We start from the raw sequence: 1153433 nt of genomic DNA on the forward strand, positions 1-1153433 counted from the left end.
GGCACATAAATTTGTAAATTATGTCTATAGAATTATAACACATAATCAATTACAATGTTAACTTGGCATTGCTTTGTTATTGTACTTGTTAATTATTGCTAAATTTCAATGAGAATGTTAACAAGAAAATGCTGACTCCTTTCTTTCTTTCTTTCTTTCTTTTTAATTTTCAGGTTGGGGTTCCCCATGACAGTCATATCCTGTACCATTGGAATGTGTTATCTTCTTGTTGTTCATGTTGTACTGGGTTGGGCTTAAATTCTATGTGTTGATCATATACTATATGATCAAAAGATTCTGTCAATCTTTTTCAGCTTTTGTTAAATTTTTGGATCACTGAAAGAAAACCAGATTTCTTTTTAAAAAAAAACCTGGCTCAAAATTGTCTTTCCATCATGTGCAAAAAAATCTAGTTTTTAAATGAAATCAAGCATTGATTTTGATAGGAAAAATGTCTGTGCTTCCTGTTGTGACTGAGATAAATAGAACCACATGGAATGCAAGTCAGCATAATTTTACTTAATAGCTGATAGCTCTATGATTACCATGTCAAACTTCGAAGGGTTTGTACTATTTTATATTTCAATTGGAAAGATTGTGGTCTGAAGATGAAATGGAACATGAGAAAAGGAAGGAAGAGATGCTGCCTAGGAAACAACCAGACAAGAGAGGCAGGACATCCCTTTGCTTAATGGTCATAAAGACAAACTTATGAAGGACCCACCCTAATGGATCAAGCAGTTAAAAGTATTTGTGAGAAGTTGTGCTTTCAGATTTGCAAGATTCTGTTAATGTAGCATTATAATAAAGTAGCAATATTTTTTGTCTGATTTACCCAGAAGGGCTGATAGTACAGTAAAGAAACTGTTAAAACTAGCTTAAAATCCTTCCCTTTGACATGTCAATTTGGGGTCTCCAGTTTAAAAAGGCACAGATGAACAAACATCATGTATCCTTTTGAATAATGTGCTCAGGTCTAAATCAATGTTCTTATGATGTGTTCCAGATGGACTTCCTGATAGTAGTTACAGCTAGGTGAAATATATTCCAGGATAATTTTTCACACCTGTCCCCCCAAATAAGATAATCTGACTAACCAGACATTTAAATATTATCTTTTAAAAAATATGCTTGTGGGTAATGATGCTGATTAAATGCCAGGTCTATATTTTCTGTAAAGATCATTATGCAGTAAGGATAAACCTTTCTGCAATGGTTCCTCCAAAATGTTCTCAAAGGAGGGAGATTTATTAATTAACATTCAAATAAATATACATACTTTCATAATAATCTATATTAATTGAAGCATGAATGTATATGGGGTCATATTTTCTCCTGAAATTTTGGATTACTAAATCTTGTGTGTAGTTATGAGTCTTGCTATTATCTTGCTATTGCAGATATTTTCCATTTCTCATTTGGCCTTGGTGATATGTTTAGCAATTTGTATTGTAAGTTGCTGATATTCACCTTATGCTTACTGTGATAAATAAGTACAGTAAATAGGGACACTTTGCATAATAAAATTACTTCATTGTTTTAAAATAAACAATGATTTGAAATTGAACAATTATCCCTTTTACTTTGGCTCATAATTTTCTATCAGTTTCAGAAGAATTGTTATTCACTCAAATGCACATGTATAAATAAAATGAGTTATATTTTGGACAATTATCAGGGGTATTTACCTAAGGCTATGTGTAAACAGCTTAATTTTAATATATTTAGTGATCAAGGATTCATGCTTGCTTATTGTTCACTGGCTAAGCAGGACAGTTTAAGAATAGCAAACTAGTTAGAATATTTTTCCAAGGCATTTTTATAGATAGAGATTGTAAATATAGAAGTGGAGAATGACACCCATGATAGAAGCTGTGCATCCAGTATGCTTTCATATCATATTTCCAAATCTAGGAAGAGTTGCTATCTCTTTAACCCCCATGATCCAATGAATTGGCTTTTTCACTGCCTGTGCCATTTAAAATGTCACTTGGCTCTTAATAAGTACTAACATCTCCAGGATGTATTAAAACTGTATTGTATTGTAATAAGTACTTTTTCCCAATATGAATATTATTCTTTGGATTGTGTCTGCTGACTCTTATAAGCTATTATAGGTATCCATTCTGTAATGCTGGACATAGCATTACAATGCTGCAATGCATATTTCAACACTCTCTCTCTCACACACACACACACATAAACACACACCATACATCCTACTCAATGCACTGCAGTGTCAACTACATGGAAGGAAAAATCTGAAATATGTAGGATTTCCCATTTTTCTCATCACATAGATGAACTTCTTATCTATCATGTGTTATCAAATAATAGTTCTGCTCTTATTTCAGTTCTTAGTTCTTAACCCATTTAGAAAGATTCTGCCTCAGGAATTAAACAATTTGCCTCTGCCTTGAAATATTTCATAACCTTGTTATTTAATCATATTATATTAGCTGTTCTAGGAATTAAATAATTTGCTTTAAATTGGATCCTGATTTAACATTATTTAAAATAAACCAAATGAAAACAGTACATTTATTAGTTTTAGTCTTGCTAAATATGATAGGTGCTGTATAAGAATCCATTATAATATTATTCTTTTGTGACATTATCATGCAAATAATAGATTACATTTGTATTGTAAAGTTATATAATTTGATCATTTGTGCAATGATGTTATAGTATGTGATGACAACATTATGAAAGTGAAGTCCTTGTCTTCTCTCTCTGAAGATGCCAATGTCAATAGGATTATAGATATTTTATCTTATTCCTTAGTTGATAAACTAATTGATTATTTGAGACATCATGTTTTATACTGTTTGAGTTCCAGTACTAAGGACTTTCAAAATTACAATCTGCATTTTTAGAGTGACAAAGTACAGTTTTCCTTGAAATCAGTGCATTTGACATTTCGCTAATAGAAAATGGGAAGATATACAATTCTTTCATTCATTCTCAGTAGCTGTCTGAAAAAAATCCATATACTGTATGTGACTTACTCACAGAGAGTTTACAGTAAATATGATGAGCTTAAAAGATTAAATATACTGAATACAACAATAGGATTATTTTCTATTGTAATTTTTTATAGATTTAAGAAATCAAGAAGACTGTAATCTGTATTTTTCCAGTGATGTACCTCACAATGAGTAAAATGTCATTGTAAAAGAAATTTTGTAACAATATATATGATACCTGTCCACAAGTGTGTGGGTCTTTTTCTTTTCTTACCACTGGCTTGCCCCACCAGATTATATTCCTTAAATATAATTTTTAAAAACAACAATATAAAAATTCAAAGCTTGATTGATTCTATTCTGCTGGCTAAACAGTGCAGTTCTTTACTGAAGACTTACCTAATTGGATATTCTAGAAGCATTAGATTCTATTGGATTTCTGCTGTCCCATCAGGCATAATGACTTTTCGAGACATTATAAACAACTAGAGAACCTAGGATCATCCTTCTTTCCACATATAATATAGGCTGGTGCTATTCTCACTTCCCTAATGACCCTCAGCAAAGCCCCAGTGAAGCCTCCTCTTTCTCCTTCCGCTTGGCTGATTCATGGAACTGCCTGTCACTTTGCCAGGGAAAGCAGGAACAAAGGGCCTTGAAGAAAACTACACCCCCACTCCCCATCCAGCTTTTTCCCCAAGGGCCCCCTTCTTCCGGGGAGAAAGAGTGATTACCTAACAACAGCACATCCAAAACATCCCTATCTTGCAAATATGCATCTGAATCACTCCCTGTTGTTTCTCCCTGCCCCTGCCCACTGTCATTGAGAGATTTCAGATTTTGGCCTTGGTTCCAAAGCAGCCAATCACTGTTTGCCAGTCAGACCTTGTTACCAGCTGTTTGAATGCAGAGGCAAGAGGGAGGCAGGAAAGAGGACAGGGATATTCCTTTCCCATCTTTCCTAGTACCATGCAGCTCGTGGGGTTCTGGAAAATGTAGTTGGAAATCATGGTCATGTGACCATGGCTAACTATGACAGTGCTGCAGTGGCCACAATTTTGTGAATACATCTTATTTGAAGATCCTTGGTAATGGGTTCTGGATCTTGGATGCATTTTTTAACTCAGCCTATCTGAGACACCTTGATTAAAAAAATGCTGCCCTGTGATGTGCCATTTCACCCAATTAAAGGTGACAAACAAACAAAGGAGTTTTAGTAATATATAGATTAATTCTGGTAAACTGAATGGATTCTCCAAAATTGTTATAGGCAATTAATTTTACCTCCCAACTATGCATTTAATATATTTAAAATGATTATTTAAGTGATATTGAAGAGGTTAGGTGATATCTAAAAGCAATAATCAGGATAATTTATATGTAAGTTTATGTTGCATGCAAGTGTCAAGCCCCGTGGGCTTGACATCACGAGGGGAGCAGGGGAAACGCCGTGCAAACCGCCAGCCCGAACCTTCCTGCTGGAGCCACCCGGGAACAGCACATCCAGCAGTAAAACGGCTGCCAGCTACCACGGGCAGCTGCACAAGTCCCACGGCCATGCCACCGACGGGCAGCTGTTCCGGGGCTTTCTGGCGTGTCTGCGTGGACGGAGCTGCTGAAGGGACCCACAGGCAGTCAGACCGGCAGCCGCAGCTCGTCCTGGGATTATCCAGCCGCCTGTTCCTCGGCAGGGGCGTCGGGCAGCTCAGAGGGGGCGTCGGGCAGCTCAGAACGAAGTCCGGACAGCGGGGCATTGTGGGGAGCTGTTAGGGGGGCTGTAACACTGACATGCTGGACGGTGGAGGGGAGCACGGAGGAGGGGTGGGGGAGCACAAAAGGGGGGTTAGGGGCATACACTCACCTGGAGGCTGTGTGGAAGCTCAGGCACAAAGGGCGGGGTGACGTGCGGAGAGATGGGAAGGGGGCAGGTTTTGAGCAGACTCAGCCGGATGCTGGTTTGCATGGGGAGGGGTGGGCTAATCACCCCCAATGTATAAAAGATGCGTTGGGACGGCTAGCTCCCAACGCTGACTTTGTATCTGCTAGGCTTTTCTGAAGTAAAGAAAACCTCGTCGTCACCCGTACCACGTTGTCATCGTTCTTTCAGCGTGGACGGCTTTGACAGTAAGTCAGCGTTGCTTACAGCATTTCCTCGTTGCTGTGTTCTGCTCTGGACTTCGAGGCAACTGACATGGCTGAGGGAACCCAGGGTGCTGTGCTTACTGTGGAGGGAGAGGAGCTGGCTGGGGCTACAGCGCCTCTGGACATGGGGGAGTTGGCAGAGGCCCCACCGGTAGTTCGGCCCAAGGTCCGGGACCCTTGCCCAGTGGCTGAAGGCATTGGGACCCAGGGGACGACTGCTCAAGCAAAGACTGGGGAATGGTGGCTCAGTTCTGTACTGGGACAACTGGAGACTGGGCAGGAGTGGCCACCCAGGCAGAGGGGGCGTTGTTGGAGTGGAGGGAGCGTCGTGTTACCGACAAAGAAGGGGAGGAGTGGAGCTACTCCACGGCTCCAGGGAGTTATACTATGGATGTCCTGAGGGACAGGTTCGGGGAGCCTCGGCCATGGACCCCCATCAAACCCGAACTGGACACTGGCCATTGGTCTCAGGACAGGGCTGGCCCTGTGCAGCAGAGCCAGGCCCATTGCCGCCTGGCTAGCCCCCGTTTTCAGGCTCTGCAGGGTTCTGGCACCCCGCAGGGGACTGCACCTTTGTTGCTGGGCCCTGCGGCCGCACCAGGTCAAGGGCCCGTACGGGCAGGTGCTACGGGGGGCGGTGGTGCTGTGCTATGCCCGGGGCCACCGGCAGGAGTGCTAGGTTGGCCACAACCAGGGCCCATAGCACAAGGACTGGGTGCTCCGGCAGGACTCTGGGGAGCACCAGCAGCGTGGGGCCCGCCAACATTGCCCATGACTTTCAATGGCAACCCCGACCGCCTGGCCCTCTTCCTTGGTCACGTGATCCATCATCTGGATAAGTACGGCCCCGGTATGCCTCTCAGTGGGCAATGGTGATGGCGGTCACAACAGCGCTGCAGGGGGAGGCTGCGGCGTGGGTCGCTAACCTGTACAGCGACCGTGCTTGAGAACTGGGGGATGTCGGGTTGTTCCTCCAGGCATTGCGAGTCTGCTTTGAAGACGTTACCCGGGTACAGCGGGCTGAAGCCGAGATAGTTGGGCTCCGACAGCAAGCATATCCTATAGATTAATTAATTCTGGTGCATAATAATAGTGTTTTGTAATTTCCTCTTTGCGACAATCACAACTTCATACTGAGAAATTTATGCTGGAATTATATGGCTTCAGCTAACCTTGTGAGAGTTTAGCTAAGATGGATTGAACCTACTTAGTATTTAGATGGGAGACTATTAGGGCTGTAGGGTAGGACGGAAATTTGTAAAACATCCTGAAAAAAGGCAGTGACCAACCTCTTCTGTACTTTTGCTAATAAAACTGCATGGTTCTGTCCATGAAATTACATGGAGTCAAGCTTGACATGAACATGATTTTATCTTTACCAATATATAATCTAACAAACTTGGCTAGAATAATAATGATCAATGCAATCCTGAAAGATGGAGGCAAGTAAATGGATTGAATGTAAATTTTGTCCCCACTGCTTTGTTAGATAGTGACGATTAATGATCAGTTGTTTAATGAGTTTCACATATATAAATAATTTTATGCACAAATGTGACAAATCATATATAGTTTTGTAGTATTTGCAACTGGTTGTTGCTATATACCAAGGTGTGTACATTCTTCCTGCAGTCAGTGGCTATATCCTCATCCACTGTTTTGATTCCATTTCAAAACTTATAGCTCTGTAGTATAAAGTTACCACCTCAGTGTTACTATTGATCTGGCATGCATTTGCATGGTCTCCAAAGTAATTGAAAGGCAGGAAGCATACAAGTTTAATAAATTTTAAATTAAATTGTCAGTTAATCCTGCCTACCATATACTGAAGTATCCTCAAGCTTAATGGCATTTTTCTGATGTGAAGACATTAAGTTCTTACTCTTTCTGTAATTGCTGTAATGGATCTTAATAAAGTACCTACCTCCTATCCCACAGGTCGGCAACCTGCGGCTCCAGAGCCACATGCAGCTCTTTGAGCCATCCTGTGTGGCTCCCAGTCCTCCTCCGCCATGTTTACTCCTGAAAAAAAAGGCACTAAAAAAGTTTAATCAATTCAAACTTCTCACAAAAAAAACTTACAAAGTTTAAATTGATTGGTTCAACTTTGGTTTGTGGGACCGCCCACAAGCCATTTGTGGGACTGCCCAAAAACCTCTTTGTTTGTTCTGACTGCACTTGGCAGCAGTGGAGGAAGAGACGGGTGGACTAGAAAGGTGAGTGGGGGGTGGTGGCGGAGGCTTGCAGATCTGCTGCCTTCGTCACCTCTTCATTTGCGGGGGGGGGTTTAGGGTTAGGGTTGCCTCCCCCTTCTCTCTGCTGAGGCTTGAAGCAACCCTGCAAGCCCCCGCAGAGAGAACAGGCGGTTTGCCTCCCCCTTCTCTCTGCTGAGGCTTGAAGCAACCCTGCAAGCCCCCGCAGAGAGAACGGGCGGTTTGCCTCCCCCTTCTCTCTGCTGAGGCTTGAAGCAGCCCTGCAAGCTCCCGCAGAGAGAACGGGCGGTTTGCCTCCCCGTTTTCTCTGCCGAGGCTTGAAGCAGCTCTGCAAGCCCCCGCAGAGAGAAAGGGCGGTTTGCCTCCCCCTTCTCTCTGCTGAGGCTTGAAGCAGCCCTGCAAGCCCCCACAGAGAGAACAGGTGGTTTGCCTCCCCCTTCTCTCTGCCAAGGCTTTGGCAGAGAGAATGGGAGGTTTGCTTCCCCCTTCTATCTTCCGAGGCTTGAAACAGCCCTGCAAGACCCCGCAGAGAAAATGGGTGGTTTGCCTCCCCCTTCTCTCTGCCAAGGCTTGAAGCAGCCCTGCAAGCCTACGCAGAAAGGAGGGGGCGGTTTGCCTCCACCTTCTCTCTGCTGAGGCTTGAAGCAGCCCTGCAAGCCCCCACAGAGAGAACGGGTGGTTTGCCTCCCCTTCTCTCTCCCTCCCCATTTGGAGAGCTACTGCGTTCATCGCCTCCCCATTTGGAGAGCTGCTGTGTTCATCGCCTCCCCTTCTGCTTCCCTGTTTGGAGAGCTGCTGCGTTCGTCCGTGTTTCTTTCAAACGCGGACGAACGCAGCAGCTCCATGTTTCTTTCAAATGCAGACGAATGCAGCAGCTCTCCAAATGGGGAGGCGACAAACGCAGCAGCTCTCCAAACGGGGAGGTGGCCTCCCTGTTTGGAGAGCTGCTGCGTTCATCGGCTCCCCGTTTGGAGAGCTGCTGCATTCATCGCCTCCTCCTCTGCCTCCCCGTTTGGAGAGCTGCTGCATTCGTCCGTGTTTCTTTCAAATGCAGATGAATGCAGCAGCTCTGTGTTTCTTTCAAATGTGGACGAACGCAGCAGCTCTGTGTTTCTTTCAAATGTGGACAAACGCAGCAGCTCTCCAAACGGGGAGGCGGCCTCCCCGTTTGGAGAGCTGCTGCATTCATTGCCTCCCCCTCTGCCTCCCCATTTGGAGAGCTGCTGCATTCGTCCATGTTTCTTTCAAACGTGGATGAATGCAGCAGCTCTGTGTTTCTTTCAAACGTGGACAAACGCAGCAGCTTTCCAAACGGGGAGATGGAGGTTTGGAGAGCTGCTGACCCGTGGTCTAAGTCTCTGCTGAGAGAATCAGGGTGTAGAGCGCTCTGCTGAGAGAATCGGCAGTGGAGTCTTGCCGTGCATTCTCTCGGCGGAGACTTCTTTCAGCTGAGAGAAGGGGTGGCAGAGGCTGGATCCTCCAAAAGAAGTCTCCGCTGAGAGAATCGGCGGTGGAGGCTTGAGACGCATTGTCTCAGCAGAGACTTCTTTTGGGGATCCAGCCTCTCTGCCGAATCGGGTTGTGGAGCACTCTGCCGAGAGCATCGGCAGTGGAGGCTTGCCGCGCATTCTCTTGGCGGAGACTTCTTTTGGGGGATCCAGCCTCTGCCGCCCCTTCTCTCAGCTGAGAGAAGGGGCGGCAGAGGCTGGATCCCCCAAAAGAAGTCTCCGCCGAGAGAATCGGTGGTGGAGGCTTGCCGGAGACTTCTTGTGCACAGACTTAAACGGAGGCTTTCAAACCTGACAAGCATACATATGTGGATATCTGCAACTGGTTGTTGCAAAAAATAGGATAAAAGGGGGGAAAGTGGCTGTGACTATTTAAAGACCCCCCACACTTTTCCTTTCCTTCCTTCTCTTTGGCACTGTTGACTTCTGCTCCTCCAATCCTGGCTGCTCCTCGCGGTCGCTGCCTGACAGCCGCTACATTCAACTTTTATTTGCTTGGTAGACTGGGGAGAGAGGCGCTCCCCTGCTTCTTTCCACTCCTGCCATGGTGATTTCCTCAGAGCAGGGAACAGCTGCTTGCTGGGCAATTCCCGAAAGCTTTCTTCCTGTCCCTGATCTTGCCTCACTTGCTCATTCTCTGATGTAGGCTTCTGCTGGGTTTCCTCAACCTCCCCCCACCTGTTTTATTTTAACCCTACCACTGCCTCCCTCTTTCGCAAAGCCTCAGAAGATTCTTCTCCCCATCAGCCTGCTCCTCCGCTTCTTTGGAACCTTCACAATAGGCGGAAAGAAGTCCCAGAGAGAGAGAGAGAGTGCAGGACGGAGGGAGAGCAGTCTTTTCTGAGGAAGGAAAAGCCAGGACGGCAGAGCCGTCCATACCAGAGGTGGACGGGGGTCGGGCTGGTGCACGTTTTGCCTTGTTCTTCATTTTCTGTCACCTACCAGAGATAAATAATTATGCAGTATATTTTATGAATTGATAGAGAAAACAGACATTTTCCAATATTTCTCATAATAATACCATCAGTGGTGGAGTTCAAATATGTGAACAACTGGTTCTCTGTGTGGATGCCCCTTTTGGAAGTCCATTCTGGGCCTGGGCAACAAAACAATAGCTACAGGTTCTGCTGAACTGGTGCGAACTGGCTGAATCCCACCACTGGATGCTATTAAAAATTCATGATTCTTGCATAGAACTTGACTATACACAGCATAATAATGTATAGAATAATAACGTACAGAGGTTAACACTGCTTGGCTAAATGTGAATAGCTAAGTAGTTCTAAATAGGTTACATCAATTCACAAGCAATGCGTACTATCCATACTATATTATCCATACTATACTATTCTATACATTTCCAGATTGTATGTATGGGAATTATATGTGTATGTCCTTAATTTAAGGACAGTTGACAGGCTTCTTTGTTGCTTCAGTAAGGAGTGATATTTGGAGGTAATCTCTTGGAGAATCAATATATATAGCAATGGCACTTAGACTTATATACTGCTTCACAGTGTTTTACAGATTTCTCTAAGTGGTTTATAGAATCATCATATTGCCCCCAACAAACTGAGTCCTCATTTTACTGACCTTGGAGGGATGAAAGGCTGAGTCAACCTTGAGCTAGTGAGACTTGAACTGCCAAACAGCAAGCAGCTGGCAGGTAGCGAAATAGCCTGCAGTATTGCATGCTAACCACTGGCCACCAGGGCTCTCAATATAGTGTATATAATGGTTAAGGCCAAACCACAAGGCTCCTTTGATGATTTGAGTTCTGCTCTTCTCTCATCCTTACATCACAGGCAGGATATAACTGCAGTAAATAATAAATACAGCTTTTTCTATCTACTATTTTTTCTTCCTGATGTTTTTGTTAAATATATATATTTCCCTAAGCATCTTTGCAATGCATATGCGCAATTTGAAAGTCTCCTTACCAGTCTAGATGTCAAAATAAGGAATAATGCAAGATGAAGTTGTTTGTTTATGCATAACTCTCAATCTGCCTTTCATTATTGTAATCTAATGTTAACTGGAGGAAGTACAGAGATGATTAAATGTGCTCTTGCAATTCTCCCATCTGTGCTAACTTGCTTCTTGGAATATATGAAAATGAAGATATCACACACTCCAAGATAATGCAGTAAAATTCAATTGTAAAGTGAATAAAATTGCAATTCTAATGTAATTGTGATACTAATATGCAGTTAGATATAAATGAATTGAAATATGTCCTCCATAAATCACAGTTATAGGCAATATTATAATATAGAGAAAAAGATATTGTTTTCCTTTATATACTACATTAGTTTGGAAATCAATTCTATTATTTCACATAAAGAAGCACATGCTATACATAATTGTGGGTGGGGAAAATATATGTATGGCAGTAGAGAGGGAAACAGAGAAATAAATTTTTCCCACATATCACTTTCCAATATTGGCAAATGGATGACTAACAAAACAATGCCTTATTTTTTTTGTTTTCACTAATGTATAAACCCACCAAAACCCAGTGCCTTTAGTAAATTATGAATTGTTGTTGTTAGCTGTGAAGTCGTATCCAACACATTGCGACCCTATGGACAACGTTCCTCCAGGCCTTCCTGTCCTCTACCATCTGCTGGAGTCCATTTAAGCTCACACCTACTGCTTCAGTGACTCCATCCAGCCACCTCATTCTCTGTCGTCCCCTTCTTCTCTTGCCCTCAATCTTTCTCAGCGTTAGGCTCTTCTCCAGTGAGTCCTTCCTTCTCATTAAGTGGCCAAAGTATTTGAGTTTTAGCTTCAGGATCTGGCCTTCTAAAGAGCAGTCAGGGTTGATCTCCTCTAGGACTGACCGGTTTGCCACCTCTTCTTAATCTCTTCTGCCTGTGTTAGGTCCCTGCGATTTTGGTCCTTTATCATGCCCATTTTTGCATTAAACGTTCCCTTCATCTCTCCAATTTTCTTCAAAAGATCTCTGGTCCTCCCTATTCTATTGTTTTCTTCTATTTCTTTGCACTGTTCATTTAAGAAGGCATTATTATCTCTTCTAGCTATTCTCTGGAATTCTGCATTCAATTGGGTGTATCTTTCTTTTTCTCCCTTGCCTTTTGCTTCTCTCCTTTCCTCAGCTATTTGCAAAGCTTCCTCAGATAGCCATTTTGCTTTTGTGCATTTCTTTTTCTTTGGGATGGTTTTAGTTGCTACCTCTTGTACAATGTTGCGAACCTCTGTCCATAGTTCTTCAGGCACTCTGTCTATCAGATCTAATTCCTTAAATCTATTTGTCACCTCTACTGTATATTCAACAGGGATATGATTTAATTCATACCTGAGTGGCCTAGTGCTTTTCCCTACTTTCTTCAGTTTAAGCCTAAACTTTGCAATGGTCTGGGCCACAGTCAGCTCCTAGTCTTGTTTTTACTGACTGTATAGAGCTTCTCCATCTTTGGCTGCAGAGCATATAGTCAATCTGATTTCTGTGTTGATCGTCTGGTGATGTCCATGTGTAGAGCCGTCTCTTGGGTTGTTGGAAAAGAGTGTTTGCTATGACCATCGTATTCTCTTGACAAAATTCTATCAGCCTGTGCCCTGCTTCATTTTGTACTCCAAGGCCAAACTTGCCTGTTATTCCAGTTATCTTTTGGCTTCCTACTTTAGCATTCCAATCACCCATGATGATAAGGACATCATTTTTTGGTGTTAGTTCTATAAGGTGCTGTAGGGCTTCATAGAACCAGTCAATTTCTTCCTCTTCAGCACTGGTGGTTGGGGCATAGACTTGGACTACTGTGATATTGAATGGTTTGCCTTGGATTCGAACTGAGATCATTCTGTCATTTTGAGGATTGTATCCCAGTATTGCTTTTCCTACTCTTTTATTGACTATGAAGGCTACTCCATTTCTTCTGAGCGATTGTTGCCCGCAGTAGTATACCTGATGGTCATCTGAATTAAATTCACCCATTCCTGTCCATTTTAGTTCGCTGATACCTAAGATGTCGATGTTCAATCTTGTCATCTCTTGTTTGACCACGTCCAGCTTTCCTTGATTCATGGATCTTACATTCCAGGTTCCTATGGAGAAAAAATCTTTACAGCATCGGAGTTTCCTTTCACCACCAGACACATCCACATCGTCCTTTCGGCTTTGGCCCAGTCGCTTCATTCTTTCTGGTGCTATTAGTACTAGCCCTATGCTCTTCCCCAGTAGCATATTGGACGCCTTCCGACCTGAGGGGCTCATCTTCCAGCGTCATATCGTTTTGCCTTTTGGTACTGTCCATAGGGTTTTCATGGCAAAGATACTGGAGTGGGTTGCCATTTCCTTCTCCAGTGGATCACGTTTTGTCAGAACTCTCTGCTATGACCTTTCTGTCTTGGGTGGCCCTGCACAGCATAGCTCATAGCTTCATTGAATTACGCAAGCCCCTTCGCCACGACAAGGCAGTAATCCATGAAGGGGAAATTATGAATATTTTACAGTAAAATCCAATTTGCAAAACAGTCATAGAGTTCTGGAGTTCAAGAAGAATGGAAAGCTTAGAACATGTTTTCTGATCTGAAGAATTATTTGGATGGCTATTCAAAGCTCTGTCATTCCCTAAGAAAGAATGAATCCTAAAGCAAATGTATTAACTTCTCTTCTCTTCTCTTCTCTTCTCTTCTCTTCTCTTCTCTTCTCTTCTCTTCTCTTCTCTTCTCTTCTCTTCTCTTCTCTTCTCTTCTCTCTTTCCTGTTTCCCCTTTTCCCCTTTCCCTCTCCTCTCCTCTCCTCTCTTCATTTGGCCAGCCATCTCATCCTGATTACTCTGGGTGGATAACAGTGGTTAAATCCAGCATAGTAAGCAGCATAACAGTAAGTATAAAATAAGAAACAAAGGTAAAATCACAATCCCTCCTCAACATTACTATCTCATGGGCTCTGCCACACATTCTGACCTTCGTGCCCTGTGACAGAGCCACATCATCAAATCTTTATGAAAGGCAAACAGGGAAATGAATGTTCCATGAACAGGTGCCATGACCTATTTGATTCTTATTAGTTTCAAGCTATAATTCCTCCTCATTCCCTCTTTCTCTGCAAGATTGCCTTCAAAAAATATCTTGTTACAAATAGTAATACTCTGGGTATATCTCTTTGAGGGATTATATAATAATTTAGCATTGCCCAAAATTTTTCAGATCTCATACTTCTTTACAGATAATTCTTCATAGTTGTTATGAAGTAATCTTTCAGTCTTCAGCCAAAAGGAATAGTTACTGATGAAATAATTCTGCAAAGAAATCAGGACCTGGTCCTAGCCACTGATGGTGATGAATTGACTCCTTTGGTTAAAAAATGTCACAGTACCAAGTGTTAAAAAGTAGATAATAATATTTTTCCAATGTGTGCATACATGTATATGTATTAAAAATACATTGAAATGAATTTCTGTATTATTTTTATGTCATTTATATTACTTTTCTAAGTGAGGCTGGGGAAAAAAACATGAAAGTTTTAATTAAATTGAGCTGCCAATTCCCTTAAACAGGAGGGCTAATTTTTCTATTCTTTTTTTTTGGTAAATACATTTTTGTCTGGTTATTTACTGTACTGATATTCTGCTGCCTTTCTGAAATACTTAGCATAATTTTCAGAACCTTAAAGTACAATTTAAAATAATTGTAATCTTAGTGGTATAATACAAAGAAGAAAAGGAAAGTGGGACAGTAAACAAATTGAGATGCAAATTCTTCTGTAGTTCTATAGGAAAGTTAGCATGTTTGGTTACCATTCTTGATTGGATAAATATTTGGAGGAAGCATCACTGTCCCACACATCTATCTGATGCAACTTTAATTTCCCATCTCAAGAACATAAAAAATAAATACTAGTCTTATATCCTATCAGTATACAAGTTATATATTGGTATCAGGGTTGAAATAATACTGATCATCTGTTTAGAAAGTGAGTGGTACCTTATAACTTCCCTGATTAATACAGTGTAATATCAATATTGCTCTTTTGTTCCATATCTTTCTTTTCAGGCCAAGAATGTCATCACATCCTTTAAGTGAATAATGTCACCAGAACAGAGATATTCATATTGGACTTATTTGATCATTACTACATAAATAGCCAGATTGTCAGAATCCATTTATATCACATTCATAAATGTATGTTTAAAATATTGTGCCTCCCCCTGGATTCTGCCATCTTCCGAGGGGGAAGGAGAAGAGGTGTATTCAGCCTGCCTGTAGGCTATCTTCAAAGACCAAGGAAAACCTTTTGAACTGGGGACAACAAGGGGGAGAGTTAGGGAAGAAGGGATCTGGTCTGTATCTCCATTTGAAACTGAAAGGAAGAAAGCAATAACAATAAAAAGCATGAGAAGATTACCCTTTCCCACGGAAGGGCCTGACACCTAAGTTTAATTAATGTGAGTCTGACCAAATGGGGTTGAAGGGAGGGGGGTTGAAATGGGAAACCTTTATATAGTATCAAAATATAACACAATGCCAGATCCTGTCTTGTATTCCCACAATCGACTACATTATAGTAAAATCTCCTTTTTGGACAAGCCTGGTTCCAAGAGTTCTTTATTTCCTAAGATGTGAATTGGGGTGGGTCCTGACACAGAGTTCACAGGACAATTTTGTACCACTATGGTGCTTTCAGATACCAACTATGCTACAACATATAATATTGCCATGATTTACAGCAGCATTCAAAATTTGCCACATATTAATCTGTGTTTGGGACCCAAATTTATAAACTACATTTAATGAGCACCTTACATTAGAGTGCTTTGTCACTTGATATAGTCTTCCACATACTAACCTTATATGCTACCGCTTCTTTTAGATACTTTACTTTCTATGTATACTTTTACTTTATGTATTTTCTAGCTTTTATATTTTTTATAACTTTATTTTTACTGTTGATGAATTCTTTATTCTTTTTTAATGGCTGGACCCTCCCTCCTTATCCTGGTCTATGACTATAATAAAGATTTGATTTGAGTTGGGTCTCATACATATTTGCACTTTGGGTTGCAGATAAGGATAATACTGAAGGATTAAAGAGGCTAAAGGGTTAATTAACTGCATTAATCAGTTTGTAAAGGATAATTGAAATTATCATAAAAATTGGGGTATTCAAAAAACATCTTAGGAAAAAGCTAAGACAACTCCATTAGTCAACTCCATTAGTGTTGCCAAGAACAGCTGTATATGGGTAGTTATCTGGAACTGAGTTTTATTTGAAGATATATTTTATTTTTTTTAAGTTTTTACAACTAGTCTCTAAAGAAAAAAATGTTAAAATAAGAAACAAATATAATAATTTAGCCTTTCTAATTCTATTAGCTAAAGACTATACTATATTTATATCCTTGATGAAAAATTTTATAGGCTAGTAAAAATATTACTAGTAAAATGTTTTAAACATCTCCCTTAATTGTGAGTAAGCTGTGGAACAAAGATTAAATAAATGCTATAGATGGATTTCTGCAACATGAAATGCTAAAACTATGTATTCAGTATGAATTATCCACAGAATCGGAACTAAAAATTAAAGCTATATCCTGAAGAGAAATTTTGGATTAAATGAAAGTGTTAAATTAAATAGTAATTTTTGAAAAATATCACATTATCTTTTTTAGAAAGAGCCCTACTTCCAGGGGCAGAAGAATAAACAGAATGAGATGTTTTAATTTTAAAATGATGCATCATTTGCTTTATATTTTTCTATAAAATGTTATACTAATGGACTCTGTTACAACTACTGTATATAAAGGAAATAGGACAATAACAACAATAATGTTATGAATGTTCTAGTAACAATATCTGCTATTAGATATTTCTTTCTGCCCCATTTCCTGTTCTTAGTCAACAGTGTATCCAGAAGAGGACTTGTCTTCTTAACTCACAGCTCCAATGAGTGTTTGGCAAGGGTCATTGTAGAAAGCTTTTTCAAAGACCAAATGCACAATATGAACTGGATTACTTGTATGTACATCCCTGTTCACATTATCTGCTAATGACCATTCTCTCTCCCTTTCCAGTCATGATAGAAAGGGGAGGAAAATACATGACTTGCTGCTGTATTGCTGTTTTGCTAGTAGTAGCCCCTTTCTTTCAACAATGGGGGCAGAGGGTCCAGAGTGGCAAGGAAACAGAGGGGAGGGTCTATTCTAGAGCAGTAGGAACATGGAATAAATTAAACATTGGCAAACATGTATTGGTGGTCATTAAAGTACCTAATAAAGGAAGGCATGATGAAAGACAAAAGGACAGCAATGACTTATTTTTTTAATCACCAAGTGTATCCCCAACTAAAAGACTAATAATGTCAGAGCCCCTCAAATGTATTTGGCTTCATTCCCCTCATCCCCTGCTTTCTCCCTGTTGTGATTCAGCGTCAGCCTGTGATACCGGCAGCTGAGTCTGATGATTCTGAAGAGGAGGAGGAGGAGGGGTTTGGAGAGCCTTTGGTGTCAGAGGGAGGCTCTGATGCACTGCAGGACTCTCAGCCTGGCCCCTCCCCTCATGTTTCTCATCAGACTCAGCCATGTGAGCACGAGGTATTCGATGTAGATGATTCACAGCTGGATCTATTCAGGGACGCTAGGAGCAGGAGGCAATCTAGCAGAGTAGAACAGAGAAAGGCAATGAGGCAACTCGGTGAGAGGAAGAGAAACCAATGAGAATCCACGCCTTGGGACTGCTGATAAAAGGGGAAGGTGTGGGAGGTGCTGGTTGCTGAAGGCAAATGTTTGAAGATCTTCTGCCAGAGTCCTGGTCTGTTATTCCTGTTTAACTCTTGTTTGAACTTTTGGTTTAACTCTTGTTTGAACTTTTGATTTCTTTATAAATAAATTTGGTTGGGTTTTTTCCAGCCTGTTGACTATAAAAAGGGGTTGTCCCTGACATTCAAACAGGGCCAGTCGTAGGCTTGAACAAAACACTCCCTTTCTTGCTTTTGCCTATGTAGTTTTGGGGCTTGCCATACTGTTGGGGGAGGGTGCTTGCATGGGTAATAGTATTTGCTTTGCTCTGCTCTATACAAGGTGCCCTCCTTCTGGGAGAGAAGTTTGCGACCTGAAAACATCTGCCTTATCTCCAGACAACAGAGCCTTGGACCATTGGGAAATGAAACCGAGTGAGACCTTGAGAAGGGTGGTAAATCTCCAGCTTCTCATAACATTGTGGCACCTGTGGATTGACTGGATTTCAACCAGATGGTTGGACACTCGGGGGAGGAGTTCTGAATTGCCTTTTGATGTAATCCTTTATGCGCCAAATCTTTAGACCTTACTTTGCTCTCTTGCCATCACTAACTCTCAGTAAAATTTCCTTTTGAAAAGATGCACATTTCAAGAGTTCTGCTTTCTTGGGAGATCTAATTGAAGTAGGTCCTTACAAGTAATGACTAATGTCATTAGATCTGAAGAAAGTTGTTAACCATTTTCTAGTCTTCTGTTCCACCAATGCCCATTCAAGTCACAATCCTAATGTATGTTTGTGGCAAGAGCATAAGTTAGGGTTCTTCAGTTGGGGCCACAAGTCTCTTAGTGTGAAGCATAGCTATCTCTTCTCTAAAAACCAATTGTTGCTACACCAACATTCTACACAATTTCCCTACAATAACCAAGCTGGTGCACTGTTTTCACCACTATGATGGATATGCTCTCTCTTCAGTTCTAGAAATTGATGATGGCTGTGGCCTGTTATCCAAGTGCAAATGTTTGTGCATTTATATATATATAGCATATTGGGCCAGCAGTGTAATTACTTAATTATACACATGAGAGAATTGTAAGAGATTGTGCACTCACCACAGCTTCTTTTATAAAATCTAAACATGTAGAATAAACATAATAGGTACCCCTTCCTAGCACATTTACATATGGCTGAGTTCTTATTGTACTGTGAGAAAAACTTGTGCCAAGGGAAGAAGTTGGATAAAAAAGTTGTGAAAGTCAATGTTCATAAATAACAACAAACTGAAGAGATCACAGCTCCATTCAGATGCTACAAAGAAGTTTACTCCCAAACACACAAGAATAATGACAGGTTGAGTGGGGAGGTCGACAGAGCAATTCTGTGATATCAGTGGGGATAATGTGAGTTTGATTGATACATGGGAACAGTATCATTGAAGAAGTTTTTCATGTCCTATCATGTAATTTTCAGGTATATGTACTTTTCACCATCTTATATGATCTTTTCCACACTGGAACAGTGTGTACAGAAGATATAAGCACACTCTGTAAGAACTTGCATTTAATGCTTATCAATAAGCAAAATATAGTTTCTACCACATCCTAAGATAAGTGTTAGAATTTTCACTTTTTTATGAATTCAAAAAAACAGAAAAAGATTTTGACAAAATTATGTAGCAGTAGAAAAGGACACAGGCTTCTATTATACAATCCCAAAGTTGATTATAATGATTCTGCAGGCTGCTATTATGGCTTTGATAGGCTGCAGCAATTTAGTGGTAGACGTTTCAATCAACAGTTTCCCTGAGTACTTAATAACCTAAAGTGTTTTTTCCAGTGCTTTTTTTGTAAAAGAAAAAGGTGCCGGAACTCACACATGTCATACAACCTGCCTTGCTACCCTACAAGGTTCCATCCAAAAAAGGTGCCGGAACTCCATTCTGAGAGTTCGATGAGAAAAAAAGCCCTGGTTTTTTCTCCCCAACACTTGTCCCTGGTCATCTGGACTATTCTTACAGCAAGAACATTAAAGGCTGTGCTATTTTACAGCCATTTTACACCATACAAAGTAGAAAATAAAAGCATGACTGCAGGGACAAAGAAAAATGAAATGTCAGGCTTACATACTTTCACAAAAGCAAATACAAAAAAATATCCGTTCTTAAGAAAAGAGCTACATATTAGACAAATTTAACCATGATTTTACGATTTGAGATGTGGACTGGATTGTGGAGAGGGCAATGTAAAAAAAAAGGTTTTTTTTTCAATAGATCTCTCTTCTTCTCTTTCTATCCTCCTCATTGGCAGCTGCTTTAGTAATTTAATTTCATAAATTGGATGCACACATTTATTCTGGGCTTGTCTTGGCAATGCTAATATTCCACTTTGATATTCTTTTTTGGCTGTACTTTTGTACAAGTCACCAAATTGCATTTTCAATAGGATGTGAGATCTTCAAATGGATAGATTCAGGTGCAATTTTGCTTCCTTGGTTCTAGTTTCTTTTTTTCTTTTTGGTCTGCCACTAGTGATAAAATCTCATGTCCAAAAGTGTTTTGGCTCACAGCATCTAAATTTGCACAAGCTGGTTCTGCACACTTTTATTAATCAACCACTTCATTATATGAATATTTCACAGATGTATCATGTTGAATGCATTCAAAGATATCCTTGTAATCTAATCAGAGTACTCAGCGGCAGGCAAAAAAAGAAATAAAAGGCCCTCTTTTTGATGGTTATAAAATGAAAACATTTGTGATCTGATTACTAACTTTTTTGAGATGGCTGAATTTAAAGATTTGCAATGGTCTTGAACTGAGTAAGTAAGAAATGTTCAGAAGAGGTTCAGGGAAATATAAGAAAATATATATAATCTTGTCTTGAAATTGATCTCTATGTGAAATCTGAACTTCACTGTGTTGTTTCAAGTGTTTCAGATATAGGGCAGATCTACAGTGTGTATTCTTACTGAATTTTTGGCTCATGGCAAAAACTGATGGAGTACGAAACTGGATTTAACTTTGTTGCACAGATATGGAACTAAGGAAACTCAATATGCCTTTGGTACAGTCACTTCTAGCTCATTCCATTTCATGGGGTTGTGTTAAGAATAAAATGGAGACCCCCATGTTACAGTGCTGTCCTGCTTACACAAACACACTAACTGTGGTTTAGTGGATTTATTAATATCCCCCTGCAACTCCCTTCACCAAAAACCCATAACTGTCCCAATTAAGTCCAGCCACAAGCAGACCAATGCTAGTCCACAGAGCAATGACCAATGAGTCCACAAGGCACTTGAAAGTTTGTCAATCAAAATAAACCCACCAGGCAAAATTATATCTGCAATATAAGAGGATTCATGAGGCAAGAAAAGCTAGGAAGTCCCAAAGGTACTTTTTCAAGAGGCAACTGGACTTTCTTGCTTTTCTTTGAAGATGTTTTGCTTCTCATCCAAGAAGCTTCTTCAGCTCTGACTGGACAGTAGGGAATGGAAGGATTTATACTCCTTGCAGACAGCTGGTCATTTGCATACTTTTAGAGAGTTGTTGAAGCCACTTGGAGATTTATCTGTGTCCTCAGGGTCACCTGAGTGGTGCAAATGGATGTGGAGCCTTCTTGGAACTGCTGAGAGGACTGTATTGTAGATAGGAGAAATGTAGATGATGTCGTATCCCTCCTGCTCTGTTGAGAGAGAGCTGTTAAATTTTGACATAGATGGTTTCTTTGACTGCTCTTTCATACCAGTGGTCCTCTCTATCTGAAATGCAGACAACTCTCTAAAAGAATGCAAATGACCAACAGTCTGCAAGGAATACAAATCCTTCCATTCCCCTCCAGCCAGTCAGAGCTTCAAATTAAATACCAATACAATTTTAGAATGTTTCTATCACATAGAAATCTTGAGAAATATGAAATTAACTTTTAATGACTATAATGTATTTAATTGCATAATGTTTCTAATCCACTGCATGAGTTCAATAGGCTAAACGTGTTTTGCTGATGATTTTTGTTTGTACTCAGTATGTGATACATCTCACTGCATGTCCAACAATAGTCAGCCAGCATTGAAGGATTCTAGTTGCTTCAAGACCATTTTTCCATTGTGGCAATGTCCTGGTGAAGACTTTCATGATTTTCATCACTGACAGCACCTAGATTTGGGGGAAAGAAGTTCAAATGTGAATGCAAAAAATGAATCTTCATTGACATGTTGTATTTCATAATCTTAAATGCTGTAAGAAGTTTGTCAACCAGCTGAATGTAGTTTGGTGATCTGTAGTTGCCAAGAAAATTCTCAACTACATCCTTGACTGCTTTCCAGGTGATTTTCTCTGGCCTCACTAACAGATCTTTGAACTGCTGGTCATTGATGATATATCTGATCTGTGGATCAACAAAAATACTTTTCTTAGAATCAGTTATTCATGGAAACATCTATCACAGATAATAAAAACCTTCAACTTGTTCATCATTTTCATAAAATTTTTCATCAGTCCAAGTTTTATGTGAAGCAGCAGAAGCAAAAATATCTTTGTTGGGTCAAAAAATAGTTCATGTGGCATGTTTTTCTGCCCTAAAACCAAGTTCTTCAGAGTGACAATTTCTTTTTAATATAATGTGACTCTCTTGCATGGCTGTCCCATTTGCATATGTAACAACAATACTTGGTATTTCTGAGTTGCTTTTCAAGCAGCGGAACCACTACTTTTAGAACTCCATGTATATTTCATTTGTTCATTGTGTACTGGATGTGCTTCAACATCAGTTCCATGTTTTCATATGTTTCTATTCTGTGTGCAGCATTGCCAACATATATTAAAAAATGTACAGTTGCCATTGTGAAAAAAACAGATTTCTATAAAATGATATGTTATAGTTATGTTATAGGTTATTTTTGTGATTAGAAGGCAAAAAACTATAAGATAAAACACCCAGGAAACAAAATCTTTATTTCCCAGTGTTAGCTGCCTTGAGGTCCTAGAGAAAAGATGAAATTCAGTTAACCAAATGGTATGCTGCCCTTGATAGCACCTTGTTTTGAGATACACTTGCAGTAAGAGATAATGGAAACTTCCGCTATACTTCTGCGCTCATGGGACAGCTCATTCTTTTACAAATTGTAGCTTTAAGCGAGGAACATTCAGCTTTCAAAGGCTGATGGAGGCAGTAGCTTTTCAGCAGCATATTGGGGCTCACAATGCAAAACTTAATGGTCACATAAAAGAAAGTTAAGGGATGCCTGAGATGAAAGGAAAAAGAAGGTAGGGAGGCTGAAAAGAAGCCAAGAAAGGAAGCAAGCACATAACTAGGCATACAATCCTGTTAAAACTATTGTCACTCTGTAGTTGTCATATATTAATGTGTAGAAGTTTGGTTAAAAATGTACACTATTGGGAAAGATATTAGGGACTGCAACTGATCCCTGGAAGGATCTGTATGTGACTCAGGAACCATCTATGCTAATGGTTTAAAGCCAATTTATTCTAAACAAACAAATAAAACCACGGAGAAGGATTATCCTGTTCTAAAAACCAAATCTTCAGAAAATCAAGATAAAAGCACATATTCCAAGTATGTCAGTCCTTTCCATATAAGTCCTAGTTTGTGTGATGAAGGTTCTACTATATTGGCTTGTAAGATTAGAGTTCCTATCTTACATAAAACTGTGTGAGCATGCTTGGGATAAAACTGGGCTTTGGATATGCTTATGGCACACAGATTAAAATGTATCCATACTGATACATTATGTCCTTACAGTTAGTAGAGAATATTACATGTGGCGTGGGAACAGGCAGGTAACTTAGTCTATTCCTTAATCTTATTTAGCAAGTTTATATAAAAAAATTAATTGGCTGATGGTGGTAACGCCCAAAATTTGGAGGCCCATTTATTGATAATCATGTGGTATGGAAGGCTATAATTGGAATGTAGGATGAGTATATAGTAAAGAGCATGCATAGTATAGGCAGAAAGTTATGTGAATAGGTATGGGCATGTTATTGATATAAAATATGTATAATTACATTTTTAAATCTGATTTTAATTTCTTTGATTTAGTACTACTCATACTTTTTCTCAATATAACTTATGCTGAAAAGGGAAAAGCATGATGTTTATGTATGTATGGAGGTTGTAGCACAGTTAGATATATTTAGAAAAACTTTCATCCAAACTTTCATTCGTTACATGGACAACTTAGGAATTTGCCCCAAGAATAAATTTTGTTTAGAGTAGTTCTGCAGTATGAACTGTGGTACTTGAAGTGAACGTTTCTGATACTCTTACACACAATTCATTTAGGCAATGAAACAGATAATGAAACATTTTTATAGATTTAAGGGCAGATGGAACTTGATTATTTGTGGAATTTGACCTACAAAACTAATACAAGTTCTCTGGAAGTATAATTTATGGAACAGTGGAAACCAGCCAATGTTTCTCTCCCATTAAAACACAAAACATGGCACCTGTCTGTCTTTGTTTATTCATAAATTTGAAAATTAAATGAAAAATAAACAAGTGGTATGGCATTCCTGATTGGAAAACCCATAATAAAGAAGAAAGGATGGAAAGTGGAAGCAGTTAATGCCCTTATAGTTAATTCAGAAAACAAGCAAAAATGCAATTCAAGCAAAAGTACAACTGCCAGCCAGTACAAAATTTGAATGAAGCTTCACAGTACATGTCATAACCTAGCTTGAACTGAAACGTCTTAATAACATCAGAAATTCATTGGATCACTGTAACTGATTGCCTCTGACAATTAGTAGCCTTCTACATTCTTTGGGGTTTAATTCCAGTGTTTTTTCTTGAATTGTTTGTGGCTTTAGTGAAAACGTGTTTTACATTTCCCACAATCAATGTGCAGTTACAGAGGCCTGTTTACATTCTTTGCATTTCTGCCCCCAGAAACTTTTGTTTTTAACAGAACTGTAAAAGATAAAATAATGTCAGAAATTGTTTAAATTGATATATGAAAGTACAAATCCATCTATTTTAAAGATATACAGACAAAGGTAACACATTGACAGTATAATATGAAGACATTCAATAAGATCAGCTGAAATTTAAGGAGTAAGCTTAATAATGGCAAAATGGAGTAACTTTAGCTTTTAGAAGTAGGGCTTTGACATATGCAGGATAATTACTTTGAAATATGTAGGTTCTATAGGAAGCTAGATGTAACTGCAAGCAGGAAGAAATATAAAAATAAAGATAGGGTTAATGTCAGCAAAAGGTCATGGTTAACAGATATATGAAATATAAGGGCTTTTTCCTGGAAGGGGAAGAAAAGAAATCTTTTCTGTTTAGGCACTTCAGATTAGCTGATCGGGATGAGCAGGTGGGCTGCTGAATGTGATGGGGTAGGGAGGAACCAGCTTCGTAAGAGGCTATATAAATATGCGATTTTAAAAATTGTGTGTGTAGCTTAATCTACAATGTTATTTTAAGACTACTAGCCTTTGCAAAAGCTTTCTTTCAATAAAACTTTATTCTTAGAATCCCAAGTGAGTTTGTTTGTCTTTGAAAATCTGAACCAAGTTCCAGACAACTTGCCCTGGGATATCCAAATGGTCCAAATGGTCCCCAGATCCTGAGGGTTGCCATCCCCTAAGGGAACAGGTGCCACATCAATTTTATTTTATTGAAAAGTTTTATAAAAAGTTACAATATTATCCCATTCCCAACCCCCCAACCCCCCTCCCCCACTTCCCAAAGCTGATTACAGGGTTACAAATATATAGTAATCATAATCTAACTAACATTAATCAACTATATAAAAAACCAAATACATAACACACTTTAACCCACCTTTAACATAATTACCAACACTCTAAAATACCCAACTTCTAAAAACAAAATTTAAATTATAACAATAACAATCTAAAATTTACTCATAAGCTAAATGAAACTTTTTAGTCCCATATTTTTTCTGAATATAATCTATCCATCTTCTCCAAACCGAAATGTATCTCTCTTGTGAATGATCTTTCAAGTAAGCAGAAATCTTAGCCATTTCTGCTAGATTTGACACTTTAAGCGTCCACTCTTGTATAGTAGGCAGACAATCCTTCTTCCAATATTGCCCTACCAATAACCTCGCAGCTGTTATCAAATTCAACATCAAATTAATTTCTTTAGTGTCACAGTCTATAATAACACCCAATAAAAATAATTGTGGAGTAAACTTTATCTTTCTCTTAAAAATCTTTTGAATGTTCCACCAAATTTTAATCCAAAAAGCTTTTATATTTCTACAAGTCCACCAAATATGAAAATAGGTAGCATCCAAACTACCACATCTCCAACATTTGGGCAGTAAATTAGAATACATACAAGACAGCTTTTTAGGATCCAAATGCCATCTATAAAATATTTTATAAAAATTTTCTCTTAAGTTTTGGGCTTGAGTAAATTTTACATTTCTAACCCAAATTACCTCCCACACATCCAATGGAATCGGTTCTTAAATATTTTGAGCCCACTTTACCATGCAATCTTTCACCAATTCCATTTCCGAGTCCAATTCTATTAAAGCATTATAAATTCTCTTTATGTGCGCTCGAGTTTGATCTTTGATCTGTTTTACCAAATTTTCATCCATCAGCGTCAAACCAACCTTCTGGTCTAACTTCCACCTGGCTTGCAATTGACTATACTGAAACCAAGACTGTACAATATTTTCTTGTTTTAACTCGGCTAGCGACCTTAATTGCCAGTCACTCCCTTCCAATCTAAGTAATTGCTTATAAGGAATCATATCCAAATTCTCACCCATAGATACCCCCTCTATTGCGTGTCCAGGAATCCCCCAAATTGGTATTTTATAATTTAACTTATAATAATACTTTTTCCAAACACGCAATAAAGCACTTCTTAAAATGTGAGATTTAAAAGCCTTATCAACTTTTTTGTCATAAATCAAATATGCATGCCACCCATATAATAAATCCCATCCCCCAAGATAAAGTATACTTTTATTAGTTAAATTAAGCCAATCACTAACCAGTGTTAAAACCACTGCATCATAATATAATTTCAGATTAGGCACCTTAAGTCCTCCCCTTTCCCGAGCATCTTGTAAAATCTTAAGTTTAACTCTCGGTTTTTCCCCGCCCAGATAAATTTATTAATACCCTTCTGCCACTCATCCAAATTAGCATCTTTTTTCAAAATAGGTATCATTTGAAACAGAAAAAGAAACTTTGGTAAAACGTTCATTTTAACAGCTGCAATTTTTCCCAACAAAGATAATTGTAATTTTTTCCAATTATTTAAATCCTTTTATATTTTAACCATAACATCTCATAATTATTCTTATATAATTTCACATTAGAAGCTGTAATATATACCCCCAAATATTTAACCTTTTTCACAATTTCATAACCTGTCAATTTTACTAACGTATTCTTCTCATTCATAGTCATATTTTTAGATAATATTTTAGTCTTATTATTATTCACCTTAAAGCCCGAAACTTTCCCATATTGTATTATAATTTCCATCAAATCTATAACCGATTGAATCGGTTGAGATAGTGTAACAACCAAGTCATCTGCAAATGCTCTTAACCCATAATCATTCTGTTTTATTTTTATTCCCTGTATTTTAGTTGATTCCCGAATTTTAATCAATAAAATCTCCAATGTTAAAACAAACAATAATGGTGACAGGGGACACCCTTGTCTTGTACCTTTTTCAATTTTAAATGCATCTGTTAATCCCCCATTAATTATAATTTGCGCTGATTGTTGTTGATATATGGCCCTAATAGATTGCAGAAATTCATCCCCAAAGTTCATCTTTTCCACAACTTTCAATAAAAATTGCCAATTCAATTGATCAAAAGCTTTTTCAGCATCCAAAAATATCAATGCCACAGGGACTTGGTTATTCTTATCCAAATACTCAGTTAAGTTAACTAATTGTCTTACATTATATTTCATATATCTTTCAGTTATAAATCCAGACTGATCTGTATGAACCATCTGTTTCAAAACTAACATTAATCTATTTGCCAATATTTTTGCAAAAATCTTATAATCTGTATTTAAAAGCGATATAGGTCTGTAATTCTTAGGCTGAGTAAGATCTTGATCCTCCTTTGGGATCAACAATATAAAAGCCCTTGGAGGCACTTCCCCTCTGGCCTGGATATTATTAAATAGTTCCTTTAAAGGTTCTACCATCTCTGTAAGTAAAATTTTATAATAAATTGCTGTTAAGCCATCTGTACCTGGAGCCTTACCTACTTTTAACTGTTTAATTACTGATATAATTTCTTCAGAAGTGATTAAACAATTCATCCCTTCCCGTTGTTCATGTGAAAGCATAGGAATATGCGCTTCCTGTAAATATTTATCTATATCTAAAGTTTGTACATTCTCACTAGCATATAACTTTTGATAAAAATCCAAAAAACCCTTTTTAATCAAATTTTGTTGATATGTTTCTTTGCCCTTATATTCTATTTTCTCTATTGTACGTAACCTCTGTTTTTTCCTTAATTGATAAGCTAACCACCTACCAGGCTTATTTGCATTACAAAAAGTATTATGCTTCGCATATCTCAAATTAGTTGCAACCTGATCTGCCATTAACATATTAAATTGCTCTTTCAACAAATTTATTGAAATCATTAATCTCTTATCTAATGGCTTCAAAATAAAAGCTTTCTCCTTCAATTTAATCTCTTCTTCCAATTCTTTACGTTTTTGCATCTGCTTACGCCTATGACTATTGTTCATATAAATCAAAATCCCCCTCATATAAGCTTTACTGGCATCCCAAACCATTTCAATCGGTGTTCCTTTATGCATATTCAGAACAAAAAACTCTTTCAAATAATCTTTACATTTTTCTGAAAGTACATTATATCTAAATAAATTTTCATTCAACCTCCAAGATCTTCTTATTCCATCTTCCCTAAATAATTCCATCCATACAGGACTATGATCCGATAATTTTGATGGTTTCCAGAGGGCGACCACAACCGGCCCGGCACCTGTGAGGACCCAGTGGATTCCTGGACCAAAGTTGGTAGGTCATTCTAGAAATTAACACAGAGGTGAGTTGTATAACCAACACCAAGAAACTCTGTGCACAAACCCAGGTAAGAAAATAAGGAAGTGTTCACATTTACCTGGGCGGTTGGGTGGGTAAGTCAGTCTGAGTCTGAGATGTGTGAGAGTGTGAATGAGATGACCCGAGGGCCATTAGGGCTGGCAAGAGAGTGGATTCCTGAGTACGTGTTACTATACCTTTGTGAGGAGATTAGCTGGAAATGGAGAAAGTGACTTGGTGAAGTGAAATGTGGTCTCATTTGATTGGTCAGGACTTGACAGCTGAACGGTAACCATCCATGAATAATATTCTTTCCAAAAAGGATTGAGAGGAGGTGAAGGGGGCGATGGATAAAGTTTCCATACCCCTTAACAGTCCCCTTGGTAAGATCCTTTCTAAATGAAAGTATCCTCCATATCATAGAATGGTGAAAGATTTAGATAAAGATTTGATTATACAATACTGTTATTTTATTTGGGAACAAAAACAAATAGATGAGGGAACACAGTGGCCAAGGTTAGGTAGTTTTACTTTCTTTCTGTGTCAGTCTTTGTATAATTATGTGTTGAATAAGAAAGATAAAACACCTGAGGAGCTTAATTATGCCCTCATTTGGATGCCAGATAAATGGCCTCCAGAGACAGACTATCTGTTTCTAAGTAAGCAACCTGAACAGGTGGAGAATAAATCTGACAAAGAAAAAGAATGATTAAAGGAGCAGGAATTAATAACAGAAGAAAGAGTCAAAAGGGAGAGAGAAGACTTTAACAAATATTATTTGCCTCCTCCCCATAACCCCAAACAATTCCCTTAGGTTTTACCCCAGGCTTTACCCCAAGTCTTGCCCCAGGCTTTGCCTCAGGTTGTGCCTCAAGTTTGGTCCCTGGAACAACCTGAACAATTAAGAAGAGACAGAGAACAGTGTAGGAGAGATTTGGACAATTTCCCTCTTGCAAGTGGTCTAACTTGAAACCGAGTGTGATGTGACACAGGAAAGAAGAATCAAATTGAAGGAATTAGAAGATATGGAGGTAGAATTATTTCCACTGAGAGAGGGAGACCAATATGAAAGGGACTTGGAAAATTTGCCTTTTGCAAACTGTAAAATCAAAACTGACAATAGGCACCAACATCAGAGAAGGGAAAGACCAAGAGATCATAATGAACTAGAGGAAAATAAACTATTCCCCTTAAGGGAAGTGGCAAGTGGTGTACAAGGAGGACTTCCTCTGGTGGGTTATGTCCAAGATCCTCTAAGAAGCAGTGAAGTTAAGAAGCTTAAAAAGGAATTTAAAAAATTAAAAGAGGATCCCACAGGAGTACCAGAACAACTTGACTAGTTACTAGGACCCAGTATTTACACATGGGATGAACTTACTTTCATTGTGAAAACTTTATTCAACCAGAGGAAAGAGACCTAATTAGGAAAGCTGCCATAAGAGTATATAACAGGGAGAATGTAAATAATGCTGATGGAGAAGGAAAATACTCAATTGCTAGGCCAAATTGGAATAACAATGTACTAGCAGATAGACAAAATATGGAAAACCTTAGAAACATGATTATAAAGGGAATTAGGGAAGCAGTGCCAAAATTCCAAAATGTTTCTAAAGTGTCAGAAGTGTCAGAAGGATGAAACTCCTATGGAGTTTCTGGAAAGACCAAAAGATACTATAAGGAAGTACTTAGGAATGGATCCTGATGAAGAAACCACCCAGGCCCTTCTGGACATAAGCAGAAAGTTGCAAAAGATTGATGGGTGGTCAAAGAAGTCTATGAATGAGCTTCTGGAGGAAGCACAGAAGATGTACTTGTGGAAGAAGAAAAGAAAAAAGTTAGGCCAGAGTGGCAGAAGGGAAGTGAAGGAATAGATAATAGAAAGAAGAAGCAGGAAAGTTGCTTTTTAAATTGTTGGAAGCAGGGAGACTGCCATTAATGTGGTCAGCTCAAACGTATAGAAAAATGGAAAGTAGAAGAAAGTGAGAGATGGATGTTATCAGATGGGAAACGGAGGTTGAAAGCAATAGCTAGGACACAGAAGCAGCCACTGAAGGGGGGGGGGGTTCACAAGGAATGGTTAATACTTTTCTTAAACAGGATGATTGTATTTATACTTTAGTTAAACAAATCTGTGATAAATATATGATATGTAAGCAAGTAAATAAAAAGCTCTATCTAGTGGTGAGGTCATTTCAATGCTTTCAAGTTGATTTTAAATTACCTCAAGTGGGGGAAATTCCACAATATGAAACTCAGTGCTTTTTTTGTAAAAGAAAAAGGTGCCGGGACTCACACATGTCATACAACCTGCCTTGCCTACCCTACAAGGTTCCATCCAAAAAAGGTGCCGGAACTCCGTTCTGAGCGTTCTATGAGAAAAAAAGCCCTGATGAAACTAATGACATGTTTATAAAGAATTAGATACTGGAGCTTTCTTATGCTTTATCTGTTCTCAGGAACAAAGGACTGCTGGCACAGACACCCTCCACCTTGACTTTGTAGTGCATCATTTCCAATCAGGACAGTGGGTATTAATCAAAATGTCAATGCTGCAAACATTGACATGTTTTTGCACTGACAATATAAGAGACAGCCTTTTGTTTAAACTGTTTCACTTTGAATCTTGAAGGGAGGGAAATTTCAAATGGCTATTTTGAGAAGATAAGAGTAGCCATGAACAGAAGGGGAAGTGAAACTTTTTATGTAAAACTAATTAGTGAACATGATTCACGATGTGCAATTAAGGGAGGGAGATTATGCAGGATATGATGTATCAAGGGGAGGAGAGGTCATATTCTAGCATCTCTCCATGAGTGCCGATGTTTCATTTCATTATTAAGACTTTTTAGGCAAACAATGCTTGCATTTTTTTGAACTGTCTCATTTATTGGAACCATGACATCATGCCAGAATCTACATTTTTTCAAACAACCTGCCATTGTCTCTGACTTTGAGAGAAATTGGCAAAGATTCAGGGGAGAATCTTTATCATGGGCAAAGAGAATTGGGGTTGAGACGGATACTTGGCAGCTGCCAGCAGTGCAGAGCAGGATTTAACAGACAGTATGCTGTGGGAAGATGAATTTTTGCACAACTCCCCTTTGGGGGCAGAATCCGAGCAGTTAGCAGAGGCTAGCTGGTTGTCAGGCTGGAACCATTCCAGTGGAGACTACACATGTCATGAGACTGTACTGCTGAAGCCCCGAAAAGCAGAATGGTGGAGAGCTGCCAGACCATCTACAACTGAGAATTTGGGTGAGTGGAAAATCCTGTCTGCAGACCAGACTGCCTGCCAGCCCCAGGAGTCCCTTACCAAGCCCTCCAGACCCATAGAGACAGAGGACCCCAGCCTGGGGACTCTGCAGCAATGGGAGGTTGGGAAACCCCCACAAGTGAAAGGCCAACAACCTCTAAGCTTGTCCCAGCTAATAGAAGCCTTGCAACAGCTGGGAGTGGTGCAGAAGCCTGGAGATCAGGAGCTGGTGGGAGGACAACAGCAAGGGTGCCTTACGTATGGTCACTCATGCGCTCGTCACCTCCCGTATAGATTACTGCAATGCTCTCTACATGGGGCTGCCCTTGAAGACCACCCAGAGGCTTCAGCTGGTGCAGAATGCGGCCACGCGGGTTGTTATGGGAGCATCCCGATACTCCCATATTACACCACTCCTGCGTGGGCTGTATTGGTTGCCAGTTGCCCTTCTGGCGAGGTTTAAGGTGCTGGGTCTTACCTATAAAGCCCTATATGGCTTAGGCCCGGGATATTTACAGGACCGTCTGCTGCCAGGAACGACTTCCCATCGCCCTGTGCACTCACACAGAGAGGTCAGGGTGCCATCAGCCAGACAATGTCGGCTGGTGACCCCCAGGGGGAGGGCCTTCTCTGTTGGGGTGCCTGCCTTTGGAATCAGCTCCCCCGAGAACTTCGGATGGCCCCAGATCTCCGGTCCTTTCGTCACAACCTAAAGACATACCTTTTCCAACTGGCCAACCTGGACTGAAGATGGGGGTTTTAATTTTGTTTTAATTTTTATTGGTTTTTAATGGGGCTTTGTAAATTTAATCTCTTTTAATATTTGTATTTATTGTTTTATTGTTGTTTTATTGTTGCTAGCTGCCCTGAGTCCTTCGGGAGATAGGGCGGCATATAAGTCCCATAATTAAATTAAATTAAATTAAAGGGTGGCAGCAGCAGGACCTGAACATGCAACCCCTGAACATACAACAGGACCAGTGGGGCCAGCAGCAGTGGGGGCCCTGGCAGCCATTAAATCAGCAACCAGAGTGGGGCCAGAATCAACTGGAGACACAACAACAGTAGTGGGGGCCCCAGCAACCATTTAACCAACAACCAGGGTGGGGCCAGCAGCAATGGGGGCCCCAGCAACCAATGATGAGCCCACCCTTCAGAGCAACCTTCGATGGGGACCCAGAGAAACTGATTTTCTTCCTCAACCAAGTACACTCTCATTTGAATTGCTGGGGTCATCTCTTGTTGTTGTTGTTAGCTGCGAAGTCGTGTCCAACTCATCGTGACCCTATGGACAACGTTCCTCCAGGCCTTACTGTCCTCTACCATCTTCTGGAGTCCATTTAAGCCCACACCTACTGCTTCAGTGACTCCATCCAGCCACCTCATTCTCTGTCGTCCCCTTCTTCTATTGCCCTCAATCTTTCCCAGCATTAGACTCTTCTCCAGAGTCCTTCCTTCTCATTAGGTGGCCAAAGTATTTGAGTTTTAGCTTCAGGATCTGGCCTTCTAAAGAGCAGTCAGGGTTGATTTCCTCTAGGACTGACCGGTTTGATCGCCTTGCAGTCCAAGGGACTCGCAGGAGTCTTCTCCAGCACCATAGTTCAAAGGCCTCAATTCTTTGGCACTCAGCCTTTTTTATGGTCCAGCTTTTACAGCCATACATTGCAACTGGGAAGACCATAGCCTTGACTATACACACTTTTGTTGATGTCTCTGCTTTTTAGTGTGCTGTCTAGATTTGTCATGGCTTTCCTCCCCAGGAGCAAGCGTCTTTTAATTTCTTGGCTACAGTCCCCATCTGCAGTGATCTTGGAGCCCAGGAAAATAAAATCTGTCACTACCTCCATTTCTTCCCCATCTATTTGCCAGGAATTGAGAGGGCCAGATGCCATGATCTTGGTTTTCTTAATGTTAAGTTTCAACCCAAGTTTTGCACTCTCCTTCTTCACCCGCAACAAGAGGCTCTTTAGTTCTTCTTCATTTTCTGCCATTAGAGTGGTATCATCTGCATATCGTCTACCCAGACCCAAGTGCTATGGTAGATGTGATTGTATCCAGCCTAGAGGGAGAAGCATCCAAATGGTTGAACAATTTGTATAACGAGCAGGCCCCTGAGTTGGAGGACCCCCACCTTTTCCTCCTGGGGCTGAGGGAAGATTTGAGGACCCATCCATTGCCCTCAAAGTGGAAGAACAAATCCATAAGATAAAACGAGCTGGCCAGCCTGCCCTATAGTACATGTGGGAGTTTCGAAAGATGGCTGGTCAGATAGAATGATGGCCTGAGCAATCCATAATTCATCTTTTTAGAGAAGGGTTAGATGACCATCTTTCTAAGGCATGTATCTACCGAGCTGTGCCTGACCAGCTGCATGAATGGTATCAGGCAGTGGTAAAATTAGATGTTCAGCTCACCCACTATAAGAAGCCTCTCCTCCATGAAGCAGAACCGAGGTCAGAACAACCTGAATTCTACAGCCAAGATAATCTAATCAAGTTTGGTGAAATTCACATTCTGACAATTTGATATAAAGTTTGGCATTCAATAGTTTCTTTAACACTTGAATGGCAGCCCCCAAAAACTCGCAAACAGCTCCAGAGCTTCCTAGAATTTGCCAATTTCTACCATCAATTCATTCCCTCTTTTGCCGAGATTGCTTTATCCCTTACAGAACTATTCAAAACGGGTAAAGGAGGAGGAAAACCATGACCTGGTCAACCACTAGCATGGACTATGAGTTGTCAGAAATCTTTTGAGAATTTAAAAAGACTATTTGTGACTGAACCGGTCCTAAAGCACCCATGCCCCGGGGAGCCCTTTGTAATTCAAGCAGATGCCAGCAACGTGGCAGTTGGAGCTGCGTTACTACAAAAGAATAAGAGTGGTGTCCTACAACCTTGTGCCTACATCTCTAAGAAATTCACAGAAGGCGAAGGAGATGGACAGTCTGGGAGAAGGAGGCCTTTGCAATTAGGTGGGGGCTATTAAACTGGCGACACTATTTAGAAGGAAGCAAGATGCCTTTTGAAGTATGGACAGATCACAACAATTTAGAGACACTAAAAACTCCCCACAAATTGTCCCCAAAGCAAGTGAGATGGGCACAGTACTTTAACAGTTTTAACTTTACTTTAAAGTACATACCGGGAAGGCTGATGCACTATCCTGGCTGCCACAGTATAAGAGTCAACGTGAAGAGGTCTATGAGGCAATTATCCCCAGTTCACAACCTGCAGCACAACTCACACCTTGCAGAACCCCTAATCCTGATGTCCTGGAAGTGAAGAAGATAAAATGAGAGCTCCTTACTGATCAATGGTTCAAAGATAATCAAACCTCCCTAACATGCAGGGATGGTTTGGCATACATGGGGAGAAAATTGTATCTACCTGAAACCCTCTGTCTCAATGCTCTCAGACACAGCCATGATGTAAAACAGGCTGGATACTTCGGATATTTAAAAACTCTACACCTCATCCGCTGGCAATTTTGGTGTCTGGGGCTAAAATGAGATGTGGAAAACTATGTCAAGAGTTGTACCGTATGTGCCACCATGAAAAGAATTCCAGGGAAAACCCCTGGGCTACTGCGGTTGGTAGCCGACCCTTCTCAACCATGGGAAGAAATAGCTATGGACTTTATTGTAGACCTACCTAACAGTAGAGGAAATACTGTCATCTGGACTGTGATAGATCTGTTTTTGAAGCAGGCTCACTTTATCGCCTTTAAAGGTCTCCCATCTGCACGACTGATTAAATTGTTCTTGAAACATATCTACCAACTGATGGTGCCCCTAAGCGAATAATTTCAGATAGAGGAGTGCAGTTCACAGCGAAATTTTGGAGGAATTTCCTTAAATTGATTGGATCATCTCAAGGCTTATCGTCTGCTTTTCATCCAGCTACCAATGGGGCTGCAGAATCCGCTAACAAAATGGTGGAGCAATACCTCAGATGCTACGTTTCCTACCAACAGACAAACTGGACTGAGCTCCTCCCTTTCTCCAAGGTGGCCTACAATAATTCACTTCACAGCAGCACTAGCTACACACCTTTCAGAGTAGCCACAGGAAAAGAGTTCAGCCCAATGCCCTCTGCTTCCCAGACACTTGATCAATGGGTGAGGGGGTGGGAAGAGGTTTGGAGAAACACAAAAATGGTGTTAAAAAAGACTTCTGAGACTTATAAAAAACAGGCTGATAAAAAGAGGGCTCCCCAAAGAACATTCCAAGGGGGGGGGAAAGGTTTATCTGTCAACTAAATATTTACGTCTCAAATTACCCAGCAAGAAATTGGGACCAAAATTCTTAGGGCCTTTCCTCATTGTGAAAATCATCAACCCGGTCACAGTAAAATTGAAATTCCCCAGACTTTTGGGAAAAATTCACCCGGTGTTCCATTTTAGCTTACTGAAACCTTTTCGAACCTCCGCTTTAAGACCTCCCCCTAAGAAAGCACCAGGACCCCTCATAGTAGTGGGTCCGACCCATTATGAAGTGAAACGTATTCTTGACTCTAGAATCTTTAAGGGAAAATTGCAGTACCCAGTACAATGGAAGGAATACCCATTGTCTGAAGCCATTTGGGTGAAATCTAGTGATGTGAAAGCTGACAGACTTATCAAAAAGTTTTATGAGAAACACCCCAACAAACCAAAAGCCAGCTCCTAACTTGTGTTTGTTTACATTACGGGCGGATGTCAATGCTGCAAACATTGACAAGTTTTTGCACTGACAATATAAAAGACAGCCTTTTGTTTAAACTGCTTCGCTTTGAATCTTGAAGGGAGGGAAATTTCAAATGGCTATTTTGAGAAGATAAGAGTAGCTGCATACAGAAGGGGAAATGAAGCTTTATATGTAAAACTAATTGGTGAACGTGATTCACGACATGTAATTAAGGGAGGGAGATTATGCAGGATATGATGTATCAAAGGGAGGAGAGGTCTGATTCTGGCATCCCTCCATGAGTGCTGATGTTTTGTTTCATTATTAAGACTTTTTAGATAAACAATGCTTGCATTTTGTTTGAACTCTCATTTATCGGAACCATGACATAAAACCTGGAAAGAGGAAAAACTGTAACCGAAGTGGGAAGGACTATTCCAAGTACTCTTAACCACTGAGACAGCAGTCTGCACAAAAGAGAAGGGGTGGACTCACCTTACCAGAGTGAAAGCCAGCACTGAACCTGTTTGGACCATAGAACTCAGCAAGTATTGTCTGAAATTCAAAATTCGCCAGTGCTCTAAATGATCGGGATGAGCAGGTGGGCTTTTGAGCACGATAGGGGTGGGGAGGAACCAGCTTCGTGAGATGGTATAAATATGTAATTTTAAAAATTGTGTGTGTGGCTTGATTTCCTGCATGATTTTAAGACCACCAGCCTTTGCAAAAGCTTTCTTTCAATAAAACTTTGTTCCTGGGATCCCAAGTGAGTTTGTTTGGCTTTGGAAATCTGAGCCATGTTTCAGACATAACTATTGAAACTTTCTATTAAAGTTAAGTGAGAATGATTTAGTTTAAAAAAAAGAATTTTTATTTTTTTTAGAAAACAAAGCAAACCAAAAACCAGAGTGAAGTTTATATTAGATAATAATGTATTATAAAGTGATAATTATTTTAATTGTTTTAATGGTTTAATGATTTTTGCAAGAATTCATCATATGATTTCATACTTTATAAGAAATATTTTAATAAACTGCCTTTTATATGGTGATCCAGGTAAAAAAGGGGTGGGGCATTAGTCATAGGGTTGTGGTCACCACCCTGTATTTTTGGATCCTTCTATAGCAGGGGTCTTCAAACTTGGCCCTTTTATGACTTGTGGACTTCAACTCCCAGAATTCCTCAGCCAGGCATGCTGAGGATCCCTGTTCTATAATCACCTCTGACACCATTTTCTGTGTTCTTTTACCTTAACATCCTGCATATTGTAAGAGATAATTCTTATTCTTGCTTCAAATAAACATTTCTCTGCTGCATTAGCATTTTTTCTGGTTGTGTTCTGGTGGGTGTGGGGAAAAAAATTCTCCAGCAATATTATCTTTGTGTTGAATATTCTGATATTGTCATCCCACACAAGTGTAATTTTGGAATTGTCATGGAGCAGAAACAATGGAATTCACATGCAGCTGTGGAGAAGAACTAGAACCATATTTGAGGAGCTCCTGAGAAGCTCTCCTTACAAGAGTTTAAAGCCTGCCCTAATAAACCTGCCATCTAGTTACAGACAGAGCAAAGAGTTTCAGAAGTTCATTGATGCAATGGAGTTTATGGGTTACGGAATGATGAGAAAGCAATTCTCTGCAGGCACTGGGACAAAGCCAAACTTTAAGCAACTCCTTTTTAATGTGAGCAAAAAAGAGAGAATTTATTTGCAATAGTAATAAAGGCAGGTACAAAGTCGCGTGGTCGCACAGAGAGACGGACACTTGAGCTGGGTAGTATTTCTTTTATTCGGATCAGGAATGAATCTGGGACAAAGGGGTTTACCTGGTGTTTCTTATACCTGCCCAGGTGAATGATGGCCAATAGAATTGAACCTGGGCTTCCCGCCAGTGCATGTGGCCAATAGGTTTAAACCCTGGCTTCCCGCCAGAGCTGACCATGCCGGGGGCTGTCAAACTTGCTCCGTCCGGCTTTTCCCGCTTCAGCGGTTATCGCCTGGAGCTGACCAGCCCCCTGCTGCGCTGGCATTTCCTGTGTATGCTAGCAGCATACACTACACCCCTTCCCCCATAGTGAGGATTTTCCTCTGTCATACCATCTCCAACTATATACACATATTTACAAAACACGGTTACAATGGATACACTTGTTGATCTGTTGCCCCCTTATGAACGTACATAGTCAGCGAGGTAGCTTGGCGCTTTGTGTGGCCTACTTGACCTTCTTGGTACATGATCTTCCGGAGGTATGGTGGCGTGGCTATTCCTTCCTTCCTGAAGCTCCTGTTGAGGAAGGTTGCTGTGTGTCTGTTTGTGTGATTTGCTGATTCCTGGTGACTGCCTGGTTTCTCTATCAGACTCCTGCCTGTACAGGGGTTGCCATTGCTCCCCCCCAACCATCCTCCTTGGTGAATGTGTTTGTATTGGCTTTTGTGTTGGATCTTCCTCCTCACCCCCCAGTGTGTCCTCTGCCATCCTTTCAGGAGTCCTTTTCCTCAATTGATCTAGATGCCTTTTCCACAGGAGTCCCCCCTCCACCCTTACTCTGTAGGAAAGGGGCCCTGTTTGCTCTATAATTTCCCCTGGCACCCATGGATAACCCGTACTGTAGTTCCTGGCCCAAATGAGGTCCCCTGAGGTAAAATGTGTCTTGATGTTGGGGTTCCCCGTGTCTGCGGCTACTCTGTCTGGATGAAGCCTGTCTAAAGTTGTAATGAGGCGTCTCCCCCATCTGAGTTCCACTGGGCTTTTGCCTGTGGCAGTGCAAGGTGTTGCGTGTTGGTGAAGGAGGAATGTGGCTAGTCTTTGCTTCCAATCTCCCTGTACTATGCGCTTGAGTGCATCTTTTGTTGTTCTCACGAATCGTTCTGCCAATCCGTTACTGGCAGGGTGGAAGGGGGCCGAGGTGACGTGTCTAATCCCCAAGGTCCTCAGGAACACCTGGAAATCCGAGGAAGTAAATTGTGTTCCATTATCTGACACGATTACATCAGGCAACCCATGTGTAGCGAATATCCCCCTCAGTGCTTGGATGGTCCCTGCTGATGTCATGCTGCTTACAGGTACCACCTCAAGCCATTTTGAATGACTATCCACAACTACCAGAAATGTGTGACCTTGGAATGGGCCAGCGTAGTCTATGTGCACCCTGGACCAGGGTGAGTGTGTTTCCTCTCACTTATGGACTGGTGAATGTGGTTGTTCTGGTCGTGTCCTCTGGCATGTGTAACACCCCGCTACCTGTGCTTCTATCTCCTTGTCCAACCCTGGCCACCACAGGTAACTCCTTGCTAGAGCCTTCATTCTTACTATCGCTGGGTGTCCTTCATGTAGTGATTGGAGAACTCTTTCCCTGAGCCTTGTGGGAATTATGACTCTGTTTCCCCACAAAAGGCACCCTTTGTGTGTGGACAGTTCAAACCTTCTTGAGAAGTAAGCAGTGAACTCTTGCCCTGGTGATTTGTCTTGCCACCCACTACTCATCCACGAATGGACCCTGCTCAGAACCTTGTCTTTTGGTGTCTCTGTGGCTATGTCCTTCGCGTTGAGGGGGCATTCTGGCAGTTCTTGGATTGCCAGGATTTGGGCAGCTGGTGCTGGGTCCGGCTCCCTCTCCATTAGGGGCAGTCTGCTGAGACCATCAGCATGCCCCATCTCCTTCCCTGGTCTGTGTATCAATTTACAAGAATATGCAGAGAGAAATATTGACCATCTTAGCATTCTAGGTGACAAAATCTGTGGTGTTTGTTTCTCAGTTGTGAATAGTCCTAATAAAGGTTTATGGTCTGTGAAGATTATGAAATCTCTGCCATACAGGTAATCATGAAATTTCTTTACTCCAGCAACCACTGCCAGTGCCTCCTTGTCTATCTGGGCGTAGTTCCGCTCTGCAGCTGACAGGGTTCTGGAGTAGTAGGCGATGGGAGCCTGAGTTCCATCCTCCTTGAGATGGCTGAGCACTGCTCCAATCCCATAAGGGGATGCATCGCACGCAAGACAGATTGGCTGATCCTCCCTGAAATGGGTGACAGTGGCATCGCTTGCTAACATGTTTTTTAGTGTTTGGAATGCTTTTGCATGTTTGTCAGTCCATTCCCAAGGTGCTTGCTTGTCAAGTAGCCTATGTAGGGGTTCTGCAATTGAGGCTTTGTGAGGCAGGAATGTGTGGTAGGAATTGAGGAGCCCCAAGAACGCCTGCAATTCAGGCTTGTTTTTGGGAGCAGGGGCTTCTTTGATTGCCCTCACCTTTGATGCAGATGGGTGGATGCCTTGAGCATCTATCCTGAACCCCAGGAATTCTGTCTCTGGGACCCCAATCCTGCACTTCTCCCTTTTGAGTTTGAGACCTGCCCCCCTGAACCTCTCAAGGACCATCCTTAAACGGGTCGCGAGCACGTCCTGGGAGCTGGCTGCGATCAGGACGTCATCAAAATAAGGGCAAACCCCTGGTATTCCCTTAAGCGTCCTTTCCATCACCTCCTGAAATATCCCCGGCGCTACGCTAACCCCAAACTGCAACCGGTCTACCTGGAACGCTCCCTTGTGAGTGATGATCATTTGTGCTCTAGCAGCCCTGGGTCTACCGGCAATTGCTGATAAGCTTGGGCGAGGTCCAATTTAGCGAACACCGACCCGCCTTGTAGGGACGCTAAGATGCTGCTGACTGCAGGGACCGGATAGGAATGGGCACTTAAAGCTCGGTTTATCGTCCCTTTATAATCAGCGCAGATACGAATTTCCCCATTAGCTTTAATTGGCGTTACGATGGGAGTTTCCCAATCTGCTCCATCCACTGGTGTTAACACCCCCTGGTCTACCAGCTTATCCAATTCCCGCTCTATCTTTTGCTTTAACGCGAATGGAACACGCCTCGCCTTCATCCTTATGGGTTGTACCTGGGGATCTAGTCTAAATGAGATTGGGGGACCCGTGTACTTTCCCAACTGCCCATCGAACACGTCCGTGAATTCCTCGCAGACTGCTTCTAGGGACAAATGGCTCCGTGTTTGATTAATCCCTGTGATTTTGATGCCCAAGGCGTTAAACCACCCTAACCCCACAAGGCTAGTCCGCTGGCCCTCGACGACCAACACACTTAATTTACCCTTGAATCCCTTGTACTGCACCCACAGCAACGCCTCCCCCCGGATTTTGATCGGTGAATTTTGAAAGTCAGAGAGGGTCAGTCTGGATGTTCTCAAGGGAACCCGTTGGCTGCTCCGCTTGCAAATGTCTAAAAACGTTCTGGCGGAGATGATGGATACGGCTGACCCTGAGTCCAGCTCCATCAAGCAGGGGACCCCTTGCAGCTTCATCCTCAGTTTTATTTTTTGAGCTAGCGCCGCAGGAGCCCCTGTTTTGAAAACGCCCGGCCGTCCCAACGTGTGACTCACAGTCAGACCCAACGACCGCTTCCCAGTACCTGTGGCATACTGGAACTCAGCTTCCACCTCGTGTAGGCTGTCCCGCTGCTTGCCTCTGCAGACTGCCGCGATGTGCCCCGTTTTTCCGCACGACCGACACTTTGCTGACTTGAAACGGCAGGTAGACCGGGGATGCTGTCCTCCGCAGCTTGCACAGCGGGTAGACCGGGAGCCGCTCGCGCCACAGCCAGAGCACTGGGTAGACCGGGGCTGTCCGTAACCGCTGTTCTGGGTAGACCGGGAGTTGCAGCCGCAATGCTGGGTAGACCAAGGGCGATTCGCGCTGTGACCGTGAGGCTGGGTAGACCGGGGTCCGCTCGCTCCGCATCTGCACCCCTGGTCTCTCTCGCCTGCCGTGGTTGGTCTCGGTTCTTTTCTGTTGTCTCGGTCGGGGTTGAAGGATCGCTGAGGTCGGTTGATGGCATCCACCTCCAGCTCTGCCCTGTCTGTGTCGGTGCCTCTTCTCACCTGGTGGATGGATCTGCCTTCCCTCGTCTCGGGCTCCTCGGCTGCATCCCAGGCTAGGAGTTCGTCTTGGACATCCCTCAGGGTCAGTTTCTGCTTAGCAAAAAGTTTCTGGCGCAGCTTCCTGTCCCTCACCCCGCAAACGAGCCAATCCCACAGCCTAATTTCTAGATTTTCGAAATTGCAGAGGCGAGCTGCCAGCCTCAGAGCTGCCATATACTGTTTGGCAGACTCACCTGGTCGCTGATCCCGTTTTTCAAAACGATACCGCCAGGCGATCTCGGACGTCTCGGGCTTGAAATGTTCAGACAGCTTCGCCAGCAATTCGTTGTAGCCGACGGAGTGGATGTCATCGGGTGCGCAGAGGCCGACTGCCAGCTGGTAGGTTTCTGTGCCGCAGCTGCAGAGCAGTACCGCCGCTCTCTGCCGGTCCTCCTTCACCCCGTTCGCCCTCAGGTAGCATTCTATCTGCCCCACGAAGGCTTCCCACTCCTCAGGGCGGCCGCTATTGAAAAGGGGATACTGACCCAGTTGTGTCATCTTGTCGTCTCGGTTGTCCTGCGTCTGGATCCGGGGCTGCCGATTGGATTCTGTCCGTGGCTAGCGTTGTCCGATGCAGGATCCCACCTTCGTTGCCAGTGCAAAGTCGCGTGGTCGCACAGAGAGATGGACACTTGAGCTGGGTAGTATTTCTTTTATTCGGATCAGGAATGAATCTGGGACAAAGGGGTTTACCTGGTGTTTCTTATACCTGCCCAGGTGAATGATGGCCAATAGAATTGAACCTGGGCTTCCCGCCAGTGCATGTGGCCAATAGGTTTAAACCCTGGCTTCCCGGCAGAGCTGACCATGCCGGGGGCTGTCAAACTTGCTCCGTCCGGCTTTTCCCGCCTCAGCGGTTATCGCCTGGAGCTGGCCAGCCCCCTGCTGCGCTGGCATTTCCTGTGTATGCTAGCAGCATACACTACAGCAGGCATTCCTCATGGCCAGATAGGCTCATAACTCATTTTTGGTGAGCCTGTGATAGAGCTTCATGCAAATTTTCCTGTTTTCTAAAACTGGAGAGATTAAAAATGTAGAACATGTTTCTAAGGTATAGTAACTGTATGCAAATATTCAGTAATTGAGATGAAATAAAATTAACTCTCAGATTAGAATGATTTACATACTGAGTCATCTTAAATGGTTTTAAGAATGCAATCTAAAGAGATGGGAAGAGTGAGATGTTTATGAATATTCCTGATCTGATGAGATGTGTGTTTATCTTGTCAGCCTGGTTCATCTCAGTACAACAGCTTCAAAATAATCACTGCCTCTCTTGGAACTCATTTATAACTTGAGATTTGAATTTGCATCACAGTATTTTTTGGAGCAGTTGCCCTCTTGCCTCTTTGCATTCAAATAATCTGTAATACAAATTATACTTTCAGATTTTCTTTAAACCTTGCAGTTTTACAGGATTTCATGGTTATCACATACTTCTGTTTACCCTTTAATAGTTTACCCTTTAATACAGTATTTCCTCATAATTACTTATAGAAGGTTTAAAAGTATTAAGTGCTGCCTGATTAGCACCTCATTAACCCAATGGAAATATTTTCATTTTTACTCCTAGGCTCTTTTGTAATGCCACTGTATACATGCATTCAGAAATATGTAGTCAGGAGAGTCCAGAAACTATGGTCAAAGAAGTCAAGATGAGCATCTCCAATATGGAGCTGTGATGTTTCTACATTACTTATTTACTTTCAAATTATCACAGTCTTATAGGTTAAGAGGTTTGAGGTGTGCTTCATAGGTGACATGAACACAATACCACTTCTGAAGCCCAGAGACAGCTACATCTGCAAAATTTGGCACGACTACTTCAAAGTCTTTCCGAGGTCATCTGTGCATTCATATCAATTATATTTGGTGGTAGAATCAGCAGAAGTTTTGTTTGAGCATTTCACACAGACACAACAAAATCCTTTATTATGGTAATCACCAGATGTAGGTACAATTCAGCAATAATATTACAGTGGGACATCTTACACAGACAATGGGGAACAATCCTAAAAACAACTGCATCAAAATTTCTGAAGATTGCAGTAGCCTTCACAGTTTGTGAAAGTATGCTGCTTTGCACAGCTCAAGTCTTCAGCTTTTCTCAGATCCAAATGTGATCTGAAAAGAATTCATTTAGTTCATTCTTAATTTAATATAGAAAAAGAAATGTCTGGATTTTATTTATTTAAAAGGCTAACATGGATGTCCATCTTGTGAAACACTACTCTAGGTGACTTAAAACAAAATAAAAAACCAAAAATCTGGCACCTTAACCAACGGTCTCCAATCCATCAAGTGATACAATCCCTGGGCTTTAATCTTATCCAATAGCAAGATGTGTGGGAATTTTTACCTTAGATGCTCACAGAATAAAAGATTTTATCATGATGGAAATTCATGTTAACCTACTTAATTCAGCCCCTTCATGGATTACTGCCTTGTCGTGGCGAAGGGGCTTGCGTAATTCAATGAAGCTATGAGCTATGCTGTGCAGGGCCACCCAAGACAGAAAGGTCATAGCAGAGAGTTCTGACAAAACGTGATCCACTGGAGAAGGAAATGGCAACCCACTCCAGTATCTTTGGGGTGAAAACTCTATGGACAGTACTAAAAGGCAAAATGATATGACGTTGGAAGATGAGCCCCTCAGGTCGGAAGGTGTCCAATATGCTACTGGGGAAGAGCATAGGGCTAGTACCAGTAGCGCCAGAAAGAATGAAGCAACTGGGCCAAAGCCGAAAGGATGCTCAGCTGTGGATGTGTCTGGTGGTGAAAGGAAAGTCCGATGCTATAAAGATTTTTTCTCCACAGGAACCTGGAATGTAAGATCCATGAATCAAGGCAAGCTGGACGTGGTCAAACAAGAGATGACAAGACTGAACTTCGACATCTTAGGTATCAGTGAATTAAAATGGACAGGAATGGATGAATTTAATTCAGATGACCATCAGGTATACTACTGTGGGCAAGAATCCCTCAGAAGAAATGGAGTAGCCTTCATAGTCAATAAAAGAGTAGGAAAAGCAATACTGGGATACAATCCTCAAAATGAAAGAATGGACATCCCCAAACAATCAACACAGAAATCAGATTGACTATGTGCTCTGCAGCCAAAGATGGAGAAGCTCTATACAGTCAGTAAAAACAAGACCAGGAGCTGACTGTGGCTCAGACCATGAGCTTCTCATTGCAAAGTTTAGGCTTAAACTGAAGAAAGTAGGAAAAAGCACTAGGCCACTCAGGTATGAATTAAATCATATCCCTGATGAATATACAGTAGAGGTGACAAATAGATTTAAGGAATTAGATCTGATAGACAGAGTGCCTGAAGAACCATGGACAGAGGTTTGCAACATTGTACAAGAGGTAGCAACTAAAACCATCCCAAAGAAAAAGAAATGCAAGAAAGCAAAATGGCTATCTGAGGAAGCTTTGCAAAAAGCTGAGGAAAGGAGGGAAGTGAAAGGCAAGGGAGAAAAAGAAAGATACACCCAATTGATCTTTTCAAAAAAATTTGAGAGATGAAGGGAACGTTTAGTGCAAAAATGGGCATGATAAAGGACCAAAATCGCAGGGACCTAACAGAGGCAGAAGAGATTAAGAAGAGGTGGCAAAATTACACAGAAGAACTATACAAGAATGAGCTTAATGTCCCTGATAATCACAATGAGGTGGTCACTGACCTCGAGCCAGACATCCTAGAATGTGAAGTGAAGTGGGCCTTAGAAAATCTCAGCAACAACAAAGCTAGTGGAGGTGACAGTATTCCAGCTAAGCTATTCAAAATCTTAAAAGACGCAGTAAAAGTGCTACACTCAATTTGCCAGCAAATTTGGAAAACTCAACAGTGGCCACAGGATTGGAAAAGATCAGTTTACATTCCAATTCCAAAGAAAGGCAGTGCTAAAGAATGTTTAAACTATCGCACCATTGCACTCATTTCACATGCTAGTAAAGTTATGCTTGAAATCCTACAAGCTAGACTCCAGCAGTATGTGGATCGAGAACTACCAGAAGTACAGGCAGGATTTCGAAGAGGCAGAGAAACTAGAGATCAAATTGCCAACATACGCTGGATCATGGAGAAAGCTAGAGAGTTCCAAAAAAAAAAACATCTACGTCTGCTTCATTGACTATGCTAAAGCTTTTGATTGTGTGGATCATAACAAACTGTGGCAAGTTCTTAAAGAGATGGGCGTACCAGACCATCTTATTTGTCTCTTGAGAAACCTATATGTGGGCCAAGAAGCAACAGTGAGAACTGGACATGGAACTACTGATTGGTTCAAAATTGCGGAAGGAGTCTGGCAAGGCTGTATACTGTCACCATGCCTACCGTATTTTCTGGCGTATAAGATGACTTTTTAACCCATGAAAATCTTCTCAAAAGTCAGGGGTCGTCTTATATGCCAGGTGCTGAAACTTTAGGGACAGGGCTGGCTGGAAAACCTGGAGCGGATCTCCCATTTGGTCTGCGCAGGGAAAGCAGGACCAATTGGAGAAAAAGCTGCACTCTGTGATTTTTTACAGTCTGGGGTCTGGGCATCTTTCCTTCTAAAGTTGAAGAGCAGCTGCAGTCTATCCCAACTTGAAAGGCAGGTGGGGAATGCAGCAGTCAGAGCTGCTGCTTAGCTGTAAGGACACATTTGACTCAGGAACTGGGCGGGCTGGCTGGAAAACCTGGAGCGGATCTCACATTCGGTCTGTGCAGGGAAAGCTTTAGAGTGAGTTAGGAAAGGTTTAATCCACTTGCACTGTTTTATGTTTACATGTTTGATGACAATCAGCCTTATGTTTATAAGTGACAGTTTTCCTACTAAGTACCTGCATGTCATAAGCATTTGAATTAAAATTACCATATTAAAATCAAATCTGATGTTTTTTAATTTTTATTTGGTATGCGTTGGAAGAGGAGTAGTCTTATATGGCGAGTATAGCCCAAACCCTTTAATTTAATAGGAAATGTAGGGGGTCATCTTATACGCCCAGTCGTCTTATACGCCGGAAAATATGGTATTTAACTTATATGCAGAGCACATCATGAGAAAGGCAGGGCTAGATGAATCAAAAGTTGGAATTAAGATTGCCAGAAGAAATATCAACAACCTAAGATATGCAGATGATACCACTCTAATGGCAGAAAGTGAAGAAAAACTACAGAGCCTCGTGTTGCAGGTGAAGAAGGAGGGTGCAAAACTTGGGTTGAAACTTAACATTAAGAAAACCAAGATCATGGCATCCGGCCCTCTCAATTCCTGGCAAATAGATGGGGAAGAAATGGAGGTAGTGACAGATTTTATTTTCCTGGGCTCCAAGATCACTGCAGATGGGGACTGTAGCCAAGAAATTAAAAGACGCTTGCTCCTGGGGAGGAAAGCCATGGCAAATCTAGACAGCACACTAAAAAGCAGAGACATCACCCTGTCAACAAAAGTGCGTATAGTCAAGGCTATGGTCTTCTCAGTTGCAATGTATGGCAGTGAAAGAAATTCATAAGAAAGGCCGAGCGCCAAAGAATTGAGGCCTTTGAACTATGGTGCTGGAGAAGACTCCTGTGAGTCCCTTGGACTGCAAGGCAATCAAACCGGTAAGTCCTAGAGGAGATCAACCCTGACTGCTCTTTAGAAGGCCAGATCCTGAAACTAAAACTCAAATACTTTGGCCACCTAATGAGAAGGAAGGACTCACTGGAGAAGAGCCTAATGCTGGGAACGATTGAGGGCAATAGAAGAAGGGGACGACAGAGAATGAGGTGGCTGGATGGAGTCACTGAAGCAGTAGGCGTGAGCTTAAATGGACTCCAGCAGATGGTAGAGGACTGGAATGCCTGGAGGAACATTGTCCATAGGGTCGCGATGGGTTGGACATGACTTCGCAGCTATCAACAACAACAACTTCATTCAGAAATTATTCAGAAGTGAATAAGATTTGGAGTGTTAAGTGAAATCGAGTAAGGAAGATGATGAAACCATGGATACAAATTTGGGCTATAAAACTAAGAGGAATACAGGCTTTTGAGGGATATTATGTTGTATCTGAAAATATTCTTTAACTTTAGACATTGACCATTATTAATGGCAATGGGTGATTCAGTATGGATTAGATGACATGAAAATTAAGTAGATACATAGCTTGTTTGAAAATTTTACTCAGTTTGGGTGGTTTTATTTGGATTCTGTGCTCGTAGGATGGTCCAAATCTATGTTTCTATGTTTAGTAGACATTGGTATATTCACACAATATTCTGAATATATATTAATATATGTTTACAGTGAAGGGACGTTCATTAAGTAGTTGTAAGATTATTCTCTTCTCACTTATGGAAGTATGCATGGCCCATCCTCAGCTGTCTGAAATATATTCATGTTGGTGTGAATGTGTGAAGCTGTGCAAGATGATAGATGTTCATATTTGGTGTGAAACTCTACAAGAGAGCTAGATCATCCGCTCTAGAATTGGAAACAAAATTGTAGATACATTGTTGAATTTCATTACCTGTGTATCATTGAATTAATACTCCAGGATAAGACTTTGTAATGGAAAGGTTTCCATTGTAATGTAGTCATGGTTAAAATAAAACATGATACATGCTTGTAAGTAGCACAGGTACGCTAATAATAACTGAGATATGTAACTCATTATATATACACGCATAAGTTATTCTTTACAGTTGCTTCCATTAACACTGAGAAGTTCCTGTATTCTAAACTTGGCTGCAGATCTCTCTACACATAAAAATAAATTTAAATATGATGCATAAAACCAATCCTTTAAATTCAGGCTCAGGAATGCACAAAACAAATATTGTTAGATCATCACTGTTAGTTATATGGCAGGCATGTCAACCTTGCAACGTCACGTGAAGTTGCGCAACATATCAGGACTTTTTCCCCATTGTCAGCAATGGGGTGGGCATGGTTTCAGCATGAAGCATCTGCAGGCAAGCAGTTTGACATGCCTGTTATATGGCATTTAAAGATCCTGCTTTTTAAACATTTGTGAAAAGTAGGTAATAGTGTCATCTGTGTATGTGCCCATCTTTTCATACATCAGCTTTTTCTAGCATAATGTTCTCTGTATATGTTGAACTTCAGCTCCCATTATTCCCATCCAACATGGGAATGATAGGTAGTGTACCTTTCTATATTTACAACTTTATACCTTTTTGAAAGTTCTGAAGTTTATTTCTAGATAGCATTGACTTCTACCTTTCCTTAGTTGGATAAAGAAGTGTAAATACCAACAATTCTGCCAATTACTTTAGTTCAACTCTTACAATGTTGTTAATTTCATTAACTAGATTTCTGAGCAGAAGTGGATACTTTCAACATAAAGTAACATTTTCCCTCACTTTCTATTGATTGCATTTCTTCTGAACAAATTGTATTCTGTTGTACTACAATTATAGGACTTATCTTACTAAGTTTTGGTTAAACCTGTTAAATTATATTTCCTTTCTGTACTAACAGTTGTTTATTTCCCCTTGGTATTCAGACAAAAAAGGCCATAAAATGCATGACTCAATGTGCACAATTTATTTTTAAACAATACAAGTATTTAGTCCAAAGGCCAATAAAGGAAACCTCTCTTATATATCATCATTTATCTAGTTAGTCATTGACTTTTCATGTTCTTTGATGAGATAACATAAGCTCCAAGGTTTTGAGGTTTCTTCCTGAAATTCTAAATATACAGTATGATTATGTGACAACTGTTGTTCTTGGTAGTAGCATTTTGCAGTATCTGAGGAAGGAATCATTCATTGCTGTTGTTCTTGCTATCCAGCCTATTGGAAAAAGAGGCACACATTTTTTGAAATAATTGTTTTGTATTATAAATAATATTCACACTTGATACACAACAGTAATTGAAGTTATTTAGTAATGGCTTCTTAGCTTTTCTGTACTACTTATCTCAAGTTTCTGCATTCTTGTAAGCCTATATAATTGGTTCCTGTCTGATCTATCAGAGAGAAGCCTGATAGATAGTATGTTTTATGAACTGATGGTCTTACCACTGCATATTTATTTTCAATTATTTGTAGCAATGGGTTACCAACTTAGCACAACTGTATTTTTTATACCTTTTAAAGATGGAGTCAAGAATTTCATGCTTGCACTTGCTGCAAATATATGCCAGATTGCTGAGGGCCTTTAAAGTGTAAATTTCTATCTGGGCATGTTCACTTTCATCTTCTAGTAGTAAAGAGCCAGTATTTTTCCTTAGTTCTCTTAGACTTTCAGATTAGCCAAATGCAAACTCTTAAAGAAAAAGTTATTATGGATATATAGGCATCTGTTGAGAGAGACAGAGAGAGAGAGAGAGAGAGAGAGAGACAGAGACAGAGACAGAGACAGAGACAGAGACAGAGAGAGAGAGCGCAAATGATAAAATTATTTGTATTGCAATGTTATGACACAAACCACATGACTTATGTATCTGATGTCAGGACACCAGTAGGAATAGCTAGAGTTTATGCCATAAAGTTGCATCATGTTTCATCATACTTTTCCTTATCATGGGTGATACTGAGCACCACTGTATTTGGATCTCTCCACTAAATCCCAGAGGCAAGTTCCTATTAGAAAAGTTTGTTCACTTGCTCAGTAGTTTACTCTGGAACCTGGTTGTCTTAAATTTCTCTCACAGTCTCTGCTTACTGTTAATTAGTAACAAATCATTCATCCATGGTGGACAATCAGCAGCCCTGGCTGAGTAGTTTAATACTGACCTAAAATTCTGTGCACATTTCTAAAGTTATCAGAATCTCATTTGCAATTATATTTTCTTGGGTAGAAGAGCACATTTCCTCAGTTATTGTAGTCATGTTATTTGAAGTTTGTAACCATTATATTTCTCACCTAAACATAAAGTCATTGTATTTAGATAACTGTCTTCATGAGAAACCTATATACAGGTCTGGAAGCCGTAATAGAAACAGAACATGGCAAAACATGGCAATTTGGAGATTGCTCAAATTGGCAACTGTATACTATCTGTATACTATCTCCTTATTTATTCATCTCAGTAAAAAAATTGTGGTCTCACTTGGACAGATGGGAAAAAATGGACTAGCTATAGTTGTGAAGAATTTACCATGAACTTTAAAGAGACAAGTACAATCTGAGGAAGGAAGATTCATAATATTGATCTTTCAGGCTGAATCTGAAAAAAATAACAGTTATTTCAATTTATCCTTCAAATGATAACAAAATAAAGTCCCACAGAAATCTTTTTCCAGTAATTCTCAAAATAACAGTCCTTGTCAAGTTGAGACCATGCTAGGCATTGAGAGGAATATTATATAGCAGAACCCTCATACTGATCCCAAAAACCCAAGACAAGTTTTAGGCATTCTAGGTTAGTATAAAATGTGGATTTATATCTTGGAGGTTTGTTTTTGTTTTACTATAGAGCAATATTTTCTAAACAATTATGGGTGTGGTCTAGGGCTTCCTTAAATATTGAAATTTTCAAGAAAAGATTGGACAGCCATTTGTCCTGGGCAATATAAGGTCTTCTGCCTTGGATAGGTGGTTATGATTCTATGTTCTGTGAAATAGGCAGAATAAGAATCTTAGGTTCTTCCCTTTGAAATGCAAGTCAGCCTTCAAAATCAAATCACAAATATGGGAAGTCTTTGTATGGAGTTGCATCTCTCCATTGATAAATATTTTTAAAAGACATTGTGAAGAATCTCTTCCACTAATTATGTGTTTGTTTTCATTCAGTATCCTGAAAGAGATAGCTTATCCCTATGTAATAATATTGTTGCCAAGAAAACTAGAATCTAGTCATCAGGACTTGAGAAAATCTTTATATTTTAAATGAAAATGTCAAATTAAAAAAAAACGGTGGAGAAGAAAGGTGCCAAAACAAAGTGACTTATTCTTAAAATCTAATTTGGATAATTAAGATCAATGATGTGCATGTTAGATTTAGATCCAGAAATTCTGTGCAAGTAGAAGTGATTTATGTGTCTTGATTTCATTTCTCTCCTTTTTGTCTGTCCAAAAGGCCTTTCTGTTTTAGAAATCAAAGAATGCCTTAAGCCCACATTAAAAAGAAGCATTATCCTATATTATAGCTAGCACATTAAGCCAAAATGAAATTAGGAAATTTCTGCTTAACTTTGTCAGCTAGAAGTAAGGTGGAGCAACCCTATTTAGAGCCAAAGAACATCACTGTATTTCAATTGTAACAAATAATTGAGAAACACCATGCCTGTAGTATCATACTCTACTCTGTATTTTAAAGACAGTGTCTGCTTTATGCTTTAATTAATTTATTTATTTATTTTTGGGACTTATATGCCACCCTATCTCCCGAAGGATTCAGGGCGGCTAACAACAATAAAACACAATAATAGAAATGTTAAAAAAGATTAAACTAACAAGCCCCAATGATAAAATGATAAAATATTTAAAATATTCTATTTAAAAATCCCTATCGTCAGTCCAGGTCAGCCTGATGGAGGAGAAATGTTTTAAGGCTGCGATGAAAGGACCGGAGATCCGGGGCCATCTGGAGCTCAAGAGGAAGTTGATTCCACAGGGCCAGTGCTCCCACAGAGAAGGTCCTCCCCCTGGGGGTCACCAGCTGACATTGTCTAGCTGATGGCACCCTGAGGAGGCCCTCCCTGTGTGCGCGCACCGGGCGATGGGAGGTCGTTCCTGGCAGCAGACGGTCCTGCAAATATCCCGGGCCTAAGATAACATAGGAGTCATCCTTAAGTGAATTCTAAACTTTTCCATTAATTTCTAAGCCCCACCTGTTAATTCCTGTTCATACTGTAAAGCTCTGAATGGTCTGGGACAAAAATAACAGAATGGCAGCCACTTCTATAACATTTTTTTTAAAAAAACATAGATTCTATTATGGATTCCACCTACAGAAGTTATATGGAGCACTATGAAATCCAGGGAGACAAAACTGGCCTTGGCACTGTAATATTGTTTCTTCATAGCCCACATTTATTATTTTTATAAATAACTCAAAGCAACGAACATACTGTATCTAAAACTCTTTCTTCCTATTTTCCTCACAAGAGCAAATCTATGAGGTGGGTTGGGCTGATAGAAAGTGATTGGCCCAAAGTCACCCAACTGGCTTTCATGCCTAAGGCAGGACTAGAATCCAGAGTTTCCTGGTCAATCAATTCCAACTTCTCATGAAAGATCTCGAAGTTAGAATCGATTGATTGACCTTTCCCCCCAAAAAAACACTTTGTTTTCTTACACACGGTGGGGGCGGATCACAAAGGAGAAGTGACATGGGGCTGGGAGTCAAGTGAGGAAAGAAAGGCAGTTTTTGGGGGGAGCAAGGATTTCTTTCCTTACCTGCCCCACTTGTTCCGAGGCTGCTTTCTGCTCAGATGCATTGCTCTTTTGCCAATGGCCCGACTGCCCACTTCATTGCCCTCCCACCCCGAGCCTCCGAGCTCCACCTGCTGCTTTGGTTGGCCTGCTGGCCCCCACCTCAATGCCCTAACATGCAACCCTAACCCTAACCCTAAGTTTGGGAACCACTGATCTATATGAACAATGTTTTGTTCAAGAAAGTTTAGATAGTTTGATTGGGAGGAAGAGAGTTAAGGCAGTTCCTTTCTAGGAGTTCTCAGAATACATCTTTAATGTTGCAATTAGTTTGCTCTATTTTGGAAACATTTCTGTCTATAGGTGAGGAATAATAAAGGAAGCAGCTTAGAAGAACATCAACATGTCTTTCTTGGTTTTTGGAGCTTGACGGTGACCCTCTAGAACAGATATGTCAAACTCGTGACGTCACGTGACTTTGTGTGACGTATCGGAACTTTTTCCCTATTGCCAGCAATGGGGTGGGAGCAGTTTTGTTGTGACACGTCCAGCCCATGGGCCGGCAGTTTGACACCCCTGCTGTAGAATGATGTTGTTGAACTAGAGTTCTAGATAATTCTACCCAGCCAATCAAATGCTAAGGGATGGTGGAAGTTGTGCTTTGACAACATATAGAGAGCTAATAAAGAGCTATTCTGAAGAAATGGACATATGTCAGATACAAATGAGTAAATATCAATTTAAAAACTTTTGATATTTCTATTTCATATAAGTATTAGAGTGTGCATTGTAGTTTGTAATTATGCCAGTGTTACCATTCTCATTGTAAAATGAATACTTATTCTTCAACACTCATAACATTTAGCCTTAAAAGATAGATTTGAAAAAACATTACAAGTGAAGGAATGTAACCACAAATACTCAATTATTAACATATCATCTCATCCTACAGCTCTGGGAAGTGATCAAGTCACAAGAAACTCAATAAGCAGAATGTCATCTCATCTCATATCAATTGATAAATATAAAACTAGAAAAAGAAATAAAAAGGCCTCCTTCATGAAGCACAAGCGCACCAAAAGCTCATAAAATAAGCTTGACTTGGAAGTTTTCTAAAAGATGTGAGTGAAGAAGCTAACTCCTTGGAGCAGCATGTTTCATAGAATTTGGGGTATAATCTTAGAAGCTGCCTCCTGGGCCATGGTTTATTTTTATTTGCTATGGTGGTGGCATTCTTATTTTGATGAGATAACAGGGCAGTCAAACTCATTTTGAATATGACAATCCTGAAAGTACTGTGTCACATAGGCCCTTAAAGCTAATGTCTAACACTGAATTGGGCATTGAAGCCTGTGCAGTGAAAGTAAAATTGATGTTATTGTGCAATGTAGGGATCAATCTACCAGCTGTGGGGCTATTGTCTATTGCAGGGATCCCCAACCCCTGGTCCGCAGACTGGTACTGGGCCTTCGTCAGTTAGGAACTGGATCGCGCAGCTGCAGGGGTCTGGGAAGGGGAAAAGAGTGGCAGGGCAGAAGCCGTTGTGCTCAGTGCAAAGGTTCTTCAGTGTCTGTGCTTGCAATTGGCTTGCAACTTCTGGGCTCTGTGTCCTTCCTCCTCTTCCTCCTCTTGCTTCTTGTGCTATCTCTTCTTCTGTCTCCTCCTCCTCCTCTTACTGCTACATTTTCCTCCTGCTACTTTTTCTTCCTCCTCTTCTTCCTCACTTTCCTCTTCTCCCCCTCCCATCACCCCAGCTGGGCTCATGCTGCCCTTGCACAAGTCTCCAAGTTTGCAAGACAAGCACGCACCAGCCCAGCTTTCAACCAGGGGCTTCCCCAAAATCTCATTGGAGGGGGATCCCCCTCCAAGGTATGTGTTTGCTTTTTCAGGGTGCAAATAGGGGCAGGGAGAAGCTACATTTCACTTAAGCACTGCATCTTCAAGGGAATTTCTTTCTCGTTTGCACCTTTTCTAATACCACTGAGGTTTTTTTTTTGCTTTTGTTTTGATGCTGCTCTAGGTGCCTCATGTTTTGGCAATTTCCTACCTGCTTTTCATGGTTTAATTTGGTGTATTTGTGCATTTGTGAGTGTGTGTGTGTTCACACTCCATTCTTCATGCAGCTCTCAAGTTTGCAAGCCTACAGCGCTCCTACCAGGCTTGCAATGGGGGAGGGGGGAGGGGAGAAGCTACATTTCCCCTTAGCACTGTGTCTCCAAGGGAATCCCTCTCTCATCTGCACCTTTTCCAAGGCTGCTAGACTTGCTACAATGTGATAATAATAGAAATAAAGTGCATTATTTATTTACCGTATTTTCTGGTGTATAAGATGACTTTTTAACCCATGAAAATCTTCTCAAAAGTTGGGGGGTCGTCTTATATGCCCAGTCGTCTTATACGCCGGAAAATAGTACATAAATCAATCGAGTGTCCCCGTTCTTGCAAAGCAACTTCAAGCCTCCTTAGTCCAGTCCCCCCTCCAACGTGACTCTCCCTTCCCACCCCCAAGAGCCTCTAAGCCCCTTCCCCTCCCCCTTGCAAATACCAGACCCCGGGAGCGGCAGGAAGCCCCTCCCCCTCACCCAAGCGGCATCTGAGCATAAGCAGAGCGCGCCCTTCTACCCGCTATCTCTCCCGGAAGTTGTCTTCTACCCCTGCAGGAGGACCCTTGGTGGGGGGGTGGCATGTCAGGCCTGGCAGGCCCGACATTCAGTGGGGCCTCGAGACCACTCACTGGCGATCCAGCAGATGCCTGCATCCGGCCTCGCAACCAGCCGCAGAAGCCCGCGCCCGGCTTTCCTTCTCCCCACCCGCACCCGGCTACCGGTTCCTGGGCCCCGGCTCCAGCCGCGGGCCAGCTTGCCAGCGACCAGGCCAACGGGCTCCCGGCCGCCCGACGCTGCGCTTTGAGAGACACTCCCTGGTGGGTCGGGGAGGGAGCACCCACCCGCCACCAGGCCGTTCCAGGAACTTCTGGGGACTTCTGGCGGGCTTGGTGCCCCTCTCTCCTGCAGACCAAGCAGCGGTCCTCGCAAGCCAGCCTCAGCATGGCTGCCCCAAGCCCGGCTCTCCAGCGCGTCTTCCGGGCCCACCTGGCTGACCGCCTCCTGGGCGGGGCTTGGCTCCAGACACATGGCTGCTCCATCTGCAAATGTGCTCTCAAATGGGTGGGTGGAAGGAAAAGCCCCTTTGGGCTTCAAAAGGGAGGCTTTGCACCATCTGCATCAGAAGGGGCTGAATCGGGCTTGTGTCGGACACTTGGCAACTGGCATGTAAGTATTTTCCGGCGTATAAGACGAAAAATCTTGAAAATCTTCTCAAAAGTTGGGGGTCGTCTTATACGCCGGAAAATATGGTATTTAGAAACTTAAATCATCCTGAACACACACACACACACTGTCTATGGAAAAAATGTCTTCCATGAAACCGGTCCCTGGTACCAAAAAGGTTGCAGTAGTTTAGCTTCTAAGTTGTCTACAAAGTGAGAAGCTGCTTAATTAGCATTAGGTTTCATAAAGAAACCTTTACATTTTTCTGTATTCACATGTAGTTTTGAGTATATCTAGGTCAATTGTAGAAAAGAACATCCGTAAAGGAGAAAGAAAGCAGAGAGTGAGAATGTAGATCTGTTGGAAACAGTATACAAGAGATTAGAGATCCTGAATTGTTTGCATCTCAGAAAATAAGACATTCCCTTTGAGAAGGCACGGATGTTCAAATAAAAATATAAGCTATACTAATCTATCTATAAATGTACATTAAGTGTGCATTAGAGAAGAGATTTACTATATCCTCTTTGAACATTCCACTTAAAAAAAGAATTGGCAGGAATGTAAGTAACAGCATCTAAACTTGTGCACATATGGCAGTAGCAGAGTGTAACTAACACTTCATAATTGGTATTATAAAGCAGGGAGATGTATTGGAAAAGGACAATTGTATTTAGTCCCATGCTGTGGTTTGATTATTAATTAGTTTGGCTATATCTTGAAACTCATCCAATCTAGATCTGTAAATGAATTTTTAATGGAACTGTACAGTTATTGAGTTAAATATCTTATATGCTGATTCTAGGACTATGCAAATCCTATCAACTGAAATACTTGGATATGAGGGATATGGATGGAACCCCCCCATCCATGAAGTAACTGTCTTCATGCTTTCAGCTGTTTCAGGTACATGCTTCTGAATGCATGTATCTGCACAATCCCTTCATTTTGCTGAAAAAAATTGAAGTTCTGAAGGATTTGCACAGACCTTGCAGATTTCACAATGAATGGGCTTTTTGATTAAATTATGGACTGAGATATCTATCTATCTATCTATCTATCTATCTATCTATCTATCTATCTATCTATCTATCTATCTATCTGTCTATCACCTATCTCACCACTTTTAACCTTGTAAGACTCTGGGAGGCTTACAAGGTTAAAAGCAGTAAAACTATAGAAATATATATAAAGAAATAAATGTTCTCGTAGGAATATATCATACTCTTCTATCGTACTTTTAGCCTTATCTAGATGCCCCCCTACTCGAAGTAAGTTATGGTTATCAAGTAACAGGTTCAACTTCAGCAGTGAACTAGACCTCGGGATAAGCTTCTTAGCTTTCAGACACTCGAATACTACCGGGTATGCATCTTGCTGCACGTTTCATAGAATCCCTCTCTTGGCTTGGAGATAGCTGTCTGGAAAGCTTATCTTGCATTGCAGGAAACAAATGATCACTGCTATGCCCAATGCATGAGGTCTCCATCTGGAGAAGTGTTCGAAGTGAGCCAGTTCTAGGGGATGGTTAAAGAGTGGTTTTTCTGTCTCCTTGATCCTTGTCAACAAGCAGATGGCCTGGATGGTCATTTTCTTTTCCTGTCTGAGTGATTTGCTTGGTACCTGAGGTCGAATGTCAGTATTGTGATCTGGGTCTAGAAGCTCGTGATGTTCTGATCTCTGTGACATCTGACTGTCTGGAAAATGTTTATGAGATAGAACTAGAATGTGTTTATGTATCTGTTAGGTTTATTATAATTTGTGCACTGACATAATGGAAATTTGGTTTATAGATCCCACATTTGATGTTAAAAGACGTTTGGTTATTCTATTTAAGAATTAAGAATTAGCTAAAATTTAAAACAGAATCTGGTTGTGTATAAATAGTTGTAGATTGATAAACATAGGCTGTCTGCAAAATGATGCCCACACACAAACACAGCCGACAGCAGGAACGGGTGACAACCAAGGACTGCTTTATTCAGCTTCTGACATGGATAAAGTTAGCGTTGGTAGCACCATGCTCCCAACGCTCTTTATTGCCTGCATGTACAGTAACCACACACCCTCAATGCAAACCAACATCCGGCCCCGTGCCTATAAACCACACCTCCCCCTTCTGCACCTCGCGTGGCTGCTCCTCTGTCCATCCTCCCTGGCGTGCTGCCTCTCACAGGGTAAGTACTCCAAAACACCCCCCCATATCTCTGGGAGGTTCCCTTCACCCCACATGGCCACACCCGACACCCTTCAATCCAGGGCCACCCCCCTGCACCTCACCACCTGGCAGAACTGACAGAACCAGCAAGGACTCTGCAGCAGCTGCAGCGACTGAAGCCTTGACTCACGCATCTACGGCCACCAACCCGCCTAGGTCCAACTCACAGGTGGCAACAGGCCGCGTTCCCAACCAGGGAACACTCCATTCAGCCAGCAGCCCCGTCCAAGCGGGACCTTCTGTCGACGCGAAGGCAGCGGGGCTGGGCCCATCCAACCAACTGCTCTGGGTGGATCGCCTGGCAGTTGGTGTGCCGCTCGTGAGTGCTCCACAGCTTTCCTGGGTGTGGCACTGTGTGCCGGAGAGGTGGCTGGAACTATTTATGACACCAGAACTGAACACTCTGCTGCCCGGTGCCCTGGCTGGTCGCATCAGACGCATCGGATCGATGAATGGGAAACTGGACTTGGAGGTTTCGTGGTCATTGCTGGGGGTTTTCATTTCTCTTCCCTTGTGCTTTCAATGCCTCGGTGACCCCAGGACATGTTCTCAATTCATCCGCTGCTGTCCCGCAATCCCACGTCCAACTCCACGGCGACCCGAAACCATTCCTGCAGCAGGTGCAGGATCCCACAAACAATGCATGCCCATCGGAGGGCTCCGTCAAGACCCACCTTGAAGTGGTGTACAAGCATTTGTTCTGGCCACAAGCGCAGCCTACTGGCCACCCAGCAGAATTCATGGACATAATCCACCGCAGGCCCACCACCTTGGACTCAGCCTGTTGGACCCAGGCCATGTCTTCAAACTGTGCCTGCAATGCATCCAGGAACAGGCCAACATCCCCCAGCTCCCTGGCATGGTCACTGTAAAGGTCAGCAGCCCATGCCACGGCCTCGCCCTGCAATGCCGCAATGACAGCCATCACCATAGCCCATTGTGACAAATAGGCAGGGGCATACTTATCTAAATGGCCAATAGCATGGCTGAGAAACATAGCCAGCTGGTCAGGGTGCCCATCATATGACAAGTGCAGTGGTGGTGGACCCCAGATCATCCGCGGGCCCCAAGGCCCCGCCTGTGGCATCAGGCCTCTTATGGCAGTCCCGTGTTGGCATGGACCTGCTGCCTGCCAGCCTGGAGCACTTGCTGGCTGGGATGCCTGCCCGGTAACTCCCCCGTCTGCTGCCAGCCAGAAATGAGATGGTCCTGAGTGCACAGACCCAGTGCTGGCATGCAACCATCATCCCACACCACGTTCTGGATCAGTTGCTGACCAAGGCAAGGGCTCTTGACAGCCAAACTCCCCAAACCTGTCCCGCAGTACATCCATCGTTTGGCTGCCTGGCGCCGTCGAGTAGCTCCAGTCCTCCCCATCCTCATCTGTTAGGCGATGTTCCCTCCACTCCATCAGCAGGGCCCTTGCTCATGTTGAGTGTCCCTGTCTAGGGTCCACATGGGCCAGTGCAGGACTAAACCAACATTCCTCACCATGGGTCTGGTCTCCTGCGTCCAGGGATCTGCTTCCAGCAACTGTAGGAGGAGGGTCCCGAACCTTCGGCCTCACCAGAGGCTGAGTCTCCTCCAGTTCCACCAACTCTAGGGGTGCTGCAGCTCCAGCTGGCTCTCCCCCAGCAACCACTGGGGCAGCCTCTTGTGTTCCCTCCGCCATGTCCGATCCAAACGCAAACAGAAGGGAAAGGAGGGTACACGGTAAAAGGGAAGGGAAACAAAAGGGAATGCTAACTTACTGTCACAACCAATCCACAAAACGATGCCCACACAGAAACACAGCTGACAGCAGGAATGGGTGACAACCAAGGACCGCTTTATTCAGCTTCCGACACAGATAAAGTTAGCATTGGTAGCACCATGCTCCCAACGCTCTTTATTGCCTGCATGTACAGTAAACACCCCCCCCAAAGCAAACCAACCTCTGGCCACATGCCTATAAACCACACCTCCCCCTTCCGTGCCTCATGCGGCTGCTCCTCCGTCCGTACTCCTTGGCATGCTGCCTCTCACAGGGTAAGTACTCCAAAACAACCCCCCATATCTCTGGGAGGTTCCCTTCACCCCACATGGCCACACCCAACACCCCCCAACCCAGGGCCACCCCCCCTTGTCCAGGAAACCCCTGCACCTCACCACCCGGCAGAACCGACAGAACCGGCAAGGACTCCGCAGCAGCTGCAGCGACCGAAGCCTCGGCTTGTGCATCTACGGCCACCAACCCGCCTGGGTCCAACTCACAGGCGGCAACAGGCCACGTTCCCAACCAGGGAACAGTGCATTCAGCTGGCAGCCCCGTCCGAGCAGGACCTCCTGCCGATGAGAAGGCAGTGGCACTGGGCCTGTCCGACCAACTGCCTGTGGGGCCTGACGGAAGACCCGTATGCACAGGCATAGCCATCAGCTGAGAGGCGGAGGCAGGCAGCCAGGCCTGCTGCAGGCTAGTGAAGCCTGCTGCGGAGTCCGGGTGTGCAGGCGTGGACAGCAGGATGCCTGCAGAACTCTGTGGAGAACCTGGCAGCGGAGAAGCATTGGGAGGCAGTCCGGGCAGCTGAGTGTCAGCCGGGTTGTCGGAGAGGTCCATCCGCACAGACCCGGACATCGGATGAGGTGAGACCGCCCTCCCCTTGTAGTGTCGAGCCCGCGGGGCTTGACAGTGTGATGTATTAGGATGTGAAACAGACAATCTTTATTTGGTAGAACATAGCTACTCAGCCACTGTGTACAGGTTAGATGCTATAGTTTTTGCTGTAATGAAATAAGGGGAAACTTGGGTTGTGAATATTATTTGGGATGTTAAAGGCTAAATTTGAATAATATAATTAAAATTAAAATTAGGTAAACTTTAATAACAGGACATAGATATATTTCAATGAAATTGAATTGACAAATTTTTCAACTGACCATGCTATTTCTAGAAATTTATTAAACTGGTTGTATGAAATGTTAAGGTAAATTGAGAAGGACGTTTTGATAATGTAACCTGAATTATGTACTGAAAACTCTGATACTGAATCTCTGATTACCCAGTCATCATGATGCTTTCTAAATATATAGATTTTAACTGAAAAACCAATAAAACTTGTTTAAAAAAATAAAATGGCACAGGTAAAATTATAATATAAAATCAAGCAATGTTAACACATTAAAAAGGGATGACCTATAAAACCTTTGACACACTTCTAAATAGCCTGATTTATTTTTTAAAAAATCTTTTCCTGTTGCTGAATTAGGCCTCAACAATGGCTTTCACTACTTTTTGGCTGTCAGTAGATAAAATTACTAGTGGGGCACTGAGAAAGGCTAACATGTTATGCATGCTATTCATTAATTCTTGCATCATGGTATTTTGCAATCACCTATCCAATGGCTATTGTATATTTTCAGGAAAGCTGCAAAAATGCCACCAAACTGATTAAAACCTTGCAAGATGATGCTGTTATAGTGTTGCTTGTCCTCTGAAAGTAGTTTTGAAAAACATAGTGTAATGTATTGGGATTTTACTTCAACTGTTTCACATGTCTGTTTGAATGCTGCTTAAGGTTGCTCAGTTGGTGTGTCTGTGTAGCGGTCACTGACTAGCCAGACTTGCTGTCCTTCCCCATCTATTTGACAGGAATTGAGAGGGCCAGATGGCATGATCTTGGTTTTCTTAATGTTGAGTTTCAAGCCAACTTTTGCACTCTCCTTCACCTGCATTAAGAGGCTCTTTAATTCTTCTTCACTTTCTGCCATTAGAGTGGTATCATCTGCATATCTTACATAGTTGATATTTCTCCCAGCAATCTTAATTCCAACTTTTGATTCATCTAGTCCTGCCTTTCTCATGATATGCTCTGCATATAAGTTAAATAGGCAGGGTGACAGTATAGAGCCTTGCCAGACTCCTTTCCCAATTTTGAACCAATCGGTTGTTCTGTGTCCAGTTCTCACTATTGCTTCTTGACCTGCATATAGGTTTCTCAAGAGACAAATAAGATGGTCTGGTACTCCCAACTCTTTAAGAACTTGCCACAGTTTGTTGTGATCCACGCAATCAAAGGCTTTAGCATAGTCAATGAAGCAGAAGTAGATGTTTTTCTGGAACTCTCTAGCTTTTTCCATGATCCAGCGTATGTTGACAATTTGATCTCTAGTTCCTCTGCCTCTTCGAAATCCTTCCTGTACTTCTAGAAGTTCTCGATCCACATACTGCTGGAGTCTAGCTTGTAGGATTTTAAGCATAACTTTACTAGCATATGAAATGAGTGCAATGTCTCTTAATGTCACTTACAGATTATGGCAATACCTTCTCAAGTGATGAATTGGGCTCCTACTATTCTAGCAATTAAAAAGATGACAAGAAACATCTTTTCACCCAGATTTCAGTGGTTAATTATTTTTAGAGCTGATTTTAGTTTTGATTTTGATAGCATGGTTTTTTTTAGGAATAAAATAGAGCTGGAAGGGAGCTTGGAGGTCTACTAGTCCAGCCCCCTGCTCAAGCAGTCAGACAAGTGACTGTCCAGCCTCTTCTTAAAAATCTTCAGCTATGGAGCGTCCACGATTTCTGGAGGCACTGGTTCACTGGTTAATTGTCCTCACTGTCAGGAAGTTTCTCCTTAATTCCAGCTTGCTTCTCTCTTTGATCAGTTTCCAACCATTGTTCCTTGTCCTGCCCTCTCGTGCTTTGGTGAATAACATAATCCCCTCTTCTTGGTACAGCCCCTCAAATATTGAAATACTGCTATCATTTGTCCCCTATTTCTTCTTTTCTTTAGACTAGCCAAACCCAAGTCCTGCAGCCATTCTTCATATGTTTTAGTCTCCAGGCCTTTAATCATCTTAGTTGCTCTTGTCTGAATTTTCTCCAAATTCTCAACATCTTTTTTTTGTGATATGGTAACCAGAATTGGCTGCAATATTCCAGGTGTGGTCTTACTTGGTTTTATAAAGCGGTACTAATACTTTGCGTGATCTTGATTCTATGCCTCTGTTTATACAACCCAGGATTGTATTAGCTTTTATTGTAAACTGCCTTAAAGAAAATCTTCCTTTTATGACCTTGTAATCCCTTAATTCGGGGTACAATTGGGGCAATTGGATGGAGCTGAGCATTTACTTCCTGGATGCCATTCCTGATCCCATGTGGAGTTTGCAGCAGATACAGTATGTGCAAGTTGCCTTGAATGCTGAAATAAATATAAAAACAGTTGTAAATTCAATAAGAAATAAACATAAATAAGACCCAATCAAAAATAGAAAAAGTAAGGTTCAACCAGTTCTGAAAATAAATCTGTATTTCTAAGTTACTTACAAAGATAATGTCTAATTGGAAAACAATAACATAACAGCAATAAATTAAAAATTGCTAGTACCATTTTTGAATGAATACCTTAAGAACAGTCGTTATTTACTGGTTCTAGTATATTTTCTGCTCTGTCAGCTGAAGAAGCACGCGAGACAGCTGGCTAACAAAAACCTTTTATTATCAGAACTGGGCGAGGAACATACTTACATGCCTTCTATTTATACTCCAGCTGGCCGGTCGGCGACCAATCAGGGCTGTGCCGGTTTCCCGCTTGTCCAAGCAGGCCAATCGGCGAAGGAGAGCTTTGACAGCCTGGAGCTGTCAAGCTAACTTGCGTCTGCGCAGTAACCAGCGGTTCTTGACAGCCGAGAGCTGTCAAGCAGTTACGCTTGCGCAGTAGCTTCTGGCAGCTTTTGACAGCTGTCAAAAGCTGCCGAAGGTTTTACCTCATAACTAGGAACATGGTAACATAACATATAACGTGTGAATACACAACACCCCTTACCCCTCCCCCAAACTGGTGTGGTGATTCTTCCAGTTGTTTTTCCATGAGGTCCCCCATTCGAAGTCCTTTAAGTATGCGGGGGGGGGGGTTCTTGTTCTTTCTGAACGTCGGAGGGGCATTGCTCCTGGAGGTTCCGCTTCCACAGGTTCGGGGAGTGATAATTCTGGATTAGGGGTTGGTTCAAGAGCTTCCCGGGCCCCTTCGTTAGAAGTGTATGGTGGGGGGATTTGCTTGTTTCAGGGGGGATGTAACGCATTGGATTTTCCTCGCTACCCCTTCCCCCCAAGTTTTGAGGGCTGCGTTGTCGCAATTGATCGATGTGCCAGCGTAGGTGGCAGTCATTTCCGGCATCAATTATGTATGACGAGGGTCCCGTCTGGTCAATTACAACTCCCTGAATCCATTTGTTGCCTCCCCCATAGTTTCTAGCCCAGACGGCTTGACCGTTAGTCAGAGTTCTATGATGAATGGGTTGGTTTGGTTCTGCCGTGGTTCTCTCCGGGTGTAATCTGTCAAGTCTGGTCATGAGCCGTCTCCCCCAGCGTAGTTCTGCCGGCGACTTCTCGGTGGTTGTGCAATGGGTTGTGTGTTGTGCCAGTAAGAATTGCGCTAACCTGCGGTGCCAGTTTCCAGTGACGATTTTCCGCAGTGCCTCCTTGGTGGATTTAACCATAACATCAGCCAAGCCATACGACGAGGGGTGGAACGGAGCTGAAGTGGCATGTCTAATAGAGTTCCCCGTGCTGAAAGTCTGGAATTCATGGGAAGTAAATTGGGGGCCGTTATCGGAGACTAAGACATCAGGCAGTCCATGTGTGGCAAAAAGCCCCCTTAGTAGCTGTACTGTGGCAGCCGTAGTCATGCTACTGACTGGCACAACTTCCAACCACCTGGAGTAGCTATCCACTTCAATTAAAAACACCTGTCCCTGAAAGGGTCCTGCAAAGTCTAAGTGTATTCGGGACCAGGAGTTTTTTGTTGTCTCCCATTTGTGGACGGGTGCTTGCAGTTGTGCAGCTCTGACAACCTGGCAGGAGTAGCAGCCGGCTATGTATCCTTCAATTTGTTTATCTATGCCAGGCCACCATACGTAGCTTCTAGCTAACGCCTTCATTTTAACAGTCCCCGGGTGTCCCTCACGCAATGTTTCCAGAACCTTGGTTCTATGCTTTTCAGGAATTACTACTCTATTCCCCCACAGTATGCACCCCAGGTGGGATGACAATTCCGTTTTCCTCGAAAAGTATGGTTGGAAGTCGGGCCCAAGGGGTTTAGATTGCCACCCCGAGGTGATGCAGCTAAGGATTCTGCCCAGGGTTTTGTCAGAAGTTGTAGTGGCTGTGATGTCTTTGACAGATAAGGGGCATTCAGGTAGCTCTGAAATTGCTAGGATGTTGCCAGCAGGGGCAGGGTCTGGGTCTATTATGGGCAGGGGAAGTCTACTTAATCCATCAGCATGCCCCATTTCCTTCCCAGGCTTGTGTATCAGTTTGAAGGAATAAGCAGATAAAAAGGTAGACCATCTGATAATGCGGGGGGATAGAATTTCGGGTGTCTGCTTATCCCATGTAAAAATTCCAAGTAGTGGTTTGTGGTCAGTGAAAATAGTGAATTGCCGTCCATAGAGGTAGTCGTGAAATTTTTTCATGCTGGCAACTATCGCTAAAGCCTCCTTGTCAATTTGAGCGTAATTGCGCTCTGGCTTTGACAGCGTTCTGGAGTAAAACGCTATTGGCGTTTGGGTTCCATTCTGAGTTAAATGACTTAGGACCGCCCCGATCCCGTAAGTGGAAACATTGCATGCTAGGCATAGGAGCATTTCTTCTTTGTAAAGTGTAACAGTGGAATTACTGGTGAGCAGGTTTTTAAGGAGCTTGAAACTGGAGTCATGCTGAGGGGACCAGGACCAAGGGGTACCCTTGTCCAGTAGCCTGTGCAGGGGTTCCGCGATGGTTGCCTTGTGGGGCAGGAAGGCATGATAAAAATTTAGTAGCCGCAGAAAGGCTTGAAGTTCCTGCTTGTTTTTTGGAGTGGGTGCCGTTTTGATGGCATTGATTTTTGAGTCAGTGGGGTGAATTCCCCCCACATCAATTTTGTAACGTAGAAATTCTGTGGATGGGCTTCCGTATGGCAAGGCGACTCCGGAGGCAGCCATTTCTTGGCTGTCAGCCTCGTGGCTCCGTAGAGCCGCCGAAAACAGCGCTGATCATCTGTTTGGCGGCTCGGAAGACCCAACCTCGGGAGAAGAGGAGGGGGTGAGCGTCCAGGTAGGGGTAGAGCTCTCAGGGGCTGCCAGAGTTTTCGTGGTGGAAGGATTGAGCCCCCCCGAAGCCTGGGCATGCTCCGGACTGCGAGGCGTCTCTGCTCCGGGTTTTTTGGAGCAGAACAGGGCATTCGCAACCATCCCTGCTAGTAAGGAAGAGCTTTTGAGAATGAGGACGCAGGCAGAGCGATGCAGGAGATTTTGGTGAAGATGATGTTTTGATCTTTAACTCAATGGACTTTGCTGAATCTGCATGTGAAAGTGCGTAGTTAACAATAGAGGGTGAAATGGCGGCTATATCTTCTAAAGTTCCTGCCCTGAGGCAGCAGTCTTTGGTGAAAACTTCATTGTCCTCTGCATCTGAATCTGTATCAGCTTTTACAGTAAAAGATTTGCAGAGTTTGCTGCAAGAGACTATGGAAAAGCAAATGCAACAATTTGTTGAGATAATGGAGAAAAAGTTGGAGGAGACGTTTACAGAGAAATTAGCAGAAATGAGAGCAGACATCACATCTGTAATGTTAAATATGGCTAAAAGCATTGAGATTTTGGATGAAAAAGTGGAAGATCTTGTTCAAAATGATATTAGAATGGAAGCCAAAATGACAGAAACTGAAAATGTGATAGAGAAAATGGATTATGATTTGATTTCAACACAGTATTCTCAGATGGAGTTTGCTTTGAGAATCAGAGGCCTAAAAGAAAATCCTAAGGAAAATTTGACGAAAATGGTTTCTGAGGTTTTGGAAGGGGTGTTGGAGCGACCAGCAGATGAAATAATGGAAGATACAGTATAGATAAAATCTTCCGTGTTAATTCGTGGATTGCAAGACAAAGGAAATTACCCAGAGATGTGGTGGTTTATTTTACAAAGAGAAAGATTAGAAATGAAGTTATCCAGGCCTCCTATAATATTGATTTTGTAATGGATGAGCAAAAAGTTTTCATTTTAAAAGAGATTCCTGCAAGAATTTTAAGAAAAAGGAAGGAATTTGCTTTTTTGACACAAGAATTGAGATGACGTGATATTAAGTTTAGATGGCAAATACCAGAGGGTATGGTGGTGACTTATGAAGGTACGAGGCATTATTTTACTACGGTGATTCAGGCACGTGACTTTTACAGTAATGTTTTAAAAGCAGTCCCCATACCGTCTTTGGAGTCTACAAAGAAAAAAGGTGACAGAGAGCCTCAACGTTCCAGAGAGAATCCACAAGATGTTGAAGGGTTAACGCAGACAGATGTGAAAGCTACAGGAGTGGGTCAAATTTCATCACCACGGGAGAAGGCCAGAAATTGGAAGAGGTGTGCTGCTTCTGGAAGAATGAAGCAAACCTGAGGATTTAGTTGCATAATTGCAAGAGATAATAATGTAATAAGGATGCTAGAAGGATTAAGTATTTGGGGATTCATTTTTCACCCTTATAAAATAATTATATAATATTTTGTGTTGCTTTAGTTTTAAGATGATTATGAAAATTTAATTGGGAAGATTTGTAGTAGTGTTTATTGATATTCTGTAGGTTATGCTTTGTTATTTGGATGGAAAGTTTTAAGCCTGGAAGGTAATGTATGGTATTTTAAGTTGTATAATACATTAGGAGAAGGAAAGGTTGTATAAACTTGGTTTTAGTATGTTAAAGTTTAGTTGGATAGAAGAATAGTTTTATAAAAATGATATAAATTGTTTTATGTGTGATTGAAATTAATTTGTAATACTTTTATGGGCAATATTGGAGTAGGTAATAGAATATAAGAATATAAGAATGATGTGATTATATAAAAATTTTTAAGTTTGGAAGTAATCTATGGTATTTTAATTTGTATAATATATCAGGATAATATGAATTGAAAGCTTAGTTGGGAAGAAGAACAGCTTTAGACAATTGATATAATTTTTTTTATTTGTGATTGTTTTTATTGGGTAGATTGAAAAGTATTATCTTGTTTTTGAATAATTATTGATATGATGCATATATATATGTTTGGAGTTTATCTATATGAGTTAAAGTTCGATAGTCTATATAGTTCAGGATTGTTTGCGTAAGCTAGATTATGATTGTTTATATTTTTATACCCTGTATTCTGCTCTGGGAAGTGGGGGGGAGGGGAAAGGGAGGGTGGGGTTGGGGAGGGTGGGAGGTAAGGGGGCTGGTTTTTTTTCTCTTTTTCTCTTTTTTTTGTTGTTTGTTAAAGATAAAATGTATTTTAAAACTTTTTAGTAAAAAAAACAAATTCTGTGGATGGAACCCCAATGGAGCATTTATCTCTTTTTAATTTAAGTCCTGCTGCCCTGAACCTGCTAAGAACTTCCCGCAATTTGTTTGCCAAATCCCCTTCAGATTCCCCTGCAATAAGGACATCGTCGAAGTACGGGCAGACCCCAGGGATTCCTTTAAGTGTCTTTTCCATAATTTCTTGAAATATCCCTGGGGCTGCAGATATGCCAAATTGTAAGCGGTTTATTTTGAAGGCTCCGTGGTGTGTAACGATTGTCTGTGCCATGGCAGTGTCAGGAGTGACAGGTAGTTGTAAATATGCCTGCGCCAAATCTAATTTAGCAAAAATGGTGCTGGATCTAATGGCTGCGAGGACGTCTCTCACTGCTGGGACGGGGTAAGCGTGTGAATTCAACGCTCGGTTCAGGGTGGCCTTATAGTTGGCGCAAATCCTTATTTGGCCATTGGATTTAATTGGGGTTACAATTGGTGTTTCCCATTCGCCCCCTCGACTGGTTCTAAAACTCCTAGATTGACAAGTCAGTCCAGTTCATTCTCAATTTTATTTTTTAGCGCGAACGGGACTCTTCTAGCTTTAATTCGTATGGGCAGTACATCGGGGTTTAATTTTAGTGACACTGGGGGGCCAGTATACTTCCCTAACAAGCCATTGAAGACATCTGCAAACTGCTGGCAGACAGCTTCTAGGCTTGTGGACTGAGTTGAATTAATTCCTGTTAACGCAATTCCTAAAGCTTCAAACCAGTCAAGACCCAGTAGACTGGTTTGGTTTTCCTGCGTAACTAGAATTGTGAGGAGTCCCCTAAGCTGCCTAAATTCCACCGGAATTTTGGCTTTTCCCTTGAGTCGGATGGGTTTTTTTTGGAAGTCAGCAAGGCATAAACTGGTGGGTTGTAGGGAGGTTTGCTGCCGGCTATGGCTGCAAATGCTTTTATAAGTATTCCATGAAATGAGGGAGACTGAGGATCCCGAATCGACTTCCATCTCACAGGGAACCCCGTGGAGCAGGACGTTAACCTTAACCTTTGGCTTTAACACTAAATGGACTGCTCCAGCCCCCTTAATCCTTCTGACAGTTAGTACTAGGGACCTAGAGGGCTTTTCCCCGTTGGACATTGTCGGACTCGTACCTGCGGATGTCACCTCCAATTCGTGCAGGTTCTCCCAGCTCTGGCTACAGCATACGGCTCTGAGGTGTCCCGTTTTGCCACAGCCGTGGCATTTGGCACTGCGGAAACGGCACGATGCTCTTGGGTGGTTTCCCCCGCAGCTGCCACATTTGTCTCTGATGCCTTGCTGGTTAGTGCTTTTGTTGTTTGGGGGCCCCCCTCGGTTGTCGCGTTGGATCTTGAGCTTTTCAAACCTCCGTTGGACAGCGTCTATATTGGTGGAGATGTTGTTCTCCCCTATGACACTGGGGGAGATGTCCTCTTGGTGCACGGACCCGTATGGTCCACTGTCCGGAGGTCCGGGGTTTTCGCTGTGGCTGTCTTCATAAGCCATGACTTCCATGGAGACTTTGGCAAAGGTCAAGGTGGGTTTGGCGATTAGCTTCTTCCATAGGCGCTCGTCCTTCACCCTGATGACTTCCTGGTTGCGGATCCGGTCCTCCAGATCAGGGAACCGGCATCGGAGTGCGGCATGCCTGACTCGTGCTATGAAGTCAGTGGTGGATTCATCGGGGAGTTTGAAATGCCGCGTGAAGTTCACTCGCCAGAACAGTTCAGATTTGGTTGGCATGAAATGCTTACTCAGTCCTTCTGTGAGTTCAGCATACGGAATGGTGGCGATGGGCTCTGGGCTGAACAGTCCTATGGCCACATCGTACATGGCTGGTCCGCTTAGGCAAAGGAGTGCAGCTGCCATGGTCCGGTCGTCTGTGATCTTATTGACCAGCAGGAATCCTTCTGAGTGCGACTCCCAGCACTCAGGGTGGCGAATATTGAACTCGCAGATGTGGCCGAGGTTGGCCATACTGCCCTGGTTGTGGGTACTGCTTCGTGGGCATTGGGAAGTTGTACTTCCCGCCGGTGACTTCAGCTGTGACTTAGCTCTGAGCCGAGGAAAAAAACATCTCTTCTTTCCCTTGGCTAGTGACTTCAGCAGCGCGAAGCAGTAAATTCCATCCTCGTCGCCAGTGCTCTGTCAGCTGAAGAAACACACGAGACAGCTGGCTAACGAAAACCTTTTATTATCAGAACCGGGTGAGGAACAGACTTACATGCCTTCTATTTATACTCCAGCTGGCTGGTCGGCGACCACTCAGGGCTGTGCTGGTTTCCCGCTTGTCCAAGCAGGCCAATCAGCGAAGGAGAGGTTTGACAGCCCGGAGCTGTCAAGCTAACTCGCGTCTGCACAGTAACCGGCGGTTATTGACAGCCGAGAGCTGTCAAGCGGTTACGCTTTCGCAGTAGCTTCCGGCAGCTTTTGACAGCTGTCAAAATCTGCCGAAGGTTTTACCTCATAACTAGGAACATGGTAACATAACATATAACATGTGAATACACAACATTTTCTATCTTTTGTTCAATGAAGTAGAAAGAAATAGAAAGAAAAACAGAAGAGCAGCTCTGGTTGTAACTTAATATGTATTGTTTTCAGTAAGAGAGGAAAAAAAAAACAGATTTCCCCTGTGGATAATGATGTACTGTCTTCAGATCTTCAACTCTTATATTAGTAAGAGTTGTCCAGTTAAGCAATATCTACCTGATTTTTGCTAACCTTGAAATGTTAATCAGAAACAGATCTGGTAAATTGGGAGAGGAGGTTACCAACAAATTCCAAGATTGTATATTATACTGAGAAGTTGAAACAACATTTGGCAAGAAGTCAACAAATATTTCTGTAGTGTTGCATTACATGCCTATGAAATCACCAATGTTGAATGGTGATTGAAAAAGGAAAGGCTTAATAAATGCTCCATAACTCTGTAAAATTCATAGTTTAGTTGAGATCATGAAATGTTATCATGATAAAATATTAATCTCAAACAATCTCCCAAATTTATATTACATAGGTTTATAATATATTTTAATGTTTCTGTTCTGGATTAAATATGCAGTAGGCTAGCTAGCTATCCAGTATGTAAGCACATGAATATATTTGTGTATATTTATACTGTAGTAGCAGTATGGTTTTTTTTAAATGTTTTTAATTAAAAACTAAATGTGGAAAATTGGATAAGTTTTTGTATGTGAAGTGGGAAGGTTTTAATTCTTTGTCTCTGATGAGATCACAAGCCTGCAATTTGCACTACTAAATTGAAACAGAGATTTTTGGTATTGTATTGCAAATTGTATCCAGATTGAAGCCCCATCTAGAACTTTGATATTTCTTTACTCCAGCCTAGGTCAAACATATTTCAAGGCTCCACACAGTGACATATTTAAGTATTTACTTTGAACTAATCTTATTCTGCCTTACCTAAAAAAGCTGTTTAAGGTTGTTTTTTGTTTGTTTGTAAAAATCTTAAAGTAATAGAAATATACATAGAGAATAGTGAGTTAGTAGCCTTTTTTTACTACGATATTTAAAAAATTGAAAACTCCTGCTATAGAACTCAACATGTATACCTGGACTAGCTTTTATTGTATTAAATGGAATGTATTTCTGAGTAGACATGGATAAAATTATGATGATGATTTACATCCTACTTTTTATAGGTGGCTGATGTTAAGGAATTTAGTTGTGCAGAGGTCTCCTTGTGCTACCAAAGAGTTGCACAGACAAGGAAGGGTACTGAGAGCAGCAAGATTCACACAAGAATACACTGAGTTATAAAAACAAAAAGTAGTTTACTTTTGAGGTGGTGTAAGAACAAAAATGCACAATCAAAAATAAACAGTCCAGGTCATAAACAATAGCAACGGTCCAAACTACAAAGTCTTCTTACCGGTCCAGAGGTCAATACACAGTTCAGGTTACAACAGTAGTAAACCAACAGCAGAGCAAAAACAGTAACAGTAGAGATCAGTGAAATCAGAGAGAGAGAGAAGCTACGTTATTAGCTTCCTCTTATGGCCATGAGAACACTTACACACCCATTGGCCAATTAACTTCTTAAAGACATAGCATTGTGGTTAATATATTTTCAACCCAACATTGTAGGCTAACACCATATGCCTAACATTCTCCCCTTTGGGTAGAATAATATATAACTCTTACAATCTTATGCACATTCTTTCACAATTAGCATTGTGTTTCACAGCACTTTGTACCTTCGTAAAATGGTCTGCAATATTTACATCAGTTGAACAATACTCTAGCTGTATTAATTTATCTTTGACACATTGTCTGACATTTAAATAACGAAGATCAGTATATTTAGATCTTACTGCAGCATTATTAGCCATCTTTATCGCAGCTTGATTGTCCTCATATACAATGAATGGATCATTTACATTTAAACCCATATCTAACAATAATTGTTTGTACACTAGCAGTTCTGTACATAACACTGATAGACATGAAAATTCAGCCTCCATTGTAGATAAGCTTATGTGTTTTTGTCTAATAGACTTCCATCCAATCAAAGAATCTCCCAACATTATAGCCAACCCTGAAGTAGATTTACGAGTGTTTGAATCAGAGGCAAAACTCGCATCTGCATATGCTGTGAGGATTAACTCACGATTTGGCTCTAGATATAACGAGTAGTGAATAGTCTGCTTCAAATACCTTAATACTCATTTAGCTGATTGCCAGTGTCTAACAGTAGGTTCATTGTTGTATCTAGCCAATTGGTTTACACAGTAAGAAATATCAGGTCTAGTCCAATTACTAAGATACATAAGGCTTCCTATCAAAGATTGGTACATAGTCTTATCAAATACAGGACTCTCAACATTAGTGTCCTTAAAATCCATAGCCATCGGAGTTTTTGCTGGTTTACACATTTCCATATTGTATCTCTTTAATAACTGAGATATTTTACTAGCTTGTGAAATCTTAAAACCCCTATTTGTTTTCACAATATCTAACCCCAAATAGTGGCTTATTTTCCCAAGATTTCTAATTGTGAATTTATTTTGCAATCTTGAAATGATAGTTTGTGCTTCTAACTCAGTTTTTGTTATTATTGCAATATCATCTGTGAATAATAAAAGAAAAGATAATGCTCCGTTGTGTTCTCTTCTAAACAAACAAGGATCAGCATTACTGGCTACAAAACCTAATGCACTTAACTCTTTAACTATACATTTGTTCCACTCATAGCCTGATTGTTTCAATCCATAGAGGCTTTTCTTTAACTCCCAACAATCATGGTCTCTATCATTGGTCAATCCTGGTGGTATTCTTAAATAAATAGTATGTTGCAATGGAGCATGTAAATATGCACTTTCAACATCTACATGGTTAACCATATATTGGTGTTTAGCTGTCCATACTAAAGCTGCTCTTAAAGTAGTTGCCCTCAGACTGGGTGCAAACACTTCGTCATAATCCTCAGTAATTTGGGCAAAACCTTGTGCAACCAAACGTGCCTTATGGGTTATAGTTCCATCTACACCCTTCTTTATCTTATATATCCATTTACAACCTATAGCTTGCTCACCAGGTGGCAGTTTTGCTTTCACATAAACCTTAAGATCCTGCAAAGACTTCAACTCCCTGTTCATTGCAGCTTTCCATGATGCCTGTTCCTTTTCAGGATACATCCTGATCTCATCATAGTTAGAAGGTACTGAACTAACTTGACATATTACACTTGCTTCATAGCAATCAGGTGGACGTCTGATGCGCGTTGAATGCCAAGGAATTACAGGGCTTTGAATTTCTGACTTCTTTCCTTCCTCTGATTCCTCTTTAATCTCCCCTATCTCCTCTTCATCTTTTATATTTACAGGAGATGTATTATCATTACTAGTTACATTATCAGAGGAGTCCTTAAACACTAGAGGATCAGTATTAACAGTTACTTGCTCTAACCTATCCCAACCAACGTGCTCAAGGAATTTTGCACTAGTACTGTTATATACATTAGTTGTGCCTCGTTCCCAGAAACGATAGGATCTATGGTTAGCTTCATAACCTACGAAGTATAATTGCCTAGCCCTATGTTGGCCTTTACTCCTGAGTTGTGCAGGAATGTGGACCCAAGCTGGGGTGCCAAACGTGTGCAGGTAATCAAGGTTTGGTCTTCTACCATGCCATATAGTATATGGTATTTTACCAGTAGAAGTATTAACAACTATATTCAGAACATGGTTTGCACATTTTGCTGCCTCCCCCCACAGTCTATCTGTTAAGCCAGAATCTCTTAACATGGTTCTCATCATGGCTTGTAACGTTTGCCCACGTCTCTCAACAAATGCATTATGTTGTGGCCTATAAGGGGCTGAACGTTTATGCTCAATGCCAGCAGATTCTAGCATATCAACAAAGCGCTTGTTTGTAAATTCAGTACCATTATCAGTAATTATGCACTGAACCTTTCTCTTTGTTTTTCTCTCCACGAACTTCAGCCAGTTTGCAAATTGTTGGAAAGTGTCTGCCTTTGACTTAAGCAGATAACAAAAACCATATCTAGAGTAGTGGTCAAGGATACTTAAAATATAACATGATCCTCCTAAACTTGGCTTCATGGGTCCAATTAAATCAGCAAACACAACTTCCTGATTACAGGCATTGCAATTCAAATACTTACTACATGGCTTCAGTTTAATTCCCTCTACTAACTCAACTGTTTTATGTAGTGAGTTAAAGTTTACATGCCCTAACCGCCTATGCAATAAATGTATACATTCATCATGTGGCTTCTTGTTCTCACATATTGAGTTAGCTTTTACTGTACTAACCTGGTTACTTGTGAGAAAGAATAAACCATTTTTCAAATTAGCAGTTACACAGGTTCCATTCCTTTCAATAGTGCATTGCTCCCCTCTGAATGTTACCACAAACCCAACCTTAACCAATTCCTTTACAGATAACAGGTTGAATCTTAGTTTAGGTATATATAACATAGGTAACTGTTCATCAATGCATGGGCAATAGGAATTACCTTCACCAGAGGCCTTCATCCTCCAACCGTTTGCCAGTGAAACATGTTGGTTGCTGTTTTTCATAGTAACAAACCTCTTTTTCTCTTTAGTAATGCATTGTGAAGCCCCACTATCAACAACCCACAATTCATTGTTTCTGGATGTTGATTCACCAGAAATAGCCAAACCAATGCCCTTCTTAGCCTTCCCACTGCTATTCACATTCTGTTTTCTACCCTTTCTACAGAATTTGGCTATATGCCCTCTAGCCCCACAAGAATAACATTTCTTGACGTTGTAAGCAGTGGTAAATGGCTGCTCCTCTCGTGGTTGTGTCTCTCTCAGCTGGTCTCTGTAACGCCTTCTTCTGGACTCTTCCAGCAGTCTCCCAGTAATGTTAGTCAATGTCAGTTCCTCTCTGGTCAGGACTTCCAAAGAAGAAACATACCCATCAAAACTCTCATCCAAAGATGACAGAATAATGTAGACCTGATGCAACACTGAAAAAATCAGCTCCTTTTCATGAAGCTCTTGAAAAGCTGCCTTCATGTAATTTAAATGGGTCAGCATATCTCCATTCTTCTGCAGACGAGCCCTAAACAGCTTACGTGTAAGGTGTATATGTGCACCCACACTGTCTCGAACATAAAGCCTTTGCAAAACATCCCAACACCTTGCAGCAGACTCCTCACCACGAATATGGACAAGCTGCTGGTCATTCAGTGTGAGTCCAATAATGCAAAGAGCTTTCTCGTTGCTTCTTTTAAAGTCGTCTAACTTCTTTGCATCCTCTTCATTATCTGGATCCCAAGCAGTAGTATCTGGTGGGTTATTTACAACAGTCCATAGTCCTTCCTTGCGCAAAAGCAAGCAGCATTTCGTGGACCAGGAAACATAGTTTATCCCATCCAACCGGGTTATCCAGGAGATGCCTGACAACTGTTCTTGTGCCATTTTACACCAAAATAGCTAACACAAACTCAGCCAGGAACACTGTGTGTACTTACTCTCAGCACAGGCCTGGGCCCATAACCAGTGTTAAGGAATTTAGTTGTGCAGAGGTCTCCTTGTGCTACCAAAGAGTTGCACAGACAAGGAAGGGTACTGAGAGCAGCAAGATTCACACAAGAATACACTGAGTTATAAAAACAAAAAGTAGTTTACTTTTGAGGTGGTGTAAGAACAAAAATGCACAATCAAAAATAAACAGTCCAGGTCATAAACAATAGCAACAGTCCAAACTACAAAGTCTTCTTACCGGTCCAGAGGTCAATACACAGTTCAGGTTACAACAGTAGTAAACCAACAGCAGAGCAAAAACAGTAACAGTAGAGATCAGTGAAATCAGAGAGAGAGAGAAGCTACGTTATTAGCTTCCTCTTATGGCCATGAGAACACTTACACACCCATTGGCCAATTAACTTCTTAAAGACATAGCATTATGGTTAATATATTTTCAACCCAACATTGTAGGCTAACTCAACATGTATACCTGGACTAGCTTTTATTGTATTAAATGGAATGTATTTCTGAGTAGACATGGATAAAATTATGATGATGATTTACATCCTACTTTTTATAGGTGGCTGACATGAGGAAAATCCTCTATTTCATTCCTGCACACACACAAAAAAATAAAAAAAATAAAAAATAACCCCAGTGAGGAAGGTTAGGCTTCAGTCTGATGATATTTGAGTTCCAATGAACTCAAATATCATCAGATTGAACATTCATAACATTGCACTTAAAGATTTCTATACAATAGCTTCCGTACATTATAAATTTCTAGCACATGAAACAATTTTTGTTCCAAGAGTTAAAATGGACATATAAAATGAGGATATCTCTCAGTTGATGGAAAGAATAATGACTGTTAACATTCTTTTTAAATATTTTGGAGGCTCCAACTGGTACAGAATGCGGCCGCGAGAGTTGTCTTGGGAGTTTCCCGGTACTCCCATGTTACACCTTTGCTCCGTGAGCTGCATTGGTTACCAGTTGTCTTCCGGGTAAGGTTCAAGGTTTTGGTTATGATCTTTAAGTCCCTACATGGCATGGGTCCGCGATACCTCGAGGACCACCTGCTGCCGGCGTCGACTCCCCTCCACCCTGTGTGTGCCCACAGAGAGGGCCTCCTCAGGGTGCCTCTGGTCAAGGAATGTTGACTGGTGGCCCCCAGGGGGAGGGCCTTCTCTGTGGGTGCTCTGGCATTATGGAACCAACTGCCGGTTGAGCTCCGGACGGCATCAGACCTCCGATCCTTCCGTCGTGGGTTGAAGACCCATTTATTTGAACTAGCGGGTCTGGCCTGATGGGGGTATATGGGTTTTTATAGGCTTGTTATTATTTTATCATTCTTGTTTTAACTTGGGCATTGATTTAATTGTCTTTTAATTTTTGTATTGTTATCTATATATGCCCTGTGAACCGCCCTGAGTCCCTTAGGGAGAAGGGCGGTATAGAAATCTCAATAAATTAAATTAAATTAAATTAAATTTCCCACTTTAATTTGAAGTCTTCTACAATTCTACCTTCTCAAGCCTTTTTCCCCAAAGATGAAAACTTTCCAGTCCCTGCTTCTTCAAGTTTATTGCTTGGAGAATCCATAGAGAGAGGAGGCATATATGTGAGGCTGGTTTGACTGCAACATCTGCCAACATTGATAATGAGGGATGATTCAGATCTGACTAAGTGGGTGTCCCCTTCCTACCTTATCACTCCTTGTACATTCCTCCCAGAGCTGCAAGCTTGGTGGAAGAAGGCAGCCATCCCAGATACAAGGAACATAGCAATCTTTGGTCAAGAGTATATGATAGCTGTACTAGAACCACCAAATAAAGCTCAAGGGGAAGCAACAGAGCAATTCAGGAAAAATCCATCCAAATCCTTTCAAAGATGCAGCAAATGGCATCAAATCTGGAGGGGGACATTTACCATCCTTTTATTCATTGGATAAAAGCTGTTGCCGCAACCCTTTCAGCTAAGCTGTTTTTACACTCACAATATTTAGGGCAAAATAGTTTTCTTCCCTTTGGAAGTTTGATCCCTCACATTGTATAATTGCTCTACTTGTCACTTGAATTACTCAGCCCCAAATTATTTTATTCTACTATAAAATATTTGCAATATTAAGTATGTAAATTGATAGCCTCCTTCTAAGCACTTATTTGTTGGCACTGCTTCTGTCAATTAATCCATTTGTTATTTCAATGATCAATCTCTGGCCATAATACTAAAACTAATTCCGTTGCATTACAACCCCTTTTAAATGGCATTATCTACGTGTTCTCCATATGCCTGAAATGGCTGTTCATTACTTTGTTTTAGTGAGCATGAGAAGAGGAAAAAATATTTTGTCCATAACTCCAGTTGAATTCCAGCCCTTTCAATACAGCATTCTGCCATTATTTCTGAAGCCTCTCTGAATGCATAGTAATTATGAGCTAGGCAATACAGTTATGACAAGTGAAAAAATTAGCAAGAGGTGATACTGATTTTTCTATTGTGTCTTCCTCTCAAAATAAAAGATGACATCAATTTACTGGGATTGTTCTGATCATAAACTATAAAGTATAATATAAAATATAATTACATGATTAAAGTGTTTTTTTAAAAAACAGGGTTCTTTTTTATAAAAAATAATAATATGCATAACACACTAAGAAACATTTTGGTTCTTTAGATCAGGGGTCCCCAGTACTCGGGCCACATACTGGTATTGGTCTGTGGCCTGTTAGGAACTAGGCTACACAACTGGAGGTGAGTGGTGGGTGAGCGAGCAAAACTGCAAAACAATTTTCCCCAACCTATGGAAAAATTGTCTTTCATAAAACAGTCTCTAGTACCAAGAAGTTTAGGGATCACTGCTTTAGATAACAGACTAGTCCCAGACTCACTGATGCCTCGTCTGTTCCAATACACTGTCTGGCTTTTCCTTGTGATCTAAGAAATTTAGATGGATTTATAGCATGTTAACCAGTCCCTGGCTAGCTGGATTGGCTGACCAATGGGTGATTTCTGGAAACAGGATAGAGGGAGAGGTGTTTTCTCATCATTTGGTCTGAACTACTGGAAAACTGTGGATGGAAATAGACTGCAATCCATGCAAAGATGGATAACACTAAATTAAACAAACCCATCTGGAACCTCATGATCTGAATTAATAAATGGTTTTAGTAAATATTTCCCATCTTTAGAGTTTTATTTAATGGAAGAGGAAGAGAGAAAAAACTACAGTGTCTTCAGCTTTCCCTTTATTTTTACCTTTAGAATAACTGGGTTAAAATGTAAAATATAAATGTTCATTCTCTAATTAGAATTCATACCATGCATTATTACTGAAGACAACACAAATGGTTTTTCATTACTAGTGTATATGATGTCTAAGTGTAAAAAAATAGAGACTGATGGTGCTTCTAGTTTTTGTTTTAGAATAAATAATCCAATGACAATATTTAGAGAAGACAACACTCTTTTATCCCTGCAGTTTCCCAAATAAAACTATAAGCTATCTTGTGACAGAAGCATTATTCAAACATACTGCTAGCCTATTTTGACTTGATACTTGGTCATTTCTGAAGATGACAGGGAGGATAAAAAAAGCATTATTGGATTTATAGATTTCCTTCTTTCATGATTTTTAAAGCCATAATATATCATTCTGACACATTTTTGAACTGTTACTCCTTTACAGATGTGGAAAAAATGTTCTTCAATGCTTCTGGATTTTTCTAATGCATTTAGAGACAAAGTACCAGACATCAATGAATCATGTTACAGAGGGTGCCCTACTAAATAATACAAGAGACTGCCTTCCATCATTACATCTCCATATCAAAGGTTCATGAGACTTTGGATTATTTAAGCTTCATTTATGGTTGTAGCCAATATAAAGTTTGCTTTTTGAGGAGGCAGGAGTGTTATCTTGAAAATCAGGAAATTCACATGTGGTACAGTCATTATTGGCAAACACATTTGATACTTTTAGCATTCCTTTTCTCAGGTTCTGGAGTGCTGTTGCAATTCAGTTTCAGATGGTTGAAAAAATGAGTAAAGAAGATCAAATGACAAAGAGAAGAGTGTTCTTGTACTTCTAGCGACCAAACAGAACAGGATTTCAAGGAATGAAGTGTGCTTGGCAAAATCATCTGCAGATACAGTATGCTGTCCTCTACCCAGCTATTACATGTGCAGGAGATCTATCCTCTTTGCATCAGGTCATCCTAGCAATTGTCAGTCTGCTCAGTACTACTATACATTATTAACTTCAAGATAGACAATATTAATCATAGCATTGAGATGGCCTAATAAGACACTATCTGTCAAGTTTCCCACGTATGGGCTTTTCAAGTGACTCTGAGGCATTGTTTACCTTAAAAGTCCTTTATTAGCCTAATACACCTGCAAATGCTTGCTCGAAGGAATCCAGAATCTGAAATCTCCGCCCCTTGCACAATATATTAAAACACAATTCTCCACCTTTCTAATTTTGTCATTAATCATATTCTCCAATTAATTTAAAGAATCAGTTTCCCTTCCGTTAGAAAACCCACCAAGGTCTTATCTTCTTTAGTTAGAGATGGCCTTGAAAGGTGCAACCCTACCCGTCCCCCCTCCCATCCTTAAACTAAATCTCTTAAAACAATACACAAGTTTAACATATGAAATGGCTACTTCTTCATCTCTTGTCAATAACATTCGATGTTAGCAGTGTTGACATCCGCCCCACCCGTAAAAAAAAGGACAGATCCTGTAATGTTAGGAAGTGGCTTTTGGTTTGTTGGGGTGTTTCTCATAAAATCTTTTGATAAGTCTGTCAGCTTTCACATCAGTAAATTTCACCCAAATGGCTTCAGACAATGGGTATCCCTTCCATTGTACTAGGTATTGCAATTTTCCCTTAAAGATTCTAGAGTCAAGAATACGTTTCACTCCATAATGGGTCTGACCTGCTACCACAAGGGGTCCAGGTGCTTTCTTAGGGGGAGGTCTTAAAGTGGAGGTTCGAAAAGGTTTCAGCAAGCTACAATGGAACACCAGGTGAATTTTTCCCCCAAAGTCTGGGTAGTTTCAATTTTACTGTGACCGGGTTGATGATTTTCACAATGGGGAAAGGTCCCAAGAATTTCAGTCCCAATTTCTTATTGGGTAATGTAAGGCATAAGTATTTGGTCGACAAATAGACCTTTTCCCCAACTTGGAATGTTCTTTGGGGAGCTCTCTTTTTGTCAGCTTGCTTTTTATAGGTCTCAAAAGTCTTTTTTAAGGCCACCTTTGTATTTTCCCAAACTTCTTCCCAACTCCTCAACCGAGTATTCAATCTCAGCTGGCCTGGCTGCTCTGAGGCGCCTGGAGTCTCCGCTGGGCTTAATCCACTCTGACTACCAGACCAATTCTCCTGGTTGTTTGGGTCTAGCTCCCAGCTGGGAGGATTGCTGAAACTCTTTCCCTGCCGGCTTCTTCGCTGGCCCTTCCCCCACTGGGGTGGCTGCTGGTGCTGGGGAGCTGGTTTCAGGCAATTTTACTCCCTCCATTATGGGATCTTCCCCAACTCTTTGCCAGACTGCCTCCCAAACTTGGAGACAGCGATGGGAGGTAGGGACTCCCTAATTAGTTTAAAAAGTAGTGTGGATTCCAGCTTGATGTCAACTTTCTGACGTATGGGCTTTTCAAGTGACTCTGAGGCATTGTTTACCTTAAAAGTCCTTTATTAGCCTAATACACCGGAAAATGCTTGCTCAAAGGAAGCTGGAATCTGAAATCTCCGCCCCTTGCACAATATATTAAAACACAATTCTCCACCTTTCTAATTTTGTCATTAATCATATTCTCCAATTAATTTAAAGAATCAGTATCCCTTCCGTTAGAAAACCCGCCAAGGTCTTATCTTCTTTAGTTAGAGATGGCCTTGAAAGGTGCAATCCTACTCATCCCCCTCCCAACCTTAAACTTAATCTCTTAAAGCAATACACAAGTTTAACATATGAAATGGCTACTTCTTCATGTCTTGTCAAGCAATAACATTCGATGTTAGCAGCACTGACATCGTCTTCAAGTCACAAAAAGAAAATGTTCCTTCATTGTTCCAGTGTCTTATTGATTATACACCCCACACCAGCATCTTATTGCAGTAGCTGAAAAAAAAGAAGGGATACCAAAAATCCACTCTTCTCTGCTCTTTAGAACAGTATGGAGTACTGCTGCACTTTCCAGAATAGTCCAAAATTGTAACGGTTGTCCTCTCCAAAGATACTTCTGCTCCTTTGATGACTTTAATGTCAAGTTTACCTTCCTAGCCTTCTGAAAAGCATATAAGCTGTAGCTTTTCCAGTAAGCACAGGGATAGGGTGAGAGGATTTAACAAGGATGTTGGAAATTTAACATTGGTGCCTGATGGTAAATATTTATGTTAAATATTTACGGTTTTTATAGATTTATGCAGTATGCTTAACAAACTATTTTTAAAAACTAATGTTGCTTTAATTGTTGATTCTGAATTAGAAGATGGATGGCTATATAAATGTTATGTATATGTATATGTATATGTATATGTATATGTATATGTATATGTATATGTATATGTATATGTATATGTATATGTATATGTATATGTATATGTATATGTATAAAGGGACGCGGTGGCTCAGTGGGTTAGGACGCTGAGCTTGTCGATCAGAAGGTCGGCAGTTTGGCGGGTCGAATCCCGAGTGCTGCGTAACAGAGTGAGCGCCTGTTACTCATCCCAGCTTCTGCCAACCTAGCAGTTCGAAAGCACGTAAAAATGCAAGTAGAAAAATAGGGACCACTGTGGTGGGAAGGTAACAGCGTTCTGTGCACCTTTGGCGTCTAGTCATGCCGGCCACATGACCACGGAGACGTCCTTGGACAAGCGCTGGCTCTTCAACTTTGAAACGGAGATGAGCACTGGCTCCTAGAGTCGGAAACGACTAGCACGCATGTGCGGGGGAACCTTTACCTTTACCTTTATGTATATGTATATGTATATGTATATGTATATGTGTGTGTGTGTGTATCTCCCCTTCATGGATTACTGCCTTGTCGTGGCGAAGGGGCTTGCGTAATTCAATGAAGCTATGAGCTATGCTGTGCAGGGCCACCCAAGATGGACAGGTCATAGCAAAGAGTTCTGACAAAATGTGATCCACTGGAGAAGGAAATGGCAACCCACTTCAATATCTTTGCCATGAAAACCCCATGGACAGTACCAAAAGGAAAAAAGATATGACACCGGAAGATGAGCCCCTCAGGTTGGAAGGCATCCAATATGCTACTGGGGAAAAGCATAGGGCTAGTACTAGTAGCACCAAAAAGAATGAAGCGACTGGGCCAAAGCTGAAAGGACATTCAGTTCTGGATGTTTCTGGTGGTCAAAGGAAAGTCTGATGCTGTAAAGATTTTTTTTCCATAGGAACCTGGAAAGTAAGATCCATGAATCAAGGCAAGCTGGACGTGGTCAAGCAAGAGATGACAAGACTGAACATTGACAGCTTAGGAACCAGTGAACTAAAATGGACAGGAATGTGCGAATTTAATTCAGATGACCATCAGGTATACTACTGCAGGCAAGAATCTCTCAGAAGAAATGGAGTAGCCTTCATAGTCAATAAAAGAGTAGGAAAAGCAATACTGGGATACAATCCCCAAAATGACAGAATGATCTCAGTTCAAATCCAAGGCAAACCATTCAATATCAAAGTAGTCCAGGTCTATGCCCCAACCACCAGTGCTGAAGAGGATGAAATTGACTGGTTCTATGAAGCCCTACAGCACCTTATAGAACTAACACAAAAAATGATGTCCTTATCATCATGGGGGATTGGAATGCTAAAGTAGGAAGCCAAAAGATAACTGGAATAACAGGCAAGTTTGGCCTTGGAGTACAAAATGAAGCAGGGCACAGGCTGATAGAATTTTGTCAAGAGAATATGGTGGTCATAGCAAACACTCTTTTCCAACAACCCAAGAGACGGCTCTACACATGGACATCACCAAACAATCAACACAGAAATCAGATTGACTATGTGCTCTGCAGCCAAAGATGGAAAAGCTCTATACAGTCAGTAAAAACAAGACCAGGAGCTGACTGTGGCTCAGACCATGAGCTTCTCATTGCAAAGTTTAGGCTTAAACTGAAGAAAGTAGGGAAAAGCACTAGGCCACTCAGGTATGAATTAAATCATATCCCTGATGAATATACAGTAGAGGTGACAAATAGATTTAAGGAATTAGATCTGATAGACAGAGTGCCTGAGGAAGTATGGACAGAGGTTCGCAACATTGTACAAGAGGTAGCAACTAAAACCATCCCAAAGAAAAAGAAATGCACAAAAGCAAAATGGCTATCTGAGGAAGCTTTGCAAACAGCTGAGGAAAGGAGGGAAGCGAAAGGCAAGGGAGAAAAAGAAAGATACACCCAATTGAATGCAGAATTCCAGAGAATAGCTAGAAGAGATAAGAATGCCTTCTTAAATGAACAGTGCAAAGAAATAGAAGAAAACAATAGAATAGGGAGGACCGGAGACCTTTTCAAGAAAATTGGAGAGATGAAAGGAAGATTTATTGCAAAAATGGGCATGATAAAGGACCAAAATGGCAGGGACATAACAGAGGCAGAAGAGATTAAGAAGAGGTGGCAAAATTACACAGAAGAACTATACAAGAATGAGCTTAATGTCCCTGATAACCACGATGAGATGGTCACTGACCTTGAGCCAGACATTCTAGAATGTGAAGTGAAGTGGGCCTTAGAAAAGCTGAACAACAAAAAATCTGGTGGAGGTGACAATATTCCAGCTGAGCTATTCAAAATCTTAAAAGACGATGCAGTAAAAGTGCTACACACAATTTGCCAGCAAATTTGGAAAACTCAACAGTGGCCACAGAATTGGAAAAGATCAGTTTACATTCCAATTCCAAAGAAAGGCAGTGCCAAAGAATGTTCAAACTACCGCACCATTGCACTCATTTCTCATGCTAGTAAAGTTATGCTTAAAATCCTACAAGCTAGACTCCAGCAGTATGTGGACCGAGAACTACCAGAAGTACAGGCATGATTTTGAAGAGGCAGAGGAACTAGAGATCAAATTACCAACATACGCTGGATCATGGAGAAAGCTAGGGAGTTCCAGAAAAACATCTACTTCTTCTTCATTGACTATGCTAAAGCCTTTGACTTTGTGGATCACAACAAACTGTGGCAAGTACTTAAAGAGATGGGAGTACCAGACCATCTTATTTATCTCTTGAGAAACCTATATGTGGGTCAAGAATCAACAATAAGAACTGGACACGGAACCACTGATTGGTTCAAAATTGGGAAAGCAGTCCGGCAAGGCTATATACTGTTGCCCTGCCTATTTAACTTACAGTATATGCAGACCATATCATGAGAAAGGCAGGGCTGGATGAATCAAAAGTTGGAATTAAAATTGCTGGGAGAAATATCAACTATGTAAGATATGCAGAGGATACCACACTAATGGCAGAAAGTAAAGAAGAACTAAAGAGCCTCTTGTTGCGGGTGAAGGAGACTGCAAAAGTTGGGTTGAAACTTAACATTAAGAAAACCAAGGCCCTCTCAATTCCTGGCAAATAGATGGGGAAGAAATGTAGGTAGTGACAGATTTTATTTTCCTGGGCTCCAAGATAACTGCAGATGGGGACTGTAGCCAAGAAATTAAAACACACTTGCTCCTCATGAGGAAAGCCATGGCAAATCTAGACAGCACACTAAAAAGCAGAGACATCACCCTGTCAACAAAAGTGCGTATAGTCAAGGCTTTGGTCTTCCCAGTTGCAATGTATGGCTATGAATGTTGGACCATAAGAAAGGCTGAGCACCAAAGAATTGAGGCCTTTGAACTATGGTGCTAGAGAAGACTCCTGCAAGTCCCTTGGACTGCAAGGTGATCAAACCGGTCAGTCCTAGAGGAGATCAACCCTGACTGCTCTTTAGAAGGCCAGATCCTGAAGTTAAAACTCAAATACTTTGGCCACCAAATGAGAAGGAAGGACTCACTGGAGAAGAGCCTAATGCTGGGAAAGATTGAGGGCAGTAGAAGAATGAGATGGCTGGATGGAGTCAATGAAGCAGTAGGCGTGAGCTTAAATGGACTCCAAAAGATGGTAGAGGACAGGAAGGCAACAACAACAATATGTCTGTATGTCTGTATGTATGCGTGTGTGTGTGTGTGTATATATATATATATATATATATATATATATATATATATATATATATATATATATATATATATATATATATATATATATATATATATATATATATATATATATATAAGGGACGCGGTGGCTAAGTGGGTTAGGACGCTGAGCTTGTCGATCAGATGGTCGGTACTTTGGCGGGTCGAATCCCAAGTGCCGCGTAACAGAGTGAGCACCTGTTACTTGTCCCAGCTTCTGCCAACCTAGCAGTTCGAAAGCACGTAAAAATGCAAGTAGAAAAATAGGGACCATTACGGTGGGAAGGTAACAGCGTTCCGTGCGCCTTTGGCATCTAGTCATGCTGGCTACATGACCACAGAGACGTCCTCGGACAAGTGCTAGAGTTGGAAACGACTAGCACGCATGTGCGGGGGAAACTTTACCTTTACTTTACCTATATGTATATATATATGTATATAATAATAATAATAATAATAATAATAATAATAATAATAATAATAATAATAATAATAATAATAATAAGTTGGAAGGGACCTTGGAGGTCATCTAGTCCAACCTCCTGCTCAGGCAGGAAACCCTATACCATTTCAGACAAATAGCTGGCCAGTCTCTTCTTAAAAACCTCCAGTGTTGGAGCATTCACCACTTCTGGAGGCAGGTTGTTCCACTGGTTAATTGTTCTAACTGTCAGGAAGTTTCTCCGTAGTTCTAGGTTGCTTCTCTCCTTGTCTAGTTTCCATCCGTTGCTTCTTGTCCTTCTTTCAGGTGCTTTGGAGAATAGCTTGACTCCCTCTTCTTTGTGGCAGCCCCTGAGATATTGGAACACTGCTATCATGTCACCACTTACCCTTCTCTTTGTTAAACTATACATACCCAATTCCAGCAACCGTTCCCTGTATGTTTTAGCCTCCAGTCCCCCAATCATCTTTGTTGCTCTTCTCTGTACTCTTTCTCGAGCCTCAATATTTTTTTTACATCGTGGTGACCAAAACTGGATGCAGTACTCCAAATGTGGCCTTACTAAGGCATTGTAAAGTAGTATTAGTTCTTCACTTGATCTTGATTCTATCCGTCTGTTAATGCAGCCTAGCACTGTGTTGGCTTTTTTGGCAGCTGCAGCACACTGCTGGCTCATATTTAAGTGATTGTCCACTATGACTCTGAGATCCCTCTCACAGTTGCTACTATTGAGCAAGGTACCACCTATACTATACCTGTGGATTTGATTTTTCCTGCCTAAATGTAGAACCTTACTTTTTTCATCATTGAATTTCATTTTGTTAGATAGTGCCCAGTGTTCAAGTCTGTCCAGATCCTCCTGTATTTAAGCCTATCTTCTGGAATATTGGCTATTCCTGCCAGCTTGGTGTCGTCTGCAAATTTGATGAGTTCCCCATCTATCCCGTCATCCAAATTGTTGATGAAGATGTTGAAGAGCACTGTGTCCAGAACAGAGCCCTGGGGCACCCCGCTACACATTTCCTTCCATGTAGATGCAGTTCTATTGAAGACCACATGCTGAGTATGGCCTGTCAGCCACCTACGAATCCATCTGGTATATGTATACATATGTATACATACTCACACACAGACACACCCAAAGTGTTTCATTATTCTGTAGAATAAAGTGGGAAAGGACAATTCAAATTTTTCTGAGCCTTTTAATTTATCACTAATGTTTTAAATAATTGACTGCAATTATAACCATATTAGACAAATCTTAGGTTATTTGTAGATTTTAGAAATTCTAAAAAATACTTTATAAGCACCAAGAAAATACAGTTGGCATGGAACAATGCAGACCCATTAAGTAATTCTCTCTTTTTTGTTTAGATAGATAGATTAATGGAGAGTTGGTACAATACTCAAATGTATCACTAATCACAAGGAGGCAAGACTCATTCCTTAAATGATGTTGTCTCAGGGGCTGTGATCTTCCAGTTAATAGCTGGGCACTGGGGATTTATTAAGAGCTGTATGTTTTATTTTTGTTCATAGATTCAATAATAAATGTTCTGGAAGATGACACCAAAATTAGATAATAAAAGCTTATCCAATTAGTCCTTTTAAAAATGCCTTCTCATTCCATGGAATGGTTAGGGAGGCGACCTGATAATTCTACTAACTAATAAATGGATTTTTGTATACAATAGTTTTTAAAGACAGAGGCCTGCTGAAGTGTTGCTAAGCAACTCCACCTTGCATAGCCATAATGTGGAAATAAAATAGGCCCTGGGGAGTACAATGGAATTGAATTAAAGGGAAGTAGTGTCACATAGAGGATGCAGTGTCAAATCAAAGGCCAGCCACATTTGAATAAAGAATAACAGAGTTGGAAGGGATTTTTGAGGTCTTCTAGTCCAACCCCCTGCTCAGGCAGGAAACCCTATTCCATTTCAGACAAATGGTTGTCCAATTGCCACACACACACACACACACACACACACACACACACACTTACTGTTACATTTAACCTTTATAAGCAAATCAATGTTCAAATTTAACTACTAATATTTATACTTATAAGTTATAAATGACCAAAGTTTTCTTTATCTCATCTCATAACAATATCTAGTATTCAAAGTACACATCTTATCTATTTGAGTATATTCTATTTTAATTCTCACAAGTAAGTCAAACCCCCAATTTTCTTCAGTCTTAATCTGGCTTTCTTTCTTTGGCAAATCATCTTCCATGTCCATGCTTTTGAGTCATCAAACAAATCTCCCTGTGTTGTTATGTAGATTGCTTGATGTAGAAAGAACCATCAGGTCACCATTTCTTTGAGAGGACTAACAAATCATCTCTCTATTTTCCCATCTCAATGTAGTTGTCCTGAACTGTTTATCTTCTCTTCAATCTGTTCCTCTTCTTGATCCTCAGGTTCCTTCTGATTTAAGTAGAAAGTCTTTTCCTTTTTCCATATTGTCAGTCCTTTTTCTGGGTTTTCCATTGATTGTATTTGTTGATCAGTTGAATCTTCTGTCATAATCTTTAATTGTTCCACCTTTTCTGTTATATTCTGTGTAGTTGATTTTTTTAGTTGTAATCAAAGTTTGAGTTCATATATCTGGGCTGATATCTTGTTCTTTTCTGTAACCTCTTATTTCATCAGAATAGTTTGATGAATTGATTTCAAATAGAGAGAATCTGTTCCTGATCTTCATTCATATTCTCGTAGTAGTGTATTAGGTTAAAAGCTTTACAATCAGAGAATACAAAAAAGATTTTGTCACTGGATAGGGAACACAGCTGGGTTTCTCACAGCTGATGTCTCAAGGATACATAAGTCTTATCTATTGTCTGGGCTGCTGTTCAAATCTCTTTTAAGCAATAACAAATTGTAGTATCAGGTTTAGCCACAAGATGTCACCCCTACCATTTAAAGTTTTCTTTTAAATCCAAAGTTGTTATAATCTGTTCAGTTTTGTTTCTTTTTTATAAGCAAAAACCCCGATCTTCAGTAAGCATAGAAAATCTTTTAGTCCACAAACTTTAAAAAATTGAATTCCTAATTGGAAAGACAATAGTAAATATATATATAATTCTTTGTTAGCAATTTAAAATTTACACAAATATGAGCTGTCACCGGTGTGACTACTGCCTGTCGATGGCCTTCAGGTTAGGCTGACACAGGAAATAAAGATTTGTCCCATGTTTGGGGCCTAGCAAGGTAATCTAAAAATAGTTAACAAGCATTTGACATATATATATATATATATATATATATATATATATATATATATATATATATATATATATATATATATATATATATATATATATACATATATGGATATGGGATCTCTCCTTCACATATCCCATTTTTTTATCCATAACAAATCCATAAAGTGTTGTCAATTCAATCCTGATGTCAGCAAAGGTCCACTAAGATTCTCTAGAAATAACAATGTATCTATTTTAACCTTGATAAAATAAACCAGCTTTTACCCCTTTCTTTTACTTCTAATAATCTTTAGTCCCTTCAAATAATGTAGCAGAGCTGGAGTTATTTTCACTTGTTCTTATTTACAGAATGTCTCAGGAGATTCTTCAAAACTTTAACAAGTCTCCTTTGTAAGTCCAGTATAGAATAATTATCCAGGCCACTGTCTTGGTAAATTATTTGCAGCCCCTTTTAACTGATAAAACACCAGCAGGTTTCTATTGTAGTGTAGAGTAACACACTTTTATATGTCACTGTTGTAACCTATCCATTGTAAATCCGCTATCAATTCAGTTTATGTCTTGTCAAGTAAAGCTTGTTCCTCTTACATAAAAACTTAAACATAGTCTGTCTATAGAGGCAAATATTGCTGCTGACAGTTGAACGTTTGACTCTATTTTTCAAGTGTCCTTCAGTATTTTTAGTGTTAGAATATTTTGAACTGTTCTATACTGTTAGTCAAGCATATTTCTTTTCTTTTAATTGAAATCTTTAGTTCCTTCTAGTGTCTAGTGTTTAAAATTATATTTTATTATGCTTTATTTTTTAAAAAAATAAAAAACCAAATAATTTTCCTACAAGGATGATAATTAATTCCAAAAATCTTACTTCAAATTTATCTAGACAATTAGTTCATTTGTAGCTTTCTAAATTCAATGTTTTAACCAATATTTTACTGTTTATTAAAATGTTTTTTAAAGTTCTTAAGCTTGTAGTTAAATTTTTATTTCATTAAGTATTGAAAGCAAACTCACTTTTTTGCTTTCAAACTTGTTAATTCAAAGATAGTTAACAAGCAATTTCTAAAAGCAATTAGAAAAGTAAGTATGCAAACTTAATGTCCTTTCAAAGACATACACCATGGTTAGAGTAAGATGGTTCTTCCTTCATTTCCAACTAACCAAAACCTGCCAGGGACCACTGTCATGCAATGTTCCTGTGAAGGAATTCTCTGGAGCACTTATGGGTGATGTCAGGCCCTCTCATTTGTCTGAAGAGGTTCATACAGCTGGTCTGCTTACTGGCTTTCATTCTTTGCTGTGGTTGTCAGCTCCACTTTTTGGGAAGCCATCTTCAGTCCACCATTCCTCTTCCAGAAGTCACTTTATACTACTTTATGTTGTAAGTCATAAAAAACCCTCAACAACTAATTTTTAAAATTTTCATAGTATCTATTAAATTAGAATATATACCTTTTATTTCTAATATAATAGGGCCTAATCTAGAGCACGGGTGTCAAACTTGCCATGTCACGTGACATGTCATGATGTATTGTGACTTTTTTTCCTCATTGTCCAAGCTGGGTTGGGTACAGCCTCCGCATGATGCAACCAGCCCATGGTCTGGCAGTTTGGCACCCCTGATCTAGAGCATTGCTTTCTAGTTCAGAATCTCATTCACCAGAGTTAAAATGCAGTATTATGTTTTGCTGGCTACTGAATCCTTTTACAGTTTGTCTTAAAAATTATGAGTTCTTAACATTGGCTTTGTAGTATGCTGATATGTTTTTCCTCAGAGGTATGCTAGATTGTCCTAACCTGTCTATCAATATGATTTTTATTTATAGGTCAGCAAGTTAGCTGCAATTTGTTTCCTTAATACAAATATTGTAAAATCTTGACAAGTAAAAATACTTTTGTCCATTTATAATTAATGCCTCATGCAGAACTTTCCCACTCAGCCACTAATCTATTATTGATCAGGATTGGACAAACCCTGAGAAGGAGAACATCCATGCAGAGATAGCTAGGAGCAATCGATAAAACAACTACAGAAGCTTAGAGGAATATCTACTTGTTTTAATAATTTGAAGGTAAGTGCTTTTTGTGTGGTCCTACAGAAGGATCCACGCAACATGCTATTATCCCCATAATGTTTCAATTGTATTGTGGAAATCTATTTGAATAATCTATATTTAAATCCACATTTCCTATGGTCTTCAGCAGGGCTTTTTTTTCTCATAGAATGCTCAGAATGGTGTTCCAGCACCTTTTTTTTGCAAAAAAAAAAAGGCTCCCTCTATTGGCTTTAGGAGTAGGCAATCTTGGCTCTTTTTTATGACTTGTGGACTTCAACTCCCAGAAATCCTGAGCCAGCCATGCTGAGAGGAAAGAGAGAGGTTTCCAAGCTGAGCCATGCTGGCTCAGGAATTCTGGGCATTGAAGTCTTTGAGTCAGAAAAGAGCCAGGTTTGCCTACCCTGCACTAGAGGAGGACATTAAAATTATTTACAGAGTTACTTCTTTAGGAACTAAACTTTTAGAATCTAAAACAGCTAATTCAAAAAAGCCAACAGAAAAGAACCTCACATTTTTCATCTGCTTCTGTCTTTTGGACGGTAAAATTAGATAACAAAATAATCTATTTCCTATGTTAACATTGTCATTGCACGTGACAAGGTGATTTATACCTTGACAAACATCTCTGCAATGAAATCAATAAAGGTAACAGGAAAGAAATGAGAAACATTTTTCTCAATGTAATATGTCTAATTTAGCTGATGCTAGAAAAAATAGTATCTTTTGTACATACTCTTGAAAACTATTTTGAATCTATAACCATCTATTACAACTAAACCACTTTAAATTAAACAATTCTTAAGAATGAAATATTCTTAATTTGGACTTTACTTTTACTGTTTGGACTGTTGTGTGTTTTGAAAAATAGATTATTTAGAATCTAGTTATGTTGCACTTCAGTCTTTAAATAATTAACCTAGTATATACATAACAATATATGATGTTTTCCAAGGTGAGCTTAACATCAATAACAACATTTACTAAAAAGGCTAAAATAATTTCTGGTGGTATTATCTGTACATTAAAATTTTGTTTAGTCACAATCTTTCACTTTTCATATTCTGGACAAGCAGTGGTCATGTATTCTAGCAAATGATGTTACATATGTGCATAAGCATAGTCAGTAGCATATGCCTTTTAAAAAATATCAAACATGCAAAGAAACAAAAATAAGTCCAAAATATCTGTATTACATCCAGAAATGCCAACTTTGCAACCAATATTTCTCATCCATAACTATGGCACCCTAACCCATACATGCAAATGCTTCTCTGGGATCAGTAACGCAGCAGGGATTGCTTTTTCCTTCCAGTAACAGATTGCTGGGAAATACCAAACATGGCACTGAGAATTCCAATGTTTGTTACAAATTTTTTTGGATGTGGTTGGAAAGAGGCCTAGAAATGCCAGCACAAATACATCACACTTGCTGAACATGCTCACGGAACTAATTACAATCTTCAATTATATGTGATATATCTAAACTGAGATGGGCCGTCTCAACTGTAACTTGGAAACCGTTCTGTTTTGTGGCAAAACAATCTAGGACAAGCTGATCAGCAGAGCTTAGAGAGGACTCATTACACAATTTTTGGGAAGGAAAGAGTGCCGGTGCCGGAGGCCATCAGCTGTTTGGTGCCGGAGACCACTGCCACGAGGAACACAGCTCTGGGTTTGGAGCAGCTCCAGGTGGGAGCTCGGCACAGGCTGCAGCATGGCAACTGTGGGGAGGGGAATCCCCATGGTGGCTGTGGGGAGAGGAATCCCTGCGGCATGTGGTTCTGAGCCACAGGGGTGGGGGTGCAAAGGATGGGCAGTGATGCCGTAGCAAGACACTGGCATCGCTCCCAGTGACAGTCTGAGTTCCGGCACCTTTTTTTTTTTTAGAAAAAAAGCACTGGTCTTCAGTTATTAGGTTTTTATTTTGATACATGTTAGATTAACTACTGGAATTTTGTGTTAGCATGATCAGAGGATTGATTGGAATAAGCTTTCAGTTCCCTTCCTCAGCAATTGGGAGTATTTGCTAACCGTGTCTAAGTTGGAAGTTGGATCTAGTATTTCCAAACACCAAACAATATTATGACTGTAGGGTAGTCCTACTCAGACAATATCCTAGAAGTAGACAGTGGTGAACTAGTCTCATGGTGTTACTATAAACATTACATAGTTACTATGAACATTACATACATACCTCCCTTGCAGTATCCTACTTAGTTTCATATAAACATCTTTCCTTTGTACCTATTGTATTTGTAACAACTTTTCTGCCTGCCATTCCCAAAATTAGGTGACTGAATCTAAACAGCTACCAGTGTGAATATTCTGTCGTGCCCTGATACAATGCTAAATCATGCATTTCAAGGACATTGTAGGAAATGAAGCATGGTGTTCTCAGTTTCTTGCTACTTGGCCTCTATCAATGGGGGTTCCAAATGTAATCTCTTTTTCCCATCTCCCCCCAGAGAGGATTTTGCTAACAGCCTTTCAGGTTGAACCCATCCTACTTGCCATCCTGTTCTTCAACACCGAGGCTGATTTGAGAAGGAGATGCAATGAAATGCTATCTAATGTAGAGCTTAGTACTTCACCAAGCTGAGATTTTCTCTATATATGTTCATTAAGATAATGTCTAATGAATAAAACAAGTTTACATAGAGGAAAGAATGAAAGTTAACTAAATGTGACTGCAAGATCAGATGTGACTACCAAAACAAATATTTTTACAGGACTGGAAGAAATATTATACTTATCTGAAAAAAAAAACACCCCTTCCCTCAAATAATTACTTTTAAAATGGAGAAATAACTTTAGGTTTGTGAAAATATGTATGTTGATGTATATGTCAAAAGTTACAATTTTGGAGTTGGATCCATCTTAAATTCAGAACTATCTTCTTTTTGGGAAGATGTAAGTGTACTACTTTTAATCAGTGCTGACTGTTGGTAATAGCAGTATTCTTGGCAATATATCAGAAATGATTTTCCATTGCCTTCTTCCTAGGGCTGACAGAGAACAACTGATCCAAGGTCACCCAGCTGGCTTTGTGCCTAAGGCAGAACTCAGTCCCCCAGTTTCTACCCTGATGCCTTAAGCAAATTGGGTTGACATAAGGCTACAGAACATCTGATTCACATAAGAAGCTACAGGACATCTGATTCATGTAAGAAACTATCACATACACAACTTATTTCTAGGCACAAAATTATTTTCAGTTTTGCCCATCCTGGTTTTATTACAAGCTTGTGCCAGATTCTGAATATTTAGTAAACAGTACATAGCTATGGCTCTATTATGTCAGTCTTGCTGTGAGAAATATTAAAAGACGTATTTTTAAAATTAGTCTACATAGAGAAAATATAATACAACATGAACAATTGGCAAAAAAAATCAGTTTAGGACCATTTATTTTGTGTATTGGTGCCCAGGAGATATATCACTAAGCTGAGTCATAGGTGAGTCCTAGGTGAGGTTTGAATTGATTGGCTGGAAGCACACCTGGCCAGGTATAAAAGAGCACAGGTAAACCCTATCCAGCCAGTACAATCTACCTCCTAATAAAGACAGTTATGCTGTACTCCTGTGCCTGGCGTCATCCATGCATTCCAGAACCCACTACACAATAGTGGCGATGAGGATGGGATACTGCTTCGCCGAGAGCTGAAGTCACGAAGGGACGGCATTGCTTGCTGGAGGAAAGAGGCATCTTTCCCTCCCCTTCTACAACAACCAGCTAGCTACCACACTAGAGGTCAACCCGAAGCAGGATCCACAAGACCGGATACAGCATGGCACAGATTGGCCAGATCCAGGCATTTGACATCCGTCACCCTGAGCGATGGGAATCGCACTTGGGACAGATCGAATTTTACCTGTGGGTAAACCGGATCATGGAGGACAGCATGAAGGTGGCAGCCCTGCTCTGCCTCAGTGGGTCCACTGTTTATGATTTGGTCGTAGGCCTGTGTTTGCCAGACACAATCGGGAGCATCTCCTACAGAGACCTCACAGAGAAGTTTAATAAGCATTTCAACCCATGAATGTCAGAACTGGCCTGGTGGTTCCAGTTCAAATAAAGGGCTCAACCGCAGGGTGAGTCAGTGGCGGATTTCATCACGGGCATATGGCAGGCCACCCACCTCTGCAAATTCACAAAACTGGATGAGTGGCTACGCGACCGGATCATCTTCGGCCTGCGTGACAAGCAGCTGTGGCAAAAGTTGTTCGCGAGACCCAACCTGACACTCCAGGAGGTCCAAGATGAGGTTTTGGCCCATGACATGGCCAATGGTGCAGACCAGACCACCCCCGACCCAGCAGCCCTGGAGGATCCATCCATCAGGCGATCGCTGCGCACGGCAGGAGCAGCGGAGCGGACAAAGAGGCCGAGATCGATGCAGTGCAATGGAGGCTGAAACAACCCGAACTTCAGTGCAGAAAACAGGGAGCCCAGCAGAAACCAACAACATCTAACAAGTGTACCGCCTGTGGCTGTGGCGCGACAAACCCCAAGTGTGCTGGTTGCGGCGGAAACCATGCAAGGGCAGCCTGCAAATTCTGGATCGCCAAGTGTTGGGCCTACGGAAAAACAGGCCACATAACCTCCATCTGCCGGAACTGTTCCCGAGATGGCCTGCATGAACAACAAACCAAGGATGCATCGCCGAAAGGTACTAGGGCCCAACAACACACTACTACTAACTTCTTTGAAATTAAGTCAAAATTAATGGGGAGATCACCCTGTCGGTGGGGTTCAAGGGTTTCCATGAGCACTTGGATGTCCTCGTGGTTGAAGGCCAGAGAACTAGTCTAGTGGGGTTGGACTGGTTTGAGGCCCTGGACATAGGGATATCAGGTATCCACCACACCCAGGCCAAGAGCATCGAGTCCATGTGCAAAACGTTTGCAGACATATTTGATGGCCAGTTAGGCAGGTACACTGGGCCACCGATCACATTTAAACTAAACCCCAACATTCTGCCTATAAGAATTAAACCCCGGCGAGTTCCCTTCACTCTCAAACACAAGATTGAGAGCGAACTGGATAAGTTAGTTGAACAAGGGGTTTTAGAGCCAGTAGAAGGGGGAGAGTGGAAAACCCCCATAGTTACAATTTGCGCCGACTATAAGTGCTCAGTGAACTGGGCCCTCAATCCGCATGCTTACCCGATTCCAACGGTCAGCCACGTTCTTGCTGCTCTCCAGGGCGGTGCCATCTTTACGAAACTTAATCTTGTGCAGGCGTACCAGCAGCTCCCGGTTACCAGGGAGATGGAAGACGTGCAAACCACAGTAACACAGAGAGGAGCTTTCAGAGTAAACCGTTTACAGTTTGGTGTCTCTGTAGCTCCAGGGATCTTTCAGGAGGTGATGGAGAAGATGATGTCCTCATCGCAGGGGATTCGGAAGAGGTGCTGGCTGAGAGATTGCAGAGTGTTTTAAGCAGGTTCCACTCTGCGGGGCTCAAATTGAAACGGGACAAGTGTAGCATTGGAGTGGCATCAACTGAATTTCTGGGGTTCAGGATTGATGCCAAAGGAATTCATCCTGCTGACTCCAAGGTAAGGGCAATAAAAATGGCTCCAGCCCCCAAGAAAAAGGCTGAGCTGCAAGCTTTCCTTGGGTTGCTTAATTTTTATCATGCATTCCTGCCACACAAAGCATCAAGAAAGCTAGTTGGAATTGGACCAAGGTCCACGAACAAAGCTTTCAAACATTAAAGGATTTGTTGTCTAGTAATGCCACTGTCACACATTTCATAGAGAGTAAGCCCATCTGTATCACGTGTGACGCTTCCCCCTATGGAGTGGGCGCAGTATTGAGTCACTTAGAAGAGAATGGGAAACAAAACCCCATTGCTTATTACTCCAGGACACTGTCAGCAGCCGAAAGGAATTACGCCCAAATCGATAAGGAAGCCCTGGCAATTGTGGCTGGAGTCAAAAAATTTCATGACTACCTGTATGGCAGGGAGTTTACAATATTCACAGACCACAAGTCCCTGCTAGCTCTATTCACAACAGACAGGCAAACACCACAAATATTATCACCTAGGATGCTCAGGTGGTCAATATTCCTATCGGCATATAATTGCAGATTGGGTGCATAAGCCAGGGAAGGACATGGGCCATGCTGATGGGTTAAGCAGGCTACCCCTTAAACACCTGGAAACTGACCCGGCACCGGCAGATTCTGGCCATCCAGGATTTACCAGAATGTCCACTCCACGCAAAGGATATTGCTGCTGAAACAACAGCAGACAAGATCCTGAGCAGGGTCCAGGCATGGGTGGCAAGAAAATAGTCTGGGCCCAGAATTCCAGGCATATTTCACTAGGAGGCATGAGTTATCAGCCCATAAGGGATGCCTATTGTGGGGTAGCAGAGTCATCATTCCTGAGAAACTAAGGGACAGGGTCATTCAATCATTACACGAAGGGCACCTGGGGATAGTGAGGATGAAAGTGTTAGCCAGGAGCTACCTGTGGTGGCCCGGTTTAGACAAGGCTATTGTTCTGAACCAGCCAACTACCGGCCTTGTAATAAAGCAAACCCCTGTTCAAGCAGTAGAGACTGGAGAGCGACTGAGGTTGCAAAGCGTTTGCCAAGTTTAATTCACAAGCAAAACAACAGAACAAGAAACACAGGAACTTGAATCCTCAAGCGGAAGGGTTGCTTTCAGCAACCAGCCCCTCCCCAAACACTCCTTTTATTTAGAGTTCAGGGCGTGGTCTCCCTGTGCCTCCTCACGAGGAGTCCCACAGCCTTTCTTTGTTTGTTCCTGCTCGACTGCCTCCTGTGTCGGGCGTCCTTGAACAGGGCCAGCTGTGGGTCATCATCCTCCGCACTATCAGGCTCACGCAGCTGAGAAGAGGTCCCCGGCTGAGGGCTCTGCAAAGCCTCCAAGCCATCATCAGCCGGTTCGTCTTCCACACCCTCCTCCTCCCCCTCATCTGAGTCATCCGATACATCTGAACCGGCTGCCGGACCCACCGGCTGGCCCTGAGTCATAACAGCTATAGAGGAACAAGTAGCTGGTTGCTACACCTGCCACAGGTCCAGGCCAGAACAGCCTTACGCGCCTATACACAAATGGGAGTCAACCCACACTCCATGGTCCAGGGTCCACATCGACTATGCTGGTCCGTTCCAAGGACAGCTATTCCTAGTGGTGATGGACAGTCATTCTAAATGGCTAGAGGTAGTACCAGTTACTAGCATGACTATGGCCAAGACAATCCAAGTACTCAGGGGGCTCTTTGCCACACATGGCCTCCTTGACGTGTTGGTCTTGGATAATAGACCACAATTCACATCTGCTGATTTTCAGGCATTTATGAAGAACAACTTGATTAGGCACGTTACATCCATGCCCTTCCACCCATCGACCAACGGACAAGCTGAGTGCATGGTGCGCACAACAAAGGACGCATTGAGGTGCATCATCATCAGTGACTGGCATCAAAGGTTGGCTCGATTCCTACTAGCACAACACACCACACCTTGCACTGCCACTGGGAAGAGCCCAGCAGAACTGTGTTGGGGCAGATGGCTCATCACCAATTTGGACAGGCTTCACCCCAACAGAGTGGCTGCAGAGACAGAGCAACCCAACCCCGCTAGAGAACTACACATAGGCGACTTGGTTTGGGCCAGGAACTATGGACCGGGACATGTGTGGATTCCAGTAGTGGTGGTTGACACAATTGGGCCTTTGTCATTCATTGTAGAGGTGGAGGGGAACCGTCAGATCCATAGACACATGGATCAAGTCAGGAGGCGGGTCCCTGAAAAACCACAAAACAATAGACAACAGGTGGGCCACGAAGAATCAACTTCAAATCAGCACAACCAATCCGGAACGGAAGAGGACTTCATGGACTCAGAGCTACTTTCAGAGAGACCGGGCTGGCCTAGGCAGGCCACAGGAATAGACTCGAGGACGGGTCCGGCAGAAACACCCAGGCTGGGTCATCCCACTGATGCTGTGGCCCAGGACAGGGGGGAACCCCTTAGATGGTCAACATGGACTCATAGGCCACCAGCATATCTCTCAGACTATGTGCAGTCATGAGGGCAGCTAAGCATGTCACACTAAAGTGGATTTGTACAAAGTTACATGTATGGGGTCAATAGCGGAATGTATTGTTTATTCTTAAGGGGGAAGGGGTGTTATGTATGGAGTTTATAACACTATAAGCAACAGCTTAGCCAATACCACTAGGTGGCACTGTACCGAAACTACTGCTGAGGTAAGGGTTAGGTTTTCGGCAGGAAAACCAGGTTTGAATTGATTGGCTGGAAGCACACCTGGCCAGGTATAAAAGAGCACAGGTAAACCCTATCCAGCCAATACAATCTATCTCCTAATAAAGACAGTTATGCTGTACTCCTGTGCCTGGCGTCATCCATGCGTTCCAGAACCCACTATACAATAAAGCCAGTGATCAACTCACACTGGATCTTGCAACTTATCCTTGATCATACATATTTATTTACCTTCATTACTGAGGTTGTTATAGTTCAACATTAATTACTGATTCAAAAATTTGAAAAGTTTAGATGGCAATCATTTGTCTGATGTGGCTAAATTCAATATTATAAAATAGCGTAGAAAATAATTCAACAGCAATATGGTATGCAGCAGCAACTTTTAAAGATCTAAAAAATAAGTAGAAGAATTACAATAATAATAATAATAATAATAATAATAATAATAATAATAATAATAATAATAATAAAGTTGGAGGTCATCTAGCCAAAAACTAGTTATTTATGTACAAGAAGGAAGAAATTAAAAGACGCTTGCTCCTTGGGAGGAAGGCCATGGCAAATCTAGATAGCACACTAAAAAGCAGAGATATCACCCTGTGAACAAAAGTGCGTATAGTCAAGGCTATGGTCTTCCCAGTTGCAATGTATGGCAGTAAAAGTTGGACCATAAAAAAGGCTGAGCGCCAAAGAATTGAGGCCTTTGAACTGTGGTGCTGCAGAAGACTCCTGCGAGTCCCTTGGACTGCAAGGTGATCAAACTGGTCAGTCCTAGAGGAGATCAACCCTGACTGCTCTTTAGAAGGCCAGATCCTGAAGCTAAAACTCAAATACTTTGACCACCTAATGAGAAGGAAGGACTCACTGGAGAAGAGCCTAATGCTGGGAAAGATTGAGAGCAATAGAAGAATGGGACGACAGAGAATGAGGTAGCTGGATGGAGTCACTGAAGCAATAGACGTGAGCTTAAATGGACTCCAGAAGATGGGAAAGGACAGGAAGGCCTGAAGGAATGTTGTCCATAGGGTCGCAATGGGTCAGACACGACTTTGCAGCTAACAACAAAATGTACAAGAAGAGTCATAAGAATAGTAACTTCAAAATATGCGTCCCCCGAGCAATCTGTTCGTATTTTATTTTGCAAAAGACAGACAATGAAAAATCTAGGCAATAATATCTAAGGAAAGAGTAGGATAATAAAAAATGTATAAAGAAACCTTCATGTTATCACATTTGCCTCAGGGAGAGGAAAAGGACAAGCAACATTCAACAACATGGATCATAATTTAGTTTTCCTACAGATTATAAATCTCTTTGAATGTTGTCATACAGTGCTTGTTTCAGACTTGCATTAGAAATCTAATTTTAAAGGAATATTCTAGCACTAATGATGTCACATAGTTTGGATAATGAAACATCTGCAAGAAAACATCCAAACACCCCTCATTTCAATCCTTCTTTATATTTAAGCAGCAATGTGGCTACAAATGCATGCAATGTAATACATATAAATTGATGCTAATTTTATACATTAAAAAAGGGAGAGTTTAACAAATTTTTTTTAAAAAAATCCAGCATACTGGTAGGAAAGTTATCCAAATCACTCTCTTGGTTTGTTATTTGTATATCTCTTTTAATTATTAAGTTATAAGCCAGTTTCTTTCGTATGTCCTGTATGTATGTATGTATGTCCGTCCATCTTTTTCCATGTCATTCTTATAATCTGTCATTTTTAAATCACATTTTAAATCAGATCAGTGTCAGTTTTGTGTGGTAAAACTGGTTTCTTTTTGATAACAAATCTTAAACACAATCCATCTACACAATCCATCTATACCTTCAAAATCTCATCCTATCATATATTTGTAAAATAATTGAAAACAAGCATTTCCTATGGAAAAGATTCTTGTAATTGATTCCAAAATCTTATTTTAAATCCATAGGGACTCTTACTTTGTTTATAGCTTTCCAGAAGCAAAATTCTAATCATGCTTTGCTCCCTATTCAAAATAAATAAATAAGTCTTTAAACTTGTATTTAAAATATATTTTGCTAAGAACTGAAGAAAACTCATTTGGTGTTTTGAGACTTGTCAATTCAATGGTCGCTAATAGCTAATAAGCAATTTTTAAAAGTTAATAGAAAAAAAGTGTGAACAGTGTCCTTTCAAACATGTCAACCATAGTTTGAGCAAGATGATTTTCATCCCTCAGAACTCTAAACTCACCAGAGATCATTATCTTTTTGTTATAATATTTTATTAGTTTTCTAATTTTACAATTAAGTATTTAAGAAGCAATGTGGTGACTAGGTTAATCAATAGTTCAATAACATACAAAAATCTTTAGTATAAATCTGAAGTTACAACATCATATATTTCCTCTCTTTTTCCCTCAATATCTACTATCTCATATTAGGCTAATACAGTTCTTATTATTAACTAAGTAAAAATATCTTTGTTACACTTATCAATAATTTTTAGCTTATACATATCTTACTGGTGTTTGCATTCAGCCCTTATATACAATCAATGTCCTGTTATTGCTTTTTCCCCAAGCTTTAATTTCCCATCAATATTCAAATTAACATTTGGTATTTATAATTTCCAAGGTTTAGGTAACCAAAGTTTCCCTTCTCTCAACTTCTTCCTTTTTCCTTTTTCATAACAAAATCTAATATTCTAAATACACATCATATCTATTTGAATATAGTCTTTTTCTGTTTTCTAAAAGTTATCTATTTCCACCATATTAAACCATCTAATTAATAATACAGTATCCTCTCTAATAAATCAAAACCATATGTATCGTTAACCAATAAATCAGTAATATACATAAATTTTTCTTTTAGATCTAATTTTTAAAAGCTCAAATACTCCCTCTCTTTTTCTGGTAATATCTATTATCTCATAATGGGCAAACAGAGTTCTTATTTTCAACTGATTTCCAAATATTTTATATTAGTTGACCAAAATTAGTTCTCCCTCTATTATATATATATATATATATATATATATATATATATATATATATATATATATGCAAATTATTCAAATTGCTAATAAAGAATTTGGGAGGCTAAGATGATCATTTCGAACTATTTATGTTCTCATCAGTTAGTCATACCCTTTATCTGAGATTCGAACCCGGGCTGATTATATATCAGGCAGTGTTTTAACCTCCTGAGCCACGGGTTCCTTCTCTCTTATATTAGCTGGAAGGCAAAGCAAATGTATGTTTAAGTATTTGTCAAGGCTTTTTGAATGGACCTTGCTAATTAACTCTTTCATTCCTGTTTTGGCCCGGCTCAGGGCTTATCCACAGGAACTAGTCAACTTATGACAGCTCATTATTTGTGCAAATTATTCAAATTGCTAATAAAGAATTTGGGAGGCTAAGATGATCATTTCGAACTATTTATGTTCTCATCAGTTAGTCATACCCTTTATCTGAGATTCGAACCCGGGCTGATTATATATCAGGCAGTGTTTTAACCTCCTGAGCCACGGGTTCCTTCTCTCTTATATTAGCTGGAAGGCAAGGCAAATGTATGTTTAAGTATTTGTCAAGGCTTTTTGAATGGACCTTGCTAATTAACTCTTTCATTCCTGTTTTGGCCCGGCTCAGGGCTTATCCACAGGAACTAGTCAACTTATGACAGCTCATTATTTGTGCAAATTATTCAAATTGCTAATAAAGAATTTGGGAGGCTAAGATGATCATTTCGAACTATTTATGTTCTCATCAGTTAGTCATACCCTTTATCTGAGATTCGAACCCGGGCTGATTATATATCAGGCAGTGTTTTAACCTCCTGAGCCACGGGTTCCTTCTCTCTTATATTAGCTGGAAGGCAAGGCAAATGTATGTTTAAGTATTTGTCAAGGCTTTTTGAATGGACCTTGCTAATTAACTCTTTCATATACATATACATATACATATACATATACACATACATATACATATACATATTTATTTATTTATTTATTGAATTTATATACTGCCCTTTTCCAGAAGGACTCAGGGCAGTTCACAGGGCAAGTTAAAAACAATACAAAAAGAGAGAATAAAATTAAATTAAATTAATACAAGCCCACAAAATTAATATAACATTTAAATTTAAATTTAAATTTAAATTTAAATTTAAATTTAAATTTATTATTTAATTTAATTTAATATAATTTAAAATCCCTCAGTCCAGGCCAGACAATTCAAACAACCAGGTTTTTAAGTCCTGGCGAAACGAGCGAAGGTCGGGGGCAGTCCGAAGTTCCATCGTCAGTTCATTCCAAAGGGCGGGCGCACCCACAGAGAATGCCCTCCACCTGGGAATCACCGGCCAGCAATCTCTAACTGGCGGAACCCTAAGGAAACCCCCCTGTGGGCGCGCACAGGACGATGGGAAGCTGATGCTGGCAGAAGGTGCTCCCTAAGGTAATCTGGACCCATGCCATTTAGGGCTTTATAGGTCATCACCAACACCTTGAATCTCACCTGGAGGGCAACTGGAAGCCAATGCAGCTCGCAGAGAAGAGGTGTTACATGAGAGTATCGGGAAACTCTCATTACTACTCATTACTTCCCAGGGTCCCCCAGCAGGACAAAATCAGACACGAAAGATGGAGCTCATTTTCCAGCATCCGCAGCGCAGCAATGGCAAACTGGAAGTCACCAGAGATCATTATCTTGTGGTCTCCTTGAGAGGTGCTGCTATCCGGAGCAATTGAGAGTGATCTCAGAATCTTTCCTTGTCTGGAAAGGAATGAGAAAGAATAGGTTTATTTGCCAGTTCTAGATTCTGCTATGGTAAATGGCTCCACTTTTAGCAGAACACTCTTCAGTTTGCCATTTCTTGCACAGAAGTGAATAATTTTCTGGTAATTATTCACTCTCTGGCTTCTCAAAGTCTTTTTCAGTCCAGTTACCTTAGCTCAGGGCTTTTCAACCAGTGGTACGGGTACCACCTGTGGTATTTTGGCACCTGGCAGGTGGTACATGACCATCCTATAAAAGTGGTAGCGGGGGAGAGGAATGAGCTGAACCAGTGGCAGCACCGCACAAGCCTGAGCGAGAGACAGATGAAGCTGCAGGGCTGTCAGGGCTCAACGGAAGCATCAGGATCAGTGCTTTGGGGCTGTCAGGGCTCAGCGGAAGCACCAGGAACAGCGCCAGGCTCCAGCTGGAGCTCGGCACTGATCCCGGTCCTTCTGCTGAGCCCAGAAGAAGTGCCAATCTGCTGGAATGTTGCAGCATTTCCAGGGTCTTGTGATTTACATTCAGATGCTTGGCAACTGATTCATATTTATGACAGTCACAGTGTCCTAGGGTCATGTGAAGTGACCAAAACCTGCTGCAACCACCCAGCAGAGGAGGGAAAAAACAAACACCCCACCCCTCCCCCACTGCCAATCCTCAACAGAAATGCTCACAACAATAAAAACCTCGGACAGGAGGAAGAGGGCCATCGGGCGGGCAGGCAGGTGTCTTGCTCGACTATGGCTTGGGAAGGAATTTTTTCAGTGCCACTGTAACTTCAAACAGTCACTAAGCAAACTGTTGTAAGTCAAGGACTACCTGTACTTCATTTCTTTTTTCTTCTTTTTTTTGGCCATCAAGTGTTTGACACCTTGCTAGGTGACTGGTGGTACTCTGATGTTGCCATATCCTAAAAGTGGTACAATGGGTGAAAAAGGTGAAAAGCCCCGCCTTAGCTTGTTTCTCTTATTCAAAAACTAATGGAAAGTTCAATGAAAATATTCTGTAACTGGAGGCTTAAAGCAATGAAGACTCAATCAAAGTTAAACTATTGTACAATGCAACAAGCAACTGTCTTTTTCCCTTGGGAAAATGAAAATCTGTTCATCTAAGATAACTGGGCTATTCTGGTATATGGTAGTGATTGCTATTAGTTGTAGGGTGTCCTCCAGCAATCACTGTAGAAAATCACCTAGAGTAAGTCACATAGTTCAAACCTACATATACAGTGGTGGATTTGATTAATTAGCCAGTACCTTTTCAAGGATATTTACTGGCTTAGAAAAAAACAGAAGCAGTTACCCTGGGACTCTTCATTTATCCTCGTGTTTTCAAAAACCTTTACCTGCTTCCTGGTAGATTTCTCTTAATTTTGCCCATAACAATCATTCTCTGACTTGCCAGCTGATAGCAAAACTCATGTATTACCCTCTATTTATATTGGTAATTGTTGTATTTATTTTTCACTCTTCTCTAAGAGGTGTTTAGCCTGAAGATCTCTAGCAAGGGAGAAGACACTACCATATGAGAAATATTAATTGGACTTCCAGTTTGTTATTACGGCTGCTGCGGCTGCTGGAAGGCGAGCTCTGTCTTCTGCATTCAGTTTTGCTCCGCTGGGGAACCCTGGAAAGGATCAAAAGTTGCCCTGTAGGAGTGACCAGCAAGGAGCAGCCTTTCGCTCAATCTGGGGCAGCCCTCCAAACTGGCAGAGGAAAGAGCAGCTATAGTAATATGGCCTGTTACTAGGCTGCAGACACCCAAAGTCAAACTTACCACCAAGCACTTTGAAAGCAATGCAGATGAAACTGGGTGAGATCCGTTCTTCTCTTTACCCTAAGTACTTTCTTTTCCTGTAAAAGCTGCCTGAAGTATCTTTCTCTCTGTGAGGAGAGAGGGAAGGGAATTTCTATCCCACCCTTTAAGAATAGCGGCAAATGACTACCCAGGGGAATTAAAGCACTAAAAGAACAACTTTAATCTAATTGGATTTATATGTTCTTGAAACTTGGGGACCAAAATTTTTCCTATTTTACAAAAAAGAAATAACATTGGAAAAAGGATTATAAAAATTTTGGACTTAAAAAACCTTAAATGGCATCGGTGACATCTTGTGGTGAAGTTTGGTATTATAACTTGTTATTTCCTAAAAGAGACTTGGCTCGAAGCCCAGACCTTAGATAAGACTCTTCTGACCTTGGCACCATCTATGAGAAACTCAGCTGTAAGAGAACAGCTGGGCAGCATAACTGGCCTGCTTGAACTGTGAATTTTACTGACTTTCAGAGTTATATGTGGGGAATTGCCTATCTCTTTATTTGAGGAATATTGGTTACTATATGAGATGATGAAATACCTTGGATTGTAAAATCTTGCTTGACAAACAATTTCTACTATAAAGACTATTTATAAACACATGAAAGAGATGGATGAAGACCAGGAAAAGATCATTTCCATGTTAAAAGTAATACATGAAACCATTCTTTCAGCTTGTGATAAAATAAGACCTAACATAAAAGATCAAGACATCAGCTTAGTTACACAAACCCAGACTTTAACTACAACCAAAGAATTAACAATGCAGAAGATAACAGAAGAAGTGGAACCATCAAATATTAAGACAGAGGACTCAATTGACCAACAAATACAGTTAATGGAAAATCCAGAAAAGGAGTGACAACACTGAAAATGAAAAAGAAATATAGAGAGAGCTATTTGATGATCTAAAAGCACTGATATGGAAGCCTAGTTGGCAAAGGAAGAATAAGGTTGAAGAAAATTGGGGTTTTGACTTATTAGAGGGAATTTCATATTATTAATTAGAAGCTTAAAGGATGATGTTTAGATAAGGGGGAATTTTGGTCATTAGATTTAAAATACTTGGAAATTAGTTGAAAATAAGGATTTTATCTGTTAAATATTTAAATATTAGTCCTAAAAGGGAAAAGAAAATGAATTATTATGAATATGTTTGATTTATTGATTCAGCCAGGTAATACACATAATGATTTTGATTTATTAAAGGGGATATTGTATTATTAAGTAGATGATTTAATATGGTGGGAAATAGATAACTTTTAGGAAATAGAACAAGATTACATTGAAATAGATAAAATGTGTATTTTGAATATTAGGTTCTATTATAAATTGAGATAAGGGAAATCTTGGTTACCTAAAGCCTGAAAATTATAAATATCAAATAAATATTAAATTGGAATATTGATGGGAAACTAAATATTGGGAAAAAATTAATAACAGGATATGGATTGTTTATGAAGACCGAATGTAAAAAATAATTAAGATATGTGTAAGCTAAAAATGTAATGATTGTTTTTACTGAGTTGATATAATAAGAACTGTATTAGCTTAAATACGAGACAGTAAATGTTAAGGGAAAAAGAGAGAAAATATTTGACGTTGTAATTTGAGATTTGTACTAAAGATTTTGTTATCAAACTATTGATTAACCCAGCCACCACATTGCTTTTTAAATACTTAAATTTAAAATTGGAAAATTAATACAATATTATAAAAAGAAAGAAATATTAAATGTATTTAAAACAAGGAAATAATTGGGTCAGTTGTTTCATATAGAATTCACTATTGCTTCCATTTTCCATTTGCAGTATAAAGACAGTAGACTGAGATCTGCTTTATAGGATTGCTCTAGTAAGTGTTGCTGAGCTCATATGAATGACATGCTTTGAACTGTAATATTAGGTGCAAAGCTTGAGCATTCTTTATTATACCTTCAAATGAAAAACTGAATGCTACTGAATTATTCAGAATCTGCCCTGAATGTCTGAGCAAATTTTAAAGTTTTCCAGAACTTTCCTGGGCACACACCTATAGAATTTGGACAATTCCCCATATCTTTGTTTATAATTTATTATAATTTTTAAACTATGTAACAAGATCAATTTATATTGGAAGCATAAATAATTATTTTAAAACACTTTAAGAATTAAAGGGAAAACAGAAAAATCCCTGTTTGGTCAGCCATGCTGTAGAGTTTATTTTATAAGATTGTGTTTCCTCTCTCTTTCTTCCCCCATGAACAAAATTCCAGGTTCCTAAACCCCATGTTTCCAGGTAGTTTTTAAAATTTATTTTGTTTTAGAACATTTATTCAACTTCCCATCTTTCAGCCAACTCTGGGCAGCTGCCAATCAAACTAAATTTCCTGTCTAAAATCCAGGGAATTGTGTCAGTTTAGTCTTCACAATGCCTAGTTAGATGGAACATAAGTAGCAACTGATATTCATATAACAGCTGTCAACTTGGAGCTTTAAAAAGATGTTGCCAATTCATGAAGAATATGGTTTTGCCCCCAATATCAAAAGCTGTAAGCCTCATGACATTTATTCTGGAACATGAGGCTATTTTTCCCATTACGAAAAATATGGATAGGTTAGATAGGAGCCCCGGTGGCACAGTGGTTAGAATGTAGCATTGCAGGCAAATTCTGACCACAGTCTGGAGTTCCATCCTGACAAAGCTCAGGGTTGATTCAGCCTTTTGTCCCTTTGAGGTTGGTAAAATGAGGACCCAGATTGTTGGGGGGCAATATGTTGACTTTGTAATCTGCCCAGAGAGTGCTATAAAGCACTATGAGGTGATATGTAAGTCTTATTGCTATTGCTTTTTTGCTTTTTTAAAAAGAAAAATCTTAATTTCTTACTTCCCTGCATGCTACTCACTCTATTATGCCTTTGTTATAAGTGTAATAAAGCCATTTTTCTCATCTTATTTGATTTAACTGCTATTCTGGTAACAAAGATATATAAATTTCATGAACCCTAGTCCTATAATTCATTCATTGGGAAAACCTGAGATTTTTCTTCATTTTATCCTTCTTAACAGCCCCTGTCTGGCAGTTCTCTTAAAGCCTGCAGCTTGCAATAGATTTTTAGGTGGGGTTTATCCCAAGTTCCCCAAATAGGATTATCTGAATCTCATTAGAAATAGTCAACTATATATAAAATATGCACTAAGGGGAATTTTGCCTGTTTTAAATGTCTTCACAAATAAACTTTTGTGCAAAACTGAAAAAAGCAGAACTTTCAGCCCATCTTTTGCCTATCTTTTTTTTCTAATTGGTCCAATTAAATTAGTGCAACAGAAAGAGGGTTGATGAAATCCTTTCTGTGCTATGGGTAGATTACATGCACAACCTGGTGACAGGAATCAGACTTTAAAGAGAGAGGGATTATTGGGAGATCATAAGGTACCTCACAAAACAAGCTATATTGCAAAATGATATGAATAACTGCAGCACACAGTAGGATGACTTAATGTTTTAAAGCAATCTAAGCCTCTTTTGTAAAAACCATCACCATTATCTCAAACAGCAGGTGGGAGTAAGCCAAAGCCCTCCAAGCAACTGAATTATTTATGCTTCCAAATTAATATGTCTTTCCAATTCTTGTCTTGCATATACTTCACTGTGCATTGCAACAATTGCTAAAAATTTGCATCTTCCTTTAAAAGCCAAGATAAGCCTGGTATGCTCTCAGGAGTAGAGGCAATGAACCTTTTCTCCATCAGCTAATGAATAGCCTTCTGCAGCAGTAAGGTTATCAGGAAAAATGCTTTCCAGAATATCAGCCAGGGTGAAGGTATTCCTTGTTCCATTGAGGCCACCCAGATGACTTCCTAATGCAAACTGATTTGCTTTGAGAATAAATGTGATCTAGGGTTACCCAGGTCCAAATGAACAGCTTCCCAATAAGTCCCAAGATCTCATGTGATATACATGATTCTCCCCATCCCATATGATTCTTAAGCAATCTGTAAGTTGCTTAGACTGAGAATTAGTGATTGGAATAAAATTGTTCAATCAGTTTTATGATTGATTGAGGAACTGAGTATGGGTGTCCTTAGTCCTAGCTGGATACAATTAACTACTCTGCTATACTGACCCAGTTGCTCCTGATGGTCAGAAATCATCAAGGCAAAATTATCAAAGCAGAAAGATAAATATTGCTAGCAAATGAAAAAAGTTACTTTAAATGGCTGAAAGTTAAGAAAGAAAGAACTTACATAGCTAATCTAATAGCTTCAGAAGTACATCCAGATGTTCCCATGCAGCTTGATTTTAAGTTATCCAAATTCTGTATTACAAATACTTTTAAAACTCTTTGTAGCTTGATATTAATTTGCAACTTCAAATTTTCTTGCAACCTCTTTGTTCTGCCATGTTTCATGTTGCCTTTGTTTTGCTACCAGCTCACAAATGAAGCAGCTTCAACTTGCCCCTAGTTGTATTTCTGTTAAAATAAGGTTTCCATGCTTTTCTGAGTATCATCCAAAAGCAGTTTAAGCATATAATCTCTTGGACTTTGTCACTCATGACCTTGGAGGCAATACACATGATTTCAGTGACTTGAAACAGAGGCAATTGAGGACAGGAATTAGTGATGGGGACAAAAATTTTCATGATTCTAATTTTCTAATTCTAATTTTCTGATTTCTGTTTTATACAGTTTTCTGGGTAATCGTCAGTAACTATAATTACAGTTTTCTTCTGACTCAAGAGTCTGTAGAGTTTCACTGAAGCGATAGGTAAGGACCTTTTTCTTTATAGGTAGGTTCATAACATGCAGGATTCAGCAGTTTATGCTTTCCTGTTATCATTTTCAAGATCTATCTGTAGATATAAGGAAATTTAGACATGATACTGGGGATAGGGTGGGAATGTATGAGCCATTAAGGGAGGGATAGTACCAAAGGTTACACAGTTCTGAGGAAAGAAAGAAGAATCCACACCTTAATTTTGTTTAGAATAAGATGAGAGAAAGAAAACTTGGAGAGCATTTCAAAATTTTATTATCTACCTTACTAAATAGCATTCCTGGAATCCTGCTGTACCTGTTTCTTGGCCTGGCCTACCTTGAAGAGATGACAATATAGAAGGAAACATTTGAGTGAGGCAGGTATACATTTCTGATTCTTCCAAGAAGAACTGCTTTGCAAGACTTCTGGTTCTGCATGGTAACAAAATGGGTGCAGGAAAGTGGGACTCTGCCTCCCACGTCTGATTTCACCCTGCTGGGGGTCCAAAAAAGGGCCTAAAGTCACCCCGGACAGGTGATGAAGAAGAGGAGGACCCTCATCAATCATGGTGAGGCAGCCACTGCACAGCTTGATCCAAGGAAGCCCTCTGAACCAGCAGGCTAGTCAGAAGCTACCAATAGCCAGGGGAAAAAAGCACAACCAAGCAGAAAAGCATTGCGTCTGGAATTGGGTAAGATCAACCTTCCTGCTCTTTAATTGTAAAAACCTTTTTTAAAAAAAATCCAAAAAGCAAGGGTCCCAGAAAAAAGAAGGGGGGATTTCTTTTCTGGTACCCCTCCCACTAGAAGAATGTGGTAGCTCAAAACCTTCAGGAGGAAAGAAGATAGATCACAAAACTAACTTGGAAACAATTTAAAGTTGTAAGATTGAAAAATTTGGGTATTCTAAAAGACTTTGAAAATTTTATTATTTTCTTTTTTTCTTTTTTGGAAAAAGTATCAGAGTTTTCAAGAAATAAGTCCTGGTTGAAGATAGACCATTCATGATATCTAGTGGTGGAAAAAAGGAACAGCACCAAGATTTTGTTTTTTATTCAGCCTGGAATAAATGACCTTGACTTGAAGCCCAGACAGAGATAGCATACTAGACTCTTTGATGTGTCTGAACTTCTCATCCCTGCAGATTGCAGCTGGAAAAGGGAAAAAAAAACCATATTTGGGCTGTTTTTCCTGCATGATGGATTATAACTATAAACTATTTTAAAGCCATCCGGCTTTCCTGGATTACAAATACTATTTGTGCTGCAGTGTCAAGAATTACCTAGAGACAGAGGAAATTGGATTTTTGGCTATTTTCTTTGGAAGATGCTTGTAGATTACTAACTTGGAATAGCAAGACCTTGAGGAATACAAACTTTAGCTGTTTTGGATTCTTGGACCTTTGGGCAACTGTGTGGAGTTGGTGTTGAAAGACAAAGTCAAAAGTGGGTTTAGCCCACCTTGGACCCAGCCTCATTGAATAACTTTCGTCCAGTCTCCAACCTTCACTTCCTTGCGAAGGTTGTTGAGAGTGTGGTGGCGCATCAGCTTCCTCAGGTCCTGGATGAAGCAGATTATCTAGACCCGTGCCAATCGGGCTTCAGGCCGGGCTACAGCACGGAGACGGCATTGGTCGCTCTGATGAATGATCTCTGGAGGGCCCGGGACAGGGGCCATTCCTCTGTCCTAGTCTTATTAGACCTTTCGGCGGCTTTCGATACCATCAACCATGGTATCTTGCTGCGGCGCCTCAGGGGATTAGGAGTGGGAGGCACGGTTCTGCAGTGGTTCTCCTCCTTTCTCCTGGGACGCTCGCAGTCGGTGTTGGCAGGAGGACAGAGGTCGACCCCGAGGCCTCTCGTTTGTGGAGTCCCTCAGGGGTCGGTTCTCTCACCTCTCCTGTTCAACATCTACATGAAACCGCTAGGTGAGATCATTCGTGGTTTTGGAGTAGGGTACCATCAGTATGCTGATGACACCCAGCTTTTCATCTCAACCCCAAACAACATCAGTGATGCCCTCGACGTGATGTCCCAGTGCCTGGAAGCGGTTCGGGAATGGATAGGGAGAAACAGGCTTCAACTCAACCCGGACAAGACTGAATGGCTGTACATACCGGCATGCCAGGATACTCAGAGCATTCCATCCCTTAACATCGGGGGTGAGTTATTACCCCCTGTTGATAGGGCCCGCAACCTGGGTGTCCTCCTAGACTCACAGCTATCCTTGGAAGAGCACATAGGAGCTGTGACCAGGGGGGCCTTCACTCGGGTTCGACTGGTGCGCCAACTACGACCTTATCTGGACCTGGATGCCTTACGCACAGTCACCCATGCACTTGTGACCTCTCACCTTGACTACTGTAACGCTCTCTACATGGGGCTGCCCTTGAGAGCCACTCGGAAGCTTCAACTGGTGCAGAGTGCAGCTGCACGAACACTTTTGGGGGCCTCCCGATACTCCCATATCACACCTCTCCTCCGTGAGCTGCACTGGCTTCCGGTTGCCTTCCGAGTGAAATTCAAGGTGCTAATGATGACATACAAAGCCCTACATGGCATGGGTCCGGATTACCTACGGGAGCACCTTCTGCCAACGTCAACACCCCTCCGTCCTGTGCGCTCCCACAGAGAGGGTCTCCTCAGGGTGCCACCGGTCAAAGAATGCCGGCTGGTGGCCCCCAGGGGGAGGGCATTCTCAGTGGGTGCGCCAACCCTCTGGAACTGCCTGCCTACCGAAATCCAGATGGCCCCCGACCTTCGCAGCTTCCGGCGCGACTTAAAAACTTACTTGTTCCAGCAGTCCGGCCTGGCCTGATAGCTCTTGGGGTTTCATTTGTTTTTACTATTGTTTAATTGTATACCTACCTTCCTCTGTACACCGCCCTGAGTCCCTCGGGAGAAGGGCGGTATATAAAAACAAACAAACAAACAAACAAACAAACAAATAAATAAATAATAGATCCCTATATTTAAAAACTATTCTGAGACAGTGGAAATTTGACACTTGGTGACCCAGTTTGGTGGACTTTTATGGATTATTAACCCTATATTCAGGACATTTTGGATTACAAGTCTGGGCAGACTGACAACTTTGGACCTTTGGGCAATTGTTTGAAGCTGGGGCTGAAAGACAGAAGTGGACTAGAAGGTTTTATTCCTCCTACTTCCCCATATGTGGGGGAGTCTATTGCAAAGGTCTCCAACATTTTTGATTTGGCAGCCCAGAAAGGGAGGCAGGCACCGCTATGTGCATACATGCAAATGGGCCATGCACATGCATGTGCAAAAAAGAGCCCTGTGCACAAACACACAAATGGGCCATATGTGAGTGCATGCACACATGCAAATGGCCATGTGCGAGCACATGTGCACATGCAAACGGGGCTGCATGGGCACAAGTGCTGCAAATGGGGTGGCACTAGTGCTGGCGGGATGCTATGGGTGGTACTAGTGCCAGTGGGACATGCTGGGGCAGGGTGGCACTAGCACAGGTGGGATGCTTGGGGATGGGGCAGGACTAGTGCTAGCAGGATGCTTAGGGTGGTGCTAGTGCCGATGGAATGTTTGGGGTGGGGTGGTGCTAGTGCCGGTGGGATGCTCGTGGTGGTGCTAGTGCTGGTGGGACATTCAGGGTTGGGGCAGTGCGAGCACAAGTGTGGAGGGATGAGTGCATGCACACATGCATGCACTGGCCATCCCTTCATGCAGCCATCTATTGGATTATAAGAGGCTACAGACAAAGACTACAAGACAAACTTAAAGGTTAGATGGTAATATTGATTGTAAGATTGGAGGGTTTGTATAAAGTTGATAAAAGGGGTATATAATAGAACTGAGAAAGCTTTGGAGGGTGGGAACAAAAATGAGTGTTTCTAACTTAGCTAAAGCTAACAAAAAAACCATCCTTAGCTCCGTTTTCTACTACCCTCAGTCCTGTGTATTAGAGATCAATTGATGCAATGTTACAGCAAGAAAAACCAACACTTTTCAGAAGGAAATGCAAACCACATTACAATTAATTCAGGAGGTAATTACTTCACATAAAGAAGACACAAAGAGAAATCATGAAGAAACAAAAGATAACTGATAAAATGAAGGAAGAAATTCACTATTTGAAATCCCAACTGGAAAACTTTCAACAGAAGATTTCAAAGAATGAGCAAAGGATCCATACAATTAAAGACAAATCAGTAGAAACCGATCAAAAGATGGAAGAAATAAAAGATGAAAACCAAAGATTGATCCATGCAATGAGAGAATTAGAGGATTCAGTAGCGGTTTTAGAAATGGAAAAGGCATCTTATTTTTTAAGTTTTCAGAATATAATAGAAGACAAGGAAGACACACACACATCCCTAATAATCTTAAAAATTTGAATCCCAGTTATATTCATTAAAATACAATAGAGGAACTGAACTCCAGGATAGAAAAATCTTTTTAATAACTACAACTTACCTTTCATCAATCCTCTGTTGACATTGTCAGAGTGGTAATTGGTGGTTAGAGAAACCCGCTTATATAGCTAGATGGATGTTTAACAATCTAGCCATGGAGTGTGTGAGCAGTCCACATGCCCTCCGCTCTCCCACAGTTGGCTGTCCTATTCCTAATTGTGCTGTATTGGCCGGTGTTCATTTCAATTTTAACACAAACACACATATACAAGAACAACTGCTTTCCATTGCATATGGGGACCATCCTACTATTATCACTATCAGCTCTGTTGCTCTGAAATAGGCAAGGTGATACCCTTCATGGATTTTGATATACAGGTCCATTAAGTCCTATCTCCAACAGTTAAGGATAATTAGAGCTGAAGACCAACAATTGGGGAAAATTAGTCCAGATCTGCACTGAAGTACATAAATTGAGTGACATAGTCCAGATCTTTTAGACTACAGCCCCATCACCCTGGAGATTAGCTATTTGGCTGAGATTTGGGGAGTTATATTTGGAAAACATAAGTGTGGGAAGGCTGATCCATAATTCTTCCATTAAGTTGCATCAGTGCTTTTGTTTGATAGACTAAGCCTTTAATGTTCTACATTTCTACCTAAGCTGTTTGGAGACTTTCTGTTCTTTTGTCCTACCTTCTTACTGTGTTGTAGCCAAGTCAGCAAAGCCGTTTTAGTATGCTAACTGTGCTCATTAATGCATCCCTATCGCAACTATAGAAACTTCTCTGCTGGAATATAAATAGCCATTGAAATTGCCTGTAAATGCTCAGGGTATATGTTACATTAAATAAAATTTATCATGTAATCTCCCACAATTGATGTAATTTTATAACTAAGACATAGAAGTAAGAAAATTGACCTGTATTTTGAATCATGTTACAAAGTTGACAAGTATTGCCAAAGGAGAGCTACATCATCCTAGATACAAAGGGGACTAAAGAAACTAAAGGTGCATAGCTACACTTTTTAGGACTGTAATTATTTTAGATTGATTTTTTCTTTTTTTATTGAAAAGTTTTACAGTACATTTTTAAAAGGAAAAACTCCCTCCCTCCCCTTCCCCTCCCCCCAACCCTCCCCTCCCCCCCGACTTCCCAGAGCTGAATACGGGGGATAAACTTACAAACTTAAGCTAAAAATATGCTAACAAACAAAAATAAAACATTAAATTCTATCGCACTTTAACTCTCTTTAAACATAACTATATTACTCACGAATAACAAATAACTAATAATACATCATATAAAACCAATACTTATTCAAATGCTAAATGAAACTTTTTAGTCCCATATTTATTCTGAATAAATTCGATCCATCTTTTCCATTCCACAATATATCTCTGTTGCGATTGTTCTTTCAAATATGCTTAAATCTTTGCCATTTCCGCGAAGTTAGAAACTTTCAAAGTCCACTCTTCTATAGTAGGCAGTTCCTCCTTCTTCCAACATTGCGCTACTAAAAGTCTTGCTGCCGTAATTAAATTCAACATCAATTTAGTATCTATAACAGTAAAATCTGTAATAATACCCAAAAAAAATCTGTGGAGAAAACCTTATCTTTTTCTTAAATATCTTTGGCATGTTCCACCAAATTTTAATCCAAAAAGCTTTAACTTTTTTACAAGTCCACCATATATGATAATACGTTGCATCCTCACAGCCACACCTCCAACATTTAGGCTGACAATGTGGATACATACTTGCTAATTTTTTTGGGTCTAAGTGCCACCTATAAAACATTTTATAAAAATTCTCTCTTAAGTTTTGAGCCTGTGTAAATTTTACGTTTCTGACCCAAATCTTTTCCCAAGTATCCATTGTTATAACCTCCTGAAAATTCTAGGCCCATTTTATCATACAGTCTTTGACAAGTTCCATTTCTGAATCAGTTTCTATCAATGCATTATATATCCTTCTTATCTGTGCTTGACCTTGATCTCTAATTTGTTTTACCAAATTTCCATCAGTTATCGAAATACCAACTTTCTGATCTTCTTTCCATCTTGCTTGTAACTGCCCATACTGAAACCAAGTTTGCACAATCTTTTCTTCTTTTAAAATATTATATGGCTTTAATTGTCATACATTCCTTTCTATCCTTAAAATTTCTTTATATGTAATCTCATCATATTTAAATCCAACATTTATATTTTCTATTGCATGTTTAGGTATTGCCCAAATTGGTATTTTGTAATTTAACTTATGTCTATATTTTTTCCATACTCGTAACAGAGCATACCTTAATATATGTATCTTAAACACATTATCCACCTTCTTATCATACAATAAATATGCATGCCAACCAAATAACAAATCATAACCCTCAAGATGTAATAATCTCCCTTGTGTAAAATTGAACCAATCACTTATTGATGATAAAGCAGCAGCCTCATAATATAATTTAAGATTAGGCATTTTAAGACCACCTCTTTCACGTATATCTTGCATTATCTTAAATTTAACTCATGGTTTTTTTCCCTGCCCAAACAAATTTATTAATACCTTTCTGCCATTCCTCCAAATTTGAATACTTTTTAAGTATAGGTATCATTTGAAACAAAAATAAAAATTTTGGCAAAACATTCATTTTTACTGCTGCAATTCTTCCCAATAAGGATAATTGTAATTTTTTCCAACCATCTAGCTCTTTTTGTATTTTTAACCATAACAATTCATAATTATTTTTATATAATTTCACATTTGAAGCTGAAAGATATACCCCCAAATATTTAGTCTTTTTAACTATTTCAAATCCTGTTAACTCTTCTAAGTCAACCTTTTGTTCTATAGTCATATTTTTAGACAATATTTTAGTTTTTTGCGTATTTATCTTAAATCCAGAAACTTTCCCATATGACGTTATTATCTCCATCAACTCTACAACTGAGTAAGTCAGTTGACTTACTGTAATAACTATAATCTTGATCTCTTATTTTAATTCCCTTAATTTTATTTGAGTCTCGTATTTTAATCAATAATATTTCCAATGTTAAAACAAACAGCAAAGGTGACAACGGACACCCCTGTCTTGTACCCTTTTCAATATTACATATTTCTGTCAAACTACCATTAACTATTATTTGTGCTGTTTGCTTCTGGTATATTGCTCTAATAGATTGTAAAATTTTTTCCCCAAACTCCATTTTCTCCAATTCCTTAAATAAAAATTGCCAATCCAATTGATCAAAGGCTTTTTCAGCATCCAAAAGATCAGCGCTGCAGAGACCTGGTTATTTCTATCCAAAAATTCCAATAAGTCTACAATATGTCTCACATTATTCTTTATTTGTCTACCACTTATAAATCCAGTTTGGTCACTATGAATCATTTGCTGCATTACCTTCATTAATCTATTTGCTAAATTTTTTTGCAAATATCTTGTAATCAGTATTTAAAAGCGATATTGGCCTATAGTTTTTGGCTTGGGTAGCATCTTGATCTTCCTTCCGAATGAGCGTCATAAAGGCTGTTTTCCATGATGGAGGCACTTCTCCTCCCAATTGAATTGTCCTAAACAATTCTCTTAAAGGTTCCACCATTTCTGACTGTAAATCTTTATAATAGATGGCAGTCAAACCGTCTGTTCCTGGTGCTTTACCCACCTTTAATTGCTTAATTGCTAGAATAATTTCTTCATCATTTATCAATTGATTCATCCCTTCCCTTTGCTCTTGTGTAAGAACAGGGATATTAACTTCTTGTAGATATCTATCTATATCTACATCTTGAATCTTGTCTCTAACATACAACTTAGAATAAAAATCAACAAAGGCCATTTTAATAAGATTCTGCTGAAACACCACTTTACCCTTATAATCTATTCTATCTATATTACATGACCTTTGTTTCTTCCTTAACAAGTAAGTTAACCACCTACCTGGCTTATTAGCATTGCAAAAAGTATTATGTTTAGCATACCGTAAATTGGTAGCCACTTGATCTGCCATCAACATATCAAACTGGCCTCTTAGTAAAGTAATTACCTCTTTAATCTTCCCATCAGATGGATTCAAAATTAAAGCCTTCTCTTTCCTCTTAATTTCCTCCTCTAATTCTTTTCACCTATGTTCCAGTTTACGTCTGTATTTATTATTCAAGTATATTAACACTCCTCTCATATAAGCTTTACTTGCATCTCAAACCATCTCAATAGAAGTGCCCTTATGCATATTCATATTAAAAAATTCTTTCATCTGTTTTTTACACTCTTTCACATTTTCTTGATATCTAAACAAATTTTCATTTAGTCGCCAAGACCGTCTGTCTCCATTGTCTTTTTCTGTTTCCAACCATACTGGACTATGATCTGATATAGTTCTTGGACATATCTTAAACTTCTTAATCCTAGAAAAGAAATCATTAGTAATTAGTACAAAATCAATCCTGGAGAAAGATTGATGCCTATCAGAGAAAAAAGTAAAGTCTTTTTCTTGCAAATTTCTTTCTCTCCAAACATCTTTCAATTCCAAATCATCTTTCATCTCAAAAAATGATTTAGGCAATCTGGCATGACTTGGTGTACTTCTAAAAAGGCCTTTCTTGTCCATTTGTACATCCAAAACCCCATTCCAGTCTCCCATAAAAATACAAGATTTGTAATCCCATTGAATTATCTTGCTATGTAATAGTTTATAAAATTCTCCTTGCTGTTGATTAGGAGCATATAATCCAACCCAAAGTATTTTCTTGCCTTCCATTAATAGTTCCATTATAACATATCTTCCTTGTTTATCTGTTTCAATTAAATTAGCTGTTAATTTGTTCTTAATATAAATAACTACTCATTTTTCTTGTCAGGAGCAGACGCACTAGAGTGTGTGCCCAGCCTAAAATTTATCAAATACTTTTGATCAGCTGCTCGGATATGCATTTCCTGTAGACAAATAACATCATTTCTAAATTTTTTTAAATACTGAAATACTTTCTCTTGCACAGGGAATTTAATCCATTAACATTCCAAGTTAGAAACTTTGTCGCCATCTTTTGCGACCTGAAGTATTCAGAGCACCTCTTCCAAAACCACCTGCACTCTCTTCGGTTTCGCTCCTCCCACTGCTTCACTGTAAGTAGGTTTTTGAGATGAATTGTAGCTTTCTGTTGTTCTTGTTCTTGTCTCATTCGTCTGATTGCAGCCCGTGTCATTCTTTGTTCTTTAACCTCTTCCGTTGGTACCTGGGTCTGATCCACTCCTGTAGTTTGCTGGGGTTCTTTATCCTTCTGCAGAGTAACTCCTTCAGCTCCTTGTATACTCTCCATTTGTGACTGACGCTCTCCTTCACCATTCCTTCCTTTAAATTCTGAAGATGGCGGAGCGCCTGCCTTCAAAATATTAGCATAAAAATCTCGTGCCTGCAAAACTGTATTAAGACGATATCTCAAGCCTGCGTACATCACTGCCATGCCTGCTGGAATCTCCCATCTAAACTGAATCTGCCGTTTCCTTAATTCTTCTGCCAAAAAAGCAAGTTCTTTTCTTTTCCTTAAAATTCTTGGAGGAATCTCTTTCAGAATTAAAACTTCTTGCTCAGCAACTGTAAATCTATTGTTATAGAATTCTTGAATAACCAAATTTCTAATTGCTCTCTTTGTAAAGTAAACCACCACATCTCTAGGTAACTTTCTTTGTCTTGCAATCCAAGAGTTAACACAAAATATTTTATCTATATCCCCCATAATATCTTCTGCTGGATGCTCCAAAACCTGTTCAAGGCCCTGTGCCAGTAATTCTTTCAAATCTTCCTTAGGATCTTCTTTTAAACCTCTGATCCTCACAGCAAATTCCATGTCACGGTATTGTAACATTACTACATCATCATCAATCTTTTCCATCACATTTTCAGCATCCAGCATTTTAGCATCTAATCTCATATTATTTTGACTGAGCTCTTCCACATGCTCATCCAGACACTCAATACAAATTGCAAGCCCTTGAAATGCAGCCAAAATGTCTGCTCTGATTTCAGTATTATTCTCCTCAATAAGTCCAGCTATTTGTTGGGATTGCATTTTTAAAGCATCCTGGAAAGCATCCTGCAAATCCTTTATTGTTAAAGTTGGTGCGGGTGCAGGTGCCACAGGAGGAGGCATCAAAGCCTGTAATGAAGAATGCTGAACTGGTGAAGCACCAGCACTTCTAGGAACTTTGGTTGATTTAGAAGCCATCTTAACACCTGTTTATTTCTATTGCGCACTTTCACTTTCCACACCGCTTGCAACTTTTTCTCTCAAAATATTCAGAGTTAAAGTTCAAATACTTGCTATTACAGCATTCTCCTGCACAGCTCTGCCTGCATCCAAGTAATTCCAAAGTTAATTATCGATGGCAGGGATGGTTGCAGAGGTGTCCCGGAGTCCGGAGCAAACTCAGTATTCAGGGGGGCTCACACCCTTCAACCACCAGAGTTTAAACTCTGGTGACCTAATGGAGCTCTACGCCTACCTAAGCGCTCACCCCCCCTCTTCTCCCGAGGAGCGGGTTTCTGAGCCGCTAAACAGCTGATCGTCGCTGTTTTTAGCGGCTCTACGGAAAGCAACAGGGCTGACGGCCGAAATGGCCACCATCAACGGAGCCTTGCCACCCGGAAGTGATTGATTTTTTTTTCTTTGACTGTTTGTTCCAGAGAGCTGTTAATAATCCAAGTATAAAGTGATATACTGGTACTGTTGAGCTTCTGGTAGGGCATACACCAAAGGAGCACAAGTCTTCTCTTACAATCTTCCAAAGCATAATTCAATTTTATTGGCCAGCCTCACTCATTAAACATAATTTTACCTAGGCAGCTGCTGTTATTAAAAATAACCTTTCATTTTTCTTCTGGAAACTGATATGGAAAATTCATCCAAAAAGATTTCCAGAGGGATTCCCATATCAAATTGCTGCAGCAAAATTGATTGTTTATGTGCCATCAAGTCACTTTCAACCATTAGCAATCACATATGTAGATTTGTGATCTATCCCTAAACTTGTCTTTCAGGTCTTCAACAATGTACTCATTACCTTTCTGAATCTATCCACCTTGGGTTGATCATCCTCTTCTCTTTTCACCCTTCCCAGCATTACAGCCATTTACACAGAGCTAGGTCTTCACATTTCAGATCCAGACCCAGAGATCCAAGTGTTCATGGTGTGCTTTCAGGCTCCACTTAGAATGTGAGTGGTAAGGAGATGCCTGGTTTTGGTGTGCAAGACCTTTGGCAGGGACTGTAATATCCATTTCTCCATTGAGACAGTGAAAAGTGTGGATCAGAATAGAAACTGGTGGAGGCACAAGAAAGGGCTACTGCTGATTTGGATCTTTAAGTCTAGATCCTTAGATCTAGGACTGTCAGTTCATTTCAGCACTCAACAGTAGCCTAAGAGTCTACCTTCTGCTAAGTTACATGAGCAAGAGCAAATGAAAACCTGTGTCAGGATCACTCAATTATATTTGCTTACTTTTGCATTCTATTTACATATCTACCTAATCCATTTCCCTATCCTTCCCTGCTTTGCTTATATATCCATTCTGTTGGAAGGGAGATGGTTGCTTGGGGAACTATTATCTGCTTTGCTCTGCTCTGTGTGAGAGGCTTCCCTCTGTGTGAGAGGAATGTGACCTGAAAAACATCTGTCTTATCTCCAGTTAATGGAGCCTGGGACCATTGGGAAATGAAATCAAGAAAGACTTTGAGAAGCCCATGGAATCTCCAGCTTCTCATAGAATGGTGGCACCTGTGGATTGGATGAAATTCAACTGGTTGGTTGGACACTGGGGGAAGGAGCTGTAAAATGCCTTTTTTGTTTTATTTTTTATTTTATTCAAATACAAATAATACAAACATAACACATATAAATCTAAATAAAAACAATATAAAAATACAAATACTACAGTGCACCCACGCCCCTGGAGACTGTTTTTATTACCTATATTTCTTCTCATATAACAACTAACAATATACAATATATTTCAATTGTGCCCTTATCCCCTCCAAAACAGCATATATTTTTGAGCAGGTTTATTCCTTTTGCCTTCCACCTGCTTTGGGCCTTTGCCAAACACTTTCTGCATTTTGGCTGCATTTTGACATCCAACCGCCAAAAAGAGCTCTTAACTTTCTAAGAATTTTAAACTATATAGTCCATACATGTCACTTCCTCCCTTTGTCTTGTCCTTATCAACTTATCTCCGTGAAAGCAACATGATGGAAATAAAAAAATCCAAAGGCAGCAACTATCTTTATTACACATGCCTTATCAAGGCTCTGTCTTATAGGTGTTTAATATTTTCACTTTCTCCAGATCTCAACAGTTCGACTGGAAGAAGGGAGTAATGGGCCTTCACACTGTACACTTATAAATCAGCTATTATCTTTTCAGCTATACTCCTTTAAACTCTCTCCAAATTCTTTCTCCTATCAGTCTTCAATCATAGGGACCCTCCTCTCCCCATCATCCTTCAAAAGCCCCTCAAGTCTCTTAGTCAAACATTCAAATTCAAAGCTTCTCTGGGAGAATGTCCAAAACCGAATCAAATACAATCCAAACTTCAGGAGGGAAGCAAGGGAAGTAACTCACATTTCATAATCTCTTAAATTTTCATAGTCCTTAATTGGGTGTTATATTTCTTAATAAATTCTCTGCAATGGTCTGGAGGAGGCAGAAATTCAGCATCTGTCCATTCAAGCTAGCTCTACCCCCTGTAAAATGCCTTTTTGATGTAATCCTTTACATGCCAAATCTCAGACCTTGCTTTGATCTCCTGTTATCACTATCTCTCAAGTAAAAAGGCATTGAGAGGTCAGTAACAGCAAAAAATGGCCAAGGTCGGCAAGCTGTCAGAGTTCAATGTGAGAGAGATGGAGCTCGTATGTCTCACAAGTCGAGAACACCTAAGAGTGAACTAAGTCAGTGAAGATGGCTTAAAGGCTGCAACACTACTTTGTGTGTGTGGCCAGGCAATGTTTGATATAGCTGAAAACTTAGTTGCTCCAGAAACTCTAGAGTCAGTCATCTTCACTGAGCTCAAGAAAAAAACCTCAAAGAGTACTTCTAACCAGAGCTCTCCATCATTGCATGGAGACACGCATTCGAACAAAGGAAACAGCAACCTGGAGAGTCAGCTGCTGAATTTGTGGCCACACTATGACAGGCGTCCAGGCTCTGCAACTTCACAGACCTAGAAGAAAGGTTCAGGGACTGACTGGTATGCAGCTTGAGGAACAGGGACCTTCAGCTGAAGTTGTTTGCGAAGGAGACCTTGATGTTCCAGGATGCTTTAAAAGAGGTACTGGCAGAAGAGGCTGCCGGGGGAGCTGTCAAAGCCTTATGGCCCCCAAAGAATATCCCCAGTCCAATAACCATCCACCATGAAGACTCAGAAAGAACCGACAACCTAGATGTAGACAATGAGATCGACCGGCTGCAGAAGCTACCACAAAAGGGTGGCAGCCACTTGAGAAGGCAGTTCCCTTCACTAGCTGTGCGGGCTCTGGAGGCAGACATCAGCGCTCTGAGTGCAGATTCTGTATGGCAGTGTGCCAAGCATGTGGCAAAGAAGGCCACATCACCAGCATTTGTAAAGGTCGCCAGAGGGACTTTCTACAAGAATTCCCCAGGAAAGGTACAGAGGCACTGGGGTAAAACAGAATTGGTTATTGCTCCAGCAGAAGGAGCATTTGTAGAACAGGAGCCCATCGCCCCCTTAAAGAAAAGCTTAGGCTTAAAGTCAAGCTTCAAGGAATTCCATGTTCAATGGAACTGGACACCGGGTCAGCCCTATCCATAGTTTCTCAAAGCACTTTTAACTACATTTGCAGTCACAGCGGCAAAAGAGTTAAACTCAAGCTGTCAAATCTGGTGTTGACGGATTTTCAAAATTCCCATGTAGCGGTTAAAGGAGAAGCTATCTGAAAGTACAATTCAAAGAGTTTGAGGGATCCCTTGACGTAGTGGTAGTTAAGGGCCACCGCACAAGCCTCATCAGGTTAGACTGGCTTGATGCCCTGGGCATCCATGTGACTGGCATAAATAGAATGCAAGCAGTGGATCTGATGACTGTTTGCCAGGAATATGCTGATCTTTTCAGCTCTAGGCTAGGAAAGTACAAGAGAGTTCCAATTGCCCTCCACCTTGATCCAACCATAACCCCAATCAGGATCAAGCCTTGCAGAGTGCCTTTTGCCCTTAAACCTAAGATTGATGCAGAGCTAGTGTCATGGTTCCAATTAAAAAGACACATCAAAGAGTACTACATGATTATTTATTCTAAAAAAGTCTATAATGAGCAGAATGGCATCGGCATTCATGGATGGATGCCAGAATCTGGATTCTCCTCCCTTTGACACACCACATCATACAGAATTTCCCTCCCTTATTTACACATCGTGAATCACATTTACCAATTAATTTAACATATGAAGTTTCACTTCCCTTCTGAAGTGGCTATCTCTTATCTTGTCAAAACATCTGGGTTGCATTCCACCCGCACTTTAGTGATTCAAAACCAAACAGTTAAAGCAAAAATCTGCCTCTTATATTGTCAGTGCAAAAACATGTCAATGTTTGCAGCATTGACAGCTAGATAAGTTGGGGCAACAAGGTGTGTTGTAGCCAATAGATAGCAGTTTGTGGGAAACTCCCATAGTCATACCACTTAAACCCAATGGTGAGGTGTACATATGCATGGATTATAAGTGCACTATAAATAAAGCACTTCAGCAGCATGCATATCTGGTACCTGTAGTCAGCCATATCTTGGCATCACTACAGCGAGGTTGGGTATTTGCCAAATTGGTCTTGGCACAGGCGTACCAGCAACTGCCCATGGACAATGCCATGGCAGAAGCTCAAACTATAGTAACACACAAGGGAACATTCAAGGTACCTGGTACCTGTAGTCAGCCATATCTTGGCATCACTACAGTGAGGTTGCGTATTTGCCAAATTGGTCTTGGCATAGGCGTACCAGCAACTGCCCATGGACAATGCCATGGCATAAGCTCAAACTATAGTAACACACAAGGGAACATTCAAGGTTCGTCGCCTGCAGTTTGGGGTCAGTGTGGCCCCAGGTCTCTTCCAGAGCATGATGGAGCACATGCTCAAAAATATCCTAGGTGTGTGCCCTTATTTTGATGACATCCTCATCACTGGGGAGTCAGTAGAAATATTGGCTGAATGGCTCAAAGCTGTCCTTCAGTGTTTCTACGAAGTGGGGCTGAAGCTTAAGAGGGACAAATGCCAAATAAGGGTAGACTCCACAAAATTCCTTGGGTTTTGCATAGATGCCACAGGCATACACCCCACTGAATCCAAGCTCAAAGCTATTCAGCAGGTTCCCAGACCAAAGTGAAAAAGGGAGCTACAAGCATTTTTAGAGTTACTCAATTTCTACCATGCATTCCTTTCACATAAGACTGCATTAGCGGTTTTCCGAGCCGCTAAACAGCTGATCGTCGCTGTTTTTAGCGGCTCTACGGAAAGCAATGGGGCTGACAGCCGAAACGGCCACCATCAACGGAGCCTTGCCACCCGGAAGTCTAGAGAATGTTACCTGGAGTGAATTTGATCCTGTGACCCCAGATGAGGTGGACAGGATCATGAGGAGACTGAGTTCCGCCATGTGTTTATTGGACCCGTGCCCCTCCTGGCTGGTATATGCAGTCTGGGAGGAGATACGAGGCTGGTTCCAGGCAGTAATAACTGCTTCTTTGAGGGAGGGTACCTTCCCTGCCGCCTTGAAGGAGGCGGTGGTGAGGCCCCTCCTCAAGTAGCCTGCCCTGGACCTGGCTATTTTGAACAACTATCGTCCGGTCTCCAACCTTCGCTTTCTTGCGAAGGTGGTTGAGAGCATGGTGGCACTTCAGCTCCCTCTGTTCCTGGAGTAAACTGATTATCTGGACCCGTACCAATCGGGTTTCAGGCCCTGGTACAGCACGGAGACGGCATTGGTTGCACTGGTGAATGATCTCTGCCGGGCTCGGGACAGGGGTTGTTCCTCTGTCCTAGTCCTATTAGACCTCTCAGTGGCTTTTGATACCATCGACCATGGTATCCTACTGCGGCGTCTCAGGGGGTTGGGAGTGGGGGGCACTGTTTTACAGTGGTTCTCCTCCTACCTCCTGGGCTGCTCGCAGTCAGTGCTAACAGGAGGGCAGAGGTCTGCCCCGAGGCCTCTCGTTTGTGGAGTTCCTCAGGGGTCGGTCCTCTCTCCCCTCTTGTTCAACATCTATATGAAGCCGCTGGGTGAGCTCATTCGTGGTTTCGGGGTGGGGTATCATCAGTATGCTGATGATACCCAGCTTTTTCTTTCCACCCCAAACCAACCCAGTGATGCCCTCGATGTGATGTCCCATTGCCTGGAGGCGGTTCAGGTTTGGATGGAGAGAAACAGGCTTCGTCTCAATCCTGCCAAGACTGAGTGGCTGTGCATACCAGCATCTCAGACTAACCAATCTTTTCCATCGTTAACTATGGGGGGTGAGGTGTTACCCCCCATTGATAGGGCCTGCAACTTGGGCATCCTCCTGGATTCATGGCTCAGTTTGGAAGATCATATAGGAGCCGTGGCCAGGGGGGCTTTTGCCCAGGTTCACCTGGTGCACCAGTTACGGCCCTATCTGGACCGAGATGCCCTACGCACAGTCACCCATGTGCTCGTGACCTCCCGGCTAGACTACTGCAATGCTCTCTACATGGGGCTGCCCCTGAGGACCACTCGGAGGCTTCAGCTGGTGCAGAATGCAGCTGCGCAAGTTGTGATGGGAGTCTCCCGATACTCCCATGTAACACCTCTTCTCCGCGAGCTGCATTGGCTTCCAGTTGCCCTCCAGGTGAGATTCAAGGTGCTGGTGATGACCTATAAAGCCCTAAATGGCATGGGCCCGGATTATCTGAGGGAGCACCTGCTGCCAGCGTCAATTTCCCATCGTCCTGTGCGATCCCACAGGGAGGGCCTACTCAGGGTAATGCCAGTCAAGGATTGCTGACGGGCGATCCCCAGGGGGAGGGCGTTCTCTGTGGGCACACCTGCCCCTATGGAATCAACTGCCAACGGAACTCCAGACTGACCCCGACCTTCGTTCATTTCGCTGGGACCTGAAAACCTGGCTCTTTGAGCTATCTGGTCTGGACTGAGGGGTTTTAATGTTTTTAAATTGTGATTTTAATTTTTTGTGGCTAGACTTAATTTAATTTAATTTTAATTTTATATTGTATTGTTTTTAAATTTTGCCTTGTAAACTGCCCTGAGTCCTTTGGGAGTAGGGCGGTATATAAACCAAATTAATAAATAAATAATAAATAAATAAAACTCAGAACAGAAGCAGCCCTAGTGGCTGCTGCACAGCTATTTATATGGTTAGCCTCTAGGTGGTGACCAATAGGCTTAAAGTAACAGTTTCCCACCCAAAACCTAATTATCATCCTGGAGACAGCAAGTCTGGCTTTCAGTAACAGCAACCTTTACATAACACAGGAATCTAGGTCAGACATTAAGCAAGTGATCAGACATTAAGCAAGTGATTTAAAACAGTTATGGCCAATAAATTATAGTTCTTGGCCTAGCTTCCTAGAGCTTTTGATATTATCTTAATGTCTGATGAGGATTTATTAATGAACCCATACAAACACATACACACAAATTTATATAGAATGTATAAGTGTAGAATTAAAATATATGGACATGCATGTACAACAGTCAGTTTTAAAATAAGAATTCTTTTCTTAATGCTCTGTTCCAATGTCTTCTGAAGATATGGGTATTCTTGATTAGTGATCACAGTTGGCACTGGCAGCTCCATCGCTAAGCTCTGTGGCTGCTAAGCAGAAATGCATGTGACTATGATGGAGTTATGATATCACTTCCCATTTGTTCATTAAGAGCATCATCACAATTAAGCAGGGGCTCAGGTGACCAGATTTGCAATTTTACTGTGTTTCATCACCTCTGCTTATCACAACCATAGTTAGGAAGCATGCAAATGGTGATCATGTGACCATGTGATGCTGCAACTATCATAAATGTGCATTGGTTGCAACATAATCAAATACTGTTCACATTATTGTAATGGTTATAAGTGCAAAGGGCTGTTTTTTTTACGACATTGTAATTTCAAACTCTCTCTAAATGATGCAGTTGGCAAGAAAAGAATATCTCTATGTATGTATACTTTCTCTCTCTCATCATCTATCTGTCACCTATCTGTCACCTATCTCTCCTTTCTATCTTTTTATCTCTTATCTCTCATTTATGTACTATCATCTATCTATCATCTATTTTCTATCATCTATCTATCTATCTCTATCATCTATCTATCTATCATCATTGTACTTGTCTTGTGAATAGGTTTCTGGTTCAAAACTTGGCAAAAATGTATTTGTCTGTGGTTACTACTTTTTTCTCCAAGCTACTGTACCTACTTTTTAAAAATGTGTGTGCAATAAGTCCAGTGCTGCTTGATTTTATTGTCTTTATAGTCCCTTGAGATAGAAGGGTTGCAAACCTCCATTTCTAATATTATAGCCATCTTGGTAAAAATAGCTTGAGAAGACATTAGAGACCATGGTAACTATTGACTCAGCTAAGAGGATATAGTTTCTTCTCTAAAAGTGTCAATGATTCAGGTTAGTCTGCCAAAAAGCAAAACACTCTGATCAAAATGGACAGTTCAAAGTGATATATGAAGAAGAAAGTAAATTTCTCTGCAATAGGAGGAAAGGGCTATTTTTATTAACTAACTAATTAAACAATTTATTTAGTAAATGTATTATAGCCATCCAACTCCAACAGTCTCTAGATGGTGTACAAAAACCCTGCCCCCAAATCCTAAAATGAAAGATAAAACTTGAGATTTAAAAATGGCACAAATCAAACAGAACAAAACATCCTCCTAAAAAACAAGAATACACAAACCCCCTGTACAGAGTGATATATATATATATATATATATATATATATATATATATATATATATATATATATATATATATATATATATATATATATATATATATATATGTTTTCGTAGATTCTTGCGGGTGTCTGTATGTGTAGATCTAGAGTCTCGGGTTTCTTCCCGCGTTCCTTTCATCTTCAGAAAGTTGTGGCGACGTTTCGACGAAATCCCATCCGTCATCATCAGGCCGGAGTGTTCCTCCTGCTGCTTCCAGGAGCAATGCGTGGTCTGGCTGTTCCTTTCCTTCCAACCACCATAATGTAAAACCATCACTGATGTGTCTGATGCATGTATGACTGGGATTTTGGTGTGATGTTGCATTGCATGCTTCATCACGGTTTTCATCATTATAGTCTGAACCAGATGCTTATGGATGTGTGACTAGACTACATTCAATGTTGTCACCTAGTTTCTTGGAGTTTGGGGCTTTTTGAAAGGAAAATAAGCTGTGGTGGCACAGTGGTTAGAATGCAGTAATGCAGTCTAACTCTGCCCACTGCTAGCAGTTTGGTCGTCACTGGCTCAAGGTTGATTCAGCCTTCCATTCTTCCGAGGTTGGTAAAAATGAGGACCCAGATTGTTGGGGACAATATGTTAGCTGCGAAGTTGTGTCCGAACCATCGCGACGCTATGGACAACATTCCTCCAGGACTTCCTGTCCTCTACCATCTTCTGGAGTCCATTTAAGCTAATGCCTACTGCTTCAGTGACTCCATCCAGCCACCTCATTCTTTGTCGTTCCCTTCTTCTCTTGCCCGCCACCTTTCCCAGCATTAGGCTCTTCTCCAGTGAGTCCTTCCTTCTCATTAGGTGGTCAAAGTATTTGAGTTTTAACTTCAGGATCTGGCCTTCTAAAGAACAGTCAGGGTTGATTTCCTCTAGGACTGACTGGTTTGATCACCTTGCAGTCCAAGGGACTCACAGGAGTCTTCTCCAGCACCATAGTTCAAAGGCCTCAATTCTTGGGCGCTCAGCCTTTCTTATGGTCCAACTTTCACAGCCATACATTGCAACTGGGAAGACCATAGCCTTGACTATACGCACTTTTGTTGGGACGGTGATGTCTCTGCTTTTTAGTGTGCTGTCTAGATTTGCCATGGCTTTCCTCCCCAGGAAAAAGCGTGTTTTAATTTCTTGGCTACAGTCCCCATCTGCAGTGATCTTGGAGCCCAGGAAAATAAAATCTGTCACTACCTCCATTTCTTCCCCATCTATTTGCCAGGAATTGAGAGGCCAGATGCCATGATCTTGATTTCTTAATGTTAAGTTTCAGGCTAAATTTTGCACTCTCCTTCTTCACCCGCAACAAGAGGCTCTTTAGTTCTTCTTTACTTTGTGCCATTACAGTGGTAACATCTGCATATCTTAGGTTGTTGATATTTCTCCCAGCAATCTTAATTCTAACTTTTAATTCATCTAGCCCTGCCTTTCTCATGATGTGCTCTGCATATACATTAAATATTTTTCAAAGATCCTGGAGCACTCGGGAACTACCAGAGGATTGGAAAAGAGCTGATGTAGTTCCCATCTTCAAAAAAGGGAAAAAAATAGATCCAGGAGACTACAGACCTATCAGCCTGACCTCAATACCTGGGAAGATTCTGGAAAAGATAATCAAACAACAAATCAGTGAACACCTTGATGCAAACAAAGTCATTACTAAAAGTCAGCATGGGTTTGTCAAAAACAGATCATGCCAGACAAATCTTATTACATTCGTTGACCAAGTGACAAAATTAGTGGACCAGAGGAATGCTGTAGATATAATTTACTTGGACTTCAGTAAGGAATTTGATAAAGTACATCACAACCTACTACTTGATAAGATAGAAAAATGTGGGTTAGATAGCATCACCACCAGATGGATTTGTAGCTGGGTGACAGGCCGTACTCAGCATGTGGTCCTCAATGGAACTGCATCTACATGGAAGGTAGTGTGTAGTGGGGTGCCCCAGGGCTCTGTTCTGGGCCCAGTGCTCTTCAACATCTTCAACAACGATTTGGATGAGGGGATACAGTAGATGGGGAACTCATCAAATTTGCAGACGACACCAAGCTGACAGGAATAGCCAATACTCCAGAAGATAGGCTTAAAATACAGGAGGATCTGGACAGACTTGAACACTGGGCGCTATCTAACAAAATGAAATTCAATGGTGAAAAAAGTAAGGTTCTACATTTAGGCAGGAAAAATCAAATGCACAGGTATAGTATAGGGGGTACCTTGCTCAATAGTAGTAACTGTGAGAGGGATCTTGGAGTCCTAGTAGACAATCACTTAAATATGAGCCAGCAATGTGCTGCCGCTGCCAAAAAAGCCAACACAGTGCTAGGCTGCATTAACAGACGGATAGAATCAAGATCAAGTGAAGAACTTACAATGCTTTGGTAAGGCCATACCTGGAATACTGCATCTAGTTTTGGTCACCACGATGTAAAAAAGATGTCGAGACTCTAGAAAGGGTAAAGAGAAGAGCAACAAAGATGATTGGGGGACTGGAGGCTAAAACATATAGGGAACGGTTGCTGGAATTGGGTATGTGTAGTTTAACGAAGAGAAGGGTGAGGGGCAACATGATAGTAGTGTTCCTATATCTCAGGGGCTGCTACAAAGAAGAGGGAGTCAAGCTGTTCTCCACTGCACCTGAGGGCAGGACAAGAAGCAATGGATGGAAGTCAAGGAGTGAAGCAACCTAGAACTAAGGCGAAACTTCCTGACAGTTAGAACAATTAACCAGTGGAACAACCTGCCTCCAGAAGTGGTGAATGCTCCAACACTGGAAGTTTTTAAGAAAAGACTGGACAGCCATTTGTCTGAAATGGTATCGGGTTTCCTGCCTGAGCAGGGGGTTGGACTAGATGACCTCCAAGGTCGTTTCCAACTTATTATTACTGTTGTTGTTGTTGTTGTTGTTGTTGTTATTATTATTATTATTATTATTATTATTATTATTATTATTATTGTTGTTGTTGTTGTTGTTGTTGTTGTTATTATTATTATTATTATTATTATTATTATTATTATTATTATTATTATTATTATTATTATTATTATTAAATAGGCAGGGCGACAGTATACAGCCTTGCCGGACTCCTTCCCCAATTTTGAAACAATCAGTGGTTCTGTGTCCAGTTCTCACTGTTGCTTTTTGACCCGCATATAGGTTTCTCAAGAGGCAAATAAGATGGTCTTGTACTCCCATCTCTTTAAGAACTTGCCACAGTTTGCTGTGATCCACACAATCAAATGCTTTAGCATAGTCAATGAAGCAGAAGTAAATGTTTTTCTGGAACTCCCTAACTTTCTCTATGATCCAGTGTATGTTGGCAATTTGATCTCTAGTTCCTCTGCCTCTTCAAAATCCTGCCTATACTTCTGTTAGTTCTTGATCCACATACTGCTGGAGTCTAGCTTGTAGGATTTTAAGCATAAGCTTACTAGCATGTGAAATGAGTGCAATGGTGTGATAGTTTGAACATTCTTTGGCACTGCCTTTCTTTGGAATTGGAATGTAAACTGATCTTTTCCAATCATGTGGCCACTGTTGAATTTTCCAAATTTGCTGGCAAATTGAGTGTAGCACTTTTACTGCATCGTCTTTTAAGATTTTGAATAGCTCAGCTGGAATACTGTCACCTTCACTAGCTTTGTTGTTGCTGAGATTTTCTAAGGCCCACTTCACTTCACATTCTAAGATGTCTGGCTCGAGGTCAGTGACCACCTCATTGTGATTATCAGGGATGTTAAGCTCGTTCTTGTATAGTTCTTCTGTGTAATTTTGCCACCTCTTCTTAATCTATTCTGCCTCTGTTAGGTCCCTGCCATTTTGGTCCTTTATCATGCCCATTTTTGCATGAAATGTTCCCTCCATCTCTCCAATTTTCTTGAAGAGATCTCTGGTCCTCCCTATTCTATTGTTTTCTTCTATTTCTTTGCACTGTTCATTTAAGAAGGCATTCTTATCTCTTCTAGCTATTCTCTGGAATTCTGCATTCAATTGGGCATATCTTTCTTTTTCTCCCATGCCTTTCGCTTCCCTCCTTTCCTCAGCTATTTGCAAAGCTTCCTCAGACAGCCATTTTGCTTTCTTGCATTTCTTTTTCTTTGGGATGGTTTTAGTTGCTACCTCTTGTACAATGTTGCGAACTCTGTCCATAATTCTTCACGCACTCTGTTTATCAGATCTAATTCCTTAAATCTATTTGTCACCTCTACTGTATATTCAACAGGGATATGATTTAATTCATACCTGAATGGCCTAGTGCTTTCCCCTACTTTCTTCAGTTTAAGCCTAAACTTTGCAATGAGAAACTCATGGTCTGAGCCACAGTCATCTCCTGGTCTTGTTTTTACTGACTGTATAGAGCTTCTCCGTCTTTGGCTGCAGAGCACATAATCAATCTGATTTCTGTGTTGACTGTCTGGTGATGTCCATGTGTAGAGCCATCTCTTGGGTTGTTGGAAAAGAGTGTTTGCTATGACCATCGTATTCTCTTGACAAAATTCTATCAGCCTGTGCCCTGCTTCATTTTGTACTCCAAGGCCAAACTTGCCTATTATTCTGGTTATCTTTTGGCTTCCTACTTTAGCATTCCAATCCCCCATGATGATAAGGACATCATTCTTTAGTGTTAATTCTATAAGGTGCTGTAGGGCTTCATAAAACCAGTCAATTTCATCCTCTTCAGCACCAATGGTTGGGGCATAGACATGGACTACTGTGATATTGAATGGTTTGCCTTGGATTCAAACTGAGATCATTCTGTCATTTTGGTGATTGTATCCCAGTATTGCTTTTCCTACTCTTTTATTGACTATGAAGGCTACTCCATTTCTTCTGAGGGATTCTTGCCCACAGTAGTATACCTGATGGTCATCTGAATTAAATTCACTCATTCCTGTCCATTTTAGTTCACTGATTCCTAAGATGTTGATGTTCAGTCTTGTCATCTCTTTTTTTATCACATCCAGCTTGCCTTGATTCATGGATCTTACATTCCAGGTTCCTATGGAGAAAAAATCTTTACAGCATCATACTTTCCTTTCACCACCAGATACATCCACAGCTGAGCGTCCTTTCGGCTTTGGCCCTGTTGCTTCATTCTTTCTGGCGCTACTAGTACTAGCCCTCTGCTCTTCCCCAGTAGCGTATTGGATGCCTTCCGACCTGAGGGCCTTATCTTCCAGCGTCATATCATTTTGCCTTCTGGTACTGTCCATAGGGTTTTCATGGCAAAGATACTGGAGTGGGTTGCCATTTCCTTCTCCAGTGGATCATCTTTTTTCAGAACTCTCTGCAATGACCTTTCTGTCTTGGGTGGCCCTGCACGGCTTAGCTCATAGCTTCATTGAATTACATAAGCCCCTTTGCCACGACAAGGCAGTAATCCATGAAGGCGATACACACACACACACACACACATATAATTTTTTTTTAAAAAATAACAATCTTAGTGTTTAGTAAACAACATGTCGTCTGGTTCATATTTGACAACTATCAATAATAGTCAATTTGTATCATATCGTATTCTACATAACAGCTTTCCTAGATTTTCTCTTCTTCCTATATTGTTCTCTTTTGCAAACATTAAATTAATACAGCTTAATATTTTAGTAACAAAAAGGTTAAATATAAGCATTTTTCTAAAATTTATCCAATTGGTAATAGCATCAATATAAAACTTCTTTTCTAATTAGTCCTCTTGGTTGTGTTATATGTCCTGTTTTCAACATTCTCATTTAAACTTTTTCCCCTCAAAATTGAAATCATTTTTATCTGTTAAGATTTTCTCAAAATTGATATACAGTTAAATATCTAAGCTGTTTCCCTCACAATAATCCTCCCAACAATTACATTTCTCATATCATAAAAAAAAATACAATACTACTCAGAAGAAAGAAGAAAAAGAAAAACATATCTCTCTCAAACTAAAATTCATTTATATCCCCCATTTTTCATTTTTAACTGTATTCCATCTGATATTTACTAATTAAGTAATCCATGTTCTATTTTAACCATATTCAAACATACTTAATCTTTTAAAATTGCATCTGATAAGACAGTTACGTTTCTCATATCATAAAAAATATAAATTTTAACTCTATTCCATTCAATATTACTGGTTGAGTAGCCCATATTGTATTTTAACCATATTCAAACAAATGCTTAATCTTTAAAAATTACTTCTGATAGGTCCAATCTTGTGATCCCTTGAATCTGATTTTAGTCTTTTTCTTTCGCCAGATGGCTTTTATCATCCATCTATTCCACTTAGTTAAAAAGTCTTGCCATTTTCTTGTGGATGTTGTTAAGAATGGTAGAGGCAGATCAGGTAAGATGATTATTTCTTTTATCTTTTTTGTCTCTCAAGTTGTAGGTTTTTTAGTATCTCTGTGATCCATTTTGTCAGGCTTTTCTTCTTAACTTTGGCTTTATTTTGTGATTCATTGGGCTTCATTGGGCTCCACTGTTTTTCCCAGTTAGGTCAGGAGAGAGTCGGGTGAAATGGCAGTGGTGTTTGGAGGAGGGGAGCCTGAGGAAGGTGCAGCACGTGGGAAAATGCCCAAATGGTCCTGCTGCAAAAGAGTGGGGTGGAAAGAGAGTCAGGCGAGATGGCAGCAGTGTGTTTGGAAGAGGGGAGCCTGAGGAAGGCACAGCAGATGAAAAAATGCCCGAACGGCCATGCCACAAAAGAGTGGGGTGGAAAGAGAGTTGGGCGAGACGGCAGTGGTGTGTTTGGAAGAGGGGAGCCTGAGGAAGGCGCAACAGATGTAAAAATGGCCAAACGACCCTGCTGCAAAAGAGTGGGGTGGAAAGAGAGTCAGGTGAGACAGCACCAGTGTGTTTGGAAGAGGGGAGCCTGAGGAAGGCACAGCACATAAAAAAACACCCGAACAGCCCTGCCACAAAAGAGTGGGGTGGAAAGAGAGTTGGGCGAGATGGCAGCAGAGTGTTTGGAAGAGGGGAGCCTGAGGAAGGTGCAGCAGATGGAAAAATGGCCAAACGGTCTGCTCATCAGGCCGCCCGGCTTCCTGGCAACAAATCCCGCAAGGAAGGTCTGCTAGGGAGGCGGTGGTCCGGCATTGTTTCCCCCCTCGTGCATCCGTGTGTGTGTGTCAGACCTGTGGAAATGGCTGGTAGAGGCGGCAGCAGTCCGGCGTTTGCATTTCTATGTGTGTCGAACCCCGTGGGCCTGACACACAGGAGGGGGGGAAATGCCGGACCGCCACCTCCCTACAAGCTGTTTCATGCAGGTCTGACACACATACAAACATACGAGGGGAAAAAAAATGCCGGACCGCCGGCTGCCTCTTACAGCTGTTCCCACAGGTCTGACACACACACACACACACACGCACGAGGAGGGAAACAATGCCGACCGCGGCTGCCTCTTCCAGCCATTCCCACGGGTCTGACAGACACACACATGCATGAGGGGGGAAAACAATGCTGACTGTGGCTGCCTCTTCCAGCTGTTCCTGCGGGTCTGACAGACACACACACACACACACACACACACACACACACACACACACACAGAAGGGGGGAAAACAACACCGGACCTCCGCCTCCCTAGCAGACCTTCCTTGCAGGATTTGCTGCCAGGAAGTTGGGCAGCCTGATGAGCAGACCGTGTGGACCGCGGCCCATCGGCCAAGGCCGGGCCACCTCCGGGATGCCGCCAGAGTCAACAAGAGGCTCAGCGCGGTTCTGACATTGTTGGCACAGCTGGAGCACAGAGAAGCCAGCAGAGGCGGGCCAGTGACGCCACCAGGGTGAGGAATCCCCGCGGCTCGCAGCACCAACAGGGTGAGGGACAAACCAGCGTGGCAGCTGTGGGGAGAGGAATCCTTGCGGGCCGCAGTTCAGAGTGAAAGAAGGTGGTGCGGAGCTGCAGGAGGCAGTGGCTCGCTGGTAAAACAGACTTGGAGGTGCCACAGCTGGCCTTTCGAGGCGCTGCGGACCTCCATTGACTTTCATGGGGACGCTTGGCAGTTGGGGCCAATTGAAAGTGCTTCAGGATGGCTTTGAGTGGCCGAGAGAGACACGGAGAGACGCAAACGTGTCTCCACAGGAGAGGCAGCAAGGGCAGGAGATGAGGCAGTGGTAGCTCGCTGGTAAATCAACGGACTTGGTCCCTCTCTCTCACACACACACACACACAGAGAGAGAGAGAGAGAGAGAGAGAGAGAGAGAGAGAAAGAAAGAGAGAGAGAGAGAAAGAGAAAGAGAAAAGTGGGGAAAGAAGGAGGGGGTCTGGCAGCGCCTGAGACTCCATGTGCTGCTCAGAAACACCACCACCATCACCACCCCCACACGCCCCATCTGACCGACCCACTCACCTTTCCAGCAGTCCTCCCGTCTCTTCCTCCATTGCCACCATGTGCAGTCTGAAGAAGAAAAGAGGTTTGTGGGCAGTCCCACAAACCAAAGAACTTCAACCAATCAATTCAAACTTCACAAGTTTTTTTTTTCCACAAGAAGATTGAATTGATTGGTTGAACTATTTTAGTCCCACTTTATTTTTTCTGGACTGCACATGGCAGCAGAGGAGGACTGGGAGCCGCAGGAGACGGCTGAAAGAGCTGCATGTGGCTCCGGAGCCGCAGGTTGCCAACCCGTGGTCTAGTGAAAAGAAGGACTAGCGGTGATATGATAGCAACATTCCACTATTTGAGGGCTACCACAAAGATGAGAAGATCAAGCATCAGAAGGCAGGAGAAGAAACAATGGAGGGAAACTAATCAAGCAGAGAAGCAAACTAGAACTAAGGAGAAATTTCCTGACAGTTAGAACAATTAATCAGTGGAACAACCTGCCTCCAGAAGCTGTGAATGCTCCAACACTGGAGGATTTTAAGAAGAGACTGGACAGCCATTTGTCTGAAATGGTATAAGGTTTCCTGTCAGAGCAGGGCATTGGATCTCCAAGGTCCCTTCCAACTCTGTTATTCTGTTATATCAATATATATAGATAGATATTTTTAGCTGAAAAGGAAGCATGCTGTTCTAAAAGCATTTGTACAATAAATAATACAAGTAATGCAAACGCTAGATATTATGAAAGCTATTTTGTGAAGATTCCACCTTTATTCTCTACAGTTATCTAATCATTGTTTTCAAGATGAAGGAAAGGGCTATAGCTTAGTGCTACAATTTCTGCTTTGATCTCGCTCTTCAGCCTTTTCATTTGGTTTGTTCTGTGTTTGCCTTCTGTTTATTTTCTGATTCTGGCTTCTTCATTCCAGATAGCAGGATTGGAGACAGTTGTGTGTGGCACATCCCTGAAAACATTTCAAACATTATGATATTATGGCTAGAATGAGATTGATTTATGTGAATACTAATTCTGAATTGCTAAATTTAATGTGAAAGTAGATTTCCATAAATAATTCACTCACATGGATTGTGAAAGCTTGTTTTATTATTGTCCACGTGACTTTCTCTACAACACTCTTCAGTAGAAATGACATTTTTCATAAGGCAACCAAATTCTTGCACTAGCACTGATTTTATTATCTCATCAGCTAGTGAAATGTCTGCAAGCAAACAACTAAGCTCAGAGAGCACCAAGGGCTCCATAATTTTGGTGAGTTTGCAATCTTAAGTACTGGGACCATTTTGTGAAATGAACAGCTTCACTGGCACAATATATAACTTGCCAGCTTGAAAAAGCAATAGGAATATGTTGATCTGTAACACTGAGCTCTGCTCACCTGTATTATAATCCATGTCTGCAAAGCAGTGGTAATAGACTGTAAAATCTTAAACATTTTGGTGCTTCACTAAAAACAAGGCCTTTTCTATCCACCTATTCCTTCTGCTGCAGTGAAGCTGTCTCCCTCCAAGTTTCCAGTCATTTATTTTCTGATTGAACAGACTGTCAAGCCAGATCTCCTCCTCTCAGCAATTGTTTCTCCCAGTCTAATCTGGAAATAGGTCTTTGAATGATATGACACCAGAATGAGAGTCAAAGACATAAATACACCATAATCTCTTCTACCTATAATGGTCCCTCCTTTTCGCATCATTTATTCTTTCCTTTTTCTCACCATAGGGAACCAATCAAGGAAGGGAAAATGGACTCATTGTACATCAATTGTCAAAAGCTTAACTGGTGTTAATCTATGTGAAAAGCAAAAGAAAAGCAACAAAATTAAGAAACACACTGATAGCTGATTGCAATGAGCTGAGCTTGCTTTTCTTTTCTTTTTTCTTTTTTAGAAAAAATTGAATAAAGGATTGCTAAACTTTATATTTTATCGGGAACAAGGTCTGTAGAATTTATTTCAGCTTTCACTAACTTGGTGCCCTCCAGAATAATTGGCACTGAAACCCCAACTGGGTGAAAATTCTTGGATTCGCAGCCCCAAACACCAGAGGGTAACATATTGGGAATGGTAGATCAATAATCTGTCCTCCCTCCCTCCCTCCCTCCCTCTTTCTTTCTTTCTTTCTTTCTTTCTTTCTTTCTTTCTTTCTTTCTTTCTTTCTTTCTTTCTTTCTTTCTTTCTCTCTCTCTCTCTCTCTCTCTCTCTTTCTTTCTTTCTTTCTTTCTTTCTTTCTTTCTTTCTTTCTTTCTTCTTTTCTTCTTTTTAATGTATTGATATTCTACCTCTTCATACAGAGGATACTATAATAATGTAAAAAAACACTTCTTTTTTTGGGGGGGGGGTTTCAGATTTGATCCAGTTTGGTGGTAATCACCTAAAGGTGTTCTTAGAGAAAATAAAATGATAGATACATGACATAAAAAGAGAGAAAGGGATGGGTGAAGGGTGAAGAAGTCCCATATAATTCTGACAGCCACAGCTCAAATATTTTTATTGGCTTCAAGCAACTTGCTGTCAAAACAGCTACAATTCATATGTCTCTAATCCAAGAGATATTTGCTTGTCAGAGCTTTCTGCAAGAATACCCTGAAAGGTGAAAAGAAAAACAAACAAATCATGGTCACATCATTTCCTCTTCCTTGTTTATTTGCTTCATAAAATCCCTTTAAATCCCTTTTGCACAACTTTCCATTTAGATAACAAGACTTTTCAGTATTTTTTTCAGACAAAAGTCCCAATATTTCCAGTGACATTTCCTCTGTGCAAATAAAGCACTGCAATATAAATATTATAACTTTTTGTTCCATACAGTCCCTATGATTTAATGTATTTAATGCTAGCTTTTTGATGGAATAGCAGCTTAAATTTGGGAACTTTGATTATTTGTTCAGTCTTGGCATCTAACCTCCTTCTGGAAGAATTTCTTTTGTGACTCTGAGGACATACACTACTTGGTGTATAGCATCCTTTCCTTAGATCTTCCCAGATGTTTGGGCCATAATTTCTATTTTCTTGACCACTGGCCATTTTGGTTTTGGCTGCCAAAAGTGCCAGTCAACAATAGGTGGAGAGATCTGAGGAAGAGAAGAGATCACAGAAGGAATGGCAATGATCTGGTGACATCATTGGATGATTTTGGAAGAGTTTTCAAAGTCCAAAATAGATATGCAATGTCTGTATAAAGCTATAACCCTGTATCCATTGTATTTTGTTGTTTCCAAGGCATTAACAACTGTGCTGCCATAATTTAAATTTTGCCAATGAATTTTGGCAGTCTTTGGAGTGATGTTGAAGAAGAATGCGGTCTATAAATTGTTCTCTCCTAAGATAACAGAAACAGTACCATGCCCTCTCAGATGCACTTCTCAATATTTCTCAGATAATAATTTCTTTTTTTTGTAATTTCTGTCATTTGGAACTTGATATGTAGAAAGGCAAGATGGAGGCTCATTGGGAGGTGGAGGAATTTGTTTTTTCATTGGAGATATCATTTTAGGTTTCCCTTTTCCTCAACTATAGGGGAAAAAATCATTCTTGGTTATTGTTAACTGCCAAGAATTTTCTTTTAGTGCTGCTCCAAAGAGGACAGTGTTAGCATTTACTTTAAGGAAGAGTTTGGTGGGCTTACAGAAAGGACAACAGAGGATAGAGCAATCCGTTATCAAGATATGAATCAATGGTTTAATAGAAGGTAATAAGAAAACATCTCAGGAAGCTCTAATCAGACCATATCTTAAATGATGTAGAGAAGGGAACTGAATATTAGAAGGAAGAAATCAGGCAGTATTTGCACTGATATACCTAAGGGTATCCAAAGGAAGAGGGTTAAAAAAAGTCAAGATGGTGGCTTTAATCAAGTGATCAAAGCCCCAATTTTTAATGTTTGTTGAGACAATGGGCAGAAGTTTATGCTGATATTTTGACTTTTTGGACTGTTTCTTCATGCAAACAATGGAAAAAGAAAGGTTATTTTGATATTATGTGATAGAGTAGCAGTCTCAACTTGTAGATAAAACTCATCTACTAGAAATTGCAGTTTAAATTGTGGCTGACTTTCCAATAATGTATCAAAAGATGTTCCTTCTATAAAAAGGAATTCCCAGCCTACGATATTAAGCTCACATAAGATAAGGTAAAGGTAAAGGTTCCCCCGCACATGCGTGCTAGTCGTTTCCGACTCTAGGGGCCGGTGCTCATCTCCGTTTCATAGCCGAAGAGCCAGCGTTTGTCCGAGGACGTCTCCGTGGTCATGTGGCCGGCATGACTAGACGCCAAAGGCGCACGGAACGCTGTTACCTTCCCACCGTAGTGGTCCCTATTTTTCTACTTGCATTTTTACATGCTTTCGAACTGCTAGGTGGGCAGACGCTGGGACGAGTAACAGGCGCTCACTCTGTTACGCAGCACTCGGGATTCGACCCGCCAAACTGCCGACCTTCTGATCGACAAGCTCAGCGTCCTAACCCACTGAGCCACCGCGTCCCTGGGGTCACATAAGATACAAGCCCAATATTGATTCTCATGGAGTAGCTTCATAGCTTACAATCTATGGTAGCAAAGTGTATTTAATAAACTGCTCAAGAGACCCACTTTTTGGTGGTCTTGTAGCCAAAGTAGCTATTTGGAATATTGTATTTGAAGAATCCCTTAGTCAGGACAGAGATATTTTTTGTTGCAGATACAAATGTTGTTGGGCAGCAGAAAGTTTATTGAGAAGTTAAAACCCACACAGTGTGAATCATTATAGTTCCAGGATGTGTCACAGGAACTTGGAGAAAAGAGATTCAGAATGACATGGTGGAGACCATTTTTCTGAGTGAATCAATTATTGTGATACCAAAGTAAATGGAAGCTATCTGTCTTCATGTGTGATTAAGAGAACCAAAAAGGCAACAGTGGTCAATAGCCACCAACTAACTCACATAAAATAAATTGTTAAATAAAATAAATTGTTACTAAAACAAAGAGGCACATTATTCTCTGTCACTGGCCTTCAAGTCATTTATCATCAGTTTTTACCATAGAGGTTTAATGGATACCTCCTAGAATTCATCACATTCCCCTAGTTGTTTTGATTTAATTACCCCATATGGTTTTGCAGCGATCCTCATTTCCCTCTCTTTTAGATGTTAATTTATCTTCCCTTACGCATCAGTCATAATTTCAGTGCTATCTAGATGACTACCGTGCTTGAACAGAAGTTAGATCATGACAAATGCTTCAGACTGTTGTAAGGAACAAAAGGATAACAGTTGTGAAAAGTCATGTGTGTGTGTAAGGGGAGGAAAGACAGTTACACAGAATATTATAAGAAGGACTGAAAACTATTTCAACACATTACAGGGTAATTAAAGAAGCTACAAAATATAAAACTGTGTGAATACTACAGTGATATCGTAATTCTGATTTATCCCATCTTTTTTTAAACCAAATGATATATCTATAATTTGAAGAGCCATGGTGGTGCAATGGTTAAAATACATATTGTCGACTATCGATCCTGACTGTCTCAAGGTTGTCTCAGCCTTTCATCCTTCTGAGATCAGTAAAATGAAGACTCAGATTGTTGGGGGCAATATGCTGACTCTGTAAACTGCTTAGAGAGGGCTGTAAAGCACTATGAAGTGGTATATAAGTCTAAGTGTTATTGCTGTCTGAAATAGAATCTGCATTTATTCCATTATAAGACTGTAGCCTGGACATCAATACTGATTATTGTATACAATCAGTTCTGAGGCAGTGATGTGAATACCTGAACAGAGAGCATTTTGCTGATTAGATCTATAAATACAAACCAGAAGTTGTTTTGATCAGATTGGATAAATCTGCATTACAAAAAATCAACATGAAAAATAAAGATATTCCTAAGGTTCACTTCTTTTATTAACAAAGGAATCCTGCCTGTGGAGGTCATTTGTGCACTTTGAGCTTGGTTGCTTTCTTGGTGACATTTCATTACCCAACATCTTCAGTGCTAGAAGGGAGTTACTTTTATATGAATAATGTAATAAAGACTTTCTTTTAGCAATGTAGATGCTAGACATAAATGGCCTTTCAAAATTCTCCATCAAATATATTCTTGGCAGAGGATTTGGGTGGAAATTTTCTATTAATTTCTCCAGTAGAAGGAAGAATTCCCCAACAATTTTTCAAGGGTGATATTTAAAAATGACAGTGATAATTAGTGGAATATCTTCGTGCCTGATGTTTTTCTTTTTTATTGGCAAGGGGGCTACAATCTTCTGAAGAAATAATTTCACATTGAAAAAACTAGACATTCACATATCCCTCTGCTTGCCACACAAGCAAATATGTAAATGTAAAAATCTCTGATAACCCTTACTGGACATTTGCTGACATCAGGATAAATAAGGATTTATTTATACATAAGAGATGGGATATTGGAAGAAGAGACCATTTGTTGTATTTTAAAATTAGATGATAAATTATTATTTTTACTTCTGATGAAGGGAAAGTCATTTCTATATATATTTCTTTTCTTTACTATATTTTAATTTTTATTTTATTTTCTATTTTTCTTTTTTTCTACACAATCCATTTTTCTTTCTATTTTTTATTTTTCAGTTTGTATTTTTATTATTGTAATTCTAACTTTTAGTAAAATTACTATAAAAATGAAAGAGAAGAAAAAATATCTAAAGAAGCAACTTTCAATCTTCTTTAAAGCATTTTCAGATGTAATTATTACCATTTCCAGCCTCCAAAATTATATATATAATGCTTTCCTTCTTTCCATTAACAACCCATTTTCAACAAAAAGTCCATAAAGGGTTTCCAGTCTTGTATAAACGTAGTTATTGTTCCTTTCCTAATCAGACAAGTCAATTTGGCCTTTTCAACAAGTTCTGCCATCTTCACAATCCACAAAGCCGGGTCCCATATTTAGGCCTGCTGTGTATGTGACAAATATAAAAAATAATAATCACTTTGACTAAATGGTTGAAGCAACCATGCTGACTTTTTTGTCATCCCCCGCTGATGTCAAACTTATTTTCATCAAATAGAATTGAGTGGGGAGAAGCACAGGAGGATTTCTCTGCCCAAGTAGATACAGTAAACAGAGGAAACTATAAACAGAGAAAGAGAAAAGGATTTACTTTTTTCCTCCATACCATCACTCTGCAAATAACTAATTCCCACAAGACTGTCTTATGCCCTAGGATGTCAAATCTTGTAGTAGAGCTGTATTACTATAATTCTTCTCATCTTTCCTATTACCTATTCCTTTAACATCCTATAACTATCACTTTATAGTCTGTATCTTATGATTTATGTTGATTGATTTTATTTAGTATCCTATGACTATCACTGAGTGTTGTATCACACTTGGCCAATATATATTCTATTCTATTCTATTCTATTCTATTCTATTCTATTCTATTCTATTCTATTCTATTCTATTCTATTCTATTCTATTCTATTCTATTCTATTCTATTCTATTCTATTCTATTCTATTCTATTCTATTCTGAAAAATAATCAAACTGAAACTTTTATTCCTTCACTGTTGAAATAAAACTAGCAAGCTATTTCCCAGTTTTGAAACAATATAGACTTCCAGAAAAGCACATCTCTTATGGCTGAACAAATTACTGCCCAAAATATAAGTCCACATTCTAATGCTTAGAGCTATTCAAGGCTTTTCTGTTCAGTGCTGTTTGAGCATCATTTTTTAATGTTGCCTCATTCCTATTGTTCTATTGTTCATTTACAGACATTATTGATTTAATGCTTTGGGCTGTCATGACCTACTGCAAATTTTAAATGTATATTGTTATACCACCATACCAAATATACCACTGTGATGTTTTCCCAACATCAATTAGGATTTGGCACAGGCTTGGAGGAAAGGAACTGGAGGTTTCTGAAATCAAAAATGAAGAAGAGAAAAATCATATGAAGAATAAATGTCTATGGATATTTCAGTCATCATTTTGGTTGTCCCAAACGTGCTTTTTCAAAAATCCAGTTGCCTTTTGAAAAAGCACTTTTGGGATACAAAGAGTACTGTATTGAAACAGAAGGTATGCATTGCTTGTGGGAAATAGGAAGACTCTTTTCAATGTGAAGAAAAAAGCATTTATTTTGGTTTAAGACTTCATTGGAAGAACCCAACAACATTCCTAAAAGTGCTTCTGGAAATTATAAGTGCTCCTTTATAGCTGAAATGAATTATAATGTATTGAATGCTAGAGAAAATAATTAATACCTTTTTGTAGTAAGTTGACAATAAATATTTTGTGTATTTAGTAAAATTATTCCAATGTAAAAACACCTGCTCATTGCCCAATTTTGTTATTTTTTTAGCTTTGCACCTTTGATAATTTTAAAGTTTTCAGTAACAACATTAAAGCTTGTTTATGCAGTTCCGGCTTTGCGTCATGGCGAAACAGATGCAGGATGGCAGGGCTCTGCCTTCTGTGCCCAATTTTCCCTTGCTGGGGCTCCTAAAAAGGGCCTAAAGTCACCCTGAAGAGGCGATGAAGAGGAGGGGTGCCTTGTTGATCATAGAGAGATGGCAGTATTTCCATTTGATCCAAGGAAAGCCCTCCAAACCAGCAGAGAAAAGACTGGCTACATTCCTATGGCCAGCCATTAGCTCCTGACAACCGAAGAAGAAAAAGCACCAATTAACACATTGTAAACAGCATGTTTGGGACTGGGTGAGAATGTTGATCCTTTCTTTACTATTTTACAACTGAATTTCCTGGGGAAGGCTCCCAAGAAGCTAAAACCCTCTGAATGTGAATGGAAGCGGCATTTTAATTTTATGGGGGACAAAAACATACAATACTGAAGTGGAAGTAACATAAGGCTACAGTTTTGATAAATTTGAGAACTGAGATAAGAACTGAGGTGAAATATAAGAAATAAATCCTTTGCCTTATGAGTGCAAAATGGTCTTTGAATGACATCTAGTGGTGGACTTGTGTACAGCCCTATAACTTGTTTTCTGGCTGCTTGGTGACTCCTAGCTTTGGAGAACAGCTGGCAATAAAGGAAAATATTTTGGCATATTTATCACCCTGACCTTCTTGGATTATAAATACCTACTGAGCTTGGACTATTAATCTCAAGAACTAGTGGGAGAGAAAGAAAAAAATGACTTTGGACTAAGCCCGGCTGGGAGAGATTTTTGAGCTATTTTCAGGGACATTGAACATTTTGAACAATTGTTGTATACAAAGAAGACATCAAAAGAAACCATAATGAGACTAAAAAAATTTAGATAATATAAATGAGCATATCTCCAAATTAAATCTAGAACTAGAATGTTCTCAGACAACAACTACAAAGTATGAAAAAATAAACCAGAAATCAGAAGTCGAAGCAGAGGAAATGGATTTGGAGACTGAAGAGATAAAAGAAGGGAAATATAAATGACCATATACAAACAAAATGCTGCAACACTTAGCCATAACAATGGAAATACAAAAGACCCTCTACCCCTTATCCAAAATACATCTGATGGCAAGGAAGAATTTGTTTTAAAATGGAATATAGAGCTGTTAGGGGAAATGTCACAACTTGGGAGACAGGGAATGAAAAGAGAAATTGAGGGAGAAGGAAACTGGGAGTTGCTTAAGGAATATACAAATTTATACTGAAGAAGTTGTTGTTTACTAAGCACTAAAGATTGTAATTCTTAAAAATCATTAAAACATTTTTTTAAAAAATAAAGCTTGTTTATATACAGGTAGTCCTCGAGTCACAAATGTAATGGAGCCTGCCCATTCCATTTGTAACTTGAAAACTCACAGGAGTGAATCTCATACCTTGAATGAGATCACTCCCTGCTTGTTAAAATGCATGTGGCTCGTTAAGTGAACATGAGGTATCTCAGGGTGGGGAAGGCCATGGAGGGCCTAGTGATGGAACAGGCCCCCAAGGACTCCCCGATCCACTAAGCTACTTCATGCTTCTCCCTCCCTTCATGCTGTGCTGGACTCACCTTGAAAGGGTCTGTCTCCTCTCTGCCGCAGTTCCTGCTATCATCCAGATCTGAGGCTGGGGGGTGCTTCTGTGTGCCTCTGGAGGCTGGATCTGGGTGTCGAAGGCCTTTTCCAGAGGCCTAAATTACCATGAGATCACATGAGATCAGTAGCATGAGATCTCACGCCATTGATCTCACATGATCTTGCTTTACTTTAGGCCTCCATTCTCTGTGAATGCACCAAAGGCCTGGAGCAGCCAAGAAAGCAAAGGATCTCAATCTTTGCAGGGTGAGTATTGAAGGCCTAGTGCAGAACCGGTAGCTAATTTTTTGTTGCCCAGGCCCAGAATGAACTTCTGGAAGCAGCATCCACACAGAGAACTGGTTGTTCACATATTTGAATCCCACCACTAACTAGTTATTGCATAACTTCAAACGTTCGCTAAGGGAATGCTCGCAACTCAGGGATTATCTATACATTGTTTTTAGCTTTGTTGCTTGTATCCAGAGTCACTTGTCTGTAGATGGATATCCATATAAATATTACAAATAAAAATGAATCAAATATTTCTGTCCTTTGTCATTCTCCTATAATTTTGACTTTTTGTCTGTTTTTGACCTGATATCATGATTGTCCCAAATGTTAATTCTGCATGTGGAAATATTTCAAAGGTTGAATTTTTGGCATATTTCATCAAACTGGAACAACAGCGGTTTATCCAGAACCAAAATAAGGCTTACAAAAATGGAAACAATGTCTGCAAATACAAGAATAATCAAACACAGCAGTGAGCACCTTCAAAGAAATTCACTGGAATTATGACAAAAATGCATAAAGTATACAAAGTGTATTGAACAGGTTGAAATTCAAATGAAACCAAAGTTTTTGGGAAAGTGTTATTCTTTGCTAAAGCTTGTTCAGCTGGATTTATCTCCTTAATACTGATCATAAATAAATTACACATTGAGTGACTCTTCTAAAGAGCTACACATAAGAAAGGCTTTCTCCCTGTTATTTGTATTATCCACATAATAATAAAATCTAATCATTTTGTTTTTTGTAAAATGCTATTTAGTACACCATACCAATTGTGGTCTATGCTGAATTACTGTAGGGGAAAACTGTGTAGTGATATATACAGAGGAAATCTACACTTTGTGAATCATAGAAAAAATGTTGGATTTACAGGATTATAACTGTGCTGATTAGTCTGGAAATCTGCACAATGAACAGATGCATCAATGCATACATAGTTCAGGACAAATTAAAGATTTTAAAGTTCTTTTAGTTTTTAGTGGCAAAAAATAATGTTTGTTTCACTCTCTTATAGAAATCAATGTGCTAGAATGGAAATACCGGTAGATTAACCATCAAACCAGTGAATTCAACTGTGCAGTACCTTAGTAAGGTGGGTAACTTGAAATGGCTGAGTAAATACAAATGTACTTTTCAAGTGGACAGTTATTTGAAGTTACAACTCCCAAAACATCTTAGGGAGATATTTACAAGAGCGAGATTCGAACAGCTTGATACAATGGTCATATATGGGAGATTTCATGCTATACCGTACAATGAGCGTCTCTGCATTTGCGGAGCGGCAGAGGTAGAGGACCTGGCTCACATCCTATTTGACTGTTGTCTGTATAAGAGGGTGAGAGACAGGTATCTTGGTCTATATACCAAACAAATGACCCATTGGGATCCCCATATCAAAATAACTTACCTTATGTCCAGCCAGAACTTGAAAATAACATTCAACGTAGCACAGTATTTGAACAAAATGATCCAGTTAAGATCTGCATATGTGGGACTGATTGGGGTAGATTGTAAGGGTGACTCCGAAATATAATGTTACCATATTTTATCTATATCTTAAATTTGTATTTTATTACTATTTTAACTTAAATTGTATTTTAATTCCATTTTAAATTGTATTTTATCAAATTCCATTTTGGATTGCTTTTATCTAGTTTTGGTGATGGTTTGCTGCTGGAACTTTGTATTTTGATATGGCCCAAGGGCTAATCAATAAATTTGTTGTTGATTAAAAAAACTGTGCAGTAAGTAGTTGAGAGTGAAACCAAAATCAATGGGAGTTAAATCACACCAACTTATTCCAGTTACTTCAGTGAGAAGATACTCAGGCTTGATTTGAATGAATTAAATTTAGTTCCAATTGTGTCCTGTAGAGATGGAGGTCAAGGATATGAAGGGACCGTGTGCAGCAAACTGCCTGCCTTAGTATCTTGTTTACCACATGTCTATGAGCTCACTCCAATTAGCACCGCCAAGGACTGCCAGGAACCATCAAGATATGTGAGACTCTACCCTGGCTGGGATGTTCTTAAAGACTGACAAGGGAGTATACCAATAAACAATGCTTTTGCTGTGCACTCTTTCCTGCTTGTTAAAACTGTATAAATACAATAAACTCTGCATAGGCAGACAGACATTTTGGGACACCCTGCGATGACTGGTCTCTGAATCCCATATTTTGGCACCCAACATGGGGCAACAAATCAACAGGGACCTCCCTCCGGTGGAGCAACTCCCAACATACTTACCTTCATCTGGAATAGACCCCAAGGTGCACCTTCATCCTATGGGACCCCTCAGAGGTAATTATGGGTCGCAATCTATCTCACCAACAGCAGCAGCATGTAGAGAAACTTCAATTCCTGCTACAAAAGTCAGGGCTTACAGTGCCTGAGGCAGAGATAAGGAAGCTCATTGGAGAGATAGGGAAACATTGTCCTTGGTATCTGGAGTGTGGGACGCTCCGTTTACAGGACTGGGTAAAGATAGGGCATACTTTACATCTTGAACCCTGGGCTCCAGTTCAGATATTACATCTATGGTTTCAATGCCGTCAAGCAGTGGAAAAATTTGGCTCTGATGCTTTGGCAGGACAGCAGTTGACCACAAAACCTCCACCTGATTATGATAAAATAATTTTTTTTCTCCCTAAATCATTTTAATTGAACCTTCAGCTCCTCATGAAGAGGTTAATTCTTCTGCTTCTTCACGGCCATTGTATACCCCCATGAGGCAAATTTTAGAGGAACAATTAGCAAAAGGGGGGGTGATGTAGAAGAAATTGCTGACTGGTCTGGTCCCTTTGCTCCAGTTGATGCTCAGGTTGTATTACCAGCTGCCACTTTACAAGTTTCTTCTGAATGCGCCTATCGAGCAATTGGAAAAGTGCCTGTTTCTGGCAAACCTCATCAAGCCTTCTCTAACATCAGGCAGAAGGCTACTGAGCCATATCCTGATTTTGTTAACAGATTACAGGATATAGGAACAGCTTTTTATCAAACCAATTTATTGGCAGCCGCTTTATCGCAAGGCAGCAAGCCTCAAGGAAAGTGTTATAACTGTGGAAAACCCAGTCATTTTAAAAGGGAATGTCAAAATCCAGGGGGGGCATGTCTGCAGCATCTTGCAGCCCTTTCTATCAGAGGTTGAAACCAAAAGCAAGTTTTTTTCTGTCTTTTTCTTTTAATCTGGCTCTTTGGACTATTTGATTCTTTTTGTCGGAGGTGAGGACACCTCCCACATCACACCTACAAAAGACCCCAGGTTCAATATTCCTTTTAGTCTTTCCCCACTGTCTTTTGAAGTTGGTGGGATAAATTGTAAGTAACCATAAAAAATCCTCTCCTTTTAATTAAAGGAGGAGGTCTGTTTTGGCCTCAAACTCCAAATTGATGTGTGTTTCATTTTGTTATATACTTATATTTGTACATTTGGAACATTAAGCTTGGACTTGGAATGGTGAGAAAAATGGAAGATGGTTAAAGGGACCTATAAAACCATGTTTGGTTGGAATCACCTCCTGATTTTTCTCTCTTCTTGCAGGACAAGCTATATGTCTAAATGAATGTTGTTTTACTAGTATTTGTGTATATATGTCTGTCTATGTTGTTCTGTGTTATTCCAAGACTTGGAAGAGGGTTAAAACCCCCTCTTATAACAATAAACAAAAAAGCCTTATTTAAAAACAAACAAACAAACAAAAAGAGATTTGGAACAAGGAGCTCATTGGCTTGTGAACAGCTCCCTGAAATTATAATAATAGTGATTGGCTTGCCTGGAGAAAGTATGAAATGAAATTTTTGTATGTGAAATTGTTTATGCTGGCAGTTGGAATGGACGTGAATGAGTTAATTTGCTGATGTTTAAATGTGTGTGTGTTAGCCCTCAAAACCCTACCAACCCCACCTCCATCCCAGGCTGTGAAAGGAACAGTAAATTACTGATTTTATTGTTGTAAGTGTTTGCATGTGAAGAGTTTTATGGGGGATCTGTGAGTGAATTTATGGTAAATGCATGTGAAGGAGAGTAAGCTATTTTTTTAGTAGTGAGATTTTTGTAAAATTCCTTTTACCTTTTCTTTTCCCCCTCTAGTCTCTTTCTCCCCCCTCCCTGCTGTGTTACTTTAAGAATGAGAGAGAGAGAGACACAGAAGAAGGGGGGGCTGGTCGTTTTAACTGTTTTTCTCTCTCTGCTTAGAATTCTGGTCTGAGAAAGGGGGGGGGGTGGATGTGAAATTTAATACCCACTCTTGCAGTTTCAGCTTGCAGTTTTTGGTTTTTTTTTCTGGAAAGAGGAGACAGTACTTGTTGGACAATTCTTTTTGAAATCTTTGAGTTTTAAAAGAAATTACTCTGTGTTGTTTTGCTTAGATTTGTAAGTTTTAACCTACTTGATGGAAGTTTGTTTCCATCTGATTGGAATCTGGTTAAATTGGAATTTGACTAACTATATTGAAAGCAATACTAAAGTTTAATATAAAACTGTCAGTAACTCAGAATATCTCATTCAGTTTGTTTATTTTTTTGTGGAGTTGTTTTTTTCTTCTTTTTATGCTTTTGTGTCTGTGCAGGACACATTGATGGATGATGATACATGGAAGGTATCCTACACTGCAATACAGTCTACCCTGCAATGCTCAGAATTGTCTGTTAGATGTGTTGCATCCCGAGAGGTGGAGTTCATATGTTTTGCACATCAAGAATTATCTGTGGGCTAACCAAGTTAGCAAAGATGGCTTAAAGGCTGCAATGCTACTGTCCGTGTGTGGCCAGGCAATGTTCAATATAGCTGAAAACCTACTCACTACACTAGAGTCGGTCACCTACTCCGAGCTCAAGAAAAAGCTTAAGGAACATTTTGAGCTGAAGCTCTCCATAACTGTGTGGAGACACGCATTCAAGCAAAGGGAGCAGCAACCAGAAGAGTCTGCTGCCCAATTTATAGCCGTACTATGACAGGCATCCTGGCTCTGCAATTTCACAGAGCTCGAAGAAAGACTGAGAGACCATTTAGTATGCAGGTTGAGGAACAGGGACCTTTAGCAGAAGCTGTTTGTGAAGGAAACCCTGATGTTCCAGGATGCCCTGAAAGAGATAATGGCCAAAGAAGGTGCCAGGGGAGCCGTCAAAGCCTTATGGCTCTCCAAGAACACTCCCAGCCCAGAAACCATCCACCATGAGGAATCTAAACAAGCCAATGACCCTGACATGGACAGTGAGATTGACCGGCTGAGGAAGCTGCCAGAACAAGGGCAGCAGCCATCTAAGAAGGCAGTTCTCTTCACTTGACATGCGGGCTGTGGAGGCATTCACAGACGTTTGGAGTGCAGGTTCCATACAGCAATGAGCCGGGCATGTGGCAAACAAGGCCACATTGCCGCTGTCTGTAAAGGTTGCCAGAGGGATGTTCAACAAGAAGAATTCCCCAGGAAAGGTATAGGGCCCCCGGGGCAGAACAGAGTTGGCTATTGCTCCAGTAGAAGGAGCATTTTTAGAACAGGTGCCCATCGCCCCCTTAAAGAAAAGCTTAGGCTTAAAGTCAAGCTTCAACGAATTCCCTGACACATGGAACTGGACACAGGGTCACCCCTGTCCATAATTTATCAAAGAACTTTTAACAACATTTGCAACTGCAGCAGCCAAAGAGTTAAACTCAAGCCGTCAAATCTGCTGTTAATGGTGTTCCAAAATTCCCACATAGCAGTTAAGGGAGAAGCTATGCTCAAGGTTCAATTCAAAGAGTTTGAGGGTCCTCTCAACATTGTGGTAGTCGAAGGCCACTGCACAAGCCTCATCAGCTTAGACTGGTTCGATGCCCTGGGCATCCATGTGCCTGGCATTAACAGAATGGATGCAGAAGACTTGTCGGCAGTTTGCCAGGAATTTGCTGATGTTTTCAGCCCTATCTTGGGCAAGTACAAGGGACCTCCAATTGCCCTCCACCTTGATCCAACCATAAGCCCCATCAGGATCAAGACTTGCAGAGTGCCTTTTGCCCTAAAACCAAAAATAGATGCAGAGCTGGACACGCAGGTGCAACAAGGCATGTTGCAGCCAGTAGATAGCAGCGTGTGGAAGACAACCATAGTTACACCACTTAAAGCCAATGGTTAGGTGAACATATGCGCAGATTACAAGTGCACTATAAACAGAGCACTTCAACAGCATGCATATCCAGTGCCTATAGTCAGCCATATTGTGGCATCACTACAGGGAGGTCACATATTCACCAAATTGGATTTGGTCCTAGCTTACCAGAAATTGCCCGTGGAAGATGCCATGGCAGAAGCTCAGACCATAGTCACCCACAGGAGAGTTTTCAGGGTAAGACGCCTACAATTTGAGGTCAGTGTAGCCCCAGGGCTTTTCCAGAGTGTGATGGAGCACACGCTAAAAAACATTCCAGGGGTCCTTCAGCATTTCCACGAAGCTGAAACTGAAAAGGGAAAAATGCAAGATAGGGGTAGATTCAACCAAGTTCCTCAGTTTCCATATAGATGCTGCAGGCATTCACCTGGCGGAATCAAAGCTTAAAGCAATTCAGCAGGCTCCCAGTCCTAAGTTGAAGGGGGAGCTTCAGGCATTCTTAGGGCTACTCAACTTTTATCATGCCTTCCTTCCACACAAGGCCACAGTGGCAGAGCCATTACACAGGCTCTTGGACAAAAAGGCACAGTGGCAGTGGATGAGAATCCACGAGGAAAGCTTCTTGGCAGTCAAATCACTGCTGATGTCTAACCCAGTACTGATACATTTTAATAAAAGGCTGCCTAACAGCATTGCTTGTGATGCATCCCCATACAGGGTAGGGGGCGTGTTGAGCCATTGAATGGCTGATGGGAGGCAGGCTCCCATCGTTTATTATTCTAGGACTCTGTCTTTGGCGGAACACAACTACACCCAAATAGACAAGGAGGCATTGGCCATAGTGGCCGTTTGGACTACTGCAATGCTCTCTACATGGGGCTTCCCTTGAGGACCACTCGGAGGCTCCAACTGGTACAGAATGCAGCCGCGAGAGTTGTGTTGGGAGTCTCCCGATACTCCCATGTTACACCTCTGCTCTGCGAGCTGCATTGGCTACCAGTTGTCTTCCGGGTGAGATTCAAGGTTTTGGTAATGGTTTTTAAGGCCCTACATGGCATGGGTCCGGAGTACCTCGGGGATCACCTGCTGCCGGCGTCAACTTCCCTCCGCCCTGTGCGTTCCCACAGAGAGGGCCTCCTCAGGGTGCCACCGGTCATAGAATGTCGTCTGGTGGCCCCCAGGGGGAGGGCCTTCTCTGTGGGCGCCCCGGACTTATGGAATCAGTTGCCAGTTGAGCTCCGGACGGCGCATGACCTTCGCTCCTTCCAACGCGATCTGAAGACCTATTTATTTGAACAAGCTGGCCTGGCCTGATGGGGGATGTGTTGGGGTTTTTATTGTGGTTTTTTACATTATTATTTATTGTTTTAGCTCGGACTTTGTATTCTCTTTTAACTTTTGTACTTTGTATTTTATATGTGCCCTGTTCACTGCCCTGAGTCCTTCGGGAGAAGGGCGGTATACAAATATAATAAACTATAAACTATAAACTAAACTATCAAGAAATTTCATGACTACTTTTACAGCCGTCATTTCACGGACCACAAGCCACTTCTGGGTTTGTTCACCATGAACAAACACCTCAGATTCTATCTCCATGGATCCTGAGGTGGTCTATCTTTCTTTCAGCTTATAGTTACAGCCTGATTCACAAACCGGGCAAGGAAATGGGCCACGCAGGTGGCATTAGCAGACTGCCCCTGCCACACTCAGAGCCAGACCCCACTCTAGCTGCACGCAACCTGGCTATCCAGGATTTGCTGGAGTCTCCCCTTCATGCTGGGGATACGGCTGCTGAGACAGCCTCCAACAAAATGCTAAGCCGTATTTTGAACTGGGTGTACAACAGGATGGCCGGACATCAGTCCGGGACCAAACTTCCAAAGTTTTTATGGGAGGAAAGATGAGCTTTCAGCTCATAAAGGCTGCATTCTTTGGGGAAGTTGGGTCATAGTCACAAGCTCCTTAAGGCCCAGGGTTTTAGAGTCTCTGCACGAGGGACATCCGGGAATAGTCCTGATAAAGGCACTTGCGAGAAGCTACCTGTGGTGGCTGGGGTTGGATAAAGATATTGAGACCTAAGTACACAGTTGCTACACTTGCCAGAAGTCCAGGCCAGAAATGCCTCAAGCCCCAGTCCACCACTGAGAAACCATGCAAACCCCATGGTCAAGAATCCACATCGTTTTGACTTCTGGCAATAGCTGCCTCAGGGAAAGAGGAAGAGAGAAAGGAGCAGTAGCTACCTCAACATAGTCGCTGTGCCTGGTGGCTTCTTTGAAGCCTCTTTGAAGCTGCCGCTGAGTGGGAAAGCTCAGCGGAAAGGAGGGGAGTTTTCCAGCTTCGTGCCAAAAGTGCAATCTGCACGAAGACACTGAAGAACCTCCCGGTGTGGTGAGTGGATGCCTGCTATGGCCTCCAGAGGCTGCTGCTATACTGCATGAGGAAGCTTCATCCATCCCAGCTGAAACATAAAATTGTGCTGAGATTCGATGTCCTGACTCAAGCCACATCGACAAGGTAGTGGAATTTATAAATATCTCCCAACCCCGAAGCCCGCACAGAGTGAAGTGGCAGAGAGACTGTGTGGCAGTTTAAGAATAATACTAACTTTGGACTAAGAGGGTTTTTTGCGATTGGACTTCAATCCTACCTTAAGATTGGTGACTTTGATGATCTGGAACTTCTGCTGTTTGGGAAAGTGATTCTCCATGGACTTTATGTGCCTCCTTCCTTTTTGATTTGACTTTAATGTTTCCTGGTCTGTAGAACGCCATTGCATGAGCTGTCAATTTTGAGTTCGCATTGTGTGTAGGAAGAATTGGAGGAGCTGGTGTCTGCTGCCATCTAGCAACCAGAGTTGAGAACTTCGTCTAGTATATTATAGTTACAACTTCTCCTTTTCCTTTTTTTAATTTCTATCTTTCTTTTTCACTGTGTTTATTACTTTTCATTATACTCTTCTCCATTTTGGGTCTTTACACCCCTTTTAATTATTGTTTATATTATTATTTAGAATTAATTGTAATTGTTAAATACTTGATTTTTCAGATGTTTAGCGATTAAGGTTACGAGTTAATTGATGAGTGGATACTTAATTGTGATTAATTAATTAATTAATTAATTAATTAGACAAACAATTATTTATTTGGATTTAGATACTCAATAGGAGTTAATGAGTAGTAATAATTTCCAAATTAGATACTTTATAGAGAGAGTAATTTTTGCTAGAAGGTGGTAAGACTGTTTAAAATCACCTGGTGCTGTATGATTGACTGGAAAGATCTTTTAGGAATATCCAAAATGGCTACTACGACCACTACTTTGAAGAAGAAGGCACTCACGACTTCCTTAATTCCATCTCCAGCTACTACTTCCACGGCACCACGATTATCAGAGGATATGAGTACTCCTGGTAAACCTGCGACCTTGTCACAGAATACGCAGGATATGCTCCAAACTATACAAGAGACGCTGATTAAGAATCAAGAGTCAACATCAAAGTTTCTGGAAGAGCTAAATAAAAAGGTTGAAAAGCTAACTAATGAAACACAGCAGTTTCATGCAAAATTTGAGGAAGTCCAAAATACCTTATTTAATCATGAGGAATGGATCCAAGCTACTGAGACGAAGACTGAGAAGGTGACCTGCAAAATGGACCGACTTGAACTTCAATATGCTTTGGTCAATAAAAAAATCGAGGAAGAGATTATCTTCCTCGAAATGGACCATTCTGGTTATTTTTTACGGTTTCAGAATGTCCCCGAGGAGAAAGACGAGCATTTGGATGTATTGATGGGAGAGATTGTGGCAGGAATTACTGGAAAGGATCATGGAGACGTCTCAAGAGACATTGATGATGTCTTTCGAGTATATACTAGCTACGCTCGATGTAATAAGCTCCCAAGAGAGATTCATGTTCGATTTACCAGGACAACACTGAGGGACGAAGTATTTCGGAAAACGAGAGATCAAGCTTTTATCTATAAAGGCAATCGATTGACAGTTCTGCCTCAACTTCTGAAACAGGTACGAGATATTTGGAGGAAATATGATTTTCTCACAACATTGTTTAGGAAACATGGGATATGCTATCGTTGGCTCCTACTCGAATGCCTTTACTTGGCAAGAGCGGAGGTTATGACTGGAAACTATACAAGAAGCACAAGACTTTTCAGAGACCTATATCAATTCTAGTGACCAAGAGAGTGAGGGTGTTAACGAAAGTAAAAGCCAAGAGGAAGTAACCCAGGAAATAACAACCAAAGAGTATACTGGACAAGATAAGGAAATAGCCCATTCTGGAGAAGATAGAGGAATGAATTCCCAAATTGAGACCAGATCCCGGAAATTTAAGAACACAAATAAGTAGAGGTATGGATGAGGGGCTCCATCTGATTTCCGCCAACATTAATGGTCTGAATACTCCTATTAAGAGGAAAAGGGTTTGGGCTAACCTCCAGAAAGATACGTAACTATGACATTATATGTCTACAAGAGGTTCATATAAGGAAAGATCATCTTAAAAACCTAACCTATCCTAAACTGGGGAAGTTGCATGTATCCTTGGCCGATCAAAAAAAAAGGGGGAGTGGTTGTTTACAATCGGAAAGGTCTGGTGAAACGTCAAATATATGCTGATATAGAAGGTACGATATTGATGTTAGAGATTTTTATTGGTCAAAAGATAGTACTGTTGGTTAATATATATGCCCCCAATGTCAATCAATTAGGCTTTTTAAGAGACCTTTACAAGAAAATAAATGAATTAGACTATGAGCATATATGTATTGTAGGGGACTTTAATGTGATCGTAGACACAGTAATTGACTATGATTCAGGGGTGGGATCTCCAAAATACAAAAAAGGACACAGAAAGGTATTCCCTAAAACATGGGATAGAATAGAAATGGGGCTAAGAGATGTGTGGCAAGATCTCCATCCCATGCAAAAGCATTATACGTATTTCTCTCCCAGGCACAGGTTGTGGTCTAGGATTGATATGTTCTGTTCAACTTCGTATTTGAAAGAAGAGATAAAATTTGCCAAAATAGGTACAAACATATGGGCAGACCACCATCCTTTGATAGAAGAATGGAAGGGGTCCACCAGAAGAACGAGATGGTCTATGAGGGCTGAGATAATGAAAGATGAGGGATTTATAAACATGATTTAAAAAGAATTAGGCTTTTTTCCCCCAAAAATAAGAAAGAAGATACATCTCTCCAAAATATTTGGGACACGGCCAAAGCTGTTGTCAGGGGACTGGTAATAAAATATACAGCTGCAGAATGGATAAAGTTACTGGCCGAACTGGAGACAGTTGAGGAAGAGCTATGTTTAGATCCGTCTAATAATTTGACTAAAGAGAAAATAGAACTGATTAGATATGACTTATCTATTTTAGATCAAAAAGATTTGATGAATAAAATTTGGAAGTGTAGACAAACGCAATTCAAGTATGCCAATAAACCTGGCCAGTGGTTACCTTACAGATTAAGGAAAGAAACAGAATCTAGGAAGATTGAAATGCTTAGAGATTCCACAGGCAATTTGGTTGGTACGACAGAACAAAAAGCAAAGGTGGCGCAAGAGTTTTACTCCTCTCTCTATAGCCAGGAAACTTACCAGGGAGATAAGGTCAGGAGCTATCTCCAGAATTTGCAGATTGAGGCAATCCCTGATTCTTGTAAAGAAATTCTAAATGCAGAAATTACCAGCGGGGAAATTGCAGTAGCTGTTAGGAAACAGGCAGGTGATAAGACCCCAGGACTGGATGGAATCCCTGGTAAATTTTATAAAGAGATTTTTGACTCAATTAATTTACAAATGAAGGACCTATTCAATGAGGTCCTAATAGAATCCAAGATACCCCGGTCCTGGACAGAGGCCTATATTTCCCTAATCCCAAAACCTGATACCAATAGAACTTTGATTCAGAACTATAGACCAATCTCGCTCCTGAATGTGGACTATAAGATTTTTGTGACAATTTTAGCTGAGAGGCTTCAGGTGTTTTTGTCCCGTTTTATCCACCAAGACCAGAATGGTTTTTTACCCCATAGGCATCCGAGGGATAACCTAAGAGTAGTATTGAATGCCTTAGAATACTATGAGACCCATCCAAACAAATCTATGGTAATGATCTTTCTGGATGCTCCAAAGGCCTTTGATAGAGTCAACTGGAACTTTATAATACAACAATTGGAAGTGATGGGCTTTGGTTCTTAATTTACAAAGGCAGTTCAAGCTATCTATGCTAAGCAGTTGGCAAGGTTGCTGCTCAACGGATTAATATCAGAGGAGATACAGATTTGTAAGGGTACTAGACAAGGATGCCCTCTTTCACCACTGCTCTTTATCTTAACTCTGGAACCATTTCTTCAAATGATTAGACAGGATTTGGAAATTAAAGGCTTAAAAGTTAAAGGGGAGGAATATAAACTTCAAGCATTTGCTGACAATTTGGTTTTTATATTAGAAGATCCTCCGACTACAGGGCCAAAACTACTTGTAAAATTGGATTACTATGGAGAGGTAGCAGGATTAAAAATTAATAAGGATAAAACTAAAATGCTAACAAAAATTTTGTTGTATATTCAAAAGGAACAGATCCAAAATATTATGGGGATTAATTGTGTTAAAAAAATTAAATATTTGGGTGTTTGGTTGACAAACAAGTGCTCCACCATCAAAGAGCTTAATTATTCAAAACTGTTAGTGGATACAGCAAAAGACTTGGATAGATGGCGGCATATACAGATCTCGCTTTTGGGTAGAATTGCCGTGATAAAAGCTCATATCCTACCGAAATGGATCTTTTTATTCCAAATGGCCCCTGCAAGATTGGGGAATTTTTTTTTAGGAAATTAGATCAAATTTTGGGTAAATTTATCTGGCGAGGGAAAAAACCTCGTATAAAAAGTAAGATGTTGCAGGAGCATAAAACAAAAGGTGGCTTGGGGCTCCCTATGTGGGAACTTTATTACCAAGCCTCTTCCTTTGTTTGGATAAAAGATTGGGTGACCCTTTCAAGGAAATGTATTTTGACACTTGAAGGGTATGATTTGCAGTGAGGTTGGCATTCCTTTTTATGGCCACAGAAGGATAAGCAATCTAAGTATTTTACCACTCATTACATTAGAGGAAATTTGCAAAGGATTTGGGAGGTGGTTAAAAAACAAGTGTATACACAGGTCCCCAAATGGGTATCTCCGCTAGAAGTGGTGACCCTCCCGACTGTACACAGCATAAAGAGAAATTGGACCTATGGTGACTTGTTGGATGCAGGTGGGAAACTTAGATCCAGAGCTGATCTTCAAATTAGAGGATGCAACATAGATTGGTGGTCCTATGCCCAAATACAAACTAGAACCTCCAGAGACAAACAAGAGTATGGTATCACTCTTCAATTACAATCAATCGATAAACTCCTCTTGGGTAGTCAAAGGAAATTTATCTTTATACAAGCTTCTGCTGTCCAGTTTCATGGAGGAAGAGATTGTAAAAGACACGATGATTGCCTGGGGGAGAAATATTGGGAGGACAATACAGCTTGATATGTGGCAGAACTTATGGAATAAGACCATGAAACTGACTCTATCCTCCTTCTTTAAGGAAAATTTCTATAAAATGATCTACCGTTGGTATCTCCCCCCTGTTAGAATCGCTAAAATGTTTCCAGGATCTTCTGACAGATGCTGGAAATGTTGCTCGGCCAAGGGTACCTTCTTCCACCAATGGTGGACCTGCTTATATGCCAGATGATATTGGAGAAAAATTCAACAGTGGCTGTTGGAAGTAACCGGCGTGAGCTTCCCTATGCAGCCAGACTTCTAATTATTGGGTATAAGACCAGACAATATTGACAAAAGAGATTGGTATATATTTGTTCATGTCTCAGCAGCGGTGAGGATGGCCTTTGCCCAATTGTGGAAGGACCCAGATATACCCCCTGATCATTTGATAATAAACAAGATTCTCCGCTGTGCCGAGATGGACAGGTTAACGTACATTTTAAAAGATAAACGTGAATCACTATATAATGTAAGTTGGAACAAATGTTTTGTATGGCTTAAAAGAAGGCTCAATTTAGGAGACAAGTGATGAGATCGCCCACTCAATTGATTTGTGTAATTTATTAGGCCTACAAGGTTGATAAGATATGACCAATGGTAGTTTTGTTTTTTGGGTTTTTTTTTTCTTTTTCTAATGATAAGGATATTCTATGTATTGGAAAGTTTAGCTGGGATGATATATTTTTTTGTTAATAGAAGAGTAGATATAACTCTTGGTCTGTTTTATTTGTTTTTCACGATTTGTACTATGTGATTATATGGTTTGTGTCTTTAAACCCCTTGTCCCTTTCCCTATGTATTATTCTGTTGTCAATTTTACTGTAAATAATTAATAATGATTTTTTTTAAAAAAAAAAGAATCCACATCGATTTTGCGGGACCATTTCAGGGACAGCTGTTCCTCATTGTGGTGGATAGTCACTCTAAGTGTTTAGAGGTTACACCCATCCCGACTATGACTATTCCCAGGACCATCCAGGAACTGTGCAGGATCTTTGCCACGCACAGGTTACCTGACATGCTAGCCTCAGACAATAGGACTCAGTTTACCACTGCAGAATTCGTCTTTTCTGAGGGCTAACTTGATTAGGCACACCACTTCAGCCCCCTTTCACCTGGCCTCAAATGGCCAAGTGGAACACATGGTCTGAACAACCAAAGAATCATTATAGAGGATCATAACTGGCGACTGGCAGCACAGGCTAGCCAACGTTTTACTCTGCCAATGCATGACCCCCTGCACTTCCACGAGCAGAAGTCCAGCAGAACTTAGATGGGGATGGTGCTTGATCACTAAGTTAGATCAGTTGCATCCAGACCGAGTTGCATCAGACTCAGCATAACCAAAACTACCACAAACTTTGCAAGTCAGTGACCAGGTTTGTGCCCAGAATTATGGTCAAGGGGCACTGTGGGTGGTAACTGTGGTTGCTAAGGTGTCAGGGCCATTCTCTTATGAAGTGGCCCTGGAAGATGGTTGAGTGCTCCGATGGCACATTGACCAATTGTGCCAGAGGCTAGCAAACCAGTCTCTGGCCCAAGACTCTCATGAAAACCTGACCCAGGGGCAACATGACAGTGGCCTGTCAGCAGAGTCAACATACTCTGATGAGACCCCCAGCAGAAGAATCGGGGGGGTCAGTGGTTGGTGAATTACCCCGCTCACAGAGACTGTACCCACTGAGCAGAATCAGCAGACAGCTCCAATTTCCAGCCCAGTGGGAACTGTCCCACCAATGGACTTTGGGGTCTACCAGAAAAGACTTTGGGTCTACCAGAAAAGACCAGCCAAAAAGACTTGGGACAACCCAATGCAAACAGGTCTAAGAACACTGGTCTATCCAGCCTGGCAGGCGAGCTGGTAGACCGGGAACCTCCAGAGGTTCTGAGACATTTGGAGTGGTTGAAACGGCTGCCAAAGTATTTGGAGAACTATTTTCAATACTAGAGACTGTGAACCATCTAGGGGGAAGGGGTGTTATGTAAAATATTTGAAAACCATTATTGCTAGTTAACTACTGTGTCTGTTCAAACTCCAGACTGCTTGTCTCCAGAGTTGTTACTTGTGTTTTAAGTGGGAAGACTGCTTTAATTCTATTGGCTGCCACCTAGTGGTAATCCATATAAATAGAAGCTTAGCGGCAGTTCGTGCTTGTTTCTGTGTTAACCTAATAAAAATGTTGCTGTTTTCACCAAACGCCTCATCAATGTCTCACTGATCCTGAAACATAACAGTGGCAATGAGGATGAGATGTGCTGCTAAGGTCATTGATTTAGGGTCATTGATTTAGCCATTTCTTAGAATCTAGTCATGAGACAGCTAACCTACATGTGTGTGGCAGTTGATGGGTACTGAGTATCAGCCCTTCATCCCATATATGAGACTCTGGGCCTGCAACTGATCCATGGACGAAAGGATGGCTCTGCTGTGAACTGCAGATGAGATAAAGGCAATATGAGGTTGTGGCATGCAAAAATTGTTATAGGGGAACATTGATGTCATATGATAGGGATGTAAGGATAGGTGTATTTTGGAAACCTGAAATGAATAAGGGTCTCAGGAATAACTTTATATTTCAATGATATAAAAATTGTTTCTGTATAATTTCTGAACTATTTGGTTGTGGTGTACAGGGCTCACTTCTTCATTGTTTATATAATCCTATCCCATCCTCATACTTCTGTGGATATACAGTATTGGAGCTACAAGTTCCTGAATTCTCAGGTAGCATAGGCAGAGTATGAAATTTTGGAAGATTTGGAGATATCAGATTGGGAAAGGCCATGCCCACGAATTCCCACCACAAATCAGTTTCACATTAGAGGATTACAAATTAAAAATTACAAACCAAAGTTGCAATCCTCCAGGATGAAATATCAACTAGAATCCAATGAGACTTACCTTTAAACTGTAGCACAGTAGCATTTACTCCTTACTGGTAGTAGTTTTTTTTTTAACCTAGGATTGTACTGCTGTGTGTGATAAAAAGGTAAGACATGAGAAATAAAATGCTAGAATGAATTAATGAGAGTAACATACCAAGACAAAGGGCTAATTTCACAGAGATTATGAAATGATTTATATAGTCTAGAAAATAACCAGCTTACAATATACTATGTTCTGATAATATGCACTTTTATTTATACTCAGAAATACAAATGTCAGAATCAAAATTCAAATATAAATATTGGTCTAGACCAGGGGTCAGCAACCTGAAACAGTGAAAAAGCCACTCAGAACCGGTTCCCTCACAAAAGGAAAAACTGGGAGCTGCAAAAAATGTGTGCACGTGTGCGTACATGCACGCATGCGCAGAACAGGGTTTGACTGAAGAGTGGAGACAAGGTGAGATATGCACCTACCCTGCATATTTGAATTGATTGGTTGAACTTTTTTAGTCCCACTTTTTTTTGGGACTGCACATGGTAGAGGCCTGGGAGCCGCAGGAGACGGCTGAAAGAGCTGCATGCGGCTCCGGAGCCGCGGGTTGCAGACCTGTGGTCTAGACACACAGCCCCACCTTTTAACATAAAATTGCATGTGTATGCATCACCTAGGTGGAGTTTTCTGCTGGCAACACTAATGTAAGAAACAAAAGATGCTTGGTTGTAACTGGGAGTGACTGGGTCTTTCTTTGGAAAACCCTTTGGGTACTACTAAAATGACTACCTAAGCTAGAATGGAATATTGGCATACTAGTGCTACCTGTATTAATCAAGGCACATTGGGCACAGAATTTAGTTCTCATTTCACTAGAACATCACAAACAGCATTGTTAATAAAGATGAGAAACATAACATTGAAAGGGAATGAGCTAATTTTTCCCCCCAGTTGTCTCACTGGCAGTCCAAATCAAAACAGTTATAAAATAAAGCATAACATAAACTGCATAATACCAGTCATTGAGATTTGCTTTCTGATTAGATTGCTTATTTTAGTACTGTTGCTATACCTTTTGATTTATGGTAAAGACTTGGCAATGAATATCAAGTAAAAAAAATGAGGATTTGATTCTGTAAATAATAATAATAATAATAATAATAATAATAATAATAATAATAATAATAATAATAATAATAACAACAACAACAACAACAACAACAACATTTGAAAGGACCTTGGAGGTCATCTAGTTCAACCCGCTGCTCAGGCAGGAAACCTTATACCATATCAGACAAATGGCTGTCCAGTCTCTTCTTAAAGACTTCCAGTGTTGGAGCATTCACAGCTTCTGGAGGAAGATTGTTCCACTGATTAATTGTTCTGTCAGGAAGTTTCTCCTTAGTTCTAGGTTGCTTCTCTCCTTGGTTAGTTTCCATCCGTTGCTTCTTATTAAATTTGTATGCTGCTCATCTCACTTATAGATAAATTCTCTAACCAAGAATATTTTAAGCATGTTGTTTGGCCCTGTCTTAAAAATATATTTTGACTGCAAGTTTATGCTTATTGAACATGCTTTGGCTTTAAGTGGGTTTGAAATTATAGTTATATCATTAATTAATGAGGAGGATATACTAACTTCATTCTGGTAAATAAATTAAAATATAGGTAAGAGTACAGAAAACTTTAAATCTTGTTTTTAGATGCACCAGATATATTGTGAATCCTATTATCTCGAGTTACAATGCTTTTTTGAAATGAGCAGAGTTTTAAGCCAACATATTTGAAAAGTCCTACATTAGAGAAGTCAATCTATCTTTTTCAGTTACCCATCTACAGAGAAATAGAACTGTATCACCATTCTATGTGACAAACTTTACTAAATGCTCAGTGATCCAGACAGAAACATAAGAAAAGTGCTCTTTCTGAATTAAAGTGAGGTAATCTAGTTCAATATTTTGCTACAAACAGGCTCCAGTACAAGCTAGAGATTGATGTAAATGTTTAGATGCACATGATTATAATGGTTATTCGATAATCTATATTAACAATGCCTCTGACATGTGGATGTCTCAGGATCCAATCTGGGTCAGTCATTGGGACCAGAGGCTTAGTTTTCTGAGCTTTTGGTCTTGTGCTGGAGCCCATCTTCAGGAACTTCTTTCACAGTCTGGTCTGAAAGCTTGGAAGACTAAACTTCTTGTCCTGGTGATCGATCCAGATTGGATCCTGCAACATTATCCTGGGACACGTATATTTGCCTTCATTCATGTGGATGTCTCATTTAATTATTAAGATCTCATTGAAAGATCTTCAAGCATTCCTTGGCAATTCCTCTGATTCATCTTTGGTAGATCATCAAGCTTAGAAGGCAATGAAGGAGAAGAATTTTTTATATATGGATGCAATTTTATTCACTTGAATATTGTCCTTAACAATTTAAAAGCCTTTCTTCATAGTATGTGGGAGAAGGAAGGAAGGTACGTTGATCCAACTCATCTTTCCTAATCTGGGTACATTCTATGTGTTTGGAATTCAACTCCCAGAATTCTTGGTAATTGTCTTGACAATTAGAGAATCCTGAGCACTGAAATCCAGATTGTGCCCATGTGAATAATCAGTAAAATCCTCCAGGACATACAAGAATTATTATATAGCATAAGATGAACAAAGTTTTTCAGGAAAAAATGCTAGACAGTAGTGTTACATATAAGACTGAAGTTTGTTTTGTTTTTAACAACTGTAACTTTAAAAAAATATAGCTTGATTCTATTAGGCTCTATGGGAAGAGAATTTCTGATATGATCAGGTAAAGAAGTCACCCCCTCTACTAGTACTAGAGGGCTAGTACTAGTAGCGCCAGAAAGAATGAAGCGACTGGGCCAAAGCCGAAAGGACGCTCAGCTGTGGATATGTCTGGTGGTGAAAGGAAAGCCCGATGCTGTAAAGATTTTTTCTCCATAGGAACCTGGAATGTAAGATCCATGAATCAAGGAAAGCTGGACGTGGTCAAACAAGAGATGACAAGACTAAACATTGACATCTTAGGTATCAGCGAACTAAAATGGACAGGAATGGGTGAATTTAATTCAGATGACCATCAGGTATACTACTGCGGGCAAGAATCCCTCAGAAGAAATGGAGTAGCCTTCATAGTCAATAAAAAAATAGGAAAAGCAATACTGGGATACAATCCTCAAAATGACAGAATGATCTCAGTTCGAATCCAAGGCAAACCATTCAATATCACAGTAGTCCAAGTCTATGCCCCAACCACTGGTGCTGAAGAGGATGAAATTGACCGGTTTTATGAAGCCCTACAGCACCTTATAGAACTAACACCCAGAAATGATGTCCTTATCATCATGGGGGATTGGAATGCTAAAGTAGGAAGCCAAAAGATAACTGGAATAACAGGCAAGTATGGCCTTGGAGTACAAAATGAAGCAGGGCACAGGCTGATAGAATTTTGTCAAGAGAATACGATGGTCATAGCAAACACTCTTTTCCAACAACCCAAGAGACGGCTTTACACATGGACATCACCAGACGGTCAACACAGAAATTAGATTGACTATATGCTCTGCAGCCAAAGATGGAGAAGCTCTATACAGTCAGTAAAAACAAGACCAGGAGATGACTGTGGCTCAGACCATGAGCTTCTTGTTGCAAAGTTTAGGCTTAAATTAAAGAAAGTAGGGAAAAGTGCTAGGCCAGTCAGGTATGAATTAAATCATATCCCTGTTGAATATACAGTAGAGGTGACAAATAGATTTAAGGAATTAGATCTGATAGACAGAGTGCCTGAAGAACTATGGACAGAGGTTTGCAACATTGTACAACAGGTAGCAACCAAAACCATCCCAAAGAAAAAGAAATGCAAGAAAGCAAAATGGCTGTCTGAGGAAGCTTTGCAAATAGCTGAGGAAAGGAGGGAAGCGAAAGGCAAGGGAGAAAAAGAAAGATATGCCCAATTAAATGCAGAATTCCAAAGAATAGCTAGAAGAGATAAGAATGACTTCTTAAATGAACAATGCAAAGAAATAGAAGAAAACAATAGAATAGGGAGGACCAGAGATCTTTTCAAGAAAATTGGAGAGATGAAAGGAACGTTTCATGCAAAAATGGGCATGATAAAGGACCAAAATGGCAGGGACCTAACAGAGGCAGAAGAGATTAAGAAGAGGTGGCAAAATTACACAGAAGAACTATACAAGAATGAGCTTAACGTCCCTGATAATCACAATGAGGTGGTCACTGACCTCGAGCCAGACATCTTAGAATGTGAAGTGAAGTGGGCCTTAGAAAAGCTGAGCAACAACAAAGCTAGTGGAGGTGACAGTATTCCAGCTGAGCTATTCAAAATCTTAACAGACGATGCAGTAAAAGTGCTACACTCAATTTGCCGGCAAATTTGGAAAACTCAACAGTGGCCACAGGATTGGAAAAGATCAGTTTACATTCCAATTCCAAAGAAAGGCAGTGCCAAAGAATGTTCAAACTATCGCACCATTGCACTCATTTCTCATGCTAGTAAAGTTATGCTTAAAATTCTACAAGCTAGACTCCAGCAGTATGTGGATCGAGAACTACCAGAAGTACAGGCAGGATTTCGAAGAGGCAGAGGAACTAGAGATCAAATTGCTAACATACGCTGGATCATGGAGAAAGCTAGAGAGTTCCAGAAAAACATCTACTTCTGCTTCATTGACTATGCTAAAGCCTTTGATTGTGTGGATCATAACAAACTCTGGCAAGTCCTTAAAGAGATGGGCATACCAGGCCATCTTATTTGTCTCTTGAGAAATCTATATGCGGGCCAAGAAGCAACAGTGAGAACTGGACACGGAACCACTGATTGGTTCAAAATTGGGAAAGGAGTTCGGCAAGGCTGTATACTGTCGCCTTGCCTATTTAACTTATATGCAGAGCACATTATGAGAAAGGCAGGGCTAGATGAATCAAAAGTTGGAATTAAGATTGCCGGAAGAAACATCAACAACCTAAGATATGCAGATGATACCACTCTAATGGCAGAAAGTGAAGAAGAACTAAAGAGCCTCTTGTTGCGGGTGAAGAAGGAGAGTGCAAAACTTGGGTTGAAACTAAACATTAAGAAAACCAAGATCATGGCATCTGGCCCTCTCAATTCCTGGCAAATAGATGGGGAAGAAATGGAGGTAGTGACAGATTTTATTTTCCTGGGCTCCAAGATCACTGCAGATGGGGACTGTAGCCAAGAAATTAAAAGACGCTTGCTGCTTGGGAGGAAAGCCATGACAAATCTAGACAGCACACTAAAAAGGAGAGACATCACCCTGTCAACAAAAGTGCGTATAGTCAAGGCTATGGTCTTCCCAGTTGCAATGTATGGCAGTGAAAGCTGGACCATAAGAAAGGCTGAGCGCCAAAGAATTGAGGCCTTTGAACTATGGTGCTGGAGAAGACTCCTGCGAGTCCCTTGGACTGCAAGGCGATCAAACCGGTCAGTCCTAGAGGAGATCAACCCTGACTGCTCTTTAGAAGGCCAGATCCTGAAGCTAAAACTCAAATACTTTGGCCACCTAATGAGAAGGAAGGACTCACTGGAGAAGAGCCTAATGCTGGGAAGGATTGAGGGCAATAGAAGAAGGGGACGACAGAGAATACGGTGGCTGGATGGAGTCATTGAAGCAGTAGGCGTGAGCTTAGATGGACTCCAGAAGATGGTAGAGGACAGGAAGGCCTGTAGGAACATTGTCCACAGGGTCGCGATGGGTTGGACACGTCTTCGCAACTAACAACAAAGAAGTCACAGCATGGAAAGTGACATTGTGCTGCCACCATGTGGCTGTTCTTGGGAAATTATCAATATGCTAATTAGGTCTGCCAGTACCTTCCCCTTTGTGATGTTTTTCCTATCCTGCTCATGATGCTGTACTAGGATCCACCCCTTCTGGGTTGGACTTCCTCCTTATCCTTGCTCCCTTGTGTTCCATCCTCCATTGTAACATCTGAACACAAGCCATGCGGACAGTAATCCTGTTACTGTCTTTTGACTGTTTTGCTACAGCCATGGAGGCACTTGACCGAGTTGTACCCTTGCGGCCCCTGACCCGGCGCAGATCCCAATGGGCTCCATGGTTCTCCGCGGAGCTCCGGGAGATGAAGCGTCGGAGACGGGGCCTAGAGAGCGTTTGGAGGTCCAGCCGATCTGAATCCGACCGATTGCGACTAAGAACCCATATTAGGTCTTATCTCGCAGCGATGAGGGTAGCGAGATCTAACTACTTCGCTGCCCTCATCGCGTCCGCAGATAATCGCCCGGCCGCCCTGTTTAGGGTGACCCGCTCCCTCCTTAACCAGGAGGTTAGTGGGGAACCCTTGCAGGGGCGTGCCGAGGAATTTAGTCAACATCTGTCGGACAAAATCGCTCGGATTCGGACCGGTTTGGACTCCGACTGGGCAGTATCGGACGATCAGGACACGAGCGATCTTGTCAATGTCACCTGGGAGGAGTTCGATCCTGTAACTCCGGAGGAAGTGGACAGGATCATGGGGAGGCTGAGCTCCACCACATGTTTATTGGACCCGTGCCCTTCCTGGCTGGTTTATGCAGCCCGGGAGGGGACACGAGGCTGGTTCCAGGCGGTTATATCTGCCTCTTTGAGTGAGGGTAGTTTTCCCGCCGCCTTGAAAGAGGCGGTGGTGAGACCTCTCTGTTCTGAACCAGCCCTCTTCCGGCCTTGTAGTAAGGCAAACCCCTATTCTAACAGAAGAGACTGGAGAGCGTCCAAGGCTGAAAAGCGTCTGCCAAGATTTATTAGTCAATTAACAGAACAAGAAACAAAAACACAGGAACTTGAATCCTCAAGCGGAAGGGTTGCTTTCAGCAACCAGCCCCTCCCCAAACACTCCTTTTATTTAGAGTTCAGGGCGTGGTCTCCCTGTGCCTCCTCCCGAGGAGTCCCACAGCCTTTCTTTGTTTGTTCCTGCTCGACTGCCTCCTGCGTCGGGCGTCCTTGAACAGGAACGCCCGACGCCAGCTGTGGGTCATCATCCTCCGCACTATCGGGCTCACGCAGCTGAGAAGAGGTCCCCGGCTGAGGGCTCTGCAAAGCCTCCAAGCCATCATCAGCCGGTTCGTCTTCCACACCCTCCTCCTCCCCCTCATCTGAGTCATCCGATACATCTGAACCGGCTGCCGGACCCACCGGCTGGCCCTGAGTCATAACACTCTCCTCAAGAAGCCTGCCTTGGACCCGGCTGTTTTGAATAACTTTCGTCCGGTCTCCAACCTTCGCTTTCTTGCGAAGGTTGTTGAGAGTGTGGTGGCGCATCAGCTCCCTCTGGTCCTGGATGAAGCGGATTATCTAGACCCGTACCAATCGGGCTTCAGACCCGGGTACAGCACGGAGACGGCATTGGTCACGCTGGTGAATGATCTCTGGAGGGCTCGGGACAGGGGATACTCCTCTGTTCTAGTCCTATTAGACCTCTCAGCGGCTTTCGATACCATCGACCATGGTATCCTGCTGCGGCGTCTCATGGGATTGGGAGTGGGAGGCACGGTTCTTCAGTGGTTCTCCTCCTATCTCCTGGGGCGCTCGCAGTCAGTGTTGGCAGGGGGGCAGAGGTCGACCTCGAGGCCTCTCGCTTGTGGAGTTCCTCAGGGGTCGGTCCTCTCGCCCCTTCTGTTCAACATCTACATGAAACCGCTGGGTGAGATCATTCGTGGTTTTGGAGTTGGGTATCATCAGTATCATCAGCATCAGTATGCTGATGATACCCAACTTTTCATTTCGACCCCAAACCACCCCAGTGATGCCCTCAATGTGATGTCCCGGTGCCTGGAGGCGGTCCGGGTCTGGATGTGGAGGAACAGGCTTCGTCTCAACCCTGACAAGACGGAGTGGCTGTGCGTACCGGCATCTTGGGATTTTCAGGATATCCCACCCCTCATTATGGGGGGTGAGTCATTATCTCCTGTAGATAGGGCTCCTGTAGATAGGGCTCGCAACTTGGGAGTCCTCCTAGATTCACAACTCTCCTTAGAAGACCATATCGTAGCTGTGACTAGGGGGGCTTTCGCCCAGGTTCGCCTGGTGCGCCAGTTGCGGCCCTATCTAGACCGGGATGCCTTGCGCACGGTGACTCATGCGCTCGTGACCTCTCGTCTTGATTACTGCAACGCTCTCTACATGGGGCTACCCTTGAAGACCACTCGGAGGCTCCAACTGGTACAGAATGCAGCCGCGAGAGTTGTACTGGGGGTCTCCCGATACTCCCATGTCACACCTTTGCTCCGCGAGCTGCATTGGTTGCCAGTTGTCTTCCGGGTGAGGTTCAAGGTGTTGGTAATGACCTACAAAGCCCTCCATGGCATGGGTCCAGAATACCTTGGGGAGCACCTGCAGCCGGCGTCTACTTCCCTCCGCCCAGTACGCTCCCACAGAGAGGGCCTCCTCAGGGTGCCACCGGTCAAAGAATGCCGACTGGTGGCCCCCAGGGGGAGAGCGTTCTCTGTGGGTGCACCGGATTTATGGAACCATCTTCCGGTTGAGCTCCGGATGGCGCCCGATCTCCGCTCCTTCCGGCGCGATCTTAAAACCCATCTCTTTAAACAAGCGGGCCTGGCCTGATGGGACGGGGTGGGATTTTTATAAATGACTTCAATTTTAAATTTGTATTATTTATGGGCATTGTTTAATCATGTTTTAATAATTTTAATTTTTGTATCTAATTTTTATGTATTGCCCTGTTCACCGCCCTGAGTCTCTTGAGAGAAGGGCGGTATACAAATTAAATTAATAAATAAATAAATAAATAAATTTTAATTCCTTGTTGAGACACTTATTGGTCTGTTTAAGCAAATTTAGTCACATTTAATGGCCCTTTGCAGACAGTGAACTCATAAAGCCCCTGGTTCATCTGAAATACCTTTATTTTGCATGTAGAAGGTGGTTACAGCAGAGAAGGTGTGGTCAGTTGAACGTGGTCAGAACCTTAAGGTCAAAAGACAGTAACAGGATTACTGTCCGCATGGCTTGTGTTCAGATGTTATAATGGAGGATGGAACACAAGGGAGCAAGGAGAAGGAGGAAGTCCAACCCAGAAGGGGTGGATCCTAGTACAGCATCATGAGCAGGATAGGAAATACATCACAAAGGGGAAGGTACTGGCAGACCCAATTAGCATATTGGTAATTTCCCAAGAACAGCCACATGGTGGCAGCACAGACATCTTATTAGCACTGGAATCAAACACCAGGTCTGTTGGTTGCCTTCAGCTCTTCCTCCAACATAATGTGCCATGTTAAGATAAATTAGGAGATTACATCAATGCTAGAGTGAAGGCAGAAGAATGCACAATGCAGAGACTTGGAGACTGTAACAGAAAGGAACTGGGCTTCAATTCTGCCAAAGAGCATATTTCAAGTTATAACTTACTTGCATGTAACATGTTTAGTATACTTGCCTAGCCTCACATTTGTTTTAGCAATGGAATTTGTTCCATGTGCAAATATTGTAGTAAAAGTTATTTGATTCAATTTTTTTAAAAAATGTATTTGGAACTTCTTTGGAACTTTTTGTAAAACTTATGAATTTAAGAAGGATTTGAGTTTGATAGTTAGCTTTTGATTTTTTTTATTTTGTTTCTCTAAATAGTCTGAAATAAGAACAAAACAAAACTCAACTATTTAACTCATGCAGATGTAACATAAAGAAAAAGTTGGTGTGAAGGTGAATTGGCTGTGATATCTGTCACCCATCAAGATTGATCCAGCTGATTTGGCTGACTTGTCTCACCCTGCTCCATGTGTCCTTCCCAAAGTTGCATATCTGAAGAAAGAAGATACCCATCACAGGTAATACTCAAGGCTCTGTAACATAAGAATAATGCATTTTAGCTTTCAGAGCATGGTTGTAGCACCACCTAATTAGTATAATTTCCTTGGTAGTTCATTGAAATTAAGGAGGTAACTGTACTTTTACTCTAGAAAGTTATTTCCGAATTCCAGCCAGACTCCTAGATTTACAGGATATTGTGTAGTGCCATTAACTTTTAATACTCTGTATGAATCAACCCAGTTTTTTTTATTTACTGGGAGAGGGGGAAAGGGCATTAGATTAAGACCTAAGGTCAGGATAATTGAACAGGTGAATCCTGTAAAGATGTGAGTATTTCTATAAGGCAGTAAGTGCTCAACAAATGTTCAATTTGACTATAGACAGCATATTTGAAAATTCACAGTGGATCAAAGTTGTACAACTACAGCAGGGGTGTCAAACTCAGAATGTCACGTGATGTGTCGTGATGTATCATGACTTTTTTTGTCATTACCGGCAATGGGGTGGGCACGGTTTCGCTATGATACATCTGGCCTGTGGGCCAGCAGTTTGACAGCCCTGATCTATAGACTAAGTGTTCCTTCCTTTTTATATTTAATTCTGGGCAATTAGCTTGTTGATTTGGAACATATGGTATATAAACAGAATAAATGAATAAATAATCATTAACAGATAAACAAACAGAGGCTATCAATATTACTTGTAAAGCAATAATTGCATATAAAGTCAACTTCCTTAATTCCATTCTGAATGACAGACACAGTGCTGGTTGGGATGATGGGGAATATGCTTCAGTTCATTTCAGAGTTATCAGATTAGGGAAGAATGAAGTACATTAAGAACATTTATTTACAAGATACTCTGTAGATTAGAAAAGAAAGAAAGCCTGATTAAAAAAAATATTAATTGGATCCTTAACTTGCACCGATAATCAACAACTGTGTTGTATGAATGCAGCTTTCTGGATTATGTTAATTGGAAGAGGAAATATGAAGCCTTCAGTGTCAAGTTTAATGTGTAAAATTAAATTAAATTCATGAGAATAATCACACTATATTAAATTTGGTTTTTGTTCTGAGGTTATCCACTTTTTCTAATCATCTTTTGAACCATGGTATCTGGTATACCACTCAATGGCAAGTGCGATCAAGAAAGATTCTCCATGACTTTTAGAGAAAGGTATTCTAATCGTGACATCCTCTCCCTGTTTATTGGGGGCCAACACCAAGCTTTGAAAGCTTTCAGACCAGCTGAAGACTTATCAGTGTTAATTGCTCTTGCCATTGGGTTTTCATACCTGCTATTCTTTATTATGGTTTTAACCTGTAATAATATGTTTTTGTCTTGCACAAGATTGGGATTAATTATTAATGATGAAAATTAGATAATGCATTTTTAAGTAATGATTATAACTATGTATCATCAACTCAGTATTGATGCCTAGTAACCACATAAACAGATTTCTAAGTAAATAACATTAATAATAAAAAATATCCTCCACATTATGTGGAAAAAATACAAAAATAATAAACTCTAAAGCTATTACTCTATAAGGGGCCTTTATAATTAATTGAAAAGTTTCATAATTTGTTTCCATCTGCTCAATCTTGGCTGGTTGTACTCCTCAAGGAAAAGTGTTTCATAAGACAATAAAAATAAACAATACTGGCATCAGTTGTATTTTTGTGAAACAATTGCACTTTGCTCGCAGATCACTTTCCTAAAACTTGTTTTGTAGATACTAAAAAAGAATAATTCATGATGGCTATTGAAGACCACAAAAATGTTCATAGAACAGTGAACTGCCTCTAAAAATAAATAAAGGATAGGTCAGGGGTCGGCAACCTTGGCTCTTTTATGACTCGCGGACTTCAACTCCCAGCTATGCTGGCTCAGGAATTCTGGGAGTTGAAGTCCGCGAGTCATAAAAGAGCCAAGGTTGCCGACCACTGGGATAGGTATACAGGTTGAGCATAGTAATTCAAAAGATAAGCAAAGAAATCAGTAGCAGTAGATTCAGCTAGAATATAAATATTTTCAGTTGGAAAGAAAGTATATGAACTTTTTTATAGCTGTTATAATATTATAATATTCCACTTTAGGTTTTTAATTGAAACAGGAAAATTGAAATAATGGAATGCATTAATTGTATAATGTCAGATTTATCAGATCTGGACTGCAATCCTGGATGTCCACTGGATGACTGCAAAGTCATGCAGAAAACCCAAGCTTTTTAGTACCATCTAGTGGTTCACTGTTGTTGTTGTTTTGTCTCAGATCTAAGAGTATTCTTGGGAAGTAGGGAGAAAAAAACTATGATTCTGCTGAAGAAAAAGAGTTGATTGCTATGCAAATATAAATCACTTGCAATGTAACCAGTGGTATTGAAACATGTCTGGATTCCACCCATGAGTTAATCAGAAAATGAAGAATGTTAGGTCTGAAAATGAGGCATTTCACTGACTGTGTATGGCTACAAGTTTTGATTGGCACTGCTCAACAAATGACAGCTGCACTCATTCTGCCTCTGAAAGATAATAAAGAGGGAATTTGCTACTTTTCAACACTCCTTGGAAGAAAACTATTTTCAAAGTATTTTGAATTCCAAAATGTCTGATTAACTTGTGAATTAAGTACAACTTGTCTAAAACTGATATTAGAGATTATGAAAGAAAATCTTTATATCATTCACACTAACCAAGACATGTACAAAATATTTTGGCTAAATTAATATACTTTGATTCCAGAGGCTGGGGGGAGGGCACTAAGTTTGTGAATATTTTATTTTCTATTTGATTGGATCAAATGTCTTGTATAGATGATATACAATAGAAAGTGAGACAAATGTACAAGTCCTATCCTATAAAATATGTGTTCTGCTTATATATGTTATGAAATTGCACATAAAGTATGCCATTATGTCTACAATGTGACAATTCTCAGCAATTATTCTACTCTTTGTCATGTTTCCAGTTAATTTAAACAAATTAGGATTGCAGTATCCTAAAAACAAAGTCCAATCATGATAGCAACAAGCAGTAAGCTCAATTTAACTTTGCTAGCTGAGGGTTTACAGGTTCCTTTGCCAGAAAATTATTCTCATATTTACATAGCCCACCAGTTTAACACTGTAGTTCTTAGTTTTCGTAACAGTGACTTGTATGATTTTTACTATATATTCTTTAAATTAAATGCATATTCCTGAAAAAAATGCACTTTGGTTCTTGAAGTTTTGTAAAAATTGAGAAGAAATGAACTGGGAAAAAATTCAATATCAATATTTAAGTTGAAAGACTTCAATGTCTGCTAATAAATTGTCTGTTATTTTTTTCCATCTAAAATAAACAAGTATATTTTTGGAAAACTTTTGGTAAAATTTAGTACATTTTTTAATCCAGCAATCTTACTGAATTAGCATTTACAGTTCTGACACATTACCTAGTGAACCTGAATTTAGAATAAGTAATAGACAGTAAAACTTTATTTTAGATCAAATGATTGGTCTAGCTAACTGCCATGTTTTAATAACAACAGATCTCTGTTTGGTTCAGATAGTTCTTCTCAGCTCTATCTGAAAATGCCTGGAATTGAAACTTAAACCCTTTTCTTATAAAGTACATTTTACTATCAAACAATTGTACTTTCCGTTTCCTGCCAGTAATTTTGATATTAAATATTTATTTCTTGAATATTTGAATAAGTCCTTAATACTAAGTTCCAAGAGAAAAGGAGACAATATAGAATAATATGAAATGTGCCTGGTTTTAAAATATTTGGAGCAAGTAAAATGAGTCCTCAGGTTGACAGTGGGAAAAAAAGGCATTTGATAGTATCAGAGTTACACTTTTAAAAATACTGTTATGCTTAGAGATTGAGAGGTGGCAAGGAGAGCAAACTTTTTTTAAACAGTAGATATATGCTTTCAGTAGAAATACAAATAAGTAATAATCAAGTAAATAAATAACTATTGAGACATTTAATTAGCCTTCTAGAATTGGGCTTGGCTATGAATATTTTACAACAGAAGAATTTATTATTTTCAGGACTTTAATATCTGAAACATGTTCCAAAAGTACAAAATACATTTCCAGTTTAAAATCTAGTTAAAAAAGTCCTAGTGATTCTGCATCACTATTTTTTTAACTTTTAACTGAACTCCCAACATCTCATTTTCTTGCCAAGAAAATCCTGTCTGTATTCTTAAGGCTTCTACTTATCTGCTCAGAGCAAAAGTCACTGTTGTGCTAATCCAAAGATCACTTGCCAGGTGAGGATGCTAATAACAAGCAGTTCTGCAGTCATTTAAATGGAAAAATCCAGTTCACAAGTCAAATGATGCAACAATAGGATGTGCAGTTTAACCTACACAGAACAGTGATTGAGGCACATGGATTTTAATTAGCACAGATATAGTAGATCTTATTCAAGCTGGAACTAGAGGGCTTTTTCACCCTGAAAATATCAGTGAAAACAAATAGTAAAGTATGAAAGAAATTAACCTGTAGCTTGGAATGAAACATACCTTTCCACTACTATTACATAGAAAGTCATCTTACACAGTACCAAAAGCAAACGAAGCATTATTATATTGCAAGAGTGTTATTCCAGAAATCATTTAGTTTCCTGAAGTATTTGCTCAATATGTGGAATGTTAAACTCTGTATTAAAGAAAAGCTTAATTCAACAATTTTGTGAAAAACAAATGTAAACATTTTTTTTTTAAAAAAATATGCCTTTTCATCTCAAAGGAAGACCACCTGAAACCCATGAAGTGAACTGAAGTGACTTTTCATGGAACTCAGATTCTCCTCAAAACAAAGTTGTGGATAACCTGTACCAATAAAAACTTGCTTCCAGAACAAGTTTAAAGACAGAAGTAACATAAGAATGACCAATCAAAACATCCTTATCTTGCTTATCTGTATGCTACACAGTTAACTATAACCCAAAGAAAACAGCAACTTCTCCATTGTATGAGAACAATTAATATAAACATTGTTACATGATCATTTCAGGGTAGTTAGCAAAAAATCTCAGATGTGAAGTGAATTTTTTCCTTTTTGACAAAACAATAAATAAAAACTTCTTTTTCTTGGATGAGAAAAAGTGAGGTGACCTTCCAGGCTTTCCAATAAAACCATTCAGGATCTGTCTTTCCACATAATCCCCATCCCTAAGAAGTAGAAAAAGCACAGTTTTCTTCATTGTTTCTAGAGATAGAGGTATCCAACCCAGTAGACCAGGTTAAAAAGCAGGAACGATGTGGGGAAAAAGACTCTGGAATAAGAGTCTAGTTCTAAGATGTCTATGTGTATCCGGCCTTTCCTCCAGGAGCCCGATTTGCATTCTTCATAACAGCAGAAAAAACTCTGACAGTCTTTCCCATCCAGACACTCATAGATACAATTGTCTTCAAATTCTTGCCAGTACATGGCATTGTTCAGTGCAATGACTGTAGGGGGAGGTCTCATCTCTAACACAGAGTAATTCTGCAGAAAAAAAGAGACAAAGAGGCTGTACCATGGCAACAGAAGTTTGAAGTTTCCTGGGTCTAATACAGGCAATTCAAAGAAACCATATTGTCCAGCTTTCCTTTGACACTTTATTTGCCAAAGATACATACATTTGAATGGCACAAAGCAGCGAACTACAGAAGTATATTTTGGTGAGTGGAAGTAGGTGTTGGCAGTTGGAGTATCCAGCACAATTTTTTTCTGGATGGAACTCAGGTTCAGAGAGGCTTTCCCTATTTCCATACCACTATGAAAGAAATATAAAATTGACCTCTATTTTCTGCCATGTTCCTATGAGCTTTTCCTCACCTTGGTTTCAGTGTACAGGTAAGACAGACGTATGCCAGATTTTCTGTATCTGTGCTGGTCCTAAGGAAATATTTGTCCCTTATTTTACCTCCATGCAAGGGAAACCTCAAAGTGTATAAAGAGAATTAGGCTTTGCCATATATTCCCTTACACTGACATCAAGCAATGATTGGAAACAGACACAGAATAGGGATGGGCAAAGTCTGAAGCAAATGTTGTACTGGAATAATGTTTTTGATGAATCAGGGATTTATAGGTGAACTCAGCACTTGAACTCAATAGTGGGCAACAACCCAAATACAATTTTGTTGATCTCCCCATGTGAAATGGTTAGTGGGAATATAACAGATTTAAGATGTATTATGATGGCATGATTCTTTAAGACTGAGTAATAATAATAGTTGTTTAATTAAAATTATAATGAATTTTATAATATATAATGTTATAAATAAAAAACTAAGTTTTTAAATATTCATACTCACCATCATGTGACCAAAGCTGACATCAGGCAGCTCAAATAAATAAAAAAGTAAAGTATAAGAACACAAGTTATAAAACATTATAATGTTTTTTTGACATTTTAATTATTAATGAAATCATAAAAAATTCCATAAGTACTTAACAGCACAATTTTGTGTTTACTTTGAATAAACATGTTGAGTAAACATGAGTAGAGTTGTCTTATCCCATTTATTCCTGATAAGTGTTCACCTTATACAACAAGATCTAAGACACGGGTGTCAAACTTGCGATGTCATGTGACATGTCACGACATATTGTGACTTTTTTCCCATTGCTGGCAATGGGGTGAGCAAGGTTTTAGCGTGATGCATCCAGCCACGGGCTGGCAGTTTGGCACCCCTAATTTCTAAGACAACGTATATGCTTTTACCTTTTCATGGATATCATTGGGAAATGCTCAATTTAAACTGAGGTCTTCAACTCAGCAGAGCAAGCCATATGATTCACCTCTAGCTGCAATTACCCACCAATCTTTCTGTAAACCTAATCCCAATCCTAGTCCTAATCCTAACCATTGTGTTGATTTCAAGTAGAAGTGAATTTTCAAATACTAATTCCTTGCCTACAGAATACATATATTCTCTGGAATTTAAAACAAATTAACTATTTTCTTTCTAAAAAATTGAGATAACAGAAGTGATATATGGGAGTAAATTCTACTTGTTCAAACAAAGAAACAAAAAAGAGGTTTGTGTCATAGGTTCTAGTTAATTGAAAAATCATCACATTTGCAGTGTTGTATTATGGAGCTTTGATAGCCTAGTGCCCTAATCATTCCTATTTGTATTAAGGGTCTGCTAAACTTTATTTGGTTTCAGATGTGAGCAATCTCACAGATGCTTTATAGAGGTGGAAAGGTTGCAGTGAGCAGGAAAATAATGGAAATGTACTGGGCTATACATATATGAGCAAAGCCAGTTATTTTTTTTTTCTACTTTTAAAATATTTCTTTAACGTTATGTTATGGAGTGGAGAAAATGGATTGAGTATATCCAGAACAAATATGGGACTAAGAAGTTTCATGTAGCATTTGAATAAGTCTTCCTTTTTTTTCTCCTCTTTTTTTCTCTTTTCCTTTTTTTATATATCTTATATTAATAGTGTTTGTAATTACCCTATATGAGCTAGAGAGAGATGGATTTCAGAGTTTATGGTTGTTAGCATATGAATGTTTACGATTGGTTTTTTTTGTTCTTTATAGCTTGTACTTAGCTCTGGGAAGTCGGGGGGGGGTAGGGGTGAGGGGTAGGTAGGGAGGGATAGGGGAGGGTTAGGGGGGATTGTTAAAGATAAAATGTATGATAAAACTTTTCAATAAAAAATATTTCTTTGTTTTAAAACTATATTAATATTGATTGATTATGTGGCATCAAGTCATCGTTGATTCTCATGGTCGATATTAGTATTATTTACAGATTAACGTTTTGCAAGACACCAACGTCAAAATAATGCAATTGTTTCTAGCAGCTGGACTTTAGGTTGAGTAAAATCATAGTAGAATTTGAATGCATGGTTCTCAGTAGAGGCATGACTGCACTGAACAGTTACTAAGACCACATTCTTGTCACTGTGATGATCCATTGTCATTATTCTAATTGATGAATTTGTTATAATTAATACAATAATTTATTAGGCATGGTCATTTTACATTAGATATACAGATCCCAGAATTCCTGTATAGTGCACTAAAATTAGTATCAATCAATCATATTTATACAGCTGCACATCTCATGACCATTGCTTTCAGTTGGGATAAAATGAAAAAGAATAAAATAAGTGGTGAAAGCATTTCAATGCACTAATTCTGTGCATTTCTAGTACAGAGGACTCTTACAGCAAACTCCTCTTATTAGACAGCATTAACCAAAGTGTTTATTTAAGGTCTAAATGCACTTGATTATTAATTTCTGTGATAATGCAGAAGAATTGTGCTCCATTTTCAATAGGACTTTATCTTACCGACTTTTTCTTTTTTGTACAGTGTGGCTTCCTGCAACTTGAGTAGTAGTTCAGGGTTGCATACTCCATCAAAGCGGCAAAGACAAATAAGAAGCATACGGTCACAAAAAGGTCCATTGCAGTGACATAGGAAACACGTGGCAAGGAATTTCTTGCAATGGTGCTCAGAGTTGTCATGGTTAATACTGTGGTGATACCTGGACAACAGAACATAATTTTCTTGTAGTATTTCTAGAAGTGTAGCTGTCTTCAATTTTTAGAACAAAACCTTACTTATTAGAGCATGAGTTTTGTTAGACTGTATTCTGGATTCCTTAAGAAATTAGATTTTTTAAAAAAATTCTGTTCCTGATTATATCACCTGGAATAATGAGTGTTTTAGCATTATATTGTCTTTCATATTTTATATTCTTCAACTATTATGAAGAAAATCTTTAAATGTATCAAATCTCATTATAGGATATTTCATAAGATCATACTTGTTATAGAAAAATATTCATAAATGACTATCCAAATTCATTTTGATTTGAAGGATATCATTAGATTTTAAAATTGCAGCATAGAAAGGGAACAACATTATTGGTAAACTCACAAAAAATGACATGCTTCAATAATATGAACAGAAATCACCCACCTATATGCAATCCCATCCAAGCCAAAAGTGTTAGTTATATCCTTGCAACTTAATCCAAATGGATGGATTCAACCCATTTAACTGATTGTTGCAATAAAAAAAACCTGAAATGAATGAGGGGAAAAAATCTGGAAAGAAAAAATAGACATGTAGAATATAGTATATAGGTAGTCCTCAACTTATGACCACAACTGAGCCCAAAGTTTCCTTTGCTAAGCTAGACAGTTGTTAAGTTGTTAATTGTGCCTCTTTTTATGACTTTTTTGGCACATTTGTTAAGGGTTAGGTGAATTATGTGGTTGTTAACTGAATCTGGCTTCCCCCACTGACTTTGCTTGTCAGAAGCTAGCTGGGAGTATTGCAAATTGTGACTCCAGGCACTGCTACTATCATGAATACATGTTAGTTATCAAGTGCCCAAATTTTGATCATGTGACTATGGAGATGCTGCAATGGTCATGTGAAAAATGATCATAAGTCACTTTTTCCAGTGCTGTTGTAACTTTGAATGATCACTAAACAAATGGTTGTAAGTCGAGGACTATCTGTACTTTTCTGTTGCTGAACTCTAATATCTAAAAAACATATCAAGAAAGCAAATGCCAATAAAATATTGAAAGCTTCAAAAACTGCAGTATATATTTGAGTAAATTATTTGACATCTCTGTTCTCTACTCATTATTTTTTCCCCCTGTGCATTCTATACTGCAAATGAAGAGTTTACTAAGGCAGATTAAATCTTTAATTCGTACAGTTGGAGCACTCCCCAACAGCCCCAGCATTTTTAAAATTAATATCTTCACATGCGTTAAATTTTCCAGTGATGGATCATAATTGAGTTAAGGGTAACACCCAGAACATTTTTGGCCCAGTAAATTTCCCTATTCATTCTAGTTAAATAACATTAATGTCAGAACCTATTCCTATTTCACTTCTATCTATCCCCTTTGACCCAAAATCAAATCTCACCTTTCCCTGGGTTCTGCCATACTCCCAAGGGGGAGGGGTTATTGCCTTTGCTTCCTCTTTCCGCATCAAGAAAAGCAACTAACAACATGTATCATTGCATTCTGGACCAGTTAAAATTTTCACATGGTCTTCAATGATAGCCCATGTATAGTAAGTTACAGTAGCCTAATCAAAAGATGCTAAGGGTATGAATGGCTGCCTCCAGTGCATTGTGTTCCAGGTAAGACTGCAACTGATACAGAAGGTGCAACTATGTAAAAGCTTTCCTAGCTATGTTATTTAACTATACTTTGAGCAGGAGCCATGAGTACATGATTCCCAGATTGCGAGTCTGCTCTTTTGACTTCTTTCCCATGCAACCATTATGTGGATCCATTCATTCATGGAACTACCATAACAACATGCCACAAATCCAATTTTTGGAAGTGGTCCAGAAAATATTGTGGTTCATCACATCAAAAACTGTTGCAAGAGCTGGAAGGACAATGAGAGGTGCTTCCCTCCAAATTCTACCAAATGTCAACCAATGCTGGTCTATCCCATATAGATGTCATGACTAATCCTAGTATAGTAATTACTGTTTCTACTGAATGAGAACAAGTGAAGCCATACAATGATAGCTTATAAGAATTGCTATTTGCTGTTCAAATATATTAGGAATTTTGTTTTTGCAGCATCCATACATAATAACTCTTCTCTGAGCTGCCCAATAATGCAAGAGAAAGTTCGTGTACCAGAATCACTAAGAAAATAAGGCTTAACTTCTTTTTTTTTCAAACTGAAACTTGGTTTTCAGTAACAGTGACTAGGCATCTGCAGCAAACCAACTTTATGTCAAAATGATGATGCACATGCTAACATTCTAATGGAGATCCTGCCCATAGCTACTGGCATCCTAATGTCTGATGCAAATATATAAGGCATTGTTTTTGTATCATGCATCAAAATATATTTTACTCCACTGCAGTGAAAAGTGGCTACTATGCCCTACCCTATCTCTTCAAAACCTATTAAAATTCTGAATATAATTTTTATTAAGATTTTTAATTACAGTATTAAAAACTAATACAACTAAACTAAGAGAAGAGAACGGTCAAAAGTACAAGTAGAAGAAAAAAAGAAAAAGACTATAACAGAGAAAAAGAAAAGAAATATATATATATATAAAGAAGTGACTTCCAACTTTTGCCACAACAAATATAAACAAATTCAGCAAATTTTACCTCCTGTAAGGTAACAAACAGACATCTCTTTGTCCCATATCTCACCCCTTATCTATAACAAATCAATAAAACATCAATTTCTTGGTCCTGTTGTCTGCAAACAGTCCATAATGGGTTATCAGAACATTGTACAAAATCTCCTATTTTAACCTTAATTGAATAAGCCAATTTTATATTTCTTCCTTTTACTTCTAACAGTCTTAATCTTTAATTCCTTAAAAAAATATCATAAAATTTGTAAATGTTTGCTCTTATTCAATACCTTATTACTGCATGCTTTGAACCTTGTAAATTTCCCACAAGGCAGAAAGCATTCAGTTACTGAGATGAGAATACTATGGCAGGAAGTTTAAACTTCAGCCTATGCCTCCTTAGAGTCAAACTGGTAGTATAGGATATATTGAGAGATATAACAGGTTGCTACTAGAAAATTTAGAACCAGGACTTTTCATCAATTGTGTAAAACCACTTAATATTTTAAATTTCTTTTAGTTTTGGATTGAAGTAGCTTGTGGGACGCGGTGGCTCAGTGGGTTAGGACGCTGAGCTTGTCGATCAGAAGGTCGGCAGTTTGGTGGGTCGAATCCCGAGTGCCGCGTAACAGAGTGAGCACCTGTTACTCGTCCCAGCTTCTGCCAACCTAGCAGTTCGAAAGCACGTAAAAATGCAAGTAGAAAAATAGGGACCACTACGGTGGGAAGGTAACAGCGTTCCGTGCGCCTTTGGCGTCTAGTCATGCTGGCCACATGACCACGGAGACATCCTCGGACAAGCGCTGGCTCTTTGGCTTTGAAACAGAGATGAGCACCGGCCCCTAGAGTCGGGAACGACTAGCACGTATGTGCGGGGGAACCTTTACCTTTACCTTTAGCTTGTAATAAAAATGGAAGTTTGCTCTGTCATACCACACTTTTGATAAATGAAAGCTATTTAGAGCTGTGTCTAATTTTCCCTTCTCTGTAGCATTTTGCCTAATTTAAAGAGGGAAGTGATTTATATATCTCAGATTTTTATATGCCACCAATAGAAATGTTTGTTTCAGCCATATCAGACTCTGTAATCATAGAATAATAGTCAAAGACATGAACAAATTTTAACTCTGTGCTTCATGCAAATTGTACTAAAGCATAAAATCATTTCTAGAGAGGAATTGTTTTTTGGCTCACTTGTGAAACCTCTCTCACTGAAACTTCAAAGGATATCAGATATTGATTGTAAAGTTTGAATCTATTAATTATTGACAACTCCCTCCCCTAGTCTTTTGAGCAATTTATAAAGGCTTGGGCCCGAATATTTTATCCCCAAAAATGAATGCAAGTTATTTTTAGACATCCAGCAGAGCATTTATGTAGGCAAGTCTGTGACATTAAAAAAGTTCTACTGGAAAAATAGTATGTGAATTGCTTCTTGAATCAGTTTTGAGTTGCTCAGATCACAAAATATTGGTAATCGCAATGCTGCACAATGTACAGAGACAAAGTACACAGTTAGGATTCCTAGTTATCTCAAAGGGCAGAGCAAAACAAAATGTATGCAAAGTTTCCCGTGCCATCACCTTGTGGTTCTAGTTGCTCTTAGCTAAAGCAGTATCTCCATTCCAAGGCCAGTTATGAGTACAGACTCTGAATTCCACTTATTTCAGCCCTTTGTCATTAATACTGGCTTCTTGGACAAGTTCCAGAGAATCCCTCAAGCCAGCCTCTGGATTTCCCTCATGATTACTGATCATCTAAAACTGGTTCATGATGATTTCTTATCACTTGGTGACTCATGGTTGGTTAAAATCATTGCATTTAATAGTAGGGTACAATATTTGAAAGTTCTAATTGCAGTTGCTCATATATTCACATCTGTAGGTTAGATCTCTGAGAGCCCAGATGTGAAAGCTTTTCAATTATGAGATCTATTTTCTTTCAGCAGTCCAGGTGCCACTGGCAACCCTATATCAGTTAATGGTTGGTGGGTCCAAAACCAACATGGTAGAGAGTGGGTAGAATATGAAAATAACACAAAGGTTTGCATGAAACTGGGCAGAGGGTTGTGAGAAATTTCATATAAGAAGATTTTTCTCAGCTCTTGAGAATGTTGCTTTCACAGAAATTTATGCTTGTAGGCTTATACATGAAATATATAATATCATAAGGAGGAAACTGCTTTTACATAGTGGCATATTGTGAAGACTTTTCCACTTCACTGAGTCAGCCAGAGGAGGGCTATGCTTAGTTCATATAGAGAACTCTGAATTTCAAAAAAGGTATTTTTTTTTTGGGGGGGGAAATAAGTCAATGACCTCCAATTTAGTTGCAGTCAGTGAGAGACTTTAAGGCTTGAAACAGTAGGTGAGAGCTTTGAAGAGTATTACTGAGTAGGAAATGCAGGAAGAAGATAGTTTGAAGTCACTGTTCTGCTGTGAAACAACATGTGCACATTAGTAGTACACATATCCTTTTTTCACTTTTCTTTTAGAAAATGCTTTGCCTTCTCTTAGGAGATTGTGAAATTGTCAAGGGAAGTTTACATATGATGATAACACATTGGGTCTGGTTTATATTAGTGGGTAAGAAGTTTTGCTTTAGTGGAAAAAACCTATAAGTATTAGAATTACAGAAAAAGAGCATTAGCTAGCAGGAAGCAAATATTTGGAACACCAGGTAGCCACTTACTCTAGCTATCACCATCCTGTCATGCAATGCATGGAAGGTAATGATGCAGATTTATTCAGCTGCTAATAAATTTCGAAACTTTTTGCTAAGTTTCATGTCTATCCTATATAGTCCCTGCCCTGTTGACCAAACCATTTGATGCCAAACATGGAAATTCAAGGCAGATGAAGATGAATTTGTCCACAGCTGTCAAGAAACAAATTGCTTAAGAATATTGCTATTCAAAGAGTCACAACAAGAATCAAATTATTTAGGGCTTGGAAGAAGGGTCACAGATATTTTCATTGCATGCCCCAGTATGCCACATTTTTCTACACTGAAAAAATAGTCTCTACTTGATGAAAAAGACAATATCTAAGTATTGCTGAAAGTCCCTTTCTATCTAGATATATCTAGATAAGTTATTATTGAGAATTAACAGATCCTTGTGTAAATAAACATGTTTGATAAACTGATCTCTGATTGAACTGTAATCTCATAACAGAAAGAAAATGGAAAACTGCAAATTATTTTCTATCAGTCCACAAAATCCTGATCAATAGGAACAGAGAGAATTTACATATTATAAGTGAGGTATGCCAGGAACTAGAATCACAGTAGGAAGTTTCCCATGAGCTTGGAGAAGCCAAATTTGTTTTAGAAATTCCAAAACTTTTAAAGGGTTAAGGTCCTGCAGGAGTTGGGGAAAACACTATTTAATGAGCATGAAATATTGACTGTTAGAGAAAAGGATTAAGATCAGGATTAGGTTAGGATTCTTAAAAACAAGAAAAGGAGTAAAAGAAACTGGTTGTCTAGCTAAATTATTGATGAACAATGGTGTTCACACTCTTTGTAAGAACCTATGTATTTAAACTAATATTATGATTGTACAAATAATATATATTTTAAAACATTGTTCTCCCCCCATAATATTCTGTTCAGCATCCAATCTGAAGTAAAGTTCTGATGAACATTTTATGCCAATGCCATGTCTTCAAGCAAAAACAAAGTAAGTCCAGCTGCTTTTTGAAAAAGCACCTTTAGACAACCATGACTTGGATGACTAAGACATTTCATGCCAAATTTGGGGAGACAGAGCTAAGGAAGAGTTTAGCACACATCACTTTGGACATTGTAGAATGATCAACAACAGTGGAAGGGAAGCTAAGAAGATACAAAAACTGAGATATTAATAATAGAACACCAGGAAAATGATGTTATGAAAATTACTCTTTCAAATGCTTCTCCAACAAGGGGCTTGGAACCATGAATAGGGGACTTCTTGCAGAATATAAACATTTGCTAGCATGATTACCTATCAAGTGAAATAAAATAATTATTCATTGGAAATATGTAACAAAGGATCCTCATCAGGTTGAGGAATGAATAAAAAATATCCCCTGTTATCTTACCTAGGGCTGTTCTTGCTGGCGTGGCATCTTTTTTAATCCAAAATGATACCCAGGATAGGACAACAGTTAATATACAGGGAATGTATGTTTGAATAGTGAAGTATCCCATTCTTCTACTTAACTCAAAGTATATAGTCATGACTATATAATCACCTGCAATAATAAAAAAATGATAACATTGGATGACCAGTTTGCATTATTTCATTTACAATTTAATGAAAATGTAGTTAAGTGCAAATAAATAATATTTCCACAACCATCTGCAGTGTAAACAGTAAGACTCAGCATTGTCTGATTACCTTTATATATTGGATGGCAAGATCAAATAGGATGGAGGACAAGTGTCCTTCAAGTTAACATAGACATTTTGATATAATTTTCTTGGCAACAATGGGGAACTAGTTCATCAGCCCTGAGATTTCCCAAACAACCGTTAAACAAGTCTGCCCTGTTTAACTTTGTTAAGAGTTTTCAAATTCATTCTCAATGGACTATATGGTGGAATTAGTTTACTTCTCTATACAGCTGAAAAATAAGACAAGCTTGCCAAGTCTACTCTGTGATATGGTGGTACAGAGAAAATAGTACACATGGAGGACAGTGATGTAATTGATGATGGTAACCACCACACAACCACTGTTTTTGTATTAAATGCACCAGGGGTGATGCTGTTTGTCCAGCTGCCTGACTGATGGAACAATTAATCAATCAATTCAGGGCTATGAATTTTGTAGCAGTCTGGATGTAGCACTTTTGTTGACAGGGTGATGTCTCTGCTTTTTAGTGTGCTGTCTAGATTTGCCATGGCTTTCCTCCCAAGGAGCAAGCGTCTTTTAATTTCTTGGCTACAGTCCCCATCTGCAGTGATCTTGGAGCCCAGGAAAATAAAATCAGTCACTACCTCCATTTCTTCCCCATCTATTTGCCAGGAATTGAGAGGGCCGGATGCCATGATCTTGGTTTTCTTAATGTTAAGTTTCAACCCACATTTTGCACTCTCCTTCTTCACCCGCAACAAGAGGCTCTTTAGTTCTTCTTCACTTTCTGCCATTAGAGTGGTATCATCTGCATATCTTAGGTTGTTGATATTTCTCCCGGAAATCTTAATTCCAACTTTTGATTCATCTAGCCCTGCTTTTCTCATGATGTGCTCTGCATATACGTTAAATAGGCAGGGCGACAGTATACAGCCTTGCCAGACTCCTTTCCCAATTTTGAACCAATCAGTGGTTCCGTGTCCAGTTCTCACTGTTGCTTCTTGGCCCACATATAGGTTTCTCAAGAGACTAATAAGATGGAGCTTCTGGGTGGCAAGGCTCCGTTGCCGGCAGCCATTCAGGCTGTCAGCCCCGTCATTTTGTAGAACCACCGAAAACAGCGTCGATCAGCTGTTTTGGCAGCTCGGAAGTCTGCTCCTCAGGAGAAGAGGAGGGGGTGAGCACCCAGGCAGGGGTAGAGCTCTCCCAGACCGCCAGAGTTGAAACTCTGGTGATTGAAGGATTGAGCCCCCTCGAAGCCTGAGTTTGCTCCGGACCTTGGGATGCCTCTGCTCCAGGGCTTTGGAGCAGAGCAGGATGCAGCAACCATCCCTGCCAGTGAGAGTGAACTTTGGATTACTTGGATGCAGGCAGAGCTGTACAGGAGAATCATGTTAAAGCAAGTATATGATCTTTAACTCAGTGGACTTTGTGGAGATTTCTAAAAGTGAAAGTGCGCAACAGATTTAAGTGGGTGAAAATGGCTGCCAAATCATCTAAAGTTCCTAGAAGCATGGGGGCTTCCCCGGTGCAGCAATCTTCATTACAGGCTTTAATGCCCCCTCCCCCTGCACCTGCACCTGCACCAGCTTTGACAGTAAAAGATTTGCAAGATGTTTTGCAAGAGGCTATGAAAAAGCAATCCCAACAATTAGTTGAACTTATGGATGAGAAGCTTACAGATCTTATGGATGAGAAGCTAACAGAAATGAGAGCAGACATCTTACTTGCATTTCAAGACATGGCCGTTTGCATTGAGCGTTTGGACGAGAGAGTGGAAGAACAGTCAAAATAATATCAGATTAGTTGCTAAAATGATGGATGCTGAAACTGTGATGGATAAGATTGACGACGATTTAACCATGGTGCAGTACCATGAGATGGAGTTTGCTGTGATAATTAGGGGCTTAAAAGAGGATTCTAAGGAAAATTTGAAAAAAGTAGTTTCAGAAGCCCTGGAAGGCGTTTTGGGGCATTCAGTAGAAGATATTATGGTGGATATAGACAAAATATTTTGTGTTAATTCATGGATTGCAAGACAAAGGAAATTACCTAGAGATGTGGTGGTTTATTTTACAAAGAGAGCAATTAGAAATGAGGTCATTCAAGCTTTTTATAATAGTAAATTTGCAATTGCAGAGCAAGACGTTTTGATTTTAAAAGAGATCCCTCCAAAAATTTTAAGAAGAAGAAAGGAGTTTGCTTTTTTGGCAGAAGAATTAAGAAGACGGGATATACAGTTCAGATGGGAGATTCCAGTGGGTATGGTGGTGATGTATGCACGCACGAGACATTGTCTTCTTACAGTGTTACAGGCACGTGATTTCTATGCCAATGTTTTAAAGGCAGTCCCTATACCACTTTTGGAATCTAAAAAGAAGAATGGTGAGGGAGAGCATCAATCACAAAGTAAGAATGCACAAGGTGTTAAAGGAGTTACACAGCTGAAAGATGGAGAATTCCAGAAAGTTACAGGAGTGGATCAAATTTCAGTATCATCGGAAGAGGTTAGAGGTCAAAGAATGACACGTGCTGCTGCTAGACGAATGAGACAAGAGCAAGAGCAAGAACAGCAGAGAGTTATGATGGCACCTCAAAAACTCACTTATAGTGAAGCAGGGGGAGGAGAGAGGCCAAAGAGAGTGCAGGTGATTTTGGAAGAAGCGCTCCAAAAGCTTCAGGTCGTGAAAAATGGTGACAAAGCTTCTAACCTGGAATGTTAATGGTCTAAATTCACCACATAAGAAAAAGAAAGTATTTCAATATTTAAAGCAATTTAAGAACGATGTTATTTGTCTACAAGAAACACATATTAGAGCCACAGATCAAAAGTACTTGTTAAACTTGAGGTTGGGTACACAGTTTATTGCTTCTGTGACTGATAAGAAGAATGGAGTGGTGGCTTCCGGTGGCTCCGTGGCGCCGGAGACAGCCTTCCCGGGCTGCCCGCAGCTCAGCTGTGTGATTTTTCGCCCGAAACAGCGCCGATCAGCTGTTCGGGCGAATTTGAAGCCCCCTCCTCGGGAGAAGAGGAGGGGGTGAGCCCCCAGGTGGGGGTTGAGTTCTCCGGGGCCGCCTGAGCTTGGAGCTTGGGCGGCTGAAGGATTGAACTCCCCCGTAGCCTGGGCTGCTCCCAGCTGGCTAGCGTCTCTGCTCCGGATTTTATGGAGCAGAGCCAGGCGTCTGCGACCATCCCTGCTTGAAGGAGAGACTATGAAAGGAAAAGAGCAGGCAGAGCAGTACAAGAGGGAAAGATGAAGAGATGAAGAAGATTATTTTATTTTACTCTCAAGCTTGATGGACTTTGCTTAAAACTTAAAGTGAAAGTGCGTCACAATTGTAAGTAAAAGATGGCGGCTAAACCTCCCCCTAGAACTTTTCGGAGTGCTGGAAATTCTCCGGTGCAACAACAATCATTACTGCAGGCGTTGCATTCTCCTGATGTATTGACTTCGAAGGATCTTGAAAGACATACCCAGTTAATTCTGGAGTCAATGGGTGCTAAATTTGCACAGATGGAGGAGAAATTGGAGAAATTGGAGCAGAGAATGGAAGAAAGGATGGAACAGAAACTTAGAGAGATGAAGGCAGACATTTTGTCCTCAGTGCATAAAGTTGCTAAATGTGTGGAGGTGCTGGATGACCAAGTGCAAGACTTGACTCAAAAGAATGCTATATTAGAAGCAAAAGTTTTGGAAATTGAAGATTTAAAAGACAAAATGGACAGTGAACAGAGTCTGGCCCAATTTTACCAGATGCAGTTTGCTGTGAGAATTAGAGGCCTAAAAGAGAATATTAAGGAAGATTTAAAACAGTTGGTTTCTGAGGCTTTTGAGGGGGTATTGAATCATCCAGCATCTGAATTAAAACAAGGTATGGACAAAGTGTTTCGTGTGAATTCGTGGATTGCTAAACAGAGAAAGTTGCCTAGAGATGTGGTGGTTTATTTTGTAAAAAGGGAAGTTAGAGATGAAGTTATACAAGCTGCCTATGATACCAAAGTTGTGATTGCTGGTCAAGAAGTTTTGGTTCTAAAAGAAATTCCTCCAAAGATTTTAAAGAGAAGGAAGGATTTTATTTTTCTTGTGCAAGAGCTCAAGCAAAGGGATATAAGGTTCAGATGGGAGATCCCAGCTGGGCTGAGCTTCATGTATGATGGCAAAAGGTACTGTTTGGGTAATGTGAAGCAAGCGCATGACTTTTACAACAATGTTTTAAATGTAACCCCATCAACACTTCTGGAAGCTGCAGAGGGATCTGGAGAAGGAGAACATCAAGAGGATGAAGATGGATTGATAGACGAGAAGGGTACAGGAGGAGTTCAAGCTGCAACTCTTTTGGATGATATTAGAGAACAGAGGGTGACGCGTGCTGCCTTAAAACGCTCAAAAAAGACAAAAAAATAAGACCAGCAGAAATCTATGGAACTTCCACAATATACTTATAGACAAGTGGTAGTTGTGTTTTTAAAAGTTTTGGGATGATATGTATGGTAACAGAATCTTTAATTTGGAATTAATGGACAATTTATTACAGAGGAAGAGGAAGAAAGTTTTGTGGGTTAATGCGGGTTAATTTGTGTAAGAACTATCTATTATAGTCTATTTTGGCTAGAGAGGTTAATAGGGATAGGTGTTTGTGATGTGGAAATGAGAATATGTTTAGGTAATAGGGAAATGTGGAAGAACATAGATGGGAATGATGCTAGTTTTCTTTTATTTTAGTTTTTTATATATATTTAGTATTGTTAAGGATTGGCTTACTTTATATAAGCTAGAGAGTGATGGATTTTAGAGTTTATAATTGTTAGTATATGATTGTTTATGATTGCTTTTTAGATATATACCTTGTATTTTGCTCTGGGAAGTCGGAGGGGGGGGAGGGGGGAGGAGGGGAAGTGGAGGGGGGGAGGCAGGGGAGGGAGGAGGGAGAGGGGGAGGGGGGGAGATAGGGGGGAGGTAGGGAGGGGAGGAGGGAGGGGGAAGGGGGGTTTTTTAAAGGAAAATTGTATTTTTTAAAACTTTTCAATAAAAAAAAAAAGAAGAATGGAGTGGTGATTTATGTTAAGAATACTTTGACAGCGACTTTAATTGAAGCAGATAAACAAGGAAGATATGTTATGATTGAACTGTTAATAGAAGCCAAGAAAACGCTTTTGGTTGGATTATATGCTCCTAATCAACAACAAGGAGATTTTTATAGTTTATTACACAGCAAGATTATTCAGTGGGATTATAAATCTTGTATCTTTATGGGAGACTGGAATGGCGTTTTGAATGTACAAATGGACAAGGGAGGTCTCTTTAAAAGCATCCCAAGTCATGCTAAACTGCCTAAATCTTTTTTTGAGATGAAGGATGACCTGGAACTGAGAGACATTTGGAGAGAAAGGAATTTGCAAGAAAAAGACTTTACTTTTTTCTCCGACAGGCATCAATCTTTTTCTAGGATTGATTTTGTATTAATTACCAATGATTTCTTTTCTAAGATTAAGAAGATCAAGATTTGTCCAAGAACTATATCTGATCATAGTCCAGTATGGTTAGAGATAGAAAAAGATAATAGGGATAGACGGCCTTGGCGCTTAAATGAAAATGTGGAAGAGTGGAAAAAACAGATGAAGGAATTTTTTAAAATTAATATGCATAAAGGTACTTCTATTGAGATGGTTTGGGATGCAAGTAAAGCTTATATGAGAGGTGTATTAATATATTTGAATAATAAACATAGACGTAAATTGGAATTCAGGAGGAAAGAATTAGAGGAGGAAATTAAGGAAAAAGAAAAGGCTTTAATTTTGAATCCATCTGATGGGAAAATCAAAGAGGTAATTACTTTACTTAGGGGTCAGTTTGACAAGTTAATGGCAGATCAAGTGGCAACTAATTTGCGGTATGCTAGACATAATACTTTTTGTAATGCTAATAAACCAGGTAGATGGTTAGCTTATTTGTTAAGGAAGAAGCAAAGGGCTGCTAATATAGATAGAATAGAACATAAGGGTAAAATAGTGTATCAGCAGAGTCTTATTAAAAAGACTTTTGTTGATTTTTATTCTAAGTTGTATGCTAGAGATAAGATTAGAGATGTAGATATAGATGATTATTTGACAAGAGCTAATATTCCTGTTCTTACGCAAGAACAAAAGGAAGAGATGAATCAATTGATAACTGATGAAGAAATTTTTTTAGCAATTAACTGAAAGTGGGTAAAGCACCGGGTACCGACAGATTAACTGCTGTGTACTATAAAAATTTGCAGTTAGAAATGGTGAAGCCTTTAAGGGAATTGTTTAAGACAATTCAAATGGGAGCAGGGGTACCTCCATCTTGGAAGACTGCTTTTATTTCTTTGATTCCGAAGGAAGACCAGGATGTCACCCAAGCTAAAAATTATAGGCCAATATCACTTTTGAATACTGACTATAAGATATTTGCAAAAATTTTAGCCAACAGATTAATGAGGGTAATACAACAAGTAATTCATGGTGACCAAACTGGATTTATAAGTCATAGACAAATGAAGAATAACGTGAGACATATTGTAGATTTATTGGAATTTTTGGAAAGAAACAACCAGATCCCTGCAGCGTTGATCTTTTTGGATGCTGAAAAAGCCTTTGATCAATTGGATTGGCAATTTTTGATGAAAGTATTAGAGAAAATGGAATTTGGGGATAAATTTTTACAACCAATTAGGGCAATATATCAAAAGCAAACAGCCCGTATAATAGTTAACAATAGCTTGACTGAACCATGTAATATTGAAAAGGGCACAAGGCAGGGGTGCCTGTTGTCACCTCTATTATTTGTTCTAACATTGGAAATATTACTGATTAAAATACGTGATTTGGAAAAAAATAAGGGAGTTCAAATAAGAGACCAGGACTATAGATTGAGGGCGTTTGCAGATGATCTGGTTGTTACAGTAATCCAGCCGGATTATTCAGTTGTAGAATTGATGGAGATAATAATGCAATATGGGAAAGTTTCTGGATTTAAGTTCAATGTACAAAAAACTAAAATATTGTCTAAAAATATGACTGTATCACAAAAGGCTGTTTTAGAAGAGCTAACAGGATTTGAAATAGTTAAAAGGATTAAATATTTGGGGATATATCTGTCAGCCTCAAATGTGAAGTTATATAAAAATAATTATGAAATGTTATGGGGAAAAATACAAAAAGAATTAGATAGTTGGAAAAAATTACAACTATCTCTATTGGGAAGAATTGCGGCTATGAAAATGAATGTTTTGCCAAAATTTTTATTTTTATTTCAAATGATACCTATACTTAAAAAGGATTTAAATTTGGAGGAATGGCAAAGAGGAATTAATAAATTTGTTTGGGCAGGAAAAAAACCACGAGTTAAATTTAAGATAATGCAAGATACGCGTGAAAGAGGTGGTCTTAAAATGCCAAATTTTAAATTATATTATGAGGCTGCTGCTTTGTCAGCAATAAGTGACTGGTTTAATTTAACACAAGGGAGATTATTAAATCTTGAGGGTCATGATTTGTTATTCGTGTGGCATGCATATTTATTGTATGAGAAGAAGGTGGATAGTGTGTTTAAGACACATATTTTAAGGTGTGCTCTGTTGCGAGTTTGGAAAAAGTATAGACATAAGTTAAGCTACAAGTTACCCATTTGGACAATATGGGCAATTACTAGCTAGATGGAAAGAGGACCAGAAAACTGGTTTTTCAATGACTGATGAAAACTTGGTAAAGCAAATTAGAGATCAAGGACAAGCACATATAAAGAGGATATATAATGCATTGATAGAAATTGATTCAGAAACGGAACTCGTTAAAGACTGCATGGTAAAGTGGGCTCAAAATTTTCAAGAAGTTATAACAATGGATACTTGGGAAAAGATCTGGGTTAGAAATGTGAAATTCACACAGGCCCAAAATTTAAGAGAGAATTTTTATAAAATGTTATATAGATGGCATTTAGATCCTAAAAAAATTAGCAAGTATGTATCTGAATTGCCAGCCCAAATGTTGGAGGTGTGGTTGTGAGGATGCAATGTATTTTCATATATGGTGGACTTGTAAAAAGGTTAAAGCTTTTTGGATTAAAATTTGGTGGAATATGCAAAAGATATTTAAGAAAAGGATAAAGTTTTCTCCACAATTGTTTTTATTGGGTATTATTACAGAAACTGTTATAGATATTAAGTTGATGTTGAATTTAATTACGGCAGCGAGACTTTTAGTAGCGCAATATTGGAAGAAGGAAGAACTGCCGACTATAGAAGAGTGGACTTTAAAAGTTTCTGACTTGGCGGAGATGGCAAAGATTTCAGCGTATTTGAAAGACCAATTGCAACAGAGATACATTGTGGAATGGAGGAGATGGATTGATTATATCCAGAATAAATATGGGACTAAAAAGTTTCATTTAGCATTTGAATAAGTAGTGGATCTATATGATGTATAACTAGTTAGTAGTTTTTATTAATATTTTGACGATGGAGAGTTAAAGTGCGATAGAATTTAATGTTTTATTGTTGTTAGAATATTTTAGATTATGTTTGTTTGTATTTTTATACCCTGTATTCAGCTCTGGGAAGTCGGGGAGGGGGAAGGGTAGGGTAGGGAGGGGTTGGGGAGAGGGGAGAGGGGAGAGGGGAGGGGAGGAGGGGGGTTTTTTGTATTCAAAAATGTATTGTAAAACTTTTCAATTAAAAAAAAGAGACAAATAAGATGGTCTGGTACACCCATCTCTTTAAGAACTTGCCACAGTTTTTTATGATCCACACAATCAAAGGCTTTAGCATAGTCAATGAAGCAGAAGTAGATTTGTTTCTGGAACTCCCTAGCTTTCTCCATGATCCAGCGTATGTTGGCAATTTGATCTCTAGTTCCTCTGCCTCTTCAAAATCCTGCCTGTACTTCTGGTAGTTCTCGATCCACATACTGCTGGAGTCTAGCTTGTAGGATTTTAAGCATAACTTTACTAGCATGTGAAATGAGTGCAATGGTGTGATAGTTTGAACATTCTTTGGCACTGCCTTTCTTTGGAATTGGAATGTAAACTGATCTTTTCTAATTCTGTGGCCACTGTTGAGTTTTCCAAATTTGCTGGCAAATTGAGTGTAGCACTTTTACTGCATCATCTTTTAAGATTTTGAATAGCTCAGCTTGAATTCTGTCACTTCCACTAACTTTCTTTTTGCTCAGTTTTTCTAAGGCCCACTTCACTTCACATTCTAGGATGTCTGGCTCGAGGTCAGTGACCACCTCATTGTGATTATCAGGGACGTTAAGCTCCTTCTTGTATAGTTCTTCTGTGTAATTTGGTATGGAGGCGATGGGCTCTGGACTGAAAAGTCCTACGGCCACATCGTACACGGCTTGTCCGCTGAGGCAAAGGAGTGCCACTGCCTTGGCCCGGTCGTCCGTGATCTTGTTGACCAGCAGGAACCCTTCTACCTGGCCCCAATGCAACTCCCAGCACTCGGGATGGCGAATGTTGAATTTGCGGATGTGACCGAGGTTGGCCATGCTGTCCCGGTTGTGGGTACTGCTTCGCGGTGTGAGGAAGTTGAACTTCCCGCTGGTGACTTCAGCTGTGACTAGCTCTGAACCGTGGAAAAAAATCTCTTTTTTCCCTCAGCTAGTGACTTCAGCTATGCGAAGCAGTAAATCCCACCTTCGTCGCCAGTGCTTCGTCCGCAGAAGAAGTATGCAAGACAGCTGGCTAACGAAAACCTTTTATTGACAAGAACCGGGCGAGGAACAGTCTCACAATGCCTCTATTTATATTCCCAGCTGGCCGACTAGCGACCAATCAGGGTTGTGCGCGGACCAATCGGCGATGGTGAGCTTTGACAGCTCGGAGCTGTCAAGCTGTCTTGCGCCTGCGCAGTTACAGGCGGTTTTGACAGCAGAGAGCTGTCAAATGGTAGCGCTTGCGCAGTGGCTACTGGCAGCTTTTGACAGCTGTCAAAAGCTGCCGAAGGGTTTTACCTCATAACTCTTATGAATTGTATTTGGCCAATATTGGAAAATGAAAACCTACCAATGGAAGAAGAATTAATTAAGAAAATTTTAGATTGTGCAGAAATGGACAGATTGGCATAAAAGATACAGCTAGAGGGATTTAAATTATTTAAAAGAAACAGACCAAATAAAAGAGGAGGTGGAGTTGCTCTCTATATAAGAAATAACTAAATCTGTACAGAAATACAGCACAACAATAATGAAAACTGCCTTGAATGCATTTGGATCAACATAAAAGGGGGGGGATGACATTGCCATAGGTGTATACTATAGGCCACCCAACCAAACAGAGGTAATACATGAACTTTTCGCTAGTCAGTTAACTAAGGTGTCATGGTTCTGATAGATGAGACCGGAAGAAAATAATAACATTGAGGCAATTGCATTCCTCAAAGTATACTTTTAATGGCTACATAGTATCGGCACAGTCAAAGGTGAAACCAAGACTAAAAGTTCCCACCCCCTAAAGGTTACAAAGCAAAAGTTGAACTCCCCACCCCTGCAGTTGTCATAAATCACAATCCCCAAATTAACTACTTTGATGGGCTTTCTAACGGTATCTCCAGCCCTCCAAAACCTAGGCAGCTTGACTTTGGTTCCCACAAGAAAGTATTTCTTACAGCTGAACTAAAAGAACACATCTCCTCCCCCCTCCCATGGCTGTGGCAACCAAAAACAAAGTAATGATGGCTGCAGACAGATTCGTTTGAAGGGTTGACATAAGGTATGTAGGAAGCATATCACAATAGTACTTGGGGAATTTAATTACCCTGACATCAACTGGGAGACAAACTCTGCACCAAGTGGAAGATCAAACAGATTCCTGAGAAACCTAGCAGACAACTTTTTCTCCCAAAAAGTAGAGAAGGGAACTAGGGGATCAGCCATATTGGACTTAATTCTCACTAACAGAGATGAAACAATAGAAGATGTTGAAACCACAGGAACCTTGGGGGGGGGAGTGACCATGAAATATTGAAATTCAACATTATGCAAGCACAAGCAATAGAACACAGTCAAACTAAAGTCTTGGACTTCATGAGAGCTAATTTCAACAAACTTAGAGAGAGCTTAGGAAGGATTCCATGAATGAGAATCCTCAAGGGGAAAACAACTCAAGAAACTTGGGAAATTTTGAAAAGTGAAATTATAAAAGCCCAGTCTAGCACAATATCAACGAAGAAGAAAAATAACAGCTCTCAAAAGAAACCAGAATGGCTGCATAGAGAACTGTCTGATAAATTGAAAGACAAAAAGGACAAATACAAAAAGGGGAAAGATGGGCACATAACTAAGGCAGAATATCAGCAAATAGCCCAAGCCTGAAAAGAAGAAGTGAGGAAAGCTAAGGCTCAAAATGAACTAAGGCTTGTGACAAAAGTAAAAAAAAACACAAAAAAAGCTTCTTTCAACATCTAAAAGACAAGAAAAAAGTTAAGGAAATGATTGGTCCATTAGTGGGAGAAAGTGGCAAGAAGGTGACAAGCAATAGGGAGAAAGCAGAACTACTCAACTCATTTTTTGCATCTGTATTTACACAAAAGAATAAAACAGTTCAGCCTATCAAAAACAGTACCATAAAAAAATTAGAAACACAAGTTAAGATAGGCAAGAAAATGGTAAGTGAGCACCTGTCCACCCTTGATGAGTTCAAATCACCAGGCCCAGATGGATTACACCCTAAAGTTCTGAAGGAACTGGCAGATGTGATCTCAGAACCACTGAACTATAACTTTCAAAGATCCTGGAGCACTGGGGAACTACCAGAGGACTGGAAAAGAGCTGATGTAGTTCCCATCTTCAAAAAAGAAAAAAAAATGGATCCAGGAAACTACAGACCTATCAGCCTGACCTCAATACCTGGGAAAATCTTGGAAAAGATAATCAAGCAACAAATCAGTGAACACTTAGAGGCAAACAAAGTCGTTACTAAAACCCAACATGGGTTTGTCAAAAACAGATCAGGCCAGACAAAACTTATTGCATTCTTTGACCAAGTGACAAAATTAGTGGATCAGAGGAATGCTGTTGATATAGTTTACTTGGACTTCAGTAAGGCATTTGATAAAGTAGATTACAACCTACTACTTGATAAGATAGAAAAATGTCGGTTAGACAGCATCACCACCAGATGGATTCGTAGCTGGCTAACCAGCCGTACTCAGCATGTGGTCATCAATGGAACTACATCTATATGGAGGGAAGTGTGTAGTGGAGTGCCCCAGGGCTCTGTCCTGGGCCCAGTGCTCTTCAATATCTTCATGAATGGTTCTTCATTTAGGCACTTTACAATGCCTTGGTAAGACCACACTTGGAATACTGCATCAAGTTTTGTCACTATGATGTAAAAAAGATGTTGAGACTCTAGAAAGTGTACAGAGAAGAGCAACAAAGATGATCGGGGACAGTTGCTGGAATTGGGTATGCCTAATCTAAAGAAGAAAAGGATGAGGAGTGACATAGCAGTGTTCCAATATCTCAGGTACTGCCACAAGGAAATGGGAGTCAGGCTTTTCTCCAAAGCACCTGAAGGCAGGATAAGAAGCAATGGATGGAAACTAACCAAAGAGAGAAGCAACCTAGAACTAAGGAGAAATTTTCTGACAGTTAGAACAATTAACCAGAGGAACAATCTGCCTCCAGAAGCTGTGAAAGCTCCAACATTGGAAGTTTTCTGAAATGGTATTGAGATAGTGCAAACTAAGGTACCAACTCAGGTGTAACATTTTTACCCAAAGATTGGAGAGAAGGCCTGAAGGTATGAAACTTTGGTTCATGCTACAGCAGAGCTCTTAAGGCCTAAGCCTCTGACCCATGTCCTACTTCCCTCTCCTTGTGAGCCAACAACTGTGCTCAGCCGTTAGTATTTTTATCTTGACCCAGACATATGCATCCTGTTGTCTTCCTCTGAGGCAACCATATATCACATGTAAACTCTTTTTGCTGAAAACTCCTTTTTCTGTTGTTTATCCACACTAAGCATATTTCACTTCTCCATATGATGTTATCTACATTACCATATAATATTCCTCCCTATGTAACGCTTATACTATGACGTATGAATACCAGATGAATGTAACTGTATAAATGTATGCTGCTTTGGACCTTTCGGGGTTCAGACTCTTTCATGCTGAGTGCAGTTTGAACCTGCGCAAATAAACTTCCTACATTGAAGAGCTTGGCCTGGTCTCTGTCAATTTTTCCTACTTCAGTATAGGGTTTCCTGCCTGAGCAGGGGGTGGACTAGATGACCTCCAAGGTCCCTTCCAATACCATCATTAACAACAACAACAACAACAACAACAACAACAATAATATATGGAAGAGGGAAAATATGTCAAATTGCGCGTTATCCCTTTGGTTCAGTAGTGAAATGTTGTCTATTTCCTTTGTAATGTGCAAAGGAACACAATTAGGAACTCTCCCATTTTGAACTCCTTTGATAAGGTAATTCATATAGCAGAAAGAATGTTCAGAAATATTTTGATAGGAAAAACGTGTTATACATTGTAATTAAATTTGTTAGTCTTCAAAGGTTTGATGAGAATCTTGATTTTTTGACTACCCATAGACTAACATGGTTTCTCTCTTACAGTGTTTACATTGGAAAGTCAGGTGATCTTACCTTAAAAAGCCATTTGATCCCCAATCCTGACTGATCTTCAAGAAGCACTTACTAGTTGGCCTTATCTACTTGTTTAGATAAGGCTATCCTCCTCTGTTTCTGACAGCCAGCAAGAAAACACATTTTGCTTTACTGTAGCATATAAAAAGATGTAACTACATTCTAAATATGCAGCGAGGTGGCTGTGAGGATCTGACATTTTGCTCTTCTCCTGCCATCAAATGGGAAGGCTGCATGATGCCAGAAAATACCACGGTTCTTTTCAAATAGGTGGAATTGATCCCTACTTCAGGTACTATTTATTTCAATATCCTGAACATATAGGGATAATGAACCTTAAGCTTCCTAATTAGAACGAACTATGCTGGTGGGGAGCCAGCAATAAACTGGATTTCTGCTGCCAGAAGAATAAATGAAGAGGTGGTGATGGTCTATTTGTATTTGTGGTTGGAAGCTGAAGCAAATTCTTGTGGTATTCATAATAACTTCAATTTCTGATTACAGATTAATATACCATTATAAATGATAGCAGTGGGAATGAATGAACTGAGCTGAAATATGATTGGCAACAATTTAGGTAAAAGCATTTATGCAGATGACTGTAAATTGAAGGAAGTATTTATAATGGCTATAAAGGCTTGCATTTTCTTACATTCACAGGACAGCATGAAGATGTCACTGTTAAACCATTTGATGTTATTTTTAGAACTTTATCCCTTGGGTGATAGAAAAGGATAGCCTCCCCCCTGACATTTAGAAATATGGTTTTACTTTCAATTCTATGATGTTTATATGACATGAATCAGTATTGAGTAATTTGCATTAGAGGCACTCACTCTTCCTGAGGCACTAATCTTTCATTTCTCTTCGGCAGACTGTAGCATTTTCACCAGCTCAAGGAAAATGTCAAAGAAAATGTTTTCTTAAATGACACTGTCTAAAGTTTGAAAAGCTGGTGCCTGATATTTAGTACATAACCAATTTCATTTCATTTTTTAAGTTGCTAGCTTAGGAATGGGCACTCTCAAATGTCTTTAAAGGTCCCCATTGTTCTTTCTCTTTTATATTTGTATTTTTTGAAATATTTATTCACTAGTAATGAAGACGTACTCTAAAATGAAAGCCGCTTCAGATAGTAAAAGTACCATATTGTGCAGAATAGGTGCACAACCTGGCATAGAATTGAAACTTGCATTAAAAATGTATCACAGACCAGAGGCTTTACTAAGAACTATATTTCTGGCAATCATTACCTTCTCACCCATATAAATATTCTGAAAAAAATGGATGTGAATTTTTTTTAAAAAAAGTTTTAATATTCCAAAATAGTTTTTAAGGAGTTCTAAAAGGTTCCTGCTATTTGCTAAAAGAATTTACATTTCTTTTTTGCTTGATGTTTTTGTATTTCTTAACCAATGGCTTTTGAAGTGAATGAGTGAGTGAGAAATGGAATGAAAATTTGAGAAATTTATTTTTCAGCCCACTAACAGACCCTAGCAATTTTGACTGATCCCAAAGCTAAGGAGGGTTAAACTTGATGTGTATTTGTGTGGGGAAATCACCCAAGACATTTCAGTAGTGCAGGCTGACTGGCAAGGGACATATCTCAACATGGACATGCTTCCCCCCCACAAAAAAAAATTACTAGAAATCAAATTCATTTCAAGGGAACCTGCACTTTGCCCCCCAAAAATGTATTTTTAAAGTGTAAAATATGTCTTAATTCAGTGCTCTAGCTCAATGAATTTATCTATAGATCTCAAAATATATATAGTGAAAAAAATTGGAACAGAAATGTTAAAAGTGAAGTCTTAAATAAGATGGATTGGCCTGATCTATACATCTTTATTTATTTATATATTTATTTATTATTTAAAATTATATACCGCCCTTCTCCCGTAGGACCCAGGGCGGTACACAAGGCAATTAAAACAATATAACAATACAAAAGTTAATAACAAATTAAAATAAATTAAATTATCCTTAATTAAAATCTAAAACCCTTAACTCTAATTAAAAACCCAATTGCAATAGGTTAAAAATTAAAAGTTCTCAGTCCTGGCCGGAAAGCTCAAAGAGCCAGGTCTTCAGGTCCCGGCAGAATGAACGAAAATCTGGGGCAGTCCTGAGCTCTACGGGTAACTGGTTACAAAGGGCAGGCATGCCCACAGAGAAGGCCCTCCCCCTGGGTGTCACCTTCTGGCAATCCTTTGCCGGTGGCACCCTGAGAAGGCCCTCCCTGTGGGAGCGCACAGGATGAAGGGAACTTGATGCTGGCAGCAGGTGTTCCCTCAGATATCCTGGACCCAAGCCATTTAGGGCTTTATAGGTCATCACCAGCACCTTGAATCTCACCCGGAGGGCAAACAGAAGCCAATGCAGCTCGCAGAGCAGAGGTGTTACATGGGAGTATTGGGGAGCCACCATCACAACTCACGCAGCCACATTCTGCACCAGTTGAAGCCTCCGAGTGGTCCTCAAGGGCAGCCCCATGTAGAGACCGTTACAGTAGTCTAACCGGGAGGTCACGAGTGAATGAGTGACTGTGCGCAAGGCATCCCGGTCCAGATAGGACCGCAACTGGCACACCAGGCGAACCTGGGCAAAAGCCCCCCTGGTCACAGCTCCTATATGATCTTCAAAAATGAGCCGCGAATCCAGGAGGACACCCAAGTTGCAAGCCCTATCGACGGGGGGGTAACACCTCACCCCCCATCATTAAAGGTGGAATAGGATGATTCACTCAAGATGCCTGTACGCACAGCTACTCAGTCTTGGCAGGTTTGAGTTGGAGCCTGTTTCTCCCCATCCAAACCCGAACCACCTCCAGGCAACGGGACATCACGTCGAGGTTATCACTGAGTTGGTTTGGGGTGGAAAGAAAAAGTTGGGTATCATCGGCATACTGATGATACCCCACCCCAAAACCACGAATGATCTCACCCAGTGGCTTCATATAGATATTGAACAGGAGGGGAGAGAGGACTGACCCCTGAGGAACTCCACAAACAAGAGACCTCGGGGCGGACCTCTGCCCTCCCGTCAACACCGACTGCGAACGGCCCAAGAGGTAGGAGGAGAACCACCGTAGAACAGTGCCCCCCACTCCCAACCCCCTGAGACGCCGCAGCAGGATACCATGGTCGATGGTATCAAAAGCCGCTGAGAGATCTAATAGGACTAGGACAGAGGAACAATCCCTGTCCTGAGCCCGCCAGAGATCATTCATCAGCGCAACCAATGCCGTCTCTGTGCTGTACCCGGGCCTGAAACCCGATTGGTACGGGTCAAGATAATCGGTTTCCTCCAGGAACAGAGGAAGCTGATGCACCACCACACTCTCAACAACCTTTGCTAAAAAGCGAAGGTTGGAGACTGGACAATAGTTATTCAAAATAACTGGATCCAGGGCAGGCTTCTTGAGAAGGGGTCTCACCACCGCTTCCTTCAAGGTGGCGGGAAAGACACCCTCACTCAAAGAAGCAGATATCACTGCCTGGAACCAGCCTCATGTCTCCTCCTGAGCTGAATAAACCAGCCAGGAAGGGCACGGGTCCAATAAACAGGTGGTAGAGCTCAGCCTCCCCATAATCCTGTCCACCTCCTCGGGAGTCACAGGATCAAACTCAGTCCAGATAATACTCTCAAGACTGCTCGATTCCTCCCCATCAAACTCTGCCCAGTCAGAGTCCAAACCAGTCCAAATCTGAATGATTTTGTCCACCAGATGCTGGCTAAACTCCTCGGCCTGCCCCTGCAAGGGCTCCTCCCTCACCTCCTGGGAGAGGAGGGAGCGAGTTACCCTAAACAGGGCAGCCGGGCGATTATCTGCGGACGTGATGAGGGTGGCAAAGTAATTAGACTTCGCCGTCCTCATCGCGCGAGATAAGACCTAGTGAAAGATCTTATTCGCAATCGGTCAGATTCAGACCGGCTGGATCTCCAACAGCTCTCCAGACTCCATCTCTGACGCTTCATCTCCCGTAGCTCCACAGAAAACCATGGAGCCCATTGGGATCTGCGCCGGATCAGGGGTCGCAAGGGTACAACCCGGTCAAGCGCCTCGGTGGCGGCTCTCTCCCAAGCCTCCACCAAGGCATCAGCCGGGCTGTGAGTGAGGGAGATAGGTATAGACCCAAGCGCCGTCTGGAACCATTCAGGATCCATTAGGCACCTGGGGCGGAACCACCTGCTCGGTTCCGCAGCCCAGCGGCGAGGGGTAGCGTATTATTGGATGCTATTTCTATATCCTGGGAAGATCAAAGGACTCTTTACAACTAATACAGGCCACCAGGAATTGGAGAAATGGAGGCCATGAAGTCTTTCTGGTGATGCAGCATTGATAGCTATCTGTTACTCATAATCCCTTTTTTGGTGAATCCTGCTAAAAGTCCAACAGTCATTGCTGCCTGCCCTGAAGCCCCAGTGATTCCAGTCTTCAAAGTGAGAAGATTATTTTCCTTATTTCTTTTTGGCTCCTCCAAAGATTTTTGCTTGCTAAACCTTTCTAATATTGCCTTTAATATGGCACAAACAGATTCTTAATTCTGCTTTCAGGGATCTCTTTATTTCTTTATTAAACAAATTTATATGTTTGCCTGATCTACCTATTCCATCTACCAGAAGGAACTGTAGATGGTAAACAAAATGAAAACATAAAAACTAAAATGACCTTCTTGTAAATTAATGCTTTTAAAGGTTATAATTCTTTAGGCAAGGATTGCTAAAGTGAAATTCTATAAGCAACATATTCTAGGCATCATATCCTGTAGAAATGAATTGCATCCTTTTTTTCTTTTTGCTGTCCAATATTCACTCCTAAATATAGACTCTACTGAATGTTAGTAAAGTAATACAAAAAGCAACTCAGAGCACTTAACTTCATTCAATCTCTCTAGAGTGGAAGGGATATAGTAGTATAGATTTATTTATTTATTTAGTGTAAGGAAATGAATGTAGACAAATAAGTAAGGACAGAAAATAAGTAATGTATGCAACAAACCACAGTGATGTTGTCTGACACAAGCACATAACTAATGACATTTTCTGTGGTTGCTCATGCAAAAAGCTATATCAACAAACATTAAATAGCCATTAATTGTTCAGAAGAATCCTATTACCCAAAGTGACATGTTTCAGTTGATTATGCTGGGAGTTACAACCTAACAGATGCAGAAGGTCCAATATTGGAGACATACACAGTCTCATATGTGTTAAGAGCTTTGGAAAGGTAATATGGAAGAATTAAATGAATTCCCTATAGCAAGTTTGATCCATGCTTAACACCAAGACTTTTAGTTCATAGCTTGTGCAAAGTCAATGCCCTGAACTCAGACAAGACTAATATGTATGCTAATACATAACCAAAACTATTGTGTATATTTATGTGTATGTAATAAAGCTTATATGATTAAAAACACCTTCAGATCAGGTATCTGGTTAACTGGAAATAGTGGTAATCAAGAGCATAGGGAAAGATTAATGTGTAAAATGTACTAAAAATAAGGGAAGCTGTATACATTGAAGTTTCATATACTTCTCCTTGAATAGATGTAGTTCTTGTGGTGGAATCAACTTAACAGATGGTCTTAGGATGGCATCCGAGGACAGAGAACTAAGGACCAAAGCAGTGATAAAAAAGATGCTTGTGGGGGAGGGCTTGTCAACCAGTAATGATTAGTTTGTTCACTTTTATTTTCACAGCCTGATCTTCCTTGAAATGTACCAAAGATCATAATGACTTACTATCTTTTTGGTAATAAGTGTTTTTTTATGGTTATAATTCTTAGAAACTAAAATAGAATAAAATAGAATAGAATAAAATAGAAACTCTGTAAGTAGAATATTTTATGCCATGTATCCCATAAGAATGAATTGTACCCTTTTTCTTCTTTTTTGTTGTCTAAATTTATCATCCTAAATATATACTCTATTGAACATTGTAAAAATGTTATGCTAGCAATGTCAGCTCTTGCATACTCAATGGGATGTACTTCTGATGAATTCGTGAAATATGCTTACTATTAGAGCTGGTCCTTTTAAATCTTGAAGCAAATACCTACGTTTGGCCTCCCTTTGTCTCTTAAATGATGGCCAGATCTTGAAACTGATCTTCACAAAATGTAGATATGTACTGCAGAAACTCATGCAATATACACATTATTTACTCCAGAGGACTTTATTATTTAGCAATTAATTAAGGAAAAGTTAAGGAAAAAAAGTTAACTAATTTCTAATTTCTCTATGATCTAATTTCTCCTATGAAATTCTTTTTTTTCTAAAGGAATTTGACTGAAATGAAAGAAAAATGACATCCTATGTTTAGAAAAAAGAACCATAGCTCATATTTTACCATAGGCACCCATTCCTAACTACAACGACATCAAGTGATAAAATGACAAAACAATGCAAACTTTTTTTGGGGGTACATGTATGGGGGGACAAGTTTGGACTTTCATTGTATGATACATGTTTTTTTTAGCAAACATCCACCTTGTCCCTGCAGATGCCTATTATTTCACCAGTGATGTTTTTGTTTATATATGGTAGTAACCTCAGAACTATTTTACAATATTGGAATTTTAAAAGGGAATGCAGACCTGTGGTCATGCCCCCCAATTGCCCTAATTATTTATTTGTTTGCTTGCTTGAAAAAAAATTAGGCTCAATTCACAGGTTGATTTGTAATAGAAATATCCATTAAGCAATGCCTATCTAATGACTGCTGTCCACCCATCATATATTATTTAGGCCAATTGCTTCACAGTTCTTAAACTTTTGTAGAATCTTTGTTGTTGCTGTTGCTTTTGAAATAGTCTTGATTCTTGGTGACTGCTTGGACAAGTCCATGATTTTTTTTTGGGGGGGGGTAAGGTTTTTAGAAATTGTTTGCCATTACCTGCTTCCTAGCCTTCTTAGAACGTGACTGTCCCAAGTTCATCTAGTTGGCTTTGTCTTTAAGATGGGACTATAACTGTGGGTCTCCTGGTTTCTGGGCTGATGACTTAAGCACTATACCCAATTGGCTCTATATAGACCCTTTATAGAACCTGACAGGTTGGAAATTTCCTATGTCCTTTTTAGATCATTGGGAGAAGTAGCTTGCTTTTGACCTAAAGCCTGTAAAGTTATACAGTCATTTTGTCTATCTTTTTTCTGGTAAAAAATCTCTATCTTATAGACAGAGACATTACTTAGAGTAGAGCTTCTTAAAAGTTCTCTTGTTTGTATTATGGGGGCCAGGATCAATTTAGGGGGTTTGAATTGTATAAAGTTATATTGGGACTCAAGAAAAGTATTTCCCTTTCATCTTAAATCCACCTGTAATGTTAATCTAGAAGTGCGGAAGGAAGGAGACCCACTCCTAAAGTTCAAGATTGCATTGCCCCCCCCCCCAAATTCCTTAAAACATTCTACATAATGGAAACTATGGGGAATCCTTCAAATGGAGTTCCTTTTAGGCTGTGTGCAAACTAACTTCATACGCTCTTGCCCTACGTCAGCTGTTGAAATATTATTTTATTGAGAAAAGTGAGAGTAATATGGTAGACAATATTGTTTTCCTTTCTGGTCTGCCTCTCTTGACTGATCTTTTCAACAAAGGATGGGGCAATTCAAGAAAAAAAAATTGTTACATTAGTTCAAATAAATTGAAATGGGAAATCAAATAGAACATTGCACAATTACCTTCCTCTGGCCCTTGATGTTGTTCCATCAAAATTTCTATGGTACAACTGATTAATTCAGTGCATTCTACAAAGAACACCATGGTTCCAAATACCATATCACTAACTTCTGAAATTATCAGGTCACTACAGAATACCCCAAAGTACAAATGAATAGAAACTGCAGAGATCAGCTTCTGGAAAGCCTGGATTTATAAAATTATGTCACTGAAGAGTGACTTGTAATATAAATAACTATCAATATTTAAATGTACTGTTTTCTGTAGAGGTTTGAGTTGTTGTTGTTTTTCTTTTATACAAAAATGAGAACAACAATATTGATGCCTACCAAAAGGAGTTCTTTTGAACATGTTTTTGGGTGGTTTTTGGTTTGCTTTTATATATATTAAGTAAGGCATTCATACATATTTTGATTTAAACTCTATAATCTCTGTTTGTCAAGGGCAGATATTCAGTTTTAAATATTCAGGAAGAAGAAATGAGTTGGTAATAATCTTGTGTAATCTTTACTATAACTTCCAGCCACTGTTGATTAATACATATAAAATATAGAAACACACAAAATATAAGAATCTTTAGCAAAGAAAAAGTGTTTTTGTTTTAAACAGGAAATTTAGCAGTTAATGCAAATAATTAATTAACTGCATTTTACTATTTTTCCTGAAACTTGTAATCTTTCATTAATGTTTGGCTGTTTGTCATGAAGTTAATACAGTGTCATATTCATAGGTGAGGTAATGAAACATCATTGGGATCTATTTTGTACTGTATAACTGCTTACATCATTGTGACCACTGCTCTGCTGTATAATGGAATTGCTATAAAGATTTGCACTTCAGCTTGATTCTGACTTTTTCCTCACATAATTCTCTCATACAAAACATAATTTATGCTTCCATCAGTGATAGTAAAGTGTCCAGGTCCCAAAACAACAAAGCTTAAATAACAAACTTTGATTTTAATGCCACCACTGCTGTATTGAGTATTGTTTCAAAAAATTTTGGAATCAGCAGAATCAAAGCTCAATAGTGAAAACATAATTAAAGGAATTAATACCTGGACAGTCTCTGTTATTCAATATACAGCAGGAAAAGTTGGCTAGTCCCACATGAAACTTGATAACTTGGATCTGAAGACTAATGAAAATGTACCATTCTTTGCACACAGAAAGTGATATTGATCAGTTATATTGCCAAGAACTGAAGGGTGTAGAGGACTTCTATAGGTAGAAGAAAAGCATGGCCTGAATGACTACATCAAGAAAAGTCAAGTACCCTTGTTGAAGGAAATCAGTCAAGGAAAGGAAATGACAAAATCAGCCTAAACATTTTGTGATTCTGCAACCAACTGTAATAACTTTTCACATTAAGCAGGAAATTTTATAAATGTTTATAGAGATCTTTGAGTACAATATTACTTCAATATTACTTTTTAAAAATATTTTTATCCTGTCTTTTTTCCATACATAACTCAAGGCGGCACACGTACCAATTCTTTCTTCCTCCTATTTTCCCAGAACAACCTTGTGAGGTGAGTTGGGCTGAAAGAAAGTGACTGGCTTAAGATCACCCAGTTGTTTTTTCATGCTTAAAGTTGGTCTAGGTGAACATATTATTATTATTATTATTATTATTATTAATAATAATAATAATAATAATAATAATAATAATAATAATAATAATAATAATAATAATAATAATAATAATAATAATAATTTAATTTCTATACTGCCCTTCTCCCGAAGGACTCAGGGCGGTGTACAGGGCAATAAATACAATAAAAATACAATGTACAAAAGTTAAGAAAGAATTAAATAATGTAGCCCAATTACAATAAAAATTAATAAAATTAATATTAAAATACCCCAAACCCATCAGACCAGGCCGGCTTGTTCAAATAAGTAAGTTTTTAGGTCACGGCGGAAGGAGCGAAGGTCAGGAGCCATCCGGAGCTCAACCGGTAAACAGTTCCAAATGTCTGGCGCGCCCACAGAGAACGCTCTCCCCCTGGGGTTCGCCAGTCTACACTCTTTGACCGACAGCACCCTGAGGAGGCCCTCTCTGTGGGAGCGCACTGGATGAAGGGAAGTTGATGCTGGCAGCAGGTGCTCCCGTAAGTAATCTGGACCCATGCCATTTAGGGCTTCATAGGTCATTACCAGCACCTTGAATCTCACCCGGAGGGCGACCGGAAGCCAATGCAGCTCGCGGAGTAGAGGTGTTACATGGGAGTATCGGGAAACCCCCACCACCACTCGCGTGGCTGCATTCTGCACCAGCTGAAGCCTCCGAGTTGTCCTCAAGGGCAGCCCCATGTAGAGAGCATTGCAGTAGTCTAAATGAGGGGTCACGAGCACATGAGTGACTGTACGCAAGGCATCCCGGTCCAGATAGGGCCGCAACTGGTGCACCAGGCGAACCTGGGCGAAGGCCCCCCTAGTCACAGCTCCTATATGATCTTCCAAGGAGAGCTGTGAATCTAGGAGGACACCCAAGTTGCGAGCCCTATCTACGGGGGGTAATACCTCACCCCCATGATTAGAGGTGGAATAATCTGAATTTGCTGAGATGCCGGCACGCACAACCACTCAGTCTTGTTGGGATTGAGCCGAAGCCTGTTCCTCCCCATCCAGACCGGAACCGCCTCCAGGCAACGGGACATCACATTGAGGGCATCACTGGGGTGATTTGGGGTAGAGATGAAAAGCATATTGATGATACCCAACCCCAAAACTACGAATGATTTCACCCAGTGGCTTCATATAGATGTTGAACAGGAGAGGTGAGAGGACCGACCCCTGAGGAACTCCACAAATGAGAGGCCTTGAGGCCGACCTCTGCACTCCTGCCAACACCGACTGCGAACGTCCCAGGAGGTAGGAGGAGAACCACCATAAAATGGTGCCTCCCACTCCCAACCCCCTGAGATGCCGCAGTAAGATACCATGGTCGATGGTATCGAAAGCTGCTGAGAGGTCTAATAGGACTAGGACAGAGGAACAACCCCTGTCCCGAGCCTGCCAGAGATCATTCACCAGCGCGACCAATGCCATCTCCGTGCTGTGCCCGGGCCTGAAGCCCGATTGGTATGGGTCCAGATAATCAGCTTCCTCTAGGAACAAAGGGAGCTGATGCACCACCACGCTCTCAACAACCTTCGCAAGAAAGCGAAGGTTGGAGACTGGACGATAGTTGTTTAAAACAGCTGGGTCCAGGGCAGGCTTCTTGAGGAGGGGTCTCACCACCGCCTCCTTCAAGGCGGTGGGAAAACTGCCCTCACTCAAAGAAGCAGTTATCACTGCCTGAAGCCAGCCTCGTGTCCCCTCCCGAGCCGCATAAACCAGCCAGGAGGGGCACAGGTCCAATAAACACGTGGTGGAGCTCAGCTTCCCCATAATCCTGTCCACCTCTTCCAGAGTCACAGGATCGAACTCCTCCCAGATGATAACACCAAGACCGCCCATGTCCTCACCGTCAGAATCTGCCCAGTCGGAGTCCAAACCGGTCCAGATCCGAGCAATTTTGTCCAACAGATGTTGGCTAAACTCCTCGGCACGACCCTGAAAGGGCTCCTCCCTCACATCCTGATTAAGGAGGGAGCGGGTCACCCTAAACAGGGCGGCCGGGTGATTATCTGCAGATGCAATGAGGGTAACAAAGTAGTTAGACCTTGCCGTCCTCATCGCCGCGATATAAGACCTCATAGAGGACCTTAGTCGCAATCGGTCGGATTCAGACCGGCTGGACCTCCAACAGCTCTCTAGCCCCGTCTCCAATGCTTCATCTCCCGGAGCTCCGCAGAAAACCACGGAGCCCACTGGGATCTGCACTGGGTCAGGGGCTGCATGGGTACAACTCGGTCGAGTGCCTCCGTGGCTGCTTTTTCCCAGGCTTCCACTAAGGCATCGGCCGAGCTGTGAGCAAAGGCAGCAGGTGGGGACCTAAGCGCCTCCTGGAACCGCTCAGGGTCCATTAAGCACCTAGGGCGGAACCATCTTGTTGGTTCAACGACCCCATGACAGGGAGTGGCAAAATGGAAGACCAGCCGCAGGAGATGATGATCGGTCCATGACAGGGGCATAACAACTGGGGAACCCCCACCCAGATCATCTAACCACCGTCCAGATGGAAAAATCAAATTGAGCGTGTGACCCCCCCATGAGTCGGGCCCTGAATTACTTGCATCAGGTCCATGGCCATCATGGAAGCCATGAACTCCCGAGCTAACTCAGATGATCCCCCCAGGGATGGTAGATTGAAGTCACCCAAAATCATAAATTTGGGGAACTCAACCACCAACCCCAAGAGGATGTCGAGCTCAGGCAGGGCTGCTGCTATGCGACTAGGTGAAAAATACACCAGCAGCAAGCCCAACTGAGCCCTAGGGCCACATCTCAGGAGGAGAGACTCACACCCGGCTATTTGGACAATGGTGGCCTCCTGCGGACATAAGGTCTCCCTCACAACTACTGCCACACCCCCGCCCCTACCCTGAACCCAAGGCTGGTGAAGCACCTGGAAACTTGGTGGGCAGATATTGACCAGAGGGACACCTCCCTCTGGGCCCAACCAGGTCTCCGTAATGCAAGCCAGGTCCGCACGCTCCTCCTCAACCAAATGATGGATGAGAGGAGCCTTATTGACTATGGACCTGGCATTAAAATACACAAGCCTGAGCTCAGGTGGCTGCTCATCCTCATTCCTGGAACCGTGGGACGAAACCAGAGGGTCAGAGCACATCACCGCTTGAAGACAGCGGGGATGCACTCCCAGGTGTTGATACGGCCCTCTGTTCGAATGCCTGCTCCCTAATGTTGTGGGATAGATAATCCCACACCCCGCTCCGGGGCCCTGCAGGCAACCAGCCCAAGCCCCATCCCGCCGTGATCTGTCCCAGGCCTGGCCTGAATAATGGTTGCTGGATACCCCCCAGTTTCTGACCAAACCTGCAATCCCACCCCCCTCCCTAACCCTCTAAAAATTTTTGATAAAAAATAAACCAGGGGCCTCTTGTTGAATTTATGATAGAGGCTCCTGTCCCTGCCCAGTCATCTCTCAGGGTCCCAATAATTGGGCCCGTCATCAAGAGGAGAGGTAAAAACAGAGGCGAGAGGGATATATACACATACACACACACACACACACACACACACACACACACACACACACATGCCAACAAAATCAGATTCGAAGTTACCAACATCCTCTGCACCAGCAAACCACCCAAAAGCAACTTACCCAAAGAGGAACAGACAGCACTACTTAACCTAAAAAAAGACACCAGCATAATCATTCTTCCAGCAGACAAAGGCAACACCACAGTGGTAATGAACTCATCTGACTACCATACCAAATTATCCAACCTACTCCGAGACTGCACATACAAACTCCTCAAGACAGATCCCACCACCTTCCTGAAAAAAAAACACAAAATCCAAAATAAAAGCCACCCCCCATCAGTGAAGAGATCCAGCAAACAATCATTCCCAGAGAAAATTCATCCAGATGTCCCAAGCTCTATGGTCTCCCCAAGATACACAAAGAAGGAACCCCACTCAGACTCATAGTCAGCTCCATAGGCTCACCTCTACAAAATCTAGCCAAATTTCTTGCCAAACAACTACAGCCTTACGCAAATTCCATCACCTCACACATACAAAACTTATTCCAATTCATAGAGATCATAAGTAAACTAAACTTACAGCCCTGTGACCTACTTGTGAGCTTCGATGTCATATCCCTCTTCACCCAAGTGCCAATCAAAGAAGCCTTGACAGCTATCCTAAATAAATACAACCCCCAAAACACATCCTAGATCTGACCAACCACTGCCTATCAAACACATACTTCATCTACAATGGACAAAGATACAAACAAATGGAAGGAGCACCCATGGGATCACCCCTTTCACCTGTCATCACAAACCTCTACATGGAACACTTTGAAACCCTCGCTCTAGAAAAATCCAACCACAAACCCAAACTCTGGCTCAGATACGTAGATGACACCTTCGTAATCTGGCCACACGGCAAAGAAAAACTGGATGACTTCCTCACACACCTCAACAGCCTACACCCCAAAATACAATTCACCATGGAAACAGAAGCTAACAATCAACTTCCTTTCCTTGATGTCTTAGTCTACAAGAAATCCAACGACTCCCTAGGACACACTATCTACCATAAAAAAAAAACACAAACCACTACCTGAATGCACTCTCACACCACCACCCAGCACAGATCAAGACACTCATCTCTAGAACAAAACACCTAGCTGATGAACAACACCAAAAAACCGAACTACACACTCTCACTAATGTACTAACAGCTAACGGATTCCAAAGAAACATGATTACCAACTTAATCCAAAGAGAGACACCCACAAAAATCCAAGACAAAGAACAAGAAAATGGCAAAGCCCTCCTCCCATACTTAAAAGGGACCACAGACAGAATCAGCAAGATCCTCCAAAAACACAACATCAAAACAGCATTCTGCACAGACAGAAAAATATCCACCATCCTAAGAAACCCCAAAGACATAATTGGGTTAGAAAACCAAGGAGTATACAAAATCCCATGCACCACCTGCCCCACCACATACATCGGACAGACCAACAGAAGAATAAGTGCACGCAATGAAGAGCACAGGAACTCACTCAGAAAGGGAGAACAAACTTCATCCCTGTTCCAACACTTTAAAGCCACGGGACATGAAATTGATTTTAAAAAAAAACAGAACTATTGCCAAAATTGAACATTTTAACAACAGAATAATCAGAGAAGCCATCGAGATAGAAAAATGCCCCCACAGCATGAACAAACGAGATGATACCTCTTGCCTACCAGCCATTTGGAAACCCGCCTTGATTGACAGACGAGTCCCAACCACCAAGAATGATACCAGACCCAAACTCATGATAACATCACATGACATCACCACCACACAACCATTCAAAAAGCAAATCCGAACCCACAATGATAATGACACACAACCACAAAACAGAAACCTAACTACAGCTGCAACATTAGCCACTTTAAACCCCTCCAAACCACACAATAAGCAAACTGACACCCACTATAAAAATATGGCACCACCACAAACACGGAGCCGCAGAAAAGCAGCACAACTCACCAGTTCAGGTCTAAGGCTGGCAGCTGAGACCAGCCCATCCACTCAAAACACATTCAAAACACACTCCCACTCAATCAGAACACAGCTATGCCCCCACCCAATCAGAGCACACCTCCACCCCATCAGAACACAGCCAAGCCTCCACCCACAGAACACACCCCCTCTGGCAGTTTAAAAAAGAAGAAAAAAAGCCACTATCACACACTTCTCCCAGAAGAACAAAGCTGAAGTCACCAGCCTGAGGATGATGGATGAGACTTCGTCAAAACGTTGCCCTGATACCTCCAATTCTACGTGAGAAAAAACCCGAATGACCAAAGATCTATCTATCTATCTATCTATCTATCTATCTATCTATCTATCTATCTATCTATCTATCTATCTATCTATCTATCTATCTATCTATCTATCTATCTATCCACAGACACACATACTGTATATATGTTGATCTTTGTTCATTCAGGTTTTTCCCCACGTAGAATTGGAGGTATCAGGGCAACGTTTCGATGAAGTGTCATCCGTCATCCTCAGGCTGGTGACTTCAGCTTCATTCTTCTGGGAGAAGTGTGGCTGTTTTTTTCTTCCTTTTTAAACTGCCAGAGGGGGTGTGTTTTGTGGTTGGGGGCTTGGCTGTGTTCTGATGAGGTGGAGGTGTGCTCTGATTGGGTGGGGGCTTAGCTGTGTTCTGATTGGGTTCTGATTATATATATATATATATATATATATATATATATATATATATATATATATATATATATATATATATATATATAATATAGCAGATAAACCATCAACAGATGCAATCACACCACATGCTGAAGACACAGGCAGACATAGCAATAGAGGGAAAGATCCTGCAACGACTTTTAACAGCCATACTTTGCATGACAGCTTCACTTTGCAAGACAGAGAAGATCAGCAGATGGAGCAAATAGAGAGAGCGGTGGAACTAAAGCATCTCTCTCTCTCTCTCTCTCTCTCTCTCTCTCTCTCTCTCTCTCTCTCTCTCTGTCTCTTGGGCACATGTGGGAGGGGGGAATTAAGGCTGTGGACTTTCTGGATCTCCCTCTTCTTGCAGGTTCCAACCAACTGCTTTATATCTTGCTGAGGTCCCCGGACTGTAGCCAAAATAGCTGCAATCAAAATACACAGATAAAGCAGCATTACACTGGCATTGAAGGCAAGCGGAGCAGGCAGGGCTCACTCCCAATGTCTAGTCTGGGATCTGGGCCAGCTCCTTCATGTTAGTCAGACTGACTGCTAGCTAAGCACTCAGAGCTAGCAGCCTGGCGAGTGAGTCTGACTGCATGCCACGGCCAAGCTGCTGCTAAAAAGGCTACCCCCATTTCTCTTCTGCTGCTTGCCCTTCCTGGGACAGCCTCATGCGCTGTCGCGCTCACCTCCTGCAGATGAGGCAGTGGCATCCTGACTGTGGGAGATGGAGGATCCCCGCTGGGTGGAGGTGCTGCCGAAGAAGTGGGACATGGGCAAGGGGGAGCGAGGGAAAGGCAAGCAGGCTAGGGAGGGAGCAGCTTGCTTCTCTCTCTCTCTCTCTCTCTCTCTCTCTCTCTCTCTCTCTCTCTCCCTCCCTCCCTCCCTCCCTCCCTTGCTGCGTATCCATCACCAATGTAAGCCCTGCATGTGGGAAAACCCAGCACTGGGGACTAATTGTTTACCTCTTCCTGCCGATGGGAGAGGAGTGGGCTGACTGCCTTCATGGCAGCTGGGACTCCAGCAAACCTTCCTGTCCAGCAGACCCAATGGTAGTACTGGCTGGGGATCGCAGGGGCTGAGCTCCCTCAGGGCCATGGCTTGCGGGAGGGCTGGCCCACTCAGCGGAGACTCCGGTGGGCTGCTCCCAGGGGTAAACCTGGGGCTGCCATGTGAGGCTCCTAGGCCACGTGCACCTCGGACGGGGCCAGCCAGGGAAAAGGATTTTGTGGCTGTGCTTCTCCCAGGAGGCGGGGTGCTTGGGCGCAGGGCCAATCAGGAGGAGAGAGAGAGAGAGAGAGAGAGAGAGAGAGAGAGAGAGAGAGAGAGAGAGAGAGAGAGAGAGAGAGAGAGAAAGTGAAGTGCAAGTGCCTCTCTCTGTCACGCTCTCTCGCTCTCTGTGCAAATGGCAGAGGAGGAGTGGACCCGCAGTAGAAGCTGAAAGAGCCACATGTGGCTCCAGAGCCGCGGGCTACCGACCCGTGGTCTAGCTGATTAAACCCGACAATGGACCACCTTAATTTGACAGCACTGTTTCTGCAAGTCATAAAAGTGAATTAAGTGGAAGCTTTCAACAGTGCATCTGTCCAACCTTCAAATGATTCTGTCTGCAGCCATCTTTACTTTGTTTTTGGTTGCCATAGCTATGGGAAGGGGGAGATGTGTTCTTTAGTTTAGCCATAACTTTCTTGTGAGAACAAAAGTCAAGCTGCCCAGGTTTTGGAGGGCTGGAGATACCGTTAGAAAGCTGGCCAAGGCAGTTAAGTGGAGATTGTGATTTATGAGAACTGTAGGGGTGGGGAGTTCAGCTTTTACTTTGTAACCTTTGGGGGGTGGGAACTTTCAGCCTTGGTTTCACCTTTGACTGTGCTGATAATATGTAGCCATTAAAAGTATTCTTTGAGGAATGCAATTGCCTCAGAGTTATTATTTTCTTCTGGTCTCATCTATTGGAACCATCCTTATTAATATTCATCTGTTTTTTGGACTTCCGGTGGCGGCACGGCGCCGAAGATAGCCGTTTCGGGCTATCCGCTTCACAGCTGAGTTTTTCCGCCGAAAACAGCGCCAATCAGCTTTTTCGGTGGATTTGAAGCCCCCTCCTCGGGAGAAGAGGAGGGGGTGAGGCCCCAGGTAGGGGTTGAGTTCTCCGGGGCCGCCTGAGCTGAAAGCTTGGGCGGCTGAAGGATTGAACTCCCCCGTAGCCTGGGTTGCTCCCAGCTGCTTAGCGTCTCTGCTCCGGGATTTTTGGAGCAGAGCCAGGTGTTTGCGACCACCCCTGCCAGAAGGAAAGACTTTGGAGTAAAAAGAAGCAGGCAGAGCGGTACAGGAGGTCAAGGTGAAGAGGATTTTGATTCCTACTCTCTAGCTTAATGGACTTTTTAGACTTAAAGTGAAAGTGCACAACAAGTGAAAGTGAGGAAAGATGGCGGCTAAATCTTCCTCTAAAATTTTTCGGAGTGCGGGAAATTCCCCGGTACAACAGACATCGTTGCAAGCTTTGCTTCCTCCTACACCTCCTGTGGCATTGACGCTGAAGGACTTACAAGATGCCTTTGGAAAGCAATCCCAGGTAATATCAGAAATGCTGGGTGATAAGATGGCAAAGTTGGAGGAGAAACTGGAGAAATTGGAGGAGAGGATGGAAGAGAAGTTTAACGTAATGGAGGAGAGGATGGAAGAGAAGTTTAGTGCAATGAGGGTAGACATCTTGTCTACAGTGGAAAGCGTGGCTGAATGTGTGCAATGTTTGGACAAAAAAGTGGAGGATCTTAGTCAAAAGAACACTATATTAGAAGTAAAGGTATTGGAGAATGAAAATTTAAGGGAAAAAATGGACGGAGAATTGAGCCTTGTTCAGTATCATCAGATGCAGTATGCTATTAGAATCAGGGGCTTAAAAGAGAATCCTAAAGAAGACCTAAAGCAGCTGATCTCTGAGGCTTTGGAAGCAGTATTGGGCCAGCCAGCGTCTGAAATAGAGGGATGCATGGATAAAGTTTTTCGTGTAAATTCATGGATTGCAAGGCAGAGGAAGTTACCCAGAGATGTGGTGGTTTATTTTACAAAGAGAGCAACTAGAGATGAAGTTATTCAAGCTGCTTATGATACTAAGGTTGTGATTGCTGAGCAAGAAGTTCTGGTTTTAAAAGAAATCCCTCCAAAGATTTTAAGGAGAAGGAAGGATTTAGCATTTCTCGTGCAGGAACTTAAGCAACGTGATATTAAGTTTAGATGGGAGATTCCAGTCGGATTGGTGGTGATGCATGAAGGTAAAAGATATCGTCTGGTTACTGTGACTCAGGCACGTGATTTCTACAATAATGTTTTAAAAGCAACTCCTCTACCACTTCTGGAAGCTGCAAAGGAATCTGGAGAGGGAAAACCTCAAGAGGCCGAAGGTGGGCAGACAGAGGAGAATGGTGTTGGAGGGGATCAACTTATAGCTTCGTCGACTGCTGCTGGAGAGCAGAGGGTGACGCGTGCCGCTTCAAAATGAGCAAGACAAATACAAGAGCAAGACGAGCAGAAGCGTACTTATAGTGAAGCTGTGGGAGGAGCGCGGCCCAAAGAAGATAGAGGGGCTATTAAAGATGTGCTCCAAAAGCTTTGGGGTGCCGCGCATGGTGACTAAATTTCTAACTTGGAATGTTAATGGATTAAATTCACCACAGAAGAGAAAGAAAGTTTTTCAATATTTAAAACAATTTAAGACTGATGTTATATGTTTGCAAGAAACGCATATTAGGGTTATGGACCAAAAGTATTTATCGAACTTAAGGTTGGGCACGCAATTTGTTCCTTCTGCGATGAATAAGAAAAACGGAGTGGTTGTCTACGTTAAAAGTTCTCTAACAGCGGAATTAATTGAAGCAGATAAGTATGGAAGATATGTTATGATAGATTTGTTGTTAGAAGGTAAAAAAACGCTCTTAGTTGGACTGTATGCTCCTAATCAACAACAAGCTGATTTTTTTAGTTTACTTCATACAAAGCTTACTCAATTGGATTACAAATCGTTTATTCTTATGGGGGACTGGAATGGTGTTTTGGATGTACAGATGGACAAGGCTGGTTCTTTTAAGCGTGCTCCGAGTCATGCCAGATTGCCTAAATCTTTTTTTGAAATGAAGGACGATTTGGAACTGCGAGATATTTGGCGTGACACACACCTACATGAAAAGGATTATACTTTTTTTTCTGACAGACATCAATCTTTTTCTAGGATTGATTTTATTTTGTTGACTAATGATTTTTTTTCTAGGATTAAGAAGGTAAAGATCTGTGCAAGAACTATTTCGGACCATAGTCCAGTTTGGTTAGGGATCAATAAGGACAATAGGGATAGGCGCTCGTGGCGCGTAAATGAGAATTTGTTTAGAAATCAGAGGAATGTGGAAGAATGTAAACAGCGGATGAAGGATTTTTTTGAAATTAATATGAATAAGGATACCTCTATGGACATGGTTTGGGATGCTAGCAAGGCCTATATGAGAGGGGTGTTGATATATATGAATAATAAACATAGACGTACTTTGGAAGCCAGAAGGAAAGAATTGGAGAATGAAATTAGGGAAAAAGAAAAGGCCTTGATTTTGAACCCATTGGATGTGAAGACTAAGGAGGTTATTAAGCTATTAAGAGGACAATTTGATAAATTAATGGCTGATCAAGTGGCAACCAACTTGCGGTTTGCTAGGCATAATACTTTTTGCAATGCTAACAAGCCAGGTAGATGGCTAGCTTATAGACTAAGGAAAAAGCAAAGGGCTTCTAATATAGATAAAATTGAACATAAGGGAAAGGTTGTGTTTCGACAGGATCTTATTAAGGAAGCCTTTCTGGATTTTTATTCTAAATTATATGCTAAGGAGAAGATTAATGAAAAAGACATTGATATATATTTGGAGAATGCTAGCATCCCAGTTCTTATGCAAATACAAAAAGAGGAGATTAACCAATTGATAACAGAAGAAGAAATTTTTATAGCAATTAAGGAATTGAAGTTGGATAAAGCGCCAGGTACGGATGGTTTGACTGCGGTTTACTACAAAAATTTACAAATGGAGTTGATAAAGCCGTTAAAGGAACTGTTCCAGATAATTCAGAGAGGGGGAAAGGTGCCTCCGTCTTGGAGAGCTGCTTTTATTTCTTTGATTCCAAAGGAAGATCAAGAAGCTACTCAAGTAAAAAATTATAGACCGATATCACTTTTAAATACAGATTATAAGATATTTGCTAAGGTGTTGGCTAACAGATTGATGAGGGTTCTGCAACAGGTGATTCATGGGGATCAAACTGGGTTTATTAGTGGTAGGCAAATGAAAAATAATGTGAGGCATATAGTTGATGTGTTAGAGTTTTTGGAAAGGAACAACCAGATCCCTGCGGCGCTAATCTTTTTAGATGCTGAAAAAGCTTTTGATCAATTGAATTGGCAATTTTTGATGAAAGTTTTAGATAAAATGAATTTTGGGGATAAATTTTTGCAACCAATTAGGGCATTATATCAAAAACAAACTGCCCGAATAATAGTTTACAATAGTTTGACTGAAGCATGTAATATTGAAAAGGGCACAAGGCAAGGGTGTCCGTTATCGCCTTTGTTATTTGTGTTAACATTGGAGATATTATTGGTAAAAATATGGAACTCGGAAAGAATTAAGGGTATACAAATTAGAGATCAGGATTATAGGTTGAGAGCGTTCGCAGATGATCTGGTTGTTACGGTGACCCAGCCGGAGAACTCTGTTGTGGACCTGATGGAGATAATAATGCAATATGGGAAGGTTTCTGGATTTAAAGTTAATGCACAAAAAACTAAAATTCTGGCCAAAAATATGACAGTATCGCAAAAGGCTCTTTTAGAAGGATTAACTGGATTTGAGATTGCTAAAAGGGTCAAGTATTTGGGGGTGTTTTTGTCACCCTCTAATACAAAGTTATATAAAAATAACTATGAAAAATTATGGGGAAAAATTCAAAAAGAAATGGAGAGTTGGGAAAAATTGCAATTGTCTTTGTTGGGAAGAATCGCAGCAGTGAAAATGAATGTCCTGCCTAAATTTTTATTCTTATTTCAAATGATACCGGTTTTTAAGAAAGATTCTAATCTGGAAGAATGGCAGCGGGGTATCAATAAATTTGTCTGGGCAGGGAAAAGGCCACGAGTTAAACTTAAGATTATGCAGGATACTCGTGAAAGAGGTGGTCTTAAAATGCCTAATCTTAAATTATATTATGAAGCTGCTGCGTTAGCAGGAATAAGTGATTGGATTAATTTGACACAAGAGAGATTATTAAATCTTGAGGGCCACGACTTGTTATTTGGCTGGCATGCATATTTGTTGTATGATAAGAAGGTAGATAATGTGTTTAAAGTGCATATTTTAAGGCAGGCATTGTTGAGAGTTTGGAAGAAGTATAGACATAAGTTAGACTGTAAGATGCCATTGTGGGCAATTCCAAAACACGCAATAGAAAACATAAATGTTGGTTTCAAACATGATGTGACTACGTATAAGGAGATTTTAAGTCTGGAAAGAAATGTCTGGTGTTTGAAGCCGTATAACCTCTTGTGAGATGAGAAGATTGTTCAAACTTGGTTTCAATACACTCAGTTACGGGCCAGGTGGAAAGAAGATCAGAAAACTGGTTTTACAATGACTGATGAAAATTTGATAAAGCAAATTAGAAATCAGGGTCCAGCACATATTAAACGGATATATCTTGCATTGATAGAAATTGACTCAGAAACAGAACTTGTTAAAGATTGTATGATAAAATGGGCCCGAAACATCCAAGAAGTTATTACAATGGACACGTGGGAAAAGATTTGGGTGAGGAACGTAAAATTTACACAAGCTCAAAATTTAAGAGAGAACTTTTATAAAATGTTTTACAGATGGCATTTACATCCTAAAAAGCTTGCAAGTATGTATCCGAATTATCAGCCTAAATGCTGGAGGTGCGGTGACGAAGATGCAACATATTTTCACATATGGTGGACTTGTAAAAAGGTTAAGGCTTTTTGGATAAAAATTTGGTGGAATATGCAGAAGATTTTCAAGCAAAGGATAAAGTTTTGTCCGCAACTTTTTTTGTTGGGAATAATTACAGATGCTACGGTTGTGGACACTAACTTGATGTTGAATTTAATTACGGCAGCAAGACTCTTAATAGGTCAGTATTGGAAGAAGGAGGAACTGCCGACTATAGAAGAATGGACTTTAAAGGTTTCTGACCTGGCAGAGATGGCAAAGATTTCGGCTTATTTGAAAGATCACTCGCAAGAACGTTATATTATGGAGTGGAGAAAATGGATTGAGTATATCCAGAACAAATATGGGACTAAAAAGTTTCATGTAGCATTTGAATAAGTCTTCCTTTCTTTTCTCTTTTTTCTCTTTTTTTATATATTTTATATTAATAGTGTTTGTAGTTATCCTATATGAGCTAGAGAGTGATAGATTTTAGAGTTTATGGTTGTTAGCATATGGATGTTTATGATTGTTTTTTTGTTTTTTATACCTTGTACTTAGCTCTGGGAAGTCGGGGGGGAGGGGAGGGGTAGGGAGGGAGGGAGGGATAGGGGAGGGGGAGGGGGGGACTGTTAAAGATAAAATGTATGATAAAACTTTTCAATTAAAAAAAAGTTTCATTTAGCATTTGAATAAGTCTTCCTTTCTATTTTCTTTTCTTTTTTTTCTTTTCTTTTCTATATGAAATGTTAGTATTGCTTGTAGTTATCTTATTTGAGCTAGAGAGTGATAGATTTAAGAATTTATTGTTGGTAGCATATGGATGCTTATGATTGTTCTTTGTTTTTATACCCTGTACTTAGCTCTGGGAAGTCGGGGGGGGGGGGAGGGGGGAAAGGGGGGGAGGGGTAGGGAGGGATAGGTAGGGGAGGGGGAGGGGGGATTGTTAAAGATAAAATGTATTTTAAAACTTTTCAATAATATTCATCTGGTTTTTTAATATACTGGGATCATCTATTATAATGAATCAACAAATCGTATCACTGGATGATCCAACACATCCACAGAACCTGAGGTCAAGGGATGCTATAGTTGCATCTCTCATTTACAAACTCAGGTATGCATGTATATTTGTAAAAGCTGCTGTAATCAAATGATTTAGCAAATTTCTCTTCTGAAGAATGACATTTTGGGAGGATAGTCATGTTTGTAATAGATTAAAATGCTTCTATATTTACATTTTTATTACACATTCTTCTTACTTAGCACATAACAAGAACAGTAGTATATTATATTAAAGATAGCTACATTTTTAATAAGAATGAGAATGAAGGCAAGATTCAGAGACATTAAAATTAACAGGGATACTGATGCTAATTTACATTTTAATAGCACCCTCCTATGCTTATTTATGCAGAAGGGACTGTCACTGAATTCAAAGAGCTCAGGTGATGCACAGACCTGAACATGGACAGAAGGCAATTCAGGGTGTTCGCTGGGTCCATTTCACCAACTGTATATTTAAAAGAAGAGAAAGGAATAGAATAGATCATTGGGGAAGAAAACAGCTAGGAGAGTGAATGGAGGAATAGGAACTGAGAAGCATCTTGTTGATGGCATCTCAGTCTTGCAGAGACAATTCTTATTGTTTTAGTTATCATAAAAAAGAATCAGATCCTGGCTGCTGCTGTATATCTTACCCTGGAACTGCTATTCAGCTGTATTTGTTGATTTTAAATAGTTGCTATTCTTTTTTTTTTTTTTTTTTTATTGAAAAGTTTTATAAAATACAATTTTCCTTTAAAAAAACCCCCCTTCCCCCTCCCTCCTCCCCTCCCTACCTCCCCCCTATCTCCCCCCCTCCCCCTCCCCCTCCTCCCTCCCCTACCTCCCCCCCTCCACTTCCCCTCCTCCCCCCTCCCCCCCCCCCCGACTTCCCAGAGCAAAATACAAGGTATATATCTAAAAGGCAATCATAAACAATCATATACTAACAATTATAAACTCTAAAATCCATCACTCTCTAGCTTGTATATAGTAAACCAATCCTTAATAATACTAAATATATATAAAAAACTAAAATAAAAGAAAACTAGCATCATTCCCATCTATGTTCTTCCACAATTCACTATTACCTTAACATATTCTCATTTGCACATTAATAAATAGTTCTTACACAAATTAACCCACATTAACCCACAAAACTTTCTTCCTCTTCCTCTGTAGTAAGTTGTCCATTAATTCCAAATTAAAAAAAAAAAATCTATTACCATACATAGCATCCCAAAACTTTTTTTTTTTTTTTTTTTAAAAAACACAACTACCACTTAACTATAAATATTTTGTGGAAGTTCCATAGATTTCTACTGGTCTTATTTTTTTTCCTTTTTTGAGCGTTTTAAGGCAGCACGCGTCACCCTCTGTTCTCTAAGATCATCCAAAAGAGTTGCAGCTTGAACTCCTCCTGTACCCTTCTCGTCTATCTGTGCATCTTCATCCTCTTGATGTTCTCCTTCTCCAGATCCCTCTGCAGCTTCCAGAAGTGTTGATGGGGTTACTTTCAAGACATTATTATAAAAATCATGCGCTTGCTTCACATTACTCAAACAGTACCTTTTGCCATCATACATGAAGCTCAACCCAGCTGGGATCTCCCATCTGAACCTTATATCTCTTTGCTTGAGCTCTTGCACAAGAAATATAAAATCCTTCCTTCTCTTTAAAATCTTTGGAGGAATTTCTTTTAGAACCAAAACTTGTTGACCAGCAATCACAACTTTGGTATCGTAGGCAGCTTGTATAACTTCATCTCTAATTTCCCTTTTTACAAAATAAACCACCACATCTCTAGGCAACTTTCTCTGTTTAGCAATCCACGAATTCACACGAAACACTTTGTCCATACCTTGTTTTAATTCAGATGCTGGATGGTTCAATACTCCCTCAAAAGCCTCAGAAACCAGCTGCTTTAAATCTTCCTTAATATTCTCTTTTAGGCCTCTAATTCTCACAGCAAACTGCATCTGGTAAAATTGGGCCAAGCTCTGTTCACTGTCGATTTTGTCTTTTAAATCTTCAATTTCCAATACTTTTGCTTCTAATAAAGCATTCTTTTGAATCAAATCTTGCACTTGATCATCCAGCACCTCCACACATTTAGCAACTTTTTGCACTGAGGACAAAATGTCTACCTTCATTTCTCTAAGTTTCTGTTCCATCCTTTCTTCCATTCTCTGCTCCAATTTCTCCAATTTCTCCTCCATCTGTAGAAATTTAACACCCATTGACTCCAAAATTAACTGGGTATGTTTTTCAAGATCCTTCGATGTCAATACATCAGGAGAATGCAACGCCTGCAGCAATGATTGTTGTTGCACCGGAGAATTTCCAGCACTCCGAAAAGTTCTAGGGGGAGGTTTAGCCGCCATCTTTTACTTACAATTGTGACGCACTTTCACTTTAAGTTTTAAGCAAAGTCCATCAAGCTTGAGAGTAAAATAAAATCTTCTTCATCTCTTCATCTTTCCCTCTTGTACTGCTCTGCCTGCTCTTTCCCTTTCATAGTCTCTCCTTCAAGCAGGGATGGTCGCAGACGCCTGGCTCTGCTCCATGAAGTCCGGAGCAGAGACGCTAGCCAGCTGGGAGCAGCCCAGGCTACGGGGGAGTTCAATCCTTCAGCCGCCCAAGCTCCAAGCTCAGGCGGCCCCGGAGAACTCAACCCCCACCTGGGGGCTCACCCCCTCCTCTTCTCCCGAGGAGGGGGCTTCAGATTCGCCCGAACAGCTGATCGGCGCTGTTTCGGGCGAAAAAACACCAGCTGAGCCGCGGGCAGCCCGGGAAGGCTCCCTCCGTCGCCGCGGAGCCACCGGAAGCCCAAATAGTTGCTATTCTATGTCTGCTGTTGTAATTAGCTAATTCAACCGGGGTGGGGTGGAGGGAGAACCAGGAAGTCTTATGTCACTTGAAATTTCTTAAACAATTATACTGAATATAATCCCTGCCCAAATTTATTTTTAAAACCCATATTAATAAATAAAACAAAAGAAAGAGATATATTTAATTTGGTTCTATTATATGAAACATTTTCTCCCCATCTGATGTCCCCATCTGATATCTTGATAAGCCTGCAAGACCCAGGATTCCCAGCCAACATGGGACAGTAATCCAAGCATATCTGGATGATGCCAGGTGGGGAGGAGGACTCATATGCATTTAACAAAAAAATGCACCAGTTCAGATGCTAGAGCTGTAGTCTCCATGCTATGCCTAGTGCAAAGGACAATGCCCCAAGCCACGAGAAAGCCAAGGAAACACATTTGAGAGAGGAACGATATCTTATTTTCAACTCAGTTTCCCCAAGGAGAGGAAACCTATGAGTAAGGGTTTCAATGAAGAGAAATATTTTTTTAAATCAGATCGATTTCTTAGCAAGGGTTTTTACCACCTTTCTATCCAGTATGTTGATGCCTGAAATAAGATATTTATTGGGATAGAAAAAAATATTAACCCTGACAAGGCAAGACTGCAAGGTTTTAGAACCAGACATCCAGCTGGCCCTCAGTAATTGATCTTATGTGCGTCCAATGAGGTAAAAGTATGTTAATTTCTATTACAAAGCCACAGCTTTCCAAATTTGGCTGCAGCTGATATTTTTTAATAGAATGCCATGATTTAATATTGGTAAATTGGAAGTGGGGAATACTGTAAATCCCTTAGGGAGGCTGAAAGCTGTTGGCCCATTCCAGCTAAATTCTCTACTTCACATAGAAGAGATTGCAAATCAGGACCCCTTTCTCCACAACTAGATCCATCAAAGGGTTTGTCACAGAATTCATAAATAAGACTGTGCTCTGGGCCTGGACATATCCTTACAGATCTACTGATGCTTAATGATACAAAAGGAAGCATAATATTTGATATGAACATAAGTAATTATGCTACTCTTCATTGCAGAAGGGATGGATCCATATATATTTAGTTTCACCTGTAGTACAGGTAGTCCCTAACTTACAATCATTTTAATGATTATTAAAAGTTATGAACACTGAAAAAAAGTGACAACTGATCTTTGCACTTAGGACCATCAAGGCCTCCCCATGGTCATGTGGTCAAAAGTCAAGTGTTTGGCAACTGGCATGTATTTTTGATGGTTGCAGCAGCCTGGGATTATGTAATCACAATTTGCAAACTTTCCAGTTGGCTTCCCACAAGCAAGATCAATGGGAGAAGCTGGATTCACTTAACAAACATGTGATTCACTTAACAACTGCAGTGATTTGCTTGACAACAATGACAAAAAAGGTTGTAAAATAGGGTGCAACTCATTTAGCCTCTGCTTTGCTTTGCAATTAAATTCTGGTCCTAGTTATGGTAATATGTCAAGGACTAACTGTATACATTTCCAGTGTTCACAGTCATGCAAGACTGTTTACTTGGATTTAAAATTAATAATAAACTAGTACTAATCTGGATTAATCAGAGAGATATTTTTGAAGATCTTAATGTCACTGATGCATGGTGGTCCCGGTTTTCTTCAAATTGTGTCCTGATGAAAAGCTTAGTCTCCAGAGCATTTATCTAATTATGTTTATTCATATTACAAGCATTGTCTTACTGCACCATTAAGACTCAGTGGGAGCCAGTGGGGCTTTGAAAAATGTCAGTAACATTCTATAAACAGATAAGACCTATTAATATTCATAAAAAAATATCTTCAACATACAATTTAAGATTTGCAGTGAAAAGCCAGCACAGATGTTCATTTTAAAGAATTACATAATAATATATGCTTATGCACACACTAGTAGAGCATCTTTTTCTTCTATCATATAGTTTTTAGCGAAGCTGCTTGTTTGAACAATGAATAAAAATTATTGATACTGTATTCAAAAATAAGATCTCACCAAATTGAATGCTTTTTCTAGGTAAATTTGTCTAAAATTGCAGCTCAAGCTAGTTGGAACATGACAATTTTATTAATCATATTGCAAACTAAAAGACATAAATGCCCTTAGTAAATATGTAAGTAAATACTTTTGTCTCTTGGTGGGGTAGCACAATTTGAAATAAGACGTTTGCAGCTTGAGGTTCTCCTTGAGAAAACTTTTCAAGGCTTCTGTTAGAACAACGGAGACTGTCCATAGAATAAATTTTCCCCAGATTCATTTTGTGAGCCAGTGGTGGGAAGGTCTCATGAATGCAATTTGAAATGCTGATACTAACCTATAAAGCAAGGGTGTCAAACTGCTGGCCCATGGGCGGTTTCATCATACTGAAGCCTTGTTCATCCCATTGCCGGCAATGCAAAAAGAGTTAAGATACATCACGTGCCATGGAGAGTTTGACACCTGTGCTATAAACCACTATGTGACTTCGCACCTATTTATTTGCAGGATCACCTTCTCTCTTGGAATCAGCCCAGCAAGTTCACTCTATTCAGGAAAAAAAAAGCAATTAGGAGCCTCCCACATAGGAGAAGTGCTGCTTTTCACTGGTTGTTCTGATTCTTTGGAATTATTTCTGATAACTTCCACCCTAGTTGCCTTCCAGCAGCTGCTCAGAACAGTATTGTTCAGGAGGGCATTTGGCTCTGAACCTCATTGTGGTTTGGATAAATTAACTTTATTCATGTATTCATTATTTTGTGGGCATTTTAGTCACATTCTTTTATTTGTATTTTGTTTGTTATGAATCATCTGTAAAACACCAAGAGTCCTGAGGGATTTGGCAATCTTTACATAATAACAGCAACAATAATAATAAAGCCAAAAAAACCAGTGGACCACTTAGTAAGCTACTGCAAGAAGATCACACAAACTGACTACAAGCAGGGGCATGACAAAGTAGCAACAATTGTGTATTGGAAAATCTGCAAGAAATATCATTTCCTGCAAGCAGGAATTGGTGAGATACAAAATAAAGAAGTCAAATTGCTCCCGGACTTAACAACTGTCGAAAAGAAAGACAAAATACAAAGACCTACAAATAGAAATAGAATGACTGTGGCAAAGACAAGCAAGGGTAGTACCAATAGTAATAGGTGCCTTGGGTGCAATCCCAAAATAACTGGAGCGCCACTTAAACACCACTGGCATTGACAAATTCACCATTAGTCAATTGCAAAAGGCAGCCTTACTAGCAATTGCTTCCATCCTGTGACGATATCTGTAATACCCTCAAACATCCACATCTGCCTATCCCAGGTCCTTGGTAAGGACTCAATAAGTAGACAAAAATGCCAAATCCAGTCTGAACATCTGGGTGACTGTGCGATACATAATAATAATAATAATAATAATAATAATAATAATAATAATAATAATAATATCATCTGAAGGACAATCATGAAGATGCACTGAAATTAGTATATCAGGAAGACTTACTGACTACTGGAGAGACCAAACTGGCCTACAAGAAAGACCAAATGAAGAACAGAATAGAGACATGGGAAGACAAAGCACTACATGGCCAGTACATTAAAAAAATAGCTGGGAAAGCAGATAATAACAAGACCTGGCAATGGCTAAGAGCAGAAAAGTTGAAGAAAGAGACCGAGGAACTAATTCTGGCTGCACAAGACCAAGCCTTAAGGACAAATGCATACAAAGTCAAAATTGAGAAGACAGCAACAGACAGTAAGTGCTGCCTATGCAAATAAGCTGAAGAAACAGTGGACCACCTGGTAAGCTGCTGCAAGAAGATCGCACAGACTGACTACAAGCAGCGGCATGACAAAGTAGCAACAATGGTGCATTGGAAGATCTGCAAGAAATATCATTTGCCTGTAAGCAAGTACTGGTGGGATCATAAAATAGAGAAAGTCATAGAAAATGATAAAGTTAAACTGCTCTGGGACTTCAGAATTCAAACAGACAAGCATCTGCAACATAACACCCTGGACTTCATAATTGTCAATAAAAAAACAAAAAAAGTCTGGATAGTGGACGTGGCAGTGTTTGGAGAGAGCAGAATAGACGAGAAAGAACTGGAGAAGATAACAAAATACAAAGACCTACAAACAGAAATAGAATTACTGTGGCAAAGGCAAGCAAAGGTAGTAACAATACTAATAGACACCTATTGGTAGTACCAATAGTAATAGGGTGCAATCCCAAAACAACTGGAGCACCGCTTGAACACCATTGACACTGATAAATTCACCATTAGTCAATTGCAAAAGGTGGCCTTACTAGCAACTGCTTCCATCCTGCGACGATAGTATCTCTAATACCATAATACATCCACATCTCCCTATCCCAGGTCCTTGGTAAGGACTCGATAGGTAGACAAAAATTCCAAATCCAATCTGAACATCTGGCTGACTGTGCAATGATTAATAATAATAGGAAGGGTCCTTGGAGGTCATCTAGTCCAACTCCCTGCTTAGGTAGGAAACCCTATACCATTTCAGACAAATGGCTGTGTAGTCTTTTCTTAAAAACTTCCATTCACAGCTTCTGGAGGCAGGCTGTTCCACTGATTAATTGTTCTGTCAGGAAATTACTCATTAGTTCTAGGTTGCTTCTCTCTTTGATTAGTTTCCATCCATTGCTTCTCATCCTACATACTGTACAGGTGCTTTGAGAATAGCTCGACTCCCTCTTCTTTGTGGCAGCCCCTGAGATATTGGAACACTGCTATCATGTCACCCCCTAGTCCTTCTCTTCATTAAACTAGACATACCCAATTCCAGAAACCGTTTTTATGTTTTAGCCCCCAGTCCCCTAATCATCTTTGTTGCTCTTCTCTGTACTCTTTCTAGAGTCTCAACATCTTTTTTACATCATGGTGATCAAAACTGTATGCAGTATTCCAAGTGTGGCCTTACCAAGGCATTGTAAAGTGGTATTAACACTTATTTTTTTATTTTATTTTATTACATTTATATACCGCCCTTTCCCTGAGGACTCAGGGCGGTTTACAGGGAATTAAAAACCAACAATACAAAAGTTAAAACCAATTTTAAAAAAATTAAATTTAACCCTCTGCAATTAAAACCCCAATTAAAATAAATTACTCCTCAGCCTGGGCCAGAGAGCTCGAAGAGCCAGGTCTTCAGGCCCCGGCGGAATGAAGGGAGGTCGGGGGCAGTCCTCAGCTCCACTGGCAGCTGGTTCCAGAGGGCAGGCGCCCCCACTGAGAAGGCCCTATCCCTGGGTGTTACCTGCTGGCAATCTCTTACCGGTGGGACCCTGAGCAGACCCTCCCTGTGGGAGCGCACTGGACGAAGGGCATTTGATGCTGGCAGCAGGTGTTCCCTCAAATACCCCGGACCCAAGCCATGTAGGGCTTTATAGGTAATGACCAGCACCTTGAATTTCACCCGGAGGGCAACCGGAAGCCAATGCAGCTCGCGGAGTAGAGGTGTTACATGGGAGTATTGGGAGACCCCCATTACAACTCGCGCGGCCGCATTCTGCACCAGTTGAAGCCTCCGAGTGGTCCTCAAGGGAAGCCCCATGTAGAGAGCGTTACAGTAGTCCAAACAGAAGGTCACGAGCGCATGAGTAACTGTGCGTAGGGCATCTCGGTCCAGATAGGGACGCAACTGGCGCACCAGGCGAACCTGGGCAAAAGCCCCCCTGGTCACGGCTCCTATATGGTCTTCAAAATTGAGTCGCGAATCCAGGAGGATGCCCAAGTTGCGGGCCCTATCAACGGGGGGTAACACCTCACCCCCCATCGTTAGAGATGGAATAGTCTGGTTGACCCGAGATGCCGATATGCACAGCCACTCAGTGTTGGCAGGATTGAGACGAAGCCTGTTTCTCCCCATCCAGACCTGGACCGCCTCCAGGCATCGGGACATCACGGCGAGGGCATCACTGGGTTGGTTCGGGGTGGAAAGAAAAAGTTGGGTATCATCAGTGTACTGATGATACCCCACCCTGAAACTACGAATGATCTCGCCCAGCGGCTTCATATAGATGTTGAACAGGAGGGGCGAGAGAACCGACCCCTGAGGAACTCCACAAATGAGAGGCCTCGGGGCGGATCTCTGCCCTCCTGTCAACACCGACTGCAAGCGGCCCAGGAGATAGGAGGAGAACCACTGTAAAACAGTGCCTCCCACTCCCAACCCCCTGAGATGCCGCAGCAGGATACCATGGTCGATGGTATCGAAAGCCGCTGAGAGATCTAATAGGACCAGGACAGAGGAGCAACCCCTGTCCCTAGCCCTCCAGAGATCATTCACCAGTGCGACCAATGCCGTCTCCGTGCTGTGTCCGGGTCTGAAACCCGATTGGTACGGGTCCAGATAATCAGTTTCCTCCAGGAACAAAGGAAGCTGATGCGCCACCACATTCTCAACAACCTTCGCCAAAAAGCGAAGGTTGGAGACTGGACAATAGTTATTTAAAACAGCCGGGTCCAAAGCAGGCTTCTTGAGGAGGGGTCTCACCACCGCCTCCTTCAAGGTGGCAGGGAAGACACCCTCCTTCAAAGAAGCAGTTATTACTGCATGGAACCAGCCTCGTGTCCCCTCCCGGGCCACATAAGCTAGCCAGGAGGGGCACGGATCCAACAAACAGGTGGTGGTGCTCAGTCTCCCCATGATCCTGTCCACATCATCAGGGGAAACAGGGTCGAACTCAGTCCAGATAACATGCTCAAGACTGCCCGATTCCTCCACATCAGACTCTGCCCAGTCAGAGTCCAGACCGGTCCGGATCTGAGCGATTTTGTCTGCCAGATGATGACTAAACTCCTCGGCTCGTCCCCGCAAGGGATCCTCTCTCACCTCCTGGTTAAGGAGGGAGCGAGTTACCCTAAACAGGGTGGCCGGGCGATTATCTGCGGACGCGATAAGGGCAGCAAAGTAGTTAGACTTCGCCGTCCTTATCGCCGCAAGATAAGACCTTATAAAGGTTCTTAACTGCAATCGGTCAGATTCGGATCGGCTGGACCTCCAACCGCTCTCTAGACCTCATCTCCGACGCTTCATCTCCCGGAGCTCCACAGAGAACCATGGGGCCCAACGGGATCTGCGCCGGGTCAGATGTCGCAAGGGTACAACGCAGTCAAGTGCCCTGGCGGCCGCCGTTTCCCAGGCATCCACCAGAGCATCGACTGGGCTGTGGGTAAGGGTGATGGGTATAGGCCCAAGCGCCCTCTGGAACCGTTCCGGGTCCATTAGGTGCCTGGGGCGGAACCACCTGGTCGGTTCCGCCACCCAGCGGCGGGGGGTGGCATAACGGAAAACCAGCCTCAGGAGGTAATGATCTGACCATGACAGGGGGGTGATGGTCGGGGAACCCCCTCCCAGATCATCCAACCATTGTCCAGATAGAAACACCAGGTCGAGAGTATGATCCCCCACATGAGTCGGGCCCTCAATAACTTGGGTCAGGCCCATGGCCGTCATGGAGGCCATGAACTCCCGAGCTAACTCAGACGACCCTCCCAGTGACGGCAGGTTGAAGTCACCCAGGACTATAAGCCTGGGGAACTCCACCGCCAGCCCTGAGAGAGTGTCGAGCAGCTCGGGCAGGGCTGTTGCCACACAGCCGGGCGCCAGGTATGTGAGCAACAAGCCCAACTGAGCCCATGGACCACATCTCAAGAGGAGGGATTCACTCCCAGCCATCTGGACAATGGTGGCCTCCCGCGGACACAGAGTCTCCCGAATAACCACTGCCACCCCCCCACCCCTGCCCTGAGCCTGTGGCTGGTGTAGCACCCGGAAACCTGGAGGGCATAACTCGGTCAGAGGCACCCCTCCCTCCGAATCCAACCAAGTTTCCGTGATGCACACTAGATCCGCACATTCCTCCTCGATCAGATCATGAATGAGGGGAGCTTTGTTAACTACGGATCTAGCGTTAAAATAGACCAGCCTGAGCTCAGGGACCTGATCACCCTCATCCCCGGGTAAGAGGGTGCTAACCGGAGGGTCGGAGCGTGCCACCGCTCGGAGATAGCGGGGGCGCAATCCCGGGTGTTGATATGGCCCTCCGTGCAAGCACCTGCTGCCATTCCCTATTGTCGTGGGGATTTGAAGCCCCACCCCCACATTCCCAGAACCAGCAGCCGCCTCCCCCGACCCCGTCCCGTCAGGACCTCTAACAGGTCCAGGCTGAGTGCCAGTTAAAGATTCCCTCCCCACCCTCCTATCCCTCCCCCTCCCTAACCTTTTAAAATAACCGGCTAAAAATTTTATCAGGGGCCTCTTAGCACGTCTCAACTCAAGGCCCCTATCTAAGCCCAGCCACCTCTCGGAGTCCCAACACTTGGGCTCGTCATTAAGGGGAGTGTGGAAACAGGTGGTAGGTCGCGCCCAGGAGGCAGGAACCCCCCTGAGGGCATACAGATCAGCTTCGGAGTAACGGAGGCAAACCATGCAGCGCTAGAATAATCACATAGGGCAGGTGTTACAAATATGTCCAAAGGGTAGTTCGATGATGTTATAGATAGAAAAGGAAGTCCAGTAGGCATGTCTCTCAATCCACAGGACCATCTCAGCTCTCACCTGAGATGGCAATCAAAAGGGAAGCCTCAGCCGTCCTCTCACTCCGGCTGAGGGGTCCAATCTGGAGTGGAGAGAAAAGGGAGTCCTGGGCCAAGCCCACCCCAACTGGTCTCTCACACCAGTGAGGTGGTCAATGACCAGTCCAAAACCGTCCTCCCACCACGGTCAAGTCCCAGCCAAACTGGACTGTCAATAGGGGGGGTCTTGATTCCCGCCGGGCATGGAGATAGCCATGATGCCTGCCTGCCAGCACAGAAAGCAAAAAAGCAGGCAGGCCAGGCCTCTGTCGATCTTCGTGTCGCTGGCCAATGCCGCCAGTCTGGGGGGGAGGGCAAAAACATTCTCTCCCCCAAACGCCCGCCCGCCAGTCCAAACGGTCTTCCAGCGGCGGAGAAAGGCATTCCCGGCAGCTGTCTCGAGTCTGGGCATTCACCAGCACGTCTGCCGAGGCTGATGTCCAGGCCCACAGTCCACTGCCGCCATCTGGGAGGAGAGAGAGGCTCCGCGCCACCGAAGACGGCGCCTGCCAGCTGATAGTCCTAATCGAATCTCCAGCCGGTGGGATCGTCGCTGCTGCCCCTCCGAACGAGCAGAGGGTATCCACGACGAACGGGCAGGAGAGGAAAGGCAAGCAAGGACGTCCAGAGCTTCCACAGCATTGCAGCATTGCTCGGCAGGTCGGCAGGCCGGCGATTTCCAAACGCCGCTATTCGGAGGGGGGGCTCAGCGCCGCGGAGAACAGCGCCCAGCAGCTGTTTTTGCATCCCCCAGCCCCCGGAGTCGCCCCATTATACCGTGCCACGGGTGGGCCTCCCTGAACTGACCCATTTGGAGCCCTTGTGGAGCGCCCGAAGCTCAAACTGCGGCCGCCGCCATCTTGGGCAGAAAAAAATATCTTGATTCTATTCCTCTGTTAATGCAGCCTAGCACTATGTTGGCTTTTTTGGCAGCTGCAGCACACTGCTGGCTCATATTTAAGTGATTGTCCACTAGGACTCCGAGATCCCTCTCAAAATTACTACTATTGAGCAAGATACCACCTAAACTGTACCTGTGCATTTGGTTTTTCTTGCCTAAATGTAGAACCTTACTTTTTTCACCATTCAATTTCATTTTGTTAGATAGTGCCCAATGTTCAAGTCTGTCAAGATCCTTCTGTAGCTTAAGCCTATCTTCTGGAGTGTTGACTATTTCTGCCAGATTGGTGTCATCTGCAAATTTGATGAATTCCTCATCTATCCCCTCATCCAAATCATTGATGAAGATGTTGAAGAGCACTGGACCCAGAATAAGAGCCCTGGGGCATCCCACAACACACTTCCCTGCATGTAGATGTGGTTCCATTGAGGACCACATGCTGAGTACAGCCGGTCAGCCAGCTACGAATCCATCTGGTGGTGATGCTGTCTAACCCACATTTTCCTATCTTATCAAGTAGTAGGTTGTGGTCTACTTTATCAAATGCCTTACTGAAGTCCAAGTAAATTATATCAACAGCATTCCTCTGGTCCACTAATTTTGTCACCTGAACAAAATGCAATAGGATTTGTCTGGCATGATCTGTTTTTGACAAACCCATGTTGGCTTTTGGTTATGACTTTGTTTGCCTCTAGGTGTTTGCTGATTTATTGCTTGATTATCTTTTCCATAATCTTCCCAGGTTTTGAGATCAGGCTGATAGGTCTGTAGTTTCCTGGATCCATTATTTTTCCTTTTTTGAAGAAGGTCATTACAAAGAGATTTATACTGTACACATGTACACAAACATATGCACATGGGTCCTCATTTTACTGACCTTGGAATGATCGAAGACTGAGTCAATCTTGAGCTCTGTCAGGATCGAGCTCTAGCCTGTGGGCAGAATTTGCAGCAATCTGCATTATAACCACAGTACCACCAGGGCTCAATAACCTTAGATATAGACTCTTTTTAGTAAGTAAGCCCTCAACATTTTTCCCCTTCAAAAAATCCATATCTCCCCAGGAAAAGGAACAGCAGTATCAAAAACACAATCACTGAGATGCCTTAGTTAACTTTCTTAATATCATGTGCTCAAAAGGAGGAAAAGCTTTATAAAATCTGTCTTCCATATGGGCTCTTAATTACCTTCTTGTTTAGGACTCCAAAAGTTTCTAAGATCATCCCTGCACCTTAGAGTATTTCAAATGGGTGTAGAAGATAAAGGAGATTTGTAACTCTATGTAGCAATCAGACAAGAAAAAATAGCTTATGGAACAGGAGTACATCTGTTTGGAGTAGTCAATATGTAGAATTATCTTGCCTTAACGGCTTTCAGGATGGTTTATGTAGCCCATCTTTCCTTAAGTTCTCAAAACAGAGAGATATGGATGGAGCATTATAGCCTGTCCCTGTATTACAAGGTTTGTAGCTATGAGTTACACAAGAATTCCTGCAGAGCAATCAGAAAAGTGTGGCATTTTTCTTTTTCTCTTTTACTTTCCCAACCTGATTTTATTTACGATATACAGATATTATGTTGATATCAGGATACCACTATCTCTTCACCAAATTTAACCATTAGTAAGAATGGAACCCCTTCCCTGAGCAAAATTAGACAAATCTTAATTTCTAGAGTGGTTAATAATCCATAGTTCCCCATGCATACTTCTGCATTTATTATCACGCTGGACAATAGTTTGCGCTAGAACTAAAATGAGTTCCATTAAGTTTAAATTAAAGTCTGTTGATAAGGGCAATGGGGGGAAAACATTCATTACCTTGGCAATTTTCCAAGTCTTTAAAATGTTTTGGAGGGGAAGAAAAACACATCCTACCAAACCTTGTAGAAAATATTAAATAATAAGGGAAATGTCTTATTTAACTAATTCAGCTAATAAATAATAATATTGTTGTGTACAGTACAGTACACAACAATAATCAACTATTTCATTCATATGAATGAAAAATGACATCAAGAATAAATGACAAAATGTGAAAAATACCTACAATTAATATTTATTGGGGCATTTATTAAGCAATTAAGTTTGAAGAATGGAAGACAAGTGAAAAGACATATGGACGGAAATAAAAAAAATCCAATCAACTTGTTTGATTTCTTTGTGACAGTGGCAGATTTTTATAAGATTGAAATCCATATCTGACCTGAGAATACATCTGTCAAAGACTGCAGATTACCAATAAACTGGGCTATTCATTGCAACATTCAGAAATAACACAGTAAGTTGCTTTAATGCAGATATGTTCTCAAATAGCAATAGAACATATATTAAAATCCTAACTCATTTTATTTAATAGATGGTCAGGGCTGCCATAAGAGCAGCACCGAATCATCTTAATAGGTCAGACCAATGTCTATCTAATCCAAGATGTTGCTACAACACCAGCAAGCTATATTGTATACTGATAGAAAATAATATTTGTAGCTCAGTTGAACTGTCCTTGGTGTTATCTAGTTTGATAATGAAACCTCTGCAAGAAGACCACCAAGCTCCGAGAGCACCAATACCCCAAAGCTATGTACCACTAGATGATGGAACACTTCACCTGAAGCTGGTTACACCCAGATCTGATTGCCAAAAACATACTGCTCCTGCAAATGAACATTCATTTAGTTACCAAGGTGAGTTGTTTGTCAATTGTCCATTAATTTATAAATCACTGAGTTAGGAGTCACTGCTAATGAATCATTATAATTTGGAGAAATACCTCTACTTTTTATTTATTTAGGTGACACCTATATTGTAAATGTATTATTATGAAGGAAAGAAAAGAGATCTCTCTATTCACTGGTTCACACTAGAGCAGGCAAAACGCCTGTGAAGAAATCAAGCATTTTTCTGAACCTAGTGCTTGAAGCAGTGAGGCACTGGGTCTTTGGAAGTTTCTGCTTGGGATCTTTCAAGGGTCTTCCCTCATTTTCTCCATATAGATATGCATGTATAGGAGAGAAGTTTTCTGGAATTGGCATGTCAAGCAGTGGATTTATTTGGGCACTTTATTGTCATGAAAAAGTGCACCCTCTGAATGGTAACTTTATGTTTATGAAACCAAGAATATTAGGATATACAACTACCACTTATTATGCATTTGCAACAGTAATATATAATGATTTTTGTATTACATTGAATTGGTCATCACCTGTTCATTGTAGAAGGCAAGGATTATCTAAACTTGTTTTTTTAGTCAGTCCTTTATTAGCCCTTTATTAGAATAAATGATCAATACTACATTTAGAGAAAACATAAAAGTTAAGACATAATGAATAAACTAAACCAAAATATTATAGATTTTTTTGGTAAAAATAATAATAAACAGTCATGTACTTGTCAATATATGTCATGTACTTGTCAATGGAAATAAATTTTAGACAATAATACAAAATTTGACCACATTCAAAGAATGAATGATATTGGTCAGTTAACAACAATTGTACAGAAAATAAATTGATATGCTTGTCTATGGTTGTAATAAAGAATTCATTGGGTGATCTGGAAATTCAGTTAATAAAGGGGTAATAAAATGAACTGTGCATCTTTATAGAATAATCAGTAAAGTAATATATGTATTGCAGTAAGTGTTCCACCATCTCTTCATCACAAGATGAGTCTGAAAAAATAGGGGATTTTATTTAAGATTGGTAGATAGATGATAGATAGATAGATAGATAGATAGATAGATAGATAGATAGATAGATAGATAGACAGACAGATGATAGATAGATATAGAGATATAGCTAATGATGATAGACAGAGGACAGATGATAGATGACAGATCGATGAATTGATAGATCGATAGATTTTCCTTCAACTACACTCTTCACAGAGCACTAAAGCATGCTAAGGTTAATTCTTTTTTAGTTTTGGGAATAGTTATCTGATTTAGATAACTTGCTGGTCTAAAATGATGAGAACACTACTCAAAAAAATATATGTAAGAAGAACTGAAAAAAAATTAGTTGCATATCTATATTTGACCTACATTGTTTTAAATTATCCACCACCTTTTTGTAACCCATTTTCAGCAATATGTCCCATGAGAAGCTATAGCTCTGTAATTTTTATGAATTGGTCTTCAAACTGATTCAAAATTATCACAAGAATTAGGGGGTTGGCTTTCTCCTCTTGCCTCCTATCATTCATGCAGGTGTGTATATTTTTTATTGTGACCACAATATATACTAGACAGAAAAATGGATGCAGTGAATCTTTCAAGCTCCAAAACAGGAAATTCTTATTTATTACCTGCTGATGTTTGCACAATATCAGAAGTATTTCTGAGTCCCATGAAGTCAAACTGATACAGTCTCCAAGATTTCTGATCTGCAGCTTCTACTGAGTTTTTTCTCCATCTGTAAACCATTTCCTCTTGTGGATAGCCATCTGTAAATTAAAAGTCAGCATCAAAAATCTGGTAAATATTTTATAATGTGAACACTGTATACTTTTTAACTGAAAAAATAGATGATGTACTGTATGTAAGGATGCCAGGTTACCACTAAAGGATAAGAGGATATGAAGCATGCTGAACACTGGAAAGCACTACACAAATGACAGTTGCTGCTGCTGTCCTAAGGAGGCCTAATGGAGGTAAAGGACTTCTCCTTCCTCTTCCTCCTCCTCCTCCTCCTCCTTCTTCTTTCTTCCTCCTCCTCTTCTTCCTCCTCCTCCTCCTCCCCCCATATATGTGATTGTAGGTAGCTTACAGCAAAATATCACATTCATATAAATAAAGTTAAGCAATGAAAACTGATTAACCAAAGGCATAAAAAAATTGCAGGAGAGTGCCAACTAACAATTCACAAACAGTACAGCCACCTTGCAGTACCCCCACCTCTAAGGGATCCCCAGGCCTGATGGCACAGCCATATCTTCAGGAATTTCCTAAAGACCAGCAGATTGGGGCCAATATAACCTCAGGGAAGCGGATGTTCCAGAAGATGGGTGCCATGGCAGGTCCTGGTTCCTGTCAGATGAAACTCTTGGTGGATGGGACCCATAGCATAACCCATTTTCCAGGTCTGATGGGATGGATAACTATAACTGGAGAGAGATGGTCCCTCAAATAATCCAGTTTCATGTCTTATAGATCTTTATATGTCACAATTAGCACTTTAAATTGAGCAAACTGACAACCAATTAAGTTCATAGAACAGAGGTTTAACATGTACTAATTCTGGTATGCACATTACTCCTGCAGTACTTTTTGTACCAGCTTTAGTTTCCAGATGTTTTTCAAAGACAGTTCCTGTGCAACGCATTACAGGAATCCATCCAAGAGATGACCAAGACATGAATGGCAAAGAGTAGTCTCCTGATCCAAGAACGGGTGCAATAGGTGCATAGCTCAAATTTGCACGAAGGCATTCCTAGCCACAATTGCTACCTGGGGCAGGAGTCATGAGTCAAAAGACCCCTAGATTGTGACAGAGTCGGTTTGGGTCAGCGCCAACTGCTGAGGGGTAGACGGAGGCAGCCGTGGGGAGCCCAGCCGGTCGAACCCGCCCGGCTCCGGAGACAGCCCAGCCACGCCCATCAGCTGTTCGGTGGGCGAACGCTGGACCCGCGGCCCCGCCCACAGCTGGGGGCGGACGGAGGCGGCCATGAACGGCCACAGAGCACGCGTGCCGGCAGGGATGGCTGGGAGACGGCTGGAGACGGCTGCCGGTGGTCGTGCGGCCCCGTCAGCTGGGAGGCAGCAAGAAACAGCCGCCGGCGGTCGCATGGCCCGGGCAGCTGAGCAGCGGCCAGGAACAGCTGCTGGTGGATGCACAGGCATCGCGGGGCTTCACGGAGCTAGCGGCGGCTTGACAGCTGTGTTGGAGGCGCGCGTCACAATCCACGAGCCGGCAGCGACGCGGTGTGCTGTGCAGCTGCGTCTGGGCTTTGGGGACTGTCAGGGGGGCATGGTTATGGAGCAGGGTGTTGCGGCGGTGGGGGGCAGCACGCCTGGGAATGTAGAGGGGAAGCAGGGCTTACACGCTGGGGATCTCGGTGCTGGTGGGAGGAGCTGGGCGTGGGTTGCCGGAGTAGAGGGGTGGGGTATTTACGCAGGCCAGGCAGATGCTGGTTTGCGGGGGAGAGGGGTGGGGCTCATGGGTGGGGCTGCTGCCTGGTTACAGGCATGGGATAAAAGGCGCGTTGGGGCGAGTGGCTCCCAACACTGACTTTGTATTTGCATAGATATCCTGAGAGTAAAGGTTTTCTTGCAGTCAACCGTGCTACGTCGTCGTTCTTCAGGCTTGCATTCTTCGGCGTAGACGTTTTGTTTGACAGTAAGTCAGCGTTCCCTCATCACAGCGCTCCTTGTTGTTGTGCTCCTAACTCCAGCATGCCAACATGGCTGAGGGGACTCAAGCCGGTGTTCCTGTGGCAGGGGGGGAAGAGCCAGCTGGGGTTGCTGTGCCCCTTGAGGTGGGAGAATTGGGAGAGGCTCCACCGGTGGTCCGGCCCAAGGTCCGGGACCCTTGTCCAGCACCAAAGGTGGCCGAGGCCCCGGAAACAGCTGTCCAGGAGAAGCCTGGGGAGTGGTGGCTCAGCCCAGTCTTGAGCCAGATGGTGGCTGGACGGGACCAACCATCAAGGCAGAAGGGGTCTCTGTGGGAATGGAGGGAGTGTTGTGCCACTGACGAGGGAGGAGAAGAGTGGAGTTACACCATGGCACCTGGCAGCTATACTATGGATGTCTTGAGAGACCATTTTGGAGAGCCTCGGCCATGGACCCCCACTGACTCCGACTTGGAGACCGGCAGATGGACACAAGCCAGGACCGACCCAGAGCGCAGGAGCCAGACCCAGTTCTGTTTGGCAAGCCCCCGCTTTTGGGCTCCACAGGCCCCTGGTACCCCGCAGGTCCCTGGTCCTCCACCGCCGGGGCTGGCGGCTGCTCCTGACCTGGGGCTCGCAGGGCCTGGTGGCACACGGCCGGGTGGTGCTGTCCCGGCAGGGGCGCTGGGGTGGCCGCAACCAGGAATTGCACAGGGACCAGGAGGCCCGGCAGGGCCAAGGGGAGGACTCGCAGCCTGGGGGCCACCGCCGCTGCCCGTGACCTTCGACGGCAACCCTGATCGTCTGGCCCTGTTCCTCAGACAAGCCATCCACCATCTGGACAGGTATGGTCCTATGTACACATCCCAGTGGGGAATGGTGATGGCTGTCACTACGGCATTACAAGGGGAGGCAGCAGCATGGGTGGCGAACCTCTATGGCGACTGTGCCCGTGAGCTGGGCGACGTCGGCCTCTTCCTTGAGGCTTTGCGCGTACGGTTCGAGGACGTGACGCGCACACAATGGGCGGAGGCTGAGATCATAGGCCTGCGGCAGAACGGCCATCCGGCTACAGCGTACGTGCAGGACTTTAGGGGAGTGGCCGGTAGGCTCAGTTCATGGCCAGAGAGGATGCTAATCCACCATTTCCGGGCCGGGTTGGACGAATATCTCCTATGGGCCTGCATCGTCCGCGGAATCCCTCCCAGGCTCCAAGAGTGGCTGCGGATTGCGGTCGAGCTGGACGTGGGCTTGCAGGTTTGCCAACGCCGTGTGTGGGCCACAGGGGACCCCCGACAGGCCCCGCCGAGGCCACCAGGCCAGGCTCAGAAGCCGGCACCACCGTCGCCAGGGCCCACCATTCTACCATCACGGTCCGCTCCCCGCTGCTTTCAGTGCGATCAGCCAGGGCACCGCGTGGCCGCCTGCCCTATACCCGCATCCCGGGTGGTCGCAGCAGCAACCCCGGCAAGGAGCGCAACCCCCGGGCACTTTGCGGAGCGTTCTTGGGCTTCTCGTCAGGCTGTGGATGCAATGCCAGAGGGAAGCGGCCAGACAGAGGGAGACAGTGCAATCAACGTGGACGTGGAGGTCTACAACCGTGGCGATAGACCCGAGGAGGACCCCATGGTAAGTGCTCCGATTAGTCCATTCACAGTCCCGGTTACGTTGACAAACCCCACCACGGGGGAGGCGATGGGGTTCAGGGCTTTAATCGACTCTGGTAGCACGAGGTGTCTCATTAGCCGGAAGGTGGTAGCCAAACTGGGTGTTGGGGTGGTGCGGCTAAAGCATCCGATACGTTTCCAGCAGGTGGATGGGTCTCTTCTGGGGGGGGTGCCCATCACACACATCACAGAACTCACACGGCTGGACATGGGGGAGCACTGGGAACGGTTGCGGTTCATCGTGGTGCCCTCCATGACAGAGGAGGTGATCTTGGGACTGGCATGGCTGGACAGGTGGGGGCCGACCATCTGGTGGGAGGGGGGTTGTCGGCACCTACGCCTGGGGATTGGGCCCCAGCCCCCTGACCATGAACACCCGGGGACACCCGGCCTGCCAGGGAGGGCAGAGGAGAGCTGCAGAGCCGGGGCAGAGGTACAAGTGCCGCCAGAATACGCCGAATTCCTTGAAGTGTTCAGTGAGCAGGAATGTGATCTCCTGCCTCCCCATTGGGCTACGGACTGCGCGATCGAGTTGGAGCTGGGGGTCAAGCTTCCCAAGCCCCGGATGTATGCTATGGCACCGCGGGAGATGTCAGAACTCCGGAGCTACATTGACAAAAACCTTGCACGGGGGTTCATACAACCCACTCGTTCGTGGATGGCAGCACCTGTACTCTTTCGGGAGAAGAAGGATGGGGGACTGCGTCTCTGTGTGGACTATCGGGGGGTCAACGCAGTGTGTGTTGAGCATTTGTACCCACTGCCCTTGATGAAGGATATGTTGTCCCACCTGGCCAAAGGGAACGTGTTCACCCGTTTGGACTTACATGAAGCTTATTATCGGGTGCGTATCAAGAGGGGAGATGAGTGCAAAACGGCGTTTAACTGCCCTCTTGGCAGTTACCAGTTTCATGTAATGACGTTCGGACTCCAGGGCCCCCCCCCGTGTTCATGCAATTGATTAACCAGGTGCTGCATGAACACCTGTACAGGGGGGTGCTCGTGTACCTGGATGACATCCTGATTTACACGGAGACGATGGACCAACACGTTACCCTCGTACGGCAAGTTTTATGGAAGCTTCTTTACGCATGGCTTTACGTGAAACTGTCGAAATGCGAGTTCCACGCTTCCCGTCTAGATTACCTGGGCTATTGGGTCTCGGCGGCTGGGATCGCGATGGACCCAAAGAAGGTGGAGGCCATACTGCAGTGGCAAGCCCCGGGAACCAGACGACAGTTACAGAGCTTCCTGGGGTTTGCCAACTTCTATCATCAATTTATACCATCATTCGCTGCAGTAGCTCTTCCGCTGACAGACCTACTTAAAACCAAGAAGTTGGCGGTGAAACCACGACCGGGGTTGCATGTAGCGTGGACCACGGATTGTCAGCGGGCGTTTGAGACCCTGAAGGAGCTGTTCACCCGAGAACCCATACTTTTACATCCCGATCCAGCAGCGCTGTACGTCGTGCAAGCGGATGCCAGTGACGTGGTGGTTGGGGCTGTTCTTTTACAACGCAACAGTAAAGGTGCGTTGCAACCTTGTGCCTACGCGTCAAGAAAGCTATCGACCACCGAACGTGCCTGGGCTATCTGGGAAAAAGAGGCCTACGCTGTTCGGTGGGCGTTGGAGACGTGGCGGCACCTCCTGGAGAGGGCAGAGAAGCCCTTCGAGGTGTGGACGGACCACAGAAACTTGGAAGCCCTACAGTCACCACAGAAATTGGCCCCTAAACATGTGCGGTGGGCCCTGTATTTTAAGCGGTTCAGGTTTACCCTAAAATATGTTCCAGGGGGGAAAAATTTCCTGGCAGATACCCTCTCACGCCTTCCGCAATATGACATCCAGCGGAAGGAGGTGGTACAGGCCCTTATTCCTCCTCACGGGCCAGAGGCGATACGGGCTGTACAGGGCAAGTTTGTTGATGACCTCGAACAGCGTCTGAAGGCGGCTCTTGTGGGGGACAGCTGGTTACAGCAGCATCCGCGGCTCCTGACTCGACGGGATGACCTGGCATGGTACAGAGGTAGGCTGTACGTGCCGCAGGCCCTGCGTGAGGCTGTACTTTATAGGTGTCATGACGCCAAGCAGGCCGGACACCTCGGGTTCTTAAAGACCCTGCACCTCACCTGGCGCCAGTTCTGGTGGCCCGGCATGAGGCGGCAGGTCGAGGATTATGTCCGGCGGTGCCACACATGTGCTATGGCCAAACCCCAACCCGTGAAACCAGCAGGCCTTTTGCAGGCAGTGGCAGACCCCAGCCGGCCGTGGCAGGACATAGGGATGGACTTCATCGTGGACCTACCAGAGAGCCAGGGGTACACTGTCATCTGGACCGTGGTTGACCTTTTTTCTAAACAGGCTCATTTCGTTCTGCTGAAAGGCCTGCCTTTGGCCCGGCGCCTGGCCTGGCTGTTTATAACACACGTGTATCACTTACACGGGTCGCCTAGGCACATTATCTCAGACCGGGAGGTGCACTTCACCGCCCGGTTTTGGCCTGAGTTCCTCCGGTTTATAGGATCGTCCCAGGGGTTGAGCTTGGGGTACCATCCCTGCACTAACGGTGCCGCCGAACGGGCCAACGCCGCAGTGGAACAATATTTGCGCAGCTACATGTCGTACCAGCAGTCGGATTGGGCGGACCTGCTGGCGTTCGCGGAGGTCGCCCACAACAATGCTGTACACAGCAGCACCGGCCTCCCACCATACACAGTGGTGTCGGACTACACCTTTCCTCCCATCCCCGAGTGCGACCAGGGAGCGACCTCCCCTTGCCAACCCCAGGAGTGGATGTTGCAAATCAGGAAGGCGTGGGCAGCAACCAAGGAGGCACTGGACAAACAGGCCAGCATTGCAAAGGCCCAAGTCGATAAGAAGCGCCAGCTGTTCTACACCCCAGGAGTTGGGGATTGGGTGTACCTGTCGACGAAATACCTGCGGCTGCAAATACCCAGCAAGAAACTGGGCCCTAAATACATAGGCCCCTTTCAGGTTACTCGCATCATCAACCCGGTCACAGTGCGTGTTAGAGATTAAACTTGATTTGGGTGACAATATTATATAATGGAGTAAAAGCACCTTTAAGGAGTTAAACGGCCTAAGGGTGTGGCTGTAATTATTCCACATAAAAGAGAGTTAGATGTTACACATAGTTGCTCTTGTATATGTGTTTGATGTTAGTGTTTGGATACCTCTTGTTCTCTTGTTTGCTAACTTGATATTTATTCTCTCAAGAATCAACTGCTTGCTACAGTGTATATTGTTTTTGATATTGGTAAGCAGCTTTTGTATTTTGATACTATGTTTTTATGGACTGACTTTTATGTGCATGATACTGGATTGATACTTGGACTATTTCTTACTGTGTTTCTTTTTGTTGTCTGAGTAAAAATAAGTTATAAAACTCGTGTTAGTGCATTACTGTTTGCCTAAAAGTCCCAGTACAACTTCCACTGTGTATTAATAATACTCTGTTAAACAAACCATTTTTTCAACAACATATTCTAACAATGGTTATGGGCCCAGATCCAGTGTGGTGCTGAGGACAGGCACAGTATTGTATTTATATTTCCTAACTGAGTTTTCAAATTCAGACAATGGCACTAGGACTATTCAATCCATTCTGCATTACCCGGCTTAATGGGTCAAACTACGTATCCTGGTCTACACAATGTAGTTTGCTATTACAAAATCAAGGTCTTTGGAAAATAGTCCATAATCCTCCTGATGTAACTGCCTGGGATCCAACTAATGAAGAAGATAACAAGAAGATTGTAGACTTCAATAAAGACAATGATAAGGCTTTATCTATCATTGGGCTAACATTAGGAGACCAACAGCTAGTCCATGTGCGTGGAGAAGAATCTGCTGCTAAATGTTGGGCTAAGTTGAAAAAGATTTTTGTTCGGGACAGTGTTGGTGCTCATATAAATCTTACCAGAAAGCTATTTAGAGCTAGACTGGAAAAGAATGGCGATATGTTAGCTCACCTTAACTTTATAAAAGCAACTTTGTTGGAACTGCAAGAAAAAGAACTTATTTTCTCAGAGCTTCACCAGGTTTACATCATTTTATCATCATTGGATGAGAGCTACGATGCCTTTGTATCGTCCTTAGAGGTTTTGTCCAAAGAAGACCTAACTGTTTCTTCAATAACTGGAAGGTTGTTGGAAGAATCAAGATGTCGTATGGAGAGAAAACAGTTGAGAGAGCCATTGCAACAAGAAATAAAGAAGACTGAATCTGCTTATATTTTAAGGAAATGCTTTAATTGTGGGTTAAAGGGACATATTGCTAAGTTTTGTCAGAATAGTAATTGTCAGAGAAAGGAAAGCCATAGAAAGAATAAAAAGCTGATTAATGTAGCTGTAGCTAATAGAACTACTAATAACCACAATTGGTGGGTGGTAGATAGTGGAGCTACACACTGTATTTCAAAAATAAAAAGGGATTTTGAGAATATAAGGTCTAGTAAAAAATATATTTCTATGGCTAATGGCTGGAGAGTCAAGGTCTCTGGAGAGGGTAAGGTTTACTGTTCATTTTTAAAACAAAATTTGGAAATGCTATATGTTCCCAGATGTGATTATAATCTATTATCAGTTAAGGCATTATTGGAAGCAGGTTTTAAAGTTACTTTCCAAGGGGAGGAATGTCTTATTCAAAAGAATGAAGTGAACTTAATAGCTAATATGAAAGACGGTTTGTTTGTAATTAGCAATGATCCTATAATAATGGCTACTACTTGTACAAATCAAAAACCACATGATGAATGTATTCATTTATTACATAGAAGATTGGGTCATGTGAATTTTAATACACTAAAAAGAACTGTAGCTTTGTCTAATGGGTTTAAGTTAAAGGCTTGTAAGAAATATCTACAGTGTAACGTATGTGGTAGAGAAAAGAGCAGGGCAGCACCAGCTAATAGGTTAGATGGATTTAAAACCACAACTCCATTAGAACTGGTATTTATGGATTTGATAGGTCCTATGAAACCCAGTTTAGGGGGTGCTTGCTACATATTAAATGTTCTAGACCATTATAGCAGATATGGGTTCTGTTATCTCCTTACGTCAAAAACTGAAACTATACAAAATATATCTAATTGGCTCAAGTTTGTACAAAGGAAAACTCAGTTAAATGTAAAAACCATAATAACAGACAATGGAACTGAGTTTGTTAATAAACAGTTCAATGAGCTGTTAGTTTCAGAGGGAATAGAGCATAGACGTACAGCTCCTTATAGACCTCAGCATAATGCATTTGTTGAACGGAGGGGCCAAACATTGCAAGCTATGATTAGATCTATGATTGAAGATTCTGGTTTACCTGATAGCTTATGGGGAGAAGCAGCAAAATGTGCTAATCATATTTTAAACAATGTGGTTAGTTCAGCTACAGGTAAAATTCCTTATACCTTATGGTATAAGAGAAAACCAAATCTTAGTTATATTCACACATTTGGGACACCTGCTTGGGTACATATTCCAAGTTCAATAAGAAATAAAGGAGAACATAGAGCTAAACAATTATTTTTTGTTGGCTATGAGTTAAACCATAAGTCTTATCGGTTCTGGGAGAAAGGTACTAAAAACATTTATTGTAGTTCTAGCGCTGTTTTTCAAGAACAGTCAGGCTGGGAAAGGGTAGAAGATATTGTATATATTCCTCAACAAGATTTAACTAACTCCTCAAATGAAAGTGATAAAGAAGAGGAGGAACCTGCTAGAGAGATCAAACAAGAACCACTGATAGTGGAGACAGGAGAGGAAGAAGATAATAATGTAAATGTACCTATAAGTCCAATAATTCTCAGAAGGTCTAACAGGGAAAGACGACAGCCTGATCGTTTCGAGGCAGGTTTAATTTGTCAAATAGACATTGAACCTTCTAATGTTGAAGAAATAAAAATGTATCCTGAGAATGAAAGAAAGAATTGGAAAGTAGCTATGGATAAAGAAATAAAGTCTTTGCAAGATCTTAATGTTTATCAAGAGGTTAAAATACCTAAAACAGAAAAGTTAATTGGATGTAAATGGGTTTTTAAACTGAAAGAAAGTGTTACAGGAGAGGTAATACATAAAGCAAGATTAGTTGCTCAAGGATTTGCACAGAATAATAGTGATTATGATGTAGTATTTTCCCCAACGTTAAGAGCTTCCACTCTTAGGGCTGCTTTAGTTTGGGCAGCAAATAAGAATTATAGTATAAAACATGTAGATATTGAAACTGCTTATTTGCATGCAACATTAAACCATGATATATATATGAAAGTTCCATCAGGAATAGAAAGTAAGGTAGGGTACTGTTGGAAATTGAATAAGAGTTTGTATGGTTTAAAACAGTCAGGTTATGAGTGGAATAAACAAGGATCTGCAATACTAGCTTTAAATCCCAAACTATTTAACTCTTTTACTAAAGAGTTAAATAGTTTGGGATTTAAAGCTAGTATTGCAGATCCTTGTTTATTTATAAAACAGCAAAATAGTGAATTATCATTGTTATTATTATTCACTGATGATATTGCTATTATAGCAAAAGATGAAACAGAAATTGAAAGAATAATTTCAGGGTTAAAAAGAAAATTTAGAGTAAAAGATCTAGGAGCTATTAGTCATTATCTAGGGCTGGATATTGTCAGGACTAGTAAAGGATTTAAACTGTCTCAAGCTAAGAAAATTAATGGTTTGCTGAAACGTTATAATATGGAAAACTGTAAACCAGTAAAAACACCTATGGTTCAAGGTTTTGAGAGTTCAGCAGATAACAGCAATGTCTTTGATAAAAAGATATATCAATCATTAATAGGCAGCTTGATGTATTTATGTAATTGGTCAAGACCTGACATAGCATTTACAGTTAATCATTTAGCTAGATATTGTGAGAATCCTACAACCAGATGTTGGCAAGGTGCGAAAAGAGTTTTAAGATATTTGAAACACACCATACATTATTCTCTATATCTAGAGCCAACAAAGGAATTGGAACTAAAAGCATTTGCAGATGCTAGTTTTGCATCTGATACTGTAACCAGGAAATCCACTTCAGGATTGGTTGTATTATTGGGAAACGCTTTAGTAGGATGGAGGTCTAACAGACAGAAGCATATAAGCTTATCAACAACTGAATCCGAATTTTCTTGTCTATCTTTATTATGTACTGAGCTATTGGTATGGAAACAATTATTGTTTGATATGGGTTTAAATTGTAATGAACCAATAAAAGTGTATGAAGACAATCAAGCAGCTATAAAATTAGCAACTAATGCTGCAGTGAAAACTAGATCAAAACATACGGATCTATGGTATCTAAATGTCAGACAATGTGTTAAAGATAATTTGATTAAACTGGAATATTGTGCAACTGAAGATAATATTGCTGACCAGTTTACTAAAGCTCAGGGTGCTATAAAGCATAAATCTGTTTGTGATATGTGTAATTTGAGATTGTAAAAATATATGTATAATATGCCACCCAAAAGGGGAGATTGTTAGAGATTAAACTTGATTTGGGTGACAATATTATATAATGGAGTAAAAGCACCTTTAAGGAGTTAAACGGCCTAAGGGTGTGGCTGTAATTATTCCACATAAAAGAGAGTTAGATGTTACACATAGTTGCTCTTGTATATGTGTTTGATGTTAGTGTTTGGATACCTCTTGTTCTCTTGTTTGCTAACTTGATATTTATTCTCTCAAGAATCAACTGCTTGCTACAGTGTATATTGTTTTTGATATTGGTAAGCAGCTTTTGTATTTTGATACTATGTTTTTATGGACTGACTTTTATGTGCATGATACTGGATTGATACTTGGACTATTTCTTACTGTGTTTCTTTTTGTTGTCTGAGTAAAAATAAGTTATAAAACTCGTGTTAGTGCATTACTGTTTGCCTAAAAGTCCCAGTACAACTTCCACTGTGTATTAATAATACTCTGTTAAACAAACCATTTTTTCAACAACATATTCTAACAGTGCGCCTCAGACTGCCCAAGTTCCTTGGCAGAGTGCACCCCATATTCCATGGGAGCCTATTGAAACCAGCCCCCGTTCCTGTCAGGGGAGGGACAGTGGGCCCGGGGCCTGTGAGAGATAGGCAGTACGAAGTACAGGAGATTCTGGATGCCAGGGTGCGGAGGGGGCGGCTGCAGTACCTGGTGCTATGGAAGGGGTATCCGGCTACAGAGGCGTCCTGGGTGGCGGGGTCGAATGTCCAGGCCCCTCGGTTGATTAGGGCTTTTCACCAAAAGCACCCTAATAAACCCTCGGGTGGGGGTCGGGGGGAAACGACCACTCTCCTTGGTGCATGTATAACCCCTGTGTCTTGCCTTCCAGGAGGATCCTTGGTAGGAGGGGCCGACTGTCAAGCCCTACGGGCTCGACAACACAGCGGGGACCGGGGGAGCACAACCGGCGGCACCTACCCAGCACCAGAGAAGGCCCATCCGCGCCCGCACCCATCAGCTGTTCGGCGGGCGAACGCCGGACCCGCGGCCATGCCAACTTCCGAGGGGTGGACGGAGGCAGCCGTGGGGAGCCCAGCCGGTGGAACCCACCCGGCTCCGGAGACAGCCCAGCCACGCCCGCACCCATCAGCTGTTCGGCGGGCGAACACCGGACCCGCGGCCACGCCCATAGCCGGGGGCGGACGGAGGCGGCCATGAATGACCACAGAGCACACGTGCCGGCAGGGATGGCTGGGAGATGGCTGGAGACGGCTGCCGGTGGTCGCGCGGCCCCATCAGCTGGGAGGCGGCAAGAAACAGCCGCCGGTGGTCGCACGGCCCAGGCAGCTGAGCAGCGGCCAGGAACAGCTGCCGGTGGATGCACAGGCGTCGCGGGGCCTCACGGAGCTAGCGGCGGCTTGACAGCTGTGTTGGAGGCACGTGTCACAATCCACAAGCCGGCGGCAACGCGGGGTGCTGTGCAGCTGCGTCCGGGCTTTGGGGACTGTCAGGGGGGCATGGTTATGGTAGGCCAGGCGGATGCTGGTTTGCGGGGGAGAGGGGTGGGGCTCATGGGTGGGGCTGCTGCCTTGTTACAGGCATGGATTAAAAGGCGTGTTGGGGCGAGTGGCTCCCAACACTGACTTTGTATTTGCATAGATATCCTGAGAGTAAAGGTTTTCTTGCAGTCAACCATGCTACGTCGTTGTTCTTCAGGCTTGCATTCTTTGGCGTAGACGTTTTGTTTGACAGTTGCGTGAAGTATCCGAGCTTTTTCCCCATTGCCGGCAATGGGGTGAGTGTGGTTTCTTTGTGACGTGTCCAGACCACGGGCTGGCAGTTTGACACCCCTACTCTAATAGATCAAAACCATTACATGTATTGTCTGGGTTAACCAATAAATCAGTCATATACATATTTTTTTTGTTTAGGTCTAATTTTTAAAAGCTCAAATACTCCCTCTCTTTTTCTGGTAATATCTATTATCTCATATTTGGCAAACAGAATTCTTATTTTCAAGTGATTTCCAAATATTTTATATTAGGTGACCAAAATTTCCCTTATCTCAACTTCTCCCTTTTCCCCTTTTCATACCAAAGTCTATTAGTCTTGTTATACATCTTACCTATTCAATTATAATGTTACTTTATTTTCTAAATAAATATCTATTTTTCACCACATTCAACCCTCTAGTTAGTAATATGAAATCCCCTCTAATAAATCAAAACCCATATTTTCTTCAGCCTTACTCTGGCTTTCTTCCTTTGCCAACTAACCTTCCATGTCAATGCTTTTGAATCATCAAATAGTTCTCCCTCTATATATGCATTATATGAAATAAGAATTTTTTTCTTTGAATTTAAATGTAAGTATTGCCTTCCTCAATTATATCAGGCTATTACATCTAAATAATAATACCTGGGCTGTAGAAACACATCTGGAATTTCCAAGTTTATACTCTTTGCTCTAAGTATCTTTATCTTCTTACAGTATATACCTAATTCACATACTATTTTATAAACTCTTGGTATATTTAATTAATCCATTTCTCAAGTTGCTCTATGAGAGATGCCCACAAGACATTAATCTGTTATTTCTTAAAATTATTCATAAGTGTCTTTTCAATCAATGTTAAAGAGTCACAGTTATACTGTAGATACTTTTCAATTATGAATCAAAACTATTTATAGTTCATGATGTTGACTGGTAAAAAGGCCAAGAAGACAATTTACTGTATTGCCAGAAAGATTTTATTTACATATTTAGGGCTAAGAAGTTGGCTTTAAGATATCTGTTATAGCATTTATATCTCCCTGAAGAATGAGTGATTTAGGATTAAAATTCACTCCATTTTCAATGTGTTGATTTATATATATATTATAAAAGATAATCTGTAAGACTGTATTGAATCATCAGGGATTTGGAAGAGTAATTAAATGGAAATACAAAAGTTATGAGCCAAAATATCTATTTGTGGTTTATTTGAGGAATGCAATATTACAGACTAATTCTGCCCACTGCCAAGAGTTCTATTATGACCAACTCAAGGTTGACTCAGGTTTCCATCCTTCTGAGGTTGGTAAAATGAGGATCCAGTTGTTGGAGGCAATATGCTGACTCTGTAAACCATTTAACTGTAAAACACTACCAAACAGTATATAAGTCTAAGTGCTATTGCTTTTGCTATAAGACTGTGATGATGCAAAATGGGAGATCACCATCTTTTAAACAGCATAGACAACATGCACCAAATCACAAGACCAACACTTCCATAAGGTGTATAACGAGTCATGAGACTGTATTCACATGGGTTTTTGGATCAAAAGCACTAAAACTATCATCTGAATTCTTAACATAATATGATGTAATTGTCACTTCATCCAGTTAGACTTCATCCAGTACAACTTGTTACCACCGCAGAATAACAGACTGTTATAGTGTTTATAATAAATTGTGATGCAATGCTTTCTGAGGCTCTTCTGACTTTGTCTGACTGTCAAAACTAATTTTCCATGTAGTAGTTCTCCCAATGTTTATTTTCATGTTCTTTCTTTTAGTTTGAAGTCATTATTTTGAATTTTGCTCTCTAAAGCAACATAGAACTAATCTGTTCTATCATCTCCTAATATTTTAAAATGATTAGAATTATTTCCTCTTCTAATCTCTTTTTAGGTGAAATGTACCTGATTCGCTTTAACCTTTTTTGTACATCTTTTATCTTAGCCCTTTGCCTCATTATATATTGTGATGTCATCTTGCAGCAAACAAAACTTTCTATTATTCTATCAAGCTAAGCCAAGCCTTTATTTCTATTTTGCATTTATAAATTGTTTTTTTACTACAAATTTAGTTATCTAAATGTTATGTTTGTTCCTCTATTGACAATAATGGAGAGGTGTGGGGACAGAATTAATCACTCATAAAGAATAATTAAATGGTGGTTAAATCTGTTGATGTTCATCCTGTTCAGTATTTCACTTTCCCAATTGTTATGCATTACTTCATAAATTGAGGTAAAGGGGAGATTTACATATAATTTGCATATATTTATATAGAACAATTTTTCTGCTTTGTGTTATATGCACTTTTAGAATGTGTAGTTTTTGCAACTTTTCATCAATATAATATTATGCATTGTTTGTCTTAAGGTGCATATTTTTGTACACATTTGTGACTCACAGATTGTCACAAAATTCTAAAAAGTATCACTTTGGTGCTCATGTAGGCTTGTGAAGTGTGAACTGGATAAATAAACATAAAAATTAAATATCTTCCCTGTTCCTGGAACAAAATGATTAATTACAGTTTACTTCAATATTCCTAGGGACGTGGTGGCTCAGTGGGTTAGGACGCTGAGGTTGTCGATCAGAAGATCGGCAGTTTGGTGGGTTGAATCCCGGGTGCCGCGTAACAGAGTGAGCACCTGTTACTCGTCCCAGCTTCTGCCAACCTAGCAGTTCGAAAGCACACAAAAATGCAAGTAGAAAAATAGGGACCACTATGGTGGGAAGGTAACAGCGTTCTGTGCGCCTTCGGCGTCTAGTCATGCTGGCCACATGACCATGGAGGCGTCCTCGGACAAGTGCTGGCTCTTCAGCTTTGAAACGGAGATGAGCACCGGCCCCTAGAGTTGGAAACGACTAGCACGCATGTGCGGGGGAACCTTTACCTTTACCTTTACCTCAATATTCCTGGGTTTTCATGCATACTTTTCTTCCACAGCCACAGTTCATCTTTTAAGTGGGGTGGAACAACTGAAGAACAAAAATGTGGGAATAATCACTGTTCCTATACTGGGTCACCTGTGTAGACAACGATTTTATTTGACCAAAAATGACCTAGGTATGTGTCCTAGATTTATATGACAGATCAAATAACTATTTTGTCACACACGTTGGTTCCTATCACACTGATATAATCAAAGAGAGAGAGAGAGGAAGTAGTTCTGAAGTCTTGGCATTCTCTCTTCTCTCTTGTTTCATTGCAACTAACTATTCTCATACATTATGAAAGCCAGCATCCTTCCATAGCCAAAAATCATTAATTGGGCATTGTTTGAGCTGATGGCATAATTAACTTTGTTGTGCCCACAATCCAGCACCACCTCAGACTGTAAACAATTATCACATCTGTAACATTGCCAGGTTTAATAGGAATAAGGTTGTTTCCACCAAGTTAAAAATGAAACATTCTGTTAAATATTGTTCACATGCTTTAAAGTGTGAAAGGGCTGTGTAAACAGCTTACAGCTACCCAATATTTCTTCCTGAATCATAATTGAAGGATGTGTTGATGAGCTCCTGCTAACAAGTAAAAACATGCTGGGCTTGTACATTGCCTGTAGACTGTATATTTTCATTCACAATCATTTCTGATTTCCTGCTGGAAAATGATAGGAATCTCAACTATTCTTCAGCCAAATTAGGTAGGTGGTCAGTCAAAATGCTAGTAGCACAAAATCCTTCCATTATTCTGCTGGCATGTTACCCTTTATATTTGTTCTGTCCATCAGGACTAATTCAACTATGAATGCTGTTCAGAAAATTATTCTTCATAGCAACGGATTGCAAGGAGCTTGTAATGTCTGAGACATTTTGCACTGCATTCAGTTTCTGGGCCATCCGTGCACAGTTCCTTTTCCCCTATTTAAATAAAACATTTTACTGAAGTAGAAATTGTAGAAATAGAGGTAGTGATTGTTACTCTCTCTGTTCCTTTCTCATTCCTGATCTTTCCCTTTTGTAGATGCTGTAAAAAATTAATTTATAGACAAGACTTAGGCAGCTTTCAACCAGGTGTATCATTAGCATAGACTTACCAGCATATATAATTGTCCTGCCATGGTCAGATCACTTTCAAGTTGCCCTGGAGTTCCCTAGAACTGCTCTCTTCCCTGCAGGGAAACTGGACCCATTTGATCATTCCACCCAGATGCCTGTTGGTTCCAGAGGGAGCACGGTGATGTTCTTGAAGTTCTGATGCACATTCCTATTAAAGGCTTATCATGACCTGAAATGATAGGGCCACTGGGGCTTTTGATGAGATCGTGTCTATGAAGCCATTTCCTTTTCTTGGATTCTGGGTCTCTTTCTAGTTTACAGAGGAGTTAATGGGATGAAATGCAAGAATAGATGTCTAGAGCACTGCTGGAAGACAACAAGCAATGAATTTTATGAAGCACAAGCTAGAGCCGCAATTAAGGCTTACCATCTGACATTATGGACAGTGATGGGGGACAACATGAATCATGATAAGACCAAATGGCTTTGGCTATGTGGAGCTCCGGGATCTGGGATTTTGTCATCTTTGACTCTGGATGGGGTGGCACTGTCCCAGAAAGACCTGATCCACAACTTGGGGGTTCTCCTGGACTCATGACTCCTATTCAAGGAACAGGTGGGAGAGCCACAGCTAGGAGAGCCTTTGCACAGCTTTGTGCTGTGTGCCAGTTGCAGCCTTGCCTGGATCAGGATTCCCTATACTGTCATTCAGTCCCTAGTCATCTCATGGCTGGACTATTGTAATGAGCTCTACTAGAAGCTACCCTTGAAGAGCATTTGGAAGCTAGGGCAGGTACAGAGTGCAGCAGTGTGGATAGCTTTGGGCCCCCCAAGAATGGCCCCTGTAAAACCACTGCTCTGCAAACTGCATTGGTTTCCAGTCTGCTTCCAAGTGCAATCCAAGGTGTTGGTGATCACCCTTAAAGCCCTTCATGCATGGGTCCAAGTTACCTGAGGGACTGTCTCACCCCACTGGAATTGGCCTGTACCACTTGTGCTGGCAGAGGAGCTATGCTACAGGTCCTGTCAGCCCAATTATGATGGGATCCAGAGGAGGCTCTTCTCTGCTGTTGCTCCTGCCCTTGGGAACACCTTGCCCCCTGATTTGAAGTTGACCCCGACCCTCCTATCTTTTCATAAGGGCCTAAAGACGTGGCTGTGCCAGTTGGCTTGGGGGCCCAGTGGGGAAATAGCACAATGGAGGTGTTTGATTGACCAATAAGAGATCTCCCACCACTCTGCCCCTGCCCTCCCCATGTGTCCTTGGTTTTAATTTCTTTTTATGTTTTTAACTGTACATGTAACTGTAAGCTGCCCAGAGTTGCCCTATGGTAATTAATAAATGAATAATAAAATAAAATAAAATAAATAAAAATAAATAAAAATCTGACAGAACCAGGGCTTTTTTTCTCATAGAATGCTCAGAATGGAGTTCCGGCACCTTTTTTGGATGGAACCTTGTAGGGTAGGCAAGGCGGGTTCTATGACATGTGTGAGTTCCGGCACCTTTTTCTTTTACAAAAAAAGCACTGGACAGAACTATTAAGGTATCCTGAACCCTCTTGGAAATGATAGACCTGATGGTTCACTTATGGCATCACCATGAAAAATATGCCAGGGATGTGTCAGACAAAATCATCTGGATTTTCTCCTAGCTGGACTCTGGCCTTTACACAGATCCTACAGAAGTGAATGAGATTCAGTCTGGCATGAGTTTGGTTCAATTGAGCTTTATGAAAATGTAAGCTTGACCACTTGCCTGTTAGACCCATATCCTATATGAAGTTGGATCTTGCAGTTGGTGAATACATCTTTGAAAGAGGTATTGGTCCTATTGACTCTTACAGAGGTGATGGTTCATCCCTTTCAAGAAACCATTGTGGAACCTGACCATTTTTTATTCTGTCTTCATCCTTTTGTTTTTAAGGAAGATGGTTGAAAATGTGGTTGTTTTGAACTTCAAAGAATTCTGGATGAAGCAGATCATCTATAACCAAGAGATGCTGTGAAAATTTTGTTGCAGAGTCTAGAGGCTGTGGAGGCCTGGATTGGGAAGTATAGGCTTCAGCTCAATCTTAACAAGACTGAGGGGTTTAAAAACCCCTGAATTTGGAGATTTTTCCATTGCTTATTCTGGATGGGATTATACTTTCCCAAACAGAACCAGTATATGCACAGTAAAATATTGTCAGACTTGCCACCACTTAAACCTCTAAATAGGAATGATTCTTGGCTCCATTTGCTGACAAAGGCATAGTTTTGTTAGAAGTCAAATGTACTGCAATAATGCATAGCCAGAAGTGAGAATCATTTACCAAAATCCCTAAGTTCAACTTTTCCCTCCTTTAAGTGCCTCCCATCACTGACACCCCCTGTCCATGACCAATCAGGTCGAAGCAAAATGTTTTCAGAACAGTCACTTCAAGCAAGCTTGGTATGTAGCATTTCAGGGAGATATAACAATTGCTTTCATTCTCCCCCAAATATTCCCCCTCCCAATCACCCTCCCCAGCATTCATGCCAGGCCGTCACTGCATGGTAGCGAGGCACAAGCAAGTGTAAGGTGGCAGATATTGACAGACATTGGCTGCCAGAGAGCTTTTGGATGTAGTGAAGCTGCAGAATGTTACCTATAAAGCCCCTCATGCAATGGTGAAATCATCTCTCTCCAATCATTTCTACCTGTCCCGTTCAGTTCAGCAGTTCAGTTCACTGAGGGTTCTGTCATTTAAGACTAATCATACTTTCACAGCAGCTGCTTTTTGGTATACCAGTCTATTCTTGATTACAAGACCCTGATGCTGCCAGCTGATACGTCACAAAGTTTTGAAGGAGTGGATGTGTTCCTAGACACAGAGTTCAGATTATTAGTTGGAGATTGTGAAGTTGTTAATTTATGGTACATTAATTTTACCTTTGCTGTTATTGTAGATATTGATCTTTTAAGTTGTTTGTATTTTGAGTTTAAATATTGTTAGATGCCTAGAGTCAGTATAATGAGGTAGGTATTAACTGAATTATAAATAAATACATAAATAAAATTTATTCAGGAGGCTCAATTTTGCATAGCCAGAATCGATTGCCCATCTGTTGCTTAAAAATGTTGCTACCTTGAGAACCTCTCAAGCAAACACTGATCTTTTTCAGCAAAAGAAAAAAAGTGAGGAGGGTATTAAATAGTATTGGGAAATCATGAGAGGTAGCTAGTTTGTATCACAGGAAAATGATTGCATAGACATTCAGGACTCTGTGCCCATCATATATCAGATTTATTATTTGATCTGATTTATAAACTGGCATGATTTTGTGACACTGAGTGGTTTACAGAAATAAAAACATCTACAATAGAACAATATAAGCCCAAATAGTGAAACCATAAAAACCAAATATAATTAAAACTGTATACCAATAAGGGTTAATACTCTGATATATAGAATAGCCAGGCTGCAAAATAAAGCTTCAGCCTTTAGTCCCAAAGTTGCTTTTTCAGGAGGCAACTGGACTTCCTTATTTTTCTTTGAAGAAGTTTTGCTTCTCATCCAAGAAGCTTCTTCAACTCTGACTGAATGGTGGGGAATGGAAGGATTTATATTCCTTGCAGACAGCTAGTAATTTGCATTCTTTTAGAGAGTTTTGGGGGCCATTTGTAGCTTTTCTGTGACATCAGGGTCATCTGAGTAGTGCAAATGTGTGTGGAGCCTTCTGGCTTCAGGATGTTTTCTGCCTTGTTCCTAAAGTCTACAATGTTTTGTGGACAACCATTCATAGTCCTGCACCATTCGAAGGGTGTTCATCCCAAAGTGCATAGTTAAATGTCTATGGAGATTCTCAGTCATCCATGTCATGGTTATCCCAAAGGAAACATCTTCAAAGAAAAACAAGAAAGCCCTGTTGCCTCTGAAAAAACATCTTCCAGACAACCATGACCTGGATGACTGAGAATCTCCATAGACATTCAGCCTTTAGCATAATGTGTATTTCTAAGAAGGACTGGAGACTTCAGATCCCTTTTCTATAGAAATAGCTTGGTGTAACCCAAGGGAAGCATAGAGGGAAGAGAAATTTAACTGTATATAGTGACCTAATTTTTGAAATTTTCTTCTTCTTTTATTTATTTTATTTTTTTATTTTATTTTTATTACATTTTAGTTTTTTTAGTTTTAGTTTTTATTAAATTTTTATACCGCCCTTCTCCCAAGGGACTCAGGGCGGTGAACAGGGCATATGATAAAAGTACAAAACTACAAAAGTTAAAATAGAATTAAATTAATGCCCAAGATAAAACAATAAAATATACAAATATTTAAAACCCAAATTAACTCCCCATCAGGCCAGGCCAGCTTGTTCAAACAGGTGGGTCTTTAACCCGCGCCGGAAGGAGCTGAGATCCGGTGCCATCCGGAGCTCCACCGGCAGTTGATTCCACAAAGCTGGGGCGCCCACAGAGAAGGCCCTCCCCCTGGGGGCCACCAGCCGGCATTCTCTGACTGGAGGCACCCTGAGGAGGCCCTCTCTGTGGGAACGCACAGGGCGGAGGGGAGTTGACGCCGGCAGCAGGTGGTCCCCGAGGTATTCCGGACCCATGCCATGTAGGGACTTGAAAACCATCACTAAGACCTTGAACTAAAACTAAAACTAAAACTATATCCCGCCCTTCTCCAAAGACTCATGGCGGCTTACAAGCTTAGCAGTAGCCTTCATTCTATGTATATGCCTGCTTGTTAGGGCTTTCACACACACCCCAAGCGGCATTATTACAAAGTCAGCTTATTGCCCCCAACAAACTGGGTCCTCATTTTACCTAACTCGGAAGGATGGAAGGCTGAGTCAACCTTGAGCCTGGTGGGATGCGAACCTGCACTAATTGCAGGCAGCTGGTGTTACTTAAGGAGGCATCAGCCCACTGCTCCACCAAGGCTACCTGAACAAAAACTATAGATACAAAATTTTGAGACACAGAATAATCTATAATTCCAGTATTTGAATATCCCAATATTCAAAGTTTATTATCACCTGATGTTGATATCAAATACAAGACTGCAGAAAAGCACTTTGATTAGCATAATCATTTTGTCTCTTCATTCTCCATATACTTATGCAATTAGCACATGTATCTTTCTTTTTCTCTTGCTTTTGCCTATTTCATGCTTCCACACCCAAAATTTGCAAGATTAAAAAGAAAAAAATCTGTTAAACTTTTCCCCTAACAACAGGGAGGTTGCTGATATCTTAGAATCCAATGCCAGAATTCAGGATGTCCCCAAAAAATCTTGGTCTAGACCCATGGTGGTGAACCTATGGCATGCATGCCACAGGTAGCACACAGAGCCCTCTCTGTGGGCATGCATGCCATCACCCCAGTCCTAGGCCTTCAGTTGGGTTTTATAAAACCTTTTCGCTTTAGGCCTCCGCCGCTGTGTGCAAAAAAAAAAAAGATCAATCAATCAATTTCAGCATCTCACAGGAAAAAAAAAGATCTCGCAAAGTTGGAATTGATTGATTGAACTTTTTAGTCCCACCCAGTCTGCTGTTACCACCACAGCCACACCTACCCAATGGGCCACACCCACTCAAAGGGACACACCCACCCAGCACACGACAATACACAAGTGGGTTTTGGGTTGCGGTTTGGGCACTCGGTCTCTAAAAGATTCGCCATCACTGGTCTAGACCAATACTGTAGGTATGTACCCATATATTATAGGAACACACACATACACACACACACACACACACACAGAAAATCTAGAAAATGCGGGAGTTTGTGGATGTAGTTTGCAAGGATGTAGAACTGTAGATGCACACAGAACATTAATCTTAGTTTAATCCAAAGTGATTAGATTTATTTGGTACTCAAACGTATAGAGTCCCAAGCATGTTGGTAAACTGTTCTAGCAGGTCATAAAAAGTGTTGTTCCTATTGGCAGATAAGCATGAGGAAACCTAGGAAAAGGTAGCTAAATTCCGTGTTTCTGTGAATGCCATTTGGAGACTAAGCTCTTTCTCAAGGGGCACACAGAAGTATTTCTTTTGCCATAGAAAAGCTTTCCCATTTTTATGCTTTAGATGTGTTTATTCATTTTATCAAACTGGCCTATGTTGGTAATAAACTTTTTAAACCATACTAATGGGTTCTTTATATTTCTAATAGTTTTGGACATTTGGCATTGGCATCCATCACTGGTGACTGAGCATCTCACAGACATTGGATGAGAAAATCAGAATAATTAGAGCCACTAAGATTCATTGACCCAAAGCAGAACCAAATGCTTTATCACCAGATCAAAGGGCAAGATTTATTTTTTTTTGCTCTAGATTTTTATAACTATATGATACACTAGGTTTTTTTTTTGCTTATTTATATCCATTTGTCCAATAAAATAATATAAACTATAAGGAAAAATGGAGCAAATTAGTTTGAAAGAATTACATTTAACACAATAAAGAAGTACACTGATGATTTTATATATACTTAAATTTATACAAATATTATTATTGAAAGAGACATCTCAGATTCTTCACAGGTATCAAATCTAACATACTATTTTTGGACATTAAAATATTTTCCCTCAAATTAACCTGATACAAATAGGTGCACAATTTTGGGGCAAATGTATATGTTTACTTTTTAAAATTTGCTTATTTTTTAATACAATAAATGTTGAGATTGTATATTCTGCTCACTGACCTCAGAACATTTCATTCATTTTATGTTAACGTTTTCTGTTATTTTTACCAGCCAGAGCATTTATGAGGAGAGTTATACCTGTTATGGGAAAACAGAAGTTTGGCTTAAAATATAATTCTATGAAAGTATAATCTGCTGTTTTCTCTTCCATCTATAGATGAGATACCATATATCAAACCAAGATACAAATTAGCTTAGCAGCAAAGACAATAGTTTTAATAATAAATGTCCCAACAGAAACAATTAAATATGTAATTCTGATTAGAAACAATTAAATATGTAATTCTGATTAAAATATTGAATATTTTTACAATCACATTTTCCCTCTATTTGAATCCAAGAAAAATAAATTTAAAATATATTTCTTTAAATTCCAGTATTTCCATTGTGCTTTAATTTTCAGCCTCTTTTTTGCAACATACACTCAGTGATTAGAAAAAAAACTATTAGAATAAAAGAGGGCCCAGCCAGAAACTAAATCTATGAAGTAAAATGAGGTCAAGGAAGTTCCTCAAATTGGCAACCGGTAAGCATGTGTGTAACTTTCTTCAATTGGCTATATCACTTTCTTTTCCTCTTTTCCTGATGCTGTACTTTCCTTTCCTTTCAGCTGCCTAGGAACTTGAGTTGAAGTTCTTTGCACATGAATGGGATGCTGCTTCCATCTCATGCTACCTCTGAATCAATCTCGAACAGTTAGTATCATAGGAGGCCCTAACCTTACTTTCTTTCAGCTTAGAAGCATTTAGGCAGAAGATATAAAGTAGGTTGAAATGGGATGAAGTAGGACAAACAGACAGAAAACTGGTAGAATGCATCCATGAACACCAACTTGCAGAAGCCATAATGGAATCATTTAACTTCATAACATATGGACAGACTTAACCCTAGTTTCAGCTGGGAAACTGTGACCATCTTAAACCAAGTCAGGTTGAAAAATGCTAGAGAAGTTTTGGAAATGCGCCACACTGACAGTTAGTCATCAATAGACATACAGACATAAACAATATGAGACTATCAACAAGCCAAAAAAAGAGGGGATACCAAAACACCTCTCCACCAGCAATCAGCAACCAGATGACGATAGAGTAACTCCAAGATTAACATCAGACCAACAATCAAGAAGTTAACAATACCCCAATCAAAAACTGCCAAATAAACTAACAATAAACAGCCCAACTGAAGAACCACCAAGACTACACTCACCAACGCTGACAAAGTAAGCCACTAGAACAGGGCTTTTCAACCTTTTCACTAATTGTACCACTTTTAGGATATGCAATATCCAAGTACCACCAGTCGCCTAGCAAGGTGTCAAAAACTTGATGACCAAAAAAAAAAGGAAAAAAGTGATGAAGTACAGGTAGTCCTTGACTTACAACAGTTCGCTTAGTGAGTGTTTAAAGTTACAATGGCACTGAAAAAAGTGCTCCCCAAGCCACAGCTGAGCAAGACATATGCCTGCCTGGCGGCTCTCTGGTCATTGTTGTGACCATTTCTGTTGAGGATTGGCAGCAGGGGTGGGGTTGGGGGTGTTTGGTTTTTATTTCCCTCCTCTGCTGGGTGGTTGCAGCAGGTTTTGGTCACTTCACATGACCCTGGGACACTGTGACCATTATAAAAATCACTTGCCAAGCATCTGAATGTAAATCACAAGACCCTGGAGATGCTGCAACATTCCGGCTGATAGGCACTTCTTCTAGGCTCAGCAGAAGTGCCAGGATCAGTGCTGTTTTCCAGCTGATTGATTGAAGCACCAGCATCAGCACTGAGCTCCAGCTGGAGCTTGGCGCTGATCCTGACACTTCCACTAAGCCCTGACAGCCACGAAGAAGCGCTGATCCTGCAGCTTCCGCTGAGCCCTGACAGCCCTGTAGCTCCAGCCATCTCTCGCTCAGGCTTGTGTGGTGCTGCCACCGGTTCAGCTCATTCTCCTCCCCCACTACCGCTTTTCTAGGATGGTCGTGTACCACCTGCCAGGTGCCAATGTACCACAGGTGGTACCCATACCACTGGTTGAAAAGCCCTGCACTAGAATATAAACTGAGAGCAAACCCCACTCCTTACTAGCACTAATGATGTTTCCTAGTTTAGGTAGTGAAATGTCTGCAAGAAAACAACCAAGCTCAGAGAGCACCAAGGACTACTCTAAGTAAGTTGAGCCCAGGCTGAATGATCCTGGAAATATACAAAGCATGATCCTAGACCAGAGGTTTTCAGTTGCCTTCAAGTGAACAGTTTCCAGAATATAGAATATGAGCTGTTTGCAGGGCACTTCCTCTCCCTTCTTCACTTTCTTCATTCATTCAACAATTTAACTAAATGAGTCTAAACACAGCATCACCAGAACTTTTGTTGCTAAAAATCAATAAATCTGGTTTTACAACTCCTGTGATCTATAGGATCTAGTTGTCTTCCACTGTTCTGATCTCTACTTTCCACTATATTCAGGCAAACATAATGAGAAAGACTACAGAAGATGTAGAGAATGTAGTATAGAACAATGGGAGGGTTAACACTTACTGTGCTAAATTATGTGTGCTGGTAATATTGTCTTAGATCTGCCAAGTGCAATTCACTGATAAAAATATTTTTTGTACCTACTATGAAGTAGATAAGGTGTCCATGGAGGCTATCTATGCTTTCACATCAGAAGAGTCCATCATGCTTTGCTTTGAGGAAGTCGTCTCCAAACAGGGATTTTTTGCATATACCACACAAAAGCTGTACCTTCAGGGCTTCTTATACTGAAGCTCTGATGTGGCTAAGCAACAGGTGCAGAAGTATAGGCACCAGGGCAGCTTTCAGATGTTCACATCATTTCAGTGACCCACTCTGATTCTCAATGAAATTATGAGACAATTTCCAGAAATCTTCACCTGCTTAATATTTACACTCAGAAGTCTTTCTTCAGTGCACATATTGCTAACAAGACAGCAATTACAGTGGTGGACAAGTCCTGGCATGGAATTGGATTGATGCTCAGTATAAGTAATCTATCAGATAAACAAAAGTTCTGTCTGATTATTACCATTAAATCCTTTAACTGTTTGTGATCTGAAAATAAAGAAGACTCTTTTTTCACACAATTTCCAGTCGCTACATGATGCAATGATTGAAAGAGTGGAAGATTTGGAAGATAGGAACATCTGTTTTGTATATACAGATAATGTCCAAGATGGTTTGCTGATTATTTTATATTGATTATTTTGTATGTTTGGATGATGTCCCACTATCTCTGAAGTTGTTCCTTTCTACAGCTCTTGGAGTTGTATCAGTTGTATCATTGTTCAAACTTTTTAAAACTGAAATATCTAATTCTACAATTAAAAATACACCAGGCAACCTTGGGTGCCGACATAGTTTTCTTTCACATTTGAAAACAAAAATCTTACGTGTTCAATTCTCAGAGACCTCTTGGACAAGTCCCTGCAGTTCCCTTGGCAAGGTTTTTCAGCAGTGGTTTGTTCTTGCCTTCTTCCTAAGACAGAGAAAGAGTGACTGGTCCAAGATCAGTCAACTGGCTTTGTATCTAAGGTGGGACCTGAACTCACAGTGTCCCAATTTCTGCCCTGATGTCTTAACCATTACACCAAACTGGCTTCCAACATTTCACAATAGCAGCAGTTAATTGTTTAACACAGCATTTCTGCTTTCCTTTGATTTCTATTTATTTCCACTGTAATTGTGAGCTCTGCTTCAACCCTCCTGACCTGCAAGAGCTTAAAGATCTGGTTCTGCTAATAGGCTTGGGGCTCAAATGGGGAGACTTCATACTGGGGATGTTGATAGATTAATTATAGATCCCATGTTCCCTCGCTCATCATACTTCCTCCCTCATCTTTTAGTTACAGCCAATAAATTTAATGAATAAATTGTTATTAATTAATGGCAAATTGGCCTCAACAAATAATATAAAAAAATGTTTGAACATGTGTTCTACTATGTCATATCTAATTATGTTAAATTTTATGAATATAATAGTTTTCAAGGTGGAAGAGAAAAAGGAAAAAAAAACATTCCCCAGGATCATGAGTTTGATTAGACAAAGAAAGTTGCAGCAGTTAATTCCTTCTCTGCAGTTTTCTGATCCAAACTAATTTCTAAGAGGTTTTCTAGCTGCAAGGAAAATGTAAATATACTTTTTTCTATATCTGAAACAGAGAACTGGGGATGAAGGTTTGACTGGAAGACAACTGAAAGAGAAATAATTAAGTAGTCCTTCAGGATGCTATATTTATTATGAAAATAAAGCCTATAAAAACATTTTATTTTCAAGTGGTATTTTATTCAATGGTAGTTTTCCCCTTCTATTACTTGTATTACTCACTTGGAATTTTCCATTACTTTCCATTCAGCTCTTTACAAAGTTTTTTCCTTGATACACTGATTACAAGTTTGTTTATCTGCTTATGGACATTTCTACTCTGTCTTCATGCTCTATAGATTAAATTATAAAATACAGGTCAGTGTTTGATGGCTCATGGACTAAATTTCATGCACAGATACCGTTGCTAGTCCCTGCCCCTTTTCAAGAGATGTATAAATCTAAACATTTCTTTCTGTTTTTCCTCTATGCTTTCCTTTAAAATTATTTCCAGATTGATTAAAGGGTACGCAGATTCAGAGAAGATAATGATTTTCTTTTTCCTGACACTCATTGGATCAAAATGGTGTAGCAGGGAGCAAGTTGGTTTTGAAGCAGAGAATTTTGTGTGTGTGTCTTTTTCTGTCCCAGGCAATGCTAATAAAGGCTGGTCTTCCCTCCTCATCTGCCACGTGCTGGTTAGGGTTGGGAAAAACAGCTCCCCTTGGCAGACATGGAAGTTTTTAAAAACAATCTTAGCTGGCATATATACATTCCCACTAGTGAACTAAACTGGTCTATTCTACCCAAAACAATGATCAGGTAAATTTGGTAGGGAATGGGACAACTTGCCACAGCCAACTCACTGCGGCCAACTCGGCACAAGCAACTGACCACACCCAACTCACCACTGCCAACTCACCATGGGACACTCACTGCAGGACAATTTATCAATTCTATTTAATTATTTAAAATAAATAAAAATATTTTAATGTTTGCCATTCACATTTCATTCTGGTTCAGCTTAAGCCTTCTTTTGCATCCTTTCTTTAATGATTCTATTCCACCATTTCTTTGATATTAGTGTAACTCTTGTCCTGAAGTAAGTTGTCTGTGGCAAGTTGACTGTGGTCAGTTGCTCATGATGAGTTGGCCACAATGAGTCATCACAGATTCAAATTTGGTATGTCTTGTTTTGGATAAGGAGGAAGGGTTACTTGTCAGTGGACTTAAAGAGTCTTGGAAGCATTTCCGTTGTACTCCAAGTGTTAAGCCTGGGAAAGCAATTAATTCTCTTGGTAGGCTATCAAGACAACAACAGTTCACTGCCTTTGTCCATTTCAGTAGTGACTCTCTGATCATTACCACTGGTCACTTCTCTTCAGGGCAGAAACAAAAATCTTATCTTTAGCAGAGCTTGGGAAATTTTTTTCCTTAGGCACTATCTTTTTAAAATTTTCTTCCTTCTCATTCCTTTCCTCATTCAATCTCCTTTGTTAAATTCCTGTTTGTTCTTCCTGTTTATTGATTTAGTGAACTTCAGATCTCCCCCACCCCCATGTATATTTTTGTTCTAGCCCTAAACTGTGTTTATTCAATACTTGTCTTAGATTAGCAATGACATTGCTGGTACAATCCTTCATCATGAAGCTGATGTGATTAGAATGTAATCCCCCATGTGGCCATGTATTGATCGGAGTATTTTTTCCCCCTCTATAGCCCTAGGGCCCTTGATCTGGGCTAATAACTGAGAATTGGTTTGGAGAAGATTAATTTACCTGAAGTTGCAAAGTTATGGTTTTTGATAAGCTATATTAGTGATGAGTTATAAGCAAGCCATGTCAAACTGTAAATATATTATGGACTTTAAAAGGCAATTAGATTTATTGGCCCTTTCTATAAATTAGATTTTTTGACAGCCATTTTTTTTAATAGACTATATGATATTTAACCCAAATATCCATTCCTAAATTTTGGAGGGTACTAACACTAGAGGTTTCAACAGCCATCCTTGCAAGAAAATTAAGGACAATGACTTATTTTTTAGAACTATATCCTTGTGGCAAAAGGTGGGTTGAAATCAAATGCCATGTATTATCCCTTATTATCCAAATTTGTAGATAATTCAGATCTATTTTATGTACAGTTATTGTTATTGTTGTTATTATTATAATTTAGTTTCTTTGTCTGTGGCCAAGTTTCTTTTACTGTTTGTAAAACCCACTGTAACTAGTCATATTATTATGAAGTTCTTGTTCTTTATTTTATTTTTTAAGACTTTATTTTTATTCTTTTTAAGTACAATTCTGATGATTGGCTGTAATAAAGGATGGATTGACCTTACTAGTGCTGGTAGAAAGATGGGAGATATGGATTAGTGAGATAGAGATTACTCTGCCGGGTTCCTGTTTTCAGCACGACCAGACGCGTGAGGGAATGGTCCCCATGGCGTCTGGATTTCTTCATCGGGAGCCCCCTGTAAAGGGGTCAAAAGTCACCCTGGAGGGGTAAGGAGCAGGGGAGAGGTCTCTCCAGTCAGCGGTAGAAGGGCGGCGGCCCTCCCGTGGTCTAGGAGCTACTCTCTGAACTGACGAAGAAAGGATCAGCAACTCCCATGACCCATCATTTAGCTGTTTCCTGCCGAAGCCAAAAGCACAACAAAGCACTTGAAAGCACTTAAAAACCTGGTGAGAATTACCTTCTTCCTTTCCTAATTGCCTACTTTTTCCTGTCAAAAGCTCCTTGAATTTGCTTCCCCCAGCGAAGAGAGAGGGAAGGGAGCTTTTTTTCCCCCACCCTCCTTAAGGGTGGCTTTTGATCACGTCGGGAGAAAAAAGAAAACCTTGAACAAAATAATACTATTTAATTCCTTACTTACTTCTGTTCTATTTTTGGCGACCCAAAACTCCTATCCTTACAGAAACTGGCTATTCTGTCTATTTGATTAAAAAAGAGAGAAAAGAGAGAAAAGAATTACTTAAAAGTTACTTAAAAGTACTCAAAACTGATAAATTTACTCTGTCTGAAAAAGTTTTTAAGTATGCTGGGGACATCTTGTGGCCTTTTTGGCAAATAAACCTGTTTATTTTGGAACTGCCCTTGACACTATCAGCTAAAAATAAAAAACCTGAAACAGCTGGAGGTGAACTCAGGGCTTGTGGAGGTGAACATTTACTGAATTTTGTTTAAAAATTAGCCTCCACTAAGGACTATTTACCATTACTTCAAAGTGGAGACTGATCAGCCACAATCCTCGCTTCACTATAAGCTCATATTAGAAACAATCCATAAAGTTTCTGAGATGTTTATCTCCAGGCTGGAAAATTTAGGTGCCAACTCCAATTTACAAGCTGTAACCCAGAACTTCAACTAAAGAATTTACAACTCAGAATATAACAAAACTGGAACAAATTACTACTGAGACAGAGGAACACAAGGTACAACAAGATATTGAAAAAGCTAATACAAAAAATTGACTCTATCCAAAGAACCGACAACTCTAAAAGTACAAGGAACTATCACTATGGCAAATAACCTTAAGGACCAACAAACAATGGGAAAACTTAATACTCAACTTTTGACTCCCTCGAAAGAGCCTATAACTTTAGAACACAGGTCGGCAACCTGTGGCTCCGGAGCCACATGTGGCTCTTTGAGCCGTCCCATGCAGCTCCCAGGCCTCCTCCCTCTGCCATGTTTACTTTTCAAAAAAAATAATCAATTTAAACTTCTCACAAAAAAACTTGAAAAGTTTAAATTGATTGGTTGGTTTGTGGGACCGCCCACAAACCATTTGTGGGACTACCCACAAACCTCTGTTTTTTTAACTGTACTTGGCAGAGTGGAGGAAGAGAGGAAGAAGTAAAAAGGTGAGCAGGGTGGGGTGGCGGAGGCTTGCAGATCTGCTGCCTTCGCCACCCCTTCGTTTGCGGTGGGGGAGGTTAGGGTTAAGGTTGCCCCCTTCTCCTCGCCGAGGCTAGCAGCCCCGGCGGGGAGAAGGTGCCTTCCCCCCCTTCCTTCTCCTTGCTGTGGGAGAAGGCACGTTTCCCCGCCTTCTCCTTGCTGCGGCTAGCAGCCTCGGCAGGGAGAACGAAAGGGTGATTTCCCCCCCCTTTCTCCTTGCCGCAGCTAGCAGCCTCGGCAGGGAGAAGGAAAGGGCAATTTCCCCCCCTTCTCCTTGCCGTGGCTAGCAGCCCTGGCGAGGGAGAAGGTGCGTTCCCCTGCCTTCTCCTCGCTGTGGGAGAAGGCGCGGTTCGCCCCCTTCTCCTTGCCGCAGCCAGCAGCCTCGGCAGGGAGAAGGAAAGGGTGATTTCCCCCCCTTCTCCTTGCCGTGGCTAGCAGCCTCTGCAGGGAGAAGGAAAGGGTGATTCCCCCCCTTCTCCTTGCTGTGGCTAGCAGCCTCGGCAGGGAGAAGGAAAGGGCGATTTCCCCCCCTTCTCCTTGCCATGGCTAGCAGCCTCGGCAGGGAGAAGGAAAGGGCAATTTCCCCCTTCTCCTTGCTGCAGCTAGCAGCCCCGGTGAGGGAGAAGGCGTGTCCCCCTCTTCCTTCTCCTTCCTGTGGGAGAAGGCGCGTGTCCCCCCTTCTCCTTGCCGCGGCTAGCAGCCTTGGCAGGGAGAAAGAAAGGGCGATTTCCCCCCCCTTCCTTCTCCTCACCATGGCTAGCAGCCCCGGCGAGGGAGAAGGCACGTCCCCCCCTTCCTTCTCCCTGCAGTGGCTAGCAGCCTCGGCAGGGAGAAGGGGTGATTTGCCCTCCCCTTCCTATGAGGGGAGGCGGCAGGAGCTCACCAGGGCTGCTGCTGCCACATCTCGCCTCTCCCTTTGCTGTTTGGACCAGCGTGGGACTGCTTGGACCCCCGCGCTAAAATCCCCACCATGGCCGCCTCCGCTCCACTCTGGGCAGGGAGCGCCTAGTCAGGCCCTCCTCAGTCTGTGGAGGAGCAAGCGAGGCACTGCAGGAATCTCCACCAGCGCTAGTCCTGGGGTGGTTGGGACGGAGCGCCGTCGCTCTGCTCAGGCGCTTTTGGCAGGACGGGGAAGAAGTGGCCCGCGCAGATTGAAGTTCTCTCTCTCTCTCTCTCTTTCTCTCTTTGGCGGTGGTGGGGAAGAGAGAGAGAAGGATAAGGGAGGGGGCAAGGCATTAAAACCCCCGCTCCAGTGGCCGCCTCCGGACTAGCGAGGATGTTGCGTGAGGTAATGGCGGGCGAGGGAGCCGGAGGCGAGCTGGGCAGAGCGAAGCCGAGCAAAGAGAGGATGGCAGGCAGCCCCACCAGAGCCGGCTGACGGAAAGAGAGAGAGAGAGAGTGCGTGCACACTCTCCAAACCGCCGCTGTCCCGTTTGCACAGCTGCCGCATTTGTTCATGTTTGATGAGCGTGGCAGACCACTGAACGGGACGGCAGCGTTTTGGAGAGTGCACGTGCACCTACTCCAAACTGCTACTGTCCTCTTTGCACAGCTGCTGCGTTCGTCCATGTTTCTTTCAGTTTCTTTCAAACACGGAGGAATGCAGCAGCTCTGCAAATGGGGCGGTGGCAGTTTGGAGAGCTGCTGCATTCATCAAATGCAGAGGTTTGGAGGTCCTGGGAGAGGGGCAGGGCATTTGGGTAGCTCCGGCGGCACCTGGGCTGAAGGCGCCGCAGCAACCCAGTGCCCGTCGCCTGCGAGTCCGTCCCTCCCCCCCGTGTAAGCTGGCGGCACTGGGCAGCGACAGGTGTGTGCGGCTCACGATGCGGTGTGGGTGTAGGGGTGGTGTATGTTTTTGCTTGTTCTGCGTATGCGCATGCGTGCTCACGTGCATGCCTACATGCACACGCACATTTTGCGGCTCCCACTTTTTTGTGTGTATGACGGAACCGGTTCTGAGTGGCTCTTTTGCTGTTTTGGGTTGCTGACCCCTGCTTTAGAAGATAGTGATGCTAACATAGAAGACATGGAAAATCAACAAAGACAGTTTCCTGAAAGCCTGGATAGCCAAGCACTAATTACAAAACTGGATAAGACTCTTTATTTAAAGCAGATGAACCCAGATGGAAAAGGAATCCAGACCAAACTGAAGATAAAGTTTTTGGAGCAAATACAGAGACTAGAACCAATGGGGCAACAACATAATGATGACAAATGGTTTGGTTTTTGTGGATCACTGATGGCTAGATGGCCTCCTTTGATTCAAATAATATGTAATGGAGCGAAGGGAGACCTATCTGGCAATTTAAAGGCCTTGGTCTGGAAAACTGATTGGCAAAAAAAGAAAGCCCGAATTAGATTTAAAAAGTGAGTTCTTAGAGAACCATTAAAAGTTATCCTTTTAGTAATCAGTGATCTATCAGGATCTAAAATAGAAAATGTTTATCAGATACAACTAGAATGTGTTTATGTATCTATTAGGCTTATTTTAGATACTATAATTTGTGCACTGACATAATGGAAATTTGGTTTATAGATCCCATGTTTGATGTTAAAAGACGTTTGATTATTCCATTTAAGAATTAAGAATTAGCTAAAATTTAAAACAGAATCTAGTTGTGTATAAATAGTTGTAGATTGATAAACATAGGTTGTGGTCCTATCAATAACGTGTGATGTATTAGGATGTGAAACAGACAATGTTTATTAGGTAGAACATAGTCACTCAGCCACTGTGTACATGTTAGATGCTATAGTTTTTGCTGTAATGGAATAAGGGAAATTTGGGTTGTGAATATTATTCAGGATGTTAAAGGCTAAATTTGAATAATATAATTAAAATCAAAATTAGGTAAAATTTAATAACAGGACATAGATATATCTCAATGAAATTGAATTGACAAATTTTTTAACTGACCATGCTATTTCTAGAAATTTATTAGTTTAAACTGGTTGTATGAAATGTTAAGGGAAATTGAGAAGGACAGTTTGATAATGTAACCTGAATTATGTACTGAAAACTCTGTTACTGAATCTCTGATTACCCAGTTACCATGATGCTTTCTAAATATGTAGATTTTAATTGAAAAAACCAATAAAACTTGTTTTTTTTAAAAAAAAGAGAGAGAGAGAGATTACTCTGCCAATAGATCCCAGAAGTCAACTTTCCTATTAATAAGCTTTTGATGAGCATCACTGCACATTTACAGTGATCAAGGAAGTCTATTTTGAAACTGTGGTTGTTGATACTTTTTTTTCATTTTATAGTTTGTTAACATAATGAGTGTAATAAAAATAAAAGTAAGGATGTTAAAATAAACACAATAATCCTGTGGAGAGTTGTAAAAACTGCTTGATGGATCAAGCATACATTTGTTTAAAGTAGTCCAGATGTTATTGCCAGAAATCATTTAGACAGCAGTGAATTGATTACTGAAGGAGTTCTCTGAAGATTGTATGCTATATACAACATTGTATATTCAAAAGTAAAGGTCAAGATCAGTAATTCGATACATTCTGTGGGGTGAAATATATTTCTAACAAGGATGGTACAAGTTTTAATTTCTTGATTAAGAACTTGGTTTGAATTGTTGAAGGATTTGTTAGTAAGACGTTATTAAGTGAATATGCCTTTAATTTTGTAAAAGATCCCTTTAGTAGGTTATGATGTGTCAACTTCTTGTCAGAGCTTTTAAATCATTTAGGTTTCTATCAGCAGCAAGCCAACAAGATGGTCACCTTGGGAATCTGTGGCAGGGCATCTCATATTATTTGGAGATAATCCATCAATTCTCAGATGGAGTTGGATAAGTATGGACCATCTGCCCACTCACAGACCCAAGGAACAAGGCAGGCAATATTCCTTGTTGAATCTGTAATATAGTTGTTGAAAATGATAAGATGAAATTGCAAAAGACTTCTGTCATGTGTGAAAATGGATAAGAGCCCTAAGGGGGGAAATGCTTTAGTAGTGATTAAACGATCAACATAATGACTTGTGTACAATGGCATCATTATGCATATACCAAATTGCATACTTGTAACATGGTGCCTGTGAAGGAGAGATGAAGACAACTCATTGCATTCCTGCTTCAACTTTTTTTCTACAATTGATAAGCCTCAGTAATTAAGTATGAAGTTCCTTACATTTGCCTTAAGGAATGACCTTTTATAGAAGTTTTCAATTCATTGGTATAACTGAAAGGAAAGAAAAAAGGTTTTGTTCACAGGGAAACGATGTACAGCATACTTCAGTTAAATAATTCATATGACCAATCTTTAGGTTCTCCAGTACCTAATTCAAAGCAAAAACCCCTAGAAAACAAATCAAATAATGAGGTAAGGAGGGATGGGAAGGAAGATAAACTAAAACACCAAATAGGAGACATGGGAAGCATGCCCAGAGTCAGACATAAAGATCTCAAATGCCTATATACAAATGCTCAAAGTCTGAGGAACAAACAGGGTGAACTCTAATAATAATAATAATAATAATAATAATAATAATAATAATAATAATAATAATAATAATAAGAGTTCACCCTGTTTGTTCCTCAGGGTTTCCTGCCTGAACAGGGGGTTGGACTAGATGACCTCCAAGGTACCTTCCAACTTTAATAATAATAATAATAATAATAATAATAATAATAATAATAATAATTATTATTATTATTATTATTATTATTATTATTATTATTATTATTATTATTATTATTATTATTATTATTATTATTATTAAAGTTGGAAGGTACCTTGGAGGTCATCTAGTCCAACCCCCTGTTCAGGCAGGAAACCCTATACTATTTCAGACAAATGGCTCTCCAGTCTCTTCTTAAAAACGTCCAGTGTTGCAGCATTCACTGCTTCTGGAGGCAGGTTGTTCCACTGGTTAATTGTTCTAACTGTCAGGAAGTTTCTCCTTAGTTCTAGGTTGCTTCTTTCCTTGACTAGTTTCCATCTGTTGCTTCTTGTCCTGCTTTCAGGTGCTTTCAGGTGCTTTGGAGAATAGCTTAACTCCCTCTTCTTTGTGGCAGCCCCTGAGATATTGGAACACTGCTATCATGTCACCCCTCACCCTATTAATACATGAAGGTAGATATGATATAGTTAGAATTACTGAAACTTGGTGGGATGAAACCCATGACTGGAACATACTGATAGAAGGATACTGATAGAAGGATACAAACTGTTCAAAAATAACCCCAAACCCCATAAAAGAGGAGGTAGAGTTGCACTATATGTAAAAGACCACTATATTGCTACAGAAATGCACGAGACCAAAGACAAAAACCTCCTAGAATGCATATGGTTCAATATAAAAGAATAGCATTGCCATAGGTATATACTACAGGCCACCCAACCAAGCAGAAAAAATAGATGTACTTTTTGCTAACCAATTAACAAATGTATGTAGGAAACACACTACAATAGTAACGGGGGGGACTTCAATTACCCTGACATCAACTGGAAGACTAATGCTGCACCGAGTGAGAAATCAAATAGGTTCCTGTTGAATCTACAGTAGCTGACAATTTTGTTGTCTAAATTTTAGAGCCTAGATGATAGGCTCAATATCCACATAGATCTTGAAAGACTTGGACACTGGACCCTACTTAACAAAATAAAATTCAATGTACTGTATAGAAAGTAAAGTCTTACACTTAGGCAAGAAAAACCAAAAGTACACATATAGAATGGGTGAAGCCAGACTTAATAGAGTAACTGTGAGAGGGATCTTGGAGTCTTAGTGGACAATCAGTTAAATATGAGCCAAGAGTGTGTGTGTTAGTAGCCAAGAAAGCCAATTAAATCCTAATTTGCATTAACAGAAGGATTCAATCAAGATCATGTAAGGTACTAGTACCACTCTATAAAGCCTTAGTCAGACCACACCTAGAATACTGCACCCAGTTTTGGTCTCCACATTATAAAAAAGATGTTGAGACTCTAGGGCAGGGGAAGGCAACCTTGGCTCTTTTATGACTGGCTGGCTCAGGAATTCTGGGGATTGAAGTCCACGAGTCATAAAAGAGCCAAGGTTGCCTACCCCTGCTCTAGGGGACTGGAGTCTAAAAAATATGAAGGATGGTTACAAGAACTGGGCATGGCTGGTCTAGTGAAGAGAATGATCAGGGGTGACATGATAGCAGTGTTCCAATACTTGAGGGGCTGTCACAGAGAGGAGGGGGGTCAACCTATTTTCCAAAGCACCTGAAGACCAAATAAGGAATAACAGATGGAAACTGATCAAGGAGAGACTCAACCTAGACATAAGGAGAAATTTTCTGACAGTGAGAATAATTAACCAATGGAATAGCTTGCCTTCAAAAGTGGGAACTTCATTACTGGAATCTTTCAAGAAGAGACTGGACTGTCATCTGTCAGAAATGGTGTGGGATCTCCTGCTTGGGCAGTGGGTTGGACTAGATGACCTACAAGGTCCCTTCCAGCTCTGTTATTCTATTCTATTCTATTCTATTCTATTCTATTCTATTCTATTCTATTCTATTCTATTCTATTCTATTCTATTCTATTCTATTCTATTCTATTCTACTCTACTCTACTCTACTCTACTCTACTCTACTCTACTCTACTCTATTCTATTCTATTCTATTCTATTCTATTCTATTCTATTCTATTCTATAATGTGTATTCTTTATTAGACTAATTAATAAAACATTCTCTTCCCTTCTTTATATTGTTTTGTGTAATACTAATCATCACCATCATCAGGATTAGTTTATAAACCTGTACAGGGGAAATCTGAGATGCACTGTACAATATTATATTATCATTAGTTACAACTGATACTGTGTTTTCCTGAAAATAAGACCTCCCCTGAAAAGTGACTTCCGGTGGCTCCGCGGCGACGGAGACAGCCTCCCCGGGCTGCCCGCGGCTCAGCTGTTGTTTTTTCGCCCGAAACAGCGCCGATCAGCTGTTCGGGCGAATTTGAAGCCCCCTCCTCGGGAGAAGAGGAGGGGGTGAGGCCCCAGGTAGGGGTAGAGTTCTCCGGGGCCGCCTGAGCTTGGAGCTTGGGCGGCTGAAGGATTGAACTCCCCCGAAGCCTGGGTTGCTCCCAGCTGGCTGGCGTCTCTGCTCCGGACTTCTTGGAGCAGAGCCAGGCGTCTGCGACCACCCCTGCCTGAAGAAAGGACTATGGATTAAAGGAGCAGGCAGAGTGGTACAAGAGGAAAAGGTGAAGAGGATTATTTTATTATACTCTCGAGCTTGATGGACTTTTTAAACTTTAAGTGAAACTGCGTCACAATTGAAAAGTAAAAGATGGCGGCTAAACCTCCCCCTAAAACTCTTCGGAGTGGTGGATCTTCTCCGGTGCAACAATCATCATTACAGGCGTTGCACCCTCCTGATGTACTGACACCGAAGGACTTACGAGATGCTTTGGATAAACATGCCCAGGTACTTTTGGAGTCAATTAATCAATCAATGGCTGATAAATTTGCACAGATGGAGGAGAAATTGGAGAAACTGGAGGAGAGAATGGAAGAGAGGATGGAACAGAAGCTCAGCGTGATGAAGGTAGACATTTTGTCCTCAGTGCATAAAGTGGCGGAATGTGTGGAAGATTTAGATGAAAAACTGGATGATTTGACTCAAAAGAATGAAATATTAGAAGTTAAAGTACGGGAGAATGAAAATTTAAGAGACAAAATGGAAAGGGAGTTAAGCCTTGCCCAATATTACCAGATGCAGTTTGCTGTTAGAATTAGAGGTTTAAAAGAGAACATTAAGGAAGATTTAAAGCAGCTGGTTTCTGAGGCTTTTGAAGTGGTATTGAATCAGCCAGCATCTGAAATAAGAGCAGCTATGGATAAAGTGTTCCGTGTAAACTCATGGATTGCCAGACAGAGAAAGTTGCCTAGAGATGTGGTGGTTTACTTCACAAAAAGAGAAATCAGAGATGAAGTTATACAAGCTGCCTACGATGCTAAAGTTGTGATTGCTGATCAAGAAGTCTTGGTTTTAAAAGAGATCCCTCCAAAGATTTTGAGGAGAAGGAAGGACTTTACATTTCTTGTGCAAGAGCTCAAGCAACGAGACGTAAGGTTCAGATGGGAGATTCCAGACGGGCTGATGGTGATGTATGAAGGCAAAAGGTACCGGTTGATTACTGTGAAGCAAGCGCGTGATTTCTACAATACTGTTTTAAAAGCAACCCCATTAACACTTCTGGAAGCTGCAAAGGGATCTGGAGAAGGAGAAGAAGAACATCAAGAGGATGAAACAGAGGAAAATGGTGCTGGAGGAGATCAAGCTATAACCTCTTTGGATGATCCTAGAGAGCAAAGGGTAACGCGTGCTGCTTTAAAAAGAGCAAAGAAAATAAAAGAACAAGACCAGCAAAAGTCTTCAGAATCTTCACAACGTACTCATAGCCAAGCAGTGGGAGGAGCACGGCCTAAAGAAGATAGTCCTATCAAAGCAGTGCTTCAAGAGCTTTGGGAGGATATGCATGGCAACTAAATTTTTGACTTGGAACGTTAATGGACTAAATTCACCACAGAAGAGAAAATAGGTTTTTCAATATTTAAAACAATTTAAGATAGATGTTATATGTTTGCAAGAAACGCATATTAGGGCTATGGACCAAAAGTTTTTATTGAACTCAAGACTGGGTACGCACTTTGTTGCCTCTGCAATGAATAAGAAAAATGGAGTGGTTGTTTATATTAAAAGTGCCATAACAGCGGATTTAATTGAAGCAGATAAGCATGGAAGATACGTACTGATAGACTTGTTGATAGAAGGCAAAAAGACGCTTCTAGTTGGACTGTATGCCCCTAATCAACAACAACAACAGGCTGACTTTTTTAGTTTACTTCATACAAAGCTTACCCAGTTGGATTATAAATCTTTTATTTTTATGGGGGACTGGAATGGTGTTATGGATGTACAGATGGATAAGGCTGGAGCTTTTAAGCGCATTCCAAGTCATGCTAGACTGCCTAAATCTTTTTTTTGAAATGAAGGATGACTTGGAACTGCGAGATATCTGGCGCGAGAGACACTTGCAGGGAAAGGATTATACTTTTTATTCTGATAGACATCAATCTTTTTTGAGGATTGATTTTATTTTGGTGACTAATGACTTTTTTTTGAGGACTAAAAAGGTGAAGATTTGTGCAAGAACTATCTCTGATCATAGTCCAGTGTGGTTAGAGATTGATAAGGAGAAAAGAGACAGGCGCTCGTGGCGCGTAAATGAGAATTTGTTTAGAAATCAGAGAAATGTGGAAGAATGTAAACAGCGGATGAAGGATTTTTTTGAAACTAATATGAACAAAGGTACTTCTATGGATATGGTGTGGGATGCTAGCAAGGCATACATGAGAGGGGTGTTGATATATATGAACAACAAACATAGACGTGCTGTGGAAGCTAGGAGGAAAGAACTGGAGAATGAAATAAAGGAAAAAGAAAAGGCTTTGATTTTGAACTCAGAGGATGTGAAGACTAAGGAGGCTATTAAGTTGTTAAGAGGACAATTTGATAAATTAATGGCTGACCAAGTGGCAACCAATATGCGGTTTGCCAGGCATAATACTTTTTGTAACGCTAACAAACCAGGTAGATGGTTAGCTTATAGATTGAGGAAAAAACAAAGGGCTTCTAATATAGACAAGATTGAGCATAAAGGAAGGGTTGTGTTTCAACAGGACCTTATCAAGGACGCTTTTGTGGATTTTTATTCTAAATTATACGCTAAAGAGAAAATTAATGAAAAAGATATTGATATATATTTGGAAAATGCTAGCATCCCGGTTCTTACGCAAGTACAAAAAGAAGGGATTAATCAATTGATCACAGAAGAAGAAATTTTTACAGCAATTAAGGAATTGAAGGTGGATAAAGCACCAGGTACGGATGGCTTGACTGTGGCCTATTATAAAAATTTACAATTAGAAATGATAAAACCGTTAAAGGAACTGTTCCAGACAATCCAGAGGGGGGGAAAGGTGCCACCGTCTTGGAGAACAGCTTTTATCTCTTTGATTCCGAAGGAAGACCAAGATGCTACTCAAGTGAAAAATTATAGACCGATATCGCTTTTAAACACAGATTACAAGATATTTGCTAAGGTTTTGGCTAATAGATTGATGAGGGTTCTGCAACAGGTGATTCATGGGGATCAAACAGGGTTTATTAGTGGTAGGCAAATGAAAAATAATGTGAGGCATATAGTTGATGTGTTAGAGTTTTTGGAAAGGAACAACCAGATTGCTGCGGTGCTAATTTTTTTAGATGCTGAAAAAGCTTTTGATCAATTGAACTGGAAATTTTTGTTGAAAGTTTTAGATAAAATGGATTTTGGGGAAAATTTTTTACAACCGATTAGGGCATTATATCAAAAACAAACTGCCCGAATTATAGTTAATAATAGCTTGACAGAAGCATGTAATATTGAGAAGGGCACAAGGCAAGGGTGTCCGTTATCGCCCTTGTTATTTGTGTTAACATTAGAGATACTATTGGTTAAAATTCGGAATTCGGAAAAAATTAAGGGGATTCAAATTGGAGATCAGGACTACAGATTGAGAGCATTCGCAGACGATCTGGTTGTTACAGTGACCCAGCCAGAGAACTCTGTTGTGGACCTGATGGAGATAATAACACAATATGGGAAGGTTTCTGGATTTAAGGTTAATGTTCAAAAAACAAAAATTTTGGCCAAAAATATGACAACACCGCAAAAGGCCGTTTTAGAAGGATTAACTGGATTTGAGATTGTTAAAAGGGTTAAATATTTGGGGGTGATTTTGTCGCCCTCTAATACAAAGCTATATAAAAATAATTATGAAAAATTATGGGGGAAAATTCAAAAAGAATTGGAGAGTTGGAAAAAATTGCAATTGTCTTTGTTGGGACGGATTGCAGCAGTAAAAATGAATGTCCTGCCTAAATTTTTATTTTTATTTCAAATGATACCGATTCTTAAGAAAGATTCTAATCTGGAGGAATGGCAGCGAGGTATCAATAAATTTGTGTGGGCAGGGAAAAAACCACGAGTTAAACTTAAGATTATGCAGGATACTCGTGAGAGAGGTGGCCTTAAATTGCCTAATTTTAAATTATATTATGAAGCTGCTGCATTAGTAGGAATAAGTGACTGGATTAATTTGACGCAAGGGAGGTTATTAAATCTTGAGGGCCACGATTTGTTGTTTGGCTGGCATGCATATTTGTTGTATGATAAGAAGGTAGACAACGTGTTTAGGGTGCATATTTTAAGACAGGCATTGCTGAGAGTTTGGAAGAAGTACAGACATAAGTTAAGTTGCAAGATACCATTGTGGGCAATTCCAAAACACGCAATAGAAAATATACATGCTGGCTTCAAACATGATCGGACTACGTATAAGGAGATTCTCAGTTTGGAAAGAAACGTTTGGTGTTTGAAATCATATAGCCTCTTGCGAGAAGAGAAGGTTGTTCAAAATTGGTTTCAATATATTCAGTTACGGGCCAGGTGGAAAGAAGACCAGAAAAATGGACTTACAATGACTGATGAAAATTTGATAAAGCAAATTAGGAATCAGGGACCAGCACATATCAAACGGATATATCTTGCATTGATAGAGATTGATTCAGAAACAGAGCTTGTTAAGGATTGTATGATAAAATGGGCCCAAAATATCCAGGAAGTCATCACAATGGACACGTGGGAAAAGATTTGGGTGAGGAACGTAAAATTTACACAAGCTCAAAATTTAAGAGAGAATTTTTACAAAATGTTTTATAGATGGCATTTAGATCCTAAAAAGCTTGCAAGTATGTGTCCGAATTATCAGCCTAAATGTTGGAGGTGCGGTGATGAAGACGCAACATATTTTCACATATGGTGGACTTGTAAAAAGGTTAAAGCTTTTTGGATAAAAGTCTGGTGGAACATGCAGAAGATTTTTAAACAGAGGTTAAAGTTTTGTCCGCAATTTTTTTTGTTGGGAATAATTACAGATGCCACAGTTGTGGACACCAAGTTGATGTTGAATTTAATTACGGCGGCAAGACTTTTGATAGGCCAATACTGGAAGAAAGAGGAACTGCCGACCATAGAGGAGTGGACTTTAAAGGTTTCCGACCTGGCAGAGATGGCGAAGATTTCGGCCTATTTGAAAGATCATTCGCAAGAACGCTATATTATGGAATGGAGAAAATGGATTGATTTTATCCAGAACAAGTATAGGGTTAAGAAGTTCTATGTAGCATTTGAATAAGTCTTCTTTCGTTGTTTTTTTCTTTTCTTATCTTCGTTTCTTTTTATATATATTCAATATTATTATTATTTGTTTTATCCTATATAAGCTAGAGAGTGATGGATTTTAGAGTTTATAATTGTTAGTATATGATTGCTTATGATTGCATTTTATATATATACCTTGTATTTAGCTCTGGGAAGTTGGGGGGGAGGGGGGGAGGTAGGGAGGGGGGAGGAGGGAGGGGGAGGGGGGATTCTTAAAGGAAAACTGTATTTTAAAACTTTTCAATAAAAAAAGACCTCCCCTGAAAATAAGCCCTAGCTTGATTTTGGGGGGTGGGCCTAAAATAAGCCCTATCCCAAAAATAAGCCCTAGTTTTGGGGCAAGGCACATGCCTAAAAATCAAGCTGGGGTGGGGATGGGGGTGGTGGAGCTTACCATTGTAGCCAGACCTCCCATAGATTGACACTTACCTCACTGGCCCACTTCTTTTGTGGCCGAAAGAGCAGCTTCATTATGCAGCTGAGAATGGAGCTCTGGCCTGCATTTCACAATCAGAGGCCTTTCTGGAAGTCCTCTGCAGCCAAGAACTGAGTTGTGGATTCAATCTGGAAAGGCCTCTGACTGCGAAATGCAGAATGCATTTCTCAGCTGCAGAATGAAGCTGTTCCTTCGGCTGCACAAGAAGTGGGCCACCTAGGCAGGGCTATCAGTGCCGCTGCCACGAGATGAGTGGAAAAGACACCCTTGAAAATAAGACCTGGTGCCTCTTTGGAGCCAAAACAAACAAACAAACAAAAAGACCGGATCTTATTTTCAGTGAACCCGGTAATAGACTTCCTTTGATATCTCTTCAGTAGGCTTGGAATTGCATTAGTGCAACTTAAGATAGATCAATATGCCTTTTTTCATTACTATTTCCAATATTAATTATATCTAATGCAAGATCTTCAAGTTAGCATAGAAGGTGTTTAGTATATTTTAGAAGGCCTTGAGAGTAGTATTCTAAAAAAAAAGAAATCTAAAATCTTCAATGGTGAGATTGATGTAACTGGTACTGTACAAAAGAGAGTTGGTTTTGATTAGCAGATTTCCTAGACTTTTTCTTAAAAAAATGTAGAAAGATGTTTTGAATATGTTTTACTAGACTAGATGACCAATGTCTACAATTCTTGAATTTATATGAGCAAATTACATATATTTTATGAAAAATACATAATTGTTTTCAACATCTTTATCCAATACAATAGATTACATTCATTTACCAAGGCATGATACAAATAAAGCAAAATCAATAGTAACAAAAGTCCAATAAAATGAGTTCACCATTTAATAACCAAACCAATAAAATAACTTTAAGTAAAATAAATGAAACAGCCACAGCTATTTAAAGAAATGGCTTACAATACTGTAGAGGGAATGTCCACTCATTAATAAAACATATATTAGCCTGAAAACTAACAATCCTATTGAAAGTAAGGTAAAATAACTAGGTCATATACTAATCCACCAGTCAAACAAAAAGGACTCTTGTCCTGATGGGTTTGTTCTCCTATGTTGTGCCATATGTTTATGAAATTGTTGTTTCATTTCCCCAATGTATAGATCTGTACATGGCTCACTGCATTGTACTGCATATACCATGTTGCTTGAGCCATGTGCAGATCTATACATGGGGAAAACAAAACAACAAAATGAAACAAAAACTTCATAAACATATGGCACAACATAGGAGAACAAACCCATCAGGACAAGAGTCAGCAGTCCATCTGCATTTAAAAGACAAAGGCCACTCTTTCGAAGACAACGATATCCACATTTTGGACAGAGAAGACCGCTGGTTTGAAAGAGGGGTCAAAGAGGCCCTCTATGTCAAAACTGAACAGCCCTCTCTCAACAGAGGGGGAGGGATACTTCATTTATCTCCATTCTACAACACAGTCCTTTCAACAGTTCCAAGAAGGCTCCACACCCATTTGCACTACTCAGGTGACCCTGGAGACACAGATAAGCCTCCAGGTAACTTTAATGACTCGCTAAAAGAATGCAAATGAACAGCTGTCTGCAGGAGCATAAATCTTTCCATTCCCCACCATTCAGTCATCCACTTCTTGGATGAGAAGTGAAACGTCTTCAAAGAAAAATAAGAAAGTCCAGTTGCCTTGTGAAAAAGCATCTTTGGGATGTCAGAATTCTGTTTTATATAAAACACCATACAGAACAAATGTATGTGCCTTACAGCTCAACTACATACTGTAACTGTAACAGGAAACACTCAGATCATAAAGAAACCATAGAGTATAACCAAAGATGTACGTGAAACACTGGCATCTACTGGCTGAATAATTCTGTAGTTGTTGCATTACAAAATACTTTCTAACAATAAATTCCAACAGAGGAGAACAGAGGAGAGGTGCATTTTGGAAGCTCTGCAGCCACCAGCAAACAGGAAAAGAACCAAATAAAAGAAGTGTTTGTTTTTTTCCTTCAAAGGGAATGTATGGTCCAGAGGAAAAAAGAAGTATGGAAGCAAAGCACAGCACAATATGGAAAGGTGCAAATACTCTTCATTGCTGGCCATTAATAAAGAAGAAGAAAAGCAGAGGAAATCTTAGGGAATAATTAAGGCAGAAATCAGAAATAGGATTTGTAAGAAGAAAACATTATTAATAATACTAAAGAATATAGTAATAGTAAAAAGGTAATAATATAATAGTTAAACTGTAGAGCACAGTATAAAGCAGACATGTCAAAGTCGCGATGTCACGTGACGTCGCACAATGTATTGGGAGACTTTTGCCATTGCCGGCAGTTTGATACCCCTGGTATAGAGGAAATATTAGTAACTGAACGGCAGTATAATAGACTATAGTCATTGTTATAATAATAATAATTAGCATAGTTGTATACAAATAATAGTAATAACAATGGAATATAGGACAAAGCATTCACATATAGATTTGTAAGTTTCACCTTTCACTTTTACATATTGATTTTTTCAAAATAAAACATTTCCCTGACCCTTATAGGGAGATATAAAAAAAACCCTACCTCTCTAGAATCCAGGGTTTTTGTACCTCTTTTGAGTCTAGGTCAGTCTAAGTGGGTACAGTTAAAAAAAAATCTGTGACATGTTCATCTGTAATGAAACATGAAAATGGTGTATATGTGTATGCCTGTCAGTGTCCATACTCTGCAATTTCCCACAATATTCCTTCACGCTTCCAGCATACTTCCTCTCCCAAGTGCCCCCTTCCCCCTGGTTATGGCAGTTGCTAGCAAACTTCAAAGAAGGCAAAGATAGGCAGTTGACAGGAAGCTTTCTCAACTGGTTAAGTTGAAATCTCCTGTTTTGTTACAAATGAAAGATCTAAAATGTTGTTCTAGAGTTCCTGTAAAAAATGGAACATGATCAATATGATTCGGATGAATTAAACTCAAAGATGATTTACATTTTGGGAAGAATTTTTCAGTCCATTACATTAAACACATTTATAGATATTGAACAAATATTTTGGCACAGCTATCCTGTGAGGTTTTGAACTGGTTTTATCTGGTCACTTCAAGGACTTTGGGGTGCCTAGGACCTGGGAATGGAATGTTAACTGCTTCTTGAACTGTCCTGTTCTCAAAACATCCAGTTACCATCCTTTGAACTGTTCAAAGGGGAGAGGGCTACACTTGGAATAATGTAGCAATTTGCATGAGTTTTCTTCATATCAGGCCTTGCTTTCACTGCATCCAGTTGTCTCTAGTAAAAGATCCTTGTAACCTTCAGATGGAGTCAAGCATTTCTCTTTCCTAGAGAGCCATCTGGGGCAGGGCTGACATTAGGTCAGATCTGCAAAACCGGTCAACCCAGAGCCACCAAGCTACCATGCAGACTGCATCACAGATGTCGTCTCATGAGAGCAACCAAGAGGAGGCTGACACCTGGGGAGAGGTGGTTGATGGACAGCAGCCAGAAAGAAGAATGGGATGAGAGATTCTCCAAAGTGATTCTCACACAGACAGGTAGGAGGGAATTGTGCATGGAGATCAAAGAGGAACTAGGGCCCAGTGACTCAGCCCATGAAGCATCGAAGCGGGCTGTAGACAGCCTTCAGGCCCAAGAAGCCCTGGCCCACATGTCTTGGCAGCCCCCTCAAGTGTTGAGAGATCAAGCAGGGAATGGTGGCCATTGCTGCCATGGCAAAGGAACTGCCAGGAGCCCAAGTCCAAGCCCTGGGCTCTGTACCTCAACTGGTGGCTAAGATGGCAGGACTGTTGAATCTCATTTTGGAGTGTGTGTGTGAAATTCAGCATATTTTGGAAGGTAGTCAAAATAAATCCTGCAGTCTCTCCAGGGGAGAGCTCAATGATCTCTACCCCCTTCAGTGCCATTTTGTGGGTTCTTGGGGACAGTTTCCTCAGCTTTTTATCTGGAGCTGGGGTACTCTTTGGGATTGAGTGGGATTCAGCAGAGACCCAAAGGACTTGAGACTTTTCATCACCTACATCTGGACCTACATGCAACAATATGGAACTGACATAGCAACCAAAGGAGTCAATGTGAGAGTGGTGATGCTGGCACTAGAGGGTGCCACAGCAAAGTGGAGGGCCATCCTCCAAAATTATGATTCTTCAGAGGTGCACAACTTTAACCACTTTATGATACTGCTGTGCAGGAGATTCAAAAATCCATTAAGTGATCACAAAGCTCAAACCCAAATCAAAGCCATCAGCCAGGGGCACTGATCCATGGCCATTTACACTGAGGAGTTTCATGATCTGGCATGCAGACTGAACGATGGGCCACAGAAGTTGCTCATCAAGTGTTTCCAGGATGGGCTAAATGACAATGTCTACAACACCTGCATCTCAAACCCCCTGCATGCTTCATGGCTTGTACATTCTGGCAGCTGAAATCGAACTGGCCCATTCCCCATGCCACTACAACTGGGGCTGGAAGAAGCCTTTTCCAATGGAGAGGAGAGATGGCCCAGAACAGAGGGGGACAGAGCCAAGCCCATGAATACGGAAGGAGTGGCTTTTACATTGGTATGCTGTATCTCCTGAGAGGTCTCACAGAGAGGCAGGTGAGCCCCTCATTCTTAGCTGTGCGGCTTCTCCCCTCCTTTCTCCTATTCTTCAGCCCAGCCTAGCCCTCCATCCAGCAGCTAAGGCCTCTCAGGAGACATGGCATGCAAAACAAAACAAAGCACTGTGAGTCCAGTCACCCTTTCTGTTCCCCCCTCATTTCTCTCTCACCCCCTCTCCCTCTCTGGGAACTGTGCAGGGGAGGAGAAAAGCTATCAAGTGAATATACTCCTGCGGAGAGGAAGAAGTGGCCCCATTGCCAGGCACTGCTGCTGACTTAGAAGGAGCAGCTTTTACATTTGCACACCATATCTTGCAGAATGGTGGGTAAGCCCCTTGTCCTCACCATAGCTGCATGGCTTCTCCCCCTCCCTTCTTTCTCCTCTGCTTCAGCCCAGCCTGTTGTATACTCAGCAACACACACACACACACACTCCCCTCACAACTATAAGGAATCCCCGGCAGCTGTTGACAGCCGTCAAAAGGCTGCCGCGGCATTCCCCCCCACAGACACGGCAAGCGGCCGTTTCTGACAGCTGTCAAACTGCCGCGCATGCGCAGTACACTGACAGCTGTCAAACCGGCCAACTCTGACAGCTGTCAAACTGCCGCACATGCGCAGTACACTGACAGCTGTCAAACTAAAGCCGACCGCGCATGCGCAGTCCAGCCGGAGCTGTCAAAGCTGCCAGCTGGCCCCGGCAACAAGCCGCTGTCAGCCGCGCCTACCTTAAGCCGGTCTCCTCCTCATTGGGCGTTCTTGTTGGGCGGGAGAACCCTGCCTGTTTATTGGTTCTAGGCAATGTTGTTGATGTTCCTGTTTACTATAAATACGGGGGATTCCCGGTGGTGCCTCGCCCGGGACCTCTGCCCAATAAATGAATTGTTTGGACCGTGCCTACTGTCTCCTGTCGTCCCTCAAGACACTCCACAGCCTAGCCCTCCATCTCCCTCCATGGAGGAGACCAGGCTCAAAGGGGATGGGAGGATTGGGACAAATCTGCAAGAAACAAATCCTTCCTTCCATGCGAGCAAGCCTGGGGAGAAGCCGGCGGAGAGGCAACCCTTAAGTGACAGCTCTTCCGTTCCCTCCTTCTCCTTCCCCTTGCTTCTGAGGTGAGTGATGAAAAGCTCCATCATTTCCAGCTGCCAGGACAAGGTTTAGGGTACCTGCCTCAACATGCTTCTCCCACTGTTCTTCATGCCATGTTCAGATCACTTTTGCAAAAGTGTGGGAACCCTCCAGGTAGTGTTGGGCTTGTTTGTTTTTGGAAGCAGTAGCTGGTCCATTGTCTTGAGATGGGGGAAAAACAAAAACAATAAATCCTCTTTAAGATCCTGTGAATGGATGGAGCTGCTGGAGTGTGATTCCCCAGGTGCATGTGTGGTAACACTGAGACCCAAATACCAGCCTTGGGGAGCTTTTACAGCAAGGCACCCTTGAATTGATCCCTGGATTTGTCGAGGTGGAAATACACTTGGAGAGAGGGTCATTTGTAAGCCCAACAAATGATCCCTTAATGGCCATAGGGGCTGGATGGATCCCCACAGGGGAAAATCAAGAGCCGGTTTGCTGACTGGAGGATGCAAAGGGGGACTTCTGCCTTTTGTGGATCCAGGGGGAGGGAGATTGTTCCTACCAGATGATAGCCTTTGGAAAAGGAAGTCATGTTTAAAAAGGAAAACAGCCTTGAAGGTAAATTTCTCCAAGCAGCAGGTGGGATAGATCGTGTGCCTCCCCCCCATGCCTCTGCCTCCGCCTCCACCTGCTGCTTGGAGGGACCTACCCTCAAGGCTGTTTTCTCCCCTTTAAACTAGAGTCCAGTGGACAAAGGACCGGCGGTCTAAAGCTTCTTCTGGACACCATCAGCCCCCCTACACACACTCACTGCCTCCTATGCTCATCATGCCCATCCCTCCAACACCCACTGATGATGCTCTTAACTAGGGATTATTTTGGGGATAGGGCTTATATTGTGAGCAGCATGAAAAATCATGCTAGGTCTTATTTTTGGGGTAGCTCTTATTTTTGGGGAAACATGGTACATGGAACTGTGGCAGGGGGAGCTCCTGTAACATTTATCACTGAAGATGTGATGATGGGAATGGGGGTGCACACCGAGACTTTAAGTTTTATTGTGGGATGGGGAGACCATTAATCCTAAGCATGGCATGGCTTTTAAAGTGGAACCCTTATGTGAATCAGAGGAAGCAAATTCTAAAGTTCAGGTGGCAGAACAATGGGGAAATCCCAAGAGGGGGTCTGGCCAATTGCACACCATCTACTCCACCAAGGGAGGAATTAGGCAGGACTGAGAGGGCAGTCACCTCCAGACCCATTCCTCTGAGAATATTGGGACTTGAGGTGTTCAGAGAAATGAGCTCTCCCCCTCCCTGACCAACAGACTGCTCCATTGAGATCCTCACAGGGGCAAAACTGCCCAAGCCAATGACCCCCAAAATGGCAATAGAACTGAATTTTCCTAGACAAAACCTTGAAAAGGGGTTTCATCTAACCTGCTAAGCTGCAGGTAGCCACCCTGGTGCTCTTTAGGGAAAAGAAAGATGGGTCCCTTCATCTATGCTTGGATTATAAAGGGATGAATGCCATTTGCATTGAAAACATTTTCCCCCTTCCATTAATGAATGACATGTTAGCCCATCTGGCTAAAGGGAAAATTTTCACTAAATTGGACTTATGTGAAGCCTATTATAAAGTGAGAATTAAAGAAGGAGACAAGTGGAAAACTGCATTTAACTGTCCCCTAGAATGTTTCCAATTCTGGATCCCCTCACTATGTTCATGCAACTGATAAAGTCCTGCATGAACACCAATTTAATGGGTTCCTAGTGTATCAGGGTGACATTCTGATTTATACTGAAACCATAATGGAGCATGTGAAATTGGTGCATGCAGCGCCCAAAAACCCTCCATCCTGCTCAACTGTATGCTAAGCTTTCCAAATGAAAATGCCACAAAGATAGAATTGACTGCTTGGGTTATCGTATATCCCAGAAGGGCACAGAAATGGACCCCAAAAAGGTGAGAGCTATCCTTGATTGGGCTCCACCCCTGATCTGAAAGCAACTTCAAAGTTTCTTGGGGTTTGAGAATTTCTATTGTCTGTTTATACCTTTTTTTGCCGAGATAGCCCTAGTCATTATGAACTTGCTAAAAATGAAAGGGGAGGGGAAGCCCAGCCAACCTTTAAAATGGTCTATGGAGTGCCAGGCTGCTTTTGAGAAAATAAAGCGGCTGTTTACCTCTGAACCGGTGCTGAAGCACCCAGACCCAAATGCCCCATTCATCATCCAAGCTAATGCTAGCGATGTAGCAATGGGGGCTGTATTACTACAAAAAAATGAACAGGGAGCTTTACTACCCTGTGTGTACACCTTAAAGAAACTCATGGAAACAGAGCAGCAATGAGCAGTGTAGGAAAAGGAAGCTTATATGGTATGATGGGCACTCCTGACCTGGAGGGACTCCTGACCTAGAGGGAAACAAAGTCCCTTTTGAATTCTGGATGGACCATAAAACTTAGAACATAAACCTAAAAACCTCTAGGAAACTGTCCCCTAAACAGATCCATTGGACACAGTTCTTTAACCGGTTCAATTTCATCATATGCTATATCCCAGGGGGCCATAATTTTTTGGCAGACACCTCATCTACAATGCCCCAATACAATGATGGTAAGCTAGAACTTGTCCAACAAGTTATCCCCTCATAGCAATTACAAAGCTCAAGCAATGCAGCCTAAGCCCATGCTTAACAAAGTAATCAAAGTGCTGAAAGCAGCCTTAAAAGGCAACAACTGGTTTAACAACCATTAGAGTAACTTCACTTCTCATGAGGCCTTTTGTGAGTTGGAGGAAAACTGTATGTCCCCAAAAAGCCAACGGTCTATAGTCCTGGAAAAGACTCAAAAGCAGCAGGACACTTCAGGTTTGTTAAAACCCTGCACCTGATAAAACACCAATTCTGGTGACTGTCTCTGAAAAAAGGCATTGAGGCATATGTGATTAGTTGCCTAGTATGCACAGTGGCAAAATGATGTCCAGAGAAAGTGACAGGATTCCTACAGCCTGTGACAAGACCCCAGGTTCCTTGGAAAGAAATCTCTATGGACTTCATTGTTGAGCTTCCTGAAAGCTCAAGAAACTCTATTATTTGGGTCATGACAGACATGCTTTCCAAACAGGTGTACTTCATACCATGCTCAAAGATCCCTTCAGCCCATACTCTAACTAAGCTCTTTGTACAGCACATCTACAGGCTGTCAATGCTGCTAACATCAGATGTTCTTGCTTGACAACATAGGGAGATGTAGCCTTCCTTTAACTCATTTATTATTTTTAGAGCCAGAATTAATGGACACTGGGGAGAGTAGGGAAAATGTACCGTATATACTTGAGTATAAGCCGACTCGAGTATAAGCCGAGACCCCCAATTTCACCCCCAAAAACTGGGAAAAGTTGTTGACTCGAGTATAAGCCGATCCGCCGTTCTGCATGCCTCGGAGGCTGGATCCGCGCTCTGCAAGCCTCTGCCGCCAGGCAGGTCTCCGTTTTGTTCTGGGACTAGTTCCCTAGCCTTTTGGAGCTTTTGGTGTTCGCCCATCAGCTGTCTACGGGGAGGCAACAAAGCTGCCTCTCTAGGCTTTGAGAAAAGGCCCCTTGCACAAAAGGCAGCTTCAGGACGAGCTTCCAAAAACCCTTTCCTTCCTTAACGCCCTCCCCACCTTCCCCCAGAAAGCCATATTTCTTTTTTTTTATTGAAAATTTTTATTGAAGTTACAATATTATCCCCTCCCCAACCCACCCCAGAACCCCTCCCCCTCCCCCATATTTCTTCAATAACAAAAACATAAAAAGCTGGTTGGGATGTACTCGCTGATTTCACCCCCCCCTTTTTTTAGATGCTAAAACTAAACTCTCCCTCTGCCTTCCAACCAATATCCCTTTTTAAAATCTTACCTTGGCTCCAGATGGAAGAGTAGAGGAACTAAGCTAGTAAGGAGAGAATTTTTTTCTGCAACTTTTTACTCCTGAAGTAGTAGTAGTAGGAATAATAATAATAAATCCCTAAAAGTTGTGCCAGAAAATGGAGGACGCTGGGTCTTTGCAAGCTTTAGCTGTCTGTCAGACTGCCTGAAAAGGGCGGCCTTCAGGCAGCCAGGCGGACAGCTAAAGCTTGCAAAGACCCAGCGTCCTCCATTAGGCAGCCAGGCGGACAGCTAAAGCTTGCAAAGACCCAGCGTCCTCCATTAGGCAGCCAGGCGGACAGCTAAAGCTTGCAAAGACCCAGCGTCCTCCATTTTCTGGCATAACCTTCGGAGATTACTTTAAAAAAACAAAAAAAAACTTGAGAGGAAAAACAGCTGCAGAAACATTTTGTCTCCTTGCTGGCTTGGTTCATCTACTCTTCAGCCAGGAGGGAGTCCAAGGCCTAGAGAAGGAGAGCTTTGCAGCATCCCTATGGACAGCTGATGGGCAGACAGCTGATTAGCGGAGAAGGCTCTGAAAGTAGCACCAAAGCCTCGGCCGCGCACAAGTCCTCGGTAAGTTTTTTTGTTGACTGGAGTATAAGCCGAAGTGGAATTTTTCAGCCCAAAAAGTGGGCTGAAAAATTCGGCTTATACTCAAGTATATACGGTATTTCAAGACTGTTTGTAATAAGAGAAGATAAAAATTTGGTGGGTTGTTAAAAAGGAAATGAAACTTGCATGTTAAACTAATTGGAGAATGTGATTTATGATGGGCAATTAAGGGAGGGAATTGTGTATGATACAATGTGTTCAGGGGAGGGGAATTCAGATTCTGGCATCCACCCACGAGTGCCAATGCTTTGCTCTCATTATTATAGACTTTTTAGAATAAACAATTCTGGAATGTTCTTTGATCTGTCTCATTAATTGGAACCATGATATCATGCCAGAATCTATTTTCTTTCAAACAACCTGGGGGTCCTGAGCCCCAGCCACTGTCTCTAGCCTTGAGAGAAGTTGGCAAAGATTCAGGGAAAAATCTTCATATGGGAAAAGAGAAACTGTTGGGAGACGGTGACCTGGCAGCTACTGAGACCTCAGAGGATGAAGTAACAGACAGCATGCTGTGGGAAGATGAGTTTGTGCAGGCCTCCGAGTTTCAGGGAGATCACAAGCAGTTAGAAGAGCTTATCTGGTCATCAGGCTGGAACCACTCCAGCGGAGACTCCAGACGCCTCGAGACTGCCCTGCCAGAGACTTCAAAAGCAGAATAGAGGAGAGCTACCAGATTGTCTGCCACTGAGAATTTGGGTGAGTGGAAAATCCTGTCTGCAGACCAGACAGCCTGCCAGCCCCAGGAGTCCCCTGCCAGGCACTCCAGACCCACAGAGATAGAGAACCCCAGCCTGGGGCCTCTGCAGCAATAGGGGGTTGGGGAACCCCCACAAGTGAAAGGCCAACAACCTCTGAGCTTTCCACAGCTAATAGAAGCCTTGAAACAGCTTGGAGTGGTGCAGAAGCCTGGAGATCAGAAGCTGGTGGGAGGACGACCACAGCAAAGAGATTGCTCACTGCCCCCGAACATACAGCAACTGCTGAGGGGCCTACAAATGAGGGAGACCCAGCAGCCTCAGACAACCATAGCAAGGGGGGCAGCAGCAGGGCCTGAACATGTAGCCCCTGGGTATACAGCAGCACCAATGGGGTTGCCAGCAACTGGGGGCTAAACAGCAGTAGGGGGGGGGCATCAGCCATTGAATCAACAACCAGAATGGGGCCAGCAACAACTGGGGGCACAACAGCAGCAGTGGGGACTCCAGCAGCCATTGCAACAACAACCAGGATGTGGCCAGGAGCAGTGGGGTCCCCAACAATCAATAATGGCCCCATCCTTCAGAGCATCCTTTGATGGGGACCCAGAGAAACTGATTTTTTTTCCTCAACTAAGTACACTCTCATTTGAATCACTGGGCCTATCTCTACCTGGACCAAGGTCCTATGGTCGATGTGATTGTATCCAGCCTAGAGGGAGAAGCATCTGAATGGTTAAACAATTTATATAATGAGCAAGCCCTTGATTTGGAGGACCCCCACTTCTTCCTCCTAGGGCTGAGAGAAAGATTTGAGGACCCATCCATTGCCCTCAAAGCAGAAGAACAAATCCACAAGATAAAACAATCTGGACAGCCTGCCCTGGAGTATGTGCAGGAGTTCCGCAAGATAGCCAGTCGGATAGAAAGATGGCTGAGCAATCCATAATTGATCATTTCAGGGAAGGGTTGGATGACCACCTTTTTCAGGCCTGCATCTACTGAGCTGTACCTGACCAGCTGCAAGAATGGTACTGGGCAGTAGTAAGATTAGATGTTCAGCTCGCCCGCTATAAGAAGCCTGTTCCACCTGAAGCTGAGCCAAGGCCAGAACAACCCAAATGGCAATCACCCCCATGAAAATCTCCAACTACTGTGATGGCTGAAAGACCCAGACTACCTGCAGGCCCATCAACTGTTTATGGTGCAGATAGCAGGGACAACATAGGGAGATCTGTCTCGTTAATCAGAACCATGATACAGGCCACATGGGGCACCAGAGTGCATAATCTCAGACCGGGGAGTTCACTTCACAATTTTGGCAAGAATTTTTAAAATTATTAGGCATGAAGTAGGGACTCAGCAGTTCCCATCATCCACAGACTAATGGAGCTTGTGAATGAACTAATGGAGTTCTAGAACAATATTTATGAAGTTTTATTAACTACCAGCAGGACAACTAGTCAGACCTCCTACTATTTGCAGAAATAGCATATAATAACTCTGTGCATAACAACACTGGTTTCACCACTTTTGATAAGAACTGCCCTAAAATACATCCCAGACCACCTCATTAATCGACTGGATCACCCAACTACAAAACATCTGGCCTGTAGCCCACAGATTGCTAGATGACACACATATTGCACACAAGAATCAAGCTGACAAAAAATGTATTAAACCAAAGGATTTTAAAATTAGAGACAAAAACTACTTTTCCACTAATACCTTCAATCTAGACCAGGGGTCAGCAACCTTAAACAGTCAAAGAACCACTTGGACCCATTTCCCAGAGAAAAAAAACACTGGGAGCTGCAAAACCTGCGCATGCGCATGCACACAAGAAAGGGGAGCTTGATTGAAGAGTTTAATTAAAAAGAAATAGAGGCTGCTGTGCATGAGTTCTCTCTCTCTCTCTTTCTCTCTCTTTGATCTGCTCACCTGGCAAACTGTCTTCACGCTGTTCTTGGACAAGCTGACACACATTCTTATTGGGCTGGCTCTCCTTCCCTGCTTTCTGCTGCTTCCTGCTTCCTGTGGAGATGCAGCAAAGGCAGGAGCCCCACTCAGTAAGCTTGTCAGCTTCTCAGAGAACAGTGAGGCCACTCATTTTTTACACACACACACACACACACACACACACACACACACACACAGAGAGAGAGAGAGAGAGAGAGAGAGAGAGAGAGAGACAGACAGACAGACAGACAGACAGACAGACAGACAGACTAAGAGAGAGAGAGAGAAGGGAAGTGCAAGTGCCTCTCTCTGTCTCTGTCTCTGTCTCTCTCTCTCTGCAAAAGGCGGAGGAGGACTGGAGCCACAGGAGAAGGCTGAAAGAGCCACATGTGGCTCCACAGCCGTGGGTTGCTGACCCGTGATCTAGACAGAGGTACAAAAAACTGGGGCCTAACTATTTTGGCTTTTTCCCCATTTGTAAAATCATCAACTCTGTTACAATACAGCTAACATATCCCAAAAAACTCAGACAAATCCATCTGGTATTTCATTGCAGCTTGTTGAAGCTGGCACTAACCTCTTCCCTGCGGCTGGAGCCAGGAGCTCCTCCAGTCCCCACCCTGATTGAAGGGGAACAGCATTTTGAAGTTAAAGACATTCTTTACTTTCACAAGCACAGAGGAAAAGTCTAATACCTAGCAGACTGGAAACATTTTCCCCCTTCTGAAACCAAATGGGTGGATGTGTGGTGTGTCTGTGCTCCCATTCTACTCCAGACATTCCATAACCAATATCTGCATAAACCACAAGATACTGTCTAGTATCTGTCTCTATTTTTCTTTCCAGGATTATAGTGGTTTTTCCTATTATAGGCACCTTTGGGTTGAAATCAATAGCGGTGTTTATTGTGTTTTCAAGATGAAAATGTCCATAGTGAAATATCCTCACTATTTGGATTTTGTTAACAAATTAAGAATGGTGGACTTTGGGGATATGCAGCCTTGCCAAAAGAACTCTTGATGTTCAGCAGTGAACTGAAATTATTTCATTCAACAAAGAGGAAAGAAGAAGACCTTTGAGCAATCTAACCAATTTTGATAGAATTTTCAAGACTTTTTATACTATTATTTGATGGTTGGTGTCTCAGTCAGCCTAATTTGTTATATAGTGAAGATGAGTTAAAGCTTAGTTATGCTGACAGCCAGATGAACATCAGCTGTGAGGCGCCCGGCAACAACAGGTGGTGTCCTAACTCCCATCCCATTGGACCGCCCGTTCTGGCGGGACCATTTAAGGATGTGGATTGGTTACTGGCTTGTTGGCAACAGTATTTAAAGGAGCCGAGTTGTGAAGACTCCTCAGTTCAACCACAATAAAGATTCAGTTGAAACCTCGACGTCTTGTCATCTGTCCTCACCAGTCTACCCACAATACCTAACAGTGGCGACGAAGGTGGGATACTGCTGCTGAGCTGAAGCACCAGCTGAGTCACTAGAGCTGAAGCACTAGCATTTCGCGGGAAAGGAGGGAAGAGAAAACTCTCCTGATCAATTCCTTCCCGGAAAGCAGCAGCCAGACCTGGACAGAATGACGCAAATCGGACACATCCGTGAGTTCAATGTCCGCCACCCGGGATAGTGGGAGTCCCACTTGGGGCAAGTCGAGGGATATCTCTTCGTGAATAAAATCACTGAAGACAAGGAGAAGGCAGCGGCGTTACTGTGCATCAACGGGCCGGCTGTGTACGATGTAGCTGTCGGGCTGTGTATCCCAGATCCTGTCTCGACACTACCGTACGCTGACCTCATCAGCAAACTGAGCCAACACTTCATGCCGAAGAAGTCTGAAATCCACTGGCGGCTACGTTTCATACAGAGAAACCAGCTACCAGGCGAATCGGCTATGGACTTCGTGGCCGCCGTGCGACAAGCCACCCAAATGTGTAGGTTCCCGGACCTGGAAGATCGGATCCAGGATCGAATTGTGTTCGGCCTGAGCGATGAGCCACTAACCGCAACACCGGCAGTAACAGCCGAAATTGTGCCAGCTGCGGGGGCAATCACCCCAGGGCATCCTGCCGCTTCCGTGGGGCCAAATGCCATGCCTGTGGCAAGACCGGCCACATTCAATCTGTCTGCCGAGCCCAAAACCGTGACAACATAAACAACGTTGATGAGCAATCCGCAGGTACCATTTCCCCCCCCAAAAAACCCAGGTACCAGGGCACCTCAGATTATAGAGAACTTAGAAGTGGCTTGCCAGTCAACAATCCACCCCCCACTAGAACCTAAGATCAAAATTACTGTCAGCATAGAGGGAATCCCGTGTTTAATGGAGGTGGATTCAGGCTCACCGGTCTCTTTAATTTCATCAGAGACTTTCTCCCTCATCTGTTCAAAAAACAGACAGAAAATCTGGATAGCACCCACAAAAATCAAATTAACAGACTTCCAACGTTCCCCAATTAAATTAAAGGGACAGGCCACGGTTCAAGTTAAATTTAAGCAATACCAGGGTCCCTTAAAAATTCTAATAACCGAAGGCAAAAGAACGAATTTGGTAGGGTTAGACTGGTTCCAAGCCCTGGGCATCTGGCTAGGGGGAATAAATAATGTACAAGCCAATAGCCTAGACTCCGTCTGTAACAAGTTTACAGACGTGTTTGGGGGGGGTTTGGGAAAATACACCGGGGCCCCAGTAAAATTAAAACTTAACCCAGAAGTTCTGCCCGTTAGAATCAAAGCGAGACGGGTTCCGTTCGCTTTAAAAGAAAAAGTTTATTTATTTATTTATTTATTTTAATTCCATTTATATCCCGCCCTTTTCCGAAGACTCAGGGCGGCTTACAATCTAAATAGCACAATGTGCTTAGCAATAGCCTTCATTCTATGTATATGCCTGCTTGTTAGGGCTTTTGCTCCCCCCAAGCGGCATTATTACAAAGTCAGCTTCTTGCCCCCAACAATCTGGGTCCTCATTTTACCTACCTCGGAAGGATGGAAGGCTGAGTCAACCTTGAGCCTGGTGGGACTCGAACCTGCACTAATTGCAGGCAGCTGGTGTTACTTAAGGAGGCATTAGCCCACTGCTCCACCAAGGCTCTAGTTGAAAAAGAACTAGATAAATTAGTGGGGCAGGGAATTCTAGAACCCGTGGAGGGGGGAGAATGGGAAACGCCTATTGTCACCCCACTAAAATCAAATGGTAAAATAAGAATTTGCACGGATTATAAGGCTTCCGTTAACCGGGCCTTGAATCCGCATGCTTACCCGGTCCCCTCGGTAAAACACGTCCTCGCAGCGATACAGTCCGGCACCATCTTTGCCAAGCTTGACTTGGCACAGGCGTATCAGCAACTTCCGGTTTCCCGCGAAACAGCTGAAATGCAAACAATTGTCACACACAAGGGAGCCTTTCGCGTAAATCGTTTGCAATTCGGAATTGCCGTAGCTCCTGGAATTTTCCAGGAAATCATGGAAAAAACGCTGAAAGGTATCCCTGGTGTGTGCCCTTATTTTGACGACGTGCTGATCGCCGGGGAATCGGAGGATCAGCTAGCTGACAGGCTTAGAGCCGTGCTTGGCAGATTCAGGACTGCCGGGCTTAAACTACAAAAGGAAAAATGTTGCATAGGAGTAAAATCAACAGAATTTTTAGGGTTTAGGATTGATGCTCATGGCATCCACCCCACTGACTCTAAAATAAAAGCTATTAAGCTGGCCCCAACCCCCAGAAATAAGGCAGAACTACAGGCTTTCTTGGGGTTAATCAATTTCTATCATTCATTCCTACCCCACAAAGCAACCATTGCAGAGCCTCTGCATAGGTTGCTGGACAAATATCCCCCATGGAAATGGTCCACAGTACATGACAACAGTTTCCAGACCTTAAAACACTTGCTCTCAAGAAACTCAGCTGTCACTCACTTTATTGAAGGGAAGCCTGTCTGCCTAGCATGTGACGCCTCTCCATATGGTGTGGGCGCAGTACTCAGTCATCTAGAAGACACAGGGGAGCAAAAGCCAATTGCTTTTTACTCCAGGACACTTACCCCTGCAGAAAGGAACTACGCACAGATAGATAAAAAGGCATCAGCTCTCATGGCAGGGGTTAAAAGTTCCACGACTATCTGTACGGTAGGAAATTTGTCATTTACACTGACCACAAACCTCTGTTGGGGTTATTCACAACCAACAAAATAACACCTCAAATACTATCCCCCAGGGTTTTACGTTGGTCTGTCTTCCTGTCAGCTTACTCCTATGACTTAAAATACAAACCAGGGAAAGACATGGGGCACGCTGACGCACTAAGCAGGCTACCCCTGTCTATTGTCGAGCCAGACCCAGACCCAGCTTGCAATATCATGACCATTCAGGACCTACCAGACTCACCCATCCAAGCCAAAGACATAGCCAACAGCACAGCTAAGGACAAAATCTTAAGCAGAGTATCAGCCTGGGTAGCCACAGGATGGCAGGCACAAAGCCCAGGCAAAGACTTCCAACAATACTTTAACCGTAGAAATGAGATTTCATTACATAAAGGATGCCTGCTTTGGGGTAGCAGGGTCATAGTCCCCAATAAGCTAAGGAACAAGGTATTACAAGCATTACATGAAGGGCACCCTGGAATTGTTAGGATGAAGGCCCTGGCCCGTAGCTATGTTTGGTGGCCCGGTCTGGACAAAGAAATCGAACTTCAGGTTACAGGGTGTTATCAGTGCCAAAAATCCAGACCCAATCAACCACACCACCCAGTGTATAAATGGGAACCAACTTCTACACCATGGTCAAGAATCCACATTGACTATGCAGGCCCCTTTCAAGGCCACCTTTTCCTCATAGTTGTGGACAGTTATTCAAAATGGTTGGAGGTAATTCCCGTGTCCAGCATGACCTCGTCCAAAACTATACAGGTACTGCAGGGTCTTTTTGCCACTCACGGCCTACCTGATGTCATTGTGTCTGACAACGGCCCACAATTTACGTCTGCTAATTTTCAGGCCTTCAACAGATCCAACTCGATTAGACACATCACATCAGCCCCCTTCCACCCGGAGACTAACGGCCTTGCAGAACGCATGGTAAGGTGAAGAAAAGACGCCCTGAAACGCATCATCACTGGAGACTGGCATCAAAGGCTGGCACAATACCTCTTGAGCCAACACACCACCCCGTCCACCACCACCAGCAAAAGCCCAGCAGAACTGAGGTGGGGCCGTCGTCTCAAAACAAAGCTGGACAGACTACACCCTGATCGTGTGGCGACGGAACCAGAACAACACCCCACTGTAAAAGAATTGACAGTGGGGGACCTTGTCTGGGCCAGAAATTACACATCAGGGGACTTTTGGGTTCCAGGAGTGGTGATTGCTAAAACCGGTCCTGTATCTTATGTTATTGAGGGGGAAGGGGGGCGACAATTTAGAAGACACTTAGATCAGTTACGGAAGCGAGCCCCTTAAAACCAGCCAGAGGGTGAGACTAACACTAGAGAAGCAACATCTGACCCAGCAACCATTTTAACACCTGAAGGGCCCTCTCTTGACTACATGCCAAACACACATACCTGGGACAGTCATGACACTAGTCAGGCATCCCAAGACCTGGGGGAACAAATGGGGGACCCCAATCCCAGCCTAGTGGCTAGCAGGGAAGACCTTAGCCAATCTCCTGGAAGGGCAGAACTACCATTGCGACGTTCCACCAGGATCCGCAGGCCCCCAGCATACCTACAGGATTTTGTAAGGTCATAGGTCATCTGTTTAAAGGTTATTATTGTTGATATTGTGTTCTCATGCTGGGGGGGAGGGAATGTTATATAGTGAAGATGAGTTAAAGCTTAGTTATGCTGACAGCCAGCTGAACATCAGCTGTGAGGCGCCCGGCAACAACAGGTGGCGTCCTAACTCCCGTCCCATTGGACCGCCCGTTCTGGCGGGACCATTTAAGGATGTGGATTGGTTACTGGCTTGTTGGCAACAGTATTTAAAGAAGCCGAGTTGTGAAGACTCCTCAGTTCAACCACAATAAAGATTCAGTTGAAACCTCGACGTCTTGTCATCTGTCCTCACCGGTCTACCCACAATACCTAACATAATTTTTAGATGGATTTGACATTTTTAGCCACCTATGGAGTCATTCTCAAGAACCTGGGATAGGCAAGTGTTTTTTGTTGGTATTAGAGGTATTGTCACAGGATGTAAGCTGTTCCATGTAAAGCTGCCTTTTGCTGTTGACTGATGGTGATTTTGTCAATGCAGACAATATTGAAATTATTCTTTTGGGATTGTATCAAAGGTGCCTATTATTCTACCTTTGCTTACTTTTGACATGCTCATTCTACTTGTGTTTGTAGGTCTTTTCTCCAGTTCTTTCTCTTCTATTCTTCTGTATCCAGGTACTATAATATCTACTATCCAGACATTTCTGTTCATTTTATCACAGTTAAGTTTGGTAGGTGCTTATCTGTTTGAATTCTAAAGTCCAAGAACACTTTAGAAGTTTAGCTACTTCATTTTTCTATTTCTATTGTTTCTATTTCTTTGCCTATTTTGTGGATCCACAAAATAGTTCTTGCTTGCAGACAAATGGTATTTGCAGATATCCAGGGCACTATTGATGATAATTTGTGATGCTGTTATTTGTACTCAGTCTGAGAATTTGAAGTAGCCTAAGGACCACTCGGGACGACAGGCTAGTTAACAACAGGGTTTATTTAGTACAAGGCAAACATAGAATAACTTGTCCGGCTTTTATAGCCGGCAGCTGGCAGCGAGGGCCAATCAGGAGTGTTCATTTTGGCGCCGCATCAAACCGGGACCAATCCGCGTCGTCTTCTGTTGACAGCTCCGGCTTCCGCATGGTTTGGTGTTTTGACAGCCGCGAGCTGTCAGTGGTTGCGCCTGCGCTGTGCGGGGAACTTTGACAGCTCAGGCTTCCGCCTGGTCCGGAGTTTGACAGCCGCGAGCTGTCAGTGGTGGCGCCTGCGCTGTGCGGGGAACTTTGACAGCTGTCAAAGTTCCCGCATGTTTTTCTGTCAGGCGGCTTCCCTAGTTTTTACAATCTGTTAATGAAGTATTATTACTGTTTACATATACAACACACCCCTTACCCCTCCCCTGGTGCGTTTCCTCCCCCTTGGACGTTGGAACCTGCCCACTGATAGTCTCTTAGGTAGGTGGGGGCTCTTCGATTCCTGTTGGAGCGGCGAAGGGGTGGGGGATTGTCTGGTTCTGGTAGTTCGTTCCCCTGCTGTTCTTCTTCCTGGTTTGGCATAGGAAGTATTTCCGGGGGGGGTTGTAGCTCGGAATGCTTTGGGTGCTCAGAGTTGTGTGGTGGTTGTCTGGGTCTGAGTTGGTCAATATGGCGGCGTATGTTGCCGTGTGCTTGTGTGGCAATAAGGTATGAAATGGGTCCGGTTTGTTTTAGTACTGTCCCTTGGACCCACTTGTTTTTATCCGTGTATGACCGTGCCCATATCGATTGTCCTGGGTTGAGTGTGCGGTTTGGGTAGGGGTGCTCTTTTTCTTCTGGGTATGTGTCAGGGTGCAGTCTATCGAGTCGTGTTATTAGCCTCCTCCCCCATCTCAATTCCGCTGGTGATTTGCCCGTTGTTGTGCATGGGGTTGAGTGTTGTGACAAGAGGAACTGGCTGAGACGCCTCTGCCAATTCCCTTTAACGAATTTTTTCAAGGCTTCTTTTGTGGACCGTACCATAATTTCAGCCATCCCGTTCGACGATGGGTGGAACGGCGCCGACGTTACCAGCCTAATACAATTCTTCATAGCGAACATCTGAAATTCACGAGAGGTGAATTGAGGTCCGTTGTCTGAAACTATGGTGTCTGGAAGGCCATGTGTGGCGAATATTTTCCTTAAGGCTTGAATAGTGGATTCGGACGTTGTTTTTCTAAGGGGAGTGACTTCTAGCCATTTAGAATAGCTGTCCACTACAATTAAGAAACTTTGGCCCTGGATAGGTCCTGCAAAATCTAAATGTATACGTGACCAAGGGTTCCTTGTAGTTTCCCATTTGTGGATCGGTGCTTGGGGTGGCTCGTTTCGGGTCGCCTGACAGGTATAGCACCCTCCCACGTACTTTTCTATTTGTTTATCAATGCCTGGCCACCATACATAACTTCTAGCCATTGCTTTCATCTTTACAATGCCTGGGTGTCCTTCATGTAAAATGTGTAATGTTTGGTCTATGTTTTTCTCTGGTATGATGACCCTATTTCCCCACAGCAGGCATCCCCTATGGGTGGAGATCTCATTTTTCCTGTTAAAATATGGTTGGAATTGGGGTTGTGGGTTTTGAGCTGGCCACCCTGTTGTGGCCCATTTGAGGATTCTGGTAAGTATTTTGTCTTTGGCTGAATTGTTGGCTATAATGTTTGCAGTCAGGGGGCAATCTGGAAGTTGGGAGATTGCTAAAATCAGACCGGCTGGGGCTGGGTCAGAGTCCTTGTTTTGCATGGGCAGTCTGCTGAGGCAGTCTGCGTGTCCTAATTCTTTTCCTGGTTTATGTATTAGTTGATAGGAATAGGCTGCTAAGAATGTGGACCACCGTAATATTCTCGGAGAGAGAATTTGTGGTGTAGTTTTATTCCAAGTGAATATGCCCAGCAGGGGTTTGTGGTCAGTAAATATAGTAAATGGCCTCCCATAAAGGTAGTCATGAAATTTTTTGACCCCTGCAACTATTGCTAGGGCTTCCCTGTCTATTTGTGCGTAATTTCTTTCTGCTTTGGTCAGAGTGCGTGAATAGAAGGCTATGGGTCTTTGTGTACCGTCCTTGAATAGATGACTTAATACAGCCCCGATTCCATAGGGAGAGGCATCGCAAGCAATGCATATTGGGGTATCTTCTCTGAATAGGGTGATAGTTGAGCTGTGACAGATAATCTGTTTTAATGATTGGAAACTATTCTCATGTATCTTGGTCCAGGACCAAACAGTGCCCTTGTCCAGGAGCCTATGCAGGGGCTCCGCGATAGTGGCTTTATGGGGGATGAAGGCATGGTAGAAGTTTAATAACCCTAAAAAAGCTTGAAGCTCTTGTTTATTCCTTGGGCTGGGTGCAGTTTGAATAGCCCTTAGTTTATCTGTGGTGGGGTGGATGCCCTGGCCGTCTATTTTGTACCCTAGGAATTCAGTGGATGTGACTCCAATAGAGCACTTTTCTCGCTTTAGTTTGAGGCCGGCTTCTCTGAGCCGGCTCAGCACAGCTGACAGCCTGTCAGCTAAGTTTGCTTCGTTTTCTCCGGCGATGAGAACATCGTCGAAATAGGGGCAGACCCCGGGTATTCCCTTCAGGGTCTTCTCCATGATACCCTGAAATATACCTGGGGCCGCCGATATGCCGAATTGGAGTCTCTTTACTTTAAAGGCACCGCGGTGGGTGACAATTGTCTGGGCTTCCGCGGTGTCCTCAGTGACAGGCAGTTGTAAATACGCCTGCGTGAGATCGAGTTTGGCGAAAATGGCGCCAGAACGGATGGAAGCAAATACGTCCCTTACCGCTGGCACCGGGTAAGCGTGGGGGCTGAGGGCTAGGTTGACTGTCGCTTTATAGTCTGCGCAGACTCTCACTTCTCCATTAGGTTTAATTGGAGTGACAATAGGGGTCTCCCAGGTCCCCCCCCTCTGTTGGTTCAAGCACCCCGAGGCCTATGAGGCGATCAAGTTCGTTTTCTATTTTTTCTTTTAGGGCAAAGGGTACTCTCCTAGCTCTTATCTTAATTGGTTGGATTGCTGGGTTTAACTGTAAGGAGATGGGGGGTCCAGTGTATTTTCCTAAAGTGCCATCGAAGACGTCTGCATATTTGTTGCAAACGGCTTCTAGGCTGGGTGATTGAATTGTGTTTACCCCCGTTATGGCGATCCCTAGCGGCCCGAACCAGTTTAACCCTATCAAGTTGGTGCGGTTCCCTGGCGTAACTAAAACCTCTAAGGGACCCTTGAACCCCTTGTACTGCACTATGACCTTAGCCCTCCCTTCCAGAGGAATGGGGGTTTTCTGGAAGTCAGCTAGGTGTACTTGGGTTTGCCTCAGGGGAATTTGTCCCTTGCCTTGCCGACAGATCTCCTGATACGTTTTTAATGAAATTAAGGAGACTGCTGACCCTGAATCCACCTCCATGTGGCAGGGTACCCCCTGAATTTTTACCCAGACCTTAACCTTTGCGCTTAGGCTGTTTACCCTGTCAATTGTCTCTACCAGGGGCCCTGGCGGTTTTTCTCTGCTGGCCTGGGTAGCTGGCCTACCTGGGGAGTTTGCCTCCAGATCATGGACGTTGTCACGGCCCTTGCTGCGGCACACCGGCTTGATGTGGCCGGTCTTTCCGCAATCGTGGCATTTAGCGTTTCTGAATCGGCAGCTTCCCCAGGCATGGTTGCCCCCGCAGCTGGCACAGGCAGCCCGTTGCTCGTAACGTGGCGGCGGCGGAGGGGGGTTCCTGGACCTACGGCGGTCTGAAGTGTCGCCTCTCCTTGGTTGCCTGCGTTCCATTCTGCGCTGCAGGGCTTCTCCGTCGGTGAAATCCACCGACTCTTCGCTGTCGCTGAAGGTTGCGCTCTCTTGGAAGACGGTCGCTGGGCTCTCTGGGGTCGAGGTTGTCGGCTTCTTCTTGTGGCTGTGCTCGTAGGCCATTATTTCTCTGGTCAGCTCTGCCAGGCTCATGTCGGGTTTGGATGTTAGCTTCTTCTGCAGCTTCTCGTCCTTCAGACCGATCACCACCTGGTCTCTGATGCGGTCCTCCAGGTCGGGGAAACAGCAGTTCCGTGCGGCGTGTCTGACCCCGGCGATGAACTCGTTGGCGGGCTCGTCTGGCCGCTGTTTCTTTTGGGCAAATTGGACCCGCCAGTACAGTTCTGAGCGAGCCGGCATATAGTACTTGTTCAGCTGGTCCACCAGGTCCGCGTAGGAGACTTCTGTGATGGGCACCGGGCTGAACAGGCCAACGGCTGCATCATACACTGGTGGTCCGCTGATGTATAGAAGAGCGGCGGCCTTTGCTCTGTCATCAGTGATTTTACTGACGAGGAGGAATCCCTCGACCTGGCCTAAGTGTGATTGCCATCTCTCGGGATGGCGGGTATCAAATTCCCTCACACGCCCGAAGTTTGCCATGTCGTCCGGTCCTGGGTTGCTCCTTTGGAAGTTAAAACTTCCCGTGACAGCTCTTGCCGGGAACTCTCTTCCTCGGCCGTGACTTCAGCTCCGGAGCGATCCCACCCTCGTCGCCAGTGAAGTAGCCTAAGGACCACTCGGGACGACAGGCTAGTTAACAACAGGGTTTATTTAGTACAAGGCAAACATAGAATAACTTGTCCGGCTTTTATAGCCGGCAGCTGGCAGCGAGGGCCAATCAGGAGTGTTCATTTTGGCGCCGCGTCAAACCGGGACCAATCCGCGTCGTCTTCTGTTGACAGCTCCGGCTTCCGCATGGTTTGGTGTTTTGACAGCCGCGAGCTGTCAGTGGTTGCGCCTGCGCTGTGCGGGGAACTTTGACAGCTCAGGCTTCCGCCTGGTCCGGAGTTTGACAGCCGCGAGCTGTCAGTGGTGGCGCCTGCGCTGTGCGGGGAACTTTGACAGCTGTCAAAGTTCCCGCGTGTTTTTCTGTCAGGCGGCTTCCCTAGTTTTTACAATCTGTTAATGAAGTATTATTACTGTTTACATATACAACACAGAATTCCCATTGCAGTAACTAACTAGGAGATCCAATGTTTCTTCAGCCTCTTTGCAGAGGCAGAATTTGCTGTTTTTTTCAGTTCTGGCTTTATATTTGTTTGTTTTTAAAGTTATTATTATTGTCATTATTTCCATGATGATATTCATTTTCTTCTGAAGAACACTCACCAAATGCTGCTAGCTTAGACTCAATTCAACATTATAATTCTGAGCTCTATATTGTGAAGTCAAACAACAGTTGTTATTGACAATACTATTATTACAGTTTCTAATGCTCCAATAATTATGGATAAAATTTTGCTGGTGTCTTCCATAGTATCTGTATTTAAATGTTAATTTCTAATGTTTTATAATCTTTTCATTTCCCTTTGAGGTACCATGCTCTAAGTAAAAATATTGTTATATCTATAAATAAGACTTACTGTATATGTAAAACTACATGCTGATTTTTAAACCAGACAACTGACAAGATTCTATTCTGAGAATTGTTGAGGTTGATCAGTCTTTCTCAAAATATATTGCCAAGTCTCCAAGATAATAAATTATTACAACAGTTACTTGTACATTCAAGAAAGAGTTTAAAGTTTCTGTTATCAGTTTGTGTCATGGAACTTTTGTATGGGAAATACCATTAAAACAATATAATACATTACTGCTCAAATCAATGTTTGCAGTAAAATCTATAATGGATTTTTGTGAGAAATACAAAAATATAAACTAGGAACTGCACTAGTTTTGAATTTCCAGATGCTTCGGCTCTGGATTTTTCCTGCATTAATATGGAATTAAATTATAAGATCATCAATAATATGATTCTATTAAATGTATTTCAGTTTATATGAAAGTTCCATGAAACAAGATTATATACTTTATCACTATATCCTTATTTCTTGAAACAAAGATGTTAAGGAATTTAATGTGCAGAGGTCTCCTTGTGCTACCAAAGAGTTGCACAGACAAGGAAGGGTACTGAGAGCAGCAAGATTCACACACAGTAAGAATACACTGAGTTATAAAGCAAAAAGTAGTTTACTTTTGAGGTGGTGTAAGAACAAAAATGCACAGTCAAAAAATAAACAGTCCAAGGTCATAAACAATAGCAACAGTCCAAACTACAAAGTCTTCTTACCGGTCCAGAGGTCAATACACAGTTTAGGTTACAACAGTAGTAAACCAACAGCAAAGCAAAAACAGTAACAGTAGAGATCAGTGAATTCAGAGAGAGAGAGAAGCTACGTTCCTAGCTTCCTCTTATGGCCATGAGAACACTTACACACCCATTGGCCAATTAACAACTTAAAGTCATAGCATTATGGTTAATATATTTTCAACCCAACATTGTAGGCTAACACCATATGCCTAACATTCTCCCCTTTGGGTAGAATAATATATAACTCTTACAATCTTATGCACATTCTTTCACAATTAGCATTGTGTTTCACAACACTTTGTACCTTCGTAAAATGGTCTGCAATATTTACATCAGATGAACAATACTCTAGCTGTATTAATTTCTCTTTGATACATTGTCTGACATTTAAATAACGAAGATCAGTATGTTTAGATCTTGTTCTTACTGCAGCATTATTAGCCATCTTTATCGCAGCTTGATTGTCCTCATATACAATGAATGGATCATTTACATCTAAACCCATATCTAACAATAATTGTTTGTACACTAGCAGTTCTGTACATAACACTGATAGACATGAAAATTCAGCCTCCATTGTAGATAAGCTTATGTGTTTTTGTCTAATAGATTTCCCTCCAATTAAAGAATCACCCAACATTATAGCCAACCCTGAAGTAGATTTACGAGTGTTTGTATCAGAGGCAAAACTCGCATCTGCATATGCAGTAAGGATTAACTCACGATTTGGCTCTAAATATAACGAGTAGTGAATAGTCTGCTTCAAATACCTTAATACTCGTTTAGCTGATTGCCAGTGTCTAACAGTTGGATTATTGTTGTACCTGGCTAATTGATTTACACAGTAAGAAATATCAGGTCTAGTCCAATTACTCAGATACATAAGACTTCCTATCAAAGATTGGTACATAGCCTTATCAAATACAGGACTCTCAACATTAGTGTCCTTAAAATCCATAGCCATCGGAGTTTTTGCTGGTTTACACATTTCCATATTGTATCTCTTTAATAACTGAGATATTTTACTGGCTTGCAAAATCTTAAAACCCCTATTCGTTTTCACAATATCTAACCCCAAATAGTGGCTTATTTTCCCAAGATTTCTAATTGTGAATTTATTTTCCAATCTTGAAATGATAGTTTGTGCTTCTAACTCAGTTTTTGTTATTATTGCAATATCATCTGTGAATAATAAAAGAAAAGATAATGCTCCATTGTGTTCCCTTCTGAACAAACAAGGATCAGCATTACTGGCTACAAAACCTATTGCACTTAACTCATTAACTATACATTTGTTCCACTCATAGCCTGATTGTTTCAATCCATAGAGGCTTTTCTTTAACTCCCAACAATCATGGTCTCTATCACTGGTCAATCCTGGTGGTATTCTTAAATAAATAGTATGTTGTAATGGAGCATGTAAATATGCAGTTTCAACATCTACATGGTTAACCATATATTGGTTTTTAGCCGCCCATACTAAAGCTGCTCTTAAAGTAGTTGCCCTCAGACTGGGTGCAAACACCTCGTCATAATCCTCAGTAGTTTGGGCAAAACCTTGTGCAACCAAACGTACCTTATGGGTTACAGTTCCATCTACACCCTTCTTTATCTTATATATCCATTTGCAACCTATAGCTTGCTCACCAGGTGGCAGTTTTGCTTTCTCATAAACTTTAAGATCCTGCAAAGACTTCAACTCCCTGTTCATTGCAGCTTTCCATGATGCCTGTTCCTTTTCAGGATACATCCTGATCTCATAGTTAGATGGCTCTACACTAACTTGACATACTATACTAGCTTCATAGTGATCAGGTGGATGTCTGATGCGCGTTGAACGCCAAGGAATTACAGGGCTTTGAATTTCTGACTCCTTTCCTTCCTCTGATTCCTCTTTTATCTCCCCTATCTCTTCTTCTTCTTTTATATTTACAGGAGATGTATTATCATTATTAGTTACGTTATCAGAGGAGTCCTCAAACACTAGAGGATCAGTATTAACAGTTACTTGCTCTAACCTATCCCAACCAACGTGCTCAAGGAATTTTGCATTTGCACTGTTATATACATTAGTTGTGCCTCGTTCCCAGAAACGATAGGATTTGTGGTTAGCTTCGTAACCTACGAAGTATAATTGCCTAGCCCTATGTTGGCCTTTACTCCTGAGTTGTGCAGGAATGTGGACCCAAGCTGGGGTGCCAAACGTGTGCAGGTAATCAAGGTTTGGTCTTCTACCATGCCATATAGTATATGGTATTTTACCAGTAGAATTATTAACAACTAAATTCAGAACATGGTTTGCACATTTTGCTGCCTCCCCCCACAGTCTATCTGTTAAGCCAGAATCTTTTAACATGGTTCTCATCATGGCTTGTAATGTTTGCCCACATCTCTCAACAAATGCATTATGTTGAGGCCTATAAGGGGCTGAACGTTTATACTCAATGCCAGCTGATTGTAGCATATCAACAAAACGCTTATTTGTAAATTCAGTACCATTATCAGTAATTATGCACTGAACCTTTCTCTTTGTTTTCCTTTCCACAAACTTCAGCCAGTTTGCAAATTGTTGGAAAGTGTCTGCCTTTGACTTAAGCAGATAACAAAATCCATAACGAGAGTAATGGTCAAGTATACTTAAAATATAACATGATCCTCCTAAACTTGGTTTCATGGGTCCAATTAAATCAGCAAACACAACTTCCAAAGGTACAGTTGTTTTGAAGCTGTTTAACCTGTTTGCAGGAGTTGCCTTACTCTTTTCCTGATTACAGGCATTGCAATTCAAATACTTACTACATGGCTTCAGTTTAATTCCTACTAACTCAACTGATTTACGTAGTGAGTTAAAGTTTACATGCCCTAACCACCTATGCAATAAATGTATACATTCATCATGTGGCTTCTTGTTCTCACATATTGAGTTAGCTCTAACTGTACTAACCTGGTTACTTGTGAGAACAAATAAACCATTTTTCAAATTAGCAGTAACACAGGTTCCATTCCTCTCAATAGTGCATTGCTCCCCTCTGAATGTTACCACAAACCCAACCTTAACCAATTCCCTTACAGATAACAGGTTGAATCTTAGTTTAGGTATATATAACATAGGTAACTGTTCATCAATGCATGGACAATAGGAATTACCTTCACCAGAGGCCTTCATCCTCCAACCGTTGGCTAGTGAAACGTATTGGTTGCTGTTTTTCATATTAACAAACCTCTTTTTCTCTTTAGTAATGCATTGTGAAGCCCCACTATCAACAACCCACAATTCATTATTTTTGGATGTTGGTTTACCAGAAACAGCCAAACCAATGCCCTTCTTAGCCTTTCCACTGCTATTTACATTCTGTTTTCTACCCTTTCTACAGAATTTGGCTATATGCCCTCTAGCCCCACAAGAATAACATTTCTTGATGTTGTAAGCAGTGGTAAATGGCTGCTCCTCTAGTGGTTGTGTCTCTCTCAGCTGGTCTCTGTCACGCCTTCTTCTGGACTCTTCCAGCAGTCTCACAGTAATGTTAGTCAATGTCAGTTCCTCTCTGGTCAGGACTTCCAAAGAAGAAACATACTCATCATAACTCTCATCCAAAGATGACAGAATAATGTAGACCTGATGCAACTCTGAAAAAATCAGTTCCTTTTCATGAAGCTCTTGAAAAATTGCCTTCATGTAATTTAAATGGGTCAGCATATCTCCATTCTTCTGCAGACGAGCCCTAAACAGCTTACGTGTCAGGTGTATATGTGCACCCACACTGTCTCGAACATAAAGCCTTTGCAAAACATCCCAACACCTTGCAGCAGACTCCTCACCACGAATATGGACAAGCTGCTGGTCATTCAGTGTTAGTCCAATAATGCAAAGAGCTTTCTCATTGCTTCTTTTAAAGTCGTCTATCTTCTTTGCATCCTCTTCATCATCTGGATCCCAAGCAGTAGTATCTGGTGGGTTATTTACAACAGTCCATAGTCCTTCCTTGCGCAAAAGCAAGCAGCATTTCGTGGACCAGGAAACATAGTTTGTCCCATCCAACCGGGTTATCCAGGAGATGCCAGACAACAGTTCTTGTGCCATTTTACACCAAAATAGCTAACACAAACTCAGCTAGGAATACTGTGTGTACTAACTCTCAGTACAGGCCTGGGCCCATAACCAGTGTTAAGGAATTTAATGTGCAGAGGTCTCCTTGTGCTACCAAAGAGTTGCACAGACAAGGAAGGGTACTGAGAGCAGCAAGAGTCACACACAGTAAGAATACACTGAGTTATAAAGCAAAAAGTAGTTTACTTTTGAGGTGGTGTAAGAACAAAAATGCACAGTCAAAAAATAAACAGTCCAAGGTCATAAACAATAGCAACAGTCCAAACTACAAAGTCTTCTTACCAGTCCAGAGGTCAATACACAGTTTAGGTTACAACAGTAGTAAACCAACAGCAAAGCAAAAACAGTAACAGTAGAGATCAGTGAATTCAGAGAGAGAGAGAAGCTACGTTCCTAGCTTCCTCTTATGGCCATGAGAACACTTACACACCCATTGGCCAATTAACAACTTAAAGTCATAGCATTATGGTTAATATATTTTCAACCCAACATTGTAGGCTAACATCATATGCCTAACAAAAGATAAACAATTATATCAACATCACAATAAAACCATTTGAATTATGAAATCAATTTAGGAATTAGAAGCAAATAAAGGTAACGTAAATGCAAATAAAGTAAAGCAAATAATCTAAACAAAGTTGACTATAATTCTATTGTTACGAAGAATAAAGAATACATGAAACTTGTCCATTGAAATAAATTTTAAAAGCTCTGTTATCTGGTTATTCCCATTTGTGGTGGGTAGCCCCTAATACAGTGCAAGTTATTCTCCAAAGCACATGAAAGCAGGAACAAAAAGCAATGGATGGAAACTAATCAAGGAGAGAAGCAACCTAGAATAAGGAGAAATTTCCTTATTAGAAATTAATTAGAACAATTAATCAGTGGAACAACTTGCCTTCAGAAGTTGTGGATGCACCAGCACTAGTGGTTTTTAAGAAGAAACTGGACAACAATTTGTCTGAAATGGTTTTGGGTTTCCTGCCCAAGCAAGGGGTTGGACTAGAAAACCTCCAAGGTCCCTTCCAACTCTGTTATTCTGTTGAGAATAAAGACAGTAGTTCAGGTTTACTTATTTACAGTACTTGACCCTATAAATCAATGAAGAGATTTTTGGAAGCAAAGTTCTGTTTTGGATTGGGATGTCATGTCCAAAGTAGTCTGAGTCTTGAATCTTGCCTTGTAAAAGTATTGCCAGATACAGGAGTTGTTTTTTATTTCTTTAAAAGAATATACTGATCTAGATATGTGTGTATTTCTGTGATATTTGAAATGTACATGAAAAAATGTGCTACACATATGTAATTAAAAGTAGGTGTTCTATTCTAATATTTTAGTTCCTTATATAGCTAAAAACAAGCATCATACATTCTTTGATCTTATATTACTTATTGCTGGAAAACCCCAGCTCTTCAAAAGAAAAAGGCAAAGAACTGCAGGAGCATTTTATTTTTCTTATTGAAATTCTGTATGCCAGCTCAAATGCAATCTATTTTCCACATGAATCTCTTTTTCAGACAGAGGATTGCACCAGTGAATATTTACTACAAGTGTCCTAGATGGGTAAGTGGTGATTTATTTAGAACTGAGAGGATCCCTCAAATCTACATTCATAAATTAAACCTGACTTTAGCAGCCCAGAGGAACTGGATACAGTTACCTTAATCGCCGGTCAGCAATGGGAAGTGCTGTGGGCAGCACTGAGCACTTGTCTACCCTAGATGAGTTCAAGCACATCTTCCTTTCTAACTTCTCCTATCCTTACCACCAGTGCTTTTTTTCTAAAAAAAAAAAAAAGGTGCCGGAACTGAGAGGTGCTGTCACTGGGAGCGATGCCGGTGTCTTGCTACAGCATCACCGCCCATCCTTTGCACCCCTACCCTGCGGCTCGGAGCCACATGCCATGGGGGTTCTCCTCACCACAGCTGCCATGGGGATTCCCCTCCCTGCAGTTGCCACATCGCGGCCCGTGCTGAGCCCCCACCCAGAGCTGCTCTGAACCCCAACCCAGAGCTGTGTTCCTCATGGCAGTGGTCTCCAGTGCCAAACAGTTGATGGCCTCCAGCACCGGCACTCATTCACTTACTGCTCTGTCGCTTCCAAATGCAGTGAGTGAGTGAGCGAGCAAGTGGCATTTGGAAGCATTTGGAACCAATGGGGCAGTAAGTGAGTGTGTGAATGAGCAAATGGCATTTGGAAGCGATGGGGCAGTAAGTAAGTGAGCGAGCAAGAGGCCTTTGAAAGAGACGGAGTGAGTGGGGCAGAGACTGAACAAGGTGCCTTTGAAAGAGACGGAGGAGTGAGTGAGAGTGACTGGAGGCTTTTGTGAGCAAAGTGTGAGTGAGTGGGGGGGCTTTTGTGAGCGAAGGGTGAGAGAAAAAGGGAAAAGTGAGGGGGAGAAGGGAAAAAGAAAAGGCACTGATTTCTGACTTCCTCTATTGCAGGAGTAGAAGGAAGCATTAACATTGAACCTCAACTTTTTGCTTTTCTATAATATTATAAACTAGCCATTTCTATAACAATAAATGAATCTAACCAATGAAACCCCAAATACCCCCCCTTTTTTTTTAGTCATCAAGTTTTTGACACCTTGTTAAGCACTGGTGGTGCTTGAATATTGTCATGTCCTAAAAGTGGTAAAATTTCTGAAAAGGCTGAAAAGCCCTGATGTAAATACAGCCTAAATTGTTTATTTCCATCCTATTTGCAAATAATATCTTACTTACCTAGTTGAAATGGTGTAGTTGGGCAGCAGGGAGGGGTGCAAAGTTCCTGCCTTTGCTGCCTGTGCAACATTTGTTGGCCGGGTCTTTTGGCGCGCTCAGCAGCAATTCCTATTGGCCTTTGAAAGCTAATAGGCCAAGGGTAGGCAACCTTGGCTCTTTTATGACTCGTGGACTTCAACTCCCATAAGATGTTACATAACATAACATCAACTGGAAGATGTTAAACTGTCCTTCTGTTTCTTTCCTTCCCCAAAATTGTGTTAATGAGTCCTCTCTAAGCTCTGCTGATCAGCTTGTCGTGGATTGTTTTGCCACAAAATGGAACGCTTTGCAAGTTGCAGTTGAGACAGCCCATCTCATTTTAGATATATCATATATAATTGAAGATTGTAATTAGTTGCATGTGCACGTTCAGCAAGTGTGATGTATTTGTGCTGGCATTTCTAGGCCTCTTTCCAACCACATCCAGAAAAATTTGTAACAAACATTGGAATTCTCAAGGCCATGTTTGGTATTTTCCAGCAATCTGTTATTGGAAGGAAAAAGCAATCCCTGCTGCATTACTGATCCCAGAGAAGCATTTACATGTATGCAGGTATCCTTAGGGTGCCATAGTTATGGATGAGAAATATTGGTTGTAAAGTTGGCATTTCTGGATGTAATACAGATATTTTGGACTTATTTTTGTTTCTTTGCATGTTTGATATTTTTAAAAAGGCATATGCTACTGACTATGCTTATGCACATATGTAACATCTTTTGCTAGGATACATGACCACTGCTTGTCCAGAATGTGAAAAGTGAAAGATTGTGACTAAACAAGATTTTAATGTACAGATAATACCACCAGAAATTATTTTAGCCTTTTTAGTAAATGTTGTTATTGATGTTAAGCTCACCATGGAAAACATCATATATTGTTATGTATATACTAGGTTAATTATTTAAAGACTGAAGTGCAACATAACTAGATTCTAAATAATCTATTTTTCAAAACACAACAGTCCAAACAGTAAAAGTAAAGTCCAAATTAAGAATATTTCATTCTTAAGTTGTTTAATTTAAAGTGGTTTAGTTGTAATAGAGTATGTAGAAAAGATACTATTTTTTCTAGCATCAGCTAAATTAGACATATTACATTGAGAAAAATGTTTCTCATTTCTTTCCTGTTACCTTTATTGATTTCATTGCAGAGATGTTAACATAGGAAATAGATTATTTTGTTATCTAATTTTACCTTCCAAAAGACAGAAGCAGATGAAAAATGTGAGGTTCTTTCCTGCTGGTTTTTTTGAATTAGCTGTTTTAGATTCTAAAAGTTTAGTTCCTAAAGAAGTAACCTTGTAAATAATTTTAATGTCCTCCTCTAGTGCAAGGTAGGCAACCTTGGCTCTTTTATGACTCAAGGACTTCAACTCCCAGAATTCCTGAGCCAGCATGGCTCAGCTTGGAAACCTCTCTCTTTCCCCTCAGTGTGGCTGGCTCAGGATTTCTGGGAGTCTGAGTAAGACTGCTCAGCTGAAGGCTTGAAGGATGGCTGATTTAAAGGAGAGCTTTCTGCCTCAATTGGGACAAAAGAATTATCTTATTTGGGCTCCAAAAATGGAATGCTTCCTGAAGGCTGAGGAACTCTGGAATATTAATATTAATCTACCCCAGGGACAATTAGCAGCTGCAGATCAATGGAGGCATGATAAGGCACTGGCTTACATCATCTTATGTGTGGAAGATGAACAATTCTTAAATGTAGCTGACTTAAAAACTGCAAAAGAGGTTTGGTTGAAGTTGAGAAGTGTCCATGTGAGTTCTTCAGCATGCAATATAATGCAATTATTGAGGCAATTGTACAGAGCCCAGCTGCTGCCATATAGAAGAGCATTTGTTCCACATGCAGAAACTATTTGTTGAATTAGAACAGCGAGAAATGTAGATTCCTGAATCTCAGAAGGTGCTGTTGGTACTAAATAGTCTAGATCAAGGCTTTTCAACCTTTTCACAGATTGTACCACTTTTAGGACATGACAATATTTGAGTACCACCAGTGCTTAGCAAGGTGTCAAAAACTTTATTAATTAAAAAGGGGGGATTTGGGGTTTTACTGATTAGATTTATTTGTTGTTATAGAAATGGCTAGTTTATAATATTATGGAAAAGTAAAAAGGTGAGGCCCAATGTTAATGCTTCCTTCTACTGCAACAAAGGAAGTCAGAAGTCAATGCCTTTTCTTTTTCCCTTCTCCCCATCACTTTTTCCTCCTTTTTCCTCCACACTGTGTCCTATTATTTGCTTTGGTATTTTTGTATTTTATTCTATAATTTAATAAAATGTTCCCCTTCATGGATTACCACCTTATTGTGGTGAAGGGGCTTGAGTAACTCATTGAAGCTATGAGCTATGCCATGCAGGGCCACCCAAGATGGACAGGTCATAGCAAAGAGTTCTGACAAAATGTGATCCACTGGAGAAGGAAATGGCAACCCACTCCAGTATCTTTGCCATGAAAACCCCATGGACAGTACCAAAAGGAAAAAAAGATATGATGCTGGAAGATGAGCCCCTCAGGTTGGAAGGCATCCAATACGCTACTGGGGAAGAGCAGAGGGCTAGTACTAGTAGTCTGGCCTGGACTGAGGGATTTTAAATTAAATTAAATTAAATTAAATTAAACTAAATTAAATTAATTTTAAATTTCAATTTTAATGTTATCTTAATTTTGTGGGCTTATATTAATTTAATTGTATTTTATTCTCTCTTTTTGTATTGTTTTCAACTTGCCCTGTGAACCGCCCTGAGTCCTTCGGGAATAGGGCAGTATATAAATTCAATTAATAAATAAATAAATAGTGCCAGAAAGAATGAAACCACTGGGCCAAAGCCAAAAGGACGCTCAGCTGTGGATGCATCTGGTGGTGAAAGGAAAGTCCGATGCTTAAAGATTTTTTCTCCATAGAAACCTGGAATGTAAGATTCATGAATCAAGGCAAACTGGATGTGGTCAAACAAGAGATGACAAGACTGAACATCAACATCTTAGTAATCAGCAAAATAAAATGGACAGGGATGGGTGAATTTAATTCAGATGACCATCAGGTATAACACTGTGGGCAAGAATCCCTCAGAAGAAATGGAGCAGCCTTCATAATCAATAAAAAAGTAGAAAAGCAATACTGGGATACAATCCCTCAAATGACAGAATGATCTCAGTGCAAATCCAAGGCAAACCATTCAATATCAAAGTAGTCCAAGTCTATGCCCCAACCACTGGTGCTGAAGAGGATGAAATTAACCGGTTCTATGAAGCCCTACAGCCCCTTATAGAATCAACACCAAAAATGTTGTCCTTATCACCCTTGGAATGATGTCCTTATCACGTTTGGAATGCTAAAGTAGGAAAGATAACTGGAATAACAGGCAAGTTTGGCCTTGAAGTACAAAATGAAGCAGGGCACAGGCTGATAGAGTTTTGTCAAGAGAATACAATGGTCATAGCAAACTGTCACAATGTCAGTTTGACTTTTTTATTTTAATTCCATTTATATCCCGCCCTTCTCCAAAGACTCAGGGCGGCTTACAAGCTTAGCAGTAGCCTTCATTCTATGTATATGCCTGCTTATTAGGGCTTTCACACACACCCCAAGCGGCATTATTACAAAGTCAGCTTAATTGCCCCCAACAATCTGGGTCCTCATTTTACCTACCTCGGAAGGATGGAAGGCTGAGTCAACCTTGATCCTGGTGGGATGCGAACCTGCACTAATTGCAGGCAGCTGGTGTTACTTAAGGAGGCATTAGCCCACTGCTCCACCAAGGCTCATTAAAGGTTTAATGTCACAACGTCCTTCTTGGTTTGAAAGCAGCTACCAGCAAACAGGAATGAGTAACAGATGCTTTGTTCCATGCAAAGAAAAAGTCAGTGAACTGCTTCCAGTGCTTTACATAGTGTTTTGGATTCGTAGCCCCACCCCCAGTCCACAAGCCAGCATCCGGTGGGAAGACCACATAAGTGTCAGTTCAGGCCCTCTGTTCTCCTCCAGAACAGGCATGCAGGTCCAGCAGCAATGTCCCGCCATTCTGTGCTCCATGGCCTGAGCTGTAGGGGTTCCACTCCCCACATCCACTGCAGAGAGGTCCATGCCCTCAGCCATAAGGATGCCATGGGGATGCCATACAGCATAATAAAATCTAATAAAATTAAAATTAATTAAATAATGCTGGGTCATCTTGTGCCACACTTCTTTGGCCGTGCGGTCTCCCAGAAGCAGCCCCAACCTCAGCGGAGAGCTCCCGGCATTCTGCTGGCTTCCCGGTGGTGGCCCAACCAGTGAAGAAAATGGGGGGGAAGTGGTGAGCCCAAAACTGGCCTTGGCCTCTGTGGAGAGCTCTCGGCATTCTGCTGCCAGTGAGGAAAATGGGGGGGGCAGGCGGCAAGCCCCAAAGCAGCCCTGGCCTCCACTGAGAGCTCTAGGCATTCTGCTGGCTTCCTGGCAGCGGCCCCAGCCAGGGCACAGTTTGGGAGGGAGGTGGCAGGCCGGCACTGGGTTTCCTCCCTCCATTGTGTGTCAGGCCCAGGGGGCTCGACACAAACACTCTTTTCCAACAACCCAAGAGACGACTCTATACATGGAAATCACCAAAAGGTAAACACAGAAATCAGATTGACTATATGCTCTGCAGCCAAAGATGGGGAAGCTCTAAACAATCAGTAAAAACAAGTCCAGGAGCTGACTGTGGTTCAGATCATCAGCTTCTCATTGTAAAATTTAGGCTTAAATTGAAGAAAGTAGAGAAAACCACTAGGCCACTCATGTATGACCTGAATCATATTCCTGATGAATTTACAGTACAGGTGACAAATAGATTTAAGGAATGAGATCTGATAGACAGAGTGCCTGAAGAACTATGGATGGAGGTTTGCAACATTGCAACTATGGATGGAGGTTTGCAACATTGCAACTATGGATGGAGGTTTGCAACATTGCAACTAAAACCATCGCAAAGAAAAAGAAATGCAAGAAAGCCTCCTTAAGTAACACCAGCTGCCTGCAATTAGTGCAGGTTCGCATCCCACCAGGCTCAAGGTTGACTCAGCCTTCCATCCTTCCGAGGTAGGTAAAATGGGGACCCAGATTGTTGGGGGCAATTAAGCTGACTTTGTAATAATGCTGCTTGGGGTGTGTGTGAAAGCCCTAATAAGCAGGCATATACATAGAATGAAGGCTACTGCTAAGCTTGTAAGCCACCCTGCGTCTTCGGAGAAGGGTGGGATATAAATGGAATAAAAAAAAGGCTGTCTGAGGAAGCTTTGCAAATAGCTGAGGAAAGAAGGGAGAAAGAAAAAAGATACACCCAATGCAGAATTCCAGAGAATAGCTAGAAGAGATAAGAATGCCTTCTCAAATGAACAGTGCAAAGAAATAGAAGGAAAAAATAGAATAGGGAGGACCAGAGATCTTTTCAAGAAAATTGGAGATATGAAGGAAATGTTTCATGCAAAGATGGGCATGATAAAGGACCAAAATGGCAGGGACTTAACAGAGGCAGAAGAGATTAAGAAGAGGTGGCAAAATTAAACAGAAGAACTACACAAGAATGAGCTTAGCAACCCTGATAACCACGATGGGGTGGTCACTGACCTTGAGCCAGATCACCGCAGATGGAGACTTCAGCCAAGAAATTAAAATATGCTTGTTCCTGGGGAGGAAAGCTATGGAAAATCTAGACAGCATACTAAAAAGCAGAGACGTCACCCTGCCAACAAATGTGCTTATAGTCAAGGCCATGGTTTTCCCAGTTACAATGTATTGCTGTGAAAATAAGAAAGGCTGAGGGCCAAAGAATTGAGGCCTTTGTACTCTGGTACTGGAATAGACTCCTGCGAGTCCCTTGGACTGCAAGGCGATCAAACCGGTCAGTCCTAGAGGAGATCAACCCTGACTGCTCTTTAGAAGGCCAGATCCTGAAGCTAAAACTCAAATACTTTGGCCACCTAATGAGAAGGAAGGACTCACTGGAGAAGAGCCTAATGCTGGGAAAGATTGAGGGCAATAGAAGAAGGGAACGACAGAGAATGAGATGGCTGGATGGAGTCACAGAATCAGTAGGCAGAAGATGGTAGAGGATAGGAAGTCCTGGAGGAACGTTGTCCATGGGGTCGCAACTAACAACAACAAATAAAAAATTACAAACTGTAGGAAAAAAGGAAAAAAGTTCTGGTTTTAATTTCTTCAGTGGCAGTTTCTTTGCTGAATCACTTTCCCTTTGCACTGACAAATGTATGATGAATTTATCCATATTTATTAATATGCACCACTACCAGCTGGCTGTTTGACCGTTCTTTCTCTCTCCCTCTCCTCCTTCCACAGTGTAGTAAGAATGCACATACACACACACACACAGTTCCTTCACTGTACCCATAAAGACACAGGAATCAAGTGCAAAGCAAGAAAGGCTCACAAAAGCCTCCCAAAATAAAGGAAAACTAACTCTGTTTTTTTTTCTTTAAGCTGCCTCAGGCATGTCATAATGTTACAACCAGAACCTAAATTAAGCCTGTTTACTTACAAAGAAAACTTGTTAAAAGCCATAGACAGACTCAAGATAAGGGGGTAAAACTTTATTTAAAGGGATTAAACCTATGGAAGCCAACATTTTGGACTCATTGCTAGCCTTTGTGAAACAGACTTAAATATTCCAATAACCAAAGCACACAAACCAAGCCTCTGAACTACAGAATGCTGTAAAAATTGTATAAAAATCCTTATGGTAAGCCAATCAAGCTGCCAGCTGACCCAGAACTAAATAAACCTTTCCAACATGCTCATCTCCTGGCTTTGCATTTCATCAATGCTAATTGCATTGTCCTGGCTGGAGAAAATGAACCAGGGGACCTTTTCTTCCAGCAACAGCTGCTGCTTCTTCCCTGTCTCTTTTTCCTCCCTGCCTGCTGAACTCTCCTTTCACAGCTTCTTCTCCATTCCCTTTCCGCTGCTGGACATGAAATTCAGCAGAGAGTCGCAACGCTTGGGGTTCTTCCTAACCCAAGTCCTTAGCTACATGGAAAAATACAGATGAGACATGCCCAGCAATGAACCCCATATCCGTATCATGCAGTCCACTCTGGAAGAGGTGGCTGCAGACTGGATGGTGAACCTGCATCTTTCCAATGCCCCAGAGCTCCACAACTTCAACTGCTTCATATCCTCCCTGAGAAGGCAATTCGAGGACCCCCTGGCTGACCAAAAAGCCTGCAAGAAGATCAAAACAGTGAGGCAAGGCAGACACCCAGTAGCGGAATATACACAAGAATTTTGGGCCATTGCCAACAAGCTGAACTGGCCAGAAGACATCCTCCTTAGCCACTTCAAAGATGGCCTAAACTACGACCTATATGATGCTTGCCTGCCTTGAGATGACCCATGCCGGCTCAATGAATATTGAGATATTCATTGTTATTGGTATGTTGTTGGTAGTTATGTTAAAAGAGAGTTAAAGCACATTATGAGTTTGGTTAATTGTATATTATGTATAATTTTATTTAGAATATGATTATTGTAACTATAATCCTGTATTTAGCTCTGGGAAGTGGGGGGGAAGTGGGTGGGTTTGGGGTGGGAGGGATTTGGGGATATATTGTAAAATTTTGTTTTTGTAAAACTCTTTAATAAAAAAAAAAAGAGATGACCCATGCCGGCTCAATGAATGGTACATCCTGGAGGAGGAAGCAGAGATCGACCTACTGAAGAGGTACCATAGAGGGAAACTGTGGGGCTGCTTACCTCCTGAACTGTTGTGCAAACCAGCAAAACCACCAGCCATGGCCAAGAAGTCAACAGGCTGTTTCAAGTGCAGAAGAGAGGGGCACCGCACTGTAGAGTGCTGCTCAAAACTCCCTCAATGCAACCAAAATCTATCACCAGCCAGAAAATAAGGGAAGTCCCCAGCCAAGCCACACAAAGCTGCCATGAGGGCAACAGAGGCTATAGAGTCCATACCCTCGGCCAAGCATGGACAGGGAACTGCAGCCTATACTGCAGGAGTGGCAGATACCTCAGACAACAACTCAGAGGGTGAACCCCTGGTAAGTGGACGCCCATCCTCAAGACAGTGACTATATTAGCCCCCTGCTTGTCTGAAGCTCTCAAGGTGAAAGCCTTAATAGACTCTGGCTGCACCCACTGCCTCATTAGCCCGACGCTAGTGGGAAGCTTGGGCATCCCTGTAAGGAGGCTGAAACAGCCGATCTCGTTCAGCCAGTTAGATAGGTCCATAGCAGGGGGGTTATAGCAGACATAACGTTTGTAGTGACCCCAGGCATGGAATGCCCAGTGATCCTAGGGCTGGTGTGGCTAAAGAAATGGAGCCCTTGGGTAAATTGGAGGATGGCAGAACTCAATTTTCTGAAAGGGGATCATGCAAATTTAACACCCCAAGGAGCCCTACCAAGCCCAGGAGTGGAGAAAGTGTCAGTGGGAGAGGAAAAGGGGTTACCCAAAATACTGGAGGAATATCAAGACCTTGCTGAAGTTTTCAGTGAGGAATGGGCAGATAAGCTCACTCCTCATCTGCCATAGAAATGGGCTGTGCCATAGAAATCAAACCTGGGGCAAAACTCATGATGCCCAGGCTGTACTCCATGAGCCCTAAAGAGAAGGAGGAGATGGAAAGATTCATAAATAAAAACCTAGAAAGGGGATTTATCGAACCTGCCAAACCCAAAGTAGCCACCCCAGTCATTTTTAGAGAGAAGGACGGCACTTTGTTCTTGTGCGTTGATTACTGCGCTCTGAATGCAATCAGTGAAAGTAACCTGTATCCCCTACCCCTCATGAAGGACATGTTATCCCACCTATCAAAAGGAAGAATTTTTACCAAACTAGACCTAAGAGAACCGTATTACTGCATTAGGATTAAGGAAGGGGATGAATGGAAAACTGCACTTAATTGCCCAATGGAATGCTACCAATTCAAAGTTTTGTCGTTTGGACTACAAGGGCCCCCCACAGTATTTATGCAATTAATCAATGAGGTGCTAAGGGAGCACCTATTTAAGGGGGTCCTGGTTTATTTAGATGACATCCTTATCTTCACCAAGTCCAAAGAGGAGCATGTCAACCTAGTCAGAGCAGTTTTAAAGAAACTGTGAGCTGCCCGCCTATATGTCAAACTACCAAAATGCGAGTTCCACTAGGAAAAAATAGACTACCTGGGTTATCACATATCCCCACAGGGCATTGAAATGGACCCTGAAAAAGTCAGGGCATTGCTAGAATGGGCACCACCTCACATAAGGAAACAATTGCAAAGTTTCCTGGGTTTCGCAAACTTTTACTGCCAGTTCATCATCTCATTCACTCAAATAGCCCTGCCCCTCACGAACTTGTTAAAAATGAAGGGGGAAAACCTCATTGAAACCCAGCCAACCACTGAAATAGACAATAGAATGCCAAGCGACGTTCAAGAGGTTAAAGAGACTCTTTTCTGCCGAACCTGTACTGAGGCACCTGGACTCAGATAAACCCTTCATAATACAGGTGGATACAAGCAATATGGTGGTGGGGGCTGTACTATTACAAGAAAACGAGGAAGGGGTACTGCAACCATGCACGTACACATCCACAAAACTCACTGAGATGGAACAATGCTGGGCTGTGTGGGAAAAGGAAGTGTATGCTGTGAGATGGTCATTACTTACATGGTGCCATTTCCTTGAAGGGAATAAAATCCCTTTCCAGGTCTGGACAGATCACAAAAACTTGGAAGCACTAAAAACACCCAGAAAGCTCACCCCTAAGCAGGCCCGCTGGTCCCAGCACTTTCACCATTTCCGTTTTACTCTCAAACACTTGCTGGGGGGATAGAACTTCCTGGCAGATGCCCTGTCTCACATGCCCCAATATAACAGCACATGAGCCACCATTTCTAAACCACTCATGCCTGAACCACAACTGGCAATGCCAGTAAACACCAGGGCCCAAGCTAAAATAAAGCCACAGTTGGGTAGCCAAACTGGAATCAAATTCAAGAAAACTTTAGAAACAGATGAATGGTTCCAGAAAAATAGACACTTGTGCACGATCAAGGATGGACTGCCATGGATGGGGGAGAAGTTATATATACCAACCACCCAGAGGGTCACTTTCATACAGCTGTGCCATGATACAAAATCAGCAGGGCATTTTGGATTTGTAAAAACATTACATTTAATTAAAAGGCAATTTTGGTGGCCATCCATGAAAAAGGACATAGAAAGTTATGTGGCCAGCTGCCCGACTTGTGCTACTGCAAAGAGGTTGCAAGGGAAATTGCCAGGACTGCTACAACCAGTGGCGAATCCCTCAGCCCCCTGGAATGAAATATCTATGGATTTTATAGTGGAATTACCAGAAAGCAATGGGAACACTGTAGTCTGGATGGTCACGGACTTGTTTTCCAAACAGGTGCACTTCAGCCCTTGCCAAAAGATCCCCACCACAAAAACTTTAGTGAAACTATTCGTGCAGCAAATCTACAGACTGCATGGGGCACCCCAACGCATCATATCAGATAGAAGAATGCAATTTACATCAGAATTTTGGAAATAATTTTTATCCCTCTTAGGAACCACTCAGGGACTGTCATCTAGTCATCCTCCTCAGTGCAATGCATTGATGGAACATTCAGACTCAGTACTTGAACAATACTTAAGGTGCTTTATTAATTTCCAGCAGATGAATTGGGTGGACATACTCCCTTTTGCAGAAATTGCTTACAATAATGCAGTCCACTCCAACACAGGCTACACTCACTTTCAAGTAGCCACTGGCCAAAACTTCAACCCTATGCCAAAATTAACCACAAACGAACTGGCAATCCCATCTCTGAAAGAATGGATATCCCAATTACAAAACACTTGGCCAGTGGTTAGGAAAGCCTTAGATGAAGCTACACAAAGCACAAGTGGATGAAAAAAGAGTCGAGAAATGGTATATTTGTCTACAAAATACCTAAAATCCCTTCAGCCCTGTAAAAATCTTGGTCCTAAATATATAGGACCTTTTCCAATTAAAAGAATCATAAACCCAGTAACATTAGAATTAGAACTACACAAGAACCTCAGGCCCTCAAGTTTTCACTGCAGCTTACTGAAATGAGAACTACGGTCACCGTTATGGCCAAAAATCCCAGCCCCATCTCCAATCATGTTTGAAGGAGAATAACACTTTGAGATAAAGAAATGCTACATTGTAGGAAGTATCATGGGGCAACCCAATACTCAGGAGTGTGGAAACACCTTCCCTCTTCGCAGGATGAATGGGTCCACAAACGTCATGTCAGAGCACCCAAACTGCTAAAGAAGTTTCATATCCCAACAAACCAGACTAACCTCTATACCTGTTTTGTTTTCTCTACAGGTGAATCTCTCCTATTTTTAAGGGGGAGCAGGATGTCAGAACCAATTCCTATTTCACTTCTGTCTATCCCCTCTGACCCAAAATCAAATCTCACCTTTCCCTGGGTTCTGCCATACTCCCTGCGGGTTTATTGCCTTTGCTTCCTCTTTCCATTACAATGTAAACTTTTGCTTTGTTTATTGCCTCTGTGTCCTCTACCCACTCACTGCAATGTAACAATTTGCTTCCTGCATTATCTCTCTCTCTGAACTCTATCTTCCTAAACTGTCAGCTAGAACAATGGAGGAAATAAGGAATGTAACCTCAGTGCCTGGTTTATGTCTACATTCTCAGAGGAAGGTGTGAAGAAGCCGCCAACCATCACTGCGTGAGCTGGAGACAGACCAATGTTATCTCCCCTTTTCACATGATGGACTTAACACCTGGGGATTGGCTATCCCACATCGGGTGGGCAGACTATGGGGTGGGGTCTTTTTTGGGGATACTTTAATCTATCACTCTGTGCAGGAAATCTCAGATCTTGTCTATCATGTTTGCTATCAACTACTCTTAATAAAAGTTCCTGTTGGAAGAAATTGCTTCCAAGAGTTCTGCTTTCTTAAGATGTGGGATTGAAGCGGGTCCTGACATGAAGCCTGTGATTAGGAGATATATCAGTCAGCAATAGGAAGCCTGTTATAGCTGTCACAATGGTCAAAGCCAGACATAGCTTGTGCAGTAAGCATCTTAAGTCGCTTTATTGCCACACCAATGCAGTTGTATTGGATAGGTGTGAAGAGAATTCTCAGGTATTTAAAGGGAACTGTGAAATTGGGTCTTCAAATACAGGTCTCTGAAGAGTTAAAGTTAAAATGATATGTTGACAGTGATTATGCCAATGATATGCAAACCAGAAAGTCCAATTCTGGGTTTGTGGTATTATTTTGAGGGACTTTGATTGGATGGAAGTCCAGAAAACAAACAACTGTAGCTTTTTCTACTGCAGAGGCAGAATTTATTTCTCTGTCAGAACTTTGTTCAGAGGTAACCTGGTATGTACAGCTGTTAAAGGATTTAAATATAGAAGTCAAAGAAGCTGTAACAGTATTTGAAGATAATGTTGCTTGCATTAAAATAGCAACAGGTGACGGAATGAAAAGTAGAAGCAAGCATGTGGACATTAAGTATTGTAATGTCAGAGAAGCCATCAAAAGTAAACTAATTTGTTTGCTTCATTGTTCTTCAGATGACAATCTGGCAGATGTAATGACCAAGCTGTTGGGTGGAGTACGCCATGGGAAGAATATTAAATTATTTGGTTTTATGTCTATTCCAGTCATAAAGGGAGGAGAGTCAGTGTGTAAGAATTTATGAACTGGAATAGCCATAGCAACAAACCAGCCAATGAGAACTATTTTTGATTAAGACACAGTATTGGCTGTGTGAGGCATGTGATCCAGCGTGGGCGTGTCTTCTCTGTGTTGTTTTTCTCTGATCTCTAAGTTAAGAGTTGTTGATGTTCCCCAGAGCTGAATGAAACTGTATGTATCATGTTTATATATATATATTCTAGATAAAGTTTTTCTAATGAGCCTCCTGCTCATTTTGAATGCATGCTTAAATTTTGGGCTTACTTTTGTGCTGGAAAGCTGTAAAACTCTAACAGTTCACTTTGAGAGCAGGGAACTAAATTTCATTCTTGATGTGTTCCATTGTGCCCACAGTAAAAAATGACAATAAAAGTTATTTTATCTATCTTATCTAAATCACCGGGACCAGATGGACTACACCACAAGGTTCTGAAGGAACTGGCAGTTGTGATCTCAGAACCACTGAACAATATCTTTCAAAGAACCTGGAGCACTGGGGAACTAGAAAAGAGCTGAAGTAGTTCCCACATTCAAAAAAGGGGAAAAAATGGATCCAGGAAACTACAGACCTATCAGCCTGACCTCAATACCTGGGAAAATCTTGGAAAAGATAATCAAGCAACAAATCAGTGAACACTTAGAGGCAAACAAAGTCATTACTAAAACCCAACATGGGTTTGTCAAAAACAGATCATGCCAGACAAATCTTATTGCATTCTTTGACCAGATGACAAAATTAGTGGACCAGAGGAATGCTGTTGATATAATTTGCTTGGACTTCAGTAAAGCATTTGATAAAGTAGACCACAACTACTACTTGATAAGATAGACAAATGTGGGTTAGACAGCATCACCACCAGATGGATTCCAGCTGGCTGACTGGCCGTACTTAACATGTGGTCCTCAATGGAACTGCATCTACATGGAGCAAAGTGTGTAGTGGGGTGCCCCAGGGCTCTGTTCTGGGCCCAGTCCTCTTCAACATCTTCATCAATGATTTGAATGAGGAGATAGATGGGGAACTCATCAAATTTGCAGACGACACCAAGCTGGCAGGAATAGCCAACCTTCCAGAAGATAGGCTTAAGATACAGAAGGATCTTGACAGACTTGAACATGAGGCGCTATCTAACAAAATAAAATTCAATGGTGAAAAAAGTAAGGTTCTACATTTAGGCAAGAAAAACCAAATGCACAGATATAGTATAGGTGGTATCTTGCTCAATAGTAGCAACTGTGAGAGGGATCTCTGAGTCCTAGTGGACAATCACTTAAATATGAGCCAGCAGTGTGCTGCACCTGCCAAAAAAGCCAATACAGTGCTAGGCTGCATTAACAGAGGGATAGAATCAAGATCATGTGAAGTGTTACAATGGTAAAGGCCCACACTTGATAAGGCCCACACTTGGAATACTACATCCAGTTTTGGTCACCACAATGTAAAAAAGATGTTGAGACTCTAGAAAGAGTACAGAGAAGAACAACAAAGATGATTAGGGGATTGGAGGCTAAAGCATATAAGGAACGTTTGCTGGAATTGGGTATGTCAATGAAGGATTAGGGGTAACATGATAGCAGTGTTCCAATATTTCAGGAGCTGTCACAAAGAAGAGGAAATCAAGCTATTCTCCAAAGCACCTGAAGGCAGGACAAGAAGCAATAGATGGAAACTAGTCAAGGAGAAAAGCAACCTAGAACTAAGGAGAAATTTTCTGACAGTTAGAAAAATTAATCAGTGGAACAACCGGCCTACAGAAGCCGTGAATGTTCCAACACTGGAAGTTTTTAAGAAGAGACTGGACAGCCATTTGTCTGAAATGGTATAGGGTTTCCTGCCCTCTACCATCTAGTCCGGGGGGGGGGGGTTGGACTAGATGATCTCCAAGGTCCCTTCCAACTGTTATTGTTATTGTTATTGTTATTAGTTTTGTGCTAATCTCACATACCATGAGAGGGCCAAGTCCAAAAACAATGAACAATCTGTTTAGATTCTCAGCTACATTAAAACACACACAGCAAAGTAAATCTTGAAACTTGAAATTCTTCACATCAAATGTTACAACAATAAAATAATGTTGTAACTTTGATGTGTCAAATTTTTTTTAAACCTATAGTAATGAATTGCAGTCTTCCTGAGATTAATTTTTTCTTTCTGCTGTGGTAGAGGACATGATCCAATGGAAGGAACCATATCTTCTCTTCCAAGTTGTTGTTAGCTGTGAAGTCGTGTCCGACCCATCGCGACCCTATGGACAACGTTCCTCCAGGCCTCCCTGTCCTCTAACATCTTCTGGAGTCCATTTAAGCTCACGCCTACTGCTTCATGTTATTGTCCATAGGGTTTTCATGGCAAAGATACTGGAGTGGGTTGCCATTTCCTTCTCCAGTGGATCACATTTTGTCAGAACTCTCTGCTATGACCTTTCCATCTTGGGTGGCCCTGCACGGCATAGCTCATAGTTTCATTGAATTATGCAAGCCCCTTCAGCATGACAAGGCAGTAATCCATGAAGGGGTTAGGGTGGACTACAAAAGGTGAAAGCACTATTCCCCATAATAGGATAGAAAAGGAAGCAAAAGAAAATGAGATCAAAAGAAACTTAAAAGGGGAAAAAACAGTTCCAGAACTTATTTTATGATTAGCTATGGAGGCCACATTATAATCAAGCTATAGAAAAACTATTTCACCTCTGTGCAATGATTATATCATAAACATTGCTTACGTAACTTTCTTGGAATTATATTTCTGAACAATCTTCAAACAAAAGACTTGGCCTGCAGCTTGCCCTATTGCTAAACTGCTTAGAACTTATTTTGCTGAAGTGGAAAACCCCACATTATGTTGTGAAAATAGAACATTGCCTAGAACAGTGGTGGTGAACTTTTTAGAGACTGAGTGCCCAAACTGCAACCCAAAACCCACTTATGTATCGCCGGGTGCCGGGTGGGCGTGGCCTCTGGGTGGGCATGGCCATCCCTGGGGAGGGATGTCTGTGGGGGCCGAGCAGGGTTGGGGGAGATCCAGGGGGTCACTGGTGGGTGGGGCAGTGGGCAGGAGGGCATCTTGCTCAGCTAATGGCTTGGGGGGGAGGAGGCAGCTACACTCCCACCCAAACGCTGCCGTCTCATGAAAGCAGGATGAAAACTCCAAAAAGCAACAAGGAAAAAATGTTAAAACAGAAGAGTGTCTCATGATGGTTTTCTTCCCTGGGCGGGGTGGGGGAGCATGGGGGGGAGGCTTCTGAGCCCCATAGCTCTTCCAAGGGGGGAAGAGGAGAGTAGGAAGGGGCTGTGCTGGGATTGGGGTTCCTTGTGCCTTCCGCTGCCTGCCTGCACTCTTCTGCTGCAGATGCCGTGGCTCCACTTGCCTGGCAGGGCAGGGTGTGTGTGCTCACACTTGGGGATGCACATGGGGTTGCTGCCTCACTTGCCGTGCTGTGCTGGGACTGGGCTGGACTTGGTGCAGAGCCTCCTTGTGGCTTCTTCCCCCGTGGACATTGGGAGCACCCACTCCACTTACCACTCATCCTGGGGCAGCTGCCGCTGTCCTGCACTCTCCAGCCTGCTGCTGGCCAGCCGGGCTTGCTGGGATGCCTCCCTATGGGCTCCCTCAGCCTCTCCCCCAGGCTGGCGCTGGTCAGATTCCCCCCATGGTCAGCCCTGCGCTCATTCCCAGCCAGCCCTCCTCCTCCATCCTCCTGCTCTTTCTGCAGGCGGACCACGGCCACAGAGCCCGGATGGCCAGCAGCAATGAGTGGAAGCTGGGATGTCTCCTCATTGCCACCTGGTGGCCATCCTGGGGTTCTGGGCATGGGCGGCTGCCCTGCTGGGTGCCTCTCTGCAGCCTCAGCCAGGAAGCCTCCAGAGGTGTGAGTGACAATGACCAGACCCCTCGCGTGGCCTCTCCACCTCCAGCCCTGACCAGATGCTGACAGGGCAGGGCCACTGGGTAGGTTGTCACAGAGAAAGAAACTTAAATTTCATCACATTTTTCTAATGTTATTTATAGTGTCAATAATATCAGTTTATAGTGTCTTCTCAAGCCAAAACATATCTCAAATGTATTTGTAATCAAAGTTCCCTCACTCAATCCATGTCCTGTTTTTTACTTTTTACTTTTTTTAATTTCTCATCAATATTCAAAATAACTTTATCAACTATCATTTTTCTCATAGTTAATTACATTTGGGTAACTGAAAGCTTCCCTTATACCAACCCTCTTAAGCATACAATACAATTTTGCAAAGATGGTTTCATTTTTTTTGCTGAATTTGCAAATTGATATGGAAACTTTGGAGTGAGGGTGGAGACAAAGTTATGACTGAAAAATTAAAAATCTAAGGGAACTAACACAGATATAAATTTATAATTAAAAATAATCACATGGCTGAATATCTCTTAAACTAAAAGGTGATTCATTTTAGCTCAGTTGCCTAGGTTCAGTACCAGCATAATGGGCTATAGTAATAACTATGAGGACCAGTAGGCAGAACCACAACCAAAACAACAGTCAGATAAAAAACATTTGAAATTGAGGCAGAAAAGGAATTTGAGAAAGTGTTCCAGGTCAAACCTCTCTACTTCTCTTGAGGAAGGAGGGAGGCATAGTCAGGCTTCCAAGATTCTGTTACTTTATAATAATTAATATAATTAACATTCATAACTTTGGCTTCGTAGTCTGATCTACTGCAAAGGGCTAACAGCTTGCAATGACAGATTAGAAAAAAGGTTTTAAGAATCATAGTGGACAGCTCAAAGGGAATTTTTTTTTCACTTTATGAAGGCAGGAAAATTGAATATTCAGCATATTTCATAGAACTCAAATGAAAGAAGCTAAACACAATGAGAAAATCTTGTATCGGTTTCTAGGCACTACAACCTTTCCATGATACCAGCTGTAAATTAATGGAGCACAAAATAAAATACAAAAACTGCCAGCCATATCATAGTCAGAGAATTCAGATTTTAAAAGCAAGGAAAAAACAAATGAGTCTCTTTTGAGGACAATGAACCAGCTGCGACCAAAACAGTTCCAGCAATCAATGCAAAATTCTTTGTGGAGCAAAAGAAAGGATAACCAGGATGAGAGGGGATCGTTTTCCAAACTTGTTTCCTTTTTCACTTTCTTTTCTCTCCTTAAAACAATGTGGCTCTAAGTGGGACTGACCAATGACAAATACAGCTTGGATCTGTAGTGCTTTGGGTATCTTCTGCAAATCCAACGGGTTGTAGTTTGGCAGGGCTCATTTTAGTAATATCTTTGTGATTCATATCAGAAACCCAGGAACCTCCAAACAGCAAGGAAAGCACCGGCCCGGCAGACTTTGACAGTTGACAGCTGTCAAATGGCTGCTGGGAGTAACAGCGCATGCGCACCGCCCCGCCGGCCGCCATTCTCAATGACAGCTGTCAGACGGGCTGCCGGGACCAAACACGCATGCGCCAGATTTGACAGTTCCCGGAACTGTCAAATCGGCAGTTCACAATCTGGTCCTCCGAACCGAGCCAAACGCTCAGCTGAGAGGAATTCCCCGACAGCCGCCGAGCTGTCAGAATGCCGCATGACGATTGGCTGTTGTCCGAGCGGTGGGAAAAATACTGTTATCTGATTGGTTGTAACATTTGACAGTTCTCTATAAAAGCCGGGATTGTTTTGACAGTCAGCTGCCCCGGAGCTGAACCGAATAAACTTGTGAACCTTTGCCTATGGTCTCTCTCTCTCTCGTCTTTGTGAAGACATTTCACCTGGCGACGAAGGTGGGATGCCGGTACTACAGAGCTGCCTACTGAGCTAAGTCACACCGCGAAGGAGTTCCGATCCCTCTCGCTGATAAGTCACTGCTGAAGCCGCTTTGACGGCAAAGGAACCCTTCTGCAGCTTGAACAGTACTGTGGACCCAGACCATGGCAAATTTAGGTCACATCAGAGAATTCGACGTCCGCCATCCCGAGGGATGGGAGTCACACTGGGGGCAAGTCGAGGGCTACCTCATCATCAACAAAATAACGGAGGACCGCCACAAAGCTGCAGCCCTTCTGTGTCTCAGTGGGCCCGCCGTCTACGACATCGCTGTAGGGCTCTGCAGCCCAGACCCCGTCGCGACCATCCCATATGCTGAGTTGACCGACCGCCTCAGCAAGCACTTCATGCCCCGTCAGTCCGAATTGTATTGGCGCCTCCACTTCGCCCGCCGCCGCCAGCAACCAGGCGAAGCATCCACAGCTTTTATCACAGGGGTACGTCATGCGGCCCGCAGATGCCAATTTCCCGACCTGGAAGACCGCATCAGAGACCAAGTTATCGCCGGTCTCTCTAACGAGCGGCTCCAGCGGAAATTGGTAGCCAAGACCACGATGGACCTCACTGAATTCACATTAGAGATCATGGCCTACGAAGACAGCCACCGTGAGGGCTCCCCTGTGTTCAGAGGCAGCCCGGCCGGGTCAGTCCACCATGCCTGGGAACCAGACAATGAGCAACCGGAGGCCTGCACCGGCGTCGACGACATCATGTCTTGCTTCAACAAAATGAGCGCCGACCATGGAAGAAACCGCAGGCCAGTCAAACCAGCCGGTCCAGGCCAAAGACCCACCTCCACCGGCCCCAAACCGAAGTGTGCCAGCTGCGGCGGGGCTCATGCCAGAGCCACATGCCGTTTTAGAAATGCAAAATGCCACGGATGTGGGAAGACCGGGCACATTCGCTCCGCATGCCGCAGCCTGAACCGGGAAACCCTCCACGAGCTTGAGGAAATTCCGGCAGGTAGGACCAAAATCCCTCCCCCTGCCAAAGAAACCTCCCAGCCCTCAGTGTTGTCCATTCGGGCCAAACAAAAAATCTCGACCATCCACCATTTACAACCCAAAATTAAGATCTGGGTTAAGATTCAAGGGGTGCCCTGCGAAATGGAGGTCGACTCCGGATCCTCCGTCTCAATAATGTCCTGGGACACTCTCAAAAAAATCAGCTTTAAAAGCAGACGCCGTATTTCCCTTCAGCCCTCCAAAATACTCCTCGCAGATTTCCAGGGGGCCGCTATCCAATTAAAGGGACAAGCACAACTAAAAGTAGAATACAAAAAATTCCTAGGGCACTTAACAGTCCAGATCACAGAGGCACCCAGAACCAGCCTCATCGGGTTAGACTGGTTCGAGGCTCTGGGCATCCACCTGGAGGGCACCAACCGCATACAATCCCAAACCTTAGAAAAGGTTTGCCAAGCGTTCGCTAATGTCTTCGACGGGATGCTTGGCAAATATACCGGCACCCCTATCGACCTCAAAGTTAAACCTGAGGTGGGTCCCATCCGCATTAAGGCAAGAAGGGTCCCCTTCGCGCTGAAACAAAAAATCGAGGCCGAATTAGATCGTTTAGTCGCTCTCGAGGTCCTAGAACCAATAGATGGGGGAACCTGGGAAACACCCATCGTGACACCAGTCAAACCAAATGGGGACGTGAGAATATGCGCAGATTATAAGGCGACTCTAAACCGCGCATTAAATCCCCATGCATACCCAGTCCCCGCAGTTAGGGACGTGCTCTCTGAAATAGGTTCTGGCTCAATATTCGCCAAACTCGACCTGGCGCATGCTTTTCTTCAGCTACCTGTCACCCAAGAAACAGCTGAGGCCCAAACCATTGTCACACACCATGGCGCTTTTAAGGTAAACCGCCTACAATTTGGTATCTCAGTGGCTCCTGGTATCTTCCAGGAAGTCATGGAAAAAACCTTAAAGGGAATCCCAGGGGTCTGCCCCTATTTCGATGACGTGCTCATTGCAGGGGAATCAGAAAACAACTTAGCAACCAGGCTGCAAGAGGTACTATCCAGATTTCGGAAAGCGGGGTTAAAACTCAAACGGGAAAAATGTTCTATAGGCGTCCCATCTGCAGATTTTTTGGGCTACAAAATTGACTCGCAAGGAATCCACCCCACCAACTCTAAAATCCTTGCGATCAAAGCCGCCCCTACACCCAAAAATAAAACAGAGCTCAAGGCTTTCCTCGGGCTTTTGAATTTTTATCACGCCTTCCTACCTGGAAAGGCAACTATCGCAGAGCCACTCCACAGACTGCTCGATAAAGGAGCAGCCTGGCAGTGGACAACAGTCCATGACAACAGTTTCAAATCACTCAAACAAATGCTATCCAGCAACGCCACCATCTCCCACTACAAAGAAGACAAACCTCTCTGCATAGCCTGCGACGCATCCCCATACGGGATCGGAGCAGTTTTAAGCCATTTAGACAGTGACGGTACTCAAGCCCCGGTGGCCTATTATTCTAGGACTCTTTCCAAAACGGAAAGAAATTATGCCCAGATAGATAAGGAAGCCCTGGCAATAGTGGCGGGAATAAAAAAATTTCACGACTACCTTTACGGCCACCCATTCTTGATTTACACAGACCACAAGCCCCTGTTAGGATTGTTCACCTGGGACCACCAAACCCCTCAGATTTTGTCCCCCAGGATGCTGCGCTGGACAACGTTCCTCGCAGCATACTCCTATCAACTAATATACAAACCGGGACACCAAATTTGTCACGCTGATGGCCTCAGCAGGCTTCCCTTACCCCTCGTAGAACCAGACCCAGCCCCGGCCATCAACATCTTGGCCATTCAGGAGCTCCTGGAATGCCCACTGACAGCGAACGATATCGCTGCTGCAACATCTCAAGACCAAACACTTAGCAGAGTGTTAGCGTGGGTACATACTGGTTGGCAATCCTCCTGTCCAGGCACAGAATTCCAGCCATACTTTTCCAGGCAAAATGAATTAACCTCTCACCTGGGATGCATACTCTGGGGGTGTAGGGTAATCGTGCCACCCAAACACAGACCCAAGGTCCTGCACACGTTGCATGAGGGCCACCCTGGCATCGTAAAAACAAAAGCCTTGGCCCGCAGCTACGTTTGGTGGCCGGGAATCGACCAAGACATAGAAAAACACATCGCTGGATGCTATTTGTGCCAGCAGTCCTGCCCGCTCCAACCCAGAGCTCCAATTCACAAATGGGAACTTACAAAAAACCGTTGGTCCCACATCCACATTGATTACGCTGGACCCTTCCAAGGGCAGGTCTTCCTCATAGTCGTGGACAGTTATTCCAAGTGGCTGGAGGTTCTCCCGGTTCACAGCACGACAACCGCTGCAACCATCCAAGCCCTCAGGGGAATCTTCGCAACACACGGTCTCCCCGACGTTATAATATCAGACAATGGCCCTCAATTTACTTCTCATGACTTTCAGATCTTCACGAGGAGCAATTGTATTAGGCACTCAACGTCGGCTCCCTTCCACCCATCGTCCAACGGCCTTGCGGAGGTTATGGTGAGGGCCACCAAAGATGCCCTCAAAAGAATCATCACGGGGAACTGGCACCGTCGCCTGGCACAATTTCTCTTGGCCCACCACGCTACGCCCTGCTCCTCCACCGGCAAAAGCCCTGCCGAACTGCGATGGGGCCGCTGCCTGGTGACAAGGCTCGACAGACTCCACCCAGACAGACCTGCAGCCGAAATGACCTCCAATGCCCAGCCAAAAACATTCTCCAGGGGACAAAATGTCTGGTCTCGGGATTATGAGGGAAGGGATAAGTGGGTCCAGGGGGTTATCCTGGACCAAACAGGCCCATTGTCATACACAGTGGACACAGGGACGGGACTGGCACAACGCAGACATGCAGATCAGCTCCGACCCAGGTCACCCCCCAACCCCACTCTGCAACCGACCCCGGAGGAACCTGCGCCATCCGACACCCCCAAACCCGTCAAACTTTCCCCCCCCAGGACCTACAACCACCAGCCGAAATCCTTCCAGAAATAATTCCACTGGCAACACAACCTGAAGAAAGCACCCCCTGCCTCCGACGGTCCAGCCGAGTCAGAAGACCCCCCGCATACCTCGCGGACTTTGAATGGGAGGGAAACACGCTGACAGACAAAAACCCCGTTAATAGTACTTGTTTAAAAAGTTCAACTGTTGATACAAATAACATACCCATTTCAGGGGGAGGGAAAGGGGGTGATTCATATCAGAAACCCAGGAACCTCCAAACAGCAAGGAAAGCACCGGCCCGGCAGACTTTGACAGTTGACAGCTGTCAAATGGCTGCCGTGAGTAACAGCGCATGCGCACCGCCCCGCCGGCCACCATTCTCAATGACAGCTGTCAGACGGGCTGCCGGGACCAAACACGCACGCGCCAGATTTGACAGTTCCCGGAACTGTCAAATCGGCAGTTCACAATCTGGTCCTCCGAACCGAGCCAAACGCTCAGCTGAGAGGAATTCCCCGACAGCCGCCGAGCTGTCAGAATGCCGCATGACGATTGGCTGTTGTCCGAGCGGCGGAAAAATACTGTTATCTGATTGGTTGTAACGTTTGACAGTTCTCTATAAAAGCCGGGATTGTTTTGACAGTCAGCTGCCCCGGAGCTGAACCGAATAAACTTGTGAACCTTTGCCTACGGTCTCTCTCTCTCTCGTCTTTGTGAAGACATTTCACTTTGTGTTACATAAATCTATTCTGGAGTCACATTTGGTATACTGTTTTTAGATCTGGCTGCTAGATCATAGAAATAAATGGATATATTTGTTTGAACTATGGTGCTGGAGAAGACTCCTGTGAGTCCCTTGGACTGCAAGGCGATCAAACCGGTCAGTCCTAGAGGAGATCAATCCTGACTGCTCTTTAGAAGGCCAGATCCTGAAGCTAAAACTCAAATACTTTGGCCACCTAATGAGAAGGAAGGACTCACTGGAGAAGAGCCTAATGCTGGGAAAGATCGAGGGCAATAGAAGAAGGGGACGACAGAGAATGAGGTGGCTGGATGGAGTCACTGAAGCAGTAGGCGTGAGCTTAAATGGACTCCAGAAGATGGTAGAGGACAGGAAGGCCTGGAGGAATGTTGTCCATAGGGTCGCGATGGGTCAGACACGACTTCGCAGCTAACAAAAACAACAAATTTGTTTGCTCACAGAGAAAGAAACTTAAATTTCATCACATTTTTCTAATGTTATTCATAGTGTCAATAATATCAGTTTATAGTATCTTCTCAAGCCAAAACATATCTCAAATGTATTTGTAATCAAAGTTCCCTCACTCAATCCATGTCCTGTTTTTTACTTTTTAATTTCTCATCAATATTCCAAAATAACTTTATCAACTATCATTTTTCTCATAGTTAATTACATTTGGGTAACTGAAAGCTTCCCTTATACCAACCCTCTTAGTATTTTCATATTTCCCACCTTATAGAAAATTATGTTATCCTAGTTACAAATCACATCCTTCTAATTTATAATGGTCCTTTTATTTCTAACAATTGTCTATTTTTAGTCATATTCAAATATCCATTAGATAGTATAATACCTCATCTAATTAGTCAGGACCTCTATTTTCTTCAGTCTTACTCTAGCTTTCTTCCTTTGCCAAATAACTTTGCAAGTCAGTGCATTTAGATCACCAAGTGTTTCTAACTCTGTTTCTGTATATATTGTTTGGAACAAAAAAGACAATTTAATTAAAGTGTTTTTATAAAAATGCTTAATCCATTTATATTTATTAAACAGCCTCCATTTTCTTTCTCCTTCAGTTTCTCCTTCAGTTTCTTGTTCCCCAGTTTTCAGCATTTTTATTTATCTGTATCTGTCTGTTGGTTTCTTCTTTTGAATCCTCCATCTTTGTATTAGTTTTCCTCTATTTTTTCTTCTGTTTTCTGAATTGCTAGTTCTTTCTTTGTAGCCATTTTCTGAATGTTTTTGCTTGTAAGTTTAAGTTTGAAAGTTGTTCATTTATGCTATTTAAATTATTATTAATCTCATCATGATTTAAAACAATTATCTCTTGAATTGATTTCAACATGGAGAGGATTTCTTTCTGTGGTTCATTTACATTTTCTTGTTAATTATCCATGTTTCTTCCAAAGAGAAATAGTCCAGAAACAACTTTCCCACTGTTTCTTAATATTTCTTGATAATTCTTGAAACTAAGAGTCAGAGAATATTTGTAATCCAGGCCACCCAATTCAAAATGCTTTATTGTCTCTTTCATACAGATAAAACAGCCCAAAGATTTTTTCCCCTTTTCCCAGCTGCAGTCTGCAAAAGTGAAAGTTTTCAGGAACAACAAAGAGCCTTATCTAAGTCTGGGCTTTGTGCCAAGTTTTCTTTAAGCATAAAGTCCTGAGTCCTTCGGGAGATAGGGCTGCATATAAGTCCCAATAATAAATAAATAAATAAATAAATAATTGTAATGCCAAAATTCACCACTAGATGTCATTAACATCCATTTTATTTTAATCCAAGTTATTCATTGCTTCTCTTTTTTCAAGGGAATAGGGCGGAAATTCTCCTTCTCTCTATCATCTGAGGACATTCTTTGCTTTGGGAATTCTTTTTTCAAGGAACAGGTTTTAAAGTCATAAAGAGAGGATTATGTTCTCACCCAGTTCCATCCACGTTGTTCAGAAGTTCTAATTAGTGCTTATCTTCAGTTGTCAGTGGCTTCTGACTGGCCACATAAATGCGGCCAGTCTTTCTCCTGCTGGTTTGTAGGGTTCCTTGGATCAAACGGAAGGGCCACCACCCCTCCATGATTGATGAGGGTCCCCTCCTTCTTTGTTGCTTCTCTGGGGCAACTTTAGACACTTTTTAGAGTCCCCAGAGAGTGAAATTGGATGTGGAAAACAGAGCCACATTTTCCTGTGCCTGTAACACCATAATGTCTAACCCAGAAACTGTAGCTCCTATTTTCTTAAAGAAAATTTTTAGACTATGGATCCAATATGCAGAGAGATCCCCTTTGATATTGAGCTATCTATCTGTCAATCTATTACCTATTATGGCCATTTTTCTTCTCTCTCAAAGCTTCCTTCTATGAAGACATGTCAGGGGTATCTGAATTATAGACATAAATTATTCCTGCAAACAGTGCTGTAGCTCCTATTTTCTTAAATAAACCTTTTAGACAATGGATTAGAGATGCAGAGAGATCCCCTTTGACACTGAACTACCTGTCAATCTGTCTATCTATCTATCTATCTATCTATCTATCTATCTATCTATCTATCTATCTATCTTATTTCTATCTTTCATTTATCTATCATACTGCCACATCTTCATGGTTAGTAGTGATAATAAATTACTTGAGATATTGACAGTAGAGGTATTCCTTGACTTACAACCAATTTTGTTGCTAAATGAGACATTTGTTAAGCGCATTTTGCCCCATTTTACAATCTTTCTTGCCACAGTTTTTACATGAATCACTTGTTAAGTGAATCACTGCAGTTGTTAAGTTAATAACATGATTGTTAAGTGAATATGGCTTCCCCATTGACTTTATTTGTCAGAAATTCACAGAAATGATCATATGACCCTGGGACACTGCAATTATCATAAATATGAGTCAGTTGCCAAGTATTTGATTTTGATTTTGATCATGTGATCCTGGGGATGCTACAAGAGTCATAAGTGCTGTTATAACGTTGAATGGTCACTAAAAGAACTGTTGTAAGTTGAAGAATACCTGTACAATATAAATAAAGCTGTCAAGTAATTAAATCACATAATAGCACAACCTTGTTAAAATCCTAAAGACCTCTAGAACATTTAATAATTGGTTAATTATGAAACCAATCTCACATCCAAGGGTAGACCATTCCAGAAGGTTGAGATCATCATGGAAACAATAAACACTGACTGCCTAGAGAACATAAGATACTAAACTGATAGCTAAATGAAATAATGCTCACCTGAGAATCAGAGAACTTGTGGACTGATCATTCATGGTTAAGGACTTGTCCTGAATCAAATAATCCCAACATTCTTTCTGATGATACTAAATGGGTGGTTAAGAAGTGAGCTTTAAAATGTTTGTAGTTTCTAGATTTGAGTATGTTTAGCCTTCTCTTTCTCTTTCTTGACTTTGTCTAAATGGTTGACTGTTCCTTTGTCACATTATGCTCCATTTATGGCTAAGTTTCTAATAGTTGGTAGGCACTGGCAGCAAAATCTTGGTCTGTTTTGCAACTTAGCCAATCATAAGGCTTCATTCTATTTGCATCATCACAACCAATTTGTCAATAATATGCCATTTATCAGAAACACAACTATATAAAAAACTATAAAACAGAACTTAATTATGATCAGTGTCAATACAAAATTAAAGTAGAACAAAATAACTTCTAATATTTATTAAGACTGTTGACAATTATCCCTGTCTTCTAATCAGCACAGGAATTAATTATGTTACCAAAATGGTTCCAGCTTTATCATCATGGAATTGGAAGATGTGGAAAGGAGTTCATCAACTAAGGTGATATTATAATCCAGGCATATCAAACTTGTGACATCATGTGATGTCATGTGATGTATCGGGACTTTTTCCCCATTACTGGCAATGGCATGGATGCAGTTTTGCCATGGTACATCTGGCCCGTGGGCTGGCAGTTTGACATGCCTGTTATAATCCATACTTTAACTTCATGGAAGGAGACTAGGAAGGGTAATAAATACTCGGCAGCTCAATGACTGACCTTGGAAGTGGCATCTATGGAAAGTATTAGTTTTTAGAACCATGGTCCAAATTATCTGGATGGTGGTTTGGGCATGATTTGAGGCAAAAATGTGGTTGGCTGAAACTAGGTGAGCTTGATCAGAAGAGCTTTAAATTGAGTCCTATGAATGTAACAGTTAAAATCCCTGAAGTAAGAACTTGTATATTACAGAAAGATCTGGAAATGCTCTAATGGATTCAAGAGAACCATGAAATGACAAATCAGAAAGAGCATTGGCTTATAAAGGTCATGGCCATTGTGCCTCAGAACACGGAAATAAACAAGATGAGCTCAAACTCTTATTACAGGAAGACAAATGTAATTTATTATGTATAACTGAGACCTCGTAGATGGACCCCTATGACTTAAATATGACATTGAAGGAAATAAAAGAAATAGCAGCAGCAGAAGAGGAGAAAGAACAGTTGATATTAAAAATGTCCAGGTGAAATTATATTGAAATCAAAATTACATATTTAACTACTTGATATCTCAGAAAACATTTGGGTTAAAAGAAGTGCTAGAACCAACCCAAGTAATACTGCTGTTCCTACTGTTGCCCAGGCAACCAGTTAGAAGGTTAAGGTGCATTTTCTAGAAACAACTTGCAAATCTTTCAAGGAAGCACGAAGCAGCTGTGTGTGTGGGAGTTTAATTAGACTGACTTCTATTGTAAACAAATTTGGTCAAGCAGACTATCACTAGGAAATTTCAAGAGGAAATATTTAGTCAACAAATTTAAAATTCTACAAGAAATGATGACATTTGGATATTGATATTGAAGAAAGTTACTACTGAGCCTACTCAGATGTATATCTGGAAGTTAGTTTCTATAAACTAGCTATATGAGTTTCTATAGACTCATATATTTGAGTTTATAGAAAAATACTAAATTACAAACAGTTGCATGAGAAGAAAAACTGAACATTAGAAGTGGGTTGTCAGATATTGACTTATGGGAAAGATGTTGGAATAACAGTTTTTTTAGGAACTGCCTAAAGTATGTAGTATGATGCAGCTTCAGGCAAGTGAAATGTAATTCTATATGGCATTGACAAAAAAAATTTCATTATGAGAGTTCTACTTTATTCTGCATTGATCGCTTCTTTCTATAGTACTCTGTCCAGGAATAGGCAGCATGCTTTAAGAAATACTCAGACCCAAAAGATCTTATTCAGAGAAGAGCAAAAAGAGCAAGAAACCATCATGGCTGCACAAAGATCTCTCTAACAAATTAAAAGACAAAAAGGACAAATACAAAAATATGGAAAGAGGGGCACATAATTTAAGGCCAATTATCAGCAGACAGCCAGAACATGCAAAGATGAAGTCAGGAAAGCCAAGGCTCAGAATGAACAAAGACTTGCAACAGAAATCAAGGACAATAAAAAAAGTTACTTCCAACATATTAACAACAAGAAAATATTCAAAAAACTGTAGGCCCACTAAAGAGAGAAGATGGCAAGGAAATTAAAGGCAACAGGGAGAGAGCAAAGCTGCTTAACTCATACTTTGTGTCAGTCTTCGCACAAAAAGAAACTATAGCCCAACATACCCAAAAAACACTACAAAAGACATACTAGAAACAAGATAAGCAAGAAAATGGTAGGGGATCACCTATCCAACCTTGACAAATATAAATCACCAGAACCTGACAGACTACATCCCAGAGTTCTGAAAGAGCTGCCAGATGTTATCTCAGATGACATCTTTCAAAAATCCTGGAGCACCGGGGAAATACCTGAGGATTGGAAAAGGGCTGGTGTGGTCCCCATCTTCAAGAAAGGGGGGGAAAAACGGACCCAAGAAACTACAGACTAATCAGTTTAACATCAATACCTGGGAAGATCCTAGAAAAGATAATTTAAAAAAACAGATCTGCAAACAACTAGGAGAAAACAAAGTCATAACTAGTAGCCAGCATGGGTTTGTTAAAAACAGATCATGTCAAACCAATCTTATCTCATTCTTCAATAAAGTGACTAAACTAGTAGACCAGCTAAACACAGGGGACATAGTATACTTAGATTTCAGTAAGACATTTGACAAAGTAGACCACAACCTACTCCTTGGTAAGCTAGGAAAAGGTGGAATAGACAAAATCACCACCAGATGGATCTGTAGCTGGCTGACAAACTGTACTCAGCAAGTAGTCCTCAATGGCACTACATCCACATGAAGAGAAGTAAGCAGTGGGATACGACAAGATTCCGTCTTAGGCCCAGTACTCTTCAATATCTTCATCAATGACTTAGATGAGGGAATTTAAGGGGAACTCATTAAATTTGCAGATGACATCAAACTGACACAAGTAGCCAACACCCCAGAAGTCAAACACAGGATCCAAAAGAACCTTGACAAACTTGAACAATGGGCCCTATCCAACAAAATGAGTGGAGAAAAGCAAAATCTTACATCTAGGCAGGAAAAAACCAAAGGTACAAATACAAATTGACCTGGCTTAAAAACAGCAACTGTGAGAGGGACCTTGGAGTCCTAGTGGATAATCACTTAACTATGAGCCAGCAGTGTGCAGCAGCTACCAAAAAAGCTAATACAATCCTGGGTTGTATAAACAGAGGCATAGAATCAAGATCATGTGAAGTATAAGTACCACTTTGTAAAAGCCTAGTAAGACCACACCTGGAATACTGCAGCCAATTTGGTTCATCATATCACAAAAAAGGTGTTGAGAGTTTGGAAAAAATTCAGAGAAGAGCAACTAAGATGATCAAAGGCCTGGAGACTAAAACATATGAAGAATGACTATGGGACTTGGGTTTAGCTAGTCTGAACAAAAGAAGAAATAGGAGAGACATGATAGCAGTTTTCCAGTATTTGAGGGGCTGCCACAAGGCAGAGGGGGTCAGGTTGTTCACCAGAGCACCAGAGGGAAGGACGAGAAACAATGGTTGGAAACTGATCAAAGAGAGAAGCAACCTGGAATTAAGGAGAAACTTCCTAACAGTGAGGACAATCAACCAGTGGAACAGCTCACCCCCAGAAATCGTGGGCACTCCATCACTGGAGATTTTTAAAAAGAGACTAGACATTCACCTGTCTGAGATGGTATAGGTTCTCCTGCTTGAGCAGGGGGCTGGACTAGGAGACCTCCAAGGTCTCTTCCAGATTCTATTCTATTCTATTCTATTCTATTCTATTCTATTCTATTCTATTCTATTCTATTCTATTCTATTCTATTCTATTCTATTCTATTCTATTCTATTCTATTCTATTTAATCATGATCAGAGGACTAGATAGTAAATCTTATTGAAATGGGATCTGGAAATGCTTAGCCTTAAAAAGGGAGGCTGGGAGAATATATAATAAGATTCTTCAGTTATATGATAGAATGCTACCCAGAAAAAAAGTGAATACTTGTTTCTTACCATTCTAGAAAAGAGGATTTGAACAATGCATTTAATTTAAGGAAGGTAGCAATTAGGGGAACCAAATGACTCAGAACAGTGGCAGGGTCCTCCTTACTTGAATGGTAGATTATCCACAAATGCTCCAGACAATTGATTCCTCTGGGGAGACCACTAGACAAAAATCTCTGGAGGGTTTTGAGCCTTGGGAGATAAGGAAATAGCTATCCTATTGTAAGTGCAGTTAGGCCCTAAAAAGACACTGAGTTTGCATACTTCCTTTTGTAATCACATTCAGAAATTGCTTTTCAGCTATTAGAGACTTTTGGATTGACAAGTCTGAAAAGATTGGTTGAGTCTGCCTTCAAACCTCAAAAATTGAAATAAATAGCAAAAAGCTAATTAAGACTTTGATTTTAGAAAGTTATAAATGGATTAAGGATCTAAATAAATTTGAAATAAGATTGTGGAATTAATTATAAAGAATCCTCCCTGTGCGACTTCCAAGGATTTGCTTTATTTTTTTTTCTAAGTCATTATAGAGATAAGCAATTTTAAAAATTGTACACTAGGAGGAACTAAATATTTTAATTAAAGGAGAAGAATGCACAAACTGATTAAAAACTACAGAATGATGCAAATTATCATAACACTGGAAATACTGAAGCACACTTTTGAAAAATGAAATGAGAGCTCAATATCAACGATGTAAATAGCAATATTTGCTGCGATGGATAGATTATGTCCAAAAGATGTTATGGAAGAAATGGCAGAAGAGGAACAGCTTTTATCTTGACACTGAAAGTAGGTCTAGAAGCAATAGGTTACAAGAATGATACAAAAAAGGATGTTATATTGGACATACAAAAGAAATTGTTTGATTAAAAATCAAATAAAAATCAGAATTACAAATAATAAACCAAGAACGTGAATAATTCTTTTATATTGGATTTAAATCTTGGCTAAATCTTGTGAAAATTGGCAAAAAGAAAATGTAAAGAAATCAAGTTCTACAATATTACTTTAATAGCATAATTATTAAGATTATTAGAAGTAAAAAGAAGGTATATAAAGTTAATTTATTTGATCAAGGTTAAAATAGATATGTTGATATTTCTGGCAACCCTTAATGGACTTTTGATGACACCAGGAATGAAATGATGATGAATGAGTTTTAAAATAAATATATGTATAATTAAACTCTTTACATTTATGTGTTGGTGGATGGAATATTGTCTAAGTCTAAATTATTTTAAGGAGTTTTTTTAACGAATTTATTGTAAGTAATAATTTTCAAATACTAATGCACACAGATAGAAAGCCTTTACTAACATTTGTGTGTGGAAGGTAAACTAGATAAGTGACTTCATTCAATTCATTTTAAAGAATGTTTTATGAAGCAATATTTCAGAATTACTTTTAAATAAATTGCCTTGCAATATTATTAACTCTTTTTATCAATAAATGAATTAGTAAAATAAGTTAAGTCTTAGGAGCATCTTGTTTTGTGGACTTTCAATGTTAAAATTAAGTGTCTATGTGGCCTTACTATCAAGGCATTTTCCTGTCGAATGGGTTATCACAAGCCATACTTTGAGTACTTAATAAATGTAAACTACTTGACTTCCGGTGGCTCCGCGGCGCCGGAGACAGCCTTCCCGGGCTGCCCGCGGCTCAGCTGTGTGATTTTTCGCCCGAAACAGCGCCGATCAGCTGTTCAGGCGAATTTGAAGCCCCCTCCTCGGGAGAAGAGGAGGGGGTGAGCCCCCAGGTAGGGGTTGAGTTCTCCAGGGCCGCCTGAGCTTGGAGCTTGGGCGGCTGAAGGATTGAACTCCCCCGTAGCCTGGGCTGCTCCCAGCTGGCTAGCGTCTCTGCTCCGGACTTTATGGAGCAGAGCCAGGCGTCTGCGACCATCCCTGCTTGAAGGAGAGACTATGAAAGGAAAAGAGCAGGCAGAGCAGTACAAGAGGGAAAGATGAAGAGATGAAGAGGATTATTTTATTTTACTCTCGAGCTTGATGGACTTTGCTTAAAACTTAAAGTGAAAGTGCGTCACAATTGTAAGTAAAAGATGGCGGCTAAACCTCCCCCTAGAACTTTTCGGAGTGCTGGAAATTCTCCGGTGCAACAACAATCATTATTGCAGGCGTTGCATTCTCCCGATGTATTGACATCGAAGGATCTTGAAAAACATACCCAGTTAATTTTGGAGTCAATGGGTGTTAAATTTGTACAGATGGAGGAGAAATTGGAGAAATTGGAGCAGAGAATGGAAGAAAGGATGGAACAGAAACTCAGAGAGATGAAGGTAGACATTTTGTCCTCAGTGCATAAAGTAGCTAAATGTGTGGAGGTGCTGGATGACAAAGTGGAAGATTTGACTCAAAAGAATGCTATATTAGAAGCAAAAGTATTGGAAATTGAAGATTTAAAAGACAAAATGGATAGCGAACTGAGTCTGGCTCAATTTTACCAGATGCAGTTTGCTGTTAGAATTAGAGGCCTAAAAGAGAATATTAAGGAAGATTTAAAGCAGCTGGTTTCTGAGGCTTTTGAGGTGGTATTGAACCATCCAGCATCTGAAATAAAACAAGGCATGGACAAAGTGTTTCGTGTGAACTCGTGGATTGCTAAACAGAGAAAGTTGCCTAGAGATGTGGTGGTTTATTTTGTAAAAAGGGAAATTAGAGATGAAGTTATACAAGCTGCCTATGATACTAAAGTTGTGATTGCTGGTCAAGAAGTTTTGGTTCTAAAAGAAATTCCTCCAAAGATTTTAAAGAGAAGGAAGGACTTTATATTTCTTGTGCAAGAGCTCAAGCAAAGAGATATAAGGTTCAGATGGGAGATCCCAGCTGGGTTGAGCTTCATGTATGATGGCAAAAGGTACTGTTTGGGTACTGTGAACCAAGCGCATGATTTTTATAACAATGTCTTAAAAGCAACCCCATCAACACTTTTGGAAGCTGCAGAGGGATCTGGAGAAGGAGAACATCAAGAGGATGAAGATGGACAGATAGACGAGAATGGTACAGGAGGAGATCAAGCTGCAACCCTTTTGGATGATCCTAGAGAACAGAGGGTGACGCGTGCTGCCTTAAAACGCTCAAAGAAGATAAAAAAATAAGACTAGTAGAAATCTATGGAACTTCCACAATATACTTACAGTCAAGTGGTAGTTGTGTTTTTAAGAGTTTTGGGATGATATGTATGGTAACAGAATCTTCAATTTGGAATTAATGGACAATTTACTACAGAGGAAGAGGAAGAAAGTTTTGTGGGTTAATGCGGGTTAATTTGTGTAAGAACTATCTATTATAGCCTATTTTGGCTAGACAGGTTAATAGGGATAGGTGCTTGTGATGTGTAAATGAGAATAATGTTTAGGTAATAGTGAATTGTGGAAGAACATAGATGGGAATGACGCTAGTTTTCTTTTATTTTAGTTCTTTATACATATTTAGTATTATTAAGGATTGGTTTACTCTATATAAGCTAGAGAGTGATGGATTTTAGAGTTTATAATTGTTAGTATATGATTGTTTATGATTGCTTTTTAGATATATACCTTGTAGTTTGCTCTGGGAAGTCGGGGGGGGGAGGGGGGGAGGAGGGGAAGTAGGGGGGGAGGCAGGGGAGGGAGGAGGGAGAGGGGGAGGGGGGGAGATAGGGGGGAGGGAGGGAGGGGAGGAGGGAGGGGGAAGGGGGGTTTTTTTAAAGGAAAACTGTATTTTAAAACTTTTCAATAAAAAAAAATAAAAAATAAATGTAAACTACTTAATAATAAGAAAGTTAACATTCAAAACCGTCTTATTTTGCACAAAGTGATTATACTGTTGTCTGAAAACTTTTAAACACTTTCTGAATAATCCATACTTAACAAAGGAACACTTAGAACCTCATGTCTTGTACATTTTGGCTAATTATGCTGGGGGGAGATGCCACCGGTAAAACATTTTATACAAATTTTCTTTATAAGCTGAGGCCAGCATTATCTTTTTATTTCTATCCCAGAGAGTTTGCCAAATATCAAAATTTATGCCATGTCCCAAATTTTTAGTCCATATCAGCATTGGTTATTTAACTTGTTCCTCAAACATTTTGTACCCCAATAGCAAACTATACAATTTCCTTATTTGTTTCTCATCTGGCCCCAATAAAATTTTATCCAATGCAGTTTCTTGAATATTTATCCCCCACTCTTTCTTATTTTTCCCATATCGTGTTTGTATCTTTAGGTAAGTCCACCATTCCAATTTTATTCCTTGTTGTTCTAGTTCCTGTTTAGATTTCAATTCTCCAATTTCATTCGTAATATCCTTGTATGTAGTACTGTTTTCCAAATTAAACAAATTTGGGCAGACTATCGCTTCAAGGGTGGACAACCAGACTGTTACTTTAATGTAATTTTGTTTACTAATTTTATTCTAAATTTTAAGTAGCGCTTGTCTAATACGATGGATTTGAAAATGTTGATATAGCCCTTGCTTCTCATTCCATAGGAATGCATGCCAGCCTAATTGCAGATCATGGCCTTCTAGAGTTAATAATCTTTTATTCTTTAAAATTATCCATTCTCTAATCCAGGTTAACGCCGCTGCATGATTATATGTTTCCCAGTCTGGTAGTCCAAAACCCCCATTTTCTTTAACATCCTGCAGATGTTTCATTTTAATCCTTGGTTTTTTCCCTTGCCATATAAAAATTAATGTCAATTTGTTCAAGTTTCCAAAAAATTTTTGATCAAGTTGTATAGGAATATTTTGGAACAGGAATAGGATTTTAGGTAATACATTCATTTTATGACAGCAATTCTCCCTAACAATGAAAGGCTCAAGTTTCCCCATCTTTCCAGGTCTTCTTTTATTTGTTTCACTATTTTGTCATAATTGTCTTCTTTGATTGAAGTGCATCTGGCCGTAATAGTAATTCCTAGATATTTTATCTTCTTAACTATTTGTATATCCATAATCCTAGCCATGTTTTCTTTCTGTTTATTCGTCATATTTTTAACAATCATTTTAGTTTTACCCTTGTTTATTTTCAGCCCAGCGGCTTCTCCATATTTATCTAATTCTTCCAACAGTTTTGGTCCTGATTGTTGTGGATCCTCCATAATAAAGACCAAATCATCTGCAAATGCTTGAAGTTTAAAAATTTCTTTTTTAATCTCTAATCCTTTTATATGCGGTTCATTCCTAATTATCCTCATTAGAACCTCTAGCGTCAGTATAAATAGTAATGGGGATAAAGGACATCCTTGTCGTGTTCCTTTATGTATTTGAAATTTCCTGGTTGTTTCCCCATTTATTATTATTTTAGCTTCCTGATTAGTATATATTGCCTTTATTATATTTATAAATTTTTCACCCATATCCATATATCTAAGTTGTTGATATATAAATGGCCACTTAACGTTATCAAAGGCCTTTTGGGCATTTAGGAATAATAACGCCATCTGTTGTACACTATGTATTTCATAATATTCTAGGGTGTCCAATATTATCCTAATGTTGTGCTTAGTTTGTCTTTTGGCTAGAAATCCATTCTGGTCCACATGTATAAAATTATTTAAAACCCTTTTTAATCACTCAGCTATAATTGTTGTAAATATCTTATAGTCAGAATTAAGTAAAGATATTGGTCTATAGTTTTGAAATGATGTATGGTCTGTGTTATCTTTCGGAATCAGGACAATATTTGCCTCTGACCATGACCTTGGGGTTTTTGCTTCATCCAGGACCATGTTAAACACATCCAATAAAGGTTGTCCTAAAATGTTTTGTTGTTCCTTATAAATTTCTATCGGGAGGCCGTCAGGACCCTATGCTTTGTTATTTTTTTGTTTATTAATGGCCATTATCATCTCTTACATCCTAATTTCTTCATTCAACATATTTTTAATTTCCTCTGTAACTTTTGGTAGTGTTGCTTTTTTGAAACATTCCTCCGCTTTCTCCTAATTTTCCTGGCTCTCTTCCTTATATAATTTCTCATAAAATTCCTGGGCTATATTTTTTTCTCCTCTTCTTGATAGTGTATTCTCCCTTTGTCATCTCGTAATTTACTAATCCAACTTTTCTCCTTTTGTTTTTTCAATTTTTGTGCAAGCCATCGACCAGGTTTGTTTGCATTTTCAAAAAAAGTTCTGTTTGATACATCTTATCTGTTGTGCTAATTTTTCTTTTTCTAAGATGTTAAGTCCATTTGTTGTTTTACATTCTTTTTTTGTGGATCATGTTGGAGTATCTTTTGTGTTCCCCTTCTGACATTTTCTGTTGTTGTTTTTTCTCCTTATTCTTTTTCGCCATATATGCTATAGCTACTCCTCTCTCCATCTTTAATCTGAAGTCATCTTCTTTTAATATTGATCTTTGTATAGTCCATCTAGATGTTTTTTTGGACCCTTTCCAGCTAAATTTCACAGGGTTGTGGTCTGCCCAGGTGCTTGTCTCTATACACACGTCTTCGACTTCAGAGTTAATTTCCCTTGACATCCACACCATGTCAATCCTAGACCACGAACTATGTCGATTAGAATAATATGTATACTGTCTAGCCTCACGATTCCTTTCTCTCCATATGTCCTGGATGTTTAGATCTTTGGCCAATTTGAAAAAGGATCTTGGTAGTGTTCTTCTTTTCCTTTTCCAAATTAGTCCAAATTATTATCAATAATAGCACTGAAGTCTCCTAGCACACAGATCTCATCATAGTCTATATCACATATCTTATTATGTAACGTTTTAAAAAACTGTTCTTGGTTTCCATTCGAGGCATATATTTCTACTATCACTGCTTTCCTATGGTTTATTTCTACCTCAACTATCAATATTCTACCTTCTCTATTATAAATTTGTTTAGCTACCAATTTCTCATTCACATATAATACCACCCCCTCTTTTTTGTTGATCTAATGATACAAATATATTTCCTAATTTTGGTTGATCTAACAGGTATTTCTGTTGTTCTTTTATATGAACTTCCTGAATTGCAATTATATTTAATTTTTGATGAATAAGTTTATTAAAGATTTTCCATCTTTTCATTGGCGAGTTTAAACCATTAATATTCAGTGACAAAATCCTGCATTCTTCTCCCTTTATTTTACTTATATCTGGGTCTTGTGCTACTCATTGTGTGGATCTTTCTTGTTTCTTTGTCTCTACCTTCATATTTCTCTGTAGTCTCTCCAGATTTATTTCCTCTATCCTCTATTCCTAGTACCTTCCCTACTTTAGCTATCTGTCTTGCATCCCTTTCTTTTATGTCCCCTCCGTCTTGGTCTTCTACTTCATCTTCATTGTTAAAGTGGAGCTTATAAAAATCTTCTGCCTTATCTATCGAGTCTAATCTATACCTTCTATCTTGCCACGTGACTAGAATGCCTTCTGGAGTTAGCCATCTAAAGTTCACATTACGTATATCTAATCAATTTTGATGTCAAAAATTGGTAGCCTCGTCTCAAATCCCTCATTCTTTTAGGTATTTGTTTGAGAATTGTTATTTGTTGTCCTCCATAGTCTAGCGGCTCCTCTCTTGATCTATGTAGTAATTCATCCTGGGTCGATTTTTTAACCAATCTCACATGTACTTCTTTCGGAAGATTATGTCTCCTCGCATAGTTAGTTTGGACCCTATACGTCTCATCAATTTCCGCCAACATTTCATCTTTTCCTATGCCTAATGCCTTCGCCATTAAGTCCGCCATCATGTCTGGCAGGTCTTCACCTTTTTTTTCCTTAACATTTTGAAAGCGCAGATAGTGGGCAGCTTTCTCTGCTTCCAGGAAGATCACTGTTGTTTCAAGCTCTCTGTTCGCCCGGATTAGTGTTTCACTTAAGTCCTCTACTTTCTTCTCCTCGTTCTCCATTCTTACTTCCATTTCCTGTAATCTTTTCTCATTTTTTATTAATTGTTGTTGAATCCCCTCAAATTTACCATCAATTGCTTGTATTTTTTCACCAGTATCATTTCTCACTTGAACTATCTCTTTCTTCATCTCTAAATGATTCTTAGTCATTGCTTTTTGCATATTTTGCAGAACGGCTTGTAAATCTTTAAAGGATTTTGACCTTTCCCTTTATGTCATCAATGGAATTCTGACTAGAAGGGCTTGAAGACATACCTAACTCCTGTGGTGCTGCCCTCTTTCCTGCACTAATCTTTGTTAAGTTTGGTATGCTTGTCATATTTAACCAGATTTTTATAAAAATACACTTTATGGGATATTTCCACCTTCTTTTCCCCCCTCTATCTCCCTCCACCACTACCTCCTTTTCTATTTCCTAATTTGGGGGAGATATATCAAAATCAACAGCCACCCTGTCCTCTGTCTCTAATCTGTTGTGGCTCTTATGATATTAATAAATTTGACCAAACCCCTAAGACATTACTCAATTAATACCACTCTTTACAAATACTTAATTCCTTTAACCTTGTGTTGTTGTTAGCTGTGAAGTCATGTCTGACCCATCGCAACCCTATGGACAATGTTCCTCCAGGCCTTCCTGTCCTCTACCATCTTCTGGAGTCCATTTAAGCTCATGCCTACTGCTTCAGTGACTCCATCCAGCCACCTCATTCTCTGTCGTCCCCTTCTTCTCTTGCCCTCAATCTTTCCCAGCATTAGGCTCTTCTCCAGTGAGTCCTTCCTTCTCATTAGGTGGCCAAAGTATTTGAGTTTTAGCTTCAGGATCTGGCCTTCTAAAAAGCAGTCAGGGTTGATCTCCTCAAGGACTGACCAGTTTGATCGCCTTGCAGTCCAAGGGACTCGCAGGAGTCTTCTCCAGCACCATAGTTCAAAGGCCTCAATTCTTTGGCGCTCAGCCTTTTTTATGGTCCAACTTTCACTGCCGTACATTGCAATTGGGAAGACCATAGCCTTGACTATACACATTTTTGTTGACAGAGTGATGTCTCTGCTTTTTAGTGTGCTGTTTACATTTGCCATGGCTTTCCTCCCGAGGAGCAAGCGTCTTTTAATTTCTTGGCTACAGTCCCCATCTGCAGTGATCTTGGAGCCCAGGAAAATAAAATCTCACTACCTCCATTTCTTCCCCATCTATTTGCTAGGAATTGAGAGGGCCAGATGCTATGATCTTGGTTTTTTTAATGTTAAGTTTCAACCCACGTTTTGCACTCTCCTTCTTCACCCGCAACAAGAGGCTCTTTAGTTCTTCTTCACTTTCTGCCATTAGAGTGGTATCATCTGCATATCTTAGGTTGTTGATATTTCTTCCGGCAATCTTAATTCCAACTTTTGATTCATCTAGTCCTGCCTTTCTCATGATGTGCTCTACATATAAGCTAAATAGGAGGGCGACAGTATACAGCCTTGCCGGACACCTTTCCCAATTTTGAACCAATCAGTGCTTCCGTGTCCAGTTCTCACTGTTCCTTCTTGGCCCACATATAGGTTTCTCAAGAGACAAATAAGATGGTCTGGTACTCTCATCTCTTTAAGAACTTGCCACAGTTTGTTTTTTTTTTATTGAAAAGTTTTAACATACAATTTTTCTTTAAACCCCGCCCTCCCCCTCCCTTCACTCCCTTGCAAGTGGTATCTTGCAATCTAGCTTATGTCTATACTTCTTCCAAACTCTCAACAATGCCTGTCTTAGAATATGCACTCTAAACACATTGTCTACCTTCTTATCATACAACAAATATGCATGCCAGCCAAACAACAAATCGTGGCCCTCAAGATTTAATAATCTCTCTTGTGTCAAATTAATCCAATCACTTATTCCTACTAATGCAGCAGCTTCATAATATAGTTTAAGATTGGGCATTTTAAGACCACCTCTCTCACGAGTATCCTGCATAATCTTAAGTTTAACTCATGGCCTTTTCCCTGCCCAAACAAATTTATTGATACCTCGCTGCCATTCCTCCAAATTAGAATCTTTCTTAAGAATTGGTATCATTTGAAATAAAAATAAAAATTTAGGCAGGACATTCATTTTCACTGCTGCGATCCGTCCCAACAAAGACAATTGCAATTTTTCCCAACTCTCCAATTCTTTTTGAATTTTCCCCCATAGTTTTTCATAATTATTTTTATATAACTTTGTATTAGAGTGCGACAAAAGCACCCCCAAATATTTAACCCTTTTAACAATCTCAAATCCAGTTAATCCTTCTAAGAGAGCCTTTTGCGAAACTGTCATATTTTTGGCCAAAATTTTGGTTTTCTGTATATTAACTTTAAATCCAGAAACCTTCCCGTATTGTGTTATTATCTCCATCAGGTCCACAACAGAGTTCTCTGGCTGGGTCACTGTAACAACCAGATCATCTGCGAATGCTCTCAATCTATAATCCTGATCTCTAATTTGTATCCCCTTAATTTTTTCCGAATTCCGTATTTTAACCAATAATATCTCTAATGTTAACACAAATAACAAGGGCGATAACGGACACCCTTGCCTTGTGCCCTTCTCAATATTACATGCTTCTGTCAAGCTATTATTAACTATAATTTGGGCAGTTTGTTTTTGATATAATGCCCTAATCGGTTGCAAAAAAATTTCCCCAAAATCCATTTTGTCTAAAACTTTCAACAAAAATTGCCAATTCAATTGATCAAAAGCTTTTTCAGCATCTAAGAAAATTAGCGCCGCAGAGATCTGGTTGTTCATTTCCAAAAACTCTAACACATCAACTATATGCCTCACATTATTTTTCATTTGCCTACCTCTAATAAAGCCCATTTGGTCCCCATGAATCTCCTGTTGCAGAACCCTCATCAGTCTATTAGCCAAAACCTTAGCAAATATCTTGTAATCTGTATTTAAAAGCGATATCGGTCTGTAATTTTTAACTTGAGTAGCATCTTGGTCTTCCTTCGGAATCAAGGAAATAAAAGCTGTTCTCCAAGACGGTGGCACCTTTCCCCCCCTCTGGATTGTCTGGAACAGTTCCTTTAACGGTTTTATCATCTCTAATTGTAAATTTTTGTAATAGGCCGCAGTCAGACCATCCGTACCTGGTGCTTTATCCACCTTCAATTCCTTAATTGCTGTAAAAATTTCTTCTTCTGTAATCAATTGATTAATCCCTTCTTTTTGTACTTGCGTAAGAACCGGGATACTAGCATTCTCCAAATATATATCAATGTCTTTTTCATTAATTTTCTCCTTAGCATATAATTTAGAATAAAAATCCACAAAAGCGTCCTTGATAAGGTCCTGTTGAAACACAACCCTTCCTTTATGCTCAATCTTATCTATATTAGAAGCCCTTTGTTTTTTCCTCAATCTATAAGCTAACCATCTACCTGGTTTATTAGCGTTGCAAAAAGTATTATGCCTGGCAAACCGCAGATTGGTTGCCACTTGGTCAGCCATTAATTTATCAAATTGTCTTCTTAACAATTTAATAGCCTCCTTAGTCTTCACATCCTCTGGGTTCAAAATCAAAGCCTTTTCTTTTTCCTTTATTTCATTCTCCAGCTCTTTCCTCCTAGCTTCCACAGCACGTCTATGTTTATTATTCATATATATCAACACCCCTCTCATGTAGGCCTTGCTAGCATCCCACACCATATCCATAGAAGTACCTTTGTTCATATTAGTTTCAAAAAAATCCTTCATCCGCTGTTTGCATTCTTCCACATTTCTCTGATTTCTAAACAAATTCTCATTTACGCGCCACGAGCGCCTGTCTCTTTTCTCCTTATCAATCTCTAACCAAACTGGACTATGATCAGAGATAGTTCTTGCACAAATCTTCACCTTTTTAGTCCTCAAAAAAAAGTCATTAGTCACCAAAATAAAATCAATCCTCGAAAAAGATTTATGTCTATCAGAATAAAAAGTGTAATCCTTTTCCTGCAGGTGTCTCTCACGCCAAATATCTCGCAGTTCCAAGTCATCCTTCATTTCAAAAAAAGATTTGGGCAGTCTAGCATGACTTGGAATGCGCTTAAAAGCTCCAGCCTTATCCATCTGTACATCCAAAACACCATTCCAGTCCCCCATAAAAATAAAAGATTTATAATCCAACTGGGTAAGCTTTGTATGAAGTAATCTAAAAACGTCAGCCTGTTGTTGTTGTTGATTAGGGGCATACAGTCCAACTAAAAGCGTCTTTTTGCCTTCTAGCAACAAGTCTATCAGTACGTATCTTCCATGCTTGTCTGCTTCAATTAAGTCCGCTGTTATGGCACTTTTAATATAAACAACCACTCCATTTTTCTTATTCATTGCAGAGGCAACAAAGTGCGTACCCAGTCTTGAGTTCAATAAAAGCTTTTGGTCCATAGCCCTAATATGCGTTTCTTGCAAACATATAACATCTATCTTGAATTGTTTTAAATATTGAAAAACTTTCTTTCTCTTCTGTGGTGAATTTAGTCCATTAACGTTCCAAGTTAAAAATTTAGTTGCCATGCATATCCTCCCAAAGCTCTTGAAGCACTGCTTTGATAGGACTATCTTCTTTAGGCCGTGCTCCTCCCACTGCTTGGCTATAAGTACGTTGTGGAAGTTCCAAAGACTTTTGCTGGTCTTGTTCTTTTATTTTCTTTGCTCGTTTTAAAGCAGCACGCGTTACCCTTTGCTCTCTAGGATCATCCAATGAAGTTATAACTTGATCTCCTCCAGCACCGTTTTCCTCTGCTTCATCCTCTTGATGTTCTCCTTCTCCAGATCCCTTTGCAGCTTCCAGAAGTGTTAATGGGGTTGCTTTTAAAACATTATTATAGAAATCACGCGCTTGCTTCACAGTAATCAGCCGGTACCTTTTGCCTTCATGCATCACCATCAACCCAACTGGAATCTCCCATCTGAACCTTATATCTCGTTGCTTGAGCTCTTGCACAAGAAATGTAAAATCCTTCCTTCTCCTTAAAATCTTTGGAGGAATTTCTTTTAAAACCAAGACTTCTTGATCAGCAATCACAACTTTAGCATCATAGGCAGCTTGTATAACTTCATCTCTGATTTCTCTTTTTGCAAAATAAACCACCACATCTCTAGGCAACTTTCTCTGTCTAGCAATCCATGAATTTACACGGAACACTTTATCCATACCTTCTCTTATTTCAGATGCTGGCTGTTTCAATACCACTTCGAGAGCCTCAGAAACCAGCTGCTTTAAATCTTCCTTAGTATTCTCTTTTAAGCCTCTAATTCTAACAGCAAACTGCATCTGGTAATATTGAGTAAGACTTAATTCTCTTTCCATTTTGTCTCTTAAATCTTCATTCTCCCGTACTTTTGCTTCTAATATGGCATTCTTTTGAATCAAATCATCCACTTTTTCATCCAAATCTTCCACACATTCCGCCACTTTATGCACTGAAGACAAAATGTCTACCTTCATCACGCTGAACTTCTGTTCCATCCTCTCTTCCATTCTCTCCTCCAATTTCTCCAATTTCTCCTCCATCTGTGCAAATTTATCACCCATTGATTCCAAAATTACCTGGGCATGTTTTTCAAGAGCATCTCGTAAATCCTTTGGTGTCAATACATCAGGAGGATGCAACGCCTGTAGTGATGATTGTTGCACCGGAGAAGATCCACCACTCCAAAGAGTTTTAGGGGGAGGTTTAGCCACCATCTTTTACTTTCAATTGTAACGCACTTTCACTTTAAGTTTAAAAAGTCCATCAAGCTCAAGAGTAAAATAAAATAATCCTCTTCACCTTTTCCTCTTGTACCGCTCTGCCTGCTCCTTTTAATCCATAGTCCTTCCTTCAGGCAGGGGTGTTCGCAGACGCCTGGCTCTGCTCCAAGAAATCCGGAGCAGAGACGCAGCCAGCTGGGAGCAACCCAGGCTTCGGGGGAGTTCAATACTTCAGCCGCCCAAGCTCCAAGCTCAGGCGGCCCCGGAGAACTCTACCCCTACCTGGGGCCTCACCCCCTCCTCTTCTCCCAAGGAGGGGGCTTCAAATTCGCCCGAACAGCTGATCGGCGCTGTTTCGGGCGAAAATCACACAGCTGAGCCGCGGGCAGCCCGGGAAGGCTGTCTCCGGCGCCGCGCAGCCACCGGAAGTCCGCCACAGTTTGTTATGATCCACACAATCAAATGCTTTAGCATAGTCAATGAAGCAGAAGTAGATGTTTTTCTGGAACTCTCTAGCTTTCTCCATGATCCAGCGTATGTTGGCAATTTGATCTCTAGTTCCTCTGCGTCTTTGAAATCCTGACTGTACTTCTGGTAGTTCTCGATCCACATACTGCTGGAGTCTAGCTTGTAGGATTTTAAGCATAACTTTACTAGCATGAGAAATGAGTGCAATGGTGCGATAGTTTGAACATTCTTTGGCACTGCCTTTCTTTGGAATTGGAATGTAAACTGATCTTTTCCAATCCTGTGGCCACTGTTGAGTTTTCCAAATTTGCTGGCAAATTGAGTGTAGCACTTTTACTTCATTGTCTTTTAAGATTTTGAATAGCTCAGCTAGAATACTGTCACCTCCACTAGCTTTGTTGTTGCTCAGCTTTTCTAAAGCCCACTTCACTTCACATTCTAGGATGTCTGGCTCGAGGTCAGTGACCACCCCATCGTGGTTATCAGGGATGTTAAGCTCATTCTTGTATAGTTCTTCTGTGTAATTTTGCCACCTCTTCTTAATCTCTTCTGCCTATGTTAGGTCCCTGCCATTTTGGTCCTTTATCATGCCCATTTTTGCATGAAACGTTCCCTTCATCTCTCCAATTTTCTTGAAAAGATCTCTGGTCATCCCTATTCTATTGTTTTCTTCTATTTCTTTGCACTGTTCATTTAAGAAGGCATTCTTATCTCTTCCAGCTATTCTCTGGAATTCTGCATTCAATTGGGCGTATCTTTCTTTTTCTCCCTTGCCTTTTGCTTCCCTCCTTTCCTCAGCTATTTGCAAAGCTTCCTCAGACAACCATTTTGCTTTCTTGCATTTCTTTTTCTTTCGGATGGTTTTGGTTGCTACCTGTTGTACAATGTTGCAAACCTCTGTCCATAGTTCTTCAGGCACTCTGTCTATCAGATCTAATTCCTTAAATCTATTTGTCACCTCTAGTGTGTATTCAACAGAGATATGATTTAATTTATACCTGAGTGGCCTAGTGCTTTTCCTAAACTTTGCAATGAGAAGCTCATGGTCTGAGCCACAGTCAGCTCCTGGTCTTGTTTTTACTGACTGTATAGAGCTTCTCCAACTTTGGCTGCAGAGCATATAGTCAATCTGGTTTCTGTGTTGACCGTGTGGTGATGTCCATGTGTAGAGCCATCTCTTGGGTTGTTGGAAAAGAGTGTTTGCTATGACCATCGTATTCTCTTGACAAAATTCTGTCAGCCTGTGCCCTGCTTCATTTTGTACTCCAAGGCCAAACTTGCCTGTTATTCCAGTTATCTTTTGACTTCCTACTTTAGCATTTCAATCCCCCATGATGATAAGGACATCATTTTTTGGTGTTGGTTCTATAAGGTGCTGTAGGGCTTCATAGAACCGGTCAATTTCATCCTCTTCAGCACTGGTGGTTGGAGCATAGACCTGGACTACTGTGATATTGAATGGTTTGCCTTGGATTCGAACTGAGATCATTCTGTCATTTTGAGGATTGTATCCCAGTATTGCTTTCCCTACTCTTTTATTGACTATGAAGGCTACTCCATTTCTTCTGAGAGATTCTTGCCCACAGTCGTATACCTGATGGTCATCTGAATTAAATTCACCCATTCCTGTCCATTTTAGTTCGTTGATTCCTAAGATGTCGTTGTTCAGTCTTGTCATCTCTTGTTTGACCACGTCCAGCTTGCCTTGATTTATGGATCTTACATTCCAGGTTCCTATGCAGAAAAAATCTTTACATCATCGGACTTTCCTTTCACCACCAGACACATCCACAGCTGAGCGTCCTTTCGGCTTTGGCCCAGTCGCTTCATTCTTTCTGGCGCTACTAGTACTAGCCCTCTGCTCTTCCCCAGTAGCATATTGGACGCCTTCCAACCTGAGGGGCTCATCTTCCAGTGTCATATCATATTGCCTTTTGGTACTGTCCATAGGGTTTTCATGGCAAAGATACTGGAGTGGGTTGCCATTTCCTTCTCCAGTGGATCACATTTTGTCAGAACTCTCTGCTATGACCTTTCCGTCTTGGGTGGCCCTGCATGGCATAGCTCATAGCTTCACTGAATTACGCAAGCCCCTTCGCCACCACAAGGCAGTAATAGATGAAGGGATTAACCTTAAATAAAACTTTATCAATATATCAATTAAATTGATATGGGCATTGTTTAATCATGTTTTAATAATTTTAACTTTTGTATCTGTCTTTTACGTATTGCCCTGTTAACCGCCCTGAGTCTCTTGAGAGAAGGGCGGTATATAAATTAAATAAATAAATAAATAAATAAATAAATAAATAAATAAATATATATATGTATTATATCTGTAAACTACATTAATATAAGATAAACAAGTTATTCCAGTTATACGGTGAGGGAAAAAACAATCTGACAGGAGAACACGCGGGAACTTTGACAGCTGTCAAAGTTCCCCGCACGGCGCAGGCGCAGCCACTGACAGCTCGCGGCTGTCAAAACACCGAGCCATGCGGAAGCAAGAACTGTCAAGAGCAGACGGCGCGGATTGGTCCGGTTAGACGCGGCGCCAAAAGGAACGTTTCTGATTGGCCCTCACTGACAGCTGCCGGCTATAAAAGCCGGGCAAGTTATCCTGTTTTTGTCTTGCTCTAAATAAACCTTTAGTTAAGTAGCCTGTCGTCCCGAGTGGTCCTTCCAGCTACTTCACTGGCAACGAAGGTGGGATCGCTCCTGAGCTGAAGTCACGGCCGAGGAAGAGAGTTCCCGGCCAGAGCTGTCACGGGAAGTTTTAACTTCCAACCGAGCGAGACCTAGGACCGGACGACATGGCAAACTTCGGGCGTGTGAGGGAATTCGATACCCGCCATCCCGAGAGGTGGCAATCACACCTGGGACAAGTTGAAGGATTTCTCCTTGTCAGCAAAATCATCGACGACAGAGCAAAAGCCGCCGCTCTCCTATACATCAGCGGACCCCCGGTGTATGACGCTGCCGTCGGGCTGTTTAGCCCAGTACCCATCACCGAAGTCTCCTACGTGGACCTGGTAGACCGGCTTAACAAGCATTATATGCCGGCACGCTCAGAACTGTACTGGCGAGTACAATTCGCCCAGAAGAAACAGCGACCAGACGAACCCGCGAATGACTTCATCGCAGGGGTCCGGCACGCCGCGCGGAACTGCTGCTTCCACGACCTGGAAGACCGCATCAGAGACCAGGTGGTGATTGGGTTAAGGGACGAGTGGCTTCAGAAGAAACTGACATCTAAACCCGACATGAGTCTAGCAGAATTGACCCGAGAAATTATGGCCTACGAGTATAACCACAAGAAGAAATCGACTACCACGACCCCAGAGAGCCCAGCGACCGTATACCAAGAGAGCGCAACTCTCAGTGACAGCGACGAATCGGTGGACTTCACTGACGGGGAAGCCCTTCAGCGCAGGATGGAACACAGACAACAGAGAAGAAGCGACACATTGGATCGCCGAAGAACCAGGAACCCCCCTCCACCACCACCATGTTACGAGCAACGGGCCGCCTGCGCCAGCTGCGGGGAAAATCATGCCCGTGGAAGCTGCCGGTTCAGAAACGCTAAGTGCCACAATTGCGGAAAGACCGGCCACATCAAACCGGGGTGCCGAAGCCGGGGCCGCGACAACGTGAATGATCTGGAGGCCAATTCCCCAGGTAGGCCAGCTACCCGGGCCAACATAGAAAAAACGCCAGGGGCCCTATTAGAAACAATTGATAAGGTACACAGCCTAAGCTCAAAGGTGAGGATCAGGGTAAAAATTCAGGGAGTCCCCTGTCCCATGGAGGTGGACTCTGGGTCAGCAGTCTCCTTAATTTTATTCAAAACGTATCAGGAGATCTGCCAACAAAGCAAGGGAAAAATCCCTCTGAGGCAAACCCAGGTCCACCTAGCAGATTTCCAAAAAACCCCCATTCCTCTGGAAGGAAGGGCTAGGGTTGCTGTAGAGTACAAAAAATTCAAGGGCCCCCTAGAAGTTCTAGTGACGCCAGGGAACCGCACCAACCTGATAGGGCTGAACTGGTTCGGGCCTCTAGGGATCGCCATTACTGGGGTAAATACAGTCCAATCCTCTAGCCTTGAAGCCGTTTGCAACAAGTATGCAGACGTCTTCGATGGCACATTAGGAAAATACACCGGTCCCCCCATCTCTTTACAATTAAACCCAGCAATCCAACCCATAAAGATAAGAGCTAGGAGAGTACCATTTGCCCTTAAAGAAAAAATAGAAAATGAACTAGAACGCCTCGTAGGTCTTGGGGTGCTAGAACCTACGGAAGGGGGAAGCTGGGAGACCCCAATAGTCACCCCAGTTAAACCTAACGGTGAAATAAGATTATGCGCGGACTATAAGGCGACCCTCAACCTAGCTCTCAGCCCCCATGCTTACCCGGTGCCAGCAGTAAGGGACGTATTTGCTTCCATCCGCTCCGGCGCCATTTTTGCAAAACTCGATCTGACGCAGGCGTATTTGCAACTGCCTGTCACAAATGACACCGCGGAAGCCCAAACAATTGTCACCCACCGCGGTGCCTTTAAAGTAAAAAGGCTCCAATTCGGCATATCGGCAGCCCCGGGTATCTTCCAGGGTATCATGGAGAAAACCCTGAAGGGAATACCCGGGGTCTGCCCCTATTTCGACGATGTTCTCATCGCCGGAGAAAACGAAGCAAACTTAGCTGACAGACTGTCAGCTGTGCTGAGCCGGCTCAGAGAAGCCGGTCTCAAACTTAAACGGGAAAAGTGCTCCATCGGAGTCACATCCACAGAATTCCTAGGGTACAAAATAGATGGCCAAGGCATCCACCCCACCACAGAAAAACTAAGGGCTATTCAAACAGCGCCAAGCCCAAAGAATAAACAAGAACTCCAAGCCTTTTTAGGATTATTAAACTTTTATCACGCTTTCCTTCCCCACAAAGCCACCATAGCGGAGCCTCTGCATAGGCTCCTGGACAAGGGAACTGCCTGGTCCTGGACCAAAACACATGAAAATAGCTTCCAATCATTAAAAAAGATTATTTGTAACAGTTCAACGATCACCCTTTTCCGAGAAGACACACCATTATGCATCGCTTGCAATGCATCTCCCTATGGGATTGGGGCAGTGTTAAGTCATCTATACAAGGATGGCACCCAAAGACCCATAGCCTTTTATTCACGCACTCTGTCAAAAGCAGAAAGGAATTACGCACAAATAGACAGAGAAGCCCTAGCAATAGTCGCAGGGGTTAAAAAATTCCATGACTACCTCTATGGGAGACCCTTTACCATATTCACAGATCACAAATCCCTACTAGGAATATTCACGTGGAATAAAGCAACACCACAGATTCTCTCACCGAGAATACTACGGTGGACCACCTTCTTATCTGCCTATTCTTATCAATTAATACATAAACCAGGAAAGGAATTAGGACACGAAGACTGCCTCAGCAGACTGCCAATTCAAAGCAAGGACCCAGCCCCAGCCCCAGCTGGACTGATTCTAGCAATCTCTCAACTTCCAGACTGCCCCCTCTCTGCAAAGATTATAGCTAACAACTCAGCTAAAGACAAAATACTCAGCAGAATCCTCAGGTGGGCAACAACAGGTTGGCCAGCACAAAACCCACACCCCCAATTCCAGCCATTCTATAACAGGAGAAATGAAATATCTTCACATATGGGATGCCTTCTATGGGGGAATCGAGTCATAATACCTAATAGGAACATAAATCAAGCATTAGACATCTTACACGAAGGACATCCAGGCATTGTCAAGATGAAAGCTATGGCCAGAAGTTATGTCTGGTGGCCTGGCATAGATAAAGAGATAGAAAAATATGTAGGAGGGTGCTACACCTGTCAAGCAACACGAAGCGAGCCACCCCAAGCACCAATTCACAAATGGGAAACTACCAAAAACCCATGGTCACGCATACATTTAGATTTCGCAGGACCTATCCAGGGACAGAGTTTCCTAATAGTAGTGGACAGCTATTCTAAATGGTTAGAAGTCACTCCCCTTAGAAAAACAACGTCAGGAGCCACTATACAGGCCCTAAGGAAAATATTCGCCACACATGGCCTCCCAGACACCATGGTTTCAGACAATGGACCTCAATTCACCTCTCGTGAATTTCAGATGTTCGCTATGAAGAACTGTATTAGGCTGGTCACGTCTGCACCGTTCCACCCATCGACGAACGGGATGGCTGAAATTATGGTGCGTTCCACAAAAGAAGCTTTGAAAAAATTCGTCAAGGGGAACTGGCAGCGGCGACTCAGCTAGTTCCTAATGTCACAACACGCAACTCCATGCACAACAACGGGCAAATCACCCGCGGAACTAAGATGGGGGAGGAGACTGATAACGCGGCTCGACAGACTACATCCTGACACATACCCGGAAGAAAACGATCACCCCCACCCAAACCGCACCCTCAAACCTGGGCAAATGATATGGGCACGGTCATACACAGACAAAAACAAATGGGTCCAAGGGACAGTGCTAAAACAAACAGGACCCATTTCTTATCTAATATCCACACAAACTCACGGCAATCTATGCCGCCATATCGATCAACTCAGACCAAGACAACCACCGCACAACCCAGAACCCCAACACGAGCTGCAAGCCCCCGCAGAAATACTGCCGATACCAAACCAAGAGGAAGAGGGGCAAGAAAACTTACTGCCACCTGAACCAGACATCGCCCCACTTCCAAGACGCTCCAACAGGAACAGAAGAGCCCCCACATACTTAAAGGACTACCAGTGGGCAGGTTCCAATGACCAAGGGGGAGGGAATGCTCCAGGGGAGGGGTAAGGGGTGTATTATATCTGTAAACAACATTAATATAAGATAAACAAGTTATTCCAGTTATACGGTGAGGGAAAAAACAATCTGACAGGAGAACACACGGGAACTTTGACAGCTGTCAAAGTTCCCCGCACGGCACAGGCGCAGCCACTGACAGCTCGCGGCTGTCAAAACACCGAGCCATGCGGAAGCAAGAACTGTCAAGAGCAGACGGCGCGGATTGGTCCGGTTAGACGCGGCACCAAAAGGAACGTTTCTGATTGGCCCTCACTGACAGCTGCCGGCTATAAAAGCCGGGCAAGTTATCCTGTTTTCGTCTTGCTCTAAATAAACCTTTAGTTAAGTACCCTGTCGTCCCGAGTGGTCCTTCCGGCTACTTCAATATATATATATAAAATCTTTAACAATCAAGTGATTAATGCCTTAGCTAATTGATTATTTCAATTCTATCCAATTCTAGCAATCAACAATCACAGCAATATACTTATTTCACGAATATAGGAAGCAGTCAGTCTATATATTTATATTTATGTGTGTCTTTTTATCTATATTTATAATATCACCTTTATCTTCCTGTCCCATCAAAGTCACTTCCCTTTTAATTATAAATTTCCAACTCTGAATTTTTAGCTCCATTTATATCTTTTTCTTCAGCCAATGGCCAGTAATTGTCTCACTATCAAAACTGCAGTCCTAAAGTTGCTGTGTCACTTTCTCCATCTTGGATCCCTTATACTCCTGTGGCTTATAAATCAAAACTTCAAAGTCTGTCCAAACTATTCACTTTCCTTCTACTTGTACTCCACACTCGTTTTCTCAAAAGTTCAGTCTCCAAGACTCAAAAACTTATCTTTTCCTGTTACCTTTCTATCAGTTCACCTGATCTCATGGCTAGTTTATGATCTTCTAACTTCCTGGCTCCTTCTTCTTGTTGCTCTCACCTGTCGCCTTATTTCTCATTGCTTCTCTCGTCACTCGCTTCCTCTAAGTAAGGCTCCCTCTTCTAGCCAGTGTCTCTTTCAAATGCGCTCCCTTTCACTTTTTAAATGTAAAAATCTTGCAATTACTTTTCATCAGCTCTGTTCAAACCATTGTTCCACTAAGTCAATGCTAGTTCCATCCCTCTGTCAGATCTTCATGTCGGCCTTTACTGGCCTCCTTCTCCCCGGTCTGCTTGCATCAGGTTTTTCTCCGGATCCCCAACACAGGCTGCTGCTCATGTACGTTCTCTGGGACGCCCACAACTTTGGCTGTCCCTCCAGGACCTCCTATGGCTCCGAGAAGCCCCCACAGACACTGGGTGAAAGGTTGTGTGATATAGAGAAGTCCATTTACACAGCTACCCGCTCTGGCAGCTGGCTGTCCTCTCTGAAGACATGCCAAGCTTTTACAAATCCTGCATATCTGCACTGGATCTGTCTTTCTCTTTATCAATCTGACAGCTCTCAAAGGAAGTTAAGTCCCATCTAAGTGCTATTCCTGTTGAATCTAGGAGCCTGCTAGATTTCCAAGAGATACGAACATCTCATTCCTGATTTCCCAATGAAATGGCTCACTTTGTAGAGAACATTTTTTAAAAAACATCTCTAGAGCCCATTCCTAATTCTTTATTGAATAGACATTAACAATGCCATAGATTTCAAGACCAAATACATTATTGTTACATGAGAAGAAAGGGAATAATTTTCTTCCAATTTGAAGAATGAGAGAAAGAGGGAAAAAAGAGAACTCATGGTAATATTGGAATACATGTTCATAGTATGCCAAATGTTAATGTTCAAAACTTTAACATATAGCAATTGCCACCTTAATCTGAAAGAAAGCAAGAACCAAACCGTACTCATTTGAAATGTTAATTTATTCAAATGCACACACAATTTGCTTTGCTTAGAGCACTCATCCATTCCAATTAAGTGGTGAATGAACTTGAAAAAACAGTTTACCCATATTTCAATGCCATATTTACCCACAAATCATAGCAAAATATAAAAATAGTACATAGAACATAATAAATTGTTCCATATGTTCCAGTTCTCAATTATTCCAACACTGAGATGTTTTCACAATCTACTGTGGTAATTGTCATCAGTTTCCTGCCTATTCTAGTCACGAAGGAGATGGCACTAGGAAGTTCCTGGAGCTGTAGTGTTCCAATACAGGTATGTCCTTGCAAAGCTCTGTTTGAAACACTACAACTCCTAGAATATTCCATTCTTTCATATCCTGCTTGAAGAACCTTTTTTTTTTAAAAAGTTGATACCTGTTTCAGGAAAAAAATGTGGGCAATTACAAAGGGTTAACAGAAATACAGAAATACAAAAGGGTTAACAGAAATACAGCAATTACAAAGGGTTAACAGAAATACATTCCAAAATTCAGGCATAGAAGAAAAATACAAAGTTCATACAGAAAAGGATCTTCCTGTCATGTTTAGTGAATTTATAAATACAAATTATCAGTTATTGCTTGAGGCTTTTAATTCATTCACTGAGATTAAATGATTGAAATCTGAGTTGTCTGGATGTCACAAAAAAGATATTCCATAGACAGACAGGTTGTGGCTGTTTATTAAATTCCAGACAAATGAATTAGTTGGCAATGATATCAGATGTTGTATGCAAATAAACATTGACTAATATTTCCAGATTAATCAGTGGAACATTTTTTCCTACTCTGAAAAAAAAGATTAATGCTACCAAGCTTATAATTTCCTTTTCTTTCACATTGTCATATAATTGATAAACTTCTATTTTTTCTTTATAAAACAAGATGAATATTATCAAGTGAAACCAAATGTACAAATTCAGAAAAATGAGATCAAGATGTACAAGACCACAAATTAGCCAAAATTCATCATACAAAAATACAGGAACAATCACTGTTTATCAAATCAAAAAGTTTATTTCATTCAGCATTCTTTTTCCATAGAAACTACCAAGTGCTAGTTTGGCTAGCCAGATGCCAACAAAAAAACCCCAAGCAGGATGTTCTCACGCTCCCTGGAACTAGCAATGATTGACTTATGCTTATGAAAAAGGTAAAGGTTCTCTCTGTCCAGTCATGTCTAATTCTAGGGGCCAGTGCTCATCTCTGTCTCATAGCCAAAGAAGAATTTGAAGACACTTCTCTGAACATGTGGCCAGCATGAGTATAAGCCAAAGGCTCACAGAATGCTGTTACCTTCCCACTGGAATGGTACCTATTTATGTACTTTCATTTGCATGCTTACAAACTGCTAGATTGGCAGAAGCTAGAGCAAGAATGGGAGTTCATCCTATCATGCAGCTCTTGGGTCTTGAAACTGGACTGTCAGATTTTCAGCTGACAAACTCAGCATCTTTAATTGCTTAGCCATCGTGCCCATTGCTTATGATAGTAAAGGTAAAAATAGCCATTAAATCTGGTAATTTTATCCTTCATTCATTTGTAGCCATTGCAATGTCATTATATTGGTCAATGCTGCTTTTCAAAGAAACATTTTCTTTTACCTATCATAAATTTTATAATTTGGGCTTCTTTAAATGAGCTTAAGTTCTAATACTTTCTAATACTTTGAGAAAAGAAAAAAAACAAGAATCCTTACTCTCTACAACATAAGCATTTTAAAAAATATCTATTATAATTTTTTCTAGTCTTTAAAGTCTTTTGGTTTTATAATGTAGTTCTTAAGATGTATTGACTAGAGGGATAGATGGATTTCCCAATATCATATTACAGATAGTCCTCAGCTTATGACCATAATTGAGCTCAAAACTTCTGTTGCTAAGTGAGTAATTTGTTAAGTGAGTTTTGCCCATTTTACAACCTTTCTTGCCACAGCTGTTAAGTGAATCACTGTAGTTAAGTCAGTAACATAGTTGTGAAGTGAATCTGTTTGACTTGGCTTGTCAGAATGTCACAAAAGGTGATAACATGACCCTGGCATGCTGCAATGATCAGTTGCCAAGATCTGATCATGTGACTAGAAGATGCTGTAATGGTTGTAAATGTGAAAAATGGACATAACTCACTTTTTTCAGTGCCATTGTAACTTTGAAACTAAACAAATTATTGTAAGTCGAGGACTGCCTATATAGTGTTTTTCTCTTAAGCAGCCAAAATAGTTTACTCAACACAACTTTCACTGCTGAATGCTATTCTGTTTTGGTAACAATGACAGAGAGTGATGCTATCAATACAATTTTAATATGAGAATTAAGGACATCAATTGATGAACTGCCCTGGACTTCTTTGCCTTCTTACAAATGTTTCCAGTTGATGGTAAGAATATTTGTCAAATACTGATATTGGATGGAGCTGAGAAGAAAATAAGCTTGGTCTAAGTCCTCATTTCACAGGTTTATCAATCTTTTTGGTCTCTATGGACAAAATAGAGGACTTGGATGACCAATAAGAGCTGGGCAAATCCTGACTGTGTCATCAACAACATCCACAATGAGCAACATAGATATCTCCTTAATTTGCTTAGTTATAAAAAGGAGACGATGGGGCACAATCAGACTTGCAAGATTATGTTACTATAACCAATCTCAATAAAAATCATGTTTAGTCTTCCACACAGTTTATAACAGAAGAACAGAGTTGAAAAGGACCTTGGAGATCTTCTGGTCCAACCCCCTGCTCAGGAAGAACACCCTACCATTTCAGGCAAATTGTTGTCCAATCTTAATAACCTTCAGTGTTGGAGCACCCACAATTTCTGGAGGCAAGTCATTCCATTGGTTAATTGTTCTCACTGTTAGGACATTTCTCCTTAGTTCTAGATTGCTTCTTTCCTTGATTAGTTTCCATTAGTGTTTCTTGTCTTGCCTTTTGGTGCTTTGGCGAATAGGTTGACTCCCTCTTCTTTGTTTTTTTTTAATTGAAAAGTTTTACAATACATTTTTAAATACAAAAAACTCCCTCCTCCCCCTCCCCTCTCCCCAACCCTCCCCTTCCCTCCCCTCCCCCCCTCCCCGACTTCCCAGAGCTGAATACAGGGTATAGTGATACAAACATAAGCTAGAATATGCTAACAACAAAAATAAGACAATAAATTCTATCACACTTTAACTCTCCATAGTTACTCCCTCTTCTTTGTGACAGCCCCTCAAATATTGGAACATTGCTAATCATGTCAAACCTTCTTTTCACTAGACTAGACAAACCCAATTCTTGCAACTGTTCTTCATATGTTTTAACTTCCAGCTCTCTAATTATCTTTGTTGCTTTTTCCAGGGTCTCTATATCTTTTTTTTAATATGGTGACCAAAACTGGATGCAGTATTCCAAGTGTGGTCTTACTAAGATTTTATAAAGCAATACTAATACTTCACATGATCTTAATTCTATCTTGATTCTATTTATTTATTACTTGGTCTGATCTGCCTTGTATGGCTGATGGTGGGAAAGGGGGAATGACTAAAGCCAGTGTAATGTATGTAATTATTAACATAGTTAATAATGCATCTTTCTGCTGCAATAAGCAGGAAGTGAGATGAGTTCATAGTCTTCCAAATGTGGCCAAAATAGATTTTCACTAAAGCATTATACTGGCAATTCTACTTTTCATTCCTTTCCTGATGATTCCTAGTACTGAATCTACTTATTTTACAGAGCTGTGCTGCTGTTAATGTATGATGTCAAGAAATTTGAAAAGAAGAAATTGGGGAAGTGTATGGAGAAGTAAAAGAGCAATGAAAGGAAGTCAATTTCTAAAACAAAGTGGTGTCTGCAATTAGGTCACAGCTGTCTTTGAAACTCAGAGCAAATGTACAGAATACAGAATAACAGAGTTAGAAGGAAGCTAGTAGATGTAATCACCTCAGACCTTTTACTTAAAGGCCTTATCAAGTTCAATGCATTTACAGATAGATAGATAGATTTTCAGAAAATAGCTGCAAATAGAGGTATTTTTCAACACATTAATCTGAAATGTATTTAAATTGCACAGAGTGTGGAGTGAGAAGACTTCGCCTGATTTCATTCCGCTCTTGGACCATCATATTTTTTCTATCTTTTATGTTAGAAAGAAAATCCCTCCAACCTTTCTCCAATCACCCTCTGAGTACAAATTCTTCCGGTTCATTCACCATTCCCACAATTTTGCTTTCTTTTTGTATTCAGTCCCAATTTTTTTGCTTTGTTTGATGGTGATGCTCAAATTCAAACTGCTAAGCCACTGGGGGCTCCACTTTCTTTCTGATATCTTTTACCTCACAGTTAGTCCCCATTCAGTGGAGCTCAATGATTAGTTGAAAAGAATGAAGGTTGGGGAAGTGATTTGAGTGGAGAGAAAGGTATTTTCTGATTCTGAATTGTGTGGAAAAGAAGATAACTTTATCTGATGTCTGAAAAAAATGCAAAATAAACTGAATAGGGAATGGGGACCTCTTCATTTAGCATACAAAAACTGTGTTGTCTGTCTGTCTTATATGTGGAGCAGCCCCATACCCATCCTATTACAAGAGGTTCTGCAAGGTTATATTTCAAGCATTCATTAAATATGTCAATGCAAGAATCTCTTCTTTGATCATATCTTCCTAAAACTTACTTTTACAAATGTGTTGCATTATTGTAACATAGCCTAGACTAACTGGTCTGCCATTATCTGACTTTTATGTTCTATATGCTTTATGAAACCAGAAACTCAGTGATTGCCACAAAATCCAATCGAACATAGGAAAACCTTTGTCCATAATGTACTAGGTTACAGCACATACAGTAACAATAAGTTCCCAACACAAACACATTTACAGTGTGTTACTATAACTGGTTTGGTAACACATATAAACTATTACATAGGCAACAGTTAAGATAACTGTTTAACATAAATAGGAAGGAGCTGAAACAGGCAAGTTGTTTAATGCCTTTCTGATACAACTGCAGTCAGATCTGCTCAATGGAATTAATGGGAGATGTAATTCAGACATGACCTAGGGTAATGGGTAATGTTTTTCTGGCTTGGGAACCAAACCTGCTCTTCTACCAAGCTGAAGGATTACAGAGCACCTTCTGATGTCATCACTAAGGAAGAGAATTGATACAGATAATCCTTGACGTACGATCACAATTAAGCCCAATTTCTGTTGTTAAGTGATTTTCCCATTTTATGACCTTTCTTGCCCCAGTTGTTAAGTGAATCACTGCAGTTATTAAATTAATAACATGGTTGTTAAGTGAATCTGGCTTCCATATTGAATTTGCTTGTCAGAAGGCTGCAAAAGGTGATCACATGGCCTGGGGACATTGCAACCATCATAAATATGACTTAGTTGCCAAGCATCTGAATTTTGATCATGTGATCATAGGGATGCTGCAATAGTGATAAGTAAGAAAAATGGTCATAAGTCACTTTTTTCAATGTTGTTGTAACTTTGAATGCTCACTACATGAACTGTTGTAAGTCAAGGACTACCTGTACTTTTTCAGACTTCTTTAGGCCACTGGGAAATAAATCTCTTCCTTATTCTAAACATTTTCCAAAAGGGGCCTCAAATTACACTGCTGAGGGATGCTCATTTTACAGTTTAAATCTGGTGGCATTTTCCCCCCAGGAATCTTTGAAGGGTATTAAAGGTAGAAATACAAATGATTTATCTCCCAAGATCTCCCATTCTTATTTCCACTCTTATTTCTTATACAAAGAAACAGAAAATGACCTTGGTCCAAATTGCAATATAGGGATGGTAGAAAATCTGCAGGTAGCAGTTTATAAGAATTATGGTCTGCCCATCCAAATCTTAGGAAAAAAGTTTAAACACAGAGTAACAATAGAGAAACAATTTTATTATATCATGAAGAACTAGATCAACTCGTATTTTGCTTCTATAAATGATGGCTATGACTTATTGACTTATGACCATCTGAGTAGTAGTACATTTGAAAGATGACATTCTTTGAAAACATTTTAATTTCACAGAGAACTTTGCTGAAGGCAATAATAATGATCATTAAAAATATGAATTATTGGGAGAATTCCAATCTCTCCAGTCTGATCCCCAGAAACAAGAATCTCATATTTTGTTTTATGTGGGATACAGATAGCATTCCTTTCAAAATGAAAATGGAATTGCTTCCTTCAAATGCCCTTAATTTTCAAGAAAATTATGGCTTATATTTATTGCTTATCTCCCCATAGCAGTATATCCTTTGCTAGCTATATATTTCATTTTTTTCCTTCAAAAGCAAGCAAAATGTAGATGATTATCCTTGACTGGTTGAACAATAGAATATTAGCTCACTGGTTAGACCAGAATAGAGTTTCCTGGGGATAATTTTGAAATATATAAAATCAGAAAATGTTGTAGAATGGGCTGTCTTCTATAGAGAGCAGTATGAAGGGTACTTGGTGCTCTCTGAGCTTGCTTGTTTTCTTGCAGACATTTCATTACCCTAACTTGGTAACATCATCAAGTGCTAGTAAGGAGTGCTGTTTGCTGTTGGTTTATATTCTGGTGTCTTGCCTGTCTGGGTGGGTGCTAGTGGTCTTAGGGATTCTTTGGTTGGGTCGTTTACTACTGTCTCTGTGGCAGTTTCTTGATTGGGTTATTACATATTTGATTGATGGTCTGAAGGTGGCCTTGGAGTTAATCTATGCTGATCTGAATGCTGATTACTGGTAGAAAGGTGCTAGAGTATTTTTCTATATACAGTGTTTCCCCAAAAGTAAACCTGCCCCCGAAAGTAAGCCCAAGCTGATTTTCAGGGGGTGGGCCTAATATAAGCCCTGCCCCTGAAAGTAAGCCATACTTAAGGGCCTGCACAGACAGCCTGCTGCCGCTTCTGTCTGGTTTCACCATGGACACAAGGTAAGGGGGGGGGGGAATCTGCCAGTGCCTCTGTGACAAGGCAAAGCCAATGGGGGAGGGAAGATCTGACCCATGGTACCAGTATACTGGTTTCTTACCGCCACCCAGCTTGTTCTGAAGCCTCATGGCAGAGGCATTGGGTACAATGTGCAAGGTAGCAAACATCCAGTTTTGGCATGATGCAGCCATTTGTTACTGGCCACGGCTATTTTCCACCTCGCCCAATGCCACTGCCATAAGGGCTGGTGGATCCTCCCCCCTTCTGACCCATGTGCCATTATACCAATTCTTTACCACTGCCAGGCTTGTTCCATGGCCTCATGGCAGTGGCATTGGGCAGGAGGTGGCAAATGGCCAGTTTCGATGTGATGCAGCTGTTTGCTGCTAGCCGCAGCCATTTCCCACCTCCCGTGTCATGCCCAATGCCACTACCAAGCCTACTGCACATTACTGGTAACTCTAACCCCTCCCCTGCGGCCTCATGGCAGTGGCATTGGGCAGGAGGCAGCAAATGGCCAGTTTTAGTGCGACGTGGCCGTGTGCTACTGGCAGTGCCATTTCTTACTTTGCGCATCATGCCCAATGCTGCTGCCAGGCCCACTGTATGTTAACTCTACCAGTAACCCCCACTGCGGCCTCAAGTGCCATTGGTGAGCAAAATGCAGCTCGTCCAAAAGCAAGTGCAGAACAAGTGGTACAGGTTTCCCCCTCACCTGCCCATTCTCTTCTCTGCCAGAGAACAGAACTTCACAGCTCTGCCTACAGAGCCACCAAAGTGGCAGTTGGAGCACTGGAGGCTTGGGGAGGGAAGGTGGTGAAGTGGGTGGTTGGGCCATTGGCGAACGCAATGTGGCTTGGCTGAAAGTGGCCTCAGGAAAAGTGGGGCAGGTAAGGAAAGAAATCCTCACTCCCCCCAGGAATTGCCTTTTTTTTGCTTACCTGCCCCCCAGCCCCATGCTGTTTATCTTTTGTGATCCACCGTTGTCGCTTGCAGGGAAACAAAGGAAGTTTTTTTGGGGAAAAAAGGTCAATCAATCAATTCCAACTTCACAAGATTTTTTTTTTCTGCAAGAATATATATGTTTGTTTGTGTGTGTGTGTGTGTGTGTGTGTGTGTGTGTGTGAACATATATAATGTAAATACTTTTCAGTAAAAATTTTGCACCAGTAGGCAAGAAATACAAACAATCATATGTTCTAACAATGATCAAGAAATTCAACCCAGAAATTCAACTCAAACAACTAGTAAACAATAACCTAACCAAGGAACTATCATAGGAAAAAACAACATTCACAGGATACAGTTCCATATATAAACAGAGATCAAAAACCACTCTTCTTTAGCACTGAAGATAATGAGACATCTGCATGAAAACAAGCTCAGATAGCATCAAGAACTTCACAATAAAGAAATTGCCAGTCAGCTAAACTCACTGGAGAATTCCAAATGATTTTTTCAAGTATCATTATTATTATCATATTACTACAATTAGGTACTGTATATAGTATTTAGCATTTTAAACACCTATTAGATTTATCCATGGAAGCTTTTTTTCATTGCAAAACTATTACTACCACTACCTAAACTTCACCTAATGTAACTTTTATCACCACCTGTATGAATTTTTAAATCTGCTATTTGATATTTATATTCAGTTAATTTAATGTAAAACACTTACCATTATGAAACCAGCACTTTTCACTTCAAGGGAGTTCTTGAAACCAGATTTTCATAAAAGCAATTTAAAAAATCAGGAGCATTCAAGAAGGAATTTTATTTTTGGAGTTTGGGGCAATTTTCCATTTTTTGTCAGTGTGGAAGGATGATCTCTTACTCTTTTGCTCTTGTTCATTGCAATGGGGACTAGAAAGACCCACATGGGATGGAAATGGTTTGAAATCCTGAATGCTAAACAGTAAGTAAAAAATAAAAATTAAGAACTGTCGACTGGCGGCCCCCAGGGGGAGGGCGTTCTCTGTGGGCGCGCCAGACCTTGGAACCGTTTACGGACGGCTCCCGACCTTCGGTCCTTCCGACGTGACCTAAAAACATATTTATTAGAACAAGCCAGCCTGGTCTGATGGGTTTAGGGGTATTTTAATGCTATTGTATTAATTTATTGAATTGGGCCGTTGTATTTAATATTTTTTAATTTTTATATATTGTATTTATTGTATTGCCCTGTACACCGCCCTGAGTCCTTCGGGAGAAGGGCGGTATAAAAATTAAATAAAATAAATAAATAAATAAAATAATGTCATAATATACATCAGCAGTATTTTAGCCTTTTGTAATATTAATGCAGAAGACTCTTCAAAACTGTATTTTATATCCAGCATATGAAGTGACTGCAGTTCTGTAAGTGTAGGTTGGAATATTCAGAGTTTACAATAATTTTTAAGGAGAGGTTGTATTGGCTGACTAATATAAAGGCAGCTATTTGGTGATTCTAGCCTAACGTTGCACAGCTGTCTCTTCTATTGCACAATAAAGTAGAGGGAGTGTTGTTTCAGTGATGCTATTTAATGACCATTTGATTAAGAAATAAAAGCTTGCTTTTCTGGGTTCCTTACTACCATATTATATACAATTAAATAGACTGTACAGTGTATCAACCTTATACCTATACTTCTTGCACAGAACCATTTCCAGGGTAGTTTTAGCTGAACAATACTGAAATGGCACCTTTAAAATTTCCAAAGCAACTAGAAATTCCCAAACAAATAGGCTGAGGTTCCATGTACCAATGCTATTAACCTCTGGTTGTTTTTCAGTGATGCCTTCAGCTGCAGCCTAGTCTATGACTATCAAAGAAATAGCTAACTGATGTTTGTAAATACAGTATGTATCTACCAGTGGTACTTAAATATGTCTATTCATTCATAAAAAGGGAAGATATTTAGGTACATAACTTTTAAAGAAGTTATGGTTATAAAATGCTGCAGTGACAGGTGTATTCTCCCAAAATCTTTGTATACTATAATGACCAAAATGTGAGTATTAGTAATCTCCTGGTTTATGTCACTTTCAAACAAGACAATATTAAGTTATTCTCTTTCCAGCTAAGAAATGCAATACTCAAAAGCAGAATGTTTGAGAAAGTTATGGTATACTATAGGTTTTGTGTAACAGAGCAAGAGATGCTAGCCTATACTTATTCTGTTTCTCTTGTTAACAAAATTTTGAATTGAAGATTATATAATTTTAGGGAATTTTCAGCACTTCTAAATCTTACTTCAATTTTTTCCCCATCCTCCATGGTATGATGAAGAAAGAACTGATCAGAGCTGGTAAATGGAATGCTAACATTTTATTAGCAGCTTTCACTACAAGTGTATTTAAGCTGTTATAACTACTTTATATAAAGCACAAAATGAATAATATTTGACATACATTTAGAAGAGAATGTTTAAATATAACTGAGGCAAATTATTAAGACAAAATTCCTTAATATGGAGAGTTGTGCCTGTGAGAGTCAATTTATTTATTTATTTGATTTGTATACCGCCCTTCTCCCTAAGGACTCAGGGTGGTGAACAGTGACATAAATATCAGAATGCACAAATACAGATATTGAAAACAAATTAAACCCTAATTTTGCCCAAATGCAGAAGATAGTTACCTTAAAACAATAATTACAACAGAATCCATCAGACCAGACCGGATTGCTCAAACAGATATGTTTTTAGGTCGCGTCGGAAGGAGCGAAGGTCGGGAGCCATCCGGAGCTCAACCGGTAAACGGTTCCATAGGTCAGGCGCGCCCACAGAGAACGCCCTCCCTCTGGGAGCCACCAGATGGCATTCTCCGAACGGCGGAACCCTTAGGAGGCCCTCTCTGTGGGAGCGCACTGGACAGAGGGACGTTGACGCTGGCAGCAGGTGATTCCTAAGGTACTCCGGACCCATGCCATGCAGGGCTTTGAAAACCATTACCAGCACCTTGAATCTTACCCGGAGGACAACTGGGAGCCAATGCAACTCACGGAGTAGAGGTGTAACATGGGAGTATCGGGAGACTCCCAACACAACTCTCGCGGCTGCATTCTGTACCATTCTGTTTTGTCTCACAAGTCTTAAATCAGCCTTTAGCCAAATGTCTCAGACTCACTGCTTTTTATCTCCACAACATACTAGATGGATCACAGCAGGAAAGCCAGGTATCTTCTATAGCTGAGCCATCATTGGCATTTTTATGAAGGCTGAAGATCTACAAAGTATATCACAGAACTGAACTATTTTTATAGTTTAAGAATGTACAGTTGTGCATGACCAGTTGATACAGGCAAACTATACAGTAATTTGCCAAGCTTGTTGAATTAAATGCAGTACCAAATTTCAAGGGAACATCCACACACACTTATTTGTGGAAGGAGACACACTTTTTAAGGGCATCAGCAACTGGCAGATGTTTAGCAGCCATGAGTAGGAGACAGGATTGGCCCAAAGTACTACTCCATGCTCCTAACATATAAAAATAATATATTGGGTGACCAATTATCTGAATAATGTATAATTACTAAAGTTAAATTATTGTAATCCTCTCTTAAGTTAAAATTGAATTTAAAATAGATATCTTATTCTGTTGAAAGAAGGAGGGTGAGGGAAGGAGGAGGGTGAGGAGGAGGTGACAGTGCTGGTAATGGTGATAGTGATAATAGTAGTGGTGGTGATAGTAATTAATCATCATTGATAACATCCAAAAACAAGTGACAACATTTTGAAATTAATCATAAGAATCCTTCCCATAGAAAAAATGTTTTGAATTCTTGAAAAAAACCAATAGGATGCAACTTTGAAGACTTAAAGAGAAGTATAAGGAAGTAAAGGTTACAATTATTGAAGGATTATAATTATTGCAATTTACCAAAGGATATTTGTGAATAATGAACACAGAAAGTTAATTTTAAGTATTATAGAAAGATTGAGTTTAAAAGATGTACTGGAAGAGGAATAAGGTTTACCACACAAGAACAAGACTCATCATGGTGTGCAGTATCTGAGGTGTGGCTTGGTAAAAATGCAAAATACCAGAAGTTGCCTTTTAAGCTTTGCATTTTTATTCAGCTGAACAAAGACAGGCCCTTCTAAAAAAGAGGAATCTCTGAATGACAAGTAATCCTTACATTTATACTTTTTGATTACATAAGCAATTCACTGAGCAAAGCAAACACATAGAATAAAGATTTCAACCAGGAAAGTCCAGGAAGGCTGCCACACTATAGATAAGATAAGGAAGAACAGAAATAGCTAAGATGTTCCTTTGTGTGGTTCCCTAAAGACACTGGATGTTCTTGGGTCTCCTGGGACATTGGGAGTTTCCCTGGGTGACCTCCCATGGCCTTGCATCCATGGCTCTGCAAGTGCCCAAAGATAGTGGGTCCATAGGCAAGTATTCACTATCTATGCCAGGGGTGTCAAACTGCCGGCCCATGGGCTGGATGCATCATGCCAAAACTGCACCCATTACATTGCCGGCAATGGGGAAAAAGTCGCAATAATAATAATAATAATAATAATAATAATAATAATAATAATAATAATAATAATAATAATAATAATAATAATAATAATAAACAAAATGCATACTTGGTTTTACATATTATAACTGCAGCAAGAATAAGGTATGCACAATGCTGGAAAAATGAACAAGTAGCATCAGAAGAGGAATTAATAAAGAAGATATTGGAATGTGCAGAAATGGACAGATTAACTATGAGATTAAAAGACAAAGAAGAAACAGAATACTATGAAAGCTGGAATCTATTTTATAATTGGTTGGAAAAGAGAACCAAAGAGTGAAATTTGTATATGTATTAATAGATTATGAACTCAGCTCACATGTTGTTTGGAAAATTAACATATGTATGTAATGAATAAAAATAAAAAATAAGAAAAAGATGCCCTACTGGATATACAATGAAATCAGCTAAATCTCCTCATTAATAAATTCAGCTGCCCAGAATCACTTTTTGATATGGGCAGCTATAGAAATCAAATAAATAAATAAATAAATAAATGAAAGGGATACAAATAACAAACCAAAATAGAGGATAACTTTCCTATATTGGATTTATAAAAGTAAAAAAAATGTCCAAATTTAAGGTCAAAGTTTTGAAAATTTTGTGAGAAGAGACAAAGAAAAAAGAAAATACATAAAGTTCTAGAATATTTGAAGGGATTAAAGAACTATATTATTAAAAATAAAAGGAAGGAATATAAAGTTGGTTTATTTGAAAAAGCTTAAAATAGATATGTTGTTATCTCTGGTAACCCTTAATGGACTTTTGCTGAATAGAACTGAAATGTCAAGAATTGAAGATTTGTTGAGGAGGTGGAGCCAGCTGTCAAACAGAATGGCTGTGCTGAGATGCCGCTCCGAAAGAGCATGCCGATTCCACAGCCATTTCTCTGTTCCCGGTGGGTTTTTTTAAAAGCCCCAGATCTCTCAGAGGGAGATCAGAAGCAGAGGTGCCCAGCTGAGTGGATCAGGACAGCAGTCTGAGCTGCAGAAAGCAGGAAAGCCTAGGAGAAAGCCGGGTGAAGGAGACGGCCCATTATGGTGGCCATGAAGAAATGACAACTGTCAGAAATAGCGGTGAATCAGTGGGACAGGGATTCAACTAACCTGGAAGAGGGAACACTCAGCAAACTCTTGTAAGTGTTCCAGATTGTGAAATCATTCTGGAGAATTTCAAAGAAGAGAAGAAAAGAGGAGAAGCCCCAGAGCAAAAGGGGGAAATCACCTCTCCTGTCAGATAGCAGCGAAAAGGAGACAGGGGAAAAAAGAGATCTGACCTTAAAGTAACAGACTCACAGGCTGTAAGGACTGGTGATCATGGGTGGTTTCTCTTTCTGGCTCTTGCAGCAAAGCCAAGAAGAAGTTTAACAAAAAACAAAATAAACTTGAAGAGTGACAGTGTGGACTGAGCAGAGAGAGTGGACATCCTGAATAAGAACTGATGGCCAATTAGCATTAAATGAGGGAAGAGTGATACTCATAACTTAAGAAGTGAATTAATTGCTTTAAAAAGTTTCTAAAACAAAAGGTATAAATTGTAATTGATTTGAGAGCTTAGACCATGGGTTGGCAACCTGCGGCTCCGGAGCCACATGCGGATCTTTAAGCCATCTCCTGTGGCTCCCAGTCCTCCTCCGCCATACAAAGTTCTGGAACAAAAAGTGGGACTCAAAAAGTTCAACCAATCAATTCAAAATGGTCACCAAAAAAAAACACCTCCCAAAGTTTGAATTGATTGGTTGAACTTCTCAAGCCATTTGTGGGACTGCCCACAAACCTCTTTGTTTCTTCAGACTGCAAAGGGCGGCAGCGGAGGAAGCAGAAGAAGAGATGGGAGGACTTGAATGGTGAATGGGCCCTTTTTCTACCTGCTCCGCGGTTGGGGGCGGCTAGTCTCGGGGTGCCCAGGGCCTGCCTCTTCCTTGCCCAGCAGGTCTCCCCTTGCCCTGCTCCACTGCCACCTCTGCAAGCCTCCGCCAAGAGAATGCGTGGCAAGCCACCACCACCCGATTCTCTTGGCGGAGTGCTCCACCGCCCAATTCTCTCAGCGGCTTGCCATCCCCTTCTCTCGGGCGGCAGGCTTGATCCCTCGAAAGAAGTCTCTGCTGAGAGAATCAGGCAGTGGAGGCTTGCCATGCATTCTCTCAGCGGAGACTTCTTGGCAGAGGCTGGATCCACCAAAAGAAGTCCCTGCTGAAAGAATCGGGCAGTGGAGCACTCCACTGAGAGAATGGGGCGGTGGAGGCTTGCCGCACATTCTCTCGGCGGAGACTTCTTTCGGGGGATCCAGCCTCTGCCACCACGATACCCCGAAAGAAGTCTCCACCAAGAGAATGTGCAGCAAGCCTCCAATGCCCCATTCTCTCGGCAGAGACTTCTTTCCTGCGGCCCGGCTTTCTCTTGCAGTAAGCAAGCTGAAACAGAGTGAGGGAGATTGCTAGGAACACGAATCGGTGCATGCTGAGGAATGCTGATCTCGCGCTGCTGCAATCTCCCTTGCTCGGTTTCAACTTGCCTTACTGCAAGAGAAAGCAAGCTGAAACTGAGCGAGAGAGATTGCAGCAGAGCAAGATCAGCATTTCTCAGCATGTGCCGATTCGTGCTCCTGACAATCTCCCTCGCTTTCCACTTGCAGAGGTCGGGGCTGGCCATAAAGATCAGCTGGCAATTCCATATGGGTGCCTCTTCCAGACGTTCACATGGGTCTGACACAAACACACACACGCACGAGGGGGGAAACAATGCCGGACTGCCGGCACCTCTACCAGTTGTTCCTGAGTAGGTCTCTCTCTCTCTCTCTCTCTCTCTCTCTCTCACACACACACACACACAGGGGGGGGGGAAGGGGGAAAGGAGGGTGTCTGGCTTTAAGTGCAGGATGGCTTTAAGTGGCAGAGAGAGACAAGAGAGGCAACAAGAGCAGGAGACAAGGAGTCAGCCTATGTCTGTGCACACAGGCTTTCAAACCTGACAAGCATACATATGTGGATATCTGCAACTGGTTGTTGCAAAAAATAGGATAAAAAGGGGGAAAAGTGGCTATGACTATTTAAAGACACCCCCCCCGCCACACTTTTCCTTTCCTTCCTCCTCTTTGGCACTGTTGACTTCTGCTTCTCCAATCCTGGCTGCTCCTCGTGGTCCCTGCCTGCCAGCCACTGCATTCAACTTTTATTTGCTTGGTAGACTGGGGAGAGAGGCGATTTCCTCAGAGCGGGGAGCAGCTGCCTGCTGGGCAAGCACCAAAAGCTTTCTTCCTCTCCCCGATCTTGCCTTACTTGCTCGTCCTCTGATGTAGGCTTCTGCTGGGTTTCCTCAACCTCCCCCTGCCTATTTTATTTTAACCCCACCACTGCCTCCCTCTTTTGCAAACCTCAGAAGATCTTCTCCCCGTCAGCCTGTCTCCTCTTCTTTGAAACCTTCACAATAGGTGGAAAGAAGTCCCAGAGAGAGAGAGAGCGCAGGGCGGAGGGAGAGCAGTCTTTTCTGAGGAAGGAAAAGCCAGGACGGCAGAGCCGTCCATACCAGAGGTGGATGGGGGCAGGACTGGTGCATGTTTTGCCTTGTTTTGTGCGTGCGTGCGCGCATGCACGTGCACATTTTGCGGCTCCCAGTTTTTTGTGTGTGTGACAGAACCGGTTCTGAGTGGCTTTTTTGCTGTTTCAAGTTGCTGACCCCTGGCTTAGACCAATAAGAATTAATTGAACCTAACCTATTGTATGATTGAATTGGAGGAGGCTAACTAGGAACAAAAGGTTGAATGCCCAAGGAGGGTTAGAAAATTTATTTACTTGTCTCCTTGTTGAATACAATACAATACTTGTCTCCTTGTTGAATACAACTGTCAAGGGATTGACTGTAAAACCTGTTTTTTATTGCTAATGAACTGAATACTGGTTACATATTGAGGTAATTTAATGGTTATATTATTGTTACATGTTACTATATAGATAAATTAGGACTATAGTGGAATATAAACATTTGAAATGGATTAATATTGATTATTGTCTATTAGAAGTGTTAGTGTAATAGGTTTTATATTCTGTTAGCCACAAAATATATCATTGTTAAGATATAAGGAACTAGTGATTATAACCTTGGAAGAATAATAAATTCTCCAGGTGTGGTGGAGGGAAAGACAAAGATCGTGTATAAGTGGGAGGGTTGGTTGACATCATTTTGAAAGATGACAAGCATCCTAAATCTAACAAGAGTTGGGACTGGAAGAAGGCAGATAACCCAAGCGCCATCAGCAGAATGAAGCCCAACAGGGCATAGATCCATAGAAGAGATGATACCACGGGAGAGATCAGGCTCACTTAAAGACCTACAAGCAATGCTACAATCCATGCAAGAGGTTATGCTGAGAAATCATGAGGATTTTAAAAAAGAAATAGGTGAAATAAGGAATGATACTGGAGAACTTAAAGAGAAGATGGGAGCAATGGATGGACAATTTGAATGTTTCCAACAACAAATATTGAAAAATGAACAGAAAATATTAGAAATGGAGGGCAGAATGAATAAGGAGGAAAGAAGAGTAGATGAAATGAATGAAAAACTCTCACGAGCAAACAAAGAATTAGAAAAAAATCATCCTGCTTGAAACTGAGAAAGCAGACCATTATCTACATTTCCAAAACATGAAAGAAGAGAAGGGGGAGGACCTCCCAGAAACAATGATGGACCTGTTAGCAAGGGCCCTAGGGACAGGGAAAGAAGAGATGGCAAATGAGATTTATGAAATATACAGAATCCACACAAACTACGTGAGAAGAAATAACTTACCCAAGGAAGTACATATTAGATTTGTGAAGAAATCAATTAGGGATGAGATTTTGCACAGAACAATGGACGACCCAATAGAATACAGAGGTAAACAACTAACTGTCCTTAAACAAGTCCCTAGAAGGGTAAGAGACCTGAGAAGGCCCTACCAACATATTACATCAAAATTAATAAGACAAAACATCAATTTTAGGTGGCTGATGCAGGAAGGGATTCTGGTGACCTGGCAAGAAAAAAGATATAAGCTAGATTCGATTGACAAAGCAGAAGAGTTTTTCGAGTAGCACCTAGGCAATGAAGATGAACTAGAAGAAAGAGAGTTAAGAGAAGAGAACAATACAGAGATATATAATAGAAATACAAGAGAATCACAAGGCAAAGAATGGGAAATGGAGAGAAGAGAAAAAATGAGAATGAACTATTTATTTATTTATTTATTTATTTTATTTGTATACTGCCCTTCTCCCGAAGGACTCAGGGCGGTGAACAGGGCAATACATATTAAAAAACAAGATACAAAAATTAAAAACGATTAAACAAATGCCCATGAATAAGTTAACACACATTAAAATAGATTAAAACAGATTAATAAAACCCAACCCCATCCCATCAGGCCAGGCCAGCTTGTTTGAAAAGGTAGGTTTTGAGATCGCGCCAGAAGGAGCGGAGGTCAGGCGCCATCCGGAGCTCGACCGGAAGATGATTCCATAAATCTGGTGTGCCCACAGAGAACGCCCTCCCCCTGGGGGCCACCAGTCAACATTCTTTGACCGGTGGCACCCTGAGGAGGCCCTCTCTGTGGGAGCGTACTGGGCGCAGGGAAGTTGATGCCGGCCGCAGGTGCTCCCCAAGGTATTCCGGACCCATGCCATGTAGGGCTTTGTAGGTCATTACCTTGAATCTCACCCGGAAGACAACTAGAAGCCAATGCAGCTCGCGGAGCAGAGGTGTAACATGGGAGTGTCGGGAAACTCCCAACACAACTCTCACAGCTGCATTCTGTACCAGCTGGAGCCTCCGAGTGGTCTTCAAGGGTAGCCACATGTAGAGAGCGTTGCAGTAGTCCAGGCGAGAGGTCATAAGGGCGTGAGTAACCATACGTAAGGCATCCCGGTCTAGATAAGGCCGCAACTGGTGCACCAGGCGAACCTGGGCAAAGGTCCCCCTAGTCACAGCTACTATATGGTCTTCTAGAGAAAGCTGTGAATCTAGGAGGACTCCCAAGTTGTGAGCCCTATCTACGGGGGGTAATAACTCACCCCCCATAGAGAGAGATGGGATATCCTGAATATCCTGAGATGCCGGTACGCACAGCCACTCAGTCTTGTCAGGGTTGACTCGAAGCCTGTTCCTCCCCATCCAGACCCGAACCGCCTCCAGGCAGTGGGACATCACGTCGAGGGCATCACTGGGGTGGTTTGGGGTCAAAATGAAAAGCTGGGTATCATCAGCATACTGATGATACCCAACTCCAAAACCACGAATGATCTCACCCAGCGGTTTCATGTAGATGTTGAACAGGAGAGGCGAGAGGACTGACCCCTGAGGAACTCCACAAGCAAGAGGCCTCGAGGTCGACCTCTGCCCTCCTGCCAACACCGACTGCGAGCGTCCCAGGAGATAGGAGGAGAACCACTGAAAGACCGTGCCTCCCACTCCCACTCCCCTGAGACGCCGCAGCAAGATACCATGGTCGATGGTATCGAAAGCCGCTGAGAGGTCTAATAGGACTAGGACAGAGGAATATCCCCTGTCCCGAGCCCTCCAGAGATCATTCACCAGAGCGACCAATGCCATCTCCGTGCTGTACCTGGGCCTGAAGCCCGATTGGTATGGGTCTAGATAATCCGCTTCATCTAGAACCAGAGGGAGCTGATGCGCCACCACACTCTCAACAACCTTCTCAAGAAAGCGAAGGTTGGAGACCGGAGGAAAGTTATTTAACACAGCTGGGTCCAGGGCAGGCTTCTTGAGGAGAGGTCTCACCACTGCCTCCTTCAGGGCAGCGGGAAAACTACCCTCACTCAAAGAGGCAGATATAACCGCCTGGAACCAGCCTTGTGTCCCCTCCCGGGCTGCATAAGCTAGCCAGGAAGGGCACGGGTCCAATAAACACGTGGTGGAGCTCAGCCTCCCCATAATCCTGTCCACTTCCTCCAGAGTTACAGGATCAAACTCCTCCCAGATCACATTGACAAGATCACCTGTGTCCTGATCGTCTGACTCTGCCCAGTCGGAGTCCAAATCGGTCTGAATCCGAGTGATTTTATCCAACAGATGTTGACTAAACTCCTCGGCACACCCCTGCAAGGGTTCCTCACTCACCTCCTGATTGAGGAGGGAGCGGGTCACCCTAAACAGGGTGGCCGGGCGATTATCTGCGGACGCGATAAGGGTAGCGAAGTAATTAGACCTCGCCACCCTTATCGCTGTGAGATAAGACCTAATATGGGTTCTTAGTCGCAATCGGTCGGATTCAGATCGGCTGGACCTCCAACCGCTCTCTAGGCCCCGTCTCTGACGCTTCATCTCCCGGAACTCCGCGGAGAAGCATGGAGCACACTGGGATCTGCGCCGGGTCATGGGCCGCAAGGGTACAACTCGGTCAAGTGCCTCTGTGGCTGTCCTTTCCCAGGCTTCCACTAAGGCATCTACCGAGCTGTGAGCAAAGGAGGCAGGTGGGGACCCCAGCGCTGCCTGGAATCTCTCAGGGTCCATTAAGTGCCTGGTGCGGAACCATCTAATTGGTCTCAACACACCCACGGCGAGGAGCAGCAAAGCGGAAGACCAGCTGCAGGAGATGATGATCGGTCCATGACAGGGGCATAATAATTGGAGAGCCCCCACCAAGATCATCTAACCACCGTCCAGATAGAAAAACCAAATCAAGGGTGTGGCCTCCCACATGAGTCGGTCCATGAATTACTTGCGTCAGGTCCATGGCCGTCATGGAAGCCATGAACTCCCGAGCTAACTCAGAAGATCCTCCCAGGGATGGTAGATTGAAGTCTCCCAAGACCATGAGTTTGGGAAACTCAATCACCAGTCCCGAGAGGATATTGAGAAGCTCAGGCAGGGCTGCCACTGCGCGACTAGGCGAAAGGTACACCAGCAGCAAGCCCAACTGCACCCTAGGGCCGCATCTCAGGAGGAGAGACTCACACCCGACTATCTGAAGAACGGTGGCCTCCTGCGGACATAAGGTCTCCCTCATAACTACCACCACTCCCCCGCCCCTACCCTGAGCCCGAGGCTGGTGCAGCACCCGGAAACCTGGTGGGCAAAGATCAACCAGGGGACACCACCCTCTGGGCCCAACCAAGTCTCCATGATGCAAGCCAGGTCCGCGTGCTCCCCCTCAACCAAATCCCGGATGAGAGGAGCCTTATTAGCAACGTACCTGGCATTCAAGTACACCAGCTGGAGCTCAGGTGGCTGCACATCCTCGCTCCCGGGACCTTGGGTCGAAAACAGAGGGTCGGAGCGCCTCACCGCTTGTAAATAGTGGAGATGCCCTCCCGAAGGTCGTTACGGCCCTCTGATCTTACACCTGCTGCCATTCCCTACCGTCGTGGGAATAGGCAATCCCACAACCCGCTCCGGAGCTCCGGAGGTGGCCAACCCTGGCTCCCCCTCTACACGATCTATCCTGGACCTGGCCTGAACAACAGTTGGTGGATTACCCCCCATCTCCAACCAACCACAACCCTCCCCCCTCCCTAACCCCACAAAAAAATTGGCTAAAAAAGTAACCAGGGGCCTCTTATTAAATTTACACCTGAGGCCCCTGTTCCTGCCCAGCCATCTCTCAGGGTCCCTGCAATCAGGCCCTTCATCAAGAGGCAGAGTAGAAGATAAGGCGGGTCGCACCCAGGATGGGGGGGCACCCCTGAGGGCGAACAAAACCATGCTGGGGTAACTAAGGCCCATGATAATAATTAGATAATCCAGCAAAAAAGCAGACCCAGATCAAAATCAAAATGGGAGGATCTTAAAGTGGAAGGAGAGTATCCAGACTGCAAACCCAGCTCCGCTGCCACTAGAGCTGGGTAACCCCGGAACAATCCCCATCCTCTCACGACGGTCAGGACCGGGGAGCAGCCTGGAATATACAGCCGGGGAAAGATATGACAATGATGATGAAAGTAGGCACAAAGAACTCAAGGAAGATAGACCGACAAGAGCGACAAGATCAAAAAAGAGGCAGTAATATAGAAATATTAACAGTATTACCATTAAATGTAAATGGACTAAATTCCCCAGCTAAGAGAAATATAATTTTGAATAAGCTCAGTAAGAAAAACTTAGACATAACAATTCTACAAGAAACACATATAAAAACTCAAGATCAGGATCTACTAAACTACTCTAAGTTAGGAATCAAATTTGTATCCCTTTCACAGCAGAAGGAGGAATTGTGATATATGTTAAAGAAAGAATCCCAGCAAGACAAATCTATCGAGATGAGGAAGGTAGAAAAGTGATTATTGAAATTTCCCTGAATAAAAAAAAGGTGGCCCTGGTAGGAATTTATGCCCCCAATAAAAAACAAAGACAATTTTATAAGAAACTGCATAAGGTTATTTCTGATATGGAATATGAGAACATTTGTATAATTGGTGATTTTAATGCAATTATAGACAGAGAATTAGATGAATTAGAGTAAGTAAGGAAATGAACCAGGAGAATATTACTCAGTACTTTTTTTAAAATGGTGGAAGAATTAAATATTCAAGATAGTTGGAGGGAGAGAAATCTGAATGAAAAGCAATTTACATACTATTCAGGGCGGCATCAATTGTGATCCAGAATTGATATGGTCTGGACAACAAAAGAATTAAATTCAAATACTGATGACATAGTAATAGACATAATACCATTATAATAAAATGGAAAGAACAGAAGACAAAACCAAGGAGGTGGACTCTAAAAAAGGCAATCCTAAACCAAACAGAATTTAAACATAAGATGGAGGAACAAATGTGGACATTCTTGCAGGCAAATAAGAAAGAGGAGACTAGCACTCAAAATTTATGGGACATGGCCAAGGCTGTTATGAGAGGAACTGCAATTGCGTACATGCCCAATGAATATAAAAAGAAAAGGCAATATCAAAAAAGTTTAGAGGAAGAACACAAAAAATTAGAATTAGAACTACAAAAAAACCCGCAATGTAGAGACCTAAAACAACAGGTAGATTTAAATAAGCATAAATTGAATATTATAGAAAAGGAAGAAATGGCACAAAAAATAAAAAGTATTAGACAGAATTTTTTTGAACAGGCAAATAAACCCGGGAGATGGTTGGCCTATAGACTGAAAAAACAAAAAGATAAAAGATGGATCAGTAAATTATGTAATCAAGCAGGGGAGATGGTACATCAAAATGAAGGGAAAAAATGGGTGACGTATGAATTCTATAAAAATCTATATAAAGAGGATGAAAAGATTACTGAGGAAAAAATATCACAATATCTTATGAAAGCAGACTTACCGAAGGTTCTGGAAAAATTTCAAAATATATTAAAGATATAACAGTCAAGGAAATTATAGAAGTAATTAAAAAGCAAAAAAGTAATAAAACACCTGGCCCTGATCGATTACCATCCGAAATATATAAGAACCTCCAAGAATTTTTGGCCCCAACCCTATTGGACATATTTAATGATGTACTAAACACAGCAAAAATCCCAAACTCATGGAAAGAAGCAATCATCTCACTAATTCCTAAAGAAAACTCTGATTTGACCTTCATTAAAAACTGTAGGCCCATTTCTTTACTGAACATTATAAGATTATAAGATTTTCATGACTATAATGGCAGAAAGATTAAAAAAAATATTTAGCTGAATTTATCCATACCGACCAAAACGGCTTCTTGCCCAAAAGACAAATTAGACATAATATTAGGATCATACTAGACATCTTAGAATATTATGAATTACACAGTGGAAAACAAATGGCATTGATTTTTGTTGATGCTCAGAAAGCATTTGATAATGTCAAATGGAATTTTATGTTGATTCAACTTAAACAGATGGAATTCGGGGAAAAAATTATAGACATGTTTAAAGCAATCTATTCCAAACAAGAAGCAAAAGTAATCATAAACAGAGAATTAACAAATAATGTTCAAATACAAAAAGGCATGAGACAAGGTTGCCCATTACTCCTCTATTATTTATTCTTTCTTTAGAAGCACTCACAAGAATAATTCAAAAAGATAAGCTGATTAAAGGACTAGAAATCAGAAAAGAGACATTTAAATTACAGGCTTATGCAAACGATTTAGTTTTCATTTTGGAAGACCCCTTAGAATCTGGAACAAGATTATTACAGGTGCTGGAAAATTATGGAGATGATGCAGGGTTGAAGATTAATAAAGAAAAAACTAAAATGTTAGTTAAAAATATGTCCAATTTACAAGAAACTGAGCTAGTAGAACAAATTAATATCCAGACATCTAAAAGAGTAAGGTACTTGGGGAGCCAACTGTCGGCAAGATGTATTGCACTCAAAAGAGAAAATTATAGCAAATTAATAGATCAAATTACAGCAGACTTAGACAGATGGAAAAACTTGCAGCTCTCCTTTATGGGGAGAATAGCGACAATCAAGATGAATATACTTCCCAAATTACTCTTTTTATTCCAATGTGTACCAATTAAATTAGGCAAGGATTTTTTTGAAAATTTAAACAGAATTACATCCAAATTTATCTGGCAAGGTAGAAAACTGAGAATTAAATTAAAATTATTACAGGATGCAGAGGAAAGAAGAGGGGTCGGCCTCCCAAATTGGGAAAAATATTATCAAGCAGCATTATCGGTATAGATAAAGGATTGGATACACTTAAGGAACAGAAGACTACTAGCATTAGAAGGCCATGACATGCAAATAGGGTGACATGCCATAATGTGGGACGGGAAATATAAGGCTCATCAGTACTTCCAGAATCATCATATTAGATGGGCACTATTAGACGTGTGGCTAAAAAAATAAATAATAATTATATAGAAATCCCCAATTGGCTATCCATATTAGAGATATTCATGCACCCCAAATTCATAAATTTAGGAAGAGTAATCACATATAAAGATATCTTAGACAAGAATGGAGACCTGAAAAGAAGGAAAAGACTATTAGAAGACGGTATAGAGCTGGAATGGTTGGCATATTTACAAATACAGTCATGATACAGAAAAGACAAAAAAGAACCAGGGATAAAATTAGAGCATACACAATTCGACAAAAACTTTCTAGGAACAAAAGATCAAATGATTAAAAAAGATATATCAATATTTATTAGAACAAGATTTGTTTGAAGAACAGGTAAAAGAAACAATGTTAATCTGAAGCAAAAATTTTGGTTACAGTATTGATCTACATAATTGGCAATTACTATGGGATAGAAACAGGAGGTTAACGCTAGCCACCTCCTTTAAAGAGTATCTGTACAAGATGTTTTATAGATGGCACCTTCCCCCTATAAGGTTAGCAAAAATAGATTTTAAAATCTCACCGACATGCTGGAAATGCAGAAGGTTTCCAGGGGCTTACTATCACATGTGGTGGGAATGTTTAAAAGTGCAAAATTTTTGGCATCAGATAAAAAATTGGTTGGAAGAAATATTATTACAAAAAATTGATTTAAAACCAGAAAACTTCTTATTAAGGATTATTAATCATAAACTCAGCAAAGCATCTTTCTACTTACTATTGCATATTTTAGCCGCAGCAAGATTGGCATATGCCCAAAAATGGAAAAGAAAGGAAACCCCCACTGAAGAAGAAATAATAGATAAAATTTTATCCTGTGCCAAAATGGACAGGTTAACTCTAGAGATTAAAAATAAAACTGAAACAGAGTATTATGAAATTTGGAAAAATTCATATGATTGGTTAGAGAGGAGGATCGCTGAGATGACTATCGATTGATTAGTTGATAATGTAAAGACTTCTTATTAGCACCTATATCAGGACACAATTGAAAGATATTTAAGTACAACATTGACGACTGAAAAATGGTTTACCAAAAAATTTACAGATGTTATATGTACAGTTTGTTATACTCTGTCCTGTCGTAGAATGTATTTTAAGTTTCTGTTTTTCTTTCTGTAACATAAGGTAATACTAATAGCAGTGTTGTAGCCAGGAAAGCTGAATCAGGTCCACTTTTGTTTTTAAATGTACATTTAATAAAAAAAATTCAAAAAAAAAGAATTGAAGATTTGTTTACTAATAAGAGATGGGATAGGGAAAAAGGGATTATTTAATGTATTTTAATAAGTGATATATTACTAAAATTGTTTAAATGTTTTGCGATGAAGGTGGAAAGTCATTTCTTTATATAATTTTTCTTTTTTCTATACTATGTTCTTAGTTTTTGTTTTTTCTATTTTTCTACTTTTTCTTTTCTGTACTTTCTATATTTCTTCTTTTCTTAGGTTGTATTAGTTTTAATCTTTTGAGTTATCTTTAATAAAATTACTACAAAAACAAGTGACAACCTTTGAAAACAAGAGCTGTATTTCCCAAATTAGACCAGTAAAGGCCCCAGTGAGAACTCAATCACATCAAAGGTTATTTAAAAGAATCTGGATGTTTAGGCTTCTAGTTTGGCTTTGATTTATATCTTCATTGATATTTACGGTTAAGTTCCGAGGGACTGGGGGCAAGGCTACAAATTACAGACTCATTAACTTCTGCAAGACAGCTAGCATGTTCAATGCAAGACACCTACAAATTGAATTGTTTGCCATTTTTTCCTTATTGAAACCTCAGAATCTACTTGCAGAGAAACAGGCTGGCTTCAGGGAAGGCCAGTCCACAATCTATTAGTGTCTAGTTCTCTAGCTCAGGGCTTTTCAACCAGTGGTACGGGTATCACCTGGTACATTGGCACCTAGCAGGTGGTACACGACCATCCTAGAAAAGTGGTAGTGGGGGAGGGGAATGAGTTGAACTGGTGGCAGCACCGCACAAGCCTGAGCGAGAGATGGCTGGAGCTGCAGGGCTGTCAGGGCTCAGTGGAAGCTGCAGGATCAGCACTTCTTTGGGGCTGTCAGAGCTCAGTGGAAGTGCCAGGATCAGTGCCAGGCTCCAGCTGGAGCTCCAGCTGGAGCTCAGCACTGATCCTGGCACTTCTGCTGAGCCCAGAAGAAGCGCCAGTCAACTGGAATGTTGTAGCATCTCCAGGATCTTGTGATTTACATTCAGATGCTTGGCAACTGATTCATATTTATGATGGTCACAGTGTTCCAGGGTCATGTGAAGTGACCAAAGCATGCTGCAACCACCCAGCAGAGGGGGGGGATAAAACCCAAACACCCCCCACCCCACCTCCGCTGCCAATCCTCAACAGAAATGCTCACAACAATGAAAACCTCAGACAGGAGGAAGAGCGCTGCTGGGTGGGCAGGCAGGTGTCTTGCTTGGCTGTGGCTTGGGAGGCACTTTTTCAGTGCCATTGTAACTTCAAACAGTCACTAAGTGAACTGTTCTAAGTCGAGGACTACCTGTACTTCATAACTTTTTTCCTTTTTTTTCTCATCAAATTTTTGATACCTTGCTAGGCGACTGGTGGTAATCAGATGTTGCCATATCCTAAAAGTGGTACAATGGGTGAAAAAGTTGAAAAGCCCTGCTCTAGCTCATTGAAAAAAACATTCTTCCTTTAATATGACCTCTCTCTATGCTGCCTCCATAGATTTCCCAAGTCAAATTGGGAAAGTAAGGCAAGACACAGACAAAATGTACCCACAGCTATTATATGAAGTCAAGCCACTAACTCAGCCTCTCTAGGGTACTCAAATGGGTTTTTTTTCCTATTTTTCTCCTCTGAAGCTTGTGCAGTGAAAATTCTTAAAAGCAGTTGTCCAAATCCCCAACTGTTGTTGGAGAGGCCTCATGAAAGTGAGGCAAGAGCATGACTGGCCATGTTTGGCTTAGGCTCCCTCTTTTACCCCCTTAAAATTACCCCTCTCTGCCAATAAATAATGATTTCCAATACAATTGGAAACATGCAGTAGTGACTAATTTTTTTAATCTTTCCTACATGATACAGGTTATGATCTAATTAAATAGTGCTTAATTGTTCTATAGAATGTAGATATAATTCAGCTAGTGTCCTTCAACTTCTTCCTCAATGAAGAAGCCTCAGGAATTCTATCTATCTCATACCTAATACAATTGGAAGTTATAAAGCACAGCAGAGGCTTTCCTTTGGCACAATCTCCCTTCACCCACTTTTGAGGGATAATTGCCTTCTTGGAACAGCAACATTTTTTGACATCTAGAAACAACACTACATGTTCTTCTCTGCTTTTATTTCAGAAATATTGACACCAATTTATCCTACCATTTCTATAAAAATATCCAGAACACATGGTTCAACTTTTATATTTCCTTACTGCTTTCAAACATCAACCCTGTCACAACATACAGTGTTGCCAGATTCCACTGCCAGTACTCAAAATTCACTAGATAATGACTTCTAGCTCCTGCTAAGCATCTAACTATATAGTTTAAATCTAAGTGAGTCCCCAGTCTACCATCACTGAGCTTTCAGTCCCCCTACACTTTTTACATCTTTTATGTGTCTATGTCTTCTTTTATTAAAGATATGCCTTGCTTGTGCATTATGCTAATCTATGATAATAGTGAAGACTGTTTTGATATGAAATTTCAGTAGTAACATCTACAGCTGCCCTTGATTATGCTCTTTTGTTTTCCTAAAAATCCAAGGAATTTACTTGTACTGTTTTCTTGCTGTTTATCGATGATGCACTATCCACAGTTATAACTGCTTGAGTTGTATGATCATGTAGTCTCCTTAATCGAATAAATAAGTAAAAATTGACTTCACACTTTGGAGTCCATATCCTCCATCATAAAAATCCTTGTTCCAATAATAATCCAATATTAATGGCATTTTGCAGGGGAAAAAATTGGTACACTGTATGCAGTAACAGATGCTGCCAAACTCATCTCTCTATTGTCACAAAAAGTTATATTTCTCACCTAGCTTTTGTTAGTGAGCATGTATAGTACGAATTACATACCTAAAAATCACATATCTGAAGCCATTTATTCTCCCTCAATGTAAGCACAGGAATGTCAACGTGAACAAAAAAGTTTCATCACTGCAAAGTGAATACATTCTTATATTTATTAATATAGCTTTGACAACAGATAAATTGAAAGCTATCATATATGGTTAGAAAACTGGACAGCATGAATGTAAAAAGATGCAGAAAACCTTTTCCCCTGCCATCTAATTTAGATTTTTCTAACTCATATGTGGTACATAACTGCTGCCACCACAATTACTAGTATTACAAGGTGTACCTTGAACTAATTTTTCACTTTCAGGTTCAAATAATAGAAATATTTCACTACTGCTTGCAGCGTGAAATGATGTCCACACAGGAAGAAGCAGGAAGGACCATGGGTTTTTTTGTATCAGGACCCAACCAACACTGGAAGTTTTTAAGAAGAGACTGGACAGCCATTTGTCTGAAATGGTATAGGGCAGGGGGTTGGACTAGTTGACCTCCAAGGTCACTTCCATTATTATTATTATTATTATTATTATTATTATTATTATTATTATTATTATTATTATTATTATTATCATCATCATCATCATCATCATCATCATCATCATCATCATCATTATCATCTGTCTCTATTCAGAATGGTGAAAAATCTTCCATTCATCCCACACTCTTCACTGTTAAAACCTACTTCAAATATCTCCGATATTCTTGGAAGGACAGCATATTAGTCTCTTATGACAAACTCTTTCCTGACTCAGCAAGAGCCATCTTAAACTAATAAATAATGCAGTAAGGAAAAAGACATCCTGAGCTGAAAAATAACTGCATCTACAACACTATGTGAAGAAGCAATAGGAAATAAATGAGAAAGCAACATTCCTGGTTGAAATAAATTACACCATAATTCTTATATTATGGTAGAAAATGAAAGAAAACAGGATAAAGAGAAAAGAAGAAAAATCTAAGCAATTTAAGAACCATCAATCTCATATGGTACAAACACGTAGAAACAGAAAACAAACAAATAATGTTGCTATTTTTTTAAGTTCAAATAGGTTAATGACAGACAAAGGTATATTTTCACACAAAATGAAATTGTACAAATATGACATTTAATAATAATAATAATAATAATAATAATAATAATAATAATAATAATAATAATAATAATAATAATAATAAGTTGGAAGGGACCATGGAGGTCATCTAGTCCAACCCCCTGCTAAGGGAGGAAACCCTATACCATTTCAGACAAATGGCTGTCCAGTCTCTTAAAAACTTCCAGTGTTGGAGCATTCACCACTTCTGGAGGCAGGTTGTTCCACTGATTAATTGTTCTAACTGTCAGGAAATTTCTCCTTAGTTCTAGGTTGCTTCTCTCCTTGACTAGTTTCCATCCATTGCTTCTTGTCCTGCTCTCAGGTGCTCTGGAGAACAGCCTGGCTCCCTCTTCTTTGTGGCAGCCCCTGAGATATTGGAACACTGCTATCATGTCACCGCACACCCTTCTCTTCATTAAACTACACATACCCAATTCCAGCAACCATTCCCTATATGTTTTAGCCTCCAGTCCCCCAATCATCTTTGTTGCTCTTCTCTGTACTCTTTCTAGAGTCGACATCTTTTTTACATCATGGTGACCAAAACTGGATGCAGTATTCCAGGTGTGGCCTTACCAAGGCATTGTAAAATGGTATTAGTACTTCACGTGATCTTGATTCTACCCCTCTGTTAATGCAGCCTAGCACTGTGTTGGCTTTTTTGGCAGCTGCAGCACACTGCTGGCTCATATTTAAGTGATTGTCCACTAGGACTCTGAGATCCCTCTCACAGTTACTACTATCGAGCAAGGTACCACCTATACTATACCTGTGCATTTGATTTTTCCTGCCTAAATGCAGAACCTTACTTTTTTCACAATTGAATTTCATTTTGCTAGATAGTGCCCAGTGTTTGAGTCTGTCCAGATCCTCCTGCATCTTAAGCCTATCTTCTGGAGTATTGGCTATTCCTGACAGCTTGGTGTCGTCTGCAAATTTGATGAGTTCCCCATCTATCCCCTCATCCAAATTGTTGATGAAGATGTTGAAGAGCACTGGGCCCAGAACAGAACCCTGGGGCACCCCACTACACACTTCCTTCCATGTAGATGCAGTTCCATTGAGGACCACATGCTGAGTACAGCCTGTCAGCCAGCTACGAATCCATCTGGTGAGCATGCTATCTAACCCACATTTTTCTATCTTATCAAGTAGTAGGTTGTGATCTACTTTATCAAATGCCTTACTGAAATCCAAGTAAATTATATCTACAGCATTTCTCTGGTCCACTAGTTTTGTCACTTGGTCAAAGAATGCAATAAGGTTTGTCTGGCACGATCTGTTTTTGACAAACCCATGTTGGCTTTTAGTGATAACTTTGTTCGCATCAAGGTGTTCGCTGATTTGTTGTTTATAGAGTCTAAGAATAGCTCTCTCATTCTAGATAGCATTTTGTTTCTTCAAGATGTTTATGGGATGCTCTAAAGCAGGAGATGGGGAAAACTGTCCCCATCTCCTCCTGGGTTTCTCTCTCCCATTATTGTTTGCTCAAATGTTATTTGAAACAATGTTGTCTCAGCCCAGATGGAAAATGAAATCTTCGTGGCTGATAGCCCTTGATGAATTTATCTTCCAAAAATTTATCTAAATTTCTTTTAAAGCCATCCAGATCAAGAGTGATCACCATCTCTTGTAATAGTGATTTCTAAAATGTGCTTTATGAAAAAAATTAATTTAATTTAATTTATTGAGATTTCTATACCACCCTTCTCCCAAAGGGACTCAGGGCGGTTCACAGGGCATAAATATAAATGACAATACAAAAATTAAAAGACAATTAAATAATGCCCAAGTTAAAACAAGAATAATAAAACAAGCCTATAAAAAACCCATGTACCCCCATCAGGCCAGACCCGCTAGTTCAAATAAATGGGTCTTCAACCCGCGACAGAAGGATCGGAGGTCTGATGCCGTCCGGAGCTCAACCGGCAGTTGGTTCCATAATGCCGGAGCACCCACAGAGAAGGCCCTCCCCCTGGGGGCCACCAGTTGACATTCCTTGACAGGAGGCACCCTGAGGAGGCCCTCTCTGTGGGCGCGCACAGGGCGGAGGGGAGTCGACGCCGGCAGCAGGTGGTCCTCGAGGTATCGCGGACCCATGCCATGTAGGGACTTAAAGATCATAACCAAAACCTTGAACCTTACCCGGAAGACAACTGGCAACCAATGCAGCTCACGGAGCAAAGGTGTAACATGGGAGTACCGGGAAACTCCCAAGACAACTCTCGCGGCCGCATTCTGTACCAGTTGGAGCCTCCGAGTAGTCTTCAAGGGAAGCACCATGTAGAGAGCATTACAGTAGTCTAGGCGAGAGGTCACGAGCGCATGAGTGACCGTACATAAGGCCTCCCGGTCCAGATAGGGCCGCAACTGGTGCACCAGGCGAACCTGGGCAAAAGCCCCCCTAGTCACGGCCACTATATGATCCTCCAAAGTGAGTCGTGAATCTAGGAGGACTCCCAAGTTGCGAGCCCTATCCACAGGGGGTAAAAGCTCACCCCCCATAGAAAGAGATGGAACATCCCAGGTGTCTCGGGAAGCCGGAATGTACAGCCACTCAGTCTTGTCAGGGTTGAGTTGAAGTCTGTTCCTCCCCATCCAGACCCGAACCGCCTCCAGGCAACGGGACATCACAGCGAGGGCATCACTGGGGTGGTTTGGGGTCGAAATAAAAAGTTGGGTATCATCAGCATATTGATGATACCCAACTCCAAAACCACGAATGATCTCACCCAGCGGTTTCATATAGATGTTGAACAGGAGAGGCGAGAGGACCGACCCCTGAGGAACTCCACAAGCGAGTCCTAGGGGTCGACCTCTGCCCCCCTGCCAACACTGACTGCGAGCGTCCCAGGAGATAGGAGGAGAACCACTGAAAAACCGTGCCTCCCACTCCCAATCCCCTGAGACGCCGCAGCAGGATACCATGGTCGATGGTATCGAAAGCCGCCGAGAGGTCTAATAGGACTAGGACAGAGGAATATCCCCTATCCCGAGCCCTCCAGAGATCATTCACCAGAGCGACCAATGCCGTCTCCGTGCTGTGCCCGGGCCTGAAACCCGATTGGTAGGGGTCCAGATAATCCGCTTCATCCAGGACCAGAGGGAGCTGATGCGCCACCACACTCTCAACAACCTTCGCAAGAAAGCGAAGGTTGGAGACTGGACGAAAGTTGTTCAATACAGCTGGGTCCAAGGCAGGCTTCTTGAGGAGAGGTCTCACCACCGCCTCCTTCAAGATGGTGGGGAAGTAACCCTCATTCAAAGAAGCAGATATAACCGCCTGGAGCCAGCCTCGTGTCCTCTCCCTAGCTGCATAAACCAGCCAAGAAGGGCACGGATCCAATAAACATGTGGTGGAACTCAGCTTCCCCATAATCCTGTCCACTTCATCAGGGGTCACAGAATCAAACTCCTCCCAGATAACATTGACAAGACCGTCCGTGTCCTGATCGCCAGACTCTGCCCAGCTGGAGTCCAAACCGGTCCGAATCCGAGCGATTTTATCCGACAGATGTTGACTAAACTCCTCGGCACGACCCTGCAAGGGATCCTCCCTCACCTCCTGATTAAAATGTTTCCTTTTGTCTGTTCTGGACTTACCCTTCCGATAAACATGGATGTCCAATTAACCTAAATATCCTATGTCCTACTGTTTTCATACAGGAAGTATAAAAGAAGCAATCAATTATATTTCAGTAGCACATTTAGAACAACATTGGTTTGAAAATGCAGACCAAAGTCTCTTCTCTGTCCACTTTCTCCCTGCCATGTACAATTTTATCTATCATTATCATGTCCTTTTATTGACATCCTTTTTCTTAAGCTAAAAGTTCCCAAAGATTTCCAATTTTTTTCTTTTTTTCTTTTTTTTGTAATAGGCTTTTTATTGTTTCCCCCCCCCCCTCTATATACATATGTTAGTTTTTCAAACAGCGTGTGATCTGGATTCATAAAACGCTAATACATAATCAAGTCCTACTCTTTGGTTCTCTCCTCTAGCCATTTGTAGAATAGATTCCAACTTTGGTAATATTCTGTTTCTTCTTTGTCTTTCAGACTCATAGTTAATCTGTCCATCTCCACGCATTCCAGTATTTTTTTATTACTTCTTCTTCTGAAGGTATTCGTTCATTCTTCCAACATTGCGCATAGCTTATTCTTGCTGCGGTTATAATATGTAGAACCAAATATAAGTTTTGCTTATTAATCTTTTCTGGTACTATACCTAATAAAAAAAATCTGGATTAAATACTACATGTTCTCCTAATATGTTTTCTAGCCAAGCATGTATTTTTTTCCAATAGGCCTTCCAATTTTTTTCTTTAAAAAGGGCTGTGACCACTTCCCCAATCATTTTGGTTCTCCCTAATCATTTCTTTCTCCTGTAATCAAATACTTCTTTTTCAATTACTGGAAAAAAGGTAGGATTGCATTTAATAATGAATAACTTCCAATTTTAAGAGTTCAGAAATATTTAAAATCCACCTTTTTCACTGTTATTAGTGCATAATCAGTTATATTTCAATAGCTCATTTAGAAAACTGGTTTGGAGCCTGAAAATATAGACCAAATTCTATGTGCACAATAAAGGTTTTTACATCCACTACCAGACCATTCTACATCCATATGCCATTTGGGATGGTCAGAGAATTCACTGAAACAATGTGAAAGGTGATACTGAGAAAGAAAGTGATAGAAATCAATGGTTATCAAGTAGAAGTACCCTTTCCTGGGTAAAGAGGCTCTGGACTGTAACTACTGTCTGACGCAGAAACTCTTGGTTACACTAGTATGTGACAGCTGCAGTTTTTGGTGCATGGAAATATAAAAAGAGATTTATGGCAATGCAATTTTACAGAACAAAGCTTTTTATGTTGTTGAAGATTAAGATAATCCTTACCACCTGCCAAGATTAAACTGGATACACTTCAGAAAAAGACTTTCATTTATCAATAAAGAAAAGAGCTTATTTGCAAAAGGTCTTACAACTTTCCACTTCAAGTCTGTTCTGCTATTCTTACAATTCTCAATTTTAACCATTAAAATTTTCTGTGGGAGAAGTGAATAACATCTACCATTAACTGTAAATAATGTACTGTAGATATATGGACAATAATTTTAAACACCAAGAGTTTAAAGACTTTTAACTGAAAAATTATATACTCTTAATGCATTTAGTACATTATTTTTTAATATTTTTTTACATTGTGTTCCTCTTTATTTTAATGTAACATTCTTTCTTAAGAAACAGAACTAAAGTTTTAACAATATTATAAAATTACAAAGAACAAAATAATTAGGCTGTTTTACCCATAAATAATTAGGCTGTTTTGCCCATAAATAATTAGGCTGTTTTGCCCATAAATAAAAAGTAGTATTATTGTTATAAATTCTTAGGGACATTTACAAAGCACTTTCCATATAATCTGTAGATTTTGCAAATCTAAAATTTACAAACCTACTTTCCAAATCTACTTCTATAGTAGTTTTTGTTGTATATGCAAAACTGTAACTTGTCTTATTTCATGTTTAATTTATTAAAAGGAACTTGCTTAGAAGTTGCTTAATGTTATTTTATAATAGCTTCTATTCTTTTTAAAGAGTGACATCACCCTAACTCCCACTGAATAAATATTTTGCTCACATTGCAAATGTAATCTAGTTTATTCTTTTTATTAGTTGGACATATTTGTCAATGTCTCAGTAATTATTTCCTGGCAAATTCATTTTTATAAAATAAAAATAATTTAGATGTAATTGCTGTGTGCCTAAAGGGAAAAAAATGATCTAGAATGAAAAATGATGAAAAAAACATTTGCAGAGAGATAATTTTACCAATAGTTTTATTAATTTTAGAAGATATGACATAAAAGCTTTCAATTATTTTTTTTTAGCTAGATCCTAAAAGAGATTAAAGAAAAATATCTGAATCTATAATGTATGTTAGTGAGTCATCCATATGCCTTTTGGTTGGAATGTGGGCAGACGAATGAATATAAACAATAAATAAATAAATAAATAAATAAATAAATAAATAAATAAATAAATAAATAAATAAATAAATAAATAAATAAATAAATAATAAAGGAAGGAATGAAGGAATGAAGGAATGAATGTTAGCTTACAAGATCACCTCCAGAATAGAGATCCTAGTTTATAGATAATAGCGTGAGTGTACTGAAAGCCCTTGCTTCTGACATGCTACCAAGGACAACTTCCAGGAGATGTGAAGAATAAGACAGCTATAGTTTATAGGAGTCTTTGACTCTTAAATCTCATATTTATCCTCTTTTGGAACACAAGCTTTACTTGGGACAAGCTGGGAAAAATAACCCATAAGTGACCAGTATAGTCCCTACCATTAGAATGCTACATCTGACACAGTTGTGATTGAGGCTGTGATGCAAAGCATTGTGTGAAGGTCTAAATCTATAAAGGCCATAATAATGATGAAAATAAAAAAGATGCTGTAAGAATGCTGAGTAATGGAAATAATAGCAGAATATGTATTATCCCTTGGTTTAATGTATTTCTTGACAAATGTAAGGAATGCCTGCAAGACTATAAGAGTTGTGTTGGTTCAGGATGGGAATGTATATACACTTCGTAAGAAAATGGTATTGTCTTATTTGTTGATTTTCATGAAATGTTTTATGGAGGTGAATGCTAAACATGATAATAAAAACATAAAAGTAAGTTTAGCATGGGTCCAGAGCCCTGGTGGTACAGTGGTCAACATGCAGTATTACATGCTGACTATACCCCACTGCCAGGAGTTTGATCCTAACCGACTCAAGGTTGACTCAGCCTTCCATCCTTCTGAGGTCAGACCCAGATTGTTGGAGGCAATATACTGACTCTGAAACTGCTTAGAGAGGCCTTTAAAGTATTATGGAGCAGTATATAAGTCCACGTATTCTTGCTATCCTTAAGAAGAGTGGATATAAAAAATAAAAAAGGGCTAAGAATGAATGAAAGCAGAATGAATGTTCACTAATATGAAATAAGTACATAAATTAAAGATAATGAATTAGGATCCAATTGCAAAACAAATATGTAAAATTTAATATAAAATAAGAACATTACTTACCCAAGAGAATAGTGTGATGGGAATGCAAGCATGCACTCATATTGAATTATAATACTAATATATCTCAGGGATGGGAAATCTGTGGCATTCCAGAAGTTGTTAAAATGGAATTACAAGCCAACCCAGGCAGTACGACTTGTATTTGTTAATGTAACCACAAGTAGTTATTTTATAAAGAAAGTGACTCTTTCAAATGACTGAATCCCCCTTCAGAGAACAGTCAGAACATTATTATTTTTAGTTAGTTTTTCTTCCTCTCTGTCAGTAGCTGCCTAATTTATTCATTTAAATGCAGTGATCTTTTTCTTCCTTCCTTTCTTTTGTTTCCACCCTTTCACTTGCTGTTAATTTTTCTTCTATTCATACTTCCATTACATCCCTGATATAGGATCCCTTCTCTATTTCATCAAATACATAGTTTAAAAATAGCTCACTTTTCATCTGATGGATTTTTATAGAACACTGAAATCTTTCTACCTTGAGTTTATGCCTTATCTTTTTTCTTTAGCACTTCCATATTACATGAAAATATTAATCATAATAATCAAAATGAAAAGCTTTTGAATGTTGTTTCTATTGATATTAACTTCTTGTTAAAATAAACTCTCTCCAAAACATGAATAACCTTTATTGGGAGTGCCAATATGCAGTGCTGGAACACATATTCTCCTGCAACTTTAAATAGTCAAAAAAATCCTATCTGAAATCCTGGAAAGATCAGTCTTGAGCCTTTGTAGCAGACAAATTCTGGCAAGGCTTCATTATATCAATAGTCCATTTGTAATAGACAAGCAAGCACTATGAGTAGGGAAGGTAAAATGAAATAAAATAATGAAACAAAGAAAGGGGGAAAAGCTCAAAGATGTCAGAAGATGAAACATCAATCCAGACCTATATATGCTACTCACTCTCAGTCCCTCTAGATGATCTCCCATTGAACAGACACCTATCTTTTCTTTTTGAATATTTGTCTCCTGGCCAGCACCACTTCCCTCTTCACATCTGACCATAAACAAGAGTTGCAGTGGCTCATCAGCTTAAAGATGCTGGCTTTGCTAGCCAAAAAAAGATCAGTTTTTTGTATTTCAACAGTTTGAGTCCTAGCACCATGTGATGGAGTGAGCTTCCATCATTCACCGCAGTTTCTGGCAACCTAGCAGTTTGAAAACATCTAAAATGCAAGTAGATAAATAGGTACCACTCTGGTAGGAAGCTAATGGTGCTGGACCTGCCCGAATGTGAAGCAAAATCAGTGGAGAAAACCCCCAGAGGGTGCTGACACTTCTGCAGAGTGTCATTAGCTAAGTTATGTGTGGAGCTAGTTTGCCCTGGGTAGCATGCAAGTGTGAACCAAATGAAGTACCAATCTTAGGCAACTGAAAAGTACTCTGTAAGAACATTGTAGATTCTCAGTGTATAAACCACCATAAATAAATATAAAGTAAGTATAAAAAAACTGCCACTGGAAATACAGAAATGCATCATGTACAGAAAAAGCAATTAACAAAGGAAAAAGTTAAGAGAAGAATCAGCCATCCCAAAACTACAGTAATCTCAACCGATGGCATAAGACAATGGGGGAGGAAGAAATGAAATTGCTATATGAAAGTAACTTGGGGCACATGAATTTCTTGTTCTGCCTTCTGAAACCATCTCTTTCACCTTTGATAGCATTTCTGAATCCTTTGGTTACAACAATACCTCCTGGAGCATATCTGATATAGACTGCTAAGAAACTATGTCTACATTAATGTTGACTATGAAGAATGGGCACCTGATATATCACAGGGTCTGTGAACTGAGGAGTGAGATCAGCTGCTTCTGTGGCCTTCTCCAGATGTGGCTGGGGACTTAAAGCCTGTTCATCTTTCTATGAATTCTGGAGAATTCTGTTGTTCTCATCTAGATGCCTGGGGGTCAGTTGCTTGGAGCTATGTGGCATCTAGGTGTCAACTTGGCTGGATGGAACCAGGAGAGCTTTTTCTAGCCAAGGATTAGGCACTTGTAGGGATTTAGATAACTTATCTTGTTATCTTGCACTTGGTACCCATAAGTGGAAGCACAGAGACTGTGACTATTATGGGATAAAATAATATTCTGAGTAGAGTCTGATAATGTTGGGAGAGTCACTGAGGGATATTTTAATTTTACAGAGTCATAGCAGATTTTCTTTCCATGTTGCTGTTTGTTTCTCTTTGAGAATGTGTGAAATAGTTTCAGCTGCTTAGCCTTGAGAAGTCGACTGAAAGTTACACACACACACACACACACACACACACACACACACACACACACCTTATCTGTTTCCATTGCTGACTGTTACAGATTTTCCTGCAACAAATAGAATTTGAGAGGCAGAGGGTTTTCTTTTGATATTAAAAATGACAAGTAGGGCTTTTTCAACCCCCCAGTAACTTATTGCATCATATAGCATCACCTAGATAAAAAGCTGTCCTTGTCATTATTAGCCTGCCATAGCCCCTGGTTTGAGGATTGTAGAAGATACTGTTAGTTGGGTCATTAAATCAGATCTAGGTGTTCCAAAGGCACGAGTTATTGGGTAATTAATTTTATCCCATGCATAGCTGGATCTGTTTAGATTAAATCTAACTGCATGGAAGATGTTGATTAGATCCATTAAACCCTTTTCAGTATTACTATAGTATGATTAACCTCTCATTAACCTAGTTAAGCATGCTGTCAGAACAGGACTAATAAGGCAGCTTCCTGCATGGAATTTCCTCTTCCCAAACATCCAGATTCTCCAGCACTTTGCTCAATCCTTGATCATTTTTAAGATGCCTTGTTAAGAAATGGCATTTCCAAAAAGTTTTGTGTCAGGATAGATTTTGTATATTTAAACATGCATTTTTTAAAATCGCATTTATATCCCGCCCTTCTCTGAAGACTCAGGGCGGCTTACAATCTAAAGCACAATGTGCTTAGCAATAGCCTTCATTCTATGTATATACCTGCTTATTAGGGCTTTCGCGCCCCCCCCCCAAGTGGCATTATTACAAAGTCAGCTTAATTGCCCCCAACAATCTGGGTCCTCATTTTACCTACCTCGGAAGGATGGAAGGCTGAGTCAACCTTGAGCCTGGTGGGATGCGAACCTGCACTAATTGCAGGCAGCTGGTGTTACTTAAGGAGGCATTAGCCCACTGCTCCACCAAGGCTCTTTTTACTAATTCATCATGGACATCTTAGGGGTTTTTTTTAAATTTTATATTAGATCATTGTGAGAGGGAATAGAAGATTTTTTAGTGTTTTATAATATTATAAAGAATAAACTAGCTATGTTTATTGTATAAATCTAATCAAGCATCAGGTGAAGAGGTTTTTTTAAATTATTATTATTTAAGTAGCAGACTTTTGGTCACGGATGGAAGGCAAAGGGTAGGTATGTTTAACTTTTGTCCTATCATGATTTTGACCAAAATGATACCTTTTAAGTTATTTGCATTTTAAAGGAAGATTATTAGTACTCGTATATAAATATAAATACTATACATCTTCACTGTTTTTAGAAAGAAAGTCATTTTTTTAAAAAAAGTCTAATTTACAGATAGTCCTTCATTAATGACAGTTCATTTAACAATAGTTCAAAGTTACAATGGTCTCAGAAAAAGCGACATGAGCTAACTGTCATAAATTGTACCATTCTTCAGTCATGTGATCACAATTAACATGATTGTGATTTGCAGCCTTCCCAGCCAGCTTCCAATAAGCAAAGTCAATAGGAGAAGGTAGATTTGTTTAATAACCATATGAGTCACTTGACCATCATGTGATTTCCTTAATTACTATGGTAAAAATTATCATAAAATCAGATCCAGTCATGTGATGGCTTGATTAATGACTGCATCATTTAGCAACCAAAATTCCGATCCCAATTATGCTTGTAACTTGAAGGCTAGCTATACTTTTAGAAGTAAAGCATGAGAAAGTTGATTCTACACTTACTCATCATTTAATGACTGTCTCAGTGGGTGATCATCCATAAATATGTTAAGGAATTGTAAGAAAAAAATAATAATTTTGAAACCAGTGTTCACATTTATGACCAGATTTCATGTGCCTGGCAACAATGCATACTGCTTTATCTGAATGTGATAGCAACAACTAGTGATCTTTGCAGCATGTGTCTCTCTGTCACTTGTTCACATAATCACCATTTCATTTAACAGTTTGGTTAATGCAACAGAAGTTGGTCAATATATGAGGATTTATTGAACCTACAGTAGAATGTTTTTCAGCAGGGGAATCAGAAAGTGGGGGAAAGAAACAATGGTATTTTTGTTTAAGTTTCCCCCCCAATATTTTTATATTTATTTTAAAAAATGTATAGTTCTAGAAGACAGAATATCAATAAATGGACAAAGGAAATTTCTTAAATTATACAATTAATGTACCATATAACATTAATAAAAGATAAATCATACCAGACAAAGTACATTGAGTTAGTTTATCTATTTATTTATCCATCCATCCATCCATTTTTCTGGTTAGTGCCAAACAATGATTTCTTTATAATATTCATTAAATGTATATGGATCTTTCATTTTACCCAGCAGCTGTATGAGAAATATGATTTCCTATTAGCATTTTTTAAATAAGCATTTAAAGAAGACAATCCATTTGCGCACACTGCTGATTTCTGTCTAAACTTAGTAAAGCAGTAAAGTATGTCTTTTAAACCAAATTGCTACAAAGGAGAATTAACAACCAATATTACAATCTCCTTGTAATCCTTCTGGGAAATTTGAGGGAATTTCAAAAAGGAAATATATTCTGCCATATATTATTAAACAAACAGCAAAAACTTTGTACTTTGCAAAGATGGTTTTGTTGTGGTTCATGTGAAATAGATAACTTTTCATGAACAGGCATGTATGTATACACACACACATACATGTATATGTATATATGTCTGTTCATGAAAAGATGTCTATTTCACATGAACCACAACAAAACCATCTTTGCAATATACACACACACACATACATATATATACATATACATATATAAGTACACGCACTTTTAACCGCTGCAGCCTCATTAGTCACATGATCAAAATTTGACTGCTTTGCAGTTGGTATGTATTTATAACCATTGCAACATCCCAAGGTCACATGCTCATTATCTGAGAGCTTGGCGAGGGGTGGGGTTGGGGGGTGTCTGATAAGCAAAAGGGGCTGCTGGATTTGTTTATGTGATTCATTTAATGACCATGGCAAAAAAGATTGCAAAGTCAGGTGTGACTCACTTAATGATTTCATTGCTTAGCAATGGAAGTTCCAATCACAATTGTGGTGGTAAGTCAATGACAGCCTGTGAACAAAAAATATGTTTTCCACATTTTTAAGCACTGAACAGTTTGCAGGTCCAGCTGAAACAATTCAGTTGCAGGCTTTATATTTAACACCCTTAGAATAACATTTTCCTTCTAACTTGCCTCCATTAATTAATATTAATTAATCAGCAACAATCTCAAAAAGCAATTAAGGAGAAATGCTGGCACTTGGGACTGTTTGTCTACAGTGTATCATCCTGTTTAATTAGTACACTGTCAGCTTTGGAACAAGATTGTGATTTTCAAAATTATGATGAGGTGGGGGGAGGGGAAATTAGAAAAGCAATTTTGACTCCAGAAAGATAAGGATCCTCCAACAAAAAAGCAAATATATTTAAAAGCTTTCTATGAAATATAATTAAAAATAGCTCAGTCTTATGCCTTAAGACACACAAAATATCTGGATGCAGTCAAACAATATTGTATCAGCAGCCAATATGTTCCTGCATGAATATGCATATTGTAGACAGTACCATGTGTAAGTAGAGATTCCAAAATATATAATCATGTCTCAAGAAAGTTAATGAGCTGGCAGAATTATCAACTATCTTTAAAAACAATATAATAACATGAAAGTCACTTATTTACATTGTTGTTACTGCATTCCTAACACTGAATTATCTCTATCATATATTACAGGTAGTCCCTGATTCACAATAGTTCATTTAGTGACTGTTCAAAGTTACAGTGGCACTGAAAAAAGTGACATGACCATTTTTCACACTTACAACTATTGCATCATCCATCTGGTCATGTGATCAAAAATCGGACACTTGGCTACTGACTCATATTTATGATGGTTGATGTGTTCCAGGGTGATGTGATCACCTTTTGTGACCTTATAACAAACAAAGTCAATGGGGAAACCAAATTCACTTAATAACCATGTTACTAATTTAACAACTGTAGTGATTCACTTAACAACACTGGCAAGAAAGGTTGTTAAATGAGACAAAATTCACTTAACACTTAATGTTTTGCTTAGAAACATAAATTTTGGACTCAGATGTGGTAAGTCAAGGACTACCTGTAGTTATTACTGTTCATTTAAATTTATTGAGTTTAAATTGCACTTTAAGGAAGTATTGCCATCTGTCAGACCCCTCCAATGCATTTCCCTTTGTATTGTTGCTTTGCCTGTGTATTCCCTTTTGGGGTCTGCCATTCTGGTGGGAGGGGGGTATTTGCCTGGCTCCTTGAAATGTCCTCCCTTCGTGAGAAAGGAATGTGGCCTGAAAACATCTGCCTTATCTCCAGACAATGGAGCCTGGGACTGTTGGGAAATGAAACTGAGAGAGACCTTGAGATGGTCGCTAAATCACCAAGTTCTCAAAACAACCTAGTACCTATGGATTGGCTGGATTTCAAATGGATGGTTGGAAACTAGGGGTGAAGACCTGAATGACCCTTTTGATGTAATCATCCGCATGCAAAATCCTCAGACCTTGCTTTGCTTTATTGCTATCGTTAACTCTCAATAAAAGTTCCTTTTGAAACAATGCCTGTTTCAAGAGTTCTGCTTTCTTGGGAGACCTAGTTGAGGCAGATCCTTACATATCTCTGCAAGACACTGAAATGGGAGAACCAGGACTGAAGTTTGGAGTGAGTCGGTTACCCAGGCTTGTCCTGAAGAAGGCACCTCCAGTGGGCTGGAGGAAGCCACTGCCTTAGAAGAATCCACAAAACTCAGTGTAAGGAGGAAAGAAGGCTGGGAAGAAAGAACCCAAAGGAGGGTGGAAACAGGCTCAAAAGAAAAAAGTGGAGTTAATGTCTGATGAAGAAGAGATGGACAAGCAATCAGACCAGATGGAATGGATCCTGAAGCAAACATGCAGTACATGTGGAAGCTTTTGAGGATCTAAAGACTAAAGCCTTAAGCTTCCCAGAGAAGGAGGAAGAATTAGCTCAGAAAGCTGAATGTGGAGGAGAAACCATGATCACTGAGACCGTGGTGTGTGTGTGTGTGTGTGTGTGTGTGTGTGTGTGTGTGAGAGAGAGAGAGAGAGAGAGAGAGAGAGAGGGTCAAGCAAGATAGGGGCAGCCACTCTGTCAGCGCAGTGGTGAGCAACCCCTGAAACAGCCTGGACCCCGATGATGATTCAGAAAGAGAACTCCCCTGGACGAGCCAAACCTGGTGCTGCTGGGGGTGAAGTTCAGTGGAGATCCCCAACAACTGGGGTTCTTCCTGGATCACATTCTCACCTACATGCAAGTGTATGGGAGAACCCTGTCCAATGAGGCAGCCAAGATCAGGGTCATCACCCCAACCCTGGAGGGAACTGCAGCCAGATGGATGGTGATCCTACATAATTGCAATGCCCCTGAGCTCCAGAATTTTAACTGGTTCAGGGCTTTTCAACCTTTTCACTGATTGTACCACTTTTAGAATATGGCAACATTCGAGTACCACCAGTCACCTAGCAAGGTGTCAAAAACTTGATGACCCAAAAAAAATATATGGGAAAAAGTGATAAAGTACAGGTAGTCCTTGACTTACAACAGTTTGTTAAGTGACTGTTCAGTTACAACAGCACTGAAAAAAGTCACTTATGACCATTTTTCACACTTATAACCGTTGCAGCATCCCCAAGGTCATGTGATTTACATTCAGATGCTTGGCAACCAATTCATATTTATTATGGTCACATTGTTCCAGGGTCATGTGATCGCCTTTTGCAACCTTCTGACAAGCAAAGTTAGTGGGGAAACCAGATTCACTTAACAACTATGTTCCTAATTTAATCTCTCTCGTCCCCTCTCTTTCTCTCTCTCCCTCCTTCTATTTCTCTCTCCCTCTTTTTCTCTCTCCCTCCCTTTCTCGCCTTCTCTCTCCCTCTTTATCTCTCTCCCTCCCTCTCTATTCCTATTTTTGTCTCTCTCTCCCTCCCTCTTTCTCTTTCTCTCCCTCTCTCCCTCTTTCTCTCCCTCTCTCCCCCTCTATTTCTCTCTCCCTCCCTCTCCCTCCCTTTCTTTCTCTTCTTCTCTCTCCCTCTTTCTCCCTCCCTCCCTCCCTATTTCTTTTTCTCTCCCTTCGTCTTCTTTCCCTCTTCTTCTCTCTCTCTCCCTTTCTCTCCCTCCCTCCCTCTCCCTCCCTATTTCTTTTTCTCTCCCTTCGTCTTCTTTCCCTCTTCTTCTCTCTCTCTCCCTTTCTCTCCCTCCCTCCCTCTCCCTCCCTCTTTCTTTCTATCCTTCTCTCTCCCTCTTTCTCTTTCTCTCTCTCCCTATTTCTTTTTCTCTCCCTCCCTCTCCTTCTCTCCATTTCTGTTTCTCTCTTTCTCCCTCCCTCCCTCTCTCCCATTGTCCCTTCCTTCTTTCCTTCATTTCTTCCCTCCCTTTGTCCCTCCCTCCTTCCCTCCCTCCCTCATTGTCATTTCCTTCCTTCCTTCCTTCCTTCCTTCCTTCCTTCCTTCCTTCCTTCCTTCCTTCCTTCCTGCCTGCCTGCCTTCCTAATCCATTTTTACCAAGAAACCTGATGCCCACTTAACTCTTTATGAAGCACCAGAGGAAAGTTGGGGAAGATCTATCAATGATACTCAGAGGTTGCTAGCTCATTTAATAAGCTTTATTCCAGCAACAAAAACACCTCGCATTTGCTCAGAGTCAATCCACGCACGCCAACAATGCTGCTGTGGACCATGGGGCAGGAAGGCGCCCTTCACAAGGATGCCTTTCACCCTGCTCGCCTTCTGCAGATGCAGCTGGAGTCCTGGGTGGGGGGAGATCTGGGGGTGAGGGGCACTTGGGGAAGCACATGGCAGCAACTCACAACCATCTTTTTTTAAACTTTTGTAATTCTGTGTTTTTTATTCTTGCCCTGTTCACCGCCCTGAGTCCTTTGGGAGAAGGGCGGTATAGAAATATTAAAAATTAAAATTAATTAAATTAAATCTTCTCTTGGGGTATGGAGGCACAAAGCCGGCCAAACAGGGCTCGGAGCGGTTGACCATCCTGGATCACAGGAAAAATATTTCCTGGCAGATGCCTTATCAAGAATGCCACAGTATAATAGTGTGAAGTTAGGGGTGATTAAGCCTTTGTTTTCCCTACATTAATTGGTGGCCCCAGTTAACACGAAGGTGCAGTCTAAAGGCACCCCACAGTTAGACAATGCAATGGTTGGGGTGTTCAGGAAGGTGCTGGAGCGTGATGAATGTTTCCAAGGCCATAAAAACCTCTGTTCAATGAAAGATGGATTAGCCTGGGTTAGTGGGAAGTTATATATTTGTTAGCCAGAGACTGAAGATCATGCAAGCATGCCATGACTCAAAATTAGCAGGGCACTTTGGATTTGTTAAAACCCTTCATTTACTTAAAAAACAGTTTTGGTGGCCTTCTCTGAAAAAGGACATTGAAAACTATGTGGCCAGCTGCCATATCTGCACAGCAGCTAAACGGAGGAAAGGAAAAATGCCTGGGCTCCTTCAACCAGTAGTGAGTCCTTCAGCACCCTGGAGAGAGATCTCTATGGACTTTATTGTGAAGCTTCCCAAAAGCACAGGAAAGAAAAACTGTCATTTGGCTCATTACTGATTTGTTCTCCAAACAAGCCCATTTTATCCCATGTCAGAAAATTCCAACTGTAAAGACTTTGGCTAAATTGTTTGTGCAGCACATTTACCACCTAGATGGGGCCCCACAGCATATAATATCAGATAGGGGTGTCCAATTCACTTCCAAGTTCTGGAAAGCCTTTCTGGATCTTTTGGATTCAGGTCATCGGGACTGTCATCTATAGTCATCATCCTCAAATGAATGGGGGGATAGAACAAATGAACTCTGTTCTAGAACAATACCTTCATTGTTTTATTAATTATCAGCAAGACAATTGGACTGATCTGCTACCATTTGCTGAAGTGGCCTATAATAATGCGGTGCACTCCAGTACTGGTTACACTCTTTCCAAGAGGCTAATGGACAAACTTTCAACCCTATGCCTGAATTGCCTGCTAAGGAACCTGCCATTCCCTCACTCAAGAAATGGGTTCATCAGCTGCCGAACATTTGGTCATATAAGGCTCAGGCAGATAAAAAATGTATGGAGCCGAAGCCTTTCCAAGTGGGGGATAGAGTCTACCTTTCCACCAGGTTTTTTCAATCACTGCAGCCATCTAAAAAGTTAGGAGCAAAGTTTATTGGCCCTTTCCCCATAAACCCTGTCACAGTGGAATTAGATTTCCCTAAGAGTTTATGACAAATCCATCAGGTGTTCCACTGCAGTCTGCTGAAACCAGAGGTCATGTCTCCGTTAAGGCCCACCACTACTACTCTACCACCCATTATGGTGAAGGGTGAGCAGCATTTTGAGATCAAGGACATTTTAGACTCTCACAAGCACCATGGTTCTACTCAGTACATAGTTGTCTGGAAAGATCTTCCTGCTTTGGAGAATGAGTGGGTTTATAAGAAACATGTTAGAGCCCCTGGGTTACTGAAGTGCTTCCATGCATGCTATCCTGATAAACTTGATTGAAGTATTTCTGTTTCCTCTCTTCCTTCCCTTTTTCTGTTTCACAGGTGGATTTGTCATTCTATTGGGGCGGTTGTATGTCAGACTTCTCCAATGCATTTCCTTTAGTATTATTGCTTTGCCTGTGTGTTCCTTATCAGGGGTCTGCCATTCTGCTGGGAGACGGTATTTCCCTGGCTCCTTGAAATGTCCTCCCTTTGTGAGAATGGAATGTCATCTGAAAACATCTTTTGATCTGAGGGTCTCTGGCAGAGGGGGGATGGGACCGTGGCGAGTGATGGGGCATGGTTCACTGGAGGAGCCTCAGTGATATTAAAGGTGGTGGGGGAAGAGATATTAAAGAGGGTAGGGGAAGAGATGATATTAAAGGTGGTGGGGGAAGAGATGATATTAAAGGTGGTGGGGGAAGAGATAATATTGAAGGTGGTGGAGGAAGAGTTATTAAAGGGGGTAGGGGAAGAGATATTAAAAGGGGTGGGGAAAAAGATATTAAAGGTGGTGGTGGAAGAAATATTAAAGGGGGTGGGAGAAGAGATGATATTAAAGGGAGTGGGAGAAGAGATGATATTAAAGGGGGTGGGGGAAGACGCTTCTGCCACCTGGATCGGCCATGGGGGGCATGAAATCTCTGCAGCCCTAGATCCAGGTGTCAGAAGCATTTTCCAGGCCTCTGGAGCTCGCATCCATGGCCGTGGGGTGATTTTACGGCACACCAGCAGCCCAATCTGGGTGTTGGAAGCCTGGAAAATGCTTCTGCCACCTGGATCTAGGGCTGCAGAGTGATTATGTGCCCCCCGATGGCCGATCTGGGTGGCAGAAGCATTTTTCATGTCTCTGGAGCCTGGATCAGGCCGCTCTTCTACCGCAAAATCGCCCCGCAGCCATAGATGCGAGCTCCAGAGGCTTAGAAAATGCTTCTACCACCGGATCAGCCATGGGGGCCCCCCGCAAAGTTATTATGCAGCCCTAGATCTGGGCAGCAGGTGGGACCTTTTCTAAGCAGCGGTGGCAGTGTGATCTGCACGGCGGGGGCAGTAGCACGTGATCTGCGTGTCGGTTGGGGGGAAAGTTGGTGGTGGAAGTGTGATCTGCACAGTGGGTGGGGGGAATAGTGGCAGTGAGATTCGCATGGCAAGGGGGCAGCATGTGATCTGTGCAGTGGTTGGGGGGGAAAGGCGGCAGTGGCAGGGCGATCTGCAGCTGGTGGGGGATTTAGCGCCCACCCCACAATTGATCCAGGTGGCAGAGGACTTTTGCAGGCCTCTGGAGCCCAGATTGGGCTGCTGGGGTGCTGCAAAAATTGCTTTGGAGGCTTACATGGGCTCATGCTGGCAGCTGCCTCCACCATGTAGCCTGGATCGGCCCAGCTCTTGCAATTGCTTCTTGGCTCTCAGTGCAGAGAGAAAGAAAAACGAAAGTGCAGGTGCACTTGGAGAGGCAGAGGGGAGTGTCCTGGCCCTGCCTCCCTCTGGGGCAATGGTGCGTGTGCCCACAGGGATGGCTCTGCATGCCGCCTGTGGCACACGTTCCATAGGTTTGTCACCATGGCCTTATACCATTTTATTTTTTATTTTTTTATTTTTTTTAATTAAAGAGTTTTACAAAAACAAGATTTTACAATATATCCCCAAATCCCCCCCACCCCAAACCCTCCCACTTCCCCCCCCACTTCCCAGAGCTAAATACAGGATTATAGTTATAATAATCATATTCTAAATAAGAATTATGCATAATATACAATTAACCAAATCCATAATGTGCTTTAACTCCCCTTTAACATAACTACATACAAAGTACCAATAACAATATCCCTCTAAAATCTACTCATAAGCTAAATGGAACTTTTTAGTCCCATATTTATTCTGAATATAATCTATCGATCTCCTCCAAACTGAAATATATCTTTCCTGTGAATGATCTTTCAAATAAGCAGCAATCTTAGACATTTCTGCAAGATTCGAAACTTTAAACACCCATTTGTCTATAGTAGGCAAACTATCCTTCTTCCAATATTGTCCCACCAGTAACCGTGCTGCTGTTATCATCTTCAACATCAAATTAGTTTCTTTAACATCACAATCTACAACAATACCCAATAAAAACAATTACGGAGAAAACTTTATCTTTCTCTTAAAAATCTTTTGAATGTTCCACCAAATTTTAATCCAAAAAGCTTTTATATTTCTACAAGTCCACCACATATGAAAATAGGTGGCTTCTAAACTACCACATCTCCAACATTTAGACTGTAAATTAGGATACATGTTAGACAACTTCTTGGGATCCAGATGCCATCTATAAAACATTTTATAAAAATTTTCTCTTAAGTTTTGAGCCTGAGTAAATTTAACATTTCTGACCCAAATTATCTCCCAAGTATCCAACAAAATTGGTTCCTGAATATTTTGTGCCCACTTTATCATACAATCTTTAACTAATTCCGTTTCCGAATCCAATTCAATTAAAGCATTATATATCCTCTTTATATGTGCACAATTTAAATCTCTAATTTGTTTTACTAAATTTTGATCTATAATTGTGATGCCAACCTTTTGATCTAACTTCCACCTAGCTTTCAAATACAAATAATACAAACATAACACATATAAATCTAAATAAAAAACAATATAAAAATACAAATACTACAGTGCACCCTCACCTTTGGAGACCATTTTTATTACCTATGTTTATTCTCATATAACAACTAACAATATACAATATATTTCAGTTATATATATATTCCCAATTCTTCCTTATCCTATATATTCTTCATTTTCCTTTTTCTATTAAAGAGTTTTACAAAAACAAGATTTTACAATATATCCCCAAATCCCCCCCACCCCAAACCCGCCCACTCCCCCCCACTTCCCAGAGCTAAATACAGGATTATAGTTATAATAATCATATTCTAAATAAGAATTATGCATAATATTCTTCATTTTCCTCACTTTCTTTTATAATCATTTCAAATTTTAACTGTCTTATCTTTCACCTCGAATTTTTCTTCCATTTTTATCCATTTCTCTAATTGTATTAAATTCAACCAATTTAATTTAGTAACTGATAAAACATTCTTTAATTGTATTATATTCTTTATCTTGTTCTTCCAGTCTTCCCATTTATATACCTAATTTTTTTTAATTTACTAATCCAGTCTTTCAATTCAGTCTTAGTGAATTTCTCCATTTCTACCACTGGTGTAAAAGGAGAAATTCCTGGCATTAACCAATATTTATTCCATAATTCTATCAAATTTTTTAAAAAGGGATTTTGAATTCTCTTAATAATTTTTTAAATATCCTTTTTAAACCAATATGTTTCTATAGGATCACCTGTTTCCCTTAATTTCTTCAATTATATATTGCTCCATAATAAATCTCTATTTACTGCTATAATATCTGGGACCACCCTTAATTGATTAGCTACCCAATAATTTCTAACATTTGGAAGACCCAGCCCACCCTTTTTAATGGTTCATACCATAATGCTTTATTTATTCTTGCTCTCTTACCTCTATTACAATACACCTCCAGTAATCTCTGTATTTCCTTTAATTCTTGATCCAGAAACTTAATTGGGATCATCAAAAAAAATGGTAAAACTTTCATTTTTATTGCTGCAATTCTTCCGAACCATGATAATTTTACTTTTCCATATTTATCCATTTTATCTTTTATATCTTTCTTTAACTTCTCATAATTTATCTTCTTTAATTCTTGAATATTTTTTGGGATGTCAATACCTAAATATTTAATACTATGTACTATTTTTAATTTATATTTTTCTTTCAATACATCCATTTCTTCTTTACTATGGTTTATATAACATCATTTCTGATTTTTCCCAGTTTATTTGCAATCCATATATTTCCCAAATTCATTCAAATGTGAATATACCCTCTCTATAGTAGCTATGGGATTTTGAAATGTTAGTAATGTATCATCTGCAAATAAATTTATTTTAGTTTTCTTATATACACCAATTCCTTCAATTGATGCATCTTGCCTGATTGCATTTGCCAAAACCTCCATCAATAATACAAAGAGAACTGGGGATAAGGAGCAACTCTGTCTCGTTCCCCAGCTTAAAGTTATTGTCTCTGTAACACCATCATTTATGACTATTCTTGCCTTATTCTCTGAGCATAGTTGATTTATCACCTTTCTAATTTTTCCCCCCAAAGCTTAACTTCTTTATTAATATTTTCAGTGTAGGTCATTCCACACAATCAAAGGCCTTAAAAATGTCTAATGCTAATAAACCAGACTTTAATTTTTTATTCTTTATGTAATAGCCTAAATTTAATACCCTTCTTACTACATCTGACATTTGTCAGCCTTTAATAAATCCACACTGATCATTTTTAATATAATTTTCTATAAATGTATTCAATCCATTTGTCAATATTGCTGTAAAAATCTTAGCATCCTGATTAATAAGGGATATTGGTCTATATGATTCTAGGTTTGTAAAATCTTTATTAGGTTTCGCTATCAATACTACCACTCTAATGGCAGAAAGTGAAGAAGAACTAAAGAGCCTCTTGTTGCGGGTGAAGAAGGAGAGTGCAAAACTTGGGTTGAAACTTAACATTAAGAAAACCAAGATCATGGCATCTGGCCCTCTCAATTCCTGGCAAATAGATGGGGAAGAAATGGAGGTAGTGACAGATTTTATTTTCCTGGGCTCCAAGATCACTGCAGATGGGGACTATAGCCAAGAAATTAAAAGACGCTTGCTCCTGGGGAGGAAAGCCATGGCAAATCTAGACAGCACACTAAAAAGCAGAGACATCACCCTGTCAACAAAAGCGCGTATAGTGAAGGCTATGGTCTTCCCAGTTGCAATGTATGGCAGTGAAAGTTGGACCATAAGAAAGGCTGAGCGCCAAAGAATTGAATCCTTTGAACTTTGGTGCTGGAGAAGACTCCTGCGAGTCCCTTGGACTGCAAGGCGATCAAACCGGTCAGTCCTAGAGGAGATCAATCCTGACTGCTCTTTAGAAGGCCAGATCCTGAAGCTAAAACTCAAATACTTTGGCCACCTAATGAGAAGGAAGGACTCACTGGAGAAGAGCCTAATGCTGGGAAAGATTGAGGGCAATAGAAGAAGGGGATGACAGAGAATGAGGTGGCTGGATGGAGTCACTGAAGCAGTAGGCGTGAGCTTAAATGGACTCCAGAAGATGGTAGAGGACAGGAAGGCCTGGAGGAATGTTGTCCATAGGGTCGCGAGGGGTTGGACTCGACTTCGCAGTTAACAACAACAACAAATGGGCCTTCCTTCATTGTCACCCTGGAGAGGTGACAATGAAGGAAGGAAGTCCCAGGGACCTAGGAGAGATGGCAGTCAACAGGATCGGTCCAGGAGAAGCCTTCCAGAAACCAACAGGAGAAAGGCTGGCTTAACTTCAGAGTCCAGCCCCAGCTGCAAGCAATGGAAGTCAAAAGCACTAATTTAAGCTGATCGTAAACAGTGTGTTTGAATCTGGGTAAGAATATAGATTTGATCTATCCTACCTACTTTCCTGAAGGGGAGAAACGCCGAAGAAGGAAAAAAAACCCTCTGAAAGTGAGAATAGGTGAGTTTTAACCTTTCACAGAGGAATAAAATCTGAAAAATGAACCAGTGATAACATCTACTGGTGAATGAGCATTATGACAGTCGAGGTAAAACCAGGGGAAAAAAATTAATCCTGCCTGTGACCTTCAGAGTTATAACAAAGTACAGCTGTGAGATTTGTAAACCTGAGGGAACAAAAACAGAACAATAACAATTCTGACTCTAAATCTATTTCCAAAGTAGGGAAAAAATGTGGACTTTTGGTCATCATGGAAAATCATATTTATAGAAAAAAGCAAGAAAAAATGAATATTTTTCAAGAGACATATGTAAAGCTGCAACTAATTCAAAGAACAATGATCGCAATCACAAAGAAACTCAGAATAGCCTTGAAAATATAAGCCAACTCATCTCCAATTTAAGCTTATACCAAAAAAAATCCTCAGGAAAATACAGCAGAGAAGGAACAGACAAAACAGATGACTGAACATAAATTTGAGGATAGAGACTTGAAGATGGAATTCTACAAAACAAAGGAGTATGATTTAATCCAAGTGGAAAAAAATTAAAAGAAATACTAGATTTTTCAACACTACAAAATAAATTTGAGGACAAGAAAAAAGGCTGGATAAAACAGAAATATCAGGAAAAACACCAGAACCAGAGAGACAAAAAGCAACAAGAGAAGCAGAGAGAAAAAGAAGGAAAAAGATTTCTAATAAAAAGCAGTGGGCAATGCCCTGACACATACAGTACTGACCTACTTTTTATATCTACAGCAACATTTATGAACATACGGAAAAACCTTTTGATTCAACAAAATACACTGATTAAGAAAGATATTGGGCAAAGGAAAAAGATTAAGATGGAAACCAAGAAAATAGATGATGGGGCCTACCACAGAAAATACTTAAAAAAGAAACATCTGTTTGAATATGGTTAAAGAAATAGAAAAAATTTGGAATATATTATTTTAAGAGGGATGAATTCTCTAAACAATATAATATGCTTTTTTCTCTTTTGTGTTCTTTTTTCTTGCTATGAGTAACATAGAAAAGTTGAAATGATTTAAATAAAGGAAATGTTTTAGATACTTAAATGTGACTGAATCTAAGAAAATTAAAAAAATGTTTTGAGTGAGAGTTAAAAAACTAGATGACTAGATGTATTGAATGGAATGTTTAAACATTAAATATATTCTTAATTATGGTTAAAAAGAATAAGAAATTAAGGAAAGAAATATATATTAGCCTAGGAGGGATAGATATTTTAAATAGTATGTTATTTCTTATGTTTCTTTACTCTTGTTTTTTCTTTCTCTTTTCTCCCCCCCCCTCTTTTCATTGTTTTATCTATTTTTTAAGAAATGTAAAAGTGTGAGAAGGCTTATATGGAAAAATAGAGTTAAATTTGTAAATGTAAATGTAATTTACTTTTGAGAAAATCTTCACCAGCAAGAATATTTAGAATTTGGTGGGAGAAATAAACTAAAAGAAGAATTGTAACAGGATTTATGATGAGGCAATCAGAACAATTGAATAGAAAAGAAATATTATACTAATACAATTATTATTTTAGGAATATTGGGGAAAAATTACATATTTAATTATTATTTATCAAAATAATAAGAATTGTATTAACCCAATGCTCGCAAAACAGGTTACTTTGGGGAAAGAGGAAATCAACTAAAATTAATATGTGGAATATGGATTATAGAAATTAATTGTTAATGATTCTTTTACAAATGTAACCCAGACAACACACTGTTCACCAATTATTGAGTTGGGGAAAAATCAATAAAATATATTTTTTTAAAAAGACACTTTGCTGAAGTTTCCCCTATTTCAGTCAGAATAGACAAGACTGTCTAGCTTAAGTCAGTTTCCTATATGAAGATTTATTCTTGATATGGCTGGCCTTACAAATAGGCAAAGTGGAATAGCAGTCAAAAACAGAAGTCTTTTGTTATGATGAGAAGGCGCCAATGTGTTCATTGCTTTATCATTATTGTGCATTTTACTGCTAAAAGGGGTTGATCCATAGTTTTTCCACTTTAAGTGCCAATTTGACTTCAGTTATTATATTTTTGTTTATATCTATGTGAATACTGTTTGGTGCTCTGCCTCGGGGAACATAATAACATGGGCCAGTTCTGACTACAGAGGCTTTCCAAGGCAGTAATTTTTCTCCATATGATGGTGGTTCTAACAAAGAATGTAACAAAATAATATGTTATTGACTATGGCCCTTTGAACCTTTTACACCAAGTGGCAATTAAGTTGGCTTCAATTATAAATATATATATTTAAATATATCCAATATGCACTTTAATGCTAATAATGAAGATCATTTTCATGAAGTAGAAATGTTGACATTGAAAAGTGAGAATCATTGTTTACATAAAAAGCATCCCCAGCAGAAACTCAACATTTTGAAGCTAAAATGTTTCTAAAGTAGTAGAACATTCACACTACCCTACTAAAATGTAATAATGCAGAAATGATTCTGTCAAATATATGGTAGAATATGGTTATGATCTCACTGCATATTAAACTTAACAAAGAAAAAAAATTACTGATTTATTGTACTCTCCATCATGCTTGTATCAAATAGTCATTAACAGTGACTGATTTTTCTGGGACATTTTGAGAAATCTCTCATAACATTGTATTTGGAATTTAACATGGTAATTTTGAAGGCAGAGTTCTTCATGAAAAGATGATAATTTTGGTGTGATATCCTCCTTCATAGAAACTACTTTTTCTGTTGTTTCTGGGTATTGTTTCACATTTGTACCTAAATAATGTCTCCAAATTTACACAATGTGTCCTTTTAATGCCTTGACTTGTTATGCTGAATTTAGTGAAAGACTGCCGGAACTAGACAGCCAACATGAATCACCAAAATAGCAGCAGTCAATCAATAGCAAACCAGAGGTCTTATTTTCCTTTTCCATCTGTTTATCCATCACCTGTGATCAGTGCTTTTTTTGTAAAAGAAAAAGGTGCCGGAACTCAGATGTCATACAACCCGCCTTGCCCTACCCTACAAGGTTCCATCCAAAAAAGGTGCCGGAACTCCGTTCTGAGCGTTCTATGAGAAAAAAAGCCCTGCCTGTGATAATGGTATCCAATCCAAACTAGAATGTACTATATTTTATTATTGTACTATCTTTTCATGAAGACAAAACAGTGACAGTGAAAACATTAAAAGAAGCTTTCCTCAGTTTCATCAATGGTATACCTGGCTCTTGCTTTTCTATATATCAAGATTCAAATTCAAGTCCCTAACTCATGATGAAAATTAATTGCAGAAATATATTTTATTGTTTATTTTAAAAGTGTTTTTTCTTAATCTTTCTCTGTTGAAATTTATTTGTTTATTAAACACATTTCTAACTTACTGCAAATCAAAATGTTTTGGGGCAGCTTACCTGGAATATAATAAAACAATTTTAAAACAGGTATCTTGAGACATTTCCTACACAAAAGCATCCAGTGGGCTGATGTAATCTTCACTGGAAGTTTGTTCCACAGCATTGATACTGACAGAGAGTAGCAGTGTTCTCACTTCAGCCCCTCCACCCCTAGATCTCTCAATCTCATTAGTTGGGATGGCACTAGCTGGAGTAGGCAGTTCCCTTTCTTTCCACTTAACACCAAAGCATATTTTGTCTTTTTGCATAGTCAGAAAGAGCTCAGAGACAATGTTGCTTGAGGAATGCAACTTCTGCAAATTCTACCAGTGTACTATCACAGTGTGAGGGGGTTCTTTTTGAACTGGAGAATGCATTTTACTTTGCAAAGCTGACACAAAAACAAGACAGTAAAGTCTTTCATGCTTTTTACTATACACTGAAGCTGTGTATTTAAAAGTATTTACAACAACACAACCCTGATGTTCACCTGGTATCAGGTTTCGTCCTAAGTCTTCTTCCCAGAAACTATTCCCCCTCTACTTCCTCTGCTTCCTCCCCCTTTCACTTGGTCTTTCCGGGTTTATCAAGAAAAGAAAAATGGAAAGATGGAGTATGCTGGATTCAGCACAGGTTGAGTTTCTCCTGCCTCTGCTCAGCTGAACAACTATTGTTTCTCTATTGGGGGGAAAAACCTCTTTCAGCATCTTCTTTCTAGTGATTCCCCAGAGACCAGGGTTTCACCAATGAGCCTTGGTCCCTTCCAATCTTGGATCTTGCATTAAGATACCCTCTGTAAATCAGCAGGTCTTGGATGGAGATGTCCACCTTCCTTCTTCCAGAGCAGACACTCTTGGTTCTGAGTCTTTTCCCTTTCCAACCAGGACCTGGAACCTGTATACTTACCCAAATTCACTCTCCAACCTTTATCTCCAGTCTCTTTGTTTTGTCCACCTTTTCTTCCTCTCCAATTTTAGTCAGATTGGCAGCATATCTCCCCCTCCCCCAGCAAATAAGGAGGTGATATCCCCCCAGAGCTCTAGACTAGACCAATTGGGGCTTCTGCTCTACAACTCCACACAATAGCCCAATCAGCTCATCAGTCCTCATAACATTATAGCTGCCTTTTGAGGCCAGAAGTGAGCTCCTTCTCTCTTTGGGTCTCTCCTTATACTGACTCCTGCCTGCAGAATAACATATGAGGTTTTAATGCCAGGCCATTAAAACCTCATATGCCACAAGTACTCTCAAATGCAATTCCCAAATTCACATGCAGATTTATTTATTATCCTCCTAGCATCCTTAGTAGATTCACAGCCAGTCCAATTTATCTTTCAGCTCAAATATTATCTCATCATACATTTTAAAATATGTGTTAAGACTTGGGAAAGGAAAAAGAATAAAAATACTTAACACTGAGTGAAAATATGCCTAAAATGGAATTTATAACTGATTTAAATGGGAACAAAAGCATCAGACCCATGGATGAACAGCTGGAGAAGTGACATAGTTCAGAAATAAGCTTATTTTCCTATGCCACTTACAGATTTACCTGTCCATCCATGCCAACTCCATAGAGAAAAGAAGGAAGGGAAGGAGGAAGGAAGGAAGATCTAGGATGTCCTATAATTATTTCCTAATATTAAATATTGTTAAAGCATTTAGAAGAATAACTGAAGATCAGGAAATGAGTGGAAGGATGAAGCAAGAATATTTTTCACAGAGAATTAAACCCACCCACCTCAAATATTCTGCAGGCCTTCACATTTTCAAAAAAGAAAAAAGGGTGATATTTGTGGGCTGGGTTTTTTTTGTTGTTTAATTTGTGTTACACCACAGATGATCCAAAATAAATTGGAATAGCTGCCAGACTCAGCTAACATAATAAAATCACAAAGGTCTAGAGCATTTTTTTGAACAGGGATCATTTTGGGGCAGAAATGCCACCAATATTCTTGCATTTCCTCTCTTAATGCAGCTACCACTCTGCACTTCTGACAACTGAATGCACCTGTCATTTTCGCTTTCTCTCAGGCCTTTCCACCCATTTGTGAATAAAATTACATTCCTACCTACACATACATCTCTTATACATACTATCTAAATATGTACAAATATACTGTATACATAAAATCAAATAATAAAGCTGAAAAGTGTTTCAAAATAGAGGTGACAAACCCCAATATGGCCCACAAACAGCTGAATTTAGGGAGATCCAAATGAAAGGAATAAAGTATTATTCAGAAATTTCTAATGAGTCTGAAGGTTGAAGTAGAAGCCAATTGAAGATCATAAATAATAAAATATATCTTATCTAAGTATTGGCAGGTACAAATGTGAAAAGCAGAAGTTACAGCTAACTGAAATTACAAGAGGAAATATTGAAATAACTATAGGAGACAAACTGTGCTAACAGAAAATTAGATGGTGAAAGATAGGATATGGACAAAGGAGCTTCCTGGAACATGGGAAGGACAGTGGCTTTAGGCGGTCCGGATAGTTTATCGGATAATTAGGGAAGGGGAGTTGAGTGTGATAGGGGAGGGGGGAATCTGCATCAGGGGGTAGGATATAAAAATGTGTCAAATAGCTCCTTAAGGTGTGGCTGAACTTCTGTGCGTGTTTCAGCTCACCAAGCCTTTGCAAACGCTTTTTTTGAAATAAAACTTTGTTGCTGGAATGCCAAGTGAGTTTGTTTGTTTTGGGATCTTGAGCCACATTCCAAACAACTTGGGGGCTTGTCCAAGATATCCAAACGGTCCCCGGATCACTGGGAGTGGCCACCCCTAAGGTGACAGGTGCCATGTTGATTTTGATGGTTTCTTGAAAGGTGACCACCGCCAGCCCAGTACCCATGAAGAACCAGACATAAATAATAGATTCCAGACTAAATAATAGATTCCAGGAACAAAGGAAGTCAGGTCTTTTTTTGTTTGGATGCCCTAAGGGTCCTAAGAGACTGGCAAGACATACATGCCCTACACCCCAGACTGTAAAAGAAACAGTAAACTGCAATTTTTTTGTTTGTTTGTTTGTTGTTGCTGTAAAAGTGAAATGGAAAGGCAATAGTAAGCGTTTGCATGAGAAGAGTCCCATGGAGAATGTGTGAGAGAATTCATGGAAATGCATGTGAAGAAGAGAAAACTATTTTGTTAGTGGTGAGATTGTTGTGTAATTTCTTCTTCTTTTCCTCTCCCCCCCTTTTGCTGGTTGTGTTGCTTTAAGAGCAAGAGAGACAGAAAGGAAAAGGGATAGATGGTTGATACTTTTCTATGGTTAATATATGGTTGGTTATGTGATAAATATGATATGTAAACAAATACATAAAATGCTCTATAACAACTAGTGGTGAGGCTATTTCAATGCATTCAAATTGATTTTAAATTACCTCAAGTGGGAAATTCCACAATATAAAACTAATGACATGTTTATAAAGAATTAGATACTGGGGCTATTTTCTGCTTTGTCTTTTCTCAGCAAGCAAGGATTGTTAACCCAGTCACCTCCATTAGAGTTTGCTGTCCACAGGTTTCAGCCTGGTGACTGAGTCCTGATAAAAAGCTGGTGTGAAGAAAAACTTACTTCAGCTTGGGGTGGTCCCTATCAAGTCCTCCTAACAACTGAAACAGCAGTTTAAAAGAAAGAAAAAGGGTGGAGCCAAAAGAGTGGAAAATAATTTCTGGAGAAGACCCACTCTGAATAAAAATTACCAAAAACTGGTGTGGTCATTGTGGGGTGAAGAAATAATAGCCTAGGTTTGTTTGTGATTTTTCTCATTGCAGGAGTAGCAGCTTTCTGGCTTTTTCAATCTGAGTGGTGGCCTATGTTATTCCATCCAAGGATTCCAGAAGAAGCTGTGGACCTCCGCATTCTACAAACTTCTACATAATGTGTTGGTTGTGTGATTGCAATGGTGTCACTGAATGTTGTTGTTCTTATCACTGTTGTGATTGTGGACAGTCTGTCCATGTGAAGAAACCTGTGACATAGTAATAGTGGAGGATTGGTTAAAAATATGTAAAGGTCTGACATCAACAGACTCTTTAACCCACATGCCCAATTATAGGAGAAATTGAAATTTAGGCAGTAGAAACACAACCTTAAATTCAGTTATATTGGGAGATAGTGATATTCAAATTCACGGGATGTAGAATGGATAGAATTAAGGTGTAAATGATGTGTTCAAGGGATAACAAGGAAGAAGAACAACATCCCAGAGACGTAGAACAAGAACTATCCGAATGGATGTGAACCCCTTTATAACTGGGATCATTAGTATAAGTATAAAATGTAGCCCATATATGCAAAGTGTATTTTTGTTTGTTTGTCTATAAATTTCTAAAAGGATAAAGAAAAGAGAGGGGGGGATTGAAAGGAATAAAGTATTATTCAGAAAATTCTAATGAGTCTGAAGGTTGAAGCAGAAGCCAATTGAAGATCAGAAATAATTAAATATATCTTATCTAAGTATTGGCAGGTACAAATGTGAAAAGCAGAAGTTACAGCTAACTGAAATTGCAAGAGGAAATATTGAAATAACTATAGGAGACAAACTGTGCTAACAGAAAATTAGATGATGAAAGACAGGATATGGACAAAGGGGCTTCCTGGAACATGGAAAGAACAGTGATTTTAGATGGTCCGGATAGTTTATCGGATAATTAGGGAAGGGGCGTTGAGCGCAAAAGGGGAGGGGAGAATCTGCATGGGGGGGTAGGATATAAAAATGTGTCAAACAGCTCCTTAAGGTGTGGCTGAACTCCTGTGTGTGTTTCAGCTCACCAAGCCTTTGCAAACGCCTCTTTTGAAATAAAACTTTGTTGTTGGAATTCCAAGTGAGTTTGTTTGTTTTGGGATGTTGAGCCACATTCCAAATACAAATAGTGACTTTTAAAAAGCCCACTGCTTTAATAGAGGAATAGAACACATTTGCTTTCTCCCAAGTATCATTCTTTTACTGTACATCTTGTTTCAGTCCTGTTTATAAAGAAAGCAAACTGTGTCAAATAAGCACATAATTCCTACTTGTTTCCACCAATGGATCTCTTTCAACTCCTTTTCTCCATGGCCCTCTTTGATGCCATGTGATTAGCTATTACATTTTTGTTTCCCCAACCAAGAGTTTCATTACATCCCCTATATGGCTGGATGACATATAAGGCATGTTTTTCCATATGGAAGAGCTGCTTTGTGCCACTTGGCTATAATAGTAAATAGCTTTTTATTCAATATAATATGCTTGAATGGGCAAGTTACACTGTTCCTCCTGACAATGGCCATTATTTTTCACAACTGCAATAAAGTTGTGTTTGTAGTTGCAATAAAAGCTGGTGAAAAGTAACCTCTCCTCCTATCACCTGGTTTCCTTTTTGTACAAATAAGAGCAGCATTTTGCTTATTGTGGATCAAACAATTGTTTCCTATTTTAGGATCCCCTTGTCTTCAGTCTCATTTTGATTTGGCTTTTCCCCTATTTTTATATTACTAAAGTTCATTTGCCAAGCTGTCAGGGAAACAAAATCCAGCACTTTATTAAATAAGGAAGCAATAATCTAGCTGATCTGTCTCTTGAAGCCCCTAGAAAATGACTGGAAGCAGGCAAGATGCCATTTGTGCAAGCAGGGGAAGTGCTGTAGCTAGAGGGGTTTCCAAAGTTTATTTGCTGTTGCTGATGACCTCTATGAGTAGGTAAGGCTGTTTCAACAGAAAAGAAATGCTTGCCTGTTCCAGTGGGTGACCAGCCACAATTAAAAAAAAGCCTCCAGCTGCACATGAGAGCCACTTCCACCCACGCAAAAACTGCCCAGAACTGCCTTCCTCTCCAATAATTTATTAAGAAATGGCCCAGAAGACTTTTTACGGGTTCTTGTTTTTATTTTCACTAAAGGCAAATCATAATGCGGCTACCAGAGTATTCATGCGAAGAAATAATTGTACTAAGCACTTTTTAACACTGTGATGAGCCTTTGCTTTATTATCTCAGCACAGGTTTTTTTTTTAGATTAGTTCTTTGTTGCTAATTTGAAATCACAAATAGACTTGCAAAACACTGCAACACAGACCATCCCTGTTCATGATAGCTGCTGTCCTGTCATGCCCTCCTCTAGGGTGCTTTGCTCCATTCCCATCCATTCTCTCTTGGACTTCTGGTTTTTCATTTTGATAATACAGTCAGTCCTCACTTAATGATGGCCTTGTTTAGCAACTTTTTGAACTTATGACACCACTGAAAAAGTAACTTTACAACCAATACTCACATTTATGGTAACAACATCCCACTATCACTTGATCACCATTTGTGATCTTCACAGCCACCTTCTGACAAGCAGTGTCAATGGAGAAGCTGGCAATGAAATCAGAAGCCCCAACTGGCATATGTTGGACACCCATTGAGGTGACATGGTTGCTCAGATTTAAAAGTGGTAACCAGAATCTTGACCTTGGACCTGGAGCCAACCAGAAACCAGTGCAGCTTGCAGAACAATGGTGTAATATGAGCCATCCTAGTCCTCCCGAACTGCCCACATAGCTGTGTTCTGCATCAGCTGAAGCTTCCAGATAATCATAAATTGAGTATAAGTATTCTGCCCCACATAAAATGCATTGCAGTAGTCCAGATGTGAGATGATCAGAGCTTGAGTGATTGAATGCAGTGACTCCTGATCCAGGAAAATGTGCAACTGGCACACAATATGAAGTTGTGCAAAAGCTTTCCTAGCCACAACTGCCATCTGTTCATCGAGCAGGAGTTGCAAATCCAGGAGAACCCGCAAATAGCTCACTGGGTATCTATGGGATAGTGCAGCCCCAAACCCTGGAGATGGCCAAAAACAATATCATGGTTAATGACATTGAACACTGCATGGTCCAGGAAACCAAGAATGGATGCACTATTCCCTCCCACCCTTGCTGGAGTTCATCAACAAGGTTGACCAATCCTGTTTCTATTCTATTATGGGCCTGAAATCTTACTGGAAGGGATCTAGACTAGGGGTCCCCCACCTTTTGGGCACCAGGGACCGGTTCCATGAAGAGAGTTTTTTCCACAGACTAGAGGTTGCGTAGTTTTGTGTGCTGCTTGTGTATTATATGTAAGATCGTTATATGTTATCGTTATGAGTTAAACAGTTACGATTATTCGTGAGGTAAACTCCATGACAGCCGAACACGCAGGAGGTTTGACAGCTGTCAAAACCTCCCCAGCGAAGGCGCAGGCGCAGCCGGTTTACAGCTCATGGCTGTCAACACAACACGGAACCGCCCAGCCACGTGGACGAAGGAGCTGTCAAAAACAGCTGACAGCGGACTGGCCCTGGAAACCCGGCGGGAGAAGAATGGCCGCTGATTGGACTAGCCGGCCGGCAGCCGGCTATAAAAGTACGAACCTCTAACACCTTTTTGTCCGATGCTTAATAAACCAGTTAATGTTAGCCTGCTGTCTCTGAGTGGTCTGTCAGCCACTTCACTGGCGACGAAGTTGGGATCCACTTCGCCGAGCTGAAGTCACAGCCAGGGGAAGAGAGTTCCCGGCCATCCGAGCGAGTCACGGCTAAGTCACTGGGAAGTTATAACTTCCACAGCAGAGCGGATCACCAGACCTCGACAGCATGGCCAATTTCAGATGCGTCAGAGAATTTGACACCCGCCATCCAGAGCGTTGGGAGTCGCATCTCGGGCAGGTCGAGGACTTTCTCTTGGTCAGTAAAATTACTGACGATCGAGTGAAAGCGGCAGCTCTCCTATACATAAGCGGGCCACCAGTCTACGCCACCACCGTGGGATTGTTCAGCCTGACACCGATCGCAGAGGTCCCGTACGCCGAGCTCACCGACAGGCTCAACAAACACTATATGCCAACCCGCTCAGAACTATATTGGTGAGTGCAGTTCACCCATCGACGACAGCGGCCGGATGAATCTGCGAACGACTTCATCGCAGGAGTCCGGCACGCCACAAGAAGTTGCAGCTTCCCGGACTTAGAAGACCGGATCTGGGACCAAATCATCATAGGGCTGAGAGATGAACATCTCCAAAAAAAGATCATCGCCAAGCCTGAAATGAACCTAGCTGAGGTCTCCTGGAAGGTATTGGCATATGAGGACAGCCATCGGAAAGACCCCACACATTCTACACTAGAAAACCACGGAAGCGTACATCAGGACGAGACAACCCTCAGTGATGATGACGGAACCGTAGACCTAACACACATAGATGCCATGCAACGCCGGATGGAGAGACTTCAAAACCACCGAAGCGACCTCAACGATAAACAAAAAGCAAGGAGCCACATTCCTCCACGAAGCCACAACCGAGACCTGTGAGCCACCTGTGCCAGCTGCGGGGGCAACCATGCCCGGGCCAGCTGCCGTTTCCGCAACGCGAAGTGCCACAATTGCGGGAAGACCGGGCACATCAAATCAATTTGCCGGAGCCGCCCCCGTGACAACCTGCACGAAGTGGAGGCCACCCCCCTAGGTACGAACCCTACCCGAGCCTATAAGAAGAGTCCCCCGGGAAGTTTAGTGGAGGCAGTAGACAGGGTCCACTTCCTAAGCCCTAAGGTAAAAATTAAAACCAGACTCCAGGGAGTCGCCTGTGACATGGAGGTCGACTCCGGGTCAGCAGTATCCCTAATTTCCTTAAAAACGTATAAGGAAATCTGCCAGCACAACAACAAAGTAATTCCCTTAGAGCCCCCCCATGTACAATTGGCTGATTACAAAAAAACCCCTATCCAACTCAGGGGTAAAGCCCAAGTGTGGGTAGAATATAAAAAATTTCAGGGACCCCTAGAGGTAGTAGTGACACAGGGGGAACGCACCAACTTAATAGGGCTAAACTGGTTTAGCCCCTTGGGCATCGCAATCACGGGGGTCAACGCAGTACAGGCCTCAAGCCTCGAAGCTGTCTGCAAACAATATGCAGACGTCTTCAACGGCTCCTTGGGGAAGTATACAGGGCCACCCGTCTCTTTAAATCTTAACCCAACCATACAACCCATCAGAATTAGGGCTAGGAGGGTTCCATTTGCCCTCAAAAAGAAAATTGAGGACGAATTGGAACGCCTCGTGAAGCTGGGGGTATTAGAACCTACGGAAGGGGGAAGCTGGGAAACCCCTATAGTGACTCCTATCAAGCCCAATGGGAAAATTCGGCTCTGCGCCAACTATAAAGCCACCCTGAACCTATCCCTAAGCGCCCACACTTACCCGGTCCCGGCGGTGAGAGACGTCCTCGCTTCCATCCGCTCGGGCGCCATCTTTGCAAAACTGGATCTCACGCAGGCGTACTTGCAATTGAAACCGCGGACGTGCAGACGATCGTCACGCAACGTGGGGCATTCAGAGTAAAAAGACTACAATTCGGCATTTCGGCTGCCCCGGGAATATTCCAAAGTATAATGGAAAAAACACTGAAAGGGATTCCCGGGGTCTGTTCCTACTTCGACGATGTACTCATCGCCGGAGAGACAGAAGCCAATCTAGCTGACAGGTTGTCAGCTGTCCTGGACCGGCTCAGAACAGCTGGTCTTAAGTTAAAAAATGAGAAATGTTCCATCGGAGTTCCGTCCACGGAATTCCTGGGGTACAGGATAGACGCCCAGGGCATCCACCCCACTAATGAAAAGCTCAAAGCCATCAAAACAGCCCCCAGCCCCCAAAACAAGCAAGAACTCCAAGCTTTCTTGGGGTTATTAAACTTTTACCATGCCTTCCTGCCGCACAAGGCTACCATTGCGGAGTCCCTACATAGGCTATTAGATAAAAGCACTCAGTGATCCTGCACAAGGACACACGAAAACAGTTTCCAATCCCTAAAAGACATCATTTGTAAAAGCTCCACAGTCACCCTATTTAAAGAAGACGTTCCTGTCTGCATCGCTTGTGATGCCTCCCCATACGGGATAGGAGCCGTCTTAAGCCACCTAGACAAAGACGGAACACAAAGGCCGATAGCTTTCTACTCACGAATGCTATCCAAAGCAGAGAGGAACTACGCCCAAATAGATAGGGAGGCTCTGGCTATCGTCGCCGGCGTGAAGAAATTTCATGATTACCTGTATGGTAGACCCTTTACAATCTTTACTGACCACAGACCCCTATTAGGCATATTTATGTGGGACAAAACGACCCCACAAATCTTGTCCCCAAGAATCCTACGGTGGTCTACCTTTCTATCAGCATACTCTTACAAGCTGATACACAAACCAGGAAAAGAGTTAGGACACGCAGACGGCCTCAGCAGGCTTCCCCTACAAACAGAAGACCCAGATCCAGCCCCGGCCAGGAACATACTGGCCATCTCAGAACTGCCAGAGTGCTCACTCTCAGCCAAAGATATAGCAGCCAACACCGCTAAGGACAAAACCCTTAGCAGAGTCCTACACTGGGTCACTGCAGGATGGCCAGCAAAGTGCCCCGAACCAGACTTCCTCCCCTTCTTTACAAAACAACAAGAATTAACGTCCCATTTAGGCTGCCTTCTATGGGGAAATAGGGTGGTGATTCCAGGAAAAAACAGGCTCCAGACACTCAATACACTTCACGAAGGGCACCCGGGGGTAGTTAAAATGAAGTCCCTTGCCAGAAGTTATGTGTGGTGGCCAGGGATTGACAGCAATATCGAAGACCATGTAGGGGGGTGCTACCCATGCCAATTAGCCAGATCAGACCCCCACACACACCCCAGTCCATAGATGGGAAACCACCAAGAACCCTTGGTCCCGCATCCACCTAGATTTTGCGGGACCTATACGGGGACAAAATTTTTTGATAATTGTAGACAGTTATTTGAAATGGCTCGAGGTCATTCCCATCAATAAAACCACCACAACCTCCACCATCCAAGCGCTCAGGAGGGTCTTTGCAACACACGGCCTCCCTGACGTCCTGGTTTCTGATAACGGACCACAATTCACTTCTCGTGAATTTCAGATGTTCGCTATGAGGAACTCTATTAGACACGTGACGTCAGCTCCATTCCACCCGTCGACGAATGGAATGGCAGAAATTATGGTGAGGTCCACAAAAGAAGCATTAAAAAAGTTCGTAAAGGGAGACTGGCACCGGCGCCTCAGCCAGTTCCTCCTTGCCCAACACACCACCCTGTAGACAACCACGGGCAAATCCCCGGCAGAACTCAGGTGGGGCAGGAGGCTGATAACAAGGTTAGACAGACTGCACCCTGACAGGGCAAACACCGACCCAGAGCATCCTTCACCACCTCGGACCTTCAGCCCAGGACAAGCCGTCTGGGCAAGGAGCTACACAAGTAGTCAAAAATGGGTACAAGTGGTCATACGTCACCAAACCGGGCCCCTATCATACCTAATAAACGCAGGCTCCGAAGGTCACCTACGACGACATGTTGACCAACTCAGAGCACGAAGACCCGAAAATATCTCCAAGTCACCCCCTGAATGCCGAGGCCAGACGCCAATGACCAACCCCACACAGGGTAACCCAACCCCACCCGACGACAACGGAATGCCACTACTTCACCAAGAGGAAAGGGAGCTTTGCAATGAAACACCCCCACGACGTTCCAGCCGAACCAGGAGAGCACCTGCCTACCTCCAGGACTACGAGTGGGCAGGAAGCAACATACAACAACAGGGGGGAGGAACTAATCTGGGGGAAGGGTAAGGGGTGTATTATATGTAAGATCGTTATATGTTATCGTTACGAGTTAAACAGTTATGATTATTCGTGAGGTAAACTCCATGACAGCCGAACACGTGGGAGTTTTGACAGCTGTCAAAACCTCCCCAGCGAAGGCGCAGGCGCAGCCGGTTGACAGCTCGCGGCTGTCAACACAACGCGGAATGGCTTCCGGATGGCAAGGCGACGCCGGAGGCAGCCATTTTTTGGCTGTCAGCCTCGCAGCTCCGTAGAGCCGCCCAAAACAGCGTCAATCAGCTGTTCGGCGGCTTGGAAGCCCCCACCTCGGGAGAAGAGGAGGGGGTGAGCGTCCAGTAGGGGTAGAGCTCTCCGGGGCCGCCAGAACTTAGAGTTTTGGTGGCGGAAGGATTGAGCCCCCCCGAAGCCTGGGCATGCTCCAGACTGCAAGGCGTCTCTGCTCCGGGTTTTTTGGAGCAGAACAGGGTGTTCACAACCATCCCTGCTAGCAAGGAAGAGCTTATGAGAAAGAGGACGCAGGCAGAGCGATGCAGGAGATTTTGGTGAAGATGATGTTTTGATCTTTAACTCAATGGACTTTGCTGAATCTGCATGTGAAAGTGAGTAGTTAACAATAGAGGGTGAAAATGGCGACTATATCTTCTAAAGTTCCTGCCCTGAGGCAGCAGTCTTTGGCAAAAACTTTATTGTCCTATGCATCTGAATCTGTATCAGCTTTTACAGTAAAAGATTTGCAGAGTTTGCTCCAAGAAACTATGGAAAAGCAAATGTAACAATTTGTTGAGATAATGGAGAAAAAGTTGGAGGAGAAGTTTACAGAGAAATTAGCAGAAGTGAGAGCAGACATCACATCTGCAACGTTAAATCTGGCTAAAAGTATTGAGATTTTGGATGAAAAAGTGGAAGATCTTGTTCAAAATGATACTAGAATGGAAGCCAAAATGACAGAAACTGAAAATATGATAGCGGAAATGGATTATGATTTGATTTCGACACAGTATTTTCAGATGGAGCTTGCTTTGAGAATCAGAGGCCTAAAATAAAATCCTAAGGAAAATTTGACGAAAATGGTTTCTGAGGTTTTGGAAGGGGTGTTGGAGAGACCAGCAGATGAAATAATGGAAGATATAGATAAAATCTTCCATGTTAATTCGTGGATTGCAAGACAAAGGAAATTACCCAGAGATGTGGTGGTTTATTTCACAAAGAGAAAGATTAGAAATGAAGTTATCCAGGCCTCCTATAATATTGATTTTGTAATGGATGAGCAAAAAGTTTTGATTTTAAAAGAGATTCCTGCAAGAATTTTAAGAAAAAGGAAGGAATTTGCCTTTTTGACACAAGAATTGAGACGACGTGATATTAAGTTTAGATGGCAAATACCAGAGGGTATGGTAGTGACTCATGAAGGTACGAGGCATTGTCTTACCACGGTGGTTCCGGCACGTGACTTTTACAGTAATGTTTTAAAAGCAGTCCCCATATCGTCTTTGGAGTCTACAAAGAAAAAAGGTGACAGAGAGCCTCAACGTTCCAGAGAGAATCCACAAGATGTTGAAGGGTTAACGCAGACAGATGTGAAAGTTACAGGAGTGGGTCAAATTTCATCACCACGGGAGAAGGCCAGAAATTGGAAGAGGTGTGCTGTTTCTGGAAGAATGAAGCAAACCTGAGGATTTAGTTGCATAATTGCAAGAGATAATAATGTAATAAGGATGCTAGAAGGATTAAGTATGTGGGGATTCATTTTTCACCCTTATAAAATAATTATATAATATTTTGTGTTGTTTTAGTTTGAAGATGATTATGAAAATTTAATTGGGAAGATTTGTAGTAGTGTTTATTGATATTCTGTAGGTTATGCTTTGTTATTTGGATGGAAAGTTTTAAGCCTGGAAGGTAGTGTATGGTATTTTAAGTTGTATAATATATTAGGAGAAGGAAAGGTTGTATTAATTTGGTTTTAGTATGTTAAAGTCTAGTTGGATAGAAGAATAGTTTTATAAAACTGATATAAATTGTTTTATGTGTGATTGAAATTAATTTGTAATACTTTTATGGGCAATATTGGAGTAGGTAATAGAATATAAGAATGATGTGATTATATAAAAAAATTTTTAAGTTTGGAAGTAATCTATGGTATTTTAATTTGTATAATATATTAGGATAATATGAATTTAAGGTATTATTTTGTATTTGAATAATCATTGATATGATATATATATGTATGTTTGGAATTTACCTATATGAGTTAAAGTTTGATAGTTTGAATAGCTTAGGATTGTTTGCGTAAGTTAGATCATGATTGTTTGTTTGTATTTTTATACCCTGTGTTTTGGTATTAGATTGGAAAGTATTATTTTGTATTTGTATAATTATTGATATGATATATACATATATGTTTGGAGTTTTCTTATATGAGTTAAAGTTTGGTAGTTTAAATAGTTTAGGATTGTTTGCGTAAGTTAGATTATGATTGTATTTTTATACCCTGTATTTTGCTCTGGGAAGCCGGGGGGGGGGAGGGGAAAGGGAGGGAGGGGTTGGGGAGGGTGGGGGAGGGGGAAGAGGGTGGGAGGGAGGGGGTTGGGAGGGTTTTTTTATTTTTTGGTTTGCTAAAGATAAAATGTATTGTAAAACTTTTGAATAAAAAAAAACACAACGCGGAACCGCCCAGCCACGCAGACGAAGGAGCTGTCAAAAACAGCTGACAGCGGATTGGCCCTGGAAACCCAGTGGGAGAAGAACGGCCGCTGATTGGACTAGCCGGCCGGCAGCCAGCTATAAAACTACGAACCTCTAACACCTGTTTGTCCGATGCTTAATAAACCAGTTAATGTTAGCCTGCTGTCTCTGAGTGGTCTGTCAGCCACTTCAGCTTGCATCCCACGGATGGGGCTTTGCTTGTTTGTGTGGACTGGTTGCTACCATGCTGTGGCCCAGTACTGGTCCATGGACCAAGGGTTGGGGACCCTTGGTCTAGATAATCTATTTTATCCAGGCCCCTTTGAAGCTGCAGTGCAACCACCTTTTATATTATCTTATTTAAAAGGAAAAGTTGGAGACTGATTGGAAAATGTCCAGACAGGTGGGATCAAGAGATTTTTTTTTGAGGTGGGGCTGAACCAGGTCCTCCTTAAAGGGTCCCAGAAACATCTCCAGCAGTGAAGAATTTATCATGCCTGAACTATCTGGCTGTCACCAACTTGGAGGTTTCACCAACCAGGAGGGACAGGGATCTAATTGACAGATGATTGCACTGACAAGATCAAAGACCCTGTCCACTTCATCAAGTTAATTGTACTTGAACATTTACAAAAATAATACTTCAGAAAATATTTTTCTCAGTTTATCCTCATTGTATTGTATTGTATTCATTACTAAGAATATGGTCGAAAAGGACCTGTGGTTTCTGTGTTAGCAGCTAGCTGAATCATGAAATATCCTTGTGTACTGAAAAACAACAATTTATTTCTTTATAAAAATAAGTTTTGTACAGTTTGTTCTGTTCAGGGCTACCAAGACATAATTTATTATTTGTTTCCTTGGTTTGACAGATTTCAGTCACAAAGAGATTAAGGAATAGACTTATTTTTATTGTTCTCTACTCTCTTGTATTGATTTCTTTTATTTTCAAAAATAAATCAATTCAAGAAAAATACATTATAGTGTCCTGCCAAATTCGAGGTGGTTCTGAACATAAACTTTAAAATCTCCAATCACTTATTTATTTCATTAAAAATGTGATTCTGATGTTTTAATAGATCCAGCATTGGCTTGACAGTGGAAACTTACAGTGTTAAAAAGAAAGCCTCCCCTTTCATACACTGGTACTAAAACTTCCTTGGAATTCAGAGAAAAAATATACAGATAAGAAATTTCACAGGTGATGATGGCTATTGATGTGCCATCAATAGGCTGCTTGCTGGGAGGATCGTGGGGTGTGGGGGTTACAGTTTAAAAGAATGAGTTTGGGGTCCTAAATTTTGTAGTAATGTGGAGGGTGTGGCTTGCTTGACAGGTGACTGGGAGGAATGTGGGGTATGAATGTTACAGTTTAAAAAGATGAGTTTGGGGTCTTAAATTATTCAGCAATATTACATTTGTACATATTCATGGCTCTGGCACTGAATCTACTGCAAGTTATGCATGTTTCTTGAATGCATATAATTATATTCATGAAGATGTCTGTAGCTTGGTAACAATTTTTCAAACATCCAAAGCAAACTTGAAGGTTACTTAATGGTTTTGTTTCCCTGCTTGGTGCATCTATATGGACTACAACATACATAAAATTAGTTTAATGAGGCACCATACTGGATTCATCTATCTTGAGAATCCCTTGTAATTAATTGTCTACTGAAAAAAAATCTATATAATTAGATACAATATACATTCAAGTGCCTCATTCATACCTGTAACATTAGAAATAATATGTTGTAAGATGAATTTTATTTCTAACTCAACTTAGTAAACTGGAAATTTTACTAAATCTCAGAACTTACAAAATTTAAAGATTGGTCAAATTAGTTTAGAACTTGGCAAGATCCAAAATAACCAACTGGCATCATCCTTGAGAATTCATTCTATTTAGTCTTGGCCAAAATATGAGGGAAAAGTCATCTTGGAGTTTGAGCAGACATGCCTGAAGGAGAAGTACAAGTAGAAACATATTTAAAACATCTGAACCAAAAGAAAATGAAGTGTGCAAAGACAGCCAAGCAGATATTGAAAGATGCAATAACAATTTTCTAAAGAGGTTGATAATTTATCATGCTATCTACAGTATATGAAATGCTACCTGAAGTCTCTTTTCCTCATGTTCAAAGATTGATGTTTATGGAAGTATCAGCTTGATGTTTGTTTTTTAAAGAATTCCAGTTAATTTAATTTAACTTAATTTAAAAATTAAGGGGCATGGGCAGGCGTGTACCATTCTTGCTTCCCCTTCTGTGACATACAGAATCCAATTAGAATTCTCACTTGTCTGCAATGGAAAAGCACCGGATGCTGTCTTACATTGAAGGATCAATGTTCATTCAATGCCTTCATTGAAACATCAACCCATTTTACATATGGGAGACATCAGGTTGAGACCCTGCTGTTGGAAAATGCACCACAGTTCTAGGAGAAAGCAGATCACAGGTGTTGTCCTGCCAAGGCGTTAAGAAAACTTTCCTGTCAAGCATACAAATCTGGGATCACCTGGTGATCTTCCATCTAAGTACTCTTTCTGGGGATACTTGTTCAGAGTGACCTGTAAAGGCAATAGGGTGGATTAAGACTCAAGACAGTGGCACTTGCAGAGCCTGCCTCACCTCCCTGTCAGATATACAAGTCTAAATTGCCTGGTGGCGATCTGGTGGTAGGATTTTTTTTTAATTTATTAAGATGGGCTCTACCCAGCCCTTTACTACAGCAATATTGTGAGGTAGGCCTGACTGTGCAAGTGCCCATGTCCTGAGTCTTAATCCACCCTATTGTCTTTACAGATCATTCTGAACAAGTATCCCCAGAAAGTATACTTGGATTGGAGACCACTACACAATCTAGACTTGTACTCCTGATAGGGAGGTGAGGCAGGCCTGCCTGGCTCTGCAAGTGCCTCTGTCCCAAGTCTTAATCTACCCTATTGGATCCTTCCAGCCAGCCACCTATCGCGCAACCTGCCCCCCCATGATCCTTCCAGCCAGCCTTCTGTCACGTGAACCATACATCCCTATACTCCACTATCCTCCCACCCAGCCACCCATTGAATGAGCCACACACCCAGAGCCCTTTACCTGTGATTTGTCAAATTGCCAGTGTAGGAATGTGCTTCAGAGGACTGGGGAGGCAATGGCAGTGGAGAATGGCTGGCAGAGGGCCAGCAGAAGAGGAAAGTCAGACCTGTATCAGCTGAGGCAGGTGGTAATGTGTCAAATGGGTGAGGGCAAGGATTTGTGCCATTCTGTCATAGGGATGCTTGGAGAACTCAGACTGTGCCTGAGTTCTTGTCTTGTCTTGTCTTGTCTTGTCCCATCTCATCTCATCTTCTCATTGTCAGAATCCAGTTATATTTCATTTCTATCTATCTTCTCTAAATTACAAATTAATCCTTGTTATATCCTGGATTCTGTCATACTAAAAAGGGGAGGGGGTATGTGTGGGGTTTTTATTACTTTCACTTCCTGGATACAATACAAAGTAACCTTTTGTTGATTCACTTCGGGTCTATTAACCAAACAATATGGCCCTTTGCCTTTCATCATATGTCTCTCTGAAGACCTGCTCTTTACTGACAGGGGAGGGGGAAAGAGGCAACACTTGGAATCTGGGCAATAAGAAGATTGAATGATTGTGCCGATGGAGCCAGACGGATGTTATCTTTCCTGAAGTAACACCTAGAAATCTGCCGATTTGAGTCGCCGGGAAGAACTGCGAGTGGGGGGCCACTTGAGAACACTTTAAAACATTGAATGATGGAGGGAATTCCCCAGATCCTGTCTAGCATGCCTACTATCAATTTCTCTTAATAAATAATTCCTGTTGGAAGAAACCACTTCCAAGAGTTCTGTTTTCTTAAGATGTAGATTGAAGTGGGTCCTTACATTAGACAGGATCTGCATTAAGAGTCAACCTGGAAGGAAGAACCTTACTGGGGGACTTTGCAAAAAATACAATGTCTAATGACGAGGAGGGAAACCCCATGGAAAAGGAACTTTCTCCCCAACCGAAATCCCACCAACTATCAGAAGCTGAAGCATCATATTCCTCCAGGGAAGAGGTGGTTGAGATGCACAAACTTAAACCATGGTGGTCGATGGGCATTGGAAGGAAGAGCGAGTGGGAAAAGGCATCCAGGAAAGTGACCTTGAGGCAGAGCAGCTATGAACCCGAATGGAAGCAAAAGATGGAGGGCTCCCTGAACATCAGCCAAGAGGATGGGAGTTAAGCACCACATGAAGAGTGGATCCTAGAGAAAGCTATTGACCTGATGAAAAAAACCTGGGCTCTCTAAGAGAGGAGAAACCTGAATCCCACAGCCACAACAGTGTCTGGAGCTGCAGCTGGAGAGACAGTGGGGGGGGATCTGGAACAAGTAGCACCGGGGGCATCTGCTGAACCTGGAGCTACCACCTCAGCAGCACCCACCCCCTGCCAACCCGCAGACAGGGATCAGGATGGGGGGCAATACCGCCCGTGGCATAGGCACTGATCCATTCAAAGACTCCCACCCCTGGAAGCGAAATTCAAGGGGGAGCCACCACACATGGGGTTTTCCCTAACTCAAGTCGTCAGTTATATGGAAGAATATGGATGGGACATCCCCAGTGACAAAGCCCGCATCCACATTGTGCAATCTGCCCTAGACAGATTGGCTGCAGACTGGGTGATGAACCTGCATGAACCTTCAATGCCCCAGAACTCAACAACTTCAACCGGTTCATGTCATCCTTGAGGAGGCGATTTGAGGACCCTTTGGCTGATCGTAAGGCCCAGGAAAGAATCAAAACGGTGAGGCAGGGCAGACGGCTGGTGGCTGAATATACCCAAGAATTCTGGGTCATTGCCAATAAGCTGAACTGGCTGGAAGACATCTTCCTTAGTCATTTCAAAGGTGAGCTAAACTACAACCTGTATGATGCTTGCCTGCCTTGGGGAGATCCACACCACCTTGATGACAGGTACATCTTGGCAGAGGAGGCAGGGATAGACCTACTGAAGAGGCACCGCTGAGGGAAACCATGGGCCCACCCTCCACCTGAGCAAACATGTGAGCCAGCAAAACCACCAACTATGGCTAAGAAATCAACAGGCTGTTTCAAATGCGGGAGAGAGGGCCACCGCACCACAAAATGCCACTCAAAAGCCCCTCAGCGCATATCAGACCCATCACCATCCAGGAGATCAGGGAAGTCCCCAGGCAAACCAAAAGAACCTGCCATGAGGGGGACAGAGGCTGTAGAGTCACCAACCCCTGCCAAGGACTGGGAGGGGACTCCGGCCTACACTGCAGGGGCAGTGGACACCTCGGGAGACAGCTTGGAGGGAGAAACCCTGGTAAGTGGATCCATTCCACCCATCCTTAAGACAGTGACTATATTAGCTTCCTCCATGCCCGAAGCCGTCAAAGTAAAAGCCCTAATAGACTCTGGCTGCACCCGCTGCCTCATTAGCCCAATGCTGGTGGGGAATTTGGGCATTCTGGTGAGGAGACTAAAACAACCAATCTCCTTTGACCAGTTAGATGGGTCCATAGCAGGGGGGATAACAGCTACCCTAGCCACTGTCAAGCCCTATGGGCTCGACACCACAGAGGGGACCAGGGGAGCACAACCGGCAGCACCTGCTTAGCACCGGAGGCCCAGCTGCGCCTGCACCCACCAGCTGAGAGGCGGCCGGAAACAGCTACAGACAGCCACAGAGAGCCCGCACCGGCACGGACAGCTGGGAGGCGGCCGGAGATGACTACTGGCGGTCGCGCGGCTCGATCAGCTGGGAGGCGGCCAGGAACAACTGCGGCCAGGAACAACTGCTGGCGGTCACGCGGGCCTCGCGGGACTTCACAGCGATCAGCTGTGAAGTGGCTGGAAACGACCATCGGCAGCCGTGCAGGACTTACGGAGCCTCAGCCGCTTCAGCCGGATGTTCTAGCTGCTTGCATTCCGGCGGCAGCGCAGGGTGCTCTACAGCTGCTCTTGGACGATGGGGGCTGCCAGGGGGCTGCGGTTGTGGCGCGGGATGCTGAGATGGTGGAGGGGAGCACAACGAGGACTTTGGGGTACGGGAGAGGGGGGTGCTGGGCTTACACCTTCCTCCACGCTGTATGGACCTCGGTGTCAGGAGGAGAGGCAGGGCGTGGGACGACGGGATAGGGGGGCAGGGTATTTACGCAGTTCAGGCGGATGCTGGTCTGCACGGGGAAAGGGTGGGGTTAACGGGTGGGGCTGTTGCCCAATTACCGGCAAAGTGTAAAAGACGCGTTGGGGGTGAGTGACTCCCAACGCTGACTTTGTATTTGCATGGAACTCTCCATAGTAAAGGTTTTTCTTGCAGTCAACCATGCCACGTCGTCGTACTTCAGGCTTGCGCTGTTCCGGCGTGGACGTTAGTTTGACAGCCACCTTACCAGTTCACCTGTCCCTGGGGACCCATGAGGAAGACATAACATTTGTAGTGACCCCAGTCATGGAATGCCCAATGATTTTAGGACTGGAATGGTTGAAGAAATGGAACCTCTGGGTAAATTGGAGGACAGCAGAACTCAACTTCCCGGAGGGGGAGCATACAAACTTGAAACCCCAAAGGAGCCCCCCCCAACCTGAGGAGAGGAGACAGCATTAGTGGGGGAAGAGAAAGGGTTACCAGAAATACAGCATTAGTGGGGGAGATATATCAAAATCAACAGCCACCCTGTCCTCTGTCTCTAATCTGTTGTGGCTCTTATGATATTAATAAATTTGACCAAACCCCTAAGACATTACTCAATTAATACCACTCTTTACAAATACTTAATTCCTTTAACCTTGTGTTGTTGTTAGCTGTGAAGTCATGTATGACCCATCGCGACCCTATGGACAATGTTCCTCCAGGCCTTCCTGTCCTCTACCATCTTCTAGAGTCCATTTACGCTCATGCCTACTGCTTCAGTGACTCCATCCAGCCACCTCATTCTCTGTCGTCCCCTTCTTCTCTTGCCCTCAACCTTTCCCAGCATTAGGCTCTTCTCCAGTGAGTCGTTACTTCTCATAAGGTGGCCAAAGTATTTGAGTTTCAAAGTCAGGATCTGGCCTTCTAAAGAGTAGTCAGGGTTGATCTCCTCTAGGACTGACCGGTTTGATCGCCATGCAGTCAAAGGGACTCACAGGAGTCTTTTCCAGCACCATAGTTCAAAGGCCTCAATTTTTTGGCCCTCAGCCTTTCTTATGGTCCAACTTTCACAGCCATACATTGCAACTGGGAAGACCATAGCCTTGACTATACGCACTTTTGTTGGCAGGATGATGTCTCTGCTTTTTAGTGTGCTGTCTAGGTTTGCCATGGCTTTCCTTCGCAGGAGCAAGCATCTTTTAATTTCTTGGCTGCAGTCCCCATCTGCAGTGATCTTGGAGGCCAGGAAAACAAAATCTGTCACTACCTCCATTTCTTCCCCATCTATTTGCCAGGAATTGAGAGGGCCAGATGCCATGATCTTGGTTTTCTTAATGTTCAGTTTCAACCCAACTTTTGCACTCTCCTTCTTCACTCGTAACAAGAGGCTGTTTAGTTCCTCTTCACTTTCTGCCATTAGAGTGGTATCATCTGCATATCTTAGGTTGTTGATATTTCTCCCAGCAATTTTAATTCCAACTTTTGATTCATCTAGCCTTGCCTTTCTCATGATATGCTCTGCATATAAGTTAAATAGGCAGGGTGACAGTATACAGCCTTGCCAGACTCCTTTCCCAATTTTGAACCAGTCAGTGGTTCCGTGTCAGTTTAGCCAATATTTGGACTGGGTAGAAGATTTGGACATCAAGTAAAGTGACTAGCAGCTTAGTCCAAGGTCTATATTATAAAATTCTGTAAATTTCAAGTAATAAAAGTGATTGTTTTTAAACTAGTCAGAGTATACACACTAATTACCCTCTCTTTCCCATTTGATCCTAGAAACAAATTTGTTTTTTAATCTCTTCTAGAAGTAAATTAACTCTCAGATAACTATATCATGTAATTGTCAAGCTATGAAGATTTATTTTCATTAGGACTGCCATAGTGCTTCTAGCTTGCCTACAGTTGTGAGGGGGGAGGAAAGAGCTTGGGATCCTCAGGTGTTCCCTAACAGTATGAGAGCCAAGGCCACCAATGAGATGTTTTGGCAAACCAAAGTTTTCTTCTCATAAAAAATGTTGGAAGATTAATTGGACAATGTGACCTGAACTGTAAGACAGGGGAGGGAAAGTTTTACTCTTAATTATCTATTTCCTGCCATATTGCCAGAGCTAGCTTTCCTTCTATTGTACCAGTATGCTATGCCTAATAAAATTTATATTAGAGATCACCATGTCTCCAGTATTTTATGTCCTTGGGCTTTTCAGCTGGAACTTGACACTAAGCTAGCTCTCTTTCAATTTTGATTCCAGGGGTCCTGAACACCTATGCCCTTTCTGGTAGCCTCCAGAGGGGAAGTAAAAACTCAAGAGAAGATGACTGAAACAGAGCAGCCAGCTAGAAATGGGTCAGGGTTGATCAGCAGAACCCCAGGCAGGGCCAAAGCAGCTTTAAACCCCACCAGCCTCAATGCACCACAACAAGTGGACTGAACAGGAGGAACCAACCCCAGCACCAGAGTGGACAGGTGGAGTGGTAGCATTCAATTGACCTGAATTGGAGAAGTGGTGAGAGGGGTTGTGAAAAGTCGCTGAAGCCGAATTCCTGCTGTGCTACCCTTGACTTCAATCTGGCAGAGAACTGGAGTGGTGAGAGCGAACAGCCTCAGAATGGGCAGCACCAAGAGAGCACTACTTCCCAGTATGTGGCAGCCAGTCAGTGGAGCAACTGAGGGAAAGGTTCAGTTGCTTGGAGGTCTGAGGAGGGGAGCTTGTCCCATGACTGGTGTCAATGCTGTTAACATCGGATGTTATTGCTTAACAAGAGATGGAGAAGTAGCCATTTTATATGTTAAACTTGTGTATTGCTTTAAGAGATTGAGTTTAAAGTTGGGAGGGGGGAAGAGGAGGATGACCGTGGCGGGTTTTCTAATGGATTCTTTAAATTAATTGGAGAATATGATTAATGACAAAATTAGAAAAGTGGAGAATTGTGTTTTAATATATTGTGCAAGGGGCGGATATTTCAGATTCCAGCTTCCTTTGAGCAAGCATTTGCTGGTGTATTAGGCTAATAAAGGACTTTTAAGGTAAACAATGTCTCAGAGTCACTTGAAAAGCCCATGCATCAGAAACTTGACAGCTGGATCCTAAACCTTGAGGGGGCTTGGCCCAACTACCAGCACCAACACTCACCTCCTCACACCAGTACTCAACAGGAACAGTGCCTGCAGCAGTTGGAAAAGCAGCTAGCCCACAACCGGGGGTGTCTCTGCAGCCTGCCTCAGTCTGGGGATGGGGGTCTGCATCCACCACTGGTGCCTGTGCCCCTGCCTGGGCAAGTAGACTGGTGACCACCACCAACCCCCCAGGTATGGGGCTCACCTGTCAATTACCCATATGGCAGAGTTTGGGTACCCGAGCAAAGGCTGCCTCCACTCCCACTGCAACTTTTAATGGGAACCCTGAGAAGCTGGTGTTTTTCCTCAACCAGGTCTGGACCCAAGTTGATTGAAATGGGGTGGAATATCCAGATGATGAAGCCCAGGTGGATTCCGTGGTGGCCAACCTCAAAGAAGAGGTGGCAGAATGGGTGACAGGTCTCCACAATGAAGGTGCCCCTGAGCTGGCAGATCTGGATGCATTTCTCTGCGGTCTCAGGGCCTGATTCAGGGACCCCACACAAACCCAATGAGCAGAGGCAGAGGTCTGCAATGTCAGGCAGGGTAACAGAACCATGGCAGAGTACATCAGAGACTTCAGGAAGATCACAGGGAAGCTGAGGCACTGGCTGGAGCAACTCTTGGCCCAGTACTTCCAAGAAGAGCTGAGCCGCAATCTGTTTCACCTATGCCTACCTGAGGGATCCCAGACGGGTTTGGTGATTAGTACCAGTTGGTCACCATCATGGAGCTAGATCTGGTGGTGTACAAGGGCCATGGAGGGTTTGGACTATGGCCGAAGAAAAGTCAAGAGAAGCAGCCAGTGGCAGCATCTCCAATCTCTGCAGGGCCATCTGGTCAGGCCCCCATCATGTGCTTTCACTGTGACCAGGAAGGCCATAGGGCAGTGATGTGCACAGCACCAACTCCAGTATTTTACTTTGTTGAGCTTTTCAGCTGGAACTTGACACTAACAATAAAGATTAATGTTTATTAAAGGAATATGGACAATTCTCCCATATTTTGTTTCTCTTACAATTTTTAGTCTGGAAATGTGAGGGATAACAAAGAGAAATCAGACCTAGTTTATTGTTTTAATTGATGTTTTCATTTAATTTTTATAGTCTGTTTTTGTTTTAAAATTTTGATTAGGTAACCATCTTGAGTGTTCATCAGGATTAAAGTTACCGGTATATAAAATAATAAATTAAATAAATAAAGCCCAATGGCACATTTTTATACATACATTTTATGGTGTCTCTAAAGAGAAAGTATTTGTAATTGAAGAAGCATATTTCAAATCATGAAATAGCACTTAGGTTATTTAGCTACTGTTGATATTGAATTTTTCCCAAGAACCTAGTTGTCATAATGTATTGGAGTAGTATATGTGCAGCTTCAAGCTGTATGGTTTTTTGTAATTGACAGATGGAAATTTTGTCAAGGCACAGACATTCTAAATGTTATCCAAGATTTTCTGATATGGCACCCAATGTGCCAATAAGCACTGGGACCACCATGGCTGATTTATACCCTAATCTTTGAATTTAGATTTCCAGATTTAGATTCTTTGTGATCTTCTCCAATTCTATTCATCTTCTATTCATTACATCAGTTATCCATACCTTTTTGTTTTAAACCACAGTTAAATCTGGTGTGTTATGAGTCAACATTATCAGTTTGTATTCAGAAAGTATTTGTATTCACAGAATTGTAAACTGCTCATTCTCAAGAACTTTTTCTGTTTTATGTTCCCACCAGTTTTTCATTACTGGCACATTATAACAGAATACAGATGTTCCAGTGAATCATTTTGGAGATTGATATAATGGAATGGCATGATTAACCTTGAGGAAAGGGGAGATCTGCTAGATTTATGTTGGCCTTCCCTGATAAAGCAGACAAAAAACCCAAGACTAAATTATTTAAATCTACTTTATTGAAAGGCTATATTAACAGAACCTTGCACATTTGAAAGTACTAACTTCCTGCATACTACTTTTAACTGCTAAAGCCAGTAAGGGCCTTCCCTAACTTTCTTTGGCCATAAGCTTCAGCCTCTCTTGTCAGATGCTTTCCTATTAATTTTGGCCTCCCATCAAATTAAATCTGACTTTGCTTTTGCTTTTCTAATTTTAATACTCACTACAGGCAAGTTGATTGTTCTATTTGATAGCTGATGTTTTAATTCTTGCAAGCACCTTATTCACATTCTTCATTAAAAGCTTTTTTTTAGCACTACTTAAATGCTATGTCTTTCTTCTGGTAATTTTGCATGCACCATATTTTTCTTTTTTTAATTCTTATTTGAGGGAGGTATCATTTCATAGATTGTTTCAGTGCCTGTGTGTTCAGGCCAGAAGTTACTACTTCCTCTAAGTTATTATTTCCGTAGTTCATTTTAGCTTTTTCCTTTATATTTGCAATTGTTGTCATTCTTCTACTATTCTTCTTCTTTTTCTATTATTATTATAAAACTTTTATTCATTAAACATGAAACTCACTCAACTGAACACTCAAATTGACTGGCACTAATGGTTGACACAGGTTGCTGCCAGCATCCTAGGTATCAACCAGGTATCTCCTTAAAATGTAAGATGTTACGAGTAGCACAGTTTTTTGTAGCTTTGCTGGAGTTATTGCAGGAAGCTGCAATTTCTTTTCTTTTTTTAATACAAGTTTTATGGATTTTTTAGTTTTACATCCATGTATTTATGAATCAATACGGTGGTTGGGTAATTAAAAGTAAACAATAGTAAATAACAAAATCATTTTGTAGATAGGTCAAGTTACATCAACAAGAATTCCCTCTCCAATTCCCTTAGTTACGATAGCATAGTCAGATTAATGAAATTAATAAATTTCTAATTATAACACAATCAATTAAAACAATTTTCATTATATCTTCACATATACATATCCATGTCCTGTTTTTACGTTTTACCTAATTGGAATAAGATAATCTGAACTAGCCTATAATATATAAAAGAAAACTTAGTTTTCAGGTAGCCCACATTTCCCCATTTCATTATATAGTAATTATCCTGTCTAAAATACATATATTGTTCATTTCAATGCATTCTTATGTTATACAAATTTTTTCTATTTAAGGTCTTAAAAGTTCACTAATTATTGAGAAGATATATTTTGTTGTATCCTTCCAAATTGTAAGTCAATTCTAATAGCTAACTTTCCTTTCCTTTAAAGGTCTAAAAGTTAAGTATAAATCAATGTGTATCTTTTAAAGATTCCCCTTAGAGAGAAGTTCATTTAAGTCTAATTCTATCTTTCTTTTTGTGCCAGGCAGGCTTCCATATAATTGCCTTTAGCTTCTCAAATGTGTCTTCCTTTCTTCCTACAGTTGTTTGAATCCAGGGAGACCATCCACTTATCAATTTATCATAGAGAGTGACCAATTTGTAGTCATTAAAATTTCATTCCAGTAAATCCAATCTCCATGTTTGGCATAGTGCAGTTGTTCTTGGTTCACTCTGATCTTCTTCTTTCCAATCCATCTGGCTTACATAAGAGGTCATATCTGGTGTTGTAATTATTGTTTGGTTGATTGAAGTCTTGGTATACTGTATTTGAAGGCCTTTGGAATCCTCCATCTTAGTATTAGTCTACCTCTGTGAAGATCTGACCTGGAAAGTTAACACAACCCAGGTGGCTAGAAAGGCCCAACAGAGGCTTCACTTTCTTAGGATCTTGCGGAAGAACAGGGTAGAACAACAGCTAATGACCCTCTTTTACCGGTCTACCATAGAGAGCGTCCTCTCATATGGTATTGTGGTTTGGTATGCCGGTCTGACAGCCGCAGATAGGAAAGTATTACAGAGGGTAGTGAGCACAGCACAAGACATTGTGGGCTGTTCCCTGACACCACTGGATGACATCGCCAGGGCTCGTTGCCTTGGAAGAGTGAGGAAGATTCTCAGGGATGACTCACACCCTGGACGGTATCTCTTTACTCTCCTACCATCTGGTAGGAGATATAGGAATATAGCCAGCCGTACCAACAGGCTGAAGAACAGCTTTTATCCGTGGGCTGTTAGGCTTTTGAATGGGATGTAATCTTATGCAGAGTTGACTTGGGAGGCCGGTGTGTGGTGTAGTTGGTTCACATAGTGTGGTGGGATGGAGGGTTTGTTGTCACTGTGTGTTGGGGGGAGAGAGCACAGGGGGAGGCTCAGCTAATCTCAATGTACACATGTTGTACTTTGACAATAAAGGTTTATTATTATTATTATTATTATTATTATTATTATTATTATTATTATTATTATTATTATTATTATTGCTTTCTTCAGCTTCTGTTGCTTGTTGGAATGTTGGTTTTATAGTTGAAATCAGACTTTGGGCTTCGAGGCTCTCAGTAGATTGTACTTGTTGTACTTTAAAGTCCCCTGTTTTGTTGTTAAATTCCTCATCCTCTGTACATTTTTGGATTGTCAATTCATCAATTGAAGTAAGAGTCTCATTTGGTGAGTTTGTGCTATCAAATTTGTCTCTAAGTTTGGCTTTTATTTCTGCAGTCATTGCCAGAATTGTGTCAAGTATGAGTTTATAATCAAGGGTTCGGATATAATCTTCCATTTCTTTAATATTTTACAGATAGGCCTTTAGTGGAGGCTATTTTAATAAAAGTCAATAAACGTCCACCTCCACTATTCCAAAAGGTTGTCTTCAGTGCCAGATGTTCCCAATTTTTATCTTTAAAAATAGTTTCAAGGACAAATCTGTTAGAGCCAGGTCTCAAAGTAAAAAAAAAAAAAGGCTTACTTGCTATACCAAGTTTCGCCACAAGATGTCCTCAATAGCATGTACAATCCTTTTGCAGAGTAATATAAGTCTTTTATCCAATTAATTCATTTTAGCAGTAAATAGGATAGTAGGTCCCCATAAAAATAGACAATAAAAACATTTTAGTGGCCCCAAAATATCAGAGGTACAGATAGAGTTGTTTAATTATTTACTGTAGTTTAGTCATTTAATTTCTTTTGAGGCTTTAAAGTTGTAAGTAAGCAGTTGCTGAATTTTCAAGAAAGGGGGAAAAAGATTTTCAAGAAAGTCCCACAGGAAAGTAATTAAGGAAGTAAGAAGGGTAAGGTCTCACCCAAATCCTCCAGATTGCTTCGTTGTGCTTGATAGTAATTTTGGCTTTTGGCAGGGAACAGCTTAATGATCGGCCATATTAATGGCTGATTTCTTTTTCAGGCCAGAGGAGTAACTCTGGATCAAACAGAGGCTACCGCCCTTCCGCAATCACAGAGAGATAGCCTCCTCACAGTGGTGACCCCTCCAGGGTGACTTTTAACCTTTTGTCCTCCAGTGAAGTAAGACTGGACAGCAATGAGAGAGCTTCTTCTGACATATCCACCAGCGCCGCAAGCACAAACTGGAAGCCCAGGAAGTTGCAATTTCTTGATGTACTTTACAAAGTTTTTGGACATATTTCCCAGTGCCCCGATGAAAATGGGTATCGCTGTTGCACATTTCATCCATAATCACACAATTTCGATGGCCAGGTCATGGTATTTCATATTTTTTCCAGTTCTTTTTCTTTGATTCTGGTACAGTGATATCAATCAATTGTACGCTTTGGTTCACTATGACTGTGATATCTGGCATGTTGTGTTCCAAATGGCGACTTGTCTGTATTTGGAAATCCCACAAGATCTTCACCCTCTCATTCTCGAAAACTTTTTGTACCCTATGTTCCCACAACTTTTCAGACACAGGCATTTACACAATGCCCAGTGGATTAGTTTAACAACTCGGTCATGTCTAGCTTTTTAATCAGCTTGTGCGATTTTGCTGCACTCACATATTAAATGTCAAACAGTTCCAATTTTGTTGTTGCAAACTCGGCAATTTGGATTGTCAGTAGATTTTTGTATCTTCGCTTTCATTGGTTTAGTTTGTAGTGCTTGTTCTTGAGCAGCCAGTATTAAGCCTTCCGTTTCTTTCTTGATGGTTCCCATCTTAAGCCATGCCCATGTCAAGTTGTTATCACATTTTCCTTCAATGTTTTTCAAATGTTGTCCATGGAAAGCTTAGGTTTTCCATCTATTTAATCTGTCATCCAGCTGTTTTTCATTATATTCTGCCTTATTTTTATAATGCTCTCTGTTTTCACAGCCTGCAGCAATTTTTCTGTACTTTGATTCACATAGTCATTAAAACTTCATTTTTTCTTCTTCTACAGTTTGGTGGATTTGCAGTAACCCTCTGCCCCCTATTCTTCTTGGCAGGTAAACCTGTTGATGTCACTTCGTGGATGTAAAGCGTGGTGCATATTCAAAGGTTTACGCATTTTCCGGTCTAGGTGTTCCAATTCAGCCAAAGTCCAGATGATAGTTTCAGCTGGGACTGGGACTGCCCATGTATTAATGGCTTTAATTATATTTCCAGCATTCAGCTTTGATTTTAGTATTTTGCAGACTCTCCTATGTATTCTTTTTGTGTTGACTCTGACTTTTCCATTCAAGATGTTACCTGCTTCCAATATGCCTAGGTATTTGTAACCATCATCCTTTGCTAGTGCTTTCATAATACTTCAGTTTCCCAGTTTTATTCCTTCTATTTTTCCCATTTTTCCTTGTTGCATGGATAATATAGCACATTTTCCAAGTCCAAAGTCCATTCTGATGTCGCTGCTAAACAGTTGAACTGTGTTGAGTATTGATTCAAGTTCATTGTGGCTTTTCGCATACAGTTTTAAGTCTTCCATGTATAGTATATCTTGCCAGGCTGGCTTGAGATGTGGTATCCCAGTTTTGTGTTTTGTAATATTATTTTCAGTGGAATTAATGCGATGTTGAACAGTAGTGGTGAAAGTGAGTCCCCTTGGAAGATTCCTCGTCTGATGTTGGTTTCACCAATGTTCTCTCCATTTGCTGTTAGAACTGTTTTCCATTTTTGCGTATTTGCTTTCAAAAATGTACAGATGTTTTTGCTGACTCCAAAGTTTTCCAAACACACATTAATCCAACTGTGGGGTAATGAGTCAAATGCTTTTTTGTAATCAATCCACACCATATTTAAATTTGTTTTTCATCATTTTGCATTTTTAAGTACTATTTTGTCAATGAGCAGCTGATCTTTTGTTCCTCTTGATTGTTTATAATTTCCTTTTTGTTCTGCCAGATACAAATTATTTTCCATCAGATGATTGAATACTGAATTTGCCAGTATTCTTATAAAAAGTTTGAACGTTGTTGGCAGACAGGTAATTGGGCGGTAGTTGCTTGGTTCTGTGCTCTTTTCAGGGTCTTTCATTATCAAGTATGTTTGACCAGCTGTTAACCACTTGTGGCATTTTGAACCATTTCATGAAACTGAGTGGCCATGCGGTGATGGAGGCTGATGAGGAGTTTCAACCAGTATCCATGCAGCTCATCCAGGCCAGGTGCACTCCAGTTCTTGACCTTCTTTACTTGTTTTGCAACCATATCAGTGGTTATTACAATATTCTCCATTTTGTTTTGTGTTGCTAGTTTTTGGATATCTTTGATCCAGGAGGCAGTCTTATTATGTTCCACTGGGTTTTTCCACAATTCTTTCCAAAAGTTTAAGGTTTTTTCTTTACATTGTAGAACAGTAGTTTGGACTTTATTTTCATCACGTGACTGATAGAAGAGGTGCTGGTTTCTTCTGAACTGGACATTTTCACGATATTGTTTTATTCGTCCTTCATATCTTTCACTTTTCTTTGCTGTTGCTATTACACACTGTTTTAGGTTTTCCATGATTTCCATGATTGTTTTTTCCTCCAGGTTACATTTTTTGTATAAACTATTTTCCAACTTTTCATTCTTTAGTTTTCATTCTTTCAAGTATTTCAATTTGCTGACATCTCCTCGTAGTTTTTTTGTTTTATTTTCAAGTCGAATTTTCCACTTTGGTGTTCCAGTGGGTTTCTTTTTTGGCATTTTATAATCCAATTCTGCAGTTATAACAGCAGCTATACTGTACATTAGTTGGTTTGTTTCATACACTGTGCTATTATTATTATTGTTGTGTTTGTGGTTGTTGTCTTCTATTTTCACAATTTCCTGAATTACTTTCAGTTCTGTAGCCCTGTATATTTTATTTCTGGTAATGAATCTCCTTTGATCTTCTAATTGTTGTTCAGTGATATTTGAGTCTGAATAAATTATTTTTTAATGTTCAGACATTCGCTTTAAGAGTCCCTACTCTGATGGTTCTGATTTATAACAGCAGGCCATAATGGTTCAATTTGGAAACATAATATACTTTTGTCTTTTCTGTAATTATTGTTCTCCAATAATCCTACAAGGCTAGACAGTAGCTGTTGAATTCTTTTGCCCACTTACCAACAATGCCCACAAACTGTTAACATCTGACACGTTGTTGACTTCTTGTTTTGAGCATTGACTGTTATGGTACTGTATATGATTCTTTTTTGTTTGTTTGTTTCTCACTATATTAAACAGCTTGATGAATACTAAGGTCTGGCTCTTCCTCTCAGACCTATCTGGCATGGGTGACCCTTCTGGTAGAATACACTACTGCCAGAATACCTCCCAGTCTCATCAGAATCTCACAAGCTGCTCCCCCATGACAAGAAGGTGTCCATGGAAGGCATTATTATAGCTTGTTGCACAGTCAGCCAACTGGATTTGGCACTTTTATCCACCTATTGAGTCCTTCTCAAGGACCTGGGATAGGCAGATATTATTGTTGGATGGTATTAAAGATGTTGTCACTGAATGTAGGCTACCTTTTGCAATTAACTGATGGTGACTTTGTCAATGCCAATGGTATTCAAGTGGTGCTCCAGTTGTTTGGGGATTGTAGCCAAAGTGCTTATTAAAATTGGTGCTATCTTTGCTTTTTGTTGTTGTTGTTTTTTCGCCATAGTTGTTCTGTTTCTGTTTGCAGTTCTTTGTATTTTCTGATTTTATCCAGTTCTTTCTCTTCTCTTCTGCTGTCTCCAAATAGTGCCACATGTACTATTCAGACTTTTTATCTTTCTTATTGATAATTGTTAAGTGTTATGTGGCAGGTGCATGCCTGTTTGAATTCTGAAGTCCCAGAGCACTTTAGCTTCTTCATTTTCTATGACTTTCTCTATGTTATGGTCCCACCAGTATTTGCTTGCAGGCAAATGGTATTTCTTGCAGATCTTCCAATGACCATTGTTGCTATTTTGCATGCTGTTATAATCGGTCTGTGTGATTTTCTTCCAACATCTAAGTAGGTGGTCCATTGTTTCGTCAACTTCTTTACAGAGGCAACATTTGATTTCTGTTGTCTACCTAACTCTAGATTTGCTTACATTTATTTTTATGATGCAGTCTTGTCTAGCCCTCTGTGTCTTTCATCAACTTTCCTGCTTTTAGCCATTGCCATATCTTGTTGCATATCTGCTTTGCCTGCTATTTTTTTATATACTGGTCATGTCATTAATACTTTGCCTTGTCATTTTCCTTTTCTATTCTTCATTTGCTCTTTCTTTTTAGCCAGTGTGATCTCTCCAGCAGTCATAAATCTATATGTATCTATAAGTATCCTAGCTTCAGTGCATTTTCTTCACTGTCTTTCAGATATTGTTCTAATGCCTTATTAATACTTTTATGTGGGGAAATTCTACAGATAGATTCATATTCTAAGACTGGTAAAAATACTGAATAATTCAAGTCCTAACCATGAACCTAAGAATTATTAAGATAGCATCTAAAAATATAGGCAGTTCCAAGCAGAGTGGGATTTATTTATTTTTTTGTAAAATTAGGAAGTCCTCTATGTTTTGCTCTGAGGGCTCCAAACCTTACTGATATAGCAATGGATTTCTTTTTCCATAAGTATCAACTTCAATCTGAAAATCCCAGTAATTCATATTTTTTCCCAAATGCTTTTCCTCAATTCTGGCATCACCCAGTATAACAACATCAATGAAGCAAAGTTCTCTTTTCCATAACTGTTGTATCAGGCAAGTTATGAACAAAATCTGTGTGTCCTATAAGATATTAACCTCTCATTTCCCAAGGCCTTACTAACCTGATAGTCCCAGTAACTTTTACTATATTCAAATCCTAACCTCTGGCAAAGTTTCCAAAGAATAATTCTGGCAACTCTGTCATGAGTTGTCAGCTTGTGAAATTTTGAAGCAGCCTCTGCTTGTTGTTTTAGTTCAATCCTTTTCACTACAAAGGCAATGTTTGCTGTTTATTACATGTAGAATGTTTGACTTCATGCAATTGGTTGGCAAAGCCACTAAAATAAAGCCTTCAGTTGCTTTCTTTAACACTCCTGATCTTAAACAACTCCATCTTGGTGTTTTATCAGATTTTCCTTTTATATTCTTCAAGTATTAACCATGCATTTGTTTGTTCTTCCAAGTAACAAATCAGCTTTCAGTTGTTTCTTTTCTGTATTCAGCTTTCACCTTTTTGTTTTTGAGATCTTTTCTTGATTGATTTCTTTCAGCAAGGGTTCTTGGCTTTTTTAAATGTAGCCATTCAGGCTATGTTTTTATTCTTCCACAGTTTGTTTTACCAGTAGAAGTCCTCTATCCCCTTCAGCTCTTGGCAAATACAGTGGATCAATATCACTTTTTGGATGCAAAGCATTCTGCACTGTCATTAGTTTTCTTGTTTTCAGATCCAAGCTATCAAGTCAACCATTTTTTTTGTATATTGAGCAACAGGGACTGGCCAGGTATTAATTGCTTCAATGAAGTTTTTTTGCTTTGATTTCAATTTTTTCTGATATATTGAGTCAAATATTTTCTTTGACTTGATTTTGTAATAAATTTGAAGTTTCCAAAATTCCCAAATATTTGTAGCTTTCTTCTGATGCTATGGCTTTAACAAATCTTCATTTTTAGCTGTATTTCATCATATTCAACAATTTTGCCTGGCTTTATGACTATGGTTGCATAAATGTGGATACCAAAGTGCATTTCAATATTTTTATGCTTTGTAATAAGAAATCTAGTTCAGACTTGATTTTTCCAAATAATTTAAATCATCCATATAGGGTAAATATTATATTTTTACTTTTTTTGGCCAATTTATATGCACAGTTTGTCTTGTTCAAAATTGTTGTCAGTGAAGCCATTGATAGTATAAAGAGTAGAGGTGATAATGAGTCACATTGGAAAATTCCATATCTGATTTTGATTTCTCCTAACTTTTCTCAAATAGGCATCAGCTTCCTTTACAAAACTTTATTATTATTAGGAAAACTTTATAGTCCAGAGCCTGGAAAGGCCAATTCATTTGCCTCCTGGGGAAAATGAGAAAATTCATCAAGCATTCCATTTAACTCTGTCACACTTCTAAACACAAGCCCATTACAGATAAATGCCTGCCAAAATCCTCGCCTTGGATTGCTTTTCCAGTTGGTCATTTATACTGTGGAATTAATATTCCACTATACTTTTAAAATATATTTAAATTCTGCCTTTTGTTTTATTTGTTACATTTTATCTTCTAAACAATGTTGCATTCCAAATCTTTAAAAAAAATACAATTAACATTGCAAAATTGTTGTAAGGCACTCTAAGCCCATGGGTCAAAGTGCAATAAATTAAAGGAATATGAAATGGCTTTAAAAGCACTGAGAAAACATTCTGGAAATATCCATCCCAGATGAATTAAAAGTGAATAGAAAGTTTTAAACTGATTTTTTGGAACATAAGAATTCTCTAAAGCACAGACTATAAAACTGTATCATTTAACTTCATCAATCGATTTGTCTCAGTAGAGAAACACACAATTAAACAATATGCTGATGTGAAGAATGAATACTTTAGAAATGTTCAGTAGCTCAAATATTAGTTTTCTCTCCTCCTTCCCAAGATATACAAGTGACTCATGTGGGTTTGTTCTATCTTACATTGTATCCAAAATATTTAAGTAAAATTTAATCAACCTTTTCAGTCTAGCAGTTTGGAGTCTTTTGAAGTGAGACTCATAAAGATTTCATTATTATCCGTTTTTCACAAACAGATGAAAGAAAACTGATCAAGTTTAATCTAATGCCAGTTTTTCTGCAATGAGCAACTGGACTCCATCTGTATCTTTCTTCCATATCATTACAGTTATTAAATGAGATCTGTTTTCTAACTGTTTTACAAACAGTAGAATGTAAAACTACTAGTTTCTGATCAGTGGCTTATTCCATCAAAACTACAATGATATTAATTGTAATCATCTTAGGAAAAAAAACCCTAAAAATAAATAGCTTTGCCTCATCCTACTAAAATATAGGCACAGCTTTGTGCTAAATGCTTGTACTTTTACTGATCATTTCTCACCTTACTCAATATAACAGAAATCTGTTCTCAAAATGTGTTTCAAACCATGTTGGCTGATATTCTTGCAGGTGAAGTGAGCCATTCTTTTACTTTTTAATTTATAAGATGATAAGAGAAAGTCAAGTTTTCCAATTTGACTTAAAGAGGTTCCCCCAGAATTTACATAAAAAAGCTTTTATTGTAAACCACAAACATTTGACAGGGCAATTTAAGGAAAATAAAGCAATACCCACCATCATGATATGCCAACTAGAGCAATTTATTTTTGCATCATAGGCACTTAGTAAACATGTTGTTGGCATGGGAATGATAGATTTCAGTGCAGACATCTCATAAGTTTGTTCAGCTGCAATAGAGCTCTAGGACTGAGAAATACAGAGTAAGATGCCTTCCCCCCTATAACACAATGGGCCCACCTAGTTCATTCCCATTGCTAAGTCTTCCCCAGTTACCCAAACCTTTTTCTTGCTTTATTCAGAAATTTTCCTCTTTGCTTTTTCCTTTCAGCATATACATCTTTCACCATGTTCCCACCTTTTTTTTTAAAGAATAAGTGGTTGTACATTCTGGTTTGGGCACAGAAGAAAACAGCCTGATGCCACAAACTAGCATGTTTCATCATGTGAGAAGGAAAAGAAGGCAGAAGGATTTTTTTTTCCTACAAGTTTCCAAACAAAGGCAACACAGCACAATCCTCGACTTACAACAGTTCATTTAGTGACCGTTCAAAGTTACAATAGAACTGAAAAAAGGTGTGAAAGTGTTACCTTTTTTCACAATTACATCCATTACAGCATCTCCTGGCTCATGTGATCAAAATTCAGTCGCTTGGCACCGGTGACATTGTGACAACATGGGCTCAGGGGAATGAGGCCTCATTTCCCATGCCTGAATTCTACCCGCTGGGGGGGGTCTGATAGGTCCGAAAGTTACCGCACAGTGGCAACGGGCCAAAGAACGAACCTTTGCACATTGCAGGTCAGGACCAGCAGGAAGAAAGTCTGACCGCACCCATGCTGTCAGCCAGAAGCTGCTGATCACCAGAAGAAAACGATTACAACTAAGCGGAAAGCAAAACAACTGATGTGAATGAGAGTATTTTTCTTATCTCTCTACAAGTGAAAATATTGGTTCTGGCAAAAAGATCCTGAAAAGGAAGAAATCCCCAAAGCTACAGGGAGGGGGGGATTCTTCCTTTACTCCTCCCTCCTGAAAAATATAACTGGTGGTTTAAGCTTTTGAGGAAAATTAAAGAGACTTACAACAATATTGTGAAGATAATTAAGTGGGACAGATGAAGAATATTTTGGGAAGCTTTAACATTCATAAACTTTTCTTTTTAATTTTTTGTTTGGAAACCATTGGATTATAACTTTGCAAACTTTGTAAAGCTTGGGTGGGGAAAATATAAAATGGATATCTAGTGACATCTAGTGGCAAAACTAAGAACTACACTTGGCTTTGTTCTTTTTAAATTTATCAAGCTTTTGTGGTTGGAGTGTGAGAACTTGGCTAGACACCCAGACAAAGTTTATAGACTAAACTCTTTGATGTCCCTGGAAATTATAGTTCTGGAGATTGTGGCTGGAAAAGAGAAGAATCTCTTTCAGTTATTTTTCTCTACAGGATGGATTATAATTAAAAACATAAATTGTTTTGAATTTTTTTTAATCCCATTTATATCTCGCCCTTCTCCGAAGACTCAGGGCAGCTTACAATTTAAAGCACAAATCAATGTGCTTAGCAATAGCCTTCATTCGATGTATATGCCTGCTTATTAGGGCTTTTGGGGCCCCCCAAGCAGCATTATTACAAAGTCAGCTTATTGCCCCCAACAATCTGGGTCCTCATTTTACCTACCTCGGAAGGATGGAAGGCTGAGTCAACTTTGAGCCTGGTGGGATGCGAACCTGCACTAATTGCAGGCAGCTGGTGTTACTTAAGGAGGCATTAGCCCACTGCTTCACCAAGGCTCATTGGACTTCCTTGGATTACAAATACAGCTTGACCTGGAATTTTATAAGTTGTTTTTAGACAGAGTAAATGGCAAGAAACTACTATTAGCAAGACACTTTGGATTATATTTTTGAAAGACTATCAACACAGAACCTTGGGATAAATTTTATACCTTTTTTAACTTTTTACTTTTTCTACCTACCTCCCCTATTAGGAGCTCATTGGATTATAAACTTTGAACTACTCAGTGGATTACAAAGTATAATTAAAAGATTAAGTTGAATGTCCCAAATTTATCCAAAGCTGGCAAAAAAGTATCCTCTGCCCCTTCTTCTGCCTCTGCAAGTGCAGTCTATCAGAGATCAATTGACACAATGCTCCAACAAGAAAAGACTAATAATTTCCAGCGATATTACAAGCAATCCAAGAGGCAATTGCTACTCATATGGCAGCTACAATGAAAAATCATGAAGAGATGAACCAAAAAATTAATAATATGGACTCTCAATTTGAAAATTTTAAACAGATGGTCACAAAAAATGAACAAAGGATTCAAAAAATAGAAGATAAATCAACAGTGATGGACCAGAAATTAGAAGACTTAAAAGATGAAAACCAGAAATTGATGCAAATAAATGGAGAATTAGAGAATTCAATAGATGTCATAGAAATGGAAAAGACTTCTTACTTAAGATTTCAAAACATAATGGAAGATAAGGAAGAGGACCTTGTAGACCTGATAACAGAATTACTGGCTGATACTTTAGAAATCGAGAAATGGGAAATGGAAGGAGTACTATATCAAATCTATCAAGTCAATTCAAACTATGTGAGAAGAAACAAAGTCCCTAGAGAAGATTTCTTAAAAGATCTATAAGAGACGAGATCTTGAGAAGAGTGAGAGATGATCCTTTGAAATATAAAGAAAAAGAAATTGTAGTTTTCAAACAAATTTCTAGGAGAATAAGAGAATCCCAAAGAGAATATCAATTTTAACTAGAAAATTAATTGAAAAAGGAGTGAACTTTAGATGGCTGATCCCAAAGGGATTTTAATTTACTGGGATACGAAAAGATACAGATTGGATACGCCACTTAAAACAATGGAATTCTATGACTACCACAAAGCATTTATGGAAGTAGGTGAGTCTGAATCTGGTACAGTGAGAGAAACAAAGAGTTAGGAAGAGACAGCAATAGAAGGAGGAGCTAAACCAAGAGAGGAAGAAGAAATTAAAAATACATATACAGAAGAAGGGGCAAGACCAAGAGAACAGAGACAGATAAGATCAACTAGAAGATTACGACCTAGATATAATTGAAAGAGATGGAGAAGGAAAATGGGATCCTGTCAATGAATATAAATGGGCTGAATTCCCCCTCAAAATGGAAAAAAATGTACCTACAAAATTTAAAAATAGATATAATTTGCCTCCAAGAAACACATTTTAAGAGACAACACTATAAATTGTTAGAACAACCAAAAATTGGTAAACTCCATTTTGCATTAGCACAACAAAAGAAAAGAGGAATAGCCCTATATATTAAAGAAACAATGAACCCTAAACAAATTTATGCAGATGAAGAGGGAGGAATATTTATTGGTGGAAATAACGATGGACCAAAAACTGATACTGATGGTAGCAATAATCGCAACAAATGATAAACAAGAACTGGCTGGCTATAACCTATACTGCTAAAAAGAATAAAGAAAGAAAACAACAGTTAAAGTTGAAGGAAGAATTAGAATAAGAACTACAAATAAAGCCACAAAAGAAAATACTTAAAAAGCAAATGGAGATAATAAAACACAAACTAAACCTAGTAGAGGTGGAAATAATGGCTCTACAGATTAAAAAGGCTAAACAGAACTTTTTTGAAAATGCCAATAATCTGGGGAGATGGTTAGCATATAGAGACTGAAAAAAGAAAAAGAGAAAGAACTGATAAACAAGTTACAAAACCCAAAAGGTGAATTACAGTTTCAGAATGACACAATTAAAAAAAAATATTAAAGACATTTACGAGAAACTTTACAACACAGAGGAAATTTCAAAAGAAAAAAATACAGCAGTATCTAAAAAAAGCAGACTTACCAAAAATTCCAGAGAATATCTAAAATATATGAAATGGAAAAATATCAATAATGGAGATAACAGAGGCCATAAAAAGGCAAAAAAATGATAAGACCCCGGGCCCAGATGGATTACCTGCAGAGTTCTACAAATCATTATAAGATATACTAAGCCCAATATTGAAAGAACTGTGTAATGAAATACTTTTGGAGGCTAAAATATCAAATACCGTAGTTTCCAGCATACAAGACTACTTTTTAACCCATGAAAATCTTCTCAAAAGTCAGAGGTCGTCTTATACACCGGGTGCTGAAAATTTAGGGACAGGGCTGGCTGGAAAACCTGGAGCGGATCTCCCATTTAGTCTGCGCACAGAAAGCGGGACCAATTGGAGAAGAAGCTGCAGTCTGTGATTTTTTACAGGCTGGGGTCTAGGCATCTTTCCTTCTAAAGTTGAAGAGCAGCTGTAGTATATCCCAACTTGAAAGGCAGGTGGGGAAGGCAGCAGCCAGAGCAGCGGCTTAGCTCTAAGGACACATTTGACTCAGGAACTGGGCGGGCTGGCTGGAAAACCTGGAGCGGATCTCCCATCTGGTCTTTTTTTAAAAATCCCATTTATATCCTGCAGCTGGTGTTTCTTAAGGCTCTGCGCAGGGAAAGCTTTAGAGTGAATTAGGAAAAGTGAAAAAGTGAATTAGGAAAATAGGTTATGTGTAGCTTAACAAAGAGAAGGGTGAGGGGTGACATGATAGCAGTGATCCAATATCTCAGGGGCTGCCACAAAGCAGAGGGAGTCAAGCTATTCTCCAAAGCACCTGAAAGCAGGACAAGAAGCAATGGATGGAAACTAGTCAAGGAGAGAAGCAACCTAGAACTAAGGAGAAACTTCCTGACAGTTAGAACAATTAACCAGTGGAACAACCTGCCTCCAGAAGTGGTGAATGCTCCAACACTGGAAGTTTTTAAGAAGAGACTGGACAGCCATTTGTCTGAAATGGTATAGGGTTTCCTGCCTTAGCAGGGGGTTGGACTAGTTGACCTCCAAGGTCCCCTCCAACTTCTTCTTCTTCTTCTTCTTCTTCTTCTTCTTCTTCTTCTTCTTCTTCTTCTTCTTCTTCTTCTTCTTCTTCTTCTTCTTCTTTTTCCTCTTCCTCCTCCTCCTCCTCCTCCTCCTCCTCCTCCTCCTCTTCTTCTTCTTCTTCTTCTTCTTCTTCTTCTTCTTCTTCTTATTATTATTATTATTATTATTATTATTATTATTATTATTATTATTATTAATATTATTATTATAGTTTAATCCACTTGCACTGTTTTATGTTTACATGTTTGATGACAAACAGCCTTATGTTTATAAGTGACAGTTTTCCTACTAAGCACCTGCATGTCATAAGCATTTAAATTAAAATTACCATATTAAAATCAAATCTGATGTTTTTTAATTTTTATTTGGTGTGCGTTGGAAGAGGGGTAGTCTTATACGGCAAGTATAGCCCAAACCCTATAATTTAACAGGAAATGTAGGGGGTTGTCTTATACGCCCAGTCGTCTTATACGCCCAGTCGTCTTATACGCCAGAAAATACGGTACACGGATTGAAGCTAACATTACCTTAATACCCAAAGAAGATTCTGATTTGAAGCAAATAAAAATTACAGACCAACATTGTTATTAAATTTAGATTATATATTTTTTTGCCTCAATAATAGCAGAAAGACTAAAGAAATTTCTGACCGAATTTATACACACAGACCAAAATAGCTTTCTACCTAAAAGACAGATAAAATATAACTTAACAATGATCCTAGATGTTAAATAGTGGGTTCTTTGGCGCAGGAAAGAAGACACGGAACTGAGTACAGGGTAACTCATTGTTTATTTTGTGCTGGAACTGTACTGGGGAAATGGCTGCAACTAGCCGCAATATATAGTCTAGCCCCTAGGTGGCAGCCAATAGGTTTGAATCAACCATTGCTGCCTGGAGATAGCCAATTGCAGCATAGGAGACTTGTAGTCTGGGTTGCTGGAGAGCCGTTAGCTGCTCCAGCAACCCACATGGTGTTTCACAAGAGCCCAGTACATAACACCCCTCCCCTCTTAGATCAGACCATAATAACACCAATTAGTCTCAACAATTGTCAAGACTCATTATCCAAACACACTAAAGTAAAGTGATAATAATAAAATTAATAAAAAGAACAAAGTAGGTTACAATGAGATTAAACAACATCTCAATGAACAGGCTTCACAATTTGCACTATTAGACAGTTACAACATAGCACTAGTTTCTGTAGTCTAGTGGCAACAGGATTTTCAACAATATATAGCTCTTTATTTTACAACATAATCTGCAAGATATGAAGGAGGCTTGTGTGCCCTAGAGGAACATCTCGGAGTTCCCATCACTTTGTGGTCTACCAGCTTACCCAGTGGGTTGGGTAGACTTGTGTCCCTTTGTGCTCCTGAGTCAAGGGGATTCGATGCACTCTGGCTGGCCTCTCCAGGTTGGCACACCCCCAAGTCAGACTGTTCGGCAGAGTAGGCACAGCGGTTGGTGAATTTCTGTTGGCTTGCTCCTTCAGGGGGTCCATGTTGCACTCCAGAGCTCTCCTGTTCTCCCTATGGTTCCATTTCAGTTAAGAAGGAAAAGTCCTGGTAGCCCATGTGAGGGCTGGCTTGGCCACAAGTTCGAGGACCTTGGGAGGGACTTATGATGCAGTCCTCACTTAGTGGCCATTCTGGAAACCATTTCCTGAGCTGATCAATGTGTTGTCTGACAACTCGCCCTCCCTCCAACCCCACTTCATAAGATAGGGGTCCGGATGCCTTGGTGATTTGACCAGGAACCCACAGATTCCCGTCATAGTTCCTGGCCCAAACCCAATCGCCCATGTGCAGCCCCCTCAGGGGTTTTGGTTGAGAGGCTTCTGCTGCCACTCTATCTGGATGCAACCTGTCCAGTTTAGTAATCAAAGGCCTCCCCCAACGTAGTTCTGCAGGACTTTTGCCTGTAGCAGTGCAGGGCGTAGAATGCTGGCAGAGTAAAATATCTGCCAATCTGTGATGCCAGTCACCTGTAACAATGCACTTGAGTGCTTCCTTCATTGTCCTCACCATGCGTTCAGCTTGACCATTAGAAGATGGATGAAAAGGTGCAGACATTGCATGTCTGATGAGATTAGCTCTAAGAAAGGCCTGAAATTCAGCAGCAGTCAATTGGGCCCCATTGTCTGAAACTGAGACATCTGGCAACCCATGAGTGGCAAAGAGTTTTCTCAGCACCTGGACTAGCAGTAGTCATTTTAGGAACTGGAATTACTTCCAGCCATTTTGAGTGGCTATCCACTACTATAAGGAAGAGGTGCCCCTGAAAGGGCCTAGCGTAGTCTATGTGAACTCTAGACCAGGGAGTGTACGTTTCCTCCCACCTGTGAACTGGAGCCTGTGGCATTTCAGGCCTAGATTGCTAGCATGCATAACAACCATGGACTTGAGCCTAAATGGCATTATCAAGGCCAGGCCACCAGAGGTAGCTTCTAGCTAAAGCTTTCATTCTGACAATGCCTGGATGGCCTTCATGTAATGTTTGTAAAACCCTGTCTCTCAGGGAAATGGGAATTATGACTCTGTTTCCCCATAAAATGCACCCTTTATGTGCAGATAACTCATGCCTCCTGACAAAATAGCTTTGAAATTCTGAGCCTGGACTTTTTTCCAACCAGCCCATGTATACCCATGACAACACTCTACTAAGTATTTTATCTGTGGCAGTTTCGGAAGCAATGTCCCCTGCATGGAGAGGAAATTCAGGTATGTCCTGTATGGACAATATTCTAGCAGCAGGAGCTGGATCTGGATCCATTAGTGGCAGTGGTAGTCTGCTGAGGCCATCAGCAGGGCCCATTTTTTTGCCCAGTTTGTGAATTAATTTAAAATTGTATGCAGATAGGAAAATAGACCATCTCAACATTCTTGGAGGTAGTATGTGGGGGCTTTTTTGTCCATTGTAAAAAGTCCCAACAGAGGTTTGTGGTCAGTGTAGACCATGAAATCCCTGCCATATAAATAGTCATGGAATATTTTTTTTATTCCAGCAATGATGGCTAGGGCCTCTTTGTCAATCTGAGCATAGTTTCACTCAGCAGAAGACAATGTCCTTGAGTAAAATGCTATAGGAACCTGTTTCCCATTTTTCTCTATGTGACTTAAAACTGCCCCCACCCCATAGGGAGATGCATCACATGCAAGACATACAGGTTTAGACTCTTTGTAGTGAGTTACAGTGGACTTTTCTGACAATAGTGCTTTTAATTCTTAGAAACTTTTTTCATGTAAATTAGTCCATTTCCATGGACCTTTCTTATCAAGAGGCCTGTGGAGGGGCTCTGCTATTGCAGCCTTATGAAGTAGAAATGTGTGATAGACGTTTAGGAGACCCAAGAATGCTTGTAGCTCTCCTTTTTGATTTGGGCCTAGGAGCCATTTTAATGGCCTTCACTTTAGAATCAGTGGGGTGAATGCCGTTAGCATCAATTCGGAAACCCAGGAATTCTGTTGAAGAAACCCCAATACTACACTTGTTCTTTTTTAATTTGAGGCCTGCTTTGTGAAGCCTCTTCAAAACAGCCCTGAGCCTACTGGCCAACACTTCTGGGGATTCCCCTGCAATAAGAACATCATCAAAATAAAGGCAGACACCCTGAATACCCTTGAAGGTACACTCCATGATTCCCTGAAAAATACCCGGTTCAACACTGACTCCAAACTGTAAGCGTTTAACTTTGAAAGCCCCCCTGTGAATCATGATCATTTAAGCTGGGGCTGTGGCCTCATCAACCGGCAATTGCTGATAGGCCTGTGCTAAATCAAGTTTAGCAAAAATAGTAACCCGTTGCAAGGAAGCTAAAATATGGTTGACCACTGGGACCGGGTAAGTGTGTTGCTTGAGGGCTTTATTTAGTGTGCATTTATAGTCAGCACAAATGTGAATTTCCCCGTTGGCTTTAAGTGGAGTGACAATAGGAGTTTCCCACTCCCCACCATCAACAGGCTGTTACATGCCCTGTTCTACCAGCTTATCAATTTGGGAATCAATTTTATGTTTTAAGGCAAAAGGGACCCTAAGAGGCTTAACTCTGATTGGAACTACATTGGGATCAAGCTTAAATGAGATAGGTGGGCCTGTGTATGTTCCAAGGGTTGAATCAAAAACATCCACGTATTCCTCACACACTGATGTGAGGTCTGCAGTTTGTGTCCGGTTTATGCCAGTAATCTGAATACCTAAGGCATCAAACCAATCGAGTCCAATGAGACTTGTTCTCTGGCCCCCTACTACTTTTACATCCAGGTGCCCCAAAAAACCTTTAAACTTTACCAACAAGGTGGCTTCTACCTTAACTTTAACCTGAGCATTTTGAAAATCCATTAGGATTATATCTGAGGATCTTAGTTTGGCCCAATTGTTACTGCACCTACACATGAAGTTAAAAGTGTCTTGAGAAATGATTGAGACTGCAAAGCCAGAATCCAATTCCATCTTGCATGGAACTCCTTGTAGCTCTACCATGAGCTTAAATTTGGGTTTGAGGGGGCGTCGAGCCACGGTGCGGCATACGCTTCTATGGCTTCTGAAAAATCCCACACTAACTGGACCCTGGGCCCTAGTACCTCTCCTAGTCAGTTCTTCCGACTGGTGTTTGGGCGGCCAGTCTCTCTGGCGGGCTCTGCAAACCACCGAGATGTGGCCTGTCCTCCCACAAGCTCTACATGTGGCTGAACGAAATCTGCAGTTGGCGTAAAAATGGTTGCTGCCGCACCCCTTACATCTCAGTAAGAGAACTGCCTTGTAATTGTCCTCTCACGGCTGGCCATTGCGGTGTGGCACATTGGGTTGCTTTTAGAGTCGGTTGATTTCAGGTTCTTCTTTCTTGGAGAGTTCTTTGGTGCGTTTAGCGTCCTCACGGTGGACCGTTTCTTTGAACTTTGTTGGTTTGGTGGGCTGTACAGTTTGAATGGTGCCCTTGGCAGCTTCGTCGGCCATCACCTCATCTTGTGCTTCAGAAAACGTTAAATTTGGCCTAGCAAATAGTCTCTGCTGAAGCGTTCTCTCCCGTAGGCCACAGACGAGCCGATCTCATAGTCGCTCTTCTAAATTTGAAAATTTGCATAGGCGTGTGGCCTGCCTTAGGCCCGCTATGAACTCCGATGCTGACTCCCCCAGGAAGCTGCACTCTTTGGTCAAACTTGAACCGCCAAGCCATTTCAGACATCTTGGGCTGGAAGTGTCCGGTTAACTTCTTTTTGAGATCTGCATAGGAGACTGCTTTGATTGGTGTTGGCATGAAAAGGTTCTCGGCTAAATCAAAGGTAGCTAAAGCAATGGGATTTTATAAAGAACAGACAGAATTTGACCAGATACTGTTAAAAACAGATGAAAAATTGATTAAGAAACTCTATAAATATTTGTTAAGTTTAAAGATGGAAGAGGAACAAGTAAAGGAAGCAATGATAATATGGGCAAAGAATCTTGGATATAATATAGAATTAGAAACCTGGCAAAGTTTATGGGGAAAAAATGCTAAATTAATGAAAGCAGTCGCTTTTAAATAAAATGTATACAAAATGTTTTACAGATGGCATCTAACACTGGTGTTATTAGCAAAAATGTTTAAAAATACATCAAACAAGTGTTGGAAATGTAAACAAAAACCAGGTACTTATTTTCATATCTGGTGGACATGTCCTAAAACTAAAAGATTTTGCTCAAAAATACACATATGGTTGGAAAAAATGACAAAAAACCATATAGATTTTAAGCCAGATCTGTTTCTGTTAGGCATAATAGGAGGAAACTATAAGAAACAGTGTATATACTTAATTTTACATGAATTAACTGCAGCAAGAACTGTATTTGCCAAATATTGGAAAAATGAAAACTTACCAATGGAAGAAGAACTAATTAAGAAAATTTTAGATTGTGCAGAAATGGACAGATTGACATTAAAGATAAAAGAGAAGGAAGACTCAGAACATGGGACAATTTTTATCAATGGTGAGAAAAATGAGTTAGAGTGAAAGGAACATGATATGTAGTATGTAACATTGAATATATAAGAAGAAGACTATTGAGCGGTTAAGTAACATATTGATTATGATAATATAGAAATTAATTATTACATTGTTTTTTTAAATACATGATTCCAGACAACAAACTGTTTGCTAAATATTAAGAATGTTATTTTAAAAAAACTTAACCCTAACCCTATAAAATTTTTACAGCATTCATAGTAAATGGTCACCCTATTTTTGTTTAAAAGCATTTAATGAAAGAAAATGCAATATACTTCAGGGTATTTTCCAATTGTTAAATTTAGTCAAAATTTGGCTTCACTTAATAATAGTAATAATAAAGTTGCAAGGGACCTTGGAGGTCATCTAGTCCAACCCCCCTGCTCAGGCAGGTAACCCTGTACCATTTCAGACAGATGGCTGTCCAGTCTCTTCTTAAAAACGTCCAGTGTTGGAGCATTCACCACTTCTGGAGGCAGGTTGTTCCACTGGTTAATTGTTCTAACTGTCAGGAAGTTTCTCCTTAGTTGTAGGTTGCTTCTCTCCTTTACTAGTGTCCATCAGTTTCTTCTTGTCCTGCCTTCAGGTGCTTTGGAGAATAGCTTGACTCCACTGCTATCATGTCACCCCTTGTCCTTCTCTTCATTAAACTAGACATACCCAATTCCAGAAACCGTTCCTTATATGTTTTAGCCTCCAGTCCCCTAATCATCTTTGTTGCACTTCTCTGTACTCTTTCTAAAGTCTCAACATTTTTTTTACATCGTGGTGATCAAAACTGGATGCAATATTCCAACTGTGGCCTTATCAAGGCATTGTAAAGTTGTATTAATACTTCACCTGATCTTGATTCTATCCCTCTGTTAATGCAGTCTAGTACTGTGCTGCCTTTTTTTTGGCAGCTGCAGCACGTTGCAGGCTCATATTTAAGTGATTTTCCACTAGAACACCAAGATCCCTCTCACAGTCACTACTATTGAGCAAGTTACCACCTATACGAGGCATGTCAAACTCGTGACATCACGTGACGTCGTGCAATGTATTGGAACTTTTTCCCATTGCCGAAAATGGGATGGGCGCGGTTTCTCCGTGACGCTCCGGCCCGTGGGACAGCAGTTTGACACCCCTGACCTATACTATACCTATGCATTTGATTTTTCCTGCCTAAGTGTAGAACATTACTTTTTTCACCATTGAATTTCATTTTGTTAGATAGCACCCAGTGTTCAAGTCTGTTCAGATCCTCCTGTATCTTAAGCCTATCTTCTGGAGTATTGGCTACTCCTGCCAGCTTGGTGTTGTCTGCAAATTTGATGAGTTCCCCATCTATCCCCTAGTCCAAATCATTGATGAAGATGTTGAAGAGCACTGGGCCCAGAACAGAGCCCTAGGGCACCTCACTACACACTTCCCTCCATATAGATGCAGTTCCATTGAGGACCACATGCTGAGTACGGCCAGTCAGCCAGCTACAAATCTATCTGGTGGTGATGCTGTCTAACCCACATTTTTCTATCTTATCAAGTAGTAGGTTGTGATCTACTTTATCAAATGCCTTACTGAAGTCCAAGTAAATTATATCCACAGCATTCCTCTGGTCCACTAATTTTGTCAGTTGGTCAAAGAATGCAATAAGATTTGTCTGGCATGATCTGTTTTTGACACACCCATGTTGGCTTTTAGTAATGACTTTATTTGCATCCAGGTGTTTGCTGATTCATTGTTTGATTATCTTTTCCAGAATCTTCCCAGGTATTGAGGTCAGGCTGATAGGTCTGTAGTTTCCTGGATCTATTTTTTCCCTTTTTTGAAGATGGGAACTACATCAGCTCTTTTCCAGTCCTCTGGTATTTCCCCAGTGCTCCAGGATCTTTGAAAAATATAGTTCAGTGGTTCTGACATCACATCTGTCAGTTCCTTAAGAACATTAGGGTGACTCGCTCCCTCCTGAATCAAGAGGTGAGGGAAGAACCCTTGCAGGGTCGTGCCGAGGAGTTTAACCAATATCTGTCGGACAAAATCGCTCGGATTCAGACCGCTTTGGACTCTGACTGGGCAGACTCTGGCGAGCAGGACGCAGGCGGTCTTGTCGATATTACCTGGGAGGAGTTTGATTCTGTGACTCCAGAGGAAGTGGACAGGATCATGGGGAGGCTAAGCTCCACCACATGTTTATTGGACCCGTGCCCTTCCTGGCTGGTTTATGCAGCCCGGGAGAGGACACGCAGCTGGTTCCAGGCAGTTATATCAGCTTCTTTGAACGAGGGTAGCTTCCCCGCCATTTTGAAAGAGGCGGTGGTGAGGCCTCTCCTCAAGAAGCCTGCCTTGGACCCAGCTGTATTGAACAACTTTCGTCCCGTCTCCAACCTTCGCTTTCTTGCGAAGGTTGTTGAGAGTGTGGTGGCGCATCAGCTCCCTCTGGTCCTGGATGAAGCGGATTATCTAGACCCGTACCAATCGGGTTTCAGGCCCAGGCACAGCACGGAGATGGCATTGGTCGCGCTGGTGAATGATCTCTGGAGGGCTCGGGACAGGGGATATTCCTCTGTTCTAGTCCTATTAGACCTCTCAGCGGCTTTCGATACCATCGACCATGGTATCTTGCTGCGGCGTCTCATGGGATTGGGAGTGGGAGGCACGGTCTTACAGTGGTTCTCCTCCTATCTCCAGGGACGTTCGCAGTCGGTGTTGGCAGGAGGGCAGAGGTCGACCGCGAGGTCTCTCGTTTGTGGAGTTCCTCAGGGGTCGGTCCTCTCGCCTCTCCTGTTCAACATCTATATGAAACCGCTGGGTGAGATCATTCGTGGTTTTGGAGTTGGGTATCATCAGTATGCTGATGATACCCAACTTTTCCTTTCAACCCCAAACCACCCCAGTGATGCCCTCAACGTGATGTCCCATTGCCTGGAGGCGGTTCGGGTCTGGATGGGGAGGAACAGACTTCAACTCAACCCCGACAAGACTGAATGGCTTTGCATACCTTCATCCCGGGTTGGTTCGGATATTCCACCTCTCTCTATGGGGGGTGAACTATTACCCCCCGTAGATAGGGCTCGCAACTTGGGAGTCCTCCTAGATTCACGGCTCACCTTGGAAGACCACATAGGGGCTGTGACTAGGGGGGCTTTCGCCCAGGTTCGCCTGGTGCGCCAGTTGCGGCCCTATCTAAGCCGGGATGATCTATGCACGGTCACTCACGCTCTCATAACCTCTCGACTAGACTACTGCAACGCTCTCTACATGGGGCTGCCCTTGAGGACCACCCGGAAGCTCCAACTGGTACAGAATGCAGCTGTGAGAGTTGTGTTGGGAGTCTCCCGATACTCCCATGTCACACCTCTGCTCCGTGAGCTGCATTGGTTACCAGTTGTCTTCCGGGTGAGATTCAAGGTACTAGTAATGGTGTTCAAAGCCCTACATGGCAGGGGGCCGGAGTACCTTAGGCAACACCTGCTGCCGGCATCAACTTCCCTCCGCCCTGTGCGTTCCCACAGAGAGGGTCTCCTCAGGGTGCCACCGGTCAGAGAATGTCGATTGGTGGCCCCCAGGGGGAGATCCTTCCCTGTGGGCGCCCCCAGAGTTATGGAATCAGCTACCGGTGGAGCTCCGGATGGCGCCCGATCTTCGCTCCTTTCGCCGCGAGCTAAAAACATACTTTTTTGAACAAGCTGGCCTGGCCTGATGAGGGGACTGGGGGGGTTGTTATTGTCATTTTACTGGGGTTTTAAGATGTATTTTTAGTATATGAGCATGTATTTAATTATTTTTTTTTAACTTTTGTAATCCTGTATTTTTATTCTTGCCCTGTTCACCGCCCTGAGTCCTTCAGGAGAAGGGCGGTATAGAAATATTATTAAATTAAAATTAAATTAAATTAATCCATCTGGTCCTGGTGATTTGAACTCATCTAGGCTGGACAGGTGCTCACTTACCATTTTCTTACCTGTCTTAACTTGGGTTTCTATTCTGTTTTTTATGGCACTGTTTTTGATAGATTGTACTGTTTTTTCCCCTTTTTGTAAAGATGGATGCAAAAAACAAGTTAAATAGTTCTGCTTTCTCCCTGTAGCTTGTCACCTTCTTTCCACTTTCCCACACTAATGGACCAATCATTTCCTTCACTTTTTTCTTGTTTTTTACATGTTGAAAGAAGCTTTTTTTTTTTGTTTTTATATTGTTGCGGCGGGTTCCCAGTCGAAAAAAGGACAGAAGACTTGAGTGAGATCAGCTGTTTTTTCGTCTCCTCAGGAACAACCCTAGCGCATTTTAAACCCCCTTATATAGTTCCGCTGGCAGACTCCTGGCCAATCCCTGTTCAGGGATTCTCCCGCTGCTTCTGCTTGACCAATCCCTGCCGACTGCATGTGGAGCTGTCAGGTCGCAGCTGTTATCGGTAGCTGTCAGCAGTAGCCGCGTGTGGAGCTATCATCAGTAGCTGTGTGTGGAGCTGTCAGCTGTCAAAGAACTGTCAAACCTGCAAACTTATGTTATAATTATTAAATGCCTTTAACAACATATGTTACACCCCTTCCCCCCAATAATTAAACAGTTAACAATTTTAAAACATCTTGTTGCCTGCTTATTGGGCACCTGGCCACACATAATCCTTTAAATAAGCAGGTGGTCTCTTAGCTCTGGTGGAGCATCGGGGGGGATTGCCAACCGGGCTTTCTTGGGTATACGAGGATGTCGGAGCCGGGGGGTTCCAGGCCGTGGGGACCTGGCTGCTCTGGGGATTTAGGGTGGCACAGGGATTTTCCCCTAGGCCAGAGGTTTCTACTGGGTCTGGGAGGTTTTCAACTTCTGCCCGAGGGTTGGGGCTAAGGCTTCATGGCTCCCAAGTTGCTGGATGTTCCACTGATGCTGGGGTTTGGATGCTGGGTCCCCTTTTCCTCAGCTGGTCAATATGATGTCTCAATTGCTGACCCCCTTCCTCTTCAATGAGATATGATACTGGCCCTGTGCAAAGGATGACTACCCCAGGCAGCCATTTGTTTCCAAGTCCAAAGTTCCTGGCCCACACATGGTCCCCTATGTCAAATTGTCTGGAAGGGGCTCGCAATTCTGTCTCAGCTGCCATTCTGTCTGGATGTAGCCTGTCTAGTCTAGTGACTAGGCGGAGGCCCCAATGTAATTCAGCTGGGCTTTTGCCAGTGGTTGTGCAAGGGGTCGAGTGGTGGGCCAGAAGGAACTGAGCCAATCGTCGGTGCCAATTGCCAGCGATGATGCGTCGTAAGGTGTCCTTGGTTGTCCGGACCATGACTTCAGCCAGGCCGTTAGTGGATGGCCAGAAGGGAGCCGAGGTGATATGTTTAATCAAGTTGGCCCTGGTGAAATTCTGGAAATCAGCAGAAGTGAATTGAGGTCCATTGTCTGAAACTATAATATCGGGGAGACCGTGCGTGGCGAAGAGCCCCCTAAGTACTTGTACTGTGCTGGCTGTAGTCAGGCTTCTAACTGGGATGACCTCTAGCCACCTGGAATAGCTGTCGACTATGATGAGGAACAGTTGCCCCTGGAAGGGTCCTGCATAATCTATGTGGATCCTTGACCAGGGTTTGTGGACTGACTCCCACTTGTGTAGGGGTGCGTGTGGTGGCCCTGGTCTGGATTGTTGGCATGGCTAGCATCCGGCAACATGCTCCTCTATGTGTTTATCCAACCCCAGCCACCAAAGGTAGCTGCGAGCTAAGGCCTTCATTTTTACCACCCCTGGGTGTCCCTCATGCAGGGCTAAGAGGGCTCTTTGCCTGTGTTTTTCTGGGATGACTACTCGGCTTCCCCATAAGATGCACCCTCGGTGGGTGGATAATTCATTTCTCCTATTAAAGTAGGCCTGGAATTCAGGCCCTGGGCTATGGCCCTGCCAGTCAGAGGTTACCCAACCCAGTACTCTGCTGAGGAGCCTGTCTGTGGTTGTTGCAGAAGCTATGTCCTTCACTTGCAGGGGGCAATCTGGCAATTCTTCGATGGCCAAGATCTGACCCCCTGGGGCTGGGGCTGGATCAATATCTGATAAAGGCAGTCTGCTAAGCCCATCAGCATGACACATGTCCTTGCCGGGCTTGTGAAGTAATTTGAACGAATATGCTGATAAAAATGTGAACCAGCGCAGAACCCTAGGGGAAAGAATTTGGAAGGTTTGTTTGTCCACGGTGAAAAGTCCCAGCAAGGGCTTGTGATCTGTAAAGATCATAAATTCTCTTCCATATAGGTAATCGTGGAATTTTTTAACCCCTGCAACAATGGCTAACACTTCTTTATCTATTTGGGCATAATTCCTCTCTGCCCTTGTTAATGTCCGTGAGTAATATGCTATTGGGTTCTGGACCCCTCCTTCCTCCAGATGGCTAAGCACGGCGCCAACCCCATAAGGGGATGCATCACATGCGATACAAATTGTTTTATGCTCATTATAATGGGTAATGGTAGAATTGTTGGATAGCAGCTCTTTTAGGTTCCTGAAAACAGTTTTCATGGAGTGTGGTCCACTCCCACGGGGCATTTTTATCTAGTAATCTATGTAAAGGTTCTGCTCTTGCAGCTTCCTGGGGAAGGAAGGTATGGTAGAAATTTAAGAGCCCCAAGAAGGTTTGAAGCTCTGCTTTAATTTTTGGAGTAGGGGCCCTTTTAATAGCCCTTACCTTGGACTCTGTTGGATGGATCCCCTGTGCATCTATCCTGTAGCCCAGGAATTCTGTGGATGTCACCCCGATTGAACATTTTTCCCTTTTTAGTTTTAACCCAGCGGCACGAAATCTGCTAAGTACTGTTTGTAGTCTCTCTGCTAGTGCCTCTTCATTTTCCCCAGCTATTAGGATGTCATCAACGTAAGGACACACCCCCAGAATGCCTTTCAAAGTTCACTCCATGACTTCCTGGAAAATCCCAGGCGCGGCAGAAATGCCAAACTGCAGTCTGTGAACTTTGAAAGCCCCGCGGTGTGTAACTATCGTTTGTGTGTCTGCCGTCTCCCTGGTAACTAGGACCTGCAAGTAAGCATGCGTGAGATCTAGCTTGGAGAAGATGGCGCTGGACTGAATGGCAGAGAGGACATGCTTCACCGAAGGAACAGGGTAAGCATGTGGGTTAAGAGCACGGTTGAGGGTGGCTTTATAGTCAGTGCATATGCGCATGTCCCCGTTAGGTTTCACGGGGGTGACTATAGGGGTTTCCCAGGTCCCTCCTTCCATGGGTTCTAGCACCCCTAGTTTTACTAAGCGTTCCAGTTCGTCCTCAATTTTTTGTTTGAGGGTGAAGAGAACTCTTCTGGCCTTAATTCTAACAGGAAGGACATCAGGTTTAAATTTTAGGGAGATTGGGGGGCCCGTGTACCTTCCTAGGGAACCATTGAATACGTCTGCAAATTGTTTGCAGACGGATTCGAGGCTTTTGGCCTGGGTAAGGTGGACTCCCCCTAACCAAATACCCAAGGCCTCAAACCAGTTGAGTCCCACTAAGCTGGCTCCCTTTCCCTGGGTGACTAATACTTCAAGTGGGCCCTGGAATTCCCTGACTCTAACGTTTAAGGTGGCTATTCCCTTAAGCTTAATTGGGGCTTGTTGGAAGTCAGCTAATATCATTTTAGTGGATTTTAGGGGAATTTGCTGTTTGCTAAGGCCACAGATTGTGTTGTAGGTCTCCATAGAAATTATGGAGACCGAGGGGCCTGAATCCACCTCCATTTGGCAGGGAATTCCCTGTAAATGGACTTTGATTCTAATTTTGGGCCTTAGCAACTGATGGACATTTAAACGGTTATCAGGTGTTCCTCTCCAGTTAGTAGTCTGAACTGAGGCCAGGGTGGCTCTGTGCATGGGGTGTAGGGGTTCGTCGTACCTGGTAGGGCTGAATCCAGGTCATTGATGTTCCCTCGGTTCGGGCTGCGACAGACGGTGCGTATGTGCCTGGTTTTGCCACACTCGTGGCATTTGGCATTTCTGAATTTGCAGGATGCTCATGGGTGGGCTGCTCCGCAGCTGGTGCATCTCTGACCATTGTTCGGTGTGTGGGGGTTTTGTTAGGCCGATGCCGGTGGTTTGTTTGGTGGCCTTGCAGTACCTCGCTGTGACAGAGGTTTCTTGTAGCTTTGTTGAATTACATCGATTCCGATGTCGGGGTCTGTTATTTCTTCTTCATTGTCGGCTGAGTAGCAAAGATGTATTGACCCGTGGGGTCCATTGGAGGGCTGGTCTAGGTTTTCCTTGCGAGTCATTTCGTATGCCCAGATCTCACTGACGACCTTGGTGAGACTCATGGTTGGTTTGGCAACTATTTTCCTTTGGAGCCGCTTGTTGAGGAGTCCTAGGATGATCTGGTCCCAGATTCTATCTTCTAAGTCCGGGAAATGGCACCAGCAAGCGGCGTGTCTTACAGTAGCAACAAAGTCTGTTGCGGCTTCTCCTGGCCGCTGAGTCCGCTGGGTAAATCGCAGTTGCCAGTATAGCTCTGAACGAGCTGGTATGAAATGCTTGTTCAATAGGTCAGTCAGGACCACATAAGGGACAGTGTTGACTGGGTCCAGGTTGCAGAGGCCATTGGCGACATCGTAGACGGCCGGTCAGCTGAGGCATAATAACGCTGCAGCCTTCAGGTGGTCTTCAGTTATTTTGTTGAATAGAAGGTAGCCTTCTACCTGCCCGAAGTGGAATTCCCATCGCTCGGGATATTTGATGTCAAATTCTCTTATTTGTTCCAACGATGTCATGCTGTCCTGGTGCCTACTGTTTCACAGGTCTTGTGGGGCTATTTCCCCCAGTGACTTCAGCTCAGTGATGGTCAGGTTGTGACTTCGCTCTGTATTTGGCTCTGTGAATCAGTACCACCTTCGTCGCCAGATATATTGTTGTGGCGGGTTCCCGGTCGAAAAAAGGACAGCAGGCTTGAGTGAGATCATCTATTTATTCATCTCCTCAACAACCCTAGCGCATTTTAAACGCCCTTATATAGTCCCACTGGCAGACTCTTGGCCAATCCCTGTTCAGGGATTCTCCCGCTGCTTCCGCTCGACCAATCCCTGCTGACCCAGTGTGGAGCTGTCAGGTCGCAGCTGTTATCGGTAGCTGTCAGTGGTAGCCATGTGTGGAGCTGTCATCGGTAGCCGTGTGTGGAGCTGTCAGCTGTCAAAGAACTGTCAAACCTGCGAACTTATGTTATAACTATTAAATCCTTTAACAAAATATATTACAGTTGTTATTTTTGACTTTGGTTGTAAGCCTCAGTTCATTTTGAGCCTTAGCTTTCTCACTTCATCTTTGCAGGCATGGGCTATTTGCCAATATTCTGCCTTAGTTATGTGCCCCTCTTTCCACTTTTTGAACTTGTCCTTTTTATCTTTCAATTTATCAGAGAGTCCTTTATGCAGCCATGCTGGTTTCTTTTGAGAGCTGTTATTTTTCTTCTTTGTTAGTATTGTGCTAGACTGGACTTTTATTATCTCACTTTTCAAAATTTCCCAAGCTTCTTGAGTTGTTTTCCCCTTGAGGATTCGCATCCATGGAATCCTTCCCAAGCCCTCTCTAATTTTATTGAAATTAGCTCTTTTAAAGTCCAAGACTCTAGTTTGACTGTCTTCTATTGCTTGTGCTTCCAGAATGTTAAATTCAAATATTGCATGATCACTTCCCCCAAGGTTCCTGTGGCTTCAACACCTTCTATCATTTCATCTGTTAGTGAGGATTAGATCCAATATGGGTAATCCCCTAGATCCCTTCTCTACATTTTGGGAGACACAGTTGTCTGCTAGGTTTGTCAGGAATCTGTTTGATCTTCTACTTGGTGCAGTGTTTGTCTCCCAGTTGATGTCAGGGTAATTAAAGTCCCCCATTACTATTGTAATGTGCTTCCTACATACCTTAGTTAGCTGAGTAGCAAAAAGTTCATCTATTTCCTTATAGTATACACCTATGGCAATGTCATTTTCCCCCCTTTTATATTGACCCAAATGTATTCAAGACAGTTTTTATTATTGTTGTGCTCTATTTCTGTAGAGATGTAGTTATTTCTTATATAGAGAGCAACTCCACCTCCTCTTTTGTTTGGTCTGTTTCTTTTAAATAATTTAAATCCCTCTAGCTGTGTGTTCCATATGTGGGTTTCATCCCACCATGTTTCCGTAATGGCAATATGTAGACATTTGAGTCCTTTATGACTGACCCTGTGTTTACTTTCTACATAACCTGTGTGGTGCCTGAATTCCCCTATTTTCTTAGATTGCCAGGGACAGGGATGTTCTGTATCAATTAACTCACTGTCTCCATTTTTTAGTTTAAATATTCCTCCAGAAAATCTGTGAATTTATTGCTAAGTAACTGAGTACCTTTCTTGGATGTATGCAAACCATCTCTTTTGTACATTTTTTTCATTGGACCAGCTACAGACATCGTGACTAATATAACCAAAGCCTTCTCCTTTACACCACTCCTTTAGCCACATATTGAATTCTGCTATATGCTGGCCTTTTCCATTTTGCGCCTTATACATTGGTAAAACCTCTGAATATATATATGACAGTTGCAGTGTCCTGGGGTCACGTGATCCCCTTTTGGGACCTTCTGATAAGCAAAGTCAACGGGCAAGTCAGATTCACTTAACAACTGTGTTACTAACTTAACAAATGCAGTGGTTCACTTAACAATTGTGGCAAGAAAGGTCATAAAATCCATTTACTGTCTTACTTAGCAAATGAAATTTTGGGCTCGATTTTGTTTGTAAGTCTAGGACTAGCCATAATTTTGGCATGTGAACTCCAAATAATTTTCTTATTCAAGCTAAACAAAAGCTTTCATTCTGAAAGATCTTTTTTAAAAAAAGAATAAAAAGAATACCTTGTCCATCATTTAAATTGATTGTTTTGTTGATTTAGTAGATTAATAAAAATATTAAGTATATGCATACTTAGATAACTCTACAATGTTTGAGTATCATTGGTTCCCTTTGTAACACAATGCAAATTTATGTATTTTATTATATATATACTTTTTTGTAGTTTTCTGTAGGTTTCATGAGATTCTTAAAGAGGTCCATGGCACAAAAAGGTTAAGATATCCCATAGAAGCCCATGTGTACATTACAAAGTTATCATTAATCACTGGGTAAAATGAGAACCATACTCGTTACCAAAGGTAGAAAATCTTTTTCGCTATACTAGTTGGAGTCAAATATTTTACTAAAATTGATTTATCATATGCTGCTTGAACCAGACTAAGAGCAATATTTAACTATCAATAGTACAAAGGTCAATATCAGTATCAAAGTCTTCTTTTGTGGGTTTCAGAGTTCCTGTAATATTCCAAACGATACAAGAGATCAAATATTATAAGATGTTGAGAACATGAGCTGGTATCTCAAACTAGCTCAGCACTGATAAATTAATCCTTTCACAAGGGAAGCATGCTCTTTCTGTCACATAGGCATAGAGAGAGAGATTCCTTGGCTGGAGATATAAACTTTGACTCCTTTTAAAATAAATGAGAACTTCAAAGAAAACAGAAGCAAAAAGCATGTAATGGGGTGGGGAAATGATTTTCAGGTAAATTAAAAAAGAAAGAAACAATGATTTCAAAGATCTACTATTTTTATTTATTTATTTGTATCCCAACTTTATTATTTTTATAAATAACATAAGGTGGTGAACATATCCAACATACTTTCCTCCTCCTATTTTCTCCACAACAATCCTGTGAGATGAGTTGGGCTGAGATAGTGTCTGGCCCAAGGTCACCCAGCTGGTTTTCATGACTAAGGTAGGACTAGAGGTTTAGGTAAAAAGTATTTTAGCTAAAAATATTTTTATTTACATTGCTAGAAATTCTATTAGGATTATTTGATTGCTACTTTCTCTCTGTTGCTAAGTATCTTTCTTTTTCTAAACAAATATAAGAAGTGGTTGCTTATGTAAGTTTTCATTCATCTGTACTTCACATTCAGCATGAAGTTATTATTATACCACTTTGTACATTGTTTTTGTTCTTCCTCATCAATGTCTTCAAATTATGACTTTTGGAGGAGTTGCCTTACTTTCAACCCATTTACTCTTGACACACATATATAATTTAGTCCTCATTCATTCTCCCAATACATCCAATCAGCATCAATGTATTTATTACCTACTGGTCACTCACTTATTCATTCTCTTATCTATTCTTGTTTTACCACACACATTAATTAAATACACATGCAATTAGAAAGATTCTGCTAACTTAACCAATTTCAATTAAAATAGTTTTACCCTGCCTAGTTCCTAGTTCCCTTCTCTCCACACAGTGGGAATATCACCCAATTTTGACTTGCTTCCTGCTGAACCTTTAACTAAGTATTCTATTTATTCTAACACTTGCTTTACTTTTTTCACATTCCATTGTTACCATTTTCATCAATCTACTTTCAATTCTATATTTGTAGAATATAGTTCATAATTAAAGTCCATTAACTTTATAATATACTTTATCTAGATCAATAGACGAAAAATATTCATATTCCCACATTTCTTTAAGATCTTCTAAACAGCAAATATCTGATCTGAACTCTTCTTGCCTAGCAGAAAACTATATCATATTTCTCAAATGTTGCTAATTGTTACCTCTCAAATTCTTTCAATCAAAATTCTGTGAAACATCTTGTCAGACATACTTCATAAAATTATTCCTTTGTCATTTGCTTTTTCTATTCTTGCTTTCATATAGGGGAAGAATAACAGCATTTATCTGATCATCAAGCATAGTTTCATCCTATGTACATATATTAAACAAGACACACAGTTACTCCACAACTTAACAGTATTTGTATTTTAAGATTTCTCCAGTTATACTGTGTATGCCTGCAACATTACCATTCTTTATTATTTTCATTGCACTTATCACTATTTTCATCATATATAGCAGGCATGTCAAACTCGTGATGTCACGTGATGTTATGTAATGTATCGTGACTTTTTTCCCATTGCTGGCAATGGGGTGGTGTGGTTTCGGCATGACGCATCCGGCCTGTGGGCTGACATTTTGACATGCCTGATACAGTATATAGCATACGTTTAAATTCCATTCTGACATAATATGATGCTGTAAGCTGCCCAGAGTTCCTTGACAATGAGATCAGATTGTGTATAAATTTAATAAATAGATACAATCATTCCTGTACAAATTATGAAAATATCCCTTTCAGTATTCCGTCTGTTCAGTTCAATTCCAAATTGTCTTTATCTTTCACTTTGAATTCTGTTCAGCCTTCTAAATGCTCCTTTTAAACCATTTTTCCATCCCTTTCAAAAAAGCCATTTCTATTAAACTTACCATGTACTTGTTCTGCTGATTGTAATCTTAACCATTCCTTTTTCTTTTTCAGTGTATTATCTGCAACTATCTTATTTTTTCTGTTCACATTATACTGTATCTTTCTTCTCTCCTCATTTTTTGTAGCAGCTGCTCTTTTATATGTTTCCATCAACAGGCTCATTCACTTCATCATTCCATCAAACATCCCTTTTCATAAAACTAAAGGTAAAGGATTGCTGTATCTGACTCTAGGAGGCAGTGCTCACCTCATTTGTTAACCAAGGCAGTCAGTGTTGTCCAAAGACATTTTCATGGTTATATGGTACCTATTTATCTACTTGCATTTGCATGCTTTCTGACTGTTAGGTGGGCAGGAGATGGGGCAAGTATTGGAAGTTCACCCCATTGTGCAGCACTTGGGTCTCAATCCTGGATGTCAGCTTTTCAGCTGACAAGCTCAGTGTCTTTAACTACTGAGCTATGCCACCCCTTATTATTCATACTAGCCATTAATGTAATTCTACAGAATTCTGTGGAACCCCATAAGATTTGCCAAGTTTTTTTTCCTCAAGTCTACTTTTCCATTGATATTGTTGGGAGATTAATCTATCCCCCAAGTACTTTTTCATTCAGGGCTTCTACATTTTTTCTCCTGAAGTTTTTCTAATTTTACTGTCATTTCTCTCACTTGTTCCTTTTCATTTATCTTCATTCTTTCATTTCATTCTTTTGTAAGATCCACTCTTAACTCTGCTCTGCCCACAGTGGACATAACTCTCTGGTCATATATGATTCATTAATTCTATCAAACCTGCATTGTAATCAAATCAATCATGATTTTTATTCATTTTCCATGTATTATATGAATAGACTGAAATTTAAATCATGTATTTAAAATAAATAGTTCTTTGAGACTGATGCTTACCCATTACCATACTCTCTCTTTCTTAGTTTCTGAATGGTTTAATCACCTCTTCATCTTCATCTCTTGTTCTCATTTATCCATTCATGTCAACCAATAAAATCATTTTCTTTCTTTTTGTTTGCATTGATTCAAAATGATGGTTAATTTCCTCACAAAACCATTCCTTTCTTTTACATTATCATTTTTGGATTGTAACACCTCCTAACATCAATTACAGTGATAAATTTCTGCTTTCCTACATAGCCATCTTAATATAGGTAACCCAAATTTATAGTTAATGAAATACACTTCAGTCTTTTCCTTCATAATTAAACCTACAACTTTGTTTTCCTTGTGCATTTGTCAATTCCATTTCATATGTTCAGATCATTGTCTCATCTGGTTCATATGGATCAGAATGAATCTATTGGATCCTTCCCTTTCTCTTAGTTTCACAGAGAGACCACTGTGTCTATTTTTAGTTTATTTCATGTAACTTGTTAATTTATGATCTATTCTATACTGATTATCCTTCTTGTAGTCCAAGTTGAACTTCCATATATGATGGTTGTCACCAGACTGAGTCATAGATATTGCCTTCTGCCATCCATCATGGTTTTGATCAATTGACATTTTCACTTTACTGAGTGTATTGGTTGACATATCCATGCCATGTGAAACATTTACTACTAACATTAAGAACATGTGGTTTATTATATTTTGACAGGCACACAACCAAATCTTAGTTTTATCCCAGCATACTCATATTATTCTGTGGAGGCTTAGCAGAAAAACACTACAAATTCAGAGATCTTAAAATATTTATGGAAATTATTTAATAATATCCAATTGGATTTCTTTTTTTACTTTCTCTTTTTCACTTAAATGATAGAAAATTGGCATCCCAAAGACAGTATTCCATTGTTGGCACCAATGAGTCACCATTTGGAGAAAAGTATTGACCAAGATCTTAATGTGTAAGCAAGTTGCTATGAATAGTGGTGTTCCTTCTAATAACTGGGCTCAAAGCTATAGAAGGAATGCTTACTTATTTCTATGCCAGAGATGAGCAACAGGAGATGAAAGGAATAATCTAGATTTTGTTGCCCCATCTTTTCCCACTTTCACTTTGTTCTTTAAAATTCTAAATTTGTGTCCTTAAACATCAACCAGTGGTTCCCCCCTTTTCTTTACACAAGATTATGAATAGTTTATGAATGGGACCAGAGAAAAAGAACATTGGTAGTGATATTAAAGCATTTCTGGGGGTTTAAATGTATAAACAGTTGCTTTCCAACTGCTTGTTTCTATTTGGATTGCTCATTCTGAAAGGGAGTTTCTCTCATCTTGCTAAACCTAGGTTTCCTTTACTTTTCTTTTTCTACTTCATTGTTAATAAGCCTTAAATGAGCATTATCTGTGGCATACTTTTTTTAAACAAAACTTAGCTGTCTGCAAAAATCACCTAAAATGTATCTTCTCCCCACTTTCAAAATTAACACATTGTCCTGGAAGTTGGGACACATATCTTTTTACCAGGAGACTAAAATACAGTGCATATAAAAATATGGAAAATTCTAGTTTAAAATGTCAGAATGAAAAAGGTGAAAATTAAAAAGTATTTTAAAACCTTTCAGCCTTATTCACAGTTGTTTTAATAGTTTGATACAGGATCCCACGGTACATGGAAAAAGACACAAAACAGTGAAGGAGACCGTAACTTTATACCCTTGTTCATTTTTGTTTCAACTTCAAGCCTCAATGCAATTTTTAATCCCAATCTAAGGTCTTGTATGGAGCAAAAATCTCAGGAAATTCTATACCATCTAATGACAATGAGCAAAATTCTTGCTCTGGAACACATGGCACCAATAGTTGACATGAAGAAAAAAAAATAATACATACGCAAAATGTCAAACTAGAAAGAAAGTTTAAATATATCAGTGATGTAACAAAATTTCCTGTAAGATTAAAAATATTAAAAATATTTTATTATATTTGTCCAACTAATGAAACAAGGCTAACATTATAAAACTTCAACTGTCATATTTAAGACTGTGAATACATCAAAAATTCAGTATATTTAAGAATGGAATGTAGGCTGTTAATTTGTCTGTATCGCATTGGTGGGTTTTTTTTCCTTTCTGAAAACTTTTGAACTCTGATGGACATTGCAGCACAGGTAGTCCTTGACTTATTATTATTGCAATTGAGACCAGAATTTCTATTGCTAAGCAGTTACGGCAGTTGCACCCAATTTTATGACTTGTTGTCATGTTTGTTAACTGAATCACTGTAGTTGAATGAATGATGTAGTCATTAAGAGAATCTGGCTTTCCTCGCTTTCCAAGCAACTGAATTTTGATAATGTGATCTTGGGGATTCCTGTGACGATCGTAAATGTAATGTAAATGTAATGTAATGTAATGTAAATGTCACTTTTTCCCACAATCAAAAGCTATAGCTCTCAGAACCCATTCCTATTTCATTTAATTTCTATCTATCCCCTCTGATGTAAAAACAAATCTCACCTTTCCCTGGGTTCTGCCATACTCCCAAGGGGGAGGGGGGATGTGCCTGCAGGGTTATTGTTTTGTTTCCTCTATTCGCTAAAATGTAATCCTTTACTTTGTTTATTGTCTCTGTATCCTCTACCCGCCCGCTGAAATGTAACAACTTGTTTCCTGCATTATCTCTCTCTCTGAACTCTATCTTCTTAACTGTCAGTTAGAGCAAGGGAGGAAATAAGTAATGTAACCTCAGTGCCTGGTTTATGTCTACGCTTTCAGAGGAAGGTGTGAAGAAGCCACCGACCCTCACTGCGTGAACTGGAGATGGGCCGATGTTATCTCCCCTTTTCCCATGACAGACTTAAAACCTGGGGATTGGCCATCCCACATTGACTGGGCAGACTATGGGGTGGGGTCTTGCTTGGGGATACTATAATCTATCACTCTGCATGGGAAATTTCAAATCCTGTCTATTATGCCTGCTATCAACTACTCTTAATAAAAGTTCCTGTTGGAAGAAATTGTTTCCAAGAGTTCTGCTGTGAAGTGGGTCCTGACAATAGCAAAATGTAGGCTTAACCAACCTTGGAAAAATGCTTTACACCATTGTCTATGCAAATAATTTAACTCTATAGTAGGCAGCCATAGGCATCATCTACATTTGCTTTCTTTTCCCCATGTCTTCTGATATTTCACCAAAATATTGTCTACTTTTGCCTGTCCTTTCAGGGGGAATATCTTTTCCTCACATTGATTGTGATCCAAATATAACAGTACTTTCAGATTAACTTTTCTATGATATTTGATAATAAAATAATCAACATGCTCAGTGTATACAATAGAAAACCAATCCCTCAGAGAAATAAAACTGTCCAATCCATTTTGGCTCAAACTGTGTTATGCTACAAATAATCTTGAAGTTCCTTCTGAATGTTTCTAGAGTACTTGCAACTCCCCCAATTCATCTAAAAATTAGGATTACACATGGCATGGCTTTAACTCTTCTCTAAAAATCTTTAAAGACTTCTGTTGCTATAGACCAGGGGTGTCAAACTCACAATGTCACATGATGTGTCATGTAGTATCGTGACTTTTTGCCATTGCTGGCAATGGGGTGGGTGCGGTTTCGCTATGATGCACCCAGCCTGCAGGCCGGCAGTTTGACACCCCTGATGTAGACCAATGATGTCAATCTCTGTCAATCAGTCCTAGCATTTATTTTTGCAGTTGTGTGTGTGAGAGAGTAAGGGGCAAAGTTGCAATGCACTACTACCAATAGCTGTGAAGCAACCTGACCCCCTCTGGGTCTCTCCAAAGCAGTATGTGTGGACTCTAGCCACCAGACGTTTGCTCTCTAGTCAAGTGAATATGAACCTAAGGCTACAGAAGCATTTTTTATTGTATGAAATCTGTGAACCAGTGGCCCAACAATCTTGTAGTTTTTGCAATATGGAATTCACAGCAAAAAGTACCCCATCATCCAAATCAGCCATGGCAAGTTTAAGATGTGTGTACTTCAAGTCACAGAATTCTCCAGCCAAGATGAATTGGTCCACACATTTTAAAGATGCCAAAGTCCCTGATTTAAAAATTAACTATCTACTAGCTTTCTGTTCTCCACAAGGACAGTATTTTTATTGTCTGAAAATTTATTATCCATGAGGATAACAATGTGAAATTAAAATATGTTTAAGTCCATGTGAAATGTATTTTTTTTTAAAAAAAGCAATGTAAACTAGAATTTTAATAAATGGTTAGATTCACTACAAATGGCCCTTTATCTAATTAGATATTTGTTTTACACTTTTCTAACTATGTGTTAAATATCTCCATCTGCAACAAGCAAAATTGCCATCATTCTTTCAAAAACAATAAATAATGACTATAATAATATCATTCAAAAAATAACTTTAGCCATCTGTTCCCAGACCTCTAAATTCACATGATAACAACAGTTCCAAATTTGAGGATATGGAGAAAGAAATCCTGAGAGAATGAAGGCAAGAGAAAAAGAATGCATAGACAGAAAATAAGCCATGATACCTCATAGTTTCAATGTGGAGAATAATCATGCATAAACTGTTATACAACCTAATAGATAAGGACAGTGTTCTCATAGTGCAAGTGTAAGGACTGTAAAAGCCATTGTGTAGAACAGAAAGGCAGGAGATTAGCAGAGTGCATCCAGGAACATCATCTAGCACAGGGCTTTTCAACCTTTTCACCCACTGTACCACTTTTAGGATATGGCAACATCCGAGTACCACCAATCTCCTAGCAAGGTGTCAAAAATTTGATGACCAAAAAAAAAAAAAGTAACAAAGTGATGAACTACAGGTAGTCCTCAACTTACAACAGTTTGCTTAGTGACTGTTCGAAGTTACAATGGCACCGAAAAAAGTGCCTCGCAAGCCACAGCTGAGCAAGACAAACGCCTGCCCACCAGGTGGTGCTCTTCCTCCTATCCGAGGTTTCCATTATTGTGAGCATTTCTGTTGAGGATTGGCAGCGGGGGTGGGATAGGGGGTGTTTGGTTTTTATTTCCCCCATCTGCTGGGTGGTTGCAGCAGGTTCTGGTCACTTCACATGATCCTGGGACACTGACCGTCATAAATATGAATCAGTTGCCAAGCATCTGAATGTAAATCACAAGACCCTGGAGATGCTGCAACATTCCAGTTGATTGGCACTTCTTCTGGGCTCAGCCTGGCGCTGATCCTGGCACTTCCACTAAGCCCTGACAGCCCTGCAGCTCCAGCCATCTCTCACTCAGGCTTGTGCGGTGCTGCCACCAGTTCAGCTCATTCTCCTTCCCCGCTACCACTTTGCTAGGATGGTTGTGTACCACCTGCCAGGTGCCAATGTACAACAAGTGGTACCTGTACCACTGATTGAAAAGCCCTGATCTAGCAGTCAGAAGACATGATGAAAACTCCTTAATCTTACAACATGTAGACAATCACAGTTTCAAATGAGAAATTATTAGCATCTTAGATCAGCTAAATCCAAAAAGCTAGGGAATTTCTGGGAGCATGGCATTCAGACAAAATAGCCATTAATAAACACCTAAAGATAAACCATATTTGCACACCTTTCAAAAGACACAATGAAAACAGCTAAAAAGGAAACAAAAAGATTAGAAGACATTCTCCTCAGCAGCCAATACTGAGATAAGCAGGGATTAACATCAGGCAAACAAGGCAGACAATAATACCCTAATGGAGAAAAACACACCCCCATCAACACTTGCAGGGGAAGCTACTATATATAAACAGACAGCAAAACCCACACTCACTAGCACAGAGGTTTTTGTTATAACACACGGTTGTGATGAAAAATCTGAGAACAAACAACAAAGCCCACAGAGCAGCAAGGACTTCACTTTTAGACATGCTTTTGAAATCTTTAATTATTTTGTACTTACTTATTTTTATGACACAGTTTTCTGAGAAAGATATTATGTTTCTACATAAATGTTCCCTCATTGGTGGACTGACTTTTGGATCATACAGATGTTCAAATTACTGATTTCTCAGATGGTGACACTATATCAAAGAATGTTCAGGGATGAAGGTTCCCTTTTGCTTAACACCAAAGAAGATGTGATTGCAGACAGGAAATCAGGGAAATCAGGGAAAATACCATGTCAGTAGTGGACCTGTTGGCTCAGAATCCACACTGTGATTCTGGGTAGACTCTCTCTGCAAGCACCTGGAGCCTCTTCAGTATGACACAGGCAAGCAGCTTCCCTACAACACTGAGAAGAGAGATGCCGCAGTAGTTGTTACAGTCACCTCTGTCGCCTTTGTTCTTATACAGTGTGATGATATTTGCATCCTTCATGTCCTGTGGTACTCCACCTTCCCTCCAACAAAGACAGAAGATTTCATGCAGTTCAGTGGGGATGTTCTCTTTGCAGCACTTCAGAATTTCAGCAGGGATGTTAATTTCCCAGGTGCCTTGCCAGAGGCAAGGGAATCCAGGGCCGCATTTAGTTCTTCTAAAGTTGGTTCACTGTCAAGCTCCTCCAAGACAGGCAGGCACTCAATATTATTTAATGCTTCTTCAGTTACCCCATTTTCTCTGGAATATATCTCAAAATAATGTTGCACCCAGTGTGCTATCTGCTGTGCTCAGTCCTGGATAACCTCACCTGTAGTAGCCTTCAGAGGGGCAGATTTCTTCTGTGTTGGACCTAAGCCCTGCTTGATGCCAGCTGCTATCTGGATCCGAAAGCAAAGCTGCAGCCAATAGTCATTAGCACATCTCCTGGCAGTCTGTTTGACTTTGCTATGAGCAGCTCACAGAACCTGTAGGTTGTGCTCACTGGAACAGGCTTTATATGCAATTAGAGCTCTCCTTTTTTCCTTGATGGCTGGTGTCAGCTCCTCTGAATGGGCTTCAAACCAATCTGCTGTTTTTCTGATCTCTTTACCAAATACTGACAAGGCGGTGTTATAAACAGCATTCTTGAAATATTCCCATAGTTCAGATGCATTTGCTTCAGCCGGGCCTGGAAGAGTTTCCTCGAGTGTTTGTGCAAATTCCTCCACTTTGCCCTGATTGCAGGTCTTGCTGATGTCAATTCGTGGTCTTCCTTCCTTCTTCGAGTGATGCAATCTCTTTGTTTTCAGTTTTATTTTGCTGCACACCAAGGAGTGGTCTGTATCGCAATCAGCGCCCTGGTAGCTGCATGTGATTATAATACTGGGAAGGTTGGAGTGCCTGGTAAGAATCACGTTGAGCTGGTGCCAATGCTTCGATCTTGGATGTCTCCAAGAGACTCTGTGAGGCTTTGTTTTAAAGAATGTACTGCTAACTCAAAAACCGTAGTAGCAGCAAAACTCTAGCAGGTGTTGGCCATTTTCGTTCATCTTCCTGATGCTGAACTGACATAAACAATTGGGCCAAGAACTATAATGAGCTCCAACTCTGGCATTAAAATCGCCAAGGATAAACCATGGTTCTTTCTCAGGGATTTTCTTGATAGTAGCTGCCAGATCGTTGTAGAATTTGTCTTTGGATTCTACTGAAGATGTCATCTTGATAATGATCTTGAAGATGATAATGTCCTGGTAATATCATGTAGTGAAGACTATCACCCTTTTGGGGAGGCGGAACCAGCTGTCAAACGGAATGGCTGTGTTGAGATGCCACTCCGAATGAGCGTGCTGATCTCACAGCTTTTTCTCTGTTCCCGGTGGGTTTTTTAAAAGCCCCAGATCTCTCGGAGGGAGGTTAGAAGCAGAGGCACCCAGCTGAGCAGCTCAGGATGGCAGTTTGAGCTGCAGAAAGCAGGAAAGCCTAGGAGAGAACCAGGTGAAGGAGACAGCCCATTATGGTGGCTGTGAAGAAATGAGAGCTGTCAAAAATAGTGGTGAGCCAGCAGGACAGTGATTCAACTAACCTGGCAGAGGATACACTCAGCGAACTCTTGTAAGTGTTCTGGATGGTGAAATCTTTCCAGAGAATTTCACAGAAGAGAAGATAAGAGGAGAGGCCCCAGAGCGAAAGGGGAATTCATCTCCCCTGTCACATAACGGCGAGAAGGAGATGGGGGAGGGGGGGAAGAGATCTGACCTTAAAGCAACAGGCTCACAGGATGTAAGGACTGGAGATCAAGGGTGGTTTCTCTTTCTGGCTCTTGCAGTAAAGCCAAGAAGGAGTTTAACAAAAAACAAAATAAACTTGAAGAATGACAGTGCGGACTGAGCTGAGAGAGCGGACATCTTGAAGAAAAACTAATGACCAATTAGCATCAAAGGAGGGAAGAGTGATACTCATAACTTAAGAAGTGAACTATTTGTTTCAAAAAGTTTCTAAAACAAAAGGGATAAATGGTAATTGTTTTGAGAATTTAGACCAATAAGAATTAACTGAATTTAACCTATGGTATGATTGATTTGGAGAACACTAATTAGGAACAAAAACTTGAATGTTTAAGGAGGGAGAGAAAATCTATTTTTCCCCTTGTTGTATATAATAATATTCATAACTGAACTGACTGTGAAATCTGGTTTTTATTGTTAAATAATTGAATAATATTGGTTATATCATTGTTACATGTTTCTATATAGAAAAGGTAGGACTGTTTGGAATATAGATATTTGAAATTGATTAATAATGATTATTATGTTTTAGTGTAATAGGTTGGATATTGGGCTAGCAACAAAATCTAGCATTGTTAAGATATAAGGCACTAGTGATTATAACTTTGGAAGAATGATAAATTCCCCAGGTGTGGTGGAAGGAAAGACAAAGATTGTGTATAAGTGGGAGGGTTGGCTGATGTCATTTAGAAAGATAACAAGCATCCCAAATCTCACAAGAGTTGGGACTGGAAGAAGGCAGATGACCCAAGCCTCATCAGCAGAATTAAGCCCAGAAGGGCAAAGATCTATAGAGGAGATGATGCCCCAGGAGAGAGCAAGCTCACTTAAAGACATACAAGCAATATTACAATCCATGCAAGAGGTTATGTTGAGAAATCATGAGGATTTGAAAAGAGAAATAGGTGAAATAAGAAATGATACTGGAGAATTAGAGAGGATGGGAGCATTGGATGGAAAATTTGAATGTTTTCAACAGCAAATATTGAAAAATGAACAGAAATTATTAGAAATGGAGGATAGAATGAATAAGAAAGAAAGAAGAATAGATGAAATAAATGAAAAACTTTTGCAAGCAAATAAAGAGTTAGAAAAAAACATTATACTGCTTGAAACTGAGAAAGCAGACCACTATTTACGTTTCCAAAATGTGAAGGAAGAGAAGGGGGAGGACCTCCCAGAAATGATGACGGACTTGCTAGCAAGGGCCCTAGGGACAGGGAAAGATGAGATGGCAAATGAGATTGATGAGATATATAGAATTCACACAAATTATGCGAGAAGAAATAACTTACCCAAGGAGGTACATATCAGATTTGTGAAAAAGTCAATTAGGGATGAGATTTTGCATAGAACAAGGGATGACCCAATGGAGTATAGAGGTAAACAACTAACTTTTTTATATATTTATTTATATACCGCCCTTCTCCCGAAGGACTCAGGACGGTGAACAGGGCAGATATATAAAAAATACAAAAATACAAAAGTTAAAAGAAAATTAAACATATGCCCAACTAAAAACAGTAAATACATATATTAAAAATGACAATAAAAACCCAACCCATCCCCCATCAGGCCAGGCCGGCTTGTTCAAATAAGAGTGTCTTCAGATCGCGACGGAAGGAGCGAAGGTCGGGCGCCATCCGGAGCTCAACCGGCAACCGATTCCATAGCTCCGGGGCGCCCACAGAGAAGGACCTCCCCCTGGGGGCCACCAATCGACATTCTCTGATCGGTGGCACCCTGAGGAGGCCCTCTCTGTGGGAGCGCACAGGGCGGAGGGAAGTTGATGCTTTTGGAGGTGCTGCCTAAGGGACTCCGGACCCATGCCATGTAGGGCCTTAAACACCATTACCAGTACCTTGAATCTTACCCAGAAGACAACTGGTAACCAATGCAGCTCACGGAGCAGAGGTGTGACATGGGAGTATTGGGAGACTCCCAACACAACTCTTGCAGCTGCATTCTGTACCAGTTGGAGCCTGCGAGTGGTCCTCAAGGGCAGCCCCATGTAGAGAGCGTTGCAGTAGTCCAGACGAGAGGTCACGAGCGTGTGAGTGACCGTACATAAGGCATCCCGGTCTAGATAGGGCCGCAACTGGCGCACCAGGCGAACCTGGGCGAAGGCCCCCCTAGTCACAGCTACTATATGGTCTTCCAGAGTGAGCCGTGAATCTAGGAGGACTCCCAAGTTGTGAGCCCTATCTACGGGGGGTAATAGTTCACCCCCCATGGAAAGAGATGGAATATTCTGAATATTCTGGGATGCCGGTATGCACAGCCACTCAGTCTTGTCGGGGTTGAGTTGAAGTCTGTTCCTCCCCATCCAGACCCGAACCGCCTCCAGGCAATGGGACATCACGTCGAGGGCATCACTGGGGTGGTTTGGGGTCGAAATAAAAAGCTGGGTATCATCGGCATACTGATGATACCCAACTCCAAAAGCACGAATGATCTTACCCAGCGGTTTCATGTAGATGTTGAACAGGAGAGGCGAGAGGACCGACCCCTGAGGAACTCCACAAACGAGAGACCTCGAGGTCGACCTCTGCCCCCCTGCCAACACCGACTGCGAACGTCCCAGGAGATAGGAGGAGAACCACTGCAAAACCGTGCCTCCCACTCCCAATCCCATGAGACGCCGCAGCAGGATACCATGGTCGATGGTATCGAAAGCCGCTGAGAGGTCTAATAGGACTAGGACAGAGGAATGTCCCCTTTCCCGAGACCTCCAGAGATCATTCACCAGAGCGACCAATGCCGTCTCCATGCTGTACCCGGGCCTGAAACCCGATTGGTATGGGTCTAGATAATCTGCTTCATCCAGGACCAGAGGGAGCTGATGTGCCACCACACTCTCAACAACCTTCTCAAGAAAGCGAAGGTTGGAGACCGGACGAAAGTTATTCAACACAGCTGGGTCCAAGGCAGGCTTCTTGAGGAGAGGTCTCACCACTGCCTCTTTCAAGACGGCGGGGAAACTACCCTCACTCAAAGAGGCAGATATAACTGCCTGGAACCAGCCTCATGTCCCCTCTCGGGCCGCATAAACCAGCCAGGAATGGCACGGGTCCAATAAACATGTGGTGGAGCTCAGCCTCCCCATAATCCTGTCCACTTCCTCCGGAGTCACAGAATCAAACTCCTCCCAGGTAATATCGACAAGACCACCCGTGTCCTGATCGTCAGACTCTGCCCAGTCAGAGTCCAGACTGGTCCAAATCCGAGCAATTTTGTCCGACAGATGTTGGTTAAACTCCTCGGCACAACCCTGCAAGGGTTCCTCAAACTGTCCTCAAACAAGTCCCTAGGAGGGTAAGAGATCTGAGAAGGCCCTACCAACATATTACATCAAAATTAATGACAAAATATTAATTTTAGGTGGCTGATGCCGGAAGGGATTGTGGTGACCTGGCAAGAAAAAAGATATAGGTTAGATTTGATTGATAAAGCAGAAGAGTTTTTCCAGCAGCATGTAGGTAATGAAGATGAACTAGAAGAAAGAGAATTAAGAGAAGGGAACAATACAGAGAGATATAATAGAAAGACACGGGAATCACAAGACAAAGAACAGGAGACAGAGAGAAGAGAAAAAAATAAGAATGCACCATGACAACAATGATGAGAGTAGACACAAAGAAGTTAAGGAAGATAGACCGACAAGGGCAACAAGATCAAAACAGAGGAAGTAATATAGAAATATTAACAGTATTATCATTAAATGTGAATGGATTAAACTCCCCAGCTAAGAGAAATATAATTTTGAATAAGCTCAGTAAGAAAAATTTAGATATAACAATTCTACAAGAAACACATATAAAGACTCAAGATCAGGACCTATTAAACTACCCTAAGTTAGGAATTAAATTTGTATCACTTTCACAGCAGAAGAAAGGAGGAATTGTGATATACGTTAAAGAAAGAATCCCAACAAGACAAATATATCGAGATGAGGAAGGTAGAATATTGATTATTGAAATTTCCTTGAATAAAAAAAGGTCGCCCTGGTAGGAATTTATGCCCCCAATGAAAAACAAAGACAATTTTATAAGAAATTGCATAAGGTTATTGCTGATATGGAATATGAGAACATTTGTATAATTGGCAATTTTAATGCAATTATAGACAGAGAATTAGATTATAAGAGTGAGGAAGTTAGGAAACAAACCAGGAGAATATTACCCGGTACTTTTTTTTAAAATGGTGGAGGAATTAAATATTCAAGATAGTTGGAGGGAGAGAAATTTGAATGAAAAGCAATTTACATACTATTCAGGGCGGCATCAATCGTGGTCTAGAATTGATATGGTCTGGACAACAAAAGAACTATTCAGATATTGATGATATAAAAATAGATATTAATACTTGGGCAGATCATAATCCCATTGTAATTAAATGGAAAGAACAGAAGACAACAACAAGGAGGTGGACTCTTAAAAAGGCAATCCTAAACCAAACAGAATTTAAACATAAGATGGAGGAACAAATGTGGACATTTTCCAGATAAATAAGAAAGAGGAGACTAGCACTCAAAATTTATGGGATACGGCCAAAGCAGTTATGAAAGGAACTGCAATTGTGTATATGGCCAATGAATATAAAAAGAAAAGGCAATATCGAAGAAGTTTAGAGGATGAACATAAAAAATTAGAATTAGAACTACAAAAAAAAACAAAACCAAAATGCAGAGATTTAAAATAACAGTTGGTTTTAAATAAGCATAAGTTGAATATTATAGAAAAGGGAGAAATGGCACAAAAAATAAAAAGCATTAGACAATTTTTTTTGAGCAGGCAAATAAACTTGGGAGATGGCAGGCCTATAGATTGAAAAAACAAAAAGATAATAGATGGAATAGTAAATTATGTAATCAAGCAGGGGAGATAGTACATCAAAATGATGGGAAAAAATGGGTGATGTATGAATTCTACAAAAGTCTTCATAAAGAGGAGGAAATGATCACTGAGGAAAGAATATCATAATATCTTATGAAAGCAGACCTACCGAAAGTTTCAGAAGAATTTCAAAATATATTAAATAAAGATATAACAGTCCAGGAAATTATGGAAGCTATTAAAAAACAAAAAAGTAATAAAACACCTGGCCCTGATGGACTACCGTCCGAAATATATAAAAACCTCCAAGAACTTTTGGTCCCAACTCTATTGGATTTATTTAATGAGGTACTAAACACAGCAAAAATTCCAAACTCATGGAAAGAAGCAATCATCTCACTAATCCCTAAAGAAAACTCTGATTTGACCTGTATTAAAAATTATAGACCCATTTCTTTACTGAATACGGATTACAAGTTTTTCACAACTATAATGGCAGAAAGATTAAAAAAATATTTAGCAGAATTTATCCATACTGACCAAAATGGCTTCTTGCCTAAAAGACAAATTAGACATAACGTCAGGATCATACTAGAGATCTTAGAATACTATGAAGTTCATAGTGAAAAACAAGTGGCATTAATTTTTGTCGATGCTCAGAAAGCGTTTGATAATGTCAAATGGAATTTTATGTTTACTCAACTCAAACAGATGAAATTCAGAGAAAAAATTATAAATATGTTTAAAGCAATCTACTCCAAGCAAGAGGCAAAAGTAATCATAAACGGAGAATTAACAAATAGCATTCAAATACAAAAGGGTACGAGACAAGGCTTTCTACTATCTCCTTTATTATTCATTCTTTCTTTAGAAGCACTCACAAGAATAATCTGAAAAGATAAGATGATTAAAGGATTAGAAATCAGAAAAGAGGTATTTAAATTACAGGCTTATGCGGATTACCGTATATACTTGAGTATAAGCCGAATTTTTCAGCCCACTTTTTGGGCTGAAAAATTCCACTTCGGCTTATACTCCAGTCAACAAAAAAAACTTACCGAGGACTTGTGCGCGGCCGAGGCTTTGGTGCTTCCGGGATTGCGCGCACCTCTCCCAAGCAGCCGCCGTCCGGAGACCTGCCGAAGTTTGGGGAGGTTTGGGGAGGTGCGCGCGCACCTCCCCAAACCTCCCCAAACGTCGGCAGGTCTCGGGATCTCCGTGCCTTGCCTGCCTGCTTCTTTCCGCTGCGGAAAGAAGCAGGCAGGCAAGGCACGGAGATCCCGAGACCTGCCGACGTTTGGGGAGGTTTGGGGAGGAGATCCGGAGACCTGCTGACGTTTGGGGAGGTTTGGGCACCTCCCCAAACCTCCCTAAACGTCGGCAGGTCTCCGGATCTCCGTGCCTTGCCTGCCTGCTTCTTTCCGCTGCGGAACAAAGCAGCCTGAACGAAGCAGGCTGCTTCTTTCCGCTGCGGAAAGAAGCAGCCTTCTTTCCGCAGCGGAAAGAAGCAGCCTGCCTGCTTCTTTCCGCTGCGGAACGAAGCAGCCTGCCTGCTTCTTTCCGCTGCGGAACGAAGCAGCCTGAACGAAGCAGGCTGCTTCTTTCCACTGCGGAAAGAAGCAGCCTTCTTTCCGCAGCGGAAAGAAGCAGCCTGCCTGCTTCTTTCCGCTGCGGAACGAAGCAGCCTGAACAAAGCAGGCTGCTTCTTTCCGCTGCGGAACGAAGCAGCCTGCCTGCTTCTTTCCGCTGCGGAACGAAGCAGCCGGCGGCGGAGGCTTGCAGAACGGCGGATCGGCTTATACTCAAGTCACCAACTTTTTCCAGTTTTTGGGGGTGAAATTGGGGGTCTCGGCTTATACTCGAGTCGGCTTATACTCAAGTATATACGGTATTTAGTTTTCATTCTGGAAGACCCTTTAGAATCTGGAACAAGATTATTACAGGTGCTGGAAAATTATGGAGATGTTGCGGGATTAAAAATCAACAAAGAAAAAACTAAAATGCTAGTTAAAAATATGTCCAGCTTACAAGAAACTGAGCTAGTAGAAAAAAAATTGACATCCAGACATCTAAAAGAGTAAAGTACTTGGGGATCCAACTATCAGCAAGATGTACTACACTTAAAAAAGAATATACTGCCCAAATTACTCTTTTTATTCCAATGTGTACCAATTAAATTAGGTAAGGATTTTTTTTTGAAAATTTAAATAGAATTACATCTACATTTATCTGGCAAGGTAACAAACCGAGAATCAAGTTAAAATTATTACAGGATGCAAAGGAAAGAGGAGGGCTCAGCCTCCCAGATTGGGAAAATATTATCAAGCAGCAATAGCGGTATGGATAAAGGATTGGATACTTTTAAGGAATAGAAGACTACTAGCCTTAGAAGGTCGTGACATGCAAATTGGGTGGCATGCTATAACGTGGGATGGAAAATATAGGGTTCATCAGTATTTTCAGAATCATCATATTAGACGGGCACTATTAGATATGTGGATAAAAATTTAAAAAATTAACTATATAGAAATTCCCAATTGGCTATCTATATTAGAGATTTTTATGCACCCCAAATTTATAAATCTAGGAAGTGTAATTACATATAAAGATCTCTTAGACGAAAATGGAGACCTGAAAACAAGAAAAAGATTATCAGAAGATGTGTAGAGTTGGAATGGTGGGCATACTTACAAATACAGTCACGATACAGAAAAGATAAAAAAGAACCAGGGATAAAATTAGAGCATACACAATTAGATAAAATTCTTCTAGGAACAGAAGATCGATTGATAAAAAAGATATATCAATATTTATTAGAACAAGATTTATTAGAAGAACAGGTAAAAGAAACAATGTTAAGCTGGAGTAAAAAATTTCACCAATGTGCTGGAAATGTAGAAGGCTTCCAGGGACTTACTATCATATGTGGTGGGAATGTTCAGAAGCACAAAATTTTTGGCAGCGGATAAAAAATTGGTTGGAAGAAATATTACTACAAAAAATTGATTTAAAACCAGATATCTTTTTATTAGGGATTATTAACGATAATCTCAGTAAAGCATCTCTCTACTTATTAGTACATATCTTAACCGCAGCAAGACTGACATATGCCCCAAAATGGAAAAGAAAGGAAACACCCACTGAAGAAGAAATAACAGATAAAATTTTATCCTACGCTGAAATGGACAGGTTAACCCTAGAGATCAAAAATAAGAACGAAACAGAGTATTATGAAATTTGGCAAAATTTGTAGAATTGGTTAGAGTTAAGGAGCATCGCTGAGATGAACATTTTTTGATTGGTTGATAATGTAAGGATTTCTTATTAGCATCTATATGATGGACATAAGTGAAAGATATGTAAATATAACGCTGAGGACTGTATGACAGTTTACTGAAAAAACTGACAGATGTTACAGTATATGTACAGTTTGTTATACTCGGTCCCGTTATAGACTGTATTTTAGGTTTTTGCTATTTCTTTCTGTAACATAAGATAATACTAATAGTAGTGTTGTAGCTAGGGAAGTTGAATCATGTCCACTTTTGTTTTTAAGTGTATATTTAATACAATTTTCTTTAAAAAAAAGTCTATCACCCTTTTAAGAGGGAGCAGGTCAGAAAACAAATACCATGAGAAATACTAAAACTACTTTATTGATATTGGCTATAATAACAGAATCTTGAAAGCCTAACAGAGTCTCTTTTTCTGCCTCTTATGTTTTCCCCTGCTGAGCTCATTTTCTTACTGAGGGTTGCCAAATATTTCCCTCAAAATTCTCTGCATACTCTTCTACAAGTAATCAGCTGTGGTCCCCAACCCTCACAAAATTGCCACCCTTAAAGTAAATAAGGTATGGAAAGTATGCAGGCATAAAGTTAGAAATTCCTGAGCCACGTGTTCAAGAGGGAAAGAGAAGGGATGCTCAGAATGGAAAGATCAGCAGCAACTTGAGCCACTGTCTTATAACAATGTAGTCAATTTTTTTTCCTGAATTCTTTTTCCTCTTCAGCTCCCAATCATTTTTTTTATTTTGCTGGCTTAACTTTGTTTTATTAAGAAAATTCATGATTGCATTAGTTTATAAGAAAACACACAATTCAGTTTTATAGTCCAAGTAGCTTATTTTCAGGATCCCATGTGCTTGTTAATTAATTTTCCACCTCCATCATCAACTATCTTCAAAGGAAATATAATGAATTGATCAGCTGTGCCAGGATGAATCATGCTAGACATTAGATTTGGGTTGATATCCTTACTCACAACTAGCAAATGCCAAGATTTTAAATTCAGTGATGACATAATTTTAGTAATTGTTTACCCACAGAAAAGACATCTGTCAATAATTACATATGGTGTCACCTCTGTGCTTATTGATTATTTATGAAATAATTATAAATTATTTCATAAATAATTCACAAGAGTGTTCCAGAAAATCAGATTTGTTTGGTTTTGGATTTATGGATAAGACCCTATTAAAATGATATTAAAGATAGGCCTGAGAGACTAATTTTCAAAAAGCTTTATGCTGCTTATTCTCTTTTTCTACAAATTCACCAACATGAGTGATCTAGGAACTTATTCATTTCAGCAGATGAGACTACAGGGATGTTTTGTCATTTCTTGATCTGTAGTTTGCAGTAACTAAGTTCCCAATTCATGCCTTACAGTGCTCAGGAGAAAAGGCTCAGTTGGATGAACAGAAAAAAAGAGGAATGAAATGCTAATTGAGTAGTTTCTGAATTAGTTTTGGTTCCTACATTAAAGAAGAGAAAAAGAAAGAAATTCTTCTTCCTGTTTTTCTCCTAATGCAGGGGTGTCAAAGTGCCAGCCTGCAGGCCGGACATGTATTGCAGAAGCCGCGCCCACTCTATTGGTGGAAATGGCAAAGCAGTCCCGATACATTGCATGATGTCACATGATGTTGCGAATTTGACATGTCTGTTCTAATGAGTTAGATAATTCCAGGGGATTTATATTCTAGAACATTCTTCTGTGATATAAAAGAAATAGCAAGAGGAAAGGAACTGTAATTCAGTTGGAGCATCTTCTCTCATTGCTATATGAACAGAGCTTAATATGTGCAAAAATAACTAATAATCTAACTCCTGCCTTACATTAGCAGAAGGATCCTAAAGGAAAGTATAATTAATTAGCACATTCTCTTTTCCAACTATTACCTTGCATGATATGGTGTAAAGGTTATAACTAGACAACAGAGCAATGTAATGAAAGAATAAATGAGTAGATTTTTAGGCTTCTTTAATCTATTCAGAAAGAAGACCAAGGAATCCCTGTTAAAATTAAAAACCATAACAATTAAAAGAAATAAGAAGATATCTGTTCCAGGTAAAATAAAACAGAAGTTAAATTTATAATGACACATTATTTTAAATAATTATAATAAGGAAATATAGCTTTGTTTTAATTATATTAAACTCTTCTGAGTCATAGCATACAATCTTCCATAAAATTTGGAAGTATTTCAGGAACTTAGACTGATAACTCAATCCTATGTATTTTTCATAAAGTTAATCCCAATTCATTAAATGAAATTTGATCCAGGTAAATGTTGCACGCATATCGAGCTCTCCACTAGGATAATCTAGGAGTAGAGTAGAATAGAATAGGATATTTTATTTGGCCAAATGTGATTAGACAAAAAAATTGTCTACGGTGAATAAGCTTTCAGTGTACATGCAAAGCAAAAGAGTAATCATTATCATCGTCATCATCATCATCATCATTATCCCAATAAGAGGAGGTAGTAAGGAAAATAAGAAGGATAATAGTAATACTACAGCTATACAACATGGGTAAGTATACATAGACATTAGACAGTGCTGTGAGAGTTAGGCTTTCAACAGAATGATAGTGCAAGGAGAAAAAAACCTGTCCCTGTGTCTAGTTGTTTTGCCATAGCAGCGTACTGAGGGGAGGAGTTGAAACAGTTTATGTGCAGGATATGAGGGGTCTGTAAATATTTCCTCAGCCCTTCCAGCTATTATAAATTGTATTTTACTGGGGATGATGATGATGATGATGATGATTATTGTTGTTGTTGTTATTATTATTATTATTATTATTATTATTATTATTATTATTATTATTATTATTATTATTATTATTATTTATTGGATTTATATACCGCCCTTCTCCCGAAGGAGTCGGGGTGGTGTACAGGGCAATTAAAACACAATATACAATATACACTATACAAAGTTAAAATAAATTAAATTAAATTAGCCCTAATAAGTAAAACACATTCTAAAAGTTTCAAAATTTTAAAAAAATAAAATCCCAATCCCTCAGTCCAGGCCGGCAAGCTCAAATAACCAAGTTTTCAGGTCGCAGCGAAAGGAGCAAAGGTCGGGAGCCATCCGGAGCTCAACAGGGAGTTGGTTCCATAGGGCAGGTACGCCCACAGAGAATGCTCTCCCTCTGGGGGCTGCCAGTCGGCATTATGACTATACCAAATTTGTATTTATCCACCCTGCAAAGTTGTGATGCAACTAACACACACACACACATATTTTCAGCAAATCTCAATATTCTAAAACTGTGGTGGAATGTAGCCCAGATTCCCAGGGCTGAGGGCTACATTTCACCACAAAAACATGGGAACGGTCTTCCTAAATTCTTTTCAGAAAATTACTTGTATATATGCTTTATTTTCCAATTGTTGTTTTGAAAATTACTGAAGGCATTCAAAAACCAACTGATCCAATTTTCAGGTCCAATCCAGACGTCTGGAAATAACCCAGTTATTTGCCTTAAATTATTTTAGAGTAGTCCAATTTTAATAGAGTCCAAAGTAAATTATGGAAAAAGAAGCTCTCTTCTTGCCTAATGCAGGAATATTTGAATATAAGGAATTATATTGGCAATTAATTCACTGGTGTTTTCCATAAAAGAAGTCAAGCTCTACATTATGTCAAGTTCTAAAATAAGTGAAGTTCTAAATTATGTGAAGCTCTATATGTTATAAAGCAGAGGTTCCCAACCTTTTGGGCACAAGGGACCGGTTATGTAGAGATAGTTTTTCCCATGGACTGGAGGAGACATGGTTTTGCGTGCTGCCTGCATCCCGCAGATGGGGCTTTGCTTGTTTGTGCGGCCCAGTTGCTGGCATTCCGCAGCCCGATACTGGTCCACAGAGCGGGGGTTGGTATAAAGTGCTTTGCATTCACTTTTACTCCAAAGTGCATGAGGTAGAGACAGCTCCAGTTTGAAACTCTTTAAGACTTGCATATTTGGGGAAATGCATGGGATCATTATTATTTTTTTTATTATTTCAAATAAGCTAATGACTCTAGGGATGCTAACAATAATTAAAATTTTAAAAAAACCAGAGGAAGACCAACACACATTGTGGTGAAAACAAACTCAGCAATAACAGTTCAACACAGCTATTTCAACCTGAAAAGGGCTGAAAGTCGCCCTGAAGAGGCGACCAGCAAGGAGGGCCTCTCTCTGGATTGCAGGAGAGCCAGAACTCTCCTGTTAGACCTGGCAATCCCTCCAAACTGGCGGATGAAAGGACAGGCCATTATTGCTTGTCCCTAGGCTGTGAAGAACCAAAGTCACATTTTCCACCAGGCAACTCTTAAAGCAGTGCGGAAGAGACTGGGTGAGATCTACCTCTTTTACACCCTTGAGAACCACTCGGAAGCTTCAGCTGGTACAGAGTGCAGCTGCACGAGTTCTTTTGGGGGTCTCCCGATACTCCCATATTACACCTCTGCTCCGTGAGCTGCACTGGCTTCCAGTTGCCTTCCGAGTGAAATTCAAGGTGCTGATGATGACATACAAAGCCCTACATGGCATGGGTCCGGATTACCTGCGGGAGCACCTACTGCCGGTGTCAACGTCCCTCCGTCCGGTATGTTCCCACAGAGAGGGCCTCCTCAGGGTACCACCGGTCAGAGAATGTCGGCTGGTGACCCCCAGGGGGAGAGCATTCTCTGTGGGTGCACCAATCCTTTGGAACCGCTTCCCAGCTGAACTCCGGATGGCCCCCAACCTTCGCTCCTTCCGGCGTGATCTAAAAACTTATCTATTCGAACAAGCCGGCCTGGCCTGATGGATTTGGGTTTTAAAATTATTTAACTAATGTATTCTTATTTTATTGCCCTGTACACCGCCCTGAGTCCTTCAGGAGAAGGGCGGCATATAAATCAAATAAATAAATAAATAAATAAATAAATAAATAAATAAATAAATAAATAAATAAATAAATAAATACATACTTTCTGTACCTCCTTAAGCTGCTAAGCATTTTCCCCCCTGTGGTGAGGGAAGGGGGACTTTAGCCCTCCCTCCAGAAAGAGTGGCGACTAAATACCCAGGGGCATTTTAAACATTGAAAAAGTAACTGAATCCCAGTTGGAACTTTATTTCTCAAAGCATGTGGACTGAAAGATGTTTTATTTCCTATTTTTTATTGTCTATTCTGTTGGAAATCTGGATTCTTTCTTGTGAAAAAAAAAAGAAAACAAAAACTGAAAAGATTAAGACAACTTTGGAACTCAAAGGGAAACTTTAAAAGTGGCCTGGATGACTGCCCAGGAAAATAGATAAGATACATAACCTTGAGAACTTTGAAACAACAGCTGTGAAAGGCTTTGTGTACCCTACCTAGAAAAAAAAATCTCTCTTTTGGATTTTCTAAGTGTAAAGCCTTTAGCTTAAAATACCAATATGGAAGAAGACCAGGAACAAAATTTATTTATAGATGAAGATCAACAAACTCTTGCTATGTTGAAAACACTAATCCAAATTCTTACTACAACCAATGAAATACTAAGACGCTATGTGAAGGAACAAGAAGACAGCCCACATATGAAAGCCCAAACTTTGACCACAAATAAAGAATCATCTATACAAAATACAATACAAAAAAATGAAATATTTAAGTACAATGACAGAAGAATCTACTACTAAACAAATATTGATATTTGAAAATCCAGAAAAGACATTGACAACTTGGGAAAAGGAAAAGGTTTATTATACAACTCAGAAGGAACTAGAGGATCTAGAATTGTTTGAGAAGACAAACAATTCAGAACAACTACGTTGATATGGAAGAATAGACGACCCACTAGACCAGGGGTCAGCAACCTGAAACAGTAAAAGAGCCACTTGGAACCGGTTCCCTCACAAAAGGAAAATCTGGGAGCCGCAAAAAATGTGTGCACATGCATGTACATGCGCGCATGTGCAGAACAGGGTTTGACTGAAGAGTGGAGCCAAGGCGAGATATGCATCTACCCTGCATATTTGAATTGATTGGTTGAACTTTTTTAGTCCCACTTTTTTTTTGGACTGCACATGGCAGAGGACTGGGAGCCGCAGGAGGTTGCAGACCTGTGCACTAGACCTACAAGTCCTCTCCAAAAAATGGTGATTGGATGGTTTTGCCAATATCAATTAATATACATGATATTACAAGGAGATTGGTTTGATGACCCAAAAACAAGGACATGGAAGATGATTTGGCAAAGGAAAAAAGCCAGAATAAGACTCAAGAAAAATGGGGTATCGACCATCTTGTTGAAATCTGAAACAGAATATACTTAAATAGATGTTGTATATGTTGAACACAAGACATTGTTATGAACTGAGATAAAGAAAAAAAATGTTCATTAAAATTTAGCAGTATAAATATTAATAGCTAATTTGAATATTGATTTGTGCTTAAAGGTCATGTAAAGGTGAATAATGTAGACAAGCTAAAAACCTATTGTTGAAAGTAATGAATAGGTCTATATGGAATGTTAAAAATGAAAATTATCAATTTAAGCAAGAGATAGCAGATACAAAGAGGAAGAGAGTAAGTAATAAATATTGAAATAAAAAGATATTTTGATTACTACTTAAAAAAACAACCACTGAAAATTAGCAAAAAGGAAGGATATCATGTTGTATCCTTAATTTGTTGACATAGAGGGTGAGAAGTTAAGCAAACGGGATGTGTATTTTGAATATTAGATTTTGTGAGGAATGGTGATAGATGAATTGGGAGTATACTAAAAATCTTGGGAATGATAAATATCAAATGTTAAATCTAAATGTTAGTGGAAATTAAAATTGAAAAATCTAAGGTCATTGTCTAAAAGATTATATGTTAAAACAATTATTTATTTATTTATTTATTTATTTATTTATTTATTTATTTATTTATTTATTTATTTATTTATTTATTTGATTTGTACACTGCCCTTCTCCCTAAGGACTCAGGGCGGTGAACAGTGACATAAATAACAGAATGCACAAATACAGATATTGAAAACAAATTAAACCCTAATTTTGCCCAAATGCAGAAGATAGTTACCTTAAAACAATAATTACAACAGAACCCATCAGACCAGACTGGATTGCTCAAACAGATATGTTTTTAGGTCGCGTCGGAAGGAGCGAAGGTCGGGAGCCCTCCGGAGCTCAACCGGTAAACGGTTCCATAGTCAGGCGCGCCCACAGAGAATGCCCTTCCTCTGGGAGCCACCAGACGGCATTCTCCGAACGGCGGAACCCTTAGGAGGCCCTCTCTGTGGGAGCGCACTGGACGGAGGGACATTGACGCTGGCAGCAGGTGATTCCTAAGGTACTCCGGACCCATGCCATGTAGGGCTTTGAAAACCATTACCAGCACCTTGAATCTTACCCGGAGGATAACTGGGAGCCAATGCAGCTCACGGAGTAGAGGTGTAACATGGGAGTATTGGGAGACTCCCAACACAACTCTCTTAGAATATGTGTAAACTAAAAACTATGGATATATGTAAGAAAGTTATTTTCTATGTGATGGATAGTATAAAACTTGTCTTTTAATTTACAAATAGACAGTATATATAAAGGGAAAAAGAGAGGAAATGTTTATGGTAGCAATTTGAAATCTGTACTAATGATATCTGTATGTAATAGAATTACTACTACCCAGCCACCACATTGCTTTTCAAATATGTGAATGTAATATTGGAAAATCAATAAAATTTGTTTTTTAAAAAAGGCCAATAGGGCTGGGGCCAGTCTAATGTTTGGGTAATGCTATTCCAAAGGGCAGGTGCTATGATGGAACAGGCATTCTTCATCTGGCTGCCATCCATGCCTACTATGAAGTTCTGGGAGAAAATTCAACTTCTTTACAGAATTGTAGACAGGTGCTATATTTGCAGCTCTGCATGCCCCCAAATGCTGTTTTAGACCTGAAGCAAAGCATTGCACAGTCATACTAGATAGCTCAGAATTTGCAACAGTGAAAAAAACAAAGAAAATTCTCCCAACCCAATTCCTTAAAATCCTCTGGTCTGGATGAAAAGGTCTTATGTAAAGAAAAAATGGTTCATTATTAAATACAATACCTGTCCTCACTGTTGGCTCCCCCCCTTCATTTGGGTACAAGGAATTGATCACAATGAACCAAACAAGAACAAATCAGGACTGGATTTTTATGAAGGCCCCAAAATTAATAGTTTATCTACTTTGCCCAAGATAAGAAATATCTTTGCCTCAGAATCTGATCTTCAGCCAAATCCATTGCATATCCTTAGAAAACAGAAACACTTGAGGGGAGAAGCATTTCCAAAATATTCTTTAACCATAAGAGAAAGTTCCCTTGAATAAGAGAAAAATCAGCGATTAAGTACTTATAAACTCTCCCCTTCTTTCAATTGATGGTAAATTATTTATTGGAGATTGAAACCCCATGCTAACTTTCTCTATAGGTTTGAAGATCTGACTAGAAAATGGTCTTTGGAAAACTCACCACATGTCCTTTGAATTTTTATGATTTACAATAGGATGTTTCTTTCATAACCCTTCAATGTGTTTTCACTAAGAACATGCTGTCTTTCTTTCTTTTCGACCCCCCACCCACCCATTCCCACTTTGTCTGTGGGATAAGGGAATTCAGTAGCTGAGGTCAGTAAAGTTTCACCCCTCTTTTGAAGTAAAGCTGTGGCAGAATGCTCGTTATTACCATTTAAAATGTACACTGAACTATCATCTCTCTAGTATCTCTCAAATCACTAAACAGATTCCTACTAATAAATAACTCTTGGCATGTCTTTCAATAATTTCATAGTAGCACAGGTTATTTTTATTCTTTTGAATAACCACCAGACAGATCTGTCAGTACATTACAGAAGCAATTGCATTCACAGAAACAGTCCCTTTCTTCTTGCCCTATTAAACATGAGAAAAGCTGAAAAGCAGTACCTATATTTATGTCTGTTCAACACATTTTCATCCTTTGTTTATAGCACTTCAGAGCAAATCTAAAACTATAGTATACAACTAAATGATTGTTAAGACTTTCTATGCACATTCATATGCCACATTCTTCTCCATTTATAAGAATGGGGAAGAATCCTAGCAAAGCTTTTTTATTCAAGATCCATTGAAATTAATGGGAGCCTGATATCTTCCCAATGAATGGTACTCATTCTTTATGACTGGGAATTACAACAGCCTACTAGAAGCACAATGTGAATTGATGCAAACACCCCAGAGAATAAATGCATTAGCAAATCCAAAGTTTTCTAATAGAAACTCAGCTATGTAACTTGTATAACCCAATATGCATCAACAGACACCCATAGGACTCTTTTACAACCCCAGTAATTTGCAGATTCATTTTATTTGCATTTTGACGGATTGCTGAAGAGGTAAGATCAATTTCTTTAGTGTTTCATCCATACTATTCCTGTGGACTCCCATATTGAGAGGGTTCTGAAAGAGTATTATGTAAATCATCAGATACAAACTTGCCCATTATCAGTGAAGAGTGCTACTTATTTGCCAGTTCATTAGAAGTTTATTAGAACATTACTCAGAGTTTTTCATCTTAATGTATATGGAAATATATTCGTTTTAAACCAAAAATAATTTAGTTTCGGAGTTCTTATAATCCTATCTTTTGCAATAGATTTTGCTAAAGAGAACTTTTGAGAATTGTGCTTGGAAAAGAATAGGTTTGGGTTTAGGTCAAAGATTTAGACAGAGAGACAGAGACAGGGACACACACACACACACAGAGAGAGAGAGAGAGAGAGAGAGAGAGAGAGAATATTTTTTCTTGTGTATGTATGTTATTTTGTATTCAGCCAGGTATTATCTTGTGGGTTTCCTCTTCTATTTGTTCTTCTCTGTGTTAAACACTTCATCCTGTTACCCTGCCCAGAAAAATATGTAACAAGTGCTTGAAAAATAAGTGAAAAATACAACAGAAAAAATTAAAATATTTAATATTCTATTACAAGAGTAAACAGATAGTTCCCTATATAATTATCTAATGCAAATATTATACATGTATTTCTAATATGCTTATATTATCTCTGGCTTTAGAAGTTAAAACACTCTCCCATGGTCTAGGCCAGGGGTAGGCAACCTTGGTTCTTTTATGACTCATGGACTTCAACTCCCAGAATTCCTGAGTCAGCTGACTCAGGAATTCTGGGAGTTGGTCCATGAGTGATAAAAGAGCTGAGGTTGCCTACCCCTGGTCTAGGCAATATAGGAACCTCTAATTCTTTATTCTACTCATCTCTTAACATCTGCATAACAAACTGACTTATCGATATCACATATCTGTAAAAGGCAATACTTTTTTTTTGCTTTTAAAAGATTGAACAATTGATCTAGTATCTTGGGTGTTTCAGAAGCCGAAAATGCTGCTGGTCTAAACATTGTTGTTAACAGATATTGTAGCTGTAAATATTGCCACTGACCTGCATCAGATGCTATTGATAGACGATAGCACACAGTAAGTTAAAATTTCATCTGTATCCTCTATCAATTGATCCAAAAATCAACAAAACTGCTTTTATAAATGAACCTTTATTGTCAAAGTACAACCATGTATATATTGAGATTGGCTGAGCCTCCCTTCATGGGGGACAACTCACAGTGACAACAAACCCACCATCTTGTTGCCATGTGAGCTAATTGCACAACACATCGGCCTCACAAGTCAATCATACATAAAGTTATGTCCCATTCAAAAGCCTGACAGCCCATGGATAGAAGCTGTTCTTCAGCCTGTCGGTACGGCTGGTTATACCCCTCTATCTCCTACCCGAGAAAATATCCATTTTTCTGCATTACCATCATTTTCCCAATTTTTAATGTTGGATTTCCCCATAAAGTCATTTTAGCATGGGAAAAAGGATCAAATCCTTTTTATTATTCATTACATTTCATTGCTTTGTAACTGACATAATAGATGCTAGAGTTCTATTATATTTAGATCTCAATATTGTCCATCCAACCACGTATATTTCAAAGTGCTCAAATGGAAAACTGAACCTTCCCTTATTAATCAATGATTGCATTTTCTGTAAAAATATTCTCAGAATCAAAGAACCCCATAGGAAGTGTGTGTGTTAATACATACACACACACCACACACCAAAGCATCAGGGCAGCATCGTAAATATTCTTAACCAGATTTTGGTAATGCTTGTGTTTGTAATTTAAGGCAAGAACTAACATTTTTCATCCTTTTGCAGTAAGAGATTCTGTCTGGCAGCAGGGTTACCAACAAGGATGGCAGGTTCGCTCAACAATGCTGAGATGTACTGGCACATGAGCATACAACCACATATAACGATTGCCCAATTAGAGCTGGCAAATATATGAAACAAGAAAAGAAAAACATCATTTGTCCAATCCTAACTGATAGATTGGAGCTGCTTTTAAGCTATTTGTTATTTACCTTTAATACATTTCAAAATAAATGGCTCTTAATTTATAATACCTACATTCTGAGCGTCATTTTTCAACCTACTCATAATTGGGACTACAAATTAATAGTTCTTGTCATTTGTGATAATGTTGCAGGGTGAAAAACGTTGTGCTGTAAGGGCAGATGGAGAAAGTCACATGCCTAGCAAATATGAAAATAAGGACCTTAACCTAACACCACTGTAAGAGCCACCTGTCAATTTGAGAAGCAAATGCAGGTCTTTATGCAAAGTTTTAACAGATAGTACATATGCACCAAGGGTATTACTTACAGCTGGAGAATATCAGTGGGCATGAATGTTTATCCATGGGAAAATTATGTAGCTGCAGCTGGCATTCAGCATTGATGGTGAGTCTAGAAAAAACCAGGCACCTATTACTGTCTCGGTATGACAGCAGGCTATAAAAAAATAGTAACTTGGTCATTTCAAAGGCTTAATTGGGAAATTATGAGAAAATGCTTCTTTAGGATTCTCTTTGATGCAACTACTAGGCAGAAACCATAATGGAAGAAGGCAATGGCAATCTCTTCCATATTATTGCTAAGAAAACCACTCTGTTATATGGGAATGGGGTGTGGGACGGAATAAGCTACTATTTTATAAATTATATTATGCAGGTGACATGAATTATGCTATTTACACAGTGCTATCTTCTCACATGTGATATCACTGTGGCTTGCAACAGATACCTATCCATGGATAGGTTCATGCGGTCATCTGGCTGATTTTGTTTGGGTTTGAAAACTAATTGAACTCAGGCCTGTTTACTAGTGTTGTCCAGTACTTTGGATTCTGATAGAAAAGGGATCATACATTTAGCACCTACTTGCGTGTTTTACACCTATTGTGACTTTTCCAGGATTGTGCTACAGATGTCAAAAGGAATGGCTCAATCCCAGAGAAGATGCAGCCTCTTCATGGACTTCTATATAGGGCTGATTAAATGTCACAGCATGGTTCAGAGCACCTTTTTTAATTTGAATCTAGAGCCCTAGATTTTAATATTTCAGTGGATGACTGCCAGAGGCATAAGCTAAATTTGGCACTTATCTTTACCTCTGGTTCTTGGCAACTGGCATGTATTTATGATGGTTGCAGCCTCCTGGGGTCATGTGATCACCTTTTGCAACCTTCTGAGAAGCAAAGTCAATGGGGAAGTCAATGGAGAAGCTAGATTCACTTAACAGTTGTGGTACTAAGTTAAGAACTGCAGTGAGTCACTTAACAACTGTCATAAGGAAGGTCGTAAAATGGGCAAAACTCACTTAACAACTGTCTTGCTTAGCAATGGAAATTTTGGGCTCAATTGTGGGCATAAATCAAGGACTTCTTATAATTCTGGCTATGAAAATACTTTAAATTTTTGTCCTATTTGACAGGAATAACTGGAATAACAACACATCCCATTGTATAGGTTACTAAAATACATCAGACCTAAGGGAACAAGTTGCCTGAACAGTCCAATTTAATATCAAGCTGACTATATTTCTTATTTTTGGGACAAGGTCCTCTGTCAACTAAGATTTTTCTGTTCCTGTTATAAAATTGAAATTACATTAATTTATATAAAAGGGTGAAGGATTACTTAAACTAGCCCTTATTGAAAGACACAAATGCTTCTTACCTTAAAGTATACAAGATTTTCCCATCATTCCATATTCTTAGGAGCTGATTAGGTGTAGTAATCCAGTGAGCTTCTGCAGTTTTAGAATTCCTAAAAATGGTATCTGGAATCCAAATTAACCCAACCATATTGCTGTTGAGAGTGAGACTTTTTTTCATAGTGCTGTTGAAACGAAGACGGCTGTCAGTCCATGTCTGAGCAAAAAAAATATCAATTTGGTATTCCTGCAAAGGAGATTAGATACATATATTAGAATAAATTTAGAAGAGGCAGATCATCTATTTATTAAAATCTTCACATTTCTCTTAAATATTATCTTTCTTTCTTAACTCATAATCAAAAATGAAGAAGCAAGTCATATGTTGCATTAATCATTTGAATTGGGATAGTTGTTGTCTTACTTCCAAATATTACATGAGGTTTTCAACTATGATATGATTTCTGACAAGCAAAGTCAATGGGGAAGCCAGATTTACTTAACAACTGCAGCGATTCACTTAAAAACTCTGGCAAGAAAAATCATAAAATGGGGCAAAATTCATTTAACCAATTTGTCACTTAGTAGCATAAATTTTGGACTCAATTGTCATAAGTCGAGGATTACCTGTACTAACCTTTCCTCCTTCCATTATGTATTCAAGATGGGTAGTGATTAAAATTTATATACTACTTATATGTACTCTAAGGATGTAGGTCTATACATATGTTGTATATAGTATGTTTAAATGTGTGTTATGTATGTGTACAATTTGAGAGCAAGCAACTAAATTTCATTTTTAATGCGTGCCATTGTGCCTACAGTAAAAAAAAATGACAATAAAGGTTATCTATCTATCTAACCAAGGAGAGCCCTTGTTACCTTTCAAAATCAGCCAGGTTTTGTAGTAGTTATCACTGACCAGAGAAGGCTCAATTAATTATGCCCACAGTAATCACTCAATGCGTTTATCCATATCCCTGTCTTCAAACACGGACACAATACACTGAACTGTATCCCTTCTATTTATCAGTTTATCATCAGTTGTCCAGAGGGAGGAAATGAGATGCAATGGCTAAGAGACAGAGCTAGCTAAGGTCCTTTTCTCCATCAATGATCATCAAATACCTATGAGGAAAAAACAAAACAAAAAACAAACAAAGAAGGTGTGTTTGGTAGAGGAAGATAATACTAGTAAAATTCACTGAATCTGAAGATTACAAGGGACCTCAATAATTATCCAGTTATCCATCCATCCACTCAGGAAATCTTCTACAGCATTCGTGGTAAATGGTCACCCTGTTTTTGTTTGAAAGCATTTAATGAAAGAAAATGCAATATACTTCAAGGGTATTTTCCAGTTGTTAAATTTAGTCAAAATTTGGCTTCACTTAATAATAATAATAAAGTTGGAAGGTACCTTGGAGGTCATCTAGTCCAACCCCCTGCTCAGGCAGGAAACCCTATACCATTTCAGACAAATGGCTGTCTAATGTCTTCTTAAAGACTTCCAGTGTTGGAGGATTCACAGCTTCTGGAGGTTCCACTGATTAATTGTTCTAACTGTTAGAAAGTTTCTCCTTAGTTCTAGGTTGCTTCTCTCTTTAGTTAGTTTCCATCCATTGCTTCTTGTCTTGCCTTCAGTGCTTTGGAGAATAGCTGAGATCTTGGAACACTGCTATCATGTCCCCCCTCATCCTTCTCTTCATTAAACTAGACATACCCAATTCCAGCAACCGTTTCTTGTATGTTTTAGCCTCCAGTCTCCTAATCATCTTTGTTGCTCTTCTTTGTACTCTTTCTAGAGTCTCAACATCTTTTTCACATTGTGGTGACCAAAACTGGATGCAGTATTCCAAGTGTGGCCTTACCAAGGCATTGTAAAGTGGTATTAACACTTCATGTGATCTTGATTCTATCCCTCTATTAATGCAGCCTAGCACTGTGTTGGTTTTTTTGGTGGCTGCAGCACATTGCTGGCTCATATTTAAGTGATTATTCACTAGGACTCTGAGATCCCTCTCACAGTTACTAATATTGAGCTAGATATTTCCTAAATGATACCTGTGCATTTGTTTTTTCTTGCCTAAATGTAGAACCTTACTTTTTTCACCATTGAATTTATTTTTGTTAGAAAGTGCCCAATGTTCAAGTCTGTCAAAGTCCTTCTGTATCTTAAGCCTGTCTTCTGTTGGCTATTCCTGATAGCTTGGTGTCATCTGCAAATTTGATGATCTATCCCTTCATCCAAATCATTGATGAAGATGTTGAAAAGCACTTGGCTCAGAACAGAGCCTTGGGGCACCCCACTTCCCTCTATGTAGTTGCAGTTCAATTGAGGACCACATGCTGAGTACGGCCAGTCAGCCAACTACGAATCCATCTGGTGGTGATGCTGTCTAACCCACATTTTTCTATCTTATCAAGTAGTAGGTTGTGATCTACTTTATCAAATGCATTCCTCTGGTCCACTAACTTTGTGACTTGGTCCAAGAATGCAATAAGATTTGTCTGGCATGATCTGTTTTTGACAAACCCTTGAGAGCCTTGGTGGAGCAGTGGGCTAATGCCTCCTTAAGTAACACCAGCTGCCTGCAATTAGTGCAGGTTCGCGTCCCACCAGGCTCAAGGTTGACTCAGCCTTCCATCCTTCCGAGGTAGGTAAAATGAGGACCCAGATTGTTGGGGGCAATTAAGCTGACTTTGTAATAATGCCGCTTGGGGGCGGGGGGCGAAAGCCCTAATAAGCAGGCATATACATCGAATGAAGGCTACTGCTAAGCTTGTAAGCCACCCTGAGTCTTCGGAGAAGGGCGGGATATAAATGGAATTAAAAAAAAAACCCATCTTGGATTTTGGTAATGACTTTCTTTGCCTCTAGGTGTTCACTGATTCATTGCTTGATTATCTTTTCCAGAAACTTCCCAAGTATTGAGGTCAGGCTGATAGGTCAGTTTTTCCTGGATCCATTTCCCCCCCCCCTTTTTGAAGATGAGAACTACCTCAGCTCTTTTCCAGTCCTCTGGTAGTTCCCCAGTGCTCTAGGATCTTTGAAAGATATAGTTCAGTGGTTCTGAGATCACATCTGCCAGTTCTTGAGAACCTTGGGATGTAATCCATCTGGTCCTGGTGATTTGAACTTGTCTAGGCTGGACAGGTGCTCACTTATCATTTTCTTGCCTATCTTAACTTGTGTTTCTATTCTGTTTATTATGGTACTGTTTTTAATAGGTTGGACTATTTTTTCCCTTTGTGTAAAGACAGATGAAAAAAATGATTTAAATAGTTCTGCTTTCTTCCTGTTGCTTGTCACCATCTTGCCACTTTCTCCCACTAATGGACCAATCATTTCCTTGATTTTTTTGTGTTTTTTACATGTTGAAAGCTTTTTTTGTAATTTTTGATTTTTGTGGCAAGTCTTAATTCATTTTGAGCCTTAGCTTTCCTCACTTCATCTTTGCAGGCTTGGGCTATTTTCTGATATTATGCCTTAGTTATGTGCCCCTCTTTCCACTTGTTATACTTGTCTGTTTTGTCTTTCAATTTATCAGAGAGTTCTTTATGCAGCCCTGCTGGTTTCTTTTGAGAACTGTTATTTTTCTTCTTCATTGGTACTGTGCTAGACTGGACTTTTATTATCTCACTTTTCAAAATTTACCAAGCTTCTTGAGTTATTTTCTCCTTGAGGATTCTCATATATAGAATCCTTCCCAAGCTCTCTCTAAGTTTATTGAAGTTAGCTCTCTTGAAGTCCAAGACTCTAGTTTGACTGTGTTCTATTGCTTGTGCTTTCATAATGTTGAATTCCAATATTGCATGATCACTTCCCCCAAGGTTCCTGTGGCTTCAACACCTTCTATCATTTCATCCCTGTTAGGGAGAATTATGTCCAATATGGCTAGTCCCCTAGTTCCCTTCTTTACTTTTGGAAGACAAAGTTGTTTGCTAGGTTTGTCAGGAACATGTTTGATCTTCCACTTGGTGCAGAGTTTGTCTCCCAGTTGATGTCAGGATAATTAAAGTCCCCCATTACTATTGTGATGTGCTTCCTACATACCTTAGTTAACTCACTAGCAAAAAGTTCATCTGTTTGGTTGGGTGGCCTATAGTATACACCTATGGCAATGTCATTTCCCCCCCTTTTATATTGACCCAAATGCATTCAAGGCAGTTTTCATCATTGTTGTGCTCTAATTCTGTAGAGATGTAATTATTTCTTATATAAAGAGCAACTCCACCTCCTCTTTTATTTGGTCTGTTTCTTTTAAATAATTTAAATTCTTCTAGCTGTGTGTTCTATTTGTGGGTTTCATCCCACCAAGTTTCTGTAATGGCAACAATATCATATCTGCCCTCATTTAACTGAATTTCTAGTTCACCCTGTTTATTGCTCATAATCTGTGTGTTGATTAGTGCACTTGGTGTGGCACTCACTATTGAAAGTTTGATTTTGTTTGACAGCTAGGTTGATATTCTTGTCCACACACACCCCTATGTTACATGCACTGATAACCCTATAATTTTTAGATTGCTGGGTCAGGAATGTTCTGTATCCATTAACTCACTGTCCTATAATCTGAAACTATTTGTTCTTTAGAAAAACAGATAATATATGTACTGTAATTTATGTAGTAGCCCTTTAAACATTAGGAAAGTGTCACAATAACAACATTTCAACATGTCTTCTCCAGGAGATGATAGATAGATAGATAGATAGATAGATAGATAGATAGATAGATAGATAGATAGACAGACAGACAGACAGATAGATAGATAGGCAGGCAGGCAGGCAGGCAGGCAGGCAGGCAGACAAACCGACAGACAGACAGACAGATGATGTGTGTATGTGTGTGTGTAGGGGGAAGAAACTGGAACTTTGAAGGCAATGAAGCTTGTGAAGTAATTGGTGCCTAATAAATTACTTATGTGCATGTGTGTGTGTATGTTCCAGATTCCTATCTTTACATAACTCTACATAACTAAAGCAGAATAGGGTACTACCATTATGTTAGACATTGCATTTATGCAGCTGAATTAGAATAGTTTTGTTTAGTTTTATTTAATTTGTATACCGCCCTTCTCCTTGGTGGGGACTCAGGGCGGTTCACAGGGCATATATAAAAAAGACAATACAAAAATTAAAAAAAGATTAAACCCATGCCCAGTTAAAAACAGTGAACAAATCTAAAACAACTATTAAAACCCATCCCCGTCAGGCCAGAGCAGCTATTTCAAATAGGTGGGTCTTCAGGTCGCGACGGAAAGTTCGGAGGTCTGGTGCCATCCGGAGCTCCACCGGCAGTTGGTTCCATAATGCCGGAGCGCCCACAGAGAAGGCCCTCCCCCTGGGGGCCACCAGTCGGCATTCCCTGACTGGCGGCACCCTGAGGAGGCCCTCTCTGTGGGAACGCACAGGGCGGAGGGGAGTTGACGCCGGCAGCAGGTGGTCCCTGAGGTATCCCGGACCCATGCCATGTAAGGACTTAAAGATCGTTACCAAAACCTTGAACCTCACCCGAAAGACAACTGGTAACCAATGCAGCTCGCGGAGCAAAGGTGTAACATGGGAGTACCGGGAAACTCCCAAGACAACTCTCGCGGCCGCATTCTGTACCAGTTGGAGCCTCCGAGTGGTCTTCAAGGGAAGCCCCATGTAGAGAGCATTACAGTAGTCAAGGCGAGAGGTCATGAGCGCATGAGTGACCGTACACAGGGCATCCCGGTTCAGATAGGGCCGCAACTGGCGCACCAGGCGAACCTGGGCGAAAGCCCCCCTAGTCACAGCCACTATATGATCTTCCAGGGTAAGCCGTGAATCTAGGAGGACTCCCAAGTTGCGAGCCCTATCCACGGGGGGTAAGAGCTCACCCCCCATAGAAAGAGATGGAACATTTTGAATGTCCCGGGATGCCGGAATGTACAGCCACTCAGTCTTGTCAGGGTTGAGTTGAAGTCTGTTCCTCCCCATCCAGACCCGAACCGCCTCCAGGCAACGGGACATCACAGCGAGGGCATCACTGGGGTGGTTTGGGGTCGAAAAGAAGAGTTGGGTATCATCGGCATACTGATGATACCCAACTCCAAAACCACGAATGATCTCACCCAGCGGTTTCATATAGATGTTGAACAGGAGAGGCGAGAGAACCGACCCCTGAGGAACTCCACAAACGAGAGACCTAGGGGCTGATCTCTGTCCCCCTGCCAACACCGACTGCATGCGTCCCAGGAGATAGGAGGAGAACCACTGAAGAACTGTGCCTCCCACTCCCAATCCCCTGAGACGCCGCAGCAAGATACCATGGTCGATGGTATCGAAAGCCGCCGAGAGGTCTAATAGGACTAGGACAGAGGAATATCCCCTATCCCGAGCCCTCCAGAGATCATTCACCAGAGCGACCAATGCCGTCTCCGTGCTGTACCCGGGCCTGAAACCCGATTGGTAGGGGTCCAGATAATCCGCTTCATCCAGGACCAGAGGGAGCTGATGCGCCACCACACTCTCGACAACCTTCGCAAGAAAGCGAAGGTTGGAGACTGGACGAAAGTTGTTCAAAACAGCTGGGTCCAAGGCAGGCTTCTTGAGGAGAGGTCTCACCACCGCCTCCTTCAAGACGGTGGGGAAATAACCCTCACTCAAAGAAGCAGATATAACCGCCTGGAGCCAGCCTCGTGTCCTCTCCCTAGCTGCATAAACCAGCCAGGAAGGGCACGGGTCCAACAAACATGTGGAGGAGCTCAGCCTCCCCATAATCCTGTCCACTTCATCAGGGGTCACAGAATCAAACTCTTCCCAGATAACATTGACAAGGCCGCCCGTGTCCTGATCGCCTGACTCTGCCCAGCTGGAGTCCAAACCGGTCCGAATCCAAGCGATTTTATCCGACAGATGTTGACTAAATTCCTCGGCACGACCCTGCAAGGGATCCTCCCTCACCTCCTGATTAAGAAGTGAGCGAGTCACCCTAAACAAGGCGGCCGGGCGATTATCTGCGGACGCGATGAGGGTGGAGAAGTAATTGCACCTCGCCACCCTCATCGCTGCGAGATAAGACCTAATATAGGTTCTTAACCGCAACCGGTCGGGTTCGGATCGGCTAGACCTCCAGCAGCTCTCTAACATGTGGCTTCATTAATCTCTGTGGCTGGTTTTATTGACAGAAGCCACCTCTACTTTATTAGCATAATGACAGCTAATATCAACTCCCCTGAGAAAAGAAACCTCATATTTCAATATTCTGATAACATTGGCAAGCAAGAGATTTATTAAAACATAGCATATCTGTCAGTCTATCTAACTTCTAAATATTTAGCTTGCTCTCTACTACTTTGGAATTCTTAATGTATTTCAGTACTTCTCTTCATCTTGATAAAATGTAGATTATATCAGAACCATTCACCTTTTATTTTGTTTTCCTTATGCTATTTTTTACCTGAAAATTAAAGTAATAAATCAGAAACATTTCAAGATTCACCAGTAAAAGCCAATACATTATAACATTTATTGGAGTCCTGAGGATATTTTTTTTAAAAAAAATAACTGACATTTACTGACAATGTGAGTTATGGTCCAGCTTGATAAAGTGGAATAGTTTTAAATAAGAAATTAAAATATGATTGCAGTGATTTTAATATACTGTTTATCTTCAGGTATTTTAAGCACTCTGAAAGCAAAAGGAAATAGCTTTGAGTTAAGTTAAATGAGGTCATTTGTTGGTTCTGAGTTCCCTATCAGTAGTTTGCTGATGATACCCAATTGTACATCTTGACCCTAAGCCACCAGGTGATGCTATTGATGCCCTATGCCAGCATCTGAGGGCTTTGGGAGTCTCAGACTAATGAGATCAAGGCTCTATTGATAATTGAGCCCATTTATCTGGAGGATTTTCACTTGAAGTGTTGGATAGGATAGCATAGGGGTGTCAAACTCGCAACATCACATGACATGTCGTACGTATTGTGACCTTTTTTCCATTGCCCGCAATGTGGTGGGAGCGGTTTCATCATGACACATCCAGCCTGCAAACTGGCAGTTTGACATCCCTGGAATAGCACTTCCCCAATGAGATTGGTCCTCAATCTGAGGGAGATTTTTGACTCACAACTCTTGTTTGAAGAGCATGTGGCGGTTGTGGCCAAGACAGCCTTTGTACAAATTTATGTAGCATGCCAGATAAGCTGATTATTGGACTGGGAGATCTTCCACACTTTAGGTACTTCCCAAATGAATGATTCCAATGCATTGAAAGTCAGGCTGCCATTGAAAACCATTCACAGGGCAGTAGTGGGCATACCACTGTATGTCCATATGATACCATTCTACACAAGCTACATTGGTTACCTGTTGGCTTTCAAGTACACTTCAAGGTGTTGGTTACCACCTATAAATCCCTTCCTGTCATGGGACCAGTATATCTATGCAATTGTCTCTCTTTGATTGTTTCTGCCTTTTCAGTAAAAATGGGTAGAATGAGTACCGTATATACTTGAGTATAAGCCGAATTTTTCAGCCCACTTTTTGGGCTGAAAAAATCCACTTCGGCTTATACTCCAGTGAACAAAAAAAAAGAACTTACCGAGGACTTGCGCGCGGCCGAGGCTTCGGTGCTTCCGGGATCGCGCGCACCTCTCCCAAGCCGCCGCCGTCCGGAGACCTGCCGAAGTTTGGGGAGGTTTGGGGAGGTGCGCACGCACCTCCCCAAACCTCCCCAAACATCGGCAGGTCTCCGGATCTCCGCGCCCTGCCTGCCTGCTTCTTTCCGCTGCCTGGCTGCCCTACGATGTAACCCGCTTCATGATAGAGTGCGACGCCTGCAAGGACTGGTTTCATGGCAGGTAACACAAAGCGGTCATTCTCGCCTTTCCCTCCCCCCCTCGCCCGCCCGCTCGCTTTTTTTTTCCTCTCAAGCATCACTGGACTGGGCCAGGGAAATCAGAGAGAAGCTGGGCGTGCAGCGTCACGGCGACGGCTGGAAGCCTCGCCCAGCTAGAGACAGAGAGGAAGGAGGGAGGGAGGGAGGGAGGGCGTGCGCAGGCAGAGAGGGTTTGGTCAAGGTGGCAGCGGCGGCGGACACGGGGAGCTGAGGCGCCGTCCGGTAGGTAGAGGCCGTTATGGGAAGGAGGCGGGAGAAGGGACGTGTGGGGGAAGTACGGGGGCCGTGTAAACGGAGTACGTGCGGCGCCGCACGGGTCTGATAGAACTGGGCCGGCAACGGGTGCTTGTAAAGCGGCTGAGGGCTGGCTAGGAAGGGGGCGGCGGCGGCGGCACCGGCGTTTTGCGGGTGGGACAAGGCTCTCGAGAGAGAAGATGGTGGAGGCGGAACCGACCCCGCCGCTCCATGCAGGGGAGAGAAGCCGGGCAAGCACTGCTCCAGTCCTCGCTCTTCTTCCCTCTCCCGATTTTGCCTTCCTCTCCAAGATAAGTTCGAGCAGTAGGGGAAAGTTAGAGCCCCTTTCTGATGCCGCCCCTTACTTGGGATTGTTGGGCGAGAAGGCGACGTGGGCATGGAGGAGGAAGTAAGTCGCGCTTTACTCGTCACTGCGGGGCGGGGAGAAAAAAAGTTCTTGCCGGCCGGACTTGGATGGCAGCAGTGGCATCAGCTGGGAGCCGCAGCCCCGCCTAGTCCGGCTGAGCTGAACCAGCTCAACACAAAGCGATCGGGCCTTTCCTCCCCCGCCTTTCCCTCCCCCCTCCCGCTCTAGGGCAGAGATCCCCTTCCTATCGCTCGGGGCCTTTCGTCTCTTTGACTCGCCAGGGCTGGAGTGGCGAGAGCGAGCGGCAGAGGAGAGATGGTGGGCTTTCCTTTCCTTTCCTTTCCTTTCCTTTCCTTTCCTTCCCTTCCCTTCCCTTCCCTTCCCTTCCCTTCCCTTTCCTTTCCGTTAGAGAGCTACCTTCGTGATTACAATGTGGAGTGGCCGACTGAGGCTGAAAGCACATTATGTAGCACTTGAGACATGCAGGCAAATCCTGCTAAAGGGCTTTCCCCCCCCCCCCGCTGGATCCGCGCTCCGCAAGCCTCTGCCGGCGGCAGGGCGCGGATCCAGCCGGCGGCAGAGGCTTGTGGAGCGCGGATCACTGCGGGGCGGGGAGAAAAAAAGTTCTTGCCGGCCGGACTTGGATGGCGGCAGCGGCATCAGCTGGGAGCTGCAGCCCCACCTAGTCCGGCTGAGCTGAACCAGCTCAACACAAAGCGATCGGGCCTTTCCTCCCCCCCTTTCCCTCCCCCCTCCCGCTCTAGGGCAGAGATCCCCTTCCTATCGCTCGGGGCTTTTCGTCTCTTTGGCTCGCCAGGGCTGGAGCGGCGAGAGTGAGCGGCAGAGGAGAGATGGTGGGCTTTCCTTTCCTTTCCTTTCCTTTCCTTTCCTTTCCTTTCCTTTCCTTTCCTTTCCTTTCCTTTCCTTTCCTTCTCTTCCCTTCCCTTCCCTTTCCTTTCCGTTAGAGAGCTACCTTCGTGATTACAATGTGGAGTGGCCGACTGAGGCTGAAAGCACATTAGGTAGCACTTGAGACATGCAGGCAAATCCTGCTAAAGGGCTTTTCCCCCCCACTGGATCCGCGCTCCGCAAGCCTCTGCCGGCGGCAGGGGCTTGTGGAGCATGGATCCAGCCTCCGGCGGCGGCAGAGGCTTGTGGAGCGCGGATCCAGCCGCCGGCGACAGAGGCTCGATCCACCGTTCTGCAAGCCTCCGCCACCGGTTAATACCCTGTATTCAGCTCTGGGAAGTGGGGGGAAGGGGGAGAGAGGGGGAGTTTGGGAGGAGGGGGAGGGGGAGCTGCACGGTGCAAAAATAAAGCCCTGCCGCTCTTCGCGTTGCTTGTCCGACTGGCTGTCACGGGACCGCACGGATCTCCTCGCTCCCACCGGCAGCTGATTCCTTCGAGTTTGGTCTCGAGCGATTTTGCATTTTCTCCAGTGCTGAAAGCCACTCGGTGGATCCCAGCCTTGGCTTATACTTGAGTCAAGAACTTTTTCCAGTTTTGGGGGGTAAAATTAGGGGTCTCGGCTTATACTCGAGTCGGCTTATACTCAAGTATATACGGTATGTTTCCCATTCTACCCTGTTGATACATTTAAATTTTTCTGATGGATTTTTTGTTTGTTTTTGCTTTTGTGTTTGGTGCTTACTCCTGCAATCATAAAAATTAGAAGTGAGCAATTTTATACATCATACATTATTTCAAGTTATTATTTTAATTAATTTATTTTGGCCATACTATCTATTTTAATGTACATCTTTAAACATTGGGAAATTGTTTTAAATAAGACCTGTGCAAATTAATTCATTCAAATTGGAGATTCCAGATTCAAGGAGAACTTGATTCAGCTCAACTCTGATCTGAGATTCCATGGCACTCTTATTTGACTAGATATGCTTCAAATTTGATTGAAGGAAATACTTGTCAATAGAAAATAATGAGAAAACTTCAAAATGCCAGGAACATGAGATTGAAACAGCAAGGATGATAGACCTTTAAGAGAACTCTGTCTGAAGGGTTTTCCCACAGTGTAATTTTGAAATATTTCCCTAATACTTCTTCTAGAGGAAAGAGAATTCAGATGAAAAGAAGACAGCATGACAGTGTTCAAATTATCCAGCAGAATCTTTAGAGAGGTTGACTGAATCAATGCAGTGATATCCAAAAATTTTAAGAATACAAATATTCAAGGATCCTATTATCCCCCTTACATTAGCTTTTCTAAGATGCACAAACTTCCTCTTTACTGGTTGTAATCATTGGATTTTCAGGTTTGGTAGAAAAACTTATTGGAAAGCTGGCAAAGGTTCCCTTCTATTGGGCGAGACTCAAAAGAATGAAACTCATCAATCCCATTTGTTGTCCCTGAACTTTAGGTTTTGTTGGGTACCAGAAGGTTGGCAATGCTAGTTCATTCCAAAAAAGGAGTCTCTTATTACTAACTATGACATGAAAGTGGACCTTGTAATCTTGATGTCTTCCCACTCCACTTATACTGTATATAGGGAAGTAAAAGCTTGAATTGTGCCTATAGGTAAGAACACAAGCCTATATATTCTTTGTCAAGGAATGTAATTTTGTGTTAGTCATTCATGGCAGTTTTGACTTCATATTCAAAATATTGAAAGTGGGTTTTGCTTCCAGTTGTGTTAACAGGTCCAGCACAATGTGAATATCATTAGTTGGCCACATTAAGAGAAAGCAAAGTTAAAATGTAAGATAGCTAACCACATTAAATAATTTTTAAAAATGAACTGACTTTTTAAAACCTTTGTGGGTCAGTATTTAGCATATTCCACTTTTACTTCTAATATTTATTTATGATTGTATTCACATCAATCCATTTTCCATCCTTATATGAATCCAATTAAATCCCATCTCTCAACTTAGTAGAAAGATATAAATAGCATTTATAATCTATATAAATCTATATAAACCTTTACTTTTGACTAACCTAGCATTGAATCATGAGTTTAGTTCACTGAAAAACTTCTCTTTCCATCATGGTAATCATTTTTATGTAAGATAACATACTGATTATTCAGAGATGCCAAACGTTTACTTGATTATTATTTTTTAAAAACCCTGCATTTGGAAGTGAGTTGCTTTGTGTTTCCTGAACAATGTGCAAATCTAAATGCATATGTTTTATTTCCAGCTTCTGTATTGTTTGCCTTAAAACATACCAAAACTGAACATTCACAAACCATATTTAATGCTAAAATGCATGTGCATGTATATACAGTGTAAATATAATTTTTCATGTTGATTCTCTTAAAGAAACACATGTAAATTCAAAGGTTTGTTAGAATGGATTTATGAATTCATAGATACAAAGTTGGCATAGAAAAAATGGCCTGATCTATTTATTCCCTGTGATAATGATAGCATTTTCACAATGGATGTTTCCCTTCTTATTTCATAAGAATTATAGCATTTGGTTCATTTTGGCTTGAAATATATATCTTAAACTACATAATGTAGTGAAACACACCACAAAAATGACTTCAAAAGCAGATTAGACAAATTTATGAAAGGTAAAGCTGTTTGGGGTACTAATTTTCAGAGATATATCTTAATTCTGATGCAGCAGGCCTTTAATTTCCAGCTGAAGAGGATATTTAAATAGTGGTAGGAACTCTATTTCAAGTCATTCCTTTCTATGAAGAAGTTTTTTTTTAATTACATTTATATCCCGCCCTTCTCCGAAGACTCAGGGCGGCTTACAAGCTTAACAGTAGCCTTCATTCTATGTATATGCCTGCTTGTTAGGGCTTTCACACACCCCCCAAGCAACATTATTACAAAGTCAGCTTATTGCCCCCAACAATCTGGGTCCTCATTTTACCTACCTCGGAAGGATGGAAGGCTGAGTCAACCTTGAGCCTGGTGGGATGCAAACCTGCACTAATTGCAGGCAGCTGGTGTTACTTAAGGAGGCATTAGCCCACTGCTCCACCTTCCTCCTTCCCCTCCTAAACTCAAAGCACTTTAAAAGGTTTTTTTTAGGTCTTAAATAAAACTGCCACAATAAAAACCCAACAATACATCATCTGCAGCTTCATCCTTACCATAATTTAAGGCAATGTTCAAATTTAAAAACAAAAACAAAAAAGCTAACTTTATAAGGGCAGACTAATCCTGAACAACCTGTCCTGTAAATGTTGCTCTGGCAGAGTGGTAATATTAAGCATCTCTAAGAAGAAGATTCCATAATAGGTTCACTGCCATTGAGAAGGTCTTAACCCTGCCAAGTCCATTGGACTATCAGCCAAATCCAGCTGTGAAAGCCCCAGCTGATCTTAATGCACACACTGGATGGTATTAGAAGAAAAAAAATAGGACAAGATCCTCTATATATTTAGTCTGATCCAGCAGGTTTTTTGGTTTTATATTTTAGGTCATAACTCATATTTGTCAGTGTCATGTGTTGAATTATCCAAAAGGAAAAAAAGTTCTTCTAATATACTGGCTGCATAGTCTGTGTGTTTTCAAATGACACTGAGGAAGGATCAAACCATTATTAGATAAATCTTTGTCCTAAGACTATCCAGTCTTATAGCACATGTATTCCAAAAATATTATCATTTAAAATGAAACATGTTTGAACATTTTCATTTGCCATGCAGATTCGCTATCACTAAGTTATTCAGCTTTAAGTTTCCATCCTTCTGTTACATATAGGTATCTGGCTGGCTGGCTGGCTGGAAAAACAGAAAGAAAGAAGTAGAAATATCAGGATATCAAGCAAATTTAATGATGTTCCCAGTGCTTTAATTTGAATATATTGAATTTACTTGTAAGAGAAAAAACAACTCTGGTATTACTAATGGAAATTGAATACATTAATACAAGCCCCACCAGAAGATATACAGATTATGATTTGGAGAAAATATACAGTTCGGTACCTAATTTCTTTGTTTCTAAAAATATAGTTAGCAATAAAGCACATCTGGCAATTTTGGCACTATAGATATGCTCTTGTATTGTACTAATTACCTGGCTGACATTAGAGGTAATAGCAATGTTCCTTCCTGCTTCCTCAGATTACAAAAGTTGCCTTCTGTTGCCATAGTAACCTTCTGCTACCACAGTAATAGTTTCCCCAGTTGTTATAGTAACATCACAACAGGTTCCTCTCCAGAATTCAGCTATGTTCTCTCTCTGTACTAGAGAATTTGCTCTTTGGTAATGAAAATTACCTGTAGACGCAGCATGGAATCATCTAGAAATACACATGGATTGCTTGATCAGCATGTAATTCTTCGGTCCCTGGTATTCTGATTAACCAAACCTTCTAAAAAGGCAGAGAGGTTGCCCCCTGTGTTTTGTTTTAATCAGTAAATCTGTTTGGCCAAATTACTTCTCGCTTTCATTTGGCCCCTTTTATCTGAATCAAGCCAATGTCATAGGACAGGTCTTTCCTTTCCTTTCCTTTCCTTTCCTTTCCTTTCCTTTCCTTTCCTTTCCTTTCCTTTCCTTTCCTTTCCTTTCCTTTCCTTTCCTTTCCTTTCCTTTCCTTTCCTTTCCTTTCCTTTCCTTTCCTTTTCATTTTTTTCCTGTCTTTTCTTTTTTCTTTTTATACCTTCAACTCAGTATTGACTTCTGGCAAGTGCCTGAACAAGTTCCTGCAGTTTTGTTGACAAGATTATCAGAATTGACTTGCCATTAGCTCCTTCTTCCTAGGGTTGAAAGAGAGGGACTGGCCCAACATCAGCCAGCTGGCTTTGTACCTAAGGCAGAACTAGAAAACATGGTCTCTCCATTTCTAGACCTTTGAATTAAAATAATCCCAATTGTATAGTCAAAATTAGTAGTATAGTTTTGCTGATGCACAAATTTAGATAGTTTAATGCAGGAGTGTCAAACTGCCGGCCCGTGGGCTGGGTGCCCACCCCATTGCATGCAATGGCAAAAAAACTCATGATACGTCACGACACGTCACGTGATGTTGTGGGTTTGACACCCATGGTCTAATGTAAAATGGAAATATTTTATTGTGTTCCTCCTTTAAATTTCTAGCTATCTATAATCAAACAAAAATATCAGTTTGAAATAAATTTAATCAGTAGCTAGGAATTGTCATTCTATATTTTATTTAACCTTGAAAAATCAAGCAATCAACACTTTTATTTTCATCCTTTTTTGTTTCCTTGTAATTCAATAGTTCTCCTTTATCCATTCTAGATCTTTTATGGCAGTTACTCCCTTTTATTTATTTGTTTTGGACTGAGATTTACACATCTGCAGCTAGGAATCCCTTAAAAACAAACAAAGAAAAGGGCCAGTTCAGGTCCTTGACATGTGTGTTAATGTGTGAAAATGGTCAAGGTTGTCCCTGTGACTGCACAATCAAAACCTGTGTAGGTATACTGCCATGTTGACTGTTGGTTTTTTTGCCTTCCTCAGGATGCCCCAATTGATGGCCCAAAGATGTGCCAATCAAATCATTCTAGAAGAGGCAAATCTCAACATATATTTTTTAAAATATATGTTTTAGGTAAGAACACATAAAGATTTGTGTACAAAAAGCCAGAGATAACTGAGTTTTTTTCCTTGTGAAAATTAGGAGAAAAACGACAATCTATTTCCGTCTTGTTTTTCTAAGGTGATAGTCCAAACCATTCATTTGTATGCTTGGAAATATTCCTTCACTTTTTAAAAAATCCATTCTCCATTGCCTTCACAGTGGCATTATTGATAATCCATTTCATGAGGTACATTTCATACACAGAAAACACTGAAACTATTCATGGTAAGAAATTATATTATTTTATCTTATTTTCCCAATGAATTCTTTGGAGATTTTCCACATAACATTGTACAACAATGGTTTTCTATAAACTGAGTCATTCAAAATCTTATATTCTGATATTTCATAATTTGTCAAGTAATTATTATAAAACTTTAAACTTTAAATCTCTTAAAGTTAAGCTGAAAACCATTAATTGACTGAAGGCCAAACAATAAGCTTCATGGCTGAATAGGGACTTGATTACTTGTCACCCAGGAATTAATTCACCTTGTTCAACTAAAGAACAAAAAGCAATGTACAAAATGGTATAGGGATATGGTAGAAGTAGGATAGTTTCTAAAGACATTAAGATTTGAAGATTCAGAGTAAACAGTGTTACAAATATTTTCTTTTCCTTATCTCATGCTTTAAATGTCTCAATATTTCTTTTAGCACTGTTATTAATGTTGCATATACCAAAAGGGAATTACACAATGAGTACAGGTAGTCCTCGACTTAGAACAGTTTGTTTAGTGACTGTTCAAATTTACAAGAGCACTGAAAAAAGTGACTTATGACCATTTCTTACAGTTATTACCTTTACAGCATCCATGTGATCATGTGATCAAAATTCAGGTGTTTGGCAATTGGTTCACATTTATGACCATTGCAGTGTCCCAAGGTCATGTGATCCCCTTTTGCAAACTTCTGACAAGCAAAGTTAATGGGGAAGCCAGATTCATTTAATAACCAGGTTACTAACTTATCAACTGCAGTGATTCACTTAACTGAGGTGAAAAAGGTTGTAAAATGGGGCAAAACTCACTTAACAAATGTCTCAATTAAGAACATAAATTTTGGGCTCAATTGTGGTCATAAGTCGAGGACTACATATATATATATATATATATACACACACATACATGTTTTCTGAGGTTTTCGCGGGTGTTTGTATGTAGATCTTTGGTCATTTGGGTTTTTCCCCACATAGAATTGGAGGTATCAGGGCAACGTTTCGACGAAATCTCCCAGAAGAACGAAGCTGAAGCCACCAGCCTGAGGATGACGGATGAGATTTCGTTGAAACGTTGCCCTGATACCTCCAATTCTACTTGGGGAAAAACCCGAATGACCAAAGTTCTACACACACACATATATATACATACACACATATGCACATTAATGACATTGCACACTGTTTCTTCTAAGAATCACCATTAGTATAATTCCAATTTTTTCCTCTTATTATATACTGTATTAATGAATGCCATGTTAATAGTGATTTGCAATGATGGTGACAAAGAAATTTCCTCTAACCACAATACAGGTTGAAGTGTGGAAGTTTCATTGAAACCATGCTATTGGGGAGTAGTAAGAGTCTCTTTTACTCATTTGATCCTGCTGCTATTTATTTCCCATAACAACTGATATTCTACATTACAAAAAGAAGAACCTGCATGCACAGAATCACCATCACATTTTAATTCATATTAAAAGCCAAACTGGACAGGACATACTAGATGAAATGTTATTTTATGGTATTTTTATTGCTATAGGAAACTCCTCATGGTATTGTAACTATATTGTAACAGAACTATAAAGATTCCTAATTTTTAATTTAAGAAATAAGACAAAATAATTATGTTTTAAAATTGGCTCCCACCCATCCGACTTTCCATTACAGCTTTAAGACCTGGTTCTCCCAATGGCTTTGGTCCCCAGTTGGGGTGGGGGCTTCAAATGGAAGCTGATTAACTGAAAAAGAGCTAATAAGCTTCCCCTGTCCCCTGTGCATCTGGCTGCTTCTTTTCCATCTTGTGTCAATGAGTTTATTCTGTCTGTATTATGATTTTATTGGGTATATATTTATATTTGATGATTTTAATTTTTTATGTTGTACGCTGCCCAGTGTCACTTTGAAACAAGATGGGTGGCAAATAAATTTAACAAAATAATAAATAATAATAATAAAATCAGCATTTGGTAGGCAAAAGCACATTTGAAAACTGCAGGAGTTATATTTTTTTTGTTATATGGTGGTGTCTTTAACATTTGTAAGGTAACCATGGTTTTCTTCCACCACTGTTCTTACTACCACTAATTACCCTAGACCAGCTATTAGGAAAAAGAAAAAAAACATTTTTCAGGCTCATACATTATATTTTCAGAAATAAAATGCAAAAGTATCAATATTCCCAACGTCCACACAGTGGGAAATAAAGTATTATCATTCTTTTGGGCCAATATTGAGTAGCGACAGTGATCATCTTTTCATTTTCTATATGTTGATCATACATTTAAAAGTTTGCTGTGATTACATGTACAATATGTATATTCTTTGAAATACAATTTATATCCAAATATCATCTATATCCTTACATCTCAAGAAAAAGACCAGCCGACAGCATTTGAATCTTTAAGCAATCCACAGTTGATGGCATTTAAATTGTCATTTGAGAGTAACCTTATGTTCTAAATACATCCAATTTATAATCTTTATTTGATTATTAATATATATCTTCAGTTGTACACCTCAGTCTTCTGACTTCCTAAACAGATATTCAGAAATAAGTTTAAAATCTAGACCACACCACTTTTTTGGGAATAATATTCAGTTACATAGGGAAAGGCTTATGAAATATTGCACATTAAAATAAAAGTTGCATTTCTGTGTGGCCTTTATTTCAGCATGTATTAGAAATAATTATATTTAATCTTGCAACAGGTTTTATCTCTAGAATTACAAAGAGCCAGACTCTTGCTTTCAAAATGCAATTTAATCTTTCTACCATCCCCTTGATTGTTTTTCTATCTAATATTTCATTGCATTTATGTGTAAGTATTCATTTTATGATAACATTTTAATCAGTTTGGCAGCAACATTTCTGTCACAAGTACAATTACCATTTCTGTTTATCTGAATTGTGTTGGTTGTTCACGTCTTTTATTCAAATAGCTGCAGGTTCAATTTGCATTCTGTGATATTTTTGCCTTTTGTGGGTGGTGTTGTCAAGGTTATCAGATTCAGTATCTAATTTGCTGGAAGGGGGGGGAGAGAAATCAGTCTGCCATCCCAAAATTTTCCTTGCAAAGAATGAGATTTGAAGTTTGTATTGCAGTGTATTATTAAAGACTGCCATTATGTTCAACTCCTTAAAGCAGTCTAAATTTTTTTAAAGCAATGTGGCTAAAAGTATTGCGAACTGCATGTGTATCTTTCTTAGTTATATTATTTCATGCATTATTTGAGAATTAATAATTGAGATTTAATAACACTGCAGTATATACACACAAGGTATCAGAGTTAATGGTGTGGGTCCAGTCTTAACTTTGTCATGTTTTTATTTGATTGTTTATTCAAGCACCCTTCACATTCCATTTATGTAGCTGCTTGACTGTAGTAAAAAACCAATGTAGAAAATAAGGATGCTGGCTTGTGAAGATTTTATCTGCTTTCTGAAGTACAGACATGGATGTCTATATTACATTCACAATAGCACACTTCAAATATTCAAAAGTGGGGAGGTGCTAAGGATTTTTACCCTACAACTGAAATAATCTAAAATTATAGAAGTACAGTATTTGCATTTCCTTAAAAAATAATAAAAGAATCTAAGCATCATTATGTCAATGAACTGATACTATGTACATTTGCCCATTTTGATGAACTGCTTCATTAAATGAGTCAGTTAAACAGTTTGAGCAGGGACCGTGTCAGATCTGAGCATTTCATTTTTCCTTGCAGTTTAACCTTCAGGGTTGTTTAGTAATCAGCCAACCAATAACAACTTGAAAGTATTTGAGTTCATTCCATCAAAAACATTGTCTACACAAATTCTATTAGCAATCATCAATTAGTGCAGATGTATGTTTCAATTAGATTTTTCCATTACCATGTCTTGAAATACCTGAGCTTTATATAGCATTTCTCAGAAATCAGAAACCTTTCTATCCTTTATAGGTACTTTTAATCCATGAGAACTTCCATAAAGCCAGAATTCCTCACTCTATTTTCACAGATGGAAATTTTTTGAGAAATTATAAAACAAATATTGATCCAGAATTAGCTGAAGCAAAACTAAGATACTGTACCAGTTTTAGCTTTAACAAAGTGGGGTAATCCAAGGCTCTGTCTTAGGCCCAGTACTCTTCAATATCTTCATCAATGATTTAGATGAAGGGACTCATTAAATCTGCAGACAACACCAAGCTGACAGGCATAGCCAACACTCCAGAAGATAGGCTTAAGATGCAGAAAGATTTTGACAGACTTGAACATTGGGTGCTATCTAACAAAATGAAATTCAATGGTGAAAAAAGCAAGGTTCTACATTTAGGCAAGAAAAACCAAATGTGCAGGTATAGTATAGGTGGTACCTAGTGGACAATCACTTAAATATGAACCAGTAGTGTGATGCAGCTGCCAAAAAAGCCAACACAGTGCTAGGCTGAATTAACAGAGGGATAGAATCAAGATCACATGAAGTGTTAATATTACCTTGGTAAGACCACACTTGGAATATTGCATCCAGGTTTGGTTGCCAAAATGAAAAAAAAACCCATGTTGAGACTCTAGAAAAAGTGCAGAGAAGAGCAACAAAGATGATCAGGAGATTGGAGGCAAAAACATTTAAAGAACAGTTGCTGGAATTGGATATGTCTAGTTTAATGAAGGGAAGGACTAGGGGGTAACATGATAGCAGTGTTCCAATATCTCAGGGGTTGCCACAAAGAAGAGGGAGTCGAGCTATTCTCCACAGCACCTGAAGGCAGGACAAGAAGCAATGGATGGAAACTAACCAAAGAGAGAAGCAACCTAGAACTAAGGAGAAACTTCCTAACAGAACAATTAATATTTTTTTCTATTTTTATATTTCTTCTCAGTAGAAAGTATAATAAACAATAAGCCAGGAAAGTCCAAAATATTTATTCTGTCTTGTAACTACTTGCATTGGACTCACATTTTACTTACCGTATATCTTCTATACATATAAATCCTCCCAGCAAGAAATGAATTTAGATTCAGAATATTTTTGTCCTGAATTTTTAATTAACATGTTTTGGGCTCCCTGGGATGTAATACTGTATGATAGAAATAAGGGAGTGGAAATCAAACTTTTATTTTGTTGTTATTGTTATTTTTAACTACCTGCTTTAAAATGGCAGTAACTATATTCTTTCTAGAGGCTAGAGCAGTGTAAATGGAAACTTTTTATTTGTAAAAAACATTTTTTGCAGTGAATACAGGGTATGTCTTTAAAAAAATTAGATGTCTGAAACTGATAGATCTTGTGGAAATTGTGATAGTTGCCTCATCACCAGTGGTAATGGATATGTTCACCACTTTGAATTGCAAAAATAATAAGATGGGATATAAATAAATATTCAATTGAAGCTAGATTTTTTATTTTAGAATAGATAAGCAGAAAAAAAACATGGAAAATCATTTCAATATATGATTATTGTGGCAAGATTATATGCCCAGAGATGGAAAGATTTGACATTATCCACTAGGGAGAAATGGTTGGTGTTACTGACAAATCTTGCTGAGATGGATAAATGAAATTATTTGATTAGACAAAAGATACTATCTACATTTATTGGTGATTGGAAACGTCTTATGAACCTTCTACATAAAAATGGAAAAAAAAATATCAGCCAGTTTAGGCATTGCTACTTATTAAAATATGTATTGGGATGGATAGGTACCAAAAAGCTAAAATGATGAAATCAAACAGAATGCTGAATTGGTTAATGGGGAAACATATAACAAGGAATTGATTTGGGCATTCTGTCAGATGAATGGCTTGCCAATCAACCTTTACTAATAACTATGGTATTTCCATTCTTAGCATGTCTTCATCACTACATAAAGATATGGCTGTCAGGCTTCGTTTGTATTTGTTGTGTATTTACTTATTGTTATGTATGCTCACGTCGTGTTATAATAGAAGTTAACAGGCTGAGGTAAAAGCCGCGGCAGCTTTTGACAGCTGTCAAAAGCTGCCGGGCGGAACTGCGCAGGCGCCAACCGGCTGACAGCTCAACACGCGCTACCGATGACAGCTCCGAGCTGTCAAACCCGGACGGCCCCGATTGGTGGAAACAAACGGCGCAGGAACGAACTCACCCCGGATTGGTCAAACTGCCGACAGCTGCCAGTATAAATAGATGTCATGTTCTTATGTTGTTTGCCTGGTTCTAAATAAAGAGCTAAACTGTTAACTCGCTGTCTCGCCTGCTTTATAAAGCACTGGCGACGAAGGTGGGATGCCTGCTTGCCTAAGCTGAAGTCACTACCTAAGGGGAGAAGAGATTTTTTCCCTTAGCTGAGCTGATCACTCGCTGAAGTCACTCGGAAGCCGAACTTCCCTTCAACGCAAGCAGCGGCACCCACAGTTACAGACAGCATGACGAACCATGGCCACATTCGTGAATTCAATACCCGCCACCCAGAAGGCTGGGAGTCTCATCTGGGCCAGGTAGAAGGATACCTGGTGGTTAAGAAGATTACAGACGACCGGGCCAAGGCAGCCGCCCTCCTCTGGCTCAGCGGGCCCAGCGGGTCCGTGCACCAGGAGGACGGCGGGTTCAGCGGTCCCGAAGATGACGACGTCTCCATGGACATCAACGCGGTACAGCGGCGGTTCGAAAAGCTCAGGCTGCAACGCAACTACCGAGGGGGGCCTGCCAACAATCAGAAGGGTGCTAACTTCCAGCCAAACAGGGCTAAGTGTGCCAGCTGTGGCGGAAGCCACCCGAGAGCAACGTGCCGGTTCCGCAGTGCCAAATGCCATGGGTGCGGAAAGACAGGTCACCTCAAAGCCGTGTGCCGCAGCCGGAGTCGAGAAAATCTTCATGAACTGGAGGTGACAACCGCAGATATGGGCCAACACACACCCAGAGCCAGGCACAGTCCTAAACCCCTAGTGCTTAATGTGAGGGGAAGGGCGGGAAAATACACAGTCCACAGCACTCTTAAGCCCAAAGTCAAGGTGGACGTTTTAATTCATGGAATCCCCTGTGAGATGGAAGTGGACTCTGGGTCCTCCGTCTCACTCATTTCGTGGCAAACCTACAGGGACATTTGTAACCAAAGTAGAAAACGGCCCGCCCTTCGACCCACCAAACTCCGCCTAGCTGACTTCCAGAAAACGCCCATTAAACTCTGGGGAAAGGCTTCCGTCCCCGTGGAGTTCAAACAATTTAAAGGATCCCTCCCTATTCTTGTGACCCAAGAAAACAGAATCAGCCTGCTAGGCCTAGACTGGTTTGAGGCACTAGGAATAGCGTTGACAGGTGTCAACGCCATTCAGCTGTCAAACTTAGAATCCGTCTGCCTTCAATTCGCGGACGTCTTTGACAGCTCGCTAGGGAAGTACACTGGACCGCCTGTATCACTTAAACTAAACCCGAATGTAATGCCTGTCAGAATCAAGGCAAGAAGAGTTCCTTTCGCCTTGAGGGAAAAAATAGAAGCTGAGCTAGACCGATTAACTATCTTAGGAGTCCTAGAACCGGTAGAAGGGGCTGAGTGGGAGACACCCATAGTGACCCCAGTTAAGCCAAATGGCCAAATAAGATTATGTGCCGATTATAAAGCGACCCTCAACCTCGCATTAAATGCACATGCCTACCCGGTCCTGGCTGTCCTCGCGGCCATTAAGTCAGGCGCCATATTTGCCAAGTTAGACTTGGCGCAGGCTTATTTACAGCTGCCTGTCACCCCTGACACCGCTTTAGCTCAGACAATCGTCACCCACAAGGGAGCATTTAAAATTAACCGCCTTCAATTCGGCATCTCTGCAGCCCCGGGGATCTTCCAGGAAATTATGGAAAAAACACTTAAAGGGATCCCCGGGGTCTGTCCATATTTTGATGATGTCCTAATAGCAGGGGAATCAGAAAAAGACCTAGCTGACAAATTAACAAAGGTGCTCCTTAGGTTTAGGGAGGCTGGTCTCAAATTAAAACGAGACAAATGCTCCATCGGGGTGCCCTCAACAGAGTTCTTAGGGTTTAAAATAGACGCTAAAGGAATTCACCCCACTGAAACAAAAATTAAAGCTATTAAAACAGCACCAACCCCTAAAAATAAACAAGAACTTCAAGCCTTCCTAGGGTTAGTTAACTTTTATCATACCTTCCTGCCTCATAAAGCCTCCATTGCTGAACCCTTACATAGGCTATTAGACAAAGGAAAACCCTGGACTTGGTCATCTGAGCATGATAAAAGTTTTAATCTATTAAAAAACTTACTCTCCAGCAATACAACAGTAGCCCTATATAACGAACAGCTGCCCTTATGTCTGGCTTGCGATGCCTCTCCCTACGGCATCGGAGCGGGTCCTAAGCCATTTAACTAAAGAGGGGACACAGACACCTGTAGCGTTCTATTCCAGAACGCTGTCAAAACCTGAGCGTAATTACGCTCAGATTGACAAGGAGGCTTTAGCTATAGTAGCTAGTGTAAAAAAATTTCATGACTACCTATACGGCCGACCCTTTACCATTTTTACTGACCATAAGCCCCTGTTAGGACTTTTTACAGTAAACAAACTAACACCACAAATATTATCTCCCCGCATCCTGAGATGGTCTACCTTTCTGTCAGCCTATTCATATAACTTAGAATACAAGCCAGGGAAATCCATGGGCCATGCTGATGGCCTTAGCAGACTGCCCCAACCAATAGTCGACCCAGACCCAGCACCAGCTGGAAGAATACTGGCTATCTCAGACCTACCAGAATGCCCATTATCTGTTAAAGACATCTCTGCAGCTACTGCTGCAGACAAAATTTTAGGCAGAGTCTTAGGCTATGTCACGTCCGGCTGGCAATACACACCCCCAGACCCAGAATTCCAACCTTATATTTTAAAGCAAAAGGAATTATCCACCCATCAAGGGTGTCTGCTATGGGGTAGCAGGGTAATCATACCCGACAAACACAGACTCAAGGTGTTAGAGAGCCTCCACGAAGGTCACCCAGGGACCGTCAAAATGAAGGCTCTGGCCAGAAGCTATGTCTGGTGGCCAGGATTAGATAAGCAGATTGAAACACATGTAGCCGGCTGCTATTCCTGCCAACTTGTTAGAGCCGCCCAGCCACATGCTCCCATACACAGATGGGAAACTACAAAGACACCCTGGTCTCATATCCATATAGATTATGCAGGTCCATTCCAGGGACAATCATTCTTAATAGTCGTGGATAGCTATTCGAAATGGCTAGAGGTGGCACCAGTAACTAGCACAACTTCAACTGCCACAATACAAGTTTTAAGAGGGTTATTCGCAACACATGGGCTTCCAGATGTTATAGTTTCCGATAACGGCCCCCAATTTACCTCCTACGAATTCCAGAGTTTCACAATGGCGAACTCTATTAGGCACACCACCACGGCTCCCTTTCACCCATCGACGAACGGCTTGGCAGAGGTGATGGTGAAATCAACGAAAGAGGCACTGCGGAAAGTCATCTCCGGCAATTGGCACCGAAGACTGGCTCAATTCCTTTTATCACAGCACACCACCCCATGCACAACTACTGGAAAGTCTCCAGCAGAGCTCCGCTGGGGCAAAAGACTAACTACCAGACTAGACCGTCTACATCCTGACAGATCCCCTCCAGACCCAGAACCACCCCTCCAACATAGAACTCTCAACACAGGGCAAGCTGTCTGGGCAAGGAATTACGGGGGGGCAACAAATGGACACAGGGGGTGGTCATTGAACAAACGGGCCCCCTATCATACATCATAGACATTGGACATAATATCCATATCCGCAGACACATCGACCAACTTCGGCGTCGCAGTCCTCAAAACATAGGGGGAAGGGGTAACGACGAAATGCTGACAGAAGCACCGCCGCAAAGTCATGCACGCCAAAATCCCCCAGATCAAAATGTGCCACTTCAACACCCCGCCCCAAGCGACGCAGAACCTTCGGAGCCATGCCCCCTGCCCCCTGAGCCAGACCCAGAAGCCCCTGGGGAAAAGGAACAACCAACCGAGACAACCCCCCGGCGCTCCGAAAGAATAAAAAGACCTCCTACCTACCTAAGGGACGTGGTGGCTCAGTGGGTTAGGACGCTGAGCTTGTCGATCAGAAGGTCGGCAGTTTGGCGGGTCGAATCCCGAGTGCCGCGTAGCAGAGTGAGCGCCTGTTACTCGTCCCAGCTTCTGCCAACCTAGCAGTTCGAAAGCACGTCAAAATGCAAGTAGAAAAATAGGGACCACTACGGTGGGAAGGTAACAGCGTTCCGTGCGCCTTTGGCGTCTAGTCATGCCAGCCACATGACCACGGAGACGTCCTCGGACAAGCGCTGGCTCTTCGGCTTTGAAACGGAGATGAGCACCGGCCCCTAGAGTCGGAAATGACTAGCACGCATGTGCGGGGGAACCTTTACCTTTACTTTACCTACCTAAAAGACTTCGAATGGGGAAACCCGAAAAAGAAACAGTTGGGGAAACATCAACTCAATCAGAGGGAGGGGTAAGGGGTGTTGTGTATTTACTTATTGTTATGTATGCTCACGTCGTGTTATAATAGAAGTTAACAGGCTGAGGTAAAAGCCGCGGCAGCTTTTGACAGCTGTCAAAAGCTGCCGGGTGGAACTGCGCAGGCGCCAACCAGCTGACAGCTCAACACTCGCTACCGATGACAGCTCCGAGCTGTCAAACCCGGACGGCCCCGATTGGTGGAAACAAACGGCGCGGGAACGAACTCACCCCGGATTGGTCAAACTGCCGACAGCTGCCAGTATAAATAGATGTCATGTTCTTATGTTGTTTGCCTGGTTCTAAATAAAGAGCTAAACTGTTAACTCGCTGTCTCGCCTGCTTTATAAAGCAGTATTTAATTGGCACATGTATATTTACTCCAATGTATGCACCTTTATTATTTGCAACTATACTTTCAATTATTGTGAATTCATTGATCAATTGAATATCAACAAAACTATCAATAAAATCACAAATACAAACTTACATTATAGTAAATAATAGTTCTTGCTTATGACAGTTTCTGAACCTCTTCTTTCATTCATTATGGGTAGGTTTCCTTTGTTCAAACCATTCCACAAAATACTGAAGCAATCATCATCTTGAAATAACATCTTGTTTATACAAGAACTATCTACACCTACAGTATTTAATTAGTTCAGAAGACAAGGAAAATAGTACCTTTTGATTGCAATTTAGCTAACGCTTAATCAAGGATCAACATACAGATACCAAGTGCCCACTGTATTCTCAGAAGCATCATGAACAGTAAAATGTAAAATCAACATAAAATTGTAAGATCTCTTATGAAAATTCAGTTTTCTGCATAACATTATATTTTATAATGTCCCAGCCCTATGGAAAAAGGTCTATAACTGTTTTCAAATACAATGAATGAACCTTTATTGTCAAAGTACAACCATGTATACATTGAGATTGTCTGAGCCTCCCTTTGTGCCCCCCACCACCACAACTCACAGTGACAACAAACCCTCCATCTTATTACATCATGTGAGCTAATTGCACAACACATCAGCCTCGCAAGTCAATCATACATAAAGTTTATAAAATTATTTCCCGTTCAAAAGCCTAACAGCCCATGGATAAAAGCTGTTCTTCAGCCTGTAGGTATGGCTGGCTGTACTCCTATATCTTCTACCTGATGGTAGGAGAGTAAAAAGATACCGTCCAGGGTGTGAGTCATTCCTGAGAATTTTCCTCACTCTTCCAAGGCAGCGAGCCCTGGCAATGTCATCCAGTGGTGTCAGGGGACAGCCCACAATGTCTTGTGCTGTGCTCACCACCCTCTGTAATACTTTCCTATCCGTGGCTGTCAGACCAGCATACCAAACCACAATACAATACAAGAGGACACTCTCTATAGTAGACCTGTAAAAGAGGGTCATTAGCTGTTGTTCTACCCTGTTCTTCTGCAAGACCCTGAGGAAGTGGAGTCTCTGTTGGGCCTTTCTGGCCACCTGGGTTGTATTAACTTTCCAGGTAAGATCTTCACAGAGGTAAACTCCCAGAAATTTAAAGGAGGAAACTCTCTCCACACAGCCCCTGCCCCGATGTAAAGTGGGGCAGGTTCCTCTTTTTTCCTCTGGAAGTCTAGCACCATCTCTTTCATCTTGCCGATGTTCAGGTGCAAGTTGTTGTTGAAACACCATATGGATAATTTTTGTACCTCCCCACTGTATGCTGTCTCATCTCCACCTGTAAAAAGACCCACTATGGTGGTATCATCTGTGAACTTAATTATCGCAGTAGGTGGGTCGGATGATACACAATCATATGTGTACAATGAGTACAAGTAGGGGCTAAGCATGCAGCCCTGTGGCAAGCCAGTGCAAAGCTTCAGGGGGGTGGATAAAACAGACCCGACCTTCACTGTTTGTAACCGGGGTGAATCATATCGGGGAACCAGGAGTTCCCAAGCCGCAAGTAAAAAGCCGAGCCGGCCGACATTTGACAGTTGACAGCTGTCAAATGGCCGCCCGAAGCAACGACGCACGCGCACCGCCCAGCCAGCCGCCATTCCTGTTGACAGCTGTCAAAAGGGCTGCCGGGGGCCAACGCGCACGCGCCAGATTTGACAGTTCCCGGAACTGTCAAATCTGTAAGTCTACAACTCGGTCCTCCGAACTGAGCTAAGCGCTCAGCTGAGAGGAATTCCCTGACAGCCGCCGAGCTGTCAAAGTACTGTTAGTTGATTGGCCGTTCTCCGAACGGTGGGGAAATACCGCTACCTGATTGGCTATGCTGTTTGACAGTTCCCTATATAAGCCCGGATTGTTTTGACAGTCAGCTGCCGGGAGCTGAACCGAATAAACGAGTTAAACCTTGCCTACGGTCTCGCGCCTGTCTTTGTAAAGACAATTTACCTGGCGACGAAGGTGGGATTCCGGTACTACAGAGCTGCCTGCTGAGTTAGCCTCCGCGAAGGAGTTCCGATCCCTCTCGCTGACAAGTCACTGCTGAAGCCACATCGAGGGCAAAGGAACCCTTCGGCAGCTTGAACAGTACCGTGGATCCAGACCATGGCAAATTTAGGCCACGTCAGAGAGTTTGACGTCCGCCATCCCGAGGGATGGGAATCGCACTGGGGACAAGTTGAAGGCTACCTCGTAGTCAACAAAATAACGGAGGATCGCCACAAGGCTGCAGCCCTCCTGTGTCTCAGCGGGCCTGCCATCTACGACATCGCCGTAGGGCTCTGCAGCCCAGACCCCATCGCGACCGTCCCCTACGCCGTACTAACCGACCGCCTCAGCAAGCACTTCATGCCCCGGCGGTCCGAGCTGTACTGGCACCTCCATTTCGCCCGCCGCCGCCAGCAACCGGGCGAAACGACCACAGCCTTCATCGCTGGGGTACGTCACGCTGCCCGCAGGTGCCAATTTCCCGACCTGGAAGACCGTATCAGAGACCAGGTTATCGTCGGTCTCTCCAACGAGCGGCTCCAGCGGAAATTGGTAGCCAGACCCATGTTAGACCTCGCTCAACTCACATTAGAGATCATGGCCTACGAAGACAGCCACCGTGAAGGCTCCCCGATGTTCAGAAGCAGCCCGGCCGGGTCAGTCCACTACGCCGGGGAACCGGACGGTGAGCAACCAGAGACCTTCACCGGCGTCGATGACATCATGTCCCGTTTCAGCAAAATGGGCACCGACCCCGGGAAGAACCGCAGGCCATTCAGGCCAGCCGCCTCCGGCCCAAGACCCACCTCCACAGGCCCAAAACCAAAGTGTGCCAGCTGCGGCGGGACTCACGCCAGAGCCACATGTCGTTTCAGAAATGCCAAGTGTCACGGATGCGGGAAGACCGGGCACATTCGCTCCGCGTGTCGCAGTTTGAACCGGGAAACCCTCCACGAGCTTGAGGAGATTCCGGCAGGTAGGACCAGGGTCCCCCTTTTTGCCAGGGAAATTCCCCAGCCCTCAGTATTGTCCATTCGGGCCCAACAAAAAATTTCGCCCATCCACCATTTACAGCTCAAAATTAAGATCTGGGTTAAAATTCAAGGAGTGCCCTGTGAAATGGAGGTCGACTCCGGCTCCTCTGTTTCAATAATGTCCTGGGACACTCTCAAAAAGATTGGGTTTAAAAACAGACGTCGTATTCCCCTGCAGCCCTCCAAAATACTCCTTGCAGACTTCCAGGGGGCCGCCATCCACTTAAAGGGGCAGGCACAAGTAAAGGTAGAATACAAAAAATTCCATGGGCAATTAACAATCCAAATCACTGAGGCTCCCAGGACCACCCTCATCGGGTTAGACTGGTTCGAGGCTCTGGGCATCCACCTGGAAGGCACCAACCGCATACAATCCCGGACATTAGAACAGGTCTGCCAGGCGTTCGCGGACGTTTTCGATGGAACGCTTGGCAAATATACAGGCCCCCCTATAGACCTCAAATTAAAACCCGAGGTAGGTCCCATCCGCATCAAGGCAAGAAGGGTCCCCTTTGCGCTGAAACAAAAAATCGAAGCAGAATTAGACCGTCTAGTCAGTCTTGGAGTCCTAGAACCAACAGACGGGGGAACCTGGGAAACCCCCATAGTGACACCAGTTAAACCAAACGGGGACGTGAGAATATGCGCGGACTATAAAGCAACTCTAAATCGTGCATTAAATCCCCACGCATACCCAGTGCCTGCTGTCAGGGACGTGCTGTCAGAAATAGGGTCCGGCTCAATATTAGCCAAACTCGACCTAGCGCATGCCTTCCTTCAGCTACCTGTCACCCGGGAAACAGCTGAAGCACAAACCATTGTCACTCACCGTGGCGCTTTCAAAGTAAAACGCCTCCAATTCGGCATCTCAGTGGCCCCTGGTATTTTCCAGGAGGTCATGGAAAAAACCTTAAAAGGAATCCCAGGTCTCTGCCCCTATTTCGATGACATACTCATCGCAGGGGAATCGGAAAACAACTTAGCAGATAGACTACAGGAAGTATTATTAAGATTTAGAAAAGCAGGGCTTAAACTAAAACGTGAAAAATGTTCCATAGGCGTCCCGTCAGCAGATTTCTTAGGCTACAAAATTGACTCGCAAGGAATCCACCCCACAAACTCAAAAATTCTTGCTATCAAGGCCGCCCCTACCCCAAAAAATAAAACCGAGCTCCAAGCCTTCCTTGGACTTTTAAATTTTTATCACGCCTTCCTACCAGGGAAGGCAACTATCGCAGAACCCCTCCACAGACTGCTCGATAAAGGGGCAGCCTGGCAGTGGACTACAGCCCACGAAAACAGTTTCAAGTCACTTAAACAAATGCTTTCCAGCAACGCAACTATTTCCCACTACCAGGAAGACAAACCTCTCTGCATAGCCTGCGATGCATCCCCATACGGGATCGGAGCAGTTTTAAGCCATTTAGACAGCAACGGCACCCAAGCCCCAGTGGCATATTATTCCAGAACTCTTTCCAAAACGGAAAGAAACTATGCCCAAATAGATAAAGAAGCCCTGGCAATTGTGGCGGGAATAAAAAAATTTCACGATTACCTTTACGGCCGCCCCTTTGTGATTTACACAGATCACAAACCATTGTTAGGACTATTCACTTGGGACCGTCAGACCCCCCAAATCTTATCTCCCAGGATGTTGCGCTGGACAACATTCCTCACAGCATATTCCTACCAATTAATATATAAGCCAGGACACCAAATGTGTCACGCTGACTGCCTCAGCAGATTGCCCCTACCCCACACAGAACCAGACCCAGACCCAGCTGTCAAATGTCGGCCGGCTCGGCTTTTTACTTGCGGCTTGGGAACTCCTGGTTCCCCGATATGATTCACGGTCCCTGAGAAAGTCTTTAATCCAATCGCATTGGAGGGGGAAAAATTCAAGTCAGTCAGCTTTTCAATGAGAGTGCTTGGCAAAATGGTTTTGAAAGCCAAGCTGTAATCAACAAAAAGCATCTTCTGTCGACCTGTTACCCCTGTAGGAAAATTGATGTTTGTCGAAGTCCAGTGGCAGGCATGTCCTAAGATGTTGGAGGACCAGTCTTTCGAAGCATTTCATGACTACAGACATTAATGCAACAGGTCTGTAGTCATTCAGGCACTCACCTGCAGTTTTCTTTGGGACTGGGACAATGGTAGATGCTTTCAAGCATGATGTTACACTTGCCATTTGCAAGGAGATGTTAAAGATCCTTGTCAGGACTCCTGCTAATTGGTTGGCCCAGTTCTTAACCACTATGCCCAGCACCCCATCTGGGCCTGTGGTTTTGCTGAGATTCACAGCCTTCAATACAGCTCCCACTTGGTGTTCACACAGGGTGAGTGGCTGAGAATCAGAAGGACAGCCAGCAGAGGCTACGGGGTCTGGTCTTTTCACCTCATAGCGAGCAAAGAAGATATTCAGCTCCTCAGCCAATGAGGCATCGGTATTAACTGTGTTCCTCATACACTTACACTTCTGATGTTGCAGAAGCAGAGTGTATTTCCAATGTGAGGGACACTAGAGCAGGAATAGGCAGCATTTTGGGCACCAAAAGCCACAGTACATGTTTAGAAGAAGAGCTATGGGCTGCAAGCAGTAGACCACATGAAACTCTGTATGTCATTTTAGATTTTTGCATGAACTTTTGAAGGGTTTCTTTGATTTTATTTTTGAAACATAGTACATATATATATGGATTATACTATGTTTGCTATTTTAAAAGATGGGAAATAATGCTATTAGTCTTCAATTTCAGTATTCAGGGCTCCTTTTTCTTATATATACTCATTTATTCCAGCAACACTAGAGTAAAAACATTTTAAATTGAATTGATCTCCAAATTAAATGTACATTTTATGTATGTTTTATATGCCAAATTTTCTATACTTAGCTAAAAGGCCATAAGATAGTTGTCACTGGACTTGATATCCTTTAGGTATATGGTATTCAACTCACTATGTTTTCATTAAAGTCACTTTGGAGAGTATCAAAAGCAAAGAAGGCTGTGGTACATTTATACGGTAGTCAAGTAGCAATATTAATTATGGAGGTAGATGAAGTTGTTTATCAGGGTATTTATAGCAATGAGTCTTATCAATTAAATATCCAGAAGACAAATATTGCCATCATGTTTGCATGAAACAGATGAATAGTATTATTAGCTTTAGAAAGCTATGCAATTTTTATTAATGTTCTTATTAATAAATCAGCTTTTTGTGCCTTCAATAGAACCACTTTTGTTAAAGCATATTATTATCAGGGATTAAAAAAGGAAAAGATTTAATATAGTATATAATTTAGTCCCTTGTTTTGAAGTGTACAATTTATTTTACATACGGATGGAAGCTAAAGTTGAAGTCCATTCAACTTTAGAGTTGCAACAAGATAATCTTGTCAGCTGCTGTCTCTATGGAAACTATACTAAAAGAGCTTTTTAATTCTTTCTTTCACTTAAAGCAGCTGGAAAGGTAGTGCTATGCAGAGGTCTAGTAGAAGACAGTGGGAGATATTTTTAGATAAGAGCAGTGCTTTTTTTGTAAAAGAAAAAGGTGCCGGAACTCACACATCTTATACAACCTGGCTTGCCTATCCTACAAGGTTCCATCCAAAAAAGGTGCTGGAACTCCGTTCTGAGCGTTCTATGAGAAAAAAAGTCCTGGATAAGAGCAACCAAAACTGCAGCATTCCCAAAATCAGTCTTGCTTCTTAATCAGAAGCTTCAGAATGGTTTTTTCACATTAAAGTTCTTGAATAGCAAGAATACACATTTACTTAAGATATATTTCCCATCATCCTATTACACTCTTCTTCATACATATTTTGTCTTCTCAGATTTGATAATGACAATCCTCTATGGGCACTGAAACATGGCCAGCAAGGTGATTAGGTAGCACCCACACACTCGTATTCAGGTATAGAATATCAACTAGGGCAATTGTGCTTCAGAACAAGCTACACTTTGTCCATATTGTGCCTCTCTGTTTTGAATGAAAAATTATATTTGAACACTTATAATTCTATGCAGAATGGGAATTAATCCATGAGTAGAGGTTTTGTAGATTGTTAAACATTATTTCCTTGTTTCTTTTGTGAATTATTTTATATATTAAGAAGGACTACAAATATTCATCACACTACATTTTGTTTACAAGGTATTAGAGAAAAGTCCAGTTTAGAGAAAAATGTTCTGGGAAAATCTTTTTATTTTGTATTTCAGCAATTATATGCAGTTCAAAAACTGACTTTATGATGCACAATAATGTGGAAGTGTTGTGCCATTGCCTTTCTTTCAAGATATGTTTATGTGTTTATGTTTGTGTGTGCTTAATTTTTCAGTCTGGTCTACAGTGATTGATTTTGCTGATAATTTCCCATATACTATTAACCAGATGCAATCTTACTTTATATACATCTGAGATTAGCCAGGTTCATTAATAAACCATATAATGTCATCCCAAGAATTATTGACATCAATTCAAAATAAATACAGGGAAGAGATTACCAGTGCTGTACTCAGATTTACAATCCACTATTAGGAGCTTCATAAATATTTAGGCAATATTTACATAATGCTGGATTATTTTATGGAAAAAAATATAACCAAACAGACTAGAATCAGCTTGGCAATATATGATTTTCACATATTGTTGCACTGCATCTTCCAGGGCTCATCATCCATAGAGATGTTAGGCAGACATGAGATTCAATACTGGTGATTTTCAGAACCTCAGTCTTTGCTCCCTTTCTTTAGTCCCTGATTATTATAATATCACTACATCAGTGTCATAAACAAAGCTGTTTTCTTCCCTAACAAGTGACATAGCAGTGAACTATAGTCATGCTTAGTAGACAAGCTTAATCAGATATATTTTACCTGAAATTCCATTTCAACCTGAGGTATTTAATCATGATTCAAAACATCTAAGCCGTCATCACTCTAAACACTGTCTTTTCAAATTAAATAATAATAACTAAATATTTCTTACCAAAGCCAGATCAAAAACTACAGAAGCACATCAGTAATAAGGATTAATGGACATCTCAGGCTGTAATAAATGGCTTATTAGCCAATGGAGATTGCATAACTGAATGAGTTCCTAACCTTGATAAACTTTTGTAGAGTTTTTCTGCTGAAATCATAACAATTAGAGCTACTTTTCAGAAAATTTCTGGGTCCACAGGTACTGTTTCAATTCTATCATTCACCAAAAGTACATCATAGGTAAACAATAGAAACATGATGCCACTAAATGCTGAGGTGACATTTTTTTGAATTTCTAACCTACAAGATTCATTTTGCTCTTTATTCTTTGATTTCTGATTACTGCCCTTCCTGAATAATACTGATAGTATATGGAAGTAACAGCTATATTACAGTGACCAGGATATGTAGACTTATTGGAGTTGATCTCATCCTGCACTGTCACATAGGGATTTAGTGGATTAACACATTTATATAACCACCCACCTCATACATGTTACTCTGGGCAGGATACACAATCATCATGAGGAAATCCTTTTGCTCTAAGTTTGGGTACAAGCAGGGCTTTTTTTTCTCATAGAACACTCAGAACGGAGTTCCGGCACCTTTTTTGGATGGAACTTTGTAGGGTAGGCAAGGCGGGTTGTATGACATATGTGAGTTTCGGCACCTTTTTCTTTTACAAAAAAAGCACTGGGTACAAGTACTTGGTGTTGAACCAAGGAAACAGTTTCTGGTATATCGTTTACCCTGTTCCACAGTGATCTCCTTGGCTGAACTGACTGAATGATCTTAGAGGTGATGTTGGGGAGTTCCAGACTGATGATTGTGGAAGACTCCAGCCTCCACACTAAGGTATCTATGATGGGGGCAACCATGAAACCTCTTGGCCACTGTGACCATGACAACCATGTATTGTATATAGAAAAATGACAACCGTATGTATAGAAAAATGCAAAAAAAGCATTTTATCTCACGTGACAAATATGATCTATACTTAAATGAATAGTAGCAGAAATTGATTTAAGGAGTAATCTTTCTTCATGTTTTACCTCCTTTTTATACTTGCAGCTTTCTTGTACAGATAGTTTGCATGAAAAATTTAGAAGCTTTAATCATAAATTATAAATTATAAAAATGTGCAGCTCAGCTCAGGCCTCTCTAGCTGGGTTACACATCACTGGTTTCAGTGTTTCAAAGAGTCCATCCATTGCAATTTGTGGTTCTTAACAAATAAAGGATAAAAACAATTACTGTAAAACTGTTAAACTACAGGTAGTACTCGATGTATGACCACAATTCAGCCCAGAATTTTGGTTGTAAGTTGTTGCAGTCTTAAGTTGTGTCACTACATGACCAGATTCGATTTTACAAGCATTTTATGATAGTCATTAAACAAGTTACAGTAGGAACTTGTTTAAGCATTAAACAAATCACATAGTTGTAAGTCCAAATCCAGCTTATCCAATAACAAAACCCTGCAAAAAACATCACAAAGCATTTTGTGAATACTGCATACTACAGTCATAAATGCAAGCTGGTAGAGTAGTGCCCAATATGTGATCACGTCACCATGGGGTGATACAGCTATAGTAATTTCAAATATAGGCCATAAATAACATTTTCAAGTCTGACATAATTTGAAACAGTTGTTAAGTGAGGACTATCTGTATACCTATATAGTTCATTTTCTTCTCTGAATGTTATTAATATAACCCCTGCCTTTGGAAAATACCATAGATTATCACAATTCATTCATCAGCTAGGTTTAGGTGTTTTTAAATTTGATAAATAGATGATAGATAGATGATAGATAGATAGAGAGAGAGAGAGAGAGAGAGAGAGAGAGAGAGAGAGAGAGAGAGAGAGAGAGAGAGAGAGAGAGAGATATTAAATAGATAACCTTTATTGTCATTTTTTACTGTGGGCACAATGGCACACATTAAAAATGAAATTTAGTTGCTTGCTCTCAAAGTTTACACATACATAACACACATTTAAACATACTATATGTTATGTACTAGGCTTGTGGTGATACACCACATGTGTTGCAGCTGTCTCTGGTCCTGCAATTGGCTAGCCCCAGGCAGCAAGAGTGGGTTCAAACCCATTGGCTGCCGCCTAGGGGCTAGACTATTTATTGTGGCTGGTTGCAGCCCAAGTTTCAGTACAGTTCCAGCAAGAATAAAGTATGAGTTATCCTGTACTCAGCCTCATGTTGTCATTTCTGCATCCAAGAGCCCACGACCTAACAGTGGCGACGAAGGTGGGATCGTGCTACACCGATTAAGAGCTGAAGTCAACAAGGGGTTGGCAGCACACGTTGGAGGGAAGAGGCATTCCCCCCCCCCCAGGCCGGCTAGCAAGCCACACTAGCAGCCTCATGCTCAGTGGACACATTTCCTGAGCCTAGAAGCAGGATCCGAAGATCGCAGGAATTTGAAGAAAGAATGCTGAAGGTCAGCAAACTAAGAGAATTTGATGTGAAGCATCCAGAAGAAAGGCCATCTTACCTTTTGCAAGTAAAGACCTATCTAAGAGCAAATCAGATCGTGGAGGAAGGTCTGAAGGCCACAACGTTGCTTTGCATGTGCAGCCCAGCAACCTTCAATTTGGCAGAGAATCTTTTCATGCCGACACCCATCGAAGCAGTCTCATACGCAGACCTTAAGAAAAAGCTAACTGGGCACTTCCAGCCCAAGATCTCAGAGATGGCATGGAGATTCAAATTTGACCAAAGAGTGCAGCTACCCGGGGAGACAGCTTCGACAGGCCGCACGCCTTTGCAAGTTCTCAAACTTAGAAGAATGACTATGTTCTGTACCAGCCTGCTACCAGCCCTGCAGAAAAGGCAGGGACAACCCCTTTACAAATGGCAAGAGGCTGGAATTATGCCTGCCAAATTTATAGCTACAAAAACAAACAAGACACGAACCAAGAAACAGGAGCTTTAAGAAACATGAACTATCCAAGCGGTTGCCTTCAGCAAACCAGCCCTCCCCACACATTCCCCTTATATAGAGTTCAGGGCGTGGCTTCTCTCTGCCTCCTTCCGAGAAGCCCCATTGCCTTCCTCTGTTTACTCCTAATTGACTGCCTCCTGCGTCTGGCGTCCTTGAACAGGGCCAGCTGTGGGTCATCTTCATCCACGCTGTCAGGCTCACACAGCTGGGTCTCTGTGGTGACCAAGTGGGAGGGGCCTGGCTGAGGGCTCTCATCAGCAAGATCTTCAACCCCCTCAGCAAGGTCTTCAACACCCCCCTCCTCCTCCTCTGAGTCGTCCGACCCAACTGCTGAACCCACAGGCTGACCCTGAATCACAACAGACTAAGAGACCAGCTTGTCTGTGGCCTTTGGGACAGAACCCTTCAGCAGAGACTGTTTGCTAGACCCAATTTAACGTTTTCCAAGGCACAGGATGAGGTGATGGCCAACAAAGCCACTGGAGGCACAGTGCAGACAGTTCAGCCTACCAAACCTTCAAATGTCAAACAATCGGTCCATCTTGAGGTTGCCAAATGCGCCAGAGAATCATCAGAAGAAGAAGAGCCTGAAATCAACAAACTCCAAAGGCAACCCAATGTGCAACACCGCAACAGACACCAGCAAGAGGACAGCTACAAGGCAGTTCTCTTACCGAGATGTAAGGGGTGCGGAGGCAACCATATTCATGCCAACTGCAGATTTTGTTCAGCCACGTGTAGAGCTTTTGGAAGAACTGGCCACATCACGGTGGTTTGCAGAGCCCGCCAGAGAGACCAGCCACCCAAACACCAGTCGGAGGAACTGACTAGGAGAGGTACTGGGGCCCAGGGTCCAGTTAGTGTGGGATTCTTCAGAAGCCGGAGAAGCATTTGCCGCACTGGGGCTCAGCGCCCACTCAAGCCTAAACTTAAGCTCTTAGTAGAGCTACAAGGAGTTCCATGTAAGATGGAGTTGGACTCTGGCTCTGCCATCTCAATCATTTTGCAAGACACATACAACTTTGTGTGTAGGCGCAGTAACAATTGGGCCAAACTAAGACCCTAATGGATTTTCAAAATGCTCGTGTTAAAGTTAAGGGTGAAGCCACCGTATTGGTAAAATTTAAAGGGTTTTTGGGGCACCTGGATGTAATAGTAGTAGAGGGCCAGAGAACAAGTCTCATTGGACCTGATTGGTTTGATACCTTAGGTATTCAGATTACTGGCATAAACCGGACACAAATGGCAGACCTCATGTCAGTGTGTGAGGAATATGCGGATGTTTTTGATTCAACCCTAGGGACATACACAGGCCCGCCAATTTCTTTCAAGTTAGATTCCCAACGTTGTCCCAATCAGGGTTAAACCTTACAGGGTCCCCTTTCCCTTAAAACATAAAATTGATTGCAAAATTGATAAGCTTGTAGAACAGGGTGTGTTACAGCCTGTTGATGGTGGGGAGTGGGAAACTCCTATTGGCACTCCACTTAAGGCCAATGGGGAAATTTGCATTTGTGCTGATTATAAATGCACATTGAATAAGGCCCTCAAGCATCATGCTTATCCGGTTCTGGTGGTCAACCATATTTTAGCCTCTTTGCAAGGGGGAACCATTTTTGCTAAACTTGATTTAGCACAGGCCTATCAGCAATTGCCGGTTGACAAGGCCACAGCCATGGCTCAAAGAATCGTGACTCACAGAGGGGCATTCAAAGTCAAACGCTTACACTTTGGAGTCAGTGTTGCACCGGGTATTTTCCAAGGGATTATGAAACGTACACTTAAGGGTATCCAGGGCATCTGCCCTTATTTTGATGATGTTCGTATTGCTGGGGAATCCCCAGAAGTGTTGGCCAGAAGGCTCAGGGCTGTTTTGCAGAGGCTTTGCGAAGCAGGCCTCAAATTAAAGAAGAACAAGTGTAGTATTGAGGTCTCATCAACAGAATTCTTGGGTTTCCACATTGATGCTAATGGCATTCACCCCGCTGATTCTAAAGTGAAAGCCATTAAAATGGCTCCTAGGCCCAAATCAAAAGGAGAGCTGCAAGCATTTTTGAGTCTCCTAAACTTTTATCACACATTCCTACCTCATAAGGCTGCAATAGCAGAGCCCCTCCACAGGCTGCTTGACAAAAAAGCCCCTTGGAAATGGACTAGCGTACATGAAAAATGTTTCCAGGATTTGAAAGCACTTCTATTAGAAAAGTCCACTGTAACTCATTACATAGAGTCTAAACCTGTATGTCTTGCATGTGATGCATCTCCCTATGGGGTGGGGGCAGTCTTAAGCCACATAGAGAAAAATGGGAAACAGGTCCCTATTGCATTTTACTCAAGGACCTTGTCCTCTGCTGAGCGCAACTATGCCCAGATTGACAAAGAGGCCCTGGCCATAGTTGCTGGAGTTAAAAAAAATTCATGATTATTTATATGGCAGGGATTTCACTGTCTACACTGACCACAAACCTCTGTTGGGACTGTTCACAACAGACAAACAAAGCCCCCACATACTATCTCCAAGAATGTTGAGATGGTCTATTTTTTTGTCTACATACAATTTCAAATTAATTCACAAACCGGGCAAGGAAATGGGCTATGCTGATGGCCTCAGTAGACTACCACTGCCACTAATGGATCCAGATCCAGCTCCTGTTGCTAGAATACTGTTCATACAGGACTTACCTGAGTTTCCCCTCCATGCAGGGGATATTGCTGCTGAAACTGCCACAGATAAAATACTGAGTAAAGTGTTGTCATGGGTATACATGGGCTGGTTGGAAAAAAGCCCAGGCTCTGAATTTCAAAGTTATTTTGTCAGGAGGCATGAGTTGTCTGCACATAAAGGGTGCATTATTTCATAATTATTTCATAATTCCCATTTCCCTAAGAGACAGGGTCTTACACTCCTTACATGAAGGACATCCAGGCATTGTCAGCATGAAAGCCTTAGCTAGAAGCTACCTTTGGTGGCCTGGCCTTGATAAGGCCATCGAAGGTCAAGTCCATGGTTGTTACACATGCCAGCAATCTAGGCCTGAAATGCCTCAGGCCCCAGTTCACAGGTGGGAGGAAATGCACACTTGCTGGGCTAGGATTCACATAGACTACGCTGGGCCTTTTCAGGGGCAGCTTTTCCTGATAGTAGTGGATAGCCACTCAAAATGGCTGGAAGTAATTCCAGTTCCTAACATGACTACTGCTAGGACCATCCAGGTGCTGAGAAAACTCTTTGCAACACATGGGTTGCCAGATGTCTCAGTTTCTGATAATGGGGCCCAATTCACTGCTGCTGAATTTCAGACTTTTCTTAGAGATAATCTCATCAAGACATGCAATGTCTGTACCGTTTTTCATCCATCTTCTAATGGATAAGCAGAATGCATGGTGAGGACAACAATGGAGCGCATTGTCACAGGTGACTGGCATCACAGATTGGCAGATTTTTTACTCTGCCAGCATTCTATGCCCTGCACTGCTACAGGTAAAAGTCCTGCTGAACTACGTTAGGGGAGGCATTTGATTACTAAACTGGACCAGTTTAGTAATCCAGACAGAGTGGCAGCAGAAGCCTCTCGACCAAAACCTCTGAGGGGGCTGCACATGGTCAATTGGGTTTGGGCCAGGAACTATGGTCAAGGGAATTTATGGGTTCCTGGTCAAATAACCAAGGCATCTAGACCCCTATCTTATGAAGTGGGGTTGGAGGGAGGGCGAGTTGTCAGAAGACACATCGATCAACTCAGGAAACGGTTTCCAGAACAGCCACTAAGTGAGGACTGCATCATAAGTCCCTCCCAAAATCCTCAAACTTTGACCGCTTTGACCATAATTAAAGTGTAAACAAAACCAGGCTAAATCAGTGCTGCAATTCTATAGATGTGCATTGATCTTTTATTAGTTTGGCCAAACCACTGTATATCCATATCATTGTTCTATAAACTTCATTGGCTTCCAGTATGCTTCTGGGTACAGTTCAAAGTATTGGATATCATCTACAATGCTCTTCATGGTACAAGGCCAGGTTACCTGCAGAACCAAATATCCAACTGAGTCTGCCCATCCTACAAGATCAACAAGGTCTTCATAAAATAATGTATCTGGTGGGACCCAGAAGGCATGTTTTCTCTGTTCTGGCATTTCCATTTGAAACAGCAGACCTCCTAAGATTTAGATGGCCCTGATACTGTTGGCCTCCTGCCACAAACCTTGAAGACCTAGCTTTTCCCCTGGGTTTTAGGTCAGAATGGTAGATGAACCTGTCATATGAGTATGGCTCATATGAAATTACTGTGACCTGGTCTTAGTTGGATTGTGCTTTTTTAATTGGTGTTTGTGTTGATTTTAATCTTATGTGGACCACTCACAGTTGCAGTTTACAAACTGGGCAGTTATATACATCTATCTTCCCCTATCCTTACCATTTTCTATAGATGGACAATCGAGAGCATTCCGTTATATTGCATTACAATCTGGTTTGGAAGCATCACTGCTTCAGACAGGAAGGCGGTGCAGAGAGTGGTGAGGATGGCTGAAAGGATCATTGGCAGTTCCCTCCCTCCCATCCAGACATACCACAGAAATGTTACTTGAGCAGGGTCTGTAAAATTGTCTGGGACACTAAACATCCTCTTCATGGCCTGTTTTCTTTGTTACCTTCTGGGAGGAGGCTTTGTGGTATCCATAGCAGAACATCCAGATTCAGTCACAGTTTTGTTTCATACAGTATTAACCTTGTGAACTCTCAAGCTTCCTCTTTCTGCTATGTATTCAAGATGGACAGTGATTAATATTTATATGTATTTATATGTAAGGGTATAGGTTTATACATATGTAGCATATAGCATGTTTATATGTGTGTCATGTATGTGTATACTTTTGAGAGCAGGCAACAGAATTTCATTTTTAATGTGTGCCAGTACTCCCACAGTAAAAAAACAACAATAAAGGTTATCTTATCTTATATAATTAAATAAACAAAGAACCAAGCTATACCTTTCAGTTTATTTAATATTGTTTGTGATCCCAAATACTTTGTTCTATTTTAAAACATTTATTTATATCCATGGCTTGCACAATTTTTGCAAAATCAAGGGTGATTTGAATAATAATAATAATAATCTACTGTTTATGAAATTATATTTACAAATTACATATTCCATATAAATCCTTGTGTGGCAGGGTAGTAATAATAATAAACAGATATATCTCTCATATTTGTAAAAAATGAACAAGGAGTTGAATTCACTCAGAAAACAGCATGTTAGAAATGCTAGGGATATCATTTCAAATATTTCCATCTGCTTATCAGCTCTGTCTCCATATAATATACCTTCCTGCAGAACCCTATTAAGCAAATCAGTATGAATCTTGAAATGACTCTGAATGAGAAAGGGCAAATAAAATTGGATGGAGCAAATTCTTAGTAAGGCTCCTAAATTAACCCAAGAAAGATCCTTGAGCTATTCAGACACGGTATGGTTCATTCTTTTAAATGAACCTAAAATCCTGGTTATTTGCGGCTTTGGGAGGTATTTGTCCTCACAGAATGGAGAATACCCTTCAACTATTAACATATAGATGGCCTATCACAGATTCTTTTAAAGAATGTACATTAGTTTGTACAACTTTCCATATATAATAATGCCTTAGTACAGAAGTAGTTGTAACATTCATTATTTTCCACTTTTTAAAATGCATATTTCTATAATCTTGCTTTTTGGTGTATATTTTCTATACACCTTGTTACATTTTTACATCAATTGTCACCATGTGAACTCTTTTAAAATGTACTTAGACTCTCTCTCTCTCTCTCTCTCTCTCTCTCTCTCTCTCTGTGTGTGTGTGTGTGTGTGTGTGTGTGTGTGTGTGTAAAGAGACCCCATGTTTGTTTGTTTTCTATGTAATTTCTGATAATATTTTTTCCTGGATGCAACTTCTGCAAATACATATTTTCCCCCCTACAGGTTTAGAAGCCTGGATGTATCTTATAAATTCATTTGTATAATAATTTTTAGCAAAAGAGCCTTGGTGGAGCAGTGGGCTAATGCCTCCTTAAGTAACACCAGCTGCCTGCAATTAGTGCAGGTTCGAGTCCCACCAGGCTCAAGGTTGACTCAGCCTTCCATCCTTCTGAGGTAGGTAAAATGAGGACCCAGATTGTTGGGGGCAATTAAGCTGACTTTGTAATAATGCCGCTTGGGGTGTGTGTGTGTGTGAAAGCCCTAACAAGCAGGCATATACATAGAATGAAGGCTACTGCTAAGCTTGTAAGCCGCCCTGAGTCTTCGGAGAAGGGCGGGATATAAATGGAATTAAAATAAATAAATAAAAAAATAAATAAAAAAATAAAATGCTTTAGCATTCTTAGTAGGTTATCATTTTGCTATGAATACCTATGCATTTAATTGTGACAAAGCTAAATATTTCCTTTTCAATGCACATTTAATTTCCCTTAGAATCACTGAATGAGTCTCTGTCTGGATAACATTCCATAATCACAAAAAACATAATACCACTGTAATGCTGGCTAAATGTATATTTTAAACCTCATAAGTATTCTTAATAACCCTTTAAGTTTAGTAACAACACACATGATTTTTATCAATATTTTGCAGAGTACAATCAGAAGTGTATCAGTAATGAAGATGCAAGGATATTTATGAAAGGACAACAAAAGCTGCATGAAGTTCTGATTGTTACTTTATATACCATCTATTTGTCCTTTAGAAAATGTTTTCTGAAAAAATAAGAATTCTTGTTCAGCAATAGTACATTTTACTTTAGAGCAGAAAATGTGACATTGCTCTTTGCTTTTTCAGCTGGCAGACCATGTTTAGTATGTATGTATGTATGTATGCATGCATGCATGCATGCATGCATGTATTTATTTATTTATTTATTTATATATTTATATATTTATATATTTATTTATATATTTATTTATTTATTTATTTATTTATTTATTTATTTATTTAACTTATCACACTGTCAACTACCAAGGTTATCAGTAATTTACAATAAGTCTTTTAGTGATAAAAATAATACAATAATAATAAAATTGGAACATCTTCCATTTATTTCAGAGTCCAATGGTCAAATAGATTGACAGTTCCCCTGCAACATGAGATTTAAACTTTCTGAGAAAAGACCAGGAAGGTATTTGAGAAACATTTGGCACATAATACAAAAAGCAGCTGGGAAGAACAAATAAGAGGAACATTTCTATTTCAGAACACTGTTTTTTGCCTAGCTATTCCTGCTGATAGGAAATAAGAAACTATTTATGGATACTTTGCTAGAAACAAGACTACCCAAATGTGATGATTGAGATGTCAGGGGTATGATTGATTGACTAATTATGTGTCATCATTTTTGACTCCTAGTGACCACCTAGATAGATTTTCTCTAGGATGGTCTATCCCTAACTTCTTCTTACATTTTCCCAACAGTGCACTCATTGAAAACATAACTTAGTCCATCTACTTTGCTGCTGGACATGACATTGGGATATGACATTACTGTAATTACGAGGGCAATTCGGAAATAAACCTCCATTTGGTTATCAATGACAGACACTCAGAGATACAGAACTTTTATTATATGCATTAGGAAACTACAACATTACATTACTTTTTGACATAATCACCATTCAAACTGAGGCACTTGTCATAACATCTTACAAGATTTGAAATTCCTTAGTAGTAGTCACTCGGCGCCAAATCTGGGTAATGGGGAGTGATCAAAAACATCCCAATGGAACTGCTTCAAAAGTTCTTGGATGCGTCTAGTGGTATGTGGGCGAGCATTATCATGAACCAATACCACACCGGAAGTGGTGCCATAGAAAATCCCGCCAAATGTGAAGATGCCAAAGGAGTACTGCTAGTGAGGTTCATGGAGGTACATGAATTCGACCATCAATTCAGAAGTCTACAGTGAAACATTATGAAAACTCAGATGAGCCATCCATAACAAGTGTTGGGGCATGCTGACTTCCAGTGTGGTGTTGGTTCACGATAATGCTTGCCCACACACCACTAGATGAGATTTATTTTCAAATTGCCCTCGTATTTCACCAGATATAACAATGATATTCAGTCCTTAGGTCTTTTGGCTGTAGATGTCCTTTCAGTGATCAATAGAAGTAATGAATAATGGTAACAACAACTATTATTATTTTTGTTGTTGTTGTAAGTCACTTTTTTCAGTGTCATAACCTTGAACAGTTGTTAAATGAATTGCTGTAAATTGAGACTATTGTAACTTGTAATCAAGATGTTATGAAAAAGATGCCTGTCTGTTTGAAACTTAAAGTCCCATAAGATCTTTACCTGTTTTTTTTCCTCCAAAAAAACCTTCTCAACCTTGTGGTCCCAGTAGTTCTTACTACATTCAGATCCAAACTTCTAGCAAAGTTTCCAGTGAATAATTCTGGTAACATGGTCATGTCACTCCTTATGATCAATTTGTGAAATTTTGCTGCATTATTAGTCTTTTTCTCCAGAAAACAATCTACCTCTCTTCAGGATAATATCTCAATAAGGGGGGGGGTGTCCCAGGCTTGGCCCAGTATTTTTTCCCCATAGAATTCAGTAGTTCTTTCTGATTGTGTTGACAATATTTGTAGTTCCCTGCAGTTCTAAAACATTTAACTTAATTCCATTTTAAAGTTTTGTGGGAAGACAATTGCCAACTCCAAGCAAACAGAGAAAGGAAATCCAATCCTTTTACACACATGATTGCATACTCACTGCGTCTATGTTTCCCTCCAAAAATATTCAACGTAGCCTTGGTAATTACATGAATTAGATCTATCAATGTTACACCTAACATTGGATAGATTAAAATAACTTATATCTTGATAACTTCACTTTCTTAAAACATGAAAGCTAATTTGAAGTACTAGTAGCATTTCAAGATCACACTGTTCTTGTTTATAAAGAACATTCATTTTAAATTATTTTATTATTATTTTATTATTGTTTCTTAGCTTCAAGCAATATGCTGTGGGTTTTTTTCCTTCCCTGTTATGTCCATCACATCCTCATCTTTAAAACAACTATTTGTGATTTTAAAGCATTGCTTTTTGTGTTTTTTAAATTCGTGTCTACTATCCAGAGTAGCTGGTAAATGAGGAGTCCTAAAACTTTAAATTATAAATGATAAGAATACTTTAAAGCTATCTTTAAAACTAATACAAATATCTGAAATTTTACCGTTAGATAAAGTCAGTATGGACAAGTTGAAAATGTGATTAATAAAGAAGATCTAAAGAGTGGGAAAAGTGCTAAAGACAAAATTGAATGATGAAAATACCATCAAACCCATCAATATATGGGTCATATCTTTGATTCAATACACTGCTGGAATTATAAATGGGACAGAAACAGAATTTCACTGAAAAAATAGAACGGAACGGAATAGAATAGAATAGAATGGAACGGAATAGAATAGAATAGAATAGAATAGAATAGAATAGAATAGAATAGAATAGAATAGAATAGAATAGAATAGAATAGAATTGGAAGGGACCTTAGAGGTCTTCTAGTCCAGCCCCCTGCTTGAGCAGGGGGCTTTAAATTGATTTTTAGTATTTTATTATTGTTGTTTTTTAATCTGGGCACTGGTTTAATTCCCTTTTAACTTTTGTATTGTTATTTATATATGCCCTGTGAACCGCCCTGAGTCCCTAGGGAGAAGGGCGGTATAGAAATCAAATAAAACTGAAACTGAAACTGAAACTGAAAACCTATACCATTTCAGACAAGTAACTGTCTAGTCTCTTCTTAAAAACCTCCAGAGATGGAGCACCCATGAATTCTGAAGGCAAGCTGTTCCACTGGTTAACTGTTCTTACTGTTAGGAAGTTTCTCCTTAATTCCAGGTTGCTTCTCTCTTTGGTCAGTTTCCAACCATTGTTTCTTGTCCTGCCCTCTGGTGCTTTGGAGTATACTTTGATACCCTCTTCTTTGTGGCAGCCCCTCAAATACTGGAATACTGCTATCATCTCACCTGTTTCTTCTTTTCTTTAGACTAGCCAAACCCTGCAGCCGTTCTTCATATGTTTTAGTCTCCAGGCCCTTGATTATTTTAGTTGCTCTTCTCTGAACTTTTTCCAAGGTCTCAAGATCTTTTCTGTAGTATGGTGACCAAAATTGGTTGCAGTATTCCAGGTGTGGTCTTACTAGGGTTTTATAAAACGGTACTAATACTTTGCGTGATCTTGATTCTATGCCACTGTTTATACAATCCAGGATTGTATTAGCTTTTTTGGCTTACTTCTCTCCATGTGGATGTAGTACCATTGAGCATTATTCGCTGAGTACAGTTTGTCAGACAGTTACAGATTTCAGCATGATGTGGTCACTTTCACCCAGGATTCCGGGAACTTCAACTTCCTCTATCATTTCTTCTTGATTAGTAAGGATTAGGTCCAGTATAGTTTTACTTCTAGTCCCCTCCTCTACCTTTTGGATGATAAAGTTGTCGGCTAGGTTGGTTAAAAAATCTGTTTGATCTCCCACTCGCTGCAGTTTGTCTCCCAGAAAGCTAATGACTATTCATTCTGCGTTACATCATCATAGTGATATTAATAGATTATTGTTGTTGTTGTTAGCTGCGAAATCATGTCCGACCCATTGTGACCCTATGGACAACATTCCTCCAGGCCTTCCTGTCCTCTACCATCTTCTGGAATCCATTTAAGCTCACGCCTACTGCTTCAGTAACTCCATCCAGCTACCTCATTCTCTGTCGCCTCCTTCTTCTATTGCCCTCAATCTTTCCCAGCATTAGGCTCTTCTCCAGTGAGTCCTTCCTTCTCATTAGGTGGCCAAAGTATTTGAGTTTTAGCTTCAGGATATGGCCTTCTAAAGAGCAGTCAGGGTTGATCTCCTCTAGGACTGACCAGTTTGATTGCCTTGCAGTCCAAGGGACTCGCAGGAGTCTTCTTAAGGACCACAGTTCAAAGGCCTCAATTCTTTGGCGCTCAGCCTTTTTTATGGTCCAACTTTCACTGCCATACATTGCAACTGGGAAGACTATAGCCTTGACTATACACACTTTTGTTGACAGGGTAATGTCTCTGCTTTTTAGTGTGCTGTTTAGATTTGCCATTGCTTTCCTCCCCAGGAGAAAGCATCTTTTAATTTCTTGGCTACAGTCCCCATCTGCAGTGATCTTCGAGCCCAGGAAAATAAAATCTGTCACTACCTCCATTTCTTCCCCATCTATTTGCCAGGAATTGAGAGGGCGGGATGCCATGATCTTGGTTTTCTTAATGTTAAGTTTCAACCTAACTTTTGCACTCTCCTTCTTCACCTGCAACAAGAGGCTCTTTAGTTCTTCTTCACTTTCTGCCATTAGAGTGGTATCATCTGCATATCTTAGGTTGTTGATATTTCTTCCGACAATCTTAATTCCAACTTTTGATTCATCTAGCCCTGCCTTTCTCATGATGTGCTCTGCATATAAGTTAAATAGGCAAGGCGACAGTATACAGCCTTGCCGAACTCCTTTCCCAATTTTGAACCAATCAGTGGTTTCGTGTCCAGTTCTCACTGTTGCTTCTTGACCTGCATATATGTTTCTCAAGAGACCAATAAGATGGTCTGGTACTCCCATCTCTTTAAGAACTTGCCACAGTTTGTTATGATCCACACAATCAAAGTATTTAGCATAGACAATGAAGCAGAAGTAGATGTTTTTCTGGAACTCTATTGCTTTCTCCATGATCCAGCATATGTTGGCAATTTGATCTCTAGCTCCTCTGTCTCTTCGAAATCCTGCCTGTACTTCTACTAGTACTCGATCCACATACTGCTGGAGTCTAGCTTGTAGGATTTTAAGCATAACTTTACTAGCATGAGAAATGAGTGCAATGGTGCGATAGTTTGAACATTCTTTGGCACTGCCTTTCTTTGGAATTGGAATGTAAACTGATCTTTTCCAATCCTGTGGCCACTGTTGAGTTTTCCAAATAGGCTGGCAAATTGAGTGTAGCACTTTTACTGCATCATCTTTTAAGATTTTGAATAGCTCAGCTGGAATACTGTCACCTCCACTAGCTTTGTTGTTGCTCAGCTTTTCTAAGGCCCACTTCACTTCACATTCTAGGATGTCTGGCTTGAGGTCAGTGACCACCTCATTGTGATTATTAGGGATGTTAAGCTCATTTTTGCATAGTTCTGTGTAATTTTGCCACCTCTTCTTAATCTCTTCTGCCTCTGTTAGGTCCCTGCCATTTTGGTCCTTTATCATGCCCATTTTTGCATTAAATGTTCCCTTCATCTCTCCAATTTTCTTGAAAAGAACTCTGGTCCTCCCTATTCTATTGTTTTCTTCTATTTCTTTGCACTGTTCATTTAAAAAGGCATTCTTATCTCTTCTAGCTATTCTCTGGAATTCTGCATTCAATTGGGCTTATCTTTCTTTTTCTCCCTTGCCTTTCGCTTCCCTCCTTTCCTCAGCTATTTGCAAAGCTTCCTCAGACAGCCATTTTGCTTTCTTGCATTTCTTTTTCTTTGGGATGGTTTTGGTTGCTACCTGTTGTATAATGTTGTGAACCTCTGTCCATAGTTCTTCAGGCACTCTGTCTATCAGATCTAATTCCTTAAATCTATTTGTCACCTCTACTGTATATTCAACAGGGATATGATTTAATTCATACCTGAGTGGCCTAGTGCTTTTCCCTACTTTCTTCAGTTTAAGCCTAAACTTTGCAATGAGAAGCTCATGGTCTGAGCCACAGTCATCTCCTGGTCTTGTTTTTACTGACTGTATAGACCTTCTCCATCTTTGGCTGCAGAACACATAGTCCATCTGATTTCTGTGTTGACCATCTGGTGATCCATGTGTAGAGCTGTCTCTTGGGTTGTTGAAAAGAGTGTTTGCTATGACCATCGTATTCTCTTGACAAAATTCTATCAGCCTTTGCCCTGCTTCATTTTGTACTCCAAGGCCAAACTTTCCTGTTATTCCGGTTATCTTTTGGCTTCCTACTTTAGCATTCCAATCCCCCATGATGATAAGGACATCATTTTTTGGTGTTATTTATTTATTTATTTATTTTATTGTATTTATATACCGCCCTTCATAGGGCTTCATAGAACCAGTCAATTTCATCTGCTTCAGCATTGGTGGTTGGGGCATAGACTTGGACTACTGTGATATTGAATGGTTTGCCTTGGATTCGAATTGAGATCATTCTGTCATTTTGGGGATTGTATCCCAGTACTGCTTTCCCTACTCTTTTATTGACTATGAAGGCTACTCCATTTCTTCTGAGGGATTCTTGCCCGCAGTAGTATACCTGATGGTCATCTGAATTAAATTCACCCATTCCTGTTCATTTTAGTTCGCTGATACCTAAGATGTCAATGTTCAGTCTTGTCATCTCTTGTTTGACCATGTCCAGCTTTCCTTGATTCACGGATCTTACATTCCAGGTTCCTATGGAGAAAAAATCTTTACAGCATCGGACCTTCCTTTCACCACCAGACACATCCACAGCTGAGCGTCCTTTGGGCTTTGGGCCAGTCGCTTCATTCTTTCTGACACTACTAGTACTAGCCCTCTGCTCTTCTCCAGTAGCATATTGGATGCCTTCTGACCTGAGGGGCTCATCTTCCAGCATCATATCATTTTGCCTTTTGGTACTGTCCATGGGGTTTTCATGGCAAAGATACAGGAGTGGGTTGCCATTTCCTTCTCCAGTGGATCACGTTTTGTCAGAACTCTCTGCTATGACCTTTCCGTCTTGGGTGGCCCTGCACAGCATAGCTCATAGCTTCACTGAAATATGCAAGCCCCTTCGCCATGAGAAGGCAGTAATCCATAAAGGGGATTACTGATAGATTATACCTAGCCCAAAGAAATGGATGCTGAGGTTTATTTCAAGTCAACCAAACTGTCCAAAAAGAAAAGCTTGCATGCATAGAATACAGCCAAGAACCACCACTGATGTAAGTTAAAAATGAAAAATTACTGTATGTCTAGAAAAAAAAACATGAATAGCAAAATAATGTAATAAACACAAGAACAGAATGGTGGCAAGGAAAAGCTTATATAGTCAATTCTACAAAAGTTTAAGAAAAAAGTAGATAAAAATAATACCTGACAATGGCTTACAACTGGAACATTAAAAAAGAAACTGAAGGCTTGATTTTGGCAGCTCAAAAGCAAGCCATTTGAATTAAGAAAATCAGCTTCAGAATTGAAAAAAAAAAGTCAAATGATTCAAAGGCCAGATTGTGCAAAGAACCAAAAGAAACAGTAGACCATATACTGAGCTCATGCAAGAAGATCACACAAATTGATTATAAACAATGATATTACAGAATATGACAAAATGATTTACAGGAACTTCTATAAAAATTATCATGTATTAATAATAAAAAAATTGTGAAACAAAATTGAAAAGGTAGTCAAAAATGAACAGGTTAAATTACTCTTGGATTTCTGAATATAAATTGATAAAGTGTTAGCCCATTAAACATCAGATTTAAAAGATGAAAGTGTGGATAATTAATGTGGCAAGGAGGTAATGGAACAGAAGATAAAGAGTTGGGGAAGATCACATATTAAATCAAAATTGAAAGTTTATGACATAAACCAGTGCTTTTCAACCAGTGGTACGGGTACCACCTATGGTACATTGGCACCTGGCAGGTGGTATGCGACCATCCTAGAAAAGTGGTAGCAGAGGAGGGGAATGAGCTGAACTGGTGGCAGCACCGCAGAAGCCTGAGCGAGAGATGGCTGGAGTTGCAGGGCTGTCAGGGCTCAGCAAAAGCGCCAGGATCAGTGCTTCTTTGTGGCTATCAGGGCTCAGTGGAAGCACCAGGATCAGCACCAGCCTGCAGCTGGAGCTCAGCACTGATCCTTGTGCTTCTGAGCCCAGAAGAAGCACCGATCAGCTGGAATCTTGCAGCATCTCCAGGGTCTTGTGATTTACATTCAGATGCTTGGCAACTGATTCATATTTATGATGGTCACCCAGCTGACAGGGGGAATAAAAACCAAACACCTCCCACCCCACCCCCACTGCCAGTCCTCAACAGAAATGCTCACAACAATGAAAACCTCGGACAGGAGGAAGAGTGCCGCCGGGCAGGCAAGCAGGTGTCTTGCTCGGCTGTGGCTTGGGGGGGGCACTTTTTTCAGTGCCATTATAACTTTCAATAGTCACTAAGCAAACTGTTGTAAGTCGAGGACTACCTGTATTTCATCACTTTTTTCCTTTTTGGAGGTAGGGGTCATCAAGTTTTTGACACCTTGCTAGGTTACTGGTGGTACTTGGATGTTGCCATATCCTAAAAGTGGTACAATGGGTGAAAAGGTTGTAAAGCCCTGACATAAACCAGCCATGGTGGTTTATTATTTATTTAAATTATCTGTCAATTATAAAAAACCACAATGCTTGGATCCACACATATCCTATGCCAATACATTACAATTCTAGATTTTTGAGAAGAACTCAATGTATATGAAAGCCAACACCAGGTAAGAAGCAGCATCTGAGGTTTCATACTTTTGTGTATGTAATAATAATACTAATTTGTATCCCTGATTGCAGTAGCTTTTAAATCTTAGTAATAAATAAAAGCAATGAGTAAAACTGAGTTTTCAGTCATATAAGCAAAGTGACAAATGTCACGCTTCTATTATTTGTTTCTGTTACATAAAGCAGTGTATATAATGAAAAAGTGGTCTCTTTCTAATTAACACTGCATTGAATATGTGATATAAAAGTTTCTGCTTTGGGAGTGCAGATTAAAACAAACAAAGCCAGTTCTAAATATAGTGCTCTTCTGGGACCTTTCTTTTACTTCAGTTCTTAAAAAAAGAAGATGCTTTGAATAGTTCTTGAGATGTTTGCTTCCTGATCTCACCAACCATTTGTCTTAACTTCTGATAATAGGTAATTGGGAAATATAATTATAGAATACATTTATTCAGAACAAAAGCCATTGTGCTTCCTGAAATAAAATAATAATAATAATAATAGGTTTTCTCAACAGTTATTTCCCTCCTCTTCTACTTAAAACAGGCATTATTTATTTATTTGCAGCTTAGATTAATACAATCAATTTCAGACTTATTGAAATTAATAGGTTAGCCATGCCTCATTTAAGTTCCATTAATTCCAGTTACTTTAATATGACAGACAACCCATTGAAGTTGTGCTGACTGCAAACTCTTACAGTATAAATTTACACTGGAATATTTGTTTTCAAATTCCCATTGGCTTCAAAGGGTTGTAAATAATTTAAAATGTTCTCCGCTTGGTGTTCTTTATGGAGGTGTTGTGAGCATGTGTCCCTTCATCTTTTTTGATGTTGTGTGTTGGCATCTTGACCTCTTTGTTAGCCAGTTTTGGATTGCAGCAGGTGTTTGCAGTTTATAGAAGGCAGCATCTGTCAGATATAGCTTGTTCCTCATTCTAACAACTTCTACTGACCTCTTTAAATTTAGGATTCTCCTAAATCCACAAATAACTCAAGAAATTTGAACTTTTCACTAAGCTCACACCAACAAACTGTAACAATTTCTAGCCTAATCCAATACTTTTTTCTCCACAAAGTATTTCGACACTTTTTCTGTACCTTGTGTCCCACTACAGAATATCAAGTACAATAAAGGTAGTCCTTGATTTATGACCATAATGGAGCCTGTCTGTTACAGTTGCAAGTTGTGCCAGTTATTAAATGAGGTGCTGGTATGATTGCCTCACTTAATGACTCCTGTCCCTGTTATCCATGATGTGGTTGTTAAGTGACTGTGCAGATGATTAATTAGAGCATGGGGTACCCCAGGCATGGGGAATGTCCTGGGAGACTTAGCGAAGGCCCAGGCCTGCATTGCAATACCTCCCTAGCTCACACATGGCCTGCTCTAGGCCTCCCAATGCCTCCCCTACTTGTGGTATCTTGGGTTCCACTTCCCAGTCCACCTGGAGTTCCCACAGGCCTTCTCTGTTTCCCACAGTGTCCTCCCAACTGCAGCTCCTCTCAAAATTGGAGCTCATTTTCAGCATGGCAGGCCATGCAGGCCTAGGGAGGGTAAGGGATGATGGATCTGCTTTCCTTTCCCAATGTCATCTCCAGAACTCTGAAATGGTGCCTACGTTCAAGATGGAGCTATTCAGTCTCTACTGTGTAGGAAGGTCATGCAGTGAAGCAGATGCTTCCAGAAGGAGATCTATAGGATTGAAAAGATAAGAAACTAATTGGTGAAGGAGGTGCGAGTAGGGTCTGGGACCCACCTGGGTGGGAAGCAGATTCAGGTCCTGTGGGGATGCAGTGAGGCAGGATCAGGTGGATAGGTAGTAAGGCTGCTGTAGCATCTCTATGGTCACTCATAAGGAATTTCAAAGCACCCAAATTTTATTTATGTCACTATGGGGGTGATACAGCAGCTGTAACTTCAGGCAGAGATTGTAAGCCTGTTTGTCAGCACTATTGTCAAGCTTCCATGGGCTCGACACTGATAGGAGGGGAGAGGGGGACAGTGACAAAACCAATGGCAACAGCCCTTCCCTCGCCCATTACCTGGACTGGCAGAGTACAGTGGCATGGTCGTCAGCTCCACAGTCACCCGGCCGAACAGCTGTTCAGCACAGGGAGGCACCAGGAAGCCAGAAGCCTGCAGCATGTCCCGACGAACAGCTGATCAGAGCAGGGAAGCTACACAGAGCCAGAAGCCTGCAGTGCATCCTGCCTTGCTGATCATAACAACTTGCACACTGGATGCTGGTTAAGTGGGGGGTGGGGCCAGGTGTGAAACACATATGTAAGGCACTGGGAGGCAATTGCTCCCAGTGCTAACTTTGTTTGCTGTTTCTGTGACTAAACGCATGCCAGAATGTTCTGTGATTAAAGCCAGCCACCTGAGAACTCAAATGTTTGTTCTTGTTGGAGCCAGGGGTGTGGTAAGGACTTCTGACAGAAAGTTAGCACTCCACTTTACTGTATTTTTCCCTACCCATTATCCTTGGTGGGCTGACAGTGTTCTGTTCAGGTACCAGGGAATGGCTGAGGACACACAGGAGATGGCGCCTTTCGGTGAAGGGGGAGGACCAGCTGTGGCTGGGGTGGCAGCGCCAACTCCAGATGCTGGAGATGAAGATGCCCAGCTGGTGGTGCAGCCCAAGGTGCACAAGGCCCGACCCGCAGAACCAGAGAGTGACACATGGGTGGTTCCAGGGATGACGCAGGAGGCAGGAGCCTTGGGAGAGTGGTGGCATAGTTCGGCTGTCACTGGCCTGGCAGCCAGCCAACTACACATATGGGGTGCTTCGGGCCACCCAATGATGGAGTAGAGGGAGAGGCGGCTAACAGATGACGATGAAGGGGAGTGGAGCTATTTCATAGCGCCAGGGTGGCATACGATGGACATATTGTAGGAGAGGTTTGGGTTGAGTTACAGGATCTCCCCTCATGGCCATGTTGGGAAGTGGGCCCAGAAATGACATCATGGCCACGAACGGGACCCCAGCCAACCCAGCCAATGCAGACCTGGTTTTGATTGGCCAGTCTGAAACTGAAATTGAATGCCAGCCATGTTCCTGACACTCCGCAGGTGAAAAGCCCCACCCAGAGCGCATTCCTGCCCACTCTAGCAGGATGACCACAGGTTGCATGGGAAGGCAGGTAACTGTTGGATCCAAGCGGGGGCCCTGCCAGGCATCTGGTTCCAGAGGCCAGGTCGTTGACCCATAAGGGTGTAGGAGCCAAGGAACAGTGCCCTCCACCTGCTGCTGATGGCCTACAAGGTATGGGATGGCCCTTGGGGTCTTGGTTCCAAGGGATGACCTGGGGTCCCCCACCATTACAGGCAATGTTCGATGGGAACCCAGACCATCTGGCATTGTTTCTAAGCCAGGTCATCAGTCATCTGGACCAATAGGCCCAATTTTATCCATCCCAGTGGGCAATGGTGGTGGCGGTGAATGCAGTGTTGCAAGGCAAGGCTGCAGAGTGGGTGGCAGATCGGCATAGTGACCATGTGAGGGAATTAGCAGATGCCAGGCTGTTTCTGGAGGCTCTATAATCCCGCTTTGAGGATGTCTACCCTGTTCAACGAGCAGAGGTGGAGTTGTTAGCACTGAAGCAGTGAGGCCAGCCTGTGGCTGAATATGTACAGGAGTTCTGGCAGGTGGCCAGCAGGCTGTGGTGTTGGCCAGAGCACCTACTGGTCCACCAGTTCTGGGCAGGTTTGGACTGTGACCCGCACCAAGCATGCATCTATCCTGGCATCCCAAGCAGGTTACAGGACTGGCTTCATGTGGTGGTGGGCCTGGATGCAGGGGTGCAGGAATTCCGGTCCAAGGGGGATGGGCCATCAGGACCATGCAGGGTCATGGAGAAACTGATGGGCAAAAGCCAGGTAGCCCCAGGCCCAGGGCAGGTACTCCTTGTCCGTTTCTTAGATGCTTCCACTGCAACCAGCTGGGATATTGGGTTGTGGAATGTCCAGTTCCTGTTCCACAGGGGAAACCAGGGACTCCTGGCAGAGCCATAGCCACACCCAAGAAGACCCCAGAGAACCTGAGGGCATTTCACCAGGCAGAGGGTCCCACCCCTCGAGGGAGGAGTCCAAAGGAGGAGGAGGCAACAGCTACAATGAGATATCAGCTGGTCATCTATGACAGTGAGGAAGAGGCAGTGGAGCACCCAATTGTGAGTGAACCTGTATGGCCGTTTGTCATCCCAAATCATTTTGATGGGTCCACAGACAGGCCATCATGGGGAATATAGGGCCTTAATCAATTCTGGCTGTACCCGTTGTTTGATCAGTAGGGCCATAGAGGTTTATTATTTATTTATTTATTTATTTATTCGGTTTATATACCGCCCTACTCCCAAAGGACTCAGGGTGGTTTACAAGGCAAAATTTAAAAACAATACAATATAAAATTAAAATAAAATTAAATTAAGTCTAGCCGCAAAAAAAATCACAATTTAAGTCCAGACCAGATACCTCAAAGAGCCAGGTTTTTATGTCCCAGCGAAATGAACAAAGGTCAGGGGCAGTCCGGAGTTCCTTTGGCAGTTGATTCCATAAGGCAGGTGTGCCCACAGAGAACGCCCTCCCCCTGGGGATCGCCCATCAGCAATCCTTGACCGGCGGTACCCTGAGGAGGCCCTCCCTGTGGGAACGCACAGGACAATGGGAAATTGACACTGGCAGTAGGTGCTCCCTCAGATACTCTGGGCCCATGCCATTTAGGGCTTTATAGGTCATCACCAGCACCTTGAATCTCACCCGGAGGGCAACTAGAAGCCAATGCAGCTTGCGGAGAAGAGGTGTTACATGGGAGTATCGGGAGACTCCCATCACAACTCGTGCGGCTGCATTCTGCACCAGCTGAAGCCTCCTAGTGGTCATCAGGGGCAGCCCCATGTAGAGACCATTGCAGTAGTCTAGCCGGGAGGTCACGAGCGCATGGGTGACTGTGCGTAGGGCATCTCGGTCCAGATAGGGCTGTAACTGGCACACCAGGTGAACCTGGGCAAAAGCCCACCCTGGCCACAGCTCCTATATGATCTTCCAAACTGAGCCATGAATCCAGGAGGATGCCCAAGTTGTGGGTCCTATCAACGGGGGGTAACACCTCACCCCCCATAGTTAACGATGGAAAAGACTGGTTAGTCTGAGATGCCGATATGCACAGCCACTCAGTCTTGGCAGGATTGAGACGAAGCCTGTTTCTCCCCATCCAAACCCGGACTGCCTCCAGGCAACGGGACATCACGTCGAGGGCATCACTGGGTTGGTTCAGGGTGGAAAGAAAAAGCTGGGTATCAGGTTGAGGTGGGGATCAGAGTGAGGCAGCTGGCCAGCCCAGTACAGTTCAAGCAGGTGGATGGCTCCCTATTGGGGGGGCTCCAGCCACCCTTGTAACAGAGCCGGTATGACTGGAGATGGGAGCCCATTGGGAGGTCCTCCGGTTTATAGTGGTCCCCTCTATGTCAGAGGCCATTATCTTGGGGCTGGTGTGGCTGGACAAATGGGGCCTTATCATCTGGTGGGAGGGGGGATACTGGAAGATACAAATAGGCATTGGCCCTCGGCCTCCCCCTTATGAACAAGCACAAAAGAGCATAGAGAGCAGTAGGCAGGAAGTAATGGGGAAGGGGAGTATGGTGGGGGGAAACTGCTTCCCAGCGGTGTACGCCGACCTCGCTGAGGGATTCAGCAAGCATGAGTGCAATGTGTTACCTCCCCATTGACCAACCAACTGTGCAATCGACATCCTACCAGGTGCCCAACTCCCTAAGCCCAGGATGTATGTGATGACACCCAAAGAAATGGAAGAGCTGCGTCAGTACATCAAGAAGAACTTGGCATGGAGATTCATCCAGACTGCACAGTCACGGGTCATGGCTCTGGTACTCTTTAAGGAGAAAAAGGATGGAACCCTGTGCTTCTGCATGGATTTCTGTGGCATCAACAGGGTATGCGTTGAAAACATGTACCCCCTACCGCTGATGAAGGATCTGTTGGCCCATTTGGCAAAATGTAGGGTATTCACTAAACTTGATCTACACGAGGCATATTACAGGGTCTGAGTAAAACAAGAGGATGAGTGGAAGATGGTATTTAATTCCCCACTAGGAAGATGCCAGTTCTGTGTGATGCCATTTGGATTGCAGGTAACCCCTGCAGTGTTCATGCAGTTCATCAATGAGGTGATGCATGAGCATTTATACTATGGGGTTCTTGTGTATCTGGACAACATCCTGATCTACACCACCAACATGATGGAACACATCCGCCTAGTAAGGCAGGTGCTAGAAAAACTACTGAGGGCTAAAAACAGGATATTGATATGTATTAGTGAAAATATATTGAAAATTCTGTTAATGGACTAGGTCACAACTAGAAATGTATTAATTTGATTATTTTGACTATGTGATAACCAAGGGAATCAGAGAGGGAATCCTTGTTGATGCAACCTGAACTATTTACAAACAACTGGTTATTTGTTACTTTGACTACCCAACCACCATATTGCTTCACAAATACATGTATATGTAAATATTAAAAAAAATCAATAAAACTTGTATATATAAAAAAGAAAAACTACTGAGGGCTCACCTGTATGTAAAGCTGCCCCATGTGGTGTGCCACCACAAAGCCCCACACGGGGAGGCCGCCTGGGTTGTTGCAACAAGTGGCGCACCCAACCCGGCCATGGGAGGATATAGCCATGGACTTAATCATGGAGTACCAGAGAGGTGTGGATGTACAGTTATATGGACAATAATCAATCTCTTTTCTAAGCAGGCCCATTTCATTCAATGCAAGGGGTTGCCATCTGCTCGGAAGATGGCCAGCCTGTTCATTACACAGGTGTACTGCCTGCACAGGATGCCCCAACAGATCATATCAGATCGGGGAGTGCAGTTCACTGCCTGCTTGTGGCATGAGTTCATCTGGTCCATTGGATCATCCCAAGGACTCAGCTAATCCCAGTACTCATCCCAGTACTAACGGGGTGGCCAAACAGGCCAACGCAATGTGAAACAGTACCTGCGGTGCCACGTCTCCTACCAACATATGGACTTGTTTGACCTGTTACTGTTTGCTGAAGTGGCATATAATAGCATGGTCCACAGCAGCACCAGATTCACCCCCTTCCGGGGGCACCCATTCTCGAGTGCCCACAGGCAGACCCCCTCCCCCATCAACCCCAGTACTGAATAAGTCACATACGGGAGGTCTGGCAGACCATGAAAAAAGCCTTACTAAAAGCAGAGGAGGCCTCAAAGGCTCAGGCTGATAAGAAAAGGGTGCCTCAAAAACCCTTTCAGGTGGGGGATATGGTGTACATATCAACCAAGTACCTGCACCTGAAAATACCCTGCAAAAAGCTAGGGCCAAAATTCATAGGCCCTTTCCGGATTACACATGTCATTAACCCAGTCACTGTGCAGCTACAGCTCTCCTGTCTTCTGGGAAAGGTGCACCTATTTTTCCATTGCAGCTTACTGAAGCCGGTGGAGGGGGTCCTCCTTTAGGTCCATGAAATGGATACCGGGCCCTGTCACAGGGGACCATTATGAGATCCAAGAGTTGTTAGATTCCCATATCCGACAGGGATGTTTGCAGTACCTGGTATGGTGGAAGGGCTACCCTGTTATGGATGCATCCTGGGTGGTGGCAGCGGACATCCAAGCCCCCCAGTTGTTGGAGCTCTTCCACCAACGGTGTCCCCATAGGCCAGGGGGGAGATTAGCTGCATCATCCGCCATGGCCCATTATTAATCACACATTTCTCCTTGCCTTCCAGGTGGAGCCCTGGTAGAGGGGGCCACCTGTCAAGTCTCCATGGGCTTGACACTGATGGTAGGGGGAGGGGGACAAGGATAGTGCCTAGGGGAGGAGGCCAGCGACAAAACCAACAGTGACAGCCCTTCTCTCTCCCATTACCTGGACTGGCAGAGCATGGTGGTGTGGTCATCAGCTCCCTGATTGCCCCTCTGAACAGCTGTTCAGTGCAGGGAGGCACCAGGAAGCCAGAAGCCTGCAGTATATCCCGACAAAAGCTGATCGGCATAGGGACGCACCAGGAAGCCAGAAGCTTGCACCGTGTCCTGACGAACAGCTGATCAGAGCAGGGAAGCTACACAGAGCTGGAAGCCTGCAGTGTGTCCCGCCTTGCTGCTCATATCAACTTGCACACCGGATTCTGGTTAGGTGGGGGGAGCTAGGTGGGAAATGCTTATGTAAGGTGCTGGGAGGTGATTGCTCCTAGTGCTAACTTTGTTTGCTGGTTCTGTGACTAAATGCATTCCAGAATGTTCCGTGATTAAAGCCAGCCACCTCTGAACTCAACTGCTTGTTTCTTGTTGGAGCCAGGGATATGGTAAGGACTTCTGACAAATATTGAAATTTCAAATAGTCACTGAACAGTCATAAATTGAGGACTACCTATGGCATGTTTATATAAACATATGCATAGGTAAATGTAAAGGTTTCCCCGCACATGCGTGCTAGTTATTTCCAACTCTAGGGGCCGGTGCTCATCTCCATTTCAAAGCTGAAGAGCCAGTGTTTGTCCGAGGACGTCTCCGTGGTCATGTGGCTGGCATGACTAGACGCCAAAGGTGCATGGAACGCTGTTACCTTCCCTATTTTTCTACTTGCATTTTTACATGCTTTCGAACATCTAGGTTGGCAGAAGCTGGGACACGTAACAGGTGCTCACTCTGTTGTGCGGCACTCGGGATTCGACCCGCCAAACTGCTGACCTTCTGATCAACAAGCTCAGCGTCCTAACCCACTGAGCCACCGCATCCCTTATATGCATACAAACATATAAAACCTATCCAGAAGAAGGAAAACAATTGGTTACCTCTTTCCAGAAACAGACAGGTAGCAGGGTACAGCAGATGGGGAATTATCCAGTAGCAGAATGTGATAGCCTAAGGTACACACTGAATATCATCTAAGTTGTTGTAAGAAACTAGACAGGATTTTCTTAAGCCACAATTGCAAAATAGGCAGTATACAATCTTTAATCATAATCATTCCAGTCCAGATGTCAGCAAATCCAAAAAGAAACACCCAAAATAAGATGTTCCATGTTAACCCTGCTCAAATCAACTGACTTTGTGTTGCTTCTTTTTATGTACAACAATCTTACTCTTTAATACATTCTGATGATTGTTGATCCATTTTCCAAATATCTTCACTATTTCAAATAGCCTACTTTGTAAATCCAGCAAAAATAAATTATTCCAATTGCTCTCTGGAATTGTGATTTTTAAATTTCTTTCTTATTTTTTTCTAAAAAATGTATCTAATGACAAATTATTGTTCAAAATGTTCATGTTTTCGGACAAACTTTGTTGTATATCTTTTTCTGTAAATTTTCTTCTGAGAACAGACTGTTTCTAAGAAGACTTAACATGGAGCACAGCTTAGGTGATCTCATGTCCTTTCCTTGTCCAGAGATGCTTGAAGGAGCTGATCTACACATTGGCTCCTTAACCACATGTGTTGGTTCCATTTTTGGTGAAAAATCTTCAGTCCACCACTCTCCCCCAGAAGAAATATAAAGTAATTATCTTGGAAAAAATTCTAAGTTGTCTCATTAATTTGCAAAATGTAAGTACAGATGTTTCCAGTTTGTTCCAATTTGCACAAGATGTTAGCAAAGAGGTGGAATAAATATTTTACAAATGGATAAGGTGTAAATATATTTAGACATTAACACATTGTCTGACATTTAACTAAAAAGCACATTGCATTCAGATTTAATACAAACACACTCCTATACTGAACTCCTGAAGATGAGTTAATTAGAAATTCTGTAACTTTGGTGTGAGGATGTGCTACATTGCCTATAAATGTTCTGCAGTAAAGAATATTTATCTTGCAGCAATAAAGATTATTTTGTGATCAGCAGCAATGATGTCACGTGAGGTGCACTTGCTGGTTGGTCAGTTTGCAAACAGTGGACTTGTTGGGACTGAGACTTAAGAGACTAAAGCAACCCATGAAATTTGAGTAAGTAGATGGCTCCCTCATGGGAGGGGTGCTTGCAACCTGCCTGACAGAGCCAGTAAGCCTAAAGGTAGGGAGCCATGAAGAGACTATTCAATTTATTGTAGCCCCAAAAATGGCAGAGATAATAATACTGGGGTTGTCATGGCTGAAAAAGTGGAACCCGTCAATTGACTGGAGAAATAACAAGTGATACCTAAGGAGCAAAGCTGAGAAAGTTCAGGGAATGGAAAAGCCACCAAAGGTTAGGAGAATGCAATTAGCTGAGAAAGTGAAAGCAGGGCCAGTCAATATGCTAGTGGAGAGCAGACCAACAGAGCCAAGCATTCTGAAAGAGTACCGAGACTTAGTAGTGAGCAGGAATCAGATGTGCTCCTCCCTTACTGCCCCACAGACTGTGTGATCGAGATGTTGCCAGGGCAAAGCTTCCTAAGCCAAAGATATATTCCATGACTCAAAGGTAGATGGAGGAACTCTGAGATGTTGTGGATAAAAATTTGGGTAGGTGTTTCATCCAGACAGCTAAATCCAGGATGGTAGCATCGGTACTTTTTAAGGAGAAAAAAGATGGATCACTGAGATTGTGTGTTGACTTCAGGGGGATTAACGGGGTTTGCATAGAAAATATGTATCCCTTTCCTCTCATGAAGGACATACTGGGCCACCTGTCGAAGGGGAAGGTGTTTACCAAACTGGATTTGAGAGAGGTGTATTACCATGTGAGAATTAAAGAGGGGGATGAATGGAAGACAGCTTTTAATTGCCCCTTAGGATGCAACCAATTCTCAGTGATGCCTTTTGGGAGTGCCTGTGGTGTTCATGCAACTAATTAATGAAGTGCTGCATGAGCACCTGTACAAGGGGGTGTTGGTGTATCTGGATGACATTCTTATCTACTCTGAAACAATGGAGGATCACGTGAATCTAATGAGAAAAGTGCTGGAGAAACTACTGAAAGTTAAACTTTATGCCAAATTACCCGAGTGTGATTTCCAACAAATCTAGTTTGGACTATTCACAATATCATGTATCTAGTGAGGGGGTAGTAATGGACCCTGGAAAGGTGAAAGCCATATTAGAGTGGAAAGCCCCACAAACACAGAGGCAACTGCAGAGCTTTTGGGGCTTTGCCAACTTCTACTGACAATTTATCTCTTCCTTCACACAAATAGCCCTACCTATCACCAAACTGTTAAAAACAGGAGGGGGAGGGGTGAAGCCAAAGTCAAACCAGCTGCTCAACTGGACTATGGAATGTCAAGCAGCTTTCGAAAAATGTAAGTGGCTCTTTGTGACTGAGTCAACCTTCAAGAACCCAGATCCAGCAGAACCCTTCGTGAACAGGCTGACACTAACAATGTAGCCTTGGCGGCAGTCCTACTCCAAAAGAATAAAGAGGGGAGGCTCCAGGCATGCACCTGCATCTCCTGGAAACTAATTAACACTGAGATGTACTGGGCAGTTTGGAAGAAGGAGGCTTATGCAGTCTGCTAGGTGCTGCTGACCTGGAGACAATTCTTAGAGGGTAGCACTGTCCCTTTTGAGGTGTGGATGGACCACAAGAACCTAGAGGCCCTGAAGACCCCAAGAAAACTGTCCCCCAAATAAGTCTGATGGGCTCAATAGTTCAACCAATTTAACTTTATCCTTAAGTACCTGCCAGGGGAGAAAAACTTCTTAGCAGATGTACTCTCTCACCTGTCCCAGTATAAGAACTCCAGGGAAAAGATAATTAACTCAATAATCCCCTCCAAGGAGCTGGGAATGCAAGGTTCCACGAGACCAGGATTGCCACACACACCCCTCAACCAGCCAATGCCAAAATCACCCAGAAATTGAAGGAAGCCCTAGAGGGGGATGAATGCTTCAGAAAGCATAGAGAGGAATTGACCATGAGAAAGGACCTGGCATGGAAGAGGGACAAGTTGTATGTTCTGCCTAACCTAAGAACTCAGATCCTGCAACAGTGCCATGACATGAAACCCACAGGTCATTTCAGGTTTGTGAAAACCCTTCATAAACCCAGAATGCAGTTCTGATGGCTCAAGATGAACAAGGACATAGAGGCCTACATTTCAGGATGCCCAATATGTGTATCCATGAAAAGACTGTCAGGGAAATCTCCTGAACTGTTGCAGCCAGTGGCTAACTCTAGCAGCCTATGGGAAGAAATCACCATGGATTTCATTGTGGAACTGCCTGAGCATTCTGGGAATACAGTGAGGTAGATTGAGATTGACCTGTTTTTAAAGCAAGCACAGTTTGTGGCATGCCTGAAAATCCCATCAGCTTGAAGTTTAGCCAAATTGTTTGTGCAGCATGTTTGTTGGCTGCATGGAGTCCCACAGTGCATCATCTCTGACCAGGAGATGCAGTTCACTGCAAAATTTTGGCATAAGTTTATAAGGCTAATAGGTTCCTCACAAGGGCTTAGTTCTGGGTTTCATCTGAATACTAATGGGTTGGCTGAGAAGACCAACTCAATAATAGAGCAATATTTGCATTGCTATGTGAACTGTTAGCAAACCAATTGGGTGGAACTCCTACCATTTGCAGAAGTAGTGTATAATAACTCAGTACATAGTAGCACTGGACTCACCCCATTCAAAGTAACTACAGGTTTAGATTTTGAACCAGTGCTAGAACTGCTGAGGGAAACTCCTTCCTCATTATCTTTGGCTGAATGGATGGAAACCCTAAAATCTACCTGAGGGGAGGTACAGAAGGCATTGGATAAGGCCAGGGAATCATGCAAGAGGCAGGCAGAAAAGAAGTGAGCTCCCCAGAAAATTGGGAAATCAGGTATACTTATCTACCAAGTATCTCAAGTTGAGGCAACCTTGTAAGAAACTGAGTCTTAAGTACATAGGAACCTTCTCAATTTTGGGTATCATTAACCCTGTAACGGTCAAGCTATGGTTGCCAAAAGAATTAAGACGGGTCCACATGATGTTTCATTGTAGCCTGTTAAAACCAGTCAAGGGATCTAGCTTGAGGCCAGATGGAGAGAAACCCCTTTCTCCAGTTTTACTAGCGGTTAAGAAGTTAAAAAAATACTGGACTTGAGGATTTTTAGGGGAAAGTTATAGTACTTAATACAGTGGAAAGGTTACCCCTTAGCTGATGCTGAGTGGATAGTGGCTCGTAATGTTAAGGCAACAGATTAATAAGAGGATTTCATGATAAATACCCTCAGCATCCTAGGGGATAATTTGTGTATAATTGTGCTTAATTTTTCCCAAGTTTACCCTTCTTTCAGGGGACCGGCATATCAAGAGTGAATCGCTATGAGACCTGCTATCCTTTATTGCTAATCAACTTGTCATAGTAAAAAGGGAGGGGTAGAAAGTGCAGGGAGGAAATGGGATTCCAAGAAGCCGTCTATGGATGGTGAGAACCTGCAGGAATGCCAAGGTCATTAACACAGGTGCTTGATAAATGGACCATTACTATAGCAACTCAATGTTCTATGATTGAACAATGGGAGCACCCAGTGGGTGGGGGCAGGGGAAGCTATTGTTTAACTAAGCAATTTTTCAAATGGGAAAACCAGGCTGGTTTTGTTTCTTCAGTTCCAAGATGTGTATTCAATAAACTTTTATCTTTTATGGCACTTCAAAGCCTTAAAGATTCCTTAATTTTGAGTTCACTAGTTGGACAGTTGACAGGCTATCTTCTCGGGGGGAACCTAGTATCAGGAAGTAAAATGATAGCCAGCACTGCTTTGAAATGCTGGTTGCTGCATGTCAGAGCATTTTAACAAATAAAAAATACAAATAAAAAATATGTATTCTATTAGATGTTGGTATCCACCCAATTGAAAGGATGAAACTGAGCCCATTTATAATAATAATAATAATAATAATAATAATAATAATAATAATAATAATAATAATAATAATAATAATAATAATAATTTTATTTATATACCACCCTTCTCCCGAAGGACTCAGGGCGGTGAACAGGGCAAATGTATAAAATGCAAAAATACAAAAGTTAAAAGGAATTAAACATAATGCCCAAGGTAAAAACAATAAATACAAATATTAAGAACAATAAAAAACCCAACCCATCCCCCATCAGGCCAAGCCGGCTTGTTCAAATAAATGCGTTTTCAGATCGCGTCAGAAGGAGCGGAGGTCGGGCGCCATCCGGAGCTCAACCGGCAACCAATTCCATAATTCCGGGGCGCCCACAGAGAAGGACCTCCCCCTGGGGGCCACCAAACGACATTCTCTGATTGGTGGCACCCTGAGGAGGCCCTCTCTGTGGGAATGCACAGGGCGAAGGGAAGTTGATGCCAGCAGCAGGTGCTCCCTAAGGTACTCTGGACCCATGCCATGTAGGGCCATGTAGGGCTTTGAACACCATTACCAGTACCTTGAATCTTATAGCAGTTACCTATGGATGGATGGAAGGAAGATGGGAGGGGGAGATTCCTGCAGAATAACAGTTTGTAAAAAATTGTATCTATATTTAGAAGATTGACTAAGCCATCCATGATGGGAGAGAAATAATATATAATAATTCATAACATATCATAAATCAGGCCAGTTTGACAGTGAACCTATAGTTTTACCATTTACAAAATGTAGCTTGATGTTCCATTTTTCAGTCTCTGATATTAAGAACTAAATGATACATACCTTTCCTCAAATTCTGTCATATTAAGGAACTGAAATATGTAGTGTAACATCCAAATTGATTTAATAAAAGAAATAAGGAAAGAAAACAAATGTTTTTATATAGAACTATATTTTCTATTTATTGTATATATGGCCTACAAAACTATGAATTATAGGTCAGATTAAATAGATTTGGAATATTGAAATGTGTAATATTATAAAGCATGTCCTGTTCTTTAAAGCAAATTACAATTAGGGTACTTAGGTAGCTATACATTAATTCCAAAAACAAACTTTCCCCATCATTAGGCAAAAACATCCTCCAAACAATCCACTACCTCTGTGAAAAAGCACAGATAAATAATCCCCCAAAATGGTTATAATGTATTATGTAGTAAAGGGCTGACAGAAAATTTAATTGAACAAACTGAGTTATAAATTATAGATTAGTTAGTCATATCTATATATGAAGTTTGGAGCAATTTATGCTTAAAGATTGAGCAGTACACATATTAAAAGTAACCCCTCCCTTGCCTCAAATATCTATTTCAGTTCATGAAAGCAATTTATGTATGTAAATGTAACTTATGGCATGTTCTAAAACCATCTAACCATCATCTATCTATCTAGAATAGAATAGAGCTGAAAGGGACCTTGGAGATCTTCTAGTCCAGCCCCCTGCTAATAATTATAATATAATTACCATAATTATGCCAACATAAGAAAAATGAGGAGGGACTTTATATCACTTCATTGATGGTTCACTTATGTTATGAAGATGTTATAAATCATTAACAAGGAAATGAACTTTAACTTATTTTCACTCAGATTGTATCCCCATCTCCCTGCCTTGCTCCATTAACTGTGATTTTCAATCCACTTGGAAACAGGCAATGGCAATTAAAATCTGATCCTTGGGCTTCTCTCCAAGTCTTCTACTCTGCATGAGATAAAATCATGGCAAAGCAGATGAAACAGCAGGCAGCAGACACTGAATGCTAATTGGATCTAGCCTGGATCCCAACTTTTATTGCCAGTGAATCCAACAGGTATTCTGTCTCCCCTATTGCATATCTAATAAACTGGAAGTGTCTAAGCAAAAGGGCCTTTACTCTGGCCCAATGTCATATCCTCCCCTCCGCTGTCTTTGAAGGCTGATACAGGAAGATTCCTTACCAGTGACTCTGGACAGAAAAAAAATGTGCTTCTCCAATGGCTGTACTACAGAGACATTTGTATTAGCCTCATCTCACCATTACTATATAAACACTTAGGACATACACAACAATTTTACACCACCCAGTTGTTTCCAGATACAAACCCTATTACAAGTTACAGTGTTCTCAAGTTCTTTGAGCAGGGCTCAAAACTCATTGGATGATGACTTTCCCTATGCTATACACTAGATTTATTAAGCACCTAATTTGCCATATCAAAGTGCTTAGTAACTTGCCATAATCTTCCACATTCTAATCTTTTATGTTTTTCTATCCCAATCTAATGTTCCTATGCTCTTTTAGATTTTTTTAGTTATTCTCTTTTTATATATACTTTTATTTTTTATTTCATATATCTTGTATATCTTCTAGTTCTTAATACTTTTTTTAGATTTAGATTTTTATTTTTACTCTTGATGTATCCTTTAATGACTGTATCTCACCTTTCTTATGCTGATCTATGATGGTAATAAACATTTAACTTGACTTATTTTAAAAGTGGACATATTCATCATGAGAATAGTAAACAAAGACAAAAAAGTGAATTGCTGCCTTGTCGCAAATCACCATTATATAGTAAAATCAGAAAATGAATTCAAGTAAAAGTTTTAGATTAATAACACTTCTCTATGAATAATTTTTCCAACACTTTATATTTGAAGCATGCACATGAAATGTTGGAAATGTAGGGATTCTAAGTATGCTCTCAATGAACTTCGTAAATAATTATGAATTGTTTGATGGTTCTTATTCAGTAAAGTCCTTGATGTAACAGTTTCAAAACATTAGTGCTGGATGATTTGCATTTAACATTTACTGTACAACCAAATAACTATTATTATATTAAAGGCATGGTGATTTATCACAACATAATTAGTAGAAAAGTCATGCATATAAATTAGCCCTATTTTCAGATGCCAAGAGTATCTCAGCTCCTGCTGTGTTAAGGAATGTGAATTCTTTTGTAAGATAATTTCACAAGTAATAATAAAAACTGTATAATCTACTTAGAAGATAGTAATAAAAACAATCCTTCTAAAGCCGGGGAGTCAAACTTGCTGCATCACTTGACGTGTCATGACGTATCACGACTTTTTCCCCTTGCTGGAGATGGGGTGGGTGTGGCTTCCACGTGACACATCCGGCCATGGGCCGGCTGTTTGACACCCCTGTTTTAAAGGTTCAGTTCTTATCACATTCTGCACCCATCTTGGAGATGGATAGGAAATAATGAAACAACATTTTACTAAGCCATTATATGATGTTATGGAATAATAACTAGAGCATTCCTTTGCTATCAGTAACTGAAAAGCTCTTGGGTCATTGTTTGAGAGACATTTTCTTATTAGAATCCTGGTGCCTTCAACTATGGCAGAGTTTCTAATGTATTTGAAAAGTTCTTAAAAATTTAGAGAGATATTCAGAAATGTATCTGCCTTGAAAGTAACCCCTATTGAACTGTATACCACAGTCAAACATAGGGAGTGAACTCTGGGAAATGTTTTATGACATTTTGTATTATGTTGTAAAATCTGTTATGATCATTTTTATGTCATAATATGTTTTAGAAAATTTGCCAAATTTCATTTCCAGGAGAGTCATGCATCCTGGATTTTGGATACATTCTGTAAATTAACCAATTTGGATACTTTGGTTCAAAATTGTTATACTATGATGCCCAATTTCACCCAGTAAAAGGTTATGGGAGCAATAGTGTTAATAGTACAGTATATAGATGAAATAAGTGTTTCAATATACTAATTAAGTCATATTAATGTTTGGCAATTGCATGGAAGCAGAGTGCATCTACTGGCTGCATCTCTTATTTGTATATGGTCAACATGTTCACATATTATAGAGTATATAATCCTGACTGTGTAATATAATCCTAAATAATATGGGAATAAAGTATATATTCTTGGGTTATTCAGGTATGTTTACAAGTCGTTGTTCAGAAATAAGTCCTGAATTTTATATGGCCATAACAAATAAAAGGTGGGAATATCAGCTTTCCTGTATATGTTTCCATGCTTAAAATATGGTGAGAATCTACAATCTGATCCCATGATTAATGTATTTTGGAAATGTGCAATTTTGTTTTTAAATTAAATTATTCTTTGTTCATTTAAAATAAGTAGTTAGCAGGACTCCCGTGATTAGTGTGTCAGAATAATTAGTAAAACCAATTTGCAGCAGCACTCAAAACTCATTGGATGATGACATGTGCTATAAACTAGATTTATTGAGATCCTAGTTCGCCATATCAGAATGTTTTGTAACTTAATAGTTTCCCACAAACTAACCTTTTATATTTCCAATTTCCATTCCTACTTCCTTTAGATGCTTGTATTGCTGCTTCAATAAAAAAGGTGCCTCCCAATTAACTGGGCAGCATTCCACCCCCCACCCCCCAAACAGTGGCTATCACACAAACTATGCATATCAGACACCATCCTGTCTTAAAAATAACTTTTTTACAAATGCCTCTGTATATTCCATCTCTGACAACACATCTAATAAAGCCCATGAAGATTGCTTTTTGCTTCCCTGCCTAGAAGCTATTAATAGATGTACCGATATGTACAGTAGGCAGCTGATTTTCAAAATGTGGTAACTTGCAGTTATACTGTTTTCTTTAAAGATACATTTTTTAGCTTCCCCAGTCATTTCTCTTCTCTTTTGCACATCTAGAAAAATTTGGAGAAAGCAGTTCTTTTTTTTAAATTGTAAGCTCTGTCCTCAGTACTGCAACCAGCTATTTATAAAATATTTGATAGTGACCATAAAAGTGGAATTATATAAACATGTAAGTAACCTTCAGCTATTTTAATTGCATAGTAGATACTAACTTAGCCAGATTGTAGTATAGTAGACTTTAGACACAATGGACAAAAAACTATTTGCTATTTGATGTATGCATAACATTCTGTTTGATCTAACAGAAATTAAAGACTGACACCCTTTATTCCCCAATTAATGCAGTAAATGAAGTGTTTACTTGTATTAATAATCTTGTAATTATGGAAGACACATAACTTACACTTTGTGATTTATCTCAATGGCCAATTTACCCAATTTCTAATTGTCAGATTTAACCTTCACATGGACACACTCAAAGAGAAAACATACTTACAACTCATCATGCCACCTATCTTAATGAACTTGAAGTTTATTTGTAAATTGAAGAAAATATTATTGAAATGATTGCCATTTTAGTTTAGAAACTGTTTCTATTCATAGCATTTGTACAGATACTTTTCAGTTGCCTCAGGACATAATATGGCTGTCATTGTCATGATTCCTGCCAAAAGTCCTTTTTCTTAAGCAATAGATTGTCTTGGTAATATCTGAGTTCAGTATATGCAAGTTAGTTTTCATCAACTGCAAGATTCTTACATGTTAAATTGGGTCCTCCACCTTTTGCTATGAATAAAGTTTGATATTTTTAATGATGGTGAATGTTCTGAATGTATAATATAGCCTGAGTCCACATATTCTGCTAATTTATAGTAATTTAACCTTGACTTGCTTAATGAATCTTGGTATGATGGCTCATGCAAATGAAGCAACAAATCATTCTTTGCAAATGATAATGGCTGAATTCACCTACTGAACTAGGTCAAACAAAGCAAACTACATTATATGGGATGGAACAGATATAGGCAAAATTAAGTGGCTATGGATACTTTGGCCTCCCAGTTTTGGACTGGTTCCATCTTTGGTCATGAGTGGCATTATACTTGCCTCTTCAGGACTTCTGCATAATTTAGGGTCCTGTGTACTTTCAACTCTTACATGAGCATTAGGTGGCAGCTGTGGCTAAGAAGGCCTTTGCACAAATTTATTTAGTCATTTAGTTTAATCATTCTCTTGAAGATCACTTAAAAGCTAAAGTAGTTCAGAAAGTGGGGGCACTGGCAGTTATAGGTATGCTTCAGCAGTCACATGTGAGACCTGTTCCATTAGACTTCCAGCTGCAATTCAACCTATAAATCCCTTCACAGCATAGAGCCTGGTTATCTGAGGGACTCCCTGTTTCTCAACCTTTCTTCTCATCTCACATGGTCTGACAGAGTTGCCCTGCTCTGAGCCTCATAATAACAATATCAACTGGTGGGACCCAGGAAGCAGGTCTTCTCTACTTTTGAGGAGAGTAAGGATGGTGATCTTGATGGAGATATGCAGGATCTGTTGCCTATGGCTGAAACATTTTTAAGTTCAAAATGAGATAACATTTGTAAGCTGTTCTGGCAGATACCTTACTAATTCATTGAAATATAAGAGGGAGAAGAAGATTTATCCTTGTAAATCACCCAGAGTCACTGAGAGTGAATTGGGCAGTCATATAAAGTTTTATTAAATAAATAAACAAACAAATTAATAAATGCATACAGAACAACCAGACTTGCAAGATTATTGTACTGAGCCAAACACAATGAAAGCAGTTTTAAATTTCTGGTGAAATTAATTTCCAGGTCTGGTCTATCTAGTGGAGGCAACTGTCATGGTGCCTGTCAATTGGTCCACAGATCGCCCTGTCATTTTTATCTTGGCCATGGTTAAATGACAACTTAAAACTTGGTTCTGTCTTCAGACCCTGCATCAGAGTGAGTAGTTGATATATTGTGTAACATTTTAACTTTTCAAATGTAGATATATTCCCACAGATTTTAAAAAAATAATATAATTCTATGTTTTTACTTATTTTTACTGGCTTTAGTTTGTAAGTAGCTTACAGCAGTAAAAGATTTGGGTGACCTATAAATCTCATAAATAAATAAGCTGCTGCAACATGAATAAAACTTACCACACTTTCTATAGTTCCTTCAATGCAAATAGTTATTTATACTCAAGATATGTTCAGATTTTGTCAGTACTAGGCTACCTCTTTGCTACAGTCACATGGTGAGAAGTCAGAATACTCTTATTAAATCTCAGTCACTAGGCAGGATTAATAAGGCAACAGGTGGGAAGGATAGCTGTGAAAAAGTCTCTCCCAATGATGGCACAGGAATCACTAGGTACTCAAAATGGAACTTATTTATAGGTACAAAAGCAAGGGTGCAGGAAAAAAATGTCTGTAAAAATGCAAATAAATTGATTGAAAAAAATAACCACATTAGCACTGACTTACAGACATACACATTTATTGTACATATCTATTCTATGCTGGACACAACTGTTTTCAAGATTTTCTTCATCTGATCTTCAGAAATTCTGGAATTCTTGTTTCCTGATGTACTTTGTTTTTTTTAAAAAAATAAAAAAAATATTTAGCATATGGACAATTTACTAAAGTTTTTTTTCCTTCACACATTTATTTGAACTTAGAAGGAAAATGCCATCACCGCAGAACTGAAACTGAACTGAGCATATGCTTCCACATTTAAATTGAGAGGGGGGGAATGACAAAACAGAATGTGTGGAATCCTTTCATTGCTAATTATTGGGACCTTACAGAGCTTTCAACAACGATATGTTTGAAACAATCATACTGAACAAAAGTTTAAAAAGTTCTGAATCTGTGAGCTGCACATCTACTATTTGCTGCTTTTCTTTCCATTGGGAAACTTTTAAGTGGCAAAGTGGATATCCCCCATCCCCCACAACTAAGCATTATTTACACTGAAAGCCAGAACAAAAACAGGAGAAAAAAAATACTCTGGCAAATAAAACTCATGTGAACAACAGGATAAGATGAACACCACAGAGGGAAACTTTCCTCAATTTTTTATACCTATAAAAATGCATAACCTTAGATTTGTGAGAATATAACGTGTGAATGACTATGCTAAAGCCTTTGATTGTGTGGATCATAACAAACTCTGGCAAGTCCTTAAAGAGATGGGCATACCAGACCATCTTTTTTGTCTCTTGAGAAATCTATATGCGGGCCAAGAAGCAACAGTGAGAACTGGACACGGAACCACTGATTGGTTCAAAATTGGGAAAGGAGTCCGGCAAGGCTGTATACTGTCGCCTTGCCTATTTAACTTATATGCAGAGCACATCATGAGAAAGGCAGGGCTAGATGAATCAAAAGTTGGAATTAAAATTGCTGGAAGAAACATCAACAACCTAAGATATGCAGATGATACCACTCTAATGGCAGAAAGTGAAGAAGAACTAAAGAGCCTCTTGTTGCGGGTGAAGAAGGAGAGTGCAAAACTTGGGTTGAAACTAAACATTAAGAAAACCAAGATCATGGCATCTAGCCCTCTCAATTCCTGGCAAATAGATGGGGAAGAAATGGAGGTAGTGACAGATTTTATTTTCCTGGGCTCCAAGATCACTGCAGATGGGGACTGTAGTCAAGAAATTAAAAGACGCTTGCTCCTCGGGAGGAAAGCCATGGCAAATCTAGACAGCACACTAAAAAGCAGAGACATCACCCTGTCAACAAAAGTGCGTATAATCAAGGCTATGGTCTTTCCAGTTGCAATGTATGGCAGTGAAAGTTGGACCATAAGAAAGGCTGAGCGCCAAAGAATTGAAGCCTTTGAACTATGGTGCTGGAGAAGACTCCTGCGAGTTCCTTGGACTGCAAGGCGATCAAACCGGTCAGTCCTAGAGGAGATCAACCCTGACTGCTCTTTAGAAGGCCAGATCCTGAAGCTAAAACTCAAATACTTTGGCCACCTAATGAGAAGGAAGGACTCACTGGAGAAGAGCCTAATGCTGGGAAAGATTGAGGGCAATAGAAGAAGGGGACGACAGAGAATGAGGTGGCTGGATGGAGTCATTGAAGCAATAGGCGTGAGTTTAGATGGACTCCAAAAGATGGTAGAGGACAGGAAGGCCTGGAGGAATGTTGTCCATAGGGTCACAATGGGTCGGACATGATTTCGCAGCTAACAACAACAACAACAACAACGTGTGAATGTGAGATAAGCACAGAATAATGTTCAGACTTGATTTTTGTCTTCAGCTATTTTTTTTAACCAAATCAATGCATTCCTTCCTTTCTTCCTCCATTGATAAAGCTTATCCTGACTGGATAATCTCATAAAGCATGTTTTTTTTTAATGTAATAAAGCTACTTCAACTGCTGCTCCTTACCTTTTTTTCTACTGTGCAGCTGTTCAAAATGGAAAGACACTCTTAAAATAAACTAGCACTTTATATGTATGACCTGTGTTTAATAATAATAATAATAATAATAATAATAATAATAATAATAATAATAATAATAATAATAATAATAATAATAATAATAATAAGAAGAAGAAGAAGAAGAAGAAGAAGAAGAAGAAGAAGAAGAAGAAGAAGAAGAAGAAGAAGAAGTTGGAAGGGACCTTGGAGGTCATCAACCCCCTGCTCAGGCAGGAAACCCTATACCATTTCAGGCAAATGGCTGTCCAGTCTCTTCTTAAAAACCTCCAGTGTTGGAGCATTCACCACCTCTGGAGGCAGGTTGTTCCACTGGTTAATTGTTCTAACTGTCAGGAAGTTTCTCCTTAGTTCTAGGTTGCTTCTCTCCTTGACTAGTTTCCATCCGTTGCTTCTTGTCCTGCTTTCAGGTGCTTTGGTGGATTGTCTTGAGGGACGACAGGAGACAGTAGGCACGGTCCAAAACAAAAACGTTTATTGGGCAGAGGTCCCGGGCGAAGCATCGCCGGGAATCCCCCGTATTTATAGTGAACAGGGACAACAACAACAACATCAAGAACCAATAAACAGGTGGGGTTCTCCCGCCTAACAAGGACGCCCAATAAGAGGGAGACCGGCTAAAGGTAGGCGCGGCTGTAGCGGCTTGTTGCCGGGGCCAGCTGGCAGCTTTGACAGCTCCGGCTGAGCTGCGCATGCGCGGTTCTCTGAAGTTTGACAGCTGTCAGTGTACTTCGCATGCGCGGCAGTTTGACAGCTGTCAGAGTCAGCCGGTTTGACAGCTGTCAGTGTACTGCGCATGCACGGCAGTTTGACAGCTGTCAGAATCGGCCGCTAGCCGCATGTGTGTGTGGGGGGAATGCTGCGGCAGCCTTTTGACGGCTGTCAATGGCTGCCGGGGATCCCTTATAGATGTCGGGGGGGTTGTGTGTGTGAATATGTAACACCTGGAGAATAGCTTGGCTCCCTCTTCTTTGTGGCAGCCCCTGAGATATTGGAACACTGCTATCATGTCACCCCTCACTCTTCTGTTCGTTAAACTACACATACCCAATTCCACCAACCGTTCCCTATATGTTTTAGCCTCCAGTCCCCCAATCATCTTTGTTGCTCTTCTCTGTACCCTTTCTAGAGTCTCAACATCTTTTTTACATTGTGGTGACCAAAACTGGATGCAGTATTCCAGGTGTGGCCTTACCAAAGCATTGTAAAGTGGTATTAGTAGTTCACATGATCTTGACTCTATCCCTCTGTTAATGCAGCCTTGCACTGTGTTTACTTTTTTGGCAGCTGCAGCACACTGCTGGCTCATATTGAAGTGATTGTCTACTAGGACTCCGAGATCCCTCTCACAGTTACTATTTATTTATTTATTTATTTATTTATTTATATATTTATTTATTTATTTATTTAATTTATATACCGCCCTTCTCCCGGAGGACTCAGGGCGGTGAACAGGGCAATACATAAAAACTAGATACAAAAATTAAAAATTATAAAACGTGATTAAACAATGCCCATAATAAATTAATACAGATTAAAAATTGAAGTTCATTTATAAAAATCCCACCATTTATAAAAATCCCACTACTATTGAGCAAGGTACCACCTATACCAGGGGTCTTCAAACTTGGCCCTTTTATGACTTGTGGACTTCAACTCCCAGAATTCCTCAGCCAGGCATGCTGGCTGAGGAATTCTGGAAGTTGAAGTCCACAAGTCAAAAAAGGGTCAAGTTTGAAGACCCCTGACCTATACTATACCTGTGCATTTGATTTTTCCTGCCTAAATGTAGAACCTTACTTTTTTCACCATTGAATTTAATTTTATTAGATAGCGCCCAGTGTTCGAGTCTGTCCAGATCCTCCTGTATCTTAAGCCTATCTTCTGGAGTATTGGCTATTCCTGCCAGCTTGGTGTCATCTGCAAATTTGATGACTTCCCCATCTATCCCCTAGTCCAAATCATTAATGAAGATATTGAAGAGCACTGGGCTCAAAACAGAGCCCTGGGGCACCCCACTACACACTTCCTTCCATGTAGATGCAGTTCCATTGAGGATCACACACTGAGTACGGCCTGTCAGCCAGCTACGAATCCATCTGGTGGTGATGTTATCTAACCCACATTTTTCTATCTTATCAAGTAGTAGGTTGTGATCTACTTTTTCAAATGCCTTACTGAAGTCCAAGTAAATTATATCTACAGCATTCCTCTGGTCCACTAATTTTGTCACTTTGTCAAAGAATGTGATAAGATTTGTCTGGCATGATCTGTTTTTGACAAACCCATGTTTGTAGTAATAGTTATATCTTCATTTTTCATCTTGTAAGAGCAGAGGGACTGGAACCAAAAACAAATCAATGCAATGCACAGAGTTAGGTTCATTGAGCCAAGCAGCAGAAAAGATGTAGCAGAAAGACAGTAGCAGCATGGCAAAGAAAGAATTAATATTTGACTTGGGCATCTACACTCAAAACTCATTTACCAAACATAAGTTCCCCAGTTAGGCAAAATAGTGTTTTAGATGAAAGTCTGGAATTCTTTCAATGTTTTTTTTTTCTTGACTAATCACCAGTGTCACTTCTTTTTGCCTTTCCAAAGTTTGATCTGAAGTGTGAATTGTTTTCATAGTCAGCAATGACTGTTTTGCAACATGTTATGAGTAGGTGGAACATGGAATGAGCATGGCAATCTTTTGACTCTTAAAAAAATCCCTATATCAAGAAAAGGTAATGCATCTAAGAAGTAGAGGACAAACACCTTCCTAGCTTCTAGTTAATCCTGGTCCAAGCAGTCAAGCCTGCTTTATTTTTATCTTGCAGAGTATCATGCATTTCCCTCTTTTTACCTTTTCATGAAACACATTCCTACTCAGAATAGAATAGAATAGAATAGAATAGAATAGAATAGAATAGAATAGAATAGAATAGAATAGAATAGAATAGAATAGAATAGAATAATAACTTTATTGTCACTGTCAGGACCCACCTCAATCCACATCTTAGGAAATAAGAACTCTTGGATGCAAGTTTAGTCCAAAAGGAAAATGTTTACTAGGAAGGAATCGATTGTGGGAATACAAGACGGAATCTGAGAAAAGTTACATTTCAATCCTATATAAACCATTCCCATTCCAGTCCCTCCCCTCATCCATTTGGTCAGGCTGTCATCAGTTGCTAGGTGTCAGGTCCTTCCATGGGAAAGGGAACTCTCCTTGGTTTTATGGTTATTGCTTCCATTTTCAGTTGTAAATGAAGATACAAACCAGATCTGTCTGTCCCCCTCCCTTCCCCCATTAAAACATCCCCTGTTGTTTGAAAATCGCTTTAGTAACCATCCTCTCCCCCCCCTCGGAGAGATGGCAGAATCCCCAGTAATAGCACGTTGTTCTACCTATACAATTATGAAATGTGATATAAATGGATTCTGACATTCGGCTCTCCTTTCAGAAAAAAGATGAGTCCATCTGTGGGGAAAGAAAACATATCAATGTTAGCCTGGTTTGTTTGGATATTCTGTATGAAACCTCTTAAGCAACTTAGGTGCTTTAACATGTAGTTTGTTAACCCACTCATTTTCTGAGGAGGGGAGGTGTTTCCATGCCACTAAATATTGTATCGTTCCATGGTGTTTTCTGGAATCTAAGATTTCTTTCACTTCAAAATGTTGTTCTCCTTCCACCATGATGGGGGGTGGTGGTGGTGGGATTTTTTCTCGTAGTGGAGATTGTTGTTCTCTCTTTAATAGACTGCAGTGGAAGGTTGGGTGTATTCGTCTAAGATTTTTGGGTAGTTCTAATTCAACTGTTACTGGGTTTATAATTCTTTTAATTGGAAAGGGTCCAATATATTTTGGTCCTAGTTTTTTACAGGGTTGGAGTGATTTCAGGTATTTTGTGGATAAATATACCATCTCTCCTACCCTAAATGGTGTGGGATCGGTTCTTTTTTTTGTCTGCCTGTGTCTTGTATGCTTTTCTGGCATCTTCCAACACTTTCCTAACGATTGGCCATGTATTTTGTAATTGAGCAATCCATTCCTTCAGATCAGGGATAACCGGTTCTTTTGGGGTTAGTTCTGGTATTGGGTTGAAACTCTGGCCTGTAGCTACTTGAAAAGGAATGTAACCTGTGCTTGAGTGGACTGCATTATTATATGCTACTTCTGCAAAAGGCAGTAGGTCCGTCCAGTCGGACTGCTGAAAATTAATATAGCATCTCAGATATTGTTCAAGTATATTATTAAGTCTTTCAGAAGCTCCGTCTGTCTGAGGATGGTGACTAGATGACAGTCCTTGGGTGGTTCCTAAGAGGGATAAAAATTCTTTCCAAAATGCCGACGTAAATTGCACCCCTCTGTCAGATATGATGCGTTGTGGTACCCCGTGCAATTTGTAAATATGCTGTACAAAAAGTTTTGCTAATGCTTTTGCAGTCGGGATTTTTTGGCAAGGTATGAAGTGTACTTGCTTAGAGAACAGATCTGTGACAGTCCAGACTACGGTGTTTCCATTACTTTCTGGCAGTTCTACGATAAAATCCATGGCTATTTCTTTCCATGGGGCTGAGGGGTTTGCCACCGGTTGTAACAGACCTGGCGGTTTCCCTTGCAGTCTTTTGGCCATCGCGCAAATTTGACAGCTACCCACATAGCTTTCTATGTCCTTTTTCATAGATGGCCACCAAAATTGCCTTTTAGTTAAGTGTAAGGTTTTTACAAAGCCAAAGTGTCCTGCTGATTTTGTATCATGGCACAGTTGCATGAAATTGATTCTCTGTGTGGCAGGTATATATAGCTTCTCCCCCACCCACGGCAGTCCATCTTTAATTGTGCACACATGTTTATTTTTCTGGAACCATTCATCACTTTCCAAAGATTTCCTGAATTCTATTCCAGTTTGGCTATCTACCTTTGGCTTCATTTTTTCTTGTGCCCTGGTGGTGACTGGTGCTGTCAGTTGTTGTTCTGGTACAAGTGGTTTAAAGTCAGTAACTCTTGTGCTGTTATATTGGGGCATGCGGGATAATGCATCTGCAAGGAAGTTCTTTCCCCCCGGTAAGTGTTTGAGAGTGAAATTGAATCGGTGAAAATGTTGGGACCAGCGGGCTTGCTTAGGAGTGAGCTTCCTGGGCGTTTTTAGTGCTTCCAAATTTTTGTGGTCTGTCCAGACCTGGAAAGGTATTTTATTTCCTTCTAAAAATTGGCGCCATGTTAGTAATGCCCACCTCAACGAGAATGCCTCTTTTTCCCATATTGGCCAGCGTTGTTCTGTTTCTGTGAGTTTTCTGGATGTGTATGCGCATGGTTGCAATGTCCCCCCATCATTTTCTTGTAATAGTACGGCTCCTACCGCTACATCACTCGCATCTGCCTGTATTACAAAAGGTTTGTTGGGATCTGGGTGTTTTAGGACAGGTTCAGCAGAAAAAAGTCTCTTTAGCCTCTCAAATGCTGCTTGACATTCCATTGACCATTTCAGAGGATGGCTGGGTTTCACGGGTGACCCTCCCTTCGTTTTCAACAAATTTGTGAGGGGCATGGCTATTTGGCCAAATGCGGGGATGAATTGGCGGTAGAAGTTTGCAAACCCCAGGAAACTTTGCAATTGCTTCCGTGTGCGGGGGGGTGCCCACTCTAGTACTGCCCTGACCTTCTCAGGGTCCATTTTGATGCCCTCTGGAGATATGCGATATCCCAGGTAGTCGATTTTTTCCTGATGGAATTCACACTTCGATAATTTAGCATATAAGTGGGCAGCTCGCAACTTCTTCAGGACTGCTCTGACTAGTTTGATATGTTCCTCTTTGGTTTCTGTGAAGATAAGGATGTCATCGAGGTAAACCAGGACCCCCTTATATAGGTGCTCTCTCAGCACGTCATTAATTAATTGCATAAAGACTGCGGGGGCCCTTTGCAGTCCGAATGGCAATACTTTGAATTGATAGCACCCCATTGGGCAGTTGAATGCAGTCTTCCATTCGTCTCCTTCCTTAATCCTAATACGGTAGTATGCTTCCCTCAGGTCTAGTTTGGTAAAAATCTTTCCTTTCGATAGGTGGGATAACATATCCTTCATTAGGGGAAGGGGGTACAGATTACATTCACTAATTGTGTTCAAATTTCTATAGTCCACAACCAAACGAAAGGACCCATCCTTCTTCTCCCTGAACAGAACCGGGGCGGCCACTTTGGGTTTGGCAGGCTCAATAAATCCTCTTTCTAAGTTTTTCTTTATGAATCTCTCCATTTCTGCCATTTCCCTTGGGCTCATGGCATACATACTGGGTTTTGGGAGTTTTGCCCCAGGTTTGAATTCTATGGTGCAGTCTGTGGGGCGGTGGGGGGGGAAGCTCATCTGCTCTTTCCTCACTGAAAACCTCAGCCAGGTCCCTGTATTCCTCCGGTATCTCTGGTAATCCCTTCTCTTTCCCCACTGCTGCTGTCTCCTCCCTCTGGGTTGGGGGGGTGCTTTTGGAGTCTACGTTCTTCTGCCCCCCTTTGGGAAGTTGAGTTCTGCTGTCCTCCAGTTTATCCCGGGGTTTCATTTCTTCAGCCATTCCAGTCCTAGGATCATTGGGCATTCCATGCCTGGGGCCACTATAAACGTTATGTCCTCCTCATGGGGCCCCAGTGATAGGTGGATTGGTAAAGTGGCTAGGGTGGCTGTCCCTCCCCCTGCTATTGTCCCATCTAATTGACTAAAAGAGATTGGATGTTTTAGCCTCCTCACTGGGATGCTCAATCTCTCCACCAGCGTTGGGCTGATAAGGCAGCGGATGCACCCAGAGTCTATCAGAGCTTTTATTTTGGCTGCTTCAGGCATAGGGGAAGCTAATATAGTCACTGTCTTAAGTATGGGTGGAAGGGGTCTACTTACCAATGGTTCTCCCTCTGAGCTGTCTTCCGAGTTGTCCACCGTCCCTGCGGTGCAGGCCGGAGTCCAGTCCCAGTTCCTGGCAGGAATTGTGAACTCTACAGCCTCTGTCCCCTTCATGGAAGATTCTTTTGTGTTGCCTTGGGGCTTCCCCGGCTTCTTGGAGGATGATGCCTCTGGTTTTCGTGGGGGGGCTTTTGAATGACATTCTGCAGCACGGTGGCCCTCTCTCCCGCAGTTGAAGCAACTTGTTGATTTTTTGGCTGTGGCTGGTGGTTTTTCCCCCTCGCGTGTTTGCTCGGGTGGCAGGCGGCCCCATGGTTTTCCTCTGCGGTGTCTCTTCAGTAGGTCTATTTCCACTTCCTCCGCCAGGATGTACCAGTCGTCGAGGTGGGGTGGGTCTCCTCGAGGCAGGCAAGCATCATACAGGTCATAGTTCAGACCGTCTTTGAAATGGCTAAGGAGGATGTCTTCTGGCCAGTTCAGCTTGCTGGCAATGGCTCGGAATTCTTGGGTATAATCAGCCACTGCTCACCTGCCCTGCCTCACCGTTTTGATTCTCTCCCGGGCCTTACGGTCAGCCAAAGGATCCTCGAACCATCGCCTCAAAGATGACATGAATCGGTTGAAGTCGTTGAGTTCTGGGGCATTGGAGTCATGCAAGTTCACCACCCAGTCTGCAGCCATCCCGTCCAGGGCAGATTGCACAATACGGATGCGTGTTTTGTCACTGGGGATGTCCCGTCCATACTCTTCCATGTAGCTGAGGACTTGGGTTAGGAAAAATCCCAGTCGTGATGGCTCCCCCTTGAATTTGACTTCCAGGGGTGGGAGTCTTTGGCTGGAGTGTTGTCTGCGCCGTGGCCGGTATCGCTCCTCATCCTGGTCCCCATCTGTGGTTCTTGGGGGGGGTACTGCTGAGGCAGCAATTCCTGTTCCATTGGATGGCCCCGGGGTTTCAGGTGTTGGATCCCCTCTGTTACCTTTCCAGTTGCGTCCCCAGGCGCTGCCTCGGTTGCGATTTTCAGCTCTCTCCTCCCTCAGTGAACTCAGGGTTGCTTTCATCAGATCAATGGCCTTTTCCAGGATCCGCTCTTCCTCGCTGGCGTGCAGGGAACTCTCCATCTCTTGCCTCCATTCCGGTTAGTGGTTACTACGCCTCAGGGTCTTTTCTCCCGAAGCCTTTTCCCACTCACTTTTCCTTCCAACGCCCATCGACCACCGGGGTTTTCGGTTGTACTGCTCCACCGCTTCTTCCCCAGGGGAATATGCTGCTTCAGCTTCCCATTGTCTCTGGGATTCCATTTGGGGGGAAGACTCCCCCTCCATGGGGCTTCCCTCCTCTCTTGCTTCGTCGCCAGACATTTGTATTTGTTGCAAAGTCCCCCGGTAAGGTTTTCCCTTCCAGGTTGACTCTTAAAGCAGATTCCGTCTGCTGTCAGGACCCACCTCAATCCACATCTTAGGAAATAAGAACTCTTGGATGCAAGTTTAGTCCAAAAGGAAAATGTTTACTAGGAAGGAATCGATTGTGGGAATACAAGACGGAATCTGAGAAAAGTTACATTTCAATCCTATATAAACCATTCCCATTCCAGTCCCTCCCCTCATCCATTTGGTCAGGCTGTCATCAGTTGCTAGGTGTCAGGTCCTTCCATGGGAAAGGGAACTCTCCTTGGTTTTATGGTTATTGCTTCCCTTTTCAGTTGTAAATGAAGATACAAACCAGATCTGTCTGTCCCCCTCCCTTCCCCCATTAAAACATCCCCTGTTGTTTGAAAATCGCTTTAGTAACCATCCTCTCCCCCCCCCTCGGAGAGATGGCAGAATCTCCAGTAATAGCACGTTGTTCTACCTATACAATTATGAAATGTGATATAAATGGATTCTGACAGTCACTTTGAATATACACTAATTGGCGTACATTAAAATGAAATTTTGTTGCATACAGCTGTCAAAGGGACACCACCTCCAATATGCACTACATAAATATGACAAAAATAAGTAAATACAGAATTATGCATATACCCACATATATTATATGACACAGAGAAACAACACAGTCTAGTTTGGATTATGTATACATGTGCATGGCAACAAAAACAAATCCTGTGACTTTGCCAGATGGATGGCATAGGTAACAAAGCTATTACAGAATGCTGCTAGAAGTACTTCAAAACTTCCTCCCAGAGGGGAGCAACAGAAACAGACCATGAAGTGGGTGCATCGGGTCTCTAACAATGCTTTAAAAGCAACATCATGAATACCAGGAAATGAGCTTCCTGTGATCTTCTTGGCAGTCCTTACCAATCTTTGTATGGACTTTCTATCTGAGGCACTGCTGCCACCAAACCAGACAGTGATGCAGTTTGTTAAAATGTTCTCTATCATGCCTATTGAAAAAGGGGCCAGGACAGAAGGAGAGAGATGTGCTCTCCTCATCCAGTGCAGGAAATGCAGATGCTGATTTGCATGCTTTACTAAGTATAATGTGTGGAGAGACGAATTCAGATTGTTAGTTATCTGCACCCTCAGATACTTAATACTGTTGGCCACCTCTTCAGCTGCATCCTTGATACTGAGTGGAGTATGACTATGCTTGCTCTTTCTAAAACCTACAATGATCTCCTTTGTTTTATCAACATTTAGAACCAGATTACTTTTATTGCACCAGTTGACCAGAGCCGTCACTTCTTCCCTATAAGCATCTTCATTGTCATCCCAGATAAGACCCACCACTGCGTGTCGTCTTCATACTTCACAATATCATTCATAGCAGATTTGGCACAGCAGTTGTGGGTCATCAAGGTGAACAGTAGCAGACTCAGGACACAGTCCTGTGGGGAACCCATACTCAAGGAGATGGGGCCTATCAATAAGGAAATCAAGTATCAAATTACATAAAGGAGTTGTCAAGCAAGAAAATCCTAATAGGTCCAGTTTATTCACCAGATGCTGAGGAATGATTGTGTAGAATGAATGTTGAGTATTTTACCCTGTTTTGGGTTTTGGGTGGGTGGGTTGCTGTTAAATATATCTCTCTCCAATCTACAGCTCTTTTTCTAAGCCTGGAGCTCAAGCTGAGTTGTGTTTAGTACTTTGCATATAATATACTCCCCAAAAGTCTATACTAGAGAATGAAACTGATAATATCTCTTCTTCTCTTCCACAATGAAAAAAGGAAAAATGCAGAGTAGTTGCTGAACAAACACTCCCTCTACAGGCCTATTCCGAGAGCCCTTTTAGATAGATTTCAACAATACAAAACAGCAGTAAAATGAGAGATTTTATTGTTCTATGAGTTTCATTTAATCAGAGAACAAATATAAATGACAGGAAAAAAATTGCCTGCTTTAGTCAACATCATGGACATCTATATTTCTCTATTCTTACTAAAACATCTTAAAGTGGTATACATAAAACACAACAAATGCTACAATTATTAAAATATAATAAAATTAAAACATATTAATATATATAATACACATAAACACATGCACACAGAGAGAAGTTAATCATATAGAACATTCAAATCCAGAAATCCTGGGAAACAGATGAATTTTCAACAAGTGCTTGATCCTGACTAAAATACATTTTAACAATACTATCACGCCATTCTTAATTTACCACTACAGTATAGGTCAGGGGTCTTCAAACTTGGCCCTTTTATGACTTGTGGACTTCAACTCACAGAATTCCTCAGCCAGGTATGCTAGCTGAGGAATTCTGGGAATTGAAGTCCACAAATCATAAAAGGGCCAAATTTGAAGACCCATGGTATAGGATCTGCCTCATATATTAAAGCCATCCATTTCCAAAACATCATGTGGTACAGATATGGAAGAGCTGAAAGGAAACACTGAATTCTATTTTTCACAATATTAGCATAAAGAAAATTTTATTTCAGTCGGTAAATGAAGAAAAATATATTCACAGGCATGGGAATACACCAAGCTCTAGGGCACTTTAGAAATCATGAAATGTTTATGACAAATAATTACTGCTATTAAACTAGCTAACTCCAACATATATAATTATGTGTTGTAACACAACGCAGTTGGTCTTAAACTAAGTTTATTTCTTGATGCTACAGCAAAACAACAGTTTCTCTGAAACATTGCACAGCTTTTATGTTAACCTTCTACAAGTGCACAGACACCAAGAGCCAAGAGAACAATTAGAAAAATTTAAAATCTACAAAACAGAATAATTAAACACAGGAAAGAATAAACTGTGTATAGTAAGACTCCTTGTATATATCATCAAGCATTTAAAGAACCTTTTGACAACTTTAAGACTCCTTATAGTATAAGTTTTTATGTACTAGAACTTACATCAAATACAACTATTAAGTAAGCATAAATATTTACTCTACAGTAAAACAGTTCAATTAGGATTTTAAGCTACATTAATACCTTTATACATTAGCCATAATTAGGGCTACAAGAATTGGGTAGCAAAAATCCAGCTATCCTGTCAAAATCCATTTAGATTTCATTTCTAACTATCTCCTCTGTGCTAAAACCAAATCTCATCTTCCCCTGGATTCTGCCATTCCCAAGGGGGAGAGGGGACAGGCATGTGGGCTTTATTGTTTTCACTTCCTCCATAAATGTACCCTTTTGTTTATCTGCTTGTCTGCTATCCATTACAATATAACAAATTGCTTTCTATGCTATGTATTCTCTCTAAACTTCACTCCCTTACCAGGCAACTAGAAAAAGGGGTGGGGGAAGAGATACAGCCCTCTGGGATCTGGTTTATTTTTTCCATAGGAGGTATGAGGAGCTGTGGAAATGATTGTGCACAAACAGAACCAGATTAGTGTTATCTGCCCTTTCCCACAATGGACTTACCACCTGTAGATTGGCTGTTCTGGAACTGACTCAATGAACTATGGGGTGGGGTTTTGCTTGGGGACACTTTAAAACTATCAATCTGTAAGGGAATCCCTCAGATCCTATCTATTATGCCTGCTACCTCCTATTTCTTAGTAAAAGTTCCTGCTTGGAAAAACTGTCTCCAAGAGTTCTGCTTTCTTAAGATGAGGGTTTGAGGTGGGCCCTGACATATCCACTGGCTGGAAACATGTAGTAAAACTTTACCATAGTTTATTGAAACATTAGTTTCAGGAAGCTAAAGATAAAGGCATTAGCAAAAGGGAAAGGGAAGCTGGCCCAAATAATTATTAATTTAATTTAGCCATTTTAAACAGGCATGTAGAAAGGGATTACAAGGGACAATATCATATAATATTGTGGCAGATACTCATGTATCTTCTTTATAACTGTTACCCAGCCCAATAGAGATAACTTCTCTTGCAAAGTATATTCTTTTATATTTATATAAATTTTCTATTTTCACAAACAAGTGCTCAATAGACAATATGGTGACTGAGTCCAATACTGATTCTGTGGTACATATAAGTTTCTTCCAACTAACTCCAATATTATACCTGCCAGTACATCCTCTCTTCCTCTGGTAATAACAATTTTTCTGCATTAAACAAATACAATTTTTTAATCGCATTTATATTCCGCCCTTCTCCGAAGACTCAGGGCGGCTTACAATCTAAAGCACAATGTGCTTAGCAATAGCCTTCATTCTATTGTTAGTAAACATACAATTACATATCAATATTTGTTACATTTTCCTAATAATATCAATAATATCAGTTTAGAATATCTTTCCTAGCCAAAACATATCTTAATTGCATTTATGTTCAATTTCCTATTTTTGCTTTTTTTTCAATTTTAGTTTTCCATCCATGTTCGAAGTGTCCCAATCATTAATAATTTCAAAACAAGTTATATTTGAGCAACCAAAAGAATCCCTTATTCAAAGTGCTTAACATATTCTTATTTCCCTTTTCATACCAAGATACAATATTCTGATTACAAATCCTAGCTATCTAGTTATAAAAATGCTTTTGTTTCTAACAATCTATTCTTAACCATATTCAAACCTCTAATCAATAATATAGCATCCCCTCTATTAGGTCAAAACTTCTGTTTCTTTCAATCTTATTCTAGCTTTCTTTATTTGCCAACTAGCTTTCCAAGTCAGTGCATTTGGATCATCAAATAATTCTTCCTCTGTTTTTATACAGTATATATTACTTGGAACACGAGAAATAATTTGGTTAAAATATTTTTGGAAGAGCTAGCTAGTTGATATTCATTAAACCACCTCCCTCCTTCTCTGGTACCCCACAGTTCTAATAATGACTTTATCTTCCATTCCATCAGCTCTCCTTCTTTGTCTTCCAGTATGTTCTGAATCCTTGGTTTATAAAATGTCTTTTCCATTTCCAATATTATTATTTTATCTTCTGAGTTTTCATTTATCTGAGTCTGGTCATTTGTTTCCTCCTTTGGATCATTAATGTTTGTGTCAGGATTCTCTAGTTTTCCTTTTATTTTCTGGGTTGCTAGTTCCTTCTCTATAGCTGTCTTCTGAGTTTGTAGATTTGAATTTAAAAAATGTTCTTTTATCTCCTTTGTGTTATTAGTAACTTGCTCACAAGCTAGAATAATTGTTTTTTGTATTAATTTCAACACGGAGAGAATTCCTTTGTGTGTTTCATCAGTATTTTCTTGATGATATGGCAAGTTAAGGCTGCTGAGAACATTTGTTAAAGGTGATGTTTTACTATTTAATTTTGAATGTTTCTGTCCAATAAAAATATGTCCTTTCTGTCCAGGAAGAAAGAAGAATCTTTGAGGTTTGTTTAACAATCAAGATTTATAATCCAAAGGGTTCCCCCCCCCCCAAAAAAAAATATGTCCACAAAGCAGTTCTGAAAGTCAGTATTTATATTCAAAATTTAACAGACCAAATTTAAAAAGTTTATCATCTCTGCCAAATAGATAAGCAGCCTCCAAGCCTGTTCCTTTTTTTTCCTCAACTGTAATTCTCAATAATAAAACAGTTCCAAGGCCAGCCAAAATCTTATCTAGTTCTGGGCTTCAAGCCAGGTTTCTTTTAGGCATAAATAAGTTGTAGTGCTGTAATTCACCACTAGATGTCATAAATGCCACTTTCCAGTTTTTAGATCCAAAACTTATATTGGTAAACTTTTCAAGTCTTTTTCTTTAGAAAAAAAAATATCAATAAAAAGGTCTTTAAAACACTTTTGGTCCCCAAATTTTCAAGCTGTTAGTATATTTTAATTCCAGATAAATCTTATAGGTTTTGCCAGTGTCCCCAAGTATTAATTCACCACTTTTCTTTCCTGAAGGAGTGGGGTGGAAATTCCCTTTCCCTCCTTCATTGTGGGGGAATGCTTTGGGCAGATTTTCAGGAAGAGGTCTTAAAATCATGAAGAAAGGATCAGGTCTCACCCAGTTTCATCCATGTTGCTGTAAAGCTGCTTAGTAGTGCTTGTTGACTTCTGTTGTCCACAGCTTATGACTGGCTACATGAATGCAGCCAGTCTTTCCTCTGCTGGTTTGGAGGGCTTCCTCAGATCAAACAGGGGGGCTATGACTCCCCTGAAATCAACAAGAGTACCCTCCTTGCTTGCCGCCTCTACAGGGTGACTTTTGACCCTATCCAGGGTCCCCCAGCGGGGTGAAAGCAGACATGAAAGATGGAGCCCCATCTTCCTGCGTCTGTATTGCAAAGAGATCCCAACCGGAAGTCTCTTGCAAAGTATATTCTGTGCACTATTATTTTGTCAGTGCACAACTGTTTGTCCAAGACTAATGATGGGAATTATAAATTAGAATATTGAGGAAATTGGAGAGGACAACCTTATGGTATTTTTAGCTTATGCATAGTTTCTCAAGTATGTCAATTATCTCATGACTGTGGGAATGCTGCACTGATTCAAGTGCAAGAAAGTTACTCTTTCAGCACCACCATAGCTTTGAACTGTTGATAAAGAGGGCAGTTGTTAAGTGAGATCTCCAGAAAAATTGAATTCATTTAATTACAATGCTAATTTTCAAGAAAGGAGACATGACTAATTTTGTCTACTTTTTCACTTAAGTATAATTGATAAATTACACACCAGGAATCTTGCCTGTTAATCAACTGGCTAGTTCAGGACAATGTAGTGGACACTGAACAAGCCAGGTGCAAAGTGGTACTCTGACTGACCCTGAGAGATTGTTATGCTTTTTTTTATTAATTGAAAGGTGGCATTTGACTCAATTCATAGAAAAAGCCTGTGAGTGAAACTGGCCTTCTATTTACAATATTGATGACCATAAGAGCCTTGGTGGAGCAGTGGGCTGATGCCTCCTTAAGTAACACCAGCTGCCTGCAATTAGTGCAGGTTCGTATCCCACCAGGCTCAAGGTTGACTCAGCCTTCCATCCTTCCGAGGTAGGTAAAATGAGGACCCAGATTGTTGGGGGCAATAAGCTGACTTTGTAATAATGCCGCTTGGGGTGTGTGTGAAAGCCCTAACAAGCAGGCATATACATAGAATGAAGGCTACTGCTAAGCTTGTAAGCCGCCCTGAGTCTTCGGAGAAGGGCGGGATATAAATGTAATAAAAATAAAAATAAAAAATAAAAATTACATAAATATGTTCAATGAAGATTAGATATGTATTTTAAACAAAAAAGGATGAAGCAAGGATGTGGTGCTAGATTTTGAGGATGCTGAAAATATAATGGGAGGACTGTTAGACTTAAGCAATCAATTGGTGGCAAAACAATTATTTTAGTGGCTGATCTCATAAATGGCAGCTTAACCCAAGGTGCAAAACACATTCAAAAACATTAAAAGCAATCTTCCTTAATGAACTCATTAATGAAAGAAGCCTGGAGATTCTTTTTTTTAAATTGAAAAGTTTTAAAATACAGTTTTCCTTTAAAAAGCCCCCCTTCCCCCTCCCTCCTCCCCCCCTACCTCCCCCCTACCTCCCCCCCTCCCCCCCTCCCCCCCTACCTCCCCCCCTCCCCCCCTCCCCCCCGACTTCCCAGAGCTAAATACAAGGTATATATATATAAAAAAGCAATCATAAACAACCATATACTAACAACTATAAATTCTAAAATCCATCACTCTCTAGCTTATATAGGATAAAACAAACCTTAACAATATTAAATATATATAAAAAACTAAAATAGAAAAAGAAAAAAAAACGAAAGAAGACTTATTCGAATGCTACATAAAACTTCTTAACCCTATACTTGTTCTGGATAAACTCAATCCATTTTCTCCATTCCATAATATAACGTTCTTGCGAATGATCTTTCAAATAGGCCGAAATCTTCGCCATCTCTGCCAGGTCAGAAGCCTGGAGATTCTTATTGCAGTTTTCATGATTCTATTCTTTACCTCTCACTCTTTCATAAAAACTCCCTTTGAGATTTTTGCTGCTTTGAATTTGTACAGCAGAGGTCCCCAACCTTTTGGGCACCAGGGACCGGTTATGTGGAGAGAGGGTTTTCCATGGACTGGAGGGGGCATGGTTTTATGTGCTGCCTACATCCCACGAATGGGGCTTTGCTTATTTGTGCGGACCGGTTGCTGGCATGCCGCAGTCTAGTACTGGTCCTTGGACCAGGAGTTGGGGACCCCTGACGAACAGGGCTTGATATCTTATCCTGTTTTCTTTTCAACATTTAAATCACTTCTATAGCCAAAACTTTGACGAAAACAAGTTCCACTTGCCAAAGTTTGCAAATAAACCTTGATCAGTCCTTCTCAATGCTGTTGATTTAACTATTGTATTTAAAGCAGAGCCTTCAAGCCATAGTCTCACACTGTAGAGAGGAAAGACTCATTATAATTTATGGCAAAACAAAAGTAATAGCCTTCACAAAGCATTTTGCAAGCAGTTTGCTGTAAGAGTAATGGTATCTGCAAAGAGTAAAACAAAGTCTTTAAACAATTGGCAGCTTCTTTTCAATCTTCTGCAGTTAAAGAGGACAAATAAAAGATTTATTAATTGGGACCTCAAGAGCAATAATGCATTCTGCATTTTGCCAGCAGTAGAGATGGTAATTATGTTCTTGCTATTTATATTTTTAAGATGATCAGCCGTCTGTTATATGACTCACAGATAGACAAATATAAAGGTCCAAGGCCTCTAGAAGCAATATGGTCTCAATTCCTAAGAATCATGCTCAAGGTTTTCTAAGTGTCTCTAGTTCTATATTGTTTCTAAAATTTGGCTAGATAGTTTAACTTACTGGCTAAATTTAATTCTAATTGAGGACTCCCTTGCCTACTTAATCCCTTGGGGTAGCTTCTATCATCCTAGAAATAAGACTTTAACTAGATCTAAAATATTGTGAATTCTCAATCCAATATTTGATCTGACATGTTTTTGAGAAAGTGAAAGTGGAATCAAAGAAATATGGTATTCCATACTGAGCACCAAAAGGAATTGAATAGAACCTTATTTATCATGAATGTGGTCTATCTAGAAGACCTTTTACTCCAACCAAATATAGAAGCAAATATCTTTGCCTGTATCATCAGAGGACTTTTCTGTGGCCAAATGTAAAACTCTGCCATTCATATTAATTGAAAGGAGATAAAATGCATATAGTATAAGAATGTTTATGTTCAAGCTTGATGGGAGAAATTAATAGTTATATATGTGTATTAATATATTTTGTGCTTGATATGGTCAGGAATACAAATGTAATAACGTCTTTTTATCCAATTTCCTTAGTAGGGAAGATGAAAATTACACTTTCTCTATGAAGTGATTTGTCTCCAGAAATCTCTAGAAAGGGATACTAAGATTTGCTAAATAGCTATTATTGGTCTAGTGTTATTGTTACAAAATTTTCACTTTCTTTCTCTCTGACTTTCTTTCTCTGTGACTTTTAAGCTGCATTAAAGGTAATTTAATTTAGTTTAATTTTTTGAGAATTTTGTTTTTCTCTTATTTTCTCTTGATTTTCTTCTTTATGTCTAATGTGTAACAGAGTCAAGCACAAAGTCAAGAATTACATGTGGCAATTCTTCCAAGAAGAGTTCTTTATTGTTGCATGCCTATAGATAAAATATTGCCAAACTGAAAATTCTACGATCTGCATCTACAATATGCTCTGTAAACTATTAGACAGGAACTGTCTTCTTCCTCTTTCTCTCATACATGACATCTTGGCTAAATTGCCTCTTACTCCTCTGGAATGCACCACTGGGGACCCACCTCCTCATAGAGAGCAAACTTTGGTTCTAAATATAATTTATATTTAGAATTAATTGTTTCAACTAAAATTGATTTTTTATTGCAATGCATTGAGATGAAACTTCTAGTAATATGCAGGTCACATATTTCTATTATAAATATTTCTATATATTAGTTAAGCAGTACTTAATCATAAACTACCCAAATGTCCTTTAATGATCCAGTTCATTATATTTTTTTCAGTTCCCAAACAGGTTCAACTTAGGAATATTTTATACTTTCTTCCTTTCAAGTTATATTTCTTAAGACGGCTTCAAGATGAACTAAAAAGACGAAGTCACAGAGTGTTAACTAGCAGTGATGCCTTAACATATCACACTGACAGTCTTTTATAACATTAGCATTTGATTGTTACTTACCAAAAACATTCATATTAATGCTTACCTTATGCTATGTATTATTTCATATTTAATTCTGTAATTACTTAATGCAATGCAAAACAAAAAAACATAAAACTAAGAATAGGAGTCCAATATTCTCCTTATTCACAATAACCAATTAAGAAATGTTTTAGATGTGCATGTGATTAAAACTCCAGGACTTTAAAGTCAACTTCAAATCCCGTCATTCCCTGGCTCTGGATATTTCAATGGATGAAAGGTTTGTGAAGTAGAAAGTTCTGGAATTTTTGTAAGCTAGTACTCATATCTACATAAAGTCCAAAAGCATGCTGTATATATCTATGAATTTCATTAATGGAAGAGTGGATGGTTTCTATTATAATCTCCCTTCAAGCTAAGAAAATTACTTTCAATTACATCATTCACTATAACTATGACCTTGAACTGAAAATTACTTCAGTAAAAGTAGAGAAGATCCTTCTAGATTTGAATTCTAAGAAAATGGTATGGTAACCAGTGAGTCTGATCTAATCACTAAAGAAGCTCAGATGCAACTCTAATTCCTGCTGCAGGTCAGTAAATAAACAATTGTGTCTTTCTATGTGAGTGTGTGTGGGTGTGGGTGTTTGTGTAATCTTATACCCATATTTCTGAAAGTTGTGTAAAAATGAATATCTAAATTAATGCACTGGCCCGATAGTTAATATAAAAGTAGTATTAATACTGATATCAATATGGCTACTTTGATTTCTTTATATTAGTTAAGCAGTACAGAAGAGCCTTGGTGGAGCAGTGGGCTAATGCCTCCTTAAGTAACACCAGCTGCCTGCAATTAGTGCAGGTTCGAGTCCCACCAGGCTCAAGGTTGACTCAGCCTTCCATCCTTCCGAGGTAGGTAAAATGAGGACCCAGATTGTTGGGGGCAATAAGCTGACTGTGTAATAATGCTGCTTGGGGGGGCGGGGCAAAAGCCCTAATAAGCAGGCATATACATAGAATGAAGGCTATTGCTAAGCACATTGGTTTGTGCTTAAATTGTAAGCCGCCCTGAGTCTTCGGAGAAGGGCGGGATATAAATGGGATTAAAAATAAATAAATACTTTAAGTGGCTTTATAGTTCTTGATGGAAGAGACAGTTTTATATTCTATAGTTATTGGAAATATGAATATTTAATATGATAATGTGGAAAATGTTTAAAAATATAAATACAGGTAATTCTTTTTTTAATACAACTTTTATTATTATTTTTAGTTTTACATCCAATTATTTATGAAGCAAAATGGTGGTTGGGTAATTTAAAGTAAACAATAGTAAAGGTAAAGGTTCCCCCGCACGTGTGTGCTAGTCGTTTCCGACTCTAGGGGCCGGTGCTCATCTCCGTTTCAAAGCCGAAGAGCCAGCGCTTGTCCGAGGACGTCTCCGTGGTCATGTGGCCGGCATGACTAGACGCCAAAGGCGCACGGAACGCTGTTACCTTCCCACTGTAGTGGTCCCTATTTTTCTACTTGCATTTTTACGTGCTTTCGAACTGCTAGGTGGGCAGAAGCTGGGACGAGTAACAGGCGCTCACTCTGTTACGCGGCACTTGGGATTCGACCCGCCAAACTGCCGATCTTCTGATCGACAAGCTCAGCGTCCTAACCCACTGAGCCACCGCGTCCCTCAAAGTAAACAATAGTAGATAACAAAGTCATTTGTAGATAGGTCAAGTTACATCAACAAAAATTCCCTCTCCAATTCCCTTAGTTATGATAACATAGTCAAATTAATCAAATAAATACATTTCTAATTATAACATAATCAATTAGAACAATTTTCATTATATTTTCACATATACATATCCATGTCCTGTTTTAACGTTTTATCTAATTGGAGAAAGAACTGGCCTATAATACATAAAAAAAAGAAAAAAAGAAAAAAGAAAAAAAGAAAAGAACTTAATTTTCTGGTAGCCCACATTTCCCCATTTCATTGTATAGTAATTACCCTATCTAAAATACATATATTGTTCATTCCAATGCATTATTATGTTATACATTTTTTTCTATTTAAGGTCTTAAAAATTCACTAATTATTGAGAAAATATCTTTTGTTGTATCCTTCCAAATTCTATAATATAAGTCAATTCTAATAGCTAAGTTTCCTTTCCTTTAGAGGTCTAGAAGTTAAGTATAAGATCAACATGTATCTTTTAAAAGTTCCCCTTAGCCCATTAAATTTTTTTTAGCTCTATCATTACAACAAATATAGTCTATTTAACATCTTAGTAGTTCATCCATTTTTAAAAAATAGTATCTTTTATTATATCATTGCAAATTCTATAATATAATTCAAAGTTATATTCTAATAGCTAATCTAATTCATTATATAATAAGTATCATATCTGAAATACATACATATGCTATTTGTCATCCTTACAATTCATCTATAGTTAAGAAAGTATGTTTTATTAGTTATAGCTAGATCTAGATCCTAAATATACTCAATTTATATCTTATAACAACTGAGAGAAAAAATTAAGCTTGTTGCAGATCCTAACACTTATAACAAAAAAAAAGAAAGGAGAGAGAGAGAGAGAGAGAGAGAGAGAGAGAGAGAGAGAGAGAGAGAGAGAGAGAGAGAGAGAGAGAGAGAGAAATTCATTTAAGTCTAATTCTAGCTTTCTTTTTGTGCCAGGCAGGCATCCATATCATTGCCTTTAGCTTCTCACATTTGTCTCCCTTTCCTTCTATGCACGTTGTTTGAATCCAGGGAGACCATCCACTTATCAGTCTATCATAGTGCGATCCCTTTTGTAGTCATTAAATTTTCATTCCAGTGAATTCAATCTCCATGTTTGGCATAGTGCAGTAGTTCTTGGTTCACTCTGGTCTTCTTCTTCTTTCCAATCCCTCTGGCTTACGTAAGAGATCATATCTGGTGTTGTAATTATTGTTTGTTTGGTTGAAGTCTTAGTGTACTGTATTTGAAGGCCTTTGGCATCCTCCATCTTAGTATTGCTTTCTTCAGCTTCTGTTGCTTGTTGAAATGTAGGTTTTATAGTTGAAATCAAAGTTTGGGTTTCGAGGTTCTCTGTAGATTGTGCTTGTTGTACTTTGAAGTCCCCTATTTTGTTGTTGAATTCCTCATCCTCTGTTGGTTTTTGGATTGTCAATTCAAAAAATAGAGAAACACCCCCACAACATGAATAAACGTGATGATACCTCCCGCCTACCAGACATCTGGAAACTAGCCCTAGTCAACAAATGAGTCCCAGCCATGAAAACCGACACTGGACCCACAACAACACAGGACGCCACCACCAATCATCCTCACCAGACTCAAACCCAAACCCACCCCATAGACAAAATGCAACCACCATCCAGAAGCCAAACCATGGTGGCATCTCCAGCTGCTGCACCCCCTCCTGACCCCCACACAAAGCAAACTGACACATGCCATGAACACAAAGCCAGACCGCCAACTCGGAGCCAAACCAAAGCCCGGGATGTCACACCACCAATCATCCTCACCAGACTCAAACCCAAACCCACCCCATAGACAAAATGCAACCACCATCCAGAAGCCAAACCATGGTGGCATCTCCAGCTGCTGCACCCCCTCCTGACCCCCACACAAAGCAAACTGACACATGCCATGAACACAAAGCCAGACCGCAAACTCGGAGCCAAACCAAAGCCCGGGATGTCACACCACAGCCTTCTGCTCAGGACATTACATCACAGAACTCAGGAGGTTACAATACCAAAGCTCGGGATGTCACAACAAAGCCAACCACCCAGGATGTTGCAGCACAGAACTCAGGATATCACTACATTAGAGCTCAGGATGTCATCACACAGCCTGTTACCCAAGTCGTTACAACACAAAAGACTAATGGGCACACAGCCAACACCTCAGCCACACAGGATGTTACAAAACAGCCGACAAAGCTGGAAACAATAACTCCATCATCCAATCAAGATGTAACAACACAGCCAATCAACCCGCTTACAGCAACAAAGCCAGCACCCCACACACCCCCACCAATATTTATAGAGAGACGGCAGCTCTGATCATGCTTTGCTCACACAAGCACGAAGCCAAAGACACCAGCCTGAAGATGACGAGTGGGACCTCGTCGAAACGTCTCCAAGACACTCTCAATCTTACACGGGAAAAGACCCGAATACACCAAGATATATATACATACACACATACATACACACACACACTCACACACACACAAACATATTATTAGTTTTTATAGGATTAGAGATAGGGGTTGGGTTTAGGATTGGGATTGGGATTTGGGTTAGGGTTGGAGTTAAGGTTGGGTTTTTTCCAAGTAACATTTTCAATATTTAGCAAACAGCACAGTGTCTGGGTACATGTATTTAACTAAGAATAATAGAATTTTCTTAATTAGTACTTCTTCAGTTGGTAAGTTTTCATTTTTCCAATGTTGGGCAAATACAATTCTTGCTGCTGTTAATATGGGTAGTATTAGATATCTGCAATCTTTCTCATAATTGGCTCCTATTATTCCTAACAAGAATAATTCTGATTTAAAGTCTATTTGTTTTTTAGTCATCTTCTCCAACCATAAATAAATTTTAACCCAAAATATTTTTGCTTTAAGGCATGTCCATCAGATGTGATAATAAGTACCTGGACTTTGTTTGCATTTTCAACAGTTGTTTGAAGTATTTTTAAACATTTTTGCTAGTCTCACTGGTGTCATATGCCATCTGTAAAACATTTTATATAAGTTTTCTTTATATGGCACTGCTTTAGTTAATTTAATATTTCTTTCCCATAACTTTTGCCAATCTTCTAATTCTATATTATATCCAAAATTCTTTGCCCATATTATCATTGTTTCTTTTACTTGTTCTTCCTCCATCTTTAAGTTTAACAAAAATCTATAGAGTTTCTTCATCAACTTTTTGTCTGTTTTTAACTGTATCTGATCAAATTATGTCTGTTCTTTATAAAATCTCGTTGTTTTCACATCTTTTTCATATCTCGTTTGAATTTGCAGACATGGCCACCATGCTATATCAATGCCTTGTTCTTGTAACTCGTCTATCTTTCAATTTTCTTTCATTATCCAAAATATCTTTATAAGTCACAACTTTATCATAGTTAATTAATTTTGGGTAAGCAAAAGTTTCCATTGTTGAAAGCCATTCAGGTATCTTAATATAAATTTTTTCTTTTACTTTTTCCCATTCTGAAAGGAGTGCATTCCTTATAAGATGGTTTTGAAAGTATCTATGAATTTTATAAGAGCCTAATTCTGGGGAAGATTGAGGGCAATAGAAGAAAGGGATGACAGAGAATGAGGTGTCACTGAAGCAGTAGGCGTGAGCTTAAATGGACTCCAGAAGATGGCAGAGGACAGGAAGGCCTGGAGGACCATTGTCCATGAGGTCACGATGGGTCAGACACGACTTCACAGCTAACAACAAATGTATTTTATTCTTTCCATACCACAGAAAGGCATGCCAACCAATTTGTAGGTCATGCCCCTCTAGGTACAGTAGTCTTTCATCTCTAAGCATTATCCATTCTTTAAGCCATGTTAGAATAATTGCTTGGTAGTATAACCTCCAGTCTGGCAGTCCAAATCCTCCATTGTTTTTTGTGTCTTGTAGCATTTTCACTTTAATTCTAGCTTTTTTTTCTTGCCAGATGAATTTCAGTATTTTGTATTCAGTTCATCAAAGAAGGCTTTTCCCAGCCTTACAGGGATCGTTTGAAATAAAAAGTGTATTTTTGGTAAGATACTCATTTTCACTGTTGCTATTCTCCCCAGCATTGACAACTGAAGGTTTTTCCACTTTTCCAAATCCAATTTTATTTGTTTTAGCAATCTTACGTAGTTATCTTCTTTTACTGTTACACATCTTGTTGTTAGGTAAATTCCCAAGTACTTAACTTTTTTTAACTATTTGAAGATTTGTTTTTTGTTAGCTGATTTTTTTTCTATTAAATTCTTTGTTAGCACTTTGGTCTTTTCTCTGTTTATTGTCAGCACTGCCACTTCTCCAAATTTTTCTATTTTCTCCAGAGGTTTAGTGCTTGTTTCCAATGGATCTTCCAGTATAAAAACCAAGTCATCTGCAAATGCTCGTAATTTGTATTTTTCATCCTTTATCTCCAGTCCTTTAATTTCTGTATCTTGTCTGATATTTCTATTCAGTACTTCCAGTATTAGTATAAATAATAATGGAGATAATGAGCATCCCTGTCTTGTGCCCTTTTCTGTATGATCTCCATTGACAATTATTTTGGCAGTTTGTTTACAATAAATTGTTTTGATAATATTTATAAAGTTTTTTTTCCAAAGTCCATTTCTGAAAACTGCTGAAACATAAATTGTCAGTTTACATTGTCAAACGCTTTCTGTTCTCCAAGAAATATTAAAGCTATCTGTTTTCCATCTGTTTTTCACACTTATGACCATTGCATCTCCATGGTCATGTGATCAAAATTCAGATGCTTGGCAACTGGTTCATATTTATAATGGTTGCAGTGTTCCAAGATCATGTGATCAACTTTGCAATTTTCTGACAAACAAAGTAAATGGGGAAGTCAGATTCATTCAACAACACAGTGACTAATTTAACAACTGCAATGATGGATTTAACAACTGTGGAAAGAAATATTGTAAAATGAGTCAAAACTCACATAACAAATGTCTCATTTAGCAACATAAATTTTGGGCACAATTGTGGTCATAAGTCAATACTACCGGTACTGTAAAATTGAGCTTATTTCATTGGTTGATTATGATTATTTATTTATCAAACTTGCATGCCACCCATCTTGCCAAAGAGACTCTGCAAAGTCTTTGGTACTCTCTGAACTTGGTTGTTTGCTTGCAGATATTTTGTTACCCAACTAGGTAACCTCGTCAGTCTTAGTGAGGGTGGGTATTGTTTTCTGCTGGATTGTTTGTCTTCTGTTAATCCCTGCTTATTTAGGTATAGATTGGTGGATAGGAAGCTTTCTGGTCTTTTTTGCTTCCTCCTTGGCTTTTGAATGGTAGTAATTTATGTGGCTTATTGCTATGTGTATATTGTGTATATTGATGGCTAAATGATCATTATCTATAACAGACCTTATTAGAGTGATTTTGAAGAACTTCAGGTTGGGCGCTGCTTCTTATACCGTGTCTTATATTGTATTCACATTCGCTGTTGGCCTTCAGGTTTTGATGCATTACAACCAAACATTGACCCTCTAGTTTTGTCATCAGTATTCAGCTTGAATAGGGAGAATGGCATACAAGAGAAATATAGGCTACGTGTGCAGAAAAGGCACTTGAGAAAAAAGGTTCAACATGAATTTTTATTTTTTTCAGTAATCTGGATATTATTAAAATGAATTAATCTTTCACAAGAAGATCAAGTCTGCATGTCTGATATTTTGATCAGCTGGAATACTCTGCCTCTTTTACTTTTGATTTGAAACAAACAAGAGTCTGCTTGGTGGCTTATAATAGGCTTAAATTATGTAAGAAGCTGCTTATTGGAATTAAAAGTTTGATGTAATATTGACATTTGCTTAAGTATTCCCAAACCTTCAGAAAAAGAAGATCACAGTGGATCAAAGAAAATTTTCATATATGAAAGCTGACTTGTAAGAAGCAAACATTATTATGTGATTTAACATTTACCACCACCTTTAACTCACAATTCCTTCATTTTTGTGAATTAATGTATAAATACCATATTCTATTAAAATGAATATGTTAAGTGCCATATTCCTACCCCACTTTCAATTATCTGTTGATAGTAGGGAGTGGATAAGGAAGTAATCAACCACATAAAAATCCTAGATGATTTATTACATGTTTAAATGATTTATCATCTTGTTATAACCCCACTCTGTAATTCACAAACTTCTCAACACAGGAATAGGAATGAGTGAACTTGCTGTAACCACACTTCATCATTCTTGCTATTCTTCCTATACAGGTAGTCCCCTGCTTATGATCACAATTGAGCCCAATATTTATATTCTTTGCAAGACCATTAAGTGAGTTTTGCCCCATTTCTTGTCACATCTGTTAAGTGGATGACTGCAGTTAAGTTAGCAACACAATTGTTAAATGGTTCCCCACTGACTGTTTGTCAAAAGGTCACAAAAGGTGATCACATAACACTTCAGGACACTGCAACCGTCATAAATACTTACCAGTTGCCAAACATTGGAATTCTTATCACATGACCAAGGAGTGCTGTAATGGTTATAAATGTGAGACTCACTTTTTCAGTGTTGTTGTAACTTTGAATGTTAATAAATGAAGACAGAAAATCACATGGAGGGATCGCATGGAGATGCAAATAGGAATATGGTAAATGCATAGCTCACGTGCAGCCCTTGGGCTCTTTTTTATGGGGCTAAGCATCAGCCAGTCATGGTTGCAGTGGCACATTTATTCATGTGTCTTTGCCAAACTTAGATCAAGGTTCCCCTCTTTCAGATGTCATGTACTTGTTTGACCTTTAAACCAACCTTCCTCCTTTGAAAAACTTTTAAAAAAATCACACTTATGTAATGATTTATTCTTTAATGTTCTGGATATTAAATTTTTCACATTCATGTTTGTTTGCTTTTCTTTCTCTTTTTTTCTGTATCCACAGAAGAACTGGATTGATGAAGTATTCCCTGGCATTTTTTTCTGCATTATACTGAATTTTTGTATATATAATGTAGGAATTACAAAATATTATTTGGTTAGAACTGCCATAGTTTGTTCAGCTTATTATGGGACTAATTGAATATCTTCAATATAGACTGAAGGCAATATTATGTATGTAGACTTCATCATTGTTTGTGATTCAAGGGTAAACTCAGTTCACCCATAAGATAATTATGCAGAAATCTTCCCTTTAGTGTTGATTTACCACCAGCTTATCAGGTACTTAGGAGTCAACCATAGTGACATCAACAGTCTAATTAACAACTGACATAGCTTATACACAACCAGGCACCATATAAATACAATGCGTAGAACAGTGCACATATTCTGGAGTGGGATAAGTTCCCTGATGTTGGACTACAGCACATGCCTAAAAGCTTGGAAGAATAAACTGGATTTCAGATGGGATTGTGCACCATTATTCTGGGATATGTATATTTATCTTCATTCACAATGTCCCTTTATTATTACTTATTCATAGCATCTAAATGTGATACATAGAACTAAAGTGATTTCATTCTGTATTTAATTCTTTGGTCCAGAAGGCTATTCACAAGAACATCATTTTCTTTTAATAAAATCCCATTCAGTTATGTAGCACAATGGTTAAAGACATGTAATAGAACACACTTCTATTGATTTTTGCTGGTTTTATAATCTATCCAAAAGAGGGAGAATGTGATTTTGAATATACACTTGCAATTGATGGGCTGTAACACTGCAGCAAAGAAAGACTTATAATTTGTGGCATTTATTTTTAGGGTTGTATTTTGAAGAATGATATGGATTTGATAACTATGAGAATGAAAACAGAGCAAAGTAAAAAAAAGAAAACAAAAAGCTTTCCAGGTTTTTTGATAGGGTTTTTAAAAAATAGTTTGAAGGTTTTTTTTTCCTCCTTTCCTTTTAAAGGGAAATGGCTGAAGAAACTGGGAAACAGCTAAAACAGTTTCAAAGATCACATCCTATTCTTCCGGTGGCGACGCTGCACCAATGGCGGCTTTCTTCTGGCCGCCAGCCCTGCGATTGTGTGAAAAGCGCATGGAGACAGCGAAAAGCAGCTGTCCAGCGGCTTGAAAACCTCCCCCTCGGGAGAAGAGGGGGAGGAGAGTTCTCCTCAGGTAGAGGTAGAGCTCCCCTTGACCCCCTTAATTATTTGGGGGTCGGATGGTGAGAGCTACCTCAGAGCCCGAGGCTTCCTCCACACTCCAAAACGCCTTTGCTCCGAGCTTCAGGAGCAAAGCAAGACGCCGCATCCACATCTGCAATTTAAAGGGACTTGTGAGTAATTTAAAAGCAGACAGAGCTGACCAGGAGAAGTAAAAATTGCAAGTGCTGGAAACTTTAACTCGGGGAGAATTAATCTTCTCCATATTTTAAGTTAGCTTAAAAGGAAAAAATGGTGCCGGAATGCTGTTTCTTTGTTTGAAAGGAATGTGTCAAGAAAAAGATACATTTGGCAACAAAGTATAAAGAACGTATTAGAGTTTGTGTATTTACAGTTTCTTTCTTTTTTTTAAAAGAAATAATTCTTACAGAATATTTTTTTCTTTTTTCAGGGATTTTGCTTTTTACTTTTTTTCTCTTTAACTGCTGATTTTGTTGAAGGGGAAATCTAAACTTATAAGAAGTGGATTTATATAAGCAGGAAAATGGCTTCAAAGCATTTGGGAATTTCTGCTGTTTTTAAAAGTACAATCTCTTCTCCTGTAGCACAGCCTGCAGTGCAATCTAAGCCTAAATCCCCTCCACCTTCTCCCCCACCACCTGCATTTACGCTTAAAGATATTCAAGATGCTTTAAAGCAAGCAACAAAAGAAATAAAGGAGGAGATGGCTGATCTCCTTGACAGTAAAATGAAGGAGGAGATGGCTGACCTTCTTGAGAATAAAAATAGAGAAATGAGGGAAGACATATTGCTTGCAATTCAAGGGTTAGCTACACATATTGGATGATCGGGTGGATGAAGTTGTGGGAAATACTGAAAAATTAGAAAGTAGAGTTGTCAAAGTTGAAAACAAGATCGATATAACAGAGGACGAAGTGACCATCTCGCAATATAGAGATATGGAATTTGCATTGCAAATAAGAGGATTAAAGGAGGATCCACGAGAAGATCTGAAAGAGGAGGTGGCAAAAGCTATAGCTCCTATTCTGGGATGTGAACCTGAGGAGATATCAAGAGAGATGGATAAGATATTTAGGGTCAATTCCTGGATTGCGAGGCAGAAAAATTTACCCAGAAATGTGGTTATTTATTTTTCCAGGAGATCACTTCGAAATGCAATTATTCAGGCTTTTTACAAACAGATTTCAAATTGCAGACCAAAACTTTATAATCTTAAAAGAAATACCTCCAAAAATTCTTAGAAAAAGAAAAGATTTCACCTTTCTGTCTGAGAAGCTCAAAAACTGACAGGTCCAGTTTAGATGGGAGATACCTATTGGAATAGTGGTGAATTATGCAGGGACACAATATAGACTTAATGCAATTTCAAAGGCAAAAGATTTTTATACTTATGTCCTGAAAGCAGGTTCACCACCATCTCCACGACTTAAGAGAATAGAAGAAAGGCCGGAAAATAAACAACCAGTTGAAGGTGGAATGTCACTGGCTGTAGGAGTCTTACCGCAGGCTGAGCCTATTGAACAGAGCTTGGAGGTAAAGGATGATCCAAAGGAACAGAGGATGACTCGGGCTGTGTATAGACGTAAAGAAAAGGAGCAGAAGCAGAAGGCTAATTCTGGACCAACAATACAAGGCCCGATTACTACAGAGCCTGTGGGAGGGCCACGACCGAAGAGATCAACAGCTGATCTTCAAGCAGTGTTCCAGAGGCTCCAGGCCACTAAGGATGGCAAAGCTTCTGACATGGAATGTTAATGGCCTGAATTCACCACAGAAAAGAAAGAAAGTATTTCACTACTTGAAACAACATAAAAATGATATTGTTTGCTTACAGGAGACTCATATTGCTGCGAAAGATCAAAAGTACTTGATTAGTTCTCAGTTGGGATCACATTTTATAGCTTCTGCCCCAGATAAAAAGGGGGGAGTGGTTATTTATGTCAGAAGAGATTTATTGGCTAGATTAATTGAATCTGATATACAAGGAAGATATGTTATTATTGAATTAGTGCTACAAGGCAAGAAAGTTCTTATTATTGGATTATATGCCCCTAATCAACAGCAACAAAAGTTTTATAAGTTTTTACATCACAAACTAACTCAATTGGATTATAAATCTGTTATTATGATGGGTGACTGGAATGGTGTTTTGGACAAGAAGGGATCTTTCAAAAATTCTCCTAATCATTCTAAATTGCCTAAAGCTTTTTTTTATTTGAAAGATGATTTAGAATTAAGAGACATTTGGCGAGAACGGAATGTGGAAGATAGAGACTTTACTTTTTTTTCGGATAGGCACCAATCATTTTCCAGAATTGATTTTTTTTTAATTACTACTGATTTTTTCTCCAGGGTCAAGAATGTTAAGATCTTTCCTAGAACATTGTCGGATCATAGCCCTGCATGGTTGGAGTTATTTGCTGAAGATGGGAACAGAAGATCTTGGAGATTGAACGAAAATTTATTTAGATATGAGGTGCTTTCACAGAAATGTAGAGAACATTTGAAAGAATTTTTTGCTTTGAATATGCACATCGATGGCAATGGTTTGGGAAGCTAGTAAAGCTTATATGAGAGGTGTTTTGATTCACATGAATAATGGATATAGGCATAAGCAGATGCAAAAATGTAAAGAGCTTGAAGAAGAGATTAAATCGAAGGAGAAAGCTTTTATTTTGAACCCATCGGATAATAGATTAAGGGTTTCCATAAATATGTTGAAAGAACAATTTAATATGTTAATGGCTGATCAGGTTGCAACTAATTTGCGTTATGCGAAACATAATATGTTTTGTAATGCAAACAAGCCTGGTAGGTGGTTGGCTTATCAATTAAGGAAGAAACAGAAATCACATATTATAGAGAAAATAGAATATAAAGGTAAAGAGGTATATCAACAAAAGTTGATTAAAAAGAGTTTTTTAGATTTTTTATACAAAATTATATGCTAGTGAAAATATACAAGCTTTAGATATAGATAAGTATTTACAGGCAGCACATTTCCCTAGACTTTCAAATGAACAACGAAAGGAGATGAATTGTTTAATTACTTCTGAGGAAATTATTTTAGCAATTAAGCAGTTAAAAGTGGGTAAGGCTCCTGGTACAGATGGATTATCAGCAATTTATTATAAAATATTATCTACAGAGATGATAGAACCATTAAAGGAACTTTTTAATAATATCCAGATTGGAAGAGAAGTGCCTCCGTCTTGGAGAAGGGCTTTTATATCGCTGATTCCAAAGGAGGACCAAGACCTTACACAGCCTAAGAATTATAGACCTATATTGCTTTTGAATACAGATTATAAGATTTTCTCAAAAATATTGGCAAGTAGATTAATGCAAGTTTTGAAGCAAATGATTCATAGTGATCAGTCTGGATTTATAACTGGAAGATATATGAAATATAATGTAAGACAAATTGTTAATTTAATTGAGTATTTGGATAAGAACAACCAAGTCCCTGTGGCATTGATATTTTTGGATGCTGAAAAAGCTTTTGATCAGTTGAATTGGCAATTTTTATTGAAAGTTGTTGATAAAATGAATTTTGGGGACAAATTTTTATATTCTCTTAGGGCTATATATCAACAACAATAGGCACAAATTATAATTAATGGGGGATTAACAGAGACATTTAAAATTGAAAAAGGCACAAGACAGGGATGTCCACTATCACCATTGTTTGTTTTAACATTGGAGATTTTACTGATCAAAATTCATGAATTAACTATAATAAAGGGAATAAAAATAAAACAGAATGATTATAGGTTAAGAGCCTTTGCGGATGACTTGGTTGTGACATTATCTCAACCGACTCAATCGGCTATAGATTTGATGGAAATTATGGGAAAGTTTCTGGTTTTCAGGTAAATAATAATAAGACTAAAATATTATCTAAAAACATGACTATGAAGGAAAAGGAAATGTTAGTTAAATTGACAGGTTTTGAAATAGTGAAAAAGGTTAAATATCTGGGAGTATATATTACAGCCCCTAATGTAAAATTATATAAGAATAATTATGAGACATTATGGTTAAAAGTACAAAAGGATTTAAATAATTGGAAAAAATTACAATTATCTTTGTTGGGGAAAATTGCAGCTGTTAAAATGAATGTTCTACCAAAGTTTTTCTTCTTGTTTCAAATGATACCTATTTTGAAAAAAGATGCTAATTTGGATGATTGGCAGAAGGGTATTAATAAATTTATTTGGGCGGGGAAAGAAACCAAGAGTTAAACTTAAGATTTTACAAGACGCAAGGGAAAGAGGAGGACTTAAGGCGCCTAATTTGAAATTAGATTATGATGCGGTGGTTTTAACACTGGTTAGTGATTGGCTTAATTTAACAAATAAAAGTATACTTCATCTTGAGGGTTGGGACTTATTATATGGGTGGCATGCATATTTGATTTATGATAAAAAAGTTGACAAGGTTTTTAAATCTCATATTTTAAGAAGTGCTTTATTGCGTGTCTGGAAAAAGTATTATTATAACTTAAATTATAAAATACCAATTTGGGGGATTCCTGGACATGCGATAGAGGGTGTATCTATGGGTGTGAATTTGGATATGATTTCTTATAAGAAATTACTTAGATTGGTAGGGAATGATTGGCAATTAAAGTCATTAGCTGAGTTAAAACAAGAAAATATTGTATAGTCCTGGTTTCAGTATACTCAATTGCAAGCTAGGTGGAAGTTAGATCAAAAGGTTGGTATTATATTAATGGATGAAAATTTGGTAAAACAGATTAAAGATCAAAATCGAGCACATATAAAGAGGATTTATAATGCTTTAATAGAATTGGATTCGGAAACGGAATTAGTTAAAGATTGTATGGTAAAGTGGGCCCAAAATATTCAAGAACCGATCCCATTGGATATATGGGAGGTAATTTGGGTTAGAAATGTAAAATTTACCCAGGCCCAAAATTTAAGAGAAAATTTTTATAAAATGTTTTATAGATGGCATCTGGATCCTAAAACATTGTCTTGTATGTATCCTATTTTACAGCCCAAATGTTGGAGATGTGGCAGTTTGGATGCTACTTATTTTCATATTTGGTGGACTTGTAGTAATATAAAAGCTTTTTGGATTAAAATTTGGTGGAACATTCAAAAGATTTTTAAGAGAAAGAGAAAGTTTACTCCACAATTATTTTTATTGGGTGTTATTATAGATTGTGATACTAAAGAAACTAACTTCATATTGAATTTGATAACAGCTGCAAGATTATTGGTAGGGCAATATTGGAAGAAGGATTGCTTGCCTACTATTGAAGAATGAACGCTTAAAGTGTCAAATTTAGCAGAAATGGCTAAGATTTCTGCTTATTTGAAGGATCATTCACAAGAAAGATACATTTCGGTCTGGAGAAGATGGATAGATTATATTCAAAATAAATATGGGACTAAAAAGTTCCGTTTAGCCTATAAGTAAATTTTAGATTGTTATTATTATTAATAGTTTAATATAGGGGAATTTTTATTTGTTTTAATTATATTATTATTATTATTATTATTATTATTATTATTATTATTATTAGTAGTAGTAGTAGTAGTAGTAGTAGTAGTAGTATTCTTTAATAACTTGGACATTGTATTGTTTAATAACTAGGATATTAATTTGTTTATGTTTTTATTATTATTATGTTTACTTTTAATTTGCTTGTATTTATGTTAAAAGGGAGTTAAATCGCATTATGAACTTGGTTATTTATATAGTTGGTTAATGTTAGTTAGATTATGTTTATTATATTTGTAACCCTGTACTCAGCTCTGGGAAGTGGGGGAGGGAGAGGGGGGGTTAGGGTGGGTTGGTTTTGGGGATTATATTGTAATTTTTATAAAACTTTTCAATAAAAAAAATCACATCCTATTCAAAGCACATATGGAAAATGCTGTTGCATTGAGTATATACTGTTAAGAGTTTATTTTGTTAATGAATTACTTTTTATATTATTTTGAAGTGCAGTTATGTTGTGAAAGCAAATGGACACAGACAGTATTCTCTACCAAAGGAGCCACATTTTCGTTCCTATTTTAGATTTGCTAAATTCAGAGAGTAATCCTTTGCAATGTACAATTCTCACTGAGAAATAAACCCCAAATGGTCTACTTCAAGAGAGAAATCTTGTCAATTCTCATTAATTACCAAGAAACTAATACTAACACCTTTTTGGAAATCAAGCTGACCTTGTATTTAAGATTTCTTGCACACCAATTTCCAGAAAGAAATTCATACACTAATAAAAGACCATCTTGCTTGCCCCCACCCCACATTCACACAAATGAAACTGCCTAAAAGAGAGGCTAGAAACTGAACAGCCCTTATAATGTTTTATTGTTTTCCCCTTGAACAGCTTGTTCTATGCTTCATCACATGCCATCACATATGCTTTCAAAGCTCCATTTCATAACTAAAATGAATTTGCAAAGATACCCACATCAAAAGGCACCATAAAATCATTCAAATGGTTCTTTGGGTTTTGGAAACCTGGATTATGTGAAGACTATATGGCACCCCCCACCCCCCTTTATGTTTCCTTGATGGACAGACAGTATAGGGAACTCTATGAATCCTGACTTTTGAAAACAAATCGTCCAATAACCATTCTGTATTTGCTAATTACTACAGCTTTTTTGCTACAATAGGAAGGAAGGAAAGAAGGAAGAAAAGAAAGAAGGAAAAAGATAATGTCAATAGTAGTTTAGAGTAGAGTTCTAAATTGTAGAGACAGCACACAGAAGAAGCCTGGTAAGATGGAGACAGACTCCAGAATATTCATCACAAAACAGAAAAAGATAGCACCCTTTTAGCAAGTCTGAGAAATGGATTGCAGAATATTTAGTTGTTGATCAGCCAATGAATCTGGGAGGGAAGTGTTTGAGTTGAAATCCAATGCATCTTTTGCAGAGTCAAACACTATAGTTTATATTAGCAATGGGAAGAACGTGTGGTAGAAAGATCAGTCAATCTTTCAGATGCAGGTCTCAGTAAGGAGCAGTACCAGTTCAGCTTGATGTTCTGGCACATTAAGCAAGTTAGTATTTGGATGGAGAAACATTAGAGAATTCCACAATTTTTGAGTTGACTGTGGGTAATGGCACATCTCATCCATAAAGCTGGCAACAAAATTACATGAATGCTATTTCAGGTGGCTCAGTGGGTTAGGACGCTGAGCTTGTTGATCAGAAGGTCGGCAGTTTGGCGGGTCAAATCCCGAGTGCCACGTAACAGAGTGAGCACCTGTTGCTCTTCCCAGCTCCTGCCAACCTAGCAGTTCAAAAGCACATAAAAATGCAAGTAGAAAAATAGGGACCACTACTGTGGGAAGGTAACAGCGTTCTGTGTGCTTTTGGTGTCTAGTCATGCTGGCCACATGACCACGGAGACATCCTCGGACAAGCGCTGGCTCTTCAACTTTGACATGGAGATGAGCACTGGCCCCTAGAGTTGGAAACGACTAGCACGCATGTGCGGGGGAACCTTTACATTTACCTTTACCTATTCCAGGTTCAGGTTTGTTATCTTTTAGAGGGTGATGTTCTAGTGAATCAGAAAGTGCCATCTTTATTGCTAGTAATAAGCAATATTTTATTATTAAATTTATATACTGTCCATCTGAACACCAAGGGCTATATGAGAAGACATACAAGCAGGCACATTTACACACAAGGATACACAACTCCATACACAGAGAACATAGAATATCAGAGTTGGAAGAAACCTTGAAAGTCTTCTAGTCCAACCCTCTGCTCAAACACGAGATCCTATACCAAGATGAAGTCAGAAAAGCAAAGGCTCAGAATGAACGAAGACTTGCAACAGAAATCCAGGACAATTAAAAAAAGTTTATTTCAATATATTAATAACAAGAAAAAAATCAAGGAAATGTAAGTCCACTAAAGAGAGAAGATGACAAGGAAGTAACAGGCAGTAGGAAGAAATCAGAACAGCTTAACTCATTCCTTGCATCAGTCTTCACAAAATGAAATTATAGCCCAACATACCAAAAAAAAAAACCTACTGCAAAAGACAAACTAGAAACAAAAATTAAAATAAGCAAGAAAATGGGGACTTTTGGTTTTGTGCCATAACACACAGCCATGGGATTGTGGACTTCCGCACCCCATGGCTAATTTAGCCCTGCCAGGGGACCCTAAATGGGTCAAAAGTCACCCCAGAGAGATGACTTTAATAACTCTGAAGAAAACAGCTGGGAACAAAGAAAGGAAACATACTGATCCAGCCATAAGATTAAAAAGTGTTGCAGAAAAAGAAATACTCTGACTGCTGTTTAAGCCCAAGAATTATTTACAGAAAAAGAAAAACTTTGACTCTTAGCTAATCTCTCAGGGGGAAATTTACAGGAAGGACTCAAGGTGGCTAAATATACTGGATTGCAATTTTGACTGGTTGATAACTGACCCCTAAATAGAAGAACTGTGATAAAATACTGCTTTCACTGATGCCTTGACAATTGGAAACACATTAGATTACAAAAACCATATATAAAGATAAGAACTATCTAAGATTGGGTTGTTTGCATTCTGAGATTGGCTGGTTTGACAAAGCTAATCACAGACTATGGCACTGATGAAAGACTATATGGAGGGGGGAGACAATATGGATATTGTATACTTATCAAAAAAAATGAGAGAAAGCCACATCTAATATCTACTCCTGAAAGATCTAGCTTGGAATATCAGATACCTCCTGAAGCAATATTCCAAGACAAGACAAATACCTTTCAGGAGGAAATGTATGCAATGCTATCACAGACACAAATAACAATAGATCCAAACCACAAGGAGATCAAAAACAATTTTGATGACATAAATGAGCACATCTCCAATCTAAATTTACAATAAAGAAACTCAGAAAAGGGCAATAAAGAATAAACAAATAAATCAGATAATAGAATACAAACTTGAAGAAAATGACTTAAACAGCGAAGCTACAAATGAAGAGAACTACAACTTAACACAAACAGGAAAAAATCTAAAACACTTTGCCATAGCAATAAAAATGGAAAAGATACTTTATTTGTCTGGACGTCAAAACAGACCCAAGGACAAGAAAGAAGATTTAACAAAATGGACTATAGAACTGCCAGAAGAATCATTAGAGTTTGAGAGACAAAAAGCATATATCCTATGCAATTTGTCTTTCTTACTCCCAACAATACTCACAAAAATACAGGAACTTCCGGGCAAGCGAAATATATTAACTTGGAAAGCTACTTGGCAAAAGAAGAAGGCCAGAGTTAGATTCAAAAGATTCGATTTGCCTTACCAGATGGAATATTACATGAACAAACACTTGTTTGAATATGGTTAAAAGAACAGAAAATTTTGGATATAAAGGGGCTCTATAGTAAAAGGGATAAGAGATATAAGTAGTATAATATTTTTTACAATATATGAAATTAAAAATATTGGGATAATGTATCTAAATGAAAAGTTTGAAATTTAAAGGTAATTAATTTGAAGAGAACTAGGACTGAGGAATGACTGAAATATTGAGGGGAAATTAAGCTTAAACAAGAATTTTTGAAAACAGGTTATATAGTGACTTAACAAGATAACTTTTACAAATATAAGTGAAATATAAGCCGATCAAAAAGATATTATATGTAGATGTTATAAGATAGATAAGAAGTATAGTATCCTTATAACACATGAAATATGAAAATATTGGGATGGTGTATGTAAATAGAAAGCTTGGATATTTAGATAATTAATATTGAGAAAATTATGACTGATAAAAATGGTTTGAATATTAAGGGGAAATTAAGCTTAAATAAGAATTATGAAAATAGGATGCATGATGAACTAATAAGATGATTTTTATAATACAATACAAGTTGATTAGAAAAAATGTCATAAATGAACATTATTATTTGTAGAAATATGAAAAATGCCTATATGTAATCATTTATGCATTGAAAATATTAAGAATTATACTTGTTTAAGATTGACGAAGGAGAATACAATCGGAAGAAGGGAAGATCAAAGATACTAATGATGGAATTATAAAAATTAATCATTATTTAATGTTAATTAATTATTACTGATTGTTGTTTTAAATATATGACCTAGACAACACGATGTTCAGTAGACACTAGGGATTATGATTGTCAAAATCAATAAAATATTTTTTAAAAAAAATTGTAAGAGAACACTTATCCGACCTTGACAAATATAAATCACCGGGACCCAACAAATTATATCTCAGAGTTCTGAAGGAGCTGACAGATGTTATCTCAGAACCACTGCACCATATCTTTCAAAAATCCTGGAGCACCGGGCAAGTACGTGAGGATTGGAAAACGGCTGATGTGGTTCCCATCTTCAAGAAAGAAAAAAAACACAGACCCAGGATACTACAGACCAATCAGTCTAACATCAATACCTGGGAAGATCCTAGAAACGATAATCAAAAAACAGATGTGCGAACATCTAGAAGCAAATAAAGTTATAACCAGTAGCCAGCACAGGTTTGTTAAAAACTGATCATGCCAAACATGTAATGTATTGGGATTTTACTTAAACTGTTTCACATGTCTGTTTGAATGCTGCTTAAGGTTGCTCAATTGGTGTGTCTGTGTAACAGTCACTGACTAAGTCAGAGTTGTTGTCTCCAAGAAGATCATTGGATGATTTGGGGCGGTAATGGGATCCTTTAAACCTATTGGCCGCCACTTAGTGGCCAACCATATAAGTAGCTGCACAGAAGACTCTGTTTCAGTTCTGTTTCTGTTTGCCTTAACAAACCAATGTTACTGTTTGCAACCTCTTGTCTTGCTTATTGCCAGCAAAGAACCAGCTACACAACACTGGCGACGAGGGTGGGATGCTGCTTCTTCGAAAGAGCTTGAAGTCACTAGGGGGTGAGGCCAGCATAGCACCTGGCAGGGACCGTATTCCCCCCACTCGGTTGGCTTAGCAAGCCACACCAGTGACCACCCCACCCTGCAGACCAGTCCCAGGGCCTATGAAGAGAAGCAGCATGAGGCAACGTGAGACATGAGCCATGAAGACTTTCCACAATGTCGAAAGTCGGAAAGCTCGAGGAATTTGATGTAACTCACCCAGAGAGATGGTCGTCCTAGATTTCAAGAGTAGAGAACTACCTCCGTGCCAACCAAGTCACCAAAGATGGCTTCAAGGCTGCAACACTTCTATGTGTCTGCGGGTCTGCAACGTTTGACATCTTCGGACTTGGAAGAAAGGTTCAAGACTGACACGTCTGTGGACTAAGGAGCAGAGAGCTTCAACAAAAACATTTCATAAAAGAGACTCTCTCACTTCAGGAAGCCCTAAAAGAAGTCATGGTGGACAAAGCCGCTGCCGGAGCTGTGAAGGTGTTGTGGCCCACCAAAAGCATTCCTCATGAGGAAGCCATCCACCACGACTATGAAGAGCATCTGGAAGACGTCGACTCCAACCACAAAGTCAACAAGATCCAACAGCACCATGACAAGGAACTGAAGCCCCCTTACCAGACAGTTCCCTTCCTTTGGTGTTCGGGCTGTGGCAGCCACCATGAACAAGCGAACTACTGGTTCCAGACAGCCACATGTCAGGCCTGCAGGAAATCTGGCCACATCACAGCCATCTGTAGAGGTTGCCAGAAGTACCGCCAATCAGACGATCCGATCAGGACAGGTACCGGGGCAGCATAAAGTAGGGTTCTTCTCCAGTCACTGGAGTGTCTGCCACACTGGAGCTTGCTGCCCACTTAAACCAAAACTTCAGCTTCAAGTTGAGCTGCAAGGTGTTCCTTGCAGGATGGAACTGGACACTGGTTCAGCTGTATCCATTATTTCCCTGGAGACTTTCCAGTTCGTGTGCTACCACAGCAAGAGATGGGTTAAGCTAAGATTAGGCCATCCAACATCATTCTAACTGACTTCCAGAATTCCTGAGTAGCCGTCAAAGGTGAGGCCACCTTGGCTGTCAAATTCAAGGGGTTTTCGGGACCCCTAGATGTGATTGTGGTGGAGGGCCAGAGAACAAGCTTAATAAGGCTTGATTGGTTTGATGCACTGGGCATTCAAGTAACCAGGATCCAACAGACACAAGTGGCAAACTTGGCATCAGTATGCAAGGAATTCGCAAGCCAAGGAGAGTACAAGGGCTCTCTGACAGCCTTTAAGCTTGATCCTGCCATAATGCCTATTATCAAGCCCCGTAGAGTGCCATTTGCACTAAAACACAAAATTGATGCAGAGCTGGACAACCTAGTCAGCCAGGGGGTACTACAGCCTGTAGATGGGGCTGAATGGGAACTCCCATTGTCACACCATGTAAGGCCAATGGGGAGGTCAGGATTTGCACTGATTACAAGTGCACCATTAACCAGGTACTACAGCAGCACGTGTACCTGGTGCCAGTCATTAGCCACATTTGGGCATCGCTGCAAGGGGGTACTGTGTTTGCTAAGTTAGATTTGGCACAGGCCTATCAGCAGTTACCTGTGGATGAGGCCACAGTGGCTGCACAAACAATTGTGACACATAGGGGGGCTTTCAAAGTCAAACACTTTCAATTCAGGGTTAGCGTAGCCCCAGGAATCTTCCAGGGAGTTATGGAGTGTATGCTCAAGGGTATTCCAGGAGTCTGTGCCTATATTGACAATGTGATCATCACTGGCGAGTCCACTGAGGTGCTTTCAAAGAGGCTCAAGGCCATCCTTCAATGGTTCCACACAGTGAGACTCAAGCTGAAGAGGGACAAATGTAAAATTGGGGTCCCTTCCACTGAGTTCTTAGGGTTCTGTATTGATGCTGAAAGCATCCATCCTGCTGAGTCCAAGCTGAAGGCAATTCAGCTGGCACCAAGCCCCAGGTCCAAAGGAGAGCTTCAGGCATTCCTGGGTCTCCTTAATTTTTACCATGCATTCCTTCCTAACAAGGCTGCAGTGGCAGAGCCGTTACACCCGCTCTTAGACAAAAACACCAAGTGGAAGTGGACCAAGGTTCACGAAAATAGTTTTAAGGCAGTAAAGTCACTACTGTCCTCCAATTCAGTGCTTACGCACTTTAATGAAACCTTGCCTGTATGCATTGCAAGTGACGCATCCCCTTATGGGGTGGGGGCTGTACTAAGCCATTTGTCAAATGATGGGACTCAAGTCCCCATTGCCTATTATTGCAGAACATTGTCCTCAGCTCAGCACAATTATGCTTAGATTGACAAAGAGGCCCTGGCCATTGTGGCCGGGATGAAGAAATTCCATGATTACTTGTATGGCAGGAAATTCACAGTCTTCACTGACCACAAACCACTGTTTGCGTTATTTACTACAGACAGGCAGATGCCTCAAATATTGTCCCCTAGGATGTTAAGAAGGTCCATTTTTATGTCAGCCTACAGCTACAGGCTGGTTCACAGACCTGGCAAGGACATGGGCCACCCAGACAGCCTTAGCAGGTTGCCATTGCCACACATGGAGCCATATCTGGCACCAGCAGCTCGCATCTTGTCAATTCAAGATTTACCTGAATTTCCCCTCCATGCTGGGGATGTGGCTGCGGAAACTGTCGCAGACAAAATTCTAAGTAAAGTGTTGTCATGGATTCACACCGGGTGGCTGGAAAATAGCCCTTGACCAGAGTTCCAGAGCTATTTCACACATAGACATGAGCTTTTAGCTCACAAGGGTTGCATCTTATGGGGGAGCAGAGTTATTGTCCCCAGTTCATTAAGGCACCATGTGCTTCAGTCTCTACATGAGGGCCATCCAGGCATAGTCCAGATGAAGGCATTGGCGTGGAGCTACCTATGATGGCCAGGGTTAGATAAGGCTATCAAAGCCCAAGTACACAGATGTTACACGTGTCAACAGTCCATACCTGAGATGCCACAGGCCCCTGTCCACCGATGGGAGGAGACTCATACACTGTGGTCAAGGATTCACATTGACTTCACTGGGCCCTTTCAGGGACAGCTGTTTTTGATAGTGGTCGACAGCCACTCTAAATGGTTGGAAGTAATTCCTATATCAACTATGACTACTGCTAGGACCATCCAGGTGCTTAGAAAGCTTTTTGCCACACACGGGCTACCAGATGTCATAGTCTTGGACAACAGGGCCCAGTTCACAGCGGCAGAATTTCAAGTCTTCTTGAGGACTAACCTCATAAAGGTCTAACCACTTTGCCACCCTCATCGCGTTCGCAGATAATCGCCCGGCCGCCCTGTTTAGAGTAACTCGCTCCCTCCTTAATCAGGAGGTGAGGGAGGAGCCCTTGCAGGGTCGTGCCGAGGAGTTTAGTCGATATCTGTCGGACAAAATCGCTTGGATCCGGACCGGTCTGGACTCTGACTGGGCAGAGTCTGATGATGAGGATACGGGCAGTCTTGTCGATGTTATCTGGGAGGAGTTCAATCCTGTGACTTCTGAAGACGTGGACAGGATCATGGGGAAGCTGAGCTCCACCACGTGTTTGTTGGACCCGTGTCCCTCCTGGCTGATTTATGCGGCCTGGGATGGGACACGAGGCTGGCTCCAGGCAGTGATAACTGCTTCTTTGAGTGAGGGTAGCTTTCCCACTGCCTTGAAGGAGGCGGTGGTGAGACCCCTCCTCAAGAAGCCTGCCTTGGACCCAGCAATATTAAATAACTTTTGTCCGGTCTCCAACCTTCGCTTCCTTGCGAAGGTTGTTGAGAGCGTGGTGGCGCAGCAGCTCCCTTTGTTCTTGGATGAAGCTGATTATCTAGACCCGTACCAATTGGGCTTCAGGCCTGGGTACAGCACGGAGACGGCATTGGTCGCTCTGGTGAATGATCTCTGGCGGGCTCAGGACAGGGGTTGCTCCTCTGTCCTAGTCCTTTTAGACCTCTCAGCGGCTTTTGATACCATCGACCATGGTATCTTGCTGCGACGTCTCAGGGGGTTGGGAGTGGGAGGCACAGTTTTTCAATGGTTCTCCTCCTACCTTCTGGGACATTCGCAGTCGGTGTTGGCAGGGGGGCAGAGGTCGACCTTGAGGCCTCTCATTTGTGGAGTTCCTCAGGGATCGGTCCTCTCGCCTCTCCTGTTCAACATCTATATGAAGCCGCTGGGTGAGATCATTCGTGGTTTTGGAGTTGGGTATCATCAGTATGCTGATGATACCCAGCTTTTTATTTCAACCCCAAACCACCCCAGTGATGCCCTCAACGTGATGTCCCGTTGCCTGGAGGCGGTCCGGGTCTGGATGGGGAGGAACAGGCTTCGGCTCAACCCTGACAAGACTGAGTGGCTGTTCGTGCCGGCATCCCGGGAAATTCAGATTACTCCATCTCTTGCCATGGGGGGTGAGCTATTACCCCCCGTAGATAGGGTGCACAAGTTGGGGGTCCTCCTAGACTCACAGCTCTCTTTAGAAGAGCATATTGGAGCTGTGACTAGGGGGGGCTTTGCCCAGGTTCGCCTGGTGCGCCAGTTGCGGCCCTATCTGGACCGGGATGCCTTGCGTACAGTTACTCATGCACTCATGACCTCTCGTCTGGACTACTGTAATGCTCTCTACATGGGGCTGCCCTTGAAGACCACTCAGAGGCTCCAACTGGTGCAGAATGCAGCCGCGCAAGTTGTGTTGGGAGTCTCCCGATACTCCCATGTTACACCTTTGCTCCGCGAGCTGCATTGGCTGCCGGTTGTCCTCCGGGTGAGATTCAAGGTGTTGGTAATGACTTACAAAGCCCTACATGGCATGGGTCTGGATTACCTACGGCAACACCTGCGGCCGGCGTCAACCTCCCTCTGTCCAGTGCACTCCCATAGAGAGGGCCTCCTCAGGGTGCCTCCGATCAAAGAATGTCGATTGGTGGCCCCTAGGGGGAGGGCGTTCTCTGTGGGTGCGCCAGACCTGTGGAACCGCTTGCCTGTCGAGCTCCGGATGGCCCTCGACCTTCGCTCCTTCCGGCAGGATCTAAAAACTTATTTCTTTGAGCAATCCGGCCTGGTTTGATGGGTTAAGGGTTGGGTTTTTAACATGGTTTTAATTACTGTTTATATCGGGCATAAAATTTAATTGTTTTTTAACTTTTGTACTTTGTTTTTAATATTTATTGCCCTGTACACCACCCTGAGTCCTTTGGGAGAAGGGCGGTATAAAAATTTAATAAATATAAATATAAATATAATATAAGGCATGCAACATTGGCTCCTTTTCACTCCTAGACTAATGGGCAGGCAGAATGCATGGTGCGTATGACCAAAGAGTCATTCAAGCACATTGTGACCAGGGATTGGCACCATAGGCTGGCTGATTTCTTGCTTTGTCAGCACACTACGCCTTGCACACCAATGGGCAAGAGCTCAGCAGAGCTTCACTGGGGAAGAAGACTATTCATGAAATTGGACAAGTTGCATCCTGACTGGTTGGCAGCAGACACCACACACCCAAAAGCTCCAAGGGGGTTGCAAGTGGGTGATGGAGTATGGGCCCAGAACTATGGGCATGGGAACTTGTGGGTGCTGGGTAAAATTGTCAAAATCCTGGGACCACTTTCCTACAAGTTGGCTCAGGATGGTGGGGTGAGTCATTCGCCGCCATATTGATCAGCTGCAGAAGCGTTTTGCAGAATGGCCACTAAGAAAGGACCTCACAACAGGTCTGCAACTAAAGCCAGCAACCAGCAGCCTAACAGAGCAGTTCACACACTCTGAGGACTCATTCAGGCATGACAACGGGGAGGTGGTCATAGATGGACACTGTCCGGGAGTGCAACATGGGTCTCCTGATGTGGAAAGTCAATCCAAAATAAGGCAGCAGCTTCACTGACACAGCTACCTCATTGGACTTTGGTTTGGGCCAACCAGGAATGGTCAGCCAAAGAAACTCAAGTCAATCCGACTCATGTGAACCCAAGAGTCCTGGTCTACCCAGCCCAGTGGGCAAGCTGGTAGACCGGAAGTTGCCTGGATCCCCCAGGCATTCTGAATGGTTGCATAGACCACCACAATATTTACAAGATTATATTCTTAAATAATGTATGTACATTCTAGGGGGGAGAGATGTAATGTATTGGGATTTTACTTGAACTGTTTCACATGTCTGTTTGAATGCTGCTTAAGGTTACTCAATTGGTGTGTCTGTGTAACGGTCTCTTGCTGTCTCCAAGATCATTGGATGATTTGGGGCAGGAATGGGTTCCTTTAAACTATTGGCTGCTGCCTAGTGGCCAACCATATAAGTAGCTGCACAGAAGCCTTTGTTTCAGTTCTGTTCCTGTTTGCCTCAATAAAGCAATGTTCCTGTTTGCAACCTCTTGTCTCATTTATTGCCAGCAAAGAATCGGCTATATAACTAAACCAATCTTATTTCATTTTTTGATAAAGTGACTAAATTAGTAGACCAGCAACATGCTGTGGACATAGTATACTTAGACTTCAGTAAGGCATTTGACAAAGTAGACCGCAACCTGCTGCTTAATAAGCTAGAAAAATGTGGGATAGACAACAACACTATCAGATAGATCTGTAGCTGGCTAACAAAGTGTACTCAGCGAGTAGTGTTCAATGGTACTACATCCACATGGAGAGAAGTAAGTAGTGGGGAACCACAAGGCTCTGTGTTAGGCTCAGTACTCTTCAATATTTTCATTAATGACTTAGATGAGGAAGTAGAAGGGGAAATCATCAAATTTGCAGATGACACCAAACTGGCAGTTGTAGCCAACAGCCCAGAAGACAAGCTCAGGATCCAAAAAGATCTTGACAAACTTGAACAATGGGCCTTATCCAACAAAATGAGTTTTAATGTGGAGAAAAGCAAAGTTTTACATTTAGGCAGGTTTAGGTACAGATAAGGTGAGACCTGGCTCAAAAACAGCAACTGAGAGAGACCTTGGAGTCCTAGTGGGTGATCACTTGAATATGAGCCAGCAGTGTGCAGCAGCAGCCAAAAAAGCTAATACAATCCTGGGTTGTATAAACAGAGGCATGGAATCAAGATCACGTGAAGTATTAGTATCACTTTATAAAACCCTAGTAAGACCACACCTGGAGAGCAACTAAAATGGTCAAAGACCTGGAGATTAAAACATATGAAGAACAGCTGCAGGACTTGGGTTTGGGTAGTCTAAAGAAAAGAAGAAACAGGGGTGACATGATAGCAGTATTCCAGTATTTGAGGGGCTGCCACAAAGAAGAGGAGTTCAAATTATTCTCCAAAGCACCAGAGGGCTGGACAAGAAACAATGGTTGGAAACTGATCAAAGAGAGAAGCAACCTGGAATTAAGGAGAAACTTCCTGACAGTGAGGACAATTAACCAGTGGAACAGCTTGCCTCCAGAAATCATGGAGCTTCCAACACTGGAGATCTTTAAGAAGAGGCTAGACCAGGGGTAGGCAACCTTGGTTCTTTTATGACTCAAACTGCCGGCCCATGGGCCGGATGCGTCACACCAAAACTGTGTCCATCTCATTGCTGGCAATGGGGAAAAAGTCATGATACATCGCACAACATCATGTGATGTCGCAAGTTTGACATGCCTGGCTTAGAGCAATGCTTTTCAACCTTTTCACAGATTGTACCACTTTTAGGATATGACAATATTCGAGTACCACCAGTCGCCTAGCAAGGTGTCAAAAACTTGATGACCAAAAAAAAAAGGAGAAAGTACAGGTAGTGCTTGACTTACAACAGTTCGCTTAGTGACTGTTAGAAGTTACAGCGGCACTGAAAAAAGTGACTTAGGACCATTTTTCACACTTATGACTCTTATAGCATCCCCAGGGACACATGATTTATAATCGGAAGCTTGGCAACTGATTCATATTTATGATCGTCACAGTGCCCTAGGATCATGTGATTCCCCTTTGCAACTTTCTGACAAGCAAAGTCAATGAGGAAACCAGATTTACTTAACTGTGTTACTAATTTAACAACTGCACTGATTCACTTAACAAATGTGGCAAGAAAAGTTGTAAAATGGGACAAAACTTATTTAATAAATTTCTCACTTAGCAACATCAATTTTGGATTCAATTGTGGTCATGGGTTGAGGACTATCTGTACACCCACTTACCACACTTTTAAAGGGGAACGTGTGCCTGTTTCTCTGACATTAATCTTTGCACTCTTCTATCCCTTTCTCTCCTTCTGCTTGACTCAAAGAAGTCTCTCCTCTTCTCCACCTCTCTTTCTGTCCTCTTCTTTTTCCCTGTCATGTTTTTTTCTCTCCCTTTCCCTCCAAAACCACCTCCTTTTATATCGTCTCTTCTCTCCCCCTCCCCCTCCTTTTCTCTTCAGTGCATTGCAGCTGACTCCTCTCCCCAGGCTGCATGCTGCTCCTGGAAGCGCCAATCAGCTGGAGCCCCAGCAACACCACAGCTCCAGCTGACTCTCCCACAGGTCTGTGTGATGCTGCTGCTGCTTCAGCTCATAGCCCTGGTACACTTTTACACTTTTTTTACAGTGCTTTTCAACCCATTGTATGCATACCACCTGCCAGGTGCCGAAGTACCACGAGTGGTATGTATACTACAGGTTGAAAAGCACTGGCTTAGAGTACTGCTGTAGAGGTATTTTCAGATGCAATACTATACTTTGATACAGGTGACTGAATACGTAGTGTTGATTGATATGTATATAACCTTGCATTTATTTCACACTGAAAAATAATTTCTGTCTTACTAGCATGGCCTAAGTCAGGATTTTTCAGACTCTGCACTGCTTTGGCACCCTAAAATAATAGATTAATTTTGAATAAGCACACATGTATACAAAGAGAGAGAGAGGGGGGGGAGGGAGGGAGGGAGGGAGGGAGGGAGGGAGAGAGAGAGAGAGAGAGAGAGAGAGAGAGAGAGAGAGAGAGAGAGAGAGAGAGAGAGAGGGAGAGAGGGAGAGAGGGAATGAAAACTAATGAGTTTGGTCCAAGCTTTCCTTTCTGCTTTGCTTGGACAAGCCAACAGCTGGCATAATCATACAGAGCAAGAGCAAATTCTGACAATGATCCAACTTTCAATGTACAAGCCATCTGGGCTAGATCCTTGTTGTATCCTTTCTCAAAATAGCTTCTCATATATTCAATATGAGAACTGGAAGTATTCTGCAAAAGATCTGAAAATATGATTTAGGTGTAGATTACAAATGGTGGATTTCTCTAAGTCAATATAGCTATGATTGTTTTGGGGAGTCTTTGGACTTGTAATCATTTGAAAACTGTTTTCCATTATTCTTATTGATATTAATCAGTTATTAATTAAAATTTTGCTGTAATTCATACAGCCAGAAAATATTTTTATAGAAAGTCCTTGATCCTAGATGACCCCTAAAATCAAGAATTGTTGGTGATCTATTAACAAATAATCACAGCCATGTCTGTTGCACACACGTTGCAGGTTTCAGAAGAAAAGAAAAAACTGTTTCCCACCCATTTAAAATGAAGAGGAAGATGGTACAGTAGAAGCACTAACTATCTTGCTTGAATGATGGTAAGGAAGAAAGGTGGCCAAGGCTTGTATGCTCTAAGCAGAACAGAAGGTACAAAAAGTCAGCAAAAATGGCCTGGGGCAGCTGAATGATGAGCTCAGATCTTGTTCCAGGGGTTTACAACCATGCCTCCCTTTAACCTTGTGTTTACAATTGGTACAAGGAAATCTACCTAGAATTAACGTGTGCTACCTGCTCTAACGTATGCCAGTGAAACATGGACACTAACCTCACAATAGATACAAAAGATAAGAGTGGTGCAAAGAGCCATGGAAAGATACATGCCCAGCATTACAAGACAAGATATAAAGACCTGCACATGGATTAGAGAACAAATGAAAATATACAATGCCATCAAAAGAGTAAAAGAATTGAAATAGAAATGGGCTGGTCACACAGTAAGAAGTACTGATGGCAGGTGGACTAAGGCATAGAACGGATCCCACTTGATAAAAAGCATCCACAAAAGAGACCTAAAACAAGATGGATTGACAACATCAGAAACTATTGCAGGCTCAATTTGCAAAAGAAAGCTTAGGACCATATTGGTTGGAAACATGAAGAGGCATGATGATGATGATGATGATGATGATGATGATGATGATGATGATGATGATGATGATGATGATGATAAGGAAATTCTCCAAATGAGGCACTGGGAAGCATGCAAGCATTCCAGCTTTTGGAAATAGGATTGAGCATAGCCAGAATCCCATAAAACCAAACTGTTGCTCTGTATGAAATACGTGTCCAGAGATAACAGGAACAAATAATAAAATCAAGCTCATGAGCAATCTCTTTCTCAAATTGTGACACACACACACCCCGCCTCAAATTTGTCCCCTGGTTTAAGAACCACTGGCATGCCTCTAAGACTGTAAAATTAAGCGAAGACTTTTTAACCATTCCTCCTAGGAAAGTAAAACTGACCATACTATAACTCCTAGCTTTGCTACAAGATGTTACAGAATAACATATTTCCTTTACCTTATCAAAGGAATTCAGTCTATAAAGCCTATTTGGAGCTATACAAGCCCTTCTTCCCTCCTGCTTTTTAAAATAACATGGCCCTTTCCTTTCTGCTTTCCTTGCTGAAGGTGTTTCTGGCCAGGCCTAACTTCTAGGAAAGTTAGGAAAGAAGCCTAGGAAAATTAAATCTGAGCTATGCTTGGGACACCGAGTGTCAGTTGGAAAGGCTTTGGTAAGGGGTGATCTTACTGCTGAATTGGATGCAGACCCCCTAGTCACAGCAGTCTTTTTTTTCCCTTTAGCTGTGTTTGTGTGTCTGGAGAGAACAGAAACTGGCACTGGACCTGGTCGGATGCTGGCAATGGAACATTAGGTGGGGTACAGCAAGACCAGTGGATGACCCCATAAGAGTCAGCAACCTGTGCGCTGCTAGTCATCTGGTGTAAGTAAGTTTGCCCCCTGTTGTGCACTAATGATAGGCATGCAAACACTGAACAGAATGAACTAGAAGTTTAGACCTTCAGGATTACACTGTGTTTAGCATTTGTAGATTTCCCTGACATTCTATGTATTAAGCTAAATATTTTTTGTAAGGTCCAGTTAATAGTTGGGGGATACAATTTATTTGATTAGAGGCTGAATCTAGATTATTGATTATTTTGCCAACCTTTTATATCAGATCATTTTCTATGCCTATATCTAAGTCTGTCCCTGTGCCATGCCTCCCATTCTAACAAGTTTATTTTGAGCTGTGTAGATAATAAATACTTGAAAAAAATACAGATTAATGTCAGTTATTATTAGCAAATCAGACAATTTTCTCATTGAAAGCAACATGAATAATGAAAATAAATTTAAGAGTAAACAACTAGTAGAAAAGGTTCCTTCTTCGATTGAATGAATGTAAATAATATTCAAATTGCCAAAGTCTTCCCCACCCACAAAGCCTTTGCCTTGAATGGGGCAATGATATGGAGAGAGGAGAGAATTCCTCTGTCTGATCTAACACTTCTGGACTGTAGAATTCAGGATCATGAAAATTGTTCCATTAGAGGGGGAAAAACTGGAACAAAGAGAATCATCTTCAAAAGTTGGAATATTTCATAGGTGCAAAAAAAATAGGTATCACCTTTTCTGTTTAGCAAATTATATTAAAAGAGATCTGTGAAAAGATTTTAAGATTATTTTCAGTGTAAGACTGAGCAAGAGGTATGCATTTTTATTTCCCTGACTAAAAAATAATTCTATTTAGTGATCAGATAAATTGGCCAGATCTTTCCCAATCCACAAAATGTCAGTGTGATTCTGAATGGTGTCTGTGTATTCATGTGTGCATGCATCTACTTATACAAGGCAGGCAATACAAACATTCTAGACAAATTTTCCCTCCCACCAGAAGAGAAGTCCAAGGTGTTCAGTACTTACTGTTAAAAATATCATCCCTCCATGAATCCATTTGTCTGGCTTATTACAATACAAATGAGGCAAGAAAGAAAATCTTATAATGAGTTTCCAACCTCCCCCCATAGTCTTCCTAGTTTTCTTCTGAGGCTTCAGGTGGGGACCAATGGCTCCAGGACTCCTTTCTTTCTCTGCGGCTTTCACAGGCATCTGGCAGGATTGTAGGACTTGGGAAGATCTGTTCCACTCAGGTTGCATGGTGGATTTTTAGTGGATGGCTGGATTCAAACCCAATTCCATGGCTCAAATGAATGGAGGCAGCATCTGGGTCAGTGTGCTCTGCTTCCAAGGGTTGCAGGGGTCATCTGTGCAGGGCTGAAAGATATGAAAACAAGGTCCCCTCTCCCCTTTCTGGGTGGACTTTGCTGATAAGACACAGGTTTTGCTGATCAGACAGAGGCATGGAGAACAGAAAATAAGAAATGGAGTAGTAGATGGGGGGTAGCTGGCAGGCAAAGTTTGAAAGGACAGTTGTTAAAGAAACAGACAAAATGGGGACAATATAGGTAAGAACAAAAGAGAGGCTGGATTCTGGTAAGAGAACGACAAAATGAAAGGTTTCACTTCTGAACTGAACATTTGTAACGTATTAAAGAGGACTTAAGGAGTTGCAACTTGAAAATGCTGGGTAGCTTGAGAAAGCTGAAAGCTCCAAATAATTTTAAAAACCTAATATTTTATGGTGTGCAATTTGTGAGGGCATGGAGAATCTACCTTTAACATTGATTCTAAAATAGACCACATGATTTAGAGATTGAAAAATGCTTATATGTTCCAGGATCAGTTTCATAGTAGTTTCTCTGATTAGTGATAAGAAAAGAAAAGTAACTTACAAAGAAGATTATTTCCTGACAACTTTAGGCTGTTCTTACAAGTACAGAGAGAAAAAGGGAAAGAAAAAAAAAAGAACAACATCTTCATCCTGTTCTTTGGCCAGACAAACAGAGTGAGGGTATTTTCCTTTTGGTGGCTTATTTTAAATAGAATTTCTAGCAGAATTTTAAAATTCTTTTCACTTTGGATTAGAGACAATTAACAGTTACATTTAGCTCACACACAAAGCCTTTGACACAAATACATACCCAAAGACAAGAGCACATAAAAGGAAACAGAGTTTTTAGTTTTACATCTCCTGGTAATTCCCATTATAAATCTCAGTTAGCTCAAATTAGGGAATGCACAAACCTTAAACATATCACATGGTTGCATAGAAAGAGAAAGAGAGAAAATCATTATTCCTATATTTTAATTTTCTTTTCCCCTTCATGGATTACTGCCTTGTCATGGTAAAGGGGCTTGCGTAATTCAATGAAGCTATGAGCTATGCCATGCAGGACCACCCAAGATGGACAGGTCATAGCAGAGAGTTCTGACAAAATGTGATCCACTGGAGAAGGAAATAGCAACCCACTCCAGTACCTCTGCCATGAAAACCCTATGGACAGTACCAAAAGGCAAAAAGATATGATGCTGGAAGATGAGCCCCTCAGGTCGGAAGGCATCCAATATGCAACCGGGGAAGAGCAGAGGGCTAGTACCAGTAGAAACAGAAAGAATGAAGCCACTGGGCCAAAACTGAAAGGACGCTCAGCTGTGGAAGTATCTGGTGCTGAATGGAAAGTCCGATGCTGTAAAGATTTATTCTCCATATGAACCTGGAATGTAAGATCCATGAATCAAGGAAAGCTGGACGTGGTCAAACAAGAGATGACAAGACTGAATATCGATATCTTACGAATCAGTGAACTAAAATGGACAGGAATGGGTGAATTAAATTTATTTATTTATTTATTTATTTAATTGAATTTCTATACTGCCCTTCTCCCGAAGGACTCAGGGCGGTGAACAGGGCATATAAATAGAAGTACAAAAGTTAAAAAGGATTAAATTATTGCTGAAATTAAAACAATCAAAATATAAAAAACATTTAAAACCCTAACATTCCCCCCATCAGGCCAGGCCAGCTTGTTCGAATAAATGGGTCTTTAACCCGCGCCGGAAGGAGCGAAGATCTGGTGCCATCCGGAGCTCAACCGGCAGTTGATTCCATAAAGCCAGGGCGCCCACAGAGAAGGCCCTCCCCCTGGGGGCCACCAGCCGGCATTCTTTGACCGGAGGCACCCTGAGGAGGCCCTCTCTGTGGGAACGCACAGGGCGGAGGGGAGTCGACGCCGGCAGCAGGTGGTCCCCGAGGTATTCCGGACCCATGCCATGTAAGGACTTAAAAACCATCACCAAGACCTTGAACCTCACCCGGAAGACAACTGGTAACCAATGCAGCTCGCGGAGCAAAGGTGTAACATGGGAGTACCGGGAAACGCCCAAGACAACTCTCGCGGCCGCAGTCTGTACCAGTTGGAGCCTCCGAGTGGTCTTCAAGGGAAGCCCCATGTAAAGAGCATTGCAATAGTCAAGACAAGAGGTCACGAGCGCATGAGTGACCGTACACAGGGCATCCCGGTCCAGATAGGGCTGCAACTGACGCACCAGGCGAACCTGAGCGAAAGCCCCCCTAGTCACGGCTACTATGTGGTCTTCTAGGGTAAGCCGTGAATCTAGGAGGACTCCCAAGTTACGAGCCCTATCCACAGGGGGTAAAGACTCACCCCCCATAGAAAGCGATTGGAAGATTTTGAATGTCCCGGGATGCCGGAATGTACAGCCACTCAGTCTTGTCAGGGTTGAGCTGAAGTCTGTTCCTCCCCAGGCATATTGATGATACCCAACTCCAAAACCACGAATGATCTCACCCAGCGGTTTCATGTAGATGTTGAACAGGAGAGGCGAGAGGACCGACCCCTGAGGAACTCCACAAACGAGAGACCTAGGGGTCGACCTCTGCCCCCCTGCCAACACCGACTGCGAGCGTCCCAGGAGATAGGAGAACCACTGAAGAACCGTGCCTCCCACTCCCAATCCCCTGAGACGCCGCAGCAAGATACCATGGTCAATGGTATCGAAAGCCGCCGAGAGGTCTAATAGGACTAGGACAGAGGAATATCCCCTGTCCCGGGCCCTCCAGAGATCATTCACCAGAGCGACCAATGCTGTCTCCATGCTGTACCCGGGCCTGAAACCCGATTGGTATGGGTCTAGATAATCCGCTTCATCCAGGACCAGAGGGAGCTGATGCGCCACTACACTCTCAACAACCTTCGCAAGAAAGCAAAGGTAGGAGACTGGACGAAAGTTGTTTAACACAGCTGGGTCCAAGGCAGGCTTCTTGAGGAGAGGTCTCACCACCGCCTCCTTCAAGACGGTGGGGAAATTACCCTCACTCAAAGAAGCAGATATAACTGCCTGGAACCAGCCTCGTGTCCTCTCCCTAGATGCATAAACCAGCCAAGAAGGGCACGGGTCCAATAAACATGTGGTGGAGCTCAACCTCCCCATAATCCTGTCCACTTCCTCAGGGGCCACAGAATCAAACTCCTCCCAGATAACATTGACAAGACCGCCCGTCTTCTGATCGTCAGACTCTGCCCAGCTGGAGTCCAAACCGGTCCGAATCCGAGCGATTTTATCCGAACGATGTTGACCAAACTCCTCAGCATGACCCTGCAAGGGATCCTCCCTCACCTCCTGATTAAGGAGGGAGCGAGTCACCCTAAACAGGGCGGCCGGGTGATTATCTGCGGATGCAATGAGGTCAGAGAAGTAATTACACCTCGCCGCCCTCATCGCCGCGAGATAAGACCTAATATAGGTTCTTAGTCGCAACCGGTCAGATTCAGATCGGCTGGACCTCCAACAGCTCTCTAGGCCCCGTTTCCAACGCTTCATCTCCCGGAGTAACTACCGGCACTCCCCCGCCCCTACCTTGAGCCCGAGGCCGGTGTAGCACTCGGAAACCTGGTGGGCAAAGATTGACCAAAGGGACCCCACCCTCTGGACCCAACCAGGTCTCGGTGATACAAGCCAGGTCCGCATGCTCACCCTCAACCAAATCCCGCACAAGGGGAGCCTTATAATCACGGACCTGGCATTCAGATACACCAGCCAGAGCTCAGGAGGCTGCACATCCTCGCTCCCGGAACCTCGGGGAAGAAACAGAGGGTCGGAGCGCCTCACCGCTTGTAAATAGCGGAGACGGCCCTCCCGGTAACGATACGGCCCCCTGTCCATACGCCTGCTGCCATACCCCAATGTCGTGGGAATCGGTAATCCCACGACCCGCTCCCGAGCCCCAGATGTAACCACACCCCGCTCCCTCCCTAGGCAGTCAGACCCCGGCCTGGCCTGAACCACGGTTGTATGGCCACCCCCCAGACAACCACTACCCCCCACCCCTCTCCCTAACCCCATAAAAAATTTCACTAGAAAATTAATCAGGGGCCTCCTATTAAATTTATATCGAGGGCCCCTGCCCTTGCCTGGCCATCTCTGAGGGTCCCAATAATTGGGCCCTTCATCGAGACTGGGAATGGCAAAGAAGGCGGGACGCACCCAGGAGAGGAGGGCACCCCTGAGGGCGAACAAGTCCGTGCTGGAGTATCTATACATGAAGTCCGAACAAGTCCAGAGAAGGCAGTCCCGTAGTTGAAAAGTCCAATAGGAGGTTCGAAGGGGAGGGAGTGAAACATTTGGGCTATCAACCAACCTTTGCAGTTAAGAACCTTTATAAGGTCTTATCTTGCGGCGATAAGGACGGCGACGTCTAACTACTTTGCTGCTCTTATCGCGTCCGCAGATAATCGCCCGGCCGCCCTGTTTAGAGTGACTCGCTCCCTCCTTAACCAGGAGGTGAGAGAGGATCCCTTGCGGGGACGAGCCGAGGAGTTTAGTCATCATCTGGTGGACAAAATCGCTCAGATCCGGACCAGTCTGGACTCTGACTGGGCAGAGTCTGATGTGGAGGAATTGGGCGGTCTTGAGCACGTTATCTGGACTGAGTTCGACCCTGTTTCCCCTGATGATGTGGACAGGATCATGGGGAGACTGAGCACCACCACCTGTTTGTTGGATCCGTGCCCCTCCTGGCTAGCTTATGCGGCCCGGGAGGGAACACGAGGCTGGTTCCATGCAGTAATAACTGCTAGCTTATGCGGCCTGGGAGGGAACACGAGGCTGGTTCCATGCAGTAATAACTGCTAGCTTATGCGGCCTGGGAGGGAACACGAGGCTGGTTCCATGCAGTAATAACTGCTTCTATGAAGGAGGGTGTCTTCCCTGCCGCCTTGAAGGAGGCAGTGGTGAGACCCCTCCTCAAGAAGCCTGCTTTGGACCCGGCTGTTTTAAATAACTATCGTCCAGTCTCCAACCTTCGCTTTTTGGCGAAGGTTGTTGAGAGTGTGGTGGCGCATCAGCTCCCTCTGTTCCTGGAGGAAACTGATTATCTGGACCCGTACCAATCGGGTTTCAGGCCCGGACACAGCACGGAGACGGCATTAGTCGCGCTGGTGAATGATCTCTGGAGGGCAAGGGACAGGGGTTGCTCCTCTGTCCTGGTCCTATTAGATCTCTCAGCGGCTTTCGATACCATCGACCATGGTATCCTGCTGCGGCATCTCAGGGGGTTGGGAGTGGGAGGCACCGTTTTATGGTGGTTCTCCTCCTACCTCCTGGGCTGCTCACAGTCGGTGTTGACGGAAGGGCAGAGATCCGCCCCGAGGCCTCTCATTTGTGGAGTCCCTCAGGGGTCGGTTCTCTCGCCTCTCCTGTTCAACATCTATATGAAGCCGCTGGGCGAGATCATTCGTGGTTTCGGGGTGGGGTATCATCAGTACGCTGATGATACCCAACTTTTTCTTTCCACCCCGAACCAACCCAGTGATGCCCACGCCGTGATGTCCCGGTGCCTGGAGGCGGTCCAGGTCTGGATAGGGAGAAACAGGCTTCGTCTCAATCCCGCCAAGACTGAGTGGCTGTGCATATCGGCATCTCGGGCTAACCAGACTATTCCACCTCTAACGATGGGGGGTGAGGTGTTACCCCCCGTGGATAGGGCTCGCAACTTGGGCGTCCTCCTGGATTCACGACTCAATTTTGAAGACCACCTAGGAGCCGTGACCAGGGGGGCTTTTGCACAGGTTTGCCTGGTGCGCCAGTTGCATCCCTATCTGGACCGAGATGCCCTACGCACAGATACTCATGCGCTCGTGACCTCCCGTTTGGACTACTGTAACGCTCTCTACATGGGGCTGCCCTTGAAGACCACTCGGAGGCTTCAACTGGTGCAGAATGCGGCCGCGCGAGTTGTAATGGGGGTCTCCCGATACTCCCATGTAACACCTCTACTCCGCGAGCTGCATTGGCTTCCGGTTGCCCTCCGGGTGAAATTCAAGGTGCTGGTTATTACCTATAAAGCCCTACATGGCCTGGGTCCGGGGTATTTGAGGGAACACCTGCTGCCGGCATCAAATGCCCTTCACCCAGTGCGCTCCCACAGGGAGGGTCTGCTGAGGGTCCCACCGGTAAGAGATTGCTGGTGGGTGATACCCAGGGACAGGGCCTTCTCAGTGGGGGCGCCTGCCCTCTGGAACCAGCTGCCAGTGGAGCTGAGGACTGCCCCCGACCTCCGGTCATTCCGCCGGGGCCTGAAGACCTGGCTCTTCGAGCTCTCGGGCCCAGGCTGAGGAGTAATTTATTTTAATCGGGGTTTTAATTGCACAGGGTTAGTTTAATCTTTTTTAAATTGGTTTTAACTTTTGTATTGCTGGTTTTTTAATTCCCTGTAAACCGCCCTGAGTCCTCAGGGAAAGGGCGGTATATAAATGTAATAAAATAAATAAATAAATAAATAAACCTACTGCCACTCGTTTGGGTGCTCCCAGGAGCAGACCACAACCTGTCCTCTCACGACGGGTCGCGAATCTGCTCCCGGGGATGGTCCAAAATGTACACCCTGGGTGGGGCAAGACCCATAGAGCTCCCACCTCTATGAGGCTGCCGATGTAAAACAAGCCACTCTCCCACTGTGGCTTGTGCTCAGGTCCATCCGAATCCAAAGGGGAGAAAGGAGGCAGATGGAAAGTTAAATAAATAGTTGGTAGTCCACCCGAACTGCTACGCCACCGCTGACCAGACAAAGATGCCAGCCGCCGCCATGTCGCTGCCGATGGAACGGGCCAGCGGACCTTGAAAACGCCGTCGTCGCCATCACCATAAGCGGCCGGAAGGAAGCAAGCAAAGCGAAAACACCGCCGCCGTCATCGCGGTCGTCCTCTCCACCGCCAAAAGCAGCCTGAGGACGCTGTCGCTGTTGCCGCCTCTGCCGCCGGCAGCCAGCAGTCGTCTTCTCCGCCGTCGAAACGGCCCGAAGACGCCGCAGCTGCCAAAAGCGGCCCCAGGCAGACCAAGCAATGCGAAAATGTCGCCGCCGCTGCCGCCGCTGCCAAAATGGAAGCGCTGATCAGCTGGAACTCCGAGGACACCGCCGATCAGCTGGAACTCCGAGGACGCCGCCGAAAACGGCCGAGAGCTGCTTAAAGAAAACAGCACTGTTTCAATGGCCCACGGCGGCCCAAAACAGCGAACGCCGTCGCCGCCGGCCACAACCTCCCAGGAGCAGCCCGGAGACGCCGAGGCGGCAGAAACCAAGCACAGCGAACACAACGGCAGACGAAAGCAGATGGAAATGCAGACGGGAGCGAACAGAGCAGCAAGCTACCTCATTCTTTGCCTCTTAGACTTAACAGTCCAAATCCCCTACCCAGAGGGCCCGAGAGGACCCCTGAGAGGACCCCTGAGAGGACCCCTGAGAGGACCCGTGAGGGGCTCCCAAGGGATGCCCAACAGCTGGAGCTCACGGAGCTCAGCCCAGCAGGTCCGCCATCTTGAAAAGGTGAGCCAGCAGTGTGCTGCAGCTGCCAAAAATTCAGATGACCATCAGGTATACTACTGGGGGCAAGAATCCCTCAGAAGAAATGGAGTAGCCTTCATAGTCAATAAAAGAGTAGGAAAAGTAATACTGGGATACAATCCCCAAAATGACAGAATGATCTCAGTTCGAATCCAAGGCAAACCATTCAATATCACAGTAGTCCAAGTCTATGCCCCAACCACCAGTGCTGAAGGGGATGAAATTGACTGGTTCTATGAAGCCCTACAGCACGTTATAGAACTAACACCAAAAAATGATGTCCTTATCATCATGGGGGATTGGAATACTAAAGTAGGAAGCGAAAAGATAACCAGAATAACAGGCAAGTTTGGCCTTGGAGTACAAAATAAAGCAGGGCACAGCCTGATAGACTTTTGTCAAGAGAATATGATGGTCATAGCAAACACTCTTTTCCAACAACCCAAGAGATGGCTCTACAGATGGATATCACCAGACGGTCAACACAGAAATCAGATTGACTATGTGCTCTGCAGCCAAAGATGGAGAAGCTCTATACAGTCAGTAAAAACAAGATCAGGAGCTGACTGTGGCTCAGACCCTGAGCTTCTCGTTGCAAAGTTTACACTTAAACTGAAGAAAGTAGGGAAAAGCACTAGGCCTCTCAGATATGAACTAAATCATATCCCTGACAAATATACAGTAGAGGTGACAAATAGATTTAAGGAATTAGATCTTATAGACAGAGTGTCTGAAGAACTATGGAGGGAAGTTCACAACATTGTACAAGAGATAGCAACTAAAACCATCCCAAAGAAAAAGAAATGCAAGAAAGCAAAATGGCTGTCTGAGGAAGATTTGCAAATAGCTGAGGAAAGGAGGGAAGTGAAAGGCAAGGGAGAAAAAGAAAGATACAGCCAATTGAATGCAGAATTCCATAGAATAGCTAGAAGAGATAAGAATGTCTTCTTATATGAACAGTGCAAAGAAATAGAAGAAAACAATAGAATAGGGAGGACCAGACCTTCAAGAAAATTGGAGAGATGAAGGTAAGGTTTCATGCAAAAATGGGCATGATAAAGGACCAAAATGGCAGGGACCTAACAGAGGCAGAAGAGATTAAGAAGAGGTGGCAAAATTACACAGAAGAAATATACAAGAACGAACTTAACATCCCTGATAACCACAATGAGGTGGTCACTGACCTCGAGCCAGATATCCTAGAATGTGAAGTGAAGTGGGCCTTAGTAAAACTGAGCAACAACAAAGCTAGTGGAGGTGACAGTATTCCAGCTGAGCTATTCAAAATCTTAAAAGACAATGCAGTAAAAGTGCTACACTCAATTTGCCAGCAAATTTGGAAAACTCAACAGTGGCCACAGGATTGGAAAAGATCAGTTTACATTTCAATTCCAAAGAAAGGCAGTGCCGCAGAATGTTCAAACTATCACACCATTGCACTCATTTCACATGCTAGTAAAGTTATGCTTAAAATCCTACAAGCTAGACTCCAGCAGTATCTAGATCGAGAACTACCAGAAGTATAGGCAAGATTTCAAAGAGGCAGAGGAACTAGAGTTCAAATTGCCAACAAACACTGGATCATGGAGAAAGCTAGGGAGTTCCAGAAAAACATCTAATTCTGCTTCATTGACAATGCTAAAGCATTTGATTGTGTGGGTTACAACAAACTGTGGCAAGTTCTTAAAGAGATGGGAGTACCAGACCATCTTATTTGTCTCTTGAGAAACATATATGCAGGTCAAGAAGCAACAGTGAGAACTGGACACGGCACCACTGATTGGTTCAAATTGGGAAAGGAGTCCAGCAAGGCTGTATACTGTCGCCCTGCCTATTTAACTTATATGCAGAGCACATCATGAGAAAGGCAGGGCTAGATGAATCAAAAGTTGGAATTAAGATTGCCAGGAGAAATATCAACAACCTAAGATATGCAGATGATACCACTCTAATGGCAGAAAGTGAACAGGAACTAAAGAGCCTCTTGTTGTGGGTGAAGAAGGAGAGTGCAAAAGTTGGGTTGAAACTTAACATTAAGAAAACCAAGATCATGGGATCCGGCCCTCTCAATTCCTGGCAAATAGATGGGGAAGAAATAGAGGTAGTGACAGATTTTATTTTCCTGGGCTCCAAGATCACCGCAGACAGGGACTGCAGCCAAAAAATTAAAAGACGCTTGCTTCTGGGGAGGAAAGCAATGGCAAATCTAGACAGCACACTAAAAAGCAGAGACATCTCCCTGCCAACAAAAGTGTGTATAGTCAAGGCTATGGTCTTCCCAATTGCAATGTATGGCTATGAAAGTTGGACCATAAAAAAGGCTGAGTGCCAAAGAATTGAGGTCTTTGAACTATGGTGCTGGAAAAGATTCCTGAGAGTCCCTTGGACTGCAAGGTGTTCAATCCAGTCAGTCCTAGAGGAGATCAACCCTGACTGCTCTTTAGAAGGCCAGATCCTGAAGTTGAAACTCAAATACTTTGGCCACCTTATAAGAAGGAAGGACTCACTGGAGAAGAGCCTCATGCTGGGAAAGGTTGAGGGCAAGAGAAGAAGGGGAAGACAGAGAATGAAGTGGCAGGATGGAGTCACTGAAGCAGTAGGCATGAGACTAAATTGACTCCAGAAGATGGCAGAGGACAGGAAGGCCTGGAGAAATGTTGTCCATGGGGTTGCAATTGGTTGGACATGACTTTGCAAATAACAACAAAAAATTCCTTTTAGGTACCTTTATTTAGTTGAATTGATTTCCCAGCAAAGCCCTAAGCAAATCCCATTTTTTGCATAATTTCTCTGCCTGTCTCTTTTTCATACTTTCCTGAATGGGTAGCTGATTCCCATCCCAGGCCTCAAGCAAGTCTTTTACAGGGGAGCCTACCTTGACCCTCAAACTAGAGTATCCCAATATTCCTTTATTTCCGATGTAGGGGTTCACTTCGGCTCTGTTGGGCCCTGACTTATTGAAGCCTCTTAATGAGACTTCCACCTACCACCACAGTTTTTGGACCAAAAAGGAGTCTGGGAGAACTCTGGTTCCCTGACAGACTATAGGAAGCTCCTTTAGGGATTCTACTAAAATGCTTTCAGACCAAAAAGGGCCTGTGAGGACTCTTCTACTCCCCGCAGAGAGTATGGGATGCTCTTTTACTGGCTTTACCTTCACTTTTCACCACCACAGTTTGTGGACTTCCAATGTCCAGGAGGACCTCTGCTTGCTTTTCAGAGGTATGGGATGTTCCTAGCCCAGAGCTTAATTTTCTGATGCGGGGCTTTGCTTACAGGGCCTTACCAGCTGGTTGCCAAAATCCAATTCTCTCATTCACTCATTCCACTCCATTTTCACACAGCATCTCCCTTTTCCCTAACAAAAGGTCCTGCACTCTGGCCAAACCACCATGCTTTCCAGACTCTGTTGCTTGAACAGATCTTTTGGCAGTTAGGAAAGGCCAGAGGAGGCAAGATCCAACAGTGATTGGGAAAAGGGTCTTCTCACTCTCACACACAGACATACACACATTTCTCTCACTCCCCTGGGCTTTAAAGTTAAAATTTAGAGGTACTCACCTTCACCTTCTTTCCAAAGCAGCCCTTGAGCTCAAACTCAAAACTCCTTTTACTACCCTTGCTCTACATATGCAGGGCCTGGAAAACCCATCCACAGACACAAGGGGTCTGCTGCCAGCAAGATGGGGCTTACCACTCTCAGTCCATTGGAGAGCATAGCATGGAGTCCCATCTGGGTCGCCAAATTGTTGAAGGAAAAATCTTCATCAGGATTCAGTCCAAGCCAGGAATACACAACATGGTGACTGCTTTAAAAAGAAGGTTGTAGTTTATTGAAGAGGAGAGCCAGACAGAAAGATGGCTCTGGAAAAAGAGAGAATGAGAACATGTAGCAGGGAGTGGATTTTTATACCTTCTGGGACTCTTGAGGTTGTTTCCTGTTCCTGTTTGAGGCTTTGCATTTCCTGTGTCATGTATTTTGACGTGAGTCTGAGTGAGCTTTCCTGGTATTCTGATGGTGGTGGGTTAATCCTATTATGTTTCCTGTCCTTAGAATTTGGGTGGGGTATGTAGATTTTAAGGGTCTTTGTCTTCCTATTTTTTCCAGTTTCTAGCTGGAAGGCTCCAACCTTACTGGATGGATTATTACACCTGCATTTCTAAAAGCTGTTTTCTGCTGAGTTGTCTGGCTAGGGGTGTGTGTGTGTGTGTGTGTGTGTGTGTGTGTGTGTAGAAGTTTCTGTCTTTTAAAAGACCTTCTCCATTATTCCTTTTGGGAAATATATTCTGTCTTTTTAATATTCCCCAAAATATTTCTTTCTCTGAATTCTTCCCACAACAACATTCAAGAGATTGACTTCACATAATAGACTGTAATCTTCTGGTCTTTTCCTTAAAAAAAAACCCTTAATTTGTTCTGTATGACATATATTATAGAAACATACAGGCTACAATTCAGTTAATTACCTTGGTTTTGTGCTATTCTAAGCCTTCCAATAGTTTCTTCCTTATGCTCTTTCTGTTGCCATTTTTTTCCTATCAGTATGTATAAAAAGATTTCCTTCTTATGTGGAAGTAATTATTAACATGCTAAAAAGGGGATCCCTGAATGAAATGTTTACAGCATCAAGATGGCAGTTGTAGGTGTGTGGAATTCAAAATGCCTCTTCAAGGTGTATAGATATTACAGCTTGATTAAATGAAGTTTATGTCCCAGCTTAAAAGCCTTATAGGTTAACCAAGTTCAGAAGTGTTCTTTGAAGTGTGGGGTCTTTTTTCAAGTTATCTCAGTTATCTTATCCCATATTTAGGTGGAAGTCAGGTGAAAATAAAAAGACATGAGTAAAGAGTAAGTTTTCAAAATGAAAGATGCTTTCACAAACTGATTTTAACAGTCTGTTCTCCTTTTACTTCATTAAACAATATATTTCTATTAAGTTTAATCAGTAAAATGCAAACTTCCATCCATCCATTTCATCATAAAGTATGTCTTCAAATAATACATAGAGGAGAGTTCTGTAATATTTCCATTTCAAACATCACAACTTGATCACACTCCTTATAATTTATATAAATTAAGTATTCAGTTCAATTTATTATTACAGCCAAAGACCACACATAAATCAAACATCCAAATAAAACCAAACTAAACAGAACCATCACAAGAGGGCATAGCAAGGTCTGCCTAGTTTTACAGGCAGTATATCAAAAACAAGCTATCTTCAGAAAAATGAATCATACTGACCTGACAATAAAAATACAATGAGTATAGTCTAAAATTGGATAAAACATGTAATAAAATCAATTATAAAAGATTATTAAAAAGATCTAAAATGATTATTTATGTTTCTGGTGAATCCCTAATGCTGCTGCACAGAATCTGGCCACCTGCACCATGATCTCTGCCTGCTCATCCTAAAGCAGCCACTGGAGATAAATAATTTCTGAACCACCAGAATACCTATCAATTATGGGGAGGATAGGTTTTTTCCAAATGGCTGTGTAGAAGGAACATCAAAGGAGTATGTGTCCAATGGTCTCCACCTCTCCTGAGCCACAGGAGGAGAGTCTTTCAGACAGTGGTGTCTTTTTGTACTTGCCATACAGGATGGCCAATGGAAATGCATGGCACTGTGCAAGCGAGAATGCTTTCCAGTGGTTTACTGACTCCAACTGACTAAGATACCTGGCAGGTGTAACCACATATCTAATAGAGTCTGGAGCCAGAAACAGCAGAGCTATATCTAAGTCCACTTGCCTCTCAATGTCCTCTACCCTTTGACGCAAGGTTTGTTTTGCTTGGTCATAGTTCAGTTTGAGAATTGAGGCTGACGAGAAGCCTAGTTTGGCAAGGTTGGACTCGACTGCCTTGATCCATGAAGAGGAAAATTTATCTTGTAGAATTAATGGAGCAAGACCTTGTGGAAAGCAATTAAGCCTTAGCCAGATGTTTAAGGAAGCTATACAGATTCTTGCTTTGACTTTTAACAATCCTGTCTCCAGGCGCAGAAGTGCAATAGGAACACAGCGCGACATCTGGAGAATTGTTCTGATAAATTTGGATTGAACTCTTTCTAGTGGTGTAAAACATGAAGCTGAGGATCCGAGCAAGGTCTTGTAGAGAAACTGTGCTAGCGACTTGGCCAGAAAGAGCTTAATTCCAGCTGGAACATAGTGTCCTCCCTTTGTGCGGAAAAAATTAAGAATGGCATTTGCTGATCATTGGCCAGAGGTAGCCGCATATTCTCCATGGGCTTTTTGTGAGCCAGTGGCATGGATAACCACCCCTAGGTACTTAAAGGTGGTTACCTGCTCTATTTTGTGGCTATTTAAATACCATGTGTACCATTTTGGCCTTTTTGCAAAAGCCATAACCTTTGTTTTCTCATAATTTATGTCCAGTTTATTATATTTGCAATACTGGACAAGGCTCGCAAGGCTCTTTTAAGGACAACTGGAGTCCTGGAGAGAATCACAGCATCATCTGCATAGAGCAGCAGAGCAATGATTCAGTCACCTATTTTTGGGGAGTGGTAATTTGGATTATTTAACCATTTTACCATATCATTTATGTAAAACTTGAAGAGCAAGGGGGCCAAAATGGACCCCTGTTTAACCCCCTTTTGAGTTTCAACTGATCTCAAGAGAGACCCTTGCATATTATACCTCACCTTGAGGGATGTTTTGGTATGTAAGGCACGTAACAGATGGAGGAGTCTGTGATCAATTGAGGCAGCTTCCAACTTCTCCCATAGCTTAGTCCTTGTAACCGTGTCAAAAGCTGCCTTAAGATCTATAATGGCAGCATATAATGATACAGGTCTATCTGATGCATATTTTTCAATTAAATGATGAAGAACTAAGCAAGAGAGGAGCCAAGAAGGTGGACAGACAGCAAAGTCTGTAAAGAGCTCCTCCAAAAGTAAAAGCTTTCTTTTCTTTTCTTTTTATTTTAACTTTTTAACCTTTTAACATTGCATTTTTAACCTACCCATTTTTAACTTATTTTAACCCATTTTTAACCTATTTTTAAACCTGTTTTAATCCTTGTTTGATTTTTTATAATACGCAAAGACTTTTTACAAAGGATATATACTGGAGAGGCTACTATTGTTTTACCTACATTTTAACAACTCTACAAGCCAGGATTACCAAGAATGGGGAAAAGGAGAAAGAGACACACAGCAGCACAGAGTTCTTCCAAGCCACTGAAGCAGCAGAAAATGGAAGATTTCACTGCAAATAGACAGCCTGCTTCAGTAACTCATCTGTATGCGACTCATTGGAATGGGATTTGCAAACTGAACTTGAAAGCAAACAGCATAGAGAACTTTCTGTTTCTCTCACAGAAAATAGCTCCTCTTCCTGGAATTCAGCACCTGCTTTTCCTGCACAGGATGGGATAGTAACAAACTTAGTAAGGGAGAATGAAACAGATCTGCTTTTCAGACAATGTTTATAAATTAAATAAATTAACACAAATTGTTCCAGTCTGGTTTATCAAACAACAGTTTGGCAGTGAAGTCTAAAACTTGCTGAAACAAGGGTGTATAAACTTCATATTTTATCTAAGGCTGATTTTTGAAGGATAAATGTACTTCCCTTAGTTCTCCTAAATTTACACCACACGTTAGTGTGAAAATGATGCCTATCAACATAGCAGATTTGGGGCTATATTTTTCTGTTGCACTTTCTGAACAGTAGTTGTATCTGGAGCAATTACTGTCCATAAAAGTGTCTCATTTCCTGCTTGACTATTTAGAAATACTGAGAGTTATACACTGTATGATAGCAGTTAAAATGCAAAGAGCAGTCATTATACCAGCAAATGGTATAGGTTCTCCTACTTGAGCAGGGGGCTGGACTAGAAGACCTGCTTGATCCCTTCCAGCTCTATTCTAGTTAAATCTTTAAAAGGGATCATAGAAAATTTAATTTAATTTAATTTAATAATATTTCTATACCGCCCTTCTCCCTGAGGACTCAGGGCGGTTCACAGGGCAAAAGTAGAATACAAAATACAAACATTAAAAAGAAATTAAATGATTGCCCAAGTTTAAAACAATTGCTATACAATTATAAAACCCCAAAGATAAAATTAAGAATACAAAAAATAAAAAACCCCACCAATCCCCATCAGGCTAGGCCGGCTTGTACAAACAAAAACGTCTTGAGATCGCGACGAAAGGAGCGAAGATCGGGCGCCATCCGGAGCTCAACCGGCAACTGATTCCACAGCTCCGGAGCGCCCACAGAGAAGGATCTCCCCCTGGGGGCCACCAATCGACATTCCCACCTCTCTGTGGGAACGCACAGGGCGCAGGGAGCTTGATGCCGGCAGCAGATGTTCCCTGAGGTATTCCGGCCCCATGCCATGGGGAGCTTTGAACACCATTACTAGTACCTTGAATCTCACCCGGAAGGCAACTGGTAACCAATGCAGCTCACGGAGCAAAGGTGTAACGTGGGAGTATCGGGAGACTCCCAACACAACTCTCGCGGCTGCATTCTGTACCAGTTGGAGCTTCCGGGTGGTCCTCAAGGGCAGCCCCATGTAGAGAGCATTGCAGTAGTCCAGACGAGAGGCCACGAGCGCATGAGTGACCGTGCATAAATCATCCCGGCTTAGATAGCGAAAGCCCCCCTAGTCACAGCTCCTATATGGTCTTCCAAGGTGAGCCGTGAATCTAGGAGGACTCCCAAGTTGCGAGCCCTATCTACGGGGGGTAATAGTTCACCCCCCATAGCAAGAGGTGGAATGTCCAAATAAACCCAGGATGAAGGTATGCAAAGCCACTCAGTCTTGTCGGGGTTGAGTTGAAGTCTGTTCCTCCCCATCCAGACCCGAACCACCTCCAGGCAATGGGACATCATGTTGAGGCCATCACTGGGGTGGTTTGGGGTCGAAAGGAAAAGTTGGGTATCATCAGCATACTGATGATACCCAACTCCAAAACCACGAATGATCTCACCCAGCGGCTTCATATAGATGTTGAACAGGAGAGGCGAGAGGACCGACCCCTGAGGAACTCCACAAACGAGAGACCTCGCGGTCGACCTCTGCCCTCCTGCCAACACCGACTGCGAACGTCCCTGGAGATAGGAGGAGAACCACTGTAAGACCGTGCCTCCCACTCCCAATCCCCTGAGACGCCGCAGCAAGATACCATGGTCGATGGTATCGAAAGCCGCTGAGAGGTCTAATAGGACTAGAACAGAGGAATGTCCCCTGTCCCGAGCCCTCCAGAGATCATTCACCAGCACGACCAATGCCGTCTCCGTGCTGTGCCCGGGCCTGAAACCCGATTGGTACGGATCTAGATAATCCGCTTCATCCAAGACCAGAGGGAGCTGATGTGCCACCACATTCTCAACAACCTTCGCAAGAAAGCGAAGGTTGGAGACAGGACGGAAGTTATTCAATACAGCTGGGTCCAAGGCAGGCTTCTTGAGGAGGGGCCTCACCACCGCCTCTTTCAAGACGGCGGGGAAGCTACCCTCGTTCAAAGAAGCCGATATAACTGCCTGGAACCAGCTGCGTGTCCTCTCCCGGGCTGCATAAACCAGCCAGGAAGGGCACGGGTCCAATAAACATGTGGTGGTGCTCAGCCTCCCCATGATCCTGTCCACTTCCTCCGGAGTCACAGAATCAAACTCATCCCAGGTGGTATCGACAAGACCGCCCGTGTCCTGATCGCCAGACTCTGCCCAGTCAGAGTCCAGACCGGTCCGAATCTGAGCGATTTTGTCCGACAGATGCTGGTTAAACTCCTCGGCATGACCCTGCAAGGGATCCTCCCTCACCTCCTGATTTAGGAGGGAGCGAGTCACCCTAAACAGGGCGGCCGGGCGATTATCTGCGGACGCGATAAGGGTGGCGAAGTGGTTAGACCTCGCCTCCCTTATCGCAGCGAGATAAGACCTAATATGTGCTCTTAGTCGCAATCGGTCGGATTCGGATCGGCTGGATCTCCAACCGCTCTCTAGGCCCCGTCTCCGACGCTTCATCTCCCGGAGCTCCACAGAGAACCATGGAGCTCGACGGGATCTGCGGGTCAGGGGCCGCAGGGGTACAACTCAGTCAAGAGCATCAGTGGCCGTCCTTTCCCAGGCTCCCACTAAGGCATCTGCCGAGCTGTGAGCAAGGGAGGCAGGTGGGGACCCCAGCGCCGCCTGGAACCTCTGGGGATCCATTAAGCGTCTGGGGCGGTACCATTTAATTGGTTCCATACACCCACAGCGGGGGATGGCAAAACGGAAGACCAGCCACAGGAGATGATGATCGGTCCATGACAGGGGCATAATAATTGGAGAGCCCCCACCAAGATCATCTAACCACCGTCCAGATAAGAAAACTAAGTCAAGGGTATGGCCTCCCTCATGACTCGGTCCCAAAATTACTTGCGTCAGGTCCATGGCCGTCATGGAAGCCATGAAATCCTGAGCCAACTCAGATGATCCTCCCAGCGATGGTAGATTGAAGTCCCCCAAAACCATAAGTTTCGGGAACTCAATCACCAGCCCAGAGAGGACATCGAGCAGCTCAGGCAGGGCTGCTGCTGCGTGACTAGGCGAAGGTACACCAGCAGCAAGCCCAACTGCGCACCAGGGCCGCATCTCAGAAAGAGACACTCACACCCAACTATCTGGGGAACGGTGGCCTCCCGCGGACACAAGGTCTCCCTCATAACAACAGCCACACCCCCACCCCTACCCTGAGCCCGAGGCCGGTGTAGCACCCGGAAACCTGGTGGGCAAAGGTCAACCAGAGGAATCCCGCCCTCTGGGCCCAACCAAGTCTCCGTGATGCAAGCCAGGTCCGCCTGCTCACCCTAGACCAATTCGCGGATGAGAGGAGCCTTATTAGCGACAGACCTGGCATTCAAGTACACCAGCCGGAGCTCAGGAGGCTGCACACCCTCACTCCCGGGACCTTGGGGCCGAGCCAGAGGGTCGGAGTGCCCCACCGCTTGTAAGCAGCGGAGAGGCCTTCCCTGAGATTGATACGGCCCTCTGCTCCTACATCTGCTGCCATTCCCTGAATAGGTAACCCCACGACCAGCCCTGAAGCCCCGGAGGCAACCGACCCCCGCTCCTCCCCCCTGCGATCTACATCGGCACTGGCCTGAACAGAAGTTGTTGGACCGCCCCCCTTGTCCAAACAACCAAAAGAACCCTCCCGCCTCCCTAACCCCCTAAAAAATTTAGACAAGAAAATAATCAGGGGCCTCTTGTTAGGTCTACGTCGAAGGCCCCTACCCGTGCCCAGCCAACTATCAGGGTCCCAATAAATGGGCCCTTCCTCGAGGTTATAATCGGCTAGAAAGGCGGGTCGCACCCAGGAAGGGGGAGCACCCCTGAGGGTGAACAAGTCAACAAGTCCGTGGAAGAATATTTAAAGGAAGGCATAAGAAGCAGTCCGGATAGAAGGCAGTCCATAGATAATAGTCCATAAGGAGGATCTGTTCAGAGGATAGATAGGTGTCCCAGGCCTCCGTCCAGCCGCTGCCACTCAGCGGAAAAAAAACACAATAATGCAGTGTTTGTATTCTCTATAGGCCATGATAACACCACTTCCGAAGTGATATATTTAAGAAGTATCTTTTTTTCTCCTCAAAACTTTATTAAATTTAGGAAATATAAAAAAGCAAAGAAAGAGGGAGAGGTACAGTACAGAAAAAGCAAAAATGTGGTGAGCAGACAAAAAGGGAAAAAAGCTATAGAAACATAGCTTCCTACTGTCTTTGATACAGATAAAATCCTAAAAATCAAAGACCTCTTGAACTTAAAAGAATCCATAACAGCTCTATTATCAAAAAGAAATGTAATTATCAAAACCCAAGATTAAAATTTCATTTCTTTCCTTTTCAAATAAATTTCCTTATCTCTGCCAATTTCTTTAATTTCACGATTCATTCTTCCATTATGGATATATGTGAGTCCTCCCATCTCTGCGCACAGAGAAGTCTCGCTGTTGTTATATATAAGAACAAAGTTCATTCTTATTTTTCCCCCAATCTGTTTGTCCCTCAAACCTAAAAGAAAAGTCTCTGAGTTCAGCTGCACATTCAGTTTAAGAATTCTCTGAGTTAAAACATTGCACATATTTGATTCCAATAGATCTTAGCTTTCTTACATGCTCACTAAATTAGTATAAGATGTAGCCTACTAAAGCTGTTCAGAATATATAATAAATATTTAATAAATAATAGAATTATAAACTGAAAGGATTGGGATGTACCTTGAAGATCATCTAGACAAACATCTCCTCATCTCAGAAAATTTAAAGCATTCCCATGAAAATGAAGAAAAGATGCAATTGGCCATTTACAAAATAACATTTTTGTGCATTCTGAGAAAGTTAAGAAATAAATTTTGTATATCATATTTGGTAAGAAGGACTTCTGTTGGATAAAACAATGACCTTTCTCCAAAAGGTACTTAAGAAAAATTGGAGCTCAGTTCTAGTGAGTAAAAACAATGGTAATAGGAAAGAATGATCTAATGGATAACAGTATATACTGCTTTAATTTACTTTAAAGTATTCTAAGCAAGTTCTGCTGATGCTTAATGCTCATTCTCCTGCTGAGTGGGACCATATATATTTTTACTGGGTAGACTTACTTATTTTCTTGCTCAAATTAAAAGATGTGTCATAAGCAAACTCAGATTACAAACTGTCTTGATTTTAAGAAAAAAATAATGAATTGCTGATAAGTGAGTATCGCTGTAATACTTTAGAAAAGTTATGGCACTTACAGGTAGATAGATCTCTGAAGAAGTTAAATTAGTTTGTAGTTCATCAGTCTTCCATTTTTAGATTTCAGTTTAAAATGAGCTAATGAATATTTTTATCTCCAATTTGTTCTTTCTTACAGTGAAATCACTTTTTCCAGGCACATTTCAATGCTGAGATTAATTTGATTCTTAGCCTAATTGTGCCTGAGGGAGAAATAATACACTGCATTACTGATTGCTCTGGTTTTGTAGACAAAATGATCTATTGTATTCATAAACTTTGTGTACTACCTTAGCTCTGTATCTTAACCCATGAATAACCACTAAAATATCAAGGTACTTCTGGAGTGCTTTTAAAAAAAACAGAAAACAAAAATGATTCTCCAGATAATGTTCAAATGTCTTGTCAACCTTCTTTTATATATTAATTAAATTAAATGCCTTAGCTAATGGAAGCTAAATTTGATGTTATTTAGTTCTACATTACCCTGAGGTCTTTATTTAAAAGTGGCCACTTGAAGGTCAACTTCTCAGAATAACCTGACTTTAAAATGCACATTTTTGAGTAAATAACTTTATAAGGAATCTACAGCATTCCAAACTGCTGCTCAACTTCTTCCAATATATGCAGTGGGGATTTTTTCTTCTTCTGAATGTTCTTCTCTACAATCCAGTTTTATTTCTGTTGCCTTCTTCTTCACCACACCACATTTACTCCTGTTTTGAACTATTTTTTGGAGATTTACTGTATCTTACTGATGACTAAGCACACTTTGCATGATTTTCTTCCAACATTTCATTGGGCTGCAAGGTGATCAAACCGGTCAGTCCTAGAGGAGATCAACCCTGACTGCTCTTTAGAAGGCCAGATCCTGAAGCTAAAACTCAAATACTCAAATACTTTGGCCACCAAATGAGAAGGAAAGACTCACTGGAGAAGAGCCTAATGCTGGGAAAGATTGAGGGCAAAAGAAGAAGGGGACAACAGAGAATGAGGTGGCTGGATGGAGTCACTGAAGCAGTAGGCATGAGCTTAAATGGACTTAAGAAGATGGTAGAGGACAGGAAGGCCTGGAGGAACATTGTCCATGGAGTCGCGATAGGTCAGACACGACTTCGCAGCTAACAACAACAACAACAACAAAGGAAGGGAACAAGATGCACATGGGGAGGAGGTGGGGGTCCTATCTTAGTCCATTAACCACTTCCAGAATGACACACCCCCATTGGAGCCATAAGCCAGCTGGCAGACCCGGCATCCTTTTGTAAAGCAAAGGGTAAATGCAGATCTCACCTCTGGGCCTATATTCCAGAGGGCACAAGCTGCGGCAGAAAAAGCTCTTCTCCTGGACCCCCCAGCCAGACTTCCTTGACCAACAGGGTCTAAAGCATGACTCTTTAACCGATGTGGGTGGTATGAACCAATCCCACTGGGGTGAGATGGTTCCTCAGAATGATGCTTCACTCTATTACATTCCCCTTACCTACTATTTATGGAGGATCAGCAGAAGCAACATCCATTGGCAACATTAAAGGATGTTGGGAGCATGCACACTGAGAACATTTCCCCCCCACAAAAAAACCTGACACCTTCATCAGGACCTTTGCTCAGAAGAGCATGTCCCAAGCTGAACTAAGCCTGGGGACAATTTCCCTGTTGCTTCTTACTTGAATAGCCATGAACAAATTATCTCTGCTTTGTTCCACTTATCAATAGCATAAGAATATTTTAAAATATTGCTTTTCTGATTCAAATGCACAGAAAAAGTGACTAGAAAAGTTAATGGCTCAACTTTGTAATTTACAGAGAAAGGCAATGAAAGCTTATTCACCATGGCAAATTAATCAAGTGAAATTAGTCCTGATTACTTTTTTATATGAAAAGGAATATTAAAAAAGGAATAAGTGCATAGGATCTCAGCTAGTGCCCAAGAATGCTGTAGGGTCAACAATCTTTGTTGCACTAGGCAGATTTGCTATTGGCCCTATTTCAAAATATTCAACCCTTTTTTCCTTAGATGATCTACTGTATAGGACTTGTGTCAGACTGATGTAAGACTGCACTGCATTTATGTTGTAAGAACTGCTACAGAGCAGTAGGATTATTATCACTCAATTCATTATTCTTTTTTGCTTGTTAAATGCGATTTGGTGCAAAATTCTATATATAACATTTATGGAATGCCTGATCTGGAAAGCTAATGTAGTTTATTAAGGAAAATCAAAATTACTGGAATTTAATATAATGCAAACACTAGCAACAGAAAACAATCCAATGAGTGTCTTGAACTTCAAAAGAGCTGACTTTAACAAACTCAGAGAGAACCTAGGAAAGATCCCATGGATTAACATCCTAAAGGGGAAAACAACCCCTGGGAAACTCTGAAAAATGTGGTCATAAAAGCCCATACCAGCACAATACCACAAAAAAGAAAAACAAGAAATTCAAGAAGAAACCAGCACGGCTCTATAAAGATCTCTCTGACAAACTGAAAGACAAAAAAGACAAATACAAAAATTGGAAAGGGGGGCACATAACTAAGGCCAATTATCAGCACACAGCCAGAACATGTAAAACTGAAGTCAGGAAAACAAAGGCCCAGAATGAAGAAAGACTTGCAACAGAAATCAAGGACAATAAAAAAATTTCTTCCAACATATTAACAAAAAGAAAAAATTCAAGGAAACTGTAGGTCCAGTAAAGAGAGAAGATGGCAAGGAAGTAACAGGCAACAGGGAAAAAGCAGAGCAACTTAACTTATACTTGGCATCAGTCTTCACACACACACACACACACACACAAATTATAGCCCAATATACAAAAAAAACCCACTGCAAAAGACAAATTAGAAACAAAAAAATAAAAAAACAAGAAAATGGTAAGAGAACACCTCTCTGACCTCGATGAATATAAATCACTGGGACCCAACAGATTACACCCCAGAGTTCTGAAAGAGCTGGCAGATGTTATCTCAGAACCATTGCACCACATCTTTCAAAAATTGTGGAGCACCGGGGAAGCGCCTGAGGATTGGAAAACGGCTGATGTGGTTCACATCTTCAAGAAAGGGGGGAAAATTGGACCCAGGAAACTATACAGCAATCAGTTTTAACATCAATACCTGGGAAGATCCTAGAAAAGATAATCAAAAAACAGATCTGTGAACAACTAGAAGCAAACAAAGTTATAACCAGTAGCCAGCACAGGTTTGTTAAAAACAGATCATGCCAAACCAATCTTATTTCATTCTTCAACAAAGTGACTAAACTAATAGAGCAGTGAAATACTGTGGATGTAGTATACTTAGACTTCATTAAGGCATTTGATAAAATAGACCACAATCTACTCCTTGGTAAGCTAGAAAAAGGTGGAATAGACAACATCACCACCAGATGGATCTGTAGCTGGCTGACAAACAATACTCAACAAGTAGTCCTCAACAGCACTACATCCACATGGAGAGAAGTAAGCAGTGGGGTACCACAAGGTTCTGTCTTAGGCCCAGTACTCTGCAAAATATTCATCAATGAACTTAGATGAGAGAATTGAAGGGAACTCATCAAATTTGCAGATGACACCAAACTGGCAACAGTAGGCAACACCCCAGAAGAGAAACTCAGGATCCAAAAAGATCTTGACAAACTTGAATAATGGGCCCTATCCAACAAAATGAGTTTCAATGTGGAGAAAAACAAAGTTTTACATTAAGGCAGGAAAATCGAAGGTACAAGTACAGATTGGGCAAGACCTGGCTTAAAAGCAGTAACTGAGAGTGACCTTGGAGTCCTAGTGAACGATCAGTTAACCATAAGCCACCAGTGTGCAGCCAAAAAAGCTAATACAATCCTGGGTTGTATAAACAGGCATAGAATCAAGATCACATGGGGTATTAGTACTGCTTTATAAAACCCTAGTAAGGCCACACCTGGAATACTGCAGCCAATTTTGGTCACCATATCACAAAAAAGATGAGAGTATGGGAAAAATTCAGAAAAGAGCAACTAAGATAATCAAAGGCCTGGAGACTAAAACATACAAAGAATGGCTACAGGACTTGGGTTTGGCTAGTCTAAAGAAAAGAAAAAATAGGGGAGACATGATAGCAGTATTCCAATATTTGAGGGTCTGCCATGTTATTCACCAAAGCACCAAAGGGCAGGACAAGAAACAATGGTTGGAAACGGATCAAAGAGAGAAGCAACCTGGAATTAAGGAGAAACATCTAAACAGTGAGGACAATTAACCACTGGAACAGCTTTCCTCCAGAAATCATGGGTGCTCCATCACTGGAGATTTTAAAAAAGAGGCCAGATAGTCACTTGTCTGATATGGTATACATTCTCCTGCTTGAGCAAGGGACAGGACTAAAAGACCTCCAAGGTCCCTTCTAGCTTCTATTCTATTCTATTCTATTCTATTCTATTCTATTCTATTCTATTCTATTCTATTCTATTCTATTCTATTCTATTCTATTCTATTCTATTCTATTCCCACAAATGTCACATTCAAATGAAAACTAAAAGTCAGTGCCATGGACCAGATGCCTATTTTATTAGCTCTAGTGTCTATATCTACAATATGTATCTAAAAAGAAGAGAGACATTTGAGGTTAGAGGTATCTGCCAACTTTAGGTTATACCCTTACTAAACATAAATGGGAAAAAAAATTCCATGGTTTCTAAATTTTAGAAGAAATTCTCCAGTGCATGTGTGTGATAACTCTGCCTAATTTACATCATTGACTTGTACCCTGAAGTACATTACTATCCATAAAAATGTTAGGGCTTGCTCATGACTAGCAAGCATCTCATGGCCTGGGGTAAAAAGAACATTTCATATGGAGCCATCATAGTAAAAGTTATCCTTGGATATTACAAAATGTATTTGCCAAATACCCCATATCTAGAAGAACCTCCTTCAACAACTTCACTGAAAAGCCTTATTTACCTAGTCTACTGAAGTGTTTCTTAAATTTCCTAATTCTATGCAAAGAAAACTCAGTTATTTCAATTAATCCATGTTATGCAAGAGGACCATTAGTATTTTCACAGGAGAGATAGCTTACTAGAACATGTCTGTGGAGATTCTTACCAGAACATCCACCACTGCTGATTTCTTGAAAGAAGGTCCTTCCTCACTGCTAAATTGAAGTGCTTCTTACCCCATCCTTTAACCATCTGAAAACTCTGCCAACAGTCAACTTGCTTTTCTACTGTCAATCATTAATCTGCCTCAGTGGTCTCTATTCCAAGTCATTTTATTTCCACCAAGGACCAAGCCTATTAGAGAATGATTTAGAAATAAACATGAAGCTGTTTTTGGGGGGAGGGAAGGAGGGAGAATGTTGTTTTATTTTTAGTTAAGATTGAATTCAGGCTTTCTCAAAGCTGGAGGTGAGAAAGGCATCTTATATGGATATGGTGAAAAAATATGTTGCCATGAAAAATTGTAGAGAAATTAAGGTGCATGTGGGAGAAGTCTCTGATCATTCAAAGGTTTTTAAATAGAGATAAGCATTCTATTACTTCACCCCATTACAAACCTGATATTATGTTGTGGGCTCTGATGAGCAGGAACGAGAACACGCAGAGGAGTACAGACAAACACATACTTTATTTAAGCAGAAATTGTACTGAGAGATTGGAGTCACCCTGCCACAATATATAGCCAGGCACTATATGGTATTAACCAATCGGATTGAAGCTATACTTACCGCCCAAAGTAGACCAATAGCAAGACTGGCGACATCTTGTCTGAGTTGTTGGAGAACCGTTAGTTCTCCAGCAAAGCATGTGGTGATATTCCAAAAGCCCAGTACATAACACCTGACACATACAATTTAATGCTGTTGGTACTTCTTCCATCAGTGTACAGTATTTTCTATTGTCTGTAATCATTTTCAACATTGTCATATTGTACATGCTTCTTAATGCTAGAAAATCCATTCATCTTAAAATCTATATTTATCTTAAAATTCAAGGTCTTTTCCTGCTAGGCAAGATGGAACATCTGCCACAAATACCCTTTTATATTTTAAACCTAACAAAAATACTGACAGCCTTCCTAGGTAAATGGTTTTTAAACATAACTGTATAAAAATGTTAAAATTATAAAAAAAATATCTCTGAGCTGGCAGTTGGCATATCCTCAGTCTATATTTCTGCATTCATGCATGGCAAGCCTTTGCATTCCTCAGTGTATTTTTATATGCACCTATAGCTTTGTATATGGGGATAATATAAAATATTCCAGAAAATAATGCGATAGATCCTATTTTAGTCAAAAACTATAGGTTAGAGCCTGAAAATTAAGCATACTTTATTTTTAAATATCTGGTTAGTACATTTACATAACTTGTAATTATTCTTTTTCTATACCGCATTTTGTATCCCATTCTGACAGTAGATTTCCACCAGATGAGAATATTTATCCTGACCCCTTTTCCTATTCAATGCACCCATTCAACTATGTGTTCAAACATACAGGAAATCAAGTGCAGAGAAAAGAAGAAATATGTAGACTATGGACCAAGCCTTAAATGCATGGACATCCAGATTAATAATTTAGCCTTTCACGCTGAACATGTAAAGTGAGGGTAATTTTAAAAAGCTACACAGACAATAATTAATCTCTTCCCCTATTAGCATCAGCTCAATACACCTCAGGGCTCTTTTATAACTTAAATTACTTGTCATAGAATTGTCATAATTGCTAGGTTAAATTCTGAAAAAATACAGTGTTAGGATACTTCAGTAAGAGCGTATCTATTTCAACTAGGACTTTAGTAGTCATAATACTATAAATGTGAAAAACAAGTGGAGAGAAAAATGTGTAAGTTGCAACACCAAATATTTGCTCTTGAATTTCAGTGGTAACATTTTATATTGGGAAGCTATGAATAGGGGATTTTGGATGCTGTAAATAAAAATTGCTATGTCCTTCTCAACTCTCTTTCCCTCTTCTACCTTGTGCCCAAAGTAAATAGTCCTAAACACTCCTCAGACAAGAAAACTGCTTGGAAGTTTTCCTAAGTTTTCCTTATTTATCAATTAGTAGAATGATGTGAGATCCATCACTGTGAAATTTCCAGCTTTTTCATCTCAGTGGTATATGTAATTCTGTCACTTCATGGAAGTAAAAAAACAGTGCTATAAAAAAGGATTTCTTTAAGGCTTTATAAACACAAGGATATTTTTCTTCCAGATGTGGCCTACATAATTTCCCCTTCTATTAAAATAAATTCAAACTCCTGATTTGGGCTAGTTCCATGTGTACCTTAAATATAACAAATTTGGGTCCAAATCCAATACTAATTTTAATACTGAAAATGTTCAACTTAAATTACTAATGTATTTTTTCAGGCATAATTCCGAGCTGTAAATAATCCAAGAACAGTAGTTCTTAGAATCAATTTGTATTTTAAATGCTTTTTTGGACATGTTATTGAGCTTGGCTATAGGCCCTGGATTGTGGATATAGTCCTTGGGGCAACCAACATCCCCACAGAGAACTTCCTTGGGTCTTCTTTAATAACCTGGCCCACAGATTATTTTCCTTTGTAATTAAAATATTTAATTAAGGTAGAATTAAGGGACTAGTTTCAAGCATACTCCATTTCCAAAGATTTTTCTGAGCCCAACGTATACTCTAGATAAGAGTTTCTCAACCTTGGCCACTTTAAGAGGTGTAGACTTCAACTCCCAGAATTCCCCAGCCAGCTACATACCTCTTAAAGTGGCCAAAGTTGGGAAACACTGATCTAGGAATTCTTAGAAAATAAAGCTAAGGGGGCTTGCTCTATTTGAATTTCTCCCAACTGCCTAAAGAAAGTAAGTTCAAAGCATGGTGGGAAGTTAAAGAATATGGTGGCAATCAAACTCAGGTCTGCCTTTGGATGATGATGATGATGATGATGCTTAGTGACTAACCATGCCCACCTTTGCAGCCCTTTTGTGGGCATCTCCAGATCAAATGTGCCATCAGAAAAATATTAGAAATTCCTTCTTTAAGCTGTTATCTACCAGGGTCCTTAATGAAAGTAACTCATAATTCATTACTTGTGTCCACCACACCCCAATTTATGTATGGTAAAGTATTAGAAAGCTTATTATTAGGTTTTCTGGCTCATGCTCATGAGTTACAGGACATACAGGACTACCATGTTTGGATTTTTCAAAAAATAAGTGTTCACTGCATACCTTAAAATAAAGTTAATTATTTCCTTTTAATTATAATTGTTACTATTACTTTTACTTAATCATGCATACACACATAGGTGGTTGCATGTATAAAGGAAAATTACATTGGTTTTTGAAATGTGAAGATTGAAGTATCTTCCTCCCCCACAAAGACACATTTTTTAATTTTTTTTCACATCTCTTTGCTTAATGGGGTTTGTGAAATGTTTAAGTACTTAATTAGCTTTCCATGAAAGTGTATTATTAAAAGAAAGAAAAAGGTACTTTTTTTAACAAAAGTCATCTGATAAAATGATTGGTGAATTATTTTTGTCAACTCTTGAGGTTTAAACCAATATCTTACTTTCTCAACACAAATAAGCTATAGTCTTAGCATCATCTGATAGAATATCATTATGATTAGCATCAAATTCCTATAGAACAAATCTGTAAAATAAATTAAAAATATCTGAAAAGAAACTGAACTGCCAAAGTGGACTGTGCTACAATATACAAGATAATTGGAAAAAATCTGCAAAGGTTTTTAGAGATACAGTAAAAGTAGAATCAGAGGAGAGAGGGAGGGAGGGAGGAGAGAGAGAGAGAGAGAGAGAGAGAGAGAGAGAGAGAGAGAGAGAGAGAGAGAGAGATGTTTGCATCTGAGAAAAAATATGCTGTATCCTAAACCTGCATAATAACAGCCAGAATCTATTTTTTATTTTATTTACTAAAAAAATAATAGAAGAATGATATGAATATCTGTGCTACAGGGTAGAGAAGCAGAGATAACCTTGAAGAAGATATGTAACAATTGTTGGGAAATTATGACATTAGCCTAAGGCATAGGGAAAAAACTCAAGGCAGTCCTACAATTTTCACATTTACAATCATCCCACTGTCCCATTGTCACATGATCATCATTTGTGTGCTCCACAACTGACTCCCAACAAGCAAAGTAAATGAAGAACGTGGGGGGGGAAATAAGAAATTGCAGTCCTGTAATATTTTGCTTAGCAGCCACAACTCACTTAACAACAAACAGGAACGTGCAATTTTCTACTTAGTAATCACAGTTCTTAGTGATGGAGTTGCTACTCTCAATTGTGGTCACTAAGCAAAGATTACCTGTAACAAAAAAATGGTGCCATTCAAAGAATAAGAATTGTCATAATGCCAAAACAAGAATATGCACACAATTAAACATTTCTCTTATATTTCATATTACAATAGATTCCTTTATTATGTTCATTTTGACTGAAAAGTCCTTCACATTTTCCAAGGGCGACCTATTTCCTTTGTGTTTCCATTGCTTTAAAAAACTAAGCTACAGTTAATCCTCAGCTTATGACCACAACTGGGCCCAAAATTTCCACTGCTGAATAAAGCAGTTGTGAAGTGATTGACACCCAATTTTATAACCATTTTTGCCACAATTGCTAAATTAATCGCTGCAATTGTTGAGTGACTCACACCGTCATTAAGCGAATCTGGCTTCCCCATTGACTTTCCTTGTTGAAAGCTGGCTGGGAAGGTCCCAAATGGTGATCACATGACCCTGGTATGCTGCAACCATAGTAAATGCATGCCGTTTACCAAGCACTGAATTTTGACCACATCACCCTGAGGATGCTGTGATGGTTGTAAGTGCGAAGACTAGTTATAAGTACTTTTATCAGTGCTATTGTAACTTTGAATAGTAGCAAAATGAATGGCCATAAGCTGAGGACTACTTGTACTTGAAATTTCTAAATCTGGTATCCAGCTCACTTCTTTAGCTAACTTGTAATACCCTCCCCACCTGCTGTTCAATTGACGTGCAGGCGGTTAATTGTTATTATGTTTTTCTTTCTCAGCTTTATAGCAGTGGGGGCATTTGATCTGCTTTCCTTCATTACATCTGTTATTCTGGCTAGCCTATTCAGCCTATCCTGCCTACAGAGACATTTGTTTATTCTGTTATGCTGCTGAATAAGCTGAGCCACAAAAAAACAGGGCAGTCAGTTTGCCCAAGCTGAGACTCAACATCAGTGCTTGAGATTCTTTAACTATAAATAATTCAGTAGTAGATGACAACCCTGCCAGCTATTAATTTGCAACCTATTACTTTCCAGCATTTGGATTTAGCTTCTGGCATCCCACAGTTACCTCAACAAAAAGGAAATGGTCACAATGGGAGTTGCCATAATAAAAACACAAGAGCCAAATGTACGGGTGGATGATGAAAGGTTGGATAAATATATGCATATTATATGCCTTGGTGGAACATTAAAGTTTTGTTCAGATAAGAATTATTAAACTTGTGTAGTTTTTTGGGTGAGAAATGGGGCACTTTTAACATTTTAGAAATAGTCAAATTAGGAATTGAAGACAAAATAAAGTGTAGATCTCTTGGTTATATTATGTTGTTAAAACTGTTCATACTGCAAAAATAATTTTTAAAGAAGGACAAAAAGACTGAAATTAGGTGGACAATATGGCCTGTAAGCATGACAGGTTATTATTATTATTATTATTATTATTATTATTATTATTATTATTATTATTATTATTATTATTATTACTTATATGCCGCCCTATCTCCCGAAGGACTCAGGGCGGCTAACAACAATAACATACAATAAATACAGAAGTTAAGATAAAATTAAAATTAAAGGCCTCTGTACAATAAATTAAAATTAAAATTAAAATTAAAATAAATTAAAAATTAGAGTTAAAAAATTAAAAACATAATTAAAATCCCTGTCAGTCCAGGTCACCCAGGTGGAAAAGGAGTGTTTTGAGGCCGCGGCGAAAGGACTGGAGATCTTGGGCCATCCGAAGCTCATGGGGGAGCTGGTTCCACAGGGCTGGCACTCCCACAGAGAAGGCCGTCCCCCTGGGGGTTGCCAGCCGACATTGTCTAGCCGATGGTACCCTGAGGAGGCCTCTGTGTGAGCGTACTGGGCAATGGGAATTCGTTCCCGGCAGTAGATGGTCCTGCAAGTATCCCAGGCCTAAGCCATGTAGGGCTTTAAAGGTAAGTACCTTTAAAGGTTGACTATGTCCTCTCCTTTACTGTATATGGGAGCTTTTCCATCATTTTAAAGCTACTTGAAACCTGTTCATGCAGTCATAAAAAGAATATATTGAGGGCAGTGAGCAACTTCATCCCATTCCCTCCTAGGACCTTCTGTGTTGATTAGGATGATCTGCTATGAAAATTAACTATGTTCACATCAATGAGCTTCACATCAATGAGCCTCCCACAAAACTGAGACTGCAGGATTGAGGTTCCTAATTGGGTGGAGTATTATGACTCATGATATTGCAAAGTTGAACACTGAGTGAGAATTTCATTCATTTGATTAAACTGTTTTATAAGAACTTAACAATATCTGACTTTTCTTTTCTTCCTTTTTTTGGCTTACACAAAGTGGAAGAATTTGAGAGTTCCAAAAATAATCCCCAATATTTTTAAGAATCAGAATAGAGCTGGAAGGCACCTTGGAGGTCTTCTAGTCCAGCCCCCTGCTCAAGCACGAGATCCTATACCATTTCAGACAAAAACTGATCATGCCAGACAAATCTTATTACATTCTTTGACCAAGTGACAAAACTAGTAGACCAGAGGAATGCTGTAGATATAATTTACTTGGACTTCAGTAAGGCATTTGATAAAGTAGATCACAACCTACTACTTGATAAGATAGAAAAATGTGGGTTAGATAGCATTACCACCAGATGGATTCGTAGCTGGCTGACAGGCCGTACTCGGCGTGTGGTCCTCAATGGAACCGCATCTACATGGAAGGAAGTGTGTAGTGGGGTGCCCCAGGGCTCTGTTCTGGGCCCAGTGCTCTTCAATATCTTCATTAATGATTTGGATGAGGGGATAGATGGGGACGTCATCAAATTTGCAGACGACACCAAGCTAGCAGGAATTGCCAATACTCCAGAAGATAGGCTTAAGATACAGAAGGATCTGGACAGACTCGAACACTGGGCACTATCTAACAAAATGAAATTCAATGGTGAAAAAAGTAAGGTTCTACATTTAGGCAGAAAAAATCAAACGCATAGGTATAGTATAGGCGGTACCTTGATCAATAGTAGTAACTGTGAGAGCGATCTTGGAATCTTAGTAGACAATCACTTCAATATGAGCCAGCAGTGTGCTGCAGCTGCCAAAAAAGCCAACACAGTGATAGCCTGAATTAACAGAGGGATAGAATCAAGATCAAGTGAAGTACTAATACCACTTTACAATGTTTTGGTAAGGCCACACCTGGAATACTGCATCCAGTTTTGGTCACCACGATGTAAAAAAGATGTCGAGACTCTAGAAAGGGTACAGAGAAGAGCAACAAAGATGATTAGGGGGCTGGAGGCTAAAACATATAGGGAACGGTTGCTGGAATTGGGTATGTGTAGTTTAATGAAGAGAAGGGTGAGGGGTGACATGATAGCAGTGTTCCAATATCTCGGGGGCTGCCACAAAGAAGAGGGAGTCAAGCTATTCTCCAAAGCACCTGAAAGCAGGACAAGAAACAATGGTGGGAAACTGACCAAAGAGAGAAGCAACCTAGAACTAAGGAGAAACTTCCTGACAGTTAGAACAATTAACCAGTGGAACAACCTGCCTCCAGAGGTGGTGAATGCTCCAACACTGGAGGTTTATAAGAAGAGACTGGACAGCCATTTGTCTGAAATGGTATAAGGTTTCCTGCCTGAGCAGGGGGTTGGACTAGATGACCTCCAAGGTCCCTTCCAACTTTATTATTATTATTATTATTATTATTATTATTATTATTATTATTATTATTATTATTATTATTATTATTATTATTATTATTATTTGGCTGTCCAGTCTCTTCTTAAAAACTTCCAGTGATGAAGCACCCACTCCACTCCTTCCTTCCTTCCTTCCTTCCTTCCTTCCTTCCTTCCTTCCTTCCTTCCTTCCTTCCTTCCTTCCTTCCTTCCTCCCTCCCTCCCTTCCTTCCTTCCTTGTAGTTGTAGTACCATTAAGGACTACTCTTTGAGTACACTTTGTCAGCCAGTTACAAATCCACCTGGTGGTGGTGCTGTCTGTCCCACATTTTTCGAAGTTACCCAAAAGTAGGTTGTGGTGTACTTTGTCAGATGCCTTGCTGAAGTCTAAATATACTATGTCCAGAGCATTTCACTGGTTTGTTTAATTTAGACACTTTGTCAAAGAATGAAATAAAATTGGTTTGGCATGATCTGTTTTTAACAAACCCATGCTGGTTTCTAGTTATAACTTTGTTTGTTTCTAGATGTTCACAGATCTCTTTTTGATCAATCTTTCCAGGATCTTCTCAGGTATCGATGTCAGGCTGATTGGTTTGTAGTTTCCTGGTTATGTTTTTTCCCCTTTTTTGAAGATGAGAACCATATCAGCTCTTTTCGACTCCTCTGATAGTTCCTCAGTGCTCCAAGATTTTTTTAAAGATATGATACAATGGTTCTGAGATAACATCTGCAAGCTCCTTCAGAACTCTGGGATGTTATCCATCAGGTCCCGGTGATTTATATTCATCAAGGTCAGACAGGAGTTCTCTTATCATTTTCTTGCTTATTTAATTTTTGTTTCTAATCTAGTCTAGTCTAGTTTGGTAAGTTGGGTTATAGTGTTTTTTTCTGTGTGAAGATTGATGCAAAGAATGAGTTCAGCAGCTATGCTTTGTCTCTACTTTGCTTTGCTGATTTCATCTTTGCAGATTTGATATTCTGTTGATATTCTGCCTTAATCATGTGTCTCTCTTTCCATTTTTTGTACTTATCCTTTTTGTCTTTCTGTTTATCAGAGAGATCTTTGTGCAGCCATGCTGTTTCTTCTTGGATTTCTTGTTTTTCTTTTTTAGTGGCATTGTGTTGGACTGGGCTTTTCTGATCATATTTTTCAGTGTTTCCCACGCTTCTTGAGTTGTTTTCCCCTTTAGGATTTTTATCCATGAAATTTTGCTTAGGGTCTCTTTGAGTTTCTTAAAATCAGCTCTTTTAAAGTTTAAGACACTGGTTGGATTATATTCAATTGCTTGTGTTTGCACTCTCATCCAAAGTTCTGGCAACTTCATCTCCCTCTATTACTTTTTCTCTATTAGTAAGAATTAGGTCCAATATAGCTTTTCCTCTAGTTCCCTCCTCTACCTTTTGGATGACAAAGTTGTCAGCTAAGTTGGATAGGAATCTGTTCAATCTCCCATTTGTTGCAGAATTTGTCTCCCAGTTGATATCAGGGTAGTTAAAGTCTCCCATACATTTGTTAATTGATTAGCAAAGAGTTCATCGATTTTTTTCTGCCTGGTTGGGTGGCCTGTAGTATATGACTATAGCAATGTCATTTCCCCCCCTTTTATATTGACCCATATGGATTCTAGGAGGTTTTCATCCTTGGGCTGGTGTATTTCTATAGAAATGTAGTGATCTTTTATATATAATGCAACTCCACCTCCTCTTTTCTTAGGTCTCTTTCTTTTCAATAGTTTGTATCCTTCCATCAGTACATTCCAGTCATGAGTTTCATCCCACCAAGTTTCAGTAATGGCAATTATATCATATCTGTCTTCATGTACTAATACTTCAAGTTCACCCTGTTTGTTCCCTAAACTTTGAGCATTAGTGTACAGGCATTTGAATCCTTTATTGGTCTTGGGTATGTTTCTTATATCTCCTACTTTATAACTGGGTTTTACATCCTTTCTATCACTCTCTATTTCATTATGTTTTTCTTTTTTATTTATTTTTTTCTCTTTACTCCTTTCCTTTTTATTTGATTGGTTATCTTGTGGTTTTTGCTTGGAATTAGGTTCTATTGGTCATAAAGATTGCCCCCCCTCCCCTCTCAATTTTAGTTTAAAGCCCTTTTGATAAGAGGAGCCAGTTGTTTTCCAAACATATTGTTTACAGTTCTTGTGAGGTGCAGTCCATCCCTTGCCAGTGGCACTTCATGTAGGTAATACAGACCATGGTCTAGGAAGCTGAAGTTCTGTTGACAACACCAGTTGTTAAGCCAGTGGTTTGTTTCTAAAAACCTTTGCTTCTTCGTTGGGTGTTGGCCTTTTGTTGGAAGTATAGATGAAAACACCTCTTGTGTTTGTATTTCTTTAATTTTCTTCCCTAGCTGTTCTCTTGTTATTGTTTTCAGATTCACTGTTGTGTCATTAGTCTCCACACGTAGGAAAAGAAAAGGGTAGTAATCTGTGGGGTTGATTATTGTAATAAGGTACTCAGGTAACTCATCTTTGATTTCTGCTCCAGAGAGACTATACCTCTCTCTAGATTGACTGCCTGGTCTGCAAACTATACTTTCTGTTCCCCTAAGAATTGAATTTCCTATTACCAATGTTCACCTTTTTTTTCCTAGGGAAGTCTGGAATACTGTTCTTCTTGTTGCAGGAATGCTGTGTTGTGCCTCTTCTTTAGAAACCATTGATGAATGCTCTTTTGTGAGTGTCTGTACATTTTCTTCCAGGGGGAAGCTATGAAAGTGATTGTTCAATTCCAGAGGGGCTCCATTGAAGTGGGCTAGGGTAGATAGTAGGACCTTTGCTCTTGGTTGTTTTCTTCCAAGAGTGACATATTTCCATTAGTCTTTCTCTTTAGGTACATATGTAGGCTCATTTTTTACGGAAGCTGTTTGTTCCCTATTATGTTTGATTTGGGTGTATTGGTTTTCTTCTTTATGTTCCTATATGAGATCATGAATTTTTTTGGAAGTTGTTTGCTCCCTATTGTGTTTTATTTTGGTGTAGTCTTCTTGTTTAGGTTGGTATTTCTTACTTTGCTCATTAAGTTTCAGAATGGCTAGAGTTGCTTCTAAACCCTTTAGTTTTTCTTCAAGTAATTCAAGTAGTTTGTATTTGAACTGTAATCTAGTACAGGGCTTTTCAACCAGTGGTACGTGTACCACTGATAGTACGATAGTACCTGTTAGGTGGTATGCTAAAGATGGGTTGAAAAGCACTGTAAAAAAAGTGTAAGAGTGGAGTGTGGGGATGAAATGAAGTGGCAGCAATGCTGCAAAGCCTGTGGAAGAATCAGCTGGAGCTATGGTGTTGCCGGTGCTCTGCTGAATGCCCAAGATCTGTGCTTGGCTCCACCTGACTGGTGCTTCTAGGAGAAGCACACAGCCTGGGGAAAGGAAACAGTTACAGCTACACAGAAGATAAAAGGAGGAGAGAGGAGTGGATATAAAATAGACATGCCTGCAGGATGTTTATATTTGGCCCAGGGCTGCCCTGGAGGCAGCCAGGGGGCAGCCCACCCCAGCCCACAATCAAAGGAAAAACCTGAATCCAGGAGGCCAGAAGGCAGCCCAGCCACCATGAATGAATGAACCTTTATTATCAAAGTACAACATGTGTACAATGAGATTGGCTGAGCCTCCCTTCATGCCCCCCACAATTCACAGTGACAACAAACCCACCATCTTGTTACACCATGTGAGCTAATTGCACAACGTGCCGGCCCTGCAAGTCTATCATACATAGAGTTATTTCCCATTCAGGAGCCTGACAGCCCATGGATTGAAACTGTTCTTCAGCCTGTTGGTGCAGCTGAAGAGGTACCAACCAGGGTGTGAGTGTCCCTGAGAAATTTCCTCACTGTTCCAAGGCAGCAGGCCCTGGCGATGTCATCCAGTGAAATCAGGGGACAGCCCACAATGTTTTGTGCTGTGCTCACCACCCTCTGTAGTATCTTTCTATCCATGGCTGTCAAGCCAGCATACCATACCACAATACAGTGTGAGAGGACGCTCTCTATAGTAGACCAGTAAAAGAAGATCATCAGTTGTTGTTCTACCCTGTTCTTCCACAGACCCTGAGGAAGTGGAGTCTCTGTTGTGCCTTTCTGGCCACCTGGGTTGTGTTGGTTTCCCAGGTAAAATCTTCACAGAGGTATACTCTCAAGAATTTAAAGGAGGAAACTCTCCACACAGCCCCCCCCCATGTAAAGTGGGGCAGGTACCTCTCTTTTATTCTGGAAGTTTAGAACCATCTCCACTGTCTTGCTGATGTTCAGGTGCAAGTTGTTCTCTAGACACCATGATGATAGTTTTTGTACCTCCCCCCTGTATGCTGTTTCGTCTCCACATGTAATAAGACCCACTACAGTGGTATCATCTGTGAACGTAATGATCACAGTGGATGGTTCGGATGATACACAATCATATGTGTACAGTGAATACAGGTAGGGACTAAGCACACAGCCCTGTGGCAAGCCAGTGCAAAGATTCAGGTAGGTGGATGAAACAGACCCGACCCTTGCTGTTTGTAGCTGCTCCCTCAGAAAGTCTTTAATCCAATCACAGATGGAGGGGGGGGGAAATTCAAGTCAGTCAGCTTTTCAATAGAATGCTTGGAAGAATAGTGTTGAAAGACCCTCCGGTTCCTTTTCAGCCCCTGGGCAGTTGCTGCTCCTCACTGTAGCTGGGGCGGGACTTGCAAGTACTTCTGACTGCTTCATCCTGAAAAGTGGTACTCACCCAGTGCTCCTGCCCACCACGCTGCCAGTATCCCTGACTAAGGGCCCAGCACTCCAGCCTCGCCCTACCAAGGAAGGGGGTGGCAGCCAAGGCTATGTCCAATTTGCAGCTTGTCAGGGCGCTCAAAAGCTGCCCAACTTTACTCTGGAATTTCAGGGTTGGAAAGCGGAGGGGCAATGCTGCATTTGTAAGCATGGCAGCACCTGCTGGAAAGCCTCCTGCTTCCCTTCTCCCATGCAGCTACCTCCTTTGGAGCCTTCCCGATCCCAAAGGGCCTGCCAGCATGGCAGTGGGTGAGAGCACTGGGTGAGCCACACTTTGCAGGATGAAGCAAGCAGACCTATGCCAGTAGGCCCATTGGTATCAGAAAGGCTCTGAAGGAGGTAACTGCAGGGGAGGAAAGAGGAGGCTTTCCAGCAGGTGTTGCGTGCCTACAAACATGGCACTGCCTTTCTGCTTTCCAACCCCAAGATTCCAGAGTAAAGTTGGGCAGCCTTTGAGTGCCCCTGACAAGCTGCAAATCTGCTGTAGCCTCGGCTGCTGCCCCCTTCCTTGGCAGGGCGAGGGTGGAGTGCTTGGCCTTTAGTCAGGGCTGTCAACATGGTGGCAGTTGGGAGTGCCAGGTGAGCACCACTTTGCAGGATGAAGCAGATAAAGGTACTTGCAAGTCCTGCCCCAGCTACGGCAAGGAGCAGTGACTGCATCCATGCCCAGGGGCCGAAAAGAAGAAACTGGAGGGGCGTCATGGCTGAGCTGCCTTCTGGCCTGCTGGATTTGGGTTTTTCCTTTGATTGGGGGTGAACATATGGCCTGACCCTTGCCAAAATGAAAATCCCTCTATAAGCAGGGATTGGGAGGCTGAAAACCTCTATCTTTGTGGCCATGCAGTTCTAAAATACATGGGCTGTTGCTGGGGAGGAGAATCAAAATAGGGTAAAAAAAAGCATAGTCCACCATGGTTTATTGATTGCAAAGTTTTCATTGGGTTTTCCTATCCCCTCCTGGTCTATTAAAATCACATTGTCAAAGTCTGTACTGAACACTTGGCTGCAAACTACTCAGCCAGATTTTAGCCTAGCCCCTTGATGCAATCCCAGGTCACATTCTGGAGGTAAGAGGATGTAGTAACAGGAGAGAGCTGCAAAATTGATTTGTTATTTATTCTTGTCTTTATCAGCAATAACTATGTTCTTTGATGACTTTGCTAGCAACCTGAAAGCTATGAACTTTCCTTTCCCCTTTGGGGAAAGAATTCAGGAGTGCTAGATTTATTTTTCCAGCTAATTACAGCATACCTTGTTGGTTTTTAAAGGAGCTTATGAGAAAAAGATGTGTCTGAAAATTAAAGGATGTATGGATTGAGTTGTGAGACAGGAAAGGGAAGTACATGGACTTATGCACTTCCAGTTGCTGACAGGAGTCAAGTCAGAATTAATATTAATTAATATTCTGACTTGACACCTGCATACTCCCAGGACCTAAAGATTTTCTTTAGTGTGGTATTGTGTATTAATTAAATTTTTCTGGGTTCTGATTTTAAGGTGACTATCCCTGAGCTATGGAGGCCTTTGATCTTCTTAAATACATAATAATAAAATAATGAGAACTAAAGGCTCAAAGGGAAGGCAGGTTAGAAAGAATGAGACCTTTTGGATTCTTCAATTCCCTTCCTGTTAACAGTTCCTTAATAAGGTTTGCTCTTCCTTCCTAACATCAATAAAGGTGGTTTTTCCAGAAAATATGTGAAGAGCTGTAATTAGTGATTTTAACTATGTTTTCTTTTTGGCTGCATTTTAATTTATATATAATGTATGTTTAATTGAGAAGGGCTTGGAGAGGTAGAATTGGCCAATATGGAGGCTGCACCTTGTCCTCCAGATCTCTGTCTTCCCTGCAGATCTCTGGAGAGGAGGAGGGGGTGGCAAGGGAGCTGTTTGAGGGAAGGCTGCCCCAACAAGCCAGCATCCTTACCATGCACAATTGGAATTGGGAATTCCCTTTTGAGAAGGGCTAGCCTCCATTATATAGGACCTGGGAGTGCTGCTCTCCTGCTGCCTCCTCTTGCTCTCCAGATATCTGTCAAGGCAGAACTGCTTCCTGCAAACGTCCTCCACCTCTTGCTTTGTTGAGAGGGGGCACTGGACAGGGAAACACCAATTATGTTTAGGATTGGGAAAAGAACATCTCTTTAGCATACTACACACACACACACACACACACACACACACACACACACACACAAACATTTCAAGCTTGGAGTTGTATCCACATCTGAGCTAGCAAATTGCCAATCATGCCTGGGCTTGGGGAGAAGGCCCTCTCCTTCCTCTGTGGATAAAAGTCTCCAAACCTGGAATGTCATTTGTGTGTGTGTGTCTTTGTGTGTGTGCATGCACTTGTGCTTGGCTGCTAGCAGTTTGGGGAGGCAAGGAGTTTGTGGGGCACCAAGTTGTCCCCACATTGAGTTAGCCAGTACGACTTGTTCCGTTCCAACCCAAATGTCTTGAGTCAGCTGTGTCCAGTGAGTGGCATTGAGCAGGCCATGCCCACCTGCTAGGCTGAAAAACCCTGATCTAGTAATTCAAGTAGTTTACAAGTAAAAGGAAGTGAAAGAAGATCTCCGCTCATCTAAGTACATCCCTATCATCTATCAGCCTTTCTATTTACAAATATCTGAAAGAGATCTAGTCAGAATGACAGATCAAGAGCAGTGATCAGTGACAGACCAACAATGGTCTTCCTAAGGCTTCACATATAGTAGGCTGGACACTTTAGGGATTCTATCTTCTTAGCTTCAAATGTCAGACATGTTGGTAGGACCAGCAACAAATGAGCAAACTGAAGCTAGGTTACTTTTCTCATAAACTGTCTCTACTTCCCTTGTTGAGAAAGAGTGGACTGCTGAATAAGATTTTTGCTGTTCAAGAATTATAAGCTACAAATGGTCAAAGCAAACTGTACCTAAAAACTGTTCCTGGATTCTACCACTTCAGAATAAAGGTTGGAGATGACATAATTTAATTTTACAATGGAAAAATAAATCTGAAAGAACATCAGTATCATCCCTAAGTGTCATGGAGTTAAGTTCTTTTTTCATGTTCTCCTTGGCATGCATTTTATTTCATGAGAGTGAAATCAACTACATATTTTTCTTCCTATAGTTTGAAGTATTCCCATTCAGAAATAGTAGTTTGGCAAATAAATCCTCACAAATGTATAAGTAAAAATTCATCTGCTGGTGATTTCTCACATATTTTTCCACTGCTAATGCTATTTGAATTAGATTATGGAAGCCAGTTGGTTATGTTAACACTATGGTTAATAGTATGAGCTAATGTAAAAGCTATCACAAGGTCAAAGCTGATTATCTGGAATTGAGAGAAATCTTGTTTATCACTCTGATTTTCACAAAGCCCAGGAACAGTTTCATTTATATTTATGAAGCCTATGAACCACAATAAAGTACAACTGTTTTATTGATTTGTTTGTTTACCAAATTTATATGGCCAACCCATCTCACAAAAAGCAATTGGGCAGCCTGCAGCAAAGGTTATGTTTAAAGTTACGTTCTTCGAGCCTTAAAGAGACCGTCACAACAATAACATAAAATTTAATAAATAAAATAAAGACACTTTAAAATTATAAAGCAGGTTTAGCAGCTGTGAACTTGTATTTGTAAAATGTACTGTAGTATGAAAATAATATAGAAATATTGCATTATTATAAATTGCATTAATATATTTGGTTTTTAGCAAGCTGTCATTTTCTGAATGAAGATCAATGTTTAACACTAAGCAGATAAATTGGCTATACAATCTATTCCTAATTCATGATACCATTTCTACACAGGCTACTCAGCTTTATTTAGATTTAAATTCCTATTTCAAAGATTGGGAAGATATGCCACATGCTCAATAAATATCATTCTGTGTACAATTATACATGGTTAATAAGTCGCATAGATACTATTGAAGTACCTAACTATATTACATACAATGACCTTCAATACTGAGTAGATATTCAACGTGATGAGATTTCATAACCAACTAAGTGCAGAGGAAAGTAAGGGTAGCTATAATCAATTGTTCTACACAGATATCCAACCATAAATAATCAATGACAGAAAAACAGATGCTTGCAGTAGTGAGTCATTTGTTAGTGTGCAACAAAGGACTGTCTAGGTTTGAGTTTTCGGTTAATATTAGAGTACAATTATTATTGCTGCTATACATCATCCTTCTGCATTTTGATCCAGCAAACAGGTTCAGATATCAAAATTCACTTGTGTGTAAGTGGTTGCAGCTGGTTGGGATGTTAAACTATACATGTTGCATTGTACCTACTTTAAAAATTCAAGAGTAAAAGTAGTCATTTGAACCACATTTGATAGAATAATGCTATAAATATGCACTCAAATAAGAGTAGAATCCTGTAGGCAACATAAGCAAGTTTGCTGAAATATCAGTCATAGGATGCTTGATATTACTTTTCTCTTTGATATGGAAATCATTTATTGGAAGTAATGGTCATATGCAAATCTTCAAATCTTGCTTAATAACTTTTCCATTTCATATCCCATTCAACTTATGGATGTAAAAATCAAAAACAGTATATTCGCTTTGGTTTATAATTTTCAAGCATTAGAAATTCAGAGTAGTTATCATATTCATGTGCTTTAGACATCCTCTGTCAACATCATTCCACTTCACTGTAGAATGTCTGCACAGGAGACGAGTCAAGTTAGCTTTCATGTGTTCAAGGGCCCTGATAATTTGATAAAACAATACGAATGATAGCACTATGTGTGCTGCCTCTTCTCTTGCCAATAGCTGAGTGACTGCAGAAAACTAATGTCAGTGGAATGACAATGTGGAAGCTGGAGATTATTCAGATAACCCTAGAGTGTTCTAGATCCAGCAAGTCAAATAATTGTTTATTATGATCATAACACAGTGTAAGGCATGGGGAAGAAATAAAGACAAAAAAATAAATCATGGGAGCATAAAATGTATAAAAGGACATGGAGGACATAGGAGTATAAAAGATGTAAAAGGGTATAAGGGAATATTAAAAACAAAACATGTGGCATTGAGGGTAAATAAAATAAAATATGAGATCATAACCTCATACACTATAAATGCTCTTTGATGGCAGACCAGGGACATGCTGAGACTAACCTATTAGTTTGAGTAGTAAGCATGAGTTAACACTTATGGCAAATGTTGAGCACTGTCACATGGTACTTGGGAAGGCTGTATTTTGTGGCAGGTCTAATGGCTGAAAGATGTAGCACATGGAACTGTGAATCAGAATAGAACTAGAAGAGACCTTGGAGGTCTTCTAGTCCAGCCCCTGCTCAAGTAGAAAATACTATACCATTTCAGACAAGTGACTGTCCAGTCTCTTGTTAAAAACTTCCAGTGATGAAGCACCCACAACATCTGAAGGCAAGCTGTTCCAATGGTTAATTGTCCTCACTGTTAGGAAGTTTCTCCTTAATTCCAGGTTGCTTCTCTCCTTGATTAGTTTCCATCCATTGTTTCTTGTCCTGCCTTCTGGTGCTTGGAAAATAAATTTATCCTCTCCTATTTGTGGCAGCCACTCAAATACTGTAATATTCTACCATGTCCCCCCCAGTCCTTCTTTTCTCTAGACTAGCCAAATCCAAATCCTGCAACCTTTCTTCATATATTTTAGTCTCCAGACCTTTAATCATCTTAGTTGCTCTTCTTTGTACTTTTTCCAAAGTCTCAACATCTTTTTTGTACAGACCAAAACTGTATGCCAGCCATGGTCTTACTAAGGCTTTATAAAGTGGTACTAATACTGCCACACACTGCTGACTCATGTTTAAATGATCATCCATTAAGACTCCAAAGTTCCTCTCATAGTTACTGTTTTTGAGCCACATTTCACCTAACCTGTACTTGTACCTTTGGTTTTTTTGGTTTTTCTGCCCAGGTGTAAAACCTTGCTTTTTTCTATATTAAATTTCATTTTGTTGGATAGGGACCACTGTCTGTCAAAATCTTTTGGGATCCTGAGCTTGTCTTCTAGGGTGTAAAACTGTAAAACTGTTCTGTGTGTCCTGGATACTTTTGTAGTAGCTGTTGGATATACTGTAGTTTCAGGAAATATCTGAATACAAGCAATAGAAGAAGACATGCTCTACTGTTTGTATACTGAGAGTAAAAAGGGCATTACTGAGAAGACAGTATGAAATCAAGCCAAAGTAACAGTCCTTCTGTATCTTGCATTTCCAGTTGTGTTAAGTATGCCAGATGAGAGATAGTATATCTAAGATTTTCAGAGAAAGAGATCTTAAGACTGGTGATCAGTATCAGTAAAGATGTTTAATAATGCTTTGTCCTGATCCTAACCCATACCATGTAGGAGAGAGGAAGGTTTTCACAACTGTTTGTTTCCAACTTGATTGGAAATCATTATTTGTGGTTAGAGGAACAAGACTTAAGGGGATGAAAGTCTAAGCCATTAGCTAAGTATGGCCAACCATGCTCTTCTAATGAGGTCTCTCTCCAGTTAAAGCATTGAAGACATGATTGGGGCTAAAAAGGCGGTCCTAAGAATTTAAACTATATAAATTCCAATGGGGGAAATTGGAAAAGGGACTCAGCTGAGATCATAGAGTACCTATGCTGATGGGTTAGCTTCAAAGAGTTTAACAACTATGAATAATTATGGTCTATATCTTGTCCTGAGATTTTTAAGGATTGCAGATAAGTCCTCTATATACCTTGAACAATGTAACCCCCACGAGCTTTCTTATTGCTGAAAGAGTAACAAATGATCCACAAGTATTTGAAGAAGGCAATCTGTTCCATTTTGTGGTGATTTATAATTCATAAATAGGTTTGGGGCCTTTTGACAAAGGCCACAACTTTAGTTTTCTGATAATTGAAAATTGATAATTGCTGCATGTCTTCCTGCAATACTGCACTAAGGCCCTCAATGTTCTTTAAAGGTTAATAGGACTCCTTGAGGGTGTCCCAGATGTTTGTGTGTGTGTGTGTGTGTTTGTGTGTGTGTGTGTGTGTGTGTGTGTGTACATGCAAGTCTGAGTTTTTAAGCTGGCCATCCATGGAATTAATATAAAATTTGAATTTCTGAACACCTTTCTGTATTTCTGTAGCACTAGTGAGGTAACCTTGGAGTTGAGCCTTACTTTGAGCAATATGCTTTCATGAAATAAAAGCATTATGTATAACAGGCACTGGTCCACCAATTAAATTCCCACAATTAGAATCAAACATTGCTTTAATATGTAGAAAGGGAGTATAGAAAGAGGTTATATTGCATGAAGGATATTTGTGGACAAGAAACACATATTCTAGTTTTGGTAAGTATTCATAATAAGATTCTGAAATTTTATATCCATCCAGGGAATGTAGCAGTACTGGCCTAGTATGCTACAAATATCTTTTTCTTAACTGCAATTCAATATTATGATTCCATTTGTCCTGTCCTGCTGGAGCACACTCCAAATCTGGAACAAACAAATATTGGGAGAATAGTCTTTTTTTGTCATAGAACGCCCAGAACGGAGTTCCAGCACCTTTTTTTGGATGGAACCTTGTACGGTAGGCAAGGCAGGTTGTATGACATGTGTGAGTTTCGGCACCTTTTTTTTTTTTACAAAAAAAGCACTGGACATTATGAAGCAAACTATTGTATAAATTGCTCAAATGGATTGCACATTCAAAAAGAGAAATGGGTGTATTCAACATTCTTATTCTTTTTTTTATGGAAGGTGCTTCAAAGTATAGTAGCTTTGATGGTAAAACTTTGGAAAAAGGTTGATGTTGCAACAGATCAAGCATCAGGTTACCAAAAACTGATACTATGCAGGTTTAAAGACTCAAGCTACCACCATCTCTGTGTCTGAAAGAAAAAAAATAAATAAAAAGAGGTCTGACGCTGATGAAGGACAGGCTGTGCAGATAGGAAACTCAGCTGGAATCCCTGGAGCTTCCTCTTCATAACAGATAGATTTCAAGATTTTGACATGGAATATTATTGGGGCAAATTCCCCACAAAAAAGTAAAAAGCTATTTGATTATTCAAAAACATATAATTTTTTTGCAAGAAACTCATATCAAAGAGACTGACAAAAAGTATTTAATAAATAACACCTTGGGTCTGGAATTTATTTCTGCTAATTCTAAGAAAAAAAATTAATGGGGTAGTTTTCCATACAAAACCCAATTACATCCACATGTATTGTTTGCTGATGATCAAGGCAGCTATGTAATTGTGCAAACTGAATTACAGGGAATAAAATCTGTTGTGGTGGGATTATACGCCCAACACGAAGAAAAAACCAAGCACTTTAATTCATGCTTTTTTCCCTTGCCAAACAAATTTCAATATTATGGTATTCAGTTCATTAAAAAAGGTTTTTTCTAATTTTGGTTTGAATGGTTTGAAATAGAAAGAGTATTTTCGGTAAGATATTCATTTTAGGAGGGACGCGGTGGCTCAGTGGGTTAGGATGCTGAGCTTGTCGATCAGAAGGTCAGCAGTTTGGCGAGTCGAATCTCGAGTGCTGCATAGCAGAGTGAATGCCTGCTACTCATCCCAGCTTCTGCCAACCTAGCAGTTCGAAAGCATGTAAAAATGCAAGTAGAAAAATAGGGACCACTACAGTGGGAAGGTAACAGCGTTCCGTGCGCATTTGGCATCTAGTCATGCCAGCCACATGACCACGAAGACGTCCTCAGACAAGCGCTGGCTCTTCAGCTTTGAAACAGAGATGAGCACCGGCCCCTAGAGCTGGAAACGACTAGCATGCATGTGTGGGGGAACCGTTACCTTACCTATTCATTTTAATTGTAGCTATTCTCCCCAATATTGACAGTTGGAGATTTTTCCACTTTTTAAAGTCCAGTTTTATTTGTTTTAATAATTTTGTATAATTCTCCTCTTTTACTGTTATACATCTTACTGTTAAATAAATCATAATCATAATCATAATAGTAAAGTTGGAAGGGATCTTGGGGTCATCTAGTCTGCTCAGGCAGGAAACCCTATACAATTTCAGACAAATGGCTGTCCAGTCTCTTCTTTAAAAACTTCAGTGTTGGAGCATTCACAGCTTCTGGAGGCAGGTTGTTCCACTGGTTAATTGCTCTAACTGTCAGGAAGTTTCTCCTTAGTTCTAGGTTGCTTCTGTCCTTGATTAGTTTCCATCTGTTGCTTCTTGTCCTGCCTTTGGGTGCTTTGGAGAATAGCTTGACTCCCTCTTTGTGGTAGCCCCTGAGACATTGGAACACTGCTATCATGTCACCCCTCGTCCTTCTCTTCATTAAACTAGACATACCCAATTCCAGCAGCCATTCTTTATATGTTTTAGCCTCCAGTCCCCCAATCATCTTTTTTGTTCTCTGTACTCTTTCCAGAGTCTCAACATCTTTTTTACATCATGGTGATCAAAACTGGATGCAGTATTCCAAGTGTGTCCTTACCAAGGCATTGTAAAGTGGTATTAATACTTCACGTGATCTTGATTCTATCCCTCTGTTAATTCAGGCTATCACTGTGTTAGCTTTTTTGGCAGCTGCAGCACACTGCTGGCTCATATTTAAGTGATTGTCCACTAGGACTCCGAGATCCCTCTCACAGTTACTACTATTGAGCAAGGTACCCCCTATACTATACCTGTACATTTGGTTTTTCTTGCCTAATGTAGAACCTTACTTTTTTCACCATTGAATTTCATCTTGTTAGATAGCGCCCAGTGTTCAAGTCTGTTCAGATCTTCCTGTATCTTAAGCCTACTTCCCAAGTATTTAACTTTTTTTAACTATTTGAAGATTTGTTTTTCTTGCAAGTTGTGTTTTCTGTTTCTCGGTTAAGTTCTTCGTCAACACTTTAGTCTTTTCTCTATTTATTATCAGGCCTGCGACCTCACCATATTGTTCTATTATGGCCAACAATTTTGTGCTTGTTTCCAGAGGTTCTTCCAGTATAAAGACTAAGTCATCCATGAATGCCTGCAATTTATATTTTTCACCCTTTATCTCATAGTCTTGTCTAATATTTCTGTTCAATACTTCCAAGGTTAATATGAATAGCAATGGGGATAAAGGACATCCTTGTCTTGTGCCCTTTTTAATATCAAAGTTTTCTGTGTAGTCTCCATTTACAAGTACTCTAGCAATCTGTTTATCATAAATTGCATTCATAAAGTTTTCCCCAAAATCCATTTCCAGAAGTTGCTGAAACATAAATTGCCAATTTAAGTTATCAAACACCTTTTATGCATCAAGAAATATCAAAGCCATCTGTTTGCCTGGATAGGCTTCATAATACTCTAGAATGTCCAAGATTGTTCTTAAATTGTTTTTTATCTGTCTTTTAGGCAGAAAGCCATTTTGATCTGTGTGTATAAATTCAATCAAAAATTTCTTAATTCTTTCTGCCATTATCAAGGGGAAAAATTTATAGTCTACATTTAGCAATGAAATTGGTCTGTAATTTTTTATATGTATCAAATCTGTATCTTCTTTGGGTATTAAGGTAATATTAGCTTCAGTCCATGTCTTTGGTATTTTGGTTTTCAGGAGAGTTTCATTACAAAGTTCTTTCAGGATTGGAGTAAGCACATCTTGTAACGCAGTGTAGTATTCTGCAGGTAGTTCCTCTGGCCCCGGAGTCTTGTCCCTTTTTTTGCCTTTTTATAGCTTCTATAGTCTCCATCATTGTTATTGGTTTGTTCAATATATTTCAGATATTCTGAGGAATTTTCAGTAAAGTTGCTTTTATTAAATACTGCTCTATTTTTTCCTTAGGGATTTCCTTTGCTTTATAAAGTGTCTCATAATATTCTTTCACAATTTTTTTCATTGCATTGTTTTGAAACTGTATTTCTCCTTTTGTACCCTGTAGTTTCTGTATTATTTTCTTTTTTTTTCCTTTCTCAATCTATATGCTAGCCATCTTCCTGGTTTGTTAGCGTTTTCAAAGAAGTTCTGTTTAACTGTTTTAATCTGTTGAGCCATTAATTTTGTCTCAGCTAAGTTTAATTTGTGCTTTATAATTTCCATTTGTTTCTTGAGTATTACTTTATCTGGATCTATTTGTAATTCTAATTTTAGTTTTCTAAGTTCTTCCCTCAACTTTAATTGTAGTTGTTTCTTTTCTTTGTTCTACTTAGCAATATAAGTTATAGCCAGGCCTCTAAAATATGCTTTGGCAGTGTCCCAAACATTTTGAAGTGATGTTTCTTCCTTCTTTTTTATTTTTTTAACAAAATTCCATTTCCTTTATTGCTAGTTGCAGGAATTCTTTGTCCTTCAGTATCGATGTATTTAGAGACCATCTAGGTTTCTTCTTAATTCCTTTCCAGATCATTTTTATTGGATTGTGGTCTGCCCAGTCATTGGTTTCAATTTCCGCCTCTTGAATCATCAGTTTCAAATCCAATGACATCCATATCATGCCAATTCTTGACCATGATTTGTGTCTATTCAAGTAAAATGTATATTGTAGTTTCTCTGGGGTTTTCTCTCACCATATATCTAAAATACTAAGTTCTTCTATCATTTTTGAAAATGCTTTAGGAATTAAATTTCCTCCTTTCCGTCCTTGTTTAGCACTTTTGTAGTCCAAGGTTCCATCCACTATTGCATTAAAGTCTCCCATTATACAAAAGTTTTGGTAATTTGAGTCTAGTATTTTCTTATATAGTTCAAGATAAAATTGTTCTTGTTTGTCATTAGGTGCATATATTCCAATCATTAATATCTGCTTTTGTTCCATTATAATTTCAACCATTAAGATTCTCCCCTCATTGTCTGCATAAATTTGTTTAGGCATCATCTTTTCTTTGATATAAAAAGCTACTCCTCTTTTCTTTTGAGATGACGCTGCAAAGTAACATTTGCTGATTTTTGGTTGTTCTAAAATTCTGATATGTTGCCTCTTAATATGGGTTTCTTGAAGACAAATTATATCCATTTTTAATTTTTTTAATCATGTAAAAATTTTCCTTCTTTTGGAGGGGGAGTTTAAGCCATTGATGTTTATTGATAAAATCCCAATTTCCTCCATCTTTTTCAATTATATCTAGGTCTTAATCTTCTAGTTGATCTTATCTGTCTCTGATCTCTTCGTCTTGCACCCTCTTCTGGATAAGAGTATGTACTTTTAGTTTCTTTAGTTTCTTCTCTTACTCTTTGATTGGTCTCACTTTCCACTTGCGTTTCATCTTGTTTCTTGGGTCCCAAGTCATCTCTCTCTAGAAAGGCTCTGTGGCTATCAAAGAACTCCAAAGCTTTAAGTGGTGTCCAGTCTGTATCTTTTCATATCTCAGTAGATTAAAATCCCTTCTGGAATCAGCCATCTGAAGTTCACTCCTTTTTCAACAAGTTTCTTAGTTATAAAGTGGTAGTCTCTTCAAGCCTCTTATCCTTCTAGGGATTTGCTTGAGAACCACAATTTCTTTTTCTTTGTATTTCAGCGGTTCATCTCTTGCTTTTCTCAGGATCTCATCTCTTGTAGCTCTTTTTAAAAATCTGACATGCACTTCTCTGGGCACCTTGTTTCTTCTAGTATAGTTGGAGTTAACACAATATGCCTGGTCTATTTCCCCTTCTATTTGTGACTTCCCAAATCCTAATACGTCTGCTAGCAACTCTGTTATCAGTTCTAAAGGATCCTCTTCATTATCTTCCTGCAAATTTTGAAATCTTAAAAAGTATGATGCTCGCTCCATTTCTATAACAGCCAAAGAGTCTTCCAGTTCTCCATTAATTTGCATCAGTTTTTGGTTTTCATCTTTCAGATCTTTCAGTTTCTGGTCCACCTCCGTTGACTTGTGTTCCATTTTTTGGATTCTTTGTTGATTTTCTGCAATCATCTTTTGGAATTCTTCCATTTGGGAGTCTATATTAATAATTCTTTGGTTCATTTTGTCTAAATCACTTTTCATCTCTTCATGATTTTTAATTGCTGTAGCAGACTGGGCAGCGTTAGCATCCTGGATTGCTTGTAGAATTGCTTGAGTGTCCTTCTGTTGGGTATCGGTCTTCTCTTGTTGTAATATTGTAGTAATTGGTTTGTGATAGACTGGGCTTGTAGAGGTTGAAGCAGGGGCAGAAGAGCCTTTTTTCCAAGTTTGGATAAGTTAGAAGTACTCATCTTTGTCTTCAAGTAGTATGGTGTCTCTGCCCAATAGACAAATTTTGTAATCCAATAGACTCCTAATGGTTAGGAGAGGAGAACTATCAAAGTAGTAAAAATAGTAAGAAATATGAAAATCCACAAAAATGATGACCCCCCCCCCAAAAAAAGTTTAAAAATTGCTACAGGACGGTAGTGAAAGGGGAGGACTTGGACTTCCAGACTGGAAGTTATATTACCAAGCAGCTATTTTAACATGGATTAAAGAATGGATAACACTTAGAGACAAAAGATTACTATACCCAGAGGGGCATGACCTGCAGATTGGCTGGCATGCCTTTCTGTGGTATGGAAAGAATAAAGTGCATAGATACTTTCATAACCATGCTATAAGAAATGCACTTCTCTTAGAATAGGAATGGCTTTCAACAATGGAAGCCTTTGATTAACCAAACTTAATTAACTATGATAAACTTGTAAAGTATAAAGACTTACTGGACAATGAAGGAAGATTGAAATCTAGACAAAATTTACAACAACAAGGTATTGACCTAGCATGGTGGCCATATTTACAAATCCCATCAAGATATGAAAAAGATGTGAAATCAATGGGGCTCTATAAGGAACAGACAGAACTTGATCTTACATTACTAAAAACAGATGAAAAGCTGATTAAAAAACTCTATAGATTACTGCTTAACTTAAAGATGGAGGAGGAACAAGTTAAAGAAACAATGATAATATGGGCACACCTCTGCTCCGTGAGCTGCATTGGTTACCAGTTGTCTTTCAGGTGCGATTCAATGTACTGGTAATGGTGTTTAAGGCCCTACATGGCATGGGTCCGGAGTACCTTAGGGAGCACCTGCTGCCGGCATCAACTTCCCTCCGCCCTGTGCGTTCCCACAGAGAGGGCCTCCTCAGGGTGCCACCGATCAGAGAATGTCAATTGGTGGCCCCCAGGGGGAGGTCCTTCTCTGTGGGCACCCCGGAGCTATGGAATTGGCTGCCGGTTGAGCTCCGGATGGCGCCCAACCTTCGCTCCTTCCGTCGTGATCTGAAGACATTCTTATTTGAACAAGCCGGCCTGGCCTGATGGGGGATGGGTTGGGTTTTACGGTCATTTTTAATATTTGTATTTACTGTTTTTAGTCGGGCATATGTTTAATTTTCTTTTAACTTTTGTATTTTTGTATTTTTTTTTATTGAAAAGTTTTATTGAAAAGTTTTATCATACATTTTATCTTTTATATTTGCCCTGTTCACCGTCCTGAGTCCCTCGGGAGAAGGGCGGTATATAAATAAATTATTATTATTATTATTATTATTATTATTATTATTATTATTATTATTATTATTATTATTATTATTATTATTATTATTAAAATATGTTGGACATACCATAGAGCTTGAAGAATGGGAAAAGCTATGGGACAGAAATATTAGATTAACCAAAGCTGTATCATATAAAGAAAATTTGTATAAAATGTTTTATAGATGGCACATGACACCAGTGAGACTAGCTAAAATGTTTAAAAATACTTCAATTTTTTCTTGGAAATGTAATCAAAGACCAGGTACTTATTACCATATCTGGTGGTCATGTCCTAAAGCCAAAAGGTTTTGGCTTAAGATACATTTATGGTTGGAGAAGATGATTAAAATACAAATAGAATTTAAACCAGAATTATTTCTCTTAGGAATGATAGGCCCCAACTATGACAAGGAGAGCGGATACTTAATGTTACATGTATTGACAGCAGCGAGAATTATGTATGCCCAATATTGGAAAAATGAAAAGTTACTAACTGAAGAAGTATTAAGAAAATATTGGATTGTGCAGAAATGGATAGATTAACTTTAGAGATTAAAGAGAAAGAACATTTAGTTTACTATAGAACTTGGAATAAATTCTATCAATGGCTAGATAAGCGAATTATAAAGAAAGGAATGTGATATGCAATTTTGAATTTATTTGAGTAAGAATGATATCATACATTGAAAATGTAGTATTGTTTTTGATAATCTATTATCTAAAAGACAACTAAAAGATAATGTATAAGACAGGATGTCCTTTATCACCTTTATTATTTATTCTAGTGTTGGAACTGTTTAAATAGAGGTATTAGACAAGATAACAGAGCAAAAGGACTACAAATTAAAGTGCATAATTACAAATTACATGCATTTGCCAATTATTTGGTACTGAATGTGCAAGACCCACTAGAGAACATTGAATATATTATGAGGAAGATCAAAATGCTTGGAGAAGTGGCTGGTTTAAAAATAAATAAATCAAAAATGACAATGCTAAGAAAATAAATGTGGAAGATCAGAAGAAATTGGAATTTAAAACTGGTTTTAAAGTTGTGAAAAATGTACAGTGTTTGGGGGTGACTCTTATTGAGAAAAATTCTAAGCTTTACAAAAATAATTTTGGTAAAATACAAGGAGATAAAATTGGGTTTAAATAGATGGCAAAAAATAGATTTTTCATTAATGGGAAGAATTTCAGTAATTAAAATGAATGTACTACTTAGAATGTTATTCTAATTTTAGACTATACTGATAGTGGTTATAGATTCCACTTTCAAACAGTGGCAGAAAGATATATCTAAATTTAGTTGGCAAAATAAAAACCCAAGAATTAAATATAAGCTGCTACAAGATTCCAAAGATAGAGGAAGCCTGGGTTTGCTGGATTTTAGATTATATTATAATGGCTGTTGTTTGGTATGGTTAAATGATTGGATAACTTTAAAAAGTTCAAGGCTGTTAGACCTCAAAGGTTTTGATTTGAGATTTGGGTGGCATGCCTATCTGTGGCATGACAAAGTAAAAGTTAACCCTGGTTTTAAGATTTATGGTATTAAGCAATCGATTGCACGCATATGATGGAAGTACAAAAGAAGCACTACATAGAACAGAAATGATATCAGAATGGATATCATATCAAGACTTATTGGCATTTGAAAAAAAGAAGGATTCAAGATAAAGACAAAAGAACAATTAGTAAGTGAAGGATTTGCTTGTCATTGGTTTAATTGTTAGAGAATTTTTGAAATATTTAAATTGGTTAAAAATGTTTTGTTTTCACAGGAACTTAATCTGAACTGGATGTTAATTTATGTTCTGGATATGACCACTTGATTTCTAAAGTATATAAAATGTCACTCAAGATGAATCTGGAAGATAAGTACATTAAAGATTGAATGGTAAAATGGGCAAAATAACTGAATATAACACTATATAAATTGGAGGATTATGGAAGAATGGACTAAAATTTACATTAAATTAGATATTGAAAGAATTTTTTAATAAAATGATGTATCGTTGTTATTTGACCCCAGATAGACTAGTGAAAATGTATGAAGGCATTTCTAATAAGTGCTGGAAATGTAGTCAAAAACCAGATTCATTTTATCATATGTGTTGGTCTTGCAAATATGTGAAAACATATTGGATTAATATAACAATGACAATGCAGAAAATATTTAAGGTAAAAATATCAATGAAACCTGAAGTTTTTTTTTTAGGTATGATGGATGCTGACTGTTGAAGAATGGATTTTGAAATTAACTGAATTAACAAAGATGGTGAAATTAATTACTTTGATTAGAGATAATGGATTAGGGTTAGGGTTAGGGTTTTATAAGAGTCTGGAAACCATTTGTGGACTTTCTACATGCTAAATACAACAACGGATGGTTAATAGAGGGATCTGAAGATTAATGTAATATGTTGACTGGTTTTCTACTTTTTCTTTTCTTTTTTTTCAGCATCCAGCCAGGGTGGTTCCTACATGTTTAATGTTAAATTTATTTGATCACTTTTTTCTCTTTTTTGTACATTTTTTTCCTTTTTGTTGTTAATGTTGAATGTATGCTTTTGTTTTGATTCATTTTGTTTGTCTGTTCTGTATTTTCCTTTTTTATGATAAAACAATAAATAATATAAAAAGAAAAAAGAAAACTGCTACTATGCAGATTTAAAAACATGAGATGCCAACAACTCTGTGTCGCACATATTTTACTGTTTCTGGCAGTACAGAAAAGGCTGTAGGAACCCCATGCTGCTTGGAGTAATGAGAAAACTAAAACAATCCACTGAATTTCTATGTATGTGTCAAGTAAGAATATGAAAAGACTGATTGTAAAAAAATTTCAATATCTGTTATAATAAAAGTAGGGTGATCATTGTCTCAGTTGATTGGGCAAGCAAATTAAAGTTATATTTCTCAGCTTACGCAAAGTACATTACTGCACCAGCTGCCATAGCTTGAGTCTGAATAGCTTCCTTAATATAATTCTTAAATGTCCTATCATTAATTTTAATAAAAATGCCACTGATAGGACATGATGTAGTTTTCTTTCTCTTCCCTAAAATGTTCAGACATAATTAAAAATTGGAAATTGTAATAAATATTAATAGCAACAATAACAACATCAGTAACAATAATTCGATGAATGGATGAATTTCCACATGAATTTTCCACTGTATTGTATTAGCAATAATTACAAATATATCTACAAATACTCACTATTTTATGCACATGCATTTTAACCCATAGTCTAATGAATTATTTGCATACAGAATTCTTTGTGCATATTTCCCCAACAGCTTATATTATGTGGGATACAGACTTAGTCATACTAAAGGAAAGAAGCTGTAGAAAAAATGAGTAGTCCAACTAAAAGCGACGAAAATCTGAAAGAAATCAATGGACGTGTTAGTCACAAATTATGACTAAGTCTCGATCTAACCTCTTAATTAAAATGAACAAAAATATAGCATAATAAACAAAACCTTCTTTCAATATTAACTGCATGAGACAAAGAGCTTTAAAATATTATGATGCAGTGGGAACTGCATTGTTTAAAAGCCTAGCAAGTAAAAACATTTCAACTAATACTTTAAAAAGTACAAAAAGCATGAAAATAAGTCAGGACAGTATAATCCATCCTAACAGGCATTCGTCCCTTGTGACTCATGGATAAAGTGTTGTTTGCTTAGGAGGTGTTTTATTTAAGATGAGAGTGAAGAGAGATGGAAAGAGAGAATGTGGCACAGATATGAGGCAAATAAATTCTCTCTGAAAAGTAATCTTTCCAAGCTGGTTTGCATGTAAATCCCACTTACCTACCTCTCCCACTCATTCACCCCACATTTGGTTTCTCAAGTTTTTTATCTGCATTACTAAGCACCAAGATATTGCATGTCTCTATATAAAGCCATTAAGAATTATTATTATCTAGAAGAGTCATCTCATCCTAAGGCATTTTGAAGAACCTACACATCAGTAGCCTTCACTTGCTAGGTTTTTCAATTTAGTTTAATTTGTTAAATGTTACATTTACCTAGCACAATTTTCACTGCTAATGTGTCAAATTCTTGTGGCAAAATCTAAAACAATTTTCAAATAATTAGTCAGTCCTCATGGCTCACTTAATTATTACAGATGATTAGTCTGTAATTATTACAGATGATTAGAGAAAATCACTATTCCTATATTTTAATTTCCTTTTCCCCTTCATGGATTACTGCCTTGTTGTGGTGAAGGGGCTTGCGTAATTCAATGAAGCTATGAGCTATGCCATGCAGGGCCACCTAAGACAGACACGTCATAGCAGAGAGTTCTGACAAAACATGATCTAATGAGGAGGAAATAGCAACCCACTCCAGTATCTTTGCCATGAAAACCCTATGGACAGTATCAAAAGGCAATAAGATATGATGCTGGAAGATGAGCCCCTCAGGTCAGAAGGCATCCAATATGCTATTGGGGAAGAGCAGAGGGCTAGTACTAGTAGCGCCAGAAAGAATGAAGCGACTGGGCCAAAGCTGAAAGGACGCTAAGCTGTGGATGTAGCTGGTGGTGAAAGGAAAGTCTGATGCTGTAAAGATTTTTTCTCCGTAGGAACCTGGAATGTAAGATCTGTGAATGAAGGCAAGCTGGACGTGGTCAAATAAGAGATAACAAGACTGAACATAGACATCTTAGGAATCAGCAAACTAAAATGGACAGGAATGGGTGAATTTAATTCAGGTGACCATCAGGTATACTACTGCGGGCAAGTCTATGTTCCACCCACTAGTGCTGAAGAGGATGAAATTGACCGGTTCTATGAAGCCCTACAGCACATTATAGAACTAACACCAAAAAATGATGTCCTTATCATCATGGGGGATTGGAATTCAAACAGGTCAGTCCTAGAGGAGATCAACCCTGACTGCTATTTAGAAGGCCAGATCCTGAAGTTGAAACTCAAATACTTTGGCCACCTAATGAGAAGGAAGGACATGGGGTCGCAATGGGTCGGACACAACTTTGCAACTAAAAACAACAAGTCCAATTACTCCAAAATCTAAAATAAGCAGAATGACCTCTCCAAGGTAAAATACTGATAAATAAAGGCACACAAATTATTTTTTAGAAAGCTATTCAACCACGGACGCTAATATAGTTCCAATTACAAAGCAGCAAAAAGGCAAATATTAACATCTATTGACACATGTTCAGATTATATTAAACAGAAGTTTGTAAAAAAAATTGTTTCCTTTCTCTTCCAGCCTTCATCAGTACAATAAATCAAATATACCATTTCACTTAAGAGCAATAAAAACAAAATGCATTTCTCTTGTTCTAGAAATAGACATGCAATTGATATTGTCTAGTGTGAATGATAGGCCAAAATAATTTGCACATGACTCTGTGGCCAAGTTTCAGGCTCTTTCTGAAGTAGCTACAAGAACAAAAAAATATTTTTAGAACTATGACACTGTTATATTCCAGCTTTCTTTCATTTTAAAATAGCATCAACAACAAATAACACAACTTCCAAGCTTTGCAAGTAGGCATGGGAGAAACTTCTAATGTAATTTACTGGATTCCCTGCACGGATTGACCTGTGATTATTTAGGGCAGACAGGAAGGAAGTGAACCACCAGACTGCAAGAATATGAGCAAGTGGTTAGATGTGGAGACCAAACGCATTGGTAGCCAAGGACATGCATTCAGTTTTGCAACTACTAAGTTTGTTGACTGAGGAGGGACAAAAATAACCAAAGAAATGACTGAAGCCTGGGAAACAGGGTGCCTTGTCAGTCAATAGGAGTGCTGATTTACCATCAGCTTACTATGTACTTAGGACTTAATAGCTGGACTTAATTAACAACTAAAAGCCACACACAAACAGGCACCATATAAATACAACAGATAGAACAATCCAGTGCACAACTTCTGGAGAGAAAGAGAAGTTCCCTGAAGATGGCTCCAGCATGAACCTAAAAGCTTGGAGGAATAAACCTTTGGTCCCAGTGACAGACTTAGATTGGATCCTGCAATAAATGAGCAATGGAACAAGTATGCTTCCAGTATGCCTCAAATCTTGTTTCAACTCACACATTATCAGTGAATGTGGCTGGCTTTGATAAGCTTTTATATTTTCTTCAATTACCTATGTCATGCTAATATATGCATTTATGTATATTCCAAGAGCAAACCTATATTTCTCACCTCCATTGGAAGTCCCTTTTTCTCAAAGCAAGGTATTTGTGTGTGGGATTTGGGTATTTTCCCAACTGACATTGTGTCACTGTCCTCCTTGGCCAGCTGACTCCATTTTCTTCTGGCTTGGCTATTGTGGAAATCTTCCATTTTGTGCTTTCCACTTCTGCTCTGCAGAATTTAGGAAAGTATCATTTTCCTACTTGCCTGAACATCTGTATTTCTACTCTTCCTACACCCCTCTAGTAAATTTCACTGGTGACTTTATGATGAAACTTGAGCTTAATCCTTCTCATCAGTTTTTAATCATTTCCATGGTAGCTGTTTTGTGAATGTCTTGCTTTTTCAGTATGGGGAGTATATTGTAATGCTTGTCATACCCTGTCCCCGTTATCAGGGGTCAAGGAAGCTATTAATTTGCTAATTATATTTTTTGTTAGCAGATATTCCTCCCCAGATGCCCCAGTTTCCTACTAAATTTCCATGAGTGGTTTCAATTTTCTTTTCACTGCTGTTGGCTATTGTCCTTTAGATTGCAATAGGAGGGGCATAACAATGTCAAAACATGAATCTATCAAGACTGAGGCAAAGGTGTCTGAGATTTTAAATCTTCCACTGAATTGGTTTGTTGCTTCACAAAATATTTTATTAGGTCTGGATCATTGCCCAGCCTGTTTCAGCCATACATCTAATTTCAAAAATTATATTTAGAGATTAGGCCTGGCTCTTAGACAAAAGCTTAATTTACAATCAGTAAACCCCAAGTGATTATTTCTATTGCACATAGCACACAAAAAGGAACATATTTTCATTGGAGATAGGGGCTTTTTTTTAGCTAACAAGAACTTTCAGTGTCTGGTTATTCTGCTTTGACTAAAGAAAGCATATATGGAAATGTAATGTTGAAATAGTACTTTATTATATAGATGCTGTGCTAACAGATAACCTTGAAATGAAATAAAAAAATACACATAGTGTGGAAATTGACTTTTATATTTTTAGAAACTCAGGGAATGGGAGGAAAGGAAGAGAAAAAAGAAAATCAGCATTTCCATTTTTTCAGCTATTAAAAGTTTGTGGGAAGTTGGAGCTATGCATTTTTGTTTCACATCCAAGCCATCTTTTCTGCTTGTCACTGTAGATTTAGTTCTTACTCTTGATGCTTAGAATATTCTTTAAAAATATTTCATAAACAAGTAACTAAAAACTCTACATTCCCTACAAGTCATGAATATGTGTATGATTCATTGCAAGAGAAGGCCTTAATGTGGGACCATAAAATAAAGTAATAGAAACTAAAGAAGCGAAAGTGCTCTAGGACTTAGAATTCAAACACACAAGCACCTGCCACCTAACACCCCAGAATTAACAATTGTTGTTAAGAAAGACCAAAAAGTCTGGATGGTGGACTGGCAGTACCTTGAGACAGCGGAATAGAAGAGAAAGAACTGGAGAAGATGACTAAATATAAAGACATGCAAATAGAAATGAATGACTGTGGCAAAAGAAAGCAAATAATAATAGGTGCCTTTGGTGAAATCCCTTGAACAGCATTGGCATTGACAAATTCACCATCAGTCAACTGCAGAAGACAGCTTTACTTGGAACTGCTTCCATCCTGCGATGATATCTGTGATACCATCAGATATCATCTATCTGTCTATCCCACATTCTTGGTAAGAACTCCATAGGTGGACAAAAATGCCAGATCCAGTCTGAACATCTGGCTGTGTGTGATGAATCAAAATACAGATAGTCCTTGACTTATGACCACAATCGAGCCCAAAATTTATGTTGCCATTTGACACATTTGTTAAGTGAGTTTTGCCCCATTTTATGACTGTTCTCGCTACATTTCTTAAGTAAATCAGTGCAGTTGTTAAGTGAGTAACATGATTGTTAAATGAACCTAGTTTCTCCATTGACTTTGCCTGTCAGAAGGTCACACAAGGTGATTACATGACCCCAGGACACTGCAACTTTCATAAATATGAGTCAGTTGACAAGCATCTGAATCTTGATCACATGACCATGGGGAAGCTGCAACAGTCGTAAGTGTGAAAAATGCTCATAAGTCACTTTTTTCAGTGCCATTGTAACTTTGAACTGTCACTATATGAAATGTTGTAAGTTGAGGACTACCTTTAATAACCTCATAAGGCTTATTTTTTAGCAGACATAATTGATTACACTGCACTGAAAATTCTTAAGTCCAATTAATCTTCTTAAAATGATTTATTGGGTAAAATTGCTAGTATCTAAGTAAATACTATACCCCCATACTAAATGAGTTGTGTTCAGCTTAATAATATCCTTACCACATTTTTATTTTCTGACTATTTAACTCTTTTTTAATTATAAGGAGACAGTCATTAAAAAAGAAAAAAAGTGGAAAAAATAAGACATCCCCCCAAAATAAGACCTAATGCCTCTTTGGAGGCAAAATATGGGTCTTATTTTGGGGGAAACATGGTACCGTATCTTCTCTTCACTTGCCATATATTTCCTTGTAAGAATTATCCATGGAGGGCAGGGGAAGTAAAACATAAAGTCAAGATGTAGTTATAATCACATCATCCTCTTCTCCATATTTCACTTGAGTGTTTTGTGATTAAGGCCTTGTATAGTTTCATCAGTAGCTAACAGAATTTTCTCACTCCCTCACTTCTTCTGGGTGGAAAGGTACATTTCAGTTTGCTTTAAGAACAGGGACAAATTTAACTCAAGGGATTTTATGCCTAACTGTGATTTTTCCCCCTTATATTCATCACTTGATTTCATATTAGCAACGGGCATGCAGAACACACAGGGTTAAACATAGTCTGCAAGAGTTCAATTCTTTTTCCCCAGGCTTGTAAAAATACAAAGTTCATTCTTTGTTCATATCTACTTGGGGAATAAGAAGACTTGTTTGATTTCTTTTTTTCAAATTTTTATCCCACTTTTTCTTCCATGTGTAATTCATGGTGACAAACATACCAGTACACCTTCCTCCTATTTTCTCCGTAACAACTTTGTGATGTGAACTGGCATGAAAGAGTGAGACTGTCCCCAAATCACACACACACCATCCACAAATATGGCAGTTGCACCAAAATCTCCATAGATAGTTTTTAAAATTGTTTTTTGTGGAGAATAAACTGACAACCCTAGACAACTTGGCTTTTTCTTATTAGAAAGTTGTTGCAGATTCTTGATTGTTTTACTTGTCAACCCCTCTAAACAGCTTAATCCAATCCAGGTGTTTATATCTCATCATTATTCTTATATCTGATGGCCATGTGAACAACATTGTTGTGGTGATATTGTGTGACAAATACATGAGTATGAAAGAGATCACTGAATTTCTTTCTGAAGCTGGGTTAGATTCAAATTTTGGAATGATCTATTTGCCATAGCCAGTGCTTATGTGTTAATGTATTGATGATTGCAATGTCAATGTGTCTTCCTTCATCATAAAACAGGCTGAATATTTATATTCTAAACTTGGAAGATGTTCCATCTCATTATCCCATGGACCAATTGTCAAACACAGCTGTTAGCCTAAGAATCCTTTGTGAGCTGTTTGATTCCTAATTGAGAGAATCCCTGGCCAAAGCAGGTACCAATGCTAGTCAGTGATTCATATTCCCTCCAGTGGGTAAGAAGTCCAAGCTGTTATGTTACTAGCAGAGGATTAAGACAAACCTGCAGAGCAAATGTAGTGTACTATTTCAGGATATACTATCTATAATCAAAAGTGTATCCCAGAGTAATGTAGTTGGCAATGTGAGGAGGCTACAGGGATACTGTGCTATCAACAGAAAAGGCAAGGAAACCAACAATTAAAGCAAGAGGGATAAAAGCTGACACAAGCACTTTCATTTTTATCCAAATGTTAACAAAGCTTTCAGGAGTTAATTAATTTTTCAAAACTTTGATTGGATCACACCGAAGTTGGCATTTGCTTCAAAGCAGAGAATCAAAATACAAAGCTTTGAACTACTTCGTATTACTTTACAGATAGAAAAGGTTCTGCACTTGTCACATACCAGTATGTGTGTATACCAGTACTACATTACAACTACATTTCCTTATATACTGAATGCTGAGGAAGTTATTAAGTAATGGACTATCTAAAACTGACATTAATTACCAGTTATCAGTTTAATAACTCATTAAATTCTTTACCTATCAAATCTCTTTGGGGCCAATAAAGCTAATGTTATTTGGGGCTTCATTCATCTTCTCAGTTCTTAGCTATTAAACTAGGTTTCTCCAAAATGGTCAATACTGATTGAGCCCAAAGTCAATGGAACTTGATTTTATTTATATAATAACATGAAATCATAGCTGCCAGTTCTTCAGCTGGTGTTGTTGGCTTTCCTTTGCCTTGTGTTCCCCCCAATGTAATACTATATCAATGTTGTAAATGTGCAGAAACAAGCAGTGTGGCCTTTGTAACAGATGGACACCCAGTGTGCCAGTAACCACTGGGATTAAAATTTTCAGACTATGATACCTTGTGATCTTCTCCAATTTTGTATCTTCTATTCTACTATCACCTGATATTGCCACATCAATTATCCATACTTTGTTTTCAATTACAATTAAATGTGATATGTTATGTGCCAAGACTTTATCAATTTGTCATGATTCTGACAGACAGAGATCAATAAAGCAGAACTCCAAGGCTTGCAAATTCCTCAAAGAACATGTTTATTAATTACAAAGTATCAGCATGTCAAAAGTGAAACCTAGTCTGGAGACAGACATAACAATTCCCCAATACAAAGTTAAAAAATCCCACCCCTAAAAATATGCAAGCAGCTACGTTCCCCAATACATCTTCTTGTCAGGCTTTTTACACAACACCCAGCCTGCAGTTTTGGGAGCAGCTGATGACCTTGGTTCCCATGGGACAAAATATTATTTAGACTAGCAAAGCACCTGGGCAACCCCCCCCTCCCTCCATTCTACATGGTAATCTAAAATGAGTAGGAAAAATGGCTGCAGCCATGCTCATTTGTAGAGTTGACAATCTGCCCCTCTCAGAAAGAAAGAGTCTCCTGTAGGGGAAACAAAAAGCACGTTAAATATTCCCTTTAGGCTTGTGAGGGTATTTATTGTAAAACTTTTTAATTAATATATACACTTTCACATTTGTACATTTCACCCATGTAGCTTCTGAAAGGGGGTAGCCTTTCCACTGAACAAGGTACTGTAACTTTCCCTTGTACAACCTAGAATCAAGAATTCATTTTATTTCATAATGCATCTTCCCCCATTACCACTACTGGACCCTGAGGCTCCTTTGGGACAGGTCTGAAAGAGGATTCTGACACAAGTTTTAATAGACTGCAATGAAACACAGGGTGAACTTTTCCCAACTATTGTGCAAATTTTATGAACTTAGTGATGGGGAAAGGACCAAGGAATTTTGGATCCAATTTTCTACTGGGTAACTTTAACCTTAAATATTTCATTGAAAGATAAACTAATTGTCCAACATAAAAAGGTCTCAGAGGGGAGCATTGTTTATCGGCTTGCTCCTTTTTAACATTCACACAAACCCTCTGGAAGGAAGTCACCCTTTGATCCAAAATCTGCGAAGTAAGAGGCTCCTGTGGGTACTCAGACAGGGCACAAAATCTCAACCCATTACTATTTTGAATGGGGTGAGACCAGTGCTATTGTGCACAATATTGTTGTAAGCTACCTCTACAATAGGCAGGAGATCACCCCAATTAGTCTGCTGGTAATTTACATAGCATCTGAGGTACTGTTCCACCATTATGTTAGCTTTCTCAGCAGGTCCATTAGTATTTGGATGAAAAGCTGATGAAAGCCCCTGGGAGGACACAATCATTTAAAGAACTCCCTCCAGAACTTTGCAAAAAACTGGACCCCTCTGTCAGAAATAATCCTCTTTAGGGCACCATGGAGTCAGTATATGTGTTTCAAAAACAGTTTGGTTAGCTTCTGGGCAGAGGGAAGTCCTGAGCAAGAGATGAAATGCAATCACAGTCCATATTACAGTGTTTCCCTTGCTCTCAGGTAGTTCCACTATAAAATCCATGGCAATGTCCTCCCAAATTTGAGAGAGTTCGGCAACTTGTTACAATAACCCTGGGGGTTTTCCAGGATGCCTCTTCATGGCAGCACAGGTGGCACAACTCTTTATATAACTCTCAATGTCTTTTTTCATTCCTGGCCACCAAAATTGCCTCCACACCAGATGCAATTATGACTCCATTGCAATGCTTGGAGTCTGGGAGGTATAACTTGGAACCCCTCCAATCCAGTCCCCCTCTTAGGGTTAAAATAGATTTGTTATCTTTAAACCAGACATCAGTCTCTAACTTCTCCCTTAATTCCTTTAGTGAGCAATTGTCTCTGTGTCTGCAATTTGGTTGTTATTTGAGAAGCAGATTGTGGCAAAGGAATAATGGAGTTACTTCTTCCCGGCTCTTGAACTGGGGCATTCTAGATAAGGCATCAGCCAAAAAGTTCTTACCCCCAGGAAAATATTTTAAAGTGAAATTAAAATGGTTGAAGTACTGAGCCCATTGAACTTGCTTTGGGGATAATTTACGGGGGGTTTTTCAGAGCCTCCTAATTTTTGTGATCAGTCCATACCTCAAAAGGTATTCCCCCCCTTCCAAGAAGTGATGACATGTCAGCAGTGCACAATGAACTGCAAAAGTCTCTTTCTCCTAAATGGCCCACCTCCTCTCAGTATCAGTTAATTTTTGGGAATTGTAAGCACAGGGTTGTATCTCTCCTCTGTGACTTTTTTGTAAGAGAACAGCACCCACAGCCACATCACTTGCATTGGCTTGAATGATGAATTGTTGTCCAGGGTCAGGGTACTTAAGAACTGGTTCAGCTGCAAAGAGCCTCTTTAGTTTTTTTTAATACTGCCTGGCACTCTAACAACCATTGTAATGGCTGACAAGGTCAGGGGGTTTCCCCTCTTTTTCCTATTTTGAGTTAATTGGTGATTGGCATGAATATCTTTGCAAAAGAGGAAATAAATTGACGATAAAATTTTGCAAACCCCAGAAAATGTTGAAGTTGCTTGTGGGTGCATGGGGTTTGCCATTCTAGCACCGCTTTTTCCTTGGCAGTGTCCATCTCTATCCCCTTATTTGAAATCTGATACCCCAGATAATCAAGATGTGCCTGGTGAAATTCACACTTTGACAGCTTTGCATACAATTTGGCTTTTAACAGTCTCTTTAACACTTCACAGACCAATTTGATGTGTTCATCCATGGTGTCAGAGTAAATAAGGATGTCATCAATATAAACCAAAACCCCCTTGTTTAAATGATCATGGAGCATTTGATTTAACAATTGCATAAACACAGGGGGGAGGGGCTGCAGTCCAAAAGACATCACTTTAAATTGGAAGCTCCCCAAAGGGCAATTAAAGGCTATTTTCCACTTGTCCCCCTCCCTAATCCAGATCCAGTAATAAGCCTCTCTTAAATCCAGCTTGGTAAAACTTTTCATTTAGCCAGGTGGGCTAACATGTCCTTCATCAGTGGGAGGGGGTATATATTTTCCATGCTTACTATGTTCAGAGATTTAAAACCCATTTAAAACCCCAATACAAAGTTTTAAATATCCCACCCCTAAAACTAAAACTATGCAAGCAACTACATTCCCCAATACAACTTCTTGCTAGGCTTTTTATGCAATGTCCAGCCTGCAGTTTCAGGAGCAGCTGATGACCTTGGTTCCACAGGACAAAAGATCATTTAGACTAGTGAAGCACCTGGGCAACCCCCCTCCCTCTGTTCTATGTAGCAACCAAAAATAAGTAGGAAAAATGGCTACAGCCATGCTCATTTGTAGAGTTGACACAATTCATATTCAGAATACAAGAATGAATGAAACTTTATTGTCAAAGTACAACCATGTATACATTGAGATTGGCTGAACCTCCCTTTGTGCCCCCCCAACTCACAGTGACAACAAACCCTCCATCTTATTACACCATGTGAGCTAATTGCACAACACACTGGCCTCACAAGTCAATCATACCATATATTTTAACCTGCTGAGTTTTTTATTACTTTTTCAACTGTTCCTCTTTTTTTATAACTGGCACATGATAATTTTTACAGATGTTTCAATGAATCATTTTGGCAACTGTGAACAATAAACCAGTGGAATGACTTGCCTTCGAAGCTGTGGGTGCTCCATTACTGATGGCTTTTTAAAAAAGATTGGACAGTCATTTGTCTGAAATGATAAAGGGTCTTCTGCTTGAACAGGGGGTTCGACTAGAAGACCTGCAAGGTCTTCAAGCATATAATACAATGATTTTGCTGTCAGGTAGGGCTGTTCAGGTTGAAAGCTCAGCCATATCCAACTTTAAAGATGCATACCAATTTTACAATTTGCAAACTCATAAATGGAAAATTCAAAATGAAGTATCAATGACTTGAAATTATCTTAACTATTCATCCTTCAATAATCATCATGAAATATGTTTTAAGGGAAAGAAAGTCAACACTGAAGCATACTGTAGCACAGTACAATTCTTTCTATTGTATTATTTCTACTGTAATGGATGGAAACTAATCAAGGAAAGAAGCAAACTAGAACTAAGGAAAATTTTCTGACAGAACAATTAATCAGTGGACTTGCCTCCAGAAGTTGTGGGTGCTCCCTCACTTGAGGTTTTTAAGAAGAGATTGGACAACCATTTATCTGAAATGGTATAGGGTCTTCTGCTTGAGCAGAAGTTTAACTAGAATACCTCCAAGGTCCCTTCCAACTCTGTTATGCTATTATTTTGTTACTGTTTATAATCAGTTTGTGTCAGGGCTTTTTTGTCATAGAATGCTCAGAACGGAGTTCTGGCACCTTTTTTGGATGGAACCTTGTAGGGTAGGCAAGGCGGGTTGTATGACATGTGTGAGTTCTGGCACCTTTTTCTTTTACAAAAAAAGCACTGGTTTGTGTAATCTTCTTGCATGATCTACTGTTTCTTCTTGCACAATCAGCACTTTGAATCATTTGATTTCTCAATTCTGGCCTTGATTGTATTAGTTTAAATTGCTTGCTCATGAACAGCTAAAATCAATTCTTTAATTTCTTTTTTTTAAATGTTCTGGTTTTAAGTTATTGCCAGGCTTTATCTTATCCCATAATTTTTTGTAGAAATTGACTTTGTAACACTTTTCCTTACCAGCAATTGGTTCATGTTTTTATTATATTATATTAGTGGTAGTATTAGTACTAGTCCTATAGTACTATTAGTTAAAATAGAATGCATTACATTATTTTCATATAATAAATATCTGGGAGTCAGTGAACATGATGAGCTGAACAGTTTGGGGATTCCTGTTCTAAACTATGGCCAACAGCAAAACTTTACTTTACTCTTTGTTAACTTATACTCATGAAATATTACACTTCTCTGCTGATCCTACCTACCAATGTGGAACCTGAATTTCAAATTCAAGTTGAATATACCCTTAACATCACTATTTCTAAGGATCAGGGCCAATTCACACAGGCTTCATTTATATAGTACAAGAGAAAGAATATTCTAAAACTTTATGTTCCTTGAATGAGGCTGCTATCTACTTTAAGGATCTTTATATACTGTAAGCATCCAGAAGGAAATCTCATTGAGTTCAAAAGTTAAAAAGCAAACAAGAATATTAGTTTTGTCTAATTAATGATTATCTGATAGAGGAGGAACCATGTAAGCAAAGAAACAGTAGTTTATATTTGCTATACTTGGCATTTATGAATATGGCATTGAAACTTTTATTGATCAAATTTTGGAAGGTACTTCAATAGACTGATTTCTTTACTATGTTTACCAGCCCATATGCAATAATTCCCTTTTTTAATTTCAATCTCCTATATTTGTTCAATAAAAATAAATATTGGTATTTGCCCAGATGTGCCATTAAGGTATAAAATAATTCATGTTCAAGATATTGATATAGAAATGAAAGAAAACCTATTACTTTATTTGGATGTTTCATTGTAGTGCAATATCCCTAGACAGTTTCCCTAATCAGAAATATTAGTTTAAAATGTTTTAGTATTGCAGTTCACAGTGTGTCATAAATAACAATATCAATTTAAATTGCAGCACATCTTTTCTCAAGCTGTACATGATGTAATATAATTATCAGACAATTGCTTATGTTCTTTTGTGTATGGCATTGCCTTTCAATTTTTTTGATTTGCTACCCTTATCAAATTTAAATCCTAACTTGAAATGTCCATGATCATCTGTAAACTTTAAACTGCACTGATAGCTAAACAGTGAAGCTTCCCTTCAAGCAGGAGTCTTAAACTGCCAGCCCACAGACCAGTTGCATCATATGGAGGCCACACCCACCCCAGCTCCAGCAATGCAAAAAAGTCGTGCTACCTCACAACATGTCACATGATGTGGCGAGTTTGTCTCCCATGCCTTAAAGCAATGGGAGTAAAGATAATACAAAAAATTAAGACCTTCCTGACCAAGTATTGCTAGGTTGTCTCTTGATCTTATTATGAGCTGAAGTTGTGATTCATTGTTTGGCTCAATTGTAATACTAACAAATCAGAAAAGCATCAAATGTCAAGAGAGATTAGGGAAGCAAGCTTTATTGATACATATGAACTGATTCATATGTATCACATACAGTATAAAACTATGTAAAAGTAAACTATTAACTCAGTAAGACTGACTTACTTCAATTGTCACCTGCAGCAGCACAAAATGGTAATTATAGATTTTTCTCTTAATAGCTGATCTTTAGATATGTGACAATTATCTTCCACTTGTTTTCTCTGGAAATTGATATTGAGTGGCTTATTTGCCTCCAGTCTTGATGATAACGTATTATAACCATAGCTAACAACCAAAAAGGAAAGGTAAAAAAAAATAATAATGGATTTTTGTACCTGGAAAAACAATGCTCAACTTTTCAAGAATTGCCAGAAAATATACAGTATTTTTTATTGCTGGAATACGTAGCTTCAATTGTGATTTTATTAGTGGCCATACAGTTATTATATTATGCAAACACTAGACAATAAAAGAATCACACCATAATATATTTTCAGTAGAAGTATGCAGTATTTTATGTAACTTGCATATTTAAATCAATGAAAAAGTATACTGCATTGTTAATGTAACATCTTAGTCACCAAGACAGAAAATTGCCTTCTAACCTGACCACAGTAACAGGAATATAAGAAGGGGTGCTTATATGAGGTGGAAGCTTTAACTGTTTTAAAAGAAAACCCACCAAATCCTGAACCAATGGAAAATATATATTCTTTTGTTTTTATTTAAAAAATCTTATTTTCATATCAGATCTTGTACTGATGGAGATTTTTTTTCTTCTTTTTTTCAAAGGGAAAGGATGGCATGCAGTTATAGTGGCCTACAGACATGGATTAATGTCCTGCCCCAATTCCTACTTTTCTTGGCATTTGGATAGGCCACCTATCATTTTGGGGAAGCAGGAATAGGTGATATTGGGAAGAGGAACTCCCAAGTGTTCTGACTCTGAATGAAAAGTTGTACTTTCACCCCCATGCTGGGCAAGCAAGATAATCCACTCAACCTGATGAGCTTTGTTATGTCCTAGATATGTGTCTCCAGTCCATTTTACCCACCACTGCAAACACCTGAAACTGGTCCTCTTTGTCATTGGAGACAGAATAGAGCAGAATAACAGAGTTGGAAGGTACCTTGTAGGTCATCTAGTCCAACCCCCTACTCAAGCAGAAGACCCTATACCATTTCTGACAAGTGGCTATCCAGTCTCTTCTTGAAAGCCTCTAGTGAAGAAGCACCCATAACTTCTAAATGAAAGCTGTTCATTGATTGATTGTTCTCACTGTCAGAAAATTATCCTTATTTCTAGGTTGAATCTCTCCTTGATCAATTTCCATCCCTTATTCCTTGTCTGGCCTTCAGGTGCTTTAGAAAATAGCTTGTCCCCCTCCTCCTTGTGACTGTCCATCAAATATTGGAATACTGCTATCATGTCACCCCGGTCCTTCTCTTCATTACTCTAGCTATGCCCAGTTCTTGCAAACTTTCTTCACATGTTTTAGCCTCCAGGCCCCTAATCATCTTTGTTGTTCTTCTGTGTACAATTTCTAGAGTTTTGACATTTTTTTTATAGTGTGATGACCAAAACCAAATGAAGTATTCTAGGTGTGGCCTTACTAAGGCTTTATAGAGTGGTACTAGTACCTCACATGATCTTGATTCAATCCTTCTGTTAATGCAATTTAGGATAGCATTAGCTTTTTTTGGCTGCAGCCACACATTGCTGGCTCATATTTAGTTGATTGTACACTAAGACTCCAAGATCCCTCAAACAGTTACTGCTATTAAGCCAGGTTTCACCTAATCTGTATGTGTACTTTTGATTTTTCTTTCTTAAGAAAAGTAAGTAAGACTTTACTTTTCTCTATGTTGAATTTTATTTTGTTAGATGGAACCTGGTGTTCAAGTTTGTCAAGATCCATCTGGATCTTGAACCTATCATCTCGGGTGTTGGCTATTCCTACCAGCTTAGTATCTGCAAATTTGATAAGTTCCCCTTCTATTCCCTCATCTAAGTTGTTTATGAAGATATTGAAGAGTACTGGGCCTAAAATGGAAAGTTGTGGTACCTCACTGCTTACTTCCCTCTCATATTCAACACTAATGTGCCTGCCTTGAAAGCCTACATCTTGATAGTCTTAGTAGTGAATGATGGGATGATATAGGGATTGACCAGGCTGAGCCCGAGTGAGAGATCAAGTGCATCATCAGTTGGAATCCCTTCTTGCCAACAATAGATCTGGCACTCCTTGAATTTCATTGACCCTTATCTATCGCCAAGTTGTCTTGATCATTAGTAGTTCAGATTCTGATTTGGGGTAGCATGGAATACACTTATACTCATTTTGGACTTAATCCTGGCTCCCAATTTCTTGCACCTGACAAATGCCTGGTTTCAATCACAGTATAGGCAGAATAGCTAGTCATTACTGTGGCCAAAATAGAAGAAAAGTTGGAAATCTGGAAACACCTCAATTGACATGAAAGAATGAAACAGATGAAGGTGTAAGTATGAATAAGCCTTCTTTATAATCCTTTTTCCAGCCGTCTGTTGAAATCCATTTATATTCCATTCCTAACTCCCTATCTGTACAAACCTAAATCTCACCCCCTTACTGGATGGTATATTTATCCACAAAATACCTTAAATCACTACAATCCTGTAAAAAAACTTGGACCAAAATATATTGGACCTTTTCCAATTAAACGAATCATAAACCCAGTAACAGTAGAATTGGGACTACCCCAAAATCTTAGGCAGATACACCCAGTTTTTCACTGCAGTTTACTAAAAAGAGAACAACAGTCACCCCTATGAACAAAACCACCACCACCACTACCTCCCATCATGGTGGGAGGAGAACAACACTTTGAGGTGATGGAAATCCTAGATTCTAGGAAACACCATGGAGCAATTCAATATAGAAATATAGAAATCAAATTATTAAATTAAATTAAAATTATTAAATATCTAGTAGCTTGGAAACACCTCCCCTCCTCAGAAAATGAGTGGGTCAATAAACATCACATTAGAGCACCCAAGTTGCTTAAGAAGTTTCATACAGAATATCCTAACAAACCGGGTTAACATTTATATTTTATTTCCTCTACAGGTGGACCTATCTTTATTTTAACTGGAATTAGTCACCTCAGCCCTCCTCATCTCAAATCAGCAGCAAAAGATTGTAAGAGATTCTCAAGTATCTCTGAATAATGAAAAAAAGCAACAGTTTTTTCACAATGAAAAATATTTTTAGAAATTGCAAGGCTGATTTGGGCACAGGGGAAGGAATAGGGAGCGTTTGATTACTGACAGTACATTACACAATTAAATATTTACACAGAAAGAAGCTCTACTGTAAAACTTCTCTAGTTTGTGCCACTATATTATTGATCAGTTTTTTGTTGATGATTAATTAAACATACCTTAATGACAAGCTATCAATAAGTGAACATTCCAATTAAACAGAACTCTATTTTTTTCCAATTTTATAAATTAAAATTTACATGATATTTATAGAGTTTAACTTTCCATACTTTCTGCTACAGATTATTACACTAAGCTTAACTCTTATGTAACAGTAAAATCTCATTATTCCTCATAAAATAAAATTGCATAGTTTGCAATTTCAAACAGCTAATTTTATTAAAAATGCTCTCAAGCAATGCTGTAGACCAGTTATGCCATTTATCCATTGAAATATGATCTAGATATTGCCATTGTTTAGCAATAATTTGTCCCCTAAAAGGAGAAAATTGATGTTTTATTTTGAGATTTTCTACTAGTAAACACAATAAGCCTAACTTTTGAGAAAACTCAATCTTCTGTTTAGTTAAACAGAATATCTTGTTAAAAACTTTCTTCCAAAATCTGAAACTTTATCATATTCTAACCAAAGATGAAATAATGTTCCCTTCAGAATGCAAACTTGTCAACAACTCACCGAATATCACAGCTTGGGACCACCAATGTAAGAACTGAATAAGGTTGCTATAGAGAATAACACAGAGTCTAAATTTAGATCCCAAATTTCTTTTTCTTTTTTTTCAGAGAGAATCTGCCTTTTTACAAATTTTATTTATTTTTCTAATGTTACATTCACATATTTGAAAAGCAATGGGGTGGCTGAGTAGTAGTAATTCAATTACATACAGATATCATTAGTACAGATTTCAGATTGCTACCATGCACATTTCCTCTCTTTTCCCCTTCATATGTACTGTCTATTTGTAAATTTAAAGACACATTTATCCTATCAATCATATAGAAAATAACTTTCTTACATATATCCATAGTTTTTAGTTTACACATATTCTAGTTAATTTAACATACAATATTTTAGGCAATCAATGACCTAATAGATTTTTCAGTTTTAATTTCCACTAACATTTAGATTTAACGTTTCATGTTTATCATTCCCAAGATTTTTAATATACTCCCAATTCATCTATCACCATTCCTCACAAAATGTAATATTCAAAATACACATCCTGTTTACTTAACTTCTCACCCTCTATGTCAACAAATTAAGGATACAATATGATATTCTTTTATTTTTTACTAGTTTTCAGGGGGGGTTAAGTAGTAATCAAAATTTCTTTTTGTTTCAGTATTTAATACTTCCTCTCTCTTCCTCTTTGTATCTGCTATCTCTTGCTTAAACTAATAATTTTCGTTTTTAACGTTCAGACCTGTTTATTACTTTCATCAATAAGTTTTTAGTTTATCTACATTATTCACCTTTATGTACAAATCAATATTCAAATTAGCTATTATTTATAATGCTAAATTTTAATAACCAAATTTTTTCTTTATCTCAGTTCACAACTGTCTCATATTCAACATGCACCTCTTATCTATTTAAGTACATTCTGTTTTAGATTTCAATAAGATGGTCAAAACTCCATTCTTCTTGAGTCTTATTCTGGCTTTCTTCATTTGCCAAGTCATCTTCCATGTCCTTGTTTTTGGGTCATCGAACCAATCTCCTTGTAATATCATGTATATTAGTTGATATTGACAAAACCATCCAGTCACCATTTTTTTGAGAAGACTTGTAGATCTAGTGGGTCATCTCTTTATTCTTCCATATCAATGTGGTTGTTCTGAATTGTGTATCTTCTTGTCCAACTGTTCTTTTTCTAGATCCTCTAGTTCCATCCGAGTTGTATAGGAAACCTTTTCCTTTTTCTAAGTTGTTGATGTCTTTTCTGGATTTTCAAATGTCAATATTTGTTGAATAGTAGATTCTTCTGTCACAGTATTTAAATGTTTCATTTTTTTCTATTGTATTTTGTATAGATGGTTCTTTAATTGTGGTCAAAGTTTGGGCTTTCATATTTGGGCTGTCTTCTTGTTCCTTCCCATAGCTTCTTAGTATTTCATTGGTTGTGGTAAGAGTTTGAATTAGTGTTTTCAACATAGAGAGAATTTGTTGATCTTCATCCATAAGGACATTTTGTTCCTGGTCTTCTTCTATATTGGTATTTTAGACTAAAGCTTTACACTTAGAAAATCTAAAAAAGAGAAAAAGGTTGTTTTTTTCTAGGTAGGGAATACAGAGCCTTTCACAGCTGTTGTTTCAAAATTCTCAATGTTATGTATCTTATCTATTTCCCTGGGCAGTCAGCCAGGCCCCTTTTAAAGTTTCCCTTTGAGCCCCAAAGTTATTTTAATCTTTTCAGTTTTTCTTCTTTTTTTATAAGAAAAAACCCAAATTTCCAACAGAAGTAGACAATGAAAAATAAAAAAATAAAAATCTTTCAGTCTACAAGCTTTGAGAAATAAAGTTCCAATTGGGATTCATTTACTTTTTAAATGTTTAAAACACCCCTGGGTAGTTAGTCACCACTCTTTCTGGAGGGAGGGCTAAAGTCCCCCTTTCCTCACTGCAGGGGGGGAGAATGCTTAGCAGCTTAGGCAGGTTCAGAAAATAATTAGGGTGTAAAAGATCTCACCCAGTCACTTCCGTGCTGCTTTAAAAGTTGCCTGGTGAAAAATGTGAGTTTGGCTGTTCACAGCCTAGGGATGAGCCATAATGTCCGGTCCTTTTGTCCGTCGGTTTGGAGGGATCACCAAATCTACTGGGAGAGTTGCCACACTCCCACAATCCAGCGAGCACCCCTCCTTGCTGGTCACCTCTTCGGGTCAACTTTCAGCCCTTTTTAGGGCCCCCCAGTGATGCAAAACTGGACAGGGGAGAGAGAGCAAGTCTCCCAGCTGTCCATAGCGGCTGCATGGTAAACCAGAAGTCCCCCAAATTTCTTTTAACCCTTTCAAAGGGTTAAATAAATAAAATAAAAAAGACTTTATTAAAATCTGTTACCTGGCTTAGCTTTGAAACTGTTTCTTTGGATTCTATGAAGAAGTTTAGCAAACCTTTTTTCAGAATTAGACAAAGGTCTATCTGTCTAGCACCATTATTTTTAATTACATAATATTCAATTGATCTGACATTACAAAATTCATACAACTTTCACTATTAATGGTTCTTCAATGTATCCTAAACTACAAATATTATAAAATTACTCTGAAAAGGCCTTGTTTCCCATAATTTCAATGCTAAGGTTCTGTCCTGATTGAAACTTGGCATAGAAGAAGTTGGAAGGGACCTTGGAGGTCATCTAGTCCAACTGCCTGTTCAGGCAGGAAACCCTATACCATTTCAGACAAATGGCTGTCCAGTCTCTTCTTAAAAACTTCCAGTGTTGGAGCATTCACAGCTTCTGGAGACAGGTTGTTCCACTGGTTAATTGTTCTAACTGTCAGGAAGTTTCTCCTTAGTTCTAGGTTGTTTGTCTCTTTGGTTAGTTTCCATCTGTTGCTTCTTCTCTTACCTTCAGGTGTTTTGGAGAATAGCGTGACTCCCTCTTCTTTGTGGCAACCGCTGAGATATTGGAACACTGCTATCATGTCCCTGCTCATCCTTTTCTTCATTAAACTAGACATACCCAATTCCAGCAACCGTTCCTTGTATGCTTTAGCCCCCAGTCCCCTAATCATTTTGTTACTCTTCTCTGTACTCTTTCTAGAATCTCAACATCTTTTTTACATTGTGGTGACCAAAACTGGATGCAGTATTCCAAGTGTGGCCTTACCAAGGCATTGTAAAGTGGTATTAATACTTCATGTGATCTTGATTTTATCCCTCTGTTAATGCAGCCTAGCACTGTGTTGGCTTTTTTTGGCAGCTGCAGCACATTGCAGGCTCATATTCAAGTGATTGTCCACTAGGACTCTGAGATCCCTCTCACAGTTGCTACTATTGAGCAAGTTACCACCTATACTATACCTGTGCATTTGATTTTTCTTGCGTAAATGTAGAACCTTACTTTTTTCACCACTGAATTTCATTTTATTAGATAGTGATATATTTGTTCTGTATTGCTTTTATTTTTTAACTGTTTTATTGTTTTAAGACTGTAGGATGCCCAGAGTCATTTGGATGAAATGAGTGACCATAGAAAATAAATAAATAAATAAATAAATAAATAAATAAATAAATAAATAAATAAGCAAGCAAGCAAGCTTCAATTTACTTTCCACAGAACTATTTTATTTGGCACTCCACTCAAAATAAATCCAAATCCAAATTACTAATATCTGGAATGGAGGATAGCCCTTTTCCGTATGGCTCTCACTTGTAGTATTTTATATATATTTAAAGTTATCAACTTTTAAAAATGTTAAATTTTCATGTATAACTGTAGTGGAGAAAATAAACCTAAGAAACAAAATGGAGGTTGCATCCTCTTCTTCCCTGACATTGGGCACACAAGGATGAATCTCAGTTTATCCTGTGTTTCCATTTTAGAAGCTGTAGGATGCAGCTTTGGGAATTGCACATCAGCCAGAGGCTACCATATGAGGACAAATTATGCATTGTAAAGATTGCTTGGAGGTGGGAGATACTTCCAATGTAATCTACTGGATCCCCTGCATGGATTGCCCTGTGACTATGTAAGGACAGACAGAAAAGAAGTTAACTAGATTGCAAGAACACAAGAGTTCAGACAAGGAGATTGAACTCATTGGTAGCCTCACACTGCAATGAACAAGGATGTACACTGAATTTTGCAGCTACTAAGATTGTTGGATAAGCAGGCACAAAAAACAGGCAGGGAAATGATTAAAGTCTGGGAAATAGGTTCTCCTCAGTCAACAGGAGTGCTGATTTATCACCAGCTTATCAAACATTTAGGAGATGAGGGCTTGGCAGCACAAAGAAACAACAGCCAATGACTTAATAACCACCAACACCCCAATCAACATCTAAAAAGCCACATACAACAGGGACCATATAAATATTACACACAGAACAGCCCAAAGCACACACTCTGCTACAGAGAAGTTCCTTGAAGATGGGCTCCAGCATAAGTCTGAATGTTCAGAAGACTAAACCTCTGGCCCCAGTGACTGACCCAGATTGGATCCTGCAGCATTATCCTGGGACATATATATTCACCTTCATTCACAGTTCCTTTCTCTACCTAATCCTATCTTACCCAAATTGACCCTCCTACCCCCAGCTACATGCTGCAAACTTATCTAAATCAAAGAATAGAAGCCTTATCCCAGCTCATAGTACAGCCAAAGGGTAACCTTTACAAGAAAATTGAAACCTAGAGAACCCTCAGCCTTCCACCTTCCATCAGCTAATGACCTTCCATCTGTTTCACAATGAACTTCCCCAGCTCTGTTGCCTCCTGAAAGACCCATTTTGCCTAACAATTGAACTCACTTCAGATATATTGACAAAGACCTGCCCAATTTTCCCAAATTGGCTAGTAAATGATATCCTTATGATTTCCCACCTTATAGCCCTCAACTTTTCCATTGTTTGGGTTTCTCTTTCTTTTAAACCGTGCACCCAACAATCATGGCAATAAACATACAGAAGTTCTCCTGGCTATTGTGCTCTCTCTTTAGACTGAAACTATAACATATCCAGGAAAGGCTCCTAGAGATCAGGCTGAAGTCCTTGTCATCACATACAAGTCCAGGAAAAGTTTTTTTTAGCAACAGTTCAAAATTAGTTGGTCTTGCCTTATTCTGTGATATTTTCTTCTTCAGCTTTACTATTGAATCTTTAGCTCTTGATTTCCCGGAAGAATCTATTTCAAGTACTAACCAACAGTTACCCTGCTCAGCTTTTTCCAAGACCAACTAAGATCAGCCAGATACTGCAACTTGCTAAACATCAGCTATATATTTATAAATGTCTTATAAAATAATTGCATAACATTGGCAATGATTGGAAGCCAACAAATCTAATATGGACTGGGAATCAGAAATTTGGCCTGCTTCTCTACCAATATCTTTATGATTTTGAGGACCTGTGGTTCCTCAGAAATATATCAGGGTTTTCTCTACTGATGATCATATTTGCTAACAGCCTTTATGAAGAATGCTTTGTTGCATCCATTGGTAACAATGAACAACATGCCACTAGATGAAAGGTCAACAGAACTGGTAATTAAGATAAGTGCATTTGACATCTTAAATATAAGACAGTTAAGAGATGGATGATTGACTTTAAGAAGTGTAATAGCAGAACTACAGTCAAAATTAAAAGAAAACTAAAACCCACCATTTTTCTTTCACAAAAGGGGCAAAAGTAACTTATTTTATATGAATTAAATAGGATGAAAACTCCTAGATCCACAACATCTAAGTACCAAATGCACTATTGTTCAATAAAGCTAACAGAAAAATTAGGATAAAAAACAACCATAGATAGAAAACAAGAAAAAATAAATTTAATTAACAAAAAAATTGTAGAGGGTTGTTTACTAGCTGGTGATTGTAATTTAATGACCATTTATAAGTCCATGTGCAAGTTGAATTTCAGTATGCAATCACATTGACCAAACACCATTGCTATGCAAGCTGAGCTTTGCCATTGGGAGACAAAAATAACTTATAGTGACAGAGTCCTTATCTAGGTATCACTCCGAGCTAATTATTTAATATAAGGATTTTTGCCACATCATTCCCCCTGAGATTTATTCATTTCAGTAATAAAATACTAGTTTGTCTCTCTGCCTTTAAGAGATCCTTCAAGAGTTTAATGAAGGGATTGAACACTTCTTTTCCTAAGGAAAACAAAGTAACTTAATTAGATTTGCGGAACAGTTTATTCTATTGCTAGCTAATCTACATTCAGTGCTCAGAAATATATAATAAATTGTTGCATTTTCACAGGATGTTGGGAAGAGTAAGTGGGGATTCTGAGCTGCAGCTATGGTTTGATATTAATGGTGGGCAAGTATTTATACCCTACTTGATTGTTTTCTGAGAGGAGTGGGTCAGGATGGAGAACAAGCTTTGGCAAAAATGAAAAGGCTTCTGAAGAAGAGTTCTATTAATTCTCTGTGGAGGTGAGCAGCTTTCTGGTAGAAGAGAACACAGTGAGGGGGATTTTACAAAGAAATATTGCCGTTGCCTAAAGTAAGGTCAGAGAAGCATTTAGAAGAGCCCAAAGGGAAAGATGTGAGATCATGAAACATACATTGCTGGTCTCAAAAACATTTAGAAAATAGATGGCTACCCCAGTCATGACATATTCACTGTCCCATTATGCAATGTTTTAAGATTGGACAAGAATCGTGTAGGTGGACTCCTAGCAAAATCATCCACACTAACCACCAAGCAGATGCTCCTTTGGCAAAAGAGGAGTCACAAGTTCTTCTACATTGAAAATATCTTTGAGTGAATGTGGCAACAGAGGTGGCCAAAGGGGGGAGAGAGCACGGGGGGAGGCTCAGCTAATCTCAATGTACACATGTTGTACTTTGACAATAAAGGTTTATTATTATTTATTATTTATTATTATTATTACAGCAGCACTAATGGGGTAGCCAGCAACAGGGGGTCTAACAGCAGCAGTGGGGGCCGTGGCAGCCATTGAATCAATAACCAGGATGGGGCCAGCAGCAACTGGGGGCACAACAACAGCAGTGGGGCCCCGGCAGCCATTGAACCAACAACCAGGGTAGGGCCAGCAGCAATGGGGGCCCCAGCAACCAATGATGAGCCCACCCTTCAGAGAACCTTCGATGGGGACCCAGAGAAACTGATTTTTTTTCCTCAACCAAGTACGCTCTCACTTGAATCGCCAGGCCTATCTCTAGAGCCTTGGTGGAGCAGTGGGCTAACGCCTCCTTAAGTAACACCAGCTGCCTGCAATTATTGCAGGTTCGCATCCCACCAGGCTCAAGGTTGACTCAGCCTTCCATCCTTCCGAGGTAGGTAAAATGAGGACCCAGATTGTTGGGGGCAATTAAGCTGACTTTGTAATAATGCCGCTTGGGGTGTGTGTGAAAGCCCTAATAAGCAGGCATATACATGGAATGAAGGCTACTGCTAAGCTTGTAAGCCGCCCTGAGTCTTCGGAGAAGGGCGGGATATAAATGCAATAAAAATAAAAAAATAAATAAATACCAGGACCCAGGTGCTATGGTAAATGTGATTGCATCCAGCCTGGAGGGAGAAGCATCTGAATGGTTAAACAATTTATATAATGAGCCAGGCCCTGAATTGGAGGACCCCACCTTTTCCTCCTAGGGCTGAGAGAAAGATTTGAGGACCCATCCATTGCCCTCAGAGCAGAAGAACAAATTCACAAGATAAAACTAGCTGGCCGGCCTGCCCTGGAGTACGTGTGGGAGTTTTGTAAGATTGCCGGTCAGATAGAGAGATGGCCTGAGCAATCCATAATTCATCATTTTAGAGAAGTGTTAGATGACCAACTTTCTCAGGCATGTATCTACCGAGCTGTGCCTGACCAGCTGCAAGAATGGTACCAGGAAGTGGTAAAATTAGATGTCCAGCTCACCCACTATAAGAAGCCCCTCCCACCTGAAGCTACTCCAAAGCCAGAACCCAAATGGCTACCACCCCCAAAAAAACCTCCAACTACTGCTACTACTGAAAGACCTAGGCCACATAAAGGCCCACCAATCAAGTGCTTTTGATGTGGACACCAGTGACATCGAGCAGAGAACTGCCCAGTTCCCTACCCACAACAGCAGAGTAGACCAGAACCAGCAATGTGGAGGAGACCTGCAAAGCAGCCACCATGAGAAAAGTCCAACTGGGCTACCCAGGAGCCCATTGCCCAGGTTACATCCCCCACACAGGAGGACACTGGCCCATCAACTGGACCCGCCCCCACTCTACCTGGCTTTGACAGCGATGATGAAGGGGAGAATGACCTGATGGTGAGTTGACACATCCCACCTTTTTCATTGCCTGCTAAACTCATAATCCCTAAATCAGGGGCACAAGTAGACTTGAAAGTACTAGTCGATACTGGCTGCTCCTGATGCATCATTAGCCTGTCATGTGCCCTGAGACTGGGCATATGGGCTAAGCCGCTCTCCAAACCTGTGAGTTTTGAGCAAGGTGATGACTCCCTAATGGGAGGGACTTTAGTCATGCAATTAACAGAGCCCTTACACCTAGAAATAGGTGAGCACTGGGAGTTTATTTGATTCCTAGTGGCTTCAAAAATGACTGAGACTGTGATCCTAGGACTAGTCTGGATAGACAAATGGAAGCCATTTATCTGGTGGGAGAAAGGAATGAGAACTGTGAGACTACCCACAGGGCATGATCCACCCATTGATTCAACAGATGTTACAGGGGATTTTAGCCCACCCAATGAGTGAGCACACATGGCTCCCTTATGGCCACCAGGCAAGCCAATTAGTACCGCGACCTAGTGGAGGCATTTAGTGAGAAAGAATGTGATATCTTGCCTCCTCACCAGCCCAATGATTGTTACATTGAACTGTTGCCTGGGGCCAAACTTTCCCGACCAAGAATGTACACTATGTCCCCCCCCTTGAAATGGAGGAGATGCAGTGATATGTGGATACAAACCTAGTGAGGGGATTCATCAAGCAGGCCAAGTCTACCGTGGGAGCCCCTATGTTGTTCAAAGAAAAAGAAGATGGGTCTCTTCATCTCTGCATGAATTATAAGGGTCTTAATGCTGTGAGTGTGGAAAATAAATACCCTCTCCCCCTCATGAAAGACTTACTAACCCACCTGGCGAAGAGGATTGTCTTCACTAAATTGGACCTGAGAGAAGCATATTACCGGGTAAGAATAAAGGAGGGGGATGAGTGGAAAACGGCCTTCAACTGCCCCTTGGGAAGCTACCAGTTCAAAGTCATGCCATTTGGACTGCAGGGGGCCTCAGCTGTATTTATGCAGTTGATTAATGAGGTCCTATATGATCATTTATACAAAGGGGTTCTGGTGTATCTTGAGGACATCCTGATATACAGTACAAATATGACTAACCACATAAGACTGGGCAGAGAAAGAAACTATTGAATGTCAAACTTTATGTCAAATTGATGAAATGTGAATTTTACCAAACCCGATTAGATTAACTTGGCTATAGAATTTCCAATGAGGGCATTGAAATGGACCCAGCCAAAGTGAAAGCTATAATTGAATGGCAGCCTCCAAAGACTCGCAAACAGCTCCAGAGCTTCCTAGGGTTTGCCAACTTCTACCATCAATTTATTCCCTCTTTTGCCGAGATTGCTCTACCCCTTACATAACTAATCAAAACAGGTCAGGGAGGGGAAAAACCGCAACCTGGCCAACCACTAGCATGGACTATGAGTTGTCAGACAGCTTTTGAGAATTTAAAAAGACTATTTGCGGCTGAACTGATTCTAAAGCACCCCTGCCCAGGGAAGCCCTTCATAATTCAAGCTGACACCAGCGATGTGGCAGTCAGAGATGTATTACTGCAAAAGAATAAAAGTGGGTCCTGCAACCTTGTGCCTACACCTCTAAGAAATTCACTGAAAGTGAGAGGAGATGGACAGTCTGGGAGAAGGAGGCCTTCGCAATTAGGTGGAGGCTAGTAAACTGGCGACACTATTTAAAAAGGAGCAAGGTGCCTTTTGAAGTATGGACAGATCACAAAACTTTAGAGGCACTAAAAACTCCTCGCAAACTGTCCCCAAAGAAAGTGCGATGGGCACAGTACTTTAACTCTTTTAATTTTACTCTAAAGTACATACCAGGAAGAAAAAACTTCCTAGCTGATGCACTATTGAGATTTCCCCATTACAAAAGTGAACGAGAAGAAGTAAACAAGGCAATTATCTCCAGTCCACAAATTGCTGCCCAACTCATGCCTCACAGGACCCCTAATCCTGATGACCCCGGAGTAAAGAAAATAAAATGAGAACTCCTCACTGATCAATGGTTCAAAGACAATTAGACGTCCCTAACATGCATGGATGGTCTGGCTTACAAGGGGGGGAAATTGTACTTGCCTGAAGCTCTCTGTCTTAATGCTGTCAAACATAGCCATGATGACAAACAGGCTGGACACTTTGGATATCTAAAAACACTACAACTCATTCGGCGGCAATTTTGGTGGCCAGGAAAACTATGTCAGGAGCTGTATTCTATGTGCTATCATGAAAAGAATCCCAGGGTGGCCTACCCTTCTTAACCATTGGAAGAAATAGCTATGGACTTCATAGTACACCTACCTGACAGTAGAGGAAATACTGTCATCTGGACTGTGATAGACCTGTTTTCAAAACAGGCTCATTTTATCACCTGCAAAGGACTCCCATCAGCCCAACGCCTGGCTAAGTTGTTCCTAAAACATATCTACAGGAGACCCTATACTATACCCTATACTATTTCAGACAAGCACCCACAACTTCTAGAGGCAAGCCATTCTACTGGTTTATTGTTCTCAGTTAGAAAGTTTCTCCTTAATTCCAGGTTGTTTCTTCCTTGATTAGTTTCCATCCATTGTTTCTTGTTTTACCTTCTGGTGCTTTGGAAATAATTTGACCTCTTCTTCTTTGTGGCAGCCCCTGAAATATTGGAATACTGCTATCATGTCACTCTTAGTCTTTTTTTTCCTCTAGACTGATCATACCCAAATCTTGCAACCATCCTTCCTATGTTTTAATCTCCAGTCCTTTAATCATCATATTTGCTCTTCTCTGCACTTTTTCCAAAGTGTCAACATCTTATTTTAACGTAATCTTTTTTGAAACTGCCTTTTGCTTGCAATGGACAGTTGGAAATCACCGTAATATATTGTATACAGTTCAATAATTAAAAGTGGTATATTTATTCCTTGTCCAGACCTAACCCTAGTGAAATATTTAATTTTATTCAGAAGAGGAGAGTTACACAATTCATTTATCACTTTGGGATTGGAACACCAGAAAGTTTGATAAACCATGGCATTATGGCAAATATTCGTACTTCTACAGACACAGCTTCCTATGGATATTTACAGTATATTGTTGGTAATATTTATCACTCACTGTTCAAGTTTACAGCACATTAACATATTGTGGTATTGGCCTCTATCACTTACAATATACAAAAAAAGAGCATCTATTTGTGGGGAAGGATCCACCAAAGCACTACTAGAAAGCTCTAAAATAGTTTATGGGTGGCACAACGATCCTTTTGGATCCAACGATGTTGTCAAAAGGACAAATAAAAAACAGTCTTTTGCCTAAGTAGCACATGTTGGCAAAAATTTGAGCACAATGTTGCATCTTCTGCCTCTCATTTCTGGTCATCCTTTTGACTACTCCATCAATGACATATTTTCTTATATTGTAGGTGAATTAGTAATCTGAATATCATTTTAATGCTTTTTAAAGTTTAAACAGATTTCTGCTTTTAAAAAACGTGAACCATATTAAAGAGAATTTTTTTTCTTTCAAAAGTTTTATGCAATATAATACTGAACAAACAAATCAATATAAGCTGTCACTTTACCAATTTGTGAAATCTAGTCTGTCTCAGAGCAATCTAGCCAAATTGGTGAGATCTAGTCTGTCTCAGAGCAATTGTCCAGGAACTCAAAAGTGTCCCCTTTAAACCTGGGAATTTCAGTTAATTATCACACCCAGGAGTGTCCACCCTTGGCAACTTTAAGACCTGTGGACTTCAACTCCCAGAATTCCCCAGTCATCAATTAAACCAAGTTAGGGTTAAAAATCAAGTTCTCACAATTTTGAAATGGTTCTCTATGAAAAATCACTCTTTAAGAATTGTATGGCAAAAACATACTATACAGAAAATAATTATATTTTTCATTGCTTGCAAATTAAACATAAGGCCATTTATACATGGCTAAAAGGCCTGAACATGAATTGAAATACTTAAATCAACATTAAGTATTTATCAGTATACTTCAGGTAAAGCATATTGTCTTGTATTTCCTTTGTTTTTAAGCTTATCTTAAATTTAATTATGATTCTGAAATATTTTGACAATGCAGTAGATTAATATTTATTTTTTCTTGCTATGAAACACCTATAGGCAACTAACAATACTTTATGAAGATAAAACTGGTACCTTATCTTATAAAAGAGCAAAATCTCGGTATGAGAATACATACTTCTATTCATCTAACATTTTTCATATCTCTGTGGTAATTTGTTAACTTATGATCCCCAAAATAAAATTCATATAATTCACTCCATTCACAGAACTTAGCTCTGGAGAAGAGAAAGAGGTTAAATAGATTACCATCAACACCTTTACTGGAAGCTCAACAACTTGGACTCCTGGTGAGGGGTGGGTGGATGGTTCTGCAAATAGAGACCCCATCCCTGCAAGGTCCAGAATGTTTTTTTGTGTGTGTGTGTGGGAGAAGACTTTGATAAAACAATTAGTTTTAATGAAATTTCAGATATGCTCCAGCTAAGCTAGAAATAGATTGACTCAGCACTATTGAACAGAGCTGAATTGTTGGATCCTCAGAGCTATTTGTAGACAGAAGTCTGTCTATGGAAGCCTTCAGATCACTCCTGATCCAAAAATAGCTCTTGACTTGCTCTCTTTCTTAATCCCACCACATCAGTTATTGTCTGAGTTTTTTAACTGAATAGTAAGAAACTCATCTTGTCATAGGATTGCTCCTGCTTTGCTCCCAGGATAATTTCATCCTTGAATTTTTGGATTTGCCTGATACTCTGGAATCATTATCAGCTCACCCACATCAAATGTTTAAAAGCTGCTAAGCATTTGGGGTGGGGGAAATGGGATTCTGTCTGGACTGTAAGACCAGAAAAAGAGCACCAAATAGATAACTAGCAGATTTGGAGTTATTTATTATTCATTTATTTAAAACAACTGCAGTTTGCTCCTGATTAAAGAATTTAAGTTGTTTATAGCAACATGTGTTCATGATTCAGGTTGAATAATGGGGGTAAGTAAGATCATAAACACCTTTGTGGTTTCCATCTTTCCAAAATTGTGTCTACAAAAAATAGCAAGTAATGTGATATCTGATTAACTAATATTCAGCATTTTGTCTACTTATATGCAAAACACTCAAAAGTGAAAGTATATGGATTATTGCTTGCTTTTTAAACTATGGCAGGCCTCCAGATGAAATAGCTTTGGATTAAGGCTTGGATTTCACTGTGAAAATGTGCTATTTCTGATCCCTCCAGCAGAAACCACTCTACCCTGAGAATACAGGTAGTCCTTGTTTAGCAACCACAACTGGGACCTCCAACTTAGTCATTAAGTGAAGTGATCAAGTGAAACCACAAAGGTGTTTATGATCTTATTTCAGATTTCCTTTGCTCTACAGTCCCAGGAAGGTTGTAAACAAGAGAATTGGTTGTAAAATTACCGTACTTTTTCATTACCATCATAATTGTGATTGGTGACTAAATGAGGCAGTTGATAAATGAGGAACACTTGCATATTCAGGTCAATTGCTCAAGACAATCATTTGTTTTGTAACAATACACATTCCATGTGAACCTGAGAGTTACAATTAAACTTACTAGGCATTTTCTGTAATGAATTTTTGTTTTGTTTTTTTTAATTTGTTTAAAATGAGTAGATGTGTTAGTAATCAAATCCAATTTCTTTTACCTCTTTTGCAGCTTCCCTGCACAGATTTGTAAACTGCATTACCATAAACATGAGTGTCTTTGTAACAGAAGGATACATTTAAATTGCTAGTATATTTATTATTTTGAAAGCTGACTGAGTCCTTGTGTCTATGCAAACTGCTGATTATTACAGCTACTCTTTCTTGCCGATTTGACATTGCTAATAAAACAGAGTACCTATAGTTTGCCTGCAATTGGTTTTTGTGCACCATTCTTGGCTTACAAAAGATTATTCCTAAACAAAGCTTGCTTGAGTACATAAGGCTGGCTGCTCTTGAGATAGTACTAAATCTTATTATTTTTGTAGAACTGAAGCTAAAAACCAGGTGGGAAATATCTTGCCCAGGTTTTCCATATATTGAATTCAAGGCTTTTCCACACTTATCATTTAAACTATAAACTGGCTTATGAAAATCCTTTTGGAACAATATTGGCATTTTGCCATTGCTTGCAAACTATACACAGTTTGCTATCCATCCTCCCATTTTTAAAATCCCCTGATGCTGGATTCTCCAGCCTTTCTGTCCCAGGAAGGGAATAGTCAATTCCTGGATATATGAAAGTTGCCCAGCAGCCCTGTTTACTATCACCCAGACTCTCCTTGGGAAGGGAAGCCCAGAGGCCCACCTACAGGGCTGTGCAGAGGAATTCTTCATGCCTCTGGGGGCAAAAAATCACTTGGATTCATTTCCCGTTGGATGCCAAGTGTGATGCTAGTCCTGTGGAGATGTCTGGGAAGCAGATTTACCTGATTATGTGATAACAGTTTGATTTTGTTGGACCTGAGGAAGTGGACAGTGTCATTTAGGATATAAATGCAACCACATGTGCATTGCTCCATGGTCTGCCTGGCTAGTTAAGGCTACCTAGGATATGTCATGTGGATGAGACCAAGTGATGGTGAATTCATCCTTGTTGAAGGGGGTGTTTTAAAATTTTAAAATTCTGTCATTATTATATTCTATACAATGAAGTAGCATAGATTCCCATAATCCTTGTAGCGACCCACATGGCAGCACTAGCCTCAGCTTGACCCTTGACTGAGAGTCACTCTTATGCTGGCACTAGTCCCAGTGCAACTCTTAGTGTGACTCTTGTGCTGGTGCTAGCCTTGGCGTGATCCTCGTGCCAGTGCTAGCCTCGACACTAGCCTCAGCATGACCCTTGCACCTGCACTAACCTTGGCATGACCCTTGTGCCTGCACTAGCATCAATGCTAGCTTCAGCACAATCCTTGCACTGGTACTAGCAGTCCTATTTATGGAGCGTACATGCTCGCAGCCCTGTTAACATTTATGCATGCACAGCTAAATTTGGGTGTGTGGGCATGCATGCATAAAGGTGTCTGCCCCTCCCTTTCCCACAGGGCTGCCAACCCAGAAAGGTTGGTGACTCCTGCCCTAAGTATTACTCATATATATTATGATCAACCTCTCTTTTCAATTAAATAGCAGAACTACCAATAGCAGAACTACTATTGGTCCTGAAACCACTTTACTTTAGTTGGAAGCTTCATGCTTCATGCTTCCAAATGTCATTTGTAGAAAAACAGTGGTAAAATTTCATCTTTACTTTGAGGTATCTGATTGGTCATTGTGATGAACAAAATGATGAACTATAATACAGTAGATCTTGTCCAGGTCCAATATATTATTCCTTTGCTCTTATATTCTTGACCAGGACTATTCCTTCACAACAGGTGATTGAGTTACATAACTATAGATTTTCCCCAAATTTGAACACACTTAAATTATGTAGGATCAACCCATAGAAAATGTTATCTGTAAATCATAGTATTACTTTTAAATGAGAAATGTGCATATTCAAAATGTACCCTACTGAGGTTGAAGATTATTTTGACATAAACCACATTTGGGTATCAATAATGGTTTAGAATGTCAGTCTACACTGATTCTGCAACTGTGATGATCATTCATTATCTTCTGCTATTAGGAAGATGGTCTCTTTAAACTGAAATACAGGTGAAACTCGAAAAAGTGCTGTATCAAAGCACATTAATAGAAAGTTATGTGGAAGGTTAAAGTGTGGAAGAAAAAGGTGCACAAGCAGCAGGGATGACTGCAGCCTGGAGAGGATTGTCAGGAAAAAGCCATTCAAAAGTGCTGGGGACTTTCACAAGGAGTGGACTGAGGCTGGAGTCAGTGCATCAAGAGCCACCACACACAGACGGATCCTGGACATGGGCTTCAAATGTCGTATTCCTCTTGTCAAGCCACTCCTGAACAACAAACAACGTCAGAAGCATCTTACCTGGGCTAAAGAAAAACAGACCTGGTCTGTTGCTCAGTGGTCCAAAGTCCTCTTTTCTGATGAGAGCAACATTTGCATCTCATTTGGAAACCAAGGACCCAAAGTCTGGAGGAAGAATGGAGAGGCACACACTGCAAGATGCTTGAAGTCCCGTGTGAAGTTTCCACAGTCTGTGTTGATTTGGGGAGCCATGTCATCTGCTGGTGTTGGTCCACTGGGCTTCATTAAGTCCAGGGTCAATGCAGCCATCTACCAGGAGATTTTGGAGCACTTCATGCTTCCTTCTGCAGCCTTCATTTTCCAACAGGACTTGGCACCTGCCCACACTGCCAAAAACACCAAAACCTGGTTCAATGACTGTGGGATTACTATGCTTGATTGGCCAGCAAACCCGCCTGACCTGAACCCATAGAGAATCTATGGAGCATTGCCAAGAGAAAGATGAGAGACATGAGACTGAACAATGCAGAAGAGCTGACGGCCACTACTGAAGCATCCTGGTCTTCCATAACACCTCAGCAGTGCCACAGGCTGATAGCTTCCATGCCACGCCGCATTGAGGCAGTAATTGCTGCAGAAGGGGCCCAAACCAAGTACTGAGTACATATGCATGCTTATACTTTGCAGAGGTCTGATATTGTTCTATGTACACTCCTTGTTTTATTGATTACATGTAATATTCTAATTTTCTGAGAGGATTTGGGGTTTTCATGAGCTGTACACCATTATCATCACAATTATGACAAATCACAGCTTGAACTATCTTGCTTTGCATGTAATGAGTCTATCTCATATATTAGTTTCCCCTTTTAAGTTGCATTACTGAAATAAATGAACTTTTGAATGATATTCTAATTTTTCAAGTTTCACCTGAATATGATAAAATATTCATATTCATATAGCTGTCCTCTTATTCTCATCAGCAAGGCATTTAGAATGCTTCCAACCACCCTTCCATGATATGATTCAATGATATGACCATTCTAGCAAAAATTAACAATTTTAATAATTTTGGATTTTCCATTTTAACCCCTAGAATATGGAAGGATGCAATCTTTCAGTTTTCTACTGGGTTATTACATATACAGGTGAAACTTGAACAATTCTCTATGGGGTTCAGGTCAGGTGAGTTTGCTGGCCAATCAAGCATAGTAATCCCACGGTCATTGAACCAGGTCATCCCTGCTGCTTGTGCACCTTTTTCTTCCACACTTTTCCCTTCCACATAACTTTCTATTAATGTGCTTTGATACAGCACTTTGGGAACATCCAACTTCTTTTGCAATTACCTTTTGAGGCTTTCCCTCCTTATGGAGGGTGTCAATGATGGTTTTCTGCACAACTGTCAGGTCAGCAGTCTTCCCCATGATTGTGATTCCTACTGAACCAGACTGAGAGACCATTTAAAGGCTCAGAAACCCTTTGCAGGTGTTATGGCTTAATTAGCTGATTAGAGTGGGACACTCTGAGCCTAGTATATTGCACCTTTTCACAATATTCTAATTTTCTGAGATTGTGGATTTGGGGTTTTCATGAGCTGTAAGCCATAATCATCACAATTATGACAAATCACGGCTTGAACTATCTTGCTTTGCATGTAATGAGTCTATCTCATATATTAGTTTCCCCTTTTAAGTTGCATTACTGAAATAAATGAACTTTTGCATGATATTCTAATTTTTCGAGTTTCACCTGTATTTTTTGTGCAATCTTCTTGCTACATTTTGGGGAGCAGAGGAAGATCCATTAAAAAAATAATTCCAAAATATTAAATATTTGGATGTTCCTTATAGTTTCATGAACTACAATAATAGCTCTGTGTAATGCTTTCCATATAGCAGAAGATGAAAAAAGTGAATGGAAAAATGTCCCTGAAGATTGCCACCCAACAGAGAGAGTGGGGGGTGGGGAAGAGAGAGAAGCTTAGAGCATTTTGCCAACAATATAGTTTTGATAGTTCTTTGGATGATTTAGTCTTTGCATAATGCATTGAATCCAATTTAAATATTGTCAATCCATTTCATCCTAGCTGACCAGATATTTGGAAAGTCTGTATGAAGTGATATTCTCATTTAGTCATAAAGAAAACCTTTCAAGATTGCTTGTTGCTTGGCACTTTTTATTTTATATCAGGGGTGTCCAACATTGGCAGGTTTAAAGTTTACATGCTGGCTGGGGAATTCTGGGACTTGAAGTCCAAAGCTCTGTAGGAAGTCAGCACCCCCTTCCCCAGAGAAGGAAATATTTGGGCGGATATTAAAAAGGCAGAATATTATATTTCCTCAAAATAATAATAGAAAAAGCTTAGACAGAAACCATCTCCAGAAACCATCCCGCCCCCTCCATTCTCTCTGCTCCAGGCAAAAGCCAGGTTTTAGAAATACAGATTTGGGCCCACCTATTCATAAACAAAATACTTTCAGCCCCATCCCCAGAGAAGGTTTGAGCCAATGGGATTAGAAAAACAAAGACTCCCAAGGACAGGAACATGACCTTTAGGACATAATAGGATCAATCCACCACCATTAGAATACCAAAAGGGCACATTCAAGCTTAGGTCAAAGTACATGCAACAGGAACAGGAAGAACCTCAAATACAAAGCCCAAAAAGCTATAAAAGTCCACCTATCCCAACTCCATTTTGTCAGCTTTTCCAGAACCACATGCTGTTGGTTCTGTTCTTCAATAAACACAACCTTCTTTCCTAAGCAGTCTCCATTTTGTTTATTCCCGGCTTGGACTGGACCTTGCAATTTTTCTTTCAACAGGTCTTAAAGTTGCCAAGGTTGGAACCTCTGACTTACATAAAGGTTCAGCTCATACTGCTCTGATCCTAGGAAAGCCCCAAAAGTGAATTTGGCAACCATAGGAGGGACTATTAGCTATCTACACCCCACAGAATATATATATATATATATATATATATATATATATATATATATATATATATATATATATATATATATATATATATATATATATATATATATATGTGTGTGTGTGTGTGTGTGTGTGTGTGTGTGTGTGTGTGTGTGTGTGTGTGCCATGTGCCATTCTATGAACTTACATTTTATAATCCATCTACGATCCATCTATAAATTAACTAAACTGCAATTCATCTATTTATTTTTGGTTAAAGATTTGTGTATTGTCATGCCACGAAATGCCTACAGAAGGATGGCAGGTGTCTATAGAAAAATAAAGATAATGAGGATTGTGCTTATTATAATAGATCACACTTTCTTCTAATCCAGCATCTTCCTTTCAACAGTAGCTAATCAGATGCATTTGGGAAAATCACAAGCAGGCTTTTAAAACTGTTTGCTTCCTGACTATTGTTATTCAAAAATGTTTAGCTTTTGAACATAATGTGGTCTGAGTGCTAGATTAAGTCTGAAGAGGCCCAGCTTTCATCACCATAAGACTTTCTGGACTTGGTCCAAACATATTTATTTAGCCTGATAATGTTGTATGGGGTTGTTATGGAAAAAAGTGGGGGGCAGTAGAATGGATGATCATTGTTATGTATTAGGCTTTTAGGAAGAACTAAAGCACTTGCATAAAAGTCACCACCAGGAGGTGTTGAACTGTAACTGTTTTGGCGGGAAACAGAGGTTCAATCCGATTATTTTATTATTTATTATTTATTTTAATTCCATTTATATCCCGCCCTTCTCCGAAGACTCAGGGCGGCTTAGCAGTAGCCTTCATTCTATGTATATGCCTGCTTGTTAGGGCTTTCACACACACCCCAAGCGGCATTATTACAAAGTCAGCTTATTGCCCCCAACAATCTGGGTCCTCATTTTACCTACCTCGGAAGGATGGAAGGCTGAGTCAACCTTGAGCCTGGTGGGATGCGAACCTGCACTAATTGCAGGCAGCTGGTGTTACTTAAGGAGGCATTAGCCCACTGCTCCACCAAGGCTCATTTTGATAATGTCCTCATTGCTGGAGAAACAGAGGAAGTGTTAGCAGACAGACTTAGGGCAGTTTTAAAGAGGCTTCGCTCTCTCAAACTAAAAAGAGACAAATGCAGCATAGGGGTTACATCCACATAATTTTGGGGGTTCAGGATCGATGCCAGTGGGATTCATCCCGCAGAATCCAAAGTGAAGGCAATTAAGATGGCCCTCACTCCCAAGAACAAGGTGGAACTGCAAGCCTTTCTGGGATTATTAAACTTTTACCACTCCTTCCTACCCCACAAAGCAGCCATAGCTGAACCCCTGCATAGACTCCTAGATAAAAAAGCTGCATGGAAATGGACCAATGTCCATGACAAAAGCTTCCAAGACCTAAAAGCTCTACTGTCCAACAAGTCCACAGTCACCCATTTCATTGAAACCAAGCCTATCTGCATTGCTTGCGATGCTTCACCATAAGGAGTGGGAACAGTGCTAAGCCATCTGGAGGGAAATGGTACACAGGTTCCCATAGCTTACTACTCTAGAACATTGTCAGGGGCAGAAAGGAACTATGCACAGATAGACAAGGAAGCCCTGGCAATAGTGGCTGGGGTCAAAAAATTCCACGACTATCTGTATGGTAGGGAGTTCACAGTGTTTACGGACCATAAGCCTCTATTAGGCTTATTCACCACTGACAAACAAACCCCACAAATACTCTCCCCTAGGATGCTCAGATGGTCCATATTCCTATTGGCTTACAATTTTAAACTGATTCATAAGCCAGGGAAAGAAATGGGCCATGCAGATGGGTTAAGTAGGCTACCCCTAGCAAACATAGAACCAGATATGGCACCAGCTGCACAGATACTGGCAATCCAAGAGCTACTGGAATGCCCTCTCCATGCAAAGGACGTTGCAGCAGAGACAGCCTTAGACAAAATCCTGAGCAGAGTTCAGTCTTGGGTATTCACAGGGTGGCAGGATAAAAGTCCAGGACCAGAATTCCAAGTGTATTTTGTAAGGAGGCATGAATTGTCCACACATAAAGGATGCCTGTTGTGGGGTAGTAGGGTTATTATACCATCAACACTAAGAGATAGAGTTCTGCAGTCTCTCTACATGAAGGGCACCCTAGCATAGTTCGCATGAAGGATTTAGCAAGGAGCTACCTTTGGTGGCCAGGGTTAGATAAGGCAGTGGAAGAGCAGGTACAGGGATGCTACACTTGCCAAAGGTCCAGACCTGAGATGCCCCAAGCACCTGTCCACAAATGGGAGGCAACACATACACCCTGGTCCAGGGTCCATATAGACTACACTGGTCCATTTCAAGGACAGCTTTTCCTAATAGTGGTAGACAGCCACTCAAAATGGCTGGAGGTAGTGCCAGTCCCAAATATGACCACGGCCAGAACAATCCAAGTGCTCAGGAGACTTTTTGCCACACATGGTCTGCCTGACGTTGTGGTATCAGATAATGGGGCTCAATTTACCGCTGCTGAATTTCAGGCCTTCATGAGAGCAAACTTGATTAGACATGGCACATCCATGCCCTTCCACCCATCGACTAATAGACAAGCAGAAAGGATGGTGAGAACAACCAAAGATGCACTCAGGCACATTATCGTCAGTGATTGGCATCACAGGTTGGCGGAATTCGTATTATCACAACACACCACACCATGCACAGCCACGGGGAAGAGTCCTTCGGAGCTTCGTTGGAACAGATGCCTCATCACCAAACTGGACAGGCTTCACCCCAACAGAGTGGCTTCTGAGGCCATGCAACCCAAAACCCCAAGAGAACTACACCCGGGGGACTTGGTTTGGGCCAGGAACTATGGTCTGGGACACTTGTGGATTTCGGGGGAGGTGGTTGACAAAACTGGGCCCTTATCTTAAGTAGTAGGGGTGGAGGGAGGTCGTCAGGTCAGATGGCAGATAGACCAAATAAGGAAAAGAGTTCCAGAATGGTTACCAAGTGACTACGGGGTGAATTACCCTTCATTGAGTTTTCAGGCTGGCACACAAGCTAGCTCACATCCCCCCTACCAGCACCACCAACAAACAACTGCGTCTGAGCCTGAGGAGGACCAGGTTGACACAGAGCTGCATCGGGAGAACCCTGATCAACCAGGACAGCGACCCTCCCAGGACTGTAGGGCTAACCCTGCCACAGGGTCTGACTATGGGGTGGGCCTACCAGGAATGGTCAGTCAGAGCTTACCTGCTGACTCTCCAGTTCAAGAGAACTTGGACTTCCAGGATTCGCCGAGTAAGGTGCCAGCCCACAAGGGGGAAGAAACCCTAAGACGTTCATCTCGTTCCCATAGGCCACCCGCGTACCTCAATGACTATGTGCGCAAATAAGGGAAGCTGGATGGCTAGGTCCATTGGTAAGATTGTAATAGTTGTCAATGTGTATTGTTTCATCCTTAAGGGGGAAGGGGTGTTATGTATTAGGCTTTTAGGAACAACTAAAGCACTTGCATAAGAGCCACCACCAGGAGGCGTTGAACTGTAACTGTTTTGGCAGGAAGCAGTTTTGGCGGGAAACAGAGGTTCAATCCGATTGGTATAAGGAGTGCAGGTAGCCCCTATTCCCCAGTACAGTCACTTCCACCAAATAAAGAGCTGTTATGTTGTAATCATCGGCCTGGCATCTTTCCTGCTCTCCAGAACCCACTACATAACAATCATGAAGATTATCTTGAGTTTTCTAGAGCAATATTTCTCAACCTTAGCAAATTGAATATATTTGGACTTCAACTCCCAGAATTCCTGGGAATTGCTAGTTGGGGAATTCTTGTACTTGAAGCCAAACATTTTAAATGCCAAACATTTTAGAGTCATTGGAGTGGAGAAACATTGCTCTAGAGTAAAGACAGGATATAATTTTAAAACTAAATGATTTAAAGATAGACATACTAATAATGAATTAGATAATTTTTAAAACATATATTGCAGTGATTTACTTTTTCCTATCAGTCTGTGGTACAGTCATGTGCAGATACTGAGGTTAATGAGATTTAAGAAGCCTATTGTTACACATTTCATGTGCTTAAGGAGGACTTCCACATTAGTAATTTATTGTGTTATCTAACCATCACTGTGGTGATAAATCATTCCTGCAGGCTTTATATCACCACTGAGATTGTTGAGTGATGCTATAAATCTCTAATGTGGAAATTTTCATTAATAGTAAGTCCAGAATACAATGCTGGAGAGTTTGACTTTCCAGGAGAATCAAAGGGCCACACAAAACTAAGAAGGGCAGATTAGTAATATGCTTAGCCCAAATAGGGATTATTATCACACCATAATAGACAAGCTGTACTGTATTTAATAAAACACTAAGAAGATGCAGTTGCTTTATCATCTGAATAAATGTATAGTTCACTATGATGGCTAGGCACAGTTCTGTTTGGCATTATTATCATCATAAGTAGTCTTGTGGACATGCCCCATAAAGAGTTGCCTGTTCTCAAAACAATTGGCTTTGCTGAGCCCAGTGTGAGACCATAGGTTCCTATGAAAAATATTTGGACTTACAAATAAGCTAAATCAAAGAGTTCAGAGTCTTTTGGGACAGTTAGCAGCTTGAGTTTATCTTCATCACCAATACTCCTGTTGCTATATTTATTTATAGACTCAAGATCATGTGAAGTGTTAATACCACTTTATAATGCCTTGGTAAGGCCACACTTGGAATACTGCATCCAGTTTTGGTCACCACGATGTAAAAAAATTGTTGAGACTCTAGAAAGAAGGAAAAATTTCTTGACAGACCAATTAATTAGTGGAACAACCTGCCTCAAGAAGTTGTGAATACTCCAACACTGGAAGTTTTTAAGAAGAAACTGGACAGCCATTTGTCTGAAATAGTACAGGGTTTCCGGCCTGAGCAGGGGGTTGGACTAGAAGGCCTCCAAGGTCCCTTCCAACTCTATTATTATTATTATTATTATTATTATTATTATTATTATTATTATTATTATTATTGTTGTTGTTGTTGTTGTTGTTGTTGTTGTTGTTGTTGTTGTTGTTAATTTTCATCTTTGTTCTATTATGATACATAGGTTAGAACCAGAGGACAGGAGAACTGCGAACTCAGGAATAAGGAATACTAACTGAACTTTCCTAATTATGAATTTGTCACCTTAAAAAAATGAAAGAGCTAGGCAATTTTTATTTGTAAATTATTATAGCTAATATAGTGGTTTAAAAAGTAGAAAATGTCCAGTTTCACAAGCATTTGCTACATAAATATGATTCTATGATATATGGGGATATTTGGATTTGTAACTAGCAAAATTATTCAGTCTCATTTTTACATTCAGTAACTAGAGCCAATGTACAGAATCATTACATTTCTTAGACTCCTATTTGCTTTTGTATTTTTGTATTTTATTCCATAATCTAATAAAATGTTACAAACTGTAAAAAAAAAGGAAAAAAGTACCAGTTTTAATTTCTTCGATGGTGGTTCCTTTGCCCTCTGGCCACATGGAGGACCCCCAGCAGTGCAGGCTGCCCAGAGCTCTGGGCAGTAGAAGGAAAGCACCCAGCTCAGCCCAGCCTTCCCCAAGGAGGCACCCAGCTGCGCTTACCTTCTCCTTGAGGCTGCTGCTGCTCGACTCACTCTCCTTGGCCAGGTTGCTCATGGTGTGCTCAGGAGGGCAAAATGTGTGAGTCAGAGGGAGGCCCACTCCCTCTCCATGTGAGGAGACCTGGCTTTGTAACCAAAGCATCCTCAGAGGTAGGATGGGAGACCACCAGGAGAGTCAGGAGGAGGGGACAAGGGGATGGCAAAAGGGCACCAGGGCTGGTTGTGGCCAATTGCTATGGCAGGACTTCCCTCAGACCCTCCCTTTCATTAAAATCTCCTTCCTTCCTTCCTTCCTTCCTTCCTTCCTTCCTTCCTTCCTTCCTTCCTTCCTTCCTTCCTTCCTTCCTTCCTTCCTCCTTTTCTTCTTTTTCCTTCCTTCTTCCTTCTCCTTTCCTTTTTCTTCCTTCCCCTCTTTCCTTCTTTTTCCTTCCTTGCTCTCTTCCCCTCTTTCTTTCTTTTTCTTTTTCTTTCCTCTTTCTCCTTTCCTGTCCCAAGAATATCTAAATGCAAAAGGAGAAGCATTTCTCGATGCTTCCTTGCCTTATGATCAAATGTGTCTTTTGATAGTTGTTTGTGGCCATTTAAAAGATTGAGAACAAACTAGGCTCAGTTTATCCTGTGCTTCCATTTAGTGAGGGCATCCACAGACAACAGTACAGCAAAACTCTCAAAATAGTGGCTGTAATAGTTGATCAGAGCTCCTCAATTTTTTAATGTGCAACAGCTTTAGCATTTAGGAACAGAGGTAGTTTAGTTGCTCTTCTATTAATAAAGGTAAAGGTTCCCCCGCACATGCGTGCTAGTCATTTCCAACTCTAGGGGTCAGTGCTCATCTGTTTCAAAGCCGAAGAGCCAGCGCTTGTCCGAGGACGTCTCCGTGGTCATGTGGCCAGCATGACTAGATGCCAAAGGCGCACGGAACGCTGTTACCTTCCCACCGTAGTGGTCCCTATTTTTCTACTTGCATTTTTACGTGCTTTCAAACTGCTAGGTTGGCAGAAGTTGGGACGAGTAACAGGCACTCACTCTGTTACACGGCACTCGGGATTTGTCCCGCCAAACTGCTGACCATCTGATCGACAAGCTCAGCGTCCTAACCCACTGAGCCACCATGTCCCTATTAATACATAATCCTTAAAAGGGCTCTCTTGTAGGGACCCTGCCTTGGTCTAATTCAGACTGGAAATATAGCAAAGGAAAATATTTTTCCCCACTCTGCTTTGTCCTGTTTTCCCTACTGGAAATGGCTGTTAGCAACACACAAGGAGGGGATACTTTCCTAAGAGCTCACAATTCAAGAATACCAATGTTAACTTGGATTGCCAACAAAGTTCTGTCTGTGACAAAGCAGAACACAAAATTGCTTTCTCCTTTGAACTGAGGCATTTCCAACCAAATTGCCTCTCCCTCCCTCCCTCCCTCCCTGACTCCTTCCTTCCTTCCTTCCTTCCTTCCTTCCTTCCTTCCTTCCTTCCTTCCTTCCTTCCTTCCTTCCTTCCAGAAGCGCCGATCAGCTGGAGCCCAGCACTGATCCTGGGGCCTCTGCTGAGCCCCGACAGCCCTGCAGCTCTAGCTGTCTCTCCCTCAGGCTTGTGTAGCACTGCTGCCACTTCAGCTCATTCCCCCCCCCACCTCATGCTACCACTTTTCTAGGACGGTCGCATATCACCTGCCAGGTGCCAAAGTACCACCAGTGGTACGCATACCACCATTTGAAAGCCCTATTCTAGAGGACAATTCTTGACTAAGAATGATTACTTATAAATAATAACTCTTATTTTGTGAGTTTCACTATAGAATTTACAAGCCTGAATTCTTTACGCTATATACTTATTCAACCAGTTACATGGAAATACTTTAAAGTTAGGTGGCAAATTCAAATTAACTCTTCCTATCCTATCCCAAAGGAATATTTAGTAATGGTATGCTTGAAAAGTCATGCTTTATTAATAACAATTTTCTATTTAATTTTGAAGGTTTTTTTTGTGGCTTCAAGTCAGACTTAACTCCTGGTAACTATACAGACAAGTCCATGCAGTTTTCTAGGCAGATGTTTTATAAGTATATAGCATTGCCTTCTTCCTAAGGCTGAGAGAGAATGACTGGCCCAAAGTTACTTAGTTGACTTACATTTAGCAAACCTATAAGCCATCAAATCCACATCATTTAGGGCAACTAACAAAAATATCATCAGAAGATGCAATATTTTAAAATAAATAAAATATTATTAAAGTTCTGCCAGAAAAGGTATGATTTGAGCCCCCCTCTTAAACTACAATGAGATTTACCTCTGGTTCATAAATAGTTGGTTAATAATGCCTACATTACTGAAAAGAAGAATTGATTATTAAATGTACAATCCTTGGTGTCTGTGGGTTTGGTTGCTTCCTTGCAGACATTTCAATAGTTAACTAGATAATAGTAGCACTGGTGATGGCACTGGTGATCTTATCTGGTGGGGTCATAAAACATCTACAAGAAAACAACCAAGCTCAAAGAACTAGTCTTTCCTTAGGCATAAATACAGTTAGGTGGCCTTGGGCCAGTCACCTTCTCAGGAAGGAGACAAATGGCAAAACCACTTTTGAAATCTTGCCCAGAAAACTGCAAAGACTAATCCAGATAGTTGCCAGGAGTCAACATAACTTGAAGGCACAATCATCATCATCATTGAGTTGGAAGGGATCTTGGAGGCCTTCTAGTCCAACCCTCTGCTCAGGCAGGAAAATCTATGCCATTTCAGACAAATGGCTGTCCAATCTCTTTTTAAAAACTTCCAGTGTTGGAGTATTCACAGCTTCTGGAGGCAGGTTGTTCCACTGATTAATTGTTCTAACTGTCAGGAAGTTTCTCCTTAGTTCTAGGTTGCTTCTCTCTTTGAATAGTTTCCATCCATTGTTTCTTGTCCTGCCTTCAGGTGCTTTGGAGAATAGCTTGACTCCCTCTTCTTTATGGCAGCCCCTGAGATATTAGAACACTGCTATCATGTCACCCCTCATCCTTCTCTTTATTAAACAAGACATCCAATTCCAGCAACCATTCTTTATATGTTTTAGCCTCCAGTCCCCTAATCATCTTTGTTGCTCTTCTCTGCACTCTTTCTAGAGTCTCAACATCTTTTTTTACATTATGCTGACCAAAACTGGATGCAGTATTCCAGATGTGGCCTTACAAAGGCATTATAAAGTGGTATTAACATTTCATGTAATCTTAATACAGGGCGGAGGTACAAAAGCTATCCATATGGTGTTGTAACAACAACTTGCACCTGAACATCAGCAAGATGAAAGAGATGGTGCTAGACTTCCAGAGGAAAAAGGAGGAACCTGCCCCACTTTACATCGGGGAGGACTGTGTGGAGAGAGTTTCCTCCTTTAAATTTCTGGAAATCTACCTCTGCGAAGATCTGACCTGGAAAGTTAATACAACCCAGGTGGCCAGAAAGGCCTAACAGAGACTTCACTTTCTCAGGATCTTGTGGAAGAACAGGGTAGAACAATGGCTTATGACCCTCTTTTACTGGTCTGCTATAGAGAGAGTCCTCTCGTATGCTATTGTGGTTTGGTATGCTGGTCTGACAGCAGTGGATAGGAAAGTATTACAGAGGGTGGTGAGCACAGCACAAGACATTGTGGGCTGTCCCCTGACACCACTGGATGACATTGCCAGGGCTCGCTGCCTTGAAAGAGTGAGGAAAATTCTCAGGGACGACTCACACCCTGGACGGTATCTCTTTACTCTCCTACCATCGGGTAGGAGATATAGGAGTATAGCCAGCTGTACCAACAGGCTGAAGAACAGCTTTTATCCATGGGCTGTTAGGCTTTTGAATGGGAAATAATTTTATACACTTTATGCATAATTGACTTGTGAGGCCGGTGCATGGTGCAATTAGCTCACATGGTGTAATAAGATGGAGGGTTTGTGTCACTGTAAGTTGGGGGTGGGGGCACGAAGGAAGGCTCAGCCAATCTCAATGTATACATGGTTGCACTTTGACAATAAAGGATCATTCATTCAATTCTATCCTTCTGTTAATGCAGCCTAGAACTCTGTTGGTCTTTTTGGCAGCTGCAGCATATTGCTGGCTCTTATTTAAGTGAATATCCACTAGGACTCCAAGATCCCTCTCACAGTTGCTACTATTGAGCGAGGTACTACCTATATTGTACCTGTGCATTTGGTTTTCCTTGCAATAATAATAATAATAATAATAATAATAATAATAATAATAATAATAATAATAATAATAATAATAATAATAATAATAATAATAATAATTGGAAAGGTTCTTGGAGGTCATCTAGTCCAACCCCCTGCTCTGACAGGAAACCTTATACCATTTTAGACAAATGGCTATCCAGTCTCTTCTTAAAAACTTCCAGTGTTGGAGCATTCACAGCTTCTGGAGACAGGTTGTTCCATTGATTAATTGTCCTAACTGTCAGGAAATTTCTCCTTAGTTTTAGGTTGCTTCTCTCTTTGGTTAGTTTCCATCCATTGCTTCTTGTCTTGCCTTCAGGGGCTTTGGAGAATAGCTTTACTCCCTCTTCTTTGTGGCAACCCCTGAGATATTGGAACACTGCTATCATGTCACCCCTCGTTCTTCTTTTCATTAAACTAGACCAGTGGCTCCCAACCTTTTCTATACCCCGCCCCTGTAGAATGCTTCTGATATATATTATGATATATTCTCGCATCGTTTACAAAAGTTTGAAATAGCGGCAATGAATTATGCATATACAATATAATTTTGAAAACCCAAGTTTTTGCACCCCCTTAAATATCATCTTGCCCCCTCAGGGGGTGCGAGCAACCCCAGTTGGGAATCCCTGAACTAGACATACCCAATTCCAGCAACTATTCCTTATATATTTTAGCCTCCAGTCCCCTAATCATCTTTGTTGCTCTTTTCTATTTTCTTTCTAAAGTCTGAACATCTTTTTTACATCATAGTGACAAAAACTGGATGCAGTATTCCAAGTGTGGCCTTACCAAGGGATAAGTATAAACACTTCATGTGATCTTGATTGTATTCTATCTCTCTGTTAATTCAGCCTAGCACTGTGATGGCTTTTTTGGCAGCTGCAGCAGACTGCTGGTTCATATTTAAGTGATTGTCCACTAGGAATCCAAGATCCCTTTCACAGTTACTACTATTGAGCAAGGTACCCCCTATACTATACCTGTACATTTGGTTTTTCTTGCCCAAATGTTGAACCTTACTTTTTTCACTATTGAATTTCATTTTGTTAGAAGCGCCTAATGTTCACGTCTGTCTTCTGTATCTTAAGCCTATCTTCTGTACTGTTGCCTATTTGATGAGTTCCCCATCTATCCCCTCATCCAAATCATTGATGAAGATATTGAAGAGCACTGGGCCCAGAACAAGCCCTGTGGCACCCTATTATTATTATTATTTTATTAATTTAATTTCTATACTGCCCTTCTCCCGAAGGACTCAGGGCGGTGTACAGGGCAATAAATACAATAAAATACAATGTACAAACGTTAAAAAAGAATTAAATAAGTAGCCCAATTACAATAAAAATTAATAAAATTAATAAAATTAATATTAAAATACCCCAAATCCATCAGACCAGGCTGGCTTGTTCAAATAAGTAAGTTTTTAGGTCACGGCGGAAGGAGCGAAGGTCAGGAGCCATCCGGAGCTCAACCGGTAAACGGTTCCAAAGGTCTGGCACGCCCACAGAGAACGCCCTCCCCCTGGGGGCCACTAGTCGACACTCTTTGACCAACGGCACCCTGAGGAGGCCCTCTCTGTGGGAGCACACTGGACGAAGGGAAGATGATGCCGCCAGCAGGTGCTCCCGTAGGTAATCCGGGCCCATGCCACTTCCCTCTATGTAGATGCAGTTCCATTGAGGACCACATGCTGAGTATGGCTAGTCAGCCAACTACAAATCCATTTGGTGGTGATGCTGTCTAACCCACATTTTTCTATCTTATCAAGTACAGTAGTAGGTTGTGATCTACTTTATCAAATGCCCTACTGATGTCCAAGTAAATTATATCCACAGCATTCCTCTGGTCCACTAATTTTGTCACCTGGTCAAAGAATGCAATAAGATTTGTCTAGCATGATCTAGCATGATTTGACAAACCCATGTTGGCTTTTAGTGATGACTTTGTTTGCCTTAAAGTGCTTGCTGATTCGTTGTTTGATTATCTTTTCCAGAATCTTCCCAGGTATTGAGGTCAGGCTGATAGGTCAGTATTTTTCTGGATCAATTTTTCCCCCTTTTTTGAAGATGGGAACTACACCAGCATTTTCCCAGTCCTCTGGTAGTTCCCTGATGCTCCAGGATCTTTGAAAGATATATTTCAGTGGTTCTGAGATCACATCTGCCAGTTCCTTCAGAAGCTTGGGGTGTAATCCATCTGCTCCTGGTGATTTGAACTCATCTAGGGTGGACAGATGCTCAGTCACCATTTTCTTGCCTATTTTAACTTGTGTTTCTAATCTGTTTTTTTACAGTATTTTTTTTGATAGGTTGGACTGTTTCTTCCCTTTGTGTAAAGACGGATGCAAAAAACAAGTTACGGTAAGTAGTTCTGCTTTCTCCCTGTTATTTGTCACCTTCTTGCCACTTTCCTTCATAATAATCCTCTATTAATTATTAATTTAATTTAATTTAATTTAATTTAATTTAATTTAATTTAATTTAATTTAATTTATTAATATTTCTATACTACCCTTCTCCCGAAGGACTCAGGGCGGTGTACAGGGCAAGAATAAAACACAGAATTACAAAAGTTAAAAAGTAATTAAATACATGCCCAATTAAAAATACAGTTAATACAAATAAAAAACCCCAATAAAAATAATAAAAACCCCACCAATCCCCCCTCAGGCCAGGCCGGCTTGCTCAAACAAGTATGTTTTTAGATTGCGGCGAAAGGAGCGAAGATCGGGCGCCGTCCGGAGCTCAACCAGTAACTGGTTCCATAGCTCCAGGGTGCCCACAGAGAAGGATCTCCCCCTGGGGGCCACCAGTCGACATTCTCTGACCGGTGGCACCCTGAGGAGGCCCTCTCTGTGGGAACGCACAGGGCGGAGGGAAGTAGACGCCGGCAGCAGGTGTTCCCTAAGGTACTCCGGACCCCTGCCATGTAGGGCTTTAAACACCATTACTAGCACCTTGAATCTCACCCGGAAGGCAACTGGTAACCAATGCAGCTCACAGAGCAGAGGTGTGACATGGGAGTATCGGGAGACTCCCAACACAACTCTCGCGGCTGCATTCTGTACCAGTTGGAGCCTCCGGGTGGTCCTCAAGGGAAGCCCCATGTAGAGAGCGTTGCAGTAGTCTAGATGAGAGGTCACGAGCGCGTGAGTGACCGTGCATAAATCATCCCGGCTTAGATAGGGCCGCAACTGGCGCACCAGGCGAACCTGGGCGAAAGCCCCCCTAGTCACAGCCACCATGTGATCTTCCAAGGTGAGCCGTGAATCTAGGAGGACTCCCAAGTTGCGAGCCCTATCTACGGGGGGTAATAATTCACCCCCCATAGAAAGAGATGGAATATCCGAATAGACCCGGGATGAAGGTATGCAAAGCCACTCAGTCTTGTCGGGGTTGAGTTGAAGTCTGTTCCTCCCCATCCAGACCCGAACCGCCTCCAGGCAACGGGACATCACATTGAGGGCATCACTGGGGTGGTTTGGGGTTGAAAGAAAAAGCATACTGATGATACCCAACTCCAAAGCCACAAATGATCTCACCCAGCGGTTTCATGTAGATGTTGAACAGGAGAGGTGAGAGGACCGACCCCTGAGGAACTCCACAAACAAGAGACCTCGCGGTCGACCTCTGCCCTCCTGTCAACACCGACTGCGAACGTCCCTGGAGATAGGAGGAGAACCACTGTAAGACCATGCCTCCCACTCCCAATCCCCTGAGACGCCGCAGCAGGATACCATGGTCGATGGTATCGAAAGCCGCTGAGAGGTCTAATAGGACTAGAACAGAGGAATGACCCCTGTCCCGAGCCCTCCAGAGATCATTCACCAGCGCGACCAATGCCGTCTCCGTGCTGTGCCCGGGCCTGAAACCCGATTGGTACGGGTCTAGATAATCCGCTTCATCCAGGACCAGAGGGAGCTGATGCGCCACCACACTCTCAACAACCTTTGCAAGAAAGCGAAGGTTGGAGACCAGATGAAAGTTGTTCAATACAGCTGGGTCCAAGGCAGGCTTCTTGAGGAGAGGCCTCACCACCGCCTCTTTCAAGACGGCAGGGAAGCTACCCTCACTCAAAGAAGCTGATATAACTGCCTGGAACCAGCTGCGTGTCCTCTCCCGGGCTGCATAAACCAGCCAGGAAGGGCACGGGTCCAATAAACATGTGGTGGAGCTCAGCCTCCCCATAATCCTGTCCACTTCCTCCGGAGTCACAGAATCAAACTCCTCCCAGGTAATATCGACAAGACCGCCCGTGTCCTGATCGTCAGACTCTGCCCAGTCAGAGTCCAGACCGGTCCGAATCCAAGCGATTTTGTCTGACAGATGTTGGTTAAACTCCTCAGCACGACCCTGCAAGGGTTCCTCCCTCACCTCTTGATTAAGGAGGGAGCGAGTCACCCTAAACAGGGTGGCCGGGCGATTATCTGCAGACGCGATAAGGGTAGCGAAGTGATTAGACCTCGCCACCCTTATTGCAGCGAGATAAGACCTAATATAGGTTCTTAGTCGCAATCGGTTGGATTCGGATCGGCTGGATCTCCAACCGCTCTCTAGGCCCCATCTCCGACGCTTCATCTCCCGGAGCTCCGCGGTGAACCATGGAGCTCGATGGGATCTGCACCGGGTCAGGGGCCGCAAGGGTACAACTCGGTCAAGAGCCTCAGTGGCTGCCCTTTCCCAGGCTTCCACTAAGGCATCTGCCAAGCTGTGAGTGGGGGAGGCAGGTGGGGACCCCAGCGCTGCCTGGAACCTCTCGGGATCCATTAAGCGTCGGGGCGGTACCATCTAACTGGTTCCACACACCCACGGCGGGGGGTAGCAAAACGGAAGACCAGCCGCAGGAGATGATGATCGGTCCATGACAGGAGCATAATAATTGGGGAGCCCCCACCAAGATCATCTAACCACCGACCAGATAAGAAAACTAGGTCAAGGGTGTGGCCTTCCTCATGAGTCGGTCCTGAAATTACTTGCGTCAGGTCCATGGCCGTCATGGAAGCCATGAACTCCCGAGCCAACTCAGATGATCCTCCCAGAGATGGTAGATTGAAGTCCCCCAAAACTATAAGTTTCGGGAACTCAACTACCAACCCAGAGAGGACATCGAGAAGCTCAGGCAGGGCTGCTGCTGCGTGACTAGGTGAAAGGTACACCAGCAGCAAGCCCAACTGTGCACCAGGGCCGCATCTCAAAAAGAGAGACTCACACCCGACTATCTGCGGAACGGTGGCCTCCCGTGGACACAAGGTCTCCCTCATAACAACAGCCACTCCCCCACCCCTACCCTGAGCCCGAGGCCGGTGTAGCACCCGGAAACCTGGTGGGCAAAGATCAGCCAGAGGAATACCGCCCTCTGGGCCCAACCAAGTCTCCGTGATGCAAGCCAGGTCCGCCTGCTCACACTCGACCAAGTCACGGATGAGAGGAGCTTTATTAATGACAGACCTGGCATTCAAGTACACCAGCCGGAGCTCAGGAGGCTGCACATCCTCACTCCCGGGACCTCGGGGCGGAACAAGAGGGTCGGAGCGCCTCACCGCTTGCAAGTAGCGGAGAGGCCTTCCCTGAGATCGATACGGCCCTCTGTTCCTACACCTGCTGGATAAATAGCTTCTGCTTTTTTTGAGGCAGGTACTATGGCATCTATGGCAAAACATAACTAATGTAGAATTAATAACCTAATGGCATGAGATTTGGAGAGTAGGCTATACAGAATAAGTGTTTGAGTGGCAGATTAAGCAGACACGCAAGTCAGAGTCCAAATATTCTATATTCTGGAATAATATGATATGTCTTGCTACCATAGTTACTTTTTATTTTAGATATATACATACACTCTCATGTAAATAATGAATCTGTGTCCTTTTAGGATGATGCATTTGGTTTGTTTTTATCTCTTTTGTTACATAATGCATAACCCAATCACCCTATTCTCTTGGATATATCTCTGTTTCCATAATTGTAATGAAACTGTGAAATCAAGCAGGAATGCAGGTAAATGTATTGTTGGAAAGAGATATTGTTAGAAAGACCATCCACTGAATATGACTGTAATAAATTGAACAGGATTTTTTTTTCTGAAGAGGTATATTTTGCTTCTAATGAGTACAGTTAAATTAGATCATAATTTGTTCAAGGAAGCCAACTGATTTTATAGGTTCAGAAATAAGACACTGTGTAAGTGAGCTCATGCAGTTGAGGGCATTCACAGAATGCTGAATGAGAATAAAAGTGACTGCAAAGATTTGCCAGATGTAGCGAGGAGTACCCATGTATTTAAAGGAGCAGCAAGCATGACAGAAGATGGACAACACAACAGAAAGCCTGTATTAATGCAATGCCTGAGAAGAATCTAATAATAGAAATCCAAATGAAATGCTTCAAAAAAATATTTTATCAGAAATTCTGCTGGATTATTAAGATTAGGAAGGATAAAGCACGATGTTAAAACTAATAGATTTTAAGAGCTATATTGCCATAAATCCTTACAATATGCTGAAAAGGTCAAGGGGTCAAACCCTCTTTTATTATTCTTTGCATGGTATTTACCCTTTATGATTATTATTTGGGTACCAATAAATATCATAATATTTCTGAATGCCATAAAATGGTGGTAGTCTTTTGCAGTCCATCAGTCCTTTCTTTGTAACCTAAAATTAAAGTTTTCAATTCAGTTTTTGGGTTTGACCAACCAAGTAGCATGAAACATTTATGTGTTTATTTATTCTATTTTTATGCAATATTCAGAGCAGAAAAAATATTTTAAAACAGTTCATAAAGATAACATAAAATGTTGTGTAAATATATAAACTGATATATAAAATATTGAAATTAAATAAACATGATTCAGATTAAAGACCAGGATCCCAGAAATCCTTAATATACAATAAGTAATAATCCAAATTTTAAAATATAGATCAGAATTACTAAAAGTGGATTTAAACAAAAAGATACCCACTAAAAGCAACTACAGAGGAGATAACAGGATTGAGTACTGCAAACATGTGGCCCCATGCTATCCCCCTTTCCCCCATCTCTTTTTTTATCTAGTCTATTAGCATAAAAGGTGGAGTTGTGCAAATGGCCTTTGTGGCCAATTATATTTGTGGCCAATTATCAGATGTATCTGAGTGGAAAGATTTGTTGACATTATCTACCCTTATATTGCCAGCAGACCTGGGCATCCCAAAATGGGATAGAGCCCATCAAATGATTCATTTGGCTGTATGTTGTCACACACAGTAGGGGTGGGAGTGGAGGTTATTGTGTGTTTTTTTCTATATTATGTTTTTACTGCTTTTCAGCTGCCTAAGAGTTGCTGTGAGTGAGTAGGTGGCCATATACATTTCCCAAGTAAATAAATAAACAAACTTGCACTCATAGGTTATTTTGTTCTGTTAATGGTTTAGCACATTGTGCAATTTATTTTTTAAAAAATGTTCTACAGATTTTTGCCTGAAATATACTTAACTGCCTGTTATTTACACTTTCCTATGCAATAAGCTTTAACATGCTTTCTCTTTGCAATTTTCCATATGTGCTCCTTAATTAAAGATAACTATCACTAGTATATATGCTGCCTTGTGCTCAGTTTTGCCAAATATATGCTGATTTGGTATGCACTTTTCCAGATGAACACTGCTTCACTTCACTAACTTTTTTTTAGCAAAAAGTCAGAGATGCAGTTGATTCCATTTGCCACTAACATCTATATACTTCCATAAACCATACTGTTTTGTGCAAGAAAGAAATTTGTGGAGATTTATTTTTCTTGCAAGTCATTATAGCATTATCTAGTAAGGGGTGACTGCCCTGCTGGACATCAGTTCCAGAACTAAAATGCCATTTCCATTATAGCTATGAAAATCTTGGGTGTCCATGTGAGTGTACACACAGACATATAAGAGTGATTTATTTACTGTCTAAACTATAATTGGAAAATATAGTAGCAATTTCATTTTAAAGAGCTTTGCCAAAGAACATTAGTTTGTAGTGTTCCTACAGCTGCAGATACTCCCTGCTTTGTTAGGCTGCTAAAAGGTAGGTGGGGGGGAGTGCATATTTTATTATGAGAATAGAATAATATTTAACCAGAAAGCATTCATTTTCAGACATCTGTTTTTAAAAATATCTGTCAAGTTATGTGGAGAAATAAAATGAAACGCTAAAACCAGGACTGAGAGAATTCAATCAAAATACTGTTAAGGGTAGGGGATTGGTTTTATTTTGTAACTCCAGACTTGAACAAAGAGCGAAGTGGAAATACTACATGTATGGAAAGTAAGAAATAATGGAAAATGAGAAACTAAGTGCTTGAAAGAAAGCTCATAAGAATACTGCTTGATCAGCATATGAATCAGCTCTTGTCCTGGATAAATAATTGAAAATTACATATAAAAATATTGATTATTATCTTATATACAATAAGATTAGATCATTTTTCTGAAATCAAATTTGTGTCTACTTAGTTAATCTATCTGTCCAATTGCTAACATACAAATTCAAATCTAGTTTACACATAAACATTCTTAAAAATACAAGTTACAGTGCATAAAGGCCAGGTATCAAGCCCCCCCGGCCTGCCGCCCGCTCGGGCCTCGACATCGCCTCCGTCGAGCCCCGGCCGTTCAGAAGGTGGGCGTGGCTTCGCCCGGGCTCCGCGGAGCGCGCCGCAGCCCCGCCGAGCAGCTGGCCGGCGCCCAGCTGATCGGCGCGCCCGCTGCAGGACTCTGAGCTGCAGGCGACGCCCGGGCAGAAACGGATTGGAGGCGACGTACGGCCAAACGGACAGTCAGGCCCGCCCCAGCAAAACATAGAGGGGGGTGTGGCTGTGCCCGTTTTGCCACCCTCACTCACTGGGCGCTTGGATGGACTCAGGGGGGAGCTAACAGCCGCAACGCCGGCACGGACTGGGGCGTGTGAGGGAGGCTTACCTGGGAGGGGGCTTGGTGGGCCGCAGCAGTGCACACGGTGGGTGGTGGCTATGCAGGGTGATGGGTGGGGCATTTATGGGGAGGCAGGCGAATGCCGGTTTGCTTTGAAGGGGTGGGGTTAGGGTGTGGTAACATGATAAAAGAGCGTTGAGGCTAGGTGCCTCAACGCTGACTTTACCGCAGTTTGATTTGTGCAAGAAATAAACCTGGTCACCCGTTCCTTTTGGAGTGCTTGTGTTTTCTGGAGGAGGACGTCGTGACAGTAAGTCAGCGTTGATTTAGGATTCCTACTGTTGTTACTCACACTTTGGGCATGGCAGAGGATCCACCGGGGCTTGAGTTGGCAGCCGAGGAGGAAGGGGCTGTTGGGGCTGCAGCTGCAACACCACCTGACCCTGACGTGACAGAGGGGCCGGTGGTGCGGCCAAAGACCAAGGGGGTTATGGCCTCGGCTGTGGCTGGTGAAAGCTGGGAGGAAGAGTCTCTGGCTCGAAGTGGGGAGGGGTGGCAGAGCCCTCCCTTGGAGCATCTGGACCAAGCTCATGGAGAGAGCCGTTCAAGGGCCTCAGCATTGGCTTGGAGAGAGCGGCGACTGACGAAGGAGGAAGGCGAAGAGTGGAGCTACTCCACGGCTCCAGGGGCCTACACAATGGATGTGTTACGGGACCGCTTTGGGGAGTTTGGGTACCAGGACACTGCACCTTGGTCACCTTCGGGGCCGTCCCGGGAGACGCGGTGATGGTCGCTACAGAGGTTGACACCTGGCCAGTCGGCCCAGCCCAGTTTTCGCCTGGCAAGCCCAAGGTTTCGGGGACCGCCGTCACGGCTGATGGAGAGGGGAGCTGTTCAGGCCGAACGACAACACCCCGAGGCGTCAGACCAGGCAGAGGCCACCAGGTGGGCAACAACGACTGGGGCGTCCGCCAGGCAATGGAGCGGGTGGCACCAAGCACCAGGTACAAGGGGGCCCAGAGCCCAGGGGGGCCCCTGGGGTCCAGGGTTTTACTGGGGCCCTCCACCACTGCCAGTGACGTATGACAGCCACCCTGACCGGCTCGCCATGTTTCTAAGCCACACCATTCACCACCTGGATCAGTACGGTGCAGCCTATGCCTCCCAATGGGCCATGGTGGTGGCCATCACCGCAAGCCTGCAGGGAGAGGCTGCGGCCTGGGCGGCTGACCTGTATGGCAAGCATGCCCAGGAGTTGGCCGACGTCGGACTGTTCCTGGAGTCGCTGCGGACGCAGTTTGAGGATGTGGCCCGCACCCATAGGGCTGAGGCGGAGGTGGTGGGGCTTCGACAGCAAGGCAGGCCCGCAGCGGAGTATGTTGGTGAGTTCCGCCGGGTGGCTCGTAAGCTCCGCTCTTGGCCAGAACGATTGCTGGTACACCATTTCCAGTCGGGGCTGGACGGTGCGCTACGCAGGGCGTGCGTGGTGCGTGGAGTGCCCGAGCGACTACTGGAGTGGTACCGGGTCGCTGTAGAACTTGACGTCCGGCTGCGTGAGTGCAGGGGTAAGTCAGAGGGGGTGGCTGGGGCCTGCAGAACCCCTGAGAAGCCAAAGGAGGAGGAACGGAAGACTGTGGCTCCAACGGCAAACCCACCTGTGCCGCTTCCGAGACCAGCCATAAGATGTTTCCGGTGCGATCAGCCGGGGCAATGAGTGGCTACTTGCCCTTTGCCGGCACCCCGTGCCACCGCAGCAACTCCCGCTGGAAAGGCCCCCACAGCACGAAAGTCGGTGGAGCGTTCGAGAGTTGCTCACCAGCTGGCGACGCTGATGATGACACCAGCAATCGGCGCGGAAACATCTGAGGTCAACGACCCAGAGCCCTATGAGTGCCAGGAGGAGGAGGAGGACCCCATGGTGAGTGACCCAGTGGTACCCTTCACAGTTCCAGTCGTGCTCGTCAACCCGCGAACGGGACGTAGGGAGGCCTGCCCAGCACTGATCGACACAGGCAGCACCCGGTGCCTTATCAGCCAAGCGGTGGTTGCCCGGCTGGGATTGGAGGTGCGACGCCTGCTGACTCCTCTTCGTTTCCAGCAGGTGGACGGGTCCCTTTTGGGGGTGCTCTGGTCACCCGGGTGACGAGACCTATTCAATTGGAAATGGGGACTCATTGGGGGACTTTGCGGTTCCTTGTTGTTCCATCTATGACGGAGGCAGTGATTCTGGGGTTGACGTGGCTTGACAAGTGGGGACCCACGATCTGGTGGGGGAAGGGCTGTTGGCACCTACGGTTGGGGACAGGGCCACAACCGCCACCACACGCGTATGTGGGACCTTCTGAACAGCTAGATGGTGAGCAAGTTCAAGGGGCAGAGGGGGTGGAGGAAGCCTGCTTTCCACAGGTGTACGCCGACCTGGCAGAGGTTTTCGACGAGAAAGAGTGTGATGCTCTGCCTCCTCACCGTGCGACGGACTGCGCCATCGAGTTCGAGCCGGGCGTAAAGCTGCCGAAGCCACGCATGTACACTTTGACACCTCGCGAGATGCAGGAACTTCGGCGTTATATCGACAAAAACCTCGCGAGGGGGTTCATCCAACCTGCCCGGTCCAAGATAGCAGCGCCGATACTGTTCCGGGAGAAGAAGGACGGCACGCTTCGCATGTGTGTCGACTTTCGTGGCGTCAACGCGGTCTGCGTCGAACACCTATATCCGCTGCCCCTCATGAAGGATCTTCTGGCACACCTGTCGACGGGACGCATCTTCACGAGGCTAGATTTACGGGAGGCGTATTATCGGGTGCGGATCAGAGCCGGGGATGAGTGGAAAATGGTGTTTAACTGTCCGTTGGGCAGTTTCCAGTTCCGAGTCATGCCGTTTGGACTCCAGGGGGCCCCAGCCGTCTTTATGCAGATGATAAACCAGGTGCTTCACAAGCACCTGTACCGCGGAGTGCTAGTGTACCTGGATGACATTTTGATTTATACTAAGACTATGGAGGAGCACATCGCCCTTGTGCGCCAGGTGCTACGAAAGCTGCTGGCCGCCCGTCTCTATGTGAAGCTCTCTAAATGCGAGTTCCATAAGACGAGGCTGGATTACCTGGGGTATCGAGTGTCTGCGAGCGGCATAGAAATGGACCCTCGCAAAGTGGAAGCTGTGCTGCAGTGGCAGGTGCCGCGGACACGACGACAGCTGCAGAGTTTTCTGGGGTTCGCAAACTTTTACCGCCAGTTCATCCCAGGTTTTGCAGCGACAGCCCTGCCGCTGACGGACCTGTTGCGGACGCGGCAATCCGGGGAGAAGCCACATCCAGGGTTGAAGCTGGCATAGACCACCACGTGTCAACGGGCGTTCGAGACCTTGAAAGCCCTGTTCGCTAGGGAGCCGGTGTTGGTACACCCCGATCCAGACCGTCCGTTTGTGGTCCAGGCCGACGCCAGTGATGTCGCGGTAGGGGCTGTGCTGCTGCAACGGAACGCGGAGGGCGTGCTGCAACCGTGTGCCTACTCATCCAAGAAGCTGTCGTCGACAGAGCGCTCGTGGGCAATTTGGGAGAAGGAGGCGTTCGCCGTGCGCACGGCCTTGGAGACGTGGCGTCATCTACTGGAGGAGGCTGCTCATCCCTTCGAGGTCTGGACAGATCACAAAAACTTGGAGGTCCTGCAATCCCCAAGGAAGCTGGCACCCAAGCACGTCAGATGGGCTCTCTTTTTTCGGTGGTTCAACTTCATCCTGAAGTACGTACCAGGGGGGCGGAACTTTCTTGCTGATGCACTCTCACGGCTGCCGCAATACAACACCAAACGGGAAGCAGTGGTGCAAGAGCTCATCCCGCCCAGCGCATCCCCAAGTGCGACCCAGGCAATTTGCAGTGTGGGGGACGATTTGTCCCGTGCCATGGGCGAAGCCTTAGCTACAGACCCCTGGCTGAAGGAGCATCCTGGTCTTCTAACTATACGTGACGGCTTGGCCTGGCACGGGGATAGGCTGTATGTGCCCCAGGCACTACGCCCCACCATTCTGCACCGATGTCACGATGCCAAGCAGGCCGGCCACTTCGGCTTCCTGAAGACTTTACACTTAGTACGCCGCCAATTCTGGTGGCCGTGCATGAAGGTGGACGTAGAACAGCACGTCCGGGATTGCCACGTGTGTGCCACAGTAAAACCCCGCGTCGGGAAGCCGTTAGGTCTGCTACAGACAGTTTCGGACCCCGTACGGCCATGGCAAGACATTGCCATGGACTTCATTGTCAGGTTGCCGGAAAGCAGGGACCTTTTCTCCAGACAAGCACATTTCGTCCCCTGCAAGGGGCTGCCGTCCGCCAAACGGGTGGCACGACTGTTTCTGACTCATATCTATCGGCTGCACGGGGTCCCACGACGGATTATTTCAGACCGTGGGGTCCAGTTTACAGCACAGTTTTGGCGGGAGTTCCTACGGCACATCGGGTCTACCCAGGGCCTCAGCTCCGGTTACCACCCGAGCACTAACGGGGCCGCAGAAAGGGCCAACGCCACGGTGGAGAGGCTCCTCAGGAGTTATGTGTCATACCAACAAACGGACTGGGTGGACCTGATATTTGCTGAAGTCGCCCACAACAACGCCGTGCATAGCAGCATGGGGTTGACACCGTTTCAGGTGGTGGCGGGGTATGATTTCGTCCCTGTCCCTGAGTGTGGACAGGGACCGACGACACCCACCGGGCTTGGGGAGTGGACACGCCATTTAGGGGCCGCTTGGAAAACCGCTAGGGAGGCGATGGTGAAAGCCCAGGCACGGGTGAAAGAGCAGGCAGACAGAAAACGGGAACCCTTCGACATCCCCAAGGTCGGGGAATGGGTGTACCTGTCGACCAAGTATTTACAGTTACGGGTACCAAGCAGGAAGCTAGGGCCCAAGTACCTTGGCCCTTTTCAAGTGGTTCAAGTAATCAACCCCGTGACTGTTCGTTTACGGTTGCCAAAGTTTCTAGGGAAGATCCACCCTGTCTTCCATAGTAGCCTACTAAAGCCCGCTGGAGGAGTAACAGGGAAGGCGGGTGGGAACGCTCCAGGACCTGTTCACGGGGACCGGTACGAAATACAGGCAATCTTAGATTCTCGGGTACGGAGGGGACAGGTACAGTACCTCGTGATGTGGAAAGGGTATCCATTGGCAGAGGCCTCATGGGTGGAAAAAGGGGATGTTCAGGCAGCTCGCCTGGTTACGGCTTTTCACCGTACACATCCGTCCAAACCGGGGGGTAGCGCTGGGGACTCAGCAGCCTGTCTTCGCGGAGGTCTATCTTGTCATTCTTCTTTTGCAGGAGGGCAGATGGTAGGGGGAGCCGACTGTCAAGCCCCGCCGGCCTGCCACCCGCTCGGGCCTCGACATCGCCTCCGTCGAGCCCCGGCCGTTCAGAAGGTGGGCGTGGCTTCGCCCGGGCTCCGCAGAGCGCGCCGCAGCCCCGCTGAGCAGCTGGCCGGCGCCCAGCTGATCGGCGCGCCCGCTCCAGGACATCAACTCCGACAGGCCCCGGACGCTCGGTTGGTGGGCGTGGCTTCGCCCGAACACTGCGGAGCGTGCCGCAACCCCTCCGTGCGGCTGGCCGGCGCCCAGCTGATCAGCGCGTCCGCTTCCAGATGGCCGGCGGACACGCGCTCGTCTCGTCAGCGGGGACGGCGCCAGGCGCCCACCGGACTAGCGCTGGCGTCCGCCCAGGGCCCTTTCACTTCTCGGGACTCTGAGCTGCAGGACTCTGAGCTGCAGGCAGCGCCCGGGCAGAAATGGACTGGAGGCGACGTACGGCCAAACGGACAGTCAGGCCCGCCCCAGCAAAACATAGAGGGGTGTGTGGCTGTGCCCGTTTTGGCACCCTCACTCACTGGGCGCTTGGATGGACTCGGGGGGGAGCTAACAGCCGCAATGCCAGCACGGACTGCGGCGTGTGAGGGAGGCTTACCTGGGAGGGGGCTTGGCGGGCCGCAGCAGTGCACACGGTGGGTGGTGGTTATGCAGGGTGATGGGTGGGGCATTTATGGGGAGGTGGGCGAATGCCGGTTTGCTTTGAAGGGGTGGGGTTAGGGTGTGGTAACATGATAAAAGAGCGTTGAGGCTAGGTGCCTCAACGCTGACTTTACCGCGGTTTGATTTGTGCAAGAAATAAACCTGGTCACCCGTTCCTTTTGGAGTGCTTGTATTTTCTGGAGGAGGACGTCGTGACACCAGGAACCAAGAGGGTATTTTTTAAAAAAAAAATACAGGTAAAGAATGATAATGGCAGCTGCAAGGTACAAGGGAGGGGAAGATAGAGTTGTAAAAAAAGGTAAGATACAAATGAATAAAATAAAAATAAATGAATATAAAAAAGATGAGAAATATTTGTAATGCAAAATAAGAAATATGTGACTCTAATAATACTGTTTAAGTCTAATTCCCAAAATCCATCAACCTTATTTGCCATGTTGATTACAGTTGAAGGAAGGCTACATATTATTCACTCCGGACACAAACTATTTGTGTTTGGAGGAAACAGAGATAATTATTTAAAATAAATCCAACATAATTCAGTAATGCAAACAATATACTCAACTTTAAATGTATTTCACCAAATTTCTACCATGAAAATTCACTGAAAATTGATTTGTATTCAAGTTTCATAATTTAATTTTTATTTTCCCTCCATATACATGTTTTTGTAATCACCGTTCAAACCAAGAACTGAAAAACCCCAGTCTGAAAAAATGATTGCCTTCACATTCAAATAGAGGACATTTAATTAAGCCAGCCTACATCAACCTGCAAACTAAATGAAATTCTTTGAATCCTTAGTTTTAAATAATATAAATCCTGTCTCCGAAAGATGGAAGCAGTATACACAGTGGAAACTTTTTGTTATAAGACCACATTCCTGTGGTCCCGTTGCCTGGAGGTGGTCTGCGTCTGGATGGGGAGGAACAGGCTTCGGCTCAACCCTGACAAGACTGAGTGGCTGTTCATGCCGGCATCCCGGGAAATTCAGATTACTCCATCTCTTGCCATGGGGGTGAGCTATTACCCCCCGTAGATAGGGTGTGCAACTTGGGGGTCCTCCTAGACTCACAACTCTCTTTAGAAGAGCATATTGGAGCTGTGACTAGGGGGGCTTTCGCCCAGGTTCACCTGGTGTGCCAGTTGCGGCCCTATCTGGACGGGGATGCCTTGCGTACAGTCACTCATGCGCTCGTGACCTCTCGTCTGGACTACTGTAATGCTCTCTACATGGGGCTGCCCTTGAAGACCACTCGGAGGCTCCAACTGGTGCAGAATGCAGCCGCGCAAGTTGTATTGGGAGTCTTCCAATACTCCCATGTTACACCTTTGCTCCGCGAGCTGCATTGGCTGCCGGTTGTCCTCTGGGTGAGATTCAAGGTGTTGGTAATGACTTACAAAGCCCTACGTGGCATGGGTCCGGATTACCTATGGCAACACCTGCGGCCGGCATCAACTTCCCTCCGTCCAGTGCACTCCCACAGAGAGGGCCTCCTCAGGGTGCCTCCGATCAAAGAATGTCGATTGGTGGCCCCTAGGGGGAGGGCGTTCTCTGTGGGTGCGCCAGACCTGTAGAACCGCTTGCCGGTCGAGCTCCGGATGGCCCCCGACCTTCGCTCCTTCCGGCGGGATCTAAAAGTCTATTTATTTGAGCAATCCGACCTGGTTTGATGGGTTAAGGGTTGGGTTTTTAACATGGTTTTAATTACTGTTTATATCGGGCATAATATTTAATTGTTTTTAACTTTTGTACTTCGTTTTTAATATTTATTGCCCTGTACACCGCCCTGAGTCCTTCGGGAGGAGGGCGGTATAAAAATTTAATAAATATAAATATAAATATAATATAAGGCATGCAACATTGGCTCCTTTTCACTCCTCGACTAATGGTCAGGCAGAACGCATGGTGTTTATGACAAAAGAGTCATTCAAGCACATTGTGACCAGGGATTGGCACCATAGGCTGGCTTAACTTTTGTATTTCGTTTTTAATATTTATTGCCCTGTACACTGCCCTGAGTCCTTCGGGAGAAGGGTGGTATAAAAATTTAATAAATATAAATATAAATATTCTGTTGTATCAGATGTTGACCATGAGTAGCTTGGTGAAAGAATATCACTCAAACAGCTAGTTATTTTACACAGTAATTTCACTGAAAGTCCTTAAAATTAAGACATGGTTAATCCTTTATAATGGGACACAGTGGCTCAGTGGGTTAGGACACTGAGCTTGTCGATCAGAAGGTCAGCAGTTTGGCGGGTGAAATCCCGAGTGCTGCATAACAGAGTGAGCGCCTGTTACTCGTCCCAGCTTCTGCCAACCTAGCAGTTCGAAAGCACGTAAAAATGCAAGTAGAAAAATAGGGATCACTACGGTGGGAAGGTAACAGCGTTCTGTGCGCCTTTGGCATCTAGTCATGCCAGCCACATGACCACGGAGATGTCCTCGGACAAGCGTTGGTTCTTCGGCTTTGAAACGGAGATGAGCACCAGCCCCTAGAGTCGGAAATGACTAGCACGCATGTGCGGGGGAACCTGTACCTTTACCTTTAATCCTTTATAAGTGAAAATATATAAGAAAAATGTTCAAAGCAATACTTTATAAAACAAAAATGAGATGATATTCCCTAATGAGAACCTGTTATTTTATTATTTAGAAGCTGGTTCAATCAGCCTTGCCAGCATTCTCATTTCTTCTTTCTGCCAAGCTTCATACCACACTGAAATAGCAAATTGTCTACCCCATTCTCTGAGACTCTTCATTGCTCATCACTGGGTTGAGCACAAATATCTCATACACATCACACACTGAGATACACATAAATGGGATGAACACAAATATCTCAAAGAAGGAAAAAAATGGCATTGCTCTGTCAAAGGGACCATCAACCCATAGAGTAATATTGACATGCTGCTTTTCTTCTGCAAAAGAGCTGCAAGTATTACAAGGAAAACCATCCACACCTAGTCTAGAATTAATATACAGATAATAATTAGCCAACTAACACAGAAGTACAAAATGTACAACTTCTAAGTGGTATCTTGAATGGAAATATAGTTTCAAGGCTCCCCCAAGAATTTTAACCTACTTATGTTTTGGAAATAAATAAGTGATATATTTATTTAGATATAATAATGTATCTAAACCATGTGGTTAACAATGTATAATTATTGTAAGTGCTTTTTTGTAAAAGAAAAAGGTGCCGGAACTCACACATGTCATACAACCCGCCTTGCCTAACCTACAAGGTTCCATCCAAAAAAGGTGCCAGCTGAGCATTCTATGACAAAAAAGCCCTGATTATTGTATATTATTTATTGTATTTATATAACAATATATAAAATATAAAGTGGAGCAAGTAAAGAAACTATGCAATATAGCGCAACCAAAGCTATAAGCAAAACTCTAAGACATAATAAAATACCAGGCCCAGATAATATCTTCATCCTGGTCCCTGATGGAAAAGCCAGGTCTTGAAGGCCTTCTTGAAGGCTAGCAGGATTGGGATCATCCAAATCTCTGGGGCAAGACTATTTTATAAGACTTCAAATAACCAATTGTCCCCTTTAAGTTCTCTAAGTTTCTTTTTTCTCCAAAAAACATTTTTTGTGCAAGTTTGCAAAATGGATACTATAAGCTTCTGCAAATCTTACTATACTCACTTTCCATTTACAAGCTCACTAAACACCAAAAATATGCAACAAAAGCTTTATCTGTCCTGGTGGTTTTCCTATTCTACTTGCTCTTCAGAAAAAGGGAAGAGGAACCCTTAGAAAATAGAATGCCTTTCAGCTTTATCTATAGTAAGTCCTATAAAACTGAAAAAAGAATCTCATTGTTCTAAGAATCAAAAAAGGCTTCGCTCTACATTGGGGAAGGAATTTTGATTCAGACAAGCCTTCCTTCCCCCTTTTCTAATTATTCCAAAAATCTCCAAACACAGAAATCTTGTTGCCTACTGTAGCCTACTACTTAACTCTCATTTCCTCAGAATCCATTTCTTTGTTTTAATGAAGTAAGGGCACCAATGTTTTGAGCAATTCAACAATGATATAGATTGCAAATAGCTTCTAGTTTCTGCAATTTAAAAATTATCTCTCTTGATTCTTCTGGGAGAAAGCTTTATAGAAACCTAAGACTTTTCTTTTTCTATCTCATCCATCATCTCATTTTCAGCCATATTTGATTACAAAATCATTTTTAAAAATGAGAGGACTGGTAAAAAATAAATGGAAAATAACAGGACAACATTTCTTCATTGTGCTTCAAGTGATTTAAAGCTACAGTAATGAAAGCTCAGCTGGAATGTATTATACAGTGAAGAAAAGGGTCAACCAAGTCCTGAATAACAGCCCTTTCTGATAATGTCCACAAAGCTATAAAAATTAGAAAGTCAGAATGAAAATCCTTTTCTAATCAGAGGAACAAAAATCAGCACAAAAGATGTTAGATGATAACAAGCAGTTTTTGCCTGGCTGATCCAGTTCAGCAGGGTAAAGATGCTGCATGCTAGTGCCAGAGGAATGGAAGGTACGTAATGTAATGCCAATGTTCAAAGAGTCCCAAGACAGTTCCAGAAAATAGTAATTCAGTCACCTTAATATTTGTTGTAGGCAAATGGATAAAAACCATAATCAAAGAAAAAGCCTTGCTGAAAAAAAGTCAGAGAAAACTCCACAAATGTAAATCTTTCACCAGAGTATTTTAAGAGCATCCACAACAGTGTGGAGGAGGTGGCATTGTCTAGTGGCTAAGGCACCTGGTTAGAAACCAGGAGATTGTGAATGTAAGTCATGCTTTAGGCATGAAACCAGGCTGAATGATTTTGGATTGATGTGATGGAATGTATTCTGGAATTGCAGGAGGGTGGGTGTGCATTCTAGCAGATAAAGAGGAAGTTCAGTTCAGAATAATCTGTATGAGAGAAGGAGGGTGAAAATAGTCCCAACGTAATAGTTGTCAAACTATATGCTTGTTAGAGATGGTAGGGCACTTCAGTTGGCAAGATTCTGTCTATAAGTATGGAAAAATAAAGAAATCTGTTTGGAAGAATCACCATGTGTCTTTCTTGTTTTTTGAAGTCTGACAGCCAGTCACTCTCTCTCAGTCCAACTCAGCCTACAGTGTTGTTCTTGTGGTGAAAATAGAGGAGAAAAGAATAAGGTATTCAGCATGAGTTATTTATCAAAATAATAAAGGTGGATTAAAAAATGTCCTAAAAAGTCTTTGGAAAAAAATATCTTTAAAGATTCTTGATTAAAATTACAGATCATTGAATAAAAGAATCTGTTATTATGAACTGCTTGGTTGTTAAAAAGAGAGCAAAAGTAAAGAATAGGAATAAATGGACAATTTTCTCATAGAGAAAGTAAAAAATGGAGTCAATGATCCATTTGTGGGACGTCACACCCCCCCCACAGAGAAGGAGATATTAAAAGGGCAGAATATATTTCCCTAAAGCAGAAAGCAGAAAAGAACCCTGCCACCAAGTCTCTCTGTCCCAAGCAGAAATGAAGTCTGCGGAATTGCAGATGTGATAATCTTGTCAGAAAGACTGGAATCAGGAAACTGGGATTAGGAAGAAAGAAGCAACACCAAAAATCTAAGAGTCATCAGCCCCAGCCCCAGGGAGGCAGGATATGACCTTTGAGACATAATAGGATTAACCCACAGATGCCAAAGGGCACACCCAGACTGAGGTCAGAATACATGACACAGAAAATACAAAGCCTCAAACAGGAGCAGGAAACAACTCCAAACAAAAGCCCCAGAGGGTATAAAAACCCACTCCCTACATGTGCTCACTCTCTTTTCTTCCAGAGTCATATTTCTGTCTGGCTCTCCTCTTCAATACTGTAAACTGAAACCTTCTTTCTAAAGCAGTCGCCATGTTGTTTATTCCCAGCTTGGACTGAACCATGATGAAGACTTTTCCTTTGACACATGTAAACAATCTTAATTTAGGGAAAACTGTAAGATGAATGCCACTATATAATTTGGGTGTTGAATCCAAAAGTGATTGTGAAGATCTACTGCATAGATGACATTCTATGCTAGGTGAATGGTCAACCAAATTACAAATGTGATTCCATTTAGGATGAAGAGAGATATATGTGAACAAAAATCCTAACTTTTGTAAGTATACTGATGATATGAGATAACTTTAGCTAACCAGGAAAACAGTTTATGGATCACAGTGAGTAGTCCAATTTTTGTAAGAAGTAAACTCAGTGTGTGATAGCTGTAAAAAAGCCAACATCCATGAAGGGATCATTAGAAAAGTGACTGTCAATATTGCAAATTTTTAAATATGTCTATGTGATGTTTTGATAAGGAATACTATATACAGTTCTAATCATCATGTCTGAAAGATAAAATGTTTGGGGCTCTCTAATTTGAAACAAGGTTACTTGCATGGCATAGAGAAAGTGTGGAACAAAAAGGTTTGGTCTATCTCTCAAAACATTAAGTTCAAATGTCATTCAGTTAAACTGATTGGGCAGAGATTTAGAACAGATAAAAAATGCTTTTTCACATAGCACAGTATTGTGTGAATTATTATTTGCAGTATATTTCACAGGTTAATTCCACAGCAGTGGAAGTACCACTGTTTCATATGCCTTGTATGCCATTTTGTGAGACCTCCCCCCCCCCAAAAAAAATTTAATTCGTGACACCCAACATTGTGAAAAACAAAGTGCTGGCATAAAAGAGGCTTTAGTCTAATCCAGCAAAGCTCTTCTTACGTTCTTAGATTCTGATGATTAAGACAAGTTTAGAATGACAGAATTGACAAAATGAAATAGTCATATGAATATTTGCCAGTAATGTAATATGCAAGGAACCTTTATTGCAGTCATTAACCAGCACATATCAAATCATGAAATAAATATACCCATATATCTTTAGGTTAGACCTGTAGGATTAAGATAAATAAATGGGAAACACAAGGAATTTTAACTGAAAAGATTATAAGGCATATAGAACATTAAGACTAATAAGTCAGACAAATATAACAAATATAAGAGTAAGCTTAAAAATCAAATTAACAAATTAAAGTGTCACTAATTAAACCAATAAAATCAATAATATATAATACATGCTGTTTCTGGTCAAATCACTGTAATAAAATTAGTAAAATTATCATGGATAATATCCACAGAGATAGTGATGACACATAAAGATCAGTACAGCTATTCAGTTATCAAAAATTATGCAGCCATCACCTTTTCTATAGTCTAGATCAGGGGTGCCAAACTGCCAGCCTGTGGGCCGGATATGCCAGCAATGGGAAAAAAGTCACAATACGTTATGACACATCACCTGACATTGCGAATTTGACACCCGTGGTCTAGGTGAATGTCAGCAAAGCCTGAGTACTCTTCAAGTTTTTTCCTGCCTTACTAACATGTCTTATTTTGCTTTCATGTTTCCTTTCTTAAGAAAAATGTGGCCATAAATATTAGTGATTCCTGACAGGATCCCAGAAATGACATTGTTAAGAAAATAAAAGTTATAATGTAAATAGCATTTTTATGTAAATTACTCACAGACATGATTGATAGGATGGATTAAATGTGGAGGCAGGCAATCTGATAGTTCACCAAATGTTCAAACTCTAACTTCCCATCTTTCATTATTATCCATACTCAAACTGGCAATGGCTAAATAAGATTGATCTTCAAACTATCTCAGTTGCACAAGAGTAGCTACATCTTGATTAAAGCACTTCTGGAATATAATGGTGTCCACGATTGCTTGGACATATATGTAGACAGAGAGAGGGGTTGAGGGAACAGAATAGGAAATGTGCTCAACATATGTCCACTTAAACAATCATAGTCTATCAAAGACTCATTTTACAAAATGAGTTGTATCTTTAACTCAATAGCCACACCTTACTCCCAGGGGGATCCAACATGAGTTACCTTCAATTAGTTATCATGAATAATTGAGGGAACTTGGTATGTGTAGTCTAATGAAGAAAAAGATTAGGGGTGACATGATAGTATCCTCCAATATTTGAGGGCTCTCACTGAGAAGAGGGAGTCAACCTATTCTCCAAAGCATCTAAGAGCAGGATAAAATGTAGCAGATGGAAGATCATCAAGGAGAGATCCAAACTAGAAGTAAGGAGAAATTTCCTGACAATGAGAACAATTAATCAGTGGAATGGCTTGCCTCCATAGTTTTGGGTGCTTTATCACTGAAGGTTCTTAAGAAGAGATTGGATAGCCATTTTTCCAGGATGGTATAGGGCAGGTGTAGGGAACCTTGTCTCTGACTTGGGGACTTCAACTTCCAGAATTCCTGAGTCAGCATGGCTGGTTCAGGAATTCTGGGTATTGAAGTCCACAAGTCATAAAAGAGCCAAGGTTCCCTACCCCGGTATAGGGTCTCCTGCTTGAGCAAAGGTTGGACTAGAAGACCTCCAAGGTTCCTTTCAACCCTATTATTCTATTTTCTAAAGCATAGAAAGTAAATCAACAATCATGCACATGTACAGTACACACACAGTGAAATATGAGAAGACTTCTATGTGTCCATCACTAATAATTTATAGGATGGTCTGACAAAATATAGTTTGGATTTGTGACAAAGCAAGACAAATTCAGCCTGCTGTTTGATATGTGAAAAATGATGATGCTGATTTAAAATTCACATAAAGGACAAGCAGCTTTAATGATCACTGCTTTATCTTTTCAGGTTCACATAGAAGCTGAATAAATAGCAGAGAAGTACAACTGCTGTGCTTATATTATGAAACAAATCTTTTAAGTATGGACAGTCTTAATAAAAGGTTATTTGGAACTATTCTGAACTTTTAGAAAGTGACCCTCCACTGTGCCATTCAATATGTGGACAAAAAAACACACCAAGTTATTTAATTTTGAAAAATGTATGATTATAGATAACAATATAATTCAGTAAAGAAAAGATACAAAAAAGAAAGTACTGGAATAGTTAATAACACTTCTGGGTCAAAGTAAAGTATATAATTCATCAAGAAAACCAAGAGAAAGAGAAATCTGTCAAAGATTTAGGTTTGACAAATAGCTCATTTTTACTCCCTCCTCCGTCCCAATTACAAACCAACAGGTTGATTAGTGAAAACTGGATGTAGCATGAAAAATTGTTCCTTTGGGTGAATCTTAAACTTGTATTTAGTTTAAAGATAATAAGGAAGAATTTAGTGATCATAGTCAGTGCCTGAAGAAATGTTAGATGACTCTAGATGACTCTAAGATTGTACTTTGTAAACACTGTGACAGTCACATTCATTTCCATGACATGTGGAACATTATTTTATCCTGACAGTGTTATCACCAGTTTTCAAATAAAAATGGACAGGAATAGCAACACTGTTGTTTTTAACACGGTACTGAATTTACTGGAATTTAGTGGTTAAGGCATCAAGCTAGAAACTGGGAAACTATGAGCCTTAGGAACAAATCCAGCTGCACAACCTTGGGGCATTCACTTTCTCTGAGCCCCAAGAAAGAGGCAATGGCAACCCACCTCTAAAAAATCTTGCTAAGAAAACTGTAAGGACTTGCCCAGGTAGACTCTGAGAACTGAAGAAAAAAAAAAGAACATAAGAGGATCCTTGTACAATTGGACCAATGGACTATTGGATTCACATTCTGTGCCACTCAGTAACCAACCAGATGCTTTTAGAAAGCTTACAAAATTGGATAGAAGAATGGTAACAATCTGCCATTGTTGTTTCTTGGCAACTGATATTCAAGGCAAACTATGTACAAGCTAACATTTTGATTAACGGCCCTACATAGTTTTGTCCAATTTTCTCTTAAAACCAACTAAATCAATGGCTATCACTACCTTGATAGTCATAAAATCCATAACTTAGCTATTAATCTGATGTTTTAGTGTTTTTACTGTTTTAAAATGTTTTAGCATTTTTAATGATAATTTATTTTCTGAATTACAAGCTGCCCAGTCATTAACTATGATGGGTGGCTATAGAAATTCAATAAATAAATAAATAAATAAATAAATAAATAAATAAATAAATAAATAAATAAATAAATAAATAAATAAATAACCATATAAATAAATATTTCCTTTAATCAGTTTTAATCTTCCCCACTTTGTTTTAACATACGAGTCCATTTTTTCCTGTGATTGCATGATTTCAAAGACTCCATGAATATGATATAGATTCCTCTATAGCCAAAAGGAAATATTGGAGCTTGATTCTTGAAACTCCCCAGTTGCCTTAGCAACACTAAAGCAATCTCAAAGCAAAATGTGATTCTATAAATCATCCCTCCCCAAATTTAGTTTTATAATTTCAACTTTTAATAAATATATTCATTATCTTTTTATCTTATACTCCTCAACTAGAAAGATGCACAGGAAATTGAATTTACTTTGTAAAACACCTGCACAATATGTTTAACAAGGGCAAGAATACATTATCAGTGAGTTTAATAGCTGAATTGAATTATCACACTATAATACTATCAGTATTATACGTTAACACTACAAGGATTATAATCTAATGTGGATAGACCTATAAGGAAATACTCTAGGCAGACAATCCACAACAAACCTTTTCTTTACTAATTGCCAGTTATGCCCATTAAAATTTATCTAAAAATGGAAGAATTATGACTTCTGTTTGCAGCAATTTCAGATCAATGTAAAATTAAGAAAAGGTGGCTTGTGGCTCCTAAAGATTCTGAAATTATTTATTTACTTATTTTATTAATGAAATTTATATAGCCACCCATCTCACAAGAATAACTCTGGGTGTTAATATGATAGTCAGTAAAAAAGAATGTGTATATAAAAACAGACATTAAAAATAGAAAAATCAGTACTAAAATGGAGATGATTAAAACTGAAAAATATATGTAAACCCAAAGCAGAGATAGAATGAGTACATCCATCTCAATAACCACCTAAGCAAAGCTCCACTTCCTTGCAACCTCCAAGCCTAATGGCATAAAATAGGTCTTAAGTGACTTCTGGAACATCAAAAGGCATGGAGTTAACCTAACATGCAGGATGAGCACTCTGCAGATCCCCTAGCAGAGAAGGTCTGACACTTTAGATCCACCAAATGTAGGTCCCTGGCAGATGGTATCCACAGCATGGCTTTGTTGAATCTAATGAGCTGGGCTGATATAATTGGGGATATGTGATCCCTCAGATAACCATGAATGGCTTTAAAGGTTAAAACCAACATCTTAAATTGGACTTGGAAGCAAATTGGCAACCAATGCAGCTCTCCTGCTGCATTCTGCACCAGCTGAAGCTTCTGAAGCTTCTTCAAGGGCAGACCCATGTATAGAGCATTAAAACGGTCCAATCTGGAAATGACTAGGACGTGAGTGACTATGAGCAAAGCCTTCTATCCAAAGAGCAGGCACAACTGGCATACAACTTGAAGCTGTACAAAGGGCCTGCTAGCCATAACTCCTATTTCCTCATTGAGCACAACTTGAATGAGCCTTATATGAGCATCAGTGACCTCATATAAATGTTAAAAAGGAGAGGAGAGAGTGCCAAACCTTGTATACTCCACAAAGTAGTGGCTGAAGACAGGACCTCTTCTCAATCATCATCAACTAGAATTGACTCTGAAGAAAGGAAAGGAACTAACACAACATCAAGGCACATACCCCCAATCCTCTGAGCCAATCCAAAAGGATACCATGGTTGATGGCATTGAAAGCCACTCAGAGGCCAGGTAGGGCCATGATGCATGCTCTACCCCATTCGGCCCATTCCAGATATCATCCAAAAGTATGATCAATGCCGTTCCCAACCCATACCTTGATCTGAATCCTGACTGAAAAGGATTCAGATAATCAGCCTTCTCCAAGGTCCTCTGAAGTTGTTGCACAACCACCTTCTCTATCACCTTCCCCCAAGAGGGAAGGTTAAATTTTGGATGAAAATTGTCCAGTATATGGGATCTAGCAATGGCTTCTTAAGAAATGAGCAAACTAAGAGATCTTTAAGAAGTAAAGAATAATTCCCCCCCTCAAAGAATTAGCCACCACCAGAACCCATTCACATAACACCTCCTAAGCTACTTTTACAAGCCATCAGAGGCGTAGATCTAAAAAGCAGGTGGCTTACAATCCTAAGGACCTTGTTACTTAGTCAGGACCAACAGGCTCAAACCATTCCCAGATATACAGGCAAGACTACCTCCTAGACATTATTCTGGACCTTCAGCAAAACCAACATCCAATTGAGAATGATATATCCAGAGGATGCTAAGCAAATTCCTTTGCATGCCCCTGCAAAAGGTTCCCCAGATCACCTCTACCCAAGAGGGCTTGTGTCACTCAAAACATGGCTGTGGGGCAGCAATCTATGGACATAATGAGGGCATAGAAGTACTGCTGCTTCACAGCCCTTACTGCTATGTGGCCTGAATAATGACTTGATCAAGTTTATCCCTGACTAGATGACATCTAGATGTTCTCTCCTCATTTTATTTCCCTCAGTTCTTACATAAACCACCACAAGTGACAGGATCAACGAGAGGGGAGAAGTTGCATGAGCATGATCCCATCCAATGATTAGGCATCCCCTTATTCCAAGTCCCAAAAATATAATAAATAATAAATAAATAAGTGGCCACTAAGGCTTCAAAGGACCATGCAACAGGAATAGTGCCCCTCTTTCTGAAACCCATCCAGGTTCATCAGTCACTGGGAGAGTGGGAAAGCAACCTAATGGGTCCAGGCTCCGTGCAGTGGACAGTGGCATTAGATAATCCCATGAAATCATGATTTGACCATGACAAGAGAGACACCAAAAGCTCCTCCATAATCACTGCTCCTACAGGAATTCAGATTCCAAGTGTGACCACTGTCCTACTTCATGCTCTGGATGACCTAGGGTAAGCTCATGATTGTCATGGTGGCCATGAACTCCCAAGCTACCATAGACCCCATTCCTAGGGAAGGCTGATTGAAGCCCTGCCCCCCATTGCCAAGCCAAAAAATGGAATCAAGAAGTTCAGGCAAAGAAGTTGCTGTGCAGCAAGGAAGCTGGTACAGGAAGTCTTCATCTTATGACCAATTGAGCCCAAAATCCCTGTTGCTAAGTAAGACATTTGTTAAGTGGGTTTTGCCCCATTTTACAACCTTGGATGCCACAGTTGTGTTAAGTGAATCACTGCAGTTGTTAAATTAGTAACATGGTTGTTAAATGAATGTGGCTTTCCTGTTGACTTTGCTTGTCAGAAAATTGCAAAAAGTGATCACATGAGCTTGGGATACTTCAACCATCATAAATATGATTCAGTTGCTAAACGTCTGATTTTTTTATTAGACCATGTGAATGCTGCAATGGACATGTGTGAAAAATGGTCATAAGTCGCTTTTTCCAATGCAGTTTTAACTTTCAGGGGTCACTAAATGAACCATTGCAAGTTGAGGACTACTGACCTCTAGATCCCAACCTAGGGAATAGATCTTATATTGAGAAACCTATGGAAAAGCACCCCTGAGGGTTATAAGGGATTCCCAAATGACAATTGCCACACCCTCAATTTAAATCTCAAATCAAGATATATCTGGTTTTACTGTGACTACAGTATGTTGTGTTTGGCTTAGCTTACTTTATTTACTAGTTTTCCTTCTCTAGTTTTATCTTCTTATTCACACATAAACAGATGGTTCCAAGATAAGAGATATATCAAAGATAGTATGTGCATGTAACACATCAGTTTTGTGTTTCCAAAATGCAGTCTGTTGCTATTATTTAAACCAATCTGTCTCTTTTTGAGGTTTCTGGAGAACTTGAGAAGAAGGTGATACTGCTTTAAGAGTCATAATAAATTTAATGAGCAGATTCCTGAAAACAGCTGCTTCTTTTTTCTTCAGGTTTGTGTGAAAGATTTAACATAGTTGAATTGCTTTAACAAATAGCAGAAAAATGTTACACCACACAGATTCTACGGCACTTCCCTAATGAACATTTGAAAGAAACACAGCCTCACAGACTAATGCTTTCAAAAGAAATCTTTTCCTCAATAACAGTTAATTATTGACTTCCAAGAATGCTTAGATGTACTTATATCTTATGGAAATCAATGAAACAAATTAGTGCTAACAGAAGAATTTGATTTCAATAGCAATTAAGTGTCAACAACTCTGAAGAAAAACCTCTAGTTAGCATTTGATAGCAGTGTTTATAGAGGCCTATTAGTGTGAAAGCTTTTAGATGTACATAAATATGAACCATTAATATAAATCTATAAATGACAAAAATAATATGTTAACTATTGACTTCCAGTTTTGCTTGGTAGCGACTGGTTGCCAGCTTGTGGATTCTCCACACCCCACAGCTAATTTCGCCCTGCCTGGGGATCCTAAATGGGTTTAAGTTTCCCCAGAGAGGCAACGAAGAAAGAAGGGTGCTCCAGTGATTCTGGAATGGTGACGGCCATTCTGTTTGACTTGGGGAAAACCTTCTAACCTGACAGGAGAAAGGCTGGCCATATTGCATTGACCACCCCAAACTACTAGCAACCAAAGTCCAAAGGCACTAACCAGCACAACTGTGAACAGCGTGCTTGAAACTAGGTGAGGAATTTGATCTTCTCTTTTCTATTCTACATTTAATTTCCTGGAAAAGATTTCCAAGAAGCAAAATACATCTGAAAGGGAAGGAGGGGGATTTCCACCCCACCCTTACACTAACGGAAGCAGTGAATTAATCTTTTTATGGAGGATCAAAATATATGGAAGTGAAAAACAAATAGTTGCTGACACCTAGTGGCGGATGAAGACTACGATAGCTATGACTTTAATATAAGACTTGGCAAAACCTGGGAAAAGCTAATCTGTGTTTGTGACCTTCAAAGTTTTAACAACAAAGAACAGCTGTGACAAAAAAAAGACAATAATCTGGGCTGTAGACAGAGAATTATAAATTTCAGAAAAAATATTTTTCAAACTATTTGGATTACAAATATCTATTTAATTGGGACTCTAAAGCTATTTGCAGAGAAAAGAAAGGTAGAGAAAAACTCAAATTCTTGGCCATCATGGATCAGAGACATGTAGAAAGAACATATCAAGAAAACATAGATATTTCACAGGAGGAGATATATAGTATACTGCAACTAATTCAAATAACAATGACTTTAAACCACAAAGAAATCCAAAATAACTTTGAAAATATAAATCAATCTTTTTCTAAGTTAACTCTACAACAAAAATTTCCCAGAAAACAACAGAGAAGGAGCAGATAAAACAGATAAATTGATATAGAATTGAGAATAGAAATGTAAAGATGGACCTTAATAAAACAAGGAAACATGATTTAATCCTACTGGGGGAAAAATTCACAAGAATTGGAAAAAACAACTTATCTCTTAAGACTACAAAATAAATCTGAGGACAAGAAAACAGATTGGATAAAATGGACTGTAGAGATGTCGGGAACATCAGAGAGAAAGGAAATGGTAAGAGAAGCAGAGAGAAATAAAAAGAAAAAGATTTTCAACAAATGTAGAATGGCAGAAGTCCTGTACAAAGACACTTTACCTGATTTACTTTTTATATCTACAGCAACATTTACAAACATACGGAAAAACTTTTTGATTCAGAAAAATACATTGATTAAGAAAGATACTGGGTAAAGGAAAAAGACTAAAGTGGAAACCAAGAAAATAGATGATGGGACTTGTTATGTATTGCATTGGTTTGAAGCACAAGGCGAGACGAGTAGGTGAAAACAGGAACATGCTTTATTGAGCTGCTGGAACAGAAGTGAAGTGCTCATGTGTCCGCAGCGCTATTTATCCAGTTGGCCACTAGGTGGCAGCCAATAGATTTAAAGTAATACAGTTCCCGCATAAATCAGCCAATGGCTGAGCAGGAGACTCTAAGACTGGCTAAAACCCCCAAGCTGTTACACAGGCAACCCTTAGCAGCAATCACAGACACGTGAACTTTACAACAAGAAAAACCCCAATACATTACAACCCTTACCCCTAGAATGAACACACATTCTACAAATCACTTAAGCACAAAATCTTGCCAATATGGTGGTGGTCTGCACGACCTTGAAGAACGCCTGGGAGATCCAGGCACATTGTGGTCTACCAACTTGCCCACTGGGATGTGTAGACCAGTAGTCAGGGAGTGAGTAAAATAACTCTGGAATTCAGGTCCACAGTTATTTTCTAGCCACCCTGTGTGAACTAAATCTTGGATTGATAAGATGCGAGAGGCTAGAGCCAGATCTGGGTCTACGTGTGGTAATGGTAGCCTGCTTAGGCCATCAGTATGGCCCATGTCCTTGCCAGGTTTAAATGTCAGCCTATAGCTATAGGCAGACAGGAAAATGGACCACCTTAGAATTCTAGGTGAAAGGATTTGGGGGGTCTATCTGTCAGTAGTGAACAACCCCAATAATGGTTTGTGATCAGTGAATATTGTGAATTCCCTGCCATACAAGTAATCATGGATTTTTTTTACCCTGGCCACAATGGCCAGAGCCTCTTTGTCAATTTGAGCGTAATTTCACTCAGCAGCTGACAGGGTGTGTGAGTAGTATGCAATTGGGACTTGAGTCCCATCTCTGGACAAATGGCTTAGAACAGCCCCCACCCCATAAGGGGATGCATCACAGGCCAGGCAGACTGGCAAATTCTCATTGAAATGAGTGAGCACTGAATTAGAAGACAGTAATGCCTTTACTGCCTTGAAACTGCTTTCATGAACCTTGGTCCACTTCCATGAGACGTTCTTATCCAAGAGCTGGTGTAACGGCTCTGCCACTGTGGCCTTGTTAGGTAGGAATGCATGGTAAAAGTTCAGGAGGCCCAGGAATGCCTGGAGCTCTCCTTTTGACTTGGAGGAAGGTGCCATCTGAATGGCTCTCAATTCAGATTTGGCGGGGTGGATGCCATCAGCATCAATGTGGAAACCCAGGAACTCAGTAAAAGGGACCCCAATTTTACATTTGTCCCTTCTGAGTCTATGTCCCGCGGAGCGGAACCATTGGAGGATGCCCTTCAGCATCCTGGCAAGCACCTCAGTGGACTCACCGGCAATGAGCACATCATCATCATCATCATCATCATCATCATCATCATCATAATTTTATTTGTATACCGTCTTTCTCCCGAAGGACTCAGGGCAGTGAACAGGGCAAACATATAAAAGTACAAAGATACAAAAGTTAAAAAAGAATTAAATGAAATGCCCAAGCTAAAACAATAAGTAAATATATTTAGAACAACAATAAAATCCCAACCCATCCCCCATCAGGCCAGGCCGGCTTGTTCGAACAAATAAGTCTTCAGATCGCGTCGGAAGGAGTGAAGGTCGGGCGCTCCTTCCGACGCGATCTGGCAAGCCCCCAGAATGCCCTTTAACGTGTGCTCCATTACTCCCTGGAATATTCCTGGGGCCACGCTAACCCCAAACTGGAAGTGTTTGACTTTGAACTCCCCCCTGTGAGTTACGATTGTTTGTGTGGCTGTAATGGCCTCATTAACCGGTAGCTATTGATAAGCCTGAGCCAAATCTAATTTTGTGAACACGGTACCCCTTTACAGTGATGCCAGGATGTGGCTCACAACTGGCACCAGGTATGCATGCTGCTGCAAGGCTCTGTTAAGGGTACATTTGTAACCAGCACAGATTCTGATTTCCCCATTAGCCTTAAGTGGCATGACAATGGGAGTTTCCTACTCCCCCACCCCATCTACAGGCTGTAAGATTTCCTGGTTTACTAGCTTGTCCAGCTCTGCATCAATCTTATGCTTAAGCACGAATAGCACTCTGCGGGGCTTGATCCTTATGGGTTTTACAGCAGGATCAAGCTTGAAGGCTATTGGAGGACCCTTGTACTGACCCAGGCTAGTGTCAAACACGTCCACAAACTCCTTGCACACTGACGCCAAGTTTGCCGCTTGTGTCTGGTTGATCCCTGTAACTTGGATTCCCATGGCATCAAACCAATCAAGGCCTATGAGACTTGGTCTCTGGCCCTCCACCACAACCACATTCAGGGGCCCCAAAAACCCCTTGAACTTGGCCAATGTGGCCTCACCATTGATGTTGACCAGGGAATTCTGGAAATCAGTAAGGAGTATGTCGGATGGCCTGAGCTTGGCCCATCTCTTGCTGCTACTGCAGACTTGTCTGAAGGTATTCAGAGAAATAATTGACACTGTCGATCCAGTATCCAGCTCCATCCTGCAAGGAATGCCTTGCAGTTTGACCTGAAGTTGAAATTTGGATTTCAGGGGCCTTCGAGCTCCTGTGCAGAAGACACTTCTGCAACTGGAGCAGAACCTACTCTGAATTGCCCCAGGGCCCCGGTACCTCTCCTTGGACCATCGTGCTACTTGTGGTCCTGTTGGAGACCCCGACAGATGGATGCGATGTGGCCTGTCTTCCCACAGGCCTGACACGTGGCCATTCGGAATTTGCAGTCTGCTCGAAGATGGTGGCCTCCGTAGCCCAGGCACCGAAGAGAGGGAACTACCTTATCAAGAGTGCTCATGTCCTTGCTGTGGTGCTTTTGGACCTTGTTGACTTCTTGGTTGAGGTTGTCTTCTTCCATTAGTTCAGCATCCTCATGGTGGACTTCTTCCTCATGCGTTGTGCTTTTGGCGGGCCACATGGCCTTCACAGTGCCTCCGGCAGCTTCATCTGGCATGACTTCTTTGAGAGCTTCTTGGAGCGAGAGAGTTTCTTTGGCAAAGATTTTCTGTTGCAACTCTCTGCTCCAAATGCTGCAAATGAGCCTGTCCTGAAGCCTCTCCTCCAGGTCCAAAAACTGGCACAAACGTGAAGCTTGTCTCAACGCCGGGATGAATTTGGTGGCTGTTTCACCCAGTTGCTGAACACTGTTCAAATGCTATCACCGATAGCTTTGGCTGGAAATGCTCACCGAGTGTTTTCTTCAAGTCCATGAATGATACGGACTCTATCTGGGCCAGCGTGATGAGATTCTCCACAATATCAAAGGTGGCTGGGCTGCAGATGCAAAGGAGGGTTGCGGCCTTAAGGCCATCTTTGGAAACCTGGTTTGCTCTCAAGTAATTCTCGACCCGTGTGATGTATGACGACCATCTCTCTGGGTGAGTGAAGTCAAATTCTTCTAGTTTTCCAACCTTGGCCATTCCGGCAGGTCTTTGTGACTATAGAGTTGTTTCTTCTGTCCTGCTTCCCGGTTGGCCCTGGAGCTGATCCACAGGGCCGTGTGGTCGCTAGCATGGGGACTAGCCGACTGGAGGGTGGGGAACCGCATTCCCAGCCAGGCATGTCGCTGGCCTCACCCTAGTGACTTGTTGCAGCTCTTTGCAGGAAGCAGGTTCCCACCTTCGTTGCCAGTGTTATGTATTGCATTGGTTTGAAGCACGAAGCGAGATGAGTAGGTGAAAACAGGAACATGCTTTATTGAGCTGCTGGAACAGGAGTGAAGTGCATCTGCAGCGCTATTTATCTGGTTGGCCACTAGGTGGCAGCCAATAGATTTAAAGTAATACAGTTCCTGCATAAATCAGCCAATGGCTGAGCAGGAGATTCTAAGTCTGGGTAAAACCCCCAAGCTGTTACACAGGCAACCGTTAGCAGCAATCACAGACACAGGAACTTTATAACAAGAAAAACCCGAATACATTACAGGACTTATCAGAGAGAATACTTAAAAAGAAACATTTGTTTGAATATGGTTAAATGTTTGTTTAAAATTTTGGAGGCATCACACTTTAGAACAGGGGTGTCAAACTGCCGGCCCATGGGCCGGATGCGTCAAGTGGAGGCCGCGCCCACCCCATTGCCAGCAATGGCAAAACTATCCCGCTACATTGTTTGATGTCATGTGACATTGCAATTTTGACATGTCTGCTTTAGAATGCCAATTATTTCATCAATTTCTGTAACATGCTCCTGAAAGAAGGAAAAGTAAGTATTCTCTTTAAAGAAGCACACACACATATTGTGAAGACTTATTGTACTATTCCCTACACATAGAAACCAAAACACATTATGCCTATTTATATCACACTTATTAGATTTTATATGGTTAGAAGAACTGCAATTCATCATTATGGCAATATTTTTCAATAGTTATCAGTATTTTTTAAAGTTTCACTTTTGAAATTTCACTTTCATTTTAAATTTAGTTTCTTCTGCTTATGCGCCGGGTCTCCTATTTTCACAAATTTGATTCAATCCTGATAATGCATAGAACATTTTAGGCATTTGTTGATTGTCTCTTATGGTCAATCTGGAGATACCCAAAGCTTTAGAAAATGATTTCTTTGAAGTAGACAATTTTTTTTAAAATCAGACAAACTACAGGTAGTCCTCCACTTATCACCACAATTGAGCATTGCAAATTTCTGTTGCTAAGTGAGATATTTGTAAACTGAATTTTGCCCCATTTTATGACTTTTCTTGCCACAGTTGATGAGTGAATCACTTCAGATTTTAAGTTAGCAACATGGTTGTTAAATGAATCTGGTTTCCCCATTGACTTTGCTTGACAGAAGCACATGAACCTGGGACACTGCAACCGTCATAAATATGAATCAATTGCCAAATGGCTAATCAAATGGTCACATGATCATATGTGAAAAACAGTCATTAGTCACTTTTTCAGTGTTGTAACTTCAAATGGTCACTGAACAAACTGTTGTAAGTCAAGAACTACTTGTATAGGGATTCTAGGAATGTTCTTTGTTGTGGTATGATAAAATAACAGAATGTAGAATACATTCCACTCTTATCTTACCTGAAACAAAATCAAGGTGGAGTTATTTTGACTTTCTTTATTATACTATCATGTTTCTTAGGACTGAGTAATCTTTTTTGAAACTCCTCCCTTAATGATTCAATCACTCTTTCTCCTTTCAAGTATAGGTCTCTATTCTTCCATTGACATTCACAAATTCATAGATATTATGAATGTAGCACACACAATTAGACAATAATAAATGTACTATATTTGATAGGGGTTTATTTACTCCCAGGTAAGGCAGGATAGAATTGCAACTCTCATAGGGCAATTTCATCCAGATTCTTGAAAGTGGCTTCTATTGATGTTTGTGAAATGTACTCTCAAGTAAGCCTTAATATTTGAACAGCTGAGCTTGACACAGGAATTACACAAAGAAAGGATTTTCTCAAGTTGTGTTCAACAACCAGGTGGGGGTTTGGGGCAACAAAGAAATGATTTGTCATTATTTACTTTCAGGATATTTTCTTTTTTATAAATTCATAGTTTTATAGCTCCAGAATTTCTTAGAAATATACCAATACTAACCAAATCTGATCTTGGTTAACTTTCTGATATCTACTACAGTAATCAGTGATTGTTTCCTTACAGACCAGCAAGTATGATCATATATAGTCAATATTCATTATTCACAATACAGTAGTCCTTGCTTAACAACCCAAATTGGGACCAGCAACTCTTTCACTAAGCAAAGCAGTCACTAATTGGAATTGAGTGACTGTAACTGTGTTTTCCAATTGTAAAGACAAGACTGCTCAAATTCAGACCTTTGGCTTTGTTTGCCTTCTAACTAACCCCCTTCCCACCCTTTTCAAGTGCCTGCTCACTGTCTTGTACACATGGAAAACTATACAATCATGCTGCACCCTGGGACTGGAAGCTGCAGGTGTGGTAAGCAAACAGCTTACTCTCTTGAAATTCTTTTGTCTCCAATCTCTGGGGGGTGGGGAGAAGAAAAAAACCAAGTAATTTCTATAGACAATCTTTCTTTTGCCTGATCCTTTCCCACTGGCACATTCAAATTGCTCTCAAAGTATAGAAGAGCAATCAGCTTGCTCTCTTAAAATATCTTTCTCTACAATCTCTATACTTTGTGTGTGTGTTGGGGGGAGGGGGATGGGCAAAGGAGAAATTGCTTATAGAAATTGCTTGGGATTTCCCTCCTCAGAGAACGGAGAGATTGGAGAGACAGAGGCTATTGTAAGGACAAGTGAGATGCTGGAGTGCTACATACATTATATTGAATGCCTGAGAACAAGGTAAGCTATAAATCTAGCAAATAAATAAATACATAAGGTAGTAAAAGATTTGGAGATACCAATGAGAAATAAGAGTAATCAGTAGCTGAGAAAAATATATATCAAGAATTCCCGTCAAGAAAAAAAGACAGAAGAGATACCATCAATAAAAGCACCTGTGTTCAATCTATTGCTAGTCAATGTAGGTCCATCACTCATGTTCTCACTGTTTGCCTGCCTATTCACTTGCTTTCACCAGCTGGTGACCACCTTCTTCCCCACAGTCTCCTCATCAGCATCCACCTGTTCACTGTCTTCTTGCCAACAGATATCTTTCTTTCCTGACCCAGAAACAACAGGCCGACTGTAATTATTTCTGCCAATGCTTATTTGTTCATTTGCTGTCCTGTCACAAGCATCTGCCAGAGAAAGTAGAGTTTCAAAAATCTTCTCATCCACTTTCCAAGACAGAAATACCCTGAGAGAAAAATATGAGCTAGAGGTTAATATATTAGGAACCAACAGGTTTGAGTCTGCCCTCAGCAATGGAAGCTCAGTGAATGACTTTGGGTCAGTCAAGCTCTGACTGGGCAGATGACTTTGCTGGATTGTTATGAGGAATTCTGCAGAAGGATGTGCTATGTAGGCTGCCTTGAGCTCCTGGAGGATTGGAGGACAATTGGGAGAAGGAAGGAAGGAAGGAAGGAAGGAAGGAAGGAAGGAAGGAAGGAAGGAAGGAAGGAAGGAAGGAAGGAAGGCTACATATATGTTTATTTTTCTATCACTAAATGTGCATACTCCAGTTAAGCTGCCAATATTATTGGTACACAAAGCTTTGAAAGCACAAATGTGTGTATGTTTTCAGTTCAGTAAAATATATTCAAATATTATTCAGTTGGCAATTCTTTGTGCTTTTGTGGATGAGCATCCCACAGGGAAAAGAAGTGAATTAGTTTCTGAGTAGATGGAACACAAATTCACTTACTATGTTTCTGTGTGAAAGAATCTTTTTTAAAGATTCAAACTGTTTTAATATAATTTAAATTAAAACAATTTATAAAACAACCTTAAAAAGTTAAAAATCCAGGGAAATTAATACATAAATAAAAACAAAACTAAAGGATTTCTTTTTACTAATTTTCTCAAATGCCTAAAAGAATTATCAAGTCTTGCCAAAATGTTAAAAGACAGACATATTTCAAAGGGCTTTAGAAGTTTGAAATATATAGGGAAAAATCCTTTTTTAAAAATCCGTCAGCCTGATTTTAGTAAGAAAATTCAGTCAGAGCCTTTGCATTTGGGAATATATGAAACCAGAAGTTCTTTTATCTTAGATCATGAACATAACCGTTTTCTGGTCTTTGGAACACAAGTTAGAGATTTCCCTTTAAAAATAATAAGTAGAATCATGACAATAAATACAATTATTTCCTTTTATTTACATATAGTTAAAATTAAAATAGATAACAATGCATTAACTCTGGCATATACATAAAAGTCTCATAACTGAGGTCAAATCAATTTCCTATAAAAAGTATGAATAGAGAAAATGGTAACTTGGATCATTTACAATAGGAGAAGACTTTAATATTGATACATTAAAGCCTAAGATTGGAAATTACAAGAGACTTTAATTTAATTTAATGCATAGTCATGGATTCATAGATACAGTATATGGACTATTGTGAACTCTGCAACAAAAGTACATATATTTTATTCAGATAGATATAAATATCATACTACACTTTATTTGGATATCTAAAACTTTCTCAAATTTCCTGCAACAAACCAATTTTTAGATCAGATCACACTCCAGTAATTATCACATTTAAATTAGAAGAGATTATTCCATTTACTTATAATTGGTTTAATCCCATAATACTATATATTGAAGCAGCAAAGCAACAACTTATCTAAACTCTGAGAATATCTTTTTCAAGAAAATAATATAAATAAAACATTACTAAGAACATGATGATTGAGATTCTCAATCGTCCAGGTCATGGTTGTCCCAAAGATGCTTTTCCAACAAGCAACTGGACTTTCTTGGCTTTTTTCCTTGAAAAGGTTACTCTTCTCTTGGATGAGAAGCAAAATTATTTTAATGCAAAAAATTGAAGAATATACAGTTGCCTTTTAGAAAAGCACCTTTAGGAGAGCATGGTGGGATGCTATAAAAGCAATATTTAGAGGTAGGTAGATAAATTAGATCAGCATGATTGAAAACATAAACACAAAAGGGAGATAAATTTTATTTGGGAACTAACAATTTATTAACAAACTATAATAGAACTGGATCAGATATTATTTACAAAAAGTGTTGAAGACAGAAAAAAATATCTCAGTAAATATATTATGAACATGTAAATAAAAGTTCTAAACTATGGGCAAATAAACTGAAAAAAGCTAAGAAAAAATATGTATTAATACAATTTAAAAAGAAATGTCAAATTGTATACAAAATTAAAGGCGTAAATGAATATTTTAAACTTTTTACAATTATATTCTTCAAGTAATAAAAAATAATCAATTTTTAAATAGATTAACATTCCCAGAACTAAATCTAGAAGATATCCAATGTATTATCTATCAACTCTCTTTTTTTACATTTCAGAAATTTCTGAAGTTTTCCATTTCAGTCTAAATGGAAAATCTTCTAGTCCTTATGTATTGTCAGGGGAACTTTATAAATAATTTAAAGAGGTTTTAATACCTGAATTTTTATTTTATGTGATACTTTGCATCAAGGGGATCCTTTAATAGAGTTTTGGAAACAGTGTAAGATAATTTTGATTCTTAAATCGAGTAAAGATTTGCAGTTCTGAACATTGGATTATGGAGTATGACCTCAGCCCTCAGAGAAAACAGTCCAGTGGTAAGAAATTGAATTATGAGGATAGATAGCCATCCTATCTACTATATGACAGCCTTTCAAATACTTGAAAACAGCTATATTTCCCACACAGTCTATTTTTTTCTCCAGGCTAAAAGTACCCAACATCTCCAACTGTTCCTTGTGAGTTTTTTCTTCCAGATTTTTTGTCATCTTAATTGTCCTCCTCTGCCTTCTCTATGTAAACCATCAAATAGACTTCCAAGGAATAGCAACCAAGATTTTCAGAAGCAAAACATCTTAAAACTCCACATAAAAAAACTTCACAAGGTTAGACACAATTACACAGAAGTATACATCTCTGAATCTACTTTGGAGCAAATACACAAAGCGTTGTGCTATTAGCTTTTATTGTCATTTTTTTAAACAACAACATTATTTCCCAGAGTTTGCTGCATTGGGGGACAACAAACGCCTGTACTCTGCCCATAGCTTTATTTCAATTCTGTATTTTTGAAGATAAACTGAATATTCATACTTTTGTGATAGACAGATCACAGCATGCTATTTGCTGAGCATTATTTTTGCCCTTTGGGAAAAGGACAAAGACTTGTCAGGCATACAGAACAAGAACAGAAAATAGAATGATATCTGCAGCCATAACATTTCCCCTCACATTTAGGAAAAATTAAAGAACTTGGTTATTGATACAAGAAGCAACTCTGCCAATAAAATAATTGTTTGTGTCACACTTACCATATTTATTGATGACACGGGGCCAATGCTATTAACATAGATGTCAACATCAATGACTGTGGGTTTCACTGTGAAAGGAAAACCAAAAAGGCAGCATTTAATATTGTCTCAAATACAATACCAGGGTATCATGTTAAACATTTTCATAATTATGTCATTCTGAACTTAAATCTTCTGGGAAATCACAAGATTAATAGGTTTTTGTTTGCTTGGTTTGCAAGAACCTTTTCAAACTGTCATTCTTGTAAGACATGATTTGAAGATTAGGGTTTATATCTGGTACACCATATTCTATTTCTTCTTCAGTTCCATTATTGCTACTTTAGTTCCTGCCTCTGTAGTGGTTAAGGCACCAGACAAGAAACCAGGGGACAAGGATTTCTAATCCTGCCTTAGGCATAATGCCAGTTGATTAACTGGTCATTCTGTCTCAGCCTGAAAAATCAGGCAATGATAAACCACTTCTGAAATCTTGTCATGAAAACTCCATGGACTTGCCCAGATAGTCATCATAAATCAAATTTTGTTTTTCTTCCAGGATCTCTAGAAATGAAAGGCCAATTTGTTTTAAGCACACCTCTTAAACTGTGCAAGAATTGTATTAAGCCTTTCTAACAAAAGAAGGTAAAAGACAAACAGCGGTCTCCAGCTAAATAGAATTTTATTTATGATGACTATCTGGGCAAGTCCATGGAGTTCACATGACAAGATTTCAGAAATACCTTTTGGAGTATACATGAATACCCAATCACACCTACATGCAAAGTTCGAAATCAAACATGATTTTTTTTCCAGTAGCCTTGCAGTCTCATGAAAAGATGCAAATACATGGCTACAGGCAGATGCTTTTTGGATGTCCCCGTGAACTCCAAAGCACCTTTTTGCCTTCAGATATAATGCACACATGCCCTTCCTAATCAAGACTTCTGATTGAGAGTAAAACCATTGTACTGCCCTCCTCTGGGAAGAGAAGAAGAAAAGGAAAGATCCTTTGACAATTTTTGAGAAAGAAATTATTTTGCAACATTATGGGGATTATTTCCTTATTTTCCTTAGAGCTGAAAGAACAAAACCACTTTGTCCACCCAATAAAAGAGAAAGAGGTCCTTAAAAGCTGATCTCCCCTTTGCTCCCCCAAAATGTGAGGATGGTGTTATGTTTTAACACAGGACTTCAAACACTGGTTTATTTCAGCATATCAGTTATTACTGCATGCAGCAAATAGTAAACAGTAATAAAATAAATAGACAAATAAACAAAAATATTAAAGGTATATTATCCAACAGCTGCAGGCATTTCATATTCCATTTCATACATTTCAACATTACAGGGTCATACTGATGGCTGATGCTGCCTACAAACTTTGAATTTCCCTGCAAACCTAATCTTTTGCCCCACAAATAAGAATAATAATATCACTGAAATGAAGGTTGTGATCAAGAAATAAATAATGACATTTGATATCTAGACAAAAACAATCCATTTAAAGCTATAGGTTTATGAAAGAAGGAGGTGCTTGCTTCCTCAATTTTATTTAACCTGCTTTTTAAATTCTGCAACTCTCAATCCTAGTAGGACATCAATTGCTTCTGGTGCTCCCTCCTAGCACAGCCACATGTGTGATGTCATGGCCCTCTCTTTTCTTTCCAGCCTTGTATTTGTTGTTTAAAATACCCTTCTTCCACCTCTCGCAATTCCATTACTGCTCCAGGCTCAGAGCCCTCCTTCCTTTTCCTCCAGTGTAATGCTTGCTACAGAGTGAACATGCATCAGAGATTTTCACAGAAGCCTCGTGGCTCCAAGCACAATTATACCTTTTTTGAAAAACAAACAATATTTAAAAAGTATAAAAAGAACATTCAGGCTTTATGTCCAGGTTGGAAATCTCTTGTGACATTTGTCTTGTAACTCCCCACCCTCACCCCTGAGAAACAATCTGATTGAGTCTACTTGCTTAAGGCAAAATCAGTTCAACACAGGAAACACTTACATTCCACTAATCTAAATACACTTTGATTTCTAGATAGAATCCTCTGCTTATCTTCTCAAAAGTAAGTTCTGCTGAACAAGGCAAGATGTTCCCTGGTATCAAAGCTCTGGTGGAGCATGACCAGGAATACAGCACATCCTTTGGAGAGCCAACAAGTAAAGAGTAAATGAAAATCATCATCATCATCATCCCCCAGTGAGGCACTACCTTGATGTGGTTGTGGGGCTTGTGTATTCTGAGGAAGATGAGAGCTATGCCAGAGGTTCAACCATACTGGACAGTTCTCATCAGAGGAGTCAAAGAGTGTATCTCCCATAAAAAATATGGTGAGATGTAAATTTCAGAATGCGATACCAGCTCAGATGTCGGCCAAGTTAATAAGGTCCGTGCTAGATGTTGGAGTTCCTGGATATCTGGTGAAAAATGGGTTACAGGACTTAGGACTGTTGGCTGAGCAACCAGGGCTCAGAACTACTGGAAGAAAATGTGTTTACCCATTGCAAATACGCAGTGATTGAAAACAAAGACATAATTATCTGTTATTACAGATCAAGTCCAACAAGAAGAGGATATCTAAAACGAATGCACCAGTTCTGGAAAGAATAACATCCAGAATCAGAAATAACAGAGACTAGCAGATCAATGCCAATTTATAATACAAAATAAAGTATTCACATAAACAGAATTGGACGAACTGCAAAGGTTTACCCAGGGCAAAGAAATCAAAGCCTTGCCAGAAGTAATTCAGAATGTAGAGGCAAGCCAGGGGGAGTTGGCAATGAAGGAATCCAGCAGAGATATACAACTGTTCTCATTTGGAAACCAGGCACCTCTTCCTCAGTGTTTTGTATTGGGCTTAATTGTAACACCACGTGGTAAGCTGGAGCTAGCTAACAGCTCCCAGCAACTCAGACCCTCCGTCTCCAATGCTGCTGTTGGCTACCCCTGGGTGGCAATGGGTGGCTTTAAACCTATTGGCTGCCACCTAGGGGCCAGGATATAAATTGCTGCAAGCTGCAGCTCAGTTCCTCAGTTCAGATCCTGCAAGCAAATAAACATGACCACTGCTGAACTCACTTGCCTCGTCTTCATTCCTGCACAACGAATTCACTACACAACACTGGCAACGAGGGTGGGATCCTGATTTTCTGAAGGACCTGAAAGTCACTAGGGGAGAGGCAGTGCACACCTGGAGGAAAAAGGCATCCCCCCCCCTACGGTTGGGTAGCCAGATACGCTAGTGACAATGCGCTCAGTGGATCAGTCCCTGAGCATCAGAAAAGCAGGATCAGAAGCTGCAGGAACCAGCCGCAAAGACCAGAAGAATGCCCAAGGTTAGCAGGCTGTGAGAGTTTGACATCAAGCAACCAGACGGATGGCCATCGTACCTATCCCAGGTCGAAAACTACCTCCGGGCGAACCAGGTTGCAGTAGATGGACTGAAGGCTGCCATGCTGCTCTGTGTGTGCGGCCCAGCAACATTCGATCTGGCTCAAAACCTGTTCATGCCAATGCCTCTGGAATCAGTCTCCTATGCTGATCTAAAGAAGAAGCTTGGAGAACATTTCCAACCGAAGATGTCAGTGATTGCCTGGTGCTACGCCTTCAAACAACGAATACAGCAGCCCAGTGAGACCACGTTGGAGTACATTATGGCCTTGAGGCAGGCTGCACACCTGTGTAAATTTTCTGATGTCAAAGAGCGACTTCGAGACTGGCTCATCTGCGGCCTACGAAATCGAGAGCTGCAGCAAAAACTTTTTGCTAGAGCTATCCTGTCATTCACTGAAGCCCAGGACGAAGTCATGGCAGATGAAGCCGCCAACGGCTGGGGCAGCCGTCCAAACAATCCAGCCCGCCAAAACAATGCAGCATGAAGAAACCGTCTACTACAAGGATGCTGAATGCACTGAAGAATCAGATGAAGAAGATGCTGAAGTCGACAAGCTGCACAAACAACCCGACACTCAGCACCACAGCAGCAAGCAACAAGAGACTCCTTACAAGGCAGATCTCTTACTTAGATGTCCAGGTTGTGGCAGCCGCCACCAATGCACAGACTGCAGATTCCAGTCAGCCATGTGCTGGGCCTGCAGCAAAATGAGCAACATTGCAGCAGTATGCAGAGCTTGCCAGAGGGACTGGCCATCAAAGCACCAGTTAGAAGATCTGACCAGGAGAGGTACCGGGGCCCAGGGGCCGTTTAGTGTGGGGTTTTGTGCAAGTTGCAGAAGTGTATGCTGCACCAGGGTCCAACGCCCTCTCAGACCCAAATTTAAACTTCAGGTGAAGCTACAAGGCATCCCCTGTAAAATGGAGTTGAACACAGTCTCAGCCGTTTCCATCATTTCTCTGGACACATTTAATTTTGTATGCACTCACAGTAGAAAATGGGCCAAGCTAAGGCCCTCTGACATGATTTTAACAGATTTCCAAAACGCAAAAGTCACAGTCAAGGGAGAAGCTACCTTGGCCGTTAAATTTAAGGGAGTTTTGGGCACCTGGATGTCGTAGTAGTAGGGGGCCAGAGAACGAGTCTAATTGGACTCGATTGGTTTGATGCATTAGGAATCCAAGTAACCAGTATCACCCGGATACAAGCCGTGAATCTAACGTCAGTTTGCAAAGACTTTGCAGACATATTTGATTCAGCCCTAAGAACATACACAGGCCCACCTATATCATTCAATCTAGACCCCAACGTGGTCCCCATTAGGATTAAGCCTCAAAGGGTTCCCTTTGCCCTCAAACATAAAATTGACACAGAAATAGACAAGCTTGTAGAACAGGGCGTTTTGCAACCAGTTGATGGTGGGGAGTGGGAAACTCCTATAGTAACACCACTTAAGGCCAATGGAGAAATTAGAATATGTGCAGACTACAAATGCTCAATTAACAAAGCCTTCAAGTAATATGCATACCCTGTCCCAGTGGTGAACCACATCTTTGCATCTTTGCAAGGGGGTACCATTTTCGCAAAGTTAGATTTGGCACAGGCCTATCAGCAACTGCTGGTTGATGAGGCCACAGCCACTGCTCACAGTCACTGATTGTGACTCACAGGGGGGGCTTTTAAAGTGAAGTGTTTACAATTTGGTGTTAGTGTTGCATCAGGCATTTTTCAGGGAATCATGGAACACATGCTTAAAAGCATTCAGGGTGTTTGCCCTTATTTTGATGATGTGCTTATTGCAGGGGAATCCACAGAGGTGTTAGCCAGCAGGCTCAGAGCTGTCCTACAGAGGCTGTGTGAAGCAGGCCTCAAATTAAAAAAGAGTAAATGCAGTATTGGGGTTTCTTCAACCGAATTTTGGGATTTTGCTAACGGCATTCACCCAGCTGAGTCCAAGGTGAAGGCCATTCAAATGGCACCTAGCCCTAAATCAAAAGGAGAGCTACAAGCATTCTTGGGCCTCCTCAACTTCTACCATGCATTTCTGCCTAACAAGGCTGCATTGGCAGAGCCACTTCACAGGCTCTTAGATAAAAAAGCTTCATGGAAATGGACCAGCACCCACGAGAAAAGTTTCCAAGACCTAAAAGCACTTTTGTCGGTTAAATCTACTGTCACTCATTTTAGGGAGTCTAAACAAGTCTGTTTAGCATGTGATTCATCCCCTTATGGGGTGGGGGCAATCTTGAGTCATTTAGAGAAGAATGGAACACAAGTTCCTATTGTATTTTATTCAAGGACACTGTTCTTTGCTGAGCGTAACTACACTCAAATTGATAAAGAGGCCTTAGCCATTGTAGCTGGAATTAAAAAAAAATCCATGACTATTTATATAGCAGGGACTTCACGGTCTTCACAGACCACAAACCACTACTGGACCTCTTTACAACAGACAAACAAACACTCCACATACTTTCCCCAAGAATGTTGAGATGGTCTATTTTTCTATCAGCCTACACATTTAAACTGGTTCACAAACTTGGCAAAGAAATGGGCCATACTGATGGCCTGAGCAGACTCCCACTGCCACTAATTGAACCAGATCCGGCCCCAGCAGCCAGAATCCTGTCCATTCAGGATATGCCAGAATTTCCCCTCCACGCAGGGGACATAGCTGCAGAAACAGCTACTGATAAAACAGTAGAGTGCTTTCATGGGTGCACACAGGGTGGTTAGCTAAAAGCCCAGGCTCTGAATTCCAGAGTTATTTTGTGAGCTATCAGCTCACAAGGGTTGTATCCTATGGGGAAACAGGGTCATAGTTCCCACTTCACTGAGAGATAGAGTTTTACAGTCACTACATGAAGGTCATCATATGAAATCTTTAGCAAGAAGCTACCTATGGTGGCCAGGCCTAGACAAGGCCATCGAGGCACAGGTGCATGGTTGTTTTACATGCCAGCAATCAAGGCCTGAAATGCCACATTCTCCTGTCCACAGGTGGGAGGAAACGCACACTCCCTGGTCTAGAATTCACATAGACTTCGCTGGGCCCTTTCAGGGACAGCTCTTCCTCATAGTGGTAGACAGCCATTCTAAATGGCTTGAAGTAATCCCGGTTGCAAACATGACTACTGCTAGGACCATCCAGGTGCTGAGAAAACTCTTTGCCACACATGGGCTGCCAGATGTCTTAGTTTCAGACAATGGGGCTCAATTCACTGCTGCTGGATTTCAGGCTTTCCTAAGGACAAACCTCATCAGACATGCAACGTCTGCCCCCTTTCATCCGTCCAGTAATGGTCAAGCTGAATGTATGGTAAGGACCACAAAGGAGTCACTTAAACGCATAGTAACTGGAGACTGGCATCACAGACTGGCAGATTTTTTACTTTGCCAGCATTCCACGCCCTTCACTGCCACTGGGAAGAGCCCTGCAGAATTACGACGGGGGAGGCATGTGATCACAAAACTGGACAGGCTGCATCCAGATAGAGTGGCAGCAGAAGCCTCTTGGCCAAAACACCTGAGGGGGCTGCCACGCTAGATGTTGGAGTTCCTGGATATCTGGCGAAAAATGGCTTACAGGACTTAGGACTGCTGGCTGACCAACCAGGGCTCAAAACTACTGGAAGAAAAGGTGTTTACCCATCGCAAATAAACAGTGATTGAAAACAAAGAAATAATGATCTGTTATTACAGATCAAGTCCAACTAGAAGAGGATATCTAAAACAAATGCACCAGTTCTGCAAAAAAACAACATCCAGAATCAGAAATAACAGAGACTACCAGATCAACGCCAATTTATAATACAAAATAAAGTATTCACAAAAACAGAATTGGACAAACTGCAAAGGTTTACCCAGGGCAAAGAAATCAAAGCCTTGCCAGAAGTAATTCAGAATGTAGATGCAAGCCAGGGGGAGTTGGCAATGAAGGAATTGAGCAGAGATATACAGCTGTTCTCATTTGGAAACCAGGCACCTCTTCCTCAGGAAAAACAAAGCCCTCTAACTAAAGAAATAAAAGAGTTGAAACAAAGAATAACTGAGCATCTAGAACAGCACAAAAACAATAGGCTGCCTGCATTGAAGCTTGTTCCAAAAAAACAGCTAGCACAAGCATTAAAAGATGCAAATACTGTAATATCAAGTATAAGCACCAATTCACTGCAAGAAACAAACCTATTAATGTACAGCACAGCTGCAGTTATAACTGAATACCTGGGATGCAAAATTAACAAAGAAGAAAAACAAACAGTGCACCACAAAAATAGAAGGTTAAATAGAACTATTTATTTCTAGTATATTCTATTTTTTATTCTAAAAATAGAATATACTAGAAAATAAGATCAGCAAGTTAAGATCACATGCAAGCAAGAAAAACAGATGAGAGAAAAGAAGCTGAAGAACAAGAAGACCAAAGAATACCTAATCAAGAAATACCACTTAGAAACAAGGAAGATCAAAGAAGCACTGGAAATAATAAAGCAGCAAATAACAGCTATAGCCAGGAAAATCAGTAGATACAAAGCTCAAATTGCAAATTATAGGCAGAACATCCAATTTCAATCCAATCAGAAACATTTCTACCAATCCATCAATGGAGAAACTGCAATGAATCAGTCAGTACCTGACAAGGAAGAAACAGTGCAGTTCTGGAAGCAGATATGGGATAACCCAAAGAAACACAACAAGGATGCGGTTTGGTTAAAAGAGGTGGATGCAAATAAAACAGAAGTTGAAATGAAAGAACTAGCAATAACAACAAAAATGGTAGAAAAAATAGCAAGAAAAATCAAAAATTGGTTAGCACCAAGTGAAGATGAACTGCATGGGTTATATACCCACTCATTGCCAAGCAGTTCAACAATATACTACAAGGAGGAGAAACTGAAAAGTGGCTAACAACTGGGAAAACCTACCTAATAATGAAAAATCCAGCAAATCCGGCAACACCAGGCAACTACAGGCCAATTACCAACAACTTTCAAATTGCTAACTGGTGTGGTAGCTGATGCAGTACAACAGCATCTAGTTGAAAATAATCTCTTTCCACCTGAGCAGAAAGGAAACCGCCCCAATAGCAGAGGAACAAAAAATCAACTCCTAATAGACAAAATAATCTTGGAAAATTGCAAGAAAAGGAAAACCAACCTGAATGTGGCATGGATTGACTACAAAAAGGCATTTGACTCTCTGCCACATGACTGGATAATCAAATGCCTAGAAATAACAGGAGTCAGTAGAAACATCAGAAAATTTGTGCAAAGAACAATGGCACAATGGAAGACACAGTTTCAGGTCAATGGTGAAAGACTGGGAGAGGTTAATATCAAGAGAGGAATATTTCAAGGAGATTCATTATCACCACTACTATTTGTTAGTGCACTGTTTCCTCTGTCAACAATACTGAATAACTCAGGACATGGCTATCAAACATCAAAAACATCTGCCAGACTATTCCACCTCCTTTACATGGATGATCTGAAGCTATATGGAAAAACATCATCTGAAATAGAATCACTGCTGAACACTGTCCGTATATATAGCCAATATATTGCAATGGAGTTTGGCTTGGACAAATGTGCACACTTACTCTCATACAAGGAAAAATAGTGAAAACTGAAGGAATAAAGATACCCCATGAAAATAACATTAAGAGTCTGGATAAGGAAGATTACTACAAATACTTGGGTTTCCTTCAAGTTGACAACATCAAGCACACTGAAGTCAAGAAAAAGATTAGAAGTGTATACATCAAGAGACTGAAGATGATCTTAAAGTCCAGATTCAATGGAGGAAATACCATGAAGGCAATCAACACCTGGGCAATTCCAGTCATTAGATACACAGCTGGAATAGTGAGCTGGACTAAAAACAGAAGAACTAAAAACAATGGATAGGAAGACCAGAAAAATAATGACAATGAATCATGCCCTTCATCCATGCAGTGACATTGACAGACTCTATCTACCAAGGCAAATAGGTGGATGTGGAATGCTGCAAGTACAGCATTCCACATGGTTGAAGAAGAATATCTGAAAGACAATGATGAAGATGCACTGAAATTAGTATATCAAGAAGGCTTACTGACTACTGGAGAGACCAAACTGGCCTACAAGAAAGACCAAATGAAGAAAAGAATAGACTTCCAGTGGCAACACCACACCGATGGCGGCTTTTCTTTAGCTGCCCATCCTGAGGCTTCGTTAGAACCGCGGGGACGGTGACAATCAGCTGTCCCGCGGCTCGTAAACTTCCCCCTTGGGAGAAGAGGGGGAAGTGAGCTTTCCTCGCGTAGAGGTAGAGCTCCCCGAGACCTCCCAGAAACATCTAGGGGTCAGAGTGGGAGAGCTCCCACGGAGCCCGAGGCTTTCTCCGAGTCCAGGACGCCTTTGCTCTGAATTGCAGGGGCGAAGCCAGATGCTGCATCCACATCTGCAGATTATAGTGCTTTGTGATTGATCTTAAAGCAGACAGAGCTGATCAGGAGGAGGCAAATTTGCAAGTATTTAAAACTTTAACTCGGGGTGCATTAATCTTCTCCACACCTTAATTTGACTTTGAAAGAGAAAAGATGGCACCGAAATGTTTTTCTTTGTTTTTGTTTTTTTTTTTTTTGAAAGAATAAAGTGTGAAGATTTTGCTAAAGTTTAAACAACATATTGGATTTTTGTGTATTTCAGAGTTTTTAAAATTTTTAAAGATTTTTTTCTTTCTTTTTGGACTTTATTTTTATCCTGAAGTGCAGAGGGAAAGTGAAAGTAATAAGAGAAAGTGAATTGTAACAAACGGGGAAATGGCTTCAAGACGGCAGGCAGTTCCTGTTGTTTCTAAAAGTTTAATTTCTTCTCCTGTAACACAGCCTGCAATGCAATCCACTTCAAAGCCCAGATCCTCTCCACCTTCTCCTCCACTACCAGCATTTACACTTAAAGATTTGCAGGATGCTTTGAAGCTTCAAGCACAACAAACAGCCCAACAAATAAAGGAGGAGATGGCTGTTCTTCTTGAGGGTAAAAATAGAGAGATGAGAGAAGACATATTGCTTGCACTTCAATATTGAATGCTTAGATGACCATGTGGATGAGGTTGTGGAAAACAGTGAAAAATTAGAAAGTAGAATTGCTAAAGCTGAAAATAAAATTGATAGAACTGAGGATGAGGTGATTATCTCACAATATAGAGACATGGAATTTGCTCTGAGATAAGGGGATTGAAAGAAAACCCACGAGAGGATTTACAAGAGGAGGGGATTAAAGCTATAGCTCCCATTTTGGGATGGGATCCTAAGGAGTTATCAAAGCAGGTGGATAAAGTTTTCAGGGTTAATTCTTGGATTGTGAGGCAGAAAAATTTACCTAGAGATGTGGTGATTTACTTTTCTAAGAGGTCACTCCAAAATGCAACCATTCAGGCCTTTTATCAACAGAGATTTCAAATTGCAGGTCAAGATATTATAATTTTGAAAGAAATACCTCCTAAAATCTTGAGAAAAAGGAAGGATTTTTGTTTTTTGTCTGATGAGCTTAAAAATCGACAGATTCAGTTCAGATGCGAGATACCTATTGGAATAGTGGTAAACTATGCAGGGACACAATACCGACTTAATACGATTGCAAAGGCAAAAGATTTTTATACTTATGTCCTGAAAGCAGGTTCACCACCATCTCCACAATTTAAGAGAACACAAGAAAGTTTGGAAGATAAACAACAAGCTGAAGGTGCAACATCACAGTTTGTTGGAGAGGTACAGCTGGCTGAATCTACTGAACAGATTTTGGCGTTAAAGGGTCATCCAAAACAACAGAGAATGATGCGTGCTGCACATAAACGTAAAGAAAAGGAGCAATTGAAACAGAAGATAGATTGTAGGCCTATGATACAAGGCCCTGCTACTACGGAGCCGGTGGGAGGGGTGCGATCGAAGAGACCAACTGCGGATATTCAAGTGGTGTTCCAGAGGCTTCCGGTCACTAAGAATGGTGATTAAGCTCCTGACATGGAATGTTAATGGCCTGAACTCACCACAAAAAAGAAAGTATTTCACTATTTGAAGCAACATAAAAATGATATTGTTTGTCTACAAGAAACTCATATTTGTGCAAAAGATCAAAAGTATTTAATTAACTCCCAGTTCGGATTACATTTTACAGCATCTGCCCCAGATAAAAAGAGTGGGGTGGTTATCTATTTAAGAAGAGACTTATTGGCTAGATTAATTGAGTCTGATCTACAGGGAAGATATGTTATTATTGAATTAGTGTTACAAGGCAAGAAAATTATTATTATTATTATTATTATTATTATTATTATTATTATTATTATTATTATTATTATTATTATTATTATTATTATTGAGCCTTGGTGGAGCAGTGGGCTAATGCCTCCTTAAGTAACACCAGCTGCCTGCAATTAGTGCAGGTTCGCATCCCACCAGGCTCAAGGTTGACTCAGCCTTCCATCCTTCCGAGGTAGGTAAAATGAGGACCCAGATTGTTGGGGGCAATAAGCTGACTTTGTAATAATGCCGCTTGTGGGGGGGGCGCGAAAGCCCTAATAAGCAGGCATATACATAGAATGAAGGCTATTGCTAAGCACATTGGTTTTTGCTTAAATTGTAAGCTGCCCTGAGTCTTCGGAGAAGGGCGGCATATAAATGGGATTAAAATAAAAAATAAAAATTGGATTATATGCTCCTAATCAACAGCAAGGAAAGTTTTATAAGTTTTTACATGACAAACTAACTCATTTGGATTACAAATCTGTTATTTTGATGGGTGATTGGAACGGTCTTTTGGATTCATGCAAGGACAAGAAGGGATTTTTGAAAAATTCTCCTAACCATTCTAGATTGCCTAAAGCTTTTTTTGATTTGAAAAATGACTTGGAATTAAGAGATACTTGGCGGGAGCGAAATTTGGAGGACAGAGATTTTACTTTTTTCTCGGACAAGCATCAATCATTTTCTAGAATTGATTTTTTTTAATTACTGGTGATCTTATTTCAGGGTGAAGAATGTCAAGATTTTTCCTAGGACATTGTCGGATAATAGTTCTGTATGGATGGAGTTGTTTAGGGAAGATGGGATCAGAAGATCTTGGAGATTGAATGAAAACTTATTCAGATATGATGTGCTCTCAGAGAAATGTAGAGATTATTTGAAAGAATTTTTTGTTTTGAATATGCATAAAGGTACACTGATTGAAATGGTGTAAAGCTTATATGAGGGGTTTTTTAATTCATATGAATAATGGTCATAGGTATAAGCAGATGCAAAAACATAAAGAATTGGAAGAAGAGATTAAATTGAAGGAGAAAGCTTTTATTTTGAATCCATCAGACAAGAGACTGAGGATTTCAATAAATTTGTTGAAAGAGCAATTCAATATGTTGATGGCAGATCAGGTTGCAACTAACTTGAGATATGTGAAACATAATACTTTTTATAACGCAAATAAGCCTGGTAGGTGGCTAGCTTTTCAATTAAGGAAAAAACAGAAGTTACGTATCATAGAGAAAATAGAATACAAGGGTAAATAAATATATCAACAAAATTTGATTAAAAAGGGTTTTTTAGATTTTTATGCAAAGTTATATGCTAGTGAGAATATACAAGCTTTAGATATAGATAAGTATTTACAGGAAGCACATATTCTTACACTTTCACATGAACAACGGGAAGGGATGAATCGTTTAATTACTTCTGAGGAAATTATTTCAGCAATTAAACAGTTAAAAGTGGGTAAGTCTCCTGGTACAGATGGTTTATCAGCAGTTTATTATAAAATTTTACTTGAAGAGATGGTAGAACCTTTAAAGGAATTATTTAATAATATCCAGGCTGGAGGGGAAGTGCCTCCATCCTGGAGAAGGGCTTTTATATCACTGATTCCAAAGGAGGATCAAGACCTTACCCAGCCTAAGAATTACAGACCTATATCGCTTTTAAATACAGATTATAAGATTTTTGCAAAAATATTGGCAAATAGATTAATGCATGTCTTGAAACAAATTGTTAATAGAGATCAGTCTGGATTTATAACTGGAAGATATATGAAATATAATGTACGACAAATTGTAAATTTAATAGAATATTTGGATAAGAACAACCAAGTCTCTGCGGCATTGATATTCTTAGATGCTGAAAAAGCATTTGATCACTTGAATTGGCAATTTTTATTGAAAGTTGTGGATAAGATGAATTTTGGGGATAAATTTCTGCAATCTATTAAGGCTATATATCAACAACAATCGGCACAAATTATAATTAATGGGGGACTAACAGATGCATTTAAAATTGAAAAAGGTACAAGACAGGGATGTCCCCTATCACCATTGTTGTTTGTTTTAACATTGGAGATTTTATTGATTAAAATTTGCGAATCAACCAAAATAAAGGGAATAAAGATAAAGCAGAATGATTGTAGGCTAAGGGCATTTGCGGATGACTTGGTTGTTACACTATTTCAACCGATTCAATCGGTTATAGACTTGATGGAAATTATAATTCAATATGGGAAAGTTTCTGGTTTTAAGGTAAATAATAATAAGACCAAAATATTATCTAAAAATATGACCATGAATGAAAAGGAAATGTTAGTAAAATTGACAGGTTATGAAATAGTGAAAAAGGTTAAATATTTGGGAGTATATATTACAGCCTCTAATGCGAAATTATATAAGAATAATTATGAGATGTTATGGTTAAAAGTACAAAAGGATTTAAACAATTGGAAAAAATTACAATTATCTTTGCTGGGGAAAATTGCAGCTGTTAAAATGAATGTTTTACCAAAGTTTCTCTTTTTGTTTCAAATGATACCTATTTTGAAAATAGATGCTAATTTGGATGAATGGCAGAAGGGTATTAATAAATTTATCTGGGTGGGGGAAAAACTAAGAGTTAAACTTAAGATTTTACAAGATGCACAGGAAAGAGGAGGACTTAAGGTGCCTAATTTGAAACTATTCTATGAAGCGGTGGTTTTAATACTGGTCAGTGATTGGCTTAATTTAACAAATAAAAGAATACTTTATCCTAAGCCTATCTTCTGAACTGTTGGCTATTCCTGCTAGCTTGGTGTCATCTGCAAATTTGATGAGTTCCCCATTTATCCCCTCATCCAAATCATTGATGAAGATGTTGAAGAGCACTGGGCCCTGGGGCACCCCACTTCCCTCCACGTAGATGCAGTGCCATTGAGGACCGGTCAGCCAGCTACAAATCCATTTGGTGGTGATGCTTTCTAACCCACATTTTTCTATCTTATCAAGTAGTAGGTTGTAGTCTACTTTATCCAATGCCTTACTGAAGTCCAAGTAAATTATATCCACAGCATTCCTCTGTTCCACTAATTTTATCACTTGGTCAAAGAATGCAATGAGATTTGGCTGGCATGATCTGGTTTTTAAAAAACCATGTTGGCTTTTGGTAATGACTTTGTTTGCCTCTAGGTGTTCTCTGATTCATTGCTTGATACCATTCTCTTGCCTAATTTAACTTGTGTTTTTAATTTGCTTTTTATAGTACTGTTTTTGATAGGTTGGACTGTTTTTTCCCTTTGTGTAAAGATGGATGCAAAAAAATGAGTTAAGTAGTTCTGCTTTGTCCCTGTTGCTTGTCACCTTCTTGCCACTTTCACCCACTAAATGGACCAATCACTTCCTTAACTTTTTTCTTATTTTTTACATGTTTAAAGAAGTTTTTGTTGTTGTTATTTTTGACTTTTGTCGCAAGACCTAGTTCGCTTTGTGCCTTAGCTTTTCTCACTTCATCTTTGCAGGCTCACGCTATTTGCTGATATTCTCCCTGAATTATATGCCCCTCTTTTCACTTTTTATATTTGTCCTTTTTGTCTTTCAATTTATCAAAGAGTTCTTTATGCAGCCATGCTAGTTTCTTTTGAGAGGTGTTATTTTTCTTCTTTGTTGATATTGTGCTAAACTGGGCTTTTATAATCTCACTTTTCAAAATTTCCCAAGCTTCTTCAGTTGTTTTCCCCTTGAGGATTCTCATCCATGGTATCCTTCCCACTCTCTCTAATTTTGTTAAAATTAGCTCTCTTCAAGTCCAAGACTCTAGTTTGACTGTGTTCTATTGCTTGTGCTTCCATAATGTTGAATTCCAATATTGCTTGATCATTCCCACCCAAGGTTCCTGTGGCTTCAATACCTTCTATCATTTCACCTTTGCTGGTGAGAATTAGCTCCAATGTGGCTGATCCCCTAGTTCCCTTCTCTACTGTTTGGGAGACAACGTTGTCTGCTTGGTTTGTCAGGATTCTATATGATCTTCCACTTGGTGCAGAGTTTGTCTCTGTAAGGACCCACCTCAGCTAACGACCCAAGAAAGCAGAACTCTTGACACAGGCATTGTCTCAAAAGGAAACTTTTGTTAGGGGTTAGTGATAATAGGGAAGTCAATATGAGATCTGGGAAAAATCCCGCAATATTCCACCTCCCACCAAAGTCATAATGTCCATTTGAAATCCAGCCAATCCACAGTTGGTAAAATGTGTGGGTAACTAGCACAATTGGCGCACATCTCACGGTCTTCTCCAGATTCATTTCTTTGTAACTGTCTCCCTGGACACCTAATTTCTGCCTGAAGAGCACAGATTACAGACCTTAGATAAGTAATCTGTCCTTGTAGATTAGTGATTTGTTTACAGATAGGACAGTTTCCAAGTTTGAAAAGAGTATTGTGAAAGACATCTGTAAAACAAGTGTTGTACTGAATTAAGCCAGACATTCTGAAATAAAATGAAATCACAATCTCAGACACTTGCCCTGAATGTACTACTATTGTTTTAAATTTTTAGTCATATGATACTTTTGTCCTCTGCACTCCCCCTTAATTCACAGCTTGCAGCTCCTCCCAGCAGCCTCTAGGGCAGAGGTGTCAAACTGTTGGTCCACAGGCCGGATGCGTCATGGAGAAACTGTGCCGTCCCCATTGCTGGCAATGGAAAAAAAGTCACAATATGTCGTGACACATCACATGACATTACGAGTTTGACACCCCTGCTCTAGGAAGTTCAATTGCAATATACAGAATATACAGAAATATAAATCCTAAATAAATATGGCCCATGAGTTTATTAATAACATAAATAATTACAAATGACCAAATAGTAAATGGGGGTCATTTTATACATATATTTTTTGTGGGTGTTTGTATGTAGATCTTTGGTCATTCGGGTTTTTTCCCACGTAGAATTGGAGGTATCAGGGCAACGTTTTGATGAAATCTCATCCGTCATCCTCAGGCTGGGCTGGTGACTTCAGCTTTGTTCTTCTGGGAGAAGTCTTCTCCCAGAAGAACGAAGCTGAAGTCACCAGCCTGAGGATGACGGGTGAGATTTCGTCAAAACGTTGCCCTAATACCTCCAACTCTACGTGGGGAAAAACCCAAATGACCAAAGATCTACACACACACACACACACACACACACACACACACACACATATTACTCCCCCACCCAATCATAGCACACCTCCACCCACAGAACACACCCCCTCTGGCAGTTTAAAAAAGAGGAACAAACAGCCACATTCTTCTCCCAGAAGAAGGAAGCAGAAGCCACCAGCCTGATGATGACGGATGGGATTCCGTCGAAACGTCGCCCCTACACCTTTAGTTCTACGCGGGGAAAAACCCGAATAACCAAAGATCCACATACGAACACCCGCGAAAACCTCAGAATATATATATATATATATATATATATATATATATATATATATATATATATATATATATATATATATATATATATATATATATATATATATATATATAATCCTTGGTTTTTCAGGTTTTTCCCCGCGTAGAACTAAAGGTGTAGGCGCAACGTTTCGACGGAATCCCATCCGTCATCATCAGGCTGGTAGCTTTAGCTTCCTTCTTCTGGGAGAAGCATGTGTGTTCTGATTGGGTGGGGGGGTGTTCTGAGTGGATGGGCTGGTCTCAGCTGCCAGCTCCAGAGGCAGCACAACTCACCAGCTCAGTTCTGGAGCTGGCAGCTGAGACCAGCCCATCCACTCAGAGCACCCCCCCACCCAATCAGAACACACCCACCATTCAAAACACACTCCCACCCAATCAGAACACACTTGGTCCCCTACCCAATCAGAGCACACCTCCACAGAACACAAAAAAGAGGAACAAACAGCCACATGCTTCTCCCAGAAGAAGGAAGCTAAAGCTACCAGCCTGATGATGACGGATGGGATTCCGTCGAAATGTTGCGCCTACACCTTTAGTTCTACGCGAGGAAAAACCCAAAAAACCAAGGATCCATATATATATATATATATATATATATATATATATATATATATATATATATATATATATATATATATATATATATATACGTTTCTACGAAATCTCATCCATCATCCTCAGGCTGGTGGCTTCAGCTTCGTTCTTCTGGGAGAAGTGTGTGGTAGTGGCTGTTTTTGCTTCTTTTTAAAACTGCCAGCTTCCCCCTTCTCTACTCTCTTCCCTCTCTCCTCTCCTTTCTTCCCTCCCATTCCTCTTCCGATACAATTCAGGGGTGATGTCCGAGCAGTTCCTCTCCTTGGATTTTCAATGTCTATATTAGGTATGATAATATCCTTATCTCCTCATTTTTCTTCCATCTAAATTAGTGTTAGCTGTCTTATAAGCATATTCTCTTTTTCACCCACTCATAAAATTTTCCCCAAATTTCATAATACTCTGACTCTGTCTTATCTTTAATTATCATTGTTAATCTATTCATTTCCGCAGATTCCATTATTTTCCTGATCACTTTTCCTGGGTCACTTTTGATCCATCGAACTAAATATGCCTCTAAAGATTCAATATATATGTTGTTTATACCTGTCATTACCAACATCTGGCAGGTTATGTATATAAAGGAACAGTATTCAAAACTCAGTTTTAAACAAAATACTTGGAAATGTATTTGTCATGCCAATAGAAACAGTTATGTTATGTGCACTATGCCTGCTGTAATTATCAACCATGTTGTATAAAACAATGATAACATTATGCATTATCTACTATAGCTAAAACCCTACAAAACTTAGCAAAGGTGCTTTATTGATTATTTTAATGATAAAGGTGGAGCACATTAATTGGCTGAAACATCAGAAAAGCTGTTGTGGTTCAGACTAAAATCTCATTGAGTCTCCAGTCTCTATTATGCAGTGAGCAACCTCATTCAATTTCACAGGGAGGAATAGAAGGAAGTTAGCTCTTTTCCACTCTTTGAAGTTACATTGAAGATATGTGACTTGTTATATTGTATGTAGCAATTTCAATGGTAGTTCACTCCTTCATTAAAATGTTCAATTCTCTTTAAATTGATGGTGCTTAGTTCACTTATTTCAGACAAACTCTATAGTGTAGCTTTGTCTGATATAAATAACTATATATTTTAAAAACAGTGTAGAGCAGGGATCCCCAAGCTCTCCAGTTCATCAGCCCCTTCATAAAGTTTCAGATTGTTCTTTGACCCCAAGCATTTAAGATAGGAAAATAATTTTGTTGTGTATGCTGGGGACTGTCAATAACAGCAAGCCACTGGGACCAACAGGTGGCGCCAGTCAAGGCTCGGATTGGCTGGTCAGCATTTGGCGGGAATTCCAGATGTGGGGTTTGGTTTTGGGAATGTACCTGGCTAGGTATTTAAGGGGACTCCGGAGGCTCCATTGTCCCTTTGTTCCTGCCTACCTGCAATAAAGACGGTTGCTGTGAATCCTGTCTGTTACTTCCATGTGGTCCTGATAATATAAAACACTGGCGACGAGGATGGGATACTTTGTTGCACTCTGAGTGTTACAGAGTTAATTTCTTCACTGCAAACGATTGTCAAAGACTGAGGCAGCAGGTCTAAGCTCAGAAACATCCATGAATTCGATGTTCATTACCCAGGAGAATGGGAAGCACACCTGGGCCAGGTGGAAGGCTATTTGCTGGTAAATCGCATCACTGAAGACCGCATGAAAGCTGCAGCATTGTTGTGCATCAGCGGTCCAGACGTCTATAAGATTGCCGTTGGGTTGTGCACGCCAACTAAGGTCGTGTCCGTTTCCTATGATGACCTTACAGCCAAATTGAACAGACATTTTTTGCCCAAGCAGTCTGAGCTGTATTGGCGGGTACAGTTTTACCAATGGAAACAGTTACCGGGAGAGTCATCGACTGAATACATTGCTGCGGTACGTCAAGCCTCCCATTTGTGTAAATTTTCCGATCTAGAAGACCGTGTGCAGGACCAGATCGTCGTTGGTCTGCGGGATGAACGGCTGCAGGAAAAGATAATGGCAAAACCGACCATAAGTCTACAAATGTAATAGACGATATAATGGCTCAGGAGGTTACCAGCAGGAAAAATGCTTCCAGACCCAGCAGCGGCTCTAGTGGGTCCATTCACCACAAGAGTGCTGTGGACGGCGGAAGTGAAGATACCGGGGAGGAAGGAGAGATCGATGTGATACTTCAAAAATTGGAAAGGTCACAGCTTCGGCGCGGGAACAGCAGCAGAATACAGAATGCACCCCAAGGAAGCAGCAAACAGCAGCACTACAGTCAAAGCTCCAGAGAGTCAGAGTTTAAATGTGCCAGCTGCGGGGGTAAACATCAGAGAATGGCGTGCAGGTTCAGAAATGCAAAGTGTCATTTTTGCAGAAAAACTAGACACATTGTATCCGTCTGCTGAAACCGGAAAAGGGAAAGTCTGAACGAGTTAGCAGGTACAAAAAATCTACCACCTCCAGGCACAGAGCCCCCTAAGGTTCCACCCAAAGGTGGGAGGGGTGAAGGGGTGGTGGTGTCACACACGGCAATCCATCAACTGCTCAAGCCAAAAATCAAAATTAATGTCCAGCTGCAGGGAGTACCTTGTAGGATGGAAATTGATTCGGGTTCATTGGTCTCAATAATCTCTTTTGAGACATTCAAATCAATTTGTGGCAAAAGCAGGTGGTGGATTCCTTTAAAGCCCACACCCGTACGTGTAACAGATTTTCAATGAACCCCAATTAAAATGAAGGGGAAGGCTACCTTATTAGTGGAATACAAACACTTCAGGGGACCATTAGATGTACTGGTTACTGAAGGCAGGAGAACTAGTTTAGTGGGACTGGATTGGTTTGATGCTCTGGGCATTTGGTTGGGAGGAGTTAACAACACACAGATCACAAGCCTCAAAGCTGTCTGCAAGAAGTTTGTAGACATCTTCGATGACAAACTGGGCAAGTATACGGGACCCCTATTAAGTTTAAGTTTAAGCCCGATGTACTGCCAGTGCGGATTAAGGCTAGAAGAGTTCCATTCGCTCTCAAGCATAAGATTGAGAGTGAATTGGAAAAATTAGTGGAACAGGGAGTTCTGGAACCAGTGGAAGGGGGAGAATTGGAAACTCCCATTGTAACTCTGCTTAAGGCGAACAGTGAGGTTAGAATTTGTGGAGATTATAAGTCTACTGTCAATCGAGCATTAAACCCACATGCATACCCGGTTCTGTCAGTTAAGCACGTTCTCTCTGCTATTCAGTCTGGTGCAGTGTTTGCTAAATTGGATTTAGCACAAGCTTACCAACAGCTGCCAGTTACCCAGGAAATGGCAGATGCTCAAATGATAGTCACTCACAAGGGGGCTTTCAGAGTGAATCGCCTACAATTTGGCGTTTCTGTCGCCCCAGAAATTTTCCTGGAAGTGATGGAATGGACACTGAAGGGTATTCCTGGGGTATGCCCTTATTTTGATGACGTCCTAATTGCAGGGGAGTCAGAAGAGGAGTTAGCTGACAGGCTGCAGGAGTTGTTAAGTAGATTCCATTCTGCTGGGCTTAAATTAAAGATAGAAAAGTGCAGTATTGGAGTGGCTTCCACAGAGTTCTTAGGGTTTAGGATTGATGCACAAGATATTCACCCCACAGACTCTAAGGTAAAAGCCATTAAAATGGCTCCTACCCCTAAGAACAAGGCAGAGCTGCAAGCCTTTTGGGGGCTGCTGAATTTTTATCATGCATTCTTGCCTCATAAGGCAGCAATTGCTGAGCCTTTATATAGGTTGTTGGACAATAAAACTCCATGGCATTGGTCCACAGTCCATGATAAGAGTTTTAAAACCCTCAAACAATTACTGTCCAGCAGTTCAACAATCACACATTTCATTGAGAGCAAGACCCTATGCATAGCCTGTGATGCATCTCCTTACGGGGTGGGCGCTGTGCTAAGTCATTTGGAAGAGAATGGTGAACAGAGGCCAATTGCTTATTACTTTAGAACGTTGTCAAGAGCAGAAAGAAATTACGCTCAGATTGACAAAGAGGCATTGGCAATAGTCTCTGGGGTGAAGAAGTTCCATGACTACCTGTATGGTAGAGAATTCACCATTTTCACTGACCATAAGCCCCTGCTGGGGCTTTTCACAACTGATAAACAAACACCACAAATACTGTCACCCAGAATGCTAAGGTGGTCCATATTTCTTTCTGCATATATGTGCAAATTGGTATACAAACCAGGTAAAGAGATGGGCCATGCTGATGGATTAAGTAGATTACCCCTTGTGGTGGCTAAACCAGATCCAGCACTGGCAGGCCAAATCTTATCCATACAAGAACTCCCTGAATGCCCCCTACAAGCCAGAGACATTGCTGATGGCACATCAGCAGACAAAATATTGAGCAGAATATTGGCATGGGTAGTTTCGGGTTGGCAAGATAGGAGTCCTGGCACAGAGTTCCAGGCATATTTCCCAAGGAGACATGAGTTGTCTTTGCACAAAGGGTGCCTATTGTTGGGTAGCCGGGTTGTGATTCCTGAGAAGTTTAGGAATAAGATCTTGCAGGCTCTGCACGAAGGACACCCGGGGGTTATGAGGATGAAGGCTTTAGAACAGAGTTATGTGTGGTGGCCTGGCCTGGATAAAGCAATAGAAGAACAAGTAGCAGGTTGCTATTGATGTCAAAAGTCTAGGCCCAAACAACCACATGCTCCAGTACATGGCTATCCATGTAAATCTAGAAAGCCTCTGATTATTTTTTTATCCAAATTTTTTATAAGGCTAGGGAGCGGGGTGGGAGATAGCGGTGGTTTGGCTATGGGGGGTGGCCGATCTACCATGGTTCAGACCAGCCTTGGGTCTGATAGCACGGGGGGAGAATGGAGTGGCATTGTCGCCAGGGCTCATGAGCGGGTCGTGGGATTATCAATTCCCACGACGGGGAATGGCAGCAGGTGGATAGACAGGGGGCTGTATTGCTACCGGGAGGGCCGTCCCCGCTATTTGCAAGCGGTGAGGCGCTCCGACCCTCTGCTTCTTCCCCGAGATCCCGGGAGCGAGGATGTGCAGCCTCCTGAGCTCCGGCTGGTGTACCTGAATGCCAGGTCCGTGGTTAACAAAGCTCCCCTCGTTAGGGATTTAGTTGAGGGTGAGCATGCGGACCTGGCTTGCATCACGGAGACTTGGCTGGGCCCAGAGGGTGGGGTCCCTTTGGTTGACCTCTGCCCACCAGGCTTCCGGGTGCTACACCGGCCACGAGCTCATGGTAGGGGTGGGGGAGTGGCGGTTACCATTAGGGAGACCTTATGTCCGCGGGAGACCACCGTTTCTCAGATAGTCGGGTGTGAGTCTCTCTTTATGAGATTTGGTCCTGGGGCGCAGTTGGGCTTGCTGCTGGTGTACATTTCGCCTAGTCGCACAGCGGCAGCCCTGCCCGAGCTGCTCGATATCCTCTCGGGCTTGGTGGTTGAGTTTCCCAAACTTATAGTTTTGGGAGACTTCAATCTACCATCCCTGGGAGGTTCATCTGAGCTAGCTCGGGAGTTCATGGCTTCCATGGCGGCCATGGACCTGACGCAAGTAATTTCAGAGCCAACTCATGAGGGAGGCCACACCCTTGACCTGATTTTTTTATCTAGACGGTGGTTGGATGATCTTGGTGGGGGCTCTCCATTTATTATGCCCCTGTCATGGACCGATCATCATCTCCTGCGGCTGGTCTTCCGTTTTGCCACCCCCCGCCGTGGGGGCACGGAGCCAATTAGATGGTACCGCCCCAGACGCTTAATGGATCCTGATAGATTCCAAGCGGCGCTGGGGTCCCCACCTGCCTCCATTGCTCACAGCTCGGCGGATGCCTTAGTGGAAGCCTGGGAAAGGGCAGCCACTGAGGCACTTGACCGGGTTGTACCCTTGCGGCCCCTGACCCGGTGCAGATCCCAGCGAGCTCCATGGTTTTCCGCGGAGCTCCGGGAGATGAAGCGTCGGAAACGGGGCCTAGAGAGCTGCTGGAGGTCTAGCCGATCCGAACCCGACCGGTTGCGGTTAAGAACCTATATTAGGTCTTATCTCGCAGCGATGAGGGTGGCGAGGTGCAATTACTTCTCCACCCTCATCGCGTCCGCAGATAACCGCCCGGCCGCCTTGTTCAGGGTGACTCGCTCACTTCTTAATCAGGAGGTGAGGGAGGATCCCTTGCAGGGTCGTGCCGAGGAATTTAGTCAACATCTGACGGATAAAATCGCTCGGATTCGGACCGGTTTGGACTCCAGCTGGGCAGAGTCTGGCGATCAGGACACGGGTGGTCCTGTCAATGTTATCTGGGAGGAGTTTGATTCTGTGACCCCTGATGAAGTGGACAGGATTATGGGGAGGCTGAGCTCCACCACATGTTTATTGGACCCGTGCCCTTCTTGGCTGGTTTATGCAGCTAGGGAGAGGACACGAGGCTGGCTCCAGGCGGTTATATCTGCTTCTTTGAGTGAGGGTTATTTCCCCACCGTCTTGAAGGAGGCGGTGGTGAGACCTCTCCTCAAGAAGCCTGCCTTGGACCCAGCTGTATTGAACAACTTTCGTCCAGTCTCCAACCTTCGCTTTCTTGCAAAGGTTGTTGAGAGTGTGGTGGCGCATCAGCTCCCTCTGGTCCTGGATGAAGCGGATTATCTGGACCCTTACCAATCGGGTTTCAGGCCCGGGCACAGCACGGAGACGGCATTGGTCGCTCTGGTGAATGATCTCTGGAGGGCTCGGGATAGGGATATTCCTCTGTCCTAGTCCTATTAGACCTCTCGGCGGCTTTCGATACCATCGACCATGGTATCTTGCTGCGGCGTCTCAGGGGATTGGGAGTGGGAGGCACAGTTTTTCAGTGGTTCTCCTCCTATCTCCTGGGACGCTCGCAGTCGGTGTTGGCAGGGGGGCAGAGGTCGACCCCTAGGACTCTCGCTTGTGGAGTTCCTCAGGGATCGGTCCTCTCGCCCCTCCTGTTCAACATCTATATGAAACCGCTGGGTGAGATCATTCGTGGTTTTGGAGTTGGGTATCATCAATATGCCGATGATACCCAACTTTTTATTTCGACCCCAAACCACCCCAGTGATGCCCTCGCTGTGATGTCCCGTTGCCTGGAGGCAGTTCGGGTCTGGATGGGGAGGAACAGACTTCAACTCAACCCTGAGAAGACTGAGTGGCTGTACATTCCGGCATCCCGGGACATTCAAAATGTTCCATCTCTTTCTATGGGGGGTGAGCTCTTACCCCCCGTGGATAGGGCTCGCAACTTGGGAGTCCTCCTAGATTCACGGCTTACCCTGGAAGATCATATAGTGGCCGTGACTAGGGGGGCTTTCGCCCAGGTTCGCCTGGTGCGCCAGTTGCGGCCCTATCTGAACCGGGATGCCCTGTGTACGGTCACTCATGCGCTCGTGACCTCTCGCCTTGACTACTGTAATGCTCTCTACATGGGGCTTCCCTTGAAGACCACTCGGAGGCTCCAACTGGTACAGAATGCGGCCGCGAGAGTTGTCTTGGGAGTTTCCCGGTACTCCCATGTTACACCTTTACTCCGCGAGCTGCATTGGTTACCAGTTGTCTTTCAGGTGAGGTTCAAGGTTTTGGTTATGATCTTTAAGTCCTTACATGGCATGGGTGCGGGATACCTCAGGGACCACCTGCTGCCGGCATCAACTCCCCTCCGCCCTGTGCGTTCCCACAGAGAGGGCCTCCTCAGGGTGCCGCCAGTCAAGGAATGCCGACTGGTGGCCCCCAGGGGGAGGGCCTTCTCTGTGGGCGCTCCGGCATTATGGAACCAACTGCCGGTGGAGCTCCAGACGGCATCAGACCTCCGAACTTTCCGTCGTGGCCTGAAGACCCACCTATTTGAAATGGCTGGTCTGGCTTGACGGGGGATTATGGGTTTTAATTTGTCGTTTTAGATTTGTATTACGGTTTTTAACTGGGCATGGGTTTAATCTTTTTTAATTTTTGTATTGTCTTTTTTATATATGCCCTGTGAAGCGCCCTGAGTCCCTACCAAGGAGAAGGGCGGTATAAAATTTAAATAAAACTTGAAACTTGAACACCCCATGGTCGAGAATTCATTTGGATTATATGGGACCATTTCAGGGGCAACTTTTCCCAGTGGTGGTAGACAGTTATTCGAAATGGTTAGAGGTAGTCCCTGTTACAAGCATGACCACAGCACAAACTGTGCAGGTGCTGAGGGGGCTCTTCGCCACACATGGTCTACCTGATGTCATAGTCTCTGATAATGACCCACAATTCACATCTGCTGATTTTCAGGCTTTCACCAAGGCCAACTTGATTAGGCACACCATGTCCACTCCTTTCCACCCAGCTACCAATGGCCTTGCAGAATGAAACGTAAGGACAAACAAAGAAGCATTGAGATGCATCATCTGTGGGGACTGGCACCAAAGGTTGGCACAATTCTTACTGGCACAACACACTACACCCTGCACGACCACTGGCAAGAGTCCAGTGGAGCTTCATTGGGGCAGGTGCCTCATCACAAAATTGGACAGATTGCACCCAGATAGAGTGGCCACAGAGGTGGGTCAACCCACCCCCACGAAGGAAATTAATTTGGGAGAGCCGGTTTGGGCCAGGAACTGTGGGACTGGAGACTTGTGGGTTCAGGGGGTGGTATTTGACAAAACTGGGCCCGTATCATACATTGTGGAAGGGGAAGGGGGCCAGCAGGTCAGAAGGCACATTGACCAATTGAGGAAGAGGGCCCCTGAGAAACAGCAATGTGATCAGGCCCTTCAAACACCACCCACGGGCTCTGCTGTTGCTACCGCAGTCGGTTAAGAGAGACGGGTAGTACTCTCAGACGCCAGCACAGAACAACAACCAGGGACTATGAACTGGACCAACCAGCAGTTTAGCCAGGCCAACGATGACCATGCAGGAAAGGAGTTTCAAGGCCAACTGTCATCCCAGGAGTTGGTCGCCCAGGCAGATGATCAACCAGTGAGATTTTCTGTGAGGACCCATAAGTCACCAATATATCTTGAGGATTATGTGAGGCCCTGAATGTCGACGCAGTATAGAAGCTGGAATTACCATTGTAGTGTTGTAGAGTGTATATTGTTCTTATTATGGGGGAAGGGGTGTTGTATATGCTGGAGACTGTCGATAACAGCAAGCCACTAGGACCAACAGGTGGCGCCAGTCAAGGCTCGGATTGGCTGGCCAGCATTCGGCGGGAATTCCAGAGGTGGGGATTGGTTTTGGGAATGTACCTGGCTAGGTATTTAAGGGGGCTCTGGAGGCTCCATTGTCCCTTTGTTCCTGCCTACCTGCAATAAAGACTGTTGCTGTGAATCCTGTCGGTTACTTCCATGTGGTCCTGATAATATACAACAAATTTAATAAATTATAATATTTTAATAACAGTACTACAAAATATTATTATTATTCTCCTATTGCTCTGGGTGTTGAGAACATTTGGCTCTCCAACAAAGTTTGAGATGATGAAAGGCACTCAGTATAGGAGTGTATAGGAAGTATAGTAACAGGAATAGGTTTATTGTTATTTTAAAGTATTTACTAACTTTACAGTGTTCCTTTAGGATTTTTTTTTTAAAAATCCCATTTGGATTCTACTACTTTAAAAACTTTGATATTATTTATGTGGTAAAACATTTCAGGGGTATGTATGATCTGGAGACCAGGACACATTACACTGAAGCACAACCTGGTTTAATGGTAGTACTTGAGGAAAAGATGGGCTATGCAATTATGTGTATATACACTGGGTTGAATTTAGAGCCAGGTATTTAAATGGATATCACACATCATGTGTCTAGTTAGGTCAATGAGGCCATTAAGATGTTATTATTAGGACTACAGAGAGAATGGGGTTTTGAAGAAACAAAGGGGCACTATTCCAACCTCAACAAATTTAAAATGTGTGCACTTCAACTCCCAGAATTTCTCAGTCAGCATGCTAGATTGGAATTCTGGGAGCTGAAGTCCATATTTCTAAAGTTGCTAAGGTTGAAAAACACTACACTATTCCACAAGTCTAGGTTCTCTTTAGAGAATTAACTACTCACCAATTCTATAACTGACAGGATATGTAATATACATTCCCTGTCTGATGGGAGGAATGGGCCAATGTGTTGGTGTTAAAACAGTTCCTTAGGTAACCTTGCCCCATGCCACATAGGGCTTTAAAAATCATAAGCCAATGTAGCTCACTCAGCAAAGATATTATATGGTCCAATTTGCACCCAAAATTGCTTGTGCACCCACATTCTCCATCAGCTGAAGCTTCTGGTTATTCTTCAAGGGTAGCCCCATCTATAGCAAATTGCAATATTATAATGGGAGATGACCAGGGCAGGAATAACCAAGAGAAGGCCCTCCAAATCTAAAAAGGGACATAACTGGCAAACATCACAAAGGCCCTCCTAATCATGACTGCCAACTGCTCTTCTAAATAGACTCATGAGTTCAAGAGGACCCTCAGATTATGCACAGGATCTGCCTGGGGCAGTGCAACCCCTTCCAAGGACAAAGATGATCAACCCCCAAATATAGATGAGCCCCCCCAAAAAAAGCTGATGCCTGTTGTTCCTTATCCCTATCCCTCCATAGTCTCTAAGCATTGTGAAAGGACATCCACAGTATCACATAATTCACCCAGGATGTCATCAACATACTTATACCTGATCCCATGGTGCTGGATGATCTCAACTAGTGATTTCAAATAGATGGCTCCTTTAAAAAAGGGGCCATGAACTAGACCTCTCACTTCCTGTCAATGATTGGGTCTTGCCTCAGAGAAATAAATTTTACTCCCACCCTAAACTCCCCAAATCCGCCCAAAAGAATACCATAATCAATAGTACTGGAAGCCACAAGAGGTCAAAAAGAGCAAGGATGTATATACAACCTTCATCCTGCCCCTCCAGAGATCCTAAAAAATGCAACCATTGTTGTTTATGTCCCATATCTACTGTAGACCAAAACCCAATTGAAAGGGCTCCAGATAATATGTTTCTCAGGAATTATAATAGGAGGTAGGAGACTGGATGAAAATTGTCTGGGACAGTAAGATCCAATAATGGATTATTGAGGAGAGGGCACACCAATACCTCTTTAAAAGGAATGGTGAACACCCTCTGCATTAAGAATGAAGAAGAAGTAGTAGTTGGAAGGGACCTTGGAGGTCATCTAGTTCAACCCCCTGCTCAGGCAGGAAACCCTAGACTATTTCAGACAAATGGCTGTCCAGTCTCTTCTTAAAAACCTCCAGTGTTGGAGCATTCACCACCTCTGGAGGCAGGTTGTTCCACTGGTTAATTGTTCTAACTGTCAGGAAGTTTCTCCTAGTTGCTTCTCTCCTTGACTAGTTTCCATCCATTGCTTCTTGTCCTGCTTTCAGGTGCTTTGTAGAATAGCTTGACTCCCTCTTCTTTGTGGCAGCCCCTGAGATATTGGAACACTGCTATCATGTCACCCCTCACTCTTCTCTTCGTTAAACTACACATACCCAATTCCAGCAACCGTTCCCTATATGTTTTAGCCTCCAGTCCCCCAATCATCTTTGTTGCTCTTCTCTGTACCCTTTCTAGAGTCTCGACATCTTTTTTACATCATGGTGACCAAAACTGGATGCAGTATTCCAGGTGTGGCCTTACCAAAGCATTGTAAAGTGGTATTAGTACTTCACTTGCTCTTGATTCTATCCCTCTGTTAATGCAGCCTAGCACTGTGTTGGCTTTTTTGGCAGCTGCAGCACACTGCTGGCTCATATTGAAGTAATTGTCTACTAGGACTCCGAGATCCCTCTCACAGTTACTACTATTGAGCAAGGTACCACCTATACTATACCTGTGCATTTGATTTTTCCTGCCTAAATTTAGAACCTTACTTTTTTCACCATTGAATTTCATTTTGTATCCCATCTTTATTATTTTTACAAATAACTCAAGGCAGTGAATGTATTCAACATCCCTTTCTCCTTCTGATGAACAGGTGCTTAAGTTTGATACAGCTGATATTTGGAATATCTTGCAGAAAGTCAACATGCAAAAGTTTGCAAGTCTTGATAATATCCCTGTCTCTATTCTTCTTGGTTCCATCATGTTTTAAGATTGCAATCATTGTACCAGTCTTCCCAAAATCTATAATTACATGCCTTAATGATTACTGTCCAATTGCACTCACTTCCATTATGACGAAGTGTTTTGAGAGACTGCTAAAGGACTATATTGTTTTGTGCCTTCCCCCTACATTTTACTCCTTACAGTTTACTTATTGGAAGAACCACTGTATAGATGATGTACTTTCTTGTGTGCTTCATCTTAGTTTGGTGCACCTGGAAGAGAAGAATACTCACATGCAAATACCCTTTGTTGATTTAGTTTGGCATTCAGTGCAATCATTCCTCAGCATTTAGTGAACAAACTGGGCCTATTAGGTTTTAATACTTCCTTACATAACTGGATACTTGACTTCCTTATTGATAGGCCCGTTTGTGTGAGTTGGAAGAAACATTTCCAATTCCATCTTTTTGTGAACGGGTTCCCCACAGGGCTGTGTTTTGAGTCCATTACTGTTCATCTTGATGACCCACAACTGTTGTGTTAAGTCTGCTATGAATTATATTGTGAAGTATGTGGATGACACGGCAAGAGTGGGTCTTATCTGGGACTGATAATGAGGATTCTTATAGGGAGGGAGGTGAAGGCTTTGGTGGACTGATCCAATAAAAATAACCTGGCTTTGAATGTTAATAAAACAAAGGAGATCATTGTTGATTTTAGAAAGAGTTAGCATTGTCATACTCCACTTTGTACAGGTATCAAGGCTGAAGCTGTGAAGGTGGTCCATAGTATTAAGTACCTGGGGCTACAGATAACTAACACTCTGACTGTCAATGCTGCTAACATCGAATGTTCTTGCTGGACAAGAGATAAAGAAGCAGCTATTTCAACCATGGTTGAACAATTTATATAACGAGCAGTCCCCTGAATTGGAGGACCCCCACCTTTTCCTACTTGGGCTGAGGGAAAGATTTGAGGACTCATCCATTGCCCTCAAAGCGGAAGAACAAATCCATAAGATAAAGTAAGTTGGCCAGCCTGCCCTAGAGTACGTGCGGGAGTTTCGAAAGATGGCAGGTTGGATAGAGAGATGGCCTGAGCAATCTATAATTCATCTTTTTAGAGAAGGGTTAGATGACCACCTTTCTCAGGCATGTATCTACCAAGCTGTGCCCGACCAGCTGCATGAATGGTACCAGGCAGCGGTGAAATTAGATGTCCAGCTCGCCTGCTATAAAAAGCCTCTCCCACATGAAGCTGCACCAAAGCCAGAACCCAGATGGCTACCACCAGCCCGAAAACCCCCAATGACTGCTACTTCTGAAAGACCTAGACAACCTACAGGTCCACCAATCAAGTGCTTTTGATGTGGACAGCAGGGACTGTGAGAACACCTCACAAGGCTTGGTAAACAGATCAGCTATCTGGTCAGCTGTATTACAGTGCTCAACATGTATAAAACCCCTTTTGGTAAGCTGTCTGACATTTTTATATCGTATGTCTATATGGCGAGATCTAGATCCTACTGCATAAGCCTCCAAGATTGCAATGGCAGCTGTGTTGTCCTCTAGAATTTGGATGGGCAGAGGGGGAGATGCCCAGATGCTTGTTATCAGCTCATTGAACCAAGTCAAATCATTGGCCATGTCTGACAGGCTGGCAAATTCAGCCTCGGCCGTGGAGCAAGAAATAAATTTTTGCTGCCTAACATGCCAATGTATTGGGCAGCCATTTAGCAATATGAGGAAACCGGAAGTGCTCCATCTAGTTTTAGCGTCGCCAGCCCAGTCTGCGTCTGAGTAAGCGGAGAGCTGGGCCGTCTTCCCCTTCTCTGGTTCTAGCATAAGGAGGGCATCAGCTGTGCCCTTAAGGTATCTAAGCACTCTTTTAACAGCAGTCCAGTGGAATTCCTTTGGATGTTCCACGTGCCTGGACAATAGATTCATAGCTAAAGCTATGTCAGGTCTGCTCCAATTGCTGATGTATAGCAAGGAGCCAATCACAGATCTGTAAAGCGTGTTATCTGTGAACTCAGGACCGTCCTTATGGGTGTGGTTGTAAAAGTCGCTTTGCATTGGGCTATGCGTAGGATTAGATTCTGTCATTTTGCATTTGGCCAGTAATTCCTCTATCTTTTCTTTTTGAGATAGAGCGAACCCCCCTTTAGAGTAAATTTTTCTTCCAGGGCCTTGGCAAATTCATCACACCCTTTCTTGTTAGGCCCTACATATAATAGGTCGTCCACATAAACTAACACCCGTTCTGTGGTTCCCTTGGAATTGCGTGTGAAAACACATTGATCTGCATGAGATGTGGTGAAACCAACTTGTTCTAAACTCTTTCTAAGACAGTCATACCATAATTTCCCTGACTGCTTGAGTCCATATAACCCTTTGTGGAGCAACCATGTATTTCCCCCTTCTTGCTGGTAGCCAGGTGGGGCCTCACGTAGATCTGCCGGTCCAAGTTGGCGTGGAGGTAAGCCGTCTGGATGTCGAATTGGAAGACTTCTTCTCCCAGAGCGGCTGCAGTTACGAGGGCGGCCTTGACGCTCTCTGCCCGGACGGTTGGAGAGTAAGTCTCCGAGTAGTCTTCCATGTAACGCTGAGCGAAGCCCTGGGCTACCAAACGGGCCTTATATAGGTAGAGGCCATTGGCAAGTGGTTTGGCCTTGTAAACCCACCTTGTGCCAATGACTTTCCTCTCCTTTGGAGGTTGCTGGGGGGTGAAGACCTTAAGTTGTTTTAAGCTCTGCATTTCCTTCTCCATCGCGAGCTGCCATTTCTCTTGCTCTTCGATGGGCAGCTCCTGGATGTCAGAGAAGGATTTTGGGGTGACCACAACACTGTTGACAGACGCGATGTGGCCAATGTCAATTCTCTTTGGCGGGACCCCCTTGTTGGACCGCTTTGACCTACTTACCTTCTGCCACTCACCGCTCTTTTCTTCCGCGGGTCTCTGAGGTGTCGCAGGGGGTGAAGACGGCGTGTCTTCCTCCATGGGACTGGACGCATCTTCATCTTGTTCCTCACTTTCGTCGGTGGCAGGGTACGAGGTCGCCTCTGGTCATGTCGCGGTCGGTGTGTCCTTGCTGGGTCGGTTCGCATATGGGCTCAGATCATTTGAGTGGATCTGAGTCCAATTGGAGTCCTCTTCAAAAGAGGCAGATCGGGAAGTCACAGGCCTGCCCCCTTCTCCCAGGAAACGATAGGCCTTGGAGCCAGGAGCATAGCCCAAGAACCTTAGTCTCTGGGAAACAGATCTCCCCTTCTTCCGCTGCTGCTTGGGGATGTGTACCCATGCATAGGTACCAAACACGCGCAAATGTGCCAGATTTGGTTTCCTACCGTGAACCAGGAAATATGGGGTCTGGTTCACAACACTGCTCCAGGTGCGGTTTAAAGTGTAATTGGCATAATGAATTGCCTCCCCCCAGTATGATTCTGCTACACCCGCGTCTGCAATCAGACTACGCTTCATGGTTTGCAGGATTCCATTCCTTTTCTCAGCTACACCATTTTGCGATGGGGTGAACGGTGCAGTTAGAAAATGGTGGATGCCCTTATGCCTTACCCAGTCCTGGAACTTCTGAGACATGAACTCAGCCCCGCGATCGCTCTGCAATTGTGCGATCTTGGTCTTGTACTGGGTCTCTACGAAGTTGTACAGTGACTTTATGGCGTCAAAGGCTTCAGATTTTTCTGTGAGAGTATACACGTGACCGTAACATGAAAAATCATCAACGGCAGTGAGGAAATACCTTTTCTTTCCTAGGGATGGTGTAAAAGGCCCAACCAAATCAACATGTACTAGTTGATAAGGGTATTGAGTCTTACGGGATGACACCTTTGGTATAGGGGCAGCCTTCCTCTTTGTTTTCTTGCAAATGGCACAGTCCAGAAACACGTCACAGTCCTTGAGCTGGACTCCCTCAGCAAATTCTCCCATCTTTTTAACTACAGGGAAGCTTGCATGTCCTAGCCTTCTGTGCATGAGGTGGACGCACTTATTGTGAATTGGCTTTCCCATTGACACTCTCTTGGCTCTTGTTGCTTTGAGTGTTGCTGTAGGTGCCTGCTGAGATTCAGGCTCCTTGCCAACACTGCCCTTGGAAAGTCTTGGGGCAGGTTGTGGTGCCTTGGGAGAAAAATATGGCAAGCCATTTATTATTGTAATATTTCCAATGACCTTCTGGTCCCGGGTGACATGACCTCCCCCCTTGCGAAATAAGACTTCCACTTTGTCATCGTCACACAATTTGGTTATGCTTAAAAGGTTGTTGGCTATGGAAGGGGCGTGCAAGACACCTTCAACTTTCCCAAGTCCAGGTACAGAAACAAAACCCTCCCCAACAACTGAAGCAGTATCACCGTTTGCAACCTTGACAGATGAGGTAATTTTCTTTAACCTTTTAAAACCTTGACTCATATTAGTAATGTGAGAAGAAGCTCCAGAGTCCAGTAACCATAAGTCAGTGGAGCTATCAGCCTTTGTTGTGGGGGTGAGGGAACAAGTATGCAGTGAATTTCCCTTGCCCCTGCCACGCCCCCTTACTTGCCCCTTCCCTCTTACTTGATTGGGACCACTTTTAGGGGCTTGATGTTGATGGAGGCAGTCTTTCTTGAGGTGTTCCTCAGAGCCACAGATGAAACATTTAAGCAGAGCATTAATTTGCTCTGAGTTGTGGCGCCCCCTTCTGGCTTGCTGAGTGGTGACTCTAGCGTATTCTCCGGCATTTCTCCTTCTCCGATCTTCTTCGATCAGTCTCCCTGTGAGGTAGGACAGATTTATGTCTTCCCTCTTGACCGCTTTGAGTGAAACAATGAAATTGCTCCAACTCCTGTCTAGAGAAGTAAAAATTATGGAGAGCATGTTCACATCAGACACAGGAAAATCTCTGGAAATCAATTCTGCCCTGAGTGCCTTTAATTTTGCAAGATGTTCAGGCATGCTGGCACCAAACTTCAGTTTGGTTGTGTAAAGCTCAGTTGTATATCTGGTGATGGAACCAATGGTATCGCTGTTGAATAATTTGAATAACAGTTCCCAGACCTGAGCAGCTCTGAGAACAGCTGGGATGCTAGGGAACAAGTTATTGTCCAGGGAACTGAGTAGAGCAGAATAAGCCTGCAAGTGTCGCAGATCTTCTTGACGTCCCCATGGGGGAGGGGGTGGTTTTCGAACCATTTGTAGAATCCCATTCTTTAAGAGATATAGCTGTATATCTTTACTCCAACTGCTATAATTTTCTCCCCCTAGTTGTAGTTTTTTTAAAATCTCTAGGAAGGACTGTGGCTAGAAACTCGGACCCATATTCAAAAAATTCTGAAACGTCCATTGACGTAAACGGGAGTGGAAAAATGCTTGCTCCTGAAGTGGTTCCTTCAGTGAATCCTTCAGTGAAAGGGGTCCCTCTAGTGGTCGAGGAGGGAATCCTTTCTTGATTATTTATTGACTCCAGATGGGCCTGCCCGGAAACCATGTGACCTGGGGGAGGGCGTTGTTCAGGGTTTCTCCCTTCTTCCCATGAGGCATGGGGGGGCGGAGCCCAGATTTGCCAGTTCGGAGTTGCCTCAATGGATCCTCCCGAGAATTAAAACCACATGGATTTTCATCATTGCCAGTTTTGCCCTGAGGAGCCCATTGCTGGTCCTGAAGACCTGAAGAGAAGGTGGGAGGCCGCAGGGGTTGATTGTTGGGAGGCTGCAGGCTGGATTCCCCCCAGCAGTTGGGCCCTGGGGAGAGGATGGGAGGCCTTGGGGGGGGTGGGCACCCCCGATGTCTGTTTGGTCGCTGTCTTGCTGGCCTCAAAGGCAGTGGCCAGGGCTTGCATGGCTGTCTGGAGAGCCGTTGTAACAGTTTTGGCTGGACAGACATCATTGTCATCATAGCATTTTAGGCTTTGTGGTGGGGAAAACTCAGGATTTTGCATGCTGTTGTGGCCGGAAGCCAGGGATTGCTCGCTACTTTGGCTGTATGCCAGGGACTGCTGGCTATTCTGGTTGGATGCCAGGGACTGCTGGCTTTCCAGGCTTAAAAAGTCTTTGTCTCTGTTAGACCGTGTGGGGTTATAGGGGTCCGCCATCTTGTTTCCTGTTCCAGACCATGTGGGCGGAGCCATCTTGTTTCCGCTTGCCCCAGGAAGTTGTAGCTCACGGCTGGGAGGGGGGGTTCGCGCCAAAAGCCTTGGGGTCCCAGGGTCACTAAGGGTGGAAGGCGCCATATTTGGGAGCCTCGTGGTGTCTAGGGAGAGACTCACCAGGGTTTCTGAGGCTTCGGTTTCCTGGGCTGCCTTCCCCCTCCCTTTCCCCTGCATTGCAAGGATCTCTTTAAGCAGCTCTTCACGTTCCTGTGCAGTCAGCTTACTCACGCGGCGTTTGGTTTCAGCCAGGTCCGTCTCTGCAGCATCTGAGCAGTCTTGGACAGTCTGCAAACCTTGCATGCTCTCCTCTGTGGCGTTCAGTTGTAGAGAGGCATGTGAAGGGGTCCTAGACGCTCTGCTGGATCCTCTGATGGGATGAAGGCTTTCATCTGCAGCTGAGGTAGCTTCAGGGACTGAAGTCTTGGATGTAGGCAGGGAGGCTGTCTTTGATCGATGACTTCTGGTCACGATGGGAGAAATCCTGCCATCTGTTATAAATGGATTTGAGCTGGGTCTTCCAGACATCTCGTTGGCTAGTTCCTGGCTGGCTTGGAAGCTTTCCTTTAAACCATCCTCTGCTACCAACTTGTGAGGTGTTCTCACAATGAATCGTTAAAGGTGCTTCCAAGCAAAGGCATCACGCAGAGATGCAATCATATTAGCTTTATTCATGATAGATCAAAGAGAAAGAAATACTTGGCATGAAAGCATTCATGCCTGCATGTGAGAGAGAAATAAAATAAAACAAGCTAGTATTACATGACTAAAAGAAGGACTAAGAGCTAGGAGAGGAGAAAACTAGAAACTAGAATTAGAACTAGAACAAAGAGCAGCCCCTCGTGCAGAGGTATTTATGGGGGGTCTTGGTCCCTCCCCGACCATAAAACACTCTCACCAATGGGGCTGTGGGTCCGAGACCCTTGGCTCATCAGTGGAAGCAAAGAAGCCTCTTTGCCTCCATCTGATGACCCTTTTGGGGAACTGCCATGGCTGGCACTAATCATCTAACAGGGACATCAAGCAGCGAACTGCCCAGTTCCTTACCCACAACAGCAGAGTAGACTAGAACCAACAACGAGGAAGAGACCTGCACAGCAGCCACCGAGAGAAAAGTCCAAATGGGCTATCCAGGAGCCCATTACCCAGGTTACATCCCCCACACAGGAGGACGCTGGCCCACTTACCGGACCCATCCCCATTTTACCCGGTTTTGACAGTGACGATGAAGGGGAGAATGACCCAATGGTGAGTCGATTCATCCTACCTTTTTTATTGCCTGCTAAACTCATAATCCCTAAGCCAGGGGCACAAGTAGACCTGAAAGTGCTAGTTGATATGGGCTGCTCCCCATGCATCATTAGCCTGTCATGTGCCTTGAGACAGGGTATACGGGCTAAGCCGCTCTCCAAACCTGTGAGGTTTGAGCAAGCCGATGGCTCCCTAATGGGAGGGAATTTAGTCATGCAATTAACGGAGCTCTTATACCTGGAAATAGGTGAGCACTGGGACTTTATTCGCTTCCTGGTAGCTCCAAAGATGTCTGAGACTGTGATGCTAGGACTAGCCTGGCTGGACAAATGGAAGCCATTTATCTGGTGGTGAAAAGGAATGAGAATTGTGAGATTACCCATAGGGCCCAATCCCCCCATTGATGCAACAGATGTTACAGGGGATTTTAGCCCACCCAATGAGCGAGCGCACATGGCTTCCTTATGGCCATCTGATGAGCTGCTCATCCCCAGTGAGTACCAGGACCTAGCAGAGGCATTTAGTGAGAAATAATGTGATACCTTGCCTCCTCACTGTCCCAATGATTGTTCCATTAAACTGTTACCAGGGACCAAGTTCCCCCGACCAAGAATGTACACTATATGCCCCCTTGAAATGGAGGAGATGCAGTGATATGTGGATACAAACCTAGTGAAGGGATTCATTGAGCAGGACAAGTCAACCATAGGTTCCCCTGTGTTGTTCAAAGAGAAAAAGAATGGGTCTCTTCATCTCTTCATAGACTATAAGGGTCTTAATTCTGTGAGTGTGGAAAATAAATAACCTCTCCCTCTCCTAAAAGACTTACTAACCCACCTGGCGAAGGGGAGCATCTTCACTAAATTAGACCTGAGAGAAGCATATTACTGGATGAGAATAAAGGAGGGGGATGAGTGGAAGACAGCCTTCAACTGCTCCTTGGGAAGCTACCAGTTCAAGGTCATACCATTTGGACTGCAGGGGGGCCCAGCCGTATTTATGCAGTTGATCAATGAGGTCCTACATGATCACCTATACAAAGGGGTCCTGGTGTATCTTGATGACATCCTGATATACAGTACGAATATGACTGACCACATAAAACTGGTCAGAGAAGTGTTAAAGAAACTATTGAATGCCAAGCTTTATGTCAAATTGTTGAACTGTGAATTTCACCAAACCCGATTAGATTATCTTGGCTATAGAATTTCCAATGAGGGTATTTAAATGGACCCAGCCAAAGTAAAAACTATAATCAAATGGGAGCCCCCAAAGACTCGCAAACAGCTCCAGAGCTTCCTAGGATTTGCCAACTTCTACAATTTATTCAATTTATTCCCTCTTTTGCTGACATTGCTCTACCTCTTACAGAACTCCTCAAAACGGGCAAGGGAGGGGGAAAACCGCAACCTGGCCAACCACTAGCATGGACTATGAGTTGTCAGAAAGCTTTTGAGTATTTAAAAAGTCTATTTGCAGCTGAACTGGTCCTAAAGCACCCCTGCCCAGGAGAGCCCTTCATAATTCAAGCAGACACCAGCGACGTGGCAGTCGGAGTGGTATTATTGCAAAAGAATAAAAGTGGGGTCCTGTAATCTTGTGCTTACACCTCTAAGAAATGTACTGAAAGCGAGAGGAGATGGACAGTCTGGGAGAAGGAGGCCTTCGCTATTAAGTGGAGGGCTATTAAACTGGTGGCACTATTTAGAAGGGAGCAAGGTGCCTTTTGAAGTATGGACAGATCATAAAAAATTAGAGGCACTAAAAACTCCCTGCAAATTGTCCCCAAAACAAGTACAATGGGCACAGTACTTCAACCATTTTAACTTTACTCTAAAGTACATACCAGGAAGAAAAAACTTCCTAGCTGATGCACTCTCCTGATTGCCACAGTACAAAAGCGAACATGAAGAAGTTAATGAGGCAATTATTCCCAGTCCACAAACTGTGGCCCAACTCACACCTTGCAGGACCCCTAATCCTGATGACCCCAGGGTAAAGAAAATAAAGCGAGAACTCCTCACTGATCAATGGTTTAAAGACAATCAGACATCCCTAACGTGCAGGGATGGTCTGGCTTACAAGGGGGGAAAATTGTACTCTTCATCTTAATGCCCTCAAACACAGCCATAATGTCAAACAGGCTGGACATTTCGTATATCTAAAAACTCTACATCTCACTTGCCAGCAATTTTGGTGGCCGGGACTAAAACGAGATGTAGAAAACTATGCCAAGAGCTGTACTGTATGTGCCACCATGAAAAGAATCCCAGGAAAGACCCCTAGGTTACTGCAACCGGTGGCCAAACCTTCTCAACCATTGGAAGAAATAGGTATGGACTTTGTAATAAACCTACTCGACAGTAGAGGAAATAGTCATTTGGACTGTGATAGACCTGTTTTCAAAACAGGCTCACTTTATCACCTGCAAAGTACTTCTATCGGCTCAACGTCTGGCTAAGTTGTTCCTAAAACATATCTACCAACTACATGGCACCCCTAAGCGAATAATTTCGAACAGAGGGGTGCAGTTCACAGCGAAATTTTGAAGAAACTTTCTTAAATTAATTGGATCATCTCAAGGCCTATCAACTGCTTTTCATCCGGCTACTAATGGAGCCGCAGAATCTGTCAACAAAATGGTGGAACAATACCTTAGATGCTACATCTCTTACCAACAAACAAACTGGACTGACCTCCTCCCTTTTGCAGAGGTGGCTTACAATAATTCAGTACATAGCAGCACCAGCTACACTCCTTTCCGTGTAGCCATAGGGAAATAATTCAACCCCATACCGGAATACCCTCAGTTACACTCCGCTTCCCAGACTCTTGATCATTGGGTGAGGGGTTGGGCAGAAGTTTGGAAAAATACAAAGGTGACCTTAAAAAAGACTTTTGAGGCCTACAAAAAGCAAGCTGACAAAAAGAGAGCTCCCCAAAGAACATTCCAAGTTGGGGAAAAGGTCTATTTGTCAACCAAATAGTTACACCTTAAACTACCCAATAAGAAATTGGGACCAAAATTCTTGGGGCCTTTCCCCATTGTGAAAATCATCAACCCTGTCACAGTAAAATTGAAACTCCCCAGACTTTTGGGAAAAATAAACCCGGTGTTCCATTGTAGCTTACTGAAAACTTTTCGAGCCTCCACTTTGAGACCTCCCCCTAAGAAAGCACCTGGCCCCTTGTAGTAGCAGGTCAGTGAAATGTATTCTTGACTCTAGAATCTTTAAGGGAAAATTGCAGTACTTAGTACAATGGAAGGGATACCCATTGTCTGAAGCCATTAGGATGAAATCTACTGATGTGAAAGATGACAGACTTATCAAAAGGTTTTATGAGAAACATCCCAACAAACCAAAAGCCAGTTCCTAATTTGTGCTTTGTTTACATTACAGGATCTGTCCTTTTTGTAAGGGGAGCCGGATGTCAATGCTGCTAACATTGAATGTTCTTGCTTGACAAGAGATGAAGAAGCAGCTATTTCATACTGTATGTTAAACTTGGGTATTGCTTTAAGAGATAGGGTTAAGGCTGGGAGGAGGGAGGAGAAAGATTGTGCCTCAAGGCCATATGAAATTAAAGAAGATAAGAACTTGGCAGGTTGTCTAACAAAAGGGAAACTGATTCTTTAAATTAATTGGAGAATATGATTAATGACAAAATTAGAAAGGTGGAGAATTGTGTTTAATATATTGTGCAAGGGCGAAGAGATTTCAGATTCCAGCTTCCTTCGAGCAAGCATTTGCCGGTGTATTAGGCTAAATAAAGGACTTTTAAGGTAAACAATGCCTCAGAGTCACTTGAAAAGCCCATATGTCGGAAACTTGACACTGACTTGATCTCTTCATACATTATTTTTAGTGAAGCATGCAAACCAGTATTTGTATTTTTTGCATCGGATGAGGAGAGAACATCTTTCTCCTTCTGTCCTGACCACTTTTTACAGAGGCATGATTGAGAGCATTCTAACAAACTGCATGACTGTTTGGTTTGATGGTAGCAGTGCTTCAGATAGAAGGACATACAGAGAGTAGTAAGGAAAGCTGAGAAGATTATATGAAGCTCACTTCCTGTTATTCAGGACACTCCTTATAAGCACTATGTGCTTAGAGCTTGAAGCATTGTTAGAGACCCCACACACTCAATTCATGGTCTGTTTCTGTTCTCCCCTCTGGACAGAGTTTTCAAAGTATTTCCAGCAGGACTATTAGATTCTGTAACAGCTTTGTTCCTTTGTTCCATCTGGTAAACTCACAGGATTCTTATTTTTTCTGCCATGCATACAGTATGTATACATTCAAACTAACTGTGATGTTTCTTTGTGTCATATATGTGTATGTAACTAGGTATATGCATAATGGTATTTTTTGAGAGCTGAATGCATGAAATTTCATTTTAATATATGCTGATTAGTGTACATTTAAAATGACAATAATTTTTTTTCCTATTCTATTCTCCTATTTTCCTGACAAGAATAGCCCTGTGTGGTAGGTTGGACTGAGAAAGATTGACTGGCCCAAAGTCACCCAGCTGGCTTTTAAGGTTAAGTCAGGACTTGAACTCATAATCTCCCTCTTTCTAGCCTTTGCTTAAACAGTAGCCCAAACAGAATCTATAATACTGTCTGAAGGATCCTATCAAACCAGATCAAACTACTCCCAGATAACTGGGTAAGTTTGCTCACTGAGCATCACCACAGGACTTATCCCATGCTTGGCATCCAACTGGGATTGGATCGGGTGATTGTACCAGATTCAAGAAAAATTCCTCTGCATGGCGTAAAGCTAAACCTCCAGGCTTCCTTTCCCAAGAAGGTCCACGTGATCTTCAAAAAGCCACTCTTATTGCCACAAGATAAGTCTTAATAACAGCCACCACCCACATCCCAGAAAAATCAGCTGAGCCACAGGCATCTGCCCAACATAGTCAAGAGTAAAAAATATATAGCACAGAATTAAATATGCTTCTCAGCAATTTCTCTGCCCTTCTTAACTGTATCATTAATACTTCAGTCACCCAACTACCAAATGACCCTCCTAGTATATTTCCTGTTGGAAAAATATTTAGAAGGTATTGAAGATATGTGTTCTGCTTACATTTTCTCTGCCAAACTTTATTTTTATTGTCTTCATTTGCACAGGACTTATTCTGCTGGCTTCACTAGCTTTGCTGAACTTCCCAATCAATCTATTTAGTGTTATCTTGGACTTCAAGCCCTATTTCCTAATCTAAAATAGAACTGAGTTTCTATTATTGGAAATTTCAATGATCTTCCACTAATATGAAGACCCTTGACCTCTCAACTGATTTTCTTCAACCCTAACTTTAACCCTAAACTTTTCTTATTAATCAACACTTCATGAGTAGAATTTTTATTATCTTCACTAACTAAAATACAACACTGGCATTATTTACAGTGTCCCTCCTATGAAGTCTAATATGACTCTTTTGGACTTTTTTGGGTGGGGTAATGAACTACTTACTATAAAGAACAATTACTGGAATTGGGCATGTTTAGTTTAATTAAAAGAAGGACTGGGGGACACATGATATCAGTGTTTCAATATCTAAGAGGATGCCATAAAGAAGAGGGGGGTCTTCTTATTCTCCAAAACACCTGAGGGCAGGACAAAAAGCAATGGATGGAAACTAATCAAGGAGAGAAGTAATTTTGAACTAAGGAGAAATTTCCTGACAGTTAGAACAATTAATCAGTGGAACAACCTGCTCCAGAAGTTGTGAATGTTCCAACACACAGTGGGTTTTTAAGAAGAGATTGGACAATAATTTGTCTGAAATGGTATAAGGTTTACTGCCCAAGCAGGGGGTTGGACTAGAAAACCTCCAAGGTCCCGTCCAATTCTGTTATTCTGTTATTCATTTTCTATAATAGCTTAAGGTTACTGTTTCTAACTTGTTTTCTAACTTGGAATAGACACTAAACATAATCAGAATTGTGAGGAAGGTTGTTATTTCATTTCCTTTGCTTGTTACACCCTCTCAAAGGGCCTCCTGAGTAGGTTTTTTTTTAAAAAAATATTATTTAAGTCATCTACCTCTTTTTGTCACATAGATTTTTTTCACTCTAAGAGTGACTGAAACCATTAATAATAATAGTAATTGGAGTGGTGTGTGTGTGTGTGTGTAACAAGAAGTCCAATGTATTACATTTCTTTTAAGGCACCCTCCAAAAACCTTTGGGGAGACACCCACAGTGATTTTATAAAATAATTTGTCCATTTGTAAAGTCTAATGTATGGAGCATTATGTTCCTTTTGACAAATACATCTTCTTACACAGCTTGCATTTGTTATCTTCATTCTATTAGGTTTTTAAAATATTTGTTATAGTAAACTTAAGTTCTATATAATCTTCTTTGATTTTTTTTCTCACACAACCTTTTATCTTTAGCTTTCTTGATCAATTGTATTTATTTTTAGAACTCCACAATCAGAATAACTTGTACCTCCATCCTCAGATTTAATAGCCTTTCTAAACAAGATAATTTATGCTCATGTCCTTTAGAGGAAATTGAATCAATCAAACCTGTCCTTCTTCACTGCCCCTTTTATTAAATTGGCATAAAGATTTAATTATATATTTGTTATCAACCAAGCACAGCAAAATAGATGCTGATCTTATTCATGTCCTTAGCACACATGTCAGAGATGACCTCTAAGAGAGTAGGTAAAATTTGCTTAATCCCCATTTCTATTTGTCACCAGATAGTTTGGCCTACATTGTATAGAATTTTATGGACTTTCAAGGCAGAATTTTAAACTACTTTTTTATGAGTTTACAAAGTTAAGTAATAGTCAGTGTGGGATAACCATTTATATGTATTTATTCATACCCATAGAGCTTAAATTTTAATCACTTTAAATCACTTTAGTCACTATTGAATTTTTTTATTTTATTTTACTGGTTTTAGTTAACTGATAACTTGATTAATACTTTTAGTAGCTCAGTAAATTTGCTGTGTTGTTTAGATTTTTTTTTTAGATTTTAGTGTTCCAGTGCTTAATTCTGTCTTAACTACCTTTATATTATAATCAACTTTGGTCCTTTTCAGTAACAAAGTTTAACCAAGCATTAGATTATTTCTACTTGTAACTAGGCTGTCTGAATCAAAATAAACCTTATTTAATAGGAACATCAAAGGCAAGAATGTCAAAAAATCAAGATGATGTTCTCAGCTGCATGATCAAAATTCCCTACCCCTTTTTATGTGTATTAATGCATGTTAAGAAGGGGGTAAGGCTTTGATTATATGATTTTTATGACTGTCAGACACAGTGATTCTCCTGAATAACATATATATATCGTATGTAGGAGAAATCAGTCAAACAAAATCCCATCTCCAAGGATTGCATTTTCTTGAATGAAGTGCTTCTGAAATCCTCTTGTCTTTTAGAGGTAAATCTGTTTAAAAGCTGTTCTGTGATCTTCTTGATAGTAAGCTACTTTTCATTCAAGTGGAGCACATCATTTTAGATAAGCCTGATTTGTTGCAAATGTCTTACACATCCACATCTCTCTTCCCATCATATTGCTTATCTCTGCTTGTCTAACTGCTTTTAGAAACAGTAGCATTTTAGGGGTATATTGGCAGTTCTAAATTTCAAAATTTGGTTTCCAGGATCTGTCTAAGTACTAACTCTCATTAGTACTGAAAGCATCAGGATCATTTGCTCTTTTCAGATAGATTTTAAGACTATTTATATGGTGAGTATTTTGAGATGCTTTTGTACTATGGTATGCCACCATTTAATCTATGAAAGTATCTTTCAGGCTCTTGATGTGGGTAAAGAAGGAGAGTGCAAAAGTTGGCTTGAAACTCAACATTAAGAAAACCAAGATCATGGCATCTGACCCTCTCAATTGCTGGCAAATAGATGGGGAAGAAGTGGAGGTAGTGACAGATTTTATTTTCCTGAGCTTCAAGATCATCGCAGATGGGGACTTCAGCCAAGAAATTAAAAGATGCTTGCTCATGGGGAGGAAAGCTATTGCAAATCTAGACAGCATGTTAAAAAGCAGAGACATTACCCTGCCAACAAAAGTGCTTATAATCAAGGCCATGGTTTTCCTAGTTGCAATGTATGGCTGTAGAAGTTGGATCATAAGAAAGGCTGAGCGCCAAAGAATTGAGGCCTTTGAACTATGGTGCTGGAGAAGACTCCTGCGAGTCCCTTGGACTGCAATGTGTTCAAACTGGTCAGTTCTAGAGGAGATCAACCCTGACTGCTCTTTAGAAGGCCAAATCCTGAAGTTGAAACTCAAATCTTTGGCCACCTAATGAGAAGGAAGGACTCACTGGAGAAGAGCCTAATGCTAGGAAAGATTGAGGGCAATAGAAGAAGGGGATGACAGAGAATGAGGTGCCTGGATGGAGTCACTGAAGCAGTAGATGTGAGCTTAAATGGACTCCAGAAGATGGTAGAGGACAGGAAGGCCTGGAGGAACATTGTCCACGGGGTCACGATGGGTCGGACACGACTTTGAAACTAACAACAACAATCTTTCAGCATCTGTGTCTTTCCCATCTTCTCCCCATGACCTGTTTTGGCCTCAGAGGAATAAACATAATCCTTAGTGTTCAAGAACTAATTGTGATGACTGCACACAAGAAATTTCTGCCCTGGGAAATAGTCATATGATAAAAGGTGCCATAGACTGGAGAACTTTCACATCCATACTGACTATCCATCCACATCCCAATTATTGCTGGGTGGATTTGGGGGGCTAATTTACATGAATAGCTAAGTTGCTCAGTGGGTCAGGAGATGGCATGATCATTATCAAGAGTTTATATATCTCCCATAAAAATAATCACTAATGTATAGATAATGGCAGTGCATAAATATTTATATATTTGAATAATTTTCTTTGCCCATGTAATTGAGCAATTATCTAGTGCTGGAAAGAATTTATCTCTATACATTACTGGTTGCACAGGCTTTGAAGAACAAACTGAAGGACAGTTTGAGACTAGGTTCACATAAATCACTAACTAATGATTGCTTAATTCTAGCACAATTGACCAGGTTTATCTAGACAAAATAATTATTTTATGAAGTGCAGTATATGTGAGCCCAACTTATGATATCTCCAATGAGGCGTCCATACGCAGCATTAGATACAAATTTTGGTTATAAACTTTGCCAAATTAAAAAAAAAATTAGTCAAGAACTTAAAATAGGCTGATTTTATTTTATTTTATTTTTCATTTATACTGCTTCAGGACAGTAAAATGTTTGCTGTACAACTATTTTGACCATTTAATTGAAGTTAGGTATTCAATATAAATACAATGAGCAAATAGGAATATCAATCTGCATCTCTAAAGCTTAATATTATTTGGCTAGTTACAAAAATTAATGAGAAGAAACTATCCAAAGTTTTTGTTAAATAAACTCCAGTATGATTTTTAAGTTGCTTTAGCTTCTCTCCATAACAATTTTGGAAGTTAAAAGAACCAGAAATTCAAACTGTACTAAAGAATAGTGTTAGATGAGCAGAGTCCTAGCTGCATCAATCAAAAAAGAATTTGAACTCATTGTAACAAATACTGCTAATTAACATAGCCCTGGCTATCATACAACTGAAACAAAAACAGCAATTTTACTACAGTTCCTGCTCTTGAGAAAAGGAAAAGGAAAAAAATGAAATAATAGAGGCAATTCTAATAGTATATAATAGGCATAATTTAAGACACATTATATAGACTAAAAAAGGCACAGGGCAGCAGAGTTAAGGATTACTTGAATTTTCAAACTATTCTTCTTGTAGGAATAATTGAACTTGTTGGCTAATCCAATCTTGAAAAGAATTCAAGTGCCTTGTCAACTTGCCTCAAATAGTAGCCATTTTACTCTAGTGTAAGAGAGAAAGCCTTTAGAGCTGATTACATTTCCCTTTCATTTACTCTGAGTCTTGCCAATAGAATGTTTAACTTCTGGGCCAACTCTACCATTTGACTGACCGAAGCAGCTGCCTGCCATTGCAATAGGTACTATGTAACATGCCCAGTACTTCTAAAATAGCTCCTTCCTTTCAGATTCTGTAAAGGATGTTATCTCATTCCACATTAAAGGAGATTCCCACTAACATTTTTAACCCTTGCCTCCAACAGTAATATATTTAACTCTGCCTTACTGAGGGACATCTGCATCATCTTCTTTAATTTACTTCAAATTTTATTTTATTAATTGTACAAGACCACTCAAAGCTACAGTGACTATAGCATATAGTGGCATATAGAAAACAATCCTAAAATAAAATTTAAAAACTCAAACGTCACCCCATTAACCACACAAGACTTTGCTTCTGATACCTCAATAAGACTTGCCCAGAATCCAAACATGAGCAACGATATCCTTCTAGAATAATTCTCAAAGTGGTCTTGCAGGTGATCTGGTGATTCATCCCTCTCCACCACAGAACAAATTACTTTTTTAACAAGCTCCGAAATGGCTATTTGTTGACATGATAAAAGCTGGAAAAAAGCTGAATTTTGCTGCTTGAATCACCATATTGTAATTCCTAATATTTAACTTCAGTTGGATTCAATTTTTTGTCTACCTCCAATGGCACTTTAGGTTTCTTTCTGGGTTTCATCTCCCAGAGTTCCTTGGAAGACCAAGTTGCATCCCAGGATTAAAGATAGTGGGAAGCTTCAAGGAGCATGCTATCCAAGACTTTGGTCACTATGACTATTCCAAGCTGCAACTAGGGACTCAGCCAAAGGGGGGGGGGGGAGAAGAATTAACCCATAGCTTTCCCCTCAACCTCTTCTTGTTGAAGTAAGCACTGTAGGAGAAATGCTACATTATTTTGCTCTTTACTGTCTCTTTAATGTACAACATATTTTATTATCAAAAATAAAGGACCATCTATTGAGGCCTTCATCTTCTACATTATTGGCACAATCAGAAATAAAAGAGTTGCCACTAAAAGCAAGATAATACAGTAAATCAACTCTCCCAGCTTAGCAAAGGAATGCTGAAAGTTGCCATCTGCCTCATCGACACTGAGGATGAGCTGAAAAAAAAAACAGTGTTAAATCTGACTAAGGCTTCTATCCTAATCTCACTTGCTATGGAATATATTCCATTTAATGAATTCAGTGGGAGCTTGTGTTTTTTTCTTTAATAAGCATGCATTTGAATGTGCTGCAATTGTCAAATAACATTGCAGAAAAGATAGAACAAGGAAAAATGTCTTCCTTTGAGTGAAGTCTAACTATTCATCTCATTCTATTGTTTTTAAGGAAATAATCTAACCAAATGTGTGTGTGTGTGTGTGTATCTTCTTTAATGAAGATTTGATAAAAATTTTGACCAGCTGCTGGAGATATATCTTTGCAGGACAATGATTACAATATTTCTTCTTGACCCTAGGTCAGGGGTAGGCAACCTTGACTCTTTTATGACTCATAGACTTCAAATCCCAGAATTCCTGAGTCAGCTATGCTGACTCAGGAATTCTGGGAGTTGAAGTCCATGAGTCATAAAAGAGCCGAGGTTGCCTATCCCTGCCCTAGGTTAATAGAGTTTCATCGTTTCCCCTGACCTTACCTTTTTATGGAAGAATGTATGTCCAATGCACAAGGTTACAAGAATATAAATTCTATTGTGGATCACTATTTAATGATACCAACATAAGAGTTATCTTGCTGGAAAAGACCCAAAGCTAGATCTTAGGACCGTGGAAACTGTGGTCCTCCAAGTATTGCTAAGTTATCATTATGAGAAGCACAAGCTTTTATTGTCTTAAGCCCCATCCTTTTTCCACAGTAGATAATCAAATGCTTACTGAAATACTCACAAACAGGATATTTAAAAGTAACAAATATAGAACAAAGTACAGCAGGAAGGGATGGAAGGATTGAAAGCTCTAGAGCACAGGTGTCAAACTCATCATGTCACATGACATGTCATGATACATTATGACTTTTGCATTGCCGGAGGTGGGGTGGGCGTGGCCTCTGCATGATTCAGGTGTTGAAATTCCTCCCCAGCCAGTGGATCCGGCAGCTGAGCCTGAAGAATCAGGGGAGGAGGAGGGGCCTGGAGTGGAAGGCTCTGAGGAGCTCCAGAACTTACAGACACTGGGCGCTATCTAACAAAATGAAATTCAATGGTGAAAAATGTAAGGTTCTACATTTAGGCAAGAAAAACCAAATGCACAGGTATAGTATAGGGGGTACCTGGCTCAGTAGTAGTGACTGTGAGAGGGATCTTAGAGTCCTAGTGGACAATCACTTAAATATGAGCCAGCAGTGTGCTGCAGCTGCCAAAAAAGCCAACACAGTGCTAGTGTATGTGTAGTTTAATGAACAGAAGGGCGAGGGGTGACATGATAGCAGTGTTCCAATATCTCAGGGACTGCCACAAAGAAGAGGGAGTCAAGCTATTCTCCAAAGCACCTGAAGGCAGGAAAGAAGCAACAGATGGAAACTAGTCAAGGAGAGAAGCAACCTAGAACTAAGGAGAAATTTCCTGACAGTTAGAAGAGTTAATCAGTGGAACAACCTGACTCCAGAAGCGGTGAATGCTCCAACACTAGAAGTTTTTAAAAAGAGACTGGACAGCCATTTGTCTAAAATGGTATAGGGTTTCCTGCCTGAGCAGGGGGTTGGACTAGATGACCTCCAAGGTCCCTTCCAATTATTATTATTATTATTATTATTATTATTATTATTATTATTATTATTATTATTATTATTATTGTTGTTGTTATTGTTGTTGTTGTTGTTTTTGTTGTTGTTTTGTTGTTGTTTGTTGTTGTTGTTGTTGTTGTTGTTGTTGTTATTATTATTATTATTATTATTATTATTATTATTATTATTATTATTATTATTATTATTTTAGAGAGTTTCGGCTGCTTAGCCAGGATTCAGCCTGGACTGAAGCTGCACTGCCTTCCAGGATGGCTTGTCAGAGGAGCTGTTGGATGTTCCTCTGGACCTCAATGGGTTGATCCATCTCTGCCACCGCAGAGACCTGGGCAGCCCCAGCTGTGCATGAGACTCCGGTTCTGCAGGAGAAGCCTGTGGAGTTAGGTGCTGCCAGACTTCGCCTGTTGGTGGCAGAAATGAATAGATGACCTTTGGGGGGGGTTGTATTTCTACTGTGGGGACCCTGGGAATTTGGCTACCTTCTGCCCCTAGAAGCGACGAGAGGTGTCCGCTACCGAGTCTGCCCCACAAAAGCAACCTCATCTGTCAGGAAACACCCCGAGCCTGACCTAACGGATGTTTTTGGTTGGGCTTCCAACAACACTGAGCAATGTCCTTCGGATGCTGCACTTGAACCTTCATGGCATTTAATACTGGCGGCACGCTTGCTTCTTTCCAGGCAGCCACAGGGGATTCCGGTAGATGCTTTGGTCAACTCTGGGGCCTCCACAAACTTTATGGACACTGCATTTGTGGCCAAATCGGTTGTTCCCCAATGCCCGGTGGAACCGCCTCTGTTAGTGGAGACTATTGATGGCTGAGTGCTCCTGTCTGGGCCAATTAAGGTGGCCATGCAACCATTATGTATGGCCATCAGCTCGCATGAGGAGGCTATTCAGTTTTACATAACCTCTGACCTGCATTTCCCCTTGGTCTTGGGACTCGTGTGGCTCCGGATGCATGACCCACAGATTTATTGGTCCCAGAACCTGGTCTTCTTTCCAAGTTTACAATGTGTGAACCACACCCACCAATTCTGTGCCGGCCAGGTGGTGAGTCCCCCAGGGGTCTCCCTGCCCTCTGAACTGGTGATTTACACTGATGTGTTCAGCAAGACTGAAGAGGATCAATCGCCCCCACACAGGCCATATGACTGCCCCATTGACTTAGTTCCTGACACGCCTCTCCCAGTGGGGCATTTGTATTCCATGTCAGACCCTGAGTTGGCTGCGTTGTGGGACTTTCTGGACAAAAATTTGGCTTGGGGTTTTATTCGGCCCACATCTTTGCCAGTGCCTACACCAGTGCTCTTTGTCAAAAAGAAGTCTGGAGAATTGAGGCTTTGCTGTGACTATCGAAAATTAAACACCATTATGGTACATAATCGATACCTGCTTCCCCTCATCCCCAAACTTCTGGAACGACTCCGGGAGGCAAAAATCTTCATTAAATTGGACTTGAGAGGAGCCTACAATCTCATTAGGCTTCAGTCGGGTGATGAGTGGAAGACCATGTTTAGCACCCAGTACAGGCACTTCAAGGATACAGTGATGCCATTTGGGCTGACCAACGCCCCTGCAGTTTTTCAACACTTCATGAATGACATCTTCCAGGATCTGTTAGATCAGTTCGTAGAGATCTATTTGGATGACATTCTGATCTACTCCCCTTTGCAGGAGGTGCACCACCACAATCTCCATCAAGTCCTGCAATGTCTCCGAGATCATCATTTGTATGCCAAACTGGAGAAGTGCCACTTCTATCAAATGAACATCAATGTCCTAGGTCATCATATTTCTCCTGAGGGCATCACCATGGAGCTGACCAAGGCCAAGTCTCTGCATAGTTGGCAACCCCCATGTCATGTTAAAAATGTCCAACAACTCCTTGGGTTTGTCAACTACTATAGGACCTTCATCCCCGGTTTTGCTTCCATGACTTGGATACTGCAGAAAAAGACCCAGTTTCATTGGGTACCCTGGACCAACAGGCTTTCCAGGCTTTAAAGGAAGCCTTCATGAAGGAACCCATCTTGAAACATCCTAACCCACAATGGCCATTTGTCATGGAAGCGGATATGTCTGCCATTGCCATTGGAGCAGTGTTACTCCAAGCCAATCACCCAGTGGTGACCTCTTCCCTTGTGTGTACTACTCGCAGAAACTGAATCCAGCCGAGCACAACTACACCATCTGGGAGAAGGAGCTACTGGCCATCAAAGTGGCATTTGATGCCTGGAGGCATCACTTGGAAAGAGCTCGGCATCAAACTGAAGTCCAGACAGACCATAAGAATCTAGAAAGCTTGCAGACCATCTGGAAATTGAACCAATGACAGATTCGGTGGTCTCTCTTCTTTGCTAGGTTCAGTTTCCACATTGCCTACATACCCAGCGGTTGCAACAAAGAGCAGATGCTCTGTCAAGGAAGCCAGAATATTCCCATATGGAAGACAAGCTTGTGCCCAGGACAGTTTTCCCCATCAAGTCTTTCTCTACAGTTTGGGAGCCAATAGATGTACGGGCTCAGATTCGGAGGCCCAACAGCATGATGCTTGGGTGGCTCAACGAAGGGAAGAGTTGGGGCCAGACTCCCCATGGACCATCACAGATGGACTCCTGAACTATCGTGATCAGCTCTATGTTCCAGGAGGGCCACTCAGAGGGCTCATTCTCTGCCAATGTCATGATAATCTGGCAGCGGGGCATTTTGGCCTGTTCAAAACACTGAACTTGGTCTCCCATACATTCTGGTCACCCTGAGTATGACACAACATCCAGGCCTATGTCATGTCTTGTATGCAGTGTAGGCAGACCAAGTCAGCGACAGGGCCCCCACCCAGTCTACTTTATCCTTTGCTGAAGCCCAAAAGACCCTGGGGGACAGTGTCCATGGATTTCTTGACAGATTTGCCCCTGTCTTCTGGCTTCATGACAGTATTTGTGGTGGTGGACATGCTGACCAAGATGGTGCATTTCATTCCTTGCCATGGCTTGCCACCAGCCACATGTTCATCCAGCAGGTTTTCATTCAGCCTCCCTGATAGGGTCGTTTCACATAGAGGGGCTCAATTTATGGCCCATTTTTGGAAGGGGTTGATGAAGGCCCTGGAGGTAAAGATCTGCCTATCATCAGCTCATCATCCTCAAACTGATGGTGGGACTGAGAAAGTCATTGGAATTCTCGAGCAATACCTGCGCTGTTATGTGAATCAGCAGCAGAACAATTGGGCAGACTATCTTTTTTTTAATGGAAAAGTTTTACAATACATTTTTTTAACAAAACAAAACCCCTCCCAACCTCCTCCCCTCTCCCCAACCCTCCCCAACCCCTCCCTCCCTTCCCTCTCCCCCCTCCCCGACTTCCCAGAGCTAAATACAGGGTATAAAAATACAAACAATCATAATCTACCTTATGCAAACAACAATAAACTATTAAATCTATCGCACTTTAACTCTTATAAAATAACTACAAGCAATATAAATATCACTTATTCAAATGCTAGATGAAACTTTTTAGTCCCATATTTATTCTGGATATAATCAATCCATTTTTTCCACTCCACAATATATCTCTGTTGCGAATGGTCTTTCAAGGAGATCTTTGCCATTTCCGCCAGGTTGGAAACTTTTAAAGTCCATTCTTCTATAGTCGGCAGTTCTTCCTTCTTCCAATATTGCCCTACTAAAAGTCTTGCTGCCGTAATTAAATTCAACATCAACTTAGTGTCCACAACAGTAGTATCAGTAATAATGCCCAATAAAAACAATTGCGGACAAAACTTTATCCTTTTCTTAAATATCTTTTGCATGTTCCACCATATTTTAATCCAAAAAGCTTTAACCTTTTTACAGGTCCACCATATATGAAAATACGTTGCATCTTCACCACCACACCTCCAACATTTAGGCTGGCAGTTCGGATACATACTTGCTAATTTTTTTAGGATCTAAGTGCCACCTATAAAACATTTTATAAAAGTTCTCTCTTAAGTTTTGAGCTTGCGTAAATTTTACATTTCTCACCCAAATCTTTTCCCAAGTATCCATTGTAATGACTTCTTGAAAATTCTGAGCCCACTTTATCATACAGTCTTTATCAAGTTCTGTCTCTGAATCAATTTCTATCAATGCAAGATATATCCTTTTAATATGTGCTTGACCTTGATCTCTAATTTGCTTTACCAAATTTTCATCAGTCATTGAAAAACCAATTTTATGGTCTTCTTTCCACCTGGCCTGTAATTGCCCATACTGAAATCAAGTTTGTACAATCTTTTTTTCTCTTAAGATATTATATGGCTTCAAATGCCATACATTCCTTTCCAAACTTAAAATTTCCTTATATGTGGTCACATCATGTTTAAACCCAACACTTATATTTTCTATTGCGTGTTTCAGTATTGCCCATATAGGAATCTTATAATTTAACTTATGTCTATACTTTTTCCAAACTCCCAACGGAGCATGGGCAGACTATCTTGTAGTAGTTGAGTTTGTGTTTAACAACACACAGCACATCTCCACACAGATGATACCATTCCTGGCCAGTGTGGGGTATCATCCCCGGCTTTTTCCCCTCTCATAGTTCGACTCGCCAGTTCCTGCAGCTAACAAATATCTGACTGAGTTACAGGATATTCATCACTTGGTGTGGTGACAACTAGACAAGGCCAAGGCTGATTACAAGAAGGTTGCTAATTGGTTGAGGTGAGATATACCTACATTAACGGTGGGAGATTAGGTATGGCTATCAACCAGGAACCTGCCACCAAACCGGCCTGCCAAGAAACTAGACCACCAGTACCTAGGACCATTCCCTATGAAAACCATCATCAACACGGTCACTTATCAATTAACTTTGCCATGGTCATTAGGAGTACATCCAGTCTTTCACCAGTCTCTATTGGTCCCCAAACAACCAGCGTGTCTACTTCAGTGATCAGAACATCCCCCACCAGAACAACATGATGGAGAGAGTGCTCCAGAATATGAGGTCGCCAGTATTTGAGACTCCTGTTGGCTGGAAGGGTGATTTCAGTATCTGATTGAGTGGAAGGGCTATGGACCGGAGGAGTTCACCTGGGAGGATGTGACCACTGTACATGCTCCTGCCTTGGTGACAGCATTCCTCAAACAGTTCCCTTCACGACCGCATCCGGCCCAGCAGAACTGGGGGAATGGTCCTGCGATACAGGATAGTGTTGTGATTCCTCACCAGCCAGTGGATCCAGCAGCTGAGTCTGAGGAATCAGAGGAGGAGGAGGTGCCTGGAGTGACATTAGAGTCAGAGAAAGGCTCTGAGAACCTTCAGGACTTACAGTCTGACAAGGAGCCTGGCCCCTCTACTCATGCTCAGGGGATGACACAGCTGTGCTGGGAATCTGAGTTGGACAGTGATGAATCACAGCTGGGGGATATCTAGGATGCACTAAAATGCCAGCGAGAAAAGAGAGTAGGGCAGAGGAATGCAATGGGGTGGCTCCAAAGGCAAAGGAGAAGGCATTAGCAAGCCACGCCTTGGCTGAATAATAAAAGGGAAGGTGTGGGAGGTGCTGGTTGCCTAAGGCAACTGTTCGTGTTGAGGATCGAATTTCTGTGAACTGAGGTTTTTTTTTGCCTTGGACATTGACTCAGGTCTGTGAATAATAAAAGGGGTTGTTTTTTCTTGCGGTTTCCTACCTGCTTTTTAGAGAGGGGTTTCTTCTTGTGAGCATAACAAGGACTCACATAGGCTGGGTCAGAACAGTTTACCTTCGGCCTCCTACCCCTACTACTATGGAGCAGTTACGTGCAGAAAATGCCCAGCTCTCCCAGCAGCTGGCTTTGCTGGCAGCTCAAGTGGCTCAGCTTCAAGTGTCTGCTCCTGCTGCTCCACAACCCAAAAAGAAGTGGCCAGTCGCAGTGCCTGACAACTTTGATGGCACTTTGGAAATGTTTCCAGCTTTTCTGGACCAATGCCAGCTCTTTATCAGCCTGAGAGTGGCTGATTTCCCCACTGACTGGGGTTTATGATAAGCCTCCTCTCTGGTGCTGCAGCTCGTTGGGGTACAACCCTGCTAGCCCAGCCTAGCCCATTGTTGGATAATTTGGGGGGGGGATTGTGACTATATGTGTCTAATGTATGAAGACCCCATTAAGACTGCTACCCAATGCCTGAAAGCTCTGAGGCAGGGCTGACATCCTTTACAGGGATAGATCCAGGAAACTACAGAGGAATGCAATAGGACAGCTCCCAAAGCAAAGGAGAAGCCATTAGGAAGCCATGCCTTGGCTGAATAATAAAAGGCAAGGTTTGAGAGGTGCTGGTTGCCTAACTATTCGTGTTGAGGATCAAGTTTCTGTGAACTGTGTTTGTTTGCCTTGGACATTGACTTGGGTCTGTGAATAATATAAGGGGTTGGGTTTTCTTGCAGCTTCCTCCTGCTTGTTGGAAGAGAGGTTTCTCCTTGTGAACATAACAAGGACTCATGTAGGCTGGGACAGAACAGCAACCAGCCTGTGGGCCAGCAGTTTGACACCCTTGCTCTAGAGGTTACTAGTTGCACAGGCTTTGATAAAGCAAACTAAAAGACAGTTTGTGACTAAACTGACATATCTAACCTATGATTGCTTAATTCTAGTTCAGGGAATAAAATACAATTGGCTGGGTTTGCTTACCCAGGTTTTATGGTTTACAGGCTACAGTTGCACGATGTGCATGGCACACAATGGCAAAGCAAAGAGATCATGTTATAATTTACAGTAATATCTGTGAGTCCAGGTTATGGTGGCCACCACACTAAGATAAGATGGAAGGATGATCTAGAAGTTTACTTCCATGCCAAACTTGAAAACTGAGGTATATAGAAAACAACAGGTAAGTAGCTAATTTTTTTCCTGTAGATATAATCTGCATTTAGCTATATCATTTACGTAGCTATATCTAGAGCCCTCTGCAATACAATAAACATCATTTTCATAGGCATAGATCCTGGCAGGAAAAATGATCTTGCTAGTTCTCTCAAATTTGTCAGTCATATTACAAATGGATCTCCTCCATTTTGTACCGCTTGTTAGATAAATCAGTCCAAAAGAATCATTTCAAAGTGCTGTCAGCAACCATAGAATTATGTGTGCTGTATATCATAGGTGGAAAACTGATTAAAGATTGTCACAGCTGTTATTAGTCTTCACAAATCAGCTTCTTTGAAACAGCTCTTGGTACAGGGTAGTTATTTTCTATAAAAGGGGAAAAAATCAAATGTGTCCAAATTTCAACACTTCCTGGCTAACACTTGATAGACCAATCTAGAAATGTTTAGAGTTGTTATATAACTATTTGCTAGATATATTATAATATCCAAATAGCATAATGTGGATTAACTCCTAAGAAAAAAATCTTAATTTGTGGCTTTGAAGATCCACAGCAGCCTTACCAGATTCAACACTGCTACACCTTTTAAATTTAAATTCTTATGTAGCATTTCAAAGATTACATAAAGGATGACTATAACTTTGACATACAGGTGAAACTCGAAAAATTAGAATATCATGCAAAAGTTCATTTATTTCAGTAATGCAACTTAAAAGGGAAAACTAATATATGAAATAGACTCATTACATGCAAAGCAAGATAGTTCAAGCCATGATTTGTCATAATTGTGATGATTATGGTGTACAGCTTATGAAAACCCCAAATCCACAATCTCAGAAAATTAGAATATTACATGCAATCAATAAAACAAGGAGTGTACATAGAACAATATCAGACCTCTGAAAAGTATAAGCATGCATATTGAAGTGGCTGGAGTGTAAGGATCACGCGGAGACAGCAGGCTCAGGTTGCTTGTTTATTGAGGTACACCCGGCGAAAACTCTGCCGGCTTCAGCTCCTTTTATAGCCAGCTGGAAGTTGTCTCAGCCAATCAGACGTTCAGCTTTCTCCCGCCTGGAAACTGGACCAATCGGCTGCATCTGGGAGTTTGACAGCTTGGAGTCCTCATGATGGTTGCGCCTGCGTGGTTTGTAGTTAGGCTAGCAGCTGAGAGCTGTCAGCTGCTGCGCCTGCACATTTGCCGTGTTTCTGTCAGCCGTTATTTACCTCATGCGACCGTTGTAACTTGAACTCATATTACAATAACATTAATATATAAAATATCTAACATTAATATATAACACCCCTTACCCTTCCCCCGAACTGGTGTTTGCCCTGCCCTTCAGTTGTTGATTGCTGCCTGCCCATTCGTATTCCTATAGGTAGGCTGGTGGTTGTCTTGTTCGGCTGGAGCGACACAGAGGTGTTTCATTTCCCTGCACCCCTTCCCCCTGTCCTGGTTGGTTTAGTAAGGGATGGTTGAAGAGTCTGGGTTCAGGTTGTTGAATGGCCCTGTCACTTTCTGGTGTCAGAGTTGCGAGTCCTGGCATGTGTTGGGGGCTCCGGCTCCTCAACTGGTCGGCATGTGTTCGGATTTGACCATTACGACCTGTGTCTATTAGATAGGACAAGGGTCCGGTTTGGTCGATGACAGCCCCTTGGAGCCACTTAGGTCCGTCTGCATAGTTCCGTGCCCAAACAGTTTGTCCGTTTGTAAAGGACCTTTGCGGGAGGGGTTGTTCAGCATCGGTGTTAGTTCTGACAGGGTGCATCCTGTCGAGCCTGGTGATGAGCCGTCGTCCCCAATGTAGCTCTGCCGGAGATTTTCCTGTGGTTGTGCATGGGGTGCTGTGTTGGGCGAGCAGGAATTGGGCTAGCTGTCGGTGCCAGTTGCCTTTGATTATTTTCTGGAGGCCATCTTTAGTAGATCTCACCATAACTTCTGCCAAGCCGTTAGACGAGGGATGGAACGGAGCCGCCGTAACATGCCTAATAGAGTTGCCCCTGGTGAATATCTGAAATTCACGAGTAGTAAATTGGGGCCCATTATCAGTGACCAAAGCGTCTGGGAGACCGTGTGTGGCAAAAAGCCCCCTAAGCACCTGTACAGTGGCGGTGGTAGTGATGCTGTTGACCGGCACTACCTCTAGCCATTTGGAATAGCTATCCACCGCAATGAGGAAAGTTTGTCCCTGGAAGGGTCCTGCGAAGTCTAAGTGAACCCGGGACCATGGGTTCTTGGTCGTTTCCCATCTATGTATTGGGCTTTGAGGGGGGGCAGTCATGTTAGCTGGCAGGGATAGCATCCTGCAACATGGTCCTCAATGTTTTTATCAATGTTAGGCCACCATACGTAGCTTCTGGCTAGGGCTTTCATCTTGACAATCCCCAGGTGTCCCTCATGCAGTGTGCGTAAAGTTTGTTCCCTGTGTTTCCCTGGGACTACTACCCTGTTTCCCCAAAGAATTCATCCCAAATGGGATGATAGTTCTTGTTTTCTTGTGAAATATGCCTGGAACTCTTGTCCAGGGCATGTGGCTGGCCATCCTGCAGTTACCCACTGTAGCACTCTGCTACAGGTTCTATCTTTGGATGTGGCAGAGAAGATATCCTTTGCCGACAAGGGGCATTCTGGCAGTTCCGAAATTGCTAGGATATTCCCCGCAGGAGCCGGGTCTGCATCTGTGTTAGGTAAGGGCAGCCTGCTCAGCCCGTCAGCGTGCCCCAATTCCTTCCCTGGTTTGTGGACAAGTTCGTACAAATAGGCCGACAGAAAGGTTGACCATCGTAGTATTCTAGTGACAGGATTTGAGGAGTTAATTTGTTCCATGTGAAAATGCCTAATAGGGGTTTGTGGTCGGTGAAAATGGTGAATTTTCTGCCATATAAGTAATCATGGAACTTTTTTACTCCGGCGACGATTGCTAAAGCTTCCCTGTCTATTTGGGCATAATTTCTTTCGGCCTTAGTGAGAGTCCTGGAATAGAATGCTATTGGCTTTTGTATTCCATTATCCTGTAAGTGACTGATCACTGCTCCTATTCTGTATGGGGATGCATCACAAGCGATGCATAGGGGTAGATCCTCTCTGAATAGGGTAACCGTGGAACTGTTACACAGGATGTTCTTTAAAACTGGTGTCATGCTGTGACGTCCAGAGCCATGGGCCCTTATCCAGTAGCCTATGAAGGGGTTCGGCTAAAGTGGCTTTGTGGGGGAGAAATGTGTGGTAGAAGTTTAAGAGTCCAAGGAAGGCTTGCAACTCTTGTTTGTTTTTGGGTGTGGGGGCTTCTTTGATGGCTTTGATCTTGGCGTTCGTTGGGTGAATTCCCTGGGCATCTATCTTATAGCCGAGGAACTCGGTTGAGGGAACACCTATTGAGCATTTGTCTTTTTGTAGTTTGAGACCTGCTTTCCTGAATCTGCTCAGCACAGCTGACAGTCGGTCTGCCAAATTTTGTTTAGGACATCGTCGAAATAGGGGCATACCCCGGGGATTCCTTTTAATGTTTTTTCCATTATTTCTTGGGAAATCCCTGGGCTGTGGATATGCCGAATTGAAGGCGTTTGACTTTAAAGCCCCGCGGTGAGTGACTATAGTCTGCGCATCTGCGGTTTCTTGGGTTACAGGGAGCTGCAAATACACCTGCGCCAAGTCAAGCTTGGCAAAGATGGCGCCAGAACGGACAGAGGAGAGGACGTCTTTTACCGCGGGGACCAGGTAAGCATGTGCGTTTAATGCCCGGTTTAGGGTGGCCTTGTAGTCGGTGCAGAGCCGAATTTGGCCATTAGGTTTGATGGGGGTAACTATCGGGGTTTCCCAGAGTCCTTCATCAGTGGGTTCTAGGACTCCTATTTTGACTAGGCGATCCAGTTCATCCTCAATTTTCTTTTTGAGGGCGAATGGGACTCTCCTTACCCTAATTCTTATGGGTGGGACCTCGGGGTTTAATTTTAGGGAAATTGGGGCCCCTGTGTATTTTCCGAGGGAACCGTTGAAGACGTCTGCAAATTGTTTGCAGACGTCGTTGAGGTTTGTGGCCTGTGTGGTATTGATTCCGGTTAATCTAATGCCTAAGGCTTTGAACCAATCCAACTCGATTAAGTTGGATCGATCCCCTTGGGTGACTAGAACGTTAAGGGGTCCTCGGAATTTTTTAAACTCTACGAATATTCGGGCTCTACCCTTCAGTGGAATGGGGGACTTTTGGTAGTCCGCTAGATAAATTTGGGGGGGTTTCAATGGGATTTGCCTACGGTTTCGTTGGCAAATTTTCCTGAATGTTTTTCCTGAGATTAGGGTAACCGAGGAGCCGGAATCTACCTCCAGCTCGCAGGGGACTCCTTGTAGCCTGGCTTTGATTTTTACTTTAGGCTTTAGTTGATGGCCCTCTCCTAATCCTTTGTCCCTGTCTACCGCCTGTACTAGGTACCTGGGGATGTCGCTTTGAGTTCGTGGAGGTCCTCGTGATTCCAGCTTCGGCACACAGTTTTGATGTGTCCGGATTTGCCGCAGTTGTGGCATTTGGCATTTTGAAACCGACAGGAGGTTCTGGGGTGGTTTTCCCCGCAGCTGGCACAGGTGGCTCATAGTTCCCTGGAGTTGTTTTTTGGTCTTGCCCCTTCTCCTCGCTCATTTCTGCGTGTTTGCAGTCTTTCGAATCGTCGGTGAATGGCATCCACGTCAGTCAGGTCTTCTAGTTCTCTGACGTCTCTGGGGGCTATTTCGTCCTAGTGCACTGATCCATGTTGTCCGTTCCCGGCTTGTGCGGGGTCTCCGGGGTGGCTGTCCCTGTATGCCTGAATTTCTCTCGTGACTTCAGCTAAATTCAGAGTGGGCTTTGTGATAATTTTCTTTTGGAGGCGTTCGTCCTTCAACCCGATGACCAATTGGTCCCTGATCCGGTCTTCCAGGTCCAGGAATTGGCACCATCGGGCAGCATGCCGGACTCCTGCTATGAAGTCGGCCGCAGGTTCACCTGGCAGCTGGCGTCAACGCACGAACTGGACCCTCCAGTATATCTCCGAGCGCGTTGGCATGTAGTGTTTTCTGAGTTTCTCGGTTAGTTCTCCATAGGCCACTTCTGCGACCGGCTCTGGACTGCACAGTCCAATGGCCACATCATACATGGTGGGGCCGCTCAAGTATAGGAGGGCTGCTGCTTTGGCCCGGTCCTCTGTGATCTTGCTGACCAGCAGGAACCCTTCAACTTGACCCAGGTGCGATTCCCAACGTTCAGGGTGTCGGGTGTCAAATTCTCGGATTTGTCCGAGATTAGCCATGCAGTCTCGGTCCTTAGCGCTGCTTGCCTGAATGTGGAAGTTATACTTCCCTGTCAGTGACTTCAGTCGTGACTCGCTCTGAGCCTCCAGAAGGTTTCCCTTCCTAGGCTAGCAACTTCAGCTCGGCAACACAGATCCCACCTTCGTCGCCAGTGAAGTGGCTGGAGTGTAAGGATCATGCGGAGACAGCAGGCTCAGGTTGCTTGTTTATTGAGGTACACCCAGCAAAAACTCTGCCGGCTTCAGCTCCTTTTATAGCCAGGTGGAAGTTGGCTCAGCCAATCAGACGTTCGGCTTTCTCCTGCCTGGAAACTGGACCAATCGGCTGCGTCTGGGAGTTTGACAACTTGGAGTCCTCATGGTGGTTGCGCCTGCATGGTTTGTAGTTAGACTAGCAGCTGAGAGCTGTCAGCTGCTGCGCCTGCGCATTTGCCGGCGGCAGTTTGACAGCTGTCAAACTGCCGCGTGTGTTTCTGTCAGCTGTTATTTATCTCATGCGACCGTTGTAACTTGAACTCATATTACAATAACATTAACATATAAAATATCTAACATTAATATATAACACATATGTACTCAGTACTTGGTTTGGGCCCCTTTTGCCGCAATTACTGCCTCAATGCGGCGTGGCATGGAAGCTATCAGCCTGTGGCACTGCTGAGGTGTTATGGAAGACCAGGATGCTTCAATAGCAGCCTTCTTCTGCATTGTTCGGTCTCATGTCTCTCATTTTTCTCTTGGCAATGCCCCATAGATTCTCTATGGGTTCAGGTCAGGCAGGTTTGCTGGCCAATCAAGCACAGTAATCCCACGGTCATTGAACCAGGTTTTGGTGCTTTTGGCAGTGTGGGCAGGTGCCAAGTCCTGCTGGAAAATGAAGTCAGCATCCCCATAAAGCTCATCTGCGGAAGGAAGCATGAAGTGCTCCAAAATCTCCTGGTAGATGGCTACATTGACCCTGGACTTAATGAAGCACAGTGGACCAACACCAGCAGATGACATGGCTCCCCAAATCAACACAGACTGTGGAAACTTCACACTGGATGTCAAGCATCTTGCAGTGTGTTTCCAAATGAGATGCAAAAGTTGCTCTCATCAGAAAAGAGGACTTTGGACCACTGAGCAACAGACCAGGTCTGTTTTTCTTTAGCCCAGGTAAGACACTTCTGACGTTGTTTGTTGTTCAGGAGCGGCTTGACAAGAGGAATACGACATTTGAAGCCCATGTCCAGGATCCATCTGTGTGCGGTGGCTCTTGATGCACTGACTCCAGCCTCAGTCCACTCCTTGTGAAAGTCCCCAACACTTTTGAATGGCCTTTTCCTGACAATCCTCTCCAGGGTGCGGTCATCCCTGCTCCTTGTGTATCTTTTTCTTCCACACTTTTCCCTTCCACATAACTTTCTATTAATGTGCTTTGATACAGCACTTTGGGAACATCCAACTTCTTTTGCAATTACCTTTTGAGGCTTTCCCTCCTTATGGAGGGTGTCAATGATGGTTTTCTGCACAACTGTCAGGTCAGCAGTCTTCCCCATGATTGTGATTCCTACTGAACCAGACTGAGTGACCATTTAAAGGCTCAGGAACCCTTTGCAGGTGTTATGGCTTAATTACCTGATTAGAGTGGGACACTTTGAGCCTAGAATATTGCACCTTTTCACAATATTCTAATTTTCTGAGATTGTGGATTTGTGGTTTTCATGAGCTGTAAGCCATAATCATCACAATTATGACAAATCATGGCTTGAACTATCTTGCTTTGCATGTAATGAGTCTATCTCATATATTAGTTTCCCCTTTTAAGTTGCATTACTGAAATAAATGAACTTTTGCACGATATTCTAATTTTTCGAGTTTCACCTGTATCTATTTTGTTACCTGAATGCCAGGAGAAATGAAGAAAATTACCTCTTGAAACTATTTCTCAAAATAATTACTCCTTCTAAAATGCAAGATTGTGAAGATATTGGAAAAAGGACCAGTCATGTAAAGCAACTTGTTACCCCTAGTATGTGCTCTGATTCTAGCAGGAATTCCTTCTTATCTTCTCAGAGTTGAGGGAGTGATTCTAAGACCTCATCATCAGTCTATGAGTGACAAAATCAACAGAAAATTAAAACAGTGATGGAAAACTGTTTTCACTATTAAGTCTTGTTAATCCACTAGAACATAAAAATTGGAGGGTGTGCAGCTAAAGATGGCTCAGCAAGCCAGATCAAATTGTGAATGGGATTTTCAAACACTGCATGATTATATAGCTGTTTTTCAGAGTGACCTGAGAATAGGATAATGCTGAGAATGGCATATCATTAGTCCAAGACTTCCATGCTTTTGGTCTTAGTCAGAAGGAAAATGTGAATTAATTGCCCAGCATATACAGATTATAGTAGCTATTGAAAACACTGCGTGAAATTGGCATGAAGTACATGTAGTCCTTGACTTATCACCACAATTGAGCCCAAACTTTCTGTTGCTAAGCAAGAGAGTTATGAGTTTTGCCCCAGTTTATGACCTTGCTTGCCACAGTTGTTAAATGAATCACTGCAATTGTTAAGCTAGTAACACAGTTATAAAGTGAATCTGGCTCTCCTATTGCTTGTCAGAAGGTTGCAAAAGGTGATCATATGACTCTGGGACACTGTAATGGTCAAGCATCCAAATTTTGATCATGTGACCATGGGGATGCTGCAACGGTTGTAACTGGGAAAAAGTCACTTTTTCACTACCATTGTAGCCAGTGGTAGATACATTTGCTGGCTAGTTTGTTTTTTGTTTTGTGTTTTGTGTGTGTGTTTTGAGGAAGATGGGTGAGAATCATGGTAGGAGGGAGAAAGTAGGGAAAGCAGCTTGGAACAAGGCTGATGCAGAAAGAAAGTTGTTTGTATGTGTCCTCTATGAGTAATAGAAACACTGCAGAAATTGGATGTAAGAGACATGGATGGGCTGTTGGATTTGTTTGCATGCTAAGAAACAATGATATGAGGATTGATATGTGTGAAAATGAGATGTGGAGGTGAGGGATATAATTATGTTTCTGCTCTATTTTGTGTTAGCGCATTCCTCAGGGGCATTATTCCTCTGCATAAAGGATCAATGGCAAGCAGATCTTCTGCAGCTTTGTAAAAATATAATTATTTAAAAATATATAAATAATGTGTTTTCTTTGTATGTAAATCCACAGTCATCTACTTGGCTGCCATGTGAAATAAGATGTTAGATTAATTTGATTCCAGTTCTATCCATCTGTTTCCCTATCATAATTTCTCTGTATTCTTTTGAGCCTGGTGTTTACTTGGTTTTCTTTTTCCTTTAAGTTCCCCATTCTTTTCATTATGTTGTAAGCAAATCAGAGTTTAAGAAGCAGTGTGTCATGGCTGCCATTCTGCTACAGTATACATTGCAAGCTGACACCTGTCATCAGTAATGCAGGGAGGGAGAAATGGGGGTACGGTTATAGGGAGGGAACTCAGTAGAATCAAAACCAAGTCATTCCATCCCATGGGAAGCACCAGCCACCTCAAGGTCAAACTAAAAGAATGGGAACCAGCAAGTGTGCAAAGACAGGGACTGTTTCCCAAACAATTTGTTAACAACTAATTGGGCATTGACTGATAACCAGGGGATTGGTTGGGAACAAAGGAAAGTTATCTATATCTTTTATGTGTGAAAATCTCAGATCCAGATTTGCCTTTTCTGTAACAACTTTGGCTTTAGTAAAGTATAATTTTGGCTAATCATGGACCAGGAGTCTTTCTTTTCTAATTGATCAAGTTGGGATGCGAGATACCATGCAGCAGATATTGTCCAGAAATCTATTTTGTGCATTTGTATGTGCTCTTAATAATGCACGTAGGGATAGAATACAGGTTTCAACATCAAATTAAGACTTTTGTAAGTGTACTTTCCAGTTTATACTAGCAGCACTGTAGTATGTTTGCCACATTTAAAAGGCAAGTACAATGTTATAAAAGATTCTTCTTTTGGCATTTTAATTACTACAGTATGAACAAAACTGCCAGGTAAAGAAAATGATTTAGGAACAGTATAATCATGCTCCTCAAAAATGAAAATATATGTATAACATGACCTATCATTCTTGTTGGTCCTGAAATAATATCATTAAACTTTGCATTATTGAAATAACAACAACATCATCATTGGAAGAGACCTTGGAGGTCATCTAGTACAAGCCCCTGCTCAGACAGGAAACCCTATACTACTTCAGACAAATGGCTGTCCAATCTCTTCTTAAAGACTTCCAGTGTTGGAGCATTCACAGCTTCTGGAGGCAGGTTGTTCCACTGATTAATTGTTCTAAAAACAATCTTCAATTTTGTTAGGGATATGACTCATCCAGACATACCAAAGTCATCCTGTTATGATATTGGAAAGAATTTCAGAAAGTGAATTGCAAATTAATACTGAGTCAAGTAATAGGAGCTATAAAGACTGTGACTTCCAACTTGAAAATTAGCACTATTAAGTTTATTGCCATTCAGATATTGCTGAGCTATCACTCCTAATAGATAAAACTAGGTTAACCAATCGTGACTGATATAGTGAGTAATAATTTAACAACATCTGAAGCATCATACCTGGAGATACTTATGTTGCAAACGATGAACCTACTATCTTTGCATGGCAATTTTTAAAAAATGTAGACTAGGACAAATCAAAATTCTGAAAGATCAGATAAAATCAGTAATTAAATTAAATCCAAAGAATGACTAAATCTCAATCCAATTTAGTGAAAATCAGAAACAAAAAGAGAAGGTGGTATTTTGATCCAAACTTTCTTATGTGTGATTTATTGTTATTTAATGCATTTTTTTCTATTTGATGTCATATAAAACAATATTATTTTTATCTAGGATATGTTAAATAATTTAAAATATATGCTGTTAAATGAATTCTAGATAAAAACTAAAGATTAAGTTAATAATAAACCACATCATAAATTTAGTGAGAAACTTAAACAATACTTATACAGATATATATGAAGTACCCATCATAGAATTTAAGACTTAAAAAAAATCAATTTATTTAGTGATAGTTTGGATCTACATTTACTTTCCAAACACTGCCTCATTCTCATTTCATTGACCATAGGCATAATCTGCAGATAAATGTTGACTCATAGAGCTAAATAATATACAATATTTTATTAATGTGAGCAACTTTGTTCTGAATTTTCAAGATTGAAGAAAAGATCTAAAAACAAGGGGAATATTACTTTTATTTTTCCAATTTGGAAACTGAAAATTGAAATTTTAGGTTAAAAATTATTACAAAAATAACCTCTGCCTAGACTTCTTTCTGGTCTCTTGGCATCTCGAGGAATCATCTCCAGAAAACCAATGTCACAAAATGACTAAATATGAATTGACTGAAACAAAGAATTCTCATCCACTCATTTCCATGATTTGGCTTGTATGTGAAACCTCAAGAAAACACCAGAGTTATAGGCTGGACTGGAATGAAGACAATGACAAGCCTTTTTTGCCATTGAGAGTAAGAAGTATGTAGCTGTGTCCCTGCTATTAAACTGTAATGCAGTAATAACTTGTGATTTATACAAAGTATTATAATTAAACTTCCCAGAAGTCAAGACTTGTTGGAGATACACAGAAAAAGAAAAAAAGTTAAAAAAAATGGCACCTCTTATATAGCAGTAGCACTTAGACTTATACACTGCTTCATAGCACTTTACAGCCCCCTCTAAGCAGATTACAGAGTCAGCATATTGCCCTCAACAGTCTGTGTCTTCATTTTATTAATCTCAGAAGGATGGAAAGCTGCGTCAACCTTGAGCTGGTCAGGATCAAACTCCTGGCTGTGGGCAGAGTCAGCCTGCAATATTACACTCTACATGTATTAAATCAGTACTTCCCTCCTACTTTACACCCAACTCCACCCTCCACTTGAAACTAATTTGCTAAGAATTTCCAAACTAATTTGCTAAGAAAAAGCCTGAACCTCAGTATACTGCATGTAATTCCTTACCATAGGATGCAGACATTTGTATGCTGACTTAATCCAAAATTCAAAGTAGTTCTTTGCATTAGAGATATACTAATTTGCATGAGAAAGCAAGAGCATTCTTGGGGTAAAATTGGGCTTTGGTTGCATTTGTGGCATAGTAACCAAAATTGCCCAAGCCAACCAATATTTAACTATACCTAATGCAGGGAAGACTGAATGTGGTATAAGTATTACCAAGGCTGGTACCCTAGTCTTTCCATATCTTCTTAAAATGTATTATTTAAAAGCCTTAGTTGATCATTCTGAATGAAGGCAACTTGGGCTAAAATGTTATTATTTTAGGTAACATGAATTGATGGGTGGAAACAAGAAGAGAATATTGAAAAAGCAATCAGACCCAAAGAATGAATAATTGTGATTGTTTGATGAGCAACTGCTTAGAAAGAGATGCATTTTATTTAAATATGATTGAAGCCTAAGTCTTGTCATGTGTACACATGGCAAAGGAATTTATATAAAAACATGTTTAATTTTATTATGTTGAAAGACTAAAAGAATTAGTGAAGCATACAGGTGATGAAAGACTCAGAGTGAGTCAGAAGATTATTTCATAGGGTCAGAAATAGAACTTGGGAAAAGAGTTTGGGAGAAAATGAAAGAGGTGAAAGAAACCTGGGAAAGGAGAATGACTATAGGAAAATAAAGGACAAATCCTATATGCAAATATATTAGTAAATTTATCTTTCAGCCACAATGAATGGTGAAGTGAGATAAGGTGAGGTGAGGAAAAATTATGGGGATCTGTTTGGAACAGAGTAAAAACAATTAAGTTGAAAGTACAGAAGTATTATGCTGAGCAGAGTATGAAAAAGTAGGTTTGGTGGAAAGATGAAGTAAAAGAGGCTGTGGATTAGAAAACATGTATACTGGAAATGGTTATTGCAAGAAAGATATAATGTGGAACCATCTTCCAGTTGAGCTCCGGATGGCGCCCAACCTTCGCTCCTTCTGGCGTGATCTAAAGACCTACCTGTTCGAACAAGTCGGCCTGGCCTGATGGGTGATGGGTTTGGGTTTTATTGTTTTCATGTATTTTAACTTATTGTTATAGTTTTTGGGCATCTTGTTTAATCTTTTTTAACTTTTGTATTCTTGTTTTTTAACATGTATTGCCCTGTTCACCGCCCTGAGTCCTTCAGGAGAAGGGCGGTATACAAATAAAATTATTATTATTATTATTACCTTGCAAGATGGAGCTCGACTCTGGTTCTGCAGTCTCAATAATTTCTTATGAGACTTTTAAAGTGGTTTGCAGCCAGAGCAAGCAGTGGGTTCCATTGAAACCCACCAGCATTCAGTTGTCCGATTTCCAGCACACCCCTATTAAAATCAAGGGGGAGGCCACCATGTTAGTGGGGTTTAAGGATTTCAAGGGGTTTTTTGGACGTACTGGTAACCAAGGGACAGTTTAGTGGGGCTGAATTGGTTTGAGCCTTTGGGCATAGGGATCTCAGGGATCCATAATACCCAGCCAAAAAGCCTCGAATCTGTCTGCAGACGTATTCGATGGTAAACTTGGCAAATACACAGGGGCCCCCATTAAATTTAAGCTAAACCGAAATGTGCTGCCAGTACAAATTAAGCCCCGGAGAGTTCCATTCGTGCTCAAGCATAAAATTGAGAGCAAATTGGATACGTTAGTTAAACAAGGGGTATTAGAGCCCATGGAGGGGGGAGATTGGGAGACCCCCATAGTTACCCCACTAAAAGCTAGTGGGGAGGCTAGAATTTGTGCAGATTATAAGGCCATGGTGAACCGGGCCTTAAATCTGCATGCTTACCTGGTCCCGACGGTCCAGCACGTCCTCTCTGCAGTCCAGGGTGGCGCCATCTTTGCCAAGTTAGATCTTGCGCAAGCGTACCAGCAGTTCCCGTTTACCAGGGAGACGGCTGATGCTCAGACAATTGTAACACAGAGAGGGGCTTTCAGAGTTAACCATTTGCAGTTCGGTGTCTCTGTAGCTCTTGGAATTTTTCAAGAAGTGATAGAAAGGACTCTGAAGGGCATACCTGGAGTATGCACCTACTTTGATGATGTCCTGATTGCTGGGGAGTCTGAGGAGATTTTGGCTGACAGGCTGCAGGCTGTTTTAAACAGATTCCGCTCTGCAGGGCTCAAACTAAAAAAAGGAAAAGTGCAGCATTGGAGTGGCATCCACTGAATTCTTAGGGTTCAGAATTGATGCCAAAGGAATTCACCCAACTGACAATAAGGTAAGAGCAATTAAAATAGCTCCTACCCCAAAAAACAAGGCTGAATTGCAAGCTTTTCTGGGATTACTTAATTTTTATCATGCTTTCTTGCCCCACAAAGCAGCAATTGCTGAGCCTTTACACAGATTGTTAGACAAGAAAACCCCATGGAATTGGACCACAGTCCATGAACGCAGTTTCAAAAATTTGAAACAACTTTTGTCCAGTAATTCAACTGTCACATGTTTTATAGAAAATAAGCCCATCTGCCTCACATATGATGCATCCCCTTATGGCGTGGGCACTGTTCTGAGTCACATAGAGGAAAATGGGGAGCAGAGGCCTATTGCTTATTACTCCCGAACACTGTCCAGGGCGGAAATAAATTATGCTCAAATTGTTAAGGAGGCCCTGGCAATAGTATCAGGAATCAAGAAATTTCATGACTACCTGTATGGCAGGGAATTCACTATTTTCACGGATCACAAACCCCTGTTGGGGATGTTCACAACAGATAAACAAACACCACATATTCTATCCCTGAGGATGCTAAGGTGGTCCATATTTCTAGCTGCGTAGACATGCAAACTGGTTCACAGACCAGGAAAGGATAATGAGCCATACAGATGCATTAAGTAGGTTACCTTTAATCATGACCGAGCCTGATCTGGCACTGGCTGAACAAATACTGGCTATCCAAGATCTACCAGAGTGCCCTCTCCAGGTTAAGGACATCACTGCCAGTACCACTGCAGACAGGGTTCTGAGCAGGATCTTAATGTGGGTAGTCTCAGGGTGGCAAGGGAAGAGTCCAGGCCCGGAGTTCCAGGCATACTTCACTAGGAGACATGAGTTGTCTTCTCATAAGGGATGCTTATTTTGGGGTAGCAGGGTCATTATTCAGAGAAATTGAGGGAGAATGTTTTGCAGTCGCTACACGAGGGACATCCTGGCATAGTCAGGATGAAGGCGTTAGCACGGAGTTACGTGTGGTGGCCTGGTCTGGATAAAGTTATAGAGGAACAAGTAGCAGGGTGCTATGTTTGCCAAAGGTCCAGGCCAAAGCAACCGCACGTCCCTGTACACAAGTGGGAAGTAACACACACTCCCTGGTCCAGGGTACACATAGATTACGCTGGACCATTTCAAGGACAACTGTTTTTGGTGGTGGTAGATAGCTATTCCAAATGGCTAGAGGTAGTCCCGGTTGCGAGTATGACCACAGCAAAGACTGTCCAGGTGCTCAGGGGACTATTTGCCACGCATGGCCTGCCTGACGTGTTAGTCTCAGATAATGGCCCACAATTCACATCTGCTGATTTCCAGGCTTTCACCAGGGCCAACTTGATTAGGCACATCACATACACGACTTTCCACCCATCGTCCAATGGACAAGCAGAATGCATGGTGAGAACAACTTAGGACGCGTTGAGAAGCATCATCAGTGGAGACTGGTATCAAAGGTTGGCTCAATTCCTTCTTGCACAACACACCACACCATGCACAACAACTGGCAAGAGTCCTGCAGAACTACGTTGGGGAAGACGGCTTATCACTAAGTTGGACAGACTCCACCCCGACAGAGTGGCCGCAAAGACAGAACAACCAAAACCCACCGGGAACTAAACATCGGTGAAATTGTTTGGGCTAGGAACTATGGGCCGGGGCATCTGTGGATTCAGGGGGTGGTGGTTGACAAAACGGGGCCTTTGTCATACATTGTAGAGGTGGAGGGAGGCCGCCAGGTCAGGCGATACATTGACCAATTGAGGAAGCATGCTCCTGAAAAGCCACAAACCGATCAACCCCAGCAACTGGCAACAATGGGTCCAGGGAAGGAGGAGGATCTCACAGTCATCAAACAGTTGCCAGAGAGTTTTGGCAGGGCTGAGCAACAACAGGCACAGGCCCACCATGACAATGTGGTCGTGAGGGCCCAGGGCCAGTTCTCAACTACTGACTCTGCTGACCAAGCTGGGAAGCAAAATATGAGATGGTCATTCAGGACTCATAGGCCACCCACATATCTAGAGGACTATGTAAGGTCTTGAGGGGGAGGGTCACGTGGTGTCTCAAAAGAAATAACCATACAACAGTGTATTCATTTTTGTGTTGTTGTTTATTGTTTGTTCTTGGGGGAAGGGGTGTTATGTATATAGATGGGTGTTCATGATAGCAGTGGCCACTGACACCACCAGGTGGTGCTGTACTGTGAGAGGATTGGTTGGCCCATGGACGGCGGGAAATTCAGATAAAGGGATTGGCCTTGGGTATACCTGGCCAGGTATATAAGGGGATCAGTCAGCCCTACTGTCCAGTTCAGTCTGACTACAATAAAGAGTTGACATGCTGCACTCATCTGCCTGGCATTTTCCATGCGGTCCATGCGGTCCATGCAGTCCAGAACCCGCGACACAATAGTGATAACCAGAAAAACAATAAAATACAGATGTGGTTTGTTTATGGAATTACTGAACAACATGTTTAATAAGAACACACATAAAAGGAAAGATAGCAAGGATGAATACCAAACTATAGAGGAATTAGTTTGTTAAGTGTGCTTGAAAAGATGTCTAGCAGAATTCTGATTGAAAAAGTACACAAAGTGACAATTGGTAAAATTTGGAAAATACAGTACAATTTTATGCTTGGTGAGGGATGCACAAATCAGATTTTTCGTGTTCAGCAGATAATTAAGAAATGAATGAATGAGAGGTGAAAAAAAGATCATTGTATGTTTGTTGACTTAGACCAGGGGTAGGCAACCTTGGCTCTTTTATTATTTCAACTCCCAGATTTCCTGAGTAAGCATGGCTGGTTCAGGAATTCTGGGTATTGAAGTCCACATCATAAAAGAGCCAAGGTTGCCTACCCTTGACTTAGACTATGTTCATGGTATATGAAAATAGTTTGAATTATGGAATATTTTTATGAATATGAAGATAAAATTCAGTGGCTGAATGTAATAAAAGTAGCATATAATGTAAGAAAACATGCACAAAAATCAATAGATGTCTTAGAAAATGATTCCACATTGAACAGAGAGTGAAGATAAATGTGAGTTTCTGGGTATTTCATATAAATGTGGGATAATGTATAAGGGATACTTGTAGTGACACAGATGTGCTAACAATGTTGCACTATCCACTGAGAGCCCAAATTATTTGCAACAAATATTAATTTATATGATTCAGCAAAGGAATCTGATTAATGTATCAAAAACCAAAAAAATGTTTTTGTCAAGGAAAGTGAAGTGAATGCTTGTAAACTCTATGTGAACTAAGAAAAAATACAGTAGATAAATAAATTTGTGAACCTTTATATAAACTTCACTAAGGATTAAAAAAATTAAGAAATGTAAAGATATGTAACTGCTGTACAGATATAGTAAAAATCAAAGCATGGATAAAAGCCAAGTGACTATCAAGATAATGCAAGCCTTTGAAATTTGGTTTGTAAAAGATGATTTAAAATATTATGGGTTAAATGTATATGAGATGTGACTATCCTCCTAAGAAGAATATATATAGGGAAATCATAAATACCAACAGGAAATGAAATTGGAAAGCTTAGGACACATGATACACATGACTTAACTATAGATATGAGTGTTAAGTACAAAGAAGCACACTGAAGTGGTTTGGACATATAAAGTAAGTAGGGACCAAATGGTAGCCAAATATATATATAGGAAGAATGAATGATTTGAAAGAGGTCATGGTTGAATGGAGTTGATGACATCCTAAATAAAAGAGTGTGAGAAATGTAAAATGTAATTTATAAACTGATGTAAAGACAAGGTTAAAAGCAAGAGTAGTTTGCAGGACAGAATGGTATGGAAACAATATTGAATGTTGTTGATATACACTGGATTTAATTAGATTTTCTTTTATCTTACCTCCTACATTTAATTCCTTTAAGTTAATACTTCTTGTTCTTTTTCTGCACTCAGCGTTAACACTTAGCTGAAAGGAAATAGTTTGATAGGTATGTACATATAAGTGTTTATTCAACTATGTTGTGAATCTTGCTTTACAATCTAAAGTAAAAAATGCTTTGAGGCCTAGTTTTGTGACATAGATCATGTTTCAGGCCCTGCAAAAAATTGTTTTAAAATGTTTTGACATGGAAAGCAATATAGCAATAGCACTTAGACTTATACAGTATACTGCTTCACAGTGTTTTACAGCCCTCTCTAAGCAGTCTACAGAGTCAGCATGTTGCCCCCAACAATCTGGGTCCTCATTTTACCAATCTTAGAAGGATGGAAGGCTGAGTCAACCTTGAGCCAGTCAGGATTGTACTGCTGAACTGCTGACAGTTGGAAGTCAGCAGAATTAGCCTGCAGTATTGCCTTCTAATCCCTGTGCCATCACAGCTCTTAGTATAATAACTGTTTAAATAAATATTCCAATAAAATGTTGTTTGAAAAAATATATGGTGGACTACTTCTGTATACATTTATTTGCTCATATTTCAATCAAATCTCTTAGTTAAAATTACTATATATATATCCTGGCATAATTAGATGCATTAGTTATTCCAGTAGAAGCTTTAATTATATGAATCTGCAAAAATATTTAACTTCATATCTATTCACTTTAAAATCTCATGATTTTACAGATAATATATTAATATATTTATATCTTCTTTTTCTCAATTATCCAAGTTAGTGTTTTCTAACCACACTATATTCTTATAATAAAATAATACCATCTTTAAAGTAGAATATTTTTAAAATAAAGTAAAAGCTTAAGAATTACACAAAAGTAGTCCAAAACTAAGACATCATTTTTCTATTTTAACTGAATAATATTCACGTTACCCTTGTACCAGTGTGATAAATAAAACAACATCTGTGAAGAGGTTCAAAATATTGAGTGAGACAAGTCTTCAGTTATAATTCATTTAACTACTGATGGCATGAAGGGTTTTAAGCAAGTTTTCCATTAATAACTGGAACTTAAAAGCAAGGTATTATAGGAAAAGGAGACCCTTGAATAGACTGGAGCATTTTAAAGTTTAATAAGTCACCAAAACATTTTGAGTTCACACTAAGCCTGGATGTCCATTCTCTTTAAGCACTTGCAATAATGCATTCAAAGCAACAAGTCCAACTAATAAATTGTCTATTAAAACTGAACCAACTTTCCCCCATTTCTTTGAACACAATTTTTTGCAGAAAATATAATTGTAGTGTAGCTAGGAAATAATTAAAGTACGGTGTCAGAACCCATTTCTTTCCTGCGAGAGATCTGATTCATTTCTTTTCATTTCCTTCCATGGGTTCTGCCATTCTCCTGAGGGAGAGGGGGAAGGTTCTGTGGGTTGCCTTTCACTTTGCTACAATGTATCCTCTCTTCTGTTTCTAATTGTTTCTAAATCCTTGCTCTTTGAACTGTTTCTCCCTTGATGTCAACCTGGGGTGAGAAAGGAATGTGCCTCCAACCATCTGGCTTATCTCTCGCTGTGGAAGGGAAGGTGTGAAGACCCAACAACACCTTCACAGGCATGGGAACACACTCCATTATCAGCTCCATTCCCACAGCGGACTTAACACCTGGGGATTGGCTTATTTGAACTCACCAGATGAACTATTGGGGTGGGTTTGCTTGGGACTCTTTTAACCTATTGATCTGAGTGGGAAAGCCTCAGATCCTGCCTTCTATGCCTGCTATCAGCCTCTCCTAATAAAAGTTCCTTTTGGAATAAAACTGTTCCAAGAGTCCTGCTTTCTTGAGAAGAGGTTTTGAAGTGGGCCCTGACATTAGGCAGGATCTGCAGTAATAGTCAACCTGGAAGGAAGACCCTTGCCAGGGGTCTAAACAAATAATATCTGATATCGGAACAGAAAGAGAAGAAGCTGACATGGAGGGGGGAGTTCTCCCACCAGGCAGACCCCGCAGATACAGTTCTCAATCCTCAAGCTCATTGGATGAGGTGGTAATTGCTTAATGCTGCCACAAACCAATGTGGTCAATGGGCGTCGGGAAGAAGGAGGACTGAGAGAAGAAATCCAGGAAAGTGACACTCAAACATGGCAGTCACCAACCAGGTTGGAAGGTCAAGATGTAGATGTCACTTTGCCTCAGTGAAGACAAAAACAACTAGCCACCCCATTCCAACTGGTTCCTGGAAAAAGCCATCGACATGCTGAGGGTTTGCCTTTGATTCCATGAAGGAAGAGAAAGCTGACCCTTGCTGAGGCACTGCCAAACCAGGCTCAGCTGAAGTGACAGAAGAAGGGGGGGATGAACCAGCAATTGCAGGCCCTTCCAATGGCACTATGGAGGCAGCAACCATCACCACAACCACAGCTACACCCAGGAGAACTGCACCAGCTGACAGTGATGGTCACTTACCCAGGAGATGGAGGAAACATCGAACCATCCAGAAGTTCCTGCCATTAGGGCTGAGATACTGAGGGGAGCCATGCTGACTGGGGTTTCTCATGACTCAAGTATTAAACTACATGGAAGAATATGGTCATGAAATACCTAGCAACCGTGGTCGAATAAGGATTGTAAAAACAGCCCTAGATGGAGACGCAGCAGACTGGGTGGTAGATCTTCACGATGCCAATGCCCCAGAACTGCAAAACTTCAATCAGTTCATGGCAGCTCTCAAGCACTGATCTGAGGACCCCTTGGCTGATTGGAAAGTGCAGGAACGCATCAAGACTGTCAGACAGGGAGAACGACCTGTAGCGAAATACACCCAAGAATTCCAAGCTCTGGCCAGCAAGCTGAACTGGATGGAAGATATCCAGGTAGGCCATTTCAAGGATGGCCTGAACAATGACCTGTATTATTCCTGCATCCCTCAGGGAGATCCGGACTGGCTCCAAGACTGGTATATCCTAGCTGAGGAAGCAAAGATTGATCAAGCCAGAAGGCAATGATGTGGAGGGAGATCCTGTGGGAAGTCACCAGCAGAACCACCCCAAGAACCATCAAATCAAGTCCCCTCCACCGTGAGGGCAACAGGTTGTTTCACAGGAGGGGCACTGTGCCACTGAGTGCTGCTCGAAGGCCCCCATCCAGAAACCTGACCAAGCCACTGGAGGGAAGCCCAGAAAGACCCTGGCAAAACCGAAGGAGACGGCTATGAAAAGCGTGGAGGTCATCAAGCTCCCAACCCCATCAAGGCAGGAAAAGGGAACTCTGACACCATCAGGAGGGCCACCTGATTCCTCAGATGACAACTCGGAGGACAAATGCCTGGTAAGTGGACCCATCACGCCCCTCACCAGAACCATAGAACTGTTTAGCCATGGAATGCCGGAAAAGGTAATGCTTAGGGCTCTCATAGACTCAGGCTGCACTCACTGCCTCATAAGCCCAATCCTAATGGGGAATTTAGAGATTCCAGTGAGGAGGCTGAAGAAACCGATTTCATTCGGTCACTTAGATGGTTGCATTGCAGGGGGGACACCAGCTACCCTTGCCACATTGCCTGTCCAGCTCACCATAGGGGATCATGTAGAGACTCTAACATTTGTAGGAATGGAATGGAATGGAATGCCCCCTCATTTGGGGTATGGTGTGGCTGACCAAATGGAACCTGAGAGTGGACAGGAGGACATGAGAACTGAGATTCCAAAAAGGAAAAATAGAAGCTCCGACTCAAACCCAGAACCAGGGAAGCTCCTCTGAAAGTGCATCAGTGGTGGGGAAAAAGGAGTTGCAGGGCATACCAGAGGAATACCGGGATCTAACTGAAGTGTTCAGCAAGAAGAAATCTGATGAACTGCCCCCCCCCAATGACCCATGGACTGCACCATTGAAATACTTCCAGGGGCAAAATTGCCTAAGCCAAAACTGTATTCCATGAGCCCACGGGAGCTGGAGGAGATGCAAAAGTTCATAGACAAAACTCTGGAATGGGGATTTATCCAACAGGCAAAACCCAAAAGTGCAGCCCCCATGTTATTTCACAAAAAGAAAGACGGGACTCTTCACCTCTGCATGAATTATATGTCTCTTAATGCAGTGAGTGAAAGTAATCTTTACTCCCTCCCTCTGATGAAGGACATGCTAGCACACCTGTCAAAAGGAAAAATCTTTTCAAAACTGGATTAAGGGAGGTGTATTACAGAATCAGAATTAAAGAGGGAGACGAGTGGAAAACAGCCTTCAATTGCCCCATAGGATGTTACCAATTCAGGATTCTGCCTTTCAGACTTCAAGGGGCACCTCCTGTGTTCATGCAATTAATAAATGATGTGCTCTGGGAGCACCTGTATAAAGGGGTGCTTCTTTACCTGGATGATATCCTGATATTTATTGAAACAAAAGAGGGGCACATGAAATTAGTCAGAGCAGGCTCCTGTTTTCCAGTGAGCAGTCTGAAGATTTGGAATGCTGAACACTTCGGCTGAAATTTCTTTTTGTTGGGGACCCTAAGGGGCCAGAACCCACCCTGAAGGGGTGGAATGAAGGAAGAAAATCCCAGGGACTTAGGAGAGACAGCGGTCTCCCCGAATGGTCCAGGAGAAGCCTCCCAGAAACCAAAGGAAGAAAAGGCTGGCTAACTTCATGTTCAGCCATAGCTGGTGACAACGGAAGCAATAAGCTTTTAAACTAAGCGGATTTTAAACAGCATGCTTGAATCTGGGTAAGAATATTGATTTTCTCTATCCTACCTATTTTCCTGAAGAAGAAAGTCCCAAAAATAAGAGATCTCTGGGAAAAAAAGGAGGGGGATTTTACTCCCTCCTTTTGGTTACCAGAAGCGGTGAAACTTACCCTTTAGAGAGAGAGAAAAGACTACAAAGACCTGAAAAATGAGCAAATGCTGACACCTACTGGTGGGTGAGGATTTTTTTTCTCTGACCCTCAAAGTTCTTAGAAAATGCAGCTGTGTAAACAAAGTGAGAGTAACAAATCTGAAGCAATAAATACTTTACAAAAGGAAACATATGATAAGTGGCAACAATTTCAAAGGACAATGATTTTAAACTACAAAGAAATACAGAACAACTTTGAGAGTATGAATCAACTTATCTCCAACTTAATTTCACTCCAGGAAATTTCCCAGGAAAATACAGTAGAGATGACTGAACATAATTCTGAGGATAGAGACTTAAAGATGGAACCGTATAAAATAAAAAATCATGATTGAATTCAAATGGGAAATATTTCAACACATCCAAGCAACTTTGAAGATAAGGAAAAGAATGAGAAAAAAATACTTTACAAGGAAATGAATGATGGGTTTGGGTTTTAATTATTGTTTTTAAGTAATTTATTTATTGTATTTGGGCACTATGGTTTAATCTGTTTTTAATTTTTGTATTTTTGTATTTTGGTATTTATTGCCCTGTTCACTGCCCTGAGTCCTTCGGGAGAAGGGCGGTATACAAATTAAATTAAATAAATAAATAAATAAATAAATGGTAAACTTTGGAATATATTACTCTTAGAGAGATGAATTTTATTTTCTTGTTAACAAATACAATAAGAAACATTTGTTTGAATATGGCTAAAGAAATGGAAAAACTTTGAAATATATTACTCTTAGAGGGATGATTTTTTTAATCAATACAATATGTTTTTTTTCTTTTTCCTTTCTGTAAAAAAAGTTGAAATGATTTAAACAAAGCAAACGTTTTAGTTATTTAAATGTGACGATAAGAAAAGCATAAAAATGTGTTTTGAATGAGAGTTAAAGGATTAGATGATTAGATCTACTGAATGGAATGCTTAAAGTTTAAATAGATTAAATACATTCTCAGCTATGGTAAAAAAGAATAATAAATTGAGGGAATAAATATATTTTAAATTAGGAGGGATACATATTTTAAGTTGTATGTTATTTTTTGTATCTCAGTGCTTTTGTCTTTTTGTCTTTTGTCTTTTTTCTTTTTTTCCTCTTTTTTGTCTCTCTCCTCTTTTCTTTTCTCTTTCTACTTTTTTACTTATTGATTCAGAAATATAAAAGTATGAGAAGGCTTATATGGAAAAAATAGAATTAAATCCACCAATGTAAATGTAGTTAATTGTTGAAAAAGTTGTAAGAATATTTAGAATTTGGGGGGAGAAATAAGCTGAAATGAGCACAGTAACAGGATTTACAAGGCAACTAAAATGACAAATAGGATTAATGGAAAAACTATATACTTAATTGTTGTTAATCAAAATAATGAGAATTGTCTTAATCTAATGTTTTGCAATAGAAAGATACTTTGGGGGAAAGGGGAAATCAAATGAAATTAACATATGGAATATAGATTATAGAAATCAATTGTTAAAGGTTGTCTTATAAATGTTACCCAGACAACATACTGTTTACAAATTACTGAATGATTTATGTTATGTTAAAAAATACCAATAAAATATATACAAAAAAGAACTTTAAAAAAAGAAATTAGTCAAAGCAGTATTGAAAAAACTCTGAGCAACCCACTTGTATGCCAAGCTGTCTAAGTGTGAATTTCATAAGGAAAAAATTGACTGCCTGGGGTATCGTATCTCGCCAAATGGCATAGAGATGGATACTGAAAAGGTCCAAGCTGTATTAGAGTGGGCTCCACCTGCACTAGGAAACAATTGCAAAGCTTCCTTGGATTTACTAATTTCATTCCCTGCTTCACACAGATCACATTGCCAATTACTAACTTACTAAAAACCAAAGGGGAGACGAAGCAGAAACCAGTATCAAACCGCATTTGAAAGAGTGAAAAGACTATTTTCTCCAGAACCAGTTCTAAGACACCCTGATACTGATAAGCCATTTGTGATTCAAGCTGATGCCAGTGATGTAGCCATGGGGGCAGTACTAATGCAGGAGAATGATGAAGGGAAATTGCAGCCTTGCACATACACATCGAGGAAACTCACAGAGACAGAGGAGAGGTGGGCAGTCTGGCAGAAGAAGGGTTATGCTGTCTGATGGGCCCTCCTAACCTGGCAGAATTTCCTGGAAAGGAACAAAATCCCCTTCCATGTATGGACCAACCACAAAAACTAGAAGTCTTAAATATGCTCAGAAAATTAACCCTTAAGCAAGCAAAGTGGTCGCAGCATTTCCACCTATTTAATTTCACCCTAAAGCACTTACCGGGAGGAAAGAATTTCCTAGCTGATGCACTGTCCTGACTGCCACAATACAACAGCAATAGAACAGAGATAACAGACCCATTCATGTTCTGGAGAAAATAGCCTTTTCACTCTTTCAAATGCGGTTTAACATTCTAACATCCATTTCAAAGGCTGGCTTGGTTTCTGCTTCCCCTTCCCTTTGGATTTTAGTAAGTTGGCAGCACAAGTCATCACCAGAGTGCAATCCCAAATCCAGAAGCATCTAGTGAGCCAAGCAGGGATTGAATTCAGAAAAGCACTAAAGACCGACGAATGGTTCCTAAGCCACAAGAACCTATGCACCATGACTGATGGACTGCTATGGGTGGGAGGAAAACTATACATTCCAAAAACCAAAGACTAATTTTTGTAGCTAAATCAGGTGGACATTTCAGATTTGTAAAAACTCTATACCTAGTGAAACAGTAGTTTTGGTGGCCATCGATAAAAAAGGACATTGAAAGCTATGTAAACAGTTGCCCAATATATGCTGCAGCTAAAAGGAGGCAAGGGAAGACCCCATATGATCATATTGCTTTATTATAAAAGGACTTCTAGCTTATTTTCAGCCAAATTCCGTTGAGGTTTTCCACCTTGCTCTAGCCCGGGGTGTCAAACTACCAGCCTGCAGGCTGGACTCATCATGACAAAACTGCGCCTACCCCATTGCCAGCAATGGGGGAAAAGTTCCAATACATCATGCAATGTCATGTGACATCGTGAGTTTGACATGTCTGCTCTAGACATTATCCCTGTTCTTTCAAATGTCTAAGGTCTGAGGTACAAGTAGTCCTCAACTTACAGCCATTCATTTAGTAACTGTTCAAAGATATAATGGGACTGAAAAAGTTGACTTATGATCTTTTTTCACACTAGCAACTGTTGCAGCATCCCCATGGTCACATGATCAAAATTTGGATGCTTGGTAACAGTTCATATTTATGAGGGTTGCAATGTCCTAGGGTCATGTAATCACCTTTTGCAACATTCTGACAAGCAAGGTCAATGAGGAAGCTAGATTGATTTAACAATCATGTTACTAACTGAACAACTGCACTGATTCACTTAACAACTGGCAAGAAATGTTGTAAAATGGGATAAAACTGCATAATACAACTGTCTCCCTTAAAAATGGAAATTTTGGACTCAACTGTTGTTGTAAGTGGAGGGCTACTTGTACTGGTAAACAAAATTAAATTTAATCAGTAGAAGAGAGAGGTTATTAATAATGATATCAACATCATAAGTCATTTATCCACCCTACACATTGTTCTGAAAGGCAGGTTTCAAACTTGACATCATAATGGATTATTCTAATTGATAGACACAACATATGAGTTTCAGTTAACATGGAGTTGACAGAACATGGACTCTCATGAAGTCTTTCCATCTTCCTAGATAGGAGGAACTTTACTAAATTAGGAGAGTGCAGATAAATCTCTGGGGGAATGAGAAAAGTAAGAAGATGATTAATTACTAGTGAAGAAAGAAAGCTGACTATTCTCACCCTGCCTCAGAAATTCCAGAAAGAAGGGATTTTCAGGTGACTGAAATTGAAGTAGCTTCTATTTCCATGTAAAAATTTAAGAAAAAGTCAACAGAGCACTTTGCTTTATGTGCTACTGAGTAATTCTATTTCTTTCTGTTCCAAATTGCATAAGATGTTTAATGTCAGTTTCTTTTATCCATGCAAGAATACAAGAATTTGACCTTGAAGGGGGACCCGTGCCCCTCCTGGCTGGTTTATGCGGCCCGAGAGGAGACACAAGGCTGATTCCAGGCAGTAATAACTGCTTCTTTGAAGGAGGGTATCTTCCCCGCCACCTTGAAGGAGGCAGTGGTGAGACCCCTCCTCAAGAAGCCTGCCCTGGACCTGGCTGTTTTAAATAACTATCATCTGGTCTCCAACCTTCACTTTTTGGCAAAGGTTGTTGAGAGTGTGGTGGCGCATCAGCTTCCTCTGTTCCTGGAGGAAACTGATTATCTGGACCCATACCAATCGGGTTTCAGGCCCGGGCACAGCACGGAGACAGCATTGGTCGTGCTGGTGAATGATCTCTGGTCGGCTCAGGACAGGGGTTGTTCTTCTGTCCTAGTCCTATTAAATCTCTCAGCGGCTTTTGATACCATTGACCATGGTATCCTACTGCGGCGTCTCAGGGGGTTGGGAGTGGGAGGCACCATTTTACGGTGGTTCTCCTCCTATCTCCTAGGCTGCTCGCAGTCAGTGTTGACGGGAGGGCAGAGATCCGCTCTGAGGCCTCTCGTTTGTGGAGTTCCTCAGGGGTCGGTTCTCTCTCCCCTCCTGTTCAACATCTATATGAAGCCACTGGGCAAGATCATTCATGGTTTCGGGGTGGGGTATCATCAGTATGCTGCTGATACCCAACTTTTTTTCTCCACCCCAAACCAACCCAGTGATGCCCTCGCTGTTATGTCCCGTTGCCTGGAGGCGGTCCGGGTCTGGATGGGGAGAAACAGGCTTTGTCTCAATCCTGCCAAGACTGAGTGGCTGTGCATACTGGCATCTCAGGTTAACCAGACTATTCCATCTTTAATGATGGGGGGTGAGGTGTTACCCCCCCCCCGTTGATAGTGCTCGCAACTTGGGTGTCCTCCTGGATTCACGGCTCAGTTTTGAAGATCACATAGGAGCTGTGACCAGGGCGGCTTTTGCCCAGGTTCGCCTGGTGCGCCAGTTGCGACCCTACCTGGACCGAGATGCGCTATGCACAGTCACTCATGTGCTTGTGACCTCCCGTTTAGACTACTGCAATGCTCTGTACATAGGGCTGCCCTTCAGGACCACTCGGAGGCTTCAGCTGGTGCAGAATGCGGCCGCGCGAGTTGTGATGGGGGTTCCCCGATACTCCCATGTAACACCTCTACTCTGTGAGCTGCATTGGCTTCTGGTTGCCCTCCGGGTGAGATTCAAGGTGCTGGTGATGACCTATAAAGCCCTAAATGGCTTGGGTCCAGGATATCTGAAGGAATACCTGCTGCTGGCATCAAGTTCCCTTCGTCCTGTGCGCTTCCACAGGGAGGGCCTTCTCAGGGTGCTGCCGGTAAAAGATTGCCGGCGGATAAAACCCAGGGGGAGGGCCTTCTCTGTGGGTGCGCCTGCCCTCTGGAACCAGCTGCCCGTGGAGCTTAGGACTTCCCCCAACCTTCGTTCATTTCGCCGGGACCTGAAGACCTGGCTCTTCAAGCTTTCCGGCCCAGGCTGAGGGTTTTAATTGGGGGTTTTATATTTCTTCAGGGATTTAATTTAATCTTTTAAAATTGTTTTTAATTTTTGTATCGTTGTTTTAAGTATCCTGTTAACCGCCCTGAGTCCTACGGGAAAGGGCGGTATATAAATTCAATAAATTAAATTAAATTAAATTAAATTAAATTAAATTAAATTAAATTAAATTAAATTAAATTAAATTAAATTAAATTAAATTAAATTAAATTAAATTAAATTAAATTAAATTAAATTAAATTAAATTAAATTAAATTAAATTAAATCTGTTGCTATTGTTTCTTTGTAACCTGAATTAATAAACTGGGGCATCTTCTATTTTCCAAAGCTGGAATGTCTGCCAGAATTCTTCTATTTACTTTTATATGTTCTCATATACTCTTTTGGCTTGCTATTCATCTGCAGTTGCTGGGTTGCCAGACTGGAACTCTGTGATTTATATTTTCCAACACTTATTATCTGCATTCTGGGGGCATGGTGGCACAGCAGCTTAAAGGCAATGGATTTGTCAGTTAGAGATATTTCAAGTCTATGACACTCTGCGGCGGACTGAGCTCCCATCATTTGCCCCCACTCCTGCCCACTTAGCAGTTTGAAAGCATGTAAAAATGCAAATAGATAAATAGGTACCATTCCAGTAGGAAATCTAGCAGCATTCCATGAAGATCTAGCACTAGATCTGCAAGGAGAGGTCAGCAGAAGAAAGCCCTGATGACCCAACATCCCCCCAAATGCTGCTAGCCAGCTGGTGCAAAGCCAGTTTGCTCCCTGTGGTGTACTTGGGTAGCATGCATGCTTGAACAAAATGAACTAGCAATCTTAGGCTACCAGAACTACTCTGTGGTAAAAAGCATTGTAGATTCTCCTGGCTATGTATGCCATATGGTAAGAAAAAAATCTGTATTTAATATTTAATGCTAAAATCTGTTATCTTTTTTTAATCTTTTAAAATTATTTTTGCTGTTTTTAATTATTTTGTGCTATAAGGCGAGAAAGTGCTATATAGCTTTTCTTCTCTTATCTACTAATTGTCTAAAGGAACCAAAGGTATAGGAGTCCCATCTCTACCATGCATCAAGATTGGGGAGATGATGTCCTAAAAGTTAGTGGCAACACAAATTTGTAGGCTACAATCCAAGGGGGAGAAGACAGACCTAGAAAAGATAGATCCAAAAGTCTTTGGAAAAGAGGTTTTGAAATCACCACTCCTCTACCATAGGAGGTCAGACTTGCAGAGTTCTTCAGTAAGAAATCATTGTATTCCTTTTTTTCTCTGGCCATTGTCATTGACCTTCCATCCATGCAGATTTTCAAAGTGCTTGTCTATCTGAACTGTAGCAACTAGCAATTTATAAGAAGAAAATAGTAACATGACCTCCTATGTAACAGCCAATAAATAGTAAAGCATAGTTTTAGATGATAGATAGATAGATGATAAATTTCTATAAAGAAAAATAAAAACTAACAGAAACTAATACAGAGTAAGAACAACAAAGAAATGAAATAGACAGTTAAAAGTACAAGCAAGCAGGGAAACGGAAAATAAATATAAAAAGAAATAGCTTCCAACCTTCTTTATAGCAGTTATAAATACAATTATAAATTTGCTTTTACACTATGATTACAATTAACTCTCTTTATATAATCTAGTCTGTCTAATTATCCAAACCATAAATCATAAGTTCATTTTTTTCACATGAAAAGTTCATTGGGGTTTCCAGTCAGCAAATATAGAGATTGTCTTTTCTCTGGTAAAAGAAGTCAATGTAGCCACCTCTGAATTCCTGAACTTTTCCAATGATGCAGTCATGACATAAATATTTGAAATATCCCAGGACCCAAAATCTGGCTTGAAGACCAACTTTGCATTTTGTAGGTATGGCATCTTCTAAATTCTGATTCCTTCAAGTCCAGCTTGACTCTGTGTAGGATTTTTTGATAATAATATGGAACCAGTTTGCCATGGTCTTATTCGGGATGTTTTTTCAGCTTCCCAGTCTAGTCTACAGCCTTAGTATTCCCTATTGAGTTCTGAGCCCAATAAAGATCTGCTGATTGTCTATCCTATCATTTTAAAAGATTTCCAGGCTTTATGCTTTATTATCATGGTAACTGAGACCACAGAGATCCCTTAAAAATATAGTAAGCAATTCTATGGGTCTATAGTATTTTGAACTAGCTTGCTCTTCACATCTTTGCTTCTTTCATATATCTATCATCCATCCATCCATCCATCTATCTATCTATCTATCTATCTATCTATCTATCTATCTATCTATCTATCTTATCTATCTATCATCTATCTGTTATATTTTCAGTTCGTAGGCATTAAGCGAGACAAGGTGTTGAAACAGCAAACAAGTTTATTAACTCAGAACAGGAGCAAGCTAATGGCTGCTGTGCAGCTATTTATATGGTTGGCCTCTAGGTGGTGACCAATAGGTTTAAAGTAGCAGTTTCCCACCCCAAACATAATTATCAGCCTGGAAACAGAAAGTCTGGCTCTGTAACAGCAATCAAAGTAGGTCAGACATTAAGCAAGTGATTAGACATTAAGCAAGTGATTTTAAACAGAAATGGCCAATACATTACTCTATCTATCTATCTATCTATCTATCTATCTATCTATCTATCTATCTATCTATCTATCTATCTATCCTTCAAAACAAAAGAGAAGGAGAAGGATACCGAATTCCTCAAGGACAAATTTTGCTTCCATAAATTCAACAAAACTGCCAGCATAAATATTATTTTATTCCATCTTGTAGGAATTTATAACAAGTAAAGTAGATTCATGGGTGCAATGCTAAGACTTGAGCGGGATTGGTGAAAGATTGTTCTGGAGAAGGTCTATTTGTATGATTACTTAGAGTCAGTACTGACTTGATCGCATGTAATCAATCAGTAGAAAAACCTGCAGTTTGAAACTATTTCAAAATCTTAATGCTGCCTGGAACAATAATAGAATAGACAAGAGGCCAATTATTTCTTCAATCTAAGCCCAGATTTATGAATCCATGCTATGATATAGTAGGAATTATGTGGCCAACAAATGATCTTTAAATGTTAGGAAAAATATGTGACTGTTGAAGTTACCTTACTGACATTCACTGTGACTTGATAATTTGCTGTAACATCAGAACTGAACAATTTAGCAATTTGCAATTAGATATGTAAGTATTCATAGTCTTTGTCATAGAAATTGGGAAGAAAAACCACTTACTTCCAATATCAGGCCGCAGCTTTTTGTCATATTCTCTCAGCAACTTGTTTAACAACAGTGTCACATCAGTGTCATGAGTTTTTGGAGACATTACCCATTTTTGGTTTGTTGTAAAATCATCAAAGTCATCCTCTTCCACCTTTCTTGAACTGCAATTTAAAACCATTTAAATCATGTAAATTACATGCAATTGAAGAATAAAAGCTGAGAAAGCTGAGAAAATGCTTCATGTGAATATGTTTTTATTATTAAGTTAAAAACAAGTTAGTTTGTCAAACCCATGCCTGTTCTGGAAGGTTAAAGGCTAAAAGAGCACTCTAATAAGAAATAATTGCATACTTTTACATCTGTATTTGTCCACCAGAACACAAATTTAGGAATAAATAAATGTCTTTTAAAAAAATTATATGTGATGCCTCCATTTACATTTTTCCTAAGTCGTAGCAACCAGGAGCAATACAAAACTTCAAATGCAGCATTAATTACTCTTTTATCTGCAAATACTATAATATAAAACATTCAAATGCAGAATCTCAGCATTTTATCACATTTTAAAATATGTAAAACATTCAAGTATACAATCTTGTCATTTTTGAATCATATCAGGAAACCCGGGGATTCCAAACAGCAAAGGAAGCACCGGCCCGGCAGACTTTTGACAGTTGACAGCTGTCAAATGGCTGCCAAAAGCAACAGCGCATGCGCACCACCCCGCCGGCCGCCATTACCGATGACAGCTGTCAAACGAGCTGCCGGGACCAAACACGCACGCGCCGGATTTGACAGTTCCCGGAACTGTCAAATCCGCAGTCCACAATCTGGTCCTCCGAACTGAGCCAAGCGCTCAGCTGAGAGGAATTCCCCGACAGCCGTCGAGCTGTCAGAATGCCGCTTGCCAATTGGCCGCTGTCCAAGCGGCGGGAAAGTTACTGTTACCTGATTGGTTGTAGCGTTTGACAGTTCACTATATAAGCCAGGATTGTTTTGACAGTCAGCTGCCCGGAGCTGAACCGAATAAACTTATGAACCTTTGCCTACGGTCTCACTCTTGTCTTTGTAAAGACATTTCAATTTTACTGCATTTTACATTATTTTATATCCTCTATGCAAAGAAGCCTCAGCAAGAAATTTGGGGACAAAGCTCTTGAGTCATGTGACTGACTAAAACCACCAACCTTCTTAACATAGCAAATTCTGCTTTTTTTCCAGAATCAGGAAGTGTAGGCCTACAGTGTGTGCACTCAAGTTAGATTGGCTTTTTTCAAACCATTTTTTTTAACAATATGAATTTTTGACTTACAGATGGAGCACTAGGTGCTAAAAAACTGAACTGACACTTGAAATTTTAAAGTGTTACCATTTTAAAGTGCCAGGTTTGACTCTACCACTTCCACACTATTTTCAGTAAGCAAGAAGTGGTAGAAGACATAAAGAACATTTTGATACACAGTGCTTTTTTGTAAAAGAAAAAGGTGCCAGAACTCACACATGTCATATAACCCGGCTTGCCTACCCTACAAGGTTCCATCCAAAAAAGGTGCTGGAACTCCATTCTGAGCGTTCTATGAGAAAAAAAGCCCTGTTGATACACAACCATTCCATTAAACAGCTGGGGAGGGACCATATGCTTTAATGTAGATGTTTGCAAGTTCAGTCCATATTTTAGTTTAAAGAATCTGGTAGTTGAATATGAGAGGAAATTCTCACTTTGGTTAAAATTGGTTAAATATTGCTAAGCACATTGTGCTTTAGATTGTAAGCCGCCCTGAGTCTTCGGATAAGGGCGGGATATAAATGGGATTAAAAAAATCTTAGAAGGGAAGCTTGTAGGTCTTGCATTATTGTTGGACTGGAACTACTTATTTTTGAATACTCTGTAGTATTCAAGTTTAGCAGCATTTAGAGTATTACATGTTATTCATCTCTGAACCAATTCAGTCAGAATAGAGTATGAAGGATGTTTGGAATAAGGTAGCTTCCCATGCTCTTTTGAAAGCATGAGCAATCTGATTTGTATTTCAAGTGTAAAAGATGGGCTATATTTTTAAAAAAGGACAAATAAAGCAAAACATTTCCAGATTTGCTATTCATGAGCAGCATGAACAGCCTTTGGGTTCATTTATGCACACCACCATAAAAGCCTAGTCTTCTTAATGTGACTTTTTCCCTTAATTTCATCCTTTTTGCTTACCTCTCCACAAGTTTACTTTTTTCATATTTTGCCATCTCTTATTGCATCTGAGAGTTTGCTACAGCTTAATTTAATTTATATACCACACCAGCAAGCAACCAAATGTGAGTGCTGCCTAAGTTAAATTACTTATTCTCAGTGCTGTATTAAGTACTAAGTTAAATTAGTACATCTTCAATATTTGAACTAAAAAAAGTCGAAGCTGTAATTTGTTTCTCATGACACTTGTTTCTCACTCCTAACTCTTTCTATTCCTGTTTCATTTCAAATGCTGACATCCATGATTTGTCAAGACACATTAGCTGAATTATTTTTCTTGCTGGAATGACTTATTAGAGGATGCAAGGTAAATTCAATTTGAATTCAGATGGAGGCATTCCAATTCTACTTAAATAAGCAGACTTGGGTGCTGAGCAGTTCTGGCAAACCAACATCTTGAACCTACAGTATGTTGACCCAGAAAATTATTACTTGCATTCAGTGGGGCCATCAGTATCAAATTCTGAGGCACTCAAAATAAGTCAAGGGTAGAGGCACAGCAGCAGATACAATATCTTTGTGCTTTCATCAGAAAACAAAATTATGACATCCTACCACACTCTCTGATCATTTTGGGTGTGCGTGCAACATCAATCTGATTATTCTTGTCCCCTCTTCAGATGCCAAAAAGAGTGGTTCCTAATAGAATAGATATAAGAATATAACATGCTATTTAAAGGAAAAAAAACCTTCAAGTTCAAGTAAGGTTGTGAAATCCAAAATCTAACATTTCTTAAATACAGGTAGTCCTTGACTTACGACCACAATTGGGTCCAAAATTTATGTTGCTAAATGATAAAATTGTTAAGTGACTTTTTCCCTATTTAATGACTTTTCTTGTCACATTTGTTAAATGAATCACTGCAGTTGTTAAATTAGTTTTACTGTTGTTAGGTGAATGACAGAATCCATTTATATTCCATCCCTAACTCCCTATCTGTGCAAACCTAAATCTCACCCCCTTACTGGATTCTGCCATTCCCAAGGAGGGGAAGGGAAGATGTTAATTGGCCATCCCTATCCATTAGATGCAAGGTTGTTTATTCAGACTGCCTGGGGGTCATCATCAAAGACCAGGGAAAGAACCTTTGAACTGAGAAGAACAAAGAAAGAGGGGGTGGGATTCTGGTTTGTATCTCCAATTGGAATTTGAAGGAGAGGAAGCAACGATGTTGTAAATTCATGGAAGATTTTCCCATGAAGGGTTTTGACACATGAATCTTAACTGATCTGGGACTGACCAAGTGGACTGAGGGGAGGGATTTTTACTTGGGTACAGTTTAAAAGTATCAATCTGCGACACAGTTTCCAGATCCTGTCTAGATTATCCACTGTCAATCATGTCAAAGTTCCTGTTTGGACAATCCTGTCTCCAAGAGTTCTTCTTTCCTAAGATGTGGATTGGAGTGGGTCCTGACATTAGACAGGATCTGCATTAAAAGTCAACCTGGAAGGGAAAACCTTATCGGAGGACTTTGCAAAAAATACAGTGTCTAACAATGAGGCAAACGACAAGGAAAGCCCAATGGAAAGGGAGTTTTTCCCCCAAACAAAACCCCACCAACGGTCACAAGCTGAAGCATCATATTCCTCCAGGGAAGAGGTGGTGGAGATGCATGACCGCAAACCATAGTGATTGATGGGCGTTGGAAGGAAAAGCAAGTGGGAAAAGGCATCAAATGAAGTGACCCTGAGACGGGGCGGCCACCAAACTGAATGAAGGCAAGAGATGGAGAGCTCCCTGCATATCAGTGAAGAGGAGTGGAACCTAGAGAGAGCTATTGACCTGATGAAGAAAACCCTTAGCTCACTAAGAGAGGAGAAACCTGAATACCGCAGCCGCAGCACTGCCTGGGGCCACAATTGGAGAGACAGTGGGTGGGATCTGAAACCTGCAACACCGGGGCCATCTGCTGGACCAGGAGCAGCACCCCCCCGAACCACAGATGGGGATCAGGATGAGGGGCAATACCGCCTGCTGTGCAGACAACGATCCATTCAAAGACTACCACCCCTGGAAGCAAAATTCAGGGGAGAGCCACCACGCTTGGGGTTTTTCCTAACCCATGTCCTCAGCTATATAGAAGAATATGGATGGGACATCCCCAGTGACAAAGCCTGCATCTATATTGTGCAATCTGCCTTAGACGGACCGGCTGCAGACTGGGTGGTGAACCTGCATGACTGCAACACCCCAGAACTCCATGACTTCAACTGATTCATGTCATCCTTGAGGAGGTGGTTTGAGGCTCATTTGGCTGATCATAAGGCCCGGGAGAGAATCAAAATGGTGAGGCAGGGCACATGGCCAGTGGCTGAATATACCCAAGAATTCTGAGCCATTGCCAGCAAGCTGAACTGGCTGGAAGACATCTTCCTTAGCCATTTCAAAGACAGGCTAAACTATAACATGTATGATGCTTGCCTGCCTCAAGGAGACTCACACCATCTCGATGACTGGTATGTCCTGGCAGAGGAGGCAGAGATAGACCTACTAAAGAGGCACCATTGGGGAAAACCATGGGGCCACCCGCTGCCCAAGCAAACACATGAAGCAGCAAAACCACTGTCCATGGCTAAGAAATCAACAGGCTGTTTCAAATGCAGGAGAGAGGGCCATCGTGCCACAGAATGCCGCTCAAAAGCTCCTCAGTGCAAAACACAGGCATCACCCTCCAGGAGACCAGGAAAGTCCCAAGGCAATCCAAAAGAACCTGCCATGACGGGGACAGAGACTGTAGTCCCCAACGCCTGCCAAGGACTGGGAGGGGATTCTGGCCTACACCGCAGGAGTGGTAGACACCTCGGAAGACAGTTCGGAGGGAGAACCATTGGTAAGTGGATCCATTCCACCCATCCTTAAGACAGTGACTATATTAGCTTCCTCAATGCCTGAAGCTGTCAAAGTAAAAGCCCTAATAGACTTTGGCTGCACCCACTGCCTCATCAGCCCAATGCTGGTGGGGAATTTGGGCATCCCAGTAAGGAGACTAAAACAACCAATCTCCTTTGGCCAGTTAGATGGGTCCATAGCAGGGGGGTCCCAGCTACCCTAGCCACCTTACCAATTCATCTGTATCTGGGGACTCATGAGGAAGACATAACGTTTGTAGTGGCCCCAGGCATGGAATGCCCAATGATTTTAGGACTGGAATGGCTAAAGAAATGGAACCTCTGGATAAATTGGAGGACAGCAGAACTCAACTTCCCAGAGGGGGAGCATAGGAACTTAAAACCCCAAAGCACCCCCCAACCCAAATAGAGGAGACAGCATCAGTGGGAGAAGAGAAGGGGTTACCAGAAATACCGGAAGAATACAGGGACCTTGCTGAAGTTTTCAGTGAGGAATGGGCAGATGAGCTTCCCCCTCACTGACCCACAGACTGTGCTATATGATTCAAACCTGGGGCAAAACTCCCGAAGCCCAGGATGTATGCCATGAGCCCAAAAGAAATGGTGGCGATGGAAAGATTCATAAATAAAAACTTAGAAAGGGGATTTATTGAGTCGGCCAAATCCAAAGTGGCTTTTCTGGTCCTGTTCACAGAGAAGAAGGATGGGTCTCTTCATTTGTGCATGGATTATAGGTCTCTAAACACAATTAGTGAATGTAATCTGTATCCCCTACCCCTAAAGAAGGATATGTTATCCCACCTATCGAAAGGAAGGATTTTTACCAAACTAGACCTGAGAGAAGCATACTACCGAATTAGGATTAAGGAAGGAGATGAATGGAAGACTGCGTTCAATTATCCAATGGGTTGTTACCAGTTCAAAGTCCTGCCGTTTGGACTGTAAGGGGCCCCCGCAGTTTTTATGCAATTAATTAATGAAGTGCTAAGAGACCACCTATATAAGGGGGTCCTGGTTTACCTAAATGACATCCTTATCTTCACTGAGACCAAAGAGGAACATATTAACCTAGTCAGAGCAGTTCTGAAAAGGTTGTGGGCTGCCTACCTATATTTATGCTATCAAAATGCGAATTCTACCAGGAAAGAATAGATTACCTGGGGTATCACATATCTCCAGAGAGCATCAAAATGGACCTTGAGAAAGTCAGGGCAGTATTAGAATGGGTACACACACACACACACACACACACACGCTGGCACACAGAAGCAATTGCAAAGTTTCCTGGAGTTTGCAAACTTCTACCACCAATTCATCCCTTCATTTGCCCAAATAGCCCTGCCACTCACAAACTTGTTGAAAACAAAGGGGGGGTCCTCAGTGAAACCCAGCCAGCCTCTGAAGTGAACAATGGAATGTCAAGCAGCATTTGAGAGGCTAAAGAGACTTTTTTCTGCTGAACCTGTCCTGAGACACCCAGATCCTGATAAACCTTTTGTAATACAGGCAGATGCTAGCAATGTGGCAGTGGGAGCTGTATTATTACAAGAAAATGATGAGGGGGCATTGCAACCATGTGCATATACATCCAGGAAACTCACAGAGACAGAACAACGTTGGCCCGTGTGGGAAAAGGAGGTGTACTCTGTGTGGTGGTCATTACTTACATGGCACCAGTTCCTGGAAGGAAATAAAATTTGGAAGCACTAAAAACACCCAGGAAACTCACTCCTAAGCAAGCCTGCTGGTCCCAACATTTTCACTGATTCCATTTCACTCTCAAACACTTACCGGGGGGGGGGGGGAGAAATTTTTGGTGGATGCATTATCTCACATGCCCCAATAAACAGCACACGGGTTACTGACTCTAAACCACTCATGCCCAAACAACAACTGGCAGCACCAGTCACCACCAGGACCCAAGCAAAAATGAATCCCTAACTCCCTATCTGTACAAACCTAAATCTCACCCCCTCACTGGATTCTGCCATAAATCATGTCAATCATGATTTAGTAAAAGTTCCTGTTTGGACAATCCTGTCTCCAAGAGTTCTTCTTTCCTAAGATGTGGATTGGGATGGGAACTGACAGTGAATCTAGCTTTCCTATCAACTTTGCTTGCCAGAAGTTTGCAAAAGGGGATCACAAGACCCTGGGACACTGCAACCGTCATAGTCAAGCATCCAAATGTAAATCTCATGAGCATGGGGGTACAGCAATGGTCATAAGTGTGAAAAATGGTCATAAGTCACTTTTTTCAGTGCCCTTGTAACTTCAAATGGTACTTATATGAACTATTGTAAGTTGAGGACTATGTGCAGTAGATTCCTGAAGTTTAAGTTCCATCCTGGTTTTCTTGTTATCAATTTCTCTTCAAGAAATCAAGGGTCAATTCACAACCAAATATTTATTCTGTGCTGTAGAAACAACAATTCTGAAAGTTTTTTGTAATATGGGTCAGTTGAAGCAATGGTTTTAATTCAGAAAGAGGAGGCAATGTATTTGGAAATTACTGAGCAACCAGCTAGCCTACACTTTCTATTACTTTATGAAATATTAGTAAAATGCAAAACTGGAAAAAAATAACTTTTTTGATCTTTGAACAAACCCAGCAGCAAAGAGATAGAGCTACTAAGAAAGGAAATGGTTTTATATACAAGGAATTTCTGCTACCCCCAACAGTGTATGCTGCTGAGCTTTAAATTCTGTAACTGCTGCATATCATTCATTCAAGTTTTCGGTGACTCCAGACATCATTCCCTGACTGGACTATGGGAGCGTCCTCTGAACATGGCTCAGGTACTCAAGTAGAATAGAATGTGATGCTCAGATTATTAAGTTAGGGTAACTGTTTCTGCAGAATTATAACCACTCTAAAATCAGTGTATTGGCTTATAGTATGATTGTAGACTGAGTGTAATGTTGTTTTATAGAGTTGATTACTAGATTGTTGTTTTTCCCTGTCACACACTAGCCAGAGTCTTTTAGATTGGTGCTGTCTAAATATTGTAAACAACTAACTAATCGATGAAAATGAAGTAGCTATGCATGCAGTATCTTTTATGAGGACATATTGTAATGTAACCAAAACAAAAGAGACTGTGTTTTGTCTTTTTATTTAACAGATTGTGATAAGAAAAGAAAAGCAATATATAAAGGTACATCACGTATTATAACTGGGGAGAGGAGGGTATGGAAAAAGAGCTACAATGTCTGGGTTCTCTCCCTGTAAAATTGAAAAAAGGTAGGATAACTGTAGAGTAATAACCTCATCCAGAACAGCATAAATAATTAAAATAAATGCACATTCTTTAACCATTCTATCTTTATTTTTCTGTTCCTATCTTCTCGGGGTCAAATGCTGGATATGTTCTTCAGGCTCTTTTTGCACTATGAATACTAAGTCTTTAAAATCACCACAATGCACCGAAATTGGCACTTGAAATGACTACTGTAAATTATGCATGAAGGGAGAGTACAACAGTATATTTGCATTCATGACAAATATTTCAGGTTTAGTTTAATGGCTATGAACGGTTGCCAGATTATATATGTGGGTGGGAGAAGAGAATGAATTAACTCAACTTTCATCTTCATCATTAGTTTTAGGAGGAAATAAAAAATATTTCAATTTGTATCTTGAGCTGTAATCAAGACACCCTCTGATTGAATTGAGATTATTTTAAGTTCTACAATTCCCATCACTTCGCCTCTCCCTAATTGTCCTGTCTGGGGCCAATGGGAATTGGAATTCAAAGTATTTGGAAGGCCACCAAGTCTCCACCCGGGCTTAAAAAAGGTAATTTAAATTAAATTAATAGGAAAATTAAGAGTTATTTTAAAGATCAAAACATATGCAGACTGCATTATTTTCAGTTTCTGAGAGCACTGTTGTGATTTATAGGTTTTCTTATGAATTCACTTTTATGTGGTTTATCATTTGGCTAATAATTTGCTTTCTGTGAAAAGAATTTGCTATTATGCGAATTATGGAAGCATGTTAATTTGCACCAGAGACCTGGAAACATACTAAAACTTCCCACCAAAACCACCTGAAGATTTTCCCAACAAAACCCATTTCTGTTCTTGCTCACAACATTTACCATAATGTTGTGTTATAGTTCTACCAATGAAAAACAATATTTGAAGCTCAAGGTTGAAATGAGGGATCCTTCGTGCTCTCTGAGCTTGCTTGTTTTCTTGCAGATGTTTCATTACCCTATTTAGGTAAAATCATCAGTGCTAGTAAGGCGTGCTGTTTGCTGTCAGTTTGTACTCTGGTGTCTTGCCTGTCTATGTGGGTGGGAGTGGTCTTAAGGGTTCTTTGGTTCAGGAATAGAGTAGAGTAGAGTAGAGTAGAGTAGAACAGAACAGAACAGAACAGAACAGAACAGAACAGAACAGAATAGAGCTGGAAGGGAACTTGGAGGTCTTCTAGTCCAGTCCCCTGCTAAAGCAGGAGAAGCTATACCATCTCAGACAAGTGACTGTCTAGTCTCTTCTTAAAGATCTCCAGTATGGAGCACCCACGATTTCTGGAGGCAAACTGTTCCACTGGTTGATTGTCCTCACTGTTAGGAAGTTTCTCCTTAATTCCAGGTTGCTTCTCTCTTTGATCAGTTTCCAACCGATCAAGAACGATATGGTGCCAGCTCCTTCAGAACTATGGGATGTAATGTGTAGGTTCCTGGTGATTTATATTTTTGCAAATGTTTCTTTGGCAATTTTTTCATTGGGGTATTGCTTACTTGATTGTTGGTCTGAAAGTGACCTTGGAGTTAATTTGTGCTGATCTGAGTGCTGATTACTGGTGGGAAGGTGTTGGAATCTTTTTTTCTTTGGGGCTGGTTGATTGCCTCTTTTGCATAGTTATGGTTCTACTTGTGTGTGCTGTCTCCATTTACTTTTTAGCATCTTTTGTTTTGTTGGGGAAATCTTCAGTTGTTTTTGGTGGGAAGAGGTTTTGGTGTGTTTCCAGAACTCTGATGCAAGTTAACCATGTTTCCATAATTTTTTTCACAGAAAGCAAATTCTTAGCCAAATGATAAACCACATAAAAGTGAATTCACACCATAGGAAAACCTTTAAACCACAACCGTGCTCTGTTCCTATTAGTTTTTGCCTTACCCCAGAGTTGAAGGATTCTCAGCCTTAGGATCATCTTTTAATCTGAACAAATCTACTATGCACAACATACAAAAGAATGCTAATAAAATGTGCCTTTTGTCTGTTATGATACCTGCATGCAATAGAACAAGTGAAGAAATGCTTTTGCTCTCCATAGAACATGAGAGAAGAAATGAAACATGTTTGAACAATGTAACACATGGTTTTAAAAATTATGAACAATTTTTAATGTGTTTGGATAAAAAAAATACCCTACTACTCTGTTTTTCCATGAGCTCTGTGTTTCATTTTATGCAGGATTTTTGGGGAAAGTAACCCTGGTATAAACTATATTCCATATGATTCCTAGAGGTACCTAAACAAACTGCAGACTTTAGACACAACTAATACATGCTGCTTGCAAGATGCTGACTCAAAAGGCTGATCATTAACTATCACCACTATCACTCATTAGCAATTAATTCCTCATCAGGATGCCAAAGTCATCAGGTAAGAGATCTTCCATGATCTGGTAACTGACTAAGGAAGAGAAACCAAGCAACCAGTTGAATGGTGTGAAGAATCTCTTTAATTATCTATATTATGAGGGAACCAATTATTATTTCATTTATAACAAAATCATAAGACAGAGATATAAAGGATGTCTATGGTCATGCATTGTACCAAGCCTTATGTGGCTTGCTGGAAATTAATCAAAGAGAAAGCAATCTAGAACTCAGGAAAAAAATCTTAATGGTTAGAGCAATGGAGTAGCTTACCTTCGGAAGTAAAAACAGACTGGACAATCATTTGTCTGAAATGGTATAGGGTCTCCTGCTTGAGCAGGGGGCTGGACTAGAAGATCTCCAAGGTCCCTTCTAACTCTATTATTCTGTATTTTATCTTCTATGAGTATGTTGCCCAAATCAAGTCTAAATTGTGACAAATCACTATTTATGTTCTAGACTGTCATTTGAATCCAGTCAACCCAAGCTTAGTCCATCTTAGCAGGATCTCTGAACCACACCTAAAGGACTTGTCTGGACCAACAAAATAAGATTTGATGGGGGGGCGGAGCCAACTGTCAGAGCGGGCGGCTGTGTGAACGGAGCTCTCTCCTCGCACAACCTCTCACCCAGTGTTCGCGGGGGCTTTTCGGAGCTTCAGGAGGTCCTGTAGGGACATCCGAAGTTGCAGGCAGCCCGGAGAACCTTCATGAGCGGCAGTTCGTGTTGAAGATCCGGAGAAAGTCTGATGCGAGCGAACCGGGGAGAAGGAGGCCAGTAATGGCCGACATGAAGATCTGACAGAGGGACGGAGCTAGCACGTAAGCAGCGGGACAACGGTAGAGCGGAGCTGACGGAGAGTGTATCCGAATATTAAATAGGAAGCGCTTGTGAAAGAGGTACTGGTTCAAAGTGGGAGCCTCACGGAGAGGGAATAAGCGGCGATAGAAGTCTTGAGGGAGGCGTTTGGCAAAAACAGCAAGGGAAAGAAAGCCGAAGACTATATGACTGTATTCTAGCTGGAGAAAAGCTACAACAAGTCAAAGTCTGAGCTTTGGAGCCTTAGAGACTGAACTCTGGATTGTCGGGCGTGGAAAGCGATCAGCTTGGTCTAGTCTGGTCTATCCTGGTAAATTTTGAATTTGTGAACTTTTGAAACTTTTGAAATTCTACTCTACTTGTCACGGGCGGCCATTTGATATAGCAATTTAGTAACTGGAGGTTTGTTTAGTGGGACACCTACTGGTCTTTGACAGCAGAGGAAGACGGAAAAGGTGCCAATTTCTGCGCCGGAAACGGGGGGGGGGGGGGAAAAAAGAAGAAGAACGTGACTTTGATTATATTCATACTATAGAATTTTATTATATAAATTGCTTAGTTGGTAATAAGTATCTGGTGGTAACTGTTTTATATATCTTTTGTCATAGAGTTAAAAGGTTTATATAAGACTCAGGGTATTATACATTGATAAAACGCTGTTAAAATTGGGGAAACATGACAAGTATCTCGGGAGCAACTAAGCCTAGCGCTGGCAAAAAGGCAGCAGCACAGGGACAGGGGATGTCCTCAAGTCCCTCCAATCAGAAATCTATAGAGGATATGCTGCAAAGGGAAAGATCTAACTCGAATTCCTTTAAAGATTTACATGCCCTTTTGCAAAACCTACACGAGGCAATGGCCAAAAACCACGAGGAGATGAAGAGAGAAATAGGCCAAATAAGAAACGACACTGGTGAATTAAAGGGGAAAATCCAAGCGATAGATGATAAATTTGAAGGGATTCAACAGCAATTAGTCAAAAATGAACAAAGACTTCAAGATATGGAAGCTAGAATGGAAAAAGAGGAAAAGAGAGTAGATGATTTAAATGAAACACTCCTTCAGGCTAATAAGGAATTAGAAACAACAGTCATTTTTCTGGAAGCAGAAAAGGCTGCTCATTATCTACGCTTCCAGAACGTTCAAGAAAAAAGAGGGGAAGATCTGTTGGTCATGATGGCAGAACTGATGGCAAAGGCACTCGGTGTAGGGAAGGAGGAAATGCTGGCGGAAATTGATGAAACATACAGGGTCCAAACTAATTATGCGAGAAGGCACAACCTCCCAAAAGAAGTACATGTAAGGTTAGTTAAAAAATCAATTCGGGATGAGCTTCTGCATAGATCTAGAGAGGAACCATTAGAATTTCGGGGCCAACCAATCACCATCCTTAAACAGATACCTAAAAGGATGAGGGATCTGAGACGCGGCTATCAATTCTTAACATCCAAACTAATAAGAGAAAATGTAAACTTTAGATGGCTAACTCCAGAGGGTATTCTTGTTACGTGGCAGGATAGAAGGCATAGACTGGACACGATAGAGAAGGCAGAAGATTTTTACAAACGCCACTTCCATAGCCAAGAGGAAGTAGATTTAGAAGATCAAGATGGAAGGGAGGTAAGAGAAAGAGATACAATACGTGTGGCAATGGATGGGAAGATCTTAGCTACAGAGGATAGAAGGAACAAATCCGGTGAGTTAACAGAGAAACATGGAACTAGAGACAAGGAAGAGAGAGAGCCCCGAATCACGAGATCCACAAAAACCAGAAATAAGTAAGATGAAGGGAGGTGAGTGTAGTATTATGTCTGTGAATATTAATGGATTGAATTCGCCAGTGAAAAGGCGGAAATTTTTTAATAGGCTTATTCACCAACAATTGGATATCGTGGCAATACAAGAAGTCCATATAAAGGAACAACAAAAATATTTGTTAGTACAACCAAAAATAGGGAACCTATTCGTTTCCTTAGACCGACACAAGAAAAAGAGAGGAGTGGCACTATATGTAAACCCAAAATTGACTGCAAAACTAATTTATAACGATAAAGAGGGTAGAATACTGATAGTCGAGGTTATAATAAATCACAGGAAGGTCATGATGGTAGAGATATATGCCCCAAACCATAACCAAGAACAATTTTTCAAAATACTTCACAATAAGATATGTAGCATTGATTATGAGGAGATTTGTTTAATAGGAGATTTTAATGCTATCCTAGATATAAATTTGGATTATATGGGAAAGACGCTTAGGAAAAAGAAGAGAAGAACTCTACCGAGATCTTTTCTTAACTTGGCTGAGGAACTAAATATCCAAGATGTCTGGAGGGAAAAAAATCGTAAGGCTAGACAATATACATATTACTCCAACCGACATAACTCATGGTCTAGAATAGACATGGTGTGGATGACGAAAGAAATTAGTTCAGAAATAGATGAGGTACATATAGCGACAGGTACTTGGGCAGATCACAATCCTATTAAACTTATCTGGAAAGGTTCCAAAAAAATATCCAGATGGACGCTTCAAAGAGCAATTTTAAAAGAAGACGAATTCAAATCTAAGATGGAGAGAGAACTAAGTTTTTTCTTTAAGGAAAATAAAGCTATAGACACCTCAGTACAAAACAATTGGGATACAGCTAAGGCTGTGATGAGAGGGGTAGCGAGGGCATATATGGTATATAAAAATAAGGGGAAAAGACAACAACGGGAAAGATTAGAAGAGGAATATAAGAGCTTAGAAGTTACACTCCAACAAGATCCACAAAAAGAGAATATCAAGCAATCTATGGATCTGATTAAACACAAACTTAACATTCTAGACAAAGAGAAATTGGCACAACAATTGAGAAACACGAAACAAAATTTTTTTGAAAATGCAAATAAACCGGGCCGGTGGCTCGCATACAAATTGGGAAAACAAAAGGGGAAAAACTGGATTCACGAACTACGAGATGAGGAAGGGAGAATATTCCACCAGGAGGAAAAAAAAAAAATTATAGCCCAGGAATTTTATGAACGTTTATATAAAGAAGATAGCCAGGCAAGTGTGGAGAAAATGGAGGAATATTTTCAAAGAGCCAAACTACCTAAGGTCACAGAAGATACCAGAAATATGTTAAACGAGGAAATTCGACTATCTGAGGTGATAAAAGCTATTAATGCACAAAAGAATAATAAAGCATCGGGACCCGACGGTCTTCCATCAGAGATTTATAAAGAATTACAAAATATCCTAGCTCAACCCCTAGTGGAGGTATTTAACGCAGTATTAGAAGGCGCAAGGACGCCTAAATCTTGGCTAGAGGCAAACATAACCCTTATTCCGAAAGATAACACAGACCATACATTAATCCAAAATTACAGACCCATATCACTTCTTAACTCGGACTACAAGATATTTACATCAATTATAGCGGAACGATTGAAACGATTTCTGAATGATTTCATACACGCAGATCAAAATGGTTTTCTCGCTAAGAGACACACTAAGCACAACATTAGAATAATATTAGATACATTGGAGTACTATGAATTACATAGCGAACAACAGATGGCATTACTTTTCTTAGACGCCCAAAAGGCATTTGACAATGTTAAATGGTCTTTTTTGTGCCAACAGCTTAGCTTTATGAATATGGGTGAAAAATTTATAAATATAATTAGGGCAATTTATGACAATCAGGAAGCAAAAATAATTATTAATGGGGAAGCATCTAGCAAGTTTCAAATTCAAAAGGGAACACGGCAAGGCTGCCCCTTATCACCGTTGCTGTTTATATTGACTCTTGAAGTATTAACGAGAACTATAAGAAACGACCCAAAGATAAAAGGATTAACCATTAAAAAGGAAACCTTTAAATTGCAAGCTTTCGCGGACGATCTAGTTTTTATTATGGAGGATCCATGTCAGACGGGACCAAAGCTATTGGAAGAATTATCTAAATATGGTGAGGTTGCCGGACTGCGAATAAATAGAAATAAGACCAAGATGATTGTTAAAAATATGACCAATAAACAAAAAGGTAATCTGGCCGAAATCACGGATATAGAAATAGTCAAGAAAATAAAATATTTAGGGATTAACATTACGGCTAGATGCACTTCACTCAAAAAGGATAATTATGATAGTGTAGTGAATCAAATAAAAGGTGACCTGGAAAGATGGGGAAACCTAAAACTCTCATTATTGGGAAGAATCGCTGTCATTAAGATGAATATTCTGCCTAAAATCCTGTTTCTGTTTCAGAATATCCCAATTCAACTCGACTCTAAATTTTTTCGAAATTTGGATAAATTATCACTAAATTTTATTTGGCAGGGGAAAAAACCAAGAATTAAATTGAAATATTTACAAGACACGAAGGAAAATGGGGGTTTTGGATTGCCAGACTGGGAATTATATTACCACGCCGCGGCCCTGAGCTGGATTAGAGAATGGGTAATCTTGAGAAATAGAAGACTATTAACTTTAGAGGGTCACGATTTGCAATATGGCTGGCATGCTTTCCTATGGACGGAGAAACAAGGTCTTTTCTCGCATTTTCAAAGACACCGGATCAGGCAAGCGCTACTCAATACTTGGAAAAAAATTAGATCTCACAATTACACCAAAATACCGGTCTGGCTATCCACCCTTGAAGCGATAGTTTACCCAAATCTGTTTGATTTGGGTAACATAATCTCATACAAGGATATTCTGAATGAGGAGGGGGAATTGAAACTTAGGAATGAACTAGAATTACAAGGTATAAAACTCGATTGGTGGGCCTACTTACAAATCCAATCGAGATTTAGGAAGGATAAAAATGAATGGGGGATATACACCTCTGAAACAGCATTGGACAAAATATTATTGGGACCGGACTCTAAACAAATAAGGAATTTTTATAAATTACTTTTGGGATATAAGCTGTTTGAAGAGCAAGTGAAAGACCCCATGTTGATCTGGGCTAACAATTTAGGACATAACATCGACCTAGATACTTGGCAAACAATTTGGGATAGGAATAAAAGGATAACACTGGCCTCATCGTATAAAGAAAATTTATTTAAAATGTTTTACCGATGGCATCTTCCCCCAGCCCGCTTAGCAAAAATGTACACAACAGTATCTCCCAAATGTTGGAAGTGTTCTGAAGAGATAGGCACATACTTCCACACGTGGTGGTCTTGCAGTAAAACACAAAAATTTTGGAGAATGATTTGGATTTGGCTGAAAGAAATATTGAAACAAGATCTGGAGTTTAGTCCAGAACTTTTCTTGTTGGGAATCACGAAAGAGAAATATCCTAAAGATGTGCTATACTTAACGATCCATATTATCACAGCAGCTAGAATATCATTTGCGCAAAAATGGAAAAAGAATGAGATCCCAGGACAAAAAGAGGTTATTAGGAAAATTTGGGATTGCGCTGAAATGGACAGATTAACTTTGGAATTAAAGAATAAAGATCAATCAGACTATTATAGAATTTGGAACAAATTGTATCTTTGGATGGATAAAAAGAAAGGTCTCTATTAGGTTTTACAGACTAGCTCACTGTTTTAAATATTGTGGTATTTCACCGATTTGTAATCTAAGTGTATTTAAGTGTATTTTTGATGTACATATATACATGTATATATATATATATTTAAACATTGTAGACAAAAAGGTTTGTCAGCTCGCTGGTACTGTGTCCAATGTTTTTAAATAATAAATTTAATAAAAAAATTTAAAAAAAAAAATAAGATTTGATGTAATGCAAAGTGCTGTGAATTTTGGGATGAAACCCCTGCAGTGATAATGAGACAGGGCTGCAACATAAAGAGATCATGGGGTTGAGATAGTGAGCTGCAAATCTCAATTCAGTGTGCAGTGGGGATACAAAAGAAACATTTGTCTTCAAAATTATTGGGAAGGAGTTGGAAATAAAAAGGTTAGTCACTTCCTCTGTTCATACAAATATGTGGTTTCACTGCATCTGGATAATCATGTAAAGCTCTAATCATCCCATCACATGGGACAGAGTAGAAAAGGTGTATAAAAGAGCAAATTGAACAGCAGATGGAATATCTTGGAAGATGTTTTAAGGGCTTTTCAGTCAAGAAGATGGTGGGATAAGCATAAACAGAATATGTGGCAAATTCATACAGAGGGCAATTTGTGATTATTCTAGCACTCAAAATCATTCATTAAAATCAACAGTTTGCCAGAGAATGTGGGCATGGTGTCCACTGTCTTAGATGACTTGGATGTTAAGTCATCTCATAAACCTGGTCAAGCACTTTGCCATACTCTAAAAAGGAAAGGCCAATTATTTTTGGTTGCCATGATGTAGAAAATATGTTGAGATTCTAAAAGGAATACAGAGAAGAGCAACAAACATGATTACGGAACTGGAGGCTAAAACATATAAAGAACAGTTTCAGGAATTGGGTATGTCTACTTTAATTAAAAGAAGAATTAGCAGTGTTCCAATATTTAAGGCACTGCCACAAAGAAGATGGAGTCAACCTATTCTCCAAAGCACCTGAAGGCAGGACATGAAATAATGGATAGAAACTGATCAAGGAGATAACCAACCTAGAACTAAAGAGAAATTTTCAGAGAGTTAGAACATTAATCAGTGGAATGACTTGCCTCCAGAAGTTGTGGATGCTCCCACACTGGAGGTTGTTAAGAAGAAAATGGACAACCCTTTGTCTGAAATGGTACAGTGTTTTCTGCCTGAGCAGGGGGTTGGAGTAGAAGACCTCCAAGGTGCCTTCCAACTTTGTTATTCTGTTATCTGATGTCATTTTCACAGATTTCATCAACAATAATTCAGTCCTAAAATTACAAACTTTCCCCCCAAAAGTTTGAATGGTAAAAATGCATACTTTTCTCTAACTTTTTCATTTTTTTCATCTTTTTTCTCTCTAACGTTTGCATTTTCTTCAACTTAATGCATAAGTTTTTGCATGCTTGCTGTTTCTCCTAATGTACTTAAATTTGGAGGGTTGCTGTTATTATACTGTATTTTTTTTTGGAAAATTGCAGATTTCTTAATATACTTGTGTTTCAAATTCCCCCACATACATACCAGGTGATTTTATTTGGAAACTCAAATGGATCAAATTTCACACCCCATTTCTATTTTGTAATGAAAACTATGTGTTTGGCAAAATCTGAATTTCCAAGTGACAGAAAGATAAAAAATAAGAATAATAAAATAAGGAATCTTGTCTGCAAATGAACAAACAGAGTAGTTGATAGACAAAAGTGTAATTTGTCTGGTCCATCAGAGCCTTTATATAAGAGGGCTGGGAACATTTAAACTTCAGGCATTAATGCAATTAGATTTGGTGCAACAATCAGGAGGAACTGAATTTTTAAGTCAGCATCAATAGTCCAGGATTTGAGCATTGCCACATCTTAGCCATGGAAACACCTACACAAAGCATAGTGTCACTTCCTATCCCCAAGGACTATTATGAATATGGAGCTAGAAGTTAAGCAAGGAACATAGCTATTTGTGCAGCCTCACAAAGCAGCCCAAAACAACCTGCAGAAAGAGGTCTTCTGGTGAACTTCTCCATTATTTCTCCACTTTGTGTGCTTTACTATGTTTTGTTTTGTTAGGGAAGGGGCTTGCAAAAAGCCAACTAAGAAATACTCCTTGAACCAGATTATGCTTCTTCCTCCAATAGAAAATACCAAAATCTGGAGATATGCTAAATGGTCATGCATCCTTTTTAGTTTAGTTGTTACACTTGCTTCCTGTGCAAAGTTGGTGATTTTAGGTACATGGAGCACACATCAGTAACTACGGAGAGAAAAAGAATTAAAAGGAATGGCCCTGGCCACATCTAGGTAAACTGCTGCCGAAAAATGATGATCGAATAGGCTGTTTATCACCTTGCTCTATCTCAATACCTGCCAGAGAATATTAAGAAAGAACTTATGGATGGAAAATCTGTAGTGGTTTCCAGATGAATAAATTATGATAATCTTTTGTAGCAGCCATCCTCCTGCCACTTTTATCCCAGGAATTAGATCTGCCAATTACTTCTGTGATCATAGTTTTGAGTGCTTCCTGATCTTGGAATCTCCATATGATAGATTGACCTGATTTGATGTTCACCTGAAGTCTCAAACATAATGCGTACAAAATAAACAAGGCAGACCGAAGGAGCCTAATATTTTGCTTCAGTGTTTTCCTCAGGCATCTCCCCACACACACACCACACACACAAACATAGTGGGATTTGCTTTTGTCCCCAGGAACAATCATTCATCTCCCACTCCCACTGATGATATTGAAGCAATATAGGGGAAATTAAAGGACTAAGTTACATCTCACAGGATCTCTGTTGTGGTTTGTCTATGAATGCATTAAATACTAAACCTTCAAGATATTAGCATGAACTTAGAATTTACCCAAGAAATAATACTTGAGTCAAGGATGTGTATCTCTTTCCTTCTTGTTATCCTAACTCCACCTCCTCTCCATTATCATTCATCATTCATAGGGGAGGGGGAGGGACAGAGAAGGAAAACATAGTTTATTCCTACTTTGGAGTAAGGAAAAATGTCCATATTTTATTTTTATGCTTTTCAAAAACCATGATATTGAATGAATAATGCCTCTTGTAAGATGAAGCCTGCCATCTGCCTTTCAAAAGAAAGAAAAGAAAAGCTATGTTCAAATAATTGTGATGTGTTACACATTAACCAGGAAGATCTTTTTAGTTGATTAAGGCATTGCTTTGAAATGGAATTCAAGAAGATCTTAATTAGATATCTCTAGTTCAAGGATCTATTCCAGAGTAACCAGACTCCATGAAGCCTCCAAGCAAGACTCAAGTACAAAACCACAAAACTAGCATTCCCAACAGATGAATGAAAGAGAACATCTGGCACTCAGCAAAAGCAGCCACTTGTAATCTTATCCTCCAAGCCTTCCTTTAAAGCCAGTTCAGAGCATTGGGGTTGCACACACATGTGTATGTATATTTGGTGACTTGCAAATTAGAAGGGGGAAAGATGCTGTACCATCTTAGGATAGTTTAGAAATCTATAGATGCCACTCTACTGGTAACTTGAACAGTTCAAATAAATAGAACCAAATCATTGACCATTGTTCAGTCCAAGAATTGCCATTTCATGAAGGGTTGTTCCTGAGAATGGAAAAGGGGCAGAGGCAGGGAGACGAAACTGGGGAATGGAATGCCAAGAAAATTGAACATCAGCAAAGTTGCAAACAGATCTGAATCACCATCACTTTCAGGATTGACATGGTGATTGTAGATGTTTGGTACGGTGGCATGTCATAAATTCTGAAAGGACACTACCTGGTTAGATAATCTCCTTTTACAAAATACCATTCAAGGCAATCGCTTTGAGCCACCCAAGAAGCTGAGCCTCTGGAGACATTCCAAAATCAGTTGTGGAGACACAATCACGGTTAATAAAGCTCACTGCTTTCACCACTTTGCCTGGCTTCTTGGGGAGGATTTCTTTTATTTAATTTAGGGAAACTGTTCCTTTATATGCAGGTCTACCGAGTCACCGCCATCTCGCTTCTCTTACTAGCCTTTCCTAAATTATGACTGGTCAAAGACAGAAGAGCTCTCGCTTCAAATTAACGTCACCACTGAATCCGAGCACAGGAAGGCAATCGAAGAGCCTGCCGTCAACAATGGAGTCCTGTCAACGCGTCCGGCTCCGGCATTTCTCCCCCGAAGCTCTCTTCCGACAACCTAGACAACCGCAAAGCTTCAAAACGGCGAGAGGGATGGAGGGAATAAAACCTCACTTCGGGTTCTTTAGCAAATGAAGTCGAGAGAAAAAAAACTTTGCGCAGAAGAGTGAGAGGAATTCAAGTAGTGGGTAGGGAGACAAGGGTTGGAAGTGAACGCGGTTCTAGACCAGAACCACGGCCGGGTTTTCGTTGCCTTCCCAAACCTGGCAGGCAGCGAAGAGCAGGGGGCGCAGCTGTACTCAGTTATGATGTGACTGCGCGGTTGTTGGTGTCAAGATCCAAGTCAATTTCACTGCGCCTCTACTGTGTGTCTAACCAATGTCACTGCGCGCCTACCAACACACCTGCTCTATTTCACCGGGCTTTCACCAAAGAACCAAGTTATTTTCGTTGTCCTGTAAAGGATCAAGTGAAATGAAGAGGGGTGCGGGGTTGGGGTGGGGGTGGGGTAGATGAATCTGTTGCCTGTAAGATTTGTTTTGTTTTAGAGGATTTTTTTTTAACCCCAAGAAAGAGAGGGGAGGATATTAGCAGGTGACAAATGCGCTAGTGGCACTTACCAGGCTTGGAAAACGGAGAGAAGGAAGAAGACCACCAGAAGCTTAGCGGACATGGTCCGGGCCGCCGAGAAAAGCCGGAGGAAAGTACAGCAACCCTGCAGGAAATGTTGCCGGAGGTTCAGAAACGGGTGGGTGGAGTAGAAAACAGATGTGTATATATCGCTTTTCTTTCCCCCCCTTTTGTTCTGTGCAAGAAAAATCCCACTTTTTTAGTCCGCGTCTCCAAAACTGGTAGCGCCCTTCCAAAGCGAGATGCTCCGATCCAAAGGGGCGCTAGGATCTTCCGCAGATTCTGACAGGTGATGGTCCGAGGCGCTCCAGTCCGTCCTTCTCCCCTTCCCGCGCACTCCCCCGGCGACAGTCACTTTCCTGAAGGAATCACGCCGCCCTTCCGTGGTCCCGGGAGTTGACTTAGCCAGGTCCCTCGGGTGGTGGACTCGTCCCAGAAGGAGGAGGCACCTGCAGAAAACACATCAGGTGGCGCGAGGCAGAACGGGAGAAGTCCCGAAGCCCGGAGCGGGACGCTTCCTCTGGACCTCGCCGGGCCCCTGGCCAGGCACTGGGTCTGCCAGGGAGGCTGGTTGTGCGGGGTCGCGCACCATCGGAGAGGTGCTCGCGGAATTCCCGCCGGCCGGCCTACAGGTACGCGGGCGATCGCTTTAAAGCTTCGGTCCACCTAAAGAAAAGGACGGGAGTGGTGGAAGTTGGGAACAGGGACGGGAGCCCTGGCTCGGTTTCCCTCGGAGGCCGGCAGCGGCCCTTCCAGGTGTCAACGCCGCCTGCGCTTCGCGGCGAGGCTGCTGGGCTCGGCGAGCTCCGCGACGACAGTTCTGGAAGAGGCAGCCAGCCCCTGCCTCGTCAACATCGCCTCGGCTGTCCTTGCCTACGTAGGGAGGTCCCTGCCAAGCACAGGATTGGCGAGGCAAGTGGCGATCGGCGACTAGGGCCAGAGAGCGGGCGGCGATTCTTAATTCGGGTGGGCACCTCGGGAGCGCCTCTTGATTTTAAGAGATCCGGGGCTGGTGCTGTTGCCACCCGCCCACGGATCGAGCCAAGATAGGCTCGAGGAGTTCATTCATATTCAGGGCTGCTCTGACCGTCTAGCGGCTAGGCAATCGCTGAGAGAAGTCTTTGGGGTTTCTAGTCCCCAGGAATATGGGATTTCCTGTCTTCCTTCCATCTCAAATATTGAGCAACTAGCTGATACTACTGTTTGAAATAACGGGAGGGAGGGAGGGAGGGAGGGAGGAAGGAAGGAAGGAAGGAAGGAAGGAAGGAAGGAAGGAAGGAAGGAAGGAAGGAAGGAAGGAAGGAAGGAAGGAAAGATGTAAGTGCTTAAAGTGATTTACAAGGCAGATGGGAATCCGAATCAGAAAATGGACAGATCAGTCGTTTCCTGCCTTAAATAGACTAACAAACACAATTGTAAAAAAATCATGGTATGTTTTAACAAGTTTTCCCTGCTCTGTTCTCAGGAAAAGTGGACCAAGAGCTCCAACCCTACTTGTTGACTACTGAAATTAACTATGTCAGGGCCTCAGTTTGAGCTTCACAATCATTTCCCAAGATTTGAGGCTCACAAGTCTATTGTTCAGACAGTGTGTAAGATTTAATATGGACTGTAACAAACTGTTGTCTTTCCCACTGCTGGTGAGGAGATGCTAAAGATTTCCAAAGCAAAACGTTCTGCAAGAGAAATCTATCCCTACAAAGTTTAAGGTTCTGTGCACAATTTATTTATTTGTTATTAAATTTGTTTGCCGCCTATCTTTCTGCAGGGGATAATCTTACCAATAGTTGCAGCCTGAAGTGACATAGTCTTACCATCTTTTGGGGGGCTACTAAATCAGCATAGTCTGAGTCAAGAAGAAGTAAGCAAACAACATCATTACAGCAATAAGAAGTAAAGATTCTGTCTCAATATTTTTACTGGTGTGCTTGGAGATCCTGTATTGTAAACTTCTCCAAGCCACACATTCTCACTTGCTGGGATAGAAAAACTTGCAGTTAGCAGTCTTAAAAAGAAGAAATGGTTGTTGCTTCCTTTTCTTACTTTGTATTAGTAGAAGCAGCTTTTGCAGAAGGCAGAAATTAATGCAAATCTCTGTCCTTTACTAGATGCATAAAAGTTAAGTTACACCACTGCATTTAGCTGACAGGATGCTGATTCTGAATTAGAGTCAAGCCCATTCCCAAAAAAGCAAGATTATGGAACAGGGAAATTATATCTATGTCTATGTCTACGTCTACATCTATGTCTACATCTACATCTACGTGTCATGGTTCCAAATTGATAGAACCAAATAAATCAGAACTCTAAGGCTAGAGGCTTCCTCAAAGAACATGTGTCAAGCAATAACATTCAATGTTAGCAGCGTTGTTTATTGGATACAAAATATTGGCATGAACAAAAGTGAAACCAAGTCTGAAATTCCCTCCAAAGAGTTGCACTGTTACAGAGTCAAATTTCCCATCCCAGTGCTATGTAATCATCCATGTTTCCCAATAGAATAGTTTGGCGGGCTTTCTAACAAAATGCCCAACCCTCTAACACAACTGATAGAATGACCTTGGTTCCCGCAGGACACAGATTTGTTTAGACCAGAGGTCCCCATCCTTTTAGGCACCAGGGACTGGTTACATGGAGGGAGGTTTTTCCATATACTGGATGGGGCATGGTTTTGTGTGCTGCCTGCATCCTGCAGATGGGGCTTTTTTGTTTGTGTGGCCTGATTGCTGGCATGTCGTGGCACTGGCCATGGACCAGGGGTTGGGGACCTCTGCTTTAGACTAGCAAAGACACTCTGCACCCCCTCCAATCTATGTGGCAACTTAGAATGAGCAAGATGGCTGCAGCCAGGTTCATTGTAGAGTTGACAGACCCACTAAGAAGAAAACAATTTCTGCAGAGGAAATAAAGATAGAAGTTAGGAATCCCCCCTGGGTTTCTGAGGATGCTTGTCGTAAAACCTTTGTATTAACCTGTCTGCCTTCACATCAGTACCTTTTCACCCAGGTAGCTGTTAGAGTTTTACAGCTTTCCAGCACAAAAATAAGCAACCCAAATAAGCACACATTCAAAATGAGCAGGAGGCATAGTTTAGAAAAACTTTATCTATAAAATATATATAAACATAATAGAGTTTCATTCAGCTCTTGGGAACATCAACAACTCTCAACTTGGAAATCAGAAAAAAAAACAATAGAGAAGACTAAGACATACCCAGACCTAGGCTGGATCACATGCCTAACACAGCCAATACTGTGTCTTAATCAAAAACATTCTCATTGGCTGTTTGTTGCTATGGCTATTCCAGTTCATGAAATTTCTTACACAGTGACTGTAGCTTATGACAAGGGGTAATCTTTCCACTGCACCAAATACTGTAATTTTCCTTTATACAATCTAGAGTCAAGAATATATTTTATTTCATAGTGAGTTTCTCCCTCTACTTGAACAGGACCAGGTGCCTTCTTGGGAACTGGTCTCATGGATGATTTTGTGACTGGCTTTAACAAACTACAATGGAGAACAGGGTGAACTTTCCCTAAAATCTGTGAGAGCTTTAACTCAACTGTGACAGGATTTATGATTATGACTATAGGGAAAGGACCGAGAAAGGTAGGTCCCAATTTTTTGCTAGGTAGTTTAGTCTTAAGTATTTAGTAGGAAGATAAACCTTTCCCCCCACATTAAATGGCCTCTGGGGAGATTGCTTCTTATTGGCTTGTTCTTTATAAGTTTTAGCAGCTTGGGCTCAAGCTTTTTTTTAACATTTGCCCAAACATTCTGCAAAGAAGTCACCCATTGATCTAGGATCTGCAAAGTGGGAGGCTCCTGGGGGTATTCTGACATAGGAATAAATTCATAACCAGTGGCTATTTTGAATGGAGTAAGTCCAGTGCTACTGTTTACTGTATTGTTGTATGCCACTTCGGCAAAAGGTAGGTCTGCCCAGTTAGTCTGTTGGTAGTTGACAGGTTTTGTTGACTACCATTGCATTCACACATTCTCCCAATCCATTAGTACTTGGATGAAAAGTAGATGAAAGTCCCTGGGTAGACCCAATCAGTTTTTCAAACTTCATCCAGAATTTTGTGGTAAATTGAACCCCCCCCATCTGATATAATTATTTTTGGGGCTCCATGGAGTCAATAGATATGTTTCAAAAACAACCTGGCTAGTTTTGGGGCAGATGGAAGTCCCGAACAAGTGATGAAATGAGCTTGCTTTGAAAAAAGGTCAATGACAGTCCAGATTACTGTGTTCCCCCTGCTTTCAGGAAACTCCACAAGACAATCCATGGCTATCTCCTCCCAGGGCTCGGAAGGATTGCTACCTGTTGCAACAAACCAGGAGGTTTACTAGGGCATTTTTTCATAGCTTTACAGGTGACACAGCTTTTTAAATAACTTTCAATGTCCTTTTTCATTCCTGGCCACCAAAACTGCCACTGCACCAAATGCAAAGTTTTTAGAAAACCAAAATGACTGGCTTGCTTTGCATCATGACTACATTGAAGAGCTTGAATTCTGAGGGAAATTGGAAGATACAGCTTAGACCCCTTCCAGACTAGCCCATCACGGTAAGTTAATAGTGGTCTATTGTCCCTAAACCCCTTCATAGATTACTGCCTTGTTGTGGCGAAGGGGCTTGCATAATTCAATGAAGCTATGAGCTATGCCGTGCAAAGCCACCCAAGATGGAAAGGTCATAGCAGAGAGTTCTGACAAAACGTGATCCACTGGAGAAGGAAATGGCAAACCACTCCAGTATCTTTGCCATGAAAACCCTATGGACAGTACCAAAAGGCAAAACAATATGATGCTGGAAGATCTCCGACCTCCGACCTCAGGTCGGAAGGCATCCAATATGCTACTGGGGAAGAGCAGAGGGCTAGTACTAGTAGCGCCAGAAAGAATGAAGCGACTGGGCCAAAGCCGAAAGGATGCTCAGCTGTGGATATGTCTGGTGGTGAAAGGAAAGTCCGATGCTGTAAAGATTTTTTCTCCATAGGAACCTGGAATGTAAGATCCATGAATCAAGGAAATCTGGACGTGGTCAAACAAGAGATGACAAGACTAAACATCGACATCTTAGGTATCAGCGAACTAAACTGGACAGGAATGGGTGAATTTAATTCAGATGACCATCAGGTATACTACTGCGGGCAAGAATCCCTCAGAAGAAATGGAGTAGCCTTCATAGTCAATAGAAAAGTAGGAAAAGCAATACTGGGATACAATCCTGAGAATGATCTCAGTTCGAATCCAAGGCAAACCATTCAATATCACAGTAGTCCAAGTCTATGCCCCAACCACCAGTGCTGAAGAGGAAGAAATTGACCGGTTCTATGAAGCTCTACAGCACCTTATAGAGCTAACACCCAAAAATGATGTCCTTATCATAATGGGGGATTGGAATGCTAAAGTAGGAAGCCAAAAGATAACTGGAATAACAGGCAAGTTTGGCCTTGGAGTACAAAATGAAGCAGGGCACAGGCTGATAGAATTTTGTCAAGAGAATACGATGGTCATAGCAAACACTCTTTTCCAACAACCCAAGAGACGGCTTTACACATGGACATCACCAGACGGTCAACACAGAAATCAGATTGACTATATGCTCTGCAGCCAAAGATGGAGAAGCTCTATACAGTCAGTAAAAACAAGACCAGGAGCTGACTGTGGCTCAGACCATGAGCTTCTTGTTGCAAAGTTTAGGCTTAAATTAAAGAAAGTAGGGAAAAGCGCTAGGCTAGTCAGGTATGAATTAAATCATATCCCTGTTGAATATACAGTAGAGGTGACAAATAGATTTAAGGAATTAGATCTGATAGACAGAGTGCCTGAAGAACTATGGACAGAGGTTCGCAACATTGTATAACAGGTAGCAACCAAAACCATCCCAAAGAAAAAGAAATGCAAGAAAGCAAAATGGCTGTCTGAGGAAGCTTTGCAAATAGCTGAGGAAAGGAGGGAAGCGAAAGGCAAGGGAGAAAAAGAAAGATATGCCCAATTAAATGCAGAATTCCAAAGAATAGCTAGAAGAGATAAGAATGCCTTCTTAAATGAACAATGCAAAGAAATAGAAGAAAACAATAGAATAGGGAGGACCAGAGATCTTTTCAAGAAAATTGGAGAGATGAAAGGAACTTTTCATACAAAAATGGGCATGATAAAGGACCAAAATGTCAGGGACCTAACAGAGGCAGAAGAGATTAAGAAGAGTTGGCAAAATTACACAGAAGAACTATACAAGAATGAGCTTAACATCCCTGATAATCACAATGAGGTGGTCACTGACCTCGAGCCAGACATCCTAGAATGTGAAGTGATGTGGGCCTTAGAAAAGCTGAGCAACAACAAAGCTAGTGGAGATGACAGTATTCCAGCTGAGCTATTCAAAATCTTAAAAGACGATGCAGTAAAAGTGCTATACTCAATTTGCCAGCAAATTTGGAAAATTCAACAGTGGCCACAGGATTGGAAAAGATCAGTTTACATTCCAATTTCAAAGAAAGGCAGTGCCAAAGAATGTTCAAACTATCGCACCATTGCACTCATTTCTCATGTTAGTAAAGTTATGCTTAAAATTCTACAAGCTAGACTCCAGCAGTATGTGGATCGAGAACTACCAGAAGTACAGGCAGGATTTCGAAGAGGCAGAGGAACTAGAGATCAAATTGCTAACATACGCTGGATCATGGAGAAAGCTAGAGAGTTCCAGAAAAACATCTACTTCTGCTTCATTGACTATGCTAAAGCCTTTGATTGTGTGGATCATAACAAACTGTGGCAAGTCCTTAAAGAGATGGGCATACCAGACCATCTTATTTGTCTCTTGAGAAACCTATATGCGGGCCAAGAAGCAACAGTGAGAACTGGACACGGAACCACTGGTTGGTTCAAAATTGGGAAAGAAGTCCGGCAAGGCTGTATACTGTCGCCTTGCCTATTTAACTTATATGCAGAGCACATCATGAGAAAGGCAGGGCTAGACGAATCAAAAGTTGGAATTAAGATTGCCGGAAAAAACATCAACAACCTAAGATATACAGATGATACCACTCTAATGGCAGAAAGTGAAGAGGAACTAAAGCGCCTCTTGTTGCGAGTGACGAAGGAGAGTGCAAAACTTGGGTTGAAACTAAACATTAAGAAAACCAAGATCATGGCATCTGACCCTCTCAATTCCTGGCAAATAGATGGGGAAGAAATGGAGGTAGTGACAGATTTTATTTGCCTGGGCTCCAAGATCACTGCAGATGGGGACTGTAGCCAAGAAATTAAAAGACGCTTGCTCCTGGGGAGGAAAGCCATGGCAAATCTAGACAGCACACTAAAAAGCAGAGACATCACCCTGTGAACAAAAGTGCGTATAGTCAAGGCTATGGTCTTCCCAGTTGCAATGTATGGCAGTGAAAGCTGGACCATTAGAAAGGCTGAGCGCCAAAGAATTGAAGCCTTTGAACTATGGTGCTGGAGAAGACTCCTGCGAGTCCCTTGGACTGCAAGGCGATCAAACCGGTCACTCCTAGAGGAGATCAACCCTGACTGCTTTTTAGAAGGCCAGATCCTGAAGCTAAAACTCAAATACTTTGGCCACCTAATGAGAAGGAAGGATTCACTGGAGAAGAGCCTAATGCTGGGAAAGATTGAGGGCAATAGAAGAAGGGGACAACAGAGAATGAGGTGGCTGGATGGAGTCACTAAAGCAGTAGGTGTGAGCTTAAATGGACTCCAGAAGATGGTAGAGGATAGGAAGGCCTGGAGGAACATTGTCCATAGGGTCGCGATGGGTTGGATACGACTTCACAACTAACAACAAGAAATTATCCCTAAAAACAATCAATATCCTGTTATTAATTTTTACCTAATTTTTAGTTTCTCATCAATATTCCAATTAACCTTTAATATCCATAATTTTCAAACTTTGGGTAACCTTATCTTACCTATTTAAATGTAATCTTGTTCTATTTCCTAAAATTTTCTATTTCCCACCATATTAAATCATCTACTTAATAATAGAATATCCCCTTAGATAGATTAAAACCATTATATATATTGCCTGGGTTAATCAATAAATCAAACATATTCCTGATAATTAATTTTCATTTCCCTTTTAAGTCTAATTTTTCAATGTTAAACAAATCAAATCCTTATTTTCCACTGATTTCCAACTATTTTGAATCTAATAACTGAAATTCCCCTTATCTCAACATCTCCTTTTAACCCTCTAATTGACAATATAAAATCCCCTATAATAAATCAAAACCCCATTTTTTTCAACCTTATTCTGGCTTTCTTCCTTTGCCAACTAGGCTTCCATATCAGCACTTTTAGATCATCAAATAAATCTTCCTCCATTTTTATTTATGTTATTTGAATTAAAGGAGACCACTTGGAGCCTTGGTGGAGCAGTGGGCTAATGCCTCCTTAAGTAACATCAGCTGCCTGTAATTAGTGCAGGTTCGCATCCCACCAGGCTCAAGGTTGACTCAGCCTTCCATCCTTCCGAGGTAGGTAAAATGAGGACCCAGATTGTTGGGGGCAATTAAGCTGACTTTGTAATAATGCCGCTTGGGGGTGTGTGTGAAAGACCTAATAAGCAGGCATATACATAGAATGAAGCTAAGCTTGTAAGCCACCCTGAGTCTTCGGAGAAGGGCGGGATATAAATGGAATTAAAATAATAAAAAAATTGATTGCCAGTTTTCTGGAAGGACTGGCCCATTTGTATTCATTAAATTGTCATCCTGCTATTCCAATCCCCCATATTTGCTGCGTATAGTCAAGGCTATGGTCTTCCCAGTTGCAATGTATGGCAGTGAAAGTTGGACCATAAGAAAGGCTGAGCGCCAAAGAATTGAGGCCTTTGAACTCTGGTGCTGGAGAAGACTCCTGCGAGTCCCTTGGACTGCAAGGCGATCAAACCGGTCAGTCCTAGAGGAGATCAATCCTGACTGCTCTTTAGAAGGCCAGATCCTGAAGCTGAAACTCAAATACTTTGGCCACCTAATGAGAAGGAAGGACTCACTGGAGAAGAGCCTAATGCTGGGAAAGATCAAGGGCAATAGAAGAAGGGGACGACAGAGAATGAGGTGGCTGGATGGAGTCACTGAAGCAGTAGGCGTGAGCTTAAATGGACTCCAGAAGATGGTAGAGGACAGGAAGGCCTGGAGGAATGTTGTCCATAGGGTCGCGATGGGTCGGACACGACTTCGCAGCTAACAACAACAACAACAACAATTTATCTTCAATTCAATATGTTCTTCTTGTTTCTCAAATTTCTTCTGATTTGTATAGAAAGTCATTTCCATTTTCAGTATTGTCACTTCCTTGTCTGGATTATCCATCAGCTGTACTTGTTGGTCAATTGAGTCCCCTGTCTTAATATTTAATAGTTCCACTTCTTCTGTTGTTTTCTGCATTGTAGATTCTTTAGTTGCAATCAAAATTTGGCTTTGTGCATCTAAGCTGGCATCTTGGTCTTTTATTTTAGGTCTCATTTTATCACAAGCTGAAAGGATAGTTTCATGTATTGCTTTTAGCATGGAAAGGATTTTTTCCTGGTCTTCATCCATCTCTTTCATGTGTTTGTAAACAATCTTTTTTTACAAAAGTTGTTTATTAAGCAAATGTCAGTAAGGGTTTACATTCACAGTTCAAGTAAGCCAATGTCACTGCCCAGCTGTTCTCTTACAGTTGAATCTCTCACACATAGTGCCAAGGTCAGGAAAGTCTTATCTAGGTCTGGGCTGTGAGCCAATACTTTTTTTTTAGGAAATTACAAATTGCATACCAAGCTTCACCACAAGATGTCACTGGTACCATTTAAGGTTTTTTAAATCCCGAATTTTTCTAGGTTCTTTTTCCAATTTTATTTGTTTTTTTGCAGATAATAACAAGAATTTCCAGTAAAAAAATAGGACACTTTTGGGTCCCCAAGTTTCAGAAGCATATAAATCCAATTTGATTAAAATTGTTCTTTTTGATGCTTGATTCCCCTGGGTAGTCAGACGTCACTATTCTTAGAGGGTGCGATAGAAATTCCCTTCCCCCTCTCCTCACAGGGGGAAGATACTTCAAAAAGCTTTTACAGGAAAGTACTTAGAGTAAAGAGAAGATAAGATCTCACTCAGCTTCATACATGTTGCTTTCAATGTGCTTGGTAGTAAGTTTAACTTCGGCTGTCAGCAGCTGAGTGATGGGCCATATTGCTATGGCCGATCTTTTTCCCATCAGTTTGAAGAGCTGCCCCAGATTGAGCAGAATGGCTACTGCCCTTCTGCGATCAAGTGGGGGTCCTTTCCTTCCTTGTTGCCCCTACAGGGCAACTTTCGATCCTTTCCAGGGTCCCCCAGCGGGATAAAACTGGACGCTGGAGACGGAGCTCACCTCCATGCATCCACCAACACCACAATGGCAAACCAGAAGACTAATTAAAATATTTATGAGCTAAAAATGTATTGATGAATGTAATAATGATGTTTTCATTGAGTTGATACAATTAGAAATGTACTAGTTTGAATATGAGATAGCAAATGTTAAGGGAAAAAGAGAAGAAATATTTGATGATGTACTAAAGATTTTGTTATTGAATTATTGATTAACCCCGCCACCACGTTGCTTTTTAAATATTCAAATGTAAAATTGGAAAACCAATAAAATATTACAAAAAATAGTGATCTATTATCCCTGAACCAGGGTCCAACTTTAGTTCCTCCTTGAGCTTCTGTGTTAAACAACTATCAGGCTCTTTGGATTTTCCCTGTGTTTGGCCCCTTGAGAGGCTGACTGTGGTAGAGGAATGACAGAATTAATCACTTCCTCCTGGTGACTTTTATATTGGGCCATTCTAGATAAGGCATCTGCCAGAATTTTTTATTTCCCCAGGAAGGTATTTTAGAGTGAAATTAAAACAATTGAAATATTGTGCCCATCAAACTTGCTTGGGTGATTACTTTCAAGGGGTCTTTAGTGCCTCTAAGTTGTTATGATCAGTCCATACTTCGAAAGGCACTTTTCTCCCTTCCAGGAAATGTCCTCCTTCTCCCAAACAGCCCACTGTCTCTCCATATCTGTAAGTTTTCTAGAGCAGGGCTTTTCAACCTTTTCAGAAGCTGTACCACTTTTAGGACATGACAATATTCAAGTACCACCAGTGCTTAACAAGGTGTCAAAAACCTGTTGACTAAAAAAAGGGGGGTATTTTGGGTTTTATTGGTTGATTCATTTGTTGTTATAGAAATGGCTAGTTTATAATATTATGGAAAAGTGAAACGTTGAGGTTCAATGTTAATGTTTCCTTCTACTCCTACAACAGAGGAAGTCAGAAATCAGTGCCTTTTCTTTTTCCCTTCTCCCCCTCACTTTTCCCTTTTTCTCTCACCCTTCGCTCGCAAAAGCACACCCCTCACTTACTCATACTTTGCTCACAAAAGCCTCCACTCACTCTCATTCACTCCTCTATCTCTTTTAAAGGCACCTTGCTCAGTCTTTCCCCCAATCACTCCGTCTCTTTCAAAGGCCTCTTGCTTGCTCACTCACTTACTGCCCTGTCACTTCCAAACACTTCCAAATGCCACTTTCTCATACACTCGCTCACTTACTAGCCTGTCGCTTCCAAATGCTATTTGCTTGCTTGCTCACTTACTGCCCCATCACTTCCAAATGCCACTTGCTCACTTACTGCAAAGCTGCCAGACACATGACATGCCTGGCTGTGGTGGGTCAAGTGGCAACCACAGGCAAAGGAGGGGCGTGCGCACAGCCACCTTCAAGCATGTGCTCTCCTCTGCCTCTGCGCTCACACAGGCAGGGCTGTGATGTCTCCGGTTCACTTTACCCGACCACTCCGTATGGTGAGAATGCCAGGCTGGAGTCTGGACAGCCTAGTGCAGGACAAAGGGAGGGAGGGAGGGAAGGAAGGAAGGGACAAAGAGGGAAGGAGGGAAGGCCGGCTGTATCAGTTGTAGCCCGGTGCTGATCCTGGGCTCCTGCTCAGCAAACTTGCTTGCAGAAAGCAAGCAAAAAGCATGCAAGTGAGCTGGGCAGGAGTGCGGGATTGGCGTGTACAGCTAACAGCTGAGCTGCACTCAGAAACACTGATCCTGTGCTCCTGCTCAGCTCACTTGCTTGCAGAAAACATGCTGCTTGCTAAGTGAAGCCCCAGGATCAGCAGGCTACAGCTGATACAGCCATAGCCCGGTGCTGATCCTGGGTCTTCACTTAGCAGGCAGCATGTTTTCCGCAAGCAAGCTGGGCAGGAGCTGTTTGCTTGCTAGCCCTTCCCCCCCAAAACATGCCACTTGCTCACTCACCCTTCCTCGCTCACCTTTCCTCCAAAAACAGGCTAGTCTACTCCTTTTATACCTTTTCTTCTCTCTGCCATCCTCCTTTTCTCCTCCAGATGCACTGGAAGCTCCAATTAGTATGTTGCGATGTGGCAGATCCTGGGGATTCAGGCAAGCTCTGCAGCTCCAACTGATCTCCTCCAAGTCTGTGTGGCTTCATTTTAACTGTTTCCCTTCCCCACTTCAATTAGCTAGGGCTCGCATACCACCAGCCAGGTCCTCGCATACCACTGGTGGTACACGTACCACAGATGATACGCATACCATGGGTTGAAAAGCCCTGTTCTAGAGGTATAGGCACAAGGTTGTAGGTACCCCCTATGGTTTCTTTGTAGGAGGACAGTGCCCACTGTGACATCACTTGTGTCAGCTTGGATGATGAATTGTTCCTCAGGATCAGGGTGTTTAAGTATTGGTTCTGCTGCAAATAGTTTTTTTAATTGCTCAAATGCTGCCTGGCATTCCATGCTCCATTGTAAAGATTGACAAAGTCAAAGCTTTCCCCCCCATTTCTGGTTTTCAATATCTCAATAATTGACATAGCTATTTTCACAAAAGAGGGGATGAACTTCCAATAAAAGTTTGCGAACCCCAAAAAACTCTGAAGCTGCTTATGGGTCCATGGAGGCTGCCATTCTAGCACAGCATTGACTTTGGCAGGGTCCATTTCCACTCCCTTGCTAGAGATTCAGGATCTCAGGTAATTGAGGCACATCTGATGAAATTCACATTTAGAAAGTTTAGCAAGATACTCTGCACCCCCTCTGATCCATGTGGCAACCTAGAACGAGCAAGATGGCTGCAGCTAGGTTCACACTATGTCTACATCTATCTATCTATCTATCTATCTATCTATCTATCTATCTATCTATCTATCTATCTATCTATCTATCTATTTATCTATCTATTATCTATCTATCTATCTATTATCTATCTATCTATCTATCTATCTATCTATCTATCTATCTATCTATCTATCTATCTATCTATCTATCTATCTATCTATCTATTCATCCATTATATTTTCAGGGAACCTAAGACATTGCTTCTATTTTTTTTAAAAAAAATCATCTAGAATAAACCTTAGTTTTTCTTTTGGGTCAATACAAGTATGCACAAAGACTGACTCCCAATGGTGACTAAATGGATGGGTGACATATTGTGAAGATGACTTTGACAATGTCTTGTAACATTGTTATTGTACACATGGCCCTATATACATACACATGTTATGGAGTGTTATTTTTTAAAAAGATTTTTTATTGATTTTTTCCCCATACATTCAATAATATTTATTCAACAAACGTGCTGTCTAAGTTTACATTCGCTAATACATATTTGGCTCCTAATTCTTTATTCTTTCCTCTAGCCATCGATAAAATAAGTCCCAAGTTTGATAATATTTCATTTCTTCTTTTTCTTTCAGCCTTAGAGTCAGTCTATCCATCTCTGTGCATTCTAATATTATATATATATATATATATATATATATATATATATATATATATATATATATATATATATATATATATATATATATATATATATATATATATATATATATATATATATATATATATATATATATTGGACTCTGGCTCTGCAGTCTCAATTATTTCTCAAAACACTTTTAACTTCATGTGTAGGTGCAGTAACAATTGGACCAAACTAAGACCCTCAGATATAATCCTAACGGTCTTTCAAAATGCTCATGTTAAAGTTAAGGGAGAAGCCACTTTGTTGGTAAAGTTTAAAGGTTTTTTGGGGCACCTGGATGTAATAGTAGTAGGGGGCCAGAGAACGAGTCTCATTGGACTCGATTGGTTTGATGCGTTAGGTACTCAGATTGGGCAGGGATAGGAGCCTCTGCTGTAAATTTAATAAGAGGCCCCTGGTTTGTTTTTTGTCTAAATATTTTAGAGGGTTAGGGAGGGGGGAGGGACAGCTGGTTGGGTTGGAAACTGAGGGGTATCCACCTACTGCTATTCAGACCAGGCCTGGGATAGATCACGGTGGGATGGGGCTTGGGCTGGCTGCCCCCGGGGCCCCGGAGCAGGGTGTGGGATTATCTATTCCCACGATGTTAGGGAATGGCAGCAGGCGTGTGAACAGAGGGCCGTATCAACACTCGGGAGTGCGTCCCCACTGTCTTCAAGCGGTGATGCGCTCCGACCCTCTGGTTTCATCCTGTGGTTCCGGGAACGAGGTTGTGCAGCCACCTGATCTCAGGCTGGTGTATTTCAACGCCAGGTTTGTAGTCAACAAGGCTCCTCTTATTCGAGATTTGGTTGAGGAGGAGCGTGCATACCTGGCTTGCATCACGGAGACCTGGTTGGGCTCAGAGGGTGGTGTCCCTCTGGTTGATCTGTGCCCACCAGGCCTCCGGGTGCTTCACCAGCCTCGGGCTCAAGGTAGGGGCGGGGGTGTGGCAGTAGTTGTGAGGGAGACCTTATGTCCGCGGGAGGCCACTGTTGTCCAAATACCCAGGTGTGAGTCTCTCCTCCTGAGATGTGGCCCTGGGGCTCAGTTGGGCTTGCTGCTGGTGTACCTTTCTCCTGGTTGCGTAGCAGCAGCCCTGCCTGAGCTTCTCGATATCCTCTTGGGGTTGGTGATTGAGTTCCCCAAATTTATAATTTTGGGTGACTTCAATCTGCCTTCCCTGGGGGGATCATCTGAGTTAGCTCAGGAGTTCATGGTTTCCATGATGGCCATGGACCTGATGCAAGTAATTCAGGGCCCGACTCATGCGGGGGTCACACGCTCGATTTGGTTTTTTTATCTGGACGGTGGTTAGATGATCTGGGTGGGGGTTCCCCATTTGTTATACCCCTGTCATGGACCGATCATCATCTTCTGCAGCTGGTCTTTTGTTTTGCCACTCCCCGCCATGGGGTAGTTGAATCAACAAGATGGTTCCGTCCTAGGTGCTTAATGGACCCTGAACAGTTCCAGGCAGTGCTTGGGCCCCCACCTGCCTCCTTCGCTCACAGCTCAGACAATGCCCTAGTGGAAGCCTGGGAAAAGGCAGCCACGGAGGCACTCGACCGAGTTGTACCCTTGCGGCCCTTGACCCGGTGCAGATCCCAGTGGGCTCCATGGTTTTCTGCGGAGCTCAGGGCGATGAAGCGTCAGAGATAAAAAACTAGAGAGCTGTTGGAGATCCAGCCGGTCTGAATCCGACCGATTGTGACTAAGGTCCTCTACGAGGTCTTATCTCGCGGCGATGAGGGCGGCAAGGTCTAATTACTTTGCTACCCTCATCGCGTCTGCAGATAACCGCCCGGCTGCCCTGTTTAGGGTGACCCGCTCCCTCCTTAATCAGGAGGTGAGGGAGGAGCCCTTGCAGGGTCGTGCCGAGGGGTTTAGCCAACATCTGTTGGACAAAATCGCTCGGATCCGGACCAGCTTGGACTCCGACTGGGAAGAGTCTGATGATGAGGACATGGGCAGTCTTGGTGATGTCATCTGGGAGGAGTTCGATCCTGTGACTCTGGAAGATATGGACAGGATCATGGGGAAGCTGAGCTCCACCATGTGTTTATTGGACCTGTGCCCCTCCTGGCTGGTTTATGCAGCTCGGGATGGGACACGAGGCTGGATCCAGGCAGTGATAACTGCTTCCTTGAGTGAGGGTAGTTTTCCTGCCACCTTGAAGGAGGCAGTGGTGAGACCCCTCCTTAAGAAGCCTGCCCTGGACCCAGCTGTATTAAAAAACTTTCGTCCGGTCTCCAACCTTCGCTTTCTTGCGAAGGTTGTTGAGAGTGTGGTGGCGCATCAGCTCCCATTGTTCCTGGAGGAAGCTTGTTAGGCATATGGTGCTAGCCTACAATGTTGGGTTGAAAATATATTAACCATGATGTTGTTATGTCTTTAAGAAGTTAATTGGCCAATGGGTGTGTAAGTGTTCTCATGGCCATAAGAGGAAGCTAGGAACGTAGATTCTCTCTCTCTCTCTCTGAATTCACTGATCTCTACTATTACTGTTTTTGCTCTGCTGTTGGTTTACTACTGTTGTAAACCTGAACTGTGTATTGACCTCTGGACTGGTAAGAAGACTTTGTAGTTTGGATTACTCCTTGGACTGTTGCTATTGTTTATGACCTGGACTGTTTATTTTTGACTGTGCATTTTTGTTCTTACACCACCTCAAAACTAAACTACTTTTTGCTTTTACAACTCAGTGTACTCTTGTGTGACTCTTACTGCTCTCAGTACCCTTCCTTGTCTGTGCAACTCTTTGGTAGCACAAGGAGACCTCTGCACAACAAATTCCTTAACACTGGTTATGGGCCCAGGCCTGTACTGAGAGTTAGTACACACAGTATACTAGCTGAGTTTGTGTTAGCTATTTGGTGTAAAATGGCACAAGAACAGTTGTCAGGCATCTCCCGGATAACCCGGTTGGATGGGACAAACTATGTTTCCTGGTCCACGAAATGCTGCTTGCTTTTGCGCAAGGAAGGACTATGGACTGTAGTAAATAACCCACCTGATACTACTGCTTGGAATGCAAATAATGAAGAGGATGCAAAGAAGATAGACGACTTTAAACGAAACAATGAGAAAGCTCTTTGCATTATTGGACTAACACTGAATGACCAGCAGCTTGTCCATATCCGTGGTGAGGAGTCTGCTGCTAGGTGTTGGGGCATTTTGCGAATCCTTTATGTTCGAGACAGTGTGGGTGCACATACACCTTACACATAAGCTGTTTAGGGCTCGTCTGCAGAAGGATGGAGATATGCTGACCCATTTAAACTACATGAAAGCAACTTTTCAAGAGCTTCATGAAAAGGAGCTGATTTTTTCAGAGTTGCATCAGGTCTACATTATTCTGTCATCTTTGGATGAGAGTTATGATGGGTATGTTTCTTCTTTGGAAGTCCTGACCAGGGAGGAACTGACATTGACTAACATTACTGGGAGACTGCTGGAAGAGTCCAGAAGAAGGCGTGACAGAGACCAGCTGAGAGAGACATAGCTACGAGAGGAGCAGCCATTCACCACTGCTTACAACGTCAAGAAATGTTATTCTTGTGGGGCTAGAGGGCATATAGCCAAATTCTGTAGAAAGGGTAGAAAATAGAATGTGAATAGCAGTGGGAAGGCTAAGAAGAGCATTGGTTTGGCTGTTTCTGGTGAACCAACATCCAGAAATAATGAATTGTGGGTTGTTGATAGTGGGGCTTCACAATGCATTACTAAAGAGAAAAAGAGGTTTGTTAATATGAAAAACAGCAACCAATATGTTTCACTGGAAAACGGTTGGAGGATGAAGGCCTCTGGTGAAGGTAATTCCTATTGTCCATGCATTAATGAACAGTTACCTATGTTATATACCTAAGCTAAGATTCAACCTGTTATCTGTAAGGGAATTGGTTAAAGTTGGGTTTGTGGTAACATTCAGAGGGGAGCAATGCACTATTGAGAGGAATGGAACCTGTGTAACTGCTAATTTGAAAAATGGTTTATTCGTTCTCACAAGTAACCAGGTTAGTACAGTTAAAGCTAACTCGATATGTGAGAACAAGAAGCCACATGATGAGTGCATATTGTGCATATTGTCACAAGCCAGTAAAATATTTCAGTTATTAAAGAGATACAATATGGAAATGTGTAAACCAACAAAAACTCCAATGGCTATGGATTTTAAGGACACTAATGTTGAGAGTCCTGTATTTGATAAGGCTATGTACCAATCTTTGATAGGAAGTCTTATGTATCTGAGTAATTGGACTAGACCTGATATTTCTTACTGTGTAAACCAATTAGCTAGGTACAACAATGAACCTACTGTTAGACACTGGCAATCAGCTAAACGAGTATTAAGGTATTTGAAGCATACTATTCACTACTCTAGAGCCAAATCGTGAGTTAATCCTTACTGCATATGCAGATGCGAGTTTTGCCTCTGATACAAGCACTTGTAAATCTACCTCAGGGTTGGCTATAATGTTGGGTGATTCTTTGATTGGATGGAAGTCCATTAGACAAAAACACATAAGCTTATCTACAATGGAGGCTGAATTTTCATGTCTATCAGTGTTATGTACAGAACTGCTAGTGTACAAACAATTATTGTTAGATATGGGTTTAAATGTAAATGATCCATTTATTGTGTATGAGGACAATCAAGCTGCGATAAAGATGGCAAATAATGCTGCAGTAAGAACAAGATCTAAACATACTGATCTTCGTTATTTAAATGTCAGACAATGTGTCAAAGATAAATTAATACAGCTAGAGTATTGTTCATCTGATGTAAATATTGCAGACCATTTTACGAAGGTACAAAGTGCTGTGAAACACAATGCTAATTGTGAAAGAATGTGCATAAGATTGTAAGAGTTATATATTATTCTACCCAAAGGGGAGAATGTTAGGCATATGGTGCTAGCCTACAATGTTGGGTTGAAAATATATTAACCATGATGTTGTTATGTCTTTAAGAAGTTAATTGGCCAATGGGTGTGTAAGTGTTCTCATGGCCATAAGAGGAAGCTAGGAACGTTGCTTCTCTCTCTCTCTGAATTCACTGATCTCTACTATTACTGTTTTTGCTCTGCTGTTGGTTTACTACTGTTGTAAACCTGAACTGTGTATTGACCTCTGGACTGGTAAGAAGACTTTGTAGTTTGGATTACTCCTTGGACTGTTGCTATTGTTTATGACCTGGACTGTTTATTTTTGACTGTGCATTTTTGTTCTTACACCACCTCAAAACTAAACTACTTTTTGCTTTTACAACTCAGTGTACTCTTGTGTGACTCTTACTGCTCTCAGTACCCTTCCTTGTCTGTGCAACTCTTTGGTAGCACAAGGAGACTTCTGCACAACAAATTCCTTAACTGGACCCGTACAAATCGGGTTTCAGGCCCGGGCACAGCACGGAGATGGCATTGGTCGCTCTGGTGAATGATTTCTGGTGGGCTCGGGACAGGGCTTGTTCTTCTGTCCTAGTCCTATTAGACCTCTCAGCGGCTTTTGATACCATCGACCATGGTATCTTGCTGTGGCGTCTCAGGGGGTTGGGAGTGGGAAGCAGTTTTTCAGTGGTAATCCTACCTTCTGGGACTTTCGCAGTCAGTGTTGGCAGGGGGGCAGAGGTCAACCTCGAGGCCTCTCGTTTGTGGAGTTCCTGAGGGGTCGGTTCACTCGCCTCTCCTGTTCAACATCTATATGAAGCCTCTGGGTGAGATCATTCATGGTTTTGGAGTTGGGTATCATCAGTATGGATGATACCCAGCTTTTCATTTCGACCCCAAACCACCCCAGTCATGCCCTCGACGTGATGTCCCCTTGCCTGGAGGCGGTCTGGGTCTGGATGGGGAGGAACAGGCTTCAGCTCAACCCTGACAAGACTGAGTGGCTGTGCGTACTGGCATCTCGGGAAATTCAGATTGTTCCACCTCTTGCTATGGGGGGTGAGTTATTACCCCCTGTAGATAGGGCTCACAACTTGGGTGTCCTCCTAGATTCACAGCTCTCCTTAGAAGATCATATAGGAGCTGTGACTAGGGGGACCTTCGCCCAGGTTCGCCTGGTGCGCCAGTTGCGGCCCTGTCTGGACCGGGATGCCTTGTGTACAGTCACTCATGTGCTCGTGACCTCTTGTTTAGACTACTGCAATGCTCTCTACATGGGGCTACCCTTGAGGACCACTCGGAGGCTTAAGCTGGTGCAGAATGCAGCCGCACGAGTTGTGTTGGGGGTCTCCTGATACTCCCATGTTACACCTCTGCTCCGTGAGCTGCATTGGCTTCCAGTTGCCCTCCGGGTGAGATTCAAGGTGCTGGTGATAAACTATAAAGCCCTACATGGCATGGGTCTGGATTACCTATGGGAGCACCTGCTGCAGGTGTCAACTTCCCTTGCTCCCTCAGAGAGGGCCTCCTCAGGGTGCCACTGGTCAAAGAATGTCGACTGGTGACCCTCAGGGGGAGGGCCTTCTCTGTGGGTGCGCCAGACCTTTGTAACCACTTACCGGTTGAGCTCCGGATGGCTCCCGACCTTCGCTCCTTCTGCCGTGATCTGAAAACTTATTTATTCGAACAAGCCGGCCTGGTCTGATGGGTTTGGGGTTTTAATATTGATTTTAATTATTTATTGCATTGGGCATAATTATTTAATTTTCTTTTAACTTTTGTACCTTGTATTTTTGATATTTATTACCCTGTACACCTCCCTGAGTCCTTCAGGAGAAGGGCGGTATATAAATCAAATATAAATCAAATAAATATAAATATAGGTTAGAAAATTGTTCTTTTATCTCATTTGCATTATTTTTAGTCTCATCATGAAATAAAACAATTGTCTCTTGGATTGATTTCAACATAGAAAGAATTTCTTTCTGAGATTCATTAACATTTTCTTGTTGGTATATCAAGCTGGGGGCAAAAATTGTTTTTTTTACCATTTGAGGCTAAGTATGGAACACCCATTTTGTTTTTGTATGTAATCTCTATAGTCCAATATGGTCCCCAACAAGATAAGCAGCTCACGAGGTTTTTTCCCCTTTTCCCAGCTGCAGTCTGCAAAAGTGAAAGTTTTGGAAGTCCAGGAACAACAAAGAGTCTTATCTAAGTCCATGCTTCAAACCAAGTTTCCTTTAAGCATAATAAATTGTAGTGTTGTGATTTGCCTTTCAAAAATATTTTCTAAAGGAAAGTCTCAAAGGTAATTTTAGTCCCCAAATTTCAAAGCTATATATAAGGCAAGGGTGTATCTTGGCCCCATTATTATTTAATTTATACATCAATGACTTGCCAGGGTTAATGAAGGATAACATGGTACACATGCCGATGATCCTAAATACTTACTGTAACAGCTTGCTTTATGCTGATATGATTTTATTATCATACTCACAAGTAGGATTACGTAGGCTATTAAGAAGATTCAGCTCTTATTGCCAGGATAACTCCCTAATCATTAGCAAATCTAAATAAAAAATAATGGTGTTTGGACGAAACCATCAGAGACATAAGTGGCAATTAGATGGTGAACCAATTGAACAGGTTAATACCTTTGTATATTTGGGTGTAACTTTTTCCAAGACTGGATCTTGGGCCTGCCATCATCAACAGAGTACATTTAGAGCAAAAGCCCGTTTGAATTTATTGCTCAAACTAAAGAACCCTAGTTACCCAGGGTCCCTAGCCCCATTAATCAAGGTTTATAAGGCTAAGGTTACCACAATGCTCTTGTATGGAGCAGAAATTTGGGGACTTTACTCAGCTACAGTCCTAGAACAAACACAGTCCCAGCATTTGAGATATATTTTGGGTGTAGATCCAACAACATCTGCTGCAGCAGTTAGAGCTGAATTGGGAAGTCATACAACGCGGTGGCTCAGTGGTTAGAACGCTGAGCTTGTCGATCAGAAGGTCAGCAGTTTGCTGGGTTGAATCCTGAGTGCTGCATAGCAGAGTGAGCGCCTGTTACTCGTCCCAGCTTCTGCCAACCTAGCAGTTCGAAAGCATGCAAAAATGCAACTAGAAAAATAGGGACCGCTACGGTGGGAAGGTAACAGCATTCCGTGCGCCTTTGGCATCTAGTCATGCTGGCCACATGACCACGGAGACGTCCTCGGACAAACGCTGGCTCTTCAGCTTTGAAACGGAGATGAGCACCGGCCCCTAGAGTCGGAGACGACTAGCACGCATGTGCGGGGGAACCTTTACCTTTACTTTACCTTATAATTCATACATTATCTAAAATTAGAGCTTATAACTGCTGGTGCAATGTTAACGAAATGGAGACTGATAGACTCCCCAAGTTATGCCTACTAGAGCAAATAAAACTACAATCAGAAATCTCCTGGATCACCAAACTAACAAATTTTTTAAGAAGCTGTGGCCTTCCCAACTCTTGTGTAACAGGAGAACAATCCAAAAAAAGAATTGCCCAAAGAATTAAGGATATAGAAGCACAAACTGATATAGCTATCCTTGGTAAGGTGGGTAACTTGAAATGGCTGAGTAAAGACAAATGTACTTTTCAAGTAGACAGTTATTTCAAATTTCAAATTGATCTTGTAGTTTTCTCTATTTTCACCAAAGCAATTAATTTGCTGCTTTTCTTTTCCTGAGGGAGTGGGGCAAAAACTTCGCTTCCCTTTCTCATTGGGGAGGATTCTTTTCTTTGGGCATTCTTTTTTCCAGTAAAGAAGTATTAAAGTCATAAACAGAGGATAAAGACTCACCCAGTTCCATCCATGTTGCTCAAAAATTGCTAGTAAGTGCTTATCTTCAGTTGTCAACAGCTTCTGACTGGCCACATGAATGTACCCAGTCTTCCCCTGCCAGTTTGGAGGGCTTCCTCAGATCCAGAACTAGGGCTGCCACCCCTCTGTAATCAACAATGGTCCCCTCCTTCTTCATCACCTCTCCAGGGTGACTTTTTAGGGTCCCTAGCAGGGCAAAATCGAACATGGAAGACATTACACCATGACACCTAACCAGAAGCCCACAAAGGATGATAATTAATATGAAGAAACTTACTGATGACACTAACATTCCAGTGTTAAAATATAATATAAAATTATAGTGCTATCTTAAGGAGAAGGAGGAGGAGGAGGAGGAGGAGGAGGAGGAGGAGGAGGAGGAGGAAGAAGAAGAAGAAGAAGAAGAAGAAGAAGAAGAAGAAGAAGAAGAAGAAGAAGAAGAAGAAGAAGAGGAAGAAGAAGATAATGCAAGTGCAGAGGTGTTAGGGAGGGCTGCCTGGGTGGGGAAGACTTACCTGAGCGTTTTTCCTGCCAGCTTCTCCATTGACTTTGTCCCTTCAAGTTTACCACAAGACATTTTTTTTTACTATTGGGAAGGTTGCAGGGATCGTTGGCAATCACAATCAATTTTACAGTTCCTGCTGGCTTTCCCAATGACTTCTGGGAAGCAGTCAGGAAGTATGGGAAATGAGGATCATGAGACCTCATGATCCTGACTACAGTAGTGGAGCCACAATGCTGAAGAAGAAGCAGTGCAGCAGCAGCACAGAAGTAGCCGCAACTTTCCCAATTTGATTTCCACAGCAGTCCTGGGCCCTGGCATTCTGCAAATTAGTCCATTTGAATTACATTGGTTCAATAATTTTTGTCCTTCTAATTATACTTAACTGAAGGTTGCAAACAGACATGAGAGTTTTAGTAGTATATAGATTAGTAATTGGCATTGCCCACACACTGCATAAGAGAAGCAACAATGTTGGAATTCTGATTCAAGAAGAAATTAAACTCCAATATGAGGTAGCCAACACATTAAAGTACATTAAATTGTGCGCTTCAGTCAGCTTTGAGCAGTCAGCTGAGAGGTACATGTACCACACTAAAACAACCAAGTATTCAAAGTCTCTTGCATATTAATGCTCTCCTTTAAACATCTCTCTATATACCATTGTTTAATTAAAATAACTCTTTTAAAAGGGAGTGGTTATATTGATAAAATATGTCTCTATTTACTTGTGAAGTTCAGATAATCTCCAAAACTCATGATTATGGTGTTGCAAATATTTGTCCCAGGATAATGTTGCAGGATTTAATTTGGGTCAGTCACTGGGACCACAGGCTTACTCTTCTGAGCTTTTGGACTCATGCTGAAGCCCATCCTCAGGGAACTTCTCTCTAGCAAAGTGTGTGCCTTGTGCAATTCTATACGTGGTATTGTATACCCCCCAATGGCTTGAAAGGCTAAAGCTCTGGTCCCAGTGACTAACCCAGATTAGATCCTAATTATGGTGTTGGTGGTTGTGATGGGGATGAGGATGGAATGTCCCAATTTGAGTTACTGCTATTAAAAAGATCACCATCAGTATATCTATGGTTGGGAAACTATGAAACAGAGACTACCAGTGTTCAGCATTGGCCAAAAGCCATCTCTGCTCTATTGTCATTTACATGAATCACTCTGTGTGTGGGGGCGGGGGCGGGGATAGGATTGCTTTCTGAGCAAACATTTCTGTTTACAATCTCCTCTTCCTAAGATCTTTCTTAGAAAACTTATTTTCTGAAAGATAATATTTGATCACAACGAATCATTTCACTACAAACAGTCAGCTTTGCTTTTATTTGAAAGTTGCTTTTTTTTCTGGTCACAATTATTAATTAGCCTGAAACCTGAAATGGGAAAATTGATTTATCCAGCAAGTATTGCAGAGTTCCAAAATCTGATAACACAGATTTAAAGATTTAAATTTAAAGATTTCTGCTGTGGTTTTTTAACTAAATCTCCATTTGGCTGGTATAAAACAATATAATGAACAACCTTGTCCAATGTTATTACAAACACAATGGAAATCAATTATAATTTACAAGCAACTACAAAGTAAAAACAGATAATATATACCACAGTGAAACCAAATACATATTGTCTTGCAATGGTTTTATAGCAAGGGAAACCTATTTGCAAAAGAAATGATACAAATAATATAAGCAGATCATTTCAGATCAAAACACACCATTCAGAATAAGGATTTGCTGATTCTTAGAAACAATAAGAAGTGTAGTAAAGGTAACACATGATACACTGACTGCATACAGTTCCTTACTGCAAACCATAGTTCAAGGTTTCTGTAAATTTCAGATCCAGTTATTTTTATTTTCATCATTCTTAAGAGTAAATTACAAATAACTACACAAAACACATCTGGGATATCAAGGTTAATGCTGGACAATCAAATCAACTAACATGCCTTTTTCAATAATATTTTTATATTCAGGTTGGATCCAAATTCAAACTGAGAGAGATGAAATCAAAAGAAAAGTGCATTACAACATATAAGTTTGCAAAAGGATGAATTTCAGAAAGTCTGTACAAAGCCATCACATTACCACACAGAGATATAAAAGCCATGTGACATGTTAGTCCTCTAAAAAAACTGGGAGAAATTTGAAATGTAAGCAATGTAACATTACATAGCATTCTTTACTAGTGGAAATTTAATCTGCTATTTTGGGAACATAACATCTGTTATCCAGATGTTAATTTACTAAGAACATTATCAGTTTAGTATTCTAGTACTTGCTGTATTTACTATATACAGTAAAATGTATTTACTATACAAGAAGCATGGTGGCCTTAGTGGTGAAGATGCTTGCCTTCTACTTGGAAGGTCGAGAGTTCAATCCTAGGTAGCGGCAGATGTTTCCTTGGGCGCAAAGAGAAAATATCTGCTGCAAACTCCACATGGGTGTCAGGAAGGGCATCTGGCCAGTAAATGCTCTATCCAGTTGCCCATGCTCTACCCTGAATTAAGGGATTAATGGGTCATAAAAAGTGAGTTAATATAATTACTATATGAAATTACATTAAAATGTTTCTTTTCTTTTCTTTTTTACAGAAGGGAAGCTACCAATTGCTGAACTCAAAGATCTGTGGATATTGACAGTTTGAATAGTGAAAGGAAATTAATTACGTATTGTCATCTTAGACTCTTACACATATTCAGTTTTTGAAACAAGGAAAAATAGCTCCAAAAAACACTTGGCCTATAGATAGCTACTTAGTCTTGTTCTGAGTTACCAATATTTTATTTTATTTTATTATTAGTTTTCTAATATTACAATAATATCTTTAAAAAGCAATGTGGTGTCTGGGTTACAATAGTTCCATTTCAGACAGATACATATTATTACAAATCTCCAAGTTATTGTAACCAATACTTCCTCTCTCTTTTTTCCTTTAATATATACTATCTCTTATCTAAATTAACATACTTCTCATTGCTACCCATCAGTCATTTAATAGTTTTTTTATATTTATCAATACCGTATATACTTGAGTATAAGCCGACTCGAGTATAAGCCGAGACCCCAAATTTCACCCCCAAAAACTGGAAAAAGTTGTTGACTCGAGTATAAGCCGATCCGCCGTTCTGCAAGCCTCTGCCGCCAGCAGAGGCTCGATCCGCCATTTTGCAAGCCTGAATACACAGTCACCGGGTCTCCGTTCCTCTGTGCCCTGCCTGCCTGCTTCTTTCCACAGCGGAAAGAAGCAGGCAGGCAGGGGGCGGAGGAACGGAGACCCGGCGACGTTTGGGGAGGTTTGGGCGCCTCTCCAAATATCCCCAAACGTCGCCGGGTCTCCGTTCCTCTGTGCCCTGCCTGCCTGCTTCTTTCCACAGCGGAAAGAAGCAGGCAGGCAGGGGGCGGAGGAACGGAGACCCGGCGACGTTTGGGGAGGTTTGGGCGCCTCTCCAAATATCCCCAAACGTCGCCGGGTCTCCGTTCCTCTGTGCCCTGCCTGCCTGCTTCTTTCCACAGCGGAAAGAAGCAGGCAGGCAGGGGGCGGAGGAACGGAGACCCGGCGACGTTTGGGGAGGTTTGGGCGCCTCTCCAAATATCCCCAAACGTCGCCGGGTCTCCGTTCCTCTGTGCCCTGCCTGCCTGCTTCTTTCCACAGCGGAAAGAAGCAGGCAGGCAGGGGGCGGAGGAACGGAGACCCGGCGACGTTTGGGGAGGTTTGGGCACCTCTCCAAATATCCCCAAACGTCGCCGGGTCTCCGTTCCTCTGTGCCCTGCCTGCCTGCTTCTTTCCACAGCGGAAAGAAGCAGGCAGGCAGGGGGCGGAGGAACGGAGACCCGGCGACGTTTGGGGAGGTTTGGGCGCCTCTCCAAATATCCCCAAACGTCGCCGGGTCTCCGTTCCTCCGCCCCCTGCCTGCCTGCTTCTTTCCGCTGTGGAAAGAAGCAGGCAGGCAGGGCGCAGAGGAACGGAGACCCGGCGACGTTTGGGGATATTTGGAGAGGCGCCCAAACCTCCCCAAACGTCGCCGGGTCTCCGTTCCTCCGAGCCCTGCCTGCCTGCTTCTTTCCGCTGTGGAAAGAAGCAGGCAGGCAGGGCGCAGAGGAACGGAGACCCGGCTTCGTTTGGGGAGGTTTGGGGAGGTGCGCGCGCACCTCCCCAAACCTCCCCAAACTTCGGCAGGTCTCCGGACGGCGGTGGCTTGGGAGAGGTGAGCGCGATCCCGGAAGCTCCAAAGCCTCGGCCGCGCACAAGTCCTTGGTAACTTTTTTTGTTGACTGGAGTATAAGCCGAAGTGGAATTTTTCAGCCCAAAAAGTGGGCTGAAAAATTCGGCTTATACTCAAGTATATACGGTATTTTAGTATATTTTATATTTTAACATTCCATCTTTAAAACATCAAACACCTTATATATTTTTCTAGCTTTAATTTTACATTGATATTGAAATTAAACATTTAAGATTTCTCATTTTCATATTGCTAAATAACCTCCTTTCCCTTTACACAATTTTCTCCAATACCTAGTAATGTAATCCAGTTCTTATTTATCTCATTTCCATATCCATATCAGTCATACAATATTTAGAATAGTAGTCATTAAAATACCAATTGCAAGGAGGAGAAAAAAGAGGAGGACAATATAATATTATTGTTTCTCATTTATAGTTTCCACATATTAAAATTAACCAAAATTTCTTCCATTTCAACATTTAATACATCCTCTCATGTCTCTACATCCAGGTATATTAGTTACATTGTATCATTTTAGCATATATACATCTTAAACCATATCATTAAAAGAACTCAATATTTCAATGTTAGTATTCATACATCTGTATTTTATTTTTATTTTTTTAGTTAATCAGTATTTTTGTCTACTCATCAAAACAATCTCTTGTAATCCCAATACAATCCTGTCTATTTTGGTATTATCTCTTTCAGGCCTCTTAAAAATGTTCATATTTCTTCAATCTTATTCTTGCTTTCTTCCTTTGCCATGTCATTTTTCGCTTCTTTGCCTCAGGGTCATCAAAGCATTCTCGTGTTGCTATATCATATTGAAGTGGCCCTCCAGTCTCCACTTTTGAAGGATTGAAGAGTCTGCTAACAGCACCAAATCTTCTCATTATTTTCACCTCTTGATATAATTGTCCTGGTCTAAATATTTTTCCCCATCTTTTCTCCTTTATAATCTTCAAAAGCCTGTATTTGTTGAATATTTAAATCTTCTGCCAATGTATTTGATTGTTCAATTTCTTCTGTTAAGTTCTGTCCCAATAAAATATTAGTTGGAGTCACAGTTTGAGTTTGAGTTTGTTTCATCAAGATGCTTTCTAATTCTTTTCCAAAAGCTCTTATTTCGTCACCAGCTGTAGAAAGGAACTGATAAGTTTGGTAAGATATTTCCCACATAGCATGGATTTGTTTTTGAAACTCTTCCATAGTGAAGTTGCACATTTGGTGTTCAAGGTTACTCTTATCTTGTTTTTCTTAAATATTTTGTTGGTTTTTTTAAAGAGAAAGTCAGATTGCAATTTCAAGTTTAGCCACTGGGTGTCCCCCAAGTACTTTGGAAATTCTTTTCTTTTAGTCCATTTCTTTCTTCAATGTTTTTTTTTTTAAAAAAACACCCCAGGGCTTGCTCGCCGCTTATTTGAAGGGAGGGTTGAATTTCCCCCTCCCTCTCCATAGGGGGGAAAGTACTTAGCAGCTTAATTAGGTGAAAAGAAGATGATTAAGGTATAAGAGAGGAATCTTATTCCCGTCTCTTCCACACTGCTTTAATGTTGCCTGATGGTAAGTTTGACTTCAGCTGTCTGCAGCCTAGTAACTGGCCATATTCCCATGGCCAGTCTTTCATCTGCCGGTACAAAGGGAATGCAGGCACTAACAGGGGAGGGGGGGTTGCGGCTCCCACACGTTTCTGCAAAAGGCCCTTCTGTCTTGTCACCCCTCCAGGGCGACTCTTTGGTCCTTTCAGGACCCCCCAGCGAAGTGAATCTGGACGTGGAAGATGAGAGCCATCCTCCAGACGTCCATAACAGCTGACTTGGCAAACCGGAAGCCCTGAGTTACCAATATTTTAACAGAAGACTCTTGTAAAACTAAGATTTCATTTTTATTCTCTAGATAGATTTCTGATTCTAAAATGGGAAAATTTCCTTAGAATGAAACAAGATGTTTTTCTAGCTTTAACACATTAGTTCTGTGGATAAAGAATCTCCTGCCACCTCTAGAATCTTAGACAGAAACATTGATTATGACATTTAAACCTGTAATTCATGGCTTTCAAGGCAGCCAGTTTTTTCCCCCTAGACTTTCATGATACCTGTGGAGAAAAGCTGCATTATCTCAGGAGTGTAACTGTTTTAAAAGAATTTTAGCCAGTGCTGTTTGCATCCCATTTTGCTTTTGAATCTGAACCTCTGCATAGCCTTTTTTCTTGGATGCAAATCTTTGGATGGTGGTAGGGGTGAACCTAATGAGATAGGGCCTATTTATTGAAAAGTATACTTTCTTGTGTTAGGCTTCATTCTTTGACTTGGCTGTAACTTTCATTTCTCAAAATAATGTTCTTCTTATTTGGGAATTGGCTTTTTAAACAGAGGATTCTCAAGCATGACTCAACTAGGTTACAATTTATTGTGTCAAGAATTGACACCTGATAATTTGCCCTCTGCCCCAAACCTTTCTTTCCATCTTTAGGTTGTTCCTTTGAGGGCCTTGAGAGAAAACTGAAACTATGTTTATACAGGGATTCTCTCAAGCCTGGGGACTGCTCTTTGCCAGGTTCTTGCAAACCATAGAGTTTGTTAATTGCAGACTGAGGACCCTTTCATATTTTCAGCCTTATTAAACCTTATTAGACCTGTTCACACTCGGCCCTTCTTACCCTCTCACTTTTAAATTAGCCTGTACGGATTGCATTTCCTTTGATTTGAGCCATCTGAAGGCCTGTCACTGCGATGCATTCTGCTGCTCTGCAACCTGGCTGCCTGAGGAGAATTTGGCTCTCTGGAACAGTTTCCTTCAGCTTTGTGTGTGTGTGTGTGTGTGTGTGCAAAAAACGGTGCTGGAACACCATTCTGAGCATTCTATGGGAAAAAAGCCCTGGATATATCACATATAATTGAAGATTGTAATTAGTTGCGTGTGCATGTTCAGCAAGTGTGATGTATTTGTGCTTGGATTTCTAGACCTCTTTCCAACCACATCCAGAAAAATTTGTAACAAACATTGGAATTCTTAAGGCCATGTTTGGTATTTCCCAGCAATCTGTTACTGGAAGGAAAAAGCAATCCCTGCTGCGTTACTGATCCCAGAGAAGCATTTGCATGTATGCAGATATCCTTAGGGTGCCATAGTTATGGATGAGAAATATTGGTTGCAAAGTTGGCATTTCTGGATGTAATACAGATATTTTGGACTTATTTTTGTTTCTTTGTATGCTTGATATTTTTAAAAAGGCATATGGTACTGACTATGCTTATGCACATATGTAACATCTTTTGCTAGGATACATGACCACTGCTTGTCCAGAATGTGAAAAGTGAAATATTGTGACTAAACAAAATTTTAATGTACAGATAATACCACCAGAAATTATTTTAGCCTTTTTAATAAATGTTGTTATTGATGTTAAGCTCACCATGGAAAACATCATATATTGTTATGTATATACTAGGTTAATTATTTAAAGACTGAAGTGCAACATAACTAGATTCTAAATAATCTATTTTTCAAAACACACAACAGTCCAAACAGTAAAAGTAAAGTCCAAATTAAGAATATTTCATTCTTAAGAATTGTTTAATTTAAAGTGGTTTAGTTGTAATAGATGGTTAGATTCAAAATAGTTTTCAAGAGTATGTACAAAAGATACTATTTTTTTTCTAAAGGTAAAGGTAAAGGTTCCCCCGCACATGCGTGCTACTCATTTCCAACTCTAAGGGCTGGTGCTAATCTCCGTTTCAAAGCCGAAGAGCCAGTGCTAGTCCGAGGACGTCTCCGTGGTCATGTGGCCAGCATGACTAGATGCCAAAGGCGCACGGAATGCTGTTCCCTTCCCACCATAGTGGTCCCTATTTTTCTACTTGCATTTTTACGTGTTTTCGAACTGCTAGGTTGGCAGAAGCTGGGACGAGTAACAGGTGCTCACTCTGTTATGCGGCACTCGGGATTCGACCTGCCAAACTGCCGACCATCTGATCAACAAGCTCAGCATCCTAACCCACTGAGCAATTAGACATATTACATTGAGAAAAATGTTTCTCATTTCTTTCCTGTTACCTTTATTGATTTCATTGCAGAGATGTTAACATAGGAAATAGATTATTTTGTTATCTAATTTTACCTTCCAAAAGACAGAAGCAGATGAAAAATGTGAGGTTCTTTCCTGTTGGCTTTTTTTAATTAGCTGTTTCAGATTCTAAAAGTTTAGTTCCTAAAGACGTAACCCTGTAAATAATTTTAATGTCCTCTAGTGCAGGCTCTTTTATGACTCAAGGACTTCAACTCCCAGAATTCCTGAGCCAGCATGGCTCAGCTTGGAAACCTCTCCCTTTCCCTTCAGCATGGCTGGCTCAGGATTTCTGGGAGTTGAAGTCCATGAGTCATAAAAAAGGGCCAAGATTGCCTAGTCCTTCAATAGGCTTTCAGAGGGAGCTTTTTTTTTTTTGCAAAAAAAAAAGGTGCCGGAACGCCGTTCTGAGAGTTCTATGAGGAAAAAAAGCCCTGTCTATACTAATGAACATTAAATGAAATCAGTATGGATAGGATTGAGCTGCATGTCAGGCTGCAATTATTTTGCACTATGATGTCATCATTATATGCTAAAGCTGTGATATTACTAAAGTTTGAAAAGTTGCACTTAACCTTCTTAAAAGCTGAAACCAAAGGTTAAATGCATAGCAATCACAACAGTCTTCCTCTTCCTGTAGCATTCATAAAGTGCCTTTAGAACAATGTTTTTCAAATTTGGCAAATTTAAGATATGTGGAATTCAACTCCTAGGATTCCCCAGTTATGAGGAATTCTGGGATTCTTAGAGTCTGAAAAAACACTGTTCTAGAGGTAATGCCCCAAAGACTTTGTTTCCTATTCTCTGTTCCACAATATGCATGACAATTGAAGTACAGTGAACTTCAACTGCATGGATACCATTTAGTGGACTGCTGATGCAACATGTCAGATTTTCATCCAGACATCCTTCCAAAATAATAAAAAAGTCTCTTCCATCCATGTAGTGTGGAGGAAATAAGTTAAATTTATGTTAACATTACCTTAACATAAGCATATCCACAATAATTTAAGTAACTTGCACCATGATGTAATTTGTTATTTACATTCATGTATGTCATTTGTGTAATGAACTAATTATACAAATGAAATGAATTGCTATAATGATGTATTTTTGTACTTAATGGACATTTGAGTTATGTCCCCCCTTCCACCACCCCCAGGTCCATTAAAAGGAAATTTCATAGTATTGCTATTGATGGTCAGCAAATTTTGGAACTGCATGCAGTTTTATAATTCTGATCATATCTTCTACTTGGTTACTTCTGTGAGTGAGATAAGATCTTCTGAAGATATTTTCAATACTAGAAGCTCAATTATCAGACATGTAAGAAAGAACCATCTCCTGTAGCATGCCCTTTCTAAGAATATGCATTTGGTTCCTGTTTTCTCAAAAATTCACCTTATTTGCCAATTAGTTGTTTATTATTATAATTGTATCTTTTAATTATAATTTTAATTACATTTAATTGTATTATTTTCAACATAATGGTGTCCATGGAAAGAAATCAAGATTATTGCTATGACTCTTGGTAGATGGATATTTGAATCCTTGCTCCTTTTTACATGCATCACAACACATAAAAAGGAGGCAGGTTTTCAATTATGCATTATGGCTGCCACCTTGACTTTTTTGATCCCTTCACCTGAATAAGCTTTTCTTACTTACAGATAAGAATTATTATATGAATGAAAATGTATTCATAGACAAGAAAATGTTGTAATCTTCAAGGGAATAGAATGTTAGGCCAGTGTTTCTCAATTTTAAGAACTTTAAGATGCAATGTTGAGAAACATGATCTAGGCCAGGGGTGTCAAACTGCCAGCCCACAGGCTGGTTGCATCATGCAGAGGCCGCACCCACCCCAGCTCCGGCAATGCAAAAAAAGTCACAATATGTTGCGACACATCACGTGATGCGGCGAGTTTAACACCCATGATCTAGGCCATTATGGTCATGGAAGGAAAAAAAATGCAATATTACATTTTTGCCATAACCATAGTAAGCAAACTGAAGGAAGGGTTTGCTAAAATAGGTACTTCTCAACTTACAACAGCTCATTTAGTGACTGTTTTAAGTTACAACAGCCCTGACCTATGACCATTTTTCACACTTCTATTACAGCATCCCCATGGTCACATGATTTACGTTCTGATGCTTGACAACTGACTCACATTTATGACAGTTGCAATGTCCCAACGTCATGTGATCACCTTTTGCAAACATCTGACAAACAAAGTCAATGGGAAAAACCAGATTCACTTAACAACCATGTCACTAATTTAACAACTGCAGTGATTCGCTTAACATATGTGGCAAGAAAAGTTGTAAAATGGGGCAAAACTCACTTAACAAATTTCTCACTTAGCAACAGAAATTTTGGGCTCAATTGTGGTCATAAGTTGAGGAGGACTAGCTGTAATGGCCAAAAGGAATGTTACTAAGGGCACCAATGGTGGATCCTTTCTTGTGACACTGTCATCCCAAATTCTCCCAGAATTTGCCTACCTGTATACCAGGAAACCTGACCTAGTGATTTTCATAAATTTGTCATGCATGCAGAATATTCCAGTTCTTACCTGCCATAGCCTAACTGAAATGCAAGTGTTGCCTGTAAGAATTGACCTATTGCTTGGCTTCCATGCATGTAGCACTCAGCTGCACTGGACCATGACCCAAGGAGTAATACTAAGTATTTTCAAACAGAGAAACCAATGATGGAATATTATTATCTACTATTAAACTTACTATATGCTTGCAATAACAACTAATATTTTTTAGTGTTATTTCTGCCCTACAGGTACAATCTCTGTAATATGGAAGAAATCAGTACCACTACTGCAATGGTTCTGTGCTTATTTTTTATTCTTATCTTAAGGTAAGGGTTTTAAAACTGTGCTTGAAAGTTAGTGAGTGAAGGATGGCAGAGAGGCAGGATAGACCAAAAGCTTGATATTTTAAAAAGCTTTTCTCTTCACTTGTCTTGCTTTTGTTTATAGCTCACCATCTCAAAAAAATAGAAGAGCCACCCGATACAAAGACTTCCTAGCACAATATCTATCTAATCTAGAGACCTAAGGGAAAACTATAAACTGGTCATAAGTGTAACAGCATCTTTTTAGGTTGCCTGGCAATCTGGCACCTCTGCCTTTCCCCTAGGAACAGAACATAGCTGTTGTAACTAGAAGTTATGCATATCATCCTCTATTAGTTTTTACAATCAGGCATATTTGGAGAAAATACATTCCAGATTTTTATATAAAATACTCCAATCATTCCACATCCTTAAATGACACTGCATTATTGGACTAGAAGCTATGCATATCATCTTCTATTAGTTTACAGGCATATTAAGAAAAAATGGCAAGTGCTTCGAAATGAAATCTGTCCTCTTGTATCAGTTTACACTTGTTAGTATTTTCATCAGTGAATGCACAGCATTTTTTTTAAAAAAAAACAACAACTACCACCTTATGAATCAACTAAGACCACAGTGACCTTTTTGCTTATATGGAAAATCTAAAACTTAAGTCTTTCTCCATTATGTCATTCATTATTCTGAAATATTATTCCATTTAAAGTTGACAGTCTTTTCTTACCATTTTTTTACATTCCAGCAGTTGTATATAAAGAATGCCTATATATAAAGAAGAAACAAATGGAGGGCAAAATGAATTACAGTTGCCGAATGTGAGCCAGGATCCTTAATGCACTTTCAGAATTGCTCTCTGCAGAAACAAATGGGATGGATATATTGCCTGGGGTGATAGATAGAATTGGATCCTCTGCCCCTCACAGAAGCAGCTGAATATTCTTTCAGCCTTGAGGATGGGAGACAATTTTTATTTCTATGAAGTGTCATACACAACTTAGCTTTATTTCCTACAAATAAATACATGATCCTATGCCATACCAGAGGCTAGTTTATGGGCAACAGAACCTACAAAATAATGTCCCTCTGTAATTTGCAGTGGCTGCTATCTGTATGTCACCGTGCACTGTGTTGGCTGTATTAGTTCATTCCAGCTGAGGACAGGATTCACCTGCTGTAAGGGAAAATCCAAAGTTGTGATAATCCATTCATTTAATCCATTCATCTCCACTTTTTATTGCCTAGCATAGGACCAATTTATGTACAGGTCTGTTTAGTTCTTTATGGTCTGCCCTGAACTACCATGGAATAATTGTTTGCAGGTCTTGCTACAGGTACATTACTTTCTCTGGCAGAGTTTATCCCATATTGTAAATTGAAGCATTATTATTTTGAAAACTTACTTGCTTATTCAAGTAAGTTGTTTTATTTTTAAAAAAACTGTCTTCACATTTTTAAAATTTTGTGCTGTATTGTTCAATAATATTTTAAGGCCTATTTTCTTTAGATGTTTTAATTATATTTTTGTAAGTCACATTGAGCTCTTGAAGGTATATGGATAAATAAATAAGACATAATTGTGGGCTACTCCTTAAGGCCTTCATATAAAAGAATGAAGTCTAGAAGTAAGTGCTTGGGCTATGAGTCAAACTTAGTAAATACCTGGCTGCTTTAATTAAGCTTCAGATTGACTGAAACAATATTTGAAGTGCTGAGGTCCCTTCTGAGAATGCTACTAGTGCTTCAATAGCTATGAAAACTTTGCATCAAGACCATGACAAAATCAGCTTAATATTCTTTATTCTTGCTAGTGAATGGTTTTAAAAATGGCCATGGTTTTGTGAGTACTAATTAATGGATTTGATTTCTTGTTTGGAATTTGACTTTTGCTTTCCTTAACAAAATTTCTCCAAAAACTTAAGCATGTTTGATAATTTCAATCCAGTCACTAATTTCTATTGATGCACAAAATGCTGAGGGATTTAGTTATTTCTCTGTTCCAGACATCTGAAGGATGTGGATTATCTAAATTTATTCATTGTAACTTCAGGTCCAGCTATCATTCAGTCAGATTTTGTCCCCCTAGTAGCCATTTTATGTTGGAAACTAGGTGGGAGGGGGTGAGTACTTCCTGCCAGAGTCAGATAGGACCTAGTGGCATTGTTTGGTCCTTCTTGAAAGGACCATTTTGACCCTTAGTTCTGGGAGACTCCTATTTTGCACAATTACCATTAGCCTATAGTGACCCTCAGGGATTCATAATACTTGTCATGTTATTTAAATATGTATGAAGCAGTTGGTGAATCTGTTCAAAATTTTGCCATTGAGTGTTGTAAGATGCAAGGCAAATATTCTAATTCTAAATCAGTGTTTGTTGCCGATGAGGACAAAATGCAGATATGGGGAATAAGGATTTCATCTGTATTGGAAAGCACTTTGAAAAGTCAGGTACACGGCTAAGGTAACTATTGTTTAGCCTTAATTCAGTAGTCCAGATTTTAGTGGTTGTCTAAAATATAATTTACACAACTAAGAATGATAATTCTTATTAGACCAACTTTATTTTACTGACTGGAATAAATTGCCAGTTTGCACCTATAACATCTTATCTAGCTTGAGGCCAGGATAATTGAAAGGTTGTATTATCCATTTAAGTTAACTGGTACTTTTAAGCTCTTAAGATTTTTTTGATCTCATCTTCTGCACTCTCAGGGAACTGTTTAATGGGAATCTATGCTAGTTTTCCTAGAAGTTGCTCGCAGACTTTGGAAATGTTTAGTCTGGAGGTCTTGTTAACTCCTTCTAACTCTTGTCCTTTTGCTGGCAGGTTGACCTTTGGGATGTAAATAGGCTACTGATGAATTGGTAGGTGCTACTTTTTTTCTTTCTTTTAACAACCCTGTAATCACTTCCATCTGGGTGGAGTTGGCATGACAGAATGGAACTGAGCATTTACTGGGCAGATGCCCTTCCTGACACCTATGTGGAGTTTGCAGGAGATATTTTCTCTTTGCTCCCAAATAGAGAAATACCTGCTGCTACCTAGGCTCAAACTCACAGTCTCCTGATTGTTAGGTGAGAGCTCCACCTCTAGGCCACCATGCCACTTTAGGTGCTACTTCTTTTATAATTAATAAAATTAACATTTTTAATTAATTATTATTTTATATTTTTATTAAGGGGATGTGGTGGCCTAGTGGTTAAGATGCTGGACTGTCAACTGGAAGGCTGGCAGTTTGAGACCGAAATACTGCATAGTAAGCTTCCATTCTTGCTCCAGTTGCTACCAACCAAGCAGTTTGAAAGCATGCAAATGCAAGTAGATAATAGGCACCACTTCGGTGGGAAGGTAACAGCATTCTGTATACCTCAGTGCATAGTGATGCTGGCCACATGACCACAGAAGCATCTTTGGAGAATGCTGGCTCCTTCGGCTAGGAAATGGAGATGAGCACCGCCCACTAAAGTTGGACACAACTGAATAGGGGGAACCTTAACCCTTTTTTAACCTTTGAAGTCTTTTATTAAGTGGAATTGCAATGAAATTTTAAACAGACTACTTCGTTTTTTTATTTTGATTTATAGTGTGTTTGGCTATCTCAAGTTAAGAAGTGAATAAATCCAGAAGACTGCTCTTTCCCTGTCCTTTTATTGGCCAGATAATTCAGCTACTGTACTAGGATATTAGGGGTATCAAATGATACACTTAAGTGATCAACTGAATCATAACCCAATGTTCAAAAGAACAAGTGGGAACTGTTTCCTTGTGATAACCAAAGCATCACTATCTAGCACAAGGTGATATCAACAGGCTTGGTGAAATACACTACCTGACGTACAATAAACTTGGGATAGGGAGTGAAAAGACCTCCAAAACTGCACAATGTGAATTAAGAGTATTCAGTTCCCATGAACAGACTATTGAAAAGAGATGGAAAACTGAACCTCAATATTTTACTTTACAACATTTGTGGTAGATCCTACTTGTTCCACTGACAAATAAACTTGGGAAAAGATGACATTAAACAGTGTTTTTCTTTTTTTTTAATTTAAACAGTAAAATAAAATTACAAAAGCTTGTGAAGCAATGTCTCTATGCAGGGAAAAAATAACCCACTGAAGTAAAGTCAAATTACATATGCAGCCTGTTACTAGGCATAGTTACACAAAAGTACATGTTGAGTTCTCTACCAACTCAGTGTACATAGGACTGCAGCTTTCTCAGAAGTTAAGTCCTATGGACCTCAATGGAAATTTAATCCCAGGTATACATGCATATGACTGCATGTTAATCATTCCCAAACAAAGCAAACAACATTGGAAATATAAGTTATCCAAAAGGAATTGTACCAAACCAAATACTGATGAAGTTGATTGAAAGTTTTGAAATGGAACTTCATTTCTGTCTTTATTATAGTAGAAACAGTGTAGAAGGATTTTGTCTGAATATTAGAGAGGAAATGTTCTAAAAATGAAGAATTAAATTGGGTATTGTTCTAGTCTACCTTTAAAATGTAATCTCATGCAATATATGACTGTTTTGGAGCAGTGGTAAATAAGAGGCCAGGAAGCAGCTTAAATTTGAATCCAAGTTTATATTTCCCTGAAAGGTAAAATTCCTCACTTTCCTAATGGGTATGTAGGTAATGGCCTTAAAATTCAAGTAATCAGTGAACAGAGTCTCAGCAGGTGTATTTTAAAACAGCTCCATGAATATCAAAATGCCTGTTCTCACATTGACTGAGAACCTGGGACAATGGCATCAATGAAAGATGTCCCACCCTGCCAAGTGTCACTGAAATGCAGTAAAAGGCAAAAAAAGTGGTTCATACACATTTTGTTATGATGAAATTTATGTAAAAAAAATCCATTGTCTTTTGTGTGTGTGTGTGCAATATATTTGCTCTCTGCATGATTTATTTCTAATACACTATCAGGTTAAAACAATTTTGATTTTTTTTGCTTTACATTTTAGTGTACCTCTATGCAGAGATCTATCAATTTAGGCAACCCCAACTGGTATATAGTTTGTACAGCAAGCAGTTTTTTATCCTTCATACAAGAAAACCAAACTTTTGGAAACTGTTGAGGCTTTAATGAGGTATGATTTTGTTCTTATGTGCTGGTAAGATTCAGACTGTGGGTAATTTTGGTAGACTGGTAAATTGGTAAACTGATTCAACATGTTCTAATTCATGCTGCTTTGTATTCACTTTAAAACTGCTTCATACCAAGTTAAAAAGATATAAATGCAATAAATAAATATTGCTTTGGGTGCCAGACTTTGAAAGCCTAGTACATCTATAAGTTTCAACTCAATTCAGAATAGAGCTGGAAGGGACCTTGGAGGTCTTCTTGTCCAACTCCCTGCTCAAGCAGCAGACCTATATCATTTCAGACAAGTGGCTGTCCAGGCTCTTCTTTAAAACCTCCTGTGATGGAGACCCAAAACTTCTGAAGGCAAGACATTCTACTGGTTAATTGTTCTCACCGTTAGGAAGTTTCTCCTTAATTCCAGGTTGCTTCTCTCCTTGATAGTTTCCATCCATTGCTTCTTGTCCTGCCCTCTGGTGCTTTGGAAAGTAAGTTGACCCCCTCTTTTTTGTGGTAGCTCCTCAAATACTGGAATACTGCTATCAATCCTTCTTTTCTCTACACTAGCCACACCCTCCTGTTGCTTTTATTGTGGTCTGCTACAATGCAAGCAATATAATTGCAGTAACCTTTTATTGCCATAGGTCTGATTAACAGTTTTATATTAATTTTTCATACTGATTGTGACATGTTGCAATTTTGGTTTGAATATTAACAGAAAGAAGAGAAACAATTTGTAGGAAGGCAAATGAATAATACCATAAATATATTGGAAATAATACTATTTCATTGTAAGCAGTAGTCAAATGAAGCAACTAAATCTGCTAAATTACATATGACTAATCTCTGTTATGGTCACTGATGTGGCTTGTTGTAAAACATGAGGTGGCCTTGAATGGGTAGCCGTGGAGCAGTTGTTAAGATTCTCAGAATGGCAAAGAAAGACTTGTGGAAATGGGTGAACCAAGAGTGGCACCTGGAAAAGGCAACCATGGCGTTATTGCCAGGAATGGCCTTATCATCGAAGTGAATAAGTCTGCTTGAATTAACCAGCCCAGATGGGCAGATGGGAGAGTAGCTTTCAGTGTCTTATCTTACATTTCAGGCACAACATTGCACTTAGGCCATTACTGTTTCAAAGTCCTAGGTTCTGAAGCTACCTGAGCCTTCTGGGACTATGAAGCCACTAAGGAGGGAGCCACTTGATTTGCAGCAAGTCACTCAGTTCAAATGCCAAGGCATCGACCAGAATCAAGAGAATGTAGCTGATATATCAACAGAAAGCGCTATAACTGGTTCAACAAAACCTGCACAAGTTTACAATGCAAAGAAAGGAAGCGCCAGTTCCTGTACATAGCTGAATATTGTGCATTCTATGACATTATCTAAAAAAGTCTTACCCATGGCAGTCATCACGGGGTTCAGGGTCCCCTATGGTATGTATGTCATGGGCACCAGTAATATTTAGCAGTTCTTATCAGTATTAAGTGTTAGACAGTTTTACACACTAAGAACTGCTTCCACGTATCAAAACTGAGAACAGATAATAGGTTGGAAAATTAGTCCAGTTTTTAGAGATTTGAATTTCAAAGTGTAGATGGCCTTCATAAAAAATGCTGCATTCAGAGGCAAAAAGAAATCTGTGCCTGTGGCATTTGAGCAGTAATGTTGTTTCCACACATCCAAGTTATCAAGGGAGGAGTGTAGACTTCAGTGGTCTGCCGAAACTTGTTTGTGGGCATGTGCTCTTAAGAGGTGCTGCAAATCCACTTCGTGTGCATTCAGTATGACTATGAGCTAGAGTGTTCCAGCATGGACAAACTCTGAAATAGCTTGTAAGAATACCTCTATAGTTGCAAAGTTCACAGTCCCACTATGTGCATGAATGTACATTCAAAGTATAAAAAAATGGCAGATATGTTATACGCCCAAACAGTTTAAAAAATATACCCTATTTCATTTGTAAACTATCAATGCAGGATACTCAGCAGCATAGAAGCTGTGTTCCATGTCTTCTGTTGTCCTAAAAAGATTAGTGTCTGTTACCATTTATGTAATTGTCACAAACATTTGAGGTTACATGTAGAAATAATCAAGGCAAGAATAATTTTGTACATATTGTTAAACATGCAAAAACTTCCTGAAGAATATTGCCCAAAGGTCAAAAATCTTTTGGAACCTCAAATTCTCCTTGGTAGCATTTGTTTTTGCAAGTATGGCTAACTCTTGATCTGGAAGTCTATCCATTTATTTTGGAGAAGCAGCACCTTTAATAACGGGTTCCCTGTTCAAATATGTGGCCCAATAAACTAAATTAAATGTTCCAAATAAGACGGGGAAAACTATTCGGGACATTTTGTCAATCTTACTGATGCTGTTATACGTCTTTTTGTTTTCAGCTGGTTTCTCAATGGGAATGGCTGGAGCAGAAACAGAGTTGGAGATGACTGAAGGGGTGGAGTCCTTTGGTATGTTTAATGTGGGCATCATCTTTCCAGCAGCATAGGTGTTGATGGCTTTATTTGCCATTAATTCACGTTCTTTTTTCTGAAAAACACACAACAACACCACATTGGAAAACTATAATTTTTAAAAAGAGATGGTTGGGTCATTAAAAATGAGCTTTATACAGAGTCCCTACAATCTCTGGTTATACTATATACAGTATACTATTCATTGGATTATTATCATTGTAATTTACAGCATCCTAGTTTATTAAACAGCTAAATGTTTTCCCATTCTGCTAGCATGATGTGGAAGAATATAAATGTCCAAACAGGTTATGGAGAAAAAAAAATCCAACAGGATGTCTAGAAAACTTCTGACATTCTGTTCCCCTCTTGATATTTAATAATTTATTTCTTCAAGGAGTTGTAATAGTCACCTTCTTTTTTGCAGCCTCCAAAGCTTTTTTGCCATCCCAGGCCCAGCTTCTTTTGGTAAAATAGTTGACCGTGGCAAATTCAATCAGGGCAGAAAAGACAAAGGCATAGCATACAGCGATAAACCAATCCATCGCGGTAGCATAAGCCACTTTGGGTAGAGAGTTACGGGCACTGATGCTTAAGGTCGTCATTGTAAGAACTGTGGTTACTCCTTTTAAAAAAAGAGAGAGAAAGAAAAAGATATTTAGAAATTAGCTAAAATTTATTTATTTACTTTTTATTTACAGTAGCATATGGTGATGTTACATTAGCCAGGAGTCTATAATGCTAATACAGAGTAGTAGTTTGGCTGCCAAACTACTAGCTAGCTCTGATTGGTTTACACTCACATGCTTTCCAAAGTGCACCACAGGTGCTAAGCTAGCTCTGCACAAGAAAGAAAGACAAACAGCTTTCCTGCATTGTTATCCAGGACCTTCTCCCGCCACCCAAGCCTCCTTGCAAATGGGCATCACAACCAGGAAGGTCCAGCACCAGCAGGATTCTAACCATCTGCATGAAGAGCCAGCTCATCTTCCCACTGCAGTTATCTACTCACATAGAACATACTTTCAAACTGCCAGGTGGGCAGAAGCTGAGGCGAGTAATGGGAGGTCACCCACCATGCGATACTAGGACTTGAACTGCAGGAGTAAAGATCATCTCCAGTATCATTAAGTCACTAAACCCCCATTTCTCACTGTTACCTAAAGTGTGTAATATGTAAAACTTTTTCAGATTGGTCATCTTCAAAGTGAATTTGTAGAGGGCATAGGGAATAACCTTGAAGGACAATTAAAAGATCGGCTACCAAGACAACAGACAGATAATGGTGATTTAAGTCAATTCCAAGAAACTAATTTGAGAAACTCCTCAGATAGACCCCTCTCTAATAAACATGAAGATAAAGTAAAGGAGGAGAGAAGCATACTCAGACTTGCAGGATTCCATTACTATGCTGCATACTGTCTGTTTCTTAGTATGTTGTATCTTGTAGGGCAGATAGAATGCTTCTTATTACATACTAACCTGTCCCCTGGAAGGATTAGATGGCTTGCCTAAAGCATCCAAGCAGGGGCCTTGTATCTAAATAAGTGCAGTCACATTGGAAAAAGAAGCTAGAATTTCTGCTATATGATCCAAGATAACTCGAGGGTACTAACTTGGAAAAGTCTGACATAAGTGATGTGTAGATAGTTAACTGGACAAAGATGACTACTACATTAAACTCGTATAGTTGAATGTTGCAATATAACCTCTGTAACGGTATTGGGAATGACCTTGGGAGAGTGGGCCCAGAGACACCACATAGGGAACAGTCAGATAAGAGACAGTATAGACCACAGCTGTATAGTGCCGGGGGGTGGGGTGGGGAGGGGCAATAGATTCAAAAGAGGCCCTCCCTAATTTCTCAGATGTAAGGAAAAGGGAGAGGAATTCTACTTTCAGACTTACAAGATTCTGTTAATGTAGCCTAATGTATAATTAGCCCATCTGGTTGTGTTTCCTATCTGCCATCTGGCTGACAGTTCTGTAACCTGGTGGTTGAATTGTATACCTGGAATTTAGTCTTACTGATAGCTTGGTTTCTCAACTAACCCTCATCAGACCACAAACTAATTAATATACATTATCCTTCTAGTGCAGGGGTGTCAAACTGCTGGCCCTCGGGCCGAACACGTCATCCAGAAGCCATGTCCACACCATTGCCGGCAATGGCAAAACAGTCCTGATACGTCTCATGACGTCACGAGTTTGACATGTCTGTTTTAGTGGCTCTCTAGTAACACTCAGTTCTATTCTATTTTGCAACACCTACGTTCTATGTTTCCACTTTTCTATGAAGAAAAAGAAAAGCAGGTAAAGTACCAGACATGTATTGATTCACGGTATGTAGTTACTTTTCATTTTGTATCGTCCTTGAGGGGAAAGAAGAAAGAAGTGATAAAGTGCTTGGATTGGGTACAGGTGCAGGAGGAATTTACTGTCAGGAAGAATTAAGCATTGCCTCTTTCTTGAGAGATTCCCCTGCATTCTGTTGCAAAGGAAATTAGGTTTGGAAATTCCAGAATAGAGTATCTTTTAAGGGTGAAGGAGAGTACTTACCAAAGACTGTTCGAGCAGGGACAGATTCTCTGTTTAACCAGAATGATACTTGTGATAAGATTACTGTCATAATGCAGGGAAGGTAAGTCTGGATGACAAAATAACCAATTTTTCTTTTCAGATGAAAATGCGCCCTCATTATAGTGTATTCCCCTAGGTTGGAGAAAATAAAGATGTAATTTAGCAGGAAAAAACAGAATTATTAACTCCTTCCATTTAAGTAGTTTCTCCACAAGCCACTTCAGCAGTCCTAGAATAGCCCAAACAGAATATTGATTTGAGGATGCTTATCATCAGCCACTAAGCTGCATTCTAGCAAATGGCTGGGGACTGGAGATTGATTCCCAAGATCCATTTTTCCTCTTCCCAAAAGTTAAACTTGATCTTGTTTCTAAGCCTTGAGATCACAGGCCTTCTATCCAAGCTTCATAAATAATCCATACCAGAGGCTCTGACTTTCTACTTGCACGTTTGTCAACAAGAACATTGACTTCTATAGCCTTTGCCATCCTGAATGTTACAGTCCACTTCTGAGGCTGGGGGAAAGGTTTCTATGAAAGAGCTTCTTTAAATGAAGATGCCATACTGATTCTTTATGATGAAAGACAACACAGCTCATGGAGAGTCTGTACACCACTGTAGCACATGCCTAGCAACAAGCCAATCAGCGCTGCCGGGGTCTCTCTGCATGGGGCAGAAGATCATTGTGTTAGTGACATTATATGTTAAGACTCCCTGTAGATGTACTGCCCCAAGAAATCATTTCAAGGGCACCCATTTGAGAAACATTGCAATTCCAGGGAAAGGTCCTTTCTCTTGTAATTGTATAGCCGCATGGAATGCAGGCAACTATTGTGAACTGGTGTTAAAGGAAGCTAACTATTTAGAAACTTGTCCTCTTGTGCAAGTTCTGGAAGACCAGATTAATCCCATTTTTTCTCTCTACATTCAACAGAGACAAGGAAATACAATGATTTACTAAAGCTGGGCAAATATTTTTTAAAAAGTGTTTTGCAATGGAGGAGGTAAGTGTTTCTTATTAGCAAATAAGAAAAAAAATATTATGCAAATATTATTTTGCACACAAGTCTTTGGTGGATCAACAATCTCTTGGGCTTCAATTGGCTCACTGGAGAACCACCCCTTCCCAGCCAGCTGTGAGCTTCTGTTCTTCCATGTCCACTACAGCTTTGGCTGTTGGAAGAAGCAGAATCTTACTTGATAACGTTTATTTTTTTTAAAAAAAGAAACTATTGTGCCTCTCCATTTATGTACTGTATAAATAAGGGAATGGGCTTCAGATTTGGCTTCTGCCTATGTGTAAGGTACATACAAACCATTTCACTGCCCTAAGTTGTATCCATCAAAACTAGCCATGGTATAATGGGCTGGGAGAATAACCTGGGGAGACAGGAGGAAGAGTTGCTGCCTAGACAATGGTCTGATAAAAAAGACCAGTCCAAAGGAGGGAGAAAGTGGAGAAAGTATTTCAGGGCCTTCACTAGTTCTCTGGAAAGTAAAGATAGGAGAAGAGTCCTTTCAGGCTTTCAAGAGAGCAATAACAATAGCACTTAGACCAGTGCTGGGATTCAAATATGTGAACAATCGGTTCTCTGTGTGGAAGTCCATTCTGGGCCTGGGCAACAAAACATTAGCTACCAGTTCTGCCAAAGTGGTGCGAACTGGCTGAATCCCATCACTGACTTAGATTTATATACTGCTTCATAGTGCTTTACAGCCCTCTCTAAGTGGTTTACACAGTCAGCATATTTCCCTCAACAATCTGGGTTCTCAGATTCTGTTACTGTAACCTTATAATAAATGTATTAGTATTAGTACTTATGGTTTTGGATCCTATCTGTATTACTGCATCTCAAAGAGCTGACATAATGGAAAGGAAGGGTGAGCAGGGTCATGGTGACTGTAGTACGAGAGTTGGCTGCATTGATTCTGAATGTTGCAGTCCGGTGATTGACAGCAAGTCTATTTTTCTACAGTCTGTTTTTGTACAACTGAGGTACAAAAGCACTACCACAGCCAAAATAACAGCATCAGTATCTACAGGTGAAACTTGAAAAATTAGAATATCGTGCAAAAGTTCATTTATTTCAGTAATGCAACTAAAAAGGGGAAACTAATATATGAGATAGACTCATTACATGCAAAGCAAGATAGTTCAAGCCGTGATTTGTCATAATTGTGATGATTATGGCGTACAGCTCATGAAAACCCCAAATCCACAATCTCAGAAAATTAGAATATTACATGCAATCAATAAAACAAGGAGTGTACATAGAACAACATCGGACCTCTGGAAAGTATAAGCATGCATATGTACTCAGTACTTGGTTTGGGCCCCTTTTGCAGCAATTACTGCCTCAATGCGGCGTAGCATGGAAGCTATCAGACTGTGGCACTGCTGAGGTGTTATGGAAGACCAGGATGCTTCAATAGCGGCCTTCAGCTCTTCTGCATTGTTCGGTCTCATGTCTCTCATCTTTCTCTTGGCAATGCCCCTTACATTCTCTATGGGGTTCAGGTCAGGCGAGTTTGCTGGCCAATCAAGCACAGTAATCCCATGTTCATTGAACCAGGTTTTGGTGCTTTTGGCAGTGTGGGCAGGTGCCAAGTCCTGCTGGAAAATGAAGTCAGCATCCCCATAAAGCTCGTCTGCAGAAGGAAGCATGAAGTGCTCCAAAATCTCCTGGTAGATGGCTGTGTTGACCCTGGACTTAATGAAGCACAGTGGACCAACACCAGCAGATGACATGGCTCCCCAAATCAACACAGACTGTGGAAACTTCACACTGGACTTCAAGCATCTTGCAGTGTGTGCCTCTCCATTCTTCCTCCAGACTCTGGGTCCTTGGTTTCCAAATGAGATGCAAAAGTTGCTCTCATCAGAAAAGAGGACTTTGGACCACTGAGCAACAGACCAGGTCTGTTTTTCTTTAGCCCAGGTAAGACGCTTCTGATGTTGTTTGTTGTTCAGGAGCAGCTTGACAAGAGGAATATGACATTTGAAGCCCATGTTCAGTATCCGTCTGTGTGTGGTGGCTCTTGATGCACTGACTCCAGCCTCAGTCCACTCCTTGTGAAAGTCCCCAACACTTTTGAATGGCCTTTTCCTGACAATCCTCTCCAGGCTGCAGTCATCCCTGCTGCTTGTGCACCTTTTTCTTCCACACTTTTCCCTTCCACATAACTTTCTATTAATGTGCTTTGATACAGCACTTTGGGAACATCCAACTTCTTTTGCAATTACCTTTTGAGGCTTTCCCTCCTAATGGAGGGTGTCAATGATGGTTTTCTGCACAACTGTCAGGTCAGCAGTCTTCCCCATGATTGTGTTTCCTACTGAACCAGACTGAGAGACCATTTAAAGGCTCAGGAACTCTTTACAGGTGTTATGGCTTAATTACCTGATTAGAGTGGGACACTTTGAGCCTAGAATATTGTACCTTTTCACAATATTCTAATTTACTGAGATTGTGGATTTGGGGTTTTCATTTGCTGTAAGCCATAATTATCACAATTATGACAAATCACAGCTTGAACTATCTTGCTTTGCACGTAATGAGTCTATCTCATAAATTAGTTTCCCCTTTTAAGTTGCATTACTGAAATAAATGAACTTTTGCACGATATTCTAATTTTTTGAGTTTCACCTGTACTTCAGTAGATGATGGCAGCTTATACTTAACATGGTAAGAGCAATGCTATGAAGACCACACTTTATATACTTTCAATCTGCCTTGAGGATGGGAGAAAGCAAATGTTCAAGTCTGCCCAAATAAGCCCTTTATTAAACAGATTAAATCATTAAAGCAGCCTCCCCTTTTTTGTAAAGTTTTACAAAAAACCTTAGTGCCTTGTGTGCAGTGTGTTGTCTTGGTTCACATTTTTTTTACAATCAATAATAGTTAATTAACAGTCAATAATAATTAATTTTTATATTTCCATAATTAGTATATCAATTGATAATATATTTCCTTATCCTATCTTCTCCCAATAGTATTCTCCTTCTTTAGCATTAAACAAATATAATTTTTGATATTTAATATTATCTATATATAAATGATTACATAAAAACATTTTCTTCTAAATTTATACCAACAATAATAACGTCTATATATAGCATTTTTTCTTATCAACTTATGTTCGTAAAAGTCATCTTATTAATTCACCATATATCTTATTTTGATAAATCTTGTTTAAAACTCAATTTATCCATAATATTCAAACAAATAATTTTCTCAACATCTTATTTTGATAAATCTTGTTTAAAACTCAATTTATCCATAATATTCAAACAAATAATTTTCTCAATAATTAACAACTAAATAACCAAATTTTCCACTTAAATATATCATCTCAGTATTTTCATATTTCATATATTATAAATACTATACTACTTACCTATCAAAACATCTGCCTATAACATCTTTTCTAATCAATTTATATTTCACTTCTATTTGTAAAAATTAATTAAATCGCTATATATCCCTTTTTCCAAAATTCTTATTAAGCCTAATTTCCCCATATTTCAGTCTTTCCTTAATCCTAAATTTTTTCAAACTTAATTTGTCTTTAAAATTCAAACTTTTCCTTCACTTTCATCAATCCCAACATTTTTGTCTTATCAATATTTTGTCTTATCAAAAATATCATATTACCTATATCTCTTATCCCGCTTATTCTAAAGCCCCTTTATAGCCAAAGTTATTTGTTTATTTAGCCATATTCTAACAAGTGTTTGCTCGTATTATATTCCATCTGGTAGGGTGAGTCAAGTCTCTTAAGCCCATCTCTAATCTTCTTTCTTTGCCAAATTGTTTTCCAAATTAATATTTCCAACTTGTCAAACAGTTCTTGTATTTTTGTAGTTGTTGTTAGGTGTAGAGGATACATAATATGTAAGATGCATGCTTTCTGACTCCCAAACAGTGATTCTCCTAGCAGTGTCCATTTTGTTAAGTCTTCTTTCTTCCCAGTTTTATTTTGACGTTCTAATGCATAAGGTATCTTTTCCATATTTATTGTTGTATCCAAATCTTGTGAAAATTTTCTTGTTTGTATTAAGTTATAGTTCCCTTCATTTGTGACTTCACCAATTAAGTCATTTTTTCCTAGTTCACATTCTGTTATCTGATTTGTTTGTTCATTCTTTACCATCATTCTTTGAATGTTTTTTGATTGTAGATTTAAATTAGAAGTATATTCCTTTATGTTATCAAAGTTATGCTTAATCTCCTTGTGGTTTAGAGCAATTGTGATTTGTATCTGTCATAACACTGCATAAATTTCTTCTTGAAAAGTATTTGTCTTGTGTTGAAATGTTGCTTCTAGAGGTCTTTGATCTTTCTGGTTGAATCTTTCAAAAGTAGATATTAAGTGTGGCTTTCTATCATTTTTAATGAATATGTCATATCCATGTTGTCTCCCCCTTTCAAGTAATCCGTCATAAGTGCCATAGTCTCTGTAATTAGCCTTGTCAAGCTGACCAAAACTCAAAATCCAAACAGTCCAGTTTTATATAGTTCTTGTCTTTATATATAATTTTTATAATCCACTGTAGTTTTCAATTGTCAAGGTTTCAGTAAAATCAATGTTTTATAACAATTCCTTCTTTCAGGAGTCAATTGTCAACTGTCAGCCAGTCAGAACTGCAATTTGGTATATTTAGCCACCTTAAATGCTTCCTGTAATTTTCCCTCTCAAAACTTAGTCATAGATCAAAGTTTTTAAACAATGCATAAGTTTATGCCACCATAAAAATATTGCTTTTCCTTCAAACACTTTCCAATCCTATGGCTGGCCCAGTATACAATCTCTTCTTTGTCCCCTGGCAAGTATCTTCTTAAAGGTTATTAGAGTTCATGGGAACAGATTTTTCTTTGTTTCTGGGCATTGTCTTTAATGTGCTATATTCTAGTTGTCCACTAGATGTCAGCAAATATTTATTTTCCAACTCTTTCAGGCAAGAAGTTCTTATTATTTTTCTTTTCTTTTTTATAACTTCATCAAAATCCTTTAGAATATAATTTTAGCAGTTTGCTTTAGTTTCTAAGTTTGATGAGAATGTAGTAGTTTAAATTTAATTTCAATATGTTTCTTTCCTCCTTAAAGGTTAATTCGCCGCTTCCATCTATGAGGGAATGGGAATATAGTCCCCTCCCCTCACTTTTGGAGGTTTTTTATTTTGGGGATCTTTCCCAGGGATTTAGTTGCAAAATAAGGGAGAGAAGATCAAATACTCTGACCAATTCCAAGCAGGGTATAATCACTGTTGTTCTTGTTAGTGCTCTTGGACTTCTAGGCTGCAGGTAACTTGGGCTAGACGCTGGCAAGTGGCTAGCCTTTCTCCTGCCAGGTTCGGATGGCTTTCCCCGGATCAAACAAAGTGATTGCTGTCGCTTTGTGATCAATGGGGCACCCCTCCTTCACAGTCACCTCTTCAGGGCAACTTTGGACCCATCTAGGGCCCCCTGGCAAGGCAAAACTAGCCGTGGGGAGCAGAGGTCTGCTTTCGCATGGCCATGTGCTATGGGTGCAAAACCAGAAGTCTCTAAAGCAGCCCCTTTGATTTGCATGTAGAGACAGCTGGAAACAGCAACATGCAAGTTTGGGGCAAAGATGCAGTTGCTTTAATCATCTTTAAAATCCACAAGATGACGGCGCGTCCACACGCAGCGACTCTGAGCTCCCAGTACTGGTGTGTGGTGATTGGACTAATATGTGTATGGATGAATGTGCACAGTGTAGTGCAAGGGGCTAAAATAGCCTACTCACATATAGAGCTGTTAAACATCGGGCTTGCAAGGCAATTTGAAATTATTAGTGATTTTCAGCAATCACAAAACATACCGAACTGCATAGCGAGGCCTCCAGGATCTCCATGGATTGTCTTCGGGCTGGGGAGGTGACGATGTAAGCAAAAGAGAAAGGAGCGAAAGCAAAAACGTGGCTGCAGGGCTGGAACTCTGACACGTCTTCGAAGGCAGCCTTTTAGACCAACATTGCCGAGCCTTTTTCTGAGCAATGCCAGATCCCTCGTCCATAAAATTGATGAATTACAGCTGCAGTTAGCAGAAAGCAGGCTTCTTCAGGAATGTTGTGTGATAGTTGTCACGGAGACCTGGCTACATTCAGAGATACCGAATGAAGCTGTGGAGTTGATAAGCCGAGTTTTTCACCGCTCTGACAGAGATAAACGCTCTGGGAAGGGTAAAGGAGGAGGACTGTGTGTGTATATACACTGTGAATGGTGTGTTAACAGCAGATTGGTATATACGTATTGCTCCCCAGATGTGGAACTGATGACTGTTATATGTAGGCCTTTCTATCTGCCTAGAGAAATTACTGTGGTAATTATTATAGCTGTTTATATTCCACCTGATGCCAATGTCAACATGGCACTTTCTAAGCTGTATGACGTCATCACCAGGCAGCAGCAAACTCACCCAGAGGGCGCTCTTGTCGTGGCTGGGGACTTCAATCAAGCTTGTCTGAAGACAGTTCTCCCTAAGTTTGTACAGTATGTGCAAGTTTCCACCAGAGGGAAGAACACTTTGGACCACGTGTATTCCAATCTGAAACAGGCATACAGAGCTTTTCCTCTTCCCCACCTGGGTACATCTGACCATCTTTCACTCCTGTTGTGCCCAAAGTATGTTCCTCTCAGGAAAAGGACTCAGGCAGTCACAAAAAGGGTCAGAACCTGGCCAGTGGGTGCTCTCAGTCAGTTGCAGGACTGCTTTGAAACCACTGACTGGAGTGTATTTGAAGAACAAGATCTAAATTCATATACAGATGCCGTACTCTCTTATACAGTATTAGAACATGCACTGACAGTGTAACAATGGATAAGTGCATTAGAGTTTATGGGAATTGTAAAACCTAGATGACTGCAGAGATACAAACACTCCTGAGAGCCCGGGATTCTGCCTTTAAGGCAGGGGACAGGGACAGATACAGAGAGGCCAGGGCAAATCTCAGAAGAGGCATTAGGATGGCAAAACAACAATACAAACAAAAGGTGGAGAACCATTTAGCGAACAACGATCCGAGGCAAGTATGGCAGGGACTGCAGCACTTAACCAACTATAAGGGCAGCACGAGGAGCATGGCAAACACCGATGCCTCGTTGGCTGAGGAGCTGAATATCTTCTTCGCCCGCTACGAGGTTAAAAGACCAGACCCCGTAGCCTCTGCTGGCCGGCCTTCTGACTCTCAGCCACTCACCCTGTGTGAACACCAAGTGAGAGCTGTATTGAAGGCTGTGAATCCCAGCAAAGCCGCAGGCCCAGATGGGGTGCTGGGGATAGTGGTCAGGAATTGTGCCGATCAATTAGCAGGGGTCCTGACAAGGATTTTTAACATCTCCTTGCAAACGGCATGTGTACCATCATGCTTGAAGGCAGCTACCATTGTCCCAGTCCCCAAGAAAACTGCAGTTGAGTGCCTGAATGACTACAGACCTATTGCATTAACGTCTGTAGTCATGAAATGCTTCGAAAGATTGGTTCTCCAACATCTTAGGACATGCCTCCCACTGGACTTTGATAAACATCAATTTGCCTATAGGGGAAATAGGTCGACAGACGATGCCATAGCTACTGCTTTACACTCTGTAGCAGGTCATCTCGAGAAACCTGGAAGTTACGTCAGGATGCTTTTTGTTGACTACAGCTCGGCTTTCAACACCATTTTGCCGAGCATTCTCATCGAGAAGCTGACTGACTTGAAATTCTCCCCCGCTATCTGCGATTGGATTCAAGACTTTCTTAGGGATCGGGTACAAACAGTGAGGGTCGGGTCTGCTTTGTCCACCCCCCTGAAGCTTTGCACTGGCACGCCACAGGGCTGTGTGCTTAGCCCCTACCTGTACTCTTTATACACTTATGATTGTGTATCATCTGACCCATCCACTGCGATAATCAAGTTCGCAGATGATACAACTGTGGTGGGTCTTATTACAGGTGGGGATGAGACAGCATATAGGGCGGAGGTACAAAAACTATCCATATGGTGTAGTAACAACTTGCACCTAAACATCGGCAAGATGAAAGAGATGGTGTTAGACTTTCGGAGAAAAAAGGAGGAACCTGCCCCACTTTACATCGGGGAGGACTGTGTAGAGAGAGTTTCCTCCTTTAAATTTCTGGGAGTCTACCTCTGTGAAGATCTGACCTGGAAAGTTAACACAAATCAGGTGGCTAGAAAGGCCCAACAGAGGCTTCACTTTCTTAGGATCTTGCGGAAGAACAGGGTAGAACAACAGCTAATGACCCTCTTTTACCGGTCTACTATAGAGAGTGTCCTCTCGTATGGTATTGTGGTTTGGTATGCTGGTCTGACAGCCGCGGACAGGAAAGTATTACAGAGGGTAGTGAGCACAGCACAAGACATTGTGGGCTGTTCCCTGACACCACTGGATGACATCGCCAGGGCTCGTTGCCTTGGAAGAGTGAGGAAGATTCTCAGGGATGACTCACACCCTGGACGGTATCTCTTTACTCTCCTACCATCCGGTAGAAGATACAGGAATATAGCCAGCCATACCAACAGGCTGAAAAATAGCTTTTATCCGTGGGCTGTTAGGCTTTTAAATGGGACATAATCTTATGCAGAATTGACTTGGGAGACCGGTGTGTGGTGTAGTTGGTTCACATGGTGTGGTAGGATGGAGGGTTTGTTGTCACTGTGTGTTGGGGGGAGAGAGCACGGGGGGGGGGAGGCTCAGTTAATCTCAATGTACACATGTTGTACTTTGACAATAAAGGTTTATTTATTTATTTATAAAATGTTTTTGTGTTTTGTGAAGCATCTCTTTAAAAGCACTTGCACAGCCCTACTAAATTTACTGTTTAGAACAGACTTGTCATATTCCTAAGTACACGATTATTTAAACTCACTTTTTTCCCATGCTAAGAGGCTCCAGATTGAGCTTCAACAAACAAACACATGGAAAGAGAATTCATGACCATTGTCCTTCACATATGACCAGCCACGGCTGGGTATAAGCAGGAACTAATATGAACAATATTATATAAGTAATGAATTCTGGATATTATGATGGAAAACTGTGTAATATCTCCACAACAGCATTAGAAGCCTAAATTTTAAGAACAGATGGATAAAAGCTGCTTATTTAACAAAACTGAAATGTTTGGGTGAAAAGATCTATACAAAAATGTAAAAAATGTAAACAAGAAAAAAACAATGACACACACTCAAATTTTAGTAAGATTTAAAAAAGAATCTCACAGAACATGCTTAAGGCAAATTAAAATAAAGAGCTGCATGTTGGAGTAGTTCTGTTTTTAAAAAGTTTAATTTATGGAAAGTCACTTATAGGAAGATGATTAGGAAAAGTTAAGTAGTATAATGTGGATTTTTCTGTTGTTTTGGTATCAATACTTCTGTGATATATAGCAACTAAATCTAAAAAAAATGTATGATCCTCATATTTTATACTATAAATATCATAATTGGATCAGCCAACCCAATCCAATTATTACAGGAATAATAATCTAAAACTCATCTATAATTCACCATTTTGCAAAATCACTCCTCTGTTGTAACAACACAGTTCAAAAATAAGCAAGAAGTCCCAGGAATGTCCATCCATTCTGAGATACGGTAAATCACTTTTGTTCTTGTTTCTTAAAGCATCTGATTGCCTCAAAGAAATAGGGTCCCAACATAGGACAGCATCTTTCTCAGCAGGACCAGTGGATACTGCATTAAAAGCTTCATGGTGCAAACTGATTTGTCTTTAGTTCATAATCTCAAGCAAGGGGAACTCTGCATCCAGAGACGGTTCTCTCTACTTGGACCAAGGTGAAGATGTAGGAGTTGAATGTGGCAGGCAAAGTGAAAATAAAATGAGAAAATTATCCTCGCCTTGCCTCTTTTTCCTTTTTAGGATTTTGTTCAGGTCTACAATAAAAATTGATTTGATTAAATTTTAATACGTAACACACATACACAAATAACACATAAACTGTATGTGTTATTTTTATATTCTCATCTTCAGAAAAGGAAATCACATATTAGAAATTCTTATTACAGGCATCCCAAAAGCTTACTAAAGACCAGAAAATCCTTAGTTGACTAATGCTTTCCCTGTGTGAAATCGGATTTTTGTATTTTGTTAATCCTCGGTTACAATCTGCGTCCTACTATTTCTGACCCATGCTGTACTGAGAGCTCAACTTGATCAGAGGTAACCTGGGATAATAGCAAAGTGAAATAGGAAAGGAAAAAAGAAAGCTATAAAAAAATGATGTTCAGCACCAGCCATTGTTAAGGAAACTTCTATGAAAAGTAATTGCTGGATAAAGTTCTGATTGTGGATTGTGCTTAGAATCTCTTTTGGTTCTTAGTGTAGCATGAGCCAGAAGCCTTGGTAAGCACTGCTAAGAACTGGATGAGTGCCTGGCAGCCTGGCGCATTCCCTGTGGATATCTCGCTCTTAGAAAGCTGCTCCATTCAGATCTAGGAGATGCTTCAGGAAACCTTCTGGACTCTTTTCTTGGTGACTGTGAAAGTGAAAGGAGAGCTGCCATTCATTGCAGAGAATAATGCTGCTATAATGGTGAACTGGTAAGAAAACCTTTGTGATGAACTTATTTTACTGGTCAATGTTTCCCTCCCCCCCCTAAAATATTTTGGTCTTCAAGTGATCTAGAATTGTGTCTTTCTCTCCTTCTCATTATCATTCATAAAAGAAAATTAGTGCTATAGCTTTCAAAACCCTGATTTCAGAGTGCTCTGTGGAATACAGTAGAAGGAAGATATTGTGCTCTTTAATCTGTTTGTTTTAAGGTCACTGTGATGTTTGCACCATCTCTCGCAATACTGCTCCTTTCTCTTTATTTTTGCACTTTTGAAATTGCGTGGACTTTCTGAAAAAAACAGCTGAGATCTCAGGAGGCTGTCATTTTGGGAACAGTTTGTGCATTTACTGATTGAGCAGGCAAGATTTTAAGCACTGCCATTCTTTAATCTTTTCAGACTCTAGGGTGTGTGTGTGTGTGTGTGTATGTGTGTGTACACATGCATGCCTCTGGGTCTATTACAAATCACTTAAATATCTACTCTCTCTACAGAGTAACAGGCAGCTGACCTCTTTTTTCCCTAAGTCTCAAATTAGCAGGGAACCCTGCTGGTGTGCTATGGGAGCCTGGGCCACAAATAGGAAATAAGTCCAGTATTTTCTTGAGTTGCTCCATCAATTTATTGGCATTCCTTCAAAACCTACAGAGGAAAACACAGCATGGAGCCACCTGATTCCAAGCTCTCAGGCAGGGTCCTTTGTCTCTAATTACCAGTATTCTCAATTTCTACTTCATTCTCAGAAGCAAGATGAGCATAAATCAGGTCCTGCACCTCTTTATCATCTGTCCTTTTCCATGCATGCTTCTCCAGAAACAACAAGAAATAATTGCCTTGAAATCCTCATGTGGATGGCTGGGCTGGCATGAAAGCCTCTTTAGGCCTGTAGTGCTGCCATGTTCAGCACATTCCCTTCCAGGTACAGAAGTGAGAATCCTAGCATCCCTTTCCCCATACATGGTGCCTAGACATACTACAGAGCAAGGTCACAGTTGCCATGTTTCCCTTCCCTTCCCTTCCCCCTTGAGATGGGGGAAGAAATCAATCTATAGATGCTTGCTTGGCTCCTGTGGGAAAATAAGCTAGCAAAAGACATAACACTTTAAGTAACTGCAAAGGAGTTCTCTGTCCCTAGTGCTTCTTTCAAGCTTGGATAGTTTGTCTGCTACATCTGTTTTCTCCAAAAGAAAGAAATGTTCTTTAGCAGAACGTAAGAGACAGAGCTTTTTAGAAGCATCTGATGAATGTGTTTTTCAACCAATAATTCATTTATGGGGATAAAATTGTGGTAGGTTTAATAGGTATCTGAGAATTGTCATTATACTTTTATACTAAATGGCCTTAATTTTTCTTACATCTAGACATAATTTTATTGACTAAGTATAATAAAACCTTTTTACTTCCAATTAACCATCCTATCTATAGCTACCTTTGGATACATTGACAAGCATAAATCATTTTAGCATGTACTAATTAAATGACAAAATCTATCAGGGCTGTGCAGTACTTCAGATCCAACTCCCAAAACATAGCAAGGAGCTTGTGGTGATATACCCATACTCATCCCTTTAAAACTATCCAGACTTTTCTCTCCAGCATTGCACAGCAATTGTCAAGGGCAATCACATATCCTAGACAAGATGAAACTGTTTTAAAGAGTTATTTTCATGGTTCATTCAAATTTTGAACTGCATCCAGAGTACTGCATACCCTAATATTGTGCATCTCAAAGCATGCAATCAGCATGAAGTATATCTCCTTTTTATTTATTTATTTCAATACAATAATAAGATGAAAAATCAGATTATAATGACCAGGAAATGTCACATGGTGCAACATTATTACAGAGAAAATGAGAAACCTATATTATGTGAATTGTATCATGGCTTTATTGAAATTTGAATCACAATCTTGTTTTACACTGGGGTGGGTAGAAGATATACATGATTATCCCATAATAACTTGTACAGAAGAATGAGCGATCCTAAATCAAATACCACAAATATTCTTCTATATTACCCTTCCTGTCACAATACTGTTCAGTAATTCAGTTATGACTGCTAAAGTATGAATGGTGAAGTATTGCTTCTGTTGCTTATCTAGTTAGCCCTAAAAATAAAAACTGGCTACCTGAAAAAAAGCTTTTCCCTATATTAATCTGCTGTAATCTGGAATGGAATGGAAAGGAAATTGCATTAAGTGATGATGTAAGATGAGTTCTTTGCATCTAATGCAAATTGACTAACTTTTCATGATGAAGTTTTACAAGTGGTAAAATATCTGCTTTATTTACATGTACTTGCATTCTACCTTGTCTAAAGATTCCAGGCAACTAAATGCCTTTTCACTTGGTATTTATGAATGAATGACTACTGTATGGTGGAATTTGTGGTTTTGCTTTATCTACAGTTTATTGGTTTTACTGAGATAAGGTTTTTAAAAATTGTTGTCTGTTTTATTATTTTCTTGCCAGCTTGAGATAGTTTTATCAATGGGGGAAAAGAGATACATGAATATGGTGTGTATACAGGAATGAATGAAACAAGCAACACACAAGTAACTATCAAACATTTATGAAATACTGAGAAAGATTTATATTGGGCATAGAGAATGGGATACCACAGTGCAAACCAACCAATATGACTTATTTTGAAAAAGTGCCATCCCATCAGCATGAACATCAAAACTTTCCTTATTGAATACTACAACTCAAAGGACAATTTCATTACCTGTACTGGTACTGATATTTTCGGAATCTACACTTTGTCCTATCAGGTGATATTGGTTAAGCCTAGAACCATCTTCTGCTACTACCACTGAAGTTGCTGAGGTGTTAGTCCACACATAGATCACTTCTGAATTGGGATAAGCATCTGGGTTAAAAGAAAAAGAAAAAGTAGACAAGTTATGTTTGAACATTAATATTCATATACTGGACTTTCACCTGAAAAGTCAAACTTAATTTGTGCCAAGGTTCAGTTTCAAATTCTCTTGTTAATAATAAGATTCAGTTCCTGAATATGTGAATTTATATAAAATAATAGGATGTTCATTTCAGCTAAAAATAGCTCTCGTTTAACAAGAAATACATAGAAGAGCTTTCAAAGCCTATGTTCACTCCCTTTTCCTGGAAATGAAGCTTTGATTATTAACAAAAACACTGAAAAGCATTTGTGTCTTACAAATTTATAATCTGCCTTAGGTCTCAATATCCACAGGAATTCTATTTCCCCATTTGTTCTGTGAGATTCAATTACTATGATATTTTATAGATGGAAATCAGAAACTGAGAAATAGCATGCCCAGAGATTCATTCATTAACCAAAAGTCTAGGGACTGCTCTGAATATTACAAAAAGCAGATATATTTCCATTTCTGCACTATCCCACTCTGCATGTACAATGTAGGCTAGAATAATTATCTCTACACACATATAAAGGGGGAGAATTATTTCAGAGAAAAAGTAGAAATAATTAATATGTAATTAAATGAACAGATGTTGTGTCTGCATAGATTGTGACCAGAGTTGGTGCAGGTTGGGGTGGCTTTCCTCTGCCATATTATACATATAGTATATACAATCCTTCTGAAGAGATTTTACCACTATTGCAGAATTATGTGCACATCAAAGCCTGAATAAAAGATGGTAAACAAAGATAGTACTATGGTTGATGCTTGCCTCTTTTATGAGCAACTACCACAATCTTTCCTGCATCATACACTGGTTCAGTTTGCTCAGCCCATTAGCCTTCTACATGTCTTGGGTTGGCACCTGCCTGGTATTGCCAAATGAGAAGCATTATCAAGCATCATAAAATCCAGATTGTGGATTGGATTTGTCTAAATGTGGCTGATCACAAATTATGCAATGTAAATGACAGGAAAAAGCAAAAGATTAGTATTAGCCCAGGCTTACATTACTAACTGTGGAAGCAGAGCTTTGTGGTGATCTGCCAGAGACTTTCCTTCTGGATTTTGAGCTTGAATTCTTGGAGCGCTCCTGTGCTCCTGCTATAAAGGAAAGGTACATTCTGCACCCAGATGCAGCCTGTGTATTGTCCAGAACACACAATACACATTCATGTGTTGGACAAAAGGAAAAGAGAAAGTTGTAGGTGTGGGAAGAGGCAATAGGAAATGCCCCCCCCCCCAAAAATAAACTTGCTGCAGGATCAGGGAGTGGGGATGTCTGGAAGTCTAGAAAAAGTAAGGGCAGCTTCAGATGCTCAAAAGAGCAAAGCTGACAGGAGTGGAAGAGTTTGGAAACCATGCCATCTTCTCCAGAAGTGCCAACAATGAACAGCTGGGAGATGCCAAATTTATTCCAGCTGTTCAGGATAGCAGCATCCAGTGTTTGGCTGTAAAGTAAAAAATCTCCAGCCAGCCTGACACAAAATCAGCCCAATGCACGGTGGTTTGAACTCAGGCTGCAAAGTTTTTCCCATCTAGAATTGGGAAAATAGCTGAGCCTGGTAATTTACACAGGGCTGCACAATGCAAGAAAGGGGAGGAGAAGGAAAATAGTTAATACAAGATATAAAGGGTAGCTAGGAATTCTTAAAGTTAAATACATAACATATACAAATTACACCCATGAGCACACAGTAAGTTATAGTGATGAAATTTAGAAATAAGTGGGTTTATCATTGGTTTTATTTAGAGTAGAATGGATATTTTTGTATAAAAAGCCCTTTGTGCAACAAAGGAGAGGGAAAAAGAGATTCTCCTTATTTGTAGTCTTTGTCATTCCCCCAAAAGAACCCATTACAGCAGCCAATTTAGAAGAATTAAAGTATTTCTAAAGTTACACAGAACTTTAGCAACATTAAATTATGAAAAATAGGTAATGCATAAAAATTAATACCCATGTAAACAGCCCTGGAAAGATATTTTAAGTCAATGACAAGAGAAAGCTGTAAGAAAAAAAGAAAACAAAGAATCCCTGACATGTTTCACATCATTTTAAGTTAATGCAAATACTATTTCATACACTTCAAAGACAGAGACAAACCAATTTTTCCACACTAATCTGGTAATTTCTGCATAGAGTAAATGTGTGATGTGGATCCTCTACAGGGAATGCGCTATTGCCGGAATATTTCCTTTCCTCATTCCTCCCCGTTCCTTTTTTCTTTTATGTTCTCATCTGTTAGATTGTGAGCCTCTTACCTTATATTTATACTACATGCTTGCAAAAATATAAGTGTTTAACAAGGGAACATTAGCAACAGCATAAAAAGACATATAAAAAGATGCAATTTGTAATGTTGAAAACATCTAATATATACATTTCCTGGTTCTACATGGATATTATTCCTTTTTATTTGTCTGATTAGCAACATGTAAAACTGTGCCCAACCCAGGAATAGTGGGAAAAGTACAGTAAGCTTTGGTCTACAAGTAGATACATGTAAAAGTGTGAATGGAGCCATATTTTATAATAGCTCAGAACAGCTGACTCAAGAAACACCTCTATCGTAGAACCATTTTTATTAATTAAATTATAAAATGGCTGCAAAATGAAATCAAAGCTTTCCATCTGATGATTTTTGCATTTTTATTCTGTTTTCCTGTGATGAAACAGGAAACAAGGGATAAGAACAGCAGAGTAGAAAACTGAATTCAAAAGATTGCTTGATTTCTCTTTCTCTTCCTTCCTCTTTTCATGAGAGCTCTTCTTCAGAATCTCATTGACTGGCATACCACTAGAAACAACTGTTCTCTCTCCAGTTTTTGTAAGAGGAGCGAGATCCCTTGGTCCAGGTTTTCCCTCCAACAGGCATCATTTGCCCAGGGAAAAGATCACCACCATTGCTATCCTTCACATGTGATGAGGAGGGCTTGGATAATAGTAAATTGGCACCTTCAGTGGGGGCTATAAACATCCTGCAAAATGCAAAGTGACAAAGTCACTGGTCTGGAGCTTCTCTGAATCAGTTACTGTATTATATGTAAATAAGTTATTACTACTGTTAACCATGTTAAAGTTATGAGGTAAAGCCGTCTGACAGAAGAACACGCGGGAATTTTGACAGCTGTCAAAATTCCCCGGCAGAGCGCAAGCGCAACCCGGTTGACAGCTCGCGGCTGTCAAAACAACGCGGAACCGCCCAGCCACAAGGAGAGAGAACTGTCAGAGGCGGCCGAGACGATTGGAGGAGAGAACCGCGGCGCGAAAAGACTGAGCCCTGATTGGACCAGCCGGCTGGCTGCCGGCTATAAAAGCCGAGCCCGTTTGTACCCTTTTGCCTTGCTCTAAATAAACCTTGTTAAATGAGCCAGCTGTCACTGAGTGGTCCTTCAGCCATTTCACTGGTGACGAGGGTGGGATCCGCTCCACCGAGCTGAAGTCACGGCCAGGGAAGAGAGTTCCCGGCTGGCAGAGCAAGTCACTGGAAGTTCTAACTTCCCCAACGGAGCGGACCACCGGACCCTGACAGCATGGCAAATTTCGGTCGTGTCAGGGAGTTCGACACCCGCCATCCAGAGCGATGGGAGTCGCATCTGGGGCAGGTTGAGGGCTTCCTCTTAGTCAGTAAAATCACTGACGATAGAGCAAAGGCCACCGCGCTCCTCTACGTAAGCGGTCCCCCGGTCTACGATGCCGCCGTGGGGCTGTTCAGCCCCGTGCCGATCGCCGAGGTGCCATACGCCGAGCTCATCGACCGGCTCAACAAGCACTACATGCCGGCCCGCTCCAAACTTTACTGGCGGGTACAATTCACCCAGAGGAAACAGCGGCCAGATGAAGCCGCAAACGACTTCATCGCAGGAGTCCGGCACGCTGCCCGTAGCTACAGCTTCCCGGACTTGGAAGACCGAATCCGGGACCAAGTGGTCATAGGGCTGAGAGACGAACGTCTCCAAAAAAAATCATATCTAAGCCAGATATGAGTCTAGCCGAGGTCTCCAGAGAGATCATGGTTTACGAGGACAACCACCGGAAAACATGAGCCCAGACTACGCCAGAAAACCACAGAACCGTGTACCAGGATGAGGCGACCCTCAGCGACAATGAATCTGTAGACCTAACAGACGGAGGCGCACTACAACGCCGGATGGAGAGGCGGCAAAACCGTAGAAACGACACCACCGATCGACAAAAATCAAGAAGCCTCCTGCCACCATGAAGAGACCAACACGCCAACTGTGCCAGCTGCGGGGGCAACCATGCCCGGGGCAGCTGCCAATTCCACAACGCGAAGTGCCACAATTGCGGAAAGACCGGCCACATCAAGCCCATTTGCAAAAGCCGCCCCCGCGACAACTTGCATGAAGTGGAGGCCAACCCCCCAGGTACGAGCACCCTCCGAGCCAACAGGGAAAAGATCCCGGGCAGTTTAGTGGAGGCGGTGGATGGGGTGCATTGCCTAAGCCCAAAAGTAAAAATTAAGACTAAGATTCAGGGAGTCGCCTGCGACATGGAGGTCGACTCCGGGTCAGCAGTATCCTTAATTTCCTTAAGAACAAAACAGGAAATCTGCCGGTGCTGCAAAAGGACAACTCCCTTAGAAAACCCCCACATTCAGTTAGCGGACTATCAAAAAAAAACCATACAGCTGAAAGGGAAGGCCCAAGTTTGGGTCGAGTACAAAAAATTTAAGGGGCCCCTAGAAGTCCTAATAACCCAAGGAGACCGCACCAGTTTAATAGGGCTGAACTGGTTCAGCCCTTTGGGCATCACCATCACCGGCGTAAACTCTGTACAGGCTGAAAGCCTCGAAGCGTTCTGCAACAAATATGCAGACGTCTTCGACGGCTCGCTGGGAAAATATACAGGCCCCCCCATCTCCTTAAACCTTAACCCGACCATCCAACCTGTCAGGATTAGGGACAGGAGGGTTCCATTCGCCCTCAAGAAGAAAATTGAGGACGAGCTAGAACGCCTCGTGAAGCTGGGGGTGTTAGAACCTACAGAAGGGGGAAGCTGGGAAACCCCTATAGTAACCCCCATTAAACCTAACGGGGAAATAAGACTATGCGCTGACTACAAGGCCACTCTAAACCTAGCGCTAAGTCCCCACACTTACCCAGTTCCAGCGGTGAGAGACGTCCTCGCCTCCATCTGCTCTGGCGCCGTCTTCACGAAACTTGATCTCACGCAGGCGTACTTACAATTGCCTGTAACCAATGAAACCGCGGACGCGCAGATGATCGTCACGCACCGCGGGGCTTTCAAAGTAAAAAGATTACAGTTTGGCATTTCGGCAGCCCCAGGAATATTCCAAGGCATAATGGAGAAAACCTTAAAGGGAATCCCCGGGGTCTGCCCATATTTTGACGATGTACTCATCGCCGGAGAAACAGAAGCCAACCTAGCTGACAGGCTGTCAGCTGTCCTGGACTGGCTCAGAGCAGCCGGTCTCAAACTAAAAAAGGAGAAGTGCTCCATAGGGGTCACTTCTACGGAATTCTTGGGATATAGGATAGACGCCCAGGGCATCCATCCTACCAGCAAAAAACTAAAAGCCATCCAAACAGCCCCCAGCCCCAAGAAAAAACAAGAACTCCAGGCGTTCTTGGGGCTATTAAACTTTTATCACACCTTCCTACCCCACAAGGCTACAATTGCGGAGCCTCTCCACAGATTATTAGATAAGGGCACACCGTGGTTCTGGACTAGGACACACGACAGCAGTTTCCAATCACTCAAAAACATTATTTGCAACAGCTCGACAGTCACCCTATTTAAAGAAGAGGTCCCCGTATGCATCGCTTGCGATGCTTCTCCTTAGGAACAGTCTTAAGCCACCTGGACAAGGACGGCACACAAAGACCAATCGCTTTTTATTCCCGTACCCTAAGTAAAGCCGAAAGAAACTATGCGCAGATTGACAGGGAGGCTCTAGCTATTGTTGCAGGCGTGAAAAAGTTTCACAACTACTTATATGGCAGACCCTTCACAATCTTCACCGATCATAAATCTCTCTTAGGCATATTCACATGGGACAAGGTGACCCCCCCAAATTTTATCCCCGAGAATCCTGCGCTGGTCCTTTTTATCAGCATACTCTTACAAGCTGATACACAAACCGGGTAGGGAACTGGGACACGCCGACTGCCTCAGCAGGCTTCCCATACAAACAAAGGACTCAGCCCCAGCCCACGCAGGAAACATATTGGCAATCTCAGAGCTACCGGAGTGTCCACTCTCTGCAAAAATCATAGCTGGCAACACCGCTAAGGACAAAATCCTTAGCAGAGTCCTGCGCTGGGTTACTACGGGATGGCCGGCCAAATGCCCGGAACCTGATTTCCGCCCCTTTTTTGCCAAACAACTAGAATTAACATCTCATTTAGGATGCCTCCTATGGGGAAACAGGGTGGTGATACCCAACAAGAACATACTACAAACACTTGACACACTACACGAAGGACACCCCGGGGTGGTAAAAATGAAGTCCCTAGCGAGAAGCTATGTATGGCATTGATAAAGACATAGAAAACCACGTAGAAAACCAGGCATTGATAAGGACATAGAAAACCATGTAGGGGGGTGCTACCCTTGCCAATCAACAAGAGGTGAGCCTCTCCACGCCCCAGTCCATAAATGGGAGACCACGAGAAATCCATGGTCCCGCATCCATTTAGATTTTGCAGGACCAATTCGGGGACAGAGTTTCTTAGTAATCGTTGATAGCTACTCAAAATGGCTCGAGGTAATTCCCCTCAAGAAAACCACAACAAACTCCACCATACAGGCACTTAGAAGGGTTTTTGCCACACACGGCCTCCCAGACGTCATAGTTTCCGATAACGGACCACAATTCACTTCTCGTGAATTTCAGATGTTCGCTATGAGGAACTCTATTAGACTGGTCACATCAGCGCCATCCCACCCATCGACGAACGGGATGGCAGAGATTATGGTTCGTTCCACCAAAGAAGCATTAAAAAAGTTTATTAAGGGGGACTGGCACCGACGACTCAGCCAATTCCTCATGGCCCAACATACCACACCATGCACCACAACCGGCAAAACACCAGAACTCAGGTGGGGCAGGAGGCTGATAACAAGACTGGACAGGCTGCACCCCGACAGAGTCGACACTGACCCAGAACTACCCCCCCACCACGAACATTCACACCTGGCCAACTCGTCTGGGCCAGGAGGTATTCCAGCAGCAACAAATGGGTCCAAGGGGTCATAATACATCAAACAGGACCCATCTCTTACCTAATAGACACCACCTCAGAAGAAAACCTACGTCGACACGTAGACCAACTCCGCCCCAGAAAACCGGATAATGCACCAGACCAACATACCCACCCTACAGCCAACGACACAACTCCACCCTTCGAGGACATAATACCTACACTACCACAGGGGGAAGGGGAGCCGGAAAATGGAACGCCCCCATGATGCTCCAACCGCACCAGGAAAGCACCTGCCTACCTCCAGGACTACGAATGGGCAGGCAGCAACAACCAACAACCGGGGGGTGGAGGCAATCCAGGGGAAGGGTAAGGGGTGTATTATATGTAAATAAGTTATTACTACTGTTAACCGTGTTAAAGTTATGAGGTAAAGCCGTCTGACAGAAGAACACGTGGGAATTTTGACAGCTGTCAAAATTCCCCGGCAGAGCGCAAGCGCAACCCGGTTGACAGCTCGCGGGTGTCAAAACAACGCGGAACCGCCCAGCCACGAGGAGAGAGAACTGTCAGAGGCGGCCGAGAGGATTGGAGGAGAGAACCGTGGCGTGAAAAGACTCAGCCCTGATTGGACCAGCCGGCCGGCTGCCGGCTATAAAAGCCAAGCCCGTTTGTACCCTTTTGCCTTGCTCTAAATAAACCTTGTTAAATGAGCCAGCTGTCACTGAGTGGTCCTTCAGCCACTTCAGTTACTTAGCTATTTTTCAGTATAGGTCTGATCTTACAGAGACCTGTTTGTTTAAATGTCTGCTAAGGCTCTTCCAGAAGAGTGCTAAAGCCACATCCCCAAAATAGTTCCACTAATAGGTCACACTCCTGTTGAAGGGGTGCAGGCTAAAATGTGAAAAAAACTTTTGGAGAAGACTTTTCTACATTGCCCTGCATTTCTTCTCCATTTATTGATATGTAGGTTGTTGTTAAATTCTAAATAGGGAAGGATCAGTGACTTGCAAGTGAATGTCAGTGTATTGCAAGTGTCCGACAGTACCAGATTAAGCACATGTCCCCCAGCTGTATCTGTGATCTGTAATTCAGTTTAAAAGCAGAAACAAGCAATGTTCTTGTGAATAATCAATAGTGCTGGAAAGGAGTGATGTGGTAGCCGTGGCCTGTAGCACTTTGGAGTACAAAAAGCAGCATGCTTTATTTACCTGAAGTAAATAAACATAACCATGCAAAAGCAATGGAAAAACTGTAACATGCTCATTTGTGACATAACCAATAAGGAACAAATGGCAGAAATTGGACTTCTGCCATAGTTTTAATAAATCATAATGCTATCCTTTTTTTAAAAAAAAGGCCTAGCACCTTTTGTATTGCTTTGAAGACATTTTAAGACAGATCTACCATTTTTTGAGAAGAATGGCACAAAACACCTGAATATAAGTAGCCTGCATAATCCCAAATCAAGGCATTTTGTGCGGAGATAAATCTGAAGGTATCAGGTGTTTGTTTCTTCTGGAACCCAAGCCAAAATAGGTATGGAGGACCACACCCAGAGATTGGAGGGGGAGGCAGGGCATCTGTGGTGCATAAAGCAGACAAAAGAAGCTGGGTGGATCACATTAGCAAAATTGTAAATGGGATATTGCAGAGGATGAACATGGAGGTGAAATTTGGGCCATAAAGTCCATACTTTGCTCAGTATAGAATTCCAATATTAAAAATGGTTGTCCAACCTGTGTTTGAACATACCAGAAGGTATGGTTTTTCTAGACAATTAGTCCCACTGTTAGACAAATTTTGATCATGAGGATGATGAAATGGTCATAAATGTGAAAAATGGTCATAAGTTACTTTTTTCAGTGCTCTTGTAATTTTGAATAGTCACTAAACAAATGGTTGTAAGTCAAGGACTATCTGTACTATAGGTATGTTTGCATGGTAAGATCTTCTTCAGCCTACAGTGGAATTGATCACATTTAGTCAGTTTTTAGACAGTTTGGAATTATTTCCAAGTGATTTCAGTTATAAAGTTTCTTTCAAAGAAAAGTCAGACCCAACTTTTACTTGGTCTGCAACAATTTCCTATTCTTACAATTTAAGTCTTCCCACTCAGTTATGTTAATATTTAAAGTGGATATTTATTCTGGGATGCAACATTTGATCTGGAATTAGCCTGAAAGTTTATTTTGAACTATGTTTTGCTGTTGCTACATAATTATCCTTCAAAAGAAAGCTGCCAGAATTGGCTATTTCAGCCACTACTGGGTTTTGTGTGTGTGTGTGTGTGTGTGTGTGTGCTCTTCTGCTACACTTGCCAACTTTGTCACTATAAATGTTATTTTGAAAATGACACAGTTGAGTATTGTAATAATACTAGTCCGATTTAACATCTTTAGAAACTGAAAATAATTAGGAAGTACTGTATAGACTGGAGTTCTTGTATGGACGACAAAAATAAAGCCAAAACCCTGGGCCAATCTGATACAGCCAAGGATTCAAAATCATTTTATATTGTTGTAATGTCTCCTGCCATTACTGACTACAATTTTATTGACTACAAACTGCAAAGATATCAGGAGGAATTACCTTGAATATAATTTCTAACATGTTCAAGTGCAATTTATCAAACATTCTGGAAGAAAGAGGAGAGACATGGAACAGGACAAATCTAGAGAAATAGAATGTCTTAATTCTTTAATTTCAAAAGTACTTGGCAGAATATGGTTTTTATAAAGAGTCTATACTGTATGCAGAACAGATGAACTTCTTAGAATTTATATTTCTGGCTGAAGAAAACCCAAATCCTTGAATCACTCATAACACCTATAATTTGAAGCAGAACTGGTTATTAATCAGCTTCCAGATACAATTTAACAGGCTAATTGTCACCTTTAAGGCCCTTCATGGCTCAGGACATGAATATCTGTGGAACTGCCCATTTGAAAAAGCTTTTGCCTACCAATTTACATCATGAAGAGTAGTTCTCCCTCCAGATTCCCTGTGTTAGAATATCAATAGGTTTCTTCAAAGGTAGCTTCTCAATCCCCATTTCTCTTCTCTGGAACAGCATCCCCATCAAAAGATATGACTTGCTCCAATTCTATTGGGTTACAGAATTACAATAGGTAGTTGAGGGGACCAAAAGAAGTATATTGATACTACCTGACATGACTCTTCTGCATAAAAATATTATTAATTTATTAATGTGGGCTCTGTTATTGGTTTGATATATATTTTTCAGTGTTTTTAATGCTGTTGAAATATGGCAGGATTTTAAACCACTCAGAAGCAGTTGACAAGCATGACAAGGCATATTAGCTTATAGAGCTCTACTAGAGTAAAATAAATTAATAATATTTAAGGATATCAGGTTGGAATGATTATGGTGGTACTGTCTGAAGGATCATGTATTTCTGATAGTTTTCTGTCCATCCATTGGACAGAGCTAGCACACTCCAGGTTTCACCAATTATCTGATTTAACCCAAGGGAAGGGCCCTGACACCTATAGTGTCTGTTCTCTAGAACAGTATCCTCCTACCCTCCTGCAAAACTTTGTATGGTCATTATCTAAACCATATTTTAAAGATCTTTAAAAAACTAATATTTTCCCAGGCCATGTGCTAGTGTAGACGGTAAAACTTTTAAAGGTTAGTATTAATGCTCTTTTCTCTTCTGGACATCATCATTATTTTCTTTGTTATATTTCTGTTTTTAACATTCTATGCTACCCAGAATCTTTATTTATTTATTTATTTATTTATTTTAATTCCATTTATATCCCGCCCTTCTCCGAAGACTCAGGGCGGCTTACAAGCTTAGCTTTATGGAGTTGGGTGGCCTTTTCAACGCAGTCAACAAACCCAGTAAAACTAGAAGGAATGTAATAAAACCAATGAGAGATTTCAAATTGTGATGTCAATAATGGAATTAATTCAGGAAGAACTAAGACTTGAGAATGGGAGCCAGGAAAGATAGTAAAACAACTCCTTGCACCAAATGAAAAACAGCCCAACCAGATTTGCAATACTGCAGTGTTATAGAGGTAAACCCAATTTTCTAATAGTTTCTAACAAAAGAAGTGAAGAAATCAGCTCTCCAAACCAGCAATATTGTGAGAGCTGCTTTGGAACGGCTGCAAATCTCTTGCAGCTGTCGTTAAAACCAAGCCATCCACAAAAAGTCATCAATATTTTGTTGCAGAGAAATATGCCCACTTCTGAGTCCTCTGACAGAGGTCCTTCATATACTAACATTTATTTTTTTATTCTTACAGATATTCTATTACAATTCCCATTAGCTTTGATCAGTCTGGCCAATGGTGAGAATTCCTGAACCTGTTCATAAAAAGTATTATATCCAGGTTAAGAAAGTTGTCTAGTCAAACTAGAAAGGAGACAATATTTTAGCTCCCAGATTTTGCACTGAAAAATCTGTTGCAAGAAATAAAGAAAAAACATGGAATTGATAAATCTACATGCACCCGCCATGTAGCCCTAAGAGGGACAGATTTAAGGGACTTAAGAGTTATTGTTATTCATTCCAATGAGATGGATGAGTAAAGACTACGTAATGGGCCAGAATTCTGGAGACAAAATGAAAGCATTCATCAGTATCAGGAGGAAGTTAAAATAATATTTATAATTATAAATGAACAAAGAGTTTATTAAATTCAAGATCAATAGTGAAGGGTATTCAGTAATTTCCTAATGATGAAAAATGAACACTCCAAAGGCCAATAGTCCATGTGAGAAATAGTTTGTGAGGCTTGAGGTCAGTGACACTGAATCCTTAAGTGTATATTATATTTTAAGCTTAGAAACAAATAGAACAGAATAGAATCAATGCTGCTTGACCAAGTTGAACATTTCTGTTTAGGCTGCCTTTTTAGTTTTATGGTGGAATTTGCACAAAGTGAGCAGCAATCCTGCAATATGGTTTTGTTTTGAGGTAAAATAAAATCAGAACAAAATCTAAATGCCCAAAATTACCACAACAGAATGGCTATACGTTTCTTCCTATATGATATGATGATGAGAAGTCCAAGCATTGGAGACTTATAGTATCTATGCAATGTCTACAATAACAGGCAATTCTTAATCAACTAACAACAGATAACAAAATTCTAAACAGAATAGTTTTAGACATCAAGACAACCTTCTCTCCTTTCAATCGTAATTACAAATTGTTACCAATCTTTCTTTCTAGTTATCCTGAACTCCACCATACAAATTAACTATCAGAGAACACAAGTCCCAGTACATGCATGGATAATGAAAGTGTACTCTGTTTGCCTATTAACAAGCAATAATCATAACATATAATGGTCACCCTGCACCAGTCATTCTTTAAGAGATTCTAAAGGGAGGTTTTTTCTAATGCAATTCACAGTCCTGATTTACACATATAAAAACTCTATCCAGCTTTGGAGCAATGTATTTAAAAATGTTCCCAAATGAACTTAATTTTTAAGAACCCTGTCATAGATCCTTTTCTAGGATGTTCTTTATTTATTTATTCAGTTTTTTTGCCCATTGTAATTGAGAGACTCTTGATGTTATCTGAAGTTGTTTGTGAGATCTTAAAATTGTTCTTTAATGTTGGTGGAAGCCAGTTGTGGGACACACTCTTGCAGTGTCTGTCATGGTTCTGACAGACAGAGGTGAATAAAACAGAACTCTGAGGCTTGAAAATTCCTCAAAGAACATGTTTATTAGCTACAAACTATCGGCATGATCAAAAGTGAAACCAAGTGTGAAATTCCCACTAAAATTTCCCAGTTACAAAGTATAATGTCCCACCCAAAAAACTATGCCATCACTACATTCCGCAATACATTCATTTGGTGGGCTTTCTAATACAACGCCCAGCCACTGACCGCGGGAGCAGTAGATGATCTTGGTTCCCACGGGACAGAAGATTATTATGACTAGCGAAGCACCTAGGCAAGCCCCCCTCCCTCAGTCCTGTGTGGCAACCTAGAATGAAGATAAAGATGGCTGCAGCCAGGCTCATTGTAGAGTTGACAGTGTCATTTAGTTAGCTACCTTGAAAAGCTAATGCTTTTAAAAAAGCTTTTTCAGGCTTTTAGTGGAACACACAGCTGCTTTTGCATCAGTTGTTCTTGTCCTTATTGCTATTTTTACTTTTACTGACAACACTATTTCTATTCTTGCTTCTGCTTTTACTAGTGTGTCATCACTAATTCAGTCTAGAAATTCTACAGAGTAATTCTGTGAAGCCTGACTAGAAGTAACTGAGATGTAAACATGTCCAGGATTGTATTATCTGAGTTTTATTGTTTGATCATAATTCTTCTCCATTCAGGCCTTGGGAAGTCTTCTGGTACAACTTTTAAACAAGGATGACTTTTAAAAAAAGTAACAGAAATTACTCCTTAGTATTTCCTGAGCATGCACAGACAATCTGGGAAACTCATCTAAGCGACTCCATGAGTGTTCTAGCACATGTAGTCTGATGAGTAGTTGATCTGTTTTATATATATATATATATATATACCCACCCTTTATTCCATTTTTCTAACCATGTACTTAATTTTTGTAATTGTTGTATTGTTATTTTAAAAACCTTGTGAACCGTCCTACGGGAGAAGGGCGGTATATAAGTCTAATAAAGATAAAAGATAAAGATGTTTGGAAGTATTCTGAATCTTGTTTCCCTTTCATTTTCTTTTTTTCCATATATTTTATTGATTTTTTAAAATATAAATCACTTAATAGTTGGTAAACAGTGTGTTTGCTGGGTTTACATTTGTAAAGAAAAATAATTAACAATTGATTTCTATAATCCATTATCCATTTAGCTGATTTCCCCTTTTCCCCAAAATGTCTTCTCTGCAAACCTTGAATTAATATAGTTCTTATTATGTTGATAAATAACAGTTACATATATGATTTTCCCCCAATATTCCTAGAAATAATGATCACATCAATATAATATTTTTTTTCTATCTAATTATTTTCTATCTAATTATTTCAACATCTCTACATTCCATTTTATCCAATCTGTTTTTTTGTCCTCAGATTTATTTTGTTATCTTAAGGGATGAGTTGGTTTTTTCCCCATTTCTTGTGAATTTTTCCCCACTAGGATTAAATCATGTTTTCTTGCTTTGTTAAGTTTCATCTTTGAGTCTCTATTTTCAGTTTTATGTCCACTTATTTCTTTGTCTGCTGCTTCTTTGTTGTTGTTTCCTGGAAGTTTTTTAGTTATAGAGTTAACTTAGAAATAGATTGATTTATATTTTCAAACTTATTTTGGATTTCTTTGTGATTTGAACTCATTGTTGTTTGAATTAATTGCAGTATACTATATAACTCCTCCTGAGAGGTATTTATGTTTTCTTGGTATGTTCTATCTACATGTCTCTGATCCATGATGGCCAAAAGTTGAAGTTTTCCTTCTTTTCTGCAAATAGCTTTAGAATCCCAGTTGAATAGATATAAAGATTTTTTTTATAAAGTTTATAATTCTCTCTTTGTCTGCAGCCCAGATTGTTGTCTTTTTTTATCACAATTGTTCTTTGTTATTAAAGCTTTGAAGGTCACAAACAGATTAGTTTTTCCCAGATTTTGTCAATTTCTTTATGGAGATCATAACTGTTATGTATGCAGGCATCTGCATAGCAACAGCCCTCAAGGGGCGTTGGCCTGGACAGTTTCGGCGGGAAACCTAGGGCCAACCCCATTGGCTGTTAGCTTACCTGGCCAGGTATATAAGGAGGCCAGGTAGCCCTCATTCCTCAGTTCACTTCCCCTTCCAATAAAGAGCTGAACTCACACACCGGCTGGCGTCTCTCTTGCGTCGGACCCACTACACAATAGTGGCGACGAAGGTGGGATTGCTGCTGACCAAGAGCTGAAGTCACTGGGGAAACGCTCCGCGGGCTGAAGGGAAAGGCATTTTTCCTTCTTCCCCCCACGACCGCCAGCCGAACCGGCAACGCCAAGCGCCACATCCACGACCAACTGCCGCCATGGCTAGAGCCGGACAACCCCGCGAATTCGAGACCCGACGCCCCAAAACCTGGACCCGTTACCTGGCTCACGTTGAACTGTACATGCGGTTCAATCAGATATCGGAGGACGGTGCAAAGGCGGCCGCCCTGCTCTGCCTTGGGGGACCAGCGCTGCTGGAAGTCGCCGCGAACCTGTTCCCCCAGGAGGCCATCAACACCGTCGCGTACCGAGACCTCGTGGCCAGGCTCAACGCACATTTCAGGCCCCGGCGCTCCAAGGTGGCCACACAGTCACAATTTGAGAAAAGGGACCAGCGCCCCGACGAGACCGGCGCCGACTTCCTCGCCGCCCTACGGGAAGCTGCCGTCACTTGCAGGTTCACAAATTTGCGGCCTACGCGACAGGCGGTTGCAGGAGCGCCTGTTCGAAAGAGAGGAGGTCTCTCTCCAGGAAGCCGATGCCATCCTAGCCCACGAAGCGGCCTGCAGGGCCGTCCAAGCCTGCCAGGGAACCCGGCCCGGCAACCAGGCAACCAACATCCACCGGCAAGGGGCCACAGAGGAGGACGACCTGAGCATCAACCTCCTCCAGCGGAAGTTGACCCCCGACCAGCGAGCCAGACGCCCAGACAGGCCCAGGCCTCCCAGCAACACTGCCGTTCCCCAGAGGTGCGCAGGGTGTGGTGGGAACCACATGCGCAGCCTCTGCAAGTTCCGGTCCGCCACGTGCTGGGCCTGCAAGAAAACAGGCCACATATCCGCCGTCTGCCGTAGCTGCCGCCCCCGAGAGGAGATCCACGAGCTGCAGCCGGAGGAACCACCGTTCGAAGGTACTGGGGCCCCCACCAAAACAAAAATTGGCTATGTCGAGAGCCGGCTGGCCATTAACCACACAGGTAGCTGCCGGCTGCTCAAACCCAAAATTAGATTAACAATCCGTTTGCAATGTGTCCCTTGCAGCATGGAGCTTGACTCCGGATCAGCGGTCTCAATTATTTCGGACGAGACCCTTAACCACATAATTAGCTGGAGCAAGCAACGGATTAAATTACGGCCTACTAAATTAACCCTGACCGATTTTCAGAATTCGCCGGTCAAGGTGAAGGGGGAGGCCACCATTTCAGTGGGGTTTAAGGGTCGCGAAGGGCACCTGGACGTTGTAGTGGTAGAGCAGACATGTCAAACACAAGGCCCGGGGGCCGGATCATGTGGCCCGTGAAGCCATCCTGGAAACAGTGAGGGAACGGCTCCCACTGCCTTGGCCCTGGCCCAGAGACCCTCCTTCTGCCAGAGACCCTCAGATCTGTCCCACTCCTGCCCAGGCTCCCATAGGCACCCTTGATGCGAACGATGTAGAGCTGGCCACGCCCACCCAGTAGGCCATACACACTCTAGCCACGCCCACCCAGTAGGCCATGCCCACCCAGGCCACACCCACCTGGCCCCCTGAGGGCAACCGCAATGCTGATGCGGCCCTCAATGAAATTGAGTTTGACACCCCTGTGGTAGAGGGCCGCAGAGCCAGCCTGGTCGGGCTGGACTGGTTTGAGGCCCTGGGAATGTCAGTATCCGGGATCCATCGGATCCAGGGGGACTCCGTTGAGGCCGTTTGCCGGGAGTTCACCGGCGTCTTCGACGGGTCATTAGGCAAGTACACCGGGGGCCCCATATCGTTCAAGCTTAACTCGAACGTCTCCCCCGTTAGGGTCCAGCCGCGGCGAGTCCCGTTTGCGCTCAAACACAAAATCGAGCGCGAACTAGACAAGTTGGTGGCCCAGGGAATCTTAGAGCCTGTAGGTGGAGGGGAGTGGGAAACCCCCATCATGACCCCCCTCAAATCCAACGGGGAAATAAGGATCTGCACCGACTATAAGGGCTCGGTGAACCGCGCCCTAAACCCGCACGCTTACCCGGTTCCCGCGGTCAGCCACATTCTCGCTTCCCTCCAAGGCGGCGCCATTTTTGCAAGGCTCGATCTTGCACAGGCGTACCAGCAACTCACAGTCACTAGGGAAACAGCTGACATACAAACCATAGTAACCCATAGGGGGGCGTTCCGGGTGAACAGGCTGCAGTTTGGAGTCAGCGTTGCTCCCGGCATTTTCCAGGAGGTTATGGAAAAGACACTCAAGGGCATTCCAGGAGTCTGCCCCTATTTTGATGACATCCTGATCGCAGGAGCATCAGCAGAGGAACTGGCAGGGAGGCTTAGGGAAGTGCTGGCAAGGCTGCACACAGCTGGCCTCAAACTCAAAAAGGAAAAATGCAGCATAGACGTTCCTTCCACAGAATTTTTGGGGTTCAGAGTAGACGCCAGGGGAATCCACCCCACAGAATCCAAGGTGAGGGCCATCAAACTAGCACCCACACCCAAGAACAAAGCAGAGCTTCAGGCATTCCTGGGTCTGCTGAATTTCTACCAGACATTCCTCCCACACAAGGCAGCCATCGCTGAACCGCTCCACAGGCTGCTAGACAAACAGGCAACATGGGCCTGGACGGCCACCCATGATCAGAGCTTCAAGGCCCTGAAGGCATTGCTGTCGGACAAGTCCACAGTAACCCATTTCATCGAGTCCAAGCCCATTTGTATCGCCTGCGATGCATCCCCTTATGGTGTGGGCGCTGTCCTAAGCCACCTTGAGCCCAACGGGGCACAGGTCCCCATAGCATACTATTCTAGGACACTGTCTGGAGCAGAAAGAAACTACGCCCAAATAGACAAAGAAGCCCTGGCAATCGTGGCAGGAATCAAGAAATTCCACGATTACTTATATGGCAGGGAGTTCACTGTCTTCACGGACCACAAACCACTCCTGGGCCTGTTCACCACAGACAGGCAAACCCCCCAGATTCTGTCCCCCAGGATGCTCCGGTGGTCCATCTTCCTTGCAGCATACAATTGCAAGCTGGTACACAAGCCAGGGAAGGAGATGGGCCACGCAGACGGTCTAAATAGGCTCCCCCTAGACACACACGACCCAGCACCAGCCACACAGATCCTAGCCCTGCAGGAACTACCTGAGTGCCCAGTTCTTGCCAAGGACATTGCCAGCCACACAGCCACAGACAACATCATGGGCAGGGTGCACTCATGGGTTTGCACAGGGTGGCAGGACAAATCCCCGGGACCAGAGTTTCAGGCCTATTTCATTAGATGCGATGAAATCTCCACACACAAAGGGTGCCTCCTTTGGGGTAGCAGGGTCATCATTCCACCCGCACTACGCGCCAGGGTATTGGACTCCTTACACGAAGGGCACCCGGGGGTGGTCAGGATGAAGGCACTGGCTAGGAGCTACCTCTGGTGGCCCGGGTTGGACAAGGAGGTTGAGGATCGGGTCAAGGCCTGTTATACGTGCCAGAGATCCAGGCCAGAAGTGCCACATGCACCAGTACACCGGTGGGAGGCCACACACACGCCATGGTCCCGCATTCACATTGACTATGTGGGGCCATTCCAGGGTCAACTATTTTTAGTAGTGGTGGACAGTCACTCCAAGTGGTTAGAGGTAGTCCCTGTCCCCAACATGACCTTGGGGAGGACAATCCAGGAGCTCAGAGCTCTCTTTGCCACACACGGCCTCCCTGACGTAATTGTGTCTGATAATGGGCCTCAGTTTACTGCTGCTGAATTCCAGGCGTTCTTGAAGGCGAACTGGATTAGGCACGCCACCTCTGCGCCTTTCCATCCATCTACCAACGGGCAGGCCGAACGGATGGTAAGGACGACCAAAGACGCACTCCGGCGCATCATCAGCGGGGACTGGCACCACAGACTGGCCAAATTTTTACTAGCCCAACACACAACACCATGCGTGGCTACCGGCAAGAGCCCAGCAGAACTGCGATGGGGACGGCGCCTCATCACCAAGCTGGACCGCCTACACCCAGACCGGGTAGCAGCCGAAACCGGTAGGGCAACATCACCATCACCACCAGCATCACTACCATCACCAGTGCCATCATCATCCACACACAGGGTCCTGAACCTGGGGGACCTGGTCTGGGCAAGGAACTATGGGGCTGGACATCCTTGGGTTCCGGGGACAGTGGTCGGGAAAACAGGACCCCTTTCGTACATTGTAGGGGTGGAGGGGGACAGACGCATAAGGCGACACATCGATCAGCTCAGAGGAAGAGTCCCTGAGCACGTCACACATGCCCCTGAGCGCGTCACACACGTCCCTGAACTCAACGCACACGATCAACAGGAGGACCACACTCCAGGAGGGGTCAACCCAGCTGAGGACGTCACAGGGCAGGGACCAGAGGAGGAGGACTTTCTGATGCCAGCTCCTTGCAGCCCTGCACAAAGGCCTCAGGAACCCACGGTCCAAGCCCAGGGGCCAAGCACACCCAGACGATCCACCCGTCCACACAGGACACCAGCCTACCTGTCGGACTATGTGTGCAAGTGACCCTCACACAAGGACACCACTGTTTTTTTTATATATATACTCATAGTTATAGTAGTTGCATGTTGTTGTTATGTGGGTCTTCTCTAAGGCATCTGCATAGCAACAGCCCTCAGGGGGCATTGGCCTGGACAGTTTTGGCAGGAAACCTAGGGCCAACCCCATTGGCTGTTAGCTTACCTGGCCAGGTATATAAGGAGGCCAGGTAGCCCTCATTCCTCAGTTCACTTCCCCTTCCAATAAAGAGCTGAACTCACACACCAGCTGGCGTCTCTCTTGCGTCGGACCCACTACACAATAATAACTGTCATAATCATCATCCACCACTAGGTGTCAGCATCTATTTAGTTTTCAATATGAACAATGGTCTTTAAAATGAGTCTTAACCATTCAACAATTTTAAACTTGTCCAAAATTAAATTTTACCCTTCAAGTTTATAAATTTATTTCACTACCATATATTTTGGTTCTCCATGAAAATTTTAATTTGCCGCTTCCATTAGTATAAGGGTGGGGCAGAAGTCCCCCTCCTTTACTTTTGGAGGTATTTTGCTTTTTTGGGATCTTTTCCAGGAAATTAAGTGTGGAATGGAAAAGGGGAAATCAGATTCCTCACCCAGTTTCAAGCACATTGTTTACTGTTGTGCTGGTTAGTTCTTTTGGACTTTGGTTGCAAGTAGCTTGGACTGATCAGTGAAATACAGCCTTTTTCATGTCGGGTTAGAAGGCTTTCCCCAAGATGAATGGAACAACCGCCATCATTCCAGAGTTGCCAGGGCACCCTTCTTTCTTTGCCACAGCTTGGACCCATTAGGGTCTACAGGCAGGGTGAAAATTAGCCGTGGGGGTGTGGCGGTCCGCAAGCCCGCTACCAGTCACTACCGTGCAGGACTGGAAGTCCTTGTTTCCCTTTAATTTTCAATGTTGGCCTTTCCCTTTCTGCACAGTACAAGATTTTCTTAATTGTATCTTCTTTATTTTTTCCATATTGAGCAAATGTAATTCTCGCTGCTGTCAGTACGTGTAATATTAAATATACACATTCTTTATCATAGTTTTCTGAAATTATACTTAAAAGAAATAGTTCTGGTTTATAGTCTACATGTGTTCCTGTCATCTTCTCTAGCCGCTTATATATTTTTGACTAAATGTTCTTTGCTTTAGGGCATGTCTGGATTTGTCTACTTTTCCAACAATTGCTAGACATATTTTTAAACATTTTTGCTAGTCTTGCAGGTGTTAAGTGCCATCTATAGAACATTTTGTATAAATTTTCTTTATAAGTAGCTGCTCTTGTTATTTTATAGTTTCTTTCCCATAGGTTTTTGCTATTTTTCTAACTCTACATTGTGCCCAAATTTCTTTGCCCAAGATATCATTGTTTCTTGAACTTGTTCATCTTCCATCTTTAAATTTAACAGAAAACTATACAATTTCTTTTTTTAATATATAAATATTTTATTAATTTTCTATTTTTACAAACAAGTGCTTAATAGACAACATGTTAACTGGGTCCATTAATAATTCTGTGGTACATATAAACTTCTTCAAACTAAATCCAATATTACACCATCCAATACCTCCTCTCTTTTTCCGGTAATAAACATTTTTCCACATTAAGCAAATACAATACTTGTTGTTATTAATACAGTTGAATATCAGCATTTATTACTGTTTTCTAATAATCTCAATGATATCAGTTTAAAATATCTTTTCTAACCAAAACACAGCTTAATTGCATTTGCACTTTATAACCATTTATTCAGTCAGTATCCTATTTTCGCTTTTTTTCACTTTTAATTTCCCATCCATATTCAAAATATCCCAATCATTTATAGTTTCAAAAAAACTTATAGTTGATAACCAAAAGCTTCCCTTATTTAAACTTCTTAGCATTTTCTTATTTCCCTTTTCATGCCAAAATATGATATTCTGATTACCAATCTTATCTATCTAGTTATAATAACAACAACTTTATTGATTAGCCCTTGGGCCATATCAAAGTGCAAAGTTCCAGCAACAAACCATCACCAAAACTTGATAAAAGCAATCCAAAATGGAATTTGATAAAATACAATTTAAAATGGAATTAAAATATAACACAATTTAATATGAAATAGTAATAAACTACAAATTTAAGATATAGATAAAATATGATAACATTATATTTTGGAGTCGCCCTTGCAATCTACCCCAATCAGTCCCACATATGCAGATCTTAACCGGATCATTTTGTTTAAATACTGTGCTACGTTAAATGTTATTTTCAAGTTCTGACCGGACATAAGATAAGTTATTTTGATATGGGGATCCCAATGGGTCATTCATTTGGTATATAGACCAAGATACCTGTCTCTCACCCTCTTATACAGACAACAGTCAAATAGGATGTGAGCCAGGTCCTCTAACTCTGCCGCTCCGCAAATGCAGAGACGCCCATTGTACGGTATAGCATGAAATCTCCCATATCTGACCATTGTGTCAAGCTGTTCGAATCTCACTCTCGTAAATATCTCCCTAAGATGTTTTGGGAGTAGTAGCTTCAAATAACTGTCCACTTGAAAAGTACATTTGTATTTACTCAGCCATTTCAAGTTACCCACCTTACTAAGGATAGCTATATCAGTTTGTGCTTCTATATCCTTAATTCTTTGGGCAACTCTTTTTTTAGATTGTTCTCCTGTTACGCAAGAGACAGGAAGGCCACAGCCTCTTACAAAATTGGTTAGTTTGGTGATCCAGGAGATTTGTGATTGTAGTTTTATTTGTTCTAGTAGGCATAATTTGGGGAGTCTATCAGTCTCCATTTCATTAACTTTGCACCAGTAGTTATAAGCTCTAATTTTAGATAATGCCTGAATTGTATGAATTCCCAATTCAGCTCTAACTGCTGCAGCAGATGTTCTTGGATCTACACCCAAAATACATCTCAGATGCTGGGACTGTGTTTGTTCTAAAACTGTGGTTGAATAAAGACCCCAAATTTCTGCTCCATACAAGAGCATTGTCGTAACCTTAGCCTTATAAACCTTAAGTAATGGAGCTAGGGACCCTGGGTAACTATGGTTCTTTAGTTTGAGCAATAGGTTCAAACGGGCTTTTGCTCTAAATGTACTCCGTTGATGATGGCAGGCCCAAGATCCAGTCTTGGAAAAAGTTACTCCCAAATATACAAAGGTATTAACCTGCTCAAATGGTTCACCGTCTAATTGCCACTTATGTCTCTTATGGTTTCTTCCAAACACCATTATTTTCGATTTGGATTTGCTAATGATTAGGGAGTTATCCTGGCAATAAGAGCAGAATCTTCTTAATAGCCTACGTAATCCTACTTGTGAGTATGATAATAAAATCATATCATCAGCATAAAGCAAGCTGTTACAGTAAGTGTTTAGGATCATTGGCATGTGTACCATGGTATTCTTCATTAACCCTGGCAAGTCATTGATGTATAAATTAAATAATAATGGGGCCAGGATACACCCTTGCCTTATCCCTTTATTTGTGTGAATCCTGTTAGTCAGGGCCCCATTAACCCCATACCGCACCCTCAAACAGGTACTTGTGTAAAGGGCTTTAATCAAGGCCAGGAGTCTGGATTCTATTTTAAGAGATGTCAATTTACTCCATAGTACGTCTCTATTTACCATATCAAATGCTGCTGTAAGGTCTATAAAAGCAGCAAACAGGGGTCTCCTCTTATAGGCATATTTGGCAAATTAGATGGTTCAAGACAAAGCAGTTATCAATAGTAGATCTGTTTTGTCTAAAACCTGCTTGTTCTTCTGTGAGGATGTTGTTTTCCTCTACCCAGATTTCAATTCTGTTCAAAAGGTACCTAGCATATATTTTTGCTACAATGTCAATCAGGCTGATAGGCCTATAATTACTAGGATCCTTTTTATTCCCTTTTTTATATATGGGGACAACTATTGCCATCTTCCATCCATCTGGTATATGGCAGGTGTTATTTATGTGTGTAAAAAGACCTGCTAATACAGGGCCCCACCAGTTGGGAAATTTGTTAAATAATTCTGCTGGTAAAAAATCCTCGCCTGGGGCTTTATTGCTCTTTAAGCTTTTAATGATGGACTGTATCTCCTTTTCTGAGACTGGTGGCCAAGGGGGGAGAGTTCTAGGATTTACCAAATCACTGTTTAAAAATAATTTCTTTACCGGTTCGGTGGGGGCAAACAAGCACTGATAATAATTCTCCCAGTCCGCAGCAGAGATTGGTATGTCAAATGCAAATCTCCGTTCCTTCAGGATACCTGCTACAGAGTGCCAAAATAATACTGAATTATGACTTCTGGCAGCCAACTCAAGTTCTGACCAGATTGAAATGGCAAAACATTTTTTCTTTAATGTTATAGTTTTTTTATATTCCCTTCTTGTGTGCAGCATCTTAGCTTGTATATGGACAGTAGGATTCCTCTGGGCAAGCCTCATGGCTGCCTTCAATTTCTTTTTCTGTCGCTGGCAATCAGGATCAAACCAGCGAGGTCTACCCACTTGGGCTCTTTTTGTAGTAGGTTTAGCTATTAGGTGTTTCTTCAGTATGTTACAAAGATTGGAGAATGCATTGAAGGCTGACATCCAGTCAGTAGTAGATGACCGTATTGTTCTAGCCCACTTAGTAGCATTCTCTGTTTTAAGGCATTCTAATATTGCCTTAATATCAACTTTGGCCCAAATTAACCTTTTATTTTGGGTCACCTCTACCTTTTTGGTGAGCCATCTGTCAGTCATGTTATATGGTCTTAAATCTGAGCGGCCTCGCAATGTCACACTTACAGGCTGATGGTCGCTATTGTCGCTAAGGTGTACTGTGACCTCTGAGAAGAGGTCAGCCTTATCTCTAGACACACAAAAGAGATCCAGTACACTACTTGAATTGGCTGAGTGGTATGTATAAGGGTATGTATAATTCTTGTCCTTACCTCCCAAAATTTGGAGATTACCCTTAAAAATTAAGGAGACTAGGAGCAGGCCAGCGGCATTACTTTTACAGTCTCTCGAGAGCCACTGAGGATGGTTATCAAAGAACTCCCCTGGGATTCCCTTCTTCTGGGCAAGCTCATACAGAGAGGGACCCAGTCTAGCGTTCAGATCTCCTAATAATACCACTATGGACTGAGGGTACAGTATAGATATATCTTCTAAGATAACTTCCAAGCCCATCCAATATTCAAAATTATAGTGCTGGGATGTGCTTGGAGGAATGTACACATTTACCAATATTAACTCAAACTGGTCATATTCAAATTTGACAGCTAGAAAGTACGGATACTTATCTTCGTTATATAATTTCTCTCCCTGCCATTGCAACTCTTGCTTTATAAGAATGCATAGCCCACCAGAGGGTCTCCCTTTGTTCTTTGTTTTTAGGGCTGGGGAGGCCCATCCCTGAAAGCCTGGCAATTGTACTGGTTCATCCACTTTGGTTAGCCAGGTTTCTTGAAAGGCTATTACGTCAAATCTAGAGAGAAAGCTCATTAGTCCACTATCAACCATCCCTTTCCAGCCAGCTATGTTCCAGGTCATCAACTGTATGGGGTTCTCAGAAGCAAGGTGGTCTGACTTGGTTGATTGGCTAGATGGTAGAAATGCCAGATGTCAACTGACATTGGAGCTGGGTCAATATCATCTAAGCTTCCCATATAAACACAGTTGTTGTGAGGTTCGATATTTCTCCTCATGGGTTGCAGAACTTGCTGTTGTTCCTCTACATCTCGGCCGCCAGCGTGCCTCCACTCTTGCTCCAAGAATGATCCTTTTTCCAATGGGCAGGTACTCTGTCTTAAGTCTATAAATGTAGATTTATGCCCATTTTTGGAGGGGCATGGCTGAGGGTTCATCTTGTGGAAAGATGTTGTGGGAACTTCAAAATCAAATGAGGATGTAAACTGGATTATGTCCTTAGTGTTTGTCAGCTTAGGGGGCACTGTGTGATGAAGCCCTTTGTCTTTCAGTTGTTTCTCAGAGGCTGGGTCAGTCAGTGCAGTTACTCCACTCTCAGTCTGTGTGACAACACCTTTTTTTACTGTTGAGGTAAAGGCAGATTGTTGATTAAGTATCTTGTCACAAGGTTGCGTGGTTAGTGGAGCCAAATTAAATAGAGGCTTTGCTGTAGATTGAGTTGTTGTCAGTGCCTCTTTGTTGTCAGTGTCATCCAATCTTTGAATGATGTTAACTTGCTCAGGTTCTGGCAATGCACTGAATAGGTCAATCAACATTTCCTCTGGCACATCCTCAGCAGTTCCTGCAGCTGTGGGTAACACAGTTCGTATATTGCTTCTTTGCTTTCTCAGGGTCAGTTCAGTTGCAGCAGCCTCAGGCTTAGTAGTGTGAGGGCTGTTGCAGCCTAGATTTAAAGCGACAGTTCCCTCTTGATGACGCTGTTTTAGGAGTGGGCACACTTTTTCTGAACAAAAGACCCTTATTGGAAATATTGAGAAAATGCTCAGAAAGGGTTTCATTCTGAAGAGCATGGAGGGAATTGTGGGCTGCTTGAACAATAGGAGAATTCTCATACATTGTGTTCTTGCTGGCAGCCACTCTGCATGTAGTAGATCTATCAGAGTGAATTCACAGCGGAGCAGCCTAATAGCTTTTCTATTGCTCCAATGCCCTCTATTTACTCTCTTGTCATAAATTTGCAAAGTAACCTGGTTAGTTTGCAGACTGTAGTTATATTGGTCATCTCTTAGACCTTTGCCTGATTGAGTGTTTTCTCTGTGTTCAAATTTTTGGGAGGAGAACAAGGTCCTTCTCTACTTTCATTTTCTGAGTTAGCCATCCCATGTCTGTCCATGGTTATCCTCCCAAGTCCTTCTACAGTATTTGGGTGTCTCCTAACAAACTTTGCAAAAGATTCTTTCAGGCAGTCGACCTTATTTATGACAATTGACAAGAGATCATATATTGAGTTTACAGTTTGAGCTGTAAGCAAACATTGTCTAGAGAGGAAGTCTGTCACATTTCCCCCCTTCAAATTTGCTACATCTCCCTCCTGTTTAAAAAAGGCTGTTGCCGGATTCCAAGGAGGGGAGACATTCTCCGAGAGGGAGGAGGACAACTCCACACGCTGTCTACTCTCCAGTTCGGTTTGTAAGTCCCATTCCAATGACTCACATAAATTAAATTTATCTGATAAGGTGCCTGAGAATGAGTTACTTACTGGAGCAGACTGTCTGTTTGCAATATAATCCTCCATTTTCTGCTGCTTCAAAGGCTTGGATATACTTTCTGCTGCAGAGTGCTGTCTCTTCCTTCTTTTCCCCATTCAGGTTTGTTAAAACAGGTTTTTAAAAAAAGTTTAAAACTATGGTTTAAAAGGTTAAAATGGGTTAAAAATGGGTTTAAAAGGTTTAAAAGGGGTAGGTTAAAATACAATATTAAAAGAGGTTAAAAAGTTAAAATAAAAATAAAGTAAAATAAAATAAAATTTTACTTTTGGAGGAGCTCTTTACAGCCTTTGCTGCCTCTCCACCATCTTGGCTCCACCCCAACCAGTTATAATAATATTTCTATTTCTAGCCATCTATTCTTAACCATATTCAAGCATCTAATTGATAATATAATATTCCCTCTAATAGGTCAAAGCTTCTGTTTTGTTCAGTCGTACTCTAGCTTTCTTCCTTTGCCAACTATCTTTCCAAGTCAATGTATTTGGATCATCAAATAATTCTTCCTCTATTTTTGTGCATAGTATTTGGAGCAAAAGAAACAAATTAGTTAAAGTATTTTTGGAAGAGCTAGCCCATTGATATTCATTAAACCGTCTCCCTCCTTCTCCAATTTCCCACAGTTCTGGTAACAGCTCTATCTTCCATTCCATCAGCTTTCCTTCCTTATTCTCCAGTATGGTCTGAAATCCTGGTTGATAAAATGTCTTTTCCATTTCCAATATTAACATTATGTCTTCTAATTCTTCATTTGTCTGAGTCTGACCATTGTTTTTTTTTCTTTTGGGTCCTCCATCTTTGGGTCAACTTTCTCTAGTTTTCCTTCTATTTTCTGGATTGTTAGTTCCTTCTCTGTGGTTATTTTCTGGGTTTGTAAATTTAAATTAGAAAATTGTTTTTATCTCCTTTGTGTTATTTTTAATCTCATTACGAGCTAAGGCAATTGTTTATTGTATTAATTTCAACATGGAGAGAATTTCTTTCTGCGATTCATCAGTATTTTCTTGGTGGTATGTCAGACTGAGGCTTCTGGAGATAGATGTTAAGGATGGGGTTTTTTTACCATTTAGAGCTAAATATGAAACATCCTTTTTATTTTTTGTAAATAACCTTTATAGAAATCTGTTTGAAAACTTAGGAAGTTTCACTTAATTATTATTGGAGCTCCAGATTATCCAACCAATTTATCAATCCTTTCTTAAACCTCCCTTAAGCAAATATAAGTGAAATTCAATTTTTTCTGTCCAATGAGAAATATATCCTTTCTGTCCAGGGAGAAGAAAGGACCATTAAAAGTTGTTTATCAGTCAAGATTTATAATCAAAAATGTTCCATCATATCAGGCCACAATGTATATTTCTTCTGCAGGAAAATAATTCCATTATACAGTTCTAAAAGTCAGTATTTGTATTTGTAGTTCAGACAGGTCAATTTTTGAATAGTTTTATCATCTCTGCCACACAGATAAGTAGCCCCAAAGTCTTTTCTTTCTCAGCTACAATCTTCAAAAGTAAAAGCTTCCAAGGCCAGCCTGAATCTTATCTAAATCTGGGCTTCGAGCCAGGTTTCTTTTAGGCATAAGTTGTAGTGCCATAAATTCACCACTAGATGATTCCAACTTAGTCTTGTAGATTTCTCCATTTTTCCTAAGTACTTAAATCGCTGCTTTTCTTTTCCTGAGGGAATGGGGCAGAAATTACCCTTCCCTCTCTCATCTGTGGGAGTGCTTTGGGCAGCTTTTCAAGAAGAGATCTTAAAATCATAAAGAGAGGATCAGGTCTCACCCAGTTTCATCCACATTGCTGTAATGTTGCTTGTTGGTGCTTATTGTCTTCCGTTGTCAGCAGCTTGGGACTGGCTATGCGAATGTAGCCAGTCTTTCCCCTGCTGGTTTGGAGGGCTTCCTCAGATCAAATGGGAGGGCTGGTGCCCCCCTGCAATAAATGAGGGTCCCCTCCTTGCTTGTCGCCTCTATGGTGTGACTTTTGACCCTTTCCAGGGTCCCCCAATGGGGTGAAATTGGACGTGAGAGACTAATGTTTCTGTTCAACACTTTCAGAGTTAAAATAAACAATAGTGGAGATAGTGGACACCCCTTGTCTTGTACCTTTTTTAATATTGAAATTCTCCATAACATCTCCATTCACAATTATTTTAGCCATTTGTCTATGATAAATGGTTTGGAATATATTTATAAAGTTTTCTCCAAAATCCATATAGTTTAGTTGTTGTACCATAAATTGCCAATTGACATTATCAAAAGCTTTCTGTGCATCTAGAAAAATTAATGCCATTTGTTTCCCTGGATGTATTTCATAATATTCCAATGTGTCTAAGATCATTCTTAAATTATTCTTTATTTGTCTCTTTGATAAGAATCCATTTAGATCTGAATGCATAAATTCAATCAAAAATCTCTTTAATCTTACTGTTATTATTGAAACAAAGATTTTATAATCCACATTGATTAGATATTGGTCTATAGTTCTTTATCTGGGTCAAGTCTGAGTCTTCTTTGGGTATTAGCATAATATTTATATTTATTTATATTTATATTTATATTTATTTGATTTATATACCGCCCTTCTCCCGAAGGACTCAGGGCGGTGTACAGGGCAATAAAATACCAAAAATACAATACAAAAATTAAAAACAGATTAAACAATTGTGCCCGAATATAATAAATTAGTTAAAATCAGTAATTAAAACCCAAAACCCATCGTTCATCAGACCAGGCCAGCTTGTTCAAATAAGTGAACAAGCTTATACTCAAACATACTCACAACTAGGATTACATAGGCTATTAAGAAGATTCTGCTCCTATTGTCAGGATAACTCCCTAATCATTAGCAAATCTAAATCAAAAATAATGGTGTTTTGAAGAAACCATCAGAGACATAAGTGGCAATTAGATGGTGAACCAATTGAACAGGTTAATACCTTTGTATATTTGGGAGTAACTTTTTCCAAGACTGGATCTTGGGCCTGCCATCATCAACGGAGTACATTTAGAGCAAAAGCCCATTTGAATTTATTGCTCAAACTAAAGAACCATAGTTACCCAGGGTCCCTAGCTCCATTACTTAAGGTTTATAAGGCTAAGGTTACGACAATGCTCTTGTATGGAGCAGAAATTTGGGGTCTTTATTCAACCACAGTTTTAGAACAAACACAGTCCCAGCATCTGAGATGTATTTTGGGTGTAGATCCAAGAACATCTGCTGCAGCAGTTAGAGCTGAATTGGGAATTCATACAATTCAGGCATTATCTAAAATTAGAGCTTATAACTACTGGTGCAAAGTTAATGAAATGGAGACTGATAGACTCCCCAAATTATGCCTACTAGAACAAATAAAACTACAATCACAAATCTCCTGGATCACCAAACTAACCAATTTTGTAAGAGGCTGTGGCCTTCCTGTCTCTTGCGTAACAGGAGAACAATCTAAAAAAAGAGTTGCCCAAAGAATTAAGGATATAGAAGCACAAACTGATATAGCTATCCTTAGTAAGGTGGGTAACTTGAAATGGCTGAGTAAATACAAATGTACTTTTCAAGTGGACAGTTATTTGAAGCTACTACTCCCAAAACATCTTAGGGAGATATTTACGAGAGTGAGATTCGAACAGCTTGACACAATGGTCAGATATGGGAGATTTCATGCTATACCGTACAATGGGCGTCTCTGCATTTGCGGAGCGGCAGAGTTAGAGGACCTGGCTCACATCCTATTTGACTGTTGTCTGTATAAGAGGGTGAGAGACAGGTATCTTGGTCTATATACCAAATGAATGACCCATTGGGATCCCCATATCAAAATAACTTATCTTATGTCCGGTCAGAACTTGAAAATAACATTTAACGTAGCACAGTATTTAAACAAAATGATCCGGTTAAGATCTGCATATGTGGGACTGATTGGGGTAGATTGCAAGGGCGACTCCAAAATATAATGTTATCATATTTTATCTATATCTTAAACTATTGTACATTATTACAATTTCATTTTAGATTGTATTTTATTACTATTTCATCTTAAATTGTATTTTATTTTAATTCTATTTTAAATTGTATTTATCAAATTCCATTTTAAATTGTATTTTATCAAATTCCATTTTGGATTGCTTTTACCAAGTTTTGGTGACCGTTTGTTGCTGGAACTTTGCACTTTGATATGGCCCAAGGGCTAATCAATAAAGTTGTTGTTGTTGCTAATAAGAATCAATTGGTACCATAGGAAGGAACTACAGCCTTAGCGAACCTCTTCCAAGCTGAGGCTGTCTCTCCTTCTTGAGAACTAACGCTACCTGTTGGCATGAATGCTTCAGTGTTAGCATGTACCCTGTCCCAATTATTTTGCTCTGCAAAACAGCAGATCTTGATGATGGAACCTTGCTCGTATCCCACAAACCTAAGTTTCCTGGCCTTTTTCTGTCCTTTCCTTCTGGTGCCTTTGGGAATATGCACCCGGGCACATCTGCCAAATGTCCTTAGGTGAGTCAATGAAGGTTTTCTTCCATACAACATGATAGCAACACTCCATACCCTGTTAATTATATAGATGGCTGTTTTTATGACCTCCCCAGTACATGTTACTCATTCCTGCATCTGTCAGCAGTGAGTCCTTCATGGTCTTCAATATACCATTTCTTCTTTCAGCCACTCCATTTTCTGCTGGTGTGTAAGGGTTATGCCTCAATTTCTCAGCCACCTTTGGAAATTATCAGACATGAACTCTGTTCCCATCTATTTGCAGCTGGCATACCTTATGACCATAAACTTCTCTCTACTGTTGTAGAACTTCAGTTTTGCTTTTTAATAAATAGCAGAACCCATACCTGGTGTAGTCATCTACTAAGACTAGTACATATCTAGCTCCTCCAAGAGAGGGCACCATATGACCAATTAAATCAGCATGCACTAACTGCAAAACCGTTAGTTTGCCTCGTGCTTTTCTTATTTACAGGATACACTCTAGACTTCGACTCCCTGCAAATAGCGCAATCCAGATATGTGTTGCACTGCTTAATTCTTAGTCCCTCAGCTAGATTTGGCACTCTCTCCAGCACTTTAAAACTCCCATGTCCTAACCTTCTGTGTACACAGTTATCATGCTTGGAAGTGTTTGTGAGTGTTTGTGCACAACCTTCCTGCTGCTTCCTTAGTATATAAAAGTTATCCTGTTTTAACACCTTGTGTACAAATCCTCCCATCTTTCTTTATGGTATATTGACCCTTTGCAAACAGTGCTTCATATCCCACTTTATCCAAACTCGAAATACTGAGTAAATTATGGTCTAACTCTGGCACATATAATACATTATCCAAAGTTTCCCCAATACCAGGTACATACATTTTACCTTCCCCTTTTACCGCAGACTGTTGTCCATTAGCCAAGCTAACAAATGCTTAATTAGCTGGTCTCAGGTTAGAAAACAATCATGGGTCATTTGCAATAGGCTGACTGGCCCCACTGTCCAACAACCACATTTTTCTCCATTAATGTCGCTGCCAGAGGAAATGTTGGTTGTTTTGCTGCTCCTGTTTCTCCTCTCAGGACAGTGTCTCTGGAGATGAAGCAGCATTTGACTGTGCAAACTTTTTCAGCTACTCTGCCAGCACCCTGGGATGTAGCAGCTCTAGCCTTGGGATGTGCGCTGTCTTCACAGCCCTCTCTGCTGTTTTTCCAGACATTTCTGTTCCTCCTCCAACAACTGGTCAGTCAAATAACTCATGGTTAAGTCCTTCTCCTGCATGGACTCTAAACTGGTCACTAGGACTTCGCATGAATTGTCCAATAAACTGAGTACCACATACACCTTATGTGACTCAGTAAAAGTTATTCCTCTTTCCTCTAATTCTAGGAATGTCTTTCTCATGGACTGCAAATGCATAGACATGATCTCTCCCGGCTTTAGCTGTGCTTTATATAGTTTTCTTTTCAGCATTACTTTGCTGCTCGCAGTCTCTCTCATGTGCACACTGTACAAAGCCTTCCACCACTCTTTAGCAGACTGGAGACCCCTCACATGTATCAGCTGGCTATCCTCCAAACTCAGGATTAAGCTGCCCAATGCTTTCTCATTCTTTCTCCAGTCACCATCATCCAGGGCTGCAGATGGCTCAATAACTATCACCACAACTCCTCCCTTCACAGGTACATCTCCATTTTCAGACTCCAGAAGAGGTAGTTTATCTCATTCAGATGAGATACTACAAAACCTCTTCCCATAACACTGATGGTAGCCATGTTGCCTGCTTCTTCAAACCACCACAAACCACAAGCCTTAACACCTCTGGTTCAAACTCTCACTGGGTTTCTCCTCTCTCTAGGTCCATAACCTGTCAGATCATGCACAGTCTTATTGCACTGCAGTAACCCAGGAGTAAATACAGTACACAGTGGTTTATATTTAAATTGTGGTTTATATTACACTATCTACAAATATACACTAGAAGCAAGATAAATACACATGATCAATCAGCAAACTCCAATACACAACAATTACAACAGGAAACGGATAAGAAAGACTCCAGCAAAGCCTTCACTTTTATACTCAGACTCTTAAAAGGATACACACATCTGCTGAGTCATTCCTATTACTGCATCATCCATCTTACATTGCATTACATCATTACAAAAACTGTTAGCTATTAAATTATTATCCTGACAGTTGCCCAAAAGTTAAAAAATCAAAAACAGCCAAAATTTTTACTCCTCAAGGTCTTGCTATTCCAAATTAATAACCCACAAGGCCTCTTCCAAAGAAAATAGCCAAGAATCCAATTTCCTCTGTCTCTAGGTAATTCTTGATACTGCAACACAAATAGCCCAAAATGTTTTTTTCCCTTTTTCCAGCTGCAATCTGCATGGCTGAGAAGTTCAGACACATCAGAGTCTAGCATGTTATCTCTGTCTGGGCATCAAGCCAAGGTTATTTCTTTCAGGGCAATTATAAAACAGAATCTTGGTACTGTTCCTTTTTTCCACCACTAGATGTAATTAAAAGCCTATCTTCAACCAGCACTTCTTTCTCGAAAGCTCAGTCCGATACTTTTTCCCAAAAAAAGAAAAAGAAAATAATAAAGTTTTCAAAGTCTTCTCCCAAATTTCTCAATATTACCACCTTAAATTATTTCCAAATTAGTTTTGTGATCTATCTGCTTTTATCCCAAAGGTTTTAAGTCGCTGCTATTCTTTTAGTGGGAGGGGCACCAGGGAAGAAATCCCCCCACTATTTTGCTTCTGGGAGCCTTGCTTTTGGGATTTTTTTCTTGAAGGAAGGTTTTTACAATTATAGAGCAGGAAGGTTGATCTCACCCAGTTCCAGATGTGATGCTTATCTGCTTGGTTGTGCTTCCCCACCCCCCGGCTGTCGGTAGCTTCTGACTGGCTGCTAGCTTGCAGCCAGTCTTTCGCCTGTTGGTTCAGAGTACTTCCTCGGATCAAGCAGTTTGGCCACCACCTCACTGTGATTGACGAGGGTCCCCTCCTTCTTCATCACCTCTCCAGGGTGACCTTAGGCCCTTTTTGGACCCTCAGCAGGACAAAATCAGACGTGGAAGGCAGAGCCCTACTTCCCTGCACCTGTCTTGCTACAACACAAAACTGGAAGTACTCCATTTGACTATTATTCTACAGTGAAATCAAAGTAAAACTGGAGATATTAAATACCTGGACATTTGCCTCAATGGGGGTAAAAATTTCTCATTGTAGGAGATGACCAGGCTGAGCTCAAAAGACATTTCACCTGTGTTATCAGTTATGAGTCCTTTTGCACCCACAAGAGACCTAAGTCCAAATCACATAGAATTCCTTCTATTGTTATTTACCACCAATTTCCTTTGGCTGTTGGTAGTTCAGATTCTCAGCCTGCAATAAATCTTTATACCAATTTGAACTGGATTTCCTGATATCCCCAGCACTTGATACTCGTTATTGAAAGGATACCACTTCTTACCAGGAATGCAGTAGCTTTTCGTCATGTATTGGAGGAGAAAGAAATTATTTCAAGTGGTTGAATAGAAAAAGTTGGGATTGCTTTTTTACACAGTAGGGATTGTGTAGAATATATTTTAGCATAAATGGCATTTTTATCAGAGTAGGCTAATCTGACTTTCATAGTGACAAATGCTAAATAGTTTGCATCCAACTATTTAGATATTTTAATGCATCAAAATTATACTTTTTGAAAGAGGTATAAAAGGTGGGAAGTATTATAATATAATAGAGCATTCTGTAAACAGTTCAGAGATTTGTTGGAATTTGCAATTTTTAAATTTTATTCAGTTGCAGTGAGCATAGTTAGTAGCAACCAATGCTTTACTTCCAGCCTTACTTATATTAACCAATGTACAGTAAACCCAAATAAATCATTTGCTTTGTTTCCAGTTCTCCATCCATTCCCAATGGTTTCCTATGGTATCTTCCATTTGGTTTTCTTCATTGGAATGGTTGTAATATTGTAACACTTCCAGTATCCTGCCTGGTGCTTCTTTAAACTTGCTGAAATCTGCACATGCAGCTATGGTCCATTTGGTCTTTCTATGGGATCTTACACTTTAGGATGATAGACCTTGTTTCTCCCAAAATTCCCACTGTTTTTCCATCTTCAATCAGAATTATTTACTGGTAGCATCAGATTAGGAACAACTGATCCTGTTTACTTCAACTTTCTGGAAAATGAAGCAGTCAACAGGACCAATGAGTAATTTTGAGGACCCTGCAGTCTTGGATGAGTTTTTGAATTCTCCCATTATTATGATGTTTATTCTTGATGAATTTCTTTAATAAGGTCCAGGAAGTGATTATCCAGCTCTTCAACCCATCTTATTATAATACAGATAAGCCCCTAATGAGGTATTGTTTCCTCTTCCTTATATTCTTATCTAAATGCTCTTAGTTGGAACCTTATCCTCAAATTTCTGATTCTAAATACATATACAGTTTGTAACTCCTTCACATACTATGATGTTCCTTCTGCCAAATTTATACCTGTCAGTCCTTGAATTCCATTTACAAGTTTTATTCCAAAGGAATTTCAGGAGTGTCTCCTAAATGATATTCCACTTCTTACTATTCCCTTATGTCATACAATGTTTGGCATATCATTTCCAGTCTTAATATTCCCCTTTTTTCCCCTGGGCTTTTTTCTCCCAAATTAATATAATGATGGAAAAGTATTGACGTATCAAATAAATACAGGTCAAAGTAAAGTGCTCTTTTAAAAAGCAGACATTTATGTTGTAAATCACAAATGCTTAAATGCTTTTACGGAATGACTTCAGTGAACTGCTTTATTAGAGAGAATTTCAAATTTCATATACTATAAGAAAATACACAATAAGGATTTTATCAGAAAGATTTGAAAGCAAGAAGCAAAACTTACTTAAGCTATTTTCTTTCAAAATCAACTATTATTAAGAAACACTTTGCTTTTAGTAAAATAGCTATGTCAGACTTATTATTTTCTTTTCACATGCCATATTTTGAATAAATTATTATACCCAGATTTTTATATGGCTTGAGAATAGAGTTTTAGAAATATGTGCATTTTCCCCAGGAATCTGATGAATGTAGAGTTTGTATTATCCTATTCTACTATGCACAATTAGCAATATAAATAAAAGAGATTAATTTATTAAAATCCATAATTGAGCCACCATTTCTGGAATAACTATTTGGCTCAGGAACCACTGCATTTTACTCCTGATGCAACAGCTGATGTCTGACGATTTGTTAATCCTCTCAAAAAAAATGGTGACCTGATGGTTTTTTCTATGTCAAACAATCTATATAACAACACAGGGAGATTTGTTTGATGACTCAAAAGCACAGACATGGAAGACGATTTGGTAAAGAAAGAAAGCCAGAATAAGACTGAAGAAAATTGGGGTTTGACTTACTCATGAGAGTTAAAATAGAATATACTCAAATAGATAAGATGTGTACTTTGAATACTAGATATCTGAAAAGTACTATTATGCTCCTTCTGAGTTTTAGTACTAGTTCTCTCCTTGCCTTTGATCAAATCCTTTGATCCAATTCATTAATTGTTGAATCAGGCCCAAGAGAGAGCTCTATTTAATATCTCCAGTGTAATAGTAAATAATATTTAATGAGCACAACTTCAGTACAACATTAAGCCAATTGTGTGGATCTATCTAATAAACATGCCATCCGGCTTGTAACTAGCTTGCTTATAAAAATGGTATTAGATATGAATAATTTCCACAATCTAACAAGCAAGATACCAGATTCAAACATGGAATAAGTTTAGTTTATAAGACTTTTTCCTTTATGAATTCCACTTAAGTTTCATTAATACTGCATTATTTTTAAGTCAAGGTAGTCCTTGACTTACAACAGTTTATTTAGTGACCATTCAAAGGTACAAAGGAACCAAAAGTGACTTATGACTGTTTTTCACATTATCACCATTGCAGCATCGCTATGGTCACATGATCAAAATTCAGGCACTGGTTTCATATTTATGACAACAGTGGTGTTCTGGGATCATGCAATCACCTTTTGCAAATATCTGAAAAGATGACAAGCAAGTCAGATTAACTTAACAAACATGTTACTAATTTAACAACTGCAGTGATTGACTTCCGGTGGCTCCGCGGCGCCGGAGACAGCCTTCCCGGGCTGCCCGCGGCTCAGCTGTGTGATTTTTCGCCCGAAACAGCGCCGATCAGCTGTTCGGGTGAATTTGAAGCCCCCTCCTCGGGAGAAGAGGAGGGGGTGAGCCCCCAGGTAGGGGTCGAGTTCTCCGGGGCCGCCTGAGCTTGGAGCTTGGGCGGCTGAAGGATTGAACTCCCCCGTAGCCTGGGCTGCTCCCAGCTGGCTAGCGTCTCTGCTCCGGACTTTATGGAGCAGAGCCAGGCGTCTGCGACCATCCCTGCTTGAAGGAGAGACTATGAAAGGAAAAGAGCAGGCAGAGCAGTACAAGAGGGAAAGATGAAGAGATGAAGAGGATTATTTTATTTTACTCTCGAGCTTGATGGACTTTGCTTAAAACTTAAAGTGAAAGTGCGTCACAATTGTAAGTAAAAGATGGCGGCTAAACCTCCCCCTAGAACTTTTCGGAGTGCTGGAAATTCTCCGGTGCAACAACAATCATTATTGCAGGCGTTGCATTCTCCCGATGTATTGACATCGAAGGATCTTGAAAAACATACCCAGTTAATTTTGGAGTCAATGGGTGTTAAATTTGTACAGATGGAGGAGAAATTGGAGAAATTGGAGCAGAGAATGGAAGAAAGGATGGAACAGAAACTCAGAGAGATGAAGGTAGACATTTTGTCCTCAGTGCATAAAGTAGCTAAATGTGTGGAGGTGCTGGATGACAAAGTGGAAGATTTGACTCAAAAGAATGCTATATTAGAAGCAAAAGTATTGGAAATTGAAGATTTAAAAGACAAAATGGATAGCGAACTGAGTCTGGCTCAATTTTACCAGATGCAGTTTGCTGTTAGAATTAGAGGCCTAAAAGAGAATATTAAGGAAGATTTAAAGCAGCTGGTTTCTGAGGCTTTTGAGGTGGTATTGAACCATCCAGCATCTGAAATAAAACAAGGCATGGACAAAGTGTTTCGTGTGAACTCGTGGATTGCTAAACAGAGAAAGTTGCCTAGAGATGTGGTGGTTTATTTTGTAAAAAGGGAAATTAGAGATGAAGTTATACAAGCTGCCTATGATACTAAAGTTGTGATTGCTGGTCAAGAAGTTTTGGTTCTAAAAGAAATTCCTCCAAAGATTTTAAAGAGAAGGAAGGACTTTATATTTCTTGTGCAAGAGCTCAAGCAAAGAGATATAAGGTTCAGATGGGAGATCCCAGCTGGGTTGAGCTTCATGTATGATGGCAAAAGGTACTGTTTGGGTACTGTGAAGCAAGCGCATGATTTTTACAACAATGTCTTAAAAGCAACCCCATCAACACTTTTGGAAGCTGCAGAGGGATCTGGAGAAGGAGAACATCAAGAGGATGAAGATGGACAGATAGACGAGAATGGTACAGGAGGAGATCAAGCTGCAACTCTTTTGGATGATCCTAGAGAACAGAGGGTGACGCGTGCTGCCTTAAAACGCTCAAAAAAGATAAAAAAATAAGACCAGTAGAAATCTATGGAACTTCCACAATATACTTACAGTCAAGTGGTAGTTGTGTTTTTAAGAGTTTTGGGATGATATGTATGGTAACAGAATCTTCAATTTGGAATTAATGGACAATTTACTACAGAGGAAGAGGAAGAAAGTTTTGTGGGTTAATGCGGGTTAATTTGTGTAAGAACTATCTATTATAGCCCATTTTGGCTAGAGAGGTTAATAGGGATAGGTGCTTGTGATGTGTAAATGAGAATATGTTTAGGTAATAGTGAATTGTGGAAGAACATAGATGGGAATGACGCTAGTTTTCTTTTATTTTAGTTCTTTATACATATTTAGTATTATTAAGGATTGGTTTACTCTATATAAGCTAGAGAGTGATGGATTTTAGAGTTTATAATTGTTAGTATATGATTGTTTATGATTGCTTTTTAGATATATACCTTGTATTTTGCTCTGGGAAGTCGGGGGGGGAGGGGGGGAGGAGGGGAAGTAGGGGGGGGAGGCAGGGGAGGGAGGAGGGAGAGGGGGAGGGGGGGAGATAGGGGGGAGGTAGGGAGGGGAGGAGGGAGGGGGAAGGGGGGTTTTCTAAAGGAAAACTGTACTTTAAAACTTTTCAATAAAAAATAAAAAACAACTGCAGTGATTCACTTAACTACTGTGGCAAGAAAGGTTGTAAAATGGGGCAAAACTCACTAACAAATGTCTCACTTAGCAACAGGGATTTTGGGCTCAATTGTTGTCATAAGTCAAGGACTACCTGTTACAATACAGGACTTTATGATCCATTCTAAAATCTTCCCAACTATCAATATCAGGCTATGCATATTATTTGGGTTCTCCTTTTCTACTTTTTGGAAGACAGGGATGACCTGCTGCAGTTACCTAGTACAGTATTTCAATCATTTGAATATTTCTCAAAGGCAAATGCATATTTAGACAATAAATAAGAAAGTAAAGAAGATATGAACTCATTCAACCTAAGTAGCTATTCCATGTCTAGGTTTCTATTAAGATATAAATTTCCTTAAAACCATAGCCTTTGGATTGTTCTTATTATACTTCCTCATTCTCAGCTCATTCTGAATTTCAATTTTCCTGACCAGTTGTACGATTTCAGATTGTGTACACTTCCTCAGTGATCTTCATCTTTTATATGTGTTTGTGTACACACACACACACACACACACACACACACACACACACACACCATATAGTACATGCATATCCTTTGGATCAGATTTTCATTACATCAGTGTAGCCACAGATGTTGGAATAAATTGTGATTATGCTTTCAGGGAATAGAAGTTTTATTCTTGGAAATATTTCCTGTTATTTGAATAAGCAATAATTTCCTTTAATGCTCTGGGTATGCTGTTTCAGGGAACTAAGTGCCTCATGGAGTTTCATCTAGGCAATGATTTCAATTAAGTGACCATTTCTATTCTTTCCATTTAAGATTCATATTTTCATTTTAATATCTTTATTCTCAGAACAGTAGAAGTCTCATGGCAACTGGGATGACCAACTTCTAATCCCATTTTTTTCAACCTTTTTCAATTAACTCACAATAAAAGCACAGAACATTGCTCATTAACCTGTATTAGGCTTGAAACATTTACCAATTGGATCTTTCCAATGCAATAATTTATGTTGATTACCAGAGTCCAAATAAGTCCTTGTAAGTCACAATTTTTATATGTTTAAAGAGACAAGAAACAATTCTCTTTACAAACACATCAGTTATAAACTAAATGTTATAAAAATAGAAAGGGCAGGAATATCGTGAAATGCAACAAATTAATTTAAAACTGAAATGGATTTTATAACAAGCAGTGTAAAAAAAGGAACTGCCCATTCCAGGAGGTTCTGGGGGTTAATATGTATTCTATGCAACATGCCTCTTTAAACCATTTTTTGAAGTCTGCTAAAACTTAGGTTATGTTAGACATTTCTTTGACATTCTTTTGAACCATCCCTGTCCAAAGATAATTGTTTTCTAAAGTTTTCCAACTGTCCAAATACTAATCTCCATTTCAAAAATTCATTACTAGTGACCCAAAAATTGTTAAACAGGAGTGTGGATTTTTTAATACCAATGATAAAGCATATTTGGTGACTTCAAAGTTTAACAAAAACTATTTCAATGCACTTTTCTAAGCTGTAAGGATGAATTTTAGTACACATCATTTAAGATTAAGTAGTATACATACTTATATATGGCATATAATTTACTTTGGGGTGTCTGCCTATAGTTAGGGTACCAGAACAAGAGAGGGAGATTGACCATCTTAGACTATTTAGAGTTGCTATCATCTAGTAGTATTTATGAATACACATTTCAAACATAATTTAAAAAGAAACAACAACTATAATAATAATAAAGTTGAAAGGGACCTTGGAGGTCATCTAGTCCAACCCCCTGCTCAGGCAGGAAACCCTATACCATTTCAGACAAATGGCTGTCCAATCTCTTCTTAAAAACTTCCAGTGTTGGAGCATTCACAGCTTCTAGAGCAAGGGTGTCAAACTCAGTTTCATTGAGGGCTGCATCAGCATTGTGGTTGCCCTCAGGGGGCCGGGTGGGTATGGCCAGGGTAGGCGTGGCCTACTGGGTGGGCGTGGCTAGAGTGCGTATGGCCTGCTGGGTGGGCGTGGCCAGCTCTACATCGTTTGCATCAAGGGTGCCTATGGGGGCCTGGGCAGGAGTGGGACAGATCTGAGGGTCTCTGGCAGGAGGAGGGTCTCTGGGCCAGGGCCAAGGCAGTGGGGGCCGTTCCCTCACTGTTTCCAGGATGGCTTCGCGGGCCACATGAAACCACTTCACGGGCCAGATCCAGCCCCCGGGCCTTGTGTTTGACATGTCTGTTCTAGAGGCAGGCTGTTCCACTGGTTAATTGTTCTAACTGTCGGGACATTTTTTCTTACTTCTCTCTTTGGTTAGTTTCCATCCATTGCTTCTTGTCCTGCCTTCAGGTGCTTTGGAGAATAGCTTGACTTCCTTTTTTGTGTGGCAGCCCCTGAGATATTGGAACACTACTATCATGTCCCCACTCATCCTTCTTTTCATTAAACTAGACATACCCAATTCCAACAATCGTTTCTTATATGTTTTAGCCTCCAGTCTCCTGATCATCTTTGTTGCTCTTCTCTGTATTTTTTCTAGTCTCGGCATCTTTTTTACATCATGGTGACCAAAACTGGATGCAGTATTCCGAGTGTGGCCTTACCAAGGCATTGTAAAGTGATATTAACACTTCACGTGATCTTGATTCAAACCCTCTGTTAATGCAGCCTAGCATCTTGTTGGCTTTTTTGGCAGCTACAGCACACTACTGGCTCATAGTGATTGTCCACTAGGACTCCAAGATCCCTCTCATAAGTTACTACTATTGAGCAAGGTACCACCTAACTATACCTGTGCATTTGCTTTTTCTTGCCTAAATGTAGAACCTTACTTTTTTCACCATTGAATTTCATTTTGTTAGATAGTGCCCAATGTTTAAGTCTGTCAAGATCGTTCTGTATCTTAAGCCTATCTTCTGGAGTGATGGCTATTCCCACCAGCTTGGTGCTGTCTGCAAATTTGTTGAGTTCCCCATCTATCCCCTCATCCAAATCATTGATGAAGATGTTGAAGAGCACTGGGCCCACAACAGAACCCTAGGGCACCCTGCTACACACTTCCTCCATGTAGATACAGTTCCATTGAGGACCACATGCTGAGTATGGCCGGTCAGCCAGCTATGAATCCATCTGGTGGTGATGCTGTCTAACCCACATTTTTGTATCTTATCAAGTAGTAGGTTGTGATCTACTTTATCAAATGCCTTACTGAAGTCCAAGTAAATTATATCTACAGCATTCCTCTGGTCCACTATTTTTGTCACCTGGTCAAAGAATGCAATAACATTTGTCTGGCATGATCTGTTTTTGACAAACCCATGTTGGCTTTTGGTAATGACTTTGTTTGCCTCTAGGTGTTGGCTGATTCATTGCTTGATTATCTTTTCCAAGATCTTCCCTTTCTAGGCATTCAGTGGGAAGGATGCAAATTGTTAGCTAAAATGTCTTGCTTCAATGGGCATAAAAACTGCATAAATAGAGGATAATAGCCTCTAATACAGCATCTTACTTATTCCTTATAGCTGAACCAGCAAAAAGTTATGTTCTTTGGGGAGAGGGTAGCACAACATAAATCCAGGTTATATGTTTCAGAAAAGCAATATTACAACATTTTCACACACCCACACATCTTGTTTAGAAAATTTATAAAAATCTCCAATCAAGAGAAGAATGTAAAAGTTTCAATCACAGCACAATTACAATCACAGCAATCAGTATCAAAACAATGGCAAGCATTAACAAATTCATCTTCAAGCAAGGTGAATGCAACATTCTTAACACTCTATGTACAATATAATTTAGAAACTGCACCAATTGCCTGAGCAAGGGGTCTCATTTATCTTGATATCTATTTGTTCAGACAAAGAAAGTGGGGTAAAATTTTCCTTCTCACATAGCTTTGCTTGAATGCCCTTGAAAGAAAGTCAATTAACCTTTTTTGCTTTAAATATATACTTTCACAACCCTATGCTTTTATTCAGCAGCTGGAAATTGTTTTTCAATACCACAGAATAACTTCTGGGGCCGGAAGGAAGATAAAACACTGATCAGAGGAGAATATATTTTAATGAGTTTTAAGTCTAGCAAAAGTATTTTTTTTAAAAAAAATCATGGAGATGGGGTACTGTTATCAAATGGAAAGTGGTGTTATTTGTGCTGTTTTCTTGCACAAGTTTGATTACATTCTGCAGCTACTAGGGCTATCTCTGCTTTGGGATCTGGCAAAGTGTCCTAAGACAAATTTACTTGTTATAGTTTCTTTGTGGATTAAGTAGATCACAAAGAACTTTAGAGGTATAGCCACTTGGATAGAATGATTGTACAACAAAAAGCAAGGGCCTTCATATTGGAGATCTTAATTTAGTGGGAGCCCTTTTTAGAGGATGTGGTCCTTAGCATGTCCAGAACACTGAAACAATATCAAATTATTTCAGAACTTCAAGAAAATTTTTTATAATTCATTTGTTTTTGAAAGAGTATAATATAGGCTTAGCTTAGATATCAATGAATGCTAAAAGACATTCATTATATTTGAAATAAAAAGATAACCTACTTCTACCTAAACTACATCTTGAACTGAGGGAAGCACAAGATATAAACAGAAGATATCTTTGTCTCTTAAACACAGGGACTAATTTTACTCACAATAAGGCAGATGAAGGGACTGTGTGTGAAGTTCCCCTCATCCATCATTTGCTATTGGTCTAACAGACAAAGTAGATTCAAGATGTGAAGAGATGATACAGTCTCCCACACTTTCACATACTCTTTGGTCAGTATCTAAAGTATCTGCAAACATTGAGAACTCCAGATATGAAAACTTTATCCAAACTTTAGGAAAATAAAGGGTTAGAAAGCCATCTATTTTCAATTAAATTAAATGAAAAAAGTGTGAGGTTTTTTTAAACATATAGCACTAGTTTCTTAGAAGAGAAATTTTATGATAGGGTTCTCCCCAAATCTATTTCCAACTCTATGTAATATTTCCCTCTCTTAGTTATTTGCATTTAATTATGTATAAATTAATCAGAAAATAAATTAGTTTTAGATCATTTACATTTAAAAAGAGATTCTCAGAAGCATTAAGACAAGTCTTTGGTTTTGAGAAGAGTATTTTAAAAAAACACAATTAGAGATTGTTTTTTCACAGCAGGTTTTTTTTTCATCTCTAAATTCTTTCAGTGCCTGCTGATCCTCCTCTGCACACTCTCCTCCCTACAAGTCCAACCAACCAACCAGCCAGCTCCATAACCATTAATTAACAGGCCAGATTAAAGGAGAAGAATATTGTGGGCAGGAGAGAAAGAAGAAAAATAACTAACACCACTACACATTTCTTTTCATGTTTACTTCCCTGCTGCAGCCATTACCTTCTTCTTGACTTCAGTTGGAGAATACTTAGGCATTGATTGGCAAAGGTCAGAAAGTAGAAAATGGCTGCAGCAGGAATTAAAAAAGGAAAAGGGAACAGTTATTCTCCTGCTCTCTGATTCTCTTGCTCCTTCCTCTCCTATCTGTCCAAGCCCCACAATTTTCTATTTCTTCCCTTTTTCCCAGGGCAACTCTTCTAAATTGAGGCATAAATTTTATATCTGCATAAGCATGTACTAGGGACGCGGTGGCTCATTGGGTTAGGATGCTGAGCTTGTCGATCAGAAGGTCGGCAGTTTGGCGGGTCAAATCCTGAGTGCCGCGTAACAGAGTGAGCGCCTGTTACTCATCCCAGCTTCTGCCAACCTAGCAGTTCGAAAGCACGTAAAAATGCAAGTAGAAAAATAGGGACCACTACGGTGGGAAGGTAACAGCATTCCGTGCACCTTTGGCATCTAGTTATGCCAGCCACATGACCACAGAGATGTCCTCGGACAAGTGCTGGCTCTTCAGCTTTGAAATGGAGATGAGCACCGGCCCGTAGAGTTGGAAACGACTAGCACATGTGCAGGGAAACCTTTACCTTTAAGCATGTACTGCCTCCACTATTACTACTACGTATGACTGAAATTGTAAGGCTGGGTGTGGTTTGTATAAATTTAGCATGGCCAGGTTTTTTTTAAAGGTCTAGAAAGATTATTATATTTAAATTGGTACCACTGAGGATATAAAACAGACATGTTAAACTCACGACATCACATGATGTCGCGCAACATATCAGGACAGTTTTGCCATTGCTGGCAATGGGGTGGGTGTGGCTTCCACGTGACGCATCCAGCCCGGGGGCCGGCAGTTTGACATCCCTGATATAAAACATTTAGAAAACTGTGAGCATGAACTTGCTTTCTGAATTAAACAGCACCTACAAATTTCTGTTTTGATTACATAACTAAAAGGAACCAGTTTGGTGAGTGCTTTAATTAAAGGCTTTGTATTCAAACTTCTCTCCCTCCTTGTGATCCTGTTTATTTATGAAGTAAGTTGCTAGCAAATTGTTATACAATGGATAACTGTGGCTGTTATGTCATGACAAGAAAAATACTCCTATATGTTCAGAATACCAGGGACAAGGCAAAAACCTAAAACAAATAGCATTTTTCTAGCCAGATATAACTGAATGGGTACAAGTTAACCAACATGCCAACAAATCAGAAAAGATTTCTATGGCTGTGTTGGTGGGCCAGGTCTCCAAAAGACTTCAAAGAGTTGATGAAGTATGGTATTATAGAATTCCTTTCAATTCTTAGATAATCAATTAGATATTCTGGTGAGAGAGAGAGAGACAGAGAAGAGCAGTTAAGGGTGATCTTGTATCGTGCTTTTTGCTATTCCCAACTTCCACTTTGTGCTTTTCAGTATTGGTCTTGTGACAGTAACAGAATAAACTAAATGATTGAATTGTCTGTTACAGGCTTTGACAGAAATGTTACACAAGTAAAGTTCTAGTTCACAGAGGCAGAAATGTATGATTAATGCCCCTTACCCCCATACATAGGCAGCTGAGGGTCACACTAAAGGCAGAGCCAGAATATGTAACACCATTCACTTGTTGCATACACATGTTTCCCCGAAAGTAAACCCTACTCAAAAAGTAAGCCCAGGTGATTTTCGGAAGGTGAGCCTAATATAAACCCTCCCCTGAAAGTAAACCCTAATATGGGGTGGGGTGAGTTGGCCCAGATCTTCCATGCAGCCACTGGAGTGCCCCCTCCCAACCACCAGCCTGCCAGGGCCCTTTGCCAGCGGTGGAACTGGCTACTGCCAGCCCCACCCTCTCTGTCCCACTGCCTGCCTGTGGCTGCAATGAACCAAACCCTCAGCAAGCCCTGGCCTCCGCCTGCCCTGCCTTCTGGCCCTACTGCTGCTGGGATATTTCTTGGCCGCAGCGAGTGCCATATGGCCAAGTGGCTGCCCGTGTTGCTAGCCTCGCAGGCCTCTTTGCCTTCCTTGCCGTGCTGCTCTGGGATGCCCTGCTCTGCTGCTCCTGCCTGGCACAGGGCAAGTCAGCCCAGATCTTCTGTGTGACCACCGGAGTGCCCCTGCCGGCCTGCCAGGGCCCTTCACCAAGGCCGCAGGTAAAACCACACCACCCACACCTCCGCCTTTGGGCTGGTGAGTGCCACCAGCCTGCACACCTACTTGGTGCTGCAGGCACCAGGCTAAGGTCTGAACTAGCACTCTCCAGGACCTGGCAGATGCTGCACCTCTCATACCGGCTGGGTGCTTTTGGCCTCTACCAGCTGCTCCTGCCACCACCATGAGGTAAGGAGATGAAGCAGGTGGTGGGGAGATGGAGTTGCTTCCCTCCACCTGCTGAAGCTGCACAGGGTGAGATTGCCATGCCCCCCCCCCCGATGCCCTTGCCTCCCCAAGCATTTTTTTTACTAACCTGCCTTTCAGCTGCATTGTATTTCTCTGTTCGCTTCTCAGCCTTTGCAGCGTGTTTGTGGGACAAAAAAAAAAGAAAAGTTCAATCAGACTTTCTAACTTCTCATGAGATCTCACAAAGTTAGAAAGTCTGAGTGAACTTTTCTTTTGTACTGCAGGACTCTCAGCCTGGCCCCTCCAATTGTGTTCCTCATGAGGCTCAGCTGTGTGAGGAGGTGGTGTCGGACTCAGAGGAGTCACAGCTGAATCTGTTCAGAGATGCTAGAAGCAGAAGGCAATCCAGCAGAGCAGACCAGAGAAAATCAATGAGGCAACTCAGTGAAAGGAGGAGAAGGCATTGAGAAGTCACACCTTGTGACTGATAATAAAAGGGGAAGGTGTGGGCGGTGATGGTTGCTGAAGGCAAATGTTTGTAGACATTCAAAGAGAATCCTTGTGTATTCTTGCTAATCTGTTTGACTCTTGTTTGATGTTTTGAATCATTTATTTTTGGTTGAAGAAAATATTCTGCTGCTTTTTTGTTTGAAAGACTTTATTATTTTGGAACTGTAAATAAATTTGGGTTGGATTTTTTCCCAGCCTATTCATTTGCAAAGACAAAAGGGGTTGTCCTTGAAGTCAACTGGGAGAGTTGCAGGCTGGAACAGAACACAGTGGTCACATGGAATATCTGGGCCAACTTGCCCAGTGCCAGGCTTGGCACCCTTTCTGCTGCCAACCACCATGACCACACCAGTACCGTACCTGGTCCACCGCTCCTGCCACCGCATTGCTTCTCCACCTGATGCACAGGCCCCGCACCACCCCCACGTGTTTGCGGCCTGCTAGTGCCGGTACCGGCAAAAAGTAAGCCCTCCCTGAAAGTAAAAATTTCTGCTTATTGCAGAGCCCAAAAGAAAGTAAGACAGGGTCGAACTTTCGGGGAAACACAGTATTAATATAGTAAAGCAACATATGGCACAAATAAGAGTCCCTTTTCAGTGGTCTACAGATTACCTCCACACCATGCTACTAAAATACAAAAGTAACCCACCCCCATTTTCAGTGAAAAATTATAGCTTAAAAAAATGACCATTATTTTTTGCCCTGCTGTACTCTCCCAAAAGATCCACGTTAACCATATTAAGCTTATTAGTGAACAAAACACTTAGCTGCATTTTTAAGCCCACTCTCAAAGTTGAAAAGGAAAGGGAGTTTATACATAGCAATATTAAATCCAAACTGAAAAGCAACATCTCTTTTTACATCTGTGAGATTCTCTGCTCCAATCACCTTCTCTTATACTCACTCCATCCTTTGCTATTTAAGCAGGAAACATGTGTGACAGAACCTGAGGATGAGAGAGTATAATTGTCACCACATGTAGTTGCTGCTATATATTTTTCAAGAATGATACATTTTCTCCACATTGTGTCCATACAGTGGCATGTTTACCTGTGTTGGGTTATTTGCATATATTCATCAGGATGACTGCTATACAAGTGGGAACCAATGATATCTCCCTTATATTGGATTTCAGACTATGGCATGCCAAAAGGTAATATATCTGCATCTGTACAAAGAGCAATAAATCCTGTCCTGTATTACCTGAGAAAAGACAAAAGGCACCCTGAGCCAAAAACATTCTATGTGTCTACTATGCAGTGCACAGAACATTCAACAACACTGTACACAAAAACCTGAGCTAATGTTACTGGAGAATGAATGAGATTATCATTGCCTAGAAATATAAAAACCTAAACTACAATCACCCCAGGATCTCTGCTTTCAAATTCTGATGAATAAGTGAGTCATGTAGTTTTTCTTTCATGTATGTACAGTGAAGTTTCAAAATACTCTTTCCTCCATTCAGAAGGTTCAGAAGAAAGCTTGACAATACATAGGTTATTAGCCTCTTTTTATTTGCTCTATTTGAAATATTCCAAATAGTACCGCCTATAACCTTCAAGTACCCTTACTTGTGGCTCACAGCAAAACTATGGATAAGTGAATTCATTTCTGATAAGAGCCGTTCACCCTTCTGGCTGCTGGCTACAAAGTCATCCCAGCGCAGAGAATGAGTGTCTATTTGTCACTGAGATTATCAGAAATCAACTACCAACATTTCAGGGATGGATCACCTTTTTTGGTTATATTTTATCTAGGTTCTAATATTAATCTGTGACCATCAAAAACATGCTGTTAAAGAAAACTGCATTTAAAAATAATGTAAATTTAATCTGCATTTAAATGCATATTTGAAGAGACATAATTAGTCTTTTTGTTCAAAAAAATGCATTTGGAGATATACTTTCCCCAATATGATTGCTTGGTAGATTATATATCTATTATCTAGTCAGTGTTGAGTCTTAGCAATCACGTAGATAGATGTTCCCAGCCTCATCTTACAGGCCTTCCAATGTACATCCATCACTGCTGTATTTCATTCCATGCACCTTGTTGCTTCCATCCTCTGCTTCTCTTTCATTTTATGTTTCCTAGCATGATAGACTCGTAAAAAGAGCTAAATCTTATCCTGTATGTGTGAAGTATGATAATTTGAACCTAGTGATTTGGACTTTGAGTGAGATATGTGGGTTGATTTGTTCAATTATCCATTTATTTGTTTTCTTAGCTATCCTTGCTATTCTGAAGAGTCTTCTCCAATACCAGAATTCAAAATCCTCAATAATTCTCTCTTAACCTGCTTTTTCAAAGATCAACTTTTGCTTCCACAAAGTGTCACAGGGAAAACCATTTCTTGCATTATTCTGATCACTGTACAGATCAACATCCTAGCATCTGGGATATTCACTGCTACTCTACAAAGTGCTAGTATGTTCTTTCAGTGTACACATTTCTAAATTCAAAGGTTGTCAACTAAAGCAGTACACAACAATATTTGACAATGTGATCAACTACATACAGCAGTGTGCCAAGATACAACTCAGTCCAAGAAATATGTAAGCATGTTATTAAGAATAAGCCTTGAAAACATAGAGTAGTGTCAAATTCTTGACTGAGTTATGCAGTTCCATAAAAAAAACTATTTAGAAATCGTATTAAAGAAAATAAAGCACTTACAGCTTCCAAATTTTAATGGACAAGCATGGGCATCCATGGGAAAGTCTTCAAGTTGCATGGGGCATTCCGCAGATATGGTTAATCTAACAGGAAGAGAGACAGAATTCAAGTTTTTCCTCTGATTCAGAAATAAATATCTTTGTTTCAAGTGAACAGTGTCAGGCTGTTTTGAATTTTTAGTTTGATAGTTAAATGACTTCTAGGCTAATATTCAGAATCACTGAATATTAATTGATTAACATTTTCTCAGACTGTATAATTAACAGTTTCCTTGCTGTGGCAAAACCTTGATTCATCAGATCTCAGTAAAATGGATTTTAGATACAACAAACAATTCTGATACATTTATAGGAAGGTAAAGGTAATGATTTTCCTGTCCAGTCATGTCCAACTCTAGGACCTGGTCTCATCTCTGTTTCTTGGCCAAGGGAGCAAGCACTGTCTGAAGACATTTTCTGTGGTCATGTGGCCAGCATGGCTATCCATCAAAAGTGTACGGAATCCTGTTACCTCCCCACCTAAATGGTACCTATTAAGCTACTCACATTTTCATGCTTTTGAACTGCTAGGTGGGCAGAAGCAAGGAGTGGGAGCTCACCCTGTTGTACAATGCTCAGGTCTTGAACCCAGGCTGTCAGCTTTCCAGCTGATAAACTTAGTGTCTTTAACTACTGAGCCATTGTGCCCAATATTTATAGCACTGTATGTAATTTGCATAATGGCAATGTCATGGATGATATTCTTTCCAACTTCATGAATTATTGGGAATAATGGATCTTATCAACCAAGTGATCTATTAAATTGAAGTTTCACTGTATTTTAATGTTTAGTGCTAACAATTTAGGCAGACAAAGAAGGAACTATGTTGTTTAAATCTCAATAAATGCTTGGTAATTTTAACACTAATCCTGGCAATCTTCCACATCTATCTCACTTCAGAGCTAGGTCCACATCAAATAAGGTCTTATGTGTTGGAAATGTCAAATGGAATTCAAAGACCTTTAAGACTTCCATATCTACAGGATGCACATCCTTTTTATAGTCTCAGAAAGCAAATAATCAAGCAATGTGACCAGAATCTTTTTCTTGGAGGCCAGCATCAGGTAGATAATTACTCCTTAAAGAAGGTTTCAGAATGGTGAACTGCATTGGGCTATAGGAAATTACAATTCATATTAGTGGTTCATAATGATGGGAGGAGAGACACTTGGTTGTCCAACTTAGTCTTCTAAGGTCTCTGAGGTACATGTGAATCAACAAACTCTAGGGATCTTCAAAAGTTATGACTAAACTATAGTTTTTTTGTGACAGAAAAGGAAAATTATTAAACATATAATTAGAAAGTGATTGTATAAGTTGTATTTTATTTGAATGAACATAAAGCAGTAAGTCTTAGGTAAAGTCAGAAGCGGATGGGGCAGAGCAATCTTCTTATTGGACAAGTAGTAGAAGAATTTAATGGGCTTCTTATATCTGACCCAGAACATTTCCCTTTCCAGCTGTAAATGATATTTTATGAATCTCAAGATCAGTTAGTTGCCTGAAATGATTTGTTTCCATCATTTCACAAAGCCAGTGCAAAATAATCTAGTCCCTAAATAGCAAATGGCTTCAGCACTGTTTATTTATTTATTTTATTTTAATTCCATTTATATCCCGCCCTTCTCCGAAGACTCAGAGCGGCTTACAAGCTTAGCAGTAGCCTTCATTCTATGTATATGCCTGCTTGTTAGGGCTTTCACACACACCCCCAAGCGGCATTATTACAAAGTCAGCTTATTGCCCCCAACAATCTGGGTCCTCATTTTACCTACCTCGGAAGGATGGAAGGCTGAGTCAACCTTGAGCCTGGTGGGACGCGAACCTGCACTAATTGCAGGCAGCAATTAGTTGATGTGCATCAAGGTGTGTAGTATCCAAAATCAATTTATGTTAGCAGAAAATCTCTGAAGAGCTCTATTTCCCCTTTTCAGTATGCTTCATTATGACCAGTGACTTCTTCATGATATTAGAAATCAATTGCCTGACATGGATGCATCATTTAAAGCAATAGGGGGGTTACTATACAGTAAATGGGTATTATTATACAGTATAGTAATATAAGAGTAATGCAAGGGTTATTATAATCCCTAAATCACAGCCATGGTTTTGTAAACCAAATGTTAATCCTGTGAGATAGCTGAGACAAGAAGTATTAATCATGAGTACTAACACCACCTTTACTATAAAGTTACAGTAACAGAATCTTGCAAGTCTTAAAGTACATCTATTCCCGCATCATTACAGTTCAAGAAATTATTAAGACTTCCTCCTAAGATGTTTGCCATGCTTCACCCATTACTTCTGTGGACTCAACTGCTGCTTGTCTGACCATTATCAATAATACTAGCACTTAGACTTATATACCGTTTCACAGTGCTTTACAGCAGCATTCCCCAACCTTTCCGGGTTGGCAGCTCAACAGGGGGGGGGGAAGGGGATGATTTTGTCAGACTAGAAATAAATTAAATTAAATTAATTAAATTAAAATAACCAAGAAAATGGTAAGAGAACACCTATCTTATCTTGATGAATATAAATCACCGGGACCTAATTGATAACATCCCAGAGTTCTGAAGGAACTGGCAGATGCCATCTCAGAACCATTGTACCATATCTTTCAAAAATCCTGGAGCACCAGGAAACTGCCAGAGGATTGGAAAAGAACTGATGTGGTTCCCATCTTCAAAAAAGGAAAAAAACATAACCAGGAAACTACAGACCAATCAGCCTAACATCAATACCTGGGAAGATACTGGAAAAGATAATCAAAAAACAAATCTGCAAACATGTAGAAACAAACAAAGTTATAACTAGAAGCCAGCATAGGATGGTTAAAAACAGATCATACCAAACCAATCTTATTTCATTCTTTGATCAGGTGACTAAATTGGTGGACCAGTGGAATGCTGTGGATGTAGTATACTTGGACTTCAGCAAGGCATTCGACAAAGTAGACCACAACCTACTTCTTGGAAAGCTTAAAAACAGTTGGATAGACAGCATCACCATCAGATGGAGTTTTAACTGACTGACAAACAGTACTCAATGAGTCATCCTTAATGGTACTATGTCTACATGGAGGGAAGTAACCAGCGGGGTATGACAAGGTTCTGTCCTATGCCCAGTACTTTTCAACATCTTCATAAATAACCTAGATGAGGGAATAGGAGAATTTATCAAATTTGCAGATGACAACACCCTAGGCTCAAGGGATCTTGACAGACTTGAACACTGGGCCCTATCTAACAAAATGAAATTCAACCTAAAGAAAAGTAAAGTCTTACACTTAGGCAAGAAAAAATGAAAGTATACATATAGATTGGGTGAAACCAGGCTTAATAGAAGCAACTGTGAGGGGAATCTTGGAGTCTTAGTGGACAACCAATTAAATATGAGTCAACAGTGTGCGGAGGCACCCAAAAAAGCCAATGCAATCCTAAATTGCATTAACAGAGGGATTCAATCAAGATCACATGAGGTACTATTACCTCTCTACAAAACCTTAGTAAGACCACACCTAGAATACTGCATCCAGTTTTGCTCTCCACACTATAAAAAAGAAGTTGAGTGACAAGGATGATTAGGGCACTGGAGATTAAAACATATGAAGAATGGTTAGCAGAACAGGGCAAAGATAGTCTGGTGAAGGGAAGGACCAGGGGAGATATGATAGCAGTGTTCCAATACTTGAGGGGCTATCACAGAAAGGACAGGATCAGCCTTTTTTCCAAAGCCAGACAAGGAATAACAGATGGATGGCCAGACAAGGAATAACGGATGGAAACTGATCAAGGAGTGATTCAACCTGGAAATAAGGAGAAATTTCCTGACAATCAACCAATAGAACAGACTTTCTTTAGATGTTGTTGGTACTTCATCACTGGGGGCTTTCAAGAAGAGACTGGACTGCCATCTATCAGAAATGATATAGGGACTCCTGCTTGGGCAAGGGGTTGGACTAGATGACCTGCAAGGTCCCTTCCAACTTTGTTATTCTATTCTAAGGCTACAGCAAAAGTAAAACTGGATCTCAGTATTCCCATGCAAAAGTTACAGTTCCCTTTCCCCCGACTCTCTCCCCTTGACAGTCCATCAGAAACCAATGGTATTCGTGTTTTATGTTTTAGGACCAGATTTGAGGTTTGGTGCCTCTCAATGTAGCTTCACATTCTATTCTCATGCTATGTGTCCTTGGCAGTCGATTTATTCCAGATCGACAGCTCTGGTTCCTGTTGGCTTCTCTTCCCACTTTTCAATCCCATTCCCAATTGCCTCCCCACATCCCTTGCACTTATGGCAGGATGCCAGTAAAGCAAAGAAACTGAAGGTGGCAGGGCTGACACAAACTTTCATTCTCCTTCACAGCATTCTATGGAGATTTTTCTTAAATGTGTGTGATTTCAGCAGCATTCCATGTTTATTGTCTCCAACCTTTTTTCTACACCTGGCTACTCATGCATCACACATTATAGGGCACTATATTCTTTATTTCATTTTTTTCCCTCTGCTCTTTGCCAGTAATAGTATAGGGCAGGGGTGTCAAACTCAATTTCATTGAGGGCCGCATCAGCAATGCGGTTGCCGTCAGGGGGCCGGGTGGGTGTGGTCACGGTGGGCCTACTGGGTGGGCATGGCTGGAGTGTGTGTGGCCTACTGGGTGGGCATGGCCAGCTATACATCATTCATGTAAAGGGTGCCTTTGGGGGCCTGGGCAGAAGTGGGGCAGATCTGAGGGTCTCTGGCAGAAGGAGATGGGACCGGGGTAAGTGCCAAGGCATGGTCCACTGGAGGAGCCTCACTGTTCCTCTCAGGTCATGCGGTGGGGGGGGCTGGACAGTGGCATGGAGGTCAAATGCCCAGCCCAGTCCTCAAACACCCACGGCACTATGCCCAGCCCCACTTCCCCAAGGGGGTGTCCAGCTGCACTTATTCCTCAAGGTTGCTGCTGCTGTGCTTGCTCTCCTTAGCCAGGTTGATCATGATGGGTATGAGGGCAAAGTCAAGAGGGGGGCCCACTCCCTCTCCATGTGAGGAGACCTGGCTTTGTATCCAAAGGTTCCTTAGCAATAGGATGGGAGACACCCCAGGATAGGCTAGGAGGAGGGGGCAAGGGGATGGTGAAAGGGCAGCAGGGAAGGACTAAGGCAGGACTTCCCTCAGATCTTCCCCTTCCTTCCTTCCTTCCTTCCTTCCTTCCTTCCTTCCTTCCTTCGAGTGGTGGGAAAATAGTTGAGATGAGGGAGGGAGAAAAACAGGCAAGAAACGCAGCTGGTGAAGTGTCATCCTTCATGAGGAATGAAGAAAATGCAAAATCACCTGGAAGTGGCCAGCACATGGCCCTCGCCTACTTCACATATCCAGCTTGGTGGGCTCTGGGGAAGGGGATGCGATGAGCAGCATGAGAGTCAATGTTACCTGCGCAATGCTGCCCAGCCCCCAGCCTGCCCAGTTTTGGCAGGCAGCGGAGTGCTCTCCTCACAGTGCTGAGAGGCTCAGCCGGGTGGCATGAATCTGAAGAGAAGCGCAATGCTGCCCAGCCCCTACCCTGCCCAAAGTAGGCAGGGCCATGTGCTGGCCACTTCCAAGCAATGGTGCATTTCTTCATTCCTCACAAAGGGTGATACCTCCCCAGCATGCGCCCAGTGGGCGGGGCCGACACGGCAGGGGCTGGTCCCTCGCTGTTTCCAGATGGCCTTGTGGAGGTAAGACTGAATGCGTTTCAGCATAGATGGCCACCACGAAATTGTACATTGGCTTCCTAGCCAGCCTGGGCCAGGGCCAAGGCAGCGGGGGCTGTTCCCTCACTGTTTCCAGGATGGGTTTGTGGGCCACATGAAACCACTTCATGGGCTGGATCCGGCCCCTGGGCCTTGTGTTTGACGTCTGGTATAGGGTATGAGATCTTTATCTCCTTCATATTCTGGAATTAAGAGAGATGATTCCAGGTAAAGGGATCACCCTGGAAAATAGGTAATGTACCACATAGCAGGAAATTGGCCCAGAGTTTGTAAATTCAGACAACCTATGGACTCAGTCTGCTGTTCCATAAATGTCACTGTTTGGCATTTAAGGTTGCCATTGGAAAAAACAATTTCTTCCTTTTCTGCTTCCAACCTTTAGTGACTTCTGCTCTTATCATCTCTGGTGAGCTCTTTGTGGATTTTCTCCAGGGTTTAATGCCTGAACTCTGCAGAACTTTATTGTGGATGAGTAGGAACATATCAACACTCCAAATTCAAACACCATAATTTCTACTAATTTTTTGCTTATAGATAGTCTGCAAATTTTGCTCCCAGAATCATTTTTACTGGTTTGGGACCACAGTACAGTAATGAGGTTAAAGGATATTGGGCTGTTTTGGGAAATGATTTCATCACCTCCAATAGCAGAAGGAACAGAAGGGCAAAGAATGATCATCATGGTTGTCAGCAGCCTTTCCTTGGTCACTGGTTGGGGGGAGATGGAGTCATTTACCATTGCCATTATAGAAGGCTTTATTATTATGGAAGATTCAGCCAACTTCTAGGAATATAATAACAATAGGCTCCAAAACAGAAAGACTATTAGAAATTATGCAGGTGAGTCACAAGGGTTACAGTATGGTAAAAAAAACAAACCCACAGAAGTATTGTGTTACTCTCCTACTGACTTCTGAAACTGCCTGCTGCCCTGCTCCTTACCCTGCCTTTACTATTGACTTGAATGATAAGCCCTACTTTTTGTCTTCTGTCTTCTGTTCAACTCTAAAAGGTCCAGGGAATCAGTCTTTCTCTGCAGCTCTGCATTCTGAATCCAGCTTAATACAAATGGGCGCATTTTTATTTACTCTTAAGTTCTTTGATCTGTGTTTCTGAATTTAAAATAGAATTCAATACAATCACTAGTAGTAAAAGTCCAGGCACTGACAATATCCGGCCCTCAAGATTCAGTTGGATTGTAACATCCATATATCCTAATAATTTCCAAAATTGTTATAGCTTCAGGGAGTTAATTTAAAAACACCTGGTGAGACAAATGTTCTCCATTCCTGTAGCTGTCAATACAAAAATGCCTCTAGTACTGTAAGATGTCAGTTTCTGAGAAGCTTATATTACTATTTAAGTTCTACTATAACTTGCATATGCAGGTCAGGCAACATTTTATTATCAATAGTGAATAATAATGTATGTCTATGGGTGGTCACTAATATGGGATAGAACATTTTTACACTGCTATCATTTTCCATGGGGAAAGAAACAATATCAAAAAATTTCACAGGCTCATAAAATTAGTTACTGACATCTCACTGTATAGGTTTATTGTTTGAAATAACATTTTTGGGTGGCTGTTCTGAGGAAACTTGTATATATATTTAATATATTTAGGTCCCATTCTGCCAGCAGCTCAACCTAAACCTCCCTGTAGTCCCAAAAAGAAATATATCCACCTAGCCTGCATGTTGCCCTAAAACAGTATCCAGACCTTTCTCAGCCCTGATGCAGAACCACATGATTTTAATAAACTGTAACAATTTGGATAGTATTATTATCCTATATACAAATATACCTAAGCATTTATTTCCCTAACCACATGATGGGTCATGAGATCTATGGAGCACACCCTCATTTTCCTTTGGCCTCTTATGCAGAAAACAGCTGCTATTCACCTCTTGGAACAGGTGTGACTGTACTAACTGTAAACAAATCACTAGTCTACAAAGACAGATTATGTATCTAGGGTCTGTAATCTGTGCTCTTTAGGCAGAAATTAGGTGTCCAGTTCAGCCCTTCTACTCTATTGAGCCTCCACGCTATCAGCCCACTCTGCCACAAAGATCCTGCAAGAGAAGGGCAGTGGGGACAAGCGTGGGATCTGGCAGGGTGAGAGCTGTGAACCATAAACCCAAAGCTTTTGCTGTGTCCGTTTGCAACTTTGCAAAGAAGTTATGGCTGACAGTGGAAGTGGTTTATGAATATATTTAATGTATGGGTTTCCTAAGGCATCTATGAGAGAGGTTGGAGGGGCATAAGTAGGATTGTTCAGACATGACATATATCTTGACTTATTTGTATGTGTGTTGTGATAGTTTGTGCATGTACTAAAGGGGCAGACACAATACTATTTCTGTCATTGGGACAAAAGTACTGGATTGCAAGACAAATTTGCAACCAGGTACTTATTCCAGGTACTTTGGGCTTCTTGTCACTGAAAGCTTTACACTTGGGACGTAAAAACACTGGTGTACTGCATTTTCACATAACATTTTGGACCCTTGTTCCCATGGAACTAAATAATAATCTTCGAAATGCAACTGCTTTATCAAAAAAGATCAACAACTTTCTTCTATCATGACTTACAATTTCTGCTAGTCTAATAATCATCTCCAAGATGGATCTGCTTTGGGACATAATATAGGTTAACATTACTTCCTTATCTCGTGTTTTTTACTGTATCTTGTTATCATTCTCAGTAATTAGGTAAAATCAAAGACTAATATTAAAGCTAAAGCAAAAGAAAATCCTGCTAATTAAATTTACGGGCTTTTGTAGAAGGTGTGAGGTTTGTTCAAGTGCAGCTTAGCAAGTCACTTTGATACCTTAGATGACATTACACACAGCTGTGCAGACATTACACAACATCTGGCACACCAGCTTCCCTCTGCAGAAATCTGCCAGATTTAAAATTAAGCTTTTTTATATTTTTAAGAGAGAATAACCCAGCCTCTTCTACAAGGATAATCAAAAATAACTCTTTCATTTTATACTAATTAATTTTAATAGTTAATGCAATTATAGTGCCTTTTTTATTAAGTATATTATGGAACTCAAAATTAAAGGCCAGCAGTTTCACTGTATGGATTTATATTCATAATCAAAGCAAAGGAAGTGTTAAATGTTTTTCTCTATTAATAAGCACAGTTCCTCAGTTAAATTATTGAAACTAAAGGTGAGGATATGCTGCCACTAAGTGGAAGATCAAGGTAACTGCATGTTATTTTTAACATAAATGAATTGAATCTGTCAGAACCTTACTACATGATATGGTGGGCATGATTACTTGCAATATCAAGGTTAATGACACAGGTGAACTACATTTCTATATGTGGAAAAATATAGGTGAAAAAAGATAACTTTAGTCAATTTTCAAAAAGCTTATACTGTAAAAAAAATCTTCTGTTTCTTTAGCATTTTATTCACACTATGATCGTTGAACATCTCATTAAATTTAGGATGTGCAAGATATTTTTTAGCTAGGATCATACTTTTAAAGTTTTCATCCAATAAAGATTTCAACATATTGTACCAATAAGATAGGCAAAAAGCTGGCCTCTTTTTAATGTTTAGATACCGAAAGGAAAATCTGCAGAAAAAGGATGCAGATGCTTCAAGCACAACATTTAAAACAGGATAATCACACTGATAAAAATTGTTTTTGATAATGTAATTCTGGGGGTAAGATGGAAGTACTTGCTTTTACTATATATACATATACATACATACATATATATTGCACATACATACATGCAATCATTAAACACAAATTAAAAAACCAGTTTTTTTAAATTATCTGGGCAGATAAAATTTTAGCTTATAGGAAAAAATAGTGCATTTATTTTATACCTTATGCAAGTCTACACAACTGGCCAAAAAGTTGTCATACAAGCAAGGCATGACTTACAGTGGACAGTGGGACATCTGGTACATTATGAATGTTTAAACAAATGGCCCCCACTTCCAAAGAAGTGTGGATCACTGAGCTACAAAAAAGTGCTTCTTCTTTTTTGCTGGTTAGTGTGATCAGGAAGTTGGCTCTCTTGCTGTTAATGGCCTAAATCCAAATCATTTCATCAACTTTTTTTATAAAGTTCAGCTTTATTAAGAATCATAGACCAATGGTCAAAAGGATACTTAATCCAAAAAAAATAAGAGCACAAAGATTAACAACACTAGAAAAATTGTGAACACACTTAAGGATTTAGAAATAGAATTTAAAAATCCAGAAGCATCAAAGAAATCACAATAATCTAAGGTATAATATAAAATAAATTAGCATGTGAGGCTGTTCAATATTTAATAACTGGGAAGGCATAACAGTGGCTCACTTGATGGCAATATCAACAGCATAAAACCTAATTATCTTTCTAGATATTTCTGTGGACACATCGGCTAATAGGAGATAAAATTTTTCCACAATGGGCCAGCCACAACAGTTTAACAGCAGGAGGATAATTAAGACTCAGTGCCAAGCTGTATAAAATGGACAGGACAATTGAAACAAACAAATTCAATATCCCTCAGTTTAGCAGTACTGGAAAACTGTGCAGTACAAAACTTCTGCTAACATAGAGTCACTCTGTGAGGTCTCTAATTGTGATAATATCTACATACCTACATAATTACATACATGCGGAAAGAAAGAAAAGAAAGAAAGAAAGAAAGAAAGAAAGAAAGAAAGAAAGAAAGAAAGAAAGAAAGAAAGAAAGAAAGAAAGAAAGAAAGAAAGAAAGAAAGAGTTAGGAGATAGAAGATATGTTGATCTTCAGTTCAAAGTTGGCTTGTCCAAAGCTTAATAGAGCAAACTACTAGTTCAAGCCCATAATATCAGACAGTGTTCCCCAGCAAGTCAACTAAGGTTGAAAATCACCAATATAGTCAGACTAGCCTAATTCTAAACATAGGAAATAGGTGGGTACATTCCAAGAAACTCAGAATATAAATTTTAAAATGTTTGATTAAGATTCTTCCAAAAGGGAAAGTTTTAAAGCACTGGGTAAGTTTCTTTCAATCCATAGCAAAAGAATTTTTAACTACATGTTTAAGAACTTTAAAAAAAATAATAAACAGGAAAAGAGTAATTAAAACTTTGATTTTAGAAAGCTATAAATAGAGTTAAGAGTACAGGTAAATTTATAATAAGATTTTGGAATTAATTTTAAAGAATCCTTCAAATGGGAAAATTTACTTTTTAAAATTTACTTTTTTAAAAAATAATAAGACTTTAAAAATTGGACACTAGAAGGAACTGAAGAGGACTAAAGATTACAATTAAAGGAAATAGCATTTAAATCAGAATTACAAATACAGAATGAAATACAATATTTTAACATTGGGTATATTGAATGTTATTTTTCAACAATGAACCCAGAGATTAATTTTAATAGTGTCTGCCTTTATAGATAGATTATGTCTAAAATATATTATGGAAGAAGAATATATTCTACCTGTTGACAAAATCAAGTCTGACTTCATTTAAATGTGTGTCTCTACTATTATCCAATTATAAATTAATTAAATTAATCTTATAAAATTATTATATTATTTTAATACAAATGTTAAGACTGAATTTAAAAATAACAGGCTACAAATATTCCAGATAAAAGATGTTAGGTTGAACACACAAAGAAACTGGTTGATGTTTGTTGTTTGTTGTTCTTTAATTATTAAGACAACACAGTGACTGGGATAATTTTCCTATATTGGATTTACTAAAGAATCTTGTTAAAGCTGTGAAGAATTTTATAAGAAAGGACAAGAAAAAATGGAAACAAATTAAGTTCTAGGACATTATTTGGACAGATTAAAAATCAACATGGTAAGAAGTAAAATCAAGTTGGTTTATTTAGTCAAGGTTGAAATAGATATGGTGTTATCACTAGTAATGGACTTTTGCTGATGGGACAGAAACGAGGAAGCTTTAAGGATTTGTTTATAGATAAGAGATGGGATATGGGAAGAAGAGGTCCTTTGTTGTTTGTTACTAAAATTATTCATACTTGTGATGAAGATGGGAAGTCCTTTTTTATATATTTCTTTTCTTTTTCTTTACTATATTCGTATGTTTTCTTTTTTTCTGTTTCTCTAATTTTTCTCCCTTTTCCCCTTTCTTTTCTGTACCTATTTTTTTCATTTTTTTCAGTTTCACTTGTTTTTACTAATAGTATTAAATTACTATTATGCCTACGTTCAAGACCTACGTCCATGCAACTGGGTGAATTCCCATTACTTGCCCTAGCTCCTACTCACCTAGCAGTTCGAAAGCATGCAAATGCGAGAAGATTAATAGGCAACAGGTGGGAAGGTAACAAGTGTTCTGTGAGCCTCTGGCATATAGCCATGCTGGCCACATGACCATGGAAATTGTCTTTGGACAACTCTGGCTCCATAAGAAACAAAAATGAACACCATGCCCTAGAGTCGGACATGACTGACAGGGGAACCTTTAATTTTACTATTAAAAAACAGAACTTTTGACAGTTTTTAATATTTAATATTTAAAATCCAGAACCACCAGGATCTGAAAAATATACTTGCTCAAATAACTATTCATCCACATGTTCAACTTCATGTGTTTTAATTAATTAAATTGAACTAAAGTTATATTTAAGTCATCCCAAACAAAAATGTACAAAAGCAGGGGCAAATTAAACTCTCTAGTTTAAGCTGTAAATCAGTGATGACTATTGTGGGAAAAGGGAAGGGTTTCATTAAAACCAGTTTTGTTCAACGTTGTATATTAATTACTAACCGAAAAGTGTGATAGTAATTTCCACTGATTTTGGACATTTTCCTATGTAGGTATGAGCATTTTTCCTTTTATGAAGAATGTAGAATGACATTCAAAGTATATCAGCTGTCATTAGACTCACCTCATTGTGTACAGCAAGGTTCCATCATCCTCAAGGCGCAGCAGCTTGTTGGGAGTGGTCATGTTATGAGCAATGGATTTTTTGCCATTGTGGAAAAAGGTATCTGGGGTCCAGATCTTACTGGCCAGGAGATTGTTAAGAGGCAGACGTTGCATTGGGCCTTTAAATCGAAGCCTTTCATCTTTCCAGCTTTGTCGGAAAAAAACATCAATAGTGTACTCCTGGTACAAAAAAGAGAGAATTGCATAAACACTCATAAGGATCCAAGTGTCAAATTATCCTAGCCACAATAACAGGAGATACTTAGAATCTGTGCAGTCCAACCTACCATTTCAGTGTCAGAAACTGGACCGAAACTGGTAACATAGATGTCTGTTTTCACCTCTGTTATTCTCTCTAATGAAAAAGAAAATCATGTGGTAAATCAACAGCTACTCTATTAGTGGGTGAGTGAGAGAGCTATCTTAAGACTTTAGCTTTGTTCTTGATAACTGAACTTATGCAGCACTAAGAGTATCCCCTGGGACTCAAATAGGAAAGAACTTTCCGCACCCTGACATCCATATCAAACCATTTTACAGTAATATGGGTGCAAAATACTGTTCAAAAAATGGCAATATGCCTACTTCATCTATAAAAAGTATCACTAATCTCCCCAAAATAATTTAAAATATTTAAAAGAAATAGCAAATGAAAATACCAACATCTCAATCTCATGTAGGAAAATTGTATTTCAACAATCTCACTCAAAACATCAATGTATTTTAGCAATTTTAATTCTGATAGGCATATTGACCAAAAAACTGAAAAATGTTGCTTATTTTGGTTCTGACAAATACGACAATCACTCATCACTTCTATATAAAGTATACCACAAAATCTTTGTCAGTGCAGTAGATGAACCCAAGGCAAAAGGTTCTGACCACAGGTCAAAATATGTATATAAAATAAGTGCAAGATTGGATCCAAGAAAAAGTTACTTCTAAAAGTCTGTTGTTGTTAGCTGCAAAGTCGTGTCCGACCCATCGCAACCCTATGGACAATGTTCCTCCAGGCCTTCCTGTCCTCTACCAAAAAGTCTAAATTATTTCAATTAATAGGGCAATGTAGCTGCCTGTTGGGATTCAACATACAATATTACATAGCAATAGTACTTAAGCATATATACTGCTCCATAGTGCTTTATAGCACTCTCTGAGTGGTTTACAAATGTCAGCACTTTGCCCCCAACAATCTGAGTCCTCATTTTACCGACCTCGGAAGGATGGAAGGCTGAGTCAACCCTGAGCCAGTCAGGATCAAACTCCTGGCTGTGGGCAAAGTTAGCTTGCAATACTGCATTTTAACCACTGCACCATCACAGCTCCTGGATACATGCAACATTATGGTAAATATACAATAATATATGTAAACATACAAAGAAAAATAAAACAAAGGGGCAAATTTCCAGGTGAAGACATTAGGTGCTCCAACTTCATAACAAATCACTGGGGATAAGCAATATATCTTACGACTGTTACAAGACCTTGCTTGGCCTTCAAGATATGAATGCTAAATATCTGGACCTGTACAAACTAGTTGCATTTGCCACAGCATGTATGGTTTTGCCAAGAACCAATGCTGATTGTCTAACCAATCAAGTAGATCTATTTTTCAACACAATTTAAAGTTAACCTCCTTTATTTATTCTTCTTTCAGAAAACATCAACTTGATAATATGAGCTGATTAGTAGGGCCTCTGTAGAGTGAGGATCAAAAATAGTCGAGATGGTTGACATCATGGCCACATTCCTTTTGAAGTGCATCATGCATATGAAACAAATAGTCTTCAATAGTATATACACATTAAAAAAGGGCAGTAGGCCTTCAGTTGTGCAACTGTCATCTTGCCTTTTTTAGACCCCTCCCCAACCCCAAATGCCACCATTATTATAAGACAAAGCAGAATGTACTTACTATTCAAATATGGCTTAGGAGACTTGACTGATTAATTTTGTATGTTCAAGTCAGTTTTTGATTCCTGGCAAATGCCCAGATGTACTTACATATTTTACCTCATTATTTTCATAAGATGAAAGAAAATCCAGTAAAACTTTTGAAACTTTGAAAACACTGATTTATAATATTTTACCACTTTTTTAAAAAATACCTGATATCATGTTGCCACTAACATATATTATTGATAATTGATATATCATTTTTCAATTTTGGAGACTCCTAATGCTAATTAAAAATATTTTAATTAATTAATTAGGAGCCAGTTTGTTGCAGTGGTTAAGGATTCCGGCTAGAAACCAGGAGATGGTGACTTCTCATTTTGATTTAGCCATGAAGCCAGCTGATTAACCTTGGACCAGTCCTAGGAAGAAGCAGGCAATGGTAAACCACTTCCAAAATCTTGCCAAGAAAACTGCAGAGACCTGCCCAGGCAGTCCCCAGGAGTCAAATATTGACTGAAAGGCATGCACACACACACACAAACAACAATGGTAACTATAAAAAGGACTGATGTGTTCTATTTTTCCCACCCTAATATGAAAAGGAAAATTCCTAATATTTTTATTTCAGGTTAGAAACACATTCTGAGAAAAAACTATACATTTAAATATACATATTCAAATGCATCTGCTACCAGCCTTGACAAAAGCACACTCGTCATGAAAGATAAGTGATATAATTTGGGTGCATCTCAAGATGCATGCTTTTTTATGATCAGTGACTGGAACTCAACAAATTAATAGCAGAGGATAGAAAATAAAATAACATAGTTTGTGGCAGGATTGTACATGCAATCAAAATATGCCTGTTTTATAAACAAGATAACAAAATTTGACCATGTTCATAGAAACTGCTATTGGTTTTATAATAGAAGCAAACATAGAACAAATAGAACTGCACAGATACTTTTTAAATAGAATTATAAGATGAGCACTTGCATTCTTATAAAATTGCAATGTAACAAGACTGTCATTTTTGCAAAATTGTCTTGTTCTCTATGGATTCACAATTGTTCTATTGAGAGAACCCTTCTGAAAAGAATTTTAAATTCAACCAAGTATCACCAATGCAAATCCATTCAGCTGCCTCAATTTTGATCAAGTCTGCCTCCCTCTTTACTTGACAAACATCTAGGTCAGACATATCAAACTTGTGATGTCACGTGACGTCGCGAGACGTATCGGGATTATTTTGCCATTGCCGGCAATAGGGTGGGCATGGCTTCCAGATGACGCGCCCTGGCAGTTTGACACCCCTGATCTAGGGCCATAGTAGCTGCATATGTGTTTTGGCCAAAGTTTTAATACTGCTATTATTTGGGAAAAAATACCTGGTATATAATCTGGTCTTTTAATCACTAGGCATGCACTTTAGGTTGCTTTTCAAAAATTAAGATCTTGGTTTTAGAGGAGTTGATCTCAAGTACATTCTCAAGGGGTATTGGCTAGGCCACGAGCTTTAATTAAACCCAATAGATGGCTTGTTATATAAACACTACACTTTCTACATACAATATGGTTGTGAAATGTCTATTGCCTCATTTCGAGGGTACTCTAAATTAGTTATTTTGGACACAAAAGGGTTAATATACAAATTAGATAACTGGAGGAAAATATATCCCCATCTCTCTCTTTTTCAAGTTGGAATTTCTTTAGTGCAATGACCTTGCATACAGCAACAGAGCTTTTATTCTAGAATTCTCATCAAGTTTATACATTAGCATTAGTAGCTACTACCTATAGATTTATGAGTTAATGCCACATCCTTACCCTGGAAGTAAGATGAAGTACAGCCTAAATATGATGAATAACTGTGATATATTATTCAAAGTCTGGCTTTGATGAATATTTTTCAGCCAGATGTTGCTGTATGAGGGCATGGTCAAGGGCAGAATGTCCAGCTCTAAAACATGTTTGCTCATCTGCCAAAATATGCTTGCCTAATCAAGCAATTTATTATGTAGCAGAGAACTTAATTATTCTGTTTAAAAGGCCAATAGTACGCAACTGCTGACCATTGTTTTGCAGATAGATCTGTAATGCTTTGGTGTTTGCCCATAGTGGTAGACATAGGTCAAGAGAAAAGCAAGTGCAGGGCTTCACCATTTCAAATTATTGCATAAGCTTTTATTATACCTGAAGTAATTAGCTGGGACTAATCTGTAACTGGAGCCCAGTTAAGGAACTGGTTGAGATTTGTATCAGATTCAGGGAAGTCTTTTTCTACCTATTTTTATAAGTATTGTTTTTCCTCAAGTCTCTATAACTAATACCATAAAGTTGTCCTCCCACGCTATTGCCAGTAAAATATAAAAGAAACGCAAGAGATAGCCATGAAAATCATACAACTGACTTTCCAGTTTTATCTTACTCTACTTTAAATGTATGATGGTCAGGAGATAGATTTTAAAGAAAAATACACATATACAAAACAGAAATAAGGAAATTCACACATCCATACTAGTGAGGTTCTTTAAAAAAAGCAAAGAAAAACAAATACCTACACAAGATAGAAAATAAATTTCAATAAATAAAGGTTGTATTTGGATTATATTATATTTTCCTCCCTTCTCAAGTGGTAGTCTCCTTCAAATCACAATATGCACTTGATTTATTTCACACATCAAGATGTTTATTCTTATTATTCTAGAAAATAGAATAATTATTTCTGCCTGGTTTTCTGACACGTTTTGTGCATAAATTTACTTCATTCTCTGTGTGTGTGCATCTTCAAGTCAGTTTTTTATTCCTGTTGAGTGCTTGGACTAGTCCCTGTTGTTTTCCTAACAAGGCTATTCAAAAGTGCTTGCCATTGCCTCCTCCTTAGGGCTGAGAGGGGATGAGTGCCCAAGTCATCTAGCTGGTTTTATGCCTCAGGAAGGACTAGAACATCCAGTTTTAATCACTACACCAAATGGATTTCTTGATTTACCCATTAAAGGAGAATATAGCCATTGATTTATTTACTGAAGTCAAAAATATTTGGTCATTTGTAGAAACTTTTTTACTAGAAATTCAGTGGCATTTACGTTTCAGAGGACAATCTATTCTGTTAGTTTACTTCATGGGATAGGTCTGTTTTTATGAAATGTTGGTATTAATCTCAGGAGGCCATCCTGCACACAGAGCATGGAAACAAGTCGGTATGAAGAGAAAAAGTGATCCATCCTTAGAAGAGTCTTCCAGCACCATTTCCACAATACAGATTGTCCTCTTACAGCAGTAAAGGTGGAAAGGGGAGTGTTCTGGGAACATGCTGAAATATGTTTATAACCTCTTAATTCCAAAAATTTCCAAAATGGGCATTTCTTACCAGTTAAAGGTAAAGGCAAAGGTTCCCCTGCACATGCATGCTAGTCGTTTCCAACTCTAGGGGCCGGTGCTCATTTCCGTTTCAAAGCCGAAGAGCCAACACTTGTCCGAGGACGTCTCCATGGTCATGTGGCCGGCATGACTAGACGCCAAAGGTGCACGGAACGCTGTTACCTTCCCACCGTAGTGATCCCTATTTTTCTACTTGCATTTTTACGTCCTTTCGAACTGCTAGGTTGGCAGAAGCTGGGACGAGTAACAGGCGCTCACTCTGTTACGTGGCACTCGGCATTTGACCCGCCAAACTGCCGACCTTCTGATCGACAAGCTCAGTGTCCTAGCCCACTGAGCCACCGTGTCCCTTTCTTACCAGTTACTGCATCCCAATTGCCCTCATATTAAATGCAACTGCAGGTGATTTTCATATAATCTGGCAGCACAGACCCTACAGCTTGCTTTTATTATAATCTTTCTCCTCCTTATCCCCATGAAACATGAAAGCGGCAACTGGGCTTCTTTCAGTGATTGTTCTCAAGATGACAGGAATGAATTCTGACTGGAAGACATAAAACAATCTTTAAGATAAAAAAATAAAAGAAAGAAACCACCCTTTGGGAAGGTTGTAATATACTCTCAGCATGTATTTTGGCTAATCCCTTGTTTTGCCTTGTTGCTCCCTAAAATTATCTATATATTTAAAACATTGGTATACTTTCCTTTATTCAAAGGGTAGAAAATGGTTATAACATCTGCATTAAAACATAACAATAAAAACATACCTTGAATGATAAAATGCATCAACCAAGGGCATAAAGTAAACAAAAGCATTTCTGAAATTGTCGAAACATTGAACTTATTGCAAGAAAGTTAGCAGGAAGGTTGCTATTGTTTAAAATAAATATGTGTCACAACCAAGGAGCCACACCAAAGAAGTGCTTTCTTTGTTATTACATACTGTACTTTTAGTATGGTGTACTGAGAGCCAATTTGGTCTAGTGGTTAAGGCATCAAGCTAGAAAGCACAAAATTCATGAGTTCTGCTTCCGTCTTAATCATGAAAGCCAGCTGGATGACTTTGGACCAGCCATTTTCTCTCAGCCCAAGTCAAATCACGGCATTGTTGTTGTGGGGAAATAGGAGAAAGGATATCATTTCTGCTTTAGTTATTTGTAAATAAAATAAATAATAAAATAAAATAAAATAAAATAAAATAAAATAATAAAAATAAAATAAAATAAAATAATAATAAAATAAAATAAAATAAAATAAATAATAAAATAAAAATTATTATAGTATTTATCCTACCTCCCAGACCTGGGCGAAGTCTATTATCGTATCCATCCAATAGGCCATCAAGAATCCGAGTGAATATGGTAATGTTATCATTGGTGTCATGTTTTCCTGAAGCTGTTGGCATCTGTGAGACGCTGTTAAAAGGGAGAGTATAGGAACAATGTAAATATAATCAACCTTGGCTAAAGGTTGTCTTATATTTCAATTTTCATTTAATTATTTAGATTGCTGGCTATCAACATTTCCTGGTGCTTTACAATAAAGATAGAAAGCATCTAGTATTGGATAATGGAAGACTTCATAGGGGAGATTACAGAAAAATGTGCAGTCTTAACTGTTTTATAGAAAACTTAACACTTTTATAGAAGCTTTCTGCTATTATATTCTACCATTGAGCATTTGTTCTTCATTTATATCCTGTAAACAAACACACACACCTCTGCATATATTTTCCCTTATTAGCAGAAATTACTGTGCTGGAAAAAGCCTCAGGAAACATTAATCGCTGCAAATTCAGGAAATGTGATGCATGGTTAGAGGTTTTTGAGACTCGTGAATAACAAGGGCAATGTGCAACAACTTTTTGAAATAATCTGTACTAATGTTGAACAGTTGATACCATTAGAAACTCTATAAAAGTCCCAGAAGAGCAGGAGACTAGACTTGTTAGTTATACTGTTAGATATAGCATCATGTCCCATGCTGAATGGCCATTACCCGAAACAGTCTTCATTATGTTGAATGAAAATAAAGTGCAGACAATAATTGATTGACTTCTCCCTGTGGGTCAGTTTCTCAATTTGGATCTACCATTGAGGCTGGACAATCATGGAGTAACAATGACACGGAAAACAGTTTCACAACTTCAATTGTTAAACCAGGGGTGTCAAATTGCCGGCCCACAGGCCGGATGTGTCATGACGAAACCACACCTACCCCATTGCCAGCAATGGAAAAAAAGTTGCAATATGTCATGACACGTCACATGATATTGCAAGTTTGACACCGTGTTAAACTGTTAAACCAGCTACATCCCCAGTCAGAGGAGAAACCTAGCTTTGGTGATTCACACGTTGGTAGCTTCCAGTCTGAATTACTGTATTACGAATTATGCTTTGTGAATAGCCCTAAAGATTTTCTAAAGCTTGCAGCATGGGTAGTTTGAGTATCTCTTGAGATTTGACAACATCCAATTGACACAACTTCAATGATTTCTGGTTGCTTTTTGAGGCCAATTAAAAATGTTTCTAATGATGCATAAAGCCTTACACAACCTTAGATAAAAGATGTTGCAGGATTGCCTAATCCCACAGAGTCTGTCCTGCATGATTAGATCACTGCAACTGCAGAAGTTACATTTGACACCAGAATTAGCTGTGACTGCAGCAGCAGTAAAAATAAAGTAATTCTACAGTTATTTATGTTTCTTTTTTCATGTTTGAGTTCTAGTTATGGAACAAAGGGCCATTGGAGTTAAAACAAACCCTTTTCTTATTATACCTCACTAGACTTTAGAAAAAGGACTCAAACAGATAAAAGCTTTAACTATTACAGGAGTCTGCAAAAATCACTTCTCAGATTGACAATGATTCTGGAAACCATTATGTAAACCGTCAAATGCAAGTTTTTCTCTTACAGGAAGAGCATTAGAAAGAAAATAAGAGGTACTGATACATCAGGACAGATCAGTTCTAAACTGAAAGAAGTTCAGTTGCTGGAATTCTAACTACATCTCTGAGCTCAATAAATATTATTAAAATATATTTTAAAGCATCTTGCTTGGTCACTTTTTAGTTTTAAGCAGTTGCTAAAGAGTCTAACAATTCTGGTCTTGGTTCAAGTTGGAAGCTGGAACTATTAGTCATTAGATTAATAGAAGGCTGTTTTCTACACATCTCAGCCTCCCACGTCCACCCAGTAATCCACCAAGTAACCACTAATTTCTACAGCATGGGACAACGCAGACTAGAGTTTAAATTGTGGACTGTTCATACTGCAGTGGGTGTTCAAACTGTTCTGTTTTATTTTATTATCTGCCATAAAGAATCTGAGAAAGACCCTGCCAAATCATATCTACAATTCTTCTGCCAAGTTTAGCTAAGAGCAGTGGTCAAGTAGGACTTTGTCATTTCTGCAGCTACTGACCATGTATAAATTTACTTCTTTTCTTTTCTTTTCCTCTTTCCTTCTTATAATCCACCCCCCCTTTTCTAGCCTCTTCAAAACTTTTTCTGTTTTTATTGATCTTTCACAAATCCTTGCTACTTCTTCAGGCTGAAGAACTTCAGTTGATAGAGACAGAAGCTGCAGGTGGAACACAGTGATAGTGAGTTAGCATGCAGTTTCTCAAAGACCTATTTGTATCTGTAAATTTTACGAGTGGATTTTGAAATCTTACAAATCTATATTGGGGAAGGGATTTCTCAATTGCATCTTGATCTCATTTCTTTGAGTACATATGAAAACCATGATTTTATGGTGATTTTAACAGTTTAAATGATGAATACAGGCTAAAAAAAACCCCTTTGATCATTTTATTCATTTGAAACGGTTAAACCTGGACATTTCTTTAGAGGTTAAAAGTAGCACACCGCCAAATGCAGACCACACACAAAAGCAGTGAATATAATTATGGTTCTGCTGGTCTGGTTGAAACATGGGGAGAACTAAAACCCTCTGTGCAATGTCACTTCTCTAAAGTTAGGAAAAGGAAGCCCTAAAATATGGTTTTTCAAAATAATAGGGGGAAAAAGGAAAGTTACTTTTTTTGAGGAAATATTAAGACTGCAAAAAATTCATGTTTCTTTACTTTACACACTTTTTTCTGGAAACATAGATTTTTGAATTATCTAAGTTAGTGAGAAAAGAAAAATGGTTCCATTTGTACCTGAATTGCTGATGCTTTCTGATGAAATCCTTTATTACTTAAACAGTTAATGCTTTGTAGAGTTCTTGTGATTTTAATTCTATTTTTAGCTTTGAATAAGACACAATTAGAAAACAAAAAAGAACAAAAATAAAACAGGAAGAGGAGGTATGGCCTAGAATATTTTAATGATTTCCAGTGCTTAATTCAGCTTTTTAGTTTTGATCCATTTAGTGAAATAACACTGATGGAGAGATACCTTTGTTTGATTTAACGCATATCCATCCAAAGTATGTTAGCACTTTTTTTTAAAGGTTAATTACCTTAGAAAAAATAACAGAATTCTAAAGAAGTATTATTTTCATCCACCAAGTACCATGATTAATTGATGAAAAAGTTTTAGGGTAAATATAATATTGTTCTGATAAAACAATACCAGTTCACATAGAAGCATTTGGTATATATGAATGTTATCCCACCACAGACAAATATTATGTCCACATATATGATCTTTTCAAGACTAATTCGCCATTTTATCTACATTTTCTCCCTTACTTATAGCTTGACAAGTTTGTGGAATGCAAAAGTGGGAGGGATGGTATCTAGAAAGGTGTCTTTGAGAGCTTGGTGCTGATAACACCCAGGTCACAATGCAGGTGCTCGATGGAGAAGAAGACTTTTCCCATAACAAGAATTATTCCTATTGGACAATGTGAACACATGATGGGTGGGGGTGAAGGAATCTATTGTTTAATTAAGTTTTTGAATGGGAAACTAGAGCTGGTTTCACTTCTTCTGTGCCAATGTAAATTTTCAGTAATACTCTTGATAAAATCATGTCCCAGGAGTTTCTTTTTCTGGAAATGACAACAGGACAGTTGACTTGAAACCAGCTCTACAATGTAACAGCCTACCCCACCAGGAGGTTGGCAGCTTTGGGATGTCGGCAGCTGACAGAGGAACAGATGGAGGGGTGAGACCAGAGGAAGCCCTGGTGGAGGCTCAAGCTAAAACCAGGATATAGAAGCTGGCACATTCAGCCCTAACAAAACCAGCAACTCAAGCACCCCAGGCAGCAGTGGGGTTGCAGCCTGGGTATGTCCTACTGTGAGAAGATCAAGTGCTGCTTCCCTTAGCAGTTCAGTTCAATGAGCAGCCCAATAACTTGGCCTACTTCCTCACCCAGGTCTGAAATTATATGGAATGCCATGATGTACCCAGATGGGTACACCCAGGTCAATGCCATTACATCTAACCTGGAGGGGGATGCAGCAGAATGGCTAGTGTCTCTCCAGGACCAGGGGGCTTCAAAGTTGCAAGACTTGGATGCTTTCATGCAGGCATTGTGAGACAGGTTCAAGGACCCTGCAATGGCCTGGCATGCAGAGATGTGCATCAGCTTCCTACAGCAGGGCAAGCAGCCAGTAGCAGAGTACACCCAAGACTTTCATGGCCTAATGGCTTGCCTGAGAGACTGGCTGGAGCATATGCTGGTTTATCAATTCCACGAGGGGCTGAGCAAGAAGCTGTAGTGCAACTGATGTCCACAGAGTACCAGACGACCTTCAAGCATGGTATTGGTTGACCACAAACATGGAGCTTGAACTGATGGAGTATCAGGAGCATGCAGCGCATGAGAAATGGCCCCACCGAATGCCCAAGAGACGCCCAGCACCCCATGGAAGGAGAAAAGAGGCAATTCCTTCCACAGGGAGAAAGCCCCGCTGAAGCCTGGGAGCATGTTTCTGATGTGGGAGAAGTGGCCACCAAGTGGCCGATTGTCCTGCATCACACCCGGTATTGGCAACATGAGCCCGGCTCAACCAAAGTCAGAAAAGCCCCTAGTGAGGCCAAGGGAGAAGATGCGGTTGGCCCAACAGGTTGTAAAGATCTCTTCCCAATCCAGCAAAAGGGAGAGACCTCCGATCCATGACAAGCTCGGTTTGGTCTTCTACGAGAGCGACAGTAAAAGGGAAGATGACCCAATGGTAAATGGCATCATTATCCCCATGATGATCTGGGTGGAGATTCACATGCCCTCCTCAGGAATAATGGAGGTCCTCACTGCCTTGCTGGGCTCAGGGTGCACTCGGTGTCTAACCAGTCTCCAGACTCTGGAGAAACTAAGGCTGAGGTTGAGGAAATTTAGGTTCTCCCAGCTAGATGGTTCCCTTACAGGAGGGCACCAGCAACTTGCCTAACAGAGCCAGTAGGCCTCAGGTCTGGGACCCTTGTAGAGACTATCCATTTTATTGTGGCTCCTGGAATGACTGAGACGATGGTCCTGGGACTATCCTAGTTGAAGAAATGGTCCATGAGTAGATTGGGACAGCAACAAGTGGCGAATAAGAAAGAAAGCAGCTAGGACCTCCGGGTGGCAAGGCTCCGTTGATGGCAGCCGTTTCGGCTGTCAGCCCCGCTGTTTTCCGTAGAGCCGCCAAAAACAGCGACGATCAGCTGTTTGGCGGCTCGGAAACCCGCTCCTCAGGAGAAGAGCAGGGGGTGAGCGTTTAGGCAGGGGTAGAGCTCCACTAGACCGCCAGAGTTTAAACTCTGGTGGTTGAAGGGTGTGAGCCCCCCTGAAGCCTGAGTTTGCTCCAGACTCCGGGACGCCTCTGCTTTGGAGCAGAGCAGGACGCTGCAACCATCCCTGCCATTGATAGTCAACTGTGGATTACTTGGATGCAGGCAGAGCTGTGCAGGAGAATGCTGTAATAGCAAGTATTTGAACTTTAACTCAGAGTACTTTGTGGAAAAGTTGCAAGCGGTGCGGAAAGTGAAAGTGCGCAATAGAATTAAGTGGTGTTAAAATGGCTACCACACCAACAAAAGTTCCTAGAAGTGCGGGGGCCTCGCCAGTTCAGCAATCTTCATTACAGACTTTGATGCCTCCTCCGCCAGCACCCACACCCGCACCAGCTTTAACAATAAAAGATTTGCAGGATGCTTTGCAAGAGGCTTTGAAAAAACAATCTCAACAAATAGCTGAGCTTATTGAGGAGAAGAATACAGAAATAAGGGCAGACATTTTGGTTGCATTTCAAGGGCTTGCTGTTTGCATTGAGCGTCTGGATGAGAGAGTGGAAGAACTTAGCCAAAATAATATGAGATTAGATGCCAAAATGATGGATGCTGAAACTGTGATGGGAAAGATTGATGATGATTTAACAATGGTGCATTACCGCGAGATGGAGTTTGCTGTGAGAATCAGAGGTTTGAAAGAATATCCTAAGGAAAATTTGAAAAAAGTATTTTCAGAGGCTCTTGAACAGATTCTGGGACATTCAGCAGAAGATATTATGGCGGATATAGATAAAATATTTCGTGTTAATTCCTGGATTGCAAGCCAAAGGAAGTTACCTTATTTTACAAAGAGAGCAATTAGAAATGAGGTTATTCAAGCCTTTTATAATAACAAATTTACAGTTGCAGAGCAAGAAGTTTTAATTTTGAAAGAGATCCCTCCAAGAATTTTAAGGAAAAGGAAAGAATTTGCTTTTTTGGCAGAAGAATTAAGGAAACGGGATATCCAGTTTAGATGGGAGATCCCAGTAGGCATGGTGGTGATGCATGCAGGCACGAGATATTGCCTTAACACAGTTTTACAGGCATGAGATTTTTATGCTAACATTTTGAAGGCAAGCTCCCCACCATCCACGGAATCTAAAAGGAGGAATGGTGAAGGAGAGTGTCAGCCACTAAGGGAGAGTATACAAGGAGCTGAAGGAGTTACGCAGTTGAAAGATGGAGAATCCCAGCAAACTACATGAGTGGATCAGATTCCAGTACCAATTGAGGAGGTTAGAGATCAAAGAATGACATGGGCTGCAGCCAGACGAATGAGACAAGAGCAAGAACAACAGAGAGCCATGACTACATCTCAAAAACTTACCTATAGTGAAGCAGTGGGAGGAGCGAAGCCAAAGAGAGTGCAGGTGATTTTGGAACAGGTGCTCCAAAAGCTTCAGGTCGCAAAAGATGGCAACAAAGCTTCTAACTTGGAATGTTAATGGTTTAAATTCTCCACATAAAAGAAAGAAAGTATTTCAATATTTAAAACAATTTAAAAAAGATGTTATTTGCTTACAGGAAACACATATTCGAGCAGCTGATCAAAAGTACTTGATAAACTTTAGGTTGGGCACACAGTTTATTGCCTCTGCTCCTGACAAGAAAAATGGAGTTGTTATTTATATTAAGAATACTTTAAAATCTAGTTTAATTGAAGCAGATAAACAAGGAAGATATGTTATAATTGAACTATTAATAGAAGGCAAGAAAATACTTCTGGTTGGATTATATGCTCCTAACCAACAGCAAGGAGAATTTTATAAATTATTACACAGCAAGATTATTCAGTGGGATTACAAATCTTGTATTCTTATGGGAGATTGGAATGGCGTTTTGGATGTACAAATGGACAAAAGAGGCCTTTTTAGAAGTTCGCCAAGTCATGCTAGACTGTCTAAATCATTTTTTGAGATGAAGGATGACTTAGAATTGAGAGATGTTTGGAGAGAAAGGAACATGCAAGAAAAAGACTTTACTTTTTTCTCTGATAGGCATCAATCTTTTTCCAGGATTGATTTTGTATTAATTACTAATGACTTTCTTTCTAGGATTAAGAAGATCAAGATATGTCCAAGAACTATATCTGATTAGGTACCAATTTGGACAATACCTAAACATACAATAGAAAATATAAATGTTGGATTTAAACATGATGAGACTACATATAAGGAAATTTTAAGGTTAGAAAGGAATGTATGGCAATTAAAGCTATATAATATTTTAAAAGAAGAAAAGATTGTACAAACTTGGTTCCAGTATGGGAAGTTACAGGCAAGATGGAAAGAGGATCAGAAAGTTGGTTTCTCGATAACTGATGAAAATTTGGTAAAACAAATTAGAGATCAAAGTCAAGCACATATAAGAAGGATATATAATGCATTGATAGAAATTGACTCAGAAACGGAACTTGTTAAAGATTGTATGATAAAGTGGGCCCAGAACTTTCAGGAGGTTATAACAATGGATACTTGGGAAAAGATTTGGGTTAGAAACGTAAAATTTACACAGGCCCAAAATTTAAGAGAGAATTTTTATAAAATGTTTTATAGGTGGCATTTAGATCCTAAAAAACTAGCAAGTATGTATCCGAACTGTCAGCCCAAATGCTGGAGGTGTGGTTGTGACGATGCAACGTATTTTCATATATGGTGGACTTATAAAAAAGTCAAAGCTTTTTGGATTAAAATTTGGTGGAATATGCAAAAGATATTTAAGAAAAGGATAAAGTTTTCTCCGCAGTTGTTTTTGTTGGGTATTATTACAGATTTTACTGTCATATACACTAAATTGATGTTGAATCTAATCACGATAGCAAGACTTTTAGTAGCGCAATATTGGAAGAAGGAGGAACTGCCGAATATAGAAGAGTGGACTTTGAAAGTTTCTAACTTGGTGGAAATGGCAAAGATTTCAGCATATTTGAAAGAACAATCACAACAGAGATATATTGTGGAATGGAGAAGGTGGATTGAATATATTCAGAATAAATATGGGACTAAAAAGTTTCATTTAGCATTTGAATAAGTAGTGGTTTTATATGATGTATAATTAATTATTTGTTATTTGTTAGTAATATTGTGACTATGGAGAGTTAAAGTGCGATAGAATTTAATGTTTTATTTTTGTTGTTAGCATAGTTTAGCTTATGTTTGTAACACTATACCCTGTATTCAGCTCTGGGAAGTTGAGGAGGGGGGAGGGGAGGGGAGGGAGACGAGGGGGTTTTTTTGTTTGTTTTTTTATCTAAAAATGTATTGTAAAACTTTTCAATAAAAAAAGAAAAAAAGAAAAAAGCAGCTAGCTGGTAGGAGCCAGCGAAAACACCTCACACCAGCTATGAGCCTCCAGTTAGTAATATGAAAATGGAGTCAGTGAAGGGAAGTGAGGGGTTAGAGCCGTTCATTCTGAGTGAATACTGAGACCTAGCAAAGGCATTCAGCAAAAGGGAATCAGATGTACTCCCATCCCATCACCCCACAGGCTGTGCTATTGAGATCCTGCCAGGGGCAAAACTGCCAAACTTCAATGATGCCAAGGGAAATGCAGGAACTTTGGGGGTTCATAGACATGAGCCTTGGTGGAGCAGTGGGCTAATGTCTCCTTAAGTAACACCAGCTGCCTGCAATTAGTGCAGGTTCAAGTCCCACCAGGCTCAAGGTTGACTCAGCCTTCCATCCTTCAGAGGTAGGTAAAATGAGGACCCAGATTGTTGGGGGCAATTAGGTTTAGGTTTAGGTTTATTTGATTTGTATACCGCCCTTCTCCCTAGGGACTCAGGGCGGTTCACAGGGCATACATAAACAACAATACAAAAGTTAAAAGAAAATTAAACCAGTGCCCAGTTAAAACAACCATAATAAATACTAAAAAACCAATTTAAAAACCCATATTCCCCCATCAGGCCAGACCAGCTAATTCAAATAAGTGGGTCTTCAACCCGCGGCGGAAGGATCGGAAGTCAGATGCCATCCGGAGCTCAACCAGCAGTTGATTCCATAATGCCGGAGCGCCCACAGAGAAGGCCCTCCCCCTGGGGGCCACCAGTCGAAATTCCCTGACCAGAGGCACCCTGAGGAGGCCCTCTCTGTGGGCACGCACAGGGCGGAGGGAAGTTGACGCCGGCAGCAGGTGGTCCCCGAGGTAACCCGGACCCATGCCATGTAAGGACTTAAAGATCATAACTAGGACCTTGAACCTCACCCGGAAGACAACTGGTAACCAATGCAGCTCACGGAGCAAAGGTGTAACATGGGAGTATCGGGAAACTCCCAAGACAACTCTCACGGCCGCATTCTGTACCAGTTGGAGCCTCCGAGTGGTCTTCAAGGGAAGCCCCATGTAGAGAGCGTTACAGTAGTCTAGGCGAGAGGTCACGAGCGCATGAGTGACCGTACACAGGGCATCCCGGTCCAGATAGGGCCGCAACTGGCGCACCAGGCGAACCTAGGCGAAAGCCCCCCTAGTCACAGCTGCTACATGATCTTCCAGGGTAAGTCGTGAATCTAGGAGGACTCCCAAGTTGCGAGCCCTATCAACGGGGGGTAACAGCTCACCCCCCATAGAAAGAGATGGAACATTTTGAATGTCCCGGGATGCCGGAATGTACAGCCACTGTCTTGTCAGGGTTGAGTTGAAGTCTGTTCCTCCCCATCCAGACCCGAACCGCCTCCAGGCAACGGGACATCACAGCGAGGGCATCACTGGGGTGGTTTGGGGTCGAAATAAAAAGTTGGGTATCATCAGCATATTGATGATACCCAACTCCAAAACCACGAATGATCTCACCCAGCGGTTTCATGTAGATGTTGAACAGGAGAGGCGAGAGAACCGACCCCTGAGGAACTCCACAAACGAGAGACCTAGGGGCCGATCTCTGCCCCCCCTGCCAACACCGACTGCGAGTGTCCCAGGAGATAGGAGGAGAACCACTGAAGAACTGTGCCTCCCACTCCCAATCCCCTGAGACGCCGCAGCAAGATACCATGGTCGATGGTATCGAAAGCCGCTGAGAGGTCTAATAGGACTAGGACAGAGGAATGTCCCCTATCCCGAGCCCTCCAGAGATCATTCACCAGAGCGACCAATGCCGTCTCCGTGCTGTACCCGGGCCTGAAACCCGATTGGTAAGGGTCCAGATAATCCGCTTCCTCCAGGACCAGAGGGAGCTGACGCGCCACCACACTCTCAACAACCTTCGCAAGAAAGCGAAGGTTGGAGACTGGACGAAAGTTGTTCAATACAGCTGGGTCCAAGGCAGGCTTCTTGAGGAGAGGTCTCACCACCGCCTCCTTCAAGGCGGTGGGGAAATAACCCTCACTCAAAGAAGCAGATATAACCGCCTGGAGCCAGCCTCGTGTCCTCTCCCTAGCTGCATAAACCAGCCAGGAAGGGCACGGATCCAATAAACATGTGGTGGAGCTCAGCTTCCCCATAATCCTGTCCACTTCATCAGGGGTCACAGAATCAAACTCTTCCCAGATAACGTTGACAAGACCGCCCATGTCCTGATCGCCAGACTCTGCCCAGCTGGAGTCCAAACCGGTCCGAATCCGAGCAATTTTATCCGACAGATGTTGACTAAATTCCTCGGCACGACCCTGCAAGGGATCCTCCCTCACCTCCTGGTTAAGAAGGGAGCGAGTCACCCTAAACAGGGCGGTCGGGCGATTATCTGTGGACGCGATGAGGGTGGAGAAGTAATTACACCTCGCCACCCTCATCGCTGCGAGATAAGACCTAATATAGGTTCTTAACCGCAACCGGTCGGATTCAGTTCGGCTAGACCTCCAGCAGCTCTCTAGGCCCCGTTTCCGACGCTTCATCTCCCGGAGCTCCGCGGAGAACCATGGAGCTCGCTGGGATCTGCACCGGGTCAGGGGCCGCAAGGGTACAACCCGGTCAAGTGCCTCAGTGGCTGCCCTTTCCCAGGCTTCCACTAAGGCATCCGCCGAGTTGTGAGCAATGGAGGCAGGTGGGGACCCCAGGGCTGCTTGGAATCTATCAGGATCCATTAAGCGTCTGGGGCGGAACCATCTAATTGGCTCCGTACCCCCACGGCGGGGGGTGGCAAAACGGAAGACCATCCGCAGGAGGTGATGATCGGTCCATGACAGGGGCATAAGAAATGGAGAGCCCCCACCAAGATCATCCAACCACCGTCCAGATAAAAAAAAAATTAAGCTGACTTTGTAATAATGCCGCTTGGGGGGGGGGAAAGCCCTAATAAGCAGGCATATACATAGAATGAAGGCTACTGCTAAGCTTGTAAGCCGCCCTGAGTCTTCGGAGAAGGGCGGGATATAAATGGGAATTTAAAAAAAAAAACTTAGCTAGGGGATTTATCCAGCCACCAAAATCAAGGATGGCTGCCCCTGTGCTTTTCAAAGAGAAGAAAGATGGTCTGTTAGGCTGTGTGTGGATTACCACGGACTGAATTGTATCTGTGTAGAGAATATGTATCCCCTCCCCCTCATGAGGGACATGAGGGAAGATTTTCATCAAACTGGATTTAAGGAAAGACTATTACTGAGTGAGGATTAAAAAAGGAGATGAATGGAAAACCACATTTAACTGCCTTCTGGGTGGTTACCAATTTTGAGGGATGCCATTTGGGTTGCAAGTACTAGCAGTATTCATGCAGTTAATAAACGAGGTCCTGCATGAGCACCTGTACAAAAGGCTGCTAGTGTACTTGGATGACATTCTAATTTATACTGAGACCATGGAAGAGCATATAACGCTGGTGGGAGCAGTAGTTGAAATGTTGCTTAAAGCCCAGCTGTATAAATGCAACTTTCACAAGAACATCCTAGATTACCTGGGGTATCGCATGTCCAAAGATGGGGTGGAAATGGACCCAGGTAAGGTGAGGGCAATGGAGTGAGGGGCAGTTACAGAGATTCCTCATATTTGCGAATTTTTATCAGCAGGTCATCCCCACATTTGCCCAGATAATCCTGCCCATTACCAACAAGGTGGAGCCTTGGTGGAGCAGTGGGCTAATGCCTCCTTAAGTAACACCAGCTGCCTGCAATTAGTGCAGGTTGGCATCCCACCAGGCTCAAGGTTGACTCAGCCTTCCATCCTTCCGAGGTAGGTAAAATGAGGACCCAGATTGTTGGGGGCAATGAGCTGACTTTGTAATAATGCCGCTTGGGGGGGAAAGCCCTAATAAGCAGGCATATACATAGAATGAAGGCTACTGCTAAGCTTGTAAGCCGCCCTGAGTCTTCGGAGAAGGGCGGGATATAAATGGAATTAAAATAAATAAAAATAAATAAACTTGTTTAAGACAGGAGGGGGAATGAAGCCTAAACCGAGTCACCACTAAACTGATCCATTGAATGCCAAGCAACTTTCATGAAACTAAAGTTGCTCTTTGCTGCAGCGCCTGTCTTGAAACATCCAAACCCAGATGAGCCTTTTGTAATACAGGCAGATACCAGCGACGTGGCAGTAGGGGCAATTTTGCTCCAGAACAAAAAGGGGGAGCTGCAACCCTGTGCCTAAACACCTCACAAGTTATCCTATAATGAGAGGCACTGAGCCATTTAAGAGAAAGAGGCTGGGCTCTTCTGACCTGGAGACAGTTTTGGGAGGGCAATAAGATTCCCTTCAAGGTGTGGATGGACCACAAGAACCTGAAGGCATTAAGGACCCAGCGGAAGCTATCCCCTAAGCATGTCTGATGGGCTCAGTATTTTAACCACTTCAATTTCACCTTTTGCTACTTGCTGGGGGTGGGGGAGAACTTCCTAGCAGATGCCCTTTCTCACATGTCCCATTACAGAAGTGCCTGAGAAGAAGTAGTTAACGCCATCATCCTGTCCTGGCAGCTTGCAATGCCAGCACTTATGAGGCAGCAACCAATAGGAGATTCGTTGATGCAATCGTTAAAAGATGCCTTGGGAGCAGATGAATGGTTCCAGAGACAAAAAGATGACCTGATGTCAAAAGAGGGCTTAACGTGGAAGGGGAGTAAACTGTACATCCCAACCAGCCAGAGAACCTTTGGTCCTGCAGAGAAGCCATGATATAAAACCCACAAGGCATTTTGGATTAGTGAAAATCCTTCATTTGGTAAAAAGGTAATTTTGGTGGCCAAAAATGAAAAAAGGACATAGAAGCCTATGTGGCTGGTTGCCCCATGTGTGCCTCCCTGAAGCACCTACCTGGGAAGCCTCCAGATTTGCTATAGTCAGTGGCTAAGCCGTGGGAAGAGATACCCATGGACTTTGTCGTGGAGTTGCCTGAGAATGCTGGGAACACAGTAATTTGGACTGCCATTGACTTATTTTTGAACCAAGCACACTTTGTGGTATGTCCAAAGATTCCTTCAGCCTGGGTCCTAGCCAAGATGTTTGTGTAACACATCTACTGAATACATGGAGTCCTGAATTATCTCAGACAGGGGATGCAATTCATTGCAAAGTTTTGGTGGGAATTCTTAAAAATGATAGGCTCCTCCCAGGGACTTATCTCTGCCTATCATCCAATTACTAATGGGCTGTTGAATGTGACAACTCACTAGAAGAGCAGTACCTGTGTTGTTATGTAATTTATCAGCAGACTAATTGGGCTGAACTCCTGCCTTTCACAGAGGTGGCATACTACAACTCAGTGCACAGCAGCAGAGGTTTTACCCCCTTCAAAGTGGCCACTGGGACTGAGTTTGTGCCCATGCCAGAGCTCCCAAAGGAAACCCCATCCTTAGGGTCATTAGCTGATTGGATGGATACATTAAAAGCCATATAGCCCACTGAATAAGGCTAAGGAAAGTCAAAAGAGGAAAGCAGATCGGAAGAAAGCCCCTTGTGAGAGTTCAGAGTAGGGGATAAGGGGTATTTGTCCACTAAGTACCTGAGGCAACCTTGCAAAAAGTTAGGTCCCAAATACATAGGACCTTTCTCCACATTGTCCAGATTATAGTAAATCCAGTGATGGTGGAGCTGAAGTTGCCAAGAAGTTGCCAGGAAGTTCTTCCATTATTTCATTGCAGCATTTTAAAAACTTTTCAGGGATCTGGTTTGAGGCCAGTCAAATAACACCTCCTCCTCCTATCCTAATAAAGATCAAGGAGCACTACAAGATCAAAAAAAATATTGACTCCATATATCACAATGGAAAATTAAAGTATCTAGTACTATGTAAAGGCTACCCATTAGCAGACGCTGAGTGGGTGGCTGCCCCTGATGTTAGGGCAGTGAGATTAGTTAAGTAATTTACATTAGGCATCCACAATAGCCCCATTAAGGAATGTAGCAGTAGTTGGGTTGTATGTAATAATGTGTATGTATGTATGTATGTTTATTCTTCTTCCAGGTCTACTTTTTTTCCAGGGGGGTCAGCATGTGAAGACTGATTTACCCTTTCACCTACAATTTTTCCCTTTCTCATAGCTTGACAAGATTGTGGAATGCAAAAGTGGGAGGGATGGTATCTAAGCAACCAAGGCATCTTTGAAAGTTTGGTGCTGATAATACCAAGGTCACTAACACAGGTGCTCGATGGAAAAGTGGACTTTTCCCATAAAAAGAAGTATTACTATTGGACATTGTGAACACCTGGTGGGTGGGTGCTAGGGAATCTATTGTTTAATTAAGTAAGTTTTCGAGCGGGAAAATCAGAACTGTTTTCACTTCTTCTGTGCCAGTATAAATTTTCAGTAAAGTATTATACTATTGGTAAAATCACTGATTTTAGACAACCATTGGAGACCTGACTAGACTAATGTTGTTTGACGTTATTAGTCACAAATTCATGTCGGTAGAGAACACTTGCTTCAAAATATAATGAAGTGATAAACCACTCCTTAAATCACTGTTCAGATTTTACCTGTGGTGATTTCACCATATTTGGTGTTGTCTCAAGGGGATGCCTAAGCCTCTCATAAACTAACCAACTCAAATAGAGACAATTTTAATAAAAAGTAGATGATCAATCCCCTTCATGGATTACTGCCTTGTCGTGGCGAAGGGGTTTGCATAATTCAATGAAGCTATGAGCTATGCCGTGCAGGGACACCCAAGATGGACAGGTCATAGCAGAGAGTTCTGACAAAATGTGATCCACTGGAGAAGGAAATGGCAACCCACTCCAGTATCTTTCCCATGAAAACCCTATGGACAGTACCAAAAGGCAAAATGATATGATGCTGGAAGATGAGCCCCTCAGGTCAGAAGGTGTCCAATATGCTACTGGGGAAGAGCAGAGGGCTAGTACTGCTAGCGCTAGAAAGAATGAAGTGACTGGGCCAAAGCCGAAAGGACGCTCAGCTGTGGATATGTCTGGTGGTAAAAGGAAAGTCCGATGATGTAAAGATTTTTTCTCCATAGGAACCTGGAATGTAAGATCCATGAATGAAGGCAAGCTGGACGTGGTCAAACAAGAGATGACAAGACTGAACATCGACATCTTAGGTATGCGAACTAAAATGGACAGGAATGGGTGAATTTAATTCAGATGACCATCAGGTATACTACTGCGGGCAAGAATCCCTCAGAAGAAATGGAGTAGCCTTCATAGTCAATAAAAGAGTAGGAAAAGCAATACTGGGATACAATCCTCAAAATGACAGAATGATCTCAGTTCGAATCCAAGGCAAACCATTCAATATCACAGTAGTCCAAGTCTATGCCCCAACCACCAGTGCTGAAGAGGATGAAATTGACTGGTTCTACGAAGCCCTACAGCACCTTATAGAACTAACATCAAAAAATGATGTCCTTATCATCATGGGGGATTGGAATGCTAAAGTAGGAAGCCAAAAGATAACCGGAATAACAGGCAACTTTGGCCTTGAAGTACAAAATGAAGCAGGGCACAGGCTGATAGAATTTTGTCAAGAGAATACGATGGTCATAGCAAACACTCTTTTCCAACAACCCAAGAGACGGCTCTACACATGGACATCACCAGACGGTCAACACAGAAATCAGATTTACTATATGCTCTGTAGCCAAAGATGGAGAAGCTCTATACAGTCAGTAAAAACAAGACCAGGAGCTGACTGTGGCTCAGACCATGAGCTTCTCGTTGCAAAGTTTAGGCTTAAACTGAAGAAAGTAGAGAAAAGTGCTAGGCCAGTCAGGTATGAATTAAATCATATCCCTGTTGAATATACAGTAGAGGTGACAAATAGATTTAAGGAATTAGATCTGATAGACAGGGTGCCTGAAGAACTATGGACAGAGGTTCGCAACATTGTACAAGCGGTAGCAACCAAAACCATCCCAAAGAAAAAGAAATGCAAGAAAACAAAATGAGGAAGCTTTGCAAATAGCTGAGGAAAGGAGGGAAGCGAAAGGGAAGGGAGAAAAAGAAAGATACGCCCAATTGAATGCAGAATTCCAGAGAATAGCTAGAAGAGATAAGAATGCCTTCTTAAATGAACAGTGCAAAGAAATAGAAGAAAACAATAGAATAGGGAGGACCAGAGATCTTTTCAAGAAAATTGGAGAGATGAAGGTAACGTTCAATGCAAAAATGGGCATGATGAAAGACCAAAATGGCAGGGACCTAACAGAGGCAGAAGAGATTAAGAAGAGATGGCAAAATTACACAGAAGAACTATACAAGAAGCTTAACGTCCCTGATAATCACAATGAGGTGGTCACTGACCTCGAGCCAGACATCCTAGAATGTGAAGTGAAGTGGGCCTTAGAAAAGCTGAGCAACAACAAAGCTAGGTGGAGGTGACAGTATTCCAGCTGAGCTATTCAAAATCTTAAAAGATGATGCAGTAAAAGTGTTACACTCAATTTGCCAGCAAATTTGGAAAACTCAACAGTGGCCACAGGATTGGAAAAGATCAGTTTACATTCCAATTCCAAAGAAAGGCAGTGCTAAAGAATGTTCAAACTATCGCACCATTGCACTCATTTCTCATGCTAGTAAAGTTATGCTTAAAATCCTACAAGCTAGACTTCAGCAGTATGTGGATCGAGAACTACCAGAAGTACAGGCAGGATTTTGAAGAGGCAGAGGAACAAGAGATCAAATTGCCAACATACACTGGATCATGGAGAAAGCTAGAGAGTTCCAGAAAAACATCTACTTCTTCTTCATTGACTATGCTAAAGCTTTTGATTGTGTGGATCATAACAAACTGTGGCAAGTCCTTAAAGAGATGGGTGTACCAGACCATCTTATTTGTCTCTTGAGAAACCTATATGCGGGCCAAGAAGCAACAGTGAGAACTGGACATGGAACCACTGATTGGTTCAAAATTGGGAAAGGAGTCCGGCAAGGCTGTATACTGTCGCCTTGCCTATTTAACTTATATGCAGAGCACATCATGAGAAAGGCAGGGCTAGATGAATCAAAAGTTGGAATTAAGATTGCTGGAAGAAATATCAACAACCTAAGATACGCAGATACCACCACTCTAATGGCAGAAAGTGAAGAGGAACTAAAAAGCCTCTTGTTGCGAGGGAAGAAGGAGAGTGCAAAACTTGGGTTGAAACTAAACATTAAGAAAACCAAGATCATGGCATCTGGCCCTCTCAATTCCTGGCAAATAGATGAGGAAGAAACGGAGGTAGTGACAGATTTTATTTTCCTGGGCTCCAAGATCACTGCAGATGGGGACTGTAGCCAAGAAATTAAAAGACGCTTGCTCCTTGGGAGGAAAGCCATGGCAAATCTAGAAAGCACACAAAAAAGAAGAGACACCACCCTGTCAACAAAAGTGCGTACAGTCAAGGCTATGGTCTTCCCAGTTGCAATGTATGACAATGAAAGTTGGACCATAAAAAAGGCTGAGCGCCAAAGAATTGAAGCCTTTGAACTCTGGTGCTGGAGAAGACTCCTGCGAGTCCCTTGGACTGCAAGGCGATCAAACCGGTCAGTCCTAGAGGAGATCAACCCTGACTGCTCTTTAGAAGGCCAGATCCAGAAGCTAAAACTCAAATACTTTGGCCACCTAATGAGAAGGAAGGACTCACTGGAGAAGAGCCTAATTCTGGGTAAGATTGAGGCCAATAGAAGAAGGGGACGACAGAGAATGAGGTGGCTGGATGGAGTTACTGAAGCAGTAGGCGTGAGCTTAAATGGACTCCAGAAGATGGTAGAGGACAGGAAAGCCTGGAGGAACGTTGTCCATAGGGTCGCGATGGGTCGGACACGACTTCGCAACTAACAACAAAGATGACCAATGTATTCTCTAACAATCTGACATAAAATCGCGAGTCCTGTTAAATGTTCCTTAGTCAGTACTGTTTCCCTGAGCAATGACTGATCTTAAGTAAATTCTGGATGGAAAACCCAAGGATAAGTTTCAAACCACATAACAAAGATTTTTCATAAATTCCATTTTTATTGCTACGCTATACCATTTCCCAAAATGTCACTTGTATTTGACCCAGTATAGGAATGCTAAACAGTAAGAATATATTATATCAAGGAAGAAATGCATTTCTGTTATTCTGATAGCAAACTCATGAGAATTAGTTTTCTCAAAGGGCCACATGAGAAACTGAGAATGCTGTGGAGGCCCACTGTGCCCTATCCCCAATGCTACCACCATTCCACTCTTCCCCACCACCGACACTGCTCCACACTGATGCCCTGCCCAACCCTTGCGGCTACCCCACGCTGCCTAGCTGATGCTGCCAATGCCGCAGGACAACTTGGGCCTGCCTGAAGGCCGTAAAATGCTCAGGTCTACTCATAAGGGTTGAGCATGCTACCAATGGGGACAAAAATAGGAGATGAGTATGGAGCCCAAAGAGATGTATTCCTATTGCATTATTTTGCCATAATATTTAGCTAAAATGAGATAAGTGAAATTTGTGAAGTTTTGTTGAATGGGTTGATTTAAACCTGCAAACTTGCTCAGATCATATAAAATGTCTTGGAGCCTTTAGATTCAGATTCATCATTTAAATGTTTAAAACACCACCATGTGTTCAACAGAGAGAAAAAAACATCCACAGGTAATTCTCGATTTACAACCACAATTGGGACCAGAATTTCCATTGCTAATCAAGATGACTGTTAACTGAGTCATGTCCAATTTTACAGCCTTTTTTGTGCAGTCATAAAGTCAATCATATGGTTAAGCAAATCAGCTTCCCCCCTTGACTTTGTCAGAATCTGACTGGGAAGATTATAAATGCTGATCACGTGACTTATAGAATTTATATAATAATGTTAACAACACATTGTTAAATATTTGTTCACATCTTAGGACAGAAAGCAAGGAACCACATTATTTTATCAACTAGCCATTTAGCTTTCATGCTTTATTTGTTTAAAGTGAGCTTAAAATGATTCAAACTAAGTTGACAAACTTTGAAAAAAATGTTTACAGAATACAGTAGAATATGCAAAACCTTTCAGTAATAAGGAAAACCACAACCTATAAAGATCAGCTTTCATATGCCCTTTGTTACAGAGGACTTTCTTTAATACTAAGAATAGCAAATTTGTACATTTCTTCAGTTGTTTATTAATCTGAAGGACTTTATCTAAAACAAGGTTTAAAGATATACATATGTTTCAACATATGACTCCAAGAGAAATTGGCAAATTATGACTTCCTAATATCTCATATTAATTGTCCCAGTAAGCTTTTTGTATAACAGAATCATCTTTTTTTGCAATTTGTTTCTGTTGTTTCACTTTGTTTCCTTCCCGTCTATTAAATACGAATGGTGTCTTGCTTTCTGAAGCATTTCTTTCTATTTCTTTCTTTTTGCCTCTATCATGAAAATTAAAATCAAAGCTTCCTGGGATGTTTTGCTTTTTTTGCTGCAAAAAAACTAGCATAGGGTAACTGTGCTAGTCCTTTGCAGCAAAAATTACAAAATTGCTAAAACAATAGCAAGTCACACATTACTGTGTATTTTTTCTGTTTGTTAATACTATTTCATATCCAATTCATGATTGTCACACAGACTATTTCTCATAAATTAAAAGAAAAGGATCCAAGTGAAAAATGACCTGGACATGCATCAGAATTAAGCCATGGGAGATCTGTCCAAGAAGAAAGATCTATTTGTACTCCATCACTATTCTGATCTCTTATGTATGATAAAATCTTACACATACAGATCTAGAAAAGCAGATATATCCTCATAACCTTCATGGTATTCTTTTCTGCTTTAAAATCAACAGAATTCTAGGTCACTTTAAGGCAGAAATGTTAGTTTGCTCTTGCTTCATAAACACAGGGAACATCTGTTTTATGCATCAAATATCTCTATGGCGTGGAAAAGTTGATATTAGAGTGGTGCATATTTATGTTTCTAATTTTTCCACAGAGAGAGAGAGACAAATTACATAGGAGTAATTGTGTAGGTTGATTATAACAGAGACAACAAAATATATTTGACACATTGAAGGCTAATCAACATGGTTTGCAATTATTCGGTTAATCATCAGGATAACAGGGCCAAATAAGTTTGCTCACAACATCTTAGATATGGACACCAGAAAACCTTCAAAGGTTGTCTTGGATTGTAATTTTTTATGGGAAATATAATTACAATTTTAAAGTCTTTTTGTTATTCACACAATGAATTTGTTTTTTAATCTTTTTTCATATACTCTTTTACTCCTATGTCATTTTCTCTCCCACTGCTTGTAGGTTAACCTCTCTGGAAACTTGTTTTGTGAGAAAGATAGATAGATAGATGATAGATGATAGATGATAGATAGATAGATAGATAGATAGATAGATAGATAGATAGATAGATAGATAGATAGATAGATGGATGGATGGATGGATGGATGGGTAGGTGGGTGGGCGGGGGGGGTGGATGGGCATTTGAGTGCTCTTATGTAGCATTCACTGGCTAACCTATAACCTTTCTAAGTAGGAATGGGGAAATATTGCTGGGCATTATTTTGCCTCCTTCCTTAATTGTCAAGAAACTTAGATACCATTCTTGTTCCGAATGAATTTGTGTGGATTTCCACCCCTGAAAACATAATCAAAACCTACCAGTATTGAGTGAGGTAAATTTTCTTGTATCGTGAAGAAGAAAAAGAAATGGGTTAGGTAATTAGCTGGAAACTCCAGGGCTAGCAAATTTATTGATCCTCAAAACTAAGGCCATAACAATGTTCCTAACCTCCAATTCCACAAACATAGGGGTTAAGGATAAAAAGAGATGCTTTTTTAATGTGGAGACATGCCTAACACAAAGTGAACAGGTGAATTTCCATAGATAGTTGTTTAGGTCTAGATGTAGGATCCGTGTTTAGATATAGTATAGATATAGACTCAGGAAGTCTTTTTCTGCTCATGCTGTTTCCATACAGGAAAATTTTGGCAGCAAGGAATTCAGCTTTCAATCCAAAGTTCTTTACTTCTTCATCAATATGTCTGTGGCACTGTCAAGTCAATTTATACTTCCTTCCAGTCACCAAGGGAGGTCTTAGAAAAAGATACAGGTGTGCATGATTATGTCCATAAAGTCTCCAAGAATCAAATTCAACTTGAAGGCTTTACCTTTATAGTTATGCTACAGATAGTTTTGCTAGTGCTTGTGGTGGTTCCAAAACAAGACATTTGAAATACTGTAGAGAAGCAGCTTTGAATCTTCAACTATATTTTCAACTACACCAGCCTGAAAATGGTATTTTAGTGCCCTTCTATTGAAGTCAATGGAAGGTTAAGAAAAAAGAGGAAAACTATTCAACAACAAAAACCTAAAAGGACTACTGTATTTTGATTCTTGCATGCTACTGTAAGTGTGAGTTGGCAGGTTATCAAATATGGTGGCTCAATAGCACTGAAAATGCTGCTATTCTTACACCCAAATCAGACAAGATTGCTGTTATGTATAATTACTATGCTTTGGTTTTTGCATGATAACTAATGTAGAGAAACCCTAGATAGAAGCATAGCACATGGAGATTATATACCTGCAACTTTTGGGCAGCATTATGAAAATAATTTATCACTGCCTTCTTCCAGGAAACATTGAAACACTCAAGAGGTGAACTAGTAGACCTAATATTTCCTAAGATTGCCCCATCCAGGTACTAACCAGGACCAATCCTGCTTAGCTTCCAAAATCAGCGAATACAAACTAGATTAACAACTTTTATTTTAGTTGCTATAATATTAAACTTAGCTAAAATAAATGTGGCAATAATATTTTCTAGTGTGAAGAAATCAGTGCTCATAAATTAATAGTTTAGATACAGGTTTCAAATCTATAACACACTCCAATTTCTTTTTCCAAAGCATTTATTTATTTCCAGAACTTTACTGCTTTCTATCCTAATGGTTAAAATATTTTATTTATTAATTTTTTTAATTTTAATTCCATTTATATCCCGCCCTTCTCCGAAGACTAAGGGCGGCTTACAAGCTTAGCAGTAGACTATCCTACAGCTTATACTTTCACCTATGAAATAAAGAAGGAGTTTCCACTTATTACAAAAGGAAACAAAGAAAAAATCATATATCACATTGCTTACAATATATTGGTTTTGTTTACTACTTCAAAAAATATACCATAAAACAAAAAGTAATTACTGAAATATCAGGATGTGATAAATGGACTCAATTGGTGTCAACTGGTGTATTGAAAATGCTGCTTCAGTTTATTAGAGCAACCCTTATGAAGATGTATATGGCTTTTCTAAGAAATCCCCAAATATTTCTCAAGGTAGTTATTTAACTGCAGCTAAAAGGAGAACCAAATTCCTTGGCTCAGTTACACAAACTTTCACAAACTCCTGCATTGCTCAATTGCGCATCAGAATAGTCTGTAGCCAACAATGCAGTGCATGGAGAATTTAACTCCTGGAGTGGATTAAGAGGAATTGTTTGGCAAATGTTATCTATTTAAAAATGATTTTGCTAAAAACTTTTAAGGACAAATAATCTACACTACAATTAACCTATCTCTGCCAAGCTGATAAAATACTGAAAAGCCTCACTTCCTTTTACTGTTCTTTGAACAAAGATTTATCAAAAATTATAGAAGGATACTTTTAACTCTTTTATTTAGGAATCAGTCTTAACTCCTGGTGACTGCCACGACAAGGCTCTGCAATTTTCTTGACAATATTTCAGAACTATTACTGCCTGCTTCCTTGTGTGAGAGAAAGTGACTGGTCCACAGCCACCCAGTTGGCTTAGTGCCTAATGCTGAACTAGAATTGACAATCTATCCTAATGCCTTTACCACTACACCAAACTGACTCTCAGTATTCTTAGAAGGAATTAGGAATAATCTACTACATTTCTTATTATGAATAACTATATTTTTATCATATTAATAGTGCTACATATTCCAGAGCAGAACCAGATTTTAACATCACCCAGAAAATGTTTGCTTTTATCAAAAAAGGCTTACTGGACTATTTCAGCTAAAAATATATATAACTATATTTATTGTTCAACAATTTAAAATCAATTGCTCCTTGTCCAGTCTTGAGCAGCTATTGAAAATAACTATTCTTATTCTAGTTTCTATGATTTCCTCTTGAAATTTGTCGACCATACACAAATCTCCTCTATTTTTAATTCCTTTTGACTAAGTACACTCATAAGAACAAATTGTTCAGCACTCCAATTGATTTAAAAAATGTAAATGTACTCAAATTTAAAATAAAAAAGATAGTCAGATAGTATTGTACTTATTTTTCCTTTTAATGGTCACAGAGCTAACAATTGAAACCAGTACAGAACTTGTAATGTATCTTAGCAGTAGCAGTTTGGTGAGGCTGCTATGAACACTTGATAGACACTTCTAATCTTCAGTTTCAGGTTAGGTAAAATGACTATTAAATATATTTTTGTAATCGCATAATAGTATGAATAAGGGACGCGGTGGCTCAGTGGGTTAGGACACTGAGCTTGTCGATCAGAAGGTCGGCAGTTTGGTGGATCAAATCCCAAGTGCCGCGTAGCAGAGTGAGCGCCTGTTACTCGTCCCAGCTTCTGCCCACCTAGCAGTTCGAAAGCACGTAAAAATGCAAGTAGAAAAATAGGGACCACTACGGTGGGAAGGTAACAGCGTTCCGTGCTAGTCATGCCGGCCACATGACCACGGAGACGTCCTCGGACAAGCGCTGGCTCTTCGGCTTTGAAACGGAGATGAGCACCGGTCCCTAGAGTCGGAAACGACTAGCACGCATGTGCGGGGGAACCTTTACCTTTAATAGTATGAATGGGATGTGGTTCATTACTCTTTCCCTCTTGCGGGACAAACATATTGTTGTCTCTTGACCACAGCTGTATGCACTCTTCCTGAACTTCATTCATTTTGCTTTTTCACTGATACATTTTTCTCTTGAGAACCATGAGAGTGATCCTTCATGTCCAGTTACTGTATTTCTTTTAAGCCTATGTTTTATTACATGTATCCCTTCTCTGGACAAATGGAAGATGACTCTCCTTGCAAGAATACAACAAAGCAAGTAGGCCAATAAACTATATTCAACTGGGAACAGTGGTAACACTAAGGACATCCTAGGTGCACTAACAATAGAAACTGTTGTTTGATCTCATGATGGCTCATTTCACTAAGTCTCAAACAGGAGCTTTCTAATAATAATTTAATAATTTAATTTGTATACCGCCCTTCTCCCGGAGGACTCAGGGCAGTGAACAGGGCAATACACAATAAAAATAGAATACAAAAATTAAAAAGCCATTAAACATTATGCCCATAAAATTAATACATATTAAAATTAAAACTATTTATAAAAACCCAACCCCATCCCGTCAGACCAGGCCAGCTTGTTCGAAAAAGAAAGTTTTGAGATCGCGCCGGAAGGAGCGAAGGTCGGGGGCCATCCGGAGCTCAACCGGTAAGCGGTTCCAGAGGTCTGGTGCACCCACAGAGAACGCTCTCCCCCTGGGTGTCACCAATCGGCATTCTTTGATCGGCGGCACCCTGAGGAGGCCCTCTCTGTGGGAGCGCACTGGACAGAGGAAAGTTGACGCCGGCCCAGGTGTTGCCGTAGGTAATCCGGACCCATGCCATGAAGGGCTTTGTAAGTCATCACTAACACCTTGAACCTCACCCAGAGAGCAACCGGTAGCCAATGCAGCTCGCGGAGCAAAGGTGTAACATGGGAGTATCGGGAAACTCCCAAGACAACTCGCGCGGCTGCATTTTGCACCAGTTGGAGTCTCCAGGTGGACCTCAAGGGCAGCCCCATGTAGAGAGCATTACAGTAGTCTAGACGGGAGGTCACGAGCGCATGAGTGACTGTGCACAAGGCATCCCGGTCTAGATAGGGCCGCAACTAGCGCACCAGGCAAACCTGGGCAAAGGCCCCCCTAGTCACAGCTCCAATATGCTCTTCCAAAGAGAGATAGACTTCCACTGAGACAATAGTGCTCAGCGACTTGATTTTCATTCTATCTACTTTCAAATGGAACTTTTAATACCACCAGCTGAAAAATCACAGGACAAGCCAGGCACAATTAAAATATATTTACCTTTTCAAATTATCTAGAACTTGAAGTTCAAGTGATCTTTATTATAACATTATTCTTTTAAACTATGATTTCCACTAACAAATGAAAAGTTATTTTAAAATTAAAATCTCTTCAATATATTTCTTATTAAAGCATAAATTCCTACAAAATTATAGATTATAAAACCCACTCAAGATCTTCCTGCTAAAAAACAACAGCAAAAGTAGAAATGTTTTAAAGATTGTCATTTTCTTTTCTATCACACAATTAAAGTATTCTCTAAGGGGGGTTGTGACAAGTATCAATGTAGAGAAAAATGAAAACTACCTGAAAGGAAAGGAGATGAGGAGGAGGGAAAAGAGGAGATTGTTTAAAACAATTAGGACAGACTTGGTTATTTCACAGCCCCCAGGCCACATCCAGCCCTGTCCAGCCCACAGGAGGTTGATTAGAAGTTAGAAATCAGTGTAAATAAGAATACACCACCATGCAATACAACTGCATTTACTGCTATTTTTTTTTCAATTTATGTATGTGCACACCTACACACCTTCACAGTAATGTATTGGTCCTATTGGTTTGGCCCTCCACAAAAATCCCAGTTTCTCAAGTGGCCCCTTGGGAAAATTAACTGCCCACCCTTAAGTTAGATCATTTTATGTTGTCTTATAGAAGAGTCCCATGCATATTTAATTAGATTTGTAAACATTATTAGAATTTTTTCCAACATTCCTTTTAGGTAAACCAAGGTGACCTCAGAATTTAATTGTGTACAGGTAGTCCTTGACTTACAACCACAATTGAGCCCAAATGCTGCTAAGTGAGAAATTTCTTAAGTGAGTTTTGCCCTGTTTTATGACTTTTTTGTCACATTTGTTAACTGAATCACTGCCATTGGTAAATTGGTAACATGGTTGTTTAGTGATTCTGGCTTCCCCATTGACTTTGCTGGTCAGAAGGTTGCAAAGCTGATTGCATGACCCCAGGACACTACAACCATCATAAATGTCAGATGTCAAGCATCTGAATATAAATTAAGTGACCATGGGGATGCTGCAATGGTCATAAGTGTGAAAAATTGTCATAAGTCACTTTTTCCAGTGTTATAACTTCAAAAAGTCACTCAATGAACTTTTGTAAGTCAAGGACTACCTGTACTGAGATCTACTAACGTCATTTGTTTAAGGCTTCTATTTCTTTTAATTATTGAGAAAGGCAATGACAAATCACCTGCCAAGAAAACTGCAGAGACTTGTCCAGGCAATGTTCGAGAATCGGTAATGATTAAACAAAAAAAAAGAAACATTTGTGCTCATTGTACAACATCACAACTTCCTTCCCTCAACCTAAAGCTTCACATTTGACAACATTTTTCCATCCAGATGATTTATATGGTAGCACTGACTTTTGTAATCCCAATGCAGTAAAACGGAATGCACACCTAAGTTATCTTAATCAGAAATGAGTGAACCTTTATCTTTTCATTCCACAAATCATTCATGTATACCCGTCCCAGGCAAAACTCAACAAAATTCACTGTTCTATATATAACACTAATTCTCATAGTCATTAAGTCTTTCTCTTCTTACAATTTCCATTGTAAGACTTTCTAGCCAGTCTTTGTCCTACCCCAAGGAAATAACTGTGATTCTGGAGAAGTGGATAGAAATACCAGTCAACAGAAGGAATGAATACAGAAGGAAGTTGTTCCATTGGTATTTCTTTAGTATCCTCATTATAAGTATTTATTCCATCTCTGTCCCATACTGTTTTCATAATCATTACAATAATACATTGTAAGAGAACAGAACAGAGAGAAATTGGGCCAGATGTAACTGAATCAAAAATTTGGAAACCACCAGAGCTGCCCACCAGAAGAACAGAAAGTGCATTTATACGCAACAAGTGAAGGATAAACTACTAAAACATCTACTAACAAAACTTTTAACAATTTGCTGAATAAGTTGAGTGGTAATATAAATATTTTAAATGAATAAAAATAAAAAAATGTGATACACATATTCAGAGAAATTGCATCTTTTGGTAATAATTATCCTTTCTGGATAAGAGTTGGAGAGAGAGTAAATGAGCAAGACATACTATTTTGTTTGCTATAACTTCCAAAATACAGACTACCTACCAATTAACTAACATTCTCTTTATAATAAGTATCATAAGCTAGATACATCAAACAATTTTGGAGTACCAATAAAGGTAAAGTTTCCCCCGCACATGCGTGCTAGTCGTTTCCAACTCTAGGGGCCGGTGCTCATCTCCGTTTCAAAGCCGAAGAGCCAGCGCTTGTCTGAGGACGTCTCCGTGGTCATGTGGCCGGCATGACTAGATGCCAAAGGCGCACGGAACGCTGTTACCTTCCCACCGTAGTGGTTCCTATTTTTCTACTTGCATTTTTATGTGCTTAACGAGTAACAGGCGCTCACTCTGTTACACGACACTCAGGATTCGACCCGCCAAACTGCCGACCATCTGATCGACAAGCTCAGCGTCCTAACCCACTGAGCCACCGCATCCCTTGGAGTACCAATACTAATACATATTTTATTAGCAATCACATAGTTATATGAATTATATCTGACTTACTTTCAGAATATGCCCATCTTATTGCTATTTTACAGTTGAGAAAACTGAGCCAGTTTGTCCCAAATATAACACTCTGCCACTGAGGGCCATAAAAGGTATTAGGATATTTCCCCTTAGGTCTTTTTTATTTTTTATTTTTTAAAAAACCTTGGTTTTTATTTATATTAAACCAAAAACAAAACTCTGAAATGCTGCAGTTTGGCAAAGATTTACTAAACTATACTTTAGAAAGTCATTTAGTGAATACTTACCCAAAATGACTGATTAAATCCATGGAAATACAAAGAAGAAAGCAGTTCTTGATCATGATAAAATCAGGAAGCTTCCCATTGTCCATTCCCAATGAAATTGTTAATAGAATTGGTTGATTTTGCTGGAGTGTGCCTTTATCACCTTTGTTCTGGAGCTGCATCAAATAAGAGTGGCACGCTGTAAATGTTTAATTCAATGCAATTAATACACCAGATTTCAAGCAATACATACTACAGCATTTGTCAGATCAATCAAGGTATTCAAGTTATCTGGATGACCAAACCAGTGTAAGATGATTTATCATTCTATACGAATGATCCATATATTAATCAAATCACCTGGCCTGCCTGAATCCCAAGCACAATGGGATCTTTGGGGCTACAGCTTGTTACTCTACCTAAATGACTATCCAGACATACAATATAAAAGTTATTTCTTATTCACATCAATCAGGTAAATAAGAAAGATATTCTTTTCTGATTGGAACGTCTATTTCTATGGAACGGCTGTTTAATCCATCCCATTTCTCTTTCTGTATGGATGCTGTATGTGTGTACACACTACATAAAAATCATTCTTTTGCCTTACTTATTTTCTCAGGTGGCTCATTTGCCCTGAAATTCAGGATGCCAACATACAGTGCTCTCTTAAATAAAACAATGGCCATACTGGTATTTGCTTTAGCAATGTATTACATAGGAAGGGTGGGGAAAGGAGAAAAGGACAATACCTGATCCCAAAATTCAGTGGCATAGCTTCTGTACTTGTTTGATCCATAAGGGGCAGACTAATTGTAATTGGGTTGGTCACAAACATCCTAATGCCTTCAGAATTGTCACAGTTTGCTGGAGATACTATGCACTGAATGCCAGGGATGTGTGTGCAAGGTTTTTTTTATTGTTGTTGTTTTATAAGTGATGTGGCAGCCATCAGTCTCTGGAAATAGCCAAGTGACAACAGAGATTGATGGAAGGACTCGGCCTCGCTTAAAATTAAAACAAAAGCTTTCCCGAGCACGTTTACTTGTCAGCGACGTTGCCTCGCTTAGAAACGATCTCCAGTTTTCTGCCGCCTTCACGCTCTGGAATCGTGGATAGGTGCCTTCATTCACATTCACACACACACACACACACACACACACACACACGTGTGCACCCCGTTTTCCCCACCTTCATCCCCCTCCCTTGGTCAAAGGAAGAGGGTTCTGCAGAGCCTTCCTGCCTAGCCCTTCCCGCGTCCTGAAATTCACTTACTCGCCTCTTGCCAGAGCCCTGGCTGATCCCCTCCTCGGGTTATGCTCTAAAAATCTCTCTCACACACCCCCCCCCCATAGGAACGCACCTCCTCGAACGGACCGGGAACGGGAAGGACCCGGGGCCAGATCCAGTCGCACAGTCTGGTTGGCGGCTTTTGGGAATCCTGCGGTTGCACCTGCTGTTGAGGCTGCTGCTGCTGCATCCCAGCGCCCAGGGCTGCAATGAAGCCGCTCGGACGCCTCACTCTTCCCGCCCGCCAACCTCCCCCGGCCCCCAACTCCTACAAACTCCTGCAGAAGTGCACCTCGCAGAGGGGCGCCGCCGTCCCTGAGGACGGCCCGGCTTCACTCCCCTTCTTGAAAGCGAAGAGAATAGCAATCCTCATTCGCCTCGTCCAAACTCCCCCTGCCCTTCCTCACCATCCAAGCCTCCAGAGATCCCCAGCTGGTAGAGGGAGTGGTCCCTTCGAAACCAAATTTGTCCCAAATAAGCGAGATGGTCTCTTGCCGCGGGTCCATTGCCTTCGGGTTGGAGGAGGTCTACCGGTCACAGGCTCTGCCCAAGTACGCACTTCTCCTCCCTTCGTGGCCAGCCGCCATCCCCCGACAGAATAGCGCAAAGACTCCCGCCAATTCATAACACGGGGAAGAAAATGGGCGGCTTACCTATGGCCGAGGAGTTCCGCCGCGCGAATTGCGCCTCTCTCTGCAATCGCTTTCTGCTAGGGCTGCCGCCGGTGAATTCGAAGCTGCTACTACTACCGGTGATAAAACATCTTCGTTCCTCCCAGCTTTCCCCCCCTGAAGAAATCCCGGGAAGGGCGTTAATTGCTTTGATGCGAGGGGCCTCCCATTTTCCAGGGCTCCCGGCGATTCCTCTGCTCTCTTTTCTTCGCCTCGGATCTTCCCTTATCCCCGCTAGCCTTTCCCTCGTACTCTGCACATGGCTATTCCTGGACTGGCAGAAGAACGGCTGCCGCGCGGCGCGGCGCCGACAGAGGCCGCTGCACGAGGAGCAAAAATAGTTCATATTAATTGCTGCGCCCCTATTTTTACATACGTAAAGCTGCTTAGCCAAGCGCTCCCGAAGTGCTATTGTTTCTAGGACCGAAGATTCCAAAGGCGGAGGTAGTTTGTACACTCTTTGTTTGGGATTCTTCAGTTAGGGAAGATCCAGGTTGACAGAAGAGAAGAAAAACAAGAAAGTCCAGTTGCCTCCTGAAAAAGCACCTTTGGGACTGAACTGTGATTTTTAGAAATCCGGAGATTCTGGACCGATAGATGCGGATAAGAAAAATACTATAGGAAATTAGAACGCTCGCCCTTTCAGGCTGTATTTATATCGTTTTCTTACGTCCTCACACGATTTAGGCTGTTCAAAAATTGGGGGGGGAGAGGGGGTCATAACAAGTCTATGCTGTCAGAGGAATAATGACTATCCCAAGCAGATTGTTGATCAGATTGGTGAACTGTCTTGAGCAGAAGGAATGGTTAGTAAAATGATAACAGCTTATCATTCCCAAGCAGTTGAGGGAGATGAAACTCCATGAATGTATGCTAAATTGGATTTTGCTCTAAATTAAATAAATATTTAGAATGTAGTTCTAAGTGGTGGTATTCTGAAATTCCAGTTGCACTTCAATCAAAATTCTGTATGTAAATTTCTGTATGTAAATTTCCAAATTCAAACAAGTCTGGACACACTTTCTTCAGAAGTGCAGGAGCCATATTTCTGTTTCTTCTAGGTAAGGGAAGAGCAAAGGAGATTGTAAGCCACATGCCTTACTCCGCCACCACCATTAAACCACACCTTTAGCACAGGACTTCCTGGGTCACCCTTCCTTTGGGATCATGCAGGTTCTGTTAGCAAGAATATTCTTGAGTTTCTTAAAATCCTAACTCCTGATCTCTTGACAGACCTCAGTTTGTAGTGTACTTTGCATTGAACAGCAAAGTCTTGTTCTTAAAAATATTGTTGCATTATCTAATAACCAAATGATGGATTGGGTATAGGTGAACGTATTTCCTGCTATGGTCATATGCTATGATCTCAGCCTTAGAAAGCAAAGTAAGCTGGTTTGGCAGAGTTCCTAGAGAAAGCAACAGTAGTATATATATATAGCCTGGCATAGCTCTTCTTTTGGACATCTTTGCATTTCTTAACTGTTCATCTTTGTATAATAATCCTTTGTAACATTCAGTTCACAGGAGATATGGGAACCTGAGACATATTTTAGACCCAACATTTTTTTTGTCCTGGTTAGCTCTGCTAGCAAATTGTGGTTTGGTTCACATTTTTTTTAAAAATTCCATTTATATCCCGCCCTTCTCCGAAGACTCAGGGCGGCTTACAAGCTTAGCAGTAGCCTTCATTCTATGTATATGCCTGCTTATTAGGGCTTTCACACACACCCCAGCGGCATTATTACAAAGTCAGCTTAATTGCCCCCAACAATCTGGGTCCTCATTTTACCTACCTCAGAAGGATGGAAGGCTGAGTCAACCTTGAGCCTGGTGGGACTCGAACCTGCACTAATTGCAGGCAGCTGGTGTTACTTAAGGAGGCATTAGCCCATTGCTCCACCAAGGCTCTGTATGTTACATGTTAGAATGTAATCACCTTGTGTGTTGGATGAAGTCAGCTACTGCAGAATCATATGTTTTGTGACATGTTACTCTGCAATAACTAATTTGCTGCCTGTGACCTCCTTATTTACTTAAAGCATCTCTTACTGCTTATGGCTTACCTGTCTCTGTGAAACTCTAGAAATATATACAAAATGGTCAGTATGTGAATTGACTTTGTTGCATGAAAAGACCATTCCTCCCAAAAACTCTAGCTTAGTGAGGGAACATGTCTTTAGAAATAGAAGGCTCCTGACATTTCCCAAGACTTGAGGAAGAGCCATCACTGAAATCTCAGAAAACAGTTACCAGTAAATGGACTATATATCTTCAGTCAAAACTGGGGCAACACAATAAACCTCCAGTGTTAGAAGGTAGGAGGCGCTCTGAATTATTGTAACTGGAAGAAAGAAGAGCAAAACATCATCTCAATTGGCATGGAAGAAGTCACTTCTTTGGGGAGGGGAAAGGCTCATCATATCCTCAGGCACTGAGTGGTCTGACAATTGCAATTGAGTAACTTTTTGTCCAACCAGCTAAGAATATTGTTCTGAGAAGGGATAAATTCCCATTGGAAACATGCACATCTTTAAGCTGGAATTATTTCTAAAAAAAGTGCTAACAATTGCACTGAAAGTATATATTCTGCAATGAACCCCAAATGCTTATTCTTATTCTGCTGTAGTCCTCTGTATACATTCATCTGGAAACCACTCGCTGTAGTGGCGTAGCGTGGGGGGTGCAGGGGGGCCGGGCGCACCAGGCACAACATCTGGGGGGGCGCGCTCGCACTCGCAGCTCTCTGCCCCTGCCTGGCTCACTCACTCTCTCTCACTGCAGTGCTGGCTGTGCGAATCCGATCCGAGCCGCCGGGTCACCGCCCACTGTGGAGGGGGGGTGCCAGGCGTGTGGTGCAGTGCGGAGAGAGAGCGAGAGACTATCTGGGGGAGGGACAGTGCAGACTCGAGTGCTAAAATCCACGGGTTAGGGGGCGCAAATTACTTGCCTTGCCCCGGGTGCTGACAACCCACGCTACGCCACTGACTCGCTGAACCACTTCTCAGGGGAATGAGGCTTCTGGAAGATGCCTTTTGGGTCACCTTAATGACAAATTGGCCCATGAATTATTCCTCATCTCTATAACAATAAATCCTGCAAGAACCTAACTTCCATTACATCTCTCACCAAGGTGTGGTGCTTAACAGGTACACATACACCTGTCAATATGAAAAATATATTAATAGTAAATTGCTAGCAGACACATTCCATTATCATATTTTCTTTTTTTTTATTGAAAAGTTTTAAAATACAATTTTCCTTTAAGAATCCCCCCTTCCCCCTCCCTCCTCCCCCCTCCCTACCTCCCCCCCTCCCCCTCCCCTCCTCCTACCTCCCCCCTCCCCTCATAATGGCATCCCTTAAGATCAGAATAAACATGCCTTTCTGTAAAACTGTCTATTGGCTCCAAGGAGATTTCAGTGATTAATGTAAGCTCCATTATTTATTTATTTATTTATTTATTTAATTAAATTTCTATACCGCCCTATTCCCGAAGGACTCAGGGCAGTTTACAGGGCAGCATAAAATACAATATAAAAATAATATAGAATTAAAATACATTAAATTAATTAAGCCCAATTAAAACAACATTTAAAAAAGCTAAAACCCCTTCAGTCCAGGCCTGATAGATCGAAAAACCAGGTTTTCAGGTCCCGGTGAAACAAACGCAGATCGGGGGCGGTCCTAAGTTCCACGGTAAATCATTCCAGAGGGCAGGCGCGCCCACAGAGAACGCTCTTCCCCTAGGAATAACCCGCCGGCATTATCTAATTATGTGTATATAAAATTCACTAAGTTTCCTATTATATTATTTAAAAAAATGAAAATCAAGGAATGCAAGAATTTTTGCTATAGGTGAACAGTTATAAATATCTACATTTATAGATGTGTGAATGAAGCAGTTTCAAACTATTAGTGTTACCAACTCTCTGTGTTACCATGTTCAGAACTGAAAATATTAAAAGTCTATACAATTAAAAATAAAGTCTACACAGATATTAAAATTTCACGTTCTAGTATGAACTTGAATTATTCACATCAAGAGAAAAATACTGAATTGTTATATAGACATTTATTTTAAAGTACTAATTTGCTCTTAAGTGTGTATCATTTGGAACAACAGGGCAATTATAAAGAAAAAAGGACATAAGCATACAGGATGGCTCTCTGGAGTACTGATTTCTAAATATTAATCAAAGGCATAGGGTCTCAGTGAAAAGCAAGAGTAATCCAGTTGAAAAGCAAACACTGTTTTGGCTTGCAACATAATATTGTAATCTTGAAAGAAATCCCCTGAAGGAAAGTATGAATTATTGTTAATAGTTTTAACAATAAAATATTGTTAAAGTGACAAGATCCAGTTTGTATCACAGTTATCTTTTCTATTTTCTTACATTCTTATAGAATGTCCTGAAGTGAAAAAACTATAGATAGCAGTTTTACACATTTTTGTAATGACATGATAACTGTAGTTAGATGACAGGCTTAAATATTACAACCCAGGTCAGACTTAGGCCTGCTTAAAGACTCCTTGCTACCAATTGGGCTAAACAAATCTGTATAGGGCATTCATGGTTTTAAATGTTTACAGAGACCGCCATGTAGCAGTTAAGACTGACAAATGATTATGAATGCATGTGAGTTAGTGGTTCAGGAATACCTTTGTTAAAACAGTTGTTCTTCCAAGGAGACAAATTCCTGTTATTTAAACCACCAGGGACAAGCAGGAAGATGTATTCTCTCAATTGTGTAACGTTAATAAGAAAAAAAAATAGTTTTTTAAACTATTTAAATGAGATATTTTCTGTGTCTACAGCATGGGTTCAAATGAATCCTTATCCAGTTTTGCCCTTCCATGAGATTTCCCTTTCATTTAATAAACGTAAATCAGAACCTCTTCTACATTTTAAATGTAGGTTAGATGAGATAGTAAGAAAGAAAATGACCTTAATCATTAAATACAAAATGCAAATAAGGTGCTGGCCTAGAATTTTGTTTTCTGAATCATAAGAGAGTCCCAGGTCTTGTTTCAACTCTCCTCATCTGTTTCAACTTTGATCTGGTCTCAACATTTCACTTCTTTTAATGTGTCAGATCTGTCCCCCCCTTTTTTTCTTAAGCACATAGTTTAGATGAATATTCATGTGATAAATAAGAGAAACCATTAGCAACAAAGATTCTAGAAACTGGATGACAGCTATAATGTCAAAGCTTGTGGATTTTTTAACTTTTTTTAAAAAAATGGAAAAGTTCACCCTACTGCAAAACAGAACGTTTGATAAATATCAACTTAATTTTAGGAGCTTGTTCTTGCCATGATAACTACATTCTTACAGGCACACATTGCTAAATCCCATCTGTTCAGTCCACATCTTCCTCCTGTTACTTAGCAGGAAACGTGACATATAAATCTATGCAGTTTATACCTGGACCATTAGAGGGTACTATTGTCCTATAGAAACCAATGGTGAACAAAGAGACAGAGGATGTTTTGCTCCTCAGAGACTGCTGCAGATGCCAGTAAGTCTGTTTGGACGGATGGTGGAGCAGTTACTCTGCCTATGATGGCTAATATATTCTGTGCAGAAGCCTGAAACCTGTGCAGACATGCATATCACTCTATAATTGCAACAATAAACAAGCAAAAGACAAAAGGCAATTTATCAACATCAAAGGAATACTACATACATTTCATTGTATATCATCTAATTATTATTCCCAATCCTAGAGATAAAATACATGTTCCAATTTTTTATTTAGGCATTTATGGCTTGTTATTTATTGCTTAGGAGGAAAAAAAGTTTATGGCTTAGATGGAAGCCATTCATACATTAAGCACATACACTCAAATGACAGATTACCATGCCTGAATAGCTTTGGCCTATGGACTCTAAGCAGTATATTTTATATTTCCATTATGTTTCAACCTTTCCATTCTAAAGTAGCTTTTGACAGCTGTTTTATCATGAGATAATTGTATTTCAAACATTTTATTCAGAAGGTGATGTGGATGGACTCCAAGAAAGGGGAATGATGTTAAAAACCATTGAGAAGCAGTTTTCAAGCTATTTACTCTGGAGTAGAGCAGAAGACAAGAACAGTTGGAAAGAGCCTGATAAAAAGACAAAGTAGCTGGATTCTACCCCTGTTGACCTAGGCATAAGTTTACAGCAACTCAGTAAAGGCAATTACTAGCAAATAATCCTGCTGGTATTATGGCCATTGTGCCACCAGGCAGCAGATATGACAAGGGGGATAACTTCTGTGTATAATAGGGAGCAAATGAAATACTTTCAGAAAGTTTAGCTTTTTTCTTTATAGAAGAGAGGAGCAAACATTTGCCCATAATACATTTTTTTCTTAACCCATCAGCTGATGATACAATATTTATTTCAGAGATTTGTTAAAGAACACCAGAATGGATAAGGAGTTATGCATTTGCTTCTTTATCTCACTTCCTAGATATGAGTGACATTTGTAAATTTCTAAAATGATATTCCTCTGATGTCTTGATAAGGAAATATGCTTCACCAGAGACCATGTGGTCCACATGGGCTTCCCAAAGTAACAACTACTGACAGATAATCCTACTGTGCTGGACCAGATTGCAGCCACCTTAGGAGTTAAGAACTGTGTTAGAGTATTTAGCATTTACAGGGTTAATACTGTATCCTTGGCAAATTGTACCTAAGAACATTTAGCATTTAAAGGGTTAAATGTCATTTCCTTAAGAGATGGCTTCTGGGAGATGTAATCTAGTGTAGTTAGTCCTATAGCTTATCTAGACAGTGGGAGGAGTTAAAAAGTTTATTGCAGGACATCCTGGTTACATCCCAGGGGTAAAGCCTTTGTCTAATCAACCATGCCGCATGCATTGGCTAGCAGCTGTAATCACACATAGCTGAGATGAAGAATTATCCCTTTTTACCTACAGAAATGAACAGATATGGGCATATATGTGCTTCTACTACCAGATGTCTTTGCTGCAAAATGTAAGTTTTTGCTTAAAGTTCCTGGACAATAAAAATATCTGTTATAAAATTATTTTCATTGAGTTGAACTGTCTGGAATTCTGGAGTTACAAAGCATTTTAATTCTGGGAACCAGAACACCTACAAAGTGAAGTCTGATCAAGTGAATGAACAACAACAGAAATGCTTGATTTGTCTCTGTGCCACTAGCCTAAGTGTTTAAGGAGAAATGAATATGTTTTTGTGATCATAATGCTCAAGAAAGAAAAGTGGTGCCTTCCCTCAGCTCCTGTGAAAGGTGCAAGATCAGGTAAAAATTGATAATATAAACTAAACTGAAAAACTATATTCCAGAATCCTAGAAAAAAGGTATTTCTACCAGAAATACAGCATTTCTTCAGTTATGTTTAAACTCCCATCCTATTTAGGGATGCATAGATTAATAAAGAGTTAGTTTGTTTTGCTGTTTGTATTAGGCAATATGCAGCAAACTATTGCAACTGTTTTCATTAGCTAATCTTTCTAACACTATCAGCCCATTTATTTATTTATTTATTTATTTTATTTGTATACCGCCCTTCTCCCTAAGGACTCAGGGCGGTGAACAGTGACATAAATAACAGAATGCACAAATACAGATATTGAAAACAAATTAAACCCTAATTTTGCCCAAATGCAGAAGATAGTTATCTTAAAACAATAATTAAAACAGAACCCGTCAGACCAGACCAGATTGCTCAAACAGATATGTTTTTAGGTCGCGTCGGAAGGAGCGAAGGTTGGGAGCCATCTGGAGCTCAACCGGTAAACGGTTCCATAGGTCAGGCACGCTCACAGAGAACGCCCTCCCTCTGGGAGCCACCAGACGGCATTCTCCGAACGGCGGAACCCTTAGGAGGCCCTCTCTGTGGGAGCGCACTGGGCAGAGGGACGTTGACGCTGGCAGCAGGTCATTCCTAAGGTACTCCGGACCCATGCCATGTAGGGCTTTGAAAACCATTACCAGCACCTTGAATCTTACCCGGAGGACAACTGGGAGCCAATGCAGCTCACATAGTAGAGGTGTAACATGGGAGTATTGGGAGACTCCCAACACAACTCTCGCGGCTGCATTCTGTACCAGCTGCAGCCTCCGAGTGGTCCTCAAGGGCAGCCCCATGTAAAGAGCATTGCAGTAGTCTAAACGAGAGGTCACGAGTGCATGAGTGACCGTACATAGGGCATCTCGGTCTAGATAGGGCCGTAATTGGCGAACCAGGCCAATTTGTATTAGGCAATATGCAGCAAACTATTGCAACTGTTTTCATTAGCCAATCTTTCTAACACTATCAGCCCATTTATTTATTTATTTATTTATTTTATTTGTATACCGCCCTTCTCCCTAAGGACTCAGGGCGGTGAACAGTGACATAAATAACAGAATGCACAAATACAGATATTGAAAACAAATTAAACCCTAATTTTGCCCAAATGCAGAAGATAGTTATCTTAAAACAATAATTAAAACAGAACCCGTCAGACCAGACCAGATTGCTCAAACAGATATGTTTTTAGGTCGCGTCGGAAGGAGCGAAGGTTGGGAGCCATCTGGAGCTCAACCGGTAAACGGTTCCATAGGTCAGGCACGCTCACAGAGAACGCCCTCCCTCTGGGAGCCACCAGACGGCATTCTCCGAACGGCGGAACCCTTAGGAGGCCCTCTCTGTGGGAGCGCACTGGGCAGAGGGACGTTGACGCTGGCAGCAGGTCATTCCTAAGGTACTCCGGACCCATGCCATGTAGGGCTTTGAAAACCATTACCAGCACCTTGAATCTTACCCGGAGGACAACTGGGAGCCAATGCAGCTCACAGAGTAGAGGTGTAACATGGGAGTATTGGGAGACTCCCAACACAACTCTCGCGGCTGCATTCTGTACCAGCTGCAGCCTCCGAGTGGTCCTCAAGGGCAGCCCCATGTAAAGAGCATTGCAGTAGTCTAAACGAGAGGTCACGAGTGCATGAGTGACCGTACATAGGGCATCTCGGTCTAGATAGGGCCGTAATTGGCGAACCAGGCGAACCTGGGCAAAGGCTCCCCTAGTCACAGCTGTTATGTGGTCTTCCAAGGAAAGCTGTGAATCTAAGAGGACTCCCAAGTTGTGAGCCCTATCTGTGGGGGGTAATAACTTACCCCCTATAGAAAGAGATGGAATGTTCTGAATATCCCGAGATGCCGGTACGTACAGCCCCTCAGTCTTGTCAGGGTTGAGTTGAAGCCTGTTCTTTCCCATCCAGACCCGAACTGCTTCTAGGCAACGGGACATCACATCAAGGGCATCACTGAGGTGGTTTGGGGTTGAAATAAAAAGCTGGGTATCATCAGCGTACTGGTGATACCCGACTCCAAAACCACGAATGATCTCACCTAGCGGTTTCATGTAGATGTTGAATAGGAGAGGCGAGAGGACCAATCCTTGAGGGACTCCACAAGTGAGAGGCCTCGAGCTCGATCTCTGCCCTCCTGTTAATACCGACTGCGAACGTCCCATGAGATAGGAGGAGAACCACTGGAGAACCGTGCCTCCCACTCCCAATCCCCTGAGACGCTGCAGCAAGATACCATGGTCGATGGTATCAAAAGCCGCTGAGAGGTCTAGAAGAACTAGGACAGAGGAACAGCCTCTGTCCCGAGCTCTCCAGAGACCATTTATTAGTCCGATCAATGCCGTCTCTGTGCTGTGTCCGGGCCTGAAACCCGATTGGTACGGGTCCAGATAGTCAGTTTCCTCCAGAACCGAAGGGAGCTGATATGCCACCACACTCTCAACAACCTTAGCAAGAAAGCGAAGGTTGGAGACCGGACGAAAGTTGTTTAACATAGTTGGGTGCAAGGTAGGTTTCTTGAGGAGGGGTCTTCTTTCAAGACAGAGGGGAAACAACCCTCACTCAGGGAGGCAGATATCACTGCCTGGAGCCAGATTCATGTTCCCTCTCCAGCAGAATAAACCAGCCAAGAAGGGCACGGATCTAATAAACAAGTGGTGGATCTCAGCTTCCTCATAATTCTGTCCACTTCCTTTGGGGTCACAGGATCGAACTCATCCCATATAACATCGATGAGATGTTCTGATCGTTAGACTCTGCCCAGTCTGAGTCTAAGCCGGTCCGAATCCGAGTGATTTTGTCTGACAGATGTTGGCAAAACTCCTCGGCACGACCCTGTAAAGGATCCTCCCTCACCTCTTAATTAAGGAGGGAGCGAGTTATCCTAAACAAGGTGGCTGGGCGATTATCTGCGGATGCAATGAGTGTAGCGAAGTAATTGGACCTTGCCATCCTCATTGCTGCGAGATAAGATCTAGTAAAGGATCTTAGTCGTGATCGGTCGGATTCAGATCGGGTGGATCTCCAACGGCTCTCTAGGCCCCGTCTCCGACACTTCATCTCCCGGAGCTCCATGGAAAACCATGGAGCGAACTGGGATCTGCAACGGGTCAGGGGCCACAAGGGAACAACTAGGTTAAGTGCATCCATGGCAGCCTTTTCCCAGGCTTCCACTAAGGCATCAACCGAGCTGTGATCAAAGGAGGCAGGTGGAGACCCCAGTGCTGCCTGGAACTTCTCAGGGTTCATTAAGCGCCTGGGACGGAACCATCTTGATGGTTCCACAACTCCACAACAAGGGGTGGCATAGTAGAAGATCAGTCTCAGGAGATGATGATCGGTCCATGACAGGGGTGTAATAATTGGGGAACCCCCACCAAGATCATCTAACCATCGTCTAGATAGAAAAACCAAATCAAGCGTGTGGCCTCCTACATGAGTCGGGCCCTGAATTACTTGTATCAGGTCCATGGCCGTCATGGAAGCCATGAACTCTCGGGCTAACTCAGATGATCCTCCTAGGGATGGTAGGTTGAAGTCACCCAAAACTATAAACTTGGGGAATTCAACCACCAGCCCCGAGAGGATATCGAGAAGCTCAGGCAGGGCCGTTGCTGTGCGACTAGGCGGAATGTATATCAGCAGTAAGCCTAGCTGTGACCTAGGGCCACATCTTAGGAGGAGGGATTCACATCCGGCTATTTGGACTATAGTGGCCTCCTGAGGACAAAGAGTCTTTCTTATAACTACTGCCACTCCCCCGCCCCTACCCTGAGCCCGAGGTCGGTGAAGCACTTGGAAGTCTGGTGGGCAGAGATCAACCAGAGGCAAGCCACCCTCTGGGCCCAACCAGGTCTCCGTAATGCAAGCCAGGTCCGTATGCTCACTTTCAATTAGATCGTGAATGAGAGGGGCCTTGTTGATTATGGACCTGGCATTCAAGTACACCAACCGGAGCTCAGGTGGCTGTTTATCTTTGCTCCTGGAGCCTTGGGAAGAAACCAGAGGGTTGGAGCGTCTCACCGCTTGTAGATAGCAGGGATGTAATCTCAGATGTCGATAGGGTCCTCTGTCTTTACACCTGCTGCCATTCCCCAATGTCGTAGGAATAGGTAATCCTACGATCTGTTCTGGAGCTCCGGAGGCAACCAGCCTTAGCTCCCCCTCCATGTGATCAATCACAGATCTGGTCTGACTAATAGTTGGTGGAATTTCCCTTGTTTCCCTCCAATCATGAAAACCCTCCCCCCTCCCTAACCTTATAAAAAATTTAGCTAAAAAATTAACCAGGGGCCTCTTATTAGGTTTGTAACCGAGGCCCCTATCCCTGCCCAGCCATCTCTCAGGGTCCCAACAATTGGGCCCTTCATCAAGAGGCAGACTGAAAAGTGAGGCGGGTTGCAACCAGGAAGGGGGGGTACCCCTAAGGGCGAATAAGGCTGTGCTGGAGTAGTTGAGATGAGTCATTGATATTAAAGAAGTAAGTTCGCAGGAGGTGTCCTGTTTGCTAAACAATAATCATGTCTGTGTAAGCCGTTATTTACAAATGGGGATAGATGTTAGTAAGATGTTAATTAAGACGGTAAAATATTTGATTAGGAACATGTCTTTGTCCAGTAATCTGCCGATCCGGCTCAGCTCTCACCTGAGCCGGTCCAGACAAGAGTCAATGACTGTCCTCTCACTTAGTCATGAGATCCAGCCTGGGATGGATCAGGGCAGCATTGCTGGGTAAATCTCCTCTGCTAGTCTCTCACACCAGCAGAGGGTTAGTAGCCAGTTAGTAGTTAGGTTCATTACGGAATATCACATGTTCCAGAATATTACAGAGGGTCACAGGAATAGGAAAAAGTCAAAATATCCCAAATCCTGTTCTAGTTTCTAACCAGGATCAACCAGCATCAAGTGTAAACTCATCTTGGGCAGTAATGCAGCAGAGATAATCATACTCATATATGTTGAACCCATCTCTAGGACAGTGGGGACTCAATCATAGATGTTAAGTGTTCATATGGTAGATCTAAGGGTCCCCAGCTAACTTTTAATTTATTTCAAGACTGCTGAAGCTGTTCCAGTTTCATAAGCAAGTCAGCAGGGATCGATTCAGGCCGGTAACGGCACCCAACAGCTGATTCAGGGCACCAGTTGATCAGCGATAGATCATAAGACACCTGGTCAGATGGTAAATCTAAGCGTCCATAGGTAACTTTTAGCTGATTTCAGGGCTGACGAAGCTGTTCCAGTTCATATGTAGGTCAGCGGGGATCGATTCAGGCCAGTAACGATGCCCAACAGCTGATTTCGGGCGCTTGCTGATCAGCGGAAGACCACAAGTCCTCCGGCCAGATGGTAAAAATTTAAGGGTCCATAGGTAACTTTAGTTAATTTCAGGCTGCTGAAGTTGTTCCAGTCCCATATGTAAGTCAGCGGGGATCAATTCAGGCTGGTAGCAGCGCCCAACAGCTGATTCCGGCGCCAGCTGATCAGTGGCAAACCACAAGTCATTTAGTCATTGCCGCTGTTGCCGCCGCCGCTGCTCTGCTCCGGAGGGGGGAGGCAAGGTTCCTTCAGGCTGCTGAAGTTGTTCCAGTCCCATATGTAAGTCAGCGGGGATCAATTCAGGCTGGTAACGGCGCCCAACAGCTGATTCCGGTGCCAGCTGATCAGTGGCAAACCACAAGTCATTTAGTCATAGCCGCCGTTGCTGCCGCCGCTGCTCTGCTCCAGAGGGGGGAGGCAAGGCTCCACACCGCAAAACGGTGCTAGCCTGCTGTTTTTGCACTCCCCCTCTGAGTATGCACCTCGGCTGGGTCCCAGTGAGCCCCCCAGTCACCCATTGTATCGGCTCACCGCGGAGCTCAACAACCACCGCACATGGTCGCCGCCATCTTGGGCAAAAAAAATAAACAACTTTTATGATTTATTGATTTTAAAGATTCCCTAATTCCTTAGCTTTTTAATGATAGTAGAATTCCAGGGAGGGAAGGTTGTTACGCAAATATTCTCAATAAAAGTATTTCTCATTGACACAAAGGCATGCACCTTTTGACAGAAAAATATGCTTGCCAATCTTTAGAAAAGATAAGTGTATGGCTGCAGATTCCTATCATTGCATAAATCCATCTTCAATAGAACCTTGATGTAGACTGGAATTTTATAGGAAATTGCATTTGGTTCTTTTGCATTATTAATCCTGACTAGCAGATTACCTAGATTGTAGATTTCAAAAACAATTTGGTCAGATAGGCTTATATGAGCCAGAAGGCTTATATGAGAAATTTTGGGGTGAAACCCATTTTGATATTCAAGCTTCTCCTCCCTGCTGGAAGCTACCACTTTCAAAGTCATAATGCCCATCTTCCCACCTTCAAAGAATTTTAATAATGCAAAGTCAAGGAAAGGCCTGTTAACAACTCATCTGGGGAGAGCTGATTATTAGCTGTGCTAATCATTTGAAACAGCTTGTAGCCCCCAATAAATGAAGCTGTGAACCCCAAATCCTGTTCCAAGTTCCATGGGTGATGCTATTAGGTCACTGAATTGCTTTCTGTAGCATTCAGCTGCTGGGGGAAAAAAACTATGGTAGAACAAATACCCACTTCTAACAGAAGACAGAGTCGGCTATCAGAATCCATTTAGAATTATTAGAGATTGTTTCCTGCTTCACTTTCCTTACCATGCTTAGGGGGAAAGATTCAGGATGCAGCCATGAACCAAGAATGGTGCAACAGCAGCATCTCTAATTTGTCCTTTGGACCAGCAAGACCTTACATCTGTTCTGTGAGATAGCATTCCTCACAACTGGAATGATCTTTCTGGTATCCAGTTGCCATGTCATCTCTCCTGCTCCAAGGTTGGAATTAATCCAACCCATGAAACCCAGCTGAATAGATCTCAGCGAGGGGGAACCACCTCCCTTGTCCAGCCAGGTCTCAATATTTGCCATTTCATTTCAAGTGATGTGATTTGTAGTCACAAAAGCAACTCAGGGATACTTTAAAAAAATAATCATCATAAAACTGAATTGATAAAAACACCCAATCCTAATAATAACAAAACATAGAGCACTGTGTAAGGGCTGTACAAATATGATTAACATATTACATATCTAATGCAGTTAGATATCACACTCAGCCAAGGCCTGCTGGAAAAACCTTTTCCAGAACTTTTTAAAAAGACAGTAGGCTATTCCACTAAGGATTTTAATGTTTCATATAAAGATCTTGTGCATAGATTCAGGATGTCCCTTTAGAGAAAGGTTATTTTATTTGTCAGCACTGTTATTGCCCAATTGTTTGCTGACTTCTGAATCTTCTTAGCCATGTACATATTTTTGTTGGAACTGTCTGATAGTAATTGCTTTCTTGGGTTATTGTAGGCTTTTGCTTTGGGAATCAATGAGAGTATCTTGTCAATATATAGTCTAGCAGTGTCTTTCTGAATGGTCTTTCATTTTTCAGCCATCAGGGTGTTCTCTCTTATTTCTTTTGTCTTCACATTATGGGTCCAAAATTCTTAGGTTTAGCTTCATTATTAGTGTTACCAATAAACAGGCTGATTTTACTTCAATCAGTATTAAACTGTGTAATATTTTTATTTAATATTTATTTATGAAGACTTTTGCTTGATTAGTTCTGTTAATGCTTGGAAGGCTGTTAGGCTTCAATTAAACTTCTCATGTTGGTCTTGATGACATAATTCTTATATTGCATTACTTGCTAAATTGTGACTCAGATGCAGCATAAAACATTTATTTCTTTTGCTAATTAGTGCTAATCATAATTGGTGACAAAGGTTTTCCACAAATAGGATGTTCTATGTAAACTTTAATGTTGACCTGTCATCCTGCATTTAGCTGCATCTAGAAAAAATGTAGAACAAATAACTTGTAAAACTGCAGAGGTATTTATATTAAAGCCCTTTATAGAATTTCCATTTTTCACCTATTGGCAAGTGCTCAGTTGAAAAATGAGTGCATTCTGCAGTTTTACATTCCACTGAGGCCATACAGATTGGACTGCTTTAACTAATATAGTGTTAGAGGAAAGACTTCAAATGAATCAATCCATAATTACAAGCATTGAAATTAGATTTCCTTTCATAAACTTTATTAGCCAAGCTGAAGATTAAGGCATGTTACATTTTGAACTAGTTATAGAAAATGGAAAAGTGATGTGGATCTAAATTACAAGAGTGACTAGGTAGCCATATTTAATATGTGATTCTAATGATGCCAATGATGGGTGTATGGATCTGTGTGTATATTATAATGAAACATTTACTGATATCTCTTTCTGAATGAAATTAGATTCATTAATTCAAGCATTGTATTATGTAATGTTTTGCATCCTATCTTATCTTATAATGTCATTTTAAAAAAATGGGTTTTGGATTAAATTCACAGCAATGTTCTTACCCCTTCCCATCAACTGTAGCAGGGTCTGTACTTTTAAAAATATTGTTAGTGTTGGCCTTCAAGGGCCCCCTTTATTGTTATAATAATATTACTATGTCCAGGGGTGAGATGGGCCAGAATTTCTTCCTGTTTAATTATTTTATTTTGACTTATTTCCAAAAGCTAATCAGGTTGGACTTCATTAATAGTTAGATGAGAGAATACCATGGAATCCAGGGGCTGTGCATGAGACTGGAAAGTAAGCAACAAATTCCAGTCTCATATTTGGCTGTAAGATTTGACTTTTTAAAAACACTTAGTAAGTAAGTGTAATCTATTTAAAGATTACATTGTAAATCTGCCACTTTGTCAACCAGGGCCCATAGTGTGGTCCTCAGGACTGTGGGAGCTGCAAAAATAGGTTTGGTGGGCTCTCAGCTGCCCCCCCCAGTTCAAATTATTTGAGGAACAAATGGAAATGCTTTAAAGTAGCAAACTCCCATCTGTGACAAGTCTGTCACAGCAGAGCTACTAATAGTTGTTCCCCAATTTTATGTTAGATATGTCTCATTATTAATAGAAAGCATGGCTATTGGAAAGCATTAAATTTTAAAGACTTATGAATGTAGGAGACTGTCCATTCATTGTCTCATCTAATCAAGTATTGCCAGCACTTCTTGGCAACAGCTCTCCAAATTTAAGTTGTGAATTTATCCTTTCCTACCAAGACATGGGGGCTTTAAAAAAATGCAAAATGTGTATTAGTGACCTAAATTTCAAAATAATGCAGTTACATGGATTTCTTTGTCCTGTCACTATTATATTTCTGATATAAAATCACCAACACTTCTATCTTACATGAATTTCTGAAGTGAAAACTGATTTTCAGTCTAAGAACTTCTCATAGTATCTGTGAACATTATGTTCTGTACCAGCCTGCTACCGGCCCTGCAGAAAAGGCAGGGACAACCCCTTTTACAAGAAGACAAGAGGCTGGAATTACGCCTGCCAAATTTATTGCTACAAAAACAAATAGAACAAGACATGAACCAAGAAACAGGAGCTTTTCAAGTGGTTGCCTTCAGCAAACCAGCCCTCCCACGCATTCCCCCTTAAATACAGTTCAGGGTATGGCTTCTCTCTGCCTCCTTCCGAGGAGCCCCATTGCCTTCCTCTGTTTACTCCTAATTGACTGCCTCCTGCATTGGGCGTCCTTGAACAGGGCCAGCTGTGGGTCATCTTCATCCACGCTGTCAGGCTCACACAACTGGGTCTGCGTCTTGACCAGATGAGAGGGGCCTGGCTGAGGGCTCTCATCAAGCTGTCCAATCCCCTCAGCAAGCTCTTCAACACCCCCCTCCTCCTCCTCTGAGTTGTCCGACCCAACTGCCGAACCCACAGGCTGACCCTGAATCACAACACATTATTAATATTTTGTGAGAAGATGCACAATTAAGAATTGAAGAACTTTAAATATTAATTACACTTAAAATAGTGAATTTTTGTTCACTTTTTGAAATGCAGCTTCTGGCACACTATCCAATATTCAGGTGAGGCCTTTGCACATTTCTAATTTAAATTGTTTAGACCATTTCCTAATACCATATTCCAAGATGCAAAGGTAGAACTTGCAGCCAACATGCAAGTAGCTTTCATATAGCTTCATTAAAATAAAATATGCATCTTGAAAAAAATATTTGTGATGCTCTCAAGTTTTGCAGTGCTGTTGTCTCATTTGTAATATAACAAAGAAGGGTGCTTCTCATTTTGTGAGACAAAACCAGTAGAACCTTTCTACAAATCCTCACCTCAGTTATAATGACACTTATAAATATAAGTGTTATACTTCCTCTGTCCTAAATCAAGAAAAGACAAAATTTCCCTGCCTATTTTTATTTGCGTCATTGACACCACTGCTTTCTGTCCCTGTTTTGAATTTGGATGGGAACTTAAGAAGATGCCAAGTACTATTCATCTATTAGAAGTGATTGTCATATTGCAGCTCTTATTGACCTGATTTTTTTTTCTTTCACCTTCTTCTTCAGCAGCAAAAGTGATTACCTTGGGGGATGGATTGGATTTAGTGTTAACACTTGCTTCAGATATAACTTCATTTTGGCACTTGGTTTAATAGGTCAGCAGAATTGCAGAGATATGTAAGCAATCTGAAAAGAACAAAAATAATGGAAAAGACTATTCCTCAAATAATATGCTGATGTTCCCATCAGATGTTATTTTTAAAATAAAATCTCATTTGAAAGTTTAAAATAGGCAGGGCCATATCACATTTCCTAATACCAGAATGACTTTTTTTTCTTAAGTTTCTGTTTGTTTTAATGAATTTCCTGAATGGAAGTTCTATCAAATTTGATTTTTTTCCACTTTTTCATTTTCAAGACATTTCTAAATACATTTCTATATTGTGAAGGATCTGCAAAATGAAAATGAATTGGTTGTTTGCTTCTGTACTATATACCCAAAGGTAACGTTGACTGTTGAATATGATAAAACTATAGGGCAGAAATAAAGCATTCATGAAAATAAATGGAATGTTTATTGAATGATCCAGAATTGATCAGAGAATAAAACATATGATGTATCCTTGATTTTTCAACGCGGTATGTTTACTGATAAATTTATAATCTTGTGGTGAATTTAAAGGTGGTTTGCTGGTTTTAAACATGATTTTTAACTCTTGCAAATGCTAGTACAAAGACAGTGAGGAGGAAAAAGTATAGCAAATATAGCAAAAATGGCTTGGTGTAATAGTGTGCTTCTGCCCATTTTGTAATGTAGCAGTGAAAGAAATACAGACACCCTTGAAGTCTAATTCTGTATCTAGTTTCTAGGCTAGGATAAAGTACATTTTTGCTGAAGATCATGCTTATGCTACAAAAATACTAGTTTTTCCCTTGATATAATTATTTTTATTATTTGTATTAATATGTTGTTTTTATTTTGAATCCTCCTGAGTTTCCTAAAGTCATTAGTGAGTGATCAGCCCTAGAAGAGGAAGGAAGAAAGGGAGGGAGGGAGGGAGGGAGGGAAAAGGGGAAGAAACAACCAAGGCCAAATGAATATAGATTTAATACAGAAGTGAAAGCTGAAATAATTTCAGATATAATTAGATCATACAGAAATGACAAAGATTGTCACTATTTTCCCCAAATATATGAACTAAGTGTGTACATTGAAAGAAAAAGCAAAAAAGTTATAGTTTAATATAGTTGATGAGAAAGAGAAATGAGAGGTTTCAAGAATGAAAAAAAAACTTTAAATCAATGTATGGATATGCTAAAAGCAAGATTAGTTTCCAAGGAAGAATAATTTTGAAGGATAAATAAATATGTAGGAGTATGCTAAGTAGTGTTAGTGTAAGTTAGATTAATTTTCTACTTTTGTTTGTTTGTTTCTTTGTTTGCTGTCTTTATTATTTTTTATAAATAACTCAAGATGACAAACATATACCTAATCCTCCTCCTATTTTCACTGGTCCAGAGTCACCCAGCCAGCTTTCACACCTAAGGTGAGTGTCAGGACCTACTTCACCCACATCTTAAGAAAGCAGAACTCTTAGAGACAGTTTTTTTTCCAAACAGGAACTAAGAAATAGGAGTTAGCAGGCATTTATTTTATTAATTTTATTAAACTTATATACCGCCCTTCTCCCGTAGGACTCAGGGCAGTTCACAAGGATTTTTTTAAAACAGTACAACAAATTACATAGATTAAAAACAATTAAAATAATTAAACTAACCTTGAAACTAAAAACCCCAATAACAATTAAGGCATAATAGACAGGATCTGAGGGATTCCTTTACAGATTGATATTTTTAAAATGCCCCCAAGCAAACCCCACCACACAGTTCATTTGGCCAGTTCCAGATCAGCCAATCTCCAGGTGGCAAGTCCATCATGGGAAAAGAAAGATAACATCTGTCCAGTTCCATTTGTGGCACTATCATTTCCACCACTCTTCACACTTCTTCGGAGAAATAAACCAGATCCCTGAGGTTTGTGTCTCCCCCCCCCCCCACACACACACACCCCTTTCCCTAGTTACCAGGTAAGGAGAGGAGAGTTCAAAGAGATGCATAGTATAGAAAGCAATTGATTACATTGCAATGGATAGCAGACAGGTGAATGAACAAAAGGTTACATATAATGGAGGAAGTGAAAGCAACAAACCCCCATGCCTGTTCCCTCTCCCCGTTGGGAATATGGCAGAATGCAGGAGAAGGTGAGATTTGATTTTAGCTCAGAGGAGATTTCTAGTCTGGTGTCTGAACTCCTAGACCAAACTGGTTTTTCTCTTCTTTCTTTTATTCTATGTTTTGTATAATGTGGCTTAACATAAAAGGGAATGATATATATGTTGTAATTAATGAAATAATGAATACTGATTAAAATTAATTGCTTGTAACATTATAAGCCATCCCTACTTGTAATGTAATTCTTAACTGCGAATATACACACAAGCCACTCTCCTACACATGAACTACTCTTTTGCACACACATTTAAGTTTGCACTCTATTCATAGAAAAAGAGAGTGAGTAAAACTGTAGCCAGCAAACATAAACTAATGCAAGCTTACTTTGTATAAATGTGCCTCATTGAGTTCAGTGATCTTATTATCAGTTAAGTATGTGTAGATTGCTATTCACCTAGTTTACTCTATATAAGATGCAGCTGAAAGCAGGTAAAAGATTTTATAAGTATTGAGCTACTTTGTTTGGTTTCCCCCTTTCTATTGGCAACAGAGAAAGTGTCCTTAAAGACTTTTGTTCTGCACTGCAAGCACAAGAAAATCTTTGCATTCTCAAGCTCTAGCAAAATCATTGTGGCAGGCAGCTGTCACCTTTAGGTAAATATATTGGGGACTTTTAGTCTTTTTCATTCAGCATGTTAATCTCATCTTATTCTGGTCTCTGTATGTGACAGATGAGTACCTACAGTACACAGGTCCATGGAGATTCCCCGTGATTCAGAAACTCATTTTCCAGAGGTCTCATTTGAATGAAGAGCCTTAAAGATACAGGAAGCCCTCCATGGCAAACATTTGCTACCTCACCAGCCCAAAAGTGAGAGCAATAACTTTTCCTCTTGTCTTAAGTTTAGCCACTCACTCTTCTTCTTTGTCTGTTCTGCTTATTTGCTGAATATTCAACTGTCTTCTATTTTTCCCTTCTGTTAAATTATATCTGATTCTCAGAGGTTGCATAGACAATCTCTAAAGTTTTCTTGGCAAGGTTTCTCAGAAGTGGTTAACCATTGCCTCCTCTATTCTAGGACTGAGAGAAAGTGACTAGCCCAGTAGTTTGAGTGCCTAAGGTAGGGCTAGATTACTACTGTACTATTCTACAGTATTATATAGTACTACCATAGTATATTTTCAGCAATGTAAGACTCTTCACAGTTCACATTTGACCCCTTTCCAATATTATTTTGGGGAAAATCATGATGTTCTATTAGGAAATAATATATGATTATTCCTTTATTTGATCAAATGGAGCTTTGTGGAAAGCATTTGTAGATCAAGTCACATTATTAGTCAAATTTTAAAAGGAAGGAGGCAACATTGGATCAACACAATGTGAATGTTATTTTAGTTTATACTGAAAAGCATAATTTAAAATTAATTTAACAACATAAAATGATAATAGTGGTGAGTAGTGAAATGTAATAGTCTCTGTCTAAAACAAAAATGTTAGTGTCATCCCTTCAAATTAGGCAGGTCATAAAACATACCAAAAGACTATAGTTATGATACAGAATATCATAATAGAATTAGTGTGATTGATATTCCACACAATCAAAGGCTTTAGCATAGTCAATGAAGCAGAAGTAGATGTTTTTCTGGAACTCCCTAGCTTTCTCCATGATCCAGCGTATGTTGGTAATTTGATCTCTAATTCCTCTGCCTCTTTGAAATCCTGCCTGTACTTCTGGTAGTTCTCGATCCACATACTGCTGGAGTCTAGCTTGTAGGATTTTAAGCATAACTTTACTAGCATGAGAAATGAGTGCAATGGTGCGATAGTTTGAACATTCTTTGGCACTGCCTTTCTTTGGAATTGGAATGTAAACTGATCTTTTCCAATCCTGTGGCCACTGTTGAGTTTTCCAAATTTGCTGGCAAATTGAGTGTAGCACTTCTACTGCATCGTCTTTTAAGATTTTGAATAGCTCAGCAGGAATACTGTCATCTCCACTAGCTTTGTTGTTGCTCAGCTTTTCTAAGGCCCACTTCACTTCACCTTCTAGGATGTCTGGCTCAAGGTCATTCTTGTATAGTTCTTCTGTGTAATTTTGCCACCTCTCCTTAATCTCTTCTGCCTCTGTTAGGTCCTTGCCATTTTGGTCCTTTATCATGCGCATTTTTGCATGAAACGTTCCCTTCATCTCTCCAATTTTCTTGAAAAGATCTCTGGTCCTCCCTATTCTATTGTTTTCTTCTATTTCTTTGCACTGTTCATTTAAGAAGGCATTTTTATCTCTTCTAACTATTCTCTGGAATTCTGCATTCAATTGGGCGTATCTTTCTTTTTCTCCCTTGCCTTTCACTTCCCTCCTTTCCTCAGCTATTTGCAAAGCTTCCTCAGACAACCATTTTGCTTTCTTGCATTTCTTTTTCTTTGGGATGGTTTTGGTTGCTACCTGTTGTACAATGTTGCGAACCTCTGTCCATAGTTCTTCAGGCACTCTGTCTATCAGATCTAATTCCTTAAATCTATTTGTCACCTGTACTATATATTCAACAGGGATATGATTTAATTCATAAATGAGTGGCCTAGTGCTTTTCCCTACTTTCTTCAGTTTAAGCCTAAACTTTGCAATGAGAAGCTCATGTTCTGAGCCACAATCAGCTCCTGGTCTTGTTTTAACTGACTGTATAGAGCTTCTCCATCTTTGGCTGCAGAGGATATAGTCAATCTGATTTCTGTGTTGACCGTCTGGTGATGTCCATGTGTAGAGTCATCTCTTGTGTTGTTGGAAAAGAGTGTTTGCTATGACCATCGTATTCTCTTGACAAAATTCTATCAGCCTGTGCCCTGCTTCATTTTGTACTCCAAGGCCAAACTTGCCTGTTATTCCAGTTATCTTTTGGCTTCCTACTTTAGCATTCCAATCCCCCATGATGATAAGGACATCATTTTTGGGTGTTAGCTCTATAACGTGCTGTAGGACTTCATAAAACTGGTCAATTTCATCCTCTTTAGCACTGTTAGTTGGGGCATAGACTTGGAGTACTGTGATATTGAATGGTTGGCCTTGGTTTCGAACTGAGATCATTCTGTCATTTTGAGGATTGTATCCCAGTATTGCTTTTCCTACTCTTTTATTGACTATGAAGGCTACTCCATTTCTTCTGAGGGATTCTTGCCCGCAGTAGTATACCTGATGGTCATCCGAATTAAATTCACCCATTCCTGTCCATTTTAGTTCACTGATACCTAAGATTTCAATGTTCAGTCTTGATATTTCTTGTCTGACCACATCCAGGTTTCCTTGATTCATGGATCTTATATTCCAGGTTCCTATGGAGAAAAAATCTTTACAGCATCGGACTTTCCTTTCACCACCAGACACATCCACAGCTGAGCGTCCTTTTGGCTTTGGCCCAGTCACTTCATTCTTTTTGGCACTATTAGTACTAGCCCTCTGCTCTTCCCCAGTAGCATATTGGACGCCTTCCAACCTGAGGGGTTCATCTTCCAGCGTCATATCATATTGCCTTTTGGTACTGTCCATAGGGTTTTCATGGCAAAGATACTGGAGTGGGTTGCCATTTCCTTCTCCAGTGGATCACCTTTTGTCAGAACTCTCTGCTATGACCTTTCCATTTTGGGTGTCCCTGCACGGCATAGCTCATAGCTTCATTGAATTATGCAAGCCCCTTCGCCACAACAAGGCAGTAATCCATGAAGGGGGTATATTGATTACATTATATCATTCTTAACATATATACATCTTAATCAATTTAATTTAAACAACTCTATATTTCAATTTAACAGTTAATATTCATACATCTGAGTTTTTTAATTAGCTAGTATTTTAATCTACTCATCAAAACAATCTCTCATAATCCAAGTACAATCCTGTCTATTTTAGTATTCTGTTTCAGGCATCTTAGATATGTCCATTCTTCTTCAATCTTATTCTTGCTTTTTTCTTTGCCATATCATTTTTTGCTTCTTTGCTTCAGGGTCATCAAAGAATTCTTGTATTATTATATCATATTGAAGTGACCCTCCAATCTTCCTTTTAGAAGGGTTGAAGGGTCTAATGAAAGCACCAAATCCTTTCATTATTTTCATCTCTTTATATAGTTTGATGTCCTGGACTGTGTAATTTTTCTTCCATTTGTTTCTTATTTTTGTCTTCAAATGTCTGTGCTTGTTGAGTAGTTAATCCTTCTATCAATGTATTTAAATGTTCAATTTCTTCTGTTATGTTCTGTCCCAATAAATTATTAGTTGTAATCACAATTTGAGTTTGCTTTTCCAAGACACTTTCTGTTTTTTCCCCAAAAGCTCTTATTTTATCACCGGCTGTAGACAGGAACTGATAAGTTTGGTAGGTTATTTTCATCATAGCATAGATTTGTTTTTGTATTTCTTCCATGGTGGAGAAATTTCATTTCTTTTCTGTTTCCTTTAGGGAACTATCTGTAAATCTCTCTCAATTATTTCTTCTATTTTGGAAGAACAGAGCCAAATTTTCAAATAAGAGTAGGAAGTAAGAAATAGGTAGTCAAAAGCTTTTATTCCACAAGTTATAAAGTTCTAGTTGAGGTCAATTGTTTTTTTCAACATTTTTTTAAAAATACCCCTGGAGGCTAGATCACCGCTCTTTTGAAGGGAGGGTTGAAACTCCCCCCTCCCTCTCCACAGGGGGGAAAGTACTTAGCAGCTTATTTAGGTGAAAGGAAGAAGATTGGAATATCAGAAAAGAGTCTTACCAGTCTCTTCCATGCTGCTTTAATGTTGCCTGGTGGTAAGTGTGGTGTTGCTATGGCCGGTCTTTCGTCCGCTGCTTCAAAGGGAATGCAGGCACTAACAGGGGGGGTTGCAGCTCCCCCCTGTTTCTGCAAAAGCCCCTTCTTACTGGTCACCCCTCCAGGGCTACTCTTCAGCCCTTTTAGGCCCCCCAGCAATGTGAAATTGGACATGGAAGATGAGAGCCATCCTCCAGACATCCATAATGGCAGCGTTGGCAAACCGGAAGTCTGTTTTTATATATTTTTTTCACTTACATTCTTCTGCTACTGGCTAACTAGTAATACTCAGTATCCTTGACAGTAGGAAAATTCTGTTAAGCTTCATTAAAGACCAGAAGTTAAATTCTGACCCAGCAACATATCTTCCTTGATAAGAATTTTGTTTGTTTGATTTTTATACTGTGCTTCACTTACAAGGCACATTTTTTTCTTTATTTTTGCATTATTTTGTTATGGACCATAAAGTGAATTTAAAACAACAACAACCCTGATTAGGAAAGGAATGGAGAATCCAGGGTTTCACTGGAAGCAGCAAACACAAGGAAGAAAATTCTTTATCATGCAAGGAGTATAGAGGAGTAGAATTGCCTTTTGTATTAATTAAGCCCTTTCAATTTCACTTTCAATTAATTCAAATTCAAATTTCAAATTCATGTGAATTCAAATACACTCTCAATTCATTTTTCAACTTTAAATCCTGGTCAGGCTGGTCATTTTCAGACCTTTATTATTTTTCTTTCTCAAAAAGTAAACTAACAGTTCTAAAAAAAAAAAGAAAAAGAGGCTGTGGATAAGCACTGCAGAACAAGCAGAAATGCCTAAAAGTCTTGTAGATATGAAGAATCTTATAGGCAGACAATTTCTCCATAACAAATATTAATCTTTTGCCCATGATGTGAGCAAGCCTAGTGTACATTTATCCTTCTGGAAGTGAGGCAGGAACTACCCTTCTCCCCAAAATTGTTTTCATTATTTGCAGTTTCTCAGACTGATAGCTCTAAGGGGTTACAGTCCCCTTATATAATCCAATACAGAATGGAAATAGCAAGTCTCATATTGCTGGGGACACCTTCACCAATGAAGTAATTTGTCCTTTGCTTTAATATGGGTTCTCCCTCTGTTCTATCTTGTTCTCACCTTAATGCCATTTCTTTTCAGACAGAAAAAGGTCACAATCTAATTAAATATAAATAAATGGTATTTATACTGCCCATGCTAATCATTTTTAGTAGTTCACCTAAGAAAGATCCCTTATGTTCTTTCATAAAATAGGGAGAGAAGAGCAAGCACAGAACATTAGTAAATTATCAGAAAAACTTTTTATCCATATTTATTGCCATGCTAAGATGATTCACTTTAATTACTGCTAAAATAGTACATTACCACTGAAATAGTTCATTAAAGCAAGAAAGCCTATTCTATTTGAAATACACTCATATCTGTTGAAGCTATTATATATGCAAGAATTCTGGTATACAGTACATATAATGCATACTAGATTCTTCTCACTCATTGCAGTTAAAAGGAAGTCCTTCTAAATTTTAATAAGGTTTCTTTTATAGAGAGTTCTTTCCTATGTACATTAAGAACATCATATCACATAGTGATGTATCCGTCAGCTAGGACTTATAAAAAGCCATATGGATCTGCAAACAGTACTGAATTTAAGTTGTGATTTGATTCTGCTGCTTGGAACACCTACAAGTCAGATGACACTGAATAGCAAATTATTTTGCTATTATTAAATTATTTTCTTCAATATCACTCATCATGATGTTGATGTTGAAAAGCAGATTTAAGAACGTTCTTCAAATAATGTCTTCTCATTGATTCCCCTACAAAGAATCCTGAAACACCTGTGTCTGGAAACTCGTCCAAGTCAATTTGGAAAATGAGCAAATCTTCAACTTCTATCTAGACATGTTCATATCACTACTGAATGGAGATGTAACTCCTCTCAGATGCTTTTCTGATCTCTTGAACTTGTCTTCTGAGGCCATACCAGGCCAGTTTTCCTCAATTTTTGCCATTGCAGACTATCTTTCAAAAATATACATTTTCTGTGGCACATGATATGGATTCTGAGGAATTTAGTTTATCCTCTAATGTTTTAAAAAGTATTCACTGTACTTAAGTTTAATCTTTGTCTTCTTGTCCTCTTTACCTATCCCTACAATTACATCAGGAATTAAAGCTGGAACAAGTAGTTTTATTTATTTTATTTATTTATTTAGTTACATTTATATACCGCCCTTTCCCTGAGGACTCAGGGCGGTTTACAGGGAATTAAAAAATCCAACATACAAAAGTTAAAAACCAAATTAAAAAATATTAAATTGACCCTGTACACTTAAAAACCCCAATTAAAAATTTCTCCTCAGCCTGGGCCCGAGAGTTCAAAGAGCCAGGTCTTCAGGTCCCGGCGGAATGATCGGAGGTCGGGGGCAGTTCTCAGCTCCACCGGCAGCTGGTTCCAGAGGGCAGGCGCTCCCACTGAGAAGGCCCTATCCCTGGGTGTCACCCGCCGGCAATCTCTCACCGGCGGAACCCTGAGCAGACCCTCCCTGTGGGAGCGCACTGGGCAAAGGGCGTTTGATGCCGGCAGCAGGTCTTCCCTCAAATAACCCGGACCCAGGCCATGTAGGGCTTTATAGGTAATAACCAGCACCTTGAATTTCACCCGGAGGGCAACCGGAAGCCAATGCAGCTCGCGGAGTAGAGGTGTTACATGGGAGTATCGGGAAACCCCCATTACAACTCGCGCGGCTGCATTCTGCACCAGTTGAAGCCTCCGAGTGGTCTTCAAGGGCAGCCCCATGTAGAGAGCGTTACAGTAGTCCAAACAGGAGGTCACAAGCGCATGAGTAACTGTGCGTAGGGCGTCTCGGTCCAGATAGGGACGCAACTGGCGGACCAGGCGAACCTGTGCAAAAGCCCCCCTGGTCACGGCTCCTATATGGTCTTCAAAATTGAGCCGTGAATCCAGGAGGACGCCCAGGTTGTGAGCCCTATCAACGGGGGGTAACACCTCACCCCCCATCATTAAGGATGGAATAACTTGGTTAACCCGAGATGCCGATATGCACAGCCACTCAGTCTTGGCGGGATTGAGACGAAGCCTGTTTCTCCCCATCCAGACCTGAACCGCCTCCAGGCACTGGGACATCACGGAGAGGGCATCACTGGGTTGGTTCAGGGTGGAAAGAAAAAGTTGGGTATCATCAGCATACTGGTGATACCCCACCCCAAAACCACGAATGATCTCGCCCAGCGGCTTCATATAGATGTTGAACAGGAGGGGCGAGAGAACCGACCCCTGAGGAACTCCACAAATGAGAGACCTCGGGGCGGATCTCTGCCCTCCTGCCAACACCGACTGCGAGCAGCCCTGGAGGTAGGAGGAGAACCACCGTAGAACAGTGCCTCCCACTCCCAACCCCCTGAGACGCCGCAGCAGGATACCATGGTCGATGGTATCAAACGCCGCTGAGAGATCTAATAGGACCAGGACAGAGGAACAACCCCTGTCCCTAGCCCTCCAGAGATCATTCACCAGCGCGACCAATGCCGTCTCTGTGCTGTGTCCAGGCCTGAAGCCCGATTGGTACGGGTCCAGATAATCAGTTTCCTCCAGGAACAGAGGGAGCTGATGCGCCACCACACTCTCAACAACCTTCGCCAGAAAGCGAAGGTTGGAGACTGGACAATAGTTGTTTAAAACAGCCGGGTCCAAAGCAGGCTTCTTGAGAAGGGGTCTCACCACCGCCTCCTTCAAGGCGGCAGGAAAGACACCCTCCTTCAAGGAAGCAGTTATTACTGCATGGAACCAGCCTCGTGTTCCCTCCCGAGCCGCATAAGCTAGCCAGGAGGGGCACGGATCCAACAAACAGGTGGTGGTGCTCAGTCTCCCCATGATCCTGTCCACATCATCAGGGGAAACAGGATCGAACTTAGTCCAGATAACGTGCTCAAGACCGCCTGATTCCTCCACATCAGACTCTGCCCAGTCAGAGTCCAAGCCGGTCCGGATCCGAGCGATTTTGTCCGCCAGATGATGACTAAACTCCTCGGCTTGTCCCTGCAAGGGATCCTTTCTCACCTCCTGGTTAAGGAGGGAGCGAGTCACCCTAAACAGGGCGTCCGGGCAATTATCTGTGGACGCGATAAGGGTGGCAAAGTAGTTAGACTTCGCCGTCCTTATCGCCGCAAGATAAGACCTTATAAAGGTTCTTAACTGCAATCGGTCGGATTCGGATCGGCTGGATCTCCAACCGCTCTCTAGACCTCATCTCCGACGCTTCATCTCCCGGAGCTCCACAGAGAACCATGGGGCCCAGCGGGATCTGCGATGGGTCAGAGGTTGCATGGGTACAACGCAGTCGAGTGCCCCGGTGGCAGCCATTTCCCAGGCCTCCACCAGGGCATCGACTGGGCTGTGGGTAAGGGTGATAGGTATAGACCCAAGCACCCTCTGGAACCGATCCGGGTCCATTAGGCGCCTGGGGCGGAACCACCTGGTCGGTTCCGCTGCCCAGTGGCGGGGGGTGGCATGACGGAAAACCAGCCTCAGGAGGTGATGATCTGACCATGACAGAGTGGTGATGGACGGGGAACCCCCTCCCAGATCATCCAACCACTGTCCAGACAGGAACACCAGGTCGAGAGTATGATCCCCCTCATGAGTCAGGCCCTCAATAACCTGGGTCAGGCCCATGGCTGTCATGGAAGCCATGAACTCCCGAGCTAACTCCGACGACCCTCCCAATGATGGCAGGTTGAAGTCACCCAGGACTATAAGCCTGGGGAACTCCACCGCCAACCCTGAGAGGGTGTCGAGCAGCTCAGGCAGGGCTGTTGCCACACAGCTGGGTGCCAGGTATGTAAGCAACAAGCCCAACTGAACCCGAGGACCACATCTCAAGAGGAGGGATTCACTCCCGGCCATCTGGACAATGGTGGCCTCCCGGGGACACAAAGTCTCCCGAATAACCACTGCCACCCCACCACCCCTGCCCTGAGCCCGTGGCTGGTGCAGCACCCGGAAACCTGGCGGGCATAACTCGGTGAGAGGCACCCCTCCCTCTGAGCCCAGCCAAGTTTCCCTGATGCACGCTAGATCCGCACATTCCTCCTCGATCAGATCACGGATGAGGAGAGCTTTGTTAACTACAGATCTAGCGTTAAAATAGACCAACCTGAGCTCAGGGGCCTGATCACCCTCATCCCCGGGTAAGAGGGTGCTAACCAGAGGGTCGGAGCCCGCCACCGCTCGGAGATAGCGGGGGCGCGATCCCAGACATTGATATGGCCCTCCGCGCAAACACCTGCTGCCATACCCTATCGCCGTGGGGATTCGATGCCCCACCCCCACATTCCCAGCACCAGCAGCCACCTCCCCCGACCCCGTCCCGTCAGGACCTCTAACAGGTCCAGACTGAGTGCCGGTTACAGGTTCCCTCCCTACCCCCCCTCCCTCCCCCTCCCTAACCTCTTAAAATAACCGGCTAAGAATCTTATCAGGGGCCTCTTGGCACATCTTAACTTTTCACAATCTGCAGTGGTACCTTGGTAGTCAACTGCTTTGAAATTAATTGAATTTTGTACTGAGCATATTTTCACTCAAAAAATTTTCTCTTGGTACTCATTGTTTGTTTGGTACTCAACACATAAGCTAGAACTTGTCAGTGTCAGCTGCCTTGTGACTCACTAGATTATTCCTAATGGGAAAATTTTATTTGGTACTCATCATTTTTGGTACTCATTGTGCCTCCCTGAACCAATTAATGAGGGGTACCAAGGGACCAGTGTACTTAGCATTTTCTTGAATGGTCTGAATACTTAAGCTTCTCTTGTAATGGAAGGATCAGATACAGTTCTTAGCATCTCATTTATGGTCCCAAAGCCTCCCAGAATAAATAGAAAAAAGCACTTCAGATTAGTTTGTATTTGGGGTCATTTTAAGGATGCTTAAGAGCAAAATGGGTTCCTTTAAACTGACCCCAAAATGCCCATTTTAGTTTTTTGATAACATGTATACAAGGGTTCAATGAAAGGTAATGCCTCCAATGTTGTGTGACCAGTAGGTGGCAATGCAGATGAACTAAGAGCTCCGATATGTACTACAGCATTTGTTTTTTAAATTCAATTGGCAAGAAAAGGTTATGATGCTATTTTTTGCAAAATGGAAACCTGTAGTGTAAAGAGTAAGAGTGATAATCTTGACAGAAATATGCAAGAAAGCTGAAACATTCTTTAAGTTCTGAGAAACAAAACATTTGTAAATGGCTCAGGCAATTCACTGGGCTTTATAGAGAGTAAACAGGCAATAGCAAAGTTGTGCTCTCCATCTTTTTTTAAAAAGATTTTATTGATTTTTTTCATACATTCAATAGTATTTGTTCAACAAACATGCTGTCTGAGTTTACATTTGCTAATACATATTTAATTCCTAATCCTTTATTCTTTCCTCTAGCAAATGATAAAATAAGTTCCAAGTTTGATAATATATCGTTTCTTCTTTTTCTTTCAGCCTCAGAGTCAGTCTATCGATCTCCCCACATTCTAGTAGTTTTTTTAATTATTTCTTCATCTGATGGTATTTCTTCATTTTTCCAATACTGTGCAAATATAATTCTTGCCGCTGTTGTAACATGTAGAATCAAATATATGCTTTGTTTATCAGTCTTTTCTGGCATTATACCTAAGAAAAAAAGTTCAGGTTTAAAATCTACATATTCTCCCAACATCTTTTCTAGACAGGCATGTATTTTTTCCCCAATAACTCTTTGCTTTGGCACATGTCCACCAAACATGGTAATAGGTACCTGACTTATGTATGCATTTCTAATATCTATTTTTAAAACTTTTTGCTAGTCTTGCTGGTGGCAAGTGCCATCTATAAAACATTTTATATAAGTTTTCTTTATAAGAAGTTGACATTGTCAATTTATAATTTCTTTCCCAGAAATTTTGCCATTTTTCTAATTCTATATTGTATCCAAACATTTTTGCCAATCTTATCATTGTTTCTTTAACTTGTTCACTTTCCATTTTCAAATTTAATAAAAAATTATAAATTTTCTTAATTAGTTTCTCATCAGAGGTTAATAATATCTTATCAAACAATGTTTGCTCTTTGTAAAATCCATACAATTTAACATCTTTATCATACCTAATGTGCATTTGTAAATATGCCCACCATGATAGATCGATACCCTGATTTTCCATTTCTTGTTTAGATTTTAAATTCCCTTCAGAATTTAGAATATCTCTGTATGTCCGGATTTTTTCAAAATTGACTAAACTTGAACGTACAAATGCTTCCATTGTTGAAAGCCACCCTGGAATTTTCAGATATATTTTACATTTTATTTTTCCCCATGTTGATAATAATGCATTTCTTATATAGTGGTTTTGAAAGTACTTATGAATTTTATTTTTCCCATACCATAAAAAAGCATGCCACCCCTGTTGTAAACCATGTCCCTCCAAGTATAACAACCTTTTTTTCCTAAGAATTATCCATTCTTTTACCCATTTTAATACAGATGCTTGATAATATAAAACCCACTCTGGCAAACCAAAACCTCCATTTTCCTTGGCGTCTTGTAACATTTTCATCTTGATTCTAGCTTTCTTTCCCTGTCAAATAAATTTCAAAATTAATGAATTTAATTCTTAAAAAAATAAAATTCACCATCTTATCACATCTGCTTCATAGTCTAGACTTGGTATCACACATCTTCCATCTTTTTCCCAAATTGAATGAATATTGTTATGGGCATCTGTTTGACTCAAATGAAGAGTTAGGGATAGCCCAATGCAAAGCAAAATCCACCAGTACTGAAACAGCAAAATCTTTCATTTCACAATACGTAAAGAGACTCACCACAATTTCTTCAGGGAAACTCTTCATATCTTAGGCCAAGCCAAATTCAAAAAATGCTAAGAAATTCCTGGAAGCAGCAGACAAATCAGCCATTAACAGACATAGAGACAGACGCATTTACACACCATTCAAAAGAAACAAAAAGCTGAGAAGAAAAACAAAAAGACCAACACCCAGATAAGCAGGGATCAACACCAGACAATCAGACAAAAAACAATAATAAAAGAAATGCCAAGGAGAAATATAACAGGGAACAAACCCCACACTTCACTGATGACATTACTTAGTTGGGTAATGAAATATTACCTAACAAAGGTAATGCAAACAACCAAGTTCAAAGAGCACCAAGAACTCCACAGTTCCACCCTGAGCTACAAATATTCTCTTCTATTGGGTTGTAACTTTAAAATAAAATAGGATGACATTTGTAACTGTGAGAAGTTGTAGTGTAAAATGTACAGGTCAGAGAAACAGTTACAAGGCATTAACAATAGATTTCAAAAAATAAAAATGTCTGCAATTTTGTTTTGTGTGGGCACAATCACTCTGGGATTAGATTCTTCTCTTGAGATGAATTGCTGAAAAACCTAAATGGAAAGATAGATTGTGCTGGAGATCTTGTGGGCTTTTAACTGGCTTCTAGTGTGGAGATAAATACAGAATTATAAGCAGCAATGTGATAACTGGACTCAGTGCTTGTATAGGAGATGCTGTGTCAACATTTAATATTAGTACAGGGACACATAGGATTTATGAAAAGTTAATAAAAGGAAACAATTTAAAAGAGAGTCATTATTTATAAAAAGCATTAGCTTTACAAAAGGATGAATGCAGTATATAAAAGAATTTAATATACTGTTAAACCTGAGTACTTTTCAGAGCAAAATATATACACTATTTAACTTCTAATTAATTCTTGCATGCAGTTTAATTACAGGGGGCTGGTAGTAAGTAAGCTTATGAAATAAAGAAGGTTTTGAATTCCTCCATCCTTCTCTTTGCACAAATCTGTTTTTCCAATAACAACTCCATTGGAGCATTGGAAATGTACCAGAATATTGAAATGTTTATTAACATCTATTTCATTGATGTACAAAATTAAAGAAAGACAAAATATTTGCTAGCTAATGGCATCTTAAATATGGATTCCCAATCTTTCCTACACTACCCAGTATATAATGTAGCTTTTTTTCATGCTTCTGATAAAGTAAACATTTTCTGTCAGTAACATTACAAGCAGTTAACCTATCACAGCATAATTAATATTTTCTGTACTAATAAATCTATTTCTTCAGTCATTTGGACTGTTTGCTTTTTGTTACCCATGGAGTAAAAGGATCAGAAATACCACAAGATACCATTATACTTGTTATGTACTGGGCTCATAGTAAATACCACATGGGTTGCTGGAGCAGCTAACGGCTATGCAGCAACCCAGACTACAAGTCTCCAGTGCCACAATTGGCTATCCCTAGGCGGCAATGGTTGCTTCAAATCTATTGGTTGCTGCCTAGAGGCTAGACTATATATTGTGGCTAGTTGCAGCCATTTGCTCAGTACAGATTCTGCACAAAATAAAATATGAGTTTCCCTGTATTCAGCTACCTCATCTTCATTCCTGCACCAAAGAACCCGCTATTTAACACTGGCAACAAGGGCGAACAGTTGAAGTCTATGAGGGGAAGGCAGTGCACGCTGGAGGGAAAAGGCATTTTTCTCCCCCCCCTCTCAAGGTCGGCTAGCAAGCTACGCTAGTGACCTCATGCTCAGTGGACTCATTCCCGGAGCCTGGAAAGCAGGATTTGGAAAGAAACACAGGAACTAGTAAAGAAAGAATGCCGAAGGTTGGGAAACTTTGGGAATTCGACATGAAGCGCCCAGAGGAATGGCCATCATATTTATCCCAGGTAGAGAACTACCTCAGGGCTAATCAAATTGCAGAAAAAGGACTGAAGGCCGCAATGCTACTCTGCGTGTGAGGCCCAGCAACCTTTGATTTGGCCAAGAACCTTTTCGCGCCAACACCAATTGAAGCGGTCTCCTACGTAGACCTCAAAAAGAAGCTAACCAGACATTTCCAGCCCAAGATGTCTGAAATGGCTTGGTGGTTCAAGTTCAACCAAAGAGTGCAGCAACCAGGTAAATCAGCTTCAGAATTCATAGTGGGCCTGAGGCAGGCCACACGCCTTTACAAATTTTCTAATTTAGAAGAGCGACTACATGAAAACAGTTTCCAGGACTTAAAAGCACTATTGTCAGAAAAGTCCACTGTAACTCACTACAAAGAAACTAAACCAGTATGTCTTGCATGTGATGCATCTCCCTATGGGATGGGGGCAGTTTTAAGCCACATAGAAAGAAATGGAACACAGGTTCCTATAGCATTTTACTCTAGGACATTGTCCTCTTCTGAGCGCAACTATGCTCAGATTGACAAAGAGGCCCTAGCCATCGTTGATGGAATTTAAAAAATTCATGACTATTTATATGGCAGGGACTTCACGGTCTTTACAGACCACAAACCTCTGTTGGGATGTTTCACAACAGACAAACAAACCCCCCACATACTATCTCCAAGAATGCTGAGATGGTCTATTTTTCTATCTGCATACACTTTTAAATTGATTCACAAACCGGGCAAAGAAATGGGCCATGCTGATGGCCTCAGCAGACTACCACTGCCACTAATAGATCCAGATCTGGCTCCAGCTGCTAGAATACTGTCCATACAGGACATACCTGAATTTCCCCTCCATGCGGGGGACATTGCTGCTGAAACTTCCACAGATAAAATACTCAGTAGAGTATTGTCATGGGTATACATGGGCTGGTTGGATAAAAGCCGAGGTTCTGATTTTCAGAACTATGTTGTCAGAAGGCATGAGTTATCTGCCCACAAGGGGTGTATTTTATGGGGAAACAGAGTCATAATTCCCACTTCCCTAAGAGACAGGGTTTTACAGTCATTACATGAAGGCCATCCAGGCATTGTCAGAATGAAAGCTTTAGCTAAAAGCTACCTTTGGTGGCCTGGCCTTGATAAGGACATTGAGGCACAAGTCCATGGTTTTTATACATGCCAGCAATCTAGGCCTGAAATGCCACAGGCTCCAATTCACAGGTGAGATGAAATGCACACTAGGATTCACATAGACTACGCTGGGCCCTTTCAGGGGCAGCTCTTCCTGATAGTAGTGGATAGCCACTCCAAATGGCTGGAAGTATTTCCAGTTTCTAACATGACTACTGCTAGGACCATCCAGGTGCTGAGAAAACTCTTTGCCACACAAGGGTTGCAAGATGTCTTAGTTTCAGACAATGTGGCCCAATTCACTGCTGCTGAATTTCAGGCCTTCCTAAGAGCAAATCTTATCAGACATGCAACGTCTGCTCCTTTTCACCTGTCCTCTAATGGTCAAGCTGAACTAATGGTGAGGACCACGAAGGAATCACTCAAACGCATCGTAACAGATGACTGGCATCACAGACTGGCAGATTTTTTACTCTGCCAACATTCTACGCCCTGCACTGCTACAAGCAAAAGTCCTGCAGAAATTTGTTGGGGGAGGCGACTGATCACTAAACTGTACAGGTTGCATCCAGATAGAGTGGCAGCAGAAGCCTCTCAACTAAAACCCCCGAGGGGGCTGCACATGGGCGATTGGGTTTGGGCCAGGAACTATGGTCATGGGAAGCTGTGGGTTCCTGGTCAAATTACCAAAGCATCCTGACCCCTGTCTTATGAAGTGGGGTTGGAGGGAGGGCGAGTTGTTAGACGACACATTGATCAGCTCAGGAAATGGTTTCCAGAATGGCCACTAAGTGAGGACTGCATCATAAGTCCCTCCCAAGGTCCTCAAACTTGCAGCCAAGCCAGTCCTCACATGGACTCTCAGGACTTTTCCTTCATAACTGAGGTGGAACCAGAGGAAGAAGTGGGGAGTCCTGGAATGCAACATGGATCCCCTGAAGGAGCAAGCCTTCCAAACTTCAGCAACCACTGTGCCTACTCTGCTGATCAGTCTGACTCTGGGGTGGGCCAACCTGGAGAGGCCAGCCAGAGAGCATCTAATCCCCCTGACTCAGGAACACAAAGGGACACAAGTCTACCCAGCCCACTGGGTAAGCTGGTAGACCACAAAGTGATGGGGACTCTGTGACGTTCCACTAGGGCACACAAGCCTCCTTCATATCTTGCTGATTACATTGTAAAATAAAGAGCTATAATATTGTTGTATTGCTGTATGCCACTATACTACAGAAACTAGTGCTATGTTGTAACTGTCTAAGTGTGCTATCCATGAAGCCTATTCATTTAGACATTGTTTAATCTAGTTGTAACCTTTATAGTTTTTTTTGTTCTATTACTTTTATTTTAGTGTGTTTTGATAATGAGTCTTGATAATTGCATTGAGACTAACTTGTGTTAATATTGTCTGATCTAAGAGGGGAGGGGTGTTATGTACCGGGCTCATAGTAATACCACCTGGGTTGCTGGAGCAGCTAACAGCTCTCCAGCAACCCAGACTACAAGTCTCCAGCACCCCAATTGGCTATCCCTAGGCAGTAATGGTTGCCGCCTAGGGGCTAGACTATATATTGTGGCTAGTTGCAGCCACTTGTTCAGTACAGATTCTGCACAAAATAAAATATCAGTTTCCCTGTACTGAGCTACCTCGTCTTCATTCCTGCGCCAAAGAACCCACTATTTAACAATACTATTAAGCAGAAACATTATCTACCTCCTTTGTCTCTGTCCAATTTGCTTGATTCTCTGTGATTTATGAAATAACATTATTAGAACATAGGAGCAACTACATTTGCATAAGAGGAGATTGTACATTTCTAAGTCATGCATATATCCAAAAATACAATAGATAATAGAAAAAGAATCCATTTTAGATTTCAAATTCCAAATTAGAATACATATGTGATATATCCCTAACTGGAACAATCTTAATTTGGTTAGGAATTATTTCTTTAAATGTATATAGTCATCTCACTACTATGTATGTTCAAGTTACATTTCTCAGGCAAGATCATATATTTAATTTCCACATTCTCAGGTAAGGTTGAGAAAGTTGCCCATACAAAAGTTACTAATTTTTAGAGTTAACAACATGAAACAGCTGGATGTTTGGAAAATTAATGTAAAATAGCTTCTTGTTAGCATACAGATCAGGTCTAAAGTGCTGAAAAACTTTGAATGTGCAAAAGCAGATGCCTGTCTGTCCATGGAGGATGTTATAAAATCTATTTAAATCACAGAGGAGTGATTAGGGATGGGACATGGCAGCACAGGTGTTCATTATTACTACTCTGGAAAACTCAGGCTATTTGACAGCTACTTTCACTTTTAGGGTTGTTGTTAGTTTAGAGAGGAGAAGGAAAAGGAGGCAAAATAACTCTTTCCCGAACCATCTGGAATTCCAGAACTTTGGTCAAACTTTTCTGGCTGGATTTTGGTCTGTTTTTTCCAAATACTACAGCTAGTCCATTCTACAGATATCTCTTTCTGACCCCACTTGCACCTGCTGTATCTTTGGTTGCTGGTTTCCCCCTTTCTTTACCAATCCTCTCTCTAGGAAAATAAGGGGCACAGTTTAAAGACAGGAATTATAGGCTTGGTGAGGATCATAGGCAGTGCTTTTTTTGTAAGAAAAAAGGTGCCGGAACTCACATCTTGTTAATCTTTTATTTAAAAAATTATATATTCAGTTCTTAACATAAATTTAATTTATTGTATTTAAGGCAAATGTTCATAGTAAATTCCAAAGTTTTATCCAATTCTCATCTGGCAAATCTTCGCGACTCCTTTCCTTGCTGTTAGTATCTATGGCTAAATGTCGTCCTCTGAGTAATCACAGATCAACGTACTTTGAAGGATCAAAAAGTCTCAGAGGTGGTCTAACAAGATTGATGAACAAAAGTACTGAAATTGTCTTAGTAGTTGGGGTGGCAATTAGATTCATCTGCAAAAATGTGCATTCACATTCACTTGAAAAAATGGGAATGGTATTCAGAGTCTGTATCAAATGCAACAGTTTTTCTGGATATGTCTTTTTGAGAATGTATTCACGGAATCCACAAATCATTTCTCTTTCATTTAGTTGCAGTCTGATTGACAAGTTTCTAATTTCTACTTCTCCAAATGTCAGTCGAGTATTAAAATCTTCAGGCCAATGTTTTTGATGAAGTATGCAAGACCAATACACCAACTCATCGTCTGTGCTATCAAACAATCTTTTTTCGATTGACTCTTTTAATTTTGTATAATGTACTTGAGTCAATGGGAAGATCCTTTCTTGAATCTTTTTTGTGAAGTAAAACTCCACAAAAGCGAAGATCACATACAGCAGCAACAGCGCATTTATAATAGGGCTCAAAGTTCTGTCTTCTTTTTTCAAAAACTTATACCAGTATTTTTATATTCTTATTTGCCTTGTTCGGGTCCATGTTGCAGTCCTGTAGGTCCAAACTTAATTCTGATAATTCTTGGAGACTGTGACACATCAATCCTAGGTCCAATAAAAATTCTGTAGATGTTATTTTTCTTTTCAAGCATCATAAGTGCATTTATCATTTTTATCTCTTGTAGGATCATGCATTGCTTCTTTTTTATTTTTTAAAGAAAATTTTATTGGTTTTCTAGTTTTACATTTAAATATTTGAAAAGCAATGTGACAAGTGAGTTGATCAATAATTCAATAACATACAAATATCTTTAGTACAGATCTCAAACTATTATGTTAAATGTTTCCTCTCTTTTTCCCTTAGTATTTACTGTCTCATATTTAAATTAATACAATTCTTATTATATCAATTAAATAAAAAATAACTTTCTTACATTTATCAATAATTTTTACTTTATACATGTTCTAGTTGTTTTAACATTCAAACTTTTTAGACAATCAATGTCCTGGTTGATTTTTCCAAATGTTTAGTTTCCCATTAATATTTATATTTAACGTTTGATATTTATAATTTCCAAGTTTTAAATAACCCCAATTCCCTTTATCACAATTCATCACAAGATCTAATGTTCAGGATACATGTCTTATCTATTTGAATTCTCACCACCTTACACAAACTAATTAGTAATATAATATAATATTCTTATTGTCTGGTAATTTCCAGGTATCTTAAGTTTAATAACCAAAATTCCTCCTATTTCAACATTTAATACTTCCTGTCTTTTTTCTCTTAATATCTACTATCTCATATTTAAGCTAATAATTTTTATTATTAGCGTTAAATAAAAACACATTTATTACATTCATCAATAGATTTTTAGCTCATATATATCTTAATTACATTTAATATTTATAAGTAAATCAATGTTCAAATTTAACCATTAATATTTATACTTCTAAGTTACAAATGACCAAAGTTTTCTCTATCTCATCTCATAACAATATCTAATATTCAAAGTATACATCTTATCTATTTGAGTATATTCAATTTTAATTCTCACGAGTAAGTCAAAACCCCAATTTTCTTCAGTCTTATTCTGGCTTTCTTTCCTTGCCAAATCATCTTCCATGTCCATGCTTTTGAGTCATCAAACAAATCTCCCTGTGTTGTTATGTAGATTGTTTGATGTAGGAAAAAACCATCGGGTTGTCATTTTTTTGAGAGAACTAACAAATCATCCCTCTATTTTTCCATTTTGATGTAGTTGTCCTGAAGTGTTTACCTTCTCTTCAGTATGTTCCTCTTCTTGATCCTTCAGGTTCCTTCTGGTTTATATAAAAAGTCTTTTCCTTTTTCCATATTGTCAGTCCCTTTTCTGGGTTTTCCATTGACTGTATTTGTTGATCAGTTGAATCTTGTGTCATAATCTTTAATTGGTCCACCTTTTCTGTTATATTCTTTGTAGTTGATTTTTTAGTTGTAGTCAAATTTTGAGTTCGTATATCTGACATCTTGTTCTTTTCTGTAACCTCTTATTTCATCAGTAGCTGTAAGAATGGTTTAATGAATTGCTTTCAACATAGAAAGAATCTTTTCCTGATTGTCATCCATAATTTCTTAGTAGAGTATTAGGTTAGAAACTTTACAATCAGAGAATGCAAAAAAGGATTTTGTCACTGAATAGGGGACACAGCTGAGCTTCTCAGCTGATGTCTCAAGGTTACATAAGTCTTATCTATTGTCTGGGATGCTGGCCAAGTCTCTTTTAAGCAATAACAAATTGTAGAATCAAGTTTAACCACAAGATGTCGCCCCTACTATTTAAAGTTTCCTTTTAAATCCAAAGTTTTTATAATCTTTTCAGTTTTTCTTCTTTTTTAAAAGTAGAAACCCCGATCTTCAGTAATCATAGAAAATCTTTTAATCCACAAACTTTAAAAAATAGAATTCCAATTAGGATCAAGTTATTCTTTCAACATTTTAAACTCCCCTGGGTAGTCAGTCGCTGCTGTTTCTAGAGGAAGGGATAAAATCTCTTTTCCCTCTCCACAGGGGAAAGTACTTTAAGTACTTTATGCAGGTATAAAACAATAGTTAGGATTTAAGAGAGGTGGATCTCACCCAGTTTCATCCACACTTTATTAAAATTGCCTGGTGGTAAGTGTGACTTGGCTGTCTGCAGCCTAGTGACGAGCCATATTGCTATGGCTGGTCTTTCATCTGCTGGTTTGGAGAGCTGCCCTGGATCAAGCAGAAGGGCTACCACCCTCCCACAATCCAACAGTGATCTCCTTCTTGCTGGTCACCTCTACAGGGTGACTTTTGACCCTTTTTAGGTTCCCCCAGCGAAGCAAAACTGGGCACGGAAGACGGACCTCGCCTTCCAGACGTCCATGTTGGCCACGTCAGCAAACCAGAAGTCCTGCATTGCTTCTTCAAAACGATATACAAGGGATTCAAAATTATTCCACACAGACAAAACTGCACACAAACTAGATGACACCCATTGGGTACTTAAAATTCTTCCAATATTTAGCAGCTCAGCCCCCAGTAATTCTGCACATAAATGCAACTCTCTACTGTTCTTTGCCAAAGCATGGTATATGATGTAAAGTTTATCAATAAATGATTTGAATTTATTTATTCCTGAACTTTCCTTGACAGCATCACCTACTGATAATTCTAGTCTGTGATTAGCACAATGCCAAACTATAATAGAAGGAAAATGTTCTGACAGCAATTTTTTTCACTCCACTTTTACACCCTAACATCACAGCAGTGCCATCGCAAGCCAGAGAAATCAAATATTTTTAAAAATAATCTGTCATCCCATAAGAGTGAAGACATTGGAGTAAGGAATCAAATATTCCTTCTGCGGTTACTTTTTCAAGTTCTACCAAGTCCAAAAACAAATCTATTGGTGAATTCATTCCAACACCTTCGATACAGCATCGAACATATACTATGAGGGTAGGGGTTTTTTTGCTTATTGTGGTTGATTCATCAATTATCAATGAAATTGTATTATTGGATTGAACAATTTCTTTAACCACAGTTTTCCTCATTTCTTCACTTGTATGATTAACAGTGTTAATATATGTATTTGTAGAATGAAGAATACAACCCATTTCAACTCTGTTCAGTTCTTGCAGATCAATTTCAGTTTCAAAATGATAGAATGATTCATTTTCCTTTGCTACTTTATATGCAGTTCAAAAAACATTCACACTTATTATTTTTTCGTGAGATAATGATGTTAAAAAATATTCTCAAGAGTCATTTTTTCACTTCCAGCAACTATTTTTAATGCTGCTTTATGTGCAGCAGATTCTCTGTGATTTTTTTTCAAAATGAGCTCAACTGTTGCTTCCTATCTTTGCCAGAATAGGTTATCTCATTGTTGGTCCATTCTTTGGAAAGTTTCATTTCCATTTTCGTTTCAACTCCAAAAGTTCCAACTTTTCTACAAGGCGTACAGCCAAGTTTCATTTTGCAAATACAGAGCCATTCATTTTTCAAGCAAAAAACTTTTTTCTTGATCATAGGTCCAGCAGTCTGGCCAGTCATTTATAGTTTGGCTTTGCTTCTCAAGATCAGATTCAGGAATAATAATAAGTTGGAAGGGACCTTGGAGGTCATCTAGTCCAACCCCCTGCTCAGGCAGGAAACCCTATACCATTTCAGGCAAATGGCTGTCCAGTCTCTGCTTAAAAACTGCCAGCATTCACCACTTCTGGAGGCAGTTTGTTCCACTGATTAATTGTTCTAACTGTCAGGAAGTTTCTGCTTAGTTCTAGGTTGCTTCTCTCCTTGACTAGTTTCCATCCATTGCTTCTTGTCCTGCTTTCAGGTGCTTTGGAGAATAGCTTGACTCCCTCTTCTTTGTGGCAGCCCCTGAGATATTGGAACACTGCTATTATGTCACCCCTCACCCTTCTTTTCATTAAACTACACATACCCAATTCCAGCAACCATTCCCTATATGTTTTAGCCTCCAGTCCCCCAATCATCTTTGTTGCTCTTCTCTGTATTCTTTCTAGACTCTTGACATCTTTTTTACATCGTGGTGACCAAAACTGGATGCAGTATTCCAGGTGTGGCCTTACCAAGGCATTGTAAAGTGGTATTAGTACTTCATGTGATCTTAATGCAGCCTAGCACTGTGTTGGCTTTTTTGGCAGCTGCAGCACACTGCTGGCTCATATTGATTGTCTGCTAGGACTCCGAGATCCCTCTCAAGGTGTTCGCTGATTTGTTGTTTCATTATCATTTCCAGAATCTTCCCAGGTATTGAGGTCAGGCTGATAGGTCTGTAGTTTCCTGGATCTATTTTTTTTCACCTTTTTTGATCAGTCCTCTGGTAGTTCCCAAGTGCTCCAGGTATCGTTATTTTCGTGTGTTCTGTCATTTTATCTGTTAATATTCTGGCCTTTTTATTAGCAGGACCAGTGGTTGAGAAGTAATTAGTAGTTGTTTTCATTTTTAAATTTGGGGTCACACTTTTATACTAAAAATTTAAAAAAGATTTTCAATTCACTAACAATTTTTTTTAAATAAATTATTTACCTTTCACACATAGTCAATCACTGTACACACACCCACATGTCAGTTGTGTAACAAAACATAACAGTCGCCACCTGCAGTAAGCACTCAGCACATGACCACAGGACCAATCACAAGCCAAGCAGTACCACAAGCTGAGCAGTGCCATCACAACCAGCATGGATGAAGTATGCATGCATTGGACTCGACACAGAAGAAGCCTGCATGCACCGTTTTAATAGTTTTGCCACCAACCTGCTATGCTCGACAGGACAATTCAAGTCCACATGGACCAAATATCAAAGTTACTTCTAAAGCTGATCATAGATATGAAAGATGATTGTATGCCTTTGAGCCAATCACTATCTCTCAGCCCAACCCAACTCACAGGGCTGTTGTCAAGAAAATAGGAAGAAGAATTACTATTAGGTATGTTCATTACCTTAAGTTATTTATAAAAATAATAAAGCAGGGTTGTCAAACTGCCAGCCCATGGGCTGGATGCGTCATGCAGAAACCGTGCCCACCCCATTGCTGGCAATGGCAAAACCTTCCCGATACATTGTGTGACATCATGTGACATCGTGAGTTTGACATGTCTGTAATAAAGGGATACGAAGAAAGAAAGAAAGAAAGAAAGAAAGAAAGAAAGAAAGAAAGAAAGAAAGAAAGAAAGAAAGAAAGAAGGAAGGAAGGAAAGAAGGAAGGAAGGAAGGAAGGAAGGAAGGAAATAAATAGGGAAATGGGGAAATGAGACTAAGACAACCAATGGCAGCTACATCATCACATCTATGATTCTTCAGCTAAATAAACCTAATCTCTAAATTATGCTCAGAATAATGCAATGGCTACTTTGCATAGAATAACTGTCATGTTTTGTTTGCATGAGTGGCTCAGAAGATGAGATTGTATGCAAGCTATCTCAGGGCTCTTCTTCACTTCTTAAGCAATTTTTTATCCTTTGTTTCTGTGAAAGCATTTTTGGAATCCCTAGGGATTCATCCATTCATTCATAAATCTTGTCTGTGAGATGGATACTATATGCTACTGTCTTGCTAATGGTATTTTCTCCAGTTTTGGGGAAAAGTTCAATTCTGGAAACCAGCATATGTCAAGAAATCAGGTGTCATCTTCAGGTGTCCTTGCTAGGAGCAATAATTATCTCTGCTGTTATTCTTCTTGATGTTTGTTGTACTATAATTGGTTCCCAATATAATCAGGGTTATCCTTATCTCCTTAGCAGTTCTGTTTGGTCTTTTTCTTTTCTAGCCAGAAGCAGTGCTAATTTTCTTCACACAGGCTCACTTATCTTTATGTCATAGAAATTCTATATACAATATATTCTTCTATGGCAGGGGTGGGGAACAATGGCTATTTTATGACTTGTGGACTTCAACTTTCAGAATTCCTGAGCCCGCTACAAAGAATGATTTCCAGAAAGGAGTGTCAGTCTTCTTTCATTTCATTTTCTCTTAAATTAGATTCTCCAAAGTCTTGTATTATTAGTTACAGAAGATCGAAGCGCACAATGTTGTTTCTGAATACTCCTATGCATCCATTTTTGTTTTATTTATTATATATTAGATTTATATCATTCTTTTCCTCTAGGGAGCACATAGGAGTTCATCTATTTTTTTTCTCCCAAACAACAATCCTGTGAGTAAGCTGGGCTGAAAAATAGTGACTGGCCCATTTATCCCAGGAGTTTCCATGCTTGAAGATAGACATCAACTTGGGTCTCCTTGATTGTAGGCCCGCTATATTAACTGCTCCATAATGCTGGTTGTGTTATATTTATGCCATTTAAATACTCCATTCAATAATTCATTCGTGACAAAAACTGATTCATAAATCCAACCTAGAAATATTATACAACTCATAAATCCTCACTAGTGTGTATTAAAAACTGTAAAATATAAAGCCCTTTATATTTTACTGAATGGCTTTTCCAACAGTATTTTCTTATTTGCCTCCACAGTGCCAAAAAGCACTTAGGTTCACTCTGTTATTTTTCTCTGTTCCAATATTTAGGAAATAAATAATATTATTATTGACACAGTATTAAGCTAGACGATCTCAAGAGTCAAACTTTGTAATGTTTAAATAAGTGCTACACACACAAAGTATACACCCTACAGCTATGGTCTGAAACTTTTAGGAGTTCCCATAAGAAATGCATTCTAAAGAGCTGAAGTCCACTTAGCCATGAAAAAGTACCTTCAAGCTGCACGCATTTAAACTATCTTTGAATACATAACCAAACACCTATATTGAACTTAGAATGCAGCAACATGTCATATTCTGTAGCTCCTGGATCAACCTTTGAGCACATTAGATTGGGAGGAAAATGTTTTGAGAAGGCTTCCCAACCCCTTTTCTAGTATAGTCTTTGTGTTGCTGTGTGCAGTTCACATTGGTTTATGCTCTCTGGTTTCCATTCAGACATATAGTAATACCAGTTATCAATCGTCTTCCATATAACACTGTAGTAACAATTTTTAAAGAGCAAGCAGTCATCTGGGGGCATTTGCCCAGATTCGTCTTATATACCAATTGCGCCCCTTTTTGGACCGAGATGCCCTACGTACAGTCACCCACGCACTCGTTACCTCCCGTATTGATTACTGTAATGCTCTCTACATGGGGCTGCCCTTGAAGACCACCCGGAGGCTTCAGCTGGTGCAGAATGCAGCTGCACGGGTTGTGATGGGAGCTTCCCGATACTCCCATATTACACCCCTCCTGCGTGAGCTGCATTGGCTACCAGTTGCCCTCCGGGTGAGATTTAAGGTGCTGGTACTTACCTTTAAAGCCCTACATGGCTTAGGTCCGGGATACTTGCAGGACCATCTGCTGCCGGGAACAAATTCCCATCGTCCAGTACGCTCACACAGAGAAGGCCTCCTCAGGGTACCGTCAGCTAGGCAATGTCGGCTGGCGACCCCCAGGGGGAGGGCCTTCTCTGTGGGAGCACCAACCCTATGGAATCAGCTCCCCCCTGAGCTTCGGATAGCCCAAAACCTCCAATCCTTTCGCCGCGGCCTCAAAACACACCTGTTCCACCAAGCTGACCTAGACTGACAGGCATTTTAATTAATTTATATTTAGTATTTTTAATTCATTTTAAAATTCTCTAATTTTTTATTGCACTGATGTTCTCAATTTTCATTTTATCTTGATTTATGTACTTATTATATGTTTTATTGTGAGCCGCCCTGAGTCCTTCAGGAGATAGGGCGGGATATAAATCCCATCAATAAATAAATAATGACAGTTAATGATACTTTTGTCTTCCAAAAATGTGCAACTAATCACATGACCGTCAAAAAAACTGAGCTTACTTCTGCATCTCCTATACTTATATTTTTTAAATTTTCTAATGCACAGTAATGATCTGGAATGTATAGTTTGTGAACAGAAGGCTGATATTATGTGTCTTTATTATTCTTATTAATACTTATATTATACTTAACAATAAGATGACAATATCTGAGGCTAATTTAGGACGTTAGTGTAGAGCAGGGGTGTCAAACTGCCAGCCTGCGGGCCAGATGCGTCATGCTGAAACCACGCCCACCCCATTGCTGGCAATGGAAAAAAAATCATGATATGTCATAACACATCACATGACATCGCGAGTTTGACACTCTTGGTAAAGAGTGAAGGTGTGAACTATTTTTATTTCCTAGATTTCAAAAATAATTTCTAGGGATTCTTTTGCCAATGATTTGTTTTGAAATGCCTCTTACATTTTTGAAGGCCACACAACACCAAATGAAAGGAAGTATTTGAACCTGAAATAGCATCCACATCATGAGCTATTAATCAAGAATGAACCTTATTCTAATTTTGGGAATCCAGATTAAAATATTTGCACATTTGAAAGACTTGGTCATTACAAAATAAAACATACTTAAATGTTAAAGCTATACTTTTCCTTTCTTGTAACATGACTATGCTTTCATCCAAACAATGTTTTTTGTCAGTTATGATTATATAATCCCTTTTTATTCCATTTCTAAACAAAAGTGGATGTAGGAGATGAGTATGCTGAGCCCGAGGGAGGGGTCAAATGCATCATCAGTCATGAGTCCCTTTGCACCCACAAGAGATCTAAATACAGCCTACCTTGAATTCCTTAACTCCCACTAATTTCCCTTGACTGTTAGTTTTTCATAATAAACTTGCAATAAATTTTTACTCTTATTTGAATTGCCTGAATGTCCCAAATTCCCCTTGGAGTGTTTTAACTTATTAGAAACTGAGATAATTATTTTTTATAAATTTGCAAGTTTGCTTCCAAGCATATCATACTAATGGTTTGGTGACAATTATACTGCCATGTTTATGAGAGTAGAAAATGTGAAACAACAATGAATGTTATAATATAATCATATCTAAATTAGACATCAGAATTACTTAAAACTGAATGCCTTCTGAGTATCACATAAAAGTGTTTCAGGGCCTTCCTCTCAATAGTACTTAGTAGCAGACTTATATACCTTTTTACAGTGCTTTACAGCCCTCTTTAAGAGGTTTACAGAGTCAACATATTGCCCCCCAAAATCTGGGTCCTCATTTTATTGACCTCTGAAGAGTGGAACTGTGAGTCAACCTTGAGCTGGTAAGAATTGAACTGCTGAACTGCAAGCAGCAGGCAGTCACCTGAAGTAGCCTGCAGTACTGCATTCTAACCACTGTGCCACCATGGCTCATTAAACATATTTTGTCTATAAAGAGGGAAATCTGTAAGCTTGTATTAAAGCAAAATCATTTTATGATTTCAGCATATTTAGGAATAATGCAATCAGTGCCAGTGATATTTTTAATATGTTGCAAGGTGTATATGTTATATTTTGTTTTCACTATTATAAGACCTGACTACCTTGAAAAGCCTTAAGATTTTAGTATCAATTTAAAAAGTATAATATGGATAATATATCATATTAAACTATGAAATAATATTATGTGCACATAGGAAGTCTGTGTATTTTTAGTTTTCTCCAGGTGGTAAAATTGTGGTCTTAAAGATTATTGATGGAATCACTTATATAGATTTAAAAAATGAAGCTATTTATAAAACTGTTTTACAATATAAACAGAACTATGCTTATCTTTTATTTTATTTTTATTTCAATATAAATATGCAGGTAATTTTACACACAACACAGTCTGTTTTAAAAGTTAGGCTTCATAGACCAACCAAAACATTTTATTAAGTTTATTAACATTTTTTCAGAGAATTGTTTTCAGAGAAACCAATCTGATTTTTTTAATGTCTTTATATAATGAAATATCTATGGGGACTGACCTTTTGTATATCCTATCTCTCTGTATGTTACTATGTTACTGTGGGGCTGAGACTTAAGTTCTAGTCCCCTCTTAGGCATAGAAGGCTATCATATGGATCACTTTGGGTCAATCATTTTGCCCCAGTCATTCTGGCTCCAAGTTGAAAACATCTTTATGGTTTCTGGTTTGCGATCACAGTGCTGGTGGATGTTTGGGGAGATCACTCCCTCCATCGTCTGATTTTCTCCTGCCAGGGGACCCTGAGAAGTGTTCTGAACCAGCCCTCTTCTCGCACCCCTAATCAAAAGAAGAGTCTGGAAAGCGTCCAAGACCAAAAGGCTTCTGCCAAGTTTTAATTACACTGTTACAAGAATACAAGAGCTTGACTTCTCAAACGGAAAAGTTGCTTTCAGCCACCAGCCCCTCCCCAAACACTTCTTTTATAGAGAGCTCAGGGCGTGGTCTCCCTGTGCCTCCTCCCGAGGAGTCCCATAGCCTTTCTTTGTTTGTCCCTGCTCGTCTGCCTCCTGCGTCGGGCGTCCTTGAACAGGGCCAGCTGTGGGTCATCATCCTCCGCACTCTCGGGCTCACACAGCTGAGAAGAGGTTCCCGGCTGAGGACTCTGCAAAGTCTCCAAATCATCATCAGCCGGTTCGTTTCCCTCCTCCCCCACATCTGAGTCCTCCGATACATCGGACCCGGCTGTCGGACCCACAGGCTGGCCCTGAGTCACAACAAGAAGGTCCAAAGTCACCCTGTAGGGGCAATGAGCGTGAAGAGGACCCCTGAGTGATCACAGAAGGGCAGCAACCCTCCCGTTTGATCTGGGGCAGCTCTTCGAACTGACAGGGAAAAGATTGACCATTTATGGCCCATCATTAAGCTGCTGACAGCTGAGGCCAAACTTACTAACAAGCACTTGAAAGCAATGTGGAGAAATTGGGTGAGATTTTATCTTCTCTGTATCCCAAGTATTTTTCCTGTTAAAAGCTTCTTGAAAATCTATTCCCTTTTGAGGAGAGAGGGAAGGGAACTTTTTTCCCCACCCTCTAAAATGGTGGCATCTGACTATTTAGAGCAAGGGTCGGCAACATGCGGCTCTTTCAGCCTTCTCCTGTGCGAGAGAGAGAGAGAGAGAGAGAGAGAGAGAGAGAGAGAGAGAGAGAGAGAGAGAGAGACTTGCACTTTCCTTCTCTCTCTCTCTCTCTCACACACACACACACACACACACATACAAAAACAAACTGAGTGGGGGAAGAGGACTGGCAGACGAAAGGCAGAAAGAGACAGAGGGAGAGAGAGAGAGAGAGAGAGAGAGAGAGAGAGAGAGAGAGAAGAGGCAAGTGCCTCTCTGTCTCTCTCTGTCTCTGACTCTCTCTCTCTCACTCACTCACTCTCTCACACACACACAACACAAACACACTGAGTGGGGGAAGAGGACTGGCAGACCAAGGGCAAAAAGAGAGAGGGAGGGAGAGACGGGGGAGAAAGGAAGGGAAGGATAGAGGGAGAGAGAGAGAGAGAGGGAGGGAGGGGAAGGGAGAGGGAGGGAGAGACAGGGAGTGAGGGAGAGAGAGAAAAATAATAATAATATATGTGGTTGTCCTTACTGGACTTTTAGTAAAGAACTTTTAATGAAATATTTTGATTTTTTTAATTAAGAGGTGAGGTATAGGGATAATTATGCTGTATTTAGAGATGGTAGATAAGCTACTAAAATTGTTTTTACCTGTTGGGATGAAGGAGAAAGGGTTTTTTCCCCCTCTTTCTTCTGTCCTTTTCTCTTTTTTCCCCCTCAATTTTTTTTTCTATTTTTCTGTTTGTAATTTTTATAGTTTGCACCGGCTTTTTATTTCATAAATATGAGGAGGACTCAAATAGACATTTGAGTATTTTATTTGAAAGTAACCTTTGACCCAGCATCCTTTTTTTTGGAGTTCAAAATGTTTTTGTTGCATGCATAAATAAAAATTTGTTTTCTTTGTAGAAGTTCATTGATTTCATAAATGCAGCACAGTATTCATTTTAGATATTGAAAGGGTTTTGTAGCTCCCAGTGTTTTCTTTTCAGTGGGAAATGGGTCCAAGTGGCTCTTTGAATGTTTTAGCTTGCTTTCCCCTGACTTAGAGGAAACAAAGTTTTGAAAAGATTAACTTAATGCAACTGGATATTTATTTTCTGTCTGGAATCTGGCAACTCAAAAAATTCCTATTCGTACTGGAATCTGTTATTCTGCTTTATTTGCAAAAAAGAACTTAAATTGGATAAGATTTTAGCCTGGGATTTGAAAAAAAGACTCTAAAGGTGATCGGGGACATTTTGTGGCAAAGCTTGGCACAATAGTTTTATTATTTCTGACTAAGAGACTTGTTCCCAGCCCAGGTCTGACCTTGGTTTTATTTATGAGAAACCTATCTCTGAGAGAACAGCTGGGCAGTGAAACTGGCTTCTAGGAACAGTGGAGGTGAACATTTACTGACTGTTCTTTAATAAATAGCCTTCACTAGAAAGATCATTTTTAACTATGTCAGAAATAGAGGACAATTTTCAAAACATCCAGGATATGTTTAAACTTATACTTGAAACTATTCTTGCAAACACTGAGAAACTTAAAGCTAATTTGAAAGACAAAGGTGCCAGCTTACCTCCAGAAAGCAAAACCCTGATTGCTGCTAGAAAACTACCAATCCAAAAAACAACAGAAGTGGAACAACTGAACGCCAAGGCAGAGGGCTCTACAGAACAACAAGCACAGTCTACTGAAAATCCAGATAACAACACTATAATTCCAAAACAGGAAATGACCTTCGATGAAAACCAGAAGAAGAAACTTGAGAAATGAAAAGACCAGATCGAATTAAAGACAGCTATACCAGAACAAATATGGGGATCTGGGATATCAAGGCGATTTAATGATTATAAATGGGCCAGACCTCTTAGAAATCTAGCAACTAGATGGTCTCCTTTAATCCAAATAATATATACAAGAATGAAGAGAGACCTATCTGATGATTTAAAAGCATTGGTATGGAAGCATGGTTGGCAAAAGAAGAAAGTTAGAATTAGGTTGAAAAACTGGGGCCCCTTGATATATTAGATAGGATCCTAAACTGTCAGTTAGTGGGCTAAAGGGGGACTTTGAAACAAAGGAAAATTTGAGTATTAAATTTAAAATAGTCAGAAAATAGTAAAAAAAAAATAGGGGATTAATTGGTTGAATATTGAGGATTTAGATTAACAAGGGAAATCTAAATTAACTATTAGGAAATAGGTTTGAATTATTGATTAGCCCAGTGAATATAGATGATGGATTTGAACTAATAAAGGACACTGTATTATTAAGGCAGTGATGTACTAGGATGGGAAGTAGAAAATGTTTATGGAATAGAATAAGAACATATTTAATTTCTAATAGGTGTATTTTAGATATTATAACTTTTATGAAGTGAGAAAAAGGAAATTTGGGTTACCTGAAACTTAAATACTATGGATATTAAAGGTTAAACTGGAATACTGTAATTAAAAATTAAACTTAGGTAAAATTTAATAACAGGACATTGATTGTTTATTGAGATTTATTAAGATATGTATAAGCAAAAAGAAAAAAAAAATATATGTGATAATGAAATTTCTACTGAATTTTGATATAATTAGAAATTTATTAGCTTAAATATGATATAGCAAATGTCAAGGGAAACTGAGAAGAAATATTTGATGATGTAACCTGAGATACTTACTAAAGATTTTATTACTGATCTATTGTTTAACCCAATTACCACATTGCCTTCTAAAATGTTATCCTTAACTCTATAAAATCCAATAATTTTTTTTTCAAAAAAGAAAGAAAGAAAAGAAAACATCTTCTTTACATCTTGCTAGGTTCATAACCTTCATTGAAGAGGTTTTCATCTTATTGTGGTTCTGTTTGGTTGAATAATAATAATACATTCATAGAACTGTTTTTCTATAACTCTAACCCAATGGTATAACCAAGTAACAAAGAATACATTGTAAACTGTTAAAAAAGAAATTGCTAAACAATTAATAGGCTATTATTTCTTAACAATTATGGAAGTCTTGCCTGAAACCAACTTTACCCAGTTTCTAATACAATGGTTTCAGGATCAGACACTATTGGATGCAGAAACATTTCTTTAGTTTTTCTTTCCCTACTCTAGTGGGGAAAAGAAGTGAGAAGTGAAACAAGAAGTCAATGAAAAAGTAATATACAGTATATGGATAATATGGATAAAATATATACTTTTTCTTATTTTTAGGAATGCTGCTGAGGAGAACAAAAAGTTATATGCAATCTATGGTGCAAAGTGAGTACTAAAAACTGTTTCCTATCTCTAGTGATCTCTATAAGGCCTTTTGCATTTATGTTGTTACCTGTATAATCTTAGATGACTACAAAAATGGAAGCTGCTTGTCATGGTTCCAATAAATGAGACAGTTCAAACAAATTGCAGGCATTATTTATCTAAAAAGTCTTAGTAATGAAATGATACATCGGCACTCATAGAGGGATGCCAGAATCTGAGATCTCCTCCCTCAAAACCCATTGTAACACATACATTTCCCCGCCCTTATCTACACCTCATAAATCACATTATCCAATTAGTTTTACATATGAGGTTTCACTTCCCATTCTGTATGCAGGCTTTTCTAATCTTCTCAAAACATCTGCTGTTTCCCCCCAAAGTGAAGCAATTTAAAGTAACAGGCTGTCTTTTATATTGTCAGTGCAAAAATATGTTAATGTTTGCAGCATTGACATTGCTTTATATATGCACTGTAATAGCAACTTGAATGGTCATGTCCTAGCCAATTTGGAAGAAAAATAAGCCACAATAAAACCAGGAATTGTCAGGTACATAGAATCAGGACCACAAGTTAAATTTCAGTTAAAAAGATTTATTGCTCAAGCCTATATATAAGAATCGAATCAACTAATGGTCAGCAGTATACTGGTGCTAGATAACAGTCAATGGAATTCAAGGGGAGGAGCTGGACTTGGATTGTTTGTGGGAACATAATTGCTCCAGACTGATTCCTCTCTTGTCTCCACACCCTAGGCACTGCTTCTTCTTCTCCTATAGGAATGTATTTTACATCCTATAAGATTTCTCTGTATCTATAAATATTTTCATATTTTATTTACAAATAATACTGATATAATAATATTTATAAATAATAATATTTGCAATGATGTTTGTAAACAAAGGAAAAATTCCTTTACTAACTCAAAACATATGGTCTTTGTGAACAATTACTGGGACTCAACTCACAATACTCACGTTTGTCTTAATTGAAATGTTAGGTTCCACAAAAACTATTTTGACTTGTTTTTGTTTTATGGAAGTGTTATGACAACTGCCGGTTCACAGCTAACTAAAATCCTGAATTATTCTATTAAAGATTTCTATGTGTACCTTAGGCTAAATCATGCCTTAATTATGTCTCGTGGTGGGCTCATTTTGACTTTCTTCTGCAGTTGAGACATAAGAGAGTGATGTGTAAAAATATATCCATTTTTAAAATAATATTACATATTTATTTACAACATTTATGTAGCCTCTCATGATGATAATGCATCATTATAAAAGTAACACATTTTTATCTAACTCTCATTCTAAAAAAGATTTCCAGACCTATTTACATTGATAAATTCTGCCTGTCTCTATTCATCAGTTTACAATCTAGAAAGTACCTACAGAAAGAAAAAGAGATGTATATAGGAACTGGAAATCAGTTCTTAAAATAATACTTTATGTGGCTTTATTTTTTATTTTTTATTTTTTTATTTTAATTCCATTTATATCCCGCCCTTCTCCGAAGACTCAGGGCGGCTTACAAGCTTAGCAGTAGCCTTCATTCTATGTATATGCCTGCTTATTAGGGCTTTCGCCCCCCCAAGCGGCATTATTACAAAGTCAGCTTATTGCCCCCAACAATCTGGGTCCTCATTTTACCTACCTCGGAAGGATGGAAGGCTGAGTCAACCTTGAGCCTGGTGGGATGCGAACCTGCACTAATTGCAGGCAGCTGGTGTTACTTAAGGAGGCATTAGCCCACTGCTCCACCAAGGCTCTTTATGTAATGAATAGCTCTGTACACTCCGAAGATACAAAGAGCCTAATACAGATGTTCTTTCAGCAGAGCTGAAGAAAAGCTGTATTTTCCATTTCATCTTCTTCTTCATCTCCAGCACCTTTGTGCATAAAATATGAGCTGTTTATTCTCCATCAGCAAACATATTGTTTTTCCTCATAAAAGAAAGCCCTGATTGGTGAATAGAATAGTTGTGAATAAAACATAGAGAAAAGGGGTTCCAGTTTGCCGACGAGGCCACTGCAGATGCTTGGAAGGTGAGCTCCATCTTCCACATCTGATTTCGCATCGCTGGGGGACCAGCGATGGAAAGGGTCTAAAGTCACCTTGTAGGGGTGACCAGAAAGGAGGGGATCCCTGCTTGATCACAGGAGGATGGTAGCCCTTGTGCCCAATCTGGCACAGCCCTCCAAACCAGCGGATGAAAGAACAGCCATAGAAATATGGCTTGTCACTAGGCTGCAGACAGCTGAAGTCAAACGTACCACCAGGCACCTACAAAGCAGCGCAGATGACACTGGGTGAGATCTGAACCTCTCTTCAGTCCTAACTATTTTTTCTACCTGTATAATCTGCCCAAGGTATTTTCCCCCCCTGTAGAGAATGAAGGGAAACTATCCCACCCTCTAAAAACAGTGGTGACTGATTATCCAGGGGAGTTTAAAATGTTGAAACAATAATTTGATTTTAATTGGATTTTTATCTTTTTAAAACATAAGGACTAAAAGATTCCCTATTTTTATTGAAGATTTGGGGTTTTATTTATAAAAAAGACGTAAAATTGGAAAAAGGACTATAAAAATTTTGGATTAAAAGAAGAAAATCCTAAACAATATGGGCAACATCTTGTGGCTAAACTTGATAGTACAATCTTTTATTGGCTTGAGGTCCAGACTATAGATAAGACTTGTAAGCTTTTAATTCACACCACCAAGAGAACATGGATAAAGATCAGGAACAGATTTTATTTATGTTGAAAGCAATTCATGAGAGAGAAAAATAAAGAGACAATTGGTTAGCCCCTTCAAAAAATGGTTTTCGTGGGTGTTTGTATGTGGATCTTTGGTCATTCGGGTTTTTCCCCGCGTAGAATTGAAACATTGCTCGTACACCTTCAATTCTACGCGGGAAAAAAACTGAATAAGAAAGCTAGAATAAGGCTTAAGAAAATTGGGGCTTTTATTTATTAGTAAGGATTAAAAAAGAATATACTCGATTTGATAAGATATGTACTTTGAATATTAGATTGTGATATGAACTGAGATAAAGAAAATTTTGGTTATTTTAAAATTTGGAAGTATAAATATTCTTTGTCATTGTCTTTCTTTGGAATTGGAGTATAAACTGACCTTTTACAATTCTATGGCCACTGTTGAGTTTTCCAAATTTGCCAGCAAATTGAGTGTAGCACTTTTTACTGCATCGTCTTTTAAGATTTTGAATAGCTGAACTGGAATACTGTCACCTCCACTAGCTTTGTTGTTGCTCAGATTTCCTAAGGCCCATTTCACTTCACATTCTAGGATGTTTGGCTCGGGGTCACTGACCACCTCATTGTGGTTATCAGGGATGTTAAGCTTGTTCTTGTATAGTTCTCCTGTGTAATTTTGCCACCTCTTCTTAATCTCTTCTGCCTCTGTTAGGTCCCTGCCATTTTGGTCCTTTATCACGCCCATTTTTGCATGAAACGTTCCCTTCATCTCTCCAATTTTCTTGAAGAGATCTCTATAATCCTCCATATTCTTTTGTTTTCTTCTATTTCCTTTCACTGTTCATTTAAGAAGGCATTCTTATCTCTTCTAGCTATTCTCTGGAATTCTGCATTCAATTGGGTGTATCTTTCTTTTTCTCCCTTGCTTGTCAATAAGTATGACATTACCATAAACAACAGAATCAAGTAAATATTCAAAGATGTGAAATAATAAAATACAGATTTAATCCTGGTCAACAATACTATAAAAAAGAGCTGATAAAGTTGGGCCAACTTGTCAACTGCAGTACACATAATGCAGTACACATACTCTCACACATACTTAGTCTGAATTATTAGGATTTCAGAGTAGATGAATGAGTGGGTATCAGATTTTTCTAAGTCCCCTCCAATTTAACCATAATGCAAAAAGTAGCATTCACAAAGCAATTTCTGATAAACTCAGACTGATCTAAAAATGAACGGAATCACAGATCTTAAAGGAAATGACAAACATGTGGAAATGATCCTCACTTAAAGGGATTGGATGTGGCTTTCATTTCTTACAATATCAATTCCTGCCATCGTGATAAATAAATTGTACAAATGCATGCCATGCTGGCAACTATTTATCTCATTATGGCAGATATGAGCAACATGGAACTAAGGTAACATACGACCGACAATCTTTGCTGGCCTGGCGAGTTTCTAGTTGTTTTGGAACTGCTGGTGAGACCGTTAAAAGTCGTTGGCGCTGTTTGAATTTGTTCTACCAGCAGCAAGATCTGACTGCTGGCCTAGTGATGGATTGTATTGCAAATCAGGGCTGTTTCCAGAGGAGGCAGAGGAGGAGAGGACCTGGAGCTTATGGAGCGAAGGAACTGGATGAGGCTGTCGGCAGGCCCAGAGGAAGAGAGAGAGGCTTTTGGAGGAGTTGGTGGCGGCGGCAGCGTGCTCCAGGGGTGAAAAGAAGCAAGGCCTCTTTAAGGAAAAGGTGGAAGAGTCAGGATCAGAAAAAGGAAAGAATACAAGCTAACTTGAGGGCTAATCCACATGGAGCCCCATTTCCATCTGTCCTGTTTGCCATCGTTCACTCCCTAGAGACTAAAATGGACAATGTGAAATTTGAGCGGGCCACGAACAAGGAGTATATATCGGAGGTGGTGACCCTTTGAGAGCTGTACGCAATGAAATTTCATTTTGATGTATGTCAATTGGTGTACATTCAAAGTGACAATAAAGTTATCATCATCATTATCTGGACCATATACTTAGCCAGCCTGCAGAGCTTTTTGAACTGTTCTTTCTATAGACTCTAACACAGACCCTCTCTTCTAAAGCCATATATCTGTCTCGCCACTTTTTTTTCAGTACAGTCCTGAGCCATTTTCCCCTCCCCCAAACTACAGTTCCAATTCTGTATCCTTTGGGGAGGGGGGGAGCTTTCATCACACATCAGTAAAGATCAAAATTTTCCCCAACCCACAAGGCTTTAAAACAGGCTTTGACAACAAGTTTTTTCTAGCAGTGGATGCTATTTTAGTTCTTCATTGTCATTCTGGGAGAATTTTTAAGGTCTTGTTGCTAGAAAATGAAGAGTTAAGCTTTGCCTTTTAACAGAATAATTCCTCCTATTGTCTTCATTGATTTAGTGGAAATTTTAAAGCCTCATTGCAATGCATCTCTATGCAGTGATTCTCATTTAAATTTTTTTCTTATGTTCAATCTTGTCTGATTCTCAAAGACTGCCTGGATAAGTCCCTGCAGTTTTCTTGGCAACTTTTATCAGTTGTCATTGCCTCCTTCCTAGGGCTGAGAGAAAGTGACTGGCACAAGGTCACCCAGCTGGCTTTGTACCCAAGGAGGGACAAAGAGCACTAATTGCTGTACTAGTATATTCCTTTTGTCAATATGTGGTGTGGTGGTGCATCAGCTCCCTTTGTTCCTGGAGGAAACTGATTATCTGGACCCATACCAATCGGGTTTCAGGCCTGGATACAGCACGGAGACGGCATTGGTCGCGCTGGTGAATGATCTCTGGCGGGCTCGGGACAGGGGTTGTTCCTCTGTCCTGGTCCTATTAGATCTCTCAGCGGCTTTTGATACCATCGACCATGGTATCCTACTGCGGCGTCTCAGGGGGTTGGGAGTGGGAGGCACCGTTTTACGGTGGTTCTCCTCCTATTTCCTGGGCCGTTCACAGTCGGTGTTGACGGGAGGGCAGAGATCCGCCCCGAGGCCTCTCATTTGTGGAGTTCCTCAGGGGTCAGTTCTCTCGCCCCTCCTGTTCAACATCTATATGAAGCCGCTGGGTGAGATCATTCATGGTTTCGGGGTGGGGTATCATCAGTATGCTTTTTCTTTCCAGCCCGAACCAACCCAGCGATGACCTCGCCGTGATGACCCATTGCCTGGAGGCGGTCCAGGTCTGGATGGGGAGAAACAGGCTTCGTCTCAATCCTGCCAAGACTGAGTGGCTGTGCATATCGGCATCTTGGGTCAACCAGACTATCCCATCTCTAATGATGGGGGGTGAGGTGTTACCCCCCGTTGATAGGGCTCGCAACTTGGGCGTCTTCCTGGATTCACAACTCAATTTTGAAGACCATATAGGAGCCGTGACCAGGGGGGCTTTTGCCCAGGTTCGCCTGGTGTGCCAGTTGCGACCCTATCTGGACCGAGATGCCCTACGCACAGTCACTCATGCGCTCGTGACCTCCCGTTTAGACTACTGCAACGCTCTCTACCTGGGGCTACCCTTGAGGACCACTCGGAGGCTTCAGCTGGTGCAGAATGCGGCTGCACGAGTTGTGATGGGGGTTTCCCGATACTCCCATGTAACACCTCTACTCCACAAGCTGCACTGGCTCCCGGTTGCCCTCCGGGTGAGATTCAAGGTGCTGGTGATGACCTATAAAGCCCTAAATGGCTTGGGTCCGGGATATCTGAGGGAACACCTGCTGCCGGCATCAAGCTCCCTTCGTCCAGTGCGCTCCCACAGGGAGGGTCTTCTCAGGGTGCCACCGGTAAGAGATTGCCAGCGGACGACACTCAGGGATAGGGCCTTCTCAGTGGGTGCACCTGCCCTTTGGAACCAGCTGCCAGTGGAGCTTAGGACTGCCCCCGACCTCCGTTCATTCCGCCGGGACCTGAAGACCTGGCTCTTCAAGCTCTCTGGCCCAGGCTGAGAATTTTAATTTTAGTTTTAATTTTAATTTTAACTGGAGTTTTACTTATGCAGGGACAAATATAATTTTTTAAATCTGTTTTTAACTTTTGTATTTTTGTTTTTAAGCACCCTGTAAACCGCCCTGAGTCCTTTGGGAAAGGGCGGTATATAAATGTAATAAAATAAATAAATAAATAAATAAATAAATAAATAAATAAATAAATAAATATACAACCACAATACGCTAAAGTTTAATAACTAAACTGATACACTAGGATCACCACATATTTACTTAAAATATTTGATCTTGTTTTTTAAAAGACATTTTGAGCAAAAAATTTCTTCAAGTATAGACATTTCTATGCATTTTTTTCTTTCCTCCTATGTTCAAACCCTACTCCCCACCTTCTATTGCTTTTAGAACTTAAAGTAGCCACCATTGTTATCAATGGAAAATGTTTCTAGTTGTAGTATGTTTGGGTGTGTGAGTAAATTAATGAAGGAATATAGCACAAATGTCTCTCTGCATGGAAAATATTGAGGTAGGACATACATCCATGGTCAGTTATCCCCATCCGCCTTGCTCACTTCTACTGATCATGAGACAAAATCAACCTGATATCAATTAGCTTTGAGTTGAAATAATTCCTAGTAAGTATAGGAGACATTGATTCTTCCTAGTCTGGTTTCCTCCCCTATGTCTTGTTTTACAATTATAATCATCTTTAGCCAGCACTGTCATTGTCCATACTGTTAAGAAATTATCTGAGGAGCAGTCAAATACATCTTAGATGAGGTAGCATACTGTACATTATCATGTATTCTAGTTCAAGTTGCAGGCACTATGAGAAATTTGTATGTAAGAATCACTAAATTATGGAACTCTGGAATAATCTTACCAACAGAGTATTAGTCTTACTTGTACTGAATTGACTGAAAGTGAGATATTCAGTGACATCTTTTATTTACTTTTAACTTCATAAAAATTCTTCTTCCTTCTTTGTTTTGGTCTTTCTTTTATAGAAGTCATATTTATTCACTACAATAATTTGTAACAGTCATTTTTTTCAAAATTCTCAATGCAGTTAAATTAGATTATTGCATGGATATTAAAGAAAAAACTGATCTATACAAATAAATGTTATTAACTCTGGTTTTTATATTATTTCAACTCTGAAGAGTATAGATTGAATAATATGGAATACTACAGCAAATAAATAATAAAATTCCCGTTTAATATCTGAAAAGATCAAGTTGCTATTTAAATTGAAACAAATTAAGACATAATCCAAAGAATGAATAGTCTACACTAGACAGTCCAAATATATATATATATTTAATTGCTTGTCTGAGCATTATCAGAAATTTTATGCGTATAACTTAAAAATTCTGGGCTTGTTTATTCTTGCCTACTTGGTTGATTTGTCTATTTATGAAAATACTTAATTAGGGAGAGTGACAAATGTTGCTTCTTCAATCATTTTTAATGTCCAAGTCTTACACCCATACATCATTATCAGGAAGACCATTGCTCTAACTAACCTGCTTTTTGTATTTATATCAATATCTCTGCTTTGCCAAATCTTATTCATGTTAACCATTATAGTGCGGCCTAAGGTTATCCTGCATTTGGTTTCAGGAGTAGAACTGCCATCATGAACAATTTTTGATACAAGGCAGATGAACTAATTAAATTTCCTCTTTGTTGATTTTATACAACTCATGTCCATCTGCAGCTGTTGTCATTATCTTTGTTTTCCTGATGTTAAGACTCAATCCTACTTTTTCACTTTTGTCCTTGATTTTCCAGATCATTTTTTTCAAGGTGCTCCTTATTTTCAGCCAATAACATTATATCATTCGTGTACCTCAAATTATTTATGATTCTTCCCCCAATCTTTACTCCAACATCAGGCAATTACAGTTCTAATTTTCACATGATCACTTCAGCATATAGATTGAACAAAAATGGTGATAAAATACATACCTGTCTAACTCTCTTACAGATCCTGAACCAATGTGTCACCAGAGAGTGTTCTAATTTTTACCTCCTGATCAGTGTATAGTGATTTGATAAGTCTGATCAAGTGGGTTGTGATACCAAGTTCATGCAAAGTCATTCATAGTTTATTGTGTTCTTCATAGTCAAAAGCTTTGATTATGGTTTGCATGAGAAATCAATGCAATTGTGGAATAGTTGGAGCAGTCTCTGGCATCACCTTTCTTTGCTAATGGGATAAAAACAGATCTTTTTCAGTCCTAAGATCATATCTCTTCCACAGGGCAGTGATAATGTTAACTGGCATTGGTTTTTGTAATTTCACAGGTATTACATCAATACCTGGGGATTTCCAGTTTGGCAATTTCTTCATGGCCCATTCTACTTCTGTCAAGATGTTTGGTTCTTTATTAATTAGGCTATTGTCATTGTCATCCTGATAATAAGTCAAACTTCTATAGAGTCCTTCTGTATATTCTTTCCACCTGTTCTTGATCTTCTGCACTTAGTACATCCCCATTGTAGTGCTTAATAGATCCTTGCTGTGCTGAAAAGCTGGATCACATCATTTTTACTATGACAAACATGACTTTAGTTTGTCCCTTTCTGTTAGCTTCTTCCAGATGTTGACACTGCTCCTCGCACTCCCTATTTTTGTCTTTCCTGGCTTCATGTTGGAAAATTGCATTAAGCTTTTTAACGCTTATTACCTTTGGCTCTGGCCACCCTTTGCTGGTCAGCTATTTTGATGGTGTCACACTTACTGTATTTGTTCCCTTTGGCTTTTGGCATGACACATGCTTTCCAGCAATTTCCATGATTTTACCTTGGATCTCTCACCACTGTTCATTTGGATTTTTCCCCTCTAGATTCTGTGGTTCAAACCTATTCTTAACTTCTATGGCATACATAGGTGAGATGTTGTTCACATTGAATTTTGGAGGAATAATACCTTTTTTTCACTTTGCAGAGTTTGAGCCACTAATAACCTATGGTCTGCACTACAATCAGCACCAGGAAGTATCTTAACAGATGCAAATGAACTTTTCCAGCATTGTTGGCATAAACTGAAGTTTATCTGATTTCAATGTTGTCCATTTGGTGCTGTCCATGTGTACAAACATTGTTTGTGTTGAACAAACCATGTGTTCATTATGCTGAGATGATTTCCTGGCAAAAATGCACTAGGCGATTTGGTCAATTCAAATCAGGCTCTAGAATAAATTTAAATTTGTTCCAATGTATTATTACACATTTTAAAGAATTATGTACTAAGGGTATGCCAAATAGTCCATTTAAATGACAACTATAGGCAGGAGTATTTGCCATTTTATGTAAAGCTTATAGTTTTACCCCATATTTTAAATGAAGGACTATAGAAAAATCCCACACCTTTTACTAATAAGATAATGTGTTTAATATATTTTAATATATTTTTATTTTAATATTTTATTGTAATGCATGAAGTGATATTGTAGTGTTGCAAGCCACATTGACTAGACATTAGAATGGTGAACTAACATTTAAATGTAGTATGTTTACAAATTAAATTAAAATTTAAAATTTTCTATCTCATTCATTGAAACTACATTTATTCATCTCCTCCATTGAAACAGAAGGATTTTAGCTAAAACCTGAACAACAACAAAGAGCAAATAGGAAATACAGAGGCAGCAACATCACTGATTTCCAAGCTCTTAAAAAAACCAGTTACACAATCTTACTATGGTTCAGTCTTAACTAAAGAAAAAGCACCTATGCTGGATAGCTATATTGGCTACTGCCATCACTAATGTACCTTATTTCCATTTGCAAATGACTTAGAAATATTAATTCAGAGTATTTTTAATTTTGGGTTAAAGTAATGCAAAACTGAAGTTTTTTAACATTGGATTATTTCCTGAGGTATAAAAGAAAGGGAAGTCAAAGACTTAAGACAGAATGCAACTTTGACTGAAATTCTAGGAAAGATTATAGAGGTTTCCTCTAGTTTAACTTGATAAAAATATGAACAGTCTTACATGATTTTATACAAAAGTGATTCTATTGTATTCAGTTGGGTTTGGTTTCAAATCAGTGTTTATAGGATCTGTTTATCAGGACTTATAAGAGATAAGTTGATGTGTACTTGAAAGTAAGATTCCATGCCATGGTTAGTTTCTAATATTTCACTTGCTTTCAACATAATTGAAACATACAATTTTCTCCCCAAAGACTTTTTAATACATGTATCATTTGTAAAGTATTAAAAAGGAAATAAAAATCTAAAGAAAGAAGCAAAATTCAATATCCATAATCAATTAATTTTTCCCTCACAGATTTCCAGCAAACAGACATCTTGTAAGAATGCTAAATGGGGAAATAATCTTAACTGAATAAATATAACAGATTTTACACATTTAACCTAAGTGTTGATTTGCTCACACCTTACATTGCCTTCCAATTTGCCTATATAGGGCATTAGTGAAAAACACAGTGCTTGATTATGTGCATCTCTTTAACACGATCTCATACGGTACTTCCTTTTAAAAATACTTCACTTAAGAAAACATAAATTATAAATTTCAAAAAGAATTTGAATGCATGTAAAAGCAAAAGGAGATCTGGGCAGCTTTTTGTTCCTTTAAAAAAGAAATAAGACTAACATATTGATAGCTTTACCTTCCATAAACACTCTGCCCTACTACACACATACACACACACACACACACACACATGGGGGGGAAGAGTGTTAAGCAATATGAGATGGTAGTTTTCCATTGCATGTGGAAGAGCACAAGTTAGTGCTTATGCAGCATGTATAAAAATATATCCTATTGTTTCCTGAACCTCCTACCATTTAGCTTTTATTGTATGATCCTATTTCTACTGAAAGGGGAAAACTTTCCATTTTTCTGCATCACATATCTTTTCATTCCTGTGTTCCTTTTTTATCTTTTTTTGTCTATTTTTTTCTGCCCTAGCCCCATTTCTAATACACGCTTTTCTAGATGTACAATATGTGGATGATTGCATCAGTGAAGCCAGGATAGTCAATTCTGAACTGAGCCTAAACCATACAGATAAGCTCTTTGTCTGGGCTGTCACTGAGAAAGAAATGCTTGAGTATTTTGTATTTGAGTGGCCAAATACTGTATCTTAGGTTATCTTTGAGTTGATGAATATTCCATGAATTATCCAGTGTGTTATTCATTTTCTCTGTCTCTTAGCCCTGAACATACTCACGATTCTAAACTTTAGACTAAGGTATAAATCTACCTTCCTAGCCTCTTCTTTCTGAAAAGAACTTATCTTTTTCCTCACGCACTGGGATAGGATGAGATTGACAAAGGACTTACTGATGACTGCATGTGAAAGTTTAATTTTGGTGCCAGGTTTTAATGTTTGTGGTTTTAATAGATATACGTATGTATTAATGGTATATCAATATTGTTTTAACTGCTCTTTGGGAGCTGCCCAGAGTTCAATGTAAGATGTGCAGCTACATAAATATTTTAAATAAATAAATATAGAATGCTGCCAATAATAATTTTTGTTCTGATACATGATTTTCCAACTAGATTTAGTTGTAGACAAAGTTACATGTCCAGGACTGCATTTCCAATCATGACAGCACATCACCCAGAATGTGTTCCTCCATTTCAAAAATCTTCTTCATGAATTGTATTCTTTAAAAAATCTTCATATGAATAAATAGGCCATAAGGCATTACTCCAAAGTCATGTGTCTTTCCATTTCTGCCACTTAGTCACAAAGCATGGAGATCTCTGGAGAAAACCTGCATAGAGACATCAATAGACATCCTATGGCTGATAATTAGTTGAATGCAGGAATAGCATTCTTCCACTCATAATTCATGAAAAGGACTTCACTGGCAATTCATTTTAATTTAACTTCTCAAAATTAGATGTTGTGCCAAAAGAAAACTTAAGTTTAAAACTTTTCAGGAGAGTCAGAAAAGATAACTAACTAAATAACTAGAAGGTTAATTAAAGATAAGGGCATGGAGGAGCAGAGTTTTTGTAAGAGGCCAAGAAATAAGAAATTGTAAGAAATTTTCTTTTAAAATTTAGTAAGGCAGAAGAAGGAGCTGGTGCTTAATCAGGAAGTACATAAGTGTTTGTGTCTATGTATAAGGTTTTGCTGTTTCTAGAATTTGGGTGTTACTGCTAGGTTGATATGACATCTCTGTGCTTCTAGCTATTTCTTTTCCCCAAATCCAAAAAGAAGTTGAAAAATAATTTGTGATTACATTCAACGTAAGACAAGGAACAAAATGCAAAGCATAATTTACCTGCTCTTAGCTACTTCAGCTGTTAGAAAGAAACAAAAGAATTTCATCTCTTCTTCACTTAGAACCAAAAAGAAATAAAATAAATTCCTTATATTTCCCAATCCTCCCTGTACGTATATTTCTATTCAAGTATATTTCATTTGACTGCTAATAAATTCCAAACCATTCCTATAAAGAGGAGCTGCAAAGTCATCAAGCTACCTGCCAGGGCAGCTAATGCCCCTAGACTAGTGCAGAGTGCTCCAGTAAGAGAGTTTTTACCCTTAGGAAACAGTCACAGTGCTGCAATTCAATAGTACTCTAGGACTAGGTCACCTTTAAGAGAATCAGCTCCATAGAGTGCCCAGATGTTGACTGGATGCTGCCAACATCATTCCTGGAATGTGGAGGAAAGAAAAAATTCTGGGATTTAAAAACCAAGATTGATTGCTGATTTATGGTGCAAAAAATAAGATAAGCACGTACCTGTTAGGAATGAAGAAATCGCAATGGATGTTAATACACAGTTTATTAGGGACATGGAAAGAAATCACAGATGATAAAGTTTATTAAAAGAGCAAGTTTATAACTATTTGCAGACTCATTATGTAAGGAAAGGAAAATTTATCAGTTTTTATTTTTTTTTCTTTTCAGGATCCAGCCATGGTGGATTTTTTTATGTTTAATGTACTTATTTGATGTTTGGATCATTTTTTTTCTTTTCCCTTTTTGTCCACATTTTTTGTTGTTGATATTACTGTTGAACTATGTTTTATTCTGTTTTTTTCCTGTTTTGTATTTTATTCCATTGATAAAATATAATAAATATATATTGAAAAAAAGAAAGAAAGAGCAAGAGCAGGTAGCCTAGTCCGTGAACTAAGAACTTCAGCGGGACTTACAAGATGCCCTGGATTGCTCGGAGTCAGCACAGCAGGCCAGGGTTAGCCAGGCCGGTCTCTTCTGCCCCGCACCCAGTTCCTCCCCACCCGCGCCCCGGCGGGAGCGAGAGGTACAGGCCCTCTTCCACTCTTAAGGCTTAGGAACGGTTTCACCTGTGGCTTGTGTTCCCCACGGCCGCGGCTTGCTTAACGCCGGCTTCGCTCTCCAGCGCCCACAGATTGGCTTCGTTGGCAGCTGCCGCCTCAGTGGAGGCGGCAAAGCGGCGCTGGCGAGGGCCCGTGCGGCCGTGTAAGGCTGGTGGTGATTCCCGCTTGAGAGGAAAGAGAGACGGAGGTGGGCGCAATCGGGACAAAGCGTCCGGGCGAAAGGGCTCGTGGGTGCCTCTGTGGCAACCCATGGATGCCGTCACCGGCCGGCAGAACTCTCCTTGGGGGAGAAGGAGGAGGAGGAGGAGGAACCCCTCGGAGCCGCGCGGCTGCATCTCGCCGGTGCCTGGAACGGCAGATCTGAGCCGCGGCGCGGCAGGCGGCCGGGTGGGGTCCTTTTCGAGCAGGCGCGCGCGCGCGCGCGGGGAGAAGGGGGAGGAGAAGCCTTCCTCAGCTTCTCCTCAGGAACTTCGCAGCGCTACCGGCAGGGGGGACGTGTCGAAGGAGGGGAAAGGGGACGCTCGCCTCCGCCTCTTCCTCAGCGGCTCTCGGGCAGCCGGAACCGCACGCGGCGGCGGCGGCTGCGACAAGGGAGCCCGGAACGGAGGGATGTGGGGCTTTGGGGGAGGCAGGCTCTTCGGCTTCTTCTCCGCTCCCGTCCTGGTGGCCGTGGTCTGTTGCGCCCAGAGGTAGGAACAGCGGCTTGCGGGGAGGAGGGAGGGGACGCGGCAAGGAAGGCTGCGCCTCGCTGAGGAAAAGAACTGACCAGAGCTTTCCTACAACCTCTGTCCCTTCCTCACTCCTCCTGCTTCGCTGTCTCCGTCTCCTTTCGACTTATTTTTCCTCGCCTTTTGTTGTCCCGGCCGGCCCATCCCATTACTTCACTTTCCTTATCCCTCTGCCATCTCTTCCGACTTCTCTGATGCCCTCGCTCATGTCCGCCTCTCCTGCCTCCCTGCCTGCTTTCCCTCAAACTCCTTCTTCCACAGTGTGAACGATCCTGGGAACATGTCCTTCGTGAAAGAAACTGTGGATAAATTGTTGAAAGGCTACGACATTCGCCTCAGACCGGATTTTGGAGGTGAGAGGCCCTGGTGAGGCTCCCCTAACCCTCCCTTAGGCGTTCTGGGTGTGAGTTAAATGGGTTGGGAGGTGGTGGGGGTTCTGCCAAGGAAGACAAAATCCCCCCAACCCCTGGGCGCCAGGCAACTGTATGTCAAAATGACGCCTCCGTCTGTTTTTTTTCATTAAGGCCCCCCAGTGAATGTTGGGATGAACATAGATATTGCCAGTATCGACAAGGTCTCTGAAGTCAACATGGTGAGTAGACCTCTATTTCCACCTGAAAATGGGAGTGTTGCCTCAAATGGATGGATTTTTATCAGATTTTGAATGTTGTCTTGGTAGTGGTATGCTTTTTATTATTTGTGGGGGCTGAAACAGATTGAACAAGGGGCCCTTTTCATAGAGAGATAAAGAGCTTTTAGCAAAACACCTCCACTGTATCTCCTTCAGTGGCTGGAAAGTTTGTGCATGGGTTTAAAGCAAACCAGGTCAATAGATAACCTGAGGTTTATTGGTCCCTTGACTGCAATCTAGTGTACTATTCCCTTGATAGTTTTAGATGCTGCATTTCCTGTGTTGAGACAGACCTTTTCTTGATTTGGGAAGTTATAATGCAGCAAAATCAAGTGACTGGCTTAGGTGTGCCATATGCAGATAGCTTTTGGATGGCAGCAGAGTGGACTGCATGCTGAATCTACTGAAGGGAATAGAGCCAGTTTTTAGAGTGCTGTCTCAGGTGCTGAAAAGGAACTTCAGTTGCCTAGATGCATCTGTCGTTTGCACTGTTAGTTGGGCTTGCAGATGTCATTACAGAGTTCTAGTGCTTGTATTGATGTGAAAGCTTTGCATAAAAAGCCACTCTCCCTTCTAATGAAGATTGCTAGCGTAACTTGGTTAGCAGTTTAATTGTACTTCACTTTTATTTTGTTATGCACATAAGCATATACACGTCTACTTCAAACCAAGTTGCAGTGATTTCAATAGGTCTTTAGCATTGGATAAGTTTTTTATCATTTATTTGAAACAAAAATTGTATTATAAGTTTTATTTTACTAACAAGGAACAATTTCCTCTGTGTCTCTGTGTAAGAGAAAATGGGATATGCATTAAAAACAATCTTAATTGCACTGTACACCCTTAAGGTACAACTTTAAATTGTTAATAGTGAGTCTATACTGGTTTAGAAAATAATATCACAATACATTTTACTTTGTTTACTTTGTTTAATTCTTATTTTATATACTCATTATATAAAATAAACTTCCCAGGACTGGAAATAATATAAGTAAAAATAAATGTTCTCTCTCCTTTACATGCACAATTTTCAAAAATAAATAGAATATTCAGAAATTTAAAATTCTTCAAGAAACATAATGCACAGTCTGTTATAAAACTGGATTAAATTATTTTTTTCTATTACTTAACATTTATATAAATAATATTTATAGTATTTGTTGTTGATAGACTCTGTGCTCCAAAAGTATACATTACATTTCAAAATTTGTCTGAAAACTTATAAAGGTATATTTTGTGGAAAGGAAACATGCTAAACATATCAGCCCATTATTGGTTATTAAGTAAAGCAAGGCAGGTGATTGTTGTACTATATGTATTTTTTAAGACCTTAAATGATTTATGACCTTAAGAGTCTGAAGTTTAATAACAAAGTTTAAATTTCTGTGTCTCCATGATTCTTAATGACCCATTACATGTAAATTAAAATAAGGCAGTTTTTTTCTTATTTAACTAACAGTGATTTTTAATAAGAGATGAAGCCATTGTTTTTCTGCCTGGAAAAGAAAACTACTTGTATTTTTTTTCTTTCTCAGTGAAGTTGCTAATCCTTAACCAAATTTATTTTAGAGTAGGGATCCTTTTAGATGGGATGGGATAAGCACTAGGAGTCAGAATCACTTAATTGTTCTTCCTGTCCCTCTAGTCATTATTCCTCTGCAAGAACTGCCTATGCCACTAATTTTAATGGAGTTATTTCTACTTAAATATGTATAAACAACAACCTAAAGTTCTAATAACTTGCCTATTTTATTTTATTCTGCAAAAAACATTAGTGTATATCTTAAGTTATATTTATTTAAAATATTGGGAAAGCACATATTGAAATAATCCAGTTCAGTGATATTGAAGTACATAAAACATTTTGCTACAATTCAATTTTTTAAAAAATATTTTATACTTTTAACTGATTTCATAGCAGAGAATAACACTATCTTAGCACACATTTTACTACTTTGTATTTATTATGATAATGTAACTCAGAAGTAAAAAAAAGGGAAAGAAAATAGTTAATAGTAGAAGTACTTAGATTTTCCTAACAACAACAAATCTTTCATGAAAAAGCTTTCCCAAAAGCCTTTACCACCTAGGTTCTGGTGATAGCTAGAAAAAGAATTAAAGCCTGCTGTGGAATTAGGTAAAAATTGATGTGTAGCAAAGTTAAATGTGATCTTCTGCTACTGACTCTTGTCTAAGTGCCACCAACCCTCTGATTAGTCTTATGAGATTTTGTGTCTCCTTTTCTTAGTCCCATTAGCAAATTTAAAAGGTGTTTTTTTTAAAAAAAAATCTAAATATAATACTATGAAACAGAAGATGAAAATACTGTACATTGTCACTCTATGGATAAATATACAGCTTTCATTAGATCAAGTTTCATTCTCTCTTAAGATATTTGATCCTTGATTCAAAGTTGTTTGCAAATTTACTGGCAAAGGAAAGACTAAGAATACATTATAACCAGCTCTGGCTAGTACACCAGCTGTGTTTCCTTTTAAAATGTATTATTTTGATTGGCTGCAATCAGTTATGTATTATCCATGTCCAGATTCAGCATGGAGGGACTGGCCCTGTAAAGGTAGCCTGACCTGAAATGTTAGAGGATCAAAAACAATGTAGCTTGAGTATTCTCTGAGGATGGCTGATAAAACGCATTTATTGCATACCACATAATCACTTACAATATATTAAGTGGGGTGGGGTTGGCTATCCTTTAGAATATTGTTTCTTACTTTAAAACACTTTTGTAAACTTATATAGCTTAAAGATTATAAGTTTCCTATTAGAGATCCTGATACAGTGTTGTCCATTGTGGGTTGTCAGGGTAAGTCAAATGGATAGAACTTTTCAACTGATATACCAATATTATGGAATATCTTCTTTTAAAAATGTGTCTGTTTTCTCATATATGTTCTGTTGCTGACTGACATGTACTGTATGACTATGTATGTATATTTGAGGGGAGCAGATGGTATAAGTTTTTCCCCCCACTGCTTCTTTGGAAAATGTATGTATGACTATGTATGTATATTTGAGGGGAGCAGATGGTTTAAGTTTTTCCCCCCACTGCTTCTTTGGAAAATGTATGTTCTGTTTTTTCTCTTACTTGCTCTAGAGTACTTATTCTTGATAGTTAGCATGCTGATTGAAGTGCCTGGGAATTTCAGTGGAAGACCATATCATGTCTATTCTTGGTTTACAAAGTTACACAATAAGAGCATTAAAAGAACTATCCTGAATCAGATTAAAGACCCTGAATGTTTCTAGCATGTTTCTGTTCCACCATGACCAACAAGATACCAATGTGCCAACAGAACCTGAATGAAATAGCACATTTTCACTCATGTTTTCCTGAAAGTGGTATCAAAATGATGGGGTCTGTTTCTGGAAGCAATATGTAAGTGTTCTGAATAGCAACTATTCATAGCCTTATATTTTGTAAAGTTGCTTAAACCCAAATATGCCTATGCTAGTTTATATGATTTAGATTTTCTAAGTTAAAGGCTACCTTGCAAGCCAACATGCTGTTGCTGTCATTCCACCAACTAGGAGGTATATATGGTGTACTGCCATAAATTGTTGCCTGGTATACTTTCCTAACTTGTCCCTAGAATATTTCCTATTGGATCATGAAATTTGTACTGAAACTTAGAATAAATATTTATTATATTGGCATTCTAACTTTTTTCAGGAGATCAGGGTAACATATAAGGGTAGCTTTCACGTTTAGCCCTACAATTTTGGCTTGTGAGGTAAGATGTACTATGACTCACCCAAAGAGTTTACATGGATGAGATCTTCTCAAGACTAGTCTTTGTCAGATGACTACTGTTCAATCACATTCGTTCATCAGAGATTCCTTGAATTTTGTAGGCACCTAATTCATTAAACTAGGCCACATAATAAATGGAAAATTTAAAATAAGCATCTAAAATAATGAATACAAACATGGTACAAGCACAGAGCGTATACTCTAACTAGTCTTCCATCAGCTTAATTGGTCTCTTGACAGCTAAAAATACTGATTGAAATTTCCAGTGCAAATGGATGTCTGCTTTATGTTAAGTAATTAAATTTATTGGCTCACTTCTCGGCCTAAAGTGATGGTCATATGACTATATTCAGAGCTTTTGAAGTGGTCAATTTAATATAGATCTGGAGAAATATTTGGAAAAATGAAGCAACATTTTCTTAAAATGTAGCCAAGGAAACACTAGCATAATTTTTAGCCTTTGAGCACAATTTGTAAGCTATGATGAGTGAAGTATGTGCCATTTGACAGAAATTGATGCCAGAGTTTTCAAGCTGTTTTAAAATTTGATTTTCAAAAAGTGCCAGTAATATTAGTGCTTTGCTGCAAAATATAGTAAAATTTGCAAAGAAAAATTTGCCCTTGCTAAATTTATATAAAATGTTGAGAGGAAGAAAAGCAGTATTTGTAAAGAGTAATTACTGTATTTCTGTGAAAACAAGACCAGGTCTTGTACAAACACACACACACACACACACATACACACCAAAGGACCCATTAGGGCTTATTTTCAGGGAATGTCCTTTTTTCAGTGGCTGCCCACCCACTCCATCCCTGTCTGGTTGTTCACAGTTGCAACTGCTGCACTTGTCCGTGCCACTCTCCTCCTTGCCTGAAGGCATGTTCCGCCAGCAGTGCTCTTGACTCCCAAAATCCTGTATGACATTGTGGCCTCAGGCAAGCAGATGGGGGAGGGAGCGGGCAGGCAGCTTCGGCAGTTGTGTGGCAGGTGGAAGGAGGTGGCAGGGGAGGCATGTGCTGCCCGGTCCTTTGGCTGCCTCTGCCTATCCACACTGCTCTCCTCCTCGCCTGAAGGCACATTCTTCTAACACTGCCCTTGCCTCCTGAGCGACTGCCTTGGGAAGCCCTGTAAGCTATTGTAGCCATGGGGAAGCAGATGGTGGGAGGGAATGGGCAAGTGGCTTTGGAGGGTATGTGGCAGGCAGAGAGAGGCAACACTGAAGGCTTGCATCACCCAGTCATTGCATAAGCCACAGGAGAGTTGGTGGAGGAGAAGGAGGCAATGGCTGCCACCGGGCAGGTGATCTGCAGGGTGAAACAGGGGCAGCTGGGACCAAAGAAAGCTCCTCCAACAGTGGACATGGCTGTTGTGCAACAGTAGTGGTGCCTTTCACCATCACTCCCCCCTGACTCTGAAATGGCAGAGGGGACTGGGTAAGGAGACTGAGACTTCCCTGCCTATCCTCCATAGTATGGCAGGCTGGGTCAGAAGGGGAGTGAAAGGGTAGAGGGGGGCAAGCAGTCGGGTCATTGAACAGGAGGTCACTGAGAAGGGAGTGGTCTGGCTGCGGGGGCCCTGAGATAAGCGGATGCGGGGTATGTGGGGCAGCTCCACTCTCCCTACCTGCCTTGCCTCAATTCATGGCGATGGCACTGGTGCAACATGCGCTCTCCTGCCCCATTATGGCAGCAAGCACCAGTCATGGGACGGAGTGGGTGGGCTCTTAACTAGGGCTTATTTTGGAGGTAGGGTTATATTAGGTGCATGCCAGAAAATCAGGCTAGGGCTTAATTCCTGGGTGGATCTTATTTGCAGGGAAACATGGTATGACTTTTATATATGCAGTGTAGCTGATGATTGGTGGTTAAATGGAATTATACATCTTTTTCATAAAACCAATATAGCTAATATAGCTTACAAGAGATTCTCGTACAACTGCTGTAAACTAGAGATGGATGACATGGCTAAAGCTTTGTGATTGTGATCCTAATCAAAAGGTTCACTTTGATTTGAAATCAGACCAATAGACATCAAATCCAGTATTCTTTCTTGATCTTTCCTTCATTATTTTGCATACAGCAAAAGTGGAAAGATTTAAACTCTTTTTGATGCAACTACTGCAACATTATCATTCACAGCATACTGAAGCTATAAATAAATAGATCAGGGACAGAGATTCAAGGAAACTCAGAGTTGGAAAGCAGTTTGTTCATATAAATAAGAATAAATAAAATAAATTCAAGAAGAAACTAGAATGGCTACACAAAGATCTCTCTGACAAACTGAAAGGCAAAAAGGACAAATACAAAAAATGGAAAGAGGGGCACATCATTAAGGCCGAATATCAACAGACAGAAAATGCAAAGATGAAGTCAGGAAAGCAAAGGATCAGAACAAACAAAGACTTGCAACAGAAATCAAGGATAATAACAAAAAGTTTATTCCAATATATTAACAAGAAAAAAGTCAGGAAACTGTAGGCCCACTAAAGAGAGAAGATGGCAAGGAAGTAACAGGCAACAGGGAGAAAGCAGAGCTGCTTAACTCATACTTTGAATCAGTTTTCAAACAAAAAGAAACTATAGCCTAACATACAAAAAAACCCCACTGCAAAAGACATGCTAGAAACAAAAAATTAAAATAAGCAAGAGAACACCTCTCTGACCTTGACAAATATAAATCACCGGGACCCGACAGATTACATCCCAGAGTTCTGAAAGAGCTGGCAGATGTTATCTTAGAACCAATGCACCACATCTTTCATAAATCCTGGAGCACCGGGGAAATACTTGAGGATTGGAAAAGGGCTGATGCGGTTACCATCTTCAAGAAAGAAAAAAAGAAAACATAGATCCAGGACACAACAGACCATCAGTTTAACATCAATACCTGGGAAGATCCTAGAAAAGATAATAAAAAACAGATCTGCGAACAACTAGAAGCAAACAAAGTCATAACCAGTAGCCAGCATGGGTTTGTTAAAAACAGATCATCCCAAACCAATCTTATTTCATTCTTTGATAAAGTGACTAAACTAGTAGACCAGCGAAATGCTATGGACATAGTATACAACCTACTTTAGACCACAACATCACCACCAGATGGATATACTGTATAGCTGGCTGACAAACCGTACTCAATGAGTAATCCTCAATGCCATTACATCCACATGGAGAGAAGTAAGCAGTGGGATACCACAAGCTTCCATCTTAGGCCCAGTGTTCTTCAATATCGTCATCAATGACTTAGATGAGGGAATTGAAGGGGAACTCATCAAATTTTCAGACAACACCAAACTGACAGGAGTAACCAACACTCCAGAAGACAAACTCAGGATCCAAAAAGATCTAGACAAACTTGAACAATGGGCCCAATCCAACAAAATGAGTTTCAGTGTGGAGAAAAGCAAACTTTTGCATTTAGGCAGGAAAAATCAAAGTTGCAAGTACAGATTGGGTGAGATCTGGCTTAAAAACAGTAACTGTGAGAGGGACCTTGGAGTCCTAGTGGACGATCACTTGAGTATGAGCCCGCAATGTGTAGCAGCAACCAGAAAAGCTAATACAACCCTGGGTTGTATAAACAGAGACATAGAATCAAAATCATGTAAGATATTAGTACTGCTTTATAAAACCCTAGTAAGACCACACCTGGAATACAGCAGCCAATTTTGGTCACAATATCACAAAAAAGATGTTGAGAGTTTGGAAAAAATTCAGAGAAGAGCAATTAAGATGATCAAAGGCCTGAAGACTAAAACATATGAAGAATGGCTGCAGGACATGGATTTGGCTGGTCTAAAGAAAAAAAGAAATAGGGGTGACATGATAACAATATTCCAGTATTTGAGGGGCTGCCACAAGGAAGAGGAGGTCACTTCAGTGGTGGGATTCAAATATGTGAACAACCAGTTCTCTGTGTGGATGCTGCTTCCAGAAGTCCATTCTGGGCCTGAGCAACAAAAAAAATTAGCTACTAGTTCTGCCGAAGTGGTGCGAACTGGCTGAATCTCAACACTGGGTCACTTTGTTCACCAGAGGGAAGAATGAGAAACAGTGATTGGAAATTGATCAAAGAGAGAAGCAACCTGGAATTAAGGAGAAACTTCCTGACAGTGAGGACAATCAACCAGTGGAATAGCTTGCCTCCAGAAATCGTGGGTGCTCAATCACTGGAGATTTTTAAGAAGGAACTAGACAATCACCTGTCTGAGATGATATAGGTTCTCCTGCTTTACCAGGTGGCTGGACTAGAAGACCTCCAGGGTCCCTTCCTACTCTACTCTACTCCACTCTATTCTGTTTTTCCCTCTGCTTGGGTAAATAAAATCTGTTCCAAATTATTCAGTGCCATGGATTGTGGTTTCATTTGAACTGTTAGGTATACTACAGCAACAATTTATGTGATTGTACCATCTACTGAATGTCAAAATGAATTAGTAAATTCAGGTTTATTTTGGAACTAGTAAAATACCTTTTGCACTAATGGCTGGGGAAGGACAATTTTTGAAATGGCTCACTTGACTCATATTTGGAAGTGAGGATAATCTGGCTGTGATATCTGTCACCCTATTGATCACCACAGTTGATTTGACTGATCTGGCTGGCTAAGAGAATGTTCTCTTCCTCTTATGTCACGTTTTTTTCATTCCTCTTGAAACTGTGTAGTCAGCAAAAGAGGACCACCATTTCAGAGAGAAAGACTGCATTGATCTTCAGTCAAGAGTATACAACTTGGGTTTGATTTCTTATAACTCCATGGATGTCTATGAAATTTTTCTTGGCAACAATATGGAAATGATTTATTACAGTCTTTTCAAGTTTCCACACACTTCCCTCCAAGGTACAAGTTGCCTTTGAAGTTATGACCAACATGAAAAAGGGAACTTATGACCCAGATCCAAAGTTCCAATGGTTGCCCTGCCCCTCTGTGCTGACATACTTCACTTTGCTGCTCAGCAACTGGGCACATTCACATGACCATGTTTTACAATGGTGTTGCTGAAATACAGCAGTTTTCCTGTTGTCAGTAAAACCCTTAGTGAACCATTGGTTTGCTTAATGAGTTTGGCATTTGCTTAATGACCACCTCAAAAATGTAAAATCAGGGTGGTCACAACTATAGCTAGAATTATGGTGAATGTTTGTCAAAAGTATTCTTTAAAATACAAGCCTGAAGTCACAAACTCCTCTGAAGGTTTCTTATGCATTGAAAATATATTAACTGATTGGTTGATGGTAATGATGCACATTTGGTTGGAAGTCCTGCTGGTGCAATATGTGCGTGTTACTCTTCTAGCTGGTTTTTTTTAATTATTCAGTTGCTTCCAAATCTTTGTGACCTGATGGATGTTATTTTGCAAAGATTATATTAGTAATTCCTTATTTATGTTCTTCTAAGATCATACTCCCCTTCATGGATTACTGCCTTGTCGTGGCGAAGGGGCTTGTGTAATTCAATGAAGCTATGAGCTATGCCGTGCAGGGCTACCCAAGACGGACAGGTCATAGCAGAGAGTTCTGACAAAACGTGATCCACTGGAGAAGGAAATGGCAACCCACTCCAGTATCTTTGCCATGAAAACCCTATGGACAGTACCAAAAGGCAAAACTATATGACACCGGAAGATGAGCCCCTCAGGTCGGAAGGCGTCCAATATGCTACTGGGGAAGAGCAGAGGGCTAGTACTAGTAGCGCCAGAAAGAATGAAGCGACTGGGCCAAAGCCGAAAGGACGCTCAGCTGTGGATGTGTCTGGTGGTGAAAGGAGAGTCCGATGCTGTAAAGATTTTTTCTCCATAGGAACCTGGAATGTAAGATCCATGAATCAAGGAAAGCTGGACGTGGTCAAACAAGAGATGACAAGACTGAACATCGACATCTTAGGTATCAGCGAACTAAAATGGACAGGAATGGGTGAATTTAATTCAGATGACCATCAGGTATACTACTGTGGGCAAGAATCCTTCAGAAGAAATGGAGTAGCCTTCATAGTCAATAAAAGAGTAGGAAAAGCAATACTGGGATACAATCCTCAAAATGACAGAATGATCTCAGTTCGAATCCAAGGCAAACCATTCAATATCACAGTAGTCCAAGTCTATGCCCCAACCACCAGTGCTGAAGAGGATGAAATTGACCAGTTCTATGAAGCACTACAGCACCTTATAGAACTAACACCAAAAAATGATGTTCTTATCATCATGGGGGATTGGAATGCTAAAGTAGGAAGCCAAAAGATAACTGGAATAACAGGCAAGTTTGGCCTTGGAGTGCAAAATGAAGCAGGGCACAGGCTGATAGAATTCTGTCAAGAGAATACGATGGTCATAGCAAACACTCTTTTCCAACAACCCAAGAGACGGCTCTACACATGGACATCACCAGATGGTCAACACAGAAATCAGATTGACTATATGCTCTACAGCCAAAGATGGAGAAGCTCTATACAGTCAGTAAAAACAAGACCAGGAGCTGACTGTGGCTCAGACCATGAGCTTCTCCTTGCAAAGTTTAGGCTTAAACTGAAGAAAGTAGGGAAAAGCACTAGGCCACTCAGGTATGAATTAAATCATATCCCTGTTGAATATACAGTAGAGGTGACAAATAGATTTAAGGAATTAGATCTGATAGACAGAGTGCCTGAAGAACTATGGACAGAGGTTCGCGACATTGTACAACAGGTAGCAACCAAAACCATCCCAAAGAAAAAGAAATGCAAGAAAGCAAAATGGCTGTCTGAGGAAGCTTTGCAAATAGCTGAGGAAAGGAGGGAAGCGAAAGGCAAGGGAGAAAAAGAAAGATACACCCAATTGAATGCAGAATTCCAGAGAATAGCTAGAAGAGATAAGAATGCCTTCTTAAATGAACAGTGCAAAGAAATAGAAGAAAACAATAGAATAGGGAGGACCAGAGATCTTTTCAAGAAAATTGGAGAAATGAAGGGAACGTTTAATGCAAAAATGGGCATGATAAAGGACCAAAATGGCAGGGACCTAACAGAGGCAGAAGAGATTAAGAAGAGGTGGCAAAATTACACAGAAGAACTATACAAGAATGTGCTTAACATCCCTGATAATCACAATGAGGTGGTCACTGACCTCGAGCCAGACATCCTAGAATGTGAAGTGAAGTGGGCCTTAGAAAAGCTGAGCAACAACAAAGCTAGTGGAAGTGACAGTATTCCAGCTGAGCTATTCAAAATCTTAAAAGACAATGCAGTAAAAGTGCTACACTCAATTTGCCAGCAAATTTGGAAAACTCAACAGTGGCCTCAGGATTGGAAAAGATCAGTTTACATTCCAATTCCAAAGAAAGGCAGTGCCAAAGAATGTTCAAACTATTGCACCATTGCACTCATTTCTCATGCTAGTAAAGTCATGCTTAAAATCCTACAAGCTAGACTTCAGCAATATGTGGATCGAGAACTACCAGAAGTACAGGCAGGATTTCGAAGAGGCAGAGGAACTAGAGATCAAATTGCCAACATACGCTGGATCATGGAGAAAGCTAGGGAGTTCCAGAAAAACATCTACTTCTGCTTCATTGACTATGCTAAAGCCTTTGATTGTGTGGATCATAACAAACTGTGGCAAGTTCTTAAAGAGATGGGAGTACCAGACCATCTTATTTGTCTCTTGAGAAACCTATATGCGGGTCAAGAAGCAACAGTGAGAACTGGACACGGAACCACTGATTGGTTCAAAATTGGGAAAGGAGTCCGGCAAGGCTGTATACTGTTGCCCTGCCTATTTAACTTATATGCAGAGCACATCATGAGAAAGGCAGGGCTAGATGAATCAAAAGTTGGAATTAAGATTGCCGGAAGAAATATCAACAACCTAAGATACGCAGATGATACCACTCTAATGGCAGAAAGTGAAGAAGAACTAAAGAGCCTCTTGTTGCAGGTGAAGAAGGAGAGTGCAAAAGTTGGGTTGAAACTTAACATTAAGAAAACCAAGATCATGGCATCTGGCCCTCTCAATTCCTGGCAAATAGATGGGGAAGAAATGGAGGTAGTGACAGATTTTATTTTCCTGGGCTCCAAGATCACTGCAGATGGGGACTGTAGCCAAGAAATTAAAAGACGCTTGCTCCTGGGGATGAAAGCCATGGCAAATCTAGACAGCACACTAAAAAGCAGAGCCATCACCCTGTCAACAAAAGTGCATATAGTCAAGGCTATGGTCTTCCCAGTTGCAATGTATGGCAGTGAAAGTTGGACCATAAGAAAGGCTGAGCGCCAAAGAATTGAAGCCTTTGAACTCTGGTGCTGGAGAAGACTCCTGCGAGTCCCTTGGACTGCAAGGCGATCAAACCGGTCAGTCCTAGAGGAGATCAACCCTGACTGCTCTTTAGAAGGCCAGATCCTGAAGCTTAAACTCAAGCACTTTGGCCACCTAATGAGAAGGAAGGACTCACTGGAGAAGAGCCTAATTCTGGGTAAGATTGAAGCCAATAGAAGAAGGGGACGACAGAGAATGAGGTGGCTGGATGGAGTCACTGAAGCAGTAGGCGTGAGCTTAAATGGACTCCAGAAGATGGTAGAGGACAGGAAGGCCTGGAGGAATGTTGTCCATAGGGTCGCGATGGGTCGGACACGACTTCGCAGCTAACAACAACAAAGATCATACTTGCATCATTAGTGACAGTCTCTATTCATCTTGTCATTCTTTTTTGATTGTCTTTCATTTTTCCAAGTATCATGTTTTTTTTCCAGGAACTCTTAATTTTGCAGTATGTATCCAAAACATTTAAGTTTTAGTTTCATTATTAACACTTTCAGTGAGCAATGTATTCCATTACTTCATTTGTGGCCCAATATATTTTGAACAAGTTTATCTAGCACCAGCTTTTTCTATTTATCACAATTTATTATTTTCACAATTGGAAACTCATGGTCTATATAACTTTGTTATCAGATGCCTTTGAATCTCAATGTTTTGTTTAGATCTGTCATAATCTTTGTCCCTAAAAAGTAGACAATTTTTTAATTTCATGGTTATAGTCATAATCCTTGTGAATCAATAACCTGTAATTGTAGTTTGAGCATGCTAGCATCCTTTCTGAATTTTTTATTCCCGTCTGTTCAATCATATCTGATTCTCAAAGACAGCCTGGAGAATTCTCAGCAAGGTTTTTTCCTCTAATTTTCAGAATTATTTTTCTTTGCCATTTACTTATTATACTCAGTTTCTTTTCAGTGTTGATTTAGATATAAATCCTTGTCACTTCTTCCCATTCTCTCATACTCAGTGCATAGTTGGGCAGTTTTTCCTCTGTCTCTGTTGCTTTTTTTTGCCTTTGTTTTGCTGTTTTGTACATGTCAGCAGATAATGATTTTGCTGCCTTTTTCATTTCAAGGTATTTTTATTTGCTTCTTCTTTAATGATGCCACAAATGTCAGTGCAATATGCTGCAGGTATTCTATCCAATCTAATGCAATAAATCTATACTTTCTCTGCATAATTATATGAAATATTGCTGAGATCATATCCTGTGGTCTGATTATTTTATTTACTTTTTTAGATAAAGTTGTAATTTTTCAAGCAGGGCTTTGTGAGCTGCAGTTATATGAGACAGTCTTGTTGCTGACTGAATAGAGCGTTCCATATTTGCATACAGTGTATAAATAATCAGTTTTATTTCAGTATTGTTTATCCTGTAATGTCCATGCATTGAACTGTCTTTCAGACTGTTGGAATAAAATATTTGCTATAAACACCCAATTTACCTGGCATACTCTATTAGTCTATCATATGATTCATTAGGCACACTGGAATTAAATGTCCCCTCTACATTATGCTGTTTTGCTTATAACTTTCATTTTTCACCCTCCTCTGTTTTGTTAGACTTTTTGGGGTGGGGAGGGAAAATATAGTGTCAGTGGGTTGTTGTCTGTTGCCATAGAAATGTGCACCTTCTGTTTTCTTTGTATCATTGATTAGCTATAATACAGGTAGTTCTTGACTTAACAACTGTAACTGAACCCAGAATTATGGTTGTAAGACATTGTAGTCATAAGTCAAGGCATCCACATGGCCAGAATTAATTTTCCAGATGTTTTCACAACAGTTGTTAACTGAATGCTGAAGTTAAGCAAATGCTGTGGCCATTAAGTAACCAACTTGCTTGTCAAGCAAACCCATTCATTTGAAAGAAAGATAAAAGTGTTATATGTCTTTGAAATTAAAAAAAAAGTGGGGGAAGGGAGAGAAAAGGATACAGCAGACCTGAATAAAGGTTATTGAATTTTCAGGCTAGTTTGTGAATTTATGCCAGGAAAGGAAAACTTAGCTTAAATGTGAATGAAGGGAATAAAACATTTATCAGAAGTGGATCAATTAAATCTGCTACATGTCAGAAGATAATGGAAGAACCACTGATCAATTTGGGTGGGGAGAGATCTGTGCAACATTCTAAAAACAAAGGCGGGGGACAAACATTTTTCAGTTAGATGACAAAAATAGAGGGGCAGGCATGACACAAAAAGGTATTTAAAAAGTGACTGGCGATAGATCCTCGAATAACTGGTGATTTTTAAAAAATATATATGCTTGGAGAGTTTTTTTTAAAATATCTGTTCATACACATGCACAGAAAAGGAATGAAGCCAAAGCATGATTGATCAGATTTTTTAAAAATGAAAGTTAGATAGAATTAATGAAGGATACAAGAATGATGAGAAGTTCTGAATGTGACACTGTTTGGTAGTGTCAAGAGTAGAAAGCATAAACTCAAATTCTGTATGAAAATATTCAAAATTAAATTGGTCAATGCATGGAAGAGAATGAAAACAACATAATAGGGTACCACAGAAGTATATGGGATTGCACCTTTTTAAATCAACTTTGTATCTTTGGTTTTTATGTTATTTATTCACATGGAGTTTTACATTTTATATTTGTCGGGGTTTTCACTTTATTGTTTCACCTCATTGTTGTGTGCTACCCAGAATCACTTTTGTTGAATAGGTAGTTGTATGACATAGATAGATAGATAGATAGATAGATAGATAGATAGATAGATAGATAGATAGATAGATGATAGATAGATAGATGGAAGATAGATAGGTAGGTAGATAGGTAGATAGATAGATTAATCAAGAGCAAGGTTGATTCATTACATATATAACACTGTGATGCTTGTTCCATCATTTGCCTCCTTCCTGCAGATATGACTGGCATGGTTATTTTTTTAAAAAAAAATCTGATTTCAATGCAAGAAAGAATACTAAAGTTTAGTCCTAAAGAAATGCAAAGTAAGACAAATTTGAAAAAAAAATCCAAATATAAGTTGAGAAATAAAGAAGGTAACTACTGTAATTACCAGAATGATGAAACTGGAAGTAACAAATGAAATCTGTTGGTGGATAAAATCAAGGTTGTGTTCTATATTTCTATAGGTATTAATCCAGGAATGTATGAGTTTGCAATCTCTCTTGACCAGCTAAAAATAAATCTAAGATTGATTATCTAACACAGTATGCTATATTTGCTCAATTTCCTTTTGAATAATAGTTAGATTTTTTATTAATGGCAGTTAACCATTTGTGGAGTATTAATGAGGGAATAACAAAACAAAAAGTTCAGGTACCATAAAAACTTCTTAGTAAACTTTGTTCAGTGACCCATTCTTTTATAGGCACTTTAATAAATTTAAATATATGCTTGTGTAGAAATAAGCTCTTGAAATTCTGCAGACTGCAAAGAGCTAAATATAAAAATGTTATGAAAGTCAATGAAGAAAATAGGGCTTTGAATGAACTGCGCAAAAGTTTATTTGGACAAAGCAGATTGTAAACTAAATCAGCAAACAGAAAATTTAGAACATCAGAAATAATTCATGATATTCACCAATTTGCCCATTTATATTTTAAGAAAAGTTAGAGAAATTTCTGTCAGAATAAAACAAAATAATATAACTGATTATTCATGTTTTGAGGACAAATTTTACTTACAATCCAAGGTTTTGATATGTGTAAAGAAAAAAAAGGTAGTCTTTGAAAAATATTGAAATAGACATCTAGAATATAAAAGAGAAGCAATTCATAGATAAAATTTAGAATGTTCTGGTATTTGTGAGCAAGAAGTACATTAAAAATTATAATACAACAAGACAATAAGAAAAGACAATAATAGTACCACATATAATATCAAAAGACCAAAACTAGATCAAATGAGCGCATGTTAACATAAATGTTATTTGACTGCAGGGGCAAAAACAAAATCTGAATTGGATTTGTGTGTTAATCTAGGAATTGTTCTCAACAACTGACAATTCAGAAACAATTTTTATCTTCATCATCCTCACTATCACCACCATGCCCATTTCTGTGCAATGTGTCACCTGCCTGTCTCTTTACTGAAAAAGAACTGATTTATCTCAGAAGGTGAAAAGGGTAAAGGCTGGAAATTATTTAAAGGTTTCTTTTCCAGAACAATGCCAGTCAGATCAAACTCTTCATAGCCAACATTTCATTTGCACCTTTAAAATATATGACATATTTCCTTTTGGGGAATCTGTTAAGACTCCTCACCTGAAATTCCTATCCATTAAAACTTTCACTTTACTAATCAGAAATAAAACTTTAGGTATGTACTTAGTTTTAAGTTCTTTAGATTATCATTGGTATCTCAGACCTTCCAGTTTTAATTTGTGCATTTTGTTTTATCTGCTAAATGTTTTATTGGAGGAGTTACCTAATCATGTCATGTAAAACACCTTCAAGACAAATAAATCTTATTTCATATATGTCATATTGAGCATCTATGGATATTGATAAGATGGAGATACTTTGCTCCATCAGTACCCTATTCTCATTTCCCTCAAATATATCCAATCTCACTTCTATCTCCAAACTGTTGTGGAAAAATTGATTCTTTTACTTAGAATACCAAAGTATATCAACCAAAGAAAGCTTTATTAGATGTTTCTTTACCAATGATCATTGGATCTTTTCCAAAGGATCAGATGCCAGTGTGTGAGTGAACTATCATTTATTATTTTTACACATGTGCAGTACCTGCAAACTAATGACTACAAGACTAGTTTATTTATCCATAATGGCACTGGGCCTATTTCCTAATAGTGCCAACTTTTATTTTTATACCACATGAGTGAATACCAGAGTGATTGTATTAAACTGACTAGTTTTCCTTCAATTTCTTTCATGTTCTAGATCAGGGACTCGGTTTTTATCCAATAGCATTCATTATTTTCTGTATCCCTCTTTCTCTGAAGCTTTGTCATACATGCATTCATACTTGCTGTCTATATTTGTGTTCATCTCCCCTCCTGGTGCTCTTTTTCCTAGTTTGCTTCTTAAAATTACTATGTCAGCTATAAACATGCACTCCAAAGAATCTAATCCAGTGTGATACATATACACTGAGGAAATTTTATTTTGAAGAGACAAATGCTCAAATACAAAAAGAAATGGAAAACAAATGCCAATACCCTTTGTAGCAGAAATGAAATTGGGGAGGGTGAATGTCAATGTCAATAGCAGCATGAGAAAGTAGAATATCAATAGAATAAAGGGAAGAATAAAAAATATGTCTTCTCCATATTAATCCCATGTAATTGAGATGCTCAGCTTGTGTTGGGGAAGGGGTTATTTTTTCTTGCATTTCTGTTATTCAAACCACTGTCAATCAGTAATATTATTCAGCTGAATAATACTCTAGATAGTTTAGCTTACGTAATGAAAGCCACAGCTTTTCTTCATTACTCATTTCCCTTCCCATCTACAACTGCTAGAGCCATGTAAAGAAAGTATATGAAAAGGCAGTTAAGATAGAATCTAAAAGTTCTAGTATATTCCAGCTTAAAAAAATCTTTCTAAAAGCCAAAAGCAAAAAATAATTTTTGTTCTGAAAAATATCCTAAGCAATTTTTTTTTAAAAAAATCATTTTATGATGAAGCTGCTTCAAAATATATTTACTTGTGGTTAACTTGGTAACCAAATGTACAATGTTTCTAAAAAGTAGATATTGAGGTTTTTGATGCATTGTAAGTGGTTCCTTCTATATCCTCTTTTCCTGGCACATCTGTCTAGTAGGCATTGCAAATTGCTTTCAGAATTACATAAGGGAGCTTAGGCTTCAAAATAGAAGTCAACAGCTTACATAAATAATGTTCTTATCCATTAACAAGATATTTGTTTTTCATCTTTACATTTTTAAAAAAGCTATAGTGCTTCATCTTGAAATTAGAAGACCCATTTTCACTCACTTGATTATCTTTTCTCTTTTCTCTGACAATAAAAGAAGAGTAAGTCATACTGTAGCATAGGTAGATGCCTGTCTTGACAAGAGTCCATATCAAAATAATGTTGACCACAAGCTAAAAATGAAACAGCAGTGTAATATACTAAAACGATTGGTACAGTTACTACATGAATGTCATATAATACCTTAATCAGACCTTAAACCTCAATTTGGATTTAAACAGACCTGGCTACTGTGTTCCATTTCTAAGCACTGTAATGAAGAATATTGTCAGACCTGAAGAGTGGGAACCTAGAGACCAGGTTCTGGAAAGTAAGGTTATATATTTTGTTATGATTGCTCTTGAGAAGAAATAAACAGAAGGCAATTCTATTTTCAAATATCTTCCAAAAAAGTTAAATTAGTGTTTCAGAAAGTTTACTTCTATTATTTCTTAGCATATTTCAATTGCAAGAAATGAAATTTCATTAAATCTTATAAAGGACTTTTTGATGGCATAAATTCCATGGTATCTGCCCTTTTTAAATCAGCTTGATGCATCTGAATTTTTTAAACAAACAGATCATCAGACAGGCTGTAGGAGCATAATTTTTGAATCTGCAAGGGACTGCACTTGTTGAAGAATGGGCTACTAATTCCATTTAATTTTAAATCATTCCATTTTACTTAAAACCATTCTCCCAATATCTTGTGTACTGAAGGGTTTATTTAAGAATTAAAATACTTTGCACTTGAAAACATGAAGATATATGCTATGGATTATGGGGGTTACAAATGGAATTCTCTTGGTGCAGTGTTCATGAAGAATCACTTGCAGAGCCTGCAAATGAAAGTGAAGTCAACTAAATTTTAAGTTTCTTTTGCATGAATGCAGTCATTATTGCATTATTGTATGCAGTTCACATGATCATGTCACAAGGGTCAGTGAATCCTCAAATTTCTTACACCTCTGGTGGAAAAAAAATGATGTCCATTCTTTCAAGTGCATTCTTTGGTGAGTCCCCTACCTATGGAATAAATGTTCATAATGGAAAGAATACATAATATAGTATTCTGACTATCTGATTTTGTGGAATGACTTAAATATTTTGATGAATGTAAAATGGACAGAAATACTTCTACAAAAATATAGCTATAATCAATATTGGAAAGTATTCCATATTTATAAGCAAGAGTTTCAGTTGATAGATGTATTTTATAACATTCACCCCATTGTTAGAAATTACACGTCTACTTCTTAAACTAATAAAATGTGCACTAGAATATATTATTTTTTTACTTTATGGAATATGTCCTAGACTCTTCTACTCATTCTATTGTTATATCAGATCACATTCCAGTTACTTTAACCTTTCCCTTTAAAAACTTTAAGCTAGCATGAGGAAGGCAATATTTTAATATTTCTTTGTTACAGGAGGAGAGTGCTTTAACTTATGTTAGAAAATTATCTTCCTAATTTTTAAAAAATAAATCATAACTCATATTCTGTTCAGAATGTATGGAATCTTATAAGACCATATGTAAGGTTATGTTATTGCTTATGTCAATAACAGAAAGTGAGAAAAATCTTAGGTATCAACAGCGTAAATTTAAGTGCAGGTTTGCAGTATATAGAATTTGTGTTTGCTAGTTAAGGGGATTTCCATGCTGAGAAGGTAGAATTTTCATTGAGCAGATTAAAAATAAAGGTCTGGTGAAAGACTTAGAAAGACCTAGAAAGTTGCTGACACATTGTCTGTAGCAGCAAAATCAGCAGAACTTAATTTCTTAAATAGTTACTGAAGATGTCCAAACTATATTTGATTCTGCTGCTTTTAATAATTAGTTTTCACTTTTTTACAAGTCGGTTTATGGTCTACATGAGAAGGAGAGTCTTATGCAAATAATTATTGCATAGTGTATAATAAATATTTTAATAATGGTAAATTCCCACCATCATTCTATGAGATATATAAGATTGATTTTAAAATCAGGTAGAGATCCTAAATTTTGTGCCAGTTATTTTTATTTTTTTATTTTTTTATTTTAATTCCATTTATATCCCGCCCTTCTCCGAAGACTCAGGGCGGCTTACAAGCTTAGCAGTAGCCTTCAATAAGTTATGGACTTATTGTAGTCATTAATGTGGATAAGATCTTTTTTGTAATAAGTTTATTGACATTTCATTACACATAATAAAACAAATACTAAACTAAAAGATTAGAGAAAGGTAGAAAGAAGTTTAAAAAGTAGAAGAGAGAGAATAAAAGAAAAGAGAAAGAACAAATAATAATAAATAAGTAGCTTTCATATTTCATATCCCGAAGCACAAGTTGATATTTATTTATTTATTTATTTGGTTTTATTGAATTTATATACCGCCCTTTCCCGTAGGACTCAGGGCGGTTTACAGGGTATATAAAACATCGATACAAAATTAAGAACAATTAAAAAAGATTAAATAAAATCCCTGAAAAAATATAAAACCCCAATTAAAACCCCAATTAAAACTCAGCCTGGGCCGGAAAGCTCGAAAAGCCAGGTCTTCAGGTCTTGGTGAAATGATCGAAGGTCGGGGGCAGTCCTAAGCTCCATGGGCAGCTGGTTCCAAAGGGCAGGCGCCCCCACAGAGAAGGCCCTCCCCCTGGGTGTTATCCACCGGCATTCTTTTACCGCCGGCACCCTGAGAAGGCCCTCCCTGTGGGAGCGCACAGGACGAAGGGAACCTGTGCAGGTGTTTCCTCAAATATCCTGGACCCAAGCCATTTAGGGCTTTATAGGACATCACCAGCACCTTGAATCACACCCAGAGGGCAACCGGAAGCCAGTGCAGCTCATGGAGCAGAGGAGTTACATGGGAGTAACGGGAAACCCCCATCACAACTCGCGCGGCTGCATTTTGCACCAGCTGAAGCCTCCGAGTGGTCCTCAAGGGCAGCCCCATCATCTTATTTTAAAATCACAAACAAAAAAACATCTTCCAATAACCTAACTCATATCTATACACAATCCAGAAAATTTCATCTTTTCAGTCTTGGTTCATCAAAAATTGAGATAGATGCTACATAAACATAAAACATATAATTTATCCCAGATCAAATAGACCAACTTTATAATCCTTCCTTTTATGCTTCACAATCTTGGCCTTTTATCCTTTACAGTGGTGTTACAGGATTTTATCCTTCATCAATCTCTGACTTTCCAAAAGATTCTTCAGATCCTTCTGCAAACTATTTGGTAAATCCAGAAAAGAAGCAGTGTTCCAGGATTTCTTCTCACAATTGCTCCTTGTCCAAGTCAATCATATTTCCATTTTAGCAATCATTTCAGTTTTATTATATCCCATACTTACAATTTCTATTATATCTGTGTCAAGTATAAGTTGCTTTTTAAATCTCTCTTAATATCTTCTAGAGCAGCAGTGTCAAAGTCACAATGTCACGTGACATGTCATGATATATTGCAAGTTTTTCCCCATTGCCGGCAATGGGGTAGGCGTGGTTTTGGCATGACACATCTGGCCCACAGGCCAGCAGTTTGACACCCCTGTTCTAGAGGTTTAACCATTGTACCCTTTATACTTTCTGTAATGGAATGTGGGAATGACCTTCGGGAAAGTGCACAAGACAGACTGTAGATTCTTTTCTTCTTCCTGTTTCTCCTTTGAGTCAACTTTTCCAGTCAGACATCCTTAATCACACAATATTAATAGAGATCTTCCAGGTTATTTGGGGTGCTTCCTTCACCAGCTAAATTTTCAGGTCATTGGCCAGCTTTTTTCCAAACTGATCATCTAAGACTAAATCATTGCATCTACTGCAAATTGCCTACAAATAATTTAAAGTGTGGAATATGTGCCCTTACTCTCCTTTGTCCCTGCTTACGATTCTGAATCTCTTTGATTCGCTGTGATTTGCTTCTCTGTATGGGATTCCCAAAGTGTCC

The 1153433-nt window shown here is 40.8% G+C and overlaps 4 protein-coding genes across 5 annotated transcripts in view; 2 read left to right on the plus strand and 2 right to left on the minus strand.

Moving 5' to 3' along the window:
- The window catches only part of OCA2 (OCA2 melanosomal transmembrane protein), a gene marked incomplete at its 5' end in the record, with an annotated part of 243872 nt that extends 240739 nt beyond the window's left edge, over positions 1–3133 (plus strand). The window contains one exon of the mRNA XM_083361506.1: positions 174–3133. Within this exon, the coding sequence (XP_083217632.1) occupies positions 174–258 (85 nt within the window). The 3' untranslated portion in view covers positions 259–3133. The remainder of the gene's footprint in view (positions 1–173) is intronic.
- A 179514-nt stretch (positions 3134–182647) lies between these two features.
- GABRG3 (gamma-aminobutyric acid type A receptor subunit gamma3) lies at positions 182648–903829 on the minus strand (the record flags this gene model as incomplete). Its single annotated transcript, XM_083361521.1, has 10 exons — positions 182648–182926; positions 183742–183771; positions 185741–185937; positions 192624–192776; positions 246720–246857; positions 522381–522463; positions 523735–523958; positions 794212–794279; positions 881966–882114; positions 903777–903829. 10 exons carry the CDS (start codon positions 903827–903829, stop codon positions 182648–182650), a joined length of 1374 nt encoding a protein of 457 aa, XP_083217647.1.
- A 41552-nt stretch (positions 903830–945381) lies between these two features.
- Positions 945382–1061130, minus strand: GABRA5 (gamma-aminobutyric acid type A receptor subunit alpha5; the record flags this gene model as incomplete). Its single annotated transcript, XM_083361531.1, has 9 exons — positions 1061042–1061130; positions 1032373–1032494; positions 1026087–1026154; positions 1025759–1025979; positions 1013092–1013174; positions 962516–962659; positions 948165–948317; positions 946019–946230; positions 945382–945681 (listed from the first exon to the last, which is right to left on the minus strand). Exons 1-9 carry the CDS (start codon positions 1061125–1061127, stop codon positions 945382–945384), a joined length of 1389 nt encoding a protein of 462 aa, XP_083217657.1. The 5' UTR covers positions 1061128–1061130.
- GABRB3 (gamma-aminobutyric acid type A receptor subunit beta3) overlaps positions 959731–1153433 on the plus strand; it is a gene marked incomplete at its 3' end in the record, with an annotated part of 371697 nt that continues 177994 nt past the window's right edge. The window contains exons 1-4 of one of the 2 annotated variants that reach the window (XM_083361517.1): positions 959731–959774; positions 1116127–1116174; positions 1131133–1131224; positions 1131396–1131463. In XM_083361517.1, coding sequence (XP_083217643.1) covers positions 959764–959774; positions 1116127–1116174; positions 1131133–1131224; positions 1131396–1131463 — 219 coding nt within the window. In that variant the 5' untranslated portion in view covers positions 959731–959763. Of the gene's footprint in view, positions 959775–1116126; positions 1116175–1130692; positions 1130833–1131132; positions 1131225–1131395; positions 1131464–1153433 lie in introns of those variants that run through there. The other variant, XM_083361516.1, reaches the window with a different exon arrangement.

This window comes from Vipera ursinii, assembly GCF_947247035.1.
Source record: "Vipera ursinii genome assembly, chromosome: 4".
NCBI lineage: Eukaryota > Metazoa > Chordata > Lepidosauria > Squamata > Viperidae > Vipera > Vipera ursinii.